This window comes from Lissotriton vulgaris, chromosome 2_2 (assembly GCF_964263255.1).
Source record: "Lissotriton vulgaris chromosome 2_2, aLisVul1.2, whole genome shotgun sequence".
Taxonomy (NCBI): domain Eukaryota; kingdom Metazoa; phylum Chordata; class Amphibia; order Caudata; family Salamandridae; genus Lissotriton; species Lissotriton vulgaris.
Window position 1 is genome coordinate 217275064 of NC_141688.1, and position 1153433 is coordinate 218428496.

The following is a 1153433-nucleotide window of genomic DNA, read 5'->3' on the forward strand; positions in this document are numbered from 1 at the left end:
TTCTCTGTTAGTAACAATTCCATTACAGTAAGTCTCATATGTATTTATTTTATCTTTTGTTTTTATAAAGAGCCACTTGACCAATGTTTATCTGTACAACAGACCAAGCAGGATTGGCTTATCCCCTTACTTAGAAACAACATAAAACCAAGCCCCAAAATAATGACAATAGTAGTCAGCAGTCACAATACGAATGAGGATGATTGCTATCTGTATATTGCTTACACTTATACATTTCTGATCTGTGAAGGTAAAATTAATGTAAATGTTTGGAATACAACTTTAAAGGTGTGAGCAATGCTTGGCCTCGCCATTATGTTTGGAGAAAATACTGCTGGAAGCTTTGTCCCTCTATGTCAATGCCACCGTAGGGTATAATTTGAAGCATAAACGTATGTCTCACTGATCGACAGTTGGGAGAAATTATGAAATATCAATACATACCATTGTTAGATTTAGGTATTTTCTTTTTGTATTTATACTTCCTTTTTTTAATATTTTTGTCTTTCAGCTTTTACATGACTTGTTTAAAATCAGGTGTAATGGTTTTCACAAAAAATGCTTGTTTAAAAATAACTAGCTTGATATAACTTGTAACTTTTTTCTTCTGATGAAATACATAGTTGCATAGTATTTAAGAAATCACTAACAATCATTTTTAGAATTTAACACTTTTAGCCTTTGACAATAGATCTTTAACCCCTTCCACGCTGATGACGAGCTGGGCTCGTCATGGCGTAGCCTCCTCGCACGCTGATGACGAGCCCAGCTCGTCACGTAAGGTGCGTTTTTAAAAATCTCAGCGTGCGAGCGGAATTCCGCTAGCGCGCATGAGGTTAAATGGAGTTACTGTTGGTGCCCCAATTCCTGGGTCAGACAATATTATGGATTTTTTTTTATCTACTGGGAAATGGCCCTTTTGTCTCCCTTGGCAGTGAGAAAGCATGTCAAACAAGAAATATAACACATGCAAGTAGCACCTGCCTTTAATATCTTAACAGAGTCTATCTTTGCAGACCATATGTTGCATAGAGCTATCCCCATTGCACTTTATTTTTAGGGTGGACGAAAAGCATTTTTCTGTTGATTTTGAAATATGGTAGTGGAATTGGGATACTTACATAGGTATTATTGTATTATATAAAGAGGTAGGACATAAAAGCTTTTGGTCATGGGTGGATACAGATTAAGGTTAATGTGGCATGCCAAACCCTTTTTGAAGGTCTCGCTGAGTCAGCGCGCATGCACTGCTCGGAGTGTCTTTAATAGAGTAGTGAGTTTTGAAAGTGCTACTGGCTTGCGTCCAGCTTGCTAGAACGCGCACAAGCGCGCCCGATGTGCACAACACTTTTGTCTGTCGCGTGCGTGCGCACAACTGGCGTCACCAGTTGCATTTTTTTTTATCGTCTCCGCGGGGCATCCATATCTACCTATCCATGTCTACCTTCCTCTGTCTCTTAGTTTGCAATAGCCAGAGGGCTTACCTCCTGCTCCCTACCTCATTTGCATTACAAGCAGACGCATTCTTTTATTTTTAGGCACGGGGAGCTTGAGTAATTTTTAGGCACGGGGAGCAATGAGTAAACAATGCACCTGCGTGTATGATGGGTCTAAAAGCAGTTAGCACCGCCTACATAATCTCAATGCGATATTTCAACTTGTTAGCAGCACAATTCAGACATTGCTTTCTGTTTCTCAGATGCATGCAAGCGGTGTAGGATTCCAAATAGTTTAATCCACAGTAGGCTGTTTAAAAGACACTCCTCGTTTGCGAAAACTCTCCGAGGACGCTTTTAAGAAGTTTGCTCCGAATCTCTGATGAACTTGCTAGCACCTTAATGAGCCTTGTGTAATGTCGTTCACATTACACATGGCTCAGTATTTAGTTACCTTGTACAGGCTGCCACCCATAGGCCTTCCCGGTGAGGTTGTTGCATGTCTGTTGTGCTATATAAATTCCCGTTTTTGTGCGTTCTTCATAAATCTTTGCTGTTGATGGGGAATTTTAGAATCCAGTCAACGAGCTCAATCTATAGACATCGAAAGCTTTTGATTAAAATTGTTTTTTCTCGCATGCAATCGTTACATTGTATCAAAGGATCTGCAGATAAGGTTCAGTCCACTTGCACTGTCGATATTTTTAGAATATGTGTAAAGTTTCTTTTTCTTTCCGATAACCATAATTTTTAAATAACCTGCCAGGGCACATGAAGATGAAACTACTTATCCAGTCACAGTGAGGAGCAGAGTAATGTGTGCCAGTACCGACCTCACCCTAAAACCTGTCATCCAGGCCCTTGTTCATGACACGTCTTTGACAGTGAGGAGGCGCACACGGTTGCTTTAAATTATTGTAAGTTTCTTCAAGCCATTCTATGGCCCAGACTCACGGCAGACACGTTGATTACGTACAGTTCAGACAGCGATGGGCATTTTATTAGCTGGTAAAAGATGTGCCCCTCACACTGTGAAAGACTTGTGAATTCTGTTTCCTTCCTGAAATTGTATTTTCTAATCCTGAATAAAGAACAGGTCACCTCCCTTATTGAAGAACTAACGTAACCTTTTCACAGATGATATCTTAGTTGGACATTAACCAAAAGCCTCCTTAATTGCTTCTGGGAATATGGAATCTGCCTACACTCCACAGATTTCCTATGAGCCGCATTCTGTTTTCCCGCAATATTTAATACCATCAGCAGGGCTTTAAATGGACGGATATTGGCCGGTACTGAGAACCTGCACTTTTTTTATTTTGAGAGGGAGAGTACCGGCACTTCTCAAGAGAGACGTAATACTGTTAATTGGAGAGTACCAGCACTGCTCAAGAGTGGTGTAATAATTTCAATTGTAGAGTACCAGCACTTCTCTACAGTGACGTAATAATTTTAATGGGAGTATCGGCACTTCTCTAGAGCAATGCAATACTTTGAATTGGCGAGTATCGGCACTTGCAGACACAAGCAGGCACTCTGATACAGGGTAAATGCACTCTAATTTTTCCATTTTAAGTACTGAATGGATCAGATACCTCTAATTTTTTAATGAGTCTGTTTAGGGCGCGCCCTTTGACAGTTATTTCTCCTCCCACCATACAAGACCCAGTGCTCTTGTGTGCGGAAAATAAATAACACACATTGGCATAGCCAATAGGTCTCAACTTTGGGACATTATAAGTGTTTAGCCATGTAACATATGAAGTTGCACCAAGGATATTGTACTGCATAATTAAATACTTATTTGTGAAGAGCAGCCAACAGGTTAAGTACAGATTTGCACCTGGCATTCAAAACACTGACCTATAAAAGTGGCTCTATTACTATATAAATGAATACTGGATTTGTTTGGAGCAGCATGCGAGAAGGTTACTTGTAATTTAGAGCTTATTTTTCAAACCTCTAAAATGTACACATTGCTTATTCTGTGGGCTGGAAGAATTTGACATTAAACATTTCACTTGTGATTTAAAACAAGTCATAAGTAGGCAGGTGGAAAATAGAGCAGTGTAAAAGTGACATTTATTTCTGACAACCTTCACAAAATTCAATGGTAAATCTATTGAATTCCTCAAAGTTCAGGAATTTTACAGCAAAGCTCTACTTTGCTCACAACCAAATGTATATTTTCTGGCAATGTACAGAAAATCTGTGCACTGGCATAGTTAAAGTTTATGTAGGTAATGTCACACATTTTTCAAAAAGTCGAATATAGAAACTCTGAAAATCTACTGCTGTTTTCATCCCAATATTATTGATGGTTATACAGGTGGAACCCATTAGCCCAAAAAGGAAACACACCCTTTTTGGAGAATAAGAGAACAGGACAGTGTTTCTCACTCCTCCTCTAATGAATATGCTCTATCAGGGGTAAGGCAAGCTGGTCAGAGAATATCTTATCTTGACCGTGATATCTAGGTGATAGCTAGGCTGGGTCTGGTGGCTTAGCGGATGAATGCACCCACTGCAGTGACTTGTATTTAACCTCATGGTCACAGGTTCAAATCCTGTTAGGTCCACTCAGCCTCTCTTTCTGAGGTTAATAAAATGAGTACCATTGAGTTGGATAACAATAAACATCTGTTATTCAAAGCCAAGATACCCCTTTGGGGGAGAATGTGCACTTTATAAGCACACATGTTATGTTATAACTAATAGAGCCCAGCTCTTGTACTCCACATCAGTATACACGCAATGGTTGGTATGCTACTAAAATATGATTATTTATTTTGAGTGTTTGTCTAAAAATCGTGTGTATCAGGATTATTGTTATTATATACCACTCAACAGATAATACGCTGATGAAGGCCAATGATATATTTGCCACAATCCTATTCAATCACACATCCTATCCTGTTAACATATTCAATATTAAAGGTGCCTATATGTTGTTTGCCAGCTAATCTTTGTGGCTATGCTGATTTACTGCTCCTACATTTTGCCAACCCATGCAGTAGTTTATGTGGTCATTGGGCCAGTAGTAGGAAATATAGCCGTTCAGCAACTCCCCTCAGTAACCAGTCAATATAAAAGGAACTGACCTTTTATATTGTTATCACCAAAGATGACTTATAGAGCAAGATGGTGTCACTCATACTCAGCTTTTGCTTTGCTATAAAAATGTGCAAACAATCAGTGCTTGGTTTGTAAAAAAAAAAAAAAAAAAAGTGCAGGTGCTGAAAATGTTGCCAAGGAGGCCACAGCTCACTCCAGTGAGCCCCACTTTCAACACTCATTGCCTCAGTCTCTATCTTCGAACATTGATCTGTTGTCTGTCCCCTACATTTTTGCTCTAAGAGTCTATCCTTTCCCCTCTCTAATTGTTTTCTATCATCATTGGCACACCTGGTGTGTTACCTTTTTCCCTGCATTTCTGATTTGCCCTCTATTCATTCTACCCCTACCCTTTTTCCTCTTCACTTCTATCCATGCTCTGCTCTCTCCCCTCGATCTTGGCTCTTTACGATCACACTTCTAGCAGTGATTAGCTGTGTCTCCGTTTTATCATGACTGCTTTTTTTCCTCTCTCCTGTCCTCTATATCCTTTCATTCTCTCTTCTTAATGCACTCTTCTTCACATCATGGCTGCTTTCTCTTTGTATCTGATTTGCTCTTCTTTTCTTCTACTTAGCTCCGTCTTCTCTCTCTCCTCTCGTTTCTTTCTCCTCTTTACTCCTGCTCTCTCTGTCATGTATAACACTGCTGCTGCCAGGGACCCCCGTCGTTGGCCAGCACATGTCCCTGCTATTTTGAACTCTGCGTTTTCCTGTTGTCTTTCCTAAAGAGGAAGATGACATGTGTTTTACTTTCTTACCTACACAGAGTGCAAAAACACACTGCACACCAAATGAAAATGCTTTTTTTGCATATATTAATCAGTGCAGTATAATTGGGTTATTTGCAGAACAGCAGGTGATGTCACTACTAGTGCTGCCTGTAATTAATAATTGATCCCTCTCTAATATTGGGCCTGTAAAATTACCTTATCCCAATCAATTGCAGTTACTGATTTGAGCATCTATAAACGTCATTTTTTCTGAATAACAGTATTAATTAATGATACTTTTCAACAAATCTAGGCAAAAAAGGAGGCAATGTAATGCCTACTTGCAATGTCACCTTTAAACGTTTATTCCTTTCTCTATCAGGAATATATGCTCATATTAGTAAACCAAATATAGCCTAAAAAGCAAGTGCTACTTTTGTTCTGTGTTCTTCTCAGTCTTGTGTGATGTGAACAGTGGAAACCCAACACTACAGCACACACCCAGAACAGCTCTCAGAGACCCTATCAATAGAAACATCATAGGCCACGCAAATAATACATTTCCAAACATGTCATTTCATGTTAAATTTTATTATGAATACCTTTTCAGTAAAATATCTAGAGCAGATTTGCATATTTCTTGTTAAAAAATTCTTTCTTTTGAGGTTTTTTTAATAACATTTTACATTGTTATTCAATATTTATATACAAAAGTGCATTCCAAGCAATTTACAAGCGAATAAAAGCGTCTTCCCTTAGTTGATATTTTATGCTTTTTGAAATTTATATTCAGCATACATGAAGCCTCTTTGTACCTGGGGGCTACACTTTAGTTTATTACAAGAATGTCAATATCATATACATAGATTTTCACAAATGAAAAATGTACAAAGTGATTTTCTACCTTCACAAAAAGGTGTCAGAAATAATCTGTTCCACACAGCAATCTATTCTTAAACTCTGCCACCTTTCATGAGTTGGGTCAGTAGCCTATGTTCCATTTTACATTCTACCCCTCTATTGTTGACTTCCTCTTTCCCTTATCAAATTTTCTAACTAAGGGCCTGATACAAGTACTTGCAGTAGCATGTCAGGAACCGTCGCACTGGCGGCCCAATCACACATTTCGAGTGTGGCTGTTCCACTCCCACAAAACCATTGCAACCGCTGGGGATTACCGATCCCTTGGCAGTGGTGTGATGGTCTGGTACAGCAATTCTGGCGTTGCTGCTGCGGCACTGCCAAACATATTCTGATTTTCCACACTTCCACAGTTTTCATGGCGGTTAGCCCTACAGGGCCCGGTGTTTTCCTCAGGGCCATTGAAAGCATGCAGGGGGGCCCATGTTGTCCCCCCTGTGTGTATGCACCCCAGTTCCTAAACAGCATAGACTGCACCTGTCTATGCCAGGCAGGAATGTACTTCCGCACTTCCTCGGCGCTGCAGTGCTAAGGCACACTAATGAGCTTTTGTAATGCACTGTCACAGGACCGTTAAAGGACCGATGGCCAGACCACAAGGTAACTCTTAATCTGATGGGTCGTTGTTTAAAAATTTTTTACTAATGTATATATGAAATTTTCATCGCTGTGTTGGAGTAATTCATTAAAACTCCTCATTTTTTTAATAAATTAATTTTCCAAGGTGGATGCATTTCTAAGTTGTTTGATAAAATCTACAAGAGGTGATTATTTTGAAACACCTATTCAGTCACTAAAATAATCAACTGTGAGTACTGATTGATTGAGCTAATAATCGATTTCGGGTTGGGCCATTGTTTCTATGCTAATAATGGGTGGTTGAGTTTGGCGGTATGGGAGCAGGCGGTGGTATGCCGCCTTGCTCACACATCGCCAAACTAGTAATCTGGCACTTAGGGCCTCATTTATGAGAAATGACGCATCGCTGCGTGAAAGGAGAGGTGCATCATTTCTCATTACCCACTCCTACAAGTAAGCATTACCTGTTTCGATTTTTTGAGAACATATAAAGAAGCACAACTAACCAACAGCAGTAAAAAAAAGGAGAGAAAACAGTGACATAGCTAATTCTGAACTGAAACGGTCTATTTAAGCTGTAGGTTGAACCATGGTAGAGAAGAAACCAAAGCATCAAAATAAATGTATTGCAGTACTGGACCACTCTATTATATAGAGGCAAAACTATTTCCCACTTAAGATTACTAGTGAACTAATGAGGTCATTTAAATTGTGGGTTTAAAAAACTCCTTTATCTGAGCCCCTTACTATTTCTCAGTTCTAACTATGGCATGGTGCTACCAAGCTGTTTCCCTCTAAAGAAGATACTTCTGAAGTATAGTATAATTGGCAGACAAAAACAAAGTTCTATTATAAAAAACACATTATGATTTTGTTATAGTATCATTGTTATTCGTAATATATTAGTTTACAAAAGTATTTCATATCTTAGAACGTTTTGATGTATCCCATATCTTTAAAATGTAAAACATGCAACTGTGTTATGTGTTTATTCATAGTTGGTATTGAAACGTGTGGCATTTTGCTTTTTCACTCGTAGGTTTAAAATGTATTTTAGCCTGCTGTGGCTAAAGGTTGGATATTATTTTCATGTGTAACTGTACCTTATATGAATAAAAAGTTTTATCCATGCTTTTGAAATGCCATAGCCTGATCTACAAAATATACAGATATATTTGTAACCAAATTGGGCTTATTTAGACAACTGTAATGAAATGTCACAAGAGTAGACTATGCAAATGTGTTGACAACAAAGTTGTAACTTATGTCATTTTCACAAATAATTACAATGTATTTTCCATACACATACTACCTCTAAACCTAAAATTATGTAAAGCAGTTGCAAATAAGGTGTTGGGTATGAGATGTAGCCCCTCTCCTATTTTGATAGATATAGGATAATGCATATTTTAAAGTAGAAAAATGGGAATACGTTAACAAAAACAAATTCCTCTAATTCAAAACCTGTGGAAACTCTTCTCTGAGGATAATCTGCAAGTCATAGGTTTAACAAAAAAAGACATATGGGAAATCTATAATACAAAAGATCTTTGTGTTGTTTATTAATGTCACACTCCATTTTGTCCATTAACATAATATGCCAATATTCATTGTCACTTGAAACAAATGTACTTCTTAACAAATTTTTTATCCATTTCATTTAAATCTTCTAATGCCCTTTGAGTTATTTGGAAATGTCAAGCTCCATTGAATTAAGTCGCTTTAGGGACTTATACTGTACATGCAAATAAAGTAGAAAACAAGCCTGCAACAACACAACTAACCTTAAAGGAATTTGAATTTAAATACAATATCAAATCCCAGTCCACACAAAGAAACAAGTTGGCTCAGAAACCTATTAGTTTCTGAGCCAACTTGTTTCTTTGTGTATTTTCTTTGGACATACATACAACCTAACAAGTATGATTGATTAGAGTGCCTACAAATCTATAACTGACAATGTCAAATTAATATTCCATTTATTGTGTTTGTAGTGTTAACCAAATGATTTATTTCAGTGCTTTTGGACTGGGATTTGATATTGTATTTGAAATCAAATTTCCTTAAGGTTAGTTGTGTTGTTGCAGGCTTGTTTTCTACTTTATTTGCATGTACAGTATAAGTCCCTAAAGCGACTTAATATTTGTTTTCTTAAGTAAGAAATAAATAAACTTTCAATAAACTTTAAAATGGGACTAGGATGGACTGCTCTGAAGAGAGCACGACACAACAGTCTTATTAAGCCTATCAGACCACATCCATGTAAAGAGTAATGACCAGCAGTAAACGCACCCACTCCTCTTACCCTCACTGTTTGATTGCTTATCTGTGGGTAGTGACAGGAATAACATAATTTAGGCATAATCAAGACTGTTTAGAAATGCCACTTGCAAAGAAGTCACTATATTGTCTTCAGTAACTAACAATAATTTACATTTGTAGGTAGGGCAATTCTACTCTTCACAATAGGTATAGGTATTTACTTAAGTTTAGCTGTAACCAAGTAAATCTACTAGAGTGGAATTTAAATCACTTGGACCCAAAGTACTTCTGCTATCTTCTATACAGTAAGTACTGTTTTATATATATAATGTATATTCACACACACACTCAGGATTTGATGAGTGGAGTGATTTGTTGTGGAGCCAATAGCCAATATTTATTGAGCTGTGAAACATGGACATCAGCTGAATTAACACCTTTGATTATTTGTTTTTGAATAGTGGCGTTCCTGCAAAAAAAAGCACAAATTCACAAAGTGCACAACACTAACCCTTCTTTACATCAATCCCTGCCCCTATCAACATATTACATAAAATTCTTTGGTAAGAGCATACTTGAATACATTTTATAATCTTTTGGTTACCAGTTTAATCCTTAGACATACAACACCCTTAGAAATAAATGAGAAAAAAGAAAAATCAAGGTTTCCACATTCCGCTCCTTTTAGAACCAATAAATATTTAAAAATCCAAAGAGTATACAAGTCATGAAATCAGAGAGAATACTGGATACTCGTTGTCAAAGTACCTTGGCAGAAAAATTGAATTTTTTGAAATGTAGTGGTTTCTGTTGTCTGATTGTTAATATTAAAATATAGGAAACATACATGCAGAAATAATCTGTGTTGTAGCGTACAGGTCTTTAAAAAATATTTGTATGTACAGAAAATAAGTGCCATGGAGGTTTTGGCAGGAGGAAGCACATGTGTAGAAGTTTGTTTTCAGTTTAATCCTGCATCAATAAATAAGGAACATTTTGGAGGATGTCTGTAGATGTATTAAAAGGAAGCACATTTAGAAAAATAAGTATAAAATAAGTAAGCCCACACATAAACACACACTTCTGTGTGTGTATACACATATATACATATATATTTTTGTTAATATCTTTATACAAATTATATATATATATATATATATATATATATATATATGTGTATATATGTACATATCTATGTGTGCGGGTGTCAGTAAGTAAAAGATGACATCTCTACCCAGAAAAGTACCATTTACAAAGTATCTATGCATACAGTGAATATGCCAATGTCCATTTTTCCACACAACCCAGCATTCAACAGAATTCCCTGCCTTACAGTTTGTGCTAAGAAAACACAGAAATGCCTGATCAGAATGTGGCCCTCCATTTTTTCATAAGAACAGAGTTTCACACCAAGGTGGGGGTCAAAAGCAATGCAGCATATGTGCTTTCACCCCAGTTACTTGTCCATGGATCAAGTCTTGCCCTTTAAGTAGCGGCTTTTCACTTAGTGGAATGCCCAGATGTACAGTGTGAGAGGATGCTGTCCCCACTATACATCCACGTTGTAGGAGTGATGAGATGACGTGCTATCCCGATGGCTCCTGGAAAGAGTGGGGCTGTGGTTGTTGCAGCTTTCTTCTTGCTTCTTGTCCTGGTCCTTCCAGGTCTCCAGAAGTTGGAGCTTGCCCTGTTCTTCCTTCATGAACACTTCAACCATTAGCACCTTCTCCTTGTGTATCTGTTCGCTAATGTCCTTCGGAATGTCGGGTATGATCCAGTCTACCAAGTCACTCATAAACATGACCAGGTTCTTGAAGTAGAGAGAGAGAAAAAATGTGTTAAAAAGCGATAGATGCACATTGTCTCCTACCATCCCTATCCTTTCCCCCTCTGCAAACTAAAACGGCATTATCAATTATTTATTGACAATATCAGTACATTTTTAGAAAATAATGAAGTTAATGCACTTAGTTTAAATCACACTATTTCTTACGACAAGCAGAGAGAAATAGGGCTTTAGTCACAAATACTATGAGCAAGCCTGGTTCCTATTTTAATCCTGGAATACAGTAGTAGGTAAGTAGTACTACCAAAGTAAGTGTGAGAAATTAGGTTTTTGGTTGACTGGGGTGGGAACCCTGGTCAAGCAGCAACTACAATCCTTGTGAGGAGGGAGGCACAAGCCAACCCCATATTAACTTGTGCTCAAACCTCGGGTAGATTGGCACAGAGCAGTCAGGCTTAACTTAGAGACAATGTGTAAAGAATTTGTACAAGAATTCAAACAGTAATAAAGTAAAAAACACCACATAAAAAGGTATCCCACACCAAGTTAGAAATATAGAGTAAAATGTAATAAATAAATCATGACCAAAGTGACAAAAATCTAATAAGTAGGACCAGGTTATACGTTTTTTAAAGATTTTAGTATAAAATAGCACCAAAAGTGCTAACTAGCGATATCTGGTCATACTGGACCAGGTCACAGTTACACTTTCAGGCTGACCGTCGGAGCGCAGGTCGACTACAGTCACCAGGCTAGGCCCGCTGAAGTTTACCTCCTCAAATTGGTGCCAGGAGTCCAGTTCACAATGGAGAGGCCCCTGAGGAGCAGGGAGTCTGTAGTAGACATCTGCCAGCGTAGCACGAAGAGCAGGCAGGCGTTGCTGAAGCTTCGCAATGCCCCCCCCCCCCACTAGGATTCGATGCTGTAGCGCGAAGGTGTGGCTTACCGAGCTTTTTGTGGCTTCAGGTTCTAAGAGGTGAGGTTTTTGTGTGAAGGTACCCGCTAATTGGTTGTAACATCTTTCTTTCTTCAGCTTACTTCTGCAACATGTCTATCTACAGAAATGTTAGATGATGAATCTGAGCTCTTTAGTCAATTGTCCAAAATCTGAGCCACAAGATACTTCTTTCTGCTACTGCAGCACCCGCTACTTTCACTGTAGCCTAGAAAGAGTCAATAGCAGTGTCTGACCGGAAGAAGGCTAATAATTCCATATTCGCCATAATCTGAAAAGAATCTCATCTTTCCTGCTGGTAACCACACAATGACTGAAAACCACACAACGACTGAAAAGTGCATAGCGACTGATATGCGCACAGCGACTGAAAAACGCTCAGCAATTCCTGGGGTACCTAGGCTGCATTCGTTTTTACTCTTTTATACTCTTATAAATGAGGCCTCCACTTTCCTTTCTACTGATTCTGGAGGGGATGTTCCTTCACAAGCCAGCGATGATGAGGATGCCTTACTGGCCAAGAAAGATTGACCTTGGAAGTCTTTTCGAAAAAGATCCTTCTATAGGATATCTTTTTGTAAAAAGTCTTGGATAGGAATACATTCTTGATTAATGTTTAAGTGTAACACTATCCCAACAGAATTCCTTTATTTTTAGATGATCTGGGGCCCCACCCATTAGGGCAGTGACACGTTCAACTATCTTCACGTATACCAAAAGTAAACATTCAAAACTGTCTAGTTATAGCCAGTATCCATGCCTGGATTACCACACACCTTCTCCCTCATTACACAAATATACATTTTTATTTTATGAAATACAAAGAAATGACATTGTACAGGAACTTAAACATATTCAAGCAGATATACAGGATTCTTTGCATTGCGAACACTTCTTTATGGATACTCTTGGCCCTCATTACGGACTCACTCACTTTAAATCCATCCAGAACCTCATGTAGCCTCACACTGCGCTCTTCCAAATTACCACCGTACACTAGAACATTATCCTGGTAAGTTTTGACATCAACAGTCAATCAATTGATATTTCTAGAGTCATGCTTGTCACCCTGGCGGGTCCCCAGGTGCCATGCTGCTGGCTTCATTGGAAGAACCAGGTATTGAGGGGCATATTACCAACAACTAGCGATATTTATCACTAACTGGGCTTAGCACATTTTTTTTTATCGCCAAGCATAGTCGGATATCGCAGAGATAACGTGCTATTAGCAAGGTTTATCTCTAAAGTGATAAAATATCCGGCGATAGCGCGAAATGCGTGAATATCGCTGAGAATACAGCGATATTCATGCATTAATGCCAATAGGGTCTTAGCCATAATATCCACCTCCATTGGATATAATGGCTAAGAACTGGTCTAAGCAGGCGTTAGGTTTTGGAGATATTCGCGCTTATCACGAATATTTCCATCACTTCGCCTGCATTGATAATAGGAGATAGCGACTGAAAGCAGTGGCTAACATCGCTAACAGGTTGGGTATGCCCACTTTGCATGTCATTAGCGATAAATATCGCTGACATGCAAAGCGGGCCCCAAACCACTTGCTATCGCCTAACTGCTGTTAGCGACAGCTTGCTAATAGGGCGATAGAATTATGGCCGCTTAGCGGCCGACAACGGCCGCTAAAGCAGCGATAATCTCCTGTCGCCCTCCTTGATAATATGCCCCTGAGTTCCTACCTGAAGTGGTACAGAGGGAACACCTACAGGCGTTGGCGCCGAGGTGTTAAAAAGGCACATCCTCTGCTGCGGTTGTACAACTCCATTTAGAACACTTTCCTTGGCCCTTTGAAAGACCGATGAGGCTAAGAATTCTTATCCATGCCTGGAATACCACCATGATATTGTCTAAAGGGACATATCCACAATCTTCGACGTATATTAAGGGGAAAAATCATCCACAACTTGCTATGGATTTGGTTATTTATTGTGCTTTATCGTGACAACAGATTGCAATCTTTGTACACATTTCCTTCTTGGCCTCTTCTCTTGGTCCTCCTCCACATCAACATTAAAAATGAAGTCTGTCTTGTCTGGTAACTTCTTTCAAAGTTGAATTAATTGCTTCTGTAATTAGCTCATTTAAGTCTTTCTTGGAAAGGGAAATGATTTCTTTTTCAGATTCTACATGTTTACACTTTCTGAGAGCACTTAACGGTCTCCATATCAGTGTTTTAAAGCAGGAGCATGCTAAAACAGTAGTACTTCTTCATATAAGTAGGTTAGTATCAGACTATCACGTCAATAGATAATTGTTCCTTCCAAAACTACCAGTGCTGCCTTGCTTCTAATATATCCACGCAGCAGAGCACTGCCAGGAGCACCAACTCGAGTTAGTGTCCATGTGGCGCAGAGCTGAGTGCTGCCTCCGCTCCCTGCCCTTGCGCAAACTACTCACACTTACTGGTCCTAAGGCGCTGGGGGCCGTTGTGAGTGGAAATTAAGTGAGCAATTGCCCAACGTCACATGGTGCTGAGCTGAGCTGCCACTAGAGCCAGGGATCGAACCGTGAACCCTGTGCTCCGAAGTCAGCTGCACAGCATCGCAGGCCCAAATTTTAGCAAGAACTTCAAATATCAATACTGCTTACCCACAAGCGGTCCGCCTTGGTGACACAGAACCTGCAAGTCGCCAGGGTGACAGGAGAGTCACCCTGGAGGCAGAGAACTAAGGGCCATATGTAGGTAATCTCAGTTTACCTATTCTTAAATACCGAATTCGGTAATTAAGAATCGGTATTTACCGATTCAGTGATTCCCATTCATTCCTATGGGCCTGGAGGCCCATAGGAATAAATGGGAAGCCATTCAGTATTACCGATTCGGTAAATACCGAATCGGTAATAGGGCAGACATTTTCAAGGATGGAAGGGTGTCACATTCACACCCTGTTGCAACCCTGAATAGTGCATGGGTGCACATGCGGCACACAAACATGCCCTAAGGACATGTATCTCTGCCACATCGCACTGGTGTAAAAGCAAAATAATAGCTTTTTCAAAGGTTTTTGATAATTACCACCAACTTGTAGTTGGCGATAAATAACGAATCCTTAACTCTGAAGTTCACTAACTTGAGTGCTCCCTACATTACAGATTTGGTAATTTACAGAATCGGTATGTTAAGAATTCGGTAATTTATCGATTCCTGAAATTACTGATTGGGTAAAATACTGAATCCAGGAATCATGCCACCTGCATCTCATAAGCCAAATACCGGTCGGTAACGGACGAAATTCGGTAATTTCGGCCATTACCGACCGGTATTGGGCCACCTACATCTGGCCCTAAGCAATTTGTTTAGGAAACGGAAAGGAAAAGCTTGCAAAAATGTCTTTCTTGGGTGCAGTTGGGTCAACTCGTAATGTAAAGACTGGGATGAGGAGCATCCCTGAAGCGTAATGATGTGGCATGTGCGCGGTTATTATAAGCATGGATAAAAGAGTGACTATATGTGCATTGTTATAACTATGGTAACGAGAATGATGATGTAAGTGGCATGTTCTTATAACTGTGGACAAAAGTATGACAGCGCATGTGTGCTGTTACTACAACATATATAAAAGAATGATGATAAATAATAATAATAATAATTACGCACTTATATAGCGCACAACTACCCTGAGGCATCTCGGCGCTTGTACCAATACCGCCAAGGAACCCCTTCCTGGCCTTTCCCTGTGAGGAGCCCACTCCTGGGCACCCCCAGGGTGAAGGCCAGGCATCCTCAGCATTGTTGGGGCCGTTCTATTGATTACGCAAGCTATTGCCCAGAGGTGCAGAGTGGGACTCCATGATCGGAATATGCTGCGAGGCGAGAATTTGTTCTCATTATAGACATAAACAAAAGAATAACGATGGATGTGGGATGTTATTATAACTTCTGTTACCTAACATATTGAAATTTTGAAATGTTAGCTCATTTCCACACCCCATGCAATTTTCCCAAGCAAATTTACCGAATTGTATTAGGGTATAATGCTCTCTAAGGGCCTGCTTAATGCATGCTACTCATTAACAGAAGATCAAACCTATTGTAATTCAACTGGAGAAAAATGCTGCAATCTACAAGAATTAAATGCTTGATTACGACTTTGGCGCAGTTGTACTGGCTCTCTGCCACCAAAGACTGCCCGCCTGATTACGATTTATACTCATGGAGGCGGACAATCCCTTTGCCTTTCGCATGGAGGTGCCCGGAAAAAGGGAATGGGAAAAACGTTCCAGCACGGCATGGACTATGTATTCCATACCTTACGTGAACTGGGGGATGCAAGAACACAGAATGCATCCTCATGGCAGAAGGCGGCATGGGTGTCTATTCTCCCACCACCAGCCTTTTTTGTGACAGGCTCACCACCATGAAAAGGCTGGGGGTGAAAGGAACTCGTAGTATGCTTGGCAAGACCGCGCCAGTACCGCTCAGTATATTGACTCCATCGCACCATCACCAGGGAAAATCGGTTCGTTGGCACAGCCAGTGGTTCACTGCTGGAACTACTTAGGAAGTCCTGATCTGGCAGACAGAACACCACCAGTGCGAGGTTGGCGGTCCATGGGCCACCAGACTTTTAATTAAGCCCTATATTCTCCTATAGGATGGAATAGGTGATATATATCGCATTTCTGAAAAAGCCGCAGTATCTTATTTGATTAATGCAATAAGTATCCCTTGCGACGCAAGCCGCTCTAAATCATGCTTTGACAATCAATACCTGTAAAGGTTGGTGCAGTAATCACCGAATGCTGCAATTTCGGTAAGAAACTCACAACAGGAGGTATCCCCCTAAGAATCTACCCACTACCGGTGATAGAGTCTAAGCAGTACCTCTATGGTAATTACTCCTTTGAACGCAATCCTTGCACCTCGTCTATATGGAGAGAATAGCACTATATCTAATAAGAATGAAGTGAGATCGTGCCAGCTGGATCCATCGACGATTAATCATTTCTAATAGCATGATTAACTTTTAACTGCAGCCCTGTTATGGCTGATTAATGGCTGAGAGAACAGCTCGATCCCTGCAGACTTCAGCATTCTGAAGACAGGCTGTGCATGTTAAGGGGCTGGTAGGGTTTGGAATTCCACTTAGTTTCCAAAATGTGCTGTATGAGCAATTTTTCGTTTTGTGCAGCCAGTCAATGAAATACCACTCTACTAACTCCCAATCAGTTACTTATTCTGTTACTAGAGGATAGACCAACATATCTCTTGGGATGAGTCCTACCACACCACATCAAGAGCACACCACACTGCACCAATCTACATTTGCAGCACTCCCAGCTTAATGACACTAAGGGGCTCATTAGGATGACGGGCGTACTTAGTCCGCCCGCCATCCTATCGGTTATTGGGACAGCCCGTCATAAAGGCGGGGTCTCAGCACCGCTCACCACAATGCTAAAAATGATCGTATGCATTTGCATAAACAAAGCGGCAAGCACTGAGCGGTGCCTGTCGCTTTGTTTATGCAAATGCAGCGGGGTACCACAGGTACCCCCGTGTGCACCCCCCACCTCTCCTTCACTCTGGGGGCCCACAGGGGGCCCCCCAGAGTAAAGACTGCATGCCTTTCCATGGAGGCATCGCCGCCACGGAAAGGCATCTGAAAAAGCCCTGTTAATAAGTCTGGCGGTGTCTATTAGACACCGCCACCATATTGGACCTTTCCCGTCCCGGTCGCAAGGTGACTGGGCGGAAAAGTGGCAGACGGTCTTTCCGTCCACCGCGGTCCCCCCGCCATCCTAATATGGTGGGGGTCCTTTAGGTGAGGATGGCGGGTGGATTGCCCCCGTGGGCGGTGGCTACCGCCAGCCTGTGGGGCAATCCGCCCACCATCCTAATGGACCCCTAAGAGTTCAACTGTAGAGGTAACTAATCAGAGTGCAGGCCTCCTCCCATAGGCAGCAATCCCTGCCGCTCACCTTTCCAAGTCACACCTCCCAAGCATTACCTAGCTGCTGCCTCTCCACTCCTTACCACCTAGAGCCAATTCGATGTTGCAGTGTGCGCTATACACATGTGCATTTAGCATATACATACCTGGAAAACTATGACAAATGCTAAACGTGCTGCGAGGACGGCCCAGAAGTCTTTTGTGATTTCGTACTTGTGCTCGGACCATGGGGGCTCCCTGTAATCTTTGTACCTGCAAATCATAAGAAGACAAAGAGCGCCCACAACGGCCCGTGATCAGTGAAATGTTACAGTCCAATAATGCTACAAATGAGTCCATTATATGTACAGTTAACAGCGTTTAAAGATTTTAAATTAGCATAGTAATTAGTACTCCGAACGCTATAATTATATTAAATTTCAAATGGGCCTTTCATTGTAGACAGAAAAACAAATATCTTTTCTCAGTCCTGCTACTTTAAAAATCAACAACACCAGGCATTCTAGAATGTTTTTTTGTCTGTGGGCATCAGATGCTCTGCGCCGTCATTCACCTAATGGCTCCTTTGCAGAGGTGGATGAGGAAACTAGCACTGAAGTGGGATCCTCGTGCAGCTGTTGTTACTTAACTGTTGCAATCCTTTTCCTTAGCTACACCCTCCCTGCTGCTCAGCCTGCACACTCCCACTGACACTCAGCACATCACCAGCCCCCCCTGCATTCTATGACATCCCAAGCATTCAGCACCCCACTCATCACCTACAACTCCAGCACTCACCCTGGCTGTGCAGCAGGGACGGTGTAGATAAGGAAAAGTAGGGCAGATGTTGCTAGGGAAGTCACAACACCAGCGTTAGTCACAAAGGCCGTAGTCTCACTACTAATTGTAAATTATATTTCATACATGGATCCAGTTCTGAGAGCTTTTTGCAAAAGTACAGTTCACATGCGTGAATACTTTTTGATAAATGCAAAGAAACGTTTGTAGTTCACAGAATGTGATTTTACAATCAGAAATAGATCTACTCCCTCATAGATTTAAATTTGCAGGTAAATATTTCTTATATATTGTTTGAGAAGAGGTTGAATGTTTACTTCTGTTTAGGACAGAGTTAAATCCCTTTTAAGATTGGGAGACTGGGAAGAGAACAATACAAAATTGGTGGTTGCATAGAGGAAGAGGTCTATCCAAAGAGAAAATTATTTTCTTAGTGGAAAAGAATTTGGCAAGTGCACTCTTGCAGGACATCTTCCCATATAACATTGTGCAATAATTTATGCTGGACAACGTTCACATGTGACTAAATAGAAATTCACAAAAGATTACGAGGACTACTTCTGGACAGACGGTCATACTCTACCAGAAGAACCTTTCAAAATCTTTGTGCATTTTGCAAATGTTTAAGGGACAGAATACGAGTTTGGCAGTCAATAGGACCGCCAAACCCATGGTGGTGTGGCGGTCACCGACGCACCAGAGGTCTGACCACCGAATTGCAACTTCGCAGCAGGACCGCAATGAGGCTACAGCAACTGCCAGGGATCTGTAATCCCTGGCGGTTGCGTGGAGGTTCAAGGCTGTAATATGCTTGGCTGGGCTGCTGCTGCCACTCCTAGCATATTACTAGTTTCCTCACAGACAGCGGTGTCATGGTGGTGTTCATTCTGTGAAGGAATTTGCTTTGGTGTTCCCATTGCGGTGCATTTTTTAAAGGACCGCCCGCTAGACAACGAGAAAACTCGTAACCAGGCGTTGGCCAGAGGTTGAATTTGGCAGTGCAGGGCCGTGGTGTGCCACCCCACTCCCGCACTGCCAAACTTTTAAGCAAGCCCTACATCTGCACTCTATCATAGTAATAAACATATATGTGCAGCTTTAGGACTTATTTTAAAATTTGTATCAAATTATTGTGAATGTAAATCATCTGCACATTCTGCAGGTGTGGTGATAACCTGGTATTAGTCCGATTCCTCGCAATTAATTAATCTTTGACATTCAGAAACTCAATGCCAGCACCTCTCCTACTCTATGATTTGACCCTAAAACTATCTGGTGTACAACAAGTATTGCAAATGTAAGACAATGCAGTTCCTAAAACCGATAATTTCATCAAGGTTATAGGTAATTTTTTAATTAACTGCTGCTGTCATGTTGCAGGCTCTACATTCGTCTCCACAAACTGTTGCACCCCATCTTCCACCAGAGACTGCCTAAAGAAGTCTAAATGTCTGTGTGACGGATAATAAAATAGCTCTTGCTATATGGCATGTTTGTGGACCTGTCGCTGGATAAGGTTAGTATATGAAGTTTAAACCAATCATCGGTATTTAAGCTGCAAAGGTCCCTCATCATCTTTCATGAGACCTTCCTGAGGTGAACGATGGCGTTAATACCTAATAGGCAATAACAGTCATCAACTACTTGACATTGAGCTTGCCAGTAGAACCACCTACCACGGTTGCACACCTTCATATCTCAGCAAGAACCTTAGCTGCTGCTGCTGTGGTGAAGTAATTTTAGTCACATTTTCTTGAGCCTCAGTGACATTTCTCAATGACTCCTTGCTGTTCAGTCTTGGGACACAGAACATACTTGTATAGCTTATTAAAGTGAAGCCACCATTTTTGGGGAAATGGCATCTACTGCACGGGCTGCACCACGTGTGCAGTTTCCCTGCAAGCTACACCACGCTTGCCTTAACCACGCATGGTTAAGACTGTTTGTGGTCTAGCTGTCCAGATGGACGGGGAGACACAAGACATGTCGGGAGAGGAAGCGTCGGAACAGGAAGCTCCGGACACGGACAGGTAAGTAGGGCTGGGGACGGATCCGTTTTAAAGGGTTGGGGGTCGGTTGGTAAGGCTCAGGGTGGGGGAGGAGGGGGGCGAGTAATTTTTGGAAGGGTTTTAGGGCTCAGGGTGAGGTAGGTGGTAGGGGTAATTTTTGGAAGGGTTTTAGGGCTCAGGGCGGATGTTGGGGTAATTTTATGAGCTGCAGTTAGGTTTGGGGGTAGGGATGAGGGTTGGTTTTAAAGCTCAGGGTGATGGGATTCCAGGTAGTTTTGTTATTAAATAAAAATTTATATTGGAGATAATATAATCTACCAAACCTGAAACTTTGTTTGGGGGTTGATCTTGCAAATAGTGACTCAAATCTAGCATTTGAACGGTTAAAACATTTACAGGCACAAGCATCAATATTGCATTTTGCGATTCCTTAATTGCGAAAAATAAGGAATCGCAATTAAGGATTTGCAAACTGCAATGCAACAAGAAATCGCTATAAAAATAGCGATTTCTTAAAATTCCTTTATTGCGATTCTCTAATAGAGAAACGCAATTAAGGAATACTTCCCCATCCATTCCTATGGGCCTAGAGGCCCATAAGAATGAATGGAAAGACATTCTTAATTTGCAATTCACCATTAGAAATTCGCAAATTAAGAATGCAATTTCAAGGGGGCAGGGGTGTCCAAAGGACACCCTGTTACACCCCTGAAATCTGCTTAGAAGTACATTTTGCACACTCACATGCCCTAAGGGCATGTGTGTGTGTAAAATGGAACTTTGAAAAATGCACTGTAGTGCATTTTTCAAAGTTTTCGCAAATTACCAAAAAGGTCAACTTCATGGTAATTTGCTCCTCTTATTTGCGAATTCATAAATTTTCAGAGTTTGATGCATTGCATTTAAGGAATCTCAATTTGAGATTCCTTAAATGCAATCGCAATTTAAGAAATCGCAATTTTGCAATTTCTTAAATTGCGAAAATTACCAAATGTTAATGCATCCCAAAAATGGAAATTGCATTCGCAAACGGCCGAATTTTGCGTTTCGCACCGTTTGCGAATGCAATTTCCTTTGATGCATGTGGCTGATACACCCTGATTCATAGTTTTGCAGTACATTTCTTTGTAAGGAAATGTAAAGTCAGTTGTCAAGTTAAATGGCTCACAAGGATGACAACAAATGTGATTTTGAATCAAATGTGGCTTAAAGGCGTGTAGTGGGAAACAAGAGTACCATATATCTACTTCACAATCATAAGCAACGATTTTGAAATACATTGACTTTTTGAAGTAAAATAAGAACCTGGAATATCGGCACATTTGACATACACTAAAGAAAGATGTAAAGTGTTAATACACCTTATTATGTCAATGTAATGCCTTTGAAAGGCTCTGTTATTGCCTTACTACTAGGCCCGACACACAAAAGGCGGAGGTCTCGCATCATTACCTGCCACTACGAGTGCAGAGCCCCTTTGTGAATCGGGCTCTATATTTTTATACCAGATGTGATTTAGGTAAGTTTCAATTTAGTGGATTGTCAAAATCTAAATATGGTTAGTACAAACGCTCGATTAATTCAGGAGTTAAACAAAGTGTTGCCTGAATGTATATATGTCTATATAGGTATTTTTAGACTAGAAACCTAGTTAGAGAGCAACACACTAACAACCAACAGACTAACAACGTCAGGAGCCACAAATTATGTTGTTATGTTGCCTGATTGATAGGTCTTTATTCTGTTGCCAATAAGTAGATTTCCAAGCAGTTGATTGTAGAGGTTGAAGATGAAATGGAACAGAATGCCTTCATTCTCTTCCTTCCTCAACATGCCCATAAAGGAGACAACCTCTTCTATGGCAGCCCTTAGCTGGGCATGGCGAGGCGGTGGCACACCATGAGAAGTTGACTGAAATAGGGGAATAGGTAAGACGTTTCTGGTGGAATCTCAGTGATGTCACTTTATAAAGAGATGATCGAAAATAAGGGGACGTCTCTTCCTGTAAAGAGGGATGCTGGGAAAAGTGGTGAAGACATTTTTTAACACCTTGGACATGAAATCTACGTGTCTGTTTTTTTCCTTTCAAAGACTAAATAAAAAAATAGGGGTTCGCCTCTATGGTTTCTTTTTTAAAGATGGTTTTGCAAAAAGTCCGTGATGCCACTTCCTATTATCTTTTTAGTTTAGTATTAATCAACTTATTTTTCCAATATCTACAAATATAGAGCATTTAAGAAGTGTAAAGTTACTTTTCAGGATCGGCATAAACAGGACTGATTTTCAAAATAGCCACACATATAACATTTACATACCATACATTTAAATGGAGCTCACACATATAATGAGAGAATATTCTGAGACTGTGACATGACCTTGTCGACTTATGTTGGATAACCTTCTAAGCACTAATCCACAGTGAAATGTATCTTTGCTCCATGTCCACGCTTTATTTCTAATTCTAAACAGGAGCGATTACATTTTCTGTTCATGGTCCAGAAAGTATTTATAAATCATCTATTTCTAATATTTTATAAAGCAGAAGCACACTTGATGGGCTATGGGGCAATGCACATTGATAAACTACATTTCGAGAAAACATGTGTCTAGTTCCAAACGCAAGTTCTAACCTGTGTGGAAAGGTGCAGGAGGAATGGAATAGCCTATGATAGTAACATGAAACTTTTATGCAAAAAAATTATTCGTTGTTTTTTTTGTTATATATATTATATATCTATTTGTTATATAATTGCAAAGAAAAGTGTTCTGTCATTTTTACAGAGAATTGTAGGGGACCAAAGACAAGTCTTGGCTAAGAAAAGAATTTGGTAAACTGATCTTCAAGCTAAAGAGATGGAGGATGAGTGGTGGCCATTGGAAAAATTAGCTTCAGCACTTGGAGGTTTTCCGAATCATGACTGCCTACTTATGCCACTTGGTGGTTGTTTCACTGAAATTATTTCAGAACTTAGATAGAAACATCGGTGTCCAACATTATTCTGTGAGCCCAGCGTCATGAAAGGTTTTCAAGCTATGCCCAACTGACATTTTTATCTAAAATAAATATAAAATGTAATCTTTTATATAGACACTGGGTGTCCTGGCAATCTAACATATCATTTACCCTTGAGAATCATGGTTCTACCTGGTAGGTACAAAACTCACTTGCAGGACCTCTCCTATCAGGGACTAGAAATCTTTGGCCGATCTAAAGCTATAAGAAATATCAAAAGGATACCTTTTTTTTTGGTGTGGAGTATTACAGTCAGTCAAGGCTCTGCAATCTTATCAGAACTCAATTGTATTGAGAGTACACTCAACAGAGGTTAAAGAAATAATTTTACACTTTTTGTTGACTTTTGTTGAATTATACCTTTAACCTCTGTTAAATGCACTCCCAATATATTTGTGTTTTTATAAAATTGGAAAGTTTGGACGCAACACTACCAACCAAAATGTGGGTATCTTTTGATACTTAGGTTAGCTAATGTTGAATTAATATACTGGTTTTATTATGTTTGTTTGGTGTGTATGAGTTTGAGAAGGGTCACTGGCACATGTGTGCATTCATGTGCCTTTGATTCACTTAATTAGGCTAGTCAGTATCTCCTTGCAAATGCATGCATACCTGTTCTCAACATAAGTCATTTCATGTGCTACCACGGTATCTGGAGAGCGTGCGTATGCAGTATATGGGTAACCATGAATAGTATGGCATAAGGGGTTGTTTTTTTGCCAAGCTGCTAAATAGTCAGCATTCATAGGGAAGCCACACACTCAAAGTCTACACGCATCACTTGTTAAATCGTCGTTGGCAGTGATATGTATTTATGATTAACATCAACAAAAAAACGAATACATTTGTAAGACAGAGTATCGATACACTAATATTTATGTTAATGTCTGAGATTGGAATCTATTTACAATACCACAAAAACTTTCTTTTGAAAAATTGAAGCTTGATGAAAGAACTTTGGATGGTGCTCCAAAATGTTAAATGAAACATCCAACAAAAAGGACACACAAGAAAATGTTACGTCAATTCTAAGAAATGATCTACCTGCACATCTCCACATTGTAGCCAATCTCTTCGAGGTTAATGGGATCCGTTCCCGGCTGGAAATCACTGACGTTAAAATACGAGAGGGTATGGTTCACAAAGCCATGCATGGTGCCGTCTGCACTGTACATGTACAGGTACACGAGGCGTGGGATGAAGTCAGATGTGAATGAGATCACAAATGCCTGAACCGTGACAGTAAACAGCATGAGTGCAGTGTTAAGAGACATGAAATCCCACAAATCCCCAACCAACACTACTCAACACACATGATCATCATTCAGCCAATATAGGTTTCAATGCTATAAATCATCAGTACCAGCCATGTTAACTACCAAACAATTGATTAATCAAAACAGTAGAACACAACATTAACAAATACAATGTTCAAAGAATTCAATTTAATTACTAGGAAAACTGGCAAAATTTAGGGAAATGTTGGTCATTGCCTTCCTAGACAGCGTATAGGCGTGATCATGACATTTTATATGTCCCGGAGATGGGTAAATAATACACGAGTTGAGGATTAAGTACAAACTAGACAGCTATAAAACAAAATGAGAATACCACTTATGCATCAACAAATGATATACTGTAAACATGATGTCAGATTACACAAATCAATAGGATCCCATACCCATTTTGACCAATGCTTAGAGGACTGTGGGTTGGTGTGTAGCAGTGAGGCATGTGCTCTTGGCGTGTTTAGCGGTGAGGTATGGTTTCTTTTATTTATCAACAAGGCCCATGTGTTGGTGTGTAGAAGTGAGGCTTGTGCTCTTGGCGTGTTTAACGGTGAGGTCTAGTTTCTTTTATTTATCAGCGAGGCTCGTTGGTTGGTGTATAGCAGTGAGGCTTGTGCTCTTGGCTTGTTTTGCAGTGAGGTCTAGTTCCTCTGATTTACCAATGAGGCTAATGAGTGAGTGTGTGTCAGTGTGTATATAAGAGTGAGGTGAGCATGTACGTATGACTGGCCACAAAAGTGTTTCAGTAAGGCCGAAGCATTGAGGTGTAAGCTGCGTAAGAGGGAATGCCAATGTGTCACTACACTGAATTATTGGGGGAATTATACCATATTAAGGAGTGTAGTTTTGTGTCACTGTCTCCGAGAGGTACCCATACCTTCTTTATCAGTAGGCAGAGTATGAATACATCACTATATTATTTAGGGGTGTATCTTCACCAACATCAAAAAACCTTTTCTGACCGAGACATACCAAAGGTTAAGATATTTGCAAAACATCGAGACTTTGAAGCATTGATTCTACTGCCGCTCCGCAAAACAAAGCAGCGGGCTGTGAATACACCAGATGCAGGCAGCAGCCCTGCAGCCACATTCAAAGGAAAGAAACTACGCCATGGACTCTCCTGGACTTCTTTACTTTTTCTTTTGTCCTGGCCGCCATTTTGCTGCTGCTCTCGGCCACTTTTCTCTGGACCCTGACCCGCCGTCTTGCCCATTCCTTCGTCCTTTAACCCTTTTCCCTAGTTTCCCCCTTGACGATCCTCAAATGTTTCTACCCTTTTCTGATTTGCCTTTTCTCCATACCTGTGTTTCCCTCCCACCCTCCCTTGGTTCTGTAACGACATCCCCCCTCTGACCCCACTTATTGGAACTCTGCTTTTCTGTATATAGAGATAACTCTAATCACTAGTATATGCTGTAGAACTTTGTACTCTCTACCATTCCTATGTGACTCAGAGTATATCCATTCGTATCTCTTCCTTGAGTGACTTTACTATTTGTACATTTGAAATTTTTCTTTCTGTGTGCATCTCTTCCTTGTGGGACTTTTTTTTTTTTTTTTTTTTTTTTTTTTGCGTAAGACCTTTATTAACATAAAGTAGAATACACCGCATGAGCCCACAACCCTGAGGCCGGCTCGCTATTGCATCTTGTTAGATCAGTACAACCAAAAAATGAATATGCAGAGTAATCTGTTAACGGTAAATAGAACCCACCGGTATTTTCCAGTCAGGGCACGCATTGTACAATCGACATGAGTCTTACATTTTGTGATTTTGTCAACCAAACTCTAACTTCCCCAACTTAAGACCTGCCATTGCCTCCAGTTACATCCTATACAGTGAGCTAAGCAGTGTTACATAATTCTCTTTAAGTAGTCTTCAGGGGCCATATCCACACGACATTCACTCATCTCACGGCGTCACCCGCTCATCAACTAATCCTCCCCATTCTCCTGTAAGGAGTTCAAATAGTCCGTCAAAAAGCACCACACATCCTTGGGCCTAGATTTAGCAGGTAAGTCCTCTTCATACGTTTGTAGTTTATCCCTACAAGTAGACATGCTATGCATCCACATCTTCACAGTCGGTACCTTACGGCTGTGCCAACATTGTGCCACCTGTCTTTTGGCTAAGAGCAGTGCAATAGCACAGAATTTGCGCTTCAGCGCTCTGAATTGGGGTATAATACCGAGCAGACAGACCTGCGGTGTGCAGTGCACCTCGTCATCCAACATGCTCGACAACGCGGTTGTGACCTCCTCCCAGTAGGTCGCCACACGCTCGCACTTCCATGCCAAATGTACAAAGTCTGCCCCATCTCTGTTGCAGCGCTTACATTTGTCTTCCTCTTGAAGCCCGTATCTGCGCATTTTCACCGGTGTGTAATAGCTTTGGTGTATGAACTTGAAATGAATAATCCTCAGATTCCCGTTTGGTGTAAGTATCTGAGTCAGTGCGCATGAACTATACCATTCCACCTCTGTCAGTGGAGCCTCCAGTAGCGTATCCCACCTTTCCTTGGCTTTAAGTGTGTGACCTGCTATGTCCGACTGTGCAGCAGCGTAAAGTCTGGATACCAAATGAGACAGATCGCTCGTGGTGATCAGCATCTGTAATGGCGCTAGTGTTTCCGGCTCCTCTGGGAATGAAGGGTAATGTCCCTTCAATGCCCTAGTCAATCTGTAATATGAGAAGCGGAACATAAGAGTCTGATTTTGTATGTAATCTAGTTTATCAAGTTCTATGAATGTGCCCCCCTGAAATACGTCGCACATTTTGTCTATCCCTGCTCTGGACAGTAGTGACATCCCCACTTTCTCGCTAGTGACTGATAAGGCCTGATGGTGCTGTAATGGCATGTTCGGTGCATATAATGGGGTCTTGTGGGCCAATTGTCCTAGTTTATTCCATGCCTTGATCGTGGTGTCTACCGTGTTGATGTCTTTTGAATGAAGCGGGGGTCTAGTGTGTGACAATATCGCCGATAGTGGGACCGGATGGGCATCCCCTTCTTCAATGGCCACGTGTGTAACGTAGGGGACTTCGTGATACCAGTATGCGGCGTACTGAGCCTGGGCGCAGAGATAGTAGAGGAGAAAATCGGGAACCCCGAACCCACCCTTTGCCACCGGGAGCGTTAGGGTCTGTAGGTCAATGCGAGCCTGCTTACCCGCCCAGATCAAGGTTAGGACTAGTGATTTGATGCGCCGAAAGACCTCCCGTGTAGGTGTGATTGGGATGTTGTTGAAGAGATACAACAACTTAGGCAAGATGTTCATTTTGACGATCGCTATTCGATCAGCTATGGACAATGGCAAGTGTATCCAGCGATTGACCTTATCTTCCAGTTTGGCTATGACCACTCCGTAATTCGCACGTATGACTTCGTCGGGGTCCCTGTGAAACATGACACCTAGATAGCGTATCGGGTCGCGCTGCCACTCTAGTGGATAATCTATTGCAAAGGAATCAGTGGAATCGGTGAGGGGTATTAGCGAGGATTTGGACCAGTTTATCGCCAACCCAGAATGACCCCCAAAGCGGATGTACTCCCTAAGGAGCGGGTTCAAATGTGTTTCTGGATCGCGAACATAAAGCAACATGTCGTCCGCATAGAGCGATATGTGCAGTGGTCTGGACACAAATTGCAACGCCGACTCCCTGTAATTTTGACGCACGATGCACGCCAGTGGTTCCAACGCTAGCGCGAAGAGCAGGGGTGACAGAGGGCAGCCTTGTCTCGTACCCCGACCAATGTCGAATGGTGCCGAAACGTACCCATTTATCCGGACCCTCGCACACGGTTTGGTATACAACAAGGAGATCCACTGAACAAATCTTTTAGGAAAACCCATCCTATTGAGGACTGTCAGCATGTAACTCCATTCGATTGAATCAAACGCTTTGGCGGCGTCGAGTAGTACAGCCACTGCTTTAACCGAGGGTTTTAGATAGTGCGCCAGGGCAAACAGGGACCTCGTGTTATGTGAGGTGGATCTCGTGGGGACAAACCCTGCTTGGTCCGGGAGCACTAGGCGAGTCATCAGGGGGGACAATCTGACAGCTAGCAACTTCGCAAGTATTTTTGAGTCCACATTTATTAGGGATAGGGGCCTGTAGGAGTCACAGTAGTCCGGGTCTTTAGCCGGTTTGAGGAGTGCAATAATCATAGCTTCACGCAGAGTGGGGGGGAGCAGTGAACCTTCAAAGGAGGTGCCGTACATGTCCACCAAATATGGGGCTATGATATCGACAAATTTCTTGTAAAATTCGGACGTGTATCCATCCGGGCCCGGCGCTTTACCGTTTGGGAGCGATGCAATCACTTCAGTGACCTCCTCTACCGTGATCGGCCGAGCCAGATATTCTCGATGGGCATCTGACAGCCAGCCAATCGCCACATCATGGAGGTATTCGTAAGTTTCTTCCGCTGTAGCCGTTGGTTGAGATTGGTATAGTGTGCAGTAGGAGTCCGCAAAACATTTGACTATGTCCGCCGAATGTGTGTGAACTACACCCGCCTCAGATTTGACCCGCAGGATCGCCGAAGGCCCCCGCCCTTCACAAATTTTCCGCGCCAGTACTCGCCCTGGCCTGCCCCCTTCACCAAAAGCCCTGGCGGAGTGTTTGCGATCTAGATATTTGATTTCTGACGCTAGGAAGTCGGCATGTTCTGTGTGTAAGTCTCGTAGTTGGGACAATAGCTGTATGTCCCGTGTATTTTCATATTGCAGTTCCAAATCCCTCATCTGATTTTCGCAGCGGCGGATCTGGCTCCTAATGTCTTTGAGTACACCTATGGTGGTGCTAATGCAGACGCCCCTTATCGTGGGCTTAAAGGCTTCCCAGAGTAGACATGGGTCGTCCGTAGTGTGAGAGTTATTAGTGAAGTAATCCTTGATCGCCTTAGTCAGGGTATCAACATATACGGGGTCTGTGAGGGCCTGGGAGTTAAAACGCCAGTGAAAGGGGGGAGGTGTGTAGTGCGGAATGTCTAGTTGCAATACTACCGGATTGTGGTCCGATAATGTGCGTGGAAGCACCTTTACCGTACGAGCCCATAGTGCAATATCCCTGGATCCTAACCAATAGTCTAGTCTGGACCAACTATTGTGTGATGCTGTAATGTGAGTAGCGCCTGGATCGTCGGTATGTTGTAGTCTCCAGATATCCGCTAATGCTAAATCGCTCATCATGTGGTCTATCATAAGCCTCGCCTGCTTGTGTTGTTCCATTGATTGGGAAGATCGATCTAGCCCGTCCCGTAGTGTTACGTTCCAGTCCCCCCCACATAAAATGTGTGTGCCAGTGTTGTCTTGTAAGTGTCCCCAGATTTCCCGATAAAAGTCGGGAGCGTCGATGTTCGGGCCATATATGTTGAGGAGTGTAAGGTGTTGCCCCCTGATCTTGCCGGACACCAGCACGTATCTACCAGCTGGGTCGTGAGTCACATGTCTCTCTTCGAAGTGTACCCCTTTCTTGACCAAGATGATCACCCCCCGGGAATAGGAGGAATATGAGGCTCTGTAGGACGATCCCGCCCATCTCGACCCCAATGTAGCGTGTGTATGCGGAGCCAAGTGCGTTTCCTGCAGGAATGCAATGTCAATATTCCACCTGGTGAGACTGGCAAACACTTGTCTAATTTTCTGTGGGCGTGAGAACCCTCGTATATTCCACGTAAGGACGTTCAGTCCGTGCCTGCTACCAGTATTGGAACCTGGCGTACCCATTTAACACAGTACCATTCAATCCTAAGCACGCAAGTAGTCCGCCCCCATCCCAACCCCATCCAGCTCTCCGAACACCACCTGCAGACACAAGCCCCAGCAGGGCTAACCCGTAACATGCACTGGTTTGCAATACCTTCGGTCTTATTAAACAGTTAAACATCCTTCCTCCCCAGATCCCTCCCACTCCAGCAACCCCAACCTGCCGAAGCCTCACCCTTTCAGAGCACAACTCCCTCAACAGTGTAACCAGTAACTTGGTGCTCATAGTAAAACTCGAGTAGGGTTGTACCCTCATGGAGGACCGCTAGTGGCGCAGCACGTCACCCGACAGACAGGTGCAGGCGACATTAACATGAATCTAATTGAAACGCGAAGTATGTGTCCATTAATCCACATGCCCACATTCCCAGTACCACCCCTGCGCTTGATGTAGGCAATGATGCCGCCCTAGAGGATGCACATCTCTCGACGTGGGATGAAGCATAATGTCCATTAGTTAGCTACGTTATAGGCTGTCCCCCTTCCAGTTCCGAGGGCTCGTGAGCACCGAGTGCACATAAGGACCTGATGCAGTGCCCCAACGTGCCCCAGGCGCAGGCGCTTCGCGGCCGTTGGCTCTGAGCTCCCATGAGGGAGGCCTGGCAGTTCAGTTCGAACATGAGTGTCTGCGACAGGTCAGGGCAGGATAGGGCTATAGCCACAGTTAGTTCAGCCGCCTCCCACTTCTTCACCGCCCAATGCACAAACCAATAATAAAGCGCCAGCAGCTCACCTCAATCAGATGTTCATCAACAAACCTTATATAGACAGCCTAAAATGACAGTTTGGCAGAACCTCGTGGCAGTCAGTGCAGCATTCTCCACCGCTCTGCAAAGTTCGAGTGGTCTAGGCGCCTCAGTCCGAGTCTCTGTTCTGGTCTCGTCGGGCTTCCGATCTCGCCTCTTGCTGTATTTTCTTGACAAGTTCGAGGGCCGCCTTAGGTGTCGGTAGCACTAACGTCTGTTCCTTCCACACCACTCGCAGTCGGGCAGGATACAACATGGAATATCCAACGTTTAATTCTCGCAATTTGGCCTTGACCGCTGTGTATTCCCTGCGTGCTTGCTGCACAGCGACCGTATGATCGGGGTAAAATTCCAGAGTGTTGCCCTGGTGAACGATTTTGCCTTTCTCCCTTGCAAGCCTTAGGATCACGTCTCTGTCTCTGTAGTTTAGGATCCTCGCAACTATCGGCCGGGGCGTGGCACCTGGTGGCGGTTTGGGGCCTAGCGATCTATGGGCCCGTTCCACAATGAAGATCTGCGATAAGGCTTCCGGTCCAAAGATATCCCTGCAGAGCCCTTCAACATACTGTTCCATGCGGCCCGTGTTGGTGGATTCTGGCAGGCCCGCTATTCGCACGTTATTGCGCCTCGAGCGCGCTTCCAAATCCTCCTCCTTTGCTTTTATTACCTCCAGGATGCGCTCCATTCCCGCGCATTTCGTGGTGGACGTGCGCGCCTCATCCTCGACCGCAGAGATCCTAGTTTCGGCTTCATCCAGTCGTTCTCCGTGCTGTTCTTGTCGGGCAGCCATGCCATCCATCCTGCACGTTAGATTGTCCAACTTTCCGTTGATGTCCTGAAGATTTGTTTGGATCGCTAGTAGTATCTTCTCCATGTTGGTAGACAGTGGCGAGGCCGAAGACCCGCCGGCCTCCGCTGCGTCATCCACCGGCTTAGACCCCTTCCTATTTTCAAAGGACAGTTTTGGTTGCTGTTTGTCTGGCTTGCCCATGGTGGCGGGTGGTGATGGCGCCTTATTCAGCTGGGGTCTAGCCGCCCTCGTCACTCTGGTCGACGTCGCCGTGTTTCCGTCTTGGTGGCAGGTAGTAGATGTATTCAATGGCTAGGTCGTTCCCAAGGTGGCCTCCTCCTGTTGTAGCTGCCCTGCAGCGTTAGTAATGCGAGGTATACCTGCCAGTACTGCAACGTCGAGGGTCAAGAGTGAAGGTTGCGCACGTGCTTTTGCAGATAGGGCGCCCTGCTGTGAATCCCTCCGGGGCCACCGCCCCCTGTGCGTGTGGTTCGCTGCCCCCAATGTCTGACCTTCCTCCAGACTCCTGCTCTGTGATCCACGAGTCGGCGGACGCCAGAAGGCCCCCAATGTGTTGTGCCCAGATGCTATGCTCGCTGTGGTGTGCCCAGAACCGCTATGAGCCGGTCCGCCGTTGGGGCGCCTCGTTATAAGAGCAGGGGCCCGATAGCGTTAGGCCGCCGACATCGCCATTACTGGAGGGGGTGCCGCCATCTTGTCAGGCAAAACAGGCGGAGTGGTGGCGGACTTCGCCGCAATCGCTCAGATTCGCAGCGAGTTGCTCATGCTCTCCGGCTCTGGTGGTCCGTGTGAGTGGATGGGCGCTGATGCTGGGGTTAGGCGGCTCTCTCGCTCCCGCTCGCGTCCTGCTCGCAACGTACCTCCAGGCGGCCGCCGGCCATGTTGTCAGGCAGTCGGATGCAAGTCACCGCGATCTCGGTGTTTCTCCGCGATGAAGGGGAAGCGGCCGCCTCCGCACACATCCAGCTGTGCTCCACATTATCCCACACTAGTACGTGGTCTTGCAGGGTGGATTGGTGGGGTTTTAATGGCAATGGATCACATCGCGTGATATCGCCCGGCGGAGCTGCAGTTCAGGCAGCCATTCCGCTGTGCGCCCCCTAGCGCCTCCCCTTGTGGGACTTTACATCTTGTACATTTGCAATTTTTCTGATTGTATCTTATGTAACGCATGTAATCCTTAGTCCTTATGTTTTGCAACTGGTTCTTATGTAAAGCGCTCTGACACCTTCAAGGTAAAGTTTGCGCTATATAAAATCGCATTAAATAAATAAAATAAAATAAAAAGTATCAATTTATTTGCCTCAAAACAAACTCACTTTTGGCAATCCGCAAAGATCGAATTTCTTTTAATGGAGTCTCACTCATTAAAAAAAAAAAACTATTATCTTTTAAATCATCCTACTTTTTCCATAACTAATTCACCGCACTACGGTACTATAATACTTCACATATACTGTTCTTTGCAGCTCCCATGTCACTAATAAAATTCATTTTCAGGTATCAGGTGGAAAGAAATTCATACCTGTCAACCTTTTGATTGCAGCTGAAGTCAAGCATTTAATTGGGTTCTGCCATTATGATTAATAGAGAATGAACACTAATTTGGAGCGTGATATAGGTTTGAAAAGAGTGACCCCATTAAAATCGCTGAGTGCAATTTGTGTCTCAGACATTTGGATGGAAATGAAAAGAAAGTGATACCCGCAAAATGCATGTGAGTCGACAGATATTGAAATGACAGCCGAGCAATGCAGGGTGTGACCAGCCTTAGATCCCTCACTCCAATTGCAGTATGCTTTTTCTGGGGAATATTCTATCTAACCACAGATTCCTCACATTGGGAACATCCCCGAACACCAGACGTGATCTGGAAAATTCAAAAGCAGTGCTGTCTGACTCCACCCTGAAGCTGTTCCACTCAAGAGGTGACGAGTGTAGCCACATGTAAGTGCTAACCAAGTCCGCAGACATCAGTTACCTTAATGACTCGTCCATGCCGTCAGACGTAGAGACCGTCAGCAAATTATGAGAAACAGTTTGCAGATTCCTGAACCGAGTTCTTTTTTGCATATATGAGGCCATTCCGCACAACGGGGAGGTGGTAGGGCAGTGAGGAATCTGTAGTTAAATAGAGCACCGACCAGTAAGAGCCCGAAGTTGGCAGGGTATGCCCAGACGTGGGTGCTGTGCTCACTTTGCCAATGGATTCAAGCTAGCCTGGCTGATTAGGGGTGTTACCCAAAAACTGGTCCCATGATGCTTGTTTACGGTCCAGGGAAGACCTGGCTTGGCAGTTCCAGCTGGACTGTTCACATGAAGGACAGGGTCAAGACTGATTTGCATATGGCTGGGTCTGAACTGGTTTGTCAAAGTGAGCTAAAGAACGAGGATGGTTCAACCCAGATCTGTGACTGGGAATGTCTTAAGAGTTTCAGCGCTCCTTCCCTCATCTCCTAGTGTTTGCTTTGTGTTGTAGGTGGCAGGTGTGTTGGGTCAAAAAGCAATTATAGGTTGTATCTCAGTTGGAAAATGTCAAGGTTCCACCTTTCGGATGTAATGCTGTGCCCCCCTGAAAGGAATTTGCTGACTCTGCCTCCTACTAGATGGCTGTGTGGCATGAAGGGTGGGGTGCACTCATGAGATTATTGAGGTCGTTGCTGGATGGGCAGGGCCTTGGAACACAGGCTGCCGCTGATGGTCTGAACATTGTCTGTTGGGCCAATGGCCCTGATCTCAAAAGGACTAAGAGGTCTGTTGTGTGGGCGGTGAGGTGACCCTGAGGTGTTGCAGCTCCTAATTCGACGCCGTAATAAGCGGTCTCTCAATATAGTGCACTAAAATGAAGTACACTGCGCAGAGAGTTGAGTTGGTCCCTCCTTGGTATACAGAGGTAATAGTAGATAATACTAATGCTCTATTTGTGGTATTGTGAGCGAGCAGTTAGGCTTATCAGAAGATAGTGCAAAGCATTTCTACTCACAGAGGCAATTAATGAGACACACACTCAAGAACAAATCCGAGACCAATTTGCAAAAATAACACTGATTTTTATATGATATTTTTTTTTACCAAGAACTTCATTCACAAGCAAGTACTTTTTAAGATAGCAGGTTTGAAGTAAACAGCTGTTTGATACTTTTAATTGTCATTAAAACGCTTTACAATGATGTTAAGCTATGTAGAAAACATATGCTGCATACGGTCATTTAACAACAACAGGACCCTTCCCTAGGACTTGAGTTGAGTATGGGGCAAGGTCCAAGGCAGCACCAACAGGAAACCCTGAGAGGCACTGGGGTGTCCGGGTGCAGAAGTGTGTTTTTCAGCATCAGGAGATTGTCAGTGTTTTTTGATACTTGAATTAAAAGCCTTCCGCATAATGTAAAGCTATGCAGGAAAAACACACGCAGCGACTTATGGGACCAATCTTCTGGACTTCTGGTGAGTCAAGCCAGAATCAACAGAACACTTCGGGAGGCTCTGTGGCGTCCGGGTGCAGAGGTGCACCAGCAAGAGTGCTCTACCCTTATGATATCAAAGGATGTGAAGGCACCTTCTAAAGGGCCCATGGGCGACTGTTGCAGTAGATTCCTTAAGGACCATGTTTTTGTCACCGGGAGCGGTCGCAGTTGAGGGGAGCCTGTACAATGAGGTTGCAGGTGGCGTCAGGAAGTTCACAGTGGCAAGTCCAAGGTACGCTGTGTCTCTGCTGAGCTAAGGGACAACACTAGCTCCATTGGTAGCCTTCAACTCAGGCTTGGAGCGATGGGTGCAGTGGTGATTTCTGGTGTCAGCTTTTTAGAAGTACGGAGGCCTTGCAGCGGTTCTTAGGTGCCTGCAACATGCATGGGGGCCGCTCCATACTCCACAGGAGACGTGTTTTTTTTCCAAGGCAGGCCGTCTACCCAGGATTTTGGAGTCACAGCTGCAGGACAAGTCGACTTTGGTGCAGTAATAGATGAAGGATGCAATCAGGCCGGCTAAGCTGGGGCCAAGTCAGCTGCTTCTTCTTTGCTTTTTCGGCTCTTCTGTTCTTCTTCTTATGCCATTAGGAATCTACAGTTCAAGGTCCAGATGTGCCACTTAAATAGTAAAATTTGGGTTGTTACAAGGGTAGACATGTTAGCCAATTGTCTACCTATCTTTAGGCGGTCTACACACTCTATGTGACTTCTTCCTATGGGGAGCGGGCACAATGCTGACTATAATTGGCAAATTACCTCTCAAACAAGGTGTAGAAAACTGAAAAGAGGGGTCCTCATCACCTACCCCAACTTAGGGGTGGTGCTGGCTGAATGTGGGTACACTACCTAATTTAACAAATTTTCCCACCTGTCCTCCGGCCAAATGTGGAGCAGGACGTGGTTTGACAACCTCCACTATCTGGAGAAGCCTGTGCTATATTTCAAAGGCAGCATCACCTGTGAAGCTACCTTTGTTGGAATGCCATTCCGGCCTGGAGGAGGTGTGAAGCATCTCTTTCCACAGCAGGTGTTGTTCCTGCCCGCTGAGAACAAAGGCTCTCACCCCATGATATCAGACACATGCCTGGTGATTGCAGGCTGGCTAAAACTAGTTCGAGACCACACTAGTGTTCATTAGATTTTCAGGGCCCTCTTTGAGGTGTCCTCTGTGTGTATTTATTAAGAAATCCAACACTGGCATCAGTGTGGATTAATTAAGATGAGATGTTTAGTACCAAACATCCGATGGGTACAGTCAAGCTATCATGGTGTTGGGAATCTCGTAATGACTGGTGTCTAGCCCATGTACTCTATATGACTTTCTTGTGCACTTACAATTTCCAAGAATGGACTTCGAGATTGGGGGGCGGGGGGTCATATCTCCTCAGGCAGATATCACCCCACATGTGATATAGTGGACCCTGCCTTAGGGCAGTAAGGCCTGCAGTAGGGGTGACTTACCTATACCTCATGTAGAGCGTGTGGGCGTGTGCCATGTTGAAACTTGGGTTAACGCTGCACTAAGACACAAAGCCTGCAGTGCCAGTTTGTATTGGTGATGGGTCACTAGGGTGCCACCATTTGTGCTGCAGCCCTAGAGCACCCTCTTCCGTCCCAAGCCCTAGGTACCAGGGGTTGCATTTACTAGGGACTTATAGGGATTGCTATAGCTGTGCCAACTGCTGTGCAGTTTTAGGGAAAGAACACTAGTACTGTGTATCTGGTTAGCAGGGACCTAGTACACCTCAGTCAAAGCTGCACCCCATACCAGACAAAAAATGTGTGTGGAGGTTACTGAAACTAGAACCCAGTTTCCCAAAGCCAGGTGGCATCAGTGCCCATGTCAACAAATGTGTAACTGGCACAGGTTCAGTACTGAAACTGAATTAGGCGCTGATGCTGGTGCTGAACCTAAAGCTTGGTCAAGGGACACACATTATAAAGGGCAGATGGTCTTCGGATTCATCTGGTTGCAGTCATTGTAGACCTAGGAGTCGTGCGTTAAACGCAAACAAAAACACAACAACATCTGTTTGGGCAGTCCCCGCTAGGCTTAAATTCTGTAGTCTTGGGCAGGTGAGTGGGTGGGTATGTGTGTGTGGGGGGTGACATGTTGCACTGTCACACTGGAAAATTTTGAAAGAAAAAAATCAATTCACAGAGTGAGAAAACAGAAAAGCTGAGCTATGTTTCGTGTATGCAGGGGCAGAAAGTAAAACACTGATATCAGCGTGATTGGGTGGCGCTTATATGAGATTTTCGGATGACTGCGGAGCAGAAAGTCACCAAAGCATAGTCACTCAATGCCATCTACCCGCACCCAGATGCATTGTTTTTGAGTTTTATAGATCTAGTCTAGCACCTGGAGATATACACAAGATGTAGCATTTGTGGTTATCCATCAGAACCAAAACACACAACTTTCGATTCATCCATAAGTGATTTGTGGGATATGCACCTTAGCATTGGGGCGCAGACACCAGTTGTGGAAATCAAGATATTAATTGAGAATCACAGAGGTTCAGTAGCAATGAATGCTGGAAAACTTAGAAAACAGCATTAGTGTAAATGAAATCCTTGTCAATGATGTTTAGTCATGATTTGATCCTCTGCAAATCCCATCATACTCACCCAGCCAATTCCCTGCTACAATTGCTATATTTTGCCTTCGTAAATAAATCTAAACACAACATTAATGCTACACATGCATATCATTCAGCTAGAATTAGCATGCATAAAGCTGGAACTTCAGTCTCATCCTTCTGAGCAGATTGGCAAGCTCATTATTGAGAGTGCTCTCAATCCAGTGCCTACTCCAACTAATGCAAAGCCTAAGCACCTTCACTTCATGCCAGTGGGTGTGGAGAAAGAGACAAAGAAATGTAGGTGACAGTTTGTCTGGTTATCAGTTACTTATCTTAGTCTTCACATAAAGATCTATTGGACTGTACATTTTCATGTATAACTACCAGTCAATCCCAGTGGTGCTAGAAGGATTTGAAAATGGGTGTGAACTGAAAAATGTAAAACAAAAAACATTACCATTCCTTCTCTCCTAGGTCCCAGCTGCACGGGCCAGTCTCCCTCTCTGAATGCAAATTTCTAGGTTTGATATACCAACAGTCAAGCCAAATGTTAGTGAAGTTTCATAAGGGTGTTCTAAATGGTCTTTAACAGTGAAACTGCAGAGAATTTCGTGAAAATTTCACAAAATAGTTTCATAGTGAAATATCGTTTGCCTGCTTGTACACCTATTTTTAAGCAATGGAATACCTTGCATAAAAAATATTGTAACGGTATCGGCACTAGATTGGTTCCAGCAGAAAATGTCCCTTAGCGAAGACATTTTCTGTACAAACAAATATCCAACTACAATCTATTAAGATGTTTGAACGCAAGTGAAGTCTTGCTTTAAAAAGTTCCATGAAACTTACTATGATATTGTCATGAGTTTTGCAAATTTTGTCACAATAGTATACATTTTGCCCAAACCTATTATTATTGGAATAAGACGATATATTTCTCATCCATAGATTCGGCAGAACTAGGGCAAGATTGACACAAATTAAAGACAATGCTTGTCATTTGCCAAAGATAAGCCTGTCTGCCCTCATATGTACCTGGACCATGTCCACTGCCATGGACCTTGGACCTACCACGGATACAACGCCAGCACCCTCCTTGCCCTCAACACAGGATGCCATGTTCCCTGCCACCTTGCATCTCCGAAACAAGGCCAAGGAACTCTCTCCTGCCAAAACTGTAGCTGCAACCTCTACCACCTACGCACTCCTGGTCCTAGCACTCCCGCACACGACCGATTTAGCTGCATCTTACACAGAAGAACATCTCACACATCCCTCAGCACAACCACACCGCCGACAACCACAGACGCCAATACCTCAGCACCCAACTTCCACCAATGGATCTCAAACTGTTCTGATGTGCTGGCACCCCTCAAGACTGCACCTGGCTAGCAACACCCCAAGAAAGCAAGTGGGTTCACTGCAACCCTCCGCGAGTCCAGACGCACATGGAGACGGCTCGAGAACAGATGAAGGACATCAAAACAACAAAACCTCGGAAGCACATGTAGCCCTCAAAGCTGCTGTCACCACACACCACCTCCTCAAAATTACAAAGAAAACTGTTATCCAAGACAGAATAAATGCCAACGTACACAACAGCAAGGAATTCTTCGCCATTGTTAAGTACTTCGCCAAACCCAACAGCGAGACCATGGAAGTCCCAACATCTCTAAACTCTGCAACAAGATCAGCACCTACTACAACCAACACAAGGCCAAGCAGATTAACGACAGCTTTGACAACCAAGACCAGCCCATCACTCCTGCCACCACCACACTTGACGACGCCACCCCTCCAACAGATCCTGCTCAATTAGATCCCGCTCACCATGGATGACTCTCAAGACCATGAAAAGCATTCAATCCGGAGCACCCTCGGACCCCTGCCAGCACCACATATTCCACAGAGCCACCACCAACATCGCACCCATACTACACTGCAACACAACTGCTCCATTGAGACCGCCATCTTCCCCGTTGACTGGAAACATGCCAAGATCAACCCCCGCTGATGAGACCATCCTCCGACCTGACATACCTCAAGAATCTCAAACCCATCTCCCTGCTACCCTTTCCAGCCATGATCATTGAGCAGTCCTTCAAAGCCCAAATCTGAGTTCATAAAAACCACCCACATCTTAGACCCTCTTAATCTGGCTTCCAAGGCAACCATAGCACCGAGACCGCCCTCCCAGCCTCCAACGACGACATCCGCTCCCTCCTTGACCAGGGAAAAACTGCAGCCCTCATCCTCTTGGACCTCTCGGCTGTCTTCAACACCATCTCCCACCACACCCAAAGCACAAGACTCCACAACTCTGGCAACCGCAACAAAGCACTTGACTGGATCTATTCATTCCTCACCGGTAGAACACAGCGAGTCAGACTACCACCGTTCATCTCAGAACCCACAGAAATCGGCTATGGAGTCCTCCAGGGTTCTTCTCTGAGTCCCACCCTCTTCAACATCTACACGGCTCCGCTTCCAGCTATAGTCAGGAACAACGGACTCAACATTGTCTCCCTCACCAAGGAGCCCACAATTACCAGAAACAACTACCACGACGGGATGAAGGCACATATCGACCCTGACAGGTGAGTAGTCACACTTAACAAATATTGATTGATTAATTGAATACAGTGCTAATACACTGCTGCAACTAGACAGTATGATAACAAATGTTCCTATCAACCAGATAAACATTATACACATCAACCTAAGAAGGAATGACTCGAATTTAATACTGGAAATTGTAGGTCACACACAGATCTCAGCAGTAGGCAAAAAAGCGAACTCTGCAATCTTACTTGCTTCTTCCACAGAGTCATTCATGCATAGCCCCTCCTCAGGAATACCATTTCCTCCTCTTTACTCCCTTGTCCAAGTCTGGAGAGTAATTCCCTCCCTCCTGCGAATATAAAAAATAAAAAATAAAATGTGTGCCCTCCAGGGATGCCTATAATGGACACCTCTACCCAGAAACTTTCTCTTTTGTCTTTTTGAAAGCTTGTCAGATTGTTCTTTCTGTGTCTGGATGGCTGCTCCTGTGGGTCTTTTCTGCATGTTATGGATAGCGTTACATACTTTGTGTAGCTTCCTAGGTCCATGCTGGGCTTGTCACCTACTTTCTTTTACAATTATGTGCACCCCACCCCCTTCCTAGGTTTTCTTGGGGCTGTATGGTACTGGTACCTGTGTTTGGTCTGAACTCTCCTAGCCGCCTTCTGTGTCTGAGGTTTACGGTAGTGGTTCCTTTTCTGGAGAATTTGGTCAGCTTCTTTTGTTGTTTAATGTGGACTCTCCTGCAGGCTGGCAGGGCTGCTTGTAGGCTTTCCATTTTTGCTCCCTTCTTGGCTGGGGTAAATATTGTACCAGTCCACTGTGCAGCACGGGAGTCCCTTAGCCTTTAGCACAAGTGAGTGCCAATTTCTTCTTTCTTGGTTGGGGGCTGGGCTTAGGTCGATGCTGTGCTCCCTGCTGGGCTTGGGGCTTATCGGTGTGCCATTTATCAGTGTCTCTTACTGGTGATAGTGTCTTAGCCTTCCCATGCTTGCCTCTGTAAAGACAATGTGGTGAACTGCTGGTGCTTGGCATGTGCTACAGTGCTCCTTAATCGTTTTAATGAACAATGTTGGGTTTTTATTTATCTATTTTATTTATTTAAAAAGTTTTATATAGCGCTACTGGACCCAAGAGTATCATAGCGCTTTACAAGGTAGGCAAACATATCAAGACTGGCGATGCTGGCGATGCTCAGGACCTCTGTGGTGGTATTAGAATCACCCCTGGGCTGCAGGGAGTGATGTGGCGCCCCAGTGTGCTCTGTGCTAGGCTTCTGGTACATGTGACCCTTCTCTTTGCACAACACTGAAGCCCTTTCAATGGTGTACAGGTGTGCAGCGCCCCGCTTTGTCCTGGGATTTGGGCTGATTGTGGGCTTTAACACAGGTGAGCTCGCTCGCCCTCTTTCATGGAGCTGTGTATCCCGGTCTCCTGCTAGGTTTGCTGTGGGCTGTGTGGTCCTGATTCCAATGTTTGGCCCACACTTTACTGGCACCCCGCTGGGCTTGTGGCTAGGGTGTGCCTGCTCCTTTCAGGGAGCAGGACGGTGCTTCCCTGGTGGGCAGGTCTACCCCTCCCACCCTTTTGTTTACTGTGGAGTCGGCTGGTCTTATGCTTTCCCTTATGCTCCCTGCTGGACTAAGTGCTTGTAAGAAGTGCTCCTGAGTCCCTGTCTCACTGTCTCTGATAATGTGCCCCGCATCCTTGATGCGCTAGTGGCTGGGGCTAGTGGCTGGGGCTAAGTGCTGGTAGGGTACAGGCAGTCAGGATAAATATCCCTAGAGCTCACCAAGGCATACCATCCAACTAGTAAACACCTCTATCCCGTCTCCATGAATGACAAAGCAGCTAAAAAAATGTCACTACAGGCAACCTGGCCACATGCCCCTAGCGCCCATGCAGTGGTGACAGAGGTGCAATACGCGCCTTGTGTGGTACAGAGAGGCAGGATAATGAACATAGGGTCCACCCAGGAGTGAGAGAACCACCCAGGGCATGCACTGGCTAAATGTTCCATAGAGTTTCTCCAGGAAGCCACACATTTTTTTTTATTTAGGGTTTTTATAAAAATACAAACAATACAGAAGAAAATCGTTATATGGTGATGTAAACTTGGTTTTGTATCGTAAAGCCCGGACCACTGCTGCTGTCACTGGTCTTGGCAGCTCACCACAAAAGTAACGAGGCGCTACCCCCCTTCTCCGTGCTGCACGCACAGCAGATGGCAGCTGCTGTGCCCTCCCGGTGGCTCATGTTTTCAGGGCTCCCCCGCAGTGGCTCCCCCCCTATAATGAGCCCTAATTGTAACAGGTGGAGCGCCGCTGTGTTATTCGCGTTCACAACTGGAGGAGCCCGGCTGCTGGCACGAGATCACGAAGTGGCAAACAGCAGGGAGGCTCCCCGGGCGCCACTTATCACAGCTCCCCAGACAATTCTGCACGCGCTAATCAGCGCTCCCAGGCACGCGCGCGGCAAATTAGCACTTTTCGAAGAAATAACTCTTTCCATGCCGGAGGGAGGTGTGAAGGCAGGGAGACAACTGGAGGTGTGAACGCAGGGGCACTCTGCTGGCACGAGCTGTTTCGCCATGCACTGAGAGACGTATGTGTGGCGTTAGGGATCCCAGATATGGCGTAACAACAATATCCATATGGAAAAATAACATTTCATAACGATAATAACATTTATCACAACAATACTTAAGTGTTTTTCTGGTACGCCACAAGCCGGAGTTATATTGTGGTGTTTGTGTAATAGGTCACGGAAATTTTACTTTTTTTATCTACACAAAAGGATGAAAGGCTGAATCGTTCACGTGACTGTAGTCCCTCCTTTTTTTGTTTCACTAATTCCGGCTTCTGTACATACGATGTCCAGTTATTAAATGGAAAATAATGGTGTGGTACTATAATAATAAATCAAAGCCCAGGATGATAAATATGCGAATACACACTATGGCTTATACAGAGAGGGTAATCCGCGAGGAGGTCGGTGCAGGTAGGGTTGGGCAGAGTCAGGCAGATGTCAAAAGTAGCCTTGCAAAGACTGTCACTGAATGGCACTACTCCCGCCACACTGGATTTACAGAAGCAATAGAGGGCAGGTTTACAAGCACCTTCAAACACTTTTGCGCCGCCGTTGCATCACTTTTGTGACGCAGAGGCAGCTTGAAAAGTGCAGCTAATTTACAACGAGACACTTCTAGGGAGATGCATCCTGTTGTAAAGCCCTGTGTCACATTATATCTGTGTCAGGTATAATGTATGCAGGCTGGGCGTTCACACGCAGGAAAGCCTTGGAAAAGTGAAGCAGATTTCACTGTGTCACTTCTAGGACGCCACTGCGTCAAAACCTTATGCATGCTTGTAGCAGGTGTTAGGAGTTACGCAGTGTAGTGGGAGTAGGCCTCAAAATTCATTGCTGGAGTTGCGTCGTGCTTGCGACACGTAACATTTGCCCTAACAGTTGAGTCAGAATTTCAGACTTTTCTGTCAATCCTTGCGCAATAGTGCATCGTATTATAAATACGGCGCCTCCATGGTGCCACAAGGGTTTCCCAGGGTGGTTCAGGGAAAGTGACGCATCTCTACAGATGCGTCACTTTATTGTAAATCTGCCCGAGGCTTTTTAGAGAGTCTGGAATTATTCTAGGACAGTCTGGCTCTTACAGTGCACCACTGTTATAACTTATAATAAAAACTTAAAATAAGAGACTGACGTCTTCCGCAGTTTCGTTTTACCATTACAGAAGTGCTAAATATCTCATTTTATTGATTAGAAATACAGGTAATAAGAATTTGATCATGTCCATGCGTGTTAATGCAATTGTAGCCATGTGTGAACAAATACGTGTGATATGCTGGTACAATAAAACATAAAATATAAAATGCAAATATTGCTCAGCAGTGTCATATATTTCACAGACAGAGGGCTTGGTTTGTAGTTAGGCGGTTTTGGGTAACTTTCCCGCAGGAAGCTGTAATTTCCCCAGGGTAAACACATGCTTAGTACAGGCATGCATGCTATTCACTGATGTTACCTCCTTACAACTGAGCAGGACAGAAGGGTGAGCCCAATCTTCCTGCCTATTCCCTTTTTGTTCCTACCACAGAGAGTGGTGTTCCATGCCCAAAATGAGGGAGTGGCCCAAAACACAACCGCGTCTCGCTGTGTCTAACCTTAACTGGCAGCCATAACTCGGTTCAGCACAACCTCACGGGAGACTAACAATCCTTTAAACATTCCACACATCCGGCAAAGGAGAGAGCGGGATATACCAATGTAGACAAAGTACAGAGGGGAAACCTCTTTTAAGAGAGAGAACTCGCATTGTTGCAGAAAAATGAGGCTTCTCCCTATCCATGCAGGTGGTTGCCATGACATCCTCTTAGGTTTTCTTTGGATAAATCAGCGGTTGGGTTTGCCCACCCATGATCTTCCAATGAGGTGACACTGGACAAACCGTCTATACGGAGTTGCATCTGCTGTTGTGTGGTATTTTGGAATATCCCTTCAGGTGTGTTCCGAGATGGGGCTTGTCATGCTACTGTCTGATGGTTGAAGAGCTTTTGAGGTTGTCTCCTTCGGTGCGGCACCTTAGTGGAAGTGTAGGTTTGTGGATCCTCTACGTAGACTGATTCATCATTTGAATGGTCAAGACCACAGTTTCAGGTTCTTCTTGTAGCTACACTTGTACGGTGCATTACTGCACTTTTCTAGGTCAGCCCAGGTGCTGGCATGGGTGAGCATTCGCAATGTATGTGGGTGGCTATTTCAGTGGATGTCTTTCAACTAATCCTAGAGTTAGGGCAACTAAGCTGATGGTACCGGTGTGTTCATGAAAATGGTTTCAAGATTAGCGTATTGTTCAGTGGCCGAAAACCTCCATCATTTTGCTGTTACTGATAACAGAAGAACTATACTTGTTTGTGTGTTTACTTGTGGTTATGGATGTGCTCTTCTTCCTAGTGAAAAGCAACTACATGAATTACTCTGTCTGAAAAAGGCACAATATTTCTCATGAATTACAGACCAGATAATCAGCATTCAACTACAAATTTGCACACTTCTTGCACAAGACGATGGGCCAGATTACGGGTTTGGCGGTCCTACACTGGACAGTGTCTGCTGTAGGACTGCCCTTTGGCAGCGAAAGGGGACTGCCAAAGGTGTCACCGCCTGCCAGATTAAGAGTTATATCCTGGTCTGGTGGGAGGCCTGTGGCAGTTTGATAATGGCAGTCTGTCTTGCTTTTTGAAGAACCTGACATACAGACCACCACTCTCAGAGCGCTGACTTCACCTTCCTGCATGTGTGCCCCCCCATGCACCCCCTGGGTCCAAAGGCTGCAGGCTGCCTCACTGCCACTCTTTTCATGGCGGGCTGGTGAGGAAACTCGAAATATGCTCAGTGGTGCAACTGAGGCACCACCAGAATATTTCTGCCTTTAACCGCTGCCTATACATCGCAGGATCTAGGATCCCTGGAGATCGCAGCGCTCCTGTGGCGGTCCAACCCCCACAGTCGTAATACTGCGGGCGGGCTCACAGTTTGGCAATGGTCGTACTGCCACCACTGGTTCAGTGGTCCTATTGTCCGCCAAACTCATTATCAACCCCATAGAGGCTGATATTTTGGTCTCAAATGCAACATTTAGGTCAATATATGCTAAACTAGTAAGTTATAGGTATGTGTAATGATTGGCCTGTTTGTGTGTGTGTGTATGTATAATTTGTTACCAGATCAATCTAGATGCTACTGAAATTAAAGCAAAGTAAAGTTTCTTTGAGGTAAATAACTTCTAAACACACCTGCTAGACACTGTAAAGTTTACTGTGCTGTTCTAAAAATCTCAGTGACATATTTAACATTTTCGTTTCACCCCACAAAAGAAATGTTATAGCACGGCCAATGTCTTGCAGCTGTGCATCTATGGATGAGGTATCTAGCATAAAAAGTAAAAGGAGATTACTTGAAGAGAAAATACATAGGGGCATATTATCAAGGGCATTATCGCTGCTGTAGCGGGACTATTTCCCGCTCAAGCAGCAATAATTTTATCACCCTATTAGCAACTTGTAGGCGACCGGTTTGGGGCCCGCTTTGCATGTCAGCAATATTTATCGCTAATGACATGTTAGTGACTAAAAGCAGTCGCCCACATCGCTATCGCCTATTATCAACGCAGGCGAAGCAATAAAAAAAATTGCACTAAGCGCGAATAACGCCTGCTCAGACCACTTCTTAACCTGTATATCCAATGGGAGGTGGATATTCAGGTTAAGACCCTATTGGCGATGATGCCTGAATATCGCTAGATTTCCAGCGGTATTTAAGCATTGAGCCGCTGTATATTTTATCGCATTGGAGATAAATGTTGCTAATAGCACGTTACCTCTGCGAAAAAATCCGGCGATGCGCGGCGATAAAAAATAATAATCGCTAAGCTCATTTAGTGATAACTATCGCTATTTGTTGCTAAAATACCCCATAGTTTCTGGCTCATGGGCAGAGAGTGAGGTGAGGTGAAAATGGGTCCCATTGAAAACACAGAACTTTGGGGCTTATTAGAAGCGTGTAGCATTCCCTAAAAGGATAGTCAGCACGTTTCTGGTCCTGGAAAAAAAGCAGGAAAACTTTTTTTGTGTGGACAATATTTGTGTCCATAATTTAGAGAGACTACAAATTGGTACTTCTTATCAACTGGATCACCAGAAACACCGTCAAATTTCGGATTATTATTTTCTTTGCCTTCCATTATAAATTTCAGGCCCTCCCAACAGTGCCCCCTCTCCCTCATAGGATGGAAGGATCTTTGGATCTACAAGGATTTGAACCTGTGACTTGTAGGCTGTACACAGAATTTAGCAGAAGGTGCTGAGCACACTATGCTGGATGGCCAGTACACTACACTGTGCACATCAATTACAACAATATATGATATTGGTGGCCCTGTTGCCAGAGCAAGTACTGAATAAATTTGCCAAAGACACAGGTCCAATTTATAGTCTGGGTATTCCATGAGAAGGGCTGATTTAAGATAGCCACTGCTAGTTATGGGAACGAAAACAATTAACATGTTTAATGTACCTGATATTTTAATCTAGTTTTACGAATGCCACCACATTTGTCCACACTAATATATTTACAGTACCAACAAAACAATACAAAATCTACATTCAATCACACACTGCATTACTCATTCACCCACATTATTAACCATACATAGCTTAACCCATATCCATTTAAAAAAAGACAAGTATAAAAATTGCTATTTCATAAAATATTCAGGAAACTCTTACATTTATAATGACAGCCAGCTTTCCTATTCCTCGTAAGATATTGTACCAAATGCCTAAAAAAGAAAATGAAATTTTTATAGACAAGGACAATGGCCCGGCAAAGTGTTCATCACCTGCACAAAATCTATACTTCTACATCAGGAAAGTAATGTTACCCACATGTAACGCGGAGCGGTGGTACTTCGCTGATCCCTGTATTCCGATATAAAACCCACCTACAGCTGGTATTGATGCTGGCGGACCTCAAGACCAGAAGGAGAGCTATTTACTTCCCGAGTCAATGCTACAGACAGCCCTATGTGGGCATGATATAAGATGTGATTCTTGGCCCACACTCTGCTGGGCTGACATCACACACAGGAGCAGCAGCAGGCAAAGACTTATCAGTACTGTGGCCAGTACAAGGCTAGGAGAGGTAAGGGAAAGTAGGGGTTTAACAACTTGAGGACCTGACGTGGTGCTTTAAAAAGTGTGTGTGTCTGGAGTATAGGTCTGCGTTTGTATGTCTGTATCAATGCGCGTGTGTGCATGCGTGCATGTGCAGTATTTTGTAGAAGTTTCTGGCATATGACGGCAATAACTGGTGTGTGTCAGATCACAAGCCTCTGTGGCTTCATAGCACAAGCCCCCTCACCGTGGGCTGTGAAAAGGCAAACAATTACTGTGGTCCACCACATAGGTGGTGGAATATCACCTGAAGTGATTGCTCAGCGCAAAATTTTATTAAAATGCAGCTATTCTCAATATCAAGAGCTTCCAGAAAAAACGTATTTTATCATCAAACTGCAGACCTGATACTTCCAGGCAAGGAGACACCAGACCCAGCTGCACAGCCTGGCCCTACTAAATCCCAGGAGCAGTCTAGGGGGAGCACAAAAGGCACCCCCCCCACCCCTCCGACAGGTAAAGCCGGCCCAAACATCTGCCACTCCAACCCTCTCCCGAATCCTACTTGCCTTTTCCCATCACCTTCCACCGGCAGAGAGAACAGGGAAACTTTTCTTTGGGGTTCTCCCCCTAAAAAAGGAGAAAACCATTCGAACAAAGACCAGGCCAGCATTTCTGGCTGACCAGCATCAGTAACCAAAATCCACAGAAGGTCCATGGGAGCAATTTCGAGGAGTGGAAATGTTCCACCAGGTCATCCCCTAGAAACAAATGACAGAGCCTGCTCAACCTATGACTTAGGGTTTTGAGGCTGAACTCGGCCTTTTCATCAAGAGGTAAACACTGATTTTCCAACTGAGTAGCAGGCAGACAAGAACATATCCAAAGTCGTCTGATATCTCTTGAGGTTTCCTGGGAAGGGCTGTTTGCGTGGACATTGCATCCACACCTTTTCACCCTTCAGTTCTTTCTGAAAGAATACTTTTCCGAGATAAAGATTTACCAGGAAGAGTTAGTGTTAAGCCTGTCTAGCTAGTGTCATCCTTCATTACTGACCCGGAAGGAGTAATCTTACTTAAGAGACAGGCTAAACCCCGAGATGATTTCTATAAACACAGCACTCACAGTGCCTAATCTCCCTGGCACCAGCCCTAGGCAGCTGGCAGACGCTACCCGAAGAGTTCAACAAACCACCCTAAGGGACGTGCCTCAGGAAACAGCGCAGGGGGTGATTCACAAACGCATTTAAGCTTACTGGAAGGAAGAAGCACTCCTTTACATGCGCTCACATGCCCTTGTGAATCAGTTTTAAAACGGCCAACTCCCTAGTAGTAAAAGTGCAAAGAGTGCACTTTTTTAGGTCTCGGCTAGAAGCGAGCGAAGCTCGCTCTCGCCAGAGACCTTATGTTAGCGGCTCCGCTTCCCAGGAGGACAGTCCTGGCCGCGCGCAAGGCGATTTGAGCCGGCCACGCGCACGCGAACGCGCTGTCCTCCTCGGAAGCTGAGACGCTAGGTATTCCTCCCGCTGTTTGCGCATGCGCCGTGCCCCATTGAAGGTTTCGGGCTTACGCATGCGCCGTGCCCCTTACTGCAGGACCGGCCGAGGCAGACCCGGGGCTGCGGCCGTCCACGGAGCGCGCGAGGACGATGTAAGTGTTTTGTTTTAATTTTGCATTTATTATTTCCCTAGTTATTCGGCTCTCAACACTGTAGATGTAGACACTTGTTTCAGGAAGCAGCGGTATTTGACCTGTTTTTCCGATCGCTTTCAGTTTTGCGATCTCCTTTCTCCTCCAAAGCAGGCTGCACGTGCATGCGACAAATATGTATTTACTGTATGCAATTCTATATGTTTAAATGTATAATGTGCACCGTCAGCGGTTGTTCAGAACTGTCTGCGCCCAGCTTTGCAGGACAAGGATGCATGGTTCTAAAGTGACTTGCAGTGCAGTTTAAAGTGTGCAGTGAAGTATGAAAGGCAACGCCTCCCCGCCCCCTCTCCCAAACCGGCATGTTTGGAATTATTGCTTTGGCTAAAAATGACTGATTATGAAACAACCAATATACAGCTTGGCCATTCATGGGTGCTTAGCCGCATACCTGTCAATGGACCGATCATGTGTATCTGTGTACCATACAAGCGCTGACCTGCCTGCAAGTCTGGGGGGGGAAAGGGGGCGGCAGAGGAGGTGCAGGACAGAGAAGATGGCCCTGCGACAGTGGGTGCAGAGTGCTGGAGGGATACAACAGGGAAACGCACGACAGATGAGTGTGCAAAAGGTCTGCAGTCCTCGTTTCTCAGCCAGTGACAGGTTGCATTCTGGGACTTGTAGTTTGTTTTTAACATTGTACGACGGGTTGAAAGTCTGAGCATAGATAGTACTGTTGGATATCAAGCCAGGAGTGGCTGAAGGCACCACGGACCCTTGACAGCACGCTATCCCAGCATGCCTCAGGTCTGTCATAAATGGGGTGTGTTGGCCTGGACCCCTTCTGAGTCTGCGTGCTTTTGGGGAGACTGGGAAATTGAAATTCAAGAGGTATATGCATCTGTGTGAACTGAAGTCCAAACTCTGGAAATAAAGCATGGCCTATTCACTTTTTCACCGTTCTGAAACTGATAAAATGAGGGCTGTGTTTTTGCTGTAATTACCCAACTCAGTGGATTTAATTTTGATCATGTTCAAGAAGATGAAAAATGAAACCGGCCCTGCTGAAACTATCCTCTGCCACGGAGCTCCCACACCCAGCTTATGGGACCACAGTCAAGACGTGGAGGGGGGGGGGGGGGGGCAATCGGCCACCACATTCAGGGGAGTCGTGTCAGGGCAGGGGCCGTTGGGGCTGGACCGAGGGGGTCACAGATGGCTAGCGGGCCGCGCCCCAGCAGCTGTGCCCAGGACCTGTGAGAGGAATGTGGAACATTCTTGGGCGATAGGCTGGTTTTGGAGGATTTCACAGCCAGGGTGACTCATCGCCGAGGAATCACGACTTTGTAGCTGGGAAGGGGGGAGCGCTGAGTGTTTGTTTTTGCGGTGGATGCAAAGTGTGCATCTGACACTGCTGTGCTTCCTGGGACCATTTATGATTTAATGTCCCTTCCCCCACACACGTGACACTACCACTGTGAGTGTCTTGGGTGGTCTTCTGGCTGCAGGTAGCAACGCGTGCCTAGAAGGAAGTCCTTGGGGGGAGGGAGGGGAATGGGAGGGGGGGGGGCATCACTGCCTCGCGCATCTCGAGTGGAAGAGGCACTAACAGGCACCAATGCACTTGGAAAGGGTGCTCTGTGGTTTGCCACACATGCTGCAGACGTCGGTGTTTGCGAATTCCATGGATTCGACTCCGCTTTCATCCTTCCGAGGTCGATCAAAAAACGACCTTTAGTAATATGTCTGGTGCTCATAGCCAGAGGACAGTAAGGACTAAATCGGAACACTTAGTTTTGTTAAGGTTGAAGGCAGTGGCACGTGGACATGTAGGCAGGTAGCATGAACATTTTTACAAAGTGTCACAAACCTCTTACACGTTACTTAAGGCACTGAAAGTACAGCTTCCTGCGCACATTTGAATAAGGACCTCACTGGTGTCTTGTGCACTTAGATCCCTTCTTGGGGCCCCTAAAAGGCGCGGTTCCCATAACACGGGTTGTGCAAAGGAACAGTGACCCGTGGCCTGCTGCAGCGCCACCCGGTAGCACCATCTGAACACAGTTTTTATTTTTACACTTCGGAGCTAATTGATAGTAATTTATAGCAATAATAATTATGTTATTTTGCTGTTTTATTATATAGCTAGCTGCAAGTATTTTGTTTTTTTTGCGCTTATTACTATTGTTATTACGCAGTGCATTAGGCCCCACGTCTCTCCATAGCATGACTTGCTCTGCCATGGGCTGGAGTGCACAGAAGACAGTGTGCTGCAGCGATAATTCATTGTTCTGCATTAAATAATTGTTTTTTGTAAGAAGTACAGTCCTGCGTGTGATTTTAGCCCCACGGCTGCCCCTCTGCACCAGAATGACCCCCCCCCCCCCCCCCCCATTGCGTGCTGTAGTGTTAGCTGCTGGGTATTGCTTAACCTGTCGATAATGATCGCCTTTTGGGGCCGACAGGACAGCTGCCAGGGCCCCGGGGAGCAATAAAACGAGATATTCAAATTGTGTCTCCCTCTCCCCTCCTGCGGTCATTAAAGGGTGTCAGCCGTCAAGCCCCCTCCTCAGCCGTGTAACCAGAGGAAGGGGTGTCAGCAGATTTACGCTGACACTCGGCAGGTCGTGGGGTATTTTTACTCACCCAGTAAATCAGTAACTCACAACACAACCACACACACACAACCAAACACACACACAACCACACACATACACACAACTACACACAGGATTTGCAATGCAATGGGTCTCGCAGTTGTTGTAGTTTGAGCCATTGCCATTGTACATGGCGATGCCTTTTATTTATGTGTTGGTTTATAAAACGTAAATAAAAGGCAGTGCCAATTACAATGCCAATGGCTCAAAATCTAACAACTGCGAGACCTATTGCATTGCAAATGCTTGTTATTTATATTGATTGCATATTAAAATTCCTTGAATATTGCCATTTTAGGGGCTTAGAGGTTATGTCACAAAGACATATAGAATACGTAAAAGAGTATTACTTTGCTTATGCCAAAATGCACTATTTGTTTCTGCTTGCTTGGTTATCCCAGCGTTTTCTTTAGCACTTTTTTCTACTGTGTTTCTATCCTTCTAAGCAGTTAGCACAGCACTGCGGTAGCTACAATTGGTATGTGGAGCACTAAAAGTGCTCAACAAAAAATGTAACTAATTACATTTAAAATAACATTTTAATTTTGGGAGAACATTCAATTATAAAATGCTAATATCCCGCACTAAAACATACTGTAAGGGAGCAGTTTAGTAGCATATCCTAAAACATGTTAAAGTAATAGACACCTGTCCACTGTAATGAACAGCATCACTAATCCGGATGTATGACGTTACACCGCATACTTTTACCACGCATACCATTACAACGCGGTATTTACAACGCATATTGCTTAGAGGTGCTGGATAGTGGTAAGTATAATTTGATATTCCAACTCCAGTCCCAGTGGACACTAGGGAAGGTGTTGGATATAAAATTATACTTATTCCCTATCCTAGAGCGCCCCCACAGCGCAATGCGTTGTAATGGTATGCGTGGTAATGCCTGCGTTGTAGTGGTAGTGCGTGGTAAAAACTTTGTTGTAAACCCACTAATCCTGCTGAGGAGATTCATCTCTACAAACTAAAATAACAAAGACCTACTTATCCTATTTAGGGAAGACGTATGTTTTTAAATCTCTCAAATGGCATCAGAGAGGGAGATGAATTGCCTAAAATGAAAAAGCCTGGCTGAATGTTTGCGAAGTCCATGCTTTTGGAATATCACACTGAGCACTGATCTTGTACCTCTCTCTTGGCACAGGCCAGCTTGGAGCCAGATTGAGGCACAGTGAGCTATATCCTATAAAATAAAGTAACTTTAGGCCAAGTAAAATATACTAAACCGAATCTGGTGTCCACTGTACTCCAATAGAAGGGGATTAATATGGGTAAAAGGATCATATTTTCTGGCATCCACCCCTAGATGGATTGTGGAAAAGAGCAGTCATAACGTGCATTTTTAAATACCCATCATCAGTGCAGTCTCAATATTGGTACGGGACGTAAGGAATGGTTTGTGTTTGAGCAATAAGAGCCGAGTATGATGAGCCAAATGGGTACTCTTGGCTACTATGATGTTGACAAACAAGGTACTAACCTTCGGTATCGCATTATCTGGTACAGACTATATAGCTGCAGATTAGTTACCTTTGAATTTCCCAGGCGTCAGGCTGGATCGAGAAACTTTTGCTGATCAACACCCCTTGCACACAACAACGGGTGGCTCCATTCGGCTCCTGGTGTACTTGATGACATTGGTAACGTCAGTTATGAAATTGCGTTAACTACATAGGTGCCACACATGCTAGCTGACATCAGTACGTTTCATTTTTCCATGCCAGAAGTGCAGAGCCACAACTTGAATTACGTAAACGTGTTCAAAACTAGAGCCCTGAAAAGGAGTAACTCTAGACCTACATCAGTCCGCAAAGCGGGGAGGCATGGGTGGGGCTGTTAGGAATCTGCAGCTAGATAAAGTTTCTATCAGATAATGTGTTATGGAAGGTAACTTTTTCATCTGATAGAGAATTCTAGCTTCAGATTCAATACCTTTGAATCAGATACCCAAGCCATACCATCCCAGCTGTGGGTTGCGTACTCACGGACTAGACTAAAAAGTCTTGCAGGACTGAGCGGGCAAAATCCCTGCGCACTAGACCGTCAAGGCAATATTGTTTAGTGAACATGTGCAATGTTGCCCACGTCGCTACTTGACAGATGTCTTGGAATGGGACACTCTGTCAAGGCGGTATGCGCAGCCTTTACCCTGGTGGAGTGGGCTCTTAATCCCTCAGGGGTCTGCTTCTTTGCCAAGGAATAACAGATTTTACTGCAGAGTACAACCCAGCGAGAGATGGTTCTTTTCTACATTGCCTTTCCTTTCTTTCCTCCCACACACCCCACAAAGAGTTGGTCATCTACCAGGAACTCTCTTGTGCGGTCAAGGTTGAACGACAACGCTCTTTTTGGGTCCAGTCGATGGAGACGCTCCTCTTCCTTAGAGGGATGTGGGGGAGCAAAGTAGGTGGGCAAAGTGATGGACTGACAAGGATTGAATGGGGTTGGGACCCCATTCCTTCTTGTTCAGTCCATCATTAGCAAAAAAGATGCCCTGGTGCAAAGCGCCACCTTGTACTGAAGACATAAAAAGAAGAAGGTGAACTGGATAACGCCTGTAACTTACTCGGCCTCTGGGCCAATGTAATCGCCACTAAGAAGGCTGTTTTGATGGTCAACAGCCGGAAGGGACAATTATGCAAAGATTAAAAAGGAGCGCACAACAAGCAGGAGAGGACCAAATTAAGGTCCCATTGTGGCATAATAAAGGGCGTGGGTAGAAACTAGTTAACCAGTCCTTGTAGAAACCTATTTGCAATAGAAGATTTAAAGAGAGAAGGTTGGTCTGGTAGCCACAAAAAAGCAGACAAAGCAGAAAGATAATCCTGGAGATTTCCAAAGCGGAGCCGTGCTGGGCAAGGGTCAGAATGAAGAAAAGTAAAGTAGAAAGAGGAGCAGAAAGAGGGTCAATAGACCTTTCTGTAAAGTATAATACACATTCCTGCCAATAGCAGGGGTATATCGACTTAGTTGAGGGCCGCCTGGCTGACAGAATAACATTAAAAACTTTGGAAGGAAGGACAAAAGCCATCGACTACCCCTGCCCAATATTCACGCATGGAGGCGCGGAGTTGACCGGTTCGGATGGAGAACCCTCCCCAGCTGCAGCGACAGAAGATCCTCCCGAAGGGGCAGCATTATCGGAGGATCTACACTCATGCTCAGAAGCTCTGGATACCAAACTCACCTTGCTCGGTCGCTCCTGATCTTCTACAGAACCCTGGGCAGGCGTGGTATGGGCCGAAAGGCATACAACAGGCTCGTGACTAAACGCGTCGCCGAGTGATAGTCGCCTTGGAAACTCCAGCGCGCAGTACTGCTGACATTGCACGTTCTCTACGGAGGCGAACAAATCTAACCAGGGTTCCCCCCACTGCTGAAAGAGACCTTGCGCCACCTCCGACTGGAGTCGCCATTCGTGATCCGCTAGCCATCGATGGCTTGGTGTGTCTGCCCCTGCGTTCAGGGAACCTTCCAAGTGTTCAACCACCAGGGTTATGCCCTGATGTTGTAGCCAAGTCCAGAGATGCAGGGCCTCTTGACTAAGGGTTCATGACCCCACCACTCCTTGCTTGTTGCAGTACCACATGGCAGTGGAGTTGTTCGTGAACACCTGCACTTACTTCCCCTAGACAGAGGGTAGAAATGCTTTCAATGCCAATCGAATCGCTCGGACCTCCAACACATTTAAGTGGAGCCCTGTCTCCGCTGGAGACTAGTAACCCCTGATCTCCATCTCTCCCAAGTGGCAGCCCCATCCTAGAAGTGACGTATCCATCACGATTGCAAAATCCGGTTGGGGAAGGGAGAGAGATCCGCCATAGTCTGAAGGTGGGAGACTACTGCCTGGGGCGAGCACGCCTTCAACAGCCAGTCATCGAGGTAGGGGAAGACTAAAACCCTTAACCTGCACAGATGAGCTGCAACCTCGCCACCTTGGTGAAAACCCAAGGGGCAAGGGGAGCAAGGTAAACTGAAAGTGGTGGTGGACTATCTTGCACCGTAGGCTTCACCTGTGGCCCAGCAAGGCGGGAATGTGAAAATAAGCATCCTACAGGTCTAGCGCTACCATACATGCTCCTTGGTCTAAGGCAGACAAGACATGAGCCAATGTGTGCATTTTGAATTTCTCCTTTTTGAGGAAGAGATTGACGCTCCGAAGTTCTAAAATAGGCCGAAGCCCCTTCTTCGGAATCAGAAAGTAGCTGCAATAAGAGCCACTGCCTACTACTGAAACTGGTACCCTTTCTATTGCTCCTTTGGCCAAAAAACCTGTAACTTACTCTTGGAGCAGTTTTAAGTGATCCCCTGCCAGCCGTTCCTGACTCGGCAGAATAGAAGGAGGAAAAGAAAGGAAAGGAAGAGAATAGCCCTCCTGGACGATCGGCAAGACCCATTGTCTGTTTTTATAGATCTCCAGTGGGGGAGATGATGATGAATTCTCCCACCTACTGGAGTAGTGGATCAGCACTTTACTCCCGCGGAAAGAAAAGAACTGACGTCCACGTGGCTGGGTAGCACCTATGTAGGCACCGCCACATCATAACCGATGTTACAGAGGTCAAAGACAACACATAGAGCCAAATGGAGCCCCCCTACATCGAGCACAAGGGGTATTGCTGCAGCTAGAAGTCTCCATCAGATAGACTCATTTTGGAGTGTGGCGACACCATAGTAAACAAGAGTTGATTGGTTTCCACAACCTTGTGGTCAGACGGAGGGTGCTGGCACAAAATTGCTTCAAAAGAAAGACCCGAAACAAAACTTTTGCTTATATAGCAAGCACTTCAGAGGAAAAATTCTATTTTACCCAAGTATTTGAAAATTCTTGAACGATTTCTGCTGCCCTGCTGTTCCCATGGAAACACTGTAGCAATTTCAAAACTACAGAAAATGAGAACCAGAAATCCGGTTGTAAATAATTTCTTCAACAGATAATAGAAAAAAACATAACTAGGCAACTGATCCAGCCTCACTAAGGGAAAAGGCTAACAGTTACCATACAATGTTGTAGTATAGACGAACATCTTTCCAGGCTAATATCAATCTCGGTTGCAATCTTGGTAGCTAACTTTAGATAAAGTTGGATGTCACTGGAATATCAAGAAGTAGAAATAACTCAAGGCACTACAAGACCAGCCAACAGTTTTCTATACACATGTATGTATTTGCAATGAGACTGAGATATCAAGGAATGGAAATGTTTCAAGGTATTACAAGACCGCCCACAGTCTTCTATACGTTTGGATATATTAGAATTATTGTAGAGCAAACCCTACTGTACAAGGTTGGTGGCATTAATCAAGGTATGGCCATATCAAGAGAAGGGGAATCAGGAGGTTTCTTAAAGAGAGTGGGTAGGTGGGATCTCCTTAAAGAGATGCTTATAAGCACCTTTCTGAAGTGTTGTAGAACACTAACAAGTACACTGTATGATGGAACTTAATAAAGGATGGAACCTTGCGGAACAACACGTCACTAGTATTAGATGCATGGGGACGTGGAGACATAAATCAGAACTGCTTGAACTATGCTAGTAACCAAGGACTGTGCCACTCAAGGACAAGGACTGCTTGGCCCATTCTCTCTTCCAGAAGTGAACAGATAGCAAGACTTTTTTCAATACAAAATGCTTGTGAAGTTCTGTATTGAGCTATCTAGAGTGCAGTCGATCATTGGTGAATTATGAGTGATAAGCATAAGATGGGGTGCATTCTTCACAGGTCATCATGACTGGAGAGCAGAACAGATTGAGGTGTTCTTCAAGAGACATCACAGACCAACATCCTCAAGGTAAGTAAGTTGTAGGTCTGGAACATGATACGAGGACTTAAGAACCGAGAGAAACATCTCCTAGAAAGCGCTCCATGCAAGTATGTTTCACACTATATGAGGAGCAATGGAAAGCACATGATGTTACATTTTGATTTGCTATCTGATTAAGAGAATGTTTATTAAGTATTATTACTAATTTGGAAGGAGTGGTCTGCTAGGCGTGGATGGATCAGAATCACACAGTGGCGGGCCCATGAAAGTGTGCTGGAAACTGATGCCATATTGTCAGGTTCTGTGTTATATCTGCATCTAACAGTGGCTACTTTTGTTTGGTCATTCTGACTCATAGTCACAGCAGAAACTGATTGATCAGAGTTTTGTGGGTGATCACGTTTTTCCTCTTAATTTGATGACATTTATAGACTAAAAACAACCTGTAGAGGTGCATGTGACATCCGAACTGCTATGAAATCAAAGTTGAAAAACTCTCTTTCCCTACTTTGTGAGTGGAAACATTCAGTAGAAGCAGATTCGGAGAGAAGTATCCATGCCGCACAGAAAAGTCTATGATACCGTAGTTTTTAACAGAATCAGGTAACACCTCAACCGCAACAACTGGGTCAACATAGGAGATTCAGTGTCCACATCTAGAGAATGTGAGCTGATGTAGAGGATTGATATCATGCGACATGTGGAGAGCCTGATGTCAGTGTCATCTTAAGGATTTTGGGGGGAGCAAAACATTTTTGTGGCCCCTGTAGGGAACCAATTAGAATTTTATTACCCATTTCATGTCCACATGATGCCAAAGTGTCTAAAATTATATGTTAAAGTTTAGTAAGGTCATAAAAAGTTGTTGTAACATGTCTTGTCTGGGATGCCAACATTCCTTAATATGGCCAGGGTTTTGAGAGACAGAGAGAGAGGTAAATTGTAGGCAGGGGGGAGATTGGTTAGGTTGACAATTAGAGGTTCCCCTCGGAAGGTGGGGGGAGTGGGTAAGTGCCAAATTTGGCCACACCTTAAAATGTTTCCAGTGGAAGAACAAACATTACTCACAAAGTCGTCCTTAGAGGTGGTGATAGGAGACCCACCCTAGGATTTATGGCATCCCATGTCAGAACCCAACAGAGATATGGAATGGAAAGGAGTTTTGTAAAGCGCGGACAGTTACCCTGAGGCATCCAAGCGCTGGTGGGTAGAGGAACTTCTGCTGGGGTGGATCGCTGGTGGATGATTTTATTTAGATATTTTTTTGGTTGAAGAGGAAAGTTTTCAGTTGTTTACGAAAGGTGAGCAGGTTCGGGTTGGATCTTAGGTGGAGGGCAAGAGAGTTCCACAGCTTGGATGCATTGTAGGAAAAGCTGCGACCCGCTGCTCAGGCTCTTAGTATCTGTGGAACAGATATCCACTTTTCTCTGGGACAGAGAGGTAGAGGAGGGTGCCTACGTTTCACTACACTCTGAAATGTGATTGTAATGAAGCCACGGCTGAAGCGTTCGCTCCTGGGCACTCCATCCCACAGTGGGGTGTAGCGAATAACTGACACACGACCTAAGTTCTTACCTTGTACAAATATTAATTTAGGAACCAACAGCTTTTCTTAGGAACACATTTTGTGTTGATAAATTAGGGGGTAGCCGGATACCAAGGCTGCTTAGCTTTAACTCAGCATCTTGTTTCTTTCTTCCACCAACCTATACTTCCTGTCTCTTTAATTCATTCTACCAGATCCTTTCTCCTTTCTTCATGTTTTCTTATCCTTCTCTTCCACCTTTGTTCTTCCTTTCATGCCTTTTTCGCTATTGCTTATGGACATAACGTATATGTCCATCACACAAAAAATTAGTGGTCATGACCACCATCCGCAACCCCTTGCACAAATTATGTACTGCACAATCATCTTCTTTTACAGGGTGAATCCCAGTATTGCAGTTATCTCACACATGCTTAGAACAGAGAGTATTCAACAACCCCAGCATTCACTGGAAGTATTAAATATTTTAAATATTACAATGCTCTGAAATCCTACTTCCAGCCTGGTCCTTCAAATACCGGAAGGGTAAGAGCTCACAGCAATCACCCTTCACGTGCCATTATCTATTTACATCCCTGTGGTGTCTATCTACTTACCAATATCTTTTGCTCGGACTGCAACTGGCCTCTTCAGCTCTGTGATGAATTTCTTTGCGTCCAGGCGGATTTCAATGATGTTGTTCAAAAGTGCAAACAAGGGCGCAAGTGGAAAAGAGGCCACAAACAGCGTCACAAACCCAAACTGGATAACTGAAACAAGAGTACATAACGTTATTTGTGATAGAGGTTCTTTGCAAATACACAGTCAAATAATTACAGACTACTCATGAGACAATCTCAGTCCTCAAACTCTTATGACTCAAAACAGCCAAAACAAGACTCCTTCTTGAGCTGTGATCCTTCTGGGGTCCTCCGGTGGACACAATAATACAATTCACATCATTATACTTTGTCTCACACGTTTTCTATATCATTAACTATTTCCTATTAACCTCAAAAGGTACACCTTATGACACCAGCTGTTCAGTGCCATTTGGCGATGCTAACAGATACCTCAAAATCCCCACCAAGCCCAGGGCCCAGAGCGATGGCAGACATTTCTCCTGCCTGGCCACTAGCTGAAGCAAGTCTTTTATAGCAACAATAGTATAGAGCATAACAAAATTAACAGGTACTATCCTCTTTTTAGGTCTAGCTAGAGCCAGCGAATGCCCTGCTCTGTGAGACATTTAGTAGGGGCTTTAAAAAGTGCTACCATAAGCTGCTTTGGCTGGCCTAGCACTTGCGTTCACGCGTGCACGCGCGCAACCCCAAGCTTTCAGCACCTGATCAGGCGCCATCTGTCTTTCCTCTCACTTGATTGCTTTCACGCTCCTCTGCCGCTTCCCTCCACCACCGGGTCGCGCTGCTTTCTCTTTCGCGCACGGCCGATGCTTGTTGATACTTGTTTCCTGTTGGACAATCCAGCAGTCATGTATTAATTACCATTGTGTTTGTTGCCAGCCATTGAACACTCACCCTAATCCTGGCTGCAACCTGCAAGAATAGCTCTGCTGGGATCAACGTGTGCGATGGCATCAGCATACTTCTAGTTTGCTTTCTAAATGTTACTCTCCTACAGAGGGAATCTGATTGCGGCAGAGAGCACCAGAAAATAAAACAAAGGGAATTGCACCACAGTCACTTCTCTCATAATGAGAAAGCATACGTTGACAGCCTGTCAACAAGAAACCAACCTGCAAGAATAGCTCTGCTGGGATTGGATTGGATTGGATGTCGATTTGTAAAGCGCGAATTGTTGCCCGAGGGCGTCCAAGCGCTGAAAACACCAAAACCGACCAGAGAGAAAAAAAGCAAAAAACACAACAGAGGAAGGGTGAAATTAAACTGGATGAAATAGGAAGGTTTTTAGTTGTTTGCGGAAAGTCGTGTGATTAGAGTTGGATCTTAAGTGCAATGGGAGGGAGTTCCAGGCCCTCGCCGCGTTATAGGCGAAAGACCTACCTCCAGATCTGGATCTCCTTACTCTCGGAGTGACTGCCAAGAAGGATTGGTTGGATCTTAGATTCTTATTGGGCCTGTAGTGCATGTGCGACGGCATCAGCATACTTCCAGTTTGCTATCTAAATGTAACTCCCCTACAGAGTGAATCTGATTGCACCAGAGGGCACTAGATAAGAAATCAAAGGGAATTGCACCAAAGTCACTTCTCTCATAATACGAAAGCATACGTTGTCGGCCTGTCAATAGGAAACTAAAACGCGGTCTACTTCACTGGCACCTATCCGATGTCAAAACGGCATTATGTGTTGAAAAATGCTCACTGCCACGAAACAATAACTACCAGAGCCAACAGTTGCTTTTTATAGTAATGTGTAGCTTTCTGGCTCTGAACAACGGAAGGTGACTTTAGATTAGGGCTTCTGTCTTACCTCCCTGGGGGCTGCAGAGCTACTGAAATATATAATTTTAAATAGTGTAAATATAAGTCTTTCCTAGGAGCTGTGGTGGGTGGGATGAGGCTCACTCAGCAGCACAGATCAGCACCATCGTGTTGCTCAAAGGCCGCCGCACCACTTCGGTGCACTATGGTGATTTCAAAGAACGCGTATGATGGCTTGCAGCGTACTCGAGTTGGATTGGATTAAAAAGAAAAGGTTTAACAACATTTTAACAGGTAAGCGGGTCGTAGGACATATGCAGCTACACCAAACTTCAAAGAGCATACCAGCAATACAGAGAGCAGTAGGGGTAAAGTAACAAGCATTGGCATAGCCAATAAGTCTCGCCTTTGGGACCTAATAAGTTTTTAGTTATCCCACATAATATCCTTTGTGCACCAACATCAACTGTTGCATGGCTGAACACTAATAAGGTCCCACAGGCGAGAACTATTGGATATGACAATGCTTGTTTAAACTATGCTTTTGTTCCTCTGTATTCAGATACATATACTATTTCCATTCCCACTAAATCTGCAGTGAACTGTTTAATGCATCCATTTCCCCTACATAACAATATTCTCTATTGTTTGCCCTCCCCTCCGTTCTCATATTGTGACTTCCTAGTTGTAGGCACAATGTACTGAACAGCACAATTTCTTGTATTGCATCATTACCCTGATTATTTGACTGTCTGTCACCAAAATTATCCAAGGCAAGAATAGGAAACTGTGGGCCTTCGCAGAGCTCTGCCACAGTCTTAAAAACTTAGAATGGAATAATGTTGGTCCCACACGCACCATGCTACGGCCCGACAGAACAATTCCTCTGCCACTTACAACACTTACCATCCCTTTTGTCTACAGCATCACCATGGCCTACAACACCAAGCCTCACTCACTCGTTCAAGGTCAAATCTCCACCCACCAACTTCCCAGTGCTGTGCCCTGCAACCCCAAGCTTCCACCTATTATCCATCCATCTTCTTCACCCCTAACCAGGCCCCTCATTATTGAACACCCCACAGCCAGCCTGTCTACATGATGTGTGTCTTCACACCTAAAGCCGCCTCAATGAACTGAAACTTGGATTAATGAGTACATGGTTATCCCAAGCTACCATACTACCCTTGACATGATCACTTCCTATAAGAATCCAGATGCTTTGTTACTGGCATCACTGAAACAGGGCTTGGAAAGAAGATATCACTTCCATCAATGATGTTCTTTCTCCTGATCACAAATTCAACCGAGGAGCAGAGATAGGAAGTGATGGATAAGTGAACAGCTAGCCTCTACCAAGCTTTCCGGTTTCACAAATTTGTGACACTAGGTTTCAGCATGCGAAGTGTCCTACTGCACAGTTAACTTCTCCTACTCCTTCATCAGAGTAGATACCTACTGCTGTTCCGAATGTAACCCTATCTTCCTAGATGAATTGCTTGAACTTTCCTTCAGCTACAGACCGGAGCAAACAAAAGCATTATTATGAAGGACTTTTTTTCCGCAAGCGAAACCTGATATCAACTTCCTTAACACAATACAAGACGTGGGTTTCAACCAAGTGGTTTGCGACCCTGCACACACTGGACCGTATGTTTACACAAAACCTCAACACTGCTGACCTAGCACTGCAAAACCAGATATGGTTTGAGCACACTTTATTTCCCACCTGCCGTGCAAATCTAACATACATACCTATTTATTATTATCATAGCTACACCACTCTCATCCATAATATTTCATTCAATTCTCTCAAAATTAAGATAATAAGGAAAAGTTAGTACTAGTAACATTGAACATGGAGGCAGAGTTCTCAACCGCCGTGCCAGAGATCTCTCTAAGGTACAGTATAGGCAAATCTTAAAAGTATTTAAATAAAACAAAGTAGTTACAATATCTGTATGCTACATAATAATGTAAATTAATTTTATATATCTGATTTAAACATGGAACACATTTTTTAAAATAATGCTAGTTCTATTTACTTAATTTTGAATTAAATATTTATTTTAAATATTGTTAATATGAAAACATTTATTTAAAGATTTATTTAAACCACCTTACCTAAATTAAAAATGGTTTATATCACTTGCTGTCATAAAAATTACAATTGGGTTGCTAAATCTTGATGTTATGTGTAATTATTATCATTTTCTGTAAATGTGTAACCTAATGTAGAGTGCTCTGATACCAACGGTCTAGCCAGCGCTATATAAAACTCATTAAATAAATAAAATTAAGTAGTTATTACCCATATTCCAGCCATTCTCCCAGTCCATCCCACATTTGCTACTAAATGGTAAATTTACAAAGATTTACAAAAGATAGGAGAGACAGAGATTTACACTCATAGGTTTGTGAATTGCATTTTGTATTAACTATGCAGTCCTACTTTAGTACTACTTCACATACTACAAAATGCAGTTTGTGAAACAGACCCCGAGTCTGCCTCATTACTGTCTGACTAGCTGTTGAATCATGGAATACCTTCCACAACTTCACCAACGGTCTACCAAAAGTGGAGGCTATGGATAGATCTACTATTTGCAATACATAACAGTAGAGTGGTCTTTGGGTGAACTCCTTTTTCATGATTAGTTGACTTTGTTGTCCATCGCAGCTCTTTACTAGTGATGGGTGTGGCTCTGCTCCCTACTCTTGTCTTTTGTTCTGCCAAGGATCATTTGTGTACCCCAGCGTCCTGGCTGAATGACTAGTATCTTTCCATAGCATACTTGGAGACACCATACTCTATATTCCATTTGTTTTTTCCAAGATTGCTTGCCATGTGCACGTCTGTGTTTAAATGTACGGAATCACAAAACCTTTTAAAGACAAGACCGACTGGCTTTGCCAAGACTTGTCAAATCAGTCGCCTGTAGGTTGAGCAGCAGCTTTTGATACATTTACCAAATAATTCCAGGTTCTAAACACATTTTACTAAAGGATTAAAGAACATAATCTTTGTATGAGTTTCCAACTATCTAAAAAGTGCACACTTCCAGTCAATTAACAGTATGTTAGAAAACCTCTTACTAGGATATCTATTTGGAACTAAATTGATCCAACATCAGTGACCAGCAGATGGAGAAATACTCCTCTCCAGTGTGGAAACCAAAAGACACCAATGATCTGTGCAGACAACCATCAGGAGTTTCTTTCTGTAACCAAACAACCTGACCCTACAGAGTAAATGCACAAAGACAAGAGCACTACGCACCACAGCTGTGCATCAGTCAGTCAATAGTAAATTGGGAACCTGTCTTTCCTGATGACATTCATTCCTTTCCTACCTGTGATCAATTATCTACAGAAGTTTCCGTTAAAATACAAAATAAAGTCATCCACAAAAGAAAGTAGACAGGAGGAGGGAGCTCCAGAAAGCAAACATACATGTGATGCTACTTTCAGTAGCTTTTGTCAGTAGTTGCTAAGCTAGGTGCAAGATTAAGACCTGCTCTAAGATAATTATCTGGATGGAAAAACATTTCGTACTTAAGTAATTTTATAAACATTTGCGCCATCTTTGTTGTTTTTAAATACTTTTCTTAAAGTTACAAGATCGGTGACAAGAGACTCAAATAAAATAAAATAACCTGGAAATGTAAAAGCAAAGTAAATTTCAGGAATAGTCAGACTTGTAAAAGTGCCTGAAGTGATAGAGATTTGAGGCACATCTATCAATTGCAGAGAGTTTCCATTTTCTTGGTACGTACTCCGATAATGGTACTCTACACAGTATCGCCCGTTTTGGACATAGGCAATACGTGTTACACTAAAGGTCCATGACTATGGTTAATTAGCATGCTGGGTTACCCGGGTCAGCACTTGCCCATTGACCAACCTATATGTAAGGCCTAGCCATGCTAGAAGCCAGGGGAGAATGTGAAGGCTGGAAGTCTGTCTTTTATCAGCGGGGCAGCCAGGGGGTTACCAGTATGCTGGTTGTAGGCCAAGCACGACTTGTGCTGACTCTGTCACTGGTGTCCCGGGACATTAAGGTACAACGAAGGAATCAGGTTAATATACCATGAGCCCAAAAGAACTTAAGACCCTAATAGGTCTTTAAGATAAACCGATCTCTTTCACTTTTTTCCACCCACATTTCATTTTGCACTTTCCTAAAGAAAGCCCACCTTACCCACATGGGCAAACACAAGGGCTGAAACATGTCGACCTTTTTATGGACCTATTTAAGTGGGGGCGATTCCTAAAAAATCCCGCTGTGCATGGAACAGATTTTAATACCCAATTGTAACCCAGAACTACTAAAAAGATTTCAATCTGGACGCACAAGTTTTAAAAAGAAATCCCTTTATGAAACCCGCCACACCGAAACCCCTGAATTCCTGATCACTACTGTTCTAACCAGGGGATACCTCCAGGTGGAGGAAGCATAACCACTAACTCTATGTTTTTGTATACGCCAGGGTCTTCTAATGGTCATTAAATATGGATGAAGTTTATTCATATACTTGTGCCTAGAATTTAAAAAACCTTTCCAATCTCTCTAACGTTGGCTGCTCTTACAAGCGTCCACATAGGCCTATATGTAGTTCACATGTGTGGCTGCAACTCTTAGCGCAGAAATGAATCCTTGGTCTTAAAAACATCAGATAGTGCTATATCAGCAAATGAGAACACCTCTTTTTAATGCCCCACCTAAACATGTACATTGTACTACCCAACGGACCATGACATTCTGTCTCCCATTTTGAGCATGATGTAGACTTATTGCTAACAACTTTAAAACTCACTCACTCATTTCCATGTATTCAGGAGTCAAACCAGCAAAAGGCTCCAAGTCATAGTCCATTTCATACTGTTGTTTCTTTTTCATGTTCTCTTCCTTGTCTAGGTAGCTTTGCCTCTTTGATTTTATATACCGAATCAATTTTTTCATTTTTCTGGAAAAAAGATAAACATTTTATTATACAACTTACTATTGTGTTGCTCTGTACTCAAACAATTTCAGATACAGCTGCACACTAGTCATCATAGACTTGTGACTAACAGCCTTTAACACATTACAATTTTCATCAAATCAATAAAAGACACAAATAACTAAATATGTGTACATGCACACACACCCACGTAGAAATGCGTTACTTACCTGTAACTGCAGTTATCCAGTATTGGTATCTTTCATAGATTCACATGCCTGAATCATTCCCCGTCGTCGGGGTGGGAGTCCCCGGTATATAAAATAGTAATGTCCTAAAGACATATATACAAACTAATAGGCCAGAGGCCTCACATTAGTAACCTATCGGAGTCCTTTTGTGAAAAGGACTAAACTTTGGCCAGGAGCCAATCAGCTACTACCACCTTCTAGAACCTTCCTGGTAGGAGCCCTAGTCCCTCAGATTTTCGTAAGCACCGTGCTAAGCAGTACCTACTGAGAGTACCAAGGTGAGCCCTTCCAGGGGAGGCGGGTGGGTTGCATGTGAATCTATCAAAGATATCAATACTGGATAACTGCAGTTACAGGTAAGTAACGCATTTCTTATCCAGTATTATGGGTATCTTTCATAGATTCACATGCCTGAATCAGAGTAGCAAGTAGCAGGCAGCACATTTCGCATAACATAGTATGTAAGACACCTGATAATAACTTATCAATAGTGCAACAAAAGAAACTGCAAACAGTAGCAAGAAAATGTGCAATCAGTAGGATAGGAAAGGTGGGATGACAGGAAGAAGGCTCACCTCTAATGGAATAGCACCGCCTGTCCCACTGCTGCATCCTTCATAAGTTCAGAATCCAAGCAGTAATGCTTGGTGAACGTATGTGGAGTTTTCCATGTCGCCGCTCTGCAAATGTCGACAATGGGCACCCCAGAAAAGAGCGCCAAGGAGGTGGAAACCGCTCTAGTGGAGTGAGCCCGAACCTTGGCCGGTAGAGGATGACCCGCCTGTTGGTGGCAGAAGGCGATAGATGTCAAGTCAAGTCAAGTCATAAAATTTATATAGCGCACTACATACCCAGAGGGTTTCAAGGCGCTTAGGATGGGGAGGAGGATTATTTGTCAAATATCCACGTTTTAAGCTGCTTTCTGAACGCTAGGTGATTCTGGGTGAGGCGAAGGTAAGCGGGGAGCGAGTTCCATGTTTTGGCAGCCAGGTATGAGAAGGATCTGCCTCCCATGGTGGTCTTGTTGATGCGAGGTACAGTGGCGAAGGCTTGGCTGGAAGAGCGAAGTTGGCGGGAGGGGGTGTAGAAGGACAGTCGAGAGTTGAGGCAATCTGGTCCGATGTCGTAGAGTGATTTGTGTGCGTGGGTAAGCAGTCGGAAAGTAATTCTCTTGTTGACGGGTAGCCAGTGGAGGTCTTTAAGGTGACCAGAGATGTGTTCGTTGCGTGGGATGTCTAATATGAGCCTGGCTGAGGCGTTTTGGATTCGTTGTAGTTTCTTCTGGAGTTTAGCGGTGGTACCTGCGTAGAGGGTGTTTCCGTAGTCCAGTCGGCTCGTGACTAGAGCGTGGGTGACTGTTTTCCTTGTTTCGGTGGGGATCCAGCGAAATGTTTTTCTGAGCATGCGAAGAATGTTAAAGCAGGAAGAGGATACGGCGCTGACTTGTCTGTTCATTGAGAGTGAAGAATCCAGGATGACGCCAAGGTTCCGTGCGTGGTCTGTCGGGATGGGTGCATTTCCGAGGGCTTCCGGCCACCAGGAGTCGTCCCATGCAGAGGGGGAATTACCTAGGATGAGGACTTCTGTTTTGTCTGAGTTCAGTTTCAGACGGCTTTGTTTCATCCATTCGGCAACTTCTTTCATTCCTTCGTGTAGGTTAGTTTTGGCGGTGCTGGGGTCCTTGGTGAGAGATAGGATCAGTTGAGTGTCGTCCGCGTAAGAGATGATGTTGAGGTTGTGTTGGCGGGCGATGGCCGCGAGGGGGCTCATGTATACATTGAAGAGGGTGGGACTGAGTGAGGATCCTTGTGGTACGCCGCAGATGATTTCAGAGGCCTCAGACTTGAATGGTGGGAGGCGGACTCTCTGGGTTCTTCCGGTGAGGAACGAGGTGATCCATTCCAGTGCCTTTCCTTGGATTCCGATGTTTCTGAGGCGTTGTAAAAGGGTGCTGTGGCCGACTGTGTCGAAGGCTGCTGAGAGGTCGAGGAGGATGAGGGCGACTGTGTCTCCATTGTCCAGTAGAGTTCGAATGTCGTCTGTTGCTGCGATGAGGGCGGTCTCAGTGCTGTGTTTGGCTCGGAAACCAGATTGTGAGGGGTCGAGTGATTTGTTGGCTTGAGGAAGGCGGCGAGCTGGTTGTTGACAGCTTTCTCGATGACTTTGGCTGGGAATGGAAGAAGCGAGATGGGGCGGTAGTTTTTGAGTTCGGTGGGGTCTGCTGTTGGTTTTTTCAGAAGGGCGGTGAGTTCAGCGTGTTTCCAGTCTTCTGGGAAGGTGGCGGAGTTGAAGGAGCAGTTGATGACGTCTCGGAGGTGCGGGGCTATGACGGAGTCTGCTTTGTTGAAGATGTGGTGAGGGCATGGGTCTGTGGGGGATCCAGAGTGGATGGAATTCATCAGGCGGATGGTGTCCTCAGTGGAGATTGGGTTCCAGGCGTTAAGGGTGTTAATGGGGGGAGGATGGTCAGCTGATGGTAAGGTGGGTTGGCTTCCGGGTTGGTTGTCAAAGCTGTTGTGGATGTCAGCAATCTTGTTGTGGAAAAAAGAGGCTAGGGAATCGCAGAGGGTTTGAGAGGGGGTGATGTCGTTGGAGTTGGCCGAGGGGTTGGAAAATTCCTTGACGATGTTGAAGAGTTCCTTGCTGTTGTGGGCGTTGTTGTCAAGTCGATCCTTGAATGCTGTTTTCTTGGCTTTTCGGATCAGTTGGTGGTGAGTGCGGGTGGCGCTTTTGAAGGCGTCCTTGGTGCTGGTGGTTGGGTCTTTTTTCCAGGCCTTTTCGAGGGAGCGGCACAGTTTCTTGGACTTCTTGAGGTCATCGTTGAACCATGAAGCCTTCTTGATGCCAAGTTTGTGTTGACGTTTTTTCAGTGGTGCTAAGGTGTCGGCGGTGTTGGATAGCCAAAGGGTGAGGTTGGAGGCGGCTTCGTTGGCGTTAGAAGAGAGGGCTGGGGAGGTTTGAAGGAGCGATGTGGAGATCTGCTCCGTGGTGATTTTGTTCCAGTTTCTTTGTAGAGTTGGTTGGAGGTGGATGATGGGTTTCGGCTTGTTGTAGGTGAAGTGGACGCAGCTGTGGTCAGTCCAGAGGAGATCTGTGGTGTGGCTGAAGGAGACGTGGTTGCTGGAGGTGAAGATTGGGTCGAGTGTGTGACCTGCGATGTGGGTGGGGGAAGTGACCAGTTGTTTAAGTCCGAGGTTGGCTAGGTTGTCCAAGAGGGTGGCGGTGTTGCGGTCGTTGATTTTTTCAAGGTGGAAGTTGAGGTCTCCCAGAAGGATGTAGTCTTTGGAGGGGAGCGCGTGTGGGGTGATGAAGTCTGTGATGTCTTCACTGAATTTTGCGCGGGGACCTGGTGGTCTGTAGAGGAGGGTGCCTCTGAGAGTGATCTTGGGGTCGATGTGGATCTGGAAGTGAAGGTGTTCGGAGTTAGCGAGGTTGGCGTCAGAGCTGGTTGAGATGCGGATTGATTTCTTATGGACGATAGCGATTCCACCTCCTGTATGGTCGGTGCGGTCCTTGCGTGTGATCTTGTAGTCTTCAGGGATGGCAATGGCGATGTCAGGGGCGGAGGAAGCGTTCATCCATGTTTCTGTTAGGAAGGCGACGTCTGGAGAGATGGTGTCTAGTAGATTCCATAGGTCGATGGCGTGTCTGTGGACCGATCGGGTGTTGAGAAGGATGCATTCTAGGTGGTTGGGGTCGGGAGTCTGTGGAGTGGTCGTAGCGGAGATGTTGTCGGTGCCGCTAAATTTGCAGGAGAGGCAGGAGAACGGTCCATGGGTGCGTCCAGGAGCGGCTTGGACGCAGTTGGGGGTGCGACCGGGGTTAAGGGCTAGGAGGGTGGCAGCATCATAGGTAACGCGGGGAGGCTGGGCAGCGCGAGGGGCAGGGGGTCTGGCGCTGGGCGCGGTCCAGGCGCGGACGGGCGTAGACGGGCTTACCTTTGGCGCACCTTCGGCGCGGGTTGGGCGCGGTCGCTGCGCGTGAACGCTGCGCGCGGGAACTCCTGTCATATATGGATGGTGGAGGGGGAGGGGCGAGGGCGTCTCAGCTGGAAGGCGGGGCGGGCACCAGACTATCACAACAACAGCAAAATGGAGGCGGAGGGGGGGGGGGAGTACAGTGAACTCGCTGAAAACACCCTTCGAAACAGCGTCAATATCACCCAGAGATACAGGCACAGCTCAGCGGCGATCAGGCAGGCAGCAGTCAGGTACAACAGAGTATGAATTAATGCAGATCGGCAATGAAGCTGAAATTGACAATTAATGCAGTGCGCAATGAGGCTGAAATCGGCTCTATGCAAGCAGCAGGCAGCAGATGAAAAGCAGTAAAGAGAAGCAGCGCTAGCAATTGCACAACGATACCAGTATCCTCGAGGGACACAGGGGAGCGACCACTCAACTCGGGGAGAGGAGCGAGTCACGGCGCCTAACAGGAAGGAGGCGCTGGTAATAGTTAGTGGGAGGGCGTCTCAGCTGGGAGGCGGGGCGGGCACCAGACTATCACAACAACAGCAAAATGGAGGCGGAGGGGGGGGGAGTACAGTGAACGCGCTGAAAACACCCTTCGAAACAGCGTCAATATCACCCAGAGATACAGGCACAGCTCAGCGGCGATCAGGCAGGCAGCAGTCAGGTACAACAGAGTATGAATTAATGCAGATCGGCAATGAAGCTGAAATTGACAATTAATGCAGTGCGCAATGAGGCTGAAATCGGCTCTATGCAAGCAGCAGGCAGCAGATGAAAAGCAGTAAAGAGAAGCAGCGCTAGCAATTGCACAACGATACCAGTATCCTCGAGGGACACAGGGGAGCGACCACTCAACTCGGGGAGAGGAGCGAGTCACGGCGCCTAACAGGAAGGAGGCGCTGGTAATAGTCAGTGGGAGGGCGTCTCAGCTGGGAGGCGGGGCGGGCACCAGACTATCACAACAACAGCAAAATGGAGGCGGAGGGGGGGGGAGTACAGTGAACGCGCTGAAAACACCCTTCGAAACAGCGTCAATATCACCCAGAGATACAGGCACAGCTCAGCGGCGATCAGGCAGGCAGCAGTCAGGTACAACAGAGTATGAATTAATGCAGATCGGCAATGAAGCTGAAATTGACAATTAATGCAGTGCGCAATGAGGCTGAAATCGGCTCTATGCAAGCAGCAGGCAGCAGATGAAAAGCAGTAAAGAGAAGCAGCGCTAGCAATTGCACAACGATACCAGTATCCTCGAGGGACACAGGGGAGCGACCACTCAACTCGGGGAGAGGAGCGATCTTGAAATGCTCTGCTTTGTCAATGGTAGGCCCTTCCTGGGCCTGCTGAAGGCAATGAACAATTGGTTGGATTTGCGAAATTGCTCTGTTCTATGAAGGTAGAATTTCAGACATCTCTTTAGATCTAAGGAATGTAGAGATCTTTCTGCTGGAGAGGATGGGTTAGGGAAGAAAGATCTCAGGCAATAGGTTCATTCAGATGAAAAGCAGACGGAACCTTAGGTATGAATTTGGGGTTAGTCCGTAGGATGACTCTGTCCTGTTTAAACTGAAGGAACGGGTCTTGAATGCAGAAGGCCTGTAGCTCACTCACCCTCCTTACTGACGTGAGAGCCAGCAAGAGAGCTGTTTTTCATGACAAGTATTTGAGCTCCGCTTTATGTATCGGCTCAAAGGGGTGCTTCATCAATTGTGCCAGGACAAGATTGTGCTGCCATGTAGGAGGTAAAGGCCTCACTGGAGGATAAGTCCTGAATAAGCCTTTTAGAAACTGCTTGATTAGTCTATTAGACCATAGAGAAGCACCAGACGAAGAGCGTCTGAATCGAGATATGGCTGCCAGATGGACCTTGATGGAGGCATGAGCCAGTCCCGAGTTGGCTAGGTGAAGCAGGTAGGGCAGCAGTTGTGCTGGAGATGACGAGAACGGGTGCAGATTGTTAGTTTTACACCATAAACAGAATCTCTTCCACTTAAGGGAATATGTCTTATTGATACTGTCAGCCCGGGCCCGGGCTAGGACAACTCTGCAGTCCTGAGGGATATCTAGGTCCTGGAATTCTCTGAACTCAGGAGCCAAGCCGATAATCTGAGAGATGTCAGATCTGGATGCTGGGCTTGCCCCTGGTTCCTGGTGAGGAGATGTGGGTAAGGCTTGAAAGGAATCGGAGGCTCCAGCGATAGAAGGTGGAGTTCTGTAAACCAGTGTTGGCGTGGCCACGCTGGGGTTACCAGGATCAACGAGCAATGCTCTGCTTTCAGCCTCCGAAGGACCCTGGGGATCAGGGGAAATGGTGGAAAAGCGTAGGCAAAGACGTTGCACCATGTCATCGAAAATGCATCCCCGAGAGACCCTTTCTGGGGAAACCTGCTTGTTTAATGTTGGCATCTTGCGTTGAGCTTTGTCGCAAACAGATCCAGGGGAGGCCTGCCCCATCTGGGGAACACTGCGTCGAGGGCATGTTGGTCTAGCTCCCACTCGTGGCAGATGGAGCGTTGCCTGCTTAGAGAGTCCGCCAGGGTGTTGTCTGCTCCTGGGACATACTCCGCCCTCAGCGAGATGTTGTGTTGGAGTAGCCACTTCCAAATTTGCTGCGATGCTTGAGACTGCGTCATGGATCGAGTTCCCCCTTGCTTGTTTAAGTAGTGCATTGTGGTGGTGTTGTCCGTCCTCACAAGCACTGGGGAGTTCCTGATTCTGGGCAGGAAAGCTCGAAGAGCCAGGTATACTGCTCTCAGTTCTAACAGGTTGATGTGGAGTAGTTTCTCCGCTGGCGACCACTGACCATGCATATGAAGTTCCTGCAGGAACGCACCCCATCCCTCTAACGATGCATCTGTTGTTATCACGTGTGGGGAGACCAGAAACAGGAATGGTAGGCCTTGGTTCAGATTTTTTAGTTGAAGCTACCAGTGTAGGGCATTCACCATGAACGGGGTGATTCTGAGTCGATCGTCGAAGGATCCCGTACTGTGAACCCACTGGGCTGACAGTGCCTCCTGTATGGGACGCATACGAAGGCGGCAGTGTGGAATCAGGAGGATGTTGGAGGACATCATTCCCAGCAGTGACTTGAAAAGTTGCACCTTGATGGTCTTTTTGAGCTGAATGTTTGCTGTCAGAGACCTCAGTTTGGCCTGACGTTCCTGAGATGGAAAGGCCTTCTCTTGATCTGTGTCCAGAATAGCCCCCAGGAAAGTGAGCCGTTGATAGGGCTGTAGTACTGACTTTTCCTGATTTAGTGTAAGTACTAGCTTCTCGAAGAGCTGAAGACAGGCGTTGGAAGACCTGCTCACGCCTCCTAGAGTATGGGACTTGATGAGCCAGTCGTCCAGGTAGGGGAATACCTGGTGATGCTGTTGGCAAAGGTAGGCTGCCACTGGAGATAGGCATTTCGTAAAAATGCGTGGCGCCGACTTTAGGCCGAAAGGCAACACTCTGAACGGCTAATGTCTGCCCGCCACAGTGAATCTTAAGAATTAGCGGTGACTTTTGTGGATGACTATGTGGAAATAGGCATCCTGGAGGTCTAAGGCCATCATGAAATCTCTGGAATTGAGGAGTTGTAACACCTCTTGAATGGATACCATCCGGAAGGATTGTTTTTTGAGGTATGTGTTGAGGTTCCTTAGATCCAGTATAGGTCTCCATTTCTTCTCCTTTTTTCGTATCACAAAGAACCGTGAGTAGAATCCTTTCCCCCTCTGACCTCTGGGAACTCTTTTTACAGCTCCTTTTTGAAGCATTAGTGAGAGTTCCGCTTGAAGAAGATGAAGATTCTTGTGTGGCATGGGACATGGAGGGTTCAAAGGAGGAGTGTCCACAAACTCCAGGGTATGCCCGAACCGAACTAGGTGGAGAACCCAAAGATCCGAAGTTATTTTTTGCCAATTGTGGAAGAAGTTGGAAATTTTTCCTCCAACTACGTAACAAGGAGAAGAAGCGGAGGCCTGGTTGAGAAAGAAGTCACTGTCTTCTAGGGGGATCTTTCTTTCCTCCTCTCCCTCGAAAGGAGGACTTGTTGTAAGAGGACTGGCCTGGTTGTTGCCTCTGTTGGTATTGAGGCTTGTATTGCTGGGAGGAGCCGTAGGTGGATTTGTACCCCTGGTATCCACCTCTTGTTTGTTGGCCTCTTTCTCTGGAGCCTCGAAAGGAAGTATTCTTGTACTGTAGTGTTCCTAGGGATCTTGCGGTCTCGGTGTCTTTCTTGATACCCTGGAGCATCTTGTCGATATGCTTCCCGAAGAGAAGCTCGCCATCGAACGGCATATCCAGTACTTTGGCCTGAACCTCCGGTCGGAAAGATGTAGCTTTCAGCGAGCCTTGGCGCCTAAGGACAGCCGCCCCCCCCCCAGCTGGCGAAATCCTGTTGAGGTGATGTCCATCGCCACATCAATAATCTCCGATGCGGACCGCTCTCCTTCAAGGAGGATTTTCTTGACTTCCTCTTTCTGCTCCTCTGGCAGAGAGCCTAGGTATGGTGCTACATCTGCCCACATCTGGCGATTGTAACGTCCCAGGAGCGCAAGTGAGTGCGCTGCTCTGACGTTAATGGCCGACATCGAGGAGAACCTCTTCCCGATGTTATCGAGTTTACGGCCTTCCTTGTCCGGAGGCGCAGTCAGTACGGCAGCCGGATTGTTGGACTTCCGCTGCGCGGCCTGTGTGATCACAGAGTCCGGTTTAGTATGGTCTGTAAGACATGCCGGTGCCTTGTCCGGTGCCTTGTATTTCTTATCAAGTCTGGCCGGCACTGGAAGCAGAGATGAGGGGTTTTGCATAATCTTTAATTCCTGATCCCAGATGTGTTCGATAATCGGGATTGACCGGACAGTCTTTTTGAATGGCTCTTTAAAGTCATATAAGAAGCAGTCCTGAGGTTGTGTGGTCATTTCTATTTTGAACCTCGCTGCTGCACGTTCTATGATATTGTGAAACCCCCCGATGTCCTCTGGAGGAGAGTCCGCCTGTGCCTGATCTGGGGAAGCTGGATGTGAGATGACATATTCCTCCCACTCGTCCTCTTGTATTTCTCCCTCTTCTTGTTGACCCTCCTCTTCCTCTTCTTCCTCTTCGTCCGAAGATTGCTGCGGAGGCAGGAACACAGGATCTGGGGAAATAACTAGTGGAGGTGGTTTATGGCGAGGAGGAGGGGCAGATGATACAGCTTGAGGTGGTACCGTTTGAGGTGGTACCACTAGAGGTGGCGGAGCAGGTGGGAACCGCTGTTTGTAGTCCGCTGTAAGGAATTGGAAGTCCGTGACAATTGAAGCCGGGATGCTCACCATAGGCTGTGGATTGAAAAGCGAATGATATTCCTCTAGATAAGGAGTATCTTCCTGATCCAGGTCTTTGTTGTCTGAACTTTCATGTACCTTAACAAGTAGTTGAGATGGGCTTGTTGCCACTGGGAACATGGGTCCATCATCATAGTCCTCAGTCTCCAGTAGATTGGCCGGCGGCAGTGGTTCGACTTTGCTAGGAGACGTCGCTTCTGGCATCAGCGTTTGCGTTGTCATTTTAAAGTGTGTATAAATACACTATCTTGGGAGAGCCTTCCATCGACAGGCCCGTCGACGGGGTGGTCGTCGACGTCTTCTCCGACGACGATGTCGTAGACGGTATCTGCGTCGACGGTGTTTTCTTCGTCGACGGCAGTGTTGGCGTCTTCGTCGACGGTACTGTCGTCAACGGCTTCGTCGACAGTCTTGTCGTCGACGGCTTAGTCGACGCTGGTGTCGACGGCCTCATCGACGCTGACGTCGACGGCTTCATCAACGTTGGTGTCGACGGCTTCATCGACGTTGGTGTCGACGGCTTCATCGACGTTGGTGTCGACGGCTTCATCGACGTTGGTGTCGACGGCTTCGTCGACGCTGGTGTTGACGTCAATGGCTTCGTCGTCAATGGCCTCGTCGACGAGGACGTCGTAGGGACTTTCGTCGACGACGAAGGCTTCGGTTTCGTCGACGAAGGAGCTGTCGACGACGGAAGTGTCGTCGATGGTCTTTTGACAGGAATAACAGATGGTATAGACCTACCAGACGACGACGAAGTTGAAGTAGATGTCGCCAAGGCGGTGAAGGCAGACGCTGTCGACGTAGAGATGGCGGCTCTCGACGCTGTCACTGGCAAGGCAGAAGACACAAGCACATGCTTCTTGAATGTAGTTTCCTGAAGAGAAGTCTTCACTGCCATAGTCTGCCAGACTGGTGCTAAGAAGACCCAGGAGAGCCAACTCAAAACTGGCGCTGGATGCACTTCATTGGCTACCTGTAAAGAAGCGTGTGCGTTATAAGTGCCTCCTCTTCTTTCACCGTATCGTCTGGGACAGATCACCGACTTACCTCACGGACTTAATCAGCAGATACGAACCAACTAGGTCCCTACGATCAGAGGGCGCCGGACTGCTGATAGTCCCTAGAATTAAGAAGGCTAGAATGGGTGGTCGCTCTTTTGCACTCCAAGCAGCCCAAGAGTGGAACAAACTCCCCTGTGCACTGAGACTGGAGAGCAATGAAACGCGGTTCAGGGCCCTGCTCAAAACTCATCTATACTCCTCATAATCCGGGTAGTCTGTATGCTGATTTCTTGGACAGTGTCAGCGCGGGGACACGCCGTGATGGCGTTACTGAGCGCTATACAAACTCGATATTATTATTATTATTATTATTGGACAGCCCTCTGAAGACTTAGGCGTCTTCTTTAAGGAGGCCTATTAGACGGACCTGGAGAAGTCTGTCTCTGCCTTTTAGAAGAGGAGTGTGAGCTCCTGAAGGAACACTCGCTCTCACCTGAGGAGACTGCTTGATCCTTGTCCTTCAGTCTCTGGAGCCACAGAAGCAGGCGTCCCTCTCTGTCCTTAAGAGTCTTGACAGAGAAAGTGTGACAGACCTTACAGTACTTGGCAGAATGGTCAGTGTAGAGACAGTAGAGGCAGTCTTCATGTTTGTCATCTACATGCAGTCTCAGCTTCTTACACGAGGCACAAGGTCTAAAAAGCCCTTTTTTAGGAGTGGTAGACATAGTAGACTCTAGCCCTCCTTCACAAGAGTAAACAGCAAGATAAAATATGGATAAAGTCCAGTAAAAACCAGAAACCTGAGCAGAGCTCAGTGGAGACTCCCTTAGCACGACGTGCGGTAGAAAATCTGAGGGACTAAGGCTCCTTCCAGGAAGGTTCTAGAGGGTGGTAGTAGCTTAGTAGCTGATTGGCTCCTGGCCTCTTCCAGGAAGGTTCTAGAGGGTGGTAGCAGCTGATTGGCTCCTGGCCAAAGTTTGGTCCTTTTCACAAAAGGACTCAGATAGGTTACTAATGTGGGGCCTCTGGCCTATTAGTTTGTATTTATGTCTTTAGGACATTACTATTTTATATACCGGGGACTCCCACCCCGACGACAGGGAATGATTCAGCCATGTGAATCTATGAAAGATACCCATAATACTGAATAATGTATAGCTACACATATAAATGTACACAATCACACACACGTATATTATATATATATATATATATATATATATATATATATATATATATATATATATATATATATATATATATATGTCTTTTCCAGGTTTCCCATATGTGGCAGGTACACACAGGACTGCTCCTCTCTCAATCAGGCTGCCAGACACACTCCCTGTACTTTGCCGACGCGTTTCGAATTTAACATCCTTCTTCATAGGCACTTTTGGAAATGACGGCAGACCACACAGGCACTGGCTTAATCCCTCATTTATTTCAAGCCTGACTCCCAAGGCATTATGGGACCAGTAGTGCGTAACATATATCACTAATGTGTGCCGTCCTTGATTTCCTTTCCACTATTTACAATCACAAGGGGTCAATTGTCTGCAAGTCTTTTAAATCATCAGGGCGTCTCCTGTTGCACTCTAGCTGCCTCAATCCCGACAGCGAGAAAACCCACATTGCAGCAGCAGTGGGATTCCCCGTAGCAAGGCAACGAAGAAATCACCGCACCGTGTCCCAAACAATCCGTGGTGGACGGACTCCTGCGGCTTCGTGGTGGCGCCTGCCGTGACCAAGGGCGGGCCACTAGTATGTCTTTTCCAGGTTTCCCATATGTGGCAGGTACACACAGGACTGCTCCTCTGTCAATCAGGCTGCCAGATACACTCCCTGTACTTTGCCGACGCGTTTCGAATTTAACATCCTTCTTTATAGGCACTTTTGGAAATGACGGCAGACCACACAGGCACTGGCTTAATCCCTCATTTATTTCAAGCCTGACTCCCAAGGCATTATGGGACCAGTAGTGCGTAACATATATCACTAATGTGTGCCGTCCTTGATTTCCTTTCCACTATTTACAATCACAAGGGGTCAATTGTCTGCAAGTCTTTTAAATCCTCAGGGCGTCTCCTGTTTCACTCTAGCTGCCTCAATCCCGACAGCGAGTAAACCCACATTGCAGCAGCAGTGAGATTCCCCGTAGCAAGGCAACAAAGAAATCACCGCACCGTGTCCCAAACAATCCGTGGTGGACCGACTCCTGCGGCTTCGTGGTGGCGCCTGCCGTGACCAAGGGCGCGCCACTAGTATGTCTTTTCCAGGTTTCCCATATGTGGCAGGTATTCTATTCTATTCTAAGTTTGGTGAAGCGCAACAGCTACCCCAGCAATGGGGTGTCCCGGCGCTGAGAGACAGAACACACACCTTGTTGGACAGGCTGGGGGATGGACTAAGGGGCGGGTAAGAGAAGGGTCTTAATTGCCTTACGAAAGACAGAGAGAGAGTCTATGGAGCGTATGCTGAGGGGGAGATCGTTCCAAAGTTTGGGACCGAGAACGCCGAAGGAGCGGCCTCCAATACGGCAGCGCTTTGTTCTAGGTACTTTCAAGAGAAGTTGGCTGGAGGAGCATAGTTCACGGCCAGGGACATAGGGGCGGGCCAGATTTCGTAGCAGAGGGGGGTTTCCTTGTTTGGCAATTTTAAAGATCATAATGAGAGCTTTAAATTTGACTCGGTGTTCCACAGGCAGCCAGTGGAGTTTGCGGATGGTGGATCTGGCTGAACATCTGCGTGGGAGACCGACTAGTGTTCTAGCTGCCGCATTCTGGATTCGTTGGAACCTAGCCGTTTCTGTCTTGTTTGCTCCCAGGAGGAGGACGTTCGCATAGTCAAGGCGTGACAAGATGGTTGCCTGGACAATTATCTGTCGCGACTTAGAATTAAAGAAACCGAGTATAGGCCTAAGGTTCCTTAGGAGACCTATACAGGTGGCAGCCACCTTTTTAGTGTGGGATTGAAAGCTGAGGCTGGCATCCATCCAGGACACAGGTACACACAGGACTGCTCCTCTCTCAATCAGGCTGCCAGACACACTCCCTGTACTTTGCCGACGCGTTTCGAATTTAACATCCTTCTTCATAGGCACTTTTGGAAATGACGGCAGACCACACAGGCACTGGCTTAATCCCTCATTTATTTCAAGCCTGACTCCCAAGGCATTATGGGACCAGTAGTGCGTAACATATATCACTAATGTGTGCCGTCCTTGATTTCCTTTCCACTATTTACAATCACAAGGGGTCAATTGTCTGCAAGTCTTTTAAATCATCAGGGCGTCTCCTGTTTCATTCTAGCTGCCTCAATCCCGACAGCGAGTAAACCCACATTGCAGCAGCAGTGGGATTCCCCGTAGCAAGGCAACGAAGAAATCACCGCACCATGTTCCAAACAATCCGTGGTGGACGAACTCCTGCGGCTTCGTGGTGGCGCCTGCCGTGACCAAGGGCGGGCCACTAGTATGTCTTTTCCAGGTTTCCCATATGTGGCAGGTACACACAGGACTGCTCTTCTCTCAATCAGGCTGCCAGACACACTCCCTGTACTTGGCCGACGCGTTTCGAATTTAACATCCTTCTTAATCGGCACTTTTGGAAATGACGGCAGACCACACAGGCACTGGCTTAATCCCTCATTTATTTCAAGCCTGACTCCCAAGGCATTATGGGACCAGTAGTGCGTAACATATATCACTAATGTGTGCCGTCCTTGATTTCCTTTCCACTATTTACAATCACAAGGGGTCAATTGTCTGCAAGTCTTTTAAATCATCAGGGCGTCTCCTGTTTCACTCTAGCTGCCTCAATCCCGACAGCGAGTAAACCCACATTGCAGCAGCAGTGGGATTCCCCGTAGCAAGACAACGAAGAAATCACCGCACCGTGTCCCAAACAATCCGTCGTGGACGGACTCCTGCGGCTTCCTGGTGGCGCCTGCCGTGTCCAAGGGCGGGCCACTAGTATGTCTTTTCCAGGTTTCCCATATGTGGCAGGTACACACAGGACTGCTCCTCTCTCAATCAGGCTGCCAGACACACTCCCTGTACTTTGCCGACGCGTTTCGAATTTAACATCCTTCTTCATAGGCACTTTTGGAAATGACGGCAGACCACACAGGCATTGGCTTAATCCCTCATTTATTTCAAGCCTGACTCCCAAGGCATTATGGGACCAGTAGTGCGTAACATATATCACTAATGTGTGCCGTCCTTGATTTCCTTTCTACTATTTACAATCACAAGGGGTCAATTGTCTGCAAGTCTTTTAAAACATCAGGGCGTCTCCTGTTTCACATTAGTAGCCGCCATACTGAAAGGGTATTATTTCAGTTTTTAACAATGTTCGTAATTTTCAGCATATTTTAAAGGTCTTGTAGATGCTGTAGGCGGTGTGTCTTATGGCAATTTAGTCCAATGCAAGGTTTCTCACCATATGAGCGCTGTGCATTCTCCCTCGCCAAGCCTCTTTTTGATCAGGACGAAACTGCAGGCTGCCTTGTATGAAAGCTCACCTTGAACTTGTATAATTCACGACCTGCGGTCAGCAGATTCATCCTTTTAGAGACGGTTCAGCTCCTGTATTTACAATGATGCTCCAAGTTCCTTCAAACGACAGGTTTTAGAACTCCTGGCGCGTGCCTTGTAGTGAGGAAGGGACTCACTTTTAAATGCAGGCTCCGGCGTATGCAAAGTACAGCACACGAAGGCACTCGGGGGATAGTTTCAAAACACCTTTATTAGCAGACGCGTTTCAGCAGTAAGCTTTCCTCAGTGCTTTCAGGTGTAAGTGCACGTTGTACAGCGCTTCGTTTTTTCAAAGGTAATGTCTCTCCTGCAATCTACTGTGTCGCAGTGCTTTATAGTGAAGGGTCCAAGTTGCAGTTTACTGTGTCAGAGTGCTTTGTAATAAAGGGTACAAGCTGCAATCTACTATGCCAGAGTGCTTTGTAATAAAGGGCCTAAGGTGAAATCTACTGTGTCAGAGTGCTTTGTCACAATAGACTGCAGCTCGGACCCTTTATTACGGAATGCTTTGTAATAAAGGGTCTGAGCTGCAATCTACTGCGTCAGAGTAGTTTGTAATAAAGGGTCCAAGCTGTAATCTACTGTGCCAGCGTGCTTTGTAATAAAGGGTACAAGCTGCAGTTTACTGTGTCAGAGTGCTTTGTAATACAGGGTCCGAGTTGCAGTCTACTGTGTCAGAGTAGTTTGTAATAAAGGGTCCAAGCTGAAATCTACTGTGTCAGAGCGCTTTGTAATAAAGGGTACAAGCTGCAATCTACTGTGTCAGAGTGCTTTGTAATACAGGGTCCGAGTTGCAGTCTACTGTGTCAGAGTAGTTTGTAATAAAGGGTCCAAGCTGAAATCTACTGTGTCAGAGCGCTTTGTAATAAAGGGTACAAGCTGCAGTTTACTGTGTCAGAGTGCTTTGTAATACAGGGTCCGAGTTGCAGTCTACTGTGTCAGAGTAGTTTGTAATAAAGGGTCCAAGCTGAAATCTACTGTGTCAGAGCGCTTTGTAATAAAGGGTACAAGCTGCAATCTACTGTGCCAGAGTGCTTTGTAATACAGGGTCCGAGTTGCAGTCTACTGTGTCAGAGCGCTTTGTAATAAAGGGTCCAAGCTGCAATCTACTGTGCCAGAGTGCTTTGTAATAAAGGGTACAAGCTGCAGTTTACTGTGTCAGAGTGCTTTGTAATAAAGGGTCCAAGCTGAAATCTACTGTGTCAGAGCGCTTTGTAATAAAGGGTACAAGCTGCAATCTACTGTGCCAGAGTGCTTTGTAATAAAGGGTACAAGCTGCAGTTTACTGTGTCAGAGTGCTTTGTAATAAAGGGTACAAGCTGCAATCTACTGTGCCAGAGTGCTTTGTAATACAGGGTCCGAGTTGCAGTCTACTGTGTCAGAGTAGTTTGTAATAAAGGGTCCAAGCTGAAATCTACTGTGTCAGAGCGCTTTGTAATAAAGGGTACAAGCTGCAATCTACTGTGCCAGAGTGCTTTGTAATACAGGGTCCGAGTTGCAGTCTACTGTGTCAGAGTAGTTTGTAATAAAGAGTACAAGCTGCAGTTTACTGTGTCAGAGTGCTTTGTAATACAGGGTCCAAGTTGCAGTCTACTGTGTCAGAGTGCTTTGTAATAAAGAGTACAAGCTGCAGTCTACTGTGTCAGAGTGCTTTGTAATAAAGGGTACAAGCTGCAATCTACTGTGTCAGAGTGCTTTGTAATACAGGGTCCGAGTTGCAGTCTACTGTGTCAGAGTAGTTTGTAATAAAGGGTCCAAGCTGTAATCTACTGTTTCAGAGTGCTTTGTAATAAAGGGTCCAAGCTGCAATCTACTGTGCCAGCGTGCTTTGTAATAAAGGGTACAAGCTGCAATCTACTGTGTCAGAGTGCTTTGTAATACAGGGTCCGAGTTGCAGTCTACTGTGTCAGAGTAGTTTGTAATAAAGGGTCCAAGCTGTAATCTACTGTTTCAGAGTAGTTTGTAATAAAGGGTCCAAGCTGTAATCTACTGTGCCAGCGTGCTTTGTAATAAAGGGTACAAGCTGCAGTTTACTGTGTCAGAGTGCTTTGTAATACAGGGTCCGAGTTGCAGTCTACTGTGTCAGAGTAGTTTGTAATAAAGGGTACAAGCTGCAATCTACTATGCCAGAGTGCTTTGTAATAAAGGGCCTAAGGTGAAATCTACTGTGTCAGAGTGCTTTGTCACAATAGACTGCAGCTCGGACCCTTTATTACGGAATGCTTTGTAATAAAGGGTCTGAGCTGCAATCTACTGCGTCAGAGTAGTTTGTAATAAAGGGTCCAAGCTGTAATCTACTGTTTCAGAGCGCTTTGTAATAAAGGGTACAAGCTGCAATCTACTGTGCCAGCGTGCTTTGTAATAAAGGGTACAAGCTGCAGTTTACTGTGTCAGAGTGCTTTGTAATACAGGGTCCGAGTTGCAGTCTACTGTGTCAGAGTAGTTTGTAATAAAGGGTCCAAGCTGAAATCTACTGTGTCAGAGTGCTTTGTAATAAAGGGTACAAGCTGCAATCTACTGTGCCAGAGTGCTTTGTAATACAGGGTCCGAGTTGCAGTCTACTGTGTCAGAGTAGTTTGTAATAAAGGGTCCAAGCTGAAATCTACTGTTTCAGAGCGCTTTGTAATAAAGGGTACAAGCTGCAATCTACTGTGCCAGCGTGCTTTGTAATAAAGGGTACAAGCTGCAGTTTACTGTGTCAGAGTGCTTTGTAATACAGGGTCCGAGTTGCAGTCTACTGTGTCAGAGTAGTTTGTAATAAAGGGTCCAAGCTGAAATCTACTGTGTCAGAGTGCTTTGTAATAAAGGGTACTAGCTACAATATACTGTGCCGCAGTGCTTTATAGTAAAGGGTCCAAGTTGCAGTCTACTGTGTCAGAGTGCTTTGTAATAAAGAGTACAAGCTGCAGTTTACTGTGTCAGAGTGCTTTGTAATACAGGGTCCAAGTTGCAATCTACTGTGTCAGAGTGCTTTATAATAAAGGGTCCAAGCTGCAGTTTACTGTTTCAGAGTGCTTTGGAATAAAGGGTCCAAGCTGCAATCTACTGTGTCAGAGTGCTTTGTAATAAAGGGTCTTAGGTGGAATCGACTGCATCGGAGTGCTTTGTAATAAAGAGTACAAGCTGCAGTTTACTGTGTCAGAGTGCTTTGTAATACAGGGTCCAAGTTGCAGTCTACTGTGTCAGAGTGCTTTGTAATAAAGAGTACAAGCTGCAGTTTACTGTGTCAGAGTGCTTTGTAATACAGGGTCCAAGTTGCAGTCTACTGTGTCAGAGTGCTTTGTAATAAAGAGTACAAGCTGCAGTCTACTGTGTCAGAGTGCTTTGTAATAAAGGGTACAAGCTGCAATCTACTGTGTCAGAGTGCTTTGTAATACAGGGTCCGAGTTGCAGTCTACTGTGTCAGAGTAGTTTGTAATAAAGGGTCCAAGCTGTAATCTACTGTTTCAGAGCGCTTTGTAATAAAGGGTACAAGCTGCAATCTACTGTGCCAGCGTGCTTTGTAATAAAGGGTCTTAGGTGGAACATACTGTGTCGCAGTGCTTTATAGTGAAGGGTCCAAGTTGCAGTTTACTGTGTCAGAGTGCTTTGTAATAAAGGGTCCAAGCTGCAGTTTACTGAGTCCGAGTGCTTTGTAATAAAGGGTCTTAGGTGGAATCTACTGTGTCGGAGTGCTTTGTAATAAAGGGTACTAGCTGCAATCTACTGTGTCGCAGTGCTTTATAGTGAAGGGTCCAAGTTACAGTTTACTGTGTCTGAGTGCTTTGTAATAGAGGGTCCAAGCTGCAGTTTACTGTGTCAGAGTGCTTTGTAATAAAGGGTACTAGCTGCAATCTACTGTGTCGCAGTGCTTTATAGTGAAGGGTCCAAGTTACAGTTTACTGTGTCTGAGTGCTTTGTAATAGAGGGTCCAAGCTGCAATCTACTGTGTCAGAGTGCTTTGTAATAAGGGGTCCAAGCTGCAATCTACTGTGTCAGAGCGCTTTGTAATAAAGGGTACAAGCTGCAATCTACTGTGCCAGCGTGCTTTGTAATAAGGGGTCCAAGCTGCAATCTACTGTGTCAGAGCGCTTTGTAATAAAGGGTACAAGCTGCAATCTACTGTGCCAGCGTGCTTTGTAATAAAGGGTCTTAGGTGGAACATACTGTGTCGCAGTGCTTTATAGTGAAGGGTCCAAGTTGCAGTTTACTGTGTCAGAGTGCTTTGTAATAAAGGGTCCAAGCTGCAGTTTACTGAGTCCGAGTGCTTTGTAATAAAGGGTCTTAGGTGGAATCTACTGTGTCGGAGTGCTTTGTAATAAAGGGTACTAGCTGCAATCTACTGTGTCGCAGTGCTTTATAGTGAAGGGTCCAAGTTACAGTTTACTGTGTCTGAGTGCTTTGTAATAGAGGGTCCAAGCTGCAGTTTACTGTGTCAGAGTGCTTTGTAATAAAGGGTCCAAGCTGCAATCTACTGTGTCTGAGTGCTTTGTAATAGAGGGTCCAAGCTGCAGTTTACTGTTTCAGAGTGCTTTGTAATAAAGGGTCGTAGGTGAAATCTACAGTGTCAGAGTGCTTTGTAATAAAGGGTACTAGCTGCAATCTACTGTGTCGCAGTGCTTTATAGTGAAGGGTCCAAGTTGCAGGTTACTGTTTCAGAGTGCTTTGTAATAAAGGGTCCAAGCTGCAATCTATTGCATCAGAGTAGTTTGTAATAAGGGGTCTAAGCTGCAATCTCCTGTATCAGAGCGCTTTGTAATAAAGGGTCCAAGCCGTAATCTACTGTTTCAGAGCGCTTTGTAATAAAGGGTATAAGCTGCAATCTACTGTGCCAGCGTGCTTTGTAATAAAGGGTCTTAGGTGAAATCTACAGTGTCAGAGTGCTTTGCAATACAGGGTACTAGCTGCAATCTACTGTGTCGCAGTGCTTTATAGTGAAGGGTCCAAGTTGCAGTTTACTGTGTCAGAGTGCTTTGTAATAAAGGGTCTTAGGTGGAATCTACTGTGTCAGAGTGTTTTGTAATAAAGGGTACCAGCTGCAATCTACTGTGCCAGCGTGCTTTGTAATAAAGGGTCTTAGGTGAAATCTACAGTGTCAGAGTGCTTTGTAATACAGGGTCCAAGCTGCAATCTACTGTGTCGCAGTGCTTTGTAATAAAGGGTCCAAGCAGCAGTCTACTGTGTCACGGTGCTTTGTAATAAAGGGTCCAAGCAGCAGTCTACTGTGTCACGGTGCTTTGTAATAAAGGGTCCAAGCTGCAATCTACTGTGTCACGGTGCTTTGTAATAAAGGGTCCAAGCTGCAGTTTACTGTGTCGCAGTGCTTTGTAATAAAGGGTCCAAGCAGCAGTCTACTGTGTCACGGTGCTTTGTAATAAAGGGCCTAAGCTGAAATCTACTGTGTCAGAGTGCCTTGGAATAAATGGTCCAAGCTGCAGTCTACTGTGTCAGAGTGCTCTGTAATAAAGGGTCTTAGTTGGAATCGACTGCATCGGAGTGCTTTATAATAAAGGGTCCAAGCTGCAATCTACTGTGTCAGAGTGCTTTATAGTGAAGGGTCCAAGCTGCAATCTACTGTGTCAGAGTGCTTTGTAATAAAGGGTCTTAGGTGGAATCGACTGCATCGGAGTGCTTTATAATAAAGGGTCCAAGCTGCAATCTACTGTGTCAGAGTGCTTTATAGTGAAGGGTCCAAGCTGCAATCTACTGTGTCAGAGTGCTTTGTAATAAAGGGTCTTAGGTGGAATCGACTGCATCGGAGTGCTTTATAATAAAGGGTCCAAGCTGCAATCTACTGTGTCAGAGTGCTTTATAGTGAAGGGTCCAAGCTGCAATCTACTGTGTCAGAGTGCTTTATAGTGAAGGGTCCAAGCTGCAATCTACTGTGTCAGAGTGCTTTATAGTGAAGGGTCCAAGCTGCAATCTACTGTGTCAGAGTGCTTTATAGTGAAGGGTCCAAGCTGCAATCTACTGTGTCAGAGTGCTTTATAGTGAAGGGTCCAAGCTGCAATCTACTGTGTCAGAGTGCTTTATAGTAAAGGGTCCAAGCTGCAATCTACTGTGTCAGAGTGCTTTGTAATAAAGGGTCTTAGGTGGAATCGACTGCATCGGAGTGCTTTATAATAAAGGGTACAAGCTGCAATCTACTGTGTCAGAGTGCTCTGTAATAAAGGGTCCAAATTGCAGTCTACTGTGTCACGGTGCTCTGTAATAAAGGGTCCAAGCTGCAGTTTACTGTTTCAGAGCGCTTTGGAATAAAGGGTCCAAGCTGCAATCTACTGTTTCAGAGCGCTTTGGAATAAAGGGTCCAAGCTGCAATCTACTGTGTCAGAGTGCTTTATAGTAAAGGGTCCAAGCTGCAATCTACTGTGCCAGAGTGCTTTGTAATAAAGGGTCCAAGCTGCAGTTTACTGTGTCAGAGTGCTTTGTAATAAAGGGTCCAAGCTGCAATCTACTGTGTCAGAGTGCTTTATAATAAAGGGTCCAAGCTGCAATCTACTGTGTCAGAGTGCTTTATAATAAAGGGTCCAAGCTGCAATCTACTGTGTCAGAGTGCTTTATAATAAAGGGTCCAAGCTGCAATCTACTGTGTCAGAGTGCTTTATAATAAAGGGTCCAAGCTGCAATCTACTGTGTCAGAGTGCTTTATAGTAAAGGGTCCAAGCTGCAATCTACTGTGCCAGAGTGCTTTGTAATAAAGGGTCTTAGGTGGAATCGACTGCATCGGAGTGCTTTATAATAAAGGGTCCAAGCTGCAATCTACTGTGTCAGAGTGCTTTATAGTAAAGGGTCCAAGCTGCAATCTACTGTGTCAGAGTGCTTTATAGTAAAGGGTCCAAGCTGCAATCTACTGTGTCAGAGTGCTTTGGAATAAAGGGTCTTAGGTGGAATCGACTGCATCGGAGTGCTTTATAATAAAGGGTCCAAGCTGCAGTTTACTGTTTCAGAGTGCTTTGTAATAAAGGGTCCAAGCTGCAATCTACTGTGTCAGAGTGCTTTGTAATAAAGGGTCTTAGGTGGAATCGACTGCATCGGAGTGCTTTGTAATAAAGGGTCCAAGCTGCAATCTACTGTGCCAGAGTGCTTTGTAATAAAGGGTCTTAGGTGGAATCGACTGCATCGGAGTGCTTTGTAATAAAGGGTCCAAGCTGCAATCTACTGTGTCAGAGTGCTTTATAATAAAGGGTCCAAGTTGCAGTTTACTGTGTCAGAGTGCTTTGTAATAAAGGGTCTTAGGTGGAATCGACTGCATCATAGTGCTTTATAATAAAGGGTCCAAGCTGCAATCTGCTGTGTCAGAGTGCTTTATAGTGAAGGGTCCAAGCTGCAATCTACTGTGTCAGAGTGCTTTGTAATAAAGGGTCTTAGGTGGAATCGACTGCATCGGAGTGCTTTATAATAAAGGGTCCAAGCTGCAATCTACTGTGTCAGAGTGCTTTATAGTGAAGGGTCCAAGCTGCAATCTACTGTGTCAGAGTGCTTTATAGTGAAGGGTCCAAGCTGCAATCTACTGTGTCAGAGTGCTTTATAGTGAAGGGTCCAAGCTGCAATCTACTGTGTCAGAGTGCTTTATAGTGAAGGGTCCAAGCTGCAATCTACTGTGTCAGAGTGCTTTATAGTAAAGGGTCCAAGCTGCAATCTACTGTGTCAGAGTGCTTTATAGTAAAGGGTCCAAGCTGCAATCTACTGTGCCAGAGTGCTTTGTAATAAAGGGTCTTAGGTGGAATCGACTGCATCGGAGTGCTTTATAATAAAGGGTCCAAGCTGCAATCTACTGTGTCAGAGTGCTTTATAGTAAAGGGTCCAAGCTGCAATCTACTGTGTCAGAGTGCTTTGTAATAAAGGGTCTTAGGTGGAATCGACTGCATCGGAGTGCTTTATAATAAAGGGTCCAAGCTGCAATCTACTGTGTCAGAGTGCTTTATAGTGAAGGGTCCAAGCTGCAATCTACTGTGTCAGAGTGCTTTATAGTGAAGGGTCCAAGCTGCAATCTACTGTGTCAGAGTGCTTTATAGTGAAGGGTCCAAGCTGCAATCTACTGTGTCAGAGTGCTTTGGAATAAAGGGTCCAAGCTGCAATCTACTGTGTCAGAGTGCTTTGTAATAAAGGGTCCAAGCTGCAGTTTACTGTGTCAGAGTGCTTTGTAATAAAGGGTCCAAGCTGCAGTTTACTGTGTCAGAGTGCTTTGTAATAAAGGGTCCAAGCTGCAATCTACTGTTTCAGAGCGCTTTGTAATAAAGGGTCCAAGCTGCAATCTACTGTGTCAGAGTGCTTTATAATAAAGGGTCCAAGTTGCAGTTTACTGTGTCAGAGTGCTTTGTAATAAAGGGTACAAGCTGCAATCTACTGTGTCAGAGTGCTTTGGAATAAAGGGTCCAAGCTGCAATCTACTGTGTCAGAGTGCTCTGTAGTAAAGGGTCCAAGTTGCAGTCTACTGTGTCAGAGTGCTTTGTAATACAGGGTCCAAGTTGCAGTCTACTGTGTCAGAGTGCTTTGTAATAAAGGGTCCAAGCTGCAGTTTACTGTTTCAGAGCGCTTTGTAATAAAGGGTCCAAGCTGCAATCTACTGTGTCAGAGTGCTTTATAATAAAGGGTCCAAGTTGCAGTTTACTGTGTCAGAGTGCTTTGTAATAAAGGGTCTTAGGTGGAATCGACTGCATCGGAGTGCTTTATAATAAAGGGTCCAAGCTGCAATCTACTGTGTCAGAGTGCTTTATAGTGAAGGGTCCAAGCTGCAATCTACTGTGTCAGAGTGCTTTGTAATAAAGGGTCTTAGGTGGAATCGACTGCATCGGAGTGCTTTATAATAAAGGGTCCAAGCTGCAATCTACTGTGTCAGAGTGCTTTATAGTGAAGGGTCCAAGCTGCAATCTACTGTGTCAGAGTGCTTTGTAATAAAGGGTCTTAGGTGGAATCGACTGCATCGGAGTGCTTTATAATAAAGGGTCCAAGCTGCAATCTACTGTGTCAGAGTGCTTTATAGTGAAGGGTCCAAGCTGCAATCTACTGTGTCAGAGTGCTTTATAGTGAAGGGTCCAAGCTGCAATCTACTGTGTCAGAGTGCTTTATAGTAAAGGGTCCAAGCTGCAATCTACTGTGTCAGAGTGCTTTATAGTAAAGGGTCCAAGCTGCAATCTACTGTGTCAGAGTGCTTTATAATAAAGGGTCCAAGCTGCAATCTACTGTGTCAGAGTGCTTTGTAATAAAGGGTCCAAGCTGCAGTTTACTGTGTCAGAGTGCTTTGTAATAAAGGGTCCAAGCTGCAATCTACTGTGTCAGAGTGCTTTATAGTAAAGGGTCCAAGCTGCAATCTACTGTGTCAGAGTGCTTTATAGTAAAGGGTCCAAGCTGCAATCTACTGTGTCAGAGTGCTTTATAATAAAGGGTCCAAGCTGCAATCTACTGTGTCAGAGTGCTTTATAATAAAGGGTCCAAGCTGCAATCTACTGTGTCAGAGTGCTTTGTAATAAAGGGTCCAAGCTGCAGTTTACTGTGTCAGAGTGCTTTGTAATAAAGGGTCCAAGCTGCAGTTTACTGTGTCAGAGTGCTTTGTAATAAAGGGTCCAAGCTGCAATCTACTGTGTCAGAGTGCTTTATAATAAAGGGTCTTAGGTGGAATCGACTGCATCGGAGTGCTTTATAGTAAAGGGTCCAAGCTGCAATCTACTGTGTCAGAGTGCTTTGGAATAAAGGGTCCAAGCTGCAATCTACTGTGTCAGAGTGCTTTATAGTAAAGGGTCCAAGCTGCAATCTACTGTGCCAGCGTGCTTTATAATAAAGGGTCTTAGGTGGAATCGACTGCATCGGAGTGCTTTATAGTAAAGGGTCCAAGCTGCAATCTACTGTGTCAGAGTGCTTTATAATAAAGGGTCCAAGCTGCAATCTACTGTGTCAGAGTGCTTTATAGTGAAGGGTCCAAGCTGCAATCTACTGTGTCAGAGTGCTTTGTAATAAAGGGTCTTAGGTGGAATCGACTGCATCGGAGTGCTTTATAATAAAGGGTCCAAGCTGCAATCTACTGTGTCAGAGTGCTTTATAGTGAAGGGTCCAAGCTGCAATCTACTGTGTCAGAGTGCTTTATAATAAAGGGTACAAGCTGCAATCTACTGTTTCAGAGCGCTTTGGAATAAAGGGTCCAAGCTGCAGTTTACTGTGTCAGAGTGCTTTGTAATAAAGGGTCCAAGCTGCAGTCTACTGTGTCAGAGTGCTTTGTAATAAAGGGTCCAAGCTGCAGTCTACTGTGTCAGAGTGCTTTGTAATAAAGGGTCCAAGCTGCAATCTACTGTGTCAGAGTGCTTTATAATAAAGGGTCTTAGGTGGAATCGACTGCATCGGAGTGCTTTATAGTAAAGGGTCCAAGCTGCAATCTACTGTGTCAGAGTGCTTTATAATAAAGGGTCCAAGCTGCAATCTACTGTGTCAGAGTGCTTTATAATAAAGGGTCCAAGCTGCAATCTACTGTGTCAGAGTGCTTTGGAATAAAGGGTCCAAGCTGCAATCTACTGTGTCAGAGTGCTTTATAGTAAAGGGTCCAAGCTGCAATCTACTGTGCCAGCGTGCTTTATAATAAAGGGTCTTAGGTGGAATCGACTGCATCGGAGTGCTTTATAGTAAAGGGTCCAAGCTGCAATCTACTGTGTCAGAGTGCTTTGGAATAAAGGGTCCAAGCTGCAATCTACTGTGTCAGAGTGCTTTATAGTAAAGGGTCCAAGCTGCAATCTACTGTGCCAGCGTGCTTTATAATAAAGGGTCTTAGGTGGAATCGACTGCATCGGAGTGCTTTATAGTAAAGGGTCCAAGCTGCAATCTACTGTGTCAGAGTGCTTTATAATAAAGGGTCCAAGCTGCAATCTACTGTGTCAGAGTGCTTTATAGTGAAGGGTCCAAGCTGCAATCTACTGTGTCAGAGTGCTTTGTAATAAAGGGTCTTAGGTGGAATCGACTGCATCGGAGTGCTTTATAATAAAGGGTCCAAGCTGCAATCTACTGTGTCAGAGTGCTTTATAGTGAAGGGTCCAAGCTGCAATCTACTGTGTCAGAGTGCTTTGTAATAAAGGGTCTTAGGTGGAATCGACTGCATCGGAGTGCTTTATAATAAAGGGTCCAAGCTGCAATCTACTGTGTCAGAGTGCTTTATAGTGAAGGGTCCAAGCTGCAATCTACTGTGTCAGAGTGCTTTGTAATAAAGGGTCTTAGGTGGAATCGACTGCATCGGAGTGCTTTATAATAAAGGGTCCAAGCTGCAATCTACTGTGTCAGAGTGCTTTATAGTGAAGGGTCCAAGCTGCAATCTACTGTGTCAGAGTGCTTTATAGTGAAGGGTCCAAGCTGCAATCTACTGTGTCAGAGTGCTTTATAGTGAAGGGTCCAAGCTGCAATCTACTGTGTCAGAGTGCTTTATAGTGAAGGGTCCAAGCTGCAATCTACTGTGTCAGAGTGCTTTATAGTAAAGGGTCCAAGCTGCAATCTACTGTGTCAGAGTGCTTTATAGTAAAGGGTCCAAGCTGCAATCTACTGTGTCAGAGTGCTTTATAATAAAGGGTCCAAGCTGCAATCTACTGTGTCAGAGTGCTTTATAGTAAAGGGTCCAAGCTGCAATCTACTGTGTCAGAGTGCTTTGTAATAAAGGGTCTTAGGTGGAATCGACTGCATCGGAGTGCTTTATAATAAAGGGTACAAGCTGCAATCTACTGTGTCAGAGTGCTCTGTAATAAAGGGTCCAAATTGCAGTCTACTGTGTCACGGTGCTCTGTAATAAAGGGTCCAAGCTGCAGTTTACTGTTTCAGAGCGCTTTGGAATAAAGGGTCCAAGCTGCAATCTACTGTTTCAGAGCGCTTTGGAATAAAGGGTCCAAGCTGCAATCTACTGTGTCAGAGTGCTTTATAGTAAAGGGTCCAAGCTGCAATCTACTGTGCCAGAGTGCTTTGTAATAAAGGGTCCAAGCTGCAGTTTACTGTGTCAGAGTGCTTTGTAATAAAGGGTCCAAGCTGCAATCTACTGTGTCAGAGTGCTTTATAATAAAGGGTCCAAGCTGCAATCTACTGTGTCAGAGTGCTTTATAATAAAGGGTCCAAGCTGCAATCTACTGTGTCAGAGTGCTTTATAATAAAGGGTCCAAGCTGCAATCTACTGTGTCAGAGTGCTTTATAATAAAGGGTCCAAGCTGCAATCTACTGTGTCAGAGTGCTTTATAGTAAAGGGTCCAAGCTGCAATCTACTGTGCCAGAGTGCTTTGTAATAAAGGGTCTTAGGTGGAATCGACTGCATCGGAGTGCTTTATAATAAAGGGTCCAAGCTGCAATCTACTGTGTCAGAGTGCTTTATAGTAAAGGGTCCAAGCTGCAATCTACTGTGTCAGAGTGCTTTATAGTAAAGGGTCCAAGCTGCAATCTACTGTGTCAGAGTGCTTTGGAATAAAGGGTCTTAGGTGGAATCGACTGCATCGGAGTGCTTTATAATAAAGGGTCCAAGCTGCAGTTTACTGTTTCAGAGTGCTTTGTAATAAAGGGTCCAAGCTGCAATCTACTGTGTCAGAGTGCTTTGTAATAAAGGGTCTTAGGTGGAATCGACTGCATCGGAGTGCTTTGTAATAAAGGGTCCAAGCTGCAATCTACTGTGCCAGAGTGCTTTGTAATAAAGGGTCTTAGGTGGAATCGACTGCATCGGAGTGCTTTGTAATAAAGGGTCCAAGCTGCAATCTACTGTGTCAGAGTGCTTTATAATAAAGGGTCCAAGTTGCAGTTTACTGTGTCAGAGTGCTTTGTAATAAAGGGTCTTAGGTGGAATCGACTGCATCGGAGTGCTTTATAATAAAGGGTCCAAGCTGCAATCTACTGTGTCAGAGTGCTTTATAGTGAAGGGTCCAAGCTGCAATCTACTGTGTCAGAGTGCTTTGTAATAAAGGGTCTTAGGTGGAATCGACTGCATCGGAGTGCTTTATAATAAAGGGTCCAAGCTGCAATCTACTGTGTCAGAGTGCTTTATAGTGAAGGGTCCAAGCTGCAATCTACTGTGTCAGAGTGCTTTATAGTGAAGGGTCCAAGCTGCAATCTACTGTGTCAGAGTGCTTTATAGTGAAGGGTCCAAGCTGCAATCTACTGTGTCAGAGTGCTTTATAGTGAAGGGTCCAAGCTGCAATCTACTGTGTCAGAGTGCTTTATAGTAAAGGGTCCAAGCTGCAATCTACTGTGTCAGAGTGCTTTATAGTAAAGGGTCCAAGCTGCAATCTACTGTGCCAGAGTGCTTTGTAATAAAGGGTCTTAGGTGGAATCGACTGCATCGGAGTGCTTTATAATAAAGGGTCCAAGCTGCAATCTACTGTGTCAGAGTGCTTTATAGTAAAGGGTCCAAGCTGCAATCTACTGTGTCAGAGTGCTTTGTAATAAAGGGTCTTAGGTGGAATCGACTGCATCGGAGTGCTTTATAATAAAGGGTCCAAGCTGCAATCTACTGTGTCAGAGTGCTTTATAGTGAAGGGTCCAAGCTGCAATCTACTGTGTCAGAGTGCTTTATAGTGAAGGGTCCAAGCTGCAATCTACTGTGTCAGAGTGCTTTATAGTGAAGGGTCCAAGCTGCAATCTACTGTGTCAGAGTGCTTTGGAATAAAGGGTCCAAGCTGCAATCTACTGTGTCAGAGTGCTTTGTAATAAAGGGTCCAAGCTGCAGTTTACTGTGTCAGAGTGCTTTGTAATAAAGGGTCCAAGCTGCAGTTTACTGTGTCAGAGTGCTTTGTAATAAAGGGTCCAAGCTGCAATCTACTGTTTCAGAGCGCTTTGTAATAAAGGGTCCAAGCTGCAATCTACTGTGTCAGAGTGCTTTATAATAAAGGGTCCAAGTTGCAGTTTACTGTGTCAGAGTGCTTTGTAATAAAGGGTACAAGCTGCAATCTACTGTGTCAGAGTGCTTTGGAATAAAGGGTCCAAGCTGCAATCTACTGTGTCAGAGTGCTCTGTAGTAAAGGGTCCAAGTTGCAGTCTACTGTGTCAGAGTGCTTTGTAATACAGGGTCCAAGTTGCAGTCTACTGTGTCAGAGTGCTTTGTAATAAAGGGTCCAAGCTGCAGTTTACTGTTTCAGAGCGCTTTGTAATAAAGGGTCCAAGCTGCAATCTACTGTGTCAGAGTGCTTTATAATAAAGGGTCCAAGTTGCAGTTTACTGTGTCAGAGTGCTTTGTAATAAAGGGTCTTAGGTGGAATCGACTGCATCGGAGTGCTTTATAATAAAGGGTCCAAGCTGCAATCTACTGTGTCAGAGTGCTTTATAGTGAAGGGTCCAAGCTGCAATCTACTGTGTCAGAGTGCTTTGTAATAAAGGGTCTTAGGTGGAATCGACTGCATCGGAGTGCTTTATAATAAAGGGTCCAAGCTGCAATCTACTGTGTCAGAGTGCTTTATAGTGAAGGGTCCAAGCTGCAATCTACTGTGTCAGAGTGCTTTGTAATAAAGGGTCTTAGGTGGAATCGACTGCATCGGAGTGCTTTATAATAAAGGGTCCAAGCTGCAATCTACTGTGTCAGAGTGCTTTATAGTGAAGGGTCCAAGCTGCAATCTACTGTGTCAGAGTGCTTTATAGTGAAGGGTCCAAGCTGCAATCTACTGTGTCAGAGTGCTTTATAGTAAAGGGTCCAAGCTGCAATCTACTGTGTCAGAGTGCTTTATAGTAAAGGGTCCAAGCTGCAATCTACTGTGTCAGAGTGCTTTATAATAAAGGGTCCAAGCTGCAATCTACTGTGTCAGAGTGCTTTGTAATAAAGGGTCCAAGCTGCAGTTTACTGTGTCAGAGTGCTTTGTAATAAAGGGTCCAAGCTGCAATCTACTGTGTCAGAGTGCTTTATAGTAAAGGGTCCAAGCTGCAATCTACTGTGTCAGAGTGCTTTATAGTAAAGGGTCCAAGCTGCAATCTACTGTGTCAGAGTGCTTTATAATAAAGGGTCCAAGCTGCAATCTACTGTGTCAGAGTGCTTTATAATAAAGGGTCCAAGCTGCAATCTACTGTGTCAGAGTGCTTTGTAATAAAGGGTCCAAGCTGCAGTTTACTGTGTCAGAGTGCTTTGTAATAAAGGGTCCAAGCTGCAGTTTACTGTGTCAGAGTGCTTTGTAATAAAGGGTCCAAGCTGCAATCTACTGTGTCAGAGTGCTTTATAATAAAGGGTCTTAGGTGGAATCGACTGCATCGGAGTGCTTTATAGTAAAGGGTCCAAGCTGCAATCTACTGTGTCAGAGTGCTTTGGAATAAAGGGTCCAAGCTGCAATCTACTGTGTCAGAGTGCTTTATAGTAAAGGGTCCAAGCTGCAATCTACTGTGCCAGCGTGCTTTATAATAAAGGGTCTTAGGTGGAATCGACTGCATCGGAGTGCTTTATAGTAAAGGGTCCAAGCTGCAATCTACTGTGTCAGAGTGCTTTATAATAAAGGGTCCAAGCTGCAATCTACTGTGTCAGAGTGCTTTATAGTGAAGGGTCCAAGCTGCAATCTACTGTGTCAGAGTGCTTTGTAATAAAGGGTCTTAGGTGGAATCGACTGCATCGGAGTGCTTTATAATAAAGGGTCCAAGCTGCAATCTACTGTGTCAGAGTGCTTTATAGTGAAGGGTCCAAGCTGCAATCTACTGTGTCAGAGTGCTTTATAATAAAGGGTACAAGCTGCAATCTACTGTTTCAGAGCGCTTTGGAATAAAGGGTCCAAGCTGCAGTTTACTGTGTCAGAGTGCTTTGTAATAAAGGGTCCAAGCTGCAGTCTACTGTGTCAGAGTGCTTTGTAATAAAGGGTCCAAGCTGCAGTCTACTGTGTCAGAGTGCTTTGTAATAAAGGGTCCAAGCTGCAATCTACTGTGTCAGAGTGCTTTATAATAAAGGGTCTTAGGTGGAATCGACTGCATCGGAGTGCTTTATAGTAAAGGGTCCAAGCTGCAATCTACTGTGTCAGAGTGCTTTATAATAAAGGGTCCAAGCTGCAATCTACTGTGTCAGAGTGCTTTATAATAAAGGGTCCAAGCTGCAATCTACTGTGTCAGAGTGCTTTGGAATAAAGGGTCCAAGCTGCAATCTACTGTGTCAGAGTGCTTTATAGTAAAGGGTCCAAGCTGCAATCTACTGTGCCAGCGTGCTTTATAATAAAGGGTCTTAGGTGGAATCGACTGCATCGGAGTGCTTTATAGTAAAGGGTCCAAGCTGCAATCTACTGTGTCAGAGTGCTTTGGAATAAAGGGTCCAAGCTGCAATCTACTGTGTCAGAGTGCTTTATAGTAAAGGGTCCAAGCTGCAATCTACTGTGCCAGCGTGCTTTATAATAAAGGGTCTTAGGTGGAATCGACTGCATCGGAGTGCTTTATAGTAAAGGGTCCAAGCTGCAATCTACTGTGTCAGAGTGCTTTATAATAAAGGGTCCAAGCTGCAATCTACTGTGTCAGAGTGCTTTATAGTGAAGGGTCCAAGCTGCAATCTACTGTGTCAGAGTGCTTTGTAATAAAGGGTCTTAGGTGGAATCGACTGCATCGGAGTGCTTTATAATAAAGGGTCCAAGCTGCAATCTACTGTGTCAGAGTGCTTTATAGTGAAGGGTCCAAGCTGCAATCTACTGTGTCAGAGTGCTTTGTAATAAAGGGTCTTAGGTGGAATCGACTGCATCGGAGTGCTTTATAATAAAGGGTCCAAGCTGCAATCTACTGTGTCAGAGTGCTTTATAGTGAAGGGTCCAAGCTGCAATCTACTGTGTCAGAGTGCTTTGTAATAAAGGGTCTTAGGTGGAATCGACTGCATCGGAGTGCTTTATAATAAAGGGTCCAAGCTGCAATCTACTGTGTCAGAGTGCTTTATAGTGAAGGGTCCAAGCTGCAATCTACTGTGTCAGAGTGCTTTATAGTGAAGGGTCCAAGCTGCAATCTACTGTGTCAGAGTGCTTTATAGTGAAGGGTCCAAGCTGCAATCTACTGTGTCAGAGTGCTTTATAGTGAAGGGTCCAAGCTGCAATCTACTGTGTCAGAGTGCTTTATAGTAAAGGGTCCAAGCTGCAATCTACTGTGTCAGAGTGCTTTATAGTAAAGGGTCCAAGCTGCAATCTACTGTGTCAGAGTGCTTTATAATAAAGGGTCCAAGCTGCAATCTACTGTGTCAGAGTGCTTTATAATAAAGGGTCCAAGCTGCAATCTACTGTGTCAGAGTGCTTTGTAATAAAGGGTCCAAGCTGCAGTTTACTGTGTCAGAGTGCTTTGTAATAAAGGGTCCAAGCTGCAGTTTACTGTGTCAGAGTGCTTTGTAATAAAGGGTCCAAGCTGCAATCTACTGTGTCAGAGTGCTTTGTAATAAAGGGTCCAAGCTGCAGTTTACTGTGTCAGAGTGCTTTATAATAAAGGGTCCAAGCTGCAATCTACTGTGTCAGAGTGCTTTATAGTAAAGGGTCCAAGCTGCAATCTACTGTGTCAGAGTGCTTTATAGTAAAGGGTCCAAGCTGCAATCTACTGTGTCAGAGTGCTTTATAGTAAAGGGTCCAAGCTGCAATCTACTGTGTCAGAGTGCTTTATAGTAAAGGGTCCAAGCTGCAATCTACTGTGTCAGAGTGCTTTATAATAAAGGGTCCAAGCTGCAATCTACTGTGTCAGAGTGCTTTGTAATAAAGGGTCCAAGCTGCAGTTTACTGTGTCAGAGTGCTTTGTAATAAAGGGTCCAAGCTGCAGTTTACTGTGTCAGAGTGCTTTATAATAAAGGGTCCAAGCTGCAATCTACTGTGTCAGAGTGCTTTATAATAAAGGGTCCAAGCTGCAATCTACTGTGTCAGAGTGCTTTATAATAAAGGGTCCAAGCTGCAATCTACTGTGTCAGAGTGCTTTATAATAAAGGGTCCAAGCTGCAATCTACTGTGTCAGAGTGCTTTGGAATAAAGGGTCCAAGCTGCAATCTACTGTGTCAGAGTGCTTTATAGTAAAGGGTCCAAGCTGCAATCTACTGTGCCAGCGTGCTTTATAATAAAGGGTCTTAGGTGGAATCGACTGCATCGGAGTGCTTTATAGTAAAGGGTCCAAGCTGCAATCTACTGTGTCAGAGTGCTTTATAATAAAGGGTCCAAGCTGCAATCTACTGTGTCAGAGTGCTTTATAATAAAGGGTCCAAGCTGCAATCTACTGTGTCAGAGTGCTTTGGAATAAAGGGTCCAAGCTGCAATCTACTGTGTCAGAGTGCTTTATAGTAAAGGGTCCAAGCTGCAGTTTACTGTGTCAGAGTGCTTTGTAATAAAGGGTCCAAGCTGCAGTTTACTGTGTCAGAGTGCTTTGTAATAAAGGGTCCAAGCTGCAATCTACTGTGTCAGAGTGCTTTATAATAAAGGGTCCAAGCTGCAATCTACTGTGTCAGAGTGCTTTATAGTAAAGGGTCCAAGCTGCAGTTTACTGTGTCAGAGTGCTTTGGAATAAAGGGTCCAAGCTGCAATCTACTGTGTCAGAGTGCTCTGTAGTAAAGGGTCCAAGCTGCAGTTTACTGTGTCACGGTGCTTTGGAATAAAGGGTCCAAGCTGCAGTTTACTGTGTCAGAGTGCTTTGGAATAAAGGGTCCAAGCTGCAGTTTACTGTGTCAGAGTGCTTTGGAATAAAGGGTCCAAGCTGCAGTTTACTGTGTCAGAGTGCTTTGGAATAAAGGGTCCAAGCTGCAGTTTACTGTGTCAGAGTGCTTTGGAATAAAGGGTCCAAGCTGCAGTTTACTGTGTCAGAGTGCTTTATAATAAAGGGTCCAAGCTGCAGTTTACTGTGTCAGAGTGCTTTATAATAAAGGGTACAAGCTGCAATCTACTGTTTCAGAGCGCTTTGGAATAAAGGGTCCAAGCTGCAGTTTACTGTGTCAGAGTGCTTTGTAATAAAGGGTACAAGCTGCAATCTACTGTGTCAGAGTGCTTTGTAATAAAGGGTCCAAGCTGCAGTCTACTGTGTCAGAGTGCTTTGTAATAAAGGGTACAAGCTGCAATCTACTGTGCCAGAGTGCTTTGTAATAAAGGGTCCAAGCTGCAGTTTACTGTGTCAGAGTGCTTTGTAATAAAGGGTCCAAGCTGCAATCTACTGTGTCACGGTGCTTTGTAATACAGGGTCCAAGTTGCAGTCTACTGTGTCAGAGTGCTTTGTAATAAAGGGTCCAAGCTGCAGTTTACTGTGTCAGAGTGCTTTGTAATAAAGGGTCCAAATTGCAGTCTACTGTGTAAGAGTGCTTTGTAATAAAGGGTCCAAGCTGCAGTTTACTGTGTCACGGTGCTCTGTAATAAAGGGTCCAAATTGCAGTTTACTGTGTGAGAGTGCTTTGGAATAAAGGGTCCAAGCTGCAGTTTACTGTGTCAGAGTGCTTTGGAATAAAGGGTCCAAGCTGCAGTTTACTGTGTCAGAGTGCTTTGTAATAAAGGGTCCAAATTGCAGTCTACTGTGTCACGGTGCTCTGTAATAAAGGGTCCAAGCTGCAGTTTACTGTGTCAGAGTGCTTTGGAATAAAGGGTCCAAGCTGCAGTTTACTGTGTCAGAGTGCTTTGGAATAAAGGGTCCAAGCTGCAGTTTACTGTGTGAGAGTGCTTTGGAATAAAGGGTCCAAGCTGCAGTTTACTGTGTCAGAGTGCTCTGTAATAAAGGGTCCAAATTGCAGTCTACTGTGTCACGGTGCTCTGTAATAAAGGGTCCAAGCTGCAGTTTACTGTTTCAGAGTGTTTTGTAATAAAGTGTCCAAGCTGCATCTCCTGTATCAGAGCGCTTTGTAATAAAGGGTATTATAATTAGCCTGCACACTCAGCGCTGTTGTGCATTTGCTGCCCCTGTCTCTGTTCGCCTTTGACCCTCCATTTTGTTGTTTGTTTACCCTGGTCCGCCCCTCCTCCCGCCACCGCCTCCCAGCTGCTGCCCCTCCCACCCACGATCTCGACCTTCCTCTCCCCCGAGCAGATTGTGACCGCCTAGACCTTCATTCAGATCGGTTGCTCCCCCACGCTCCTGCTGAACTGCAGCTGCCTCGCTCTGTCTCCTGGCGGTATCGTTATTCCAGTAGCATTTACAGCTGTGTTTGGCTGACCCTCGCAGCCTTGTAGCGCTTTGCTCGCGTAGCGCCGCACTATTTTATTTAATTATTAGCGCGACCTTGCTGAGGCTGGCTGAATTAATATTGCTACACTGAGGCTGGTGTGTTTACTTATAATTAGCCTGCACACTCAGCGCTGTTGTGCATTTGCTGCCCCTGTCTCTGTTCGCCTTTGACCCTCCATTTTGTTGTTTGTTTCCCCCTTGTCCGCCCCTCCTCCCGCCACCGCCTCCCAGCTGCTGCCCCTCCCACGCTCAGCCCCCTCCACTATCCATTTATGAAAAATGTCCCAACGCGCAGCGTCCACGCGCTACGGCCGCGCCGAAGGTGCGCCTAAGGTCAGCCCGTCTACGCCCGTCCGCGCCTTGCCCGCGCCCAGCGCCAGACCCCCTGGCCCCCGTCCCACCCACCCCACCCGCATTACTTACGACGCCTCCACCCTCCTAGCCCTTAACCCCGGCCGACTCTCCAACTGCGCCCAAGCCGCTCCTGGACACACCCATGGACCCTTCACTTGCTACTCCTGCAAGTTCGACAGCACCAAGAAAAACTCCTCATCCACGATCACACAACCGAGAGCTGACTCCAACCACCTAAAATGCATCCTGCTCAACACCCGCTCAGTCCACAGACACGCCATCGACCTCTGGAACCTTCTAGACACCATTTCTCCCGACGTCGCCTTCCTTACAGAAACATGGATGAACGCCTCATCAGCTCCAGAGATCACCATAGCCATCCCGGAAGGATACAAGATCATCCGTAAGGACCGCACCGACCAAACAAGAGGAGGCATCGCTATCGTCCATAAGAACTCCATCCGCATCTCAACCAGCTCAGACGTCAACCTTACCAGCGCCGAACACCTTCACTTCCAGATCCACACCGATCCCAAAACCACACTCAGAGGCACCCTCCTCTACCGACCTCCAGGACCCCGTGCACATTTCAGCGACGTTATCACTGACTTTATCACCCCACACGCCCTCCCTTCCGAGGAATACATTCTGCTGGGAGACCTCAACTTTTACCTAGAAAAGAGCAATGACAGCAACGCCACCTCCCTTCTGGACAATCTCGCCAACCTTGGACTCAAACAACTTGTCACTACGCCCACCCACATCGCTGGGCACACACTCGACCCTATCTTCACCTCCAGCAAACATGTCTCCTTCAGTTACACCACTTCTCTCCATTGGACGGACCACAGCTGCGTTCACTTTATCTACAAAAAGACCACAACTCACAACCATCCTCAACCTACTTTGCGAAGAAACTGGAACAAAATCACCATCGACCAGATCTCCTCATCGCTTCTCCAAAACCCCCCTGCCCACTCCTCAAACCCCGACCAAGAAGCCATTAACCTCACCCAATGGCTATCCAACAGCGCCGACTTCCTAGCACCGCTGAAAAAACGTCAGATCAAACGAGGCAGCAAAAACGCATCCTGGTTCAACGAGGATCTTAAGAAATCCAAAAAACTCTGTCGCTCCCTCGAGAAGGCCTGGAAAAAAGACCCAAACACCAGCACCAGGGACGCTTTCAAAAACGCCACCCGCATACACCACCAACTTATCCGATCTGCCAAGAAAGCCACATTCAAAGACCGACTAGACAACAACGCCCACAACAGCAAGGAATTATTCAACATAGTCAAAGAATTTACCAACCCCTCAGCCAACTCCAACGACATCACCCCCTCTCAAGCCCTCTGCGACTCCCTAGCTTCGTTCTTCTACAACAAAATCGCAGACATCCACAACAGCTTCGACAACCGACCCGGAGACCAACCCACCCAACCTTCTGCAGGACCTTCACCCCCCTTGAACATCCTAAATGACTGGAACCCAATCTCTACTGAAGACACCATCCGTCTGATGAACTCCATCCACTCAGGATCCCCCACAGACCCCTGCCCTCACCACATCTTCAACAAAGCAGACTCCATCATAGCACCACACCTTCGAGACGTCATCAACTGCTCCCTCAACTCCGCCACCTTCCCGGAAAGCTGGAAACACGCAGAACTTAGCGCCCTTCTGAAAAAACCCACAGCGGACCCCACCGAACTCAAAAACTACCGCCCCATCTCGCTCCTTCCATTCCCGGCCAAAGTCATCGAGAAAGCTGTCAACAACCAGCTTGCCGTCTTCCTCGAAACAAACAAATCCCTCAACTCCTCACAGTCCGGCTTCCGAGCCAAACACAGCACGGAGACCGCCCTCATCGCAGCAACAGACGACATTCGAACTCTCCTGGACAATGGAGACACAGTCGCCCTCATCCTCCTTGACCTCTCCGCAGCCTTCGACACAGTCTGCCATAGCACCCTTCTACAGCGCCTCAGAAACATCGGAATACAAGGAAAAGCACTGGAATGGATCACCTTGTTCCTCACCGGAAGAACCCAGAGGGTCCGCCTCCCACCATTCATCTCAGAGGCCACTGAAGTCATCTGCGGCGTACCCCAAGGGTCCTCACTCAGTCCCACCCTCCTCAACGTATACATGAGCCCCCTCGCGGCCATCGCACGCCAACACAACCTCAACATCATCTTCTACGCGGATGACACTCAACTGATCCTATCACTCACCAAAGACTCTAGCACCGCCAAAACTAACCTACACGAAGGAATGATAGAAGTAGCCGAGTGGATGAAACATAGCCGTCTGAAACTGAACTCAGACAAAACAGAAGTCCTTATCTTAGGTACCTCCCCCTCTGCCTGGGACGACTCTTGGTGGCCAGAGGCCCTTGGAAAAGCACCCATCCCGACGGACCACGCACGGAACCTGGGCCTCATCCTGGACTCCTCACTCTCTATGAACAGACAAGTAAACGCTGTTTCATCATCTTGCTTCAACATTCTTCGCATGCTCAAAAAAACATTTCGCTGGATCCGCACCGAAACAAGAAAAATGGTCACCCATGCACTGGTTACAAGCCGCCTGGACTACGGAAACACCCTATACGCCGGTATCACCGCAAAACTCCAGAATAAACTCCAACGCATCCAGAACGCATCAGCCAGACTCATACTAGACATCCCGCGTAAAGACCACATCTCTAGTCACCTGAAAATCCTCCACTGGCTCCCCGTCAATAAGAGGATTACGTTCCGACTCCTAACCCACGCACACAAAGCACTTTATGAAATTCGACCCGAATGCCTCAACACACGTCTTTCCTTCTACACCCCCTCCCGTCAGCTACGATCCTCCAACCAAGCCCTTGCTACCGTACCTGGCATCAATAAAAACACCATGGGAGGTAGATCCTTTTCCTACCTCGCAGCTAGAACCTGGAACTCACTCCCCACTCACCTTCGTCTCACTCAGAACCATCTAGCATTCAGAAAGCAACTTAAAACTTGGATATTCGACAAATAATTCCCCACCCTTCTTCAAGCGCCTTGAGACCCTCCGGGTATGTAGCGCGCTATATAAATCTTCTGACTTGACTTGACTTGAAGTTACAATCTACTGTGTCAGAGTGCTTTTTAATAAAGGGTCTAAACTGCAATCTATTGTGTCGCAGTGCTTTATAGTAAAAGGGTCAAGCTGCAATCTACTGTGTCAGAGTGCTTTGTAATAAAGGGTGCAAGCTGCAGTCTACTGTGTAAGAGTGCTTTGTAATAAAGGGTAAAAGTCCTTACAAAGCACTCTGAAACAGCAGATTGCAGGTAGGACCCTTTATTACAAAGCAGTCTGACACACAGATTGCATTCTGCTGTGTCGGAGTGCTTTGTAATAAAGGGTCCAAGCTGCAATCTACTGTGTCACAGTGCGTTGTAATAGAGGGTTCATGCTGCAATCCACTGTGTCACAGGGCATTATAATAAAGGGTTCATGCTGCAATCTACTGTGTCACAGTGCTGTAATAAAGGGTACAAGCTGCAATCTACTGTGTTTCAGTGCTCTGTAATAAAGGGTCTAAGGTGAAATCTACTGTGTCAGAGTGCTTTATAGTAAAGGGTCTAAGCTGTAATGTACTGTGTCGGAGTGCTTTGTAACAAAGGGTCCAAACTGCAATCTACTGTGTCACAGTGCTTCTTAGTAAAGGGTCTAAGGTGGAATCTACTGTGTCAGAGTGCTTCTTAGTAAAGGGTCTAAGGTGGAATCTACTGTGTCAGAGTGCTTTATAGTAATCAAGCTTTGGGAGGGGTGGCTGACCGAAGGGAGGCCTTTTTCTCCTGGGAGGCCTTTTTCTCCTGGGGGCGGGTGAGCAGCAAGCACCGTAAGAGGGCTGGTTGGGCTGTTGTTAGTAGCCTTGGGCTGGGGTGGGCTGCTCTTGGGCTAGTTCGAGATATAACTGGCCATTTTAGGGCACTAGCCACCATTTCGGTGGCAGTGACCCAACAGGGTGGTTCTGTGGGTGCCTTTTCCTTTTATTGGTGGGTGCCTGGTTGTCTCTTCTTTCCTCGCCTCTATCTGTGGCTAATTGGGGTCATGTGGAATGGGAGAGGATAGCAGGTGACTGCGCGCAGTCTGGGAGCGGTTATCTCCATGTGGGCTGGTGCGGCGAAGAGTGTGCTTCGCACTGTGTGTGCCGGCCGATAAACATTTCTGCTGGGAGGCGCGGCTGGATGATGCTCGCGTTGTAGAGGCCCTCGACCTCTTGGACGATGCGGGCCGCATGGACATTGTGCGTCCCGAAGTTAAGGTGAGGCCGCCGTAGCGCGCAGCCACCGACTGCGCCGCGGCTGTGATGGATCCTGAACTGTCTCGGGTGCCTCAACGTCTGGAGGCTGGGGGCGGGGCCGGAAGGCCAGGGAGGTACTGTGGCCGCCCTGCGGCTGCAGTAGTATGGGGGAAGTGGCGGGCGGGTTGGAGGCGAGGTGCGGCTCACAGGCCAGTATTGGAGTTTGCCGTGGGGGCAGAGGGAAGGGTGGGAGATTCAACGGACAGGAGCGGCGCTGCAGGAGGGAGGGGGCGGGGCTCGGCAGGGGTGGAGCTGAAGAGGTTGTGCGGCGGGCGGAGAGCTGGTGGAGGAAGGGCCCCTACACCAGAGAGCGATGGAGGGGCGTCACCCCTACTGATTGAGGATTCAGAGGAATAGGGTGGCCGGGGGGCCAGGGGGAGCGGTGCAGGGGAGGGGTACTCTTCAGGTGGGGATGGGAGTATGGTGGGACCCAGTAGGCTGCAGTCTCCGTAGGTGGTGGCTGGGGGGACGGAGCTGGGTGGGGGGCGCGGGGGGTTTGAACTAGGTGTGGCGGATCTGGGGGGGCACTGAATGGGGGAGTGGGGTGGTGGATTGGGGGTCGCGGCGACGGCGTTACATGGGGGTTCGGGAGGGGTAGGTCCAAGGGGATGGGGGTCCGGAGGGGGGCCGTTGGGGTCCGGTCGGGGGTGCGGGCTTGTGTAAGTGGGGGTGGGGGCGGGTCAGTGTGCCGGGAGATGGAGTCATTGGAGTGGAGCAACAGAGAATGGGAGGGCTGCGGGTCAGCGGGGGGAAAGTGGGGCTGGACGGGCTTGGGTGGGGGGAATGCCCGGCATGGAGGGGTGGTCACTCGGTGGGAGTGGGTCGGGCAGTATGGTGGGCGTTTGGGGGATCGGGCAGGGTGGGGGGTCGCATTACCCCGCCATGCTGACTGCACCTCTTTTTCCCGACAGGAACGTGTGTCAAGGTGCTCGGGAGGAGCAGCATGCGGCTCCACTCCACCGAGGGGGATGGGCCAGCTCTGCCTTGTACGGGCAGTCTTACTCCACCGAGGGACCAGGTAGCGGTGCATTATGGAAGGCGGGGTGGTAGGTCCCTGCCAGCCCCACCCCAAAGGGTCTAGACGGCCGCGTAGGGACGAGGGCGGAGGTCCGGAGCTGTGGAACAGAATATGGAGGACTATCAGGTGCAGGGGAGGAGGGAGAGCGTGGCTTTGGGCGACCTGCTGCGTACATGTAGGGAAAAAGCGGGTCTGAGCCACCTGGAGCCCATGGGGGCGGCTGAGGACTTTACTTGGTGGAGGTTCCCGGTGTGGACCAGGGTGAGATGGTGCAGATTATGAGGAGGACAGCTTGGAGGAGGGGGAGATCCGGGAAGGGAGGTGGGAGGGGAGGGTTGGGGGAGAGCGGTGTAACAATGTTGCTAGTGTGTTGCAGGAACACCCACGACGCGAAACGGTGAGAGTGACGACCCCCCCATGCTCCACTGGTTAGGCAGCGGGATCCTGTGCGGACGCCGGCCTTGACGCCAGGTCAGCCCGGTGGCGGAGTGGGGAGTGAGTTGGGCACTCATTCGAGTGAATGTTTCAGTGAGGACTGATGCCCGAGGGGGAGAGGCGGGGGTGCGCCTTTGCAAGGGGCGGTATGTGAAGGACACACGGGTGAGCCCGGAGGAGGCGGGCGCCGCTGGGTCCGGTGACGGTAAGGCGGATGGGGTGGGTGTCGCGGGTGCCGGGTGGGAAAAATGGGCGACGTAGCAGACGGGGGCAAGGCAGGGAAGGAGAGCTGTGATGTTCCGGTGCGCAAGCTTCCCTATATGTGTATTACAAAGCCACTGGGGGCGCACCTATCGCTGGTGACTAAGGGGAACATTAGGAAAGGGGAGTATGTGGAGATCCTGAAGCTCCTCCATGGGGAGCTAATGGCGAAGGAAAGGTTGAAGGAGGAGGAGGAGGAGGAGGAGGAGGAGGAGGAGGAGGAGGAGGAGGAGGAGGAGCAGGAGCTGGCTAGGCGACCCAAGGTGCCATTGACACCTGGTTGGTGGGGTTTCTGATATTCGCAAGCGTGTACTGCGAAAAGTATCCAGACCGGGCAGTAGCACTTTTCAAATATATGGATGTGATCAGGCGTGCGCAGATTACATATGGCGGTATGCCTGGTCGCATTATGACTAGGAGTTCCAAGCACGCTTGGCTTCGGATCTGGAGGCGAAGTGGGGGGAGCTTGATTCGAACTTGTACCAACAGACCATGGGGGGGGCGAAGTTCGGCTGGAGGTTCTATACTGCCAGCGGCCTCCTGCTCATTCCGTCCCCCTTTTTGGCCCGCGGGAGGTGGGGCAGGGAGAAGGAACCGCAAATGCCACAGTTGGCGCATGCTGATACTTCAACAAAGGCGCGTGAGGCAGGCAGTTTTGCCGATTTCGGAATGAGTGCTCCAGGTGCAGGAAGAGACACCTGGTGGTGCGTTGCTGGGGAGTCGGGTGGTGCTCAGGGGCAGCATCCCGCAGCAGCCGGGGAACAATAGGGGGGAGGTGGGGTGGAAAAGGGGGATCGGGGCTTTGGGGAAAAGGCTTATACGCTGATTCTGCTGGAGCGTCTCCAGCCCCTCTCTCGGTGTCTTATCCGCGGACGGAAGATGCAGCCACGTTACGACAGGGTTTTCGAGAGGGTTTCCGGCTGGGGGTACGAGGGTCCGCGGATCGCCAGGTGGGCGTAGAATTTAAAATCAGTCAATGTGCACAAAGCGGTGGTGCGGGATAAGTTGTTCAAAGAGGTGCAGGAGTTGCGGGTGGCGGGCGCCTTTTGGGGTGCACCCTTTCAGGATTTGATTATCTCACCTATTGGCGTGGTGCCCAAAAAGGAGCCCGGGTAATTTCGCCTGATACAACACTTGTCGTGGCCAGAGGGGACGTCGGTGAATGACTATATATCGGCAGAGCTGACCGGTGTATTACTCTTCCGTGGATGTGGCACAGAGGCTGGTGGGGGCGGGCGCCCTCATGGCAAAATGTGATATCAAGTCAGCGTTCAGGCTGCCGCCTGTACACCCGGTAGATCACCAGTTGTTGGGGATCCAGTTTGACGGGGCATATTTTTGGACAAGGCATTGCCCATGGGGTGCTCGATATCGTGCGCATTTTATGAGCGCTTCAGTTCCTTTTTGCAGTGGGCTTTTTCCTGGCGCACTGGCTAAGACACGAGGACGCACTATCTGGATGACTTCTTCTTGATGGGACAGTCTTCACCAAGAGAACATACATTAGCCGCTGCCGCTAATGTATGTTCTCTTGGTGAAGACTGGATTTACTTATGAACTGGAAAATAAATGAAGATGAAATTAAGATAATCTGACTCATTGAATTTAATTGATGGACTTTGATATCGATGAACTTTTAGCTCAGGATATACCATTTGTTCCCCTGCAATCTACTGTGTCAGAGTGCTTTGTAATAAAGGGTACAAATTGCAATCTACTGTGTCACAGTGATTTGTAATAAAGGGTACTAGCTGCAATCTACTGTCCCAGAGTGCTTTTTAATAAAGGGTCCAAACTGCAATCTACTGGGTCACAGTGCTTTATAGTAAACAGTCTAAGCTGCAATCTACTGTGTCAGAATGCTTTGTAAAGTCTCCGAGTTGCAATCTACTGTGACCAAGCTGGAGGAGGGCAAATTGAGAGAGAGTCAAACCCTCCCTTCAAGATCAGAAAGATGCCTAGATAAAAGAGTCACACAGAATGGGTGACCATGGTGTTAAATACTAGAGACTGATATGGGTTATTGGCTGGGAATTTCCTGATTGCTGTGGCCTCTTTGGATTCCATGACGTCTGGAGGTAGGGCGTGCTTTGAGGTTTTTATTCAATATTAAGTGCATTCTGTTTGTTGACAGTCCCACAAAACAAAGGGCAGCACAAATTGTGAGCGTGGGGGAGGAATTATAGTCAGTATTTCGTAAGACAGGTGACTCAACACACAATGAGTGGGAATCATTTTCATGAGACTTAATTAAGAAGGCTTTATTGAATTGCTCTATTACAAGACTATGTTTGCACAACAAATGTGACTTTGGCCAGGCGTTGTTCCAGAGGTGCATTTGCTTTCTAGAACAATGGGCTGTAGAGATGAGGCAGATAGAAAGATAAAAGCATCACAAAATGTTCAATATAAGCAGAACATTCTATTGATACTCTAACCCTTTTCATGCAATATTTGTTATTTACGATGCTATTATGTTATCATATTATTTTTCAAGGGGTAGCTAGCGAGTTTCTAGAATAAAAGCACACCAATTCCATCATATTGCTATTATGACACCCTCATTGGACTTGAGGAATCAAAATGTCTACCTAAAGTAGTCGCTAGCAAAGCCATCCCCAGAAGCAGGGACAGAGGACGCATGCCACTGTGCCTGGCAATGGAGTCTTCATGATTGATATTTTTGAAAACTTGCCAAAGCGCGATTGATTCATGTACTTTCAACCACTGGTCTAAGAAACAACATCAGGGAATGGGGAAGAGAAGGTAATACTTAGATATAAAAAACTATTTTCTATTTGGGTAATCTTTTATACACTGAACAGAAATAGCAGGCACTCAAAGAAAATGAAGAAACCAAATCACAATACGATTCGATAATTTCATATCTTTAAGGACTATGACAATTTTACGTAGATAGAACCTATGTGCTGACAAACGCTTGGGGTGAAGTTGTTGGTGGGCCTGGTCAAAGTCTCTTCCATTGACGAGAAGTATTTAGTCACAGCAAAAAAATGCCAAGTAGGGCCAGCCTGGAGATTGTATCCAGAGAGGGATAGCTGGTGCCACATTACACATGCAAAAAGAACAATTGATGAACAGAATGCAGAACAATGTCATATTCATCCCAGTACAGAGATATGGGCCTAAATCCTTCGTTTTTTTGCTACCCATGCCATTCCAGTTTGAACCCAGCCATATGCAAATCAGTCTTGACCCTGCACCCAATGGGAACATTCCGGCCCAGGCCATAATCTGTGTATCTTTTGCTTTCTCGCCCTAATTGTGCCGGGAATGCCCAGACATGGGTCCCGGGCTCACTGTGCCACTGTATTCAAGCTATCCTGGCTGATGTGGGGTGATGCCCCAAAACCGGTCCTAGGATGCTTGTTTCCGGTCCAGGGAGGACCTGGCTTGGCAGTTCAATCTGGAATGTTCCCATGAGGCACAGGGTCAATACTGATTTGCATATGGCTAGGTCTAAACATGGGGGAGGCATGGTGAGCAGAAGAACGATGGATTAAACACAGAACTATTGACTACGGAGAATGTTTGATTTGGTCTGCATTCTGTCCATCATCTGTGTGTCTTTTGCATTACACATGCGGCGCATTTCCCTTTACTGTCCCTGCACACATTTGAAAAGATAAGCAAGGTGCAATGACAGTAAATGTGCAACATCATTGGAAATTCAGTGCCCCCAGGGCAGCGCATTCACATGAAATACAGAGCGGCTGCTATGAAACATCTCCTAATTTCACAGTGCAGACGGCAACCCGCCTGCACTTTTAAAGGGGAATAGAGAACCCCTTGCCAGTGGGTGCAGTCAATGACTGCACCAGCCTGAACAGGGATGTCTGGGGGGTCCACAGGACCCTGCAGCTCCCTACAGAGGGCTGCTGTCAGGGGCAGCGCTGACAGTGTGCCTCCTTTTAGGTGGTGTACTGTCAGTTTGCCTTCTGAGGGCTTATCTGCCTCTTTACCCGTGTCTGTAATAAGGAACACCAGGCATATAATTTTAAAAGCAACATAAGCTGACATGTGCGGTTGGCCAATAAGTTTAGGTTTCATGTTTAAATTAGGTGGCTGGTCCTGGTTGGTCCTGGTGGAGTGTTTCAGGTTGTGACCCTGTCGTTGTGGAGCTTTTAGAGGTTATGTGGGAGGAAGTGAAGGCCTTATGTGGCAAGGGCTCATGAGGTATGTTGGGGTTTGCAGGTTAGCCCCAATAAATATATTTTTTTGGCTATTGAAAAGCTGTTAGTTTGGCACAGTAGTTCAGCTATTCAATGATGTTGCATCTTGGGCTTCACCCCGGTCTTCAAAAAACTATAAATATGGAGCTTATGTTGGACTAATGAAAAATGACTGATAAAAGAAATGAAATGATGCAAAATAGGTATTCTAAGCAAGTTTTGGACTTGCCTGGACTCTAATCCTTGTTAAATCAGTTGGACTATCCTGACTTGTGAATATCTTTCGAGTCTTCTTAACCCCTTAAGTGCTGCTGACGGCCAATGGTCGTCAGCAGCGCTACCTCCCCAGTGCTGCGCACGACCATTGAACGTCCATTCAGCACTAGTTCTAATGGACAGCGCAGCACTGGGGAGGAATGTGTAATAGCAGCTATGAGGTTAGGAACATACCAGTTAACTGTGAAATATAGAACTGCTCCAACAACCTACTTTTGTTGTGGACCTTCTCAAAACCCAGCATGAAAAGCTCTGAGCAAAGCACTTTTCATGCCACGGTTTGTATTATAGTCTAAAGGACTAGGATTGAATTCCCGGGCAGTAATAGCTCTTCTAATATTCCTCTGTTAGACTTTAAGGTTCTCTTAAAGTACAGAAAGTAGGATGTCTTACAGCGTCTTTCATTCCAGTTTTGCTCTATTTGCCAAGAAGCTAAATATATAATTTTAAAGGGAACATCTAGTTTTCTACTGACAGATGTCTCAAATCCAATCCCTAAACAACAGCCACACTTTACCCTTTGCATTTTACAGCATCATACTGTGTTGCTATGGTAGAGAGATGTGTTGTTATTTATATTTGCACTTTTTCAATGCAAAATTTGCTATTAAAATTGCATCTCAGCACCAGGGTCGGACCGAGACAGAAAATATGCGCGGACGTCAAAATAAAGGTGGCCTGACTAACGAATTAACAGGTCCACAAACAGCCAAAAAAAAAGGCCAACACACTGAATTGTCAGACAAGCCCATCAGGCACTTCCTAATTTGCCCTGTAGGCCAGGCCAATCATGCCCAACATCTCTCAGTATTTTTTAAGTGTGACCATCCAAACATTTCCTTTAAAGACCACAGTCTGTTCTGGTTTTGGCACCAGATATCCTACAAGGTTTTTGCAGTAATAATTGGTAGTATGTGATATCCCAATGACACTCTTGGTCAATATCTGGCTATGCAAAGCCATTAAAATGGTTTTATAATCACTCAAAGATATTATTAGCTCATTGGCTCACATTCATGGATCATGCCCACAGTTCCCCAGCTGTAATAGCAAGTAAACCTAGAGTAAGTAACTGAACTCTAACTGTATGTCAAATTTTTCAGACAAAGCTACCTCTAGTGTTCAGTTTTGGTGACAATCACTGCTACTAAGTTCTAGATCTAATCTATAATTACTGTTATGAGATAGGGAGCCGTAGTCGTGTTAACAATCTGTAGCATTCTCAGATGCCTGATACATGGTGTTGAATTGAAATCATACTAATCCTATACAGGACACAATAGGGGAAGACTTGGAATGTATGTAGGTTTTCTGTCTGCTACTTACTGATATTCTGATATTTCTTAATTCCATTATTAGCATGGACCCAACCACAATGTTTGGCTAAAGGTATATCAGTATAGGCTGCACCATAAGAGAACATGTCCAGCATATTGATTATGTACTTGTGGTTGCGGTCAGTTAGCACGATTTAGGCCACAGATGAGATCAAAGTCTAGAGTATCAACTTGAAAGAACAGCTGAACACGAAAGTAGCTAAATTTCCTCCCAGCAGAGTACAATCTTGTATGTATCTTGTATTAAAATGTGAGTAGTTTCTGGAAATCCCATGTTTCTGTGGTCAAGGTCTATCTTTAGTTTCTCCAAAACGATAAATAGGCGTAGCACCTCACCTCCAGGAGAACGTGATTGCCGAAGCTACCATCAAAGGTTGATCTTGAGGTCGGAGAAGGGAAAGGGACAATTAGCACTTTGCCTGGGGTAAGCGTCATTTCACCAACCCTGGTTGATGTATGCCAAACTAGCATCTTTCCATTTGATTGAAGGAAACATATGGGAGTCCTTATAATGGATCTTGTTAATTATCACAGGAATCGATAGAAACCTACCATCAACATGCAGAAATAGTAACCCTACCACACATGCAATTGCTTCACAAGTGAAATCATACCAAGTTGGCCAAGTAAATGCTCAAAGTGTTTGAACATTCTACTTTACAGGGTTTAGCATTAATTGGAAATCTAGGGCACCACTGACGCTTCCAAAGAGGTTTCTCTGAAACATATGGTAACAAACACAGAATGATGCTTAGTCTGGTATTGTAAACGAATAAATAATTCCTACACTAAATGCACAAGAAAAATACATGGGTAGTTGGTGAGCAATACTAGATTCTTGTAGCCAATACATAAACCAGATCACTTACGGTATGCCAATTTCAAACAGGTTGTTCTGAATCAGCTGCTTTCCCAACATGATAATGCTGAGCTGGATGCACAGCTCCATTAGGCATCCACCTGGGGCACACTACAGACAGAGGGGAGAAGGTTAGCTTATATATGGCTGCCATGATAGACAAGTACTATGATTCTAGATCTTTAACATAGCTTACTTACCTCCTCCATCCTAAAAGAGTGGAATATATACACATAGTCTCCCGGACGACCTACAAACCTAAAACAGGAAAACGATGATCAATAATAGAAATCTACATTGTTCCTATGAGGCAAGGGACAACATGTCAGAGAGGAAGATTTTACATAGGTGTGCAGAAATTTGTGAGTAAAAGCTTAGTAGGACTGATAAAACAATGCAATGTCCAGTTGATATACTTTCTCAGACTTTTTAGTCCCAAATTATCTGTTTAATAAACCCTCATGTTAGAGGGAATCTATTGACAGTAAGATGCGACAGGTTAACAGGGAGGTAGAATCTGCGCTTTATGTACTAATCTCCACAACCACAGCCCAAAAAATTAACATTCATGTAGCTGGCCCTGTGCTACTTGCACTTAAGAAAAACTACAAGCGTATGTAGCTCGTTTGGCGCAGAAATTACAACATTGATGATAAGCTGATGAAATCCTATTATGAAGCAGCCTGGTAAGCACATACTGCTTACCTCAAAAATAAAATCAGCTGTGCCAAAAACCCAGCTAAGGAGCTATTTTAGATAGTTAAATCCTTGTCATATCCAGTGCTTATGGATCTCTCAGCACCCCTTTCAAAGGACACATCTTATGAACTTGCTGACTTCTTTTGGGACAAAATACAAGATATCCATGCTTTTTTTTAATGCTCTCGTGGATAAAGGGCCTCTTCCTGTGGCTGCAGAAAAAAGGCATCTCCACCACCTTGGAGTAATTTACTTTTACTTGACTATCAAGATCTTTTGTACTCCTATTTGGATGCACCTTCTAAAAATGTTTAAAACCCAAGCCAATGTCCCCATTTCTATGATACACACTATAGTTGTTCCGCTCTTTCAAAAAAACTAGCTTAAGAGAACACAGTACTTAGATTCAGAGTAGGAGAGTTTAGTAATGCTGGTGGTGGGATACACAGCCATGTCAAATGTGTTACACATATTTGTTATCACGTTATAACAGCTGTACACTGAACTAGAATTATCACATCTGAAGTAAAATAAGTATGCACTCGTAGCAGGGAAGCTGTACATTCTAGTCTGATGCATTGATTTAAAAGGAAAATTATATTTCTGTAAGAAGAATGTTTGATTTTCTACGTGGAGAGTAGACTGCTCTTATAAGGTAAAGATTTGCCTAATTCGATTGGTTAGCTACATTCACAAGAGAGTCAGACGCTATCAACAGAATTGGAACAATGGGTCAACCGGTCCCTATTAAACCATTGCTGTCTGCTCTTCTCAGAACCCTCAGCTTTGAAAGTATGAAATAAAAAAGAAATAGGCACAAATGACCTGAGAGGTTTAGCAGTTTACAGAAAATACAAAAGTTGAAGGTACTCACCGCCCTTTGAAGAAAGCAACATAAAATATGGGAGTGTAGGCATTGACAAACTTCAGCAGGAAAGCCTTGAATATTAGCCTTTCTTCAAAAGTCTTGTCTGTTTTTGGCACCTCTACAAAAAAACACACATGGAAACCATTGTTCCCTTCTAAATCAACAGTCTTGTGTTAATCTGCATAAATTAATAGTACATGTATAAATATCCTGCTGTGACTTTTAGAACATTATCAGCAAGATGTGATCAGATTTAATGTGTTGGGACCTTAAAAGTTGAGTGATAATGCAGGCACGGCCCGTGTCGTGCGTTACACTGGGGCGGTGACATCAGGCAGGGGAGGGTCAGGGTTTCCGCCACTTAGAGGTAAGTGGTGGAAAAAAAAATACGAATTTTGTTGACCACGCTGCATTATATTTGGCGATGCAGCGTGGGCAACGTAATTCGTTTTTTTCCCCCGGTACTTACCTCTAATGTTCCATATCCCGCATTTTACAACCCCCCACTCTGACCCTCCCTTGCCTGACGTCACCGCCCCAGTATAACGCCCGGCACGGGCCGTGCCTGTGATAATGTATACAGTCGATATCATTCAGAGGTAATGGGGATTATTACTATTAAAGAAATATTTATTTTAATTCTTGTGTCCACAAATTCTCATCCTCTTCAGCAGCAAACTTGCACAGCAAAATGAGGAAGATTATGATCGATTTTGAAAATATTTGTTCAATAGAGAGAAACATATTAAGACTATCATGAGGAAAAAAAGAGTACTGTTGAAAGAGTTGCTTTAACACTTTCTTTATCCTCAAGGAAGAAAATACAAGCCAATAGTATTATCGGTTTTCATTTGATTTGATCCCCTTTTTTAACTGTACATGAGTCATAGGCAGAGAGTCAGGTGAGATCAATAAAAAATCCTAGTGTCTGTGGTAAATAATGCAAGACATTGTTATTAATGCCTGGTTCTGATTGAGAATTCAGGAGGGTGGCATATTTTTGAAATTTGAAAACATAAAATTCTTGATCATATGGACAGAATTCACCCTTGAGGGTTAAATACACTGTTCTCTTAGTGAGGCTTTGAGTGAGGAGTGAGGGTGCCTCAACCATGAGCTCTAGCGTGTGCTGCAGATGTGTGCTGCAGATGCAGCTACGTAGTCCCTTAACAATCGAAATACAGGGGAGAGAAGGATAGTAGTGTTTAACATCCTTAGCTCTTCTTCGTCTTCTGTAAGTGATCAGGGAGTGGACTGCTTCAAGAAGCAAAATGTCACAGGATAGTTCTACTTTTGACATCTCCTGTTAATAAAACTGAAGGTATCACCTTCAGTACCAGTCATGAGGAGTTGGCTAGCAGAGAAAAACAAGCATTTGAGGTGCTGGTAATATTTGTCTATGTGTTCAAAGAAATGTAAATCATGAAATGAAGTTATGGATGAGAAATTAAGAGAAAAATCAAACATTCCTATGGCCAAAGACAGAAAAGTAGCAAGTGTTCTGTGATACTATCACTGCACTGACAATAAAAATGGAGTGCTCTCTTTTTTAGGTCGAGCCTAGGCAGCGCGCATGCTCTGTCCGAAAGACCTGCTTTCGGACAGAGCATGCATGCAGGAAGTGTAATCCAGCCTGCTGATTGCTATAGGTTAAGTCCTCCATTGCTCTTGGTTCCTGGCTCCTAATTGGTTCCTGCAGCCCATACTACAGTTCCGTTGAATGCTGTGGAGCACCAGCCAAGTACAGCTACACTAAACTTTCAGGACTCATATGTTATTTGGCTGGAACTGACTTACACTACAAGCCCATCTCCTGTCTACGGTGTCCCATCTCTAGCTACGTATCTTCTCATGTAGTGCCTCCCCCGCCACCACCTCCAGTGGCACGCCACTCTTTATATTTAACTTTGGCAACCTGTGCGGTGCCCTTCCCCCGCCACCGCTTTCCACGGCATGCCACTTTTAATCTTTTACTAAGGCGGCCTGTTCAGTGACCTTCCCCCACTAATACACTGGGGTGAGTGTTCACTAATTGCTCCCATGGAACGTCACTTTTTCTCTTTTACTATGGCGGCCCGTGTGGTGCCCTTCCCCAGCCACCTCCCCGCCACTCTTTATTTTAATTATGGCGGCCAGAGTGGTGCCCTTCCCAGCAACTGAATTAAATCACTCAAATCAAACACGCCACTAACCACAACGAAAATTGTCAAAATATCATAATGGTCTGAGACTGGAAAGCAGCAATCGACTTCAAAGGACGTGTTTGTTGAAAGATGAATATGTGGAAAGTGGACCCCTTAAGCTTTATGGCTCTTTGGCCATGAATGTTATAGGCTGTTACAGAGAAGTCTGCAAAAAACCCAGATGACAAATAAAAACAGCATTATCAACAGTGAATCTCCAAGTAAAAAGCCAGTCTAATCTTTTTCTGTAGAGTGTTGGCTACTTTGTGCTGACGGGATTAATCGGCCCTGCTGGATACTTTCCGGACATGCATAGCTCACCTGAGGCAAAAAAACAAGCATTTGCAATGCAATAGGTCTCGCATTAGGAAATTTTGAGCTATTGGTATTGTAAATGACAAATTTTTTATTTATGTTTTGTTTTTGAAAATAGCGAAATTAATAGCTTTGTCATTTACAATGCCAATAGTTATAACTTTTGCAAATGTGACAGATAGCATGCAACATGTGTTACGTGACTTACATGTATTGATATTACAAATAACAATGGCTTTTAATTTTTTTTCAATAATTAATACTTAAATAAAAGTTATTGTTATTTATAATGGCAAAAGCTTAAAGTTGTGTAAATAACTTTTGTGAAGATTATGTTCAATGTATTTTATTGGGCCGAAAATCCAAGAACAGAAGTGAAATATTAACATCTTTTTGTTACATTTGTAATAAAGCTTGAAACATTGAGAGAATATATTTGAACTAGGTGTTGTTGAATGGTTGCACAGATTGATGCTTGTAAAGAGGGGTACATAAATAGAATGCAAATCTGGTCAAAAATCTAAAAATTACGCCCCTGGTTACTGAGATGTGGTTCTAAAGGGTTTCGGAAGCTTTGCTGTAATACAAGTGTTCGTGGAATGCCTAGCCTGACCTCCGAGAGGCCCCGTGCAGTGCCCTGATGGAGTGACTGATCACTGCCTGACAAGGCCCGTAGGCGCCCGGCTGTCAGGATGAAGGCTCGACCTTCCAGGAGCAGCGCTCTCTGGGAGTTAAACACCGGCACGCGACGTGGGCTAAGCACCGGAGCCGCCTCGGAGTGACCTTTGCTGGCTCTGAGCGGCGTGGACTGAGGGATGTCTGTCCAAGATCACTCGTCTTGTGGCTCGTGATTGAGCGGTGCCGGATTAAAGGAGGGATCGGGCCCCGCGGCTGAAAGCGCGGCGAGAACACTCTGGAAACAATCTCAGAAGACAGGCAGCCGATAAGGGCGGAATGAGAATCAATAAGTAATTTGGCCGCCACTCTGTGGGCCTGCGTGGTCGGTCCGCGAGGTGGCGATGAACAATGGACCGAGGCGCCTTAATACATCACAGCGCCTCTATGCACCGCAGCGCTTCCATGCATCACAGCACCTCGATGCATCGCAGCACAGCGCCTCGATGCATCGCAGCGCCTCGATGCACCGCAGCGCCTCGATGCACCGCACACCTCGATGCACCACAGTGCCTTCTGTCCGCTGGAGGTTGAATATTATCGACCTTAAACTTTGTTTAAGAGCATTTATGGTCACAGCTGTGCAAATATGTTGATTGGTTTCTATTTTAGGAGCCCACGCTGCCCATTCGTGAGCAGCATGGCAGGCCCGTGACAAGCACGGATCTCACTGCGTGTCACAGTAACTCATAGAGAGTTCTTAGAGCGACACCTGCTGTTGACAAGGAAGATGCTGCTGCTCCGCAGAGTACATCATCACCAGCAGATGTGTCTGGCACAGCGGAATGCAAGACAGAGCAATACTTTTCACATCTGATTTCTGAGACGCGTGAAGTAACTCTTACGGCATGACTAAATATAAGTTTAAGTTGATATAGACACGAGAAAGAACAGATTAGATTGAATACTGCTCAATACAAATCACCTTTCATATTAGGACCGAATAGACTACATGTTAAACAAGCGCAGTTAAATCAAGCTAGCAACAAAACAAAAAAAATGCATGGTGAAAACGAGGCCTGACACGCAAATAGGATTTCCGGCCGGGAGAAAGGAGAGGCGTGACACGCACAAAATGTCCTGAAGGGGCGGAGAAACAACGGAGCGGGCTGCGGAGTCTGGACACGGAGGGACAGGACGAGAGGAGCCGGTGAGGGGGGGCGTCGGGGCACATTGACGGTACCCGCCCCCCCAGTGTTGGAAGCCCTGCGTGTGCCCGGTGAGAGGGGTTGGGAGTGTGTGTGTGCGCATTTGTGTGTGTGTGTGTATGTATGTAAGCCGGGGCGGGCGCTTGTATGTGCCTGCGTGTGTTGTACCTGTGTGTGCATGCCTGCGTGTATGTGTGTGTGTGTGGTGGGGGGGCGGCAGCGTGTTTACGTGTGCCTGTGTGGTGTGTGAGCAGGGGTGTGGTGTCTGGCTGTGTGCGCATGGGAATATGAGGCACGAGAGGGGCACGGCGCCGTGCGTTCCCACGAGGTCAAATCTGCGCTCGTGCCCCTCTCGTGTCTACATTCCGAAATACGGGCAACAATAGGTCTTTCACTGACGCTTGACCTAAAAAAACAGGTATAAACACTGCCCTCTGTCCACAATTGTTATTTTGCTACCTAACAGCGAAGTATCATTACAACCCCAAAGGCAACACAGACAGTTAATAATATGACACACGCTCATCTCAGGACTAGGGAGCAGCAAAGACTAACTACACAGTGTTTACAATGAACTGCTGCATGCTTTTTTAAATGCATGTTTCATTGAGTCTAATAATTTTTTAGCTACATAACTTGATGCAATTCGATATTAAAATATATACTGTAACAGGAACAGACATGTTCTATTTCATTTAACTAGATTATAAGGCTCAGCTTCAGCCAGGTCTTTTATTTTAGCCAATAACACTAGGCCAGCTGGAAAATGTAGTCTATTTATTTTGGAAAAATTACATTTTTTAATTCGATCCAATAGTGTTGTTGCTACGAGGTTACTGCGCTCTGCAACTTTTCAGACCATCGTGAGCCATCTCTGAAAGGCAGCATGACACTAATGGGAACGGAAGGTAAAGTAGTAGCCCTATATGGTAAAACAAGCATTTGCAATGCAACGTCTCGCATTTGGAAGAGTTTGCGCTATAGTCATTGTAAATAACAATACCTTTCATTTATGTGTTTTGATAACCTGCAAACGGGTCGTATGTACTTATAGTCATTGCTTAGGAGAAGTTAGGCTGGCAGAAAAAGAGGTGCAGTCACATCCACGCCTGCTACTCATAAGCAACGACTAGAAGTACAAAGTGCATGCTTAGGCACCGCTTGCAGCTCTTGAAAGCACAAATAATATGCAGTGTCATTTACAATGCCAATGGCGCAAACTCTCACAAATATGAGACCTATTTCATTTCAAATGCTGGTTTCTTTTGGAACTGCATGTTTCAGCAGCAATAGCCATCTGAGTAGATATGTTAGAAGAATGTACAAACTGGACCAACTCTTGAGGGACAAGCAAGATCTGAAATGTACTTCAATGGCTCACCTGTGGCTTCGAAAGGAAATGGTGGGACACGTGACGATACATGTAACATTTTAAGTCAATAAATGACTGTATGGTAGGATTCTCTTACCCATTAGAGTCAGCAACCTGGCGATGCACCCATACACCTCGTCCAGAATAAGGATAACCACTAGGTTAATGATAACAGCTGTGGCTGTGACGGTAACTCGAACATTCGACCGTGCAGACGGACTAGAACTCATCGCTAAAGCTGCAGCAGTGGAGATCCTGTATATGATGACTCCAAAGACAATGGCAAACGTAAGTCCAATCTGGGGGGAAAAATACAAAACATCACACAGAAAACCATCTGTAAAGGAGCAGTTCTACTCTACAGAGTCCTTGCATATATTTAACTCAATGTTTCGGACATAACCTTATCACTCAATGCAACGGTCAATTCTTCCAGTAGAGCATCTGCACAAATGGAAACAACTAACTAACAAACTGGGGCATTCTACAGAATCATATGAGTTTAAAAGTGGAAGATAATTATTTTGCTGTAGATGCCAATGGCTTCAGTAAATATCTAGAAATTATGACATTTTGCACTGGTGAGTTAGCATAGCGGCAGCACTATTTACCTTCAGGTTAATCGGTAACACTGATACTTGGATCACTCACAAATCATGTTCCAGTAAATGACAATAGCTTACAATAACATTGGAATGTCAGGGCTAACAATGTATGTTAATGAGCTTTTGCACCAACACCCAGCCACTCCGCTGGACACACACTCGACCCCATCCTCTCCGCCAGCGACTGCGTCACCGAACTCCACTGGACTGACCACTACTGAATCAACTTCTCCTACGAGAAACACACCGCACACAACCAACTGCAACGTATCCCACTTCACAACTGGAAAAAAGTCACCAAACACCAGCTCATCACCGCACTCGCCCGAGACCCTCTTCCCGAGCCTTCCAAGACCAATGCAGCAGCCCACAACTCCAGACTATGGATTGACGACTGCGCCAACACCCTCGCCCCAATCAGGTATCCCGCCAACAGACACACCAACACAATTGCCATCTGGTTAAATGACGACCTCCAGAACTCCAAGCCTACCTGCAGAAAACTCGAGAAGCAATGGCGCAAGGATCAGACACCAGACAATCATGTAGCCCTTATGAACGCCAGTTGCAGACACCACCAGCTCATCAGATCAGCCAAAAGAAACTCCTTCATTGAATGCATAGACATAACACACACAACAGCAAGGAGCTCTACAACATCGTGAAAGAATTCACCACCCCCAGCTCCAATGACATACCACCTTCAGAGGAACTCTACGACTCCCTGGCTACCTTCTTCCACCGCAAGATCACATACATCTACAACAGCTTGGATACCCAGACACAAACGACAGACACCGACACCCCAAAATCAACACCCACCAAACGCACTGACCTTCTGCTCTCCTGGAACAACGTCAACGACGAAGGGACCACCAAATTCATGAACACCATCCACTCCGGCTCACCTTCCGACCCCTGCCCCCACCACATCTTCAACAAGGCAAGCTCAAACATCGCACCCCAACTACGAAAGATCATCAACAGCTCCTTCGAGACCCCTCCTTCCCAGAGTGCTGAAAACACGCTGAGATCAACGCCCTACTCAAAAAACCCAAGGCAGGCCCAAAACACCCAAGAAAATCTGACCCATTTCCCTGCTCCCGTTCCCAGCCAAAGAATTGAGGAGATCGCCAACAGACAACTGACCCAGTTCCTGGAGGAGAACAACCTCCTGGACTCATCCCAATCCGGCATCTGCAGCAACCATAGCCCTGAGAACGCCCTCATCGCTGCTACTGACAACATCAGGGCCATACTGGACAAGGGTGATACCCCGGCTCTCATCCTCCATGACCACTTAGCCACCTTCGACACTGTCTGCCACCACACCCTTCACACACACCTCCACAATGCAGCGTTCCGAGGCAAAGCTCTGGACTGAATCACCATCGGCAGAAACCAGAGAGTCCGTCCCCCCCATACCGATCCAATGCCACCACGAACACCTGCAGCGTACCTCATGAATCATCCCTCAGCCCAACCCTTTTTAACATCTACATGACACCGCTCGTCAACATCGTCCGAGACCACCACCTCAACATTGTCTCGTACGCCGACGGGACTCAGCTGATCCTCTCGCTCACCAAAGACCCAGCCATCGCCAAAAATCAACCTACACGTGGAAATGAAGGCCATCGAAGAATGGATGAAGACCAGCCGCCTGAAACTTTACTCGGACATTCTCAGCTCCACCCCCTCTGCATGGGATGACTCCTGGTGGCCGACCACGCTGGGAGCTGCCCCTCAACCCACAAACCACGCACGCAATCTAGGGTTCATCTTGGACTGAACGCTTGCCATGACCCAGCAAGTCAGTGCCGTCTCCTCCTCCTGCTACAACATACTACGAACGCTCTGCAAGAGCTACAGATGGATCTCCACCGAAACCAGGAGAATGGTCACCCAGGCACTCATCCGCAGCAGGCTGGACTTCGGCAACGCCCTCTATGCAGGAACCACGGCTACACTCCAGAATAGACTCCAGTGCATACAGAACGCCTCGGCACACCTCATACTTGGACTCCCCCACCACAGACACATCTGAGGTTCCGTGACAATTGTCAGTGGTGTTTTCGACTCGTACGAATATGGTCGAGTCTAGTATCTATGAACCGCAAATGACGAGTTTAGTAAGTGTGCGCAGTTTCCCTGTGCTAGCTTAAACCGTTCGTTTGTTACGTGGGTTTTTCATCTGTACCCACGGGTTCCATCTTAGATACGGCATCCATTTTGTCTCTTGCCCTCAAGTAGTCAGCGAACGGACGCTGTCCGCTTCGCGACCCTGGGACTCCCAAGATATTTGCGGAAGACACATGTTCTTTGAAAGTGTCTTTATGATGAGGGGGTTGCTACTGTAAGGCAGATGGCGCCGCTCGAGGCTCATCTTGCCGCACGGACTTATTGTCTCAGCCGTGCATCTCATTAGGCACGTCCCTTTGATGCCTGTATCTCGTGCTTCTCGTTACCTCCCCTTTTACACCCCTTCCGATCTCCCCACTGTCTCCGTCTTCCTCTGCACCTGTCTTCGTTCCTATTTTGATCTACTTTACTGCTGATTGGAATTTGCTAATGGTGGGAAGATGGGTTTTTACAGTTGGGAACCGCCAAATGTTTCCGCACTTATGTTCCGGACCTTATGTGTTTCAAAGTGACCAAAGCGACCCCTCTGAGAGCTAAATGTGGGAACCGGGTTGTAAACTATTGTGTCTCATGTTATCTGATGGGTAAAAACTGTATAAAAGGAGCGATCCACAAAACCAATTTGAAGCAGTCTCCCCGAACTACACTCGATGTACTTCCTGTGACTTCTGTGTTCCCTGCAGTAAATAAACCTTGACTCTTTGACGCCGAAGGAAGTGTCCCGTGTCTCTGTGACTTGTACGCCGGAGCAGGTTACCCACGAAGGTTTCAGGTGTTGTGCCCTGGCACCGCTGGGTCCAAAAGAGCCCAGTCCTTCAGTTGGCGCCCAACTCGTGGGGCTGCATCAGTGGTACCGGTCCAAGCCCGACGATCGTGAGGAACTTCGTGTGAAATCTCCGAGGGAAGGTGCACCCCGCTTCATCGATCCTGTTGTCGAAATAAGTGGCCCGAAGACTTTTCCCGCGAAGATTCCCGCCTCCTAACGGCTGCGACGGACTGCTGCCCTGACTGTAGACCTGTTTTGGCGCCTGGCGTAGACCTTGGTATAGCGAGACGATAGACGGGCCTTCCTGAGGACGCCATTGATCTTTGAGTTAAGTATTTGTGGGTCGCTCCCAGAGTCCTTGGTTGTAAACACTTTTAGCGAGTGTTTTTGTTGTAGACACTTTAGCGGGTGTCCTTGGTTGTAAACACTTTAGCGAGTGTTTTTTGTGCACGCTGTGTGAGTGTTTTTGTCGGTGACACTTTACTAGCGTACTTTGTTGTTGTTGTATTTGTTTGACGACTGCAGCCGCCAAAGACCGAGGGTTTTGTTTTTGCTGGGACTTGGTAAATCCCGTAACCCTTGAAGTTTGTGAAACTCGGCTAGTGTGCAAGATGCCTGGTCGCAGTACTTTGTTCAGTTGCTTTAGACCTTGTGGTGCGGATTCCCTGCTGGAGGACTCGTGTCCGATACCTCCGGTTGGAACTCCTACTTATGACCTATATAGCAAACATGGGCTAGGCCCGATTGCTTTTAACGATTATTGGATAAAATATACAAAGAAAGACGGTGATCTTCGTTGGCCACCTCACGGTAGCTTCGAAGCGTCGATCTTAGATAATTTGGAAATAAAGTTGTTCGAACGCAAATCTAGGCCGGCCATGTTTGATGCCTTTCGGTTCTGGCGCAAAGAAGCCCGACAGAAGGAGATCAGACAGAATAAACGTAGTGAGCGAGATAATGTTGCTACCATAGTGAAGAAAGCTGAGCAGTTTCAGCGTGATAAGGAGGATAAGGATAAGGAAGTGTTTGAGAGGCTACAGCGTATGTCCATAGATAAATGCTATCCTGCTTTGCCTACGGAGTCGGATAAGAAGGAAGAGGCAGTTGAGGATCCTTTAATGTCCTATCTTATGAAGTCGCCACCTCCGTACGTACAGGGTATCGCAGCTCCTGTGGTCCCTGCCGTACCTGTTCTCCCACCTGTTATTCCTCCACCAGTTCCTCAACCTGCTCCCGCTCTTCCGACTGTTCCTGCTCCTTTGCCTGTTTCTATTCCTACTGCTCCTCCACTTCCACATACTCCTGCTCACACTACTGCTCCTGTGTTGTTAACCCCTGTTGTTGCTAATGTCTCTACTCCTTCTCTTGTTAGTCCTGTGTCTTATTCTTGTCCCTCTACTCGTAATCGTAATTCTCCTAGTGTGCCAAACTTTTTTCAGTCGCTTGGACCTGTTTTTGGGTCTGCTGGTTCTGATGGTCCTCAGAGACGTAGCCAGCTTCCTGCTAATAGAGAACGTGTTACGCTATGCAATATGGCGATGGGTTGGATACTAAACCCTGTTAGAAATCCACCTCGTGTTGTCCTCGAAACGTTTGATCAATTCAACATACCTACTCAGAGATATGTGTTTGATGAAATGTGCAAGTTCTTACATGATCAGATAGTGGCCTTTGCGCCTGACGAGGTGCTGTACGCCCTGTCTGAACTTCGGCTTCAGTTCGCAACTGGACTGATAGTCGACACTAATGTCCGACGCGCTATTGAGCGGTTGTTATCTTTTCGTCCCGCTCCTATTCCTCATGCATTGTTCGTTGAGGACATTGAGAGAGGAGATGAGTCTGGCCAATATCCTATGCGTGAAGTTCCGCCGGTTTGGGTACCCGCTGATAATACTAATGCTAATGCTCCAGTTGCGGCACATTTCCAGAGAGTGTGGATACACCTCCCATGGAAACGATCGGAAGTGCTTCAGGTGAAACAAACTTTGCCCGATCCTCGCAAAAATCCTGCAGGGTATTATAAGGAATTATCGCAGCTCGTAGACGCTACGATAATGAATCTTGCCGATATCGACATGTTGTTTGGCAATGTCGTACCGCAACCGGTATGGGCCAAGATTCGTCACCAAGATCACACAAATGAATTAGGTGGTGATTGGGCTGCTATTACAGCGGCAGACGCTGGACAAGTGGCTGCTACTAAACCCGATCAGTTGATTGAACTTCTTCCCCAGCGAATCATTACATTAATGAAAACGCTCATGCCAGCTATGAGGGTGAATTGGGACAAGTTGTCAGCCTGTAAGCAGAAGAAGGATGAGAGTGTTTCAGACTTCTTTACGAGGTTTGAGGAAACATTCGTTGATCATAGTGGACAGGATATGGGTACTGAGGGTGGACAACGGCTGTTTGTGGATAAGTTTGTATCGAACTTATTGCCCGACTTGTGCAATAAATTGAAGAATTCAGAAAGTGCGTGGGCCGTTTCTACCTCAGCTCAGATATTGGCTACGGCACAATATTACGAAAATAGAGAGAAAGAGGAAACTGACCGTGCTGATAAAAAGACGAAAGAGCTGAAAACTAAAGTGTTGTTGCAACAAGCATATCCGCCGCGTTCTAATCAGAATGCGTCTCAACAGAATAGATCGCAGTCGCAATCGAATAGATCGCAGTCGCGTAATGATTCCTCTTTCCAAAGATCTTCGTTAGGGTACAATCAATGTGCTTATTGTAGACAGGAGGGACACATTAAATTTGATTGTCCTGCTTTAAATGACCGTAATAGTGGTAATTCGTCTAGAGGAGGCCGTGGTGGTTCACAGAATACATCACGTGGTAGAGGTCGTGGTGCTCAGAACGACCGTTCTGACAATTCATCTAATTCTAATAACTGTTTCGATCAACGCGGATCATCACAAGGACGATCTGCGCAGTACAATGTAGACGATTATTACGTCGATCAGGGAACTGACGATAGTAATTACTAGGACAGCCAAAGACAAGGAGAGGGAGTGGTATCAGTTCCGGTTGATCAGAGAGGGCCTTACGTCGCAGTTGCTACTTCGGGCGTCGTTGAGCCTTTTCTGTTGGACACTGGTGCAGCGAAAAGTTCTATCATGCATTCGAAACTCCCTGGCGCACCTTTGTCTGGCTTAACAAATGTTTCCGTTGGATTCTCTGGCGCCCCCGTTAGCAATCCAGTTTCATGCCCTTTGCCCCTTAAAATTGGGCCTCGTGAGCTCGAAGCTCCGTTGATTTTAACCACGGGTTGTGGTGAAAATCTTTTGGGTCTGGATTTGCTTAAACGTTTGTATGCAACTTTGTATTGTTCTCCTGCGGGTGTAAAGCTTACGTTCGGAGAGAGAGTAGTCTCTCCCATGTATTTGTCTCTCGATAAGCTTCCACCGGAATTGGATTCTCTTCCTGCGTCTTTGTGGGCGACGGGTCCAAATGATGTGGGCCTACTTGATATCTCCCCTTATGTTGTTCAGTTGAAATCGAATGTGCGATTGCCACGTATTCCCCAATACCGTATCTCCCTGGATGGTGAACGAGCTTTGTTAGCGATCATCTATGATTTGATCGAGAAAGATGTTATTGAGGAGACACGGGGAAACGTGTGCAACAGCCCTGTACTGCCCATTCTTAAACGTACTGATCCTACCAAACCGCCTGTTTATCGTTTTGTTATCGATTTACGGGAGGTAAATAAAATTGTGGTTCCTCAATTCCCTGTTGTGCCTGACATCACGGCGCTACTGACTCTGATTCCAGCTACTGCTTCGTGGTTCTCGGTGATTGATTTGAAAAATGCGTTTTTCAGCATCCCGATTGCCGAAGAGAGCAGGGACCTTTTCGGTTTCTCTCTTGGTGGACGTAGCTTCCGGTTCAAACGCGCTTCTCAGGGCTACTGTGAAAGTCCATCGATTTACAGTCAAGCTTTGAAGGGTCAACTGGATGCGTTTAGGTTGCCGGTTGGTGCGGCTTTAATCCAATACGTCGACGACTTATTGGTGGCTGCTGATACTCAGGACATTTGCAAAATTGCTACGGTATCGTTGCTGCAACATCTCTGTGAGTTAAATCACAAGGTGTCACCTTCTAAACTCCAATATTGTTGTCAAGAAGTAACCTACCTCGGTCACTTATTGTCAAAGGAGGGAAGGAGATTGACCCCAGAGAGAATTGCAGCGATTGCGCGAATGGCTGTGCCACAAACCCAGAGAAATGTGCGTGCCTTTCTAGGTATCACGTCGTACTGCAGACAGTGGATTCCTAATTTTTCATTGCTAGCGAAACCATTGGTGGCTCTTACGTGCAAGGATGTTTCAACTCCTTTACCATGGACGGAAGAATGTCAGAAAAGTTTTTCTGAATTACGTGACTCATTGTGTTCGGCTCCTGTGTTAGGTACCCCTGATTACAGCAAGCCGTTCACGTTATATGTTCACGAGAGGGAAGGTTGTGCTTTAAGTGTCTTAACGCAACCGTTTGGTGGCAAGCAACGTCCATGTGCATATTTTTCCTCGACCTTAGACCCAGTAGCTAGAGCATTGCCGAGTTGTTTGAGAGCAACTGCGGCAGCTGCGGTCTCCATCCGACAATCAGCAGGATTGGTCATGGATAATATGCTTACGGTGATGGTTCCGCATGCAGTCGATACTCTTTTGAATCGAACGAAAACTCAGCACTTGACGAGTGCGAGGTTATCGGGGTACGAATTGACGCTCTTGGCAAGCCATATTCAGATAAAACGTTGTAATGTCCTAAATCCGGCAACTTTGTTACCAATTAGTGCAGAGTCAGATGAAGTAACAGAACATGACTGTTACTTGCGGACAGAGGAGGAAACAAAAGGTCGAGTGGACCTTAAAAACACCCCATTGGAAGACCCGGAGGGCACTCTGTATGTGGATGGGTCATGTTTTAAATTGCCGAATGGTGATGTGACTACTGCTTATGCTGTTGTGACGTTGAATACTGTTGTTGAGACTGCGAGATTGAATCAGAACTCTGCCCAAGCTGCAGAGCTGATTGCTCTTACTAGAGCATGTGTATTAGCAAAAGGTAAACGTGTGAATGTGTACACCGATAGTCAGTACGCTTTCGGTGTAGCGCATAGCTTTGGACGGTTGTGGCGAGAGCGTGGTTTCTTCACGTCGCATGGCACGAAAATACAGCATGGCCAGCTTGTGAACGATCTTTTGGATGCATTGACTTTACCTGCTCAAGTTGCAATTGTTAAGTGTAGTGCGCATCGTAAAGTGACGGATGATGTTGGTCGTGGTAATGCGTTTGCAGATGAGATTGCTAAGGAGACTGCCCGGAACCTTAGCACTCGAATGTATGTGACGAGTTCGGTTAGGTGGCCTACAGAATCGAGTATGTGTGAGGATACTATAGAGAGTGTGAAAGCAATACAGAATGAGGCCACCGACACTGAAAAGATGAAGTGGAAAGAAAGTACGGGAAGGTTGGATGTGAATGGTTGCTGGATTGATTTGTCGGATCAGAAAAGATGGATGTTGCCTGATGCGTATGTACTGGCCGTTGTGACAATGGCACACGGGTTAGCACATATTAGCGCGAAAGGTATTTGCAAGTTGTTGGCTGATGTGTGGAAGAATGATGGCATTACGAAGTGTGCTGAACGCTTGGTGAAGAATTGTATGGTGTGTATAATGTACAATCCTGGCAAAGGAACCCCAACTCCCCCTGGCAGTTTTGCTCCTCCTTCGTATCCCTTTGAGGTGATCCAATTGGACTTCATCCATATGGAGAGATGCAATAACCTGAAATATGTTTTGGTTGTGGTTTGCGCATTCTCTCGATGGATCGAGGCCTATCCCCTCAAGGATAATACTGCTTTGTCTACTGCGAAAATCCTACTGAAGGAATACTTTCCTCGGTATGGAATGCCTAGAGTCGTGTGGTCAGATAACGGAAGTGAGTTTGTTGGAAGTGTGATGAAGAGTGTGTGTAAGGGCCTTGGAATTAATCAAAAATTCCATAGCGCCAATCATCCCCAGTCAGCTGGATTGGTTGAAGGGTACAATGGCACCCTTAAACTAAAACTAGCGAAGATTCAGGCTACGACTGGACTTTCGTGGCCTGACGCTTTGCCTCTAGCATTACTGTCAACTAGGGCGACTGTACACTCCCGAATAGGGCTTAGTCCCTATGAAATAGTGTTCGGCCGTCCTGCGAATGTGTGGGGGGTTCCTAGGCCAGGAATATTCGTTGATCTTGAGTATCCGATGTTGATTGATTACTTACATGACTTGACTGCTAAACTGAGGTTAATTCATCAACAGGTTTATGACGCCTTGCCGACGCAGACGGAGGGTCCAGGCCACCAGCTCCAGCCCGGAGATTGGGTAGTTACCCGTAATTTTTCACGCAAGAAGAATCTGGACCCCCGTTTCACCGGACCTTACCAGGTGCTCCTGGCCACGAGGACTGCCGTTCGTCTTGAGGGGCGGAAGAATTGGGTACATGCTACCCATTGTAAGCGAGTCCCTATTCCTTTGCCGGCAGACCCGTGGGTGAGGAAAGGCATTGCGTCAACAGAAGCAGAGACATTGCCGGCGTTTGTACCTTTTAGCGACGCACAGCTTGTTGGTGAACACTCAGCGCAGCAGAAAGCCACTGTTGAACATTTGTCAGCAAAAGACTCAAGATCAAATCAACCAATTGATCAACAGGACGCTGTCTCTTCAACGGATCCTTTGTTCGATGAGCAGACACGTCTCGGGAAACATCGATATTCTTTGCGTTCTCATACTAAGGACAAATAAAATGTTCTTGCTTTGCTGAAACTGATAACTGCAATATCCTCGTTTCCCCTGATCAACTTTGAACAATTCGTATCATTGAAAATTGTTTTGTGCATATATTAAGATTTTTCCTTGTATCTTTTCCTTCCACAGCTGAAATATTGTGCTAAATAAAATACATATTGTGTATTGAGGGCCGTAGGGCCGCGCGCGTACTTCCTTCTGGACAGTAGGTCTTGACGCTAGGTTAAAGGCCGTCGGTTCCTAGGAACTCCTGGGAATTGACTATTGCTGCACAGAACGAAGTGCGTCAAGAAACGTTGCGGACGGTCGTAGGGAAATGGCATTTTCGAAGCTGAACGATTTGGAAGGAGCTCAGGCGTACAGAGTCAAACTGCAGAAACTCAGTCGTACTAAATGTGTTGTATTCCAATTGTTTGTATTGTTTTTGACTGCTTCTGCATTCTTGGCGGGTGGGGTGTATTACACTATGTCTTACTTTTTACTTCCTACCCCTACTCCTACTCCTTACCCTAATCTTACTTCTACTGCTTCTCCTCATTCCTTTCATATGTTACCGGAACACGAACAGGCTAGACGTGTAGAATTCCGCAACAATTCCTTTATCCAGCTCCTCCATCAGCATCAGTTAGTGGTTAACACTACTAATTGTTGGGTGTGTGGGTTGATGCCACATACTACGGGTAAGGGAATTCCATATCTGGTGTTACCGTATAGTTCCCAAGGGTCAGCTCGAGCATTTCAAACAATGCTTCGAAGTGCACTGGGTTTCCACCCCACTCCAGAACAACGTTCCCCCATCCCTGGTCCTACCTCGTATCAGTGGGTGCTATCGATGGCAATAGCGGATATGGAAGATGAGATCCATGATGCTTTTCTCATCCCTAAAGAAGAGGTACAAGCCTATAGGGTCCTAAGTAGAGGGGAATACAGTACGTTCACTAATGAAAAGCAGCTTAAAAGCTCGTCTCCAATATGGGTCGTGCCCCACACTGGTAATCTTTGTCTTGTGGGTCGTGGTTCGCAAGCCTCACTTGGAGTAAGTGCTTGCACTGAAAGTTACCTTCTGCCAATGTCCCCGACCCCTGTGTTTCTGGCTGCCAAGGGTACATACTTTATCTGTCATGATCGTGCATACACATGGTTGCCCACAGACTTCATGGGCTCATGTTTCGTTGCAAATCTGTTGCCTCCGACGTTTACTGTAGATGCCGATTATCATAAGACTAGAGTTGTACGAGGCGTAATTAGCGAAGAGGATACTGCCGGTCAAGAGGCAGGAGACTTTTTCAAGGGTTTCCTCCCGTTTTGGGGACCTATGGTTAATAGTAGGAACCTGAGACATTTGACTCGAGTGGTAGAATCGACAGCTAATATTACTGCCAGTGCCCTTGGTAATATCACCTCAGAACTTCAGGCGGAGAGACTTATGACGTTGCAAAACCGTATGGTTTTAGATGTCGTCTTGGCAGATCGCGGTGGGGTATGTAAAGTGATCCATTCGAGCTGTTGCATTTTTATACCTGATAATGCTCCTACTGTCTATCAAGCCATCTCGAAGTTGCATAAGATCTCCGAATCCATACACGTGGATGTAGGGGATTGGACGTTACTTGGATGGTTTTGGGGCCTGGTATCGACTTGGGGTTGGAAGATTCTGATGATCATCGGGGTTGTGGTAGTGTTCCTGTTCACGTGTTGCCTTTGTGTGCAGTGTGGTCCTGCCTTATGTGGCCTCTGTGCTACAACGTGTATGAGACAACCATCTGTTACCAAGGGGACTCGGTTGGACAGAGCTATGCTACAACGACATCTTGATGGTCTGATGAATATCGAATATGATTCCGACTAGTGCTTGCCTACATGAGGGCAAAAGGAGCGTCTGAGGTTCCGTGACAATTGTCAGTGGTGTTTTCGACTCGTACGAATATGGTCGAGTCTAGTATCTATGAACCGCAAATGACGAGTTTAGTAAGTGTGCGCAGTTTCCCTGTGCTAGCTTAAACCGTTCGTTTGTTACGTGGGTTTTTCATCTGTACCCACGGGTTCCATCTTAGATACGGCATCCATTTTGTCTCTTGCCCTCAAGTAGTCAGCGAACGGACGCTGTCCGCTTCGCGACCCTGGGACTCCCAAGATATTTGCGGAAGACACATGTTCTTTGAAAGTGTCTTTATGATGAGGGGGTTGCTACTGTAAGGCAGATGGCGCCGCTCGAGGCTCATCTTGCCGCACGGACTTATTGTCTCAGCCGTGCATCTCATTAGGCACGTCCCTTTGATGCCTGTATCTCGTGCTTCTCGTTACCTCCCCTTTTACACCCCTTCCGATCTCCCCACTGTCTCCGTCTTCCTCTGCACCTGTCTTCGTTCCTATTTTGATCTACTTTACTGCTGATTGGAATTTGCTAATGGTGGGAAGATGGGTTTTTACAGTTGGGAACCGCCAAATGTTTCCGCACTTATGTTCCGGACCTTATGTGTTTCAAAGTGACCAAAGCGACCCCTCTGAGAGCTAAATGTGGGAACCGGGTTGTAAACTATTGTGTCTCATGTTATCTGATGGGTAAAAACTGTATAAAAGGAGCGATCCACAAAACCAATTTGAAGCAGTCTCCCCGAACTACACTCGATGTACTTCCTGTGACTTCTGTGTTCCCTGCAGTAAATAAACCTTGACTCTTTGACGCCGAAGGAAGTGTCCCGTGTCTCTGTGACTTGTACGCCGGAGCAGGTTACCCACGAAGGTTTCAGGTGTTGTGCCCTGGCACCGCTGGGTCCAAAAGAGCCCAGTCCTTCACATCACCACCCACCTACGAGACCTGCATTAGCTCCTGGTCAACAAGAGGATAACTTTCAAACTCCTAACCTACGCGTACAAAGCACTCCACAATGAGGGATCAGAATATCTGAACGAACTACTGTCCTTCTACACCCTGAATCGCCAGCGTCCCACGCAACTGCCGATCGACCACAGGCAGCAGATCCTTCTCCCACCTCAGCTAAGACATGGAATACCCACCCCACCCATCTACGTAAGACCAGGGACCTGCTGACCTTCAGGAGCTGCCATACGACCTGACTGTTTGACCAGTAGCTGCTTCCCCCCTCCCACCCCCGCCTTTAGCACCTTGAGACCCTCACAGGTGAGTAAAGCGCTCTACAATCTGGATTGATTGATTATGTTTCTTTCTGTTTCTGGTATTTTACTTTGGAACATTCTACGCCCAGTGGGCCCTGCAGTCTCTGCCTTAACTGTTGTTAAATGCTGTCTCCATCTTTATCGACCCTCACGCATGGGTCAGGTCTAATAGTCAAACTTGGGGCCTTTATAAATTAGGACAGCCCTCGGCAGAGGACAATAAAACTGCATTATTGACTGGTACCAAAGTAAGTACATCTGTTAGCACATATATATGAAAATCCTATAACCTGCACTTTTACAATTACTTTAAAAGGACAATTTTCTTTTGTAAAATAGGGTCATACCAATAGTTACAAATGCATACATATTGATTTCCCAGAATCTGGCTGGGGTTAATTTATAATAAAATAAGACCAACAGATGCAGAATGTTTCTTTCCCATCAGGTCACACCTTGTCCTGCTGCGATTCCATTTAAATTGGCGAAGGGTGAGCAGTGACACTAAAAAGAGCTTTATTTCAGATGTACATACACATTGCACATAGATATTGCTCTAAATTGACTCCGTGAACCAGATCTGTAGTATTAAATAGAATACGTCTCAAGAATTTCATAAAAGGAGCATAGGTAGTTAGAAAAGATGCAAATGTTTCTTTCAACAAAACACTGAACATGTGTTCCTTTGAGGCACAGACATTCTGACAAATTAAATGAAAAACAACTAATGGCAAAACCATGTGTGCTCTGCTGAAATATTCTGAACTATTGCAGCATTGCAAGGGCAATGATTAGTGCACATTGCATTGGCCTCCTGACCAGCGCCCTTACATATTGAGCACTGGTTCAGCGCTTGCATCCACAGAGGAATTCTCCCATAGTTCAAGGACTCCCAGGATCCACACCTCTTGATAGGCAATCTCTTCTCCCTTTTCTTCATTTTCTAAGACACCCTGCTCTCCATATTACTTTTTTAGGTCTCGCCTAGCGATCCCAGCGCATGTGCTGCTTCGCCTTGGTGAGACTATTGTTGTCTGTTTGGTGTGCGAAGGGGACAAAACATGTGCGCGCCCGGACAGGTGATGTACACGCGCATGGCGACAGGAGATGAGCACTCCGTACACGTGCACATCCCCTGTATAGGTGTAGGGCTGTTACACAGCGCGCGCATCGCGCACTTTCACTTTCCTCCTCCCGTCGGCTTCACTGAGACAGCTTATTTTTTAATTTGCTCAATTGCGACAGCTTGTTCTTCATGTGAGAAGCTTGTTTACATGGCTGTCTATAATGCATGGCCTGGGGGAGGCGGCGTGTACTGCTGCTGAACAGGCTCCATCTGTTTTATGTGTCACGAAGCTTGTACTGCCGCTGTATCCATGTGTGAAAATGACAATGGTGCTGCAGCTGATGCGCGTGTTGTGAGGCAAGTTGGCGCTGCCGGTATCAGTGCTGTACCTATTGGTGTTCACTGAGAGCCCTCAGTCTGTGCTGTGTCTGTTCCACATATGAGGAAATGTGGAGAAGTGTGGCTCAATGGTTAGATGAGGCAGACCATGAAGCAGAGGTCAGACCAGGGTTCAATTCCTGACGCGGCAGGGTCTTGAGCCCAAAAATGTCCACAGACTCGATAATTCTCGCTTCGGTGCCTGCTCGAAATACGGGTTCACACTCTGCAACTCCGGGCAATAGCTTGCTTAATCTCCACTATGGCCCCCCCGCTGCGGGATGCCTGGCTTTCACCTTGGGGGTGCCCAGTACGGGTTATCTCACAGGGAAAAACCAGGACGGGTTCCCAAAGCAAGCGCTTAGAGACCGTTGGTGATAATGCGCTATATAAATATAAATTACAATTACAAATACTGTCAAGCTAGGGTTCTGCCTCTAAACTGGGCGGTTTATTGCCATTTAAATCTTTCTTTGACTTATGAATTCAAATGACGCAAATAAAACGTAGTGGTGGGTGGTTCCCTGTTTCTTACAAAAAATGTCCCCTCTCTCCTCTGCGGTTCCAAGTTTGTTAGTCGCGGTACTTTTGCCCTCCTACCCACAGAAGTTGTCAATGTGCAACCCGGGGACGTGAGGCAGGCCCTAGGGCCAGTATCCGAGGGTAGCAGGGGATGTGAAGGCCGCAGGTAAGGAGTGTATGCTGATAATGAAATGGGTGGGAGTACACCGAAGACATAGCGGTACACTGTTACAAACCACCTTTTCAGGAGCGTGACAGTGAGATGCCAATCGCAGGAAGAGACAGACAGAATATTCTCAGCGGACGAAACTATGTACATTTATGACGTGAAGTTCACAAAATGTTTGCTTCCTACTCCATTCTTTTTTTATTATTTTGTGATAAGTTTGTACAAACATCTCCTGCAAAAATATAATTGGTTGGATCTCCCCCCCCCCAAACCCAAGACAAAATTGTTTAAGAAACAATCCTAAGTTGCGAGAATGTGAGGTTTACTTTGAAGGTAAAATAGCTCAGCGGGTTGTGTACTGGTTGCTGGTACATGTTCAAATTCCGGCAGGACCGACTCGGTGTTGGGTGAGATAAGATGGGGTGGAAGACATAGCACATTTCTGTTTGTATGGGGAGGTATCCACAGTATGCCCAAGTGGGTAGTGAATGCACAGTCTGTCCTCGCACGTAAAGCTGGGATGGGGCACAGATCACCCAGGGAGCCCAAAGTGATAAAGAAATATTTTCCTTCTCTTGCTGGTACGTATTTTTCATTTTTTTTTTTTTACAGTAACGTACACATTGCATATTTGTTATGCTTCACTGAAACCAAACAAATATCACTTGGACTCTGCCTGTACGTTTTGTTTGTTGTGCTACAGGGACTGTGCGTGTGCACCGAAAGGTAAATAAGGGCTTCCAGACCGATCCAGGAAAGAAAACCTGCTGTGGAGCTTGTTTGGTAAAGAGATTGGGAGGGTGGGCTGTCAGTGAGTAAAGGGGATTTACACATGGTGGTTCAGAGCAATATGCACGTTACCGTTGACAAATTCACAGATGTCACCACGAAAAAGCTACTTTTACATAAGTGATGGCTTATTGGTTGGGTGCCTTAAACGAACAACTATGGACACATTTCCATTTGCTTCTTGGAACTTGCAGTTTTAGTTTCTCTGTTTTCTGTTGATAAATTTTAGTTGGTAACTTCACCTACCCATTTGAACGTACCTAGGTTATAACTTCTTAGTTTTAAAAAAGAATTTCGATTTATAAAAGCTAATATCCAATATAAACCATTCGTGATTGGTCTACTGGAATTGAAGTAAAGCTTGGAACATAAACTACTCAGTATGTTGAGTTCCCTCAAAGCTGATTCAGAGAACATGTAGAGGCCGCCAAACACACACTCCTATTACACTCGAGAAAAAGTGTTTAAAAAAAATAAAAAAGTTTTAACAACAGGGATAAAATGATACACTTTACTGACAGCCATATGCATTGGTAAAATGTTTTGCATTAAATTTAGGGTGGTCTCGTATTCTTGGAAAAGTTTTTGCAGCGCCTCCAACCACTTAATCACGCTAGTTCTACATGAAGTAAACAACATTATTATTCAAAGGGTTTCTGGCAAATCCAGCTCCTCAACGCGCACAGTAAAAGTACATTTTTGAAATTGCCCCCCTAATAGAGGCAGCCATCAAATAATGGATTGCCTTATTGGGTAAGACTAGTAGTAAATGGTTATCGCCCCATTGCATGTAAATAGCATGGGAATGCATATGTATTTGTGGGGAAGTATACAAAAGGTGATGGATGGCATGTTTGAATTAATCTCAGACACTGGTAATTACTCAGTCAGCATCACAGTCCATCGTTTTTTTTTTGGACGCCATGCTATCTTAGTTTTGACCCAGCAGGACTCCTTTCAGTCTCCCACCAGTACTTTGACTTTCCAAGCAACACGGGACAATGGTGGCCGCTTCATTTCACTGCTATTGGTCTCGCACCTACGACAGTTCCAGCCATTAGCATTCTAAATGATAATGCCTTTCATTTATGAGCTAATTTTCAAAACAGTTTAATCAAAGGCATTGTCATGTCCAATGCCAACAGCAAAAACTCTTGCAAAAACAAGACCTATTGCATTGCAAATGCTTTTTTATTTACAAAGTTTTATATAGCGCGAACAAGACCCTTAAGGGTATCAGAGCGCTTTACAATATACAGTTATTAAACATTAGATGGTTGAGGTAGTATACATACATTCGGTATTCGCCATTCAGTACAAAAGAGGTAGATAGCAGTATATGGGTAGCATAGGGGACTAGTAGTCATCAAAGAATAATCCACGAGGGGATCAGAGCGCTTCACAATACACAGTTATTAAGCATTAGGTGGTTGAGGCAGCGTACATACATTCTGAAATTCGGTATTCAATACAACAGAGGTAGACAGTAGTATATGGATAGAATAGGTTACTGGTTGTCAACATAGAATTAAAGTCTTTGGATTTGAATGTGTTCATTAGAAGCATTTTTACTTCTTTTTTGAAGGAGGTAAAGGAAGAGATTCCACGAACCACTGGTGGTAGGGAGTTCCAAATCTTCGGTGCGATCCCTGAAAATGAACTACAACCACTTCTCTTTTTGTAGAAAGATTGTGGTTTTAGTAGTAGTGAACTCGCACTTCGCAATTGTCTGCATCCTCCCGATCGCTCAAGTTTAAGTGCCAAGTAACTGGGGGTATTGCTATGCACTTATGATGCATCTATTTTGTCGGTGCTCTGGACACACTTGTCTGTCAATTGGGAAGTCTTAGAGAGCGCGATGCTACCAAGGCCTTGCACCACAGGTCCGGTATGATGCAACAAACACACAGTGCAGGTGTACTACAAGGCTCTGATGGGGAGCAGGTTAAGTTTCTTGCACACTCACTCCCACGTCCGGCATCTTAAAAGAACATGAGTGCCCCTCAAGCACCTTCAGTTTGTTATCGCTTTGAGTCTCCTGTCACTTTAACAGCGATCTCTCCAAGCGCGCATCTTGAGTTTTCTTGGGTTTGACTGAAGTCTTCTGGTGTCCTTGGTAAAGGACTGACCAGCCAACTCCTGTCCATCAACCATCTCTGTAGCGCTGAATCTGAGTGATTTAGATCATCAGACTGAGAAATAAGCAGGGAATTGTTGCAATCTATTCTTCTAAACATCAGCATCACACTGGACACAAAGGATGAGGGCTCTCTTTTGGGATGACAGCAAGGACCATGGTTTCGCAAGCACGTTTTCATTTTACCTAGCTGAATTCTCTTAAGTGGCATAAAACAAAGTGTTCCTTTGTGTTTTCTCCCTTCCTGCTGTGGTCTGTCATTCTGTGTAATATTTTGGTGTCAAATCTGGTATTGTGGGGTCTCTAATTCCAGTACAAAATGGTCCTGGCACGCATACAGCGCACGGTAACAGCGATAGGAGATGATAGAAAGGTACCTGAATCTTTGTTAAAGCAGCTCATGTACGTGCTTAGATGCGGAAAATGCCGTAAATCATGGTTTAATATATTGTTTTCACTATTGTGTGTAATATGATTCGCATCATTATGATAAGGCGGTGTTGGACACTGCCCCCAGCGATGTACTGTATGGATACCTTCTAATAAAAGGATGTTTAAAAAAAAAAAAGCAGGTCATTATTATTAAATTGTTATCATTGTAAACACAAATGAAGCTTTGCTCCCCTCGAGATTAAAAATACTCTTGCTGTATGCCTGCGTCCAGCATCTGGTCTATAATGTGTGATACAGATTAGAACCATCACCTCCTTTCTGTACGAATTAAGACTCCATAAGAGAAAATGTATATGAGGCGTCATAAATCAAGCTATGTGTCACGAAGCAGTGCCTGCAGCTAAATATAGGCGCTGCACGGAAATGGATAGATTTCAAGTGCACATGTGCAGAGGAGGGCGAGCCTTTAGGGAAATTAAAATATTAATGACAGGCAACTGACACTTCTCCGGCCCTCCCAGCCCTTCACAGGCACATTCATGGCCCCAAATCTATTCATTTCCACGTGGACGAGACTGTCTCTGCAATACTGACCAAGTAGTGCAAGGAACATAGAGGCAGTAAAATATCCTGGGAACACAGCACCTAACTGTCTGCCTGCCTCTCTCTCTCTCTCTCTCTCTCTACCTGCCTCCCTCTCTCTATCCCTCCATCCATCCATCTGTAGGTATATAGATCTATCTATCTCCCCTTCTCCTCTCTCTCTCGAAAATAATAATATATATATATATATATATATATATATATATATATATATATATATATATATATATATATATATATATATATATATATATATATATATATATATATATATATATATATATATTTTCACTGAAACAATACAGGTTTCAGGGACATTCTAGTTAGTTGGACATTTCACTCATACAAAACCTGAAAAATTCCGCTGTTAGTTTGCTAAATATAACTCGCACCCCCATAATGCACTGCTGATGACGTCACATACATGGTCAGTGACAACACTGATGACATTTCAAATAAAATCACAGATGGCATCATCCACGTGAAAATCTAATGCACGTCGTCACACCCTAATATAACCTTTGATGCACCTACTCTGAAATACAGACTACCATTTTTGAAACCATAGAAACACCAATACCAGTTACTACACACACTCACCGATTCCTAGGTCTACACACACACACCCACTCATTCACCCATACAGTCACTCATACATGCAGTCACTCATCAATACAACACTATCATATGCACTCATACACCTATTAAGACACTCACACACCACCACTCATCCAGAGTTACTCACACACCTAGTCAGTCATGCAAAGAAGCAATCACACTCCCATTTATTCATCTATACATTTAAACACACACCGCCTCACTTATTCATTCAGATACTAATGCATACTTACTCTCTTATACAATCACTTATACAAGTACACACTCATGCATATAGCCACTCACACTCTCACATATAGTCATTTATATACTCCAACTCTCACATACACTGCCTTTTACAAATGTAATTACTTATACATGTACCAGTGAGACATCCATACACTCACCAAAACACAACACATACACCCAACACACCCATACACACACTCACCCACCCATACAGCTGTTACCACATGCACTCTTGAACCAATACCCCAGTGAATCAACCACTCACACATCTATGCACAGAGTCATACCTCCCCCACCCACCCACACATGCACTCAGGGACCCATACAAATACTCAGGCGACCAATCAATAACCCATATAGACACTCTTGTAGCTACTCACCAACCCATGCAGCAGCTTACACAACAAAAGGCAGACTGATACAGACATCCACACAGTTTAGTCACTAACCCATTCATTAAGACACATTTAATCACTCACTTATACAGTCAGTCACACACCTACTAAATCTTTCATCCAGACACTTATACACTCACTCATTCTTCAATACACCTCAGCATATATATGACATTTTTCAACTTTATAGAAACACACAGTCACTGCATGATGTCATCTGTGATGTCATTAGTGATGTCATCAGTGATATTACTGACCATGTCATGAATGATGTAATATGTGATGTCAACAGCAGTGCAGTGCGGTGGCGCATGTTATAGTTAGCTGAACTAACTATAATGGCAGAATTTCTCAGGTTTTCAACTTGTAAAAAGTACAACTAACTAAACCCATGTTTTTTTCTGTGTATATATATATATATATATATATAGGTTGTAAATACATTTTCATCTCTGCTGACTTTTGTGGTACATCTCCCTCGTCTGCAAGCGTGCGCTGCTGCGGCTTGAAATGCTGTGAGAGCCGAGGAGGAGCTGAGTTATATATATATATATATATATATATATATATATATATATATATATATGTCACCCACATGAATTGAATAAAGCGCACACTCTGGTATATATATGTATATACATACATATAGATATATACTTTTGTTTCAGCTGTGAGGCCATATTTCTTAGGTAAAATGTATGTTACCAATACACACTCTAAGATAGCCACAATATAAGTTAATGATCAAAGTGCATCGTTTGTTTTAATAAATTTAAAGGGAAATGATGTAATTTCAAGAAATCATGTGAAACTTTATTTAAAATAATAATAATTATATAATAATTCGATCAAACATGTGGATATGCAAGAAAGTGATGCTGATACACTGTACAATTGAATGATTTTAACTAGCCTTGAGAAAGCCCTGACTTTACTTGCCGAACAGGGCGAAACACGTGTCGGCTGTTCTTCTCTGTGCCATTAAAACACTCAACATGGAAAATGACAAAGGCTATCCCTCTTTGTTTCATTAAAAATATTCAATGGAAAAATTATAAATTAGTGAAATGGATGCAACAAAGTGCAAACCATAAATAAAAAGAACTATCCTCACTCCAACAAATTTGTACTGTGCTGTTTTCAACATAATAAAACTGATGATTTATCCATTCATGGGGGAGAAGCGCTTTTCGGCAAATAGCACGTTACTGCGGAAACCAAAAAGGATTCATTATGTTTAGAACACATGTAAATTCCATTAAAGTTGGGAATTTTAACAATGAAAAGCTAACTGTCTATAATGTTAACTTAATTCAAGTGTAGTAGAGTCACAATAGGTGTTGTTTCAACCACATACGTGTATAGTTTTTAAGACTTTTTATCTTGGTATAAAACAAGGTAATTTTACTACTCTGGGGTCTTGTGCTCGTAAGGGATTCAGTCTTATAAGGGGCAAGATGCTTTCAGCTACTATGCAGCGCCATCTTACATGAAGTTATTCCTGGTCATCTACCAACGTAAAACATTTCCTAGACCAATTAGTCATTGTTCTGCATTCCAGAGGGGCTATGGATTTTAACTCCCTATTCTTAACCTCTCTTATTTTTACACTAAAAGACACTGAACATCTGAACTGGCTGGCCACACTGTTAGTCAAAATGCTTATAACTAAATACCACTTACCATAAAAAATATGCTAACGAAATTGGTAAAATACGCTGGTAACCGATCCTTCCAGGTCAGCTTTTCTTTATCCGTCTAGAAAACAAAAGACGACTTTACATCGGGAGATTGGTAGGCAGAACGCAAAATGCAATTACATCCTTATTTAATACAAAAACTGGATGAGTAAAAACTAATGTAACATCAGAGCCAAATCAAGTAAAACTATCGTATCAAAAGTAACAAAATGATAGTTTTTTTTTTAGGCCAAATATTTTATTTCAAAATAAGGAAGGGTGCATAAGCTTTTATTTAAGGGATTTAGTTATGAGATTTTTCTCCCACTGTTATCATTTCTATTTACTGCATATTTTTAAATTCTACACTCATTTTAGGGTACTTTGTTTTGTTTTGAAAAAAACTTCTATTTTAATTTTAAATTAGTAGTATATAATGTGGGCAATTAGCTTATTTCCCTAACAGAATAGAAATGACAGGTTTGGCATGCCCCATACTTGGACTGGAATTTTGTCGAAACATCATTCGCTGAAAGTTTGTATCACATGGTCCATGGTCCTGAACTCAGAGCCAAAGGTCAGGCAGTGCAAATTTCAGGGCCAGAACTGTACTAGCCAAATCCCACATGTTGTAGTTTTTTTAAAGTAAAGAAAGTAAAGAAAAGGTATTATGAACATCATGACAATATTCAAAACATATCAATACGATGAAGTCACTAAGCAAAAGCAAACATTATCAGGCAAGTGGAAAATGCGCATGCGCACTAGACACCACATATTACAACACAGATGTTTCTAATAAATAGAATCGTGCTCTGTGACAATAAGACATACAATCTACAAACCAAACATAAGCCATGCAGTGCTGTCAATACATTAAGCTATGTGCTTGCAAAAAATATGGTGGCGAGTGAGGTTAAAAAAAATCTACAGCCATAATATGATGGAAAAAAAGTAGGTATCTACGTTGGGTTTCCACAAAAACTAAAAATTTTGGATTCTCCGTAAATTTGATGGAAAATGTACCAATTTCACACCAGCCATGGCTGTCTTAACTCTTTGCCTCCATTTGTTTGTTGTCTCCTCTGGCACATTTCCACGCTTCTGATGGCAGTCAAAGGGAAACAAAGAAAAAAGTACCACGCAATATAGGGTTATAATGGATCGGAGGGGAGAAAATAATGCCAACCTAATTGATACATTTCTTGGCTTTATCAGTGCGCACTGCCCTCTTAGCAGGCAAAATCAAGAATTATAGACCTGTGGGGAGATTAAGACGTCATTCGTGGGGACACTTAGGGTAGACATTGAGCCAAGGCCCAGGAAGTAGGCAGACATAAGCTTTAAAAGAAATGAAGCATAGAGTTGCTTCATATCAAAGGCAAAGCAAAACAGAACATGGAAACAATCAAACAGGCACACAAGCAGAATCAGACACACCTACAATTCTCTGTTTTTTGCTATGGACGACTGATAGACTTTAATGCAATCTTTTACTTGGTTGTAACATCTCACCAGGCTGCAGTCTTGCATTGGAATATGATGCGGAGTGTGAGTGACCCTGATTTTGTCTTTAAATGTCGGTGAAATACCTATCAGTGACCACCCTCTCATGGACACTCAGACATCCCCCTTCAAGTTCAGAACAACTTACAACCCTGCCCTATCACAATTATGTTGTCTGTTTGCATAGTGCTTTAATGCTGGGCAAAGGACAAAATAGGTGCTGCATATCCTTTCTTTCTGAAAATGTTCTACTGTTGTAGGAGTAGCAGGTGACTGAAGACAAAAAGACTAATGCTTGTCAAATCAGTGTGTGGGGAGATAAGATAATAAAACGGTGGGGGTATTCAGAAAGGTTGGCGATCAGGGTTCCTCTTTTTTCAAACGTATTGATCAAAACAGGTTTGATGAGCGTGCCGCATCTTCATGGGGTGAGGTGAGGACACCTAATCTTAATGATCTCTGACTCTCTAGGTCAACAATCCTGTAAGCAGATCCTTAATTTACATCAGTGTACTACCTTTCAGTTGAGCAGGAGGTTAGATGTTTGTGCTACTGTTAAGTTTAGTAATATCCTATACCTGGTTTATGTTTAGTTCAATGCCACACCCCTATGAAGCAGATGGGTATTCTTGCAGTTCTGCACCTATTCTTATGTGGTTTGTTCATGGTCTGCGTACAGTACATCTCAGGAATGGAGAGCCACAGTCATTGAGCGCTGTTTCTGTGCTGTTGGGAACGCCTGCATTAACCCAGAGGAGTTCCAAATTAAAAGTATGTACCTAACAAAGTGCAATCGCATGAATGCTAGCGCTCAGCTAATCCCTGAGGGAAAGCGCAACATCCTGATATGGCCTCAGGATTAAAAGTTGGCAACTGCACCAGGTTCAGGTCCCCACTCCACAGACATTGTTTTAGGTTTTAATAGGGGAATTCTTTACCTATGACCAGTGTACAAAGGATATGGCAGACCTAAATTGTCTTCTCCCTTCTTTCTACTCATTAACTATCTACTCCCATTCCAATTGTTATACTGTTTTTTGCAGTTCTCCACAATGCAACTTCCAATTTGTGCTTTTTATTTTTTGCAGCTGTATTTTTGGATTTCAGCCTCATCGTCCTTCATATGTGCTCTCTTCACACAATTGCTGCTGAAAAGTTTAGTGTTGTTGGTATGACATGGAATCACCTGATGGCGTCAATTTCCAATTTGGGGTTGGGCAGCAAACTAGTATGCATCTATGGTTTTACAGTTTTTTTTATAGAGTGAACCTGACCTGAGTTGCATTTCCTTCCTTTTTAGACACCAGGAGATTTATTTGTCCACAATACTGAGCTGGGTTTCGAACCTAGTTCTGCCCATGTTCTGAGATTAGCTCTAATTGGCCTCAAAAGGCAACGTCTTCGCGTATCACTAAACTCTCTATACCGCTTTTCATATCTTATCAGACATAAATATAAATGTGACCAAACGGAATAACACTGCTGCATTATTCCAGTGTAATTCATCGGCCTTTCACAGTTGTACAAGCTACATTTTTTACTAGGAACTATCACCTGCTATTGTTGGCATATTTAATTTATTTTTATCACAATAACATTAAAGAAATGTATAAATTCCATCGGGTATAAAAACCGAATTTTTACTTTTACGCCAGACTCATCAAAAAAATGGATGAGATTGGTGACTTATAACCTGTTTAAGTAACCTCTGAAGGACACATTTTTAATTGTGGGATCTGGATTAAAATAGTGCAGTTCCTCAGGAATGTCCTCCTGAAGTCATGATGTCAATGTCCGCGGTTCCTGAACTTGACTACCAACTGAGGTCTGGTAAAGGTAACAGAGACAAAGAAAAGCACTGTTTGGTTTGAAAGTGAAAGGTAGCAGGAAGTTATTAATGGGGGAAGAGTAACATTTTAAGAAAATGGAGATACCAGGAAGAGCAATTTGATGGGCTTATGAAGAACTAGATTGTATGAAGATGATCTGAACATTTCCTATACCGAGAGGAGTGAAGCTTGAGAAAAAAAGAGAGGTGGGACATTTGAGCTTGAAATAAAATGGACAACTTTTATTTGAGCGCTTAGGCTAAGATATAATGAGATTGACAAAAGGTTGATTGCTGAGTGCAACCACATCTGTTACTGATACGCTTTCAAGACTCATTTAACAAACTTTTTTTGTCATCGCATTTTCGGATCTGTTGCATCTACCAAGAGTCGACTGGTACGTTATTCTTGCTAACGTGACCCTTGTGGGTGGATATATCTTCATGTGTTGCAGTACCCTTATCTGCTATCTGGGAGGGCACAAAAAATGTAGTTTGCGTTTGGTGGTATTAAAAAAAAGCCCTAAAAAAGGTCTTCCACTTGGCTGTAGTACTGAAAAGTACTTTCTTGGCATGTAATACGCGATCAGTCATATCGCTAAATAATTATACATACATACAAACGAGAGAACTAGTGGTGTGTGTTATGGCCCCCCTCCGTGTGACCGCATTAACAGAGATATATTTCAATGCATTATGACAGCAGAGAATAATGAACAAAGGCTGGCATCGCATGAAACAACTTGCAAGGATAGACTTGGCAATGCAAGCTCTGAATATTTATTCTCATCATAAACACCCGAGTGGCCATTTACGCTCCGGTGCCTAACACAAAAATGGGAGGCATTTAAAACCATATAAAAATACTGATGGTCAAAATGATCCTTAGCTTGCTGATGCCAACAATTTTGCAATTAAAATGTATTTAAAACGTGATTTATTTTTATAATTTCTTACTGAAAGTTAAAGAAACATATCCAGACCACCAAGCTGACGATTGTTACCCTGCCTCTTTGTACATATTGTTAAGCAGATCTTACTAGATGCCAAATCATCACCAGTTTGACTGACATTGCAAGAATTTGTTAAGACTATCCATGGCACAAATACTAAAACTAGAGAGCGTCAGATCTACGCTGCCGGTGGTGTACAAATCTAAAGAGGCTTGCTCATATCTCCCTGCCAATGAGTCCCTTCACTGCCTCCTAGATTCATCTTTCTTTGCTATATACGAATGGCTATATGGAACAAAGTCCCCCAGCATCTCCATAATATGGGAAAGGACCATGTTCCTTCCAACCACTCAATATCAAAACAGGAAGTGCTAGCTTGGTAGAGACACACAAGAGTGTAGAAATAAAACAAATAGGCATATTTTTCAAGATATATTAGTCCTTCTATGGTAGGAATTGGATCCCATCCAGAAAACTCAAAGTCTTCACCACATATGGAGAAAAACATCAACACTTAATTTTTAAGGGTAGTGTTCATAGCGCATGTGGCAGAAAAGAGGTACCAGTCCCAGACCATTGGAGTGTACCACTCCAGAACACATGTCTACATCTAGTGATATCCATCAGGGGAATTAACACAAACAGAAGGATTCTAGCTAAACTACTGATGTCAAATGGACCGTCTTTCACTACAACTACAGACAATGCCTATGTTTGAGCTAATACTGAATTGAAGTATCAACCAAAAAGTGATCAAGGATGATTTGATCAATGTGTAGTCTATACAATCAATGATCTGACTCTAGTATAAGAAAACATTTAGGGACAATATACAAAACTACTTAATGGTTGAAAAAGTTCATACATAAATAAAAAACTATTTGTCAACCTCCTCTTGGTACCATATGGCATCTATTCTAAATAAGTCTCCTTTAGTAAAATTGTCTCTATGATCTGCATTCTCACCTGAAGAGGTAGGGCAATGAACTATATGGTTTTATTTATAAATCTCAAAACAGATGCCCCCAATTGCAATGACATTCTTCTTCCTTTACCTTGCAATCTTGTAACAAGAAACAGATAAAACACAGTAGGACTCTGACCTTACCTCTTTAGTTTTTCGTTCCTTCCTAAGAGATTTCTGCAAAACCCTTGCCTCATATTCTGCCCTTGGATGATCCTGCAGAGAGAAGGCACAATGTATAGAGAGCAACACTCAGGACATTAACCAGTGGCATTGATTTTATCAAGCATAATTATTGTTGTTGTGAGGCTTTTACCGTCAGGCAACAACGTAATTGTATGCTAGATGTTCGGAAGCACCTGCAAAGAATTTTTGATGAAGGAGGCAGAATTAAGTGGCTATATTTATTGGAGCAGGTGACATTTTCGCCAAACCCAAGCAGCCATACAATGGGAAAGAGGCGACACATGCAATATTTTTTTAAAGCAGCAACTGACCGGCCAACTTATGCAAAGCCGATTCATAAAAATATAGAGGTGATGCAATAAACAGTGAATCAGCCAGAAATTTAAAAATGAAAAAAGCAGCCTGTCTAGAAAAATGGTTGCAATCATTTTCTAGGTGAAAGCTAGACGGGATTCAAAAATGTCATTAGGCAGCAAATCAATTGGAATCCTCTCTGAAGTGGTGATTGTGATAAGCTGAAGCAGTGACAAAAAAGGTAAAATCCAAACCTTGACTGTCCCCTTCAGGAAATCAGAAAAAACAAAGACAAAAAATTATTTACTGTTTAATAAAAACAGGTGTAAACGCACATTCAACTCAATACACACAAAAACAAATACTAGCCAATTGAAAAGCTGAAATCTATTTTATACACTTTAACACACGCCCCAAAACCGGTTATTAAAAAATTGTATAGATACTGCCAGAAAGTGCCAAGTCATCCATACAGAAACTAGAAATAAATATAATTCTAATATGCAAAATTTACCAGATCAAGATGAGTGCTTCTATTGATGCAGGTACAATTTCGAGATAGGCTTTGCTATTCGTAAAACTAGGCTCTAACAAAGCACCTGCTATATAAACTATAGTGATAATTAATTTACCAACCATCCCAAGATATAAATTTCTCCCTTTGAAAACAGTTATCTTTGTAAAGAAGCTTTAATTTGAATAGACCCATTTGTCTGTGAAAACGTAAATATATTTTCTGGTCTGTTTGAGTTATAGCCTACATACCCAAAGTTACAAGTGGCGGGCTGCTTCCTAGCAGTATTGTGCTGCCAAGTCACAAGAGAAAGCGCCACCTTCCAAAATGGTGACAATCTGAAGCAGTATTCCAGATTTAATTATATATACATTTCTAGTGTAAGAGTGGGGAGGCGAGGCAATAACATTTTTTAGAATTCTCTTTTTCTCCTTAAATTCTCTTCACCTAAATAGTGAAACAAAGTGTATCAAGAGTGCAAAGGCATCGGAAGGTACTAGGCAGGGCTGCCCTCTCTCCCCACTCTTGTTCGATCTATACATTGAACCATTTGCCCAGAATTTAAGGGAGAATTTTAACATCAGACCGTTCATGTATAAGGGGTGGGAGAGAAAGGTGGCCCTATACGCCGACGATATTCTGGTATACAGTAAACACAGCGCTTCCAGTAGTTTTTAAGTTGGCCTCGGAGTTTGGAGAAATCTCTGGGTATGAGATCAACCCTGACAAAACAGAGATGTTGATTTGGAACGTAGATCAGATTCCAGCAGACATCATGATACGCCCGGGGAATAAGTTGAGATACCTGGGTATTAACATCATCAAATATATCAATCAGATCGCCAAGATAAATTTTGTAGCTGTAGCTAAGGAATGCCGTAAATTATTAATGTCATGGGCACAACTTCCCTTATCATTTTTAGGAAGGGTTAATTTAATTAAAATGTCTATTTTACCTAAGGTCTCTTTTCTGTTCAACACAATTCCGTTATATTTTGATCCCTCATTAATAAATAAACTACAATCGGATATTAACTCCTTTATCTGGAGTAACCGCCTTTCGAGGATCTCCTGGAAAAAGCTCAGGAGGCGCAGAGAAAAAGGTGGAATCGCAGCCCCAGACTTCCAAATATATGCATGGGCATTTCAACTATCACATGTCAGAGTGCTTCTTAAAAATCCATCAGGGTATGGGGCGGTTCTTTGTATTCCACCCTTCTCACAGGTGAAGGGGTTAGCCATTCAGGGTTTTTGTTTAAGTTTGGGGACCCTAAGTTTTAAAAAAAAATTAAGTTGAAGATCTTGCAAGGAATGGCCAAAATGTGGGCACAGATAACTAAAACCATTAAAGTAGGGTATTACAACAGCAGGACTCCACTGTAGGATCTCCCTGAGACTCCCGCTTGGTTGAGAGACAGTCTAGCGATACCAATTAAGGAAGCTGGGTTGGCTGTTTGGGGGGATTTGTTCACAGAAGGAGAGCTGCTCCTGTGGGAGTGTCTTAGAAACATCATTGGCATAAACTTTGCTAGATTTAAATATATGGAAATAGCTAGCTGGTCCCACGCATATGCCTCTCGTACAACGCGTGGAAATAAATTCCCCATAGGAGGTTACAGCCAATTAATATCATCCTTGGTCGATAAACCTCCCGCCAAAAAGGAAATTTCAGCATGGTACAACCTGATTATGGAGGAAAGGGATGGAGCTTTCTCATTACCAGAGGACCTTTGGTCGTCAACCATAATGGGGCGTAATCTACATACGCTCTGGAGCCTATCCTGTGGAATATTGTGGGAGGTAGTGAAACCATCTTGGCTCCTTAGACTTCACATCTTTACTATCCACAGGGCCTACTACTCTCCATTAAGGCTTTCGAAATGTACACAGGGGAGCCAGGTAGCATGCCCTAAATGTGGGGAGGTAGCTGTTTTGGACTATCATATGTTTTTTGAGTGTCCTGCTTTGTCAACTTTTTGGGAGGACATAAAAAGAACTTTGTCTTTGTCTCTGAGCTCGAACATAGTCCTCGATCTCCCACTGATTATCTTTGGCATTATGGAGGGTCTCCATAGCTCAGAGAAGAAATTAGTTTTCTATTCTATCTTGCTTGCCAGGAGGGAGATATGCAGAAGATGGAAAGATTCTCTGCCCCCTACAATAGAAGACTGGTACTCCTCGATTCTAACTGTCTCCAGATTAGACCTGGGTAGGTCTAGTAACTCAAATAAAAAGACGTTTTGGTATCTACTAAATTGGGCACATTGAATTTCCGGGGTTTTTTTTCCCCCCGGGTCCAATGATTAAGCCACTTGGACATACCCCAGGGCCAGGTATCATTGTGGAAAGTTCCACTTTCTTTTTTTATGGTTGGTTTTCGTTTGGTGAAATAAAGTTGGTTGAGAAGGAGGAGCTGAGGGTTACGTATCGAAAGGTAAATCTGAACCCCACCAGCTAAGATATCTGCTGAGACAGCACCCCGCTCGTATACCACTCGACTTCATCATGGAAACAAATCTTTGTGGCAAATGAGGACAAAAAAAAAAAAAGAGTGCAAAGGCAGTGAGCTGTCAATACCTTAACATCTGTCCGACAGAAATAGGGAAACCTACCAATTTGTCAAACAGCAATGCATCAAGTATGTAGTGTGGTTGCTTGTTTATACAGAGTCCAAAATGTTTACCAACACATTTCTACTGATAGTTACAATATTGTTTCATTACTTTGGTAGAATTTCAAAGAAACTACTATATTCAAGTGAACCAGATGTTAACCCCTGGACCCACAATGTGTTTTGTATGTGTGTTGTTGTCTTTGTGCACTTTCTTAGAAAAACCTATAGCGTCTGACTGCTAAGACGAAAAAACTCGTCTTGTAGACAATTCCTAAATTGTACACGTCGAGTATTTTTACTGGTATCTAGAGTGACTTCACCTTCTAGTAGGATACTCAAAGTCACAATCGGGATATCCATTTCTTTACCCCCAACCTTTTTTCGCCATACGTCGTCTTCCACGTGGACACACACACTTCTTGAATTTATTGCACTCAACTGCAAGACACACATTCTTTGTGAAGCTGGAATGTTCGCTGTACAGATAGCTTGCAAAATAATACTGCCAAGGATACCATGAAAACAAAGCCAATGTGTTCAGAAAATGGGATATTTTACTCATCAGAACCAGATCTTCCACTCACTCTTCTAAACCCTTGGAGATCGGTAGACAATGTCACAGTACAACATCATCTTCGAGGTTGACCACCATTGGAAGGTAACTACTCCCTGGCCCTCCACTCACCCAAGCACTAAGTACTACAAGGCATACTCCAACAACATGTCAACTTTAAATAAGGGTACCACCTCCATTGAAATATTTCTCTGTAAATGGAAGCTAGGACTAATTGAGTGACTATTTCTAATGCATATAAAATCAGGCATCAATAGATACATTATTAAAATGCTGGTACTTTCATCTATGGTGATCAGGGAATACGTTCTACACTTAAAACAATGAGGTGGAGAATCATGTAGACATTTACCAGGGAAAGTTCAGGACTGAAATTTAAAATGGTCAAAACAGAACAAGATAATTGTGAGCATAATCTGGTACTCTGAAAGTAAAAAAAAACCCTTGAGGTGGTATTAAGAACATTAATGACTCCGCTACGGGAGCCATCTGCAATTGGGAAACTGCGAGATAAGAAATATTTTTCTTCACAGACTTACCTCAACTTCTTCAAACCCCGTCAGATCCCATCTATAATTGAGCCGCATCTGCCTTCGCTTCCAGTGCTCCATAAAAGTGGCAGCTAGAAATAAAAAAAACAGAAAGCCAATATTAGAATACTATAATACACAATCAGTCAGTATTCAAACAGTGTAGGCGATCACAGAAAGTAGAAATGTATTCAAGATCCATGCATATATATGCATGGATCTTGAATCTTTATATCATGGACCTTTTTCAATAATTATACACTTTTATATTTGGGATTATTGGTGTTCGGGAACATTTTAGGCATAAAAGCTGGACATGCTGAATAGGTCTTTGCCTCTTAAAAGATGGTGGTTTCATACACCAGGATTGTCATCATGCTGATAATAATAAGAGACCAGGAGACCAAAACGTATAAATCATGTGATGCACCACTTTATCCTACTGGTAAAAGTGTCTAGATAGTCCACTATCTGGATGCAGTTTGAGAACATGGAAAACGATGGATAACAATGGATAACGGTATTTATACGGTATTTTACGGATTGACATATATTTAGTGTTTGATTTTTCTATTTGTTTTAGATTATGGAATGAGTTATTAGGAATCTTCTCTATGGCACGGTGCACTTTCCGAACACTCTTTACAATTTATTACACAAAAGAAAGGGTTTGAGGCACTCCAAGGTGTATATATAGTTATTAATGTATTCAGCCGCCACTTCAGAATTTAGCAAGACGTTTCATCAAATGTTCCTATGTGTATGTATATATATGCCAATACCAATATTCCTAGATTTAGGGGTATAAATAAGGTGTATTTGATTTTTAAGGTGGATTTTGTGAAAATTGTATACTCAACTGCCCGAGTCCAGGTGAGGCCCGAAAGTTAATGGGCTGAAGCGTGTCGACAGAATATTTGAAGACACCCGTAGAAATGTAAAACAATAAGAAGTACGTTTGGAGTATTTTGGAACAACAGAGGTTGGCGTTATTAGCCTCAATATTTTTTACTATAGGGTGATCTTTTGTTTAAGGAAAGCTCAGTGTGGAACATTCTTTTTTTTTTTTTTTAATTTTTGAAAACCTTTATTGTGCATCAGAAGTAATAACATATACGGGCCTACAACCAGCCGGCCGGCCACGAACAATCAGGTAGCACGGTAGCATACGTTAAGGCAACACAGTACTGTATCAGAATCGTAAGCATTTACAGGAGAAAGACTGAGGACTACACAGCACCATGTCACAGGATAATTGTAGGTTAAATTTTAAATTTTTCATTATGCAACTATGAAGATCAGGTCGTAATATTCCGAACAAAGAAAGAAGATATAAACGAAGTCCATGCAGGCGGGACTTGATTTTAGCGCCTGTGTCAAGCTAGTCCCAATGCGGTAAACAAGTCCCCACCAGGCAGGATGGCCACACAATAGTCACGCCACGTAGTAGCGCCCATGATACCAGTCACCGTGCCACTGCCACCCTACACCCAGCACTCCCAACATGGAAAGATAAGCGAAAATCATAGAAAGAACAAAACAGGTCCCATAGAAACGAACAAAAAGGAACAATAACCCCCCACCCTGCACACATGCAGAGGCTATGTACTACCCCCCCCTAGCAGCGTGCCTGTCGCCCCATAAACCCGAAATTTAGGAAGAAGAAAGTCGGAAGAAAGGAGGAAGAACAGCGAGAAGTGTAGAGGAAGAAAGGAAGGAAACATGAATAAGAAAAAGAAGAAAAGAAAAAACATCACTCTTGGATTCAGGGAGGGAGAAAAAGACAAGCTAATCAACCACTCCCCGAAAAGGAAAAGGCGGGGGGAGGAGCCCTCTGAGTCACAGAACTCCCGGAATCCCAGCCATCCATTACATGCCCACACCAGAGCCTCCGACTCCAGAAGCGACTGTGCTGTACTAATTGGCAACAATAGAAGCGATGGAAGAAAACAACACACAATGTGTGTATACAACATGTACAGGAGCAGTTTCAGTCCCCGGGCAGCCCACACAAATAAACACCATGTAATTACCCACCCCAAACACGACCTGAAAGGGGGGCACACGTAAAGGCTAGTCAACAATAATCACCCTTCGGACCCCGGACCCAAACAGAGCCCCCATCCCATCGTGAAAAGGCTCAATTGTACAGGATAGACACAGGTCCCAATTGGGAAAGAGGCTGCAAGCGTACATTAAGCACCAAATCTAAACGAGAAACAGTCCAAGATACCGCCAGCCGATCCAACTAGCCGAAATGAGGGGCCACTTCAACCCTGGCCCGATTGATGAAACTGCTCCAGGCGTGGCCATTCCATTGGAGCAAAGTACCAGAAAAGAAACTCAGCCCTGTCCCGAACGGCAAATTCCGGCCCGGGCTGGCCATTGCCGCGAGTGTCCACTGGGAAGAACAAAGGGACAAAATGGCCGTTCCAGGCAAGTATGGCACTCCGGAGACAAAGAGAAGCGTCCCCGATCACCACCAGTGCCAGCAAGAAATCTGTAAATCACCTCTTCCGTCACCGGACAGTACAGTGTCAGCAGCTGCAGAGACACGGCTTCAGAAAGCAAGTCTCCAGGGAGGGTCAGGCTCTGGAAGAGCGGTAGATATGGAGACTGAGTCACTGTACCCAGAGTGGGGGGCAACATTGTATCTAGAGCCTCTCCAAGGGGAAGATCGCCCACACTGTAGCCAGGGGCACCGCTCACCCCTTCCCTCGCAGAGTGCAACTGTGTACCCTTCCCGGACAGTACTGAGAGCGGCGGGGGGACAGCCTGCCCCGGTTGGGAGGCACAGGACAATGCTCCCTCGATCCTCTCCGACAGCTCCTGGACGGTCCGCCGCCATGTTGTCCCCAAATCTGTGATGGCGCGCAGAATGTCCCCATAAGTCAGGGAGCCCTGGGATAGTAAGCCATCCACTGCGGGCGGCGATGTCTCGGAGTCCTCCTCTAGTCCGGGGTCAGGCTGGGCAGTGTGGAGCAGGGATGGCGGAGCAGTCTGACCCCCATCTCATAAGGCAAGCGCCATTGCCGCCCCTCCGGACTCCGCGGTGGTGAAGGGGGAGGCGAACAAGCCCCCCTGGAAGCCGGCGTTAAAGCACGGTGGAAGTGCAGCCCACAGTTAGGTGACCGTACAATACGGGAGTCTCTCAGCCTCTCCCACCAAATCAAAAGGTCCACCGCCGTAATGTACCCCCGGACGGGAAAGGTCCAGACAAAGCGCAGCAGAGCGGGGGGAAGCGCCACGTCGGAGGCAGCACTTGCATGTGGACGTACCTCGACTAAGGCGAGCAAATCAGTGTCGAAAGGGTGCCAAACAATCCATCGCCGAGGTCAGCTCACTCCTGTAGGCAGCGGCAACACCCCCGCTCGTCCAACCAGCTCGGTCGCGTAATGGCCGGCGGCAGCGATCAGCACAGCTGCCCGGGCAGCTCCAGAGATCGAGGAAAGTGGTGAGTCCTGCACCGATTCGGGCGGCGGAGAGCTCGATGAGAAGGCAGCCGTTTCTGCACGATTATCTCGTCATTTTGGTCCGGTGCGAGCCAGGATTAAAGGCAGGATTTGTGACAAAGGTTGGTGGCTTACGGAGCCGGGAGCTCAGACGTCCGACCCGATCGCCATCTTGGCTCCTCCCCTGGAACATTCTTAAAGAGCATCCTGATTAATTAGAAGGGCGATGAGGAACAAAAAGTAAAACATATACTCTTTTGTTTGTGTGTACAATGTAAATATTGTGTATACATGTTCATGTGATGTAAATGTGTGTATATATGTGAACTCAAGAGAAATATATATTTTTTAGTCTTTAAAAGAAAGTGAAAAAGTAGGAAAGAGAAAAAAATTAGAATAAATACAGAGAAGTATTTTTCAATGATGAGTATTTGAAATATATTTTATGGGGAATTGCCTTAGGCTATTGATTCTTATTCAAAATAGTATGATTTTTCCAGAGATAAATATCGAAAGGAAGAGTTAATTGAAGTATCTCTTCTACCTACTATGGTTATCTATCCTGAGGCATTATTATTATTATTTGATTTAGTGAATTGACCCAGATGCCGAAGGGTTACTTAGGGTACCCCCTGTTTAAAAAGGTGTATTTTGCACTTGGTTAAGTGTGAGGGTTTTTCCCCAAAAATTTAGATAGTCGTGAAGACTGTGTGTGAAAAATTAAGAATTAAGTATATCTGTAGTCATGTGGAATTCCAATATAACTAATCATCACGCTGGTAGTATACATAGGAACGTTCGTAGGTCAATGATAGATACCCATTGATATGTCAGAACCGGTAATAGTGAGTTATACTGAAGAAGAAATTAGTACTTTATAGAAAATCCCTTCGCTATTGAGTGGCGATCAACCAGCAGAACAAATTGTGAATGTAGATAAAGTAGAGACTAAAACACCTCAAAAAGAAAAACATAAGAATCCAGCTACATGCAAAAGTCTTATTAGAACATCTAAAAATAATATCATTCCAGTGGGACTCCAGGTGAAAAATATCCCTGTAATTTTGATTACTGCTAAAACTTACTTAGGCAGATTTGGAGGGGTAGGAACTAAATGTTCAATTGATTGGATAGCATTATCAATAGAAACTGCTCTTAGATTAAATGAGGAAGAACGTAAAGAAATTCAGGCTTTAGAACAGGACATCCTGGGAGACACTACCATTAAAGACTCCAAACTTTATTGGAATCAAACCAAAAAACAATTGCAGAGTTTGAAGTTCACACTACAAACCAGAAAAATAGTCGCCAGAGACATAAAGAACTTCAAGTTAGAAGAAATCTATCCCTATTTGAAATACAATTTTTATCAGAATAACAACCCAAGTGCACTAAATCTTCAGTATAGAGGTAGATCACGGTACAAATTCATTACTTTTTCAAATACATCATCAGATTCCGACCAAGGGTCTTATAGTGGCTACCATCCATACCCTCAATACCCAATGACTTAACCACCTTTTTTTGGGAGATGCAGGTACCGAGGCAGAGGATGTGGATAAATATGGAGAGGGTACAACGAACAAGTAGGTCAGTTCCCACAATAGGGTCAATACTAACCCCCAGTACCATATCAGAATCAAGACTCAGAACCCTTCCGTACTCTGAGGAAAACATACAGACGCTGAGTCAAAATATTATAGGAGTATTAGATAAATTAGAAACTATACCCATTTACAATTTTTCTAATTATACCCCTACAGAAACGGAATTAGCAGTGTTGTACAAAGGACTCTCTTTTGTGCCTACGGTCTTACAGAAACAGGTAGACACAAAAACAGAAATCCTGCAGTTTCTAAGAAAGGTAAGGCTTACAGCTTTCGTTTTAGAGAGAGAAATGAAAGAACAGACCAATATAAGTGGACTGCGTAATAAATCAAAGTTTATCCCAAAGAGTATATTATTACCAGCGGACATCCTGGTATTTGAAGAGCAGAAGTTACGAGAACTAGACACATTACAAAAATAGAAGATTTTTTACAATGGCAATTGTAGCAGATTTATATGAAAACTCTGCTATAATAACAAAGCCAGCGGACAAAGGGGGTAGAATCGTCCTCTGGGCAAAGGATAATTATGATCAGGAGGAGAAACTTCAGTTATCAAACCCTATACATTATAGAGTACTAGAAAACAACCCCACACAAAATCAGAAATCCAGAAATCCTAGAGATCCTAGAGATCACCAAAGAAGAGGGTTGGCTATGTCGAAATGACCTTGACTTTTCTGAACAACAAACAACAACAAAATACCAAATATCTATGTCCTACCCAAGGTGCATAAGTCGATGACTAAGCACCAGGTAGACCCATAGTGTCCGCTTGCGGTCCCATACTGGAGCCTCTTGCTAAATACAACACTTAATTCCCTTGGTTATAGAAACCCGTTCCTATGTCCGTGATACTATGGATTGGATATCGAAAGTGGAAGGTCTAAATTACAATATGGAAAAACAACTGTTGGTATCTTTCGATATCGAATCCTTGTACACCAACATACCTCAAGATGAGGCATTGGCAGTAATGACGTATACTCTAGACCAACGAGAGCGGCCACATCAAGCCCCTACAGATTTTATAATATCCTTAGTATATCTATGCTTAAAGAACAACTTTTTTAACTGTAAGGAAACTCTGTATCTACAAGTATCAGGAGTAGCATTGGGTTGTAGTTTTTCACCAGAGATTGACAACCTGGTCATGTCAAAATTTGAAAAGAAATGGATCTATAGCAACACTAACCCTTTTAAAATTAAGGTGGGGGTTTGGTGTCATTATATAGACAACATATTTATGATATGGGGTGGAGAAGAATCAGAACTAACAGATTTCCAAAAGAACTGCAGAATTAAACTTTACTATGTTTAAGGAGCAGAAAAAGATACATTTTCTAGATGTATATATTCTACATGAGAGAGGTCATCTTACAGTCAGTTTATACACCAAGCCCACAGACCGAAACACTCTTTTACATTTTGCCAGTTGCCATTCTCGTACATTGAGTGAAAATCTGCCCTGTAGACAATTCCTCCATGTTAGGAGGAATTGTACCAGTAGGGAAGATTATTTTAACAATACAAACCCCTAAAAGAGAATTTAATAGCCCGTGGCTACCCCAAGAGGTTGGTGAAAGTGGCTCTGAAGAGAGCGTGGTACACACCAAGAGAGGTGTTGCTTGCCCCTAAACAACATGATAAGAATACCCCATTGACATGTGTATTGGCATTCGATCCAAAAGCAAATTGCGTTAAGAAAATTATTTTTAAAAACTGGAAATTGATTGAACCCGTAGGAATTCAAAAACCTCTTTTTGCATTTAAAAAAGAAATGAACATACGGCAACAACTAGTGAGAGCAGGTAGACCGACTGAATCCCCTAAAAAAAGATCTGAGAGGTTGACTCAGTTTACCTCCGGTGGTCGGGCATTTTCGGTGTCAAACTGTATGGCATGTAGACTTACAGAAGATACTAAACAATTGGTTATCAATAGTCCGATAAATCAGCAAAAAGTATTCTCCAATTACAATTCTAAGAATGCACTGTATTGTATAAAATGCCCATGTGATGAATATTATATAGGGCAAAGCAACACAAATCAAGGATAAAATGTAAAGAACAAGGGGCTCCTTTAGTACATCATTTTCAAAACCTAAACCACTCAGAAAATGACATAAAATGGTCAGTATTATGTGTGATCATGAATGTTTGTGGAGAAAAACTTCAAACCAAACTGAACAGATTAGAGGCCAGATTGATAGAGAAATAGAGAAATAACATACAGCCACAATAGGCCTCAATGATAAAGATGAGATCTGGGCTTTATTGCAATGATACTTGTGTAAGTGTAGCTGGAACAAGTGAACTGAAGGGGTGATGTATGTAGAAATACCAGTTCTCATTTAGATATAATCAAAATCTGGATATCTGTACATATTAATGCTGGTAATTGGGGTCTTATTGTCTCGATATAAGTCAAGATTGTAAGGAGTGGCGGCATGACATTGGGTAGTAAGGTTTGTAATACACAATATATAATAATGCCAGTTATTAGACTGATACAAATAATTGTTGGGCATCTTTTGTTATCAGTATTTTGAAAATCGGGTAATGTTATATTTGGAATAACATTTCCCCAGTAGAGAGTTGGTACTTTTACATTAAATACAAAACGCGAGTCTTTTTTCTTTTCTTTTTTTGCATTAGGTTTCTTTTACATTAAATAAATAACGCAAGTCTTTTTTCACAGGTTTTCCTTGTGAAGGTCCATGCACGTTTGGGTTCACTACACTATATTTAAGTAAACTATAGGGGCTGTAAGACAAGGGAGTGATGCATTTTAGAATATAACTCGGTAATGTGAAATAAATTACACTTCAAATAAATTGGGTGCGTTTGGTGTTTGACTAAAATACTTGTCTTTCTACGAAGTTTTTGAGGAGTGAAGGCGGACATTTCGTTAGTGTCTATGACCAGACTTCCGCATATAACGCTCCTTCCGCATCACGTGACTGCATGCACACGTAGGATGCGGCATGGCGATGGATTGATTCCCGAAAGAATAGACCTGTTCAGTAAGGTAAGAATCACGCATCTTTACAGTCAATCCAAGGGGAGGTCTTTATCTAAAGAAAGACATGGTAAAAACTGTTTCTTTCGGTACTTCTAGAGGCAGATACAGACGATTGACATATCTCGGAGGAGACCACAGTTTGTTGGGTTGATTCTCCGCTCATACTAAGTAAGTGAATGATATTAGATAACTATACTTGAGAGCTCTTACCTCAGTCCTTGGAACCTTTGGGTAGTTTCATTGGGAACTAGATGCATTTAGTATATTTTGTCTTTAGTTTCCCGTTGTTTAAGAAGAAGGAAATGGATGCAGTTTAAGAATATGGAAAACAATGGATAATGATATTTATGATTGTCCAGATTGACATATATTTAGCGTTTGATTTTTCTCTTTGTTTTAGATTATGGAATGAGGAGTTAGGAATCTTCTCTATGGCACGGTGCACTTTCCGAACACTCTTTACGATTTATTACACAAAATAAAGGGTTTGAGGCACTCCAAGTTGTATGTATATATATATATATATATATATATATATATATATATATATATATATATATATATATATATATATATATATATATATATATAGTAATTTATGTAATCAGCCGCCACTTCAGAATTTAGCATGAACTTTAATCGAATGTTCCTATGTGTATGTATATATATGCTAATACCAATATTCCTAGATTTAAGGGTATAAATAAGGTGTATTTGATTTTTTAAGTGGATCTTGTGAAAATTGTATACTCAACTACCCGATTCCTGATGAGGCCCGAAAGATAATGGGCTGAACTGCGTCGACAGATTATTTGAAGACACCCCAAAAAATTTAACAGAGGTTGTAGTTATTAGCCTCACAGTTTTTGCCTGTAGGGTGATCTTTTATTTAAGGAACGCTTACTGTAGAACATTCTTAACCCCTTCGATGCTCATGACGAGCTCAGCTCGTCATGAGGCACAGTGGAGCTGTGCTGATGACGAGCTGAGCTCATCATGAACAAGGGGCTTTTAAATAATTCAGCACTGGAGGAAAATTGCTCTAGCAGCCAAGGTGCTAAGGAGCATCCTGATTAATTAGTAGGGCGACGAGAAACAAAAAGTAAAACATATACTCTTTTGTTTGTGTGTCCAATGTAAATATTGTGTATATATATGAAAACAAGAGAAATATGTATTTTTGAGTAAAAAAAGTAAAAAAAATCTGAATAAATACAGAGAAGTATTTTTCAATGATGAGTATTTGGAATATATTTCTTTTGGAATTTCCTTAGGCTATTGATTTTCGTTCAAAATAGTATGATTTTTCCAAAGATTATTATCGTGAAGTATCTCTTTAACCTTTTATGGTTTGGTTATCTATCCCAAGGCATGATTTAGTGAATTGACCCAGATGCCGAAGCGTTACTTGGGGTACCTCCTGTTTAAATAGATAGTCTACTAAAGACACCACATAGTGGAGTTTGCATCAATCATAACAAACATAAATCCTGATTCATTAAACCGGTGAGAGTAGAGCTCACGTACCATTTTACTTCCTAGGACACGTCAGCTAAAGCCTAAAACTTCAACCCGCTGTAGATTTTTGACTTTCAAAAAGTGATACCATTCAAATGTAGACATCCTCACTGTTGGAAAGTGGATTATTGCTAGGGGCAAATGTAGGTCTGCCACTGGCAATAAGGCCACTAACATAGTATAGGGCTCAGAATAGGTCTTAGGAAGTATTCTTATGCTGAACCCTTGGTTACGTGGCTGCTAGCAAGTAGGCTTATTACAGGTATGTAAACACCAATTCAGTAAACATTTAAGACACAACACATAATAAAAATCCTACACCAATTTCGAACAATAGGAAATATTTGTATCTTTGAAATGACACCAAAACGACAATAATTCAATGTAGGGAACCGGAGATATGGATTTTCAAAGATGTAGCATTAAATAGCACTTAGAAAGCTATAGCACCATAATTGGACATCTGGTCACTATAGACCGACTCAAAGTCAAAGTTTCTGACCAACCTCGATGGAGCCCTGAGCGTGTTCCCCTCGCGGTAGGTCCCGTTCAAAGTTTTTACCTTCGGACTTAGAAACTTTTCTGGAGCTTGTTCTTGTGGGGTCACTCGATCCTCTTCACCAGGCCGGATTCGGTGAGGGTACGCCAGCCTCGTACTTCTTCTACTCCCAGTCAAACTGTGTTAGTCAGAACTACGGAGCTTTCAGCAGGACAAACCTGGATGGCTACGCCGTCTCGCTGTTTAAGGTAGGCAGCTTGGCTGGCCAAGTTGAGTCGTTCCCCCTATGGTGCTTTTTCTCAAGGTTGCTCCAAAGTTCCCCAAACTTCTGGAACGTATTCCTGAAGTTCTCTAAAGGGTTCCAAACTCCCTCAAAGTGTCTGGAAGCTCCAAGATTGTCCTTGAAAGTTGAGGACTTCAGTTCCCACAATCCACTTGGACAAAACCCTAAAAAATGCACTGGTAGTGCTACAGGTAGAGGATCCTTGGTGGTGATGTTCTAGGTGAGCTCTGTTAACCTGTGGTTTGCAGGGAGTCCACTCTTTAGTTCTTTTACAGCAAGATAGTCCACAGGTCTGTAGTTTCAGCTGGTGCAGTCTTCAGACGGCAATCGTTAGAATTTACCCCCAACTTCTCAGCATGGCAACATCTTGCTTTCTTTAGTTTTAAGCAGCAGATCTCAGAGACTCTGCCCCTCTCAGATACTTATTAAAAGTTCTCTGGATCAAGCAGGATGTCACTCCTGACCAATGGGAGCAGGGCAACTCACCAAGGGTATGACAACATCCTGAAGAGTGTGCCAATATTTTGTAGCAGAGTGCACCAAATCCTCCAAACCTCAGGCATTCCTGTTTTATTTTATTTTATTTATTTATTAAGTTTCATATAGCGCGATGTGACCCACGAGGGTAACAGAGCACTTTACATCAGACACGTTGCATTTAAAGTTACAACAGAAACAAGAGCATAGTAAGGAACAGTACACAAAAACACATTTTAGGAATTCGTAGGGGGGAGGAGTAATAGCGGGGAGACTAGGAACTGTGACCAATGTCCGGCTGGGTAGGTGACTGTCAGGGGAGAAACCAGTGCTCATCTCATTAGCTGTCTAGCAGCTACACCGGTCATCAGCCATAATCCTCAGGTCTCAGCGTTCAGGAAACCAGTTTTAGTCAATAGAAATACGAAGGTTATATAGCGCTGTGTAGACCTGGAGGTATCAGAGCGTTTAACCAGAGCATCGTTGCATTAAACGGTACATCAAAAGGATTATATAGTGCTAGCTAAACCCGGAGGTATCACAGCGCTATGAGAAAGGGACATTGCATTTCAAAATGCATCAATTACAATTACAATAGCTTAGTAAGTTACAGTAACCAAACAACGAGGTTGAGAGAATTTGTTAGGAAAGGAGGGGAGGAGGGAGCCATAGCAAGGAGATGTAGAAGAACTGTATCCAATGTCCAGCTGGGTAGGTGACGGTCGAGGGGAAAACCAGGGCCAATCTCCCCATTAGTTGTCTAACACCACCACCGGGCATCAGCCATGTTGCTCAGGTCTTAAAGTTTTGAATCGATCCATAGGTTACGATGATAGAGGTAGCAGTAGGAGGTGGGGGCGGAGGGAGGGAGTAAAAACAAGCCAGAGAGCTAGTGTGTAGGAGCACACTACCCTCCTAGCAGAGCTGGTTAACCCCAGGGGCCCTTTATCACCTCATCAGAGCAGCATCCACTTAACTCCGACCAATCAGGACAGACCACTGGAAGGCAGTATCTGGATCTACAAATAAGAATGTATTATAACGTCTTATCTGTACATTTTAGGAGATATTCAACAATATCATATTGAGTGAGTTATTAGTTAATAACCTATTGCCATGTTAACCTATGTGGCATAGGTTTTGCAATGGCAAAAATGACTTGTTCCTTTTTCCAGCACTAGGAATTGTAAAAGCATATTTTATAAGTACTCTGCCTAAATCTACAGGACCACCACCCCATGAAACAACTAGGGGAGACTTTGGGGGTTCTGACTCTGTAGAAATATTGCACATCCTCCCTCCACAGTGCTCTTAGCTTCAAAGTCAAATTTGGGCAGCACTTTATCACAATGTATGGAGTGAAATGTCACAACAAAGGGCATATAAAACTAATTTTATAAAGGTCCATCTTAAAAATACCTGACCCCCCTCCCTGGGACACCAGGGGTTACAAATATGGCAAAACATTGTAGGTTACCCATTTTTAAGTGCCACAGACACCAAAGTCGAGTTTGGGCACAATTTACTTTTTAAAAGTAGTCCTGCCACCCAGTACTACTTTAAAAACTGACCTCCGGCTTCAGCAGACCACACATGTAAGAGCAGAAAAAGCTGTTGGCCTCTAAACTGCAATACCCTATTGTACACTAGGGACTTCTAGGTAGTTTTAATCCCCCTGCCCTGTTATTTAAATGGGTCTGATAGGGTAGGTCATGCCAATCACAGGGGTACCCCATACCATAGTATACCCTAGTTTATGTAGGTGTTTTCACTGCATTCTAAATGTGTCTTTCAGCATAGCACTGGCCCAAGGTCAGTCAGAGTAGTTAGTTACCACCAGTACCATTCAGCAAAAAGATGCGGGGTGCCCAGGGCACAGGATGACTTTGCAACACTCACCACAAGTTTTTCCAGAGGCTCCTGTCGATGACGCCTCCTGCTCAGACTCCGCTGGTTATCTTGCCCCACTAAAATTGACCTTCTAAGGAACCTTACTTTAAAATGTCTTCTAAATCTGAAGTAAAGCTGAGGTGAGGCCCAATCCACAATGCGTAGCCGAACCTCTGTTTATCGTACTCAGCCGTAACTTGTGGCTTTGCCCCGGTCTCATGTGACTAGAGAACCCCGGTTGAAGCTGTGATCTTTAAGGAGCTATTTTTCACTTAAAACTTTACACAATTCATAACTTGGGTTTCTAAGGATTGCATTTAATTTGTTTTGGTGTAATATTTTGTATTACATTTAAAAAAAATGTTTTAGTTGTTGTGGGATTTTTCTTGAGCTATGTTGTCACTTTATTACTGTTTGTGTCCTTCCCAAATACTTAACACAGTGCCTCTTAGTTAAGCCTGCCTGCTTTTGTGGCAAGCTCATAGAAGGTTTACTACTGACTAATTTAGTCACTTTTGTGTTTAACCCTGACAAGGAATGTGGTTGTTGCTTAAGAAGGGTCTTCACCCTTGCTGGACTTGGCCTTGTTGGCTAAAGCTCACTGAAACTTTTTGCTTTTCCGCTATACCTTTTTCCTGACAGAGTTGTGAAGCTAGATACAGTAAGTACTTGCCACTGCTAATCTATGTGCAAGTACAGGTGTTCCCTGTATAAATTGTAGTGGTGATTGGTTATCTCTGGTTGGTACACTTGCCTTACTAGCAAGATCCCTAAGTGATGTGCACTGTGTGTGCCAGGGATAATACTAAAGAAGTTCGCAGAGACGGAACATAGGTCTTCAGTGTAGGGCCTGCGTGCATTATGCTAAATTAGCATGTTGTCCTGACAAGTGCTACCCCTTGTCAGGCCTGACTTTCCCTTTTTCATACACATGGGGCACCTCTGTAGGACATCCTGGGTAACCCCTAGGCAGTGTGTGGTGTAGGTGAAAGGCAGGACTGGTGGCAGTGTGTGTGCTAGGCCCTGACAGTGGAAAATACTTTCAATTTCCCTGGTGAAAGGCCACCCTGCCCATAGGACAGAAAGGGGGGGGGCTGGGTGTAGTATTGTTAGCCTGGTTTCGCAAGCATTGGAAATGGAACAGTTTGGTATGTCTAAATTCACAGCGTCATAACGCATCTTTTTGGGTAGATGGTTTTGTCGCTGTGTGTCCAGAAACCGCTGTTTGAGAAAATGGCTGAGTTTCTGCTTTAGACCTTTTTGTGTGTCTCAGCAGAGTGTGAATTGCCTTCCTGTATCTGGGAGAGGTGAGGAAGGCTGAGGGAGGTCATGACCCCGGGGAGGGGTGGAGACGGCGCCAGGCTGCCCTGCACCTGGAGCGGGGAGCAGGGGAGGCTTTGCGAGGTGAAGAGGCCTGGGTCAGAGCCATAGACCAATAGACCCATCTCCATCTGAGTGATTAAAGACTCAGGAAGAGTTGCTGAATAGTCTGCGGGAGACACTTGACCCTTGCTTCGTGATCTGGGGTTTGTCGGCAGTTTGTAGCTCTTGACCGAGGAGAGACTGAAGGGGCGCTGCAGTGGGTCGTGTCCCCCCTTCTTCCTGAGCAGGACTTTGCTGTGTGCTGCATTCTGTACCCCAAGGGCCCCTAGTGAGTTGGGAAACACAGGAGCATAATAGTTTCCAGGAAGTCTCAAGTGGCGCGGTGGTGGGACTGTGTCATGGCAGCCTGAGACCTCCGGAGGGGTGCCTAAGGTGATCGTGGGACCTCGTAGCGAATCTAGATTCTGATGCGCAGGGTGCATGTCTTGGTGCGGCTACAGTGTAGGAGCGCCTGTGGATTGTGGGCATTGTGGAAGAGAGCCGAGATTTGGGACACGCAGGGTGCGTGTCGCAGTGCAGTCCAGGCACTAGTGAAGAGTACCGGGACATAGTGGGCACTAAGAAGGAGTGAGTCTCCGACATACGGGTCGGCATGTGGTAGTGCAGCCAGGGCGTTCGTGGAGAGCGCCTGGTACCTCGTGTGCACCAGGAGGAGAGGTGAGACTCAGCCGCACATGGTGCGTGTCGTGGTGCGAACAGGGCATTAGTGGAGAGCACCTGGGTCATCGTGTGCACCAAGAAACGAAGTGGGTCTCCAGCATGCAGGGTGCGTGTGGGGCTGCAGTAGCAGCACTAGAGGAGAGTGCCTGAAGATTGTGTGCACACGTAGACAGAGCAAGACTCGGACACACAGGGTGCGTATCAAGGGGTCAGCTGAGGCATACTGAGGTGCGCCTGGTCAGCAGATGCCAGAGGAGGAGCGAGTTTCGGACGTGCCTGGTGTGTGTGCTCAAGGTGCCACCGGAGGTGCTAGTGAAGCTAGAGTACTGGGGAGCAGTGAGCACTGGGGAGCGAAGAAGTTCTAACAGCGCTGGAGAGGAGGGCCAAGTGACCCGACCCTCGAAGGCTACGTGGGGTGGCACCAGCATTGTGTGGAAGGCTTCATGAAAGGACTTTGTCCTGAACTTTGGCGACCCGGACGGCAGCCCTGCAGGAGCTGAACCACCGAGCTGAGGGCACCTTGTCCGTGGTGACAAGGTTCTTGAGTAAGGCCAATCTGCTGCTACAGGAGAGGAGAGTCCGTGGTGACAAGGTTCTGGAGTAAGGCCAATCTGCTGCTACAGGAGAGTGGCGCCCCCCCAGGTAAAGTGGATCATCGCCTATGGCGGGATGTGGACCCAGAGGGACACTCTCTCAGCCTTTCCCTGCTGGCAGTTGTGTGCGTCTGTTGCTACGGCCCAGATCTCTTCCCAGATCTCGGCCAGTGCCCCCGAATACGGCAGTACAGGGGCTAGGGTTCGGAGTGGAACTTGGGTGTCATCGTTGATTCGTGTTGGGGCAACAGGTCGCATAACTTTTAAAAACAGTAGTGGTACACTTTGCATATTTGCTGCTAACGTACTAGTTATGTTTCTCTTGCAGGATACAAGACCCTAGCATAGCACACTGCATGGGTTGTTTGCTGCACTGTACTGAATTGCACTGTGTAGCATTACCTTATTCCTTCCTTGCACAAGGCATGCTGGCGGCGATATGCATTGCATTGTCTTCCAATCGCACTGTACGCAATTGCAGCGTGATGCATTGCTGTATTTCTTCCTTGAACAGGGCATGCTGGTAGCGAAACGAGTTGATTATCTTGTGTTGACTCAGTACATGATCGTGACTCTACGCATTGAATACTTCACTGTGGCACTGTACAGGAACCCATTGTTAAGTAGTGCAGTATTGCTTGTATTTTGCAATGTGTATGATTCTTGTGATACAACGTAAATAACCTGTTGAGAACGGTTAAAAGTCAGCATAACTGTTGGTTAGAAGTGGTGGTTGGGGATTGGAACCACCCAGCCCACTGGAAACAATATTAACCATTGTATATGTGTGGTAGTTGTATTGTGTGGTCATTTTGTATATCTTTCTATATAAAGAATACTAGTTTTATACAAACTCGTGTGGAGTCCATTTGTGGTGACATCATTAGGATTGCTGTGGGCTAAGTTACACGTACTGAACACTCGTGCCTTGGCGATAAGCCTGTCTGCTTGTGTAAAGCTACTAAGGGGGTGAAGCAGGGCTGTCTCGGACAGTGTCTTTTTTTCGCCTAATCTGGGAGCGGGGGGGGGAGGTTTGACATAGGGGTCCGAGTCACACACTTGAAATCAACGGTGCATGAGAACGCCGGCTTCTAACAGCCCTCCTCAATTAAAAACCCGATTTCCTACCACCCTCACTTTAGACTTTCCACCACTAAATCTGAACTGTTGAGAATCATTCAAACAGGCACACTCAATAGATGGATTCTCAATTGCTCAACGTTGCTACCAAACACAGGATTGACTGAAATCACCAACTGAGTATCATCTCTGTAGAACAGCAGGGTAAGACTGAACATTTCACCAATGCCAGAAAAGTTTGGGGCTTAAGCGGGTTCCTTGGATAACACTGAAAGACATTGTGGTAGAAGGTTAAATCTTAAGGGAGACCTTGAAAGTAGTGGTACTCGAAGAACGGAGCAAACCCTACAGGGTTTTTGTTGGAATTGGCCTTTCTTGCAGGGTCATCCCCAAACTTTTTGCTTCTTCCTCACTCATTTTTCCTGACCTGTGGCTGTTGGCAATGGGACTCTGAGCACTTTACCACTGCTGATCAGTGCTAAAGTGAAAACGCTCTCTGTGTAAATTGTTATTAGGATTGGATGTACATGATTGGCATATTTGTTTCACCATGAAGTCCCTAGTAAAGTGCACTGGGTGTGCCAGGGCTGGTGATGACAAATGTTACTAGTGGGCTTGCAGCACTGATTCTGCCACCCACATGAGTAGCCCTAACATGGTGTCTCAGGCCTGCCACCGCAGTGCCTGTGTGCAGTTTGTGAACGGCCATGTCCACCTGGTCAGAGGTCCCACTGACCAGGCCTAACCCTTCCCTTTTTGTGCACATTGGTCACCCCTATGGAAGGCCCAAGGTACCCCGCTGGGCAGGGTGCAGTGTATGTGAAAGGTAGAGCATGTACTGGTGCAGGGGACATGCTTTGGTAGTGAATTACAGCCATTTTCGTATTTTCACTATTGTAAGGCTATCTTGCTCCATACATGGGGGATGCTGGCTACAGTAGCTACCAGCATTTCTTCCCATAGGAACAAGATAGGTCATAAGAGTCTAATATTCCTGAACTCAGAATTTAATAACACATCTTTTAGGAAACGTTGTTTTTAAATCCAGTATTTGAGAACAGCACTTTTAGAAAGTTGCTGTACTCTTGTCTGACCCTTCTGTGTTCCTGGGCCTGTTTGTGTATTGACTGTCTGGTTTGATAGTGACAGGGGCTGGGGATTCCCCAGAAGGCTGGCAGATTCAGCCCTAGGCTGAATGACTGCATTTGCAAATTGAGTGGTGGGAGGAGATAGCACCTGGGCCTGAATAGGGCTGTGCCTGCCTTCCACAATGCTGGCTCCACCTCCTGCTGGGCGGCTGACGACCTTGCCCCTCACTCTGAAAGGAAAGGAGAAGCCAGGAAAACAAAGTGCTCAAGAAACACCCAGAACTGGTTCAGACCGGGCTCCGGGCCCACTTGCACAAAGAGAACAAAGCAGGGGCGTAACACAGCCCCCCGCAGACCCTGCGTTGCGGGGGGGCCTTCCCCTCTCCAGGGGCCCCGGGCCGGCCCCCTCAATACATCATGGATATGGATTTTAATGGTGCGCTCTGCGCACAACTGTCTGAGGCTCTTAATTGATTGTTGAACGGGCCCCGGCTCTTGCAAATGGTGCGGGCTGGCCCCGCCGGGGCCCTGGCCGGAGGCTAGTTATAATGGTGTGGCGGGCCCCGTCCGGGGCCCTGTGAGGATCTTGCAAATGGTGCGGGCGGGGCCGGGGCCCCTGAGGCTAGTTAGTGGTGGTGGGCCCAGGCAGGGGGCCCGTGATATTCTTAACAAATTGTGCAGGGACCCCGTGAGGCTGTCTTGCAAATGGTGCGGGTCCCCGTGTGTGTCCCGCAGACACGGCCCTTCAGCAGGCGCAGCTGTTGCGCGGCGGCGCTTTGACTTTACACAGGCCTCTCCCTTTGCTCTGGTGCCAGGGTTCGTGGCACTAATCCCCTGGCAGCGCTGGGTTTCTGAGGCTAGCGGCGGGCACCGGCACCTCGTGCTACCGACCTGAGCTCCAGCTCCCCCCTTTCCATTCATCCCTCCACAGTCCCAGACTCCCATTAGATGGAGGGCGGAAGTGAAATGAGAACGGCCCCCGGAGCGTCTTTCAAGCACCCGAGCCTCTCTGGGAATTGTACAGTTAGGCGGTATTAATAGGCCGTGAATAGCGCACTGTCTGCATAAAATATCAGTCCGGGCTCTAGAGAGGGGGCGCCCCGGCCTGGGGCCCCGAGGCTCTTTATTCATGGTGTGCAAGGCTCTCTTTATATTGAATACATTTCTGGGTGAGTTTCACTTTCTGCCTTCCGGCCCCGGGACTAGTATGCGCGCGTTGTTCAGGGTGGGGGGCGGGGACAGGGCTGGTGACCAATGCCTGGCCCCTGATTTCTTTTTGTCATGACGGCGACGGGCAATGCGCGTTAGAGACGAGTAAGGTGTGGCATCCAAGAGAAGACCCATCAGCAACGCTCCTACGCAGGTCAGGACTGTCCAAAGTCCACTGCGTCACCGGCCGGGCCTTTAGCCATAATTTAAATCATTTGCACCCCGGTCCCCTACCTGACTAGCCTAGTGGCTAGCCTTGCGCTGGCTGCAGCCTCTCTGCCAGTCCCGCTTGCGGCCTTCCCTTGTGCCTAACAGAACTCGGAGCGGCAGCCTGCAGGCCAGGGCCAGGCCCAGGCCCCAGACCTCAGGTCAGTTGTCAGGTGAGTCTGTGTCCGAGCTATGCTGTAATGTTAATATCCCAGGGGGCGCTCTCACTCCCCCCTCCCCTCAATGTTCGCTAAAACAAATGTGAAATCTCCTTTCCCACCCTACCTATTTTCTGCAAGTGTACTATGGCCATCAATTTGCCAGTTTTCACTCACCGGGCATTGCAATGTCGTTCTGCCGCAGCGTTGTCGAAAACGCATGATAATTCTGTAATCCTGGAATAATATGACAGTGTAGCCACTGAGACTGTGAGGGGAGAGCGGGGGAAGGAAACCACTATGTAGCAGCACGTTGCAGCAAGTCCTGATGCATTTTTCCACATTAAAAAGAAATGGGACGGGGAACAGCTTTGTGCCGATTGACTTCTCTTTGCCGGGGGCAGTCAGACATAGAGCAGTGCAGTGCTACTGATGCTTAGACGCTTCGAGATCAGTCAGGCGTCTCAGCAGTGGAGCATGACGTGAGCTCCGTACCTGGCTTCTCGAGTGTGCCTACCCACTCTCCTCTCTCAGGTATTGTTTACTGCCTCCCCCGCATGGTGTCTGCTTACATTTAAATTTTCTCTTTCTTTGCTTTGTCAGTGGCCTTGAGCCTGGCGTTGCCTACGGTGTTAGTCGCGGTCCATTGTGAGAGTTTGGTCCTCACCTCCTGTCCGAACATGAGAGTGACAGGGCTCTCTCCTGTCATCAAGTGCTGGGTGGTTCGAAATGCGGCAGGATTTAGCACAGTGCTTTCTCAATCATTACTCCTTCTTCTGTGGCTCTCTTCACAGTTCATTTTCGGATGCTCAGGAATTTTTCGGCAACTCCTTTGGCCTGAGACTCCATCATGGGCGTAACAAAGGCCCCCGCGGTGCGGGGGGAGGGGTGGCGAGCACCAGGGGCCCGCAGCGCACAGTACGCTCACTGTAAGGGTCCGTCTCTGGGACCTAGCTTTAAAGTTATGCCCGTCGCTGTTGTTCATTCATTAATTATATGGTGCACTCTGCGCGTGCGCTCCAGGCTCACCTGCTGCTGAGCCCTTCTCTGTGGTTTGCAGTGGTCTGCAGTGCCAAGCAACTTGTAAGTAAAGAAGTTGCTGATTTTAATTATTGTCATGCATTCATAATCACTTTAAAGTGCGAAGTGATGTTTCAACTTATGTTAAATGTAAATCTTGCGTTTTTCTTCTTAAGGCTTGCAAACGTGTATTTATTTAATGCTTAGATTTATACTGACACTTTCTGATATGTGGGGAGGAGTTGAGGACCGCACAGGTGGACAGACGTGTAAGAATGTGTGGAGAGTGTGTGAGTGGAGAAACTTTCTAACACACTAGGTACTCCCATAACAGACTGTGCTGTGCCAAGCTACGATTATGTGGTAGAGAGCCCCACACCTCCGTGCACATAGCGTGTGTGTGCAAGCCCACGCTTTTTGTGTGGTGAAGAGCGATGCAGTCTCAGGGTCATCCCCGAATTAAACAGCTCCGTGCGCTGTGGCGAAGAGAGGGTAGAAATAATAAAAATATGCTGAAGACATGTCCGATTTGATATTCAAACTTGGCTCTGGATTCCAAAGACAAATATTTGCACTGCAATAGGAGAGTTTAAGCGGTCGCCATTGTCCCAAACTGCCTCGAAAGTGAAAGTTAAATGTAGGTTTCGAATCAAAATATACCAGAATTTAGGGTGGTAGGGCAAAGAGTTAGGTGATGAGCTGGGCAGCCGGGAGGGGGGCCCCTCCATGTACTTTGCAGGGGGGCCACCTCAAGTTTCGTTACGCCACTGGAACAAAGACTTTTAGGGGTATAAGTACAGGACCCCTGACAACAGAAAATTAGATCATCCTGGAATCAATAAGGAACCTCTGCCAAGGAGAAAGCTGAAACTGAAGAAGGAAGATTGTCCAGCTGCTGCTCTGCTGGATTGTCCTGCTGTTGCTTTGCTGCCAAGGAGAAGGGAAGAACTGTGCTGTGTCCCCTTGCTTGAAGGAATCTCCAAGGGCCTGAGAAAAGCTGGCTCCCTGTTCTGAAGTCCCAGGAACAAAAGGACTTCCCCCCCTAGCTTCCCCTGAGCTCTACTGAGAGAGTTCCGTCCTTCCTGGAGTGCGTGGCCCATGTGTGGTGCCTCTGGAAGTTGTACCTGTGCTGGGAAGCTGGAAACCAAGATTTGAGAGACTTTGCTACAGAAAAGTTAATGCATCGCTCACTGCGGAGCGCATCCCTGAAAGTGCGAGGAAATTCCCGCCGCTACGAAGGTAGAGATCGTCGCAGCGCCTGTTGCCGCTGGCAGAGCCGTCGCATCCTTCGTTTGCGGGACGCACCTGATCGGTGCAGGAAGCCTAACATCGCTGCGAGTGTCGTCGCTGAGCCTGTCGTCGCTGGGTGAAATCGCCGCACCGCCTGCTTGCGGACCGCATCACATCGCTGCGAGAGTCATCGCCGAAGCCATCGCATCGAGGAGCTGCGAGAGAGAAGATAAACGCTGGTCCGCGCATCGTCGCCCTGGAGATTGTCGCAACTCCAAAGATCGGCGCATCATGCCTTTGCGAGAACAAACTTCCTACGGAAGCTACGCACCGGAATCCATACAAGTGGCCTTCCTCCCCATACAGACCGGATTCGTCGCAACACGCCCGCTGCTGCAGCGGTGCTGTCGCATCGCCTCCCCAGGATCTCAGGAGCAGCGCATCGCTTGTTTTCCATCGCACCAGCTTCTGGTTTTGGAACTTTGTTGCAACATAAGGTACTGTGTCTGAAACGTGACGCAACTGAACTTTTCACGCAACTGTGGATTATTTTATCGCAACCTAAAGAACTTTTATTGCAACCTTAAGAACTCTTTTGAAACCATATTCTTGAACTGTGTATGTTGGATTTTTGTTGTTTTGGTCTTGTGTAGTTTAGATTAAATACCTTTATTTTTCTAAACTGTTGTGGAGTCAGTTTGTGGTGTTTTCACTGTGTTACTGTGAGTGTTGGTACAAATACTTTACACATTGCCTTCTGATTAGCCTGGTCTGCTCGTGCCAAGCTACCTAGAGGGTGAGCAGGGGTTATCCCAGAGGGTTTCCTCCTTACCCTGACTAGAATCAAGGGTCCCTATTTGGACAGTGGTACCTACCTCTGCCAACTAGAAACCCCCAGTTCTAACAGTTTTATTACAGATGCTGCAGTGTATAGGTTTTTGCAGGAGTAAATTGTAATATTGTGTGTCAAGGCGGCACTTAGGCAGGGCAAAATAGTTGCATTAGAGCCACCTCACTAAAGTGTCCATCTGAGATCCTAAGTAACTGCTAGGAGAATGGAGAACCGGACTACAAAGAGTGGAGTAACCTATGAGACTCCGGGTACCAGTACAGCTGTACACTGATGATTTTCTAAAGCTTTTGCTGGAAAATAAAGAAGAGAAATGTAGGAAAGCATAAAAGAAAAAAGCATGGCAATAGAGCAGAAGAGAAAACTATATATTAGGAAGTTAGGGGAATGAGTGAAGTAGAAAAAAATAAGGATGGAAGAAGTAGTTAGGGAAAGGAAGGATGAAATATAAAGGACAGAAGGAGAAGTTAAAGAAAGGACAAAGAAGGTAGACTAAGAGAAACAAAGGGTGACTGATGGAGAAAAGACTATGAACAAAGGATAAGGGAGGAACAAATGAATGCAAGGGAATAGAGAACTAATAAAAGGAATGATGAGGTTATAGGAATGAAAGAAGAGAACTAAGGGAGAAACAATCAAAAGGGAATTGGAGAAATTGTAAGTGAAGAAAGAAAAATAGATGGTTGAGTGATTTAGACGAATACAAAAGGAGTTAGATTTTAAATTGTAAGAGAATTGAGTACAGACACGGAAGACTACAATTTGAGGGAGAAAGGGTAAAAAGTAGGGAGTTAGAGAAATGTAAAACGAGCAAACAGGCAGGTGAAAGAAAGGGAAACAGGCGGGTGAAAGAAAGGAAAAGAAAAGAAGGGGCAGTTGAGTAAAAAAGAAGGTTCCCAAGGTCAGAAAAATGTAAGAAGGGTAAAAGAAGGAAGAGAGAGATTGAAAAAGTAAAGAAGAGAAAGCTTGCAGAAGCTAAAGAAATACAAGAATAAAGCATGTGAAAAGGGAGGAAGTCTGAGTTAGAAAAAAAGTATGATAAGAATAGATGAACGGTAATTAGACCACTGGAGGAACGGGAGAAAAGGTTAAGAAAAGAGAATTGCAGAAATGCAAAAGGAATGTATACAAATAAAGGAAGAGAAAGCTGCAGACGAAAACTTACATTTCAATAAATTTGACCTGCCAAAAATCAAACATGGGGGTGCGATAATTATCACACAACTAGGAATTTCAATCCATATACACACCCTTGTTTGCACAGGAATCCGTTCTCAGCACAAAATCATGAGCAAGGTCAAAGAGTTTTTTGTTGACAATTAACCTTATAGTCTCTCTTCATTCATTAAAAGGAAAATTGGATTCTATATAAAAAATATAACCAAGGCCAGCGATTTTTAACCATGTAGGCTCCCTTCAATAATTAAAGGGAAAATGACGTTCTAGATAAAAAATATACCCCAGGTCAGCAATTTGTTAGCTATCAAAGTCTGTGACTTACCCCTATAAAGCCCTAAACAGATATCTAGTTCTAAGCAATTTAATTCAATTAGAACCTCAAAGCAAAACGCACATTTTAATGGGAAGGTACAAACGTTTTAAAAGGTGGTATTATTTCTAGAAGACACAGTGATATGCTAGAACTCAGTTTGTTACTTTGACTTTTTTTAGGTTTACTGGTTGCTCACTTTTTAGGTTTGAGACTGGGCAGCGCATGCACTCCTCTGCGGCATGCTGTATGGAATAGAAGCCCTCCCCAGGTTTGTGACTGGCGTGTGTCATAGTCCTTCGTCAATGCTGGCTACTGATTTGTTATTAGGCTTGTTAGTCCCTCCTTGTACTCATTGGTAACCTCCCATTAGGACTGCCCCTTTTACTGCAGTTGTTACACGCTACTTTTTTTTAGACTGTAAGCACTATTTTCTTTAATGAGTTTCTCCTACTGCAGGCACAACATGCTTTCCTGCAACATTCAGTGTTCCATGTGTGTTATCTCTTTCCGACTTGCCGGAACAATGGCGGACGCTTCTTTGAATAGACCTCTCATTAGGGAGAGGTGTGGTGCCGCGGCTAGGGCCACTGACTCCGGAATCCGGGGATCACGGTTCGATCCCCGGCAATGGCAGCAGATTAGCCCAGCACCATGTGACTCCGGGCAATAGCTTGCTTAATCTTCCCGACGGCCCCCAGCGCCTAGAGACCCTTACGGGTGACTGTGCGCTTTACAAATGTGGATTATTATTTGTTAGAATTTGATCTACTGGCATTGTAAATGGCAGCCTGTATTATATGTGCTTTTATGGACATGTTTTTTAAATGCTCCGAATAAAGCTTTATGAAATGAAATGTAAATGGCAGCCTTTTATTTATGTGTTCGTTAGCAAAACAGATAAATAAAAGGCATTGTCATTTACAATGCTAATAGCTTTACCTCTCGCAAATGCGAGACCTTTTGCATTGAAAATGCTTGTTTGTCATTGCGTACTAGTACTTCAGGTGGGGACACTAATAGTCCATACTAGATTATATTTACTTTAATTGTGCTGACTCCAATCAAGCTAAGGATACCAACTTAATTTTAACCTCTAATTTCAAATACTTCACATTTACAAAGTGTTTACAATTTGTAATTATTCTTTCATTTTGTACACATTCACAGACTCCCCGAGTAGGTGCTACATACCTCTAGTGGTCCCTAGACGCTAAATTGTGAGTTAGGGAAGTGCAATTTTGCCATAATGTGTACCAAATAGTGTAGCATACACATTTGCTATATACTAGTACAGAAATAACATTTGTATCGATTTACCAGTGTAAAAATCAGTCTCACCTGGTTTGTCTCTCGAAAATGTATTTTACATGGTTTGTGAAGCTGTCGATACAAAACTACGGGACATCCTAGAAACTTTAACTACCCTGAATACATGTGGGACTGCTGGCTGAGTGTAGAAAAGCCTCCACTCCAGAGACCTGGGTCTGACCTCATGGACAAAGGCTCACATCCTGGTGATTCTAGTCAGCCTTTCATTCTTATGAAGTCAATAACATGAGTACCCTTTGGGGAGTTAATAGTAAGCATCTTTTATTACATGGCAAGATACCCTTCTAAGTGAATCCGTGCCTTACAAAAACATTTTATGTTTGATCATGAGAACAACTCCGCAGTCAGGGGTACCCGCTGATTTATTAGCTTTTATCATATAGTACTTGTGCAAAAACACCATTTGAAACAGAAGGCAAAATAAAAAGAGTCCAGAGTTTAAGGCTGGTAGTCCTAAATAATGCACAGACACCAATCGCAGGCATGTTTGTACATGTGAGCTTAATGATGTCATCGTTCCACTGAACTTAGCGTGACAGTCTGAAAAGGATGCAGTAAGAATTATTTTTGTTTTGTTTATTGTTGTTAGATGCACAATTTGTTCAGCTAGAGTGTTCCGTTCCCAGTACACCCAGTCACAAAAAGAAGGACACTGATGCGAGCACTTAATGAAAGGATATTTGGATCACAAACAGAGACTGGCCTAACTTCCCCACAGATTTGCAAAAGGCCAAACGTGTTAAAGACGTGCATCTACAATGCCTTTTGGTTTGGATTATAAATTAAAATACCTCTTCTATCCATGATGGGATTAGCAGTCAGTAAATAATCATACACGCACTCTAACAGGCATGATTATATTTATATGCACTTTTTATTTCATTTTTAATTGCAAGAGCAAAAAAAGACAACTGAACCTTATGGGCCCACAGAAGAGATTCTATCGAGATAACTATTCTATTACTAAGGTTTGTCAAGGGGGATAATCAACACCAGAACCCTTCCCTACAAAGGGAATCTGTAATTTCACGTAGCAAAATACATGTCAATAATCTTTACAATGGTGCACTATTAATCATACTTAAAGGTATATTAGCTTTATTGTATGTTTTTTATAATAACTCAAGCCCACTGCTTTTATCAGATCTTTTTATAATGAACAAATAATAATAATAAATACATTTTCTCAACACGCCTCTGGTCTGTAGTTTTTTTAATTGGCTAGTCAGCATACCATTTCAGACTTACTGTACTGTGAATAAGCATACCCACAATGCAACTATTCGCTATAATATATAATAAAATTACAAATATGTACCAAAAATAAATTTGTCCAAACAATATAAAAGCACGCCTAAGAGGACTTAACATACATTTTCTGCTAGATTTTACTTAACAACAAACCTGCATATAAATTTAGCACAGTGTAACAGTAATCCACCCTTAAAAGCATACTGCCTTTAACACTTGATTTTTACAGAAAGGAATTTAGGCCAACACCATAGCCCTTACTATGGTAATCTGTGAGATGTACCAAAGTACCAGTCTACAGACTGTAACACATTTTGATAACAATCCACCGCTAAAAACCAATTGCCTTAAACAAATAGATTTCACAATAACTAAGCCAGGCTTACAGCCTCTGTCATTAATTTTCATAATAAACAGATCAGACCTGTAGTATCAGAAATGACATTTCCCATTGAATCAATCAGGTCTGTAGCTATTGTCAATGGCTTGTCATCACATCTAATCCTGGACTACTGTGCTAGCTTTCTAGCAAAGCAACCATCAGGAGTTGTTATATGTCATTGGTATACAAGCATTGTGATTGGCAAAGAAACATTCTACTTCTCCTGAGAGGCCTAACAAGAATTATAACACTGCACATATTTTAACAGGATGGTTTGTTGGGGGAGGGGTTACCAACACCCAATCCCTTATTTACTATGGTAATCTGTGAGATTCCAAGAAAATCTACTCTGTGGGAAAGACCAAGGAGAAGGCTCTACACACTTAGCCAATCAGAGGTGATCCCTTCCCCTTCCCATCCTTGAAGTCCATCTCTGAATGGGGGAGGAGAGAATGTCCAATACAAGTGTCAGTGTATGGGTGATCCCAGACTTTCAATGCATACCAATCCTGGAAAAGCTCACTTTGCATCCCTTGAATGAGATTTACTGCTGTGAATGTCTCCGAACTAATAGTGGAGAAATCGGCGGCATTAACTGAATTAACATCCAGCTGGGAAGTGGAAAGGCCTTAACCACGCAGCGTGAACTAAGTGGGGTCATACCACGCAGGCGGTATCACACATGTCTAAACCACGAATAAGCCTTAACCACATATTTGATTTGTTAAGGCATATGCATGGTCTAGTTGCTGCTGCTGCTGGGCGGAAGAGCAGGTAGAGGAAAGAACGGACGAGACAGAGAGGCTAGTCGGTTTTTAAGGGGGTGAGGGGTAGCTTGTAGGGGTTGTGGGGTAGTTTCAGGGCTGGAAGGGGGTAAGGGTAGGTTACAGGGACTATGGGGTGTCGAGTGTTTTAGTGCTCAGTGCAGGAGGCAGAGGTGGGTGCTAGATTATTTGGGTTGGGGTCATTTTGGCGGTGGGGGTCAAGGTCTTTTTCAGGGCTGGGGGGGATCAGGAGTTTTAGGGCTCATGGCAGGGGACCAGAAATGGGCAGTTTTAAGGTTGAGGGGGTAGTTGGGCTAAGGCGGTGTAGGTAGGGTTAAATTTTAGGAGGTGGGGGCTCGTTTTAGGGCTCAGGGTGTGAGTTGGGTCGGAGTAATTTTAAGGGGGCTGTGTTGTAGGGCTCAGGGTAGGGGACAGGATGGGGCAGTTTTCAGGTGGAGGGTACAGTTAGACTAGGGTAGGCGTGAGGTAGGGATTTTAGGCTTAGGGTGTTTTTAGTGTTTAGGACAGTTGGGCAGGAGTGCGATCTTCACCACACATGCCCATTTACCAAACAAGTCTTTACCACAAAATTGTGTTGTAAAGGCATGCAGGGATAAAGACGAGCATGTGTTGTTGAGACATGCGTCTTTCCGTCACACAACCAGCTGGGATCCATTTGTAAACTGCTGGTAGGTATAAATAAGGTATTTTCTGATGTAAATTCATATTTATAGCCTAAAAAACCTCAGTCAATTGGGCCCACTGTGATTTTATGTCTCTTCTTAATCCATGTTCTGAAGCTCTGAGACTATTGAGGGATTTCTAAATGAATACTTTAGAATCATATGCAGCAAAATACAAGATTTACATCGCCATACTACTGCACAGTACAATGCTGAGGAAAAATTACAAGGATAACAAACAGAAAAGAAGTTTAAATATCCAATAAATAGATTATTATTTGGAGTGGGCAGTAAGCCACCTAAAGAAAAAATAACACTAACTTGTCAGTGTGAAGCCCCTGATGTTACTAAATTTACCTTAGCTCAGCCCCCTGGTTACTATGGCACAGAGCACACAGACTAAACTTAGGGCAATGTGTAGCGTATTTCTGCAGTACCCAAAGAGTAATAAAGTAAAAATCCCAAACTGAATTACATATAAAGAATATTTTGCAAACTAAATCATAGAGTACATTTTAATATAAGACTGACGCCAAAAAAACAAAGTACAATGTTTAAAGATCTAGTTTAAATGGAATGTCATGGGACTGGAATGTCATGAGGTAACTGGGGCTCTGCATTCTCTGAGTTAGTTGCTCCAGTGCCCCTTCTAGGCTGGATGTACAACAAGATTAAACCCCATCTTCAACCTCCAGACTGTGTGGTGTCTTTACTTCAAAACTGGCGATGATCTGGGGCCAGGGAGCAGTTCACTGTGTATACTGTCTACTAATTCAAGTGTATTCACTCGTAAGTGGATACTGAAAAAGAGCCTTTTAGCGCTTTCTTTAATTCCACTGTGAGCCAAGTTTGAAAAAAAAAGGGAAAAACGGAGATTTATTTCCCCGCTAACTTAATTTAAATAAAGTGGAGCATTGCGCTGCTTCCTAGCAACCATTCTTGAGCCCAAGCCTGGCTTAAGGCGCTCACAGTACGAGAGCTTCATAGCACAAGTGTTCTTAAGCTCGAGCTGAAATCAACAGGAACGTCTACTTTTAAGCCCTACTTCTGCCTACATGAGCTTTTCACAACATGAGCATATTACAGAGTGACAACGCAGTCATTCGAAGCATTTCCACTGAATTCCAAAGTTTGAGCAGTTGAATTTGCTTTATTTCACTGTGATGACCACCTTGTTATTTATTTTGCATTATTCTTTGTATTATAAAAAGGGAGATGTTTGGTATTGTGTAGTCTATGGCTTGGAATGTCAAGGGACTGAAATGTCATGAGGTCACTGGGGCTCTGCATTCTCTTTGAGCCAGTTACTCTCGTGCCCCTTCTAGGATGGATGTACAACGAGATGAAACCCTATCTTCAACCTACTGACTGCGCGGTGTCTTCACTTCAGGAGCTTTAAAACTGCAGCATGGTAAGTCCGATGATGTTTCTGTGCAAGTTGCAACGAAACCGGACACCTTTGCAGCAAGGCCCCGCTGAGATCGCCAGAGGGTTTAAGAAGACAAAAATTGCTCAGAGTTATAACCAGTCAGGGTTTCTGGAACAACACTTATAGAACACTTCTAAAGATCCCAGGACCTTATGGACTACACTTAGGGGTCAATACTCACTCCAGCAGAAGCCACTATTAGCTGTAGTCAATGCAGGTCAAATGGTCACTTCAGGCAAAAAGTGTCTTGCAGCATGCTGCGTCCCAGTCCTCACCCAAAAGATAAGCTAACTGACCCTTGGAGTCCACTTCTGTATCATGCATATAAGAGTGAGTAGGTCCAGTCTTTCAGGGCTCAGCTACGGTCACTGACAGTAGGTATAGTCCTCATCTGATCTTCCACAGGTTCAGTAAGAGTTCTGAGGAGGGTTCTTTGGGGTGCCATATTTATAGTTTGCAGTTTTCGTTAAGCAAAGATGACTCCTGAACATGCCATGACAATGGGGATAAGTACCTAGGAGAAACACTTCCCACTTTTGCAGCACATCATGTTTGCCTTACTACAAACCATCCCACAGTGCACCATTCTGGGAGAAATACAATATTGCACACAGATTTTGCCGTTGGAGGGAGCTTGTGTGTGAGTCAGGGGTGTGGTCAGAGGAATGAGTATTCCCATCTCTGTGACCTCGTTTTCCTCTTGCTGGGTGTGAATACAGCCTTACTAGTGTGGGGCCTAGGAATAAACGCTTTCACTTTTTTAGGTTTTTCAAACTATGATAGACAGGATTCACCGCCGTTCCTTTCAAGTGAACCCTTTCGCCGCAGCGCAGGGTGTGGTTGCGGCATCACAGTGCTCATTACGGCTCCCGACTGTCATGAGTAATGGTAGGCGTGTGCTCATGACGGCCTGGACTCGTCGGAACTCAGCCCACTGATTAATTCGCCCGCACAGGCGGCGAATTAATCGCGTGTGGACGGAGCGGCAACGGCATGACGGCTCCAGGCCGTCATGAGTACACGGCTACCGTGACTCATAACTGCCTTGAGCCGTCATGAGCCCCACAGTGGTTAATGAAGTTCCTGGGCCCACCTCAACTTGTCTTCTTGTTCTCATAGTGCTTTCATCACGTCACCAGGCCTAAGAAATTATTCTGCTGTTCAGTTTACACATCTCATTAAGTAAAAGCACCGGTTGGGCAGCTGCTGGCAGGTTAATGCAAATGAGTCTCCAGGAACTTCAGGAAGTTTTCTAAAATGTACTTTTCTAGAATATTCATCAATAATCCAAATTCACCAACTGTAGTACTATTAACCTGAGAGGTATATACACTGCTGATATCCTTGAATGCTCTGATGTAATTGCTGCCGAACACCTTGTTGTAGTATCAATAAAAAAGATATCTAAGAAAAAAAAAACGTTACTAATAAATTGAAGTTTTACTTAATATCAAAAATGGACTCTGAATGACTATTTTAGCCTTTTCCTGTCAAAGGTTACAGATTAAAGTCTATAATCTGTACTTTGGTGTTTTCTACAATCCATCCACATCACTGCATGTGAAAGAAGCTTTTGGGGTTAGTCATTGAAGGAACATGCCAACTGTGAATTTGCACATGCTTCACTATGAAATATCAAGCACTCTACCTTGTGGGTGCAAGGGGTGCATAGGTGTGACAAGCCAAAACTGATTGTGTTTACATATTACACAGCAGGCTTCTAGGCTGGTGGAGTCAGGCTACTCATGGTAGGTCTGAAATCAGGTTTTGCAGGCCAACCTTGTGGATGGTACAGTAGGTGCTGCAATCCACAGACTGCATTTAATTTCGAGGACCTGGGTGCACTTTCGACGCCATATACAATTTAAATATGTCAATCAGCGATAAGCTAACTAAACCATGTTTGAATAGGGAGCACTGTTTAGCAGTGGTAAAGTCTACAGAGTTCTAAAACCAGCAACACTAGGACATGGAAAAGGTGAAAAATGTTGGGTGAACATGCAGTAAACACAGATTTGCTACACTAAGACTTTACAAAAATATACTACTTTGCGTAGCCATCATTGCAGTTACCAGGAATTGCAAATGCCTATAGCATTGACTTCCCCTACTACCTCTGAACTCATGAGACTATTGCCTTTTAGACGAGCTGCCTCTGAATCTCTTATACTCTTGCCTATAGCATCAATTTATGGTCACCATAGGTGACTGCAGCTACTCATGGCACTAACCATGCTACCACTGGTCTCTTAGACAATGAAGGCACTGACAGGAACTGAAAATTGTTAACTGTCAATCAGTATCACTGAAGATTGTTGATGAAATTTTGCTTGAGGGTAAATTCTTGGGAATTCTAGAAAAACTTTCACAATCGTTAAAATATTTCAGTCTCTGCTTATAAATTGAATGGATCTATTGTATGGGAGTGTTTGCATGCTAGTGATTGAAGTTATATGTCTGAATAGAATGTCAAGTTTTTTAGATCAGAAAGAGAATGCCTTGCGTCTTGATCATAAATATTTTCCATTAAAATGTGAAAGATTAGATGGGAATTTTTAGACTGAATAATTTTGCTTCTTGAGTATGATGACCAATTCCTATCATGCCGTCAGCGTTTCTTATTAATGCTACAATTGACAAAGGACTAGTTGCTATTGCATACAAAAATAGAATTTGTCATGAACAGTGTAACAAAACATATCTTGACAACAAATCCTGAAATCGTATTACAGGTAACAAGAATTTAACCTAATGATTTGTTAAAGATTGTCAAATAGCAAAATTAGATCTATTAGCTAAATAAACTGGGAAAGATAACTGACAATGAGTCCATGCAGTTGGCGCAAAAAATGTCAAGGAATCTGTTCAACAAGAAGAACAAAGAGTTTGAACAGATTATCTGGGTAGTGTTAATATCTAAACTTTCTAATATGGAGGTTTGACAAATAGTTGCCTACGGGACTTCTGATTTAACATTTCAGCCAGTGGTACACGTGCTGAGTTTTATCACTTTGCCAACCTTGAGTGCTATACTTGCAAAATGGCAGAGAAGAATTTTGATTCTTCTTTTATCCCGCATCCTTCATATTCTTAGAACGAAATGATGCTCACAAGAGGACATAATGACATCTCTCCAAGGCCTAAAATTGAGAGGCTTCTAAAATTGACTTCTATTCTTTGACTAATCGTGTTTGGAGCCCTTATCTGCCCTTCTACACAATTGCTATTGACCAATAAACACCTCCAATCTCGTGGTGTGGTAGAAAACAACTCCCTGTTTGAAAGGAAGACTCATTGTTCCCCTGGGACATACCAACCTAATGGCTTGATCGACTTGCAGGTAAACAAATCGCAAGATGATCCTTAGGCACTTGAATGATGGGCTATCTGATTGTTCTATTCATCATTGCAGGTCACCTCCTTGTCCACAATTAGCATGATTGAGCAAGCATTTTGATCAAACCCCATGACTGATAATAATGTATGACTAAGCAGAATTTCAATGCATGTGGTGTTTGTTGACAAAGTCAGCTTTGGACAATGTTCCATGTATAAAACTCTGTGAGGTACTGGGGAAATTGGAGATACCACAATACCTATTACAAGCCTTAGAGATGCTACATACAGGCAGTCTCACAAGGGTAATGGGGGATGGTTGAAGGCCAAAATTAGTACAAAGTTTCTAGTCTTTATTAAGAAATAGCCAAGGATGTGTTTTGACAACTATTTTATTTTTTATATACATGAATGCACTAATCAGTTAGCCACTAGGCTATATAACTAGGCTGATATAACTGTCTCATCTACAGTGCTCAGTTAGCCTTTCTATTGTCAGACATATGGTGCAATGTTATATTATGCATATTTGTAAGGCACACTATCTCCTACATTGGTATCCTGGTGCGGAGCAGGTGTGTGCCCAGTCCTGCCTATGTAGTTTGGAAAATTGAAAAGTCAGGTCTTCAGCTAATTGCCGAATTTAAGCAGAGTAAGAGGCTCTGATGTGGAGACGAAGGTCGTTTTACTCCTTGAGAGCGATGTACAAGAACACAATCCTACCGATCTAGTTCTGTATATGGGCAGTATGTGTGAGTAGGAGTCCTATGGAGCGGAAGTGTTTGGATGGTTAATTGAAGAAGATGCAGCTGTACAGGTAGGTGAGGCCTGATTTTTGTAGTACCTTGAATGTGTATGTAATTAATTTGAATAAAATGTCCTTGTGTGGTGGGTGCCAGTGTAGTTCCCTGAAGTGTGGTGTGATGTGAGTATTTTAAGGGAAGGTTAGGATGATTCTGGCTACCAAGTTCTGGATGGGTTGTAGTCTACTAGTGAGTTGTTTGGTGATCCAGGCATAGACAGTGTTCCCATTGTCACACTTGCTGGTGACTAGGACACAAGCAACAGTTTTTCTAGTGTTGCTTGAGAGCTATCTGAAGATCTTCCTCAGCCTCTTCTTGTGGTGGAAGCAGGGAACATTGATGGCATTGACCTGTGCGGTTATGTCCAGTTTGCTGTTGATGATCATTCAGTGGTTCCCGGCAAGAGTTCTGAGTGTGGGTCCGAGTTCGGCTGACAACAGTTGGAGTCCCATGGTGAAGTATTCTTGAAGAAGATTACTACTTCAGTTTTGTCGGTGTAGAGCTTGAGAATTTTGGCCTCAATCAGTTACCAACTACGGTCATGCAGGTGATTAACTTGTTTTTTTGTATTGTGGGTCTTGTCCGAAAGGAAGAGTACGAGTTACGTGTCCTCTACATAGGACAGGTATATTTTGTTTGCGCTGATGACACAGGCCAATAAGATCATGTTTATGTTGAAGAGGCTAGGGTTGAGAGATGATCCTTTAGGCACTCCACAGAGGTGTTTGCCGGCTATCAAAATGTAAGGTGCCATGCTGACAGCTTGTGATCTGTTATGGCATTTAGGATGGGTAATAGTATTATTACCGTTGCTTGTTTTTGCTTAGAACTTGGATTTGCATTGCTTTGTCTGACTATAGTGTGTACAAAATATGCTTTAGATCAGGTGTCTCCAATCAGTCATTCGTGAGATACTACTTCAGAGTTGCTCGCAGCCTAGGGTTCATTTTTAAATAAGTAAAGGGTCATATTTTCCTTTTAAAGTAAAGGGAAGGCTGTATTTATTTTACATTTATAACATCAGACCACAGATAGCAGGCCCTGCATAATGAACAGTGCCCAGTCAGATATATGACCCAGTTTGGGTCACAGAGGAGAATTACTGAAGCACTGAGGTATTTAACAGTTAAATAAACACCTTATAAACTTGAAATAGTGGAGCATGAGAACAAAATGATGTTCCTGAATGCTTTTTAATGGAAGAAAATAAAAATTTACCTTAATGATTCCCATTAATATTGTCCAATTTTAAAATGTCACATTTAGAAACAGGCCTCTTGCTCCCACTGGCCAGTAGACACTGTACCATATTTATAATTGAAAAATACAGTCAATTTTCAAATGGACGAAATGTATAGCATTAAGTCTTATTGTTTTTCGCCACTTTCAATTTAAACTAACTATGTTGTAATCTATTATGATGCCTGTTTCTTCACTCTATACTCCTCTCATTTAAATACATGGCTATATTTATCAGCTACAAATATAGCACCATATCCACAAGCTACTGGAAGCAAGGTGCTTGTAAATCCAACACTAGGAAAAGGAAGAACATTTAAATGATGAGTTCGATGGAATTCATATAAACCTAAAGTTAACTCTTCAGTTTAATTTTTCTTCCATTTCAGAGTGTGGTCTTGACACCCAGCAGGCATCTTGCTCTCAGTGGCTGGTGGACCCAGTCCCACATTTAAAATTGAAAAATACAGCCATCATTTCAACTGGAGGAAATGAAAATTGCAAATAATATTTCTATACTGTGAACATTTTTGCAGAACATTTTCCTTCGGATCACTGACGGAATATAGAATGACAAAATATAAACCTACCAAAATATAGTGGATAAAATATTGATTGCAAAAATATTGAGTTCCTATCTGCAAGTAAGTACAAAAATATCGAATGAAAAATATAGTTGCAAAAAATACAGTAAGTCAAAATATCGAATTTTATTAAATGTCTTAAAAGTAATTTAAAATTAATGAAATAATAAATCTAATTAACTAAAACATACTTAAAAATACTTAAATAACCTCAAAATTAATAAATACTTAATGCAAGTTAAAAAAAAAGGCATAACATTTTATTTTTTAATACACACAATTATATATATATATATATATATATATATATATATATATATATATATATATATATATATAAGCAGTAAAGCAGGCACTGCTGGCGCTGGATGTTCCTGTTTCTTGCCTTAAATTGAACATGCTGTTGAGAGAGTGAGCCCCGCACCTTTGGGTAACTGTGGACTTTGCATAAATTACGGCCGACCCGGCCGGGGGGCGCACCGCTGTGGATTTAAACTGTTCCGCTGCTGGTCTACGATCAGCGCTGCAGATACAACTGGCATCTACTTGTAAGGGTGAGAAATGAGCAGGAGCACCCGTGAATTGGAATCATATTTTACCTGATGTCTGCTAGCAGCCCACGGGGGTTTCATGTTAAGGACTACCAGTCCCAGAAAGTTTTGAGGTTACTATACCCACCGGAGTGCAATATTTGAATAAATATGGGATTATTTCTGGAGTCCTTATGTTAGCGGTCAACGAGTAAACAGTAAAGCCTCAGATGAAGGGCGTCAGGCACTGCTGACGCTGGATGTTCCTGTTTCTTGCCTTTAATTGAACGCGCTGTTGGGAGAGTGAGTCCCGTACCTTTGGGTAACTGTGGAATATATATATATATATATATATATATATATATATATATATATATATATATATATATATAAATACAATATTTTTACCGTAGGATAGCGGGAGGGTAAAATTTACTATTACCACTCCAGTGAGTGCAATAGTAGGGAAAGCGTTGGATAGCGTAGGGTTGAAAAATACTATTCCCACTCCGGAGAGTGCAACAGTAGGGAAAGCGTTGGAAAGCGTAGGGGTATAAATTACTATTCCCACTCCAGAGAGTGCAAAAGTAAGGAAAGCGTTGGATAGCGTAGGGTTAAAATGACTATTCACACTCCAGGGAGTGCAACAGTAGGGAAAGTGTTGGATAGCGTAGGGTTAAAAATTACTATTCCCACTCTAGAGGGTGCAACAGTAGGAAAAGTGTTGGATAGTGTAGGGGTAAAAATATACTATTCCCACTCCAGAGAGTGCAACAGTAGGGAAAGCGTTGGATAGCGTAGGGGTAAAAATGACTATTCCCACTCCAGTGAGTGCAACAGTAGGGAAAGTGTTGGATAGCGGGAGGGTAAAAACTAGAATTCCCACTCCAGAGAGTGCAACAGTAGGGAAAGCGTTGGGTAGCATAGGGGAAAAAATTACTATTCCTACTTCAGTGAGAGCAACAGTAGGGATAGCGTTGAATAGCGTAGGGGTAAAAAATACTTTTCTCATTACGGAGAGTGCAACAGTAGGGAAAGCGTTGGATAGCGTATGGGTAAAAATTACTAATCCCACTCCAGAGAGTGCAACAGTAGGGAAAGCGTTGAATAGCGTAGGGGTAAAAATTACTATTCCCACTACAGAGAGTGCAACAGTAGGGACAGCGTTGGCTAGCATAGGGGTAAAAATTACTATTCCCACTCCGATGAGTGCAACAGTAGGGAAAGTGTTGGATAGCGGGAGGGTAAAAATTACAATTCCCACTCCAGAGAGTGCAACAGTAGTGAAAGCGTTGGATAGCGTAGGGGTAAACATTACTATTCCCACTCCAGTGAGTGCAACAGTAGGGAAAGCGTTGGATAGCGGGAGGGTCAGAATTACTATTCCCACTCCAGTGAGTGCAACAGTAGCGAAAGCATTGGATAGCGTAGGGGAAAAAAATACTATTCCCACTCCAAAGAGTGCAGCAGTAGGGAAAGCTATGGATAGCGTAGGGATAAAAATTACTTTTCTCACTCCTGAGAGTGCAACAGTAGGGAAAGCGTTGGATAGCGTAGGGGTAAATATTACAATTCCCACTCCACAGAGTGCAACAGTAGGGAAAGCGTTGAATAGGGTAGGGTTAAATTATCACTATTCCCATCCAGTGAGTGCAACAGTAGGGAAAGTAATGATTTAATATATTAATACAAATAAATTAAATAACATTACCAAGAAATTAATTACCAATTTAACATTATGTACTAATTATTCAAGTAGAAAAACCAATAAATACTTATTAAACACTTACTTACAGATTCATAATTAATTTGACTTACCTATTCATAATTAATTAACAACTAATTAATTTTCAATAACACAACTAATAATAAAAATGATTACCAAATAATAACTAAATAACAGTAAAATAATTATCAATACACAAAAAGTATTTTTAATATGTAATTAATTACAATTAAATTACTTCCCAACCTATTCCCCTATAAACCCACAATCCCCTACCGAAAATAAATTAATACTATTATCATCATTATCAATTAATCAATTAATAAAAATTAATTAGCAATTACAAAATAATTAACAGTAAATTCAATATGAATACCAATAAATAAATACAAATATTTAATTAATTACAATTAAATTACTTCCCACACTATTCCCCTATAAACCCACTACCTGCTACGGAACTAAAAAGCAAAATTACATTAAAAATTAATAATTTCTAAAAATTAATATTTAATTTAATATAATGAACTTACTTCCCACCCTATTCCCCTATAAACCCACATTCCGTTACAGAATTAAATTACGCAAACATTAAACATAAAATTCATTACTTAAAATAAATTAAACATACATTACAAAAATTATTTACACTTTTCACACATATACTAACATACAAAACACTTTAAAAAATCGATATTATTAGAAATTCAATATATTTTAATGCCTATTTTATATACTTCGATATTTTGACTTCTATAGTTTGAAAATCGATATTACTTACTTTCAATTCGATATTTAGTACTACTATATTGTGTTCATTCAATATTTTGTCCATTCTATATTTTTAGTTCGATATGATGTCCATTCTATATTTTTTTTCTTGATATTATGGCTAGTTACCTTTTCGGATCGCCACATTTTTCCCATTTAATAAAAGAGAGGTTTGTTTGTGGTATACATGTAATGGTGCCACATATGGTGAAAGTGTAACCTGTGCCACACGTACCTTTTTTTTTATAGAGACATTTGTCACACAGACTCTCAGTCCCCCATACACATATATCCCATTCAAAAGCACACATGTACAAACCTCCCCAAACACCACACTCTCACTGACATACATGCCAGTCCTGCCACTGTGCCCCTAGTCACAGTATTTTGTTCACATCATAGTATCTGTCTCTATGGACAATAGGCTTACAGTCAATGAAGCTGGATGTAGTGGTGTCCAGTAACAATGCAGAAGCTCCTAAGGCTACAGTAGCTTATGACAAGTTTTACTGATCAGAAATAGCTCTCACTAGAGAAAAGATGGGAGGCTCTAGTTCTAGATGAAGAGGAGGTATCCTGCTGTAGCACTCTGCCTTCTCCAGTAGCATTCAGCCTATTTCTCCATTTGATGGACTGTAACAATCCAGTGTTTTTTTAGTGACAAAAACAACTATACCTCTGACAAAGTCCTCAAGAAGGGGGTGGAATTACTAACTCAAAATCCACAAACAGTTCTTATTCTTCAGTCAATGCAAACTACTAATATGAGACGAAGGCTTATTTCAACCCCCATTTTAATAACAGTCACAGTTTACTTAGAGATATGCAATCTACACCATCCTATTCAGTGTTCATATTTATGCCTATAAGATATTAATTTATCCCCTCCCATATCAGCCGCCAGAGAAGATGGGCAATGAAGCTCCGATAGACCACGCCTGCATGTGATTGAATATTAGGGAGCTCATTAGGATGACATCCTGTCGTGCGTAGGGACTGCCCGCCATAAGGGCGGGGGTCCCGTTGGTGGTATAAGGATGCGCTAGCCACAGTGGCGGGCGCATCCTGTATCTTTAGCATTGCGGCGGGCGGTGCTAAAAGCACCACCCGCCGCAATGCTAAAGATACATGTTGTGCATTACAAAGCACAACGTGACAGGCACCGCGCGGTGCCTGCCACGTTGTACTCTGTAATAGACACCGCCACCATATTAAACCCTTTCCGCCCCGGCCGCCAAAAGCAGCGGACGGTCTTTCCGTCCACCGCGGTCCCCCGCCATACTAATATGACGGGGGGTCATTCCAGGTAGGCGGGGGCGATTCACCTGACATTCTAATGGACCCCTTCATGTGCAGCAACAGCCTAATCTTCAATCGCTAGTGGACTGACTCCAAAGCTGCCCGCCACATTCCACACTCCATTCGCCTGATATAATTTGCTCACTGGTACTTAAGCTTATGTAAACCACATGAATAAAACAATTTCTTTGTAGTGGCTGAACTGGAAAAGATAAATAAAATAAAGAACTCCAGAAAGCACACGCCATTAGAGCCATAGCCTCATTAGGATTGGTACATTAATCCAGATACTGGTGATTTTGAGATTTTCCTGCATACTGGGATTTCAAGATCTACTCTTACACTATAGGACTGGAAATTTTTATCAGAACTATTCTCCTGCTCAAAGCATATAAAGAGTTTAGGTGAAAATCTGCCCATAAATGGAGAAAAACATGTGGACGTCGGTATAAAAACACTGCTTCCTGCATGTGATTTTTTCACGATTACTAGCTCACTTGTGATATGTTCCTCTATATGCTTAGCTGCCATATAAATCAATGAGGAATCTGTCTCTATAAGGAATGCACTGCCAGAAGATCACACAGGCATTCTAAGGTAAAATACAATATATTTCGGTACATCTAATAAAGCCCTCCAAGCAGTTGGATGATGACACAGTACCTCCAGTGTGCACCCCACTCTGCTAGTTACACCCCATTCACAAATGATCCTCACTCTATAAAGCCTGTAAATATATATTGTATGTGTTCGATATATATGTAATAAAATCTTACATATTTAGCAAAATGTGCACATTAAATTAGTAACATTTGGATAGTTCTTATAAAACAATTAACAATAAAAATAATTGTAATATATTTTGGTACTGATATATATCTCTATTCGTGGTTTAAATTAGTTAAAGTTCATTGTAATGCTATTTTTAATAGATTACGAATCTTTGATCTCACACCTGCTTACTTACAGCTAAATCTTAATGCAAATCTCACAGAGTATACTTTTCAAATGGTGCATGACCACTAAACCCATAGACAACGGTGATAAAATAATGTATTAAAAGAAACATGAGCAAACAAGATGGTAATAGATTATGTTACCAACATGTGTTCGCTGTAAGTAATCTCGCATTCACCAGCATCTAGTGCGTATGTGCCTCTGATCGCCTTTTGTAAGGCAGACACTGATGGCAAATAGAGTAAAATAACACCCTTTCATTACCACTTCCATGCCCTAACCCTTTATTTGTTTACTTTGGCTTCTTTTAAGCTCTGTCTCAATAGACTCTTCTTAAAAGTGTAAGCAGGAGATGGGGAAGCGGGTAGGGCAAGGTAATGCCTCAATGCCCTAAAGCCTCATTTCTTCTGTGCTACATAATCATTTTAGAAATATGTATTTGATCCTTACTAATTAAATATGGAATGCTTCCTTACAATGTGTGTGGGTTTATCTGGAGTCCTAACAAATCTAAATCTTGTTCTTCTAAGTGAGGGTAACCTTATTGCCATATTTTATTTAAAATGTATATTGCCACTGAGGACTTTACAGCCTTTGTTCCATTTAAAGTGTTGCTCTTGGCAGTTTTAGAAGTAAGTCACTTCTATGGTAAAAGTAAGTCACACTTAATCATAGAAAAAACTCGCAAATTGGGATTAATGTTTCTAATCTGTCCCCAATTTGTTTTCCTCAACTAATTAGAATGTAATAATAATGTAAATGAATTATTTCTGATCAGAGGGTGGGATGTACTATTATATAAAGTAGTAATTGATGTTTTATCTTTGTGTATACACCTGTTCAACAAAAGTCTCTGCGAGCATTTAACTACTTTATGATGAAATCACTTTACAAGCCTATTACGAATCGTTGCCAATGATGAACATCTATGTATAAATTTGGACACACAGATCTATACTGCTTCAGACACAGGAATTAATCGATCAGTTAAAGTCATGGTATTTGATGAGAATGAGGACAATTTCTCAGTAATCGTAAAAGTGGGTGAGAACGCCTGTTACTGACTTGTATAATGCAGGTGAGAGCTAACAAACATTCCTGATGTTTTGAAAAGTTGTGCAAGGGCACGAACTGTAATAAAATATGTATCCCTTCTTAACAATCCTCCGAAAATGAAAGGTTTCATAAATGTCACTTTGCATACCAAGTCTATATTACTAAAGAAGGTCACTGAGGCCGCAACATGTTGTATGACTTGGTGTCTCTACCCAGGTAATGTAACTGTGTATATATTAAACCAATGAGAAAAGAAATCCGCTCTTATCTATTTCCTACAGTACGTAATAAGCAAAAATACCTCTAAGTAGAATTATTAGACTTTAATTTTTCTTGCTATAATAGAAAAATTATAAGAACTTTTTGTTTTTTACATATATATATTAATTATAGACATGTCTACTCATTACCAGACAGAACAAATGCACAAGATATGCGAGATTTGTTAAAGTCTATAGAAGAAATAAGTCATCCTGTGTGAAATTGAGGAAGTCATAATGAAGAAAAATATTGTTGCATGGGGATTAAAGAAAGTTAGCACAACAAGATGTAGCAGTTTTATGTGGGTGAATAAATGTAAATTATGCTCAAGTAGGAAGTGATTTTATGTGAATCGCAGAGTCATTTCTGAGGAAGAAGAATTGCTATGTAGATTTAAGAAAGTCTTGCCAAAGTAAGTAGTCGTGGTATGAGGAAAGTCATGTTGAAGCAATAAACTTAAAAAAAGGAGTTATCTTAAAGGAAATGAAGAAAAGATCTAGCAAAGAAAGAAGTGTTTACAGTTGATTGAAGAATACTATGCCAAAGCAAGATATGGTATGTGATTAAGAGAAAGGAACGTCAAAGCAAGTAGCCATTGTGCGTGGAGTAAGGGAAGTGAAGTCAAAGCAAGAAGATGTGCTATGTAATGAAGGAAAATTAGAAGAGCCCCTTGGTAAAGTTACATATACCAGGTGGATTCATTACTAATGTGAGGACTGTTTTCATGTCTCCTAAAAGGATAGAATTGAATTTCCAAACTCCTCTGGCACAGAGCAGGATAGCCTTCTCCCTTAGATCATTATATGTGTCACTGATGGAACACACTAGTCAGTTTCTTCAAATTTCAAGTTACATGGACGAGGGAGCACCTCCCTGCAGGGAATTCCCTGGGAATGCCGGCAGTCAGACGTTTAAGCAGACAGCGGCAACAGCGGCAACGAGAGGGAACTCCAACGTTTCAGTCCTGCACATGAGACCAGTCTGAGGGAAGCCATGCCTGCTCTAATTGACGTCTTGATATAATTACACAGTGAGGCTAATGAGCCCTCCGTCTTAGGAGTGGTTTCTTCCAGTGTAATCCACTGCGGTTTCTGTAGCACAGGAGTGATCAGTGTCAGTGCCAGAGGTGTTTCTCAACAAGATGCAAGCACAAGCACGTCTTTGAGTCTGTAACAGGAAGGAGGCATCACATAAGCCTATGACGTTCCTCTCAAAAGTGCCTTAAATAAACAAGGATTGGCAAACTCAATAGTTCTCACCTTGACACCTACTGGCTTTGCAATAACTTTACTAATATCCTTCTGACACTGCATGTTGTATGTAAGTAAAGACTTTAAAATTGTAAACATTGTTAAACACGCCTTACGTTATTACAAGTTTGTACTGCAATTGGATTTGGCTTTCCTAAATATTGACAAAGCCAAGAGGTCTAGACTGTAAAATACTACACTACTGGGTTTTCCAGTGCTAGTATGGTACATGTCAGCAGAGTCACACTTCGGTGTGAGCTCTGGTTGTTGGGAGGATGTTCACAAAGGGGCACGACTGAGAACACTGAAAATGAGGCGGACAGAGGTGTGTGTCAGTGGGCAATATCAGAGTCCAGATTACATACTCATTTCATTCTGGGCCTTTCTCCGGTGCACATATAGTGATGTTCACATATGCACCATTTATGATTACCAATTCAATTATAGATCAACAAATTCATTGTTGTTACTCATTTATATCACACTAAAAGCCAGAAGGTCAGTCTTATTTTAGGCACTTTTTTGTTGCATGATATGTCTGGATGCAGTAGCAGCAAACTCAGAGACGCCTAAATGCAGGTAAGACAGCATGCTGTGAAAAAAAAGGATTGTAGTTCACATGTTTAGGCCGTGCCCTTACTTACTTGAGCCACACCCCTTTCCGAGACTCCCTTCCACGTTTTTAACCCCACCTAAAGCACTGTGGTCCACAATAGGCCTTTGCCTACAGGGAGCTAAAGGCTGTCTTTTTAGCAAGAACTAAACATTTTGAGTCCTTGGAGTCAAGTCTAAATCAGTGCTGGCTCGTGTAGGGCGTTCCACCAGGCGTTGACGTGGGGCGGATGAGGGGCAGGGTGGGGCGGGGGAGAGATAGTTTAAAATACGGGAAACGGACAATTACAGGTAAGTAATGTAAAAAATAAATACAACAAAATTTGTTGCAGACGCTGCATCGCATTTGGCGTTGCAGCGCGAGGGACGAAATTAGTTTTATTTATTTTTTATGTTACTTACCTGTAATCGTCCATTTCCCGTATTTTACACCCCCCCCCCACCTTGCCCCTCCCCCGCCACACATCACCGCCCGGTGGAACGCCCTACACAAGCCGGCATTGGTCTAAATGTTGAGGAGCAGAAAAGTAGGGAGTGAATGCTGACTCAGCAGCGTTCATGGAAGGTCAGAGGAGGGCGTCAACTATTTCAGAGAAAGAAAGCTGAGGGCCTGACCTCCTCCACTGAAGGAATACCCTAGGCCGCGATTGCACGCAAGTAGTATATGCCTAATCATGAGGGTTATAAGGGTGCTTTTCTGTTTGGAATCTTTCCACAGACACTTACACTGATAAGCAAATACACACACACACACACACACACGAAAACATGTATACATATAGAGTCAGTTTGATTTAAGGAATATTCAGTGTGTTTATTGAAATCTGTAGAGCAACACAAATTCGTTAACAATAATTGAACTGAATGTAAGACACTGACCTTTGGTGTTAAACAAACGAAAGAATCTCGGTTTCCCATACTGTGTGTTTGTTAACTTAATGCTTTACTTCACCAAGTATCATTTCCCCTAACCATCTAGGTTGGGAGCAAGTTGGGGTAATTCAGTACAGGATCGGTGTTCTACAAAGACCTCACTCGTATATATTTAGTAGAAGATAACGTTTGACATAAGAAACTGACACATTATGGGTAACTCGTGGCAAAGTATTATGGGTTGGGGGTATTTTCGTAATGGATTGGTTTTAAAACAAACACAGCTTTCGCCAAATGTCACTAAATACAAGTGCATGTACTTAATTGATACAAGGAGAAATTTTGAATTGTATGTACATGTGTATATATATATATATATATATATATATATATATATATATATATATATATATATATCACAGACGAAAGCATCAGACTTGGGAGGCCACACACCTTGTTGTGTACTTTATTCCGGCAAGGCATCGTTTCACAACAACTTTGAAAGCACAAAGGTTCATCATGCCAGTAAGTATTTCCTTACGCGTTTCGGGCGTCACGGCGCCCTTGTTCACAGGACTTTGGCCAATGCAGAGGGCAGAATACCGTTACTCTAATTAGCAGTTTGTAGACTCGCCTACTAGGCGTGGCTGCACATTACATTCTGGTAGTTAGAGTTCACATTACCAGGAAAATCCTTTTATCAAACGGCTGCATAATCCACATTGAAACAGTTCAAATACCTAAGTAGGTCTTTATGAATTCCACGGTGTCTGGCGCGTTATTAAAGAGCGCACTATGGAGCCTTGCTGATTTCTGCTGTTTGGGACTACGATCATCTTGCCACAACTGCGGAATTCATAAAGACCTACTTAGGTATTTGAACTGAAACGTACTTTAATAAATTGTCATTTTGATTGTGATGTGTCTTAAAATGACGAGCAACAGGATATTGTTAGTTGTTATTTCTGATTGCTCGTTTATGCTCCAATATCCTGATCTTTGCCCTGTGTTTGGTGCTCCCAATATAGAATTTCCCACAGGGACAGATAAGACAATAAACACAATATTCGGTATTGCAGTCAAAGGGTCCTTTATTGGTGAACAATCTGGAACTGTTAGGTACTTTAACTTTTTTACAGTTAGAACTTCCCATACAGGCCTTACATTTCATGCAGCACTCAAAACCAACGAGCCTCTCATTTTGTAATTCCTTTCTGGACGTAACCATGTTTTTGCTCAGATCATCTCTCAGGGATTTCCCTTTTCGAAAAGTTATCTGTGGATATTCTTTCACATGTTTACTTAGAAAAGTGTCAGTGGTTAGGATTGGCCAGTTTTTAGTCAGTATTTTGCGAACCCTGTACGCTTGACCTGAATATGTAGTGATGAACCTCACTATCTCGTCTTCCTCCTTCAATGATTTCTGCCTGGGAACTAACAAGTCAGTTCTTACTACCTTGTCAACTCTTTCAACTGCTTGTCTGCTTGTTTTATCAGAATATCCCCTTTCTCTGAAACGGTTAATCAGCACTGATTCCCCATAAGGGATACTTTGAATAACGCTGTAGGGATGTGCACTGGAAGCAAATAGTAGGCTGTTTCCCACAGTTTCCTTTCTGTGGAGACTAGTGGTTAGTTTGTTATTTTTAACCTCCACCTGCATGTCTAGAAATATGACCTTGTCTTTACTGATATGAGATGTTATATTATATACGTAATTCATTGTTATTAAGGTCTGCAATATATTTCCTGGCACTTATTTCATCTCCTTTCCAAATGCAGAAGATATCATCTATGAAACGGGTCCAGAGTATGACCCTCTCACCCTGGTCTCCTTGGCTACTGGACACCTGCTCCTCCCACCAGCCCATGAACAAGTTCGAGTAGCTGGTGGCGAAGCAGGTGCCCATCGCCGTCCCTTGTATCTGGCTGTACAGTTGGCCATTAAAGTAGAAAAAGTTGTTGGTTAGGCAATAGTGTGCCATATCAACCAACATTTCAGTATGTGTTAGAGTGTTGATTGATCTTGCTCTCAGGAAATGCCTTATTGCAAGGATGCCAGTTTCATGCTTAATGGATGTATATAAACTGGTCACATCCACGGTAATCAGTAGGTAGTCAGGTTCCCAGGCTAAATCATTGATCAAATTCAGGAAATGCATGGTATCTCTGAGATATGCAGGTAAGGACATTACAAATGGTCTCAGATAATAGTCTATATATTTCGATGTTGTTTCCAATTGCGACCCCATAGAGGACACAATGGTCCCAGTGTAATCTTTATATTGTAATGGGGGGCCACCCGCGGGGCTTTTTAAAAATATGTGTGGGGGCTCACAGCTCCCCCTGCCCCGGGGACTGCCACCCCCAGGGCTTGTAAATTGGTGCCCCCACCCCTAGCCCCGGGGGCCTCTAACCTCATCCTCTCTGCTCTGCTATCCCTGGGACTTTTTGAAAAATTTTGCAGGGGGTTCATGGTACGTTGTAAGTTGGGGAATTAAGTCCCCTTTAATCCGGAGAGTCCCTGGGTCTAATTAGCCCACCTTGTACCTCCAGTAAGCACCACAAAGCTGCGTTACAGAGAGGTAGTCTGAGGCCATGCCCGATTTTACACCTCTCTGCAATACAACTCTGTGGCACTTACTGGACATACCTGGTGGGTTAGTTGGCCCGCAGGGACCCTCGGGATTCAAGGGGACTTTATCCCCCAACTTAAAATGGTACACAGACAAAATATCGAGTTTTAAATTTCGATATACAATTATATCGAAGTTTAAATATCGATGGGACAAAATATCGAAGGTAAGTAATATCGACAGTCTTAATATCGATATTAGTATGATATCAGTAATATCGAAGTTTTAAATATCGATGTCAATAATATCGAAATAAATAATTTCGATGTTACTAATATCAATTTTTAAATAAATTTAGTGTACAATATATTGTATTTATTATGTTTTATTATTTATATTTAATGTAATTTAATTAAATATTGTATTTTACTACTGTAGCGGGTTGTGGGTTTATAGGGGAATAGGGTGGGAAGTAATTTAATTATGTTAAATTAATTATTAATTAGTAGGAATTATTAATTAATTGAGAATTAATTTTTAATTAATTTTAATTAATTGATTAATTGATAAATATGTTCTGTAGCGGGTTATGGGTTTATAGGGGAATAGGGTGGGAAGTAATTTAATAATAATTAATTAATTAATATATGTTTGTAAATATTTTAATTAATAATTAATTGGTAATTAATTTATAGTAATTAGGTAAATATAATTTTGTACATATTTTTAAATATTAATTAGTTGGTAATTAATTAATATTAATAAGTTAATTACATTAATTAGAGTAATTTTTTTTATATATAATTTTTTGTTATTCTTAATTAATTAATTGGGGAAAAAATAATATTAATTATTAAATTAAATTAATTACAGCTAATGTGCTAATATATTTACTTTATTGTTATTGTTAATTAATAATTAGTTGGTAATTAAATAATATTAATTAATTAATTTTGGGTAAAGGAGTCTTTTTAGGGTTCAGGGTCAGTTTTCAGTTTTTGGGTAAAGGGGTATTTTTAGGGTTCAGGGTCAGTTTTCAGTTCTTGGGTAAAGGGGTATTTTTAGGGTTCAGTGTCAGTTTTCAGTTTTTGGGTAAAGGGGTATTTTTAGGGTTCAGGGTCAGTTTTCAGTTTTTGGGTAAAGGGGTATTTTTAGGGTTCAGGGTCAGTTTTCAGTTCTTGGGTAAAGGGGTATTTTTAGGGTTCAGGGTCAGTTTTCAGTTTTTGGGTAAAGGGGTATTTTTAGGGTTCAGGGTCAGTTTTCGGGTAAAGGGGTATTTTTAGGGTTCAGGGTCAGTTTTCAGTTATTGGGTAAAGGGGTATTTTTAGGGTTCAGGATCAGTTTTCAGTTTTTGGGTAAAGGGGTATTTTTAGGGTTCAGGGTCAGTTTGGGGTTTTTGGGGTACAGGGATATTTTTAGGGTTCAGGGTCAGTTTTGGGTTTTTGGGGTACAGGGATATTTTTAGGGTTCAGGGTCAGTTTTGGGTTTTTGGGGTACAGGCGTACAGGGTAAAAATAATTTTTTTTTACATTAAATCAATTAAATGAAATTTAAAAAAATACAATTACATTACATTATTAAGTGTTTTATTTATTTTAAATGTATATGTATTAGTTTTAATTTTGTTTTAATATTTTTATTTAATATTTGTAAAATTATAGGTATTTTAAAATTATTTTTACCTTATTATTAATACATTTAAAAAAACGATATTTTTAACTTCGATATTTTTGTACTACGATATTATTTTTTCGATATTTTTGTACTTACCTTTATGAAGATATGACTCCGATATTTTTGATGTTGATATTTTTGTGCCGATATTTTTGTATTTCGATATTCTGTCTGTCGATATTATGTCAGACATTCACTTAAAATGAGTGATGTCATTTGAGATGTCATCAGTGAGGTCATGAGTGTTGTCACTGACCATGTCATGAGTGATGTAATATGTGATGACATTAGCAGTGCATTGCGGGCGCGTGAGTTATAGTTAGCTGAACTAACTGTAACAGGGTAATTTCTATGGTTTTGTACAAGTGAAATGTGCAACTAACTATGACGCCCCTGAAACTGATGTTTTTTTGTGAATTTCGAAGATTTTTTAATTGCTATTTTGTAACTATAACGCGCCTGAAAACGATGTTTTTTTAGTGAATATATATATATATATATATATATATATATATATATATATATATATATTATTTTTTGGGGGGGGAGGGGTACTTTTGCTGCTTGTTTTGCATCTATTGATGGCTCAGCTCGTCCTTTGGCTATTACAGACTAACCAGACCCTGGTTCTTCTCTCCCCAAGGCTGTCCATTTCACACTTCCCCCCAGAAAATATAGTCCCTTGCAAGAACTGAACTGTAGAAATCACAAACGAGTTGGGAAGTTTTCCTTCTAGTGAACTCATTTCGACAGATGGACACAAATGCCAAACCTTGCAGCGTGGAGCAGCAGGGGTGATAATTGTCCTGTTCGTTTTTGTGTCCCAGTAGGAGAGATCATCCAGTACTGCTTCCGCTGTGCACCAGAAGCTGGGGGGAAGAAAGGTGTATTGAACACGCCAAGGGTCAGCAACACTACTGCTGCTAAAATGGCCCCTCACTGGGTTTGACTAGCCCTATCGCAGAGTTTGGTTTGGTTCTACCACCAATGTACTTAGAGGTGTTATATGACAAATATTCTACTAGGTGTTCTATGACCAATGCACCTGAATGTGTTCAATGACAAATGTACTTGGAGGTGCACTATCACCAATGTACTTGGAGATGTCCCGCAGCAACTCTACTTGAAGTTACTCTATGACCGGTGTACTTGTAGTGGCGGCTGTAGGGCAATTGTACTTTAAAGTGTGATAAGATAAATAGACGTGGGGCTTTACCACCACCAATGGGAACCTACATATTTTTATATTCTTGACCTAATGCCCCATGCGTGGCTCACACTAATTCAAGAATCCGCATTAAAAACAAAGAAAACATAAATATATAGAAAAATAGCTACATAATAAACAACAGCACCTACTTCAGAGAACACAATGCAGGGGAATTTAAAACAGGCAAAACGAGGCACTATAATAAATATTATTATTATGCTTATTCTTATTCCGCTAACGAGACAGGCTGATCCAGCCTCGATTGGAAGCTTGCGTGTGCTCAAAAGTAATTTACCAGTTACCTATCTCATGCAGAACACATGCTTTATATGGCTCAATACTAATTTGCTGAATAAATCAACCTTTCTCTTCAAGTCATATTCACTGTGGATTACCCCTTTACTTTTTGCGGAGAGAAGAAAGCTAGGGACACACGTATAACAATGAAATCAATATCTTCTTACCCCACACAGCCATGAAGACAGAGAAGAAGACTGTAGCTGGGTTATCAAAGAGGTGACTTGCTCGAGACGTAGCACAGGCTGAGCTCATTTTCCAGTATGTGCAGGTTTTGTCGCACAGGGGACACATGGTGACGTTGTATCGCTGGTCGCACATTTCCATGCTGTGGAGAAGAAACATACACCAAGTATAAGATGCAAAACTATACTGGTCAGTTGGAAGCCTTACTCGACATGGTCAGATGGTACCTGCTATCCTCACCCTTCACTACAGTCTAGGAGCTTATAGTACCAAATCGTCCTAAGTAAACCCAAAAGAGTCACTTGACATGGTGAGTATCCTAGTGCAATAGAAGAAGTAGCCTATGTGGTAGCTTCTCAAATACAATGCAGCCTGTTGTCTCGTTTTGGGGACCTAAATCCCTTGATGGCATTGAAGGATAGTAGAAGATATTTCTAAGGTCACCAACCAAGAAAACGTACTTGAATTGGATAAAGTTAAATGATTGAGCCGCAATGGCAATGCTCTTGTGTAACAACAAGAATGTTGAACAGCCCAGAAGAGGACTAGCCAACAAGAGAAAGTGCATGCATGTAACTCTGTTCACAGGAGCAGGACTATATTTTATGGAGTTTCCAGCCATAGTGACCATACCAATGACTACTGGTAAAGACCTATATGTTGGGAGGAGTGACTGCCATGCAGCGTATAATATATGGATTATGGAGGCAGATTCCTGTACAACACTTTAAAATAGTACTGTTTTTTATATCTCTTATTTAGAGATTTGCTTCGTTTTTATTTTGTAAGAAGGGATTTGTTGTTGATTGCTGCAATCTTGTACCCTCTATTCTCAGACAACAGCAACAATGTGACAAAACACAAAATTAAGGTATATTCATGCATATATTAAATTAATCTCCATACCTTGGTATATCATCATCCACAGTCGCACACCCATATAGAAATACAATAATTCCCACGACGGAAGCCGGAATGAGCATCTGGGTGTAGACGCCGAGCCAAGCAAAGTACAACCCAATCTTCTCGCCAAAGTATTTCCTGAAAACATTTTGGTACAACATTAATGGATGCTCACTGTTTCAGTTGCAATTTATTCACAATATATTGATGGCACCAAGGCACCCATTATGGAAAGAGGACTAAGATAACACCAGATGTAGTGGCAAGCTTCTATTTATCAATATTGTTGCGATTTACAATGATTGCACGCCTGCTGAATTGCCACTCAGTGAAGATTTCTGCAGCTCAACATTTCAAATAAAAGATTGAGAGATGGCATTTCTTATCTTCAGTTCTATGCAAAATAGCTCTTGGATACTATACTATCTAATACAATGTATATCTGTATTATTGCTAGTGTGTATCCATTGCACAAATGTACATGCAGTAGGCCCAGGTGTGATAGTAGGTTACTGATGGTGATTTCAAAAAGTCTCATTTTATTCTCAAAGGTAATTTTGCATGAAAATTGTTTTGCAAAAATCAAGCATATTTTGCAGGTTTTCTACTGCACTGCCTACAGTATGCTGAAATTTGCACGCCTCCTTTTAACTAAAAATAACGCTACTGAATCCACAATGCTTGAATTGATCAAAATAATTTACAAGTTAGGTTGAATTCAACAAGTTTCAGACGCTCATACAAAATGCCCTTGGTGTGCAGCTGGTGACTGGTACAGCTCTGACTTTGCCTTCTTCAAATCATCCCTTGATGAACACCTGCCAAAATAATGTTCTCTTAAATTCTGGCGTAGATCAACAGCAGAACGCTGGAACACAGGGACATTACACCTCTCACTTCTGATAAAAGGATAAAGGCAGCCTCCATAGGGAACAATTTAATGAACACCTATCAAGTAAAATGAAATACCCAACTATATTTTGAGTGGCAAGAAATCAAGTGCAGAGCCTAAACACATCCTTGGCGCCTATCATATTTCTGTGCATTTTGGCACTGCGGTGACAATCCCTCTGCCATTGCCTATATATCCACCCAGCTCCTGGATTTTGATTGATTGGCACAGGGTGGAAGCCAATTTGGAAACATTTAAAGTTTTGCATTCTAATTGTACATCCCCTGTAAATAAATCTGTCGTAAGGCCTATATGTTATTTATTTATCAGTGTGGCTTTGATTCATCGCTACATCTTTTTAACCCACTCAACTCTAATCATGGAAAACATACACTGGAAGGACATCTAGACAACAGCTGTAGCCAGAGGGCCCTGTCACCCCTCCCTAGAAGGCCGCCTGAACTACTACTTCCCAGATGGCATGCCCTCCTTTGCCACAGCTTTGCCCAGCTACTCCCACACTCCCGCCATCATGGTATTGACCATTCCAAGGGCTTCTCTACTTTATGTACAACTGAGAACCCAAAAATATATTAGACACGCCTGCACCAGTTTTACAGAACCACTGCACCTATTAGATCTACACCCTTGATGGAACATTCAATCCTTTGAATTCCTTTAGGTCATAAAAGAATGGCCTCAAATGTATGCAAATCAGTACAACCACACCCCCAAAGGGACTGCCTGCCATTTACCAACACGTGCCTCCGTGTCAGTCTAGTGACTCCACCAGCACATGCAGGAACTAAACCTGGACCGCTCTTCTTCACAGGTGAAAACGCGACAGAGAGCAAGGACGAAGGGATCGCTGGAGCCAACATTCCTTGACCACAGGAACAACCCTCGTGTGCTCTTGGAGGAGTCCAAGCATTTCCAACTCCTTGTCTACTCCCTGCTGCTGGTGCATGAGCGATGCCAGACCCCAGAAGCTGGAAAGTACCCTGGTGAGCTCAAAGCTACAACTGGTATCAGCTCACCCTCAACCTGAGCTACCTTATCGAAAACAAGAAGCGTGCCATCTGAGGTTTACGGTGTTTACAGCATCAACGCCATATTATTTATTCCAACCTAAACCTACAATTTGAAATAGCGGCCTCAGGACATTTCCAAGTGCAATGAGTAGGTTAAGGCTGGTGCTCATGAAGCCAGGATTGCCACAGAGACTAATGAAATCACGACGCCCTCATCTTCCAGAGGCCGTGTTCTCGAAGCAGCTTACCTAACCAAGTCGATGGGTTGGTACTTGTAGAAGGCTCCATAGCTCGCCCATTCGTCGCACAGGATCTGTAAGAGAGGAACAACCAGTTGGCATGTGCTCATGTGGGACCCGTCTCTGTGCCAGTCGCCTGATATGCCTCTTAGATAGCGGGCTGGCATGAGCTACTGACGCCACTCAAGCCTCACCCGTAAAAAAATGTTCAAAACTCATCCAGACAGACAGTAAGTAAGCCAAACACTGATTCATTAACCTCCAGGCGATCTCAAGAACTGTGTGATCCTGGGCATGTACAAGTAGCAATCCAGCCCTAAATAATTTTTTAGAAACACTGATTGGTCTTAAGAAACGTTGTTTCTAAACCACAATATACGCTACGTCGCAGCATTCAATAGCCCACAAATAAGGACCACTTTTTAATTTCTCTATACATGCACTTGGCAGCCATTTCACTGCTATCACCTTAAAACATATATATAATTCTGTCCTCCCCTCTGCTTTCCTGTCAAGATTATTATTCAAAATGGCCTCGTTTTGTTGGTCGTTTGCCCCCTACTTTATGGCCTCTAAGAACTGGCGCATTGTCTACTACACGGCACAAGTGACGAGTGGAGGGAGGTGGGGAGGGGGTCGAATTAAGCCAGGCACTATACAATGACAACACATGACCTGATGAAACTGGAAGAGATGTCACAGTCAGTAACATAATAACTATCATATGCCTCAACTTATCAGAAAGTAGCCTATGTTGACTGAAATTTAAGAAGCAAGTCTTACTGAACACACTAGATAGGAATGTCTACATGTACACATTGTAAAGCATGTAGTCCCTTCATTTGACTTTGAAGGCACAGCAGACAAAACCCGCGTCTACATATATTGACAAACGCAAATGTTTATGAATATGTAACTATCTACATTGTCAGTGCAGACCTACAATATAATTATATCTACATTAAAGGAATGCAAATCTTGCTCTACCTAGCTATGCGCTATTAAATCGTTATTGAAATTTCAAACCTGGAAACTTGATATAAATAAAGTAAATGCATTATATCGATGTAGCTTCAAGGGGAGGTGGGAAAGGGGGGTGTATGGGTGTTTGTGCAACACCCCCCGACTAAATGCACTCTTGGATAGGTAGTCAGTTCTGCTATGTCTGTTTTGGGTTTTCTCGAAGACTAAAGTAGGAGTTTGTTTAAAAAAATAAATATAAAGAATGACCTCTAAACCACGGGAGTTTTCTGCCATGGTGTAGGGTAATTTATTTATTTTAAAATATACTTTGCCACCAGGATATACCTGGTACTGACAGACAGTTAAAAGAAGCCATCTAAACATAGGGATGACAGCCAGGTAGTGCTTAATTTGAGCCGGTGGTTTCCGGTGCTTTACATCCATGATGCTTCGTGGCAGTGTATGGGAGAGTTTGCGCCTGTGTACACGGACCACAAATATGGGCACAAGGTGGCGCCTGCACTCTAGTGACATCAAGAGGACATGTCTCATCTTATGGGCCCAAGGGAACGGCGTCCTCTCTTTAAATACAGTGCCTTGACGCGGTCCACTTGTATTCATGCCCACCTTAAGGTCCTGCCCCTCTCTAGTAAGTTTCTACACTCTCGCTCCTATGGCCTCTCTGTCCATAATTTCGCCTTTTCTTTTATTTCGTTCCTTTTCTCCTCACTCTCTTTATCCCTTGTGCAGCCTCTCTCTACCTAACTGTTGCTTCACTTTCTTCTTGCATTCACTTCCTCTCTTTCTCCGCTCTTTCGTCTCTCACTTTTTCTCTAACTCGTTTTCCTTCTGTAAATTCGTTTAAATTCAATTCAATGCAGCTCAATTCAACCGAATTTGGTACAATTCAATTCACTTGGGCTGGATGCAATTCAGTTCACTCCATTACATTTCATTTCAGCTCTGTTCAACTGAATTCAATACAGAGGGGCGATTTATAAGTTTACCAAGTCTTGCCAAATCTCTGTGGATTCACAGGTGTTGCACCTGTCTATTTGGGTTTTTGCAGGTGCCACAAGCCGACAAGCATTCTACTGCCTTTTCTGCTAGTCTCATCTACACCATCCCTTTAGTGTGCAGTGTGCAGTTACTGCTACTGTACTGGGGCATTCGTTTAATGTGTTCGAGGTTCTTCGCTATAGGATAGCGTCCTACCATTATGTATTTCTTGTCTAGCTGTCTGTAGCACTTAAATTTCTTCTGGGTTCAAAGATGGTTTTATGTCTCTGGATACTTTCTTCAACTATTAAAGACAGTCAGCGTTTGTATCTATCTATCTATCTATCTATCTATCTATCTATCTATCTATCTATCTATCTATCTATCTATCTATCTATCTCTCTCTCTTTATTTTCTTCTATCTTCCCCTTCTCATAACTTACCATCCTTTCTCTCACTTACTGTCTTCTTCACCTCTGTTTTTTATCTTTCTATCTCAATCTTTGGTTTTTCTGATTGTCGCGAAATTTTTCTATATCCCTTTCTCTAACTTTGTCGCCTTTTTCTTTCTTTTTTCTTTATTTCGGACTCATCTTTCTCCCACTCACTTTCTCATTTCCCCATACCAGGGGCTCTCTTGCCTTTTGTTCTCTCCTCCTATGTTGATCACTTATTCCTTCTCAGTCTGTCTGTCTGTTTCGTTATCGGTCTCTCCCTATACATTCTCTCCTTCTACATTTCTCATTTTCTTGGCCCCACTCTTGTTTTGCCTTCTCTTTGTTATGTTATGTTATATTATTTTTATATAGCGCAAATCACCAACCGGTCTCTAAGCGCTTCTAGAGAAAGTGAGCAAGTCACTAAAGCAGAAATAACTGGCAACAGCGGATGCAGAGATTACGCAGTTGTAAGTGCCTCTCTGAAAAGGTAGGTCTTTAAGTGTTCCTAAAGATGAACAAAACTGGGTCCTTTCGCAAGTCTGGTAGATCATTCCAGACCTGTGGGAGGAGGACCGAGAATGCTCTACCCCTACCCCTTTAGATTTAAGGCTATACGTAGGTGAAACTAGCCTACAAGCCTCAGATGATCGTAGAACCCGTCCGGGAACATACTTCATCAAGCGATCTTTTATATATTTAGGTGCCTCACCGTAAATTGATTTGTGGGCGATGCAGAGACCCTTAAACTGCACTTGCTGTTTAATGGGCAACCAATGCAATTTATGTAACAGAGTGGTCGCTTGTGTCCTCCTAGGGAGTCCAAAAATGAGCCTAGCCGCATCATTTTGTACAACTTGCAGTCTCCTGAGGAGCATCTGGGGAAGGCCGAGGTAAAGGGCATTCCCATAGTCCAGCCGAGAGATGACAGTGGCGAAAACAACTGACTGCAGCGCAGATGTAGATACACCCATACAGATTCCCACAACAGAGGAGACCTGACAAAACATGTACAATTCCGAATCAATTTTCAGCCCTAAGCTTTTTACCGCTGGGACTGGCACTGGAACCGCTCCCAATTCTGAAGGCCAAAAGAGGTCACACCAAGGGCCATTATTTGTTGGAATAATAGGCACCTCTGTGTTATCTGGGTTTATTTTCAAAGAATTGGCTGCCATCCAATTTACAGTGAACCTGAGCAGATTTTTTACTGACTCCTGAGCCTGCCAGGAGTTATTAAGCCGGACAAGAAGTTAAGTGTCATCGGCATAATTAAAGACCTGACAATCCATAAGGGTAAAGGCCTCCACCAAGGGTTGCAAATAGATGTTAAAAAGGAGCAGAGATAATGCAGAGCCCTGCATTATCAGGGAGACCAGATCCGACAGCTGCTCACCCAACTGAACTCTCCGAGTGCGATCGACAGAAAAGATCTTAGCCAGTGATGTACTTGCCCCTTTATACCCAGGTTCGTAAGATGGTTCAGCAGTATGTTATGGCTGACCGTGTTGAATGCCGCTGATAGATCTAATAAAATCAGGGCACTCTGCTGTTTACTATCGGCCCTAATTCTTTACAACCTGCCTTCACCTTATCCATCATCAGAAATGTGATGCTGCTGTTAAACATTATTTTTGTCATCTGTACCAAATGGAAATTGTCCAGGACTCTTGCATGACGGGGTTCTATGACGAAACCCTGCAGGTGTACACCCATCACACTTTTACCACGCAGTCAGCTGCCCGCAGGTGACGTTACCATGCATTACTTAAGCACACAAGTTGTTGCAACGACTTGCTTCAGTCTGTAGGGGGCGCTGGACTTTGAAATAATGTAAATTACTATTCCAACTACAGTTTAAGCACCAGTAGGGAAGGTATTGGGTTAAAAATGTTGCGCCAGCCCAACAATGTACCTCTTACAGCAAGTCATGTAATAACTTGTGTTCTAAAGTAACGAGTGGTAACATCGCTTGCAGGGTACCAACCTCGTTGTAACGGCTGGTCTTTGTAGAGACAGAGAGGTAAATTATGTTTCCGGCATAAAGGAATTTTAGAAATTCACATATAACAAATACAAATCTTATTAGGGCTACTATTACACTGACATTCTACTTGCTTAATAAACTCTCTGATATCAGTATTAAGTACAAACTCATCATAACAGTGAAGACAATACTGACTGTGTGCCTGAGATTTGCATTCTCATTTCAGCCCTAGAGCATGTAATCGTTATATCTGAATGTAAGATGTGCACACTATACAACTCTCAGTCAAGCTGGGCCAGATGAGGGCAGCATCCCACTGAATCAGACAATGCAAATACCCTTCATCTGGATTCCAGAATTCAATCAATCAAATATAAATCACCTTCGGCCAGATCTACAAAGTATTTTTGAGATGAAAAAGTGGCCTGATTCTCCGAATTGGAACATCTGGGACTGCAAAAAAGCATTTCTCTGTGCGCAAGAGGCAAATTGCACTTTGTTAACAAGTTAGCAAATCGCAATTTGCGACTCAATTCCAATTTTTTTTTTGGATGGGGTCTGTTTAGGGCTTCCCTTCCAAATAGAAAATCACAGTGGTATGCATTAATGTTTTGCGTTCTTTATGGAAAACGGACAGCATTACAAAAAATGTAAAAAAGATTGCTCTATTGAAAAGCAGTCACAGGCATGGCGACCTGCTGACCTCAGCATGCCACCGACCCTTTGATGGCTGTGATTCCTAGTGAATCGCAAATTGCGACCAACCTCATTAATTTTCATGAGTTAGGATGATTTGAAGTGCACTACCAATCGCTGTTTCAAAAATAATATTGTACGCAAATTGCGATTTCCAAATTGGGATTGCTAAGAATTGCAATTTGGAAATCGCAAATTGCAGTAATGTTGATACATCTGGTCCCAAATGAATCATATTTTGGGAATTTAATCATCTTATTTCTATTTAGTAATATATATGTTTTGTTAAAAATGAGTAAGCAACTGCTATAGTTCCCCATCTATGTAACACAGAAACGCGCACTCACACTTTGACATTCAATAAGGAAGAAGATGCCTTAAAGCACTCTCAGCTGTCATTATTTAAAAGCTGTAATTAGTGAGTTGTCCTGTGTAATTGTATGTGGTGATTTGGGAGGAATAAATCTTGAAACTTGAACTCAAACCAACAAAGCACAGTCCTGACCACAAGAAAACCCAACAACACACAGCATAAATACAACAGAAACATAACACACACATTAAACAAACACTAAACAACCAAATATGAGCACCAACTAAAACATATAAACTGGCGTACAAGAACAGTGTTCGAAAGAGACGTCCTCGCTCCCAAAACAAGTTCTGTGCATCTTACAGTTACACGGAGAAGGATGTCAAATATGACGCAATGCCTGATTTCCATTAGTGGAGCTCTAGGGGCAGCCATCTTATCTTCGACTACACCAGAGCGGATGTATCCTCATTTATAGAGTGTGGGAAACATCCCAACATGTGACCTCGAGACAACAAAGCATACTTGTATCTCTCCCAAACTCTCTGCGAGCTGGCTGAAGCAGATGCTGCAGCCTTCTCTACGACATGTGCAATGCTACCTTCTGTGGTACTGACTTAAGCATGCGTGGCCATGTCACTCTGACTTAGTACAGTGATATTACAAATTTTTACAAATGTCTGAAACTGGGCTATTGGCGTTGCTATTATAACAGAAGGAAACTCTAAACCCTATGATGCAAGATAGCAACAAATTAAATATGTGTTTGTTTGGGTTGTATATCACGTCCCCCGCAACATTTATTTTGCTCTAGTGGGACTGTCATTTCAGCATTGTCCTACCTGGCCTGCACATGCGCATCAGGGTACCAGTATGCAGTAGTCTGCAGCCCCGTGATGTAGTTTAAGGCTCAGGGAGTAGGGGGCCCCAGGGAAAAGTCTCCGTCCGATAAGCTGTACTCCCTGCACAACCTTTACTCCGGTGGAGTATTTGTAGTGTACTGGGATCTGGGGAGGTGCCAGTCATTGACCTTGCCGTAGGCTCTAGAGGGGACATGTAGAAAGTAAATATATGCATTGTTAGATTTACAGTAGAAGTGTCTTGTGTATTAGAATTTGTTAAGATTAGCCACCTGACAGCATTTGTCCATCAATGTTAGTGTACTTTCTGCGTAATTTTTGTACATAATGTTAATAGCTAATGTTTTTTAATTTTAATAAATACAGCCGCGGGGTCACCCACCCCCAATCCAAACTTGGTGTGGTCTTAATGATTTAGCTAGGGGGAGGGAGGTGGCACCCATCCCCATAGAGTTGGTGGGTCCAGTAGGGAAGAGGACTTAGGTAAGTGCCTGCCCATATGGAACAGGATTAGTTCTGATTTTTGTACAACCGGTACCCATTTAGAGTGGTGTAATGGGCAAAAAAGCAAAGGACTGGAATGCAGCCCAAGCAATAGGTACTGGCTGAGACTTTTGCACACATTCCTTCCCAAGCTTTAAGGCTTCCGCCATTCTCATTCCCACCCGGTTTACCGATGCGGATTGTGCAATCTGTAGATACAGCTCAAAGGTATACAGTATGAGGAGTAAAAAACAAGCACTATTTGCTTTGATTTCCAAAGGTAATCCTTTTTCATTTTACTGGTAACCGTAAAATCCTGAAACTAAAGCAGCAATGCAGAAATTTCTGAATTCCACAAAACTACTTTCTTCTAAGAGGCTCTCTGTCACTGTGCATTACCTCCCATTTGGCTCCAGAGCAAGGACTTTTGTCTCTCTAGGGCCTTTCTTTCCACCAGCACTGATGCCAATCATTGGCCGGGTGCTGCTATCTAGTGTCTTCTAGGGATGTCCAATGGACCGTGTATGTTGAGGTTTCTAAAGGCACATTTCTGTTTAACTCAATTACTCTCCCCTTTGCTAGGCTATCGAGTCCATTCAGTTGTCCAGAATCACTTGCACAATCCTATTTGCATATCCGGCTCCACTCTGTAATTCCTAACATTCTTTCTGTAAATAGGGAAACCAACAAAAAGGAGGTTTCGGAGCACAATTGACCTCGTGCATTCCCGCGCTCTGAAAGGATTACACGCTCATTGTTGCCTGGAATGGATCACCGTAGGGCAGAGTATGTGCTTGTTTTACACACACACAACAGTGTCTAAATCTGTTTGTTTTTGAAAGGAGATGCGGTTATTACACAGAGAATGTGTGGCTGGAAGGGACATGGAAGACATCCCACTGACACTAGCTCTGTGAATGCGGCACATCACTGCGGTATGGGGCTCTCTATCACCAAGTGTCTGCGGGGGACCCATGGCTGACGTCAGAGCAGTGAGAGAGAAAACTAGCTTTGTTCCTGCTCTGACATCAGAGCACCGAGAAACAAAACTAGGGGGCATATTATCAAGAAAGGCGTTAAAATTATTGCCGCTTTAGCGGCAGGAAACTGCCGCTAATGCGGTGATGATGGGCTTGATAATATGCCCTTGTGAATTTCCATAAGCCCAGGTTCATACCAGAACCTGGGCTTCTATGGAAATTCACAAGGGCATATTATCAAGCCCATCAGCGCCGCATTAGCGGCAGTTTCCTGCCGCTAATTCTGCTAAGGTCTTCATTACAAGCACCGTGGTGTTTTGTCGGGGGCAGTATTTACCAGGTGGTTTATTACTTGCATATATCGATTTCTGCACCTTTGAACAGGGATAACACATTTTACCCCATTACTACCTGCAAAATTCTGAGTATGGTACAGTTTTCATACACAGTTCACCATGTTTTTCCTGCTGACATTAAAAAATGAAAGTGTGGTATTCTCAAACCAGTTGTGTACTTATTCATGCCCAAAACAAGATTACCGTGGCCTTCACAATCAGCCTCCATCTTTGCCAATGTTTTAAGAATGTCAATGTTCACCTGCATCTGTCTCAAGTGTTTATTGAGGTACTACATTTTGTGGTCTTCTGTCACAAAACACTGGGCCACATCTGGGCTGAAATTATATTTAATTAAAACCTATTTTTGTATTTTGAATTTTGGGGAGCAGCACAAACCAACTGTTCCAAATCACCACCGTTGTGACTCAGATAAGTTGGCCCGGTGAGCAGTCACAATACAACCTTTTGCCGTGAAAGCGGGTCTGCAGCTGAAGAAACACTGATAAGCACTCATATGAAAAGGTTTGAAAACACTGCAAAGTACTAATGACACCCAATAAGAATAAACACTGAAATATGGACATCCAAATCAACTACCCTGGACTCCAGGTCTGGTGAGGAGGGCTCACACCTACCTCCAGTGGTAGTTGGACGGAAACCGTAAACATCTAAAATGGTGTAAACTTGGGCAGGATGCAAGAGATACACAGTAAACACTGCAGTAAACAAATTAAATATGGTTTTATCAAATGCTAGAATTTCAATTCTGCTAGTTTCACCAACTTCTTCGCACCTAGTAAAATCAGGGCGACTATGTTGTGTTTACACACACTCACACACACCGAATCACAAGCACACGAACATATGCACACACCAAAAATCCCCAGGACTATGTCTCATTGTCGCTTTGCTTCTCTCTATCCCTTTCACTGTTTGCCTATCTCTCTCTATTTGCCTCTATTCTCTCCTCCCTTCTTCCACCTCTACCCATCTCTCCTTCTCGCTCTCCATCTCGGTCTGTCTACACTTGCATCTGCACTCGCCCATCTTCTGGGTACCAACCAGCTAGTACCTTCACTCTCTGCTCTCTATCCATCAGTGTCCCTCTCTCACTAGGTAAGTCCCGAGATGCCCCATCCTGAGTGTACGCCTTTCCTGACTGTCCAAACCCCACGCTTTACACCCGCTGCGCAGCTCCATCCTCTTCTTCAGTAGGAGGCCATCTACTCACCTCCAGGGCCAGACTATTGCCCAGGACTGGGCATACCGGGCCCCACAGTGGCTGTATGGGTAGGAGTTAGTGTCCACATGCACTAAATCTTCTGTTACCCATGAGAGTAGTGAAAAAAAGAAAGTTTGTTTACGATCATTAACCCTTGCAATGCCCGGGGAGAAGTAGAACATAAAATAATGTTCGTTAAGCCTTGTGTTCCCCTGGAAATAGTGAAAAAAGAGTGTTCTTCACGGTAGCTAACCCTTCCGATGCCCCGGGGAGTAGTGAGTAAAAGTAGGTTTGCTCATGGACTATGGTTTATTTCTACTGAAGCTGTATCATTTATTCTACCAGTTGTTCTTAGGCTTGGGCCTCTCTTGCTTTCTTACAGGTGTCTTGCCAGGTCCATATTCCATCCTTTCGCCCCACTCGTAATTGTGATCCCTAGCAAGAGGTACAGGCATCTATAGACACACGTTCCACATCTGGGCCAGGGGCACCCCTGGATGCACTCATCAACATCACCACTATTTCATTCTTATCCCTGGCTCAGGTCATCCTTACCCATGCTACGTCAGTCACCCCTATATCATTCTCATCTCTGGCTCATGTCAACACTACCTTTGCTGTGTCAGTCACCCCTATTGCATTCGTCTGTCTGGCTCATGTAAACCCCACCCTTACTATTTTGGTCACCGCTATATCTCTCTTATCCCTGGTACGTGTCACCTCTACCCTTACTATTTTGGTCACCTCTATATCTGTCTTATCCCTGGTACGTGTCACTTCTACCCTTACTATTTTGGTCACCTCTATATCTCTCTTATCCCTGGCTCATGTCACCTTAACCTTGATAGGTCAGACACCCCTATTTCTTTCTTATCCCTGGCTCATGTCACCCTAATCCTGATAGGTCAGACACCCCTTTTTCTTACTTATACCTGGCTCATGTCACCCCTACCCTTGTTAGGTCATTCACCCCTCTTTCTTTCTTATTCCTGGCTCATTTCACCCCTACCCGTGCCAGGTCAGTCAATGCTATTTTTTCTTCTTACACCCGAGTCATGTTACCACTGCCTTTGTCATGTCAGTCACTCCTATTGGTTTCTTTTCTTTGGCTCAAGTCCCCCACCCTTGCCAGGTCTGTCACCTCCAGTTAGGCCAGTGCAAGGCAGGTCCTAATGAACCAGCAGTTTTCCTGATGGCCACCACAATCGCATGGTTACTGGTTCAGTGCTCTTCAGCCCCTTCATCTCACACTTGCAGGTTCCTGCTGTCTGCCTTTGTGGTGGTTTTTCCATTCTTCTCCCTCCGTCATTCTGTGTTCGTGATTTTCCCACTCCTGCTATTAGAAAACATCTGATGTAGAAAAATGAGCGCTAGTGGCCCCACCATTAACCACCGGCTCAAATTAAGCACCAGCTTTTTTTCTTTTTTGTAGGTGGGCGGATGAAGGGTGCTGGCAGCCTCGCACTCATTTTACTTTTCACCAAACACAATACAGACTTGCCAACTAAAACAGAAATTACACTGTGTAAGGAGGAGGCAGGCCTCATGCGGAGAAGACACTTTTGTCCCTGCGTCACTCCCAAATCCCTTATTCCAAAAAAACTAAAAGCTTGCTGTGGCTAACGCCGATGTACAAGGGTGCTGTCACTCCACGTAATGGTCACAAGCAATAAAAAGCCTCTAATAACATGCTAAAAATCCACGGTTTATAGTGGTTTCTGCTTGTTTTCCCTGCCACCATGGAAATTGATGCCTAAATGAATCGCTATGTGCAGGGAGCCGATATCATGTGTCACACGGTGGCACCGTGCGAGTTGGCAGGTCTGAAAGTAGATTCTAGGCGCTTTCGGTAGAGGGGTGGGTTGGAATCAACAGTTAGGGTAGTCCTGCTCTCTGAACACAAAGCATTACTGCAATGATAGTTCAAGTTCATGGATTTGTATAGCGCACTACTCACCCAGAGGGTCTCAAGGCGCTTGGGGAAGAGGGGTTCAATTTTTGTCGAATAGCCAGGTTTTAAGTTCTTTTCTGAAGGAGATGTGATTTTGAGTAAGGCGGAGGTGGGTAAGGAGTCAAGTCAAGTCAAGTCATAACATTTATATAGCGCACTACATACCCAGAGGGTTTCAAGGCGCTTAGGAAGGGGAGGAGGATTATTTGTCAAATATCCACGTTTTAAGCTGCTTTCTGAAGGCTAGGTGATTCTGGTTGAGGCGAAGGTAAGCGGGGAGTGAGTTCCATGTTTTGGCAGCCAGGTATGAGAAGGATCTGCCTCCCATGGTGGTCTTGTTGATGCGAGGTACAGTGGCGAAGGCTTGGCTGGAGGAGCGAAGTTGGCGGGAGGGGGTGTAGAAGGACAGTCGGGAGTTGAGGCAATCTGGTCCGATGTCGTAGAGTGATTTGTGTGCGTGGGTAAGTAGTCGGAAAGTAATCCTCTTATTAACGGGTAGCCAGTGGAGGTCTTTAAGGTGGCCAGAGATGTGTTCGTTGCGTGGGATGTCTAATATGAGCCTGGCTGAGGCGTTTTGGATTCGTTGGAGTTTCTTCTGGAGTTTAGCGGTGGTACCTGCGTAGAGGGTGTTTCCGTAGTCCAGTCGGCTCGTGACTAGAGCGTGGGTGACTGTTTTCCTTGTTTCGGTGGGGATCCAGCGAAATGTTTTTCTGAGCATGCGAAGAATGTTAAAGCAGGAGGAGGATACGGCGCTGACTTGTCTGTTCATTGAGAGTGAAGAATCCAGGATGACGCCAAGGTTCCGTGCGTGGTCTGTCGGGATGGGTGCATTTCCGAGGGCTTCCGGCCACCAGGAGTCGTCCCATGCAGAGGGGGATTTACCTAAGATGAGGACTTCTGTTTTGTCTGAGTTCAGTTTCAGACGGCTTTGTTTCATCCATTCGGCGACTTCTTTCATTCCTTCGTGTAGGTTAGTTTTGGCGGTGCTGGGGTCCTTGGTGAGAGATAGGATCAATTGAGTGTCATCCGCGTAAGAGATGATGTTGAGGTTGTGTTGGCGGGCAATGGCCGCGAGGGGGCTCATGTATACGTTGAAGAGGGTGGGACTGAGTGAGGATCCTTGTGGTACGCCGCAGATGATTTCAGAGGCCTCGGACTTGAATGGTGGGAGGCGGACTCTCTGGGTTCTTCCGGTGAGGAACGAGGTGATCCATTCCAGTGCCTTTCCTTGGATTCCGATGTTTCTGAGGCGTTGTAGAAGGGTGCTGTGGCAGACTGTGTCGAAGGCTGCAGAGAGGTCGAGGAGGATGAGGGCGACTGTGTCTCCATTGTCCAGTAGTGTTCGAATGTCGTCTGTTGCTGCGATGAGGGCGGTCTCAGTGCTGTGTTTGGCTCGGAAGCCAGATTGTGAGGGGTCGAGTGATTTGTTGGCTTCGAGGAAGGCGGCGAGCTGGTTGTTGACGGCTTTCTCGATGACTTTGGCCGGGAATGGAAGAAGCGAGATGGGGCGGTAGTTTTTGAGTTCGGTGGGGTCTGCTGTTGGTTTTTTCAGAAGGGCGGTGAGTTCAGCGTGTTTCCAGTCTTCTGGGAAGGTAGCGGAGTTGAAGGAGCAGTTGATGACGTCTCGGAGGTGCGGAGCTATGACGGAGTCTGCTTTGTTGAAGATGTGGTGAGGGCATGGGTCTGTGGGGGATCCAGAGTGGATGGAATTCATCAGGCGGATGGTGTCCTCAGTGGAGATTGGGTTCCAGGCGTTAAGGGTGTTAACGGGGGGAAGATGGTCCGCTGATGGTAGGGTGGGTTGGCTTCCGGGTTGGTTGTCAAAGCTGTTGTGGATGTCAGCAATCTTGTTGTGGAAAAAAGAGGCTAGGGAATCGCAGAGGGCTTGAGAGGGGGTGATGTCGTTGGAGTTGGCCGAGGGGTTGGAAAATTCCTTGACGATGTTGAAAAGTTCCTTGCTGTTGTGGGCGTTGTTGTCAAGTCGATCCTTGAATGCTGTTTTCTTGGCTTTTCGGATCAGTTGGTGGTGAGTACGGATGGCGCTTTTGAAGGCGTCCTTGTTGCTGGTGGATGGGTCTTTTTTCCAGGCCTTTTCGAGGGAGCGGCACAGTTTCTTGGACTTCTTGAGATCATCGTTGAACCATGAGGCCTTCTTGTTGCCAAGTTTGTGTTGACGTTTTTTCAGTGGTGCTAAGGTGTCGGCGGTGTTGGATAACCAAAGGGTGAGGTTGGAGGCGGCTTCGTTGGCGTTAGAAGATAGGGTTGGGGAGGTTTGAAGGAGTGATGTGGAGATCTGCTCCGTGGTGATTTTGTTCCAGTTTCTTTGTAGAGTTGGTTGGAGGTGGATGATGGGTTTCGGCTTGTTGTAGGTGAAGTGAACGCAGCTGTGGTCAGTCCAGAGGAGATCCGTAGTGTGGCTGAAGGAGACATGGTTGCTGGAGGTGAAGATGGGGTCGAGTGTGTGACCTGCGATGTGGGTGGGGGAAGTGACCAGTTGTTTAAGTCCGAGGTTGGCGAGGTTGTCCAAGAGGGTGGCGGTGTTGTGGTCGTTGATCTTTTCAAGATGAAAGTTGAGGTCTCCCAGAAGGATGTAGTCTTTGGAGGGGAGCGCGTGTGGAGTGATGAAGTCCGTGATGTCTTCACTGAATTTTGCGCGGGGTCCTGGTGGTCTGTAGAGGAGGGTGCCTCTGAGTGTGGTCTTGGGGTCGATGTGGATCTGGAAGTGAAGGTGTTCGGAGTTAGCGAGGTTGGCGTCAGAGCTGGTTGAGATGCGGATTGATTTCTTATGGACGATAGCGATTCCACCTCCTGTATGGTCGGTGCGGTCCTTGCGTGTGATCTTATAGTCATCAGGGATAGCGATGGCGATGTCAGGGGCGGAGGAAGCGTTCATCCATGTTTCCGTTAGGAAGGCGACGTCAGGAGAGATGGTGTCTAGTAGGTTCCAAAGGTCAATGGCGTGCCTGCGTGAGTTCCAGGTCTTGGCCGCCAGGAAGGAGAAGGATCTGCCACCCATGGTGGATTTTCGGATGCGCGGGACTGCGGCGAGGGCTTGATTGGACGATCTGTGTTGGCGGGTGGGTGTGTAGAAGGTCAGTCGAGTGTTGAGGCATTCGGGTCCTAGTTTGTAGAGGGCCTTGTGTGCGTGGGTAAGAAGACGGAATGTAATTCTCTTGTTGACGGGAAGTCAGTGGAGGTTTTTTAGGTGTCCGGTGATGTGATCTTGGCGAGGGATGTCCAGTATGAGTCTCGCTGATGCGTTTTGGATGCGTTGGAGTTTTTTCTGTGATTCGGGCGTATAGTGTGTTACCATAATCCAGTCGACTCGTGACCAGTGCGTGGGTGACAGTCTTTCTTGTTTCGAGGGGGATCCAGCGGAAGATCTTTTTGAGAATACGAAGTACGTTGAAGCAGGAGGATGAGACGGCGTTGACTTGTCTGGACATCGAGAGAGAGGAGTCTAGGATGAAGCCCAGGTTGCGTGCGTGGTCTGTGGGTGCTGTGCCCAGAGTGGAAGGTCACCAGGTGTCGTCCCAGGCAGAGGGGGAGGATCCTAGGATGAGCACCTCCGTTTTGTCTGAGTTGAGTTTTATGCGGCTATGTTTCATCCATTCGGTTACTTCTTTCATGCCTTCGTGAAGATTGGTTTTGGCGGTGTTAGGGTCTTTGGTGAGGGAAAGGATTAACTGGGTGTCGTCGGCGTAAGAGATTATGTTACGATTGGGTTGACGCGCGATGGAGGCGAGTGGACTCATGTAAATGTAAATGTACAGGAATTTATATAGCGCAAATCACCGAGCGGTTTCTAAGCGCTTGCTTAGGGAACCCGTCCTAGTATTCCCCTGTGAGATAACCCCGGCAGGGTATCAGCAAGGTGAAAGCCAGGCATCCCGCTGCGAGGGGCCGTTGTGGAGATTAAGCAAGCTAATGCCCAGAGTCTCAGAGTGTGAACCCGTGAATCGAGTAGGCACCGGAGCGAGAATTGTCGAGTCCATGGACAATTTAGGACTCAAGACCCCGCCGAGCCGGGAATTGAACCCAGTCCCGGGCTGACCACTGCTTCCAGGTCTGCCTCCTCTAACCAGTGAGCCACACTTCTCCACATGTAAACGTTGAAGAGGGTGGGACTGAGTGATGATCCTTGCGGTACTCCACAGATGACTTCAGTGGCCTCCGAGTTGAATGGGGGAAGTCGGACTCTTTGAGTTCTCCCAGCGAGGAATGAGATGATCCAGTCCAAGGCTTTTCCTTGTTTTCCGATGTTGCTGAGGCGTTGTATAAGGGTGCTGTGGCAGACTGTGTCGAAAGCGGCGGAAAGGTCGAGTAGAATGAGGGCCACTGTTTCTCCGTTATCCAGTAGTGTTCGGATGCCGTCTGTCGCTGCAATGAGGGCGGTTTCGGTGCTGTGTTTGGCTCGAAATCCGGACTGGGAGGGATCGAGGGAGTTGTTGGATTCAAGGAAGGCGGCAAGCTGGCTGTTGACGGCTTTCTCAATGACTTTGGCGGGGAAGGGGAGGAGGGATATGGGTCGGTAGTTTTTAAGTTCAGAGGGGTCTGTTGTGGGTTTCTTCAAGAGGGCGCTGAGTTCGGCGTGTTTCCAGCTTTCTGGGAAGGTGGCAGAGTTGAACGAGCAGTTGATGACATCACGGAGATGGGGTGCGATGATGGAGTCAGCTTTGTTGAAGATGTGGTGGGGGCAGGGGTTGGTTGGCGATCCAGAGTGGATTGAGTTCATTAGGCGGATGGTGTCTTCGGTGGTGATTGGTTTCCAGGCGCTGAGGTTGTTAGTTGGCGGTGTAGGATCTGAGGGGGCTGGGGAGGGTTGTTCGTGGGGAGTGTTCTTGAAGCTGTTGTGAATGTCGGCAATTTTGTTGTAGAAGAAGGAGGATAACGCATCGCAGAGGTCTTGGGAGGGAGTGATGTCGTTAGATGCTGCGGCGGGGTTGGTGAATTCTTTGACGATGTTGAAAAGTTCCTTGCTGTTGTGGGCGTTGTTGTCGAGACGATCCTTGAATGCTGATTTCTTGGTGGATCGAATCAGTTGGTGGTGTTTGCGGGTGGCTGCCTTGAGGGTGGCCAGGTTGTCGGTGGTTGGGTTTTTTCTCCATGTTTTCTCTAGGGTGCGGCATAGCTTCTTGGATTTTTTTAAGGTCATCATAGAACCAGGGAGCCTTTTTGCAGCCTGAATTGATCTGGTGCTTTTTCAGGGGTACTAATTCGTCAGCGCTGTGGGTGATCCATTGCTTGAGTTTGGTGGCTGCTTGGTTTGGGTCCAATGAGAGGGTGGGAGGGTTTTGGTTGAGTGATGTGAGGAGTTGGTCGGAGGTGATTTTGTTCCAGTTTCTCCGAGGAATAGGTTGTGGGGGGTTGTGGGTCAAGGTGGTTTTGTAGCTGAAGTGAACACAGCTGTGGTCCGTCCAATGGAGAGCTGTGGTACGGTCGAAGGAAATGTGCTTGCTGGAGGTGAAGATAGGGTCGGGCGTGTGTCCGGCTACATGGGTGGGGGTGTCAACAAGTTGTTTGAGTCCGAGATTGGCCAGGTTGTCCAGAAGGGAGTTGATGTTGCGGTCGTGTTTGTTTTCAAGGTGGAAGTTGAGGTCTCCTAATAGAATGTAGTTCTCGGAGGCGAGGGCATGTGGGCTGACGAAGTCAATGATGTCATCTCTGAATTGAGTGCGGGTTCCCGGAGGCTTGTAGATGAGGGTGCCTCTAAGTGTGGTCCTAGGGTCAGTGTGGATCTGGAAGTGGAGATGTTCGGCGGTTGCAAGATTATCGTCGAAGCTGGTCGTGATTTGATGGAGTTCCTGTGGATGATGGCGATGCCTCCCCCTGTTTGATTGGTGCGGTCTTTTCGGATGATCTTGTAAGCGTCCGGTATGGCTATAGCGATGTCGGGTGCTGATGATGTGTTCATCCATGTTTCTGTAAGGAAGGCGGTGTCCGGTGACGCAGTGTCGAGTAGGTCCCAGAGTTCAGTGGCGTGTCTGTGGACCGAGCGAGTGTTCAGCAGGATGCACTTCAGGTGGTTCGAGTCGGAGCTATGTTTGGAGGAAGTGGATTTGGTGAGGGACCTGAAGCATGTGAACTTGCAGATGTGGCAGGCGAATGGGCCGTGGGTACGTCCTGGGGTGGCTTTGCAGCATTGTGGTGTGTGTCCGGGGTTGAGGGCGAGGAGAGTTGCGGCATCATATGTGAATATAATGAGCTGGGTACGGCGGGGGGCAGGTGGTCTGGAGGGAGGGTCTGGGACGGGTCAACAAGCTGGACAAAATGGCAGTATCAACACCAAATACTGCGAGGGTGAAGAAATTATTTAAGCAATGGAGCACTGTGTGGGAATTATTCACAGGCAGCAGTGGGATAGCGCTACGCGCTCTGCAGCTGGCAAGCACAGATAAGCATACAATTAAACAAACAAAATTTAGAGAAATGCCCAGCAGTGTCGAGCGCTTCAAAGCGCTACACAGAGTCAATGGCAGAGAGCTGAAATTCGCAAAATAGGCAGACAATTTCAATAAGCAGTAATCAGGCAGGCAGAGATAAGCATACAATTAAACAAACAAAATTCAGAGAAATGCCCAGCAGTGTCGAGCGCTTCAAAGCGCTACACAGAGTCAATGGCAGAGAGCTGAAATACGCAAAATAGGCAGACAATTTCAATAAGCAGTAATCAGGCAGGCAGGCAGGCGCAATGAGCACGATACCGGAGGTGAGGAGCTGAGGGGAGCGACCGCTTCTGTTGAGTACAGGACGGTCACAGCTTTCACGAGGGCGAGGGCAGCTCTTGGTCTCTGTGGGTGGGAGGGGCAGCTGGGAGGTGGGAGCGAGGTGGAGGGAGGGTCTGGGACGGGTCAACAAGCTAGACAAAATGGCAGTATCAACACCAAATACTGCGAGGGTGAAGGAATTATTTATGCAATGGAGCGCTGTGTGGGAATTATTCACAGGCAGCAGTGGGAAAGCGCTACGCGCTCTGCAGCAGGCAAGCACAGATAATCATACAATTAAACAAACAAAATTCAGAGAAATGCCCAGCAGTGTCGAGCGCTTCAAAGCGGTACACAGAGTCAATGGCAGAGAGCTGAAATACGCAAAATAGGCAGACAATTTCAATAAGCAGTAATCAGGCAGGCAGGCAGGCAGGCGCAATGAGCACGATACCGGAGGTGAGGAGCTGAGGGGAGCGACCGCTTCTGTTGAGTACAGGACGGTCACAGCTTTCACGAGGGCGAGGGCAGCTCTTGGTCTCTGTGGGTGGGAGGGGCAGCTGGGAGGCGGGAGCGAGGTGGAGGGAGGGTCTGGAACGGGTCAACAAGCTAGACAAAATGGCAGTATCAACACCAAATACTGCGAGGGTGAAGGAATTATTTATGCAATGGAGCGCTGTGTGGGAATTATTCACAGGCAGCAGTGGGAAAGCGCTACTCGCTCTGCAGCAGGCAAGCACAGATAATCATACAATTAAACAAACAAAATTCAGAGAAATGCCCAGCAGTGTCGAGCGCTTCAAAGCGCTACACAGAGTCAATGGCAGAGAGTTGAAATACGCAAAATAGGCAGACAATATCAATAAGCAGTAATCAAGCAGGCAGGCAGGCAGGCGCAATGAGCACGATACCAGAGGTGAGGAGCTGAGGGGAGCGACCGCTTCTGTTGAGTACAGGACGGTCATGACTAAGGGCCTCATTTAGATCTCGGCGGACCAGTCCGTCAAAGGTGACGGATATCCCATCTGCAGAGATATGTCCTATAGGATATCATGGGATTTATATTTCACTGGATGGGATAATAGTCATCATCTAAATCCGACCTCAAAACTTATTTTCTTAAGAATTTATACGCAGAGGAAAAGTTTGTTGTTAGGTAAGTAATCTTCCTCCACCGTGGTACAGCTGTTCCAAACAAAGGAAAGCAAACATGTGACTGCCAGGGGAGCGGGCACCGGTGCCAGGATGGAATATAACCATATCATTTTAGCATTTAGAACTAAGTGCGTTTGCTGCCAATTTAATCATGATTATTTTGGAACAAACATTTGCACAACTTTCATTAAGCAGTCATAAAAATATACGATTTTTAAAAACGTCATCAGTCGGGAGACCGTGCCAAAAAAAGGACTGTAACTGGTTTTTCCAGAATGCTTTGTCTTTCTGAAGCCGCTAAAGGCCTTTTGATTTTAAGAAAAAAACTTTAAGACACTCTTCTCTACAACAATTAGAAGCTGTGCACCACACTGCTAGTGGGATACTACAGGCGTCAAAGATAAAATTTCTGACACCTTAGTGTGCCTAGGTAATTGAAAATAGCATGAAGTGTGGTCCAGTGGCCAGAGCCAAGTCCAGAGTGAAGGATCAAGAAGGCATAATACCTGAGGAACAGCGCATTCTGTGAAGTTGAACTGCAATAGCCACAAACAGGAGAGGGGTATTGAGGTTAGCATATTGGAGGAGACTGCGCACTGGTATTCCTCATTCTACGGCTTTGAGGCTGACCAGCTTTGGGTTGCACAAGCACGTGCGAGTGGTACTGGCCTGATAAAGTATAAGCAGCATTCAAGTACCACGAAAGAGACGTACCGCCTGATGAAAAAGGGCAATCACAGAGAAACATGTGTCCAGGAATGCACACTAGTACTGGCTCTGGCTACACCAACTGATGATGAACACCTTTCACTTATGAGTTACACACACATATGAATGACATGCAATGGCGAATGTTGGCTGAGATGCTAGTAGTGTGCTCCCACCCTACTTGCATTGTATATATTTGTTTAGCACAACTTGAATATTGTTGGTTTACTGCATCTCTTAGTGTGCATTATCAGTCCACAATCTCAGCTTTAATTTCTTTATTTTTTCCTACTAAATAGGTTTGGTGAATTTTCCTGCTTTTAAAAAGGCACAAAATAAATTAAATTCTAAGGCAATCATGATAATGGTATAACCCTAGAACAAGTATGACTCGTTCTAATTGAGAACTATTTTCGTCAAGCTAAGTTTAATATAGATAAGCATTTTAGAAACATAAGTATAGGGGAGTAATTGTGCTAAATGGTTATTAGCTTTGTACACCATGTACTAATATACCAAACTATTTCACGTTAAGAGTTCTATTTCCCCGTTCACGGAACCGGCTGTCCCCAACACTTGCACTTCACAAAGACCAGAGTCCACCTGGATAGGAAATGGAGTTTACAGAGAGTTATTGCTGTCAGTGCAGTTCCCTGATCTCTGGCCAAAGGTTGATTCGGTCATAAATACAGGAGATGGGGAGCCAATTCCATCGCGGAATATGTGAGGAAAGTTTATGCTATTGCTTCCCTTCTAGGATGGCTGGATCCTGAAGAAGATGCCTGCAGGAGTAACTGCGCCCGGTGTTATGACAGGTCGGACTGCTCTTCATCATGTGTGCGGAAACATGTCCACTACTCTACATAAATCGTAGACGTATAAAAATGCGCTGGCTTATGCAGACCATTCACAGGACATTAAGACACTGATGGAGAGTTTGTGGAGTGATAAGTAAGAGTCGTGATACAAGGGTTTGAAAAAAATATCCCCTCACTTTTACACCAGAAGAAAAGCCTGTATGCCCAACCTATGCACAGTATTGTATTGCGGCATACTGTGTAACCCACTGTCCCAGTAGCAGTGAAAACAGAATACAAAACATCTTTTGCAATGGCTTTAAAATTACCGAAACCTTTAGCTAGAATAAGTATCTTCCTACAAACATATTGACCAGTGCCTAAAACCAGTAGTACACTTTTGCCACTAGATATAGTAGTCGGAAAGATATATCAACTCCTGAAATAGAAGGGAAATTAATTGGTGGTTGCATGGTATTTGCCGGTATTTACATTTATACAGTTCTTCATACCGGTGATACTTATGTAATATTGAGATTTTGACAGTATATATGTTGGACCCTATTTTTACAAAAAAAATTGTTGCATTCTATATGTTAACCAAGGACCCACTGCTCAACAGTAGTGAAAAATAAACTTTCCATTTCTTTTAGTATTAGGCATCAACCAGCGGTGTCCAATACTGACCTTGAAGGCGGGATCCAAGGTAGAATTGTGTAGGATAACAGATGACTTTGTAATTGACTACCATTTATAATAATTATTAGCACATTTATACTGTGTGGATATCTGGAAAAATTAAATAACAAAGGGGAGAGTGAGAAGAGAGACGGCTCGCTCACCCTCCCAACCTAACATTTACAAAAAAGCAGAGTGAGCACTGCTACCAACCCCTCACCCACAGAACCTAGTTGGTGGCATGCTTCATCATAGGGGTCCTGCCCGAGCCACCTAGCAGATCACAGGTGTGCCTCAACGGCTGATTACAGCAGAGCTTAGTTTTTTGGGGGGAGTAATTCTTTTTTCTCCAGTAGGAAGAAAAGCAAGTGAATAAAAGTTGCCTTCTGGGTTACCCACCTCGTGCGGTGTATATTTTAATAAAGGTACTCTTGGACAAGGTAAAATCAATGTGTAGTGAGGAATTAGTTACCCTTACATCCCCAAAAAAGGTCGACATGTTTCAGCTAGAATGTCAAAGCCTCCCAAGGGGGTTGGTCTGGCTTTTTTCAGGACCATATACACATGCGCGCTAAAGCATGCAAATAGACTCCAGCGCGTAAGTTATGTATTTTTTTTAGGGTTACTCTATTTAACCCCTTCGATGCTATTGACGGAACGGTTCCGTCATGAGCCCGTTGGCTCATTAGAACGTTCAGCACAGCGCAGGAATCTGGGCCACGCTGAAGGTGTTAATATTTTGTCAGGAGGCAGTTATTTACTATCTGGATACTTTGAGCAGAGTGAGCTCTGTAGTCACACATATGACAAGGGAGGTCGTGTCCGAACCTGCATTGAGGCCTCAGAGATCCACATGAATAACTTGGCTGAAAATCAAAGGTTGAGACCAAATTATGTGCACTGCAGAGGTTAATGTAGGAATTAGCTGGAAACCTATGTCTATCCTCTTTCCAACCCAGTGGCTCCTGTTAAAGGCTCCACTGACTTCATCATTAGGTACCTTAAAGTGAAAAAACACACTCTACCTAGCCTATCCCATGGGAACAGTGGTGTAGCCTGTAAAATCTGGCTTGACTCACAAGTAATGTATTTACCAGCGTGTCAAACATATCACATTTTTGCAAAAGTCATTGGTGCAGAGTTCCACTGCCCATTTGTAATGTTCATATTAGCGGACCTTCATGCCAATATTTTCTTGTTGAAGTCACATTTATGTATCAAAGGAAGAATAAACTTACTTTTCGGTCATTCATTTCACTGCCTTCGCCTTCATAGTCTCCCTGAAAGAAAAAGTGGGAGAGGTCATAAAAAGCTGCGCATGCACTAGCCACTCAAAATGTCTAAGCAAGTTATAACCATCATCCTAGAGTCATCTGTAAAAAGACACACTCCTCATTACCAGCTGTGTCCCACAGTGAAGAGGGTTTCACAAACCCATCTTCAATCTGGAAAGCACCAGGACAGGGGGCACAACATCAACGTTGGACTAATGTCCAATAAGAGAGCCGGAATGAGTCATTAGTTCCGACTAGGGAACAGTGAAGTAATAAGTGACATCATTACATAGACGTCACTTAACACTGCAGAAAAATCTGCACCTTCGTGTGCAATTGCCAGAGTCTTGAGTGACACAACTACATAAATCACTTTCTGCACATCTTAAATTTGTACATCAGGATTATAATTGCGTGCAAGTAGATTTCACATTCCTGCACGGAAATTACATGCACACCAGTGGGGTAATGAAGCTCAAGTGGGCCCGCTGCAAAGTACATGGAAGGGGGCACACTCCAGGCCCAGTCATAAGGCCAAAGAGACTGCCACCTGTCAAGGCGCTCCAAAGGCAAGCCCGTCTATGCCTGTCCATGGCCGGCCGGCCGGGGCCAGGGGCCCCAGACGATGTCCATTTTTTTTCACTATACATCTTCTGACTTCAAATCCCTTCATGGAGACTGGGATCTAGACCCTCACACCCAGAACATGTTGGTAAACTTGAGGATCCTTGGCTTGAAGGACGCTCATTGTAACCACTTTATTGAACCTCTCAGGCGTCCCTGAGAAAGCATAGTGTAGCCTTAAAGGATACAACTGGCCCTGCTCGTCTGGAACAGGAGAAATTGTCAATCTGCTATCTAAATACCCGTTCATTGGTGAAACACCAACTTTTCTACCTCGACACCGGCAAACCAGATATACTTCTGCTATCCAAAACTTGGTTGACGTCCTGATATTCTTGCAGCTTATCCAGATAATTACTATAACAATGATATATTACTATATCATCCAGTCCAATAGACCAGACAACAGAGTTGGAGGAGGGGTCGCAGCGGTAATATCCCAAAGGCACAAATGTATTTCCCTTGTGACAACACAAATCCCTTTAGTTGACCACCTCTTGCTCAAGCACGATTCCAACGACTTCTCCTTTGTCTGTGCCGGTCCCTATGCCTACATTTCCGCAGGTGCTGATCGAGGCCAACGCTAAATTGGCCATAAATTATGCCAAATTGTTGATTGTGGGCGATGTTAACTACTGGCCACCCAATGCACGGGAAAGCCCTCACTGACCGGTATGAAAAACTACACCCAGCACATCAAAGAAGCCACTCACATTAAGGGACACAACCTAGATTAGATCTGGTCCACCAACCTAGTGATAGCCGATCTACGAATATCTCCATGCTCATGGTCGGACCATTATTTTACTACCTTTACCATCCAGAGTATTCCTATCCCCAAAGCCTTGCCTTCAATCACTCCTATGGCCAGGAATTGGAGTTAGGTTGCTACCAAAGAATTTTGCACCTTATCAGCTGCATCTTAAACCTCTGGCTTGACTGTATCTCCTTAAATTCAGGCGGAAAACATTAATGCCTGGCTGGAATCTGACAGAGACAGTCTCGTTCCATTGAAGACAGTTAAAAATATGAGGCCTCATGACGCACAGCGTTGGTTCTCTGACGATCTGTAGGCAATGAAATTAGCCTTGCGACAAACTGAACGGAAGTGGAGACAGAACTACTGCCCTCACAAACAGACGATCTTTATGGCAGCTCTTACAGACTACAAAGCGCCATCCTCAGGACCAAATGGAATACTTTTCCTCTAAAATCCTGGAACCCACTAATAAGGCCAAGGAAATTTTTTCGATAGTGGATGAACTTATTAAACCTGATCGTGTTAAAGCAAAGTGTGTTCCGTCACAATTCTTATGTGACTCCCTCAATACTTATTTTATTGAAAAAATTACTAACATCAAATCTAGCATTCCTCAGTCCTCTACACTACTAGATCTATGTGGGTCATATTAACCCTTTTCATCTGGATCAATTCCCTCTCATCACCGAAGAGGTTTTCGTCTCTTTAGGTTTGCTCTGGCTCCCCCACAGACAGCTGCCCTCCTCATATCCTTCGGGAAGCCTTTCTCCATTGTCCTGAGCCCCGCATGTCGCGTCTTCATAATTTCCTTACTAAGGGCAATGTTCCCAACCTCTTCAAGAGTGCAGTAGCTGTACCTACTTTAAAAATAACAGGTTCTGATCCCTCCATCCCCAGCAACTTTCATCCTAATTTACTACTGCCCTTCTTGGGAAAAATTCTTGATGCCCACGTGGCCAACTGTCTCAGCACCTTTGTGGAGCAGTCACACTATCTTGACCCACAACAAGCCGGCTTCAGACCTGAACATTCTACTGAGTCTGGTATTTTAGCAGTTCTCGAACTACATATGGGGGCCAACCAGAGCTCCACGCAAGCCCTAGTACTCCTGGATCTCTCGTCAGCCTACGACACGGTCGACCACCGTCTGCTGGTCAACCGGGTCGAGAGCACGGGATCTGGGGTATCTCCTGGAACGGATATCTTCCTTTCTCAGGGACTGCTTTCAAGCAGTCCGTCTCGCTAGCTTTCTTGCTGAGAAAAGTAGGCTGACGTGTGGGGTCCCACAGGGCTCATCGCTTTCTCCTCTCCTTTTTAACTTGTATATGTTTCCCTTAATTTTGGCCCTTCAAAAGAGAGAGGTGATTATATTCAACTACGCAGACGACCTCCAGTTAGTGTTTAATGTGGACTCTTCCCCCTCATCCATGGAAAACTTCCAATCTACTATGCTATTCATTGCAACTGGATGAATACTAACCATCACAAGTTAAATCCCGACAAAACTAAGCTGATCCTCACTGGGGGCCCAGAGAATACCAGGAACTCCAACTTTTGGCCATATTCACTGGGATGCCCTACACTTACTGTCAAAAGTCTGGGAATTGTGATTAGTAACGACCTCACAATGAGGGCACAGATAAATGCTGTGGTCGCCGCTTGCTTCTTCTACCTCAGGAGAATTCACAAAATAAGCAAATTTTTTACCATTGAGGCCCGGATTCAAGTTATGCTGACCCTGGTTATGTCGCGTATCGACAACGCCAACTCCCTGTATACTGGCATTCCAGCCTATTGTAGTAAGGGACACTACACAATAAGTAGGTTCAAGTGGGTTTATTCATGGGTAGAACAGCTTAACAACCACATGCTCCCAACGTCGCCAATAATTGTGTAGTAAGGGACACTACACAATAAGTAGGTTCACGTGGGTTTATTCATGGGTAGAACAGCTTAACAACCACAGGAGGAAAAGGATGTCTTCATCATAAGTCCAGCAGTAACAGTGAGCGTTCAAGGGAAAACATTCTAAGATCCTAACACTATACTGAGTGACATGGGAAGGTTCCAGATGACATAAGGTAATGGAATACCACACCTATCAATCACGTCGAGTACAACTGGTACAGAACCAAGCTGCTAAGCTAGTCTATGGTCGACCTAAATCTCACCATGTGAAGCCTCTGTTGAAAAATTTACACTGGCTTTTTAAACTGGGCTGCACAATTTACGAAGCCCCGTCAGATCGTGGTCTGGCCTTCGCCTAAAATACGGCACTATGTCCCTTCCCACCTCCTACGCTCCGCAAACAAGAACTTGTCGACCCCTTGCTCATTCAAATGAAAAAAACACAGGGGTTTAAGATTCTTGTTTCTGGCACCACAATTTTGGAATTCTCTTCCCCCGAACTGAGTCTGTCCACTTCCTATACTCAGTTTAGGAAGTATCTCAAAATTTAGTAATTTGTTCAGGCAAACAAGTGAAAGCTCAAATTTTGTCCCAGCTACTGATTGACCCCACTGATACACACCTGTGACGATATCATCACGAGTGCTTTGAGCAGTGCAAAAAAAAATAATTGTAATTACGTTTTGTTAAGTGGGAAGAGGAGCCAGGTCAGGGTGGGGCAGGACTGAGCTCTCCAAAGCAAGGTGAAGAGTGGTTTGCACTCCCTGCGTGCGCATAGCTGTTTGGACGGCCCTCTTGGGGTTGCACAGCCAGGTGGGGAACATGCCCAAGCTCCCTGGCACTGCACCGGTCAGACTACACTGTTTCTGCTTTTTACAGGGCCAGGACATTTTGGTAATACAGAAGCGACCGCATACATCTGAGCAGCCTGTTCTGTAAATACAGATTACACTAGTGCATGTCTGTTGCCGGTGCGACCCTAACTCGTTCTATAATTTGCAACGGAGTGAGGTACCTTGCAAATGTAAAAACACTGACTCACTAATGTGCTGTCCACAGGAAGATGCAAATTTGCATCCGTACTGGGGGAAGTGCATTCCGTGTAATATGGCGCACTGACCAGGTCTTATAATGTTAGAGCCAAATAAAAAGAGAGTTTGCTTCAACAGCTGGCACTAACAAATATTCATTAAAGATCACTGGACATTACTACAGAGATGGAAGTGTAAGGAAGTTTCAACAGGACGACCCCTAGTTACATCATGTAGGGGTGGGCGTAGGTCGCGAAGTAGCGCTACGCGAAGCTACGCGAAGTGCACTTCGCACGACGCGAACTTCACGTACCACTACGCGAGCTGCGTAGTAGCATGTTCGCACTGTGCAAGATGTGTTTTCAATGTTTGCACAGTGCGGACAAGCATCCGGCACTGTGCAATCATTAAAAACGACATCTTGCACAGTGCAAGCTGTAGTTTTCTGCTGCTCGAGTAGATTATTACTAGAGCTGCAGCTTTCTCAACGCGAACTGGTAGTTTCTCATTGACAGCGGTCGCGAGCATGCGCAACCACTCACGATGAGAAACCGGAACTCCCCGCGTTGAGAATCTCGCCGGGATGTCATTTTGCTTCCTTGCGGTCGCAAACATGACGTTGAGGACCGCGAACAAGCAAAAAATGACCACTGCACTACGCTATGCTGCACTACACGTGCTCGCACTGTGCTACGTGCAGCTTGCGTAGTGCGAAGTTGCGCAAACTTCGCGAGCGTAGCGTAGTGCTTCGCCCAGGGTTAGTTACATGGCACAACATATAAATGAAACACTGTTCAACCCTGCAGTGTGATTGAAAGGGAGTTTCACGAATCTGATTAAAAATGTTACTTTGTAGCCAATGTATAATCTGAATAACAATGTCCTCTCAGTTCTTACCAAAGTGAACATAATGGAGCTTAATCGAGTGGCATTCTGCAGTATGTAGAGTCGCACTCCCATAGTAGTTTTTTATATACTCTATATTAGGGAATATTCATGCACTCCTAGTAACAGGGTGTTCGATCCGTTTTGGGAAGTTGCGCATATTAATGTAAGGGTATTTAAAAACGAGAGCATCTTCCCAATCTTTTTGTCATTGGCCTTAAAAGAAAGGAATGGAATTCATTAAGTGCTGTGACGTTCACATCGCGATCACACCAAACCTATGACAAGTTCTCACGGATTGCACACCCATCCCAGAGCGGCCTGGAAGTTGTTTAAACGCGTGGCGTAAGGATTTGATAAAACACAAAGTTATTTTACGCTTTCATGGGGCTTATGTCTTAAGGATGGCACTATTGTGTGTCCACACCCCAGTCAACAGACCTGGAGGGTGAGGAGTTGAGCTCTGATGGTGCAGAAAAGGAGGATTGAAATGGTGTCTGCTCTTGAAACAAAATTGAAGGCTCTGTGGAGGTGGAAACTTTTATTGGATCAACACAAGTAATACATCTACATTACAAGACTATATCCAACTTTTCAGGGCTGCACAGAACCCTTCCACAGATATGTGCCTTTCAGCTATTCATAGAGAATGGAATACTGACCTATTTACAAACGACAAGGAATCTGCCGGTCCAGGTCTAGAGTCTGTCCTAAGGTAAAATTTGACCAGGACTACAAATCCACAGCCTACTTTAACCAGTTTAATGCAGAAGGCCCTTGTCCTTTGTACCAGTCTGTTGCAGAGAGAGGCAGTGCTACCATAGGCTTGCATCGAGGTGAGGCATTGCTACTTTCTAAGGGAGAATTTCTAAAGATAGAGCATCAGGATTTGTTTGTGCTTTAATCAGGCTGTGTATCGATGGGCCTTGCTAGTTTAGTGCAGACCCAAGAAAAGCATGTCGTGATACTACCCTTGTAGGTATATGTCCGGCCATTATTTAGGTATTGTCAGACCTCTCTGCACACCTTGCACAGTCACTCATTGACTTTGGAGAGCAGCCATCTTTCTTAGCTACAGCCTACATTGTCATGACGTGTAGATAGTTTCGAGCACCGCCCTTCAGTGAGAACCAAATAAGCGCATGGACACACATTAGCGACGGAGCATGCACAATTATGCTTCAATGGACAATGCTTATACCTACCTGTGAGACTAATAAATTAAACAAGGTGAAGGCTCTAATTCTTGCATATCTTTCAGCTTATAGCCTTTCCTCTACCCTCTACTCTCTAGCTTCTGAGTGTCCTCGGCTTCCTCTTATTCTTGTTGCAGGGTATCACAGACCCACCCCCTAGGGATGACTGAAATGCACCCAGGGGCAGGGGAGTGACGAAACACAGTTGTGGCCCCCTCGTGATGCCTCTATGACTGCCGCAGGTGGTCAGTCAAGGCAAGCTGAGATGTAAACTCTTAAGAATGTGTGAGTCTCATTAGGGGAAGGGCTCAGATCTCTTCCACCAGCTCGGAGCTACCAAGGCACCATTGCCAGCTTACTGTCATCCTGCTCGGCCACCCTGCCCTGCTGGAATCCAGCAGTGAGGTCCTGTGCATCACGGTTTGAATTTACCAGAATGCTGGCAGAGCTCTGGATGGTCCAGTCATTTTGTGGCATTTTCACCCACTTCTCCATCTTGTCATTAATGCACCAGAATAGATGTCATTGCCTGGCAGAGGGAAGATGACAATAGACCTCAAAAGTTTCTCAATCGCGGCCTAAGGCTTGACAGAATTCTTCTAGAAGGGCGAAGATATTGTGGTCAGCCATACAATAAATTGTTTTGGAAGGATTAAGCCCAACATTAATGCTTTTATCAAAATATTACATTCGACATAAATGGTATACTAAAGATTTTCTTTAACCATTTGATCAAGTATCTCTTATTTCTTCCGGAATGTTCTCACTATGGTATCTGTCATATCGTTGTTTGTAGTATTTTACTTTATTTGCTTTTGCATAATTCTTGTGTTTCTCTCTCAATGTGTCTGGGCAGGTGACATTTTATTTCTTTACGGCTTGTACTGTTATGCATTAAATTCCTTCTCATTTTGTGGTCTGCTTGACAGTGTAACTGCAAGACATATTGTTTCCAATGCTTTAAAATGTACATATAGGGCGCTTTAGTTCCACCCAGGAGACTAGTACGCTCACACCTCATGCAGCTGGCAGGTGTATCATTCCACCTACGAAAAAAGTGCCTCGATTGGAAAGCAAAATGAACTATTTTACATCTGAAAAGTACTCTTAAATATCACAATTTTTGTCATATTCTATTCTTTATCCCCTATATACTTTTTACACAGAAAGCAATTGTTTTTCAGCAGAGACAAAAGCACTTGGGCAGGCAACACAAGTGAGCAGCACTACCAGACATGCAATCTGATAGCAATCACTGCCCTGGCTGAAGAAGGCCCTATGTTTTAGAGGAGGGTCTTGGAAACCAGACATAAGATTCAACAAGGCAAATGAGCCCAAGAAATGTGGCAGACTCATCAAGAGGAAGGTCATAATGGAAACAAACATGGCGTACTAGGGAGGCAAATAAGTTGTGGATGCTGTGATGGCATCTCAACGGCTTCAGGCAACCAGGGGCGCAGCTTCCATTCTGCAGCGGGTGCACTGGCACAGAGGGCCCCCCTGGACTCTGCTTATTGCGGATTTCACAGTTGCCCATTTCCTCCCTTGCAGTAGGGCCAATGACACACTAGCCAGGCCACTGACGCAAGTGGTGTTTGCATGGGGTTTGAGGAGGCAGATCTTGGAAGCGGAGCATGCCAGTGCCTGGAGACTGGCCAGTTGTTTGCTCGGGATCTGATTGCAGAATTGTGTAAAAATGCCAAGAACACTTACGTCGTGCAGGGGATAAGCCGCGCTGTAGACTCCGTTGGCAAGCAGGCTGGTAATCCCTTTGAAAAGAGAACAGAGCACAGGTTATAATAATGCTTATCACAATCCCATCCACCAATTATAACCAGATGTGCAGACTCTGAGCTCGGTGTGGAGTAGGGGTGTACAACGTAATTCCAGAAGGGCGGGACCCATGAGAGATTTTCAAGATAATCACTGAACAAATTCTCTTGGTTTCGAATTATTGTCTGGGATACAAAGTAGCCGCAGGCACCAAATAAAAGTACCCTCATTAGTGGATTAGGGAATAAGTGGTCTATGTTTGCAAATTGGTGCAGTTTTCAGCTTGTAGAGACACCCGGTTTAAGTCTTTTGGGTGGTACAGAGGAAAAACTAGCCCAGCAGACCATAAACCAGGCACACAAACAGCCACAAAACTGGACCACGGACTGACTTGTCAGTGCAACCCGTCGGGTACTGCCCGATTGCCCTATAGGCCATTCCAACACAGTTGTGTATACATGTATTTTTAACTCTATAGCAAGAATTACTTGCATGGATGCGGCCCACTTGACCTAGGTCGGACACCCCTGATATAGAGACTACGGTTCATGTGAAGATTATGTGTTCATTGGTACAGAGTATTAGGCACAAGGCTGTTGTAGTGTCGCTCCTGTGACCTAATAAGAGCTCACCGCCCCTGCATGGACCCTTGTCCATGCTGCCCGCATGCGGGGTGTGGACCCTTGTCCATGCTGCCCGCATGCAGGGGTGGTGAGCTACCCCTCCCCCCCCCCCCCCCTCTTGCGGGATGTATAAATATGGATAGTTCTTTACCACGTGATAGTTAACAATAAAGGTGCCCGGGCCAGAAGGGAGTGAAGGCAGACGCCGGCCGGGCTAAGCCACTAATTGTTCATGTGACGCCAGTGTGCCCCTCTTAGGTAATCACCTCAGGTGGGATGTCTAACCCCTGGATCCTCATCGAGAGGTCCAGACATCACAGCTCTTACCTGGAAGCCCTTAGAAGACTTGTCCAATCAGGCCCAGGATAATGTAGTGCTTAATATGTGCCTGGGGCAGCTGGTGACAGGCACCTGAACTAATTGGGTGGACGGGACAAGTATTTTACAACAGTCATTGACATAGAGCAAGAGAGAGAATGCCAGAAGAGAGAGTCCGAAACAGGAAGTGAAAATAAGAAAACAGTGACAGGAAGAGAAAGGAGATTAAAAAAAGATCCCGGTAAAAAAGCAGGATTAAAAGGACAGGAAGTGTTGAGCGTTTTAGAGAGAGGCACGAGTTGCAATAAAGACCAGGCAGCCTTAGTATTTGACCGCCACGGCATTTAAAGGACCTGCAGTTGGCTCCTAAAATAAACTTTGGAGCCCTGAACTTATTATTTTGCACCTGTATTCATGGTCGGATGTTTGCCAGGCTTCAGAGTAAACTGCTGAGAAGCAGGGCGCTGGTGTGGATTTCTGCAGCAGGGAAGCGTCACCTCGAATTAGAACGTGGCTGAGCAGAGGGGCGCAATGACCCGGGTAGGCCACACCCGAGATTCACACAGCAGCCAGTAGTGCATTTAGAGTGCACCTTATCTCACTGAAGGCCCCACATTGAAAACAACCACACAAAAAAATAAAAGAATATTTCATTATCGTTTTATTTTTAAGCAGCTGGTTCAGCCAGCGTGGGCCGGGAGGAGTGGGTCGGGGCATGGTAGAGAGTAGGAGTGCTTTGTGTAATTTCTAAATTCGCATATGTGTTTAGGTGACCGTCTCAGGCTGACCAAAACACACATGAGCACTTAGGTTTCTCTAAACCGGCTGCATAGAGCAGCCGGGCTGCAGAAAGCCCCACAGACTCCCAGACCTGTAGCGGAGCGTTATTCCAGCCCGCTCAGGCTAGTCCCCGCTCTGATTGGACAGGGAATCTGATGCAGCCTCAGTGTCTGCTGCAGGGGCAGGGGGACCCTAAGTGGAGAAGTGTGGCTCAATGATTAGAGCGGCAGACCCTGATGCAGAGGTCTAGCCGGGGCGGGTCTTGGGCTAAAAATTCCACGGACCTGATAATTCTCGCCTCGGTGCCTATTCCAATCATGGAGTCCCACTCTGCAACTCTGGGCAATAGCTTGCGTAATCTCCACAACGGCCTCCACAACGCTAAGGATGCCTGGCCCCCACCTTGGGGGTGCCCAGGAGTGGACGCCTCACAGGGAAAGCCAGGATGGGTTCCACAGCGGTATTCGTACAAGCGCCTTGAGACCCTTGCGGGTGAGTAGTGCGCTATACAAGTATCAATTTACATTACAAGCTCCAGGGCGCCCCCTCGACACTAAACTCTCGACAAAGAGCTCCTGATAGAGCCCGGATGGGGGCCCCTCTTCACACCGTGCAGGGAGGCCCCCTCAATCTTCGTTACAGTGGCCTGCTGGGACAAGGTAAAGGAAACACTAGGCGCGATGCAGGACGCACCCGGCAACTTAAGTTAAATGTCTTCCTTTTTTTTAAATGATTAGACTCCTCCCTCCCCACGCTCACCCTCCCACGGATCCCCCCACCCCCACCTTTTGTATGTGGCGGCTGCCACTGAATCACAGCCATGTCTAATCAGCCTTAGTGCAAACCACCGCAGCTCTCTACAATGATGTACAAGGAAGAAATGCACAATGTTAAAAGACAACCCAAAACGTTGTTTTACATTTTTGATTTCTTTAGGTATTTCTCCTATCACTTGTTTTCGGCACAGCTGGTGTGTGTAATACTTTTTGTGGACGATTTTGGGGCCCTTGGATGGAACACATTTGTATTCTATTACCTATTTGTAGCCAAGCGATGCTGATAGCAGGTGAGGGAACAACACACAAAGCAGAAAGACTAAGGAAGGGAAAGAAGGAAGAACGTCACAAAGGGATGAAGCAGGAACCTGCAAGAGCGGGATAAAGGGGCAGGAGCGTGGGAAAGTGGATTAGGCCTGAGGTGAACTTCAGACTACTCAGCTTTGGTATTCGGCCCGCTGGCCTTTTCCTGCACCGGCCGCCGGCTTCTGAGCATTCATTCTTTTACAAAGTAAGCACTGGAGCCAGAGTTAGAGGTAACAGTAGGCAGAGAGAGAGAGTTATTTAGAAAGAAAAGTAGACTAGACAGAGGTGATATATAAAGTTCAGTTCCCCAGAGAGAAGATAGGGGCCATGGCAACTATCCACTGTGCCAATGCTTCATGACAGTTTAGGCTGCAGGAGTCACACATTCGTATATGCACGCGCATTCTCCTGCCGATAGGACTGCCGCTGCCATACTGTTTCAATACATGCATAGGCATTGGAGTGACAGTCGCACTCCTATACAGTTGATGAGGTTAGCAGTGGTTTTGTCACAATGTTTCACTACGTCCGTGGAGATATTAGTGTTGCTTCCGCCCTGTTGTGGCCTGGTGTACCTGTCACATGGTGCATCGCTCTTGTAAATATTCTGAACACCTAGCACAAGTAGTTTCTTCAGCTGGTGAAGGTGAACTGAGGCCCACAAACTCTGTTATCACACTGTTCCTGCGTACCTGGTGCACTGAATGACTGGCATAGTGTCTGCCGATTCACGCTCCTTACAGGATGACTTGAAATATAACGGCTTTACACATTTATGCTCGCGAATTATCTCATTAACTAATAGGCACAAGAGTGCTAAAGTTGTCTTAGATAGACTATTTGCATAAGGTCTTCTTCAAAAAATGTCACAAAAGCCATGGTGTCTGTTCCAAGTATAAAAACAGCACAACAGAAGCAGTTCTTCCTGTATCGGATACACAGGAACAGCGGATGCCCAACATATGTCCAGGTGGATTACAAAATGTATATGATACAGAACACAGATTTAGATTGAATGTAAATTAAACTCATTTACATAGGTTAGTGGCAATCTTAAAATATCTTCCAGGGATGCGACTCTCCTGGACTTACTTGGACACCCCTGTTGTCAGCATTATTACCCGAGAAGGTATGCGCACACATAGCGTGACGGCTGTAGCGTCGCCTGCACAGGGAGCCCACAAATTGTGGCAGAAGCAGCATCAGATGTGCACAACCAACGAGTAGTGAGGAAGATCCGGGCCTACATGCACCGGCAACAACGAAACTGGAGACTGTGAATGTAGCTGGCACACGCACTGCCACACGAGACGAAATAACATATTCCTAGCTTTATGCTTCCTTCTTTTTCTTTAAGTTTGGACCATTTATAAAATGGTTCCGCTTCTTAATTGTTTTTGGAATAATAGCAGTGCTCCTTTAATCTGTCGCTCTACACCCATGTACCCTTCTCTAGGTGTTAGTTTACAGCAAATGTACACATCCTTTACACAACAAATGCCACACTCCTAACGAATACACTGTCCTTCTTGCCACATAGTGCCCAGTTAATGATACACAAAACACTGCTAAACACACACAGGCTTTCTACAAAAAGAGCTCAAACTCTTGTTTTTTGTTTGCATCCCTTTGCATCATGACGGTTATGGCTGTATGAGGACCCATGTTTGTGGGGGAATGATACAGATATTCAGCCAATCAAATGAGTTACCCTAGAATGACACTGCAACAACGCGCTTATTACCATATAACAATCTTTAGGGGGTTCTTGGTACCAACTCTGCCCCCCTTTGGCCCTTTGGGGTTGGGACATACATTTCCTCCTGCATGTGTCTCGGAAGACTCTTTTGAGCACACAAAAAGTAAGCCAAATCATATAACCGAAAATATAGAGAAATTGTGTAGATTTTGCATCACATAAAATTCAAAAAGTACATGATTTTTGCCTGCAAGATGAATGGGTTTGATGTTGGCGAAGTCATGGGAGGCAGAGTGTGGAGGGAGCTGGTGCCAGAGGGTAGGGGGTGCTCTGGCTGCAGGGGAATGTTTGGGAGTGAGGGGACTGCGGCATGACATGAAACTTCCTGAAACATGCATGTTGAGTCTTGTACCCTCACCACAACAGCAAACAGATCCCAGTGTGGCACTGTGCCTGTGACTGTAAATTGTGAATCAAAGGAGGTAGTTGCTTGAACTAGCAGTGAGAAATTGTATCCGCTAGGCCCCACAGAACTGTGACTTACCCTGTGAAGGGTTATGGAACTTGACATGCTGTGAATTTAGGGAAAACAAGAGCCCATGTGCGGTGTTTCCAAGGAACAAACAATACATTTTAAATAATGAATAAAGTTTGTTTTAGACCATGGATAACCCCAATCTCTCGGATATGACATTTTGTAAATTTATTATACAATGTATGGATTGAGTTTATCTGGCATCTAGAATACACGCAATGAATCCATATCCTCTGTTGAGCATATTAACAACTATTAATGCCCTATGATAATGCCTGATCCATAGGTTTGGGCCTGAGTTGGGGGTTAGGATGTGTAGAGGAATGGCCATCAGCAGCTGCAGAGTTGAGTGGCATTTGGATTATCACACTATTAATAACTGTGCGTTCAATATCTTACCCGGGAGCCAATCACACCCACCGTGCTCATGATTCATTCCCCTCCTTGAAAACTTTCAAATCAATGAACACTTAACACTTGTATACTTGTATTCTTAGTCTCTATGATGAGGCATCACATCATCTCGTAGTGGAGGCGAATTGAATATTTCTGACAGTAATAGATATGTTACTACGGATGCTCCCACTGCCTCGTCACATCTTCTACTCTTCTGACACCCTAAAAATATAAATTGTCTCCTAGTCAGTGCCTCTTTGCAGCCACAGGTGTAGCTCCCCGAGTCACACACAGTCCAGTCCACAATCAACCAAAGCTTGTCTGAGCTGCTGTCTGCATTAGCTTCGATTTGCAGCTTGCAGACTGTGTGGTGAGAAGAAAGACAGCAGGAGTGTGGCCTGGGCCATCAGTCAGGAGGCCAGCACTTTAATTAAAACTCTAGACATTGATCACACTTCCCGAGGACTGTGGGGCTGCCCCTCGCTCGCCGCCAGGCTCTTACCCATGCTATATTTGGCTTTCGTACACGTCGTCCGTTTCAATATTTCATACACCTACATTGGAGGGGAAAAAGAGAAAAGACACACTTTAGTCACTCAGGGCAATGGAAGTGAATCCGGCAGCTCTGCTGAAGGAGGGTAGTACAGTATGCGTGTCCGAGACTACACAGACACCCTTAATAGTTTACAGCCTGGAATCATCACACCAGCATCCAGCAGCGCTCGGTGCACAAAGGCATTTTTGGTTGTAATGGGACAGAAAATGTATTCATTCATTCACACTAGTCAGCATTTCGCAAAAGGATTCGTAGCAGGCATAAATAGCTTCAGGCATGCGGATTCCTCCACTAGGAATGCGTAGAAACCTGTAAGAGTAAATACCCTGCATGTCGTGGGGAGGAATGGTTGGCCTTTTAATGTGTGATTGCAAAATAACATGTACAACTGCGGGCATTCACACATTTACACACGTGACCCTCTCTCAGCCTAGAAACAGATATACTGCAGTCAGAACCATAGGCCTTCACCTCCAGGATCGGGAGTCCAGGTCCAGGCACAGATGTGTTGAGGTCTGGGGCAGGGGGTTTCTCCCAAGTGGAGGAAAAAACGATACACTCAGTTTGTGGACATCCGGATCCATTCCTCTTGTACAGAATTGTGTTGAGAGCAATTTTCCACAGTGGGAATAGGCTTCCTGAGTGTGCACCCTAAATATCGACCCAAGAATATCGATGAAACACAATATCTAGGATCAAATATGGAAAAGAATATCGACGGGTAGGTCTACATTTTCCAGACCTTTAACTGCACCTATATGTACCTACGCAGTACATATATCTTTAAGGTACGTAGATGTGAATTAAGGAAGAGTAAATTGATACTTTCCTAAATGCACTTACCTTTTGAAGCACTGCATTTATGGAAAACAGAAATCAATTTAAAGAAAACCCTATTTTTACAAAACTCTAAAAGCAACACTTCTCTTTTGCCTGTTTTCTGAGATCCATTTCTGAGGCGTAAAGATGTTCCTGTTTTTGGAGGACCCTTATTGGTGGTCCAGAATCTAAATGATAGTCTCTAACTTCAGGTCCAGGAAAATTCGGAGCACTATCTTCCGACCAAGAAACTCTTACAACATAAAAAAATATATATGTCAAAAGGGATTCTTATTTTTAAGTGCTAATCCACTGGAAGGGATATTTTATAACTTTTTGTGAAACTTCAATATGTCATGACTGACATGTAAACATCATGGCATCATCATGTTTCTTGATAAAAAGCCGACGCTGTCTGTCAAGTTGTATATTCATGCAGGATGAATATACAAAGCAACTCTGTAAGAGGACTGTTCCTTGAAACACATGTTTTACATCACAATATTCAAGAGATTAGAGAGTACAGTCTGAGATACGAAGGAGGAATTAATTAAATGTTTAATAGTCATAGGGCCTGATTCAGAGTATCGTGGACTGGGCACTCCATGGCAGACGTGCATTGGTACCCGGCCGCAGATACCTCATCTAGAGACGGGTGGATCTTAAGTAAATCTTCTACGGAGGCCCAGTGGGCTTCGTCAATACAATACTGCCTCCAACAGTCAGACTGAGTTGGGGCCATCGGAGGAAGGACAGCACACCAGTTAAATGTGTTGGTGAGGTACAGCAAACAAATGACGGCCACACTCTAGGAGGAAATTCTCAGGGGTCAGTAGGGTTTTGTTTTTCAGAAACTAACTCTCCCTTGGAAGTTTTCTACCGAAAAACTAAAAAAATCTATGACCGGTTGTCAAAACCAATGGTGGCCGTCTACCAAACGTTTTTTACATTGTAAAGAGCCTCTGTGATGGCGATGTCTTCCTTCGTCCAGATGGATGGCGTACTTTTCATAAAGTTCTAAATAAGACTGCTGTACTTTCTCTAGCCAATGTCATCCACACAGATAACATTAACCCCCTCTCCCACACAGGCAATAATCAACTCTCCCTCTCAGACAAGACCCCCAACACATAAAACACGTTCACTGCTTGCATGACCGAAGACTCTAACTGGTGGAACGCCTACTCTTGAAAGCTCAACAACGCAAACAGAAGTAATGATCTATGACAAGAACACCTCAACATAGGACTCAAACTAGTAGCAGGACACACTCACACCCACACCCACACCTAGCACCCTTGCCAGAACCGTAGAATCGCCATCAACAGAAAACTGAACATGACCGTACAAGTCACCCCATCACTGCATCCTGCTTGTACACCCTTAGGATGCTGAGGAAGTTTTTCGATTCGGACCGAAGCAATACTAGAAAAAAATATCACTCGCGCATTAGTGACTGGAGTATACAAACAACCTGTACGCCAGGATCATCTAGCAACTCACCAGAAGACTACAGATAACCCAGACTCATCATCAGTCTGCCCCCCTGAACTCATCACACCACATTTCAAATGTGCTTATTTAAAACTCCGCTTACATACCTACATTCAAGGCACGCTACCGCCACCAACCAACCATACACTGCCACTCCGCAGGACTCCTACTCACTCATACCCCATCTACACACAGACCTAGATCAGGAAGACAGGTGCTCTTAAAGCATGGAACCCCCCACTCCACATCAGGGCTGCCTCGTCTCTTCTTGAATTTCGCAAGAAGATGAAGGCCTGGATTTTCAATTAACCAACCTGCCATAGGCATGGCTAGGCACACACTCCTGCACAACGGCGGAATACCCTTGTGGCGGATCGTGCTTTACAAATACGCTTTACATGACAATGGTGGTAGCTGAATTCATTATGCTCTCTACAGTAAATCCTATCATAATACCTACATGGGAAAAACATGTAGGTACATTGACAGGCACAGGGCCACAATATGGAACCTTTGTGTGCACAATGATGAGAGGGAATTTAAGTTTTGAAAGGCTGTGAAGAGCATCAGTATTTTCCAGTATCAGACGCCAAAGCAGGACTTTTTCGGGTGTTTCTTAAAACAGTACTTTTTAATGATTATATACTTCCCCTGCTAAAAGGAAGCACAACCAGGCGCACATTCCTCAGTTATGAGTGCCCTGAGGATTTCATGCGATATATCCCATTGTATGAGTTCTGACACCCCAGGGTACAGAAATCAATAGGGACTGTATTACTTACAGTGCCTGGGTGCACAACAGGTGTGTGTGCCTGATTCTGTCCCACTGGGGCACTTTGGTATTACAGAAGAGGCTGCGATTGCTTATGCATTCCCGCTGTAATACAGATTGGTCCTGCATGTATGTATTGCTACCCCTATTCTAAAGCGACACTGTTTAATTTCGGCCGGTTTCACCTGCTGCAATCTTAAGGGGTGAGAGATCCTCAAGGTACATATTAATATAATTAATATTTAATGCATCCATTATTACTACGAGCTTCGCGCAGGCACCCCGTATTAAGGAGGCACTCATAATCAAGGCCTTAGCTGTTAGCTGTGCTGCAGAGATATATTTATTTATTAATTCCTTCACGTATTCAGCTACTTTTTTAATCGGCTTGCCATTCATTGCCCAATGTCCTATTTTAGGCAGGTTCTTTTCTATTAGAGTCGCTTGCGTCAGGTGAGTCTTGCAAATCGCCAAACCATCCGGGGAGATTTCTGCAAGGAGGATGAACTGAGCCGACAAGGCCTCTCCCTCTGTTTTGCCAGTAATGCAGAGTCAATATTTGCTTTTGGCTTAACTACAGACAAAAGATTTATCCAAGGGAACTGCACACGTTCGGGAACAGAGTAACAAGAGTACGAAGCCAGTACAGGGATAGAAAACCTCTTCTTTTAGAAGTGACATTACACACCTTTTGACCTTAATGCCATCACAGGATGTGACATCATATGTCCTTATACTCTAATTTAAAACAGGTAGTGATTTCACTTGAACTTGACCCTAATTACATCACAAAAATTGTAACCGGTGGAGTTAAGAACTCCCATAGCCAGTGCATGATTAATACAACAACATAGCAATTTCTTATCAAGGGAAATGTCTATTTTTGCTAGCACCTTGATTTTAACTAGGGTGCTGACTTGAAAATCTATGCATTTGTTTAACTCAGGATATAATGTCACAAAACACAGAACAATACTGTGACCCAACAATGTTTACCATATACAGTCATGATTTGATCACTTACCTAGTGTGTACATTAAAGAGAATGTAGTAACAGATTACCATGAGATGCAAACCAAATTGAAGAAAAGTACATTTGTTTTCTCTACCTGTATTAATGCGTAAGGCTCATATAGTGGAGAAGTGTGGCTCAATGGTTAGAGTGGCATACCCTGATGCAGAGGACTAGCCTGGGACCAGGGTACAATTCCCACCTCTGCGGGTCTTGGGCTCAATTTCCCCGGAGCTGATCATTCTCGACTCAGTGCCTACTCTAATCATGGGTCCCACTCTGCACCTCTGGGCAATAGCTTGCTTAATCTCCACAACGGCCCCTACAACGCTGAGGATGCCTGACTTCACCTTGGGGGTGCCCAGGAGTGGGCTCCTCACAGGGAAAGGCCAGGAAGGGTTCCTTGGCGGTATTCGTACAAGCGCCGAGATGCCTCCGGGTAGTCATGCACTATTTAAGTGTGTAATTATCATTTATAGTAAATATGAACTATGACAATTGCTTAAATTATTCCTTATCATAGTCAATACATTTTGATGTATGATTACTTGTGAGTTTTGTTCAGGAACAATGTTTGTTTCATTATAATAATGAATTGTGGCATCATCTTGCTAAAAATATTTTTATCTTTATTTAATTTTTAGGACATGTGCTCTGTTCGCAAGCGATATTGTGGGCAAGAAGGGGCTTGGTGCCCGACAATCGGTTAACCTTTGTTGCCTTTATCGTCACTCTTGTTTGCTGCCTCTTAATTGGCCACTGCATGCTGGCTTCACTACCTCTTCTTTTAGCTGGAGCATGAACCAAGTACTCATTGCTTCAGCTGGATAGCTGCCCTTTTGCTTATTCAGCAATTATTGAGGTACTACTGTTATTTTTTTCTTCTTCCCTGTCTTGCTTGTTGAACCACTTGCCATTTGTAACTACATTTTGCTAAACCATGCTACCACAAAATAGCTTTCCTTCTTTGACAACAGATTTTATCTGATTTTACTGTAACTACAGATGTTATCTGTTTCCAAATGTATTTTCACTAAGACAAGTACTTAGGTGCAATTGCTAACTTTAAGTGATAGGATTTTTTGCTAAATGTCATACTTTTTCTTTTTAATGCATGGGGAGATTTATTGATTTGCTTCATATCATAAGAGTGTTGTGCCTGGACCGAACAAGCATTAGCAAAGCTAATAGGACTCGCCTTTGAGATTGCTGGCTCTGCCATTGCCTTTGCTCATGCTGAACAGCATGGGAATCGCCGACTTATAATAATCTGCCATGCTGTATAGCAGTGCTGCTGTAAAGCAGTGTAGCTTCTGGGCAGCATGGCTAGAAATATTAATAAACAGGCTATGATGCATTCAACGCTAATGTACTTTAAAAAAAGCACATTAGCTCTGGGTGCGTCAGAGCGCTTCTAAAAATGAGTTCTACACACACTGCAAAGCATCTGCGCTGTTGTACGGCATTACTACAGAACACTGCCACAGCCAATAGCTCTCATAGTCGATCTATATTGGTTTAGCCAACGCTTAATTGCTTAGTCAGTAGAAAGAAAATTGCACTGCAGAGTTTTTTTTATTTTACAGACTTTACAGAAAGGGAACCTCATGCTCCTTGTTCAGTGGAAACCGCAGGTCAGTGCCTATGAGAACCATGTTTACAATCTGTTCTTGGCGGTGTTTTTCCCACCCCAGAGGCCAGGGGTCACTAGAAGTAGTGAGAGGTCAGAAGTAGCCGTCCAGGAGCAGTCGCTGATACTCCCGACGCTCATCGACACTGCAGATCTATGTGGGAGTTGTGTAACACTTTCTACTTGGTTGTTATTATTACGACAATTGATAATTAACTGCGTTAGTTGCAGTGAAACACCTTCTAGTTCAAGAAAGGCAGGAGTGATAATTGGAGACAACTGGGAGACAATTAACACCACACCGACCACAGAAAACAACTCGGGCTGTGAAGGGAAGTACTTACAATCGTGCTTCGAGTTTTGGTGTCAAAAAAAGAATCCCTGTTCGACAAGTCAAATCTGTAAAAACATGAAATAAGAATAAGAATTATCAGGCATGGAACAAGGGAGGAATATAGAACAGGGCCAGGAGGTGTGTGTCATTATAGTAACATAAATAGGTACTTGGACAATATCTGTGATGTATTATCAACATTTGTAACGTCACAATGCTCATGACAAGCCACAAGAAAAAGCATCTTGATGACATCTGTCAGTGTATAACATGGTTAGGACCACAATTGTGATGAGCAGTAGGCAGTGGTACAATGACACCATTTGAAATGTTTAACCTGGACAGGTACACTGATAACTATTGTGATGGACAACAAGGAAAGATCCATGTTTAATGTATAAATTGGACAGATACATGACCACAACTTATGATGAACAGGGAAATAGGAATTGACAAACTTGTGGTATGTTTAACATAGACAGGTACAGTGACTACATTTGCGACGAATAACTGCCATAGCTATATTGGCAATATTTGTAGTGTATAACAAATTAGACATAACATGACAACATTCGTGATGAGTGACAGAAAAATTTACATTGACGGCATCTGGAAAGCATTCATTGGGTTTAGTAAATATTGTAATATCAAGTGGTTCGTCTGATTTCACCAAACCCATAACTAGACACTACACAGGGGGAAAAAATCAAAATTGTTTCCAAGTGGAAATTTCAGTGATAGAAATTCTAGAGTCTGTTTTTTTCAGACTTTCCACAGTGGTGCTTACCGTTTGTGCTGTGGGTCAATCCTAATGATATCTCTGAATTATATACACGTGCAATAAGAAGTTTTTTGTCTGCCAACGATATGTCACTAACTCATCTGTAGCCAGAACCCCATAAAGAGACAATCATCTTTTCTCTTGAGTCTATTGGGTCTATTGGGGGAGAAGCAGCAAATAAAGGGGGAGAAGCAGCAAATCACAAAGCGCCCAAAAGCCTTACCGAAGTGTGCCTGAGCAGAGGACAGCACACGGAGAGCCACGCACGCCAGCCAGCCAGACCGGAGAACAGAGCCAGAATCCCGCCACCAGTCGCGCCGCCGCCTTGGGACTACGTTTCCCAGCAGGCTTAGCGGCGGCGCGTTTCCCGACGCGGGAGAAGCGACGGGAGGGGCTGAATAAAATCGAGAGCCCTCGGTGGAGCGGTGGGGAGAAGCAGCAAATCACAAAGCGCCCAAAAGCCTTACCGAAGTGTGCCTGAGCAGAGGACAGCACACGGAGAGCCACGCACGCCAGCCAGCCAGACCGGAGAACAGAGCCAGAATCCCGCCACCAGTCGCGCCGCCGCCTTGGGACTACGTTTCCCAGCAGGCTTAGCGGCGGCGCGTTCCCCGACGCGGGAGAAGCGACGGGAGGGGCTGAATAAAATCGAGAGCCCTCAGCGTCGCGGGACGCGAGCGGGACGCCCGGGGCGAAGCCCGGGCAAAGGGCGGGCCCTCTGTGGCCCTCAGGGGCCTGAGGCGGCCGGGACGGGCTACCACCCTAAGTATTTTCCCACTCCAGTACCTTTGAAGAGCAAAGGGGCTGCAACCACTGTTCAACGACGACCAAAACAACTAAAACACCGATGGCGACAAGATCTACCAGTAGACTAAAAACAGTGAGTACACCTTTGCCCACCATAACCGCCATAGATAAAATGCTTCAAAAAACCATCAATGTTGTGGCGGATGCTATTCAGGACACTGAGAGGAGACTCTCCTTGACACCTAATCTATGCTTCCCTGACCTGTCCTCTCATACTACCTATGACGATCAAAATATGGATGACACTATCTCATCCCAGGAGTCTCTACTCACACAATCGTTCTCGGAATTACCTGGATCACACATTAAAGAAAAACCCTCTAACTCTTTTTCCTTGGAGTCATTAGCTAATAATCAGGATAACAGTATCATGGTCATATCTAACAGCGCAAAAAACGACCAGCAGACAATGGATATCCCCTTGTTATCGAAAGTTGGGACCGAGGAAAATGCCCTACCGGTCATTGTCTTAACAGAATCACAACCACCAACATTACATAAATCGCCAAAGATTAAACGGAAGAAGCCTAGAACCAAACTCCCTACGAGGAAAATCCACCTACCTTCTGGTAAACCCAAACGATCACTTAAAGACATGTGGCAGAAGAAAGGCCTAGTGGAACCCACTGGACCAAAACGCGGGGGATCCCTTCCAACCTCCCCAGATCTATACGACTCAGACGGAAAAGCTAAGTCCAATTCGGGAACTCCTGTAGTTAATGAGGAAACGGGTCATATCGATAAGAAGAGTACCTTGAGTTTCCCCTTCATGAGAGAGATTGAAACTCTAATTAAAACACTTCTTCAACCTATTAGTCAACAGATAGATGCCATAGAAAAGGCTTTGAGTAAATTTGAGAGGACCCAAAATGATATATCCTCCAGTATTCTTAGATTGCTCAACACAACTAACACGCCCTCTCTTTTTGTTCCTTCATCAACTACACTTAATGTAAAAAATTCCAAAAAAACTGGCAACCCAGTAAAGAACACAGGAAAACAAAATAAACCACAATCAAAGGGCCTACCCACAACAGACCAAACAATAAAGTCTCAAATAGTCCCCAAACTCACTGTGAACACAACGACTCCTACAACCAATAAACCAAATAATCAAATGGATGAGGATGACGAGGCCAGTGAGTGGGCTACAGAGGGACATCCACCTAATACAAACATAGGTGCACCAAAGAACAAGAATTGCACGGCGTCCCCTAAAACTAATACTCAATTAAAAGAAATAGGAGCTCATCCTACCAAACCTACCACCACAAGTTCACTATTACATATTAACCTTCCTCCACAGGCCAACCCCTACACGATAGTCATGATTGGGGTGCCCAAAGTCGACGATAACAGGGAGGAAACGCGGGAGGAATTGAAGAACAAAGTCATGCAATGGCTCTCTACACATAGGCCCCTCCCTCAAAATATAATAGGTACTATACTCCAAGTCAAAAGGGTAGAGTGGGTGGGCACTCGCTTCAAATCCACAGATGGTGACTGTATCGTGGTCACCTTTAAACATCTAGGACCGGCAAAATTTATCGCAGATTGGAGGAGCCCGAGGACAAACAGCCTGATTAGGACTATGGGATTAAGCTATTTCTATCCAGCCCGCTCAGATTCACGTAGGAACAAAACCAAATATAACTACACTCAAGAAGGACGGCATATGACACAGCCTAATTTCCAACCCTGGCTGGCCCCTGTCCTACCCAGACTTGAAAGTCCAATAGGTTTAGATCTCCACCCATACACTCACCCATGGGGAATCAAAGTATACAACCAGCAACCAATTGAAGCAGCTGTACGGCAAAGGCACGGTTTTTACCACGCCTATAACCCTGCTACTGTACAATTTGAGGAATACGGGTTTCCTACTGCCAATAGATATGATGTTCTTTACAACTACGATCATTTAGACGAGGTTGACTGACTGTCATCTGACCCATTCCTTGAAACTCTCTCTGTTAAAGCAAGGAATCCCTCAGAAAACGATACTAACGCAGTGAAAACAGCCACCTCCCATCTAGTCTGCTTAGTAAATTCCACCCCCACAATGACATCGAGCTACACAGTCAGTCCCTGAGCACACCAAGCTCATGCTCCGTCAGTGAACGAAGTAGGTAGTCCATCTAAGAACATAGCTTTACAACCATATCTATTACCTGAGAACCCAAGGTCTAAGTATATGACAGGGACCATCCAAGAACCGCGCTCCCTCTCCAACATAAACCCAGAACTCAAATCAGAGGAGATTATTTCTAACCCTATCAAAATTCTGTCTTGGAACATTGCTGGACTGGCCTCTAAAATCGATGACCCATCATGGGTGGCCTTTGTTAGGAAGTACACCATTTTGTGTTTTCAAGAAACCTGGTTGACAAATGGCAACACCTTCATCGAGGGATTCCAAAGTTTCTTTGTTCACGCATCCCCTTCACCTAGTGGCAGGGCAAAGGGGGGCCTGGCAATATTTATCAGTTTGTCCCTTAAAATGCTGATTAATCATGTGCAGTTGGATAGCAGGAGTATCCAGATCGTTACACTCACAAGGGAGAAAAAAGTCATAACGCTGATTAATTTCTATAACTCTGTTGCAAACCCAAGTGACTGTAACATCGACAACCTTGTAAATTGTCTAGCTGAAAATTGGACAAAATTACCACAGGACAAAATACTCCTCGGCGACTTCAATACGCATATTTGCGGTAACCCTCTCCTGACAACCTTGGGATCGTTGGGCTGTGATCTTAAAACAGGTCTTCATTTCACACACTGCCACCGTGGATCAAAATTGAACACCTTAATGGATTCCACGAATATGACCTTGGCACTATCTCTGAAAGAGGACTCCTTCACCTATGAAAATCCCTCATATAAAGGATCTGAGTCAGGGTCCATCATAGACCATATCCTTCTTTCTGCAGGTGTGGCCCAACAGGTTCTTAAGTTCGATATCCTCATGAGCACTTATAGTGATCACAACCCCTTACACCTCGAGCTACAATGCGACTCTTCCGCACTCCAAAATAATATCAAGGATCCAGGGATACTTAAGCCGGTAAATAACAACCGTCGCTTGAAATGGAACCTGGTAAATAGTGACAAGCTGTATGAGATTATCGCCAAAGACTGTGAACCCGAACTTAAGCTCTGTGCCACAGACTCTGCTTCACCCGAATGCGTTCTATCCGCCTTTGCAGTAGTGTCCAGAAGGATAGAAACATTTCTGACTGTAACTGCCAAGGGATCAACCGCTCAACACCCGCAATGGTTTGATCATGCCTGTTCTTCCGCCAACCGCAAATTAAAGGTTGCTCTCAAAAGTAAACCAAGAGATCTAGCACTGGTAAAGGCCCTCCGAGCAGACTACAAAAATGCAATTGCCTCATGTAAAAAATCTATAAAAATTAAAACATGGGAATCTTTGCTCGACCCCTCTATTCTGGGCAATAGCTCAAAGTTCTGGAAAATAATTAATAAACCTCTTTTTGACGACCCGACCGCTGAGAGTCTCGGCACAGTCATACCAGAGAATGACTGGATCACCCATTTTGGATCTATCTTTAAGAGTGAAGCACCACAGTCAAAAAAATTACCTCATCTCCCTGAAAGCAGCCCTCTACATTTCTCTACTAAAGAAATTGAACTAGGGATTCTTGGTCTCTCTAGCAACAAAGCACCGGGCCCTGATGGTCTTCCACCAGACCTATTTAAATCCAACATCGCTTTGTGGGCTCCAATCCTTACATCTGTCATTAACGCCGGGGCTGAAGTGGGAGCCCCTAAATCTTGGGGAGCATCCACTATCGTCCCGGTTTACAAAAAGGGCGACAGAACAAAAGCAGTTTGCTATAGACCAATCTCCCTGATAAATTCTGTTGCGAAGGTAGTGGGAGGGGTTCTTTTAAACCGGCTGAATGCCTGGGCCAAACAAAATAACATAATGACCCCAGCACAGTATGGATTCAGACCGGGACATGCAACAACTACACAGTGTCTGAATCTATACCTAATAAGTGGTAAATACACCCAAGCCAGAGATGGAACATTGTATATGGCCTTTATGGACCTTTCCTCGGCGTTCGACTGCGTCGAGAGGAGCAAACTATGGGAAATCTTGCATAATATGGGTGTGGAAAATAACCTAATCAATTTCCTGGCCGACCTACATAATGACACACGTGCTAATGTACGGTACACAAAAGACCTGAAAGTTACGAGAGAGTTTAATATTAACCGGGGCGTCAGACAGGGCTGTATTCTAGCACCTTTTCTTTTTAACTTGTACATCAATGGACTCGAGGATCATTTGGTAAAAACTGACACAGATTACCCTCGTATTGGGAAAACAGGGGTGCCGGTCCTACTATATGCGGACGACGCCGTTCTGATATCCAGAACCGCATTAGGACTTCAAAAGTTGTTGGATTCTTTCTTCCAATTCATGACCTCACGCGATCTGAATATTAATAACTCCAAATCTTTTATTAGGACGGTTGGAAAAACCCCCAAAAAACGATACCCCTTTTCAGTCAACGGAGAAAGCATACCGTTAACAAAAACATTTTCATATTTAGGAGTACTATTCGATCACAAACTTTCTTGGGGCCCTGCTATAAATAAAAAGAAAGGCGAGTTATTAAGAACCAACTTCGGAATATTGGACTTTGCACGCAAATTAGGTAACACCCCAGTGTCCGCTATAATGAAACTATATCAGGCAAAAAGCGTAGCGGTGGCATGTTATGGGAGCGAGCTGTGGGGTTTCTCATCAGTAGAAGCCCTGGTAACACTAGAAAATAACTTTTTAAAACAGGTTCTGAGCTTACCCAAAAGCACCGCTAATATCTCTGTACATGAGGAACTGGGCACACCGTACCTAGGAGACAGAATTGCTGCAAACCCTTTACTCTGTTGGCTAAACTGTTGGCGCAATGCACTTATACCCCTGACGCATAGCATTCTCGCTGAAGCCCTCACCTGGGAAGGACATCTTAAAATACCCTGGATGAACTATATTAGAAACTGTTGCAAAGACCTGGGTAGATTGGACTTATATCTAACACCACAGCATGCTACAAAGAATGATGTTGATTTTGTAAAAAACACTTTCATGTTAAAGCGACAACTTGTCAGGGAAGACACCGAGATGAAGAAGTCCAGTGTTAGGAATCATACACTAACAAAGACATGTGTGTTCTGTGAACCATACTTATCATGGAATATTTCTAGATACGACCGTTCTCTGTTGAGCAGATTCCGATTTGGTCTCTACCACTTGATTTTAGCTGTGCCGAGTGGAGCACACAGAGGTCAAGTGTTGCCAGCTTGCGGCTGCGACAACATGTCTCCGCAAGACCTGGCTCACTTTTTATTTCTGTGTCCTTATTATTCTAGTCCAAGACAAATGTTTTTAAAACCCTTGCTTAAAAAGTTGAATTTTGTACAGATTAAGCCTGCACTTTTATATCTTCAGATGCTGCCTGACGACAGTACCTTTTTTATCTGTAAGTTTTTAAAAACAGCCCGGAAGTTCAGATTAAGCATGGAAGGATGATCCCAAGATGGCTTGCACTAAATATGAAATTATGTCTTGAACAGGCATTTTTATTTACATTGGTCTACTGCATTTTTTAACTCACTGCATTTTTAACTCTCTCGTGAACTGCCTACTTTTAAAAAATGTTTATAAAAATCTTGAATGAATTGTATAACAATGTATCTTTGTACTTTTATGACTGCTTCTCTGACAGTCGAATAAAGGATTTTGAATTGAATTGAATTGAATTGGGTCTATTGGTCCGGTACATTGTATATATCCACAGTGCCATGGCTAAGGAATTCGATTCTCACTCTGCTAAGCCATTGTGTAAGATTTAGCTATTTTTTAACTATACTTGTGAATATATGTTGATCACTATCAAGGCTAAAAGAGGATGGACAACATCTAAAACTTAGGTAACAGAAAATCTAACCCACAAATCATGAGTACTGGTAACAGAGTAACAGTGTACATACTCGCGTAGAGGAGATGAGATCTAGTACCAAAGGTGTCAACCTTTATCAGGACATTTGATTTAAAATTCCAGTTTATACAGAAGACTAATTAGTGTGCCTATGGGAATATAACTACAGGCATTATACATCACTTACCAGACACAAAGGGGCACTCCAAACAACCCTACCCCAGAAGTATGTGTTTTATTAATACTGAACAGTATGAAGGGTAAAAAACGAAAAAATAAAAACAATTGTAATGGAAAATGATGGGATTATCAGCCGATATGAACATATGTGGGTTGTTTGCTTGTCACTGCTACTAAACAGTCTCAATAGGTGCTGTTGCAGGAATCTTGTGAAGGATTAAACAATGTACGATTTCATATCTCATTATCCCCAGGAACGACCCAGACTTATTGTCTATGGGTAGTTTTCTACCTGGGGGGTGGCACATAGCATGATGCAGCCTAAGACTATCTCATAGAAGGTCTCAGGTCTTTCCCATACTCGTGCAGTAAAAAATGCAAGGCAGCAATTTGCTTCGATGCCAAGCAGGAAAGCTAATTGCTAGGTTCAGCAAATCCAATTATGAGATGCAATCATCTACCGGTGGTAATGACCCAAGAGAATAAAGCTAGTAATTCACCACATGTGGTAATGAAATACTCCACACAGTAGCGAGCAAGAGTATTAGCAGAAGAGAAATCTGTGTTTAGTTCTACGAGTTAAAAAGAAAATTATAATGTTGCTTTCCTGCCCCCACAGCATACACTTGAGCCTCTGTATATTCGTAACAGCTTTATTGCATTTATACAAGCTTTCACTAACATAGAGCGCCGAGCGTCTTATCCAGATCAGCTCCGGTCGCCAACTGCCGATTGTCCTTTCGTGCCTTAGCTTCCCTCAGCATCTGCGCATGCGTGCGCCTCCCGCTCTCGTCTACGGCGTGATGCGTACACGCTCGTAGACTAGAGCGCACACCACATATCTCCCCCCTTTAACAATGACAATAAAACAATATCAGTCTCCGTTCTAGTGTCCACTCATTTCAAAGTCTCTATATCTGGAGGGCATGGTGACTGCCCTCCCGCTGCGGGTGTACCTTACTGGTATGTTGTCTTCTGCTTCTCTCTCACCCAGTACTCTCTCACCATCTCTCTGATCTTCTCCTTGTACTTCACCAGCCGGTGTGTAGTCCCTGTTGGTGGACTCTGTGATGGGAGATTCCATTTCTCTGTCCTCTTCTACACCTTCACACAGTTCTTTTGCGTTATGAACCCAGGAAGGTCTTATTTCTCCAGACTCCACTTGTATCTCCTGTTCCTCTGATTTGGGCCACCTTACTATCTTGTTGACTCTAGCCATGCGGTCTTGGGATCACACCTTGCCGTCGCTGAGGAGAGCTGCCCTGCCTCGCACCTCCTTGACCTGTAAGCGTTGACTATATTTGCTTTCTCCTTTCTTTTGTAGAGTGGGCAGTTTGACCTTGACCCATTCTCCCTCTTCCAGCTCTGTATCCTTTGTGTTTCGTCGTTTGTCATAATGGGCAGCATAAATCTTCTGGGCCTTTTCAAGGTTGTGCTGAACCACCGCTGGGGACCACTTGCTGGTGATGGTCTTCTCCCTCCACACGACATTGTCCCGGGTGAACGGGAGTCGCCCTCTCAGTACTTGGAAGGGGCTGTACCCCACCACCGTGGGGGTGATCCTGTAAGCCCACAGCATGCTCATTACTTCGGTCTCCCAGTCTTTTCCCTGCGTGATGGCTGCTTGTATGGAGCCCATTAGCACACGGTTGAACCGCTCCGCTTGGCCATTGCATGCTGGGTGGTAGATGGCTGTGTGCTTTGACTCAATCCCGTTCCTCTTCATAAATCGTGTCCACTTGTCCGAAACAAATTGCGGTCCATTGTCACTAAGAATGGATTTGGGTATACCTTCTCTTAAGAACAAGGACGTCAAAAATGTCAGTGTTGTGTCCGTGTCCATGGATTCTTGTATGTCCACTTCAGGCCATTTCGAATACCTGTCTATCACCACACATAGATATTTGTTCACACCTCTGCTGTCCAGGACCGGCCCAAGTATGTCGATGGCCACGTTCTCCCAGGGGGTTTGTGGGGTCTCGAATTACCCAAGGCTGGTCTGAGTGGTCGTAGAATTTTGTCCGCTCCTTGACATTGCCCGCACTCTCTCACTTGTCTTTCTATGTGGGCATCCATGCCTGGCCACCAATACATTTGCTTGACTCGTGCCTTGGTCTTTACGATGCCCAGATGTCCTTCATGTAGTTGCTTCAACAATCTGGGTATCAGTACTTCCGGTGGTACTACCCTTTCTCCTCTGTATAGGAAGACTCCTGAATCACTCAGGGACAGTTCCTCTCTCATCTCGTAGAACCTCCGCACTCCTTCTGTGAGCTTCTTCTTGTCCGGCCATACAGACGTAAGGTGTCTTTTAATCTCTACTTTCTCCGCATCTTGTTCGTAAGCAGCCACCCATTCTTGACAGCTGATTGTCATCTCATGGTCTTCCATGCTGGCTACCATTTCCTCTTTGTCCGGGGCCGCCTCCGGCGCATCCTCCATCGCCGCAGCTCGGCTGAGGTAATCTGCCACTCTGTTTTGAGTTCCCGGTAGATATTCCACGTCATAAGTGTAATCAAGTAGTTTTAGTGTCATTTTAGCAATTCTTGGGGTCGCGGTATCAAGGCCCGAAGACGTCAGGACTTTGATCAGGGGCTTGTGATCAGTTTGGAGCTTGAATCTTGTACCCCAAATGAACTGCCGAAACTTGCCCATGGCCCAAGTGACCGCCAGCATCTCCTTTTCAATTACACTGTACCTTTGTTCCGTCGGAGATAGAGCGCGTGAAGCAAAACTGATGGTTTCTATGGATCCATCCTCCCTCTCCTGTGCCAAGACAGCCCTTAAGCCTTTGTCACTTGCATCGGTCGTCATTATGCTTTTGCCTGAGGGGACGTATCCTTGCAGTGGAACAGCTTGGCTGATGCAGTCCTTCACCGTTTCAAATTCGTTTTGCGCTTCCGAGCCCCATTCAAACTTCGCCTTGTCTCTGATGAGTTGACGCATTCTGTATGTTCTGGTGGCAAAATGTCTCACAAACTTGCTATAATACTCGGCCATTCCAAGGAATGACCGCACTTCCTCCTTGGTACTCGGGGCTTTGGCGTTCCTGATGGCCTTCACATTTTGTTCCTTCGGGGAAATACCATGTGTCCCAATTTCGTGTCCCAAGTACGTGACTGAGGGCATTCCAATCTTACATTTGCTCCACTCTGCAGTTAAGCCTTTGTCCTGCAACACCTCTAGGACTCTGGTTAGTTTCCTGTCGTGATCCCCTTTGGTGGAGCCGATCACCAGAATGTCATCCTGGAAGTACTGCACCCCTGAGATGCCTTAAACAACCGATGCATCAACTTCTGAAATACGGCTGCTGCAGATGCCAGACCAAAGGGCATCCTTCGGAATTGATAGCACCCGAAGGGCGTGATAAAGGAGGTGTACTTCCTACTCGTGGGATGCAGCTCAATTTGATAGTATGCCGACGTGAGATCTATGGTGGAGAAATGGGTGACACCTTTTGTTCTTGCCAGCATCTCCTCAATTCTGGGAAGGGGAAACCTCTCCACAATGAAGCATTTGTTGAGCTCTCGAAGGTCCACACAGAGACGAACCTTCCCATTTGGTTTCTTGACTACCACCAAGGGGGATAGCCACTCCGAACTGTCCACCGGCTCTATGATGCCTTGTTTCTCCAGCCTCTGAAGTACTTGTTGCACGGCTTCACTTGTGGATATTGGGATGTTCCTGACTTTGTGTACCACAGGTACAGCCCCCTCCTTGAGGACCATTTTGTGGACAAATTTGTCCAGTTTTCTGACTGTGCCCTCAAATACCTTGGGGTATGCAGATTTCCAGTCTCCTTCTTTCGTGAGGGGCCACTCGTCCGTTAATAGTATCTGTTCTTTCCCGCCCGGGTTGAGTAGGATTCCTAGATCCCCTGCGTCTCTCCATCCAAGTACCGAAGGGCCTTTCTCTGCGACGTACAGAGTGCATGTAGCTGACCTCCCTCTGAATTCGAACGTGAAGTCTCGGCATCCCACCAAGGGAATGGCGTTCTCTGTGTATGAGATGGGCCTGATGTCCGGCGGCAGTAGGTCTGGCCCCACTACCGGTGCGAAGTCTTCATCCCATATGGATCGTTGTACGACGGTCCATGGAGAACCTAAGTCGACAGCAACGTGTACCTTAACTCCCCCAATGAGCATGTCCGTACGGGGCTTATCTCTGCGCTTCCCTGTCACCTCCAGCACCTGGTCCTCAATACACAGCACCATTTCTCCGTCTTCTAGGTCGTCTTCCTCGCAGATTTCCGAAGTCGCAGCTTCCACACACTTGACCGTGGTCCTCTTTCCCTTCTTGCGGCATACTTTTTCAAAATGGCCGACCAGGCCGCAGAACGCGCATCTGGCGCGAAACGCAGGTCAGCGTTTATCCTGAGCAGAGTGCGCTGTGCTACCACATCTATAACACGAGAATTTGCTGTCTGTGCTGGGGCGGCCCGTCTGTTTCCCGGTCCATTTTGTCTCCTTCCTCTGTTCTCCGTACGTTCCTTTTTGTTTGCTGGACGTTGAGGCCTCGTCTATCTTGTTGATCATCTGCCTCTGCGTGCTTTCTCTTTTGGCCGCATCTGCTCCGCGTTTTGACATTTCCGCTTTTTTTACCATTGCCATGACCTCCTTGAGCGAGGTCTCATACTGTGCCCAAGTTTGTCCTGGACGGCCCTGCTGGTGGTATGCATGACTATCTGGTCTTTGTACTCATCCTGTAGAGCACCATATTGGCACGTGATGGCCAGACGTCGGAGCGCGGCCACGTAGTCGTCTATGGACTCGCCTGCCTCTTGCTTCCTTTGTTGAAAATTATAACGGTCTACGGAAACACAGACCGCTGGGCGGTAGTGGTTGTCCAAGTCTTCTAGTGCATTTTTGAAGACATCCGTCTCTGTTGCACCCCTTTCCTTGGGCACTATGTTTGCGAACACTCTCACCCCTTCCGGGCCTAGATTGTGGAGTAACAGTCTCTTTTTTCTTGCTGGGGTGTATTCCTCTCCGTTTTCGTCCTCTAGTGCTTCAATATAGTTCTTAAAGTATTCCCTCCAATCCTCCCATTTTAGCTGGGGTTCCCCTGGTCTGGGTAGGAACGGGATGGGGGCCAACAGGGCTGATGCTTGATTCACCATTTTGGCTTCACCTCTGTGGTCTGCCTCTTGGGCTATGGGTTGGTCGGGCCCACTGGATGCTCCTGCACTCCCTGCCGTGTCACCTTGACCCCTGGGGCTCCCTGGGGTGTTATCCCTTATTGCCTGCGTGAGGTTGTCTGTTTGCGCCACCTCCTCTGGCTGTGGGGTGGTGCCTTTGGTTGCCAGGGAGCTGGGTGTGTGCCCTTTTTCCTTCGTAAGCACTGACCTGGTTCCTTGTGGCTTGTGTCCTTGCACGGGGTGCCTTTGCGCTGCTGCCACGCTCTATGCTTGTGCTGGTTTGCAGGTTGCTGTTCTGTCCAGCAGGCTGGTGTGGGGTTGGTGAGGTTTGTTGCTCCTCTCCACTGTGCTCGGTGGTGTTCGTGTCTCAGCCTCGTCGCCAATATAATGTTGCTTTCCTGCCCCCACAGCATACACTTGAGCCTCTGTATATTCGTAACAGCTTTATTGCATTTATACAAGCTTTCACTAACAGAGCGCCGAGCGTCTTATCCAGATCAGCTCCGGTCGCCAACTGCCGATTGTCCTTTCGCGCCTTAGCTTCCCTCAGCATCTGCGCATGCGTGCGCCTCCCGCTCTCGTCTACGGCGTGACGTGTGCTCGCGTACACGCTCGTAGACTAGAGCGCACACCACAAAAATCTATAACGTAAAAATAATATAAATGAAAAAATACAAATATTAAAAATACCATGAACAATAATTCAAAAAATTATTTCTTCTGAAGCATAAGTGTGAAAGAGTGAGATATATGTAGTCCTTGGGACTGTGAATCGTGTCTAACATTAGAGCACAGTTACAGGTATCGGTAGCATGTGGCATTCATTTACATTCTATCAGAAATGTAAGAAATGTTTATATGCTTTTAGAACAAGCATTGGCAATGCCGAAATGTAAGGCTTATGAAAGAAAGTGCCTTTTGCATCACTCGTGGATTCAAGCACTCAATAGGTTCTTCTGGTTTAGAGGACATGGCAAAGTGGGATGTGGCTCACTGCAGATAAAATGAGTGGCGAGCAAGCAACCTATTAGCACTGCCTGGAGAACTGTAGTATCCTCTTAAAAACATTAAAATAAAGAGAGGAGTAGCAAAGAGATGACTTGGGTACTAGATTAGGAGAAAACTGAAAACTGTCCAACCGGCTCGAACACTGCAGCACACTTATTTTCAAGTGTATTTAAACATTTGATCAGAAATTGTTGTCATATGTCTACACGAATATTTATGGGTGTATGTGTTAAATAATGATTTTTTTATTACAAGATTCTAAAAGACAGCTACAAGGAGAGTCTAGCAAGAATTATTACAGTGCAAATTTTGTCCCCCTGAGGATTGTCAGAGGCAGCAACCAGCACCTAATCCATTCCGACAAACCTAAACTGTGACATTTCAAGTAACAAAATACTTATCTGTAGGAATGAATACAGAGAAATAACAATCCACTCTTAGATGCCTATTGATTTACACCTATGATTTTTACAATATGTCAAACCTACTGCGTTTATCAAAATTTTTCATAATAAATAGATCAGATATTATATCAGTATAAAATCCCTACTAATACAACTGAATAAGGATTACCATAGCAGAAATCATCTATCCCTATGGTTTGTGTGGTTAGGCCACCAACACCAAAACCCTTGCTTACTATAGTGTTGGAAAGTGGGCTATTAGTAGTGGCAAATGCATATCTGGTGCCTTAGTGGACTAATGCTTCAAGGGGCCTTTGTTTCTACCTCATGGTCACAGGTTCAAATCTCGGAGGCTCCCCTCAACCTATCAGCCTTTCCCAGGTTGATAAAATGAGTACCTTTGAGTTAGGTAACAATAAACATCTGTTATTCAGGGCCAAGACGTCCTTTTGGGGGTGAACAAGCTCTTTACAAATACATATATTATGTTATATCTGCCACTGGCAATAAGGCCACTAACATAGTATGGGGCTCAGTACAGGTCTTAGAAAATTATTCCAATGATCAATCATTGGTTGCGTGGCTGCAAGTAGGCAGCCTTAACTACAAATACAGGTATGAAAACTATTAAAAAACACAAATTCAGTAAATAATTAAGACACAATTCACAATAAAAATCCATATTTATATCTTTAAAATTGGTCCCAAAAAAATCCAAAATAGGGAAAACGGAGATATGAATTTTTAGAGATTCAGCACTTGATAGTGAAGAACCGGGTTTTAGAACCCAGCGTCGCCAGGGATAACGCCCGATTTCTTTGGATTCCCCTGCCTCGGCAAACAGACACGGGACACTTCTCGATGACGTCAAAGACCAAGTTTATTGGCTGCATCCAGGAACAGAGGTCTACGAAGCACAACACGGGTGGTTCGCTAGAGACTGCACAAATTCAAGGAGCAGAGCACCGTCTTTTATGCCAAAAATCACATTCCTGGCTAGCATCAATTACATACAAACTGACCAATGGAAACATGACATTTCAAACATATCGCAACACGACAATCCCACTTTCCGTTGTCCAGCCCACCAGAAATGACCAAGCAAATTCCAATATTCCTGTTCGATCAGGCCGGACAAACCCATCATAAAACCTCAACCCAAATCAGTGATTAAGCCATAAAGGAAGGTACAGAAGCAGATGAGAAGCAAGATAGAAAGGTGTGTGCATGTACCATAAACTCAGCAATGTCCTGCTCTTTGATCTCTATCTGACCAGCTGCTTAACAAGGAACTGGCTCAACGAAATTAGCCTCGAGTAAGGGAGTCAGTTCGGCCAGGTCACACAAGAGTCAGCTAAGGTGTACGTGTCCCAAGAACTTGTTCGGCCATAGTCATCGGCCTATGTGAGGGAAACCACACAAAATGGCTGCCACACACAAAATGGAACCCGAGGGTTCAAACGGAATTCCTGAATATGTAGTGTTCTCATTGATCGATTTTATGACGAAAACACTCGTACACACCGCACTCGTGATTTGCGGTCCGCTGGCACCAAAATCGTCTTTATCAGACGACCTTTATTGAACGGGTTCAGAATCTACGAACCACAGACCCTCGAACTACGGAACCACAGAACCACAAAAGCAAATAGAAATCTATAGCGTCTATTGGGACATATTGCCACGCTACACTGGGTCAAAGTAAAAGTTTCAGGCAGGCAGTGATGGTGCCCTGTACAGCTATCACTCATGGTGGTTTCGGTCGAAGTTTTTGTCTTCTGACTTATAAACCTTTATGGAGCTTTTCTTAGCAGGGTCCCTCGAAGCATTCAGCCAGTCCAGATTCGGTGAGGGTTTGCTGGCTTACCTTGCGGTGAGCTACAGTCAAACTTGTGGAAGTCCTACCTCTGTAGATTTCCAGTGGGATGAACCAGGGATCCCGGCCGGCTCGCGGTTTAAGGTGGGTAGCTTAGTTCTCACGGTTGTTCCCAGTCACCTTTTCTAGGTTCGGACGTAGAACCTTGTAAGTTGCTTTTTGTTGCAGGGTACCTTGATGCTCTACAACAGGCCGAATTTGGTGAGGGTTTGCTGGCTTGAGTATCAGCTTACTGCTGGTCAAACGTTGGAAGTCGGATCTCTGTTGCTTTTCACAGAGACAAACCTAGATGCCAGGCGGGCTTGCAGCAGAGGGTCCACAGGGCTGTAGTTCAGGTTGGGCAGCGGGCGCATTCTTCAGAGTGCAGGACCTGGTTGGTGTCAATCAAACTCTTCAGCATGGCGCCTTCTTCTTCTTTTTCTTTCAAGCAGCAGATCTGAGAGGTACTGTCTCTCAGATACTTTTTCCAAGATTCGGAGATACCATGAAATAAAATACCTGCAGGTTTTAGCACAGTGTAATGCCAATCAACTCTTAATCGACTATTGAATTTAATACAGGCTTTTCACAATATCTGGATTAGGCATAGCTGCTTTGTCACAAGATATCATTATAAGCAAGCAGATCAAAACTATGGGATTTGGCATAATCTTTCGGAGTCAACTGATAGGACATTTAGCCTCTACCAATGGCCTGACACTATACACAACACAAACTATTGAAGTGTACAAAGGATGGCAACCATGAGACATACAAATATAACATTTGCAAAATACAGAAAATTACTGTTTCCAAAACAATAACACCTTACCCAACAATGACCTATTCAAGTGCTCCTAAATGTGCAACCATCACACAGAGTTAGCAAATTACAAATATGCAGACTAAAACAGCTTGAAAAACAATATACAATCCTTCTAAAAACGAATCAATAAAATCGCCATGGCTTTGTCAGAGTGGGTGGCCACCACCAAAACCCTTGCCTACAACTGGAATCTGTGAGTTTATAGGTTACACAGTAGCAGTCTACAGCCTATAACACAATATGATTATAACCCTTATAGGCTTTCACAATCAATAGGGGAAAAGGTTGTGGCCTAATGTGTGAAAAATGAATACAATCTTGGTGAACATTATCTGCGCCATCTTGCCCCCTTTTCGAGCCCATTCGTGCGCGTAAGCGGCAGCCATTTTGAGCATCATGGTCTCCCTGCCCCTCGCTAATAGCCAGCGCGTCTCTCTCTCTCTTAACCTCGCAAGCATTCCCCCGCACGCTGACAACCCCCGCTCTCTCATGCCTTGGGTCATAAACCCCTCTTCAGCGCAGCTTCACCACTGAGTCCCATCCTGTTCCCAGCGCGACACCTCCCCTCATTCCTTTCATGGCCTCAAACCCTTTTGATGCAAACCCCCTTTTTCCTGCGTCCCCGTTTGTCTTCCCTGTTCCCAGGCCGCCACCTGGCTCTGAGGATACTGTTTATTACCCCGTACAGTAGGAAGCTTCCCCTCCCCATCAAAAGATCCCCGAACCGATCAAAGCCCCCACCCCATGAGATCCGATCAAACCCCATGCATTCCGTGAATCGGCGGAATGCCCTGCTGTGCGACCACCACCACCTGTTGTGACCGGGGTGGGGAATCCAACTGTAAATGTATGTGGGAACGGGTCTGAAGGGGAGATTCCGAGGATGTTCTTTCAAATACTAAAATATTACGAGAATGTGTTATGTGCAATAAAGGTTGTAAACTCTAGTATAAGAGGCCAGGCCTCAGAGATGTGGTTAGAGCACCTCGTGACGATACTTGCTGTCTGAATTGATGTGTTCTCCTCCGGAGAGAATAAAATCCTCGTTTCCCGCCTTCCAGTCTCCAGCGCCTGCTTCTTCATTGATTAATATTGGTGGGTCATAGAGGCGATACCGCCGGGCAACATAAAAGGGTCTTTGGTTACCGGTTGTCTTTGGAACCCTTTTTAACAATTGGCGCCCAACGTGGGGCCCATCAGCGACTCGTGGATCCAGTGGGAGAGGTCCTGACGACAGAGTGAACGACTGCAACGATCGGAAGGTACCCTGTCCGATAGACCCTTGTCTGACAGCCGATCATCCGAACTTCACTGGTTCCGAACAGACCTCTCTCGAGTGATCTGCGGTCCTGACTGGGAACCATCAGGAGTGCCACGAGAAGTACGAAGAGAAGAGGATGATCGGGCGCTGGATTCGGAAGACGAGAAACTGTCCATGCGGTCCGGGTAAGGTCGTGTAAACACGACGAATTGCGAAAGTGATAGATAATTGAAAGAAATTGATAATTGTTGTGAAAATACTAGTATTACTCTTTGTTAATTTATTGGAGATTCACTGTCTACAAACGGAGAAACAACAGGCTCTCCCTTTATAAACAGCGAAGGATAGGTACGCACCCGTCGGACCTATTTTTCTCCCCCACTAAACAATTGCCCCTTTGCCCCATTGATTAACTGTTATAGATTGTTTTCTGGAGATTCTCTGTCTGAAAACAGGGAAGATTAGGTCCCCTCTTTACAGATAGTGAAAGGGTAGGTGACGCGAACCTTTGCGAGCCTACTTATTCTCCCCATTGACCATATTGATTTTTTATTTTTGACCTAACGTTGATTGATTGCTCAGAATTGGTTCATGAGGTATTCACTACGTGCAAACAACGTAGAATAGAAATATTCTGTCTAGTCTTTGCGCGCAGTGATAAGATAGGTAGTGCTGATTATTATCCCATTGTGATCCGTCATGCCTGTCTTCTCCCCACTGGTCAGTAGCCTGTTTAACCCGGACCGCTTATTAGAGATGAACCATCCGGCTCCGCTGGAAGGCACCCCTAATAAGGACATGTTCATGAAGCATGGATTAATTGCTATAGGCTATAGTGAGCTGTGGCATAAATATACAAAAAGGGATCGAGAAAGACAGTGGCCACTGAGAGGATCCTTTGATCTTGACAAAATAGAAACGGTAGAAATAGCCCTTCGTAGGAATGAAACAACACCTATTATGCTCGATAGTCTCGGTATGTGGCGCAAAGAAGCCACGCAACGAAGGGAAAGCGACGAATTTAGAAAAGGTGAAGGGACACGACGGACAAACCTCCAAACGTCTAGTAGGCAAAGGGAAGGGCCAGCGATGGCACAGCCCCGAGGAGTAGACATGAAAAGCGAATGGTGTAAGGGGATGTGCCGACAAGCCAACCCCGGAACACAACGACCTGAAGGTAATCCCCCGACATTACGCACAGGACGGACAGATTTAAAACAAAACCAATGTGCTTTCTGTAAATGTCTTGGACACTGGAAAGCTCAATGCCCGATTCTGCAAAACATAGGTAAGAATGGAGGGATGACAAAAAGGACGGACCGACAGAAAGGAAAAAGACGTGAGATAAAAACCAATCAGGCTAGTGCAGACAGAACAGACAGGACCACCCCGTTCGATTATGCTCGGTGGCACAGATTTCGTCAGACCAATTTTAACGACATGTTAGAGTTCTGGGACTGATTGCTCTCTGTTGCTCCCCCACTCTGAAAACCAAACACAACTGCAGGTCAGTGTAAACAACCCCCCGTTAGAGAAAAGATTCAAGAAAGCCAAGCGTCTCAACCCCCCGTTAGAGAAAAGATTCAAGAAAGCCAAGCGTCTATTATATAACTTAGGATTTAATTACGGTAAAACACACAACCAACAGTAAATAGAATAACTAGTAGAACTCTCTAAAAAGCAAACTTGACTAATAGGAAAAATACAAAACATGTTATGCTCACTCCGGAAGTCCTCGAAATGTAACAGTTCGATGGTCCCGCCCATCCGAAACACATAGCACGTGTGGGGCGGGGCCTGCCAGCAACCATGGGCCAAAAAGAGATCGCTGGCGAGAAGGTACTGGAGACTCCACCAAGCAGGCAATGAAATGGTCTTCCCATACTGCCCTTCCAGGGATGGCGTCCCCCGGGCCGCGAGTAGGGAGGGGGCGGATGAAAATGACCCCCTCCCTCATATCTCCTGGTCCGGCCATCACGAATTCCTCCATCGAACGGATGCAGGATGGGCAGGGAGGAAGAGGCGACGCGGACGAGCCTCTTCCACCTCCACAGGTAGGAGGCTTCCCTGCCCTGGCCCGACGCCGACGTCCTCCAGCCGGGCGACGGCCATATACCTACGCTGCACAGGAAATATAATGTCCGGCTGGTATATTTCCGTAACACAGGACATATAATGCCCGACTGGTATACTTTCTCAGTACAGGACATACAAGACCCGGCTGGTATACTTCCGTAGTACAGGACATACAATGTCCGACGGGCATAATTACGGAGCACCGGATGTACAGTGGTCCCCCAAGAGTCGGAATCAGGGGTGTAGGGTGGTCATCATGTGCGCCCCTGATTCCAAGAGACGGCGTAGGATGCACCGGGAGAGGAAGACGGCACGGTGAGCCTCCCTCACCTCCCCAGATGAAGGCTCCACTGCTGCACCCTGGCGCCCCGAACCAAAATGTCCTGCTCCAACCGCATGATGCTCTGTTTTTCGCCATCACAAGAAGTTTTCCTCCGCTCCTGATGGATACGGAAAAGGTTGCTGCAGGGCCTCAAAATGGCGTCTGGGCCCTCGAAAGGCGGGTCTAGGCCGCTGGAGTAACTTTGTCCGAAATTGCAACTCGGGCGCTTGCCCACCTGGGCGCAAGCCCCCACCATCGACAAAACATCCCCTCGACTTTGAAGATTCTACCAAAGTCCCAAGAGCCCTCGGCCCCTTCAGGCTTCCGGTGAGGAACAGCTGCATTGATCTCAAATGAAATAACCACGGCACAGCAACAAGATGGCGGTGCTCTCGTGTCTGCATCAGCTTCCGTCTGAACCACCCAGGAACATTATGGGCTAACGAACTCGAGCAAGTTCCGGCTGAACATCAACATGACCCGGTAAGAGAGACTTTACCCCCTCCCTCTCTTGATTGACGGTCCACACCACCAGCCCCTTTGTTAGCACAGTTTTCTTTTGGACTACCGAAAGGGACTCTGGTCCAACCGCCAATTGTCGGGGATATTTTGCCCCTGATGCTACTTCCGGACTAAACCGGCCTCGCCCAAAATGGCGCTGGTATCAATGGAACTTACGGGTGCCTCGTGGTGTTCCTTAGCTAATGAAACTTGATGTACTAAGATATATATGTATATATATATGAACCATTGCGCACTCGATGTTAAAGGGAGGAGGGTTCACTTGGCAGACATTTAAGAAGAGGTTCTGTAAAAATGTTGATTTCAATGAACAATTTATTTTTGATATTTGTTATAACTGATACCTAACGTCGCTCATGATGCACGCCCGCGGTTTGCATTTAGGAAATGTGATTACGATGAGCTTGACTGTGTTTCCATCTATGAACTGAAATGCCCCTGATTCCTTCGTCACGCAATGAAATGTTTTTGGTTACTTACAAATAATTAATTAGACCTTTTTACATGTTCTTGTACTACAAAATAACCCCCTACTGTATGTGCTCCCATCGACGACATGTCAGGCCAAAATATGAATTGCGCTCTCACATTTTACGTACTGAATAATTCTACAAATAAAAGTCTTAAAAGCTATGGATAGGCCCCGCGTACTTTTGTAAATACGGGTATCGGTGGGAGGGTTTTTCTGTGCGCAACTGTTCTGCTCTCTTTTTAAGGTTATCCGAGAAATGGTTGTTCGGCCCTGGGTTGATGGTCAAAACGAAGGTATGATACGCTGCTTATGAAGAAGGACCTCGACTTCAGAGAATGGGTAAAGTAAAATGGTGTGATTGATAAATTGTTATAAGGATATGGTGGTCGAAGGTACTAAGGTACAGGGTTGAACGAAGAACTGGTATGCCTTAAGAACATCACAGCTTTGGGAATGATTTAGGGACCCCGATGACCGGATACATCTACGAAACCGGGTACCTCGCGCTAGGCACCTCTGATTCCTCTTTTTAGCGTTTTTCACTACACACGATCCTTAATGCCATCCTCGAACCTCCCCATGAACCACCTATCACATTGCCTGCCCCCATGACTTTAAGAAACCAGCACCCTAAGGGATTATATCCCGAAGAGACAAGTACGAGTATGTGGTAAGTAAAGGATTTTCGTGCCCTTACATTTGATGTGTTCGAATGTTGTCCCCCTACCTCCCCTTTTTCTCCCCCTTTTTCCTCTGCAGGTTACATTAGAATCCCGATTAGAGTATCATAAGGGATCTGGAACCACGTCACGCCCGATGCATGAAGACGGACTAGCGCTACAAAATGGCACAACAAGGACGCTCTCACGACCTTTTTACCAAATCTAACGCTTTTCTGTCCCAAAACTGCATGCTTCCCACCTCCTAACACAGACCCGAAACGTCTAACGTTGGGTAACGCACTGAATAGCCCAAACAATACACGGTCACTCTCTATGTCACACGTGTATTGTTCGGCCTATTGTCTCTCTCTCTCTCTCTCTCTCTCTCTCTCTCTCTCTCTCTCTCTCTCTCTCTCTCTCTCTCTCTCTCTCTCTCTCTCTCTCTCTCTCTCTCTCTCTCTCTTTCTCTCACTCACTCTTCCACCCCTCCACACTTTCCCTCTTCCTAGCAACTGGCGCCTAATTGGCGAACCTGGTGCATCTCCTGATTGGCCCCAAATACCACAAGTATTTGCGCAAATCTGTCCTAAATAAAATTGTATTGGTACCACGTTACTACCTCTCCTTTTCTACTAAAATATGGATGAAATTTAAATTGGCCGATAGGAAAGGGACAGGTAAGACGACTAAGGTTCCCTAAATTTGACCCACTCTCAGGGAACTATTTGTCAGTGGCTCCTATGATAAAAATGTGTCTGTGGTAATGCGACCATCCCCATTGAAAATTGTCTCCGTACCCCAGGCTGTAAGAAATGATCGAGACACCCCCATCTACCCAAAATGCTCCCAGTTTGGTATCCATCAGATCCCTCCCTCCCCGAGGATAAGTTTAATAATTATTGCAAACCACCCCTCCCGAGTTTTTGTAGTAACCAGGTTGCGAGGATTTATATAGAAAGTTAGAAGGATGTGTGCAAAGTTGAAAATTAGATTGAAAAACGAAAGAACTTGTTGCAGTAAGCATGGTTGAAAATAAGATGTTTTTATGTAATGCAGACTTGTTTAGCCTATGTTCATCCCTCAGAAGGATGCTTATCAGACTATGGTGACTAGCACGTTGCACTTTTTGTAAAATACAAGGCCCGGAAGACCAGCCTAGCCTTTCAAGACTTGTACTAGGGAAATGGGCCTCGGCCAGAAGAACTGACATCTACTATAATAGACATATGACAAATGAACGTAATAATCATCAAAGCGTCAAAGAATTAGCCAACAAAAGGAAGTTGTAAGGAATCCAGCAAACCCATCATCAATTGTTTATACGTAAGCCGCAAAAATCTCAAATGTAGCGAGTGCTTACGCTAGTCGCTTGGTGTTGGGAAAGAAAATAGATTCATGTAATTACCTTTTTCTGCAAAATCTCTAAAGACTGTCTTTTCAACACTCATTTAAGGATATCACTGTCGGAGGAGAAAGAGACCGGATGTGGGAGCACGCGGCCTGACTGCGGATTGTGGAACATCAGCAACGGAGGCCAAGGCGAGACCACGGCAGTAAGGAGTCGCAGGACGGGGCACTGTTTCAAACAAAACTAAGGAAAGGGCTGACCTGAGGCCCCTGCTCTATGATCAACGTATGCCAAAAAGCCCCCGCTCTCTGAACATGGTCACGGACTCGCCTGACGCCAAACTCTCCGCCTCCCCCTGATCTGTTCCCGACTTGGCCTTGCTCCATCCCCTCTTCCTCCGACCTACCATAAGGACTGTTCACACCCGCACCTTTCCACCCGAACTCCCAAGTTCCTCCAAATCCTACTGAGCTACCCAGAGAAGAGTACTCCCTACGTCAGAAGGGAGGGAGCTCCGACTAAGTAGACCACGAACTGTGTAAAATCCCAGAATGGTGACCTAGAACTCCACCAAGGGTCGCCCCCGAAGAAAAGATAAACAAAGTCTGTGGTTCTGCCCGCTACCAAGGACCTTGAAGATGATGGAAGCAACAGGAAATGCCCACCACAGAGACTCAAGAAACGAACAGATCTCACAATTCTGGAACAATCGCATTTTTTGCAAATCTATGCTCTGCGCTACAAAAGAAAGTGCATCTGTTCCAAACCGTAACGCATTGCTCCTATGGGGTCTGGCGAATCAAAGCAAAAGGTACCCCTGCCCGCAGACCTCCAACGACTCAATCCACATGAACATTTCTGTTGATAGGTAATCCAGGTGCTCGACAGCGCTGACAGAAGACGACAAAGGACAACGAGAACTTTGACATATTTACTGTATCTCCTTTCTCTCCCAATCACCATTTGACTGACTATGTACTCGCTGTATACAAAAAGGACTTACTTATATGATAACTCACCAGTTCTTATTCTATGATCTGTACCCAACGCCCTCACTGCGTAATTCTAGGCTGATATTGCATTACAATGACTTTTCCTGCAACCAACTTAACAATGAACCCGCTTACTAAATGATGAAATTTTTCAATGCGATGTTTATAAAATAATGTATATGCACAGTTCCTTTGCCTAAATCCCCTCTCCCTTACTTGTGATTGCTGCATATAGGTGTAGATAGGAAATAGGCCAGCAAGATGTCTTGGAAATGTTAAAGGGAGGACTGTGAAAAATGAATACAATCTTGGTGAACATTATCTGCGCCATCTTGCCCCCTTTTCGAGCCCATTCGTGCGCGTAAGCGGCAGCCATTTTGAGCATCATGGTCTCCCTGCCCCTCGCTAATAGCCAGCGCGTCTCTCTCTCTCTTAACCTCGCAAGCATTCCCCCGCACGCTGACAACCCCCGCTCTCTCATGCCTTGGGTCATAAACCCCTCTTCAGCGCAGCTTCACCACTGAGTCCCATCCTGTTCCCAGCGCGACACCTCCCCTCATTCCTTTCATGGCCTCAAACCCTTTTGATGCAAACCCCCTTTTTCCTGCGTCCCCGTTTGTCTTCCCTGTTCCCAGGCCGCCACCTGGCTCTGAGGATACTGTTTATTACCCCGTACAGTAGGAAGCTTCCCCTCCCCATCAAAAGATCCCCGAACCGATCAAAGCCCCCACCCCATGAGATCCGATCAAACCCCATGCATTCCGTGAATCGGCGGAATGCCCTGCTGTGCGACCACCACCACCTGTTGTGACCGGGGTGGGGAATCCAACTGTAAATGTATGTGGGAACGGGTCTGAAGGGGAGATTCCGAGGATGTTCTTTCAAATACTAAAATATTACGAGAATGTGTTATGTGCAATAAAGGTTGTAAACTCTAGTATAAGAGGCCAGGCCTCAGAGATGTGGTTAGAGCACCTCGTGACGATACTTGCTGTCTGAATTGATGTGTTCTCCTCCGGAGAGAATAAAATCCTCGTTTCCCGCCTTCCAGTCTCCAGCGCCTGCTTCTTCATTGATTAATATTGGTGGGTCATAGAGGCGATACCGCCGGGCAACATAAAAGGGTCTTTGGTTACCGGTTGTCTTTGGAACCCTTTTTAACAAATGGGTAGTGCATACTGTTGAATTGAAGCATTATGGGAGTCGTCCTGATGTACCCATCCATGTTCAACCTTAGACAACTTATGACACTGAAAATGTACTTCTAATGGATGCTAAACATTTGAGATGGAAATAAAATAGGATTTCTGTTGCCTTTAGACATTAAGCAATGAAACCCATGTAGTCTACATGATCTTTGAAGATTCTATCTCAGCCCTGTACTTCAAATGCAACGTCATGATTACAAAAGGCACAGAGCTGGAGCATTGCTTACCGGGAAAGCCAGACTCAAATGCAGAAATTCCATCCAGAAAAAAACAAAGATTCATGTTCAATGAATTCATATGAATGTTTTTATATAGCATGCTGCTAGGTGTTTTGCAGAATCACAAGCACGCTTCAGATATTCTGTTTCCAGAATATTATGTATGAAACCTTCATGGAGCCTAATACTTTTCAATCATCAGATTTTACAACCTGTCAATTATTGAGGCCACCTGTTGAGCTAAGAAGGAGCCTCTTACTGAAAACACTCGGGTTTCTATCGTGATTGTCAAACTATATTGTCTTTTCATGGCTAAGAATAGAGAGTCAAAAGTAAGGCACATTATTATCCTTACAATTCTTTAAACATGTGACACTTTCTAATTAAAATAGGACTTCATAAAAGCACAACATTCTTCTCTGTGTCACCTTCAGCTTTGTGAGTCAGACATCTACTGAGGTCTAGGCTAGCCACAAAGTCTGGAAAACAATAACTCTTGAGACTTTAGGAGTCTTCTCCTCTATGGTGACTAAAACAAGGATGAGGAGTGGAAACTAAATGCAAAGTGAAGCTTTAAATCACCAGGCAAACAGAAGGTATTAGACTCTCATTCTGGGGTACCTCAAGTAGAATAGGATGGATCAAAATAAGAACTATCAACTGCACAAGGCGTATCATAGTGACCCATGTCCTGCACAAGGGAAGGAAGGGGAAAGCAAGACTGGATTTTGTAAAGACTGTTCCTTTAGGAAATAAACAAATACCAGTCTGGTACGTGATGGAACAGCTGTGCTCTAAATCTATACCACGGAAAAAAGGATGCTGGACGAATGACCTGTGCTGGATTCATAAAGTTGTAATTCATGTACTTGTTAATAATGCAGTGTCAAAAAAGGTTACATTTGCAACTTTCACCTTCCTCTGTTTTAGTGTTGTCAGATGGAATAAGTGTTATCTCATGAGAGACTTTTTATAAATGTGAATATGAACTCCTGGCTACAGAACGATGGTGTAATGTACAAGAGGACAACGTGTGAGTGTCAGGATTATTGACTAAAGGGTCAGAGCAATGTGCTCTGACACAGTAGAGGAATCCAACAACTAAGATCTATAGCAGATTTACCGGAGGAACCAAGGACTTACCCTCTAATACTAGCAGTCAGGCAAATGGGAATAGACAGTCAGTCATTCTAAAACACTGCCCCCTCTTCCCACTGGACCAGATAAACTAAGACCAGTCCGCCAGCCTAACTGCTGACCCATCCTCTTCTCAAAACTCACCTCTCATATCCCTCTTGCGCCAGATGCTCATAGACAGAAACTCTTACCAAGACCCCCATCCCATACTACTGCCGTACCTCCTCTGCCATACCCGGCCTGTCAGATGTCTATTCAGACCCATCAACCAGTGAAAATCAGTCAATCTAGTCTATAATCTTTGATACGTACGAATAGTACATACAGAACAACGCAGTGAACATTGTGACTGTCACCTGTATCTTTCCTGTGCTTTGTATTAGCACGCAACAAATTCCCAATGCAATTAAATAAATTAGTATAGTACCGTTCTTATTATATGATTGGTGTACTGGAGACCTCTCATTAATTCGCCGAAACTGTCATTTAAAAATGTATTAAGCTCCTTTATATAGATTCAAATTCTTAAGTAAACTTAACGAAATACCACATGCCAAAGTTGAAAATCAAAACAGATTGCTACTTTGTATTGAGTGGGATGATAGAATATATTACTCAGTCAAAAAACGTACAGTTTTTTGGTCATAGATAGCTTTTGATTTTTTTGGGGTAATGTGTGCTGGGACAAAGCGGGGCGGAAACTTGATGTGCTGAATCTAGAGCCTTTGTTTAGCCTACTCATGTGAATTACTAACATAGGTGATTTACTGTGAGTGAGTTGTGGTAAGTAATATTACCCAGCTGAGCCCATCAAGATTACAACCAGGGTTAAACATGCTTGTATTCAAGCCAAGCCCCCATGCAATTACTTTGCTAATGAGGGTGACTCCCTGTCCAGCAGGGTGTTTGTCGAACCCCTTCCATCTCTCCTCTATGGAAAGCAAACAATATTGACGGTCAGGAATGGAAAGACTTTCTCTGCTCTGACAAACTCGGACTGTTCTGTTAGAACTGCGATATAGGCAGCAAACCTCTATATTCAAGCTGCTGTTACTGTTGGACAAATGGCCCCCGCGGTTTGTTATGAAAGAGAAAAATAATCGGAGAAGGGCAAGAAATCTAAGAATCTTGCAGTCTCCTTTTTGGTGTCAGGTCTCTGGTGTCAATACATCAGCATGGTAGGAAGTCATATTTTCTAGGACTCTACTGATCTTGGTTGCTTTGCTGCCAAGCTTGTATTCCAGCAGCCACAGCATAAGATACAGACAAGTGGAAAAGGTAGAGATAGACCCTTACTTGTGGTGCCAAAGTCTCATCGGGCCAACAGGTTATCTTTTTCCTGCCAAAGAGCACTCCCGTCTCACGTTCAGGCGCGTCCACAAATACATTGATGGCTTAAATGGGGTCTTATGTCCTTGCTGAAGTTCACAACAGGATTCTCCAGAAGTATTCATCCCTCACACTACTTTTGAGGCGAGGCACCATTTGGAAGCCTGACTAGGTATGGGCAAGCAAAGCTCCAAAGATCCTAGAAGTATTCTAGTACCACTAAAAAGAACTATCAGCAACCACAGCACCGTGTGACGTAAATACAGGCACTTTGCAAGTTAACAAGGGAGATCGGTGATGCTAAAGCCCTCTTCAATGTTGTAGGCAGCAAACGCAAACATATCTCACAATTCTATATATAACCCAAGGCTCAGGAACATAATAACCCAACTGGAGTCAGCTTGATTCAATCAGACAAGACCTATGGGCGATGGACCATCAGCCCCTATCCACAAAGACCCTGCCTGTGCGACTGTCATAAAGTGGAAGGGATTAATGTCCACTTTCTGGAACTTTGCATACGATACGGGCTGCGCCTTGCTTAGACTTTCTTTAGCGCACAATTTATTCATCCGCTGAGTGGGCAGTCGCAGCTTTTTTGCTTCTGGCTCTTTGGAGTCTCTTAGGATAAGGAAGGCTGCTGAGCCTTCAGTTTAATAAAGAATTTCCTTTAGAGCAGTGAAAAGAAATATACATTTGCACTCGAAGCAAAATTATAGGATACAGAACGTATTGCGCTTAAAGTGTGTAGTAGCATCTTTGTAAATTGCTGAGTTACTGCTCTTTGGTATACTGATTTTAATAGTACTATTTTTATTATTGAAAGGAAATATGCTGTCAACGGGTATGGAGCTATTTCTTTTTTATTTATTCATGAGATTGCATTAAGCGGTATTTATTTCATTATTTATTCATTTTTGAGATTGTATTAAGCTTGGGACGTGCCGCAAACACTTTTAGAACTCTGTACAATGCTTCAAGCAGAGATAAAACATGGACACTTCACAGCACTGCACATGTTTAACTTCTCAGAAGAATGTCTGACTGATATCCCAGATTTGATTTGAAAAGGCTTCTCAATTTTATTCAATGTTGACATTTTATTTATGGGTGATGCATTTTGTTTTGTAGTAATTTCGTTTAGTGGCACATAGTCTGTGTAAAGCTTACATTATGCAATGTTGTTAAAAAGGGAGCTCTGTTATGACAAGTGCCTTCACAGCGCTAACAAAAGACATGAGCGTTTCCATAGAATGGCATTCTAGATGTATGGTAAGTATCTATAGTTCGAATATCTTTGGGACTGAGTTTCAGATTGTTGCGGATTAGCATTAAAAAATCTGACTAAATCTCAGAAGGGGAAAGTTCAAGGCTATTGTATTGAACTGCTGAGCACACAGTTTGTGCTGCTATACCCCCTCTTTTTACCATCTTTTTATTTTTATTTCGAATGCTGTATTTTCTTTAACTGCTGCTGATTGAATTGACATTTTCTCGATTGTTTTTTCGTTCTTCTGTATTAATTTATAAATTGAGCAGTGCACCTTTTCTTCAGAGTAAAGGTGCTTTTTACGTTTGTTAAAAATACATTAATACATCCAGATCCTCAATAACTGTTGACAATGAGTTGGGAATTCTAAAATACAATAAAAATAACGTGCACAAAAGTAACTATTATACTCGGTAAAACATTGTAAACCATGCAGCTGGATTTGGTCTCTCAATCAAGCACACGCCATAGGCTGTCCTGTATTTATGGACCGGCTCATATTGCTCAAAAACGAATTAACGGAGTAAAAAAACAACAACAAAATGAAGTGTTAAAAAGAACTACATGAAATAATACAAAAGAACTACATGAGAGAGAAAAGGCAAGCCTTGGCAAAACCAATAGGTCTTGCTTGATACAAGGTGGTGGCCTATTGACTAAGCCACAGTCTTTTCTACCCACAGAAGCCATCTTATCATGGTATTTCTTGCATGTCTTGAAATCTAATTAAAAGATGGCGCCTGAATGTGCGTGACATGCATGGCAGCATTCTGGTAGTGGAGTTTAATAATAAATGATGGCATATATCCACACGCGTGCTTAGTGGCCATTTTGGAATTCATTTACTTTTCCAATGCATACACTGCCAAACCCAAAATACACCTGATAGAAGCAGAAAATAACACCAGATAAAAAAGCACCAGTTAATATCAGCCCAACATCTGCACAAACATTTGCCACTGAAAGGGAACTGTATCAGTGTCCTAGTGTTTCTCATCACTACTTCTTAGATCTTCACAGTGAGGGCTTCAAAAGCATTGAGTTGTACCCACAAGCCATCCCAAGGCTCTCTGCATGTGAACATATTACATGCAGTCTGAATCGAGACAGCCCCTGGTACTGATGCAGAGAGGAACTGGACCAAAGCCGAGGGCAGGAAAGACCTGCCTTGGCAGTTGCTCTACTTACTACCACATATGTCATTTGTTAGGAACACTGTTGTCTTCCAGGCTTGTTACGTTATTATATTATGTTACAATTACTTATAAAGCACAACATATACCGGCAGGTGTCAAGGCGCTAGCTGAAGTGTGAACCGCTGCAGTATTTGTTGATGTCTTAATTCGCAAAAATTCATGTTTTGAAAGCCTGAGTAAATCTGATATACCACTAATACGAAGAGGAAGTAGATTACACTCTTTTGTTGTTGAGGTCACAGAGCTTCTCCCTCCTCAGTTTTGGATCAGTTGTGACTCTCACAATGGGGTAGCCACCACTGTCGTAGCACCGGGGCCCAGAGCCCTGGGGTGCCCATTGAACCCTAGTAATTGCTGTATTTCACTATTCCAGCCCTTTTTCATGCTTGCTCCAGGACCCGTGGTGTCTGTGCTAAACTTCAGGACCCTCACTGGCATTCCCAGACCAAAATAGAAACAAATAGAAACCCTGTTAAAGGCTCAATAGAAACACCAATCATTCCAAAATAGTCCCAACACTCAACATTAAGGAAGTGGATTTAAAATTGAAAGCACACGGATACCTTAAAACTGTAGAGAGAGGTACAAGAACAACTAGTAGTCCCGTCAATATCGTGCAGTACTATGGTAAAGTATTTTTTCTTTAAGACAATGTCTACTTTTCAATTTGGCAATGGTCTAGCAATACAGCAAAAAGAAAATGTTTACAAACACACTGGTGAAACAAAACAACCATTGATAAAGGCAACAAAAGGCAAGCACCCAACACAAACTTACTGGCTTACAGGTGATCTTAATTGGCAAAAAAACAATATAACTATATTTTCTTTTCAGTTGACACACAAACACCCTGTCTATCAATAATTTCTATACCCTTGGGTCTCTCACTCCTCCGCTTCCCTCCATGCAAATGGCGGTATAATCATAGCTCATAATTACAACATTTGCAGTAACCGGTGGGAGATGACACAAGGAGACACTATAGGCATAGAATGTTTCATGTGGCGCATAATTACAAGGAAGACGAGTAAGGGCGCTGGACAGTGGCTTAAGGGCATAAAGTAGCCAGCCAGGAAAAAGGAAGGCACCATTAGTTCCACTGTGAGTGTGCTCCAGTGGAGGGGGCTGGGTGCACTTCAGGACCTCATTGGAGATGATGCACAGGCCACTTAGAGTTAAGGCACAGAGGATCCAGCCATCCACCAGCGGCCCATAAATGAGACAAGAGTGTGGATAGTGATGATAAAAATGGGGATGATGTTAGTATTGCCTTGCTCACCTGGTCATTATCAAGTCAGGGACATTTGTATTGCGCACAAATCACATCCGAAGAGTCTCATGGCGCTAGCAGACGGCTCTGACACAGGAAATAAGATGGTTTCGTTTGCAAAAAGCCAGGTCTTCCGCTTTTTTCGAAAGAGGCTGTGTTCAGGGATAATGCGGAGACCGAAGGGCATTTTGTTCAATGAGGCGGGGCCGAGAAAGGAACACGCACGACCACCATTTCTGGAAGTTTGTATTCTTAAGGGTGTCAACCGAGACACATTACTGGATCGAAGTTCTCTTTGAGGCTGGTACCATCTCAGTTTTTTGGACCAGTATCTAGGACCATTTTTATACATATGTTTGTGCACCAGGCATAGAACTTTAAAGAGAATTCACTTCTTTACCGGAAGCCAGTGAAGACTTTTCAGACAAAGAGTGGATGTAGATCTTTGCGGGAGTCCGAGAACCAACCGCGCTGCAGTGTTCTGAAGAACCTGGAGTCTGTTTAGGTAATGCTCGTTTATGGAAAGTAAGAGTGCATTCCCATAGTCTATTCTATTTATGATGAGGTCCTGTACTAGTGGTTTCCTGGCCTCAATGGGAATCCACATAAAAATCTTCCTCAAACTGCGCATTAGCCCAAAGCAGGTACCCACAATATGGTTAATTTGGTTTTCCATGGACAGTTTATTATCCATATAAAGACCCAAATTTCGGGCGACTCCTTGGGCGTTGGACAGCTGCCTATTTCAATTGGCCTCCAATGTTCTGCTGCTTTGCCGAAAAGCACAATTTCTGATTTACATTTACCATTTAACTGCAAATGATTAGCATTCATCCATGACTCAACATGGATCAGGCAGTTTTTGAAACGCTGTTTGGTTTCATTTGGATCTGGGCCCAGTGCGATTAAGATCTGGGTATCATCGGAGTAGGACAGGACATCAAAGCCGTAGGCCCTAATCACTCTAGCCAATGGAGTCATCAACAATATGCGTAATACACTGTTGTCCTGCAAACCTGCTAATATCAAGTATCAAACACAGAACTGTACCATAATTGTGATACCAGTTACGAACATCTGTAATTAATGTCTGTTGTACAACCAGCATATGTCAAATATTGCATAACCTAAAAAGAAATTACAAAAATAAAAGGTGGGCGGTTGGTGGATTCAAAGGGCTCTTTGGCAAAAGTGGATTATTTTGTCCTTGGCAAAGGAGCTGGTAATAAGTAGTGTGAGAGGCGTAGCAGGCCAGCCGGAGGACCTTACAGATGTTGTGTTTCTCCTTCCCGGTGTGTGAGGGACGTCACTGTTTGGAAGGAGAGGCGGGAGCAGATATATTTCCAATACTGATGCAGCTATGGCAGAGATCTACGTTTTTATCGATGTGCTATGCTAAAACCTGACTTAGCAAGCACAATGGCGCACACTGAATACAGATCCTAAAACGCCATATAAAGGTATCTTCTATTTAAAGTGTACTCACCGACAGGTAGGAGGTTCTGACGAAGCAGGTACGGGCTGAGAGCCAAAGCAGGCAGACGACTGAAGGAGAGTGCCAATTAAAAGAAGCTGCAACCTCTGGGAAAGGGTGGTAAGTACCACAAGCAAGCAGGAGGGACGATCAACAGTATCTTCTTGACTATACAGAACGCTTCTATTAAAATTCTGTGTTATGTTACATCGGAAAACACATACATATATATATATATATATATATATATATATATATATATATATATATATATATACATATATATATATATATATATAATGTTTTTGATTTCAAGTCATTATGAAAATTAGAACACAATTCTATTTTACCATCTCACCTGACTGCCATGAAAGAGTATTCCACACTGACAACAGTGCTTGTGCTTTATGGAAATCACCAACAAGGGTAATAACAACTGAGGACCTCTAGTTATTTAACCAACTGGCACAATGCACTGTGGGATTTGAAGTAAAGTTAAAACAGCCATGTGATCTAACCTTATTAAGAGCACGTCCGAGCGCACCCAGTATTTGTTACTTCCATCTGAGAACAAGGCTAGTATGCCGCAATGTCGGAATATGGAAGCAGGCGCTGCCAGACTATGATAATAAAACCTCTGTTGCAGTATTGGGTGTCACTACTTGTGTATTTACAGTGGTGTTATGCTTGGCTGCTCCGTGCCCAGTGTGCGAGGCCGCCTTGAAGGGTCTTGGGTTCCAGAATGGGGACTGTGTTTATATATATATATATATATATATATATATATATATATATATACACACATATATATACACACAGCAATAATGTCAAGTGTCCAAGGAAAAAGCACGCACACTTGTAGTTTAAAGAGCAGCACCAGCTATGCATTTCAACACCAGAAGTGTATTCTTCTTATTCAATGAAAAAACAGGTTAAAGCTTAGTTAAACTTCGGAAAATATATATATATATATATACATATATGTGTGTGTGTATGTATGTATATATATATATGTATATATATATATAGATAGAGAGAGATAGAGAGATAGAGAGATAGAGAGATAGAGAGATAGAGAGATAGAGAGATAGAGAGATAGAGAGATAGATAGATATACACACAGACACCTGGAAAGTATCAGGCAGGATTGCTTAAGCGTTTTTTAATCTTATGTCTTATTACATCAATTAAACTAAGAAGCCAGAAAATAGTGATTTACCAAAGCACCACATGTAGAGTGGATATTTGTCTTCGGCTTATATGTATTTTTTTTTTGCTACTAGTATATGTATTCCTTGTCGATTTTTCATGGTTGGCTATCGTGGTAATTCTATCATCTTTTTGGCAATATTGGATATAGAGTACGTTTGTTGTTTTTTTCGTACCTGGTGTCCTGCCATCCTCCTCCATCACCCTCAGAAGAATCCATGCCCAATCTAAAAAAATATATATCTGGCGTACTCCTACCGTCTCCTTCCAATCTTGGCAATATCTTCCACTCAGCCTTCCCCAGTGCAAAAATGTCCGACCTCACTTTCAAACCACCTTCTGAGCATATACCCACCCCGCCCAAAATAGCATTCTCTGCCCTAACACCGAGAGCAGACATGTAGCGTAGAGCTTCCGCTACTCTCTGAGAGACGCTTCTTGGCATCGCCTGCCTTTCAGTGTCAGTCTAGGCCTTCAGACCTCCATCGACTCAAAACGGATGAGGCGGTCAGTGACACAGAAGCAACCGCTATAGACCCCAGTTTCCCTGGGATCTGCAGAGACCTTTAAAAGGTCATAGATGGATTTCAGTCAGAGCACAGGCTTCAGGGTACAGCAATTCACTACTCTGATGTCTGAGCAGAAAGAAATGAAATATGTACTTCAATATTCTTATCTCAGAACAGTGTAACTTTAAGATCAAAGCCTATGTCCCACATACTGCCGTCCAATGGAATCCATATATAATGTATAGCTGTGATGAGACAGAGCTATTCTCAAACTTACAAGTGCTGCCTCTCTCTGGAGAAAGGGTAGGACAGTTGCTTGACTGTCATCGAGTCCCGTCCTCCCACCCGCGGCTGGATGGGTTCGGTGATTTTCTGAATGACTGAATTCAGCTTCTGCATAATACCGCGAGCTTGATTTACCTGGTACACCTGCAAAAAGAAGGAGAACGACCTATTAGGTCTGATGTCAAAGCCAAATGCAACACAAACAACCAGACATCAGTGCATCAGTACTTGTTAACTAAAATTCAGACCCTCCAGGATTTCGCAATTTTGAGGTTTGTCGCGAAATCGGCACTTTTGTAAAAATGCCGCAATTTTTACAAAAGTGCCCGCGAAATCGGAAGGTGACGTGTGCCTGCCTGAGGTCAGACTTAGATTGGTATAGGTCAGTATATAGGAGAGAGACCAGATGACAATCTCCTCAGCATCATGTGCAGTGGTTCCACATCTAAAACCAGGAATTTATCGTTGCATTTCCAAGGAATAACAGCCTTCACCTATGGGCTGCTTCCTCTGTTCCATATCCCAGGTTGCCTATTACAAAGCGGAATACTCTGCTCATACAGTTTCCACTGATTTAAGGCTGAGAATGAATGATTATGAGCAAAATAAAATGCAGCTAAATTTCCATATTTGTGCCGCTAAATTTGCTTATCCATGCCGCTATATCCTGAGGGTTCTGCTAAATGCATCATCTTGGAGGACCCATGTCTAGATACTGGAAACAGAAACAAACAGAATTATCTTTTTTAGGTGAATTACAACTGGATGCAATACATTGGACACAGGTAATTAGTAGTTAGAAGTCACTGTAATGGTAAAGGTAAAAAATAGTCTAAAGGCAGAGATTAGGGGTTAAAAGTATTACGGTATTGTCAAGTAGGGAGAGGAGTGGCGCAGAGGCCAGAGCGGCTGACTCCAGAGTGTAGGGATCGATCCCTGGCACCGGCGGCAGCTCAGCTCAGCACCATGTAACTCTGAGCAATAACTCACTTGATCTCCCATCGACGACCGCCAGTTCCTTGAAACCTTAAGGGGTGATACGTTTGCGCTTTATAAGTATGGATTATAATTATTACGTTTCAAGGGCTTTCCCCCTAAAGAAAATCTAGAAAAAAATTACACAAATGTATAAAACAACTTACACAAAAATATATCAAATACACCAAAAGAGGAGGCACAAATGCAGCTATAAAGAGGGAAGGAACATTGGATCTAGTTGTGATCTTAACTTCGCATACCCAGTAAACAAATACAAGTACTAGATCAATCAGAACACGATGCATCCCCTGGCATTAATCTCTACATGATTAGAGATCAAAGAGACAAGCACTGAACCTGTAAACCATTGTGCACTTGAGCTGACTGATCCTAACACATTTCATGCACAGCTCTCCCCGGGACAGAGTATATTAAGCTTAGTTACACAGTCAGTATCGGACAGGAGGGACTTGGGTTTCCTGCTGCATGCTCATAAAATCAGACAATGCACCTCTTGCAAGTACTAATTCGAAGTGCAGCCTGCGTTTAGGACACACAGGTGCACTGTGCTACCCTCCCGTGTCTATTAGAAGTCTGAGTGCACATTAGGTAGCGCTGCAGCCTTTATGGTTTGCAGAACCTCCAAATGGTCAATAGGTTTAACATCATTAATTCAAGGTAAAACAACTGGTCACTCCTCATATTAAGGCTATCAGCGAACTCCACATTTCCAAGACATTATTGAAGTGCATTGCAATCTATAGCAAATTATTATTGGCCTGAAATTAGTGTAGCAGTGGCCTCACTGCAGAGCCACGGAGCGGTGACAGGAAGAGGGTACCAGAGTGCCCGCACAGCGGAAGTGGAAATTCTGGGTTGTGAAGATAGAAAGATGGAGAGGGGGATGGGATTACAGCAGGCCCAGGAGGCTGAGCATCAAATGCTTCATTCATCAGTGGATTAGAAGCTCCACAAAGACATGGTCCTTGCCATATTTCTGGGGCAAAGCTCATTTGTGGCAAGATGGTGTTCCAGAATGTAGGTGTAGTTGGAGAAGGCAACACTAATTTCAAGTTTCTCTTTTCAGTCTTGCGCTGTCCTGAGTTCTTCTGATGCACTGACCCAGGATATGTACTAAAATTGTAAAAAATGTCCCACCCCAAAAACAAACTCGTAACAAAAACATCAATACTTAAAATATAATATAAAAATATAGTCAAAATGTATATATTTATTTTCTAAATAACATTCTCATTTTTTTGGCGCTACTTACGGATGTGTTTTTAGGTAAACAAATGCAACGATAGATAGATAGATAGATAGATAGATAGATAGATAGATAGATAGATAGATAGATAGATGTAGGATGGCATTTGTGCACATTAATACATGTGAATAGAAAGAGGTGAGGTACAGAGGGGTGAAGGGGAAACATAGGTGTAGCAAATGGAAGAGAAATTACAGTAAAGTACAGAGGGCACATAGGTATGTTACTGAAATGTGTAGAAGTGGTAGAGGGAGGCATGAGGTGTCGAGAGAGGTGGGGTTGTAAGAGGTGCAATTACAGAGAGGTAAGATAGGAAGAGCCGAGACAGAGAAAGGGTAGGTACATGGACAAGTAGAGCTGTGTAGAGACAGACAGGTAATGAGAGAGTGGTGCGTTAGGAGAGGTGATGTCAAGAGACAAGACAGACAGAAAGTGTATCTTGTAATTGAATAGCCACCGACCGCCTGAGTGCGAGGGTTAATGCTGGGCGGGCAGGGCAGCTATGCGCGCTCAGCTGGGAAGTGTGAAGCAACAGCTGTTAAGTTGAAGAAAAGGGACATGTTTTTTAATGCATGCTCTTTTTACATAGGTATTTATCACTGCCCCATGCATATTACCAGGTTCCCCTTAGAAGGCCAGGTCTGGACAACTGCCCACTTTAGCCCATGTCTTAAAACTGATATGCTTAGGTATTTTAGGCACACATTTATGCATGTATAGTATGTCGTCTATGTTTGCCCACATGAAAACGTGTAAATCAGAATAGCATAAAAAATTTTAGAGATATTTAATAAAAAATTGAAAAAACAGTTGTAAAGTAATGTATTTTAAATGTTTACGTTTTCGTTTTTTTAGTGTCTTTGTATCAATAATTCTTTAGGGTTAACTTTCTACACTTTGGGCCATATTATCAAGCAAGGGCGATACATTATCGCCACTTTTATCGGCAGAAAACTACCGCCAAAGTGGCGATAATAGGCTTGACAATATGCCCTTGTGGATTCCCATAGCAGCCCAGGTTAACACTAGAACCTGCGCTTCTATGGGAATTCACAAGGGCATATTATCAAGCCCATTATCGCCGCTTTAGCGGCAGTTTCCTGCCGATAAAAACATCGATAATGTAACACCCTTGCTTGATAATATGACCCTTTGTTTTATATAAACTGGTTTATATACCATGCCTCTTTCGTGAGTGTAGCTCTTTTGTTAATTTCTGTTGATCCCAAACACAACTCTGGTGTTTTTTCTGCCATGTAGGGTCAACAGTCTGCTTTGTATGGAGCGCAGCAGGTCTTGAGTATGTTGCGGTTGGGGGGGTGGCCGGTGCATGTCTTTTAGTGTTAGTGATGTGTGGTTGAATTTCTTCAGACGCTGCTTAGGTGTGCAGCAGTAGAAAGGATGCGCTACATTGTTTCCAAGTGGAAGCGGGTATCTGCAAAAAAACCTTCACTTCCTGGCTCCTGACTTTGCACGTTTCTTTTAATCTTAACATGAAGCGATCAGGAAAAACTCAGAGGCAGATTTACGAGCCTTCTACGCCACCAGTATGTCACTTTTCGTACCGTACTGGTGCCGCATTTTACTGCTCCATATTTACAAGGACAGGAAAAGCCATGCTGCATGGCTTTTTCCGTCCTTGTAAATATGGACCCTTAACTGCAGCACTTTGCATGAAAGGGGCGTTCCAAGGGTGTTGCTGTGGGTTTTCCCACGCAACACCCATGGAACAAGACACATATCCAGATTTACGAGGAATGGTAAATCTGGAAATGCGTCTGAATGAGAGGCCACTCTAGGGATGCCCCTTCCTGCACAAAAACAATCTCTCGATGACGCAGGCATCCTTGCACATGGTGCAAGGAGGTCTGCGCCGGCGCATGGCAGCAGTTTGTGCACCCGCAAAGGGGAGAGCACAGGAATGCGACTTATCATTGTAAATATGTTGCACTTGCCCCTCACTGAAAAGTTAGATGTCCTTGCAATCACAAGGGATGAGGCCAACAATCAGTGACACCCCATCACCGTGCTCCCTCCCACCCTCCCAAACCTCCGCAAGATACTGCAGGGTTCCGGGGACAGGTAGCGTTAATGGAAGTATCTGCTGTTCATATGTAATACTTGTACTATTCTGTGTCTCCTGCTTTTGGGCGGGGCCCCCATGGGGTGCCACAGGAATGGCTGATGCCTGCCTGCCTGCACGCAGGAGATGGAACATTCAAGATATGGCTGCATTTCTCTGTTCTCAAACACCACAGTTGCAGGTAAAGGTGCAAACTTCTCCCTCTCTGTTTAACTCCCGCAGAGCAGCTCCCATGCCCTGCTCTAATCACTCACCTACACGAATGTTATCTGCTGCCCATGGGAACCGTGATTAGGAGTGTGTGCGTCCAACGGTTCGACAGTATCAGCGGCCCAACCCGTCTCGCGCCCTCAATACCAATATTTGGCTTGCCTTTGTTTCGTAAAAAAGGGAAACTCTGATTTCAACTCTGTATTCGTAGAATAATAATTTGAATCGACCTCATCTCAGTCAGTGCTTGTGACACATTCACCACCCAGCACTTCATCGTCAGGAGCCCAACCTCTCTGAAAAGAGGCCCGGCCCACGCTTGTGTCAAACACTCCTTTCTTTAACTTGTTACTGAGATCTCTGGGCTACAGCTACTCTCACCTGTGACTCACAAGGCAACGTTGTTTCAAACACACAGGTAAACCTGGCGTGGGTGAGGTCACCAAGACCCTTGCGTTGTATTGACCTGTACCCTTTGTCTGGCATTTCCTACCCCTGACAAGGCTCCGAATGAGACCTCCTACCCGCTCTGTTTTCAGTGGTTGGCAGAGTGTTGGTTTACCCTTGATATCCTGATATTTTAATGTATTTTTTTCGTAAAGTGGTCCGTTGTACAGTAGTCGTTACAAAGCATTCCCTCACCTGGCTACTTACAGAACATCGGTTGGGGCACATGCATTGTCCCCCGATAATATAAAGACATCATTGGGGAGAGGAAATGGCCTAACGGCTTGGGCGATCGACCTCGAATCTGGGGAACAGGGTTTGAGTCTCAGCGTTGATGCTGAACATCCTGTGATTCTGAGCAAATCACTCAATCTCGCCGCGCCGAACAAAAATGAATGTCCTCATTTAACGCAATGGGTATTATGTAAAGTGCTCCGACACTGGGTCAAGTTTGTGATATATAAAACTCTGTAAAAAAAAAATTCTCTTCGACTTGTTGTTTGGCTGTGTGTCGAGGTCCGTGCTGTCTCTATCTGAAGTTTCATTGCATTGATGCGAAGGGTTCTGCCTCTACGGTGCCCTACCAGGTGCAATGGATCTCAATGCTCAGCCTTTTTGAAGAGGAGCAAGTACCTGGTGGAAGCACCGGGAATGTCTGGTTGGCCTCTTGCTACCATTGTTAGTAAGATGGAGCAGAGTGCAATGCTGTTCCTTCTTCTAGCACTCAAAAGAATGTCACCACTGGTTCGATAAACCTGAAATTAAGATGGTCCTTGCTGTATGATGGAAGAGGGTGGTTAGATGTGACATACTTGACATGTACTTCTACTACTAAGTTACATGTCCTGGTAGTGAAAAACTCCTACATTTATTTTTTACTTCTGTGAGGCCCATCTCTCCCATAGGATGACATTGAAGCTCCCTTATTACATCTAATACGGATAACTTACAAATGTGAACAGGTAAATATTTCATGTTTGGTGTCTTTGGAATTGAAATGAAAAATCCTCTTTTATGGTAGAGGCAGATTTTGAATTACAATTTTGAGGATTCAACTTTTAGAAAGCTGGCATTTTCCTACCTTTGCCATTTTGCGCCTGCAACCTGTCTCTAGGTCGCATTACCAGGTGTAGTTGACAGTTGGTCTTTGTGTATTTATTCAAAACAGCCACACACAATAGAGAGCTAAAGTGTGCTGGATGGACCATCACTGGCAGGATGGGAGAGTGAGCTGGGCACAATCCCATATTCACCTGAATAGTCTGTGCACTGCCTTCACACAAAGAGTTGCATACCCCTTGTATAAGTCTGAAGACAGAGCCGGGGAGGTAGGAAAACTGAGCACTACAAAGGGAATCCTCAGACACCAACTCTTCAGTACACTTCTTGACCTGCATAAGGCTCTTTTAGGAACAGGGAGTGCTATGCTGCTGAAAGGACAGCTACTCGGCTGGCTGCTGCCCTGCTGTGATGATCTACTGCCTGCCTGGGTGAGAAGGATTTGAAGATATTTTTATAGCGTTAGCTAGACCCTTGAGGTATCAGAGCGCTTTACATGAGGAATATCGTAATAAAAGAACAGTGTTACATAGTGACTAAGCATGGGCTGAAAATTCGTTCCGCTCGTGGAACTTGCGAATTTTACATAATTTCGCGATCCGCGAATCTCGCGAAATCGCTGTAAAATCCACGAATCAGCAGGGAAGAATTTTCAGCCAAGCACTTATAGGGTTACAGCAGCAGGTGCAAAAGTTTAAGCTAATTTTTTGTAACCTTTTACAAAAGGGTTAGAAAGAAATTAACTTCAACTTGGGCACCTGCTGCTGTACGCCTGTAAGTGCTTCCTAGCGCCTCGTTGCCTACTTGCAACTATTCTCTGACCCTGCTCTGACCCTTGAAGCAGGGTCAGAGAATAGTTACAAGTAGGCAATGAGGCACCTGTCACGAAAATTACACCTCAACAGGAAGCACTGACAGATATAAAAACAAGAATTTGCAATGCAATAGGTCTCGCCTTAGGAAAGTTTGAGCTATTGGTCTCTTAAATGACAATTTTTTTTATTTATGTGTTGGTTTTGAAAATAGCTAAATTAATAGCTTTGTCATTTACAATGCCAATAGTAATAACTTTCGCAAATGTGACACCTATAGCATTTGTAATGCAACATGTTTTGTATTTACGTGACTTAGATGTATTGATATTACAAATTACAATGGCTTTTAATTTTTTTAAATAATTAATACTTAAATAAAAGTGATTTTAATTTAGAATGGCAATAGCGTAAACTTTTGTAAATAACTTTTGTAAAGATTATGTTCAGTGTATTTTATTGTGACGAAAATCCAAGAACAGAAGTGAAATATTAACATCTTTTTGTGACATTTGTAATAAAGCTTGAAACATTGAGAGAACATATTTGAACCAGTTGTTGTTGAATGGTTGCGCAGATTGATGCTGGGGTGGCCCTGAGTGATGCTGTGGTGGTGCTGAGTGGTGCTGTGGTGGTGCTGAGTGATGCTGTGGTGGCGCTGAGTGGCGCTGAGTGGTGCTGTGGTGGTGCTGAGTGGTGCTGTGGTGGTGCTGTGTGATGCTGTGGTGGTGCTGAGTGATGCTGTGGTGGTGCTGTGGTGGTGCTGAGTGATAATGTGGTGGTGTTGAGTGATACTGGGATGGTGCTGAGTGATGCTGGGGTGGTGCTGAGTGGTGCTGTGGTGGTGCTGAGTGATGCTGTGGTGGTGCTGCTGAGTGATGCTGTGGTGGTGCTGAGTGATAATTTGGTGGTGCTGAGTGATGATGGGGTTGTGATGAGTGATGATGTGGTGATGCAGAGGGCAGATAGGCACAAAAAGCAGTCTAACAAAGGGCAGAAGGGCACAAAAAAACCAGTCTAACAGAGGACAGAAGGGCAGAAAAACAAGGGAAAAACGAGTCTAACAGAGGGTAGAAGGGCACAAAAAACGAGTCTAACAGAGGGCAGAAGGGCACAAAAACAAGGGAATAACAGGGCAGAAGGGCACAAAAAACGAGTCTAACAGAGGGCAGAAGGGCACAAAAAACGAGTTTAGAGGGCAGAAAGGCAGAAAAACAAGGGAAAAACGAGTCTAACAGAGGGCAGAAAAACAAGGGAAAATCGAGTCTAACAGAGGGCAGAAGGGCACAAAAACCTAGTTCAACAGGGGGCAGAATGAATCCCGCTCCTGCGTGTTTGTCCACGAAGATGCCACCTTTTTGTGCAATACCTCTACTCAACTGGAGTACTTTCTACTGTCTAATCAGTAAGTGTTCCCTCGTTGGCTAAATGTATAGGGGCAGATTTACAATAACTGACGCATCCCCAGGGATGCGCCAGTTATTGTGCGCTGCAGCTCCGCCACCCATGGTGCCGCATTTACAATGCGGCGCACCATGTGGAAATAACTGCACAGATGAGTCACGCATCTGTGCCGTAAAAGCAGCGTATTGCTGGAGCTGCGTCGCAAGCGCGACGCAGCTGCAGCAATGCTCTGGGGGCCCTATCTCCCCAATACTGCGCAAAGCCTTGCGCCTGCTTCAAGCAGGCACTGGGTTTTGACGCAGCATTGGCCTAAAAGTGACCGAGTGAAATTTTGTAGATTTCACTTGGCCACTTTTAGGAGGCGTTCCTGCGCAGGAACGCCCTCCCCTGCGCCGGAATGCCTCCTGATGGTGCAGGGCTTTAGAACGTGACTTATCTCTCAGATGCGTTACGTTGTTAATACCCAGCACCATGGCGCATCTTTGTGCTGCCTCTGCGTCACAAAAGTGACGCAACAGCGGCGCAAAAGAGGCGCAAGCGGCTTGTAAATCTGCCCCATAGTGCTTTTACTATACTGTAGCTGCGTACAGGGCCGGAAGATGTGTCTCCAGTGACCATGTGTGCCTGTGCCTGTGTTACAGAAACACATGGTCACTGGAGACACATCTTCTGGTCCTTTACGCAGCTGCAGTGTAGTAATAGCACTATACATTTACCCAATGAGGGAGCACTTACTGGATTAGCCAGTAGAAAGTACTCCAGGGCAAATTGCAAAACAATCCGCGATTTCGCTGGAAAATTTGCTGATTTTTTTGCGATTTTGCGGGGATTTTTCCCATGCTTAATAGTGACATGAGTAACAAGAGAAAAACATGGAACAGAGAAACAACAAAAAAAGTGTTACATAAATACAGCCGTTGATAGAGCAAATTGGAAACATAGAAGACAAGTCATAAGGGGCATAGATGGTAGAGGGGGGAAAAAGTACAAAGGAGTGAATACCGGTTCAAGTCTGGGAGATCAGACATGGAGAAGAGAACTTCGGGGGTACCAAAAATAGTCGATAGTGGGCTTCCTCGATTTTGTGACCATTCCAAGGCAAAGCATTTCTGTAGTACTCCAGCAGACATGGGGGTCTCAGTCGTTGCTTCATGCAGACAAAGGTAATTTTGTAGAAACCATTTATAAAAATGTCTACAGACAGTTTGTGATTTTATCCTAGCTGTCTTGCAACTTATCCAATCAAATGTATACCCAAGTATCATCAGCATATATTTGGTAGTGTACCACATGTTGTCTGAGAACCTGAGTTAGCAGGTGAATATATAAATGAACAGTAATAGCTAGAGTGCTGAGCCTTGAGGTACTTTAATGGGTGGCCTGGTGTATTCAAGAGTAGCTGCTAGGTGTGAAGAAATCCCAACACTTTGTCAGTAGACTTCCAGTTCTTGGAGTCCTCTCAATAGCTCTGAAGTTACCGGTGTGACAAACAAAAGAGGTTGAGTAGAGTCAGAGAAGAGTGCCAGTCTTCATCCACTCCATTAAGGACTTACTCTATTTTGTTGGTCAGTATGGTTTAGGGGCCTCTTAAACAGGTGCCTGGACTCTGCAACTGTTATTCCTACCCTGCCTAGTGGTGCCACAGCAGATCAGTGGGCCTGAAGGTACTCTGCCAGCCCATTTTTGTGCCCAGCAAAACTATGCAGCGACAATCCAAGCAGAATCGATACATCGCCTCTGTCGCATTGACGCTCCCGGCGCAAGGACTTCGCATCACTCTCACAGACGTATTGGAACCACTGCTGCACAATGCAACATTGATGCATCAACGATGCAAGCCCTCACATCATAAATCCTCAACGATGGCAGCCTTGACAACGACGCAGAGCCCCAGATCGCAAGCACTGCAGCTTCTATGAAACCACTGCTGTGTGACGCATCCTCGTTGCAAGAGGTCACATCGAAAGCACCCTTGTTGACAACCTCCTCTAGAATGATGCAGAACCTAGCAACACAGCCTCGCTGCTCCACGGAACTAAGGATGCGTAATGCATCTCTAACCCAGACATTGCATTGTCTCAGCTGCACAACGTATCCTCGATGCAGAACATTGGAATGCTCCGCAACCAGGATTTAAGGTATTCCTGCTTAGAGGGCCTTATTGGGTACCTGTAGCTGGCCTGCGTCACAACGGTCCCTGTGCGCTTTGTGCTTTTTGGCACTATATTCACTGACCTCTTTAAATATGCATCTGATTGCATATTTGTCTTTCTGGTCTTGTTTTATTTATTAAAGCTTACTATATTTTTGTATGTTGGTGTCAGTTTAGTCTTGTGATTTTACTTAATCACTGTCTGCATAAATACTTTCCACGTTTCCTCTAAGTTAAGCCTGACTGCCCTGGTCCTAGCCACTAGAGGTTGAGCACAGGTTAATTTGGGATTTGCTTGTGATTTCATTCACCCCGATAAGGATTGTAGTTGTCACTTGAGTAGGGATTCACTCCCCTCAACCAGTAACACAATTTTATTTACAGAGTGTCTTCAGAAAATACTAACAGGGTTACCCATTGAAGGTGTTAGACGTCACTGGTTCAAGTATCAGAGGTTTTGCAGAAGTCATGTCAGCTCAGACAGAGTAAATAGGGAATCATTGTTTCCGTAACTTCTCTTGTATGTAGCTTGACTGGCTGCCTGCTGCCTCTGGTCTTGATGTGCTGTAACTTCTTGTTGCTGTTTCAGTGGCAGAGAGTTTTAGAAATATGCTCCTGTATAGGTGCAGACTGCCCAGGGTTAAACCTACGTATTGTCTAATGTCCCTATGGAGAGGGGGGAGGGTGTTAGTTGGGAAACTGAAAATGATCGATCTTTTTATTTCTCTGCAGGTCACTGTAGGGCACCCCTTTTGCAGGTTCTAACACTTGGTTGGCTATTTCTTATGAAGATATCTCACTGTGGGATTTACTTATTGTATCTTCAGCAGTTGAATAGTGACAAGGGTGCCAAGGTCCTAATGCAGGGATAGAAAATGGGCCCACCTGGCCTAGATAGGTATTAAAAGAGACCTAATTGTAGTGGGTTTGGCCTCTACCAGTCCCGTGCCCCGGTATCACTATACCTGCTGCATTAATGATAGCTATATACCCTGTGAGTCAGTACCAATATTTTCCCTCTGAAACTAAATTGGCCAAAACGTAATAAAATTACAGATCTCCGCCATAGACCTGGGCCTGATCTAAAAAGAGGTGAGCTAAACAAAGAAAAAGCATAATTACTTAGATGACTTATAAAGTTTATATTCTGCTTGGACCATCGTATTCTTTACAATGGAATTCCATTCTAGCAGTTGTTTGTTCCTGTCACAAAATGATACACAGTTCTCAAGGTACCACTCACCATGTAAGTGCTGGGAAAACTGGTCATTGTGCTAATGGTCACTTACAACATCTGCATTGATCTGGAGCTCACTAGTACGATTTCTGCTGAAGCAGTCTCTGCACCCCTTCCTTATGAGATTGTGAAATTGAGTACTATTAAATCTATTAAGTAAAGCATTGGTTATTTACATTACGTATGCTACTGTGTGAGGAATAGTATCATGGTCCAATGGAGAATGAAGAGGCGTTCATCTTTTGAGAGTTGAACCAGAACAGCTTGCTTCTAATACTGGCTTCTGATCGTGCTTGTGCCACTGCTGTCTTATATGATAAAATTTAGACCTCTTAAAAATTAAACTAACTGCCACACAATTAATTAGAAGATTAATATCGTTTTGCAAAGTCACTTTTCATGGTTACTGAATTTTAGCACTGTGACTAAACTTTAGTGTAGTGGGACCTTTATAATATCACAACCGAAGAGGGGTTTGGGATTTATTTAGTACTCTGTATCTCACTGGCAGCGAACGTACCTTAAAGCAGCGGAGGGCAAGTTCAAGTTCAAAAATTTGTATAGCGCACTACTCACTCAGAGGGTCTCAAGGCGCTTGAGGGATGGATGTGAATTTACTTATCGAATATCCAGGTTTTTAGTTGCTTTCTGAAAGAGGTGGTTCAGAGTGAGGCGGAGGTGGGTGGGGAGAGAATTCCAGGTTTTAGCCGCTAAGTAGGAGAAGGATCTTCCCCCCATGGTGGATCTGTGGATGCGTGGAATTGCGGCGAGGGCTTGATTGGACGATCATAGTTGGCGGGAGGGGGTGTAGAAGGATAGACGCGTGTGGAGGCATTCGGGTCCTAGGTCGTAGAGGGCTTTGTGTGCGTGGGTGAGGAGACGGAGCGTTATTCTCTTGTTGACAGGGAGCCAATGGAGGTCTTTCAGGTGGTCTGAAATGTGAGCTTGCCGAGGGATGTCCAAAATGAGTCTGGCTGAGGCGTTTTGGATGCGTTGGAGTTTTTTCTGTAGTTTGGCTGTGGTTCCTGCGTAAAGGGTGTTGCCGTAATCCAATCGGTTTGTGACTAGTGCGTGGGAGACTGTCTTTCTTGTTTCGGTGGGGATCCAACGGAAGATTTTTTTGAGCATTCGTAGGATGTTGAAGCAGGATGATGAGACGGCGTTGAATTGTCTGGTCATCGAGAGGGAGGAGTCTAGGATGAAGCCCAGGTTACGTGCGTGGTCCGTAGGTATGGGTGCGGTTCCGAGGGCCGGTGGCCACCAAGAGTCGTCCCAGGCAGAGGGGGATGGTCCTAAGATGAGGACTTCTGTTTTGTCCGAGTTTAGTTTTAAACGGCTGATCTTCATCGATTCGGCTACTTCTTTCATTCCTTCGTGTAGGTTGGTTTTGGCGGTGTTTGGGTCTTTTGTGAGGGAGAGGATCAGCTGGGTGTCGTCTGCGTAGGAGATGATGTTGAGGTTGTGTTGGCGCGCGATGGATGCGAGGGGACTCATGTATACGTTGAAGAGGGTGGGGCTGAGTGATGATCCTTGTGGTACGCCGCAGATGACTTCGGTGGCCTCTGAGTTGAAAGGGGGGAGGCGGACTCTCTGGGTTCTTCCGGTGAGGAACGATATGATCCAGTCTAATGCCTTTCCTTGTACTCTGATGTTGCTGAGGCGTTGTATGAGGGTGCTATGACAGACTGTGTCGAAGGCTGCGGAGAGGTCTAGTAAGATGAGAGCGACTGTTTCTCCTTTGTCCAGTAGTGTTCGGATGTCATCTGTTGCTGCGATGAGGGCGGTTTCGGTGCTGTGTTTGGCTCGGAAGCCTGATTGAGAGGAGTCGAGGGATTTGTTGGATTCGAGAAAGGCGGCAGGCTGACTGTTGACGGCTTTCTCGATGACTTTGGCGGGGAATGGGAGGGGCGAGGTGGGGCGGTAGTTCTTAAGTTCGGTTGGGTCAGCCGTGGGTTTCTTCAGAAGGGCGCTAAGTTCAGCATGTTTCCAGTTTTCCGGGTAGGTGGAGGAGTTGAGGGAGCAGTTGATGACGTCTCGGAGATGGGGTGCGATAATGGAGTCTGCTTTGTTGAAGATGTGGTGGGGACAAGGGTTGGTTGGCGATCCTGAGTGGATGGAATTCATCAGGCGGATGGTGTCTTCAGTGGTGATTGGGTTCCAGGCGCAAAGGTTGTTAGAGGGGGGTTTTGGTTCGAGGTGGGTGGAATGGGCTGGTCTTCGGACTGGTTTTGAAAGCCGTTATGTATTTCGGCGATTTTGTTGTGGAAGAATGATGATAGAGAGTCGCAGAGGTTTTGGGAGGGGGTGATGTCGTTAGTGCCTGCGGAGGGGTTAGTGAATTCTTTGACAATGTTGAATAGTTCCTTGCTGTTTTGGGCATTGTCGTCAAGTCGATCCTTAAATGCTGATTTCTTGGTGGATCGGATGAGTTGGTGGTGTTTCCGGGTGGCGTTTTTGAAGGAGGCCAGGTTGTCAGTGGTAGGGTTTTTTCTCCAAGTTTTCTCGAGAGTCCGACAAAACTTCTTGGATTTCTTAAGGTCATCGTTGAACCAGGGGGCTTTTTTGTTACCTTGCTTGATTAGATGGTTTTTCAAGGGTGCTAGTTCGTCTGTGCTGTGGGTGATCCAATGTGTGAGGTTGGTGGCTGCTTGGTTTGGGTCTAATGAATTGGCAGGGGTGTTTTGTTGAAGCGACGAGAAGAGCGGGTCGGTGGTGATTTTGTTCCAGTTTCTTCGGGGAATAGGTTGTGGGGGGTTATGGGTCGTGGATTTTTTGTAGTGGAAGTGAACGCAGCTGTGGTCAGTCTGTGGGCCAACTAAGAAACCACTAATCTGACCATAGCTTTGCCAAAGCATGTTGGACAGGTTGAGGGTGGCAAAGGTTTACCTTTTGCAAGACCATTCACTGATAGAATTTTTTCAGCATCTTCAAGTCCTTGACATAGATTACACCGAATAGTGGTGACATTATGAGCATTTTGGTCTACCTTTCTGTGAGAGAGTTTATTATTAGTTGGGGTAGATGGAATTCATCCACAAGTACATTTTTCACTATTCTTGTTAGGTCTAGCAAAGGTTTCAGTAATTTAAACCTGAGCTTCACCTGGGCAATAATGAAACAGAATAGACAGACTTAACTTAAGAACATTTTTACAGTATTTTGTAGTACCAAAGCAGTTAATAAACAGAGATCACAGTACAATAAAAATCCCACTCCACTTCATAAAAATAGAGAATAATCCACTGAATAGAATGATAACAAAACAAGAAAACTCAATTAAAGAGTACCAGAGACATGAATTATTATAGTTTTAAATAACAATAGCTCTAGGGACATTCAGTGCCAACCCAGATCAAGTAGCTGTTCTTGACTAGTACCTAGGAGTGACTGACGTCCGACTGCAATGGAGCACAGGCTAGATGCAAAATCCAGGTTCGACCTGGTCGTAAGTAGTTTCTTCTGACTTAATCTCTGAAATGTGAGTCAAAAATCTTCAGCAGGGCAGAGCAGCAGCTAGTGGCAGAGTAGGGCTTCACGAGACTGAACAGTCAAAAGACAAGGTCCCGGTGAAGCTGTTGACTTGTTAGTGGGAAAGCTCTTAGCTGGAGTATTTCAAAATACACATGCAAGGAAGGTCCCTCGCAGGTAAGATGCTGTTTGCCCCCTTTGTCCAGTTAAGATTTCTATGTTGAAAGTGGTCTATTTTTGGAGCTCGGGTTCCTTCAGCAGGGCCAGTCTGCACTCTATAACACAACAGGGCACCAGATGCCAAAATACCCGCTGACATTCATTTGCTGCTCCACAAACCTTTCGAGCGGGAGCACCCGAAATCTTTAGCCCAGAAGCAACACACCTTCATCGGATTGACTTACCAGGCTTCTCCCAGTTCTTCTGAGGTCTTTGGAGCCAAAAAGTTTCAAAGTCCCAGGTTTTTTAGAATGTTACTCCAAGTGCACTTTTACACAGCCAAGGGTCGACCTCAGGGACAGCATTAGAGGGTCACTACATCAAATGCCACAAGCAGGGTCGCAGGCAGACCCAGTTGAAACTAGCCAGTCAGGATCTACTAGGAAAAGAGCTTCTTGCAGCTATTTGCAGAACTGTCGCTTAACAGGGGTCAGCCAACTGCCCTTGGAGTTTCCTTCTCTGTCCTGGGAACAAGTGGGAGCAGGTTCAGGTCCCTTACTACTCTCACTTACTTCTACAGGCCCATCAGTGTTCTGCAGAATGTACCCACGAATGCCACATGCATGGCTCGCATTAGCTTGTGGATGGGCAAGACCCTTAGCACCTTCCCGCCCAATAAAAAAATAAAAGTTCCAAGGGGTAACCCTACTCTCATTAGCAGCAGCTCCTGTTAATCAAGTTCCTGGGCATTTCTCAAATGAACTACATGCTAATATTACTGAAACACCCACCCACCCACATCCCCACTTGCTCTGAAAATACTTTTGAGGCCACAGCAATTGAGCTATTTAGTTGTACGGGGACAGTTGGAGCTCATGCAAAAAACCTCCAGGAGCTTTTGGCAGAGAAAAGGTAACTTTCTAAAAGTAGCATTACCATAGTAAACCATTGTTTTTGCCATTTGCCAATTGGATTTTTAAAACTATTAAAAAGAATCCTTGAATGTTACAACATGAGACAAAGGTAGACAACCAAGAACCCTCCCATTCCTTTTGTACACTACTTCACTCTGGGTTTAAACCATTGGTTTTTCATGCACTTTCCTTACCCTTACCATGCAACGGTTTTTCTTTACCTGTCCTCTATAATCACTGTAGTTTTCTGCTCTCTGCCAGTAGGTACATACTTTGTTAGTAGATACATAGTGTCACCTTCTCCTGCCTCAGTATCCCATTACCATGTTTCTTTCACTTACCACTGTGATTAACTAGCCATTCCACCCAATCGCACTCTCCCTAAATGTGAGCTCCTGTGGATGCTGGGGCTGCCTTGATGAGTATAGCAAACCATTTGTTACTGGGTTAATTCTCAAACAAATAAAAAACAGAAGGAGCTCATACTTTTTCTAAAGAGGCTTAACTCATGCTGCCGAATGTAGGGGTTCATGAATACCAAGGCTTATACATTTTGATTCCACGGCATGCTTCTTTTTTTCACTCAACCTGCACTTCCTGTGTTCTTATCTCACTCTTGTAGGTTATTTTTCATTCCTGCTATCTTCATGTCACTGTTCCATGATCTTCCTCTTCTTTCTTCTTGCTCCCTTTCTGTAATTTCCTCTAGTAGTAGCTCTGGACCAAAATATGGTGGAAGAAAAATAACTCCAAAAATTAATTCCCTCCACTACCAAGCACCTGTATAAATGATGCACTGTATACGGGACAAAGAGGAGTCACAAGAGGAGGAAGGCCTCCTCCACCTTCCCACCTCTCTCACACAGCCACACACACCACCCCTTTCCTTCTGCACCGAAGCCCCCTCCCTCATTTCCATTAACTCAAACACTTTCAGCCGTGATGCGCTCATGTGCTCACCTTACAATTCTCCTACCCGATGTTCCCCCTCCTTCAGGAAAGGAAACCCTTTGCAATACTCCTCGGGCTCCAACAAAGCACTACCCCTCACCCACCGGGAATACACACTCCCTTCCGGTGTGCAGTCTCTCTCGTACACCACTCACACCTGAGCCCAGTAAAGGGACGTGCCCTGTGTATAAACTAGAAATCTCTACTTTCTGTAGAGTGCTGCTAGTGTTTTTTTTTCTTCCCTCGCTGTGATCTGTTATTGCAGTGAGTGAAGATATAGAAGAGCTGCGCAGAGCTGAGCTGCCCCGAGATGAGCTGCCCAGAGATGAGCTGCCTTAGCCAGCCCAAGTAAAGGAGGCTGTTGGCGGCCGAGGCTGAAGTAAAACTAACAGCGGCAGACACCAGCACGCACCCCCGCCAGACACCAGCACGCACCCCCGCAGCCTTGAGCCTACAGCCATGTCTGGGGCAAGCACCCCCGAGGCCCCTAGCCTCGAGCCATGCCCAGGGCAGACCTTCATGAGCGGCACTGGCTGCAAGCAGCTGATCAAGCGCTGCCTCCAGGGCCCATGAGTCTCCTTGTGCAAGGCACTAAAGTGAAACCAAAGTGCTGCGCAACGACGGGATGTCACGACAATCATATTTCCTCTGCAACCAAATCCTTAAAAAACCTCGGGGCTATATCCACCATACATAACCTAAAACATCCGGACTTCCTTGAACCCAAGTGCGCCGCTGCCGCCCGGGCTGAGCCTCCTGAGCAGAGCTGTGAGAATGAAAGCTGCAGAAATTGATACCTGCATCGAAAACTACTTTATCTCTATCTTACCTCCCAGAGCTTTCTATGGAGGATTTTAACAAACTTGTAGCGAAAGTTAAATCAGGCTCTCCTAAGGATCCGCTACGACCTGCTCAATTTAGAGAATCTGCCTCCCTCTGCCTCCCTCCTCTATGTGAGCTTATTAATTTATCCCTATCCTCAGGCTCCGTCCCTGGCACTTGGAAACAGGCCCAAGTGATTCCTATTTTAAAAAAACCTGCTCTTGACCAACAAAAATTGGAGAATTACCGTCCCATTTCCCTGCTCCCGTGGGCAGCTAAATTGACCGAGGCCCATGTTAACACCATCTTAGCTAACCATCTCCATTCTGCCAATATTTTAGATCCATCGCAGAATGGCTTTCGGCCGGGTCATAGTACCGAGACTGGACTTCTCTCTATGATGAACATCTTCGCATGTTGGTTGATTCGGATTACACTGCGGCACTGGTTCTTCTTGATCTCAGTTCGACACTGTTTCCCACAATATCTTACTCCAGCGTTTGGTTGAGGCGGCTGTCGACAATATGGCACTTGAGTGGTTTCGATCTTTTCTATCTGGTCGCACCTTCAAGGTCGCCACTCCACCTTTTGAATCTAAACCTTATGCGATTGCCCAGGGAGTCCCGCAGAGATCGGCTCTTAGCCCCACTTTGTTCACCCTCTATGTGCAGCCGCTGGCTGCTGTCGCCAAGCGTGGGAACCTGACTATGGTGTCCTATGTCGACGACACGCAGCTGGCGGTTGCAATAAGTGGGGCTTCCGAACTTGAGGCTGCTAAGTTCCGTGAGGGGCTTATCTCTGTGGCTCGCTGGATGACTGACAATTTCCTCCAATTGAACGCCAAAAAAACCGAGGTGCTCATTGTTGGGAAACAGACTCTCCTATGGTGCGACAATTGGTGGCCATCTGAGCTCGGTCCTACTCCTATCTCGGTCACTGAGGTTAAAAATCTAGGGGTCTGGTTCGATTCCAAACTCAGCTTCTCCACTCACACTAAAAAGGTTGCTGCCACGTGTTTCGGGTCTCTGCGTCAGCTTAGATCCGCTTTTAAATTCTTTGATGCGCCTACTAGACAGCTCATTGTACAAGCTATGATTCTGACTAAGTTAGACTACACCAGTTCTCTTCTTCTCGGAGCTAATCAGGCGGAAGTCTCTCGTCTCCAACGCGTCCAGAGCGCTGCCACCAGGGCTCTGGTTGGCTTACCCAGATTTTGCTCAGCCAAAAAAAACATTCACCAGCTCCACTGGCTCCCTGTTCAGAGAATTAAGTTTAAGTCCCTTTGTCTGTCGTTTAAAATCCTTAAACACTCTTCCCCTCAGATTTTGGAGCACCTCATCTCCTCATATGTTCCATCACGGTCTCTGAGGTCCTCTGGTCTCCACTTGGCTATAGTACCGCGTTTCAAGAGGTCTAGGATTCGCGGCTGCTCCTTCAGAGTGCTTGCTGCCAAGTTATGGAACTCCCTTCCTGTCCATATCCGTGCGATTGACGGACTTCTGTCATTCAGGAAGGCTGTAAAAACTTTCCTTTTTCCCCTAGACCCCTAGTGTTGTTGTGTTTTGAGTTCCTGTTATCGCTTTTGCACGGTTTTTCTGTTCTGTTAGCGCCAGGATGCCCCTTTGCTGGGGCATCTGTGCGCTCTACAAATCCGGCTAACATAACAGCTTAGCCCTGAAGACGGCGCGGCCGCAACTCCCATTTTGACCTGCTACAAACCATACATTAGTTTGCAATGCTTCAGTTGTGTGCAGCAGGCGGAGGTCAGATAGCTCACAGTGTGTCCACTGCATGCTGCCAGCAGCGCACCAGGCTCATGTTGCTTCAACTAATGGAGCGCAGCTTCTACTACCGTGGTAGCACTTCACAGTTAGACACCTGCTGAGACACTACTATTATGCGTGACAATGCATTTCAGTGCGGTAATGCGGATTACCACACTGAAATGCGCTAGTGTCACGCCTGATGCGTGACACTTGGCAGGCATGCTGATACTGGGGGCTGCCCCAGAAAAAAGAACACGCTTAACCTGCAGACGCAGGAAGGAGATCCTGAACCCCATCCCTGGGTTCTGAGAACGAGGGAGTGCTGTCACACTTGTCCGGCCAGAGAGGTTAAATGCCCAGGACCCCATCCCTGGGCTCCTAAAAGGAGGACACGCAGGGGATCATCATAGCTCTTCCCCTGCCAAACCAGGAAGGGCACCCATAACACCAGCCCTGGGTAATGACAAGCAAGGAAGGGAGAGTGCCGCAGCCCTGCCCCGAAACGGTGGCATGCTTTACCCACTCCCCGTGCCAGTGTCCAGTGTGGGGGGTGGGTGGCTGCCACTGCCTGGATGCTGGATGCTGGAGAAGGCAGGGACGAAAGAACTGCTGGCTCCACGTGAGAGTGCGATCCACATGGGGTGCCGGCTATGGGCAGATCGAGGTGTGCTCCCAAGGCTACCCACCAAGATCGGCAGGGCTTCGTGGTGCCCTGGTGGGACCGGGTACCCCTTCACCCTGAGAAGAAAAAAGAGATACACTGTGAGTAACTGCTAATAAGAAAAACTAAAAGGAAAAGCATGTAGCTCTCCCGACTCAGCAGGAGAGCCAATACCATGATGTTCACTGCTCCCGGAGAAGAGTCTCTGAGTGCCTTGCGGGATCTTGCTGTTTTGCTGGTACTTTAAGCTGCTTCTCCCCATGTGGTGGTCCAGGACTACGGGGTCACCACCACTGAACTCAGGAAGGCGCAGGCTTTCTCCCTTAATTGATTTCAGGAGTCCCCACCCAAAGATTGGGGCTGGGGGGCTCCAAAACATTCACCACCCCGATTTGCTTTACATTTTCAAGCACTTCCATTGCTGGAGTTTTGATCCACAGATGGGAGTGTTTTTGCCCTCTATGGGCTATGTCTATGTTGGCATTCATTATGGCCTACTATAAGGTGGCTAAGGGCAGTACACATATTGAAGTGTCTACTAGGGGCAAGTGTTTTTAATGTATAAAAAATACACAGACACGTTTTACTCATTTCAAATGCTTTATTGGTTTACCGTAATGATTTTAAATGCTTTATTGGTTTACCTAAAGGTATCAATAACTAGTCCTTACAGTATATATGTTTTATTACGATAATAATAAGTGCATTCATGCTGGAGTATTATTTTTGATAATTGCATCTTGGAACACAATGATGCGTTTATTGCTCTTAAACTGTGACAAAACCAATAGACTCACTTCATTGGGTTGTGTACCCCCATTAGGGTGTCACAGGTGATTGCACGTCATATATGGGTTTTTCAACCCTACCAATGTACACAATTGTAAATTATTTGATGGGGGAGAGCAGTAAGCCTAAGGGCTAGGAGGTCGACCTCAAATCGGGGGAAGCAGGTTCGAGCCTCTGCAAGGATGCGCAACATCCTGTGATTCTGGGAAAAATCACCTAATCTCACAATGCCTAATAAAAAATGAATGTGTGCTCATCTAACACAACGGGTGCTCGTGTAAAGCGTTCTGATACCCGAAAACTTCGGGTCAAGCTTGCGCTATATAAAACTCCGTAAAATAAAAAAAAAGAAAATATTTAGTAGTGTGTGTGTGTAATAAATGTACTTCTTTTTTCTATAGAAAACGTACTGAGTGGACAATCATTTATTGAGTGTTATTATTGCATGCCTGTGGATGGTTATTACTAGTCCACATCACCTCCCCTGAGTAGGCATTGATCTGTTCTACTACCCTACTCTGAGAAAGTCAAGCACTCCAATGGGATGTTTGGATCCCAGTAAGGACTATTGTGGACCTATTACTTGTGCAGGCCACACAACTAATTTCCTACAACCTCTAACCCTAAGAAACAACAATGTTTCTGTATAAGCCAATTCAGCATAGAGTTCATCACAACAGCACGGCTATTCAGACAGTCTTTAGCAATTTATTATCAACGATTATTAATATAAATTGGCAGCCACTGCCTTGCTTAGACTTCACATTTAAAAAAGATTACAGCATACATATGGACATTAACCCCTTCGATGCGGCCGCTTTTTTTCCCGTGTGCGGCCGCCGGCCGAACACGGGCGGGCCATGACGAACCCCAGCCGTCATCAGCACACGAGCACCGTAGTGCATGACGGCTGGGGTTCGTCACCAGCATGGAAGGGGTTAACAATGAACATAAACATAAACATGACCATGTGGTTTCTGTGTAGAGCGACATACCAAACGTTGCTGGCACACCCAGTGTATACATTGACATGGACAAAAAGTCTTCGACGGGAGTCACCAAGTATTTAATGTCTCTTTCTATAAAAAAAACATACTTATGTAGTAAAAGCCTACCTACCTATTGTGTAGGTCACATAGATCAAATTATAAAGCCCCGTCTTATGGTGCATTTCAAAGTGCTCACAAAGTAAAACCCCTTTCTATTGAATTTGACACCGCGCTCTCAATGTAAAACCCCTTTCTTTTGGGGTTTTTAAACGATAGATGGAAATGTAAAATCTGTTGCTATTGCATTTATTAGACAGTTTGCGATATAAAGGCCATTCCTTAGGTGTTTGGCAAAGAGTTTGCATTGTGAAACCCCTTTATTATCAGAGAGGTCATAACGCAAAACCTATTCCAGTTGCAAATCTGATTCAGGAGATCCTAGGGCAGTAGGAAGGTGATAGCCTCAACTGTTTCAATGGTATCCTTCTCTTCTAGTGTCCTGGTGTCACCCTATGCCAGACCCTCAAACTGGAGACCAAGTGCCACTTTAAACAATTGCCTCTAAGGATAACTTGGCAAAGCAGCCTTAGGCTGACTCCAGAAGGGGATGTGGGTGGGACACAGCCTTTACAACACAGCATATACCACGCAGTGCCTTTACAACGCAGCTTATACCATGCATGCATTTACCACACATGCATTTTTGGGTGCTTTTACCACATGCACCATTGCCACACAGGTAAGTCTAGTTATGGCAAGTATATACGTGTGTATGTGTATATATCTATATATCTCGCTCCAATTTTCCCTCGTAACCAGGAAAAGAATAGCACTCTCGAGGCTTCTTTGGCTCAGCAGCAGTTCTATTTTAAGACCGACGCGTTTCGGAGTATATCCTTCGTCAGTGTCAGTGTCGAGATATTGACCGCGGAAACGCCACCGCGTAAGCGGCACCCGACCACGAAGTGCCCCGCGAGATATATATATATATATATATATATATATATATATATATATTTATATAAAGAACCCAAAAGTTCCGGTAAATCACCAGTCACGCTCATGGGTGGGTCGGAGTAGGGCATCCGGTCACCCATTCAATTCACGAAAGTCTTCCATTCATTCGAATAGACGTCTTCGACACTCAAAAGTTGCTGTGCACGCAATTTTAATCCGCAGTGTTTTTCCTGCTGATTAAAATTGCGTGCACAGCAACTTTTGAGTGTCGGAGACGTCTATTCGAATGAATGGAAGACTTTCGTGAAAAAAAAAAAAATAAATAAAAAAAAAAATATATATATATATATATATATATATATATATATATATCCTCCCAAAGTGCTCAGTTACCCACTGGAGGGTGATAAACTCTCGAAAATAACTACAAACCCCAGCATGCATTATAAACTTTATCAAAAACGAACATGAGTTAAAGGGCACACTGGAGACCAATCAAATAAAAGCATGCAGCAGGGGCGTGGCAGCAAGTAATGCTTTCTGAATGTGGCCTCTGATAAGAAGCACGAGGGATTCGAAACGCGTAAGGCCGGGAGATTAAACAACGAGATGAAAAGCTGAATGTCTTTGAAATAAAGAGGTTTTGCAAACCAACCTGCTTGCGGAGTGCGGCTACAAATCTGAGCACTTTGGGAGGACATATATATATATATATATATACACATATATATATATATATATATATATATATATATACATACATATATACATATACATATATATATATATATATATATACACACACACATATATATATATATATATACACATATATATATATATATTACCTACTGGCGATAGCCAGTAGGTATATATAGTTAGGATTTTTTTCCTATGGGACTTTTGAAAATTCTATGTCTAATAACTTTGGCGTTTGTGGACGGAATCGGCTGAAATTTTCAGGAAAATGGCACATTTTGTTTCTGAGCAGCTCCTGAAAATTTGGGGGGGGTTCGTCAAGGGGGGGCCGAGAAAAAAGGGGGGTCCCAAAACGCGTTTTTCCCATGTTAATTTCCATAGGGCGGTTGGACTCACTTTTAGCCCGAACGGCTGAATGGATTTCCACGAAACTTGGCAAAATTGTAGGGACTGTTAGCCCGATGTGCCTTTGCTAGGTCTCAATATATGTGCTTCAGTGGATTTTGAGAAATTAACGTTTAAATCAAGATATATATCTGTAACAGCGCTCCGGGCAGCTATCCGGTTAGCGAACCTTTCGCGTATCGGAACTTTGCAAAGCGAAGCTGATTGGCTCTCCGGTGTCTGTCAACATTCTAAACAGTCCGGTGCGGCCGCCATCTTGTCTCTCGGTAGGATCGAGAGACAAGAGGAGGCCAAAACAAAGGGGGAAATGAAGGAAAGGGGGCAAGGTAGACCCCTCCTGACCCCCTAGGATTGATGAGGGGGATATTATAGAGCCACGCCGGGCCCAAAAAAAAAAAAAAAAAAAATCCGATTTTTTCGCCGTAGAGACGCGTCTTGGTAAGCGAACCGGGCAGCTAACTGGGCAGCTAACCGGGAAGCTAACCGGCAGTGTAACGGGAGTCTGAGGAGTAGCTGATTGGCTGTCAACATTGTAAACAGTCCGGAGCGGCCGCCATCTTGTCTCTCGGTAGGATCAAGAGACAAGAGGAGACCAAAACAAAGGGGGAAATGAAGGAAAGAGGGCAAGGTAGACCCCTTCTGACCCCATAGGATTGATGAGGGGGATATTATAAAACCACGCGGGGCCCAAAAAAAAAAAAATCCTGAGGAGTAGCTGATTGGCTGTCAACATTGTAAACAGTCCAGAGCGGCCGCCATCTTGTCTCTCGGTAGGATCGAGAGACAAGAGGTGGAAAAAAAAAGGTGTAAATGAATGAAAGGGGTAAGGCAGACCCCTCCTGAACCCCTAGGATTGATGAGGGGGCTATTAAAGTTCCCTGCGGGGCAAAAGAAAAAAAAATTGCGATTTTTCGCGGTAAAGGTGCTTCCTTGTACGTTAACCGGGCAGCTAACCGGCAGCGTAACGGGAGTCCGACATATTGTGTTTTTTGAACGTTTGTGATATGTGCACGTGTGGATTTTGTCTAATTAAGGTTAAAAAAATATATATATATCTTTAAGCGTGTTCTGGCGCGCTTACGTTTTGGGTTTGGTTTGCGCTGCAGAGACGATACGTCACGGTTATGCGATGCATCATGAGGCGTCTCACGGGCTACGTGATACGTCACTTAATAAAGAATATATTTTACAGCTATAGATATTAGCTTTTAAAAAACCAATGAAATTCACAGAAAAAACCATAGGTTATAGACCATATATAGTTAGGAATTTGCATTTACAAAACCTTGAAAATTCACTGAAAAAACCATAGGTTATAGACCATATATAGTTAGGGATTAGCATTTAAAAAACCTTATTTTATTTGCACAAAACCATTGAAATTCCATATATAGTTAGTTGCACTAACTATATATCGCGGACCCGCAATCCACTGCTAATGATGTCACATATTACATCATTCATGACATGGTCAGTGACATCACTGATGACATCACTGATGACATCTCAAATGACATCACTGATGACATCACTGATGACATCTCAAATGACATCACTGATGACATCACTGACATCTCATTTGACATTACTGATTACATCACTGATGATATCATTTATGTGATAATACATCTTCAGACTCTAATATAACCTTAGATACACTCAGTGTAAACAGGCACTCACAGACTGTCACACATCCATGGAGTTACTCACACACCTAGTCAGTCATGCAAAGAATCAATCACATCTCCATTTCCTCAACTATACAGTTATACACACCTTACTTATTCAAACATATAGTAACACATATTTACTCTCTTATACAATCCTTGATACAAGTTCACAATGATTCATACAGCCACTCACACATTCACTGGCTCTTATGTTCAGTTATTTATATATGTCAACTCTCACATGGAGTGTGTTTTACATATGTACTTACTTTGACATGTAGCACTGAGATATCCATTCACTCACCAATATACTCATGCACACAGTCAACTGTCCATACAGCTGTTTCTACATGCACTTTTGAACCCATACACCTAGGGAATCAACTGCTCACACATCTATGCACAGAGTTATACACCTCCCAGCCACCCACACACATACTCAGTCTCCCATACAAATACTTGGGCAACCATTCAATAACCCATATAGTTACTGATATAGCTACTGATTTAAACATGCAGCAGTTTACAGAACAACATAAATAATGATTGCCAAATTAAGACACTTTAATCACTAACCCATACACTCAGTGAGACACATTTAATCATTCTCTCATACAGTCAGTCATGCACCTACTAAATCCTTCATCCAGACACTTATACATCCACTCATTCTTCAATATGTAAGACATATTTTAACTTTACAGAAACATACAGTCACTGGGTGTTGTCATCAGTGATGTCATCAGTGATGTCATCAGTGATGTCATTTGAGATGTCATCAGTGATGTCATCAGTGATGTCACTGACCATGTCATGAATGATGTAATATGTGACATCATTAGCAGTGGATTGCGGGTCCGCGATATATAGTTAGTGCAACTAACTATATATGGAATTTCAATGGTTTTGTGCAAATAAAATAAGGTTTTTTAAATGCTAATCCCTAACTATATATGGTCTATAACCTATGGTTTTTTCAGTGAATTTTCAAGGTTTTGTAAATGCAAATTCCTAACTATATATGGTCTATAACCTATGGTTTTTTCTGTGAATATATATATATATATATATATACACACAAACAAAGCCTCCTTTGCTTCGCCGCTTTCCCTCAGCGTGCGCAGTAACACCAAGCAAGGACCAATTTTCACGGTGAAAATATATTTATTTCTCGCTAGTCGATCTCATATATATATATATGCACATTTTAAGGGTTTACGGGTGTATCGGGTCGTAGGGGTATTTTTACAGTTTAGGGGTGGATAAGGGTATAGGGTTGTAACAGTATGTAGGAATAGGTAAGGGTATTACATTTCATTTTTAGGATTTAGGGCTAAGGGCGATGTTAGGGTTTAGGGGTGGTAAGTGGACTGGGTTGTAAGGGTTTTTTAAGATTTAAGGGTGAGTAAGGCTATTGGGCGGAAAGGGTTTTCTTATGGATTAGGGGTGGGTAAGGATATTGGGCAAGATCCCCTGGCTAAAATATGTTGAACAGATATGTGTAAAGTTGGGACGGCCTGATATGTTTCATAATCCATCCGCCCTTGTGAAAGCTGATCTGAAGTGGGCAAAGAGCAGTTTCTTGCAGTATAGTGGGATGGACAGAGAAAGCAGGGAGCTGATAAAGCCCTCGGTTCGGTCCCACCAATTGATTGTCTCTTCAGACTATGAACCGGAACTTTATCTGAAGGTTGTTAATAATTCCAACCACAGGTTTCTTCTTACCAAGTTCCGATTGAACAAAGTCCATCTGGTAATCTCTGGCCGTCCTGGCTGGACCAGGGATTTGGATCTGAACCTATGCAACTGTGATGGTCACTCAATCATGGATACTGCCCACTACTTATTTTTCTGTGCCCATTTTAATGATATCAGGAAAAAATTCATTATACCCCTATTAAAGTGGAGAGGTTTCAGGCAGGTCAAACCAGCTTTATTGTATCTTCAACTGTTAACAAACATTTGGGAAATCTATAATGTGGCCAAATTTTTAACCATTGCAGTGAGATTAGGAAAAAAGATTAACTGGACATAGATTACCCACCATAACTGTGCCTTCTGTAACTTGAATCAAGTTTTTTTACTCTGCGAAATCTTAACTGTTGTACATTTTCTTTTTAACTGTAGAATGATATTCTTTTTAATGCTGTATTGTGATCTTTGGACCATTTTCTATGTATGTCTTGTACTTTTATGGTTTTTGAATATTGAACCGAATAAAGTATTTCTTGACTTGGGTAGTGAGGGTATTTTTCGGGTTAAGGGGTGGGTAAGGCTATTGGGTTGGAAGGTGTTTTTAGGGTTTAGGGGTGGGTAATAGTATTGCGCGGAAAGTGTATTTTTAGTGTTGGATAAGATTCATGGGTGGGAAGAGCATTTTAGGGTTAAGGATTGGCTAAGGGTATGAGAGTTTTTTAGGGTTTATAGGTGGGTAAGGGCATTAGGTTTAAGGGTATTTTTAGGGTCTAGTAGTGGTCAAAGGCTATGCGGTTGTGAGGGTGTTTATAGTGTTTGGGGGTGGGTAAGGGTATTGGGTGGAAAGCGTATTTTTAGGGTTTAGTGGTGGGTAAGAGTATTGGGTTGTAAGGGTGCTTTTATAGTTTAGGGTGGGAAAGGGGACTGGGTTGCAAGGTTGTTTTTAGGCAAAGGGCATTGGGTTGTAAGAGTATCTTTAAGGTTGGACACAGGTAACTGTTTTCTTTTTGGGGGGAGACCAGGAGCGGTAGTTCCATTGGGGATGAATGGCCACGCCCCTCCACCTTACCTTAACCTCACCTTAGCAACGGTCCCTGCGGCCCTCCCTTCATTGATATGGGGTAGTGTCACTGATTGCCTCGCATCTGATTGTCTCAGTTTTAAGCCCTGTAGCGCCCAGGGTCGAGTTTTAACCAGTGACAATTCATCACAGAGTGGGGTGGGGTCAGCAGTCTCACTGACCCCATCCCACTCTCTGTGTGGTATCTCCGAGTCAGAGCTGGTTGCAGGTAAGTGTTTTTTTTTTAAACTGTTTCGTGCGTGTGTGTACATATGAATGTTCGGTGAAGAGTATCGTGAATGTATGGGTTTGTGTGCGTGCGTGCATGTGTTTATGTATGAATGGTTGGCGAAGAGTGTTGTGAATGCATATGCTTGTGTGCGTGCGTATGTGTGAATATATTGCTTTGAGTGTTATGTGTATGTGTGCCTGTGCATGAGAGTGTGTCACGTCCGCCCCCCCTCCCTCCAAAACTTACTGGCCGCCACTGGAGGAGACACTCCAAACCCCCCATTATTTTCCAATATATGTACTTTATTTTTATTGGGGGACCCCCAACCCCCAAATGCCCGTTTACTAATTACCCCAAAATAATTATTATAAAGATTTAACTGGAAATATATATCAACAAACTATCTAATATCTCTACATCAGCTGGACTTGTGCCATATAGTTAGTAAGATCTACCTTCAGCAGGGAAATTGTTACTAATTATTCAACAGGACTAAAATACTGTGGAAAACAACGTTTTATATGTAATGTTGCACTAATGGAATTGGGATAATTAATAAATTACATCACATGTACTAGTAGGGTCCCCTAAAAAATGTCATTATCTGGAGTGACACAGTGGCTTGTATTATCTGTAAATTAAAATATAGAATGGCACAGTCTTTAATACTGAGAGTTAAGCACTTTCGTGTTAAAAGATTAAGAAATTGTAGTATTGGGACCAAATTGGCAATAGAATCACACAACCTCCAATACAAAACAAGCATTTGCAATGTAATGTAATAGGTCTTGCATTAGGAAATTTGAGCTATTGGTATTGTAAAGGACACACTTTTTATTTATGTTTTGTTTTTGAAAGTAGCGAAATTAATAGCTTTGTCATTTACAATGCCAATAGTTATAACGTTCGCATTTGTAATGCAATATGTGTTGTATTTACGTGACTTACATGTATTGATATTACAAATAATGGCTTTTAATTTTTTAATAATTAATTCTTAAATAAAAGTTATTGTAATTTATAATGGCAATAGCTTAAACTTTTGTAAATAACTTTTGTGAAGAATATGTTCAGTGTATTTTATTGTGACGAAAATCCAGGAACAGAAGTGAAATATTAACATCTTTTTGTTACATTTGTAATAAAGCTTGAAACATTGAGAGAACATATTTGTACCAGTTGTTGTTGAGAGGGTTGTGGGGGTGAGAGGGTTGTGGGGGTGAGAGGGTTGTGGGGTTGAGAGGGTTGTGGGAGTGAGAGGGTGGTGAGAGGGTTGTGGGGGTGAGAGGGTTGTGGGGGTGAGAGGGGTGAGAGGGTGAGAGGGGTGTGAGGGTGAGAGGGGTGTGAGGGTGAGAGGGGTGTGAGGGTGAGAGGGGTGTGAGGGTGAGAGGGGTGTGAGGGTGAGAGGGGTGTGAGGGTGAGAGGGGTGTGAGGGTGAGAGGGTGAGAGAGGGTGATGGGGTGGGAGGGTGTATGAGGGTGAGAGGGTAGGTGTGAGGGTGTGTGTGTGATGGTGTGGGGGTGTGTGGGTGTGAGGGTGAGGGGGTGTGAGGGAGGGTGAGGGGATGCGAGGGTGAGGGGATGCGAGGGTGTGGGGATGCGAGGGTGTGGGGATGCGAGGGTGTGGGGATGTGAGGGTGAGGGGATGTGAGGGTGTGAGGGTGAGGGAGGGTGATGGGGTGGGAGGGTGTATGAGGGTGAGGGTGAGAGGGTGTGAGGGTAGGTGTGAGGGTGTGTGTGTGTGTGATGGTGTGAGGGTGTGTGGATGTGAGGGTGTGTGAGGGAGGTTGAGGGGATGTGAGGGTGAGGGGATGCGAGTGTGAGCGTGTGAGGGTGAGGGGGTGTGAGGATGGGGATATGTGAGGGTGTGTGAGGGTGTAGTAGGGATAGCTTTGCATGTGACTTACTGCCAGCTCTCCTGTGAGGTGTACAAAGACAGAAGGTAAAGAGTAACTCACAAGAGCTGATTAATTGCACACACACCTCAGGAACTGTGACTCCCTCCGCAATCTTGCAGTACATAAAGTAGCACATTTGTATGCGAAATCCGAAGTGACCAAACCATTAAAATTACAAATATTTCTAAAAGGCTCAAAGTGTTGCAGACACCAGGAGTATAAAATGGTGTTCGACAGCGGCGAGGTGTTTCTGAAAAAGTATAGGGCTTTTTGGTGCGTTGCAAGACCCTGAAGTTAAAATGTGAAGTTTTTGGTCACATTTTTAATGCTCCTTTTTTAATCCACCCACCCCAAACATCCGCGCTGAGGTTCCAACTCGCATGCTAAGTTTGCTCGATGGATGTGGTATTAACATTTTCCCAGGGTTGCTTTAGGGCGCCAATCCGCAGGGCCCTTCACTGCCGCCACGGCTCAGTAAATAAAGATGCTCACAAAGGAGACAGAACCAGGAAAAGTTCACTGTTGGATAAACAAGGAACCTGCAGTGTTTTGAAGACAGCAGGGTTGAGGCACTGGGTAATATTGCTATCAGGCTATTCTCTGCCACCCCCTTGTGCACGTCTCAGGGCACTGCAGGGCCCCTAAGGGCTGTACCCAGCACCCCGCCCGCTAGCTCCCTCCACCAGCACCACGTCCATCTATCGATGCTTTTGCACAGCAGGTCCTGTCTGGGACAGCCCTGCTCGGTTGCCACGGCTGCAGTGTGCTGCCAGGGGGGTTGGAGAGCTCCTTGCTAAGGTCGCTACTTCCTCAGCCTCTCCAAGATCCCAGGGCGGACCCCGAAGAGGTTAAACTTGGGCGTTTGCATGGAAGGGTCTCCTATTCGTCAGGTCCATTTTATAAGAGCTGATGGCCTGGTCCAAATCAAAAAGGCTAGACTTTTGTGTAATGCATGCGCACAAAGAACATACAAAGAGACCGGCACACCTGCAGACACTGATTTCCACAAAATTCAACAAACCTATGCACAAAGACTAACTAAAATATAAGGGCATCAATGCATACCCACCAATCATGACCAGTCATGCATAACTTTATGCAGCAGGAGGCACAGGGTGGTGTGCCTCAGTGCGAAAATCAGTTATGTACTTCAGGTGAACCCTGGGTGGTGTTTCGCAGAGTAACGTAGGCGCTGTGCGACAGGCAGGTACTAAGTACAGTTCATGGGCGCAGGTCTGTGTGCATTATAAGGCCACAGGCAGGTTTGCATTAGGGGGTTCTGGAGAGAGGATGTGGTGTAAAGGCCAGAGCTGCCGACTTTGGAACAGGGAATCAGGATCGAGTCTCGGCGGCGGCTCAAAAACCTGTGATTCTGGGCAAATCATGTCATGTCCCCACGCCTACATAAAAAAAGCAATGGCGCCCCAACCTCCCCCCTCAAAATGGTGCACATTACACCGTTCCACTCATTATTGTAGTGCAAGTTCTTTTTCTATGTGACTCGGAAGCACTACATCAGGAAAATCCAACTTAACATCCTCTAAGCAGCACTTATTGTTTTATTCACGCAGACAGGGCAAACCTTGAAAACTGGTGACTACGTACCTGTGTATGAGAACAGAAAGCAGCTGCACATCCGGGCTGGGAGGAGGACCTGGGAGGGCGGGGGCTGCCTGCGCATGCGCGTTATTTTTTACTTTTGTGGCGAAGAGGGAGCCCCGGCGCCAAAGCGAAGTGCGGGAGCTGAAGTCCCGGGTCCCAGGAGGGGGCGCGGGTGAAGACCAGCGGATAGCAGTGCGGGGCTCCCATTCCTAAGGGGAGTGCCCCGCTCTGGCTGCAGAAGAAGCCCTGGGTCAGAAATGGCATCGGATGAGGCAGTCGATGCAAGTGCGGGGCTCCCATGAGTGAGGGAAGCCTAGCGTGCACCAGGTAATGCGTGTGTGTGTGTGTCTACGCGTTCACAACTTGCTAGTCTAGGCTGCTTTGGGGGGGCAGTGTGTGTGTGTGCGCGCACACACGTGTGTCTGTGTGTGCGTGTCTGTGCACGCACGATTGCGAGATGCTGACTTGCTGTGGTACTGGGAAAAGGAGATGTGCACGGCACGTGGCTGTACGTGCGCTTACAAGCGATGAAATCGCCGACGGCCCTGCGCGTGCCCATCCCCTGTCCCACATTCCCAGCTAGTGGATAACAATAGGTCTTTTCGCTGGACAGCAGCGCTTCGCGCTGCTTACACCAGCTCGACCTAAAAACATGTCACCTTCCCGCTCTCCTTCCTACCTGTGATACCTGATATTTAACTGACTCACTGTGGGCAGACTTAAGGTTGCTGCTTGGTACACATAAACATGGCTACCTTGCAAAAAAAAGAATTCGATGAGGGGTATTTATAATCAACTGATTCTACACACGATGGATTGCTTCACACATGTGCGTGTACGCTTGCACACATGAACGAACACACACACACACCCATCCCAGCCTGAGTGGCTTATTTACAAGAGGCTTGCAATGCCTAAGCATCACTATTTTTGATGCTACAGTAGCGCAGGCTTCTCAAGCATATCTATGAGGGGAAGCATAGCCATCCTCTGTATCTTTGCATGGACTCATAGATATGGATTAAGGCAAGGCAGTGTACAGGAGGCGTTGCGGTGGGTTTTCGCACCAAACGCCCATGGATTTTGATGATGCCCCAGATTTATAAAATCACATAAACCTGGCGCAGTGTCAAACCCTAATGCCTCCCCAGAGCAGGCACAATGAGGAGAAATGTTTTCATTTCTGTTCTTTTTTTCCCACTTGGGATTGTTTTTGTGTAGGCCCCTCTAGGCCCCCCTTACCCCTCTCCCCCTTTCTTTTTCTGTCTTACTGGTGCGTGCTTGTCTCATAGCGCCGGGACGCCCCATTGCTGGGGTAGCTGCTGCGCTTCACCAAACCTAGAAATAGAAATAGAAAGGTACCCTTCCTGTACAAATACAATCTTGCATGCAACACAGATACTCTTGAAGGGAGCCCGCATTAGTGCCTGGTCGTCCATTGTGCGCATGCACAAGTAGAAAGGACAGGAATGCACCATATTTCATAAATATGGTGGATTCTTGCTCTTTCACAATGGCGTAGGGCACTTACGACACTGCCCTACCCTAATTCCTTGGAAATGAGGCTCCTCTAGCAATATCATTCTTGAAATAACCTGCCAGCAGGAAAAACAAATCTACCTTCAAAAAAACATTTCGTGAATTTCATGTTTGTGTAGTGCTTTATAAATCATACTTCTGATCTGTATAAAACACACACGAGGCCTTTGAACACAGACCAGGATTTATATGGCTGCAAACAAATATTACGTTACCAAAAAACAACAGCTATTTGTGTTTGCAGTATTTATTCACCTTTAAAGTCTGCAGATTAGAGCAGCTGTGGTTTGCGTTCGATGAATCATTCTTGCGTTGGAAGTATAGGCTGTGCAAACATATACTTAGGGTGTGAGCACCCGTGGCCGGAAGTTGTAATTGTCTGTAATGAGTAGCTAGCAAGAGTAGTCCAACAATAGTAGTTTGCAAGCAGCCATTAGTTTGCAGGTGGCATCCATGCAGTCTAAACCACAGCAGCTAGCAGTTGTGCTTGACAACCATTCATAGCTGTGTGCACGCTTTCATTCCAACTGGTGGCCCTGCAGTCACAAGCACTGCAGTCTGTGTTTCAAGGACTTATCCACCTAGCGTGGAGCATAGCTACAAGTGATTGTCATCCTTGTTGAATGTGGAGCAAGTGTTGTGGTGGATACATTGTGAGTTTGTCCACAAGATGCATACTCTCCTTCTCCAGTTGGACACCAAACACCAGTACCAATTTCTCTCCCTGCATAACCGAAATAGCCAGATGGATAAAAACCAATAGTTTCAAGCTCAACATAGACCAGTTAAAAGAAGCAATCTTTGGCAAAGACACCTCGCTCTGGTACTCTACCAATTGGTCTGCTAAATTCAAACTAATACCCCTGCTAGCAACCAACACAATCAACCTCAGAGTAGTAATCGACAATCAACTGACCATGACAGGCACAGTGAATGTAGTCTACTTTTACTGCTTCAACATACTCAAGATGCTCTACAAGATCCACAAATGGCTCCTCACCAGCACTCGAACTGTGATCCAAGCCCTCATCACCACCAATCTGTACTACAACAAAACACTCTGTTGGTATCAACCCTCATCTGATTAAAAATTGCCAGACCTTACAAAACTCAGTGGGTAGCCTCATACCCAACATTCCACTGCACACTCATATCACCCTGTAATTCAAAGAAAGCTACTGGCTTCCAATCCATAAAGGAGCACACTCCAAACTTCTCACGCACACAAACAATCCATTAGACAAAATGGCCTCATGTACTTCAACAACCAGACACCTCTTCTCAGCCGGACTCCTACTTGCACACACACCCCAAATACGCAGACCTAGATTCAGTAGTCATGCCTTCTCCTACCTTGCTCATAAAGCCTGGACCAACCTGCAAGAAACTGTAGACCTAGCTCTTCATCTAGTCCCATCCCTGGCTAGCCTCATACAGCTCCTGCTTCAGCACCAGGATACCATCCTGGGTGAGTTGTGAGCTACAGAAGTATACATAACAGTAGAGTCATAAAAGCATATTGTAAGACATACTGGGAACAGAATAAAGTTAGAAGTAGTGCCAAGAATATGAACAGAGATGCAGATAAGGACTGTACACCAAACACAGCCCTGCCAAACCTATTCATAACAGACGTGCTTCCTTCCTCTTTTCTCTTTCTCTCTCTATGCATCCATTCTCCTAACCAATCTTTCTCCAAGCTTATCTTTCTCCTAGCCACTCTTTCTCTCCACTCTCTTATCCCTCTCTCTTTGGCATCCCTCCTTTCACTCTCTTTCCTTCACCTCACCTACCCTCATCTCTTTCTCGGGTTCTCTCCTGTCTCTCATCGATGATGCCCCTGGAATAAAGCCTTGGAAGCAGGAGAGCATCAGAGGTGGCCTAGGTCTACGATAATGCAGTAGGCATAGGCGGACACAAGAGCAGCTGTCTATGGATAACAGAATAGATTTTCACTGTTCTAAATAGCAAATGACTTAGAGGGTGACTACAGGTTGCACGGTATTGAAGGGCCATAAATCTGCATTTGAAAATAGCATTACCATGTAGTAACATAGTACCACTACCATGCTATTAAACATCATGCATTGGAAATGTAGATTTACTGTCATAACCCACACAGATTTCGCAGTTCAGTAAAAGTTTAACTCATTTAGCACTAGCTCTGAGCATGTGCTACATGGTAGCTACAGCTTGTGTCGGGGTGGAGGAGGGGATGTGGGGAGTCGGGGAGGGTAGGGGAAGCCATGTTCTGGCAGGAAAAGTAAAGATTGCTTCCCCTTACTGTTTCCAGGTAGAATTAACACCCTGTAAATTGGACCTGGTGTTTCAACACCTGGAAAATCTGGTGTTGGAGCAACAGTCCTCTTAGAATCAGATAGAGCGGGGTGTTTGGCAATTCAACTTCGCTCAACTCATAACTACAGCCTTAGAATCTCTGGACAGAATAAGGGCACTGAGGACAGATTTTCACTAGCCCAATGAGGACCATCCAACATGAGACAACAGGTCACTGCTGACAATCGCTTGTCAAACTGGACAGAAACTCTTCCAGTACTGCTGTACCACTGCAAAAGGAACAAATATCAACATTTGATGGAACTACGTATTGGTCCATAGACTGCAGAATGCCCACAGGTCCTGTAATACACCTCATCATACCAAACTACCAGTGCTCCACCTTTTGTTTCTAGGATATTGTCCAAAGGCGCAGACAGCTCTCGTATGCACCCTCTATGTTCCCAACAGCATAACCAGTCTACGAACACTACACCAGCGTATTGAAACTATCATTTACCCAACTGTCCAATCAGACCCCTCCCACTTTACTACTAGTATGTTCCCAAATGGCCCACATAGTTGTAGTACGTTCCCAGTATGACAACTAGTCTATTCTTACTTCGTATATTATATCCCAAAGAACACAACCAATCCTGTCCACCGCACCAGATGGGGCCTCGGTAGCATAGCTCTTACCTTTTTGGTGGGCATCTTAAGTTTCATAAACTCCGCTTCTCTGCACAGGACATTCCAGGGTGCATGTATTTTCACAAACCCCACGCCATGCAATTTGGTCTACAGTAAAAAATGTAAAACATTAAATTAGCTACAATAAGGGGGATATCTTTTTCTTAGCAGGCATTTGATCACAAGAAGGACAAACTCTAAACAGCATTTCTTCAAAAATTGCTAATTGTCAATATAATAGAGATACTAGATTAGCTGCTCAGTTAAAGATGAAATTATAGCCAAGTAGCGTGTGATATTAGCAGTAGTAACCAGCCTCACTGAGCACCTCAGCTCTCTCAACCCTTCTCAGATGACATTGACACATAGATTGGCAAGATCCTGTACCTACTAATGCACCAACTAGGTAACTGCTTCATAGCTCATTGTCTATCATAATGTGATGCTCGTGCAATCGCTGCATTATGCTGGGATGATTTGCATCACAGTGATCTTAAGTGGGCTAGGGAAACCAGAAAAGAATTGTTGTCACAAGGAAGACCAATAATGGAAATATATCCATCACAATGGACGTGTTTATCTAAGGTAGAAATTACAAATTTAGCTTTAAAACAAAGATCGAAAGATTGCTTCGTGAAAAAACACTCATTAGGTTTAACAGTGAACTCACAAGGTGCAGATACTTTGTTAAATTAGGTTTCATCTCTCCTGAATCAGATGATGCATTATCAAATATTAAAGTTTTGGATTGGACGAAATCCTCTTTTGTGATTCCATGGCATGTGCCTGAATTGAAGCTTTCATTTGTTTTCTGGTGGTGTGCACTTCAGTCAAAGTATATTTGTACTCATATGTAACTAGAATTTCATCTTTTTATTCTCTGCCAACGTCGCTTCTTAAAACTTTGATTTTCCATTAACTCATAATATCATTAGCTGAAATCAGATTTATGGGTGAGGCAACAGTCCTAGTGCAATTTGTAATGGCAATATAAAATTGATATGTATGCATAAGGATATGAAAATGTCATACCAAGATGTATACTTTAAACAGTTTAAGAAGGTACATGAATATTTCTGAATTGAGTTTTACTGTATTCCCTTATATTTTATAGACTGCTATTTGAATAAATGAATTGTTACAACTATTAGTACTAAGGATATACTTTTCCCTTGAAGACGCTTAAGCAGATTCTGGCTCCTGCACTCCAGAGTAAGAAGATGGCTATCTGTACAAGAGGTCTTACTTGGCGCATGAAATGGAACATCTGCTGTGTGTGGATTTGAGTTGAGACAATTCAACAGACAATAACCACTGAAGTGAGAATTTCTTTCATGTAACTATAAGATTTTTTTAGTGACCAGCTTGTGTGTTCGGCTACTATCGGGTTAATAACGACTAAGCATTCTTAGATGGCCACAAATGCGTGTGCATGCGAAGTGATGCACTGGTGACCGCTGTGGATTTATTTATTTTATTCATTTACCAATCTGAGATAACCAATGACCATTTTAGCACAGTAAGCTAATAAAAAGAAAGAATGTAATCTTTTTATTCCCTGCCGACGTCGCTTCTTAAAACCTATTTTTATCAAATATGTAACTTTGAATTTTCATTAACTCATAATATCATTAGCTGAACTTGTGTCAAGACTTCACAAAATTATTTTCAATGACCAAAAATGTCGGCAATTAAATATTGGCAGGAAGTGGAAGGACACGCAGAAACAGACAAGTGAGGAAGCGAGTTACTCAGTAGCAGTGTGCAGCGGCCAGGACCCCACATAATTGATTATTTAAAAGATAAAGGAAGTTATTAAAAAGCTCTATAGCTGGGGGTGGGGGAGTTGTGGGGTGGTGGTAGTGATGGACAAAATCAGGAAAAGGGAGAAAAGGCAATCATTTAGGAGCATCAAACTGAGATTTTAGGTATTATAGTATTATAGGCAGTAGCTCTTCAACATTACAGAGCTAAAGCTGTCTGTAGCCAGGGCTTTTAGTGGGATGAAAAAACTGCAGGGGATTGGGGGGGGCTCAAAGGGGCGTGGCTGATGTAATTAAGGGCGTGGCTAAAACTTAAAGTGAGCTGAACGTCTGTGCTAAGAGTGTGTGCTAAGAGTGTGCCCCCAAGTGCTAGTTTGAAGTTCCATTGCATCTAGATATATGATACAGAAAGTAACATTACACCTATAACAAGCCAGCACTATTGCCTCTATGAATGGTTGTTAGTTACAATAGAGAAACAAGCAACAACTAAGGCTTTGTTGTATAACATATTAAAAATGCTTCAGATCTGAAGCGATGAGACTGTGAAAAAAGATACTGAATCTTTTTGTAGTTACATCAAAGGCAGTGATGGGTGGCACTGCTGCAGAGGTAAGCTTTTTTTTTCACCCTGAGGGTGGCGGAAAAAACGGAGAGCCCGATAGGGATCCGTCTCAGCAGACAATTTTTAGAACTGCCAGTGCTGAGCACTGGCAAGACCCAGCCTACTTAAAGCCCTGTCTGTAGCCAAGACCTCAATAGGCCTTGCAGAGGCACAAGCGCACATTGGCAAAATGTGACCTTACGCCATGTTGTACACTATCAGTCAAATATGAAAATTCTGTAATGTCTATATTCTAAGTCATACTAGTCTTTCTATTTTTATCTAATTGAAAACATGAAACAACTTTTTCCAGAATGCACACTTAGGCTGCCAGATCTCCCAGCACTGGCTGATGGCGTCACATCCGGTACTGGCCATTGGTAGCACTGAATCTGGTGGCCCAGAGGGTGCCATTGGCTGCTGCTTTCAGGTGCAGCGGAATCCAACTTTGGAAAAGGTGATGGACAGAGTTTCTGAATGATGCAGAATACTCTCACCCAGTCAAGAGATCAGGGGTTGATCCATCACCGTTTTTTAGCTCACTGCACCATCCCAGCTCAGAACCTGGCTATATGCAAATTAGTCTGTTCCTGTCCCAGTGTATGATGGGAACAGGGCAAACCAAACTACCAAGCCAATTCTTATACTGGGAAGGAGACAAGCTTCCGGGGACCGGTTTCTGGCATTTCAGCCGTCGTCGGCTTGGCTTGCTTGAATCCTGATGGTGCAATGAGCTAGGGACTCACGTCTGAGTATACCCTCCCACACTAAGGGCCCGATGTAGGTAGGCCGTTACCGATCGGTAACGGCCGAAAATACCGATAAACAGCCATCGAGATGTAGGGAACAAAAAAAATAAATAATCGGAGTGAAATCCGAATCGGAATGAGTACCGAATGGGAAAGAATCCGATACGTACATACCGAAAATCGGATATGTAACGAATCGGTAAAACACCGAATCGGATGCAAACACCGAATCGGTCCATGTACCGAATCGGTAGTGACACCGAATCGGAAAATTACCGAATCGGTCCATGTACCGATTCGGTAGTGAGTCCGAATCGGAAAATTACCGAATCGGTCCATGTACCGATTCGGTAGTGACACCGAATCGGAAAATTACCGAATCGGTCCATGTACCGATTCGGTAGTGACACCGAATCGGTACATGGACCGATTCGGTCCATGTACCGAATCGGTAGATACACCGAATCGGACATGAGCCGAATCGGAAAACATACCGATTCGTATGAATCGCCGATCGGGAAATTCCCCGATTCCGACAGATGGGGAGATGTAGGGAGGCACAGAAACACCGAAATCGGCTCAAAATCGGTAGAATTCACTCGGTATTTACCATGGATTCCAATCAGGTGGTAACCAACTCCAACCCATATAAACAGTCCCAAAATGCATTGCAACTTGCAGGATGGCAGCTTTTTATGTCATTGCGAGGCGGCTACGGCTACATCAGGAAGGACAGAGGGAATGGCTAAGAAATGAACAGGTCTACAGACAGAGGATAACCCTGTTCATGCTCACAGAGGCAGAGATACTACAGAGATACAGGCTGGACTCTGACACCATACTTGAGCTCATCAGGGATCTCAAACCATTCTTGGACCACCACACCCCAAGGGCACACGCCATCCCTGCGCACATCCAGGTGCTATGCAGCCTACACCTGCTAGCGTCTGGCAGCTATCAAAGTGGAGTTGCAGCAGCAGGAGGGGTGAGCCAGAGCAGCCTGTCGAGGTTCTTCCACACATTCCTTGACGCCATGATACACAGGATGGACCAATACATCTCTTTCCCTGCAACCCACGCAGAACTGCTACAAACTAAAGCTGACTTCTACCAGATGGCACAATTTCCCTAAATCATTGGTTGCATAGATGGCACGCACATTCCGATTTGCCCACCAGCGGACACCGAATACATATACCGCAATCGGAAGTCTACACACACCATCAACGTGCAGGTGATCTGCAATGCAAAGTGCACCATCACAGACCTGGTAGCAAAATTTCCAGGGATTACCCATGACTCCTATATTTTCCAACAGAGCAGCATCTATGCACGGCTGATGGCTGGCGAATTTGGTGAAGGATACCTCCTAGGTGAGACACATCATCAGACCCCCATAACACATAGTAGCTAGGTGGAATACATGTATGCATGTGTGTAATGTAACCCCTTTCTCTTCCAGGCGACAGTGCATATGCCCTCCGCTCATTCATACTCACCCCCTACCTCAACCCCTCCACACCCAGCCAAAGGAGGTATAACCGGGCCCACATACGCACAAGGAATGTTGTCGAACGGACCTTTGGCATCTGGAAAAGTAGATTCAGATGCCTGCACAAGAGTGGAGGTGCAAGGCAGTATACCCCCATCACCTGCTGCAAGATCATAGCTGTATGTGCAATGTTACACAACCTTGCGGTGAAGAAGGGCACTGAGGTGGAGTTGTCTGACTACGAGGACCATGACGACGACGAAGCTGTGCCACTGACACAGCCAGCTGGGGTGTGTACGCCAAGTGATGGCAGATACAGACGTGAGGAGATTACTGAGAACTATTTCTGAGTGAGTACAGATGCAAAGACAGCTAAATTGTGGTTGGGAAAAAACAAATTTTAATACTGTTGCAACACAGTTACTGCACTGATGTGCAACAAAAAATGGTGTAAAGGAAAATAAAACAAAAGTCCAAGGTTCAGGTTGCCTCACCCGCCCTTGCAAGGCTATTTCTTTGCCCGCTTGCCAGACCCACTGGGGTGTCCCTCAGCCCCCTATGAATGACCAGCAGCATCTGCGGAGCGCCTGGTGATCCTACGTGGCTCAGACGCAGCGCTGGCCGGGCTGCTGCGGCTGCTGCTGTCCCCAGCATCACCCAGGTCCAGGGCAGGATTTGAGGCTGTGTTCGAGATGATCATGGCCTCCATAGCAGTGGTGATCCGGGCCATCCCCCTTGTGAGCTCTGCCGTATTCTGACTCAGGCTAGATTCCATGTTTGCACTGCGCTGGCACAGTTGTGCCGTCGCCGCAGCAAGGCGGCTCATGCAGCGGTTCTGTACCCGGGCATCCCGCCTGCGCACCAGCTCCTGCTCCTCCATTCTGCAACACAACTGGGTTATGGCAGTGGTTAGCCTGCCTAACCCTGCTGCCACCTCCTTGTTTGATTCCACGAAGGCCTGAAATCCCTTTACCATTTCTCCCATCTGCAGGTTGTGCTGCAGGAGCTGGCGTTGGCAGGCCATCGTGGATTTTGCCTGCTGCCTCTGTATCTTCACCATCTTTCCCTCGAGGCCCAGGAATACACTGCCCTCCCGTGCTGGTGCAGCAGTGGTGGTGATGGCACGGCGCCGGGCACTGCTGCTGCCGGCCTGCTGAGTGGGCTGGGGTGCCACTGGTGGGGGTGTGGTGCTGGCCGGTCCCTGAGCCCCTGCTCCCAGGACAGGTAGTACTGGTGGCAAAGCCATGGTTGTGGCAGGAGCTGATGTAGGTGGAATGGTGTCCCTTGTAGGGGAGTTCTCTGGGGAGAACTGCAAGGGGGGTGTGCTGGGCATTTGTGGGGAGTGCAGTGCTTCGAAGTCTATCACCAGGTCTCCCTCCATACCAAGCCCTAGGGTGTTTCCGTCCTCCTCCTCCTCCTGGGCAGCCTGGCTGGTGCTCGGCCCTGCGAGTGCAGTGTCAGATGGTGCTGCTGCCTCTGATGACAATGTTGTTCCGCCTGATGGTGCCCCTAGGTACAAAGAAGCATTTGTAAACTGAGTGCCGATGTATTACAGTCAGTACAATTAAAGCATTCCACATGTCCTTGCATCTCCTTAGACTGTGTCACACTGTTTCCTGTCTTGTGATTCTGCACTGCCATATTTTGCTAACTTCTGCTGACTACATGTACCATGATGCTTGTCTCTTGTATGTTGGTGACAGTACTGTGCTGGGGTTTGCCTATGCATTGTGTCTAATGGGGAGGTGTCTGGTAGGGTGTGTCATGATGCGCATGCTTCTTACCTGTAGCTGTAGCTCTCGCAGAGCTGTCCAGGGTCCCAATTCCACTAACACTCTCCCTCTCAATGGTGCTGGAGACCAGTTCCTCCAGCTCGGTGAGGGGTGGCGCCGGGTTCCTGCCTCCTCCAGTGACTCCAGCCTGCCTCTGGATCTCTGCCATCTTCCTTTTTGTGAGGCTGCGGATGTCGTAGAATCTCTTCTTGAGTTCATCCACGGACCTGGGGGTGACACCCACAGCATTCACCTTCTGGGCGATTTCGGCCCAGATCCTCCTCTTGGTGCTGTCTGGCACATTGAGGGACAGCTTTCCAAACAGCTGGCGGTGCACCCTCACCACCTCCTCGACCAACACCTGAAGCTCGGTGGTGCTGAACTTCGGCTTCCTCTTCTGGGAGGACTTCTGGCTCTCGCTCTGGTCTGCCATGTTCTTCACTACAGTTCACAACCTCCTACTCCCACTGCTGCTAACTGTGAGTGTTGAGCTCAGGCAGACTCTCCAGAAACTTCTTAATTAGCTGCACCTGCCAGGGTTGCCACTCCCAGTTTGGGTGGGGGAGGGGGAGCCACCTCATTGGCTGAATCGGCTTTTGCCGAATCGGCTTTTACGGAATCGGATATTACTGAATCGGTAAAATCCGAATCGGTATTATCCGATTCGTATTTTACCGAATCGGTTTCTTCAATGCATTCCTATGGGCTTTTTCGCCATGGGTGTGTTTTCATGGCTACGATTCTATGATTGCCGAATCGGATTTCACCGAATCGGCTATTTCCGAGTCGGTGTTACCCGAATCAGGACTATCCGATTCGGTGTTGGCCGAATCGGTAATTTCCGATTCGTTGTTAGCCGATTCGGTAATTCCCGATTCGGTCCGTGCCGAATCGGAACGTACCGATTCTCATTACCGATGCCGACCGAATCGGTATTCATTCGCATTTTTTTTCCTACATCTCGTTTTCCGATTTCAGAATACCGATTCGGACCGCCTTGGTATTTTGAAATCGGAAAATCCCTTTTACCTACATCGGGCCCTCAGTGCGGATAAAATCAATTTTGGAAAAGGTGATGGACAGAGTTTCTGAATGATGCAGAATACTCCTACCCAGTCAAGAGATCAGTGCTTGATCCAACACCTTACTCCACTGGCCGAGCCGGTGTGGAACCCCTCTCCTACCAGCATTTTAGACCAGCTGTGAACACAACATCCACACAGCCTAGTTATTTCATATCCTGTCAACAATCTATCTTCCTAAGGCACTTCCTTCCTGAAGGAAGACTGCAGTTCATATTTAATAAGGCGCACAACAATATTCAATGAAACTGAAACTGTACATTTGTAGGAGATTTGTAAAAAGTATTTCTCTGACGCGGTCCTACAACTTTCTACCTTAGTTTTACATTCATTGATTTGTCATGCAAGTTTAAGTATGGTAGAGACATTGAGTGTGAACTCAATGCAAGCTGAAATGTTAAAACATAACGTTGTGGCAGTAGCCAATCGTCTTTGTAGCATTAAATATGAAAGGACTCGGCTAATGAACTAGGGAAAATAACACAAACAGGAGTCACTATGCAATGTACTTTTATTTGCAGATTCATATCTTTCTTACGAAGTCACACACTAAGATGAGTTCACATGGCAGCAGTGCCTATCAAACTATGTCCCATCTGCTCGTTCTTTAACAGAACAAACAAACACACACATTGTAAACACCATGCGGTAAGCAACACATTAAAAAAACACCACAAACAGGTCTGTAGAGTCCAGTGAGTCAAATACAGTGCAAGCTGTGCTAATTAGAACTGGCACATGATGAAATACTGGTGCACAAAACAAAAGGTGGCGTGGCTCTAATCCACTCCATTCACGCGTATGAATTGTCAACCTGCACCTGCCACACCTCTGTACTAGCACAGGCTGATGCCACCACAATGGATCATCACTACATGTATCTATCGCCTACCTCAGCCCAACCTACTTATATGATGTAGATAGACATTTGTTGATAAGATCTCGTACTTCATGAAAACACTTATGATAATTACAAATCTGTTTGTACCAATGCCCGTACTTTCCAATTACAATTTACTTTTTTTGCCACCTTCAGTGCACTGAAAGACCAACACATAATTGTTAGCATGCAGTATAAAGCACCCTCTCACAGGACTTCCAAGCCCTACACTACACAAACCTAAGTCAAGCCTAGGTCGACTACCATGAAGGAGGGTATCTTTCATATCTCATCTGAGTTCAGCACATCAGACCTCCTCCTCATTTAACACCCGCTCTGCTGACACTCCAAATAAATACCTACTCGTCTTTTTGAAGAGTACTACTCATTTACACTACTGACCTTGACTCTACCTCAAATTCATAGCTTTACTACTACACACGTCTTCTTTACATCTCTCCTTCAGCTAATCTTAACTATCAATACAGTTTCAACGAATGGTCAACCAATGAACATCCTTCCTTCAACTAAAAGGGTAATGACCACGAGGGAAAATAAAAAGCAACTTGGTATGTCCACAGAGTTTAATCATATATAGCACATACCTATGAGGAGAGCTCCCCTCTACCTTAGTGTGACTGCATAATTCTTAATTTAGTGTAGGCAGCCCCTCTCTTAGAGATGTGTCCATGGAGCAATGAATACACCAGTTGTTTAACCCCTGGGCTGCTGCGGCTATTCCCCTGCTGTGCTGGGGGGCGGGGGCCATGCTCATGACGAGCTCAGCTCGTCATGAGCCACGGTGCTCCGGTGCTCATGACGAGCTCAGCTCGTCAAGACCACGCCCGTTTAATGGAACGCTCAGCACAGCAGGGGAATTAGCCCAGCGTGCGAGCGTTCAACGGGCCATGACGAGCTCAGCTCGTCATGAGCACCGGAGCACCGTGGCTCATGACTAGCTCGTCATGGGCATGGGAGGGGTTAACTAGGGAGACACTCTCCCCTGAACCCTTAATTTGAATCTTTCTTCCTGCCTTCATTGCCATGAACATCACTGTGCATTCAAGATGTGCATTCGGAAGTCTCCCTGCGGCCAGAGCGGTGAAACTCGCCGGTCATCCCCATAACTGGAAAAATTAATCTGGACGCTTCTGTTTAATTACAAGTCCATCTCAATCTTCTTTGAGGCCATGGCACTGGAGTGAGCTCTGGGTCACCTAGCCCTCCAGAAAGTGCAAGCTGGGATCCTTAAAAGATCCTCTCTTTGGAACCCTCATTCCACTGTATGGAAACTAACTTGCTATATACGGTCTATAAAATCCTTTCAGCACATTAAAAACTGAAAATGTCCGCAACACTTCTCATTGCACATCCGAGATACTAGCCAAGCAGTGCCCAGTTGGAATAAACCAAGAGGCCCTTTTACAGCAACTGTCGCAACACCAAAGCCAAACCCTAACAGCTATTTGCTTTGTACTGGGTTGTGATAAAAGTAAGCCACTTCATTGATGGTCTACACCCTAATGAATTGCGCCTTGAATGGCCACAAACTCCACAAACACCTCCTACCCTGCTCCTTTCTTAAATAACAATGAAATCAGCTATGATAAAAGGGCTGTCCTTTGCCTAAAGGAACAAAGCTGTCATCAATCAATCTCATTTCTAATTCAGAAGGGCCCCAGTCCTCACTCATAACCTTAATAACAAACAAGTCAGCACCAGGACGCCCTCTTTGGTTGATAGTTGTGTTTTATGAATGTTCTATTAGTCAATCAAGTTGACTTGTTACCATAGGAATGGTATCTCTCTTCATTGCCTGTTGCAATCCGCTGAAACCTGGACAAGCTCAGAGCTTTCCACAACAGACAAGAGATCACCCACATTTAAGCTCAATTCCTGAACTTCGATATTAAATCTAAAGACATCATGTTATGCACCACCCCTCACTATGACACTTACTATTTCCAATTATAAGCACATTATACTTTAGAAAAAAATATAGTTCACCAAACCTCCTAATGCAACAATGCAAGAAACTTAACGGTATAGCAGACAATAATTTTTGATGTTCATTAATCTACAAAGCATCTTACAAATAGATGGAATTTTAACAGATGGTGACAGCATGGATAATACTTAAAGGAGTGCTACTTTTTTTCTAACTTTAATTATGAGAAGGGCCTAAAGAAAATATTTTATAATAGAAAGAGAACTCAACATCATTCGTAGGAATCCCATGAATGCAATTTTTTAAACCTGCAGTCTCAAACAAATATAAAAGACACGTGTGATTTTTAGTTTCAACAAATGCCTTCATCTTCTCTCTGGTTTAGGGATCATGAAGCAAACCATCATGCTAGCCCTTTCAAGAAGCGGCATTTCCTGTCGGGGACGGACTCTGGTATGGAAGAACTCTGCAAATGACATGGATGTCAAAGTTTGCCTGATATCAGAAGCCTTGTTCTAAAACAAGTCTTGCTAATTTTAGACATCCTTTAAAATTATAAGGACTAAAATATTAATATTCCTCTAAATCACTCCCTTGTAGCCACATCAAGTTCCCACCGTTATCTGCTTCCTGTTACAGCCCTAACTAGATGGCTCAGGCTGCAGAATGGAAATCCCTCAATTCTATTTCGAGCCATTTCACAGATAAGCCGTCATAGTAGTCCCCTTTGCTTAGTTTGTAAAAGACATTAGTGCCAGGGCTCTCGGTAGGAGGCCGCCTCAGCGTCCACCACCCATTGCCCTGGTAGCTCTGCAAATGACAATACCTACACAACTAACAACCTTCACACTGCTACAGGTGTCACAATTCAGACTGCTCGAGGCCCACAGGGCCATAATAATGGAAGGTATTAATTGTTCATGGTATCACTGATTACTTGTGGTTCGGTAAAGTACAGTTTCAGTAGTCTATACCATTCTCATACGCAGTACCATTCATATAAGCGCTATTAACCTCGGGTTGAACGTGCACTCTATAAGCTTCTCTTTCATTCATTCATTCAATGAGTGTCAGAGAAGCGATGTAAATCAATGGAGCTCCCAGAAAAACTATTGTAGTAGTAAGAAGGGTATTAATCAGGTAAGAAAAGGTGTGTTGTGTTGGTTCCAGAGGGATTGATGTATTGATAGTGATGGTGGGGTGATTGTAAATCAGAACATTTGCCAGAAGAGGGGTAGCTCAAATGCTGGGGAGACTGAGCCGGCAAATACAGCTGTTGTACAAATAATGAATTATACATCAGGTGATGGATGTAATGCTTGGATTAATTTCAGCCACCGTTAATGACTCGGGCATCCTCCCTGTCCATTGTTACTCTGCCCACCATGTCAACACAGTTTGGACCCAGCCATATGCAAATTAATATTACGCCTGCTCCAGTGGGTACTTACCAACCTGAACTGCCAGGCCAGGTCCTCCCACTACAAGGACACTAGCAACACAGGACTGGTTTCCCCCTTGTTAAGGCTCAGCAGCCAGGTATTGCCTGGTTCCTGTGATTCAGTGTGGAAGGAACCAACGTCTGGGCGTACCTGTCCCACTTAGCGCAACACTTTAGAGAATACAAAAAGTGATGATGGAATACTTGTATTGATTTCAGCCAGCGGTACCTATTACAGGCTGCTTGATAATTTACTCACATAGCACCAAATGAAAGTATTTCGCCGTTGTCTGTATGCACTCTATTTCTGCCAACAAATTGAGCCACAGAGTCTAAATGATTTTTCTGGTATGTGCTCAAGGAAATTGAAGAGAATTATATCCAGTGGATCAGGAGACAATGTTGCCACGCCCATGTGGGATATTTTGTCACTCCTCAATTTTTAGCCAACACGCTGACTTCTACTTCTGCGAATTTATTGTTACAACGGGAGGACTAGCTGAAGGTTCCAGATAAGGCTAGTGTTAGGTAAAATTGTTAGTGTTAGGTGAAATTGAGCAATGTCGGTAAAATTTACCTTTGGCAAAAAGCAGATGAATTTCCACACTTCATTTGAGGAGAGGCTTATACCATTGGGTCCACTGCATTGGGTGATTACCTACCGTTGGACAAACTCCCATTAACATTCAACTTTAGCTACATTCCTCAATATGCTGTATGCTAGGTAACTGACTTAAAAATTCCATGTTTGCTCAAGGCGGTGTCCGCCTAAGGTCAGGAAGCAAAGTATGAACATTTTTTAACAGACCTCTACATCACCTTTCCTGTTTTGTTGTATAGGACTTAAACTGGTACTGGAACGCTTGAAAATATTGGATTATGTTTACGAATGTACATTTGGCGACGAGAAAGAGCTAAATATAGAGTTCAATGCCCTCAGACAGCCATTGGAAAGCTTTCTAAAGTGTTACATTGCCAGACTGAGGTATAAAGCCTGGGAATGAAACAGTTCTTAAGCTTTAGTGATGTAGGTATTGTTTCTGTCTTTTCAAGTAAAGTGGTTGCATTGATGTGCTGTGTGTGTCAGTACGTAGAATTAAATTGAATGTTTGTAGTGGGTATCCCTAACTTTGACAGTTTTAAAACTTAATAGTTGATCCTAATAGGATTTAGCTACGTGCCGATCTTACTTACAATTTTCTGTATAGATTTTGAGTAGCTGTGTCACGTTACTGATGTACATTTTGCGTATGACTGCAGTATAATGAATTGCTTTTGTGGGTTACCTGGTTTGGTGAATGGGTGGGATTAGCACATGCCAATTCTGTATTGTTGGTGCGATTTTATTGAGAATAGAAACTGTGTGAGGGATATGTATCAAGTTAGGCCATGTTGTCTCTTGAGTGATGTGTTGTATGCAATGTGTACTAAGACCCTGATATTATGTGTGAGTCTGAAGTGGTTTGTCAAATGACTTCTGAGGGTGTGAGAGTCATGTGATGCAAAGGGGTCTTGCCAGGCTATGGTGTAGAGACCATGGTAGTTGTTAACAAGGCAGGTCTTGTCTTACTTTAGGCATAGAAATCCAGAAGTCATAATGTTGTTTTAGTGAATGCATACTCTGCTACTGTTAAGATGGAACTTCTGGCCAGTTAGACTTCTGTGAGTCTTTCTATTCTTGTAGGAGTGGAGTTGTCTGTAGCATGTACTAGGGCAGTGTATAGTTGGTTAGAGTGCTTTAATGACCGGGCCCTCTGTAAGTTGGAAAGTTGCTAGGCTTGTGGGCTTCATAGAAGGACAGTTGTGGGTAGCCTGTAGTTTTGCAGTAGTCTGTGTAGTTTTTCACTGTCACACTGTGAATGGAGATCCTCCTATGAAGTGGAACAGGTCTAGTCGGTTGTCTGACCTGGCCCTTTCTGCAGTTTCATTCCAAATGTTTTGCCTTCTTACCCCTACTTTGTGTTGAATTTGTTTAGTTGGCTTTAGGACTATTTGTACTTTACCACTGCTCACCAGTGCTAAAGTGCTTGTGCTCTATCCTTAAAACATGATAGAGTTGTCTTATACCGATTGTCATATTTAATTTACTTGTAAGCCCCTGGTAAAGTGGCACTACATGTACCCAGGGCCTGACAATTTTATGCTATTAGTAGGCCTGCAGCACTGGTTGTTATACCTACTTAAGTAGCCCTTTAAACATGTCTCACTGCAGAGCCTGTGTTTGTAGTTTTGAACTGTTATTTTGGCCTGGCAAACTGAACCTTCAGACAGGCAGAAACTTTCTTTTATAATACATGTAAGTCAACTCTAGGGTAAGCCCTTGACAGCCTAGACGGCACAGTGCAATATATTTAAACAGTAGGACATGTCATTTTTAGTTTTACATGTCCTGGTAGCGAATACTACTGCAAGACCTCTTTCTCCCATAGGATAACATTGGAGTTGCCTTATTACATTTTATGGCCATCAATTTTTATTGGTAAGGGATGATCTATTCATGTTTGATGTCTCTAGAGTCGAAATTTAAATCCTACGAGAAGTTGGATACTAAATTATGGTTCTGAAAATGGCATTTTCAGAAAGTTGGCCTTTATTTGCCTTAGCATGAAAATGTGGCTGGTTAACAGAAAGTTAACACAGGCTCAGTGGCGCACAACTTTAGTATGTTCTAATGATCAAACCTATTTCGTACGTTTAAACATTTAAACGTACGTAATAGGTTTGATCATTAGAACATACTAAAGTTGTGCGCCACTGAGCCTGTGTTAACTTTCTGTTAACCAGCCACATTTTCATGCTATAGACAGAGTGTTAGGGTACACTCTATCAGTCGCAGCACACAGATCACTATACTAGTGCTAAACAAGATAAATAGAGAGATTAAATTGGAGTGCTCGGTGCACAATTGTTTATTTTCTTTATTTGCCTTAGGCATTTGGTGCCTGCAGCTTGTATCTGGTCACGTGATAGGGTGTCGTTGGCAGTTGGGCTTTGTATGTATCTCCTAGATAGCCATACATAATGAGAGCATAGGTGTGACTGGATGTGCCAACAATGCCAGGATGGGTAGGAGTAGCTGGGCCTAGCCTCATTTACACCTGAATATGCTGTGTCCTGTCTCCACACAGAGGTCCTAATGACCCTGAATTGTCACTTCAGCAAGCTGAGAGCCAGAGAAGGCAGGGAATTCCATGTATTTCAAAACCACTGTCTAGAAGCTTCTCCCTATTTCGAGAAGCAGCGCCTAAGTGTATAAAAGAGGGACCACAGACACCAACTCTTCAGTGTATTTTTGAACCTGTGGATACTCTTCTAGGAATAAGGACTGCCATTCTGCTGTACTACTACTACTACTCTAAAGGTACTACTGCCCTGCTGTGCTGACCTGCTACTCTCTTGCTTGGGTAGGAAGAACTGGATCTGCAACTTATCTTGTACCGAGGACCCCAGCCTGACTCAAAGGGCTAGTATGCTGGCCTCCTGATGTGAGCCTCAGGGACATAAAAGGCTCCCCAACAGTGCCTGGACCTGTCTTCAGTGAGATCCTGACTACCAAGTGGTGACTTATGTCCTGGACTCTTGGTGTGCCTCTTTGGCTCTTGAAATAAAGCTTGAGGGTTCTTTGTGACTGCAAACAAGCCCTTTCGCACCAGAACTGCGCCGCATGGACCAGAAATCTATGCAAGCCACAGCCAGCAAGTCTTTGCACAGCAAGCATTGTTTGCAGTGGTGGACCATCAACACAAAGCTCTAACCCACTCATCCATGACGTCCAGCCTACTATTCGAGCTTTGCCGACTACCGCTAGCGATGCTCTCCTTGATCCCCCCGATCCCTCTAAAGTGAATAGTACTTTTGGCACAAAACTTTAGACAGTAAAACTCCAGCTGGACTAATCTAGCACTGTCTCAGACCCATGCTCCATTGAGGTAGGACTGGAGTTAAGACCTTGGCCAAGTCCAGCACAATCAGATATACATGGTGCTTTATGCATTTATGTGCTCTTTTACAGTTCATTCTATGAAAAATCATAACTCAGGTTCTACTGATTGGATTTTTGTCATTTTTGGTCTAATTTTGTTTATTAAATTAAGCTCTATTTTGTGAGATCATTTTGTGTGGCATTTTATGGTTTGAAATGTGTTCCACAAATACTTTACACATTGCCTCCCAATTACGCCTGACTGCTCTGTGCCAAGCTACCAGGGAGTTGAGCATAGGTTCATTTGGGGTTTGCCTGTGCCTTACTCTAATTAGGATTATGGTTGCTGCTTGACCAGGGCCCACACCCTAGTTAACACCTTCGACACCTTCGACGCTCAGCTCGTCATGAGGTACACCTCTCGTACACTCATGCCGAGCTGAGCTCGTCATGAAGCATGGCAATCAAGAAATGTCAGCACAGGGGGGGAAAACCATAAGCGTCGATGGTGTTAAAAAGGAGCCTACTTTCTAACATAGGTCTACTGGTGCAGGAGGCTTGGGAGGAGAGTTTGCACCCTACTGTACAATTGTGTATAATGTTTTATGTTCAGGCACTGGTAAGGACCGCTGCCAATATCACAGGCTCCTGATGGGATTGTGTAAGCAGTAGTTAGTTGAACTTGTATCTGAAGATCCTAACTGTAAATGAAATTACTGTATTGCTCTTTACTATGTGTTGATGAGGTATTTTACAAGGATCCTTCAAAGAAGAAGCACGTGTCAAGAGATGCACTTGTCAGACACTAGTTATTCAAAAATAGTTTGATCGCTTTTTCTTTTAGAAGTACCTATATTTAGGTCTAACTTTAAAGCCTTATTTTTAGATAGTGCATATAATGCAAACAAGCATTGGCAAATCCATTGAGTCTTATAAATTAAACTACTAGGCTTAGCCAGTATTGAGTTTTTTTTACGGTAGAACGCTACGGCAAATGTGTGCATTAGCAGCGTTGATTTTGAATGGGGTATAAAAACAAAATGCATTAATTAAATTAGTAAAAACAAACAAAAATATTGAAAGTTGCTGACACACATGGATGTGTGCTCATTGTTCTCCGTCTTAGAATGATCAAAACATCCTTTTAAGATGGCTGCAACCTGAGAGCACGGTGGGTGGCACCAATTAGTGAGATGGGGGGGAAACAGGATGCTGAGTGAGCGTGGGAAAGGGGAGATGGTTAAATAACATAACGATAAACAAAAAATAGGAAAGAGGAAGCAAGCGTTGCAATGTAAGTCTCAAATTAGTAGTGCAAGTATGGCCCTATCAATCAAGACACTATGAGCAAAATGCTCCTGGGCAGGACAAACACACTGATAAGGAGAAAAGCATAGTAATAAGAAGAATGGAAGTCAAATAGACAACCAAGTCTTCCAGTCACAAGCATGTGGCCTACCTGATTCCCGCAGTTTGAAAATGTAATTTATTGAAAACAATAGGTCTTACTAGTAAGTATGTAAAGCTGTTTGTAGCCGAGACATAAAAATGAAGACATTAATTTCTAGCATTGGGCTCTTGAAATCCCATAGAAAGTCCCACAAAAATGCACATCTACTTCTGCCAGTCTAACCTGCCACCTTTTTTTGCTCCGGTGAATTAAAGGTTAAACAATAAGTAATGCGTAAAACTTAATATGACCGAGTGTCTTGGAAACAGTGAACATCAAATATGTTATATTATATATGTTTTACGTAATTACATACGTTATTTGTTGTGTTATATGTTATGTAATGTTAGGTTGTAATATGGCATGTTATGTAGCCCAGGGGACACCTACATGGAATGTGGAAGGCAGGAGAGGCGGAAATAAAAGAGCAGTCATACACCAACCAAGACCGAAGAGTGAGGCATGTGCTCTGTAAATGGAACATATTCCACAATACATGGTTGCAAAACTGAATGATGGAGCAGTAGTGCAAAGTATGTAGACAATTTTAGGCATATGGGTGGCTGGACAGTAAGGCAAAAACAGAACAAGCATGACGAGGAGGAGAAATCATAGAAGCAGGGAAGGAGAAAATAGGTGCTAGGAATGAGAAGGGAAAAGGCTGCACCTTGTCCACACGTCCCTTCACCGGAGGATGTGGATTAAACTTACTTCATCCACAGAAACAGTGTCCCTGCAGACACTGGCGGCTCCCCAATTGGGGTGTTGGGGGAAGTGGGGGCGTCGCGAGAAGGCAGCAATTGAAATGGTAATAACTACAATTTATGTTTCTGCTTCTCGCACTGCGAGACAGCAGTAGTGCCTGGTTGGGGGTAGGCGGTCCTGCTCGAGGGCAGGGGGGGGGGGGGGGGGGTACGCACAAGCCCGAAAAAATGGCTCTGCTGGAGCGCTATACGATGAGCCTCATCAATCAAAACGCTGACATTGCAGCGTCGTGATTGGCGGAGGGGAGGGTTGGAGGACGCTTTTCATGATGACGAGTAGAGCTGCAGCCGGAATTCCAAAACACAGGATTAGACAGCAGGAAGCTGAGGTAGCGCAGGATGGTAAGGGGGGGTCAAAAGTCGCTATGCGGCTTTCGAGTGGAGCTTCTCCTAGTTAAGGAAGAGAGATATTTGCAGCAGCTCATAATTTGTTGCTTTATTGTGCTACATTTCTGTTTTCCTCCCTATGTCTTTGTAGTGCGGGGCCTCTTTTAACCTGAGCATGGTCCAGGTGAGGTGAGGTCCATTCCCCTACCATTAAGGGTGAGCAATCTATTTATTTATTTTTTCATATATAATTGTGTTTGGATGATACACTATGCATATGTGACTGACACATCAAATACAGCATTAATGATGTAACATTTTCCTCCACAGAATTCACAGTAGCTAAAGTGATATGGAGGGTTAATGTCCACGGTTGTTACAGGTTGTACCGTATTTAACTAGTTTTATTATACTTCATTTCTTTGGTGATGGTGGTGATTGTTTTGTTCCACTACTAGGAGTGCAACCACTAGAAGAGCAGAGGCCCTGATGAATGCCAAGGGATTAAATACCCGTCAGGCAGAAACATGTTGGCTCATTTCTAGACAGATATTTGTTACTGTCTCTCTTGCACTGTTCTGGTTTTTTAATTAGGAGGCGTGTCTTGTCCGCAGAATAAAGTTGTTAGAAGGAGGACATTCCATCCTATTTTAAGTCACTAATTTTTCTGTTGCACTTGTTATCTTTACCATCACAAGATCAGTCATCATGGACGGTTTGTTTATTTTGGTGGACCAAATCCTACAACAGCAATAAGGTGCGGTGCTTGATGTCCCAATGATCAGGGGACCAGCCTATTATGCACCCGGGTTTGGCCAAATGATAGGACTGATCATTGAGTCAATTTGATGGGAAACCTTTTTCTAATTGCTTTGGATTAGTCAGCCATGTACGAATAACCCATGATGTGCCGGTCGATTTTATGCAATTAGTATTCACGCTTTTTCTCTTTCGTCTGAAATACGCTGTCTTTGCGTGATATGTACACTACGAGATCCTGTAGACTCAGTGACAGTGCAGCTTTAGAATTTAGCTGGTAGACCCCCTGTGTTTTGTGTGTTATACAAGAGGCATTGTGATGTCAGAGGGCGGAGAGTCATGTGATGAGACAAGCATATTGTGCTGTCCAAGCGCGATGGGTCAAGGAACAGAACATTGTGGTGTCGAGGTAATAGGAAACGAGACAGGGCATGTAATGTCAGAGGGTGATAAAACGTTGGTTGTAAACAGAGCATTGTGATGTCCGAGCTATAGGAGACGAAATAGGGCATTCTGAATGGGTCATGGAACAGAACATTATGATGTCAGAGGGTTATGGGTCGTGAAACAGACCATTGTGGTGTCAAAGGTATAGTAAACGAGACAGAGCATTGTGTTATCAGAGGGTTATGGTCATGTGAACAGAACATTGGGATGCCAGGGTTATAGCAAATGACAAAGGTCATTGTGTTGTTACAGGGTGGTGAGTTGTGTTGTGAAGAGCACATTGTGAGGTCCAAGGATGATGGGTCATGGAACAGAACATTGCTGTGTAAGGGATATAGGAAACAAGAGAGTTATTGTGATGCCAGAGGGTTATGGGTCATGTGAACATAACATTGTGTCTTTGTAATGTCAGAGGGTTATGGCACTCTGGTGTAGATGGTGTACTGTGGCTCACTTTATCAAACTTGTTTAGGAATGAGCATCGTTTTTATTCTGCAGTTTAGATTTTGCTAAATCTTTAATTTTCGAAGTGCAGTGTTTGCCTGTGGTGTTTGTGTGTTTGAATGTGTGTGTGTGTGTGAGAGAGAGACAGTGTGGGAGAGGAAAATTCTATTTTTTCAGTGATATATATATGCTCCATCATGGTAAGGGTTCTGTGACAAAGTACACAGAGACAGCTTTTTGTATTTGTTATACTGTATGTTTATTTCATGTGCTATTAGCTTTAATTCACGTACGTGTCTGCCGCAGAATAATGTTTATTGAAAACAGTAAGTGAAACAATGACAGTGCGGTTTGGGTGCAATTAGTAACTATACCAACATGTTCAGTTATGTTAGTCACAAGGTGGAGTTTTTCTGAATACTTTGAGACCCCATCTGTAGAAGATGGAGCTTTTCTGGCAGGCCTTTGTCACTGAGCACTTGAAATGTTGTTCTTATGGGGGCAGTAAAACCACGGAAGACAGGATGCATCATTGTGCAGGTCAGGTCCAGCACTTTGTTCAGCCACTCATTGGTATTAACAGTGGTGAGGTGAAAGTGGACATTTGCAAATTAGTCAAGATGGGTTTATGTGACTCCAAATTTGCTTGAAAATGCACCATTTGTCCACTCTTTTTTCAAAATTCTCTCGAGGGGTAGTTCGGGCTCGCGCGCTTGCTACGGCGTAGTATGACAATCATTTTACGCTGCACTAGTTTCAATTGTCACCAGGTGCCACTGCCTGCAGATGCCGATAGCTAGTAGTCACAGTACCCATGTTGATTATGAAATGCACCTCTGGAACCAACCTTGGCGGATGCGAGGTCCTAGCCTCAGCAAACACATCACTTTCATGCAACACAAAAACTCTTTTCAGTGTTCATTATGATGGCAAGTTTGAAAGTTTCAGCTGAGCCAAAATAACTACTACTACTATTGATCACTAACATTAAAGAGAATTGGAGTGACGTTTTACCTTTAAATATGTTTTAATCACAGGCTTCAGATAGAAGCCACTTTGTAGGGTTGGTGCAGTTCAGAGGGGATGATTGCGTGCTGAGCCAATCACATTACCCGGCATAGAAGCAGCAAAGTTAGTGGCTGGTCAGGAGCAGCTGAAGACAACTCGATTGCCAACTCCCATTATGGTAGGACTGCCCTCTCCAGGGCCCTGCCACTCCTAAGGAGAGGTAATTGTTCTGGATGATTCAGAAGATGGCGAGGAGAGGACCTTTCAGCACTAACTAGAGAGACAGCCTTCTAATGAAATATTTCTGAGGTGAAGTTAGAAAGTTGGAATCTGAGAATGTGGAATAGGAAGGATCAGCGGTGGATTAAGGTATCGCTATTAGGAATCTGGTAGGGATTTTGGCACATTTCCAAATCCTAGCATGAGCTTTATCTCTAAACAGGTCTACCCATGACTCAGTGAGACAGAATTTAACATCGGTCAATATTAGACTGTACTGCGAGCAACCATTCTTAAGGCATAATACTGGAGTTTATGTTCTGTTCTAAAAAGGTCTACTACTGGCTCAGGGGTCATTATCAAGGCCAACATACTTGTATTCTCTGAACATGTCTATGAGACACAGTGCATAAGGTAGGTCAGCGACAATGTGCTCTGACGCTTCAAACAATTAAAAAGATTGGAATCGTAACTATATGACCATGAATATTTGCTCTGATTAGTACATGCTGCCCTGCCGAGGTGCATAATGTATTGATACTGTACCTCAGAGCCATAAGAAACCATAAGAAACCCTGCCCAATGTTCACACCTTGGGCAGGGTTGCTTATGGCTCAGAGGTACAGTATCTCAACCAGTACAGCAATTGTTTGTGCTCCATAGAGGCTTTCCCAGGAGTCACAGCTACTCAACTGGTTATCTCTAGTCCGCTTATGTCTACCAACAACGCCTTTGTTAATCGCTCGCTTATCTCCATTGCCAACACCCTCACCTAAGGAATCGTTTTCTACGCAAAGGGCTTGGCAGCAGAACTAGGTTGCGGCTACAGATTATTCCTCTTTTTTAAGACAGTGCATCAATAGGGTACTGTTAAAAATTATTGACTACTAGTGCAATTATATATTACTTTACTCCAAGTAAAGTCAGTAAAGTCAGCCAACAATACTCATACGTAGGCTAATATTGTTCCTGTGAAGTCTTGAGGTGTCTCAAACACTCTAATCTCCTCAACTAATGAGGTTGTTTGCTCTTTTCACAGTATTCTGTATGTGTGAGCTGTAGTTTAAATAGCAACAGTGTGGCTCAACAGATACAGCACTGTTATAGTACACAGTTGCCAACAGACTGTACTGAATTAGCCCATTTTTATCAAAAAGAGCCAAGCCCAAGCAAATCACATCACACTGCGGCACGTATGTGTGCGTCCGTGGAGGGGTGTTTGTGTGGAGACCATTTTAAATTATGCACAAAGTGTTTAAACTCATTTATTGTCACTGGACTGATGCCACCACCAGTGGATAAAGGTCTGCCTTCCACTGCCAGTTTTGCTATCTATATTCACACTGGAATTTTCTTATGCACAGCATCATGGTATACAATAATGTCACAGCTCAGTCACTGCTTAGCAGCATGAATCAATCAATAAATCAGGAGTTATAAAGCAAGCTAATTACCCAGTAGGATATCCTAGCATGGACTATTACAATACTATTCACTGGAAGGAAACCCAAACAACTGGTTTCACACATATATGTCCAATTTGACGAGAGTGATGCAGTTATTGGTAGGTAGTAAATGTAAAATGCATTTGTTCCACCGTGATATGGATCCAAAAGAAGAGCAGGCCTGAGGTTCTTGTTCCCTGGTGAATTTGATACAAAAAACCAAGTCAAACACAAAGCATGAGAATTGTGCTTACATTCGACAGTTTTCTGCTGTTTGACATTAATACTGGCCCTGAGTACCGAGTTCTGCAGAGAAGTACATGTTGTGCGTCTTAAAGTCTCTCCAGTCCAGCTGAGCTATGTTGGCTCATTTTATATAAATGCATTGCAGTTCTAATGCTGTCTGCTGGCTGAGTGTCTTTAAATCAGCCTCTTGCCTCACTGCAAGTAATACATCCCTGCAGTTGCATGGCAGTGCTGCTTACTCCCCAGAGTGAATGCAATGCAGACTTTAACAATAACATGGTAATAATGGCAGGGTTTTAAGTTGCCAATGTATGATGAAATAATACTCTGAAAAGAAAAGCATCGTATGTAGTTTTTTTACTTTGATTTACAAGATAAAGGTGGACATTAGTGTTCATATCCAGCCTGCATTAGCACAGTCTCACACACCAGTGGCATGCCCTTAACAACATTAATGCCAAAAGCATGGATTGATTTACGAACGAGTGTTAAAAACATTAAGGTAATGCATGTCAGCTATTTAGTTCCTATCTTATTTCAAGTGTTGCTTAATCTTGCCTCCCTCAGAATTAGCTATTTATTCACTTTGTGTTTCACTCTATTTTTTCCATGCATACTTTGAGCTGTGCGGGTGTTTATGAGGGCTTTGCTAGAGAGCTCTGAAGCTGAATCCAGAGTAAAGTAGCTGTCAGTGGGTTGGCCTCTCTGCAGAGCACACAGAACAGTGGTCATGTATTCCAGTTGCAATTGCAGTTTTGTGAAAATGTGTGTGAAGGGAGTGCAGGTATGGCAAAATATTTATATGGCAAAAGAAAATAAATTGCTTAAATGTAAGTGCAGTTCATGTTTGGAAGTGAGGAAGTGAGTGAGTTGCAAGGTAGTGCACTGGGGAAAGAGTGAAAAGAGGGTGCTGATAAGAAAAAAAGAGGTGGTTGAAGATATGCAGGTGGACGTGATGTGCAAAGAAAAAAGATATATATATATATATATATATAACATAAAGCGCACATAAGTGAAAGCCTTCCACAGGCTTCATTCAATATTATTGAAATATCAGAACTGAAAGTTTTTGTAGTTTAATTATGTATAACAAATCTTTGTTGTAACTCATTTATGTTAAACTACTAACAACTATTAACAAAGCCTATCGTACTCACAGGTTTTAGATGTAGGCCAGTTGTATTATATATCTGGATGCAAATACATTTCAGAGATAAAACAAAATGCTGGTCGGGTAGCACACTATGGGAATTACAGAAATGTATTTTATATGTTCCCTTTTAGAGTCAACATATTTTTCATCCGTCTTAAAGACCTGTCTTCACATATTTCTATATGAGAGAATGCAATCAGCAGTTGTGGGTCCTTCCCGAAGCCTGGTTACAGCATTTTCTTCAAAAGCATTTTCTTCTGTGCCTAACAAAATTGAATGTGTCCTCATGTAACGCTACTGGTGCTTGTGTAAACCGCTCTGATACCCAATACGTTCGGGTCAAGTACATGCTATGTAAAACCCTGTGAGAAATAGATAAAAAGTAGACGCTGCATGTAGCAGTAGCACACACTTTAAAAGGCTGAAATAGTTGCCTTGTTCAATTTGCGCATTACATCAAGTGTTGCACATATTATGGAAATAAGATATAGGGCAGTTTTTTAAGGAGTTTAATATTTGATAACCATATGCTCCCACTGCTTTATAAGCCTTGCTTTATCACTAAAATAATTAGCTTTGAAATGAACCATTTGATAATCTTTTTTTCAATTCCATTCTCTGGAACCCATGCTGCTCCATTAAGCTTACCCGTGTTGCTGTCACCAACTGCCACTGACAGCAACTTTCTCCTCAAAAAACACACTGACAAAAAAAAAGATGTACTGATACCACGTCTTGTCTAAAGAATGTGACACCATTTCTTCCAGAAAGTAACTTCAGATTGCCGTCCCACACTGGCACTCCTCAGCACCTCTCATTCCGTGCCTTAGTAATATATTCACTTTACACCATCCAGATGGAGCTGCACAACCCATTATGACCAGCAACCCCACCTTATCTTGCCGACTAGTACATCAACTCTGGTGGTTCTCAATTACATTCGAAGGCAGGACACCAGACTGCAAACTAAGAATTGTAAAAAAGAAAAAACAAGACAGCTGCCCATTTCTACCTATGAACCCAGGAGGTGGAAGAACATTCCTGTATCCGTCTGTACCACCCCATCACTGCTCCAATTTAGGTACAAGTGGAAAACACATCTCTTTAAACAGTGCTATATCACTAAGCATTAACCATGTAAAACTAGCTACCTCTCCTATCTCTTGTTGACATTATGTTTGTATATGATCCTGTACTGTGCTCTGTTGCATTTTGGCTTGGTTTGCTCTATGGAAATGCCACATACTTCATGACCTTGTCGCTAGCCTGGATGTTGCCAACATGACAAAGTGACATCTGATGGGATGACAGGAAATTACATTGCAAAATCTATGACTTTGGACAGTCAATAATCCCCACCAGTAATACTATAACATTTGAAATAATGCAAAACCATGAGAAATCAATACTTAGCACGAATACTTCATGGGAAACAAATGCTCAACATAAAGACTGCAATAACTTGAACTCAACCTAACCTGTGCGAATACTGCAAGTCGAATCAGCTCAACCCGATCATTTGTACTATCACCAAAGATCACACAATTGTGAGAGGGTTTTGGGCCAATAACTAATGAATAACACCTTGATTAAAAAGACTAATTGTATCTTTTCATCTATATTGCCATTGTGTAGACGTCTTTTTGTCTTTTCTGGCATGGAATTGTGAAATTATCTCAATAATAATTTTATCTTATCCACCAAGGATTTCACATAGTTATCAAAAACGCCTTTCAAAGCACAGAGGCACTCAACATTTATCACACAACTCTTACTTAGCATGCTTATGTAAAATGAGCGAGACCGCTTTCTCACCAATTAACGAATTTTGACTAAAGAACTTCATAGCAAGATGACCTCGCTTTGACTACTTTTCTTGGGAGTAGAGAACACACTGCAGGCACAGACAATGGATACAACTATACTAAATATTCTGGAGTGATTAGCATTTTTAAAACAAATATTCAAGGAATTAATTAGGCAGTAGATTACTCACAATGTAAACATGTTACATTCGGATTCTCATTACGATAGTGTGAACGAGCTGTACTACCAAGGCAAGACATGCTTCACTCCATTTTTAACTTCGCTTTTTTTTGGTTTATTGTCCTGGTACCAGTGCCCATCTAGAATACTCTGAGGGCATTTTCTGTTACTTGCGTTTAGTTTATACGTGAAACCATTGGCTTTGTCACTGACTGTATGGGCATTTTTGTTCATCCCGATTTGGCTAATACAATACTAAATCTGAGAGATCAACCAGTGGATAAAGTTAGGACCTTGGGCACTACCTGTATGAGATCATGGGACGGGAGGTGATCATGGGTAGGAGGACTTTGAGAATATGTAACTGAACACAAATTTGGTGGAATGGAAAGTGAAGACTACAATTATTATTCTACACATTCCGGGCCAAGGAGATGGAATCTAGAAGAGATAGAAAATCTACAAACGTGCAGGAAATCCAAAAACTATTTACATGGCAAAAAATCCCTTGTCGAATCTCCCATAGCCGTCTGGTGCTACTGCAATGTTCTTCTACACTTCATCCGCTTGTTTAGACTCAAACTTCTTTGTCAATATCATGTCCTAGACTTTGGCGACATAACCGAATGACAAAAGTATGTCTACCATTTGTACTTGGCAAGGAGTGGGTTGGATGGGGGCATCGTAGGGGTTGTTGATATAGGCGAGAAGATATGGAGAACAACATGTAAGCCCACTAGGGCTAGTAGCATAATACCTCTGTGTGCCGCTGTGGTTACGACTCCACAGAGTTCGGGAATCACGAAGAAGAAAAAAAAGAAAAAATACTACATGTTGGACCTATAAGAATCTGACTTAGCAAAGACCTGCCTTCAAGACAGTGTGGGACACAATCCACGGATAAAGGATCCCTAACAGATAGGCAACATTTTGACAGATTACAAGATATTCGCTACAATGTTTTTTGAAAGGATACCAAGGAAGTGACTGACTCCCTATAAGGAGGAACAGATAAGACCTACCCAAATAAAGACAGTGATTGACCTGCCCTGAAGAAGTCCGTTTGGACGAAACGCGTAGGCACCGGCTACAACATTGTTTTATGAAGACAGAATCCATGCTTTTTGAATAAAATAAAGAATTTACTACTCATCCACTGAAGACTCCTAACTTTTCGGGATTGATTGAATGAAGTATTGTTACTTTAAGGTGTACATCCAAAGAGAATATTGTTTTTTGTTACCATACTACATAGAAATAGATTGCTCCTACATCGCTATAGAGTGCTGGACATTGTGATAAACTGTATATGTTTGAGACTTTTTGAAGTCTCAGGGAGACCTAGGGCTCTGGATCTCCTGTCCTTAGCACCTAAAAACTGCAGATACTAGCGTGACACTAGTGGATAGGTGCAATATCGCATAGCCTCAAACCCCTGTGCTCGGTGTGTATAACACCTCTGTGTGCTGCCAAGTTTCTCAGGTGACCTCTGCTAAAATCTTACGAATAATATTGGCAACTTCTGTCACGGTCAGATATTTACGGAAGAAAGAATCCCAACAGAGGGCCTGAACAAACTGCTCCCCCATTATTGTAATATATCAATCTTAACAGACATAGTCCTTTTTCTGTGTTTTTCTAAAGCATCTAATCAGTCGCTCCTGTATGTGATGCTGCGTTATGACGGGGTATCTATCCCATCCGCCAAGATAGTTATCAAGCCCTCAATCCTTTATTTTTTCCTGAAGTCTTTCATATCCAGAATGGCCACGACTAATCCGAGTTCTCTAAGGAATTGTTTTGCAACAATTTATATGCGAGTTTCATCTAAAGCTTTTTCTCGTTCTTCTCGACTTACTCAGGACCATTCCCACTACAACTTTAACTCCGTCTTCTGTTGCAGTTAAGTGTAATAAAATGCACCAACAGTTCCCTTTTTCACAAGAGGCTTATTGTAAGAAAGTGCATGAAAAGTCAAATAGAATTAACACACAGACACACCCGTTTAACAACTCTATCCCTTCAGTACTATGCTACCAAAATTACTTTCCCACACTTACAGAATCCCTTTACCTATCCCATCCTGGCACAGTCTTAGAAGCACAGGGTAGTACACAAGTTTAAGAGGGTAAAAGGAAAAAGAACCTACAAATAGTGTCGCGTTTTTCAGGTGAAGATAAAAAGAAAAATAGATATTTGGGACATTTAATAAATATCCTTACTACCAACATAGGGATTTTCCACAATGCACAGTTGTTGTAAAAGGGCATTAGTAATTTAAAGAAAAATCATAACTTTGTCTGGAGTATATCTGTAGCATTTGTGTTTCAGGTTTGGAATTGTAAATACCCGCATAAGAAGGAGAAAAGACTAGCCATGATGAATTTCATGATTTGGTTATGAGTTGCTACCTAGATTTTGAACGTTTAGATAGGGTTTTCCATGAGCATGGCAGTTAAAAAGAGACGTCTGTATGGATCAGTAAAATAATCTTATGTAGATCTGCTAGCCAAAAGGGAAATGTATGCGTGTCTGTTTAAAAAAGAAATATTAGAAACATAAGACAATTTTATACAGTTTCATAGGACCATTTCCCAATATAAAAATATAGACCATCTTGACCGATTAATGATAGAACTCTCTGTTCCATGAAACCAAACATTTCACACTTCAATTTATGGAAGACATTTCATAATCATTAGGCAACCTGTGATTCACAACAACCCTCCCTCCTTTATGTGCGAAGTCTTTGTTCATGCGGCTAAGCTTGTATGGACACTTTTACGTTAGCAACGATGAGCCAAGTCAGTGACATGACACTGTCTTTTTGGTGAGGCTGTCATTCTCACTACTGCTTTGCTCTAATGAAGAACATGGGTTTTTTAAATATACATTTACACACCATCTGGTTGTGGCCCAGGCCCAGCACCAAGCTTTTGTATCAGGAGCGGCAATGATTGTAATACGGAGGGCTGGATTAACCAGGCAAGCCGGTGGACGAAATACAGCACCCGACGATCTGTATAGGCTACCATGCAGAAACGAGGGCACACTGTGGTGTAAAACTGGGCATGCTGGCAGATATTGAGAGTCATGCTAGTAATAGCATTTACTATAGTTACAAATGGAAACACTAGATACCAATGAACCTCTCAAGGTATTAACAAATACAAGGGGAACGGATGTCCGTAGTCTCAGGAGACGCAGCTCAAAGTATACTCCTGTTTGACATGGCCACATGGTCCATGTAGGGAAGGTAGCAGCTGTGTATGCTCCAATGATGTGGGTCTCTGCAGCTCCTGAGACCTAGGTTCACCTATCCCGCCCTTGCCGCTCCCTGCCTCATTGAAACGCCTACTCTTTGCAATCCTTGGGGTATTCTGCTTCTAGTGCCCGCTGCAGCTCCAGGGCTGAGGAGTCACTGCAGCTTGTATTCCTTGCAGCTTCTAAAACACCATCTCATCTGCTCCTGCCTCTCGTGTTCTTTCTCTCTTCAGGTATTGGCCTCCTTGCACCATTTGGCCTCTCTGAAGCCCTTGACTTTCACCTTCTGTACTGACACTGCAGCTCTTGGCCGCCCTTAAGATTTTCAGCTTCTGGCAACAGATGGCACCACTACAGCACCTTTCTCCCAAAGTGGTTCATAGCTTCCCAATAGCTTCAGCCATTTCTATCACTCAATCCCTCCGTATAGATTGTCTTCCTGCGACTCCTGGATATTCATCTCATATGACCTGCCGCTGTTTGCCCCACCCTCCCTGCAGCACCGACCTCCCTGGAGTTCCTGGGTCCTTCACTCACTCCTGATACGTCAGAATGAGGCCTCATGGCTCCTGCCCTCACTGTAACACCTAACTTCTGTTAAGCTCACTAGCGTAATGCAACTAGAGGTGACCTGCATGCAAGGCACGAATGGGGGGAGTGGGGGGGCCTCCGAACTCAATCAGTAGCTCTGCAGCCAGAGTGCTGTGCTGAGGGGGCCCCCTGGAGCCTAGGGGCCCACGCACCGCGGGGGCTGCGGGGGCCTGTGTAACGCCCTTGTTAAGCTTCTTGATCACTCCTGCAGGGGGGAATTACTGGGCAGTGCAAATGCTAGTTGTGCAGCAGTGCCTGTTTTTTTGCTTCTGGCTTTAGGATTCCTTAAGCCTTCCTGGAGGCTCTGCAGCTCTTGGTCTCATTGCTCAGCTGTAGATACCATTGTGGTCATAGTATCTGCCAACTGCTACCTTTCCGATGACTACAGTTCCAGGCACTGAATGCAACTGAAAGTTCAAAGTTTACTTTGGGTTATTGGCCCTACTGCTCAGATATTTTTCTTCCTATACATTATCTTATGTGTATGACTTGCAGTTGGCCATCCAGTTGTAAAACAGGCCCCACTTCGAATCTGGGTGATTTTTGCAGACATCCAACAGGTATTCACCTGTTGGATGTTCTGCAAAATTCACCCAGAGCCACAACTTTTTAAACTCATTATAGGATTTAATTATTGCCAAAACAAACTTCCACTCAATGATTAGCTATGGTACTCCACTATGGGCGAGTGCTCAGAGTTAAATCACTGCTAGTAAATTTGGACGAAGAGCTGATTTTTAGGGCTCACATTACTGCACTGTTTGCATCTTATTGCCTTCTTTGATAGTTAATAAGGGAGATCGTACCTTTGAGCCATACTAAGTCTGTAGCCACTTGCGTACTCGCCCAGCTCGATATTATCTTAGTCTTTATCTCTGCCTTCCAAACTGGTACAGAACTTTGCATGGTTGAGGAAATTCAGTTATGCATCAGAAACTCACAAACTACTGAACTAGTGCCTTGATTGGCAAAGGAACATTCTTACCACACAATACCTATAGACCTTCACTTCCTCAGACTCTTATTGTTGTATATACTCCTTGGACCAAGCGCACATAATGTGGTGGGGATGCCCTCAGATTTTTACCCCGTAACCTCTGAAACAACCTACTAGTTCAACTACTTTAGATTCAGCATCCCCTCGCAGACAGAAAAGCCCTGAAACGTTTGTTTCTACAATCGCTTCCACCACAATGGGCGTTGTCAGTCTTCGTTTACTGTATTTTCCCAGACGAGTGATTAGTCCCAAGACGCATCTGAGAGTGATCACCATGCTGTATAACTATCGCATGAATGAGGAGATGAGGGCTTTATTTTCCCCCTAACTTTCCTGTAGTTGCTGTCCTTCAGACTCGCTTAAAGGCTTGTATCTATGCCTGTTTGCGGTGTTTCTGGGGTGGGTTCCCTTGAGCTTCTGGTGTTTCAGCAGATCTTGACCACAGGCTTTGAAGAGCGCTTGTATATACCGCAGTTCTTAGATCAGGGCTTCCTTTATATCCTGGAATTCCTGCAACTTCAATGCTGAGAGTCAGCGGCATCCTTGCAGACCTTGATGTTAAGCCTTCATTAAGCTGCTGGCTCTTCAACTCATCCCTACCCCTACCCTTCCAGGCTATTGAGCTCTCGATCTACCTGCCAGTGTTTGGTATCACTGTCTAAGTGTAGCTCCTGGCTCTGTTGTGGGTATCATCGGCAAGTAGTGAGTTCTTGGGCTCACTGTCCTCACAGGAGCTCAACTTGAGGTTGAGGTCTCACCTCTTCTACTACTTCAGACCATGGCCATCCTATACCTCCTGGCTCCCACTGCAGCTCTCGATTTCAATGCATCTTCTAGTCCGAGAGATCACTTGTCTCTCAGGTATCTCAACTCTTGGGTGCCACTCACCTGACCCTCCTCTGCCGTCATTGGCCTCCCTTCAGGCCCTAGCGGTACAACAAGGCTGTGGTTACAAACACCTTATCCTGCCATGCCAGCTACAGGCCTCTCTTCCCCCTGTAGCATCCCTATAGCTCCACCCCTTCCACCGTAGTCTTGTCAAGGCCCAACCTAGTCGACACATCAAATGCCCAGGGACATGTCAGTCCGACTGACTGGCAGTGCTAGATATATTGGTTTACATTTGTGTCACAGTAGGTCCCAGTCTGTGTTACCAACACTACAGCCCCTCATGAATTGTACTTGGGATTGGGGGGCGTGGCTTGGCGTCGTTCTAGACAGCAGCGGACCTCGGAGCTCCTCGCCTCATGGGAACAGTCCAGCCTGAACTGCCAAGCCATGTCTTTCGTGGACCGGAATCAAGCATCCTAGGACCGTCTTCAGCCAGGATAGATTGACTCCAGTGGTGTGGAGAGCATGGAAATTGTGCGCAATATTCACAGAACTAACTAAAGACAAAATCCTAAACTTACTACCATTTTGGTATTCACAGAAGCCACTTACTCATTTTGGTATTCACAGAAGGCACTTATTCATTTCGGTAGTCACAGAAGTTAGGAGTCCTAACTTTAGGACTCCAAGGGCCAGATGTAGGTAGGCGTTTACCGGGTGGTAACGGCCGAATTCGGCCGTTACCGACCGGTAAGAGCAATTTGACATGTAGGTCCCTGTATTTTACAGACTCGGTAAATTTACCGATAAGTAAATTTACCGAGTATGTAAAATACCGAGTCGGTATCATTACGGATTCCGGTAAATTGGTATGTAGGTGGGACTCTTCTGAGTCCCACAAGCAGTACAAAATCGGTATTTTACCATCAAATACTACTTGATGGTAAAATACCGTTTCTGGTGTGCATGCACATGTGTGCATGCACACCTATGCCATATGACAGGCAGACCTGCCCTTAGGGCAGGTATGCCTGCCACATGGCACCCGAGCCTCTTTTGGGGGTGCCAGAGGGTGTCAAAGTGACACCCCCTGCACCCTTGTGACAGTCGGTATTTTCCGATGTGGTAAATACCGACCGGTAAATGTCCAATCAATCCTATGGGCTTTAAAGCCCATAGGAATGAATGGGCATTAACTGGTCGGTATTTCCCGCATCGGAAAATACCGACTGTTTCCGATTCGGTAATTGCACATCTGCATTTACCTACATCTCGGTACTTTTATTTTCCGACCTCTGAAATACCGAGTCGGTATGACTCGGTATTTAAGAGGTCGGAAAATAAAATTTACCTACATCTGGCCCCAAATGCCTTCTGTGAATACCGAAAGTCTTAAAGTTAGGATTTTTCTCCGTTTAGGAGTCCTAAAGTTAGGAGTCCTGACTTTACTACTCCTAAACTGAGAAAAATCGTAACTTTAAGACTTTTAGTATACTCAGAAGGCCTTTAGCAGTCTTAAAGTTAGGATGCCAAATTCTGTGAATACCGAAATGAGTAAGTGCCTTCTGTGAACACCAAAATGAGTTAGTACCTACTGTGAATACCAAAATGGTAGTAAGTTTAGGTTTTTGTCTTAAGTTAGTTCTGTGAATCGGGCCCTATGATATCAGTACCTTAGCTTGGCGTCATCCATGTCCTGCAAAATGAACAAGAAATAGAGAAACCACATGGCACGCACAGGGGCTATCTTGGAATTATTTATCTATTGTTTTAAGAAAAAGCAATACGCACTGGCCAAGGATATTGCGCACACACACACACAACAGCCATCTTCGGAAAATACATGCATTAGCAAAGACATCAGTAGATTTATTTCTGTGGGCGGACCTCTTAAGAACAATTCTGCCTTTTGCTCCTTGAACGCTGAGCCACACAGAAAATATATCATGCCCATTTGCACCTGGACTCCAATAAGCACCCCAAAAAATGCAGTTGGCTCACTTACCAAACCACAGTCACACAACAACACTGGCCTTTTATATCTAGTCTAAAATGCCCTCTACCTTGGGGCACATGGGCCACAGTTACAATGTTCTAAAAAGGCTCAGCTCTTCAAATTTCAATACAATCTGTGCTGCAGTTTTAAGCCCTTTACACATTTTGTAGAGGGACACACAAGTGCGTCCATAAGAAAATTCTGCAAGTTGCAACATCCTTAGGCCTAAAAACGATGTGCTGGGCAAAATAAGATAATGCATCAATGATGTTTTGCTATATGCACTGTAGACTGTAACTGAATAATATCTGGTATCAGGGCCTTGTTTCTATCCATTCATCGCATGTAGACAAAGTGTACCCAGCTCAAGAAACTTACCTATAAGTAATCACAGGACAATGTATCATTCTTAAAAGATCAATCAGACAGTGGAAAGTCAGGGAGTGGTTTGATGCCCCAAAGGTGCCCCTCAGGAAATTAACTGGGACAATAGGCCTTTACTGGCCAGATTCTTGACTCAAGATGCACGTCAGTCAGGACCTGCACTATTTTAGATAATCTGAGGCAAAGCTTAATTCCTTAACAAAAGTGAAAGTGCCAGGGCCAAGGTATTACTTAGGATTGCATCTGCAGTTTGAACCATCCACTATCCCTGCCAGTGCAGCAAAATGCCAGTAACATGGCTTGAATGTTCCTATTATTCTTTTTTTTTTTTTTTTACTGTATATTGAATTGATATACTAATGTGTTCTTCTGAAAATAAGAAAACAGCGCCACCATTTGGAGGACTATCGTAAAAAGTGCCAGTGTTAAGATTTAGGTACTGGAGCCGAGAACAGGCAAACACCAGCACAAATCAACCACAGAGGGGACATGAGGCACTGCCCACCACCTGCATCAACCTACACGAAACAAGCAAATTTAATTGTTTACTTATACAGTCTTGAAAAGCAATCAGGAAGTTGCCCAATTAAGTAGTATTTCCTTCCACATTCTAGTGGCCTATTATCAGTATCGCGTCAAAATTAAAGTATGAACACATTGATAATATGCTGGACAACATGTACGGAACAACATCTGACTACACCAATTCAGAGTTCGCTAATGAAGGCGGAGTGCAAGTAGCTGATAATCTACAATGGTTAAAAAAACGAACATGAATTTACATTTTGAAACTGTTGAATAAAAAGATATGTAACATTTGCGAAAATTTAAGAAAATATGCAACCGCTCACACAATTGTGCCATTCCAATATCCGACCCTTTTCCCAGGAGAACCACTGCAATCTTACAAAATATTTAATGTGTTCGAGTGGCACCCACAGGGGACCTGTGGCCCTGTAATTCAGGAAATGCTTTTTCTCCGAAGACAAGCTCACAGCGCGCGCCGTGTTGTTTTCAGTCTGTGCAGGACTGCACCTGCTTTCAGCATGACTCAAGGGACATCAATCAAAGCACCGCCAACACAGCACAGCTGGCGAGAAAACACCATTGCACCTTACAGAAAAACAACTTCTGTACAATTTGATGCAATTGGTGCATTTCTGGCGAACAACTGTGTAGCGAGTACCGAGCCAAGGCAGACGTCTGGCCCACGACAGCATGTGTGAGCCGGGGGGTGCCAGCCCGCAGTCCCTCGCTGCTGCGTAGGCTCAGTAATAAACAATATCTTGGAGAGGATACAGGCGTTTCCGCACAGGTAGGCCTGTTAGCTGCTGAAGGAAATCCCAGCAGTCACTGGGAAGGACGGTGGCACCAGCAGAGAGCGGTCACTCCAATAATATCCAGGAATGCCAGTGAACTCGAGTACTGTAGCTTCAGTAGGGAGCTGTCACTCCAATTTCCAGGAAGGACTATGGACTCTAGTACTGTAGATCCAGCGGACTGTGGTCACTCGAATATCCAGGAATGACTGTGGACTCGAGTACTGCAGCTACAGCAGGGAGGGGTCACTGTGGACTCGAGTACTGCAGCTACAGCAGGGAGGGGTCACTGTGGACTCGAGTACTGTATCTCCAGCAGAGAGGGGTCACTTTGGACTCTAGTACTGTAGCTCTAGCGGAGAGCGGTCAATCCAATGTCCAGGAATGACTGTGGACTCGAGTACTGTAGCTCCAGCGGACTGCGGTCACTCCAATATCCAGGAATGACTGCGGGCTCGAATACTGTAGCACCAGTAGAGAGGGGTCACTGTGGACTCCAGTACTGTAGCTCTAGCGGAGAGCGGTCACTCAAAAATCCAGGAATGACTGTGGACTCGAGTAATGTAGCTCCAGCCGACTACAGTCACTCGAATATCCAGGAATGACTGTGTACTCGAGTACTGCAGCTCCAGCAGGGAGCTGTAACTCGAACATCCAGCAATAATTGTGAAATAGAGTATTGTAGCTCTAGTGGATTGCGGTCACTCGAATATCCAGTATTGACTGTGGACTCGAGTACTGTAGCACCAGCAGAGAGGGGTCACTGTGGACTCGAGTACTGTAGCTCCAGCAGAGAGGGGTCACTGTGGACTCGAGTACTGTAGCTCCAGCAGAGAGGGGTCACTGTGGACTCGAGTACTGTAGCTCCAGCAGAGAGGGGTCACTTTGGACTCAAGTACTGTATCTCCAGCAGAGAGGGGTCACTGTGGACTCCAGTACTGTAGCACCATCGGAGAGCGGTCACTCCAATATCCATGAATGACTGTGGACTCTAGTACTGTAGCGCCAGCAGAGAGGGGTCACTGCGGACTCGAGTACTGTATCTCCAGCAGAGAGGGGTCACTCTGGACTCGAGTACTGTAGCTCCAGCAGAGAGGGGTCACTTTGGACTCAAGTACTGTATCTCCAGCAGAGAGGGGTCACTTTGGAATCCAGTACTGTAGCTCTAGGGGAGAGCTGTCACTCCAATGTCCAGGAATGACTGTGGACTCGAATACTGTGCCACCAGTAGAGAGGGGTCACTGTGGACTCGAGTACTGTATCTCCAGCAGAGAGGGGTCACTTTGGACTCCAGTACTGTAGCTCTAGCAGAGAGCGGTCACTCCAATGTCCAGGAATTACTGTGTACTCTAGTACTGTAGCTCCAGCCGACTGCGGTCACTCAAATATCCAGGAATGACTGTGTACTCGAGTACTGCAGCTCCAGCAGGGAGCTGTAACTCGAACATCCAGGAATAATTGTTAAATTGAGTACTGTAGCTCCAGCGGACTGCGGTCATTTGAATATCCAGGAATGACTGTGGACTCTAGTACTGTAGCTCCATCGGAGAGCGGCCACTCCAATATCCAGGAATGACTGTGGACTCAAGTACTGCAGCTCCAGCAGGGAGCTGTCACTTGAATATCCAGGAAGGACTGTGAACTCGAGTACTGTAGCGCCAGCGGAGAGGGGTCACTGTGGACTAGAGTACTGTTGCTCCAGTGGAGAGCGGTCACTCCAATATCCAGGAATGACTGTGGACTTCCGTACTGCAGCTACGGCAGGGAGCCATCACTTCACTATCCAGGAAGGACTCCCGACTCAAGTACTGTGCCTCCTATAGAGAGGCATCACTGTGGACTCGAGTACTGTAGCTTCAGCAGAGAGTGGTCACTGTGGACTCGAGTACTGTAGCTTCAGCAGAGAGGGGTCACTGGGGACTCGAGTACTGTATCTCCAGCAGAGAAGGGTCACTGTGGACTCGAGTACTGTTGCTCCAGTGGAGAGCGGTCACTCCAATATCCAGGAATGACTGCAGACTCTAGTACTGTAGCTCCAGCGGAGAGGGGTCCCTGTGGACTCAAGTACTGTATCTCCAGCAGAGAGAGGTCACTGTGGACTTGAGTACTGTTGCTCCAGCGGAGAGCGGTCACTCCAATATCCAGGAATGACAGCGGACTCTAGTACTGTGGCTCCAGCGGAGAGCGGCCACTCCAATATCCAGGAATGACTGCAGACTCTAGTACTGTAGCTCCAGCAGAGAGGGTTCACTGTGGACTCGAGTACTGTAGTTCCAGCAGAAAGGGGTCACTATGGACTCGAGTACTATAACTCCAGCGGAGAGCGGCCACTCCAATATCCAGGAATGACTGCGGACTGGAGGACTGTATCTCCAGCAGAGAGGGGTCACTGTGGACTCAAGTACTGTATCTCCAGCAGAGAGGGGTCACTGTGGACTCGAGTACTGTTGCTCCAGTGGAGAGCGGTCACTCCAATATCCAGGAATGACTGCAGACTCGAGTACTGTAGCTCCAGAGGAGAGGGGTCCCTGTGGACTCGAGTACTGTAGCTCCAGCAGAGAGGGGTCTCTGTGGACTCAAGTACTGTATCTCCAGCAGAGAGGGGTCTCTGTGGACTCAAGTACTGTATCTCCAGCAGAGAGAGGTCACCGTGGACTGGAGTACTGTTGCTCCGGCGGAGAGCGGTCACTCCAATATCCAGGAATGACTACAGACTCGAGTACTGTAGCTCCAGCGGAGAGGGGTCCCTGTGGACTCTAGTACTGTATCTCCAGCAGAGAGGGGTCACTGTGGACTCGAGTACTGTTGCTCCAGTGGAGAGCGGTCACTCCAATATCCAGGAATGACTGCAGACTCGAGTACTGTAGCTCCAGCGGAGAGGGGTCACTGCGGACTCGAGTACTGTAGCTCCAGCGGAGAGGGGTCCCTGTGGACTCGAGTACTGTATCTCCAGCAGAGGGGGTTACTGTGGACTCAAGTACTGTATCTCCAGCAGAGATGGGTCACTGTGGGCTCGAGTACTGTTGCTCCAGTGGAGAGCGGTCACTCCAATATCCAGGAATGACTGCAGACTCGAGTACTGTAGCTCCAGCGGAGAGGGGTCACTGCGGACTCGAGTACTGTAGCTCCAGCAGAGAGGGGTCACTGTGGACTCGAGTACTTTATCTCCAGCAGAGAGGGGTCACTGTGGACTCGAGTACTGTTGCTCCAGTGGAGAGCGGTCACTCCAATATCCAGGAATGACTGCAGACTCGAGTACTGTAGCACCAGCGGAGAGGGGTCACTGCGGACTCGCGTACTGTAGCTCCAGCGGAGAGGGGTCCCTGTGGACTCAAGTACTGTATCTCCAGCAGAGAGGGGTCACTGTGGACTCAAGTACTGTATCTCCAGCAGAGAGGGGTCACTGTGGACTCTAGTACTGTTGCTCCAGTGGAGAGCGGTCACTCCAATATCCAGGAATGACTGCAGACTCGAGTACTGTAGCTCCAGAGGAGAGGGGTCCCTGTGGACTCGAGTACTGTAGCTCCAGCAGAGAGGGGTCTCTGTGGACTCAAGTACTGTATCTCCAGCAGAGAGGGGTCTCTGTGGACTCAAGTACTGTATCTCCAGCAGAGAGAGGTCACCGTGGACTGGAGTACTGTTGCTCCAGCGGAGAGCGGTCACTCCAATATCCAGGAATGACTACAGACTCGAGTACTGTAGCTCCAGCGGAGAGGGGTCCCTGTGGACTCGAGTACTGTATCTCCAGCAGAGAGGGGTCACTGTGGACTCGAGTACTGTTGCTCCAGTGGAGAGCGGTCACTCCAATATCCAGGAATGACTGCAGACTCGAGTACTGTAGCTCCAGCGGAGAGGGGTCACTGCGGACTCGAGTACTGTAGCTCCTGCGGAGAGGGGTCCCTGTGGACTCGAGTACTGTATCTCCAGCAGAGGGGGTTACTGTGGACTCAAGTACTGTATCTCCAGCAGAGATGGGTCACTGTGGGCTCGAGTACTGTTGCTCCAGTGGAGAGCGGTCACTCCAATATCCAGGAATGACTGCAGACTCGAGTACTGTAGCTCCAGCGGAGAGGGGTCACTGCGGACTCGAGTACTGTAGCTCCAGCAGAGAGGGGTCACTGTGGACTCGAGTACTGTATCTCCAGCAGAGAGGGGTCACTGTGGACTCGAGTACTGTTGCTCCAGTGGAGAGCGGTCACTCCAATATCCAGGAATGACTGCAGACTCGAGTACTGTAGCTCCAGCGGAGAGGGGTCACTGCGGACTCGAGTACTGTAGCTCCAGCGGAGAGGGGTCACTGCGGACTCAAGTACTGTATCTCCAGCAGAGAGGGGTCTCTGTGGACTCAAGTACTGTATCTCCAGCAGAGAGAGGTCACCGTGGACTGGAGTACTGTTGCTCCAGCGGAGAGCGGTCACTCCAATATCCAGGAATGACTACAGACTCGAGTACTGTAGCTCCAGCGGAGAGGGGTCCCTGTGGACTTGAGTACTGTATCTCCAGCAGAGAGGGGTCACTGTGGACTCGAGTACTGTTGCTCCAGTGGAGAGCGGTCACTCCAATATCCAGGAATGACTGCAGACTCGAGTACTGTAGCTCCAGCGGAGAGGGGTCACTGCGGACTCGAGTACTGTAGCTCCAGCAGAGAGGGGTCACTGTGGACTCGAGTACTGTATCTCCAGCAGAGAGGGGTCACTGTGGACTCGAGTACTGTTGCTCCAGTGGAGAGCGGTCACTTCAATATCCAGGAATGACTGCAGACTCGAGTACTGTAGCTCCAGCGGAGAGGGGTCACTGCGGACTCGAGTACTGTAGCTCCAGCGGAGAGGGGTCCCACTCGAGTACTGTAGCTCCAGCGGAGAGGGGTCCCTGTGGACTCGAGTACTGTATCTCCAGCAGAGGGGGTTACTGTGGACTCAAGTACTGTATCTCCAGCAGAGATGGGTCACTGTGGGCTCGAGTACTGTTGCTCCAGTGGAGAGCGGTCACTCCAATATCCAGGAATGACTGCAGACTCGAGTACTGTAGCTCCAGCGGAGAGGGGTCACTGCGGACTCGAGTACTGTAGCTCCAGCAGAGAGGGGTCACTGTGGACTCGAGTACTGTTGCTCCAGTGGAGAGCGGTCACTCCAATATCCAGGAATGACTGCAGACTCGAGTACTGTAGCTCCAGCGGAGAGGGGTCACTGCGGACTCGAGTACTGTAGCTCCAGCAGAGAGGGGTCACTGTGGACTCGAGTACTGTATCTCCTGCAGAGAGGGGTCACTGTGGACTCGAGTACTGTTGCTCCAGTGGAGAGCGGTCACTTCAATATCCAGGAATGACTGCAGACTCGAGTACTGTAGCTCCAGCGGAGAGGGGTCACTGCGGACTCGAGTACTGTAGCTCCAGCGGAGAGGGGTCCCACTCGAGTACTGTAGCTCCAGCGGAGAGGGGTCCCTGTGGACTCGAGTACTGTATCTCCAGCAGAGGGGGTTACTGTGGACTCAAGTACTGTATCTCCAGCAGAGATGGGTCACTGTGGGCTCGAGTACTGTTGCTCCAGTGGAGAGCGGTCACTCCAATATCCAGGAATGACTGCAGACTCGAGTACTGTAGCTCCAGCGGAGAGGGGTCACTGCGGACTCGAGTACTGTAGCTCCAGCAGAGAGGGGTCACTGTGGACTCGAGTACTGTTGCTCCAGTGGAGAGCGGTCACTCCAATATCCAGGAATGACTGCAGACTCGAGTACTGTAGCTCCAGCGGAGAGGGGTCACTGCGGACTCGAGTACTGTAGCTCCAGCGGAGAGGGGTCCCTGTGGACTCGAGTACTGTATCTCCAGCAGAGGGGGTTACTGTGGACTCAAGTACTGTATCTCCAGCAGAGATGGGTCACTGTGGGCTCGAGTACTGTTGCTCCAGTGGAGAGCGGTCACTCCAATATCCAGGAATGACTGCAGACTCGAGTACTGTAGCTCCAGCGGAGAGGGGTCACTGCGGACTCGAGTACTGTAGCTCCAGCAGAGAGGGGTCACTGTGGACTCGAGTACTGTATCTCCAGCAGAGAGGGGTCACTGTGGACTCGAGTACTGTAGCTCCAGCAGAGAGGGGTCACTGTGGACTCGAGTACTGTAGCTCCAGCGGAGAGGGGTCCCTGTGGACTCGAGTACTGTATCTCCAGCAGAGGGGGTTACTGTGGACTCAAGTACTGTATCTCCAGCAGAGATGGGTCACTGTGGGCTCGAGTACTGTTGCATCAGCGGAGAGCGGTCACTCCAATATCCAGGAGTGACTGCGGACTAGAGTACTGTGGCTCCAGCGGAGAGCGGTCACTCCAATAGCCAGGAATGACTGTGGACTCTAGTACTGTAGCTCCAGCGGAGAGCGGTCACTCCAATATCCAGGAATGACTGTGGACTCTAATACTGTAGCTACAGCGGACTGTGGTCACTCGAATATCCAGGAATGACTGTGGACTCGCGTACTGTAGTTCCAGCAGAAAGAAGCCACAACAATGTACAGGAATCATTGTGCATTGCAGTCGCACCAATAGAGGGCAGCACTAACGAAAGTAAAAAGCCACAGCAATCTCCAGGAACCACTGTGGAATACCGTATTTGCTGCAGACAGTAGTCACTAGAAGGTCCAGGCGTCACTACCCAGGACTATAGTTAGAGCAGTAAACACCCACAACCCTTTCCAATAACCACTGAGGAGTATAGATGTTCCAGAAGAAAGGAGCCACCACAATGGCCAGGCATCACTCAGGTGTACCCTAATTGCAGCCGAAAGAAACCACTATGTCAAGGAATCACTGGCATAGTAGCATTATGTAGCCGCAACTGTGTCCAAGAATCCCTGTGCAGCAGAATAGCCCCAGCAGTAAGCAACTATAAACATGTGCAGAGATAAGTACTGGCAATAGAACAGTATAAGTAGAGCGCAGCCACAACCACATCCAAGGGTAGTACAGCAGTTTCAATAGAGAACAGCTGCACACGTTTGGGAATTAGCAGCCTGGTCAGAAGTGGAGAACCAATGGGGAAATGAGGGATACTAAATATGATCACTCCAGTTATTTCCTATTTCCCCAGGCATTTTACAGACATTTTGCCGCTTGTGAGGTGGCAAAGCATCAGGTGGACACACGCCAGGTGTTCCAGTGTGCCTCTAAGTCCCTCTGCGGGCCCCATCGGGATGAATGGGCTACTTGTGGGCTACTGTTGCAATTAAACTGAGGCAGAAGAGGCTGCCTCAAAAAAGCCCAAGCATCGCAGTGACCTGTTGCTGCACTAGAGCCAATCGAAAGCTGCCAGAGGTTCACAAAGCTGCGCTGGAGCATGGCACTACCCTCAGGAGACAGCTGCCGCAGACACTCCCGGGGGTCACCAGGGCAGATGACTAGCTACGTGAGAATGCAGGGTCAGGAAGACACATGAAAGTTTGCAAAACTTTCCAGGTAATCTATAGCTGTGGTTCATGTGGCATTGTATGAAGAGTGGTGGTAACAAGATGGTATAGTTGTGTGCAACAGAGGCGTGGCACTGTCACTTGAGGATGATGCGCCACTTTGGAAATGGCCAAAGACCATTCATTTCTATTCAGTGGCCAACAGTGATGACGGTCTAAAACCAGCAGCTGGTGGACGAGCGTGGATTAAAAAAACAAAAAAGTAATAAACTCAGTGGCCAGCCGCGGCCCGTGGAGGGAGTACCGGTGGGGCAGAAAGGCGGGGCGTGGGAGGGGCAGGGTGGGGGGTGCTAAAAACCGGAATATGGATAATTGGAGGTAAGTAAACAACGTAATTAATAAAACGAATTTCGTAGCCCGCGCAGCATCGCATTTTGCGATGCAGGGCGCGCTACAAAATGTGTTTTATTTATTAAATTGTGTACTTACCTCTAATTATCCATATTCCGGTTTTTAGCAACCCCACCCTGCCCCTCCCCCGCCTTTCTGCCTCTCCCCAGCCACGCCATTCTGCTCCACCGGAACTCCCTCCATGGGCCGTGGCTGTCAGTGGCTACTAATAGGTGACCATTTGTTAAACTTAGTAAGGGACACAAGAAGTGGAAGGGTGGCACATCAAGGTTAGCATGATCCATATTACAAGCAGGGACTAGAGTATTGATAATTGTGGTCGTTTGACATAAATCACTCAATTGCCTGGTGTAGGGGGCCCTTTACATCCAAAGATCCTGGTGCCACTGAGCCTGATGAACAAAGGATATATAAATGACTCACTGACTGCCTAAAGGCGGTCCCTGAAGATCCAAATGAGCTCGAATTAAAGGGAGTATTGTCGGAAAATCTTTAGCGCCTGCTGCTGTTTTCCCTGGTAAGGACCTGGAAGGAACAAGGAACTGAATTTATGTCATCACTAAACTCTGGTTCAAAGGCCTGTCAGCCGCATGCCCCAGCTGGAACATTCACAGACAGGCACCTGCTAAGTAGACCTTAAAGACGCAGATGCAAGAAGGCTGCACATGAATGCCACGACTGCAGGAGCAGATGTCTCCACCGTCTGAAAGGTTGTGTGCGAAGAGCAAATCTTTGGAAGCCTGTCAGGAGAGTGAGGCTTGGCAAGAAGACACACAAATCGACTCACATGAGTTTAAAATATAGCACGAATAGCCAGATTCTCTGCATAGATGTCCTTACAAGCATAGGTGTATGCAGCAAGGGCTACGGGAGAACCTACCACAGTCTGTAGTTCTGTAACGTGAACACATGCTGCAATTCCCTAGTGCAGAGTACATATCATGTTAACTGAGGTTTGCATAGTGTTAAATGCCATCAGTATGGTTCAGGTACCTGCTCTGGTCTTGAGGTTTCCATCACAGACAGTCTTTTTTCTGTTTCAGTAGGATCATCAGTAGTGTGGGTTAGATCAACACAATTTTTAATTTTAGTAATGTGTGACGTTTTAAATGTATTTGGAATCATGGTTATTTTATTGGGATTGTATATTTGTACTGCTTTTATGAATTTGACAAAAATTCGAATAAAGATTCTGAACTTGAAAATACTGTGTGTGTGTTTGCTTGTGCTTAGTGTTTGCTATATACAGCTATAGGTCTTTGCTATTTGGATATGTGCCATGTAAAGGTCTGGTATGTGGACTGCCCCTCGAGAGGCATTTGTTGAAGGTAGCCGATACTTTTCACATTGTTTAGGGACCAGAGAAACCATTTAAATCTCCCGGTGTGGATATTAGTTTACCGTGTAATTGATGGTCATGGAGCGGTACCTTGTTTGGTGAATACTGAGCTGGTGTTGTGTACTCGGTGAGGTCCAAACACTTGGTGCCTCAGTGCTGTGCTGGATGAATGTGTACTCTAACTAATGTGATCTTCTGGGATTGTGAATGTTTATTTGTTGCTATGGCTGGTATTGCCGTAAGCTCCATACGAACTACCTATTTTACGCCAGACTTCGACAAAGGGGGTGTCAGCATTCCCCATACATGCTAAAGTTAATTAATAAAAATAGGTTTGGGGGGCAGCTAGTTTTACATTCTACAGAATTGAGGCCTAAATATATTAATGACCTTCCATTTAAAATGTGTTCAGCTTGCTTAACTCAGCTCACTGAATGCTTCATTGGCAGGCTCTTGGATGCTGACTTGTAGCCTGCCTTTAGCTTATTCTCCATTCCAGTGGTGCTTTAAAATGCATACATTGCATCGTCTGTAATGGGCCGTGCTACTGCACAGAATATACATGGGGTCGTTAAACAAGAGATTTATGGCAGCCTGCCAGTTTAAAAGAGCCATCGTAAACCACGAGATCGGTCCGCCTGTCAAGGATACTATTGCTGAAACTTTATGCAGACCCATGAACACACATACTGTGCATGCATAGAGCAGATGTAAAGTCTGACGTAGGAGTATAGCGCTAAAAAAAGAGGCCTGCCGCTCTGAGGTATGGGCGGCGCATGCCGTGTACTTTAATGTAGTGGTCTCACCCGCGTGCACCGGCCTCAGGGATCGGATACCCTGGCTACTGGAGCCGGGGGGAGGTGAAGAGGACATGGAATCTTGCGCACACAGCATCTTGGCCCTATGCACTGACATGGAAGAGACAGCCCAGTGGTGGCCATCAGGAGCAGCCCGTGACCAGGGCACTGCATTCTGTATTCCATTCTGAAAAAGTTTGATTTTGGATTTGGATTTAGTCTGTACTTTTCTCACTTTTATACGATTTTATTGAAAATGATCTATATTTACTTGTTTCTGAATTTATAATTAAATCTACTGAACTCAGGTCAAAGAGTAGAGAGGATGATGTATAGCCACATTGGTGGCACTAAATTGAAAACACAGACTAAACAAGTACACCTAAAAGTGTTCTGAGTATATCGAGTTTTCACAATCATTCAAAATAAAAGTCCCATTTGGAGATAATGTAAGAGTGCGCCATGCTCACGTATAGTCAGTACTCTAATACACTCTGTCATAACAAAGGTACTAAAAGGGGTGGAACAGTTTATACTAAAGGGTATTTTGTTTTAAATATATGTATCTGATATGTGACTAATAACTTTACATGACAATTTATGTATTAACGTGACAGGGGGAGAATAACCCAACATGTATTATGAAATAATGAATAAGGATGTATACAGACAATATTTAGAGTTGATACATAAACTCTGAATTAATCATGTTCCAATGCATTTACACTGCAACTTTTATGCTTCATCGTATTTATTCGTGCCTTAAGCAGTTACAATTATTTATATTTTAGAAAGGTGCACATATTCGGTAACCCTGTGCACCTGTTTACTTAGCAAAACTTTGCCCCAAGAAGAAATGTATTCAGTTGCTGCTCATATTACAATTTGAAATTCACATTTAACCTTCAAGCATGGAACATATGCTGCTGAGTTGTTTCTATTGCAGGTTTGGATAAGCCTCATTATTTAGAATAAATTAGTTTTTTGTTAATAGATATCAAAGCATTAGAAAAAGAAGAGTCAGCCAAAGGAAACGCGGTAACATGCGAGGAGAGGATTTCTCATGGGAAAGGACGAGAAAAGGTAAGGTCCTCTCTGGATGAGAAGGGTTGCTGAAGTATCCAGTTGTACAAGAGCTATGAAAATTTCCCATGGAGAAGTCACATGAGATGATATTGTGTGCTTTGTTTTAGTTAGGGAGAGAGTCCATCGTGTGATTCCTTAGGGATCAGACTTCTGTTTGGGCTGAAGGTACTCAACCCATCATCTGCGTGTTACTACTGAAGACTCCGTTGGCCGATACCTTTCTCCTTTCTTTATTCGATTATGTCTCTTGCTTAATGCTCTAACTTGGGGTTGCCCTTTTTTGGATTAGTGGAGGGAAAGTCAGGTTACTCATGCTCGTGAAAGAGAATTACCTGATGCAATTTGACCTACATTTTCTTTCCTTTTGAATACATGCCTCATTGTCTTAGTGTTAGTCATTTGCATTGTACAATATGGGGGAACAGCTCTTAAGGAGATTTGGATTTAGTCTGTACTTTTCTCACTTTTATACGATTTTATTGAAAATGATCTACAATTACTGGTTTCTGAATTTATAATTAAATCTACTGAACTCAGGTCAAAGAGTAGAGAGGATAATGCATAGCCACATTGGTTGCACCAAATTGAAAACACAGACTATACAAGTACACCTAAAAGTGTTCTGAGTATATCGAGTTTTCACAATCATTCAAAATAAAAGTCTGACAGAAATCAATAGAATAAAGCGACCCTTATTCTGAAGTAAGTAAATAGTGTCTCCGAGTCTAATTCTAACCATAATCAATAAGAACGTTAAGAATTATTCGGATAAGCGCAGGAACGCGGCACAATGAAAGCTCATATATGCTAACCTCTAACAAAGAGCATACAACCAGCAGCTTGAATCACCCTCATAAATACACCTTGACACAACTGAGTGCTAAAAGAGCCGCGTGTTGTGTAGTGAAGTAGCCATATGTAGAGTAAATGCTGAGGAGGGAACAGCACAGATCACCCTGGAAATCCACGCAAACCCAGATCAAGCAATTTAACACAGCTGTTTCTGGGTGGAATCTGGTGGCAACTAAAAGTAGGCAGAAACAATGGACAAGCTGATTATCAGGTGATATTTACAAACATAGCGTGTCATTTCTATGAAACCACAAATTTTACAAAGCTTATCCTTGAAAGATTGTCTCCATGCAAAAATGCGTGCAGGTGGGTGTGCCTCGAGCCCAATTCACATGCGAGACACTATCTATGCGCCATTGCGTAATGGAGCTACACTTAAGCAACATGTTATTATAGGCAAGTGCAGCAGATGACATGACTGGGGCGTTGCCCTTTCTAAATATGGGGGTGCACTACCTTCTCCCATTCACGAAATGCAGTGCTGTGTATTTTCGTGGCAAATAGAAACTTTCTCTCTGGGGAATTGATTGAGTGAAATACTAAATGTTAAAATCCATCTATAATTCACAAGTGGCTGTTTATAAGTTTAATCACATTTTCTCATCAGTGAACATAGTTGGTATGTTAGTTTGCATAAGGTGACTCCATTGCTGTATTAGCCGTCCAAGCCAGGGTACAGCATTTGCTTGTCCACAATCAAGCCATTTTTATTTCCAATTTGTCATTATTAAAACTAGTGTTTTACGAGTAGAAAAATTAGAAAGAGTCCTTGTTGAGTTTTTTTAATCACTAGGCTATAATTTTGGGCTGAATACAAGATGAAGGTTGAAAAGTCTTAACTGTAGTCCATATACATTTTCTGTTTACATTTCTATTGGGCAATAATTCCTCCTTTAGTTATTATAATTCCACGTTTCATGCATCTAATTATGTCAAAACATTGACAGCCTTAATAACAACTGTTTGAAAATGCTTTTTCTAGACATATCCTAAGTACCTTCCTTACCCATCAAAGCATCAAACTGGCATGGGATTCTCGTATCCCAGAAATACGTCAGAGAAAGCTTTTTTGTATGCCTCATGGTCTCTGTGAAATACCTTTTCAGAAAGCTGTTATGGCCAAAACACGTCAACAATCCATGATACACTGTTTGGTTGTGTGCCGAAATACAGTTATAAAAAGAAAAAAAAAACATCTGAGTTATTGTGTCCTTAATATTATTCCAAAAAAATATTGTCTCATTGGGTGTACATTTTCTATGTTTAACACCAACAGGGAGATATTTTTATCAACAATACTTAGGACACAATATTTCTATCAGGCAATGGTTTGCTTGCGATATTCTAGTTTCATACACCATCCAGTCCACACTTCATCGCAGAACAATATCTAAATTAAAGAGTTCATTTAATGTAATCTACTGTGGTGAGAACAGTTGCAAACTAAGCAGAGGTTTATGCTTCAGTCAGAGATGTCTTCTTCTGAAAACATTACATAGAGAAGTTGTCCTTATTCCAGAGGAAGACTGTGCCGCAAGATCAAGACTGCAAAGTTAGACCACCAAGTGGAACAATGACAACAAGGTCCCCAGTTCAAGCTGTCACTGTATCAAGCCTGTATCAAGAGCAAACGCTTTACAACAGTCAGAACCTAGAACAAACACTACGAAGATGAAGGATGCTCATTCGGACCTGTCAGATAATGTATTCGATGGTTTACGGTGTGGTGGCAGATGTTCTTGCATAACTGGTTCTGAGACCTTCCCATCTGACATGGTCCTTTATCCATCATGGTCCACTTTGTAAACATTTATCAGGTGCATAATTGATACTATAGCTCTTAGCTCACACACACAATTGATAAGTCTTCAAAGACAGCTCATTCTGGCCTAAAGTGCTTAATATTCACACTTGTATCTCAGCAGGTTAAGGTGCGTACGCAGTGGGCATCATTTTATCTAGTGAATTCATTTTTAGGACAACCATACTCAGCCTCAATAGCCTTTTGTGCTGTGTGAAACCACTTCTGGTGTATTCAAGCATTCTTCTCTCCTGACATAAATATATACAAGACACTACAAGCAAGAATACCACCATTTAGGTACTCTAGACATGCCCTATGTATTTTTTGCACACACGTCCTTCCTTCTTTGGTAGACAACTCCTTATATATTAAAACATCTTAGGGCTTCAGACATGTCAGGCAGTATGGCTTACTGATTATTGCACTGTGGGACTGAGTAAACGATACTCAAATCCAACTCGAGTCCATCTGAGCAAAAGAAAGGTTGGCATTCCTCACATAGTGTTGCCACTTTCTGGAGAGAGGCCTCACAAATGTGGAGCACAACCTATGAGATGGTGCCCTCATGAGGAACTGTACTTCGCAGCAGTCTCTGAAATCTCACACAGTTTGGAGAAATAAGGGCAATCTTAAATTGTCAGACATATCATCCGGCAAATTTCATCATGCCCTACTTGGGCATTCATCATCAAATGCTGGCTAGCTACCATGATCTTTCTGCACTGTTCAGGATTTTATTTTTCAGAAAGAAGTTTCTGCCTATGGAGATTGTTAGAGGACATTTGGGAATAAAGAGTCGTATTCTGGAAAGAAAGTTGTGTTGAGAAAATTAACTGTTAACTATTTTTGATTATTTATCTTTGGACATTTTTAAATACTATAAAGAGTGTTTCATTTAAACTTTGTGTTTGATCACGTGGAAGAACAGGAAGAATACTCATGACAAGATAATATTATATTTGTGCGATTGCTATTTGTCTATCTGTAATATCTTAAGAGTACCTCATAAGGGACATATAAATCGTTGAGATAGGAAACATAAAAAATGAGTGCCTACTAAGTATTTTTTTTAAGTACACAGAGGTTCAAGTGGTAATTGAGCTCGCCTTTGACAGAGAGTGAACAGTTAGGAAACTTTAGGCAGCTATCTTACTATTAGGTAGAAATGGTGATAAACATATCTAAGATACTCATGGCGTCAGCACCATGCTATGCAGCATGGCTACCAATATGACACATCTGGCCGACCCTCAAACCCTGAAGGTCTGCTCCTGAGCCACATGAAGATGAAATAATGTCCCACTGTAAAACACCGCCAATAACATTGGGTTAAAAAGATGACTGTACATTATCGCCAATCTTTTTCTGATTACAAAAAGGGCATAGATAAGTGACAACCATTTACAAAATGTAGGTTCCTAGACATTTTCTTCAAAAATTAAAAAATATGTGCCTACCCTTTTTAGTTTAAAACAAACAAGGAAAAGACAATGTAGAAAACTCATCTAAGAATTGAAGTAAGGAGATGGGAAACTTACTTTTTTCAAAATATCGATTACTTAGATTTGTATGGCACAATTAAGTTATATTGGGTTATTAGGTGACGGCACAAGTGAAAGAGTGAATAGCGAAGGGTTAGTACCACTCTCATTGAGAGAAGTGTATGTAAGTCAAGTTAGAATGCAGTTTTCTTTCAACATTTAAATCTATTTCAAAGAGGCTAGGGATCATATTAGCAGCTGCAGACTGATTCAAGCTTATATATGTTTTCACTAATATTTAGTGTAATCGAATCTGTTTGAGAGGTAAGAGTGTCACAGAGACTATTAAAAAAATAAGGCGAATCATTGAGGTCCGTGTCGTCCACACTGCTACACACACACACACACACATGAATACACACACGCACGCACACACCAAGAAGTCTCTTTCACACATATGCTGTGCACTCCAGTGACAAGTGTGGTGTAACAGTAGTGATCATGGTGCATTGGACAGCAGCTCTTGCTATACTCTCTGGAGGTGAGTGTCACCCTTGCCTCACTGTCATCCTGGAGCTCAGAGTCAGGTCAAGCTCCAGCTTCCACACCATCAGCCCACCTCTTCCTCACATTGAGAACGAGAAGACCGTCCGTCTGAGAGTCACAAGAACTGTTCAATAACTCCATTGTTTCCTTCCTGTCAAATCTTTCTGGATCTCTGCACAGCCGTCAATGCCTCAGGGTATAACACTTGAAACCAGTTATCCTAATATAAAATACAGACATTTACATCCTGTTGATATTACTACACTGGTTTATGTCTGATAGGCGGAAAATATACAAACAAGCTGTTTACTTAAAATATATTTAGCTCCCGCATCAGATGTATGTGCTTACTGATTATTAGCTTAGGTTTAAGGGCAGCATTAGTCTTAAACTGAGGATTAAAGTTGATTCACTATGTTATGTTTTTTTTTAATTATATTCTCGCCTTTAATCCCGAGTTTAAGACTAATACTGCCCTTAAACCTAAGCTTAAATCTACATGTGAATCTAATGAGTTCATTCCCAGTGCCCTGGTGAAATGGTGTCTCAGTACTGCACTGAGAAGTAGAAATAGAGCACAGTGTATTATCCACTGTGGGTGGATATTTAGAGAGGAAAATACTGAAAACTGTATCCAGCATTCATCTGAAGAATCTCCGTAGTGCATTAAACCAAGTGCAACGAGACCCAACTGGATATAATTAATAATAATCAGTTAGCACATACATCTGATGCTGGAGCTAAATATATTTTAAGTAAACAGCTTGTTTGTATTAGTAGACCTCGTTGCGGGAGCCTGAGTTATAGTATTTGTGTTATGTACTGCATATTAAAATTGGTGAGTTTGTTTTTTACCGTCCTTTTTCATTTATTTTCTGATGTTATTATAATACACTCACATGCAGTCAAGTACCACACCCAAACTGCCATGGGTAGGCAATTTACTCACAGTACATGGCCTTTGCTTCTGCACTTTCATGATTAGCTGCAGAGTATGGCCGGTGGCCAGGTCCTTGTCTCAACCTACTATGGGCTTACTGAAGACCAGCTGTTCTTTTGGGTATTGTGAGGGTAGTTATAATGTTCTATGTGTTTTTAGGGTATTATTTTACATCTGATTTTTTTTTTTTATGTTTATTGGTTTGCCATTAACACAAATAACTGCACTGCTGTGCTGTTAGAAATTGGGTGTCTGGTTGTCAAAATGTTCACCCTGTACAAGAAGGAGCCTACACTCTACTCAGGGTAAGTGTGGTACACACTAAAATTTACCCGTCCTCACACTTGGTTGGGTAGCTTGGCACAGTGAAGTCAGGCAATGTGTAAAGTATTTGTACATGGGCACACATACACACAAATTGTAACAGAAGGGGGGAGAGAGAGAGTCAGTGGATTCAGTCTCCCTAGATGTATAAATAAACAAGGTGGAATCCACTCAAGGTGGTGGTGATCCCTAAAGTGATGGGGAGACACACAGTGTTGTTTAAATGCCCCTCACACACCAACAGGCCCCTTGGTGTCATGCTTCATCATCGGGGCCTTCGCACCCCTCTACGGGATGCGGCGTGCTACGACTCACGGGTACGCAGGAGCACTTTGAAGTGAACTATGTGTGGGGGTGTGTGTATATATAACCAAGGTGTGAGTGAGGTGAGGTGAAAAAAGTAGAAAGTTTAAAAAATACCTGGCACGTGGGAGAAAAAGGATTTTAATTGAATCCCCGGCTGGTATTGTTAAAAAGAAGTGCAGAGCGTGGTTAAGTAGATACGAGTTAAGGTATCGAAAACCACTGTGAAAGTGTCAACATGTTTCGGAGGTCACAGCCTCCTTCAGGACAAGGGTTATGCACTTACCCTCCCCTTACTCACATGCAGAATGTAAAAGTGTTTCAAAAAATTATTTACAAAATTACCACAATGTGTAATATTCCTAACAATGTTATTTAGTGTTAGTGAATGCCGTTGCGCCCAATTGTCGAGAGAACTTAGAGTTCTAAAATGTAAAACCTCATGAGCCTAAGCGTATATTGGGGATCCATCCTTCCTGCTCAGAAAGACGGTTACTGCACTGGCCATTCGCCTGCCTTCCCTCAACGCGGCTCCGATGTTCATCGGAGCCGCGTTGAGGGAAGGCAGGCGAATGGCCAGTGCAGTGACCGTCTTTCTGAGCAGGAAGGATGGATCCCCAATATACGCTTAGGCTCATGAGGTTTTACATTTTAGAACTCTAAGTTCTCTCGACAATTGGGCGCAACGGCATTCATCGGAGCCGCGTTGAGGGAAGGCAGGCGAATGGCCAGTGCAGTAACCGTGTTTCTGAGCAGGAAGGATGGATCCCCAATATACGCTTAGGCTCATGAGGTTTTACATTTTAGAACTCTAAGTTCTCTCGACAATTGGGCGCAACGGCATTCACTAACACTAAATAACATTGTTAGGAATATTACTCATTGTGGTAATTTTGTAAATAATTTTTTGAAACACTTTTACATTCTGCATGTGAGTAAGGGGAGGGTAAGTGCATAACCCTTGTCCTGAAGAAGGAGGCTGTGACCTCCGAAACATGTTGACACTTTCACAGTGGTTTTCGATACCTTAACTCGTATCTACTTAACCACGCTCTGCACTTCTTTTTAACAATACCAGCCGGGGATTCAATTAAAATCCTTTTTCTCCCACGTGCCAGGTATTTTTTAAACTTTCTACTTTTTTCACCTCACCTCACTCACACCTTGGTTATATATACACACACCCCCACACATAGTTCACTTCAAAGTGCTCCTGCGTACCCGCGAGTCGTAGCACGCCGCATCCCGTAGAGGGGTGCGAAGGCCCCGATGATGAAGCATGACACCAAGGGGCCTGTTGGTGTGTGAGGGGCATTTAAACAACACTGTGTGTCTCCCCATCACTTTAGGGATCACCACCACCTTGAGTGGATTCCACTTTGTTTATTTACACATACACACACACACACACTGAAACACAGTGTAAACACCTCAAAAGTACTCCAGGCACACACACACACACACACTGGAACACAGTGAAAACACCTCGAAAGTACTCCATACCAGTTTAGAAAACTAGCCAATATTTATCCGAGTAAAACAAAATCAAAACCACTAAAATTCAACATACATTAGTCAAGAGATGAATTTCTCAATATAAAATACAGTTATAGTGTTTATTATGCGAGTTATAGTCACATTAGGGCACTAATTAAAGTTAAAGTTACTAATAATACCTATATCTGGTGAATGTCAGCTTTTTTTAGCAAAATAATGTAATGTGTTCACTGACGCCAACCCCGCAACCCATGCCCTGCAACAAACCCTCACAGGCAGCAGATCGCACTCCGCACATTGACATTAGCTATGTGCACCGTGGAGTTGGCCACAGGGCCTGAGTCCAAACTCGCTGGCAGCCAACCTACTGATGCAGCACTCCGCCCTAAGCAACCTCAGACCCTTGGGACCCCATGCCTTGTGGCTTTTTTTTTTTTATCTGCTGGGCCCTCCCGCCTCCCCGATCCACATTCATGTGGGCGTGAGATTTTGCTTCACGAGCCACTTTGGGAACCAGGGTGCCCATGCCACTAGAAATTCATTTTTTATTAAGGAGAAGGGGACGGGCGGCCACCAACCCTGAACCACTCTAAGCAATTTATTTTTTATTAAGGGACTGGGGTGCACAGCTCTTCAACCCAAGACAATAAAGTCCTAATACACCCTATTCCCAGGGCTTTTTTTAAAACGGAGTAGGGGCACACAGCATCCCTCTACGAGCCACTAAGGGCCCCAGAGACCACTTCGGTGGGGGGCTTTTTTTAAATTGAGAAGAAGTATGTGCGCCCTTTCTTAGCTTATAGTGACCCCGGGATCTCCATTCCTGGGGCTAAAATATATTTTAAAAGAGGGGGAGCATGGCTTCCTCCCCCCCACCTGAGCCACAATGGGTCCTATTGATCCCAATCATGGGGTCTTAATGGGAGGGGAGCGCAGGAACGATCTACCCGAGCCAAGAGTGGCCCCAGGGACACCATCCCAGGGGCCAAAACATATCTTTTAAGTGGAGGGGACCCCCAAATCCCCTCCCTTAGCTACTATGGGCAATGAAGACCCCATTTCCCAGGCTCTGTTTTTTTATAAAGGAGAGGGGGTGTGTAGCCTCCCTCCTCTGGCCACTATGTTCCCCAAGGACTCCATTAGTATGGGCCTACTTTTGGAAAGTTAAGAGGTGCACTGCCCCCATTTAATTGACTCTGGTGGACCTTGTGTGTAAGTGTCCCAGTGCCCACTCAAAGCACCCGCAAACAATACATTGGAGGCCACTGGGGGAGCCCTAGGGCCCCTGCCCCCCCCTCCCCTCCCCAGCTGGCGCCTCGCAGGCACCAATCCTGGGTGCTACAGGAGCAAGCATTGCCCCTCTCCAGCATAAGCAGATGTTTTTGCTTCCACCTGCCAGGCGGGAGCAAGTGTGCTTTTTCCGGACCGCAAGAGCACAGGCAGGGGAACAAAAGATCTTGGTCTAAATCTCCTTCTTCCTAAGGGTTGACTAAACTGCAAACATTCTTGAAAGCACGATTGATGCACAATATGATGGAATCATCATTATTTATAAAGACCATTTTTCCAGAACATCTTAATAATCTTTATAATCCCAGTTGTAACAAATGTTACATTGTATTGCGCTACGGAGTCCAAATGTGATGAGCCCGTCTAGGCATTATCCTTTGTAATCTATCTTTCCATCAAATCACTAAGCCAATACTAAAACCAAATTAAATGGACCCAAAGTGTACAAGCAAGCCAAATAATCACTTGTTAAAGTAAAAGTCTAAGTATTTTTATTTTGGAGAATTGATAGGGACAAACAAGATGCTGATTACATTTTTATGTATACACAATAGGAAAGAGAGGCAAACCAGCATGCTAATACTTCCTCCCTTCAGTACAGTCATCACTCCCCAGTATAGCTAATACTTCCTCCCTTCAGTACAGTCATCACTCCCCAGTATAGCTAAGCTCCTAAAGAGGCATGTTTAGATCACAAACACACATTTTTGAAATTAGTAGTCCTCACCCTCAATTTTTGGCATATGTCATCATCGCGCTTTACAACCCAACATTGGTACTGTAGGGTTGGGCGCAACCACTTGGATAGGAACATTTGATATTTTTCATTAGGGATAGGAGTTAACTGTCTTACTGGTAACAAAATTGACTTGAAAACAACCCATCATTATAAAATTATGCTTTGTTTTAACAGAAAAGGATATACAGATGGGAAAGAGAAATTAGTGCCCGACCATCCTGGTCTGAGACAACAAATTTTTCAGTCTTTTTAGTAACCAAAAGTGTAAAGAGGCTTTCACCACAAAAGAATGGTCCATATGTGTCTCATATTTCCATATTCTTTGTTTCTAGTTGACACAGATAGACCAACTAACACAAACAAAACATGCAAAGATACAATTTGCGTCTGATCTCACAGTTTTTTCTTTACTCAGAAGTGAGAGACATCTAACTCAAGTTAACACCCTGAGAGCTTAAAGAAAACAAGAATTAGTACTTTGATTGCTTGTCTTCTGTCACACTTTGCCACCCTCTTTTGTTGTTAAAATGGCTTTGAAAAAGCTAAAACGTGCTAGGAGTCCAACATATGTACAAGTCTTTTCTGTATGGTTGCATCAATGTCTTTTTTTTGTGTTTCAACTTTTTATTGACATTTCTACATAAAAAAATCAAAATACATATATTATAATACGTGTATGCAGTCATAAAATACATATAGAAGAAATTGTTATATTAAAGCATATAGTAATACTTTCTGAATAATTCATCATACTATATAATGTAATAAATACATAAACATATATATGCAAAGACAAAATTTTGGATTTATATTGAGAACATAAAATATGAAATTAAGGGAAGGGAGGAAGACAAAGGAAGAGAAAGAAGGGATCACTAAAGAAAGTAATAAGGGAAAAATTTACAAATATGAAGCATAATGCAATATGAATATGTTCCAAGGAAAAGAAGACACTCACAACAAAGTAATTATGCTGCTACAGAAAAATCTAAAAAGTAATATTCGTTGATAGATACAAAATTAAATAAATTACAGTACAATATACTACAAGTATATGAATATATTGTTACAGAGCCAAGGGAGATGAAGTAGGAATAGGAATTACAAGATAAAAATAGAGAAAGAAAATGAATTGGATAATATAGAGATATGTGCATACAGTAAATGAACTGTGCAAATTGAAAGCGTAAGCAGAGGAACACACATGTATAAATATGCATCTTAAAAGATACAGAATTACATGTAAATTCTCTGGTGAGTAACTATTAAAAACAAAAAATAATAGTAGAAAAATAGAATATGAATTAGGACTTATAACCACTAATAATGAATAATGAATGAGAGTAAGAGGAAATAGAAATTAAATTACTGCGTAGATGGGTGATTAATATTAGTATCGTATTTGTAGTTAGAAAAGGTGACCATACTCGAAGAAAGAGATCAGATTGATCCTGTATGTTGTATATATTACATTCGTAGGTAGCTGTTTGTATCGTGGCCACCATCCAGGTTTCTTGTGTTTAGGTTGGGGCGATTTCCATTGCCGTAATATACACATTTTGCTTTAGCGAAGGCTGTGTGTAAGAGTCAGGCATGTGGTTTAGAAAGTGATTATGACTGACGTGTATCATGCAGAAGAATAGTAGCATGCAAAAGTGGAATTTGTAGAGGCATTGTGGAACGTAAGGTTTTACCTATATAATTCCAAAAGGGATGGATCACCGGACATCCACAGATGATATGAGAAATGTTACAAGACATACTATCACATCTCCAGCAGTTAGAATGGGGAAGCAAGCCAGCTTCATGCAGTTTTGTTGGTGACCAGTACCAATCATGTAAAATCTTTTATAAGCTAAATTTCAATCGTACTTCACGTGCACCCGTGTTGAGATTGCTAAGAATGTCAGACCATTCATTATCGGGATAAGAGACTGATAATAAGGTTGCCATTTAGTACGTAAAGTTTGCAATAAGGGTTGAGAAAAGAGATGCGAACTAAGAGTTTGATAGATGACAGATGTAGCTCCTTTCATCTTACCCCAAGTGTGAAGATATGTCACATTTAGTGAGTCGGGCAAGAGCCATGGTGGAGGTCCTTGACTTCTCTGTAAGGATTGTCGTACGTGGTTGTATTTTGAGAGTTGTACATCAGGCAAATGAAATTCTTCTTGCAGTTGGACAACTGATTTAATATCACCGTTTGAAAAAAGTCGGTCTAGGGTGCAGACAACTGCTGTTTCCTAAATAGGCCTAAAAATTGATTTTCTATTATTACGGGTTGCCGAATTATTCCATAATGTTGCTTTCCTATGGAGACAAGGATGTGAGCCCAGTAAACAGTGTGCTCTTTGCCAAGCATCACGCATGGCCGACAAAATAGGATTAGTGGAGTCTCGTGGACGAGATTCCGAGCCGTATTGCATCACTGTCTTGTCCCTTAATACATAGCTAGAATTTCGTCAGGTAGTAATGACCTTTACAGCTTAGATTAAGCTTAGGACTATTACAATTGTAGTACTATAAATGATAAGTGTTATCCGCTGACAAGTTTCACCATCTGGTACAGCCAGTAGCTCAGTTTTATTGGGCAGGGGAGCCGTATTTGCTTAAGGGCAAGCCATATTCAAATGCAGTCCCACTCCTTGCCTCCTTTGAGGTAAAATGATAAATGAGTACTATGGAGACAGCAATGAAGAGGGTAGCCATCTCGAGTTAGGCTGGCTTTCTGTTAGTATAGATCTGGGCAGTGTTCTGGGTAGAAACACCAGTGACTTCCCTAAGACCCAGTTGTGGGGGACAGTAGCTGAGAGCCCTGGGGTGAATACAACAGAAACATGTGTGCTATGTCCCTCTACTAGCGGTAGAAAATACCGATCTACCTAGCCTGTGTTTATATGTATTGAGGAACTTAATTTTTTCCAGTTTTTGTTATTAAAATCCTTTGCTTTGATAAATGTCTGGCTTCAGACAACTGCACAATATCTGAAGCTAAAAGATGAGTAAATTTGCCTCTGGGCACATTACGTTTCTATAAACACTAGGTAAACACACGAAAGTACATTACAGGAATCTTGCATAGATTGCAAAACAACAGCTGGCGTCTTATGACAGAACCAATGTGTCAGAATGGGTGTGCCGATGTTTTAGCTTCGCAGGCACCCGCCTTACAAAAGTACGTAGATATAAAAGCTCCTCATGCTATTTCTTACATGCAAAATGTTGAGAAAGACTACAGTAGCCTACAACCAAGGTTCATCTGAGCTTGGTATTCTACAGGCTGATGGCTGTGGAAAGCACAATGTGAGGTGTGTGGTTGGAGTGATTTGACCACATCACATTACCTTCAAGTACATCCTCTTCGTCCCAGTCCTTGCATTACCGTCCTCTGCCTCAAACATGTACAGAACTGACACATATTAAGGAAAGGAAGGAGAACCCCACAACATGAAACTTATAGGGCAGGGAATCCTGTTTAACTCCACCCTATCGTATTGATAAAAATGATGGACTAACCCACTCCTCTTCCTGTTTTTCCTCTGTTGTTTCACACAGTAGGACAGATCACCTACTAATTATCCAGCAAGTCTTTGTTTGTATTTGTTAACACAACTGTTCACGGAGAATGTTTGTAGTCCTCCATCCCATTCTCATGACTCCATCTTTTCAGTAGCAGATAGTCCTGTAGCAACAACTTCCTCTGCAGACCTGAGTGTGGTCAGTGTAGAACTGGGTTTTTGTTTCTGCAATTAATCTTTCATCTTTGCTAGACCTGCTGCCCCTTTCTACCCATCTAAGAGGGCTGGGTAAGACAGGACAGCTCTGCAGGACCTCTGTGCCTGTCTTTATCATGGCAGCGGTCCTGCAAGATTTGTTTGGTAGCTATGAAACGGGAGAACTGGGAAGTGATATCCTGTTTCATAGCAGACCTAAGTCAGTGTGTAAACAATGTAGCTTCATAAGCATGCTTCTAATAGCATAACAATATAGAGACTGCATCTTCAGGAGAGGAAGCACCCAATGCCTCTGGGCATGAGCAGAGACCCTCCTTTGACTTCTTGCAGGACTATATAGCACAGACAGTAGAATCCGCCTTTTAAAACAGAGGAGCTGCTCCGCCTGCAAAAAGGCAAAGGCAAGACATTTCTACTTACCCGAGGAGGGAGTGGAGCAATACGTAGATACACATGCAGGATGCGGATCATACAGACTTTATTCAGGAATTATGCTCTAATATATATTGGATAATGAGGAGGATTTCTTTCAACAATAGAGTAAGGAGATGTAATTTTTGCGTTCACATAAGGCTGTTAGTCATGAATGTGGTAGTTGGAAAATGGAAAGACATTTAAAAATCAAGTTTCCCTAGATTTTTGACTCGTCACCCTCAAATTGTTCACTTCCAGGAGGATTTCCCTGCAGTGGTCGAGGTGTATTCCTGTATGGAGGAACTGCCAACCCTTGAGACTATCATCTCTGAAGCAGCTGTGCAGCAGACGCAGTTGACAAGGAGGTGGTAGGTTTAATTAATAGGCCTGCAGCCAATTTGTCTATCAGTGCTATGCTGCAAAGTAATCGAGCTGCGGGTTAGGCTATGCTACTAGATTGGTCAAAACGGAAGGACAGGTCAAATTTTTATCTGGCATATTCTTCTAAAGGTTTTACGCAGCTGCTGCTGCTTCTGGACCTGCAGTGGCAGAAAAGAAACATAGCTGGGTCAATTCCCAGAAGAGTCTTCTCAGACACCTTCCATTCAGTGGCACCCATGTCTTTAGGTCACAGCTTGCAGGCCAAGTCAAAAAGTCTTCACAAGAATACAAGCTGTTAATCCCAATCCAACCTTTATGGATCACTGAAACAATATCAATGTCAACAATATCGAAGTACAAAAATATCGAGGAAAAAATATAGAATACCAAAATATCGACCTCCTATCTCCAAACAGGTAAGTACAAAAATATCGAATAAAAAATAGATGTAAAAAATATAGTTAGTCAAAATATCGAGTTTTTTTAAAATGCTTTAAATTAGTTAAAAATTAATTAAATAATAAATATAATTAACTAAAACATACTTAAAATACTTAAATAACCTTAAAAATAATAAATAATTAATGTAAGTTAATAAAAACATCAAAGGTACTTTTTAATACATATATATATATATATATACACACACATATATACATATATATACACACATATATACATATATATATATATATATATATATATATATATATATATACACATACACATACAAACGTAATATTAATTTTTTTTAAATACAATGTAGCGGAAAGGGTAAAATTACTATTCCAACTTCAGAGTGCAACAGTAGGGAAAGCGTTGGATAGCGTAGAGGTAAAAATTACTATTCCCACTCCAGAGAGTGCAACAGTAGGGAAAGTGTAGGATAGCGTAGGGGTAAAAATTACTATTCCAACTCAAGTGCAACAGTAGGGAAAATAAATACTTCATATATAAATAAACAAATTAAATATTAATACCAATTACAAATTAATTAAAAGTAATTAACCATTTTAATTAATATAATAATTAATCAATTAAAATTACAAATACATTAAAAAGTATTACCTATTACTATAAATTATTTACTAATTAATCAACAATTAAAAAATAATTAAAAATTTGAACAAAAATCTAATAAATTAAAAGATTTAATTAATTACAATTAAATTACTTCCTACCCTATTCCCCTACAAACCCACAACATAAAATAAATTAATAAAATTAACATAATTATCAATCAAAATAAATGACCAATTATTCTGTATTTAATTACCAATTAAATATTTTAATATCAATTACGTCAAAATAAATAACAATAAATAAATTAGAAAATGTAATTAATTATAATTAAATTACTTCCCACCCTATTCCCCTATATACCGACAACCCGCTACAGAAAATAAATAAAATTAACATAATTATCAATTAATTAAATATTTACCAATTATATTTTAATTAATTAACAATTAAAACTAATTCATTAATTCAAAATAAATACCAATAAATAAATTAACATATTTAAATTATAATTAAATTACTTCCCACCCTATTCCCCTATAAACCCACAACAGAATTATATTACGCAAAAATAAAATACCATAAAATTAATTAATTAAAATAAATTATAAAATAAATATACACTTTTCACACATATACGGACATCAAAAATCCTTTAAAAAATTACATATAAAAAAATTAATATTAACTTACCTCAAATTCGATATTTTTGTAGTCTATATTCTGTGCATTCTATATTTTTGTTGTCTATATTCTGTTCATTCTATATTTGTTTTCTATATTCTGCCCATTCTATATTTTTGTAGTCTATATTCTGTCCATTCGATATTTTGTCCATTCTATATTTTGAATTAGATATTAATGCTATTCTATTCAAAATGTTTGTAGTCTATATTCTGTGCATTCGCTATTTTGTCCATTCTATATTTTAATTCGATATTAATGTAAATCAATATTAAAAACTCTATATTTTGACTGTATACCAACCTTTATCTAGGGCTAGAGGGTCAAACTCCCACAGGATGCTGGGTCCTAATCATGGGGTATATCTCTCAGCCCTCTCGTGATAGGCAACATAGCAGGGGATGCTTCTGTACGAAAAACGGTACAGAGATATAAACTTGGCACGATACATATGATTTCTACATCTGAAGCAATGAGTAGTATCAAGAGGTTCATTCACAAATGTATGTGATGTGTCAATTCAACTTAGGTGTAATAAAGGATCTTTTTAGGTCTGGGCCTGCGCTCATCATACGAGACTTCTTGGAATCGATACAATTCCTCCCTGCTCTTCCTTCAGCTTTCATTTGTGCGCGTCCTTTGGCGTCAAGAATTACGCCTAAAGCAGTGCAATGATTGCACTGAACCAACAATTAAGAGAGAAATGCCAATACTGCTTGTCAATAAACAATCCATTCAACCTAAATAAAATGTGTGGACATACCATCAACCATTTTCAAGCTCATTAGTAGCTTTTGTTTGTCAAAAAGTTTTTTTCAGAAAATATTCAAATGGACATTACACAAACATCTGATACATGTTTTATCTATGCATTACACAGCCATATATATTACAATTCTGTTTCCGTACCGATCCCGCAAACCGGAAATGTATACACTATGCCAGAAATGTATACACTTCCGGTTTGCGGGCATCGGTTCGGAAACAGAAACATTTGCCGAATACAGGCACCAGTGGAGGCTTCACGCAAGGAGGCTTCCGGTCTACCATTTAAACTCGATATTGAAGAGTATTTATGGAGAAGTTACTGTCGACATAAAAGACCAGTAATTACAGGAGGTGACACGAATAAGGGAGCCATTCAGGAGTTCTTTAAATTGTTTCTTTTTATTACACCGAGTAAGGAAATAGTTGATGTGACGCTTCTTTGATAAGAAGTGAAGTTGGTCCTGATGAGAACCCGGATTTAAAAAGGGTTTGAAACGCGTAGACCGTGGAACTACGAAACACTTGCCCTCAAATAACTAATATTGAAATAATCTTGCTTTGTTGCACTCTAGTAAAAGAAAATGGGTAATAGGATGAAGCAAAATGTAAAAATTGTATAGGATAAAAAAGGATTAATGATTTAATGCCCATTGGGATTGGATCGTTAACAATCGGATTTACACTCTTTCCTTTAAAGGACACAAAGCACTTTTTTATCTAATTTTCGATGCCTTCCACACGCTTAGAATGCCCGCTGACAGCCTCTCCTGCTTCAGCCCCCCACCCTCGCACATTGTGAAATTCTGCTGCATCATCAACGCCCCCAATCTCTCTGGTGTTTAGCTTTTTAAAGCAATCTATTCATGCATTCATTTGCGCATTATGATGAACTGACGCGTATATTTCGTGTGAGGCGGGGTTGGACTCTAGAGGTATGTTTGAATGGTCAGAGCCTTTAGAGCCAGAGAACCAGGTCATCAGAGCTGCTTTAAAAAACAGAGAAACAGGTCAGCAGAGCTGCTCTATAACCAGAGAACAAGGTCGCAGAGCTGCTCTTGAGCCTAAGATCCAGGTCAGCAGAGCTGCTTTAGTTTCCAGAGAACCAGGTCAGCAGAGCTGCCGTAGAACCAGAGAACTAGGTCAGCAGAGCCGGTGTGGAGCCACAGAACCAGGTCAGCAGAGCTGCTGTAGAGCAAGAGAACCAGGTCAGCAGAGCTGCTGTAGAGCCTAAGAAACAGATCATCAGAGCTGCTTTAAAACCCAGAGAAACAGGTCAGCAGAGTTGCTCCATAAACAGAGAACCAGGTCGCAGAGCTGCTCTTGAGCCTAAGAAACAGGTCAGCAGAGCTGCTTTGGATCCAGAGAACCAGGTCAGCAGAGCTGCCGTAGAACCAGAGAGCCAGGTCAGCAGAGCCGGTGTGGAGCCAGAGAACCAGGTCGGCAGAGCTGCTGTAGAGCCAGAGAACCAGGTCAGCAGAGCTGCTCTAGAGCCTAAGAAACAGATCAACAGAGCTGCTTTAAAAACCAGAGAAACAGGTCAGCAGACCATTATAGAGTCAGAGGACCAGGTCAGCAGAGCTGACTGACTGAGTGACTGACAATGACTGACTGACTGACACTGACTGACTGACACTGACTGAAACGGACTGTCTGGTACTGACTGACATTGACATGACCGACACTGACTGACACTGACTGACTGACACTGACTGACTGACACTGACTGACTGACACTTACTTACTGACACTGACTAACATTAGATATCACCTTTTATTAAGTAAAAGCCATTTGCTGTGATATACAATACCATTAGCAAAGCAAATGGCTTTTACTTAATCAAAGGCGAGACATATTGCATTTTCAATGCTTGTTTACAAGTGCTACACAAAATGTGATTTTACAGTCATAAAAATATTTAATCACACATACACATGAGCACATCTTCACCCATGAGTATGAAATGTCTGTTTCATGCCAGGAATGCCCTGAATACTTACAAGGAACACCAACAAATGTATCTGTCTTTAAGTGGGTACTTTCCTCTCAAACTGTAAATTCTCACCTTGGAAAGAATATGACACTTAACACACGCGTTGCAACACGTGTCATTACAACACTTTTTAAATCGTGAAATCCATTATAACGCATTTTGTTACAACACATGTAATTTGAACGCATAATCCATTACAACGCAATTACTATTGTAACTCCGCCGGGGCGTTACTTTGGGGAATGCGTTGTAGTGGATTTTGCAATGTAATGATATGCGTTGTAGTGGATTTTGCATTGTAAAACATTTGTTGTAATGGCACGCGTTATAACATGTGCGTTGTAAACGCTGTTTCCCACTTGGAAAAGGTGGAAATATCCTGCTACAGAGGCCAGTAGTAAATCAATATGCAGAATATAGAATTTAAAAGGGGCAAACACAAAATGAATGTGGGTGTAGAAGAAACTAATTATGCATTTGGCAAATACATTGAGCAATCGACTAAGTGCATGTTCATTGTACACTTTAGGGCATATGTGCTGTGCTCAGCAGAGGATTTCAACGAGACCCCTGATAATATCCACAAAAATGTAATTTGTGATTGCTACTGCATGCCGCAGCATGTGAGGTTTTGCAATCACCAACTGGCATGCTCGTCCATCTTCCCACTGACTCAGAGAATCTGTGCCAATGATCTGCTGCTCGTGTGGCACTGACAGTGAGGATTTACCCCACCTGATATGTACCTGGGACGAGCTGCTGGACGAAAGAATACAAATGCTGAAAGCCCCCTTCAACGAATGTAGGACAAATGCTGGAAGCCCCCTTCAAAGAATACGGACAAATGCTGAAAGCCCCCTTCAACGAATACGGACAAATGCTGAAAGCCCCCTTCAACGAATGAGGACAAATGCTGAAAGCCCCCTTCAACGAATGCGGACAAATACTGGAAGCCCCCTTCAACGAATGCGGACAAATACTGGAAGCCCCCTTCTACAAATGAGGATAAATGCTGAAAGCCCCCTTTTACGAATGAGGACAAATGCTGAAAGCCCCCTTCTACGAATGAGGACAAATGCTGGAAGCCCCCTGCAATGAATGAGGACAAATGCTGGAAGCCCCCTTCAACGAATGCGGACAAATGCTGAAAGACCCCTTCAACGAATAAGGACAAATGCTGGAAGCCCCCTTCAACGAATAAGGACAAATGCTGGAAGCCCCCTTCAACGAATGCGGGCAAATGCTGGAAGCCCCCTTCTATAAATGAGGATAAATGCTGAAAGCCCCCTTTGACGAATGAGGACAAATGCTGGAAGCCCCCTTCAACGAATGCGGACAAATGCTGGAAGCCCCCTTCTACAAATGAGGATAAATGCTGAAAGCCCCCTTCAACGAATGCGGACAAATGCTGGAAGCCCCCTGCAACGAATGAGGACAAATGCTGGAAGCCCCCTTCAACGAATGAGGACAAATGCTGGAAGCCCCCTTCAACGAATGAGGACAAATGCTGAAAGCCCCCTTCAACGAATGCGGACAAATGCTGGAAGCCCCCTTCTACAAATGAGGATAAATGCTGAAAGCCCCCTTTTACGAATGAGGACAAATGCTGAAAGCCCCCTTCTACGAATGAGGACAAATGCTGGAAGCCCCCTGCAATGAATGAGGACAAATGCTGGAAGCCCCCTTCAACGAATGAGGACAAATGCTGGAAGCCCCCTTCAACGAATGCGGACAAATGCTGAAAGACCCCTTCAACGAATGCAGACAAATGCTGAAAGACCCCTTCAACGAATGAGTACAAATGCTAGAAGCCCCCTGCAATGAATGAGGACAAATGCTGGAAGCCCCCTTCAATGAATGAGGTCAAATGCTGAAAGCCCCCTTCAACGAATGAGAACACAGGCTAGAAGCCCCTTCAATGAATGAGGACAAATGCTGGAAGCCCCCTTCAATGAATGAGGTCAAATGCTGAAAGACCCCTTCAACGAATGAGTACAAATGTTGGAAGCCCCCTGCAATGAATGAGGACAAATGCTGGAAGCCCCCTGCAATGAATGAGGACAAATGCTGGAAGCCCCCTGCAATGAATGAGGACAAATGCTGGAAGCCCCCTTCAACGAATGAGGACACATGCTAGAAGCCCTTTCAATGAATGAGGACAAATGCTGGAAGCCCCCTTCAATGAATGAGGACAAATGCTGAAAGTCCCCTTCAACGAATGAGGGCAAATCCTGAAAGCCCCCTTCAACGAATGAGGACAAATGCTGGAAGCCCCCGTCAACGAATGAGGACAAATGCTGGAAGCCCCCTTCAACGAATGCGGACAAATGCTGAAAGACCCCTTCAACGAATGCGGACAAATGCTGAAAGACCCCTTCAACGAATGAGTACAAATGCTGGAAGCCCCCTGCAATGATGAAGGACAAATGCTGGAAGCCCCCTGCAATGAATGAGGACAAATGCTGGAAGCCCCCTTCAACGAATGCGGACAAATGCTGAAAGACCCCTTCAACGAATGCAGACAAATGCTGAAAGACCCCTTCAACGAATGAGGACAAATGCTGGAAGCCCCCTGCAATGAATGAGGACAAATGCTGGAAGCCCCCTGCAATGAATGAGGACAAATGCTGGAAGCCCCTTCAATGAATGAGGACAAATGCTGGAATCCCCTTCAATGAATGAGGACAAATGCTGGAAGCCCCCTTCAATGAATGAGGTCAAATGCTGAAAGCCCCCTTCAATGAATGAGGAAAAATGCTGAAAGCCCCCTTCAACGAATGAGGACACATGCTAGAAGCCCCTTCAATGAATGAGGACAAATGCTGGAAGCCCCCTTCAATGAATGAGGTCAAATGCTGAAAGTCCCCTTCAACGAATGAGGACAAATCCTGAAAGCCCCCTTCAACGAATGAGGGCAAATGCTGGAAGCCCCCTGCAATGAATGAGGACAAATGCTGGAAGCCCCCGTCAACGAATGAGGACAAATGCTGGAAGCCCCCTTCAACGAATGAGGACACATGCTAGAAGCCCCTTCAATGAATGAGGACAAATGCTGAAAGCCCCCTTCTCCCAAGGAGGGATCTGCTCTGCTGCCAACAACCCACAGCTGAACTGCCGACTGGTAAAATGTCTTCCACTGGTGCGCGGGAAAATACCAAAGAACCTAATAAGCTAATCATACTTTTTTCTTTCCTGGCGCCATGCACTTTCAAACTACTACCGCCTAAACTCAGCACGTTCTGCACTTGGGCTCAGAGCATGAATTCACACTGCTACCGCCTAAACTCAGCAAGTTCTGCACTTGGGCTCAGAGCATGAATTCACACTACTACCGCCTAAACTCAGCACGTTCTGCACTTGGGCTCAGAGCATGAATGATGTGAGAGGGTCTCTGGCAGTGATTTAAATGGGCCAGTACTGTTGGGCACGGAGTACCGGTCCTTTATTATTTTGAGACGGAGAGTACCAGCACTTCTCAAGAGAGAAGTAATCCTTTTAATTGGAGACTACGAGGCACTTCTTAGAGAATCAAGCAGGTACTCTTCTACAGAGTAACTGCACTTCTATTTTTCCATTTCTAGGACCGCTCACTGGTTAATACTCCAGGATAAGCAGCCTCTGATTATTACCTCCCGTTACTCGGCACTTTCTGGCTACGAACTCTTACACTTAGTAGCCAGTACAGACTGCCTTGGTCACTGCCACATTGCTGAAGCAGAAGTAGGAGCTTTCGGCCCAAAATCTTCTGCTTTTTTAGGTCTCGCCTGTCGATGCGCATGCGCATCGAGCAAGGCGAGACTATAGCGAGTTATCCACACTTTATCTGCACTGCAAGGAATCGTGGCGATTCCTTGCAGTGCCCGTGACTTTTAAGGTCAATGCGCATGCGCATTAAGCTTATGCGCATGCGCATTGACCTTAAAAGTCACGGGCGCGTGCATGTCCCCTCTCCGCCCCCTCCCCCGTTCCGCCCCCTCCCCTGTTCCGCCCCTTCCCCTTCCCGCCGCTCGCCATATGTTCGCTCGTTCCCTCCCACTGGCAGCCTGCGGCCACTGCTGAGAAGCTTGTTTTAACTTACAGATCCGCCTCTCAGTCTTGCTCGCCTTCAACATTCATTCTCTCCCCGCTCCGCCCCCTGCCCGCCCCTCCCGCCGTGTCGCATTTCTCCTCCCCCTCCCCTCTCTTCCTTGCGTCTTCCGGGCCGTGTCGCACCTCGCCTGCACGTTTTCGGCAAATCTCTTTTCTTTAAAATAAGGTTGGTGCAAACCCTTCTGGTGCAGGACCGTGTAGACTCGTCACTTTAGGACTACATGAGCATTGTTTTCATACCTTCGCTAGGCTGCCGTAACCATCACTGTTCCAGGACCCTCTTACCTTCCGTCATCTGCGATCTGCAGGGCCCTTCTATGATGCCGGTTCCCTTGATTGAACTAGTGGCCCTCCTTTAGTTGCTCCCAATGTACAACTTCTCATTACATGGTACGCATGACCGTCTTGAGGATCGAGCAGAACACAAATCCTAAATGCATCAAATGATGCTCAGAGCATAGTCTGCATTAAACCCAAAATTGGAGGGAAGCACACATCCCAGACTGCCCACAGTGCAATGAAGCCATTCGATTCACACCAGTGCTAGTAGCATAGCATGTCTATCCTTCCAGTGTGCGAAACTTGCTTGGTGGGCGTTGCCAGTGCACTCCTCTGGCGCACAACACTGCTCTGCGCCCTGCGGTGCTACAGAACTCAACTGCTACGACAGCCCCTCTTTCGTCTTCCTGCCGTGTCGCACCTCTCCCCTCTCCGCCCCCTCCCCTGCCCGCCCCCTCCCGCCGTGTCGCATTTCTCCTCCCCCTCCCCTCTCTTCCTTGCGTCTTCCGGGCCGTGTCGCACCTCGCCTGCACGTTTTCGGCAAATCTCTTTTCTTTAAAATAAGGTTGGTGCAAACCCTTCTGCTGAATCCCCTCTGCCTTTTGAGCGTTATGCCTAAACTCCTCATGTGGTGCAGGACCGTGTACACTCGTCACTTTAGGACTACATGAGCATTGTTTTCATACCTTCGCTAGGCTGCCGTAACCATCACTGTTCCAGGACCCTCTTACCTTCCGTCATCTGCGATCTGCAGGGCCCTTCTATGATGCCGGTTCCCTTGATTGAACTAGTGGCCCTCCTTTAGTTGCTCCCAATGTACAACTTCTCATTACATGGTACGCATGACCGTCTTGAGGATCGAGCAGAACACAAATCCTAAATGCATCAAATGATGCTCAGAGCATAGTCTGCATTAAACCCAAAATTGGAGGGAAGCACACATCCCAGACTGCCCACAGTGCAATGAAGCCATTCGATTCACACCAGTGCTAGTAGCATAGCATGTCTATCCTTCCAGTGTGCGAAACTTGCTTGGTGGGCGTTGCCAGTGCACTCCTCTGGCGCACAACACTGCTCTGCGCCCTGCGGTGCTACAGAACTCAACTGCTACGACAGCCCCTTTCCGTACAGAATTCCACCGATCAAAATGGTTACCCCTATGCTATGGTGCTCGGTCACCTGGCCAAGCTTGTCCCTGTGTCCCATCGTTGACCATGTCCATCCCCCTGCTGTAGAATAGAACCCTCAGCATTCCCGCGGCCAACACCTGTTGCGGCCTTGAACTCTCAACATTACCATGTTCCACCAGCTTCCTTGGTACAGAACTCTCTGGATTCTGTACCAGACTCATTTATTAGTCAGAAACTCACACCCACCCACCCACTCACTCTCACCCACCCACTCACTCTCACCCACCCACCCACTCCACCCACCCACTCTCACCCACCCACTCTCACCCACCCACTCTCACCCACCCACTCTCACCCACCCACTCTCACCCACTCACTCTCACCCACTCACTCTCACCCACTCACTCTCACCCACTCACTCTCACCCACTCACTCTCACCCACTCACTCTCACCCACTCACTCTCACCCACTCACTCTCACCCCCTCACTCTCACCCTCACCCTCACTCACCCTCACTCACCCTCAACCCCTCACCCTCACTCACCCTCAACCCCTCACCCTCACTCACCCTCAACCCCTAACCCTCAACCCCTCACTCACCCTCACTTTCACTCACCCTCACTCTCTCACCCTCACTCACCCTCACTCACCCTCACCCTCAACCCCTCACCCTCACCCTCACTCACCCTCAACCCCTCACCCCCTCACCCCCTCACCCTCAACCCCTCACCCTCACTCACCCTCACTCACCCTCAACCCCTCACTCACCCTCACCCACCCTCACCCTCAACCCCTCACCCTCACTCACCCTCACCCCCTCACCCTCACTCACCCTCACTCACCCTCAACCCCTCACCCTCACTCACCCTCAACCCCTCACCCTCACTCACTCACCCTCACTCACTCACCCTCAACACCTCACCCTCACTCACCCTCACTCACCCTCAACCCCTCACCCTCACTCACCCTCAACCCCTCACCCTCACTCACCCTCAACCCCTCACCCTCACTCACCCTCAACCCCTCACCCTCACTCACCCTCAACCCCTCACCCTCACTCACCCTCAACCCCTCACCCTCACTCACCCTCACTCACCCTCACTCACCCTCACTCACCCTCACTCACCCTCACTCACCCTCACTCACCCTCACTCACCCTCACTCACCCTCACTCACCCTCAACCCCTCACTCACCCTCACTCACCCTCACTCACCCTCACTCACCCTCACTCACCCTCAACCCCTCACTCACCCTCACTCACCCTCAACCCCTCACTCACCCTCAACCCCTCACCCTCACTCACCCTCAACCCCTCACCCTCACTCACCCTCAACCCCTCACCCTCACTCACCCTCAACCCCTCACCCTCACTCACCCTCAACCTCATGCTAAAGATTTACAAAAAAAACCATTAACAATTCTAAAAGCACTAACTCTAATGCTGCGAGACCTATTGCATTTCTAATGCTTGTTTCACATGGGCTTCAAACTCGAGTCGGGAAGGGCCTCTGGTTCCCACCTTATGCGTAACAGCCGTTGACCAGTCCCCCCTTGAGTTCTACCCTCAGCTTTTACACACAGCACTTATCGCTGACGAACTCTTGTCATCTCAAAGCACTCATTTAATATTTCATGCACTTTTACATATGGCACTTTGGCTCCGAGAAAGACTTGTACTTGCGGAAAGGGCAAAATATGTTTTAATACTGACACTTATGGTTGTATGTCGAGTGCTGCTATTACAAATTTTATTTAGTAATTTGATCCCGTTATAGTACATGAGAATAATTTCACTCTGACATATGCGTAACACTGCATTACGTATGTATTCAAGGTGTTATTGTTTAGCGTTATTATTGCAATGGTTTTAGGCAACTATGTGAATAAAATAAATTTGAAACTAACTGGCATGCTCACCAGTCTAAGAACATCTTAATACAGTGCTGAAACTCTAAATTATGCCACCCCCCCCCCTTGCAGAATTTGGTCTTAGTGCCCCTCCCTGAGAAGTGATGCCCCTTTGCGCCCCTGGGCCTGTGTTACAACCCTAGCTCAGTATGCCACAAAGGAAGCTGGGCCACCGTCCAGTGATTATTTAAAATGTGAAAATATCATAAATGCTTTTAGCACAATCTCAGAGAATGAAAAGAGTGTTTTTTGTATCAAAGAGACAAGCACACACACCAGGGAGAGCTGGGACCCTGCCAGATTTCTAGGATAATTAACTACTGGCCAGGTGAATGTACATTGGTTAAATAAATTCACACTATGCTTGTACAACTTTCATTTACAGTGCTTAGAAATAGAGGGGGAGCATTATGAACCACTGAATGAAAAACTAATATTATTATTATGCAAAGATATCTTCAGCAAATATCCCTGGAATCTGGGACGAAATCCATCTTCCTTGAAACAGGTTGGTCACCCCTATTTTGAGGAAAACACAGAGAGCTACACAAATGGCTAAACAGTCCCGTGTGCCTCCCAAGTTTACACTGGGTGGTGAACAGGGGGCTTTTTTAGGCCGGTAGAAAGCACAGAGTGTTATTCACCTGCCGCAGATATCTGTGCGATAGCATCTAGAAATATATTCAAGTTCTGCCGGGCTTATGTCTCTCAAGGGGTACAGCCGGACCACCCCTGACACATCACACCTCTGTGTAAGAATAAATTAATATATTCAATTATTCAGCAATGGTATCAAGCATAATACCGCTTTGGATTTTCCAAAGTACGGACTACCGTATAAATATTGGCAGTTGCTGCAGAATAAAGAAGTACACATTTCTGCTTCTCACAGCGCAATAATTAAAGAAGCATTAGCAAAGAGAAGAGTTCTTGCTTTGGCTGTCAGCTTTTTTTGGCATTGCAATGTGTGGTTTGTTAGGTCATTGTTTTTGAAAAAACCTTTTTGTTAGGGAAACTGATGCACCCTCAATCTACAACGGACTAAAAATAAGAATATTTAAAAAGCACACACTGGCAGAGAAGTCCCTACACTGAAGGGAACTAACTTGTGTGTGCATGTGGTCGTTGTGAAATAATACAATGCAGTCACCCATAATTAAGTTAGTGGGGGACTCACTACCCCCTGCTATGTTGTACTTTGTATAAGAAAAATGGTAGGGACATAACTATGGAACAAGGTGACTGGCTGAAAGTCCATATAAGTATATTGCACATATTATTCCAGTAAAATTAAAAGCCCATGGCTACCGTATTTTCCGGCGTATAAGACGACCCGGCGTATAAGACGACCCCCTACTTTGCTTAATAAAATGTAGGTTTCATGCTATACTCGCCGTATAAGACTACCCCCACTTCCAGTGCAGTCCAACACAGTCCTGCAAAGCCATTTTGAGAATGTATTTTATTTTGGCTCGTACTTTGTATGCTTTGTATGCTTTTGTAACCTGCACACTTATCACTTTTTCTCCAGGAATGTACCGATTGCTACCTCATGTATTTTGGTTGCTCGCTATTGTCACTTTTGATCCATGTAACTTAATGTTTGCTTTTGTAATTTGTCCATTGTTATTGTTGCTCACATCAGCCCATTTTTATATAATGCAGAAGCAGTCTGACACCTTCGGGTGTAGTCCGCGCTATGTAAAAACGCATGAAAACATTACTTCAAATTTAGTATCCGGCGTATAAGACGACCCCTGACTTTCCAGAACATTTTAAGGGGTTAAAAAGTCGTCCTATACGCCGGAAAATACGGTAACCATGTGAATGACGTCAGAGAGCGTGCTTTCGGATAAAATCTAAAAAAATATTAGAAACAATAATTGCTCATCCGTGATTTGTTTTCGTCTATTAATACAGTTAATCTCATCAAAAATGGTTAAGCGATATTCTGCTTTTAAAATAAATCTGAAACCGTTTATATTGTATATACCCATATTTAAAACCAAGGCATACTTACTTCCTCGTCTTTCTCCAGCTCCATGCCGGCCTCCAGCAGGTTTCCCTCGAACTCTTCCCTCCGGAACCTCTTGTCGTCTTCGAAGTAGTCCACGTGGTGGTCGGCGTCGGCCACCTCGGGGTCCCCGGCCTTGCCGGGCAGCGGGTGGTCGTGCTTGTTGTTGCTCCGTGACCCGGCCAGGGAGTCGTTGACCTGGAAGCGCCGGCTCGGGGTCCTGCTGCCCGAGGACTTCTTGAAGTGGTAGGCCAGGATATAGTCCACCTTCCTCTTGCCGTCCCGGAAGTAGAGCCCATACTTGCATTCCGAGTCCTGGTCCTTGGAGAGCGAGTTCAACAGCTGCAGGGAGAGAAAAAGAAACCGGCTCACCTTCTGTGCGCCATTCTGCTTTTCAGAAACGGTGCCACCATCCATAGCACCTTACCGTTGTAAATTCCACCTACGCGGATAGGCTGTTTTACAAGTTGCATGCACGTGCTGCAAGGGTGCTCGCCATGCTCTGCTACCTGCGCATGCGCGCACACACGCACACACACACACACACACACACACACACACACACACACACACACACACACACACACACACACACACACACACACACACACACACACACACACACACACACACACACACACACACACACACACCTCGCGCTCTATTCTTGAGCTCTCTCTCTCTCTCTCTCTCTCTCTCTCGCTCGCGCTCTCTCCTCGGGGTGGGCAAGTTTACCTACTCTATAGCTTCCCTGTTCCTATAACTTTAAGCTACACGAGGCTTGCGAAGTGCAAGGCTTGCCACGCACGTGCTCTGCAAGGAGCACCTACTTTCTGTTACTTTGAATTATTAAACATATTTGAGCGATGTTTGATTTTGGCTGAAAAAAAACAAACTGCACGTCACGCTATATAAGAATTATGCATTATAATTCCGACTTTTTCGACAAACCTTTGAAGTAAAAAAAACGAATGTTTCAGACCGCGCATGCCACCAACGCCTGCTTACATTCGGATATTGATGGGACATGATGACGCAATATGGGTGTGGGGTTCTGTGCTGTGAACATGTGTCTCAGATGTTTTTCTGTTCTACAGCATAGACAGGGTTTACAAATCGCACAGAGGAGCACACCAGCAATCTTCAAACCAGACAGGGTTGTCACTACTCTTCCACCACAACAACAGATACAGACATTACTTCACACAATGCCATCTACGTACAGTTGAGTACAGCACTCTTTTCGGCCATGACAGAAATAAATGTAGTGTGGATTACACACCATCAACACAATAGTTATTAACTTCGACATTCTTCCCCTTTACGCCATAAATCAATAAAGCGCTTTTAATTCTCCAAAATGTGTACACTACTAGCAAACACAGATGTGTGCACTGGTTCCTGTTTAACACGAACATAGCTCCCCCTATTATGGCCTGATTCACAAAAGTAGACTGGCATGTTTGTGTGAGTCCACTTTTTTTCAGTATTCACAAACTACAATCTAATGGTAACTACGACTGCCCAGACTCCACAGTCGGGGCGGAGAACTCCGCACATATAAAGATGACTACGATTCAATTGTAACTTTACGACTGCGGGTTGGGCCCATCTTTTTAGCCGCAGAGTACTTCGTCCTGATTGTGGTGTCTTTCCAGTCCAAAAGTTACTACTAAATTGTAGTTTCTGAACACTGAAAACAGTACACTTACACTAAAGTGAATCGTGCACATAGAATGCATGATAGAAGCACATTTCAAACCCTTATAAAGATAGACACCGCCACAGACTTTCCCCCCAGAAGTCACAATGGTAGCAAACCAAAATAAAACAGTTGAAGAAACATTGCATCAATTTTGCAACGGTAAAGAGTGATAAATAACTATGAAGGTTGAGTCTAAGAATTGCAAAATATAGAGTATAGTGCATGGCCGCACTGGGCTAAGTTTTGTATACCTTAAGACATCCGTCCTGAAATGGTGGCCGAAAGAGCATTCAAACACATCTACACTCTCCTAAGTATTTCCTTTTTGAAATTCTCAGAGTCAGACTAGTAAACCTCATGACACGCAGTTCAGGAACCCCACTGCACCAATTAATACAGACTTTGCCCCTCTATGCCTCTGACTAGATTGTCCTGGTGCACAAGTGCCAGGTATGAATGCTTTAGTAATGAGATAATGTCCTCGGAGGTGTCCAGTCCTTCCAGCAGCTCTAGTCTGAACAACCAAACTACAAAAAGCAACCCCAGTCCTTCCACGCAACCAATGCATACTCGTGGAGGAACAGGGAAAGGGCCCTAGGACCGAGGGTGTCCCACACCATACATGAGTGAGAGCACATGCTCCTGTGGGCGAGCCTGGGAGGTAATGACAGCAAAACCAGTAGCACAGCTCCCTGCACTCCAGGCCCTGACGCTGGATGCTAGAAATGTGCCCATCTGCAGGGTCGCCCCACATGTTTGCCTCCTAATGCTAAAAACGTTTCTTTTTGATGGCCATAGTACTCTGTGCACTTTACCCCTGCTAAACAGAGCGAGCCTGCACGATCTTCCTTTTAAGCATGGTAAAATTGTCAATACATGGTTGGTACATTTAATTTACTTACAGGTACCTGGCACTTTGTACTACTTGTACCAAGCAAGTGATTGAGATAGCCAAGAAAGCCAATAAATGATAAACAATGGCCCGTACCAAAGACCATTCATATTGCTATTGTACAGAACAGGTTTTTAACAACAGACAGCGAAAACAAGGCTGCAGGTATACCTTCAAAAGGAATGAAAAGAGAAGAAAGAAAACTTCCTACGCAAATTCTGAATGAAAATGTTTATATTTGTAAGCAGATGATTTGCCTGTCTTCTGGGTGATGAATTGTGGTCCCTAGAAAGAGTACACTTGAACTATCTGTGACAGGGTGTTACTTGGCAGGTACGGTATTAGGGTGCAGCTGTTTTTTTTTATAGACTTTGTTTAATGATTAGTGCAAAGTTGAATCTGGTACTTATTTTGTGTGTTTTGGGTGTCTACATTTGGACTGGGGTTCTGTGTTTATATGAATGTTGCATGTGCTAACACTAATGAGAACATTCTATTGTTAGCTAGAGTTGTAGAAGGTATGTGAGGACATCTATGAATTTCGAGGCTGGTCCATTTGAAATCTGATTTGAAACAATATTGGCAGCGGCTGCTGATTTAAATGAAGATCTGAAGGGAGCTGTCACCAGGTAACTATAAGGGTCTTCTTCGAGGCCAACACGTTTTAGAAACCTACATAGTGTCCCTATGTCACATTCCATTGAACAGGGATTATGTGGTCACTCAGTGGCGTCACTAGGGTTGGTGTCACCCAGTGCGATTAACTCATGGTGTCACCCCCTCAGGACTTAATCCATGATGACCCCAGATACCCTTACACGGCCCCCCCACATCTCCCTCATCAGAGCTGAACGCTCAAGTTTACCAGTTCAATGTGTGTAGGTCATTCAGTCCAGGTGTATTCTGGTACTTGTAGTTACGCGTAGTTGCAAGAACAAGAATGCAAAACAAAGCCCAGATTTTGGGGAATTCTCAGGTTTGCGTCAGATCGTACACACCCTAAGTAACCTTGGGAGTAGTGAACTTGCAATTACCGTGTCTAACGGCAGAGCCTCTGGAATGATCTGTTTTCTGTGTAAATGTGGGTTTACCGCACTTGCCACATAATTCACTACTGGATGCATTAAATGCATATTTCACCAAAAAATGTGCTTCTTGTTCACATGGATCAAACTTGACTACAGGACAGTAACACACATGCTGCTACTCAGTGGGGCTGCATACGAAGGCCGCACTGGTCTCCTTTAAGTTGCAAATTGCTCTGTTCATGTGCTAAACTGGTAATTTTGAGGTGAGACGACTACGTGGCCGCACAGTGTGTGTCACTCTATGCCACTATTAGGCCAAATGTCCCTTTTCTTGCCGCATAATTCAGTCGGCGTTCCTATGGAGACAGTGGAGATTTCACAACAGGCAGCCGGGGCTGGGGCCGCGCCAGTCAGGCGTGACATGCGACCTCTATTGCCCAGTCTCTGGCAGGCTGCCGGGGGTACCAGTCTGCTAGGAAGCCTCACAGTTTCCCTGGGGTCACCAGGCCAGCCCATGGTTCCATCTTTCCAAGGCCCTGGCGCGTCTCCCTGCATCTGAGGGGGTGCGTTAGAAGGAAGCGCTGGCCGCCCCTGGGACCTTCGACGGGCCCAGGGAGCCCCTCTAGCGCCCACTCGCAGGGGCTATCTTGCCAAATCTCTAGCACCAAACACTCTGCCCTTCTCCTCATGTCCCCTTCTTTCATTACTAATTGCTACACTCTACTCTCCTTCTTTCTACTCCTCTAAATCTTTCTCCCTTCGCTCTCCCTACTTCTCCATTTAATTTCTTTAACCTTTTCACTCCAGGTCTCTTTTACTTGCTTTGCCATCTACCCTCTCCCATGTTCAGTTTCTTTCGAACATTTCTCTTCCGGTCTTCCTCATCACTGGGTCTTCCTTTCCTTATCTTTCACTTTCCTTTCTCCATTCTTTTCCTTCTCATCACTGGGTCTTCCTTGCCTTTCCTTTTCCTTTCCCCTTTCCTTTCCTACTCTCCCGCATCGATCTTTTCCCCTTCCCCTCACCTCTATAGACTACTGTTGGCATCAGCTCTTTTTTAAATACATTTTTGACCCCCACCCCCACCCCCTTAGCCTGTGCGCGCGGATGAAGGTTCTGCGCCAAGAAGTGACTTCTCATTACAAATGCATAATTCAATTGAACTCTTTGCGGTCTCCTCCAGTGAGCTGATATTTCTAGGTCTCTTGTCTTGCCATCTCTCCCTGTGAAGTCTGTCTGCCTCCCCCCCACTTGGCTGTTGCCTTCGCCCCCCTCCCTTCCCACGTTCTATCCTTCAACACTCTCGCACGGCCGCCATGTGCCACCCCTCCAGCATGGGGGGGGGGGATTCCAGCCGCTCGGCCGCTCAGCCCTTTCCACGGGGACTCCAGGGTGTAGGGCCAGTGCCTTCACAACACGCTCTCCTTCCCCAGAGAGGGGGCAGAGACAGCAGGAGGGTCAGTCACCCCTGTCTTGGAGTGGGGGGCACAGACATTAATAAACCCCTGCAAGGGCATGGCGTGTGCTTGCAGAAACCCATGCCCGTGGCCTGCAGCTCGCCCATCGCACTTCCGTTTGGCTCCTGCCAGGGCCTGTGTGGGGCCCCCCTGTGTGTTCTGGCGCAGCGCGGTGACGCTGCGCTGGACAGAGGGACTCCGGACACCTTGCTGCTTCTCCGCGTGGTCCGGACTAACTCCGAGACCACGCCTCCTTTATTTTATAGTACGCGCGGACGCCACGTACCACGTCCGCGCTGGCGCACGACTACGTGCGTGAACACTAGACTGCGCAGGGCAGTCTTGGACATTACACTCCTTTCCACCTTTATTGAAAAAAAAACAACATGCAAACTGAGAGTCAATGGTGAACATGTGGAAAACAAGCAAAGTGGCCGGCAGGCCTGTTACCAGTCTGACGCTCATGGTGCACAGTCTCAGTCCACAGCAAAGTCCGCCAGCTGTGATGAGGGGGCTGGATTTCTTCTTAGCCCATAGCCAGCGGCCTCTCCTCGAAACAGTGTTCTCCTCGGGGTGACCTGCCGGGCTGGGGTTGGAGATAGCTCGTCTCCGGAGGGACACCGACTGGCTATGCCGGGCCTCTCAGACTCTGGCGAGCTCGCCTCTGGCTGGTCTGCTGCGTCGTTGTACCCGCTCACCGGGGATCTGGTGCTTGGAGTCGTCGGGCTTGGTGTTGCTCTGTCCGGGTCTCTGCTGGGCATGCCGTTGGGCGGGACTGCAGCCCGCTTGAAGAAGGACACGTTGCGGGTGACGGTTTCTCCGTCGCGTTGAGCCGTTACCATCGTGCCTGTCCGGCGGGTGACAGTCCAGGGCCTGGGTTCGAACGGGAGCCTGAATTTGCTTCCGGGATATCGGTCTCGCACGTATACTCGATCTCTTTCTCCAATGTATGATTCCTTGGCTCGGCGTCGGAAACTCGCGTACTCGTTTGATCGCTTTCTGTTGAGCAAAGTCTGCTGAGGGTTTGCTTCCGTCGGGGTCCAGGTGTGGTGGTGGGGGATCGTGTCTCGGACAATTCGCCCCATGGCGGCTGGCCCTGGGGCCGCTGTAGTGGTACGGTGGGGTGTCAGCCTGTACTCCCTCAGGAACGTGTAGATGGCTTTCTCCAGGGGTGTCTCTTCTGCATGAGCAATCCGAATCACTTTATTGAGGGTCCTCATGAAACGTTCTACCTCCCCGTTGGCCTGTGGCCACCTGGGGGTGACCTTCCTGTGCTGGATGCCCCACTCCTGGAGATAGTCCGCAAATTCTTGGCTTTGGAACGGCGGCCCGTTGTCGGTCTTGACCAGGTCGAAGATGCCATGGGTGGCGATGAGTTTCTCGAACTTCGTCGTTACTTCCTTGGCTGTGAGTGTAGGTATTATCTCCACCTCGGGGTATTTGGTCAGGTCATCAATTACAACGAGCATGTACCGCCCGTCCGGGAGGTGTCCAAAATCGGCGCTCACTCGTTCCCAGGGTCTCTCGGGGTTCTCCTCGGTGATTACCGGCGGTGGCGGTTCGGGTGGACCTGCGGCCTGGCACCAGTGGCACTCCTTGACCATTTGTTCGACCTTCATGTCCAGGTCCGGGAACCACACCTTGGCCCTGAGTCTACTTTTTGTCTTCACCACTCCCTGGTGGCCGCGGTGTGCCAATTCGATTACTTGTTGAGTCAGGCTCGCCGGCATCACAATCCGTGGTCCTCTAAGTACGCATCCCTGACTGTCTACTGACAGTTCGTCCTTTACCCTGCAGAGGGTCTCTAGGGCTCGCTTGGCTTCCGGTGTCCTCTGACTCAGCGAGGCCTGGAGTGTTCTCCAGTCATTGTCTCTCAGGGCAGTGTTCACTAGCTGCAGGACTTCATCCTTGCGGGTTGCGTCCACAATCATGTCAAGGTTCATGGGCAGCGGGCGTGATCTTTCGAGGATGACTTGTACATACTCCTCTGTCTCTTCGGCATCTTCTCTCTCTCGGGTGGTTGCCGCTCGGGGGTGCCGTGAGAGGTAGTCGGCCGGATTGGACGCACCGGGCTTAAATTCCAGTTTGTAGTCATACTCTTGGAGTTGCAGAATCCACTTCTCGATTCTCGGGGGAGGCTTCGAGACTGACCCTCGGAACAGGGGGAGTAGGGGCTTGTGATCCGTGGAAACAGTGAACGGATGTCCATAGACGTAAACGTGGAAGTGCCTGCAGGCCCAGTGGATCGCAATGGCCTCCCTCTCAATCTGAGAGTAGCGTTGTTCAGTTTCTGTCAGGGACCTGCTGGCGTAGGCTATGGGTGCCCAGTCTTCCCCGTTTTGGCTTTGTGTCAGCACTGCTCCGAGTCCATAGGGACTGGCGTCCACTGCTACGTTCGTCGCCTTGGAAGGGTCAAAGTACGCCAGGGTCGTGTTGGCTGACAGGGCTGCCTTGGTGTTCTGAAACGCCCGCTCCTGTTCTTCCCCCCACTGCCATGGGGTGGTGGACTTGGTGAGCTCCCTTAGTGGCCTGGTGAGATTGGATAGGTCGGGGATGAATCGCCCGCAGAAGTTTACCATCCCGAGGAAACTTCGAACTTCTGATGTGTTGTTCGGCGCTGGGGCTGTTTGCACGTCCTTCACTTTTTCAGGGTCAGGGGCTACTCCCTTGTCGGAGAACGTGTACCCAAAGAAGCTGATGGTGTTCTGCAGGAACTGACATTTCTCTCTGTGTAGGGTAAGGCCTGAGTCTTTGATCCTTTGTAGCACGCTTCTGAGTCTTCTGTGGTGCTCTTCTACTGTATCGGCGTATATCAGCAAGTCATCGCTGACATTTAGGACGCCTGTGATCCCACTCAATACTTCTCGAATCGTGTTTTGGAAGACCTCTGCAGCGCTTGATATTCCAAAATTGAGTCGCCGATAGCGCCGGAGGCCAACGTGAGTGGAGAAAGTGGTGATGTACCTGGAGTCCGGGTGCAGAGGTAGCTGGTGGTATCCTGATCTCAGGTCCATCTTGGAGAACCACTTCGCTCCGTTTAACTCTCCTAGAATGTCGTCTATGGTAGGCGTCAGGTGTCTTTCTCTCTTCACCGCTGCGTTGGGGAGGCGCATGTCGACGCAGATGCGGACCTGTCCTGGTTGTTTGGGCTTCCGCGCTACCACAATCGGCGACACCCAGGGGGTGGGCCCGCTGACCTTCTCGATTATCCCCTGTTTTTCAAGGGTCTCCAACTCCTGTTCCACTTTCTTTCTTAGGTGAAATGCTATCCGTCGATGACGGAGGGCTACTGGCTGTATGGATTTGTCAATGTGTAGAGAGACTTCTTTGCCTCGGAGGCATCCAATACCTTTGAATGTGTCTTCGAATTCTTCCAGGATTGTGTCTAGCTCTTCTTCCAAGACGGCCATGGCAAACGAGATGAGGTGTAGGTCTTCAGCTGCTTGGCCACTCAGGAGCATTCCGCTACCTTCTTTGGTCACGTAGATGGTGGCTGGCGTCCTCAGTTCTTGGTGCTGTATGTCTGTCTGGAAGCACCCTATTAACGGTATTGGTGTCTTTTGTCCATAGGCGAAGACTCTGATCTTGGCTGGTTTCAGGAGTGGTTTGTCTCGCAGTTGGTTGTAGACGTTTGCCGCCATCAGCTCTATCGAGGCCCCTGTGTCAATGGTCGCTCTCACTTCTTGGTTTAGTACCTTTATCCTGCACTTTGGGAGTCGCCGTTTTTTCCTCAAAGGCTGATCTATGGCGAACACATAGTGCACCGGATAGTTGTGAGCGTCATCGTCCATATCTTCGCTCTCAGGGTCTTCCCTTATGGCATGGGCGGCTTCAGGTTTGGGTTTAGATGATCTGCACACCGATGCGAAATGGTTCATGCGCCCGCATGACCCGCACTTCCTTCCCCGTGCCGGGCAGTCTTGTGCTCTATGTGGTGCGCCCCCGCAATATCCACACTCTTTCCGGCGTTCTGGCGTTCTTCCTCTCCCCGCCGGGCGTTGCTTCGGTCTCACCACGTTGACGTGCTCTGCCACGTGGACTTGCTCTGCCTTTACTGGTCTGTGAAGCGCTGCCTCCATATGCGACGCCCTTGCGTGGGATAATTCCTTTGAACGGCCTAGCTTTAGAATGTCGGCCAGGGGCTTGCCGTCCTCCTGGAGGATCTTTACCCTCAGGTCAGAGGAGTAGCAGTTCTGGATAATCTGGCCGCGGATTTCTTCTTGTTCATCCTGGAATCCGCACGTGCTCGCGAGTTCCTTCAGGCGACCATGGAAGGCATCGAGGGATTCATCTGCTTCCTGACGCGCTTGCCTGAAGATGAAGCGCTCGTAGTCTTTACTCTGCATCGGCTCAAAATGGGCATTGAGCGCGTTGAGGAGCGTGACATATGTGCGAGGGGTGGCCTCTACCAGGGTTTTGTATATCCTGTAGATATCTTTTCCTCCCAGGTGCAAGAGGAGCGCCCTGCGTCGGTCGCGCGCCGTCCCTGCTCCTTCAAAGTAGAACTGGAGCCTTTCAACCCAGTCTTTCCAGCGAGGGGCCAGGGATGCTGGGGCCCCGTCAACGACAAAGGGCTCGATTGGGGGGATGGACGCCATGATGACGCAGTGTGACTAGCCTCCGCTTCACTGGCACGTGGGGCGAGGGTTGTGTGAATCCTCTGCCTCCTAGGCGCAGATCTCGAGCCAGGTGAGTAATGCCAGGTGAGAAGTCAATCCAGTGGCCAGAAGAGGGCAGTATGCTGGAGCCCTGGCTGCACTGCTTGGGATTGCGCGGGGGAGGGGCTCATAGGAGGAGCTGTGGCCCTGAGCAGATGCACGGCGCTGGTACCTCGGGTCGATCGAGTCCTGCTCCCATCATGTGCCAGAGCTGAAAGCACTCGAAGTATCCCCTGGGAGGCAGAAAGCACTGAGGCCAGCCTGCGCCGTCGAGGAGATGCAGGGCCGGCAGCTCCGCACTCGGCAGACACACGTGTTGTCCCAGGAGGTCGGGGACGCCTGGGTGCACCGGCGGTGCAGGCGAGATAGCCTTTCCTCACGCAGCGTGGGCACTCTTCGCCCTCGTCGCCATTGTGGGGCCCCCCTGTGTGTTCTGGCGCAGCGCGGTGACGCTGCGCTGGACAGAGGGACTCCGGACACCTTGCTGCTTCTCCGCGTGGTCCGGACTAACTCCGAGACCACGCCTCCTTTATTTTATAGTACGCGCGGACGCCACGTACCACGTCCGCGCTGGCGCACGACTACGTGCGTGAACACTAGACTGCGCAGGGCAGTCTTGGACATTACAGCCTGGGGGCACCGCCGGCATTATCAGCGCTCCGCCGCTCCCAACTATCAGTTGGGATCTGTGCCCGCTCGCCTCCCCGGCAGGGGTGCAACACAAACCTAGGACCCCCCTTCGAAGAAATCAACGTCACACGGAAATTTCAAGGTCAAAAGGGTAAACGCGGGGGACACAGGGCCTCCTGAACAGCAGGGGGCTATGCTAGGGCCCTAGAGGGAGGCTCGAACATGTAAACATACAGAGACCAAGTCTCTGGGAGGGCTACTGTGGTATGGGGGGGAATGTGATTGGGCACTGTGGGCAGGCCTTGGCGCATGGTTGAAAAACACCAATACCCCAGGGCGGTTGACGTTTGAGGTGCCCAGGTGTAGGAGTAGCACAGCTCGCACTTACCGTTTGCAAAGGAAGACAAGCGTGCACTTGGCGCTAGAAAACCCCATGGGCAGTGATGATAACGGCGGGTCTGGGGGGCCACGCCATGTGAGGGACATTTCCGAACGTTGTCGACGTCGTAACCAAATTGGACAATAAACTTGGCGGGCGGCCGGGTAAGGTGTGACAGACAGTAATATTATTTAGCATTTTGGTGTCACGGACACCAAAATGCAAAATAATATTACTGACTGTCGACCCTTCCCCAGGCCGCTGGCCAAGATTATTGTCGACACGGACCACGGTGTCACCCCATGTGATGGTCACCCGGTGCGGTCCGCACCCACGCACCCCCGAGTGACGCCACTGTGGTCACTGAATCTTGCCCAAAGTTCAGGGTAACTAACTCTTACATGAAGGCAGTGCTGCCCAGGTGAGAGGTGAGCCTGGTAATCAACAGGATTACTAGTAAATAAACAAGCCTTCTGTAAGGAAAGAACTGTTTTTTCATGACCTGCCTTCCACCTTTTTGGACTGATGCTGCTGGTGTTTCCACTCTGAAGTGCACTGGGACCTGCCACTAAAATTATATGTGTGATTGACCAACACCTAATGGGCATATTTAACTTGCCTGTATGTCCCCGGAATGTGGTAAAAAGTGCACCTAGGGCTTACAAGTTCAATATAACCAGTGGAATGCATCTGTTGTGCCAGCATTTCAGGGTCACGGTGAAACCACTGCTCTAGGTCTGCCACTGGAGCCAATTTGGGCAGTTTTTAAATGATCAAAACTACATGGGAAAGTAATCCATTTTGCCAAGTCCACACCTTTTTTTAGAATAATTATAAGTGATCCCTAGGGGAGGCCTTAGCAGCCCACAACGTAGGCCAAATATTAAAAAGATGGACATGCTTTGTTTATATTTCACATGTCCTGGCAGTGAAAACTTGCATTAGCTGTTTTTTGTACTGTAGCAAGTCCGGCAGTACCATTGACTAACAGAGGGCTACACCAGCCCAGGGAATAAGTGATAACTTCCATTTGGACCACCAAAAACAGTATTTTGAGGTTTCAAAGTAATTGTTACATTAAACCTAGTGCTGTCAGATAAAGTAACTTTTAATCTAAAGGTGACTTTAGAAAGTCACCACTGTCTTTCAACAAAGTACTTGTAGCTGCTTCTAATTAACTACAGTAGGTGTCACCTTCAAGGAGGGCAATTGCTCCCAGGAACATGGGACAAATTGCCTGCTGGTGGGAGGCGGAGTGACCTCCTCCTGACAGGATTTACAGACCGCTATGACCCCCGGAAAGCCTGACTTCAAAGGGACAGCCACCTCTGATAGGCAAATGAAAATCGCACTGTATCCTGCCCTTTTCACTGAGTAGATAAGCAGGCTGGCATCTCTTCCAGAGGGGGACAACCTTTTGCAGAATTAGTTTTTCAGGAGTCAAGGTTCTTTTATACTTGACATGCCCCAGAGGTGCACCCATAGCACTGACCAAGGTAGGGAAGGTTCAGACATTTTGCATTTGGGCAGTAAGATGCACTGTGACATTGTTTAGTGCCAAATTCCACAGGAAATGGGCAGGTATATCCCATGGACATTTTGCTCATATTGGTTAGGGTATACTCTCCACCAACAAACTCGAAATTGTTATAAGCCTCAAAACACTCCTGGACACAGAAAGGACAGTAGAAGGACTGCACCTTCTGAACCGGTGGACCTCAAGAAGAAAGGCTGAACAAAGAAAGACCGTACCTGCTGAACCAAGACAGGTCAACAGAGAGAGAATGCCTGCTCCTACTGTTGACTTCATGGAGAGGGCAACCCCAAGGGACCCCTGCTCCCACTCAATCCAAAGACCAGTGAGTGGACTTCAAAAGGCTTGTAGTCTAATCTCCTGTTTCAGGGACACAACAGCAAAATAAGCCCTACACCTGCAAAGTGCCCTGTTGAACTGTTGCCACTGGCCTTGCAGTGCACTCCACAGATGTAGCTGGTGAAATTAAGCTGTAGCCCTCAAGAGCTGCCGCCCCCTCCCCCGATACTGCACCCTTGGTTGAGCCTACATTGTACTCTTGCTCCCAACAGAAGTCCAACTTGCAGGCCTAAGGCTAAAAGATGTAGGTTTTTGGCAGGGAATAAGAGGCTTGAACTCTACAGCTAATTTGGCAGTTCATACGTAGTCTCAAACATCTGCGGAGAACCAAGGCCACTGGACTTCCTCTGCCTGTCGTATCAAGCACCACACTTAAACTGCAGACAACCCTGTAGATCAGTAAAAGAACCAGAAAAGTTTCTAAGTGCAAAGGTAAAAACCTGAGCAGCACCCACTGGACCTGCAACTGACCCACAGTCAGCCCGAAACTCTGACTTTTTACTGGACCCTCATGTTTGAGGCTTCTGGCAGTGATTTACAAAGCTTTCCGAGGGATTCATTGCTCCCGTTCCCTTTATGAATTTTTTTGTCGTTTTGGGGTCAATTGAAAGATAAAAATATATGATATTTCTATAAATTGCAGTGGGTTTTTATTGTGTTATGTTTCTTACTTCTTTACTGGTTTCACACTTGGTTATTTGCCTAAACCGGACGCTCTGTGCCACAGCTCCCCGCAACTGAGCTGTGGTTTAATTTCAAGTGGTCTAACTGGACCTGATCCAGACTAGTGACATTTTAACTTGGTGAGGTCTCACCTCCACCACAAATGCTCAACGTTTCGCACAACTACACACTAAATGACAATGGAATGCACAATTCCTACGACTTTGTTAGAAATTCCACAAGGTAGGCCTGACTGACTGCGGGGCAAAACATGCATAAACCGAGTGTTGACAGGGGTACTCCTGCTCTGGTGGACACGGAGATGCCCTACTTCCTGAATTAATAATTACAGATTTGTGTGTCATTATTATATACTTTTTATGTCTTCAGGCTATGAACAATAAGTTAATATAATTGACAAAAACTAATCAGGTCAAATTACCTAGGGTGACCAAGAGATTGATACTCCTCTCTTATTTTTTTTAAAACTGTAATGTGTAGAGTGTAATGAAAAATAAAAGATGAAAACTAGTTTACAAACAGACTATAATGAGTTATGTAACCTCATACGGTTGTTAATGACATTGAGACCTTAATGGGAGAAAGGGGAACCAGTGGCTTTTTGGAGGTAATTCAGTGGTATGGTGCCGTACCCCTGGGCAGAGTGAGAGGAATCCATGGCCGTCCACAGACCCATCATGGAGTGTTTTACTAAAATCCTGGCAATTTCCCATCTCAGAATTAACTTAACCAGGTGTCATGGTAATTCTGGAGCTGGGTAAATATAATGCAGGAATTAAAGTTTAGCCACTAATTCCCACATGTTTTCCCCCAGAGCATCTACCCTACCATCAGTGGAAATAGAATGTACCACTCATAGTGGAGGCCATAGTTCAAAGATTGTAAAGAAGTGTTGCACCTAGAGTAATGTAGTTGTCTGGGAAATACAGATACATGTTTATTCTGGTTCTTCCCAGCCTATGCCATTTGAATTAGTTGAATAACCAGAGTTGTATTCAAAGCACCTTGAAAGCTCCTACTAATTAGCCACATCATTAGGAATTGATACACCTGAAAAGAAAGGGCAGACGCATATGTAAAGGGCTGTTGAGTATTGTAAACACCCGGGAGACACTCACAGTGAGTCACTGATCTGAACAAGAGGAATGCATGTCTCCAGCCGAGCAGGTAAACGCCCTACTGAGAGGCGCCCTAAGACATTGAGCTTGCAGCTGTATGCGATTACTTGACATATTAAATCTAAAGCCCAAAGAAGGGAGACTACAAAAGTCAATATTGAATATGTAGGGGAAAAAAATTCTTTTTTCTGATTTTAAATGTGATATGTCAAAATCAGGACACTCTATTCATTATTTAAAGAAAATTTCTAAAATAACTGATAGGTACCGATTATATTATTCACTGCCAACGGCTTGTTTGAAATTAAGTTCATATTTAAAATAGAATGTTAAGAAAATAATTATTAAGTTGAAACTGAACTGGATAGATTGAACTTTCATTCATAAGGTATAAGTATAAACAAGACAAGGTCCCAAATTACTAACAACTGAGATGTAGATTGGTGGGTAACACAAAATAGGTTTTATATGCAAAATATTAAAGTAATCTGTGAGGGTATTTCCCAAAATCAGTAAGCTTTATGTATTTAACATATCATATTTCATAGAATCAGTCAAGTAAATCTGTTGCAACCTGTGTTGGAATGAGTCTATATTCAATTCACTAGTGGCTAATAAGTAAACAATATTGCTGAGTAGTCTTTTTTGTGTTTTTTTTTTGTCTTTCTTGGTTTTTGTTTACTGCTTTACCTTATACCACACATGTAACAGTGCCATGTTCTTTGCCACGTCCCTGAGAATATAACAAGATATATTAAAGACTATATATATGGCTATGTTGACAACTGTATAAGGCTTGGCCATGATATGAAACCATGAATTGTTATACCAGTGTAATAACATTGTTAGTTTATGTGGAACGTTTTTGTGTTTATCTTATTTATCTGCCTGTCCTTTATTTGTAATGAAAATTAATTAACTTTTCTTCTCCCAATAGTTTTATATTCCTAGATTCCTTTGGCTCTAGCAATGGTTTTTTGAAGAAAATTATTGAATGTGCTGTACTTTTACGACAATAATAAATAAATAAATAAATAATCATTCTTTAACACATAACAATCATCTACGCCCCATTGAGGGGTTGTTTGTTGAACATTCTAGCTAACAGGATGGCCCAATTGTGGCTCATGGGCAGCTACAATATATCATCTTGCTACAAAAATTACATTGTCTTGAAAACATTGACAACTCTTTCCCTGCACATCCCCCACCATATAAATTCGTTTGGTTAACCCTTCTTCAATGTTTTCCCACATTTTGTGCCGTAACCATGTATTCTTCCTCATACCCCATTTTCATCATTTTCAGAATGCAAAGGTTTTTAAGTTATTTGAGCTCTGGCCTTGACACTCCCATGTCTTAAAATATTTTCCCCAGTGTATGGAACCCTGCAAACATGCAAAACATTAGTGATTCTAAAGCAGTTATATTTTAAGAAATGAAGTAGTTAATCAACGCAGTCAAGTGAGGTGACAGATAGTTGATACCCTAACCATGACACCGTCAAAAAAAAATATGATCGGCCTTAGCTCCGGTACCTTTTCAGCAAGAGCACTTGGATTCCACTCGCCTGGAGTTACTGGAGTAGAGTATATCTACATCCCTAGCCCTTCTATAATCCAAATGTTATTGGTGCCTGAATGTGTGCCTCTACTACAGGCAGTGAGACTCAATGGCTGAATAATACTCAGTGGGCAATGCCTCATGCCCGATGCAATTGATATGAAGGACATTAATGCACTTTTAAAACGGATGTAAAGAGGGTCCTGGATTGTGGCAATAAACAAATTAAGGTTGAAGTATCTACACACATTTTTATATTGTAAACTGGAAAGTAGACCTAAAACATACAAATGCTAAAGAATTATCTAATACCAATGAAGAACAACCAAGACTTGTTTGTGCTCACAATGCTTATACATTTCTGATGCATTAGTATCACACCCTCGTGAGACTGTAAACGATGCATATAGATGCTAATGTCTGCGGAGAGGTGGGGATTAGAAATTTACTAAGGAGCACATAAGGCGTTCAAGGACTCAAATGGCGACTTTGAAAATAAGTGCAAACAGGAGTAAGGGGGGGGGGCCTGGTATGTGATTTGTCTCAGTTTCTGTGTTATTTCTATTGGGCTACACAAAGAGGTAAGAGGTAGGCAGCGAGGATGCCTACTTCTTTCCTCGCCATAGGACAAATAAATTGGTCACATGCTGCTAGCAGATGGGATCACTCGGGCGCAAAATTGGAAAGCACAGAGCTGTGGTGGTCTACAATCTGCAGTCTACACATGCTGGGGCGATTGACCTCATTATATAGGGATAGATTAATAGATTCAACAAAGTATTGGACCACTTTAAAAGACTTCTTAACCAACCATGAAGATATTAGGGATGTGGTCAAGTGCTTTGAGCCCATTGTTGCTTGTAGTCTTAATTTATTTGAATGTTTTCATATGTATGTTTTTGGTATTTGTGGAGCGCAAGCTTAGCGTGACAACGAAGGCGTTATGGATTAATCAGTTTCTATATAGTATAGCTGCTGAATCTGTCGAAATGCGGTCTCAAATGTGCTCCTTTTGATTTATATCATACTAACTTGTCTTGCCTGCTGTACAAATTAGGCTACATTGAATACATGTATCATTTTCTCTTTATCAATTCAATAAATAAAGTTGCTGCACATCTAGGCAGAAAGAAGGAAGTCGCCATAGTACAAGATAGGTCATGTTAGTGGTAGTACAGGAACAGAAGCAGGAGAGGAGGGACAAGGTAGAGAAGGACATGCTTGAGGCTAACCGGAGCTGGATGTATGGACTTAGACATGAATGGAGTGAAAAACAATATTAGCTTCCCACCAACATGATAGGCACATCAGTTCCTGGAGTCAACAACATTTTCACTTCATCCAGTGCCTGTAAAGACTGGGGGGGGGGCGCGTGCCCACTCCGATAACTAATACAAAGCAGCCTAAGCCCCCATTTATTGTGGTCACGCTGGCTTCCTGCGGATTATCAGCTATGTTTGCAAATTCTTTTTTTGGGCACCCTGGAGAGGGGGGGCTGATGGGAGATTGGGGCGGGTCCCCAGTGGAGCTTTGTGACCTCCTGATTTTTATTGCATGCCGAACTTCGCTGTTTGCTGGATTTGGGACTCTGGGCACTCTACTACTGCTGACCAGTGCTAAAGTGCATATGCTCTTTGTCTAAAATGTTATGGCATTTGGTTTCTTCATGATTGCCATATCTGATTTACTAACAAGACCCTAGTACAGTGCACTCCATGTGCCCAGGGACTGTAAGTCTTATGCTACTAGTGAGCCTGCACCTATATGAGTAGCCATTCAAACATGTTGTAGGCCTGCCACTGCAGAGCTTGTGTGCAGTATTAAACTGCCATGTCAACCTGCAAAGTTCGCCTACTTGCCATGCCCAAACCTTCCCCTTTACTACATGTACAGCACCACTACGTTGGCAAAAGATAGCCCATGGGCACATTGCAGTATATTTAAAAGGTAGGAAATGTGGGGGGCGTGGCTTGGATGCCGCGCAAGATGGCCGGCTAGGTACGGAGCTCCGCCGCATCGATAACCTCACGGAGTCTTTTTCCTGATGTAACCGGGACGCTACTGAATACCGTCGACTAATTGGGCTGGCGGAACATTACCGGCATCAGCGGAGCAGCTTTTCACCGCTTGTGGAGCCGTTTTTGCCCTTCTCCGCGATGAATTTTCTGCCCCTCACGGAGCCGCCATTTTGAAGCTATTCCGACCATCGAACCCTCTGCTGACAGGAGCTGTCACTTCACGACGTGTCACTGGACACCAACGACTTTTCAGACACCGACTCTATTTCAGGGGTGAGAATTATATATATTGTGCAAGACGCTTTTCCTGCATTTTTTCTCTCATCTTCCATATTTGAGGAAACGCCCTAGTTTTTGCGGCTTTTCATCCCTGACACCTGAAGGTTTCCCGCCCTAAACATGCTCAGTGCTCTGAAATACTTTTTCTCCTCAATTTTTTCCTCATGGCGCTTTGACAACAACGTTCTTTGAGACTTTCTACCTGTTCTCCTGCGCCTCAACTACTTCAGGATGCTCCTTCATGTGCTCCCATTTTAGTCATCCTTTCATTTCTGTACTCGTTATCTATCCTACTCATATTCCCTGTTGCCTTTTCAGTTGAGCTACGTCAAGGTGCTTTGCTCGCCATCTATCTGGAACATTTCACATGCACCTTTAGTTGTCTCACAGGGATTTGAGACTGTTTATCGCACGTTCATTTCTTTCTATGGTCAACCTACGTAAACCTAAATTTGTCTTCACACCATCGGGGAATACTTCTGGCGCTGCTTCTTCATCTGGTACAGATAGAGCCACCGCATCTGCGAAAATGACGACTCCAAAATCATCATTGGCTCATACTAACACCAGTAAGTCTTCCCCACCCGCACCGGCGGGCAAGCGCCTCAAACAAAACTCTCCTACGCCAGAAGACAATCCTTCGCATTCTTCCACTGACCAAATCCTCGAAGAACTACGTGCGCTGCGCCCATTTATTGAAAAAACGAGTACAGATATGCAGCTCTTAAAGGATAAATGGGAAAATATGGACGCCCGTCTTTCTACAGTTGAACAACACCTCCCTGACGTTCAGTCCAATTCACAACGCATTGACTCATTAGAAAAAACGGTCCTCTCACTCCAAAAGCATACAGAGGATTTGGAAAACAGAAATAGGAGGAATAACCTCCGTATTTACAATCTGCCGGAAAATCTTGAGGGGGACAACCCAGTGACTTTCTTCACCACTTTCTTGCCGAAACTTCTGGACCTACCACCTTCCACCTCCATCAGTATCCAACGAGCCCATAGACTAGGCGCCAGAACGGGCTCCTCCTCAAGACCTCGTGGAGTCATTATTTTATTCCTGAAGTACACAGATCTTCTATTAATTCTCTCAGCTGCGAGGAATATAAAACAAGTTTCTTGGCAAGGTCAACGAGTCTATCTATCTCAGGATGTATCTAACGTCACTGCCTCTAGACGTAAAGAATTTCTGTCTATGCGTCCATCTTTGCGCGCCCTGGGAGCACGATATGGCTTGTTTCACCCTTGTACTCTCAGAGTCACCTATAGAGAAAAGACTTGGTCGTTTCAAGAACCTGGAGAACTACGGAACTTTCTGCTTCTACACAGTGAAGAACGGATGGATGCCTCTTCTTCTGCCTCGACTAGTGGCTGAAATTGGACTTTTATTATTTGACCTGTTTGTCCTCCTAATGGCTTGTCTTTGACTTCATGTATTCTCCTTACTTCTCATCTCATTCTCTACACTCTCTTCTCATATCTCCTTTTTCACTCATCTGTATCTGGCACCTTCTATATTTCCCTCTATTTTCTATTTCTGCTCTTTGGACCTCTACTGTTACGTTGACATGTTCGGTATGTTTTAACATTTTTTCCCTTCTCTTTCTTCCCCAGACGGATATGTATCGGATACTCCCCTCAACACTTTGTCCCATTCCATGTTCCTTTTGTGCGGTCTCGATGTGGTTCTCCTCCTGATCCTGGTCCGTACGTCTTGTAAAGCATCACCACCTCCCCACCTTCCCTTTGTGTATTTTTTCCCTTTCAGGTATGTTTAATACAGTCATCCTTCTGGATTTGTACTGTCTTCTATGCATTCTCTCTTTTCTGTCTTCTGCCTTCCCCTCTGATCTTCCTTCCTTTTTCCCATCCCTCTCCTACTCCCCTTTTCTTTTTCTTCTCCCTTTTCTACCTGTTCTTCCTTCTTCCTTTTTGAAGAATTTTATGGTTAATACTTCTATACAGTTTGCATTATTTCGTGTACAGTATGTTTTTGCAATTCTTGATTTAGAACAGTTTATTAAGCTTTCACCTTCAAAGTTGTTTCATGGAATGTGAAAGGATTTAATCACCCCATCAAAAGGCAAAGAGTACTTTCCCACCTTTCCTCTTACAATCCAGATATCGTCCTTATTCAAGAAACTCATCTATCGGACGTTGAATCTTTAAAGCTAAAGCGATTATGGGTTGGAACTGTTTTATTCTCTCCCGCTTCTCAAAAAAAGAATGGCGTAGCCATTTTGATTCATAAACGACTTCAATGTAAAATTGTTCTAGAGGAAAAGGATGATGAGGGACGCTGGGTCCTAGCTAAACTACTAATTAACAATATCCCCCTTACAATATTCAATGTGTATGGTCCCACATGTTTTGATTCTTCTTTTTGGCCCTCCATTACCGCCAAATGTATTCAACATAAAACTGATGCTTTTATATTAGGTGGAGATTGTAACCAGATCATTGACCCATTTTTAGATCGTAGATCCTCTGTTCGTTTTTCCCCTCATAAACCACATAAACAATTCCTTGACACTATTACCCAAGCTCACCTTGTAGATTCATGGAGACTTACTCACCCAGACGTTATGGATTTCTCCTTCTTTTCTCCTCCTCATGCTTCCTTCTCCCGCTTAGACTATATCTTTCTATCCTCATTTCTTTCTCAACACCTTATTTCTTCTTCTATTGAACCGATTGTCATCTCTGATCATGCTCCTATTATTACTGTTTTTGACCTACTTCCTCCTATTCCTAAATCTTCTCGCTGGCGCTTCAACCCTTCTCTTCTTACTGACCCTCTTTTCTCCTCCTCTTTTCGTTCCTTTGCTTCTGAATTCTTTCACCTTAATTCTACACCCGATACCCCACCTCATACTCTTTGGGATTCCTTCAAGGCCACGGCCCGAGGTTTTATTATTGATTTCGTATCTAAAAAGAAGAAAAAGTTCCTTCAAAAACGTAAACTCACTCTTGCACATATTAAATCTCTGGAACATCAATTCTACACCTCCTCTGATAAGATTATGTCCCCTGAATTGCTTAAAGCTAAGATTGCCTTTAACAAACTTACCACAGATTCTGCCTCTTCTTTTCTCCTCCGGAGCAGCGCCCGTTTTTATGGAGGTCGAAACAGGTCAGGTAAATTGTTGGCTAACTATTTAAAGTCTCGTAAAGAACGTACCAATATTGATTCTATTTACTCCCCCTCTAACGTGCTTCTTCATACCAATGCAGAAATTTTGGAACAATTCCACGCTTTCTATGAGACTCTATATACTCCGGAAAATCCTCCCACCCCAGAGCTCATTCAATCTTATTTTGACAACATACCTCGCCCAGATACTTCCCACCTCGATATTTCGGCTGTTGATTCTGACCTCACGCTTTTGGAACTGTCCTCTGCTCTATCCTCCCTCACTAAAGGCAAAACCCCAGGACCTGATGGCTTCCCAGTTGAGTTTTACCTCCATTTTTCGGATATCCTTTTACCCAAACTTTTATCGCTCTTTCAGTCTTTTTGTTCCACTGGTTCAGCCCAAGGCTCTTTTCAGGACGCTACCATATGCCTTATCCCTAAAGAGGGTAGAGACCCTAAATTCTGTAAAAATTATCGACCTATATCTCTAGTTAATGTTGACTATAAAATTTTTGCGAAACTATTAGCTCTTCGCCTTGACCCGCTCCTACCACATCTTATAGGGAAAGAACAATGCGGCTTTGTTAAGGGCCGTTTGACCTCGGATAACTCTAGACTCTTCCTTAATGTTTTAAGTAAAGCCCCTTCACTATCGATTCCCCTTGCAGCCATTTCCGTGGATGCTGAGAAAGCCTTTGACCGGGTTGACTGGTCCTTTCTTCTGGCCTCCTTAAAATGGCATGGCTTTAACCCCAAATTCATATCTTATATTTCTTTGATTTATTCTATGCCCAAAGCTTCTGTTCTCGTTAATGGTCAACTTACTTCCCCATTCACACTCCAACGGGGTGTTCGACAAGGCTGTCCCCTATCACCTCTTTTATTTATTTTGGCGCTGGAACCTTTCCTTACATCCATACGCAATAATCCAGCCATTTCTGGCTTCCCGTACGGTAAACGTCATCTTAAATTGTCTGCATATGCTGACGATATTCTTTTGTTTATTTCTGATCCGCCCACATCAGTCCCTGCTTTATTAGACGAATTTCACAAATTCTCCGTGGTTTCTGGTTACAAAATAAATTCGGACAAAACAGAGATCCTTCCTTTAACAAAATTTTGTCTCCCCCACTATTTCATGGCCACTGGCTTTGCTTGGAATTCTACGAAAATTAAATATCTCGGTGTTCTGTTTTCTAGCTCTATATCTTCCTCTATTCAACTCAACATGAATGCAGTCATAACTAGAATAGACTCCTTACTCACCTCTTGGAATCCACTATTTCTTTCCTGGTGGGGCCGCCTTGACTCCATCAGAATGATGATTGCCCCTATTCTGATTTACTTGCTATCCATGCTCCCAATTCGTATTCCAGCCTCCTATTTCCGTCGCATTGATTCTACGTTGTCCAAATTTCTTTGGAAGCAGGAAAAAGCCCGCATTTCGCTTCTCAACCTACGTAAATCTAAGCTTAATGGAGGTACCAACTTTCCAGACTTTCGCCTCTACCATAAATCCTTCTCCCTTCGACAGGCTTCCCGTTGGTTATCCCAGGAACCCTCCCCTTTCTCTCCCCTCTGGCTTTCTGTTGAACAGGAATTACTGCTTCCATACTCTTTCCAGGAAGTAATTCGTTTTACCTCTAAAGCGCCATGCCTTAATCCTCTTTTATTCAAGCATACTTCTTATCTTCTACGCCCTTTAGTTTCCCCTACCTCAGTGACACAGGAATCATTCCTACTATTGCCTATATGGTACAACTCACTTATATTAATTAACAATCGACCTATTGCATGGCCCTCATGGAGAGCGAAAGGTATCATTTGGATCCGTCATCTTTTTGATGGCTCCTCCCCTTGTTCATTTCCTGCATTTCGTTCTCAGTTCCAATGCCCTCCTTCTTTTGCAAAGAAATTCCTTATCCTTATGGAAACTATTCTAGATCGTTATTACTCTCTCCCCTCTGAAGACCTACCTACCTCATCTTCTTCTCTACTCACTGTCCTCTCCGCAACTCCTAAAGCTTCTATCATTTACCGCTACTTTTCAGCCCCCAATCCAGATCGTCTCAAATCTAAATTAGAATTGTCTTGGGAAACAGACTTACATTCTTCATGGCCGACCTCTCTCTGGGACAAATTATGGGCTCGATCCTTGAAGATTTCCCGTACTGCCTCTCTTACTCAATCCCTATTTTTCTTTTATCACAGACTCTACCTCTCTCCTCTCTCTATCTCTCGCTTTCAACCTGATGCAACATCTGAGTGTTGGACTTGTAACGCCCCTTCTGCTGATCTTTTTCACCTCTTCTTTCTCTGTCCTTCAACTCGTATTTTCTGGTCTCAGCTCTTCTCCCGCCTTTCTCGCATTTTCAACCTCTCTATTCAATTTTCTGCTTCTTTAGTATTTCTTGGCAGCCTTTCAGAAGATATTGATCTCCCCCCACATTCTCGTGGTCTTTTTGACCTTATGCTAGCTCTGGCCTTACAGCATATTGTTTCTAATTGGAAATCTTTGAACACAGTATCTCTCACTTGTTGGTGGAATCTTGTATGTCATTCACATAGACTGGATGTGGCCTTTGCTTCCTCCTGTAAACCCTCCCGAAATGTTGAACTTTATTGGTTACCTCTTACTCTCCACCTCGATCAATCCGCGAACAAAAGTTACTCTCCACTATCTTCGGATAATTTCAAGCCCCCCTGAACACATGTACTCTTGCCTGAAGTTTTTCTGCACGTTATTTTTCATTATCAATATTGTAATAATTTAACTCATATGGACCTCATTCCTACTTCTTTTTCATTCATGCAATTACTAATACGATGATTTTTTACTGTACTTTTGATTGCCATTTACTGTATTTCTTATTGTTGCTTACCCATCTTCTATGACGAATACCATGTTTGCTTTTCCTTTCTCCTCCCTTCCCCTCCCTCCTTCCCTCCCCATAACTTAAAATGCTTTGTTTTTTCATCGTGATATTGGCTGCTTCTATTTTGCCTTGTCCCAGTTTATAACTTCTTTTTCTCATATCTGCTGATGTCACCTTATTGTATTACTTATTTTATCTCTAATAAAGCTTTCAAACATAAAAAAAAAAAAGGTAGGAAATGTGCAGTTTTGCATGTCTTGGAACCGAAAAACAGAGAATTTCGTTTTTCACTACAGCAAGATCTATCTGTTCCATAGGTCAGCATTGGAGCTGTCTTGATATCCTATACAAGTGTATGTTCCAGTTGGGAGCAGACAGAAAATTGGAGTTTGGTGTGCCCTGCATATCTAGATGTCCCATCACCAGACTGATGGGTCTTCCTCAGCTCGAGTGGTGGGAGGAGTTGACACATGCAACGAATAGGGCTGTGCCTGTTCCCGCACAAAGAGTTGCATGCCCCCCTGTAATCCATATGGAGCCAGGGCCAGGAAGGGCAGTGTCTTGTGCACTAAAAAGACCTCTTTTTGAATTTTCCTGACCTCAAAGGCCGTAATGGTTATAAGTACTGGACCTCTGACACCATATATTCAGTACACTTCTGGACAGGGAGCATTCTGCCAAGAAGAAGAGCTAATGTGCTGCCAGGAGGACATGCAAAGTTGCTGCTGGCTTTGTTGTGTTGCTTACTACCTGCTAATTCTTTCTTGGGAGTGAGAGGACTGGGCTTTGCTCTCTGTATCTTGCTTTCTAAAGGTACTCCAAGAGCTTGAGTTGAGCTTGCCTCCTGTTGGAAGTCTTAGAGCCATCTAAGACTTCGCCTGCAGCATGCTGGCTTTTATGCTGAGAGCTCTACTCTGCCAAGTGCTGCCAAATCCATTTCCTGGTCCCTTGGAAGAGAGTGGCTGTGCTAACAAGAAGATTATCAACACATTGACTTTGAGCAGTTCATGCGAACCAGCGCCACACTTTGACATGATGCCACTGCCTGTACCATAGCTGTTTTACCCGCTGAATGCAACTGCCGTGACATGCAATACAGGCCCGATGCTGCAGCAGAACTTCTCTAAATCTGCCACACAGGAAGTCCTGAGTACCGCGTCACGGTAGTTCATGGCACCTGACTCCGACTCCGCCGCCACTGGTGGCCCTGTAGTGTGACATTGACACTGTGTAATCGACGCCTCGTTGCTTTACGCTGCATCGACACCGCACTGCCAGTGGTACTGATGCCGCAACCACAGCATCAACTCCCCTGCTCTTTGTATCGTCCCAGGGTGTCAGCGGCTAAATAACTCTGCACTGCCTCCAGGAATCAACACCTCTCTTGCTTCCTTGAAGCTTCACTACCATTGTCTAGCACGCTGCCCGAGCTTTAATGCGCTAATGACCTGCATAGCAGTAAAGAACCAATGCCGCATTTGCTACCAGCGACCCCTCACCTCCCAGTGCCAATCAACATCTTGCCTGCTCAACGTCTTCAAAGTACTGTACTGGGGGTCTGTACGATTCCGTAGACAGACCACGATTCATCGCGAGTGGCCTGAACATATAGATTCGAGTTCATTAAGTACGCTGAGATAGCCCTGAGCAGAGCTATAGTGTTTCTATGTGCTATGAATATATTTCATCTTTAAAACTACACAACTTGACTTGTGTATGCTAGATTTTTTGTCGTTTAGGTCTTGTTTTACTAAAATTGATAATGGCTATTTTTCACAACTAGTGTGGTGTACTATTGTAGTGGTTTCACTGTATTACTATGCGTGCACAAATACTCTACACATTGGCTCTTAAGTTAAGCCTGAGTCAAGCTACCAGAGGGAGAGCACAGGTGGACGTAGTGTGTACTACGCTTCCCCTGACTAGGATTTTGGTACCCTACTTGGGGTGCATACCTCTGCCAACTAGAGACACCATTTCACAACAGGGGCCTGAAGGTATCCCTACCCTGCCCCCTAAAAATCTTTTGGCTTTTATGCATGTTTAGTAAAGGGGACTAAGTCTCAGAGTCCTGTAATGACTGCCAGCAACATTCTTCTCATGTTCCTGGCAGCCAGTCCGAGCATTCGCTCCAGAGTGAGTCGGACTCCAATCAGAGCACTATGACCCTAGCAAAATAAAGATGAATTTAGGAAGCATTATGTCAGCACACTAAACCTTAATGATTGGCTGCCCAAACCCAACATTCTACCTAACGGAACTTTGTTGAGAAGCATCATAGACTTGTGGAAATGGTAGTCAATGGAAGCTACACTATCCATTTTATATATTCACTCTACACCGCTTGCTGCATAATACAGTGGTCAAAGCATTCTACCTTTCTGCTCAAATTCCACTTTAATTTCCCCCAATTGCCTGCAGTCTACATCTCCTTTGGTGCACCCTACGTTCAGCGGCTGATCCTTTCAGATGTCGTACAACGTCACCATGCAAAATCCATTTCTCGCTCCCTTGCGCGCACAGATGTGTGCGTTGCGCCTGGGCAAATCTACTGCAGTGGACGATGCAGTCGAGGGGACGGGCACAGCTTGTAGTCCCTTCTGACAGAAACATGCTGTTTAATAGGAAATGCTCTTTTTCATTCTATTTCCTTTTGAGGGGCTCATCTGTCTCAATGACCACAAATATATCGCGTATAAATGCAATATCAAACAGTTGATCTGCTCCAGTTCAGAGCAAGGCATATTTCTTTCTTTCAAGTAGGTATGGGCGGAAAATCCGTTTCGCTCGCGGATTTTGCGGATTTTCGGGAAATCCGCAATCCGCGAGATTCGCGAATCTCCCGCAAAATCCGCAAATCCGCGAGCAGCGGATTTTGCTCGCACTGCTCGCACTGTTCTCGTGAGTTCGCGGCTTCCCAGTACAACTTCGCGCCCCGCGAATAAGTGCTAAATTGCAGAAATACGATCTTAGCAAAACTGAAACTACTTGCCAGGTTCAAAAGTTCAGGCTCATCATTAGTAGCCATTTCCTGTAGTGCTTCCTGAGGGGCCCCTCCAGAGTTCAGTTGCCAGTTGCAACTATTATGTGACCCTGCTCTGAACCTCAGAATAGTTACACATATGCCACAAAGGTCCTGAATTACAGCTAAGGGAGACAAGCAGGAGCCAGGCTGGAAGTTAAAATCCATTAATCAGCCCCTAATTCATTATTGTCAGTTGGGGCAGGGCAGGTGTTGTAACTAATTTTGCAACAATGAAAGCACTTAGCAAGTGCAAAAGATCACTAATCAGGGCGCACTAAGGAAGCAGGTGCCAGCTAAAAAAATATTCTGTGACACATTAATCAGCCCCATATTAATTCAGGTCACTTGAGGCAGGGAAGGTGTGCTTTGCTTTGCCGAAAATAATGTACACTGGACAACCAGAGGGTGTGGTGATGAAACAGAGGGTGGCATGGGTGGGCCAGAGGGTGGCATGAGTAGTCAGAGAGTGGCAGTGGTGACAGAGAGTGGCAGTGATGAAGAAGAGTGTCCCAAACAGGCTGGACACGTAGAAACAACAAGTTCGCGAAACTTGCGACCCGACAGGTAAGTTCGCAAATTGCGAAATTGTAAAAACCCTCGCGAACTGGCAGAAACACGGGCGAACACAAAAAAAAAAATCCGCAAATTCGCGGATTTTGCGGATTGCGAATTCGCAAATCCACAAAATTCGCGAACGCGAGATCCGCAAAATTCGCCCATGCTTACTTTCAAGATACACGAGTATCACAAAGGAGTAACATTACAACTGGAACTCAAAAATATATTGCAAAATTGCACAAGATAATTGGCAATGGGACGTCAGTTAATTTTTACTCCTTTTCATAATGGTAGATTCCATCTTCTAATAAGCATTGAAAATGCAATAGGTCGCTCCTTTGATTAAGTTAAAGCCATTTGCTTTGCTAATGGTATTGTGAAGCAAAGCAAATGGCGAGGCCTTTTGCATATATTAATGCTGGTTTTAATTCCTGTTGTGGCATTAAATAGAGAGACAACCCATAGGTAAAAATCAGTCACATCACCAACTCGAAATAGGGCACTATGTACTGAAATGTTAGCCCACGTCCCATTTAAACGTGAATAACAAACTGTAGACTGGATTCCGCTTTCTTGGGTCTCAGAGAGGCCTCCTATAATTTATCGAGACAATATGAGCACTACTCACCAGGACCACTTTGCTTTTGCTGAACAGTAGGACTAACTAGTCAACATGGCTACCATTCCTGAGAGGGACAGTACCAACACTTCTGAACCGGGCTGCTATCCTTCGCCGGAAAGTCGGTTTGCCTACTGCCAATAGTGAATTGAATAGGATGCTTTTCTGCTCTCAGTTATTAATTATTGGTTAGAGATGAATCTACACGTCAAACCTTAGAAAGCTGGTGAAGTTGACACATCCTTAAATCATTCTAAAGCTGATCAAATTAGTATTATTTTTGACCACAGAATAATAGTTGTTTACACAGTTCTACACGTTGTGCTTTTGTCAAGCCCTATATGGCAGGCACTTTCTTGCAGCAGTAAGTGACACTTGGAAATAGCCTCCTGTCCAGGTGTTTGTGTGAGGGTGGGCAGAGTTGGCACTGACTCATTGCCATTATGTTTATTTCCATCTATCCGTTTGTTTCTCCATCAATACTTCACATTCTGTGACTTATAATTCTGGGTTCTGCATTGTGAATATGGGACATCTTGTAGAAGCATTGACTCTCTAGAGAAAAAGTTAATCCTAGAAAATGGCCCAGTGCTGGTGCGTCACAGTAGACACCACCACTCTCGCGGGGACTCATACATTCAATTATACAAAATAATCTCAGTTGGAGCAGCTCCACTGTCCGGTAGCTATTCAAGGTATATTCAAATGTTATTAAGATTCCTCGCTGTATAACGAAATTCAAAGAAATTCACTTTGGTTTATACTGGATAGCATTTTTTCTGAAGTTTTACAAGTCATACATTTGTAATCTGTTGATTCAATCTTGTTATATTCCATGACGTACCAGCTTTAAAATCTGATCATTGCCCCTTGCCAACATGGGTTTCACGACACTTGTCACATTTTCCAGGTATATATACAGATCCCATCCAATCACAGTGGAGGTATTAATCTGATCATCTCTATGGCTGCATAATTACCCTCAGCGTTCTTCCACAGTGCACCATTTTGCAGAGACCCATGAGGTAAACTACGACGTTGGCAGTTGTGAATATCTTGGGTTGAAGCAGGGGTTGCAGGATTCCCTCAAGAGATGCCGGGTCCACGATGTGAGTTTTGCAGCCTCTCGGGCCCTGCAGTCTCCGAGCAGAGCTCAAAAACCCTCATATGCTGAGGTACAGGGCAGAGAGATTTACTAATGCAATATATTCTACACTGTCACTTCCTCTGTGTTCAGTGTGGGCCGAAACACACACAGCTCACAACCACTTTGGTGTTTGGCCATCCAGGAAGCGCTTTACTGATATTTCAGTTAGGCCAAAAAGATTTTTTTTTGGATGTTCTTAAAATGTGCTTTATTCCACAGTAAAGAGTGGCACGTCTGGTACGTCATCTATAGATATTCCAAGGTATATGTTGTCTGGGCTTGCGCTGTGCAGTTCGTTAAAAAGAAAAGGCACGGCATGTCTGCTTCAGGGGAGCTTCAGGGAGTCAAACATCACTGACGTGGTGGACTCTGTCAGACCCCTCTGCTCCCTTGCCTTTGGCCTGCTCTAATGTAGTCCTTTGGTGTCTGCTCAGATGGTATAGTTTTAGTAATTACAGCCTGCCGAGCGGGATAGTAATCACCACAGACTCTATTCTGCCATAACAAGCCCTGCACACAGCGAGAGAGTTTAACTGCTGCAGTCCAACCCCTCACCCACAGCACACCAATGGTCATTTTCTGAAACCACCCATTGAATAGTACTAACAAGCAGACCGTGTGCATATCTCATGTTGTGCGTGGATGCAGACAAGGAAGGAGAGAGGGAGCGACTGAGCAGAGACGTACACGTGCATATCTTCTGTCACCCGTACGAGCACATCTTCTGTCTCTACTGCTAAGTCATTAGATTTACACATGCACTAGTCATGTCTTCCAAACGCGTTCACATGTCCTGTTCCCCTTCGGCCAAGAAAACGACAATATTAGATCTCCCCAAGCGACCGAGCAGAGCCGTACGCGTGCACAACTCCTGTCACCCATAATACGCACATCTGCTGTCTCTACTTCTAAGCTGTTAGATGTACGCATGCACAAGTCCCGTCTTCCACATGTGTGCACATGTCCTGGCCCCCTTCAGCTAAGAAACCAACAACAATAGATCTCGCCATGGCGAGCACTACATGCACTGCGTCGCTAGGGGAGTCCAAAAAAGTGCGGTAGATATCTTGCACCCAACGCTCTTTCCGAGTGCCTGGGTGATCATCCCATCCGAGGTGTCAGCGCATCATCTCCAGGTTTTACTGTGTCAATCTCCCAACAGAGGTGTCTGGTACCTGGAGATGTGATGTTGCCCAAGTGCAATGACTGTAGGGTATTTATGATGGCTCCAGAGCCTGAAGCGCTTTCAATTGCGGACTCTAACTCTCTCATGCAGTTGCTGCAGGAGCGAGGATACAATTTGAGAGAAAAACAATCCTCTCAATATTTTCAGTGGAAAGGGGTACCTCGTGAGTTACTATATAAGAAGGGACACCGCTCCCTAGAACCGATGATTAAATTCCTGCTAAGGTAATGGCACTCTGTAGTTCGTTGTTTAACGTCCACAAAAAGTTCAACAAAAAAGATGTGCCAGATGTGCCAGGTTCTAGAGTACATTGTGATGTCAAAAGTGGACACGACCGTGGTGTGCATGAGAATCCTTGGTGCAACAGTGTAGCTGCACTCACCAGAGGCGAGTACTACGGTCATTCAGAGATACAGTAGAGGGCCTTTTCAAAATTCCCTCAAAAGCACCTACTCATATTAAGTCACTACCATACTTTAATGGTCAATTGTCCTGCAGTACCCTCCCTGACAAGCCTGATCTGCTGGAAGGGAAAACTGTGGGTGGGATTAAATAGATAGGGTGGAGTAAGGAGAATGTGTTTTAGTATAACCCTAGAACCAAGCGGGGCGCCTACATTGAAGGGGCTCTGCACCTTAAAATCTATGATCTGCTCTGTAGTGGAGTCTGTCTTCTTGTTACAATGCATGGCGGCTTCATTGTCATTCTTCGAGCTTTGATAAATATATTATAGTTGACTAGTGTCCCTCCCAGAATCCAGCCTTCTGGGCTATTTGAGGATGTAATACAGATACAACAAAGTACAGATTCTTCCCTTCTACAATCTCCTTTTTCCAAAACTGATCAGTAACAATTGACCGTGTCTCTTGCAGCACTAACTGTTCTGCATCCAAGAGAAATGTGTTAGTGGCAGATGTTAACAGAATTTAGAAGTGAGGCACTGCATTCTAATTTTGCTAATGTTTTTTCAAAAAGAGTTTTTATCCATGCTCCTAGATTGTATTTCCTAATGCAATCTTCAATTGATTGTCAACTTAACAAGATAACTTCAGGTTTAACCATGAATGATCCTGTAGAAACTCTCACATTCAGACGAATTCTATTCAATCAATTTATCACCTTATATTGCTGCCTATTGTCTGTTCTTTTGTATCAGAAAGGTTATCAGAGACTATTAACGATTTTTAAATATTTCCTTTCATCTGTCAAATATAGATGGTAATTATAATTTGTAGTCAGTGGTCTGCGCTAACTGATAGATAGCACGCCAATATGCGACCAGTCAGAAGGTGCTGACACCTAGACAGATTACGTTATTTCAACGACAGGGTCAAAGATGTTTGATATTCATGGATTTTAAAGTGGTGTTTGTATCTTTGCATATAAGTACAGTAGATATTGGCCACCAACTATTGCATCGCTGTCTGTTGACAATCAATAAGCTGCAATTGTTCATGAAAATGTGAGACTTTAAATATGTCTAGAGTGAGAAAGTCAAGGAATTGGCCTCTCCAGACAAGGACCATGTCCTGGCTGCAGATGATAAGAAATTCTTGTTATAAATCTGGACCATTTTCTGCTGAAAGCTACAGAAATCCCTTTGATGGATCAACAGGTGGGTGCAGTCAGTCTGTCAGGCGTTATAGGGAGGGATTCGAATGGCAACATTACAGTAGGTGATGCAAGGAAATGGAGAGCTGAACATGGGGCTTTATGTAAGCTTTATTTGTTTGTCAAGAATGTGTGCTAGTCAATTCCTTGTCGTACTCCTAGTATTACATTAATATTGCAAACAAATTCACAATATGATACAGAGAGAGACTGGCTTCTGTCTCATCCTTTCAAAATAATACCCGGAATAGAGCATCATTCGCACTTTTTTCCTCCTCCAACCCAACATTCACTACCAATGGCTGGGTAATGGGAAGCTAGAGTAAGAACTACAATTGAAGGATCCCTGCAACTTCTCTGAAAACCAATGGGACTTTCTCAATAAACTTTGCCTCGAAAAATAACAGAAGACTATTCCAATGTTCAAAAAGTTGAATATATTATTGGCTGATAACAACAACCAAAGAAATTATTTGTCATCGTTTGTAGCGCAATAGAGACCTGGCTTATGTCAGTATCCCTTCAATGTATGTGTTTTGTTTAATTTGCAATACTGGATTCATTGTTTTTATTCTTCCCATTACAGACGCACTCTATGCCGGGATCTCATTTGAAATGTGTAGCTGGCCTGCAGTCATTAATACTGCATATATGTGTTTTAAAATACTCCTGAATATTATTTTTTGACAATCTTTCCTACAAAGGATTTACTCGACAACTGTAATTACATAGATTGATTAATATTATGATTGTGACCAACCATTCTGCTATTATGAAAGACACATATAAAAAGGTTTACATAAAGTGGGATGTTATGAAAATGTTTGAAGGCCATTATCAGAAAGACAAAGCATCACCTTTGCAGAATTAGCAAGCCACCGAGATTCCAGACCTACCTGGATTAATATATCTAACATATATTTGAAGACCACTTGCTAAGAATAGCAGAAATCCCAATGAGCACAGAAAATGATGAGGGTGAATGGTTTGAATTTAGGAATATACTCCTATGAACTGATGAATATCTCAATTTCCGGAGAACAGTAAATTTAGATATGTCTTCTCTGTTGTGATCAGATATAATCATACCCTGGGAAACATGGGATCATACCCTGGGAAACATGGGATCATACCCTGGGAAACATGGACATAGTAGGGACTCGGATTGGCTCATGTCTATGGAAGGCCAAGCAAAGTGGTGGATTCAGAAGGAACATTAATACATGAGTTTATGGCATGACACGGAGGCCAACATTATGCAAATTCTCCTTTATTGCCGCAGCACAGAGGGATATAATTTGATAATTTTATTACTGCAGCAAACTCAGCATTGAATAGGTGTGGTTTCCCTGGCGTTCACAAGTCCTGGCCCGGCGCCACTGACGTATAAAATGTTGCTTTGTTATTTAATAGCAAGAAATACGAGATGAGGAAATACTTGTCTGCTATTTAGGATTTCCATCAAGAGACCTCACACATTCTTTAACAAACCACTGCTGACCACTGATGATTGGAAGAAGCCATGGACAAATGACAGCACAAATTCTTAGGATGGAGCAGCAAACTTAGAATTATGCATGCAATTTTCGGTCCAACGTGCTACCCTATTCCTAAATGTACATTTATCAGAAGCATCACTACAGAAACGAAAAGGTACTTATAGACACAACGGTCCTTGTAGAATCTATAGCCTGTGCTTATAACACTTAGGGGAATATTCAAAAAGGAATGGTGTAGGGCGGCACTGCAAGCAATTTAGCATTGCTGTGCTGTGTCATTTAAAAAATGCAGGGATGCGCATAGTCTCAGGAATACGGCGCACTCCTGTGTTCTCCCTTGTGCTGGTGCTAAAATAAGCTGCCTAGCGCCAACACAGACACCCTTGCGCCATGGTGCAGGGGCACCAGATTTGCAGGGATGATTGGTTATGTGCAGGAAGTGACACCGTCCTACACATAAACAATCATTTAAGGCAATTTGCTCTTACTATGAGAAAGAGCAAAAATGAGGAGAAATAAGTATTTTATCTTGCTGTGCCAATTGACTGCCTCCTATTCAAGGGCGTCTGTTTTTGGCGCTGCCCTAGAGTAACATATCTTTGTAAATCTGGGCAGTGTAAAAAGCAATGGGAGTAGCAGTGGAATGCCCGCAGCAACACTCATTGCACACCCCTTTCGCTCAGATACCTGCAGGACAGGGTACGATATTTACAAAGCAGGGTTAAGCCATACTAGTGGCTTGAGCCACTTTGTAAATATGGAGCAGGGCATTGTGCCACCAGATCAACATAAAAAGTGACGCCGTGGTGGTGCAATGCCTTTGTAAATATATCCCTTGGTTTGTCATCTATGAACCCACTCTAGGCCTCTTAGCTCTGCACCATAACTGAAATATTATGCTAAAATGTCAGATCCACCAACATTTTTTTAAATTATTGTAAAGTGTTCTGGGGGCAGTTTGTGCTCAATAGGCAATGCCCCTTCCTAAAGCGGATAAACCTTATCTTAAAGCCATATAATGACTAACTTTTAGTTCCTATGTCTCCGTATTTGTAAAAAACTGTTTTTATGTGATGATAACGAGAAGCCTTCTCTAGAGACAGGCTTCTTATTAAGTCTCAAACAGAAGTAAATACAAAAATGCAAAAGTTTTTAAGAGCGACTACGCTGCTATGCGTACGTGAATGCCTGAGTACGTCTGATAGGTGGGCAAGGGGCATCTCATTGGCCAGGCCTGCTGCTTCTTTGTGATGATTGGCAAGGGGCGGGGATACAGGCAACTCAGACAAACAAACAATATTCTATGAGAGCAAGACAAATGTCCCCAAGAGGCAGTTCACATCTTAACACTACAACCATTAAATTCATCCCCACCTTGATATAAAGGTTTTCTTTTCTATATGTACAGAAATATCATAGGGAGAGGGTGAGGTGCGATTGGCTCTCATTAAGACAAACAAAAATCCTGAGCATGAGTTATGATTTCAAATGTATTAATGTCTAATAAGGGAGTCCGAGTTTCACAGATCACCTCTCGGCTCGAATGCTGTGAATGGCTGGTCAAACTGAAAAAAACTTATGAGCACACTAGCCTTTACCACCAAATCACCGAATAATGGTCACCCGTAATCCCTCTGCATGTTCCATCTGTTACATTAGGAGACAGAAAGCCCCCATCATGAAGGTGACAAAACGGGCTGCTCCAGAATCTCCTGTTTGGCATCTAAACACATCGATTTTACTTCCTGACAAATTGTAATATCAGTTGGTCCCTGAAGGCCCCACTGTCAGAAGGAACATGGGTCTTTTACCTTGACTGGGTTCAGAATCAGACTGCAGTCCAAGAAGGACAGGGCAAGGGGACTGCTCCCAAAAAATTGAATTCCCTTGCACTGCACGTAGGTCTGACTCCCTCTCTGTACACCTTTAACCCCCAACAGCATCATCTGCCGAATGTAATTGCGGATCAGTGCATTATACAAAAGTGGTCAATACTGGGGGAGAGGATGCGGCGTAACAACCAGAGCTGCCGACCTCATTAAGAAACAAAAAGGGCTAAGGGCCATATTATCAAGAAAGGGGGATACATTATCGCTGCTTTTGTCGGCAGGAAACTGCAGCTAAAGCGGCGATAATGGGCTTGATAATATGCCCTTGTGAATTCCCACAGCAGCCCAGGTTGTGGTGTGAACATGGGCTTCTAAGGGAATTCACAGGGGCATATAATCAAGCCCATTTTCGCTGCTGTAGCGGCAGTTTCCTGCTGATAAAAGCGGCGATAATGTATCGCCCTTTCTTTATTATATGGCCGTAAAATTAGATGCCTGTTTCGGAATTGAGAGTTGTGTGATAATTATCTCACTCTTTCAGTTTTCCCCAATACATTCCGTCAGGTCAAGTCAGATGAAATATATGTGGCTCGGGGGCAGGTCCATCGAAAGGCAGAACATTCCGAAGGGGTTGTGTTAAACACCAGTGTTGCATGATATGCATCATTTCTAAGTTGAAAACACTCAATAGTATGTATTTTCAATTGTAGGTAAATACTTCACCTTGGGTGACCTATATTCATCGCCTATTGTAAATACTGTATCTATTCCATCTAACTTTTAAAGAGAGCATTAGTGGTGAAATTAGAGTGGGGTGGTAATGCAAAACCATCCAAAACAGGAAAATATGCTAAATTTGGGGGAAAGACCACCACAGGAATTTTCGCCAAAACAGAGATAAAATGTTGGAAACCCTACTTGTGGATTCTTTACATAAACTACCATTGTTTTACAGTTAATCAAGGAATGTTTTTACCGCCCGTAGCTCAGCTAGGAGTCATTTTCATCGGAGTGTCTGCCCCAACCTTTCTAATGGGTTCTCTCCCCAATGTCTACAGCAGCAACACTACAAGGCTCTGAAAGTCTGTGGATCTGCTCCACAGGTGTCTTAATGGTAACCTTTGTAAACCTCGTCAGCTTTCCAAATGTGCCGCAAGACAAACAGTCAGTGAAAACTGTTTTTTCAAGATAATAATATTTGGAGAGCATACATTTTGAGGGGGACTTTTATCTGAAAAAAATAGAATAACCTGCCAATTTCCTCACACAAAATTCTTTTTAGTGGGAAGAACTTCAGTTTTTTTTGTGTCCTGTATGTTTTCCATATTTTCAGTAGCAAAACTCCACCCAGTTCTGCCAGAAATACAATTCCTCCCAGGAAGGGATGCGTTCTGATGGCTAAGCTGCTGTGTTTTCTACCTGGGCTGTAAGGGCCTGATATATACTTTACCCCAGTTGCTGATCCATCCCTTAACTAGCGCCGAGACGCCCACGGGTATTCGCCGCGCTCTACAAATGTCAATAAATAAAATAAATAAATATAAAGGGTTTTATAGGTTGCAAAACATCTGATTCAATAAATCTGAGGGTCTGTGATTGCTAAAAAACATTGTGACCTGTCTTAAGACCAATTAACGATTCTGAAAAAGTTTTTAGTATCATTAAATAGATTAATTAAACATTAAATATTTGCTATTTGGAAGGGGCGTGTTAAGGACATCTCTTCCAAATATTGATTTCTTAAGGTATGTATTAATATTTTGAGACCAAAATCCCAGCAGACCACTTTCTCTTTGACCTCTGCCCACCCCGTAAAAAAAGCTTTTTTAATTGTTTCAATTTTTCAGGGGGACGGGGCAGGGAAATCGATCAGCATTTTCAAAATGCAGGTTGCTTTATTTAAAAGCTTCCACAGACATGCTGGTCATCTGACCCCAGCAGACCACCATTCCTGTGACTCTAGTCAATACCCGGTCGATCGTACGTGATTTGCTAATTAATGAATTAGGTCAAATTGCGATCCACTACGATGCAGAATTTTTGGAACCGACCTATTAGTACAGATCGTAAGACTGGGTAAATCACTTATTCTCCCTGTGCTAATACTAAGAATGTGTGTGAAATATAACGCAACTGTAAGTTTGTGAAATGTAATGTGTATGTGTGTAATGTGTAAATCTACATTCCCAGTAGGACTACTTTCACACTATTTAAATAGCAATAACTGCACCCCTGCTGAATTAGTGTAATGTAGTAGTGCAAAATTACTCAAAGGGGCTGTACTGTAGGTATTGTGGGACTAATCCAGTTGAAACAGCTGCTGAGTGAGTGTTCACCATGTGGTTGGCTGATGGCACAAAAGATACATCAGCTAAAAAAGAAGTGTTGGTGTGTAGGGTCTGAAAGGCATTCATAGATGCCAGGCTAAATGAAGCAGTCCTGTTCTTACCCAAGCACTGCCAAGGCAATCTATTATTGTGACATCTCTTCGAAATCTACCAACAGAGTTCTGCCATTGCATTCTTTAGAAGATAATAATTCCTATGTAGAATGGAAACTTGGAATTATAGCATGGAATTATACTTTAAGATTACAGAGGTTTTTCAATACTCAAAAATCTGTAAATGACCTAATCAATTATTAAAATATAACCTTTGTAAAATCAGTCCTAACAAAATAAGGGGCATTTTTTCTAGGGACGTGCATTGTCCTTGAGTGATGCAAGTTGCCGCAAGGCAGTGCAAATTCTTAAATAGGATATGGAAAGCCACGCAAGGAGCTACTGGAAACCATGCGTGGCTTTGCGAAGAAATTTAACACACACAGAGGTTTGTACTGCATTGCGTTACCTTTTGTTATGGTAGGCGTTCCAAGAGTGGAGTCTGGGTGTTCCAGTGCATCCACCCATGGAAGTTAATGCAATCACAGATTTACTGAAGGCAGGAAACCAGGGATTACAACAAAAGGGTGCACCTAACACAGAAGTGTTACAAGAAGAAATATCATGAATAGAAAGAAGAAATTTACTCTGAGGATTGTTTTTGTTCAGGAAAACAAAAATGATCCTGCAAAGTGTGTCGGCGTTAACAGAGAGCAGGTATGCCGTATTTTTGCTCTCTCCCTTTCACGCAGCACAGCAAGCAGTACATCTGCCCCTCAATGTTTGTAGGACTGACTGTTAAGGCACTGCACTTTCTACCCAAATGCTGCAGGTAATATCAATATTGCACTTTAGGTTTCCACTTTCAGCAGATACACCCTCCAGCCAATGAAACAAACAATGCTTGTCAGCCCTCTTAACCCCTTAACTGCTGCCGACGGCCAACGGTCGTCACAAGCACTACCTCCCCAGTGCTGCGCACGACCGTTGGCCGTCGAGCCAGCATTCGTTCTTCGAACGTTCAGTACTGGGCGCTGAACGTTCGAAGCTCTGATGAGGTTAAACAAAACACATTTCCAGCCTCAGGTTTTGTTGATTCAGCAACTTCTCCAGACCCATAGTCTGGTCAAATCATGGAGAGCCAGAAAGTTTCATGAGTACATAATGACTGTACAACCCTCAGGCAGGCACCAGACCTAGGGAATCAACTCCGGAAGACATTAGTATGAGCCTTCTTAACACTATCTTTGCACACCAGCCTTAATTCACTCAGAAGCCTATGAGCGGGTGAATCTCGCCGTTCTGATGAAGATGCCAACGATCGAACCATGACATTAGAACCGGGGTCTCCAACCGGTCGATCGCTAGCTACCGGTAGCTCGCCGAGACCCTGTGAGTAGCTCGCCGAGTGCTGCTCAATTTTTTAGCCCATTAGTTTTATTTTGGGCTGTTTAGGCTTATTTCCGTGGCGGTTGCCCGCCCTCACCCAACGCAGCTGCTCCAATTGGCTTGCGCTTAGATGGGGTGGGGCGGGTCGAAGATGATGACGTTCCTTTGTTGCAGTCTCGCGTCGAGGGGAAAAGGGAAAATGCCCTAAGGGCACAGACTCACCGCCGGTGAGACCCGGAGACGATTAGAGGTGTTGGGCGTGGGCTCTCAACTAACTCGCCTGTGCGAGCGGTGCCATGAATTATAACTCCAGTCCTGCTGTGCGAGCGCAAGTACTAAGCCCCCCCTCCCCGGCCCCGGCCCCGACCCACTTTGCCTCACTGTGCCACCGCCACCGAGAACCCGCTCCTAGTCCACGCCGCTCCCGCAGGCAGGCTGAGGGGACACAGAAACCCACCGCCGGGGGCGCTGCCTGAAATACTCTTTTCATTGTCTGCGCCGCCCACTGATATCCCCTCAGCCTTTCCTTCAGCAGCCTCGGCCCCTGGAAGAGCTCAAGTGCGCACCCCCCCTGGGCTGCCTTCCCTCCATTCCTGGGACCCCAGAGGAGCTCAAGGGCGCCCCTCCCTGGGCGCGAGGGCATCTGCTTATTCCCAAGTTTTGCCTTTTAACAACCACAGTGTGCAGGGGATTGAGGAATGCATTTTAAGAAAGGTTACCGGGGGGCTCGGCTCTCTGTACCGTGGGGGAGGGGGGCGCAGGAGGGGCTTGATTTTACCTGCAGCTCTTCTGACAGCTGAGCATGGTGCAAGCAGGCCGCACTGCTGCAAGCTCCAATGATATGCTGCAAATACCCCGGCCCTAGCAGCCCCCACAACTCGGCAGCAGGACTCCAGGGGGGCACCTCAGTTAGATATGTCTCGGGCCACTGTTCCATCACATGAGGAGGGAGTGGGGTGCAGGCTACAATACAACATAAAGCCATTTATAAAGCGCACAGCGATCTCTGGAGAGGCGTCTTGGCGCTAGCTTATCATTTAGGAGAACGCCATCCAGTTATTTGCGATGTATTAGTGTTATAAATGTGCGTCTGGCCTAAAATTCGGTAGCAGCTTGATTTCGGCAGAGTGTACATTGGTGGGTTGAAATCAAGGCCCCTGTCCCACATTCACAAGTCACCCGCACCGCAGCAGGAATCAATCTCGGTGAGGGGCAGGACAGACAGGGGCAGGACGAGACAGTGGTGCTAGGGAGAGACTGGAGGGCTGGAAAGAGAGTGAGTGAGTGAGTGAGGGAGAGAGAGGGGCAGCTGTACTGAAAGAGACCGCGAGGAGCAAGAGAGAGAGAGGGGCTGGTGAGAGAGAGGGGCTGGGGAGAGACAGTTTGGGCGGAGAGAGACAGTGAGGGGCTGACAAGAGAGGGGCTGGGGAGAGACAGTGGAGGCGCAGAGATACCATGAGAGGCAGGACAGAGAGGGGGTCTGGGGGAGACAGTAGGGGTAGGTGGAGAGAGAGGGGCTGGGGAGAGACAGTGGGGATGGAGAGACAGAGGGTTCGACGAGAAGATTGTCGAGATGTCACTGACAGACTTAGGGCGTAGACCGGGAGAGAGGGGGCCAAGGAGAGAGTGAGGGAGAGCCAGAGACGGTGAACAGGGCTCAGGACAGGAGCAAGGGCAGGATAAGGGCAGTGTAGGGTTAGAGAAGGGACAGGGAGCATGGGCAAGGTGCAGTAACAGAGAGCATGCCCGGGAGCCAGGAGTTGGGACAGGGAGCAGAGGCAGAAAGGCAGACATGTTGGGCAGAACAAGGGATAGGGGGGAGTGCAGCGATAGAGGACAGTGGTGGGCAGGGCAGGTACAGGTGCTGGGACCTTAGCCATGGATATGCAGTGAGTAGGGAGTGGGACAGAGGCAGGGCCTGTGGCACAGAACCGGACAGACAGGGGGTACCGGAAGCACGGAGTGAGAGCAGGGGAGGACAGAGAGCAGAAACAGGTGACAGAGTGCAGGGGGCGATAGCATGGGCATGGGGTAGGAAGAGGTCACCGGAAGCACCTCTCAAGCTGGTCCATTCTGAGCCTGTGCTGGCTGAACCAGAGGTGGGCTGGACCACAATGTGCTTTTTCACTGGCCTCTGTGTGCTCTTCAGGGACACAGGCAGCTCTGGCTTCCCAGCTCTGGCCTCTCCACAGTGAGGCCTTGACTGTTTCATGGTGTCGTGTGGCCACTCAGGATGTTATGTATGGTTGTTTTGTGGTCTGTTTGTGTGACAATTTTATTGGTTGGTAGTCTGTGCCAATGCTTGTCTGTGGGTTTTTGGCTATTTGTGTGCCGATTTTATTGGCTGGTGGGCTGCTTTTTATTGTACATTTTTCTGATAGTACCGAACATTGCCTTCTGCAAGCGCAAATAGCCAAGTAGTCTTCCATACCTTGAAAAACACCGTCCTACAACATGTCTAAGTTTTACTTATTTTGCAAATGTGGCCCACTTTTTTGAGCTATTTCATTTGCCTGCCCTATATTTAATAACATAACAGGTCTAGTTGCAAAGCACACAATTACCCGAAGGTGTCCTGGGGCTGAATAACAGATGTTTATTGTTACCCAACTCAAGGCTATTCATTATATCGACCTCAAATGGATGAAAGGATGAGTGGACCTGCTGGGATTTAAACCTGTGACCATGAGATCAAGCACAGGCCCCTGCAGTGGCTGCTTTAGTGCAGTGAGCCATCAGACACAGATTATGGGGCTGCTTTTAATTTGGTGCCAGAGCCTCTTTTCTGTCCCATTCCGACAAGCATCAGTCTCCGCTTGCACGGCTTGTGCTTTTATTGTGTCACTGTTGTGGCTTGTGCTTTAGCTTTTTGTCTCACTGTGCTGCAGAAGGCAGTGCACAGGTAAAAAGGGAAAAAAAAGTTGTTTCTTTCAGTGTTATTGTTTTGAAGCCACAGTATGGGGCCCATGGGCTCTGAAGAAATAGGCTTAACGTCAATAAAACTGGGCGGGGGAGGTCGCCCGAAAAGTGCGCGAGTTGCTTGGGGTTTAGTAGCTCACGACGATTTTCACTGACCAGAAGTAGCTCACACTACACAAAAGGTTGGAGACCCCTGCATTAGAAGATTCCATAGACAGGATTTCACAAAACTGCGAACAGGGCCTAATCGCTTTTGAAGCTGGAAACTCCAAAAATCAAATTTTACTCTGAACATACCAGCACTCAAGGTACCTAATAGACTGGGACCTTGGAAATACAGGAGAGTAATTGTCAACAAGCATTGGCAAAGCCAACAGGTGCGGCATTGTTGTCACCAGCTTTTTGGCGATTCTTTTTTGTTTTGTAATGGGTTTTGAATTAAACGTACTGTTTGGGAATCTTCCAGGCATCATTCTAAAATAAAAACATTGACAAACCAAAAATAAATTTGAGTCTCAAAAAAGTACACATTACCATTACTGTGTAACATTTTTCTGTTGATGTGCTGTGAAAGGGCAGTATGCCCTAACTCATAGTGTTGGCTGAAGTGGGGTGACGCATTGCCAATGAGCCAAGTGCGAGTGGATTGGAGAAAAAAAATGGTTGACAACCGCACACAAATGGATGAAGTGTAGCCAAAAACCCGTATAAGTGCTATGTTATGCACATAACTTTAGTAAAAGCAAAAGATTTTGGATAACACTTAAAAAAGCCAATATTTTTTATTCATTTTATTTTAGGTTTTATATAGCGAGAACATGACCAGTTAGGGTATCAGAGCGCTATACAGGGATAAACATGTTGCGTCTAGTATAGGCATAGGCAAAATACAAGAATGGGGTTACGGGAATTGACTACAGTGGACAAAAGTCAGGGCTATATACAATAAACAGTACATTACCAATGTCAGCGAGAGACATGTCTGCTGTAAAACAAGGGGAACAATTGATACATTGAGAGGGGCAAGTAATACAGGAGATGGTGCACAGAAACATAGGTCATGAAAAGGTGGAATGCTCAATAAAGGTTATTGGAGGAATTTTCTCATAAGGAAGGTTTTCACTTCCTTTTTGAAGTGTTACAAAGTAGGAATTCTTCTGATGGAGGGGAGGGAGGTAACGAGTTCTAGATTCTTGGCGTGGCCCCAGAGAACGCTCGGTTATATGTTTTTACATTGCAGTAGCGGGGTGGCTGGAGCACACGGTCTCTGGCGGATGGGAGTTTCTGGTACTCCCAGATATCACAATTTTCTGGGCGAGATACATCAGGGTGTTCGTCTAAAAGGCCTTGTGAGTGATGCAGGCCATCTTGATCTGGATTCTGCCTTCAAGAGGAAGCCAGTTCAAGGCCTTCAGATGTGGTGAAATGTGGTCAAGTTTTATTTTTTCTAGATAAGAGTCTAGCTGCTAGGTTCAGGCAAGCTATTAGCAGGCCGTCAAAGTCTTTGGTAGACCAGAAATGCTAGAGCAGCCATATTCAATTCTGGAGATAACTAACGCTGTAACTACAGTTTTTAGTTCTGCAGTATCTAGGAAGGGTTTTAGGGGCATATTATCAATAATGGAGATAAAGTAATCGCCGCTTTAACGGCAGGAAACTGCCGCTAATGCGGCGATAATGGGCTTGATAATATGCTCTTGTGAATTCCCATAGCAGCCTGGCTTCTGGTGTTAACCTGGGCTGCTATGGGAATTCACAAGGGCATATTTTCAAGCCCATTATCCCCGTTTTAGCGGCAGTTTCCTGACGCTAAAGAGGCAATAATTTTATTGCCGTTCTTGATAATTTGTCCTTTAGTTTTTGTTGTATATTCATACTTTCTTCGATATGGCTACTTAGTGTCTGTAGTCCTTTCTTAGTGTTCTTATCTTACCAGTCTCCCTTTTCTTCAATATGGCTACTTGGTGTCTGTAGTCCTTTCTTAGTGTTCTTATCTTACCAGTCTCCCATACTACCTAAGAGTGTTCTATCTGTGATGTGAGGATTCCAGCCTTGGCAGTTGATGGTCTGGTCAGCTGTGAGGTTTACTGCTCTGCTGTCTTATCCTGTGTAACTTAATAAATGTTTCCTAATAACTTGAAGACGTGTCCTGCTGCCTACCTAATCTACTTACAACATTTTCTCAAGCAGCGAAGATGGAACCAAGCAGTATTACCCATTGGATTGATGTGTTCATACACATTCAGGTTGCTGTCCACAGTTATCTGGAGCGATTTGGCAGTATTCACTATGGTTGGCATGCAGTTGAGTGCTGTGATCGAAATAATCCATTCAGGGATGTCATTGGATTTTTGGGGGGGGGGAGATGAGAAGGAACTCTGTTTTCTGAGCATTCTATTAGAGTTGGTTGTTGGTGAGCCATTGAACAGTCAGATGCAGGCCATCACTGGCCATCATTCAGATATGTAATCTCAAGAGAAGAGAGATTGATATATATCGGAGTGTCATCGGCGTACATGAGGAAGGAGATGTAGGCTGTGCATAGAATTCCAGCTAGTGGTTTAAGGTGGAAATTCAAGAGGGTAGGGGACAGAGTAGAGCTGTTGTTGACTAATCTCTGGGTGCTGTACTGGAGGTAGGAAACAAACCATTTGAGGACGGTACGTCCTAAGCCCATCCGGTGTACGAGGTGTTCAAGAAGTTTCTCATGGTTGACTGTGTCAAAAGCGGAGGAGAGATACAGGAGGATCAAGAGACAGGTTTTTCCTTGGTCAAGGGCATCGTCTACGATGTGAAGAATAGGGGTTTCGGTGCTGTTTCCAGTCCTGAACCCAGATTGGAAATCGCCAAGTAAATTGAAATCAGCGATGTGTTGGCTTAGTTGCAGCCGCACACATTTCTCCAGCACTTTTGCAAGAAGAGAAATTGAAGAAATAATTCTGAAGCTGTCTGGAATTTCCGTGTACAGAGAGGGATTTTTTAAGATGGGGATGACTTTCCTGGTTTTTAGGGAGTCAGGTATGAAGAAGGGAGGCGTTGATCAATGTAGCCCAGATGGGTACGATGAGTGGGGAAGTCACTATAAAGCAGATTGCGGGAAGAGGGTCTTTTGATGACTTTGCTAGTTTGTTTGATTGGAGTATGACTATTTAGAAATTTGCGGTCTGTTCTTGGCATTTTCCAGTTCTGATTTCAAGAACTCTTTTTTGGAGAAAGGATATTCTAGTTGTAAGTATTTCTGGCCTTGCAGAGAAGTTTCAGATGGGAGGCTGAGGGGTGCGGTCTCCAGTTTCTTTCTTTAACCCCTTCAGTGCTCATGACAAGGTCTACTCGACATGGGTTTTACCTGCCCTGTGCTTATGACGAGTTGACCTTGTCATGAACAATGGGGAAGTAGGATCTGCAGCACCCAGCGGGAAACCCCCCTAGCAGCCAAGGTGTTAAGTCGGAGAGCTCTCCTTTCGCTATTGAAGGGTCCGCTGAACCATGTGTGCAGCTCTGGCATTGGCTGTCAGCCTCTAGCCTTTAAGAAGGAAAGAAAAGACAAAAGGCTCGGAAGACAGACCAAAATAGGAAACCCCAAAATAAATTTACAATAGTAATGGCAGGAGACAAACTGATAAAGCATGGAATGTGGCCTGAACTCACATCACATATAAAGCGGTCTTCTTTCACCTCATGATCTAAATATAAAGATTACACTAAAGTAAGTATAAGGTTAAAAAAACACTGGCATTGTAGGGCACTATCTTATGTGATGGTATGCTTATCGTGATAGGGCAATATGCAGTCACTCAAAGTGAAGTTATCCACTGACTGAAGTAGGCTGGCCCATTTGTCCCATTCTGTATGCTGTAGTGGGCGGAAGTAAAATGTGAATGACACACAACAGACCAATCCAAAAAAGAAAGGTGCCTACAAGCCCCTTTAATAGGTATATTATACACATAATTTTATGAAAATCATAATGTCATGGCTTTTGCGAGGTCTAAACAAATCACATGGACCATTCTTGACCAGCAATGTACACCAAAGAATGGATAATATGTTAATCCTTGAATAAAACGTAGAGAACGGTATCCTTAAGGTGTGCGATCACGTTAAAGTTTAGGCAACTGCAGTGACCGAATAACGTCAAATGGATTATACATGGCATACTTCACCCATGCTCTAGATGCACAATACAGAGATTATGACTTTTACTCTCCTTTCTGCCTCTCCCACTCACCCCTATTATAGAGAGTTCTTTGAAGTTTCTACTACTGGCACAGACTTTCTATGGGGCATTACGCAGGTCTCTATGTAGCTACCGGCATTGTCATGGAAACAAAGATCATTTATTACAGTACTGAGAAATGGTCACTAACTGGGCATACGCCTTTACCTTCTCAACAGACCCAAAGGAAGGGCCCATAATGAAAACAACAGATAGTTATGCTGATGTGTGCTTGAGCCTTAAAGGTATTTTTAGAAGGAGGGTAAAAAGTTGCAAATGAACTTCGTCTGCAAGGTTTAATTAAAACTTAGCACTTGCGAACTCAATAAAATGGAATACAAAGTTGTAAGAACTCTGGTAAAAGATGTTTTGTGAGGATAAAAACTCCAGGAAGACGATTATGAATGTATGTATATGGCATTTGTATAGTGCAAAACATAGTGTGCATACATGTAGTGTCTGCTATGTGCCATGCCTGTGCTCATTAATACTGCACAGTGCTCTGTAGACACGAGTTTGCAGTGAGCCTTTATAGAAAACAAAACAAGTTATTGCAGAGACCCTTCTGATTAACACACCTGGCCCTTTAAAAACCCATGATTTTGTGTCAAAATCATATTTTTCATACAAAACACGTTTTTAGTGTATTTTCCTGCAACTACACGAGGTTTGTGGAGGGAACCTGTTGCAAAATAGCACACACCTGTAACACAATGACCTATTTCAAGATCTTTATCACAAAACACACCCTAGGCCTATGCTCTTATTTTCCACAGGTGGAGCTGCCTGTCCAAGTCTTGAGATCATCTGACTGAAACGAAACAACAAACAGTGTTTAAATTGTTGCCTCATTGGCACAAATTCCAGAACTTACTTGGAAAGTCAGACCTGTTTTCATTTTGTTACTCATCCATCACACCCTCTGTTATACAAGCCAATGTTATTCTAAATGTTTAAATACATTCTTACTTAATGATACCTGGTTGCACTAGCTAAGTCTTTGATCTTCTCAATTTCACTGGATATCACACAAACCCCAGGGTGGCCGGCTATGGCACTGGGCGGGGTCTGGAGGCATCAAGTGGTTCTTTCAGAAAGACTAATAGATGTGCAAATAATCATCACTGAAATGAAGTGCTTATAAAATAATTACATATAAATTACTCTAATGCGTATCTATTGTGAATCTCAGGAAAAAGCGAATGGTGTTTCAATGATCCACGGCCAGTGTTTGTTGAAATAAATTAAATGGTGGTCTGTCAATCTGAGAGAGGGCATTGAAAAGGGGAAGAAATCAACTATTCAAGGTACAACTTGGGCTACAAATAGGCCTAAATAAAGGGCCCGGCTGTGCTCATTGGCTACTCCTGTCTTCAAAAGCTGATAAAGATTACATAAAGGGTAAAAAAAAAACCTCATAGTCGTGAATCCATCACCAGCAATACAGCACCAACCCTATTTCAATAATCAACCGCTTACAGTGCCAATTGCCCACCTCCTATTGTATGGCCATGTCAGAAGTGGAAGATGTACATCTGGCCAAGAAGACCAAGACCTGCATCCTACCTGTGGCATCATGCCCAGCTGCCTTTATGGAGTAGGCACTATTTTCCATCACTTATAACACAGCGAGAATAATGAAAACTTCTCTTCTAAGTGGTTCTGTAGCTCATTCCTTGTAGCATGTGATCTTCATCCCCTTCCCACATTAGGATACCCACACCAGCCCCTCTGGTACTTACTGTCCAATCTCAAACCCCAAACAATATCTTCTAAAGGGGAGCAACCTTAAGGAGTATGTAGAACAGAATGTCGTCCTGAGCGATGACCAGTCTAGCAACAGACCTTCTTCAGGCACAGTCAGCACTGGCGATTGTTAGAGACGACTCTGTGTTTCTGTGTATAAAGATCAGCAAGTAGCTGTGATCCTTCTGGTCTCCATGCTGCTCAAGCGCACTCTCCAGCGGTGCAGACGCAAGTAATGGGCTGTCTTGGTGCTGGTGTTTATTAGGGTGGAGTCTTGATCGGATTCCAATGATTTCCGTTCAGACTCTGAGAGGGTGACCACATGTCCCCACCGGTGAATTATAAATACAGTACCGGGGAATGGTTTACCCGGGCCTCTCAGTGGCTTGGGATGGAGGGGTGGGCGCCCCTCCCCCCAAAATGTAATTGCATCACCCCCATGGCCCACCAAAGGGGCTATCCTAAATAAAAGGTGGAAGAATTGCATTTTTCTTTCAGACATTGATCCGCTGATCCACAGTGCTGATAAAAAAAGGGTTTGGGCTACAGGAGGTAGTATATCTATACCCTGGCCCCCTAAATGTGTTTTTCACTTTTCTACAACCGAGTTGCTGAGTCCTAAAATGGCTGTCATCATGTATGCTGTTGTGGTGGCAGACAATCAGAACATCCGAGTTGTGAAATATCTATTTTTTGTTCATCTTAATTTCTCTGAACCTACGGAATATTATCACACCATATCTCAAAAGAGCATGCTTCCTGTACCAAGCTCTTCATTTATGTTCCATTTGGAGGATTTCCGTTCAGCCGCTTTGGGTGTGGCTGTGCCTAATTTTCCTAGGGAAGAATAAATGTGCAAAATGTGTTTTGGGTCCTCCAGCCTTTCTTGGCCCCTGCTTGGTGGATCACCCTAAAACTTTCCAGGAAGGAGGTGAGGTGGATGTACAAGTTTAGTGAAGATTTGTCAAATGGTGCCAAAGTTATTAGTAGCAAAACAAAAAGTATGATTGTCCTATGGAAACACGTTCCTAACTACCCAGTGGCGACTGCCACGGGGTACTATACATATATATGCGGCTCGCAGAATGAAGACGCCACCCACGACTCTAAAAATTAACCTTTTATTGTTTGACAGTGATGGCCTCCCAGCGCGTTATCTGACATATTTGCCATACGCATTTCAGCAATAGTTCCCTTGAGCACTGGCTTGGCCTGCAGTGGAAAAACAGCTATGCAACTTATTTCACACTTGCGGTTGTATTTATATAGTCCCGCCCTCATGGGAGTGTACTAAGTGCATGTTGGTTCTTGAAGTTCATGTAAGTATATCCATAGTGGTACCGTTCCCTCCATTTATTCAGCACCCATTGGGTCGCTATTCTGGACACAACTCTGATGCCGCTTTACTCGCGCCCTGCCAATTCTGTTACGTTGCTCCTTGCATGCGCCTTGTACTGAGAGTGCAAGGACCGGCTTAGCTGCAGTCGGGCGTCTTCTTGCCAGAGCAAGCCACTAAAATATATATATATATATATATATATATATATATATATATATATATATATATATATATATATATATATATATATATATTTTTTAACATAAGTTCTTAGTCTCTCTTATTATTGAGTGTTGGGTATAGTACCCTATTATAGTCAATAAAGTTTTGAGCTGAGTTCAAGTTCACTCGAGGTGTATATGGAGGTCCTCTCCAAAGTTAATGCCTCTGGGGTGTTTTGTTCGCAATCGAATTATGAAACATGATTCCATCTGTCGTAGAAGACGGACAGTGTCCCCTCCTCTGTCTTGTTTGGTCAACATCTTTAATCCATAGAAATTCATGGCTCGCCAATCCCCATTTGACACTACGTTTTTGGATGTGCATGTGATATACTGTTTGATCGGCATGTATTTTCCAACCGGTTCCTTTACATTCTTCATCTTTTTACCTATCTTACAAGCTTTGCATGTGGTGCATGGTTTGAAACCCACATTTTGTTCTGTCCACCATTTGGGTTGTTGATTAATCTGAAAATGACTCTTGACTAATAGGTCTTGAAGAGATGTGTTCTTCTTGTATGTAATGGAGGGAGTTTTACCGGCGAACGCAACAATAACGATAAAACCCGCCGACAAAGGGGGCAACATAGTTATCCTGGATACTAATGATTACATTCGAGAGGCGGAACGACAATTAAACATCCCCCAACACTACAGCAAATTGAAATCCAACCCTATAGTGAAAATGATGTCCAATTTGAAAGAACAACTACAAACCTGGCAAGCAAAAGGATTGATAAATGAAGATGAGAGAAAATATATGACCACGGATTATCCAATCACTCCGTGTGTCTATTTTTTACCGAAAATTCATAAAACGCTAATCAATCCTCCAGGGAGACCTATCGTGTCCTCATGCAGTTCATTATACGAAAAGGTCTCAAGGTATGTTGATACTTTTCTCGCTCCGATTGCTCAAAGTATGCCATCCTACTTGAAGGACACCGGATACTTTCTGAGAATCTTAATGGATATATCATGGAATCCAAGTTATCTTTTAGTGACAATAGATGGCGTGTCACTCGATACATCGATAAGACACGAAGTAGGCTTGAAAGCGTGCAAATACTTTTTGCAACAGCGCAGTATCAAAGAACTGCAACATACATCAATGCTCCTCAAAATGATAGAGCTGTGCTTAACCAACAATGTGTTTCTTTTTAATAATGATCCGTACAAGCAAGAATGTGGCACTGCCATGGGCATTTCATTTTCTCCCAATTACGCAAATATTGCCATGGGATATTGGGAAAAAATGATAGCATGGAACAACAGCGAACAGAAAGAGCTTGACCGAATAATACTTTGGGTCAGGTATATTGTTGACCTTTTCCTGATTTGGAATGGGACCAATGACCAATTTCAGAAATTCTTCACTACACTCAATCAGTGTCAATCAATGACATTGGACTCCAATTTACATGCTCGGCCAACAAAAAAGAAATAGACTTTAGACACCAAGGTCTACATCGCAGAAGGAAAATTGGAAACCACGCTGTTCTGTAAAAAGACTGCCACCAACAGTGTACTCCATGGCACCAGTTTTCACCCAAAATCGCTACTCAAAAGCATCCCATATGGAGAATATGTACGATTAAAGAGAAACTGTTCAAAGCCGGAAGATGCTGAAAAAAGGATACTTGAAAGCAAAGCAAGATTCCAATCAAGAGGATACAAGGATTACGTGTTGAAAGACTGCAAAAAGAAGGCTGACAAAATCACGAGGGCAGAGACTCTAATTGAAAAGAAGAAACCCCCACAAGACAAAGATTCCCCAAGATTCGTAACCACTTACAACAAAGAAAGTGGATTGATTGCAAAAAAGATGAAAAAATATTGGCATCTAATAACCAGTGATCCAGACATCGGGCCACTGGCCGGTAAAACTCCCTCCATTACATACAAGAAGAACACATCTCTTCAAGACCTATTAGTCAAGAGTCATTTTCAGATTAATCAACAACCCAAATGGTGGACAGAACAAAATGTGGGTTTCAAACCATGTACCACATGCAAAGCTTGTAAGATAGGTAAAAAGATGAAGAATGTAATGGAACCGGTTGGAAAATACATGCCGATCAAACAGTATATCACATGCACATCCAAAAACGTAGTGTATGTGATAGAATGCAAATGTGGAATGAAATACATAGGGTCCACTACGTGCAGGTAAAAGAAAAGAATACTGGAGCACATCCGGGCTGTAAAAAACTCGAATATGCTATATGCCACAGCGAAACATCTTAGCATTTGTCAAAATGGGGATTGGCGAGCCATGAATTTCTATGGATTAAAGATGTTGACCAAACAAGACAGAGGAGGGGACACTGTCCGTCTTCTACGACAGATGGAATCATGTTTCATAATTCGATTCTGAACAAAACACCCCAGAGGCATGAACTTTGGAGAGGACCTCCATATACACCTCGAGTGAACTTGAACTCAGCTTAAAACTTTATTGACTATAATAGGGTACTATACCCAACACTCAAAAATAAGAGAGACTAAGAACTTTCATAAAACAAGCCCTAAGTGATACCAACTAGGACGCTAAGTACTATACTTGTAAATCAGAGCACACTAGTCCTTTGTTTGTTATGAATGTTTTGTTTTGAAATATTTTGCTTGAAAACCTACATATCCTATAATGCCACCTTAAGGCTAATACGGGGCAGTATAAAAATGAAAAGCGAAAAGGGACTTGCTGACCGTGAGAAAAGCTGTGAGGCTGAAACGCGTCGGTGGAGTGTTTGTGCAATAAAAGCTTCTAAATAAGTATCCAGTTGTGCCGCCCTCCTTGTGTTCAAAATTAATTATTGGGCTATGATCCAGCCCTTGGGCTGAGCACACACTGTCAAGCGCTCTTGTGCATGGAAGGATCGTCTTGGTGAGAATATATATATATATATATATATATATATATATATATATATATATATATATATATATATATATATATATATATACAAATCCTTTAAAGAAATCCAAACGTACGCTCTCAGGAAGTGAGTCAAAAACCACGAATGCAGGAACACACCCCTCAAATGACATTACTGATGCCACCACTGATTCTCGTCCCCCGCTTGTTGGATAAACCTGAAACTTTCCATGCGCAACAAAAAATCAAGAGTGTGCTTTTTGGGGTAAATTTTGTGTTGATTCTACAAACGATGCAAAAGATACAGGCAAGTCAATCCCTGTGGCAGGGATGGTGTCCGCGCTATTGGCGTCTGGGGCGACAATCATTGTTGGCGCTCCCACCCCCAAGATCTCCCCCTCGGATTCCCCCATGACCATTGGGCCAAAGAGCCCTTCATCCCTCCACAGCCCCACTCTCACATACAGTCACGTGTGTTTTAAAGCACTGGTAAGGCCTGACTTTACTAATAAGAATGTATATCTACCCCAACAAACCCTTTTCAGCACCATTATGACTCGATCATGAAAGACTGGGGAAAAATCATAACGTCCTCACCTATTTTATGCAGTTTTCAAGTAGCTCTTTCATTACAATTCGTAACAGTCACTGTTCTACATTAGGGGTGTATCTTAGGAACTGCAGTGACACACGTTATCTGTGACAAAAGTAGCAATCCACTCAGCCCTCCACATAAATACAGATCTGTGATCTGCATTGTACAAATTATTTGCAGCAGGCACATGAACCTTCTGCGCTACTTTATGGCAAGTGAAATCTGCCAATAGACAAATCTCTGATCTCTCTCTCTCTCTCTAGCAGGAACATTATCCTCGATGGCTATCTTGACGTTTTCATAGCTGCCTGAAAGCTGGGCACACACGTAACTCTGCCCCAGGTGTTTTTAATCATAGTTATTCCTAAACACAACACCCCCTCACCCCTTAGGTCAACTCCCCCTCCCCCCAGGTCAGCGCCCAGTGCGGCTGCACCAGTCGCACTTCCCTAAAGTAGTCCCCCCTCAGTGACACCAATGACGCCTCGCCCATGACAGCACTCCTTGCCCCCCCCCCCCCCCCCCCGACACCCCACAAGCCTCTCTGCGTTGCCTGTGACAGCTTCCCGTGCACTCATGACTCCCCATATACCGCTCACATGGCCAGGGCCCCACGCCAGCTGGGTAATGAGTCCACCCGCCCCCAGGGACCTCTACCCGTGCCCGTCTGTGACAGGTATGGCAGCTCCCCCGTGAACGCACACCCCTGTGATACCCTGGGGCCCCCATGACAGGACCCCTTCACCGGGGACAAGCCTCCTTTGCACACCCCATTCCTCTGAATCCTCCAATGACGGGGGTTTTGCCTCATGGCAAGCCCGATGCCCCCCACCCCCCCCCCCCCCCACCCCACCCACCTCCCTCTCTTGCCCCCACGGCACGGCCGATGCCCCCCTTCTATGAAAGGTGAGATTCCGGCCCCCTGCATCTCCTCCAGTGCGCAGTAACCCGAGCTCCGGGGCATGCCTGGCGCGCTCCCGGTGAGAGCGGCGGCTCGGGTGTCCCCTCGACGCCCGCCTTAATGAGCTAAAAACCCGCTCAGCCGGACACGGGTTACTGTAAAGCGGCCTCATCTCGAGCAGCACCACCACATGGCTGCCGTCCGGCCGGGCCCCTCGCGGTGCACTCTGGGAAGGCGGGACTCTAGGCGCTACCACGAGTCCGCTCGGGCCACTGTCTAGAGTTGTCAGCATTACCTCAAACTCGGGGCACTCCCAGGCCTTCGCCTGTCACTGCACGACATGTACAACGCAAAGCATAAGAGCGTACCCCTCCCACAGGGCGTGAGAGGAACAGTGAAACCAGCACGAATACAGTTTATTCACAATAAATCATTTACAATAAATAGTGCACGCATTTGTTTCATACTTTTTAAATAAACAATTATGTGTATGTATGTAAATGTGTGTATATTGATCTATGGTATAGCCTTTAAGTTACGTATGAAAAAAAACCGCATTATAAAAAGCAATCGAGCGTATATTACTACAACGAATGTTGCCTATATTCCAAAACATGCTACAAATCTAAAAACACATGTAAAACATGTTTATATGTGTAATAAATAAACCAACGTTCGCTTGCAGATAGTAGACACGCCGATACAGACTGCCATGCTAAAAGGCGCACACCTGCTGCTCCAAGACATGCTAGCCACCACAGAAAGACTTTGGGGTAGCTGAGCAGAAAAAGTTGAACACCCAAATAATGCAAAATGTTCGTATTAAATGAATCTGAACTACAGCAAGACAAAGGGCAAATATGCTGGACCCCCTTCGGCTCGGGTACCGAACGCGAGAACGGACATTCTTTGCTTTGCCCAAGTCTAGGCTCAGGTGAGGCCCGTGGCAATCCCTCGTGCAACTTCCACAAAAGGCGCAGCGGCAGCAACCAGAGGCATCCTCGACCCGCCCGGGGTAAGAAACACGCACGTGTTCATAGAACGCGCATCTGCGGACAGCTGGTTACATATAGGTAATATCCTAATTAGAAAATGATTTCTGGGTGCGACAGTGAGTGACACCCTCACTCCAGATCTGCCTTCACCCAGACATGTCTTCTAAAAAGTGGTTGTTTACATTATGCGCTCGCAGGTCAAAGTCGGAAATCTGGCAAAGCCTATTCAGCCATCCATCCTTCCGAGGTCGATCAATTACGTGCCATTAAATTGGTTAATAGTAATGTTTGTACTATACAGCGCATAGAAACATTAGAAGGGCTGTAAGAGGCGCTACATAAAAGCAACTGTTATTTTTTTCAGTCATCCCCAGCTGACCCGATTTGGAATTATATGGAGACAACCTCTCTACGCTTGGGTCGGGGACTTTTTTATTTATATGGTTAGCGGTTTTTGCTGCTTCTATAAAGTGTCGCTCAGTCCAAGACTAAAACCAGTTAATGTGAAAAGTTTCAGGGCCCGTTAATGGTAGAGGGGACAGTCAGGGTCGGGCTGTTCTAGGGCCGTTAATATCATTAGGGACTCACTTACCTCGAACTTGCCGTCCAATTCGCCGTCGGGCAGCCGGTGGTTCCGCGCGGGGGGCTCTTCCTGGGGGGCGGTGAAGGTGCTGCCCGGGCGGCTCTCGTCTGCCATCTCCCTCAGTCAAGGATGTGGTCCCGGCTCAGCCTCCTTCCAGTGGCAGTAGAGCTCAGCTCTGTGATCTTGCAGCCGCAGCTGCTCCTCGCCCTCCCTCGGGGCCGGGGGGGGGGGGGGGGGGGGGGCTCCCTGCGGGCTGACAACTTCCAACACAGATCCGCCGCCTCCCTCCTTCAGCGCCCCCTCCCTGCGAGGTCCTCGTGCACTGATCATGCCCCCCCCCCCCCTCCTCCATCCCCCCGGCTCCACAGGGCGCCGTCTTCTGAGCCATTGGCTGGGTGGGCCGCTAGCTACCCCAGCCCTCGTGGAAGGGGGCTCTGGCAGGGGCTGTTGCTGGCACTGACCTCTTGTGCAACCCTGCCTTTACATCCGGGACACCTGTCTCCGGAACTGTGCCCCTCTTTTCTGTACAGGCACCTGCTTTTATGATGGCACTCGCAACTACTCTCTCTCAGTTCAAGGCCAGTACCTATTAGAAGACTGCTCTACCCTTTCTCTCACCACTGGGCACCCATTTTCAACGGCTCGATCCATTCTTTCTCCAAGGGACACTTCTTTTTACATCGCCACCTTTTGCTACTCTTCAGGGCATCTCTTTAAATCGTTCTGCCTCTTCTGTCTTTTCGAGGCATCTCTTTTTAAATCGCTCTAGTTTTTTCCTTACTTCAGCCAACTCTTTTTAAACCGCTCTGCCTCTTCTGCCTCTTCGAGGCATCTCTTTTTAAATCGCTCTAGTTTTTTCCTTACTTCAGCCAACTATTTTTTAAATCGCTCTACCTTTGTTTCTCTCCTGAGGGCACCTCTTTTTTATAACGTCCCACGTTTTTATTGCCCCTCTAGCCGCCTCTTTTTAAATCGCTCTCCTCCTTCCTTTTCCTCGTTCCATGCGGATCCCTTTCTCTAGAGAGACTCTTCCCCCCCCTCCTAATGCTGCTCTGGACTCCTTCGCTGCAGGGCACCTGGGCTGTTGTGCAGTGACGTACCTACGTGTTGCATCAGGGTACCCCTCTTGTGCGGGGACTTCTTTAGTGGCACCTGTACTTCCTCCTGTTGAATTTTAATTGCATCTTTCTCTTTTCTATTTCTGTAATTTTTTATTGTAAACAAAGAATATATATTTACATGGATGACCTCTATTGTTGTTCGGACAGCTCGTCCTCTTCCCTTCGGTGCACCCCCACCCGCACCCCCTTTTAGTGACGTACCTTTATTATCTCTCTTTTCACATCTAGCTTACTCTCGGTGCGAGCACCCATTCAGTATCCGACTCCCACTTTTTACGGAGAAAACATCCTATTTCGTCATATACACCTCCTGTTTTATTGTATGGATTGTAATTACTTTTATATAGCGCTACCTACCTCTGACGAGGCGTCGAAGCGCTTGACGCCGGGCAGCAAGCTGCTAGTACATAGTTATGGTTATTTATTGTCCGTGGCACATTGTATTGTATTGTAATTGCATTTATATAGCGCTGACTACCCCTAACGAGGCGTCCAAGCACTTTTTCGGCGGGTAGCATGCTACTCCGGGCCTCAGAGGATTAGTGTTGAATTAGTATAGTGAGACATACAAGCCCATTTTAAGTGGTGGATAGGTTAGTCAGTTCTTTGGATTTGGAATGATAGCAGAAAGATAGAGGAGGACACAGGTTTGTGTGTGGGGTGCATCATGCGCCGGGTATCGTTCCTGTCTGAGATTATGCGTCCTCTTACCCTGGGATACCCCGCTATGTCGGTGCCCTGGGACACCCACTAGATTTGGCGCTGTCCTGCTCTGACGCGTCACTCTTGTAATGATATTTTTTTTATCAAGCGCGCTAGTGCCCATGGGCGTCTGGGAGCTAGAAAACGACCATGGACTAACTGTAACCCTGCTGGAAGCTATTAGTTGGACAACAGCCAGGTTTGGGGCTGTTTCCTAGAGTGAAAAAGGTTAGTGTGAGGTGTTATATACAGAGGAAGACTGTTTCATAATTAAACTCCTGCCAAGCCACGGGGTCCTTTTAAATGTGGACATAACACGCTCCACTTTTACAAAACATGCGGCGGTCTATGGCGACAAACCACTGGAATCGGAGCTGAAAACAACCCGGACAGCAGTCGCGAGGAGTCCCTTAGAGGGGCGATGCGCAGGGCCCGTAGAGCACACAGGTTTCTACAGGCAGCCAGTGAGGTGACGATGGAGCCTGTGATGCTGGCTGCACCCTGGCAATGCCCAGCAGGGGGCACGCAGCTGCACTTTGAAGGGTCTGTAGGCTATTTGATTTCTGCTGTTGAATGTTGAGATATGGAGCAGTGCATAGTCAATTCTTGATAACACTAAGGCAGCTATTACTGCTTTCTGCAGCTCAAAAGGAACATTTTTATTCGCTATTCTCAGAATACTGAAATGCAGATATATATAGTGACTTGATTCATTTGGTCTGAGAGTCAGCTTGTCATGGAACATGACTTCTAGATTCTGTACCTTTCTAGAGGACGGTGGAAGAGTACCGGGATCCTCGGACCCCCAGATGGGGAACCAGGAGGAGGTGTCTTTGCCAAACAGAAGAACCTCAGTTTTTCCAGTCAAGTTTAAGTCCATTTTATCCCATCCATGTCTCAATTTGCAGCATACAGCTGTGAAACCCAACCCTTGGCCATGGACTCTCCCCGCCCCCCCCTCCCCCACCCCCCACCTCCCCCAGCCATGGCAATTTTACTGGACCGGCCGGGGTGAAAGTGTGAAGCACTGCTGCTTAACTAAACCGCCCCCAGCACCGCTGCTTAACCCTTTCGATGCGTGTGACAAGGTCAGCTCGTCATGAGCGTTACCTGCGCTGTGCGTGTGACGAGTTGACCTTGTCACGAAACGCGGGATTTTCAAAATCTCGGCGCTCAGCGGGAAAACCGCTAGCGCGCATGCGGTTAACTAAACTGGCCCCCAGCACTGCTGCTTTTGTTACTGGAGGTTGATATTGCAGCATCCCTGTAAACCCGGTCCCACCCTTCCAGCCTCCCGGGGAAATACCAGATGCCTGCTACAGTCTGACCAGCCGTGCTCCCCCCTTTCTGATCTGACTGATCCATGACTGGCCATGGCCCCCTCCCCACCGAGCTGGGAAGGAGCTGCCTGCAGAGTGAGTGATCCTGTCTGTAGCTGGCGGCTCTTTATGGCCCTGTCTGTCAGAGGCACCGGTGGCCAGCACATCAAGTAGTGTGAGGTGGTATTCACTGCTGAGGACAGGACAGGAGGTCACAAGCGGATGGGAGATCCGTGAAAGGCAGGGGAAAGGTTGGGGGGGGAGAAGCTGGGGTCAGTTTCAAAGGGGAGTTGGAGTCCAGAAAAAGGGGAACCCTTTGTCCTGTAGGGGGAAGGGAGCTCTGTCCCGGGAGAGGCAGGGGACAGGTTAAAAGGACGGGGGAGGTGGGGTGGTAGATGAGTGTCAGAATCAAGGGACAGTTTTGAGGAGGGTAAAGAGAATGGTGCCAAGAGAGGCAGGAGAGAGGAGGAGGCAGGAGAGGGTTCCCAGCAGGTGACAGGTGGTAGTGAAAGCTGAAGGTAGTTTCCAACAGAAGCAGAGGAGGCAGGGGATAGGGTCCAGAGGCAGTCAGGGGGCGTGGGCAAAGAGACGACAGAGAACAGGCTCTACAGGTTGTTAGGGAATACGGTTGTACTGTACACAGGGTAAAAGAACAAATGAAAGGCATTGATGGATGGGTTCAAAATGGAGAAAGCGGAAGGGTTGAAAAGGAGGCAAATGGGGTTCATAGGAGAGTCACGTTACCTGACCAATCCTTAGGGCTTAAGTAACCTTGATAACATCTCACGCAGAGACCTGTACTTTGGATACTCTCTATGCACACACAGAAGTTGGAATAATAAAAAACAGACTCTAATGGCCATAGCCCACTGGTGAAATGCACACAGTGGTATATCTAGAGGAGGGGGGGGGGGGCAGAGAGGGCCAGTGCCTACCTCGGTTTGCCCTACCTATTCCTTGTGTCCCACCACCCCAGCTGCTGTGCTGGGTTTCGTTTTTGCTGGTTTAGATGCTTTGGACACTCTGCCACTGCTGTTCAGAGTCAAAGTGCAAGTGCTCCCTGGGTAAATTGTTATTGTGATTGGTTATCCCTGATTGGCATATTTCTATTACCAAGAAGTCCCTAATAAAATGCACTGAGTGTGCCAGGGCTGGTGATTTAAATGCTTCTAGTGGGCCTGCAGCACCGATTGTGCAACCCACAGGAGTAGCCCTAAAATGGTGTCTCAGGCCTGCCACAGCAGGGCCTGTGTGCAGTCTGTGAACTGCTATGTCCAACTGGTCAGTGTCCCCACTCCCTTTCTGTACACATTGGCCACCCCTATGGAAGGCCCAAGGTACCCCCTTGGGCAGGGTGCAGTGTATGGGAAAGGTAGAGTATACTAGTGCAGGTGACATGCTGTGGTAGGGAATTACAGCTATTTTCGTTTTTCACTATTGTAAGTCTATCTTGCCCCATAAGCTATCATGGGGAATGCTGGCTACAGTGGCTACCAGCATATCTTCCCATAGGAGCAAGAAAGGACATACAAGTCTAGTATCCCTGAACTTAGAATTTAATAACACATCTTTTAGGAAAGGTTGTTTTTAATGCCTGTGTTTGAGAACAGCACTTTTTGAAAGTTGCTGTTCTCTTGTCTGACCTTTCTGTGTGCCTTGGCCTGTTTGTGAATTGACTGTCTGGTTTGACAGTGACAGGGGCTGGGAGCCCCCAGGAGGCTGGCTGAGTCAGCCCTAGGCTGAATGACTGCATCTGCATCTTGAGTGGTGAGGGGGGATAGCACCCGGGCCTGAATAGGGCTGTGCCTACCTTCCACAGTGCTGGCTCCATCTCCTGCTGGGCAGCTGACTACCCTGCCCCTCTCCCTGAAAGGAAAGGAGAGGCCAGGAAAACAAAGTGCTCAAGGAACACCCTGAACTGGATCAGACCGGGCTCACAGCCCTCCTGCACAAAGGGAACAAAGACTTTTAGGGGTATAAGTACAGGACCCCAGACTACAGAGAATCAGATCATCCTGGAATCAAGAAGGAACCCCTGCTAGGAGAAAGTTGAAACTGAAGAAGGACGACTGTCCTGCTGTTGCTCTGCTGGACTGTCATGCTGTTGCTTTGCTGCCAAGGAGAGGGGAAGGACTTTGCTTTGTGCTGTGCCCCCTTGCTTGTAGGAATCTCCACGGGTCTGAGAAGAGCTGGATCCCTGTTAAGAAGTCCTAGGAACAAAAGGACTTCACCCCCAGCTTTCCTGAACTTCTTAAGATTTTAAAGACTTTCAAGTTTTATTGCATTGCTCGCGGAGCGCATCCCCGTCAGTGCAAGGAAATTTCCGCCGCTACGAAGGCCGAGAGTGTCGCAGTGCCTGTTGCCGCTGCCAGAGTCGTCGCATCCTTAGTTTGCGGGATGCACCAGTCCGGTGCGGGAAGATAACTATCACTGCGAGCATTGTCGCAGGGCCTGTCGTCACTGGTCACTGGGTGAGATCGACGCACCGCTTGCTAGCGGACCGCATCACGTCGCTGCGAACATCGTCGCAGGGTCATCGCATCGAGGAGCTGCGAGAGAAAGATCACCGCTGGACCGCGCATCGTCGCACCGGAGATCGTCGCAGCCCCCAAAGATCAGTGCATCGTGCCTTTGCAAGCTTTTTTTACTATGGAACCCCCACACCGGAATCCATACAAGGTATTGCCTCCCTCCCCAAACAGACCTTGATTCGTCGCAACACGCCCACTACATCCAGCGGGGTTGTCGCATCACCTCCCCAAGGTCTCAGGAGTGATGCATCGCTTGTTTTCCACCACACCAACTTCTGTTTTGGAACTTTGTCGCATTTAAAGGTACTGTTGGCTAAACATGACGCAACTGTGAACTATTTTCACACAACTGTGGATTATTCTGACGCAACCTTAAGAACTCTTTTGAAACCATATTCTTGAACTGTGTATGTTGGATTTTTGTCGTTTTGGTCTTGTGTAGTTTAGATTAAATACCTTTATTTTAACTGTTGTGGAGTATGTTTGTGGGGTTTTCAATGTGTTACTGTGAGTGTTAGTACAAATACTTTACTTATTGCCTTTGATAAGCCATGACTACTCGTGCCAAGCTACCAAGGGGGTGAGCAGGAGTTATCTAAAGAGTGCATCTTCCTTACCCTGACTAGAAGCAAGGGTCCCTATTAGGACAGTGGTACCTACCTCTGCCGACTAGAGACCCCTGTTCTAACAAATACAGTGTTTTTTAAAAAAAATGTTTAATACTGACTTTGTATGTCTGTATGTATATATATATATATATATATATATATATATATATATATATATACATTCACTGAAAAAACCATAGGTTATAGACCATATATAGTTAGGAATTAGCATTTACAAAACCTTATTTTACTCACACAAAACCATTGAAATTCGCATATATAGTTAGTTGCACTTACTATATATCGCGCACCCGCAATCCACTGCTGATCATGTCACATATTACATCATTCATGACATGGTCAGTGACATCACTGATGACATCACTGATGACATCTCAAATGACATCACTGATGACATCACTGATGACATCACTGATGACATCTCATTTGACATTACTGATGACATCACTGATGACATAATTCATGTGATAATAGGATGAACCTCTTCAGACTCTAATATAACCTTAGATACACTCAGTGTAAACAGACACTCACAGACTGTCACTCATCCATGGAGTTACTCACACACCTAGTCAGTCATGCAAAAAATAAATCACACCTCCATTTCCTCAACTATACAGTTATACACACCTTACTTAATCAAACATATACTAACACATATTTACTCTCTTATACAATCCCTGATACAAGTTCACAATGATCCATACAGCCACTCACACATTCACTGGCTCTTATGAACAGTTATTTTTTTTTTTTTTTTTTTTTAAATATATTTTTATTGCAGGAATTAGTAGATCGTTACAATATCGACCAGCATTGTATCACAAGCAATATCAACAGAATAAGGCCCTCTGGCCCCCCACCGTGAGTTTCGTACACAGCCATCCGGCCCACAACCCTGGGGTCGGGCGGAGAAATGCAATGGGGGATCAGTAGGATACTGGAGCTGGTCCGGATGATTCACTGTCCGTCATCTGCTTTTCCAAACAATCCTATAAACCCAAAAGAAAACCCCCACCCTCAAAGGACTACTAACTAAAAGAAACCCCACCCACCCCCACCACCAGCGCCAGGGAGCTACCAACACAGGATCTGCCATGGGACCCACGGGGAAAGCAATAGGACTGTCAGTACAAACGTTCACCGGGACTCGGGGCGAGTCGCTTCTTCACCTTCAGAGTCGCTGGGGGCACAATAATCCCTGAGGGCCTGCACCAACATTTTGCACTCCAACGCGGCCTCCTGCGCCTTCTCATTACTCTGCCTCCAAGCAAGTTGATACCTCAGCGCGCTCTCTCCCGCCGCCCACTTCAAAAGCTCACTGTGCCATCTGCTGCCTGTCGGACCAACTCGTGCCTTCCAGTTCCTGGTCACCTCTCGTTTAGCAAGGAGGAGCCCTAGGTCGATAAATTTACTAGAAATTTTATTCCTGGGGGTATGGGGGAACCAGTGTAGGAGCCCCACCGCCGCATCCAGCGATAAGGATCTCCCTGTCACCTCCTCCAGGGTCGTCGCTACTTCCTGCCAGTAGGACGACAGTCCTGGACAGGCCCATAACATATGTAGGAGGTCCGCTTCCTGAGCCGGGCACCTAGGGCATTCCGCCGAAGTCGTGGCAAAATATCGCCTGATTTTCACCGGGGTCAGGTACGCCCTATGGAGAACATAATAGTGGACCAGGTGGAAACGGGCGTTACGTGTGCCCTTCCATGCTCGTCTCACCAACTGGGACCAGGTCGTCTCCGGGATCTCCCTACCAATGTCCTCCTCCCAGCGGTTTCTCAAAGTGGTGAGAGGAGCCAACCCTTCGTTAATCAACCTGCCGTAGAGGCAAGTGACCGCCTTCACCGTGCCCGCCGACATCATCACGTACTGGCACACCTGAGATAAGTGGGGTTCCTCCTGCCTGTTCCTCCAGTGTGCCTGGATTGCTCGCACAATGGCCGAGTGCAGTAGAAAGTCACCACGGGGGATCTCAAATCGGTCAATAAGATCCTGGAAGGACGAGAGCGCTCCGTCCTCGTACAGATCCCCAACTAGCTGTAAGCCGGTATCCTCCCAGGCCGCCAAACGTGACCAATCCCCTCCGTGAGGGAGGGCCGTCAGCATCCCCAACGGTATTTCAGGCGCATATGGTATTCTCAGTTGGCCTCGGGCGTGGGCCCGATTCCAACACAGGCGGACAGTCCGCTCCTCCATCAACAAATCCCGCAGGGCTAAACGTTGTCGCAGCGCTATAAAGGAGAGAACATGTCTGGCCATGCCCGTCCCCCTTCCGTCTTCCGGGCCCCGGAATGCTCTGGCGATCTCCTGGGTGAAGGTCTGGAGCTGCGCCGCCAGATAGTACTTTTCAAATTCCGGCACCGCAAGCCCCCCCTCGTCTTTCGGCCTCATCAGGGTTTTGAGGGCCACCCGCCGTCGGCCCGACCCCCAGAGGAATCCGACCACCATAGAGCGTAACAGACGAAACGTGGCCGGTGGGACCCAGATTGGTAGAGTCCGGAAGTAATACAATAGCGCCACCATTTTGAGCAGGGCGATCCGTCCCGCCACCGAAAGCGGCAGCGTGGCCCAAAAGTCCATGCAGCCTCGGAGTGCTCGAATGCAGCGGGCAATGTTCCCATCTAGGAGGTCGTGTTGGTCGTGATAAACCAATACCCCAAGGTACTTAAAGCAGTCGGGCTCCCATCTAATCTCCCTACTTAGGGCAGGGGCGGGAGTACCCCTGCGCACCGGAAAAAGACAGGTCTTAGACCAATTCACTCGGAGGCCCGAGACCTCCCCGAACTCTGTGAGCGCCACCTCCGCTCCACGTAAAGCGTCGAGCGGGTCCTCTAGGAAGAGCAACAGGTCGTCCGCATATAGCGAAACATAATGCGGGCCCGCAGGCGTCCACAAGCCCGTATTGTGGGCTCCCGATCGAAGGTGCAGCGCCAGTGGCTCCACCGCCAGCGCAAAAAGAAGTGGGGACAATGAACACCCTTGCCGCGTGCCTCGTTCTACCGGATACCGCGAGGAAATCAATGGGCCCGCCCGGACCCTGGCCGAAGCAGAGGCATAGAGAACCGCGGTCCATCTGACAAAGCCCTCCCCGAGGCCGAATCTCCGTAGCACCGTGCAGAGGTAGTCCCACTCCAGGCTATCAAACGCCTTTTCTAGGTCCACCGACAAGACGACCGGGGACGGGGGACGGGGCATCCACAAATGGTTCCCCTAGCAAACGGAACAACCTGCGAATATTCATAGTCGTGTTCCGCCGTGGGATGAAACCGGCTTGGTCCTCATGCACCAGGGAACTCATGTGTCCCAGCAGCCTCGAGGCCAAGATGCTGCTCAGTATTTTATAGTCCACCGTCAACATCGATAGGGGACGGTAAGATCCCGGGTCGGAAGAGTCTCGGCCCGGTTTAAGGAGAGGAACCACCAATGCCTCACACATCGAGCTCGGGAGTCGCCCCAGCCTCCTCGCCTCCCTGTAGACCACCAATAATCGAGGGGCTAGGAGGTCAGCATAAGCTGCATAAAACTCCACAGGTAGGCCATCCAGGCCCGGGGTCTTGTTTCTCGCCATCCGTTTAATGGCCCCGCGGATCTCCCCTAAGTCAATGTCGGATCCCAGGGCTTTCGCCACTTCCCGCTCCACTGTGCGGAGCTCCAGTGGACGAAGATAATTATCAAGTCGGTCAGGGTCTTGTGCGGAGCGACTGCGGTACAAACCTTCATAATAATGCCGGAAGCAACTAAGAATCTCCGGTTGAGTGTATACCTCGGTTCCGTCTGCCTCACGCATACTGGTCGTCGATTGGGACTGGCGCGTAGGGTTGGCCAACCACGCCAACAACGCGCTCGATCTGTCTCCCTCCGCGATGGACCGGACCGTATAGGCCTTATAATCAAAACAACGGAGCCGTTCGACCTCTGCCGCTACTTTTTCCCTCGCCTCTACCGTTTGTGTTTGCAATTCCGGGTGTCCGGGGCGGCGAGTTTCGAGCTCGCGGAGTTCCCGGTCCGCTGTATCTAGGTCAGCCAGGATGACGCGCCTCATGCCCACCTTCGTAGAGATATAGTAACCCCTCACCACTACCTTAAAAGCGTCCCATTCTAACGCCCTAGTACTCGCGGAGCCGCCGTTGGACGCAAAATATTCTGATATCTTATCCCCCAGGTCCGCCCTGAAGACACTGTCCTCAAGAATCTCGGGTCGCAGTTTCCAGGTGGGCACCGCCGGCGTCCCGGGGAACCAGCGAAGGTCCAGCAGGAGGGGGTTATGGTCCGAAATGGTCCTGGACAGGTACTCAGATCGGACCGCTGCCGAAACCAGTTCGGGCGACCCAAGAAAGCCATCTAGTCTGACATGCAACTCATGAAGTCTCGAGAAATATGAATAATCCCTAGATGCTGGGTGATGCGCCCTCCAAATGTCCGTCAAACCCCAGCGGGTCTGCCAATCCTGACGACCCTTAGCCGTGCGCCGAACCGGGGAATCGGGAAGCGGCGGATGCGAGCGGTCTATGTCCACGTCCACCACGGAATTAAAGTCTCCCCCAAGCAGGAGGGGCCCGGAGAAGAAGTGGGCTAACGAGCCCGATAACCTGGAAAGGAAGGCAGTCTGGTCCACATTAGGAGCGTACACACAGCAAACGTTTAGGTCCCTCCCTCCTAGAGTGCCCGAGTTGGCCACGTAACGCCCCTCTGGATCTAACACTGTCCTCGTGACTTGGAAGGGGACCCCTGCTCTGATCCATATTAGTGCCCCTCTGGCATAAGCGGAGTACGACGTGGAAAAGACCTGCCCCCGCCATCTACGCTGTAGCGCCGCCCCTTCCGCCTTGTTCAGATGAGTTTCCTGCAGCAGCGCCATTTGCACTCCCCTACGCACTAAATAAGCGTGGACCTTGTGGCGCCTGGACATTGTATGAAGCCCCCTTACGTTCCAAGTGACACATTTCAAGTTAGCAACATCAGCCATTGTCCCGTATTGTTCTCGCACAGTCTCCCCATCCGGGTCCCCACAAAGAAAAGACATCATTCCTCCCAGCACTGATGGCGGCCATTTTCCCCAACCAAAACCAAACAACCCAGGAACGAACCAAACCCTCACCCACCCACCCCAGAACAGGACCCAAACTACACCATCTAGATCCCATCCAAACCTCGTCTTCCATCAACCCAAGAACCCCTACTAATCCTACGGTCGCCACCGTAGGAAGGCCTTAAGGGCCAGGTGCGGGCTGGGCGGAGGCAGTGGGCCCTCGTCGCTCAGGCCACCAGGACTATAACAAGCCCCAAACAGTGCCAAAAACCTCTCGGGGCAAAAACAGGGGCATTCCACCCCTCCCTCCCTCTTTGTCAGCAATAAAGGACGGCAACCGCCTCCCCCCTGCCGGGCCCCCTCCCAAAATAAGGCAGCATACCCCGTTACCCTTGTCCATCCAAAAGGTCCTCCACCGATTTCGGTGTGATCACCGGTGTATGGGCACTGTCGGCCACCGAGTCCTCCGAGTCCGATGGTGCCTCCTCTTCACCCGGGTTTTCTTCCTCCTCAGTGGCTTCGTCTCGTGCACCCGACAATTCCGACAATACTTCCAACACTCCCCTCCGCTCCGACGACGTCTCTGCAGTTGAGGGCCCTCCCGTGCGGCCGCGGCGATTCCTGACCCTCTTGGATCGCCGCTTCTGTTTCGGCTCATCTGCCTGTTGGGACGAGGAGCCAAAGCCATCTTTCCCTGTCCTGTAAAGCTCGAGCCAGGCACAGACATCCTCCGGGGTGTCGAAGAACTGAGTTTTGTCATCGACAATGATGCGGAGCCTTGCAGGGTAGAGGAGCGAATACTGTATGCCCTCGCTCCTAAGCTCGCGCTTGACCGCTAGGAAGGAGAACCGCTTGCGTTGCGTCTCGTAGGTGTAATCCGGAAAGATGTTCACCTGACTGTTCGCTACTTTGAATGGACCATTATGTCTGGCGGCATTGAGGATTAAGTCCCTGTCTCGAAAGTGCAACAACCGCGCCACCACCGGCCTCGGGGTGCGTCCCTGTTGCGGTGGCCGTGCTGGGACTCTGTGGGCACGCTCCAGAGTGTAGAAGGAGGACAGTCCCTCCGGGGCCACCGTGTCTCGGAGCCAGGTCTCCAAGTATGTCACCATGTCGCCATCCTCGACCTTTTCCGGCAGACCCACTACACGGATGTTGTTCCTCCTGTTGCGGCCTTCCGCATCCTCCGCCCTCTGCTCCAGGGTCGCAATTCGGGATAGGGCGTCCTTCATAGTCGCAGCCAAGGTTCGCTGCGCCGGCTCCAAGGTTTTCACCGTGCTCTCCACCTCCTTGACCCGGTCTGAAAGTTTGCCGTGGTCCGCTCTGAGGAGACCCAGGCTCGTCGCTACCTGAGCAATGTCCTGTTGGAGGGCCGATCTCGTGGTCGCTATCGCCTCTAGGACGCGGTCGAACTGTTGCTGCATCGACGCGCCACCAGAACTCTTTGGGTCCCCATGCTCCTCTTTGTCCTGGGCTTCCGAGTCCGAGGTGGTCTGGGTAGGCTCCTCTAGGTTTCCCCATGCCTCCGGGGGCACTCCTTGAAGGTCCCGGAGTTGGCGTCTCCGTGTGCAGGTGTCGACCACGACCCTCCCGGTTACTGGTCCTCAAATCGAGTATGGGCGACCTCCTTCTCCAGGGCCTGTGGAGACTCCTCCGCTTCGGCTCACGCCACCGCCACGGCGACCGAGGGCACCGATGAGGGGGCGGAGACAACCGTCGCCGAGTCGGGCAGGCCCGCTCACCCGCTAGGGCCCCGGGGTGAGGGTCACCAACTCCATCGGATGAGTTGTGGCGCCAGAGTGTCGCGCCTCCCATGGAAGTGGACTGGCCAGGAAGACGTAGCTAGTTGCGGAGTCGTGAGGCGGGCCACCGCCTGGATCACAGGGCGTCCGCTCCCGGGGTCCTCCTCGACGTGGGCATCCGCCCGGTCACACAAACCGAGTGCAAACTCGTTGTAAAAGTCCAATCCGATAGATATCCAATGCACAGAGCAGCCGGGGATGGCAAAACCGGGTGCAAGTCGCTGCTCGCGGCACTTCTCCAAGTCAGTGGGTCCGACCAGGGGGACAAAGAAGTCCGGGCGCCATGTTGGGTCGCACTCCGCCACTCCGCAAACTTCGGTTTTACTCCGGAGCAACCCTCGTCCGAGCTCCACCAGGGGCCCCGGCAGGTCTTTGTCGGTATGCTCCGCAGAATGCGGGGTCTGGGGTGCCCAGCAGCCTCCGATTTACAGGATAATCCCGGGCTCAGTCCCGGAGCCGAGCTCTCAGGCGAACATCGCCATCGGCGCCCAAGCCACGCCCCATGAACAGTTATTTATGTATGTCAACTCTCACATGTACTGTGTTTTACATATGTACTTACTTTGACATGTAGCACTGAGATATCCATTCACTCACCAATACACTCATGCACACAGTCAACCGCCCGTACAGCGGTTTCCACATGCACTTTTGAACCCATACATCTAGTGTATCAACTGCTCACACATCTATGCACAGAGTCATACACCTCCCAGCCACCCACACACACACTCAGTCTCCCATACAAATACTTAGGCAACCAATCAATAACCTATATAATTACTCATATAGCTACTGATCAACACATGCAGCAGTTTACAGAACAGACCTAATGATGCACAAATTAAGACAGTTTAGTCACTAACCCATGCACTCAGTGAGACACATTTAATCACTCACTCATACAGTCAGTCATGCACCTACTAAATCCTTCATCCAGACACTTATACATCCACTCATTCTTCAATATGTAAGACATATTTTAACTTTACAGAAACATACAGTCACTGGATGTTGTCATCAGTGATGTCATCAGTGATGTCATTTGAGATGTCATCAGTGACGTCATCAGTGATGTCATTTGAGATGTCATCAGTGATGTCATCAGTGATGTCACTGACCATGTCATGAATGATGTAATATGTGACATGATCAGCAGTGGATTGCGGGTGCGCGATATATAGTTAGTGCAACTAACTATATATGCGAATTTCAATGGTTTTGTGTGAGTAAAATAAGGTTTTGTAAATGCTAATTCCTAACTATATATGGTCTATAACCTATGGTTTTTTCAGTGAATTTTCAAGGTTTTGTAAATGCTAATTCCTAACTATATATGGTCTATAACATTTTTTTTTCAGTGAATTTCTATTTTTTTAATAGCAAATATCAAAAGCTGTAAAATGTATTCTTCTTTTAAAGGAAAAATATATTTTATATGCATTTAATATAATTTTTTTATGTATATACATTTTTTGAGGGAACGAATTTATCAACTATCATGCTGAAGAAGAGTGTGGGGAAAAAAAAACAAAGAGGAGGACTAAGAGGAAAGAACAATCAGTTCAAAAATACAATTGCTTTAAAGCATGAAGTGCTTTTCCACACATTTACATTTAAATAACCCATATTAGAACATACAAAATATCTACAGAGGAGACGGTGTACATTGAATATTAGACTCTTCATTGGTACCTACATGTTGGTACTTACATCACCCACACAACACAACAGCTCTATTCAGAGCTACCCTACCTCAAAGCACTCTAAAATATTATTTTACTATTTCCCTTGGTTTTCCCCTTGTTACGCTTTCCGTAACGCTACCCGGTGCGCAGACCGGGCTCTAACGGTGCAAAAATTTGAAAGAAAAGTTTTTTTTTTACATATATGGGCCTCCTCAGCCACCCTCAGAAAACCTAGGGGGTCAGGACATGTCTCCCGTGCCCCCTTACACCCATTCCCAACAATGTTTATCCTCCATCTTGTGACTAAATTCGTCCGAAACACAAGATGGCGGACTCCCGTTACGCTACCGGTGAGCTACCCGGTTCGCGTACCGGGTAGCGCTTCCACTGCGAAAAATCGAAAAAAAAAAGAATTTATTTTTTTGCCCCGCGGGGCCCTTTAATAGCCCCCACATCAATCCTAGGGGGTCAGGAGGGGTCTACCTTGCCCCTTTCATTCATTTTCGCATACGTTTATTTCCACCTCTTGTCTCTCGATCCTACCGAGAGACAAGATGGCGGCCGCTCCGGACTGTTTAGAATGGAGAGTCACCGGAGAGCCAATCCGCTTCTCCTCGCGAAGTTCCGTTACGCGTCTGGTACGCGAACCGGGGCGCTAACCGGGACGCTGTCACAGATATATATATTTTTTTGAACGTTAATTTCTCAAAATCCACTGGAGCACATATCTTGAGACCTAGCAAAGGCACATCGGGCAAACCGTCTCTACAATTTTGCAAAGTTTCATAAAAATCCATTCAGCCGTTCGAGCTAAAAGTGAGTCCAAGCGCCCTACGGAAAACTCAATGTTAAAAACACGTTTTGGGACCCCCCTTTTTTCTCGGCCCCCGCTTGACGAAACCCCCCCAAACTTTCAGGGGACGCTCAGAAACAAAATGTGCCATTTTCCTGAAAATTTCAGCCAATTCCGTCCATCAACGCTAAAGTTATTCAACATAGAATTTTCAGAAATCCCTATTCAAAAAAATCTTAACTATATATACCTACTGGCGACCGCCAGTAGGTAATATACAACATTTCTATGGCAAAGTGAAACCCCTCATTTTGTTCCTTTGCAAATTAAATGTTTTAAGTGTTAACACTTTATTCCAATCAAGATGACTTCAGGTGTAATGTAATGTAATGTATTTGAGCTTATATAGCGCACAGCTACCCGCAGTGGGTTTCCCGGCGCTTGCTTAGGGAACCCGTCCTGGTATTCCCCTGTGAGATATCCCGGCAGGGTATCCACAAGGTGAAAGCCAGGCATCCCGCCGCGAGGGGCCGTTGTGGAGATTAAGCAAGCTATTGCCCAGAGTCACAGAGTGTGAACCCGTGAGTGGAGTAGGCACCGGAGCGAGAATTATCGAGTTCGTGGAATCATACTTTTGTCATAAGTATAACTGTTAGCGCTATAGTTGTTCTTTAGAACACTCTGGGACATTCTGTCACTGGGCTATAGTTGGGCTACATCTGGCTGATATTTGGGCTACATTTGTTTTTTTTTGTCTCTGGTGGCCATCTTTGGGCTACATTGGGCTACATTTGGGCTCTAACATATATATAGCCCAATGTAGCCCAATATATATTTTTCAAAGTTAATTTTCCTAAAAACCACTGGAGCATATATCTTGAGACATAGCAAAGGCACATCGGGCTACCAGTCTCTACAATTTTGCCAAGTTTTGTGGAAATCCATTCAGCCGTTCGAGCTAAAAGTGAGTCCAACCGCCCTATGGAAAACTCAATGTTAAAAACACGTTTTGGGACCCGCCTTTTTTCTCGACCCCCGCTTGACGAAACTCCCCCAAACTTTCAGGGGACGCTCAGAAACAAAATGTGCCATTTTCCTGAAAATTTCAGCCAATTCCGTCCATCAACGACAAAGTTATTCAACATAGAATTTTCAGAAATCCCTATTCAAAAAAATCCTAACTATATATACACCTACTGGCGACCGCCAGTAGGATATATATATATATTTTTTTGACACTGACGAAGCCTTGAGCGAAACGCGTCTGTCGGGGGGGGGGGTTGGAAATAAAATAATTTATAAGATTACGACATCGGAGTGCTGGCCGTTTGTTTCCTGAGTCTATGGTTTGGGAGCGTGTGACGATATAGATATAGATATATATATATATATATATATATATATATATATAGATATATATATATATATATATATATATATATATATATATATATTGCACTTCACTTCCTCCTCTGCTTAAGGAAACGGAGTCGCACTTCACTGGGTTCAGGCAATTGCTTTATTAAATATGCAGGTTTGGCAGTCCTGACGCGTTTCATCAAATCACTCGACTTTTTCAAAGGTATGCCATTTTGTCTCAAACGGGTTCCTCACAGTGACAGCCTTTTCTATTGGTGATGCACATTGCATTTTTTTCATCCCTCAGGTGGGCATGCTGGTCACTGTAGTTCTCCCATCTTTTTACAATTCCTCCGATGGATTTTCAACACCTCCCAGTGCCCCGCTTCTGCCTCTCTTCAGGCGGAACAGGAGTCATGCTGGAGCCGGTCTCCAGCGGCAGCCAATTTCCCTTTTGTTCCGCTACCACGGAGAAAACGCTGTGGTCCTTGTCAGGGAAATGCTTGGCGCTCTCGCTGACTGTGCGGCGCTCCCACGGTTGAACCACGCCGTATTAAATTGCACTTCACTTCCTCCTCTGCTTAAGGAAACAGAGTCGCACTTCATTGGGTTCAGGCAATTGCTTTATGAAATATGCAGGTTTGGCAGTCCTGACGCGTTTCATCGAATCACTCGACTTTTTCAAAGGTATGCCATTTTGTCTCAAACGGGTTCCTCACAGTGACAGCCTTTTCTATTGGTGATGCACATTGCATTTTTTTCATCCCTCAGGTGGGCATGCTGGTCACTGTAGTTCTCCCATCTTTTTACAATTCCTCCGATGGATTTTCAACACCTCCCAGTGCCCCGCTTCTGCCTCTCTTCAGGCGGAACAGGAGTCATGCTGGAGCCGGTCTCCAGCGGCAGCCAATTTCCCTTTTGTTCCGCTACCACGGAGAAAACGCTGTGGTCCTTGTCAGGGAAATGCTTGGCGCTCTCGCTGACTGTGCGGCGCTCCCACGGTTGAACCACGCCGTATTAAATTGCACTTCACTTCCTCCTCTGCTTAAGGAAACGGAGTCGCACTTCACTGGGTTCAGGCAATTGCTTTATTATATATATATATATATATATAAATAATCGCTCCAGAAACACCAAACGCACGAGTCACTCAAAAAGCGGGTGCCGGTAACGCGATGGCGTTTGCGTTAACAAATACAAGCTCCAATTCCTTCGCAAATACCCAGCCGGGTTAGAAGGAAAACCAGCACTCACGGGAACATCAGCAGCAGTTTCAGCAAAAAAGTTTTATTCTTCGAACAAACGCGTTTCGGGAATTAATTCCCTTCGTCAGTGTTAACATCAGAGTGCATTGTGCGGCACCATTAGCTAGGTTTGCAACCCTTATTAACACAAACAACGGACTTAGGTGGTCAGGCACTAAATGCGCGCCATCTTGAAATGTGTTAAAACTTCACAAATGACCATAGAAAAGTATTGCATTATTTTGCATCAACATGTAAGTCAATATAAACCGTTCACTACTTCTCATATTTATATTGTTATATTAAGCAAAATCTAGCCGTGGATCGGACTTTGCATGTGAGCCGGGAGACGCGCAACGGGGGTTGCGAAGGTAGCGATTGTACACGTGGAAATCGGAGTAACGCTGGGGTGATCTACAACCAGCCGGCGTTCATAATCTGCAGCCCGGATAATATCGGGATTTACGCGTTCGAAGAGAACCGTAAAAATAACATGGCGGAGACAAGAAACAGCAAAAGGAAGGCAGCAGCAAGTAAACTGTTTGAAAAAACTCTCAATACAGATCCAGGTGGCGATAGAACAACTACCACTACAACCACTGTAATTGGCAAGAAAAAACTGTGGGATTCACTATGGAAAGTGCTCAAAAAGGAGCAGTCCAAATGGTGGGAGGCTACAGCCATGCAACATTATGTGGAGTGTAACAGGGTGCCTCGGGGATTATGTATTTTCATCACTCCCATTTCCAACAACCTGATCCTGAGCTAATATCAGAATGGATGGATAATAATCATATTTGTTCAATGAATATGTTAAAAATACTAATCAAATATGCTGAAAAAGAAAGTATAAAGATGACACAAGAAAGTGAAGAAATAATTGCCAAGTTAAAGGAACTGTGTGGTGAAGATGAGTTCAGTACAGAAATGGATAAAATGAATAAACGACTGGAGAAATTGGAAGAGGAAATCAAAATGAAAAAATTAACGAAATTCGAAAGGGATGAGATCGATTATAAGAAAGGTCAGATTTTAACCTTTGGAAAAAAGTTTGATAAATTAAGAGGCGAGCAAAGCGCCCAGAATGATCCAAAAAGGACTACAGAGCGAGGAGCGACTGGAGGTGAAGAACCCTCAACCTCTACTGATCCGGTATCTGAAATAACTAAACAAATTTTGCAATGTGACTCTGAAGAAATGCCTGACTTATACAGTGACGATGCAGAAGGAGTAAAAGCACGCCTTTTAAGGGAATACGAGCTGTTGTCCAAAGAAAGGTCAATTACAATGGCTCACAGCGAGAGCCCGGTAAGAGGGCGTGGAAGAGGAGGAAGAGGAGGCAGAAAACCAAATTACGTTACACAAACAGACAGCCCGGTGGGAACAAGAACAAGGGGCAAGTTTGCCAAGAAAACATGAAGTCCAAGACTGTGGTAAATCTTTCTAATTATACATTGAATGATGATCAGCTAGATGTTTTAATGTTAGGCTTATCGTTTTGCCCCACCTCTAATTTAAACTACACGGAAACTAGAATTGACTTGTTCCATTATATACGGAAACTCAAACTTAAAAAGTGGTTTACCAATAAATCCACAAAACCCCCTGTTGTGAGAACGATTGATCAACCGGCTCTCCAGATAGGGGATGTAGAGACCTTACAGACAATACATGAGCTGGCAGAAGTTGATGGGTGGGTCAATGATCCCATTCTGAACGCAGCGAATAGTGAGCTAACGTTGGATTTGATGGCAGCAACCCCCTTCAAACCGAAGTCGGTGTTCCTGCCACAAATCAACTGTGAAGCCTTTAACTGTTTTGAAAAAGGAATGGTCAAAGAATTGAAAAGACTCAAATTCCGTAAAGCAACTACTAGAAGTAATTTGAACAAAGTTCAGAGAAAGGCACTTAATGAACTCTAATCTAATCATGATTTTGTAATTAAACAAAGTGACAAAGGGGGCAACGTGGTTATTTGGCCCCTGAAAATGTATAGAGATGAGGGCAATGCCCAATTGTCAGACACTAGCAGATATTGCCTGTCCACTAGAACTGTTTATGATCAAGCTATGATGAATGTGTCCAATCATATTAACAAATGGAAAGATGATGGCATTTTAACCACTGATGAAAGTTCCTATCTGTTGTGTAAATAGCCGAAATTACCGGTCTTATATCTGCTTCCCAAATTGCACAAAAATGCTCTTATACCACCAGGAAGGCCTATTGTGTCTTCCTGTGTTAGTGCCTTAGAAAAGACATCCAAATACGTAGATTTCTATCTACAGCCCCTGGTACAGTCCCTTCCGTCCTTTGTGTTGGACACAAGTGACTTCTTGAGACGGATAAATGATATTGAGTGGTCTCCAACTTACCTTATGCTAAGCTTAGATGTCAACAGTCTCTATATAAGCATCCCTCAAAAATTGGGCCTTGAAGCATGTAAGCATTTCTTTCAGACCAGATCACTATGCTATCTTCACCATACTGAAATGTTGCTCACCATGATTGATCTATGTTTGAGCAACAACTTCTTTCTTTTTGACACTAAGATCTATAGGCAAATACAGGGGACGGCGATGGGAACCTGCTTCGCCCCCAGCTTTGCAGGTCTATACCTCGGCTGGTGGGAGGAGCAGGTTGTCCAAAACATCAGACCATTTCAAGACCACGCCGTCCTCTGGCTGCGTTATATAGATGACATTTTCTGTGTATGGAGTGGCACAGAAAAGCAAGCTAATCAATTTGTAGAGATGCTGAATGAAAATCAACTCAATCTCCAATTCACACACCAGATTAGTTCTGATTCCATGGAATTCCTTGACCTCAAACTTGAGATCAAAGATAATACTATCGAAAGTTCACTGTACAGAAAGGCCACGGCTGGTAACAGCCTACTACATGCAGGCAGTTGCCACCCACATCATTTGATACACAGTATACCATTCGGAGAACTACTACGTGCCCGAAGGAACTGTAGTACCAATGACAAATTTGAGAAAGAAAAAGTAATCATGAGTGAAAGGTTTCTTACACGAGTCTATAGCCCTAAAAATATCAAGAAGGCCATCATGAAAGTTGATTCCCTCAATCGTAGAGATATTTTAATTCCCAAAGTCGTTGATTCTCAAAGTAAACCTAAAGAGACTATAAGATGTATAACGACTTATAGTACACAAGCATGGGAAGTAAGAAAGAGCCTCAAGAAATTTTGGGAGGTCCTCAAAACTGACGATGACCTAAATGAATATATTGGAGATCATCCGTCTTTAACCTTCCGTAAACCTAAATCACTACGTGATTATCTTTGCAACAACATGATCCAAACCCCTATAAAAAGTAATGCAATAAAAGGTTTCTTTACATGCAACCAATGCATGGCCTGCAAATTTAGTACGAGTATAAAATCCCTCAAGTTTAATAACAATGAGGATCCATGGATCATACAAAAACACCTCAGTTGTAATACTGAATTTGCCATTTACACCTTGAAATGCCCATGTTCAAAATATTATATTGGCAGCACTATCCACAAAGGTAAGAAACGTGTGCTTGAACATCTTAGGGCCATTACTAAAAATGATAAATCTTACCCAGTGGCTCGCCACTTTCAAGAACACCACAAGAGCAATGCCAACCTAGTAAAATTTGCTGTGATTGGCTGCATCCCTCCAAATGTGCGAGGAGGTAATAGAGTGTTGGAGCTCAGGAAATTAGAGTCCAAATTCATTGTGAGATTTAATACCATGGTGCCCCATGGGTTAAATATGGACGAAGAATTATCTGTGCATCTTCATGATGACTAAAATATATAGTTAATCATTGCATGTTACTTGCTGCTTACCCTTTCTGATTGCTGTTTTTAGAATTTGTGTGTTTTTACTTTACAACCACTAATTTTAGGCTGTAGAGTTTTTAATAGATCTTTGTCTTTATTGTCTTATCTGTTGCAGGTACAGTAACTTACCTTGGACCATCTATGATCAAGAATACTATAGCCCACTAGGGCATGATATGCTTTTGGTTCCAATCTGCTACGATGAACTGTACATAATAGGATTATGCCCACAGGGAAATACCATCGTGTTGCGTAACACAGACTATGCCCACTGGGGCAATATAGTTATGTTTTCTTAATTTTGCATTTGACGTTGGGTAAGAATCTTGTATACCCAACAAACATGTAGGGTGGAGACATTTATCAGTACCCTCATCGAGAGGTTCAATTTTTTACTGTTAGTAAAGCTAGGACACTGGCACATGAGTATCCCACCTCTCGGATTGGAGTCTATTACTTGTTCATTATTATTTCATTTGATCTAACCTCCAAGCGTCATCGCATGTACATAGCAGAGGAACCACCTTTTGTATGTTCTCAATAATGTAATGTGGCGCAATCATGCTCTTGTTTACATGCTGGCATATGAACCTAATCATTGTAATTTTCGAATCTTACATTACCGCCCAATTGGCACAATGCATTTGCCTTGCATGACTAGTTTTGGGACGGCAGGTTCGAGCCTTTAGCCCGTATTTTTCATTTAAATTTTGGAATATGCAGTGCCATATCGGTCTGAGGCTTTTATTTTAATCAGTGCCTGCTTTGACCACACGTTAAGAATATGTTATGCTCTTAATACTGTTTTTGTTCTTATCAATGAATTTTTGGTGTGGCCCAGTTTATGAATGTTCCCGCTATTTTGCTGGTACTGATCACTTAGCAGTGAATATTTTCGAATCTTGCATTGCATCTTGTATATATATATATATATATATATATATATATATATATATATATATATATATATTTATATATACAAACACACACAACACACACACGTTTGCCAAAACTTTGGTATCCTGTGACAAATCCTCACAGAACTTAACAATAATAACTGTTCATCCCCCCCCAGCTCCTTCCTGGAAAGTTGCAGGAGGTCTGCCTAGAAGGGGCTGTGAAAAAAAAGAGGGCCCTAAATCTTTTTCCTTTACAATTTCCCATAGAAAATAGAACAGTGCCACAGCCAAAAGAGATGAGCAGAATTACAACAAATCACAGTGTTGCAGAAAGATATATCTTTAGCCAGAAAGTGTGCTTTTTGTGATTTGTGATTTGATGTAAGCTGAACACAATAACAACAGCCGAACAGGTAGGTAAGAGCTAGTAAGGACTTCCAACATGCCAATAGCCATGAACTGCATGCACCCCGCACACATACAGACACACAAACATGCGAACACACATGCCCACACACACATGTCCCACTCCCATGGCCACTGGGCCCTTTTCTCCCTTTCTGCCCGTTCTCTGTTCGTGCAGCGAGGGATAAACAGTGCCTGGCTGTTCTCGCCCTCGTGCGCCGCGTGTTTACACTGGAACACTCACACTCGCAGCAGCCTCATTTGTTCTTAAGAAGTGCAGACAGTTCGCGCAGAATGACGCGTGCTCACATAAGCCAAACACGGATCGTTTTACAAAACAGGACGCTGTGGTAAATCTTTTGTACCTGGGAAGCCGGCAGCTGGACTGCACTTGCACACACAATGGACTACACCAGCTAACATCCAATTATTTGATTTATGTGGCGAATAGCAGCACAAGGCGGAGTGTACCTACTTTAGATGTGCAGTACAAAATATATATATCCCGTCCCTCTCTGAAAATCTGTTTTTACACCACCTGTTGGCAAGTTAAATCACGGGGCACCTGTGGTCACGAGTGTGGGATAGAGGTGAATGGCAGCCATGATAGCGCCATATAGAAGCAGATAGATCAGTCGGTTTCTCTCCTCTGCCCTTTAACGCCTGACTTTGAAATGGCGACAGGGATCGAATCTAATAGGTCTATCAAAATAGCACAGGTCACTGGCCCATAGCACTAAAGTGGGTGGCAAGCAGCAAGCAAAAAAGGGCCCCTCTGCCTTTTGTGTTGTAATAAACAGCTAGAAATGGGGTGTATTGGACCCTGCACTTTCCTGAGCCCCACTCTCAATGCCCCTACTGCCGCACCAGCTGTTCTTATGCCACTGGCAACAATTCCTGCCTCTGATGCCGCCCTATGCCCCTGTCCGTGCTCATCTCATGTGAGCCAAAACCCTCCCCTACTTACATTCAGCAGATATTACTCTGGTCTGATTGAAGTCTGGCTTTCATGAGCTATTAGGTGCCTGTTATCATCAACGACTCCATCTACAGAGAGTTTGAGCTTCTCAGCACAATACAGGTGAACTGCGCACTGCTGGAGAAGACCGCTGGGGCACACAGCTCCAGATGTGTCCCAAATTTGTAGCACAAATAACCTCTCTTCAAAGATCCAACATGTAAACTTGGGTTTCAACTCTGAGAAGTTACACTTGATTGGACAGAGTCCTCCGGCAAGACAACGCTCTGAGGCCAGTGTCCTAAATGTTCCAGCAGGCCAAGACATATACAGACCACACCACAGAGGACTACTCTACGCTAGACCATCTTATAGCCGTCTTTCTATGCAACATGACAGTGGGCTTTAGGCTGCCACAACTGCAGTTCATCAGAAGAAACTCGGATGTGCGATGTAATAATCCTTATGACCCCTCTGCATCAATGGCTGAGCTAGAATATGAGACCCACAACCCTCTAACAAGATGCCTTTAACAGTACTAATGTGAATGCAGTTTCTTGTTACTTGAAGCCCAGAGAAAGTATCAAATATGAAACAGATGTTAGTTTTTGTATTTGCTAAAACTTACACTACAATGTTTCCCAAAAATTCAAATTACGTAGTTTGAGCCACCACTGGTCTATTCAGGAAAGGAACACTGTGCTGCTCAGTTTGTGTAAACAACACTGGAATGAAAGGTATACAGTTCAAGAGAGAGTGCTCTGTTCCAACTTCTTGTTTAAAACTGCTGCCCTAAATAGATATTTGTAAACAACCAAAACTAGGCAAATATGCTGATATCAACATGACGTTTTGGCATAAACAGTCCATCCGAATGCCCTTCTTCATGTGACATCTGTCTGTCAGCTCACAGATCACATATGCCACCTAAGAGTTAACCATTCTCCATCTTAAAACGAACGTATTGATAATTCTTCTATATTGAGGCAGCATTTAAGGGGAAGTTGGTGAACAGTTGGAGTCATTAGTTTCATTTACATGTATTTCGAATCAAAATGTTGAAAAAATAATAGATGAGAAAATAAACCGTGAGAACGAAGATAAGTAGAAAAACATAGGATTTTGGTGGTGGTATATAGGAATAGGTGCACATGTATAGGGAAAGGTGAAAGTTAGGCACAGGAGAAGGATTTGGGATAAAGCAAGGGTTAGAGTGAAGGTAATTGAGGGAAAGGATTTGGGCCTTTTTAGGAGCTGGAGCGTCCCGCCTGCCAGATAAGGAGTTTTCTACTGTGTACCCGGCGGTTCTATGGAGTTCCCACAGCGGTGCCTATGAAAAGGGCACCACCATATACCGTCAAAATCAGTACCTGCACAACATAGACTGCTGCAGTCGTACCTGTGCAGGTACTTGTCTGTGCCCCCTGTGTGCATGCACCCAACATGTGCCCCCCTACATGCACTCCATGGTACAGAGGCACAAAGGGGCCCTGTAAGCCTCCCTTTGTTTCCTCACGGCACACTATATATGGCGGCTGCAGCATGAGAAAACTTGTGATATACTTGGTGGGGCCTCAGCGGCCCGCCAATCATAATGCTGCCTCAAAGCCGCCGCGCCAGATCCTTGGTGGGTGTAGTGGTCCCTGGTTGTAATAGGCCAGTCGGAAGACGGCCACCAACGCGCCCCCACAAGTCTGCCTGTCCGTGGACCGCCAGACTCTTAATAAGCCCCTAAGGTATGAGATTAGGGTTACAGAATAGGTCACATTTGGCGTTAGATATGGTAGTATTAGGGTAAGTGTTTGAGTAAATATCAAGAATATATAGAGGCAGGGAAAAAACTGTAACATCTAACTAAATATACATTTGAACTAAACTATTCCTGCCAATACCAAGTTCTATAGAAATAAGTTTTCAAAGAATTTGTAAATGAAAATTTGGGTTGAAACTATCTCTAATCACTAGTTCAGCCAAACTATAGTGTCGTTCCGGATTCTTCACATTTTTCAAAATATAGATGGAGTACTGTGTTCCAATGAGAAAAAAATATTAGGAATGCTTTTTTATCACATAGCTCTTAACATTTTTTACATTTACTACCTCTACTTTTTACAACAAATGTATTGGAAAAGTCTTACATTTTTCACATCTTAGAAGCTGTTTGGTGCTTTTCTGGAAGCCTTCTTCAGAACGGTTACAAATGTGCAAAAACTGCTAACTTCTCACCCCATATGTACAAGCAATTGCCCATCCCAAGAGCCCACCCCAAGAGCCAAAGGTAGGTAAGGGCAAATTAGAAGATGTTAAATGGTGCATTATCTGTTTCAGTCTGAGGACCCCAGTGCTGGGCGATGCCAGGGCTTGTCCCGCAGGCAGATGGTTTGCGGGCGCAGTGGCACTGTAGAAATAGTGACAACGCCAATGAAAAGGGCACCAATTGGAAAGCCGTCCAGGCAGCACCAGCTGTCCCTGTTTCATAGAATAAGTGTCCTCGTTTACCTCTTGTGGCTGGCACAGCCCGCCGTTCTGAGTGGTTATTTCCACGCAGATCTCAAGCCTTGCATGCCGTTTGCATTCATGACATGGTGCAATTACTCACACCCGCACATATCTATACCAATGACAATTGCACCACCTGGAGTTGTTGGGCCATAACATCTTCATCCTGATTAGGTATTAAGGGGCATATTTACAAGGGGATTGTGCCACTGGAAGGTCACCCGTGCCAACGTTCATGTGGCGGAATGCCCTGCACCACATTTACAAAGTGGCAAAAGTCCACTTTTTGTGACTTGACGCCGCTGTGAAAATATGGTGCCCTTTCACGCAGTGTTTTGTGAAAAAGGCATGTGCAATGTGTGTTGCTGTGGGCGTTCCACCGCAAAGGCTATTGCTGTTTGACGCTGCCCCAAATTTGCATGGATGTGTAAATCTGACGCAGCACCAAAAACTAACACCATGCAAGAGCAGGCGTTAGTCTGGCAAAAGAAGGAGAAGTACTTTTATGTTTCCTTGGTTTTGCTTTTTCTATGTGTACTTCATTCATAGAAAGTGCAAAACACCTTTAATGGTTGATTATGTTAAACAATCATTAAATATTGGCGATTTGCTACCTCTAGGTGTGCTGCAGAATGTCCCTACCTGCACATAAACAATCATTCCCTGCAATACAGGCACCCTTGCACTCTGGCACATGGGTGTCAGTGTTGGAGCTAGGCATCTTGTTCGTGCACCAGTGCACAGGAGAACACAGGATTGGGGCGTATTGTTGTAATTATGGCGCATCCCTGCGTTTTTTAAATGACACAGCTCAGCACTGTGCCATTTCCTTGGAGATATGCTTCTAAGTACGTAGAAGAATATAACTTACTAAACCCATTCTTCTGTTCTGGTGCCAGATGAAGATCTGTCTCTTCTAGTTCGAGTGCAAGAGAGAGGATCATTCCAATACACAACTAAGTATAAAGATAACAGATTATCAGAGACAGACTGACCATTACTCTACCTGCTCTCATTCACCGTTATCTATTCTGTCACAAGTTCTTTCTGTAAGATTGCTACTTTTTGAGGTCTGGCATTAGCCAAAACCTTTGGACTTGATTAAAATCAGATGTATGATATACTTTCTTATAGAGGCTTTCAGCCAATCCCCTGCATAGGAAACATCCTTTACATCGCAGTGGTTACACCACCATGTATTTAGTACGCAGCCATTACAACGCAAGCGTTACATCGACTTGCGCTGGATGGCACGATCACCTAAGGAACAGTAAGATTTACTATTCCAACACCTACCCTACTGTACGTAGACTGGTGTTGGAATAGTAAATCTTACTACTCCTAAGTCCAGGGCAAGTAGTTGTAACGACTTGCGTTGTAAAAACTGTGATGTTACATACTGCGATCATTTTGATTGCGTTGTAGCATCACATATTTGGCCAGCTTAGTTCAGCCATTGCTTACTATACCATTACAGTATTTTACTCTTTCACAAGAGCATATCTTTACACAAACAGCGTATTTCATTATGTGTATGCTTTATCTGAGTAAAAATATGTTTTCCCTTTAGCTATCTTTTTTTTATTATATATCGGCAAGACCCTTAATCATGCTAAAATAAAACAGAAAACAAGAGAGGTTGGCAGACAGTACCTGACAAATTAACTTCCAAGTGATTGTTTAATCGGATGTTGATTTGGTGCAAGCACCAATTTAGGAGACAGTGCCATTAATGCACCACCCCCTCTAGGAAGAATTCCCATGTATAACTGCTACCCCGCCTCAAGTCACAACTCTTGTACGAGAGGACTGTACCAAATATTATATGGTTAACACCTAGAATGACTTCCTATCCTTGGAGTAGTTAAATACCCTGACCACATGCAGTGTACCCCCTTCCTCTCCTCTACTATCCAGATGTCATTTTTTCCATCACATGAGCACAATCTTGCAGATTCGCGGTTTCTCTTTTCTGTTATTATTGGATGGAAGATGTGGCCTCCAGAGCCAGGCATAATGCTCTAGTGGTGCCATTTTAAACAAACGGGGTTTCAGATGAAATCCTAATGCTCAACCCACAGAAAAGTGGGTATCTGCTCATCAACAAATAAAATCAGCAGGGGCGTAGGCAATTCTGTGAAATTCGAATCCCAAATGTCACAACTAAAAAAATCATTGGGCCACAGGGTGAATGGGTGGGATGACCAAGGTTCCATATAGATTGTTCCCACGAGGTACAGGGTCAGTACAAGTTTGTATTAGGGAGACAACTCGGGCTGATTTTGAGTTTGGAAGACAGGTACCCACTGCAACAACGATGGAACACCTTGTCTGCCAAACTCAAGGGGGCATATTATCAAGGGGGTTTATCTCCGCTTTTTTGGCTTTAAAATCCAAGAAAGAGGAGATAATATTATCTCCCTATTACCTAGCTGTCGCTAACACCAGTTAGCGACAGCTAGTAGGAGATAGCGAACATCTAGGGCCCTGCTTTGCATGTCAGTGATATTTATCACTAATGACATGCAAAGTGGGCGTGCCAAGATGTTAGCGACTGAAAACAGTCGCTAACATCGCTATCTACTATTACCAACTTTTGGAGATATTCGCGCTAAGCGCAAATCAGATTAGATGAGAGAAGCAGTGCAAGTAAAATGTGAATAATTGCCTAGAAGTTAATACAAGCTGCCGGGTACCTAATGTACCTTTATTAGAACGTCCTTGGGCCAGGATTAAAAACAGGGCACTCGCAGGGCTAACATATACCTGCTGTTAGTGGCGAGGGTTGTCTTTCTGACCCGAGGGTTCATTTTCCTGTGATAAATATTAAGTTGGGGAGTTTACCCTCGCAACCCCCACCCCCTCTTATGAACCAAACTACCTTTGCGTACCCTAAGGTTAGCAGTGGCAAAATCAATGGCAACAACAGAACCAGCTCGTCCTTATAGGGTTTGGTCGGTGGAGGCTACACTAACCTTCTCTTTTGTCGAGTTATTATTATACTAACAGTGAATAATATTGCATTATTCGCTATTGGCTTAATGAAAAATGGAGTACATATAGCTGGAATCGGGGTTTTCCTGGCAGCAGCGGTAATTAAAAAATTTTTTTAAAATATATATATGTTGTGCATGTTCTTCTAGTTCTGAGGGTGTTTATGTAAGAGAGAGTGTGTGTAAGTGGGTGAATGTGTAGGGAGAGCGTATATGTATTTTTGAGTGAGTAGGTATGTGTGAATGTTTGTGTATGTATAAGCATGTGTATGTGTGAGTGTAAGTGAAGGTCAAAGGGCATGTCCACTACCTCAGTCATTTTGATGACTCGACATCCATAAAGAGTGGCACAGCTTTTCCGGCTTACTAATGCCAATGCCGGTCAATTCTTACAAGTAGTACATTTTCAAAGATTTAATGAGTACTTCTATTAGTATATATTTTCTAGTTATTTGATAAACCAGTCATTACATAAATAAAAGATACTGATCCCAAAAATGAACAAGTGAAACATCTTCCTGAAATAAGGACGACAAGAAAAAATGACAGACTTCGCAGACGAACCAACTCTGGGCCTCCAACCCCAGCTACCAAGCCAAGAATGCAGACATAGCCGACATGGCAGACTGACTCAGGGCCTCCAACCCAAACTACCAAGCCAAGAGTGCAGACATAGCAGACATGGTGGACTGACTCAAGGCCTCCAACCCCAACTACCAAGCCAAGAATGCAGACATAGCCGACATGGCCGACCGGCCACAGGGACTCCAACCCCAGCAACCAAGCCAAGAATGCAGACATAGCAGACATGGCCAACCGACTCAAGGCCACCTACCCCAGCTACCAAGCTAAGAATGCAGACATAGCAGACATGGTGGACCGACTCAGGGCCTTCAACCCCAACTACCAAGCTAAGAATACAGACATATCAGACATGGAGGACTGACTCAAGGCCTCCAACCCCAACTACCAAGCCAAGAATGCAGACATAGCAGACTTTGGGGACCGACTCAGGGCTTACAACCACAACTACAAATCCAAGAATGCAGACATAGCAGACATGGCCAACCGACTCAGGGCCTCCAAGCCAAGAATGCAGACATAGCAGGCATGGCGGACCGACTCAGGGCCTCCAACCCCAACTACCAAGCTAAGAATACAGACATATCAGACGTGGAGGACTGACTCAACCCCAACTACCAAGTCAAGAATACAGACATATCGGACATGGAGGACTGACTCAGGGATTCCAACCACAACTGCCAACCCAAGAATGCAGACATGGCCAACCGACTCAGGGCCTCCAAGCCAAGAATGCAGGCATAGCAGACATTGGGGACTGACTCAGGGCTTCCAACCACAACTACCAAGCCAAGAATGCAGACATAGCAGACATGGTGGACTGACTCAGGGCCTCCAACCCCAACTGCCAAGCCAAGAATGCAGACATAGCAAACATGGCCGACTGCCCACAGGACCTCCAACCCCAGCTACCAAGCCAAGAATGCAGACAAAGAAGACATGGAGGAGGATGTGGCTACATTGTGCGGCATCAGCAGCAGAACGTATGCTGAATATTGGGTACATTAAGATAGTGTGTACAGCACATTCTGCAGTATTTTTATGTGTTTTATATTATATCAGTTTTACGGACATATAACTAAAAAAGACAATATACAACTATGAAACAGAACTATATAAATAATACTATTAATAATACACAACCGCCTAATTCCATTCAAAAGCTGATTAAGTTACAGTTAACTTTTTTCTAAATTTTAAAATAGTTCTTGACAAGAACTTGCTGCCTCTTCCAGTAAATTATTTTGTGTTAAACATGTACTGTGGTGCAATTACCAGACCTACAGTCTAAGTGGGCACGCCCCTTGCAATCAGAGTCAACTGCTAGTCTATTTTGTGTTCACACCACTGTGTTCTTTAAATATCTCTTTTCTGGGCTCCTGGTTTAAAACAACCCCTCTAGCAGTTCAGTAAGTTACTTAATTATTACACGAATGTCTTATGAGAAAGAACTTTACAGTTCTATATTAATGAAAAAATCGTCACTTTAAAAAGATTGACTAAAATTATCAGGGATTCTTCAAAATTCGGACTGTACTGCAAACAAGTCCGCTGCTTTCAGAGCTAAATTAATTGGCTTTAAATTAGCATGAAAAGCATCGTTTAATAATAAAGAATTAAGAGATCAGTCATGTTTTGGGCATTCACCTTGGCAGGAGTATGCATGTCCTTCGCATATTTTGTTTTTCTTTACGTCTTGAATTTATTAGAGCTTAACGCTGAGAATGAGTCATTCTTTTTATCCTGTTGTAAATTCATGTGTATTCTTTTTCACTCATGTCAGTGTTTTACGTTATTCAAAGCACACTCCTCTCTCTCCATGAATGCATAAATCATAACACCAGGCTCTGCTGTCAAGAGGCGGCCATATATCTTCCACGCGGGCTGTGCGGGCAGCGGTCTGCCCTGTTTGGGTTTGACTGTGCTCATTTATGTGTGGGTGACCGCCTGGTTACTTCTGGGTGCCTGGCATTGCACCACCACTACACCTGCAGATTTTGAGGTAGCATTTCTTTAGGTTGTTATCAGCAGACGAAGGGTTTTGCTTTGGGTCATAAAGCACACATACTACAGCCACACTTAAACTCTAGTTTCAATTGCTGTGTTTCCTCTTTCCTCTGGGACTCCTTTCTCCAAATTGTGACTCAGAAGACCCACATTTATGGAATATCTCACAGAGGTGTCTTCTGGCGACCAGCGTTGGGCTCTTCCCCGATGGATCTGTCCTCCATTCGTGGAGGACATGGTAATTGGGTTGATATATATGAATACGTAAGTGTGATTTCCAATATCATGAACTGTTAGTAACATCTGAGATTTTGTGCTATAGGAATCTTCGGCGACTTTGAATTTGTAGAACTCGATTAAGATGCCACGGGCTCCTGTCACCAGCCCGAACCCACCTTACACAAGTCTACACTATACTAATTTACACTATTCTAGTGTCGGTCTTTTTCTGGGTGCGATTAGTTGGGTGTTGCGCAACGTAGTCTGTCGCAGCTGGCGCGGCACAGTAAGGTACAGTGGAGACGACAACAAACACGATAGGTTTCCATTGTTCCTCTGTCCTCACCTGCACTGTGGCTGTGGATGCATTTTCACTGTTTTGGCACATCCCCTTGTTCACATAGTCTTGTAAACTGGGGTAGCGTCAAAATCCATGGGTATTGAGCCGGAACACCCACCGCAACGCCCATGGAACGCCTCCCTGGCACAGATTATAGGAACCCGGTGATTGCCATCCTCCATTTCTATGAGGCCATTGAAAGCCACAAAAAGCGGCATTGCGTGATCTCATGAATATGATATGGGGGTATGCACCGCTGGAGCAACACAAAAAGTGACCCTACGCTGGTGCAAGGGACCGGTAGAAGTGCCCCTATATGTCTGTGCTGAGGGTGACTGCAATGTCTATGGTCTAATATTGGTGGTTTCCTCTTTTATGAATGTTCGTGTTTTGATGCTGTTCTCTAGAGCGCGGCATCTGGACCAGCTGTGTTTTGGGGAAAGTCTACTTGCTTGCTTTGTTTGGTGGGCGTACTTTCCTATTCTTTGCTGTGGTAACAAATTGTGAGGTTAGCGTGTGCATGTATGTGGAAATTTGTTGACTATGAACCTGAGCGGGGGCCACAGAGTGTTGTGCAATCCAAAATCGTTCACAAGGGTGAGGAACGAGACCTCCTGTAGTGAGTAAAGTGTGGGGAGCGTTTTGTCGTTTCAATTATAATGATCTCTGAAAAGGTGTACCGCCATATTTTCTTTTCAGCTGGGAGAGGGGTTGTCAGTTCTGCTGGTCATGGAAGGATGTTGTTCCAGGCGTGGTAGGTATAGATGGAGAAGGCCTGTTGCCTCTCGTTTTCCTTGCGTACAGTTGTGACTGTGCGGTTGTCGTGATCTCCTTGGACATGTTTGTTTCTAAAAATGCATATGGTTCCTCTGTGAAGGAAGACTAATTCTCTAATAAGTATTTTCTTAATACGTATTCTTAATACTCGTGTATCTTAATAAACACCTTTCTCTTGTTTTCCTCAGTGGCCCTCAGCGCCCTCGTCACAGTCTAGGGAGCAGAGCCTCAACCTGAGTTGAGTCTAAGGTTTGCGTGTCCTTTTAAAATCTGACCAATCAGAGTGGTCATATGGGGCAATAGGGAGAACAACTAAATAGACGTGTTTGTAGGCCCAGATGTGCGAAGTTGTGATTATGAAAGAGTGAGAGTGGTGTGTGTGGTATTTTCTGTTCTCTACCTGGCGATATATGTATAAAGGTTTAGATATAATGAAATGTAGATTTTGAATAATTTGTTATCTATAATGGAATTTTGATACCTAAGAAAAATGTGTTTTTAAGAAAATTATGAAAAAAGAATCAACTGAATGTCAAAGGAATTTGAAAAATAAAAAGTTACTACCCTGAGAAATTAATAGGTCACAAGGGAGTTTTTTCTCATTTTCTAAGGTTTGCGTGGAACACACAAGGACTGATGGAAAACAGATCTGCAGAATCTTTATGAAATTACTCATTACAACTTCATGAGTTTGTGTCAAACACAATTTGTAGTGTAGATTCTAAAAGTGAATATAGATTACTATGTATGCAATAAGCCTCTAGCCTGCTTGGTTACAGGTTTAGCAGATGGCATTGGTTTCTATTATGAGAGGTGTTTGCTGTATGTGGTCCATTACATAGTGGTGGGCAAAAGGTTTCTCTTGTAAACTGGCAAAAACATCTCACAAATGCTACTCGTACTGTCTGCAGCTCACGACCTTTCTTGGAATGGGATTTGACATAAAAAGAAAGACTTTCGAGCACTCCTTTTGACGTTTCCAGCAAAATAAGTTTGCCAATATCTATTGAATTTCAAAGTTATAAAGAATCTGGTTTCGTAGTTAACTCACAAAAATGCACAGGTAATATTGGTTTAAAAATAATGCCCGTTAGTGAGAAAATAATTCGCAAAGGCATACCTTTAGGAAAAGCAGTACTCTCGAACTATGGGTCTCCATAAATACAGATCTATGCTGGATTTCAGCCTCACATGAAAATCTTTGCACAACTCATGGTTTAACAAGGTCTTTTTAAGAACTGTCGAGTCTTTTCATAGGAGATCAGAGTTTTCCAGTGTTTTAGAGCTCTGCATCCGACCCCCACAATTGTACATGCATATCACAATACATGGCTGCTAAAGTATACTGTCGCATTTGCGTCTAAAAGGAATAGTACCCCATGTGCATGCACAGGCGGCCACACGCACACGCACAGACACTCTCTCTCTCGCTCTCTCTCGCTGTCACTCTCTTTCCCTCACTCTCTGTCACTCTCTCCGCAATACTTTTCTGGTGCGGATATCAGTATAATCTTTAACTCTTCTTCCACCCACTCTCCATATAATCCATCTCATATACTGTGGGAAGACCGCATCCCACAAGCTCACAAGCGCACCAGAGGGGGAAGATTTGGAGTTTATCTGATGCGTCCTCTGTCACATAGGAGACGGCTATCCCATCCGCCTTAAAAAAAAGTGCATTCGGATATAATCCACTTGGAAAAATGTGGGCGGGAGATCCGTCACATTTGCGGCGGAGTACCTGAGCCCAAACTATAAATTAGGCCCAAGTCATTCATCTATCATAGTGTCTGGGGTTTTCCATTTTGCGCGTGCACCCGACTGCAAATTTGAATTAGGTCCATGAAAGGGTACCAGCTCTGTGGTCATGAAGACAATCAGAGGTCATGGCAGTGGTGAATATGTAACAGGTTAGCTGTCATGGAAACTACAGGAAGCCGGAGCTTGAGTAGGGCACTCAACAGAGGGCGGGGCGAAGATCTGGCGTGTACGGATGCTACTTACCGTATATCTAGATCACTGGAGAGCAGGTTTCTTCTGCCAAGCAATTCAAAGGCAGCTGGTCCAGATGATGGTGGGTGGCTTTGGTGAAGACCAGTTATGGAAGCCTAGTGTAGTTTTACATGGAGCGGAGTATCATTCGCATGCATCTTGTAGCAAGTGTTGTAGGATTGCATGTTAGAATCATGGCGGCCGTGTATGTTTGTTCAGTAGACACAGGCACAAGTCGAATTCTGTGATTTTAGACTATTTATGGAGTGCTATGTTGTGTTAAGTTGTATAAGTGTTTGTGTACTTTTACAAGGAGCTGAGTTTCATCAGCACGCATCTTGTAGCAAGTGTTGTGGGACTCAATGAGAGAAGCATTGTAGCCGTGTTTGTTCAGTAGACACAGGCACAAGTTGAACTCTGTGGTTTTAGACTAGTTGTGTAGTGCTATGTTGTGTTGTGTTGTGTTATGTTGTGGAAGTCTTTGCATAGTTTTACAAGGAGCTGAGTTTCATCAGATGTTGTAGAGACCTAGCAGGACTTATGTATCCCTCTCCCCCTGATATTGGCAGGGTTGGATAGGTGGATGAGGAGCATGCTGAGGCTCTAGATAAATGATGGTGGCGGAAGAGTCTAATAAGCATGATGGACGGGTGTATGTCTGTGCCTGGGCACAGTTCTTTGCGTAAATTTTGAAGTGCTTTTTCATCGCTGAATGGGAATGGGACCCCTTTCCCATCAAAACAGAGGAACATTCTAGCCCTCGCTTTCCCTCTTTAATACTCAGTCACCCCTTTTGCTCCCTCAAATAACAAACAGGGCAAAAGTGCCCGGTCATACCTAAATATTCCCCTCACCCCGAGGAGTGTATTGCATAGTCAAGATCCAGTAGAGCGTGATCTCGGGGAAAAATAGCGAAGTTTTATCAAGAAATCATACGCTAATCTTATCAATGAAACATGGAATGATGAGTCAAATAAATTCTTTCGAGACATTTTATCCGTACCCTTTTTTACATTCCACAAAATCGGCCAATAGCTTACTCGTTGGCTTTAGATAATGTGTGCTTACTGTCATGAGGGGCATGTGGTGTGCCCGCACACCAGGCCTAAATAGTGACGAGCCGGGTGGGAACTATGAATAATGCAGACACAGACGGATTTGGGAAACTCCGTGACAACGAGGTAACACTTCCCAGGCCCTTTTATTCACTCGCATTGTGACCTCATTGGAGAAACCATCACTGCCAACAGTGCAGGGTCCACCAGCCAAACACCCCTGGACAAAATTCTCAGTTGGACGGGTCCATAACCAACATTACAGGGCCCATCATTTGTTTGTCTTGATCATGAAGTTACTAGCCTCTGAATTTGTCACTTCATGGTCAGCATACTGTTTATCTATCTAGGCCTCCCCAGGCCACTGAAACATAACTTCAAGGAAGCCAGATATCAGCTGCTCAAATTCGCTGAAACTGAAAGAAGCCTCACCTAGCTCCTCACTTATGCCAGAAAAGCCTTCCACAAATCCGACCCGCCTACATCAACAACCGCCTGACGTTCCACCAACTGACCAACCGCTCCCACACCCTAGCCATTGCCCATATCCTCGTTATCCACTGTAGCTGGTGCGAGGTCACTCCTTCTCCTACCTCATAGCCAACTCCTTTAACGACGTCCCCCTCTATCTACACACCTCCTTTTCACTGTAGTACTTCAGTAAGAAGCTCAAGATCCGGCTTTTCGACCACCACAACCTCCCGACTGAGGCTCACAGAACCCCAGTGCCTGGAGACCCCCCTGAGGTGATAGGTTGCTCTTTACAAGACCTATTGATTGATGGATTGACCACAGACCTGGGACTTTTTTAGGCAACAAAGCATTAGGGCGTTTGCGGGATCCAACCAGCAGTCTACATAGTGGGCCCTTTCTTCTCAGCTGAAGGATTGTATCTACACCAGCTGGATATGCACTGCGATTCTCTGTGAACATTTTACCTACTTTCAGGAAAACATGTCACAATGCTAGAGTCTCTTCATCTGTGCCAGTCAGCATCTCGAAGTCCCTGCCTTTTTCCAGTGAGGGGGCAAGCCAACCACACCAAGTTCAGGAATAAGTTGGACAACCAGCTACAACCCCAGGACTACATAAATATGGTGCTTTGTCTCTCACTGACTTAAGGGTGCAATGAACCCTCTGGGTGTTTGTTGTGCTGTACAAATCCCCTAAACTTAAAATACAAAAAAAGTACATACCAGCACCCTATTGACCAAAACGACTTCAATTCTAGCTTGCACAGTAATAGTAATAGTAGTGCAAGCTATACTGCCAGCAGACACCCAGAACCAGTTCCTACTAAACAAAACCGCATACTACTGTTGCTCCTATCTACGTATCCTTTACAGGAAGGCATTCTACCGACACCCCAACATGTGTCTAACACACTTCTTGAATCTACAATGCCGTAGCACTGATGCATTTGAAGACAGAATTATAAATATCCAATTATATCCCCTTTTACACAAACGTACATATCCCTCAAATGCATGTACACACAATACAAAATTGTTGCTTTTTCACAGGCGCCTCTTTCCCACCCCATTCAAATGTGCACATTCTGGGTGGTGCATCCCTACACAATGCACTATACAGAACACCACACAACACACTAACTGACATATTATTTCCATGGGCGAGAACATAATACTGTTCCTTTAAGAGCAAACTACAACCTCCTTTCACTTTACATTCAATTGTTGGAATGTACAATGTGGAAGCCACTTCAATCTTTTACAGCTAGTGTTGCTTGTCACAAATACCAGTGCAGTCACAATATCTAAAAAATGGCTGCATGAACATGCCAATTTGACTGAATACGTTCAATCAACAATGTTAAATACATAAAATTAGATGTACTCACAGTACTTCTGCCCCCACCCCTAGAAATCTGGGACTGAAGGAATTATTTCTACTACTACCGCCATTCCTGGGGTATTTGAGAGGTAATGAAATTATAACCCAGGGAGATGGTAAATGTGCTAAAAACGTTCACCCACATATGACACTGACCATAATGATACAATTAAAAAGACTACACTGCCTGTAAAACAAAGCTGGATTGCAGAAAACTATTTAGCTGCTAACATCTATTGCTACTATTCAGGACAGACTCCCTGGGCACACATGCACATTTATTATTATTAAAGGGGTTTGTAAAGCGCCTGGTGACGCCTCCCGGCGTGTCCCCGCGCTGTGGAGATCGAGTCAGGGGAGGAGAGAGGGGGGGGGAAACTAAAGGGCAAACAGATGTGTTTTCAGCAGTTTTCTGAAAGAAGACTCATTATTGGCTAGTCTAATGTTAGTGGGAAGGGTATTCCATCTGTTGGCTGATAGAGAGCGGAAAGAGCGACCTCCCATTCTAACTTTTTTTGTGAGCGAGGTTTTGAGGAAACCCATTCCCTTGGAACGTAGGGATCTGTTCGGCTCGTAGGGCGTGGCTAGATCAGATAGGTAAGATGGAGCTTTCTGAGAGATAATCCTATAGCACCAGAGAAGAGCCTTGAATAGGATTCTTTTTCTGATTGGCAACCAATGGAGGGTAGCCAGAGTATGTTTAGAAGGTGCTCCTCTGGGAAGTCTTAGCACTATTGTGAAATGCAGGTTCACCCTGGCACTAGGAAGTATTTGTAGAGCACCAAGAGTGGTCTTTCACTAATGCCCAATAATTATGATTGTGATTACATGGATTATGGACCTGGCACTTTTTGAAGGGTTATCCTCAAACGTTCTGCTTCTTCCTCATATTTTTTCCTGACTTGCGTTTGTTGACTATAGGACTCTGGGCACTTTACCACTGCTATTCAGGGACAAAGTGCATATGGACTCTGTGTAAATTATTATCATGATTGGTCATCAATGATTGGCATATTTAATGTACTGGCAAGCCACAAGAAAAGTGGACTAAGTGGACCAGGGCCTGTAAATCAATTGATACTAGAGGTCCTGTGGAAGTGATTGTGCCACCCACATGAGTAGCTCTGAAAAGGCATCTCAGACCAGCCACTGCAGTGTCTGTGCGGAGTTCGATAACTGCCATGTCGACTTGGCACGTACACCCACTTGCCAGACCACAACATGCCCTTTTTGTACAAGTAAGGCACCCCAATGGTAAGCCCAATGTACCCCCTGGGCAAGATGCAGTGCACATTGCTGTCTCCGGCTCCTGTGGTCATACTGCATCAGTGAGAACAATACTGGTGTGGCTGGGTTCAGGGACCCTTAAACAAAGAGAACAGACATATTGGGGTATAATTATTAGATCTAAAACCCCAGTACCACTGCCAAGGAGAAGAGCTGGAGAAACTGAGGCGAAGTACTGCCCCTTTGCTGTATGTCTGTGTTTGGTCCGCAGTAGCTGTTTCTGCCAACGACAGGAGAAGGACTGCTCTGTGTGCTGTGTCCCCTGTTTGAAAAAGATCTCCAAGGGCTTGAGTAGAGCTTTACCTCCTGTTTTGAAGTCACAGGGACACAAAGACTTCACCCCCAGTTCCCCTGAACTTCCTTGCTGGGAGTTCTGACCTGCCTGGAGGTGCCTGTGACTGTCTTGGGCCTCTGGAAGCTATGTCTGCTGTTAGGAGCTGGAAGACACTTGAAAGCAATAAGAAAACCTGTTTCTGTAGCAGTCAGCGGCAGAGTTGTGATACTGGGACCTGCACCGAGGCCCAGGGCACCACTCGTGAAGTAAACAATGCAGTGCCTAGCCTGCACAGCATCTCAGACGCACCTCGATGCCCGCCAACGCCTGCAGTAATCGGCCGTGCCGACGTCAGCGCTTGACCAATTCCGTCTTCGCCAGCGCCTGCATCCTGTTATCGTGGCACCAATAACCACCAAGGGTGACTCCACGTACTCGCTGACGTTGCATCGTCACCAGAACCAAGGCCTCACCGCCGACAGAACCGTCTTCCCCTGTCTTGGACACGACATGTCGTCTCCCCTGTGGCACCCAGGGGCCCTTCTCGACTTCAGCACCGATGCCTCACCTCCACGACACCGTGCATCAACATAAACTTTGTTTTCAAGGTACTGATTGTTTGGGGGTCCATGTGACTTGGTGCCCGATACCACGCTCCTCATGGTGGCGCTGTATTTTTGATTTATTGCTGTCATGATGTCGCAATAGCCACAGGTGAAGCCATTTTAGTTTATTTTTGCAAATACTGTTTTAAAGTCATTTCTTGTCATTGTCATTTTGGTATTGTTGAGTGAAGATAAAGAGACTTTATTTTTCTAAACAGGTGTGGTGTCCATTTGTGGTGTGATCACTGTATTACTGTTTGAATACAAATACTTTACACGTTGCCTTAGGGATAGGCCTGTCTAGACCCACATTTGCTGTTTCTAAGCGTGTTTCTTTCTTGAGTCACCCAGTGCTTTTGATTATCAACCAGGTATTTTTCTACTGTATTAGCTTCAGGACATCCTATGGGGTAATAGAGTGCTCTTTAAAATCAGGTCATCATCGGATGCATGTATACATCTCGTGCAGCCTTAAAGGACATAGATCTGCCGCTCTGGGGGATGCAAGCAGAGCTTAATTTGTGCAAGTGGTTTCCGATGTTCGGCACCTGCACTAAAGTATCAACACCAGTACTAGTGACAGTCTGCCACAAGGTGGCACTGTCTGGACACATTTAGAGATGACCAAACCAGTCCATTTTTAATTTAAAACATATTAAAAAATGACTATTGCCTGCTGCCCAAGCCATTATTATCGCTTTGGGGGACAGAAAGAGCCCGAATTGTCACATTTGTAGTAGTGTGTGGTCCGTAGCTGTTGTATTACCATCATTGGCAGCATTGCAGGGGTATTGTGTGGTGCAAGCTGCCGTGGTTTCCTGACGAAAGCACTGTCACTTTGATGTTTTAACAAATTAATCACTAGATGTAATATCGTTTCACAACTTCTGTCACCACCCACTGCACGCATGTTTATGTAGGAGAGAATTTCCCGGAGCTATTTACACACTTTCGTAAAATCGAGATAGGGCAACGATTTTGACTAGTCAACTATCCCCTCCCACCCGGTGCAAATTTAGGGTTCAACGAGTATTTCGTGTGGGACAGGCCGTACAGAGTTACTTGTATCTAGGAGTGTGCCAGGTGTTTACTAGCAGATTCAAGTTATTTGGACATCCCGAATGTGGCCTTTCCGTAGATGAGGCTTTTCCCAAATTTAGAACTTGAACACATCGTTCCGCCACAAACAAACAATATTTCCTCGCAAGGGACAACTGGCGCAGAAATTCGGCGTGCTAATTTCTCGCGAGTTCCATTTAAGAATGCTTTCCTTCCCATTCTCAAAGCTGGTACATGTTAATAATCTTTTCATATCAGAACAAATTGAAAGGTGCAGAACAATTTTAATTTTAATATGAAAACCCATATGCTGAGATTTTCGCGGATTATGGCCCCTATCGCAGCATCGGTGACAATTACAGAAAATCTAAGAGAGAACATTTCATCTCAAATTGTAGTGTTACACTAGGGCAATCCTCCCCCCCCCCCCCCCCCCCCCACCCACACCCACACACACACACACACACACACACACACACACACGTACGCAGGCACAATTCTCTATTCTTGTTCCCAGAGCAGTCTTTGGAACTTGTCAAATTAAAGTGCTATTCATGGTGCGCCGCCTGCTGTGAGTATCAGGGTGATTACACCCCTGTACGTGTGGATTACCCATACTGCAGAATCCTCGCGCGTGGCAGTAAACAGCTGCGGAAGTCACTGCCCCTGCTGTCACGGCACTCAATCCTACCCGGACCCTTGTATACCACACGTAAAAAAACATGGGGCCAAATTTACAAGTCCCTTGCGACACTTTTGTGTCACTTTTCCCATTTTAAAAGTGACGCAAAAGTGGCACAAGGGGCTTGTAAATCTGCCATATGGTGTTATGTCGACGTAGCGTAGCATGCCCGTCTACCTCCTCCACAGCTAAACATCTGCTGAGGTCCTGTGATGCCACTATGAGGCCAGCAGCACCCACTGCGCGTGCGCACAGAACACCCTTCGAGTAGATGACATTGTAGGCCTCACAACCAAAAATACTTTAAAAAAATATCTCCACTATAGTATTCTGACACTACTAAAAACATTTAAGTTGCTGGGGTCACGGATCCCCTCCCAGAATACCCTATGGCTGCTGGGACACATGTGACTGCATGTACCTATAGGCTGATCAGCACTGTCTGTGCACTGTCCTCACACACTGACTCACTGCCCGCACGCTGCCACCCGCTCTCCAAACACACCTTCAACCTGCGCGCCCCCTGCACACTCTTCATGCGTGCCTGGTCCTTCCAGACAGTAACTTCCACACTGCAGCCCCACTGCACACACTGCCCTGGCTACCTGCACTGCGGCTCCCCATGCACACACTCTCTCTGCAGTGACTTCCCAGCCGGTGACTCCATGCATACACGGTCCGTGCAGTGACTTACTAGTTGGTGACTCTCATGCACGCACTCACCCTGCACACACTGTCTCTGCAGTGACTTCCCAGCCGGTGACTCCATGCATACACTCACCCTGCACACTCTCCCTGCAGTGGCTTCCCAGCTGGTGACCCCCATGCACACACGGTCCGTGCAGTGAGGTGACTCCATGCATACACTCACCCCGCACACTCGCTGCAGTGGCCTCCCAGCTGGTGACCCCCATGCACACACGGTCCGTGCAGTGAGGTGACTCCATGCATATACTCACCCCGCACACTCTCTCCCTGCAGTGGCTTCCCAGCTGGTGACCCCCATGCACACACGGTCCGTGCAGTGACTTACTAGTTGGTGACTCTCATGCACGCACTCACCCTGCACACACTGTCTCTGCAGTGACTTCCCAGCCGGTGACTCCATGCATACACTCACCCTGTACACTCTCCCTGCAGTGGCTTCCCAGCTGGTGACCCCCATGCACACACGGTCCGTGCAGTGAGGTGACTCCATGCATACACTCACCCCGCACACTCTCGCTGCAGTGGCCTCCCAGCTGGTGACCCCCATGCACACACGGTCCGTGCAGTGAGGTGACTCCATGCATATACTCACCCCGCACACTCTCTCCCTGCAGTGGCTTCCCAGCTGGTGACCCCCATGCACACACGGTCCGTGCAGTGAGGTGACTCCATGCATACACTCACCCTGCACACTCTCTCCCTGCAGTGGCTTCCCAGCTGGTGACCCCCATGCACACACGGTCCGTGCAGTGAGGTGACTCCATGCACACACTCACCCTGCACACTCTCCCTGCAGTGGCTTCCCAGCTGGTGACCCCCATGCACACACGGTCCGTGCAGTGAGGTGACTCCATGCACACACTCACCCTGCACACTCTCCCTGCAGTGGCTTCCCAGCTGGTGACCCCCATGCACACACGGTCCGTGCAGTGACTTACTAGTTGGTGACCCTCATGCATGCACTCTCCCCGCACAAGCTTTCCTTGCGGTGACTTCCCAGCAGATGACCCCTGTCGTGACCTGGGTAAAGGGGCCAACCTCGAAGCAGGCACTCACTCTGCGCACACTCTCCCTGCAGTGACTTCCCAGCTGGTGACCCCATGCGCGCACTCTCCCCGCACACTCTGTTGCAGCAACTTTCTGCAAGAAGCCTCTCTATGCACAATCTCACTGACACGCTCCCTCTGATCTAACGTCTGCACAACGGCCACCAGTGCAAACATTTCTCTGAAGACACGCGCCTTGCACGCACTTTCCATGAGGGGGTGTTCCAGCGCTATATGTCCTGCCAGCGCGTTTCCAGTGCACCACACACACACACACACTCACTCCTTTCCAGATCTCACGGTGGCGACTCTTGCCCCTGCGATCACTCCCCGAGTAACACCTACACCAGCCGCGCGCGCGCGGGTCTTCCGACCGCACCCCTTCAGGAGCGCTCGTTTGCACCACTCCATCCTTTTGTTGCCAACCGCTGCCATGGCACCCCTCGCTCTGGCAAGGCCCCTACTATCACCCTATGCAATTCCCCCTCTTTCGTTTGCAAAGCCCCCCTCTTGTGCAGGGCAGCTCGTGAAACTCTCAGTGTCATTCTCACGCCAGCCATGACCCCGTGCAGGGCATCCTTTGCCCCCTGCAGGGCCCTCTCTGAACCCTTTAGAACCCTTTTCACCCCCGAAGTGCTGCTTGGTTACTTCAGTGCCCTATCACTGCCTATGCAGCGCATCTGTTACCCTTTCAGACCCCCTCGCGCTCGTGCTGTGCACCGTTCACACCACCTAGAGTTGTGTCTCACCCCTCGCAGCGCCCTCTCACGCGGGTAGCTCAACTTTCGACTCCAGCAGCACGCATCTCACCCCAGCAGCGTCTCTTTAACCCTAGTACGGCCTATATCACCCTCGCAGCGCCCTTCCTAGCCCCAGCATTAGGGGTGCCTCGCGAGTCCCAACACCCTAAGCAGCGCCCCTCTCAGCCCCATCGGCTCCCCTCGCAGCAGCCTCTCACCCCCAGGAGTGTCCTCTCACCCAAGCAGCGCCTCTCTCACCCCAGCTGCATTTTCTCACCCCTCGCCTATGCCCTCTCACCTTTATGATCGCCTCTTTCCTCCCCAGCAGCACCCGTATTATTACCCCTCGCAGCGCCTCTTTCCCCTCGCAGCGCCTCTCTCGGCCCAGCAGCGCCCTCTCGTCCCCAGCAGCGCCTCTCCCACCCCTCGCAGCGCCCTCTCACCCCCAGCAGCGCCCCTCTCACCCCAGATGCGCCCCTCTAACCCCCAGCAGCGCCCCTCTCGTCCCCGGCCGCAGCGCCCCCTCTCACCACGCTCTCGCCGGTCTGTTGTACATAGCCGATGTCTTCTATCGCCCTGATGTTGATGATGTGAATGCCCTTGTCGTCCGCCGGGATGGCGCTGTACCTGTCGCTCGGCCGCATGCTGTCCCGGTTGGCTGCGGGGCTCCGCTCTGGATGCTGCCCTCCTGGAGCCGGGCTCTGGCACTCTAAGGTGAGGGAGAAGAAGACACGTGTGTCAGGAGCCGGGAGCCGCCTCTCCACCTCTCCGCCTGCCTGCTTCCTGCTGACTCCCTGCCAGCCCTCTCCACTCCCTGCTGCCTGCGTGCGCCTGTCCCGCCGGCTCCTTGAAGGAGCGAGCGAGCGCTTAGGAACTGTACACGTCTGTTTACTAAAGACCCGTGCCAGGGACTCGGAGGAGCTGCGGCGCTTCACACAGGAACCACCGCCGCACAATCACACACTCGGACTCTTAGCTCTTGTGTTACGCACTTGCTATTTTTATTCCACCATTTTCACTCTTGGCGGCTTGTAGTTTACACGTAGAACCTTCATGAACTACGTAAGCATGCCCACACCTTCCCTGGAAGACATACACATGTATGTATTAACTGCATACATTTATATATCTATAAATAATATATCTATACACAACGCACATAGAAACAAACATATATTTTCATTAAAAAAACAAAGGTTAAGTTGATGTTATAGTTCGGTGACTATGTCAGTAACAAACATTTTGAACTAAAAAAGCACAGAAGTTCACTAGTTATAGTTATTTGCACCACTGCCATGCACTGCTTATGACCTCACATGTTCTAAAGACATCATTTAGGACATCACTGATGAAATCTCAAATAAAATCATTGATGACATCATCCAAAGAGTGTGTTAGTATGTTTTATGGTTTACATAGTGCAGGGTAACTACCATCTTACTTTCTACCTAATTCTGTAGACCCTGCATCCAGCTAATGAGTTTTAGTGTGTACAAATTGCATGTGATTCTAATGCAACAAAGTTGTGTACAAGTTTGTAGAGTAACTCGGTGTCCAGCTGACAATTGAGCACATGTGTCCAGTTTGTTATACACACATTTTTTGAGTCTGCAAGAAAAGTTTCCAACAGGGCAAAGATTCTACACAGTAGATACTAGGGGCTAGATGTAGGTAATTCCCATTTACAGACTCTTAAATACCGAATTTTACCGATTCGGTATTTAAGAGTCTGTAAATGGGAAAGGGGCAGATTTAGGTAATTTTAAAATCTGAATTACCAAATCTGTAAAATTCGGTATTTACCAATTCTGTAAATACAGAATCGGTATTTCCCATTGATTCCTATGGGCTTTGGAGCCCATAGGAATCAATGGGAAATACCGATTCTGTATTTACAGAATCGGTAAATAATGAATCCTGTAAGGGTGCAGGGATGTCACGTTGACACCCTCTAGCACACCAACTACAGGCTTGTGTGCAATGTGGCACACATACTTGCCCTAAGGGCATGTCTGTGTGTCACATTGTACAGGTGTGCATGCACAGATGTGCATGTACACCTGAATTCGGTATTTTACCACACAATAGGATTGTGTGGTAAAATACCGACTCTTAAGGGCCTGTGGCACTGTATACTATGCCACCTACATTTGTAATTACAGAATCTGTACATTTACCGAATCGGTAATTTTACCGAATCAGTAAATATACTAATTCTGTATTTTTCAGCCCCCTACATCTGAAAACCCTAATACCGGTCGGAAACGGCCGAAATCGGCTGTTTCCGACTGGTATTAGGGCTCCTACATCTGGCCCTAAGTATTGTAAGCAGCCTATAGTTATTAGACAGAATAGTCTCAGCTCGACAAATTATACATAACATATTAACCTGTGTATATATACTTTTTTGTTTCAGAAATTGTGCTACCTGTAAAGTTTTTACCACAGTTCGAAGGCTGCAGATTTTATGATCTTTAGCACCTACAGACCTTGGTTATTTTAAGCGAATAATATATTTTTTAGGCCGAGCAACAGCGTGCATGCGCTGTCTGCAAGACCTGCAGTAATCGCGCTATAGGAGTGTAATCTGGCATTCTGGCATGCTTCTTGCAATTGGTTAATTAGTGGTGTGATGTTTGTTTCCTTACTTCTATTCGTTAGGGCTCCGATACATCATTTCAGGTTTATCACAAGGAGCACTAACCAATTACAGTACCCCTACAGTAGTAAGTGTTATTTTGTTTCCTTACTTCTATTCATTAGGGCTCTGATACATCATTTCAGGTTTTTCACAAGGGGCACCAGCCAATTATAGTACCCTTACAGGAGTAAGTGTTATTTGTTATTTGGGACTGCTTGTTTATTTAATTTAAAGCTAGTGTGTGGCAAGGCGCATCTATACTTTGTTAACAATAGCAGCCGCCCTCTTATTTGTTTATGCACGGATGTGCATGGCACGATGTCTGGTTCTACTACAGCTGCCGACTGCTATTAGTCAACAGTGTGTTTTGGCTGCAACATTTCCACGCAAGTTACAATTTAGAACCACATGGTGCTGTGACTTATATAGTTATGTATTTTAACATCGCGCCTGGTCCAATAGCTAGAGCGTCTACTGGTAATCAATAATCCTGCTTTGTTCACTTGACACCATGTGATCTTGCTAAAGTGTAGGGTAGAGCACCGCTATTTCAACTAGAAGATATGAGTTGTTTTCGTGCCTCCGGGGCTCTCTCCCCGTCTAGCGAGAGCTAAATAGAGCGCAGGCGCCAGGGGCGTAATACCGGAAGTATCAGAATCAGTCCGAAGAGGAATGGCGCGAGGAGCAGAAACGCCGAGGTAAGCCGAAAACCAACTTAGGCTGTTCAAGCGCGTACAACAGCAATTATTCCAGTAATTAGACTTAGTCTAGTCACAGTGAGCCTAAGCACGATGTGGTTGAGCTATGGTTAGACCGACACCGCCAGCGCGTAAAGCGAGACTTGACAATATCCTTTTTACAAGCGTTTCAGTAACGGCAGTAAACAACAGCCAGTAACCGAGTGTAACGAACCCAATCGTTTTATAAACGAAGTGAAAACTAGTTTGACACATTCTCATAGCGCTAAGGAGAATTGAAAGCCCCTATTAATTAATACAGAATGCTCGCCGATTTAGTCATTAAAAAATGTTGGCAAGTTAAGATGAAAAAGATGCAACATACCAGACATGTATATAGATTAAAAATGTGTTTCTTTAATTTGTAGATATTCTATTTCCCTGATGAAGGCAGAATAATACTGCCGAAATGCATTGGATTTTCATGTGAAATAATGGAAAATGATTTTTTGGAAAATAATTTCATGACGATTAAATGAAATACAAATGAACAATGAAGTAACCGTTTTATTTGGAAATAAGGATCTTTATGAACTTAATATCTGAACAACTATAAACTTAGAGCTGATTCAGCACATATCGGTGCCCGGGGGGTCAGCTATACCCAGCCAGGTATAGCTGCTATCAGACCATGTGATCTTGGGCAGCTCTATTCATCTCCCCATGGTAAGCTTGGCCAAGCTGAGCGTTACTGCAATAATAGTCCTGGGTTCTAATCCTGCTGCTCGCTTGACGGCACTGTGTGGTCTTTGGCATCTCTCTTCATCTCCCCATAGTACGCGCTCCTCAGTGGCTGTTTCTTCTGACTAGTTAGAGATGGGTTTGTACTCTGTCTAGTTATCAGCATGTAGTCTTGGATATGCTGCGGACCTGCTGTGGAGTAAATTCCTGTTAAATATTAGAACCAGTAACTGGTGCCCAATGGTGTCCTGTGGTTTAAAATTTTATGTGTGTTATTTTAATAGTTCTGTTCCCACTCATTACTAAACATACATAGGGCACTATCAAAAGATCCACATACCACAACTGGACACAGTGGAAACCATCTGCGACTGGTCTACTGGAATTTCGTACCAGGGAGTACTGCGAGCTTACAGTAACCGTTCACTTGCGTTTATATTGATATGAAAACAGTATTTACCACTGTACGTGACAAACATTCGCTTTTCATGCTTACAAATAAAACTCATATTAACGTGGTGCTATGTTTGCCAAAATGACAGCTTTTTGGAGTTTCAAGACCAGGGCTCCCCCTGTTATAAGTACAGAGGGGAGTAAAGAGGTGGCTGTCTGTGAATCTGACAACATAACATCACTGGCTTTATGGTAGCATCTTGTATGTTTCTTCAACTCAAAATGCTGAGTCTATTTTTACATAGGTGCTTTCTTGAATACCACTGCCCGTGCTCACCTTTCGATGTACACGTATACATCTGGATTTATACTTAAACAGTTCTGCTCCCTGCATGGCTGTGACGTTATGGCTGTCATTTCTTGGATGCTAAAAATATATTTTTATGAATTGAATGTTCTTAAACTGTTTATATGTTTTATTTCACATTGTATGTGGTTTTATTTTGTTTTAACAGACTTTTATGGATATCTTTATACCCAAATGAAGATGAAATTGAATTGTGTTCTTTTTCCTCACGTGTACTGTGACTGCTTACTGATTCTGCATCACTCTCTGTGAAGGTTGTGTCCTCCAAGCCGCGTTATTTTTCCTGTGTTCTCTTATTGCTTACGGATTCTGTGTCTTCCTGTGTGTCTTCTGTTTCCTTGTATGTGCTGTGACTCCTTACTGATTCTGTGTCGACCTGGCTGTAGACTGTAACCTTCAGTGTGTATAATGTTCCCTCATGAGTGTTCTATATCTAATGACTAATTCTACATCTTCATGTTTGTGTTCTATGCTGTCATGTAAAGGTCACCCGCACACCTTTCTTTAGACTGGCCGCATCTAAAAAGAGGGGCGTGGCTGCCATTAAAGTGAAAGTACAGCATGGGGTGCTTTTAGAAACCAGCCTTTGCAATGCAACACATCTCGCATTTACAAGAGTTTAAGCTATTGGCATTGTAAGTGACAATGCCTTTTATTTCTGTTTTAAAACCCAAAACATAAATAAAAGGTATTGTCATTTACAATGCCAATAGCTCAAACTATCGAAAATGCGAGACTTATTGAATTTCAAATTCTTGTTGATAAGTGTTTCATAGAGTGTACACTGTTCTTAGTAAATACTTTTTACTACTGTGGTGTATTTCTCATGAGAGTTTCATCGTCTACAAACAGTGTGGTATAGAGTAAACTCTCTTCACTGTTTACAGTATCCACTTATTTGCTCGTATTGCAATGTAGGCTCAGTGGTTTGATTCAGATAAAAGCGGTCTATAGTATGAACTTGGCTTTCTCAGTCCAGTTGTATACATATTGAACACCCTGTGCAATAAGGGTTTCCCATATATCTGTCGTTGATCGTAAATATGAACTAGGCTAACTGTGAAGTTATGTTATATTTAATTTGTTCAGCGCACAACTACTCAAAAGTGTCCCAGTGCTAGCTACAGAGAGGAACAGATGCACACAAATCAGAGACTAGAATAGCAGCGTTTTTAACTTTTTCTTATACAACAGTGAGTCGTGGGTGCCCGAAGAGCCAAGGGCAGCGTGTTCCAAGCCAAACTGGCTTTGCGCACAAAGGAATTCCCACCAAGTCTTTGGCGCTTAAACCTGGGGGTCTGTATCAACAGCTGAGCAGACAAACGCAGCTGTCTTCCTGGTGTACAAAAGGAAAACCTATTCTGTAGGTAAATAGGGCCTAGCCCATGAAGGGCACGATGTGCGATAGTTAGCATTTTGAATTTCAGACGAGATTCAACTGGGAGCCAATGCAAGTAATGCATGTGGGTGCGAACACTATGCCTTGGTGCCAAGCCCAAAAGTAGTCTGGCCGCCGAGTTTTGGACGACTTGCAGTTTTTTAATAAGAAAGCCCAGACTGCTGACTAAAAGGGCATTGGCAAAGTCCAATCTGGACAAAATAAGGGCACGGACCACAGTCTCTCTGGCACTTCCTGGTAGTAGAGGTAAAAACTTCCTCAAGATTCTTAGAGTGCCGAAGCAGGTACCGGCCAGCCTCTTCACTTGTGTGGAAAAGTACAGCTTTTCATCGAAACAGACGCCAAGGTTTTTAGCGGCGCCTTTGTCAGCAGTTGGTCGGGGAAAACCAAGAGGCCAGAGCCTTTCTTTGAAAGCCGTTGTGAACGAGCCATAAAGAAGCACAGATTTTCCTTCATAGCATTTCAGCTGAGCATTCAACAGCCACTGAAAAAACGTAGACAGACAGTGTTGGGCCACCGTCACCGAGTCATCCTCCATGGAAAACAGAAGCTGGGTATCATCAGCGTAAGCCATCCCTTTAGCCCCTAATGACTCCTAAAGATAAACCAGAGGAGTCACATAGTTGTTAAAGAGCAAGGGTAGTGTATAGTATAAGGTCAATGTTGCACAATATACATGCTTGCCACACCTATGGGAGTTGTGACTCTGATGGCATTAATGAGGCTACAGATTATTACAAACTATTTTGTGCTTATCCATGGACCTCTAATGCCGTACTAGTTTTTAGAGTAATGTGTACATAAGAAGATTGGATGATGTCATTAGTGATGTCATCCACGATGCCATTTGAGATGTCATAAATGATGGCTTAGAACACGTTATGAGTGATGTATTATGTGAGGTCAATAGCAGTGCACGATGGGAGTACAAGTTATAATTAGCTCTGGTAACAATAACTGGTGCATTTCTGTGTTTATTTTAGTTCACAATATTAATGCCATCACCGACATATTCACCTAACTATCATATTACTTTAACCTTTGATTTTTCAGTGTATCTCTATGGTTTTATTTAAACAAAAACAAATCTTTTTATCACATTTCGCAATAACGTTACTTTAACCTTTGGTTTTGTCTGGTCTAGTGCAAACTCTACATTACAGCGGCGTAAAGGACTATGAGGTAATGTTTCAATTGACCCAGTGTTTGTGTGATTTTTAGATTGTTCCTTGAGCGTCTACATATAGACATGAGTGACAACATGAATTCTTGTATAGAGAAGATGATGAGACTACATATAAAGCGTCGTAGCTTCACCAAACAGGAGCACTTCCTCTTAATTATATAAAGTAAGTGCTTCTTTATTTGAGATGTCCTCACATGCTTCTGCATCAAGAAGTGCTAACAAAATCAGTAGGAAATGCAATTTGGTCACTTTGATAAGTTGAGCTAACTGAATGGTGAGAACTCCGTTGAATACTACTAATGTGAGCGGAGGTTGTAGGTGATTTTTCACATTTGCATACTTAGCAGTAATTAAAAGGGAGAACAATTGACTCTGGTCTCAGACCAGGAGATGACAAGACAGAACCCACCCGTCTTGGACAGTTACTACGAAGAGATTGTGCCCCTATAAATCAATGATATATTCACCTCCATCTAGGATTTCAGATCGTTTTTTAAGGTGAAATCGTAAAAAAAACACACTTGCTTTGCCTTAGCCAAGTGCAACAAGTTAGGATTTGTCCTTTACAGAAGTGGTTCTTCAAATAGAGCACCTGCTGAATTTATATTTGTAAGTGTTACCCTTTGCACTGATTTATCCAAAAAGAGTACACCGTTTTGCACAAAATATCTACCCAATTGGAGTACTTTCTACTGGTTAATAGTAAGTGCTACCTTGCTGGTTGAGCGTCTAGTAATATTCTACAGTACACATGCGTAATGTAACCACAAGGTACTGTTTCCACTGAACTTGTATATGTGTAATTATGGCAGTGTGATTATTCTTCAGCGTCTTCATACAGAAATCAGTGACAAAATTCATTCTCTTCTAGAGAAGACGACGAGACAACAGGCAAAGGCTTGAATCTCCACCAAAAAGGGTACTCCCACTTAATTATATGAAGTAAGTGCTTCTTTGTTTGGTGGAGATATCCTCATACTCCTCTGCATCAAGCACACGGTATCAAAATAGTCAGGAAAAGTACTTTGGTACCTTTGGTAAGGTGAGCTGTTCATCCGCCTGGAAAATAGCAGGAACACCATTTTTGTAAAAACTCTCAACTCAACAGCCTGTAATGACCCCAGGTACACCATCCTCAGGGTTATACCTTTAAAATAGGTGGGGGCCCTGGTGCCCACCCAGGGCACACACAAACATAAACATTGGGGAATGTTTGGAAAGCCTTAGAGCCCCGGCAGCCCCTGCTGGCTCCCTGCATAGTGTTGGAATTGGCATTGCTCCCACTCGGAGGGAGCAGCTAGTTTGCTGCTCCCTCTGGGTGGGAGCAATTTCTTGTTCTGTTTCCCTACCCGCATCAGTGTGGTTTAAGGAAACCGATCCAAAGTCAGCTCGCCAGCTGGCAGTTTAATTTTTAAAGGTCCTGCCCACTGGGAGCAGATGTTGTGTTTGTTCCCATTTGTTGGTATGTTTTGAATATGCTCCCATCAGACGGGAGCAAAAACAAGTTTCTCTACCAATGCGGGTGTGGCAGCGAAACTGCTGTGTTCTGGTGGTGGGCTCCCAGAAGCACAGAAAGTTAGGCAGCCCTGGGGAATGGGTTCCCCGGCCAATAAAGGCCCCGGGAAGGGTGCCGTGAGGCTCCTGTCCTTTTAATTTTAAGTAGCGCCCTTGAGAATGGGGTTCTAAGGGCCTTTTAAAGGCTCGGGCAGTATGACCAAAGCCCCCCTCTCCATAATCAACACTATGCAGACCTGCCAACTCACATGGGGCAACCGTGTGTCACACGACGTTGGCTCCTTTCACAGCGTCACCTGTGAAGAGCTGAAATCACACAGTGGCAGATGTTAGCTGGAAACACCTACAGTGAGCGTTTCCAACTTACATTGTGTGCAAGGCTGAGCAGACAACCTCCCCAGAATGTAAGCTGCTGCCTTTAAACCCTCTTTTTGTTGTTTCGGGTGGGGGGTGGGGGGCTACAGTGGTTCACACACAGTGATCTGCCCAAAGCCACGCCTCTAACCTTGATAAATACACCCCTCAGAAGCACATTTTCAGAACTTGTGAAATAATGTACTAAAGGTCTCACCGCCTCCTTAAGCCCCGCCCTCCCTGGTTCCCTTGTCCTGCATGATGAGATTTATTAGTTAGCTGCCAGATCTGACTTTGGTCCGAGGGGGGAGGTGGTCCTTGAAGCTGCGTGGTCCCATCTACATATGATTAGAAAAGGCCCCGAGGGATCGGGTACAGAGAGATAAAGATCCTCTTTGCAGAATCGTTTTTAATTGTTTCTAGAATTTTTACATAGCACTGTTGCTGTTTTGCTTTTTTTACTGCACCACAATTTCACTAGAATCCATTTTTTCTCTCTGTGTCTCTTGCAGGCTGTATACGGATTGGATTGATAGTTGTAACCTCAAGAATATGGTGCTGGATCTTGGTGTTTGTGTGGGCAGGCCCCTAAGGGTAACGATTTAATTTATGTGGTACATGGCATATTTGGATGGCATTGACCCGTAACGATGGTACTATACACTAATATTGGCTCTGTGCCTTTTCAAGCTGGCTATACATTTTGGTCATTTTGGACCTGCTTGATTGATAAGTTGTATTTTTGATTATGCATTATTACTTAATATATGTACAACACAACTATCCATTTTGAGTAGACCATAGGGAATCCATTCCTAATTTACGCCCACTTGAGCTGCATGATTGTTCTAGCAGGTACTGATGTATTGCTAGAACACTGAATTGAATTTAGTTGTGACACAGTCCCAGATTTAAGGATTTTGCTCACGTGCACTACATTTGCACGGTTTATGCTCACTCGAGTTTCATTTGCACTTACTATGCGTCTAGTCCTGCTTGCACACTATTATTAAGAGTCGCTTAAATGCCTGTGGTATTATAACATTAGTGCCCAGCAATTAGAACACAACTATTTACCTGGATTTTTGGTTGTTACCATACTCCTACATAAGAGGGTCTTATTCTCGTGAACAATTTGGATAATTCTCTAGAAAACTAAAACGAGCATATATTTTCCTAGTTACTCAAATAGCAACAGAGCACTTTCAAATAATTAATTTGCTCTCTTTGTTTTTTGTTATTCAGTTGATCACTTGATTATAAATTACACTTAAGAGAGGATGTGGCATTATGGCTAGAGCTGCTGACTGCTGAGGTACCAGGTTGTAATTTTTGATGTCAGCTCAACATCCTGTGTTTCCAGGCAAACCTCTAAATTTCGCCATGCATAAAACTAAAAGTAATATGTCCTTGTGTAGCCTTACTGTTGCTTATGTAAAGCACTCCAATACCTACAGATCAAATAAGAGCTATATCAAACTACAAAAAAAATAAAAAGGTCTTTTGCACACTTCTGTCACTGGGGTATATTTGGGCTGCATTTGTGAGATATTTGTGCTAGGTGTGGCTTTTTTTTCTCTGGTGACCATCTTAGGAGACTAATTTGTTATGAAGCATCCTAATGTCCTCATTTAATGCAGTATGCTCAGTAGAATTTGCTTTCAGGTTTCCACTTCGATTCCACTAAGCGTTCACATGTGTCACTCTTTTGAGATAAATTCAGAATGTTAGTACTCTACTGGTACATTAGAACACTCTAGTAAAGATGCTGCTCACCAGGGAGTTACTTGACAATCTACTACTGGTGTTGAAAGTGTATGCTCCAGTTTGCATGTCAGATTGTTTAATGAACTAGAAGAGGAAGATATTGGAGTACTCGTTTAAAACGGGTCCCAAACTGTTTTCTACATCACTAACCATAAATAACCATAATTTCTATGACATACCTAACCCCCTCATTTGGTTCCCTTCTAAATTGAGGTCCATGTGTATCATTATCACAAGTAGCGATTACCTAATTGTGATTTTCTATGAATCACCATTAGCTAATCACTAATCCTAATGTATGAAACAGTTTTCAGTTTCACTAGCAATTTTAAATGGGTAGTAAATAGACCTAACTCATGCATATTAATGTGGTAATTTGCGAGCCATTAGGAATTGCAGCCACCACACGGATGGTGGCCTGCTGAGGTAAGCAGGCCACCATGTCTGTGATTGCTTTTAAATAAATCAGTCTTTTTTCTGTTTAAATGCAGTCTGTTTTCCTTTAAGGAAAACGGGATGCTATCAAAAAATAAAAAAGATGAAACTTTGCAGTTTAATTTTTTAAGAGTAGGCAGTGTTTTGTAGGACCACTGCCTACTCTTAAAAATGCATTTACAATCATTCACAGAGGGGAAGGGCCCCCTTGGGGACCCCTTGCCTTTTGCAAATGTGTTACCACCTACTTGAAGGTAGGTGCTAACATGCAAATGGTTTGCAACCGCATTCACGGTCACAAAACCATCATACATACCGTTAGATTTTGCTATTTAGAAGGGATGCCCTAAACAAACCCTTTTCCAAATACCGAATTGGAAACCCATCTTGTGATTCATTGCAAATTAGGGTCTGCTCCATCTAAAAAGTATTTTTTGCATGCTCAAACTGGCCAATTCTATGAATCAGCATGTTTACGAAGGCAAGAATGCTGGTTGCAGGTTCCCCTAATGTTTTTAGTTTTACCAGTTTGAGCAATTCAATATGGCTTTGTATGTGCCATACTTTTGTCACAAGTTAGCCTGTTATGGCTCTAGTTGTTCTTTAGAACATTCTGGGAGGCTGAAGTAGAACACAAGGAACTCACCTGGCAGGCTGCTCCTGTTGGTAGTACATGATTAACAGAGAATGTCAGATTCATATGGCGGAGTACGATAGTGTGAATTTATAGAAAATATGCTCTTATTTTCGCTTCTGTAGCGCCTACGATAACCTCTATAGGAAAATCATGAGAACACGTTTTTTTTCTAATATGATTCATTAAATCTCAGCAGATGGCTTTTTCACAGGGTAAAATCACCTTAGAACACATCACAATTCCTAGAATTAGTGTGGTCCCATCAACAAATCAATTATTTTGTAACTGAAATCTGTTGTCACCCTTTAGACGTTCTACTTTTTGTGACCCTCAAAATCTGCATTCCCTACATTGCATTTCAATGGGGTGCTATCGTGTATATTGTTGCCAAGATGGCTGCCAATATTTCCTGGTTGAAATGTTAGCAGCCAATCAGATCCCACCATGATATCTGTGCTGAGGCTCCACATGACTTTTTTTGTCTAGTCACGTGTCAGTTTGGATTGAAAACACGTGGATATACCTGTTAACCTGTGCACAAGGCTGAAACATGAAAGCTAAAACGTGTCAGTATTTTGAGCATGCTGCCATTTCTAGCATCAAATAATCTCTTGGTTGTCTCCAGGAATTGGGCTACAGCGCTTTTTTCTTTGCTATATATATATATATATATATATATATATATATATCACTAATAAAGCCATATGGTACAGGGAAGTTATTGTGAGGCCCTTATCCCCGGTGGCCTAGCACATTTTGTAGGGAAGACGGCACATGCATTAGTGGTTTTGTGGTTCTATGAGTGGGTGTGTGAGTGGCTATATGGTGTGTCAGTAGTGGTTGTATGGGTGTGTGAGTGGATGTGTGAGTGGCTGTGTGAGTGGATGTGTGAGTGGCTGTGTGAGTGGGTGTGTATAGTTTTGTAGGTCTGTGAATAGTTGTGCGAGTGGGCACGTGGGAGTGGGTGTTTAAGTAGTTTTGTGGGTGTGTAACTGGGGATGTGCCTGTGTGGTCGGTGTGTGAATGGGTGCGTTAGTGCTTTTCTGAGTCTCTGACAGGGTGTGTGAGTGGCCGAATGGGTGTCTGAGTTGGTTGGGATTTGTTTCTGGGGTTCAGAGTCCCTCAGTGGGTGTGTGCGTGGCTGTATGATTGTGTGAGTAGATGTCTGAGTTGTTGTGTAAGTATGTTAGTGTATGTGTGAGTGTATGGTGGGTATGTCAGTAGGTGAGTAAGTGGCTGTGTGGGTATGTGATTAGATGTATGTGTGTACATGGGTATGTAAGTGTGTGAGTTGGTGTGTGAGTGCCTGTGTGGTTCTGTGAGTGAATGTGTGACTGCGTCTCTGGGTCTGTATTGTGTGTATGAGTATCTGAATTTTTAATTAACTAAGTTGGTTAATTGAACAAACCGGAAAATACCATCAGAAACAACAAAGGAATGTGAGTAATGGGCATATAATAATGAATTGGTAGTATGTAGCCCGTGTGGGCAATTAGTATCATGTAGCATTGTAGCACTATAACTTATGTACATGCTTTTAAATGTAAAAAGATACATTTCAAGATGGCGCTCATGAATGGTCTCTTACATGAAATAAGGAAGTCCTCTATTTATTTGGATGATTGTGATGTAACAGAATTGAACATAAAAGAAGGTAGCAGTACGGCGGATGCCGACATTGAAAAATGTGCATTGCCGAAATATCTGAGTGTACTACATAACGAATAAATATTGGGTTTTTCTCTCCCCTGTGAGTGATGGTCTTTTCATAAAGGGCGTTGGATTGTTCAAAAGAGTGCACCCTCATGGGACTCAGCACCCGTCTGAGATTGCAGAGGTATTGATGCAAATGGAGCCTGGAGAGTATGATATATATATATATATATATATATATATATATATATATATATAAATATATATATATATATATATATATATATATATATATATATATATATCGCTACAATGGCGTACTTCCCAAAAAACAGACTCCAGGACACTCAAGCATCGCTTTCAGAAGTTATTTATTGCGACCACACACAACCTGCTAAAGCAGTTCAACCGCCAAGCGGTCTTTGTCACACCTGGGGTTGTAGCCATTTTCTTGTCTTTTTATAGACAAATAAAGTTTCAATAACGTTAAAGTGCCAGTGCATATAGGGTGAATTGACCTCAGCCATATGCAAATGGAGCATTGTTGTAAAGTACTAAAATTGCAGTTCTCTACATAAAATGCAATAAAATAAGCATGTAACACTCCAACATTTTATCTATGGTGGTAGTTATTTCAAATACATTAAAAATATAAATAAGGACATTTAAAAAACCCTCAGTCATTGACAATACTGTTCATGGGCCAGTGGCCAACGTCACTCTAAGCTCCCTAAACCACAACTGAAATAAGACACTCTGTATCAGAGTGACCTATGGATTCTCCCTATTATAGGAATAAGTGACTTGTGCCATGTGCAAAAGGAGCATTACTATTAAAGTGCTGTAGTTAAATTCTCTCTATATTAATTAGAGTCAATACAATAATTTCACATTATAATGATGTACATATGGCGACATAGAAGCCATTCAACATTTCTCAATCCTTATTGATATTGCTAATCCTGGGCCAATGCCCCACAACCACAGTATGCTCCCAGAGCCTCACACATATCAAACCCTCTAAACTAAAGTGACGCGTGAATTCTCCATTCTTCATAGTGAAATGACATCTACCTCATAACAAAGAGCGGTTACTAAAATGCTGCAATTACTCTATGCTCCTTATTTGGATCAGACGGTATGATGTGATCTCCATGGCTAATGCCGATCACTGTCTCCCGCACTAACAGGCTCTTTATACCGGGCCAGTGCCCAGTGCCATTCCACCATTTCAGCAAAGTTAGGTCATTTCATTAACATTTGGAAATAAAGGTGGAAAAATAAAATAAAAAACGTGCAGTAAAAATTTAAAAATACGTGAATGAGAATATCTGAACATATACTCAATTTCTACTTTCTATTAATTTTGCAGTGAACCATATATGGTTCCTTATCACCATTTCAATTCACTTCAGCAGCCATTTACTCCCCTGACCTATACATAGATAGACATGATTATCTTCCTCGGTATCATGGCCAATGGGGATCTTGCTGTTGAAGCGTAGGATGTACCGTGACTACAGCTGCCTCAAGCACCTCTCTCTATTGTCCCCTCTCAATCTTTGTGGTACCCTTGTCCAGCACAAAATATACCATGCCTTCTACCTTGTTGTTAGGGCATTGCTCAAAGTTCCTGGCCATTGGATATAAGTGATCCCTGTTGTTAATGGCTCTGATGTGCTGTAAAATGTAGTGATGAACTGGTAAAATAGTGCTACCTATATACATTTCCTGGCTGCTACTACTGAGGGCATAAAAAACAAATTGGCTTTTTCAATTCAGTGGTTTCATAATCTTACACGTCCTGTCTGTGAAGGGCACCGGGAAATCTGTTGTGTTTTCTCCAAATTTGCAAGCCTTACCTTTTTGGCATCTTCTAAATCCCTAGCTCTCACTCAGCCAAGTTGCCTGTTGCAGAGTCCCTGGATTATTTATTACCACTACCTGTCGCAATAATCTGGCTCTGCGAAAAGTGATTAGAGGCCCCTTCCCTAATTTCGGTTTCAAAATGGGATCACCTTTTAACACTTGCCTATGCCTCTGCATTATGGCTCTGATATTACGATGTTGTCTGCTATAACCTGTAATAAATCGAAATCTGGGTTCAGCTCCATCTTCAGACGCCCTTTTGTTAGAGGCATAGGCAAAAGTCAATTGTAGGCCCAGCTTTGTGTGCCTGATGTAGTTTGTCTGGAAAACTGGCCTTCCTCCTCATACTCAGATTCTCAGCGTTATGGATGCTGTACATTGACTTGGTAGGGTGAAACAGCAGCGTGGAGTATTGTATTGCCCGCAGTTTCTTTCCGATACGTTTTGGATTAACCTCACCATTGTTAATGTACACTGTGAGGTCGAAAAACTGTACCTCTTCATCACTTAAACGGTATGTGAAATGTAAATTTAAGTCATTTGATTGAGTCCCTTGATAAAAAAAGTCTCTGCAGATACCTTATCTCCTCGTAAATTGACAAACAAGTCATCTGTATAGCGGGTACATAATCCCACATTTTCGATCATTTGCTTGGCATCCTGCATTGCGAGCACCTGCTCCTCCCACCAGCTATATATATATATATATATATATATATATATATATATATATATATATATATATATATATATATATATATATATATATATATCCTGTTCACCGTTTGTCACCAAACTTGCGCGTTCCTTCGTACCACACAGCAAGCAGACTCCGGACACGGACCTCGAGGTGCAATCAAAGATTTTATTAAGCAGAAAGAGTCACCGACGTTTCGGCTCAGCGGAGCCTTGATCACATGACAGCGTTTGCTTGGTTAGGTACACCTTTTAAAGTGAAAGCGAGTGGTAAAATGAAATCACCTGTGCAAACTTCATAGTAAACATAGTAAAAACACTTTGCATCAAATTCAACCTCGTGTTATATGTGTCCGTTTCTCAAATGAATGTAAAATACATTTATAACCATTTCATATAACAAGGTAAACGTCCCATTAAATAAATTGTATGACTAGAAAATTAAAAGCGATTATTACTGTAAAATACACTTGTTAATTGATCAAATCCGTATTAAAAGCCCTATTTACAAGAATAAAAAACATATGTAAATCCCCTGTGCCTCATGTATATATATCTGTAAACATGAATTCCAATTTTTCTTTTTCTTTTCACTGCCTCAGGAAGCTTCGGTACCAGAGTTCAATCCATATAAAGTGCTATGTGCTTACCTCTTCATCACTTAAACGGTATGTGAAATGTAAATTTAAGTCATTTGATTGAGTCCCTTGATAAAAAAAAGTCTCTGCAGATACCTTATCTCCTCGTAAATTGACAAACAAGTCATCTGTATAGCGGGTACATAATCCCACATTTTCGATCATTTGCTTGGCATCCTGCATTGCGAGCACCTGCTCCTCCCACCAGCTATATATATATATATATATATATATATATATATATATATATATATATATATATATATACATATATACACACACACACACACACACACACACACACACACACACACACACAAAACCTACTGGCAGTCACCTAGACATTGTTATAGTCAGACCTGTTTTGATAAGAATTTCGCTCTCCTACCCTGCACATCTTCAGGAAGTGCCTCAAGACCTGGCTCTTCGACTGAACCACAGCTGCAACCCCCTCCCCGCTCCCCAGTGCCTTGAGACCTTGGGTGATTAACCCAGTTTATAAAACCCCGATGGATTGATTGGTTTAGGTGCCAAGTGACAAACCTTGACAACATTTTCAATACTTGTTTGCCACTCACTTCTGCTGCATCCCTTTGTGAGGACTCATTTTACTTGATGAATTCACAGAGCTGGCATTTGTAAATTCCCTCTACATTCTGCGTGAGTACACTAGAACAGATTTATTTCTTTTATGTACAAGTTTACAATCTAATCCTTCATTCTATTTTTCTTTAATAGATGCAGGTGGTATTTCTCAGAACATTAGGGTTTCGTCACCTATTGATCCACATGGGCTTATACCATCAAACCTTACCCAATTTGGTATGTTGACCCCTTCTCAAAGACATCCATAGAACCTATTGGATGCAACATATTAAACACATCCATTCGTTTTACAGCCTTGATCCAGATACAAGCCTTATTAGAATGATGGATTCAACCCTGTCTGTGGGATATCTTGATATATAAAGCAGTGATTGATACATCTCCGGTTGTGGGACTCTATACTCCAATCTCTTGGTATGATGTAACATGATACCCTGATTATACCCGTTAGTGTAATCGGATTACAACGTGCAAATCACACAAATTGCTCCACTCCAAGGCTGACCTGGTCTGTATGTTTCACGCGAAATCTGATGCCATCTGTTGTCTGGAGGTGCATGTTGCAGCATCTCTATATGATGGTCACCATATTTGTGCATGATTTTTTATTTTTAGTTGTCCCCTGTGTATATATTATTCTGTCTTGATGATTACCCTATACTAAATGTGCTTTAGGGATGAAACATCAACACCAACTTATGTGAACGGTGTCCTTTAAAATTTTATAGCGGAACATCATATTGTACATATACTTGTATATAGTACAAGGGTACTCTCTATTCACTATACATCACTTTCACAGTGCTATCACTTTTTAGGATTATAATCTCTTTATTGAATTGGAATTTAGAAAAGGAACAGGCACATCTTATACAAATCTAGCACCCCACAATTGTAGGGAGGCTTGTGGGATCATCAAAATAAACATCCCCAACACACCCCTCCCCCCTGACACCGGTACTCTCTCTTACCCCACCCCCATGCCCCTACCAGCCCCCAATCAGCCGGTCTGTGCCTATGCTATCTCTTGGGATACCGCCAGTGAAGGCTCTGTGAGTGGTAAGAGTTGTTATTACTCTGGGCATGTGAGTCCTTTAAATTCGGATGAGAGCATTATTAAAAATGAATGTTTTCCAGAGGTCAGGGAACAAAGCTTCTTAATTAATAAAAGATAGATTGCATACCAAGGACATACCATATGTGGTGTAGCCATCCTGAGCAGGTGGTGCGATAGGCTGAACCCCTGTGTACAAAAATGTTTTGGAGGGCCCCTCCTAGAGCCAGGCCTATTTGAGGGCCTCTATGTGATTTAAGAGGGTACAAGTGGGCATTGGACAAGGATAAGAGAATATAAGTGAGAAATTTACGTGTCAAGGTATGTATCTATATCATCGAGCACCTTCTACCAGGAAAAGGGCTATTTTTGGACACTCCCAGAGTATGTGCGTTAGGTTTCCCTAAGATCCACAACCCTGCCAACATAAGGGATCTCTTGCTGGGTTCCCTTTGTAGAGTCTAGATGGTGTCCTCACACCATCAATAGGTGGCTATTTTGGTGGCTGTCTCTATACCTGCAACATTACGTCCTGTGTGTCTGGCCCTATAGTAGATGTCGTTCCATTCATGTGGCGTAAGTGCGCAACCAAGTTCTAACCCACAACTTCTTTGACTCTGGGACTTAATGGGAGCGAGGGGGAGGTCTTAATAGGCTATATAGTTTAGATATGAGGCAGGTATCAGAAGATTTAGATAGCAGCCTTTTCTCGAATATTATCAAGTGGCCCTGCGCCTGTGAGCGAATATCTGGATACATCACCCAGTGTCTGATTTGCTGGTAGCGGTACAGTTCAATTTCAGTAAGCCCCAGTTGTTGACGAAAATCCTCAAATGTTAGGGGGCCAGACTCATTGTAGAAGTGCCTGATAGATCTGTAGACCTACTGGGTTCAGCGGAAAATGGTCTCAACGTCCATTCAGGGGGAGAACTCTGGGTTGTCAATGATGGTTGTTAGAGGTAATGCGAAAGTTGTTAGGGCTCTTCTTTCAGATGCCTTATCCCACGCCGCAAGGGCAGCCTGTGTGGCTAGTGAGAGGTAAAGGCTCCTGTGACGCACTTTCTTTGGGAGGAAAGGGATCTACTACTGTGAACTACCCACCACAGCCTTGTCCATGAAAATCCAGTGATTTTCGCATTCAGGACGAGACCACTCCACGAATGTTCTAATCTGAGCTGCCCAGTAGTATTTCTGAAGGTATGGAATGCTCAGTCCTCCCTCTTTTGCGGCCTGTAGCTTATCTCCGGCATAGTTAGGGTTTCTTATCAGCCCATAGAAAACGCTCTACCTCTCGCTGAAGGTAGGAGTGTATGGTGCATGGGAGGGGTTCCAGCAGAAGTACCTGGAAAAGCAATAGGATTGTTGGTAATGTAATCATTTTCACTGCAGCTATCCCACCTCACCAAGATAGTGTGTCTGGTCTCCAGCAGCTGAGCAGTGACCGTAAGTGGCAGAGTAGAACAGTGTAATTCAGTGATGTAGTGTGTTGTAGAGATGTGCCGAGTTGTATCCGCACGTATCGTATTGAAACATGGGGGCCATTGATAGGGTATGCGTCCTGCAGTTCAGCTAGTGTGGAGGCCTTAAGAGGGAGGCTGAGGGCCTGGGATTTCTGTATATTAATTTTAAAGCTCGTTGCCTAGGAGAGATTAGTGCTCCAGCTCAGTCAGGGAGGCTGGAAGGGAGCTCCAGTGATGCGATAATGTCATCTGTATCTAGGCTCAGTGTGTGCTAGTCTCCCCCATTGCTTACCCCCACTATATGTGGATTGTAGCACATTCTTTGGGCCATGGCTGCATGTACAGAGTGAAAAGCAGGGGGGGGGGGTGGCAGAACACCTCTGCCTCATGGCTCCATGGATGGGAAAGAGAAGATGTATATCCGTTTACCCAGACGGATGCCACTGGTCTAGTATATTTGGTGGTGATGTGAAGAAGAGTTCCATGTGAATAGCAGTAGAACATGGGTCAGTCAGTCCCAGGAGATGGGCAAGGACCTCTCAGAAGGGACGGGTGACTGCCTCTGTTGCCCCTGGCTGATCAAAATGGAGGCCACTACAGACCCCCCCCGTACCCGGAGTGGCGGAGATGAGCAACCTCACGGCATCCTCTGCGGTAACGCAAATGATCCCGTAGAAGCCCAAGGGACCACCGAGGAGAGTACTCTTTCATTTGTGAAGGGCAGGGCGCCCTGGAATTGGTATGCTCCGAGATATGGGCCTGAGTCTTGGAAAGCATTGCAGTGCAGGCACATCCGGGAGCTCTCACTGGTCCCAGAAAATCCGGGAGCTGGTGTTAATCTTACGCCGGCCTATATCCACTGCAGGTTTCCAAGTTCAACAGCTTCTGGCATGTTGGAACGTTGTAGGTAAGAGTAGCTGGCAAGTCAGATTCATAACTTCGGGATAAGGAATGTCTCTAAGGGCTAGGTTGGTTTGGCTGGGGTGCAAACCGGGGCTGAGTGTGTGCCGTGGCAGGACGAGGTGCCGCCCTTTGGGCGGCGGTGACTTTGGACGCGAGCCAGACCCTCCTTGCAAATTTTCCTTGCTCTGGTGGTCGCCACTACCTGGCCCCCTACCTTGGGTACCAGGCTGGCATTCTACCACCACCGGCAGCTCATTGAGAACTGGTGTGGACCAGGGAAATTTAACAGTTTATTTAAAACAAAGCATCATTAACCACCGAAGGCAGATGTTGACGTGATGTGATTTTTGTCCAGTGATCTGAATGTCATAGTGAAGAAAATCAACGTTGTCCTGGGAATATAATGATACACTCAATAACAATAAAAGTGAGTTCACCCAAAAAGTCACTTTCTGGAAATATCCCAATGATAAATACAACTGTGATTTATGGGGAGACATAATGGGAACTTACAACGAGCTTAGAAAGCGCCAATAAGCATAAAGGATTCTACTTAAAAACGTATTGTTAAAAATGTAACAAGGAAGCCAAATTCTACAACATTGCATGTCACTAGGCAAAATGCAAAGGTAGAACAAAGAGGAGAGCTACAATTCCTCTGTAGCATATTTGACCTTAGATTCGAAACAAAAATTTGAATGTGACAACATGCCAATAGCGCTAAATGATGCTAGCCTTGCAGCTCTAGCAGGCAGCAAACTCACCAAGCTATGGTTAAAAAAGAATTACTGCTACTAGCTGAATTGGAAAAAATCTACAGAAAAAAAAGAAATATAAATGCGCTCATGGTCTCACATTTTGATGATGAAAACAGAAAGCAAATTGAAGACCAAAGAAGAAATAGAAAGGGTACAAGCAACAAAACTGAAGAGGATGTACTGCAAGCATCCAAAAATACTGATAGTGCCTCTACAGATGAACCTGAAATTTTAGTAGAAAGTTGTAAAGACTTTACCAACAAAAGCGTGCACCAAAAGTCACAAATGTTGATATTCTAAATGATGGAATATGGAACGTCCAGAAATAATCAAAAATGCTCCTATGGCCCGATTGATTAAATTGTCACTTATATCTCAAAAAGCACCTTAGATATACGTGCTATTCCAGTCAATTGTAATGACCCTCCAACTGAAACTGGTAATGAGTCTATGAATACTACTCAAGAGAAGCTACAGAAAGTCCCAGTCCATAACAACATAACAGACAGAAAAATGAAAGGGTCAATAGAACACATAAGAAAAATATTACAAAAGCAAACAACAACTACAAGGAATACTAGGCAAAGTGCAAGAAAGACAAAAAGAAAATTGCCAGAATAATCACTGATGGTGCAGGAGATCCCATGTGCGAAAATAGTGCAGATGATGTTTTTCAATACTACAAAGAGATTATAGAAAAAGAGTACAAGAAAAACCCAAAATGTATCCCTATTTACAGTATACTGGTAGAAGGGTTTATAGAAAGGCGATACAAAGAAATAACACCACATGAAGGGCCGGATGTACGTCCCATTTTGCATGCGCAAGCGTGTTTGCGACCTGTTTGCACAAGCAAAATAGTGGGCCATGTATTTACCCTATTTAGCAAGTCGCAATTTGCTTGCGTTTCGCTAAATAGGATTTTCGACTCGCTACTAGGAAGGGGTGTTCCAAGTGCATCCCTTCCCAATAGCTACTTGCTACCCTATGTAAGAATGTTTCGCGACCGCAATTGCGGTTGCAAAACACTTGCAATTTACCGCCCTATTCAAAATGGAAGGGGTCCCCAGGGGACCCTTTCACCTTGGTTAATGCAGGGAAAAATATTTTTTTGGGGCAGGTAGTGGTCCCAGGGATTACTTACTGCCCTTAAAAAATGAAACGAAAAGGTTTAATTTCTCTTTTTTTAAATGCACCCAGTTTGCCTTTAAGGAGAACGGGTATTTAAAAGCAGTGCTAAACATGGAGGTCTGCTGAGCCCAGCAGACCACCATACCTGGGAGGGCCAGTCATTCCCAATGGGGTAGCAAATTGCCAGTGCATCATGCATATTGATGAGGCATGCACTTTGCGACCCCATTAGGAATCGCTAACAGAGTCTCTGATACTGTTCTACATTGGCATTAGCGTCCCGTAAATTGCAACTCGGAATTTTTCACAATTTGCGAGTCGCTAATGCCCATGGTCATGAATCTGGCCCGAAATAACTAAAAGGTTCCAAGGATTTAATTGAAATATAGCAGTGAGGCCTGACAATATTCACTGAAATGATATTAACAATGTTCACAATGAACTACCAAGTCTGCTTCCCAAAATATTATCAACTTGGTTAACTATGAGAATAGTCACTGAATGGATGAAGAAAAAAACTTTCGATCCTAATTCCAAAGAATGCACTGATCACTGAACTGGAGAAAATAAGCAATAGGAAACCAATTATAATTGGAACAGCATTTATGAAGTTATTTACAAAATTCCTGACCAAAAGGCTTACTTCATTCATTAATTTAAATATGTGATAAAAAGGCTTCATGAAAGTAAGAGGCTGTCTCGAAAATCTGAATCTGCTTCAGAATATCATAAAAGGGGCACATAGAATAAACACTCACGGTGCGTGGCCAAAACAAGATGGCTGATTGTGAAGCCCTGGCGCCCCGCAAGCAGAATGCTGCCCTTTTAGCAGCCAAAAGGTAGGCTGAAGAATGGCGTGGCACACGGGAAGTAAGCCAGTGCCTGAGGGGCTGCTGATCCTGGCTCTGGAGATGGCACGCTGATGCTTTATGGTTGCGGCCAGCCACGGCCCTCGGAGAAGGGTTGGATTGGGATTAAAAATCGGCCCGGGCACGCATTAAAAAAAATAAAATAAATAAAAAAATCGGCCCACATTTGCATAATGCCTTCCCTCAAAGCACTGCTTCAGCATAATTTTACATAAAAAAGGGGCGCGGGGGGAGGGGGAAAAATATAGGCACGCATCAGTTTACACTAGTGAAACACACCTGAAAACAAGTGAGGATACTTCTGCTCAGGCCCCCTGCCCCGCTCAGTATGCCTACATTAATGGGAGGCCCAGCGAGAGAAATGGGGTGACACCTCTACCTGTTCCTGCTATACGGGAGGTAATGAGTGCCCATCTCCCTCCAGAAAGGCCACTCAGACACCCCTGGGCCGCTGGCGGTATAGTCTCTCAACAGACACCACCCAAATAGGCCCCCAGGCTGCTCAAAAGCAGCCCTCAGCTGGAACTCGAACCCTGGCCCCTCTGGCCTTGCCCGAATGCCCCCATTACCAATCCGACGCTGCCTCGGAGGCCCTGTGACGATAGGGGTCACAGGCAAGCCTAAGGGCGGGCTTTGACTGAGATGAGCGGCCACAGACTAACTCGAGGCACGAGCGGGACGAAGGTGTGGTGATGTTGAGACTGTCGAGCCTCGACAGCTGGGCCTACCAGAGGTAACTGTGCCTGCATGAGATCAGCGGGAGCTGCGCCAACCCACAAGAGCCTTGAATGTGTAGATCAGTGTGCAACGTATGAGAGTAGCACAGGTGGATGGCCTGGACTGGCACTGCAATATATGTTTGGAGCCGGGCCCCTTTTTCCTGGTGCAATAGACATGGGAGCAGCTAGCAACCTCCATGCCCTGATGCCACAGTTACAGAGGTGTAGCTGAGGGTATTGCTCACAGCTGCTAATTAGGGGGTGACGCCTGAACTGACACCGCACTACAGGTATAAATTTAGGATTGCAGTTAGAGCCAAGAAATGGCAGGCATGTGTTTGGATGTCTGGTGGCTGACTTACCCCTATATTCAGCGAACAGGGGAGGTGCTACTCAGCTGAGAGGCTGGTAGGATGTTGTGAACTCCCGCTGGGGACCTGCATTACTGGTGCGAACTGCCTGACTGTGTCGAGGAAAATCGCCACTACCTTTTCTATGGAACCTGATGTGCCATGGGTCGTGGAGAACGTGAGAACAGCGACAGTTGTCGTTTGTTGTGTCTAAAACTCCCAGGTGGGACGAAAGTGAAGGTGCTGACCAAGGGAATCCATCAGGTGCACCTGACCCTACTGAGGCTGGCCTCCCTCTGCAGACCGCAACATTGTCATCATGACAAAGTTGTGGGCTGGTTTTAATGCCACAGACACATGTTTCGACATGCTCAACACACACCTGAATGATCTGCGCGGCTGGCTTGGTCAACATGAGACACAAATCGATACTGCAGAACAGCGCATCTCGGACGTTGAAGATAGCAAGACAACTGTGATGAGGCGCCTTGTACATTTTGAGGGACTCATGTTGACAACGGCTTCCAAAGCGGAGGACCTGGAGGCCTGGTCCCGATGCTATAATGTCTGTATAGCTCAGATACCCAAGTCCACAAACAAAGGGGTCATGGTGGCCTATGTGGAGTCTCCTGCTGCAACTTTTTGGCAGGGTGGTCTTCTCCCCAGTGTTTGTGGTTGAGAGGGCCCACAGAGTGCTTGCCCCCCATTCGGCCCCTGGCACCTGTTCGGTGATTGCTGATTGCCCCTCTTCTAAACTACCATGACCGAGACACTGCCCTGCGTATGACCGAGACACTCTCCTGCGTATGGCCGGAGAGTAGGGGGAGCTCCAGCATCAGGGCATGTCGTTTTCACTGTACCCTGATTACAACCCCTTAGTCCAAATAGCGCAGCATAAGTTTCAAGAGGTGAAACGTATCCTGCTAGCGGCAAATGTAAGATAAGCCTTGCTTTACCCATCTATTCAATTAGATGGAAAGGCTCATGTCTTTGATTCATCCTCAAATGCCTCTTATTTTTTTGTAGCGCCATAAACGGAACTAAAACCCACCTGGCGGGAAATGATCTACCAGCTTGCGGTGCTTGGCTCTTGCACTTTGCAATTACAGGATCCAATGTTATCATGCTCCACCATAGAACATTTAGCTATAATGCGGACCATTTGATTTCCTCTCCCTATACCTGCTCTCTCCTTTATATTCTGGCTGCATTTAACTAAACGGTATAATGAGTATTGTTGACATGGCGGCCTGGTTTGAGTTTTGCTCACCCCCTTGGAGATCTCCTTCATTGTTTGAATTGGGATAATGGGATTCACCAGATACCCCATTGGGGTGGAGGGTGGGGGTGAAAGGGTTGTTGTTCCTATGCTCGCATGTTTGTGTGCCATATTGAAGGTGTTATATGTATAGCATGTCAGCCATTCGCTAAGATATAGGATAGCGCTTCTTTGTATGTGTAGCTGTGCCAAGGATGATGCAGGTTGGTATGAGGGCCAAGGCACTAGAGTTGACCTGCATGTCCTGGAATGTGAGAGTGCTATGGAACCCCTGTAAGGGGAGGCAGGTACTCACCTATTTAACTAGACATGCGGTGAGGTTTGCCTACCTGCAGGAAACCCACTATGCCCCCCTGATTCTTCGCCAATTACAGCACCTTCTCCAGAGGGGTTTGCAACCTGATACTTATATATGCCCCATTGGTCACGCCCCAGCTTTTCTTCCTGCAAATCTGCTCATATTTCTAGTCTACAAATAGACTCTATAGTAATGGGGTGCAACTTTAATTTGACACTGCAATCTACCCCAGACGCCACAGGTCCTGATCATGTCACCAAACTGCACTCCGTAAAGGCGCATCAAGCGTTGATATAGGCCCACTCATTGACTGACGCTTGGCCCCACAGACACCTTGCTGCCAGGGAATTCTGCTTTTTTTCAGTGCCACACAGCACATGGTCCCGGAAAGACCACTAGTGCCTCTCCCCTGATTTTCTCACTCACAATGGATCACCTCGCCCACACATTGTCGGACCATGCCCCAGTGCTCCTATCCTTTACACTACCCAGCATTACAAGGACATCCATACCTTGGCGGTTTCCATCAGAAGCCTTATTAGATACCATCTTTATTAACAAAGTCAGGGAGGCCATAGTTGAGTTTTTCCAGGTCAATGTAGGGTTGGTGCCCTGCTATGCCACTGTCTGCGAGGCGTTTAAGGTTTATATAAGAGGGATATGCATAGCCAAACAGGCTGGAATACTCCGCACCATCTGCCATGACCTGGACACAACTGAAAGGAAACGTAAGGACCTGGTTGCACGGGGCTCAGTGAGAGCTGGCTCCTCCTCTCTGCATCAAGTGGCGACGGTCCTGGCAGAGTTTCAGAAGCATTCCGCATGTAAGATTTAATACCTGGGTAAATATACGCGTACCACAATATACTTGGAGGGTGAGCGACCGAGCTGGACGTTGGCCGGGATTCTTCGCCCCCACCAACACTCCTCCTTAATCCCGCAGCTTCAACTAGAAGATGGCACCACTCACATTACACTCAGACATGTAGTTGGTGATTTTATTGGATGAGGAATTTTGATGTTCACAGATCTCCTAAATTTGTTGTTCGTTTGTATGTTAAATGTAGGTGAGATCCTACAAATCCCTTGTGGGAATCAAAATTTATCAAAGCATTCCAGTTCTTAGATAACATAATTCTCATATTTTAATATTCCTTTTTATAGCCCACAAAGAATCTACAAGGTTGATCACAACTTGCTATCTCCAATACGTCGGTTTCTTTTTCTTTTCCTGAACTGTAGATCCTCTCTTTTCATATATGTCAACAAAGAGAGAGGTAGGGAAATCAAGGACACTCTCTTAGTCCCCGGTTAAGTATCAAACAACAAGAAAAGAGAGGTCTGGTCAGTCATCAGGCTGCCAGGAATATGGAGCAAGGAGATAAGTGGGTTTTTGTTTGTACACAGTCACTCCGATTGAGTAGGAAAGCCCTCACACACCGACCTGGTCAGTGTCATGCTTCATCATCGGGCCCCACCGAAGAGACCGAGTGCCTCTTCGGTGTGCTACGACGCCAGAAAGACTGCGGAGCTGGTCGTGTGGGGAGGACGTGATGTGAAAATTAGAAAATTAAAAGTGCCTAACAGGGTATCAAAAATTTTTTTTAATGAGTGATCCCTAAGACACGTGTGGGTGGTTTTATGTGTCTGAATTTACGTGCCAAGGTTATTACGAGTTGGGATAAATTCAGCTAAATACCACGCATTTAAAATTAATCAGTCAACATGTTTCTGCCGTACTTGTGGTATGTATTCACCAAGGCATTCTTCAGGACTAAACCCCGGCGGTATGGACACTCTAATAGTCCACCCTGACCTGGGGGCGTGAAAGTGAAAAAGAAAAAAGGGTGAAAAAGTGCTTAAAAATTAGAAGAGCAATTGCTCATTCTAAAAAAGCCCCAAATTCAGGGGTGTGTCAGCACTTTAAAATGGGGCGCTACTAGCACCATGGGTCTCGGGAGGAGGATTGGAGCGCGCCTGGCACATCGCCCTCAGCGTTCGCAATCCGCTTCTAAACCCATCGTCGGGGTCCGGTTTAGAGGCTTCTTACAGGTTTAGAAGCGGATTGCGAACGCTGAGGGCGATGTGCCAGGCGCGCTCCAATCCTCCTCCCGAGACCCATGGTGCTAGTAGCGCCCCATTTTAAAGTGCTGACACACCCCTGAATTTGGGGCTTTTTTAGAATGAGCAATTGCTCTTCTAATTTTTAAGCACTTTTTCACCCTTTTTTCTTTTTCACTTTCACGCCCCCAGGTCAGGGTGGACTATTAGAGTGTCCATACCGCCGGGGTTTAGTCCTGAAGAATGCCTTGGTGAATACATACCACAAGTACGGCAGAAACATGTTGACTGATTAATTTTAAATGCGTGGTATTTAGCTGAATTTATCCCAACTCGTAATAACCTTGGCACGTAAATTCAGACACATAAAACCACCCACACGTGTCTTAGGGATCACTCATTAAAAAAAATTTTTGATACCCTGTTAGGCACTTTTAATTTTCTAATTTTCACATCACGTCCTCCCCACACGACCAGCTCCGCAGTCTTTCTGGCGTTGTAGCACACCGAAGAGGCACTCGGTCTCTTCGGTGGGGCCCGATGATGAAGCATGACACTGACCAGGTCGGTGTGTGAGGGCTTTCCTACTCAATCGGAGTGACTGTGTACAAACAAAAACCCACTTATCTCCTTGCTCCATATTCCTGGCAGCCTGATGACTGACCAGACCTCTCTTTTCTTGTTGTTTGATCCTCTCTTTTCATCATTTTGACCCTGTATGCCTTTAATCAGTACATCTTTGGGATTGCATCTTCTGGTGAATCTAGATATCATTTCTTGGATTTCATATTCCAAATTCTCATATGAGGAGCAGATACTCCTTCAATGAAGCATCTGGCTATATGGAATGCTTTAAATTTAAGGCACTTGGATGACAATTATTTGCATGTAACAAGCAGTTACCTGCAGTTACATTTGTGTGTGGAGGATCATTCTTCATATAAAGAGCCACATCCAAGCATTCAATTTTATTTTTGTCCCAATTACTGGTATATATGTTATTATTGTTCAGATTCAGTTTCTCCACAAAGGACAATAAGAGATCCTACTCACCACCCCAAATTAAATGCCCTTGGGTCTTGATAAATCTAGACCAAAGGGCTATATAGCTCATTATTCCATCATTCTCTTCTGACCAGGCCTTGATCATGATGGAGCGAAGGAAGGACACATGGCAGCACCCTGCTTCTGAAAAAATATCATCACTGAAATGACTACATTATGATGTAAACAGTACGGCAACACTTCATTGATCATCTGTGTAAGTTGAAAGTATGCAATAGGATGATCCTACACAAAAGTATTCATAAGCATGTACTACTTGTTCGTGATACATTGATGTCTGTAGAAATGTAATGTCCATTGTCACCATAATATATGAAGACTTCCATGGTGTGTTTTATAGAAAAAATCTGAAATGTCGTTAATGTAGAAAAGGGATGTTGGAACATACTGTGCAAGGTACAAATTCGGGTAGCTAGATGTGTTTTCTATCAGCGCCCCTATGAGGCTTAGAATTGGTCTACCAGGTGGGCTAACTAATGATTTATGGATTTTTGGGACAAAATAGATTAGTAGGTAATCTCCCATAGTAGTTTTGAAATCTTTGTCTTCCAAAAGTTCCTAATGTAGGAACCTTATCTACCCATTGGGTTAACATCTTATGATATTCCTTTTTAATATTCTCATAGGATTGATTTTGAAGAGTTCATAGTACTGTTTATTCCTGTCTATTCTGGCCTGTATCACATATTGAGGCATATTGAAATAAAGACGGTTCCACCTTTATCAGAGGCATTATTTGATAATGTGATTTGCTCTTAACTGATTGAGCTCACAACATTCTGTTGTTGTCATATTGTTGTTCTCTCCATACATTCGATTTCTTATTCTCCCATTATTCCACTTAAATTTTTTCGCACCTTGTTTATGTCTACCACTATCATTTCATGATAAAGTTCCACCTTGTTATTAGATGGTAAATGTCAACAAACCATACTTTTTTGGTTTCATATTACTGGGATTCAAAACATTTTCAAATCCCATATTCTCCATTGTCTGGATTACATCTTTATTTTTGGGCTTCTAGCTTAGATTTGGTTTATTTCCGTGAGTTCAGTTATTTTGTCTATAGTGAAGGGAACTGTAGAAGTTTTGGAAGTTTTGATCCCACATTTTTTGATTTTTATTTCCAAAATGTCTTTAATTTTAATTTTCTTACACATGTATCCAGCTCTGGTCTTAAATCTACACAATTGGGATTGGCTGTGGGACAAAAACTCAGACTTCTATTTAGGATTTTCTGCTGGACTTTAGATAGTTCGTAACTTGAAATATTAATCATTAATGGTTTTTCTTGATCACAGTTTTTTTCTCCTGTGTTTTTTTCTTATTTTTCCTCTTCCACCGCCTCATCCTACAGCACCTCTTCCTCTATTCCCTCACTTCCCATGAACACTCTTCCTCGTCAAATGGAATTATTTCACTTTTTGTAAAAAGTAAATTTTTTTCCTGAGGCTCCTCATTTTCCGAGGATCCTGAGAATGAACTACATTTTTGTCAAATATTCTACTGGTTGTCAAGCATCTTTTAGTCTGAATGAATCAAATTTCTCAGAGATTGTGTCACTGCAGCTATGTGTAATCCTACCTGTAATTATTAAATTTTTGCATGGCTCTTCTAATTGCAGGAACGGTATAACTACTTTACGCTTAGCATGTTTAATAAAAGTTCCCATCAAGTTGGCAAAGCAACCTTCAGTAAAACCCCTCCATTCTTCCGAATGATCCTTATCTATATCATTAACTGTCAGCATTAATATTATTTTTAATCCTCTAGGGGTTCGACCTCTTTCAATATATTTTTTCAGGGATATTATTGCCCATCACTTATTAGATTCCTGTATACGTGCTTTTTCTAATTCTCGTTTTATTTGACTTGTTGCTCTTTTGCCCATCATCTCTTCTTTTTTGGTGCCACTTAATATTTAAAAATTTGCTAAATCCATTTTGTGCTGCGAACTCTTGTTTTACTATGTTAATCTGCCTTTTTATATAGTATTGGTTGGTTAAATTGTAATGCACTCCTGTTGTTTTCACAAACTAAGCAAATACTCATTGAAACCATGTGCAGTTCACAAGATTGTGTTTGTTTCTTCTTGATCATGGTGTAATTTTCAAATAAAATTATTCTGCTTTGCTTAATTGAATGCAAAGCCTTAGGGCTGACTACACTGGCTTCTCATCCACGGGGTATGCGCTGTCACAGGTTTCAGCTTGGCTGCAGTTTGCCCCTCCCTGCACCCCTTAAGTAGCTCCAGTTGCAGGACTCAACCATCTGATTTCTGTTGCCATTGCATTACCATTGCCACTATCAACGTTCACGGTGGTCGTCGTGTTTCACCAGCGTTTCCCCAAAATTCCAGCGGAGAGCAACAGCTTCTTTTCCATTACTCTCCTTAAGTCCTGATACAATCCAGCTGTGCTACTAGAGTCTGTAGCCTGTATATATATATATATATATATATATATATATATATATTCAAACAATGTTTACTCCCAAGGAAGGAAACCTTGGTCACACCTGAAGACTCAACTTTTAGCTTTTTTATTTATGGTAAAACAACCGGCTTGTGGCACTGTCCCAACATGTTTCGTTCCTCCTGGAACTTCCTCAAAGGTGAGCCTCGCTCTCGGACCAGTTGCGCTTCACCCCACAGTTCGATGTAGTGGAAATTCATTTTGTTTGCCTCCAGTGGCATTCTTTTAAGGAATCACTTCCGTTTTAAAATTAATTGTGGGACTTGTGGTCGCGCATAGATCCACGACATTCTGATTTGCAGTCCGATTTATTTTCAAGTCTTTGCTTGTTTATTTTCAGTGTCTCACTCGGTGTTCTATTTTCCCTTGATGACTTCTGACACTTTATCGGACTAGTTAATCAAAAGGCTGTCTAATAATAACCCTCCAGTGGGTAGAGCGTGATGGTGTTTTTCATTTCGCCGCTTGTTTTCCCATGTTGATTGAGTTTGAGCAGTGAGCTTTCACGGGCCAGCCTTCATTTAAAGCCGACTCCAGAACATATATATATATATATATATATACTCATACCACTACCATGCATGCTTTCACCATGAAAGCATCCGATTAAATTTATTTATATATCCGAACAATATTTATATAAATCTGACGATGAAAAATATGTGTTGGCCCCCACAATTGAGTGCCAGTGGGTCCCACCTGCAACCACCAACTCAAATTAGCACTGAATTCTAGAGAAATATTCCTTTTGAAATGGTCATCATTAAAGCTGTAGGGCGGCTCTACAACATGTTGCTGCAGTTCTGTAGTTTTAGTGAAACCATGGCAGAAGACATGTCCACATTTTGGCACTTTCACCCCTTGTACATGATATTGAGCTACATCTCTTGCTTTCTCCTTCCTTTCCCCCTGTTTTTCCGAGTGCTTTTCCTGCTTTTGCCTCGTTTTTTACTACGTTCTCCTTCCTCTCACCCTTTTTCTGAGTGCTTTCTCCTGCTTTTACATAATTTTTCACTACTTTCTCCGCTAAGCAGCTAGCAACTCCAGCCCCTTGACACCCTCATGGATAATTTGTTGCACTTTACAAATCCTGATTGAATTTTGATTGATCCAAATTGATATAGGTGTTGCTTCAATAAATGAGCCTTAAATAGCCCAAGTGGTCATCGTAAGCAGCACACCTATATCTCATCTCTGTGGCCATATGCCCAAATATTACTGCAAATACAGCAGGAATATACATTCAGCAAACTTTCTTTTCCTAAATCATGAGTCAAATGTTAGCGATCATTCATATTGTATGCCCCAATTGAGATAACCATTTAGTGATAAAACTCTAGGTCATCGTAACAAAATAGGATTTGAATAAACACAATTAAAGATACTATTTCTTCACCATGGCTTTGTTATGCCTGGGTGGAATTTGTGGAGTTCTGCTATGCAGAAATTCACGAAGTGCAAAAAAACCTACTACTCTGAGCTCCGCAAGCGGCGGAGTACGTTGGATAAATGCTGTTCACAGTGATTTTCAGTGCCATGTGCTTGTCTGCACTGTATCAGCTCGGACGGCACCGGCACAGCGCAAGCAGGGCTGCTTCTTTTCTGCCACTCAAGTAGTTTTTTACTCGAGCAGCAGCTTTATCAACGTGAACGGACAGTTTCTCTACGCGAGCGGTCCAGAGCAAATGCGACCACTTGCAATGAGAAATCTGACAACCTGCGTTGAGGAATCTCACCGGGAGGTTGATTTTCCACACTCCCACTCGCTAACTTGATGTTGACAATCGCGAACATGGAAAAAACTCTCCTGGAGAAGGATACTCCACACTTGCACTAGCCACCTTGCTGTTGACGAAAGAGAGCGCAGAATTTTTTTTTTCCAGAGCTCTGTGAGTGCCGCGTAACGCGGAGTGCGGAAATGTCTGCAAATTCTGCAAGCGGAGGAGAGTAAACCGCCCAGACTTAGTAATGATGACATGGTGTTCTGTTATTAGGTGTTTTTCTTTTTTCATAAAACATAAGGCAATGAGGTCAAAGGCCAAATTTATTTAGAAGGTTGTGGAACTACTTTGTGCTTAAAAAATCCTTATAATGTATGGCAGGGGTTAATTTATTCAATTTAATACATGGTCACAACATCCCCTTTCCCACAAACCACGTAAATCCTTGGTGCCTTGGCCTTTCCTATGAAAAAGAGAGCATGCTTGCAAACATGAAGAATAGAAGTAGAATATTTGCAAACAATATTAATAACTTCTATATTTAACAATATTTCTTACCTAAAAATCAATATTCTTGACCACGATATTCTTGCTGTCATTATTTCTGACCCAAGATATATAGGACTCAATATTTCTGTAGTACGACATTTCCAACTAGAAATTCTGTCCATAAGTAGATATGTTTTTCCACAAACATCCCTGATGCATAAAAGAATGCAAGAAAGCCGTGGTAGGACCTTCTTTTATGCTGAACCACACTATGAGCCCCCATCTTCAAGCAGCATGCTGTTTTATTGATTAAAATGGCGAAGAGGAATGACAGAATCATCTACGCCAGTGGTTGAGATATTGCGTGGCCACCCTTTTCCCTGCTGCATCTATGCATTTGCCTCCCTTTTCTGGTGGTGGGGCATCCTTGCATGGCTCGCTCACATGCATAAGTGACCACCAGAGAGTCGAGTGGGAGCTGAACACTAATATAGATGGGTACAGAAGGAGAGGCATTTAATTTTATCCACCTTAGGTATACCAACCCTAGCTTGGACAGGGTCTTTAAAAATGTCACACGATGGGTCTTAGGGCCTAAGTAAATTAATTATACCCAACAAGTGTTTGTATCGAGCGTTATCATGTGCTGGGACGGTCTACTTGAAATGAGTAGAAAGCCTTTTATTTTGCCACCTTTTTGCTTTTTCCTTCATAGAAAGAGGAAAACACCATTAATGATTGTCTATGAGCAGGTAGGTTTCCCTTCCTGCTCATAACCAATCATTAAATACTGGGGTGAGCTACTACTATGTGTGCTGCAGAATGCCTCACACATAGAAGTAACACATCGTCATTATTGATCATTGATGTGCAGGGGGGGCACCTTCCTGTTCATAAATATTCATTCCCTGGAACACAGGCACCCTTACACTATGGTGCAATGGCGCCCGCGCTGGCACTAGGCAGTTTATTTTAGCGCCAGCATTAGGGAAAGAAGAGGGGTGCTGTATTGTTGTAAATACAGCGCTTCCCTCCATTTAGGACATGGCAGAGCTTGGCACTGAAACATTTGCCACAGTGTTGTGCTCTGCCATTTTGTTTGTAAATATGCCCACTGATGTGCACACTCGGTGCTGCATTGCTGATAAGAGTATGCTTGATAGTGTTGTTAGCTACTGTGTAGAGCGTCACCTGAGTTGGTATGTAGGCACGGAGCAGGTGTGTGTGTCTACACACGTTTGATGGCAGTGCATAGGGTAATTCAAAAAGCCAGATCTACAGCTGGCTACTGCACTCAAGAATAGAGGAGGTGGCTCTGATGTGAACTGGGGGGTTGTTCAACGCATTAGTAGGAATTTAGCACACTTTGGTTTCTAGCATAATTAGTGTTGCGCATCAAATCCTTGCTCCTTGTGTGGTGCTCGCTTTATGGTAATGTACTCTGTAGTGCTCGGTCGATCCCTTCATACCTCGCCCTCTACTCTCTGAAGTTATACACTCGATTCTGCACTCTTGATTGACCATTGCATGCTTGGTGCTGAACTTTGAATGATTGCACTGTTAGCTCTACAGTCAGGACCCATAAATACTCCATTCGTCACTTGTTTAGAGGTGGACGGAATTGTAGAAAATAGTAATTCCCTGTTACCCATGTAACTAGTAATTACTGATACATTCTGTCGCTCTGCTGACAGTACTAATCAGCACTGTAGTTGTTTTTAAACAGGGCTGCAATAGAGATCAGTTTCTTTGTGTACATACGTATGTAAGGGTACCGAGGAATATGCACTGCACATTGCGGTGCCCACTTTGCCACTTTGCGGAATTCCGTGGAATCTCCTGGAATTTTATTGTAATTCAGCAGAATGATACTCCGCCAATTCCACCCACCGCAACACTCATTGCCATTGTATAACTTGTGCTCCAATGCCACCCACCGCGACACTTATTGCCATTGTATAACTTGTTCTCCAATGCCACCCACCGCGACACTCATTGCTATTGTATAACTTGTGCTCCAATTCCATCCACCGCGACACTCATTGCCATTGTATAACTTGTGCTCCAATTCCACCCACCGCTACACTCATTGCCATTGTATAACTTGTTCTCCAATGCCACCCACCGCGACACTCATTGATATTGTATAACTTGTGCTCCAATTCCACCCACCGCGACACTCATTGCCATTGTATAACTTGTTCTCCAATGCCACCCACCGCGACACTCATTGATATTGTATAACTTGTGCTCCAATTCCACCAACCGCGACACTCATTGCCATTGTATAACTTGTTCTCCAATGCCACCCACCGCGACACTCATTGCCATTGTATAACTTGTGCTCCAATTCCACCCACCGCTACACTCATTGCCATTGTATAACTTGTTCTCCAATGCCACCCACCGCGACACTCATTGCCATTGTATAACTTGTGCTCCAATTCCACCCACCGCTACACTCATTGCCATTGTATAACTTGTTCTCCAATGCCACCCACCGCGACACTCATTGATATTGTATAACTTGTGCTCCAATTCCACCCACTGCGACACTTATTGCCATTGTATAACTTGTGCTCCAATGCCACCCACCGCTACACTCATTGCTATTGTATAACTTGTGCTCCAATTCCACCCACCACGACACTCATTGCCATTGTATAACTTGTGCTCCAATGCCACCCACCGCGACACTTATTGTCATTGTATAACAGCTAAGTTTCAGGAGGGGATACTAGAGATACAAACATGGATGCATAGTAATTGCCTAAAACTGAACGCGGAGAAAACGGAGGTTATGACCTTCGGTAACATCCTTCCAGAATGGTCTCCGACTTGGTGGCCGACTCAGATGGGTCCTCCTCCAGTTCCAGTCGCTAAGGTCAGGAACCTTGGAGTGATCTTTGATAAACAACTATCATTTAAACATCATGTATATAAGGTTGTCTCAGCCGCCTTTTTCATGCTGAAAAGGATAAAAAAACTGCTACCGTATTTACCAGCATCAGCTGGAAAAACCCTAATTACCACCTTGGTGTTTTCCAAGCTTGATTACGGAAATGCCCTCTTTTTCAACACCCATAAATATATTTTGAACAAGCTTCAATCGGTTCAAAATATGGCAGCCAGAATCCTTCTCAACATTCCTAGGCGCCAGTCCACCTCGGCAGCTATACGCCATCTTCATTGGCTAAGAGTGGAGAGCAGGATCAAATTTAAGGCCTTATGCATTGCCTACAAGGCCATTCACCACACTGGCCCGAAGTTTCTAAAGGAGGCATTTCAGGTATTTACCCCTATAAGGAACTTAAGATCAGCAGCTAGTTGCCTACTATCTGTTCCCCGAACAAGAACTGCTACCTGGGGAGACAGACGATTCCTGGTAGCTACCCCCAGATTGTGGAATTCCCTCCCTCCTAGCATCAAAATTGCCCCTACTCTCATCTGTTTTCGTAGGGCATTGAAAGACCTGGCTCTTCAACCAATAAGTTTGTGCGCTGATCATCGTATCCTAGAGTATCTTCTGCGCCTAGACACCCTTGGGTATTAGCTGCGCATTAAAAATCATATAAATAAAATAAATAAATAAATAACTTGTGTTCCAATGCCACCCACCGCGACACTCATTGCTATTGTATAACTTGTGCTCCAATGCCACCCACCGCGACACTTATTGCCATTGTATAACTTGTTCTCCAATGCCATCCACCGCGACACTCATTGCCATTGTATAACTTGTGCTCCAATTCCACCCACCGCTACACTCATTGCCATTGTATAACTTGTTCTCTAATGCCACCCACCGCGACACTCATTGATATTGTATAACTTGTGCTCCAATGCCACCCACCGCGACACTCAATGCTATTGTATAACTTTTGTTCCAATGCACCCACCGCGACACTTATTGCCATTGTATAACTTGTTCTGCAATGCCACCCACCGCGACACTCATTGCCATTGTATAAATTGTTCTCCAATGCCACCCACCGCGACACTTATTGCCATTGTATAACTTGTTCTCCAATCAGCACTGTAGTTGTTTTTAAACAGGGCTGCAATAGAGATCAGTTTCTTTGTGTACATACGTATGTAAGGGTACCGAGGAATATGCACTGCACATTGCGGTGCCCACTTTGCCACTTTGCGGAATTCCGTGGAATCTCCTGGAATTTTATTGTAATTCAGCAGAATGATACTCCGCCAATTCCACCCACCGCGACACTCATTGCCATTGTATAACTTGTGCTCCAATGCCACCCACCGCTACACTTATTGCCATTGTATAACTTGTTCTCCAATGCCACCCACCGCGACACTCATTGCTATTGTATAACTTGTGCTCCAATGCCATCCACCGCGACACTCATTGCCATTGTATAACTTGTGCTCCAATTTCACCCACCGCTACACTCATTGCCATTGTATAACTTGTGCTCCAATTTCACCCACCGCTACACTTATTGCCATTGTATAACTTGTTCTCCAATGCCACCCACCGCGACACTCATTGATATTGTATAACTTGTGCTCCAATTCCACCCACCGCGACACTCATTGCCATTGTATAACTTGTTCTCCAATGCCACCCACCGCGACACTTATTGCCATTGTATAACTTGTGCTCCAATGCCACCCATCGCGACACTCATTGCTATTGTATAACTTGTGCTCCAATGCCACCCACCGCGACACTTATTGCCATTGTATAACTTGTTCTCCAATGCCATCCACCGCGACACTCATTGCCATTGTATAACTTGTGCTCCAATTCCACCCACCGCTACACTCATTGCCATTGTATAACTTGTTCTCCAATGCCACCCACCGCGACACTCATTGATATTGTATAACTTGTGCTCCAATGCCACCCACCGCGATACTCATTGCTATTGTATAACTTGTGCTCCAATGCCACCCACCGCGATACTCATTGCCATTGTATAACTTGTTCTCCAATGCCACCCACCGCGACACTCATTGCCATTGTATAACTTGTGCTCCAATGCCACCCACCGCGACACTCATTGATATTGTATAACTTGTGCTCCAATTCCACCCACCGCGACACTCATTGCCATTGTATAACTTGTTCTCCAATGCCACCCACCGCGACACTCAATGCTATTGTATAACTTGTGTTCCAATGCACCCACCGCGACACTTATTGCCATTGTATAACTTGTTCTCCAATGCCACCCACCGCGACACTCATTGCCATTGTATAACTTGTGCTCCAATGCCACCCACCGCGACACTCATTGCCATTGTATAACTTGTGCTCCAATGCCACCCACCGCGATACTCATTGCCATTGTATAACTTGTACTCCAATGCCACCCACTGCGACACTCATTGCCATTGTATAACTTGTTCTCCAATGCCACCCACCGCGACACTTATTGCCATTGTATAACTTGTGCTCCAATGCCACCCACCGCGACACTTATTGCCATTGTATAACTTGTTCTCCAATGCCACCCACCGCGACACTCATTGCCATTGTATAACTTGTGCTCCAATGCCACCCACCGCGATACTCATTGCCATTGTATAACTTGTGCTCCAATGCCACCCACCGCGACACTCATTGCCATTGTATAACTTGTTCTCCAATGCCACCCACCGCGACACTCATTGCCAATGTATAGCTTGTGCTCCAATGCCACCCACCGCGACACTCATTGCCATTGTATAACTTGTGCTCCAATGCCACCCACCGCGACACTCAATGCCATTGTATAACTTGTGCTCCAATGCCACCCACCGCGATACTCATTGCCATTGTATAACTTGTTCTCCAATGCCACCCACCGCGACACTCATTGCCATTGTATAACTTGTGCTCCAATGCCACCTACCGCGACACTCATTGCCATTGTATAACTTGTGCTCCAATGCCACCCACCGCGACACTCAATGCCATTGTATAACTTGTGTTCCAATGCCACCCACCGCGACACTTATTGCCATTGTATAACTTGTTCTCCAATGCCACCCACCGCGACACTCATTGCCATTGTATAACTTGTGCTCCAATGCCACCCATCGCGACTCATTGCCATTGTATAACTTGTGCTCCAATGCCACCCATCGCGACACTCATTGCCAATGTATAACTTGTGCTCCAATGCCACCCACCGCGATACTCATTGCCATTGTATAACTTGTTCTCCAATGCCACCCACCGGGACACTCATTGCCATTGTATAACTTGTGCTCCAATGCCACCCACCGCGACACTCATTGATATTGTATAACTTGTGCTCCAATTCCACCCACCGCGACACTCATTGCTATTGTATAACTTGTTCTCCAATGCCACCCACCGCGACACTCAATGCTATTGTATAACTTGTGTTCCAATGCACCCACCGCGACACTTATTGCCATTGTATAACTTGTTCTCCAATGCCACCCACCGCGACACTCATTGCCATTGTATAACTTGTTCTCCAATGCCACCCACCGCGACACTCATTGCCATTGTATAACTTGTTCTCCAATGCCACCCACCGCGACACTCAATGCTATTGTATAACTTGTGTTCCAATGCACCCACCGCGACACTTATTGCCATTGTATAACTTGTTCTCCAATGCCACCCACCGCGACACTCATTGCCATTGTATAACTTGTTCTCCAATGCCACCCACCGCGACACTCATTGCCATTGTATAACTTGTGCTCCAATGCCACCCACCGCGACACTCATTGCCATTGTATAACTTGTGCTCCAATGCCACCCACCGCGATACTCATTGCCATTGTATAACTTGTACTCCAATGCCACCCACCGCGACACTCATTGCCATTGTATAACTTGTTCTCCAATGCCACCCACCGCGACACTTATTGCCATTGTATAACTTGTGCTCCAATGCCACCCACCGCGACACTTATTGCCATTGTATAACTTGTTCTCCAATGCCACCCACCGCGACACTCATTGCCATTGTATAACTTGTGCTCCAATGCCACCCACCGCGATACTCATTGCCATTGTATAACTTGTGCTCCAATGCCACCCACCGCGACACTCATTGCCATTGTATAACTTGTTCTCCAATGCCACCCACCGCGACACTCATTGCCAATGTATAGCTTGTGCTCCAATGCCACCCACCGCGACACTCATTGCCATTGTATAACTTGTGCTCCAATGCCACCCACCGCGACACTCAATGCCATTGTATAACTTGTGCTCCAATGCCACCCACCGCGATACTCATTGCCATTGTATAACTTGTTCTCCAATGCCACCCACCGCGACACTCATTGCCATTGTATAACTTGTGCTCCAATGCCACCTACCGCGACACTCATTGCCATTGTATAACTTGTGCTCCAATGCCACCCACCGCGACACTCAATGCCATTGTATAACTTGTGTTCCAATGCCACCCACCGCGACACTTATTGCCATTGTATAACTTGTTCTCCAATGCCACCCACCGCGACACTCATTGCCATTGTATAACTTATGCTCCAATGCCACCCATCGCGACTCATTGCCATTGTATAACTTGTGCTCCAATGCCACCCATCGCGACACTCATTGCCAATGTATAACTTGTGCTCCAATGCCACCCACCGCGATACTCATTGCCATTGTATAACTTGTTCTCCAATGCCACCCACCGGGACACTCATTGCCATTGTATAACTTGTGCTCCAATGCCACCCACCGCGACACTCATTGATATTGTATAACTTGTGCTCCAATTCCACCCACCGCGACACTCATTGCCATTGTATAACTTGTTCTCCAATGCCACCCACCGCGACACTCAATGCTATTGTATAACTTGTGTTCCAATGCACCCACCGCGACACTTATTGCCATTGTATAACTTGTTCTCCAATGCCACCCACCGCGACACTCATTGCCATTGTATAACTTGTTCTCCAATGCCACCCACCGCGACACTCATTGCCATTGTATAACTTGTTCTCCAATGCCACCCACCGCGACACTCAATGCTATTGTATAACTTGTGTTCCAATGCACCCACCGCGACACTTATTGCCATTGTATAACTTGTTCTCCAATGCCACCCACCTCGACACTCATTGCCATTGTATAACTTGTTCTCCAATGCCACCCACCGCGACACTCATTGCCATTGTATAACTTGTGCTCCAATGCCACCCACCGCGACACTCATTGCCATTGTATAACTTGTGCTCCAATGCCACCCACCGCGATACTCATTGCCATTGTATAACTTGTGCTCCAATGCCACCCACCGCGACACTCATTGCCATTGTATAACTTGTTCTCCAATGCCACCCACCGCGACACCTATTGCCATTGTATAACTTGTGCTCCAATGCCACCCACCGCGACACCTATTGCCATTGTATAACTTGTGCTCCAATGCCACCCACCGCGACACTTATTGCCATTGTATAACTTGTTCTCCAATGCCACCCACCGCGACACTCATTGCTATTGTATAACTTGTTCTCCAATGCCATCCACCGCGACACTCATTGCCATTGTATAACTTGTGCTCCAATTCCACCCACCGCTACACTCATTGCCATTGTATAACTTGTTCTCCAATGCCACCCACCGCGACACTCATTGATATTGTATAACTTGTGCTCCAATGCCACCCACCCGACACTCATTGCTATTGTATAACTTGTGCTCCAATGCCACCCACCGCGATACTCATTGCCATTGTATAACTTGTTCTCCAATGCCACCCACCGCGACACTCATTGCCATTGTATAACTTGTGCTCCAATGCCACCCACCGCGACACTCATTGCCATTGTATAACTTGTGCTCCAATGCCACCCACCGCGACACTCATTGCCATTGTATAACTTGTGCTCCAATGCCACCCACCCCGACACTCATTGCTATTGTATAACTTGTGCTCCAATGCCACCCACCGCGATACTCATTGCCATTGTATAACTTGTTCTCCAATGCCACCCACCGCGACACTCATTGCCATTGTATAACTTGTGCTCCAATGCCACCCACCGCGACACTCATTGCCATTGTATAACTTGTGCTCCAATGCCACCCACCGCGACACTCAATGCCATTGTATAACTTGTGTTCCAATGCCACCCACCGCGACACTTATTGCCATTGTATAACTTGTTCTCCAATGCCACCCACCGCGACACTCATTGCCATTGTATAACTTGTGCTCCAATGCCACCCATCGCGACACTCATTGCCATTGTATAACTTGTGCTCCAATGCCACCCATCGCGACACTCATTGCCAATGTATAACTTGTGCTCCAATGCCACCCATCGCGACACTCATTGCCAATGTATAACTTGTGCTCCAATGCCACCCACCGCGACACTCATTGCTATTGTATAACTTGTGCTCCAATGCCACCCACCGCGATACTCATTGCCATTGTATAACTTGTTCTCCAATGCCACCCACCGCGACACTCATTGCCATTGTATAACTTGTGCTCCAATGCCACCCACCGCGACACTCATTGATATTGTATAACTTGTGCTCCAATTCCACCCACCGCGACACTCATTGCCATTGTATAACTTGTTCTCCAATGCCACCCACCGCGACACTCATTGCTATTGTATAACTTGTGCTCCAATGCCACCCACCGCGATACTCATTGCCATTGTATAACTTATTCTCCAATGCCACCCACCGCGACACTCATTGCCATTGTATAACTTGTGCTCCAATGCCACCCACCGCGACACTCATTGCCATTGTATAACTTGTGCTCCAATGCCACCCACCGCGACACTCATTGCCATTGTATAACTTGTGCTCCAATGCCACCCACCCCGACACTCATTTCTATTGTATAACTTGTGCTCCAATGCCACCCACCGCGATACTCATTGCCATTGTATAACTTGTTCTCCAATGCCACCCACCGCGACACTCATTGCCATTGTATAACTTGTGCTCCAATGCCACCCACCGCGACACTCATTGCCATTGTATAACTTGTGCTCCAATGCCACCCACCGCGACACTCAATGCCATTGTATAACTTGTGTTCCAATGCCACCCACCGCGACACTTATTGCCATTGTATAACTTGTTCTCCAATGCCACCCACCGCGACACTCATTGCCATTGTATAACTTGTGCTCCAATGCCACCCATCGCGACACTCATTGCCATTGTATAACTTGTGCTCCAATGCCACCCATCGCAACACTCATTGCCAATGTATAACTTGTGCTCCAATGCCACCCATCGCGACACTCATTGCCAATGTATAACTTGTGCTCCAATGCCACCCACCGCGACACTCATTGCTATTGTATAACTTGTGCTCCAATGCCACCCACCGCGATACTCATTGCCATTGTATAACTTGTTCTCCAATGCCACCCACCGCGACACTCATTGCCATTGTATAACTTGTGCTCCAATGCCACCCACCGCGACACTCATTGATATTGTATAACTTGTGCTCCAATTCCACCCACCGCGACACTCATTGCCATTGTATAACTTGTTCTCCAATGCCACCCACCGCGACACTCAATGCCATTGTATAACTTGTGCTCCAATGCCACCCACCGCGACACTCATTGCCATTGTATAACTTGTGCTCCAATGCCACCCACCGCGACACTTATTGCCATTGTATAACTTGTTCTCCAATGCCACCCACCGCGACACTCATTGCCATTGTATAACTTGTGCTCCAATGCCACCCACCGCGACACTCATTGCCATTGTATAACTTGTTCTCCAATGCCACCCACCGCGACACTCATTGCCAATGTATAGCTTGTGCTCCAATGACACCCACCGCGACACTCATTGCCATTGTATAACTTGTGCTCCAATGCCACCCACCGCGACACTTATTGCCATTGTATAACCTGTTCTCCAATGCCACCCACCGCGACACTCATTGCCAATGTATAACTTGTTCTCCAATGCCACCCACAGCGACACTCAATGCCATTGTATAACTTGTGTTCCAATGCCACCCACCGCGACACTTATTGCCATTGTATAACTTGTTCTCCAATGCCACCCACCGCGACACTCATTGCTATTGTATAACTTGTGCTCCAATGCCACCCACCGCGACACTTATTGCCATTGTATAACTTGTTCTCCAATGCCACCACCGCGACACTCATTGATATTGTATAACTTGTGCTCCAATGCCACCCACCCCGACACTCATTGCTATTGTATAACTTGTGCTCCAATGCCACCCACCGCGATACTCATTGCCATTGTATAACTTGTTCTCCAATGCCACCCACCGCGACACTCATTGCCATTGTATAACTTGTGCTCCAATGCCACCCACCGCGACACTCATTGCCATTGTATAACTTGTGCTCCAATGCCACCCACCCCGACACTCATTGCTATTGTATAACTTGTGCTCCAATGCCACCCACCGCGATACTCATTGCCATTGTATAACTTGTTCTCCAATGCCACCCACCGCGACACTCATTGCCATTGTATAACTTGTGCTCCAATGCCACCCCCCGCGACACTCATTGCCATTGTATAACTTGTGCTCCAATGCCACCCACCGCGACACTCATTGATATTGTATAACTTGTGCTCCAATTCCACCCACCGCGACACTTATTGCCATTGTATAACTTGTGCTCCAATGCCACCCACCGCTACACTCATTGCTATTGTATAACTTGTGCTCCAATTCCACCCACCACGACACTCATTGCCATTGTATAACTTGTGCTCCAATGCCACCCACCGCGACACTTATTGCCATTGTATAACTTGTGTTCCAATGCCACCCACCGCGACACTCATTGCTATTGTATAACTTGTGCTCCAATGCCACCCACCGCGACACTTATTGCCATTGTATAACTTGTTCTCCAATGCCATCCACCGCGACACTCATTGCCATTGTATAACTTGTGCTCCAATTCCACCCACCGCTACACTCATTGCCATTGTATAACTTGTTCTCTAATGCCACCCACCGCGACACTCATTGATATTGTATAACTTGTGCTCCAATGCCACCCACCGCGACACTCAATGCTATTGTATAACTTGTGTTCCAATGCACCCACCGCGACACTTATTGCCATTGTATAACTTGTTCTCCAATGCCACCCACCGCGACACTCATTGCCATTGTATAACTTGTTCTCCAATGCCACCCACCGCGACACTTATTGCCATTGTATAACTTGTTCTCCAATCAGCACTGTAGTTGTTTTTAAACAGGGCTGCAATAGAGATCAGTTTCTTTGTGTACATACGTATGTAAGGGTACCGAGGAATATGCACTGCACATTGTGGTGCCCACTTTGCCACTTTGCGGAATTCCGTGGCATCTCCTGGAATTTTATTGTAATTCAGCAGAATGATACTCCGCCAATTCCACCCACCGCGACACTCATTGCCATTGTATAACTTGTGCTCCAATGCCACCCACCGCGACACTTATTGCCATTGTATAACTTGTTCTCCAATGCCACCCACCGTGACACTCATTGCTATTGTATAACTTGTGCTCCAATGCCATCCACCGCGACACTCATTGCCATTGTATAACTTGTGCTCCAATTTCACCCACCGCTACACTCATTGCCATTGTATAACTTGTGCTCCAATTTCACCCACCGCTACACTTATTGCCATTGTATAACTTGTTCTCCAATGCCACCCACCGCGACACTCATTGATATTGTATAACTTGTGCTCCAATTCCACCCACCGCGACACTCATTGCCATTGTATAACTTGTTCTCCAATGCCACCCACCGCGACACTTATTGCCATTGTATAACTTGTGCTCCAATGCCACCCACCGCGACACTCATTGCTATTGTATAACTTGTGCTCTAATGCCACCCACCGCGACACTTATTGCCATTGTATAACTTGTTCTCCAATGCCACCCACCGCGACACTCATTGCTATTGTATAACTTGTTCTCCAATGCCATCCACCGCGACACTCATTGCCATTGTATAACTTGTGCTCCAATTCCACCCACCGCTACACTCATTGCCATTGTATAACTTGTTCTCCAATGCCACCCACCGCGACACTCATTGATATTGTATAACTTGTGCTCCAATGCCACCCACCGCGACACTCATTGCTATTGTATAAATTGTGCTCCAATGCCACCCACCGCGATACTCATTGCCATTGTATAACTTGTTCTCCAATGCCACCCACCGCGACACTCATTGCCATTGTATAACTTGTGCTCCAATGCCACCCACCGGGACACTCATTGATATTGTATAACTTGTGCTCCAATTCCACCCACCGCGACACTCATTGCCATTGTATAACTTGTTCTCCAATGCCACCCACCGCGACACTCAATGCCATTGTATAACTTGTGCTCCAATGCCACCCACCGCGACACTTATTGCCATTGGATAACTTGTTCTCCAATGCCACCCACCGCGACACTCATTGCCATTGTATAACTTGTGCTCCAATGCCACCCACCGCGACACTCATTGCCATTGTATAACTTGTGCTCCAATGCCACCCACCGCGATACTCATTGCCATTGTATAACTTGTGCTCCAATGCCACCCAACGCGACACTCATTGCCATTGTATAACTTGTTCTCCAAAGCCACCCACCGCGACACTCATTGCCAATGTATAGCTTGTGCTCCAATGCCACCCACCGCGACACTCATTGCCATTGTATAACTTGTGCTCCAATGCCACCCACCGCGACACTCAATGCCATTGTATAACTTGTGTTCCAATGCCACCCACCGCGACACTTATTGCCATTGTATAACTTGTTCTCCAATGCCACCCACCGCGACACTCATTGCCAATGTATAACTTGTTCTCCAATGCCACCCACAGCGACACTCAATGCCATTGTATAACTTGTGTTCCAATGCCACCCACCGCGACACTTATTGCCATTGTATAACTTGTTCTCCAATGCCACCCACCGCGACACTCATTGCTATTGTATAACTTGTGCTCCAATGCCACCCACCGCGACACTTATTGCCATTGTATAACTTGTTCTCCAATGCCACCCACCGCGACACTCATTGATATTGTATAACTTGTGCTCCAATGCCACCCACCCCGACACTCATTGCTATTGTATAACTTGTGCTCCAATGCCACCCACCGCGATACTCATTGCCATTGTATAACTTGTTCTCCAATGCCACCCACCGCGACACTCATTGCCATTGTATAACTTGTGCTCCAATGCCACCCACCGCGACACTCATTGCCATTGTATAACTTATGCTCCAATGCCACCCACCGCGACACTCATTGCCATTGTATAACTTGTGCTCCAATGCCACCCACCGCGACACTCATTGATATTGTATAACTTGTGCTCCAATGCCACCCACCGCGACACTCATTGCCATTGTATAACTTGTGCTCCAATGCCACCCACCGCGACACTCAATGCCATTGTATAACTTGTGTTCCAATGCCACCCACCGCGACACTTATTGCCATTGTATAACTTGTTCTCCAATGCCACCCACCGCGACACTCATTGCCATTGTATAACTTGTGCTCCAATGCCACCCATCGCGACACTCATTGCCATTGTATAACTTGTGCTCCAATGCCACCCATCGCGACACTCATTGCCAATGTATAACTTGTGCTCCAATGCCACCCACCGCGACACTCATTGCCATTGTATAACTTGTGCTCCAATGCCACCCACCGCGACACTCATTGCCATTGTATAACTTGTGCTCCAATGCCACCCACCGCGACACTCATTGCCATTGTATAACTTGTTCTCCAATGCCACCCACCGCGACACTCATTGCCATTGTATAACTTGTGCTCCAATGCCACCCACCGCGACACTCATTGCCATTGTATAACTTGTGCTCCAATGCCACCCACCCCGACACTCATTGCTATTGTATAACTTGTGCTCCAATGCCACCCACCGCGATACTCATTGCCATTGTATAACTTGTTCTCCAATGCCACCCACCGCGACACTCATTGCCATTGTATAACTTGTGCTCCAATGCCACCCACCGCGACACTCATTGCCATTGTATAACTTGTGCTCCAATGCCACCCACCCCGACACTCATTGCTATTGTATAACTTGTGCTCCAATGCCACCCACCGCGATACTCATTGCCATTGTATAACTTGTTCTCCAATGCCACCCACCGCGACACTCATTGCCATTGTATAACTTGTGCTCCAATGCCACCCACCGCGACACTCATTGCCATTGTATAACTTGTGCTCCAATGCCACCCACCGCGACACTCAATGCCATTGTATAACTTGTGTTCCAATGCCACCCACCGCGACACTTATTGCCATTGTATAACTTGTTCTCCAATGCCACCCACCGCGACACTCATTGCCATTGTATAACTTGTGCTCCAATGCCACCCATCGCGACACTCATTGCCATTGTATAACTTGTGCTCCAATGCCACCCATCGCGACACTCATTGCCAATGTATAACTTGTGCTCCAATGCCACCCATCGCGACACTCATTGCCAATGTATAACTTGTGCTCCAATGCCACCCACCGCGACACTCATTGCTATTGTATAACTTGTGCTCCAATGCCACCCACCGCGATACTCATTGCCATTGTATAACTTGTGCTCCAATGCCACCCACCGCGACACTCAATGCCATTGTATAACTTGTGTTCCAATGCCACCCACCGCGACACTTATTGCCATTGTATAACCTGTTCTCCAATGCCACCCACCGCGACACTCATTGCCAATGTATAACTTGTTCTCCAATGACACCCACAGCGACACTCAATGCCATTGTATAACTTGTGTTCCAATGCCACCCACCGCGACACTTATTGCCATTGTATAACTTGTTCTCCAATGCCACCCACCGCGACACTCATTGCTATTGTATAACTTGTGCTCCAATGCCACCCACCGCGACACTTATTGCCATTGTATAACTTGTGCTCCAATGCCACCCACCGGGACACTCATTGATATTGTATAACTTGTGCTCCAATTCCACCCACCGCGACACTCATTGCCATTGTATAACTTGTTCTCCAATGCCACCCACCGCGACACTCAATGCCATTGTATAACTTGTGCTCCAATGCCACCCACCGCGACACTTATTGCCATTGGATAACTTGTTCTCCAATGCCACCCACCGCGACACTCATTGCCATTGTATAACTTGTGCTCCAATGCCACCCACCGCGACACTCATTGCCATTGTATAACTTGTGCTCCAATGCCACCCACCGCGATACTCATTGCCATTGTATAACTTGTGCTCCAATGCCACCCACCGCGACACTCATTGCCATTGTATAACTTGTTCTCCAAAGCCACCCACCGCGACACTCATTGCCAATGTATAGCTTGTGCTCCAATGCCACCCACCGCGACACTCATTGCCATTGTATAACTTGTGCTCCAATGCCACCCACCGCGACACTCAATGCCATTGTATAACTTGTGTTCCAATGCCACCCACCGCGACACTTATTGCCATTGTATAACTTGTTCTCTAATGCCACCCACCGCGACACTCATTGCCAATGTATAACTTGTTCTCCAATGCCACCCACAGCGACACTCAATGCCATTGTATAACTTGTGTTCCAATGCCACCCACCGCGACACTTATTGCCATTGTATAACTTGTTCTCCAATGCCACCCACCGCGACACTCATTGCTATTGTATAACTTGTGCTCCAATGCCACCCACCGCGACACTTATTGCCATTGTATAACTTGTTCTCCAATGCCACCCACCGCGACACTCATTGATATTGTATAACTTGTGCTCCAATGCCACCCACCCCGACACTCATTGCTATTGTATAACTTGTGCTCCAATGCCACCCACCGCGATACTCATTGCCATTGTATAACTTGTTCTCCAATGCCACCCACCGCGACACTCATTGCCATTGTATAACTTGTGCTCCAATGCCACCCACCGCGACACTCATTGCCATTGTATAACTTATGCTCCAATGCCACCCACCGCGACACTCATTGCCATTGTATAACTTGTGCTCCAATGCCACCCACCGCGACACTCATTGATATTGTATAACTTGTGCTCCAATGCCACCCACCGCGACACTCATTGCCATTGTATAACTTGTGCTCCAATGCCACCCACCGCGACACTCAATGCCATTGTATAACTTGTGTTCCAATGCCACCCACCGCGACACTTATTGCCATTGTATAACTTGTTCTCCAATGCCACCCACCGCGACACTCATTGCCATTGTATAACTTGTGCTCCAATGCCACCCATCGCGACACTCATTGCCATTGTATAACTTGTGCTCCAATGCCACCCATCGCGACACTCATTGCCAATGTATAACTTGTGCTCCAATGCCACCCACCGCGACACTCATTGCCATTGTATAACTTGTGCTCCAATGCCACCCACCGCGACACTCATTGCCATTGTATAACTTGTGCTCCAATGCCACCCACCGCGACACTCATTGCCATTGTATAACTTGTTCTCCAATGCCACCCACCGCGACACTCATTGCCATTGTATAACTTGTGCTCCAATGCCACCCACCGCGACACTCATTGCCATTGTATAACTTGTGCTCCAATGCCACCCACCCCGACACTCATTGCTATTGTATAACTTGTGCTCCAATGCCACCCACCGCGATACTCATTGCCATTGTATAACTTGTTCTCCAATGCCACCCACCGCGACACTCATTGCCATTGTATAACTTGTGCTCCAATGCCACCCACCGCGACACTCATTGCCATTGTATAACTTGTGCTCCAATGCCACCCACCCCGACACTCATTGCTATTGTATAACTTGTGCTCCAATGCCACCCACCGCGATACTCATTGCCATTGTATAACTTGTTCTCCAATGCCACCCACCGCGACACTCATTGCCATTGTATAACTTGTGCTCCAATGCCACCCACCGCGACACTCATTGCCATTGTATAACTTGTGCTCCAATGCCACCCACCGCGACACTCAATGCCATTGTATAACTTGTGTTCCAATGCCACCCACCGCGACACTTATTGCCATTGTATAACTTGTTCTCCAATGCCACCCACCGCGACACTCATTGCCATTGTATAACTTGTGCTCCAATGCCACCCATCGCGACACTCATTGCCATTGTATAACTTGTGCTCCAATGCCACCCATCGCGACACTCATTGCCAATGTATAACTTGTGCTCCAATGCCACCCATCGCGACACTCATTGCCAATGTATAACTTGTGCTCCAATGCCACCCACCGCGACACTCATTGCTATTGTATAACTTGTGCTCCAATGCCACCCACCGCGATACTCATTGCCATTGTATAACTTGTTCTCCAATGCCACCCACCGCGACACTTATTGCCATTGTATAACTTGTGCTCCAATGCCACCCACCGCGACACTCATTGATATTGTATAACTTGTGCTCCAATTCCACCCACCGCGACACTCATTGCCATTGTATAACTTGTTCTCCAATGCCACCCACCGCGACACTCAATGCCATTGTATAACATGTGCTCCAATGCCACCCACCGCGACACTCATTGCCATTGTATAACTTGTGCTCCAATGCCACCCACCGCGACACTTATTGCCATTGTATAACTTGTTCTCCAATGCCACCCACCGCGACACTCATTGCCATTGTATAACTTGTGCTCCAATGCCACCCACCGCGACACTCATTGCCATTGTATAACTTGTGCTCCAATGCCACCCACCGCGATACTCATTGCCATTGTATAACTTGTGCTCCAATGCCACCCACCGCGACACTCATTGCCATTGTATAACTTGTTCTCCAATGCCACCCACTGCGACACTCATTGCCAATGTATAGCTTGTGCTCCAATGCCACCCACCGCGACACTCATTGCCATTGTATAACTTGTGCTCCAATGCCACCCACCGCGACACTCAATGCCATTGTATAACTTGTGTTCCAATGCCACCCACCGCGACACTTATTGCCATTGTATAACCTGTTCTCCAATGCCACCCACCGCGACACTCATTGCCAATGTATAACTTGTTCTCCAATGACACCCACAGCGACACTCAATGCCATTGTATAACTTGTGTTCCAATGCCACCCACCGCGACACTTATTGCCATTGTATAACTTGTTCTCCAATGCCACCCACCGCGACACTCATTGCTATTGTATAACTTGTGCTCCAATGCCACCCACCGCGACACTTATTGCCATTGTATAACTTGTTCTCCAATGCCACCACCGCGACACTCATTGATATTGTATAACTTGTGCTCCAATGCCACCCACCCCGACACTCATTGCTATTGTATAACTTGTGCTCCAATGCCACCCACCGCGATACTCATTGCCATTGTATAACTTGTTCTCCAATGCCACCCACCGCGACACTCATTGCCATTGTATAACTTGTGCTCCAATGCCACCCACCCCGACACTCATTGCTATTGTATAACTTGTGCTCCAATGCCACCCACCGCGATACTCATTGCCATTGTATAACTTGTTCTCCAATGCCACCCACCGCGACACTCATTGCCATTGTATAACTTGTGCTCCAATGCCACCCCCGCGACACTCATTGCCATTGTATAACTTGTGCTCCAATGCCACCCACCGCGACACTCATTGATATTGTATAACTTGTGCTCCAATTCCACCCACCGCGACACTTATTGCCATTGTATAACTTGTGCTCCAATGCCACCCACCGCTACACTCATTGCTATTGTATAACTTGTGCTCCAATTCCACCCACCACGACACTCATTGCCATTGTATAACTTGTGCTCCAATGCCACCCACCGCGACACTCATTGCCATTGTATAACTTGTGTTCCAATGCCACCCACCGCGACACTCATTGCTATTGTATAACTTGTGCTCCAATGCCACCCACCGCGATACTCATTGCCATTGAATAACTTGTTCTCCAATGCCATCCACCGGGACACTCATTGCCATTGTATAACTTGTGCTCCAATGCCACCCACCGCGACACTCATTGATATTGTATAACTTGTGCTCCAATTCCACCCACCGCGACACTCATTGCCATTGTATAACTTGTTCTCCAATGCCACCCACCGCGACACTCAATGCTATTGTATAACTTGTGTTCCAATGCACCCACCGCGACACTTATTGCCATTGTATAACTTGTTCTCCAATGCCACCCACCGCGACACTAATTGCCATTGTATAACTTGTTCTCCAATGCCACCCACCGCGACACTCATTGCCATTGTATAACTTGTTCTCCAATGCCACCCACCGCGACACTCAATGCTATTGTATAACTTGTGTTCCAATGCACCCACCGCGACACTTATTGCCATTGTATAACTTGTTCTCCAATGCCACCCACCGCGACACTCATTGCCATTGTATAACTTGTTCTCCAATGCCACCCACCGCGACACTCATTGCCATTGTATAACTTGTGCTCCAATGCCACCCACCGCGACACTCATTGCCATTGTATAACTTGTGCTCCAATGCCACCCACCGCGATACTCATTGCCATTGTATAACTTGTGCTCCAATGCCACCCACCGCGACACTCATTGCCATTGTATAACTTGTTCTCCAATGCCACCCACCGCGACACTTAGTGCCATTGTATAACTTGTGTTCCAATGCCACCCACCGCGACACTTATTGCCATTGTATAACTTGTTCTCCAATGCCACCCACCGCGACACTCATTGCCATTGTATAACTTGTGCTCCAATGCCACCCATCGCGACACTCATTGCCATTGTATAACTTGTGCTCCAATGCCACCCATCGCGACACTCATTGCCAATGTATAACTTGTGCTCCAATGCCACCCATCGCGACACTCATTGCCAATGTATAACTTGTGCTCCAATGCCACCCACCGCGACACTCATTGCTATTGTATAACTTGTGCTCCAATGCCACCCACCGCGATACTCATTGCCATTGTATAACTTGTTCTCCAATGCCACCCACCGCGACACTCATTGCCATTGTATAACTTGTGCTCCAATGCCACCCACCGCGACACTCATTGATATTGTATAACTTGTGCTCCAATTCCACCCACCGCGACACTCATTGCCATTGTATAACTTGTTCTCCAATGCCACCCACCGCGACACTCATTGCTATTGTATAACTTTTGCTCCAATGCCACCCACCGCGATACTCATTGCCATTGTGTAACTTATTCTCCAATGCCACCCACCGCGACACTCATTGCCATTGTATAACTTGTGCTCCAATGCCACCCACCGCGACACTCATTGCCATTGTATAACTTGTGCTCCAATGCCACCCACCGCGACACTCATTGCCATTGTATAACTTGTGCTCCAATGCCACCCACCCCGACACTCATTGCTATTGTATAACTTGTGCTCCAATGCCACCCACCGCGATACTCATTGCCATTGTATAACTTGTTCTCCAATGCCACCCACCGCGACACTCATTGCCATTGTATAACTTGTGCTCCAATGCCACCCACCGCGACACTCATTGCCATTGTATAACTTGTGCTCCAATGCCACCCACCGCGACACTCAATGCCATTGTATAACTTGTGTTCCAATGCCACCCACCGCGACACTTGTTCTCCAATGCCACCCACCGCGACACTCATTGCCATTGTATAACTTGTGCTCCAATGCCACCCATCGCGACACTCATTGCCATTGTATAACTTGTGCTCCAATGCCACCCATCGCGACACTCATTGCCAATGTATAACTTGTGCTCCAATGCCACCCATCGCGACACTCATTGCCAATGTATAACTTGTGCTCCAATGCCACCCACCGCGACACTCATTGCTTTTGTATAACTTGTGCTCCAATGCCACCCACCGCGATACTCATTGCCATTGTATAACTTGTTCTCCAATGCCACCCACCGCGACACTCATTGCCATTGTATAACTTGTGCTCCAATGCCACCCACCGCGACACTCATTGATATTGTATAACTTGTGCTCCAATTCCACCCACCGCGACACTCATTGCCATTGCATAACTTGTTCTCCAATGCCACCCACCGCGACACTCAATGCCATTGTATAACTTGTGCTCCAATGCCACCCACCGCGACACTCATTGCCATTGTATAACTTGTGCTCCAATGCCACCCACCGCGACACTTATTGCCATTGTATAACTTGTTCTCCAATGCCACCCACCGCGACACTCATTGCCATTGTATAACTTGTGCTCCAATGCCACCCACCGCGACACTCATTGCCATTGTATAACTTGTTCTCCAATGCCACCCACCGCGACACTCATTGCCAATGTATAGCTTGTGCTCCAATGACACCCACCGCGACACTCATTGCCATTGTATAACTTGTGCTCCAATGCCACCCACCGCGACACTCAATGCCATTGTATAACTTGTGTTCCAATGCCACCCACCGCGACACTCATTGCCATTGTATAACCTGTTCTCCAATGCCACCCACCGCGACACTCATTGCCAATGTATAACTTGTTCTCCAATGCCACCCACAGCGACACTCAATGCCATTGTATAACTTGTGTTCCAATGCCACCCACCGCGACACTTATTGCCATTGTATAACTTGTTCTCCAATGCCACCCACCGCGACACTCATTGCTATTGTATAACTTGTGCTCCAATGCCACCCACCGCGACACTTATTGCCATTGTATAACTTGTTCTCCAATGCCACCACCGCGACACTCATTGATATTGTATAACTTGTGCTCCAATGCCACCCACCCCGACACTCATTGCTATTGTATAACTTGTGCTCCAATGCCACCCACCGCGATACTCATTGCCATTGTATAACTTGTTCTCCAATGCCACCCACCGCGACACTCATTGCCATTGTATAACTTGTGCTCCAATGCCACCCACCGCGACACTCATTGCCATTGTATAACTTGTGCTCCAATGCCACCCACCGCGACACTCATTGCCATTGTATAACTTGTGCTCCAATGCCACCCACCCCGACACTCATTGCTATTGTATAACTTGTGCTCCAATGCCACCCACCGCGATACTCATTGCCATTGTATAACTTGTTCTCCAATGCCACCCACCGCGACACTCATTGCCATTGTATAACTTGTGCTCCAATGCCACCCCCCGCGACACTCATTGCCATTGTATAACTTGTGCTCCAATGCCACCCACCGCGACACTCATTGATATTGTATAACTTGTGCTCCAATTCCACCCACCGCGACACTTATTGCCATTGTATAACTTGTGCTCCAATGCCACCCACCGCTACACTCATTGCTATTGTATAACTTGTGCTCCAATTCCACCCACCACGACACTCATTGCCATTGTATAACTTGTGCTCCAATGCCACCCACCGCGACACTTATTGCCATTGTATAACTTGTGTTCCAATGCCACCCACCGCGACACTCATTGCTATTGTATAACTTGTGCTCCAATGCCACCCACCGCGACACTTATTGCCATTGTATAACTTGTTCTCCAATGCCATCCACCGCGACACTCATTGCCATTGTATAACTTGTGCTCCAATTCCACCCACCGCTACACTCATTGCCATTGTATAACTTGTTCTCTAATGCCACCCACCGCGACACTCATTGATATTGTATAACTTGTGCTCCAATGCCACCCACCGCGACACTCAATGCTATTGTATAACTTGTGTTCCAATGCACCCACCGCGACACTTATTGCCATTGTATAACTTGTTCTCCAATGCCACCCACCGCGACACTCATTGCCATTGTATAACTTGTTCTCCAATGCCACCCACCGCGACACTTATTGCCATTGTATAACTTGTTCTCCAATCAGCACTGTAGTTGTTTTTAAACAGGGCTGCAATAGAGATCAGTTTCTTTGTGTACATACGTATGTAAGGGTACGGAGGAATATGCACTGCACATTGTGGTGCCCACTTTGCCACTTTGCGGAATTCCGTGGAATCTCCTGGAATTTTATTGTAATTCAGCAGAATGATACTCCGCCAATTCCACCCACCGCGACACTCATTGCCATTGTATAACTTGTGCTCCAATGCCACCCACCGCGACACTTATTGCCATTGTATAACTTGTTCTCCAATGCCACCCACTGCGACACTCATTGCTATTGTATAACTTGTGCTCCAATGCCATCCACCGCGACACTCATTGCCATTGTATAACTTGTGCTCCAATTTCACCCACCGCTACACTCATTGCCATTGTATAACTTGTGCTCCAATTTCACCCACCGCTACACTTATTGCCATTGTATAACTTGTTCTCCAATGCCACCCACCGCGACACTCATTGATATTGTATAACTTGTGCTCCAATTCCACCCACCGCGACACTCATTGCCATTGTATAACTTGTTCTCCAATGCCACCCACCGCGACACTTATTGCCATTGTATAACTTGTGCTCCAATGCCACCCACCGCGACACTCATTGCTATTGTATAACTTGTGCTCCAATGCCACCCACCGCGACACTTATTGCCATTGTATAACTTGTTCTCCAATGCCACCCACCGCGACACTCATTGCTATTGTATAACTTGTTCTCCAATGCCATCCACCGCGACACTCATTGCCATTGTATAACTTGTGCTCCAATTCCACCCACCGCTACACTCATTGCCATTGTATAACTTGTTCTCCAATGCCACCCACCGCGACACTCATTGATATTGTATAACTTGTGCTCCAATGCCACCCACCGCGACACTCATTGCTATTGTATAACTTGTGCTCCAATGCCACCCACCGCGATACTCATTGCCATTGTATAACTTGTTCTCCAATGCCACCCACCGCGACACTCATTGCCATTGTATAACTTGTGCTCCAATGCCACCCACCGCGACACTCATTGATATTGTATAACTTGTGCTCCAATTCCACCCACCGCGACACTCATTGCCATTGTATAACTTGTTCTCCAATGCCACCCACCGCGACACTCATTGCCATTGTATAACTTGTGCTCCAATGCCACCCACCGCGACACTCATTGCCATTGTATAACTTGTGCTCCAATGCCACCCACCGCGATACTCATTGCCATTGTATAACTTGTGCTCCAATGCCACCCACCGCGACACTCATTGCCATTGTATAACTTGTTCTCCAATGCCACCCACCGCGACACTCATTGCCAATGTATAGCTTGTGCTCCAATGCCACCCACCACGACACTCATTGCCATTGTATAACTTGTGCTCCAATGCCACCCACCGCGACACTCAATGCCATTGTATAACTTGTGTTCCAATGCCACCCACCGCGACACTTATTGCCATTGTATAACTTGTTCTCCAATGCCACCCACCGCGACACTCATTGCCAATGTATAACTTGTTCTCCAATGCCACCCACAGCGACACTCAATGCCATTGTATAACTTGTGTTCCAATGCCACCCACCGCGACACTTATTGCCATTGTATAACTTGTTCTCCAATGCCACCCACCGCGACACTCATTGCTATTGTATAACTTGTGCTCCAATGCCACCCACCGCGACACTTATTGCCATTGTATAACTTGTTCTCCAATGCCACCCACCGCGACACTCATTGATATTGTATAACTTGTGCTCCAATGCCACCCACCCCGACACTCATTGCTATTGTATAACTTGTGCTCCAATGCCACCCACCGCGATACTCATTGCCATTGTATAACTTGTTCTCCAATGCCACCCACCGCGACACTCATTGCCATTGTATAACTTGTGCTCCAATGCCACCCACCGCGACACTCATTGCCATTGTATAACTTATGCTCCAATGCCACCCACCGCGACACTCATTGCCATTGTATAACTTGTGCTCCAATGCCACCCACCCCGACACTCATTGCTATTGTATAACTTGTGCTCCAATGCCACCCACCGCGATACTCATTGCCATTGTATAACTTGTTCTCCAATGCCACCCACCGCGACACTCATTGCCATTGTATAACTTGTGCTCCAATGCCACCCACCGCGACACTCATTGCCATTGTATAACTTGTGCTCCAATGCCACCCACCGCGACACTCAATGCCATTGTATAACTTGTGTTCCAATGCCACCCACCGCGACACTTATTGCCATTGTATAACTTGTTCTCCAATGCCACCCACCGCGACACTCATTGCCATTGTATAACTTGTGCTCCAATGCCACCCATCGCGACACTCATTGCCATTGTATAACTTGTGCTCCAATGCCACCCATCGCGACACTCATTGCCAATGTATAACTTGTGCTCCAATGCCACCCATCGCGACACTCATTGCCAATGTATAACTTGTGCTCCAATGCCACCCACCGTGACACTCATTGCCATTGTATAACTTGTGCTCCAATGCCACCCATCGCGACACTCATTGCCATTGTATAACTTGTGCTCCAATGCTACCCATCGCGACACTCATTGCCAATGTATAACTTGTGCTCCAATGCCACCCATCGCGACACTCATTGCCAATGTATAACTTGTGCTCCAATGCCACCCACCGCGACACTCATTGCTATTGTATAACTTGTGCTCCAATGCCACCCACCGCGATACTCATTGCCATTGTATAACTTGTTCTCCAATGCCACCCACCGCGACACTCATTGCCATTGTATAACTTGTGCTCCAATGCCACCCACCGCGACACTCATTGATATTGTATAACTTGTGCTCCAATTCCACCCACCGCGACACTCATTGCCATTGTATAACTTGTTCTCCAATGCCACCCACCGCGACACTCATTGCTATTGTATAACTTGTGCTCCAATGCCACCCACCGCGATACTCATTGCCATTGTATAACTTGTTCTCCAATGCCACCCACCGCGACACTCATTGCCATTGTATAACTTGTGCTCCAATGCCACCCACCGCGACACTCATTGCCATTGTATAACTTGTGCTCCAATGCCACCCACCGCGACACTCATTGCCATTGTATAACTTGTGCTCCAATGCCACCCACCCCGACACTCATTGCTATTGTATAACTTGTGCTCCAATGCCACCCACCGCGATACTCATTGCCATTGTATAACTTGTTCTCCAATGCCACCCACCGCGACACTCATTGCCATTGTATAACTTGTGCTCCAATGCCACCCACCGCGACACTCATTGCCATTGTATAACTTGTGCTCCAATGCCACCCACCGCGACACTCAATGCCATTGTATAACTTGTGTTCCAATGCCACCCACCGCGACACTTATTGCCATTGTATAACTTGTTCTCCAATGCCACCCACCGCGACACTCATTGCCATTGTATAACTTGTGCTCCAATGCCACCCATCGCGACACTCATTGCCATTGTATAACTTGTGCTCCAATGCCACCCATCGCGACACTCATTGCCAATGTATAACTTGTGCTCCAATGCCACCCATCGCGACACTCATTGCCAATGTATAACTTGTGCTCCAATGCCACCCACCGCGACACTCATTGCTATTGTATAACTTGTGCTCCAATGCCACCCACCGCGATACTCATTGCCATTGTATAACTTGTTCTCCAATGCCACCCACCGCGACACTCATTGCCATTGTATAACTTGTGCTCCAATGCCACCCACCGCGACACTCATTGATATTGTATAACTTGTGCTCCAATTCCACCCACCGCGACACTCATTGCCATTGTATAACTTGTTCTCCAATGCCACCCACCGCGACACTCAATGCCATTGTATAACTTGTGCTCCAATGCCACCCACCGCGACACTTATTGCCATTGTATAACTTGTTCTCCAATGCCACCCACCGCGACACTCATTGCCATTGTATAACTTGTGCTCCAATGCCACCCACCGCGACACTCATTGCCATTGTATAACTTGTGCTCCAATGCCAACCACCGCGATACTCATTGCCATTGTATAACTTGTGCTCCAATGCCACCCACCGCGACACTCATTGCCATTGTATAACTTGTTCTCCAATGCCACCCACTGCGACACTTATTGCCATTGTATAACTTGTTCTCCAATGCCACCCACCGCGACACTAATTGCCATTGTATAACTTGTTCTCCAATGCCACCCACCGCGACACTCATTGCCATTGTATAACTTGTTCTCCAATGCCACCCACCGCGACACTCAATGCTATTGTATAACTTGTGTTCCAATGCACCCACCGCGACACTTATTGCCATTGTATAACTTGTTCTCCAATGCCACCCACCGCGACACTCATTGCCATTGTATAACTTGTTCTCCAATGCCACCCACCGCGACACTCATTGCCATTGTATAACTTGTGCTCCAATGCCACCCACCGCGACACTCATTGCCATTGTATAACTTGTGCTCCAATGCCACCCACCGCGATACTCATTGCCATTGTATAACTTGTGCTCCAATGCCACCCACCGCGACACTCATTGCCATTGTATAACTTGTTCTCCAATGCCACCCACCGCGACACTTAGTGCCATTGTATAACTTGTGTTCCAATGCCACCCACCGCGACACTTATTGCCATTGTATAACTTGTTCTCCAATGCCACCCACCGCGACACTCATTGCCATTGTATAACTTGTGCTCCAATGCCACCCATCGCGACACTCATTGCCATTGTATAACTTGTGCTCCAATGCCACCCATCGCGACACTCATTGCCAATGTATAACTTGTGCTCCAATGCCACCCATCGCGACACTCATTGCCAATGTATAACTTGTGCTCCAATGCCACCCACCGCGACACTCATTGCTATTGTATAACTTGTGCTCCAATGCCACCCACCGCGATACTCATTGCCATTGTATAACTTGTTCTCCAATGCCACCCACCGCGACACTCATTGCCATTGTATAACTTGTGCTCCAATGCCACCCACCGCGACACTCATTGATATTGTATAACTTGTGCTCCAATTCCACCCACCGCGACACTCATTGCCATTGTATAACTTGTTCTCCAATGCCACCCACCGCGACACTCATTGCTATTGTATAACTTTTGCTCCAATGCCACCCACCGCGATACTCATTGCCATTGTGTAACTTATTCTCCAATGCCACCCACCGCGACACTCATTGCCATTGTATAACTTGTGCTCCAATGCCACCCACCGCGACACTCATTGCCATTGTATAACTTGTGCTCCAATGCCACCCACCGCGACACTCATTGCCATTGTATAACTTGTGCTCCAATGCCACCCACCCCGACACTCATTGCTATTGTATAACTTGTGCTCCAATGCCACCCACCGCGATACTCATTGCCATTGTATAACTTGTTCTCCAATGCCACCCACCGCGACACTCATTGCCATTGTATAACTTGTGCTCCAATGCCACCCACCGCGACACTCATTGCCATTGTATAACTTGTGCTCCAATGCCACCCACCGCGACACTCAATGCCATTGTATAACTTGTGTTCCAATGCCACCCACCGCGACACTTATTGCCATTGTATAACTTGTTCTCCAATGCCACCCACCGCGACACTCATTGCCATTGTATAACTTGTGCTCCAATGCCACCCATCGCGACACTCATTGCCATTGTATAACTTGTGCTCCAATGCCACCCATCGCGACACTCATTGCCAATGTATAACTTGTGCTCCAATGCCACCCATCGCGACACTCATTGCCAATGTATAACTTGTGCTCCAATGCCACCCACCGCGACACTCATTGCTTTTGTATAACTTGTGCTCCAATGCCACCCACCGCGATACTCATTGCCATTGTATAACTTGTTCTCCAATGCCACCCACCGCGACACTCATTGCCATTGTATAACTTGTGCTCCAATGCCACCCACCGCGACACTCATTGATATTGTATAACTTGTGCTCCAATTCCACCCACCGCGACACTCATTGCCATTGCATAACTTGTTCTCCAATGCCACCCACCGCGACACTCAATGCCATTGTATAACTTGTGCTCCAATGCCACCCACCGCGACACTCATTGCCATTGTATAACTTGTGCTCCAATGCCACCCACCGCGACACTTATTGCCATTGTATAACTTGTTCTCCAATGCCACCCACCGCGACACTCATTGCCATTGTATAACTTGTGCTCCAATGCCACCCACCGCGACACTCATTGCCATTGTATAACTTGTTCTCCAATGCCACCCACCGCGACACTCATTGCCAATGTATAGCTTGTGCTCCAATGACACCCACCGCGACACTCATTGCCATTGTATAACTTGTGCTCCAATGCCACCCACCGCGACACTCAATGCCATTGTATAACTTGTGTTCCAATGCCACCCACCGCGACACTCATTGCCATTGTATAACCTGTTCTCCAATGCCACCCACCGCGACACTCATTGCCAATGTATAACTTGTTCTCCAATGCCACCCACAGCGACACTCAATGCCATTGTATAACTTGTGTTCCAATGCCACCCACCGCGACACTTATTGCCATTGTATAACTTGTTCTCCAATGCCACCCACCGCGACACTCATTGCTATTGTATAACTTGTGCTCCAATGCCACCCACCGCGACACTTATTGCCATTGTATAACTTGTTCTCCAATGCCACCACCGCGACACTCATTGATATTGTATAACTTGTGCTCCAATGCCACCCACCCCGACACTCATTGCTATTGTATAACTTGTGCTCCAATGCCACCCACCGCGATACTCATTGCCATTGTATAACTTGTTCTCCAATGCCACCCACCGCGACACTCATTGCCATTGTATAACTTGTGCTCCAATGCCACCCACCGCGACACTCATTGCCATTGTATAACTTGTGCTCCAATGCCACCCACCGCGACACTCATTGCCATTGTATAACTTGTGCTCCAATGCCACCCACCCCGACACTCATTGCTATTGTATAACTTGTGCTCCAATGCCACCCACCGCGATACTCATTGCCATTGTATAACTTGTTCTCCAATGCCACCCACCGCGACACTCATTGCCATTGTATAACTTGTGCTCCAATGCCACCCCCCGCGACACTCATTGCCATTGTATAACTTGTGCTCCAATGCCACCCACCGCGACACTCATTGATATTGTATAACTTGTGCTCCAATTCCACCCACCGCGACACTTATTGCCATTGTATAACTTGTGCTCCAATGCCACCCACCGCTACACTCATTGCTATTGTATAACTTGTGCTCCAATTCCACCCACCACGACACTCATTGCCATTGTATAACTTGTGCTCCAATGCCACCCACCGCGACACTTATTGCCATTGTATAACTTGTGTTCCAATGCCACCCACCGCGACACTCATTGCTATTGTATAACTTGTGCTCCAATGCCACCCACCGCGACACTTATTGCCATTGTATAACTTGTTCTCCAATGCCATCCACCGCGACACTCATTGCCATTGTATAACTTGTGCTCCAATTCCACCCACCGCTACACTCATTGCCATTGTATAACTTGTTCTCTAATGCCACCCACCGCGACACTCATTGATATTGTATAACTTGTGCTCCAATGCCACCCACCGCGACACTCAATGCTATTGTATAACTTGTGTTCCAATGCACCCACCGCGACACTTATTGCCATTGTATAACTTGTTCTCCAATGCCACCCACCGCGACACTCATTGCCATTGTATAACTTGTTCTCCAATGCCACCCACCGCGACACTTATTGCCATTGTATAACTTGTTCTCCAATCAGCACTGTAGTTGTTTTTAAACAGGGCTGCAATAGAGATCAGTTTCTTTGTGTACATACGTATGTAAGGGTACGGAGGAATATGCACTGCACATTGTGGTGCCCACTTTGCCACTTTGCGGAATTCCGTGGAATCTCCTGGAATTTTATTGTAATTCAGCAGAATGATACTCCGCCAATTCCACCCACCGCGACACTCATTGCCATTGTATAACTTGTGCTCCAATGCCACCCACCGCGACACTTATTGCCATTGTATAACTTGTTCTCCAATGCCACCCACTGCGACACTCATTGCTATTGTATAACTTGTGCTCCAATGCCATCCACCGCGACACTCATTGCCATTGTATAACTTGTGCTCCAATTTCACCCACCGCTACACTCATTGCCATTGTATAACTTGTGCTCCAATTTCACCCACCGCTACACTTATTGCCATTGTATAACTTGTTCTCCAATGCCACCCACCGCGACACTCATTGATATTGTATAACTTGTGCTCCAATTCCACCCACCGCGACACTCATTGCCATTGTATAACTTGTTCTCCAATGCCACCCACCGCGACACTTATTGCCATTGTATAACTTGTGCTCCAATGCCACCCACCGCGACACTCATTGCTATTGTATAACTTGTGCTCCAATGCCACCCACCGCGACACTTATTGCCATTGTATAACTTGTTCTCCAATGCCACCCACCGCGACACTCATTGCTATTGTATAACTTGTTCTCCAATGCCATCCACCGCGACACTCATTGCCATTGTATAACTTGTGCTCCAATTCCACCCACCGCTACACTCATTGCCATTGTATAACTTGTTCTCCAATGCCACCCACCGCGACACTCATTGATATTGTATAACTTGTGCTCCAATGCCACCCACCGCGACACTCATTGCTATTGTATAACTTGTGCTCCAATGCCACCCACCGCGATACTCATTGCCATTGTATAACTTGTTCTCCAATGCCACCCACCGCGACACTCATTGCCATTGTATAACTTGTGCTCCAATGCCACCCACCGCGACACTCATTGATATTGTATAACTTGTGCTCCAATTCCACCCACCGCGACACTCATTGCCATTGTATAACTTGTTCTCCAATGCCACCCACCGCGACACTCATTGCCATTGTATAACTTGTGCTCCAATGCCACCCACCGCGACACTCATTGCCATTGTATAACTTGTGCTCCAATGCCACCCACCGCGATACTCATTGCCATTGTATAACTTGTGCTCCAATGCCACCCACCGCGACACTCATTGCCATTGTATAACTTGTTCTCCAATGCCACCCACCGCGACACTCATTGCCAATGTATAGCTTGTGCTCCAATGCCACCCACCACGACACTCATTGCCATTGTATAACTTGTGCTCCAATGCCACCCACCGCGACACTCAATGCCATTGTATAACTTGTGTTCCAATGCCACCCACCGCGACACTTATTGCCATTGTATAACTTGTTCTCCAATGCCACCCACCGCGACACTCATTGCCAATGTATAACTTGTTCTCCAATGCCACCCACAGCGACACTCAATGCCATTGTATAACTTGTGTTCCAATGCCACCCACCGCGACACTTATTGCCATTGTATAACTTGTTCTCCAATGCCACCCACCGCGACACTCATTGCTATTGTATAACTTGTGCTCCAATGCCACCCACCGCGACACTTATTGCCATTGTATAACTTGTTCTCCAATGCCACCCACCGCGACACTCATTGATATTGTATAACTTGTGCTCCAATGCCACCCACCCCGACACTCATTGCTATTGTATAACTTGTGCTCCAATGCCACCCACCGCGATACTCATTGCCATTGTATAACTTGTTCTCCAATGCCACCCACCGCGACACTCATTGCCATTGTATAACTTGTGCTCCAATGCCACCCACCGCGACACTCATTGCCATTGTATAACTTATGCTCCAATGCCACCCACCGCGACACTCATTGCCATTGTATAACTTGTGCTCCAATGCCACCCACCCCGACACTCATTGCTATTGTATAACTTGTGCTCCAATGCCACCCACCGCGATACTCATTGCCATTGTATAACTTGTTCTCCAATGCCACCCACCGCGACACTCATTGCCATTGTATAACTTGTGCTCCAATGCCACCCACCGCGACACTCATTGCCATTGTATAACTTGTGCTCCAATGCCACCCACCGCGACACTCAATGCCATTGTATAACTTGTGTTCCAATGCCACCCACCGCGACACTTATTGCCATTGTATAACTTGTTCTCCAATGCCACCCACCGCGACACTCATTGCCATTGTATAACTTGTGCTCCAATGCCACCCATCGCGACACTCATTGCCATTGTATAACTTGTGCTCCAATGCCACCCATCGCGACACTCATTGCCAATGTATAACTTGTGCTCCAATGCCACCCATCGCGACACTCATTGCCAATGTATAACTTGTGCTCCAATGCCACCCATCGCGACACTCATTGCCAATGTATAACTTGTGCTCCAATGCCACCCACCGTGACACTCATTGCCATTGTATAACTTGTGCTCCAATGCCACCCATCGCGACACTCATTGCCATTGTATAACTTGTGCTCCAATGCTACCCATCGCGACACTCATTGCCAATGTATAACTTGTGCTCCAATGCCACCCATCGCGACACTCATTGCCAATGTATAACTTGTGCTCCAATGCCACCCACCGCGACACTCATTGCTATTGTATAACTTGTGCTCCAATGCCACCCACCGCGATACTCATTGCCATTGTATAACTTGTTCTCCAATGCCACCCACCGCGACACTCATTGCCATTGTATAACTTGTGCTCCAATGCCACCCACCGCGACACTCATTGATATTGTATAACTTGTGCTCCAATTCCACCCACCGCGACACTCATTGCCATTGTATAACTTGTTCTCCAATGCCACCCACCGCGACACTCATTGCTATTGTATAACTTGTGCTCCAATGCCACCCACCGCGATACTCATTGCCATTGTATAACTTGTTCTCCAATGCCACCCACCGCGACACTCATTGCCATTGTATAACTTGTGCTCCAATGCCACCCACCGCGACACTCATTGCCATTGTATAACTTGTGCTCCAATGCCACCCACCGCGACACTCATTGCCATTGTATAACTTGTGCTCCAATGCCACCCACCCCGACACTCATTGCTATTGTATAACTTGTGCTCCAATGCCACCCACCGCGATACTCATTGCCATTGTATAACTTGTTCTCCAATGCCACCCACCGCGACACTCATTGCCATTGTATAACTTGTGCTCCAATGCCACCCACCGCGACACTCATTGCCATTGTATAACTTGTGCTCCAATGCCACCCACCGCGACACTCAATGCCATTGTATAACTTGTGTTCCAATGCCACCCACCGCGACACTTATTGCCATTGTATAACTTGTTCTCCAATGCCACCCACCGCGACACTCATTGCCATTGTATAACTTGTGCTCCAATGCCACCCATCGCGACACTCATTGCCATTGTATAACTTGTGCTCCAATGCCACCCATCGCGACACTCATTGCCAATGTATAACTTGTGCTCCAATGCCACCCATCGCGACACTCATTGCCAATGTATAACTTGTGCTCCAATGCCACCCACCGCGACACTCATTGCTATTGTATAACTTGTGCTCCAATGCCACCCACCGCGATACTCATTGCCATTGTATAACTTGTTCTCCAATGCCACCCACCGCGACACTCATTGCCATTGTATAACTTGTGCTCCAATGCCACCCACCGCGACACTCATTGATATTGTATAACTTGTGCTCCAATTCCACCCACCGCGACACTCATTGCCATTGTATAACTTGTTCTCCAATGCCACCCACCGCGACACTCAATGCCATTGTATAACTTGTGCTCCAATGCCACCCACCGCGACACTTATTGCCATTGTATAACTTGTTCTCCAATGCCACCCACCGCGACACTCATTGCCATTGTATAACTTGTGCTCCAATGCCACCCACCGCGACACTCATTGCCATTGTATAACTTGTGCTCCAATGCCAACCACCGCGATACTCATTGCCATTGTATAACTTGTGCTCCAATGCCACCCACCGCGACACTCATTGCCATTGTATAACTTGTTCTCCAATGCCACCCACTGCGACACTCATTGCCAATGTATAGCTTGTGCTCCAATGCCACCCACCGCGACACTCATTGCCATTGTATAACTTGTGCTCCAATGCCACCCACCGCGACACTCAATGCCATTGTATAACTTGTGTTCCAATGCCACCCACCGCGACACTTATTGCCATTGTATAACTTGTTCTCCAATGCCACCCACCGCGACACTCATTGCCATTGTATAACTTGTGCTCCAATGCCACCCATCGCGACACTCATTGCCATTGTATAACTTGTGCTCCAATGCCACCCATCGCGACACTCATTGCCAATGTATAACTTGTGCTCCAATGCCACCCATCGCGACACTCATTGCCAATGTATAACTTGTGCTCCAATGCCACCCACCGCGACACTCATTGCTATTGTATAACTTGTGCTCCAATGCCACCCACCGCGATACTCATTGCCATTGTATAACTTGTTCTCCAATGCCACCCACCGCGACACTCATTGCCATTGTATAACTTGTGCTCCAATGCCACCCACCGCGACACTCATTGATATTGTATAACTTGTGCTCCAATTCCACCCACCGCGACACTTATTGCCATTGTATAACTTGTTCTCCAATGCCACCCACCGCGACACTCAATGCCATTGTATAACTTGTGCTCCAATGCCACCCACCGCGACACTTATTGCCATTGTATAACTTGTTCTCCAATGCCACCCACCGCGACACTCATTGCCATTGTATAACTTGTGCTCCAATGCCACCCACCGCGACACTCATTGCCATTGTATAACTTGTGCTCCAATGCCACCCACCGCGATACTCATTGCCATTGTATAACTTGTGCTCCAATGCCACCCACCGCGACACTCATTGCCATTGTATAACTTGTTCTCCAATGCCACCCACTGCGACACTCATTGCCAATGTATAGCTTGTGCTCCAATGCCACCCACCGCGACACTCATTGCCATTGTATAACTTGTGCTCCAATGCCACCCACCGCGACACTCAATGCCATTGTATAACTTGTGTTCCAATGCCACCCACCGCGACACTTATTGCCATTGTATAACCTGTTCTCCAATGCCACCCACCGCGACACTCATTGCCAATGTATAACTTGTTCTCCAATGCCACCCACAGCGACACTCAATGCCATTGTATAACTTGTGTTCCAATGCCACCCACCGCGACACTTATTGCCATTGTATAACTTGTTCTCCAATGCCACCCACCGCGACACTCATTGCTATTGTATAACTTGTGCTCCAATGCCACCCACCGCGACACTTATTGCCATTGTATAACTTGTTCTCCAATGCCACCACCGCGACACTCATTGATATTGTATAACTTGTGCTCCAATGCCACCCACCCCGACACTCATTGCTATTGTATAACTTGTGCTCCAATGCCACCCACCGCGACACTCATTGCCATTGTATAACTTGTTCTCCAATGCCACCCACTGCGACACTCATTGCCAATGTATAGCTTGTGCTCCAATGCCACCCACCGCGACACTCATTGCCATTGTATAACTTGTGCTCCAATGCCACCCACCGCGACACTCAATGCCATTGTATAACTTGTGTTCCAATGCCACCCACCGCGACACTTATTGCCATTGTATAACTTGTTCTCCAATGCCACCCACCGCGACACTCATTGCCATTGTATAACTTGTGCTCCAATGCCACCCATCGCGACACTCATTGCCATTGTATAACTTGTGCTCCAATGCCACCCATCGCGACACTCATTGCCAATGTATAACTTGTGCTCCAATGCCACCCACCGCGACACTCATTGCTATTGTATAACTTGTGCTCCAATGCCACCCACCGCGATACTCATTGCCATTGTATAACTTGTTCTCCAATGCCACCCACCGCGACACTCATTGCCATTGTATAACTTGTGCTCCAATGCCACCCACCGCGACACTCATTGATATTGTATAACTTGTGCTCCAATTCCACCCACCGCGACACTCATTGCCATTGTATAACTTGTTCTCTAATGCCACCCACCGCGACACTCAATGCCATTGTATAACTTGTGCTCCAATGCCACCCACCGCGACACTTATTGCCATTGTATAACTTGTTCTCCAATGCCACCCACCGCGACACTCATTGCCATTGTATAACTTGTGCTCCAATGCCACCCACCGCGACACTCATTGCCATTGTATAACTTGTGCTCCAATGCCACCCACCGCGATACTCATTGCCATTGTATAACTTGTGCTTCAATGCCACCCACCGCGACACTCATTGCCATTGTATAACTTGTTCTCCAATGCCACCCACTGCGACACTCATTGCCAATGTATAGCTTGTGCTCCAATGCCACCCACCGCGACACTCATTGCCATTGTATAACTTGTGCTCCATTGCCACCCACCGCGACACTCAATGCCATTGTATAACTTGTGTTCCAATGCCACCCACCGCGACACTTATTGCCATTGTATAACCTGTTCTCCAATGCCACCCACCGCGACACTCATTGCCAATGTATAACTTGTTCTCCAATGCCACCCACAGCGACACTCAATGCCATTGTATAACTTGTGTTCCAATGCCACCCACCGCGACACTTATTGCCATTGTATAACTTGTTCTCCAATGCCACCCACCGCGACACTCATTGCTATTGTATAACTTGTGCTCCAATGCCACCCACCGCGACACTTATTGCCATTGTATAACTTGTTCTCCAATGCCACCACCGCGACACTCATTGATATTGTATAACTTGTGCTCCAATGCCACCCACCCCGACACTCATTGCTATTGTATAACTTGTGCTCCAATGCCACCCACCGCGATACTCATTGCCATTGTATAACTTGTTCTCCAATGCCACCCACTGCGACACTCATTGCCAATGTATAGCTTGTGCTCCAATGCCACCCACCGCGACACTCATTGCCATTGTATAACTTGTGCTCCAATGCCACCCACCGCGACACTCAATGCCATTGTATAACTTGTGTTCCAATGCCACCCACCGCGACACTTATTGCCATTGTATAACTTGTTCTCCAATGCCACCCACCGCGACACTCATTGCCATTGTATAACTTGTGCTCCAATGCCACCCATCGCGACACTCATTGCCATTGTATAACTTGTGCTCCAATGCCACCCATCGCGACACTCATTGCCAATGTATAACTTGTGCTCCAATGCCACCCACCGCGACACTCATTGCTATTGTATAACTTGTGCTCCAATGCCACCCACCGCGATACTCATTGCCATTGTATAACTTGTTCTCCAATGCCACCCACTGCGACACTCATTGCCATTGTATAACTTGTGCTCCAATGCCACCCACCGCGACACTCATTGATATTGTATAACTTGTGCTCCAATTCCACCCACCGCGACACTCATTGCCATTGTATAACTTGTTCTCTAATGCCACCCACCGCGACACTCAATGCCATTGTATAACTTGTGCTCCAATGCCACCCACCGCGACACTTATTGCCATTGTATAACTTGTTCTCCAATGCCACCCACCGCGACACTCATTGCCATTGTATAACTTGTGCTCCAATGCCACCCACCGCGACACTCATTGCCATTGTATAACTTGTGCTCCAATGCCACCCACCGCGATACTCATTGCCATTGTATAACTTGTGCTTCAATGCCACCCACCGCGACACTCATTGCCATTGTATAACTTGTTCTCCAATGCCACCCACTGCGACACTCATTGCCAATGTATAGCTTGTGCTCCAATGCCACCCACCGCGACACTCATTGCCATTGTATAACTTGTGCTCCATTGCCACCCACCGCGACACTCAATGCCATTGTATAACTTGTGTTCCAATGCCACCCACCGCGACACTTATTGCCATTGTATAACCTGTTCTCCAATGCCACCCACCGCGACACTCATTGCCAATGTATAACTTGTTCTCCAATGCCACCCACAGCGACACTCAATGCCATTGTATAACTTGTGTTCCAATGCCACCCACCGCGACACTTATTGCCATTGTATAACTTGTTCTCCAATGCCACCCACCGCGACACTCATTGCTATTGTATAACTTGTGCTCCAATGCCACCCACCGCGACACTTATTGCCATTGTATAACTTGTTCTCCAATGCCACCACCGCGACACTCATTGATATTGTATAACTTGTGCTCCAATGCCACCCACCCCGACACTCATTGCTATTGTATAACTTGTGCTCCAATGCCACCCACCGCGATACTCATTGCCATTGTATAACTTGTTCTCCAATGCCACCCACCGCGACACTCATTGCCATTGTATAACTTGTGCTCCAATGCCACCCACCGCGACACTCATTGCCATTGTATAACTTGTGCTCCAATGCCACCCACCACGACACTCATTGCCATTGTATAACTTGTGCTCCAATGCCACCCACCCCGACACTCATTGCTATTGTATAACTTGTGCTCCAATGCCACCCACCGCGATACTCATTGCCATTGTATAACTTGTTCTCCAATGCCACCCACCGCGACACTCATTGCCATTGTATAACTTGTGCTCCAATGCCACCCCCCGCGACACTCATTGCCATTGTATAACTTGTGCTCCAATGCCACCCACCGCGACACTCATTGATATTGTATAACTTGTGCTCCAATTCCACCCACCGCGACACTTATTGCCATTGTATAACTTGTGCTCCAATGCCACCCACCGCTACACTCATTGCTATTGTATAACTTGTGCTCCAATTCCACCCACCACGACACTCATTGCCATTGTATAACTTGTGCTCCAATGCCACCCACCGCGACACTTATTGCCATTGTATAACTTGTGTTCCAATGCCACCCACCGCGACACTCATTGCTATTGTATAACTTGTGCTCCAATGCCACCCACCGCGACACTTATTGCCATTGTATAACTTGTTCTCCAATGCCATCCACCGCGACACTCATTGCCATTGTATAACTTGTGCTCCAATTCCACCCACCGCTACACTCATTGCCATTGTATAACTTGTTCTCTAATGCCACCCACCGCGACACTCATTGATATTGTATAACTTGTGCTCCAATGCCACCCACCGCGACACTCAATGCTATTGTATAACTTGTGTTCCAATGCACCCACCGCGACACTTATTGCCATTGTATAACTTGTTCTCCAATGCCACCCACCGCGACACTCATTGCCATTGTATAACTTGTTCTCCAATGCCACCCACCGCGACACTTATTGCCATTGTATAACTTGTTCTCCAATGCCACCCACCGCGACACTCATTGCTATTGTATAACTTGTTCTCCAATGCCATCCACCGCGACACTCATTGCCATTGTATAACTTGTGCTCCAATTCCACCCACCGCTACACTCATTGCCATTGTATAACTTGTTCTCCAATGCCACCCACCGCGACACTCATTGATATTGTATAGCTTGTTCTCCAATGCCACCCACCGCGACACTCATTGATATTGCATAACTTGTGCTCCAATGCCACCCACCCCGACACTCATTGCTATTGTATAACTTGTGCTCCAATGCCACCCACCGCGATACTCATTGCCATTGTATAACTTGTTCTCCAATGCCACCCACCGCGACACTCATTGCCATTGTATAACTTGTGCTCCAATGCCACCCACCGCGACACTCATTGCCATTGTATAACTTGTGCTCCAATGCCACCCACCGCAACACTCATTGCCATTGTATAACTTGTGCTCCAATGCCACCCACCCCGACACTCATTGCTATTGTATAACTTGTGCTCCAATGCCACCCACCGCGATACTCATTGCCATTGTATAACTTGTTCTCCAATGCCACCCACCGCGACACTCATTGCCATTGTATAACTTGTGCTCCAATGCCACCCACCGCGACACTCATTGCCATTGTATAACTTGTGCTCCAATGCCACCCACCGCGACACTCAATGCCATTGTATAACTTGTGTTCCAATGCCACCCACCGCGACACTTATTGCCATTGTATAACTTGTTCTCCAATGCCACCCACCGCGACACTCATTGCCATTGTATAACTTGTGCTCCAATGCCACCCATCGCGACACTCATTGCCATTGTATAACTTGTGCTCCAATGCCACCCATCGCGACACTCATTGCCAATGTATAACTTGTGCTCCAATGCCACCCATCGCGACACTCATTGCCAATGTATAACTTGTGCTCCAATGCCACCCACCGCGACACTCATTGCTATTGTATAACTTGTGCTCCAATGCCACCCACCGCGATACTCATTGCCATTGTATAACTTGTTCTCCAATGCCACCCACCGCGACACTCATTGCCATTGTATAACTTGTGCTCCAATGCCACCCACCGCGACACTCATTGATATTGTATAACTTGTGCTCCAATTCCACCCACCGCGACACTCATTGCCATTGTATAACTTGTTCTCCAATGCCACCCACCGCGACACTCATTGCCATTGTATAACTTGTTCTCCAATGCCACCCACCGCGACACTTATTGACATTGTATAACTTGTTCTCCAATGCCACCCACCGCGACACTCATTGCTATTGTATAACTTGTTCTCCAATGCCATCCACCGCGACACTCATTGCCATTGTATAACTTGTGCTCCAATTCCACCCACCGCTACACTCATTGCCATTGTATAACTTGTTCTCCAATGCCACCCACCGCGACACTCATTGATATTGTATAGCTTGTTCTCCAATGCCACCCACCGCGACACTCATTGATATTGTATAACTTGTGCTCCAATGCCACCCACCCCGACACTCATTGCTATTGTATAACTTGTGCTCCAATGCCACCCACCGCGATACTCATTGCCATTGTATAACTTGTTCTCCAATGCCACCCACCGCGACACTCATTGCCATTGTATAACTTGTGCTCCAATGCCACCCACCGCGACACTCATTGCCATTGTATAACTTGTGCTCCAATGCCACCCACCGCGACACTCATTGCCATTGTATAACTTGTGCTCCAATGCCACCCACCCCGACACTCATTGCTATTGTATAACTTGTGCTCCAATGCCACCCACCGCGATACTCATTGCCATTGTATAACTTGTTCTCCAATGCCACCCACCGCGACACTCATTGCCATTGTATAACTTATGCTCCAATGCCACCCACCGCGACACTCATTGCCATTGTATAACTTGTGCTCCAATGCCACCCACCGCGACACTCAATGCCATTGTATAACTTGTGTTCCAATGCCACCCACCGCGACACTTATTGCCATTGTATAACTTGTTCTCCAATGCCACCCACCGCGACACTCATTGCCATTGTATAACTTGTGCTCCAATGCCACCCATCGCGACACTCATTGCCATTGTATAACTTGTGCTCCAATGCCACCCATCGCGACACTCATTGCCAATGTATAACTTGTGCTCCAATGCCACCCATCGCGACACTCATTGCCAATGTATAACTTGTGCTCCAATGCCACCCACCGCGACACTCATTGCTATTGTATAACTTGTGCTCCAATGCCACCCACCGCGATACTCATTGCCATTGTATAACTTGTTCTCCAATGCCACCCACCGCGACACTCATTGCCATTGTATAACTTGTGCTCCAATGCCACCCACCGCGACACTCATTGATATTGTATAACTTGTGCTCCAATTCCACCCACCGCGACACTCATTGCCATTGTATAACTTGTTCTCCAATGCCACCCACCGCGACACTCATTGCTATTGTATAACTTGTGCTCCAATGCCACCCACCGCGATACTCATTGCCATTGTATAACTTATTCTCCAATGCCACCCACCGCGACACTCATTGCCATTGTATAACTTGTGCTCCAATGCCACCCACCGCGATACTCATTGCCATTGTATAACTTATTCTCCAATGCCACCCACCGCGACACTCATTGCCATTGTATAACTTGTGCTCCAATGCCACCCACCGCGACACTCATTGCCATTGTATAACTTGTGCTCCAATGCCACCCACCGCGACACTCATTGCCATTGTATAACTTGTGCTCCAATGCCACCCACCGCGACACTCATTGATATTGTATAACTTGTGCTCCAATTCCACCCACCGCGACACTCATTGCCATTGTATAACTTGTTCTCCAATGCCACCCACCGCGACACTCATTGATATTGTATAACTTGTGCTCCAATTCCACCCACCGCGACACTCATTGCCATTGTATAACTTGTTCTCCAATGCCACCCACCGCGACACTCATTGCTATTGTATAACTTGTGCTCCAATGCCACCCACCGCGATACTCATTGCCATTGTATAACTTATTCTCCAATGCCACCCACCGCGACACTCATTGCCATTGTATAACTTGTGCTCCAATGCCACCCACCGCGACACTCATTGCCATTGTATAACTTGTGCTCCAATGCCACCCACCGCGACACTCATTGCCATTGTATAACTTGTGCTCCAATGCCACCCACCCCGACACTCATTGCTATTGTATAACTTGTGCTCCAATGCCACCCACCGCGATACTCATTGCCATTGTATAACTTGTTCTCCAATGCCACCCACCGCGACACTCATTGCCATTGTATAACTTGTGCTCCAATGCCACCCACCGCGACACTCATTGCCATTGTATAACTTGTGCTCCAATGCCACCCACCGCGACACTCAATGCCATTGTATAACTTGTGTTCCAATGCCACCCACCGCGACACTTATTGCCATTGTATAACTTGTTCTCCAATGCCACCCACCGCGACACTCATTGCCATTGTATAACTTGTGCTCCAATGCCACCCATCGCGACACTCATTGCCATTGTATAACTTGTGCTCCAATGCCACCCATCGCGACACTCATTGCCATTGTATAACTTGTGCTCCAATGCCACCCACCGCGACACTCATTGCCATTGTATAACTTGTGCTCCAATGCCACCCACCCCGACACTCATTGCTATTGTATAACTTGTGCTCCAATGCCACCCACCGCGATACTCATTGCCATTGTATAACTTGTTCTCCAATGCCACCCACCGCGACACTCATTGCCATTGTATAACTTGTGCTCCAATGCCACCCACCGCGACACTCATTGCCATTGTATAACTTGTGCTCCAATGCCACCCACCGCGACACTCAATGCCATTGTATAACTTGTGTTCCAATGCCACCCACCGCGACACTTATTGCCATTGTATAACTTGTTCTCCAATGCCACCCACCGCGACACTCATTGCCATTGTATAACTTGTGCTCCAATGCCACCCACCGCGACACTCATTGCCATTGTATAACTTGTGCTCCAATGCCACCCACCGCGATACTCATTGCCATTGTATAACTTGTGCTTCAATGCCACCCACCGCGACACTCATTGCCATTGTATAACTTGTTCTCCAATGCCACCCACTGCGACACTCATTGCCAATGTATAGCTTGTGCTCCAATGCCACCCACCGCGACACTCATTGCCATTGTATAACTTGTGCTCCAATGCCACCCACCGCGACACTCAATGCCATTGTATAACTTGTGTTCCAATGCCACCCACCGCGACACTTATTGCCATTGTATAACCTGTTCTCCAATGCCACCCACCGCGACACTCATTGCCAATGTATAACTTGTTCTCCAATGCCACCCACAGCGACACTCAATGCCATTGTATAACTTGTGTTCCAATGCCACCCACCGCGACACTTATTGCCATTGTATAACTTGTTCTCCAATGCCACCCACCGTGACACTCATTGCTATTGTATAACTTGTGCTCCAATGCCACCCACCGCGACACTTATTGCCATTGTATAACTTGTTCTCCAATGCCACCACCGCGACACTCATTGATATTGTATAACTTGTGCTCCAATGCCACCCACCCCGACACTCATTGCTATTGTATAACTTGTGCTCCAATGCCACCCACCGCGATACTCATTGCCATTGTATAACTTGTTCTCCAATGCCACCCACCGCGACACTCATTGCCATTGTATAACTTGTGCTCCAATGCCACCCACCGCGACACTCATTGCCATTGTATAACTTGTGCTCCAATGCCACCCACCACGACACTCATTGCCATTGTATAACTTGTGCTCCAATGCCACCCACCCCGACACTCATTGCTATTGTATAACTTGTGCTCCAATGCCACCCACCGCGATACTCATTGCCATTGTATAACTTGTTCTCCAATGCCACCCACCGCGACACTCATTGCCATTGTATAACTTGTGCTCCAATGCCACCCCCCGCGACACTCATTGCCATTGTATAACTTGTGCTCCAATGCCACCCACCGCGACACTCATTGATATTGTATAACTTGTGCTCCAATTCCACCCACCGCGACACTTATTGCCATTGTATAACTTGTGCTCCAATGCCACCCACCGCTACACTCATTGCTATTGTATAACTTGTGCTCCAATTCCACCCACCACGACACTCATTGCCATTGTATAACTTGTGCTCCAATGCCACCCACCGCGACACTTATTGCCATTGTATAACTTGTGTTCCAATGCCACCCACCGCGACACTCATTGCTATTGTATAACTTGTGCTCCAATGCCACCCACCGCGACACTTATTGCCATTGTATAACTTGTTCTCCAATGCCATCCACCGCGACACTCATTGCCATTGTATAACTTGTGCTCCAATTCCACCCACCGCTACACTCATTGCCATTGTATAACTTGTTCTCTAATGCCACCCACCGCGACACTCATTGATATTGTATAACTTGTGCTCCAATGCCACCCACCGCGACACTCAATGCTATTGTATAACTTGTGTTCCAATGCACCCACCGCGACACTTATTGCCATTGTATAACTTGTTCTCCAATGCCACCCACCGCGACACTCATTGCCATTGTATAACTTGTTCTCCAATGCCACCCACCGCGACACTTATTGCCATTGTATAACTTGTTCTCCAATGCCACCCACCGCGACACTCATTGCTATTGTATAACTTGTTCTCCAATGCCATCCACCGCGACACTCATTGCCATTGTATAACTTGTGCTCCAATTCCACCCACCGCTACACTCATTGCCATTGTATAACTTGTTCTCCAATGCCACCCACCGCGACACTCATTGATATTGTATAGCTTGTTCTCCAATGCCACCCACCGCGACACTCATTGATATTGTATAACTTGTGCTCCAATGCCACCCACCCCGACACTCATTGCTATTGTATAACTTGTGCTCCAATGCCACCCACCGCGATACTCATTGCCATTGTATAACTTGTTCTCCAATGCCACCCACCGCGACACTCATTGCCATTGTATAACTTGTGCTCCAATGCCACCCACCGCGACACTCATTGCCATTGTATAACTTGTGCTCCAATGCCACCCACCGCGACACTCATTGCCATTGTATAACTTGTGCTCCAATGCCACCCACCCCGACACTCATTGCTATTGTATAACTTGTGCTCCAATGCCACCCACCGCGATACTCATTGCCATTGTATAACTTGTTCTCCAATGCCACCCACCGCGACACTCATTGCCATTGTATAACTTGTGCTCCAATGCCACCCACCGCGACACTCATTGCCATTGTATAACTTGTGCTCCAATGCCACCCACCGCGACACTCAATGCCATTGTATAACTTGTGTTCCAATGCCACCCACCGCGACACTTATTGCCATTGTATAACTTGTTCTCCAATGCCACCCACCGCGACACTCATTGCCATTGTATAACTTGTGCTCCAATGCCACCCATCGCGACACTCATTGCCATTGTATAACTTGTGCTCCAATGCCACCCATCGCGACACTCATTGCCAATGTATAACTTGTGCTCCAATGCCACCCATCGCGACACTCATTGCCAATGTATAACTTGTGCTCCAATGCCACCCACCGCGACACTCATTGCTATTGTATAACTTGTGCTCCAATGCCACCCACCGCGATACTCATTGCCATTGTATAACTTGTTCTCCAATGCCACCCACCGCGACACTCATTGCCATTGTATAACTTGTGCTCCAATGCCACCCACCGCGACACTCATTGATATTGTATAACTTGTGCTCCAATTCCACCCACCGCGACACTCATTGCCATTGTATAACTTGTTCTCCAATGCCACCCACCGCGACACTCATTGCTATTGTATAACTTGTGCTCCAATGCCACCCACCGCGATACTCATTGCCATTGTATAACTTATTCTCCAATGCCACCCACCGCGACACTCATTGCCATTGTATAACTTGTGCTCCAATGCCACCCACCGCGACACTCATTGCCATTGTATAACTTGTGCTCCAATGCCACCCACCGCGACACTCATTGCCATTGTATAACTTGTGCTCCAATGCCACCCACCCCGACACTCATTGCTATTGTATAACTTGTGCTCCAATGCCACCCACCGCGATACTCATTGCCATTGTATAACTTGTTCTCCAATGCCACCCACCGCGACACTCATTGCCATTGTATAACTTGTGCTCCAATGCCACCCACCGCGACACTCATTGCCATTGTATAACTTGTGCTCCAATGCCACCCACCGCGACACTCAATGCCATTGTATAACTTGTGTTCCAATGCCACCCACCGCGACACTTATTGCCATTGTATAACTTGTTCTCCAATGCCACCCACCGCGACACTCATTGCCATTGTATAACTTGTGCTCCAATGCCACCCATCGCGACACTCATTGCCATTGTATAACTTGTGCTCCAATGCCACCCATCGCGACACTCATTGCCAATGTATAACTTGTGCTCCAATGCCACCCATCGCGACACTCATTGCCAATGTATAACTTGTGCTCCAATGCCACCCACCGCGACACTCATTGCTATTGTATAACTTGTGCTCCAATGCCACCCACCGCGATACTCATTGCCATTGTATAACTTGTTCTCCAATGCCACCCACCGCGACACTCATTGCCATTGTATAACTTGTGCTCCAATGCCACCCACCGCGACACTCATTGATATTGTATAACTTGTGCTCCAATTCCACCCACCGCGACACTCATTGCCATTGTATAACTTGTTCTCCAATGCCACCCACCGCGACACTCAATGCCATTGTATAACTTGTGCTCCAATGCCACCCACCGCGACACTCATTGCCATTGTATAACTTGTGCTCCAATGCCACCCACCGCGACACTTATTGCCATTGTATAACTTGTTCTCCAATGCCACCCACCGCGACACTCATTGCCATTGTATAACTTGTGCTCCAATGCCACCCACCGCGACACTCATTGCCATTGTATAACTTGTTCTCCAATGCCACCCACCGCGACACTCATTGCCAATGTATAGCTTGTGCTCCAATGACACCCACCGTGACACTCATTGCCATTGTATAACTTGTGCTCCAATGCCACCCACCGCGACACTCAATGCCATTGTATAACTTGTGTTCCAATGCCACCCACCGCGACACTTATTGCCATTGTATAACCTGTTCTCCAATGCCACCCACCGCGACACTCATTGCCAATGTATAACTTGTTCTCCAATGCCACCCACAGCGACACTCAATGCCATTGTATAACTTGTGTTCCAATGCCACCCACCGCGACACTTATTGCCATTGTATAACTTGTTCTCCAATGCCACCCACCGCGACACTCATTGCTATTGTATAACTTGTGCTCCAATGCCACCCACCGCGACACTTATTGCCATTGTATAACTTGTTCTCCAATGCCACCACCGCGACACTCATTGATATTGTATAACTTGTGCTCCAATGCCACCCACCCCGACACTCATTGCTATTGTATAACTTGTGCTCCAATGCCACCCACCGCGATACTCATTGCCATTGTATAACTTGTTCTCCAATGCCACCCACCGCGACACTCATTGCCATTGTATAACTTGTGCTCCAATGCCACCCACCGCGACACTCATTGCCATTGTATAACTTGTGCTCCAATGCCACCCACCGCGACACTCATTGCCATTGTATAACTTGTGCTCCAATGCCACCCACCCCGACACTCATTGCTATTGTATAACTTGTGCTCCAATGCCACCCACCGCGATACTCATTGCCATTGTATAACTTGTTCTCCAATGCCACCCACCGCGACACTCATTGCCATTGTATAACTTGTGCTCCAATGCCACCCCCCGCGACACTCATTGCCATTGTATAACTTGTGCTCCAATGCCACCCACCGCGACACTCATTGATATTGTATAACTTGTGCTCCAATTCCACCCACCGCGACACTTATTGCCATTGTATAACTTGTGCTCCAATGCCACCCACCGCTACACTCATTGCTATTGTATAACTTGTGCTCCAATTCCATCCACCACGACACTCATTGCCATTGTATAACTTGTGCTCCAATGCCACCCACCGCGACACTTATTGCCATTGTATAACTTGTGTTCCAATGCCACCCACCGCGACACTCATTGCTATTGTATAACTTGTGCTCCAATGCCACCCACCGCGACACTTATTGCCATTGTATAACTTGTTCTCCAATGCCATCCACCGCGACACTCATTGCCATTGTATAACTTGTGCTCCAATTCCACCCACCGCTACACTCATTGCCATTGTATAACTTGTTCTCTAATGCCACCCACCGCGACACTCATTGATATTGTATAACTTGTGCTCCAATGCCACCCACCGCGACACTCAATGCTATTGTATAACTTGTGTTCCAATGCACCCACCGCGACACTCATTGCCATTGTATAACTTGTGCTCCAATGCCACCCACCGCGACACTCAATGCCATTGTATAACTTGTGTTCCAATGCCACCCACCGCGACACTTATTGCCATTGTATAACCTGTTCTCCAATGCCACCCACCGCGACACTCATTGCCAATGTATAACTTGTTCTCCAATGCCACCCACAGCGACACTCAATGCCATTGTATAACTTGTGTTCCAATGCCACCCACCGCGACACTTATTGCCATTGTATAACTTGTTCTCCAATGCCACCCACCGCGACACTCATTGCTATTGTATAACTTGTGCTCCAATGCCACCCACCGCGACACTTATTGCCATTGTATAACTTGTTCTCCAATGCCACCACCGCGACACTCATTGATATTGTATAACTTGTGCTCCAATGCCACCCACCCCGACACTCATTGCTATTGTATAACTTGTGCTCCAATGCCACCCACCGCGATACTCATTGCCATTGTATAACTTGTTCTCCAATGCCACCCACCGCGACACTCATTGCCATTGTATAACTTGTGCTCCAATGCCACCCACCGCGACACTCATTGCCATTGTATAACTTGTGCTCCAATGCCACCCACCGCGACACTCATTGCCATTGTATAACTTGTGCTCCAATGCCACCCACCCCGACACTCATTGCTATTGTATAACTTGTGCTCCAATGCCACCCACCGCGATACTCATTGCCATTGTATAACTTGTTCTCCAATGCCACCCACCGCGACACTCATTGCCATTGTATAACTTGTGCTCCAATGCCACCCCCCGCGACACTCATTGCCATTGTATAACTTGTGCTCCAATGCCACCCACCGCGACACTCATTGATATTGTATAACTTGTGCTCCAATTCCACCCACCGCGACACTTATTGCCATTGTATAACTTGTGCTCCAATGCCACCCACCGCTACACTCATTGCTATTGTATAACTTGTGCTCCAATTCCATCCACCACGACACTCATTGCCATTGTATAACTTGTGCTCCAATGCCACCCACCGCGACACTTATTGCCATTGTATAACTTGTGTTCCAATGCCACCCACCGCGACACTCATTGCTATTGTATAACTTGTGCTCCAATGCCACCCACCGCGACACTTATTGCCATTGTATAACTTGTTCTCCAATGCCATCCACCGCGACACTCATTGCCATTGTATAACTTGTGCTCCAATTCCACCCACCGCTACACTCATTGCCATTGTATAACTTGTTCTCTAATGCCACCCACCGCGACACTCATTGATATTGTATAACTTGTGCTCCAATGCCACCCACCGCGACACTCAATGCTATTGTATAACTTGTGTTCCAATGCACCCACCGCGACACTTATTGCCATTGTATAACTTGTTCTCCAATGCCACCCACCGCGACACTCATTGCCATTGTATAACTTGTTCTCCAATGCCACCCACCGCGACACTTATTGCCATTGTATAACTTGTTCTCCAATCAGCACTGTAGTTGTTTTTAAACAGGGCTGCAATAGAGATCAGTTTCTTTGTGTACATACGTATGTAAGGGTACGGAGGAATATGCACTGCACATTGTGGTGCCCACTTTGCCACTTTGCGGAATTCCGTGGAATCTCCTGGAATTTTATTGTAATTCAGCAGAATGATACTCCGCCAATTCCACCCACCGCGACACTCATTGCCATTGTATAACTTGTGCTCCAATGCCACCCACCGCGACACTTATTGCCATTGTATAACTTGTTCTCCAATGCCACCCACCGCGACACTCATTGCTATTGTATAACTTGTGCTCCAATGCCATCCACCGCGACACTCATTGCCATTGTATAACTTGTGCTCCAATTTCACCCACCGCTACACTCATTGCCATTGTATAACTTGTGCTCCAATTTCACCCACCGCTACACTTATTGCCATTGTATAACTTGTTCTCCAATGCCACCCACCGCGACACTCATTGATATTGTATAACTTGTGCTCCAATTCCACCCACCGCGACACTCATTGCCATTGTATAACTTGTTCTCCAATGCCACCCACCGCGACACTTATTGCCATTGTATAACTTGTGCTCCAATGCCACCCACCGCGACACTCATTGCTATTGTATAACTTGTGCTCCAATGCCACCCACTGCGACACTTATTGCCATTGTATAACTTGTTCTCCAATGCCACCCACCGCGACACTCATTGCTATTGTATAACTTGTTCTCCAATGCCATCCACCGCGACACTCATTGCCATTGTATAACTTGTGCTCCAATTCCACCCACCGCTACACTCATTGCCATTGTATAACTTGTTCTCCAATGCCACCCACCGCAACACTCATTGATATTGTATAACTTGTGCTCCAATGCCACCCACCGCGACACTCATTGCTATTGTATAACTTGTGCTCCAATGCCACCCACCGCGATACTCATTGCCATTGTATAACTTGTTCTCCAATGCCACCCACCGCGACACTCATTGCCATTGTATAACTTGTGCTCCAATGCCACCCACCGCGACACTCATTGATATTGTATAACTTGTGCTCCAATTCCACCCACCGCGACACTCATTGCCATTGTATAACTTGTTCTCCAATGCCACCCACCGCGACACTCAATGCCATTGTATAACTTGTGCTCCAATGCCACCCACCGCGACACTTATTGCCATTGGATAACTTGTTCTCCAATGCCACCCACCGCGACACTCATTGCCATTGTATAACTTGTGCTCCAATGCCACCCACCGCGACACTCATTGCCATTGTATAACTTGTGCTCCAATGCCACCCACCGCGATACTCATTGCCATTGTATAACTTGTGCTCCAATGCCACCCACCGCGACACTCATTGCCAATGTATAACTTGTTCTCCAATGCCACCCACCGCGACACTCATTGCCAATGTATAACTTGTTCTCCAATGCCACCCACAGCGACACTCAATGCCATTGTATAACTTGTGTTCCAATGCCACCCACCGCGACACTTATTGCCATTGTATAACTTGTTCTCCAATGCCACCCACCGCGACACTCATTGCTATTGTATAACTTGTGCTCCAATGCCACCCACCGCGACACTTATTGCCATTGTATAACTTGTTCTCCAATGCCACCCACCGCGACACTCATTGATATTGTATAACTTGTGCTCCAATGCCACCCACCCCGACACTCATTGCTATTGTATAACTTGTGCTCCAATGCCACCCACCGCGATACTCATTGCCATTGTATAACTTGTTCTCCAATGCCACCCACCGCGACACTCATTGCCATTGTATAACTTGTGCTCCAATGCCACCCACCGCGACACTCATTGCCATTGTATAACTTATGCTCCAATGCCACCCACCGCGACACTCATTGCCATTGTATAACTTGTGCTCCAATGCCACCCACCCCGACACTCATTGCTATTGTATAACTTGTGCTCCAATGCCACCCACCGCGATACTCATTGCCATTGTATAACTTGTTCTCCAATGCCACCCACCGCGACACTCATTGCCATTGTATAACTTGTGCTCCAATGCCACCCACCGCGACACTCATTGCCATTGTATAACTTGTGCTCCAATGCCACCCACCGCGACACTCAATGCCATTGTATAACTTGTGTTCCAATGCCACCCACCATGACACTTATTGCCATTGTATAACTTGTTCTCCAATGCCACCCACCGCGACACTCATTGCCATTGTATAACTTGTGCTCCAATGCCACCCATCGCGACACTCATTGCCATTGTATAACTTGTGCTCCAATGCCACCCATCGCGACACTCATTGCCAATGTATAACTTGTGCTCCAATGCCACCCATCGCGACACTCATTGCCAATGTATAACTTGTGCTCCAATGCCACCCACCGCGACACTCATTGCTATTGTATAACTTGTGCTCCAATGCCACCCACCGCGATACTCATTGCCATTGTATAACTTGTTCTCCAATGCCACCCACCGCGACACTCATTGCCATTGTATAACTTGTGCTCCAATGCCACCCACCGCGACACTCATTGCCATTGTATAACTTGTGCTCCAATGCCACCCACCGCGACACTCAATGCCATTGTATAACTTGTGTTCCAATGCCACCCACCGCGACACTTATTGCCATTGTATAACTTGTTCTCCAATGCCACCCACCGCGACACTCATTGCCATTGTATAACTTGTGCTCCAATGCCACCCATCGCGACACTCATTGCCATTGTATAACTTGTGCTCCAATGCCACCCATCGCGACACTCATTGCCAATGTATAACTTGTGCTCCAATGCCACCCACCGCGACACTCATTGCCATTGTATAACTTGTGCTCCAATGCCACCCACCGCGACACTCATTGCCATTGTATAACTTGTGCTCCAATGCCACCCACCGCGACACTCAATGCCATTGTATAACTTGTGTTCCAATGCCACCCACCGCGACACTTATTGCCATTGTATAACTTGTTCTCCAATGCCACCCACCGCGACACTCATTGCCATTGTATAACTTGTGCTCCAATGCCACCCACCGCGACACTCATTGCCATTGTATAACTTGTGCTCCAATGCCACCCATCGCGACACTCATTGCCATTGTATAACTTGTGCTCCAATGCTACCCATCGCGACACTCATTGCCAATGTATAACTTGTGCTCCAATGCCACCCACCGCGACACTCATTGCTATTGTATAACTTGTGCTCCAATGCCACCCACCGCGATACTCATTGCCATTGTATAACTTGTTCTCCAATGCCACCCACCGCGACACTCATTGCCATTGTATAACTTGTGCTCCAATGCCACCCACCGCGACACTCATTGATATTGTATAACTTGTGCTCCAATTCCACCCACCGCGACACTCATTGCCATTGTATAACTTGTTCTCCAATGCCACCCACCGCGACACTCATTGCTATTGTATAACTTGTGCTCCAATGCCACCCACCGCGATACTCATTGCCATTGTATAACTTGTTCTCCAATGCCACCCACCGCGACACTCATTGCCATTGTATAACTTGTGCTCCAATGCCACCCACCGCGACACTCATTGCCATTGTATAACTTGTGCTCCAATGCCACCCACCGCGACACTCATTGCCATTGTATAACTTGTGCTCCAATGCCACCCACCCCGACACTCATTGCTATTGTATAACTTGTGCTCCAATGCCACCCACCGCGATACTCATTGCCATTGTATAACTTGTTCTCCAATGCCACCCACCGCGACACTCATTGCCATTGTATAACTTGTGCTCCAATGCCACCCACCGCGACACTCATTGCCATTGTATAACTTGTGCTCCAATGCCACCCACCGCGACACTCAATGCCATTGTATAACTTGTGTTCCAATGCCACCCACCGCGACACTTATTGCCATTGTATAACTTGTTCTCCAATGCCACCCACCGCGACACTCATTGCCATTGTATAACTTGTGCTCCAATGCCACCCATCGCGACACTCATTGCCATTGTATAACTTGTGCTCCAATGCCACCCATCGCGACACTCATTGCCAATGTATAACTTGTGCTCCAATGCCACCCATCGCGACACTCATTGCCAATGTATAACTTGTGCTCCAATGCCACCCACCGCGACACTCATTGCTATTGTATAACTTGTGCTCCAATGCCACCCACCGCGATACTCATTGCCATTGTATAACTTGTTCTCCAATGCCACCCACCGCGACACTCATTGCCATTGTATAACTTGTGCTCCAATGCCACCCACCGCGACACTCATTGATATTGTATAACTTGTGCTCCAATTCCACCCACCGCGACACTCATTGCCATTGTATAACTTGTTCTCCAATGCCACCCACCGCGACACTCAATGCCATTGTATAACTTGTGCTCCAATGCCACCCACCGCGACACTTATTGCCATTGTATAACTTGTTCTCCAATGCCACCCACCGCGACACTCATTGCCATTGTATAACTTGTGCTCCAATGCCACCCACCGCGACACTCATTGCCATTGTATAACTTGTGCTCCAATGCCACCCACCGCGATACTCATTGCCATTGTATAACTTGTGCTCCAATGCCACCCACCGCGACACTCATTGCCATTGTATAACTTGTTCTCCAATGCCACCCACTGCGACACTCATTGCCAATGCATAGCTTGTGCTCCAATGCCACCCACCGCGACACTCATTGCCATTGTATAACTTGTGCTCCAATGCCACCCACCGCGACACTCAATGCCATTGTATAACTTGTGTTCCAATGCCACCCACCGTGACACTTATTGCCATTGTATAACTTGTTCTCCAATGCCACCCACCGCGACACTCATTGCCATTGTATAACTTGTGCTCCAATGCCACCCATCGCGACACTCATTGCCATTGTATAACTTGTGCTCCAATGCCACCCATCGCGACACTCATTGCCAATGTATAACTTGTGCTCCAATGCCACCCATCGCGACACTCATTGCCAATGTATAACTTGTGCTCCAATGCCACCCACCGCGACACTCATTGCTATTGTATAACTTGTGCTCCAATGCCACCCACCGCGATACTCATTGCCATTGTATAACTTGTTCTCCAATGCCACCCACCGCGACACTCATTGCCATTGTATAACTTGTGCTCCAATGCCACCCACCGCGACACTCATTGATATTGTATAACTTGTGCTCCAATTCCACCCACCGCGACACTCATTGCCATTGTATAACTTGTTCTCCAATGCCACCCACCGCGACACTCAATGCCATTGTATAACTTGTGCTCCAATGCCACCCACCGCGACACTTATTGCCATTGTATAACTTGTTCTCCAATGCCACCCACCGCGACACTCATTGCCATTGTATAACTTGTGCTCCAATGCCACCCACCGCGACACTCATTGCCATTGTATAACTTGTGCTCCAATGCCACCCACCGCGATACTCATTGCCATTGTATAACTTGTGCTCCAATGCCACCCACCGCGACACTCATTGCCATTGTATAACTTGTTCTCCAATGCCACCCACTGCGACACTCATTGCCAATGTATAGCTTGTGCTCCAATGCCACCCACCGCGACACTCATTGCCATTGTATAACTTGTGCTCCAATGCCACCCACCGCGACACTCAATGCCATTGTATAACTTGTGTTCCAATGCCACCCACCGCGACACTTATTGCCATTGTATAACCTGTTCTCCAATGCCACCCACCGCGACACTCATTGCCAATGTATAACTTGTTCTCCAATGCCACCCACAGCGACACTCAATGCCATTGTATAACTTGTGTTCCAATGCCACCCACCGCGACACTTATTGCCATTGTATAACTTGTTCTCCAATGCCACCCACCGCGACACTCATTGCTATTGTATAACTTGTGCTCCAATGCCACCCACCGCGACACTTATTGCCATTGTATAACTTGTTCTCCAATGCCACCACCGCGACACTCATTGATATTGTATAACTTGTGCTCCAATGCCACCCACCCCGACACTCATTGCTATTGTATAACTTGTGCTCCAATGCCACCCACCGCGACACTCATTGCCATTGTATAACTTGTTCTCCAATGCCACCCACTGCGACACTCATTGCCAATGTATAGCTTGTGCTCCAATGCCACCCACCGCGACACTCATTGCCATTGTATAACTTGTGCTCCAATGCCACCCACCGCGACACTCAATGCCATTGTATAACTTGTGTTCCAATGCCACCCACCGCGACACTTATTGCCATTGTATAACTTGTTCTCCAATGCCACCCACCGCGACACTCATTGCCATTGTATAACTTGTGCTCCAATGCCACCCATCGCGACACTCATTGCCATTGTATAACTTGTGCTCCAATGCCACCCATCGCGACACTCATTGCCAATGTATAACTTGTGCTCCAATGCCACCCATCGCGACACTCATTGCCAATGTATAACTTGTGCTCCAATGCCACCCACCGCGACACTCATTGCTATTGTATAACTTGTGCTCCAATGCCACCCACCGCGATACTCATTGCCATTGTATAACTTGTTCTCCAATGCCACCCACCGCGACACTCATTGCCATTGTATAACTTGTGCTCCAATGCCACCCACCGCGACACTCATTGATATTGTATAACTTGTGCTCCAATTCCACCCACCGCGACACTCATTGCCATTGTATAACTTGTTCTCCAATGCCACCCACCGCGACACTCAATGCCATTGTATAACTTGTGCTCCAATGCCACCCACCGCGACACTTATTGCCATTGTATAACTTGTTCTCCAATGCCACCCACCGCGACACTCATTGCCATTGTATAACTTGTGCTCCAATGCCACCCACCGCGACACTCATTGCCATTGTATAACTTGTGCTCCAATGCCACCCACCGCGATACTCATTGCCATTGTATAACTTGTGCTCCAATGCCACCCACCGCGACACTCATTGCCATTGTATAACTTGTTCTCCAATGCCACCCACTGCGACACTCATTGCCAATGTATAGCTTGTGCTCCAATGCCACCCACCGCGACACTCATTGCCATTGTATAACTTGTGCTCCAATGCCACCCACCGCGACACTCAATGCCATTGTATAACTTGTGTTCCAATGCCACCCACCGCGACACTTATTGCCATTGTATAACCTGTTCTCCAATGCCACCCACCGTGACACTCATTGCCAATGTATAACTTGTTCTCCAATGCCACCCACAGTGACACTCAATGCCATTGTATAACTTGTGTTCCAATGCCACCCACCGCGACACTTATTGCCATTGTATAACTTGTTCTCCAATGCCACCCACCGCAACACTCATTGCTATTGTATAACTTGTGCTCCAATGCCACCCACCGCGACACTTATTGCCATTGTATAACTTGTTCTCCAATGCCACCACCGCGACACTCATTGATATTGTATAACTTGTGCTCCAATGCCACCCACCCCGACACTCATTGCTATTGTATAACTTGTGCTCCAATGCCACCCACCGCGATACTCATTGCCATTGTATAACTTGTTCTCCAATGCCACCCACCGCGACACTCATTGCCATTGTATAACTTGTGCTCCAATGCCACCCACCGCGACACTCATTGCCATTGTATAACTTGTGCTCCAATGCCACCCACCACGACACTCATTGCCATTGTATAACTTGTGCTCCAATGCCACCCACCCTGACACTCATTGCTATTGTATAACTTGTGCTCCAATGCCACCCACCGCGATACTCATTGCCATTGTATAACTTGTTCTCCAATGCCACCCACCGCGACACTCATTGCCATTGTATAACTTGTGCTCCAATGCCACCCCCCGCGACACTCATTGCCATTGTATAACTTGTGCTCCAATGCCACCCACCGCGACACTCATTGATATTGTATAACTTGTGCTCCAATTCCACCCACCGCGACACTTATTGCCATTGTATAACTTGTGCTCCAATGCCACCCACCGCTACACTCATTGCTATTGTATAACTTGTGCTCCAATTCCACCCACCACGACACTCATTGCCATTGTATAACTTGTGCTCCAATGCCACCCACCGCGACACTTATTGCCATTGTATAACTTGTGTTCCAATGCCACCCACCGCGACACTCATTGCTATTGTATAACTTGTGCTCCAATGCCACCCACCGCGACACTTATTGCCATTGTATAACTTGTTCTCCAATGCCATCCACCGCGACACTCATTGCCATTGTATAACTTGTGCTCCAATTCCACCCACCGCTACACTCATTGCCATTGTATAACTTGTTCTCTAATGCCACCCACCGCGACACTCATTGATATTGTATAACTTGTGCTCCAATGCCACCCACCGCGACACTCAATGCTATTGTATAACTTGTGTTCCAATGCACCCACCGCGACACTTATTGCCATTGTATAACTTGTTCTCCAATGCCACCCACCGCGACACTCATTGCCATTGTATAACTTGTTCTCCAATGCCACCCACCGCGACACTTATTGCCATTGTATAACTTGTTCTCCAATCAGCACTGTAGTTGTTTTTAAACAGGGCTGCAATAGAGATCAGTTTCTTTGTGTACATACGTATGTAAGGGTACCGAGGAATATGCACTGCACATTGTGGTGCCCACTTTGCCACTTTGCGGAATTCCGTGGAATCTCCTGGAATTTTATTGTAATTCAGCAGAATGATACTCCGCCAATTCCACCCACCGCGACACTCATTGCCATTGTATAACTTGTGCTCCAATGCCACCCACCGCGACACTTATTGCCATTGTATAACTTGTTCTCCAATGCCACCCACCGCGACACTCATTGCTATTGTATAACTTGTGCTCCAATGCCATCCACCGCGACACTCATTGCCATTGTATAACTTGTGCTCCAATTTCACCCACCGCTACACTCATTGCCATTGTATAACTTGTGCTCCAATTTCACCCACCGCTACACTTATTGCCATTGTATAACTTGTTCTCCAATGCCACCCACCGCGACACTCATTGATATTGTATAACTTGTGCTCCAATTCCACCCACCGCGACACTCATTGCCATTGTATAACTTGTTCTCCAATGCCACCCACCGAGACACTTATTGCCATTGTATAACTTGTGCTCCAATGCCACCCACCGCGACACTCATTGCTATTGTATAACTTGTGCTCCAATGCCACCCACCGCGACACTTATTGCCATTGTATAACTTGTTCTCCAATGCCACCCACCGCGACACTCATTGCTATTGTATAACTTGTTCTCCAATGCCATCCACCGCGACACTCATTGCCATTGTATAACTTGTGCTCCAATTCCACCCACCGCTACACTCATTGCCATTGTATAACTTGTGCTCCAATGCCACCCACCGCGACACTCAATGCCATTGTATAACTTGTGTTCCAATGCCACCCACCGCGACACTTATTGCCATTGTATAACCTGTTCTCCAATGCCACCCACCGCGACACTCATTGCCAATGTATAACTTGTTCTCCAATGCCACCCACAGCGACACTCAATGCCATTGTATAACTTGTGTTCCAATGCCACCCACCGCGACACTTATTGCCATTGTATAACTTGTTCTCCAATGCCACCCACCGCGACACTCATTGCTATTGTATAACTTGTGCTCCAATGCCACCCACCGCGACACTCATTGCCATTGTATAACTTGTTCTCCAATGCCACCCACCGCGACACTCATTGCCATTGTATAACTTGTGCTCCAATGCCACCCACCGCGACACTCATTGATATTGTATAACTTGTGCTCCAATTCCACCCACCGCGACACTCATTGCCATTGTATAACTTGTTCTCCAATGCCACCCACCGCGACACTCAATGCCATTGTATAACTTGTGCTCCAATGCCACCCACCGCGACACTTATTGCCATTGGATAACTTGTTCTCCAATGCCACCCACCGCGACACTCATTGCCATTGTATAACTTGTGCTCCAATGCCACCCACCGCGACACTCATTGCCATTGTATAACTTGTGCTCCAATGCCACCCACCGCGATACTCATTGCCATTGTATAACTTGTGCTCCAATGCCACCCACCGCGACACTCATTGCCATTGTATAACTTGTTCTCCAATGCCACCCACCGCGACACTCATTGCCAATGTATAGCTTGTGCTCCAATGCCACCCACCGCGACACTCATTGCCATTGTATAACTTGTGCTCCAATGCCACCCACCGCGACACTCAATGCCATTGTATAACTTGTGTTCCAATGCCACCCACCGCGACACTTATTGCCATTGTATAACTTGTTCTCCAATGCCACCCACCGCGACACTCATTGCCAATGTATAACTTGTTCTCCAATGCCACCCACAGCGACACTCAATGCCATTGTATAACTTGTGTTCCAATGCCACCCACCGCGACACTTATTGCCATTGTATAACTTGTTCTCCAATGCCACCCACCGCGACACTCATTGCTATTGTATAACTTGTGCTCCAATGCCACCCACCGCGACACTTATTGCCATTGTATAACTTGTTCTCCAATGCCACCCACCGCGACACTCATTGATATTGTATAACTTGTGCTCCAATGCCACCCACCCCGACACTCATTGCTATTGTATAACTTGTGCTCCAATGCCACCCACCGCGATACTCATTGCCATTGTATAACTTGTTCTCCAATGCCACCCACCGCGACACTCATTGCCATTGTATAACTTGTGCTCCAATGCCACCCACCGCGACACTCATTGCCATTGTATAACTTATGCTCCAATGCCACCCACCGCGACACTCATTGCCATTGTATAACTTGTGCTCCAATGCCACCCACCCCGACACTCATTGCTATTGTATAACTTGTGCTCCAATGCCACCCACCGCGATACTCATTGCCATTGTATAACTTGTTCTCCAATGCCACCCACCGCGACACTCATTGCCATTGTATAACTTGTGCTCCAATGCCACCCACCGCGACACTCATTGCCATTGTATAACTTGTGCTCCAATGCCACCCACCGCGACACTCAATGCCATTGTATAACTTGTGTTCCAATGCCACCCACCGCGACACTTATTGCCATTGTATAACTTGTTCTCCATTGCCACCCACCGCGACACTCATTGCCATTGTATAACTTGTGCTCCAATGCCACCCATCGCGACACTCATTGCCATTGTATAACTTGTGCTCCAATGCCACCCATCGCGACACTCATTGCCAATGTATAACTTGTGCTCCAATGCCACCCATCGCGACACTCATTGCCAATGTATAACTTGTGCTCCAATGCCACCCACCGCGACACTCATTGCTATTGTATAACTTGTGCTCCAATGCCACCCACCGCGATACTCATTGCCATTGTATAACTTGTTCTCCAATGCCACCCACCGCGACACTCATTGCCATTGTATAACTTGTGCTCCAATGCCACCCACCGCGACACTCATTGATATTGTATAACTTGTGCTCCAATTCCACCCAACGCGACACTCATTGCCATTGTATAACCTGTTCTCCAATGCCACCCACCGCGACACTCAATGCCATTGTATAACTTGTGCTCCAATGCCACCCACTGCGACACTCATTGCCATTGTATAACTTGTGCTCCAATGCCACCCACCGCGACACTTATTGTCATTGTATAACTTGTTCTCCAATGCCACCCACCGCGACACTCATTGCCATTGTATAACTTGTGCTCCAATGCCACCCACCGCGACACTCATTGCCATTGTATAACTTGTGCTCCAATGCCACCCACCGCGACACTTATTGCCATTGTATAACTTGTACTCCAATGCCACCCACAGCGACACTCAATGCCATTGTATAACTTGTGTTCCAATGCCACCCTCCGCGACACTTATTGCCATTGTATAACTTGTGCTCCAATGCCACCCACCGCGACACTCAATGCCATTGTATAACTTGTGCTCCAATGCCACCCACCGCGATACTCATTGCCATTGTATAACTTGTTCTCCAATGCCACCCACCGCGACACTCATTGCCATTGTATAACTTGTGCTCCAATGCCACCTACTGCGACACTCGTTGCCATTGTATAACTTGTGCTCCAATGCCACCCACCGCGACACTCAATGCCATTGTATAACTTGTGTTCCAATGCCACCCACCGCGACACTTATTGCCATTGTATAACTTGTTCTCCAATGCCACCCACCGCGACACTCATTGCCATTGTATAACTTGTGCTCCAATGCCACCCATCGCGACACTCATTGCCATTGTATAACTTGTGCTCCAATGCCACCCATCGCGACACTCATTGCCAATGTATAACTTGTGCTCCAATGCCACCCACCGCGATACTCATTGCCATTGTATAACTTGTTCTCCAATGCCACCCACCGGGACACTCATTGCCATTGTATAACTTGTGCTCCAATGCCACCCACCGCGACACTCATTGATATTGTATAACTTGTGCTCCAATTCCACCCACCGCGACACTCATTGCCATTGTATAACTTGTTCTCCAATGCCACCCACCGCGACACTCAATGCTATTGTATAACTTGTGTTCCAATGCACCCACCGCGACACTTATTGCCATTGTATAACTTGTTCTCCAATGCCACCCACCGCGACACTCATTGCCATTGTATAACTTGTTCTCCAATGCCACCCACCGCGACACTCATTGCCATTGTATAACTTGTTCTCCAATGCCACCCACCGCGACACTCAATGCTATTGTATAACTTGTGTTCCAATGCACCCACCGCGACACTTATTGCCATTGTATAACTTGTTCTCCAATGCCACCCACCGCGACACTCATTGCCATTGTATAACTTGTTCTCCAATGCCACCCACCGCGACACTCATTGCCATTGTATAACTTGTGCTCCAATGCCACCCACCGCAACACTCATTGCCATTGTATAACTTGTGCTCCAATGCCACCCACCGCGATACTCATTGCCATTGTATAACTTGTGCTCCAATGCCACCCACCGCGACACTTATTGCCATTGTATAACTTGTACTCCAATGCCACCCACCGCGACACTTATTGCCATTGTATAACTTGTTCTCCAATGCCACCCACCGCGACACTCATTGCTATTGTATAACTTGTTCTCCAATGCCATCCACCGCGACACTCATTGCCATTGTATAACTTGTGCTCCAATTCCACCCACCGCTACACTCATTGCCATTGTATAACTTGTTCTCCAATGCCACCCACCGCGACACTCATTGATATTGTATAGCTTGTTCTCCAATGCCACCCACCGCGACACTCATTGATATTGTATAACTTGTGCTCCAATGCCACCCACCCCGACACTCATTGCTATTGTATAACTTGTGCTCCAATGCCACCCACCGCGATACTCATTGCCATTGTATAACTTGTTCTCCAATGCCACCCACCGCGACACTCATTGCCATTGTATAACTTGTGCTCCAATGCCACCCACCGCGACACTCATTGCCATTGTATAACTTGTGCTCCAATGCCACCCACCGCGACACTCATTGCCATTGTATAACTTGTGCTCCAATGCCACCCACCCCGACACTCATTGCTATTGTATAACTTGTGCTCCAATGCCACCCACCGCGATACTCATTGCCATTGTATAACTTGTTCTCCAATGCCACCCACCGCGACACTCATTGCCATTGTATAACTTGTGCTCCAATGCCACCCACCGCGACACTCATTGCCATTGTATAACTTGTGCTCCAATGCCACCCACCGCGACACTCAATGCCATTGTATAACTTGTGTTCCAATGCCACCCACCGCGACACTTATTGCCATTGTATAACTTGTTCTCCAATGCCACCCACCGCGACACTCATTGCCATTGTATAACTTGTGCTCCAATGCCACCCATCGCGACACTCATTGCCATTGTATAACTTGTGCTCCAATGCCACCCATCGCGACACTCATTGCCAATGTATAACTTGTGCTCCAATGCCACCCATCGCCACACTCATTGCCAATGTATAACTTGTGCTCCAATGCCACCCACCGCGACACTCATTGCTATTGTATAACTTGTGCTCCAATGCCACCCACCGCGATACTCATTGCCATTGTATAACTTGTTCTCCAATGCCACCCACCGCGACACTCATTGCCATTGTATAACTTGTGCTCCAATGCCACCCACCGCGACACTCATTGATATTGTATAACTTGTGCTCCAATTCCACCCACCGCGACACTCATTGCCATTGTATAACTTGTTCTCCAATGCCACCCACCGCGACACTCATTGCTATTGTATAACTTGTGCTCCAATGCCACCCACCGCGATACTCATTGCCATTGTATAACTTGTTCTCCAATGCCACCCACCGCGACACTCATTGCCATTGTATAACTTGTGCTCCAATGCCACCCACCGCGACACTCATTGTCATTGTATAACTTGTGCTCCAATGCCACCCACCGCGACACTCATTGCCATTGTATAACTTGTTCTCCAATGCCACCCACCGCGACACTCAATGCCATTGTATAACTTGTGCTCCAATGCCACCCACCGCGACACTTATTGCCATTGGATAACTTGTTCTCCAATGCCACCCACCGCGACACTCATTGCCATTGTATAACTTGTGCTCCAATGCCACCCACCGCGACACTCATTGCCATTGTATAACTTGTGCTCCAATGCCACCCACCGCGATACTCATTGCCATTGTATAACTTGTGCTCCAATGCCACCCACCGCGACACTCATTGCCATTGTATAACTTGTTCTCCAATGCCACCCACCGCGACACTCATTGCCAATGTATAGCTTGTGCTCCAATGCCACCCACCGCGACACTCATTGCCATTGTATAACTTGTGCTCCAATGCCACCCACCGCGACACTCAATGCCATTGTATAACTTGTGTTCCAATGCCACCCACCGCGACACTTATTGCCATTGTATAACTTGTTCTCCAATGCCACCCACCGCGACACTCATTGCCAATGTATAACTTGTTCTCCAATGCCACCCACAGCGACACTCAATGCCATTGTATAACTTGTGTTCCAATGCCACCCACCGCGACACTTATTGCCATTGTATAACTTGTTCTCCAATGCCACCCACCGCGACACTCATTGCTATTGTATAACTTGTGCTCCAATGCCACCCACCGCGACACTTATTGCCATTGTATAACTTGTTCTCCAATGCCACCCACCGCGATACTCATTGATATTGTATAACTTGTGCTCCAATGCCACCCACCCCGACACTCATTGCTATTGTATAACTTGTGCTCCAATGCCACCCACCGCGATACTCATTGCCATTGTATAACTTGTTCTCCAATGCCACCCACCGCGACACTCATTGCCATTGTATAACTTGTGCTCCAATGCCACCCACCGCGACACTCATTGCCATTGTATAACTTATGCTCCAATGCCACCCACCGCGACACTCATTGCCATTGTATAACTTGTGCTCCAATGCCACCCACCCCGACACTCATTGCTATTGTATAACTTGTGCTCCAATGCCACCCACCGCGATACTCATTGCCATTGTATAACTTGTTCTCCAATGCCACCCACCGCGACACTCATTGCCATTGTATAACTTGTGCTCCAATGCCACCCACCGCGACACTCATTGCCATTGTATAACTTGTGCTCCAATGCCACCCACCGCGACACTCAATGCCATTGTATAACTTGTGTTCCAATGCCACCCACCGCGACACTTATTGCCATTGTATAACTTGTTCTCCAATGCCACCCACCGCGACACTCATTGCCATTGTATAACTTGTGCTCCAATGCCACCCATCGCGACACTCATTGCCATTGTATAACTTGTGCTCCAATGCCACCCATCGCGACACTCATTGCCAATGTATAACTTGTGCTCCAATGCCACCCATCGCGACACTCATTGCCAATGTATAACTTGTGCTCCAATGCCACCCACCGCGACACTCATTGCTATTGTATAACTTGTGCTCCAATGCCACCCACCGCGATACTCATTGCCATTGTATAACTTGTTCTCCAATGCCACCCACCGCGACACTCATTGCCATTGTATAACTTGTGCTCCAATGCCACCCACCGCGACACTCATTGATATTGTATAACTTGTGCTCCAATTCCACCCAACGCGACACTCATTGCCATTGTATAACTTGTTCTCCAATGCCACCCACCGCGACACTCAATGCCATTGTATAACTTGTGCTCCAATGCCACCCACCGCGACACTCATTGCCATTGTATAACTTGTGCTCCAATGCCACCCACCGCGACACTTATTGTCATTGTATAACTTGTTCTCCAATGCCACCCACCGCGACACTCATTGCCATTGTATAACTTGTGCTCCAATGCCACCCACCGCGACACTCATTGCCATTGTATAACTTGTGCTCCAATGCCACCCACCGCGACACTTATTGCCATTGTATAACTTGTACTCCAATGCCACCCACAGCGACACTCAATGCCATTGTATAACTTGTGTTCCAATGCCACCCTCCGCGACACTTATTGCCATTGTATAACTTGTGCTCCAATGCCACCCACCGCGACACTCAATGCCATTGTATAACTTGTGCTCCAATGCCACCCACCGCGATACTCATTGCCATTGTATAACTTGTTCTCCAATGCCACCCACCGCGACACTCATTGCCATTGTATAACTTGTGCTCCAATGCCACCTACCGCGACACTCGTTGCCATTGTATAACTTGTGCTCCAATGCCACCCACCGCGACACTCAATGCCATTGTATAACTTGTGTTCCAATGCCACCCACCGCGACACTTATTGCCATTGTATAACTTGTTCTCCAATGCCACCCACCGCGACACTCATTGCCATTGTATAACTTGTGCTCCAATGCCACCCATCGCGACACTCATTGCCATTGTATAACTTGTGCTCCAATGCCACCCATCGCGACACTCATTGCCAATGTATAACTTGTGCTCCAATGCCACCCACCGCGATACTCATTGCCATTGTATAACTTGTTCTCCAATGCCACCCACCGGGACACTCATTGCCATTGTATAACTTGTGCTCCAATGCCACCCACCGCGACACTCATTGATATTGTATAACTTGTGCTCCAATTCCACCCACCGCGACACTCATTGCCATTGTATAACTTGTTCTCCAATGCCACCCACCGCGACACTCAATGCTATTGTATAACTTGTGTCCCAATGCACCCACCGCGACACTTATTGCCATTGTATAACTTGTTCTCCAATGCCACCCACCGCGACACTCATTGCCATTGTATAACTTGTTCTCCAATGCCACCCACCGCGACACTCATTGCCATTGTATAACTTGTTCTCCAATGCCACCCACCGCGACACTCAATGCTATTGTATAACTTGTGTTCCAATGCACCCACCGCGACACTTATTGCCATTGTATAACTTGTTCTCCAATGCCACCCACCGCGACACTCATTGCCATTGTATAACTTGTTCTCCAATGCCACCCACCGCGACACTCATTGCCATTGTATAACTTGTGCTCCAATGCCACCCACCGCAACACTCATTGCCATTGTATAACTTGTGCTCCAATGCCACCCACCGCGATACTCATTGCCATTGTATAACTTGTGCTCCAATGCCACCCACCGCGACACTTATTGCCATTGTATAACTTGTACTCCAATGCCACCCACCGCGACACTTATTGCCATTGTATAACTTGTTCTCCAATGCCACCCACTGCGACACTCATTGCTATTGTATAACTTGTTCTCCAATGCCATCCACCGCGACACTCATTGCCATTGTATAACTTGTGCTCCAATTCCACCCACCGCTACACTCATTGCCATTGTATAACTTGTTCTCCAATGCCACCCACCGCGACACTCATTGATATTGTATAGCTTGTTCTCCAATGCCACCCACCGCGACACTCATTGATATTGTATAACTTGTGCTCCAATGCCACCCACCCCGACACTCATTGCTATTGTATAACTTGTGCTCCAATGCCACCCACCGCGATACTCATTGCCATTGTATAACTTGTTCTCCAATGCCACCCACCGCGACACTCATTGCCATTGTATAACTTGTGCTCCAATGCCACCCACCGCGACACTCATTGCCATTGTATAACTTGTGCTCCAATGCCACCCACCGCGACACTCATTGCCATTGTATAACTTGTGCTCCAATGCCACCCACCCCGACACTCATTGCTATTGTATAACTTGTGCTCCAATGCCACCCACCGCGATACTCATTGCCATTGTATAACTTGTTCTCCAATGCCACCCACCGCGACACTCATTGCCATTGTATAACTTGTGCTCCAATGCCACCCACCGCGACACTCATTGCCATTGTATAACTTGTGCTCCAATGCCACCCACCGCGACACTCAATGCCATTGTATAACTTGTGTTCCAATGCCACCCACCGCGACACTTATTGCCATTGTATAACTTGTTCTCCAATGCCACCCACCGCGACACTCATTGCCATTGTATAACTTGTGCTCCAATGCCACCCATCGCGACACTCATTGCCATTGTATAACTTGTGCTCCAATGCCACCCATCGCGACACTCATTGCCAATGTATAACTTGTGCTCCAATGCCACCCATCGCCACACTCATTGCCAATGTATAACTTGTGCTCCAATGCCACCCACCGCGACACTCATTGCTATTGTATAACTTGTGCTCCAATGCCACCCACCGCGATACTCATTGCCATTGTATAACTTGTTCTCCAATGCCACCCACCGCGACACTCATTGCCATTGTATAACTTGTGCTCCAATGCCACCCACCGCGACACTCATTGATATTGTATAACTTGTGCTCCAATTCCACCCACCGCGACACTCATTGCCATTGTATAACTTGTTGTTGGACTTTGGCCCTTAGGGCAGGTTCACCCCTAGACTTTTTGCGTGAAATGGTGACCTGGCAATGATGATTTTAGGGATTCTGCGCACTTTCACTGTCCCAGTGGAAAGTGCGTGCGCACTCTGAGTGCATGTGCTGAGCTAGGCCTGCCCGCCCATAGGAATGCATGGGGAATGTATGTGTCCCTGGTAGTTCCTGATGCGTGGGGTGTACAGGTTTGAGTCTGGTATGTGTGAACTCGTGAGAGTGAATGCTGCGAGATGGTGTATGCAGCATGTATGTGTCTAGTAGGGAAGCGCCATTTCTAGACATGGCTGTACGTGTGCTGTGAGGGTGCTGGCGTGTGATTGGCTGGAGCTGGCTGGCATGCCAGGCTCCAGGAAGTCTGGATGGGTCTGCCCCGGTGGTGAGTGGGAGATTAGCATGAGTGATGTGTGGGAGGAGTGTACCTGTGTCCTGGAGGGGCTGGGTTTTCCCCACACAATGCTGGCTCCGCCCCCCTGTGGTGCGTCTAATGACCCAAGCCCTGCCAGTGAATAGAGAGGGTGGTTGAGGTAAACAGAGTACTCAAGAACCAGCTGCGACTGGTTCCGCCCCCACTCTGCACCCTTGGACAAAGGAATGCACTGTATAAAAATGGGGCTGTGTCCCCACTGAAGTTGTTCTTGTTCCAGGATCCTGAGGGGGCTGTTGCTGCTGCTGCTGGGCCAGAGGACCGCCACTTGGGGTGTCTCCCTGCCTGGAGACCCAGTGTGCTGGCTCTGGGCCCAGCCTTGCCCCCCCTGTCCCCCTGGAGGACTTTTGCTGGACTTTGGGCTGTCCTCTAGCGCTGGGAGCGCTGGAATTGCCTCTTAGCGCTTGGAAGCGCTTTTGTTCTGCTATAGCGCTTTGGAGCGCTTTCTTGTGGCTTGTAGCGCTGGGGAGCGCTTTATTTGAAGAGGCCGGTGCCCACCCGGCATTGGCCGCCCCAAGCGAGTGCCACCTCGCTTATTCTCGAGTGTTTTGTCGCCTGGCAGGTGCCCACCCTGCCAGGGACCTTGCCGCTGTTTTTATAATTTACCTCGAGGGAGGCCACCCCTCGGTAAATTCAGCCCCCGCCTAGAAGCACCGGAGACGGGCCGCCGCGCTGCCCGCGACGACCCGGAAGTGTTTCTGCCGGTCGACCAATCCAAGAGCGGGCCGACCGGAAGTCCCGCCCCGCACCCGCGACCTGGAAGTCAGGCAGGCCGGGGGCAGGAGAGAGGCAGGCGGAAGCTGCTGCCTGCAGGGAGAGCCCCGAGGGAGAGACAGAGCCTGGACGTGTGCCCCGGGCGGAGCACGAAAGAGGAGTTCCACGCCCGCCAGGAGTCAGAGGCAGAGAGCTCTGCAGCCGCCGACGAGACCGGTGAGTGCCGATAGACGGGAGGGGCGCCGGGACCCATTGTCGGGGTCCGCCCCCCCCGTAGCACAATCCCGCACTGTTGCTTGTTTGGGAGCCACGAGGCTCCGGGGGCATTCCTTGGTTGAGCCTAGGAGGCCCCCCCCACGGCCGCAGCCCGTATTTCGAGCCCTGAGAGGCTCCCCGCCCCCATTTGGTATTCAGAGCCACGAGAGGCTCTTGAGGGGCACGCCATTTGTTAGAGCCACGAGAGGCTCTTGAGGGGCACATCATGAGTTAAGAGCCCGAGAGGCTCAGGGGCCAATTGTGTATTCAGAGCCCAGCGAGGCTCCAAGGAGACAGTCATTCTGCAGAGCCTGTGAGGCTCCCCCAGCGTGTTGGCCCCCATCATTGTGCTACCCAGTTGCCCAGCACTTTGTGGGCAACTGCTCCGTTTAGGCCCCCCTGACATTGGACACAGGGCGTCCTAGCCCCAACAAGGCCAGAGGGCCTAGGGACAGTCACAGGGTGTGACTTACGTGAGTTTGGCGCAATTGGTATTGTTACACCTCTGAATGAATGTCATGCATTGCATCATGTGTATGTTCTTACACCCCTACAGGTATTGTGATACATAGGTGGTTGTTTTCTCCCTAGTGCAGGTGGTGCTAGTGAGGTCCTGTTACCAGTAGTTACTGGTTGTGTGCTATTTTGTGCTAAAGTAAATTTATAGTTTACCTTCTAAGTGCTATTTCTGAAAGTGTTACTTCTGATTCCTAACAGTGGTCCAGGTGGCCCTGTCTTGTAAATATCCCCTGTAAATTCTGCCCGTGCCTCTGGCACATTGTAAAGTGTGTGTTTTATCTAATGTATTTTGGTGTAATACAAAGGCTATTTTTTATATAACCTTGTGTGGAGTTTCCTTTGTGGTGGGCCTTGGGTGTTGTTGCTGGGGTGCGTGCGCAAATACTTAGCCTACATCGCCTCCAAGTTTAGCCTTGACTGCTCGCGCCACGTTACCTAGAGGGCGAGTAGGGGTTATCTTGGCGTGTAACTCCCTTGCCCTGACCTTGGGAATGGTGATCCCTGACTGACCTTGACGCGAGTCTTGGCCAGCCAGGATCCCGTTTCCAACATTGGCGGCAAGCGGTGAGGATGAGAATTTGTGTTTGCGTTGTACCACAGTGGCGACAGGCCACATTACAAAACTCTGCATTTTAGATGACCACATTTTAGGGGATATTATTGTTTTTGAAGTTCCATTACTTTCTCCTCCTGAAGGTATCATTGTGCAATTGTGTCCAGTACATTTGTCCCCTGCCCCGCGCCCAGAGTTTGGTACCTGTGTCACGTGTGGTCAGGTTGAGGAATCAGGGGTGGTAGAAACTGCCTTACCAGTCCGAGGGGGGGGTTGTGTGTGAATGAATGGTGTGTGGCACTAGGCAAGTGAGTGTGAGTTCTCTGGGAGAGAGAGCTTGCTGAACCTTTGTGAATTGTGTACTCCTGTGTTAGCTCAGGCCCCTAGGTTCCCTGTGTAATCTTTTCACCAGAACGTCCGCCAAAATGGAACCAGTTTTTGATTTCTGTGATCTGTTTGGGTACAGTATGTGTGATCTGGTAAGGTTCTGTGGAGAGAGAGGCATAGGAGTGGATGAGTCAGATACTCAGTCTGAACTTAGGAGCAGCCTGATCCTATGGCAAAAGGGTCAGTGGGATCTTGCGCGCAGTGAGGAAAGGGCCCGGGATTCACACCAGGAGGGTGGTGGGTCTGTGGGGAGCCCTGAAGATTCAGAAGAGGAGGAAGAAGAAGACAGCACCTGGACGCCAGTAGAGAGTAGAGACCCCATAGATAGGGAGTCCCTTGCTGGGTCCAGCGTAGGAGGCAGCGCCTCATCCCTTTCCCTGTCCCCAGAGGAGTGGGTGGATAGGAGAGAAGAGAGGGAGCACCAGCTGGCCATGGAGAAGCTCAGGTTAGAGTATGCCAGAGAGATGGCGCAGCTGGGTGTGAATGAGCGGACTGCAGAGGCTGAGAGGGCCTTGACCAGGGAGAAGATAGCCCTAGAGTGTAGGTTATCCCCTGACCGCAGTCATAATTTTCTGGATCCCCCAGGGAGGGTTGAGTCCAGTGGTGGCAGCTATCTAGACTTCAGTGCAGGAAGTCCCAGTCCACGTCCCCAACGTAAGACACCTTGTTCCCAAGAGGAGGAGTATAGGTTGAAATTCAGGGGCAGTAGGAGACTGCCTCACCAGTCTTGGGCAGATTTTTCAGATGTATGTGATGAGGCACTGGCTGAGTGGCTGATGAGTATCAAGGAAGAGGACTATGATGAACTATTCAGGCTGATTGTCAGAGAGCAGATGCTCAGTAGTTGTTGTCCTGAGTTGCGCCAACACCTGTTGGCAGGTGAATTTTCTGATCTAAGACTATTTACAGAAGAAGCAGACCGCTGGGAGAGTGCCAGAGGTTCTGTAGAGTCAATAGAGAGTGAGTCCAACAGTAGTGGTACAGGGAGCTTCCAGCCCAGCGTGGTGGAAGAGGCTCAGTGTAGCCCAGCTAGGTCCCAGTATAGTGAGAAGGGTGGAGGGGCTGACTACCTGGCTCAGTGGAGCAGGAGTCAGTGGGTGGCTGAGAGCCCCCAGAGGCCCGAAGCCCTGTCTCAGAACTTGGGTGGTTTCTTGAGGGAACACCAGGTTAGGGACCTAGGCTGTCCTGTTAGTACACTTGAGGAGGATCTCCTAGTGTCTAGGGAACCTGGAGCGTCTGTAACTAGAGCTCCAGGGGTTCCAGTGTCCGGCAGTGCTACTCCAGGAGGGAGTGCACAGAAGTCCGAAGTGAGGAGTGATTGGGTGATGAGTTTCCCAGTGGATGCACCAGTGGACCAGAGACTAGCCAGTTGGGCTAGATCTTCTTGGGGGGACCCGGGTGGCGCCACTTCTGGTCTGGGGGATCTTTGCGCACTGTCAGGTGGACAGGAGGCGGGAGATCTGCGCCAGACAGACAGTCACACGACACATGGGTCATGTGTCAGCCTCAGGGGGATTGCGTGTGAGTCCCCAGAAGTCCTGGAGTGCCAGGCAATTGTTCCACCAAAGGTTTTAGACCGGAGGTTGGGAGGCCAGGTTCAGGTTCAGCCTGACCTGAAGGGTAGGACGACTGTAACTAGTGTCCTGACCGGTTCTTCTTCCAGAGGAACTTCTCCAGTTGGGAGAGGGCAGACCGCTGGAAGGGGGTGCAGAGGGTGGAAAAGCCCACCTCTGACCCCGGTGCAACCTGAGGGGTTAAACCCTGGGTTGGAATGGCGTGCTAGGTGTACCCCTCGCCGGAGGAGGAGGAACCCTAGGAGAAGAGGTAGGGGGAGGAGAGCCTTCCCTGAGACTCCTGGTCCGCCTGAGGTTGTAGACCAAAGGCTGGTGAACCAGTGGCAGTCTAGTCCTGCCTTGCAGACAGGAAGAGTGGAGAATGGCTACTACGTACCAGGGGTTACTACCCCCCACTCTGTGAATAGGCAAGGACCGGTGGCACCTGGGTGGCCCAGGGCCTGGTCCTGGCCGCGGACAGCTTGGGAGTACCAGTGGGGTAGCCCAGTTGGTCCAGACAGTGTGTTGAGAAGGAATCCCATGGGTTCACCGTGGCATAGAACAGGAGGGTGTCCCTGCAGTTGCGGGCCCGCGTCCGTGTTCTATCGCCCCAAGCAGGGAAGTCCATCACGGTGGTGATTGTTCTACCCTGCGTTTTGGCTGGAAGGGGGTTGTGTTGGACTTTGGCCCTTAGGGCAGGTTCACCCCTAGACTTTTTGCGTGAAATGGTGACCTGGCAATGATGATTTTAGGGATTCTGCGCACTTTCACTGTCCCAGTGGAAAGTGCGTGCGCACTCTGAGTGCATGTGCTGAGCTAGGCCTGCCCGCCCATAGGAATGCATGGGGAATGTATGTGTCCCTGGTAGTTCCTGATGCGTGGGGTGTACAGGTTTGAGTCTGGTATGTGTGAACTCGTGAGAGTGAATGCTGCGAGATGGTGTATGCAGCATGTATGTGTCTAGTAGGGAAGCGCCATTTCTAGACATGGCTGTACGTGTGCTGTGAGGGTGCTGGCGTGTGATTGGCTGGAGCTGGCTGGCATGCCAGGCTCCAGGAAGTCTGGATGGGTCTGCCCCGGTGGTGAGTGGGAGATTAGCATGAGTGATGTGTGGGAGGAGTGTACCTGTGTCCTGGAGGGGCTGGGTTTTCCCCACACAATGCTGGCTCCGCCCCCCTGTGGTGCGTCTAATGACCCAAGCCCTGCCAGTGAATAGAGAGGGTGGTTGAGGTAAACAGAGTACTCAAGAACCAGCTGCGACTGGTTCCGCCCCCACTCTGCACCCTTGGACAAAGGAATGCACTGTATAAAAATGGGGCTGTGTCCCCACTGAAGTTGTTCTTGTTCCAGGATCCTGAGGGGGCTGTTGCTGCTGCTGCTGGGCCAGAGGACCGCCACTTGGGGTGTCTCCCTGCCTGGAGACCCAGTGTGCTGGCTCTGGGCCCAGCCTTGCCCCCCCTGTCCCCCTGGAGGACTTTTGCTGGACTTTGGGCTGTCCTCTAGCGCTGGGAGCGCTGGAATTGCCTCTTAGCGCTTGGAAGCGCTTTTGTTCTGCTATAGCGCTTTGGAGCGCTTTCTTGTGGCTTGTAGCGCTGGGGAGCGCTTTATTTGAAGAGGCCGGTGCCCACCCGGCATTGGCCGCCCCAAGCGAGTGCCACCTCGCTTATTCTCGAGTGTTTTGTCGCCTGGCAGGTGCCCACCCTGCCAGGGACCTTGCCGCTGTTTTTATAATTTACCTCGAGGGAGGCCACCCCTCGGTAAATTCAGCCCCCGCCTAGAAGCACCGGAGACGGGCCGCCGCGCTGCCCGCGACGACCCGGAAGTGTTTCTGCCGGTCGACCAATCCAAGAGCGGGCCGACCGGAAGTCCCGCCCCGCACCCGCGACCTGGAAGTCAGGCAGGCCGGGGGCAGGAGAGAGGCAGGCGGAAGCTGCTGCCTGCAGGGAGAGCCCCGAGGGAGAGACAGAGCCTGGACGTGTGCCCCGGGCGGAGCACGAAAGAGGAGTTCCACGCCCGCCAGGAGTCAGAGGCAGAGAGCTCTGCAGCCGCCGACGAGACCGGTGAGTGCCGATAGACGGGAGGGGCGCCGGGACCCATTGTCGGGGTCCGCCCCCCCCGTAGCACAATCCCGCACTGTTGCTTGTTTGGGAGCCACGAGGCTCCGGGGGCATTCCTTGGTTGAGCCTAGGAGGCCCCCCCCACGGCCGCAGCCCGTATTTCGAGCCCTGAGAGGCTCCCCGCCCCCATTTGGTATTCAGAGCCACGAGAGGCTCTTGAGGGGCACGCCATTTGTTAGAGCCACGAGAGGCTCTTGAGGGGCACATCATGAGTTAAGAGCCCGAGAGGCTCAGGGGCCAATTGTGTATTCAGAGCCCAGCGAGGCTCCAAGGAGACAGTCATTCTGCAGAGCCTGTGAGGCTCCCCCAGCGTGTTGGCCCCCATCATTGTGCTACCCAGTTGCCCAGCACTTTGTGGGCAACTGCTCCGTTTAGGCCCCCCTGACATTGGACACAGGGCGTCCTAGCCCCAACAAGGCCAGAGGGCCTAGGGACAGTCACAGGGTGTGACTTACGTGAGTTTGGCGCAATTGGTATTGTTACACCTCTGAATGAATGTCATGCATTGCATCATGTGTATGTTCTTACACCCCTACAGGTATTGTGATACATAGGTGGTTGTTTTCTCCCTAGTGCAGGTGGTGCTAGTGAGGTCCTGTTACCAGTAGTTACTGGTTGTGTGCTATTTTGTGCTAAAGTAAATTTATAGTTTACCTTCTAAGTGCTATTTCTGAAAGTGTTACTTCTGATTCCTAACAGTGGTCCAGGTGGCCCTGTCTTGTAAATATCCCCTGTAAATTCTGCCCGTGCCTCTGGCACATTGTAAAGTGTGTGTTTTATCTAATGTATTTTGGTGTAATACAAAGGCTATTTTTTATATAACCTTGTGTGGAGTTTCCTTTGTGGTGGGCCTTGGGTGTTGTTGCTGGGGTGCGTGCGCAAATACTTAGCCTACATCGCCTCCAAGTTTAGCCTTGACTGCTCGCGCCACGTTACCTAGAGGGCGAGTAGGGGTTATCTTGGCGTGTAACTCCCTTGCCCTGACCTTGGGAATGGTGATCCCTGACTGACCTTGACGCGAGTCTTGGCCAGCCAGGATCCCGTTTCCAACACTTGTTCTCCAATGCCACCCACCGCGACACTCATTGCTATTGTATAACTTGTGCTCCAATGCCACCCACCGCGATACTCATTGCCATTGTATAACTTGTTCTCCAATGCCACCCACCGCGACACTCATTGCCATTGTATAACTTGTGCTCCAATGCCACCCACCGCGACACTCATTGCCATTGTATAACTTGTGCTCCAATGCCACCCACCGCGACACTCATTGCCATTGTATAACTTGTGCTCCAATGCCACCCACCCCGACACTCATTGCTATTGTATAACTTGTGCTCCAATGCCACCCACCGCGATACTCATTGCCATTGTATAACTTGTTCTCCAATGCCACTCACCGCAACACTCATTGCCATTGTATAACTTGTGCTCCAATGCCACCCACCGCGACACTCATTGCCATTGTATAACTTGTGCTCCAATGCCACCCACCGCGACACTCAATGCCATTGTATAACTTGTGTTCCAATGCCACCCACCGCGACACTTATTGCCATTGTATAACTTGTTCTCCAATGCCACCCACCGCGACACTCATTGCCATTGTATAACTTGTGCTCCAATGCCACCCATCGCGACACTCATTGCCATTGTATAACTTGTGCTCCAATGCCACCCATCGCGACACTCATTGCCAATGTATAACTTGTGCTCCAATGCCACCCATCGCGACACTCATTGCCAATGTATAACTTGTGCTCCAATGCCACCCACCGCGACACTCATTGCTATTGTATAACTTGTGCTCCAATGCCACCCACCGCGATACTCATTGCCATTGTATAACTTGTTCTCCAATGCCACCCACCGCGACACTCATTGCCATTGTATAACTTGTGCTCCAATGCCACCCACCGCGACACTCATTGATATTGTATAACTTGTGCTCCAATGCCACCCACCGCGACACTCATTGCCATTGTATAACTTGTTCTCCAATGCCACCCACCGCGACACTCAATGCCATTGTATAACTTGTGCTCCAATGCCACCCACCGCGACACTCATTGCCATTGTATAACTTGTGCTCCAATGCCACCCACCGCGACACTTATTGCCATTGTATAACTTGTTCTCCAATGCCACCCACCGCGACACTCATTGCCATTGTATAACTTGTGCTCCAATGCCACCCACCGCGACACTCATTGCCATTGTATAACTTGTGCTCCAATGCCACCCACCGCGATACTCATTGCCATTGTATAACTTGTGCTCCAATGCCACCCACCGCGACACTCATTGCCATTGTATAACTTGTTCTCCAATGCCACCCACCGCGACACTCATTGCCAATGTATAGCTTGTGCTCCAATGCCACCCACCGCGACACTCATTGCCATTGTATAACTTGTGCTCCAATGCCACCCACCGCGACACTCAATGCCATTGTATAACTTGTGTTCCAATGCCACCCACCGCGACACTTATTGCCATTGTATAACCTGTTCTCCAATGCCACCCACCGCGACACTCATTGCCAATGTATAACTTGTTCTCCAATGCCACCCACAGCGACACTCAATGCCATTGTATAACTTGTGTTCCAATGCCACCCACCGCGACACTTATTGCCATTGTATAACTTGTTCTCCAATGCCACCCACCGCGACACTCATTGCTATTGTATAACTTGTGCTCCAATGCCACCCACCGCGACACTTATTGCCATTGTATAACTTGTTCTCCAATGCCACCACCGCGACACTCATTGATATTGTATAACTTGTGCTCCAATGCCACCCACCCCGACACTCATTGCTATTGTATAACTTGTGCTCCAATGCCACCCACCGCGATACTCATTGCCATTGTATAACTTGTTCTCCAATGCCACCCACCGCGACACTCATTGCCATTGTATAACTTGTGCTCCAATGCCACCCACCGCGACACTCATTGCCATTGTATAACTTGTGCTCCAATGCCACCCACCGCGACACTCATTGCCATTGTATAACTTGTGCTCCAATGCCACCCACCCCGACACTCATTGCTATTGTATAACTTGTGCTCCAATGCCACCCACCGCGATACTCATTGCCATTGTATAACTTGTTCTCCAATGCCACCCACCGCGACACTCATTGCCATTGTATAACTTGTGCTCCAATGCCACCCCCGCGACACTCATTGCCATTGTATAACTTGTGCTCCAATGCCACCCACCGCGACACTCATTGATATTGTATAACTTGTGCTCCAATTCCACCCACCGCGACACTTATTGCCATTGTATAACTTGTGCTCCAATGCCACCCACCGCTACACTCATTGCTATTGTATAACTTGTGCTCCAATTCCACCCACCACGACACTCATTGCCATTGTATAACTTGTGCTCCAATGCCACCCACCGCGACACTTATTGCCATTGTATAACTTGTGTTCCAATGCCACCCACCGCGACACTCATTGCTATTGTATAACTTGTGCTCCAATGCCACCCACCGCGACACTTATTGCCATTGTATAACTTGTTCTCCAATGCCATCCACAGCGACACTCATTGCCATTGTATAACTTGTGCTCCAATTCCACCCACCGCTACACTCATTGCCATTGTATAACTTGTTCTCTAATGCCACCCACCGCGACACTCATTGATATTGTATAACTTGTGCTCCAATGCCACCCACCGCGACACTCAATGCTATTGTATAACTTGTGTTCCAATGCACCCACCGCGACACTTATTGCCATTGTATAACTTGTTCTCCAATGCCACCCACCGCGACACTCATTGCCATTGTATAACTTGTTCTCCAATGCCACCCACCGCGACACTTATTGCCATTGTATAACTTGTTCTCCAATCAGCACTGTAGTTGTTTTTAAACAGGGCTGCAATAGAGATCAGTTTCTTTGTGTACATACGTATGTAAGGGTACCGAGGAATATGCACTGCACATTGTGGTGCCCACTTTGCCACTTTGCGGAATTCCGTGGAATCTCCTGGAATTTTATTGTAATTCAGCAGAATGATACTCCGCCAATTCCACCCACCGCGACACTCATTGCCATTGTATAACTTGTGCTCCAATGCCACCCACCGCGACACTTATTGCCATTGTATAACTTGTTCTCCAATGCCACCCACCGCAACACTCATTGCTATTGTATAACTTGTGCTCCAATGCCATCCACCGCGACACTCATTGCCATTGTATAACTTGTGCTCCAATTTCACCCACCGCTACACTCATTGCCATTGTATAACTTGTGCTCCAATTTCACCCACCGCTACACTTATTGCCATTGTATAACTTGTTCTCCAATGCCACCCACCGCGACACTCATTGATATTGTATAACTTGTGCTCCAATTCCACCCACCGCGACACTCATTGCCATTGTATAACTTGTTCTCCAATGCCACTCACCGCGACACTTATTGCCATTGTATAACTTGTGCTCCAATGCCACCCACCGCGACACTCATTGCTATTGTATAACTTGTGCTCCAATGCCACCCACCGCGACACTTATTGCCATTGTATAACTTGTTCTCCAATGCCACCTACCGCGACACTCATTGCTATTGTATAACTTGTTCTCCAATGCCATCCACCGCGACACTCATTGCCATTGTATAACTTGTGCTCCAATTCCACCCACCGCTACACTCATTGCCATTGTATAACTTGTTCTCCAATGCCACCCACCGCGACACTCATTGATATTGTATAACTTGTGCTCCAATGCCACCCACCGCGACACTCATTGCTATTGTATAACTTGTGCTCCAATGCCACCCACCGCGATACTCATTGCCATTGTATAACTTGTTCTCCAATGCCACCCACCGCGACACTCATTGCCATTGTATAACTTGTGCTCCAATGCCACCCACCGCGACACTCATTGATATTGTATAACTTGTGCTCCAATTCCACCCACCGCGACACTCATTGCCATTGTATAACTTGTTCTCCAATGCCACCCACCGCGACACTCAATGCCATTGTATAACTTGTGCTCCAATGCCACCCACAGCGACACTCATTGCCATTGTATAACTTGTGCTCCAATGCCACCCACCGCGACACTTATTGCCATTGGATAACTTGTTCTCCAATGCCACCCACCGCGACACTCATTGCCATTGTATAACTTGCGCTCCAATGCCACCCACCGCGACACTCATTGCCATTGTATAACTTGTGCTCCAATGCCACCCACCGCGATACTCATTGCCATTGTATAACTTGTGCTCCAATGCCACCCACCGCGACACTCATTGCCATTGTATAACTTGTTCTCCAATGCCACCCACCGCGACACTCATTGCCAATGTATAGCTTGTGCTCCAATGCCACCCACCGCGACACTCATTGCCATTGTATAACTTGTGCTCCAATGCCACCCACCGCGACACTCAATGCCATTGTATAACTTGTGTTCCAATGCCACCCACCGCGACACTTATTGCCATTGTATAACTTGTTCTCCAATGCCACCCACCGCGACACTCATTGCCAATGTATAACTTGTTCTCCAATGCCACCCACAGCGACACTCAATGCCATTGTATAACTTGTGTTCCAATGCCACCCACCGCGACACTTATTGCCATTGTATAACTTGTTCTCCAATGCCACCCACCGCGACACTCATTGCTATTGTATAACTTGTGCTCCAATGCCACCCACCGCGACACTTATTGCCATTGTATAACTTGTTCTCCAATGCCACCCACCGCGACACTCATTGATATTGTATAACTTGTGCTCCAATGCCACCCACCCCGACACTCATTGCTATTGTATAACTTGTGCTCCAATGCCACCCACCGTGATACTCATTGCCATTGTATAACTTGTTCTCCAATGCCACCCACCGCGACACTCATTGCCATTGTATAACTTGTGCTCCAATGCCACCCACCGCGACACTCATTGCCATTGTATAACTTATGCTCCAATGCCACCCACCGCGACACTCATTGCCATTGTATAACTTGTGCTCCAATGCCACCCACCCCGACACTCATTGCTATTGTATAACTTGTGCTCCAATGCCACCCACCGCGATACTCATTGCCATTGTATAACTTGTTCTCCAATGCCACCCACCGCGACACTCATTGCCATTGTATAACTTGTGCTCCAATGCCACCCACCGCGACACTCATTGCCATTGTATAACTTGTGCTCCAATGCCACCCACCGCGACACTCAATGCCATTGTATAACTTGTGTTCCAATGCCACCCACCGCGACACTTATTGCCATTGTATAACTTGTTCTCCAATGCCACCCACCGCGACACTCATTGCCATTGTATAACTTGTGCTCCAATGCCACCCATCGCGACACTCATTGCCATTGTATAACTTGTGCTCCAATGCCACCCATCGCGACACTCATTGCCAATGTATAACTTGTGCTCCAATGCCACCCATCGCGACACTCATTGCCAATGTATAACTTGTGCTCCAATGCCACCCACCGCGACACTCATTGCTATTGTATAACTTGTGCTCCAATGCCACCCACCGCGATACTCATTGCCATTGTATAACTTGTTCTCCAATGCCACCCACCGCGACACTCATTGCCATTGTATAACTTGTGCTCCAATGCCACCCACCGCGACACTCATTGATATTGTATAACTTGTGCTCCAATTCCACCCAACGCGACACTCATTGCCATTGTATAACTTGTTCTCCAATGCCACCCACCGCGACACTCAATGCCATTGTATAACTTGTGCTCCAATGCCACCCACCGCGACACTCATTGCCATTGTATAACTTGTGCTCCAATGCCACCCACCGCGACACTTATTGCCATTGTATAACTTGTTCTCCAATGCCACCCACCGCGACACTCATTGCCATTGTATAACTTGTGCTCCAATGCCACCCACCGCGACACTCATTGCCATTGTATAACTTGTGCTCCAATGCCACCCACCGCGATACTCATTGCCATTGTATAACTTGTGCTCCAATGCCACCCACCGCGACACTCATTGCCATTGTATAACTTGTTCTCCAATGCCACCCACCGCGACACTCATTGCCAATGTATAGCTTGTGCTCCAATGCCACCCACCGCGACACTCATTGCCATTGTATAACTTGTGCTCCAATGCCACCCACCGCGACACTCAATGCCATTGTATAACTTGTGTTCCAATGCCACCCACCGCGACACTTATTGCCATTGTATAACTTGTTCTCCAATGCCACCCACCACGACACTCATTGCCAATGTATAACTTGTTCTCCAATGCCACCCTCCGCGACACTTATTGCCATTGTATAACTTGTTCTCCAATGCCACCCACCACGACACTCATTGCTATTGTATAACTTGTGCTCCAATGCCACCCACCGCGACACTTATTGCCATTGTATAACTTGTTCTCCAATGCCACCCACCGCGACACTCATTGATATTGTATAACTTGTGCTCCAATGCCACCCACCCCGACACTCATTTCTATTGTATAACTTGTGCTCCAATGCCACCCACCGCGATACTCATTGCCATTGTATAACTTGTTCTCCAATGCCACCCACCGCGACACTCATTGCCATTGTATAACTTGTGCTCCAATGCCACCCACCGCGACACTCATTGCCATTGTATAACTTGTGCTCCAATGCCACCCACCGCGACACTCATTGCCATTGTATAACTTGTGCTCCAATGCCACCCACCCCGACACTCATTGCTATTGTATAACTTGTGCTCCAATGCCACCCACCGCGATACTCATTGCCATTGTATAACTTGTTCTCCAATGCCACCCACCGCGACACTCATTGCCATTGTATAACTTGTGCTCCAATGCCACCCACCGCGACACTCATTGCCATTGTATAACTTGTGCTCCAATGCCACCCACCGCGACACTCAATGCCATTGTATAACTTGTGTTCCAATGCCACCCACCGCGACACTTATTGCCATTGTATAACTTGTTCTCCAATGCCACCCACCGCGACACTCATTGCCATTGTATAACTTGTGCTCCAATGCCACCCATCGCGACACTCATTGCCATTGTATAACTTGTGCTCCAATGCCACCCATCGCGACACTCATTGCCAATGTATAACTTGTGCTCCAATGCCACCCATCGCGACACTCATTGCCAATGTATAACTTGTGCTCCAATGCCACCCACCGCGACACTCAATGCCATTGTATAACTTGTGTTCCAATGCCACCCACCGCGACACTTATTGCCATTGTATAACTTGTTCTCCAATGCCACCCACCGCGACACTCATTGCCATTGTATAACTTGTGCTCCAATGCCACCCACCGCTACAGTCATTGCCATTGTATAACTTGTGCTCCAATGCCACCCACCGCGACACTCATTGCTATTGTATAACTTGTGCTCCAATGCCACCCACCGCGACACTCATTGCCATTGCATAACTTGTGCTCCAATGCCACCCACCCCGACACTCCTTGCCATTGTATAACTTGTGCTCCAATGCCACCCACCACGACACTCATTGCCATTGCATAACTTGTGCTCCAATGCCACCCACCCCGACACTCCTTGCCATTGTATAACTTGTGCTCCAATGCCACCCACCACGACACTCATTGCCAATGTATAACTTGTGCTCCAATGCCACCCACCGCGACACTCAATGCCATTGTATAACTTGTGTTCCAATGCCACCCACCGCGACACTTATTGCCATTGTATAACTTGTTCTCCAATGCCACCCACCGCGACACTCATTGCCATTGTATAACTTGTGCTCCAATGCCACCCACCGCTACAGTCATTGCCATTGTATAACTTGTGCTCCAATGCCACCCACCGCGACACTCATTGCTATTGTATAACTTGTGCTCCAATGCCACCCACCGCGACACTCATTGCCATTGCATAACTTGTGCTCCAATGCCACCCACCCCGACACTCCTTGCCATTGTATAACTTGTGCTCCAATGCCACCCACCACGACACTCATTGCCATTGTATAACTTGTGCTCCAATGCCACCCACCGCGACACTCATTGCTATTGTATAACTTGTGCTCCAATGCCACCCACCGCGACACTCATTGCCATTGTATAACTTGTGCACCAATGCTACTCACCGAATACCTGGGTGCTTCACTCCCGGCCACTGTATTCGTTATACTATACTTCTGAGGATTAGCACAACATAAAATGTATTTAGCACCAGGGGCATCTGGGCGCTAAGTAAGAGTAACATGCTTATTGTAACTGACCTTAACCATACTCTAGAAGAAAGGCTCATTGTTGGAACCACCTTTATTCTTACTTGTGACCGTAAAGCTGCAGTGACTGTTGGGTGGATAGAGAGGAGAGGAGGGTGGTGGTAGGTAGGGGAAGGATGGATGAAACATATGAATACAATTTCAAAACCACTTAGCCTGCATCGCCTCATCGTGCCCCTCTCTTTTATAGGCACAGACTCCGAGAGTGCACTGTGGTCAATCCCACCGATGCTTTCATGCTGTTGATTGCAGCGTCAGGATTGGCCTGAGCAGCGTATATTAGCGGTCTCATTTAGACTGGGAGCCTTTGCCTGCTCTCTCCAACCTGGCAATGCAGCTCGGATTGGAGAGAGCCTCAGTGCGCATGACGGTTTTCACAGCCTAAAATGGCCGCCCAGACCGTCATTCGCACTGAATTGCAGTGCAGGACACTCCACCAACCTGCCCCAGACTTGGCCCCCAAGCCTCTGCTCCAGAGCAAAATTAAATCAATAATAAATTAATAAATAAGGGTTTATTATTGTTTTATTGTTCTTTTTTTGGTGGGGGGGGGGCCAAATGGTAGGTGGGGTGATGTTCCTCTGCCATAGTGGAGGAGCCGCTGCTACTGTACAGTCACACACATTCTCTGCAGTGGTGCACTAGTTCACTGGGGTAGTAGACCAGCTGCGTCTATAGAAAGATATGCTCTATGCTGCGCGCAAGCTACAATGGCAAACACGCATGTCATTTCCCAGTTATCCGGAGCCTACAGACTTTGTCAGATGCGGGTCGACGGATGTATTTCACTTGGTATGTTCTCTGGTAAAATGGGGCATCCCAAGAGCTCTCTGGTAAAATGGGCCATCCCAAGAGCTCTCTTTCCTGTTTTATATCATTTATGTGTCACTTAGCTGTTGAACAGTGGTAAAGAATTGTGCATTAAAGCGAGCTACGTGCTTACAATGGAAAACTGGCTAAAAACGTCATGACGTGATGTACTCACTCTAGCAGCTGAATCTATAGGTGTGCACCTATAGGGCGCACTGAGTGGTAGGACACACAGACTCTATTCTGTGCTCTACAATCACCCGGGGATAAGTCACTATGTAAAATCATTAATGGCTCATTAGTAAACAGAAACCTTTCTGCATGCATTAGGTGGCATTTCATTGTATAGCTACCACGGGCAATACACAATGCATTCGTTTTTTAATTTTCTTTTTTCTGTAGTACACTAACTCTACCCCGTTCCAAATGTAGGAGAAAAAGACAAAAAAAAAAAAAAAACTATGCCGGGCAACATTTTCATTATATTTACAACAAGGGGTGGTGAGGGACAGAGTCTCTGAATTAAGCAGAAAGCTCTCACCCAGTCAAGAGATCAGGGCTAGATCCAACACCGTTTTTTAGCTCACTGCACCATCCCAGTTTCAGAACCTGGCTGTATGCAAATTAGTCTGTTCCTGTCCCAGTGCATGATGGGAACAGGGCAAACCAAACTACAGAAGCCAATTCTTACACTGGGAAGGAAACAAGCTCCCGGGGACCGGTTTCTGGCATTACAGCCGTCTTCGGCCCGGTTTGCTTGAATCCTGATGGTGCAATGAGCAAGGGTCTCACATCTGAGAATACCCTTCCACGCTTAGGGTGGACAAAAATATTTACAACAAGGGGTGGTGAGGGACAGAGTCTCTGAATTAAGCAGAAAGCTCTCACCCAGTCAAGAGATCAGGGCTAGATCCAACACCGTTTTTTAGCTCACTGCACCATCCCAGTTTCAGAACCTGGCTGTATGCAAATTAGTCTGTTCCTGTCCCAGTGCATGATGGGAACAGGGCAAACCAAACTACAGAAGCCAATTCTTACACTGGGAAGGAAACAAGCTCCCGGGGACCGGTTACTGGCATTACAGCCGTCTTCGGCCCGGTTTGCTTGAATCCTGATGGTGCAATGAGCAAGGGTCTCACATCTGTGCATTAAAGCGAGCTACGTGCTTACAATGGAAAACTGGCTAAAAACATATTGACGTGATGTACTCACTCTAGCAGCTGAATCTATAGGTGTGCACCTATAGGGCGCACTGAGTGGTAGGACACACAGACTCTATTCTGTGCTCTACAATCACCCTGGGATAAGTCACTATGTAAAATCATTAATGGCTCATTAGTAAACAGAAACCTTTCTGCATGCATTAGGTGGCATTTCATTGTATAGCTACCACGGGTAATACACAATGCATTCGTTTTTTAATTTTCTTTTTCCTGTAGTACACTAACTCTACCCCGTTCAATATGTAGGAGAAAAAGACAAAAAAAAAAAAAACTATGCCGGGCAACATTTTCATTACATTGCTGTAATCTTGGATTGTTTCCAGTATTTCATGTTAAGGTAAATTCCTGATATGCCATTTCTCAAGATTGCATATTTTTAACTCCCTTCCATGGGCATTGCTACTATTGGTGCAGCAGGTGCAGTAGCACCAGGGCCCACCGAATCCCGATTATTGCTGTATTTCACAATTCAAACAGTAGCAGAGATTGGTGTGAGGGTATATTTCCCTCCTTGCACAAGGGCCCATGACACACCAGCTTCGCCACTGGTCCCTTCACTTAAAAATCCTATAGTGGAGGCACAGGACCGTGATTTAACAGAACACGATTGGCTAATGTGCAAGGCATCTGTGCTTTTGTGGCATTTATTTAGTACAAAATGCATCCTTGTGTCCCGCATTTAATGCTAACATATAGCTCTAAATACCAGATCTGCATGTCTCATAATTTTGCATACATTTGGTCAATTAATAAAAATATATATGCATAATTACGCAAAAAGAAATTATGCAAATTTGGCACACCCCTTTATTAAACTCAACAGGGGGCTGGGGGCCCATAAACCTAATAAAGCTCAATGTGAACCAACTATCTTGTTAGAGGATGTAAAAAGATTTTATGATTATGATCCAAATTATTCGCTACCTAGGCCCATATTTGAAATCGGGAACACCGCCCTGGATTCTGCCATACTGCACCTTCACTGTGCGAGCAGGCTCCAACCTGGATCAGTGCATCCTATCTGATCAAATACACCTGTCCGCCGTGCGTATGTGTACCCACACCTGCACAATATTGCGTAGGAACAAAGTAAATGACTCTCTCAATAGCCTGGGGCTACATCTCCTGCACTTGGAATTATACTGCCATATATTCCGCGCTGGGGTGAGCCATATTGTGCATTACTTTGCGTATTTCTAAAGTTCACGTTCACTCAGAAGGGTACCTTGGTGCTGAAAAACAGATGTTTATAGTTACCCAACTCAATGGTACTCATTTTATGCACCTAAGAAGGACTAAAGGCTAAGGGGGCTTGCTGGAACTGTACATATGACCATACAGGCACACACAGGCCCCCTACAGTGAATGCATTAGTGCACTAAGCCACCGGACCCAGCTTATTATATAGGGGCAGCATACATTTTGTCTAGCTCTTTTGGGATATTACAGTACCCAAGGGGCATAAAAGGTATGCACAAATGCCTGTTGTACCCCCAGGGCACTATGTATAATATTGCCTAAGTAGCTCACATAATGTTCTGTCCTTTCTACTACTACATCCTAGTGCAGTTTGCCCACACTTCCTGTCAATATTTTCTTAGAATGAATATTTGGTGCTGAAAAAGAATGTGTTGTTTTTTTCACAACTGAGACTAGGAACTCCGTAGATGTTGTCATTCTTGTTTTGCTTTAAAATTCTTTAGAATAGCTGAGGAAACTGACTTTAAGATTCAATAGCACATGCTGAAAACGTTGGGAACTCCTCATAGTTTTTTGCAAAAAATGACACGGCTTACGAGAGAAAACGTTCCCATATCTCTATCCCATATATACCAACATATGGGGAGTAGGGCTGTAGGAAAGAAGTCAAGTAAAGTTTCCTATAGAGTCCATGAGTGATTAATCAGAACTAATATAACACTTGAGAGTAGACCAGTTCTGAGTCTACCAAAGGAACAAAAAGGATGTCTGGGGCACCATGGGCTAGTGAGAGGTTTGGAGCATTCCTCCTTCTTTCTATTTTTACCCTAGAAGTCCAAATACACTAATGTCCTGGACAGGTTGTTTTGTAGCAATGTCCATAATAAGGTTAAATCTGAATTTTTGACCTCTTTTTTAGACATGGACTGTTTGACTATATGCCAGTCAATTATAGCATTCCAACGGTAGGTGGAAGAAGGTGCATTTGTATCTATCTACCTTGCTGATAAGTATTTCAAAGCAAAGATCAGCATCTCGTCTAGCAGTGTGACTTAGTGTCTAGGACATCATGAGCTATATGATGAGCTGGCCACATTAGTCTATAGAAAAAAGACATCCTCATGGTACTTCACCTGGTGGCCAACCGAGCCAGGACCAATCATCCACAATAGAAACCTGTGGATCACCCTAAACAACAAGCTCGACGTGACGGCACAGGTCAACGCATTGAGCACTACCTGTTTCCATATCCTACAAATGCCCTGAAAGGTATTCAAATGGCTGCCACAGAACACCACACAAACCATCCTGCAAGTACCTATTACTAGCAGTCTCGACTACAGCAGCGCACTCTATGCCAGAATCTCCAAGGAGCTCTCACACAGACTCCAGATCAGCCAAAATGCCACCGCAAGACTTATCCTCAAGCTTCCATGATGCATCCACATTTCACCTGAGCTCACCTCACCTGAGAGAGCTCCAGTGGCTCCCCTTTCACACACACAGCCAATTCAGACTTCTCACACAGACATACAAAGCCTTGCGCAACACCAAACCAGCACACCTGAACAGCTGTATACAATTCCATCAGCCAACCAGACAACTTCGCTCAACCTCACTCAAACTTGCACCCCCCCTTCATTCACAAAAACACAGCAGGGGGGCACGTGTTCTCGTACATTGCAGAGAAAACTTGGTATGAACACCCTCAATGCATCAGAGCATTCCCCTCACTTCTTGAGTTCAGTAAAAAACAAAATACCTGGTCTCTCAAATAATCATGCTGGGCCTCTTGCCTTGCGCCTCGACCACACCACAGACAACTGGACCGCCCTCAAGCACGCCAACCGCAAACACCATCAACTGATCCGTGCCACCAAGAAGACGGCACTCAAAGAAGACTGGACAACAACGCCCACAACAGCAAGGTACTCTTCAGCATCGTCAAAGAGTTCTCCAACCCCAGCGCCGGAACCAACGACATCCCTCCCTCGCAAGACTCCCTCGCAAGACCTCTGCGACTCCCTCGCCTCGTTCTTCCACCGCAAGATCGCCGACATACACAACAGCTTCGACTCACAGACCACGCACCCTACCTCCGAACCAACGCCCGCCACCACCACCCTCTGCAACTGGACCCCGATCAGCACCGAAGACACCACCCGCACGATGAACTCCATCCACTCAGGTTCACCAACCGACCCGTGCCCACACCACGTGTTCAACAAAGCCGTCGCCACCATCACACCCCATCTCCGAGACACCATCAACTCCTCCTTCCACACCGCCACCTTCCTGGAGAGCTGGAAGCATGCAGAGCTAACCGCCCTCCTGAAGAAAACAACGGCGGACCCCACCGACCTCAAGAACTACCGTCCCATCTCGCTCCTTCCTTTTCCGGCCAAAGTCATCGAGAAGACCGTAAACAAACAGCTTGCCGCCTTCCTCGAGACGAACGGATCCCTCGACCACTCGCAGTCCGGATTTCGGGCCAACCACAGCACCGAGACCGCCCTGATCGCAGCCACCGACGACATCAGAACCCTGATCGTCAACGGGGAAACAGCGGCCCTCATCCGCAGCGTACGACACGGTCTGCCACCGAACCCTAGTGAAGCGCCTCAGCCACATCGGGATCCGAGAGATAGTGCTGGAATGGATCATCTCGTTCCTCACCGGAAGAACCCAGAGAGTCCGCCTCCCTCCATTCAGATCCGAGGCCATCGAAGTCATCTGCGGCGTACCACAAGGATCTTCTCTCAGCCCGACCCTCTTCCACGTCTACATGAGCCTCCTCGCAGCCATCGCACGCCAACACAACCTCAACATCATCTCCTACGCCGACGACACCCAGCTCATCCTCTCCCTCACCAACAATTCCACCATCGCCAGAGCCAACCTACACGAAGGGATGAAAGACGTTGCCGACTGGATGAGGAACAGCCGCCTTAAACTGAACTCAACCAAGACCGAAGTCCTCATCCTGGGATCATCACCCTCCGCCTGGGACGACTCCTGGTGGCCCCCGGCCCTGGGCACCGCTCCCAAACCAACGGACCACGCACGCAACCCAGGTTTCATCCTGGACTCCTCCCTGTCAATGACCAGACAAGTCAACGCCGTTTCTACCTCGTGCTTCAACACCCTGCGCATGCTCCGGAAGATCTTCAGATGGATCCCCACTGAAACCAGGAAGACCGTCACCCAGGCACTCATCACCAGCCGACTAGACTACGGGAACGCCCTCTACGCCGGAACCACAGCCAAACTCCAGAGAAGACTCTAACGCATCCAGAACGCCACCGCACGACTCATCCTGGACATCCACCGACACAGCCACATCACCGGACACCTGAGAGAACTGCACTGGCTCCCAGTCAGCAAGAGAATCACGTTCAGACTCCTCACCCGCGCACACAAGGCTCTACACGACCTGGGCACCAAGTACCTCAAAGACCGCATGACCTTCTACACGCCCGCGCGCCAGCTACGATCAACCAACCACGCATTCGCCACCGTACCACGCACCCGCAGAGCCACCGCCGGAGGAAGTTCCTTCTACTACCTGGCAGCCAAGATTTGGAACTCCCTCCCCATTCACCTTCGGCGTACCCAAGACCACCTCTCCTTCAGGAAGCAACTCAAGACCTGGCTGTTCGAGCAGTGACATACCCCTCTCCCCAGCGCCTTGAGACCCTCCCGGGTGAGTAGCGCGCTATATAAATGCCGTGATTGATTGATTGATTGATTGCTCCTGCCCAGGTGCCTGGATACCCTCACGGGGGATTGGCGCACTCAACAAATCGACAAAGCATAACATAACAACAATAAAAATAAAATCAAAGTGAAATTGCAATTTTCATAGGCAAACACCTGAACATTAGAGTAATCTGTAAATCATTTTTAACCAGCACAAATTCTGAGCAGATAAACAGAAAAAAAGAACACAGTTGGAAGTAAATGACTTTTCCTTGTTTACTCTGCGCCAGGGATTTTAGCACCTGGTTCAGGCAGAGCTAGTAGGATACAGGCTGATGACTTTTGTATGTTTGTATACATATTTCTTTGTGGAGTCTTACAAAAAGCTAGGTAAAAGTCAGGCACTCAAACGATAAAGGAAAAACATATAAAAGAGAAGATTTGGCTTAGTGGCTAGAACGGTGGACCTTGAATTTAGGGAGCCAGGCCGGAATCCTAGCCTTGGCTCAATAGTCTGATTTTGGGCAACTCACGTAATCTTGCTGTGTCTACATGTGTAACATAATGTGTTCTAAAGTGCTTTCAGGCTCTGAAGCCAGGGTTATGCTGTATAAAAGGCAAAAATATAGTCAACAAGTGACTTGAGGGGTAGGTTGTGTTCTGTAGCCAGAAGTAGACGGTTATTGCGTCGTGATGTGGTATCCTTTTAGATCCCCAGGACAAATCGGCATCATGCAGTCCATATGTAGCCTTATGCACATGTTTTGTTTGTGGATACCGTTGTATTTAGATGTTAAAAGCAGAGCTATGGAGCACAGAGCACTGTCCACCAACTATGAAAGAGAAATGGAGGAGATTGAAGAACATTTTACATTGTTACATATGTGTCTCGCATGTCACATGTTTGCATTTTCATTGTTTACTTGTGACCGGAAGGCCTGTCATACAATTCTCCAATATGTCATCGTGATGGCCACCCCATCCAATTTAGGAGAGAGCAACTACTCAGGGCCAAGTTCTTATGAATGGAAACTAATGAATATCCCTGACACACACAGAAAGAATTTTTGAAAACATTTTTTTCAAGCAGGACCAAAAACATATGGACCATATAACTGTGTTGTCTACTAAACAATCACAGCATCAAATGTTTTGTAGGCAGGGGAATCCTAAAACAGACTGGGTCTTCAAATGGTGCTTCACTGACCTGGTGGGCTACCTGCCAAGATCTAAATTACCTCCAGAGTTTCTGTCTCCTCTGGTAAACCTTAACCAATTATGTAGGTTGAGGTCTGAGTTGTCCCAGTTCTCTTGCACATACATGTAGAATCTTGGGTTCAGTTCAGAAGCAGCAGGTACCCATTGACGTTAATGCAACGTTGAGTATAACAAGCAACACTAATGACTGCATGGAATAATACAACATAATGCTTGACACAACGTTAATAAATCTTATTTTATTTCAGTTCATGCCTAGAAGGGCCTAGAGCCAAACTTTGAGTTCTAGGTAACTCAGGGCTCTGTTCCAGATCTGTCAATGTAAGGAGTGTACTGAATGAGGTGTTTGCAGGCTATGATTCACCCAGAAAGAGCAGGACACACCTCAACCTCCCCCTTGTGTCTGTGTAGTGTGAATGCACATCCCTAGCTCATGTCACTCTCAACCTAGACGGTTAATATACAAACAGGTAGAGGCACACAAGTTCCTAGGAATTATTACGTATTATTCACACACAAAAATTGGGTTACATAAGTGATCCTAAGACATCAAATAATTAAAATTAATTCAATCATGATGCAGGCGTAATGAAATGAAAAAAGTATATTGTATTTTTACACATTTGTTGGCGAGGTGGCCTGAGAATCGACATAAGTAAGCACTGGCCCAGCCTACAGGAGGTACTGCCTCTGTCAATCTCTTTTTCAACCATTTAAAAAAAACTGTGCTCCAGAAGTGTTTGCTGTTACACACACAATGCATCCTTGGAGCCCAATCACCCAAGAACGCAAGGAACAGGCTTACCAAAAGCCAAGGCATGCTGGTCAGTACGTTTCCATATACCCCTCCTACATTCCCATTATTTCTTTATACATTTATCATCACTAAAGAAGGACATTGGGACAAAAGAAAGCAGAAGTATTTACAACGTAAGTATGGATAAGTATTAAATTTAATTTTAACCCCTACACTATCCTACACATTCCCTACTGTTAAGCCCCCACGGGAGTTAGAATAGTAAATGAAACTCCTACACTATACAACACTTACAATAAAAAATACTTACCCATACTTACGTTGTAATGGCATGCGTTGTAATGGATCCTGCATTGTAAAAGTTTTGTTGTAATGGTATGCGTGGTAAAAGTATGCGTTGTAACGTCATACATCCCTACATGATTACCACTGGAAGTCTTTCTTCATTGCCACAGATTGGTTAACCCCGCCCCCCATCTCAATCTCTCTCTTTCTCTCAGAAGAGCATTGCTGATGAGAATGAGGTGCCAGTGACGTACACTGGAAACCAACGGCTCAAATTAAGCACTGCCCCATCCCCTGCTTCTGCACTGTATAGCTGAACTGGGCCTGGAAAAATATGTGATAGGCAGAGTAACATCAAGTGTCAAGATATTCACAGGAAGACCAATTAAATTGAAGTAAAAATACTAGCTTGGTGGCGTAAAGCTATCCAGGTTTCCCTATTCTTGTCGGAGCCGCATAGCACTAGTCAACAAGCAATACTTGTGTCAAGAGAAAGATGACACCTTAAACTCGTCCTTATTAGGTAAAAAATTTTTTGCAAAAAGGTTTAAGTATATAAGAAAAATATGGTGAGATAATCCTGAACCATGGAGAGGTTGTAGGTCTACTGGTGGCACGCCCTAACTTCAACATTAAAACTCGAGCTGTGAGGCACACGGTTCATTTCTGCTGAAACAGGGGAGAGAGGGTGAGACTAGGGAGGGGGCAACAAGGGTAGCGAGGCAGCAAGCATGCTACCTGCTTATTACTGCAATAACAAATCGAATAACTCAAAATTACAATGTCATGATAAGTAAAACGAAGCCCTTTAGGTTATTACCGAGAAGGCTATCAGACTTATTGAGGAGGCCCTCATGCCGCTGTTGTGTCAGTTTTTTGTGACAGCTAGGCAGATGCGTCACTTTGTAAAGCCCTGCACTACATTTTACCTGCGTCGGGTGCAATATATGCAGGGTGGGCATTCCCATGCAAAAAAGGCTCATAGAAGTGGCGCACTAAAATCTATGAGATGTCACGGTGCCACTTCTACGACTTCATTGCATCAATTTCTTACGTCTGCTGCACAGCAGGTGTAAGGAGTGACCCGTGGCCTTTACATGAGACTCACCTGTGTGTAAGGACACATTGCTGGAGCTGGGTCTGTTTTGCAACACATGACAGCAATGTGTCATTACTGCGCCAACAGATACATCAAGATTCAAGAGATATTTGTTCAAACCTTGCGACATGGCGCGCCATAGTATAAATACGGCGCATCCATGGTGTCGCAAGTAGGGCACACTGATAGTGTTGTATCGCTGTTCTTGTCCAGTGTTGAGACGCTTTTCATACATGAGGCCCTTTATACTGTCAGACAAAGACGGAGCCTTGAAGCGGGAGGCGGAACATACAGTGCCTAACCCTAATACCACGGTGACAACATGCTTGAATAGAACTACTTATATGAAGGCATGATTAAAACACATACACTGATTGATGTGCGCTTCTGTCAGCGGAAGGTGATTCAATTGCATGTCTCCGGAGAGTTCTGTACAGCCACCTCTAAATTTATATAAATGCATTATCTAGTAACGTACAAATAGCTAAACACCGGCTGTCAACCAAATAGTGTATGCAACCAAAAGTTGAATGTATGCAGGCAGAAAAACAAGATATGTTACTTACAGTTATCCGATTACAGCAGCCAATAAAAAGCATGCAGTACTGCATGTAACTTTCATTTTGCCATGAGACAGCTGTAAAACACATGCCCTCTTATGACGTGCTTTACAAAAATGAAAAAGATAGTTTCCGGAAAGTAAACGCTGTTCGTAAAAATAGAAGGAAGGAGCAGTGGTAAAAAGACTTACATTCCATGGGAGGGACAAACACAAGCAGCACAGCCTAAAACCGATAACGCCAGCAGAGAGAAAGGAAGCAAATGTGAGTGACAAGACACATAGCCAATGGTAAGCAATGGGCCGAATATATTTGAGGTCAGTCGTAGGTCAATCGGTGAAAGGCATTCCCATTTCCCCATCATGGCTTCGCAACCAGACACCTGTGCTGTTTGGTATGCTTCTACATAAAAGTGGCCCACATCTGGCCTCAGGCATTGGGCCCCGGACATCAGGTACCAAATCTGACCCTGGATGAAGCATTACGCGTGGAAAGCTGTGTACCAGGAGGCAGCCATCACAGAAGGTGGCATTAAGTCTGGTGATCACCTGCCTCTACATAGAATGGTGGATATGGCATGGTGGGTAGCCACGGGTAGAAAAAAACCTGCCCTAAATTTCCACTTAGAACCTGTTCAAGTCCCCTATGGATGGAGCCTGCAAGTACAGAATGTGCCGCCAGCTCTCCATCTCACAGCTGGCATTCCTGGATTCTGATTTAATTCCGAAAAATAAATGCTGTAGCAGAGTTCATAGAAAATCATCCTATTCTCGATATATGACCACAACTAATACTTGTGCCTCAATTGTAGGGGTAAATCGTGACAACTGGTCGTTGGGAGAGTGTGGAAATATTCATAGGTTTGGTCTGTTCCTTGCTGCTTCCTAAAACATTTTTCGAATCCCTGTTGTGTACAACGACAATATTTACATAGGGCTTTCGGTCAGCAGATTGCTTATCATTGGTTGACTTTCCTGCCAATCTTATTTACTCGCTTCTTATTCGGTGGCAGCCTTTGTCCCTCACTTGGAGCATAGCTTCTTTACTATCCCTTAGATTGCATGACTTGTATCCTTGCACTGCCCACGTGCATGGACACACTTTCCTAGATCAGTTTTTGTCTATTTTGGAATTATTTTTAAACTACCCCACCCAGCTCCTGCATTGTTCTCCCACCCACCCCCACTGCGCCAGCAACTCGTCAGCGCTTACTACGACCACCTGCTCAACTATTGCGCCCTCCTCCCCAACCCCATGCAACCTTTTATTCTTCTTCTCTTTTTTTCCTCTATCCTTTATCCATTTTTTGCAGAGCTCATTTTTTGAAGAGCCCATTTTCTGAAGAGCCCATTTTCTGCTTGCCTCTTGGCCACTCCTTACTAAACAGACAAATACACTCTGGGGTGCAAAGCAACCTGATGCATATGTGCGCATGTGTAATTAAGGATGTGTGTGCGCACGTCATCACACTCTGGCGAATTGTAGTACTAAAGCCAATGGGACTGGATTACAAATAGCGAAAGAGTAGTTCCATTGGCTTTTCAAAAGTTTACCTTGCACTTATTTGCTCAGAATAAATTTGGTTTGGGAAGTGCAAAAGAAAGAAATAATGCCCCTGCAACCTCTGCCACTGTTTAAGGCATATTGAAGTGTTGGTGAAAGTTCTGTCCTGTGTAGATTTTATCATTTTCAGTAAGCATCCACAGAGTGCTGCCCCAACATATATGCAACAGTGCTACTCCGATGCCAGCCTGTGCTCGGGTGACCTCGGACAAACTGTTGGTTTTAAAGTATGACAAAGCACAGCCACATTTCAATTCGCCTGATTCTATTTGTGTATTTTAAAGGAATCCTTTTTTTTTTTAAAGAACTAGTTTATTTTTGTTGAGTAACAAAATGTTTGCCTTTTACAAATCGATTTGTTTTGTAACATTTCTCATTCACAATTCAATTTCTTATTTGTCAATGGATTTCTTTTTGTAACAGTTTTAGGTCTTGCCTCGGGAGCGCTTGCGCTGTCTCCTACAGACATGCTGTATTCAGGAATGGAATTGAAGCTCTGCCCAATTTCCACCAATCTTTTCAATTGGCCCCTCTTACTGTCCTTTGTAAATGGTGGCTTTTGATTCATTAATAAGCTCAGAATTCCCTCCTTAGTACCTCCTTTTTTACTTTTATAACCTCTCATGAGGACTGCCCCTGTAAGATTTGATGTTACTCGGTACGTATTATTTACACACCTAAATTACTTTATCCAATTTACGCACAATATGCTCTCCTGCAACAGCCTGTCTTTTTAGCAGGGGCTGCGCTATCTTATCTCATGGTTTTTGCTTCAACAATTACGGCTGCGCCATTAACACTGCTCATGCCAGAATATATTTTTATTGATAGCAGTGCTGCAAGCCGCACTTTATTTTATGTTTATTTAAAACCGTGCTTGTTGTTCCTATTTCAACACCGTTTCAGGTTCAAGAACGGCGGGCATGCATTTCTTTTGTTAATTACGACTCGCCTAAATCAATCAACACACTGACAACACACAGTCATCAACGGTGGCTATGCAGCTTAAGCCTATCTAAACTCTCCGGGTCACAGCCCCGGGTGCCGCACTAAGTTTCAAGTCTCTATGGAAAAGAGCCTTGACCTCCTTTTATTAACTGAGACATGGCTCAGAGAAACAACTAGCCCAACCATCGCCATGGCCATTCCCCCTGGTTACTTGATGCTAAGTAGGGATCGAGCGACTGGTATTGGTGTTTGTATTGCCATAATTTTTCAACACCACTTTTCCTGCACTTCGTCCCTACAGCTGACATAGCAGGTGCTGAAAGTTTGGGATTCCACCTAAGGGTGTCAGCGTAACAGACTGTGGAAAGCATTTTGATCTATAGACCCCCTGGTCCTGCTGCCAGTTTCTCGACTCGGTCAGTAATGCTGTTACCCCTCTGGTTGTCAACTTTAAACACTGTCTGGTTTTAGGGGATTTTAACATTCACATGGATAATTCCACTGAACAGGAGACCATTAAACTATGTGACTCACAAGCTATTTTTAAAATGTTACTGTATGTCCTACATGTGACTCATGATAGCGAACATATCTTGGACCAGATTTTTTCCACTGATTCTATAGTGACCTCAGTTCCAGTTCCAATAGTGTGGTCCGATCACTCTTTGATTGATTTTACAATAGAGAGATTTCTTAACCACTGGAAACTACAGGGTATACCACCCCCTCGTAGTTTCCGACCTTTTGGGCTAATTACAGCAGAGGCTGTTACTACTGCTCTCAGTAACCAGTCAATATCCTTCCACAGTAATATGGAGGAGGATGCAGAAGATCTGAACAATTGGCTTCAATCGTGGGCTGACGAGCTTGCGCCTACCTCTGTGCGACCAGTTAAGGCCTCACGTTCCTCGGCACCATGGTTTACGGTCGCCCTCAGGAAAAGCAAGAGTGAGTGTAAACGCCTCTAAAGAGCTTGGCAAAAAACCTTTGACCCCACTGATAAAATAACATACAAACAGGTGCTAAATTTGTAATATAAAAGTATTAGAAGAGAAAAAACTCTTCTTCTCTTCCAAATAAGCATAGTCTGCTAACCATAGAAGAGAAGAAGAGTATCTACATTTTTAAGACAGTTAATGAGTTCTTATCCCCAAGCGCGGTGCAAAGGCCTTTTACTCTGACTGAAGCATGTACGAGCTTTTAGCCTCCTACTACAATGGGAAAGTTAAATCTATCCAAGACACTTTTTCTATGTTGCCTAACGTTGAGGGTGGAAATTGAGCATTTTTTTTCACCCCGACTAAGCAGACAAGGGGCTAGCAACTTATGCAGTTCGGCCCAATATTCTTAGACAACTCACTAGATAATATTAAGGCCCTTAAATCAGGCTCTCCATCTGACCCGTATCCAGCCTAGATGCTGCCGTCACTAGACGAGACAATTAACCCTGCACTTAAGCGGATTCTTAACACCTCTTTGGAGTCCGGATGAGTTCCAGACAGGTAGAAGAAGGCGAAAATACTCCCCCTTCTGAAAAAAACAAAGGCAGACCTTGAGGTAGCCGCCAATTATAGGTCATTATCCCTGCTCCCTTTCTCGAAGGTTTTGGAAAAATTTGTAAATGGTATCACCACATATGCTGAAACTAATCAAATATTTCAGCGGAGTCAGTCCGGCTTCAGGTCAAATTCTAGTACAGAAAACGCGCTTCTAGAAGTCCGAGGTCATTAAGGAGACCTTAGACCAAGGTGGAAAGGCCGTGCTGATTCTTTTGGAGTTATCAGCAGCCTTCAATACCGTGCCCCATGATCAGCTTCTTTTAAGACTTCAGGAATGCGGTTGTGGGGGGCACAGTACTCCGCTGGTTTGCCTCGTTCTGGAGTACCACCAACAAACTGTTTGGTCTACTCCTTGCGTAGCACCCATTCCTGCATCACAGGTGGGGGTTCCGCAGGGCTCAATCCTTAGACCCACTCTATTTAACCTTTACATGACCGCCTTGGCGCATCTGGCAGAAGCCCATGGAGCCAAAAATGTGAACGATACGCATTTGCTATTCACTTGTGATAAGAAATCATACTTCAGAGGAGAAGCAATAGACGCCTGTCTCACGTAGGTGTTTTCATGGTTCCAATCAAACCGACTCAAATGTAATTCCGATTAATCTGAGATAATACTCTTTGGACTTCCTCTAGACAATGTATGGAAAAATTGGTGGCCACAGGTCATGTCTCGCCCATCGCCTTGGTCAAGACTGTTAAAAATGTGGATGTCTGTATGAAGGACTACTTATCCATGAACTCTAAAGTACAAGCCGCAGTGGGCTCCTGTTGTGGAGTGCTAAAAATGCTTAAGCAGTACTTGCCCATTTTGTCGATAGCACATAGGAAAACTGTTGTTCAGCCACAGGTTTCATCCAGGCTTGACTACGTAAACAGCCTTTACTTGGGAATCTCCAATACCGCCTATAGGTGGTGCAGAATACTGCGGCAAGGGCAATATTGATGCTTGGTCCCAGAACACTTATGTTTATCCCCCTTGAGAGCCATGCACTGGCTGCCGATCCATAACACGATAATAATTTAGGCCTAAGGGCCAGATGTAGGTAGGTATTTACCGGAACAAAGGCCGCGAGGCGGTATATCTTGGTTTTCCGTCTTGTTAGAAACGTGGCAGCGTTATCACTGGGTTTCTTTTTCACGTGTGCTATCCTCCACCAGGAGAGAAACAACTGGGTATTGGAGTATTGATCAGTGACGAAAAGTGGAAGTGCTTAAATGAGGTGATTTAAAAAAAGGACCTCGCATTACCTAAACTGTACCTTTATTCAGTTCAGAATGGAGGTAAAAATAATGTAGTGTGTGGGAAGACAAATTATTAGTCTAACGCACCCAATTGTCCATGTGAACAGTCGACATCTTTCTGCTCCATAAAATTGCCCGGATGGGTCGGGGGCCTTCCTCAGAACCCTAAAAATGTGGAGGCTGCGAGTTGTCACAGCCCAGGTGAGTGCAGCATTAGCTCACCAAATTAAACATAAATCATAAAGTACCTAAGCTTCGAGTCCCTTATTATGGACTCCCTCGTAGTGCCGATGGGCGTGTAGACCTGCTGTCGTGACTACGCAGCACGACTTGTGCTCGTTCTCCTTACACTGCCACGTGGCCTTTTTGTGTAATTATAAGTCACACATTTTTCCAAGTGCTATAAAGTTTATGTGTATGCATGCACATTAAATTTAAATAAAATAAAATGCACAAATACATTTACAATGCAATATAATTATAGTGCTCCTTTTTATACAAGCTCAGGCAATTGTTGACACAAAGATTCAGAACCAGTCAAGAGGATGCGGTATCGAATCTGAGTACAGGGGCGTGTTGCAAAAATCATACCACAGTTACATCAGATGTACGTTAACACATTTAAAACAAGATATTGCATTGTAAGCGGTCTCGCATTACTGAGAGTCTGATCTATTGACGATGCAAACGATGATGTTATTTATTTTTTGGGATTGAAAAATAATCCAGCACTAGTATAAGTAATAAAACAAAATCCACAGAGCAACAAAATTATTTGTCCCTGTGGAATTGTGAAGAGACCGCTATTAGCCATATAAGGTACTGCACCCTCACTTAAGCTACTGCAGGGATACTTTTTAACAAAAAAATAGTAAACTGTTTCATTGGCAAGAGTACAAGCTATAACTTTCAGTAATGAGAGACCTATTGCATTGCAAATGCTTCTTTTTATTATTATTTGGACCGAACTTTTGGTCTTGAGTGCGCTGAGAATCGAATTTGATGTTAACTGATAAGATTTTGGAAAAAATACATTCGCCAAGCCCTCATTAGGGTTGCTGGGCAGAGTTAAAATCCAGTTATCTTGCCCTGGCAGTGTGCCATGGCAATGGGCATCTCTGAGCACTTGATGCAAGGGAAGTGTTTTCATGATTTCACAGCTGCCTGGTGATATAACTATACCATGCTGTGATATTGATGCACCCACTTTGGAAGGCACAATAGGCCTCTTTGTCTGAAGCACAGAACCAGGAAGACAGGAAACTGCAGACAATGACTCACTGGCATTGTTCGGAGTTAACAATCACCCACCTGCCCCTCCGTGTTTACACCCTTGTTTGCTCTACATCAGACATACCAGGCAGTTAGACGGTGCCCATCAGAAGTCATGGACCGCATCAGAAAATACTCCCTCCTTTGGTTTCTCTCCAGCTTCAGACAGCACATGGGCAGATACACAAACAACTGACGCCTATGGATATCACTTTTAATTAGTGTGATCCGATTAATGGAATGCAATTGCAGCTGTGCTGGCAGTGCTCCAGGGGCATTGGAAATGTCCGGCGAGAGCAAGATTTCATAAAGGTTACTTGCAGCTCTGAGTAAGTTTACGCTTTTTAGCAAGTTTACTGCTTTTGTGTATTCACAAACTCCCAACGTAAGTTACTACTGCTACTACCGAAAAAAAAAACAGTAGTCCAGCACTATACAAGTGCTAGTCATTGGCTCTACAACACCTTCACATAGAAAATAATGAAGGTTGCAGACCGGTGGTTGGCCATGTGGAGTGCTGGACTTACTACAAAAGTGTGTTACTATAAAAGTGTAGTATGGGAATACTAAAAAGTAGTAAACTTACTCAAAAGTGTAAACTTAAATCAAAAGTGCAGTTTATGAATACTGAAAAGTAGTAAACTTACTCAAAAGTGTAAACTTAAATCAAAAGTGCAGTTTATGAATACTGAAAAGTAGTAAACTTACTCAAAAGTGTAAACTTAAATCAAAAGTGCACTTTATGAATACTGAAAAGTAGTAAACTTACTCAAAAGTGCAGTTGGTGTATTAGGCCGTCATTTTTCACACTTCTCTATGCACCATGCTGCCGCAAACATGGATTGGTAGTTACTACCTTGCACTGCAAATATGCATTTCTTGAGGCGTGCGATAATTTTGATGTAGCTTACTACGCTGCTTCCCCTTCATGGTGCGCCTGCCACTCCCTGACGTCTGTAATGCATCTGGTGCTGATGTAAAGTGCTCTGATACCGACGATGAGATATATATATATATATATATATATATAGATATATATCTGACTTAAAAAACATAGAAGATATATATATATATATCTTCAGTTATTTGAGAGGCTCACAGAGCACCAGAGATAAATGTTTCGCCCTCAAAAAGACATAAAGTGCATCATTTCCACCCCACTATCTGTCCTGACATTTTTTTTTTATCTCTGCAGGATAGGAGATGCAAACCTCTGACGATGCACTGGTGTGCAGCCATTGAGCCGAAGAGTCCCCGTCAGACACCTTCCCGTGAGCCCCTGGGACAGTCAGCGCGCCCTGCACCTGCTCCCCGCACAGCGTCGACCAATAATCTTGCAGATATGGCGCGAGGCACGCTTTATACCTCCGTCATGGACTCGGCTTTTTTTGTACATGTTTTTTCCCTCGGATATTAATTCAGGCACACCGCGTATGCTTCGCTCTGCAGTAAAAGTCTTGCCCCCTTTCAATTCCGGATGTGCATCCTGTTTTTAGAGACAGATATAACCCCCTCGAGGTTTCTGGTCAGATGGTCTGACTGTGCTCGGGCGTCAGGGCATTTAATAGTCGATGAAATGTTTGATCTCGGAGGTGCAGCACGGCAGCACAGTGGCTGTCTACATAAACTATAGGGTCACTGATTTCCCCAAAGAAGCATTGGCAAAGTGCACAGGCGTCCAATGCCTCCATAATGCCATCTTGATATGAGTAAAAACGAAAAGAAACTGGGGGCCATATTATCAAGCAAGGGCGATTCAATATCGCCGCTTTTATCGGCAGGAAACTGCCGCTAGAGCGGCGATAATGGGCTTGAGAATATGCCCTTGTGAATTCCCATAGCAGCCCAGGTTAACACCAGAACCTGGGCTTCCTTAGGAATTCACAAGGGCATATTATCAAGCCCCTTATCGCTGCTTTAGCGGCAGTTTCCTGCCGATAAAAGCGGGGATAATGTATCGCTCTTGATTGATAACATGTCCCTTTTGTCTCTCTAACTGTTTACTATGTTATACAGAAAAACCGTAGGGATTATCAGGGCACTGTTATCCTGAGGCACATCTCCCCATATTATTTTTCCACACTTTATTTTGAAAGTTTTAAGTCACATAATAAGACAAGGCAAACCACCTGAGATCAGCCTATTAGGAAGTGGTTGGGCAAACGTAGGTGGGGCAGGGGGAGGACACAAAGGATACGAGGGGGCATTGAATGCATCGGAGGCTGTGCATCACATTGAGATAAAGTGAGAATGGCTCGTCCATAGATCGGGAGAGGGAAAGGTTATGACTATGAATTGTAATTTCTTTCATTGGGCCTCTATGTTTTCTTCCAAAATCATGGCTCGTTTTCAGAAGAGCCAGACATCCTATGGTAGTCAAGAACATGTCGCAACATCGACATAATACATTCTGAGACTTTATATAAGTCTCGAATAGCTTCTGATTCTCCTTTCGAATTTGACCCCTTTATCTGCTAGTAACCAGTAAGTTCTTTCCCTCCTAAAAATGTACCCAATCATTATCCACCGTGAGGCAAGCCAGGATCAACCTTTCGGCTTCCAGCAATAGGCTAGCAATTAGCTTTACGCTGAAGCGAATTGTGTAATAGCACCTCAAATGGAAGCGCATGATATAAAGTGTAATGAGCACCTCAAATGCGAGCGCATAAGGTAAACTTTAATGAGCACCTCAAATGGTAGCGCATGAAGTGAATTGAGTACTTCAAATGGGAGCACATGAGAAAAACTTCAATGAGCACCTCTGATGTGAGCGTATGATATAAACTGTAATGAGCACCTTAAATACAAGAGCACGAGATAAACTGTTCTGAGCACCTCAAATGCGAGCGCATGTGATAAATTGTAATGAGCACCTCAAATGTGACCGCATGAGATAAAATGTAATGAGCACCTCAAATGGAAGCGCACGATATAAAATATCAGGTACACCTCAAATGAGAGCGCATGATATAAACTGTAGGGAGCACCTAAAATGTGAACGCATGAGATTAACTGTAATGAGCCGCTCAAATGCAAGCGCATGAGATGACCTGTAATGAGCACCTCAACTGCAAGATCATGAGATAAACTGCAATGAGCACCTCAAATGAGAGCACATGATATAAACTGTAAGGAGCACCTCAAATGAGAGCACATGATATAAACTGTAAGGAGCACCTCAAATGAGAGCACATGATATAAACTGTAAGGAGCAGCTCAAATGAGAGCACATGATATAAACTGTAAGGAGCAGCTCAAATGTGAGCGCATGAGAAACTATTTTCCCCTGGATGGCTGAAAGGCCTCAAATCTTGATTAAGGGAGAGAGTAAATCCCATTATATATATTTTGAGGTTCAGCAAAAATGTCCATTAGAACAACTGCTATGGCCAGGACATACATATATGAGCCATTGTGCCCCTCGATTGAGAATATGCCCTTGTGAATTCCCATAGAAGACCAGGTTAACACCAGAACCTTGGATTCTATGGGAATTCACAAGGGCATATTATCAAGCCCATTATCACCGCTCTAGCGGCAGTTTCCTGCCGATAAAAGCGGAGATTATGTATCGCCCTGACTTGATATAACCCTTTTGTCTCTCCAACTGTTTACTATGTTATACAGAAAAACCGTAGGGATTATCAGGGCACTGTTATCCTGAGGCACATCTCCCCATATTATTTTTCCACACTTTATTTTGAAATTTTTAAGTCACATAAGAAGACAAGGCAAACCACCTGACATCGGCCTATTAGGAAGTGGTTGGGTAAACGTAGGTGGGGCAGGGGAGGACACAAAGGATACAAGGGGGTATTGAAGGCATCGGAGGCTGTGCATCACATTGAGATGAAGTAAGAATGGCTCGTGCTTAGATCAGGAGAGGGAAAGGTTATAACTCTGAATTGTCATTTATTTTATTGGGCCTCTATGGTTTCTTTGAAAATCATGGCTCATTTTCAGAAGAGCCAGACATCCTATGGTAGTCAAGAACATGTCACAACATCGACATAATACATTCTGAGACTTTATATAAGTCTCAAATAGCTTCTGATTCTCCTTTCGATTTTGAACCCTTTATCTGCTAGTAACCAGTAATTTCCTTCCCTCCTATAAATGTAACCAATCATTATCCACCATGAGGCTAGCCAGGATCAACCTTTCGGCTTCCAGAAATGGGCTAGCAATTAGCTTTATGCTGAAACGTATTGTGTAATAGGACCCTCAAATGGAAGTGCATGATATAAAGTGTAATGAGCACCTCAAATGGGATTGCGTGAGAAAAACTGTAATGAGCACCTTAAATGGTAGCGCATGAAGTGTAATGAGTACCTCAAATGGGAGAGCATGAGTAAAACTGTAATGAGCACATCTGATGCGAGTGCATGAGATTAACTGTAATGCGCCCCTCAAATGTAAGCACATGAGCACCTCAAATGTGAGCGCATGGGATAAACTGTAATGAGCACCTCAAATGAGAGCACATGATATAAACTGTAAGGAGAACCTCAAATGCGAGCACATGAGATGAACTGTAATGAGCACCTCAAATGCAAGCGCATGAGATGAACTGTAATGAGCATCTCAAATGCGAGAGCATGAGATAAACTGTAAGGAGCACCTCAAATGGGATTTCATGAGAAAAACTGTAATGAACACCTCAAATGGAAGCGCATGATATAAACTGTTAGGAGCACCTCAAATGAGAGCGCATGAGAATAACTGTAATGAGCCACGCAAATGCAAGCGCATGAGATGAACTGTAATGAGCACTTCAAATGTGAGCACGAGATAAACTCTATCTTCCCCTGGATTGCCGAAAGGCCTGAAAGCTCGATTAAGGGAGAGAGTAAATCCCAATATATATTTTTTTGAGGTTCAGCAAAGATGTCCAGTAGAACAAATCCTGTGCCAGGACCTAAATATATGAGCCATTGTGCCCCTCAATTGATAACATGCCCTTGTGAATTCCCATAGAAGCCCAAGTTAACACCAGAACCTGGGCTTTTAAGGGAATTTACAAGGGCATATTATCAAGCCAATATCGTCGCTTTAGCAGCAGTTTCCTGCCGATAAAAGCGGCAATTATGTATCGCCCTTGCTTAATAATATGGCCCTTTTGTGTCTCTAACTGTTTACTATGTTATACAGAAAAACCGTAGGGATTATCAAGGCACTGTTATCCTGAGGCACATTTCGACATTTTTCCACACTTTATTTTGAAAGTTTTAAGTCACATAAGAAGACAAGATAAACCACCTGAGATCGGCCTATTAGGAAGTGGTTGGGCAAATTTAGGTGGGGCAGGGGAGGACACAAAAAATACGAGGGGGCATTGAAGGTTTCAGAGGCTGTGCATCACATTGAGATAAAGTAAGAATGGCTCGTCCATAGATAAAGAGAGGGAAAGGTTATAACTCTGAATTGTCATTTATTTCATTGGGCCTCTTTGGTTTCCTCCAAAAATCATGGCTCATTTTCAAAAGATGTAACAATATGTAGGGGACGACAAGGATCAATTGTGATCCAGTAGGGCATGGATTACCATTCACAAGAGAAGGGAATGGAAGGTCCGGCCACAGTCGGAGCCCCAGATATGAAGACAACAAAGAGATGACTGGGCTGTTCCTTAGGGAAGGAAGAAGGAAAGGGTCACTAGGGAAAAAGGGTTAGTGCTCAATGGAGGACAACCCCTGGGTATCCAATTTGTTGGATATAACGGCCTCGCACACCCTTGCGAGTGTCATGCTTCATCATCGCAAGGCTCCTCGTTGGGCAGGCGGTGTAATGCCCAATGGGCTCACCTCAAAGAGGGGCTCTTTATCGGAGATCTTTCATCCAACTGCCTATGGGTGAAGTGGGGGTGAGGGGCCAGGACAGAGTAGATAGTGTGTGTGAGGATAAAATGTGGCACAAGGTACCGGAAAGCAATTTTATTCTGGTGGTCCTCTGCTACAAGTAAAATCAAGGATAGCCGGTGCTCATGGGGACTATGGTTTCCCAGAGTGGACCAGGGCTAAACTGCAAATGGTGTGGTCAACGTGTTTCTCGCTTCTAGTACATTGTAGTTTTTTACTAGGTCCTGAAGAATCGCGGTCAATCTACAAAACATGACGTAATGATTAGTATCAGTTTAAATACAGCACATAAGATGTACTACCTGTATGACACTGCTCTTGCCTAGAGTGGGGAGATAAAGGAGAACATTACCACAGGTAAGTAACAACATGTGACCCTGTAGTGACTGAGAAACACACTGTGAGGAAGTGACGTACTAGTGCAGATAGTGACTAGTATGTGATTAAAAACAAGTTAAAAACTGGTAGCAGCAGTATCAATTTGAAGTACTTCACACACCCATGGAATCGGTAATCCTGTTACTCACCTAAGGGTTAGAGTTATAGGGTGTCAACAGTACATGGTGGGTCTGACATCAAGGGAGACCTTTTGACCTTTTGAAGGCATAAAGTTTGAGGCTGAGAAGGAAAGGACAAGAGTGGGATGGTATTGAGATAAGTGTTAAACTCAAATGCTGGGCGCATGTGTATCCTGCTGCCTTGGTGCAGACGTTCTGTCTACGGGATAGAAAGCCATATGCTGGAATATTGGCTACAAGATGTGCATTTGAGGCATTACACGGCGCTATGTGGGCGTGATCTAAATACCTCTATCCGACCAGTAATGACCTGGTAATAGATGGTGGACTGGGCTGGGTGGGTGGACATATTCGGTAGCTAACAGTGAGGAGACGCTCCCGGTGGGGTTGTATTGTAAAAATAGACCTGAGTCATGGGACACTAGTGCGCCGCAAAGAGTACTAATCAAAACGGATATTAGATCCTGGTCGCTGTAAATGCGTACATTTCAAAACTACTGTTTGTTCCTCCCAGGACCAGATTGGCTGCTATAAGAAGAATAGGAAAATAGTTAGACATTAGGACCCTGCAGCGCGGCAAAAAAGTTTTAGTCATAATGGGTTGGAGATCCCTGCTGGTGTAAAAGGCGGTACACTTACTTTCTATTGCTCGTGTCAGAGCTAGTCAAGCCTACCCATCTCACCGGGTCCGGATAGTGGAGAGCCGGTCGTGTAACTCCTCATTAAGTAGCAACCCGGGTGTGTTCCACAGGATCCCAAACAGGAAGTAGGACTCGCCCGTAGGTCATGTTGTTTCCCTCGCGAATCGGGCGGCCATGATGGAGTGGAGGGTAGTGTACAAAAAGACAGTGAACATATCCAGGGTAATGTCGCTAAATGGCGGTGTAGCTCAGTTATAAGTGGGAAGTGATTGGCCTTATTAAGTGTGGTTGGTTTCTTAATCTGGCATAGGTCTGTGAGGTCAGGCAAGTATTGCCAAAGGAACACATAGCTGGTGTCCACTCTCGTTTGTGGTTCCCATTTATGGTTTAAAGGAACATAATGTGGGGGTCTGTAAATTACAGCCAGTAGAGTGTTGGCCGACCTACTGAATTGTGGGCCCGATGTTGAATACCCACAGTTGCCGCTGGGTTCGGGCATACATAGGAGTAAATAGTAAGAGAATGTCATGGGAAACTGCCCGGGAGAGTGCACCCACCTAGCTGGTTAGTAGGGGGCATTCCGTGTAAGCTACACTGACCAAAAATTAAGGTGGTGGGTATAAAGGGTATTACATTATGGCGGAGTAATCCTGTGGTATGCCAAGGCATGTGTATTGACCATGATAACCGGTGTAAGACCAAGCCAGCGGGTGTACACTGAACTTAGCATAGTTCGCTAGGCAGATTAGGGATGTTTTGGCAGAGATGTGTTCACAGAGCACTCCACGGTATATCCTCATTCAATCCCTGGCTGTCGGTGGACAAATGATGTATCCACCTCTGTTCCTTCAGAAAAAGACTGCTTGGATTTGTCTGGGGAGGATTCAAGAACTAACCAGGACAATGAGTCAGCCTAGGTAGTGCCTGCACATCTTGGTGTTTGAACATAGAAGCAACTTCCGTTGTAAGAAAACAGAGATACGGATTTTCACAGGGCGGGAGGTCATGCCCACGTATTGCAGACCGCATGGGCATCTCAATAAGTAGATGCAGTTGGGAGTGTTACAGTTAGTATGGCCACGCAGTTCCCAGCGGAAGGTGTCCGTCAGGAGGATAGTTTTGTATGTGCTGGTGAAAGGGCACACACTGCAGGAGCCGCACTGATAGTGCCCACGTACAGGCGGTAGTTGCCACAGGGTGGTTTGTTTAGGTGGCTCAGCCTTCTTCGGCCTAGTATGTACCAGAATATCCTTAATATTCCTTGACCTTTTGAAGGCAAATCTGGGCGGTGTAAGATTGAGATTACCCGTGTTCAGAATTTGCCAGTGTCGTTCGATTATCTTTTTGATTTCGTTTGAAACTGGTGAAAAGGTGGTGACACAAGTAAGGAGATCTGACTCCTGTGTCGTCCTGGTCTTGTATTCAAGTAGGGCCCCCCTATGGTGGTTTTGTGCACGTTTGCATGCCCTAGAAATCTCTCTATTGGGGTATCCTCTATCCCTCAGGTTTCTGGAAAGTAAGGAAGATTCGGTTTTGTAATCTGACAGGTGGGAGCAGTTGCGCCTGACCCTCAGAAATTGTCCGAAAGGCAGATTCAGTCTCAAGGCCTTGGGGTGGTGGCTGGTAAAGTGGAGCAAGCTGTTGCGGTCTGTTGGTTTGCGATACATGGTTGTATCGATTTTGCCCCCTTCCAGTCTGACGGTGAGATCCAAGAAGGCATTGTTATGGTGAAGTGGAGGTATTCGTTCAGCGTGTTTAGCCAGCCTCAAACTTTATGGCTTCTCCCTTGATGTCAGACCCACCGGGTACTGTTGACACCCTATAACTCTAACCCTTGGGTGAGTAACAGTATTACCGATTCCATGGGTGTGTGAAGTAGTTCAAATGGATACTTCTGCTACCAGTTTTTAACTTGTTTTTAATCACATACTAGTCACTATCTGCACTAGTTTGTCACTTCCTCACAGTGTGTTCACGGTCACTACAGGGTCACAGGTTGTTACTTACCTGTGGTAATGTTCTCCATTATCTCCCCTCTCTAGGCAAGAGCAGTGTTATACAGGTAGTACTACTTATGTGCTGTATTTAAACTGATAATATTCATTAGGTCATGTTTTGTAGATTGTAGTTTTTTACTAGGTCCTTAAGAATCGCAGTCAATGTACTAGAAGCGAGAAACATGTTGACCACACCATTTGCACTTTAGCCCTGGTCCACTCTGGGAAACCATAGTCCCCATGAGCACCGGCTATCCTTGATTTTCCTTGTGGCAGAGGACCACCAGAATAAAATTGCTTTCCGGTACCTTGTGCCACATTTTACCCTCACCCACACTATCTAATCTGTCCTGGCCCCTCACCCCCACTTCACCCATAGGCAGTTGGATAAAAGATCTCCGATAAAGAGCCCCTCTTTGAGGTGAGCTCATTGGGCTCCTGCCCAACGAGGAGCATTGCCGTTGATGAAGCATGACACGGCAAGGGTGTGTGAGACCATTATATCCAACAAATTGGATACCCATGGGTTGTCCTCCATTGAGCACTAACCCTTTTTCCCTAGTATCCCTTTCCTTCTTCCTTCCCTTAGAAACAGCCCAGTCATCTCTTTTGTTGTCTTCATTTCAGAAGAGCTAGACATCCTATGGTAGTCAAGAACATGTCGCAACATCGACATAATACATTCTGAGACTTTATATAAGTCTCAAATAGCTTCTAATTCTCCTTTCGAATTTGAACCCTTTATCTGCTAGTAACCAGTAAGTTCCTTCCGTCCTATAAATGTAACCAATAATTATCCACCGTGAGGCTAGCCAGGATCAACTTTTCAGCTTTCAGAAATGGGCTAGCAATTAGCTTTACGCTGAAACAAATTGTGTAATAGGACCCTCAAATGGAAGCGCACCTCAAATGCGAACGCATGAGAGAAACGGCAATGAGCATCTCAAATGCGAGAGCATGAGATCAACTGTAATGAGCACCTTAAATGCAACCGCATGAGATAAACTGTTAGGAGCACCTCAAATGGAAGCACATGATATAAACTTTCAGGAAAACCTCATAAATGAGTGCATGATATAAAGTGTAAGGACACCTCAAATGCGAGCGCATGAGATCACCTGTAATGATCACCTCAAATGCGACCACATGAGATAAACTGTAATGAGCACCTCAAGTGGGAGCGCCGGATATAAACTGTAATGAGCAGCTAAAATGCGAGAGCATGAGATAAACCGTACTGAGCCCCTCAAAAGTGAGCGCATAAGAAAAACTGTAAGGAGCACCTCAAATGCGTGGGAATCAACTAAACTGCAATGAGCACCTCAAATGCGAGTGCATGCGATAAACTAATGAGCACTTCAAATGCGAGAGCATGATATGAACTGTAATGAGCACCTCAAATGCGAGAGCATGATGTAAACTGTAATGAGCACCTCAAATGCGAGAGCATGATATAAACTCTAAGGGGGAAACATCCTTTACGACGCAACTTTTACCACGCAGTGCCTTTACAACGCAGGTTCTTCAACGCAAGGCATTACAATGAATTGCGCTGGGGGCGCTGTAGGATAGGTAACAGTTTAATTTACTATCCAACACCTTCCCTACTATCCACGGGGACTGGTGTTGGAATAGTAAATTAAACTATTTACTTTCCAGCACCCCCCAACTTAAGTCGTTGTAACGACTTGCGTTGAAAAACCTGCGTTGTACAGGCATGCGTGGTAAAAGCATGCGTTGTAACAACGTACATCCACTGTAAGGAGCACCTCAAATGCGACCGCAGGAGATAAACTTTTCGGAGCACCTCAAATGGTAGCACGATATAAACTTTCAGGAACACCTCATAAGAGAGCGCATGATATAAAGTGTAAGGATCACCTCAAATGCGAGCGCATGAGATAACTTGTAATGAGCACCTCAAATGCGACCACATGAGATAATCTGTAATGAGCACCTCAAATGCGAGTGCATGAGCTAAACTATAATGACCACCTCAAATGCGAGAGCATGAAATAAACTGTAATGAGAACCTCAAATGCGAGAGCATGAGATAAACTGCACTGAGCAAATCAAATGCGAGCGCATGAGATAACCTGTAATGAGCACCTAAAATGAGGGGGGCGTGGCTTGGATGCCGAGGAGGTAGGCAGCGTGAGCTCGGAGCTCCGCGCCCGATCCTGAAAAATATCCTGAATATATGGTCGGAGTCCGACGAAACTGATATAATCCGATACTGGAAGGTGCCACGGAGGGTCCGGCGTCGACGGCGGTCGACTCGAGACCGTTCCCAGCCCGGTATTTGAATCTGAAAGTTGGACTCGGGCGTGCAGTCATCGAGCTAAGATGGCGGCGGTGGCATGAAGCACGGAGACGACGGAGTCGCAGGCCCGGAGCCACTTTAAGGGCTGCTACTCTTCTCCGATAAGAGGTGTAGGCGGATGCATCCGACCTCTCTCGGGGTTCTGGAGCAGACCTTCCGCGCGCCACCGGCTGTGGATGGGAGCCGAACCCTTGGTAGTGGCGGCGACAACGTGGCGACAACCCAGTGACGATGACCCCGGCTCTCTGAGCACGACTGGCGCTAGACGGCTCAACGGTCCGTCGGAACCCTGATCCCGAGAGGCGGCTTTGGCCCCAGAGTCTAGAGTGGTGCTCAAGGAGTGGAACGCAGCGGGCCTTTCCCACCACTGCTACAGGGGGACTTTCCTAGGGGCGAGGCCCTGCGAAGTGCGGAGCGGGTGCAGAGGCAGCTTTGGAGGCCACCACCACTCGTTCCAGCCCAGATGGGGAAGCCGAAAAGGAAGGGGGATGGTGCGACCGACACCGAAGCCACGGAAGGAGCGGATCGAGACCAGTCGGCGCTGCAGCGTATGCAGGACCGTATCCTGGAGGCCATCGCCACCACAAAGGACGCCTTGCAGCAGGACATAGCCCAGGTGGCGACGGGCCTGGGACTCCTGAAAGCTGACCATGATAAGCTCAAGGACAGGGTGAAGTCCGTGGAAATCACGGTTCAGGAATTGGCCCCGAGCCATGCAGCGGTGAAGGCGCAGATGGCGGATGTGATGGACCGATTGAAGGTGCTGGAACGGAAGGCCGAAGACGCGGAAAACCGGAATAGGCGCAACAACGTACGCCTCGTAGGCCTGCCGGAAAAAATCGAAGGAGACGATATGGTGGGCTATCTCGACAACTGGTTACGAACTGAGGTGGCACCAGAGGGATTGTCCCCCTTCTTCTCCCTTGAGCGAGCGCATAGGGTTCCAGCGCGTCCGCCGGCCCCGGGTCTCCCGCCTCGCCCAGTGGTGTTCAAGTTGCTCCATTATAGGGACAGAGACTGGTTATTGCAGAGAGCGAGGGAGGCAGGACCCTTTCAAATGGACAACAACAGGGTCACTATGTTCCCAGACTATACGTTTGAGGCGCAGAAGCTCAGGGCTAATTTCTTGTCCCTTAAGCGGGAGCTCCGTGTTGAAGGCATCAAGTACTCCCTGCTCTTCCCGGCGAAGCTGAGAGTGGTGGTGGATGAACAGACACTCTTCTTTACGTCCTCGGCGGACGCCTGGGCCTGGTGGGACACTTACAAAGCGGGAACAGATGGCGCCAAGGCCAGGGAGGAGGAGGCCAAGGTGACACAACCGATCAGGAAATCTCAATGGATCAGGAAGAACCGCAGGAGGACCGGCAGGCCTTCAGTGTCGCAGACGGAGACGGAGAGGCAGGCGGCCCTACAGGCAGTGGCGAACTTATCCAAAAATACCAGGAGCCAGTCCGGGAAGGGTACGGAATCGGAGGAACCGGGCACGGGATCGGAGACGGGACTCTCGGAATTTGGTGGAGCCCGAGGCCCTATCGTGACGCCGCAGACTTCGGAGGAGATCCTTGAGGCGTGTTAATCTGGACTAGTGGAGCGGACTCGCTGGTTGGACACCGGGGCGTTGGGCCCGAGGCAGCGGAACACTGTTACATAAGGTTTCGGGGCGCTATGATGTGGGGATTGTGGGGTGGAGTATGCGGGACTGATTTGCTTTCACGAACCTTTCGCATCGATCCGCGCCCTACTGGCCCTTAAGGTCATCGCAGTGGAGACTGCGAACATTACTGCCTTTCTTTGAGGGGTGGTTGGGAGTGTTGGTTTGGATGGGGGTACTTCCATTTGCGGGGGGCCTGTCCTGGGGGGGTGGGAATTGAGAGCAGTTGGGGTTGCTCTGGGTGTTGTTGTTGGAGGGGGGGTTTGGTTTCTTGTTTGGAGAGGGTGGGGGGGTCAGTCCGTGGTCGAGGAGCGTGCAAGGTCAATGATTTCTATTGTTCGGTCTGGATGGGCGAAGGGAAATGGCTAGTACCGGGGCATTGAAATGTGTGTCCTGGAATGTGCGGGGTATGCAGTCCATGGCACGTAGGCATAAAGTTCAGGCATACCTCAGGCGTAGGGGGGTGCACATAGCGTTCCTGCAAGAAACACATCTTAATAAGCAAGAAGGGATTGCGCTGCAGAGGCGATGGAGGGGACAGTTGTTCAATACGACGGTCTCAGCTTTTGCAAGGGGGGCGCTAATTTGGATACGAGCGGGGGTTCCCTTCCAGGTTACTAAAACATTGGTGGACCCTGAGGGCAGATATGTGGCGGTGGAGGGGAGGCTAAGAGGCAGGGTAGTGTTTCTCTGCAGTGTGTACGCTCCCAATGTGGATCTGCCCGCATTTTTGTCCGTACTCTCAGGTAAACTGGCGGGCTATTTGGCGGGGCCGGTGCTCCTGGGGGGGATTTCAATTCGGTGGAGGATGTGGTTTTGGATAGGTCCCATCCCCCTCTGCGCGCGTCCCCAGCGCATAGGGTGGCCAAGCGCAGGCTGGAATGGCAGGAGAGTTGGGCCCTCAAGGATGCATGGAGGGCGTTACACCCCACTACTAGGGACTACTCCTTTCACTCGCAGTTGCATGATCTACATGTTAGGCTGGACGCGTTTTTGTGTTCCTCATCTGTACTTTCTGCGGTGGGGGGGGTGGAATATTTGGCCCGGATGCTGTCGGACCACAACCCTTTGTTGTTATCCCTGAACTGGATGGTGGCCGTTAATTGCGTACCAACATGGCGCCTGCAGCCCGATACCCTGGACGACTTGTTGTTCAGGGAGGCCCTTGGAGACTGTATAGAGTGTTATTTTGAGGAGAACAGTGGCTCGGCCTCCACGAGGGCGGTGGAGTGGGATGCATTTAAGGTGGTGGTGCGAGGGCACTGTATTGGCCACACGGCTGGGGCTCGCAAGACTTTGATGGATGATTTGGATAAGGCTGAGACGCGATTGAGGGATCTGGAGAAGGGTCGCCCGAATCACCCTGAGTTGCAGGAGGGGCTTAGTGGGGCCAGGGAGGGGCTGGCAGTGGAACTGGAACGGCTGCGCAGCTTTGATCATAAAGCGTACATGACGAGGGCGCATGCGGAGGGCGATAAGGCGGGGTCTATGCTGGCGTGGCTTGCTAACCCAGCCCGGAGGGGTATGCCGATCATGATGATCCAGGAGACAGGGGAGGAGCCCTGCCATACCCAACCCGGGATACTGAATAAGTTTCGGGCGTATTATGAGGGTCTCTATGAGAGTGGAGAAACAGGGGGGATGGATGAGCTGGGCGATTTCTTGGACGGTTTACAACTGCCGAGGGTGGAAGACTCAGAGGCAGAGGAGCTGGGTCGGCCCATTACGATCGGGGAGATAGGGTGTGCAGTAAAACAAATGGCCAGATATAAGACCCCGGGTCTCGACGGACTCCCGATCGAGTTTTATAGTAAATACCTGGAGTACCTTGCTCCCCGGCTGCGAGAAGTCTACAACGAGGCACAATCGAGGGGTCGGCTCCCGGGCTCCATGTGTGAAGCCATCATGATCCCGCTCTTAAAACCGAGCAGAGAGGGGGCGGCTTTATCCTCCTACCGTCCGTTGTCCATGCTGACAACGGACTACAAGATCCTGAGTAAAATTCTTGCCAACAGGCTGCTAGTGCACATGACTGCCCTTGTTAATAAGGACCAGTGCAGCTTTATCCCGACGCGCAACACCGCCCACAATATCCGAAGGCTTACGAGATTGATGGGAGCAGACTGGCCGGGTGCCGTCTCTCCATTTGTTCTCTCTATTGACATAGAGAAGGCCTTCGACAGTCTTGAATGGGGGTACTTGTATGAGGTGATGCGGCGCTTCGGGCTGGGGGCCGGATACATAAACTGGACCAAGGTCCTGTACACTGACGCGGTAGCGAGAGTCCGGGTGGGCACTCTGATCTCGAGGCAATACCCTATCCGGCGAGGCACTAGGCAGGGGTGCTCCCTATCTCCTCTCTTGTTTGCCCTGGCGATGGAACCCTTCGCTGTGGAGGCCAGGTCAGGCCGCCACTATGCAGGTTTATCGTATAGGGGCAGGCCACATCTCATTTCTTTATACGCAGATGATCTGCTGATGTTTTTGGCTAACGCGGGCCCAGAGCTTTTGGGGGCAAGACGGCTGTTGGAGCGGTTCGGCCGGTTATCAGGCCTGAGGGTCAACTGGCCTAAGTCCTGCTTATTCCCCCTGAGATCAGGAGAACCGTGCCCACTCACGGCACAGGAACTCCGATGGGAACCGCGCTGTCTGCATTATCTGGGAGTTTATATCTATCACACTCCAGCGGATCTGCTGGAAGGTAACATCACCCGTTGTATTAACGCTCTGCGCGGGAGCATGGATTTCTGGTCTACACTGCCGCTATCCCTGGCTGGTCGGATGTCCCTGCTTAAGATGGTGGCCCTGCCCAGGCTGTTGTATTATTTCAGGATGCTCCCGGTGTGGATCCCGAGCTCTATTTTCCGGCGCCTGAGATCTCTGGTCATAGCGTTCTTATGGGCCACGGGGAGGAGGCGTATAGCGCTGGACACTCTGCTACGCCCCAAGGACGAAGGAGGTTTGGCAGTGCCTGATTTTGAAGGGTATTATCTGGCGGCGCAGCTGCAGGTCTTCACCCAGGAGGTCGCGAGAGTGTATAGAGGCCCTGAGGAAGCGAGAGCAGACGGTACCCCACGACACGTGCTGGCGTACATCACACTACACCAGAGGCTCCTGGTTGGAGACCTGACGGTTGAGGAGCAGACGTTCCGACTCTGCTGGAACCGGGCACGTAAGCGAGCGGGGGTCCGCCTTATGTACGCTCCTGAAATCCCGTTGGGGATGGTTACGGCCCTCCCTCACGGAGGGGACTGGTCGCGCTTACTGGGGTGGGAGGAGGCGGGGATACACATGCTGGGCGACTTATATGAGGATGGGGCACTGCTGCCATTTCACGAATTGCAGGAGCGGTTCGACCTACCGAGGGGCGACTACTTGTTGCACGCGGCAGTCACGGGCGCCATGCAGGCTCACTGGGGGGAGGGATTGCAGGAACCGGGCGCCTCTATGGCATGTCAATACACGATGATGGCAGCAGGGACCTTTAAGGCCGTCACCTGCTTGTACTCCAGGATGCTGCGGGAGACCCTACAGCCTCTAGCGGCTCTGAAGGCCAAATGGGAACTGGACCTCCAATTGGAGATCCCTGATATGACCTGGGACCAGTTGCTGAGGCGAGTACGGAAAAGCTCGAGAAACGCCAGGTTTCAGTTAATCCATTTTTACATCATTCACAGGGCATACCTCACCCCGGGGAAAATACGACAATACTTTGGGGTGGAACAAGCTGCTTGCCCCAGGTACAATACAGTTGGGGCGGACTTGGGTCACATGTTATGGGACTGCCCCTCCCTGGGGGACTACTGGCAGGAAATTGGGAGGGCCCTCAACAGTGCAACAGACAGGGACATTCAGTACACGAAAGCAGTGGGAGTCCTCCATTGGTTTCCACACACGCCTAGAAATAAGACTACCAGCAAATTTATAGACTTAGGGCTCATTCTGGCTAAGCGGGAGATAACGAGAAATTGGAAATCGAGAACAGGGCCCACATATAACAGATGGTATGGGGAATGCCTGCGGTGGGCGGCGTGTGAGAGCACCTTGAGGTACCAGGTGGCCTGGAGAACGAATGATGAGAAGGCTATGGAGAGGGCGACTGCGTGGGAAATGATGGTGCAGGCGCTCCAAGAAATAGCTGACGAGGAGCGGGAGTACGTGGAGGAGCTGGATACGGCTAACCCTGTCACCTTACCGGGGGACACACCTTAGTGAATGTATGTACTTCCTACGCCACAACAGACGTTCTTTCGACAGTGATTTAGCACAGCGCGACCACGGGAGGGGGGAAGGAAGCTGGAATTGGCGGGCTGTTGGGGATCGAAATTTTGGGGTGGGGGAGGGGTGAAAAATCACAAAAGCAACCCAGCATTACTTTGGTACTACTAGTGTCGGGCAATGTAAGGTATTACATGGACCACTAATGGACGGAGGCCGAGCTGCGCCTAAGAAGGGGGCGGGCCTCCCGGAATGGAGTACAATGGACAATGTAATTTCTTGCTTTCGGTGGATTTATAACTTTGATTCTACTGTCTGTACAATTATATTGGTGATGCAATAAAAATGATGTTAAAAAAAAAAAGAAAAAATGAGCACCTAAAATGAGAGCGCATGAGATAAACTGTATTGAGCACCACAAATGCAAGCACATGAGCACCTCAAATATGAGCGCATGATATTAACTGTAATGAGCACCTCAAATGCGAGAGAATGAGATAGACTATAATGAGCATCTCAAATGCGAGAGCACAAGATACACTTTAATGAGCCCCTAAAATGTGAGTGCTGAGATAAACTGTAAGGAGCACCTCAATTGTGACCGCAGGAGATAAACTTTTCGGAGCACCTCAAATGGTAGCACATGATATAAACTTTCAGGAGCACCTCATAAGAGAGCGCATGATACAAAGTGTAATGAGCACCTCAAATGGGAACGCATGAGATAACCTGTAATAAGCACCTCAAATGCGACCACATGAGATAAACTGTATTGAGCACCTCAAATCGGAGCGCAAGATATAAATTGTAATGAGCACCTCAAAGGGGAGCGCCTGGTATAACCTGGAAGGAGCACCTGAAATGCAACCACATGAGATAAACTCTAATGAGCAGATCAAATGCGAGCGCAAGATATAAACTGTTATGAGCACCTCAAATGGGAGGGCATGATATAACCTGTAAAGAGCACCTCAATTGGAAGCACTTGATATAAACTAATGAGCACGTACAATGTGAGAGCATGAGATAAACTGTACTCAGAAAATCTGTAAGGAGCACTTCAAATGCGTGGGCAACAGCTTAACTGTAATGAGCGCCTCAAATGCGAGCGCATTAGATTAAATGTAATGAGCGCCTCATATGCGAGCACATGAGCACCTCAAATACGAGCACTTGATATAAACTGTAATGAGCATCTCAAAAGCGAGAGCATGAAATAAACTGTAATGTGGACCTTAAATGCGGGAGCATGACAGAAACTGTAATAAGCATCTCAAATGCGAGAGCATGAGATAAACTGTAATGAGCACCTCAAAAGGAAGCCCATGTTATAAACTATCAGGAATACCTCAAATGAGAGCTCATGATATAAACTGCAAGGAGCTCCTCAAATGTGAGCGCATGAGATAAACTGTAATGAGCACCTCAAATGCAAGCACATGAGCACCTCAAAAACGAGCGCATGATATAAACTGCAATAAGCACCTCAAATGTGAGAGCATGAGACAACCTAATGAGCACCTCAATTGCGAACGCATGAGATAAACTGTTATGAGCATCTCAACCTTCGGCTCCATGGTTTACCGTGGAATTACGGGTGGAAAGTAGCAGATGCAAAAAATTAGAGCGTGCCTGGCGCCGGACCTACGACCCGGCGGCCAAAGCCCTATATAGAATGGCTTTGAAGAACTTTCATAAACTTAAGCGCTCCACGATGAAGGATTATTTCATAGAAAAAATTAAGACAGCAGAAAATTCAAGTAAAATACTATTTAATATTGTCAAAGAATTTTCCAATCCTCCTGCCCTGGCATGCCCTAATGCGCCGAGTCACTCTTTGTGATGGCCTGTCTGATTTTTTCCACGAGAAGATTGTAAACGGAAATTATTAATCAGAATAAGAGGTTGCCATCACCAAATAATAAAATTACTCATGACGAACGGTTTACTTCATTTAAACCTTTAACTTTAGAGTACGCGTGGTCTTTATTCCATAACTGTAAATCAGGTTCTCCTCTTGACCCGGCTCCTGCTCAGATCTTGAGTGATCTGGCCCTCTACTGATTAATCCTTTGTTGGAAATATGGAATGCTTTGTTGTGTTCTGGCCTGTTCCCCGCGCTGTGGAAACAGGCTATGCGGATTCCTATTCTAAAGAAAACGGATGCCGATCCACTATGTCTCAGTAACTACCGGCCTCTATGACTTCTCCCTAAACCAGCAAAATACCTGGAGAAAGTGGTACAGGAGCAATTGTCTGAATACTTAGAACTACATCATTTGTTGCATGACTCTCAGTCGGGCTTTAGGCCGGCTTTAGTACTGAGTCTGCATTACTGGAGGTGTGTGAGTCGATTCGTGAGTGTGTGGATAGGGGAGAGGAGGCCATGTTGGTCCTCCTCGACCTATCAGCATCTTTCGATACGGTCTCACACGACATCCTCCTGGACAGTCTCCAGGAGGTGGGTATTGGGGGGGCACCCCTGGCTTGGGTGAAATCCTTCTTGAATGATAGATCGCAACAGGTCTTCCACAGGCCGTATGTCTCTACTGAGAAACCACTGGAATGGGGGGCTCCGCAGGGCTCAACACTCAGTCCTCTATTTTTTTATGTTTATCTGGCCACACTAGCGAAGTTGGTGGAATCCTGGGGTGTCAGAGTGATCTCTTATGCTGACGATACTCAGCTCATGTTTGCTTTTAGAGATCACTCTGATGACTACATGGCTAATTTCCGTCATTGCCTGGTTGACATCGCATCCTGGATGATCACCAATAACCTCAAACTGAATACAGATAAGACGGAGGTCTTATTCTTCAATCAAAAAGCTCCCATACCAGCCAACATATGGTGGCCTACAGAACTGAATCCCCCCTGCCCCAGTACAATCTGCCCGTAATTTAGGCTTCCTATTTGATACGGCGCTGTTCTGTAAAACACAAATCAACAAAGTCTCGGCATCTTGCTTCGGAAAGCTCCGCATGATTAAGAAGATTGTTCCCTTTCTCCCCCTTGATTCACGAAGGACGGTAGTCCACGCATTGATCACGTCCCACTTGGACTATGCAAACAGTCTGTATGTGGGAGCCCCGGCTTATCTCATCAAGATAGTGCAGGATGCCGTGGCCAGGCTGATCTGTAACATTCCAGATCGCCACTCCATTACACCATCCCTGGCCACACTGCATTGGCTGCCAGTGACTCAACATATTCAATTTAAGTCTTTAGTCATCGCCTTTAGGGCTCTCAATGGTTGAGGTCCTGCATCTCTGAGGCACAGACTTACAGTCACTCAATCAGTACGCGACCTTAGATCAAACTATCTTCGCTTGATGTACACCCCACGTTTCAGTCTTCCACGAACGGGGGGCCGGGCCTTTGCAGTGGCCACATCCAAACTTTGGAATAGCCTCCCGCTGGATCTCAGATCTCTCCCTACCGAATCCTTGTTTCGGAGGAAACTCTAGACCTGGTATTATTCCAAGATCTAGCTCCCACTGAATCTCTCTGGTATCGGTTGTCTGCAGCGCCGGGACACCCCGTTGGGGGTAGCCGTACGCTTTATAAGCTTCAAAATAAAAAAATAAAATAAATAAATGCAAGCGCATGAGCACCTCAAATAGGAGCACCTGATATAAGCTGTAATGAGCACCTGAAATGTGAGAGCATGAGATAAACTGTGATGAGCACCTGAAATGCGAGCCGATGAGATAAACTCTAATGAGCACCTCAAATGAGACCGTATGAGATAAAATGTAAGGAGCACCTCAAATGCAACTGCATGATATAAACTGTAATGAGCATCTCAAATAGAAGCGCATGATACAAACTGTAAGGAGCACCTCAAATGCGAGCGCATGAGTTGAACTACAATGAGCACCTCAAATGAGAGAGCATGAGAAAAACTGTAATGAGCACCTCAAAGGAGAGCACATGATATAAACTGTAATGAGCACCTCAAATGCGAGCGCATGAGAAAAACTGTAATGAGAACCTCAAAAGGAAGCCCATGATATAAACTATCAGGAACACCTCAAATGAGAGCGCCTTGATATAAACTGTAACGAGCACCTCAAATGTGAGCGCATGAGACAACTCTAATGAGCACCTCTCATGCGAACGCATGAGATAAACTGTAATGAGCACCTTAAATGCAAGCGCATGAGCACCTCAGAAAAGAGCCCATGATGTAAACTGTAATGAGCACCTAAAAAACAAGAGCATGATATAAACTGTAATGAGCACCTGAAATGTGAGAGCATGAGATAAAACTATTGAGCAACTCAAATGCGAGCCCATAAGATAAATTGTAATGAGCACTTAAAAATGCGACCGCATGAGATAAACTGTAATAAGCACCTCAAATGAGAGCTCAATAGATAAACTGTAATGAGAACCTCAAAAGAAAGCCCATGCTATAAACTATCAGGAACACCTCAAATGAGAGCGCCTTGATATAAACTGTAACGAGCACCTCAAATGTGAGCGCATGAGACAACTCTAATGAGCACCTCTCATGCGAACGCATGAGATAAACTGTAATGAGCACCTTAAATGCAAGCGCATGAGCACCTCAGAAAAGAGCCCATGATGTAAACTGTAATGAGCACCTAAAAAACAAGAGCATGATATAAACTGTAATGAGCACCTGAAATGTGAGAGCATGAGATAAAACTATTGAGCAACTCAAATGCGAGCCCATAAGATAAATTGTAATGAGCACTTAAAAATGCGACCGCATGAGATAAACTGTAATAAGCACCTCAAATGAGAGCTCAATAGATAAACTGTAATGAGAACCTCAAAAGAAAGCCCATGCTATAAACTATCAGGAACACCTCAAATGAGAGCGCATGATATACACTGTAAGGAGCACCTCAAATGTGAGCGCATGAGATACATGTAATGAGCACCTCAAATGCGAGAGCATGAGATACACTGTAATGAGCACCTCAAATGCGAGTGCATGAGAAACTATAATGAGCACCTCAAATGCGAACGCATTAAATAAACTGTAATGAGCACCTCAAATGCGAGAGCATGAGATACACTGTAATGAGCACCTGAAATGCGAGTGCTGAGATAAACTGTAATGAGCACCTCAAATGTGAGTGCTGAGATAAACTGTAATGAGCACCTCAAATGCGACCGCATGAGAAAACTGTTAGGAGCACCTCAAATGGAAGCGCATGATATAGACTTTGAGGAACACCTCATAAAAGAGCGCATGATATAAAGTGTAAGGAGCACCTCAAATGTGAGAGCATAAGATCACCTGTAATGAGCACCTCAAATGCGAGCGCATGAGAAAAACTGTAATGAGCACCACAAATAGGGGCCCCTGATATAACCTGTAATGAGCACCTCAAGTGGGAGCGCTGGATATAAACTGTAATGAGCACCTAAAATGCGAGAGCATGATAAACCATACAGAGCACCTCAAAAGTGAGCGCATGAGAAAAACTGTAATGAGCACCTCAAATGCGTGGGCATGCGATAAACTGTATTGAGCACCTCAAATACGAGCGCATGAGATGAACTGTAATGAGCACCTCAAATGCGAGAGCATGATATAAACTGTAATGAGCACCTCAAATGGGAGCGCCTGATATAAACTGTAATGAACACCTCAAATGGGAGCACCTGATATTAATTGTAATGAGCACCTCAAATGCGAGGGCATGATATAAACTGTAATGAGCACCTCAAATGCGAGAAAATGAGATAAACTCTAATGAGCAGCTCAAATGCGACCGCATGAGACAAACTGTATTGAGCAGCTCAAATGCGACCGCATGAGACAAACTGTAATGAGCACCTCAAATGCGTGGGCAACAGCTAAACTGTAATGAGCACCTTGAATGCGAGCACATGAGATAAACTGTAATGAGCACCTTAAATGCGAGCACATGAGATAAACTGTAATGAGCACCTCAAATGTGAGTGCATGAGATGAACTGTAATGAGCACCTCAAATGCGAGAGCATGAGATAAACTGTAATGAGCACTTCAAATGTGAGCGCATGAGAGAAACTGTAATGAGCACCTCAAATGGGAGCGCCTCATATAAACTGTAATAAACACCTCAAATGGGAGCACCTGATATTAATTGTAATGAGCACCTCAAATGCGAGGGCATAATATAAACTGTAATGAGCACCTCAAATGCGAGTGCATGAGAAACTATAATGAGCACCTTAAATGTGAGCGCATGAGAGAAACTGTAATGAGCAACTCAAATGCAAGCGCATAAGCACCTCAAATACGAGCACTTGATATAAACTGTAATGAGCACCTCAAATGCGAGAGCATGAGATAAATTGTAATGAGCATCTCAAATGAGAGAGCATGAGATAAACTGTATTGAGCATCTCAAAGGCGAGAGCATGAGATAAACTGTAATGAGCACCTCAAATGCGAGTGCATGAGAAACTATAATGAGCACCTCAAATGCGAACGCATGAAATAAACTGTAATGAGCACCTCAAATGGGAGCGCCTCATATAAACTGTAATAAACACCTCAAATGGGAGCACCTGATATTAATTGTAATGAGCACCTCAAATGCAAGGGCATGAGATAAACTGTAATGAGCACCTCAAATGCGAGACCATGAGATAAACTGTAATGAGCACCTCAAATGAGAGCGCATGAGATGAACTGTACTCAGTACCACAAATGCAAGCACATGAGCACCTCAAATACGAGGGCGTGATATAAACTGTAATGAGCATCTCAAATGCGAGAGTATGACAGAAACTGTAATGAGCATCTCAAATGCGAGAGAATGAGATAAACTGTAATGAGCCCCTAAAATGTGAGTGCTAAGATAAACTGTAAGGAGCACCTCAAATGCGACCGCAGGAGATAAAATGTAAGGAGCACCTTAAATGGTAGCACATGATATAAACTTTCAGGAACACCTCATAAGAGAGCGCATGATATAAAGTGTAAGGAGCACCTCAAATGCGAGAGCATGAGATCACCTGTAATGAGCACCTCAAATGCGAGCGCATGAGATAAACGGTATAGAGCACCTCAAATACAAGCGCAGGAGATAATCTGTTATGAGCACCTCAAATGGGAGCGCAAGATATAACCTGTAAGAGCACCACAAGTGGGAGCGCCGGATCTATGACAGAATATCGACTACAAAAATATCGACCTACAAGAATATCGAGTCAACAATATCGAGGGCAAAAATATCGACATCCTATCTACAACATGGTAAGTACAAAAATATCGAAAAAATAATATCGTTGTAAAAAATATCGATGTTAAAAATATCGATTTTTTTTTCAATATATATATGTGTAAGTATATAACACTAATAAATAAAATATACATATTTAAAAGTATCTAATAATGTTTAAAATTAATAAATAAAAATATATACAGTAAAGATATAATATATATGTACTGAACAATAAGTATTAATAATTAATTTACTAAAAATACCCCTTTACCCAAAAACTGAAAACTGACCCTGAACCCTAAAAATACCCCCTTACCCAAGAACTGAAAACTGACCCTGAACCCTAAAAATACCCCTTTACCCAAGAACTGAAAACTGACCCTGAACCCTAAAAATACCCCTTTACCCAAAAACTGAAAACTGACCCTGAACCCTAAAAATACCCCTTTACCCATGAACTGAAAACTGACCCTGAACCCTAAAAATACCCCTTTCCCCATGAACTGAAAACTGACCCTGAACCCTAAAAATACCCCTTTACCCATTAACTGAAAACTGACCCTGAACCCTAAAAATACCCCTTTACCCATGAAGTGAAAACTAACCCTGAACCCTAAAAATACCCCTTTACCCAAAAACTGAAAACTGACCCTGAACCCTAAAAATACCCCTTTACCCATGAACTGAAAACTGACCCTGAACACTAAAAATACACCTTTACCCATGAACTGAAAACTGACCCTGAACACTAAAAATACCCATTTACCCATGAACTGAAAACTGACCCTGAACCCTAAAAATACCCCTTTACCCAAAAACAGAAAACTGACCCTGAACCCTAAAAATACCCCTTTACCCATGAACTGAAAACTGACCCTGAACCCTAAAAATACCCCTTTACCCAAAAACAGAAAACTGACCCTGAACCCTAAAAATACCCCTTTACCCAAAAACCCCAAAATGACCCTGAACCCTAAAAATACTCCTTAACCCAAAGGTAAATAATATTATTTAATTAGCAATTAATAATTAATTAACAATAACAATAAAGTAAATATATTAGCACATAAGCTGTAATTAATATAATTTAATAATTAATATCATTTTCCCCAATTAATTAATTAACAGTAACTAAAAATTATATATATAAATAAATTACTCTAATAATGTAATTAACTAACTAATATTATTTAATTACCAATTAATTACTAATTTAAAATATGTACCAAATTATATTAATTAATTAACTAATTAATATTAATTATTTGCCAATTAATTAGTTATAAATATTTAAAAACATATATTAATTAATTAATTATTATTAAATTACTCCCCACCCTATTCCCCTATAAACCCACATCCCGCTACAGAAAATATATATCAATTAATCAATTAATTATTTCCCAATTAATCAATATTAATTATCAAATAATTATAATTAATAATTAATCCTACTAATTATTAATCAACTTACCATAATTAAATTACTTCCCACCATATTCCCCTATAAACCCACAACCCGCTCCGGTACTAAAACATCAAATTTCCTTATAAATTTCTATATTATTATAGAAAATGTATACACATATAATAGTAATTATTTTAAATACTTAAATTAAACATATAACACATACATAATACTATAAAATAATACAAATATCGATATTAGTGTCATCGAAATTATTAACATCGATATATATGCTATCGATATTACTAACTTCGATATTACTTACATCGATATTAAGTATTTCGATATTACTTACCTTGGGTCGATATTCTGTCTTACGATATTCTTGCCTTCGATATTATGCTCCTTCGATATTACAGACTCGATATTATGGTAAGTCGATATTTCCAACTCGATATTTTGACTGTCTACCGGGAGCGCCTGATATAAACTGTAATGAGCACCTAAAATGCAAGAGCATAACATAAACCTTAGTCAGCAGCTCAAATGTGAGAGCATGAGAAAAACCTTAAAGAGCACCTCAAATGCAACCACATGAGATAAACTCTAATGAGCAGCTCAAATGCGACCGCATGAGACAAACTGTATTGAGCAACTCAAATGCGACCGCATGAGACAAACTGTAATGAGCACCTTAAATGCGAGCACATGAGATAAACTGTAATGAGCACCTCAAATGCGAGAGCATGAGATAAACTGTAATGAGCACTTCAAATACGAGCGCATGAGAGAAACTGTAATGAGCAACTCAAATGCAAGCGCATGAGCACCTCAAATACGAGCACTTGATATAAACTAATGAGCATCTCAAATACGAGCACTTGATATAAACTTTAATGAGCATCTCAAATGCGAGAGCATGAGATAAATTGTAATGAGCATCTCAAATGAGAGAGCATGAGATAAACTGTATTGAGCATCTCAAAGGCGAGAGCATGAGATAAACTGTAATGAGCACCTCAGATGCTACCGCATGAGATAAACTGTAATGAGCACTTCAAATACGAGCGCATGAGAGAAACTGTAATGAGCAACTCAAATGCAAGCGCATGAGCACCTCAAATACGAGCACTTGATATAAACTAATGAGCATCTCAAATACGAGCACTTGATATAAACTTTAATGAGCATCTCAAATGCGAGAGCATGAGATAAATTGTAATGAGCATCTCAAATGAGAGAGCATGAGATAAACTGTATTGAGCATCTCAAAGGCGAGAGCATGAGATAAACTGTAATGAGCACCTCAGATGCTACCGCATGAGATAAACTGTAATGAGCACCTCAAATGCGACATGATGAGATAAACTGTAATGAGAACCTCAAAAGGAAGCCCATATTATAAGCTATCAGGAACACCTCAAATGAGAGCTCATGATATAAACTGCAAGGAGCTCCTCAAATGTGAGCGCATGATACAAACTGTAATGAGCACCTCAAATGCACGCGCATGAGCACCTAAAAACGAGCACATGAGATAAACTGTTAGGAGGATCTTTATTGCAAGCGCTTGAGCACCTCAAATACAAGCGCCCGATATAAGCTGTAATGAGCAAATGAAATGCGAGCCCATGAGATAAACTGTTATGAGCATCTCAAATGCGACTGGATGACATAAATTGCAATGAGCACCTCAAATTTGACCGCATGAGATAAACTGTAATGAGCACCTCAAATGGAAGCGCATGATATAAACTGTAAGGAGCACCTCAAATGCGAGCGCATGAGTTGAACTGTGATTAGCACCTCAAATGCTGGAGCATGAGATAAACTGTAATGAGCACCTCAAATGGAAGCGCATGATATAAACTGTAAGGAGCACCTCAAATGTGAGCGCATGAGATAAACTGTAATGAGAACCTCAAAAGGAAGCCCGTGATAAAACTATCAGGAACACCTCAAATGAGAGCGCATGAGATACACTGTAATGAGCACCTCAAAAACGAGCGCATGATATAAACTGTAATGAGCACCTCAAAAATGGACGTATGATATAAACTGTTATTAGCATCCTAAATGCAAGGGCTTGAGCACCTCAAATACGAGCGCCTGATATAAACTGTAATGAGCACCTGAAATGTGTGCGCATGAGATAAACTGTAATGAGTACCTCAAATGAGAGCACATGATATGAACTGAAATGAGAACCTCAGAGCGCGACAGCTGCCCCAGCAAAGGGGAGTCCCGGTATCAACTACAGAAATGTATACTGAATTATTTTGTCGTGCAATCACTTTAGTTGTGCCGTCGCTTTATCAGGAAATTGTGGCCTGGGACGGCACAGCTCCAGCCATGCTGCCCATTTTACCACCATTGGGGGGGATCCTATGCACAGGTCAGCTTTTCAAGGGAAAGGCTGTTGGAAACTCGTCTGGGCCGCAGGCAAACAGAGTCCTTGGTGGTGTTGAATGAGGTTCCCTGGGAACTCCGCAGGATGAAATCACATTCGACGCATAGCGTGGATATAGAGGCATCAGGATATGTAATGGCAGCGTATAGTTCACCACCCTTAACATATGAGGAAGAGTGTGCTGGGGAAGTACAGAGGATGAAAGTAGTGGAGGGGGTGGATATTACAAAGTGAAGAGACAAATGCATACTGTGAAACCTATTGAATGTGCCAGGTTGGCACTCAAACATGCATGGAGTGGTGTTTTGATATATTATGTAGCACTGCAATCTGGCGGATTGAAACTTGTCGTCCAGAATCTTAGTGCAATGTGTCCCCCTTGGTTAAATATTGTACATCATGCTCTACCTGGGCGCCTGGGTTGGTGGAAGTGGGTGGGGAGGTGGCAATCATCTTTTGAGTTATGCTACAAACTCTAGAGAGGGCTTTGTTGGAACTCTTAGGCTTTAATTTAGATTCCCAGAAAACAGCCCCACTAAGTGGGCTGATTTATACAGCTCAAAGGGGACTTCAGAACACTTCTATAATCCCTTCTTAGACCTGGTACTTCTACTCTCTCGAAAATACACACACCCCTTTTAGTGGCAACTTAAATATTTGGGCAGAAAACCCTCTTAGCCCTGCAGCTGAGAAGGTCATTACCGGCATGGCCACTTTGTGCCCCTTAATGTGCATTAGGCCTGATGGTAACAAATACAAATCCAAACTAGATTTGATCTTTGAGGTCAGAAATTTTACAGAGGGCAAAGATCCCAACCCTCTATTCTGTGAGTTCATCTTCTGGACCCTTTGAGGCTCCACATGCCAAATGTTAGTCGCAAACAGCAGACATGCTAGTAAACCTGAAAATAACCAGAAGCCAAATCTGTGGTCCAAACTATCTATCCTTAAGCTGATCTCAGTCTGGATTTTGTCCATCTCACAGCACAGAGGTTGCCCTTCTAACAGCGTAAGATGACCTACAACTATGGGCAGACTGAGGGCACTGCGCGGTCATAGTGCTATCAGATCGGTCCGCCGCGTTTGATACTGTGTCTCATGGAATCTTACCACCCAGGCTGAAAGGGAATTGACATAACTGGGTAGACACTTTCAATACTTGAGTCAAGAAGTTCAGTAGGGGTCAGCTCTGGCTAGACATTTTTTAATATATGCATTTGCCCACTGGTGAAAGAAATAAAACATTTTTGGGTCAGTGATGAATTATGCATATGACACCGAGCTGATCATGCTACTCGAGCAAGTAGCTGAAATTCCGCTTGTACCATTTCACCAGTGTATTGCTGCTGTTTCAGAGTGGTTACTTTCGCACTCACTCAAATTCAACTCAGACAGAGCTGTAGTGCTGTGAGTCAGACAACCCTGCATCCCTGATCTTCGGACTCCAGATATTTGACCCATCTCCTGGACCTAATCTCCATCACCTGCAAAAATGGTAAGAAGCCTATGGATAGAGCTGGACCCAGAGCTCTATATAGATGAACAGAGTTACCACTTGGCATCCGCTTGCTTCTTTCTTTTAAAATGGCTGAAGTAGGTACTGCCTCTTCTGCCCCGGCTGGTTCACCGGGTGATGATCCAGGCGACAGTCTCGAGTCTCCTGGAATATTGATACTCCCTCTTCTCAAGTCTTGACTCTGCATGCTACTGACACGTTTTCGAGGGGAGACTTTTTTTAGACTGGTTACATTCCCAGAGGCAAACTCTTGGTCTAAAAATGTGTCACTATGCCCATGCGACGATACTTCTGTTCAATCAAGGTTGCATTGCACACTTTCCTGTAAATTTTATGATTTTCCAAGGAAAAGATTTCTAATATTTATTCTGAAAATGTGGGGATTTAGACAATGTAGAGCAGCACTTGTGAGGCTTCAAATGCTGGAGGATGAACTGATCATATTGCTTATGTCGTCCTTTTTAAAAGCTGTAATCAGACATAGGATTACAATGAATTAATTTAAAATTATCTGTCTGAGTCAGTTCAAAATGTTGATGCATTTAATATGAGTTAGTTTTTCTATTGAATTACAATGATTTATAGTTATGTTCATGGAATTTTATAGTACACTTTTTTTAATACAATCTGTTTTTACTGTGCTTTTATGGTTTTTAATCAAAATCGAATAAAGTAGTCTTTGGCTTGACTCCGGAGTCAAACTACATGAAACTACAAAGAAAATAGAATGTATCTGTCAAGTTAGCACTTGCTTGGCCGTGCTCTCCTACTTTGAACGGTGCACTCAAATCTGTTTGTTGGCTGCCTGTTGGCAAAAGGGTGTCGTTTAACTTACTCTGTCTATTCTATAAGCCTGTTCACCTTTGTGGACCTGAATATTTGGTCGAAAAGTTCCATCGATATATTCTGGCTTTCAATCTTTGATCAGCTGGAGCAAATTTACTAGTAGTTACTTGCTACAAACGTGTTCGTGTGGAGGGCAAATCCTTTGTAATGGAAGGAATAATCTCCTAGTGGCTCAATGTCTCGTACCTACCCTTCTCAACTTCAGAAACACCTCTAAAACCTGGCTTTTCAAACAGTAATTGCCTCTAAATGGTCACCTAGGTTTCCTTTACATTACCCTACTGTAATCTAGATTTGAGAGTTAAGGCACATGGATCACAGATGGAGCGCTCCGATAGGCACTTACTAGTGCATTGTGGTTAGACATGTACCTAGATTGATGTCTTCTGGTTCCTGGTTGTTTTGTTGTTGATGGCTGTCATATGCATCCAGTGTGCAGTGTGTGGAGCCCTGCACGGATGGGGGCTACACGTAGGTGTGCAATGTGTTCGTTGGTCGAGCAAACAACGTATTCAGGATGACACAGTTTCCACTACAGGGTGAATGTTGTTATTTCAAAACCCCACTCCAGTCTTTGATTAGGGTCTGTTGTATGTTTTCAAGTGGTTTTGGAACACAGACGGATCCTGACTATGCATGAATAATTGGGTGGGACTACACCAGTTCTCTTTTTTCAGTTGGTTGGCACTCCCCTCATGAAGGTAATATGGGTCTGAGAGTCAGCTTATTTTCTATCCGTGATGCATTGAGGTTATTTTCAACTCCTGGCACATTGGGGTTGTACTAACATATCGTATGCTCACTTTAGGTAGCACTTTAGAAATAGGTGGTGCTGTCCTGTATGATATTTGAAATAATAATATGGGACATTTGATAATACCACCGGCGACTGGGAGATCTAGTGAATTTCCTGATATAAAATTGCATTCCCAACTATTAAGTAAGTGAAGAAGATGAAGGCTGGGAATTGGACCTTCCCCGGTGTCTGTCTCCTTCAAGCGAAGGTGCGGTAGTCAGTCAGATATCTTCTTTCTGAAGAGACCCTAACTATCAGACAGGGTTGAAATGTCGACAAACCCTCGCTTTGGGTTGACCCATACAATTAACACAAGGGAACTGTGTACTTGCTCACACTAACCTGTTCCGAGCTGCTAAATATAATATGCACAATAATTGCGAATTGTACAGTGTCTTGCGTTATATATTTTTAAATATGCTCACAATCTGAGCTTTGCGTCATCTGAACTACGATTACTTGTGTCACATTTTGTTGCGTATGAATTGGTCTAATACATTTTTGATAGAATCTAAGTCTGTAAAGTGCTGTTTTTACCCTACATCTATGTTTAAAAACAGTATTAGGATTTGAATCTAAATTGTATTTATATCCCTCTAACATATGGCCTAGCTTTCCATTTTGAATGAGTCCCATATGATGTAATAATATGTGGAGTGATCGTTAATGCGTTGAAGGAGGTCGGCTCAAGGAGGATCCTTGCAGCACTTCGCAGATGAGGTTGTGGGCGTCCGAGGCGTATGATGCCATCATGACTGATTGGAACCTTCCAGTCTAGAAAGAGCCGATCCATTGGAGTACATGTCCTTGGTTTATGGATTTGTGTAGGCGTTGGATGAGGAAGTGGTGGTAAACTGTGTCAAATACTGAAGAGAGCTTCAGGAGGATGAGTACCGCCATATCTTCTCCATCCAGAGTAATGCGGATATCATCTGTGGTGGCGAGAAGGGCAGCTTGTATGCTGTGGCTAGGTCTGAAAGCAGACTGAGTGGTGCCAAGTAGTTGGTGATTGTTAAGGTATTCAGTGAAGTGTCTGTTGAAGATTTTCTCTTAGACAATGTCCAGGAATGGTAACAGGGAGATCGGTCTGTAGTCAGTGAATGTGAAAGGGTTCTTAGAGAGTTTCATCGAGAAAGGGAGAATAGTTGCATGTTTTGGAGCTCTGGGTACATCATCGAAGGGGCAGATGCATTCAGAACGGGTGGACTTAATGGTGGAGGTGGTTCGCTATGGGGTGATGGTAGGCCATATAGTTAGCACTGCTTCTTTGGAAAATATCCGGAGGTGTTTGGCGAGGGCTTTCTAGTCCAGTTCAGGAGATTGGGAGGCACTGGAGTCAGTTCTGCTTACAGGTTGTATTTGTTGCAAATGCAGTAAATGTTTTGCCGAAGAACTGAGAAAGATTGTTGCAGAGGTCCTACGAGGTGGGTGATTGATTTGGAGGTGGCTACTGGTTAGGTGAAATATTTCACAATATTGAGGCTTTCTTTGCTATTATTGGTACTGGCATTCTTTCTGTGAGCCAGAATGGTGTGTTTGGTGGTCTGGTATATTTGTGTTGTAGCATCTTTGGGCGGATTTGAATGCGCTCCTGTGTGCATTGAGCTGGCTAATTATCCATTTGATCTCTAGATGTTTGCAGTAGTGTTTCATCAGTCTGAAATCTTCTGTGTACGAGCTGGCCTGGGGTATGGTTCTTTTTGCATTGCTTTAAGGGGGGCCGGGAAGTCATCACAGGAGGAGATCCAATTATCTAAATTCTTCATAGCTCTGGGGAGGCTGTTGCTGAGTTCGGGTTGGTGGGTGAGGAGAGTAGTGTTCCATTCCTGGTCACTGATGCTGTTCCTGTTTTGGCAGGCTGGTCTGGAAGTGGTGCATGTGATGAGGGAGTGGTCTGTACTGGGTTCTGGTGTGGGCACGTCAACTCAGATGTTATCGAAGGTGATAAAAATAGGGTCTAGGAGGTGGATGCAATGTAGATCTAATTATAGGAATAGTCCACTTTGCCTTAAATGCCTTTGTAATTTGACTTGATTTGAATCAAGGCTTTTGGGTAGCAATGTCTGGCTAAAGGATTGACCATTGTTTTGCAGGGATTCTGGAGATATTGCCGCTAGTTATAACCAGAGTTTTCTATAGACAATGGTCTGTATTGATAAATCAGAGAAGATTTAGTCTGGCCAATTCTGTACAAAAATGGTAATTTTTTAGTCCACAAAGAGGAAACCATATGCTACTGGTAAATTGATCCTTCCCCTACAGGGCTGAATGCCAAGGAAATTCATCACTGGTTGAGTTGGCTATTGCGGTGGATGAGACCTTTCAGCTAGCAGGAAGGCTGAAAGTTTTGTTAACGCAGATGATGGAATGCCTGGTAATACCAAAGGGTGGTGTTTGCACAACATCAGTGTAGCAATGTGGAAATATTTCCTACTATGCTGGAAATATCAGCCCTACATGACATTGAACCTTAGTACCGATTGACCACAAAATCAGTATAAGACACAAATGAGTTATACGCCCCATTTGGCATTATACGTGTGAGAGGTCACTGCACATTTTGGAACCAGCTTTGTTTCCATTTCACCAGTAAAACTAGGGTGAAACTTGCAAACGGGCAACTGATCAAAAATAGGGAAAATCTCCAGTAATAGAGTGCCTAAATCCCAAGAATTTAGATAATCCTTGACTCCGAGCAGGGATGAGAAGGTAAATGTGTACAGGGACCAATGATTCCAATATGGTATAGGTGTTAACCCGGTTTTTTTTTTTCCCCAACCACTGTGCTGCTCCAAATGCAGGCCTAAGTCTTTGCTACATGCAACATGTATGCACCCAGCATGTGTTTTGGCTAACGGTCGTGCTCTGCTGGATTTGGCAATGCAGGATTGCACAGCACAATATGGCTGTAAAATATTTCCTTCAACAATATTCAGAGGCAAGAATACCTACTGTGAAGCCTTATGACTAGTTGCAAATACAGGAATGGAGACCTCCAAGGATTTATGCTTTCAGAGCGCCAGTATTCAAGCTCTTAGCCCCTTAAAGATGGCGCGTCATGAAAGGGATATCAGTGTTGGAGGTTAAACTTGATGTCAGCATCCAACCTATTTTAGTGTCTATACAGGTTCTACAGTTTGGCATGACTTTGGTCTATCATAGTGTTCTCAGTGAACATAATCTCTGTTCTTCAGATAGCTATAAACACCCAGCTCAAATTTACTTTAGAAAAGCAGATTTGAGGCACTCTGTTTTCCAAACATTGGCCAGAACCAGGGACGGGCATATTTTTTGAAGGACCAATATATTCCGATTATGAGTCAGGTCGATTATGATGCCACCCGTAAAGACTCCGACCAGGGACGCATCATAATGGGCGGATTGGTTTCCTTTCCGACCTCTTCATTATGATGGAGGCGGTCAGAAAGGAAACCGGTTAGTAATTCCGGCTGGCTTCTGACCGGCTCAGAGAGCCCGTCCACCAGTCAGAAGCTGGCTAGTAATTTCAAGGGCGGGCCTTTCCGCTCTTGAGATTACAATGCATGGTTCCCGACATGGCCATGTCAGCCAGGTTGGCATGGAAACCGAGTTTGAGGGCCCCCAGCAGGGCCCCCTTGGGTGCAAGGTCTCCGGTAAGAGGCCATAGGTACACCATGTTGATCCCTGCACCGTGTAGCAGGCACCTTGAGGTGCCTGGCACAGTGTGCAGGGATGAACCGCACCTCCCATTTTACTATTGGAGCATGTATTATGGCCTGTTTCTAGCCGTAAAGTATGCTGCTATAGTGTAATATAGGCATGCGACCAGTCAGTATGCAATCATATCCTAAAGAGGCAGTTGGGACCGCTGACTGGGTGGTGGTCATTTCCAGGACAGAGTTGGTGTTGGGCGGAAGAAATTCTATAACAAGCATTGGCACAGCCAGTAGGTCTGATTTTAATTTTAAATTATAGGTCACAGATAATGAGTTTGCCAAAGCTGGTGGGTGCTTAATTTGTATTTTAGCAGTAGCCCCGAATAAGAGGAGTTGACAGGCATGCTGAATCTTCTTAGTGGCCTAGCCACTGCTAGGGATGCTAAAGGAGCATTCATCCTATGCCTTTATGCATTTGTTGTCAATAAAGTGTACTAGTGAGTCTTGCAGTGAAAAATAACTAGCACTGGCAAAGTCAAAAGGTCTGGCTAGCATTAATGGATAGTAAAGGGTTTTTGGGGTACAGAAAAGGGCAGTGGTTAGCGGTAGCAAGTTGGTTTGACTGGGTTTAGGGGAGGGTAGTATTAAAGGGCAGTAGAGTTTTTTAAGGTGAAGCGAAGGGTTGGGTTAAGACGAAGTAAGACTTTCTTAGGGTTCAGAAAAGGGAAGCATCAATTGATATTAAGGGTTCTTTAGGTTTCAGGGATAGTTAGCAATAGGGGGTAATAAATAGGTATTTAAGGGATAGGGAAAGGCAGCAATAATGGTGATATGTGCATGTATGGTTCAGAGGAGGGTGGTGTTCAGGTTTTTAGGGTTCATAGTTAGGTAGTGCTAAGGTGTAGCACATTTTACCAGTCCAGGGAAGGGCAAGACTAAGGGATTCTAAGGGATTATTTAGAGTTCGCGGAAGGGTAGCATTAAAGGGCAGCACATAATTTGTAGGACAGTAAGGAATGGGTACCAATAAGTGATGGCAAGTGGGTTTTAGGGTACTGAGACCAGTATCGTTAAGGGGTGGTAAGTATTCTTAGGAATCTAGGCTGGGTACTGTAAAGGGGTAGTACTAGCAACACGAATGAATTAAACTTTTAAAACATTTGAAAAATAGTCTTTGAATGCTAATTTTATCCATTTTCCTTTAAAAGTTTCAGAATAAAGTTCATAATCTTTTTCTGGGATCCAGGTACTGCAATGCCAGTGTAAAATAGATTTTGAGGACTAAGATTGGACCATGCCGACTTTGATTTCACATATATTCCCGTTTAAAATATCAGGAACGCTACCTTTTGGCAACAAGGTGTACATAGGGATCACCTTTTATTAAAAGCACCATTTCTTCCTTGCTAAAAAGGGTTATTTTGACAGATCTGACAGCAGCTATTTAGCCTGCGGCAGTGAGGCTAGACATAGTAGGCCAGAAGCGAGCCCTGTGGTTGGTACCATAGTTTCTGCAGTCCACAGGTGGAATCTTACATCTAGGTCCTTAGTGCGTATCATACACTATATACTATGGACTTATTGTCAAGTTAAATATGTCAATCAAGTATGAGATAATTTCAGAACGCCTAATAGAGGAGCACAAGTATTTTACTCCTGCTCACAGGGGCGAAGCGCCCAATAACCAGCAAAAATAGGGTCCAGAAGAAGGTGAAAAAACAGGTGTAATCATGCAGAGGGGATGGTTTTTCAACAGGTACCGTTAACGGTTAGAAATGGGACTTCAGGCTTCAAGGAAGGGTAACATTAAGGGGTCGTTAGAGTTCAAGGTTGGGTAGTGCTAATGAGTACTAATGGGGTTTTTAGGATTCAGGGAAGGTAGCATTAAGGGGCAGTAAGATTTTTTTTACTATTTAGTTACGGGTAATTTTATTTAAAATTACAGCATATTAAATAAGAAAATTAAATCATTATATGCACATATGAACTATATTAGTAATATACATTATAACAAAATTAAATGATAAATTAAAATTAATAATTAAATTAAGCTTACATCTCTACAGGCCATCAACCTTAAACCTAGGAATTAGAAAAAAAAATACATTCTCTCAAGGAGTGCCATGTTAAGGTCTTTCAGCAGTTGATGACAGTAGGGAAGGGTAAGGTAGGGTAAAGCCCTCCTTTTTTGTTACAGGATAACCTCTGCAGAAGCGCCAGGGTATTTGAAGGATTTGGCTATCCCGTATCTACCCCAAAGAGCACTTCGCTCGGCGGGTATGGGTCTCCTTACAGTTCCTCGTGTAAGAAAAGCCAGGATGGGAGGCCGCTCCTTTCGGGTGCTGGCAGCCACCCAGTGGAACAGCCTTCCACCTGTGATCAGACTAGCCAATACTGAAACTTTGTTCCGGAAACTTTTAAAAACTCATCTGTTTGCCCTGTAGGGATTGATGCCCCTCCCCGTTTGATTCTCGCTCCACAGCGCGGGGACACGCCGTGATGGCGTAACCAGGCGCTTTAGAAACTCCTTTATTATTATTATTATTAGGATGGGAGTACAACAACGCATTCTTTCTGACTGCCCTCCTCCTGGGTCTGCTACTGCTAGAGAAGATCAAAAACTAATTATGTAAGAGACATGTAGCTTTGCAGTGGCAGGTGTTTGACCTAAAGGTCACACCCTGCATAGCTTGTCTTGCTAAAGGGACCCTGGATCATGCAGCTTCATAAACAATTGATCACAGCTGCTTGGAGGTTAAGCACTTATCCTATGGTATACCAAACATCTGCCCAATATAAACATTTACTCTGTCCAACAACATGTGTGCAAAGGCGAAGCCCCTCTCCGTGGTAGCCTAGAAAGATCTTTTTTAGGTTGTTCACATAAGGTCACATAAGGTCTGGGGGCAGCTATGTTGTCAAGCAAGACCTAAAAAACTAAACATGAGAAAAAGGGTGAGGAATGAGTGTACATTTCAAGAGTAATATGGTCCCTAATGCATTTGAATAGTACTACTACCTTGAGGCAAAACTATACACCAACAACCAATAACATGAGGTGACAATACATGGAAGCCTCACAGCAATGCCTGAAGAGGTAACCGACCACGAGACCGCAGATGTTTACTGCCGAGGGAGCGACGGGAAGGATCACTGATTATGTGGCGACCTCCGTGTTTGGAGCGCAATAGGAGCGTGATTGCCTTTCACCCTCTGTTTCCTGTGGGTGTATTTACGATTGGTTACCCCCGGAGTTTGAAATAGGCCCTGAGGTGTCTGCTAAGAGGGACTTGTGAATTGTGGCCTAGAGGAGGACTCCTCTTCCCCTTCCCCGGTGTGGGATTGGTTGATCCACCGAGACATTGGCTTGTAGCTCTAAGTACCCTTGTCCTGATGAGGGCATAAAGAGATTACTGGCGGAAACGCGACCGCGACTACGTCAACACCATTGTGTTGAGGAGTCCCCATAACTTGATATTTGTTTGTTCAATTTCATTCACCTTAGGCAAAACAGTGGTTTTGAGAGAATTTATATCTCAGACGTGGTACGGATTCCCTTTCTGATGTGCATCACTCGAAATTAGGAGTGAGCACTTTGAGTAGTATATGTGTGTATATTTCTGTAGGGTACATTGTTGTATATATTTTGTATATAATGTATTCGTGATTTGTATATACATAATAGTGTTTTTTGTAGCAGTATTTGTATAATTTTGTTTTGTTGTGTGCCATTTTATCCTGTGACACGTGATATGTCCTTATAAATTTGCGAATAGTGTGTGTTTTACATTTATTTGTACAGAACAGCATAATTAATTGTATCTTGGGTCAAAATAAATGTGTAAATAATCACTCAGTACCAATGTTTCTACTTTTTCATCTTTTTGATGTCCCTTGCTCAGGTGTGGGAGGGTGATGTGGGCAGTACCCCTTGATTATTGACCAGTACTGAAGAGGTAACCAAAACATGTTAAAGGATAAATGATGTCCCAGCTAACCCAAACATGACAAAGAATGAAGCCTCCCTGCAACCAAACGTGTACACCTTTTAACATAATAGTATATGACCAAGGACAGCTAGGGTAAGGGGCTCTGGTTAGGTGGCTGAAGAATTGCATTGAGAGTGTGCACCAGGCATGTTGTATGTCAGTGTAGAGAGTGTTTTAGGTGACAGGGAACATGTATCAAGAATGAGTCTTCACCATGCATGTTGTATGCTACATGCACAGTGTGAGTTTGGATAGTGTTCGTTGTGCTTTACTATATGAGGATATCAATACAATTTAAATCCGCATTTTCAGAAACTACCTTTACAACGCATTCCATTACATTGCATTATACCTTTACAACGCATACTATTTCATTCCCTTTAAGGTAAGTGTTGGACACTATAGGGGTAATAATTACTATTCTGACTCCAGTGAGTGCAACAGTAGGTACGTTTTGGATAGTGTAAGGGTACTATGCGTTGTAATGGTATGCGTTGTAATGACTTACGATGTAATGCCTGCGTTTTAGTGACTTGCAATGTAATGGCTGCGTTGTAATGGCATGCGATGTAAAGGATGTTGTGATGTAATGACTGCCTTGTAAAGGTAGTGCGATGTAATAACTGCGTTGTAAAGGTGATATCCCGTCTAGCTTTAATGGAATGTTGTGTGTTAATGCAAAGCGTTACCAGCAAAGAGCATAGGAATGCATATGTATTTACATGAAACAAATAACCGGATACTTTAGTGGCATTACAATGACTATTGTGTACCTAGATAGTTCCTTCTCGTCATCATTCGGTTTAGACTCATCCTGAGGCAACGTAAAGGATCAAGATGACGGCCACTGAGATATAAGCTACTCAAAAAGCCAATTTACAGATTAATAAAAGCATGTTGAGGGGTGAAGAGAGAGCGGCATAAAGAAAGAGCAGGACAGAGAGAAAGAGAGGTATAGTTTTTCAAGGTAGGTAGTTTGAAAGTTTTTGAATGAAACTGGCCTACACATTTGTTCTTCCAAATCAACATGTGCAGATACACTTTTAGCAATTACCAGTGCTTAATTTGAGCCAGTTGGGCCCACTAGAAAACATTTTTGGGCAACCGGACGTTTTACGATTTGAGAAAGAGAGAGAAAAATAGAAAAGGGAGAAAGATGGAGGTAGCTTAATATATGAAAACAGTGAAAAAGGAAGGAAGAAGACACAAAAAAAGACGAAGAGCCCAGAAGAGAGAAGCAGTGGGGCAAGAAGTGTATGGTGGTGGATAAAAGAGGCGCCTGATGAGACGGAATCAGGACTATACGGTCTTACCATTAACAAGCCTGACAATCAGAGGCTGCGATGGACAACTGTGAAACACTTTAGGCCCTCGCACTTACTGTTTTACAAATTAAGCAGTGGTAAGTACCTATCACCTTAGTACTTGCTATGAACAGTAAGCCACATTCCAGAGGTAGCAATGAAATTATATGAGAGGAGCAGGTCTGGCCAATCAGAGTGTACAATGAAGTAGCCAAGTCACCTGTGTACATACGCGGAAAGAAAAAGATAGTCCCTCAAGTGATTGCCCTAAATGACTATCACATGGATGAGACTTGGAATGTATATTGCAGCCACAGAGCACTGTGCAAAGGAGGAGAGGGGAGGTACCCGGAGGAGACAGATGAAGGAGGAAGTGATGGTGATTATTAACTAGGGTCCACCATCTACAGGTAAACACATGGACGAGAAGGGTCTTCCGATCCTTTGCGAACAGCACGAATAAGGGAGCTTTCTAGTTCTGGGTCAGTAGGGGAGTTACAGACCATAGCCAGGGGCGTAACCCATGTACCTGCACCCCTGTGGTACTACCCCCCTCCCCAACCCTCCAGGGCCCCCAAACCCTTAGTAAGATTGGCTCAGTTCCGCCCAAGGCCATTAAATAGCTGTTTCCTTCAGAAAGCAACTAAAAACATGGCTATTCGATAAGTAACGCACCCACCATCCCCCAAGCGCCTTGAGACCCTCTGGGTGAGTAGTGCGCTATACAAATTCTTGAACTTGAACTTGAGATATGGAAGACCCAGGAGCTCTCTTCACATTCGTCAAGAGGGGTGGGGGCATCATTTTAGGGTACATCACTGACCAAAGGTGGCTAGAAAGAGAAGGCTTGCCATCTTGTCTCTACCTTCCTGCGTCTGATGAGGTAGCTGCTGCGCGTATGGGCATCAAACTGGAAATCTTGATAAATACTTGTACATCCACTAATGGAGTTGGTATCATAACCAATAGGGACGAGCGGCTACGTTTAACAGCCCACTCAGACCTGGCTTTTTGGAACCACCTGAGCTGATCCTTGCAATTTTTCATGAGTCTCCTGAACATTGCAGCGCAGCATCCCCCAGGCGGCAAGATATTGATGCCTTCTGGTGTTAGGAGCCCACATTGGCAGTTCATCCATCTTCTAATGCATCAATCACTCAGTATTTGAAGGCTCAAGGTCTCCATCAATGTCACAACACTCTTGCTTGCCTCCAAAAATAAATCTGGATTGTGTATGAGGGCGCTGCGTGCCAGCCCCAGCAGGGAGGCGCTGGACGGCGTCGCCTCCGCCGCACTGGCAGCGTTCTCACTGGCACAGCAGAAATCTGTGACAAATGAAGTTCTGACTTTGAAAACAGGAAAACCGGTCCCTGGGAGCTGTGGGGCGACTTGAAAAGTAATCAATACAGAGCTGTGGAAGGCAATAGGTAGTTTAAAAGTGCTTTTAGCAAGCAAGGCATCTGTTCCATTGTTGCTGTCTGTCAATTGTAGTTTTAGCCCTGCCATAATTTACTGACTTTCCCACACCTATACATTCAGAGCCATATTCATCGAAATGTAACGCAGTGCAGCACAGTGAGGGGAAACATACTTTACAACGCAACTTTTACCATGCAGTGCCTTTACATCGCAACATTTACAACGCAAACCATTACAACGCATTGCGCTGGGGGGCGCTCTAGGATAGGGAATAGATTTAATATACTATCCAACACCTTCCCTACTATCCACTGACTGGAGTTGGAATAGTAAAGTAAACTATTCACTATTCAGCGCCCCCCAACGCAAGTCGTTGTAAAGGCATGCGTTGTAAAACTTGCGATGTAAAAGCATGCGTGGTAAAAGCATGCGTTGTAATGTCATACATCCCACAGTGAGTCACCTTACTGCGCTGCGTTACATGGAAACGACAGGAATGTGCTGTATTTATCACAATACAGCGCATTCCTGCTTTTTTCAAGTTCTGGCACACACACAGTGTGCCCCCCTAGCGCCAACGCAGGCCCTCTTGCACTATGGTGTGTCTGCATTGTAAACAGGATTGCTTTTGTACAGAAAGGATCATCTTGCTGCACAAAAAAATATCCCGAGGCATTTCCCTCTTCCTATGTGTGCTGCAGAATAGGTGCTTTTTTTTAATGCATTCACAGGTTTGGTAAATCTAGGAGTGCGTCAGAAACCATGGGATTTACGTAGGAACACCTGTCGCAACACCCCTGGAATGCCTCCCTTGCACCGACTAAGGCAACGCAGAAATATGCGCTGTGTGCCTCACTCCAGATTTATGAAGTCATGCAAAGCGAAGAGATCTGGCTTTGCGTGGCTACATAAAACTAACTTTGAGGCTTGCGTCATCAATGTACAAACATGAAGCATGGTGTAAATTTTACGCATGGTGCAAACGTGACACAATCCCTTATAAATATGGCCTGTGTTCTCGCAGAACTTTGCAAGTATTTTTATGTCGAATAATTCCTTGCTCTGATATTTTCACACAAGTACTCAGAAGGCATGTGGCACCAGTAACTCATGAGCCTGGGCCTACTCTGCTTGGCTTTCCTCTAGAATGATTCGGTCTCCTAAAAAATATACTGACTTGTAAAACACTCTTGAAAGGCACTATTTTTACATGAATGCAAAATTCGTGTAAAACGTTGTGACCATTATGACTTTTTAAATATGTTTTGAGAGAAAAAGCCATAGTTTGCAAGAAGATATCTTTCCATCTTCTCTTACTTCGATTTAATATTGTACTAATTAAAGCCACGTCCTGCTCCTAGCAACTGGCTTGCACTTTGAAAATTTTGAAAGACAATGTAATATAGAAACCAACGGGCAGATTTACAAGCCAATTGCGCCACTTTTGCGTCATTTTTAACATGGGAAAAGTGACGAAAAAGTGGCGCAAGGGGCTTGTAAATCTGCCCCCAAGTACTTGGTTTCAGAGATCTCTGTGAGACCAATTGTAGTTGACTTTTGACCATCTAGTAGGACAGGAGAGCAGATGAGGATGCTGGGAGCTGGAGAGAGAGAGTAGTCATGGCTGAAGTTGTTGAAGGAATTATAGGACCGACAAGGGGAATGGAACAACTTAGAAAGGGGTTACATGGCCTGAAATACTTTTTAGTTATAACCTAATGCATAGGTGACTGAGTCAAATTACTACATTGATATTGCAGGGGTGGACATACCTGCCATAAGCTTACCATTTTCTGTCTCCTCCAAAGGGTATTTCCTACCTCTTTTTACATCCTGCTGTAATGTAAATGTACCATATAGATCTTGTTTTTAAGCAAAGACTGTTTTCCCATGAGATTGAGGGAAGTGTTCGAGCAGGGGCGGCTCTAGGCTCATGGTGGCCCTGGGCAGGGAGCGTAGGTAGGGGGCCCCGGAAGAGCGGGTCAGGGCGGGGCGGAGCACGGAGGCCAGTGAAGAGGGTGGGCCCGGGTGTTTGGAAGTGGAACGGAGCCGGAGGCCGCCAAATCCCTGCCAGGGGCCACCACGCAAATATGTATCCATCCTCAGAGGATTATTATATTAAGGATATATATTGGTGTGGTGGCCCCTGAGGATTGGTGGCCCTGTGCAGGTGCACAGCTTGCACATGCCTAAGGCCGGCCCTGGTTCGAGAGACTTTCTAGGAGGGCTTAGGGCAGGGCACGGAAGGCTTTATCACTCAATTCACTGACTACGGCACATTTTCTAAGTTACAACAGCTATAGCCTGCATTACGGCCATACCATAAACCAAATCCTCAACCCACACAGGCACCTTCCACCTACGCCAACAATTATAGGTTATGCCCACCCTACCAACTATAAACCGAATACCGCCCACCACACACACACTTGCACAAAAATTTTAAACCAATGACTTTACTTGAGGTCTACATAACCTAATTCCCATGCACTCCCATCATGTGCTTCCACTGCCCTACAAACCAAATAAACCTTACATCACTACATACACACTTCACCATCTTATACAACCTACATTACTACCTATACTATCTATTGCCCATCACATATCACATCACTACCTGTAGTGAGGGCATTCCTAATTTAGCCCTCACTACAGGTAACCACACTTCATCCTGCACCACTACTAGTACATGCCACATTAACTCCTACAACACAAATTCCACTCTAACTCCTACAACACCTACACCCATCTACTGAACCCAACATTTTCTACTACCAACAGCACTACTTACACCATTCTCTACATTCCACTCTACCAGTGTATACCTCACCCCTTGTTACATTCCCACAAACTACACCGGTCACCTCTATCGATAGGCGCACACAACTGCACTTCCCTACTAGTTACATCTTGAATGTTCTTCCTGCACGAATCTGCATCCTGCCCCTATGTATTCCAGGTCATCATTTCCACTGGCGGGAACAGGTCCAGAAAGCGGCACTTTTCTGGCCTCCAGTCATTTGCACACATTACTGCCTGATGCTCATCCCGTCACTTTTGCAGGCTTATACCACAATCAATATATTGTACTACCTACCAGTCACACACTACACTGCTGTCAGAGGATTGATCTGCTGCTCGAAGGACTGCCTTGCTGTCTGAGAGGGAAGACTGGACCTGTTTGCCTCCATTCCATGCTTACTAGAGTGACTCCAATGCGTCACACATTACCGCTAAGTTAAGCCTGTCTGCTGCTCCCTGCCGTAGCTCACGGATGTCGGGTGGAGTTTGGCACCTCAGGTTAATTTAGTGACCTCAGTGGATCGACCTGACAAGGCTTGTGGTAATTATTTGAGGTGTGAACTTTACCTCCTCAATTAACACCCCCATTACATACACCAAGGATGAGTTATTTGTAGTGCACAATTAATAGAGAATATGTCTCTTGTCTGTTGTTAACGCCTCCTAACAGCCTGATACATTATATGTAGGGCTGGGGTGTTTTTGTAGCATTTTGTTCCAAATTGGCAAATCTAAAATAAATTAAACAAATATTGGCATGCCAATGCACAATTAAAAATGAGCCTACATAAACATACCAATAGAAAAGCTATTCCTAAAACGAGTTGAACATGGTCTGCTCAACATCTTAGTTTTCCTTACTTAAGAGTTGTTAATTCTCACTTTTTGGTTCACTTGCTACAGCTCCAGGTTGGTGTTAAATACTCCGGGCCTTGTAGCGTAGACATGGAGCTGTTCCATTATCATGTTCTTGCTCAACTCTTAGCACATCATGCTCGTAAATCTAGGAAATGATTTACAACAAATGGAATATTTTCAGGAGATTTTTATGAGAATTGATCTGAGAAATGCAAAAACCACAATTGAAAGACAGAATGCAGAACAATATCATACATTCACCCCAGTACAGAGTTCTGGGCCTAAATCCATCGGTTTTTTGCACTCCACACCACCCCAATTCAGACACGGCCATATGGAAATCAGCCTTGACCCTGTGCCTCAGAGGAACAGTCCTGCCCGAACTGCCAAGCCATGTCTTTCCTGGACCGGAATCAAGCATCCTAGGACCGGTTTCTGGCTATCAGCCGTCTTCAGCCAGGATAGCTTGACTCCAGTGGTGTGGAGAGCCTGGGACTCACGTCTGAGCATACACATCCCACTCGGGGTGACAAATTCAAAAACCATACATTCACCCCAGTGTTGTTTTTGCAATTGATCGGCGAAGCCATAACCACATGAGTCAGCTGCCAAGTGCTACAGATATCCTAGTCCTTGTCAAGTGCAAGCCCGCTTTGCTTCTGCACATTCAATAGGGAGCACCCTGTGCTCTCATTAGGGAGCCCCCTGTGCTCTCATTAGGGAGCCCCCTGTGCTCTCATTAGGGAGCTCTCTGTGCTCTCATTAGGGAGCCCCCTGTGCTCTCATTACGGAGCCCCCTGTGCTCTCATTAGGGAGCCCCCTGTGCTCTCATTAGGGAGCCCCCTGTGCTCTCATTAGGGAGCCCCCTGTGCTCTCATTACGGAGCCCCCTGTGCTCTCATTAGGGAGCCCCCTGTGCTCTTATTAGGGAGCCCCCTGTGCTCACATTAGGGAGCTCTCTGTGCTCTCATTAGGGAGCTCAGTGTGCTCTCATTAGGGAGCTCTCTGTGCTCTCATTAGGGAGCCCCCTGTGCTCTCATTACGGAGCCCCCTGTGCTCTCATTACGGAGCTCTCTGTGCTCTCATTACGGAGCTCTATGTGCTCTCATTAGGGAGCCCCCTGTGCTCTCATTAGGGAGCCCCATGTGCTCTCATTAGGGAGCACCCTGTGCTCTCATTAGGGAGCACCCTGTGCTCTCATTAGGGAGCACCCTGTGCTCTCATTAGGGAGCTCCCTGTGCTCTCATTAAGAAGCACCCTGTGCTCTCATTAGGGAGCTCCCTGTGCTCTCATTAAGAAGCACCCTGTGCTCTCATTAGGGAGCTCCCTGTGCTCTCATTAGGGAGCCCCCTGTGCTCTCATTAGGGAGCCCCCTGTGCTCTAATTAGGGAGCCCCCAATGCTCTCAGGGAGCCCACTGTGATCTCATTAGGGAGCTCACTGTGATCTCATTAGGGAGCTCACTGTGCTCTCATTAGGGAGCCCCCTGTGCTCTCATTAGGGAGCCCCCTGTGCTCTCATTAGGGAGCCCCCTGTGCTCTTATTATGGAGCTCTCTGTGCTCTCATTAGGGAGCTCACTGTGCTCTCATTAGAGAGCTCGCTGTGCTCTCATTAGGGAGCCCCCTGTGCTCTCATTAGGGAGCCCCCTGTGCTCTCATTAGGGAGCTCACTGTGCTCTCATTAGGGAGCTCACTGTGCTCTCATTAGGGAGCTCACTGTGCTCTCATTAGGGAGCTCACTGTGCTCTCATTAGAGAGCTCGCTGTGCTCTCATTAGGGAGCCCCCTGTGCTCTCATTAGGGAGCTCACTGTGCTCTCATTAGGGAGCTCACTGTGCTCTCATTAGGGAGCTCACTGTGCTCTCATTAGGGAGCTCACTGTGCTCTCATTAGGGAGCTCACTGTGCTCTCATAAACTGAACACATTGTGTCACTGACTTAGGAACACTAATAGTGTTTGTCTTCTTGAGCAACAGCTATAAAACCCTCAGTAATGATGGAAAAGGTTGTCTTTAGGTTTCCTGAGTTCATTTCAAATGTTAGCTCAAACATTTGCATTGCATTCTTTGTGCTCCAACAAGAGGCAATAATTATAAATGGAAATTAAAAGCTAATCAATTAGCTTTTCTTTTCGATACAACCTATCTAGCACCTTATATTGTAAGTGCGCATCTCCACAAAGGGTATCATGTACATTTAAAAAATTCTGCTTCGCTATGTACGTCTGTCTGAAAAAAAGTGGGAACACTGCTCTATAAGACTCCACACATTATACACACAAAAAGGGTTGTTTCCATTAAACCAACAGTGTGCAAGAAATGTCCCACTGTTCCTCTTGCTAAAGTTACCAGTGCCGCATACCTGGTTTGGAGACAATTTAACTTGCAATCGCACTTAAGAAGTCCTTCAGCTTTTGAGCCGACAGGCGACATATACAGGAGCGTTGCTTGGTTAATAAGATGGGGGTTGGGGGGCTTCAGATTTTCCAACAATCACGCTGGGTTATAATGTTTAAATACATTATATGACAAGCAAAGCAAGTAAGAGGAGCAGGAGAGAGCGAGAACATATTGATTGGTGGGAGTAAAATGGGACAGAAAACAAAATATTTTCTATAATAACCAACATTTCTTAAGAGTGTCACAACAGAAAGAGTGAGAGAGAGTGTGTGATTTTATTGGTCTGTGTATACATAATTTCTGGTTAAATATGAAAGACTCCTCACCGTACTGACTGAAAGCACCTGTACCCAACTATTTACAGAAAATAATGCATTGAGAGGGAAGGGTGGAACATCTTAACACCCTCCCTGAAGCTATGTCCTTACTTGTATACCATGCAGTTGATTAGCGAGCAGACCACAGGTTGGAATTCTGTACGGAAATCTCTAATCTTGATTGGTGACAATTCCCAAAACTTTATCCATCCACGCACAAATTTTATTATCGGTTTGTCCTCCCTCTTTACCATTAAGATGTGCCAAAATCCCACTTTCTAAAATCCTGTTTAGGTCTCGACTAGGAGATAACCTTTAGATATTGGTCAGCTCGTTTCAAGCACTCATGCTCGGGCTGGCATCCACCTTGCGGGAGCGAGCAGCAGCGCGCAGGCCATGTCTTTCAAGTAGTGAAGCAGCGCGCGCCGCTGCTCGCTCCCGCAAGGTGGATGCCTGCACGAGCGCAAGTCCACAGTAACCCACGTCATGCCCTTCTCTCACACATAATTGCTTCCGCTTCCCTGTACATTCTCTTCCCCAACACATTTTGATTTTAATGCTTCCAGTCCCACAGTGTGTGCAGCCAGTCCTTGTACTAATTGTTTCCAATAACGCTGCAGCATGCAAGAAAATGAAGGACTGCTAAAAGCTGTAATAAATGTACATAACGGGTCAGGATTAAGAGCCGCGTTCAAACTCATCACACGTCCTTCGAGGCAGCGGTTTGGCTTCCGCTGCATTAGCGATTGTACTGTCTGGAGCCGCATGGGTGAGCGAACATCCGTCACAGAAGCAGGACTAGGGCTTCAGCTGCCGACCTTCTGAGGTACAGTTGCCAGGAGTGTTCCACCCACAATTCCGTTTCTTTTGCGCAAAGAGTCAACGAGGAAGTTGAACAAAACCCAGGGCAATATTTTATGGAATATCGGAACCGAACTGCTGAGGTCTTCTCCTCCCTGGAGCAGGGCCAGCATACTGTCAATTAAGAAAAAGATGATGAGCTCGTCTCCCTTGATGTGCTGCTTCTCATAACTATTCTTGTGCTTTTTTAACCCCTTCGATGCTCACGACGAGCTCAGCTCGTCATGCAGTACACTGGTCGTGTGCTGATGACGAGCTGAGCTCGTCATGAAGAAGGGGGATCTGAATATTTCAGCACCCAGCAGGAATTGCTCTAGCAGCCAAGGTGTTAAGAGTAGAAATGCGGTGAGGCACCACCTCTTTTCAGAGCATGGCTAAATTCAGCTGTTGCAGTTTTATTTGATATTACTCCAAAAAAGTCCCACCATTTGGAAAAGCTGGTTTCAGATTCAAGGAGATTTGCTCTTCTGCTCAGATTGGGCGGATAGGGTTGGATTATAGAAGGCCTGTCCTGCATACTTTAAAGCCACTCCAGTACCGACTGGATGATAGGCTGGACCGAATGTACAGTGCGCTCACTGAATGTCTGACAAAATATAGAAAGACATAATATCAAGGTACAAAAATATCAGCGCAATAATATTGATGTGAACAATATCGACATCCTATCTACAACAAGGTAGGTACAAAATATCAGAAAAAAATATCGATGTCAAAAATATCGTTTTAAAAATATATCGTTTTATAAATTATAAAAACATGTAAAATAAATAAAATACTTAATACTATTCCCACTCCAAAGAGTGCAACAGTAGGGAAAGTGTACGATAGCGTGAGGGTGAAAATTACAATTTCCACTCCATAGAGTGCAAAAATATGGAAAGTGTTGGATAGCGTAGGGGTAAAAATTACTATTTCCACTCCAGAGAATGCAACAGTAGGGAAAGCGTTGGATAGTGGAAGTGTAAAAATTACTATTCCAACTTCAGAGTGCAACAGTATGGAAAGCGTTGGATAGCGTAGGGGTAAAAATTACTATTCCCACTCCAGAGAGTGAAACAGTAGGGAAAGCGTTGGATAGCGTTGGGGTAAAAATTACTATTCCCACTCCAGAGAGTGCAACAGTAGGGAAAGCGTTGGATAGCGTAGCGGTAAAAATGACCATTCCCACTCCAGAGAGTGCAACAGTAGGGAAAGTGTAGGATAGCGTAGGGGTAAAAATTACTATTCCAACTCAGGAGAGTGTAACAGTAGGGAAACAGCAGGGGACGTGCAGCAGCCAGAAAGAAACTCCTGTTTTCTCTTCTAGGAAACACATTAGTTCAGGCCTTCACTCTTCCAAGGCGCTCAGATCCTAGCATCCTACTGAATTCCGTCGCTAGACTAGTGCATTCTTTATCTATTACACATGCACAGAAGTACAGCTGTCCTGTAGCCGTTTTGACATTGCAACAATACTGCACTTGCGGTGCAAGGATGGCACGGGCTCTGGTGCAAGCATGGAAAATGGGCATTTCACTGCAGTATGGGTGGCAAAAAACAGCAATTAACAGGGTTCCGTGGGCTCCGGTGTCACTGGTAGCCACTGGTAGCTGCACCCCTGATTCACTGGAGGGATGAAGTTTCAATAACCCCTGCAGCTTCAGGATGTTTACTTGTTGGAGACATGCTTTTTCCATAGAGTTTAAGTAAACTGCATAAAGTGTACTTGGTGTATTTGGGCAGATGGAATTGCAGCTAAAAGTTGCTACATTTAAGTGTTGCATAATTCCTTTCAATGGTCGATCTGGACTTTGAATTGTATTTCCTAGTGACCTGCACTTGCTTTTCAAACTTAGCCTAGGTGACCCTCAGTTTTCATTGTATTTTAAACTTGCCCTGACTCTACCTGTAATGGGCCTTTTCTGATAGGCCCTGCTTAGACAGGTGTGAGGCGTTCTCCTCACCGTCTCCAGTCACTAGTTCAATGGATAGTGTTAGTCGGCACTTAAGAGCACTTAGTCGGATATTATCATGGCAGCACAGCACTTGTGAGGATGCTACTAAAGAAGAAGGCAAATAATTCACTGAAAGGCAGAAAACGGTTTCAGGTGCAGGAAACTGGGAGAGGACATCAGAACAACTGGTTTTTCTCCTATTTCGTTTATACGAAGATTAAAATAGCATTTTGTGGGATTTCCTTTGAAACTAATTTTAGGATATTGAATGGAAGTGTCAAATTCTGAAACAATCCGAAGGATAAAAAAACTAGAAGACTTTTTTTGTTTATTCTTTTTTAATAGGGTTGTTCAGTTGTACATAATGTTTTCTTGGTTATATATAAGGCAACAAAAATGCTTAAAATACTTTATTGCACTTTTCAATATGCTGCACAGCAGCCACAGTGCTGTACAGCATAGACTAAAACAAGCATTGGAAATGCAATAGGTCTCGCAGCATTAGAGTTAGTGCTTTTAGAATTGTTTATGGTTTTTTTTGTAAATCTTTAGCATTTTTGTTTCCTGTAGCCAATGCTAAAGAATTACAAGTAAAAAAAGCCATAAACAATTCTAAAAGCTCTTACTCAAATGCTCCGAGACCTATTGCACTGTGTGAGGGTGAGGGGTTGAGGGTGAGTGAGGGTGAGGGTGAGTGAGGGTGAGTGAGGGGTTGAGGGTGAGTGAGGGGTTGAGGGTGAGTGAGGGGTTGAGGGTGAGTGAGGGGTTGAGGGTGAGTGAGGGGTTGAGGGTGAGTGAGGGGTTGAGGGTGAGTGAGGGGTTGAGGGTGAGTGAGGGGTTGAGGGTGAGTGAGGGGTTGAGGGTGAGGGTGAGTGAGGGTGAGTGAGGGTGAGTGAGGGTGGGTGAGGGTGAGTGAGGGGTTGAGGGTGAGGGTGAGTGAGGGGTTGAGGGTGAGGGTGAGTGAGGGTGAGTGAGGGTGAGTGAGGGTGAGGGTGAGTGAGGGGTTGAGGGTGAGGGTGAGTGAGGGTGAGTGAGTGTGAGTGAGGGTGAGGGAGGGTGAGGGAGGGTGAGTGTGAGTTAGGGTGAGGGGTTGAGGGTGGGTGAGGGTGAGGGTGAGGGGTTGAGGGTGAGGGTGAGGGTGAGTGAGGGTGAGTGAGGGTGAGGGTGAGTGAGGGTGAGTGTGAGTTAGGGTGAGGGGTTGAGGGTGGGTGAGGGTGAGGGTGAGGGGTTGAGGGTGAGTGAGGATGAGTGAGGGTGAGTGAGGGGTTGAGGGTGAGTGAGGGTGAGTGAGGGTGAGTGAGGGTGAGTGAGGGTGAGTGAGGGTGAGTGAGGGTGAGTGAGGGTGAGTGAGGGTGAGTGAGGGTGAGTGAGGATGAGTGAGGATGAGTGAGAGTGAGGGGTTGAGGGTGAGGGGTTGAGGGTGAGGGGTTGAGGGTGAGGGGTTGAGGGTGAGGGGTTGAGGGTGAGGGGTTGAGGGTGAGGGGTTGAGGGTGAGTGAGTGAGGGTGAGGGGTTGAGGGTGAGTGAGTGAGGGTGAGGGGTTGAGGGTGAGTGAGGGTGAGTGAGGGTGAGTGAGGGTGAGTGAGGGTGAGTGAGGGTGAGTGAGGGTGAGTGAGGATGAGTGAGGATGAGTGAGGGTGAGTGAGGATGAGTGAGAGTGAGGGGTTGAGAGTGAGGGGTTGAGGGTGAGGGGTTGAGGGTGAGGGGTTGAGGGTGAGGGGTTGAGGGTGAGGGGTTGAGGGTGAGGGGTTGAGGGTGAGTGAGGGTGAGGGGTTGAGGGTGAGTGAGGGTGAGGGGTTGAGGGGGAGGGGTTGAGGGTGGGTGAGGGGTTGAGGGTGAGGGGTTGAGGGTGAGTGAGGGTGAGGGCGAGTGAGGGTGAGGGGTTGAGGGTGAGGGGTTGAGGGTGAGGGGTTGAGGGTGAGTGAGGGTGAGGGCGAGTGAGGGTGAGGGGGTGAGGGGGTGAGGGGGTGAGGGTGAGGGGTTGAGGGTGAGGGGGTGAGGGTGAGGGGTTGAGGGTGAGTGAGTGAGGGTGAGTGAGTGAGGGTGAGTGAGGGTGAGTGAGGGTGAGGGGTTGAGGGGGAGGGGTTGAGGGTGGCTGAGGGGTTGAGGGTGAGGGGTTGAGGGTGAGTGAGAGTGAGGGCGAGTGAGGGTGAGGGGTTGAGGGTGAGGGGTTGAGGGTGAGTGAGTGAGGGTGAGTGAGTGAGGGTGAGTGAGGGTGAGTGAGGGTGAGTGAGGGTGAGGGGTTGAGGGGGAGGGGTTGAGGGTGGGTGAGGGGTTGAGGGTGAGGGGTTGAGGGTGAGTGAGGGTGAGGGGTTGAGGGTGAGGGGTTGAGGGTGAGGGGTTGAGGGTGAGGGGTTGAGGGTGAGTGAGGGTGAGGGCGAGTGAGGGTGAGGGGGTGAGGGGTTGAGGGTGAGGGTGAGGGGTTGAGGGTGAGTGAGTGAGGGTGAGTGAGGGTGAGTGAGGGTGAGTGAGGGTGAGGGGTTGAGGGGGAGGGGTTGAGGGTGAGTGAGGGTGAGGGGTTGAGGGTGAGTGAGGGTGAGGGTTTGAGGGTGAGGGGTTGAGGGTGAGGGGTTGAGGGTGAGTGAGTGAGGGTGAGGGTGAGTGAGGGTGAGGGGTTGAGGGTGAGTGAGGGTGAGGGGTTGAGGGGGAGGGGTTGAGGGTGGGTGAGGGGTTGAGGGTGAGGGGTTGAGGGTGAGTGAGGGGGAGGGCGAGTGAGGGTGAGGGGTTGAGGGTGAGGGGTTGAGGGGTTGAGGGTGAGGGGTTGAGGGTGAGTGAGGGTGAGGGCGGGTGAGGGGGTGAGGGGTTGAGGGTGAGGGTGAGGGGTTGAGGGTGAGTGAGTGAGGGTGAGTGAGGGTGAGTGAGGGTGAGTGAGGGTGAGGGGTTGAGGGGGAGGGGTTGAGGGTGAGTGAGGGTGAGGGGTTGAGGGTGAGTGAGGGTGAGGGGTTGAGGGTGAGTGAGGGTGAGGGTGAGTGGGGGGTTGAGGGTGAGTGAGGGTGAGGGGTTGAGGGTGAGTGAGGGTGAGGGGTTGAGGGTGAGTGAGGGTGAGTGAGGGTGAGGGTGAGTGAGGGTGAGTGATGGTGAGGGTGAGTGAGGGTGAGGGGTTGAGGGTGAGTGAGGGTGAGGGTGAGTGAGCGTGAGGGAGGGTGAGGGTGAGGGAGGGTCCACTAGAAACTGTTGATCTATTTACACCCAACTCTTAATCGAGCCATAAGCAACGATTGGCCGGTAACTATACACTCATCACCTAATGCTCATAGTGCTAGCTTTCTTAAGAAACATTGTATACAGCATCTGGGTCGCTATTTTATAAACGCCCATATGCGTTAAAATAGTTAGAGAAACGTGCCAGGGCATATTGCGCTAAAGTTAGTCCTTTAGTTTATCGCATAATATGCTGCATTATTTGTCTACCCTTGCGCTATAATTCCGACGGCTGCCCCAGCCCCACAGATGTCTACATAACGAAAGCAAAATGTCAACCAGCCTGATGCTGCATACCGTTATCAAATGGGAAAGCAGGATGCTCCAAATTGACGTGAACATTCGATTCATATTTGAAGTTCCCTATGGATTTAAGTTGTTTGGCTTATGAACAGTTCTCGTTGTTGGCACCCTAATAATAATACACCCAAAAAATCATACTAGCCTTGTTTTAGGGTGTCTTCGCTCCGCTCTCTATCATTCTAACCTGAAAGGCAACCATATGTTAAGGCCTGTGGAAAGGGACATCACCTCAGTATACAGTATACTTATACAAGGAAGTAAAGGCAACTATTCCAATTAAGAAAATGCGAGGCATGTAGGGCCAAACTTGCTGTGAACTTATTTAAAGGGGCATCTAACGTATTTCATTTACTGTGAGCACCCAGTTTGCATTCGACAGTGTATGTACATACTACGATCTAATCTTGTTAAGTGCGCCGTCATTGAAAATACTTCTGCCTCTAAATCGGAATAGGATACAAAAAGCTAGCAATGCTACAGGCTGAAAGGAGAACGCTGGTTAACAATGCATGTTACCCTCAGATTGTCCCTGGCTCGGACATTTTGTCAAAATTTCTGGTGGTCCGGTGTGTCAATTGAGCAGCGCTTCCCGCTGGGATGCAATACGCGCCTCTGCCCCTTCTATACTTTGAAAGGCGGACAGTTTAGTCGCTTGCATACACTGAGGTGATGGCAACTATAAAAGCATATGTTTACTGTGCGCTCAGACACGAGATTAAAATATATTATATGGTGTGCGCCTGCACTGGCACTGATACCGAGTGGATGTTTTATGATTGATATCGGGCGTCCTGCGCCTTTACAGCATGTACCAAGGACGTCTAGGGGGGGTGGGGGGGGGGGGGGGATGGGGGCAGTCCTTAACCTGTTAGGGTTTTAACAAAAGTTCCCTGGAAACGCTGGCTGAGCTATGCACCGGAAGCACATTGCGCTAGATGAACACACACAATAGAGAGGGGAGGGGGGAGGAGAAATGCGACACGGCGGGAAGGGGAGGGGGCGGAGCGGGTTAAATTAAACAAACGAGACGGAGGGAAGAGAGGGGAGGGGGGAGGAGAAATGCGACACGGCGGGAAGGGGAGGGGGCGGAGCGGGTTAAATTAAACAAACAAGACGGACGGAGGAGAGGGGAGGGGGGAGGAGAAATGCGACACGGCGGGAAGGGGAGGGGGCGGAGTGTGGCTGAGGGAACTGATGTGCACGCGCTTTTAAGCTCAATGCGCATGCGCATGGAGCTTAAAAGTCACGGGCACTGCAAGGAATCGCCACGATTCCTTGCAAGTTGGGGAAAGAGTGGATAAGTCCCAATACTCTCGAGACCTAACAATGGCTTTGGGACACTTATAAGGTCCCAAAGGCGAAACCTATTGGCTATGTCATTGCTTTGTTTTTTAGAGCTCGCCTATTAATATCCAGCAGGGATATAATAGGCGAGCCCTATTGGGGTGTAACCAAGAGCTAAACTAAGCTCTCAAAAGCAAAGCAGATTTCCAGAAGTGCACATCCTCGTGCACGAGCTTGCCCGAGCCTCCCAGCAGCATTTCTCCTCCCCTTACCATTTGCTCCTGCCTTCGAGAGCTTCAAAGGGATCTGCTTCCCCGCCCACTGCTTCATACTTCACGCCCGCCAGGCCATGACTCGCATTTCTCCTTCCTTTGTGCCCAGCCCCCCTCCCAGCGCTGCCTTGTTCTAAAGTCCATCTGTGGCTCCTCTTAATCTCGAACATCTACCCTTTCTTTCCCTTGCCTTTGATCCCTTCATGCCCTCTCTTCTTCCCGCCACTTTGCCTCCCCTCCCTTCTTCTCTCCTCTCTCCTCCTTTCTCGCCTCCTTTTACACCCCTGCCATTCAGCTTGTTTGAAAAATGTTTCTATCCTGTGTTATTTTGGAGGCGCTGTGAATAGGCTGTGGTTTAGTTAATTTGAGGGCAGCGCAGAAACAAATAGTCACTGTTTACCCAAAAGAAAACAAACATACCGTGCCCTAGTGACCTTTACACGCAGGCCAAGCGATAAACTCCGACTCCTTCCCATTAAGGTTTGGTCAATGTGGTTATAATCCTTCGAACATGAAATATGTGTACCTGCATAGCGCCTTGAATGGCCCACTGAATACAATAAGAAACAGTGCACAGAATTTACATTTTCATGCAAGACAGTCTTTATAACTTGAGTTTTAAAATGGGCGTCCCTTCCCCCACAAAATCCATTATACCCTGGTTTCCTTCACAGAATGCTGGTTACATTGAATGCGTGCGCAGATATGGGTACACATAAAAGCCTTTTTGTTGAGGCCACAGCGTTAGAAGGCTGCCATGATACAGTTTCATTGCCTCAGGTGCTGGCCACGCGCTGACAAAGTGTGACCACGGCTAAGGCTCACTATGCAGTATGCTCGCCTCTCTAATTGGATTACTGGTGATGGTTTTAGCGAAGAGCAGTCTGGATTATTTTAACGAAGCTTTTTCGCTCGCAATAGCTACAGGTCAGGTGATCCACATTAGCCAACCGCGATTAGACATTGTAGCCCATTCAATAAACTACAAGTACCAGATTGCACAATATTTGACAAGAAGTTCAGACCTGTTGAAAGTGTCCAACATGTATTGTGCACTCGGCAGCTAGGACCTCTTCGTTGAGTTGAGAAGGCGAAGCAGTGGCTAGCTAGCAGTGGGGCAACATGTACAGGCATAGCATACCAGGGTAGGAGGGTACCCCAAATGATGTTTTTTTAAGATCCATACAGGGGTGTGGCTGGGGCGTTTGCTCTGCTTGCGTTAGGGCCCATGGCAGCCGTGCCACTCCACTGAGTAGAATGTGATGATACATAGAGCTGAATATGCTATTTCAGAGGGGGTATAACAAATTGCACAATTCAGAACCGATATGTAAAGCATTGTTAGAAGGACTATATATAGCACAGAATGCAAAGGAAACACATTCAATTTGTATGCCAGCAACAGGACAGCCTCCATCTGGCACACTCAAAAAAGCTGCCAAATAAAATACACAACAGACACCCCTCTCCCGCCCTCACTGGAAGAATAATAGCACCCAGCTTCCAAATCACCCGTGTGGTGTGTGACACCAACAACTGGTCTGGCATTGTCACTTATTACAGCTCAGCTCTTTGTGATTTTAGTGCCCCTTTTAGTTTCGTAGTCTCCCGCAGATACCAGCATGCAGCGTGTTTGCCTGAATATACCAACCTTGCATGGGGCCCACTGGCCATCTTGTTAGACTTTCAAGCATGCTACACGCCCAGCTTGAACGTTCACTCTTCATTGTAAATTTGTATTTGTACCTGTACATTCCTCACCCTTGCGTGCTGTGTTGTATTTTTTATTTGTGTACCCTTCATTTTTAGTCTTTGTAATATTCTATTGTGTACCACTTTTCTATTGTAACGTAACTAGCTCTATTGTACAGCGCTCTGACACCTTCAGGTAATGTCCGACCTGCAGGTTTGTCTTAGGATGCAAAACATGTCTATCTCTCCTATGATACACACACACACAACAGATTACACCTACAAGCACACAATAGGTAAGAATACAGTATATTCAGACGTCTCTCCGATCGCACAACGTCTAGATCTTCTACAGAGATTACAATATGTGCAGCTGTCCCCTGGGGGTACGCAATGTGCGGGCTTCTCCCAGGTATATACAAAACTTTTGAGGCGAGGGTATCCACAACATGATGCACGGCACACAATACACATTTCTTTACAGGAGCACACAATAAGCAGGTTTCTGAAGATACACAGCATAGGTGCAGAAGTTCGTTCTGCAAGAATAGGTCTCTCCCGGGGGCTCACCCTCACACCCACTCACCCCCTCACCCCCCTCACCATCACACCCTCACAACCCCTCACCCTCACAAAACCCTCAACCTCACTCACCCTCACTCACCCTCACTCACCCTCACTCACCCTCACTCACCCTCACTCACCCTCACTCACCCTCACTCACTCACTCACCCTCACTCTCCCTCACTCACTCTCCCTCACTCACTCTCCCTCACTCACTCTCCCTCACTCACCCTCACTCACCCTCACTCACCCTCACACCTTCACCCTCACACCCTCACCCCCTCACCCTCACCCCCTCACCCCCTCACCGCCACACCCCTCACCCTCACACCCTGTCACCCTCACACACCGTCACCCTCACACGCCCTCAATCACCCTCACCCTCACACACCCTCACCCTCACACCCCATCACCCTCACCCTCAAACCTCCCCACCCTCACACACCCTCACACTCCCTCACCCTCACACACCCTCACCCTCCCTCAATCACCGTTTCTCACAAAAAAGCATAGGATAGCAAAACATAGCATAACAAAACAAAGCATAGCATAACAAAACAAAGCAGGATAGCATAACAAAACATAGCACAACACAAAACATAGCATAGCACAACAAAGCATAGCATTGCACAACAAAGCATAGCATTGCACAACAAAGCATAGCATTGCACAACAAAGCATAGCATAGCAAAATATAGCATAACAAAACATAGGTCGGATCACAGCCTGATCCCGTTCCATATCCTCAATGTTCCCCCTCCTAACTGTAAAAAACCAATCCGCCAACACACTCACTCCATAAATTGGAAAACTGTGCAGGCAAGTCTTATCTCTCATCCCTTTTCCCCTTCTAACACCCCCCCTTCCTCTGGCAACATCGATAAAGATGCAGTCTCCTTTAACAACTGGCTTTCTCAAGAAATCTCTGAACGATGTCCACCTAATAAAAAAGATAACACCCTTAAAAAAACGAAAATCAAAGCCCCTTGGTATACGCCTGACCTTACCGCCGCTCACCTACTCTGCAGGAAAGCAGAACTCAAATGGCGTAGATCCTACGACAATGACGACCGTAGCAACTACATTCTCCAGAGAAAAAATTATCTCTCAACTATAAAATCAGCAAAAAGAACCTACTATGTAAACGCCATTAATGAGGCCAGTCAAAAACAACAAATCCTCTTCTCCATAGTAAAGTCTTTTACTAAACCAAAAGCCCTTCAACCAGAGATCCCCCCGTCCCAAGAGCTGTGTGATAAGATCTCCGACTACTTTGAGGAAAAAATTAGTTCTATCCACACCAACTTCCCCCCTTCCCCTCCGGTGTTCTCATTTTCGGAGCTAGACAAATCTCGTCCGACTGCAAACTGCCTCAATCATTTCTCTCCGGTAACCCTAACTCAAACCAGAGAAGCGATCCTTTCATGCAAATCGGGCTCTCCCTCTGACCCTTGTCCCCCCAAGATCCTCCACACCATCATTGATGAAATAAACCCCATCATTAACGAAATAATTAACCTCTCCCTCAAATCTGGCTCTGTCCCGCTCGCTTGGAAAAAAGGTGTGGTTAAACCTCTGATGAAAAAGGCAAACAAACCCCCCTCTGATTTAACTAACCTTCGTCCCATCACCCTGCTACCTGCACTGGGCAAAATCACGGAACAATTAGTCCACAAAGAGCTCAAGTCCTTCCTTGATGCCCACAACCTACTTCACCCCCAGCAATCCGGTTTCCGGTCTAGACATTCTACCGAGACCGCCCTGATCGAGCTGACCGACACTATTAAAAACCTCCAAGATCAGAGGGAGAAGGCCATCCTGATCCTTCTTGACCTCACGGCGGCATTCAACACTATTTCCCACTCCATACTGCTCAACAGACTTATGGACATTGGCATCACCAACTCAGCCCTGGCCTGGATCAGTTCCTTCCTCAGTGACAGGTCTCAAACCATCTCACTGGGCCCCTTCCAATCCAAAGAAAAAAAGATCTCGTGTGGAGTCCCCCAGGGCTCCATTCTTAGTCCCCTCCTATTCAATATATATCTCATCCCCCTGCTCTCACTCATAGAATCGTTCGGCATAATTGTCACGTCTTATGCCGACGATACTCAGCTTGTCATCCCTCTCGACGACAATTCCAACTCAGCCGAACTTAACCTCAAATGCTGCCTCACAGCGGTCTTTCAATGGATGGACTCCAACCATCTTCGCTGTAACTCCAGCAAAACCGAGATCCTGCCCATTGGAAAGAACGCTTCCTTCTGTCCCGCTCTGTGGTGGCCTGATAACTCTGCTGCCCCACCCCAGACTCTTTCATCGGCCAGAAACCTCGGAGTCATCTTCGATTCCGATCTTTCTTTCGATTCCCATGTCACAACTGTAGCAGGTAAATGCTTTGGCATTATAAAATCCATGAGAAAGTTCTTTGACTTTCTCCCGCTCGATTCCAGAAAGACCATTGCGGTAGCCCTCATTCTCTCTCGAGTGGACTACTGTAATGGCCTTTTGGCAGGGACCAAGAAATCCACCCGACAAACTACAAAGTGTCCTGCACACTGCCGCGCGTCTTGTCTTAAAACTCCCACGCAAATCTTCTATTTCCACTGCCCTCAGATTCCTACATTGGCTCCCCTTGCACAAGAGAATACTCTTCAAAATTCTCGTTGTAGCCTTCCGAGCCTTCCACAAATCCGGCCCAGTCTACCTGTCGAGACGCTTCCCTCATTACATCCCGGGTCGCATTCTCAGATCCTCTCAAGAAAACCTCATGACCCCCCCTAAATTCAACCTGAAGTCCAAAGGCGGAAAAACTCTCAGCACCCTGGCTATTAGAGCCTGGAACAGTATGCCAAGGCATCTTAGACTTCAGACGCGTGAGAAACCATTTAGGAAGCACCTCAAAACGTGGATTTTTAATCTCTCTGACGACTGGACTAAAGCAGCCATTTAACCCTCCACCTCCCTTCCACTGATCTGGTCCCAGGTTTTTACAGCGCCAAGATGCTCCCTTCGGAGCGAACGTTCGCGCTCTATAAAAAAAAAAAAAAAAAAAAAACATAGCATAGCAAAACATAGCATAGCATAAAAAAATCAAAGCATAGGATAGCAAAACATAGCATAACAAAACATAGGATGGCAAAACAAAACATAGCATAGCATAGCATACAGCATCACTCAGCACCACCACAGCATCACTCAGGGGCACCACAACATCACTACGTGCTACCACAGCATCACTCGTTCGCCATCACAACATCACTCCGCGCCACCACAACATCAATCTGTGCAACCATTCAACAACAACTGGTTCAAATAGGTTCTCTCAATGTTTCAAGCTTTATTACAAATGTAACAAAAATATGTTAATATTTCTTTTCTGTTCTTGGATTTTCGTCACAATAAAATACACTGAACATAATCTTCACAAAAGTTATTTACAAAAGTTTAAGCTATTGCCATTATAAATTACAATAACTTTTGTTTAAGTATTCATTATTAAAAAAATTAAAAGCCATTGTTATTTGTAATATCAATACTTGTAAGTCAGGTAAATACAACACATCTTGCATTACAAATGCTATAGGTGTCACATTTGCGAAAGTTATAACTCTTGCCATTGTAAATGACAAAGCTATTACTTTTGTTATTTTCAAAAACAAAACATAAATACAAGATTTGTCATTTACAAGACCAGTAGGTCAAACTTTCCTAATGTGAGACCTATTGCATTGCAAATGCTTGTTAGTATAGCTGTACCCTTTGGGCACCACCCACTAACAAAATCACCACCCTTCCTTCTGTCCTGAAAAACTACTAAACTATTAACTGACACTTATCGAGGCCTCTTTCAACAGTTATCGCTGTTTTTGCTCTTATCCTCAATATAGATGTACCCAACAACCGATGAATAGGGAGTAACACGTTGGACCCTGCCTGGTCAATCGGGGAGTAAAGCTTCATATTCTCGAGTAACAAACGTTCTGTCTATATTTAGAACTCGTTTTTGGAAAATCCTAAAATCCTATAAGTTTTGCTAAATATTTTTACCTCTGTAGTAAAGAAGACCCTGAAGGAGGCGGCCCCAAGCGGTTTGGTGTTTCTAAGTAAGAACATCGTGAATGTTTTTGATTAAATATTGGAATACGCTCAAAGCCATCTCTTTACTGTTTGTTACACCACAGAGGGACACTTTGGTAACATTTGTTTACAACGTTTTATGACCACTGTCCAATTTACATTGTAATAGCTACGGGTTTTAACAATTCTGGCCTTTGTGACATACTAGGTTATTTTTACACTGAAACACATGGGGGCGGGGGGGGGGGGGGGAGGGGGAGTAGGAGTCCTAATGTACGTAGGATCACACCATCAGCAGAGGTCAAAAACCCTCATAGATAACCTTATTTTTATTAAACAGATGTCTGTGTATTTGGATCACCGGCAAGCGTTGTAAGGTTTCTGAGCTTACAGTGTGGTTCTAATCAGTGCTTAATTTGAGCTGGTGGTGCTTGGCACCGGGCCTTAATTGGCAACACCTACACTTATGACAGTCTGCCACATGGTGGTGCTGTTTATCTACTTTAGATATGATCACAATGACGGTTATTTATGAATCCAATTCAGATAAAAAAGGACTACCCCTTCAAACCCATGCCATTCTTATAACTTGGGGGGCCTGGAATAGTCTAGAGTCACATTTGTAGGCATGTGATGATCAGTAGTTGTGTTGGTACTGCCATTGGCATTGCTCAGAGGGGCAAATGAATGGTGTAAAGTACAGTGGCCTCCTGCCAAGAGCCCTGGCACTTCTATTTCTACAAATTAACCACTAGTAGAAATATTAATATTCCTCTCATACAACAATTGCTGTCGAATTGCCACATTTTCATAAAAGTCTGCATGAATATGCGGTTCCGTATTCTCAGATTCTTGTTTATAAATTGGTAGCAGCAGGTATTTCTGTTTGCATCAAATTTTCGCATGTGGACATCCACCAGTTTCGCGGATTGTAAATCTCTTGCCAACAGTGCTTTAGAGAGCAGTTACTATGGGGCCTGCACATCTTTAATATGGAAGCGATAGCACTGGGACTTCTCAGCACTCCTCCAATGGTTTCAATGATAAAGTACCAGTACTTCTCAGCAGCAAACAGGCACTCTGCGACAAGAAGTACCTGCACTTCTATATTTCCATTTCAAGCATCGCGTTCCAGGGATTGGGGAATAGCATACCAGGGAAGTTGAACAACAGGACACCTTTACAAGGTTGCAAAGGCATGCGTACGCATTCACACTTCATGGAGTAGTAATTCAATTGCTTACACCAATAGGAAAATACTTTACCTGTGGGAAAACAGTTAAACAACATATTTAGACAGTTCAACCATGCATGCTTCAGCAGCTTTCCTACTATGAAAACTGTCTTCTGGAGTATGCATCAATATAACATTCTCTGAAAGCTAGAGTAAGGCAGTTGAGCTAGTACACCACCACATATTAGACGCATGTTACACTATAAGGGAAAAACATTCTTTATTAGTTAATTGGGTACTCAGCCACTGCAACCATAAATGTACCTGGTATTGTATAGATTTGTTGCACATATTGTTATTTTTTGTTATGTTAGGTCGATTTCTTTTGTGTAACTTATCACCCATGAGAGTATCCAGGCGCTGGAGAAGGAATGCAGGTCGGGCGGAGATGCAAGGTGAACTGTCAGGTCTTCAAATTCTTGCAGAAGTAGAGTAGTGAAGGGGCAATCCTGATGTGTTGGAGGAGTTCATTCCAGAGGGGCAACATAGGAGAAATAGTGCCTGCCTGACTTGCTTCTGCAGATGCGGTGGACACCTGCATGGTTGAGTGTGGTTGGGCGTAGCAGTTTGATTGGATGGTAGAGCTGAATTTGGTCATTGAGGTATGCAGGCCGATTGTTGAGGAGGGCTTTGTAAGTGTGGATGAGCTACTTGAGTTGGCATATTATCTGGACGGGTAGCCAGTCTAGTTCAATGAGGTAGGTAGGGATATGAGTGCTTTTGGGAACATCTAAGATGAGGCTGCTGGCTATGGTTTAGATGGTCTTCATAACTTGAAACCATTTCTGTTGACAGTATCCTAGATTTCTTTCCTTGGAAGACAGATTAACATGAATGTTGACTCCTTGTACAGGCAGATAAGTGAGTAGGTTAGTGATACAGACGTGCAGCGTGCTACTCATTGTCATGTATGCTAGTTATGAGGGCCTAGGTTCATGGGTCCCAATTCGGCTAGGCCCAGGGGGGCCCATGGGGAGCCCATGTTTCCGAAGATCAGGATCTTCGTTTTGTTGGTACTGAGTTTTAGGCACTTCTCTCACATCCAGTTGGGCATGTTAGTCATGCAGGAGGTAAGGTTGATCCTGGTGGTGTTTTACTTGTCAGTGTGGAAGAGGACAAGGTGTGTCATTGCTGTAGGGGACAATGTTGATGTCATGGGCTCCTATGATGTGGGCGAGGGTTGCCATGTATATATTGAACAGGGTTGGGAAGATGGAGGATCTTTGGGAGACTCAGCAGACATGCTTTTTGTGTTTGGAGGTGTAAGGGGAGTTTGGATTATTGTGTTCTGTCGGAGTGGAAGGAGACGTTCCATCTCAGTGCCAATCCTTGGATTCATGAGTCCTGAAATCTAGAGATGATGGTGTTGTGGGATATAGTGTTGAAAGGCGCTGAGTGGTCGATGAGGAGGAGGGTGGTGGTTTCCCTAATTCCTTGGTGGCCAGGATGTTGTCTGTTGCTGCCAAGAGGATGGTTTCTATGCTGTGGTTGCTGTGGAATCCTGACTGAGTGTTGTCCAGGAGGTGGTGCTGTTCTAGGTGGGAGGAGACTTGCCTGTTGATCTATTTTACCCTGACTCTAGATCTAAATACAAGGAGCGAGGTGGGTCTGAAGTAGCTGAAACATGGATATGCTGAGAGCATTTTCAGGAGGGCTGTGAACTCTGTGTTTCCAGTTATCTAGGAAGGATCCACCGAGGGTAAAGATGCTGATGATGGTGGAGAGGTAGCATTCGATCAGTGTTCTTCCCAAATTGAAGAAGTGGTGAGGACCGGGTTCAATAGGGGTCCCTGAATGGTTGGTCTTCAGATTTTCAGTGTCTTCTGTGGTCAGGAGGCTCACTGGTTAGAGCTGGCATACCCTGAAGCAGAGGTCTAGCCCGGGACCAGGGTTCAATTCCCGACGCGACAGGGTCTTGAGCTCAAATGTCCACGGACTCGATAATTCTCGCCTCGGTGCCTATTCCAATCATGGGTTCACACTCTGCAACTGTGGGCATTAAGCTTGCTTAATCTCCACAAAGGCCCCCCGCGGCGGGATGCCTGGCTTTCACCTTGGGGATGCCCTGTAGGGGCTATCTCACAGGGAAAAACCAGGACGGGTTCCCAAGGCAAGCGCTTAGAGACCCCTGGGTGATACGCGCTACATAAATCCAATCTACAATACAATACAGTTTAATAATTGATGGGCGTCCAATTGCATTTGACCCTAAAAATGTGTATATCTGTACAAACCATAGACAATGTGCAGATTCATACAGTTTCTTTGAATTGGGCTCCTCATAGATAGTAAATGTCACTGGTGGTAAATGGGTTGCTTATTTTCAGGGTCATATGTATCAGCCAGTCCTGCCCACTCAACACCTCTCTTTCAAATCCCCGCTTCTTGATGTACACAAAGCTTAACACCCAGTATGTGGTGTCATGACTGCTCTGGAGAAAGTAGTAAAAAAGTAGGGGAATACTGGGCTGATCCTCTGGTTCGCCGTCATGAGAGAAGTGCTACATTTTAATTTAATTTAATTTAAAGGAGTTTGTAGAGCGCCTGGTGACGCCTCCCGGCGTGTCCCCGCGCTGTGGAGAGAGTGTGAAAAGGTGTAGAGAAAAAAAACCCATCACCAAGTAAAGAGGCAGGTTTTCAATTTCTTCCTAAACAGGATTTCATTATTCTCCATCCTGATATCCAAAGGAAGAAGGTTCCATTTCCTGGCAGCTAAAGTCCGGAAAGATCTGCCTCCCATTCTAGCTTTTTTGGGGCGTGTAGTTCTGAGCAGGCCCATACCTTTAGATCTAAGCGACCTGCTAGGTTCATAGACAGAAGCCAAATCCGACATGTAGGCCGGTGCTCTGTGATGAATTATTTTATGGCACCAAAGCATAGCTTTAAAATCAATCCTCTTCCTGATAGGCATCCAGTGGAGGGCTACGAGAGAGGGGCGTGATGGTGCTCGGCGAGGGAGCCTTAAAACCAGGCGAGCTGCCGAATTCTGTATGAAGGAATGCTTCCTTCATTATCTTCAGACTTAAGAGACAGTATGGGATGCCAGGGGCTACACGAATTTACACTAATTTTTAGGTCTAGTTGGGCAGAGTAACTGTTGCATGTCCTGATATGTGCAATAACAAAGAGCTTTTAGAGACAACTGAGAGAGGTGCTTAGGCTCCACCCATACATTAGTTCCCCTAAATACATGATTTGATTTAGTCAAATTGTGCACTTCCACTAAAAAGACTGTTGGCACTTTTTTGTTTGTGGCAAAGTTAACACTCATACAGCATGGCTCAGTTTGTTTATGGTGGCAAGCCAATGTTCATGACTATACGCCTGCTCTGTTTAGTATGAAATGCTATGACAAAAGCTCTACCCATATGTTAGTTTCCCAAAGTACAGTTATAAACAAACAATGTAGTCACACATTGTGATGTGCTATTGTCCACTGTAGACCCATGGGAAAGCAAACAGCCCATAACTCTACTCACTGGTTCTGTGTTGCTCTTTTCTGCTTTATCTCAGTTTACTTAATTCGGAGTTTCATTGCTGAGAATAGTTTCTCCTTGTGTATCTTGCTGGGACTCCGTTGAGATATTTCAGACATTTACTTTGTTTCTGCAATATTTATATCCGGCAAGTTTGACATTTGACATTTGCATCAGGTAGGAGTGTGTGTGGTCGGGGCGCCTTGCCAATTAGGATTTATGGCTGTAACGAAAACGCGTTTTATGGAAGGGATTTAGAGTCATGAATTTGTATTAAATGGGATGGAATCTTTTTGGGAGGTAGTTTCTTTGGGACTCTGGTGCAAACCTTTTGCTTTAGTGCTCCGGAATTCTAGTTTCAGTGCCCTTTTCATGTGTGGCTAGGCAGCACATTTGTTGACAGATGTAATGTGATCAACCTAAAAAAGAGCTTTTAGGAGTACCTTAGAGAGGGACTTTGGCACTGCCTACCTGTTGGTAGCAAGGAATACATATTTGTTTGGGCAGAAGTTGTGTGCATCCATAGAAAAAAGTGCTTCCCTTCCGCACAGCTGAGATTAGATTGATTATGTATCCAGCTGCCGGAACTTGAACTTTCCGGGGCAAGCACATGACATGGTATTGCTATTAAAGTGTCTTAAGTAACTACATACTTTTTTGTGTTTGTTTTTTTCCGACAGCACCACAAATCCCCTCCCCTTCCTTCATTATCTTCAGACTTAAGAGACAGTATGGGATGCCAGGAGCTACACGAATTTACACTAATTTTTAGGTCTAGTTGGGCAGAGTAACTGTTGCATGTCCTGATATGTGCAATAAAAAAGAGCTTTTAGAGACAACTGAGAGAGGTGCTTAGGCTCCACCCATACATTAGTTCCCCTAAATGCATGATTTGATTTAGTCAAATTGTGCACTTCCACTAAAAAGACTGTTGGCACTTTTTCGTTTGTGGCAAAGTTAACACTCATACAGCATGGCTCAGTTTGTTTATGGTGGCAAGCCAATGTTCATGACTATACGCCTGCTCTGTTTAGTATGAAATGCTATGACAAAAGGCAGTGGGCCTGACATATTTATTGTGAAAAGTGCATGTAAACGTCAATCGGCATTTAAGTGTGGATTGCTATTACTGTATATTAAAGCCCACAGATTCTGTTAAATGGAATCTTACTGATTACCATATCAGGCAATTGTTTTGGTGTTGATTGCCCCATGTGATAAACCATGCATAAAGAAGGTGGGCCTGCTGAGAATCTGTGTCAAGCCTCTTAGGAGAGATACTATTTTGCTTAGCCGACTGTAACTGTACATGCTTTACATACATTTGCATGCCTTTCTAATTGTATGACTGAGTATGGAAATGCTTATCCTAAAAAATATAAGTCTGAGTTGTTTATATTAACAAGTTAAAGGCATGATTGATGCACTGGGCAACATAATGTCTGATGCCATAGACCTGGTTCTCTTATTAAGAAACTTTATGATAAAAGCAGTTGGTCTAGCCTATTATTAGTGTAAAAGAACTTGTTAATGCCAGTAAGCCTTTGACAGTTGTTCGTTATCACATTGTGTCATATGCAATAGACCGCTATTTTGTTACATGTAAAAAGATAGATTCCTGAATAAGGCAAGTGTTTTTGGCATTAGCCACCCACCATTAAAAACTTGAGGGATTAATCTTGTAAGACCTTTTTGATCGGAGTTTACATTATTTTGCAAGATTTATTTTTCTATATATATATATTTCAATAATGGTATGCATAATGGTTGTCAGTTTATAAAGACTTGAATATGCTGGTGTTGGTTAAGGTGTAAAGCCAAAGGTAAAGTGTAAAGGCTACATTGGTTCATTTCCCTAGCTTTCTCCATGTGAAACAGGAATTACCAAGGGCGTGGGCATATTGGACACCAAAGCTAATTAAGACCATATGGATAGAAGGAGGGCCGCAGTAGGTTTTCTGGGTAGCATAAGTGATTGTAATAGATGCTGTGTATAAAGACTGTAAAAGGAGCATGCAGCAACAGTAAGTAGTGTCATAGAGTGTGTAGAGTCAATTGAATATAAATACATTACTCATAGATCACCTATTCATGAAGGTAATCATGGTACAAGTGATACAACAGTATCATTTTAGGACCCTGGTGTAATTTTCCCGACTTATGCCCTTATATAGGTATAGATCTCCATATTCTTATATAGACATAGAAATCATAACCATATTTAGGCTTGGCCCATGTAGTCCAAAAACGGCATGGCTACTTACATTAGTTCCGAAAAACCACAACGATTTCTACGAAAAACTAGCCTTCAGCAGCCAGGGACTTCTCCTTGCCTGAGGATTGTTTTATCCAAGAACTCATGCAGTTTTCAAAGAACTGAGAGTCTTTGGTGACGTTATCATGTCCAGCCTTACGTCAAACTCAGCACCTACAAGGTATAAATATGCCCACACTTGCCCTAGCAAACACACGTGGTTAGGAGCAGTTCGACTGTCTACTTGCCAGACACAGCTCGCTGCAGTATGTGCCGAAGGAAGCCGACCCTCCGTTAGACGCACTGAGAGAGACACTGTTTTTTCTCTTGCCGAGAAATCGAGATCCAGTGTTCCCAAGCTTCCCTTGCGAGCTGTTGGGAAATCGAGTCCTGAGAGAGTTACCAGACCTCCTTCATTCTAAAACCAATGTACGGAGCTGATTAGACCCTAAGAGAAATCTTTGGATAGATTCTTGGCAGAAATACTAAACCCACACTTGCTTCTTCCCTCTTACTAGACCTAGGTTAGGTACATTGGGGTAGGCGTATTTTAGAAGCACCAGATGAGTACTTTTTAGTCTTTATTTATTTATGTATGTATCTTATGGCTTAGAAACCATACCATGCTTTTACAGTATTATTTCATGATACTCTTTCTACTGTACGCATTGTACTTTACAACCAGTATTGCGATTGTAGCAGTTCTTTTCTTTTGCATGAGAAAGTAGACTGTTCAATAAATACTTGTATTGAAAAAACGCCCGTCTTTCCCTTTTCTCAGCAACTCTGGTGAAACGAAGCATGCACGATTGACTGAGTGAAATATCTATCTATTGTTTCCACGACACTAGAGATAGGTTTATCTTGGGAAACAAAGTTGTCATATTTATGCGGTTGTCAGAAACTAATTCCTTCTTGTGAATGAGAATGAATCTAGTGCCCTCTGAGCTATGTGGCACTCACAATCAAGTCTAATATATTCGATAAAGACCTAGTCGACTTCAGTCCTACGTCAATTCTATAGTATATATTATTCCAATGCGCAGAGCCTATTCGGAATATAGGAACTACACTACAATACAGGTGGTAGCTGTCCTGCCACTGCTGTCAACTGTGGGGAACACATTACTGACCAATTATTATGTTTATTACAACCTCTCTCAGCGTGGAGCCTCCGTCAGCACGTTACCCTCAGTCCAGTGGGAAAAAAGCAATAATGGTTTGTGAAAAATTGAGTAGTTGTTATAGGGGGGGTGACAGCAATAGTCGAAATTCTCAGAAGGGTGACCCACAAACAAGTCACTAAATTATTTGGTAATTAATCCTCTGATAGCTTAACCCAAAAGCAGTCAGATTTAACTTCGAGACAAAATGTTAAGCATTTATGTCACATGCAAAAAGTAATAAAGTGATAAACACACACAAGAAAAATTTCACACCATTCTAGAAACACGGAAAATGTTGTAAATTATTTGACACCAAAATGACGAAACTCCAATCAGTAGAACCAGAGATATGCAATTTCAAAGTTTTACGGTCAGTATAGTGCCTAAGAGCACAACGCGCCAAATGTGGTCATCGAGAAATGCTGGACAAGGGCAAATTCACAAGAACAAGCTGAACGTAATGGACTGCAGGCCAGGTACAGGTTAGTCGGACTGTGAATTGTACCTTGTGCCTTTGTAGAAGGGCATTGCGTAGGGGCATGTTGATACCGTTGAGGAACTGCGAGGAGTGCGTTGTGAGGTCTGCTTCACTCTGTATCGAGTTGTGTTGTGCTGTGTCAGTTCTGAGTGTTCCAACAGTTGGGACAGGAGAAGTACACTCTGATGCCTGCCTGAGGTACAGAACCTCGGATTAGTCCAGAAAAGGGCAGCAGCCCTGTTCGACCTGTTGTCAGGTCGAATTGAGTCTTGTCATCTTGGCACATACAAGAATGATCTCTGGAGCTCATTATGTACCGGATGCTTAGAACAGGTACCAGTCAGGTATCCTTTGGAGTCACTCTGGTGGTTATGGTTTGAAGGAGCTGGTCCAGTCTTTCTTCTACAGGCAGCAGGGCAGTCCATGTTCTGATTCTTCCACAGGTCCAGAAGTGATCTTTAGAGTGGGTCTCAGGGTCATACTTTTAGAACTAGTGCTAGATTTGAAATAGCATCTGTAGTTCACCCTCCCCTACCAGAGGTGTATGGAATTTCCTGACTCCCTTTCTTGGTCTCATTCTCTCTGCAGTCGCAATAGGGAACTGTGAAATCTTTGTGTGTGAGACGGGGCAGTCTCTATGAAGTGCAAGTGTGACAGGTAGCCCATCCTGCCAACACCCTCTATCGTGTGTCTGGCTGGGAGGACTACACAAAGGCCAACTGTCAACTACAGCTAGTCGTGTAAACTAGGAAACAGGCTATAGGCAACACATAGTTACCAAGCAATAAAATGCTTCTTTTAGAAAGATTTTCAGACTAGCAACTTAAAAATCTAACTTTACCATTAAAGACTGTATTAAATTTACAATTTTAGACAACAAATATGAAATTCCTGTCTGCTTCCAAAGAAAATGTGCACTTATTAAATGTAGTCAGTTTGTTATCCTGTCTGAGTGCTATGCCTCACGGTAGCAAAAAATTAATTGTTGAGTATTTCACTGCAGACATTTAAAACTTAAAAGTACTCATCCAACTTTTTAAATACAGTGCACGCTGACCTATTGTTTCTGGTTAATTTAATATAATCAAATACATTTGCAGTACCAGGGATATAACCTTATTAAAAGAGAGTCATCTCTGGCACAACACAATGGACATGTCTGTATGCATTCTTCTGAATCCTGGTCTTCATTGGTGTTACTCCCAGGTGTTAGGAGGCGTAACAGAGCAGTGGGGAATATAGTAATTTTATTGCACCCACAATATGTTCGTGTAAACAAGGAGGACGTCCTCCAACTAGAGACTTTTTCTTCTAACTATTAAGTCTTATATGATGCATGTCATCATACTTGTAATGGTGATGACAAAAAGTTAAAAATGTATCCAGAAAATGTAGGTATTTAATGGTTACTTCACTGTGTATATTAAAAACAGCAGGACATGTAGAGGCCATTGTACGAAGGAAGTTTGACATGTTTTACTGCTTAGTTTGTGAGGCGATTTCTCCAGGACAGGAGTACTTGTTAAAGAGGTATCTCCAAATGATAATGGCACTTTGACTTATTCAGAGATAAGTATACAAGGTCTATCAAAGCATTGTGGTAGGTGCCTTATATGAAAACAATAATGGTAGCTTCCAGCAGACTGTAGTAATTAGAACCAGGTAGGTTTCTAAAGTTCCTTTGTCAAATACATTTTGGCAGCAGTAGTCTGCAGTGCTTAGAGTGACTGTGGGTGAGAGCCAGGGACTCGCCAGATTATGTTGCTTGTGCAAGAAACAGGATCTAGTTCTTATGGCAGGCTTTTATGAACAAGGTCTCTCTTCAGCCAAGACTCCTACTTCTAACTGGAGTCAGTAAACCTTCTACATTTTGGGCTCCTGGAGCAAGCAGAGAAGTGGTCAGACAATTGATCTGTGGAGATTAGTTTCAGTCCCTGGGTGCCAGAAAGAGCTAGGAATTTCTGAGCCTTCTTTTGTCCATGACAGCCTTCTTTGGATGTTACTTTCCGAGGTGCAGCTGTGTTCGGATGAGGTGGTGGTGTGATGCCAGTCTTATTGAGTGCACTAACGAGTGATAGGATATTTTTCCTAATACAAATTCTGTCTAAATTTTTGTCCATCGCCTATATCCTGTTTGATTTTGCAAATTTGTTCTACTTCCTTGACCTATGCCTGCATCTCCTCTTTGCAGGACTGTAAAAATATGTAGAAGCCCAAACAAAATAGCTAACCACTTAATCAACCAAAAGTGGTTCTCACTAAACTTCTTTGCTATTTAATATGAGGTCTCCTTTCTCTGTCAAGGCTAGGAACTAGTTAGTCTTCTAGTGGACTGGGGTCAGAGAGTCAAGAAGGACCCTGGGAAAAAAGGGGTCAGATCTTGTCAGCCCCACTGGACCTCTCCGAGTCAACATAAAGTACCTTCTTTGTACTTGGAACTTTCTTGTCCCCTTCCCAGATTGCTTTCCCTTGTTAAGCGGCCAGCTGTTAATAATGGTTCTGCCTTCCTGCGTGACAGGCCAGTTAATTGTCTCCTAGAGGTTGTTGGCTCCATACCTGGAGTGAATATTGGATCTCTGGAGGTGAGATGAGTAGCAACACTGGTCTAAGCCAGGTTTGGCTCAGGCAGCACAAAGTACATATTTGTAAAGTTACTTTTCCAATACAATTACCAAAAATCAATATATAACATTAAACTGGATTTTTTCGAATAACTGGAAAGCACCTCAGAATTATTATTCTTGCATTTTCTAATGAAAAGATGTACAGTAAAGGTTTAATTATAACCAGACGTTTCTGGAATTTAACCTTTAAACAGCCTTTGGATATTTCAGACCTTATTAGTTTGGTGGTCCTCCTATTCCGTGTGCAGGTGCATTACAGCCTTGGCTGTCCCCCTGTTGGACTGGCACACCAGCGACCACAGAAGGACCACCAAGGCTGTATTGCACCCGTACACCGGATTCAGAGTTGAATCCAGGGCGACAGGCAGTGCAGCAGCAGTCTCACAGGTGTGGTATGTTAGGCTCATAGGCGAGTGTAACATGCAGACCGCCGCCGTGAGAGCGTGACCACACATTCCTGCAAAGTGTGGCATGCACTATGTCATGCATGCCACTCCATGCGGAAATGGGTGTGCAATACCAAGAGAGCACAACCTGTGCCCTCCAGCTTGCACCCCTATAGCTCAGGAGTGGTGGACAGTCAGCTCAGAACATAGTTGGAAGTTCCACAGCGTCACTGCCAGCATATTACTACTCCTGACCACTACACCACCACCCTGGATCCTGGATCCCTGCAGACGCGGCGGTACTGTGGCTGTCCAACCGCCACACTCCGAATACTACAGGTAGGCCCGCAAAGGTGGCAGTGACCGCACTGAGACCACTGTACTCGTAATCGGGCCCTTAGTTACTCTGAGGGCCCACTAGGTCCACTCTGTTCTGTGCCACATTTTTATATAATTTTATATCTGTTGCGCCTACCCCTATGGACTGTGTGATAAGGCTTACTTTGTTAGCTACTAATTCATACACAAAAGTAGGTATTCCTACATTACAAAAGTATTTTGTCTTTACATTTGTCGCTTTAGTACTTCACAACTATAGCCTAGCCAGAACACAGTGGTTCTCCTTCAAGCCACATAATTTGATCACATTTTTCGGCAGTGTAAATAGACACTGCAGCCTACAAATGACACTTTACTACCACACAACTAGTTCGATATCTGTGCCTTAGACCGTGGTTTTACTAGTTAAATACTAGTTTATATCAGTACCAGAAAAAAGGCACAAAATCTGGGGTGACTGCACAAAAGAGGCGACTGTGCTGTGGATAGTATAATTTTTATCTGGCATTTGCCCTCTTTCTGGGATACATTCCCTTGGAACACAGTCTTGTTTTTCAAGCCCGCTATGACTGTTTTTTTTCTGTGTGTGTCATGTCTCAATAGATACAGGTGCCTTTAATTTTTTGGGGTTCTCATGGGGAGGCCAAAACCTTCCTCTCCTAAATGCGGTCTACTGCCGATTCTCAGTCCTTGACCAATACACAGACCGTGACCTAATATAGACTAGCGCCTCCCTTCGGAATACCGTCCTACCTCTTCAAGAAATCGGGGGCCTTATCTGGAGTTAATATTATGTAAAGTGTTTCATACGTGTCCGCTTAACTATTGTGATTCCCTGCCTGTTGTACACTGCTATGTTTCCCTTGTAAAGCGCTCTGATACCCTAGGGTCAAGTTCACGCTCTATAAACATTATCACAACTGGTAGAGAACCCCGATTTGCTGCACTCCTGCTTGTCAGAAGTTCATACCTGGATGGATGAATCATCTCTTAAGCTGAATGGTTCAAAGACAGAGATAATGTTGCTAGGGAATAAAATCCCTTCACTCCCACCGACCAGCTGGCCTAGCTGTATGGGCGATCTCCCAAGTACGAAAGAGGAGATTAAGAGCTTGGGGGTCTAGTTAGAACAAGATCTCTCGTTTAGGACCCAAGCTAAAAAAACTGCAGGAGTTTGCATTGCCCTGTTACGGTCAGCCCGTAAAATGTTCCCCCTTCTTCCTTTATCATCTAGAAAGTTGTTGATTTAGGGGCTGATAACATCGAGACTCGATTATAGTAACGCCATCTTTTTGGGTGCCCCTGAATCCACCTTCAACAAACTTCAGCAGGTCCAAAATGCGGCGACAAGGCTGCTCATGGGCATCCCTAGAACCCAGTCTGCCAGACCTGCCTTAAAGGCATTGCACTGGCTTCCAGTGCGGGAAAGAGTTAAATTTAAGGCACTCTGTACAGCCCACAAAATTATTCAGGGTACAGGACCCCCTATTCTAAGGAATCTAGCGGTGCCATACAAAGCGAATAGAACGCTGGGTTTCGACCAGAAACACCTTCTCCTTGTCCCTAGAGTAAAGAGGGCACGCACGGGCGGGAGAAGATTCTCGGTGAATACAGCGAGGCTGTGGAATTCCCTACCTTTAGAACTGCGTGCTGAGACCTGCACTTTGCGCTTTCGTAAATGCCTTAAAACACATCTGTTTCCTGCTTGATTGCACCTGACTGACCGTTTTTTATCTGCTGGTGTCCGGATTACCCTGGGATGCCCCAGGGTAACTGCGCGCTATATACAATTTTAAATAATAATAATAATAATAATAATAATAAAACAATAAAATAAAATAAAAAAATAAGCTGTATGAAAATTAAGAATAATAATAATAATTGCCTCTCGCTTGAGGGTCTGGCCTCGAGTGAAGTCTTCCAGTGCTTCTCTTTTGCCTGCTCCTCTCAGAGATTGGGACTCCTAGTGCCTGTTCACAATATCATTGTTATCGGTGACCTGGCGGCGCGTTCCTTCCGGAATCTGTCTCCATGGGAAGTAACCAGCACCAGGGTAAATCCAGTGATCTGCCACTTGTCTACAATTGTGCAAGACATTTCCTGACAAGACCCAAAATACCAATATTTGGACAGTATTTATTTTGTGACAGGAATAAAACCATGAGTAGAGAATGTAAATGACATGGGTGTGTTCCATATGGGACTCAGGTCCCCAGAAGGACTAAATTTCACATAAACCACCGAACAGGTATCAGAATGAGGAAATGTAATCACTGCTCACGTCAGTGGGACCTGGGCCACCGACTCTGCAGGGAACGCCTCTCCAGCCACAACCACACTGTTGACTTACTGAGGCCTACACGCTTCATATCCATTAATTCTTGGCTCTTAAATCAAAACATGAAGGTGGGGCCTCCAGTGCTCAGAGATTACCAGGCAGGCAGTGGAATGCCTATTTGCATTTCAACACACCGCATAACTCGGCTATCCGGATTTTGGGATACTAGTCTGAAGGAGCTATTTAGGTCTATTTAGTTTTCTTTACTGCCTTGTCCAAAAACAGTCCTACACAAGAGGGCTAATTACCCGCTGGATCTACAGATTTTCGGACTTAACCCACACCCGTGTCTCGATAGAGGAATTTAGAGGCCCACATGTAACACTTACTGTGCACTCAGTGTTACTTCTCAGCCTTCACCTCCTGCTACAAGTTCACTCCAAGCAAAACCTTCAGCTACTGACTAAGAAGAACATACATTATTAAAGGCAGGTTATTGTTGTAGGTGTTATAAAAATACGTAATAATAATGACTGTTTTTACCTAGCACCTCATATTGTAATTCTTCTAATTATAAGGGCTGCTCAGTATTTCCACTCTGCTGTTCATTTCAGAATCTACATCTTTTTATAGATTTTATCTGCAATACAATGTGTAGTTTGGCTTAATTGTCTAGCTTTTTTCAGTGGAACAACCCCCGTGCCTCCCTGGTAGGAGTCTCTCTCGATCACATCATGATCATGCCAGAGTGTTAGTTAAGCCGCACCACTTGCAAATTTCATCAGTTCACTCAATCAAAACATTTATAGAGCGCGCTACTCACCCGTGAGGGTCTCAAGGCGCTGAAGGAGGGGGAGGGGGTGCTACTGCTCGAAAAGCCAAGTCTTGAGGTGTTTCCTGAAGGTAAGATGGTTCTGGGTCGTTCGTAGGTGTGCGGGGAGGGAGTTCCATGTTTTGGCTGCCAGATAGGTGAATGATCTTCCTCAGATGGTGGTTCTGCGAATTGGTGGGACGGTGGCGAGGGCGAGACTGGCGGAGCGGAGTTGGCGGGTGGGAGTGTAGAACGATAGGCGGTTGTTGAGGTATTCAGGGGCCCATGTCGTGGAGCGCTATGTTAGCGTGGGTGAGGAGCCTGTATGTGATCCTCTTGTTGATGGGGAGCCAGTGCAGGTTTCTCAGGTGGGCGGATATGTGGCTGTGGCGAGGGATGTCGAGGAGTCGTCGTGCGGAGGCGTTCTGTATGCATTGTAGTCCTTTCTGAAGTTTAGCGGTGGTTCCTGCGTATAGGGCATTTCCGTAGTTCAGTCGGCTGGTGATGAGGGCCTGGGTGACGGTCTTTCTGGTTTCGGTGGGGATCCACCTGAAAATTTTTCGGAGCATGCGCAGGGCGTTGAAGCAGGAGGACGAGACGGCGTGGTCTTGCTTGGTCATCGTGAGGGAGGAGTCCAAGATGAATCCCAGGTTGCGTGCGTGGTCCGAGGGAGTCAGCGCGGAGCCCAGTGCTATGTGCCACCCGGAGTCGTCACAGGCAGATGGGGATTGTCCGAGTATGAGGACCTCTGTCTTGTCTGAGTTCAGTTTCAGGCGACTGAGCTTCATCCATTCTGTGACGTCTTTCATTCCTTCTGGAGGTTGGTTTTGGCGGTGGTGGGGTCTTTGGTGAGGGAGAGTATCAGCTGGGTGTCGTCGGCGTAGGAGATGATATTGATTTTGTGTTTGCGTGCGATGATGGCGAGGGGGCTCATATAGATATTGTAGAGGGTTGGGCTGAGCGAGGAGCCTTGGGGTACGCCACAGATGATCTCGGTGGCCTCTGAGCAGAAGGAAGGGAGACGAACTCTCTGGGTTCTGTCGGAGAGGAACGAGGTGATCCAGTCCAGGGCCTTTCCTTGGATCCCGGTGTTGGAGAGGCGGGTTATAAGGGTGCGCTGGCATACGGTGTTGAAGGCTGCTGAGAGGTCCAGGAGGATGAGGGCGGTTGTTTCTCCGTTGTCCATCAGGGTCCTGATGTCGTCTGTGGCTGCGAGGAGGGCAGTCTTGGTGCTGTGGTTGACTCGAAATCCGGACTGGGATGGTCGAGTGAGTAGTTTGTCTCGAGGAAAGCAGTCAGCTGTTTGTAGACGGTCTTTTCGATGACTTTATCCGGGAAGGGAAGAAGAGAGATGGGGTGGAAGTTCTTGAGGTCTTTGGGGTCCGCTGTGGGATTCTTCAGAAGGGCGTTGATTTGTGAGTGTTTCCAGCTCTCGGGGTAGGTGGCTGACATGAACGAGATGTTTATGACGTTCCGGAGATGGGGTGCGATGATGGTGTCGGCTTTGTTGAAGATATGATGGGGGCATGGGTCAGAGGGGGAGCCGGAGTGGATGGAGTTCATGACGTTGGTGGTGTCTTCAGTGCTGATGGGGGTCCAGGCGCTGAGGGTGGTGGTGAGGGTCGCTGGTTCGGTGACTGGAGGCGGAGTTTGTGGTCCGAAGCTGTTCTGTATATCTGCGATCTTTCGGTGGATGAATGAGGCGTGGGAGTTGCAGAGTTCTTGTGACGGTGTGATGTCGTTGTTGCTGGCGATGGGGTTGGGGTTGGAGAGCTCTTTGATGATGTTGAAGAGTTGTTTGCTGTTGTGGGTGTTGTTGTCTAGTCGCTCTTTGAATGATGTCCTTTTGGTGGTGCGGATCAGCTGGTGGTGTTTGCGGGTGGCGTTCTTGAGGGCTGTCATGTTCTCTGTAGTTCGTTCGTGGCGCCAGTTGCCCCTACACATGACTTCTCAAATGACACCTCTGGGCCCATTGGACACCAATCAACACCTTTATTAACTATGTTGCTAGCCTCCATATTTCATCCCAAAACTCTCACAAATAGGTTCTTACACAATTAGCTGCTCCATCAATCTACTACTTCTGTCTCAAATAGACCCTACCACAAAATATATGGTGCAATTTTATACAGGTCTTGCTACCCGTATGTGGCATGGTGCAACACATCTACATGGGTAGCCTGCTACATTGCATAGGTAGGTGGTTGGAAGGATGTGTCTTAGTTTTGATCCTAAGTGGGTAGTTTTTTCCATGTCGGGGGTTATGACCAATAAGGTTCAGTTATCATGTTATGGGACACAGGTCTTAGCAGGGGGAAAGATGATAAAGTGTAATAGATAGTTATGTTGTGTATGGTTTTCAGAGTGCTGGCAGCTTTGAGGTGGACTTTGTTACTATCAACCGCTGGTTCGGGCCTGCAGTGAACTAAATAAGAGTCTTCCATTGGCCATCGGTATGTGGCAGATCTCTGTAGGTAATCAAATCCTGTTCTATTGGTGGTTTATTGCTGTGGACTGTTACAGTGCTAGGTGATGGGCATGGCCCATTGAACTACTGTCTTATGCGAATATAAGAGGGTTATGAGAAATAGAGGAAAAACTGTGCAGGCTGTTGAATTGTATCTACAAAAAACAAAGGCAAAACATGTATATTTCCTTTACTTAAGCCTATAGGTGCTTGTGAATGCAAGCACAAATATAGAAAACAAGCACTGGCAAAGCAAATAGGTCTAGAGTGCCAACGTTGGCATACACGGATATGTACACTGTCTGTATGCACTAGCATATTAAAACCAGACTTATTGTTTTCATAATGTTTTTTCTTGGAAGCAATGAGATGGTAATCAGTCACGTTGATAGCAGGTGGAGATTGTCAATCCAGTGCAAATGTTTCCTAATGGAAAAACATTTTCACTAATCTAAAGCAATAGACCAGGTAAAAAAACATTTTGCCCAGCACAAAGAGATAATGAATTTGTGGGTGGGGAGGAGGGGCCTGGGAGTGGGGGGTGGAGGGGGGCAGAAGCTGAACTTGTGAAGTAGCTCAACAAAATGACTCTGATGCTGGCTGAGTATTACAATACAGTGCACATGTTATTGCTCTATCCCTCCGGTGATGATGTCCTCAGTATGACATGCAGTGACTATCTTAAAATACAGGAACCAGAGCCTGGAGAAAAATGCATACTTTAATTAAGCTAAAACTGTGACTGTATTATGCAGTCGAGCAACTAGAGGTTGGAGACATTGGTGAAATTTCCTGTTGCATAATAACGCCAAATGTTTTACGAAATTAAGGGAAATTATGAGTAATTACAGAAATTCCAAATCTGTCATTTAGCACTAAATTGTACTGCAAAATGAGTCTTCATGTCAGGTGCTGTCGCAAGGACGCATTTTCCACAAAACAAATAGCACAATTGCCATGAAGAACAGCTGCTTGTGTTATGGTTGTTCCCACACTCATGTGCTATAAGTCTGCAATATAATAGCATAATTTGGGGAACTTTGCATAACACGTGTAACACAAAATTCCTGAAATGTTGCCAATTATGCTGGTGCATTTCACCCGGGCCTTAGTGGTAATCCGGGTTTGTGCAGATCACAGGCATTGCTGTGGCAAATATACGTTTGCAAGTTGGTGTGGGTGTAACTTTCATAACTAGCTGTAGCGTAAGTACACAATATTACAGCAAAGTTATGCAGTATAGCACAGGGAGTATTACCCAGAAGTTAGTGCTATTTTCTTAGCATAAAATGCACCCTTGCATCCAAAGTGGACCTTATGATGCATTTTGGACTTAGAAAATAGCGCTAAATGGCATGAATGCGAACAGAAGCAGCCAATGGAAGCTCGTGCTCATTACATTGGTTGCTCCTGCTGTAAGATTTGTGTGCCAAATTACATAAGATGTGTTATTTTTTGAGTTGTGCACAATTATAGAAATTACTCTGGTTAGTTTGGGGTAAGACATTTTTTGCCAAGAACTAGTTGCAAGTGCATTCGTCGCACGAGTGCATCCGGGCTGCGCCAACAACTCGCATTCGCTCAGCTGCTGCTGATGGATAATCCTCAGTTGCCTGTTTTCTTTGCAGAGAGTTCTGATCATTATGTTATTTCTGGCAGATCAGGACCACTGGCAATCGTGATACTGTTTATCCTGGGTTGCCAATGTGCAACGTGGCACCAGCACTTATGCAAATTGTTTAGGCTTAACTTGTTATCGTAACACTGGATTTTTGGATGTCATATCAAATGCCACACAAATGTTCAAACAGTACAACCGTTTAAAGAGTGCATTGCTGAAGCAGCAGGGAAGGAACACTTTGTATCTGTCGAAATGTCTGCTGCCGCCATGAGTTATTGATATATTTTCAGAATTGACAGACATGTAGGATGAGTATTGTCTCTTTCTCACTGTAGTCCTGCCATTTCATGCTGCTTTAGAGCATTTTCTTTTAATCTCTTCCCAAACAAAAAATGTTAATAACCAAAAACTTTTTTTTTTGGAATTAGCAAAGTAAAGATAGGAGACCCTTCATTCACTTGCACCCTAGATCCAGCACTTCATTGCACAAGTAGGCATTGAGGTAATAAAGGATAAACTAAAGGATAATTACACACTTATATAGCGCACGACTACCCGGAGGCATCTCGGCGCTTGTACGAATACCGCCGAAGAACCATTCCTTGCCTTTCCCTGTGAGGAGCACACTCCTGGACACCCCCAGGGTGAAGTCAGGCATCCTCAGCGTTGTTGGGGCCGTTGTAGAGATTAAGCAAGCTATTGCCCAGAGGTGCAGAGTGGGGCTCATGATCAGAATAGGCACCGAGGCGAAAATGATCAGGTCCGAGGAAATTGAGCCCGAGACTCGCCGAGGCGGGAATTGAACCCTGGTGCCAGCCAGACTTCTGCATCAGGGTCTGCCGCTCTAACCATTGAGCCACACTTGAGGTCACAGTTGCGAACTCCAGTAGCTTAATCAATGGGACCCATATGTAAAAGTTGCATGGAAGAAAAGGAATTCATCCAGAAATACTACTGCAGCACATTTAAAGATGCAGCCAACAGACGGGGCACTTCCAAGATCATCATGACTTGTGTTGTACTACAGAAGTGGAAGTTACAAAATGGCAGATCATCCACACTGCAACAGGCGAGTGAATAGGATTAGTACTGCATTAAAGCCAGTTTAGGAGCTGCCTTACAGAATCACTGTAAATAGCCACAGTAGGGCACCAGAATGGAACAGACTGCATAAAATAGTCCTTGTTACTAGGAGAAAGGAACCACTTCATATACCTTTGCATAGGGTTCAAGAACTATATTCACAAGAGAGGCAAATAAAATGTATGGTTGTATCATTCACATATGTGGATTGATTTTAAGAGTTTGATAGTTGAAGCAGACTTCAAAAGCCAAAGTGAAACTTAAAATTCCCAACTTCTTGTGACTGCATTGTTTTTCATTGTCTTACTTTACATTTAAATTCCTACACTATTCCAGATAATAGCTTTACTCAAGAAATAAAATAACACATTTGCATTAAAGACACGCAACTGCAGTACAACACTTTATCGACCCCAACATTATATGCCCTATCTGAACATTATATTCCCACTCTAATTGTGTATCTATAGATTTTTGGGTATACCTTGAATTGCCATTGTGAAGAGACAGCTGTTTATATCCAAACCCTTACCATAGGATAGACACAGTTTTAGTTAGGTATGTTATATGCGGAGGCTCAAAATCTACGATTGCCTGATCTTCTCACAGGTGTTTGGGCACAGCTACCGTGAAATTGTTTATTAACTGGTTTTATATTACAGGCATACTGGACTGTAGTCTTTTATTCATGTTTTAAACAAAATTAAAACCCCTGTGCCATGGCACACAGTCAACATGTTTGTGCGGGTTCTTCTGCCTTCATAGTGCATGCATCATGTATGTGTGCATTAAGTGTGGCAGAAGTGGTGGATAAAATTGGCAAAATGAGCCCTGTGTGACCTCCACATGTAACATATCAAGATAAAGACAACAGGAGCCTTTCACTTTCTATCCCACAGGCAGTAGGTCTTGCACGGCTAATGTGGGAAATGTGCAGTTTTCTTTGGACACTCTAAAGCAGTGCTATGAGATGATTTCATTGCGGTTACGTCCCAACAGCAGTAGCTGCATACAGCCGAAGTAATGGGCTTAATAATATGCCCTGGAGAATTCCAATAGAAGCCAAGGTTCACACCAGAAAATGGCTTTCTATTGGAATTCTCAAGGGCATATTATCAAGCCCATTAGCGCAGCTTTTGCAGCAGTTTTCTGCCGCTACACCGGCGATAATTTTTAACGCCCTGATTGATAATATGCCCCGTGTTTTTTTTTTTAAGTTAAAGGCAGACTTTCTGCGTCATGATTTGTGCATGTAGTAAAAAGATGTGAAATTAAAGGGTTATATTGTTTTGATGTTGGACATATATCAGAGAGAGTGACGCACAGCCTATGTATGACCTGCAACCAGCGTTCTGACCTGTAACGTTTTCTTTGGGTGAAACGTGTCAAATTCAAGTGCAATGCCTGCAGTTCAATTGGTTTTAGCAGCACTTTGGTAAAGGCGCCTGTATTCCTCCAGAATGTTCCCTCGGTCGCCCTTGTGACTCTCCAATTAAATAGAGAATACAATGGGAGTAATTAAGGCGCATTCAAACAGAATGGAGCACTGCGACCGGATAGCTTTCCAGTTGGCTTTCCCCGAGGCAGTGAGCTTCTACTCACCCTTCTGGCCTACGGGGAGAGGTTTGCACACATTTATTTTTGAGGGGCTTCTTAGACACTCACATGTTTGCAGATACTTCTACTGTGGAGGCGGACAGACATTCTTTTCTGTAGCACGCGCTCTGCTGCTGTGAATTGGGTCTGGTTGGAGTGACCTCAGGGCTCTTTTAAAAGCAGACAGAACTTTTGAAATGTGGCCAACAAAGTTTGAAAACTACTTTTTAGGTCGCCCTGCACCCCAGCAACTGATTGAAATCAACATGGCTGGTGAGGGGACTTGAATAAGATTAATTTCAAGGTGGTCATAGGGCTGGGGCAACAGCAGTCTTAGCATTTACAAGAAATAGTATGCCGGAATTCAATGCACATTATTCCACAAAAAGAGATCAGTGCAGTGACGTAGTTGCATTCTCAGGAGCAAGATTGGCCAGGATTGTGTAATCTTTCCTGGAATCTCATGGCCAATCCAGTATCATCCGCAAATATTGAACGGGTTTTCAGTGTTCTTCATTTAATTAACTAACCAGGAAGAGCCTTAATGTCCTCATAGTCTCTTGTAATGCTTATACTACAATGACACAGTTTCCAGATGAATGCATTGTTTTTACTTAATTTCCCGTTTATATAATTATCTAAACCTATAACAACCGAGTGTAAGGGGACATTGTCTATTTAAATCTGAATAAACAATAGCTGCAATGTCTTCTTTTGCTGGTGACAAAAATAAATATGGATATAGAACAATTGACCCAAAAAATATAGATAAATACAGACAGAAATGTTTCAAAAATGAATACCATAAAGCCAGGAGCCCTAATTATTATCTTTCTGAGTTTTAGATTGCCAAAGTGTGGTCATAAATCGGCTAGTGCTTAATTGTTGCAGGTGCTGCTCCTTCTGGGGAACACTGATCGTGGTTCTGATATGTGCGAGTGCTAAGCCTGTCACATGTGCTTTGTAGGTAAGCCTGTCCTGACAGGACGCTTTCAATGTCTCCAGCCATTCGCTGCAGCCACAGTGCGAGGGGGAAGATCGAGATGCCGCATGATCCGGGGAGCAGATTCCTAGAAACCATGGAACGCTGTAGGAGAACCAAGTTGGAAAGAACTTCCTAACATTTTATTTTTCTATCCAGACCGGTCAAGCAAAAGCATTTGTCATTTCGTTTTGGTAGGAAGATGGACTGGGCTGGGGGCTTCCTATCAAGGGATAGCAAACAAAAGGAGGAACCAGGGAGACACTCCTGATTTTAATACTTATTGGGGTCACACTTCTGGGAAAGAATGGATCGAGAAGGGGCATTGGCTGCTCCCACTATATTTCCAATTATAAACGTTAGAATCTGACCAACCTCAAAGGACGCGTGCATTACTACAGGGCAGCTTTGTTAGTCACATTGGTGTCTGGAAAGTGTCATGATTCTACCATTCTGCTACCAAATGGCTCTGTGAGGTCCTTCCTTCACCCTAGTTACTGCGGAACACTACCGAACACACAATTTTCTCCACGTTTCATCCACTTATGATGTCCGCTCTACCATAGTGATGCATTTTTGCCCTGGTAGGGCCTTCCTTTCTCAAACCTTTTCAAAATCTCATCCCCAGGAGCGAGATTTGCTTGTCATTAGGGTTCCTGGTCCATAAAAATTCACTGACCATTGGATAAATGTTACCCGGACTTTCCTCTTTCATATAACTTATCCACATTCCATTCTCACTCTCCCGGTTTCCTTTCTTGTGCCTCCTTGCTTCTTTACTCTTTACCCTCTCCAAGTAGTAGTGCAACCTTCACTCCATAGATGCAGCTCTGATTCTTGGCCGCCATAATTTCTCTGAATCCAGTCCTTCTTATGCCGTGCCCTCTTTCTGAATTCTCTTCCTCTTGTTCCTTTCCCTTTGTGCTCTCTTTTTTATATTAACGCCTGTGTTATTTTTACTGTATGGTGCCAGTCGGTTCTGAGGTTGTTCTCTCACGCATAGAGCTGCATGTAAAGCTCCCTGTCCATTAGAGCTGCTGTGTGTCTTGCAAGACCCTGAGAGAACAGCTGCTCTTTCCCTCAGTATGATCTCTTTTCAGTTACAGACAAGGCATTGTAAGAGAGCATACTAACGAGCATGTATGGTTCTCTCACTTTGTACCTTACTATTGCCTTTTCATGTACATGTGCTGTCTTTCTAGGTTGGTCTTCTAGAGGCATTAGCCAGTTTATGTCCTGGATTCAAATACCAGTCCACACCATCCTACTGTAGTCTTCTGTTTCTGTCCTGTTTACTATTCAAGGATTCAGGTATGCCATTAGTTATGCTAAACACTTCCTCTTGAGCCCACTGTCCCTGCACAGAGCAAGCTTTCCCTTTAGACATTTGACCTGGTTTCAGCAGAGCCCGACAGCAGGCACTCTCTAATCCCATATTTATTCACTACTCATGTGCAGTAAATCAAAATGGACTCCTGGTTTCCCACAGTTGTGCACAGCACATAGTGCCAATATCGGCACATACTCACCCTCCCCCATACAGCATTCTCCTAGAGCAATAATCAGACAAGACCCCTTTCTTTGTGGAGAAAATTGCTTCAGGTTTATTAGCATTACAAATATGCCAACATTGGTGAGTTATCTTATGGGCGATCCCAAGTCAGGCAGCCCCTCGACGCCTGCCACATAATGAGCCAAATAACACTGTGGCCTTTGCGGGGAATGAGATTTTGATATCAATTTAATAAAGAATCCCATTCATCTGTTTTGGACCGCTTGTATCTGTCATTGAGGAAAGGACCACCCCCGCATTGGTTAGACAAACCCCATTAACTGACGCCACTCTGAAGAACCACTTACAACTGATAAAGTTTTAAGAGTTTATATAAAGTTATTTTTGAATGCGTTACAATCCACTCAGGATAAAATCTCAAAGTATACAAAATATAAAATCGGTTACAATATCAGCTGCTTAAGCTTCGGCGTGAAGTGGTTCCTTCTGCGTCATCTGCAGTAAGATAAAAAATATCATCAAGTTAATCTGTCCCTACTCTATGCTACGTGACAATCCTACTTCGCAAGTTTCTTCCCTAAAAAGGTGTCAGCAGTTTGACTTCCAAAGAAGTTCAAACTCTCTTAGCCTCTAAAGGAAATCTTAAGTTTCAGAAGCAGTACCCTATCTGCCTACCCATTCGCTCTCTAAGGGTCCTCGGCCTACTGCTCCCTTGCGCTCTGATGTCTCAGCGCATCTGCTCAAGGCATCTACCCTTCGCCCTTGCTCTGAGCAAATCGTCTCGCTGTTCCTAATCTCCCAATTGCTACGCTGATGGTTCTGCTCATTGCTACCTCCTCCCCAGGGTGCTGTCCCTAAAATACACAATCACAGTGTGGGTGGAACGCCCCTTGACGCCCACCACGGACTTTCCCCGATGATGTCAACTTCCTGCTTCTTCCATTGGTCCACTCCTTGCGTCGTTCGTTAAGTTGACCCTTCTCCTTTGGATGTCATCTTCATCATCTCATCGTCGACTTTTATTGATTCTTTCAGATCGAGTAACATATGAATTTAGACAAGGCCTTAACTCTATGTCTCTTAACTTGACCCTGCTAGGTCCTGTGAATGGTCTTGTCAAAACATAGTCTACATTCAAAGTGTCTCTCCTCACGTTCGAGCAATAAGCTCCGTCCGGCATTGTCACCTTAAATCTAACAAGTGCTAGACTTCTCGGCTCTCACGTCCACATCAAGCTATTTACGACCTTCGCAAGCCCTCTAAATTACATACATTTGACTATGCTCCTTCGAACTCTTGACCAGTTAGGTTACAAACACAAATGACCTAAACTCTTCCAGCATTCCTACAGAAACCTTCTACACAGTATAACCTTTGGCATACATTTATATATTCGTACTTCAGCAAAAGCCCTAGTTATACATAAATACATTCTACATCAAATATATGAAATACATAGAATACGACTGCATAGAATATAACTTATGCATTTTCCTTGGTTACATCTTTATGTGAGGTCTCTTATATATTTATCCACGTTTCTCCGTTTAAAGTTACACATGTTTAAAGTTACACATGTTTAAAGTTACACACGTACACGAATTCTACTGTGCACGTTCGATATTTCCTAAGCATTTCTACACATTTCTATATATATACCCATCATGTATACGGGTCTTCTAAATCTAATGCATTTTAACGTGTGAATACATTTACATTTCCTATACCATGTTATCACATTCATTGGCCTTTATACTATAATCGCCAACTTTACATTACGATATGCGTTTCATTCCTACGTTTATAACATATACGTCTAGATATGGTTACTATATACTTTGCATTCAAATTGCGCTCTCTCAGTTCCCCCCTTTGATGACTTTTAGGAGTCATCACTAAAAGCAATTTGAATATATCTCTTATACCGAACTAGTTACATCAGTTCCTCTTTTTATCGATTCAAGTGTTCTCAGATTTTTATACTGTTGATCTTGTAGAACAGCTAGTCTCCTTTCTTGGTCTCTCATCGATCTTTGTAACTGGTTCGACCTATACCATTTATACAATTTTACTAATCCTAATAATGTAATTATACAAATTAATACTATTAATACAGGCTTTAAAATATACCAAACTATATTTTGGCCTAGATTAGCAAACCAACTTCCAACCTTTCCCACTCCATTTCCTACTTTTTCCCAAACATTTATTTTTGATAAATCTTCAATTTCTTGATGAATCTGTGTAATGTTCTGTATGACTTTCTCAAGTGGTTTTGAATTATCAGGAATATAAGTACAACATTCCTGAACTTTCAAAGCTTTACAAACTCCGCCTTCTTTTGCTAATATTACATCTAAAGCAAGCCTGTTCTGTAAAACCATTGCTCTAATCGACTGCATCTCACCTTCTACTAACATTAATGATCTTGCAGTGCTGGCAGACAATCTATCCACGACTGTCGCTAACCTTCTAATCTTAACATCGTTAAGAATCAAACCTAACAACGGAAACATCGCTCCAAATACATCTCCTACTACTTCTGCATCTCCTACTTCCCTTTTCGTTCTCCTCGAAGCCTTTCCTTCTATCATTGCTAAATCCTTTGCATGATATATTTTGGGGAAGACAATTGCCAAGTAACACGAACCATACCAATTGTCTGGAAGTTTTACATAGGCATTTCTCCCACATACAAAATACACATTCGGAATAGCTTGCATCCCTTTCATAAAATCTTTCGTGTAGTACTCTAGTCTAAAAGAGTGCTCGCAACTAACTTCACCTACAAATTCACTCTCATAATACGTTTTGCTTCGAGTTAAACATAACTTTCCTTTCTGTGTTCTATCCAATGCTATTGGACCATTGCTACCTTTCTTTTTATGTGCCTTCTCTTCTTCTGTCCAGTCTATTTTCCATTGTCCTGACATTTTTAGAATCTTCTGTCGTCTGCATCGATCATCTACTTGTGCTATAAACCTTTTCTCTACTTCTGATACTTTGCAAGTCAGATTATTTCTTCGTGCATATGATGTATCTAATGTGTCCCAAGGAAGAAAGAATTTAGCTAGTCTATCTTCCTTTTTGTAGTAGTCCCACTTATTCATTTGCTTATAATTCGGAACTTCGGGCAGTACCGAATCATAATTTGAAAAGTAGTACTCAAATCCTTCTCTACCATAAAATATACTAAGCAGTAAACTACAAGTTATCCCATAAGTCAATGGGAGATGGTGATATCTAATGCCTTCGTCTACAGAAGCCGGCAATTGCATACAAACGTAGCAATCTTTGGCCTCCATGGCATCGATATATTCATACTATAATTTAGCATATGCATTTGACCTAAAGTTTCCCTGAGACTCGTCTATATGTAATCTACGAGCTTCATCTGCAAGTAACGCCTTTTCACGTATAACATTGCTCTCCTCCTTCTTTCCCACAAGAGCAGGTTTCAAAGTCGTTACAATTTTTACATTTGCTATTCTTTTATCATTCTCATGTCCTGTCATGTAAGATATCGTTACTACTATGATTATGAGAGATATCACTATTGCTATAAGTGTACCTACTATACATCTAGCTTTTCGGTTTGGGTTGCCGTTCTCCATGTCATCAAAACAGCGTACCTCGTTCTCTAGCGAAAATTCCCTTTCCAGTCTTTGGTTGCTTGTTTGCTTTCACAGTCTTTAAAGTGCTTCTTATCAACAGGTATCTTTTTCACCACAATGTCTTTTTCTCTTTTTAGCAGCAGACAACCCTAGCCCTTCTCCGTCCTCTAAATGTAATCCCTAATTTTATTCTTCTTTCCACTCGGCGCTAGGTTATCTTCTTCTTTATAACATAAGTACAAAAGTCTTTTATGCATCAACAATTATTTTCGGACCTGCAGCTTTCACAACAATAATTAACAGTTCAAAGCGAATAACTTTTTCTTCTTCTTCTGTCATTTGCTGACCAACTGTTGGAAATTGTAATCTTTTTAGCACTAGATCTTGAATTTTACTCAAACGTGGGGGTATGGGAAGTGTGAAAGTCAGTAACCCCTCAGTCTCGAGTCCAGGCGCCAACATCCATATCTCCACTGCCACAAATGGATCGAGATTGATTACTTTCACACTCTTCACTCTCCCAGATTTCTGTCCCCAATACATCTGCTAGATAAGTCCACTCTGGGGTGGCGTACCTTCTGCAGGGCACGCGTACCCTTCTCGATCTTCGTGGACTCTCAGTTCCTGAGTCTGTTGTTTCTTCCTCCTGATCCGATTCTTCAGCGATCGGGGCAAGAGTTCTTTCTTTCTTTCCTTCCGGACTTGGCCTTTTCCTTCTCTCCGGCCAACTGGCTTCTTCACTCTTTGTCTTTCCGCTCCTTGTTCCAGGACCTGTCTCTTGGTCACTCTCAGTTTGCTCGATATCTGTGTCGGATTCCCAATTACTTTCTTCTCCTGAGGCAACTTCGGTCCCACTCGTGTCCTGACCTTCGTCGCCCTGTTCCAACACAGTTTCAGTTTCTTCGATCACCTCCACAGCTTGGCTTTCCCCCTCTATGGCTTCTCCGCTTCCCGCCGGATTCTCATCCGAGAGAGGAGCTGTGTCTTCTGGAGGTGCTGGCACTCTTCGGGTGTGTGAGGCATGTATCCAGTTTGGCAGACCTCCACACTTCACTGCGGTATTCGTTACAAGTATGACTTGAAACGGTCCTCGCCAACGCACGTCTAAGCAGTTCTTCCTGACATGCTTCTTCACCAGGACCCAGTCTCCTGGACTCAGGTCATGGCACAAGTCTTGTACTGATGGAACCTCTGCAGCCTGGACCTGGAGGGACACAGAATTAACGGCATCAGATAGTCCCTTGCAGTAGTCCAAGATCAAATCGTCTGTGATGTTCACTAGCGCTGCAGTCGGAACCGATGGCAATCTCATAGCTCTCCCCATTAGCACTTCATGTGGAGAGAGGCCTGTTCTTCTATCAGGTGTGCTACGTATACTCATAAGAACTACTGGAAGTGCGTCTGGCCAACTCAGGGATGTCGATGAACAAACTTTAGCCAGTCTGGACTTGATAGTACTGTTAATTTGCTCTACGATCCCTGAAGCTTCTGGTCGATAGCTGCAGTGTAACTTCTGATCGATATTCAAAGCTGAACACAGCATCTTCACCACTTCGCTATTAAAATGAGTTCCTCTGTCCGATTCCAAAGAGGATGGCACCCCAAATCTTGGTATCAACTCTCTAAGTAACAATTTTGCTACTGTAAGTGTATCGCACCTACGTGTAGGGTAAGCCTCAACCCATCTAGAAAATATGCAAACAATCACTAGCACGTATCTGAGTCTGTTGCATGGAGGCATTTCTATGAAGTCAATCTGCATTCTATTGAAAGGCCCCCCAGACCTTCCTATGTGACTCAAGGTAACTGGTGTTCTCTTTCCCACATTTAGTTGCTGACAGATCGTACATCGCTGACACACTGCTTCTGCCGCTACTCTAAATTTAGGGTTAAACCACGTTTGTCTGAATACTCTCACCATAGCATCTCTTCCTGTGTGTGCTGATCCATGCAATTTCCTTGCCATTGGACTAACAAGCTCATTTGGTAATACTGCCCTTCCATCGGCAGAAACCCAGAAATTCATCTCACTTTTTTCACACCCTGCTGTTTCCCAGCTCTTTTTCTCATCATTTGGTGCATTTTCCTGTACAGCCCTCAATTCATCCCACGTATCCACCGTGTCTAACATGGTCAATTCAGTTCTTTCCTGGATTCCCCCCACTTTTGCATCAGTGTGAGAATATCCCTGCTCTGCGCAGTAACGCGCTACCTCATCTGCATATTTGTTTCCTAGTGATACAAAGTCCGTATTTTTTGTATGGGCTACACATTTGACCACAGCTATGGCCATAGGTTTTTGCAAGGCCTCTAACAATAGTTTCACGAATTCTCCATTCCTAATAGGAGAACCCGAGGAGGTCATATAACCTCTTTGAGACCATAACTGCCCGTAATCATGAACTACGCCGAATCCATACTGACTATCGGTGTATATGGTGACTCGAAGTCTATCGCCTGCTAAGCAAGCACGAGTCAAAGCCACAATTTCAGCTACCTGTGCGGAGTGTACTCCTTCCAGGCAAGCGGCTTCTATAACTCTGGTAATCGTGCATACTGCATAAGCTGCTCTCAGCTGACCGACATCGCTTCTTACGCATGAACCATCGACAAAGAAAATTTCGTCTGGGTCTGTCAATGGCTCATCTACGATATCAGGTCTCGGTTTGGTACATAGTTCAGTCACATCGAGGCAGTCATGTTCTGTACAATTGTCGTCGTCCACTTCATTCGGAAGTGGCATCAAGGTTGCAGGATTCAAGACAGAGCATCTCTTTAGGGTCACATTCTCGGCAGCCAGTATGACCTGCTCGTAGCGTGTGAGCCTGCTATTCGTCAGATGCTGAGTCTTAGTCCTGGTCATTAACAGTTCTACAGAATGTGGTACATACACTTCTAACTGATGTCCCATAACTACGCTTTCAGATCGTTCAATGCTGACACCCGTTGCAGCTACGGATTTGAGACATCCGGGCAACGCTGCGGCTACTGGATCTAATGTAGCCGAAAAGTACGCCACTGGCCTGCGCGCATCTCCATGGACCTGTGCTAATACCGCTAAAGCGCATCCCTCTCTCTCGCAGCAGTAAAGCAAAAAAGGTTTGGTGTAATCGGGCATTCCTAAAGCCGGGGCACGACATAAGTCCTCCCTCAGCTGCAAAAACGCCATCAAACAATCTTTGTCCCATGGTACCGGATCACTTACTCCTTTGTGCGTCAGTTGTAATAACGGTTTTGCCTTCAGTGAAAAGTTTGCTATCCACTGTCGACAGTAACCGACCATGCCTAGAAACATCCTGACTTCTCTTTGTGTCGTAGGCGCGTTCATTTTCATAATCGCCTCTATTCTGTCTGGAGACACCTTCCGCTTTCCCTTTTCAATCCTATGGCCCAAGTATTGCACCTCAGTCTTACAATATTGCAATTTACTTGGAGACACCTTGTGCCCGTTCTCGGCCAAGTGATTTAACAAGGTGATGGTGTCTTCTCTGCAAGCTTCCTTAGTTTCTGACGCAACTAGGAGGTCGTCTATGTACTGGACTAGAACTGAATTCTTGGGCAGTACCAGACTCTCAAGATTTCGTTTCAATAACTGGTTAAAGATCGATGGGCTCTCTGTATACCCCTGAGGGATACGACACCATGTTAAGACGCGATCTTCCAGCTTGAAAGCGAAAAGATACTGGCTCTCTTCGTCTAACGGTATCGAAAAGAAAGCCTGACACAAATCTATCACGGTAAACCATTCAGCTTGGAACGGTATCTGAAACAATATGACTGATGGATTCGGTACCACTGGACAACATGAGACAACAATGTTATTAATCTTTCGAAGATCCTGCACTATTCTGTTTTTTCCACTAGGTTTCTGCAAACCCATGATCGGGGAGTTACATGGACTTCCCACGATCTCCTTCAATATTCCCTGCTTAATCATGGATTCGATCACAGGCTTTATTCCTGCAATCGTCTCTGGCGTTAGCTTATACTGTGGTGTTCTTGGATACTCAGCATGGGGTCTTACCAAGATTTTTACCGGTTCCACTCCTTTGATCAATCCAATTTCTTCCCCAGTAAAATCCCATACCTCAGCTGAGACTTTCTCCCTCAAGTCCTGCGGAAGCTCCTCCACTGTTAAGGTAGGATAAAGTTCCACACATTCCCTTGAGTTTACAACTTTAAAATCAGCGTCCTCATCATTGGTCTGCACTTCTACTCCCTCAGGTGTGCAATGTATCGTGCAATTTAGTTTGCACAGCAAATCTCTCCCTAATAAGCACACAGGACTAGAGTCGCAGATCACAAACTGATGTTCGTCACTGTAATTCCCTATCCTTACTGACACTGGTTCGGTCAAGGGATTCGTCATCCTTTTGTTCGCAACTCCTACCACCTGAACCGTTTCTCCTGATATTGGCAGACCCGGGACTACCGCCGATCTCAACGTGGATCGAGTGGCCCCCGTATCCACCAAAAAGGTCGTAGGACATCCCGCTATTTCCGCCTCTACGTATGGTCCTCTCTGATCTACTTCCAAAGCGGCTCCTAGAGTACAATCTTCCTCCCTATTCGCCCGCTGCCCTGTAAGAGGATCAACGTAGTAGCATTCCTCTCCTCCTACAAACAATGGCATCTGTCTGTAGGTTTTCCCTCCGTTTGTGATGCGAGGTGGTTGAGGAAACGGGGCTCGAGGAGTCTGAGTCCCCCCTTTGACAAACCTGCCCTTCGGGACTATGGCTCCCTTAACTACGTTGTTCTGGACCTCTTCCTCCTCCTGCTCTAATTCCCCTGACTCAACATTGTAAGGACACTCGCGTCGCCAGTGTCCCACCTCATTACACTGATGGCATCTCGTCGTCTTTTTCAGTGTCGCGATATCCATTCTCGGTCTCGGTCTTTCTTCCTCGTCTCTGCTCTGATTATTCTGTTTCTTTGCCTGCGTTCCTGTTCCCTGCTGCCGCGGTTTATCCTTTCCAGCAGCTTGCATTTGCACTAACATTAACTTTTCTTTAAGCTTCTTTGCCTTCGAGTCTATCTCGTCACTACAATACCTTGCATACCTCAGAATTTCATCTAAAGGTTTGTTCTGCCAACAGATCAGATGCTGTTGGATCATTAGGCATATTTCTGGCCTCAATCCTAAAACAAACTTTGAAACAAACTGTCCTATATCCTTGGGATCCATCACATCTAACCCGCTGTATTGCTTGAATGCTTTCAGCAATCTCTCGTAAAACTCATGCACTGTCTCTTTCGGCTCTTGGGTAGTCCGATCTATCTTTACCCAGTCTATGTCTTGCACCGGCACTTTCTCCTTTAGCCACGTTATTACTCTCTCGTATTTTTCCATGACTCTATCGGATGGACCATTCGTCCTGGCGTCTCTTGATGGCTCACAAGTGGGCCATTCAACACTAAGCTTGCACGCCGTCCATAGGTCTCCGGGTACTACGATATCGAACAGTGTGTTCAAATCGATCCACAGTACCTTCGAGATCTTCACAAATCTTTCTACCTGCTTATACCACTCGACGGGATTATCCCTAAGCTTTGGGAAGGAATTGGTGAATGCCGCCAAATCCCCCCTACTCCAGGGCACATGAACGTAGCTTCCATTCGCGATTTCTCGCAAAGGGAAGGCTTCCATTCGCATCAAGCCTGTGTCCTGGGAGCCCTCAAGTACACTCCGTCTAACAGAGCCCTTTCTGGACCATCTTTCCTCCCATCTATCTAGATCTCTCCATATTCTGATACTTACGATCAATTCCCTTATGTGTACTTTCAGCGCGATTGTTCTGCGATCATCCAAATCCTGATCCGTGCAAGTTAGCCTATGGTTACTCTGTAAAGCCTTAGTTCGTGACAGGTCTACCATGTACCTGTTTGCTAAATTTGATAAGTTCTCATGAACTGTCCTCGCTCTCCGAGTAATATCTTTGGATAGAAACAGTATCTCATCTGGTGTATACGAATCTAATCTCTCTAGTGCCACTGTGCCATCAATCAACTCATCCAGATCTGCCTTCAAACTCATCACGTCTAGCCGTTTTGCTTTTATTTCAGCTTTCAGCATTTCAGTTCTATGTTCCTCTCTCATATCCCTCTCACCTCCACTATGCGCCCTACGCCTGAGCACAGGTGAGTTATGAGGAGTCTTCCTTCCATCTTTTCGTTCCCACCCTTCTAGATCCCAAGCCTTTCCATCTCCACGTGGGGTATGGTGGAATAATGCTCCGTCCCCCAACCCTATGTTCCGATTTTTAGGCTCGGTTTCTCCAGATGTGAGATAGGATCCACCGTTCGGTTCTAACCCATTATAACTTGCTTGTTGTCTGGTGTCGCTTAATAAGATGAAAGGCCCTCGCCGGTCTTCCGTGTTCCCGTGATCTCTTTCGTGATCACCGGATGCATGGCGAGACGTTTCGCGACTCCCTAAATTCTCATGACTCCTTCCACCATCTCCGGATGCATGTCGAGACACTTCGCGACTCTCCATGTTTCCGTGACTCCAATGTCTCACATTCTCACCTGGGGCATGGTGTGTGCACCTAAAGGTATTCTGGTACTCCTGTGTCCTACGTTCCCCTTCACTGAAGGTGACGCGAGGCACTTCGCCACACCCTGCACTTCTGTCTTCGCACATTAGCCTGTTGCAGTTATCAGCAGGATAAGTATCCCTTCTGCTCTCTTGGCTTCCTCTCTCCCACTCGGGGCTGCTTTCGCCGGCTCCACAATGAGAGAGAATCCTGTTATCCTGCTCTCTCCACTCGGATCCCGTTTCTAAACTTTTATTCCGAGCCTCTTCGGCAGCGTCCCATTCTCTCAGGTATTCCCTTAATTCCTTATGGGTTTTTGGTTTAGGACCCCTCAAATCCATTGGTCCTCTTCGACCTCCCTGTTCTACCCTGGGACCCGTTGCGGACTCTAATGGGGTACTCCGACTTATTGGTGCTCGTATTTGCCTGTGGGAATTCATTGTGGCATTCCTATTCTCCTCTTCTGCTCTTTCATTGTCCCATCGTGCCTGTTCCTCCTGCTGGACCCCTTCCGGGTTGTAGATTGACACAATAGGGCCTATGGTGACCGGAACCTGCAAAGCGTCTGGCATTTGGTACGACCTGGCACATTGCGTCTCCGGCACCTTCTGGACCACAAATCTTCCCACTACTCTCTGTTCAGAACTAGTTTGGGGTATTTCCTCAGTCTTGTTAGCGTCCCACTCTGTTACTGGGATCGACCTATACTCCCCCCACCTAGCTCCGTCCGTTTGCGGTAATATGGGACTCGCAAGTTCACCGCTGTATGGAGGTGGTCTATCTGTTAACAACCTTTCTATTAGATCCTCCTCCGACTCACTTTCCTCATCATCTTGTTCTAGAGGTTTCCTTTCTCCCGTAGCCTCTATCATGGTGAACAGTTTGTCCGCTTCTATCTTTTGTACCCTCCATTTCTTAGCTTCATCGTCCCATTTAGCATCCTGCACTGCTTTTACCGATCTTCTCACTCTTTCTTGTCGCCTCTTTACACCCCTTTCGTGTGCTGTTCTAAACCACACACCAAGAGCTTCAAATTGTGTTGGCCTCGGTAGAGGTCTCATTGAAAGCATCGTCGCCTTCAGTTGGTTCAACACTTCTAATTTAAACGTTCCAAATCTTGGAAACGCTAATTCTTTTTGCCCTTCGGTTAGCCTGTGCCACTCGGAAATCCATAATATCGAGTGTAGGCCTACATTTACTGCCATATGATATGCAGGTGTGCCTTCTGGTGGAGCTTCTTCTCCGGCATATAAATTTCTCCTTTTCTTTTTAAAGATTTTTCCTAAACCCTTAAAACACTTCATTTTGATAACGTACGATATTTCTTACTTATTTGCGTACTTGATAACAACCACCAATCCCTGTACGACTCTCGCTAATCAGCCTATCCCAGCACGGTTCTATGCTAACCGACCAATCTCAGCGCGGCTCTACGCTGACGTCACTTCTCCCTTCTTCAGCAGCTTCCCTCGTTTCTCAACTCGTCTCACGATCTCATATGCGTTTTCATTCATACACTGAAAAATGACTACTTCCGTCCAAGCGATCACTTTTCTCTGACTGTACGGCCACAGTCTAACTGTAATTGCTACCTCAACTGGCACAGCGTCTTTCCTCTTACGGTCGGACACTTGCCTTAACTGATAGGTTACTTACACGCAGTAAACGTACGACCAGCGTCCGCTACTCATTCACTCACACATACGCTCCCCCTATCATCGGTCTGTCGGGAAATCAATGGTACCTCATGACCCCCTTTCAATGGTAGACAAATTACTCTGAGTGTTCGATACACCCGAACCACTTAAGTCCTCTGGACATAAGATTTCATCCGGTTGCGCGCGCTCACAACCTTCCCCCAATCACACTACAGGCATTCAACTCCGCTTGACATTACAACACAGGAACAACATAAAACACCGCAATCTTACAACGCATGACCCTTATACTCACTCTCGACCGACTCTGCTGCTTTTCTCTCGACGCACCGTCAGCACCATCTTCGGCTGCAATTCTTCTTCTGGTCGACGATGACTAGGGACCTTGGGGTAAACTAACCTGGCCTAGGTCGTCTTCCTCAAGAAGATAACCATCATTTCTCTGCTACCAACTGCGGGGAATGAGATTTTGATATCAATTTAATAAAGAATCCCATTCATCTGTTTTGGACCGCTTGTATCTGTCATTGAGGAAAGGACCACCCCCGCATTGGTTAGACAAACCCCATTAACTGACGCCACTCTGAAGAACCACTTACAACTGATAAAGTTTTAAGAGTTTATATAAAGTTATTTTTGAATGCGTTACAATCCACTCAGGATAAAATCTCAAAGTATACAAAATATAAAATCGGTTACAATATCAGCTGCTTAAGCTTCGGCGTGAAGTGGTTCCTTCTGCGTCATCTGCAGTAAGATAAAAAATATCATCAAGTTAATCTGTCCCTACTCTATGCTACGTGACAATCCTACTTCGCAAGTTTCTTCCCTAAAAAGGTGTCAGCAGTTTGACTTCCAAAGAAGTTCAAACTCTCTTAGCCTCTAAAGGAAATCTTAAGTTTCAGAAGCAGTACCCTATCTGCCTACCCATTCGCTCTCTAAGGGTCCTCGGCCTACTGCTCCCTTGCGCTCTGATGTCTCAGCGCATCTGCTCAAGGCATCTACCCTTCGCCCTTGCTCTGAGCAAATCGTCTCGCTGTTCCTAATCTCCCAATTGCTACGCTGATGGTTCTGCTCATTGCTACCTCCTCCCCAGGGTGCTGTCCCTAAAATACACAATCACAGTGTGGGTGGAACGCCCCTTGACGCCCACCACGGACTTTCCCCGATGATGTCAACTTCCTGCTTCTTCCATTGGTCCACTCCTTGCGTCGTTCGTTAAGTTGACCCTTCTCCTTTGGATGTCATCTTCATCATCTCATCGTCGACTTTTATTGATTCTTTCAGATCGAGTAACATATGAATTTAGACAAGGCCTTAACTCTATGTCTCTTAACTTGACCCTGCTAGGTCCTGTGAATGGTCTTGTCAAAACATAGTCTACATTCAAAGTGTCTCTCCTCACGTTCGAGCAATAAGCTCCGTCCGGCATTGTCACCTTAAATCTAACAAGTGCTAGACTTCTCGGCTCTCACGTCCACATCAAGCTATTTACGACCTTCGCAAGCCCTCTAAATTACATACATTTGACTATGCTCCTTCGAACTCTTGACCAGTTAGGTTACAAACACAAATGACCTAAACTCTTCCAGCATTCCTACAGAAACCTTCTACACAGTATAACCTTTGGCATACATTTATATATTCGTACTTCAGCAAAAGCCCTAGTTATACATAAATACATTCTACATCAAATATATGAAATACATAGAATACGACTGCATAGAATATAACTTATGCATTTTCCTTGGTTACATCTTTATGTGAGGTCTCTTATATATTTATCCACGTTTCTCCGTTTAAAGTTACACATGTTTAAAGTTACACATGTTTAAAGTTACACACGTACACGAATTCTACTGTGCACGTTCGATATTTCCTAAGCATTTCTACACATTTCTATATATATACCCATCATGTATACGGGTCTTCTAAATCTAATGCATTTTAACGTGTGAATACATTTACATTTCCTATACCATGTTATCACATTCATTGGCCTTTATACTATAATCGCCAACTTTACATTACGATATGCGTTTCATTCCTACGTTTATAACATATACGTCTAGATATGGTTACTATATACTTTGCATTCAAATTGCGCTCTCTCACCTTCAATGGTGTGTGCCATATTTTTGGGGAGGGGGCAGACCTCTCCCAATGGTGCGCCACCAGCCCACCCCTTTGCTCATGGCCCATAAGGGGGCGGAGCCTGCCCGGCAACCCACGGTTGTTCAAGTCCACAACCACTCCTACGGCAAAAAGGCGCAGACCTAACAAGGGGGCCAGGCGGACACCCGTACTTGGGACGGGGTCCCTCCCGGACATGGCTCAAATGGTGGGACCCCATTGGGCGGGGGTTGCCTACTAACCTCGTGGTGTGCAGCATACAAGAGACACGACCGAAACGGCGTCGAGGTAGTGCACAAAGTGGGTGCCCAGAGGGCGGGGAGAGGTATGTACCTCATCCCTAGCCCCCACTCTCTCTGGGAGTGACACGGCACACCTGGACCCCCGAGGGTCCCGAACACTGGAAGCTGCATCCTTCACCTCTTGTGGCACTAAATAGGCTGCCCTTTTAGTGGGTGTCCTTCGTGGACCCCGGGCAGTCTGCATATCCTTCACGCACATCGTACTGCACATACAGACAGCAATGTTATCTGTGCCATGACCCACATGGATGCAAAGTACACAGAGACAGAAAAATGACCAGGAGCTGGACAGATTAGTAGAAATCAGTGGCTCCTGAGCTATGGTGAAGTAGTGTTGCCCCCCCCCCGCCAGCACGCCTCAAATACTTGAAAAATAGAACGATAATAAAATAGGTTTAAACCCCGTTTTATTATGGTTTTATTTTTCTCCTAAGTGTGCCGAATCTTGGGGGAAGGGTCAGGGTATATGACAGGCACAGAGGAGGAGTGGAATGCACTGCCTTGGGTGCCCATGTGGGTTTTGGACAGCTGTCTCAGGACAGCCAAATCGACATGCGCACTGAAGGCGTCTCCAACCCGAGATGCGTTGCCAGGTTGGAGACTGCAGGCAGAGGTTCCCGATCTCCCTGGGAGCGCAAATGGAGGGTGCTCAGGCCAGGCTTGTTGCTGCTCTCATACTGCTGGGAGCCTGTCTGAAGAGTAGCAGAAGAGTGTGATACGGCTGACTGAAGAGAAGTTATTTTTTTTCTCGTATAGTCCGTCGTCGTCCGCACCTACCTCCTATATCCCCAACTCTGCTCTGACACCAGCCACCTATTCTCGTATAGTCCGTCGTCGTCTGCACCTACCTCCTATATCCCCAACTCTGCTCTGACACTAGCCACCACTGCCAGTAGACAACCCCCCCTAGAAGGTACAAAGACCTGCATAGCTACTATGCTGCCGGGAACGTCATTCCTCTACTGCCTGGTGAGGAGGCAGTAGTCACACTCCGTAATGTGCCCACGGTGTAGCAGTCAAGACCACAGAGCTTAGCCTTGTGTCGCATCTGTTTCAGGTTAGGATAAGCATGCACCAATAATTGGCATTTGCTCAAAAACAAACAAATCAGAAACATGCTATCTGTGAGACATGGAAACAGGTGTCCATGCTCTCCCCATGCAGGGGATCATTTCCGCCCTTACAAATGTAAGTCGAGGTGCAATTAACAAAGTAAATCTATGCTGTCCTCTGGATGCTTAATTTATTTGACAATATAGAGCTCAACGACATTTCTTGAGCCTACACATTCACAAGTTGATATATCGGTGGTCAATATTTGGACATTCAACCCACACCAACCTTTATAACATTTCACATAGAAAATCTGTTAAAAATTGTTTTTTGAAGGAGAAATAAACATAAAATGTGCCTACCTGCAGATTCTTGCAGTAAAAAAAGACTGCTGAAAACTTCTTGAACAGAGCTGCCTGACGTTCGTATACTTTGCAAGTTTACAAAACTGGGAAGGTGGGTTATTTGCACAAGTTTGCTGACAGAGTATAAATTATGCATAGGCTAAAATTATGCAGAGCCTGAAATTAATTCTGATACTCAGCCTGTTCTTTTTTTAAAGTAAGATCTGTGTAGCAGGGTAGAGTCTGATCAGCGAGGTGCCTACATTTAGTCTTTCGCGTTGGAATGCATCATACTGTCCTATGGGCCAAAAACCCAAATGACACTGTACTCTATATTTCATAATCAGACTGATCACATTACACAATGGCTTAAGTGTGGGTTATTTAAATATTTTATTGAATATATGTATTTGAATACACTTCATTAGTCACCTGTGGTAGCTTTGCTTTCTTTGCTAGAGTGGTAATTCTTCCTAGCAATGGCTCCATCTTTTACTGCTGCCAGACACTGCTACACCCTAATTGATGAATGGGTTTTGCTGGAGATGCGGCCCATTAGTCAGGAAACCCACTAATAGAGAACCTTCCCGCAAACCATAAAGTTTTACAAACATTTCCATAGCATGCACATTCTTAATTTCAAACCACAAAAAGTTTAATAATGTATAAGGGTTTCTAACCAGAGATCAATAGATCAAGCCACACTTGTTAAGAGGACTGGGGAAATATAATTTGCAAAGACAGTAATGTCTCGATGGACCACTGGGGAACCTCACGATGGGAGATGTGAATGCTGTAAAAGGCTCTCTCCTTAGCAAGGAACTCCTTCCGGTTTATCTGGGCTGAGAGGGACCATCAATCTCTTATCGAATAATATGTCAGTGCTGTGGTGATGGACTGGAGCACTGAACTCAGAAAGGAAAGAGCTGACTCAGCTCCTCACTACATTAACTGTAATATTGTAATACAAAAGGGCTGTTTTCATGACAGATGTAGGCATGATTTTAGCATTACACCATATAGGGATAACAAGGCCTAGCAGCAGCCACCACTGGTTACCCTTTCCCACCTCTGGATTTCCTTTTCCATGACTTGGTTGAAGACTCTGAAGACAGAGGTAGTTACAACAGGTAGATAGTGATAAGATCCAAATTCACTTTTTTGTAGTTTCCATTCCACTAGACTCACTGATAACAACATAGTCGCATATAGCACAGAGTTACTGACTCTAATTAAGTGGAGCCATAGCTAGGAATTACAGTAAGCCTCGAGGAAACCATGACTGTGTGTTATGAAAGCTATGTGGTGCACCATTTACAAAGCAATCAAACATGGGGTGCAAGTATTACTGCTTGTAAAATTATTCCAGGTCTCAGTGCATCTAATGCGAGTTGCAAAGGTATGTATAAAAGAAAAAGCCTGTTCCACAATTCTGAAAGTCTGACAGTCCAAAACACCTCTTCACAATAGACAATCCACCAGCAGCTGCCAATAGTAAATAGTTATAATGCAGTGCTAGAGACTAGTTATATGCAGCAAGGACTTTTATAAAGTGTGGATCTTTATTTCCAGATCTTCGCAAAAGATTGTGAGTGTTGGAGATTTAAAAAAAAAATATATTTTTTATTGGTTATATACCAAAAAAATAAAAACAAACTAGAGTCATAATTATTAATCATTGAAGAGCATAGTTATCTACAAACCACGTACAATACACAAGATACATCCCAAAATCAGTCATTTTCTACCAAAGACTGTGCCATTCGCTGTTGCATTTCCATTTCAACAGTTGGGTAGATACACAAGTCCCCTCGATATTCATCCCACTTGCCCCATTTCTTGTCCCATTCCTTTGTGCACCTTCTGGACTAAAACACCTGCTTCTCAGCAATCATACACTTGTCCAGTTCCTTAGCCCATACCCTCGGAGACGGACGTTCTGCCACTCCCCATTTCCTGGCAATTTTGCGTTTCGCCAGAGTGTATCCTAACGTGGTCAGCTGTTGTTCCACCTCTGTAAGGTCAGTCCCTTCCCAGACATTAAGTACCCCGAGTTGAGGTGTAAGAGTAAGTGTATTCCCCAATGCATCTTGGATATGTCTCATGGCCATCTCCCACATTGGTCGTATACATCGGCAGACCCAAATTGTATGAAAAAAGGTTGCTACCTGACCACAGCCTTGAAGACAGAGCGTATCTAGCCTTGACCCTATCTTCGCCAGTGTTTCCCCAGTGAGATATGATCTATTGAGGATTTTTATTTGGATCAGGTGGAGCCGGAGACAAACAGCCACCTCCCTTGGGGACATCAGCACCACCTGCCAATCCTCGTCTTCAAGGGGCCCAAGGACTATCTGCTATTTTTCGTGAAGTGCATGGAACGAATCAGGTAGGTAATTGCACAGTTTCTTATACGTTAGGGATATGGCTTTCGTGAGAAGTGATACATCTAGCAGCCTATCCTCCAACGGGGACGACTCTGGTATCTTGCTCATTTGGGAGTGCTGTAGTGAGGGCATGTCTAAGTGTTGGAGATTTTTTTAATAATGTAGGGCCCGATTCACATAACTAACTTAAGACAAACTCCTAAACTTACTACCATTTTAGTGTTCACAGAAGGCACTTACTCATTTCGGTATTCACAGAAGTTAGGAGTCCTAACTATGGGACTCCTAAATGCCTTCTGTGAATACCAAAAGTGTTAAAGTTCGGATTTTCTCAGTTTAGGTGTAGTAAAGTTAGGACTCCTAACTTTAGGACTCCTAAACTGAGAAAAATCCTAACTTTAAGACTTTGGGTATTCACAGAAGGCATTTAGGAGTCCCAAAGTTAGAACTCCTAACTTTACTACTCCTAAACGGAGAAAAATCCTAACTTTAAGACTTTGGGTATTCACAGGAGTCCTAACTTTACTACTCGTAAACTGCGAAAAATCCTAACTTTAAGACTTGCGGTATTCACAGAAGGCATTTAGGAGTCCTAAAGTTAGAACTCCTAACTTCTGTGAATACCGAAATGAGTAAGTGCGTTCTGTGAATACCAAAATGGTAGTAAGTTTAGGATTTTGTCTTAAGATAGTTCTGTGAATCGGGCCCGTCAACTGTAGGTGTTTCCCATTAGAGGTGGTTTATCTTTCACTGGTGTTGTAACCATGGCTTTAAGGCAGTCTGCCACTGTGCCCATTTAAGGAATGTGTAGTGTATCTTTCTAAACTATGGGCTGGGAAGAAGGTGTCTTTACAGTGCCAAATATATCCCTGTCAACCTTGTCCCTTATTGCCGGTTATGTGAACTATTTAAGTGGAAACTTGTACATACCTGTAGTGTTTAGAATTCCTTCAAGGCCAAAATCCTAGTGAACAGTGACACAGTCATTGTATGATGTCCTCACTAATTTGAGCAATTATATCATTAGAGTTGTCATCAACAATGTCATCAATGAGGTCATTTAGCATGTCATGAGTGATAGTAGCAGTGCATGGTGCGGGTGTAAGTTTGAGTTAGTTCAGTAAATTATAACTGACAAATCCAGTATTTATTTTTTGTATTCAAACAATATTTTTTAGATTATTACATGGTCCCACTACAGCATCACTTAAACCTATAGTTTTATCAACACATTACTAGGGTTTTCTTAAAATGTGTAGCTAGTTATTATTTCCATACCAAACTATAGCTTCACTTTAGCCTTTGTTTTTTTCAGTGAATTTCTATGTATTTTTTTTAAAGTAAAGGAAGCTCTTATTACCATATCGGACTCTAGAGTCATCTTCACCTTTACATTTTTTTAAGTGATATTCACCTTACTCCCAGACTGGATTTTCCTTTTAACAGTACGCAGTATAGGGCAAGACCTTTCACCAAACCCTCCAGGTACCAAACTCCTAGCCACACACAGCTCTGGGTTGTTACAACGCCATGCAGTCTGGCCTGTGACCAAGCCCTGCACCCAATCCACTTCAGGTGGCCAACCCTCCACCGCACATGCCCTTTGGCCATGCACAGTATAGTGTTGGCCCTCCACAGACAGCAAAGGCCCCATTACTGGCCCACCTCCATGAGAAGCCCATCCTCCATGGACAGCCCCTCCACATTTAACTTTTTTTTTCCTGTTACCATAGTACTCCAGTAGGGCAAAACGCAAGAGTATTGTGGTAACCCAAAGGAACCTCAGTGGGTTCCATGGGAATACTGCCAGACCCATGGCACAATATTATTTTTCCTTTAACGCTTTCCTTGCTGCCGTCGGCCATTGGCCGACGGCAGCACTACCTTCCCAGTGCTGCCGTCGGCCAATGGGCGACGCGGCCCCGCCTGCGCACGGAAATGCCCGCACCGCGGCAGAATTACCGCCGCGGTTAACGGGTTAATTGATCTCTTCTCTCTGGGACCTGCCAAAAAGGACCAGGTGGTCAGGATACTCCTACCCTACCTACTTATACTATTTTTTTTTTAAATCATGCCACAGGGTCTGAATTATCTTGCCCTGTAGTGGCGGCAACTACATTTCTGCTTGTGTTGTGGCCAACAAATCAGATTCCCCGGTACAGAGGGACTGGTCAGTACCCTGGACCTGAGGCAGCCAATGGAAAGAAAGCCCTCTCAGCCAATTAGAATACTCTATTTTTTTTCATTTGCAGGACCTCTCCTAACCACCCAGATTTCACTAACGTTTGAACCTTAATTTCATACAAATGGCTTAACACATTTACACCTATTCACAAAAAGCATGCTTTCTGACTAAAGATGCAGCTCTCTGAAAATCTGGCGCAATTCTGTTCCGCCATGGTTTAGAAAAACATTTCTAAAACTCCTGCATGGTGAAAACTCGTTTTTAGGATTTTCTTTTTGGTACCTGCTTGACAGGTCAACCTGATACTTTCCAGGAAGCAGCTGGACATATGTACTTTTTTTGGGTAACGTTCGTGAAGATCCCATATCTCAGGCAATATGAGGTTCACACTTTCTCTACTAGGTATTCTCCAATCATGGTATCTCTATGTTGGATTGGATAATCCCGCAGTCCTGTTGGAGCAGACTATACCAAACCCAATAAATAATGACAATATCAGATGCTGATTTCACGTCTATGACCTGTAGCCTTTGAGAGTTTGCGTGCAAATGTAAAAAAAAATATTGGTCACTTTCCTTATAGTTTGATTCCTGTCGCATTCAACATACATGTACATTCATAAACTAAGTAGGGATTGCACAGTTAGGATTGGAAAATCCTGCCCTGGTGTCCAATGTACCATGATTGTTAGTTTTATACACACACCATACTTTGATATTCCTACAAAGCCTGAGATTAACTCCTTTGGGTAGAATACTCGCTTTAACTCCCATATCACTGTGAATAGGCCTATGGAACTAAACTGCACCAATGAAATACACAAATATAAAGACCTAAATGAATATAACAGTATATGGTAAACTGAGAAAATGATCTAAAATCGTATATCTATATTTCTATAAATATGACATATATCTATACTAATATAATAAAGAGAGAGCCCAAACCTCTGAGGCGGGTAATCTCAGGACCTTCAGCACCAATCACAACACCCAATACAGCGTTGGAAAGGGCAGTTGCAGCAGAAGGACATAGGCTATGCAGACGCCCACCATATACATTAAAAAGGTAAAAGAACCGTGTCAGCAAAGTAGTCCCTTGTGGGCGTGTCTGCGTTGTGCTGTGGGCGTGTGCTGGGGGCGTAACAAACGCTAGGGGCGTGTGGTACGTCCGCCCTTCATGCCATGTCTCATAGCGTGTGCTGTGGGCGTGTGCTGGGGGCGTGGGCGTGTGCGGGGCGCGGGATTACGGAAAAAAAGCAAGCGTTGTGCCCAATATTTCATTGTTTTTTCTTCTCAGGTTCTCTACATTCCAGCTCCGGGTTTCCACCCTGCTCCCTTTAAATAACCCTGCACCCCATAATCATAACCCACCCTTACTCCTTAAAATACCCCAACACCCTTAAACACTAACCCATCTTAACCCTTTAAATATACCCTGTACCCCAAAACCCAAATCTAGCGCTGAACCCTTAAAATACCCCTGTACCCCAAAACCCAAACCTAGCCTTGAACCATAAAAATAACTCTGTACCCCCAAACCAACCACTGAACCCTAAAACCCAAACCTAGCCCTGAACCCTAAAACTACCCCTGTACCCCAAAGCCCAAACCTAGCCCTAAAACTACCCCTGTACCCCAAAGCCCAAACCTAGCCCTGAACCGTAAAAATACCCCTGTACCCCAAAACCCAAACCTAGCCCTGAACCCTTAAAATAGCCCTGTACCCCAAAATCCAAACCTACCCCTGAACCCTAAAAATAACCCTATACCCCAAAACCCAAACCTAGCCCTGAACCCTAAAAATGCCCTGTACCCCAAAAACCATACCTATCCCTAAACCCTAAAACTACCCCTGTACCTTATAACCCAAAACTGTATCTGAACCCTACAAATACACAAACACTCCAAAACATATACCCCTATACCCATACTTACCTAATCCAAACATTAACCCCTTCGATGCTCATGAAGATCTCAGCACGTCATGAGGAACACCTCTCGTGTGCTCATGACGAGCTGAGCTCGTCATGACCACACCCATTTACATTAGGGCCCAGCACAGCAGATGAAAGTTTCCAGCAGCCATGGTGTTAAAAAAAAAAACATGCATTTACCATTCATGCAGTTACTACGAATTTCGTTGAAAAAGTAAGCGTGGCAAAAGCATATAAAATGTAATGCCATGCGTTATAATGGCATTGCGGAGTCTTGGTACTTTCGTAATGAAAGTATGCGGAGTCATGGTATGCGGAAAGAAAGTTGCGGAATAATGGGTGTTTACCCTCCCCCGGTAAGTACAGTGGTGGCACGGCGGCCCACATCTCCAGCAACATACTAATTTTTTCACCACCGATTTGAAAAATGCACAGGTCTCTCTCATTGATGGCCAGCACCGACATACACTTTTAGACACACCTCCCGCCACAAGTGCTAGAATTGAGAACTTTAGAGCAAGGGAGCTACGTTCGAATCTCGGCATCAGCTCAACATTCTGTGATTCCAGACAAATCGCTTTGTCTCCCTTTGCCTACCACAAATGAATGTGTTCTTCTGTAATGTAAATTGTGCTCGTGCCATGTGGTCGAGTTCGCGCTATATTATATTGCAAGGAAAAATAAAGTAGGGAAACTCTAGTTCACCCACTACTGAACGCGCACTCTAAAGTGCATCAGCAGTGCACTGTGAATCGGAGCGTTTCACAGGCCTGTCGCAGATAAGAAATGCTATCAAAACGAAATCCTACAAAACAATATACTACTGGCCGGCAGCAACTCATTCCCGGACAACGTCGGGACGGGCTGCTAGTTTTTTTATTATATAGATATACACACAAATCTATCTTACTATGCTAGTGTTTACCTCAAACATAATGTGAAAAAGTACATTTCATTTGATAGGGAGAGGAACAACAGAATAGTATGCATCTATCGTGTGTTCTACCCAGGGCCACATTCAACCCCAAGCATTACCCCCTACATTCATGTCCTCTTTCACAGGTGTGTTTCATCTCGGGCAAAACACGCAATTAGAAACTATCTGGGTGACTCCCTACTCTGTGCTGTGTGGTGTCACCTCCTGCATGATATCTGTACATTTATGTTGTGCCATCGGAAATAATTGCAGCCCAATGAACCGTTATTTGATGAAAATGTACTACTGGACAAAACTGTTGGGCAGTCATTTGTCTAGTGTTAAGGTCAAATCCCATGGTTTTACCGTAGTACAGCATTAAAAGGCCATTTCTCCGTTACCCTCTCTGGCCACATCTGGTATTGCTGTGAGGCGTCTCCTCATAGCGCTCCTAATGTGACTGATCTGCTTAAACAATCAACAAAGGTGTGTTCTATCAAGGACATCAAAAGAGCAAGCATGTAATTATTCAACACAGTTGTATGTTGCCTGTGAAGACAACCAATTTAGGTTTTTCAAAAAACCCTCACTCACTAACCTAGTTGATGACATGCTACATCATCGGGCCCCACCAGGAGTGGCTGAATGCCACCCTAGTGTGCTGCAACGCCAGTTTACTGCGGAGCTGGTTTGTTATCTGCTTAGCCGAAAGTGCATCACCAACCAGTGGAGCAAAGTGGGAGCAGATCAGTGGGCAGCCTCAGTGGCTTCATGAAACTTGAGGCGTACCCCCTGCAAGGTACATGGAGGGCACCGCTCTGGACTCACATTGGAGCTCTCAGTCCAGGGTACAGTGCTGAGAGAGGCTCCGTGGATTACTCGATCATCGTTTATTTTTATTTTTCTGTATAGGCTCACTCATTCTGCATGTTTGTTCTAATTATGTCCTGCTATACCTTAGGATCAGTAAAATAAGAATCTTTCCCTACTTTTATGTGGCAAATCTTTGGCCCTGTCCACTAAAAATATCTGTATTCAATTCACATATAGTGTAAACAGAAAAGGTGCCAATATACACCCTTGCCTAACACATGTAGGTAAAGGTTGAATGTATTGCCTTTCTTCAATATAGGCATAGTGACAGACTTTTTCCAAGAAATCGGCCCACTTTTGGTACAAGGTCAAATATATTTGTGAGCAGAGGAACCCACAGATCAATACTATCCAAGAACAAATCAAAAGGCACCATGCCCTGACCTGAGGCGTTGCCCCTTTGATCGCTATAAAGAGCAGTAATCACTTTCCCTAACTCAAATACAATAATACCTCCCTCTGTCCCACCACTCACCTCCCCCAATGTGCCCACCCTGAATGACTCACTGTCCATCCCAGAACAGAAAAGAGCAGAAAAATAAGCAACCTACTTTTTTGCGGGAATAACTGTCTCTACTGAAGGACGGGTAACTTCCTAATAAAAAGGGGTATTAGTAATTTTCCAAAAAGTAGCGGTATCAGATTGCTTACTTGCTGAAATAAGGGTTTCCCAGGCATCGCCCTCTGATCTGTTGTTTTATTCATATTAGTGTGTTTTATACATCGACTTGCACTATTTATGAATACCCTTATCCCTCAGGTGAAAGTTAAGTGCTAGCTGAAGAGCCTTAGAGAGCATCAATGCATTCTGCATCAAACCAACCAGACTTTCTACTTGGCCAGGGGCATCTCATCAAGCTTCCCTCTATATAGAGCCAGGGCATTAAACACTTGTAATATAGTAGCCCAGTGAGCATTATTATCCATACACAGATGTTATCGCTCCCTCTGCGAGCTCACCAGTTCAGACAGGAATCTCGCCTTGTCTATCGTTTTTCATTTCGCAGTAACACCATTCCTTCTGCTTACCTATAGACCCAGTCCCAATAGCGACGTACCATGCTTCCACAATGGGATTTCAAATAGCAATTCGGCATGCTTCCTCCATGGTATATTAAATAGTTACAGAACCTGCTTCTTCAATGGAATATTAAATAGTGACAGACCATGCTTCCTCTATGGGATATCAAATAGCAATGGACTATGCGTCCTAAATGGGATATCAAATAGCGATGGACTATGCGTGCTAAATGGGATATCAAATTGCGATGGACCATTCTTCCTCAATGGGATATCAAATAGCGATGGACTATGCGTGCTAAATGGGATATCAAATAGCGATGGACCAACCTTCCTCAATGGGATATCAAATGGGGATGGACCATCCTTCCTCAATGGGATATCAAATGGCGATGGACCATCCTTCTCGTCTCGCTAGGAAGCGCAGCGGACGGGCGCAGCGGGCGCGCCGTCAGCGCGCCGAAGGCGCGCCAAAGGCAAGCCCGTCTGGGCCCGTCCGGGCCTGGACCGGGCCCAGGGCCAGTCCCCCTGCCTCTTCCACTAGCCCCGTCTGCACCTGCTGGACCCATACCCAACTCCACCTACTTAATACGCGCCCTTGCTTGACCAGCTCTCGCTGCATCCCAAACCACCTGGAGGCCGCTCATTACCATTGCTCGCAATGCAATTTCACTCTTCCGCCCTGCCAACCTTGTCTCTCTCCATGTCCCCCGCTACAGCTATCCTCCTCTAATCAGCGCACCCTGAAAGCAGGTTTGATTAAATTGCCGTTCTCTTCCCCGGCATGCCAATGACATCTGGATGTCCATCTCTTCTGATGAATGGGATATTCTCTTTCTCACCGAGTCTTGGATCACAGACTCCTCCTCTCCGGATATCTATCTGGCTATTCCCCCAGGATATGATATAAAATGCTTGAACCGGGCTGGTGGTAAGTCTGGAGGCGGTCTAGCCGTCATTTTTAAATCCCTTTTCCAGCTGACTTTTACCAAACTCACTAACATTGGTACAATTGAAGCCATGTACTTCTCCATTTCCGACTCTGCGGCAGTTATCCTGGCTGGCACATTAGTCTATAACCCCCCCCCCGCCACCTCCCCCTCCCTCACTGCCCTCGTCCACCAACTGGCTGACTTATCTCTTAAACACCAATACTTCATTGTCCTGGGCGATTTTAACCTCCACATAGACAATCCGCTCTGTGCGAAGGCAACCAACCTGTTGGAAACTATGGATAGCCTCAATCTCAAGCAATTAGTTGTAGGTCCCACTCATGTGGCTGGCCACACTCTGGACCATATTCGCCAACTTCCCACTTATCACTGTCCTCCCACCCCTCCCTCTTACTTGGACTGATCATTACCTCATTCCCTTCTCTCTTACCCTGGGACGAAAATCTACCCCTATGGCCCCAAGGAAGGAGTTGGGAAGAAAGTGGCACAAGGTTACATGTGCCACCTTGGACCCGTTATTCCATTTTCAGTCGGAGTACCTCTCCTCGGACATTGATGAAAACGTTTCTAGGCTGAATATTACCCTCGTTGATGCGATTGATTCTATCGCCCCCCAGAAAATCATCACCTCCACTAGGTCGCGACCCTCTGCTCCCTGGTTTTCCACCTCCCTCCGGGAGGAGAAAAGCAGATGCAAGGCTCTCGAACGCAAGTGGAGAATAAACTACGACCTCGAAGCCAAACTTCTATATAGAACTGCCCTAAAAAAATTCCTTAAACAAAAAAAAAGCGCGATGAAAGACCACTTTGCCTCTCAAATTAATAAAGCTAAAAACTCATCTAAAACGCTCTTTAGCATTGTTAAAGATTTTATTAACCCTCCGGCCAGGGCTCCTCAGAACACCGCGAGTCAGGCTCTTTGCGAGGGACTCTCAGACTACTTTCTCGAAAAGATAAACAAACTCTGTGTCTCCTTCCCCACAGGGCCTGTCACCTTGCCTTCTCCCACTAGTCCCCCAGAGTCACCGTCCTTTCTTTCATTTAACAAACTTAACCAGGACGAGGCTATCAGACTACTTATTCACTGCAAATCCGGTGCCCCCTCTGATCCTGTCCCCGCAAAAATCATGGGAGAACTGGCGCCTTCACTCGCCTGCCCCTTCCTCTCCATCTGGAATGCTTCCCTTCACCATGGCTTCTTCCCTACCACCTGGAAGGAGGCCTTGGTGATCCCTATTCTAAAAAAAGCAGACGCTGATCCCACTGTTTTTGCTAATTATCGTCCCATTTCCCTTCTCCCTAAACCCGCCAAAGTACTGGAAAAAGCCGTGCAGCTGCAACTCACGGAATACCTAGAAAACCATTCTCTGCTGCATGGATCACAATCCGGATTCAGAGCCGGATTCAGCACTGAGACGGCCCTGCTGGAAGTATCCGAAACAATTCGAGAATGCGTGGACAGGGGCGAGGAGGCCATGCTGGTTCTCCTCGACTTGTCCGCAGCTTTCGATACGGTCTCTCACCCCATCCTCCTTGACCGACTTAAGCAGATAGGCATTGGTGGCACTGCCTTCAGCTGGATAGAGTCCTTCCTCTCATCTAGAAGTCAAAGGGTACTGTTGCGTCCCTTCAAGTCAGAGAAAAAACCTCTGTCATGTGGGGTGCATCAAGGCTCCGCCCTCAGCCCCCTGTTCTTCAACGTCTATCTTGCCCCCTTGGCCGACGTTGTGGAGTCCTACGGAGTCAGGGTGGTCTCTTACGCTGACGACACACAGTTGGTGTTCTCCTTCAGGGACCACTCGGACTCCGCATTCGTCAATTTTCGCCAATGCCTTAACAACATCAGTGTCTGGATGACCGCGAATCACCTCAGATTGAATGCAGACAAAACGGAGGTGCTGTTTTTTAATCAGAGAACCTCCATCCCCTCCTCTTGGTGGTGGCCCACGGCGCTTGATCCCGCCCCGTCCCCCGTTCACTCGGCTCGGAATCTAGGTTTCCAATTTGACGACTCCCTGTCATGCAAAACCCAGGTGAATAAAGTCACCTCCGCCTGCTTCATGAAACTGCGCATGATCAGAAAAATCCTTCCCTATCTCCCCCTGGATTCCCGCCGTACAGTCACCCAAGCCCTCATCACGTCCCACTTGGACTATACCAATAGCCTCTATGCTGGTGCCCCCCAGTACCTGATAGGCCGGCTGCAGATTGTCCAGAATGCTGCAGCCAGACTGATCGGTAATATCCCGTACCGTCAATCTGTTTCTGCTTATCGGAGGGAACTCCACTGGCTTCCAGTGGCTAGCCGCATTCAGTTCAAGGTCCTCACCCTCACCTATCGAGCCGTCAACGACTGTGGACCTACTTATCTGAAAAAACGGGTTTCGATATCCCGCTCCACCAGATCCCTGAGATCTAATGACCTCCGCCTCTTGATCTCGCCCCGTTTTAGATTATCTAGAACTGGTGGCAGAGGGTTCAGTGTCATTGCTGCCAAATTGTGGAACTCCCTTCCAATTGAGCTGAGATTCTGTCCCTCTGAATCCATCTTCCGAGCCAAACTTAAAACCTGGCTCTTCTCCGGACTTTAGTCACTCCACTGCTCCTCCTGCTTTACTCCCCCTTTCCCTTGGTGACTCAGGATTTTAGCGCCGGGACACCCCTTCGGGGGTAGCTGCGCGCTCTATAAACTACATAAAATAAATAAATAAATAAATAAATAAATAAATCCTTCCTCAATGGGATATCAAATGGCGATGGACCATCCTCAGGGGTGTAGGAATCGTATCACCCGATGCCCGAACCAAGTAGATTTTAAATATGGGCAAGAAGATTTATTGTCTATTTTGTCCGATGGACAAGTAGACATGAAATCACAAAAAATATATGAGCTGCGGGTGCTCTGGGGTCACAGCCAATTAGAAATGCTGCCAGAAAGCCTTTGGACGCCTTAGATTGGCTGGAAGCCCATGACTGGGCTCTATCTAGCAAGTGATTGGTTGCAGGAATCTTGAGCTAAGGTTCAGTGTTCTAGGACGGATTCACACTGGTGCAGGCCACCTGCTCTTGGAACACAGCTGCCGTACGTTCAAAGGGCAGGCCCCAAGGCAGGAAACACTTTTTCCGCTGCCAGGTCCCTGCGCCGTGCGCCGAGTGGCCTGGTGGTCTCTCTGCTGCTGTTTGCTGCATGCTCGATCTCCCTGTCCATTGGGATCTGTCGTAGGCAGGCCACATATCTTTGGTGCGCTGCTAGGCACTTCCTGGAATCAGGAGCGGGAAGTCGGCGTCTCTGGCACACTGTATGCATCCCCCAACAGGCGAGTCAGTCCGATAATGGGTTTTGCGGCCGTCCGAGTCTGAAGAAAAGTATGTTAATTGTAATTCTGCGTGCAACGGTCTGGATTCACTGAGCGTGGGGGCAGGTTTCAATGTGTGTGGCATGTTAACAATTTACAATAAGGCGGAAACCTCTCCTATATTAATGTAACAATGGAATCCGTGCAGCGTTGAGTGAAAACACGATGAAAGTAAGTGTACTATAGAGAGACATTGACCTTCACTTTGTCCCTGCTTTTATGGATGAGGTCGCATTTGGGGGCACGGAGCAAACAATACTACTCTAAACACCTGGAAAGCTTACAGAAAATGCAGGCGCTGTTAATAGAAACATTTTTTAAATTGCATAGTTTTCCTGGTGTAAAATAAATCAAGCTAAAGTTGAATAAAGGACACGCCACTTATGCAGCAGCCAGAAAGTATCTTCGTATTCCAGGCAAAGCTGTGTGTGCAGCGTATTTCAACCTGCCCACTGATATGTGATCCACTCTTGGTATCTGAAACGTCGCAATGTCCACATTTTTGCCCAAGATAAGGTCTAATTTACCAATACCCTCCGCTACAGTCTATATTGCCTTTTCCTTATTTCGTTTCCTCCCCCTTCGCTTCATGGCTTCTCGCTTAATCAGTGTCCACACATTCTTTTAATGTTGCCACTGCGGCAGAGGAAAAGCCTCACGTCCGTGCCGATTTTTGTAGGCTTAATCCTGTCAAGAAAGAGATTATTCTCCGCATTTTGGGCCCATTCCTGTTAGCCTGTAACTTTTATTTGGGTGCATTTCTCGTCTCCTGTGCCTACTGTAAACAACCCCCACCATTCATAATGCTCTGGCAGTTTGTGCTAAAGCAGAGCCACTGTAATGAAACGGCAGAGTAGGTCTAAATTATGCGGCAGGGTTGACTAGATTATATAGCCACAAAAATGAGAATTATGCATCATAATGCAGCACATTTTTGTTGATAGTATTACTTTATTATTTTGACATCTGTACACATTAACACTGCCTGTATACATTTTTTGCCTCATTACTTTCAGATTAAGATCTAAATACACCAATATCAATGTAAAAGAGACCAGTCACTACTTGTGATGGTCTTTTCCTCTGGCTGTGAAGCAGGATTTTACCTCCTTTTTAGTAACGTTTGATCTGTTTGAGCTAGCATTTACATTTTTTGTTAAAATATGCAATTTAGCAGCATGTTTTGGATTATATGGCAAATTATGTGGAATAACGCCTCAGCTATAGAATCTCATAATTAGAGTGGCTCTATATATAAATCATGTATATACAGAACCTGCCATAAGTGGGGGACCATCTTTCATGTGGAACAATATAAAATGGCTGGAGCCACCTCAGGATAAAGCAGAAATGATCAAAATACAAAATTGTAGGTCTCACAATCACATTTTATTGACAGCTGGGTAAAAATAAACAATGTTCCCACCTCAGAATTGTATGCAATCACTGTAGTGTTGCATTTATATTGCACAGTTACGCCAGCAGTAAAAATAAGCCCATACCAGATCCAAGGAAAAATGACTCTGCCACCTGTGTGAGTATTGATCCTATCTAGACATAAAGGATTGTTTTTCTTTCCCTACACGATTTGCCAATGGGTGCCTGGCTTTGTGCATTCTTTATGCATGTGCCCATTTCCGACTATCCAAGCATCATCCTACAGACCCTCCGGATGCTCAGCTTCTGAAATAAAGAAACTGATTGCACAAGTGGCTGCAATGTTAAAACCGTATCTTTGACCAGGCTTTCCAATACTCGTAGGTCAGCATTCAGCAAAAGAATTGTAAGGACTTCACGGAAGAAAAGGGTGGTCAATGGGGTGCTGGGAAGTTTGAAAGGAGAGAGACAAATGGCAGAGAACTTGGATTTTAAAGAAAAAAGTGAGTACTTTACAAATCTCAGTGAGAAAAACGTGCACATCTATTGCTCACCTGCACCTCTTTATGTTAGGGAAGCTTACTCTGCTGGTGCCATTACTAACCAGTACTGTGCACAAGAGAACCCTGTACTGCTACTGCCAGAGCTGCATATGCTCCTTGTGTGGTAGAAGAATGTGGAGTTGTATCAGTAAGTGCACAATAATATAATCACACCTTACCTGCCCAGGAGTGTAAAAGGAGAGATGGATTTAACTGTGATTTTCTGTCTCTTGTTTATTTGTACTTGTGGATACTGCTTCAGTGAACTAAACACCTCTGCTATGTTATTTTTGCTGCCCCTTGAACAGTTCAGAAGCTCAGCCGAGAAGTGGTTATCCCCATCCGTACGTTTATCAGAGCATGATCACATGGGAGTATTTTTTTAAACTGGACAGCTATGTGTGGGCCCTAGAATGGATAACACCCTTCTGCCCTGCAGGTTCATATTCCAACACAAATTGGTCACATGCATACTGGTAAATAATTGGGTCCAGTGCACACAGACACATCTGCACACATGCTGCACATCCAGCCAGTACAACAGTTGCATTTAAGGGTGTATGACTATGCACTGCATAATTGGACTTGCATTTGCAGTATATATGGCACAGTATGTTGCACTGATTGCCGTGCAGACCCCACCTTGGTGATTTATGGAACAGGTGGGGCAAGCAGATATCTTCCCAGGACAAGTAGATTTCTGTAACATTTTGTCCATTGGCCAAGTAGATTTTTGAAAAATTTCCACACCGCTGATCCTTCCTCAATGGGATATCAAATGGCGATGGACCATCCTTCCTCAATGGGATATCAAATGGCGATGGACCGTCCTTCCTCAATGGGATATCAAATGGCGATGGACCATCCTTCCTCAATGGGATATCAAATGGTGATGGACCATCCTTCCTCAATGGGATATCAAATGGTGATGGACCATCCTTCCTCAATGGGATATCAAATGGCGATGGACCATCCTTCCTCAAGGGGATATCAAATGGCGATGGACCATCCTTCCTCAAGGGGATATCAAAATCCATTATAATAGAGTTATGGTCACCAAGGCAAAAGGTATGATCTGGAAGTCCTACATATGCGCACTAAGGCTGTGTGATACCAATATAAAAGCAATGGTGCGAAAATTATCATTTCCCAAAGAAAAGGGAACAAAACCTGTGTGGGCTAACAAAATCAGAGACTAATATTTTTTTTGTTAACTGAATCGGATTATTATTTAGGACCTCCCAATAGCTTGAGTAGGTAAAAAAATGTAAGTCATCACCATTGCTCACTGCCAAGCCACAAATCTCCCTGGTATTTAAAGTGTAACAATAAAAATTAAAATATCCTGCCCCCACTGTACAAACGATAGTGTTTAAGAAATATTCCCAATTCTCTTTCCAGCTCTAAACCTTATTAACACAAGAACAATCAAAAATATTATTGTAGAAATTGATTAGCAAGAGATGACTACCATTATTCAGATTGTAACATAACAACTGGTAATATGGGGACTTGAGGCACTTATAGCTCACTTTACCCGATATGTTTGTTAGAAATGAGAATAGCCAAAACAAATGTGCCCTCCCTTCATTGCATGCAATAGCTGGGGCACAAAAAGAACTATAGCCCTCAATCAGGAAAGGGGTAGCTAGCTAAGTCTTCTACAAACACTATAGGGAAAAGTAGAATAAAACTGCACAAATCTGATCGATCATTTACTACTAACCGCAGAGGTATTCCAGCGCAATGACTTCCAGTCCCTATTGTAACTATTGGTATTATTTATCTCTGCAATATGTGACCTTAGTCCACTATTTCTCCCCCTACTTCCCACTAAGTCACTTCAGCATGGTTCCCACCCCCCACCCCCCACCCCCACTCACTATCACCCGCCGGGCTCCAGTAACCCCTCCATCTTGGCAGTCTATACTGATCTACAAGTAAACTTAGGGGAGCAAACTAGTTGACAGTACAACATAACTGGACTAGATGTGAATAACGAGTCACGGCTTGCTTATGGGGGATAGTAGAAGGAGACAGTTCACCCATCTACTCATTCTGAGAGAGAGAAAGTATATAGAAAAAACCTAACTTAACCAGTAGATTCTACCATCATGCACAGTAAACGTGGACGGTAAACTAAGCGCTTTCCCCAAACGAAAATCTGATCTTGAAATTAACAACCACACAATCATGTGCTTCACTGTAGACCCCATCCCAATCCAATAAATCTGCCTGACAATGTTTATACCATTTGTTACATCAAGGTGTCTTCCCACCCTTGAATGAAGCCAGTGTTTCATCCTGTTTCCTAGCTCCTCCCCACACTCAACAGGGATTTGTTGTAGTCGAGGAATTGCCTTAAACGTTCAGATACTGGAGAAGCTCAGGAGGAGTCGCCCGCTTTCTTATGGAGGTCTATTGTATGTCACGAGAGAGACAGTAGAGGGCACAGTGACAAGGGGGGGTGGGGGTAGTGGGGGTGGTGGGAGAGACGGATAGGGCTTTCTTAGTTGGGGATGTTGAGACGCTGCGTTATTGAGCATCAGCGCGATGGAGGAACGTATGAAGCATGACTGTGCGGTGCTACACAGACTCAATAATGATCTGTTTGGTTAAAAAGAAATTCGTTTGGGCAGTAGGGCCAGCTCTTTGCTGGGGTCAGGGGTGGGGGAGAAACGGAAAAGCAGATACTAGATCGTTCTGTCGAGCGGATGTCATTGTTTCCTTGTACGATTTCCTGGACCGGTGTTTACTAGCTATTGCCGCCCGACCTCCGGGATGCGGGTTACACGGCTGTGTACAACTTGTTTTACAACTGATGTAGGTCATTGCTAATTGATGAGACACTCAAAATAACTGTCTGTATGTTTACTATATATCTGCAATAAAAATACAGTTTACAAAAAAAAAAAAAAAAAAAAAGTTCAGATACTGTGTACATTCAGGTGTCAAATACAAACATCGAGTGCCATGCTCTTCCACCACAGACCTTAAAACTTCATGCTGTGGGACAGGAACAGGCAGGCCATGGTCCCACTCTAAATTAACAATGTTCTGGACTGTTGAACCATATGGGAGAGGCCTATGACGAAAACCCAACCCAATCCTGGGCGGTGATTCCTGGACTACCTCAATAAGCAAGGCCGCCAGCAGAAAGTTGCACCACCGCTCCTTGTAACATACAAATCTGTCAATTCTATGCAATGTTTCACTGAGATTCACAGAAAGTCCTTTCTGTTCAAAAAGCTTTTGAACATGTATTGCACCAAACCCTCAAGTGAACGTAGAGTATCAAGCACTAAACGTTGAAGCTGTGTTTAGGGTGTCCACCTTGGCTGTCTCAAATCCCATGGTATTGTGATCCATGAGTACCTTTTGTCTTATTGCCTTGTGGTAGCTCAGTGGTATCCGGCGATGAGGCATGCTCAACAATAAGTGAATCCTCTAACACACACAGGTTAGACATGAGCGCAGGTTTCACATGCTAGGCCGACGTGGCAGCGCCTTCAACCTCATCCAGCAGTCCTCCTCCTCATGGAATCCTCATCTCCTTTGCCTCCTATTTATTATCAACTCTCACCTCCACATTATTGATTTAGTCACTCAGTACCCCCGTGTTTTCCTCTTTCGCTTTCCCACGGTATGGACTAGACAGTAGGGCACTCACTGGCAAAGTAGTCCCCACACAACGGCACTTAGGTCAATTAAATTAACACATTTTCCTCCATCTTTATAAATTGGCTTGGACATTTTTTAAGTTTTGATCTTCATAGTAATGTTCTTTGCCACTTCTTAAACCTAGCCCACGTTGCCTGCTACCTATTCCTATCAGAGATACACCTAGAAATGTGTTATGACTTGACCAGAGTGTATTTATAGACATACAAACAATAAGTCCCTTTTTGACTGTACTCTAATCGTGTAATACCCATAAAGTGATGGTTGGAATGCTTGAATTAATTTCAGTCACTGCCATCGCTCTGGGACGAGTGCCATTTCATCATTTTACCAACCATACCCACTCTAGAAAAAGGTCCACCTTATGCAAATCAATACAGATGCTGTTCCTCATGGCAACAGTCCATCCTAAACTACCAGACATGGCCTCTTCAGAAGGGACCCCCATTTGTGTTTTCTCTGCCAAACTCTGGATAAAGGTCTGTTGAGGAAAAATAAGTGCTACTCCCCATAACCGAGTGACAGTGGGACCCGCCTGCAAGCACCGGCTAAAATTTAGCACTGATACTGGGTACTGAATGGCTCGTACCACTTTTTCTGTGACATTCAAACTGAAAATGATGACAAATCATCATGAAAAAAAGTAAATACCAGTACTTCTTATGATCAGTAGAGACATTCCAGTCCATCGTTTTTCTCCCACCATGCCTCTCTAGACAAAGTCCTACTCTATGCAAATCAACCAACCCTGCGCCTTTTGGTGGAGAAGCGTGGCTCAATGGTTAGAGCGGCAGACCCTGATGCAGAGGTCTGGCCCGGGACCAGGGTTCAATTCCCGCCTCGGTGGCTCTTGAACTCAATCTCCTCAGACCTGATAATTCTCGCCTCGGTGCCTAGTCTAATCATGGGTCCCACTCTGTGACTCTGAGCAATAGCTTGTTTTATCTCCACAACGGCCCCAGCAGCGCTGGGATGCCTGATTGCACAATGGGGTGCCCAGGAGTGGACATCTCACAGGAAAGCCAGGAAGGGTTCCACAGCGGTATGAATACAGCGCTACGAGACCTCTGGGTAGAAGGCGCTATATAAATACAAATACAATTACATTTTGGGAACAGTCCCACCCGAACTGTCAGGCCAGCCTCCTCCATGGCACCTTCTTTCGGACCGCGGTCTACAGGTCCTCATGAGTTGATCTGGCGTTAGGGCCAGTCCAGGCTCTTCTCCAATTGTACTGCACTTTTCTCCCTGTGGCAGCTCTTAAGCCCGGTCACATATTTACACTCTGGAACTGTGTATTCTCTACTCAGAATTGATGAGCAACTAACCTGTAGGGCAGACGCAGCCGCAACCGAGTACGTCACAAGTCTTTAAAAGACTATTCACTTGTTAACGAAGCATTGTTGTTTTTTCACCTCTTCTTAGAGCCCCTGCAGCTCCACTCTGCCTATGGATGGAATAATTAGCCCCCACCTACCCCCCCCCCCCCTGGAATTTTTATCAGCCCCCTCCGAAATTTGGCACTAATTGCGCCTCTGGTGTAGGGTATAATGTGGACACTAGTGCATCTACAGCGGCGCACGTAGCAGATGTGTATTTTTATTTTAAATAATTTCAGATTGCGATGTATTACAGAAACCAACCACTAATCCGGATTTGAGCTCTTATTTTCAGTTTTAGTCAGTCACTAAAAACAAGCACATCACTTCAATATAGACCCCAATTCTTAAAAAAGAGCGAAAGGTTAATGACTCGCAATGTACTCACATGTAAAAATCCCTTTTGTGTAGGCGTGTGCCAAATGTGTGTAATCTGCTTCAGTGTGAAATTTCTAGAATATTACGTGAAATTACACGAGAATTATTTGAAATACAAATCCATCATTTAGCACTATATTCTAACGGGGAATCAGACTTCATGTCACTTTTTACTACAAAAATAGCACAAAAATCACCAGTGCCCCGAACGGTAGCCGCTTGAGTACTAGTGGTTTGTGTTTCATGTAACAAGCCTAACATAAAATTCCCCAAATTATACAAGTTGCACCAGTATAATTTACAAACACTAGAGTATAATTAGGAGCAATAGAAAAGATTGGCAAAAACCCTTTTTTTCCTTCAAAAAAGCAACCTGCCTCAAAGATACCCTGAATACCAACTAAATATCTGGGGCACTCCACCATCTTTTTGCCCAAAGCAGTGCCAGACTTTGTAGTTATTCCAACCAGCCTCTAGTTAGGCTTCTCATTAAGCGAACCCCTCGCTTTTGTTCTTTCACTTAACTAATCTCTTTTTATCTGTGATGTCTGACCCCCCCTTTTGTATGTTTAATATAATCAGATTCTTCTTTTTCTTTCACCCTAGACAGTATCAATTAATAATTAATATTGTCCCCGATTCATCCACCAACTAGGAGATGAGTCTCTGGTTCCCCAGCCACTGTTCGGCAATTCAGAGCCAACCCAAATGCCCGAGTGACTGAAGGACCAAGCCTCTTTTTCACGCCGGCCCGGGTCTTCCGACTACTCCCCGAAGACAGCCAGTACGAGCGAGCTTGCTTCTCAAGCCTCGCTCTGAGAGCAGCCTGAGATTGGTCCCTCCCTCCAAACCACTCTCTGAGGACGGCCTCCGATTGGCCACAGTTGCCCCGCCTACCCAGACACCCACCGGCACTCCATATCAGCGTCCCCGGCGCCGAGACCCACATCCACGGGGTATGGAGCAGGAGAAGCTAGGTGCCAAGCGGGTGCCAGGCGTTGCGGGCGTAAGATTCCTCGCATCAGTAACTTTGAGCTAAGTAATTTCCCTGTCTGTCACCTCTGTCAGCCGCGCAAATTTACGAGGCTTTTCTTTCCTTTATTCTTACTTACAGGGTGTGCCATTTTCGCCTCCACCCCCCTCCCGAGACCCATGGGGCGTGGATCTTTTTTTTTTTTTTGAAGACCTTTATTTATAGGAAGTTGTACATACAGCCCAACACAAAGTCCGAAGGCTCACAAATGCAGTACATATCATTAAGGCGATGCGCGAAGGATCTATTACAGAGGTACTGAGGTCTAATTTTCAAATTTTAGATCTGAAGGATAGACGGTATCAGGATATCGTAGAACAACACATTGGTTCCGGCCTTATAGGATCAGGAGAGACAAGCATACAATACACTAAAATTGCCAGAAACCCCGACTTGCCACAAGAAGAAAAACGTCTAAACCCAGAAGAAAAAGAAAAAGAAAAAGAATAGAACAAAAAAAAAAGAAATAAACAAACCCCCCCCCCCTCACACCCCCCACCCTGCACCCCTGCAGCTGGCTACGGCCTAGCCCCCCTAGCAGTGTGCCTGTCGCCCCACAAAAAGGAGTCCCGAAAGTAAGAAAAGGGTCCTAATCTATAACTACAATAAAGTAATGAGAAGCGGGGAGGAGCCCACCACCCGTCCCCCGGCTTCACCCTCCCATAAATCCAATATTAGCACAAGGCATAAGGTCCGGTGACAAAGCATTACTAGCAAAACAATTTAAAAGCACGAAGGCGGCACACCGCGCAATCAGAGATATCAACACGCCACCCATCTGTCTCAGTCAGCAACAAAGAAACTGCCAGTCTGCGATAAGAAGCGTTCATCCCTGTCCCGTTTTCTCTCTTCCGCCACTGCTTGCCAAGGTAACCCAGGAGAACGTGAACGGTAGTCCAAAAGAGTCAATTTGATTAAAGCACTCAACCGTATCGGGCACAAGCAGATCCAGTGATCCCAGGCTGGGCCAAAAGTACACCATCCTCATGTTATAGAGCGTAACCGAGCCAGGGAAGAGTGTCTCAGTGCCTTGCCCCTTCTGGAGCAGACCCCGGGGAACGGGGAGCATGACGTGGGGAGAACACTCCAGTCGCAATTGCAATCCTCGGTTTGCACGTCGTCCCGGGCAAACACCATCTGCAGCGAGAATCATCTCGGGCCTTGGGGTCTCAAAGCCGTCACTGTCGCATGAGGCAGCCATCTTGTCGCAGACAGACGTGGAGCAAGGGTAGTCGCTGTGAGCCTGCGAGTCAGCCATTTTAGAGCGTCTCAGTGCACACACTATGTCGTCCACCTTGCTGGTCAGGGTTCGAACAGAGTGCACCATCTCGTGATGAAGGGAGACAATAGCCGCAAATAACTCGCCATAGCCCTGACCACTTCCACGTTCCCTTCCAAACATGTCCTCCCGCTCCACACGTACGCGACCACACTGTGTCCCAGACTTCTCAAGGCTGCACTCCATTATGCCCTCCGCAGTCTTAGGTAGAGACACTCCGAGTCGGGCCATGCTGCGCACAATGGGGCATCAGGTCTCTGTGTGGTAAAGGAGCGGCAGGCAGAACCGAGATGTAGCCACAAGCAGTGTCCCTTTAAGAAGCCGCCCTGTCCGATGTCGAAGGGCGGAAAATTCAGGAACCTCCCGCCGTTAGCGGGGGAGTGTGCAGGCAGTCTCTTGGCAGCCAGCAATCCGGGCTCCCGCAATCGTACGAGTTCACAGTCAAATCGGCAGGCGCGCTTGGCTCTATACCTGCAATCCAGTGGGGCGCATGTTGCGAGTTCGGCCGTTTCTCGGGAAAAAGGGTCCGACCGGGTCCCCACAGTCGCCGAGGCCCGATGTTGTTCGCTTAGCAGCCGGCCTCGACAGCCACTCGAGGTCTCGGTCTCAGGGCTGCTGCGGGCCGCAAACTGCAGTCGGACGTTCCACCCACTTGCAAGGAAGCGCAAGCCTCAGGATTTCGCCGCAGGTCGTCGGAACACATCAGCTTCCGCAATGTGCCGCCTTAGTGCAGGATCACCGGCAGGATAGTTACAAAGGAGGAGATGGTCCTCAGAGCCGAGGGACTACGCGTCCGACCCGGACGCCATCTTGGCTCCTCCCCGGGGCGTGGATCTTTTACTACACAAGTGAGATCTTTCAATCCATCACTTGTGTGTCACCCTACATCGTGTAGGAGTTAGCACCTCAGGCCAAAATCATTGGTCTATTGATCGCTATCCACGAGTGCTGTAATATAGCCGCTCTGTCCTACGGCCTGCATTTCTTTCGCCATAGTGCATGTCCACATGCCTGTAATGCCCCTGTGGCAACCATACAGCGCTTCTGGCACTAAAATAGTTTTATGGCACCAGGTCTATCTTTAGGCCAATCTATAGCGTTTTAAACACAGAGACTGTCCTGACAACCATAAAATATCAAACAATAACTATATGTTCTGTCCTACATGTATGTTTGTCTTTCTTGTTTTCCCAGACTATACAGGTTCCTTTGAGTGGAGGTAAATCCCACAACTTGTGGTTTGTGTTTTGTTTTGCACCTTTTTACACATAGCACAATTTTTAACTTTCACGTCCTTTGGTTAGGGTGGGCCTTAGCGCGCCTATACCGCCAAGGTACATGCTACACGGTCCTGACGAATGCCCACGTAATACTTACACCTATAAAGGGCAGAAACATGTTGACCCCACTTTAAGTGGAAACTCCCACCATAATTGGTGTAGTTTTTCCACACATAACTTTTTTAACCATGTCTAAACTGACCAGTAAATAAATCATTTTGGTTGGTACAGCATTGGACATTTTTAACATCACTTTTCACATCCAGCTCCGCAGTAATCTGGCGTTGTAGCACACCAGGGAGGCACTCGGCTTCTCCTGGTGGGCCCGATGATGAAGCATGTCACCAACCAGGTTGGTGAGTGAGGGCTTCTCATAACACCATTGAAGGTTTCCAATGTGTCAACAAGGGGGTATCTTTCTATAGTCTTTCCCCACAGTCTTTGCCTCTGTGTTTCTCTTCAGAGACACCTTGCATAAGACACTCTTCTTTTGTTTTGTACAACTAACCCGGGGGACTAGGAGTGTCTCTCACCCTCTCTCTCCGATTGTTTTTTGTAATTTACATTTTGCCCAGGTCTACTAAATGGGTATCTTTTGGTACGACTCAAAATGTTGCAAACGCCTCTTGCAGCACGGATGCTCATGGATAAAAGACCCCAATGGCGAGGCCATGAGGTGGGTACTCTAGGCTTATTGTACAAAACCAAAACCCCACCCATTGCCTGCTGTATGTGTGATAGCGTGAGGTGTCTAAGACAGTGGGGATCCCAGCCACAAAGAGCCACCAGGTTTGTGGTGGTGGCTCTGATGGCATGATGGAATAACCCCACTTGTGGCACAATGTCCGCACGGCATTTCTCACTGCGGAGAATCTGCGACAAGTGTGGAGTTTCCGCCGTGACTTGCAGTTCCTCCACTACTATTGAGTGGGGTCTCTGTGAATCAGCCCCTGAGTATCGCTACGTATACTCGGCTGATTCACAAAGATTTTGCTTAGTATGTGTTTCTTACTCTAGGAGCACCCCTAGCTTACTCATAAATTCCAGGAGTCCACCAGTAGACAGGAAAACATCACTTCTACACAACCCTACACACCAGCAACTAGGATGTGGTAGTAAAGATGAATGCCATGTTCACTTGAGTAAAGCATTAACACGTATCCGTGTCCTTGAGCTTGTTTTTGGAAGAATTCATCTTCAAATCAGAAATAGCCGCTTCACAAATAAAGGTCACACAACTGACTATACAAAAGAGCAGGGTCAGGTATTTCTGTATCCTGCTCTCCTCGTTCATCACAAAAAGGATGTACTTGAATAATACATTTATGGGGTGAAGAGATCTTTTTGGTAGCTAGAAAGCAAGTAGTCTCACGTTTCTATGCATTATTTATTTCAAAACATCTAGCAGAGTATATATCACACGTAAGGGATGACGGCAAAGCATTTTCCAGTAGCATCAATTCCTCCTGAGGGAGCAACAACTGTTTAAAAGCAACTACAAGGTAAGTAGTAACAAAACAGCAAAGCACAGTTAAAATTGTTACTTGCCAACAAAGAATTCCCATGAATATTTTTAATAATACCTATGTTGTACTAGGCAGGCAGTGCTTAATTTGAGTAGGTGGTTTCTGGTGCTCCGCACCGGAACTTAATCGTCAACAGTGACAGTCTAAACAAAAAAGGGTGCGCAGTTTCCCAGTAGAGGATGCTAAAAGAAGGCAAGGGATGTACCAGACCATGGGTGAAGGCACACTGAAAGGGGGGAAAATCCCTTTCGGAACTAAAACCCTCCCACAGCCAGCAAGCTAGGTGTCATGCTTCATCATATGGGTTTGCTCCTCGTCAGGTTGGCGGTGCAATACCTCGACGAACACCCATAGAGGGGCTCTTTGACGAAGATCTTTTGTTCCTGCCGTATAGTTCCGTGGGTGTGAGGGTCCTAGGGAAGAGTGTAGATGTGAATGGAAGGTGTATTAAAAAAGGTTAGATAGTCCACTGGGTAAGTTTAATCATGTGGTAATCTACCTCATTAAAAAATATTTTAAAACGAGGCTGCTCGCTGGCTCTATGGTCCAGGGGAGAAGTACTCTACTCTGTGTTACTGGTCGACATGTTTCATGCTAAGTGTTCAGTAAGATACAGTGCATTTCATCAGGACCTAAAGGTAACTATGTACACGAAGTGGTATGGGGAAATGTTCTACCTACCACTGTACTGGGCGGCGGGCAAGTAGTCCCGCCACTGCTAGTGTAACCTTACTAAAGAGAAGCGCTTGCTTCAACGGTCTTCTCTATGGATAGCACCTCAGACGTAGGTGCCCTGTCCGCAGTGGGACACGTTCAACCAACCTACCCAAGGGCTGGGATCGAGAAGCCATAGCGGGCAATCATTAATTGAACATACATTTAAAATTACTGTTAACTGCCACCCTAGCCATTCTTACAGGTTTAGAGGCCTAAAATCCTCCGAACTGTCAGACTTGTATGAATAGTGATGGTTAATAGTTGCTTTTTTTACTATCATTGGCAGCATGTCAGTATGTGGTGCAAGTTGCAGTGGCCTCTTTACGGGGAGGTCTAGCACTCAATTTTTTTTTTTAAGCACTGTAGACAGGCCTAGTTAAAGCGACATTTACAAGATTTCCATTGCGGACTGTAGGCATGAGGTAATGACATAATTTGTACATTGTGTGTCACAATCGCAGAGGTGTAAGGCAGGAACTTGAGGCCCCAGTTTGTTCAGCCCATGGCCAAAGAATATCTGCGACATGGGAGACTCATGGGCCCCTCATACGATTCTTCAGCATGGGGCCCCATTATTTTGCTCAACTGCACAATTGCAATGCAAAATAGCAAAAATTACATAAGATCACACTAGTGAGTACGGAATGTTTGGAGGTAGAGCAAAAATATCCACATGTAGGAAACAGAGCACCAACCTCCGGACTTGGCCTCTTTATGGACTATTTCTGCTTTTCACCTCTTTGGTGTACCTTGCTGGTTGTATCCCATTAGCCTGGCAGCCTTCCTTGAGAAATATACACTTTGAGCTCCTCTGAAAGTCTGAGTGTCGAGGCAGTGAAAGACATGTCTGAAGGGTACTCATTTCTATTGGCGGGAAGGACTCGATCGCACTCTGCGGAGTGCACGTGGCAGGCTGCTGTGGCGCCTTAATAGTTTCAAGACTTGTAAACTGCTCGAGTGCTGTCCTCTTAGAGTGCAATCGAGCACTAACAAAGCAAGCTTATACTGCCTTTCTGGGAAGTGTTTGCTTTCTAACAGAATAAGTGGCGGCCCGAATATGTGTTCAGAAGCCTGCGGCCAGTGCTAGTGAAGGTTGGGCCACCAAACACAGAGGCCACCTATATCAATACCACCTCGTGCCTCTTTCCTTCAGCAGCAGGTACTCCCTGCCACTGTAAATCACGCTTGCAGGTCGGCCACGAGCCCGGTTTTCTCTCGTTGTCGCGGTTTTTCCATCTTTCTCTTCCTCCGTTTTCCCCTTTTGTGTTTTCCTCTGCTTTACTCGGGAAAAACGTTTGTGGAGCAAAAAATGTCTTCAAAAATGCAGGACCTATTGCAAATTTCGTTGCATGCACTGCATCACCAAATGCAATGCAGTGAGCGCAACTAAATTAGTTTTATTTATTTATATGTTTACTCACCTGTTAAGGTCCGTAATCCATACATTACTACTCCCCGCCCTGCCCCTCCCCACGTCACCGCCCAGCAGGTACTCCCACTACCGGCCGCGGCTGCAGCATGGCAGCGCATCTTGAAAATAAAATTCCAGTTCCTCTGATGATCGTTGGAGACATTTCCGTTCGAGCTGCCTACTGTTATATCTTGGAAGAGGATTATTGATATCAACCCGCTGTCTATTTGGCTTTACTTGGTATTTATTCAATCAATAGTCCTTTTCTTCCTTTTCTGCTGGCAAAGTATAGTCCATCATCCAAAGACCAGTGGGTACAACTGGATCCTGTAGAAATCATTTGTGACTACTTGACTGGAATTTACAACAGGGCAGGAAGGGGAGGGGGGGGGGGTTGTGCGAGGGGGGTCTGTTATTCAGCGCAAGCTAATACTACTGTGCTTTGTATGTGGACAGTGTAGGGATACTCCGTAAAGCTCACAGTCCCGGTACAAGGTTTCTTTCAACATGCAATGGGGCATGCATGGGCAGGGTGTGCAGTGCAAGACATTGCTTCCCAGGTTTGAAGGACTGACACATATGTTTATGTCTTGCCTACAGACGGCTGTTAGTCGTGTGTTTTAGAATTACCTTTTTTCACCATACCAAAAAACTATAGAGGGCTCAGAGCTAGCCATTGGTTGACATTACTGTCACTCTCTCTTGCTTGCTTATCATTTGTTGGCTTTTCTTCCTCTTCTTTTGTTTGTTCTGCCACTGGAGAATAGCCTCTTTATAGTTATTTTGATTACCTTCATAAAGGAAACATCCAGGTTTTCCACTTCTGTATAGTTTTTTCTTATCCTTCCACCGATCACATTTAGAGAACTACTTTTTTCTTTTGATTAAAATATCCAGAAGAGTGCATGTGCCTTATTGCTCTCTCTTGTGCGCTGCTCTCCTCCTAATGCCCTCCCCCCAAGCTCTGTGTTGCTCCCTCCTCAAAAACCTGCTCTCCCCCTCACATAATGCATTTAATTTCTTACCATCCATAAAAGTATACACTTCAGGCCTCATTTATGAAAAGTGACGTATTGCTGCGTGAAAACAGCGATGGTCACTTTTCATTGCGCCCTACTTGCGACTTGCTGGATGCGTCATATTTACAATATGTCGCATCAAGTCGCAAGGAGTCACAGATACGTCAGTATTTCTGACGTATCTGTAAGCGCAAAAATGGCACATTTGCATCCTAGAAGTGATGTGGTGATATCTTATAGATTTCACTACACTTCTACGAGTCTTACTTGCGTCAGAATGCCCGCCCTGCATATCTTATACCTGGCGCAGGTATAAAGTGGAGCAGGGGTTTACAAAGTGGCACATCTACCTGGTTGCACCACTTTGTAAATATGAGGCAACATGGCACATGTTTTACCCTGCTGGTGTGTCACAAAAAGTGATGCACCAGCAGTGCAAAAGTGGCGCAATGGCTCATAAATAGGCCCCTACATGTTCAGAAGTGGACCGTGCAGGTAGGAGCGGTGGGGTGGTGGGGACGGACTGGGGACATTCGACAGATGATCGAGAGGGAAAATTAAATAAATAATTATTTTTCTACTGTTGTCTGTTGAAAATCCCCATACCTCTTTTTGCTCTCTCCTCCCCCCACTCTGTCTATTGCTTGTCCCTCCTTGGCTTTTTTCCCCATGTTTTTTATGTTCTACCTCACCCCCCCCAGGCCTCAAGATCATCCTTTGCTCCTCCCACGCTCGTTCCCCCTGACAGTCCATTCATTGCTACTCCACCCCTCGCATTACTTAAATAAAGGTATTTGTACAAAATCGTGGAAGTCCTCGTAACTCACGTTTGATTCCAAGGCACCTCCGCTCTTAAACATGCATTTATAATGCAATAGGTCTTGCATTTGAAAGAGTTTGAGATAAAAGGCATTGTCATTTAAATTGTCATTATGTTTGAGTTTGGAACAGCTGCATATGTGATTAAACACGCCCTCTGTACTTATAGTCGTTGCTTACGAAAACGGAAGGATGGCAGTAAAAGAGGCCTAGTTACTGCCAGCGTTGCTTCTCGTAAGCAGCTACTGCAAGTACAAAGTGCATGTTTACACACCACTTGCAGGTATTAAAAATACACGAATAAAAAGCATTGGTATTTACAAAGCCAACAGCTCAAATTCTCGCAAAGGCAAGACATATTGTAAAGCAAATGTTCCTTTTCTTACTGAGTAGTAGAACCACCCTCGGTGGAAAACAACAATCATGCCATACCAGCTAGTATTACAAACATTCACAGATATCCACACCTACAATATGCTTCCTATATTGAGGATTTGGAATGATCAGTTTTTTAAAAGCACAATAAAGATGGGGGTTGTTGGTGGGGGTTGGTATTTATTCCCTGGTAAAGGAAGCCCGCCAGTCATCTATACCTGAATCTTTCCATCATCGCCTCATTTCAACCCGTTGGCTCATGCGGCTAACCTCCACCTACCTGACTGAAGGACTCTGGCAGAGCGTTGTCCTGACCAGACTAAACCTGGAAGGGCTTTCTGAAACAGACAAAGCCAGCAAAAAAGGATGACCCAAACAGGTGATCCAACAGATACCCATAATCACATTTCAGACACAAAAACGCACTGGCAAACTTGTATTAGAGTGTGAGGATGAAGTAAGAGACTATGGTCAGACGTTGCCTAAATGTGAAGACAAAGTAGATCCACAATAGTATTCACAAACAGGCCAAGGAGTGGTAACTCCCCCCTTTGACTTGTGAGGGCTTGAGCCAGGTGTGGTAACCGGTCTGCTTTGTACACTGTTCTACTAACGTTTTAGGAACTGTAGGACTCCCATCTACAGCAGCGGGTGATGGATGATCTGCGGCCCATACGTAATCCCAAGTAGTACGTTTAATAATTCGTTATTAATATTTAGACCGGACTAAAATATTGATAAGGAATTATTACAATTACTACTTGGGATTACACTTTGGTTTGCCCACAGATGAGTGCAAACATCCTTCTGTGTGAATAGTAATCCAAAATGAGGGATGAATACTAGCCACTAAGAAACAAAAGTGTCTGCCCATCCCCTATTTCTCCGTGCTATTTTCCCAGATGTGGTCTGGATGAGATGCACATAGTTACACCCGATCAGCAGGCAGTGCAGATTGGTTTGGTGGCATGCCCCTAAATTAATCTCAAAGCATGTTAAAAGCACAACAAACCATATCTACTTAGCAATAACTACTCCCTGTAAGCGTACATAAATCCAGTCACAACAGACTGGAGAGGATCTCAAACGAAATGATTATAATAACTCTAAAAGGCTCATAAGCAAATGTCACACTGGCAAAATAAGGTGAAGCTCCACTCGAGCCTGTGGAAGAGCAACATTGTGACGAGATTTCAGTGAACCCTTCCCTGGTGCTTCCTGAACGCTTGCAGGTGCGCAGTGGCTATCCTCTCAATGCTAGCACTAAACATTGCAGCTGTCCACATGGCCCTGCTGCCAGTCCTGCTGATGTTGAGTCTTGGTGCAATGCTTTTGCAGGTTGGCGCCCCAAGAAATGGTGATGCGCCTTTATTTTGCTACGAGGTCCTAGCTTGCAGAAAGCACTGTAAATATGCAAATTGTTGTTTTAATATTCTATTACACACAGTATTAGATTGGTTGCCACAAAATATGTAAAGGCATTTTTGACCGGATATTCTGTAACAATTTAGCACTGTTAACCAAGGCACAAAACACCCTACTTATAAGATGCCAAGCAACTAACAAGAAATGAAGCAAAAGTGCAAGGGAGTGAGTCATCCTGGGAACCTATACACGCTAGCCCCTCCTACAAGTTTATTTTCTTTATGTGGACGCCCCCAACTAGCCCAATCTTCAGCACCCATCATTCAACTTTTTTTTGCAGTTTTACAAAGCACGAACTCGACCCGAAGTTATTGGAGTGCTTAACATAAGTAGTCCAATAACTTTACATAAGCACCAATTACATTATACAAGAACACATTCGTTTTGGTAGGCACGGGGAGATTAAATGATTTGCCCAGAATCACACGTTGTTGAGCCAACCTGGTTCTCCAGCTCCAGAGTCAGCAGCTCTCGCCTTTAAGCCACATTGCTGATCCGATGAGAAAGCAGACCTATCACCACACACGTGGCTTGCTACTAGAAGTAGCGTTACTGGGCCACAAGCGCTGGTCATGTACATGAACAGTGGTACCCTTACTTGTGTTTTTTGTCCCCGAGGGTTCACACCTAAAGTTACTAGAGTTTAAAAATAGAAATCCGGGACAACTTAAAGTCTCCTAACATTTACGTTTTAGTATTAACTCAGGCGGAACAGAATTATGGCACAATGTCAACTGTGCTGAGTTTTAACACAACATTTAGGGTCTCATTTTAAAATGACGGCAATTACGTGCACTAATTTCGTACTCGATATTATTGCACTTGGTAAATGCTGGCTTAGTGTGTGCGGTATTCACCAGATTAGGTATTACCTCATCAGAATGAATTTGGCACCTCTGAGTGTAAGATAATACTGCAGATTTACCCCCGCCTCAAGGACAAAAGCATGCTACATCCATCTCACTGAGATACCATTAACAGACCTTGTATGAACCACCAAGTGCCTTCTGGGAGCTGTAGTCCTAGTGAAGTAGTGTGGCTCACTGGTTAGAGGCGGCAGACCCGAGAGCAGAGGACGGCCCGGGACCAGGGTTCGATTCCCGGCGCGGCAGGTTTCTGGACCAGGGTCAGCGGACTCGATAATTCTCGCCTTGGTGCCCACTCTGATCAGCGATCACACTCAACAACTCTGGGCATTAGCTTGCCTCATCTTCACTAACGGCCCCACCAGACCGCCGGGGATGCCTGGTCTCACCCTGGAGATACCCATTAAGGGACCATCTCTCAGGGAAGCCAGGAAGGGTTTCGCAGCGGTCGAAGCGCCTTGGGACCCTCTGGGTAAGTAGTGCGCTATATAAATGCCTATACATTTACATTTACATTTACATCCACCTCAATTAATAAAGCTGCACCAAAGTTCGATGTTACAATTATTTGTATATGGAAACTGCAAGGGCGGTCCAGGTAGCAGTGAGTCAGCTGGCATCCTTCTGTTTCTATTAGGCGATCGTGTGAGGGCATGTGTTTCAAGAATGTCCAACTTAGTCAGTTTTTGTTTTCGATTGCTTCAGAAGTGCAGAGGGAATTCAGATTACACGCCTTGTTTCGTTAGTTCAGAGGCATTAGCCGTGCTTTTCTAATGGCAGCTGCTTCACGTGGAGCATCCCAACCTGTTCAGGTAATAACAGGTATTTAGAGTAAAACAAGGACTTGTCTAAAAATTGCAACTCACATCTAAATACCCTAAGGATCTACCTGTGCCTTGTTCATTATAGTATAATACCGCTACATGAAAGGAAATCATTTGGGACTCGATGAAAAGCGATCCTACGCCTCCTCATTGGTAGTACGCGATAAATAGATACAAAATTACAATAGTCTTGAGTGAGGAGGTGGAGGTAGTACAGGGGCTCACACACATTGCAGGAGCTCAGCTTGGATTATGGTAAGGCCTAGATTACACCCCTGAATCCCATGGTTAAAGGGTACGCTGCAGGCCGCAGCCTGCCACGATAATACCTGTCGCCGATTAACGCAAAACCAAAGGGGATGATGGACGGAGTGTTGTATAATGCTAGCACTTACCTCCAGTCAACTGATCTGGGTTTAATCCATCATCATTCTTTAACTCACTCCACCACCCTGTAGTAATGAGGCTACACAGGAAGTAGGTTCAGCAGATTTATTCATGTGGAAGACAGCTTAACAACCACAGGTAGGAAAGGATCACCTCAACATCAGCTAGGCAGAAACGGACCACAGTCAAGGGAAAACATTCCAAGAACCAAACACTCTACTGAGTGACATGGCAAGGTTCTATGTGACATAGGCTAAAGGTGGAATACCACACACCCCAGTCAGACATAGCCATATTCAAATCAGTCTGACCCTGTGCCTCGTGGGAACAGTCCAGCCAGAACTGCCAAGCCATGCCTTCCCTGGACCAGAAACAAACAACCTGGGTTTCTAGCTAATCAGCCATCAACAGCCGGGCTAGTTTGAATCCAGTTGCAAAGTGAGCAAGGTAACCCACGTCTGGGCATACCCTGCCAACGTAGGTCAAACAAAGCATAACCAAAGGGGATGATGGACGGAGTGTTGAACATTGCAAGCACTCACCCCCAGTCAACTGATCTGGGTTAAATCCATCATCAGTCTTTAGCTCACTCCTCCACCCCAGTTCAGACATGGCCATATGCAAATTAACCTGACCCTGTGCCTCATGAGAACAGGCCAGCCCGAACTGCCAAGCCATGTCTTCCCTGGACCAGAAACAAGCATCCTCTGACCGGTTTCTGGCTAGTCAGCCTTCATCAGCCGGGCTAGTTTGAATCCAGTTGCAAAGTGTGCAAGGGACCCACGTCTGGGCATACCCTGCCAACTTAGGGCGAACAAAGCAAAACCAAAGGGGATGATGGAAGGAGTGTTGAACATTGCAAGCACTCACCGCCAGTCAACTGATCTTGGTTTCATCCATCATTATTTAGCGCACTCCACCACCCCAGTTCATACATGGCCATATGCAAATCAGTCTGACCCCGTGCCTTATGGGAACAGTCCAGCCCGAACTGCATTTTTTCGATCAATTGTTCTTTTTGCATTTGTCACCCAGAGTGGGACGGGTATGCCCAGACATGGGTCCAGTGCTCTCCATGCCACTGAAGTCAAGCTATCCTGACTGTTGAGGGCTGTGAGCCCGAAACCAGGCCTAGGATGCTTGTTTCCAGACCAGGGAAGGCCTAGCCTGGCAGTTCGGGCTGGACTGGTCCCATTGGGCGCAGGGTCAAGACTGATTTGCATCTGGCTGGGTCCAAACTGGAGTGGCATATTGAGCAAAAAAACTGTGGATTTAGGCCCAATTCTCTGTACTGGGTTGAATGTATGACATTGTTCTGCATTCTGTCCATCAATTGTTCTTTTTGCATTTGTCTCCAATTACTACCTACATCTGGACCTACGCTGTCCCATTTAGGGCACAGCACTGAGTAAAACAAAAAGGTTGTGAATAAAGGGCATGTATTAACTTCAGCCACAGGTCATTACTACTGTTAGACGGGGACCCGGAGGGTCGGCCGAGTACAGGGGTAGAGGCCTCCGGTGAGGGCCCTCTCCGGCGATCGTACAGACAAGTAACTTCCCCCCCACAGATGAACACCACACAAGGATGAGATCTACACACTTTATATAAGGTTCTTGAGGCAAGGTTATCAACGATACAGTGGGGTCAGGACACGAGGATCCTCCCAATTCTAGTCTCTGTAGGGAAAGGGGTAGCGGGACAGTCTTGGTAACGGTCTGGTACAGGGGCGGCAAGGGGTCTGCAAGGTCGGGACGCGGCAGCGCCAGCAGGCTAGGATGAAAGTTCTCGGCAAGGAGGGCCGCGGCAGCGCCAGCAGGCCAGGACGAAAGTTCTCGGCAAGGAGGGCCGCGGCAGCGCCAGCAGGCCAGGACGAATGCTTTACAACGAGGAGGGCCGCGGCAGCGCCAGCAGGTTAGGATGATGGTTCACGTTGCAGAGGGGCCGCGGCAGCGCCAGCAGGCCAAGGCGATGGTTCACAAGGATGGGCCGCGGCAGCGCCAGCAGGCCAAGACGAAGGTGCACGTTGCAGAGTGCCGCGGCAGCGCCAGCAGGCTTCAGAGATGGGTTCACAAGGCAGGGCTGCGGCAACGCCAGCAGTCCGTCAAGGATGAGTTCTTCTCGGTGTCTCGACTCCAGGATACAACTGGCTTCCTGCTCTGGAGCTGACCCAGTTATAGGTCTGGCCTCCTTTGATGTCCGGACCCTCGCACTTGGAGGTCGGGAGGTCCGGGATGAGGAAGTCCAGACACCCAGCAGGGGGGTGGAGCCAGCGCCCGGGGAGGCCGGGGGCGATCGACACCTGGCAGAGGGGAGCCATTGACACTCCTTCTCCCATTGACCTGCCAAGTGGTCTCTTCACCTCCTGGGTGGATGGTGGTGCCTCGATGTCGGGGCCTGGCCAGGCCCAGGGTTGGGGTCGAGCCGAGGCCACGCGGCCTCGTGATGCAGTGTCCAAAGATGGCGGCTGGGCCAGGGCAATGGTGCTGATGGGGGCCCAGGCCAGCCGATACTGGGGTGTTCGGGAGCTGGGGTCCCGTTGGGGACGGGTTGCATCTGTGGGTTGCCGGGATGGTTCTTGTCGGGAATACAGGGAGAGCAGGGGTCCTGTCCCCGTCATGCGGGGAGGGAGCGGGCCTTCCACGAGGCCTGTCCAACATGCGTCCCCCCCAGCTGAAGGCAGGGAGAGTCACCCATCTTCTTGGGTACTCTCCTCGCCGAGGCGGAAAAAGCGTGACAGGCCGTCCGCGTTGGCGTGGTTCTGGCCTGGACGATGCTCCACAGTGAAGTCCATCCCCTGCAGGGAGATGGACCATCTCAACAGTTTTGGGTTCTCCCCCCGCATTTGCATCAGCCATTGCAGGGGTCGGTGGTCTGTCTGTACCCAGAAATGGGTACCGAAGAGGTAGGGCCGGGGTTTCTTGAGGGCCCATACCACGGCGAAGGCCTCCCGCTCGATGGTGCTCCAGCGCTGTTCTCGGGCGAGCAGGCGCCGGCTGATGAAGGCCACTGGCTGATCGACTCCCTCGGCATTGAGTTGAGAGAGGACTGCCCCAACGCCATGATCTGAGGCGTCCGTCTGCACTATGAACTCCCAGCTGTAGTCGGGGGCCTGGAGCACGGGGCGGTGCACATGGCGGTCTTCAACTTCTCGAAGGCTGCTTGACAGTCTGGAGTCCAGTGGATTGTTTTGGGGTTTTTCTTGGATGTGAGTTCTGTGAGGGGCCCCACAATGCTGCCATAGTCCTTCACAAACCGCCGGTAATACCCAGTGAGCCCCAGGAAGGTCAGGACTTCAGTTTGGGTAGTAGGGGGCGCCAGGCCTGGATGGCAGCGATCTTGAGCTGAAGGGGGGGCCACCAGACCGCTCCCCACTTGGTGTCCGAGGTAGGTCACAGACCCCTGGCCGATCAGGCATTTGCTGGCTTTGATGGTGAGGCCGGCCTGCCGGAGGGCGTGTAGGACTTCCCGGAGGTGGTGGAGGTGGTCCGCCCAGTGGCGACTGTACACAGCAATATCGTCCAGGTAGGCGGCGCTGAATTCTTCGAGGCCCGCCAGTACCTGGTTCACGAGTCTCTGGAAGGTAGCTGGAGCGTTTTTCATGCCGAATGGCATCACCTTGAAGTGGTAGTGGCCATCCGGGGTAGAGAAGGCGGATCGTTCTTGGGCCCCGGGGGTGAGGGAGAACAGGTTTGCAAATTGTAGCAGGAGAGCTCGACAGTCTTGGCGTTGCTCCGGTAACAGGGCCTCGGAGAGTCTGACCCCTTCCACTGAGCCATCTTGTTCACGGGTCCTCAGTAGGTCAGGGAGGGGCTCGGAGTCTTCCTCTGTCCCACTATCGGTAGCCATCAGGAGGCTGAGTTCCGAGCGTACGAAGTGGGGTTTGAGTCTGTTGGCGTGGAGGACCCGTAGGGGGTTCCGGGAGGACTCCATGTCGATTAGGTAGGTGACGGGACCCTTGCGCTCTATCACCTTGAAGGGTCCTGTCCATTTGTCCTGTAGGGCACAGGGTTCGACTGGGGACATCACCCAGACTTGTTGTCCCGGCTCGAACTCTATGGAGGAGGCATGCTGATCATACCTTTTCTTCATGTCCTCCTGGCTGGCTTCAAGGTTGGCTTTGGCGAGCTCCCTGAATCGCCGGGTCTGGTTGCGAAGGGTCAGGAGATACTTATATATATCTGGAGGAGTCTTCTGGGGGGCCATCTCCCATCCTTCCTTGACCAGGCTGAGGGGGCCCCGGACGGGGTGTCCGTACAGGAGCTCAAATGGGCTGAAGCCTAGGGATTTCTGGGGGACTTCTCGATAGGCGAACAGGGGGCACGGGAGCAGCTCGTCCCATTGGCGACGTAGGGGTTCTTCTAGGCCCATGATCATTCCTTTGAGAGTGCGGTTAAACCGCTCGACCAGTACATTTCCTTGCGGGTGATAGGGGGTCGTGAATTTGTAGGTGACCCCGCACTGTTGCCAGAGAGACCTCATGTACTTCGAGATAAAGTTTGTGCCCCTGTCGCTGACGACTTCCCGGGGGAAGCCTACCCGAGAGAAGATCCCCATCAGGGCTCGGCCTCCCACGGGCGCTGTCACAGTCCGAAGAGGAATGGCCTCGGGATAGCGGGTGGCGTGGTCCACCAGGACCAGGATGAACCGGTGCCCTTGTGCCTTTCGGGGGTCCAGGGGCCCCACAATGTCTATTCCCACCCGTTCGAACGGAGTGGTGACGACGGGAAAGGGTTGCAAGGGTGCTTTGGTCTTTCGGCCGCTCTTCCCGCTGGCCTGGCAGGTGGGGCAGGTCCGGCATTGGTTGGAGACATCATTTCGCATTTTGGGCCAGTAGAAGTGGGTCACCAGGCGGCTGTACGTTTTGTCTTGCCCCAGGTGTCCGGCGAGAGGCACATCGTGTGCCAAGTTCAAGAGGAAGTCTCTGAAGCGGAGGGGTACCACCAGCACCCGACTGGCCCCCAGCTCAGCAATCTTTTGCTCACTGTAGAGCAGGTCATTGTCCCAATAAATCCAGTGGGCCCCCGAGGTGTCTCCTGCGCTCTGGGCGAGGGCTTGCTGCCAGAGTCCCTTGAGGGAGGGACATGTCCTCTGCTCTTGTCGGAATTGTTCCTGGGTGGGGCCACCCTCTTGACGCCACTGGGCCAGTTCGGGAAGGTCCCGGAGCCGATCGAGTCCTTCTTCATTTTGTTCTGGAGGACTGGCTTCTAGGGTGGCTCCCTCGGGGATGATCGAGGGAGGAGGCTCTGGCCATTCTGGTTCTTCGGGACTGGGGATGGCGCGGGCGGCCATGGACCGGGTCGTTACGCAGGCCCATTCAGGGAGGCCCAACATCCCCAGGTAATCTCTTCTTTTGACGGCTGCCCAGGGGGAACTTTCGAGGTCGTTCCCCAGGAGGCAGTCCACGGGTGCATCATCGCGGACAGTTACTTTCAGCATTCCGGACACTCCTCCCCACTCGAAGGGGACGCAGGCCATCCGACACAGGCTTTCTGAGTTGTCGGCCGACCGTACGGGGCAAAGGATGTTTGGCAAGATCTGGTCCGGGGTCACCAGATGACTGCGGTCACACTGGCCCCGGTGTCGCGGAGGGCTTCAGCCCGGCGCCCATTAATGTTGACCCACTGGCTGTATTTCTGCGTGTTGGCGGGCAGGGGGGCCCGCGGGATCATGTCTCTTTCCCCTAGGCAGACCAGGGACATGGCGGCTGGTTCCCACTCGGGCTGGTCGGGCTCGTACTCTTCAGTGTCTTCTTGGGTTTGTTCTTCCCCCAGGGCGGCGGCAGTGACCTGGCGGGGCATAGGGTTCTGGTTCTTCGGGCAGTTGGGATCATTGTGGTAGTGGCCGGGTCGCTGGCATCGGTGACAAGTAACGTTGGCTCGGAAGCCTGGACGCATCGGGAGGTTTCCCCTGCCGGCCGGGGGCGGGGCGTTGCTGGCGGGAGCCACCGGGACGGCGTCTCTGCCCCGACCTTGGCCTCCTCCTCCCCCTTGGGGGCGATGGGGTCCTTGGGCGGCTCTGTTCTGTTCGCTGGGCCAGTTTCGGGCAACTCGGGTGCTTTCCCATCAGTCAGCTTCGGCGGCGAGTTGCCGAGGTTGTCAGTTTACTGTCGAGGAGGTGCTGCCTGAGCTCGACAAAGCAGTTGTTAGAAAGGTGCTCCCACACAATAAGGTCGAAGAGTTGCTCGTAAGTGGTCACTTTGCTGCCCTTGATCCACCCCTCGAAGGCTCGGCTGAAGTAGTTTACGTACTCCACCCAGGTTGTACCCGGGATCCGCTTGCAGTCGCGGAACCGCTGGCAGTACATCTCGGGCGTGAGTCCGTATCGAGTGAGGAGGGCGGCTTTCATGTGGTCGTAGGATGTCATCTGATGGTCCGGGAGTTGCAGCAGGGCGTCTCGCCCTTCGTTGACAAACCTCCCCCATAACCCGGCTCCCCAGTCGCTCCGGGGAATGCGGTGGGAGGTCATGGCTACCTCGTAGGCTTTGAACCATTGCTGGATATCATCGTTCCGGTAATACTCTCCGACGACATCCTTAGGGATGTGGACCTTGGGGTCTGTAGTGGCAGGAGTGTTCGGGCGCTCGGGGACCCCGAGATCTTTGTTCTGTTTCCGAATCTCAAGTTCTTTTAGGTTGCGCTCATGTTCGTAGGCTAGCTTTTTCTCTTCTAACTCTCTCTGTCTTTGTTTCTCTTCTCGCTCCTCTCGGAGCCGCAAGTGTTCCAACGTTATTTTTTGTTCCGCCAATTTAAGTTCTCCATTTAAACAAAGTCGAGCCAGTTCCAATTCATGGAGCCTGCTTTTTCCCGTTCTCGGACCTCCTCTGGGGAGAGACCCGATCTTCTTTCTTCCGTCGTGTGGTGCTCGTTTCGGGTGCCTCGAGGCTTTGGTTTTGGGGTACGGCCGTACCCGTCTCCGCCCAAGACTCCAGGGCGTTTTTGAAGTCCTCTTTTGTGCTCAGTCCTGTGGTAGCAATGCCTAGTTCTATGCAGAATTGTTTTAGTTCTCTGTGGTTGTATTCTTCTAGTTTTTCCATCTGGAATTTTTCTGTGGTTCCGCTCTCTTTTGTTGACATTGTGGTTGTGTCGTGGGGTGAGTTACTCTCTGTACGATTATGCGTTGGTTCGGATCGCGCCGCTGGCCACCAATGTTAGACGGGGACCCGGAGGGTCGGCCGAGTACAGGGGGAGAGGCCTCCGGTGAGGGCCCTCTCCGGTGATCGTACAGACAACTAACTTCCCCCCCACAGATGGACACCACACAAGGATGAGATCTACACACTTTATATAAGGTTCTTGAGGCAAGGTTATCAACGATACAGTGGGGTCAGGACACGAGGATCCTCCCAATTTTAGTCTCTGTAGGGAAAGGGGTAGCGGGACAGTCTTGGTACCGGTCTGGTACAGGGGCGGCAAGAAGGAGCTCACAATCCTCGAGCTTAGGGGTCTGCAAGGTCAGGCCGCGGCAGCGCCAGCAGGCTAGGATGAAAGTTCTCTGCAAGGAGGGCCGCGGCAGCGCCAGCAGGCTAGGATGAAAGTTCTCGGCAAGGAGGGCCGCGGCAGCGCCAGCAGTCCAGGACGAATGCTTTACATCGAGGAGGGCCGCGGCAGCGCCAGCAGGTTAGGATGATGGTTCACGTTGCAGAGGGGCTGCGGCAGCGCCAGCAGGCCAAGGCGATGGTTCACAAGGATGGGCCGCGGCAGCGCCAGCAGGCCAAGACGAAGGTGCACGTTGCAGAGGGCCGCGGCAGCGCCAGCAGGCTTCAGAGATGGGTTCACAAGGCAGGGCTGCGGCAGCGCCAGCAGTCCGTCAAGGATGAGTTCTTCTTGGTGTCTCTCGACTCCAGGATACAACTGGCTTCCTGCTCTGGAGCTGCCCCAGTTATAGGTCTGGCCTCCTTTGATGTCCGGACCCTCGCACTTGGAGGTCGGGAGGTCCGGGATGAGGGAGTCCAGACACCCAGCAGGGGGGTGGAGCCAGCACCCGGGGAGGCCGGGGGCGATCGACACCTGGCGGAGGGGAGCCATTGACACTCCTTCTCCCATTGACCTGCCAAGTGGTCTCTTCACCTCCTGGGTGGATGGTGGTGCCTCGATGTCAGGGCCTGGCCAGGCCCAGGGTTGGGGTCGAGCCGAGGCCACGCGGCCTCGTGATGCAGTGTCCAAAGATGGCGGCTGGGCCGGGGCAATGGTGCTGATGGGGGCCCGGGCCAGCCGATACTGGGGTGTTCGGGAGCTGGAGTCCCGTTGGGGACGGGTTGCGGGTTGCCTCGGTGGGTTGCCGGGATGGTTCTTGTCGGGAATACAGGGAGAGCAGGGGTCCGGTCCCCGTCATGCGGGGAGGGAGCGGGCCTTCCACGAGGCCTGTCCAACAACTACGATGTGGCTCACGATTCCACTCTAGACAGAGACCAATCATATGAATATTAGCCATAGTTGAGCTTCAGTAGGAAGAGTCTAAAGTGAACTGCCAGGACTGGTCACCACATGGCGGGACACAAGAGGAATCACAGACTAGTTTCTGACTATTCAGCTTGATCCGGTGGTATAATGAGCACAAGTCTAACCTCAGGTCACACCCTTTGCATGAAGATCATAGGGAAAACACAAAAGGTGATGGGTGGGGTGCTTGAATTAGTCTAACCCACTGATTGTGACTCGGACTACATTCCTGGCCATTGGTTTTTGCTCACATGCCTCTGTAGACATTCAACAGCCACATGTAAATCACCAATGTTCATTCTCCAGTAAGAAGTCTTGAGCTGGCACTGCCAGCCCAGGTCCCACTCAGAAACGAACACACACAGCTCTCAGTGCCTAATTTGAGCTAGTGGTGTCCGTTGCACCGCACCACCACCTAATTATCAACAAAGGGGCTAGTCTGCCACAAGGTGGCGCTGAGTGGCTAAATCAGAGATGACCACATCGATAGTTAATTATTAATTCAATATACAATAAAAATGACTATTACCTACCGCCTAAGCCATCCTTATAGCTTTGAGGGCCTGGACTAGACCGAATTGTCACATTTGTAGGGGTGTGAGAGTTAGTAGTTGTGTTGTTACTAGCATGGGCAGCACTTTTTTTTTTTATAAATTAAGCTCCAACAACCCTGGACCAGTTTCACCCTGTTTAGTCCTCACGAGGAAGGCACTCCCCGTTTGGTGACGTCATTTAGTTCCAGTACAAGGAGTACGCTCTGTACTTCAGTTGTGCACAGAACAACAAAAGAGTCATTATTATGCCTGAAGGAGACGCACACTAAACCGTAGTACCACATTAAGTTGCCTGATAATGTGACAAATGTCCATCTAATAAGCAATCGCACAGATACTGATGGTTTACACATGGTAACTAGAGAGACAAGGAGAAGAGAAAGCAAAACAACAGACTTCCTGGTTACAGAGATGGGTCAGAGTTCAACGTCAGAGGAGACAAATGTCTAAAATTCACACAACTTGGCTCCCAAAGGGAAAACAATGGCAAATCCAAAGTGAACAGACTGTTAGTTTAAAGGACATTGTTATGCGTGAGTGGCTGCACATTCCTGAACGTATAATGTTGAATACAGTGGGCGGAACAGCCCGTGGAATGCTTTGTTTTATTTTTTTAAGATGAGGGTCAGAAAAGGCTTCTGATTGGCTGCACGCGTTTTTAGCGGCATTGCGACAGAACAGTAAACCAGTGGGGTTTAAAAATGTAAACAAGTGAGATGGCTCCACTTATATGGGTGAGAGCTGGAGTTCTTCTATAAATAAACTTGTGAACGAGTCCTGTCTGTCTCTCTGCCATGTGTAACCAGAAGTATTAAATAACTCCAGGGAAAGTGGAGACTCTCGGGGGAGGCACAGAGCTCACTGGCCTGGTTAGTGACTCTTTCCCACTGAGCCGTACGTAAAACAAGCATTGGCAAAGTCAATAGATTGGTTTTGTTCTGCAATAACAATATTCGCGAATAACCGGGGAGTATCAAAGCAGAGATTGCCGTGATTCCTAGCAACGAGGGCACCGGGTGATGTGGAAAGTTGACTTTCCTGCTGAATGAGTAGGAAAACGCCGAATGGGGCATCACTGTGCCCCAAACCGATAGCACAGCAAGTTGCGCCGCTTTGGCAAGAAATTTGTATTGTACTCCAAGTTTTCCTCCAATTTTAATCATGTACTCTAGTCTTTATGAACTTCCTATTCTTCATCCACATGATCAATATATCCACACAGGGGATTTTCTGCCATTTTCAAGTTTCTTATACTGTAGCTGTGCCCATCCGGACCTCTTGCTAAAGCACGACAAAAGCAGGAGTTCGTTCAAAGCAGCATTTATTCAAAAAGGACCTAATGCATTTCGGGCTAGAGGCGCCCTTCGTCAGGGGATACTGGAAATGAACAATGAAATACATGAAACATGACCATGATCCATTACTACACTTTATACTGCATCAGTTTTAATCAATAATCAGTTTCTTTATGCTAGCTACTCATTTTGCAACTCATCCTAATTATCTGCCCTAGTGCCCTTCAAAAACGGTAAAAGTATTTCTCCTCCACTCTGGTGGTGAACCAATACCCCTGTTAACACGTTTTTAGCATTTAGCCTACTTCCCTTTATGCTGTAGCGCAACCTTCTTCCCTTTCTTTATATCATTGTTGCTTAATCACTTCTCTCCCTTTCCACATTCACACCACTGTGTCTCCCAAAATCGCTTAAGCCCACATTTCCTTGCACTAATTTAATCTCTCACTTTATAGCTCCACACGCTGAATCAAAAGCAACCTTCCTCACTCCCCGTTCTCATGCACACGTAAACTCTCACTCCATTACCGGCAGCTAATCTAAGCACAACAGTTCTAAAATCCTAGCTTCCTCTTCAAAAATGTTAATAGTCATCAACACGTTCATTCCATTACTTTCACGCTGCCGTTTAAACCACAATCACAGCACACGCTCCACATTCTTCCCACAAACCAAAACAGAAAAATACATGCAACAGAATTAGACAATCTCACATACCTGCTTTGAACTTCCACACTAATCTTTCACCATCTTCATTCTGAAACGAGTTTCTTAAAACCTTCTTTTCACCCGTTATTTATCCCGCACTATTCCATCCTGATTGGCCGAGTAATTAACATTTTCCCGCCATGAAGGTCCGTTGCATAGATTGCTTTCAAATTCAATAAACTACCCTGTCCACAATGCAATGCACTTATCAACTCAATGCATGTTTCAACATTATAATGAAATCTCCTTAGCCTGTATTAAAATCGAATAATCTTAGTGCAAATCATTGGACAAACTGAAAATAAAGTTAAAAAATGCAGTTAAAAAAATGAAGTTAGAAAATGAAGTTAAAACAATGTTTGCAGTCCGTTTTCATCTCCTCATAAACACCACTGTTTTGACGAGTAGGAAAGCCATATCTCTATGGCAGGACTCTGAGGTCTGCTGTTCATAGAGCACAACAGACTTATCCCAGCTGCAATAAAGATGTGAAAGACTGGCCAGGGGTGGGAGTTCGTTAGGATGCTAAACTTCAATATCTCACAATATATAAATAAATATACAATAAAATGGAAGTCAAATGTTAAATTGAACACTATGCAAATACATATAAATAGCTAAAACAGTAAACAGAGCTGCAATTCCGGGTAACTGAACGGGTCCTACCTGCACTCTACCTAATCATGTGCCTGCTTCACACAGGTAACTTATACTTTCGAGGAATTCACACTTGACTGTCTTAACAACTGTTTGGCAACTCACGAAAACCGTGTGCAGATGTACTCCAAAAGTGTTACTCACGGTTCTCCACCAGGGCCCCTAGCCTATACACTTTGAGTAATTTACACTTAACAAACGTTTGCTATTCACAAATTTCAAATGTAAATTTACTCCAAATGTGTAAATTACAATTAGTGTAAATTACTCAAAAGTGTAAGTTACCTAGGGAGTCAGGCTCACTAAATGTATTGGGAACAGTCTTGAAAATATTCATGAAGTGAAATTGATCAGAGGTACTATTAAACATGCGCGGTTCAAGACTTAACTGACTGCTAACTAATCCCAACGTTTGTTCTGTCGGAGCCAGGAACGCAATGCCCGATCATACTTGCATCATAATTACATCTTAAATATTTATTGCAATGATCCAGATGATCACAAACACGAAAGACTGGTAAGAAAGAAAACGCGGTAATTATTTGATCAGTAAAAACTCTGCAAAATGCAATTTAATGGCCCGACTCAGTTTGGCAGACAGGTATTCTGTCACAAACATGACTGATATTCCATCTTATTACAAGTACGTTAGGATGTAATACACTTGTGATAAGACAGCCGGGATATTTGTCATTATTGCTGTGGCGGTGGGGGTCATGGGGGCAGAGGTGGGGGGGATGATTTAATTTTATTAAAAATCACTTACCTGCCTGCCAGCTGCTGCCTCTCGATCCTCTACGCCCACTTCCAAGACTCCAGAGGCAGGAAGCACCAAGGATTGCAGACTCCCTTAGCCAATCAGGAGGATGCTGATAGCATCGTCGTGATTTGGACCGAGTGCTGTGTTTTGGCGCTCAGATGGGGACTCGAAGCTTGGGCATATTCTCCACATAGGCTGTGAATTACAGCCCGGTGGAGAACATGCCAAGTGCGCATGACGGTTTGTACAGCCAAGATGACTGACCAAACTGTCATGCGCACTTCAGAGAGTCCACGCCACTCTTCCCTCTGCGGCTCCTCTGTGACAGCCACACCTCTAACCAGCTGAGCAACAAGGGAAAAATAAAATGATAATACCAATATGTTATTATTATTTAAATGTTTCCTTTTCAACCTGCTCACAGAGCAGTGGGACGAAGCTCCTCGCCTTAGCATATCTGCCACCCCAGCATATTTGTGTTGAAGTCCCTTCGACTACACTGTAAATCACACCGTGAGTCTGAGGGATCTAGTGAGAAACAAAACAAAAAACCGGGGTGACTGGTTTGTTACCTCTTGAAATATGATTATCTCCGGAAATGGGGGACATAGTAGTTCTTGTCAGGGGCTCAATACTCAGAGGAGACAAACCTCATTGAAGAAGGGTGCAGATATCTTTTCTTGACCACATAAACGTGGTGTAATTAGTCTAAGGCAAAGGTGCTTTTTAGAGTCCTCTCCAAGGCAAAGATGCATCAAGGTAAAATCCGCTCCCCCGCTCTGAGAATCTGCCCCTTTGCGACCGGTATTTTTGCATTTGGGATGCATCATCCCAAATGCAAAATTAGCAAATTAAGAAATCACAAAATTGTGATTACTTGCATTTAAGGAATCTCAAATTGAGATTCCTTAAATGCAATACCTTACAGTTTAAAAAATAGAGATTTCGCTAATAGGGCTCGCAAATTACAATGAAGGTGAACTTCATGGTAATTTGCAAAAACTTTGAAAAATGCACTAAAGTGCATTTTTCAAAGTTTCATGTTGCGCACACACATGCCCTAAGGGCATGTGTGTGCGCAACATATGTGCACAGATCAATTTCAGGGGTGCAACAGGGTGTCCTGTGGACACCCCTGCACCCTTGAAATCGCATTCTCAATTTGCGATTCGCTAATTGCGATTCGCAAATTGAGAATGTCTTCCCATTCATTCCTAGGGTCCTCTAGACCCAGAGAAATAAATGGGGAGGTATTACTTAATTGCGACTCGCAATTTGCGAGTCGCAATTAAGGAATTTTAAGAAATCACTATTTTTTTAGTGATTTCTACATGCATTGCATTTTGCTATTCCTTAATAGCGAATCGTTATTTTTCGCTATTAAGGAATAGCAAAACGGGTCCTTGATGCATCTAGGGGTAAATGGCTTGTGTACAGGCCAACTAGTAGAACTCTGCACAAAAAATGGGGTCAAGGGATGGTTAAACAATTGTGAGGCAGGGAGCGAGTGCCGCCATCAGGCAGAGTATCACGCATCTCAACTGCACTGGTAGATACCAGTTCTACCTTCAGGTCCACGGTGAGGAGAAGAGAAGGCTTTTAGGCACCGTCTGTATCTCTGAACTCCTTGGGCTGACTCAACACTCCTATGGGGGCATGTGGGCAGGAGGCTTAGCCAGCAGAACCTCAGCATTTTCAGCAGAGCCCTCATCCTTGTTCATAACTGGGAGGAAGCAGCCTCTTCTGGGCGACACATTCTCGGCTAGAATGGAACTCTAGATGCAATAAAAGAGGTGACTGGCAGTTGAGTAGCAATTCACTGCCAAACAGTGCCCGTGCATCACTTGGAGGTGAATACCTTGCCCTTCTCCCAGAATTCACTTTGGTATCCAGTGCCTGAGTGCAGCTGGCAATGTGCATCTACAGGGATCAGCTCTGGTGGGCACCCACGTGCACTAACCCTCGCCCTTCCTGTAGAAGCAGGAGAAGTGGGTAGAATCAGTGGATGAGGTAGTTGCTGGAGTTTCTCTGTGGGCAGCTGCCATCTTGTTCTCACCATTTGATACCAAATGATGCTGATGATTATCTAAGGGTAACCCAATTGGCAGGCACATTTGATAGAATCAATAACTATCACCCAGGCGCACCCATGTCAATATTCACTGTCATTATTGCAAAATGTACACATGTAATGTCTGCTAACCTTCACCATCATTTAAAACAAATAATAAACATATGCCACCATTTGCCCGAGGCCATTGGACTTCTTTTGTAATGGGAGTCCTGCTACCATCCTCCTGGGATCAGGTCCTGCATCACGAAACAGTAAACATGCTAGATCAGCCAGGGTCTCTGCAAAGTGGCCAAATGGTGCTACCAATCACCACCACAGAGAGGGGAGTTCAGTGGAGGCAGCAGCTCAATCTCATGGTAAATCAATGGTATCCAAAAAGAGCAGCATTTTAGGGATCACTTTGGATCCTGGGCTTCAACTACTACCAGAAAAAGAAAATAAAGTGGATGGGATTCTGGACAAAGGAAACAAGGATAGGTAAAGCCAAGACATCCGGCCTTGGGAAGCCTGAGATTTGTATCTATTACAAAACAAATGCATTCAACGTTTAAAATCAATAAATACCGACAGCTTCACTGTCCTAATGAGATATGCCTATGTTTGCAAAAAAAAAAAAAAAGTTAAACGATACCATAACAAGATAAATCAGAAAGGAAAGGGTATTAAAAATAGAAACGAAAGGAGAGATTGGCTTACCAGCCACCAGTAACATCTTGTCATTCCTAGTGAAGAGAGCCAGTGGCTGAAGTCAGCCAATCCACTGACCCAAGCTGGATCCTGTGCTGGGTGGAAGCCAAATGTGAATGAGTGTACAGATAGGGTGACCAGACGCCCGACCGGTAGACCTATATCATTTCTATTATGAGGCATTTAGAAAACAGGAGGGTGACTAGACCGCCAATGATGACACCAGGCCTATATTGGTAGGAACGGTACAGCCGCACAGAAGATCAGACACTTTCATCTTTATACAGACACATGCACATACAGATAGCACAACAGGTACACACATGTGGATTAACGTGCACGCGGGCACACATTCACAAGCAGTTACATAAATACATGCACCCATCAATACAGCTAAAAAGGCTTTCAAGTATGCCAAAACACAAAAAATTGCACCGATAAACAAAGCCAACACACATACCCTCACAGATACACACAAATATAGCATGCATACAATTGCAATTGAACGGAAAGGGAGTTGGTGAATCAATAAGTGTATGGGTTGGTGAAACAATGAAGTAACACCTGTAGTCATAGATGTGTGTGGGTCTATACAATAATGGGGTCTAAGAAGAGTGGCTGGTTATACAAACGTATGTGGTTTTGCAATTCGACTTTCTTTAATTTTACTGCAATCTATGAACTGCACACTTTTGCTATGCTGACATTTGAATGATGCTTGTGCTTATAGGATTCTGTTCGCCTTTTTTTCAGTGTGATTGAGTTATACTAGATGGTACACTTTCAGTAAGGTAGGAATGCACTGAAATGCACAGTCATCAATTGTCAACATTATCTGTAGCTGCATATTATCAGTAAGTCAACCGTGTGCAGACAGACTGGGTCTGTGTCAGACAAAGCCTGCATCAAATTACCAGCCTCTGCTTTAGTCCTCACTGTAGGGAAATCCACTTTGGAGCGGTGTCACTTCCACACATTTCCAAATATGCAGTCAGAGGGGACAAAAAGAGAACACTGAATCCCTGCTGCTGTAAAAAGGTATGTCTACAATGTAGAGCAGACATGCATGGTGGGTGCTTATGCCGGGGACGTATCATTGTGCTTGGGCGCTGTACATATCAAGGTGATGTAATTCAAAGGAATAGTGTTTTCAATACAATGATTTATAGATGTGTTGAAGGTTGCAAAACTGTAAATGCCTAAAATCACTAAGGATTAATCAATTAAAGTCGGGGCCACTGCAATTATACGTCGCGGGGGTGGGGGTCAGATTGTGTGACAGGGTTCAGTAAATTTTGTAGCAGGAGAGAGCAACATATGTAACTTAATGCCGCACATTTTATGATAGCAATACTTCAATAGTTTCTAATTTTTACACTTGTTAACACTGTCTGGGCGTTGGTTGTGCCTCAATAATCCCAGTTTAATCCTCAAAAATAGAAATGAGCAACTAGAAGGTGGCCAGTCTACCTTTGCAAAGAGCCTTCCACCGCGTGGCAACATGTGTCTCTGCATTTTTGGTAACTTTTTTTTTTTTAAATTATTTTTATTGCAGAAACACAGAAAATACCAACCTTCAAAGAGCACTTGAGCTTATCCGCATTAGGGGGTGTCGTAATGGTAGTATAGTATCACACGGCCATTCAGCCCACACCCCGGAGGTCGGGCGGCAAATGTCAACCATATGCTGGAGCCATACCTTCAAGAACCAGCTTAGGCATTCAAAATCCTGTCGATCCTCTGCGTTTACTTTTAACCCCTTCCCACCCCCCCCCCCCCCCCCCCAACTTTGCATTTTAACTGACATCAATTCTACAGTCATGGAATTAGCCACATCATACACTTCTGTCTGCATTCGTCTTCAGTTCTCTAGCAACACAGGCATAATAGTGTGCAGCCCATCCCCCCCACCCCATCACCACCCAGCACGAAACTTTATGCCTTCATTTTCTTGTTTCCCCGTACTTCACCCCAGCCCTCTAATGTTCTCATTCAAGGGTTTATCGTCTGTCCAGTTCCAATTTACATTTCCGAAGCGTTCCCGAACCCCCCTCTCCCTGGGTGTCCCCCCTCACTGCCCCCCCTCTAATCCAGGATATTGCCTCCATTTGGCCCATACTTTTTGGAACTTTTTGGGGCAGCCTCTTGCTTTATAGGTTACTCTTTCTGCAGCCATGTATAGGTCTAAACCCCGTCTCCATTCCTCAATGTCTGGTGGCTCTGTGGCCCCCCCAGTATTTCGCGATGTCCCTTTTAGCTACCACCAGTGCTAGCACCAGGAAAATAAGCAGTGGGCGTGGCAGGTCCATCTCGTTCGTCATGCCCAGTAGGGCCAGCTTAGGCTCCTGTGATAGTTCCACCCCTAGGACTTCTCCCAGCTCAGTGAAAATGTGTGTCCAATAGGTTTGAATTCTATCGCAGGCCCATATGGTGTGGTAGAAATCCCCTTGTTATTGACGGCACCTAAGGCACGCCGGGTCATTTATTTTCCCCGTTTTAAGGAGTCGTACCCTATACAAATAAGTTCTGTGGAGCACATTTAACTGAATGAGGCGTAGCCTTGATTTGATCGCCACTTCCCGGGGATGCATTAGGACGATCTCCCAGTCCAGATCTTCCATTTCCCCCACTTCCGCTTCCCATATGCCCCTAAGTTTTGTCAAGTCGGCTAGCATGTTATTAGTCAGAGTTTTGTATGTGAGGGAAACCGCCTGACCCATTATCTGTTCCTGAAGGAGTCTGCCCTCTAATGGCGTACATTCCGGTATCTCTGTGAGCGTGATATTTTGGGCCCTCCAAGCATGTCCCAGCTGTGTGTGTTTGAAGATTTGTGAGTGGTGCAGCCCAAACTCCGTCTGAAGTACCTGGAAGGACTTCAATTCTCCTGTGGAGATCACGTCCCCAATGCTTGATATGCCTATGTCATCCCACCTTTGGAAGCCCCGCAACTTACTGACTTCTTTTAACCATTGACAGTGCCATAACGGTGTCTGTCTGGTGGGTCTCCCCTCCCATCCCATACGTTTCGTGGCCTTGGTCCAGGCTCTCAGTGTGATTTCCATCGCCCTTAGGAGCGACGTCCTCGCCGTACCACCATAGAGATAGTACAGTATGTTTTTGGGTGACATTTTGTACCTTTCCAGCGCATACGTCGGGTGTTCCGCCGGGGTGTGGATCCAATCGTTTATCGGAGTCAGGTGTTCCGCCCAATAGTAGGCCTCCAGGTTGGGTAGCGAGATCGCCCCACTGTATTGGTGGCGTTGGAGCATCTGCAGGGCTATTCGCGGTTGTTTTCCTAACCATAGAAAGGTACGAAGGTCCACATGGATTTTAGGTATCGTCGTGGCCGGGAGTGGGTAGTATTCATTTTGAAGCGCATATAGGAACTTAGGGAGAGTAATCATTTTGTACATTGCCGCCCGACCCAGTAGGGTGAGTGGCAATTGCTTCCACCTATTCATGTCCACCACCGCATCACCCATTATCCGCTCTATGTTTTTACTGAATGAGAGTTTCCTGCCTAGGGTAATATAAATACCCAAGTACTGAAATCCTTCCGCGGTATTGACCAGTTGCTCAGGCAAGTTCCCCCATCTCTCCACCCCCTGTGGATCATAGATAACGGACTTTTGCCAATTTATGGTGTGGCCCGCCCTTGCTCCAAAACTTTCCAATTCCCTAAACAACTCCGGTACCGTAGTTTCGGGTTTAGTGATGTACAGTAGCACATCATCGGCATAGAGTGATATTTTTTCTTGCGCGGCAGCTGAGGCCTCTCGTGAGAAGCCATAAATATCTAGATTCTGTCTTATCTTCGCTGCCAGGATTTCGATGGTTAGCATGAATAGAAAGGGGGATAACGGGCACCCCTGGCGCGTACCCCTTTCAACTCGGAACTCGCGGGACAGTCTCCCATTCACCCGCACTCGCGCTCTCGGTGCAGTGTATAGGAGCTGTATCCACCCCTGGAATTTTGGACCGAGGCCAAACCTTTGTAACGCCGCCATGAGAAAGGGCCAGTGCACCGCGTCGAACGCTTTTTCTGCGTCGAGGGAAAGAAACCAGTGGGGTTCCCTCCTTCCCTTGACTTCTTGCAGCCAATTGTGCGTGCGCCTGAGGTTTAACTTGGTTGCTCTGTCCGGCAGAAACCCCGACTGATCCATGTGTACGAGGTCTGGGATTACCGATCTCAGGCGGTTAGCTAAGATAGTCGCTATAATCTTCACCTCCATATTTAGGAGGGAAATGGGACGGTAGGAGGCACAATCCTCCTTTGGTTTGCCCTCCTTATAAATCGGCACAATGGTGGCCAGTGCGAGGTCTGGTGGCAGGATCCCCTCCTGGTATGATTCGGTGAAGAGGGCTTTAAGGTGTCGCGTCAAGAGATCAGTTGTTTGTTTAAAGAATTCCGCTGGGAACCCGTTTGGCCCCGGCGTCTTAACCGTTTTTAGTTTGGTTATAGCTTCTGATATCTCGTCTAACGTGATATCCGCTTCCAGAGCTGTGCAAGTTTTGGAGGACAGTGTGGGTACCTCCGTCATTCCCATATATTGCAATGCCAGCTCGGTATTCCCCAAGTCCTTGGCTGCATAGAAGCGTTCGTAGTGTGACGCAAATGCCTCCGCTGTCTCTTCATCAGTGCTCACCAGTCCGCCTTCCACCGACTTGATTTGTTCCACCCACCTTGCCGCCCTTTCTTTTCTACGCAGCCACGCCAGGAGCCTACCAGACTTATCCCCCACTTCGTATAGACGATGGAGAGTTGCCAGGAACTGTGTCCGCGTCTCGTTAGAAACGACCTCTCTGTATTTCCTTTGAGTATCAAGCAGTTGTCGCAGAATCTCCGCGTCCTTGCGTGCCTGATACTCCTCTTCCAGGTTCAAAATTGTGGCTTCCAGGTCCGCTACCTCGGCTTGTTGCTTCCGTCGCTCCTCCCCCAACCTGCTCGGTATTCTATCCCGTAGAACCGGTTTCTTCGCCTCCCAGAAGGTAGTCCCTGAGGCGACTGTTCCTTCATTCTCAGCTACATACACCTTAATGTCATCCCTAATGCCACGTGCAATCTCCGGAGTCTGAAGATCCCAAGCCGCTTAACGCCATTCGGCCCCCCTCCCCCTCACCCCTCCCACCTTTGCGTATAGGGGCGAGTGGTCCGAGATTCCCCTCGCTTTGTATTCTACCACATCACCTGCAGTTAGGTAGTGCCTCGCTATGAATATATAATCGAGTCTCGAAAAGACCCTATGTGCCCCGGAGTAGAATGAGTAGGCGGTCTGTGTAGGGTGTCGCCACCGCCATATTTCGGTGAGTCCTATATTTGTCATCTGCTGTGACAGTGTTGTCTGTGTACCCCCTCTACGTGCTTGCCCTGTACGATCTTGCTCTTCAGACATTACATCATTGAAGTCGCCCCCCACTATTTTTATGGTGTCCGCTGTATCCAAGAGAATAGACGTGATTGCCTTGAGTGTAAGGGCTTGGAGTTTCGGGGGTGCATAGACCGAGATTATAGTGTACCTATGTCTTCTCCACATCCCTTGCACTCCCACATATGTTCCTTGGGGGTCACTCCATGTGCGTGTGGTGTAGAACGGGGATGCTTTTTTAATCAGGATCGCTACCCCTCTGGAGTCCGATGTGTACCCTGCATGTGCCAAGACCTTATGTCGACCTCTCGCTATGAACGCACATTTATCCCCTCTAAGGTGTGTCTCTTGTAATAGAATGATATCCGGTGCTGCTCTCTTAAAGTACGCATTCACCAGTCCCCGTTTAATTTTTGATCCCAGGCCGTTCACGTTCCACGTTAAGATAGTGACTGTCCTGTCATCCTGTTGCGGTGTATCTAATGTACCTTCCATTGTGAAGAGTGACTCTCATTTACCGTTAGTACTGGTGGGGGATGCATGGAACGGTGTGTCGAAGTGTATGACTGTAGCTCTTCCCCCTCTGTTCCCCCCCACCAACTTTCCTCCCCCCTAACTTGTTATAACACTGTACCCTCTTGCCCCCCCACCCCACCATCCTCCCCTTCCAGACTCATCCCCGTACAGGACAGAGCTTTCAGTGGGAGCCGGTCTGTCGCCCACCCTTACCCCCCCGCTGTTCAACTACACCTCACCCTTCCCACCAAAGTAGAATGTGGTGAGGTTACTAGTCCAGCCTCTGCGCCCAGACGGAACTAAGCCAATTCAAACACAAACTGTTAGAAGATAAAAAACAAGGGGCAGTGTCAACTTGCGTGCCTCAGGTCTCCCTGGCCGCTGTCTCCGGTAACCCACTCCATCATTATTCATGAATGTGAATCTTGTGTTGCCGTATCAGTCCCACTATTCTTGTCGGAGGAGTCCTGCTCTAGGTTGCGTATCACCTTCACCAGTGGATGCATCGAGCTCTGTCCCTCTTCCCACTCATCCTCCTCGGCTTCCGAAGTCCTGCACTCTACATCTTCCTCTTCCTCTCCCTCCGAGCGTATCTGCTTACGAATAACTTGTAGTCTGGATTCCGCTGTGGATGATTCCCCAGGAGACTCCGATCGCACTCTCCTCACTCCCGCAGAGGTGCGTGCCTGGTACGGTGTCCCGGGCGTGCATGAATGTATCCGTCTAGATTTCCGTCTTTGCGGTTTAGGCAGTCCCCACTGTGCCTTCTCCCTTAGGGACTTGTCCATTTCCTCACGCCCGGCCGCCTCTCTGCCATTTAATATCGGTCTCTCCTCGAGCCACTGCCAGGCATCGTCAGGGTGGCTGAAGAATATTGATTTTTCTTTGTATATAACCTTAAGTTTTGCTGGGAAGAGCAGCATGTAGGTGATGTTCAGGGTCCTGAGTTTCGCCTTCACTGTGTCGAAGGAGCGTCTCTGTACCTCCTGGCTATAGTCCGGGGAAAAAAAGATGTCGGTGTTCTCCAATCGAATCTGTCCCAATTTCCTTGCTTCCCTCAGTATCAAATCCCTGTTTGCAAAATTGAGGAAGCGCGCGATAACCGGTCTAGGTCTCGCACCCTCTGGAGGCTACGCTAGTAGTGCTCTGTGCGCCCTTTCGATGACAAAGCACGTAGAAAATTGTGCCGCTGGGAAAGTTTGTTAGCCATGTGTGAAGGAACGCCGCCATGTTATTTCCCTCGATTCCTTCTCTAAATCCCACAAAGTATAGGTTGCTGCGGCGTGCCCTATTTTCGGCATCGTCCACTTTCCATAGTAATTGTCTGTGTGAGGCTTGGAGTTCCACCATATCTTTCCGGAGTGTGGTTAGCGAGTCTTCTGCCTCCCCAATTCGCGTTTCTGTCTCCGTGACTCTAGCCGACAAGTTCCTGAAATCTTGCCGCAGGAGAGTGACCGCCGACCCCACCTCTCCGATTTTGACTTCTAGGGCCGCTCGGGACTCCTGAATGTCTGATATTGATGCTTGAATAGCTGGTAGCAGCCTACCAGTGTCTATTGACCCCTCAGATGCTGTGTTGGGGGTCTCCCTGACCGGGTGTGGTGCTGCAAAGTTATCCATAGGGCCCTGTTTTGGAGGTTTGGGCAGTGGATCTTTTTTCCCCATGGTCGGCAGCCTCGGATCAGTACTGCTCGTATGCCGCTGTTGATATTGTCCGATGCACTTGGCCCAGTAGCGACTGTTGCTCTGCCCGTATCGTGTCTCACCGGCTCCGGTACCTTCAAAGTATGCCAGGTGTGTCCTCTAGATATCAACCTCCTGACCCCTTTTTCACTGTCGGGTATCAGTAGCACCGCCTAGACAGAGGTCTTCTAGCCTTTGCCACTGCCGCTCCGGGGTTCATTCACTACCAGCCCGCTACCCCCGCCAATGTTCACAATTAATCAATTTTGGCCTGGCCAGTTCCTGGGTTATCTCCTTGCTAGATATCGCCCCCACATGCTTTGATATGCCGGATCTTAGCCTCCTGCTGTTTGTACTCCTATTTCCCTCACTTAGGGAGGCGGGGTCCGTGACTCTCCAGTGCCGGGACTAGTGTGGTGCCCCCTCTGTCAGCCCGTTGTCTGTCCTAATGATGTGTGCCACATCGTTCCAGGGCCTGTGTCTCTCTCCTCACTGAGCGGCCCTTTGTCTTCCGCCAAACTCCAATCTCAGACCCCCCCAGCCCGGTGTGCAGAGGCCGCCACCATCTTGGTGCAGTCCCGGTGCCTCAGCCTTTTCAATACCCGCAGGGTCCCCTCCTCCTACTCGTCCCGGTTGTACTTCTGTCGGGATGCCTCACCACTCTCCCTTGGATGCCCAGGTGTGGCCCCGTGGTGTCAGCCTGATCTTGTGGTCCCCCCTCACCGCGCCGCCATGTTGGTGGGCTTCCCCGTCGCAGCCCAGGACCTCCCCGGGTCAATGCTCCTCTCTGTCTCTGGCGGGCCCTACCGGCTGACTCCCGATCACCGCCAATGGCTTAGGCCGCCATATTGGTGAAGGGCGGCCGGGAGTCGGGGTCTCTCACCGTCTTTATGGGCCCGTCCGGGTGGCTCTCCAGCGGGGTCTCAGCCTCCTCTCAGGGTCCGTGTTCCAACGTGGCTCCGCGATCCTTCTTTCGGCTCCCGATCGCCGCCCCCGATTCACGCCGCCATTTTGGTAAAGTTTGGCCGGGCTTCGGCACCGTCTGCCACCGAGGAATCTGGCTGCCGGGCTCTCCGCATGTATCCCGGTGCCTCTCAGTGCCCACAATCTCCTTTCCCACTGCAGTGGGGCTCTCCACGTTCCTCGCTCCAGCTCAGTCACTGGTTTTCCGCTGGCGTCGCCATCTTGCTTCCCCGGCGCCCTTTCCGGCCGGTGAGCCAAACTTCACTTTTACGGCTCCGGGATCACAGGCGAGTCCCCCGGGACAGCGCAACAGCTTCAGGGGTTCTGGCTACACGTTTTAAAGTGTTTGCAGTTGAGTGGTTAATGTGTGTAAGGCGGATTATGTTGTCGTCGGCCGGGAGCTCCCGGGCTGCACGTCTAGCTCGGCATGCTGCAAGCCACGCCCCATTTTTGGTAACTTTTGAACCGTTTTAGCTAGAAGCAATGCGTGGCAAATGCAGCATATCTGTAATTATGCAATCACCTGAGTACTGTTTTCGATATAGCACTAGTTGTAGTCTTCCTCTTGTAATGTAGTTCCTATATCCCTGATAGGCTCTGCACATTGGAATAATATACACTATAGTTTTGGCATAGGATTGAGGTCAGTATGCCACTATCGAGAACATTAAACTTAATTACTTGTGTGTACCAGCTAACTCAGAGGTCACTAGAAACTTCTCAAATAAACAAGAAGGGATTAGTATCCGACAACTGTATACACATGACAACTTTGTTTCCCTTAGAATCGGAACAGTCCCTGCTTCATGGAAACAATAGATAACAGTTTCACTGGTGCCTGTAGTCCATGATATTTAGAGCAAACAATACAACCCAGGTGGGTCCAGCAAAATCCGAAATGGAATAGTTCAAAAGTATTAACCCAGAGAACTGCAGACTGCAAAAGCCGGGGAGCAATGTCCTCCGCCGCTGTGCCACTTTATGAAACCCCGCTGAGTCTCTGGCCCCATGTTGTACACAGGGATGTAAGGCTTTTTAAAAGCACAGATCAGCAGTAACATATAATGACGGTTTGATGACAATGAATAGTGGACTGTAGTAGGGAATATCGAGTCCCGAATCTCAATGGGACAGAATAATGTATATGTTTTTCTACCTCAATATTGTTGTAACATGTTTTTATATATGTGTGTGTGTGTGTATATATAACGCAAGTCAGAAATTAATTCCCTTTGGGCGAATTAACGTTAATACATAGGTACTTACAGACAGACAGTAGACTTACCAATAACAAAAAGTAACAAGGAAGCAATGAAAATAGTGAAAAACTCAATACACGTGAAAACACTATGGTAAAATTAAATCTTCGGACAATTTATTAACATACGTTACATTTGTTAAAAATGGACAATGAATAGTGGACTGTAGTAGGGAATATCGAGTCCCGAATCTCAATGGGACAGAATAATGTATATGTTTTTGTACCTCAATATTGTTGTAACATGTTTTTATATATGTGTGTGTGTGTATATATACCAGCGGCGCAGAAGAAGAGAAAGAGACCCAAGTGCAGGTGAGCAGTGATTTATTTAATCCAGTGGAAGGCGCACCTCAGCATAACGTTTCGGCCTTCACAGAGGCCTTGGTCACATGACGCATGTAGAGGGAAGGCAGAATTTAAAGTGCAAGTGCCATTAAATTTGAATTGTGATTGGTTGAACATAGTCACATGCTATTTACAAGAGTAATGAACATAGACAATATCCTGATCAGCTACTTCGAAATTTGCGGGGTAATCTCCATTAGAATAGCTGTTCATGTGCAAATAACAAGGTATAAGCAATTTCATCTAGACATACTACTGTATACTCATTAAATAACAATAATATATTATTCAACTAAATATTTAAATTTGATATACAAAAATATATAATACCATCAACAATAAATATATTTACAGTAATCACATATCACTATATACAGACTGGATAAAAAGAGTTGTTTATGTCAATTATAACTGCATGAATGCACTTACTAAAACAGTAGAAAAATGCTCCCTGATTACACATACACATACACACAGATACACACACATCTATCTATATATAAATATATGTCATCAAGGTATGTAAATGAAGAATTTGGTTTAGGAAAATGTATAGCAAATTACCTTCTGATCTTTCATCGCTCGATATTGTTGCAATGATAATCTGTCCCGCAGTGGATTTGGGACTCGATACTCGCAGCCTATACCCGAGTGGCTTAGGGTGCTCGGATATGAAACAATGAGTTTGTTGATGTCTTCCACCATCCACCATTTTGTATTTTGTATTGTGAATGGACCCCCTGTGCCTTTAGAGATTAATTTTAACCACAGGATGTTTGCCTTGGGGATTCACAAGTATAGTCCTGATCACTGCAGACTGTCTGATTTGAAACTGTATGGCGTGTACCTACCACGGGTGCCTATTATGTACATGTAGCCTAGTAAAAGTGAGGAAAACCTGGAGTGTCTGGAATTATATTCAACATACACAAAATCCTTTTCATTTGGAGGACTGGGGGAATAAGAGAAAAATTGTAAGGGTAACCGTTTGCCTCCTCTCTCATAACATAACCACAATACCGCAAACATACCTAGGAAAGGCGCTCTACTATGGGTACCAGACATCTAGATTAATGAGCCTTTGCATTCATTTTAGGATGATCCCAATAACTGGAATGAGGACCCTGGGGGGAATTTAGCTAATATAATAGGATGGCCTGTATCCCCTGGGTGTCATGCGTCATCATTGGTCAACCTGCGCTCGCCAGAGAGTGCTCCAGTGGTGCGCGACCCTCATTTATTATTATTATTAAGGCGGTCTTATATAGCGCGTGGTTACCCTGGAGCATCCCAGCGCTTATCCAAACAAAGTAACGCTTATGTGAGTTGAGGAACAGCAGTTAACAGAAAAGAAATGTTTTTAAAGCAGTAGAATGGACAGATGTTCTCTGCAATGCAAGCCTCATATTCCACTGCTCAAGAAATACGTGAATCATTGGATGCAGATCTATATTCCAATATTACTCTGGAGCAGAAGGTGGACACCGAGCCTGTGGCTGATAGATAAAGTAGCTGGCCCAGATGACTCATGAGAGACCATGTATACAGCCGCGACCTGTGGAGGGAGTTGCGGTGGGGCAGAAAGGCGGGCCGGGGAGGGGCAGGGTGGTGGGGTGCTAAAAACCGGAATATGGATAATTGGAGGTAAGAAAACAATTTAATAAATACAGCAAATTTTGTAGCGCGCCCTGCATCGCAAAATACAATGCAGCCCGCGCTACGAAATTCGTTTTATTAAATAAATTGTTTACTTACCTCCAATTATCCATATTCCGTTTTTTAGCACCCCCCACCCTGCCCCTCCCCCGCCCACCTTTCTGCCCCACCGCAACTCCCTCCACGGGCCGCGGCTGAATGCATACCAGAGAAGCAAGTGTGTGACCACTGCTTTGTTAAGCATGGAGAGTCATGCTGAAAATTCAGAATAATTCAGACTCCGCATCAGCACTTGCTACCCAGCTATCAACCTGTTCCAAGGTCCTACCATGAATGAAGACATGTGGGGTTAAAAGGTGTAATTCTTTGATACAGCGGTTATGGGATGGGGGCATATCTTCAGACCCCAGCATCCCTGATGGTAGAACATAACCCTACTCTAGTACCCCGAAGCCTCAGCCAGTGTAGATTAACCCGCTACAAAACTCTGCACAGGGCAGCCATTGCCAAGGACCAGTCCATCAGCAGGCTTCTGTCTCTGCGGGAGAGTGAATCACGCGGAACAGATTGTAATACGCCTCCCTCTTTCTAATCATCAGCTCTTCCCAGATTCACTAGTCACATTTTCCTGTTTGTGAAGGAAAATATTTACTTTTCAGATTATTGGCTAAGCCACTAGAATCTGACTGAGGAGAATCAGTCCCGCCCCATGGCATGTGGACAGCTGGACAGATTAACACCCCTACCTGAGACTACAAAGCAAGGGTGCACTCTTGTGGAATCCAGTGCTGCACATTGTTAATCATTTTCCTTTATTCCTTGATTAATTCCGGTTTTAGTCCGAATGTAAAAAATCTATGGAGAAAAGCACCTATTATACATAGATGTATTTCTTTTGAATCTAACTTTGGAGTTGAAATCAATTTGTAAAATTTATAAATATGAATTGCCATGACCGAAGCAGTTTATTTTTTATTATTTTCCATGTCTTTTTTCTTGTTTGTTGTTTGTTTGCTGGTTTATATAGCGCTTGAAACGACTCCTAGTGGAGTATCTCTGCGCTTTTGAAGCCGGTTCGAAACAGAGGGTGTGAAAGAGTAAGGACTAGATCTCCTTTCTAGAACAGTACAGTTTTCAGTTGTCTCCTGAATGCAAGATGTTCTTTACACTGTCTCAGAGACAGAGGGAGTTTGTTCCATAAAGTGGGTCCTGTAATTGATAGTGCTTTGCTCCCATGTCTAGCTTTTTTAGCACGGGGGAACACTAAAAGAAGATTGTTGCTGGACCTGAGCGATCGAGTTGGAATATAGGGAACAAATTTGTTTTCAAGGTAGGCGGGCCCTTGTCCATTTAGACATTTATGAATCAAACAACATATTTTAAATTTGGTTCTCTGCTGGATTGAAAGCCAGTGCAGTTGCTCAAGGAGGGGCTTAGATGCAGTTCTCGGGGGGACATTGAGGACAAGGCGGGCTGCCGTGTTCTGAATGACCTGAAGCTTGGCCAGCACGCCTTCATTGGCAGAGAGCAACAGGCCATTACAATAGTCAATCCAACTTAGAACCAATGCCTGAACTAGAGTTCTCCTAAAAGAGTCCGGTAGTAGAGGGAAACCTTTACGTAGCAGGCTAATGGTATGGAAGCATGTCCCTGAAATGCAGTTGATATTTTGTTTTAGTGATAGATCTTGATCCAAGCGGATCCCTAAATTCTTCACGACCTGTTTAGGTTCGGGAACTGCTCCCAGGTCGTGCGGCCACCAGTCTGGGATCCATAGCATTTTAGCTTCTCCAAACAACATTACTTAAGTTTTACTGACGTTGCACTGAAGGCAGTTGGAGGACATCCAGTGTGCCACTGCCTTCATGCCTGATGAGAAAGAGCTTCTTACTTCAGCGGAGAGAGTTTTGAAGGGGAAGAGGAGCTGCGTGTCATCAGCATATGATACTGGGATGAAGCCATACATGCACATCACTCTTGCCAGGGGTGCCAATTAGATGTTAAAAAGGGTCGGGCTTAGACAGGAGCCCTGTGGCACCCCTTTTGAAATCTCTACCTCCGCTGAACGATACGCATCCATGGTGACTCTCTGGGTGCGATCGGATAAGAAGCTCTTTAACTAGTCAAGGGCTTTGTTCTTGATGCCAGCGTTCGACAACCGTTCGGTCAGGATGGTATGTGACACGGTGTCGAACGCTGCCGACAGATCTAGTAGAACCAGGATCACTGAGTAGCCCTTTTCCTGGTACATGTGCAGATCATCAGTGACTGACAGAAGGGTGGACTCCGTGCTGTGTTTCGGCCTGAACCCTGACAGAGTAGTCCAGGCCGCCAGTTCGATATAGCTGGACAGATGGTGATTTACATGCTTTTCGATCAGTTTCCTTAGGAATGGTAGTAAGGATATGGGCCTGAGATTGGCTAGTTTGGGCCATCGGATGGCAGTCTTTTTCCTAATAGGTCTAACAAGCGCTCGTTTCCATTCTCTAGGGACGTTGCCTGAGCTAAGTGAAAGGTTCACCAGTTTTTCAATCACGGGGCAGAGCTGTTCAGCCAGGGCAGGCATTATTCTAGCTGGGATAATATCATCTTGGATACCACTTTTGATCTGTGAGGTTAGTGAGGAGATTTCTTTCAGAGAAATAAGAGGGAAGGTGTCTAATGTGCATGTGTCCTGCTTCAGTTCGGCATCCACCTAAGAGAGCGCTGTGTCTATGGTGATTGCCCTATTAGCGCAAACTATTTTTTCATAAATTTTGTCTATTTTATTGGTGAAGAAGCGGGAGATTTCATCACATAGCTGTTGAGATGCCAGCTCAGAGGATTCACATGCTGCTGGTTTGACAAATGTTTGTAAAATTTGGTACAGGACCCTGGGGGAGTTCCCTGCAGCTGTAATTTGTGATGCAATATGGGTTTTGCGTGCTACACGAATAGCTTTATGGTAGATAGGTAGTGACTCCCAGTATTTCTCTTTGTCCTCTGCCAGGTGGGAGGTTCTCCACCTCTTTTCTAGTTTCCTGGCGGTGAGTTTTAGTGTCCTTAGGTGGTCAGAGAACCAGATTTCTTGTTTATTAGCCTGTCTGGGTTTGAACTGTTTCAGAGGGGCAATCTTATCTATAGCTACCTTTGTTGACCTTTCGAATTTTTTAAGTGCGGTTCCAATATTTTCATGGGGGAAAAGGAGGGGGTGTTAAACTTCTCCTTGAAGGAGGTATCGGTAACTTTATGCCACTGTCTACGTACACTCGGTAGTGAAATCGGGCCTAAGGGGGTGGGCTTGAAGTAGGGAGTATAAAATTCAACAATTAAGTGATCAGTCCAATTAACCTGTGTTGCAGGTAGGCAGGAGACGGACGTGGAGTTAGATAAAACCAGGTCCAGGGTATGACCTGACTGATGCGTGGGCCCACAGTTGCATTTTATTAGTCCTAGTAAGGACAGGTCTGTTAATAGAGATTGTGCCTCGCTTCAATCCAACTTTTCACTATGTACATTACAGTCCCCTACTAATATGAAGTCGCTATCATTATGGCCATGTGGGGCAAGTAGCTCAATCAGCAAGCTGGGGAAATTTGTGCATGGTCCGGGAAGACGATATACTAGGGCACCCTTTTGGCTTTCTTTGGGGGACAGTATTATTTTAAAGACTAATAGTTCAATTTCTGGAGTGCTTAGTTCTTCTAAAATCAAAATGTTGATCTCTTGTTAATGCACAATGGCAATCCCACTACCTATTTTGGTGGGGCGGTCGAGTCAGACTATTGTGTAGTTATTTGGGACTCCCAGGGTTCTGGAGTTTTATACAGTGCGTACTTGACCCGAAGGTATCAGAGCGCTTCACACGAGCAACAGTTGCGTTACATGAGCCCAAGGCATGGGGAGATTAAGTGATTTGCCCTCAATCACAGGATGTCGGCGCCCTTGCCGAGACTCGAACCTGGTTCCACAGATTTGAGGTCGATGGCCCTAGCCCGTAGGCCACATCCTCTCCCCCTTTACAGTTACTGTGTTAAGGGATTCCCCCTCGAGTGTGAACCAACACCATTCTCAGACATCAGAAAATAGCTTGAGATTGCGCGAGACAAGACCAAGACCATGCAGTGCTCTATCCCAGCTTCGATGAAGCTTATTACACCATCACCTAAAAAAGTTCTGTATCAATTCACTGCTAGTGGAGCTGTGGAATAGTGCTGAAACTGGACTCTTCTTCTTGGGTGATGGACCCATCAGGTAAACGTCTCACCAATTCTTTCTGTTGGGACATCATCAGCTAGTCCATGATGGTTCTGTCACAACTCTTCTTTGGCATCAGCATAGTACTGTTGTCAGTCATCAACTTTACAACCTTGGAGTCACGTCATATATATATATATATATATATGCTTCAACTCGCTCACAACTACAATTTCATTTGCAAGAAAAAGACGAGCATGGACCTATAGGTTGTGCATTACTTTTTAGTTTATTGCCAGTCTGCCATGACGCGTTTCGGGCGATTATGCCCTTGATCACATGACAACTCCTAGACATTTTACCCCGCTTTTTAAAGTGCAAGTGCGAATGACATCACAATGGACATAAAAAACATATTAGTTCATTGCGAAGGGACTTGACCACCTAATATATAACATAAATGCTATAAAGTGGTCTTCACCTTCCATATTAGGATAACTTCCATAATAATTGTATTCAATTTATTAATATCGGCTAAAAATGCCTGAAATTTGTCCTAAAATTATTTCCATATCCAAATTGAGAATCTAAAAAAGTGCATACTCAACCAGTGAACTGTGTGCAAGAATTAAATTAAAATATAATAATATCTTGTGCCAACATACAAGCGAACTCACTTAACCATCAGTGAAAAATACTACTGTATTTATATTAGCTACATCCGCCTTAGTTGAGATATTCCTGTTCAATACTTATAGTCCCATCCAATGGCAGATGCTGTGATGCAAAAAGTCAAATCTAAAGTGAAACCGTGCTAAGAACCTCATATCCATACAATTTCATATATACTGAAGATTTCATAGTTGATCCCCTAAGAACATCACAATAATTAAATAGAAGTATAAAATACACTTATGTATTAAATAGAAGTATAAAATACACTTTCCATATCAATATGATCTCTAAAATCCAACTATAAATATCACATATATACAAACAAAAATCATAAAAGTCTTGCTAAAATCCTTCCTAAGAGTAAATTGAAATCATTAACAGAGAAATTCTTACTTTGTTGCATTCAGGACTGAGTTTCATATTTGTGCATATCTTTTACAATCTTTATATACCAAAAAATCCTCCTACAACACAAAACGGACTACTTTTCGTCAAAGATCATGAACTCTTTGAATAAATCAAAGGAGATATTCGACACAGTGAATGATCTTTGTAATGATGACAGGACAGCTGCCCCAATAATTCCTACTCAAAAATTATGTGATTCATTGAATGATTTTTTTAGGGATAAAATCTTCACCATAAAACAGAACATAATTAGCTCTCCCACTCCAATTCCACTAGATGACATATTTTATAATCCCTTTACACTAGGCACCTTTTCTCCCATTGAACCTAAAAAAAAATTCTGAACTTCTCACACGTTAAATCTGGATCACCTGTTGATATCTGCCCGCCCTACATTTTTAAAGAAATAGGACTTGCTATCCCTCAAAGTATTCTCCCTTTATTAAATGAATCACTCGTACAGGGCAAGGTACCTAGTAGGTTTAAGCGTGCTTTGCTGATCCCTTTAACTAAAAAATCTGGCATTGACCCATATGATCTTACGAATTACAGGCCGATTTCCCTTTTACCCTATCTATCAAAAATTTTGGAAGCCCATGTCTCTAACTGCCTCTCAAGTTTCATCGAATCAACGGAATATCTGGAACCAAATCAGGCAGGCTTTCGGCCATGCCATTCAACTGAGACAGTGATACTGGCGGTTCAGAATACCCTGAGATCTAATGCAGATAGAGACGCTCATCAGGCATTGGTGCTCCTGGATTTGTCAGCTGCGTTCAACCCGGTTGACTGTTCTATTCTAGTCAACCGTGTCTAGCAGGCTGGCCTCAGGGACCCTGCCTTGAGCTGGCTGAAGTCCTTTATCTCCAAATGCACTCAATCTGTTAGATCGGGACATTTACAGCCCCAAAAACTGTCCATACCTTTGGAGTTCCGCAGAGATCATCCTTGTCCCCGCTACTTTTTTATTTGTATTTACGCCCTCTACTGTATTCTCTGAAAAATCAAAAAGTTACAATTTTCAACTATGCAGACGACTTACAACTTGTTTTCTCTCTGGACTCCCCTGATGCCGTGGCTGAATTTAAAAAAACTATGTCCCATATCCAGAGATGGATGAATCTGAACCACCTGAAACTCAACCCGGGCAAGACCAAACTCAACTTGCCCGGGAAAAGTGAAATTAGCTGGGGACCCCATTTCTGGCCACCTGATATGGGAACTCCTCCCACCAAATCCCACACAGTGAAGAGCTTAGGGGTGACTGTCAGTGAGGATCTATCGCTTAAAGGTCATATAGGCACGGTAGTTTCATCCTGCTTCTTTCAACTGAGAAAAATAAAGAAAATTGCTCATTTTCTAACCCACTCAGCTTTGATTCAGGTAACTATCGCCTTGGTTTTATCTCGGCTTGACTTTTCAAATAGTTTGTACCTAGGTCTTCCAGCAGGTCAGCTAAAGAGATTACAGTATGTCCAGAACCAGGCAGCCAGGCTTATTAGTAAACAACCTAAATGGCAATCCATTAGGCCAGGATTGGAAAATCTTCTCTGGCTGCCGGTAGCCCAGAGTTGCATTTAAAGCCGGCTGCATTATTTTTAAAGCCTTGCAGGGCAAGGGCCCCAAATTCATAAGGAATCTGGTATGTAAATACACCCCCTCACATAACCTTCGTTCGGCCTACCAAGAACTAATAATGGTCCCCTCATTTAAGAAAAAACGTCAGGGTGGTAGCGATTTTCATTACCTTGCCGCTTCCTTGTGGAATCCCCTTCCATTGTCTCTAAGACTTCTTACTTTCAGACAAACCTTTAAAACATGGCTTTTTAGCCAGGCCTATTCTTAAACAAGTGCGAAATGTACCCTTGCGCAAATGTATTTTTAAGTGATATACTGTGCTCTCACAAATTTCGATAGCGCCATGAAGCCCACGGGCGTACGTGCGCTGAATAAATAAAATTTAACATAACATATCATTTCATTTCATATTAAACAATCATTCATATTCATAAAAATGCTTAAGGTCCTCGCTGGAATCCAAGCCTCTAGGTTGTTTAGAATCAAACTGTAAAATAGAGGTAGTTTCTAAACGCCTTCGTTTCAATTCTCGGTCTCCACCTCTTTTCTGTGGAGATACGGCCTCTATGACATAATATTTCAGATGCTATGGACTGCTATTGTGGCAGATCTCAAAGTGTCTTGCCACTGGATAGCTATGATCATTGTTGTTGATGGCACGGATATGTTGTAGGATCCTCTAGTGCACTACTAATTTGTATTGCCAATATACTTGAGGTTGCAGCTACATGTTTACAGATACAGCAAACTCTGACTTGCATGTAATATGTAGTCCTATATTTTGTACCCTGGCATTAAATACAGTTATATATGATGTAGTATTAATGCCATATTGGCAAGCCTTGCATGTTGCACATTTGTAAAAACCTTTTCTTGCTGAGAGTCACATACCTTTTCCCTGATGTTCTAAATTACTCCTCACCAGCACACTTTCCATGCAGTTAGCTTTTCTAAAAGTCACAGTATATATATATATATATATATTGAAGTCTCATTTTCTATAGAAAGAGCGCTATTTGGCATGCTAATAACTTTCATACCATTTGAGGAATCTTCACAAGACTTTCCAAAAACAAGTTCATCCACCACTGCTCCTTCCTGGAGAGTTTCTGGGTGATCCACCAAGCAGGGACTGAGAAAAAGGGGGGGGGGGGTTCCAAAACAGAAAATCCCCATGCATTTTTCATACACTTTTATGGAAATCGATATAGCTAAAACTACTAAATGAAATTGCAACAAATTTGGCAGGAATCATGCTTTTGTGCTGTGGTGTAAATCCGGTCAGTAGTTTTGTAGGTATTAAGCTCCTCCAAAATACTTGTATATTTGGAGGGTTAGGTTCTAGGAACTTCCCCCAAACCCAATTAAAGAAAAGCGAGTCTTCTAATTGGCCCTGTGGGCATTTATAATGCTCCTATGGTAGCTAGGCGACCGCTGGAGGAAACCTCTGTTTGGATGCCTACACCATGAAGAAAAATGTTCCAGGCAGCCATCAAATCACTATGTGACTTAGTCCTCTGTCCTGTGTGTAATCAAAAAATGAAATAAGGGGGCAAGGTAGAGATACTTGGCCCACCTGGACCCTGTGGGGGAGGGGACACCAGAGATACACTCCTGGGGCCAAAATACTAATTACAAAGTTGTGATCACATCTATTAATAAAATAAAATACAAAATGATATACCTAGTTAGCCTTTCATATTTATTATATAGCAGAGGAAGCATACAAGCACCTTCCCTGAGCCTTATGAGGCCCTGGCGACCCCAATGGCTAAATATGCTATAATAGGCAAAAGGGCGCACAGCCCCCTTCCCGGACCTTAGTAGGTCCTGGGGGCCACATCCTAAGAGGTCCAAAAGTAATCCCCAATCCCAAATAGCCCGCTAGCACCTCATCCTGTGGGGCCAAACAATTTTATTTGAGGGCAATTGGTGCACAGCCCTCCTCCACAAGCCCAAATGTGCCTCAGGGACCCCATCTCCCAGGGAAAATTACTATGTTGAGGGGAGGGTAGGAAATCCCCTGGACCAGCCACGGCCCGTGGAGGGAGTTTCGGAGGGGTTGAGAGGTGGGGCGGGGGAGGGGCAGGGTGGGGGGTGCTAAAAACGGGAGTAGTGATAATTGAAGGTAAGTAAACAATTTAATAAATAAAACTAATTTCCTAATGCACCCTGCATCTCATTTTGCGATGCAGGGCGCGCTACGAAATTCGTTTTATTAATTAAATTGTTCACTTCCCTTCAACTATCCATACGCCAGTTTTTAGCACCCCCCGCCCGCCTCTCCGCCCCACCGAAACTCCCTCCACGGGCCGTGGCTGCACAGGACCCCATCTTCAGGGACCAGCACATTATCTGTGTTCCGGGGAGTTCACTCTTGGGACACAGTACTGTACTCTGCCCGGCGGATTGTAGACAGGGAAAGAATTTCCTCTTGCGGAGTGTGGGCACACTTCTGTTCCCCTGCCTGCTCTTGCAGGCAGGGGAACTATGATTGCTCTTGCTTGATGGAACAGCTGCTGTCTCCAGATGGGAGCAATACTAACTTCCAGCTGGGAGCTGGCTGGGACTGCTGGTACTCTGGAGTTCACCTCGCAGCCCACTTCTACTTAACTTGGCCCTGGGGAATGGGGTTCTCGGGCCTCTTTAGGTTCTCACCTATACTTAAGTTATGGTCTCGAGTGATAGGGTTCTTAGGCTCATTTGGGTTCGGGAGGGGCCATGAGCCTCTCATGTAATCTAAATATGTTTTGCCCTAAGAAATGTGGTCTGGGGGTCTGTTGAGACTCAGGGAGGAGGAGGCATGCCCTCTCACCTTATTTAAGTATAATGGCCCTGGGGTGTGGGTACCATGGGGGCTATTTGGGCTTGGGAAGAGGGAAGTGCGCAGTGGGGGTTGGTTGCCCATGGTAGGGGCAGGCCCTGGGGAATGGCTGTACATATTGTAATAAAATATGACTTTATGTTAAAAAACCTTAGAAATATCATATTTCTTATTTTCATTACCACCTCAAGCTTAAGGAGTGACCCTCTCAGTACCACATTCAGGCGTTGTTGACTTCTAGTAGTCAGCTGATGCAGGAAGACTGAGCCTTTGATTGCAAAGTCACAAAAGCAGTGAGGTTCCGTGACAATTGTAAGTGGTGTTTTCGACTCGCACGAATATGGTCGAGTCTGGTATCCATGAACCGCAAATGACGAGTTTAGTAAGTGTGCGCAGTTTCGCTGTGCTAACTTAAACCGTTCGTTTGTTACGTGGGCTTTTCATCTGTACCCACGGGTTCCATCTTAGATACGGCATCCATTTTGTCTCTTGCCCTCAAGTAGTCAGCGAACGGACGCTGTCCGCTTCGCGACCCTGGGACTCCCAAGATATTTGCGGAAGACACATGTCCTTTGAAAGTGTCTTTATGACGAGGGGGTTGCTACTGTAAGGCAGATGGCGCCGCTCGAGGCTCATCATGCCGCACGGACTTATTGTCTCAAGCCGTGCATCTCATTAGGCACGTCCCTTTGATGCCTGTATCTCGTGCTTCTCGTTACCTCCCCTTTTACACCCTTTCCGATCTCCCCACTGTCTCCGTCTTCCTCTGCACCTGTCTTCGTCCCTATTTCGATCTACTTTACTGCTGATTGGAATTTGCTAATGGTGGGAAGATGGGTTTTTACAGTTGGGAACCGCCAAATGTTTCCGCACTTATGTTCCGGACCTTATGTGTTTCAAAGTGACCAAAGCGACCCCTCTGAGAGCTAAATGTGGGAACCGGGTTGTAAACTATTGTGTCTCATGTTATCTTATGGGTAAAAACTGTATAAAAGGAGCGATCCACAAAACCAATTTGAAGCAGTCTCCCCGAACTACACTCGATGTACTTCCTGTGACTTCTGTGTTCCCTGCAGTAAATAAACCTTGACTCTTTGACGCCGAAGGAAGTGTCCCGTGTCTCTGTAACTTGTACGCCGGAGCAGGTTACCCACGAAGGTTTCAGGTGTTGTGCCCTGGCACCGCTGGGTCCAAAGAGCCCAGTCCTTCAGTTGGCGCCCAACTCGTGGGGCTGCATCAGTGGTACCGGTCCAAGCCCGACGATCGTGAGGAACTTCGTGTGAAATCTCCGAGGGAAGGTGCACCCCGCTTCATCGATCCTGTTGTCGAAATAAGTGGCCCGAAGACTTTTCCCGCGAAGATTCCCGCCTCCTAACGGCTGCAACGGACTGCTGCCCTGACTGTAGACCTGTTTTGGCGCCTGGCGTAGACCTTGGTATAGCGAGACGATTGACGGGCCTTCCTGAGGACGCCATTGATCTTTGAGTTAAGTATTTGTGGGTCGCTCCCAGAATCCTTGGTTGTAAACACTTTAGCGAGTGTTTTTGTTGTAGACACTTTAGCGAGTGTCTTTGTTGTAAACACTAGTGTTTTTGTTGTACACGCTGTGTGAGTGTTTTTGTCGGTGACACTTTACTAGCGTACTTTGTTGTTGTATTTGTTTGACGACTGCAGCCGCCAAAGACCGAGGGTTTTGTTCTTGCTGGGACTTGGTAAATCCCGTAACCCTTGAAGTTTGTGAAACTCGGCTAGCGTGCAAGATGCCTGGTCGCAGTACTTTGTTCAGTTGCTTTAGACCTTGTGGTGCGGATTCCCTGCTGGAGGACTCGTGTCCGATACCTCCGGTTGGAACTCCTACTTATGACTTATATAGCAAACATGGGCTAGGCCCGATTGCTTTTAACGATTACTGGATAAAATATACAAAGAAAGACGGCGATCTTCGTTGGCCACCTCACGGTAGCTTCGAAGCATCGATCTTAGATAATTTGGAAATAAAGTTGTTCGAACGTAAATCCAGGCCGGCCATGTTTGATGCCTTTCGGTTGTGGCGCAAAGAAGCCCGACAGAAAGAGATCAGACAGAATAAACGTAGTGAGCGAGATAATGTTGCTACCATAGTGAAGAAAGCTGAGCAGTTTCAGCGTGATAAGGAGGATAAGGATAAGGAAGTGTTTGAGAGGCTACAGCGTATGTCCATAGATAAATGCTATCCTGCTTTGCCTACGGAGTCGGATAAGAAGGAAGAGGCAGTTGAGGATCCTTTAATGTCCTATCTTATGAAGTCGCCACCTCCGTACGTACAGGGTATCGCAGCTCCTGTGGTCCCTGCCGTACCTGTTCTTCCACCTGTTATTCCTCCACCAGTTCCTCAACCTGCTCCCGCTCTTCCGACTGTTCCTGCTCCTTTGCCTGTTTCTATTCCTACTGCTCCTCCGCTTCCACATACTCCTGCTCACACTACTGCTCCTGTGTTGTTAACCCCTGTTGTTGCTAATGTCTCTACTCCTTCTCTTGTTAGTCCTGTGTCTTATTCTTGTCCCTCTACTCGTAATCGTAATTCTCCTAGTGTGCCAAACTTCTTTCAGTCGCTTGGACCTGTTTTTGGGTCTGCTGGTTCTGATGGTCCTCAGAGACGTAGCCAGCTTCCTGCTAATAGAGAACGTGTTACGCTATGCAATATGGCGATGGGTTGGATACTAAACCCTGTTAGGAATCCACCTCGTGTTGTCCTCGAAACGTTTGATCAATTCAACATACCTACTCAGAGATATGTGTTTGATGAAATGTGCAAGTTCTTACATGATCAGATAGTGGCCTTTGCGCCTGACGAGGTGCTGTACGCCCTGTCTGAACTTCGGCTTCAGTTCGCAACTGGACTGATAGTCGACACTAATGTTCGACGCGCTGTTGAGCGGTTACTATCTTTTCGTCCCGCTCCTATTCCTCATGCATTGTTCGTTGAGGACATTGAGAAAGGAGATGAGTCTGGCCAATATCCTATGCGTGAAGTTCCGCCGGTTTGGGTACCAGCTGATAATACTGGTGCCCAACCAGTTCCGGCACATTTCCAGAGAGTGTGGATACACCTCCCATGGAAACGATCGGAAGTGCTTCAGGTGAAACAAACTTTGCCCGATCCTCGCAAAAATCCTGCAGGGTATTATAAGGAATTATCGCAGCTCGTAGACGCTACGATAATGAATCTTGCCGATATCGACATGCTGTTTGGCAATGTCGTACCGCAACCGGTATGGGCCAAGATTCGTCACCAAGATCACACAAATGAATTAGGTGGTGATTGGGCTGCTATTACAGCGGCAGACGCTGGACAAGTGGCTGCTACTAAACCCGATCAGTTGATTGAACTTCTTCCCCAGCGAATCATTACATTGATGAAAACGCTTATGCCAGCTATGAGGGTGAATTGGGACAAGTTGTCAGCCTGTAAGCAGAAGAAAGATGAGAGTGTTTCAGATTTCTTTACGAGGTTTGAGGAAACATTCGTTGATCATAGTGGACAGGATATGGGTACTGAGGGTGGACAACGGCTGTTTGTGGATAAGTTTGTATCGAACTTATTGCCCGACTTGTGCAATAAATTGAAGAATTCGGAAAGTGCGTGGGCCGTTTCTACCTCAGCTCAGATATTGGCTACGGCACAATATTACGAAAACAGAGAAAAAGAGGAAACTGACCGTGCTGATAAAAAAACGAAAGAGCTGAAAACGAAAGTGTTGTTGCAACAAGCATATCCGCCGCGTTCTAATCAGAATGCGCCTCAACAGAATAGATCTCAGTCGCAATCGAATCGATCGCAGTCGCGTAATGATTCCTCTTTCCAAAGATCTTCGTTAGGGTACAATCAATGTGCTTATTGTAGACAGGAGGGACACATTAAATTTGATTGTCCTGCTTTAAATGACCGTAATAGTGGTAATTCGTCTAGAGGAGGCCGTGGTGGTTCACAGAATACATCACGTGGTAGAGGTCGTGGTGCTCAGAACGACCGTTCGGACAATTCATCTAATTCTAATAACTGTTTCGATCAACGTGGATCATCACAAGGACGATCTGCGCAGTATAATGTAGACGATTATTACGTCGATCAGGGAACTGACGATCGTAATTACTAGGACAGCCATAGACAAGGAGAGGGAGTGGTATCAGTTCCGGTTGATCAGAGAGGGCCTTACGTCGCAGTTGCTACATCGGGCGTCGTTGAGCCTTTTCTGTTGGACACTGGTGCAGCGAAAAGTTCTATCATGCATTCGAAACTCCCTGGCGCACCTTTGTCTGGCTTAACAAATGTATCCGTTGGATTCTCTGGCGCCCCCGTTAGCAATCCAGTTTCATGCCCTTTGCCCCTTAAAATTGGGCCTCGTGAGCTCGATGCTCCGTTGATTTTAACCACTGGTTGTGGTGAAAATCTTTTGGGTCTGGATTTGCTTAAACGTTTGTATGCAACTTTGTATTGTTCTCCTGCGGGTGTAAAGCTTACGTTCGGAGAGAGCGTAGTCTCTCCCATGTATTTGTCTCTCGATAAGCTTCCACCGGAATTGGATTCTCTTCCTGCGTCTTTGTGGGCGACGGGTCCAAATGATGTGGGCCTACTTGATATCTCCCCTTATGTTGTTCAGTTGAAATCGAATGTGCGATTGCCACGTATTCCCCAATACCGTATCTCCCTTGATGGTGAACGAGCTTTGTTAGCGATCATCTATGATTTGATCGAGAAAGATGTTATTGAGGAGACACGGGGAAACGTGTGCAACAGCCCTGTAGTGCCCATTCTTAAACGTACTGATCCTACCAAACCGCCTGTTTATCGTTTTGTTATCGATTTACGGGAGGTAAATAAAATTGTGGTTCCTCAATTCCCTGTTGTGCCTGACATCACGGCGCTACTGACTCTGATTCCAGCTACTGCTTCGTGGTTTTCGGTGATTGATTTGAAAAATGCGTTTTTCAGCATCCCGATTGCCGAAGAGAGCAGGGACCTTTTCGGTTTCTCTCTTGGTGGACGTAGCTTCCGGTTCAAACGCGCTCCTCAGGGCTACTGTGAAAGTCCATCGATTTACAGTCAAGCTTTGAAGGGTCAACTGGATGCGTTTAGGTTGCCGGTTGGTGCGGCTTTAATCCAATACGTCGACGACTTATTGGTGGCTGCTGATACTCAGGACATTTGCAAAATTGCTACGGTATCGTTGCTGCAACATCTCTGTGAGTTAAATCACAAGGTGTCACCTTCTAAACTCCAATATTGTTGTCAAGAAGTAACCTACCTAGGTCACTTATTGTCAAAGGAGGGAAGGAGATTGACCCCAGAGAGAATTGCAGCGATTGCGCGAATGGCTGTGCCACAAACCCAGAGAGATGTGCGTGCCTTTCTAGGTATCACGTCGTACTGCAGGCAGTGGATTCCTAATTTTTCATTGCTAGCGAAACCATTGGTGGCTCTTACGTGCAAGGATGTTTCAACTCCTTTACCATGGACGGAAGAATGTCAGAAAAGTTTTTCTGAATTACGTGACTCATTGTGTTCGGCTCCTGTGTTAGGTACCCCTGATTACAGCAAGCCGTTCACGTTATATGTTCACGAGAGGGAAGGTTGTGCTTTGAGTGTCTTAACACAGCCGTTTGGTGGTAAGCAACGTCCATGTGCATATTTTTCCTCGACCTTAGACCCAGTAGCTAGAGCATTGCCGAGTTGTTTGAGAGCAACTGCGGCAGCTGCGGTCTCTATCCGACAATCAGCAGGATTGGTCATGGATAATATGCTTACGGTGATGGTTCCGCATGCAGTCGATACTCTTTTGAATCGAACGAAAACTCAGCACTTGACGAGTGCGAGGTTATCTGGGTACGAATTGACGCTCTTGGCAAGCCATATTCAGATAAAACGTTGTAATGTCCTAAATCCGGCAACTTTGTTACCAATTAGTGCAGAGTCAGACGAAGTAACAGAACATGACTGTTACTTGCGGATAGAGGAGGAAACGAAAGGTCGAGTGGACCTTAAAAACACCCCATTGGAAGACCCGGAGGGCACTCTGTATGTGGATGGGTCATGTTTTAAATTGCCGAATGGTGATGTGACTACTGCTTATGCTGTTGTGACGTTGACTACGGTTGTTGAGACTGCGAGATTGAATCAGAATTCTGCCCAAGCTGCAGAGCTGATTGCTCTTACTAGAGCATGTGTATTAGCAAAAGGTAAACGTGTGAATGTGTACACCGATAGTCAGTACGCTTTCGGTGTAGCGCATAGCTTTGGACGGTTGTGGCGAGAGCGTGGTTTCTTCACGTCGCATGGCACGAAAATACAGCATGGCCAGCTCGTGAACGATCTTTTGGATGCATTGACTTTACCTGCTCAAGTTGCAATTGTTAAGTGTAGTGCGCATCGTAAAGTGACGGATGATGTTGGTCGTGGTAATGCGTTTGCAGACGAGATTGCTAAGGAGACTGCCCGGAACCTTAGCACTCGAATGTATGTGACGAGTTCGGTTAGGTGGCCTACAGAATCGAGTATGTGTGAGGATACCATAGAGAGTGTGAAAGCAATACAGAATGAGGCCACCGACACTGAAAAGATGAAGTGGAAAGAAAGTACGGGAAGGTTGGATGTGAATGGTTGCTGGATTGATTTGTCGGATCAGAAAAGATGGATGTTGCCTGATGCGTATGTGCTGGCCGTTGTGACAATGGCACATGGGTTAGCACATATTAGCGCGAAAGGTATTTGCAAGTTGTTGGCTGATGTGTGGAAGAATGATGGCATTACGAAGTGTGCTGAACGCTTGGTGAAGAATTGTATGGTGTGTATAATGTACAATCCTGGCAAAGGAACCCCAACTCCCCCTGGCAGTTTTGCTCCTCCTTCGTATCCCTTTGAGGTGATCCAATTGGACTTCATCCATATGGAGCGATGCAATAACCTGAAATATGTTTTGGTTGTGGTTTGCGCATTCTCCCGATGGATCGAGGCCTATCCCCTCAAGGATAATACTGCTTTGTCTACTGCGAAAATCCTACTGAAGGAATACTTTCCTCGGTATGGAATGCCTAGAGTCGTGTGGTCAGATAACGGAAGTGAGTTTGTTGGAAGTGTGATGAAGAGTGTGTGTAAGGGCCTTGGAATTAATCAAAAATTCCATAGCGCCAATCATCCCCAGTCAGCTGGATTGGTTGAAGGGTACAATGGCACCCTTAAACTAAAACTAGCGAAGATTCAGGCTACGACTGGACTTTCGTGGCCTGACGCTTTGCCTCTAGCATTACTGTCAACTAGGGCGACTGTACACTCCCGAATAGGGCTTAGTCCCTATGAAATAGTGTTCGGCCGCCCTGCGAATGTGTGGGGGGTTCCTAGGCCAGGAATATTCGTTGATCTTGAGTATCCGATGTTGATTGATTACTTACATGACTTGACTGCTAAACTGAGGTTAATTCATCAACAGGTTTACGACGCCTTGCCGACGCAGACGGAGGGTCCAGGCCACCAGCTCCAGCCCGGTGATTGGGTAGTTACCCGCAACTTCTCACGCAAGAAGAATCTGGACCCCCGCTTTGTTGGACCTTACCAGGTGCTCCTGGCCACGAGGACTGCCGTTCGTCTTGAGGGGCGGAAGAATTGGGTACATGCTACCCATTGTAAACGAGTCCCTATTCCTTGGCCGGCAGACCCGTGGGTAAGGAAAGGCATTGCGTCAACAGAAGCAGAGACATTGCCGGCGTTTGTACCTTTTAGCGACGCACAGCTTGTTGGTGAACACTCAGCGCAGCAGAAAGCCACTGTCGAACATTTGTCAGCAAAAGACTCAAGATCAAATCAACCAATTGATCAACAGGACGCTGTCTCTTCAACGGATCCTTTGTTCGACGAGCAGACACGTCCCGGGAAACATCGATATTCTTTGCGTTCTCATACTAAGGACAAATAAAATTTTCTTGCTTTGCTGAAACTGATAACTGCAATATCCTCGTTTCCCCTGATCAACTTTGAACAATTCGTATCATTGAAAATTGTTTTGTACATATATTAGGATTTTTCCTTGTATCTTTTTCCTTCCACAGCTGAAATTTTGTGCTAAATAAAATACATATTGTGTATTGAGGGCCGTAGGGCCGCGCGCGTACTTCCTTCTGGACAGTAGGTCTTGACGCTAGGTTAAAGGCCGTCGGTTCCTAGGAACTCCTGGGAATTGACTATTGCTGCACGGAACGAAGTGCGTCAAGAAACGTTGCGGACGGTCGTAGGGAAATGGCATTTTCGAAGCTGAACGATTTGGAAGGAGCTCAGGCGTACAGAGTCAAACTGCAGAAACTCAGTCGTACTAAATGTGTTGTATTCCAATTGTTTGTATTGTTTTTGACTGCTTCTGCATTCTTGGCGGGTGGGGTGTATTACACTATGTCTTACTTTTTACTTCCTACCCCTACTCCTACTCCTTACCCTAATCTTACTTCTACTGCTTCTCCTCATTCCTTTCATATGTTACCAGAACACGAACAGGCTAGACGTGTAGAATTCCGCAACAATTCCTTTATCCAGCTCCTCCATCAGCATCAGTTAGTGGTTAACACTACTAATTGTTGGGTGTGTGGGTTGATGCCACATACTACGGGTAAGGGAATTCCATATCTGGTGTTACCGTATAGTTCCCAAGGGTCAGCTCGAGCATTCCAAACAATGCTTCGAAGCGCACTGGGTTTCCACCCCACTCCAGAACAACGTTCCCCCGTCCCTGGTCCTACCTCGTATCAGTGGGTGCTATCGATGGCAATAGCGGATATGGAAGATGAGATCCATGATGCTTTTCTCATCCCTAAAGAAGAGGTACAAGCCTATAGGGTCCTAAGTAGAGGGGAATATAGTATGTTCACTAATGAAAAGCAGCTTAAAAGCTCGTCTCCAATATGGGTCGTGCCCCACACTGGTAATCTTTGTCTTGTGGGTCGTGGTGCGCAAGCCTCACTTGGAGTAAGTGCTTGCACTGAAAGTTACCTTCTGCCAATGTCCCCGACCCCTGTGTTTCTGGCTGCCAAGGGTACATACTTTATCTGTCATGATCGTGCATACACATGGTTGCCCACAGACTTCATGGGCTCATGTTTTGTTGCAAATCTGTTGCCTCCGACGTTCACTGTAGATGCCGATTATCACAAGACTAGAGTTGTACGAGGCGTAATTAGCGAAGAGGATACTGCCGGTCAAGAGGCAGGAGACTTTTTCAAGGGTTTCCTCCCGTTTTGGGGACCTATGGTTAATAGTAGGAACCTGAGACATTTGACTCGAGTGGTAGAATCGACAGCTAATATTACTGCCAGTGCCCTTGGTAATATCACCTCAGAACTTCAGGCGGAGAGACTTATGACGTTGCAAAACCGTATGGTTTTAGATGTCGTCTTGGCAGATCGCGGTGGGGTATGTAAAGTGATCCATTCGAGCTGTTGCATTTTCATACCTGATAATGCTCCTACTGTCTATCAAGCCATCTCGAAGTTGCATAAGATCTCCGAATCCATACACGTGGATGTAGGGGATTGGACGTTACTTGGATGGTTTTGGGGCCTGGTATCGACTTGGGGTTGGAAGATTCTGATGATCATCGGGGTTGTGGTAGTGTTCCTGTTCACGTGTTGCCTTTGTGTGCAGTGTGGTCCTGCCTTATGTGGCCTCTGTGCTACAACGTGTATGAGACAACCATCTGTTACCAAGGGGACTCGGTTGGACAGAGTTATGCTACAACGACATCTTGATGGTCTGATGAATATCGAATATGATTCCGACTAGTGCTTGCCTACATGAGGGCAAAAGGAGCGTCTGAGGTTCCGTGACAATTGTAAGTGGTGTTTTCGACTCGCACGAATATGGTCGAGTCTGGTATCCATGAACCGCAAATGACGAGTTTAGTAAGTGTGCGCAGTTTCGCTGTGCTAACTTAAACCGTTCGTTTGTTACGTGGGCTTTTCATCTGTACCCACGGGTTCCATCTTAGATACGGCATCCATTTTGTCTCTTGCCCTCAAGTAGTCAGCGAACGGACGCTGTCCGCTTCGCGACCCTGGGACTCCCAAGATATTTGCGGAAGACACATGTCCTTTGAAAGTGTCTTTATGACGAGGGGGTTGCTACTGTAAGGCAGATGGCGCCGCTCGAGGCTCATCATGCCGCACGGACTTATTGTCTCAAGCCGTGCATCTCATTAGGCACGTCCCTTTGATGCCTGTATCTCGTGCTTCTCGTTACCTCCCCTTTTACACCCTTTCCGATCTCCCCACTGTCTCCGTCTTCCTCTGCACCTGTCTTCGTCCCTATTTCGATCTACTTTACTGCTGATTGGAATTTGCTAATGGTGGGAAGATGGGTTTTTACAGTTGGGAACCGCCAAATGTTTCCGCACTTATGTTCCGGACCTTATGTGTTTCAAAGTGACCAAAGCGACCCCTCTGAGAGCTAAATGTGGGAACCGGGTTGTAAACTATTGTGTCTCATGTTATCTTATGGGTAAAAACTGTATAAAAGGAGCGATCCACAAAACCAATTTGAAGCAGTCTCCCCGAACTACACTCGATGTACTTCCTGTGACTTCTGTGTTCCCTGCAGTAAATAAACCTTGACTCTTTGACGCCGAAGGAAGTGTCCCGTGTCTCTGTAACTTGTACGCCGGAGCAGGTTACCCACGAAGGTTTCAGGTGTTGTGCCCTGGCACCGCTGGGTCCAAAGAGCCCAGTCCTTCAGCAGGGGCCAGCTCCACAACAAGTAAAATTACTTGTTATTTTGAAAAATATTCTATGCAATCCTTTGGTCGTAGTTCGTTTGGTAGGACTGTTCTGCCTCAAAACAGTCGGTAAAGATTGAAGATTCAAAGATAATCATTTGCCCCTTACATCAGTGAAAATAATTCAGGCTTAGAGGCAAACTGCACTTGAAAATGTGTTAAAAAATCCATAATGGACCCGAGTAAGAGTTTACTACACAGGCACACCAGCTCAAACCTGATGGCTACCCCGCCCACCTTATGGCAAACATTACAGGATATAATGCACATGCAATATGACGGACAAGGCACTGTCACGTATATTACATAATATCCCGTCTGGCTAAATTCTTAATCAGACCTAATTTAATAAAGCGAAGCCTTCATATATTATAATCAACACACCGTTTCTGAAGTCTGCTGCAAATACATTGGAAGTAGTCTTTGGCGATGCTCTCTTCCAGTACCGGCTGAGTTGGAATGGCAAACATATTTTTCTTGAAAAAGTATAGCAGTACATGAGGGATTACTCTCGGATAACAAAGGGACGCAGAGGTTATGAACTCTGAGTAAATAGTTTTAGAAAATGTCACAATGCTTGATGTCAGAATTCTGGGGACATTATAGGTTTCATTTTTGACCAAGAAAGTGGTGTAGTGACTAAACATTTTTGATTTATAAAGCAATTTCTTTGATGAACGTCTAGTGGGAGCATCTATTACAGGGGAGCAATTGATAACTACACTACAGGTGCTGAAATAGTATTAAATAGCCTTTGTTTGAACAAAGGACTTTTCTTTCACAGCGGCCTCGTGAGGAGAGTGCATTTTCTTGCCAGCTCGCGTTGGAGTAGTGAACATATGCCTACCAGCCTTGAATAGACTAGAGAAGATATATTTGTCAGCTGAAGTGGTATACTGACAATAGTCATCTTTTTGAAAAGTAGCAAATATGTAATTGTCAAGCGGGACTAGAATAGTGAACATTTGAAACATGTGGCTTAAGAAGCCTCATTGCCAGCTGTCAGACTAGTCACTACTTCTGACCCCTTAACTTTGTGCTGAGTGGTCAACCTTTAGCTGCCAGCAAGTGATAATATGGTGAACATTTAATTTTCACCTAGTGCTGCAACAGTTAACCTGACTTGCCACTAAGTGAAATTGATATCTTTAACTGAAAAAGTGGAATTGTGATAGTTAAATTCTGATGAATTTATGAACGCTTGTGCGCTGGTGTAGTGATTTCTTGACTATCATCTGTTGCTTTAGACCTAGCCTACATTTTAACCTTGCAATGTGACCTTTAATTTTCAGTTGTCGCAGAAACAGTCGTAGTGTACTATTAATTGTCAGCTGACTCCAGGACAGCTAACTTAATTGTAATCGAAAAAACACATTTCTAGCTGACACCTAAACTTGAGTAGATTCAAGAGTACTCCAGATACTGTTTACATAAAACACATTTCGATTGTTCAAATTGAGTGTATCAGAACAGGAAGGTAATATGGCTTTAGTCAACAAACAGCACCAAACTACTCCTCATCAAAGTTAAGTTGATGCTGAAATAGTGTGTATATAATTATCAGCAGGTGCTGGATTAAGGAACGGCCAAAGCCGATTAGTTTGTATTTGTATTTTCGACTTGTAGAGTGCCTTATCACCCCGGGGTCTCTAAGTGCTTGACAGGCGAGTGAGTACTGGCAGGAGGGGAAGCAGACTAGATGTTACCCCATGCCTCTTGAAAAAGCACAGTTTTTAGCTTTTTCCTGAAAGGCAGGAGTCTGGTTTCCTTGCGCAGATTTTCAGGCAGTTCGTTCCAGGCTTTGGGCATTGTGTGGGAGAATGTCCGACCACCAATAGTGGAACGTTTGATCCTGGGACAGATCAAGAGGGCGGCGTTAGCTGAGCGTAGGTTCCTATTGGGGGCATATGGAACAAGTCGTTTTTTAATGTATTTCGGGGCTTGCCCATATAAGGCTTTCTGCGTGATGCATAGGCCCTTGAACTTTGCTCGTTGATTCACTGGGAGCCAGTGTAGCTCCCGGAGGAGGGGGGTGGCCGGTGTCCTTCTCGGTTTATTGTAGATAAGTCTGGCCGCGTCATTCATGACGATCTGCAGTCTCCTGGCGAGTTTTTTCGTAATGCCGAAGTACATGGCATTACCATAATCCAGTCGGGCTAGAATTAGAGCTGACACTGCTCTTCTGAGCGTATCTGCCTTAAGAATAGGAGCTAGCTTGCGCAGTTGTCTCAGGAGGCCTACACAGGTGCCCACCACCGTCGAGACCTGGGCTGACATCGTAAGATTTGTGTCTATGATTATGCCCAGGCTTTTCACTGCTGTTGCCGGTATTGGGGGGGTACCCAACTCCGAAGGCCAAAGGAGGTCGCACCAGGGGCTGGATGAGGTGGTGAAAGGAAGGACCTCCGTCTTATCCGGGTTGATCTTTAAAAAGTTTGCCGTCATCCAGTTGACGGTAAATTTCAAAATATTCTTCAATTTTTGATCAGCTACCGGGGACTCGCCTATCTGGATGATGATCTGGGTGTCGTCAGCATAATTATATATATTACAGTCCATCTGATTCAGAGATGCAATGAGGGGCTGCAGATAGGCATTAAACATCAAGGGGGACAATGCGGAGCCCTGCGGGACACCGCATGTGATTTTAGCAGCCTCTGACACCATGTCATCCAGCTGTACTCTCTGGACCCGTCCACCTAGGAACGAGGTCAGCCAGGCGTGGGCCGTGCCCTTGATGCCAAACTCCCCCAACCGCGACAGAAGAAGGTCATGATTGACCGTATCAAATGCCGCGGAGTTCTGATGTGAGGAACGTTTGTCAGCCAGCTATGCTAGACTGGTGATCTATGAATTGCTTACTGAACTTGGAGTAGTGATATTTTAACAGGCAGCTATTTTTCAAGCACTGTATGTTAGGTGCCAGCAGTGGTTGTTATTATGGTACAAGGATGGAGAACATTTAATTGGCAACTTGCACTAGAGTAGTGTAATTCCAAATACCAACATGTATTGCACTAGTGAACTTTACATTTTCACCTTGTGTAGTAGTGAACAACTAATTGACAATTAGAGCTGGAGTGCATTACTTTTAATTATCAGCTTATGCTGGAGTTGTGATCTTTTAAGTGTCAACTTGTAATGTAGTAGTGGATTTGTAATTATTAGCTCTTGTTGGCGTAGTGCACTTTCAATTGTCGGCTCACGGTGGAATAGTGAACTTTCAATGTATTAAATGGGTTTTCTGGAGAAAAAGCCAGGCAAGTGCTAGTAATTGTATATAGTAATGGTGTAGTCATTGATATATGCATATAAATTATATTTTGTTGAAAATTCCATGAAATAAATATTACACTAAAATGTGACATCCGTTTCTGAATCATTTTTGAAATATATATATTTCAAAGGGATTATTTGCTAAAGTCTCAGGCTTAAAATACCTTACAGTTTAGCACGTCACTTTTGGCCAATATTTAGATATTTTAAATTTGCACCACACACTGTAGGTGTTTCTCCCATAAGTAGGGATACCTTTTCTAATTTACTTTCTAACTAACCTAAGCTGAAATAGAGACCTCAGATAGTTTTCTTCTGTACAAACATAAACGTAAAAACACGATAAATACCAAAGTAATTGTCAGAATTTCAAATATGACAATTGTCTATAGCCACATAGGTAGGATGCTATTATAAGGGGACAACAGATTGTAATGTAATGTAATGTAATGGCCCATTTATACCACGCTACAATCGCTCCAAGGAGCATCTCGGCGCCACCGAGATTGACCTTGCAAGCAACAGGTGCAGTCCTCTGGTAGAAGATGGAGAGAAAGCTAAATATTTCTTCCAAACTCCAGATAAAAAATCTTAGTTTTATAGCTCAAAAATCTATATTTATATTCAAAATCTTCCAATATGGAGACACTTTGAATGTAGACATTGTTATCCTGCACATAGATTGTTATGCACTGAGACTATAGAGTCACTTGTGTGTAGAGTATCTCAATATTTGCAATGGTGCTAAATTATTACAACCAAAGCCCTAGACTAATTGATGGTATCCAAGGGGTCCTTTTTTAGGTCGAGCATTCGAGACTTCTTGTATATACTTTAGTATATACTTGTATATTAGTATATATTGATATGTGTATATACTAAGTGGGCTCTGGAGATAAGCCCTAGGAATGACTTGTCTGCTTTCGCTTAGGGACTATTTTTGATGTTCAACTGCCTCTATTTAATGGTCTTTATAAAAAAGGACCAGTAGAGGTCAGTAAAATACCAGAATTGCTTTCTGCTGAGGAACTTTCTTTCTTTAAATTTTTCTGGCAACTGCCTCTATTAAACTTTCCTGATAGAAATTGACTAGCAGATGTCAGTAAAATACCAGAATTACTTTACAACCTTCTCTAGATTCCATTCCATAGAAATTGTCTTCCATGAGCACCCATAGACCATATTTTTTTCAAATCTTGTATTTTCAGTGATATGACCACCAAAGGTCATGATTTTATGTTAAAAACAGAGCTATGGACTAAACCATTTCCTGCTGAACTGCAATGTTTCTCTCCATGTGTACCCATACCTGTCGTATCACGCAGTTTGGCGCTTACTTTCCACCATGTTAAAGAACAGTAAATGTTCCAGCACCCAGGCTAATGTGCTGCATAGCTAAATACATATAAGGTCCCAAAGGCGAGACAGATTGCATTGCAAATGCTTGTTATTCTTGACACACATGAAATCTTAAGAGGGTTGTTATCTGGTTGTAGATTGAACCTGTTACTTTGGACTACAACGGTGTGGCAATAATTGCTAATGTTTGTATATCTGGTTTGATAGCATCATCTCATGGGCTCGGTTGTGTTTAGTACTTTCCTTTAATACGTTGTTTATGCTCCGGAAGGTTTTTAATTACTCTGCAAATGTACTACTATGGATGTGTCATTTTTTATGTACCTTTAAGGAATTAATTGTATTTATGGAATTTGTATTGTTTGGTGTACTTTTATGGGCTTACAACCCAAATAAATTATTTAGATGATGCTGATAGTCAAAATTAGACACCTCATTCTATAGACACTACTTTTCTTTGTATTTGCCTCCATTTTGGAAAGGAATGCACATTGTGTTTGAAGAAAGACGAATAAAATACCTTTTACAACTTATAAATCCATTTCACTGTTTGACTTGTACAAGTAAGATATTTTACCACAGGTTCTTTCACTTTATATCGAATAAAAAATAACTCTAGAGTTGTGAAAACAGCAGGATATAGAGGAGTTAAATATGAAAAAGAAAATTTTTCCTAAGATGTATTTTTTCCATGGCCTCTACATTTTGCTAGTTAGGAAAATGACATTGATGGAAGGTCATGTTATAGCCTTATAGCCAGCCGTAGCGGGCTATATCGTCCATTAAGGGTCCTCTCCAGCGTTAAAGGACAGAGACAAATTTTGGGTCAGGCCTTTAACAAGGGAGTGGGACTTTCATGGCCGGCATAGCTCAGCTAGGGAGGGCTATAAGGTTATTGCAACATTCTGCCACTAGAGGGCAGAATGTTCTAACAAACAAAACAAAGGCCTTTTGTAGCCCGAGGGGGTTTAAATCCCCTCGGGCTCTGAGAGGCCTTGATAAAACAACATTGGAATGTTGCGTTGCGGGCTTTTACCGGCCCATAAAAGCTCGGAGCACTCCATTGTATTCAAGGGAGTGCTCCACCATCCAACGTTTTAATTGACTCGAAAATCAAGGGTCTGAAAGTTCAACTTTTCTCAAATTCTGCCTATTTACATGTGTCCAAAGAATATTTTTATAAACAAAGGAAAAAGTTTTATCATTTTATATGTCAAGAGCTGGTAGAGAACTCATAGAATTTTAGCATTTTTATCAAGTAAAGGAGGCCTTACTATTATTTTGTAGGAATGTATAGTGCACAATGCTGCCCTAGTTCCCAGTACACCTGACACAAGACAACTTACACAGCCTAGAGCTTCTAGCCCTGAAACAGCCAAGTCTTAAGCGGTTTCATAAAGGTGCTACAGTTCGTGTTGTGTACAACACATTCCTAATTTCATGTACTGCTGTCTGCTAAGAACTGCAATGTCTTCTGGTCTCATTATTTAGAAACACAAGCTTTGCATGCTATATTAATTATTTTTCTTCACGTTGAAGAACTGTCAACGTCATCAAATTCATAGTGATTAGGCATTCCTTCAATTCCCTGTTTATTATTCGTTTATTAGAAATTGTCACTGCTCAGTAAAAAAGTGAATAAGTTCAAGCTTTAGAGTGTTCTGTTTTTTGTCTGATTAAAATGGTATGTGCCTTAGATGTAAAACTAATATCTCTGGAAAACAATCTATCTGAATTAAGACTATGGGATAGCATAGGGTAAATATTGCAGAAGTACTCAACACTTATATACAGAAACAGGTGAACAAAAAACCGAGTCAAGAACAGTTTCTGTAACTAAGGTGGCAAAAGAGAGCTTCAGGTCGAATGTTGGAATTTACAAAAGAAATTGTCAGAATTTTGTTTTAAGTTTGGTTCAATAAAATGAAGTGAGATTTGAAATATTTGTCAGATAAATCTACTTTTATTACATTTTAGCACATGTATCGTGTACATATCTAGCAACCTACCAAGAGCTCTTCAATTGATCAGTCGCTGGTTTGGAGACCCAGAATAAATCTCGGAAACCAATATTCTACAAGTGGAATTTCCTCTACCATATCACGTCAATGATGTATGTGATCTTTGCTCAGCGAAGGTGCATTTGAATGACAAGTGCACATGTCTTGGATGTTTATCTCTTCTCTTAAGTTCTCTCTTTGCATTGTTTCAGAAGGTTGGTAGCTCACTAGGGGATTTTGTGGCGAGGAATCAGAGCAATGATCATTCAACTTGGATGGCAGCCAGAGGCATATTGGCCGTGTTAGACCTGTCTGGCCTTTTGCGTAACACCTCCTATTAATTATTTATTTTGTCCCCTTTTTGCCCCTCATACCTTTTTTTATCTTTGCGTGTCCACTAGATTTTTAAGGTGTTGTCCTGGAGGATAGATGCTCTTTTGCCCTCATAGTTTTTCACCTCAGGCCTAGGTGCCTGTTCTGACTGGAATGCACCTAAATCTACAAAATGGTGGTTTTCAACTGCCACAACTCCATCCCCTGAGGGAAATCCCATAGGATAGCTTTGAGGCCTTCCAGAATCTTCTGGACCCTACTGGAACCTTAGTGGTCAGACTATAAAAGGCTAGGGGCAGGGTAGCCATTTTGTGTAGCCACTGAACCAGTCGGAGTGCAGGCTGTGGGTTAAGAGGGTTAGGAAGCTTAGAGGGTTGACTTCCTGTGTGAGGGTAGCTACTCTTCTGCTGTGGCTGGCCCTTTCCTATAGACCTGGCCCTGCTGAGTGGGGACTTCCTGATCACTATATCTGGCGTGGGAGTAAACTACCGGATTCCTGAGCTTTGTGAGAATCAAGGCCTGGATTGGGAGAAATACGCGATCCAGATTCTACCTGGGTCCATACTTGACATTTTACCCGTAATTGGCCCTCACCGGTTAAATTCAGGTGGTAGTGGAAGTGGACCTTATCTTCTCCTTGACCCGCTTCTGAGTGGGAGGGCACCGCTGCTGAGCGAAGTGGAGGAGTCCTGATCGTGACCCTGGTAGTGTCAGAGTAACCGTTCCTTGGTTGCACTACGGGGCGATCGTGAGGCCAAAGAGCCGAATCTTGTCAGACGCTGCTCCCTTGCGCAGACTCACTGTGTAGAGTCTGGAAGCGTCAGGGAGGGGGCGGAGTGACCGCGGAGCTTCGAGCGCTGGTGGGCGGAACCTGCCAAGAACATCACCGCCAGCGAGAGGATGAGGCCGGCCCTGCGCCTCAGACACTGCACCCCTGCGCAGGCCCGGCGTGCGCCTGGTGACGGAGGTCTCTTCAGTGAGGAGACGGCGTGACCCGGACCCAGCAGTCCCACCCAGACCTACCAAAGTTGGCGAAGAGGCTCGCTCGCCGAGTCCTGGTGAGATTCTGAGGAGAGGCGGCAAGTCGAGCGCTGCTGTCCGCAAGTAAGGAGATTCTAAGGGAAGGCGGGGAAGTTGGAAATTAGATGCCGACCTTCCCTCGCTAAACAGGCTGGATGAGGCAGAGGCAGAGCCCGAGTGAACTGAGCTAGAGCTGCGGGGCTGACTTGGAGAGACAAACATTGATGGGCATTTATGATGCGAGCAGTGTATTGATAACTTGAACACCTTGGCGGTCCACTGTGGAAAGCCCTTGTGAAAGGCTCTTGTTCTTCATTGCCAGGGATAAGACAGTTATCAAGCGCTTCAGTAACTGAGGCAAGGGGAGGGGAGTTCCTCAATCCCAGTGATGTTTCGTAACTCTAGTTCAAGTTGCCAAATGGAATGCCAATTTACCTGTATCTCATTTAATGCCTAGGATTCGCTTATTGGGGGAATTCAGAAATAGATGCTAAATCTTTGGTGCTTGGAAACCGGGTACAAACAGGCCATCACTTGTAAGTGCCGATCTTGGTGCAGGGAGGTATTAATCTAAAGTATCAAGACAGTGCCTCCTAATGTAATCATTGTGGGAAGTTAAAATGTTAAGAGGTGGTTGAGCTGAGGTTTCATAGTGTTACAGGTGATGCTGTGGAAAATGTGAAGTTGTACAGTGTAATTAATTGCTAAAATACAAATAACAGAGAAAGATCTATATAAGAATTTTATAAAACGGCTCGTATTTTTCCACAAAGATTGGTGTAGTGTCATTTTTGTGTGGAATTTCATTGAGTTACTGCTGGGAGGTGTGAAACCTTTACACATGTGCCTCTATTTAGTGACTGTCTTACCCTAGGCCAGGCTACCCTAGGTGGCTTAGCAATTCTAGGTCCAACAGGCCAGCTATATAGACACTGATTCTATGAGCAGGATAAAGCATTTTTTCGAATTTTAGGTAAACTGCAGCATTCAAAGAAGATACTATGGGGTTGCCTAAGGCATTTGATGATTCTTTCTAAAAAAACAAAGCTTTTCTTTAGGTAAAATTGGTGTTAAGGTAGTCGCAGTATGCTTTTCTGATACCATCAGGACTAGTTTAGCCTTCAGAACATATTTTGGGGTTGTGATCGGACTCGACCAAAGGTCACAGAAGTCACTCTTAAACTTCACACTTTCAGGAATGCATGGACTCTTGTAGACGTCACAAAACAGCTCGCAGGGAGATGATTAGATCATTAATGTACTTACGCTCCAAAGAGCAGGATTCAAACCTTTGCACCTGCACAATGAATGGAATGGGGGTAGGAGTCAACTCAATGAGACAATCTTCTGTAGCCCATCACAAAGCACAGCTGATGAAAACGTTTTTTTGCTTTTTTTGGTTTTAGCTTTCGTTTTTTTTATCTATGGTGACTGGATCCAACAAGACAATATAAGACATATATACGTTCTCACTAAATGGATTTCCGAAACCAATCTCCATCCTTGGGATGGGAGATGTCTCTTCTTGAGAGCACCCCTTTTTCTCAGTCAGACTTCTAGCCACTGTACAGAACTGCTTCCCAACTCACTGGAGAACAGTAGGGTAGATTCTCTCACATGCTAACATGATTATGAGTCAAAGAGGTTCCCTGGAACACAAATGGGAACTACTTATCATGACTTGACTGTATGACTTTCATAACTGCCCTGTGATGAGACGACTGCATTTAAAACATGGATTTCACTCTAGCAACTAGCTTGACACTTTTTGTAATTCAAGCTGTGTGGGCGTAAGTATGAAAACGTTACAATCCCCTTTGACCAAAAATATATTTCCTATAAAGTATCATTATTGCATTTTTCACACTGGGACTCATATTTCAAATGTTCTACCAAAAGTAACCACTTATGTGCTAGAAATGTTTGGAGAAACAATTTGGAGAGAGGTATTGGATATGGGCGGCTAAAGCTCATAAACCTGGAGTTGCCAAGAACCTGGGGAACTCTGGCAGCAATGTAACACATGTTCTCTTACAGTACAGGGACAGTTGGTTTAGAGTGTACAAGCTATTAATAATTTGCATGTCACTGCCTGCTGACCTGTCAAGTTCCGAGTCATGCCCACATTAATAGAGAGCTGTGACAGAAGGAAGCGCAAGCCACTTTAAAACAGAGCCCATGAGGGTCTGAAGACTGTTCACATGCAATAGGGAGGAGTGAAAAACCTATTTGAGAGTGAAATAGCTAGAGATGTCATTCTTTTGAAACTGTAACATTCACTTGTCTTACACTGACACTATTTGTTCCTTTTTATTACAACATTGGAATGTTGGTAGCTCCATTGTAAACAATGGAGTTCTCCAGGCTTCTAATGGCTGGTAGATTCCCGGAGCTCCAACATTCCAATGTCTGGCTTCACAGCTCAGGCTATGAACAAAGGTTAATGGAGCCTGAGGGGATTTAAATCCCATCGGGCTTTGGTTTATTTGTTAGAACATTTTTGCCCTCTAGTGGAGGAATGTTCTAATAGCCATATAGCGGTCATAGCTGGGCCACACTAGCCATTAAAAGCCAGTAACCTTTTTAAAGGCCTGTTAACACTCTAATGGTGGGTATACCCCACAACAGCAGGCTATAAGGTTACATTAGTAACATTCAGAACTCTGTTTGTAGAATATTGTATAGGGCGCACGCCTTGCTTTAGAAGGAGACATTTGCCAGTGAACCAACATTCAGATATGGGGAGTAACAACTGTGCTCACATACACAAAGCTTGCTAGATAAACAGTAGAGATAATCTCACTTCCCTACACAACACAGGGGCATGTGGCATCTTCTCCTGGTGAATAATTTTAACCCCATCGCTGATGCTGTCTGCCGTTGGACTTCGCGCAAGCTACCTCCCTGGTGCTGCGCACATCCAACGGCCGACGCTGCCGCACCCGTTTCTTCGAACCTTCAGCACTGGCGCTGAACGTTCGAAGCAGTAAATGGGTTAAATAAAGGGGCCACGTTGTGTATGTGACCACATACTATTTACAAGAAAGTGTCTAAAAAGCCACACTGATATTTGATCTGAATAGAGTGGTTGATAGATGGAAATGCATCCACATGTGCCATGACATAACCAACAAACGGGGAATATTATGCACTAATGTGCTCCAAAATAAATGCTGCTAAATGCTCTGAAAATACAATTATTGTGCCAAGATACCAGTTTTCAGTTTTGGTAAAACAACTAATTTCGACCCAAAACTTCAACCTAACATGTACATAGAACTTTCAAATAATTTCCAAAACACCATCTCAGGCTTTAGGTAAGTCATTCTGCTTACGTATTCGTTCTACAGGTTTAACAATCTCGTTTTTGATATCTACATATCTACCAATCACTGCCGTCATGTAACCAGATATCCTTTAAAAATTTTTGCCAGCAGTTGTTATCGTGTGCCTTGGTATCTAACATCTTTTACTAATTAAAGCCTAGGTGTGATCCCCCAAAATGCCAGTCAATGCCATGTTTGTCGAGGATCACTGACAAATATCAAGGTATACCATATTTTTTGACAAAACAATTGTGTCCCTATACTTATAGCGGTTAGTACAAATATGTCAGAAATAAAATATTGACTAATACTAATATTGTTTTTGAGTACATGTAGAGTGTTAAGTAGTAAATAATAAATGTTTTAATATATATTGATATAATGTAAATAACAATTTACACTAATATTTATACTATTCATAATTATATATATATATATATATATATATATATATATATATATATATATATATATATATATATCCTTCTGGCAGTCACCAGTAGGTAGTTTTAGTCCGGACCTAGTTTCCATAGGCGAAGCGACTTGTTTTGCTTATAAATTTGGTGTAGTTTGACAAATCTTCACCAAATTCACATATATCTAGGGACGTGGATTCACTGCGGATCCACCATGGTGAACAGCAGTTATACGTGCAAACAGCACTTTTGTGATTTACTGGCCGCAACCTGAAATTTACTGCCACCATTTTAGCTATCGGGACACGGTCCCACGGCCTCAAAATTAAAGTGTAAAGTTATTGAAGGGGTCAGGGTAGAGGTACCGTGACCCTATTGGTTTGATAGAGGGGTCACTGAGGGACCCCTGATGGGCAAGCAATTGCTCAAAAATGGGTTCTGCCAAGTGCATGGATCCATGGAGCCAGAGTGGCTTGTGTGAATCTGCTATTAATCCGCCGGTGCAGCCCCAATAGAAAATAAATACACCCACTCACAGAAGTACTTATACCCCCACACTACCTCTTCACACCCACTCACACACACTGAAAACTACTCACACATGCACTCATACACCCATACACTTACACACCCACTCACATACCCATAAAACCAGCCACACACTTACTCACTCAGTTACATACAGCCACTCACACACCCACTCACCGACCCATGAAGCCACTTACACACCCACTCACAGTCCAATACAGGCGCTCACACACCGAGTCACAGACTCAAGCAGCCGCTCACACACCCACTCACAGACCCATACAGGCTGTCACACAGCTACTCACAAATCTATCCAGAAACTCGTACACCCACTCACATACCCATCCAGCTACTGACACACCCACTCACAGACTCACCAAGCCACTCACACACACACTCACCAACCCACACAATCAATTAGATACCCACTCACAGACCCACACAACTACTCACACACTGATTCACAGACCCACAAAACCAGCAACATATCCACTCACAGACACCACAGCCACTCACACACTCTTTCAGATACTGGGACAGTTAGTCAGACACCCTAAGAGCCACTCCCAATACAACACATAGTTACTAACACACTCAAAGACCCACTCACAGATCCACAGATGGCACTCACACACCAACACAGCCACGCACATCCCCAAACACTCACGTACCACTCACAGACCCACACAGTCACATCCACTGTATTAAATGTGGTATTGTTTTTTTATTGAAATTATATATATATATATATGCAATGAGTGGGACTTGGTTAAATGCACGCAAACTATGCAAAAAACAAGCGTTGTCTCATCCTACAAAAACATTGCATTTTGGGGCTTGCAGTGAAGTTACAAGCCACGTGACCACTGAGAACTACTATTTTCTAACCACACTCACCTGTGACCAAGGCCTCACGGCTGAAACGCGTAAGGATTGTGTGTTTCCTCCGCCTTCCATGACGAAATAAAAGTCTGCCTGTCCATCAGTCGGTGTTGGACTCTGTTTGTTGCTGGAGAGAGTTCCGTATTGCCAGGATCTCCATTCCTGGTTTGAGAGTCCGCCCTGCAGGTCCGGGGGCCCCGGTAAAATGGAGAAGCTGTGGTGATATATATATATATATATATATATATATATATATATACTCCAAAGTTTGCCCAAGCAAAAGAGTGGCACTCAAACAAAAGCGTAAGGTTGTGAGCCTTTAATTAATGGTATGAACAGTGTCCCATCTGCCGATTCCATTTGGCAGCAATTCCGTCATTTTTTGCCTGACGCGTTTCAAGGGTTGTCTCCTCTTCCTCAGAGGCTTCACACGGAAAAGGATGTGTGCTGTTTCCAGTTGCAGTTCTACTTATATATGCTTATTTCCACGCCCCCTGGATTAGACTGCTTCTTTGAGTCTGTGGAGCATGGTGGGTAATGCAGTCCGTGAAACTATTCACACCACAGATGGCCGCACTAATTCTCTGCCAGATAAAAAGATTTACCAGCCCTGGATGGGCCTCAGCAAATGGGAGCCGTTCTAAATCCAGCGCTGTTGCTCCACAGACTCCCAGACTGCATTGCACACAGCCCCATCTGGGCAGCCCATTGAGGGGCGTGGTATAATACAATTTGCAGCCGTGGGAGCACACGCCATTTCGTTTATGCCGCTGAGGAAGAGAATACTCGAAACGCGTATGGCGCATGCAGTGACTGCTTTAACCTTCCGACATGCTGCATGCCGTTCATACCATTAAAGGTTTTGGGGTGAACCTTCACTGATGTACGAGTGATTCCTAAATGTGTGGCAAACTCTCGAGCAGTATATATATATATATATGTATATATATATATATATATATATATATATATATATATATATATATATGTGAACATGCTTCATAACTGAAAACGAATCTGTAGCAATGAGGATGAGTTTAACAAATGCCAAGATGAGCTGGTTGCTAGACTTAAAATCAGGGGGTACTCTCAACAAATCCTACAGGAAGCAATCGAGAAGGCTAAAACTAGATCTAGAACAAGTCTATTCGCTCCTGATAAGGATAGCTCGCCCACACCCAATACTGCTGTTACCTCTACAAGGACTGACACTCCTAGATTAATTACTACATATAACAGAGAGGAGCGACAGATAAGAGCGATAGTGAACAAACACTGGCCAGTGGTGTTAACAGACAACATTCTTCAAAGTAGAATTGCAGCGAAACCTGTGGTTACATTTAGAAGAAGTAGCACCATGGGCACTACATTAGATCGAGTATCACCCGAGATCAAAAGGTAACTACTTGGTTGGCACCTAAGAAAGGCTTTACTAAGTGCACGTCATGCCGTGCTTGCAAATTTGGTTGCAATATGTCAACATATTCTACACCTTTCAGGACCACTCCTACTCTGATGATGGGAAATTACAATTGTAAAACCGAATATGCTGTATATGTCCTGACGTGCACCTGTGGGCTTAGCTACGCGGGTAGCACAAAGCTACAGGTGCACGTCAGGATTTTGCAGCATATTAGGGCCATTCTCCACAGCGACGCAACATATCCTGTTGCTAGACATTTTAAGAGAGTACATGCCAATAACATCAACTGCTTATCTTATTATGTAATAGACGCTGTGGCTAGGAAAAGGAGAGGTGGCAACAGAGAGCGCCAACTCGAAACAAAATATATTCTAGAGCTAGACTGTAAATGGCCCAATGGTTTGTTTAGGACTGAAGATATGCGCAGCTTTTTGTAAGTCAATTATAGCTGCAATATTGGGTTTCCCCTTTTTTACTAGAGGAGTCATTTGTAAATAATACTATGTAATACGTCCATTTGTAATTATAATGTAAATATATTAACTGTCAAAATTTGAATGTATTTTGTCTTTCTCTCGTATTGATTTCGCAAAGTGTATCTACATATTTTTTACATATAATCAAATGTTTTTAGGATCTAAATTTAGCTGTTAACCCTGTATGAATTATAATTATATTTTTCTTGTGCACAGATGGTTAGACCTGTAAATTAACATTAGATTAATTGAGACATTTGTACTATCTACGCTAGCACTTTAGATTTTAAGATATGCACTTTTGCACAAAGCCTCTCCATATGGCGTTTATACATGTACATAGAAATAATGATGTTAGAATAGAGACAATATTGAGTACATATTATCTAGCACACGTGACTCACAGGCTGTTTAATCGGATTTAACCGGTAATATGAAAACATCATGGCTATCACCAGGCAGGCAGTCTTGGATTCATTCAATGAGACCTTTTAAAATGATTTGTATTTATTATTTTACAAATATTTTGACACTTAGCACTTTACATGTTTCTAAGTTATTTTTAAAGCATGTATATATAAACTTGGTGTGTCATATTATATTAATCTGCCTCAATGTATAACTACAAAACGATGGGAGTAGCCACAGTAGTATGTTTTCTGTGATTATGATCATATGACCTGTGATGTCAAGATCTGGGAGGGGCATCACTCACTTTAAAATAGTAGATGGTGTTTTCACTTATGACACGTGAACAAGGGCTTACGGGCTTGAAACGCGTTGTGTTTGGGTCACTTGCAATAAAATCATCTTGCCCACTTGAAAATACCTCGGAGGTCTGTGTCTCTTTCCTCGCCTGTCTGCTGTGGTGGAAATCAGGAGGTGGTTCGAGTTTTCCAGGATATATATATATATATATATATATATATATATATATATCTCCACACGGGTTCTCACCAAACAGCGCCGAAGTATCGTATCACAACAACGCCATCAGAAAACAGCAGACCCAAAGGTTTCCGTGAGTAAGTTTAGTTTATTCTGCAACACGCGGACAGCATAACGTTTCGGCCTCCCAGAGGCCTTGGTCACATGGCATTCCAGAGGGGAATGGCAGAAATTTAAAGTGCAAGTGCATGTGGCGTTAGCCAATCAACGTAGAGATATGTACAACGGTGTAATAAACATAGTAAACATACTACGTGTTAACTTAATGTTGAAATTAACCAAACACCGTGACTTTCCAAAACAAAAGTATTGGGATAAATCCCTGACAATTATATGTAGCCAGTAATTACACAAAACACAAACAAATAAACGGGCAACATGCCTGTCTAACTGTAGTGATGTGAATGCAGTAAAACTATTATAAAGCAAAATGATGCCTTGGACTCAACTAGCACAGTATTACTTCAAGAATGGGACCACTAAATTATCTCATCCTATACCCAATCTGTCGTATTTAGGTGAATCAAATTCTTATATTTCATTTTCTCAGGTCACCCACTTTTATATAGAGAACACCACAAACAATATGTTTATGTATTTGATTTTAATTTAATTATAACATAACCTAGAATCAGACTTTTTATTCAGTTGAGTCTATTTTTGCCACATTTAGACAAACAAACATATACAAATACATCACTTTTTACATATATATATATATACAATATATACACACATTGATACACTAATCTTGCAGAGTATTCAAATAGCCCAATTATTTTCACAGGATGCTAGCTCTTAGTACGGCTTCAGCATTCCTTAAGTAGTAAGCTCCTCCAGACCTACCCTCATACATCCAAGATTCAAGTGACTTTTTGAGGAAGCTCAGTAATGTACAATGGGATCCAGGTTACTTGTTGATTACACTTGTCTAAATGTGGCAAAAATAGACTCAACTGAATAAAAAGTCTGATTCTAGGTTATGTTATAATTAAATTAAAATCAAATACATAAACATATTGTTTGTGGTGTTCTCTATATGAAAGTGGGTGACCTGAGAAAATGAAATATAAGAATTTGATTCACCTAAATACGACAGATCGGGTATAGGATGAGATAATTTAGTGGTCCCATTCTTGAAGTAATACTGTGCTAGTTGAGTCCAAGGCATCATTTTGCTTTATAATAGTTTTCATTGACCCAGATGCCATTGGGTTACCGGGTTTTCCCTGTTTTTTGAAGAAGTGAATGCAGTACAAAGCACAATGAATGGATAAATCCATTTGTAAACAACCCCTCTCAAGATTGTTTAAGCACATATACATGTTGATCAATATATACATATAAATACATGATCTGGTCACATAACGTGTACACCAAAAATTGTTCAATCCATAATTATAATTAAGCATTAGAAACATGTAAATGCGTTTAACCAACCTGCATTCGCATTGGAAACCCTTATGCTTACCGAAATAGTTCATAATGTGAGAATTATTAAGGAGGAATGAAAAATCATTAATACACGACCAATAAACTCTTCGATAAAATATGTGCAATTGTGGCTAATCAAGGTAATGTTGGAAAAGTCAAATCACTGCGTTGTATAATGAATAAGTGTGAAATGAAGTGCTGGGTGATATGTAACTTAAAAAGACAAAAAGCCTGATGTTATCATTAAATACATCACAGATGTTAAACTGACTGTAACCAAGTCTGTCTATCGGAGTGGCAGGATACCTGAACATTATATTATACACTATGACATCACACAAGAGAAAGTCATAAACGTCCCGGCCAAGCTGGAATTACATAAAAACAGCCGTCTAATGCGTTTATTTAAATTGACTTTAGTATGGTGTCATTAAAGAACAACAATACAGCAGAAGGAAGATGTTGGAATGATCTAAAGACAGGTGTAAAAGTATTCCGATGCATTAAGCCCATTGGGTGCCTTACTATCTAACATGAGGATGTACCTAGTTTCCAATCTACGTAGTGCGGCTTCCCTGTTGCCGCCCCTTCTCATTGGTGCGATGGAATCAATGGCATAGTACTTCAGTAATGCACTATTGCTGTTGTGTTTTTCCCTGAAGTGCCTAGCCACAGGATACACTGGGTCATTGGTCTTTATGGCCCTTTGATGTTGTAAGACCCTTTTATGTACCTGTAATTTGGAACTGCCCACGTACCTTAACCCACACGGGCATTCCAGCACGTATACTGAGAAATCGCTTTTACATGTGAGCTTTTTATTGATCTTACATGGGACATAGGAAAAAGGGGTACAGTATTCTGTCTTGTTTACCCCATGTATGCAGGCTTTACAAGAAGCACACCTCCTGAAGCCTTTACTACCTGCCAGCCAATCTTTTCTTATTTCCAACTCAGGACTGGATTTGACCAATGCGTCCTGTAGAGAAAAAGCTTTCCGGTAGGTTATTGCCGGTTTCTTGGGCATGCTGTCGCCTATGACAGGATCACATTTCACCAAATCCCAGTGTTTATTAATGATCCTACGCAAAGCCCCATGTAGGCTATTAAAGGACCATATAAGCCTGACTGGTTGTTGCACAGGTGTCACAATGGGATTACGGGATCTCTTGTGTAGTAAGGCTTCAGAACGAGGTATAGCATTGGCTTTTCTTATCGCTGCCGCAACTACATTTTCATGATAGCCACGAGCCAAAAACCTCAATCTGCACGCTTATTGTGCTGTTTTGTATTGGGCATCAGTGCTGCATGCTCTTAAAATCCTCAGCATTTCCCCATAGGGGATGCTTCGGATTAGGTGTGGTGGATGGTGACTGTGAGCATGCAGCACTGTATTGCCTGCTGTGGGCTTCCTAAACAAAGATGTATCCAATTGCCCATTGTTAACATCAATTGCAACATCTAGAAAAGTAGCATGCAAATTGCTAATGTCTGAGGTGAAAGACAAGTTGTAATTATTGATGTTCAACTCAGCGATAAACCTTTCTGCCTGTTCACTTGTTCCCTTCCAGATCATAAAAACATCGTCAATGTATCTGTACCACCGAACAATGTGATCCCTGCATATAGCAGAGTGTTCACCACTGAGGACCTGTCTCTCCCAGTACCCCATGTGAAGACAGGCGTAACTGGGAGAGAAACAGGCCCCCATGGCTACTCCTCTGACCTGCTGGAAGTGTTGTTTGTGGAACATAAAATAGTTGTTATTCAGGCAGAAATTCATCATAGACAGAAGCATTTTGTTATGTTCAACCAATTCAATTGGACGTTGACCCAAGTATTGTGCTACAGCCCTCAACCCATCCGCATGGATAATGCTCGTATATAGAGCGGTTACATCAAGTGTAATCAACAAGTAACCTGGATCCCATTGTACATTACTGAGCTTCCTCAAAAAGTCACTTGAATCTTGGATGTATGAGGGTAGCCTACAAACAAAGTCCTGTAAAAACGAATCCACATATATAGTAGTTTTTTCAAGTAGACCCCCACATGCAGAGATAATAGGCCTGCCTGGGGGCTTGTCTGGATTCTTGTGGACCTTAGGGATCAAATAGAGGACCGGCATTATGGGGAAATCATTTTTGAGATATTTAAGCTCATCCATGCTAATGAGGCCCGATGATCTCCAACCCATTAGCATAGAATAAAATGTACTGTGTGATTTTTTGATGACTGCCAAATCACTGTGTCTGTAACAGGAGACGTCATTCAACTGTGTTGCCGCCTCCTCCAGATACAGTTCTCTCTCCCATAAAACAATGTTGCCTCCCTTGTCCGATTGGCGAACAATAACATTTCCATTTTTCTGGATTTTAGCCACCAAGTCTGTATATTTTTTGTTGCAAATGTTCTTATATTTGTTGTTACTCAGTGTTTGTGAGTACAGTGCCTTAATGTCTTTAACTGCAGCTTCCTGGAAGATATCGATGTTGTCGTGCAGCATCTGAGGTGTGTATGTCGACTTAGGTTTGAACTTTGTAAGGCCCTCCACCACTGCAGTGGGAGAGGTGTCTGCATTTTGTGTCAAAGATTGTTCATAGCGTGAACCCTCCAAGTCCTGCAAGAGTGGTAGATCATGGCAAATGAGGGTTGGGCTATTGGGAGTGTTAGCATCTGTTCTCACCTCAGGATTCTGCGACTTGTTATTCACAAAGTGTTTGTTTAATTTCAATTTGCGTGTGAATTTGAACAAGTCAATGCGCGTATCCGCATAATTAAAGTTTCTAGGCGGGCAAAAAGATAAACCCATAGATAACGTCTTTAATTCGGAAGATGAAAATGTCATAGAGGTGAGATTAATAATCGAAAAGTTTGACACACCGGATACCTCTACTGCCGTTTCTTCTTTTTGCTCCACTGCTTCTTTTACGGTTTGCGTTTTGGAACGTCGCCTTGCATTTGCTTTGCGGCGCTCTCTTCGTTTGATGTTGGGGTTTTTCTAACTTTTTGGGGATCCACTCTGGGGCGCAGTGTATCCCGCTTGTCCTGGCTCACTATTTCTAATTCCTGCGCCATGGTGAACCGGGTAAACCCCAATCCCGAACGGGTTCTGCATCCTTCATATTCTGAACCACTGTCGATATTGGAGCTCAGGTCTGCATTTGAGGAACTGGCGGGTGAGACTGCACGCTGGGCCCCCTCATTTGTGGAAGCCCTCCGAGTTTTGGGAGGTTGAGAAAATTTTCTGGCATCATATTTACGCGCGAACGTAAAGATACGCCCTTCCAGGTAGTCCGTTTTATCACGCTGGAACTTATATTGTTTCCTTTTGATAATAATGTCCTCCTCCATTTGAACTCGGACCATCATCTCTTCTCTAAGTTTCTGGCTTTCCGCCGCTTTATCAGCACCCAAACTCTCAATTTCCAAATTCAGTTCATCTATTTGTTGCTGAATTTTAGCCCGGTCTGATTCTGCGTAGCGTACTAGAATTTGAACCAATCTTTTCGAAGATTCCAAATTACATTCCGCCCATTCTCTGAGCATTTCAGGGTCTGGTTGGTCATAACTTGGGGCCAACATCACTCGTAGCCCTCTTGGTATCCGGTCGACCTCAAGATATCTGCTCAGAGAGCGGTGCTCCCACCACTTTGCCTGTTCCCCAGTTTCTCCAGTTTTTTAAACATACTGCGCAGATTTAAAGCACCATTATTCACTTGTTCACTGGGACCTGCCACACCTGATCCCCCAGCCGGGGAATCGTCAAATACGTCGAGGGCTGCCACCTCCCTCCCTCTTCTTGCGCCAGCTGCCATGTTGCTTATAAATGAAGTGTTTGTCACGCACTGTCTTGCGTTACTCACTGTTAGTCGGCTAGAAGGTACATACCGCTCACCGACGATCCTGGAAAATACTCCTTCACGGAACGTGTCCAGTAATACCGCCGAGTTCTCCAAAAAGTTCAACAGCCCAAGCGTGCGACCGCCGTCGCCGCGCTGAGTTGGATCCTTGTTTCAAACCGGCGATGTAATCGAATATTCCGGGGCTTCGCAGTCACTCCCCAACAGGAGAAACAAATGGCTCCGGGTCACCGGAGGTCGCGGCTTCCTGCCGCGAAGCCGCCAATTGAAGGAGGGGTCTTGCTACACCGGAGAAGCACTCAACCGGCTGTAAAATCCACACGGGTTCTCACCAAACAGCGCCGAAGTATCGTATCACAACAACGCCATCAGAAAACAGCAGACCCAAAGGTTTCAGTGAGTAAGTTTAGTTTATTCTGCAACACACGGACAGCATAACGTTTCGGCCTGCCAGAGGCCTTGGTCACATGGCATTCCAGAGGGGAATGGCAGAAATTTAAAGTGCAAGTGCATGTGGCGTTAGCCAATCAACGTAGAGATATGTACAACGGTGTAATAAACATAGTAAACATACTACGTGTTTACTTAATGTTGAAATTAACCAAACACCGTGACTTTCCAAAACAAAAGTATTCGGAGGTCTGTGTCTCTTTCCTCGCCTGTCTGCTGTGGTGGAAATCAGGAGGTGGTTCGAGTTTTCCAGGAGAGATATATATATATATATATATATATCACCGAATCTCCTCCTCTCACAAAGAAGCAGAGGCCACACAGGGGAGACAGTGGAAGCTCTCTTTAATGAATCTGCGGCATTATGCATTTCGGCCTGGCGGCCTTCCTCAGATGCCCTGCAATGTTCAGGCGACTGCAACAAACACTACTTATATGTCCTGCTGGCCCTTATTGGTCAGAGTTCGCCCTGCCCCCTTAAGATGGTCATGTGCTCACCACTCGCCGCCGGTAAGGACTACGAGTCCCAGAATCCCCTTCTCTGGTTCGTGTTGCACGGGGACAATTCCATGTGGTTTAGGCAAAGTTCAGGCAGTTCGTGATATGCTGACAATCCATTTCCCGTGACTGTAGATCAAAGGAAGCTTCCTCCGGTCCCCAAACGTTCTTGCCATCCAGCGTTCAGTGTCCACAGGGTTGGGGAAGATATGACAGTTCGATCTCCCCTCCGTGAAGTCACGGACTTGTTACAGCTGCCCTTGTGATGTCTGTGCTGTGTGGCGTGATCCGGGTCTCCCAATAACTTGGACAAAGAAAAAACTTGCCGGAGCACGTTTTGTCACCAGTATGACCCGGGCCAACCTTGAAGAACGGGACCTCTGTAGCGCGTTCTGGCATCCGCGCGTGATATCTCACCGAATCTCCTCCTCTCACAAAGAAGCAGAGGCCACACAGGGGAGACAGTGGAAGCTCTCTTTAATGAATCTGCGGCATTATGCATTTCGGCCTGGCGGCCTTCCTCAGATGCCCTGCAATGTTCAGGCGACTGCAACAAACACTACTTATATGTCCTGCTGGCCCTTATTGGTCAGAGTTCGCCCTGCCCCCTTATATATATATATATAAAGTAATCGTCTTCTTGAAGGAAAGAAGCAAGAGCCTCGGCGGGGATAGAGGTGCAGCACCGTTTTATTTAAATACATGGCGAATGCATTTCGGCCGGATTGGCCTTCGTCAGCGCCTACGGTGAGTGGAAAGGAAGTCCTGACGCTCTGCCTTTGAGTGCATCATGCCGCGCACTGATAGGTGCAAATGTCCGCTCCGCCCACAGCATAGTAGAATCCTCAGGTGACAAAATTAATCAGTCCGAGCAAATCAACGGACTCCAGTATATATATAAATGTGAACATGCTTCATAACTGAAAACTTCTGCTTGCTGAGTGGTATCAAAGGCTGCAGAGTGACTGAGCAAGATTAAATATATATTTGTAGTGTAATAATTATTTAAAATTTAATATATGAAAATATGTTCTGCATTATATTACCTGATTTTGTTTTAAGTGTACTACTATATAAAATCATATTTTTTTTATATATACGTAAGGAAGTAGACAATGACAACACAAGCCTTTGTACAACTGGGCCTGTCTGCGACTTATAGCATTGTCGACCACATAAGTTTGGCCGATGGGATCAGGGCTGCAGCTCCGTCAGCACTGAACTGGTTCATCTCATGTCTGAGTGATAAACCCAATCAGTCAGGTAACCCCCTATTAATACAACAGAGGTACAACTGAATTGTGGGGTACCTCAAGGCTCCTCACTTTCTCCCCACCTTTTTAATATCTATTTTTGCCCCTTGATTAATGCCCTCAAAAAACAAGAAAATGAACAACTTTAACTATGCAAACAACATACAATTATTATTTACGTTTAATGACCGCCCCACATCTCGACATTAATTTCAGGACACTATGTTTTACACATGGGACAGGATGAACAGCTGCCATCTGTAGTTGATCTCTGACAAAACAGAGATAATTATCACAAAAAGTAAGATGGATCACTAGATTCCCTCATTCTGACCTGGCGTGATGGGTTCCCCTCCCGCGTCCAAAAAGGCAGTAAAAAGTCTGGGTGTCATTATCGATGAGGAGTTATCCTTTAAGCAGCAGGTAGGCATAGTGACTACAGCAAACTTCTGCGAGCTCCGATGCATAAAAAAAGAGAAAAAAATCCTCATGTCATGAATGAAGTACGCTAACTCGCTTTCCCTGAGTCTTTCCAAAGTTTATTTGTGTAGGCTCCAGTTAATCGAAAAAACAGGCCGCACGGCTGATATACAACCTTCCCAAATATGGCTGCATCTCCCAGGTGACTATAGACCTTCATTGGCTGCCATTCGCCAATTCGGATAATTGAAGGTAAGTAAACAATTTAATTAATACAACGAATTTCGTAGCGCACCCTGCATCACATTTTGCGATGCAGGGGGCGCCACGAAACTCGTTTTATTAATTAAATGGTTTACTTACCTTCAATTATCCATACTCCAGTGTATAGCACCCCCCGCCCCGCCTCTCTGCCCCACCAAAACTCCCTCCACAGGCCGTGGCTGGCCTACCCGCTTATGTCACTATTGCTTTTTCCCAGCGTTCTCCCTTTTTTTGACGTTTTATTCTCCTCCTCTGTCTTTCCCGTTTGAGTGTGTTTTCCCTTATTGCTCTTGGTGCCTGTCCCTGAAAATGAGTGTTGGTGTGCCAAACCGGAAACCACCGGCTTAACTTAAGCACTGAGTTCCGGATTCTTAGAAATTAATTTTCTGTAAATAAATGTAGATATAATATTTGTGACTGAGGCGTAACTGCTTATTCATTGCTAATAGGGATGATCTATCTTTGTGCAGCCTGTGGTAGCTATGACTGAGTATCCATTCTCCAAATGATTCAAAAGGATGGCTGCTAATGGCAATTGAATGATCAACCCTTAGGTGTTACAGGAATGGAACCAGAATTTCAAATTTAACTTTAAATGCAACAAACACCTGGACTTGAGATGTAAGCCTTCAAAAAACGGGGGTAAAGATGTCTATATTGTCTCAATTGTGTACTCTCCCCTAAAATTTCTGGACATTCTGAACTTTCCGATCTTGCTTTCTCAGAAAAACTGCCTTATCTGGTATCAAAGTGAGGATAATAGAATCACCGGTATCATGGCTCGGTTAACCGCATAGAAATATTTTGCCACACTACTCTCAGTGTGGTACATAGTCAAGATTTTGATGTCTGTAGTTCTAGTAGTAATCCTTGAAAATATAGCAATTCCACAGCATAATGTCATTTAAAACCTCAAGAATTTTCAATATGTTTGAGGGGATAAATGCGCAATAGTACATGGGAGCTTGCAACATCTGAATAAAGGCCTATCTCTAATTTTCTTACAGTACATGGGTGCATGCAAACTCTTTTTCAAAGCCCACCTAATTTCCTTATCCAAAGAAAGTTGAGATAAGTCTAGACACCTCTAATAATGAAATGACACAACTGCTCAACCGTAATCTTATTGGCGTAGAGTGTAATGCCATAATACCTGTTACCGGAACCAGCAACCAAGGTGAAGGGTAAGTGTATTATTACAGCTGAAGTTTAAACAACGAATGAGAACATACTTTTCTTTCTTTCAATCAGTTTTTCTAATATGAACAGTGATCTGCAGAAAGGAGATATATCTATGGCGCATGCTCATTTGCAGGTGATAGCTCAGTGTTGGAAAGACATCATCTCTCTGCATATTCAGACACATTTTAATAACATGGTGCACAGCTGCCAAATAGCACCAGTCCACTCTCTGCACTGTGTGGTACTCTGAAGCAGCAGAAACAATTGCACTGCTACAAAAGGCTGCCCACATTGGCCCGTATCAATTTTTCGAGTACCAGGACTTCACATATTTTCACACCACTAACCTTGTCTCATGGTTTAGAGGCCAAAAATAAAAACTTTGCATGAAACAGTTCTAGCAGTTGTTGAAAAGCTTATGTTGGTCCACCGTGCCCTTCCCCTTCATTTCAGCCGCGGTGCGTCTATTGGGGCGTAGGGGCGTAGCCCCACTAGCCCACATGGACCCGCGGCTGCAAGGCAAATGTACCTTTGTTGGAAAAAATAATCGACACCCAGGAGTAATTTATTTAAGCGCCGCAGCCAAGCCCCGCCTGGAATCCGGGCAGCACCCGAAACTCGGCCCGAGTTTTTCGGGAGTGCACTGCGCGCAGGGGAGCTGTCCTACACAGTTTGCGTGACAGCAGGGCTGCAGCAGCAGAGACAGGTACCCCTAGCGCGCAAGTGTAGTTTGGGGCTGAAACTAGCCCGAGCATGCACAGTTAGGCCCCCCCCATAGAGAGTGACCAGGGGGGTGCTGGTTTAGCCGGGCAGCAGCCCCCAGCATTAGGAAGGGCGCCAGGATTGGCCGGTCACCTCGCAGCAGGGCAGGGCAATCCATTATTGGATGCCGCGCGTGGGTGGTGCACTGCTGCTCAGCCGCACTGCATAATGGCCAATCACTGTGTCTAACTTGAATGTAGTCATGCAGTGATTGGCCATTTCGCAGCGTGCGGCGCTGCTCAGGCTGCTGACGTTGGATGGCAGGCAGGATCCGGTTCTAGTCGCCTCGTGGTGTCTGCCCTGTGTGCATCAGCCAGCCTGCCTGTGTCTGTGCCCTGTGTGGTTTCATTCAATCTCGACTCCTCGAGTCTCACTCTGACTCAGTCTCGACCCGTCGCCGATCGTCGTGATATTTTGCATAATAGTGAGTATATAGTATTGACAGATAGATTAAGTAGCAGTATTGTGAATCCATTTGTGTGTCTCACATTCTTCCTCGTGGCATTGGCAGGATTTGAATGAGGCTGTAAGGTTCATAAGTAATTTGAAGGCAATAAATACATGCACAAGCTTATAATTACTAGTAAATGCTGGAGAAGCACACAGACAAGAGCAGACACACACATAAAAATACATGATACACATTCTCTTTGGTACCTACACACAAGCCAACAGTACACGCACATGGGCATACTCACTCACAGCAAAAGCATTCGATAACTCTATCCAGGTTAGTGACGAAGTGCTTCGCAGATGACAAAGTGTGCTTGTCGTTCGGCCTCTGGGCGCTAACTTCCCTGCTGTGGAACACCTCGCATGCACTGTAAATATATCCTTTTTATAGCCGTGCAGCACGGGCCGCACAAGCGCCCTCATCTTCTTGTGCATGCGTTTGAAAGGAATCATGCAAGACACGTCTGCTGTGCTGTGCAATGGTGTGTAGTGGAACATCCAGAGAGGGGAATCTCTGACACTATTTTTTAGCTGTTGGAGGGTGTGGCGGAGTCAGGCTGACCGTAATCCACTTCACTGATGCATAAATGCAGGTCCACCGGAATTATGCGGCAGGGAGGGCAAATTATATGGCATGAAAGGGCATATTATGTGGCATAATGCGGCGCATTTTGTACTACTGTTACCTCCTTGGTTTGTCATTTTTAAACGTTAACGCTATCTTGGCCAAAGTTTCACCTCATTAGTACCAGTTTGACACCCAAATACAGCGGGCCTTCCACTGCGGAGTGACCTGTGTCACCGCATTCCTAGTAACTTTCGATCCCTCCGAGGTAGAAACAATCTTGTCAAATCCTTTGATTAGACAGTAGATGGATTGTGTTGCAAGTGAAGCAAATCCATAATTAGGCCGAACAGGCGCGGCCACAAAATCAAATAATTCCAGGTTACTCATCGAGTGGTGAAGTCGGCCTGTGAGAGGGCAGTTGATATTTACAACTGACTCAGTTGTAAATATCAACTGCCCTTTTACAGGCTGGTGCAACCAGGTGAGAATGAAATGCTAACACATTGCTAACCGATCTGAAGGCACTTTAGGTAATTCCAGTAAGCACAGGTTCTTCCTGTACAGTGCTACGCCCCTATGTACAGCACACCACACAGTGCACCAGTTGCCTTTGTGAAGATTAAAATCACAAGAACATCAGTCCTTTCCTAAGTGCTGGCCATTAAATACTGAAACAGCAATAGTGCTTTTAGACTGAGAACCGTAAATCAAAGGCAGTCTGCAGTGCAGCGTGTTCACCATTTATTACAGAAGGGTATTGATCAAGCTCGTGTCCACTATTGTATGTAAATCGTTATACATAGAGCTCTGTGCAGAGTCTGTGCCTCTTCTAGGGCAGATCCCAGTCGGAGGCAAAGTTTTTTTCTTTAAGGTAGTTGCAGAACTATGTTAACGCTCACATTTCAATCAGTTTTTCGTGGAATAGCCTAGGCCCTTCAGGATTGGTCTGCAGTTGGATCGGTATCTCTGTTTTTAAAAGTCTTGTAGTGTTTGTTCTATTTGGAAACTACAAAGATTTTACTGATCAAATGGCATATTAAGTACATTTTGTTTCACCTTAACACTATCATCTGTGTGGAAAGACATGCGTGATAGTCGCATGCGTTCTAATGGTAAAGGTAAGGCGTGGTTCCAAATGCTTTGTGAAGGCTCTTTCCCAACTGCTGTGCAACTTCTTCTACTCTTAGAGCTGAGATTTTCATGAAAGTCTTATAGTCTGAATTCAGCACCTGAGCGTAATAGGACGGAATGTATGAAGCTCTGTGGTTATACTGAATAAGCAGCTATCTATGTTATGCTATCTATTAATGTAATAACTGCACTTTCACAATTGCATTATTACCTTCCTGCTTTCTCAAATTTGCTTGAAAATGCACGATTTGTCTTCTTTTTTTTCAAAATTTTCTTGGGGGGCTAACCCCCCCCCAAAACCCCCTTGTGGGGTTCGGGCTCGCTCCCTGCGCTCCCACACTACGGTGCAGTATGCAAATCACTTTGCGCCCCACCACTTTCAAATGTCAACAGCCACCCCTGCTTCATTTCATCCAGCAACAAAGCAAAGCAATACCCATCAACCAAATAAGTGAATGTAGATAAGATGGCTAAGTCAAATGAAAACTCCCAAGATATTCAATGATCAGCAGTTCACTGCGTTGAATCCTGGAACGGCCAAAATAAGACCCATCCTTCCCCGGTTTTTACATTGATTACTATTTTAAATATGGGATAATTATACCTGATATTTAAAGAACTTAGAAGCTGTAGAAGTGAGGAATTCAATGCTACATTAAGGTGATATGGTTTTAGAAAACATTTCCGGAGTAGCGCTGCATCACTCTCCAAAAATACAAACAACACCTCATACTATTGAGTTCCACTTTTACATTTATAGGATAGGGGATGTTTCTGGGGCTTCTGGGGTGAATAATTAAGTTGCTTATTGCTTCATCAAAGTTTGGAAGTTATAGAAGGTGCAAGAAGCTCAAGGTGATTCACTATTGGTGTATAGTATTGGGTTTTTGCACCTGATTATAACTTCAGCTGTAATCAAAGGAGAATTACCTGTAGAAACGATCGTCGCACCTGTTTTCACGTCTGGCTTTACAGCGCTGGACTGTGTAGGGTCGCAAGTCAACGATCAGGCTACAAGCCTGATCTGCTTAGTATGAAAATTTACGATAAAAGGTAGTAGACATCATATATTTATTGTGAAAAACAAATATTAAAGTCACTTGGCAATTTAGCTTGGATTTGTATTATCCTATATTAATGCCTGCAGGGAGATATTTGGTAGTATGGAATGTCACAGATTACCGTAGTAGGCAAGGTTTATTGTGCTGGTTCCTTGGTGGGCCCATTAGGATAGATAGTATTTCGCTCTGCCAAATGTGATCTTGTATACATTAGTAATTATATGAATAAATTCCTGATGGATGCATTGTAGCAAAACTCATGCTCAAAACAGTAGGCACGAGTTGATTTTGATGGCAAGACAATGATAAAGGTTCAAGGCCTGATTGGTTCATTGGGAAAGGTTATGGCTGATGCCAATGGTATGATACCCCAAGGAGCCAATTTTGTTTAAGACAATTGTGCCACCGGTGTCACAGTAGTCCCGGCAGACCCTTCATGGCCCCCCATGAGATGGTTAGTGTAGATGACAGAATACAATAGCATCTAAAATGTAGTTACTCAACCCTGCTTTTAAATACAAATGTCTGGAGCCTCAGATTCTAATAGCGTAGATGACGGCTGAGTTGAAGCTGGGAAAGTGCCCAAAGTCAAGCTGCACATGTTCGAAGGCCACGCACAGAGGTTGGCCCCCTGATGGGGAGTGGCTGCTCATGGCGGTTGGGCGTGGAGACCTTGAGGCCAAACCCATCCTGTGGCTGGGCGAGGTCATGCACAGCATGGTTGGGCATAGGGCCTGGTAACATACAAGGCCCTGTGGCTAGAGTCATACTGAATATGACGAAAGGCTGTGGTAGCATGAGGTTGAATGCCTGGGGTGTTGGGCCTGTCCGCTGAAGGCTGATACCGTTTATAAAGAAGGTCCACTACTTATTATAAGTCTGCACTTTTGACTTGGGGCACTCAGGAGTGGGCCTGTAATAGCTACTAGCCTGGTACGGTGAGCATTAACGGTATATAAGGACATTCTTTGATCATAGTACTGAATGATCTTAAACCTTTAAAGTCTGCTGTAGCAGTCATTAGAGCCTGCATCTCTTGTTAGGTGTTCAGTTTGATCTTGAAGCAATAGCAGCAGAGTGGGTCTTTAAAAAATGGTTAAACTAGCCTGTTCAGGATCTCTCAAAATTAACAGACAGATATGATAAACATAAATTATTTTTCTATATTTTAACCATGAAAAGTGGTTTTAACAAAACCGTTTTTATAAAGTTTTATTTACTTTTTAAAATTAGTTTTTACTTCACTTTGCTTTTCTGCTGCAACTCCAATCCATTTTGATAGAGCTGAATGCACTGTAGAGGTGTTTGCTGTCCTTTTGAACGCGTCTGTAGCTTGAGAACGAGCACTGCAGTCAGGCTAGACAGGGTGATCTGGCGCATGCGATGTTGAGGTCTAATTGTCCTACTGCCTCTCCCTCTTAGCAGCATTCAGATACCTTGTGTGCCATGACTTAAGGTGCCTGATCATCCAAGAGGTACATATAAACATGAATGTTGGGTACCACTTGCTTGTCGCGGTGGCTGCATGCTACAATTTTTGCAGGCACTCTTTTTCTACGTCGGAGGTGCTTTGTTCGTCTTATTCTTGCTGCTGCTCATCATCACCTGACCGTTGTTATTGTTCTTTACCAGGTTGCCATTTTTTTTTTTGCGGAAACTCCAAAAGAATTTAAAACAAGCATTTACAATGCAATGGTTTCGCCTTTTGAAAAGTTTGAGCTATTGGCATTGTAAATGACAACATTTGTATTTATGTGTTGGCTTTGAAAACAGATAAATAAATGGCATTGCCATTTACAATGCCAATAGTTTAATCTCTGGCAATTGCCACACAAAAACACACAGACCCACACACACACAGACACACACACAGAGCCACGCACACCCACCCAGAGCCACGCACACCCACCCAGAGCCACACACACCCACCCAGAGCCACACACACCCACCCAGAGCCACACACACCCACCCAGAGCCACACACACCCACCCAGAGCCACACACACCCACCCAAAGCCCCACACACCCACCCAAAGCCCCACACACCCACCCAAAGCCCCACACACACTCGGGAGAGCAAGCACAGCGAGGGGGCAGGGAAGCAAGCACAGCGAGGGGGCAGGGAAGCAAGCACAGCGAGGGGGCAAGGAAGCAAGCACAGCGAGGGGGCAGGGAAGCAAGCACAGCGAGGGGGCAGGGAAGCAAGCACAGCGAGGGGGCAGGGAAGCAAGCACAGCGAGGGGGCAGGGAAGCAAGCACAGCAGTTGCAAGACCTATTTCTTTCTAAATGCTTGTTTCTATATTAAAATACAGATGAACCAACTGGGGCGACATATCCTTTCAAATTTAAAGTGCTCTGCTGTGGGATTCCCTAGCTATACTAACTACTGCCAAGGCCAATATGCCTGCCATCAGATGCTTTTACAATTTAATTTTTGTGTAAACATAAGCAATATACAAAAACAAAAAATATATATACACAAAATTAGCAATGTAGCCTTGGAACCCATGCACAAAACCTCAGAGCACTTTTTCAGCCGGCTGTGCAAATGACCAAATAAAATGCCTTCTATCACAATGTCAGACAGCAAATTAATAAAGTTGGCGGACCCACTGCCCCGTGCTGTGTGTGTTGTGGTGGGTGAAAGAAACATACGAACGAAACTTTAACAGACTAATTGGTGAAGAGGGATAATATAAGACCCAAGCAAGTATGTAGAATTGTAATATTTTGGGGGGGGGGGGGAAACATGAGTCTGGCAAAACACAAAGATGTCTTAAGGTCAGACCTAAAGAAAGACCGATAGATAGATATTCTGACAAAATAAAGGGCTGGCTACTTAATGGCTATAGCATAACCTGGCACTTATCCTTCAGAGCCCGTTTGAATTTACCATGATAGCCATGACCCTTGCCCGGGGCCCTCTCCAAGAAAGTTGGCACATCCAACCAGTTCAAGCACTGTGCCCCAAAGTCAGTCACATTGACAAAGTCACCCACAGAGTTGCCCTAGCCCTTGCCCTTTGTGCAACCGGTGTATGGGGTGGATGGTGGCAGAGGACGGTGAGGATGGGGATGCAGGGGCTGGTGACGTGAGGGGAGGCCCTGGTTAGAGAGTTGCTGGTGGGCAGGGGCACCAGCTGTTTTGTCAAAGCAGCCCCCCTCCAGGGATGGCCCCCAGCACCAGAGCAACGATGAAGCTGGGAATTGTCATGCTGCCCGTGCCCTGGGTCCGCTTCCATGTCCCACTCCGGTCTCGTCCCCGGGTGTAGTGTGGGGGTAGGCGGGGCTGCACTTCCCACTGTCCCCGTGCAGCCTATTCCATATTCATGCGGGAGGGACTCCCTCTGCACGCGCAGGGCTCAGCGAGGCTGACGAGGAGATACCAACCCACCCACGGGGAAGGTGGGGCTTGGGGGGAGAGGGGAGGGCAGATGTGAGCGGGGAGGGTTGAACGCCCTGAGCCTCCCTGCAGAAGACTGTGGCCCTATGGAGGCCTCTGGACCGCTATAGCATCACTGTGGCCCTACAGAGGGGCCCCTGGACCCATGTAACAATGGCACAATAAAGACTGCCGTGCAGAGACTCCCCGCCCGCCCTGCGCCCCTCACATACCCACCCGTGCAGCCGGTCAGCAGCAGCACCGCCGCCAGGGCCCCCAGGAGCCGCACCGCGCCCGCCATGTCCGACCAGAAGCAGAGTCTGAGCTCGAGAGAGAGCCAGCTCAGCGGGCCGCGCACCTGGCATGCCGGGAACGTGCTCGGATTGGGCAGCCACCGCCGTCGATCACCCTAGGCCACGCTCTAATTGGATAGCAGTGTACGAAACAAAACACCACCGGGGCTGGCATCCATTGGACAAGCCTCCCTGGAAGGGGGGCGTGACACACAGACAGATCTTGCTTGCAGGGTGCAGGAAGAGGACGCGAAGGGACACACCAGGTCTCGCTTTTATTGGTGGAGAGATGAACTAACAACCCTACCGGGGCCGTCTAGTACTGGACGAGAATCTCCGAGAGACCCGCCAATCAAGCCATTTCTGGGCGCGTGGTGCTACATGGACAGATAGAGACTGTCAATCACTATAGTTCCTATGGAGTTAACGCTGCTAAAAGAAACAAATGTTTCGACAAATGTAAATAATAACAAACTGCCATTGGATATGATTTGAAAAAGGAGAGATTCTTTTACAAGTTTGAAAATAAGTTTATTATACATAAAATCCAAATAATGTTATAACAATGTTTTACCATTTATTCATACACGCCAGCATTGTAGAAGACGAGAGTAACAAGTCAGGTCCCGGGCCGCGCTGTGATTGGCTGACGTCACGGGGGTGTCCCGGGCCGGCAGCCAATCACAGCGCGGCCCGGGAATGACGTCACGGGGGTGTCCCGGGCCGGCAGCCAATCGCAGCGCGGCCCGGGACAAAGGGGCGGGGCTTAAAAAAAGCCCGAGAAACGCCCCCGAATCGCGTTTTCTCTGAGAAAGCGTTATAGACAGCCTCTGTCTTCCAATGGCTAGCCTCCATTTATGGAGCTAGCCAATTGGAAATAGAGGCGTTTCTAACCTCACTACTGAAGACAAAAGATTTCGACTGGGAGGGGCTTCGCCCCTCGCCAAAAGTCGAAACCTAAAAAGGAAAATAAAGACATAAAAGAGGATGCGACTAGTTTGAACAGCATCTCTCTTATCAAAGTAAGAGGTAGGGAACTTACTTATATCTCAAACTATTGACATTACCCAATTACATACTGTTTCTCTGTCAATCCCTAGTACACGTTACCCTTTAGTTTTGAGGTACGGCGGTCCCGCAGCACACACAGAAATTCCACTAAAAACTTCAAAAAACCTTTGTTTAATTCTTACTTGAGCCTCTGAGAAAACGTCTAGACTTAAACTTTAAATAAAAATACCCCTTCATAGTGAACAGTACTCTTGTCTTTTAGAGGTTCCAGGTCCCACTGTAGCTGAGAAAGTGGAAGTTTGCAAAGCATGCTTTTCCAATCAACTTTCCTATAGGAATTTTGGAAAGTAATAGAGAAAAAGGGTTGAACAGATTTACACCAAATGTAGCAGAAAGCAGGATTGATTCAGCCTTTAATGAGAAATTAGACGTCGACATAGTGATTAGTGGATGCTTTCTACAGCGGTACTCCTGCTACACTGCAAATTCAAAAAATAAATGACTGATTGGCTGACAGGGTGTTTGACCTGTCAGTTCCTTGAATCCTAAGGGACCGATGCTCATCCCGCAGGACCAAGTAATCGAATTAGTTGGCTGGAACATTAATATAAATAGCATCTATTTCAGGACTCTTAGACATCGGTCATGTCCTAAAAAAAAAAAAATAATATACAAGGGGGCTGGGTAGGCAAGACCTTGTGGGTGGCTACATTTGGGAATGATAGAGACCCCATGAGAACAAAGTAAGAACATACATATTTTCGTAACGCAGGTCCCACTGTAGAACATAGGGAACCAAGCAATGTCTACCATGAGGAACAGTGGTGCTCAGTGTGGTTCCCCACAACAGGACAGGGACTGTGCAAGCATTAGAAGGTGAAGTTTGACCTCTATAAATAGCAGTGGCACTTGTGCGATGGTATCGCAGGAGTGCCCTGTACCACAAATACAAAAAAAGGAAAATGTGATGTAGAGTTTCTGTGAGGGTATCGCCCAAGCAAGGGAATTGTTCAGCAATTGAGGCACAGGGCATGGCCACAGGTCACATGTGTGTTGCCGGAAGGGTTAGCTAAATGTAGGCAGTTTGGTGTAAAGCCTGGTTGGTGGAGGTGCTGCCAACCCCACACTGCTGAAGGCTTTGTGCAGTAGGGGGTTGGCTCACATGTGGGGTGCTGAGGGCCTTGTCAGGCCGCAGATGACACCCTGCCCTCAACCCAAGCCGTGCATGGACAAAGCAGAGGGTTGACCACCATTAGTGGTCAGCCACAGCGCATAGCTGCAGTCCAGGTCCTGCATCCCACCCACTGCCACAGATGGCCAAAAGCCTTGCATAGCAGTGGTTGGCCACTGGTGAGGGTGTACAACCCCCTACTGCACATGATCAAAAGCTATGGTCAGTAAGGGAGGTGGGTGAATATGATAAAAAACTGAATTGACTGAAGGAAACAAAGGTTAAAGTAATGTTATAGTTCGGTATGATGAAAAGACCTACTTTAGATTAACAATTCTCAGAAATTACTGAAAGACAAAAGGTTAAAGTAAAGTTATAGGTAGGTAGGGTACTAAGATTTTAGGTTAGGTTTTAAAAACCTCTATAAGTTCACTAAAAATACGGACGTTAAAGTGATGTTATAGTTAAGTTTTGTAATAATATAAAAAGCTAACATTTAAAAACTATACAAAGCACTGACATTTACTGGTTATAGTTTACTCATCTAACCTCGCATACTACATCACTCATTAAATCAAATAACACCTTTAATAACATCACTGATGACAAGTATACATATATTAGATAAGCACTGGTAGAGATGAGATTTGAGTCGATTTACCACTGATTTCAGGACTAAGAGGCAGGAGTTTCACTATGTTAACTTGTAATACGCACAAATGTCAATTCCTATGGCATTCAGTATGCAATCACTTAGATGGATGAAGGTTTGTTCACGGTAACACATTGCCACTTTATTAGGCAGCACAAGTTGTCTTTGATGGATTTGAAGGATTTTACTGTCTCTGGTACGCGGTTGTAAAATTGTGAGTCTAGACCGTAGTCACTTTGGATAGTATGGTGAATCCGCTGGTCACATGGACCTTGGATACCAGCACTGGCTCGCTGAGGATACCGGACAACACACATGGGCGACACACTGGGTATGCCCACTTCGGCAATTGTCTCGTTTATTCACTGTATGAAGGTATTAGTATGCTCACAACCGTATATCAGCCTGAATGTGAGTGCTGGTCAGTGTCGGGGCTGGTGAACCAGTTCTGTAATTTTCCATTTTCTGTTTTATAGGTACACTTTCATTTCTTACCATCACCACTTTTACCATGATTTAGAGCATAGTACAACTCCCCACATAGTGCCAATGGGGCTGGTGGTTCATTCCTTCTGCAGTGCACTGCATCCTGCGTGGCCACTGCCTCTACAGTGTAAACCAGGTGGGGTTATCTATAGTATATCACATTTTTGCTGTTTCAGGTTGGTAGTACTAACATGCCTTCTATATGTAGGTGGCAGCATGGTTTATATTTTTCTACTATTATACTTTTAATTTAACTTGCATATTTGGATCATTCTGCGTGTGTTTTATTTTAGGTGTGTATGTGAGTGAATGCAAGAATAAATGAGTGGATACACGTATGCATTATGACAAGGATTAGGGGCAGAGTGCATGGTTTCTGCCAGGAAGCTTTTTTGAGCAGTTGCTGCGCTATATAAGTCTTCGTTCATTCATACAAGCATTAATTCATTGCATGCATAAACCCATTAGTGACTGAAAAGGCACTTACATTTATCAGTTACACCTGTTGGGATTGCCTATGCTAATTCCACACTTTATTTTCTCTTTTCACACCCTTTTCCATGCACAGCTCCCTCTCGGTAGGACATGGATAAACTGTACAAGGAAAAAGTAGGAGTGTACAAAATGTGTGCTCATCCAGTAATAAGTGGACGTTTAAAACCGGGCCCCAAACCCTGTGGACCCCATTTCCAATTTGCCTCCTGCTCAGAATAAGACACTTGCGTATTTTGTAACAATGAAAAAAATGAAGAGATGGTTATATTTTACTGATTAATGTACCCTACCTCTACAAGAGTTGCTAAGCTTGCCTGGGAAGTATCTGTTTTCAAAAAATAAAAATAAGGTAGGGCGCAGTTGTCAAAATTCGTCTACTCTTAGCTTGCTCCATTTTTCTGAAAACCATGCAACTTTGAAGGAGAAATGGTCCAGCAAAAAGCGTGTGCATAGTTGGCCACTTTAACTGTAAAAAAATAGTGTTGCAGGCGAAGATTCCCACAAGAAATCTGGGCCATATTATCAAGAAAGGGCGATACATTATCGCCGCTTTTATCAGCAGGAAACTGCCGATATAGCGGCAATAATGGACTTGATATTACGCCCTTGCGAATTCCCATGGAAGCCCAGGTTCTGGTGTTAACCAAGGATGCTATGGGAATTCACAAGGGCATATTATCAAGCCCATTATCGCCACTTTAGCAGCAGTTTCCTGCAGATAAAAGCGGCCATATGTATCGCCCTTTCTTGATAATATGGCCCTCATTTCTTCGCACAAAAAGTGAAATGTGTGGCGCCTTCGCGTAGTTCTGTGAGGTGCACTCATGCAGTAATGCAAGTGTAAAAGTTTCTACTTTGCACAAGTTTTCCAGCTCATGCTAACCTTCCCCACCTCTACATAAATGAAGGATCCGAGTGTTCCCAAGTGAGCACCGTCTGATCACTTTCTCTGGCTTCCAAGCACTAATGCACTCGTGTTTAAATCTTCTATCGTAGTGATACTACCGCGCGGGCAGCGCACCTTCGCCTGCTAGTGGGTTTTGGTATTTTAGGTGTTTCACATGCATCTTAAGCTTCTCATGCAGACAATATAGGCCTCATTACATGCGCCCCTCAAATTCCATTCAGTTACAATAAAAATGAGTATCCTGATAAAAAATTGAATTTGTGTGCTAAACCCACACATCTGTGCTCTGTAGATATCCACCGACACATTTTACTCTGAACAAATCTTCTGCAAATTGCCCAAACAAAAATGGTCACAATTAGACACAACTTGCTAACCAAGAGCGCAAATGAAAGCGCCCCCAAATATTGTGCACCATTCCGACCTCCTCATATAGAAATAATGCACAAAGTAGTGCACTTGGTAAATAGTGCACGCGGCTGTGTCTGCACTGCATGGGGTCTGCATGTGCACATAACAGGCTACTTAGTTTCCTTTTTAAAAGCAGAATTTTGAATAAAGAGAAGTTATACAACGACTGGCTGATTTGTTTCTGAAATGTTGTCATCTATAATATTTGCTTTTACTGAGTGGAGTCCCGGTACTTTGTTTATAGTTATTTCTGTGGAGTCTTCCACAAGGGACGTAGGGGTATTGCGTCTCAGGTCTCTGGCACCCAAGCAAACCACCTTAACCCAACTAGGGGATAGGTCCAGTCACTGTTGCCCCATATCCTGTGAGTTTTTGTGTTAATATGTGCACATAACATCTCTGGATGACCTTACTTCAAACAAGGCACTACTTCCGCTGCTTTTGATAAAAATTCTCATAACCTAGAGCTTCCCATGCCAGCCATTGTGCTGATATGCTGCGATAAAGCAGTCCAACAAATGGGGAGCTGGTACTGGAATGAGGATGGGGCACTTGTGAGCAACTGAACCCTTTATGGTGAGCGCTACTCACAGAAAACTTGAAAGAACTGTATCCAAGCTTTGGTATAAAGACCATTTAGAGTAAGAGCAGCTGCACTGAACTTTGTGGGGCACATGTGATGAGACCTTTAATGTCTGCATGAGATGCTTAAGATGCTTGTGAAACACCAAAAATGCCATAGCTCACTTGCAGGCAAAGATGCGCTTCCTACACAGAAGTTCCCATATTAAAATTGACCCACCGGCAGCGCAAGGGACTTGTAAATAAGCACCTGGCACTCTAATTTTCTGATTCCAATGTCTTTACCCATACATGCTTAATTTGAGATGGTGGGTTTCGGTGCTCTGCACAGCACTTAATTGTCAGCACTGGCACTTATAATAGTCCACCACATGATGGCACTGTCTACCTCATTTAAGTATGAGTAGAACAACTGTCTGTTATTTCACTATACATTAGCATTGACTGATACCTGCCACACAAGCCATTCTTATAGCTACGGGTGCCTGGAATAGTCTGAATTGTGACCCTTGCATGAGTGAGATGGTAAGTAGTTGTATTGGCGCTGTCATTGGCAGCGTTGGTAGGGACAATCGATGGTGCAAGCTGCAGGTTCCTCCTAAAGAGGCGCCCTGGCACTTTTTTAAATAAAAATTAAGCACTGCACCACATCACCACCTCCTCTTCTGCCACCCCCACACTCAGCAGCTGTATTTCACGTGCGGACATTTGCAGATTTAATTGTTTGCTGTAACTGGTAAAATCAAAATCACTTTTATGTTGCCAGTAGTTGAACGACTATAGGAATTTTAGTGCACAAGAACAGTTGACAGCTAGTGAAATTCTGATTGGCAAGAGCGTCATTCTGTTAGGCAGCTGTCGCAGGTGCCTTGCTGCTCTGATTGGCGGCAGGGACACTGTCCATAGGCAGCTGTCGCAGGTGCCTTGCTGCTCTGATTGGCGGCCGGGACACTGTCCATAGGCAGCTGTCGCAGGTGCCTTGCTGCTCTGATTGGCGGCAGTGACACTGTCCTTTTAACTGGCAGCCCAGGCTGAAACGTCGCAGCCTTTAATTGCCTGCGTGAGTTCCGTAGCAAGGGTCAGCAAAAACACCACTCCTGAATGAGCAATCATCATACCAACCCAGAGGGTATCAATGACAGTCAGCAGACTTGAAAGGAATTCCTATTTCATGAGCTGTGCTGTTAAAAAAGGCACTGCATGGGGTTCAATAACTATCAGTGCAAAAGTCTTCAGAACTTCTGACAATAGTTCAATATCATTTGAGTGAATTTTGCACGTCAGCTTCACCCGAAGTCTGCTAAATTGTGCATAAAATAACCTTAGATGTGCAGACACTGATCTTTTATCCCATATAAAAATGAATACGCTGTATTAGGAACCCTGCTTGGTCATTCCTTTCTGCTATAATGTCGCATTACAGAAATGCATGGTCAGCTCTTTGTATCACAAGGAATCTGCCCAGGTTACAAACATAAAATGGCTGTCCATGTGTACTGAGCACATAAACCCAGTGGCTTTGCAGTAAATGTCATTAACGAAAGTTACTCCCCATTAATGGCCAAAAGGTGCTGATCAGTGGTAACTCTGCTCCTCCTGCCAAGGTTTCAAATTGTAATGTGTGACATTTTCATAATTTCAGTGTAATTATGAGTGACATTTCAACGACTATGAGTGCCACTTTCTCACGAGCAAAATCAATCAATCATTGAAGATGAGGGAAAGATATCGATATCAGAAATTACACCAGCCCAACAACGCATCAAGAGATGGATTAACACACAGCTGCCAAGTCTTTAGCAGGAACACCAGTTACATGTTTATATTTATAATCTCCTTATTAGTGGTATTTACGTCTATCATGTGTGACACTATTAATTACATTTTTATCAAGAGAAGTTTGAAAGAAAGCGGGTATGGGACAAAATATCAAATCGTCATCATCCTCCATGTATTGAAACACCTAGATTAGATCACCAACTCCACCATCGGAGAGTTTCAGATTTCTATTGCTGGTGGGCACCAGGTTCCACAGTACTGCGGTTCCTCTAATGTTTTTAACTACATTCAAAATCTATTTCATTCAATGCAACAACTAACTGCCCCACCGTCATTAACAACCTTAAAAACTCCTTACTGCTCTCTAACTCCCCCCCCCCCCCCCCCCCACCCCCCATCCCCCATCAATGAAATGCCTGCCCAGCGGCTACAAAATAAACATACCAGGGACCTGGGCAGAGAACCTGAGCCGGGGAGGGGCAATAACATAACAGGGCATCAGGGGAGGAAATAACAGGGCATCAGAGGAGGAAAACAGGACCTAAGACGGGGCAATAACATCGGAGGGGGCAATAAAAAAGGCATCAAAGGAAGTATTGTTAGGGAGTAGAGCAGGCAATAACAACACATCAGAGGAGGCATTGATTAGACAATGGAGAGGGCAATACTAGCATCAGAGTTGTCATCAAAGGGGCTAATAAGGCCTAAAAGAGAACAGTGGCAAGGCGTCTTTGAGGGTCCCCTGACACGACAATAATATGGCACCAGCGAGGGCAATAAACAGGTACTGGGCATCAGAGAGGCCAAGAGTTGCTTTCGCCCACAGTTCACAACCTACACCATCAATCGAACCAGTGCTGAACTGCAAAAGCGCATAAGTACATTTCCCTAAAATTAAGTGTTGGAATTCACCACCGGCTCAAATAAGGCACTATAATTCAACCGCCTCGCCCAGGTTCCAATAATGAACAGAAGCAACCCCTGAACTCGCTGGAAACGCCCAAGGGCCCATAATATGTTATTTCTGCCGGGACGGTAAATATTTATAAAGAACCAGTGAGAATTACAAGATCCCAAAAATGTACTGCCAACATGTTGCGTTTAAAAAGGAGATTTGTGTGGCTTCAATCTATGCGGGGGGGGGGGGGGGGGGGGGGGGGGTGGGGGCGGGGTGGGGGAGGGAGTACGTGGATAAAAATTAGGAATTACTGACGAATCGGACACGAATTGAAACATCGTTAAGGGACTGTGTGGGTCCCACTTGTAAACGACTGTAACCCCTCGCCCCTTTACCCCCGGTATCAGTTACACGTTAGGGGATGGGGCTGTTGGGGACCGAATTAACAGCCATACGTCCGTGGACCTCAAACTGTGACCCTAAATAGGAAAAAGCTGCATACGATTTCATTCGCAGCTATTACATTGTTTGAAATAAGGACATCAAAATAAAGAACAAAAGTGGACATTTCTTGTGTGTTTGATTCTAAATTTTGCTTCTGTCCTCCAAAAGTGTATCTTTCCTGTTGGAACATTCCTGCTGATTTTCCGTACATACTGGGCAATAAAGCAGCATCAGGGAACTGGAGCACCAGGACCAGAAACATCACATGATACCTACTGCACTTGGCTGCTTCCGGTCGCAGACGAGTCCTAATGTTTGTGTGTCCGGGAAGCGGCCGAAGGGTGGCCCCTCACTCGCTCCGGCCTGCTAGGGCTGGCTGCAGCACTGCAGGCTGCACCCAGGCGAGGCAGTGACTCCGGGACCATCTGCCGCGTGGCCCGCGGCCCCCACACAGTGATCGGGCTGCCCTGGAAGTCGGGGGCCGCCCAGTGATACTCTCCTGGCCGCCGCTTTACGCTGAAATCCCCAGGTCCTCACTTCTCCAAACCGCCTGCATATGGTACCAGCCGGTACTAATGACCTAATAACAGCTGACAGGGATTCGGCAAAGGGTGTTTTTTTCCTGAAAAACAGCACCTGAGGCGGGGAGAGGCCGGGACCCAGTCCATGATCTTGTAGTTGAAAGGGCTGATTCCCGACACCTTCGCACTCGCAGGTGGAACCAGTCAAACTAAAAGTTAGCGGTTCCAGAACTTGCTGCAACAGCTCACAAATACACAGAGAACACAACAGCCTCTGTACTAATTGAAGTGAAACCAAACTGGACACCGTCAGGAGAGGGAAGCCCCCCACCGCTACTGACCTAGTACCTCACTTCCTCCTCCTTCAGGACATGCAAGGCAGAACAGTGGTCACATCCGGATTTTATCCCGGCGCCCTTGGTCAGTTTCAGTGTGGTGCGTTGTAAAGCCGCTTGGCGCCGCAGGGATTATGCAGCCAGGCACTGACAGGCTGCCGGGCAAATGTTGTTACACTGCAGCACTCTCAGACACTCCAGAGCCTAGAGCACACAGTCTCAACATTGAACTATTAAGTTCCTGAGCCCATGGCAGCACGTCTGCGCCGGGGAGCGCTGAGCAGAACTGGCGCACAGCGTCGGAAGAGCGCGCTGGCACCCTGCCTAGCCAGACTTACAGACAGGCAGTAAATGCGTGACAATGCATTTCAGGGAAAACGCACCTGGGATACTCGCCACGCCACGGACCTCCGTTCTCTGTGAAACCTGCCTGCTGAGCCGCTGCTGCTCGCCGGACCCACTGCGCGGGTCCCGCTTCGCGGACTCAGCAGCTGTGGGTAATTGGCCTGGAGCTTCGTTAAGGACACCGGCAGGACTGAGAGGGTAGAGCGGGTGGACTCAAAGTTCCAGGAGTCCCCGCGCGCCCGTAGTCAGCTGGGCTCCTCTCCCCCAACAGTGCACCATTTAACCGCCTCCAGCCCTTACAGCAGCGGAAAACGCACCTGGGATACTCGCCACGCCACGGACCTCCGTTCTCTGTGAAACCTGCCTGCTGAGCCGCTGCTGCTCGCCGGACCCGCTGCGCGGGTCCCGCTTCGCGGACTCAGCAGCTGTGGGTAATTGGCCTGGAGCTTCGTTTGGGACACCGGCAGGGCTGCGAGGGTAGAGCGGGTGGACTCAAAGTTCCAGGAGTCCCCGCGCGCCCGTAGTCAGCTGGGCTCCTCTCCCTGCCGGCCACGCCCCCAACAGTGCACCATTTAACCGCCTCCAGCCCTTACAGCAGCGGAAAACGCACCTGGGATACTCGCCACGCCACGGACCTCCGTTCTCTGTGAAACCTGCCTGCTGAGCCGCTGCTGCTCGCCGGACCCGCTGCGCGGGTCCCGCTTCGCGTACTCAGCAGCTGTGGGTAATTGGCCTGGAGCTTCGTTTGGGACACCGGCAGGGCTGCGAGGGTAGAGCGGGTGGACTCAAAGTTCCAGGAGTCCCCGCACGCCCGTAGTCAGCTGGGCTCCTCTCCCTGCCGGCCACGCCCCCAACAGTGCACCATTTAACCGCCTCCAGCCCTTACAGCAGCGGAAAACGCACCTGGGATACTCGCCACGCCACGGACCTCCGTTCTCTGTGAAACCTGCCTGCTGAGCCGCTGCTGCTCGCCGGACCCGCTGCGCGGGTCCCACTTCGCGGACTCAGCAGCTGTGGGTAATTGGCCTGGAGCTTCGTTTGGGACACCGGCAGGGCTGCGAGGGTAGAGCGGGTGGACTCAAAGTTCCAGGAGTCCCCGCGCGCCCGTAGTCAGCTGGGCTCCTCTCCCTGCCGGCCACGCCCCCAACAGTGCACCATTTAACCGCCTCCAGCCCTTACAGCAGCGGAAAACGCACCTGGGATACTCGCCACGCCACGGACCTCCGTTCTCTGTGAAACCTGCCTGCTGAGCCGCTGCTGCTCGCCGGACCCGCTGCGCGGGTCCCGCTTCGCGGACTCAGCAGCTGTGGGTAATTGGCCTGGAGCTTCGTTTGGGACACCGGCAGGGCTGCGAGGAGAGCGGGTGGACTCAAAGTTCCAGGAGTCCCCGCGCGCCCGTAGTCAGCTGGGCTCCTCTCCCTGCCGGCCACGCCCCCAACAGTGCACCATTTAACCGCCTCCAGCCCTCACAGCAGCGGAAAACGCACCTGGGATACTCGCCACGCCACGGACCTCCGTTCTCTGTGAAACCTGCCTGCTGAGCCGCTGCTGCTCGCCGGACCCACTGCGCGGGTCCCGCTTCGCGGACTCAGCAGCTGTGGGTAATTGGCCTGGAGCTTCGTTTGGGACACCGGCAGGGCTGCGAGGGTAGAGCGGGTGGACTCAAAGTTCCAGGAGTCCCCGCGCGCCCGTAGTCAGCTGGGCTCCTCTCCCTGCCGGCCACGCCCCCAACAGTGCACCATTTAACCGCCTCCAGCCCTTACAGCAGCGGAAAACGCACCTGGGATACTCGCCACGCCACGGACCTCCGTTCTCTGTGAAACCTGCCTGCTGAGCCGCTGCTGCTCGCCGGACCCGCTGCGCGGGTCCCGCTTTGCGGACTCAGCAGCTGTGGGTAATTGGCCTGGAGCTTCGTTTGGGACACCGGCAGGGCTGCGAGGGTAGAGCGGGTGGACTCAAAGGTCCAGGAGTCCCCGCGCGCCCGTAGTCAGCTGGGCTCCTCTCCCTGCCGGCCACGCCCCCAACAGTGCACCATTTAACCGCCTCCAGCCCTTACAGCAGCGGAAAACGCACCTGGGATACTCGCCACGCCACGGACCTCCGTTCTCTGTGAAACCTGCCTGCTGAGCCGCTGCTGATCGCCGGACCCGCTGCGCGGGTCCCGCTTCGCGGACTCAGCAGCTGTGGGTAATTGGCCTGGAGCTTCGTTTGGGACACCGGCAGGGCTGCGAGGGTAGAGCGGGTGGACTCAAAGTTCCAGGAGTCCCCGCGCGCCCGTAGTCAGCTGGGCTCCTCTCCCTGCCGGCCACGCCCCCTAGGTCTCTCTGAACATCTTAATAGGAGCAGTCTCTCCCCGCAGCGCGGGAGCGCGCGGGAGGGCGCCGGGAGAAGCCCGGGACAAGGGCGGGACCGTCTGTGGCCGTCCGGGGCCGGAGGACGCCGGGCAGGGCCTGACCTCTTTCATTTGCAGTTCGGAGGATAGTGTCTCGCCACAAGATGGACATGGCAACAGAAGTTGCTACTCCGGGTAAAAATTCCAGATTACGCAATGGCTCACTGGAGAATTACTTTCCTAAGAAGAGTGAGGGAGAAAAGGACTCTATTCTAGCAGAGCGTAGGGCAGAGCGGCGTCGCTCAGTTGAGAATATGAAACATAGACCCCTCACTGATAGTCTGCTTGTATTGAACCGGGAGGGAGATTCGACTGACTTGAGTGAGGATAACGCAAGTCAAGACGGGGTCCCCTTACTGTTTCGTGATTTTGTAGCCACTCCCTGTTTGCCCTCGGATAATGTTATAATTGTTTCACCCACCCCTAGTTGTAGCCGTGTCATTGACACATCTAAATCTAGGAAGCAGAAAGCTAAGTTTTTACCTGTAGCTCAGACCCACCGCCCTCCCCCTAGCAAAAAAAGGAAGAAACAAAGGGTGGTACCAGGGAAAGCCAAAACACCGCACACTGATTTTGGTAAAGGGACAAAAACCCCCATTATAACTGAGATTCCCCCAGTAGTAGAGCAGGATTATACACCACAGGTTGTGGTTCTACCGGTTCATTGTCCATCTGTAGTAGCCACACAAGATGTGGCTCCAGATAACAACTATAGAGCCACCCCAACCGTTACTTCACCCCTACTTCCCCCCACAGTGACAGGGAACTTGGAATTTTTGTTGAGATCTCTCCTTCTACCTATCAATGAGTCCATTAAAAAGGTGGAAATTAGACTGACCATACTGGAAGCTGCCATAACTAGTATGTCTTCTCTCACCAAAAATAAAGGAAGTGGGGTGGTGCATCCCACACCCTTGACAGGGCCCCCTCCCACCATACCTCAAAAGAATTCTAAAACTTTATCTGCCCCTGCTCTGATTAAGCAAACTTGCCAGCCTCAGGGTAGAGCTGACTCCCCACCTCACAATACACCGTTGCTTAAACAACCAAAGGCACCAGCCATTGAATTGGGTGCTGCCTCCAATAAATCAACCTTAAAGGCCCCGAAGAGCAACAACCAGAACGCACACGGGGATGGTGGAAATAGCAGAATACCTCATAAAAGGGTCCCACAAGTAGAGATTCCTCCAGAAGCTGTGCCCTATGTGGTGATTTTAACGGGGGTCCCTCAGTTAACAGAAAATAAGAAGGAGGGATATGCTGATCTCAAGAATAAAATCATCCACTGGTTGAGGTTGCACAGACCGATAGCGCCTAATATAGATGGGGACATAGCTCATGTTAGACGGATCAACTGGCTGGGGAGTAGAACCAAAAATATAGAGGGGGACCTAGTGGTGGTCAATTTTAGAGACCCTCGGGCAGTTGATTATATCTTAAACTGGCCACCTGGGAATGGGGAAACCTGTATCACCCCGCGGGCTTTAACTTACTTCTACCCCAGGTCAGAAGCTACTATCCCTAAATATTCAAACAGACCACAGCCTTATAGGCCGCCTCTTACACTACCCTATATTAACAATTATCCCCAGTATGGGCATCAGTTCTCCAGGGTGCCTGACCTACACTCCGCTTGGTCCATGGTTCCTTATAGACATACGTTGAACCAGGGCTCTAGGATGAATCACCTGCGACCCTTTACCCCGTTGGATACTTACAATCGGTTTTCCCAGCTGTCAGGGCTGGAAGACTGTGATTGAAGTTTGGGGCCCGGGGGGGGGGATAAATGAACTCCGTGGGGAGGAGGACCCTCGACTACTTTGTGGCAGTATAGATACAGAAGAAGTTAGTCTACTTACAGCCCATATGTCCACCACCAATGACATTATTGAGGATTCTAGGCTAGCTGGGCCTTTGACTAGTATGGTTGGTTGTTTTACAACCTCCATTCCACTGGTTCGGGAGGGGGGGAGCCCTATGACCAGGGTGGAAAACGAGAGTGCGACTGAGGTGGGTTATACTCCTATGCCCAGAGGACGGTGGGTAATAAACCTCGTTTCTTGGAATATTGCTGGGCTAAAGAGGAAGCTAGAAATCCTGGAGTGGCATACACTCATTGAGCAGTTTGATGTTTGCCTGTTTCAGGAAACATGGAGTCTATTACCGCTACATAAATCGGGGTACACCACCCACTCTGTGCCCGCTGTAAGCAAGGGAAAGGGTAGACCAGCGGGTGGTCTCTTGGTTTGGATAAAAATAGATCTGGCCTGGGTGGTCACATGCCATAATGTGGAGTGTAATGATATACTCCACCTTTCGGCAAGAGGACGGGAGGATGTCGTCAGGCTTGACCTTTTTAATGTCTATGCTAGAGGGACTCCGGGTGACTCTTCCTCTTTGACCTTAACAGCTCTGGACTCGGCCTTAGCCAATTGCCCCTGTTCAGCTAAAATCCTTGTGGGGGGTGATTTTAATTGTACATTTGAACCCCTCCTCGGAGATGACCCCTTAGGAATTGAAGAGGAGGATTCAAAATGGTCCAACTCTATCCCTGCCCCCTATTAGGAAGTGGTCACCTAGGGCCATTCAAATTAATGCATTGACAAGGGACCACAAATTAAGAGCCCTTAATGGCAGGACTATATCCGATCAGACAGGGGCACTGACCTTTAATAGACTCTCAGGCCCGTCCCGAATCGATTACATCCTAATGGATGTTGGATTCTGGGCGGATCTAATTGATATGGAGGTCTTTCCAAGTCAGGATAGTGACCACAATCCCCTGTGTTGCAAGTTCAACTGGGGTGTTCTTAATGACAGGCGGGCGAATGACACCTTAAAAATGACTAAAGAGGTTATCCCATATAACAACAACCATAGACTGAAATGGGATAAGGCTAACCTTAAGGAGGATGATATAGGAATCATTAAATCCCTGGTTGAGGGTTTGTCTTCTAATCTAGAGGTCTGGGTTGGTGAAAATCGGACTAACAGCACCCAACACCCCTCCCTTGACTGTGCCTATAAAGCCACAATAGATCAAGTTGGCCAATTTTTCATCTCGAAAGGGAAAAGTAATAGGGCTCCCGCTATACCCTCTACTCTTTGTAAACCATGGTATACAGATCACTGTAAGAGCAAAAGGAAAAATCTGACAAAAGCTCTGCTTTCAGGGGACCCTCCACTGGTTAGAGCGGCCAGGAAGGATTATCTGAAAGCATTATCATTGGCCAAACGGGAGTGGGAGGAACAGCATTGGCAGGATCTCTCCAAGGCTGTGAGCAGTAAGAACCCGAATCTCTTTTGGGATTTGATTAATAAAACAAGGCAGAGAAAATCGCAACCATTGGCTGCTCATATAACTAGCCAGCAATGGTTTACTCATTTTTCATCCCTTTACGGAGACTTGGAGGAAACAACTAGTCCTGGGGTGAATAGCCTGGGTGAAGGGGACCACCTAGAGGATAATGCCCTTTTATTTTCGACCTCAGAAGTAGTGATGGCAATTAGACATCTAACCCCTAAGAAAGCCGCCGGGCAGGACGGGATTCCTGGAGATCTGTTGATGGCGGAGCCAGAGGCCTGGGCCAAACTAATTGCTATAATAATGAATCTGATTACGAGGGGACACCAGGTACCAGACTCCTGGAAAGGGGCCGAGGTAGTTACTGTGTATAAGAAGGGGGTAAGAGATGACCCTGCGAACTACAGACCTATCAGTTTGATAGACATAATACAGAAAGTGGTCGGCAGGGTCATCATTTCAAGAGTAGGCGATTGGATAGAGGAGGCCAGTATCCTCTCCCACTTGCAAGCGGGTTTCAGAAGGAAGGTAGGCACGATAGACCAGGTCTTTCGTTTTTTTGCCATCTATTGGAAGGCGGTTACCATCAAGAAAGGCAGTTTGTATATGGCCTTCATAGATCTCAAGACTGCGTTCGACCTGGTCCCTCGTGCAAAACTTTGGGAAATACTTGGAGAGATGGGTTTTCCCAGCGGTCTTCTGAACCTAATCGTAAAGCTGCACGAGGGGAATTATGCGAGGGTTAGATGGGGATCCCAGGGACAACTAACAGATAGGATCCCAGTGCGGAGAGGAGTACGTCAGGGCTGTGTCATGGCTCCGACCCTCTTCTCCCTATTCATAAATGGAGTGGTGGACCATCTGAAGGGGGAGGAGACGGATGCCCCATCCCTGGCGGGGGAGAGAATCCCCACACTTCTCTTCGCTGATGACACCCTATTAATTTCTAAATCCCCGGTGGGCCTACAAAAACTCTTGAATCGGTTTAGCTCCCTCTGCACCATTCGAGGCTTAACCATCAATACATCGAAAACTAAATTGATGGCTTTTGCCCCCTCAAAAAGATTTAAAAATAATTTTGTGCTCAATAGTGCTCCCCTCGAGCTGGTCGAATCTTTTGACTATCTTGGCGTCCGGATAAACAGCCGCATGACCTGGAAGGACCATCTTTCCAAAATGTTACTCAGTCACCGAAGAGTATCCGGGGTGACGCTGAAGGAGCTCCGTGAATCAAGTAGTAAACCGGTCTCCCCAGCTATGGCCATCTATGAGGGACAGATTCTTCCTGCGGCCCTTTATGGCTCCGAACTTTGGGGGTTTGAAGGGGTTTCAGATCTGATGATAGCGGAAAATAATTTCTTTAGGAAAGTGGTAGCTCTTCCCGCTTCCACCCCAATGATCCCACTTAGATTAGATCTGGGCAGAAGAACATTAAAGGACTTGGTGAGGGTACGCCCGTTGCTCTTCTGGTCCCGTCTAAGAAGAACTGAGGAGCTTGCAAAGTATGCAGAAGGGTTGGACGATCTACTCTTACTGGACACAGGTAAAAAAATAGGATGGCTAAACAAACTGAAAGAACTGGCTTTCAATTTGGGTCTAAGAGAGGCATGGGAGTCGCAATCACCGCCACCCAAAGATGTGATTAAAAAACTATACTGGGACTGGGTACAGAGTAACGCTACGAGGGTTACGAATGTGGGCTCACTTACTGATCAATGTTTGTCAATTAAGTGTGTGAGAAAATTGGAACCCTTTCTCGACTTGATAACTAAACCGTTGGATCGAGCGTTGTACCTAAAATTGCGATATGGGACGCTCCCGGTGCACGACTTTACGGTGAGGTGGTCGAATTCAGATGCCCTCTTGCGCGCATGCCCTGGCTGTGCGGCACCAAAGGAATCGGTGGCTCACTTGTTTTTCGCTTGCCCAGCCTACAAAGGGGCGCGGAAATTCTGGTTGAAACCCGTCTGCAGGGAATTAGGGTTGAGGTGCCATAGCCAGGCACTACGCGTCCTCTCTACAGATTCTTCATCTGCCATTATGATTTGTGGGGTGGCTAAATTTTTGGGAAGTGCGTGGATGACGCGCTCCCGCTTATTGAAACTGCACCCGGGGGGCCCTACAGGCTGACGTTGATTTTACTGTTACCAAACTAATGAATGAGGTGCCCATGCTTTTTTTATTGTATTTTAATCTTTTTATTGGTAAAATTGGAAATGTATTTGCATATGTATTCTTTTATGGTGATTAATTTGCCGAATAAAGATATTACAACCGCATTTCAGTGCCGTGATGCGGATCACCACACTGAAATGCGTGTGCGTCACACTTGTTGTGTGCCACTTGGCAGGCATAGCTGGACACTATACTAAAGGGCGATACTTTCCTGTAATATATAAGTGCTGTTTTCTTGCGCACAAAAAGAAACTCCTGCAACCGAGCAAGAGCATAGGCAACATTCTTGATTTTATGTGCAAACACATTAAAGCCATACAAAAAAAATTAAGTGCGTAATTATAAGTTTGGCAGTCCATAGGACTACAAATTTGCGGTGGAGGTGCACTGGTGGTCCAGTATCTTTGCACCGGTGGCCTGACCGCCATATTACAAGTACAGCAGTCAGACCTCCATGGGCCTCGGCGATGCGGCGAGTGCAAGGTATGTCGTTTTTTATTTGTTTTTTATTTTACTTTCCCTATCCCGTCATCTGTCGACTTTCCCCGCCCGACCCTACCGCTGTTACAAATGTCAGTCGCACCTAGTCTTGAGTAGGCATGGGCGGAAAATCCGTTCCGCTCGCGGATTTTGCGGATTTTCGGGAAATCCGCAATCCGCGAGATTCGCGAATCTCCCGCAAAATCCGCAAATCCGCGAGCAGCGGATTTTGCTCGCACTGCTCGCACTGTTCGCGTGAGTTCGCGCCCCGCGAATAAGTGCAAAATTGCAGAAATACGATCTTAGCAAAACTGAAAGTAACTACTTACCAGGTTCAAAAGTTCAGGCTCATCATTAGTAGCCATTTCCTGTAGTGCTTCCTGAGGGGCCCCTCCAGAGTTCAGTTGCCAGTTGAAACTATTATGTGACCCTGCTCTGAACCTCAGAATAGTTACACATATGCCACAAAGGTCCTGAATTACAGCTAAGGGAGACAAGCAGGAGCCAGGCTGGAAGTTAAAATCCATTAATCAGCCCCTAATTCATTATTGTCAGTTGGGGCAGGGCAGGTGTTGTAACTAATTTTGCAACAATGAAAGCACTTAGCAAGTGCAAAAGATCACTAATCAGGGCGCACTAAGGAAGCAGGTGCCAGCTAAAAAAATATTCTGTGACACATTAATCAGCCCCAAATTAATTCAGGTCACTTGAGGCAGGGAAGGTGTGCTTTGCTTTGCCGAAAATAATGTACACTGGACAACCAGAGGGTGTGGTGATGAAACAGAGGGTGGCATGGGTGGGCCAGAGGGTGGCATGAGTAGTCAGAGAGTGGCAGTGGTGACAGAGAGTGGCAGTGATGAAGAAGAGTGTCCCAAACAGGCTGGACACGTAGAAACAACAAGTTCGCAAAACTTGCGACCCGACAGGTAAGTTCGCAAATTGCGAAATTGTAAAAACCCTCGCGAACTGGCAGAAACACGGGCGAACACAAAAAAAAAAAAAATTCGCGGGAATTCGCGGATTTTGCGGATTGCGAATCCGCAAATCCGCAAAATTCGCGAACGCGAGATCCGCAAAATTCGCTCATGCTTAGTCTTGAGCCCGCAGTATACTTGGCCGTGCTGCTGCAGCACCGCCAAGCATATTATGAGTTTCCTCACCTTCCCGGTTTTAATGGCGGTGAGGCCACCATGAACACTGTGTTAGTGATAAAACAAACAATATACTTGGCAGTGCCGCAGCAGCACAGCCAAATATATTGCGGCCTCAAACCAGGTGCGACTGACACAGGTCACCCTGGTACCTCAGGGCCAAAGGATGTCTGCAGGGGGAACATGTTACGCCCCCCTGTGTACAGTCACCCCCTTTCCTGCACGGCATGGACTTTTTGTTGCATTTGCATCACTTGATTTGCTAATAGAATATGGAACATAGTATGTTGTGGAGTGTGAAATTCTGTGAGGAATTCTAAGTGCGGCAGTTGCTGCTCGGTAAAGTAGTAGGAGGACGTACTTGTGGTCTATAGAATAAAGGTGTTCAAACTTACCCACTATGTGTCATGGATTTAATAGTGGTGATGAGTGAGGACCTGTCCTCCAACAATTGTGACCCTTAAAGGCATCAGAACACAAGGTTGCAAGGCTGCAGTATTACGGTGGTCTTAGCAAGCTCAAAGCCTGTTAGTGCCAAGAAGACCAAGCTTCTGTATCCTGAGGAGTATGGGGAGCGTTGCTGTCCGTCGGTGACAATCATGAGTTATTTTTATTCCGGTCACCTGTGCACAGTGGTTATTGTGTGAGAATGGAAGCCGCCTGTGACCAGTGCCAGCATGAGCAGCATCTCTGCACAGCGATGGCTCATGTGGAGTGGATGTGAGCGGCCCGAGAGGAGTAGATGTGGCAGCACCTCATAACGCCACGCTACAGCGTTGTCTGACTTTGTGACTGACTGAAGGGAAACGGTGTATGCGTCCGAACATCGTACTGCAGCCTTGTCTGACAGCATTGTCAGCGTTCCCTAGGATACGCCTGACTCCTCTATGGCACAACGTGTTGCCAAGGCTATAGTTGACTCCAGTCATAGCAAATTTATATAGCGCTGCCTAGCGGCGCCCATCTATGATTAACAAGAAAGACCTACTCTAAAGAGACGTGGGACGTAGGTCCTTCTCTGTAACCACGTGTAATTCTTTTCTGCAGGTTTTATAATTTTGACTGTAGTGATTTAGTTTAGTTCTGACTTTGCTTGAATCCGTGCTAGCAGCAACAGGAGAACCCATAGCATAATGGCCAATTTAGACTCCATTGTTTCCCACCTGTATTTTTAGCATCTCCAGTTAACCCACCAATGTTGTGGGAAGACTGGCAAGAAGCCTTTTTAATTTATTTAAATGCCATTGGCGGAGATGTATTTGTGCCTAAACGCAAATTGGCAATTTTTAAACATAACTTAGGCGCAGTCGGAAGGAAGGTGCTAAAACTATTGCTAATTCCACCTTGTAAGGCGCAAGAAAAGGTAGCAGATGATGAAGAGGCTAATGAAGGTGAGTATGCACAAGCCATGAGTGCTTTAGAGAGCAATTGCAAGGCAAACGTGAATATAGTAGTGGAACGCCCTAAATTCTTTTCTAAAGAGTAGATGGTGGGGGGTGGTCCGTGGATCAATATATTGCCGTATTGAGAACATTGGCATCTACATGTAAATTTGTGAGTTACAAGATGAGATAATAAGAGTCAGTTAGAAATAATACTAAAAACATAAAAATTAAAGTAAAACTACTCAACATGAAAGAACCTTTGTTAGAGAAAGCCATTCTGCCTGCAAAAAGAGTGGAGAATACCACACTGTATGTGAAAAAGCTGTAACAACAAGATGTTGATAAACGTTGAGATACGTTGAACACTGTAAATGTTGTGGAAAGTTTAAAGAAATTGGACACAAAATCAACAAATACACTTGATGTGGAAATGTTGTTGCCGCAGAAGCAAGGCTTTAGAGATAGTAAAAAATCTATTACCAGTTGTAATCGTTGTTGTAGTGAAAAGTATGTTCCCTCCTTTACGAACTGTCCAGCAATTTCTGTCAGATGTTATAATTATAGACAGATGGGTCATTTCGCTCATGCTAGTAAAGAGCGGGAGTGCAGGGGAGACATAATGTAACTGTTATTCACAAAGCTGAGGAATTCGATTCTGGAGATACTGAAGTATTGATCTTTGAAGAAGTGTCAGTTAAACCAGTTGGCAGTTATTATCGTTCGCTGAAGTGTAATGTGACCATGTGTGGAATAGCAGTAGATGTGTGGGTTGATTCGTGTTCCCCTTACACCAAATTCAACATTGTGACTTACAATAGTTTAGGTCATGCGGAATTGTCTGCTGCTAAGGTTACACCGGTAGATTATTGTGGGAAGAAACTACCTATGCTGGGGTGTTTTTCTACAGATATACATTTTATGGGGAGGTCTGCAAAGTCCAGGGTTTAAGTTGTCAGTGAGCGGAAGTATCTTTTGGGTGATCTGACCAATAACGGCTGCTTGGTATTATTTTAGACCCAAACCATCCGGAACAGGTCTAGTATACATTCACTGAAAAAATTGTTGAGCAGGGGGATACCCTTAAATGGAAAGATGCTTTTCTAAGTTAGGTTGTTTGAGAGGATTCTGTCATAAGATCATTTTAAAGGAGGATGGCAAACCAGTTACTCATAAAATGAGGGTTGTACCGGTTACTTTGAGAGTTATTTGAAGAATAAATTAATTTGGTTGGCGACTGTAGGTATTGTAGGTATTATAGAGATAGTGGAGTCTCCTGACTAGGTAATTCTCGGCCCAGCCCCTGCAGGTCTGTATAGCGCCGGGACACTCTGCCCGAGTAACTGAGCGCTCTATAAGACAACCCTTAACATAACATAAGTCCCATAGTTACGGTTAAGAAATCGGAAGGGGGGTTCGCATGTGTGTGGATCTTCGTGACTTAAACAGGTCTATATGGGTAGATCAATTTCCTCTCCCCAACAGCAATGAGTTGTTAGCAACCATTGGTCATGCTAAAGTGTATTCAACATTAGATTCATCACAAACATACCATCAGGTAAAGTTGCATCAATCCTCTAGGCACTTACCAACCTTTTTTAGCCCAGAAGGTTTATATAGATCTGTTTTGTATGCCATTAGCCTCAGCAGTTTTGGAAAGAATCATGCAATAATTATTTGATGAGGAATCCAATGTAAAATCTTTTCAGGATGATATCTTGGTATGCGGTAAGGTTGAACAAGAACAAGACATTGTTACAAAAAGTGGAATATTAAGGTCATACTATTTTTGAGGGTGGAATTAGTCCATAATTGAAGATGGTGAAAGGGATAAAGAATGCTCCGTCACCGACAAATAAAGACCAACTTAGATCATTTCTGGGAATGTCGGAGTATTATGCTAAATTTATTGATAAATGTTCTGACATTGCATGTGTGGAAAGGGTGCCATTCAAGTAGATGAATGGTTAGCGAAAATTCCTTCCGATAATGTCATGAAGACCAGAGAGGAATGTTTGTCTGAGGCTTGGCCTAGGGATAGGCTGAGAAGGGCTATGTTGGTTGAGTACAGTTGTGTGTGAGCCTAGTTAGCTTGGTTAGATGGCAAAATGTATAGGGGTGAGCAGTTGGTGGTTTCTGAAGAGCTGAGGGGTAGAGTGGTAGGTTTGTTAGACGATGGTCATAAAGGGATGTCTGGGATGAAAAGAAATATGAAAGAGTATTTTTGGTTGCTAGGCATATACAGTAAGGTAGAGAGGAGAGATTGTTTCCCATCAGCCAAAAGTGATAAAACACATAAATCACAGGAAACGCTGATTGATTACTCTTGTGAAGAGTCCTGATGGGCCATGGTAGGAAATAGGTATGGATATTTGTGGACCGTTTGTTACTAAAGTATGTGTGGGTAAGTATGCGCTGGTGCAAATGGATTCTTTCCCAAGTGCCTGAGGTCAAGTTTGTTGGTTATATGAATACTGATGCAGAGGTGGAATTTTTGACTGAGGTATTTATGGTTGATGGACGGCCAAAGGAGATAGTTACTGATCACAGTACACAATTTGTATCTAGTCAGATGGAGGAAGTTTTGAAGGCCAATGGTGTTGTGCATCATTACACGGCGCTATATCATCCCAGGGAGAATGGTTTGATTGAGAGGTTCACCTAGAAAAACCCAGGGTCTGGGTTTAATGTGTTCTGCCCTATTATGATGCAGCTGTCATCGCGTTGAAACCCAGGGTCTAGGGTTATGTGTTCCGCCCTATTATGATGCGGCGGCGATCGCCTTGAAACCCAGGGTCTAGGGTTATGAGTTCTGCCCTATTATGATGCGGCGGCGATCGCCTTGATACCCAGGGTCTACGGTTATGTGTTCCGCCTTATTATGATGCGGCGGTGATCATCTGTTAACCCTGGGTCTAGGGTTAAGTGTTATGCCCTATTATGATGTGGCGGCAATCGCCTTGAAACCCAGGGTCTAGGGTTATGTCTTCCGTCCTATTATGATGCAAGAGTGATCGCCTTGAAATGCAGGATCTAGCCTTATGTGTTCCACCTTATTATGATGCGGCGGAGATCATCTTGAAACCCAGGGTCTAAGTTTATGTGCTCCGCCGTATTATGATGCGGCGGTGTTCGCCGTGAAACCTAGGGTCTAAAGTCATGTGTTCCGCCCTATTATGATACGGTAGCGATCGGCTTGTAACCCAGGGTCTAGGGTTTCGTGTATCGCCCTATTATGATGCTGCAGCAATCGTCTTGTAACCCAGGGTCTAGGATTGTTTGTTCTGCCCTATTATGATGCGGCTTAGAAAAGGGGGTGGTGATGAACAGAGTGTCTGAGTTAAACAGACCACTCTTACCCAGTCCAAATATCAGGGCTTGATCCATCACCGTTATTTATCTCACTGCCCCATCCCAGCTCAGAACCTGGCTATATGCAAATCAGTCTGTCCCTGGCCCAGTGCATCATGGGAATAGGGCAGACTAAACTACCAAGCCAATTCTTCACCAGAAAGGAGACAAGCTACCGGGGACCGGTTTCTGGCATTTCAGCCTTCTTCGGCCCGGCTTGCTTGAATCCTGATGGAGCAGTGAGAAAGGGACTCATGTCTGAGTATACCCTGCCACACCTATAGTGGCCAAAAACGATTTAGAAAAGGGGGTGGTGATGAACAGAGTGTCTGAGTTAAACAGACCACTCTTACCCAGTCCAAAGATCAGGGCTTGATCCATCACCGTTATTTATCTCACTGCCCCATCCCAGCTCAGAACCTGGCTATATGCAAATCAGTCTGTCCCTGGCCCAGTGCATCATGGGAACAGGGCAGACTAAACTACCAAGCCAATTCTTCACCAGAAAGGAGACAAGCTACCGGGGACCGGTTTCTGGCATTTCAGCCTTCTTCGGCCCGGCTTGCTTGAATCCTGATGGAGCAGTGAGAAAGGGACTCATGTCTGAGTATACCCTGCCACACCTATAGTGGCCAAAAACGATTTAGAAAAGGGGGTGGTGATGAACAGAGTGTCTGAGTTAAACAGACCACTCTTACCCAGTCCAAAGATCAGGGCTTGATCCATCACCGTTATTTATCTCACTGCCCCATCCCAGATCAGAACCTGGCTATATGCAAATCAGTCTGTCCCTGGACCAGTGCATCATGGGAACAGGGCAGACTAAACTACCAAGCCAATTCTTCACCAGAAAGGAGACAAGCTACCGGGGACCGGTTTCTGGCATTTCAGCCTTCTTCGGCCCGGCTTGCTTGAATCCTGATGGAGCAGTGAGAAAGGGACTCATGTCTGAGTATACCCTGCCACACCTATAGTGGCCAAAAACGATTTAGAAAAGGGGGTGGTGATGAACAGAGTGTCTGAGTTAAACAGACCACTCTTACCCAGTCCAAAGATCAGGGCTTGATCCATCACCGTTATTTATCTCACTGCCCCATCCCAGCTCAGAACCTGGCTATATGCAAATCAGTCTGTTTCCTGGCCCAGTGCATCATGGGAACAGGGCAGACTAAACTACCAAGCCAATTCTTCACCAGAAAGGAGACAAGCTACCGGGGACCGGTGTCTGGCATTTCAGCCTTCTTCGGCCCGGCTTGCTTGAATCCTGATGGAGCAGTGAGAAAGGGACTCATGTCTGAGTATACCCTGCCACACCTATAGTGGCCAAAAACGATTTAGAAAAGGGGGTGGTGATGAACAGAGTGTCTGAGTTAAACAGACCACTCTTACCCAGTCCAAAGATCAGGGCTTGATCCATCACCGTTATTTATCTCACTGCCCCATCCCAGCTCAGAACCTGGCTATATGCAAATCAGTCTGTCCCTGGCCCAGTGCATCATGGGAACAGGGCAGACTAAACTACCAAGCCAATTCTTCACCAGAAAGGAGACAAGCTACCGGGGACCGGTTTCTGGCATTTCAGCCTTCTTCGGCCCGGCTTGCTTGAATCCTGATGGAGCAGTGAGAAAGGGACTCATGTCTGAGTATACCCTGCCACACCTATAGTGGCCAAAAACGATTTAGAAAAGGGGGTGGTGATGAACAGAGTGTCTGAGTTAAACAGACCACTCTTACCCAGTCCAAAGATCAGGGCTTGATCCATCACCGTTATTTATCTCACTGCCCCATCTCAGCTCAGAACCTGGCTATATGCAAATCAGTCTGTCCCTGGCCCAGTGCAAGCGTGGAAGGGTATTCTCAGATGTGAGACCCTTGCTCATTGCACCATCAGGATTCAAGCAAACCGGGCCGAAGACGGCTGTAATACCAGAAACCGGTCCCCGGGAGCTTGTTTCCTTCCCAGTGTAAGAATTGGCTTTTGTAGTTTGGTTTGCCCTGTTCCCATCATGCACTGGGACAGGAACAGACTAATTTGCATACAGCCAGGTTCTGAAACTGGGATGGTGCAGTGAGCTAAAAAACGGTGTTGGATCTAGCCCTGATCTCTTGACTGGGTGAGAGCTTTCTGCTTAATTCAGAGACTCTGTCCCTCACCACCCCTTGTTGTAAATACTATTATGATGCGGCGGCGATCGCCTTATAACCCAGGGTCTACGGTAATGTGTTCCACCCTATTATGATGCGGCGGTGATTGCATACAATCCCTGGGTCTAGGGATATGTGTTCCGCCCTGATATGATGCTGCAGCGTTCGCCTTGAAACCCAGGGTCTAGATATATGTGGTCCGCCCTCTTATGATGCAGTGGCGATCGCCTAGAAACCCAAGGTCTAAGTTTGTGTTCTGCCCTATTATGATGCGGCGGCGATCGACTTGAAACCCGGGTCTAGGGTTATGTGTTCGCCCTGTTATGTTGCGGCGGTAATTGCCTAAAAACTCAGTGTCTAGAGATATGTGTTCTTCCCTCTTTTGATGCAGTGGCGATCACCTTGAAACCCAGGGTCTAGGGTAATCTGTTCCACCCTATTATGATGCGGCAGTGATTGCATAGAAACCCTGGGTCTAGGGATATGTGTTCCGCCCTGATATGATGCGGCAGCAATCGCCTTGAAACACAGAGACTAGGGTTATGTGTTCCACTCTATTATGATGCGGCGACAATCGCCTTGAAATACAGGGTCTAGGGATATGTGTTCCGCACTCTTATGATGCGGTGGCGATCGCCTAGAAACCCAGGGTCTAGGGTTATGAGTTCTGTCCTATTATGATGCGGCGGCGATCGTCTTGAAACCCAGGGTCTAGGTTTATGTGCTCCACCGTATTATGAGGCGGCGGCGTTCGCCGTGAAACCTAGGGCCTAAAGTCATGTGTTCCAACCTATTATGATGCGGAAGCGATCGGCTTGTAACCCAGGGTCTAGGGTTTTGTGTTTCGCCCTATTATGATGCTGCAGCAATCGTCTTGTAACCCAGGGTCTAGAATTGTGTGTTCTGCCCTATTATGATGCCGCGGCGATCGCCTTGTAACCCAGGGTCTAGGGTAATGTGTTACAGCCTATTTTTATGCGGCTGTGATCTCCTTCACACCCAGGATCTAGCGTTATGTGTTCTGCCCTATTATGATACGGCAGCAATCGCCTTGTAATCCAAGGTGTAGGGTTATGTGTTACGCACTATTATGATGCAGCGGCGATCGCCTTGAAATCCAGGGTCTAGGGTTTTGTGTTCTGCCCAATTATGATGCGGTGGCGATTGCTTTGTAACCCAGGGTCTAGGGTTATGTGTTCTGCCCAATTATGATGCGGCGGCGATCGCCTAAAAACCCAGGGTCTAGGGTTATGTGTTCCGCCCTATTATGATGCGCCCGCCTTGAAACCCAGTATCTAGAGTAATGTGTTCCGCCCTATTATTATGCGGCGGCAATCACCTACAAACCTTGGGTCTAGGGATTTGTGTTCCGCCCTATTATGATGCAGCCGCGATCGCCTTGAAACCAAGGATCTAGAGGAATGTGTTCTGCCCTATTATTATGCGGCGCGATTGCCTACAAACCTTGGGTCTAGGGATGAGTGTTCCACCGTATTATGATGTGGCGGCGATCGCCTAGAAACTCAGGGTCAAAGTATATGCATTTACATTTACATTTATGTGTTCCGCCCTATTATGATGCGGCGGTGATAGCCTTAAAACCCAGGGTCTAGGGTTATGTGTTCCGCCCTATTATGATGCAGCGGCGATTGCATAGAAACCCTTTGGTCTAGAGTTATGTGTTAAACCCTATTATGATGTGGCGGCGATCGCCTTGAAACCTTGGGTCTAGGGATATGTGTTCCGCCCTATTATGATGCGGGAGTCATCGCCTGGAAACCCAGGGTCTAGGGTTATGTGTTCCGCCCTATTATGATGTGGCGGCGATCGCCTTGAAACACAAGGTCTAGGGATATGTGTTCCGCCATCTTCAGATGCAGCGGCGATCGCCTTGAAACCCAGTGTCTAGGGTTATGAGTTCTGCCCTATTATGATGCGGCGGTGATGACCTTGATACCCAGGATCTAAGGTTATGTGTTCCGCTCTATTATGATGCGGCAGTGATCATCTGTTAACCCTGGGTCTAGGGTTACGTGTTCTGCCCTATTATGATGTGGCAGCAATTGGCTTGAAACCCAGGGTCTAGGGTTATTTGTTCCGTCCTATTATGATGCAAGGGTGATCGCCTTGAAACCCAGGGTCTAGCCTTATGTGTTCTGCCCTATTATGATGCAGCAGAGATCATCTTGAAACCCAGGGTACAGGTTTATGTGCTCCACCGTAATATGAAGCGGCGGCGTTTGCCGTGAAACCTACGGCATAAAGTCATGTCTTTCACCCTATTATGATACAGTAGCCATCCGCTTGTTACCCAGGGTCTAGGGTTTTGTGTTTCGCCCTATTATGATGCTGCAGCAATCGTCTTGTAACCCTGGGTCTAGGATTTTGTGTTCTGCCCTATTATGATGCGGCGGCGATCGCCTTGTAACCCAGGGTTTAGGGTAATGTGTTACACCCTATTTTTATGCACCTGTGATCTCCTTCACACCCAGGATCTAGCGTTATGTGTTCTGCCCTATTAAGATACGGCGGCAATCGTCTTGTAATCCAAGGTGTAGGGTTATGTGTTACGCACTATTATGATGCAGCGGCGATCACCTTGAAATCCAGGGTCTAGGGTTTTGTGTTCCGCCCAATTATGATGCGGCGGCGATTGCCTTGTAACCCAGGGTCTAGGGTTACGTGTTCTGCCCAATTCTGATGGGGTGGCGATCACCTAAACACCCAGGGTCTAGGGTTATGTGTTCCATCCTATTATGATGCACCCGCGATCGCCTTGAAACCCAGGGTCTAGTGTTATGTGTTCCACCCTATTATAATGCGGCGGAGATCGTCTTGAAACCCAGGGTCTAGGTTTATGTGCTCTGCCATATTATGAGGCTGCGGCATTTGCCATGAAACCTAGGGTCTAAAGTCATGTGTTCTGCCCTATTATGATGCTGTAGCGATCGGCTTGAAACCCAGGGTCTAGGGTTTTGTGTATCGCCCTATTATGATGCTGCAGCAATCGTCTTGTAACCTAGGGTCTAGGATTGTGTGTTCTGCCCTATTATGATGCGGCAGTGATCGCCATGTAACCCAGAGTCTAGGGTAATGTGTTCCACCCTATTATGATGCGGCGGTGATTGCATAGAAACCCTGGGTCTAGGTATATGTGTTCCTCCCTGATATGATGCGGCAGCGATCGCCTTGAAACCCAGGGTCTAGGGTTATGTGTTTCATCCTATTATGATGCGGCGGCGATCGCCTTGAAACCCAGGGTCTAGATATATGTGTTCCGCCCTCTTATGATGCGGTGGCGATCGCCTAGAAACCCAAGGTCTAAGTTTGTGTTCTTCCCTCTTATGATGCGATGGCGATCGCCTAGAAACCCAAGGTCTAAGTTTGTGTTCTTCCCTCTTATGATGCGGGGGCGATCGCCTTGAAACCCAAGGTCTAGGGTAATGTGTTCCACCCTATTATGATGCGGCGGTTATTGCATAGAAACCCTGGGTCTAGGAATATGTGTTGTGCCCTGATATGATGCGGCAGCGATCGCCTTGAAACCCAGGGTAGCGTTATGTGTTCTACTCTATTATGATGCAGCTGCGATCGCCTTGAAACCCAGGGTCTAGAGATATGTGTTCGGTCCTCTTATGATGCGGTAGCGATCGCCTAGCAACCCAAGGTCTAAGTTTATGTGTTCTGCCTTATTATGATGTGGCAGCGATCGACTTGAAACCCAGGGTCTAGGGTTTCGTATATCGCCCTATTATGATGCTGCAGCAATCGTTGGAACCCAGGGTCAAGGATTGTGTGTTCTGCCCTATTATGATGCTGCAGCAATCGTCTAGTAACACAGGGTCTAGGATTGTGTGTTCTGCCCTATTATGATGCGGCGGCGATCGTCTTGTAACCCAGGGTCTACGGTAATCTGTTCCACCCTATTATGATGCGGCGGTGATTGCATAGAAACTCTGGGTCTAGGGATATGTGTTCCGCCCTGATATGATGCGGCAGTGATCGCCTTGAAACACAGGGTCTAGGTGTATGTGTTCCACCCCATTATGATGCGACGGCGATCACCTAAAAACCCACAGTCCAGAGTTATGTATTCTGCCCTGTTCCATCCTATTATGATGCGGCGGCGATTGCCTTGAAACCCAGGGTCCAGAGATATGTGTTCCACCCTCTTATGATGCGTTGGCGATCGCCTAGAAACCCAAGGTCTAAGTTTATGTGTTCTGCCCTATTATGATGCGGCGGCGATCGACTTGAAACCCAAGGTCTAGGGTTATGTCTAGGCCCTATTATGTTAGGCGGCAATCGCCTAAAAACCCAGTATTATGAGGTGGCGGCCTTCGCCGTGAAACCTAGGGGCTAAAGTCATGTGTTCCACTATATTATGATGCGGTAGCGATCGGCTTGTAACATAGGGTCTAGTGTTTTGTTTTTCGCCCTATTATGATGCTGCAGCAATCGTCTTGTAACCCAAGGTCTAGGATTGTGTGTTCTGCCCTATTATGATGCGGCGGCGATCGCCTTGTAACCCAGGGTCTAGGGTAATGTGTTACGCCCTATTTTTATGCTTCAGAAAAGGGGGTGGTGATGAACAGAGTGTCTGAATTAAGCAGACCACTCTTACCCAGTCCAAAGATCAGGGCTTGATCCATCACCGTTTTTTAGCTCACTGCACCATTCCTGCTCAGAACCTGGCTACATGCAAATTAGTCTGTCCCTGGCCCAGTGCATCATGGGAACAGGGCAGACCAGACTACCAAGCCAATTCTTCACTGGAAAGGAGACAAGCTTCCGGGGACCGGTTTCTGGCATTTCAGCCGTCGTCGGCCCGGCTTTCTTGAATCCTGATAGTGCAGTGAGCAAGGGACTCATGTCTGAGTATACCCTGCCACACCTATAGTGGCCAAAAACGATTCAGAAAAGGGGGTGGTGATGAACAGAGTGTCTGAATTAAGCAGACCACTCTTACCCAGTCCAAAGATCAGGGCTTGATCCATCACCGTTTTTTAGCTCACTGCACCATCCCAGCTCAGAACCTGGCTACATGCAAATTAGTCTGTCCCTGGCCCAGTGCATCATGGGAACAGGGCAGACCAGACTACCAAGCCAATTCTTCACTGGAAAGGAGACAAGCTTCCGGGGACCGGTTTCTGGAATTTCAGCCGTCGTCGGCCCGGCTTGCTTGAATCCTGATGGTGCAGTGAGCAAGGGACTCATGTCTGAGTATACCCTGCCACACCTATAGTGGCCAAAAACGATTCAGAAAAGGGGGTGGTGATGAACAGAGTGTCTGAATTAAGCAGACCACTCTTACCCAGTCCAAATATCAGGGCTTGATCCATCACCGTTTTTTAGCTCACTGCACCATCCCAGCTCAGAACCTGGCTACATGCAAATTAGTCTGTCCCTGACCTTGGCCCAGTGCATCATGGGAACAGGGCAGACCAGACTACCAAGCCAATTCTTCACTGGAAAGTAGACAAGCTTCCGGGGACCGGTTTCTGGCATTTCAGCCGTCGTCGGCCCGGCTTGCTTGAATCCTGATGGTGCAGTGAGTAAGGGACTCATGTCTGAGTATACTCAGATGTGAGTCCCTTGCTCATTGCACCATCAGGATTCAAGCAAGCCGGGCCGAAGATGGCTGAAATGCCAGAAACCGTTCCCCGGGAGCTTGTTTCCTTCCCAGTATAAGAATTGGCTTGGTAGTTTGGTCTGCCCTTTACCCATGATGCACTGGGCCAAGGTCAGACTAATTTGCATATAGCCAAGTTCTGAGCTGGGATAGTGCAGTGAGCTAAAAAACGGTGATGGATCAAGCCCTGATCTTTGGACTGGGTAAGAGTGGTCTGCTTAATTCAGACACTCTGTTCATCACCACCCCCTTTCCTGAATCTTTTTTGTCCACCATAAGCGTGGAAGGGTATACTCAGATTTGAGTCCCTTGCTCATTGCACCATCAGGATTCAAGCAAGCCGAGCCGAAGACGGCTGAAATGCCAGAAACCGGTCCCCGGAAGCTTGTTTCCTTCCCAGTATAAGAATTGGCTTGGTAGTTTGGTCTGCCCTGTTCCCATGATGCACTGGGCCAAGGTCAGACTAATTTGCATATAGCCAAGTTATGAGCTGGGATGGTGCAGTGAGCTAAAAAACGGTGATGGATCAAGCCCTGATCTTTGGACTAGGTAAGAGTGGTCTGCTTAATTCAGACACTCTGTTCATCACCACCCCCTTTTCTGAATCATTTTTGTCCACCATAAGCGTGGAAGGGTATACTCAGATGTGAGTCCCTTGCTCATTGCACCATCAGGATTCAAGCAACCCGGGCCGAAGACGGCTGAAATGCCAGAAACCGGTCCCCGGAAGCTTGTTTCCTTCCCAGTATAAGAATTGGCTTGGTAGATTGGTCTGCCCTGTTCCCATGATGCACTGGGCCAAGGTCAGACTAATTTGCATATAGCCAAGTTCTGAGCTGGGATGGTGCAGTGAGCTAAAAAACGGTGATGGATCAAGCCCTGATCTTTGGACTGGGTAAGAGTGGTCTGCTTAATTCAGACACTCTGTTCATCAACACCCCCTTTTCTGAATCATTTTTGTCCACCATAAGCGTGGAAGGGTATTCCCAGATGTGAGTCCCTTGCTCATTGCACCATCAGGATTCAAGCAAGGCGCGCTGAAGACGGCTGAAATGCCAGAAACCGGTCCTCGGAAGCTTGTTTCCTTCCCAGTATAAGAATTGGCTTGGTAGTTTGGTCTGCCCTGTTCCCATGATGCACTGGGCCAAGGTCAGACTAATTTGCATATAGCCAAGTTCTGAGCTGGGATGGTGCAGTGAGCTAAAAAACGGTGATGGATCAAGCCCTGATCTTTGGACTGGGTAAGAGTGGTCTGCTTAATTCAGACACTCTGTTCATCACCACCCCCTTTTCTGAATCATTTTTGTACACCATTAGCGTGGAAGGGTATACTCAGATGTGAGTCCCTTGCTCATTGCACCATCAGGATTCAGGCAAGCCGGGCCGAAGACGGCTGAAATGCCAGAAACCGGTCCCCGGAAGCTTGTTTCCTTCCCAGTATAAGAATTGGCTTGGTAGTTTGGTCTGCCCTGTTTCCATGATGCACTGGGTCAAGGTCAGACTAATTTGCATATAGCCAAGTTCTGAGCTGGGATGGTGCAGTGAGCTAAAAAACAGTGATGGATCAAGCACTGATCTTTGGACTGGGTAAGAGTGGTCTGCTTAATTCAGACACTCTGTTCATCACCACCCCCTTTTCTGAATCATTTTTGTCCACCATAAGCGTGGAAGGGTATACTCAGATGTGAGTCCCTTGCTCATTGCACCATCAGGATTCAAGCAAGCCGGGCCGAAGACGGCTGAAATGCCAGAAACCGTTCCCCGGGAGCTTGTTTCCTTCCCAGTATAAGAATTGGCTTGGTAGTTTGGTCTGCCCTTTACCCATGATGCACTGGGCCAAGGTCAGACTAATTTGCATATAGCCAAGTTCTGAGCTGGGATAGTGCAGTGAGCTAAAAAACGGTGATGGATCAAGCCCTGATCTTTGGACTGGGTAAGAGTGGTCTGCTTAATTCAGACACTCTGTTCATCACCACCCCCTTTCCTGAATCTTTTTTGTCCACCATAAGCGTGGAAGGGTATACTCAGATTTGAGTCCCTTGCTCATTGCACCATCAGGATTCAAGCAAGCCGGGCCGAAGACGGCTGAAATGCCAGAAACCGGTCCCCGGAAGCTTGTTTCCTTCCCAGTATAAGAATTGGCTTGGTAGTTTGGTCTGCCCTGTTCCCATGATGCACTGGGCCAAGGTCAGACTAATTTGCATATAGCCAAGTTATGAGCTGGGATGGTGCAGTGAGCTAAAAAACGGTGATGGATCAAGCCCTGATCTTTGGACTGGGTAAGAGTGGTCTGCTTAATTCAGACACTCTGTTCATCACCACCCCCTTTTCTGAATCATTTTTGTCCACCATAAGCGTGGAAGGGTATAGTCAGATGTGAGTCCCTTGCTCATTGCACCATCAGGATTCAAGCAACCCGGGCCGAAGACGGCTGAAATTCCAGAAACCGGTCCCCGGAAGCTTGTTTCCTTCCCAGTATAAGAATTGGCTTGGTAGATTGGTCTGCCCTGTTCCCATGATGCACTGGGCCAAGGCCAGACTAATTTGCATATAGCCAAGTTCTGAGCTGGGATGGTGCAGTGAGCTAAAAAACGGTGATGGATCAAGCCCTGATCTTTGGACTGGGTAAGAGTGGTCTGCTTAATTCAGACACTCTGTTCATAAACACCCCCTTTTCTGAATCATTTTTGTCCACCATAAGCGTGGAAGGGTATACTCAGATGTGAGTCCCTTGCTCATTGCACCATCAGGATTCAAGCAAGCCGGGCCGAAGACGGCTGAAATGCCAGAAACTGGTCCCCGGAAGCTTGTTTCCTTCCCAGTATAAGAATTGGCTTGGTAGTTTGGTCTGCCCTGTTCCCATGATGCACTGGGCCAAGGTCAGACTAATTTGCATATAGCCAAGTTCTGAGCTGGGATGGTGCAGTGAGCTAAAAAACGGTGATGGATCAAGCCCTGATATTTGGACTGGGTAAGAGTGGTCTGCTTAATTCAGACACTCTGCTCATCACCACCCCCTTTTCTGAATTATTTTTGTCCACCATAAGCGTGGAAGGGTATTCCCAGATGTGAGTCCCTTGCTCATTGCACCATCAGGATTCAAGCAAGGCGCGCTGAAGACGGCTGAAATGCCAGAAACCGGTCCCCGGAAGCTTGTTTCCTTCCCAGTATAAGAATTGGCTTGGTAGTTTGGTCTGCCCTGTTCCCATGATGCACTGGGCCAAGGTCAGACTAATTTGCATATAGCCAAGTTCTGAGCTGGGATGGTGCAGTGAGCTAAAAAACAGTGATGGATCAAGCACTGATCTTTGGACTGGGTAAGAGTGGTCTGCTTAATTCAGACACTCTGTTCATCACCACCCCCTTTTCTGAATCATTTTTGTCCACCATAAGCGTGGAAGGGTATACTCAGATGTGAGTCCCTTGCTCATTGCACCATCAGGATTCAAGCAACCCGGGCCGAAGACGGCTGAAATGCCAGAAACCGGTCCCCGGTAGCTTGTTTCCTTCCCAGTATAAGAATTGGCTTGGTAGATTGGTCTGCCCTGTTCCCATGATGCACTGGGCAAAGGTCAGACTAATTTGCATATAGCCAAGTTCTGAGCTGGGATGGTGCAGTGAGCTAAAAAACGGTGATGGATCAAGCCCTGATCTTTGGACTGGGTAAGAGTGGTCTGCTTAATTCAGACACTCTGTTCATCACCACCCCCTTTTCTGAATCATTTTTGTCCACCATGAGCTTGGAAGGGTATACTCAGATGTGAGTCCCTTGCTCATTGCACCATCAGGATTCAAGCAAGCCGGGCCGAAGACGGCTGAAATGCCAGAAACCGGTCCCCGGAAGCTTGTTTCCTTCCCAGTATAAGAATTGGCTTGGTAGATTGGTCTGCCCTGTTCCCATGATGCACTGGGCAAAGGTCAGACTAATTTGCATATAGCCAAGTTCTGAGCTGGGATGGTGCAGTGAGCTAAAAAACGGTGATGGATCAAGCCCTGATCTTTGGACTGGGTAAGAGTGGTCTGCTTAATTCAGACACTCTGTTCATCACCACCCCCTTTTCTGAATCATTTTTGTCCACCATGAGCTTGGAAGGGTATACTCAGATGTGAGTCCCTTGCTCATTGCACCATCAGGATTCAAGCAAGCCGGGCCGAAGACGGCTGAAATGCCAGAAACCGGTCCCCGGAAGCTTGTTTCCTTCCCAGTATAAGAATTGGCTTGGTAGTTTGGTCTGCCCTGTTCCCATGATGCACTGGGCCAAGGTCAGACTAATTTGCATATAGCCAAGTTCTGAGCTGGGATGGTGCAGTGAGCTAAAAAACGGTGATGGATCAAGCCCTGATATTTGGACTGGGTAAGAGTGGTCTGCTTAATTCAGACACTCTGCTCATCACCACCCCCTTTTCTGAATCATTTTTGTCCACCATAAGCGTGGAAGGGTATACTCAGATGTGAGTCCCTTGCTCATTGCACCATCAGGATTCAAGCAAGGCGCGCTGAAGACGGCTGAAATGCCAGAAACCGGTCCCCGAAAGCTTGTTTCCTTCCCAGTATAAGAATTGGCTTGGTAGTTTGGTCTGCCCTGTTCCCATGATGCACTGGGCCAAGGTCATACTAATTTGCATATAGCCAAGTTCTGAGCTGGGATAGTGCAGTGAGCTAAAAAACGGTGATGGATAAAGCCCTGATCTTTGGACTGGGTAAGAGTGGTCTGCTTAATTCAGACACTCTGTTCATCACCACCCCCTTTTCTGAATCATTTTTGTCCACCATAAGCGTGGAAGGGTATACTCAGATGTGAGTCCCTTGCTCATTGCACCATCAGGATTCAAGCAAGCCGGGCCGAAGACGGCTGAAATGCCAGAAACCGGTCCCCGGAAGCTTGTTTCCTTCCCAGTATAAGAATTGGCTTGGTAGTTTGGTCTGCCCTGTTCCCATGATGCACTGGGCCAAGGTCAGACTAATTTGTATATAGCCAAGTTCTGAGCTGGGATGGTGTAGTGAGATAAAAAACGGTGATGGATCAAGCCCTGATCTTTGGACTGGGTAAGAGTGGTCTGCTTAATTCAGACACTCTGTTCATCACCACCCCCTTTTCTGAATCACTATTTTTATGCGGCTCTGATCTGCTTCACAACCAGAATCTAGCGTTATGTGTTCTGCCCTATTATGATAAGGCGGCAATCGCCTTGTAATCCAGGTGTAGGATTATGTGTTACGCACTATTAAGATTCAGCGGCGATCGCCTTGAAATCCAGGGTCTAGGGTTTTGTGTTCCACCCAATTATGATGCGGCGGCGATTGCCTTGTAACCCAGGGTCTAGTGTAATGTGTTCTGCTCAATTATGATGCGGCGGCGATCGCCAACAAACCCAGGGTCTAGGGTTATGTGTTCCGCACTATTATTATACGGCGGCGATCGCCTACAAACCTTGGGTCTAGGGATATGTGTTCCGCCCTATTATGATGCGGCCGCGATCGCCTTGAAACCCGGGATCTAGAGTTATGTGTTCCGCCCTATTATTATGCGGCGAGATCGCCTACAAACCTTGGGTATAGGGATAAGTGTTCCACTGTATTATGATGCGGTGGCGATCGCCTAGAAACTTAGGGTCTAAGTATATGTGTTCCGCGCTATTATGATGCGGCAGCGATAGCCTTGAAGCCCTGAGTCTAGGGTTATGTGTTCCGCCCTATTATGAGGTACACATATTATTGGGTTCCACAAGGCTCATGCCTAAGCCCTACACTATTTAATGTGTATGTGGCCCCCTTAGCTGACATCGTGAGAGCATATGGATTTATTACAGTGTCGTATGCTGACGACACCCAGCTTCTGTTTCCAATCCAGACCCTCACCCCTGCAATCAAACACTCCTTTGCCGAAAGAATGAGAGCCGTGTCCTCCTGGATGGCCTCAAATTACCTTCAATGCAATGTGGGCAAAACTGAGGTCATGCTCTTTGGGGAGGCGCCTCTTCTGTGGTCACCGGATTGGTGGAATGGACTTAGGACCTGTCCCCTGTCCCAAACAAATAGTGAAGAACCTAGGTGTGCGACTAGACCAGGGACTTTCGCTAAAGGAACACGCGAATCAGGTGATTGGGTCCTGCTTTCGGGTAATTGGACTCCTGAGACGCGTATTTCCTTTCTTGTCGGACATTTACAGAAAGACCCTTGTCCAGGCCCTTGTAGTTAGCCGGTTGGATTACTGCAACAGCCTTCTTATATCTGCTAATGAAAATCTGCATACCAGACTGCAAGTAGATCAAAACACAGCGGCAAGATTGGTCCTTAATGCCCTGCCTAGAATACCTTCTCGCCCCCTCCTGGAAAAACTCCACTGGCTGCCTATTCGCAACTGGATTAAGTGCAAAATCTGTTGTGTTATACACAAAAGTATTTTTGGTTCAGGTCCCCAATACCTGGCTGAAAATTTTAGTATTTACAATCCTGGACGTCTCCTACGTTCCAGTAATCAATTAGTGCTACAGGTCCCTCCAATTAGAAAGGCAAGGCAGGGTGGCCGAGCACTTTCGTACATGGGCCCCACCATCTAGAACAAACTTCCCCTCAGCCTGAGACGAAATACTAACCATCTTGTCTTTAGGAAAATACTAAAGACACATTTGTTTCAGACAGCATAATTTCATGCACACTCTTAAAGCTCGGCCTCTAGCACATATGGTGAACCAAGCGCGGAGATACCCCTTCGGGGGTCGAATCCGGCGCTATATAAACATATAAATAAATAAATAAAATGATGCAGCGGTGACTGCATAGAAACCCTGAGTCCGGGGTTATATGTTCAACCCTATTATGATGCGTCAGCGATCGCCTTGAAACCCTGGGTCTAGGGATATGTGTTCTGCCCTATTATGATGCTGAAGTCATCGCCTAGAGATATGTGTTACGCCCTCTTATGATGTGGTGGCGATCGCCTAGAAACTCAGGGTCTAAGTATATGTGTTCCGCCCTATTATGATGCGGCGGCGATAGCCTTGAAACCCAGGGTCTAGGGTTATGTGTTCCGCCCTATTATGATGCAGCGGCGATTGCTTAGAAACCCTGGGTCTAGGGTTATGTGTTCAACCTTATTATGATGCGGCGGCGATCGCCTTGACACCCTGGGTCTAGGGAAATGTGTTCCGCCCTATTATGATGCGGGAGTCATCGCCTTGAAACCCAGGGTCTAGGGTTATGAGTTCTGCCCTATTATGATGCGGCGGAAATCATCTGTTAACCCTGGGTCTAGGGTTACGTGTTCTGCCCTATTATGATGTAGCGGCAATCGCCTTGAAACCCAGGGTCTAGGGTTATGTGTTCCTCCCTATTATGATGCAAGGGTGATCGCCTTGAAACCCAGGGTCTAGCTTTATGTGTTCCGCCCTATTATGATGCGGCGGAGATCGTCTTGAAACCTAGGGTCTAGGTTTATGTGCTCCAACGGAATATATGACGTTACAACGAATTCTGTTGCAACGAATGCCTTTACCACGCATGCGTTACAACGGAATTCGTTCACCACGCATAACATTTTCCACAATTACTAGCGTGGTGACGTCATAGTCGTTAAGAGAAAACGGAAGTTTATTTTCCGTTTTCTCTTAAACGACGCTGATACCCAACGTGACTCCAGGTGAGTTTCTTTTTGGGGGGGGAGACCCCCCCCAAGCCCCCCCCCTTTTTTTTTTTTACCTTTACCACATATACCTTTACTACAAACCTCGTAGTACAGGTATGCGTGGTAAAGGCTTTCGTGTTAACCACGCATGCGTTGTACTGCATGCGTGGTTAACGATTTCGTTGTAAAGGCTTCGTTGTAATGGCCATTTCCCCTCCAACGTATTATGAGGCGGCGGCATTCGCCGTGAAACCTAGGGCCTAAAGTCATGTGTTCCACCCTATTATGATGTGGTAGCGATCGGCTTGTAACCCAGGGTCTAAGGTTTTGTGTTTCGCCCTATTATGATGCGGCGGCGATCGCCTTGTAACCCAGGGTCTAGGATAATGTGTTACGCCCTATTTTTATGCAGCTGTGATCTCCTTCACACCCAGGATCTAGCGTTATGTGTTCTGCCCTATTATGATACGGTGGCAATCGCCTTGTAATCCAAGGTGTAGGGTTATGTGTTACGCACTATTTTAGCCAGTAGAACTTTACGCTCAGACCAGCAACACCTGACTGTTGTCCCTAGGGTAAAAAAGGCACGATCAGGAGGAAGGAGATTCTCCGTTAACGTCGCCACCCTCTGGAATGCCCTCCCTCTAGGTCTACGCGCGGAACCTTGTCTTCTGCGCTTTCGAAAACAACTCAAAACTTTCCTCTTCTGCTAACCTGTTCTGTCTTTGCTACTTCTGATATTCTCTGTAGGCAAAGCGCTGGGATGCTCTAGGGTAACCGTGCGCTGTACAAAACCGATTTAATAATAATAATAATAATAATAATAATAATAATAATAATAATGCAGCGGCGATCGCCTTGAAATCCAGGGTCTAGGGTTTTGTGTTCCGCCCAATTATGATGCGGCGGCAATTGCTTTGTAACCCAGGGTCTAGGGTTATGTGTTCTGCCCAATTATGATGCGTCGGCGATGGCCTAAAAACCCAGGGTCTAGGGTTATGTGTTCCGCCCTATTATTATGCGACGGCGATCGCCTACAAACCTTGGGTCTAATGATATGTGTTCTACCCTATTATGATGCGGCCGCGATCGCCTTGAAACCCAGGATCTAGAGTTATGTGTTCCGCCCTATTATTATGCGGCGTGATCGCCTACAAACCTTGGGTCTAGGGATAAGTGTTCCACCGTATTATGATGCGGCGGCGATCGCCTAGAAACTCAGGGTCTAAGTATATGTGTTCCGCCCTATTATGATGCGGCGGCAATAGCCTTGAAACCCAGGGTCTAGGGTTATGTGTTCTGCCCTATTATGATGCAGCTGCGATTGCATAGAAACCCTGGGTCTAGGGTTATGTGTTCAACCCTATTATGATGCGGCAGTGTTCGCCTTGAAACCCTGGGTCTAGGGATATGTGTTCCGCCCTATTATGATGCGGGAGTCATCGCCTAGAAACTCAGGTTCTAAGTATATATGTTCCGCCGTATTACGATGCGGCGGCAATAGCCTTGTAACACAGGGTCTAGGGTTATGTGTTCCGCCATATTTTGATGTAGGGGCAATTGCATAGAAACCATGGGTCTAGGGTTATGTGTTCAACCCTATTATGATGAGGCGGCGATCGCATGGAAACCCACGGTCTAGGGTTATGTGTTCCGCCCTATTATGATGTGGCGGCGATCGCTTAGAAATACAGGGTCTAGGGATATGTGTTCTGCCCTCTTATGATACGGCTGTGATCGCCTTAATACCCAGGATCTAGGGTTATGAATTCTGCCCTATTATGATGCGGCGGCGATCGCCTAGAAACTCAGGTTCTAAGTATATATGTTCCGCCGTATAATGATGCGGCGGCAATAGCCTTGTAACCTAGGGTCTAGGGTTATGTGTTCCGCCATATTTTGATGCAGGGGCAATTGCATAGAAACCATGGGTCTAGGGTTATGTGTTCAACCCTATTATGATGAGGCGGCGATCGCATGGAAACCCACGGTCTAGGGTTATGTGTTCCGCCCTATTATGATGTGGCGGCGATCGCTTAGAAATACAGGGTCTAGGGATATGTGTTCCGCCCTCTTATGATACGGCTGCGATCGCCTTAATACCCAGGATCTAGGGTTATGAATTCTGCCCTATTATGATGCGGCCGCGATCGCCTAGAAACTCAAGTTCTAAGTGTATATGTTCCGCCGTATAATGATGCGGCAGCAATAGCCTTGTAACCTAGGGTCTAGGGTTATGTGTTCCGCCATATTTTGATGCAGAGGCAATTGCATAGAAACCATGGGTCTAGGGTTATGTGTTCAACCCTATTATGATGCGGCGGCGATCGTATGGAAACCCACGGTCTAGGGTTATGTGTTCCGCCCTATTATGATGTGGCGGCGATCGCTTAGAAATACAGGGTCTAGGGATATGTGTTCCGTCCTCTTATGATGCGGCTGCGATCGCCTTAATACCCAGGATCTAGGGTTATGAATTCTGCCCTATTATGATGCGGCGGCGATCACCTTGATACCCAGGGTCAAAGGTTATGTGTTCCGCCCTGTTATGATGTGGCGGTGATCATCTCTTAATCCTGGGTCTAGGGTTATGTGTGCTGTCCTATTATGATGTGGCGGCAATCGCCTTGAAACCCACGGTCTAGGGCTATTTGTTCCGCCCTATTATGATGTAAGGGTGATCGCCTTGAAACCCAGGGTCTAGCCTTATGTGTTCCGCCCTATTATGATGCGGTGGAGATCGTCTTGAAACCCAGGGTCTAGGGATAAGTGTTCCACCGTAGTATGATGCGGCAGCGATCGCCTCGAAACCCAGGTTCTGGAGAAATGTATTCCGCCCTCTTATAATGCGGCGGCAATCGCCTAGAAACTCAGTATCTAAGTACATGTCTTCCGCCCTAGTATGATGCGGCGGCAATCGCCTTGAAACCCAGGGTCTATGGTTATATGCTCCACCCTATCATGCTGCGGGGGCAATCGCCTAAAAACCCAGTGTCTAGGGATATGTGTTCGGCCATATTATGATGCAGCGGCAATTGCATAAAAACCCTGTGTCTAGGGTTATGTGTTCATCCCTATTATGGTGCTGCGGCGATCGCCTTGAAACCCTGGGTCTAGGGATATGTGTTCCACCCTAATATGATGCGGGAGTCATCGCCTTGAAACCCAGGGTCTAGGGCTATGTGTTCCGCCCTATTATGTTGCAGCGGTGATCATCTGTTAACCCTGGGTCTAGGGTTACGTGTTCTGCCCTATTATGATGTGGCGGCAATCGCCTTGAAACCCAGGGTCTAAGGTTATGTGTTCCGCCCTATTATGATGCAAGGATGATCGCCTTGAAACCCAGGATCTAGCCTTATGTGTTCCGCCCTATTATGATGATGTGGAGATCGTCTTGAAACCCCGGGTCTAGGTTTATGTGCTCCACCGTATTATGAGGCGGCGGCGTTCGCCGTGAAACCTAGGGCCTAAAGTCATATGTTCCACCCTATTATGATACAGTAGCGATTGGCTAGTAACCCAGGGTCTAGAGTTTTGTGTTTCGCCCTATTATGATGCTGCAGCAATCGTCTTGTGATAAGTGTTCTACCGTATTATTATGCGGCGCGATCGCCTACAAACCTTGGATCTAGGGATAAGTGTTCCACCGTTTTATGATGCGGCAGCGATCGCCTAGAAACTCAGGGTCTAAGTATATGAGTTCCGCCCTATTATGATGCGGCGGCGAAAGCCTTGAAACCCAGGGTCTAGCGTTATGTGTTCCGCCCTATTATGATGCAGCGGCGATTGCATAGAAACCCAGGGTCTAGGATTGTGTGTTCTGCCCTATTATGATGCGGCGGCGATCGCCTTGAAACCCAGGGACTAGGGTAATGTGTTACGTCCTATTTTTATGCGGCTGTGATCTCCTTCACACCCAGGATCTAGCGTTATGTGCTCTGGCCTATTATGATACGGCGGCAATTGCCTTGTAATCCAAGGTGTAGGGTTATGTGTTACGCACTATTATGATGCAGCGGCGATCGCCTTGAAATCCAGGGTCTAGGGTGTTGTGTTCTGCCCAATTATGATGCGGCGGCGATTGCCTTTTAACCCAGGGTCTAGGGTTATGTGTTCGGCCCACTTATGATGCAGTGGCGATCTCCTAAAAACCCAGGGTCTAGGGTTATGTGTTACGCCCTATTATGATGCGCCCGCGATCGCCTTGATACCCAGGGTCTAGAGCAGAGGTCTTCAATCTGTGGGGCACGACCCCCAGGGGGGTCGTGGAGTCCTGGGAAGGGGGTCGCCGATTCTGTCAGAGTGCAGTTCCTGGCGTCGGGCTGATTGAGGGTGCTCACGGCGGAGGCCTTATTCACACCAAGGTGTGAAAAACATTAAAGCCTCATTAACAAGTAAAGGTCTTTTGAAGACCTGTGAAGTACTCTGGTGTGCCTTTGTATATGTCCCTGAGTCTGTTTCAGTAGGGCTCACATACACGAGCTGGGGGGGCTGGGGGAGGAGGCTGTAGCACTTTGAGTTCAATGGACTTCGCTGTGGAGTTTATTTTAATTTGTAACGTTTTATATAGCGCTAGTTTAACCTGTAGGTATCTTAGTGTGCCAGTGGAATGGTGGCTGCTGGTCTCGCCTGCTTTCTGCCACCTCTCCTGGGTCGTCCCCCCCCCCCCCCCCTCGCACTCCGTTGTCTGTGCATTTTCGCACACCCCTGACCGCATTCTGCTGTCCTTGGATGGATTTCGCACCACCTTCCCCCTACCAGCCCTCCTCTGTCCGTGATTTTTTGCCCCCCCCGCCCGCATGATAACTGGGATTTCTGTGTGAGATTGACAACACTCGTTTGAAACAAACAGACATGGAGAAAACCTTTCAATCATCCTTTGGATTGTCTGTTGCATGACATTACCTGCAAAAGGGGTGAGTGAAACATGTGTGGTCCTTTTGCAAGCCTCTCCGCATTATAACTGGGGGTGTTCAAAGTCTGCTTAACTTCCTTTGCACAATTATGCGAAATTTCAGCAATTGTGTTCGGAATTCAAAACTGGCATTTGATGATGTTTGTAGCTTTAGACAGGAAGATGCATTTTGTGCATAAAAAAGTGTTAAATAAACACGCACAACAGCTGCCCGCACTCTGTCATTCGGGTTGTTCACATGCATACATGTGTGTGTGTACATGTGTGTGTATGTATATATATATATATATATATATATATATATATATATATATATATATATATATATATATATATATATATGTATATATATATGTGGATAGATGTGTGAAAAGGTGGGTGGGTGGGTGGGTGGAGGATGAATGTATGGATGAAAGGGTGGATGGATGAAGGATGGATGGATAAAAGGTTGCATGGATGGATGTGTGAAAAGGTGGGGGATGAATGGTGAGTGGATGGATGGATGAAAGGGTGGATGGATGAAGGATGAATGTATGTAAGGATTGAAGGATGAAAGGGTGGGTGGGTGGATGGATGTATGGATGGAATGAAGGATGGATGAAAGGATGAAAGGATGGATGGATGTGTGAAAAGGTGGGTGGATGAATGATGAGTGGATGGATGTAAAGATGAAAGGGTGGATGGATGAAGGATGGATGGATGTGTGAAAAGGTGGATTGAGGATGGATGGATGGATGAAAGGGTGGATGGATGAAAGGGTGGATGGATGAAGGATGGATGGAAGGATGAAAGGGTAGATGGATGTATGGATGGAAGGAAGGATGAAGGATGGATGGATGTAAGGATGAAAGGATGGATGTGTGAAAAGGTGGGCGGATGAATGATGAGTGGATGGATGAATGATGAGTGGATGGATGGATGAATGATGAGTTGATGGATGAATGAATGATGAGTGGATGGATGAATGATGAGTGGATGGATGTAAAGATGAGTGGATAGATATAAAGATGAAAGGGTGGATGGATGGATGAAGGATGGATGAATGTGTGAAAAGGTGGATGGAGGATGGATGGATGAAAGGGTGGATGGATGTATGGATGAAAGGGTGGATGGATATATGGATGGAATAATGAAAGGATGGATGAATGATGTATGGATGGAAGGATGAAAGGGTGGATGGATGAAGGATGGATAAAAGGGTAGATGGATGAAGGATGGATAAAAGGTTGCATGGATGAATGATGGATGGATGTGTGAAAAGGTGGATGGATGGACGGTTGGATAGGTAAAGGATGGATGTATGGATGGAAAGATGAAAGGGTGGATGGATGTATGGAAGGATAAAAGGTTGCATGGATGAATGATGGATGGATGTGTGAAAAGGCGGGTGGATGAATAATGGGTGGATGGATGGACGGGTGGATAGGTAAAGGATGGATGCATGGATGAAAGGATGGATGGATGATGGATGTATGGATGGAAGGGTGGATGGGTGAAGGATGGATGGATGTGTGGAAGTGTGGGTGGATGAATGATGGATGGATGGATGGATGGATGTGATGAGGTCTAACAGGCGCATTTATGGTTGTAGATAGTTGTTGATGATGAGGAGTACCACTTTCTAAAATCTTTTGTCGGAAGGGGGTCCTTATGCCTAAAAAGGTTTTACAATGGGGTCCTGGCATCAAAACGTTTGAAGACCTCTGGTCTAGAGTTATGTGTTCCGCCCTATTGTTATGTGTCGGCGATCGCCTACAAACCTTGGGTCTAGGCTAGGGATATGTGTTCCGCCCTATCATGATGCGGCCGCAATCGCCTTGAAATCCAGGATCTAGAGTTATGCGTTCCTCCATATTATTATGCGGCGTGATCGCCTACAAACCTTGGGTCTAGGGATAAGTGTTCCAACGTATTATGATGCAGCGGCGATCGCCTAGAAACTCAGGGTCTAAGTATATGTGTTCTGCCCTATTATGATGCGGCGGCGATAGCCTTGACACCCGGGGTCTAGCGTTATGTGTTCCGCCCTATTATGATGCAGCAGCGATTGCATAGAAACCCTGGATCTATGGTTATGTGTTCAACCCTATTATGAGGCGGAGCGTTCTCCTTGAAACCCTGGGTCTAGGGATATGTGTTCCGCCCTATTATGATGCAGAAGTCATCGCCTAGAAACCAAGGTTCTAGAGATATGTGTTCCTGCTCTCTTATGATGCGGCGGCGACTGCCTAGAAACCTTGGGTCTAAGTATATGTGTTCCACCCTATTATGATGCGGTGACGATAGCCTTGAAACCCAGGGTCTAGGGTTATGTGTTCCACCCTATTATTATGCAGCGACGATTGCATAGAAACCCTGGGTCTAGGGTTATGTGTTCAACCCTATTATGATGCGGCGGCGATCGCCTTGAAACCCTGGGTCTAGGGATATGTGTTCCGCCATCTTATGATGCGGCGGCAATCGCCTTGAAACCCAGGGTCTAGGGTTATGAGTTCTGCCCTATTATGATGCGGCGACGATCACCTTGATACCCAGGGTCTAAGGTTATGCGTTCCGCCCTATTATGATGCGGCGGTGATCATCTATTAACCCTGGGTCTAGGGTTACGTGTTCTGACCTATTATGATGTGTTGGCAATTGCCTTGAAACCCAGGGTCTAGGGTTCTATGTTCCGCCCTATTATGATGCGGCGGTGATAGCCTTGAAACCCAGGGTCTAGGGATATGTGTTCCGTCCTATTATGATGCAGCGACGATTGCATAGAAACCCCGGGTCTAGGGTTATGTGTTCAACCCTATTATGATGCGGCGGCGATCGCCTTGAAACCCTGGGTCTAGGGATATGTGTTCCGCCCTATTATGAAGTGGGAGTCATCGCCTACAAACCCAGGGTCTAGGGTTATGTGTTCCGCCCTATTATGATGCGGCAGCGATCGCCTTGAAATACAGGGTCTAGGTTATGTGTTCCGCCCTATTTTGATGCGGCGGTGATCAATTGTTAACCCTGAATCTAGGGTTACGTGTTCTGCCCTATTATGATATGGCGGCAATCGCCTTGAAACCCAGGGTCTAGGGTTATGTGTTCTGCCCTATTATGATGAAAGGGTGATCGCCTTGAAACCCAGCGTCTAGCCTTATGTGTTCTGCCCTATTATGATGCGGCAGAGATAGTTTTGAAACCCAGGGTCTAGGTTTATGTGCTCTACCGTATTATGAGGCGGCGGCGTTCGCTGTGAAATCTAGGGCCTAAAGTCTTGTGTTCCACCGTATTATGATGCGCTAGTGATCGGCTTGTAACCTAGAGTCTAGTGTTTTGTGTTTCGCCCTATTATGATGCTGCAGCAATCGTCTTGTAACCCAGGGTCTAGGGTAATGTGTTACGCCCTATTTTCATGTGGCTGTGATCTCCTTCAAACCCAGGATCTAGTGGTGTGGTGTGGCTCACTGGTTAGAGGTGGCAGACCCGAGAGCAGAGGACGGCCCGGGACCAGGGTTCAATTCCCGACGCGGCAGGGTCGTGGACCAGGGTCAGCGGACTCGATAATTCTCATCTCGGTGCCTACTCTAACCAGGGATCACACTCGGCAACTCTGGGCATTAGCTTGCCTCATCTCCACAACGGCCCCCACATACGCCGGGAATGCCTGGTTTCACCTTGGAGATACCCAGTAGGGACCATCTCGCAGGGAAAGCCAGGACGGGCTCCCCAGCGGTCTACTGCGCAGAGATACTCCTTTGGGAGTCGATTCTAGCGCATTACAAACCCCAAATTAATTAATTAATTAATTAGCATAATGTGTTCTGCCCTATCATGATAAGGCGGCAATCGCCTTGTAACCCAAGGTTTAGGGTTAGGTTTTACGCACTATTATGATGCAGCGGCGATCGCCTTGAAATCCAGGGTCTAGGGTTATGTGTTCTGCCCAATTATGATGCGGCGGCGATCGCCTAAAAACCTATTTATTTATTTAGGCGATTTGTTAAGCGCTCAATTACCCGTGGGTATCTCGGCGCTGAGTGAGAGAACTGGTCCATGAGGAGTTATTGCGTGAACAGCCAGGATTTTATCTGCCTGCGGAAAGAGAGAAGAGAAGTGGAGGCTTTAATGTGATGAGGAAGACTGTTCCATAGTTTAGTAGTGGTGACTATTAAGGATCTGTCTCCCCAGGAGACTTTCTTGGTCCTGGGAACCTGCATGAGTCCAGCGGTTGAGGATCTTAGGGATCTGGCAGGTTTGTAAGGACAGAAGGAGTCTTTCAAATACGCTGGACCTTGCCCATGAATTGCTTTATAGGCAATGCAGAGAGCCTTGAACTTAGTTCTTAGGGTCTAGGGTTATGTGTGCCGCCCTATTATGATGCGCCCGCGATCGCCTTGAAACCCAGGGTCTAGAGTTATGTGTTCCCCCCTATTATTATGCGGCGGCGATCGCCTACAAACATTGGATCTAGGGATAAGTGTTCCACCGTATTATGATGCGGCAGCCATCGCCTAGAAACTCAGGGTCTAAGTATATGAGTTCCGCCCTATAAGATGCGGCGGCGATAGCCTTGAAACTCAGGGTCTAGTGTTATGTGTTCAACCCTATTATGATGCGGCGGCGATCGCATTGAAACCCTGGGTCTAGGGATATGTGTTCCGCCATATTATGATGCGGGAGTCATCGCCTTGAAACCCAGGGTCTAGGGTTATGTGTTCCACCCGATTAAGATGCGGCGGCGATCGCCTTCAAATACAGTGTCTAGGGATATGTGTTCTGCCATCTTATGATGCGGTGGCGATCGCCTTGAAACCCAGGGTCTAGGGTTATGAGTTCTGCCCTATTATGATCCGTCGGCGATCACCTTGATACCCAAGGTCTAAGGTTATGCGTTCTGCCCTATTATGATGCTGCGGTGATCATCTGTTAATCCTGGGTCTAGGTTTACGTGTTCTGCCCTATTATGATGTGGCGGCAATCGCCTTATAACCCAGGTCTAGGGTTATGTGTTCTGCCCTATTATGATGCGGCGGCGATAGCCTTGAAACCCAGGGTCTAGGGCTATGTGTTCCGCCCTATTATGAGGCAGCGGCAATTGCATAGAAACTCTGTGTCTAGGGTTATGTGTTCAACCCTATTATGATGCGGCGGCGATCGCCTTGAAACCCTGGGTCTAGGGATATGTTTTCCGCCCTATTATGATGCGGGAGTCATCGCCTTGAAACCCAGGGTCTAGGATTATGAGTTCTGCCCTATTATGATGAGGCGGCGATCACCTTGATACCCAGGGTCTAAGGTTATGTGTTCCGCTCTGTTATGATGCGGCAGTGATCATCTGTTAACCCTGGGTCTAGGGTTACGTGTTCTGCCCTATTATGATGTGGCGGCAATCGCCTTGAAACCCAGGGTCTAGGGTTATTTCTTCTGCCCTATTATGATGGTTCTGAAACTGGGATGGTGCAGTGAGCTAAAAAACGGTGTTGGATCTAGCCCTGATCTCTTGACTGGGTGAGAGCTTTCTGCTTAATTCAGAGACTCTGTCCCTCACCACCCCTTGTTGTAAATACTATTATGATGCAAGGGTGATCGCCTTGAAACCCAGGGTCTAGCCTTATGTGTTCTGCCCTATTATGAAGCGGCGGAGATCGTCTTGAAACCCAGGCTGTAGGTTTATGTGCTCCACCGTATTATGAGGTGGCGGCGTGTGCCGTGAAACTTAGGGCCTAAGGTCATGTGTTCCACCCTATTATGATGCTGTAGCGATCGGCTTGTAACCTAGGGTCTAGGATTTTGTGTTTCATCCTATTATGATGCTGCAGCAATCGTCTTTTAACCCAAGGTCTAGGATTGTGTGTTCTGCCCTATTATGATGCGGCGGCGATCGCCTTGTAACCCAGGGTCTAGGGTAATGTGTTGCACCCTATTTTTATGCAGCTGTGATCTCCTGCAGACCCAGGATCTAGCGTTATGTGTTCTGCCCTATAATGATACTGTGGCAATCGCCTTGTAATCCAAGGTGTAGGGTTATGTGTTATGCACTATTATGATGCAGCAGCGATCGCCTTGAAATCCAGGGTCTAGGGTTTTGTGTTCCGCCCAATTATGATGCGGCGACGATTGCGTTGTAACCCAGGGTCTAGGGTTATGTGTTTTGCCCAATTCTGATGCGGTGGCGATTGCCTAAATAACCAGGGTCCAGGGTTTTGTGTTCCGTCCTCTTATGATGCATCCGCGATCGCCTTGAAACCCAGGATCTAGAGTTATGTGTTCCGCCCTATTATTATGCGGCGCGATCGCCTACAAACCTTGTGTCTAGGGATAAGTGTTCAACCGTATTATGATGCGGCAGCGATCACCTGGAAAACCCAGGTACTAGAGATATGTGTTCCGCCCTCTTATGATGCGGCGGCGATCGCCTAGAATCTCAGGGTCTAAGTATATGTATTCCGCCCTATAACGATGCGACGGAGATCGCCTTGAATCCCAGGGTCTAGGGTTATGTGTTCTGCCCTATTATGATGCACTGGCGATTGCATAGAAATCCTTGGTCTAGGGTTATGTGTTCCACCCTATTATGATGCGGCGGCGGTCACCTTGAAACCCTGGGTCCAGGGATATGTGTTCCGCCCTATTACGATGTGACCGCAATCGCCTAGAAACCCAGGGTCTAGAGTTATGTGTTCCGCCCTATTATTATGCAGCGGCAATCGCCTTCAAACCTTGGGTGTAGGGATAAGTGTTCCACCGTAGTATGATGTGGCAGCGATCAGCTGGAAACTCAGGTTCTAGAGATATGTGTTCCACCCTCTTATAATGCGGCGGCGATCGCCTAGAATCCCAGTGTCTAAGTACATGTGTTCCGCTCTATTATGATGCGGTGGCGATCGCCTTGAAACCCAGGGTCTAGGGTTATGTGCTCCACCCTATTATGATGCGGCGGCGGTCACCTTGAAACCCTGGGTCCAGGGATATGTGTTCCGCCCTATTACGATGCGACCGCAATCGCCTAGAAACCCAGGGTCTAGAGTTATGTGTTCCGCCCTATTATTATGCGGCGGCAATCGCCTTCAAACCTTGGGTGTAGGGATAAGTGTTCCACCGTAGTATGATGCGGCAGCGATCGGCTGGAAACTCAGGTTCTAGAGATATGTGTTCCACCCTCTTATAATGCGGCGGCGATCGCCTAGAATCCCAGTGTCTAAGTACATGTGTTCCGCCCTATTATGATGCGGCGGCGATCGCCTTGAAACCCAGGGTCTAGGGTTATGTGCTCCACCCTATTATGATGCGGTGGCAATTGCCTAAAAACATAGGGTCGATTCACAGAATGAATTTAAGCCTCAATCCTAAACTTACTACTATTTTGGTATTCACAGAATGAATTTACTACTTTTGGTATTCACAGAAGTTAGGATTTTGTCTTAAGTTTGTCCTAAGACAAACTTAAGACAGACTTAAGACAAACTGAAGTTAGGATTTTGTCTTAAGTCCGTCTTAAGACCGACTTAAGACAAAATCCTAACTTCTGTGAATACCAAAAGTAGTAAGTGCATTCTGTGAATACCAAAATAGTAGTAAGTTTAGGATTGAGTCTTAAGTTCATTCTGTGAATCGGGCCCTCAGGGCCTGAGTATATGTGTTCCACTCTATTATGATGCGGCGGCGATCGCCTTGAAACCCATGGTCTAGGGTTATGTGTTCCACCCTATTAAGCTGCGGTGGCGATCGCCTAAAAATCCAGGGTCTAGGGATATGTGTTTCGCCCTCTTATGATGCGGCAGTGATCGCCTTGAAATCCAGGGTCTAGGGTTGAAGTAGGTGGTAATTTGTGAGTGTTTTGCAACTGCAATTGCGGTCACAAAACATTAGTATATGGCAATTAAGGGTGGGCGTAAAATCAGTTTCGCGGGTGAATTTGCGGATTTTCCGCAATTTCGCGATCCGCAAATCTCGCGAAATCGCGGTAAAATCTGCGAATCAGCGGGGACGAATTTTCAGCCAAGCAAGGGTTACAGCAGCTGTTGCAAAAGTTGAACCTAATTTCTTTGTAACCTTTTACAAAAGGGTTACAAACAAATAAACTTCAACTTGGACACCTGCTGCTAATTGCTTCCTGGCGCCTCGTTGCCTACTTGCAACTATTCTCTGACCCTGCTCTGACCCTTGAAGCAGGGTCAGAGAATAGTTACAAGTAGGCAACAAGGCACCTGTCCAAGGAATTAAACCTCATCAGGAAGCACTTACAGACATAAAAAACAGGAAGAAGGGAGAGGATGGCAAATACACCCATTTTGAGTTGTCAGGAGGGGTTAAACTAAAAGAGACCTTTACAGCACAATTTTCACATGCATTTTGCTAAAAATAAAAAGCTGTATGTTCTGTAGGGGCAACTCAGGAATCTGGCCCTTCAGAGATCCGGCCTCTCTTTCTTTCTCTCGTTCTCTCTCTCCCTCTCTCTTTCCCTCTCTTTCTCTATCTATCTATCTATCTATCTATCTATCTATCTATCTATCTATCTATCTATCTATCTCTCTCTCCCTCTCCCATAAACGACTGCATGGGTAACTTCGCTATGCAAGCGGCTCGCGAAGACGTAAAAATCACCGCAAACACGCAAAAAACCCGCGAACACGCAAAAAACAAAAAACCGCAAATTCGCACAAATTCTCGAATTTTGCGGATCGCGAATACGGAAATCCACAAATTCGCGGATCGCGAATTCGCAAAATTCACCCATGCTTAATGGCAATGCATTCACTATTTGAAAGGGAACGCCCCTTACAAAAACCGAGTTGCAAAACAGTATTTTGCAAGGCGCAAATGAGTCTAAGACCTGTTTGCGCACTCTAAAAAACATTGTACTTCAGGCACAAAGTCTCTAAAGCTCAAAGAAGCTGGTCCTACCAAGCCAGTGTTTCAAGGTGGTGAACCCAAAGGAAATTCCATGTATACTCTCTTCTAATTGACAATTGCAAGATCAAACCCGACATCTGAAATGTGACATTTGGCAGTACCTAAGAATATCAATAGAACTAAACAGCTACCTCAATATAGAGTCTAAGACTTTGAGCCTGTGCCATTCCTTAAGGTGAACAAAGGCATCAGTTTTTAGGTACCTGCCTACATCAGTCAGCAATACTCGTGGAGAGGTGAAAATGTTGACATGGTTCATACTAAAGCAACATAGCCTGAGTAAAAATATATTTTTTTTTAAACAGAATTTTTTTAAGCCTTTTTCCGTCAGGCACTCCAAATATGAACCAAACAGAAACAAAACTCTTGTTGCTAAATGGAGGTACACTACTCAAGAGGAAAGCAGGTACAGCAATAACTATGTTAAGCACCCCATGAAACAGCTTACTGTTAGATAATGTATGCCCCATCACAACTGGCTTTATAATGAGCATAGAGGATTTGGAAGAATCTCAAAAGAATCCCAAAATATCAGCTTACATCATCAGACAAAGAAACATTCTAGAATGAGTATTGAGTGATTGCTGGGGATTCAAGGCTGTGTGAAGAGCATTATGTTAGGCTCTACATAAGACTGCTTCTTCAGTCACGAACATGGCAACACACTTATCGCCCAAAACTTTCGGCAATTACTTACTCACACTCCACAATTGCAAATAAATACATCCTCAGCGATTTTACCATTTCAAGGTAGCAGGACTTTTTATGTTTAGGGATACCTTAAATTGGGATATAGCTAATCTAATATCTATTTAAACGTGGCAGCGACATTGGTATACAGTACTAGAGTGTGTAGCAATATTACTGTCACACTTCTAAGTTATTATAACCAATGCTGGGAAAACAAATATTTAGTACAATTTAGACCCAGTATATAACACTCTAATATCCCATGACCTATTATACGTTTCAGAAAATAAGTTAATTTTCCAAGGGCACTAGAGTTTACTTTAAAATAAGCACTGGCAAAGCCAATAGGCCTGTGTTGTCGGACAGTGTTTTGGCTTACCAATACTTGTTTGTTTGTGACACCATTTTCTTTAGAATTTACTATTCGGGGTGTTATCCAGCCCTTAAGAATATAAAAAAGTTGAAAGAACATTTGTTTGTGTTTTAAAAATCACGTATCACAATAGTTGATGGAACTGGAGGGTGCTACTTTGAGATCAGAGGTGCTCCTTGTGAAAGAGCAGAATGCCCTCACACAAAGTGAGGATAGCTAATATCTGAAGTGGGCTGATCCATTCCTCATTGTGTTTGGCAGGATTTCTTAAAATTTTAACTTCTGTGTACCCTGCTGAATCATTACTGAAACCCAGGAATCCCCATTGAGTCATTATGAAAAACAGAGACACTGGCCTAAGCATTTTCGCTGATTGAAACAGCAAAAGAAATGCACAAAGAAACGCAACTAGCATTTTTCAAATAAATATACGATAATAAAGGATGAAAAAGTGTCACAAATAAAAGAAAATGTTTACTTTTTAATGGATAGGTCCGAGCTTTTCTAAATGGAATTGAGGCCACTCATGATCTGTGGGAAGCTGGCTCCTAATTTGATATACCAATAATTGATTACATCGTGTAAAGAATCCAGAGATTCCCCTAAAAGGGTACATGGCTCAATATAAACTCCGAGTGCACTATTTGTGGTAATGTGGGTGAGCAGCCATTGGCCTATCGCAGAGGAGTGCAAGACATTTGTTGGTTATTCAGTGACTAATAAATAAAACCCTATTACAAACAATGGGGTATTCCCAAATGGTCCCTGGATCTGGGTATCAGTTAATATAAAGAAAAAATGGTCCTGTACTAATTATTCAAGGAAGAGTTAGAGTAACAGCATTATCAACTTATTTGAGCTTACATTATTAAGCTCACAAACGTCTTGAAATCGTGAAAATAATTAAAACAAACTGATGTGCAGAAAAACCACTAAGTATTATTACAATATATTTATTTAGTCATTTAAAGGTACAATCGTTAATGGGTCAAGCAGGTAGGAGAATGTTCTAGGGTACGTGTAAGAAAGAGTGCTCAAGTATGTATATGGGAGTCTAGAGAGTTCAAAGTGTGTGGAAAAGTATATGGAATATATTTACAAGACTGGACAGAACTGATATCCAATAAACAGGCAGGCCTGTGAGGCTTCCCTCTAGAGCACTATGTTCCTCCTGGGGGAGAAGGTGTGACAGCTCTGTCCAGGATGGACTTTGTTTCTGTTCTCAGAGAGAAGAGGCTCTTGACCCAGGGATCCAGGAGCATGTCTGGTGGTACCAGGCTGCCTAAAGCCTGTCAGAGACCACAGCAGGGCCAGCAGGTTTTCAGGGGGCAACCCTGAGGTGCCCTCTGAGTACATATTTTAATAAATCCAACACTGGCATCAGTGTGGGTTTCTCCAGGGGTCAGTGAAGCCATCATGATGCTGGGGAACTTGAGTCAGGAGAGGCGCTGTCTCACACGATCTACACTATGTTCTGGTTGATACACTTGCTCTGCTCTCACAAATCTAATCGTAACTTAATTTTAGACTCCTTTTTCAAATGTACAGAACGTTTTAAATTTTTACATTTTGCATCTTTATTTATAGAACTAATCTGTTAATATTATTTACATTTCTAACAGTTACGTACCCCCTGAGTTGGATTCGCGGACCCCCAGTGGTCCCTGCACCACAGGTTAACAATCACTTCTTTCTGGTGTAGTGGGAGGAAGAAACATGTACATTACACAACAGAAAAATTGGAGGAAAAGGGTAGCCTAAAAAGCGCCTACATTTAACTATATTTTCAATGTAAGTGTAGTATATTTAAACGGTATTTGGTAATGCCAGAAGTAAAAATGCATTGTGTGCAGGTTTTTTTTCCTACTGTTTCTGGAGTAGGAAAAAATATTTGGATATTTTTCCATTCTAATATTTTACTAGTCCTGGCTGGCGTCATGCAGTATTTCTGATGTACTGGCTTGTGCTTCATGGAGAACATGAACTAGCAGTGTTTAATTTTTTTAACAAAGTAAGTGCAGGGCCATTGTCAGAAGGCTACTGCCGGTGCACCACACATCGCTGTTGCCGCACTACCCAAGATAGTTACAACACAACTACTAACCATCACACTCCGAAAAATATAACAATTTGGACTATTCCAGGCCCCCGTAGCTATACGAAAGGCTTGGATGGCGGGTACTAGTCATTTTTATTGTATATTGAATTAATAATTAACTGTTGTTGTTGTCCTCTCTAAATTTACCATACAGCGCCACCTAGACGCATACTGTCAGTAGCACCAGTGTTAACAATTAAGTGTTGGTGTAGTGCACCGGAAAGCACCGTCTCAAATTAAGCACTGTGAACAGGGGACAATATTTAAAATTCATCCGACGGCTCGAGCCGAAGTTATGTCTACCATATATGGTGAAGAGGAATACATAATTTTATGGATGTGCTTTTTGGTTGCATACATACACTCTACTGGCATTGGTATCCCTAATCCAAAGATAAATTAATGTCAAGCTACAAGGGGTGCCTTCACGCCAGTGTACTGCACCGGCTGTAATGGCTACAGGAGTGTGCTCGGGGTATAAAAGTTACACCAGTGTCGGGTAACTTCGCAGTGATGCTGGCCATTTAGAATAGGAACCGGCACATTTATTTTTTACCTGTCTTGGGCTAACGTTTACATAGACGGACTGGCATAATATTTCATTTTTGGACTGAACGTCAGTGTTAATGTCACTAGAAAGTGACAACCCAAAGCTACTGAACACCTGCCAGGCAAGTGCAATTTACAAGATCTGGCTCTTGGCATGGTCTGATACTCCCAACGAGTACACTTTAGTACACCACCAGCTGATGAGTGTCTCTAGGCTGACGTAGCTATAAATATTCAGGTGGGTGCTGTGGCATTGGGCACTTTTGTTTCAGGGACCCACAGCATTCAAACATCTCTATGTTTTGCTACCAGGGGGCATCAGATCCTTATTATACCATTTGCATTAGGGTACACGGCACCCTTGCTGCATCACTTTATGATATTACACTTTTTGGGGTGTGTATCTAAGTAAAAGGATATTCTTGCACCACCTATGAACTTTTGAGGCCGTATGATACTTTGGCATTACTACCCTGTTTACACCGTGGCACATCTTTAAGCACCAGCACTGGTCAAAACCAGGACAGGGAGCCCTATTACAGATAATGTGCTGCCCTGGGACAAGGCATTAGTGAACGACAGAGCAGCAGTTAGAAGTAGCCGCTTAGTCTTTCACACTACAGGCAGCATCTAATCTGTACATCAGAGGGGGATGGGGTAGGAGGATCCCCCTTGTAGATGGGAGCAGTGAGTGACTGCCACGTCTGCAGCAGGATGGCTGGAGGGTCTATGGGGATCCTTTCCACCCTTACTGAGGGCACCAACACAGTGCACAGTCAATGCTCTTCCTGACTGCCTCTTTGCTTCTACGCCCATATGCATAATATGCTGTAGGTGCAGAGATAAAGCACTTAATTATACGAGCCCCGTCACAGCTGGCAGGGAGCCGCCGTTCCCTGGCAGTGTTGTGTCGGTTAGGAGACAGTAATATGCTTGGCGGGATCGTCGTGATCCCGGCAAGCATTTAACAAGGTTCCTCTCTGCTATGGATTTCTTGGTGGTTCAACCCCTATGAAAATCATGTAGTAGAGGGAAAAAAGGGCCCCCCCTTTGCGCCTGCTTTAAATGGTTGCACACAAGGGGTCTGCATGCACACCAGTTCCTACACAGCAGACACAAGGAGATGATGAACAGAGCACTGAAACTTTTCAGACACCCCCTGTCACAGATCTGGGTTGAATCCATCATCGTTCTTAAGCTCACTTCACCACCCCAGTTCAGACCCAGTCATACGTAAGTCAGTCTTGACCCTGTTCCTTATGGGAACAGCCCCGCCGGAATTGCCAAACCAGGTCTTCCCTGGACTGAAAACAAGCAATTGGGACTGGTGTCAGGGAACACTCATCATCAGCCAGGCTAGCCTGAATCCAGTGGCAAAGTGAGCAAGGGCCCCACGTCTGGGCATACCCTGGCACCTTAGGGCAAACAGCGCAAACGTAAGGAGATGATGCATGGAGCGCTGAAACATTTCAGAGACTCACCCCCATTCATTGATCTAGGCTTTTCAGTCCATGCCATGCAGGAACTGGTTTTGGCGTTCCCATTGTGGTGCACATTGTCAGATAGGAGCTCGCCAGATAGGAGAATGCTCCTGATCTGGGGGGTGGCCTGATCACGACTTTGGTATTACAGTAGCGGGGCAGAGTAGACGTCACACTACCAAAGTTCTAAACAGGCCCGGTGTTTTCCTCATCTGCAGAGGGCCATTGCACATGCAAATCAGGGAAAGCCCCTCCTTAATTTAGCGCCAGCAATATATGTGCAGCAGCGCTATCTGTGCCACTGTCTGTAATACTATAGTGCCCCCAGGTGACAAAAACAGGCAAACACGCCCATTGTGGTATTAGGGACACTATATGAATTATGGCACCTTGTGATGTATGTTTAAAGTTTTTCGCCATTTGAAACTATTTTGTGTGTATGTTTTCCTTCTTTTATAAGAAAAGGAACTGCCTAATTCAGTTAGCTGTATTAGAAACTAAGACCTCCCTTGAAACTATCAAGACATGACCCTTTCCTTCCTGGTGGTAGTGAGAGGCTAAAAGATTTGAGATTCTGGAATGGAAGAGGACAAATTTGTTCAAAGGCCTGATGAAAACTAAAATCATATTTGTAGTAAACACACTTAAACTAACTTATTCTATGCATGCATACTTTGTAAATAAGACAACAAAGATGTTACAACCAGTACTATTCAATAGAATTTGAATCTGTAAAGATTAATATCTACTAAATGTGTTAGTAAATAGATATAAGAATAGGATGCAGATCTAGTGCAATGACAACCACAGTAAAGTGCTAAAGCCCTCGTGTGTTTTAGTGCTATTTATAAAGAGGATCATTTAACGTGCTACTTCAGTGTGATGTGATGGGTAGCCCCTCTAATCAATGAAAAAGAGTTTCTCTCATAGACATTCATTAATCTTTCAGCCACTTGCCGCAAGAAGTTGCCAAACCTGTGATTCACAAAATTGCAGGGTGTAGCATTTAGCACAAAGGGACAGAGTAGTACAGTGTCTCCTGGCTTGTTTCACATGGACACAGAGGTTTTGTTTTATTTGGACACTATTTCAATATGAAGCCATTGTTCACTATTACGGATTAAGTGAAATAATAGAGAAACAACCTTTACAACACAGTCATCACATCGCACTACATTTACAACGCAGTCATTATATCGTAGCATCCTTTAAAATGCATGTCATTCCAACGCAGCCATTACATTGCATGTCACTACAACGCATGACATTACAAAGCATGTAACTACAATGCAGGCATTACATCGCATGTCATTAAAAAACATACCACTACAGCGCATAGTACCCCTACACTATCCAACACTTACCCTACTGTTGCATTCCCTGTAGTTAGAATAGTAATTGTTACCCCTACACTATCCGACAATTACCCTACTGCATCCTCTGGAGTTAGAATAGTAATTATTACCCCTCCACTGTCCAACACTTACCTTAAATGCATTCTAATGGTATTCGTTGTAATAGAATGCTCTTTAAAGGTTTAATGTGATGTAATGGAATGCGTTGTAAATATAGTTTTAAAAAAGGTGTTGAAATGGCATGCGATGTAAATGTATGCATTGTAGAGGATGTTGCAATGTAAAAACTGTATTGTACAGGCATGCATTCTAAATGTATGTGTTGTATTGTGATATATTTGAAATAATGTAATAGCTGTATGGCCCCTAGTAGTCAGTACATTACAACTTCGTATGGTCATTGAGTGCTAACGTTGGAAGCTTATATCACCAAAACTGCATAGTAATTCTTGTCACACTGATCCCAATCCTTGATGGAGTGCAGCCAAGGACTGTGGCAATCTCTAGGGCAATACACACAAGATTAGCCACTAATGCAGCTCATGTGCTGTTATGTGCCCGGGTTATGCCCATGTAGCAGCGCTGCACATCTTACATTGTCCTCTCTTCTGCACAATAACCTTATTGCTGTGACCTTTTGCACATATTTGTGTGCATGACAATGATGGATTAGTTTCTCTGAAAGTAATTTTATTTATACCTCTGGCTTCGTTCAAAATGATCACGATGCCTCGAACACCGAGTACAAGGTCTTCATGCATGATGTACAAAAGTGGTTCTATCTTCATCCACGGGTGACAAGGCTCTCTCTATATCCACAACAATGCTAATCTGAAAATTTATATTGCAAGGATGCTTTTATTATAAATAAAGAAGCATTTTCAGGGGTAGGCAGAGAAGGTACTTCAGATAACACATAGGGTCCCTGCATGCTGAGACTTCACCAAGCAGTGGTCAGACGTTTCCACGAGGGGTATTCAATTAGTGACCAGAACGGGGTCCTACGCTCTCTCCCGCCTGGTAATGCGGTACGATCATCCTATTGGGCCGTTCTTGGCTCTACACCCACATACACTTTGGACATACACAGAGTAGGGATTGCATAATAGGAGTACGCCTGATTACTACCATGCTTATATGCCTGCATATATACACTGTTGTAGCACCATGGTGGAACTATATCTGCTATTTATTATTTTCGTGCTTGTAATAACTTTCATCTGCTTCTGTCTACCAATTATCACTTCACATGTATTCTATACAAGAATAACGTTGGTTCAATAAATATATTGAAAAAGTCCCACGGTGTATTCTCTGTATAATTATCTGAGAACAGGTAAGCATGAGTGACTGAGCGAATGGTAATAGATCTTTTACCACGATCCCTAAGGGGTCAGGGTTGTTATGTTCAGTGGTTGCCAAAAACCATTCGCTCCTTGTTTGGTTTAGGGGGTTTATTTTGGCACGGTGAGCTAGCTGGTCTCTAGGCCAACATATCCTATGGGAGTGCGCTGAATCAGTCTACGCACCTCACCCAAAGTTTATGTTGTCCAACAAACGCACAGATCCTATGGTTTGGAAGGTACTACATGACATGGCACTGCCTTCATTGGTTGGGTTCTTATTGCACAGTCTACATGAGTAGTACAGTCATGCTTTCTCAGAGACCCCCTAATAATCAATTCCAAACTGTAGACGTCTGTGGTGGTAGGAAAATCCACCTCAGCTAAGTAGGTATAACATATTTATTGACTGTAGGTTATTCAAGCTTGTAGGATAAAACTCCCTACTTTGTGCTTACCCTATCTACATAAATTAATTCATAAATGTCTTTTTCTTCAAACAATGTCTGAAAACGGCAAAAATGGGGAAGAAGGAGGTTGAAACATTGCAGAGAACTACAGACATACGTTTACTATAAGATTATTACATTAAGGTTACCCGCCCTTGCGGTTGCGGTACACAAAGTGTTTAGAACAGAGGTATTTTATTCATGAGTTGAATTCCCAGCTGCAGATGCTCATACACAAATATTTCAGGCTTACACTGAGAATTCAACACTAGAAGAATATACTCTATATGAAGCACTAGAAATTCCTCTCTTTTACCAAGAGCATATAATTTGGTTCAAAGGCCCCCTCAAGCACATTACAGAAAAGGGGACACTCGGTACGCTAAGCAAAGAAGTAGTAATATGGCCGGTCTTAGCTGCATACATACTGCAACCTGACACTGCTAATTTTACTGCAGCAGAAATGCATTCACTATACAGAGATTTAGTAAAACTTTACTCAGATCTTACACAGTTCATAATGTGAACACTCACAGTTAACCCTGCGTGTACTTTGCAGGCTGCACAACGGCAATTGGCTACTATGGGAATCAGCCCACAAACACTTAATGCCGTTATGGAAAAGACACCCACCAGTCGGGAGCACATTTTGTTCCGGATATCACAAAAAATGAGAATGCAAGAAGCAGTATTTCCCCGTACTGGCCCCCGGTCACGAAAAGTACATTCAGGACCCACATGATGTGCTAAGGCCAAGGTTAAACAGTACAACCTGCCATGGTGTAAACGCGGAAGGCATGCATACTCTCCATAGCCATGCAGAGCACCTTCCTCCAGCCCAAAACATACACAGTTCTGGAATACCAACTATATTTTTAGAAAAGCTGAAAAAGTAGATTGTAAAATGTGTCATACACTGCTCTGGCTGCGAGAAACCTACCCTTCTCTTCTTTGCAACTAATTTTTCTTCAAGACAACTGTAGAACTCTTTTCACTAAGATACCCAGGGCCCACAGTTAACCTAACCCTGACAATGACAGTTCTGAGAGTATGTAGATGTGACTGTCCCCGCTTTCCTACCACTGTTCTCTGAAGCTCCAGTGCAAGGGGTTTTGAAGAACGAGGCTAAATGACAATTCACCATTTCTACAGCCTCCCACCCTATTGGCACCGTTTTTGGCCTCTCTTGGTGGTTCCGTAACAAAGCTGCCTTCAGTGACCCTATAGTGATCTATTGTGAGACTTGACAGTGGGCTATGCAAGTGAATGTGGTCCTACCACCTTTAGGAAGAGTCGCTAAGTCCACTTCTTCTAATTCCACTTCCCACCTGTTTGAAGTATTCAAGCACTCTGATCTAACAAGTCAGACTGCCATAGGGTATATGCTTCCCTGGGCTGCATGTATGTATTAGCGGGCCCTAGTAAGACAGGTTGCTCCATCATATTACAGGAAAGGGGGCAGTGGCAAATGAGTGCACATAGCCCTCAGTTCGGTCAGTAATTATATTTTATTAAATCCATAATCATGTTTTGCAATTGTCTTCATCGTATTGAATCAGACTGCTATGGGTCAAATGCTATACACAAGTTTGAGTATGTAAGACTAGGTATCCTTTATTCGGTACACGTATTACTTTCCTGCATTGTTTCAAAATGACTCTAGAAAACTTGGATACATTTTCCTCCCCTCATATCATTTTTATATCATTTCCGTTTGATGTAGTACTAGAAATGCCCTTTAGGCCGCAGAGTATGAGAAACAGTTTAAGCGCCAGGACACCTACGGGTAACAGTGCGCTTAATAAAAGTTATAACTAAATAAATCCTTACAAAGCAGGTCCAATAATTATTTAGCCATAATACAATCGAGAACGTTGTGCTATAACATTGAGGTCAATAACATCGTTCTGCACTTGGACCGACTCCGCAATATCTACTGACAACTACTTACCTTCACGATTCACGAGTTTCCAGTATAATTGCGGGTTAATGTTAAAACGTCAGTATTGTGATAGAAGACCGTCTGCCCTTACTACTCAAACTGCAGAGTCAAACTGAGATGATGGTGATCCATGCTAAAGGTTGGCTTACATTACTAAATCAATTAGTTCCACTCATTGCAGTAACGCAGACTGACTCCAGTCTTACCATCCAGATATTTCTACTTGTCCTCCTGGATCACCAGTTCTTTGACTAAACAAAAACACTTTTAAAGTCAATCTTATTGGCTCCCAAATGTAGACATAGGTAAATGTAATAGCTCATTTAATGCAAATATAGGCTTTAACGAGAGATTAGGACAGAAAATATTGCTAGAAAACCAAATTAGTGCAAACATCTCATTCGCAAAAAAGCCAGGCATTTTCCTCAGAGACCTGGAAAATTTTTAGACCTTAGTTGCATTTCCAAGAAGGCATGGGTCATGGGGAGTTTCTGTACAAACAGGAGCATCTGCTCTTAGATGCTGTTTTGGCGTCATTTTGATCGGACATCTCTGCATTGGGGTAGTGTGTCTCAACACAGTCATGACTTAGAATACGTAGTACCTTACCTCTCACCTACAATGCTGACTTTTCATAAAATAGTGCATGCACCGAAGGGCAGGAAGAGAGGGGTTCTAGAAAAGAGTAGGTGTCTTACTTGGCTTCGTTTGCAACACTGACAACAAGTGTGTCAGGGATGCAGTGGAAGACGCAGCAGAAAAGGATCTTCCTAGTCCATTCCGTATTATACTGAAGAAAGAAACCGAGTTCAAAAGTGCAAAAATGCAATGAGGCAGTTGTTTTCATATCAATATGAGCTAACAAGTATGGGGTGAAAGCACTGAATCTGTGGTCTTGTACATAAGTGGCACCTCAGGGAATAAGTGTCACATGAGGTGGAATATTAGCTTCCGCCAAATTTTCAAGCTAGCAGTGGATCGTTTGGCGGGAATCAACACATATTTAGCTTTAGATTTTGACTTTGAATGGACCCGCAGATTTTAGAGACATTTTGAAACTGGCTGGACCACTGGCCCCTTCATGGACACTTGAATAGGCTCCACAGACTATGTTTATGTTTACGAAATTTGTATTGCGCAACAAATACCCTAGGGTGTCTCGGCGCATTAGAACTTCATGGGACAAGAGCCAGCAGGTGGGATCATTGATCAAATAGCCAGGTCTTCAGGGATCTTCGGAAGGCGATGAGAGTGGGACTGGTTTTGATCGATATGGGCAGAGAGTTCCAGAGTTTGGGAGTCACCACCAGAAAACGTCTGTCTCCCCAAGTTGAGGTTCTGGTGCGAGGGACTGGTAGTAGGAAAGTGGAGGCCGATCGCAGAGATGTTTTTGGGGCATAGATCTGGAATGCGTTCCTGAGGAAGCAAGGCCCAGTCTCATGTATGGCTTTATAGGCGATACAAAGTGCCTTAAATTTTATCCGGTTCCGGACTCTTAGCCAATCGAGATGGCGTATTGCCAGGGAGGTAGAATGGTGTTTGGGGATGCCGAGCAGGACTCTGGCTGCCGCATTTTGAATAGACTGCAGCTTGTTTAGGACTTGTTCTTGCGCATTAAGGAATAGCGCGTTACCATAATCTATTTTGGAGAAGACCAGGGTGGTAATCAGATTTTTACCTGCTGAGGCTGGAAGGTATGGAAGCAGCTTTTTAATTTTCCTCAGCATGAAAAAGGAGGAATGGCCCACTGAGTTCACATGATGTTTAAATGACAGCTTGTCGTCAAAATGACTCCCAGGTTTCTGGTGGCACCAGATGTCACCATGAAATCTATGACTGATTCCATTTGCAGGTTATTTACATACAGAAAAACTTTTAGAAAGCTACTGTTACTCAAGAGTGTGTGAGCGTTGTACAATTGAACATTAGAGTAATCACCAACCTCTGGGCAGGAAACCAAAGGTCACATAGACAAGGAGGTGCAATGTTTAGTGATATACATACTAGGAATTTATAAACTAAACAGGTGAGTCTAAAATTGTCTAAGGTCAGACTGCACATCCACGTTCAATCTCAGGTATCTTGGAGAAAAATTCCCTTAGGAAGTGTCAGCCACCCCTGAGAAGGACAGAACAGTAAAGTAGTAGTCACAGACCCTGTTGACCATCTGAAAATGTCCGTCGTGGCGGCACCTTGATGAGTAGAAGAGAATAAAGAGGGGCTGATGATGAGTAAGTGACCACAAACACCTGGAAACTACCTCACACAACCGCCTCCCTTTGGTGAGAGTATCACAGATTTCCCCAGGGCCAAATATACTTCTGAGAGAACTCCAGGCCCACTGACCAACAGACCACAATGCTCTGCAATTTTCATTTCCGCACTGTTGTGAGACAATAGGTGACTATTTTGGCCAATCTGTCTGGCTAAAATAGCTTAACATTTAGACTTATTAGACTACACCAATTTAGTATATATTAGAAATAAAAAAATAATAATACCAGGAGCATTCTGAAATTCCATCCTGTTTTCTGATTGGAACAACACTTAGGACCGGGTTTATATCCAGGTGGACCCTATCCGCCGTAATATAAATCCCATAGTATATAACGGGATTTTAGATATGGGTGAATAGGATATCCATCACCATTGTAACGCAGTAACCCAACCACCGAGATCTAAACCATGCCCTTAGTCTTGCCCAGAAGATGGTAGCACAGTGCACAATCAGCCCTCTGTGTTACAACATTTCCTTCCAGGGTCCATCGCTGAGATCTTCCACTCAGCCCTAGTCATGAAAGCGACCTAGCGCCTGGTGCACTTACTCAAAGTGGCTATCCGTTGAAGAATGTCTGATTTTATATTTCTGAAAAAATACGCACTTTGTATTCACGCCAGTAACCAAATGTGAAGCCTTTAATAAATGCGTCAGTCGCGTAGTATGCTGGGGCAAATTTACAAGCCTCTTACGCCACTTTTGCGTCACTTTTTCCATGTTAAAAATGATGCAAAAGTGGCGCAAGGGCCTTGTAAATAAGCCCCGCTGTTTGTAAAGTTTGGCGCACAGAGAATGCATTCAAATTCCAAAATGCACTAATATTGAAGTAACAAGGATTAAAGCTAGCTCTGGAGGTGCCACAAAGCCTCTCTGTGGCGAATGGGGTACTCTTGTCCACAAAACATGTTTCTCCCATGTCCCCCTTTAACCCCCTTTAACCTATGCGCGCTCAGGACCATAAACTTTATACAAAATATCTCAGAATGGACAACCCAGTGGCTTAACCATCTAAGTGGACAATAAACATTAGAAATACCCTAAAGCGACCTGCAGAGCTGTTCACAGCTCCACGCTTACAGATATCCATAAACTACATGCCTTTCTCTTAAACTTCTTCATCCATCACACTGCTAAGCGCTACATCCCATAATACAAACACTCCATTACGGTTGTTTTTATACACCATGCAGAAATACTTCCCACACAAGTAGAAAACAGAGATAACCCACTTCCAGTCACACACCCTAAAAGCAAAAACAGAAACAACACACTACCAGCCACAAATCCTACAAGCAGTAGTGTGCTACTCGTGTAGCCAACCGCTTCAGTGACCCACATAGAAGTAATGAGCACTGCATAAAAATGCAATAGAATACAAAACAATATTTGTATACATTCATATGACTGCATATATTATATGCATGGATATGTCTCTATGTATGTGTTTATTTCACTTGTTTAACAACAAAAAACCAATCCATTTCAACCTTTATCCCGTCTTCCTCTCTCTGACTGACCGAAAACCTTTCTGCATGCATGCTATGAACCCATAAACAACCTTCTCAACCCTCCCCTTTCTTTTTAGCCAATTTACCCAGATAAGGTGCGCCCCCCCCCCCCCCCCTAGTGAAAACACTACTTAAATGCACGACCATCCAAGAGCACAAATTTAACAAAAGTGCCACAACTCATCCACAAGGAAAAAAGAAAGCACAAATCTACTGATTAACTTTAATTTTCATCTTAGGTTCCGACACAGTGAGAACGCTGAATAGTGCTACAACGCCTCGCCAGTGGTAGTAAGCACTATACAAATACAATTCAAAATTAGGATATGTTTGCGTTAATGGCTGAGAAGGAACGTGCATTGTTTTTCCTGGTGTATTATTGTGTCACTTTTCAGCTGTTTTCGTGACCCCAGGTGTAGCGTGTCCCCACTAATCCCGGCAACTCGAACTCGTGAGAGACATTACAGGATGATCGATACACAGTGCCTCACGATTGCTTCTCTCGCCCTCACTCTTTAATGCGTTAGACATACTATAAATGAGCAATGGGGGGTGTCTTCTACTCTCTAAAAGAGCGCGTTTAGGTTTAATCGCAGCCGTGATCCCGTGTGTCTCTCATTTGAGACTGTCTGGCCTGTGATTGGATGGGCTGACGGGGTTACTTTTAGAGCCGGCTGCACTCCTCGGAAACATCTTGGCCGTTTACACAAGCGGTCACCGCTCTGACAGTCTCCGTGGGAATAGGGAGCGAGACACTCCAGTGAGTTAAGAGCCGCTGGGCCTATTAATAGTCCGGCCAATGTATACAAGGCAGCATTCGGGGATGCATTCATTTGTGTGACCCCTGGGAGACGGGTGTATAATTTCACGTCACGGTCATTGTTAAGGCACTTTGCAACCAACCAGGAGGCGCAGCCGTGAGAGCGAGAAGTGAGGTTTTGTTTTGTTCTAGTTTTACATAGCGTGAACTCTACCCGTAGGTATTAGAGCTCTTAACACAACGAGCGCCAGTCGCGTTACAGAATGACACATACACTTTGCTAGGCACGGGGAGTTTAAGTGAATTTCCCAGAATTACAGGATGTTTAAGGTCCCTGCGAGACTCGAACATGGTTCCTTAGGTTTGCGTCGACCTCTCTAGCCATTAGGCCACAAAGCTCGGTGAGTGAGTGAGTGAGTGAGTGAGTGAGTGAGTGAGTGAGTGAGTGAGTGAGTGAGTGAGTGAGTGAGTGAGTGAGTGAGTGAGTGAGTGAGTGAGTGAGTGAGTGAGTGAGTGAGTGAGTGAGTGAGTGAGTGAGTGAGCGAGCGAGCGAGTGGAATGGGACAAGTAAGTGGGTTAGTGAGTGAGTGTGTGGTTAAGTTAGTGTATGAGTTGGTGAAAAACAAAGCGAGTGAGTAAGCAAATGAATAATTGCGTGGGTGGGGTGAGGGAACGTGGGTGGGTGAATGAGTCGCAAGTGAATGAATGAATAGATGAGTGAGTGGAATAGTGTATGCAATGATGAGTGTGGGGTTGAGTAAACACATGGGTACTGCATGTATGAATGATGTGCGCCAAGTATGTGACAGAGATGGTGTACTAGCTGGTTCGCGAATGAATCACCAAATCAGTGAGTGTACACTACACTCACATGGATGAGTACATGAACAAATGAGTGACTGCTTAATGAGATGATGAACTGGTAGGTTGGTGAATGAATGAACAAATGAGTGAGAGAGTGAGCACAGACATGGCTGGGTACATGGACGAATGATTGAGTGCATGAGTGAATGTCTAATGAGTTGGTGCACTGGTAGGTTGGTAAAAGAATGACCAAGTCAGTGAGTGAGTGAGCACATACATGAATGGGAACATGGACGCATGATTGAGTGAATGAGTGAATGTGTAATGAGATTGTGAACTGGTAGGTTGGTAAAGAAATCACCAGGAGAGCTTGTGAGAGATATTCAATGAGTTGCAGAGTGCATGATCTTTTGTTGAGTGAAATACTGAATAGGTTGGTGAGGCAGTGAGTGACGCAGCTGTAGATAATGAATGACCTGACTCTGCTTAGCCAAAACAGACCTATACAGCCATCGCATCTTAGCAGAATCAACTCAGTCAGAAGAGTGTTTTGGATTGGGGACACGAAAAAAAGCCTACAGGGTGACTGTGTTATAGTCAATTGTGACGATCCTGCCATGGTTGACTATATCTCTTCTTGGCCAGCGCTCGAAAAAAGGGGGGGGGGTGGACGTACAGCGTCTTTCCTTCTTCTATCCACCGTTAAATATTCCCAATTACGAGAATACAACTGGTTGGGATGACGTCCAAGACTGGCCTTGGACACAGGTGGGGTACACTAATAGAAGCAGAAATAGGAACAACAATAATTGTTGGAACAGAGGCTGGAATTCTCGCCCCTGGTACCATAGTAGAGGCAACCCAAATTTTGATTATTGGGGGGGGGTTCCCACAAGGAACAGATATGACTGCTTAGACATGGTCGATTGACCAATAAAGGTTACCACAGGGGTCTCAGAAGTCACTGCCGCCCAACTAAAAACCCATGATGTCCCTCCCCAGGTAGAAAACACTAATCCCGTGATGACAGAGATTACACTAGTGCAAGACACGGGTGGTGGAAACTGGTCAGGCCAGCAGCTAATAGAAAAACCCAGTATGCCATGGATGGAGAGCGGACTTGGGCCCACAATTGAAATTACCAGCACAAATCCATACTTGACCCAAATTGATAACGAGATTGAAGCCCCGCCCGTGGGCATTGTCTCACTAATTAGGCAGGAAGAACCCCGTCCAACCAATGAGGGGAACTGTTCGCTAAAAATAACATCATGGAACATTGCTGGGCTTGCGAAAAAAGTGCGGGACCAGCTATTCCTAACTTTTATGGAAAGGCAGGACATAATCTGCCTACAGGAGTACTGGGACCCAGATGAGACCCATATTGAGGGTTTTAGCACTTTCTACGTTCCTTAGATCCAGGGTAACCGAGGCAGAGGCTCTGGGGGACTGTGCATTTTTACTTCTAACCTCTGTAACGTAGAACAGAACATGTATGAGGCAAGCGGGCCAAAAGCAGGTGTAGGGAGCTCATTACAAGGCCTGTTTTTTAAATCAAATGGGCGATCCTTTTTTCTGATAAACCTTTATAATAACGTGCCAAAAGTTGAGGTTAAAACTTTAATAGCGGAACTGGACTCACTGCTAAAGAGAGGCGTCCAGGCGGCAGACTGCTTACTCATAGCAGGGGATTTTAATTGTCACCTATGTCCCTATAGTCAAACAAAAAACTGTGGCATTTTTGACTTAAAAGGGGATCCCACTACGCACTTTGAACATTCCTTAGGGGGAAATTTGTTAAATCAATTCATGCATGAATGGGATTTGGCCTTTGCAAATGAACTCTGCCAGCCACCCGTAGCGTTTCAAACAACTTTTTTTGGCCATGGGGCAGGCACTGTAATTGACTTTATCTTAGTTTCCAACAGGAATCAAGGCTGGGTGGGGGGCTTTGATACGGAGGGTCTAGCAATAAGCGACCATTTTCCTATCAGTACCTCCCTTAAACTAGGGAAATCTGGTACCCAAAAAATAAGTACCACGAATATACTGCATGGTCGTTCAGTGGCGTTGGCCAGGAAAAATGGCTACGCTATTAAATGGGCAAAAATTGAACCCACGAACTTTCTGAAAGATTTATTACAGAAAGAATCTAGACAATTTACCACCTGTCTGGAACTAAGTACCAACCCCGAGCAAATAATACAGGCATATGATGAGATTAAAGCCACAATAAACGCTAAGCTAACTAAAAAATTATAGGCAGGGGATGAAACGAGAATACATGGCTGGTTTAATCGAGCCTGTGCTAATGCACACAAAGCACTGTTACAGGCTTTAAAGACCGTACCTAGGGATAGCGGCCGAGTCAAGGAGGCTAGACAAGCTTACAAGCTGACCCTCCTAACTAGGAAGAAAGAACTTAAAAACGCAGCTTGGGAAGCCCTGATAAAGGCAAGTGCATTAAGGGACAACACGTCTTTCTGGAAAGAAATTAATGCCCCCTTCTTTCTGGATAGGAAGGTAGACTCCCTGGAAATAGGCATATCGGAAGATGTCTGGGTCAATCATTTTACCTCCCTCTATAAGAAAGAATCACTTGTTTTGATCCCACAAGAGGAGATGGATGCGGGGAGAGAGTTTCTTTCACAGCCACAGGGAAATTTTCCACTAAAAGTAATGTTCACCCCTGCAGACCTGGAACAAGCGATCTCCCAGAGCGCAAGTTTAAAGGCCCCAGGGCCTGATGGAGTCCCCATTGATTTGTTTAAAGGGAACGTAGATCTCTGGGCCCCCTTACTAGCAAATGTCCTCAATGCTTACACCAAACTAGGCTTTCCCAACACATGGAATGAAGCGATAGTCATCCCAATATTTAAAAAAGGGGACAGACATGACCCAAAATGTTATCGCCCCATTTCCCTGTTAGATAATTTAATGAAGGTAGCAGGCAGGGTGCTGCTAACCAAATTACAAACCTGGTCCAAGAGCAACGGGATACTTTCAAAATTCCAATACGGTTTTAAGTCGGGCGTGGGAACCATAGAGCAGGGTTTAAACCTGTCCCTCATAATAAATAAATACATTGGATCAAAAAAAGGGAACCTGTTCCTAACATTCGTCGACTTAACCTCGGCATTCGATTGTTTGGATCATGGAATCTTGTGGAAAACCCTGACCAAAATGGGGATAGATAAAAACATTTTAAGTTTTATTCAGGAACTGTACAGAGACGCAGGCGCCACGGTGAGATTTGGCAAAAATGGCGAGCAAACCAGAAAATTTCCAATAGCAAAGGGTGTTCGCCAGGGCTGCATTCTTGCACCGTTTTTATTTAATTTGTACATAAACGAGGTAGCAGTTTCCATGAATGATCTGGAGGTGGACTACCCTAAGATAAACGGACTCGCAGTCCCACTATTGTTATACGCTGATGATGCGGTGATTATGGCACGCACTCAGCGGGGACTCCAAAAGGCACTAACGGGCTTTGCAACCTTTATGAGCTCTAGAGGCCTAATAATAAACGTGGGGAAAACTTTTACGATGTCATGCACCACCAGAAAAAAAGTTCCGGACTGCAAAACCTTTGTTAATGATTCAAAGATAGCAATGTCCAAAACCTTTTCTTATTTGGGTATTATTTTTAATAATAGGGGGACATGGTCTGCAGCGATTACCTCCCGGAATTTGGCCTTTGCCCGCGCAATAGGGGCGGTTAAGCAATTTGCCAAAAAACTTGGCGGGAAACCGGTAGACACACTACTTAAGATTTATGCAGCAAAATGTGTGTCTACAGCTGTCTATGGGGCGGGGATTTGGGGACTTGCAGATAGCTCTGAAATCCAAAGGGTGGAGAATGCTTTCCTGAGGTATCTCCTAGGAGTTCCGCGTTCCACATCTACTACTATTTGCCACAACGAACTTGACAGATCCCATATTAGTGATCTGATAAAGATAGCGCCAGTCATGTTGTGGCATAAGATCTGGACATGCGAGGACACGACCTTCAATAGGGAAGTAATTCATGATTGTCTGCAGCAAGCGAATGGCGCTAAACAGCCATGGCTGGCCTATGTTAAAAAATTCCTGAACTCCATCGGCCAACCAGAATTCTTTTTAGACCCAACCTCATGTGCCCAAATCCCAAAAAAAGTATTAAAAGAGACATGTCTTGGTCTACTGGAGGAGAGGAGATATTATCTGGATGGGAATAAGTCTACTATTATAGCCCACCGCCAGATCCTCCATGATCATGGCCTTCATCCTTATTTGGCGCCAAATTTCTCTTGTTATCACAGAATGCTTTTAGCACGTTTGAGGACAGATTCCTTTTTCAGGCTAATAACGTTCCCTGTCCCAAATGATTGGTCAGTGAAACTGATAAAATGCCCGTGTGACGGAGTAGCCACCCAGACTAACATACATTGTATCCTTTTCTGCAAGTATTATCAGTGGGGGAGGAAAAAACATCTGTTGCCACTACTAAAGCTGTGGGGCCTGAGAAGTTGTAAAGCAGCCCTCCATAGATTGTATTTGCTCCAAGATGAGCTTACTATTGTAGTGGTGATAAAATTTTTGTCGTTCATTATAAAATGCAGAGGAACTATGAGAAGCGATTAGAAGGCTGAGGGTTTGTAGGAGTATTATTCTGTGCCTAATAACACCACATAATACATAAATATGCTATATTTACCTCAACCTTTCTATCAAGCTAATGAATTAATTTTTGTACCAAACGTTTTTAGGAAAAATTTGTATGGCTTTTAATACTAGATTAATTGAATGACTAGAGTAAGAATAGGAACTTCTTGCAACGATCTCCTTTTCAGTACTTAAATGTTTAATGTTTGTGTTTTAATTGTATTTTGTAATGTTTGCTTATATGGTGTTTGTCAAATACCGAATAAAGCTATCTTTGAATTGAATTGAGTGAGTACATGAGCTGTGTCAGTGTGTAGAGTGAGGTGGTGAGTGAATGACAAGGTGAGCAACCGAGAGCATGAAAATGACTTTCATTTACTTCACAGTCCGCTCCAGGAGCAGAAAGCAACACACAGAAAAGATCAACACCTGCTTTTGCACACACGAATATACTTACCAGACATATCATTAATGACGTCCACCACAATTGCATAATATTTCTTAAAATATTTATATATATTTTATCACGATTGAAAACTGTGATCAGTTTATGAGAATTCGAAAAATCAAAAAATCACCAAATGCTGGATCTTATGCCAAACAAGTAAAACTATACTTCTAAACAGTCGCCCTGTTCTTGTTTGTCAAACCACGAGACCTGCGTTAATCTCAGCTCCACCCATGAGCACGGTGTGTGATCAGGGGCGAAGCTTTTTTGTCCTCACACACCTATCAAAACTGGAAGCGCTTAGAAATGTACAAAACAAAGGTTGTAAGAAATTAACATTTGCTGTTCTGTAGATAGATGTTCACGTTCCCTGAGCTGCATCTGTAGACACTCGTCCAGCAAAGAAGCGCATTGAAGCAAGTCGTGTGTATGAGATGTTCTACCCATTCTGCTTCATTCATTCAATGTGTCATCCCTGCGCACTCTGAGATTCTGCCAAGCAGCTCTGGCATCAGCAGAACGCCGGGATCTGATTTCCAGAATGCATGCACTTTCCGCTATTTTTAGGAAGTGTCGACTCACTTATTGCAATCCATCGCAACGAACCTTCGCATCCTGCTGTAATGTTAACTCCTTGCCTGCCGAGCTGCCCACATAATGAAAGTAACCGGCTTTCTACGGTCATTAATTCTGTTGTTTCGGTGCTCGGTGAGGCTTCCGGTTTGTACTGGCAATAGAACGGAGCAACATGAAAATAGAGTGACTTGAACAGGATCACACAATATGGTCAAGTGGGGTAGCTGGGATTGGAACTCGAGTTTGGATTTCGATGTGCATAAAACTACTTTCTTCCTTGGTGTGTACATATTATGCCATTTGGTAGAAGTGAGGAGTGTCGGTGCGTAATATTTTGATGGAGGGTTAGATGCTTGTCTGAAATGATGTATTAGGTGTCAGTTTAAGTTACCATAACGCTTTTTGAATCGCGGTTTGGATGGACTGTTGCTCTCGAACAGTTGTTAGTTATTATTAATCACCCCCACCCCCATGAGTTTATTTGATTACTGTTCCTGTAACAGAGCTAGCCCCTCGAATAAAACCACAGCTCTATAGCGCTCATTATGACAGAAACAGCCTGTCCCACTGCAGCGCTCACACACGTGCGGGTCAGAGCGTCGTGCACTTGACCCCAGCACTCACCTGAAGTGCTGTCACCCCCGGGGTGCCGTTGGCGCTCGTCCGTGTCCATCCCTGGGCGGTGGGCGCGCGCTCCGAGTCCCTGCTGCCTGCCACGGGGAGCCTTGTTTTATCGCATGTGTCTCGCGGGTTACTTGCTGCGGGTTAGCGCCTCAGTGGAGTGTGTACTGTAAACGGACGTGAAACTCTGACATGTTGTCATCCACGGCTTGGCCACACCTATCAGCTTGCACACCTGCGGCCCCCTCCCAAAACACGGCGCTGTCAAGAAAACACAGGCGCTGGAGGTGCGGGGCAGCCCCGCCGCGGCGCGGACTGGGGAGGGCAGCGGCTAGAAGCCCGCTGACAGGTCCGAGCCCTCCTCCTCCGTGCGCACAGAAAGTTGCGCGAACTGCTGTCACTTGCAAAGTATGCCACAGGAGACCCCCCGGGTAAACTGAAGGGGGTGGGAGAGGCTCCGACAGCCTGATGTCTCTTTTAAAGCCCCTGACACCTCTTTCCTCTTGAGATCCAGCAGCCAAGCCTAAAGCATCTCGCAGGCAGGTGACGAGTGAAAGGCTGGCTCAGTTGTTGGTGAACATGTTTTGGGAATGAAGAGGTCAGAGGTAAAAGAGAGACCCCCCTTCTTTTACTGGGATTAGGCAGAGCGGCCACTTCTTGGCCGTAGTCTCTTCTGCTGCAGTTATGGTCTGGTCCTAAGAGTAACAATGAACAGGGCTGTCTCTTTAAATAGACACGGCTCTCGTGCCAGGGCGGCGTGTGCACAGTCTCTCCCACCCGGACTATGTCTCCGACGGTCTTCCGTCTCATCCGAGGGGCTGCGCCGCCAAGGCAGTCACATACTCCCTGTGCGGGGGAGGAGGGCGCGTGTCAGTGGTGGGAACATGCCCAGCACCACACGTGACCCCTTCCCATAAATATTTAGGACCCGCCACTGCCTCAGAGCCGGTGTTCCTCAACTAAACACGCTCGTGCCATTCACCAGAGGGTGCACGTGCACCTCACGGGTACTATTGTGTATGCGGAATGTTTGCCCCTGTACTCCCCCCCCCCCCTCCACCCCCCAAATCCGGCCCATCTCTACTACTATTCCTCAGCTGACCTCAAAGTAGGTTTCTAGCCAGGAACATTGTCAGAGATCACACATCGTGTCACACAGTCTTCCGTGACTCTTAGATAACAAGCCAGTAGGCCTGGCATTGGCTGAAAGACTTTTGGATTTGCCAATGAAAGCTTTGTCATGATTTACGTAAAACTTTATTGTTGAGGGAGCTGCTGGGTCCTCCTCAATCCAAAAATCGTTGTCTAGAAGCAAAAATATTGTGTTGGTCTAAAAAAGCACATATTGCCGTATTAGACTCTGGCAGTGGGGGCGGGTTGGGACTACTTTGTATGTGTATGTGCTCTTTGTGAAAGTGGGGAATGTTGGGAAGTTAGCCAATAGCTGAAGTGAGCAGACCTAGACCTTTTGGAGAAATAGGTGAATTACGCAATAGCAGACCAATGGATAATGACGGTTGCCTGAAAGCACCTATAAGTACATTTATTATGAATATCATTTTAATAACATGAAAAAATATCTGTGATACTTTTGGTACATTTTCTTGCCTTTTTGTGGTTTTTCATGTACTGACATCCTCCACCATATAAGAGCAAGTCGATACATACCTTTTACACAAACCTTTTTATGAACATATGATTGTGGTTGACATACGTGTGTGATCATTGTTCACATCCATGTATTGTGTCCTGGGTCATTCAGCTTTGGAGTGTTGCCTGATGTGGCAAAGAGCCTTTCATTAGGAAAGGAGAAACAGAGAAATGTACACATCAAAAGTAGCTGAACCCGACATAAAACCTCAAAGACCTGGAACTTACATCACATTTGGTGTCTGGAAAAGTACTTTACTAAGGAGAGGTTGAGACTCCAAAATGTGTCATCTGCTATGACAGACGGGCTGTGTGAGGATGGGATACTGTGCAAGAATTCTGTATGTGATTAGGACTGGGGTTTACAGTCCGCTAGTCTCCCTGCTGTATGAAGGGACATTACCCAGGGAAAACCAGACCACCTGCCCCAGCAGCCTAGAGCACCAGCGCCTGCCCGAATGCTATGACCAGTGTGCCCTGTGAGGAAAAGGAGATTATTGGAGGGAACTCCAGTGGGGACCCCTACCATGAGGGCTTCTACTGCGAGGTGTGAGGATTTGGCTTTGCATTGATCGAGTTTTAACTCAAATGCAGGAGTATTTTCCGTGACCGGTGTATGCCAGGAGAGGGATGCTATAGGCGGAGTCATGCAATGAGCGCTGTGTGGGGAGCACCAAGTCTGTCCCACCATGATGTAGTCACCTTGTATGCCAGAGGGGGCCACAGTGAATATAATTATGTGACCAGCGTGCCATGGTTTTTGAATGCCTAAGCAGCAACCCTGTGTTGCAGGCGGTGCCGCTCTGTTGTGGCAGATTGTACGAGTGGGGGTCTTTGTTGTATCCAGATGTATAGCAACAACCGCGTAATTCAGGAGGAACTGCCAGGACGAATCTGTCAAGGATTTTGGACCGTTGCCTGAGACTAAAGTGAGGTTGTGACTATCCGGCCAAGCTCGCTCAACAAGATCTGCCCTGACTGACACCTGAGGTCCCATAGGACACCAAGGAGAATGTCATGTATCGCTGGTTTCCAGACGGGAGCCGAAGGATTGAATTGGCTTCACCGTGCTGGGGAGAAATTGACTTCCCAAGCTGGAAGCTGCAGCATTTGCTGGAGAGAACTGGCCGTGTCACCCAGAAGCATCAGAAGGCGCCTGCCGGGTGCTGTCGCATGTACCATTAGCAGCCCAATTTCTCTCAGCAGGACCTGAAATTGGGAGCGCCTACATTCAGAGCACTAGATGTTAGCCGTACGGGTTCGTGCTGCAGGAGTGAGTAATATTTGTTGTGGGCCTGTGAGCCCCGTGGTATTGGCTGCAGAAGGTGCTGTGGCACCACAAACACTTTTAAGTAATTCTAGTATTAAAAAGGAACTCTTGACCATGGACTATTAGGGATCATTACCTGGATGCGACCACCAGTGACCGGGGAATAACCCGAACCCATTATAAGCAAGAGGGTGGGACAGGGATTTTTTAAGTAACTACTAGAGCTCCAACCAAAATGGGAATGTGTTATTGCTGGTAAATGTCATTATTTTTTGAATCTGTAGAATTAGAAATAAACCACTTATTTTTCTTAGAAGAGTATGTATTGGACTAGACATTGATTTATTGTTCGTACTATGTGCACTTTGAGTTATGAGTCGTGTTCACTTACCTGTATCTACACTTACCACAGAGGGAGCCTCTGACTGCTCATCTACAACTACCACTGATAGTCAAGTGCAGAAGCGGTCGTTCGACCAGGCGCTCAGGATGCATAGTAGATCAGGTTCTGGGACATCAGGAGTAAAAGGTCTCAACCACCACACTTGGTCCCAGTAGCCTGTAGGGGCTCCGTGGCCCTCTGAAATCAGTTCTGCCATTCAGTATGTAAACAGACCTACATATATTGCGGGCCATAGATTCGATCTTTTGATCATAAATGCTAAGGATATAGTGGTAAAAACTCCTGTCCCTTTGTCATGTACCGATCATCATCTCACAAATTTTTCCTTACAGAATAACTATATTCCTCTGGTTCCACTCTTTTGGGTATCCCATCTAAGTACTATCTTTTGTAGTTTTTATTAAAGACAATTTCTCTCAGATGCTTTTCTATCTACTTTAGACCATTCACTTGATATTAACTCGGCAGCCATTAACTATCATATGGCGATAGTAAAGGCCTTGGATATCGATGTGCCTCCTATGATTACTAGCAGAAACGAGAGGAAAATCCCACAACAGAAGTACAGAGACGCTTGAAACAGCAATGCTGATGACTGGAATGAGTATGGAGCGATTCCAAACTTGAAACGGACAAGGCTCTGTATTAAGCCACCCGTGAGGTTCCGTGACGGTTCCGTGACGACTTGAACCCGTGTTTTCAAGTTTGTCGGAAATACATAATATTGGTATCAGTAAACCGCAAATGATCCATTTAGTATATCCTAGTGTTTTCGCTACGCTACGAGCAAGAGCACTCCTTCCATTGACATATTTCTGATATACCCACGGCATCCATCTTAGATCATGGCCGCCATTTTGTGTTTCCTTGCCCTCACATATGCAATAGCCTCTGATCACTTCATTCACTCCACTTTGATTAAGGACACGTAGCCTTAGCCGGAGATTCACCTCTTACATGACACGTGCACCTTAAACCAGATCACGCTGTAGCTGCATGACTCAACAAAGGCTGCCTCCTCTGCCCGAGGCCAGTCCTGCCAAACTGGTCTTCGTGTCCATTGTACCTGATCATGATTAGGCGGCCGAAGCCGGTAGCCTTGCCCATTTACAACCCACAAACATCCCTTATCCCGCTTTTCTATCTTCCACACCTGGCTCTGTTTCTTTCTTTCTGAATCTTTATTAGGGGGAGGTAACGAACTTTACGATGAGGCGGTCCGGGTCCTGAATGCAATATTGACAGGGAATTGTGACAAACTAGTGGGAACCCCTCTTTTCGCAATGTTTGGCCTCAGATATTATCGACGGTTCCTGTGTAACACCAAATATTTATTGTTTTAGACACAAAGGTTTTGGGAATGTATTACATGTAAAGAATTCGCCCCCAGCTTAAAATTTCGTATATAAGGAGCAACCCACTTTGTACAAATCGAACAGGCTCCTAGTCTCTGCCCGTGTGTAGATTCTGTGACTTCTGTGTCCCTGCAGTAATAAACCTTTGGTCTTTGACGCCACCATCGAGAAGCCCGTGTTTCTGTTCATTTGTGCACCAAGGCAGGTGGAACTCCGGGGTCTTTGGGTGTTGTACCCTGACACCTCTGGACGGAACCAAAAAGTCCAGAACTCCAATTGGCGCCCAACGTGGGGCGACGTCATTCGGTACCGGTCCAAAAGCCTGAAGAGTTCGAGAAGCTTCGTGTGAAGATTCCTGAGGGAGGCGCCCCACTTCATCGATCCCGGCATATCGCAAAAGTGGCCCGAAGTTCTCTTCCACGAGGGTTTCCCGTTCAGGACGGCTGCAGTGGGCCGTTGCCTTGACCGTCGCCCTGTCTTGGACCCGAAGTGGTGCAGTCCTTAGTACGGCGAAACGTGACGGGTTTCTCCTTGGTGACGTCTTCAGTGACTCAGTTAAGTATTTAGTGATAGCTAGCTGGTTACTTTGTGAGGATTGTTAAAAATCCTTGATCGGTTCTTGGTTTGGTTTGGTTTTGTCAGATTATCATTGGTTGTTCTAGTTACGATAATCTATTTGGTTTAGTTTGGGTATCGATACATCAGTTCGTTTTGGTAGGCCTAAGTTCTTGGTTCAAGTGCACATATTTGTTCCGTGTTTGTTTGTTTTGTGTTCCGGACTGAAAATGGTAAGTCGGAAAATGTTGTCTTGTTTTAGTTGCAACAGTGACTCACGATTGGAGGACTCTTGTCTGGTTCCTCCGATTGGGACTCCCCTATATGATTTATATTGCAAGTATGGCGTGGGTCCTATATCTTATAATGAGATATGGGTCCGCTATTGTAAGAAGGATGGTGTCCTTAGTTGGCCACTGCATGGTAGTTTTGAACCAGAGATTCTCGACAACTTAGAAGCGAAATTGTTTAAAAAGAAAGCCCGGCCGGCAATGTTTGATTCTTTCCGTTATTGGCGGAAAGAATCCAAACAGAGAGAAATGAAAAGGTTGAAGAAAGAGCAGAAAGAACAAGAAGAGTTAACTCTAGAGCAAGCGACTAAACAGTTGCAAGCTAACGAGTGTGAGAAGGCCATAGATGTAGCCATTAGAGAGCATAACTTAGCGATTGACAAGTGCTATCCTGCCTTGCCATCGAAAATGGCTAAGATACTGGAGGACTCCGAAAACGATCCTCTGCTATCTTATCTGTTACGGTCACCTCCACCGTATGCACAAGGTGCTACGGCTCCGCCTGTCCCGAATGTTCAATTGCCGGTTGCTGGACAACCTGGTGCTCTTGCTCCTATCCCTCAGAATCAAGTTCCTGTACTTCCTGTGGTGAATGTGAATGTTCCTACAGCTCCTCCTCTTCCTACACTGCCAGCCCCTATACCTACCTCTGTACCTACTGTTCCTCAAACTATTTTCCTCGATACTCCTACTGTTTCGTCATCTATTCCTACCTCTACTGCATTCTCTATGTCTGCGAGTGTACTAACTCCACTTTCTGTTCGTTGAAGAATCACTGATTCTGTTACTAATATGCTGTCTCCTATATATAAAACTTTGATTAAGACTCCCACTACTGATTCTGTTCAGAGACGGAGTCAGCTTCCAAGCACTGAGGAACGGGGAGTTTTAGATTCCACGGCTCTCAGATGGATTTCGAAGGGTAGAAGATATAGTACGAGAGATGTGTTAGACACATTTATGCAGTGGGGGGAACCAACACAACGATACGTCTTTGATGAGATGTGCTCGTTGTTACGTGAGGAGATAGAAGAAGACGATGTCGAATCAGATTTGGAAGATTTAATTAGGGTTCAAAAGGAGTTTGCTGCTGGAATGATAGTGGGTGAGAATATAAAGGAAGCGATGGAACTCATTTTAAGTTTTAGGAATGATCCATCTCTTCGTTCACCGAGAGATTTAGAAAAAGGTAAAATGAAGCTAAGTCGCCAATATCCTATGAGGGAAGTTCCTCCGATTTGGCGCGAAGCTATTCAAGCTGATGCGGTTGCTGGTATTGCGGCTGCTCCAGCACAGTTCCAACGAGTGTGGATACACATTCCATGGAAGCGAGCAGAAGTGTTAGCGGTGAAACAGGCCTTGCCAGATCCACGTAAGAATCCGGCTGGATATTACAAGGAATTAACACAGACAGTTGAGGCTTGTATAATGAACTTAGCCGACATTGATATGTTGTTTGGTAATGTAGTTCCGCAACCAGTGTGGGCTAAAATTCGTAGAGAGGATCATCAGGCTGCTTTAGGTGGTGATTGGGCAGCTATCACTGCAGCAGATGGTCAACAAATAGGTGGTGCGAAACCCGAACCTTTGATTGCTAATCTGCCAGGTAGAATAATTGATCTAATGAAGACTCTGATGCCAGCATTACGTGTTAACTGGGACAAGTTGTCAGCATGTAGGCAAAAGAAAGACGAAAGTGTCTCGGACTTCTTCACGAGGTTCAAAGAGACTTTTGTAGATCATAGTGGTCAGGACATGAGTACAGAAGGAGGGCAAAGACTGTTTGTAGATAAATTTGTGCATAATTTGTTACCTGAATTATGCAATAAATTGAAAGACTCAGAAAGTGCGTGGGCTGTATCTACGACAGCGCAAATTCTTGCGACTGCACAGTACTACGAAAATAGGGATAAAGAGGAAAAGGAGAAATCAGAGAAGAAAACGAAAGATTTAAAAACTAAAGTTCTTTTGCAGCAGGCGTATCCGCCTCGTGCGAATCAGACTAATACGCAGCAAAACTCATACCAAAGGACAGATTATAGTACATCAAGGCCTCAATATCAGTGGAATCAGTGTGCGTACTGTAAGAAAGAGGGTCACTATAAAAATGAATGTCCGATCTTAGCGCAAAATAATGCAGCAGCAGCTCAGAGAGGTCGTGGTGGTTTTGTGCAGAATTCTAGAGGACGAGGACGAGGTGCTATGCCTCCACAAACGAATGATCGTCCCTCCAATCACTTTGATCAGCGAAATGGACAATCTGCTCAGCAAAATAGATCTCAACAATATCTTGTTGAAGACTATTGTGAAGTAGATGAGGGTTTTCAGCAAAATGGGTACTAGGACAGCCATGGACAGAGAGAGGGAGTAGTATCAGTTCCAGTGGATCAGAGTGGGCCTTATGTCGCAGTAGCAACATCAGGTGTAGTCGAACCGTTTCTGTTGGATACTGGTGCCGCGAAAAGTTCTATAATTCATGCGAAACTCCCTGGCGCACCTTTGTCTGGCTCAACAAATGTTTCCGTAGGTTTTTCAGGCGCCCCTGTGTACAACCCGATATCTGGTCCTTTGTCTATTTCTGTTGGACCGTGCCAATTGAAAGCACCCCTAATTTTGACGACAGGTTGTAATGAAAATCTGCTTGGTTTAGATTTGTTAAAACGACTATATGCGACATTGTACTGTTCTCCGGAAGGAGTACAGCTTACACTGGGTAAAAATATCACCTCTCCGATGTACTTGTCAATGGACGCACTCCCGCCGGAGCTACGTTCACTCCCTGATTCTCTTTGGGCGACTGGTCCCAACGATGTAGGTCTCCTAGAAATTCCACCGTATGTAGTAACTTTGAAAACGAATGTAAAATTTCCAAGAATTCCTCAATATAAAATCTCGAGTGAAGGTGAGCGTGCACTTTTATTGATTGTGCAAGATTTGATTAAGAAGGGTGTGGTTGAGGAAACTAGAGGAAATGTCTGTAACAGTCCTGTCTTACCGATTCTGAAGCGAACTGATCCTACAAAACCTCCAGTTTATAGGTTTGTCATAGACCTTAGAGAAGTTAATAAGATTGTAATTCCGCAGTTTCCTGTAGTACCAGACATTACTGCCTTGTTAACATTGATTCCTGCCACAGCTACATGGTTCTCAGTTATTGACCTAAAGAATGCCTTTTTCAGCATTCCGATAGCCGAAGAAAGTAGGGATATTTTCGGCTTCTGTTTAGGAGGTCGCAGTTTCAGATTTAAACGCGCTCCACAAGGCTATTGTGAAAGTCCATCCATTTACAGTCAAGCTTTAAAAAGTCAGCTAGATTCTTTTGTCCTTCCTCCAGGTTCTGCCCTTGTACAGTACGTAGACGATCTTTTAGTGGTGCCGATGACAAGGAAACTTGCAAAGCAGCTACAATTTCCCTATTGCATCATTTGTCTAATTTGAATCATAAGGTGTCTCCTTCCAAAATGCAATACTGCTGCCAAGAAGTGACCTACCTAGGTCATCTCTTGTCAAAGGAGGGAAGGAAGTTGACCCCAGAAAGAATAAAAGCCATTACGCAGATGAGTGTTCCACGCACACAGAGAGAAGTACGTGCCTTCCTAGGTATTACCTCTTACTGTAGGCAGTGGATTCCAAATTTTTCTCTTTTAGCGAAACCATTGGTAGCCTTGACTGGGAAAAATGTTCCGAGTCCGGTGCCATGGTCTGATGAATGTCAAGAGAGTTTTACTGAATTACGAAAAGCATTGTGTTCAGCTCCTGTATTGGGTACACCTGATTACAGCAAGCCATTCACGCTCTACGTTCACGAAAGAGAAGGTTGCGCGTTGAGTGTTCTGACGCAGAAATTTGGTGATAAACAACGCCCTTGTGCGTATTTTTCATCAACATTAGATCCGGTAGCTAGAGCGTTGCCTAGTTGTTTGAGGGCTACAGCGGCAGCTGCGGCTTCCATTCGACAATCTGCTGGTTTGGTGATGAACAACATGCTAGTGGTCATGGTTCCTCATGCAGTGGATACACTCATGAACCGAACGAAGACACAACACCTTACTAGTGCGAGATTATCTGGTTATGAGCTGACATTACTAGCGAGTCATATTCAGATCAAAAGATGTAATGTATTGAATCCAGCAACGTTGTTGCCGACTGATCAAGAGTCGAGTGATTCCGAGCCACATGACTGCTATTTCAAAACGGAGGAAGAGACAAAAGGTCGCATCGATTTGAAAGATACTCCCCTATCCGACCCAGATGGTACGCTGTATGTGGACGGGTCATGTTTTAAATTGGAGAATGGTGATGTGACTGCTGCCTACGCGGTAACGACTTTGAAGACGATTGTGGAGACTGCAAGAGTAAGTCAGAATTCTGCCCAAGCTGCAGAATTAATAGCTCTAACGAGAGCGTGTGTTTTAGCTGAGGGAAAGAGAGTGAATGTGTTTACAGATAGTCAGTACGCATTTGGCGTGGCCCATAGTTTTGGCCGGTTGTGGAGAGAAAGGGGTTTCATTACGTCCCATGGGACTAAGATCCAACATGGTCAGCTAGTTAACGACTTGTTGGAATCTCTAACCTTGCCGACTGAAGTTGCGATTGTGAAGTGCAGTGCTCATAAAGCAATCACGGATGATGTTGGTCGTGGGAATGCCTTTGCTGATGAAACTGCTAAACAGACAGCTAGAGACACGATGAGTAGAATGTATGTTGCTACGTCTGCAAGATGGATTGCTGAGTCTGGAATGTGTGAGGACACTATGGAAATTGTGAAAGAGATTCAGAAAGAAGCGACTGAGGAAGAGAAACGTGTATGGAGAGAAAGTACGGGCAAGTTGGACTCGAATGGATGTTGGATTGATTTGACAGAACAGCAGCGTTGGATGTTGCCTGATGCGTATGTGCTTGCAGTAGTGACGATGGCGCATGGAGTAGCGCATATAAGTTCTAAAGGGATATGTAAGATGTTGGCTCCGGTCTGGAAAAATGAGGGAATCAGTAAGTGTGCAGAGAGAGTGGTGAAAAATTGTATGGTGTGCTTGATGCATAATCCTGGCAAGGGAACTCCAACTCCAGCTGGTCATTTCGCTCCTCCTTCCTGCCCCTTTGAAGTGATTCAGTTAGACTTCATTCACATGGAACGCTGCAACAATTTAAAATACGTCCTGGTGGTAGTTTGTGCTTTTTCCAGGTGGATAGAAGCATACCCACTAAAGGACAACACTGCTCTATCTACTGCCAAAATTCTTCTCAAGGAATTTTTCCCTAGGTATGGAATGCCACGGATTGTATGGTCAGATAACGGAAGTGAGTTTATAGGGAAAGTTATGCAGAGTGTGTGTGCCGGCCTAGGATTGAAACAAAAATTCCATAGTGCAAACCATCCCCAATCTGCTGGTTTAGTCGAGGGTTACAATGGCACTCTCAAGCTTAAGATAGCCAAAATACAAGCATCCACAGGTTTAGCTTGGCCAGACGCACTTCCTTTGGCCTTGTTATCAACGAGAGCAACAGTGCATTCTAGAATAGGGCTTTCTCCATACGAGATTGTGTTTGGCCGCCCGGCAAATATCTGGGGTGTGCCGAGGCCTAAACAATTTTGCTCCATTGAATATCCTATGTTGATAGACTACCTTTACGACTTGACTGCTAAATTGAGTCTTATTCATCAACAGGTCTTCGATGCTTTGCCAAAACCTCCGGAGAGTCCAGGGCATCAACTGAAACCCGGTGACCACGTGGTGGTCAGAAACTTCGCGAGGACAAAGAATCTTCAGCCTCGCTACATCGGCCCCTTCCAGGTCCTGCTGGCAACGAGGACAGCCGTACGTGTCGCTGGCCGTAAACACTGGATTCACGCTTCTCACGTAAAGCGTGTTCCGTTGCCGCTGCCTTACGACGACTGGGTGAAGAAGGGAATTGGTGCCTCCGAATCTGAAATCACTCCGAAATTTATCCCTTTCAGCGATGCCGATTTGATTACTGACACTTTGAAACTTGACTCTCCTCCTGAAAAGACTCCTTTGAACACTGAACATTTGTCTCCAGCATCAGAAGAAACTTTGTTATCTGCGAACTTAAACTCTGCAACAGCTGCTAGTGATACACTATTTTCCGATCAGACAGTACCAGCGAAGCAGAAATACAACCTTAGAAGCCATAAAAAGGACAAATAAAGCAGGCAACTGCATATTGTGATTTTTGATATATTGAACTTTTGCCCTCAGCCAGGAAGTTTGCTATTGTTTATTGTTTTTAAAATTACCTTGCCGTCTGGGTAGCCGTAGGGTCGTGGCTGTGTGCCTAGTTTGAATTTGCAGGGGTCTGACACAAGGTCGATCTTTCTGTTAGTTCTGGGAACTCCCAGGGCTGATAGAGGCATTTTCATCTACGTACACATCATCAGTGGTCGCGAGCGGATTGTAGAAGATGGAGCTTCCTGCGCTGCAACGAGAAAATGTGATTTACGTTCGCAGAAACAGACTTAATAGAATTCTTCACAGCAAATGTTTTCTGATGCAATGTGCCATTACATTTTTGATTGTTTTAGCAACATTGGTGAGTGGAATCGTCTTTAGCATAAATTTGATTTTTGTGCCAGTTTCTACAGTACCTCCCCTTGATCCTGCTATTTCTACTGTTTCTTCTATACACTCCTTTCACTCATTTCCGGAACATGAGCAAGCCAGACGCTCAGAGTTCATCAACAACACTTTTGTACAGCTCTTGCACCAACACCAACTGGTAGTTAACACTACAGACTGCTGGGTGTGTGGCTTGATACCTCACACTATGGATAAAGGTATTCCCTATTTGGTTTTGCCTTATAGCTATAATGGATCATTTCAGGCCTTCCAAACCATCTTTGCTTATGCCCTTGAAACCTATCCTCCACGTCCACCGCGTTCCACTAAATATAACTCTGCTAACAAAGCTTTAGTCCAGGGAATTATTGACATGGTCAAGGACGTCAATAATACTCCATCTTACCCTAGAGACGAATTGCGAGTATATTTAAGTTGGAATACTTCAGAGTATCGCCTTAGTTTAGGAGAAAGCAAGCGTAAAAGCTCAACTCCAATCTGGGTCGTACCTCACCGAGGTCAGGTCTGTTTGCAAGGTAATGGGAGAAATCCGAGAGCTCAGCTAGGGAGGAGTGAGTGCGTAGAGACTTATGTGTTTCCGGCTAACTCTTCCCCTGCCTTTCTTACTGCTAGGGGTACCTATTTCATTTGTCGAGACAGAGCTTATACATGGTTGCCTGCCGACTTCTCAGGATCATGTTATATTGCTCGACTGTTACCTCCGACATACACTGCTTCATCTGATTACCACAGAACAAGAGTAGCAAGAGGTGTCTTCAGCAAGGAAGATACCGCTGGTCAGGAAGCTGGAGACTTCTTCAAAGGCTTCCTTCCGTTCTGGGGACCTATGGCCAATAGTAGAAACATACGTCAGCTAACACGGGTAGTTGAATCTACTATTACCGAAACTGCTGGTGCCCTTAGCAATCTGACAGCTGAGCTTCAGGCGGATAGGCTCATGACGTTGCAGAACCGTATGGTTCTAGACGTTATACTTGCAGATCGAGGTGGGGTATGCAGAATGATCCAATCGAGCTGCTGTGTCTTTATTCCTAATAATGCTCCAACAGTCTATGAGGCGATCTCTAAGTTGCACAAGATTTCAGACTCCATACATGTAGACAAAGGAAACTGGTCCTTCATGGAGTGGTTTTGGACTCTGATATCAGCGTGGGGATGGAAGGTTCTAATGGTCATTGGTGTCATCCTAGTATTCCTATTCTCATGTTGTCTGATTATCCAGTGTGGTCCTGCTCTGTGTAGTCTTTGTGCTGCGACTTGTCTCAGAAAACCACCTGCGTTTGGAGAAAAGACACGAGAAAGGATGATGATACAACAACATGTCACTGACCTGATGAGCATAGAACTAGATTCTGACATAGACTGAGTAATTGCCTATGTAAGGGCAAAAGGAGGGTCTGAGGTTCCGTGACGGTTCCGTGACGACTTGAACCCGTGTTTTCAAGTTTGTCGGAAATACATAATATTGGTATCAGTAAACCGCAAATGATCCATTTAGTATATCCTAGTGTTTTCGCTACGCTACGAGCAAGAGCACTCCTTCCATTGACATATTTCTGATATACCCACGGCATCCATCTTAGATCATGGCCGCCATTTTGTGTTTCCTTGCCCTCACATATGCAATAGCCTCTGATCACTTCATTCACTCCACTTTGATTAAGGACACGTAGCCTTAGCCGGAGATTCACCTCTTACATGACACGTGCACCTTAAACCAGATCACGCTGTAGCTGCATGACTCAACAAAGGCTGCCTCCTCTGCCCGAGGCCAGTCCTGCCAAACTGGTCTTCGTGTCCATTGTACCTGATCATGATTAGGCGGCCGAAGCCGGTAGCCTTGCCCATTTACAACCCACAAACATCCCTTATCCCGCTTTTCTATCTTCCACACCTGGCTCTGTTTCTTTCTTTCTGAATCTTTATTAGGGGGAGGTAACGAACTTTACGATGAGGCGGTCCGGGTCCTGAATGCAATATTGACAGGGAATTGTGACAAACTAGTGGGAACCCCTCTTTTCGCAATGTTTGGCCTCAGATATTATCGACGGTTCCTGTGTAACACCAAATATTTATTGTTTTAGACACAAAGGTTTTGGGAATGTATTACATGTAAAGAATTCGCCCCCAGCTTAAAATTTCGTATATAAGGAGCAACCCACTTTGTACAAATCGAACAGGCTCCTAGTCTCTGCCCGTGTGTAGATTCTGTGACTTCTGTGTCCCTGCAGTAATAAACCTTTGGTCTTTGACGCCACCATCGAGAAGCCCGTGTTTCTGTTCATTTGTGCACCAAGGCAGGTGGAACTCCGGGGTCTTTGGGTGTTGTACCCTGACACCTCTGGACGGAACCAAAAAGTCCAGAACTCCACCCGTAACATTTATTACAAGAATATTTGGATGGCTAAATAGAATTACCTTTCAGAAAGAACTGAGAGTCACTCTTCTTCTACTAAGTATATTGTAAAAGAGCTTTTCCATCCTGTTGTCTGTGTATCCATCATCCCAGCCACTTCTTAATTATGTGCAACTATCTTTTATACAGACAAAATCAAAATAATCTTAGATCATTTTTGTGTCCACCAGCGCTTCAGTTTCTGTCTTATTTGCAGGAGCAATCTATGTCTATTGCTCAATTTAGTCTTGGAACTGAGTTTTTCTGATGTTGAAAGCATCATGAAACCTATACATTTGGGTTCTCCTAGTGACCCTTGCACATCGTAAATTATTTTCTCATATCCTTGTACTCAGCACACATTTGGCTGTGCTTTTCAACTTTTTACTGACTTCGTGCAAAATCCCGGCTAGCTGGAACCACACTAATGTACTACCTCTTCTTAAGAAGCCCTCTGCGGACCTGCGTTCCATGTCGGTTACCCACTTTCAATTCTCCCTTTTCTGGCTAAGATGTTGGAATAACTTGTTTGCGATCAACTTTCCACTTTTTTGGGGACCAACAAAATATTAGTCGGAATTTAGGGCAGAGTACAGCAAGTAACCACTTTTCTAGTTGTCTTTGAAGATATCAGAGAAAGTTGGGATAAGAGCAGACCTGCTGGTCTTGTCCTGCTCAATCACCTTGCAGCATTTGTTATGGTCCCCTAGCCATCCTGATAAAAAGACTGCATGAGATCGGGATTTTTTGAAGGTACTGTCCTGGCCTCAATCATTTTTGTCTTACAGAACATAAGCAGTATTTCTGCTCCATTTACTTCTAGTGTGATCATATGTGGATTGCCTTAGGACTCCTTCTTCAGCTCCATATTATTCAATAAAAACATGTTCACATTGGAAGACATTGACATAAGTTTGACTTTGAGATTTTATCTTATGCTAATGAAACCTAGCTTATTATATCAATTGCTGAGAACACAGACTCTACCGGAGCTATCGTTTGTGAATATCTGAGAACTGTGCCCTATTAGATGAGTGCCTCAAATTGATTGGCAAAATACACGGAGATCATCCAAATTGGGAGACTCAATACAATCTGGACAGTTGTGGAGTTTGACTAGATGACAATAGTGGCCACCTGAGCTCATCAACTGAAGCATAAGGCTACAAATCTTGGCATTTTCATAGACAATTCCTTAGCATGAAGGCACTGCTTTCTGTCGCAAGTGAGTCCCGCTATAGGATCCTCAAGATGCTGAATACAATTTTTAACTGGATTCTTCTGCACTGTTCAAAAACTGTGACTCAGGTACTTAGTACTAGCTGCCTGGAATTTGGAATTCCTCTTTATATTGGCATTAGTAATTCTCTGCTAGCATGTGTTTAAAGTATCCGAACACACCTGTGCGCCTCCTCCTTCCTAGCACGGCATCCAAGTCCTTCCTCAGAGCATTTGATTGCCTACCCATATGTGAATGTACCATTTTTAAATTGTTATGTTGCATCCACAAAGCACTTTATATGGGCGATCATGGCTACCTTTATAGCCAGGTAATTTTTACTACTCTAGTAGAGCAATTCTTTCTTCTACATTAGCCTTAGCAAATGTACATAATATCCATTGCTCCTGAACAGAGGCAGCTATTTCTAATATCTGGTGACCTTGCAATGGAATACACTTCCTTGGCATCTTGTGCTCTTTTAAGAAAATTATGAATTTCAAGTAGCTGCTCAAGGTATGGTTATATTAGTTCTGCTCCAGGCTCCCGTCAATGATCCTTTGATTTCTTTGTCCTCGCACTGAGATACTGCTCGGAGTGGGTCTGCGGGTTATAAGCCTAGATACCATTACATATCTAAACATGACATGACATAGCACCAGATTAAAAACACTGGGGATTTTGGGTGGTTCTTTAAGATTAAATATCTGTTTTTGATGATCTTTTTTTAGTGTAAGTTGTAGGTTAAAGCTTTTAAATTGTTTGAGTGACATCACATTTTGAAATTCGATTTTGAGTTTTTTAAGCTTTAGATCTTTTTACCTCATATTTTGTAGAGTTAATCTAGTTTTTTTCCCAAATCTGTTGTCTTTTCTGAAATATATAAAACTATCCAGAAGCCATTTATCTGAACACCCAGCACTAGTTGTGACCCCTTTACTTTTCCCTAAATGACATTTATAGAATTTCAAGATGCCTTTTTGTTTTAACAACATTGGGCTAGAGGAATCTCAACTTCATAACTAAAATACGTGTGGACACTATTTTTCTGTAGATTAAATTGTGTATAAAAATTGACGTGAACTAGTACTATTAAGGACCATGTTAGACCTGACATCATTGGCTTGAGTCTCTCCTCCATTTTTCTGTTTGCCTCTACTGTTTTACGATGTTTTGCTGGTATATGCTTTGGGCGCCGTGTCACTGCTGATCAGTGCCATAGCGCAAGTGCTCCCTCTGTTAAAATGATGTATCTATTGTATCCATGTTTGGCTTATTTGGTTTACTGTCAGTCCCTAGTCTAGTGCACCAGGAGTGCCGGGGCTTGTAAATACAAATGCCGCTCATGGGCTTGCAGCACGTGTTGTGCCACCCACAGGAGCGGCCTTGTAAAAGAATGTCTACGGGTCGGTCATTGCGAGACCCACGTGCAGTCTTGCACTGTCACGTCGGCTGCGCAGGTATACCTACTTGCCAGCCCCTCCAACCTTCACTTAACTTCATGTTAGTCACCCCTATGGTAGGCCCATGGGCAGGGTGCATTGTAAGTGTAAGGTAGGACAAGCCTGACCAAGTTGGCATGTCCTGATAGTGAAGTGCCGCCATCTTAGTGCTTCATTATTGCGAGGTAGCCTGCTCTCCGTTGGATAGAATGGGCCGCCGGGATTATTAATGCTATGATCCTAGCTGGCTCGGAGAGTACGGTGCAATGTCGAATTTGGTATCCCTGAGCTCGGGGTTTAATTACGCATCCGTTGGTGTGGATGGTTTTTGGACTCTGGGTTCGAAAGTAGTACTTTTAGAAAGTGTCTATTTTCTTGTCTAACCATATCTGGTCTCTGCTGGTCTTGCGTGTGTGTGACAGGAGCTGGGTGGCTCCAAGAGGTCTGGATGAGTCAGTGTGGGATGAGTGGGACATTTACGTTGAGAGTAGGGGGAGAGTAGTTGTTGATAGCCTGCCTTGCCTGATACAATGCTGGCTCCACCTCCTGCCAAGCGACTGATGGCTCTGTGCCTGCCATGGACGATCCTAGCCCCACCTCCTGCCAGGAGGGCGATAGCTCTGCTCCTGCCAGTATCAATGCTGGCTCCACCTCCTGCAGGGCGTCTGAGGACCCGGCCCGGCTCAATGAATAGGCCAGGTGCGACTGCCTAGCTCCACCCACCGCAGACCCAGGATGTTGGGAAACCCCCGGCATAGACAAAGGGATCAAAGACGAACAGGGGTATAAGAGAAGGACCCCTGAGCTAGGAAATCAGATCACTTCTGACAAGGAACCCTGTAACCAAGGACAAGAAGCCTGCTGATCTAAAGGACTGCCTACCCCTTCTGCCAGTGTGCTGTTGTTGGGGGAATCCTGCAGTGCTTCTTTATTTTTGCCAAGGAACCAGGAGAGAGGAACTGTGTGTGTACTCTCACGCTTGCTAAGAAAATCTCCAAGGACTGGAAGAGTGCCAGTCTCCTGCCGAAGTCACAGGGCTAAAGGACTTCACCTGCTAAAAAGTGCTATCCGCTGGAAGTGTGACTCCAGCACCTCTGAAAGGACCAGCAATCACGACGATCGGACGCTGGGCCCGACCGACGCCAGCAGCAACGCCAGTGAGTAGGAGTACGGCTCTAACTCCAGAGGACCTCGTGTCTGCCCCGCTGCTGATCGCATCAACCGTGTGCCCTTCGACGCCGTGAGCGCTGCTCACTCTGTGCAACTGCATCATCGACAACGCCTGCTGTGGCCTGATCGACACCGAAGACGCGACGCCGGATTGCTCGACGCCGCTGATCATCGTGTGCTTCAATTTCCTAAGGTACTGTGTTGTTGGGGGTCCGTGTGACTCCCGGCCCGGCGCAGCGCTCCTCGCGGTCGACGCCGAACCTGTGGATTATCCTTGCCCCAGCGTTGTGTAGCTCCCGTGTGAGTTACCCTGTTGCTAAGAACTGTGTTTCCAAGAAGAAGATTTGCTTGATATAAAAGACTCTTGTGCTAAAGAAGAAACTACCTTTGAACTATCCTTTTTCCTTCCCAAACGTATTTATTCCGATTGTGTACAGTTTTGCCGTTATTTGGTCTTGTGCTAAGTCTTATATAAAGATACTTATTTTTATAATACTACTGTGTCGTGTCCATTTGTAGTGTATTCACTTTATTACTGTATGTGGTCATAATTGCTTAACACACAGCCTCTGAGATAAGCCTTTTCTGCTCTGCCAAGCTACCAAGGGGGTGAGCAGGGGTTATCGAAGGGTGTGATCCCCTTGCCCTGACTAGAAAAGGAGTGTCCCTATTTGTCAGAAGTGTATACCTCTGCCAACTAGAGACAGCCGGTTCTAACATTGGTGGCAGTGGTGGGATTTGGACCTTGCATTTATGACCCATGTACAGTGATTAGTGTGCGCTACGTAGTGAAAGCAGACCATAACACAGTCACAATCTGATTCGGAAGGATCCTATTTTTGTTCTCCGCTTTCCTGAAACTTGATTTTCTGAACACTGCCAGTTTAACCATGAGTGACAACGGAGTCACTGCCCCTGCTATCGTTGTTGTTGAAGAGTTCGAGAGGAGTAAGCTAAAAAGATACAAGAAAGATGAGCTAAAACACTTTTGCAACCAGTTTGAAGTTCCTACCACCGGCCTCTCGAGAAAAGATGATTTTTATATAGCATTACAGGCCTGGTGGGAATCCAGAAATCCCTCTGATGTGGTGGTGGTACCCACAGAGGAAGGGGATGAGGAGGTGCCAGTGAATGGACCTGTGCCCTCTCCCGGAAGCAGTGTTTCCTCCAAAGGTCTTTCCCCTGAAGAAAGAGAAGAAAGGGCGAAAGAGCGAGCTTACAACATGGAGATGGCAAGGCTAAAGATAAATGGGCAGTTGGAGTTAGAAAATGCAAGAGGTAGAAGGGAAGCTGATTTAGAGATCAAAAAGTTGGAGTTTGAACGAGAGAAGTTAGCTTTGGAGCGTGAAGCCAGGTTGAGGGAACTGGATATCCAAGCTAAAAAGTTAGAGTTGAATCCCTCTGGTGGCAGCATTCCATCCGAGCCTGCAGAAAGTAAGTTTTACTTCCCGAAAGTGAGGTAATATAAATTTTATGGTCATGTTGTGTTCCCTAGCGAGTACCCCACCGACTCCATGTACGAGTTAAAAGTGCATGTAACTTCCCTCCTGTACCAGCTATGACGACGCAAATACATTTGCGTCCAACGTTAACTTGTCCTCTTTCAGACCCACCATGAATGGGTTTGATGGTCCGTTCCTAAGTATGCTATGCCAACGTCTTTTTGAAGTGTACTCCTACGTTTTTCAGCCTGGCTGAAAGTAGGCCCTGAATCTCTGCCACCGAGCCTCTTTTCTGGCTTCTGACTGCGAGGGCCTCTGCCCAAGCAGCCCCCGTACCCGTGAACTCTGACTTACTTCTAGCGCGGCCCTCCGTGCTCAGCTCAGCCTGCTGCCTGCCAAGATTGACTATAACCTTCGAGTTATCTGTTTTCCTCCCCGAAGATACATTCCAGCCTGCTAGCTTCAGTAAACATCCTTCCTCAGCTACAGGGCTAAAGGGCCGACCTGTCTTTATGCAAGTAATTCATAGCCTCTGTTGCCATGCTTCCATGGAAGGCCCCATGCCCCCACGCTTCTCATACAGACACACAGGCGCTTATACACGCACTCACAGCAAGTATAGAATAGCTTCTGCTCTAGAGACCTTTCTGCCCAGATAGCTTAGTTCCTAAACACCAGATATCAGATATGATAGAAGCACAAGTTGATCTGACATGCCAGACTTCTGTCTCTTTCCGCCAGTGTAAATGTCAAGTCCCCTGCACCCCGTCTATCACACGTCATGCAGCTGCGCACGCATCCAAGCTTCCGGTTTCCGCTGACATTGCAACATTCTGTTAGCACCACCCCTTGGTGCCACCCACTTGCGTCACCTATCAGTGACGTTTCTAGCACACACGCCTAGTTACGCCTAGTTTACGCCTCTTGATGATGTACTAGCACCACGTGTATACTGTTATCTTGTCTTCTTTCAGCTGTTACGCCTCTTACATTGAACATTATGATGTAAATCAAGTATATAAGCTATGTATTGTCAATAAACGTTGGCGCGCTCATCTATCCCTTCTGACATCCTGTGTGGTGGTCAGAACATGATATCCTGATTCCTTTATGAGGAATAAAACCCTTAGAAACTCTTACGCCACGGACTCTGTTTTCCTTCTTTCCGATTGAGTTATTATTGATTACGTACTTACCTGCATAGAAATTAAGAGAGTAAATTAATTATTTACATAGAATTTTGGCGCCCGAACAGGGACCCCTCCCCCACCTCACGCGCCGGAAGGTGCGTTGCAATCCGTGTCCCCTGCCATCAGTTAGACGGACAACACGTGTACTGGCAGGATTTCCTGCATCCCCCTCTGACACACGGAGGTGACGAAGACTGCGATCAGTGCCCAGACGAGGCGGTGAGGAGTGCGGAGGATCCCGACCAGAGCCCAGCCGAAGGAAGCAAGGTCCGAGGTGTGAAGAGGCCCACCAGTTTTCCGAAGTTTTCCGAAGTTTTCCGAAGTTTTCCGAAGTTCCGAGTCGAGTCCAGTCGAGTTTCCGAGGCCTTCTGTTTTCCGTGCTTCCCGGTGAGTACCATTGCTGGGTCGTATCTAGACGGGTTTGGGTACGCAAGTCCGGTCTGCACTGTTTTTAGGCAGTGTATCTGTACTGTTTAGCAGTATATAAAGTATTCCGAATTTCTGCACTGTTACAGCAGTGTATCTGTATCGTTGAGCGGTACATTTAGAGTAGGGGGAAGTTAGCTATGTCTTTAAATGTTTCATGTGATTAATGTCGTGGTATGAATGTGATTGTTTTTGTGCATTATTGTGTTTTTGTATAAATAGTTACAGTTGACATTAAGTATTAAGGATCAAGCATTTCAGTATCAAGTAGGCACAATGCCGTTTTTCAACAAATTAAAGCAGATAGGAACTAGGAAAGGGATGTTAGAGGAAGAGATTCCAATCCCCCCTAGGGACACTCCAGGTAATTTCATGTATAATAAGCATGGCATAGACGCCATCTTGTATCTAGAGTTATGGACAGATTATACCAAGCACCTAGAGGAAAGATACCGATGGCCAGTTAACGGAACATGGGACGCCGAGTGCATCATAAAGGTAGAAGAAATATTACGGAAAAAGAAAGCTAGACAATCTCAGAAAGACGCCATAGAATTTTGGCGTAAGGAATCACGTAAGCGTGCTGATAGAGCACTCCGTAGAGAAGACAGGCTTAAAGAATCAGAAAAGGCCCAAGAAAACGAATTAGTTACTGAGGGAATTCGAGTAAAAGTAGAACAAATAGATCGTATCCTGAATGGCAAAGTGAACAACATGTATCTTTTGGCCGATGGTACCCCTGACGCCATTTCAGAAATACCGAAAAATTTGCCGTCACCATTAGTTCCAACTAAAGTAATGCATAAGACTACTAAAGACATATTCCTAAATTCATATCTCGAAGATGTAGCGCCAGCTTACACCAATCTGCCTGTTCGTGCCCTGCCTACTGACAGGGCCGGGGGTGGTACTGCCCCCCAAGATCACTCTCAGCCGACACCGAAAAAGACTAGTCCCGTTCCGCCAGCTCCGCCACTTCCCTCACCTAAAACTGATCTGCCGAAACCACTTCAATCAGATCCTACTAAAAGACAAATTCAGATACTGACTACACACAGAGATAATGCCCAAGTTTCCGCTTCAGGAGGTGCGACCGCGGGTCTCCAGACCCCGCCACCGACTCACAGATTAAATCTCAGAGGTATGCAGAGTCCTCTTACGTACTGATCCCCCCGTTCTTCTAATTCATCCCGTCTTGATGCACTAAAAGAAAATATGTCAGTTTGTAGATACGATCCAGAACCTGGACAGGACGACTTAATGATATTAGCGTCTTTACGGTTAAGATCTGCTACTGATAGTTTGTTATGTTATGCAGGAATGAAGGAGCACCTAGATAGAATTTATGAGTTCGTTCAAACGGGAAAGGACCCCGACAGTATTAAGGATGCCCTGGAGAAACAGAAAGTTACCATGCAAGCACTGATACTACGATTTTTCATAAATTGTCTAATAAGAGAACGAGACAGGCCCGGAACAGAGCAGAGTGAATTAGATGCATTGAACAAGTGGGGTCAAAATATAGCCGATGGAAAACATGACAGACAAAATTGCATAGAGGCCATGTATAAAAAGATTAAGAAAGCAGTGATAGCAGTACACGAGAAAGAGAAAGAAAAGGCTCCCTCCGAGGAGGAAGAAGAATCTGAAGAACTAGAACCGACTACAAGCACTATAGCATATGTAGGTAAGGGAACTTATCTTAGGAAGGGTATCCGTCCAGAAAGCAAGAGAGTTTTCTTCTCTGCCTTAACGAATCCGAATTCTGCTGAACATCAGTTCCAGGAAACTGATAAACGGCTTCGAGATCGAGTTGGGTACCATGTACTCAATTCTATGGATGAACAAGAATTAGCCCGATCAGCGGTATCATGGGCCGAAAATGCAAACATATATAATGATGACACCGTAGCACAGACATTTCTGAACCTCTCCCCCGACGAACAGAAATTAGCAGGGGTATATATGATTCAGCACCTTCTCATTAAGTACAGAAAACATTATTCCGATCCAGGTCCCTTACATGAGACACTAGAAGCACTACTGATGGATAGATGGAGAGGCCTAAGCACTAAATTAGTTCAAATAATTCTAGAACAACGACGCAGATATGACACCTTTGTAAGTCCTGAATATGTTCCCGCCCCACCTCCAGAAAGGAAAATGTACCATATGCAGTGCGGGGGTGGTATTGAAAGTCAGAACCCCTTACGGGAAGTGCACCCTGTTATGGGTGAGGATAAAATTTTGAAACGCGTGTATGTACACACGCCTCTAACTAAATTAGAACTGTTAGAAATGAAGAAATTAGTACCGTGCCATGACAAAGACCCTGCAGGTTTTCATAGAGAGCTCAAAGACATGTTACTGATGGGGGACTACACCTATGATGATATCATGAAAATGTTGAAAGTATTATTGCCTACGGGTATATTCGAGAAATTAAAGGAAAAGGACTGGGAGGTGGGAGACGCAAAGATTGCCTGGGCAGAAATAGAGGATGAAGAAAAGAAACGGGTTCCAGGGTTAGGTCTTGGGGACAAAACTAAAGCATTACCAGGTTTAATAGTACAGGTCCTGCCCAGATTATTGACAACTAGAAAGGAGGATTGGGATGCAATCTCGTCCTGTAAACAGAAACATGATGAAGATACTAGCGACTTTTATTCAAGATTCGAGAAATGTTTTATTATCAATAGTGGCCTCCAGCCAAGTAGCGAGTCGTACCCACATCTTTTCGTATCAAAGTTAGTAGAGAATTCCCTACCGTTAGTTAAGAATAGAGTGTATAAAGTCGAGAGTACATGGCAAGCAAATACGCCATCCCAGATGTTACAAATGTTACAATATCACCAGAATAGAATTAGGGAAGGACAAGATCAGGAACAGAAGCGCATGAAAGACACGAAAATGAAAATGTTAGTAGCCCAGACAGTTCCATCCGACAGTCACAGGAAAGGTACGACCCAGACAAGTCACACTGCAGCTCCTGTTAAAGGGACATGCAATTATTGCAAGCAGCCAGGTCACTACGTACACGAATGTGCAGTTCTGAAACATAACATAGCGACAGGTAAAACTAAAGAGAGACCGCATCCGCCTAGACAAGACCATAACCAGCATCAGTCTACACAGAATACACAGCCCATGCATGCATCCGCACAGACAGCACAGATTGTAGCAGTACCACAGCCACAGCCCATTGCTGCAACTCAGCAAGTCTCACAACAGATGTACCAGTATGCCCAGTCTGCTTACCCCGAATATTCCCGATATACATGAAACAGCCTAGAGAGGGAAGGTGGCTTGCCTCTTATCGAGATTCCTGTAGATCAAGAAGGTCCTTATGTACACAGTCAAGTATTGGGGAAAGATAGAAAGTTTTTAATTGACACAGGGGCAAGTCGCACTACAATAAGTCATGACGAAGTTCCAGGGGCACCCCTCTCAGGCTCACAAAATGTTTCCCTTGGTTTTTCAGGACAACCTATTGTAAATGAAGTCTCAGAACCAGTTCCCCTGGCTGTGGGTCCATTATCACGCGTTACAGACCTGTTACTAACAAAATCATGTCCGGAAAATCTGTTAGGAATTAAAACACTGAAGGCTCTAGGGGCTATAATATGCTGTTCCCCGGAGGGAGTTAGACTCTTTCTGCGGGATTTCAAGGGTCATTACGTCCTTCGTGAGTTTGACGTCAGATTGAAAAATGTACCTGATTACTTGTGGGCAAAAGGCCCAACTGATGTAGGATGTATGCACATTACACCATACCGCGTTACCCTCAAGGCAGGTGTTGTATTACCCAGAATCAGACAATACAAGTTACCACCCGATGCTGCAGCGGCTTTACTGAAAATCATTGAAGAGCTCATTGCCCAAGGAGTGGTCGTCGAGACCGACTCCAATATCTGTAACTCACCCATCATTCCGATTCTTAAACGTACTGATCCCAATGCACCGCCAGTATATCGGCTGGTGATTGATCTTCGAGAATTGAATAAATGCATTATCCCACAGTACCCTGTGGTCCCCGATATATCATCTCTCTTGACTGCTATTGATTCAGAAGCAACGTTCTTTACTGTAATTGATCTCAAGAACGCCTTCTTCAGCGTGCCTATTGATCCAGAGAGCCAATATCTCTTCGGATTCTGTTTAAATGGACGCAGTTTCAAATTTTCGCGCGCACCTCAAGGATTCACAGAAAGCCCCAGCATCTATAGTCAAGCACTGAAAAGACAACTAGATTGTATTCAAATGCCAGTTAACACCGCTTTACTACAATACGTCGATGATCTGCTGATCACCGCACGAAGTGAGCCCGAATGTGAAAAAGCATCACTGACAGTTTTACATTTCCTGGCCGACAAGGGACACAAGGTGTCTCCTTCGAAGCTACAATTCTGTGTTCAGCAAGTTGTGTACTTGGGTCACTTGCTGTCCAAAGTGGGGAGACAGCTCACTCCCGATCGCATTCAGTTAATTGTGAACATGCCGCAACCCAAGACACAAAAGGAAGTGCGGGCCTTCATAGGCCTCACCTCGTACTGCAGACAATGGATTCCCCAGTATGCATTTCTAGCTAAACCACTCATCCAGTTAACGACACAGGAGGCAGCGACTTCGACTGTCCTCCCTTGGACTCAGGAACACACACAAGCTTTTGAAGAATTAAAGAAAGTTTTATGCCAAGCACCAGTTTTAGCGACACCATGTTACAGCAAACCGTTTACACTTTTTGTTACAGAACGTGATGGCACAGCGTTGTCTGTCCTCACTCAAGACCAAGCAGGTTCACATAAGCCTTGTGCTTATTTTTCTAGTACATTGGATTCGGTAGCTCAAGCACTCCCTGCGTGCTTAAAGTCAGTAGCAGCAACAGCGTTAGCAATAAGACAAAGTGATTCAATTGTTTTAGGTCATCAGTTAACAGTTCAAGTACCACATTCTGTAGAGGTTTTGTTAAACAGAACCCAGACTCAACACTTAACTATAGCACGACTGACAGGTTATGAATTAACACTATTCCAGCCACACATAGAAATCAGACGTTGCAGCATCCTGAACCCCGCAACACTGTTACCTACAGTTATGACAGATCCAGCTCCGCATGATTGTATAGAAATAATTAATGCAGTAACTAAGCCTAGACGAGACTTAACAGATGTCCCATTGACAAATCCAGACCTGACACTTTATGTGGACGGTTCATGCATGAGAACAAGTACAGGAGAATTAGTGGCCGCGTACGCCGTGACCACTGAAACTGAAATTAAAGAAACACATCGTATTGACACCCTGTCTGCTCAAGCAGCAGAGCTCATCGCTCTGACTCGAGCTTGTATTCTAGCCAAGAACAGAAATGTTAACATATACACAGATTCCCGCTATGCCTTCGGAGTTGTACACGACTTCGGAGTCCTCTGGCAAGAACGAGGTTTTCTGACTTCTCATGGGGCCAAGATACAACATGGCCCCCTTATTCAAGCACTGTTAGAAGCAATACATTTGCCCTCGGGCATATCAGTCATGAAGTGTAAGGCACATACTAAAGTCACAGATTCTGTTTCCCAGGGTAACGACCTGGCAGACCAGACAGCAAAACATACAGCACTGACTCACACCCAGACTACTGATGTGACAAAGACAATAGTCCAGACCCAGTGTATGGCAGTTAGAGATCCCACCCTAGATGTAATTGATATCCAGACACATGCTACTCCAGAGGAGATAAAGAAATGGACTGAACTAGGAGGGATTCAGACAGATCAAGGTTGGGTGACGAAGGGAAAATCTATATGGTTTCTCCCCGACTCAATGGTTCAAGTCATGATAAATACAGCACATAGTCCTGCCCATCTTGGAGAGAAAGCCATGTTAGACAGTTTACAGAATCTCTGGTACAACAAACACTTACGAGCAGCAGCAAAACAGAAAGTGCGTACTTGCATGATCTGTTGTCAGTTCAATCCAGGTAAAAGCGTCCCTGTTGAGCAAGGTGGATTTCATCCTCCCGATCACCCTTTTGAAGTCCTCCAGATGGATTATATCCAGATGAATAGCTGTAGAGGATTTAAGTATGTCCTTGTAATTGTTTGTGCTCTGTCCCGCTGGACCGAAGCATACCCAGTCCCAGACTACACTGCTCCGACCACTGCCAGACAGTTGGTTCGTGAATTCTTCCCACGGTACGGTTTGCCCCGTGTCGTGTACTCAGATAACGGACAGCCGTTCTCGTCCGAGCTGATGAGACAAGTTTCCCTCTTGCTAGGATATCAGTGGAGGTTCCACTGTGTCCGACATCCCGAAGCAGCTGGCCTTGTAGAAAGGCATAATCAGACACTAAAAATCCGTCTTGCCAAGATCTGTCAGGAAAAAGGGGTCGACTGGATAGTCGCCCTGCCCGTGGCACTATTCTACATGAGGATGGTCGCCCACTCGAGATCAGGGCTATCCCCGTACGAAGTGGTCTTTGGCAGACCGCCGAATATGTGGGGGACGCCCGTTCCGAAAAAGATCACTGATATTGATTGTAACATGTTGACAGATTACCTTGCCTCCTTGATGTCTGCACTCCAATCATGTCGTTCACAGGTTGCCGCAGCCTTCCCTGACAACACCGATGTAAAGGCGCATGAGGTCCGCCCAGGTGACCTGGTAGTCGTCCGGAATTTCGACCGGAAAAGTCCGCTGGAGCCCCGCTGGAAGTCTCCAAAGACCGTTCTGCTTACCACCAGGACCGCCGTGAAAATCGAGGGGAGAAAGGGGTGGGTCCACACGAGTCACATCAAGCTATGCAATGAACTAAAAAACGGACTGAAACAGGACTCTGACTCGTCCACCCCCACCAAAGACTGTGTCGAAGCACAAGACGTTACTGTGCCTAAAAGAGAAAAGACTCCTCAAGAACTTTACCGAATGAAGCTTCGATCTAGCAAGTCAGACAGTTTAATTGTTTAAGTCCTCCCTTAGGTGAATCGGTTAAATAGTTTCTGACATGTATCCCCTAGATCGAGTTAGAGAGAGAGAGGAAAAGAGAAGAACATATTGCAAATCACTTCGTAGTCACTGCATAGTGACACTAATAATCATGTTTATTCTGAGTATTCTAATTATTATTGCCAGCATTCTGCTTCCTATGTACTGGCCTATTTTCAGGCGTGAACAATCTGCTTACAATGTCTCTGCTGAACACACTTTTAGTGAACTTCCCGCACATGAACTCTCTTACAGACTTGCGCTGCGCAACAATACATTCATTAGTATGTTACACCATTCCCATCAGACAAATAATGCTACAGACTGTTGGATATGTGGCCGACTCCCTCCCTACCAGAATTACAAGGGAGCTCTGCCTCTCTTTCCGTACCCATTCACTCACAATGGCTCCTGTGGAGCATGGTTTAAAATAATTAATTCTTTGGATCCTGATATTGCTGTTTTCGATGGGGGCTGGGTTTGGGGAAACTTGAACTTAGTCCTGCTCAACGTCTGTTATCCTGATCAAGAAGGACTTCCCACTCGAATAGGAACTGATCTAGAAAATGAAGTATATGGATTAGGTAATTACACAATTAGCCTTATGATCCTCACTGTTGAATCTGAAACTGCTCCAGTTCTGCCCCATATGTTAGTATTACCAGTCACAGGTGAATTATGTGTTAGCAAGATAGGTTCAGTACACGTAGGTCATAGTAAATGCACTACTGTGGTCGAGTTCAGTGACCATGGTAAATCGTCTTTTAAAGCTACCAGTCATTCCTACTTTGTTTGTGGTCATACCGCATACATACGTTTGCCTCCAGATTGGGATGGTACCTGTTACATTGCCTTCCTTCTGCCACCTGTTTTCCTAGCTCCTCCTGATTACCATAGAAATACGAATCTAGCACCGAATAGACCCAAAAGAGATATTCCCCTTGTCGACTACACAGAAACGGCATGGGAACAGTACACTGATTTCAATAAAGGATTCTTTTTCTTCCTAGGACCTGTCCAAAACAGTAAATTAATACGCAGATTAACGAGAACACTCGAAGCAGTAGTGAACGAAACTGCCTCCGCTCTAGGTAACTTAACAGAGGAGCAGTCTGCTATACGGACTGTTGTCCTTCAAAATCGTCTCGTGATTGACGTCATCTTGGCAGATAGAGGTGGAGCTTGTAAGGTCATCGGGTCAAGTTGCTGTGTTTTCATTCCACAAAACGCACCATCTGTCTATCAAGCTATCACCCGTTTACATAAAATTGCAAATCAGATACATCAGAATCCAGGCACCTGGACTTGGTCCGGTTGGTTCTGGACTACGTTAACGGCTTGGGGATGGAAGATCTTATCGTTCCTAGGCACTGGCCTTGTTATAGTATTCAGTTGTTGCCTGTGCCTGCAGTGTGGGCCAGCGATATGTGGACTGTGTGCCACATCCTGCATTGAGCATTCCAGTTGCCTCTCAAACAGTCAAAGAAAGAAAGACGAACATATAATGTTACAAGAACAAACTGATCGATTTATGAGGATCGATATATCATGAAGGGTCCGTAGGGAACAAGGAGGGAATGAGGTAATATAAATTTTATGGTCATGTTGTGTTCCCTAGCGAGTACCCCACCGACTCCATGTACGAGTTAAAAGTGCATGTAACTTCCCTCCTGTACCAGCTATGACGACGCAAATACATTTGCGTCCAACGTTAACTTGTCCTCTTTCAGACCCACCATGAATGGGTTTGATGGTCCGTTCCTAAGTATGCTATGCCAACGTCTTTTTGAAGTGTACTCCTACGTTTTTCAGCCTGGCTGAAAGTAGGCCCTGAATCTCTGCCACCGAGCCTCTTTTCTGGCTTCTGACTGCGAGGGCCTCTGCCCAAGCAGCCCCCGTACCCGTGAACTCTGACTTACTTCTAGCGCGGCCCTCCGTGCTCAGCTCAGCCTGCTGCCTGCCAAGATTGACTATAACCTTCGAGTTATCTGTTTTCCTCCCCGAAGATACATTCCAGCCTGCTAGCTTCAGTAAACATCCTTCCTCAGCTACAGGGCTAAAGGGCCGACCTGTCTTTATGCAAGTAATTCATAGCCTCTGTTGCCATGCTTCCATGGAAGGCCCCATGCCCCCACGCTTCTCATACAGACACACAGGCGCTTATACACGCACTCACAGCAAGTATAGAATAGCTTCTGCTCTAGAGACCTTTCTGCCCAGATAGCTTAGTTCCTAAACACCAGATATCAGATATGATAGAAGCACAAGTTGATCTGACATGCCAGACTTCTGTCTCTTTCCGCCAGTGTAAATGTCAAGTCCCCTGCACCCCGTCTATCACACGTCATGCAGCTGCGCACGCATCCAAGCTTCCGGTTTCCGCTGACATTGCAACATTCTGTTAGCACCACCCCTTGGTGCCACCCACTTGCGTCACCTATCAGTGACGTTTCTAGCACACACGCCTAGTTACGCCTAGTTTACGCCTCTTGATGATGTACTAGCACCACGTGTATACTGTTATCTTGTCTTCTTTCAGCTGTTACGCCTCTTACATTGAACATTATGATGTAAATCAAGTATATAAGCTATGTATTGTCAATAAACGTTGGCGCGCTCATCTATCCCTTCTGACATCCTGTGTGGTGGTCAGAACATGATATCCTGATTCCTTTATGAGGAATAAAACCCTTAGAAACTCTTACGCCACGGACTCTGTTTTCCTTCTTTCCGATTGAGTTATTATTGATTACGTACTTACCTGCATAGAAATTAAGAGAGTAAATTAATTATTTACATCAAAAGATGTGATCAAAGATTACAAAAAGAATGAAGATATTGGTCAATGGTTTAAAGCATATGAGTTAGCATTGTTGGCCCACCAGGTCCCTGAGAAGAATTGGGGAGCGGGGTTGTGGGGTCGCTTTGTGAATGAGGGAAGAGATACCCTGTTAGACATGCCTGTTGCGGATAGGATGTCGTATGCTCATATGAAAGATGCTTTAATGTTGCGATATGGTTTAACCCCCGAGCAGTACAGACAAGCTTTTAGAGAATGTAAGAAATTGCCTGGTACGACGTGGGTTGAATATGTGTCTTATTTTTGCAGAGCCATGGATGGTTGGGTAAAGGGCAGCAAAGTGGAAAGTTATGAAGCTCTCTATGATTTGTTTGCGTGGGAGCACTTGTCTAATAACTGTTTTCCAGAGCTGCGCCAGCACCTGATTGATAGCAAGATATCTAACCCTAGAAAACTTGCTGAGGAGGCGGACCGCTGGGTCAGTACCAGGGTCCACAAGGGTCCAGTGGGAGACTCAGCCAAAGGTGGACAGGGTCCCCAGCAGAAGAGTGGGGGGGACAAGGGTAAACAGAAGGAGTCTCAGAAAGGGCCCCAAAGTAATCCCCAAGGGAACCAAGGGAAAGGTTCCCAGCCTCCCCCTGAGAAGAAGCCAGGGGCCCCGACGGGTAAACCTGTTCATAGGGGCCCCCTAACCTGCTACGGTTGTGGGCAGGTGGGACACCGGTTTTATGACCCCCAGTGTCCCAAGAAGGATTCGAATGCACCGCCGCGTGCACCCCCTCGTCAGTTGGCAAGTGTAGCCTTGGGAGGGGAGGAGATGGTTGTCCATGGTGGGAGGGGTCCCGCAGAAATGTCCCTGGTCTCGCTAGGAGACATGCAAATGGTCCCTCCACCCCCTCTGCCTAGTAACACTAGTAAATATAGGCAGTGGGTGACCATTAATGGCCATAGAGTGGAAGCTCTCAGAGACACCGGAGCGAGTGTGACAGCTGTCAAGTGTCACTTGGTGTCCAGAGAGCAGGTGGTTCCCCACGCATTCTACCCCGTGATAGCTGCCGATAACTCCCAGAAAGAGTGTGAGGTGGCTCAGGTTTCCTTTGAATGGGGGGGAGTTTCAGGTACTCTTCAGGTTGCTGTGAGGCCCGCCATGCCTGTCGACTGTCTCCTGGGCAATGATTTGGAAGACTCCCCTTGGGCTAAGGTGAAGCGAGCGGCGCACTTGAAAATGTTGGGTGTACCAGAGTGGGTGTGTGCAACCACTCGATCCATGACAGCGAGTAAGGGTGTTGATGGGGTCCCGGAGCCTGAAAGTACGGCCCAGGACCCAGCTGTGAAGAGAAGAGGCAGGAGGCGCGGGAAACCGGCCCCCGTTGTTCCCGTGGTCCAGAAGGAGGTAGACCCTGAGGGGGATGCCCTGGAGCCCACAGGGGAACAATTTGCCGAACTGGGAGATCTGCCCGAGCTGACCCACTGGCAGCAGGATGGTGGTCCCTCCAGGGAGGAATTCTGTGCGGAACAGAAGGTGTGCCCTTCTCTTGTGGGCATGAGGCAGCAGGCCTCAGCCCAATCCTCAGGTGATCAGTCAGGGTCACATTTTGTGTACTGGGAGAACGACCTCCTGTATAGCGAGCCTAAGGCTGCTGAGCCTGGGTCAGCCCGTGTGCTGGTGGTACCCCAGCGCTTCAGAGCCTTCCTACTGGGTTTGGCTCATGACGTACCGTTAGCTGGACATCTGGGGCAGGACAAGACCTATGACAGGCTTGTCACCCATTTTTATTGGCCTCAGATGCGTAGGGATGTAGACATCCATTGCAAGACTTGTCGCACTTGCCAGGCAAGTGGGAAAAGCGGAAGGAAGCAGAAGGCTCCCCTCCAACCTTTTCCGGTGGTCAGCACCCCCTTTGACCGGGTGGGTATTGACATTGTTGGGCCCCTGGACCCCAAGACAGCCCTGGGCAACAGGTTCATCCTGGTCTTGGTGGACCATGCCACAAGGTACCCGGAAGCCATCCCTCTCAGGACAGTGACGGCCCCCGTGGTGGGACGGGCACTGATGGGTGTTTTCTCCCGGATGGGGTTCCCCAGAGAGGTGGTGTCCGACCGAGGCACCAACTTCATTTCGAACTATATGAAGTCTCTGTGGAAGGAGTGTGGGGTAACCTACAAGTTCACCACTCCTTACCACCCTCAAGGAAATGGGCTGGTTGAGAGATTCAACCGGACCCTGAAAGGCATGATTATGGGTCTTGAAGAACCAATGAGGCGGAAATGGGACGTCCTCTTGCCATGCCTGTTGTTTGCTTACCGTGAGGTACCGCAGAAGGCTCTAGGGTTCAGCCCCTTTGAGCTCTTATACGGTCACCCGGTAAGAGGGCCTTTGAGTCTGGTCAAGGAAGGCTGGGAGCAATCTCCCAGGAAACCTCCCCAGGATGTATACAGCTACATGCTGGCCTTTCGGAACCAGACTCGGAGTTTCAGAGAACTTGCTCAGGCAAATCTGGAGGCCAGCCAGGAGGAGATGAAGCGATGGTACGACCGGAATGCCACTCTGGTAGAGCTTCTGCCTGGTCAGGAAGTGTGGGTCATGTCCCCTGTGGAACCTTGTGCGCTCAAGGACAGGTGGACTGGACCGTTTAAGGTTGTGGAGAAGAAGAGCGATGTCACCTACTTGGTGGACTTGAAATCTCCCAGGAACCCCTTGCGGGTCCTGCATGTCAACCGTTTGAAGCCCCACTTAGAAAGGTCCGAAGTGGGCATGCTCTTAGCTACAGATGATGGAACGGAGGAGGAGAGTGAGCCTCTTCCTGACCTCCTGTATGCTAAAGAGCAAGACGGGTCAGTGGATGGTGTGGTCCTCTCTGAGACACTGACCCTTGAGCAGAAACAGGATTGTCGCCACCTGTTGGGACAATTCCCGGATCTGTTTTCCTTGGTTCCGGGTGTCACGCATTGGTGTGTCCATGACGTTGACACCGGAGACAGCCCTCCTGTGAAGCACAAGGCTTACAGGGTGACTGACAAGGTCAGAGCGTACATTAAGGAGGAGGTCTCCAAAATGTTCGCGTTAGGGGTGATTGAGTCCTCTAGCAGTCCTTGGGCCAGCCCAGTGGTCTTGGTCCCGAAGGCTGCAGCGCCTGGTGCTTCACCAGAACTCCGGTTCTGCGTGGATTACCGAGGACTCAATTCGGTCACGAAGACTGACGCGCACCCCATCCCCAGAGCTGATGAGCTCATCGATCGGTTGGGGGCTGCCCGGTACCTTAGTACGTTTGACTTAACGTCTGGGTACTGGCAGATCGCCTTGACTGATGGGGCAAAAGAGAGGTCAGCGTTCTCCACACCAGATGGGCTATACCAGTTCCGGGTGATGCCCTTTGGGATGAAGAATGCCCCTGCCACCTTCCAGAGGTTGGTCAACCAGGTCTTGGCTGGACTGGAGGAATTCAGCGCCGCCTACCTGGACGACATCGCAGTGTTCAGCGCCAGCTGGGAGGAACACTTGCGCCACCTCCAGGAAGTGTTGTTGGCCCTGCGCGGAGCAGGCCTCACAATCAAAGCCAGTAAGTGCCAGATTGGGCAGGGTTCTGTGGTGTATTTGGGGCACCAAGTAGGGAGTGGTAAGGTGGCCCCCCTGCAACCCAAGATTGATACCATCCTGGCTTGGGCACCGCCCAAAACCCAAACACAGGTGAGAGCCTTCTTAGGACTCACGGGTTATTACAGGAGGTTTGTCAAGGATTACGGTAACATTGTGCACCCCTTGACTTCGCTGACTTCCAGGAAGCAGCCACGAAACGTGATCTGGACTGATGCCTGTCAAACGGCCTTTGACACCCTGAAAACTGCAATGTGCACAGCACCTATACTCCAGGCACCCGACTTTTCGAAAGAATTCATTGTTCAGATGGACGCTTCAGAGCATGGCGTGGGGGCTGTTCTAGCTCAGGTGAATGAAGAGGACCGAGACTTGCCTGTAGCCTTCATCAGTAGGAGGTTACTTCCCAGGGAAACGAGGTGGAGTGCGATAGAGAGAGAAGCATTTGCTGTGGTCTGGGCGCTGAAGAAGCTAAGACCCTACCTGTTTGGGACTCACTTCCGGGTTCAGACAGACCACAGGCCCCTCAGATGGTTGATGCAAATGAGGGGTGAGAATCCAAAACTGTTGAGGTGGTCCATTGCTCTACAGGGGATGGACTTTACGGTGGAACACCGCCCTGGTACAGATCACGCCAATGCTGATGGTCTGTCCAGATTTTTCCGCCTTAGTGATGGGGACTCCCTAGGTTAAGGGTAGTTCTCCCCACATTTCAGCTGGAGGGGACACGTGTTAGACCTGACATCATTGGCTTGAGTCTCTCCTCCATTTTTCTGTTTGCCTCTACTGTTTTACGATGTTTTGCTGGTATATGCTTTGGGCGCCGTGTCACTGCTGATCAGTGCCATAGCGCAAGTGCTCCCTCTGTTAAAATGATGTATCTATTGTATCCATGTTTGGCTTATTTGGTTTACTGTCAGTCCCTAGTCTAGTGCACCAGGAGTGCCGGGGCTTGTAAATACAAATGCCGCTCGTGGGCTTGCAGCACGTGTTGTGCCACCCACAGGAGCGGCCTTGTAAAAGAATGTCTACGGGTCGGTCATTGCGAGACCCACGTGCAGTCTTGCACTGTCACGTCGGCTGCGCAGGTATACCTACTTGCCAGCCCCTCCAACCTTCCCTTAACTTCATGTTAGTCACCCCTATGGTAGGCCCATGGGCAGGGTGCACTGTAAGTGTAAGGTAGGACAAGCCTGACCAAGTTGGCATGTCCTGATAGTGAAGTGCCGCCATCTTAGTGCTTCACTATTGCGAGGTAGCCTGCTCTCCGTTGGACAGAATGGGCCGCCGGGATTATTAATGCTATGATCCTAGCTGGCTCGGAGAGTACGGTGCAATGTCGAGTTTGGTATCCCTGAGCTCGGGGTTTAATTACGCATCCGTTGGTGTGGATGGTTTTTGGACTCTGGGTTCGAAAGTAGTACTTTTAGAAAGTGTCTATTTTCTTGTCTAACCATATCTGGTCTCTGCTGGTCTTGCGTGTGTGTGACAGGAGCTGGGTGGCTCCAAGAGGTCTGGATGAGTCAGTGTGGGATGAGTGGGACATTTACGTTGAGAGTAGGGGGAGAGTAGTTGTTGATAGCCTGCCTTGCCTGATACAATGCTGGCTCCACCTCCTGCCAAGCGACTGATGGCTCTGTGCCTGCCATGGACGATCCTAGCCCCACCTCCTGCCAGGAGGGCGATAGCTCTGCTCCTGCCAGTATCAATGCTGGCTCCACCTCCTGCGGGGCGTCTGAGGACCCGGCCCGGCTCAATGAATAGGCCAGGTGCGACTGCCTAGCTCCACCCACCGCAGACCCAGGATGTTGGGAAACCCCCGGCATAGACAAAGGGATCAAAGACGAACAGGGGTATAAGAGAAGGACCCCTGAGCTAGGAAATCAGATCACTTCTGACAAGGAACCCTGTAACCAAGGACAAGAAGCCTGCTGATCTAAAGGACTGCCTACCCCTTCTGCCAGTGTGCTGTTGTTGGGGGAATCCTGCAGTGCTTCTTTATTTTTGCCAAGGAACCAGGAGAGAGGAACTGTGTGTGTACTCTCACGCTTGCTAAGAAAATCTCCAAGGACTGCAAGAGTGCCAGTCTCCTGCCGAAGTCACAGGGCTAAAGGACTTCACCTGCTAAAAAGTGCTATCCGCTGGAAGTGTGACTCCAGCACCTCTGAAAGGAACAGCAATCACGACGATCGGACGCTGGGCCCGACCGACGCCAGCAGCAACGCCAGTGAGTAGTAGTACGGCTCTAACTCCAGAGGACCTCGTGTCTGCCCCGCTGCTGATCGCATCAACCGTGTGCCCTTCGACGCCGTGAGCGCTGCTCACTCTGTGCAACTGCATCATCGACAACGCCTGCTGTGGCCTGATCGACACCGAAGACGCGACGCCGGATTGCTCGACGCCGCTGATCATCGTGTGCTTCAATTTCCTAAGGTACTGTGTTGTTGGGGGTCCATGTGACTCCCGGCCCGGCGCAGCGCTCCTCGCGGTCGACGCCGAACCTGTGGATTATCCTTGCCCCAGCGTTGTGTAGCTCCCGTGTGAGTTACCCTGTTGCTAAGAACTGTGTTTCCAAGAAGAAGATTTGCTTTATATAAAAGACTCTTGTGCTAAAGAAGAAACTACCTTTGAACTATCCTTTTTCCTTCTAGAACGTATTTATTCCGATTGTTTACAGTTTTGCTGTTATTTGGTCTTGTGCTAAGTCTTATATAAAGATACTTATTTTTATAATACTACTGTGTCGTGTCCATTTGTAGTGTATTCACTTTATTACTGTATGTGGTCATAATTGCTTAACACACAGCCTCTGAGATAAGCCTGTTCTGCTCTGCCAAGCTACCAAGGGGGTGAGCAGGGGTTATCGAACGGTGTGATCCCCTTGCCCTGACTAGAAAAGGAGTGTCCCTATTTGTCAGAAGTGTATACCTCTGCCAACTAGAGACAGCCGGTTCTAACAGACCAATTTTAAAGTTTGACAAGACAAGGTTGTTTTGTAAACAACGTCAGCAGTGGGCACAAGTTTATTCTTGTAAGTAACGGGCCCTATATGCAAAATGCATTTTGTAATATGTAATGTAGTACTACGCACATACTACAAAATGCAATTCGTAAGCATCGGAAAGAGACCTCCACCCCTCCCATCTTTCCTGTGCAGAGATCTCCTCCACACGAACAGTTATCTCCTACAAGTAGTGCATGTAGGAGGGACAAAGGTGAGAGGCTGAAAAATGGGGAATACTTTCTTCTAAATCATAGGAGTTTAGGGAAACTTGAGGCAGGACTAGTAAGGCTAATGCTTATATAAAACACACAACGACAAAAGACAATAGCAATTTACAAAATACACTTTTAAACTTATTACAGCCATGAAAGTGTCATAAGAGAAGAAAATGTACTCCAGCCCAGCCATGGAGTAGTGTAGCACCATACATGGCCAACTAATAGTACTGCAACACTCTACTAATTCATCATTTAAAATTATAAATATAGTGCCAGTATTTTCGTCCTTGAGAAGTTTAAATAATATACTATATTTTAAGTGATTAGACATAGATATAATTGTAATTTAATTAAAATATACATGAAAATTCCAACTGTAATTAGAATATATACATTTTAATCAAGTTTACTAAATATTCAGTAGAAATAAAAAAGCTGGCGAGCATGAGTAATTCAAAAAATATTGCTTAGAAATTTTTATTTATAAATGTTGGTATTATAATATTGGTTTCATTATGTAATATACATTTAATTTGATTTAAAAGAAATGCACATTTATATTACACATTAAGAATAAAATAATATATATACATATATATATATATATATATATATATATATATATATATATATATATATATATATATATATATATATATATACAAATTCCACACCTTTTCCGAAGACAAAGTAAAGAGGCGACAGCAGGGGACTCGTTGGAGAAAAACTTTATTCCATCACACAGGCAAGTAACAGTCCTGCATATATATTCACTGAAAAAACCATAGGTTACAGGGACGTTATAGTTAGTTGGAGATTTCACTCGTACAAAACCATAGACATTCGGGCGTACGTAATAGTTAGTAGAGCTAACTATAACTTGCGCCTCCGCAATGCACTGCTGTTGACATCACATATTACAACACTCATGACATGCTCAGTGACATCACTGATGACATCACTGATGATATCATCGATGATATCATCGATGATATCATCCACGTTATCATCTGATGCACCTCCTCGTAACCTAATAAAACCTTTCATACACCTACTCTAAAATACAGACCACCAATATCGAAACCATAGACAGACCAATAGCACTTAGTACATACCTGCTCAGTGATTCATACATCTACACATCCATCTATCTGTCATTTTTGTATCTGGTCACGTCCTGTATTTATATTAACAGTCGTTTTTGTTGTATTTTAGCAAATATACTGATGTATTCTATCTGCTTAACAAATCGTGAAAACAATGTTGGCTTTAGGTTTCAAACCTTATTGTTTAAGGAATCAAAACTTGACTTCATGCATACTCAATGTTTGAATTAAAAGGTAAAGATTTGTTGAAGTCCACTCTGTGTTTTATGAAAGACCAGATTACATTTGGTGTAAATCCTTCATCTATGTGTCATGTATTAGTCACGGAGCGTAGCAGACCACGTAGCGGTAGTCCCCGATAATTCACCTTTTAGAAAAACTCAGTAACTCCTACCGCACCGCTATTTTCTCTTTACCAGCAACTTCAATGTCTTTCTTCTCTGCTACAGCCATGTAAGATTAAGAACAGGTGGAAATGTACTCCAGCCCCACCTTGTAGTAAGTCATGCACCACACATGGCAAACTAATAGTACTGCAACACTCTGCCATAACAATCAAAAGAGAAAAGCACTTAAAATAACACCATTTAGGAACTAATGTTGTAAAAATTAGATTACTTCAATGTTTAAAGTTATAAATATAGTGCCATTATTTTCTTCCTTGAAAAGTTTTCGACTATATATAATATATTTTTGAGTGATTAAGCTAACATATAATTTCAATTTAAGGTCATTTAAAAATATATGAAACTGTCAATTGAAATTAGAAAAATATTTAAAATTAGTTACATTTATACATTTTATTCAAGTATACTAAATAGTAAGTAAAAAAATATTGGTGAGGTTGAGTAATTTTTAAGTAATTATTGTTTAGAAATTATTATTTATAAGTTTTGATAATATATTATAAATTTAATTACGTAATATACCTTTAATATGACAAGTGAATGTGCTACAAGTAAATATTATTTCAAGGTTGATATACATTTTAAATAAATGTACATATTATACAATAAGAAGTAAAACAATATATATATATGTTTATACTGATACAAACACGGCATATATATTTATACTAGCAGCCTGTCCCGACGTTGTCCAGGTATGAAATAGAATGTGTGCAATGTGTTTAATAGGCAAGGCAATTTATTTTAAAATCTCGCTGTAGACAACATTTTTAGGATGAAGAGTAACAATAGTTAGGCATGTGTGTGCAGATACTGTGTGTACCTCGGAGTAAGAAGTATTAGCAGATGTCTCTAGTGTGTATGTACTCCACTTCCGTTGGTAAGCGTGTGTGAAAGTGCATTCAGTTGTAAATTTCGTGTCCCCACAGACACGCTTAATCGCGTTATCCCCCATTTGAGGCCCGGCTCCAGTTTTGTTTGATGTTGTGCTTGTGGTGTAAAGTTGTTGATGCAGAGAGTTGAGTGGGTGACAGCGCATGCTGGAGACGCTGCGCGTGTGCGAAAGTGCAGTCAGTTGAAAGGGTAGTGTCCCAGCAGGGGCGCTTAGTCGTGTCATCCGCCGCCTGAGCCCAGCTCCAGCCCTGGTTGATGTTGCGCGCCTGGTGTCAATTCGTTTATGCAGAGAGTTGAGTGTGTGACAGCATGCAGGAGACGCTGCAGTTAGCGTCCCCTCAGGCACGGTCCTTTATGCAGAGAGTTGACTGGCTGACAGCCTACAGGATACTGTGCAGTTATTGTCCCCGCAGGCATGATCAGTCGCGTCTGCCCCGCCTAAGCCCTGGCAATTGCCGCGCCCATTGGCCATGCCCCTTTCTCCCGCGCAATTGCCGCACCCATTGGCCTTGGCCACGCCACCGGCTCAACGCCAACGTTTGTTTTCCACACGCCCTGGCACGGTTTATTTTTTGGGGATGTGCTGTGCGATTGTTGCCGTTTGTCACGCCCATTTGCCACACCCCTTGGTGCCACGCAATTGCAATTGCCGCGCCCTTTGACCTTGTTCACGCCCCCAGCACACGCCCCCAGCACAACGCACACGTTTAAGGAACGCTTTTTTTTTGTCGTCATGCCACGCCCCACCCACGCCCACAATGGACTACTTTGCCGGTAAGGTTCTTTTACGTTTCTAATGTATATGGTGGGCAGCTGTATAGCCTATGTCCATCTGCTAAAACTGTCCTTTCCAATGCTGTATTGGGTGTTGTGATTGGTGCTGTGGTTCCTGAGATTACCCGCCTCAAATGTTTGGGCTCTCTCTTTATTATATTAGTATAGATTTAAGTAAACTTTATCTCATTTAACAATAGCTTTCATGTATATATATTCTCCGCCACAATGTACGTCTGGTGTACAAAATCCAGTTGTAAATTTACTTGTAGTATGTTTAGACTAATAAATGCTATTGTAGGGGGCTCTTACTTCCCACTAGTGGTGGTGAAGACCCATAAGTCTACAACTAGGTGTAAATCTCCACTCAGAAATGGTGAATAATAAAAAGTGGAGAGTTATACTTAAATTAGTAGTATATTTACATGTGAATGAAAATTCATTTGCATATTTACCTTTGTGAATCAAGCCGTACTATGTTACACAATATGGAGCAAGCAAGGCAACATTAATCCTTGCTCAATTTCACTTTTCCTATATTACTATATTGCCCCACTTTAGAATCTTCAGCAATCAGTGGAAAACCAATGTATACCAGATACAATACGGTATATAAGGCTATTCCCAACATAATTTGCAATTTGTTTTGTTGGTTCAATACATATATTTCTATTTAAATATGTTGTGAAGGTCATCATTTGTGTCTATGTTGTGTTACTTTAGTCTCAGACACTAATGAAATAATACAAACGAATAACTGAACACAGCTGTCAAATCTGCAGGCAGTAGTGAACTGTAATCTGTCTTAGCAGTTTGAGTGAGCAGTTTTTGAGGAATGGATTGGAAGAAGAGGTGGGGAGGGGATGTCATGGGCATCTAGGAGTTACTGGGTATCAGGTGCATCAATTGAGGTTATTTATTACTATCATCCAGGGGGAGGAGGAGAAGGAGAAAGTTCTCTACTTTTTCTTTGCCCACATAAACATCAAGTGCAACCCTTAAGCACTTGACTTGAGGTAAGGGAAACAGAGCAATCGAGGCGCCACCTGGGAGGTGGTGTTGGTTGGAAAGTTAGAACACAGAAAAACACATTGCACTCAATAAATCATAGTTTTTTCTTCAATTGTTAAAAAGTGAAAAGTACTTTGATATCCACATAGCTCAATATATACAACAATAAATATGTACAGAGTATATTATTAGAAAAGCAATATATCAAATAGTGAACACATTCTATCTGTAACATTTATCTGAAATTTTGTCCCCAGAATTGATGAAAACTGTCTATTAATGTTGAATTGGTCCCAAATGACGGCGAACTCAAGAAATGGATTGTGGAATATGGAGCGTACTAAATAAAAAAAGTAATTTTTTTAATGAAATATACCACAACATAAGAAAGAAAAGTGTATTTTAATGTTACATTTGTTCTGACATTAATTTAATATGTTTGAATTAATTGAGCAAGATTGAAAATGTAATTTTGATTAAATCGCGGACACAGGAATGGACTTTGCTGTGAATGATAAAAGACACAAAAGATAACAGGTTTTCTGCCTGTGAATGGTAGTGCATGAAGGGACTCAAAAGTACCTGCTTTATGTAAGGCCATTCCATATATCCAAATATATCCAGTGCAGGGCATACTTTCACACAGCACCATGAAAACAAACTTAAAGATATAAATGCGGGTATAGTCTACAATGTGCTGTTCTTTGGGATATTCTTGACATTTGCAATATATCTTGCCACAGTATCCCACTGCACCTAGATAAATAAACATGCCTTTAGAAGAAATCCATATTTTAAAAGAGAAACAAGCAGGGGGCTTGGCTTGGTGCCGTCTGAAGATGGCTGCACCCTGACGAGCCTCACTGCAGCTACAGGTAAGAGTCCGCATAGCAGTGTTTGAAGGTGAGTGAAAGCAGTTAATTTCTACGGGCAACCCTGCCGTAAGCTACCCACTTCATGAAAGTTCATTTTACTTGACAGCCACAACAGTTTTTATAATGTCGGACATGCCATTTTGATTTGTTTTTGAAGCACGATGCCTAACATCTCAGGAATAATTTACCCTTCACCTCAGGTACGGTAACATTAGTTTCTTAAAGCTGCTTGGCTGCATGGTGGTACTGGATGCCCCCAACTGCCTATTCTTGTCTATAACTAAGATGTACAGCAATTCTTAATTTCAACAACTTGAAGCCTCCACACAATAATACTTTCCTTACTTCACCACAGATTTTTAACAGACTAAGAGTCTCCATATTTTAGAATTATAAAGCCTTTTTGTCTTACGGGAAGAACCAGAGATTTGAGGCACCTATCATCTGCTGCATCTGTTTCCTAGAGTGACTTCTCAATAGACACTGGCAATTCATTTTCAGTGTTTACTAGTAATATGGAGGGCAAAAACCGGGATTCTGCTTCTTTTTCAAATTCATCGTCCAGTGGAACTAATACTACTAACGCCAAATTAGCTTCCAATCAAACTTGAAATGTTAATTCAAGCGACCAAAGGAGTGAAAAAAGAGCCTCCAGCTCCAAAATAGTCATCAATGTTATTTCAATGGAGCTCTTACTTGAAGAGAGTCAAGCGGATGAACTCTATAAGCAGAAAACTGACAATTAATTGCAAATACTGGTTACTCATGGACAACAGAGCCACTCATGTGTAACAGAGGGTTAGTGGCCTTGAAGATACAATGCACACTCTAGTAGGAGGAAAAAGTTCTTAGACATGAGACCGGCTCTTCGATCTTTGAATGCATAATTTTGTTTTTCCATCTGTGTCAGTTTAGAGTAACAAGAACAAAACTACAACTAAATGAGACCCCTCGGTATTGACACATTTTTATAGATAATTGCAGAGGAAAAAAGATGAATACCTCAACTTTTATTCAATGTGACTTTTATTGTGCCAATTGGTTCCTGTTAAGAGAATTTTATTTACACGCTAGTATTCTGATATCATCTATACTTTATGTTTTATGTCTCCTCCCCCATTGTGCAGACTGTTCCTGCTAATTTAAATTTTTATTTATTTCTTTAGTTTACGTGCTATTTTATATGTGCCTTGAAGAGTGCGTCATTATTTATTTTTATGTGGTCTGGATCTCTCCTTGTTGGCTGTGTTGTGGTTATGGTCAGGTCATCTTCCTCATCTTGCTACACCAACCTCAACTATTTGTATGTTTGATAGCTATGTTCTTTTTGGTATTTTCTCTTCTATATTGTCTGTCCTTATCTTATCTCTTTCCTTTTCTGGTCTACTTTTTCTTTCCTTTCTTTCTGTCTCTTTACCTCCTATAAAATTGTTTATTCTTTGACTTTTGCCCTCATTTATTTTCATATCCTGTTTTTTCATTCCTTTCTTTTTCCAATCTATTATCATTATTAAAGTTGATTGCTGAATTTACATTACTTCATAAAAAAGTTACATATGCCCTTATTAATAGTCAATTGAAATGTTTCATACTCTCTGTCATAATCTCTTATTATTTTGCTTTCCTATCAATGTTATTGCTATTATTATTTACATGAGAGCAGAGTATATATACAGTATTCAGTTTTGAGAATTTATTAAGATCAATCGTAATTGTTATTTATGACTTTAGCATAATTACTTGGAATGTTAAGGTGTTAGGATCTCCCATTAAGAGACAAAGAGTACTTACCCAATTAGCTAAATGAAATGTGGATGTTGCTTTATTACAAGATACACATGTTGTGAATAAAGAAAGTCAAAAACTTGTCTGTAATTGTGTGGGTATGCTTTCTTGTCACCGGGAATGGTTAAATGTAATGGCATTGTTGTTCTTTGTAAAAAACCTAGAATTGACAGTTGTTATCACAAAATCTTGATACAGATAGTTAGTGGCTTTATTAAGATTAACCATCAATCAAATTCCAGTTAGTGGCTTTATTAAGATTAACCATCAATCAAATTCCAGCAACAATTTGTAATGTTTAAGCCCCACGCCTATTGATAAATCCTTCTGGCCCATCATTATACATATACTGTAGACTACTACTAATGAATATTACATTTTTGCAGGTATTGTAACCTATTAATGGATCTTTTTTTAGATTGATCCACAAAAACAACATTGTTCCCTTTTCTATGCAGAAGCAGTTCACTGCCGCCCTCCAATGAGGATCTCTAACAGACTCTTTGCGTCTCAGTAATCCATGCCTACAAGAATACACTTTCTACTCCCCTGTCCATTTCTCACAATCCAGAATTTATTATCTTTTTTTGTTCAAAAGCTCTCTCTCAACACCTATTACAGGGAGGTATTTCAACCATCTTAATTTTGGATAATGCCCAGGGTTCTTTAGACTTATATATTCTGCCCATCTCTCCCAATGGTGCTTTAATACTTCTCTTTTATTTGATACTAATTTCACACATTTTCAAACTTTTATCTATAAATTTTTCATCTTTAATGAATCTCCGGAAATTTCCTGTCAGTCTGTTTGGGACTTTTAAAAAGCTTCTACAAGACTTAAGGCCAGATGTATGACCTTTTCATTTAGTGCCTCACAATTTGTGACACATTATGAGTCACAAATTGCGAGTCGCTGAATGAAATATGCAACAGTGTGTTTACACTGTTTTGTGATTCCCAATGAGTTAGCAAATTGCAAGGCTCATTAATATTAATGAGCCTCTCCTAATTTGCAAGCCCATTGTGAATATGAGCCCTCCATGGGATTGTGGCCTGCAAGGCTCAGCATCACCAAGTCTGGGACTGCTTTTTAATAAAGCAGCTTTTTATTTTAAAATGGAGCCTGTTTCCTGAAGGGAAACAGGATGCATTAAAAAAAAACGAAAACTAAAACATTTTTGTTTTATTTTTTAAGGGCAGGCAGTGGTCCCTGGGACCACTGCCTGCCCTTAAAACATAATTTCACATGCATTTGCATAGGGGAAGAGGCCCCCTGGGGACCCCTTACCATTTGCAAATGTATTACCACCTACTTGAAGTAGGTGGCAATTGCGAGTCAAATCATTAGTACACCCCTTCCAAACAGTAAGTCGCGGACCTATTTAGTGAGTCGCACAAAAATTGTGACTCGCTAGATAGACTATGTACATGGCACAATATGTTCGCAAACCCGCTTGTGCATGTAAAAACTGGTCGTAAACTGGCCCTTGATTCTATCTTATGTTTCTAGTAAAAAGTAGACTGCTGCAAAAACAGCCTTAGACATCATGAAATGTCTTAAATCACTAGAGTATTCCAATGTTACTTCCTAATCTAAATCAAATTTAGAAAAATTAATTATAGCAAAATTTCAATTAAACAAAATTTCCATGGGGAAAACGACTTCTTGCATACTCAAGTCACGTGTTAAATACTACGAGGGCCAAATAAATTAGAAAAACTCTTAGCAAATTATCTTAACCCCTTTGCTGCTAAGTCTGTCACCCTGCCTCCCCACCCTGTGCTTATTCTTTTTTAGGCTACTTGTGGAGTTTGCGCCTAGGCCCACAGAATATTTTACGTAAGGTTTCCACACTAAATTTGCTTCCTATTACTGGGGTATAGCCTATTTTTCCTGTTGTTTGTGCTCTCAACCTCCTACCAGTTAGCAGTTGAAATGGGTGTGAAAGCAATAATGGATCGCGAATAACTATACATTTCTGAAAAGTAGAGATATTTCTAAATTCAGCAAGTGGTCATTGTGTAAATCCTTCATGTATTTTTTTTATAGAAACCTAACAATTGAAATAACAAAAATATTGGGCTTGAGTTGGAAAAAGCAGCTATTTGTGCCAACAATTTCACCTGTAACTTCTTCTAAGTATGAAAGATTTTTGCAAGCCACACCTCCTTGGACTCCCTCTGGTGTCTAGTTTTCAGAAATGTTTGAGTTTGGTAGGTTCCCCTAGATGGCTGCCGTGCCCGGACAAAAAACGCTGTTGCCTCCCTTTGCAAAATCAGGTAATTTTATGATAGATAATTTTGAATGTCTCTTCAATATGTTTTGAGCCCTGCCCTGCCGTGGGTACTTGGCCCACCCACACAAGTGAGGTACCATTTTTATCAGGAGACGTGGGGGAACTCTGGGGATACATTTGTACAGGTGCGGTGATCCCAGGCAGAAAAGTAAGCAAATATGACATTTCAGCTAAATTTGAGGTTTACAGGGGATTTTGGGTAGGAAACGTTGGGGGATCCACAGAAGCCAAAACCTCCCAGGACTCCTCATGGTGTCTCATATTCGAAAATGTCTGGGGTTAGTAGGTTTCCCTAGATGCCCACCAAGGGACCAAAAACGCAGGTGACTCCATCACAAAACCACGTTTTTTTATGATTGATGATTTTTATGTCTTCACAGTACGTTTTGGGCCATTTTCTGTCGTGGGCACTAGGCCTAACCACGCAAGTGAGCAAAGAGACTGTGGTATTTTTTGGGGGGAGAGGGGCACTGGTGTATTTGGAAAAACAGGAAATTAGGAACATGGATTTCATATGGACATGGACTGACATCAAAAAGTAATGACTATGGATTGACAGTGTGCATAGTAGAAAAAGTAGATTTATTTTATTTAATGATAATCTTAAAAAGATTTTTTCTCTTTTAAATAGTATATAGTCTATAAATATACTATTGTACACATTCATTATTTTGGGTTCAACTGTAAATCTCTTACTGTGCAATTTATAATCTTTCTCTTTTAGGTCACAGTATATTACAATTGTTTATACAATAAAAAAATAAATCAAAAGAGGTGCAAACAATACAACAAAATAGCTCAATATTGGTCTGAGAACATGGCTAGAAGTAATAGCTAATTGCTACGCGCGTTTCGGCTATTAACCTTCATCAGGAAGCCATGATGTATATTCCAAATGTACCGGGAATTGGTACCCGCAGTGTCCACTAGTAAGCAACTGGGATCAATGTTGGAACTCCTCTATAATGACATGATTGAGCTCTTCACTCTGTTTTTAGATTAGATGGTTATGAAGGAATGGAGAAGTTGTCAGATGGTTTTCGGCAATACAATAAGCTGGATAATAAAACACTGGATTTAGCTGGGAGTGGTACCGGAAGGATTAACGATTGCTGTGCCTCAGTATAATGAATACTTGTTATTTATGTTTAGGTGCATCGGGGGCCGTCAGCATGGGTGATACATGGGGGAGATGCGAGTTATCTGTTTAAGGGATCGGTTGCGTCCTCCGATTAGGGGGTCTGGTTGTCCGGCGTTTCAGTCGGATGTCAGATGGGGCACTGGTATACCAACTCTTTGCAGCCCCCATTTATTAAAAAAAAGCATAATCCCTGGTGCTTAGTTGGCGATAAGGGGTTATTGCCCCATCTATCTCCCGGGGGTCAGAAATACAGTACGAACATTTTTTAGGGTGGGGTATGGCCATGCCAATCTGGGCAGCCCCCACCTCTACACATAAAAAATAAATGATCCTCAGTGCCTAGTGGGTTTTCTGCACCACCTGTGGGGGGGGGAGGGGGAAGGGGCTATTGCCCCATCTGTCTCCATTGGGGAGCAGGAAGACTGTAGCATTTTCTTGGAGGGGGTTGGGCACATTGGTATTACTATTCTGGACAGCCCCCAGCCCTAAACATTGGGTAAAATATCCCTAGTGCTGAGTGGGCTTTCTCACCGGGGGGGGGGGCAGATTAGGGGATATTGACCCCATCTGCCTCCCAGGGGGGCAGAAAGACTGTGGCGGGTGTTTTTGGGTTGGTACTTTGGCATGCACATACTGAGTACCCCCACCACTATGTATATTTAAAAAAGAATCCCTGGTGCCTAGTGAGCTTTCAGCCCCCCTGGGGAGATAAGGGGATATTGCCCCATCTGCCTTCCAGAAGGGCAGAAAGACTGTGGAAATTTCTTTTGGGGTGGTAGCATTGGCAAGCCCATTCTGGCTAGCCCCAGCCCTACATATTAAATTTTTTTTATCTCTGGTGCCCGGCACCAGGAGCAGATCAGGGGCTATTGCTGCTGGGGGGGGGGGGGTACAGAAAGAATGTGGCATTTTTGGGGGGGCATTGCCATGACCATTCCAGGCAGCCAACACACCCTTAACTTTGAAAAAAAAATCCTTGGTACCCAGTGGACTTTCTGACCCCGTGTGTGCAGATAAGGGGTTATTTCCCCATCTACCCCAGGGGGATAGAAAGACTGTGGCATTTCTTTTTGGGGTGACAGCCCCACCCCTACGTGTTAAAGAAACTCCTTGCTGGTACCTGGTGGGCTTTCCATCCCTTTGGGGGCAGATAAGAGGCTATTGTCCCCCTCTGCCTCCTGGTGGGCAATAAGACGGTGGTATTTTTTGAGGGAACTATTCCGTCATGAGCACTGTAGGGGTCAAAGTAAAGAAAGAGCGGACTAAAATTGAATAAACCTTACGTGAAGGCATGACTCTAGTATTTAAAGATAGTGATATTTTAGCAGAATTTTCTAAATATTACATAACTCTATATACTCCAGAAAGTAACCCCACTGATTTTGATTTAAAACGTTACTTATCCTCTCTGCATTAAGAATTTGACCCTAATACAGATTTCTCTTGTCTTGAAACTGTCTCTCTTCACGACATTAATACATCAATTAACTCTATTAAAAAAGGTAAAGATGGCTACCTTATTGAATTTTATATTTATTTTTCTAAAGTATTTACCCATTTGATGTGTCTGATGGGCCCAGCTGTCCGACGTCTCGGTGGGCATGTGCTGAGGACGGCCGGGTACTATCCAAATCACGTCCTCTGAATATTTTACCCACACCGCGGTGGAATTCACGACTCGGTCAACGGGTTAACCCCAAAATTACATGAGCTTTACTCATTCTTTACAAATACCAAATCATCGTCGGACACTTTTCAAAATACTTTAATATGTCTTATCCCCAAGGACCATAAGGACTCTAAATTAAGTAAAAACTATCGGCCAATTTCCCTTGCTAACACTGTTTATAAATGTTTTGCTAAAATCCTTGTCATGCTATGAGATTCTTTGTTTCCCAGTTTAATTGGTGAAGAACAATCTGGTTTTGTTAAAGGCAGACATCTTTCAGATAATAACATAATATTTTCCAACATTCTGGGCAAATCCAAAACCTATTCACATTAGTTAACAGCTATTTCTCTGGATGCTGAGAAGGCTTTTAACTGAGTTCATTGGAATTTTCTTTTCTCTACCCTTTCTTGCTGTTGATTTGGAAACGAGTTCATTATTTTAGTTTCTCTCATATTCCTCTCCTACTGCAACCATTTTCATTATTGGCTTAGTTTAAGTTACTTTTTCTTTAGACAGAGAAAACAGGCTACTCCCCTCTTCATTTTATTATTGTGCTTGAAAATATTTGGTCTAAGAGTCACTAAAATTCTGACATACAGGGTTTTAAATATGACAATAAACACATCAAATGTTCAGTTTATGCTTGTGACATTCTTCAATACATGTACAGTCCTCTTTCCACCCAGCAACTTTTCTCCAACACGGTTTCTGATTTTGCAGAATATTCGGGCTACAAGCTTAACACTGATAAGTGTGAAATCCTTGCACTTAATAAATGGTGTTTTAAACACGATTTTCTTATCTGCAAATTTTTTGGGGAGCCCAATAAAAAAAAAATATTTAGGTCTTTGGTCCACTCTTTCTGCTAAAGCTACTGTATCAATGAATGTCACTACTCTTATTTCAACTCTGACTACCCTCACATTGCATTGGAATTCATTGTTCATCTCATGGTGGGGTAGATTGGACTCTATTAAAATGATATTAGTTCCCAGAATACTTTTCTATCTATCTGCAACACCTACCAATATCCCATCTGTAGTATGAAAAATATATGTTCTATCTTATTGGCTTTCTTATGGCAGAATAAAAAAACGTGTGTGCTTCTTAACAAACTACAACGCAATAAACACAAAGCAGTAGCCAATTTCCTAAAACTACAATCTTATTACACAGATTTCTTTTCAAAACATTCTGCACAAGATCGCCTCATATTGGAGGAACTAGAATTATCTTTTATTTAACCCTTTTTTTGGGGGGAGTTTTTGTCAGTTACCCATTGCCCTGCCTCCATGCCACTTCCTATCCTCAAAATGCTTGTAGACTATTCTATACTATTTTTATTTCTAATCTCTCCACCTTAGGTCAATTTATACAGTTGTCTGTTTGGTACAATGCACTTAATAAAATAGACTTATATATTGCAGATCATGGCAGGAAAAAGGGGTGCTCTGGACTTAGCAATTAATACAATATCATTTTCCGATCTTCTTTTCTAACGGCTCAAACTTTATTTAAATTTCTTAATTCATATTAAACTCAAATAGCAGATTTTAGGCTGCATGATTTCTGCATCATATATTCACTCCATACCTCCATACTAATATCTCTTTAGTATCTACCCTATCATCCCTACAAACATTATTACCACTCATACCCTCTGCTTCCAAAATATATTCACACCTCACTTCTTTACCAGAACCCAGACGTCACTGGAGTTATTGTGGGAAACAGATTTACATACCTCTGTTTTCCCTTCTTATCGAATAAAATATGGATAAAGATTTTCAAAACTTCTTGTGCTGCTAATGCAACGCACACTATCATTTCTCTAACACAAATTTAAAGCATATTCTATTTGAATGCCCTAACAAGTCTGGACATAAATTATTAGCTTTTTTTGCTCACATGTTCTGTGCTACTTTACAAATCACTTTTTGGGTAGTCTTTCTGATGCTTTGAATGCTTGTAATTTCAATGTAAAAATTGCAGACCTATTAACTGCTGTAGCTTTTCAGCAAGCGACAACAACTGGAAAAATGCTCTCAGAGTTTGCTTTCAAGCATGGTGGTATGAGATATATTACAATCATTGGCTGGATAGGAATTATGTCACCCCAACATATTTGGCTATCAAGACAGTAGTTCTTTGGTCCCTGGTAACTACTATTCTGGATTTGTCTGCTCAAATGAATAATTTCCATCAGACCTTTATTGAGCCTCCTTAGCTTTCCTTCTTACTTGGATACCTTCATTTTCCCCAACTGTCTTCTTTTATTTTCATTCATTTTTATTGTTTCTGCATTGTTGTGACAGTTCCTTTTCTCAGTCTTTTCTGTAGCATAAGGAATGCTTTTTTCATATCTCTGCTACCTTACCCCACTCTTTCATACCATTCTGTTTTTATTTGTTTGTTTCTTTCTCTTTCTCTTTTGCAGCATATGTTTCAAAACTTTTATTATAACAAATTTGTGAAGAACTCATTGTATCTAAACCATGGTTATTTCATCATATTTTAAAATGTTATCACAATTATATTTGCTTAACTTATTTTTTAATAAAGTTTTATTTTCAAATAAAAAAAAAGAAATCAAGCAATAACATTGGGATTTGCTAATGGAGAGGCAAGAGAGATGTACTCTTTAATTCAGTGCACTAAGGGAAGGCTATCTCAAAAGGGAATGTTAAGGAGGAGTTGGGTGCTAAACTCATAGCCTATGCGGATGACACCTATCTCCTCTTCACTTAGAAGGAAAGTGAGGTGTCCCCTGCAGCGGCACACCGTTGCCTTGCTGCTGTATTCGGATGGCTGGCCCGGGCACAGCTGAAGTGTAATGAGGGTAAGTCGAAGGTTCTTCTCTTTAGTTCCTTCCTTCCATTCTTTAGGGAGACTTTGTGGCCTCTAGAGTACCCCCAGCCTCTGTAATCTGGCAACCCTGCAAAAAATTTGGGGATCTGGTTTGGGGAAAATCTCAGATTTGGATCACTGACTAAATATCGAGGGACAAAATATAGACTAGCCAAAATATAGATTCCAAAATATCGACAGACAAAATATAGAATTCCTATCTACAAACAGGTAAGTAGCAAAATATCGACCCCAAAATATCGTTTATATATATATATATATATATATATATATATATATATATACATTATAAAAATATCGAATTTCTTAAATTTTTTTTTTATTTTAACTTTTTTTATTGATGTTGACAGGATGACAGAAAAAAAACAAGAGAGCAAAAATCAGCAAACATTCGTAAGACAATCGTAAGTTGTTTACAGAAAGGAAACTAGCGAAATTAAATAATTAAAAAAAAAAAAAAAAAAACAGATTAGTTATGGTGTGTGGTCATCTTAATTAAAGTTGCAGTTACATTTTTAATACATGAGAGTTTCACATTTCAACAGTATGAAAACAAATTCCTGATTTTAATCTATGAAGCTACCCCAGATTCTATTGAATTTTTTTAAAGATCGTGCTCCCCTGAGATTAGCTAGAGCCAGTTCCATAGCATGTACCTCTGTTACCAATGTCCACCATTTCCAAACCGTCGGAGTATCTAGATCTATCCAAGCCCTAGCTAAAGTTAATTTAGCACATGAAAACAATATAGTCGTTAAAGGAGATAGTGGAGATGTAGATAAATTAAAATTTATCAGAACCGAAGCGGCCATGATGGTGGGCCGTGGGATATTTTTTATTCTTAAAACCCTCAGTATATCATCCCAAAAGCTCTTAAGTTTGGGGCATGAGTACAAGATATGAACTAGATTAGCTGCTACAGCCGAACATTTGGGACATTTGGTACGGCTACTAAACGTAGGGTTCGGAGACCATCTAGCGATCCTTTCAGGTGTGTAGTAGAGCATACAAGTCGTTCGATATTGTTGGAGCCTAAGGCTAGATGAGCGTACCAGTTTATTAATGTTAGTAAGAGAATTCTCTATCTGCTTGGGCGTAACATTTAGGTTTAATTGTATGCTCCATTTCAAAGCCAGTTTGTCATTATCATTTGTTTTGAATGTGTTGAATATTCGATAAGCTTCACTGATAGTGGATTTGTTCCTATTTGTATAAAGGCATGCCCATATATCGCATTCAGACAAAGTTAGTATCTTTTTTTTATTAATCAAATAATCGTGGATTTGCATATATTTAAATCTTGAAGTTTCAGGTAAATCATATATTTGTTTAAGCGTGTTAAAATCTAGAAACCCTTGCCCGCCATATAAGTCCATTAAAATATTAATCCCTGAAGAAGCCCAGCTGTTGATGGTGGAATCTGTAAATATAACCGGGAGACCTGGGTTGCCCCACAATGGTAATTTTGAGTGGAAAAAAGTTGTTTTACAGAATTTTAATATGTTTTCCCATATTTTAATGATATCTCTAGCAGTCTTAAATCTTACCCTTTTGTAATAATTTGGGTCGTTGATTCTGAACAAAAAGGATAATGAGTCTTGTTTTAACATAAAATAATGAAAAAAAAGTGTACTACCCCCATGCAGTAAAGAGCGTATGCGTGTAATAAATGAAGACCAAAAATATAGTTTGAAGTCTGGGGCATTCAACCCTCCCTTATTTATATTGTTTTTCAGCATTTTTAGTGACCTTCTGATTTTTTTGTAACCCCAAATAAAGCTACTAAAAATCCCATCTAAGTGTTGGAAGAATTTATTATTTAATGCCAGTGGAATCGATCGGAATAAATAAACATATTTAGGGAGTATTTTCATTTTTATAAGGTTTATCCTGCTAATCATATTCAGAGGCAGTTTGTTCCATTTTTTCAATATGAGAGTAGTCTTTTTAGTCAGGTCATTATAGTTTATCTTATTGATGTCTTGTATTCTAGCTGTTAGTTTCACCCCTAAATAAGTGGCCTCTTTACATATCTCAGGAATAGGTGCGATAGGAGAATAATTGGCTATAACTTGCGTCTTCTGCTGGTTAAGCTTATAGCCTGACACCTTCCCAAATTTCTCAGCCTCAATATATATCCCCTTCAATGCCTTGGCTACATCTGTGGTGTATACTGCAATGTCGTCAGCATAAGCTGTCATTTTCAGTTCCTGTGAACTGGAGCTAAAAGGAGCAATCAATATTTGGGAGTTAAGGGCAGATAAGAAAGGTTCCAGTGTAAGAGCAAATAAAAGGGGAGAAAGAGGGCACCCCTGCCGGGTCCCCCGCTTTATTGGGAATTCTGATGAGGTCAGGCCCCCATAACTAATACAGGCGGTAGGTTTATCATAGAGCGCTTTTATACCCTTTAGGAAGCTGCCCCCAAAGCCCATTTTAGACAGTACGCACCAGAGATAAGTCCACCCAACCCGGTCGAAAGCCTTTTCAGCATCTAATAGTATCATACCGAGTGGGGTGGATTCAATCTCCGCAATATCGAATGCCGTTATTGCCATGTTTACGTGTATCGTTGTGTCTCTCCCTGAGATAAAGCCGTGTTGTTGCGGGTTTACAATTCTAGGCATGTATGGGGCAAGTCTGAGTGCGATGATCTTGGCGAATATTTTGGCATCCGTATTTATTAGAGAGATGGGTCGATATGACCCTCTCTCCTCTTTAGGCTTCCCCTTTTTTAAAAAAAAAAATATTTTGGTCCGGTTCCAGGATTTAGGGGTTGTTCCATTTATTCCGATTGATTGAATTACTTCTAAAAGAAGTGGTTCTAGTTCTAGTCTACAGATTTTATACAGTTCTAGAGGTATCGAATCTTCCCCTGCCGCCATTCCTGCTGGTAATGTATTGATAGCCTGTTGAAGTTCGATCAATTGTATGTCGTTGGAGAGTGCATCCAAACCTAATAAATTCTCTGTGTTTACTGTGTAGTCGTTCAAGTATTCCTTAATTTGATCTATATTTACGGGACTGTCCGGGGTATATAAGTTTTCGTAATATAATGCAAATTGGTCTAGTATGTCTTGTGGTCGATTATATATCTTGTTCCCCAGTCCTCGAATGTTAGGAATTAGTGTGTCAGCTCTTTTTTCCGCCACCTTGTAGGCTAAAATTCTACCAATCTTGTCTCCACCCTCATATTGGGCAAATTTAAATTTCTGAATCCTTGCACTATTTTTACGAATAAGATTAGCTTTTATGTCATTTTTCAGTGCGCTAAGTTTTATGTTAATTTCCATTGCCGATGGAGAATTGATCTGTAAAGCTTTAGCTAATAAGTCTTCTTGGTTGGTTATGTTCACTAGTGCTGTAATCTTATGTTGCTTTTGTTCTGCGTTTTGCCTAAGAACGTACGCCTGGGTAAAGCCCCTAATGCTTGCCTTACAAGCATCCCAAACCATACAGCACCCGGTTGAATTCCTATTGATGTTAATAAATTCGTTTATATGAGTCTTAAGTTGTGTCACATAAGTAGTATCTGAAATTAGATATCTTGGAAAAGAAAATGGCCTAGGTGGTGTCCTGGTACTTTGTGTATTAAATGTCAATATTAGCGCGTTATGGTCAGATGTGATCCGGGGACAGAGGATCAAATAACCTGTCCGTAATAAATTATCGCTCACTAGAGCCATGTCTAATCTGCTACACATCTTATGGGGAGCAGAATAGTACGTATATCCTGGTAGGGTTGGATATAAATACCTCCAAGCGTCTTTAATGTTATGTATCTGACATAAATCTAATATTGATGATCTAGTCCTATGCATTCTTTGATGTACGTGAGGTTTAGTTGTATCAATTTTGTAGTCTAGAATGCAATTAAAATCTCCCATTACAATTATCTCCCCCGCCCAATCCAGAAGTTTCACGTTTAGTTGGTCAAAATACTTCGGTTCGTCTATATTTGAGCCATAAACGGCACATAGGACATATTTAACGTTTGCATAGCTGATTTGCGCTATAGCCCATCTGCCGTCCTTATCGTGAGCAGTTTGGAGTACTTGTACCCTAAAACGTTTATCCTTAAGTATAGCCACTCCTCTCGTAGAATTCACAAAAGTGGAACAAACCAAAACATCATACCCTAATTGGTTTAAGATTTTCCTATCTTTCCAAATAATATGGGTTTCTGTTAATAAACAAAAATGGGGGTTATGTAGTTTCAGCTCTTCTGCTACTAGGGATCTTTTATTTTTGCTATTCAGCCCTGCCACGTTCCAAGCTAAACATTTTATAAAATGCATTTTAATGCCAGTGAAAATACTACGCTCCTCTTCAAATAACCATGTAAGAAAGCTAGTTCTCTAGAGCCTCTATAACACAAAATGGTACCATCAGAAATCAGTAAAAGGTTGCAAACTTTATCGAATTGATTCCCCCTGTCAACCTGCCAACAGTTTTTACTATAACCCCCCCCTTCCCCTCCCCTTGCCCCCAACCTGCGGAGAAGGGGCCCCACCCCCCTCCCATCCCCCTCCCCCTGGCTCTCTCCCCAGCCGGGGAAGAACCACCCTCCAGTTACTGCCGCCGTTGGTGAGGCAGCACGTATGGTGACACACCCATGAGTCTCTCCCGCCCCCCCCACTTCCATAAGCAAACTTCATGATACAAACTGTAAAAATTGCGTGAATTTTTTCCCCCCCCACACCTTTTTTTTTTTGTTTTGTTTTTTTCCCCCTTCCCTTTTTTCCCCTCCACCCCCACGTGTGTATACCGTGTGTTTAATCCCCCTCGGCCTCCCTCATGTACCCTCATGTACCCAATTCATCAGTAGTGACAATGCTGTTATATTGCGTTTTTAGCTCTGATTAGAGCTAATACTAGAGAGATAGTTCTCTGCCTCTTTTACATCGTTAAAGGAATACGTATGTCCGTTTCTTATAACCTTGAGGCGTGCGGGCTCTTGAAGAAATACCTGCCCTCCGTGATCTTTAATTGGGTCCATGAGTTTCCGGAGTTGCCACCTCCTTTCCATAGTATCCCTGCTAAGATCTGAGCGTGCAAAAAACGAGAGCTCTCCTACCGCAATCGGGGAGTTAGGGCGAGCTCTCTGCCAAACCGCTTGTCGTAGAAGGAAGTTGCCAAAATATATGAGAAAAGGGCGAGGGAATTGGTTTCCTTTATTCCTCTGGAACAGGGGCAAGCGATGGGCCCTCTGAATTTGCGGACTGGGACTCGAATTTCTTAAAATTAATGTAAAATTAAAAACATATTAAAACATATTAAAAATAAATAGCTAAAATATACTTAAAAATACTTAAATTACCTTAAAATTATTAAATACCTAATTTAACTTATAAAAAAAAACAATCATATCTGTTAACACATATATATATATATTAACATAATATTAATAAAAAAACACAATATTATTACCGTAGCATAGCGGAGGTGTAAAAATTACTATTCCCACTCCTGGAAGTGCAACAGTAGGGAAAGCGTTGGATAGCGTAGGGGTAAAAACTACTATTCCCACTCCAAAGAGTGCAACAGTAGGGAAAGCATTGGATAACGTAGGGGTAAAAATTACTATTCCCACTCCAAAGAGTGCAACAGTAGGGAAAGCGTTGAATAGCGCAGGGGTAAAAATTACTATTCCCACTCCAGAGAGTGCAACAGTAGGGAAAGCGTTGAATAGCGTAGGGGCAAAAATTACTATTCCCGTTCCAGAGCGTGCAACAGTAGGGAAAGCGTTGGATAGCATAGGAGTAAAATTACTATTCCCACTCCAGAAAGTGCAACAGTAAGGAAAGCGTTGGATAGCGTAGGGGTAGAATTTACCGTTCCCACTCCAGAGAGTGCAACAGTAGGGAAAGCGTTGGATAGCGTAGGGGTAAAATTTACTATTTCCACTCCAGAGAGTGCAGCAGTAGGGAAAGCGTTGGATAGCGTAGGGGTAAAATTACTATTCCCACTCCAAAGAGTGCAACAGTAGGGAAAGCGTTGTATAGCATAGGGGTAAATTTTGCTATTCCCACTCCAGTAAAAATAAATCAATATAATTCACATACTTATCAATTAATCAATTAATAAAAATTAGTTATCAATTAAGAATTAATTAATTATCAATTAAAAAGAAATTAACAATTTGTTCAAAATAAATACCAATAAATTCATTAACATATTTATTTAATTATAATTAAATTCCTTCCCACCCTATTCTCCTATAAACCTACAACCCGCTACAGAAAATAAATTATATTATTCACATAGTTATCAATTAATCAATTAATAAAAAATAATCATTTAAGAATTAATTAATTGCCAATTAAAAATTACTTAACAATTTAATCAAAATAAATACCAATAATTAATTAACATGTTTATTTAATTATAATTAAATTATTTCCCACCCTATTCCCCTATAAACCCACAAGCCGCTACGGAAAATAAATACATTTAATTCGCATAATTATCAAATAATCAATTAATAAAAAAGTATTATCAATTAAGAATAATTAATTACCAATTAAAAATTAATTAACAATTTAATCAAAATAAATACCAATTAATTAATTAACATATTTAATTAATTATATTTAAATCACTTCCCACCCTATTCCCCTATAAACCCACAACCCGCTGCAGAAAATAAATTAATTTCATTCACATAATGACGATGGGAGTACCCCAGGGGTCCAGCCTTAGCCCGACATTATTCAATGTCTACACTGCGCCCCTGATTAAACTAATATCATCCTTTGGCATAGATGTAGTAGCATATGCCGATGATACTCAGTTAATACTGGTTACGGATAGGGACAACCAGTCATGGGAAGAAACATTCAAGGAATGTTTAACTGCCACCTTCGATTGGATGCGGAAGAATCACCTAAAATGTAATACAGGAAAAACAGAGATCATTCCGCTAGGCCCAAATAATGACTTTATTCCCAGGCAATGGTGGCCAGAAAGGGCAGAAATACCGCCTCATACAACCATAGTTGCTCGGAACCTGGAGGTCACGTTTGATTCCAATCTTGCCTTCAAGCAGCAGGTAATAAAAGTGGCAGGAATGTGCTTTGGCTTAATCAAAAGCCTGAGGAAATTCTTTGATATACTCCCATTGGAGGCGAGGAAAACTGTTGCAGTAGCGTTGGTAACGTCGCGCTTAGATTATTGCAACAGTTTGTATGCTGGCACAAATAAAGAAGTAACTTACAGGCTTCAGTTAGTGCAAAGCGCTGCTGCCAGATTGGTGCTAAAATGGCCAAAAAGATCGTCAGCCTCAGGGGCATTAAAAGCTCTTCATTGGCTTCCCATTATAAAAAGGATCCTGTTCAGAGTTTTGATTATAACATTTCGAGCAATGCACAAAACAGGACCACTATATCTACAGAAAAAATTCAAGAGATACTGCCCAACCAGAAGCCTACGATCATCAAATTCCAATACTCTGGTGGTTCCTAGGTTTCGTTTAAAAACCCGTGGAGGAAAGTCCCTGGCAGTACTGGGTGCAAAGGCTTGGAATACTCTGCCTCCTGCCCTGAGTACTCTGGATAAAGAAACAGAGTTCCGCAAAGAATTAAAAACTTGGATATTTAAACTGCAAGATAGCATGGCCAGAACTCTAGTTTGATGCTTGCCTCTGTTTTGGGTCCAACTCTGAGTCACTTTGTCATCTGGTAATTTGCCGGAGGTAGCGCCTAGATGCTCCATTGGAGCGATTGCTGAGCGATATAAATAAAATTTTACATTACATTACATAATTAGCAATTAATCAATTATTAAAAAATAATTATCAATTAAGAATTAATTAATTACCAATTAAAATTAATTAACAATTTATTCTAAATAAATACCAATTGATTAATTAACATATTTAATTCATTATAATTAAATTACTTCCCACCCTATTCCCCTATAAACCCACAACCCGCTACAGAATTAAATTACACAATAATTAAATAACATAAAATTAATTATTAAAATAAATTTCAATAATATATACACTTTTCACACACATACTAACATAAAAAACACTTAAAAATACGATATTATTAAAAAATCGATATTTTTAATAAACTATATTATGTACTTCGATATTTTGACTGTCTATATTTTTAAATTGGATATTACATTACTTACCTTCAAAATGATATTTTTGATGTCTATATTCTGTCCATTCGATATTTTGTCCATTCTATATTTTGGACTCGATATTTTGGTTTGTCTATATTTTGGAATCGATATTTTACCCATTTACCCTCATATTTACTGCTCAGATAAAGCGACTGGCGGAGACGTGCTTCGGTATCCTAAAATCTCTTAGGAAGTTCTTCCCTCTCCTACCTAGATCTGCTAGGGAAATGGTGACTCGGGCACTCATCCTGTCCCGTATCGACTATGCCAATGGTCTATATATTGGACTTGCAGGGTATCAATCAAAGAAACTACAAGTAATACAGAATGCGGCTGCCAGGGTTCTGTTACAAATCCTTGGGCGCACAAGTATGAAACAGCACTTAGGAGACTTGCATTGGCTGCCTGTGGTTCACCGAATCCAGTTTAAAGCCCTTACGCTGGCTCATAGAGCCCTGCATGGTCTAGGCCCGGTCTATCTCCAGAAGCGATTTTCCTTCTATGCTCCTTGGAGAAATCTCCACTCTGCCACCCTGCGCTTGACTGCCGTTCCCCGTTTTCTCAGGGTTCGGCTAGGCGGGTAGTTCTCTTTCTGTTAAGGCTGCGGAGACCTGGAATTCTCTTCCTCTGGAGCTGCGTAACATTCAGGACACCATGCAATTTAAGACCCAGTTGAAGACCTTCCTTTTTAACCAACTCATCTAATTTCGCTGCTCTGCTGTTATAATCCACCAACTGCGCCGGGATACTCGAGTATCCTTGGGCAATATAAATGTTTAACCTCATGCGCGCTAGCGGAATTCCGCTCCTGCGCTGAGATTTTTCAGATCGCACTTTGCGTGACGAGCTGGGCTCGTCATCAGCGTGCGAGCGGGCTACGCCATGACGAGCCCAGCTCGTCATCAGCCTCAAAGGGGTTAATAACATAACATAACAACATAACATAAAGTAACATCAAATAATTGGAGTCCTTAATGAGACGGGAGAGAAATTATTAATTTCCCGCTATAACTCTTACTCAGTGCCAAAGAGTCAAGCGAATAACAATGGGTTGTTGTATAGCAATTATACCAAGACTGTACAAAAATCAATATAACATCCATAGAAGTTTGGTAGCCATATTGAAGAAATGCTTCTTAGATTTATTATTATTCATTATAGAAGAATTAGCAAACAACAAAAAGGAATTAGAGGAAAGTAATTAAACAGGAAATCTTAAAGAAACCCAAATTAATGGAATAGAATAAAATGCTGGCAGGCAACAACAAAAAATTAGACACCTATTCTCAAGAAATAAATGAACAAAACATAAGTAAATTCACGAGAGACATAAATGATTATATTCTAGTTGAATTCTATATAAGGGTAGAGGTCTCTACCAGCTGGACAATCAAATTCGCAGGGTAGTTTCGAAGAAAGTAGTCTGTATGAAGATGAACCAACAAGGATAAAATTGGATCATTGTGAAGTACATAATACTGTAATATATGATGATAACATTGGCACAAAAGTACGGGTCAGTACATTGAAAGACTATGCTTCTTACCAATCAGTCCAACAGACAGCATGAAACCAAGGAACAACAAAACAAATTAATCAGGCACGTACAGAGAAAAAGAAGTGAGACCTTAATGATCCAATATCTACCTTAAAAAATTAAGTCCATTAAAAATAAATACTTTATCTCCAGGTATGTCTCGTACATACAAAGAACGAATTTATATAAAACAGGAATACTGAGTGTTTCAGTTCACGTCTAATTTAAAATGTAAGTCATTTTTTAACAATGTCTTAATTAAAAATCAATCCAAGGAAAAACTGCAGGTTAAAGAATTTAAAAGAAGCTACTGATATTCATGAGTTTCAAACTACTGGATCATTTTATATTGGTCCTAGGTAAAAGCAGACATTTAATTTTTGAAAAAAAAACAATATTATTAATATTAATATAACAAATAATGAGAAAGGGGTATTGCAAAAGATCACAAGCAATTAAGAAACTACATTATAAAAGAGAGACAAAGGAGGAGGACTTCTGGGTATGTGGTCATAGTTGTATAAAAACAATTGTGGCCACACATGTCACTGACAAAACAATTAGGAAGTTAAATGGAGATTGCACCCAAGGATTTCGGAACACCTTCTATTTTTCATGTTTGGAAAAAGGCATTGGTTAATGTTCGGAAGGAAATTTCACCAGCATGATGTACAATTGTGCGTTTAAGTGCCCTGAGTGCTTAACTGTGAATATTTGAAGTATGTTTTTTTGATTTTGAAGCTAGCCTCACACTATACTAGAGTATGCACAGAGGTCTAAATCTGTCCCTTGACATAGTGGCCTTTTACCGGGGTGGGCTACTGTGCCTGTTATGGGTTTAGCATGTAGAGTGGTGGCAGCAGCGTACTATGTTTTATGAACTCATAATTTTGACCATAACTTTTTATATGTGTCACTGGAGGGCAGACCTACTGTCACACTAATGTAAAGTTATGCTATTACGTGTTAATCCAGATCCTAGCCCTTTCATGCCAAATGTTTGATGAGCATATTTGTTTATGTGGCCTGTCTGGTACATGCATTGTTGTGTGAGTGAGCCAGAGTAATAGAAGTGTGGCATTCTAGTGGAAGCCTAGCGTAGAAACTTCTCTCCAGCCTCAGGATTACGGGCCATATGCATCAAGCCGTTTTTGAATCGCAAAGGCCGAAATTCGCCGAATTTCGGCCTTTGCGACTCGCAAACGGCCGTTTTGCACATTTTGGAATGTATGAAACATTCCCAAAATAAGGAATTGCAAACTTGTGCGATTCCTTATTTTTCCATAGCATTTAGGGAATCGCTAATTTGCGATTCCCTAAATGCTATGTATGTAGCAATTTTAGCTTGCAAATTTTGTTTAAGAATTCGCAAATTACCACCAACTTTTAGTTGTTGGTAACTTGCGAATTCTTCCAGAAATGCACAAATTGGCATTTTTAAAGGTGGCATATGATGCACACACATGTCCATAGGGCATGTATGTGCGCCATATGCATACACACATGTTCTTTTCAGGGGTGCAGCAGGGTGTCTTTGAGACACCCCTGCACCCTTGCAATAATTCTCAAATTGCGATTAGCAAATTGCGAATTCGCAATTTGAGAATTATTTTGCATTTATTCCTATGGGCCTTCTGGCCCGTAGGAATGCATTGGAAATTATTCATTAATTGCGAATTCGCAAAATGCGAATTCGCAAATAAGGAAGCTTAAGGAATCGCAAATAAAAAGCGATTTTGTTCATACATACCATTTTGCATTTCATAAATAGCGATTCCTTAAAATTCGCTATTTAGGAAATGCAAAATAGTTTGATGATACATATGGCCCAGAATTATGTATTAGCTGCTGTTACTTCCCTCTTCTGAAGCTACATCTACTTGCTCTTTAAACAACCCCTATTTACGCTTACCTTGATAGATGAGGTTCTGGTAAAACTGTCAATAGGTGGGCCAAGAGGAAATCCTGTGAAGTAGCAGTAGCTGTCAAAGAAACAGGAGGGGTGAAGAGCTAAAGAGAAGCGAGTCTTCCATAGAAAGACTGGGTGTGACTGCTTTATCACAGTGTGTCGTTACCCAGAAATGTTTTATGACAGGTACTGAGCATTTTTGGTAGTTGGAGAGACCGAGCAATGATTAACACTGCTGCTCCTTCAATGAGTGACTTACCCGTCACCTGCCATTGGTTATCCCAATACTTTTTTGCTACAACATGTCAAAAGTGGCATTCATATTGGAGTTGTCTGTAATGCAGCACAAGGGTGGCCAACTCATTTGTGATGCACACACATGATTGTGAATGGTGATGTGCATACCTCATGTCTGAAGGTGCATTGTATCGTGCAGAAAGCATCATGCATCAACAGCACAGAGATATACACACCAAAGTGTGTGTAAATGTAAATAATGCTACACCCATCTGATTGAAGCTGATTATATGGTGTGTCCTTACAGTCATATCTTACAGGATTGTCTAAAATTCGATTAAATCAACTAATAGTGTTTATTTGTAATTGGGTGACTGGTTGACTTCGGTGTGAGCCCTGTGAAACGTAGTGCAGACGAGTATGATTATACGGTTACTCTTTTGTCTCAGATGATAAACGAAGAGGGAGCAGCCAGTCAGCCTGCTCAGCCATCTCTCCCTTCCCCACGCTCTTCCATTACCATGGCTTCCACGGAATGCCGGGCATTCCACAAATTCTACATTCCCTCCCAGAACACAACACAAAGAAAACCAACCCATACACCAGAAATACACAAAACAGTACTTAAATAGTGATAATAACGTAAGTAGATCACACCGACAAAATATATACTGAATAAAATAGCATATCCTAAAATTATACTTAAACGAATTAACATTAGCAAAACATATAGAAAGTGCATTGTCATAAAACACACACAACATATCACAAAATTGTGCAAAATCCAAAATAAGATGCAGTGATCCATGATAAAAACAACCAACTGCTTGGGAGTCCGACGTGCTCTTTCTTTCCTCGCCATTACATGCTCAGGTACACTAGGGCTTTCAATCCCCAAAATTCTCTTGGCCTTCTCGCCACACATCAAACAATCAGGCACCTTCAACACCTTCTAGTTGTTCCACACATTACCATCACTCAATAGAATAGTGTACCAATTTAATTTCTTGACTTGAAGAGGTTTGGAAAATTTCGTCAAACATTTGGATTCCTTCCACCCATTCCATATTCGTACCTAATCCCAATTACTAGCTGTCCCTTGACATCATTCTTGGAATCCACTGGTAACTCGTCACACCTCCTTTCTCTCACCACACCCTTTGCCAAGAACACTCTGAATTTCCTGCTCCTCATATTGTGGCAGTGATGCAAGTATTTTGCGACAGGTCCAATCCATGCAGTAGCGGTGATCCGTCGGTACGGCTCGGGGATGCATAGCTCAGCTGAGGAGATGAGTTGGTTCTGCTCCGTATGTACCGCTCAGCAGAGAAGATGCATCAGTTCTGCTGTTCCTTTTGCTTTTTCCCCCCTAAGTGGGAAGGGTATGCCTAGACAGGGGACAGTGTTTCTGTTCCAGGGAATACCTGGCTTGGCAGTTCGGGCTGAACTGTTACCATGAGGAGCAAGGTCAAGACATTTGCATTTAGCTGGGTCCAAACAGTTGTGGCGTTGTGAGAAAAATAACGATGGCTTAAACCCAGATCTTTGTTACTGGGGTGAAGGTATGCATTTTTCAGCATTCTGTCCATCATTTGATCCTAACGTGGGTCCTGTGTTCACTGCACCAGTGGATTCAATCTAGTCTGGCTGTTGAGGGGTGATGCTCCAAAACAAGTCCCAGGCGCTTGTTTCTCTTTTCAGGAAGCACCTGATTTGTCAGTTCGGGCTGGACTGTTCCCGTGAGGAGCAGGGTTAAGACTGATTTACCTATGGCTAGGTCCAAACTGTGGTAGCGTGATGAACAAAAGAACAGTGACTTAAACCCAGATCTTTGTGACCTGTGGTAAAAGTTGGCATTGTTTATTAATCGATCCATCATTTGTTCCTTTAACTTTCTAAAAGTGACATTTTCAGAATTGTAAGTTAAAATCTGATATCACCATAAGTTATAATTTTAAATTAGTATTCATGAGACACCAAACTTGAACCAGTTATATCTTTCTATTTGGAAACTGCACTTATACATTGTTATAAGGTAAACCCAATGTTATCCTTTGAGAGAGATAGCCCATACATTAGTGAAAAACGAATGTAAAAGTTGTACACTACCAGGACATGTAAAACTTAAAAGTGCTTATCCTGATTTTGAAATCCTTTGCACCTTACCCTGTGGGCTATCCAGGGCTTACCCTAGGGGTGTTATCTATATCTATACTACTAGTATAACGAGAGAACAGAAACCTTTTGGCAAGGTAAACACAGGAACCACAGCGCCAATCCACACACCCAATACATTGTTGGAATCCTCAGGGTGTGTAGATGGACATAGGTGACAGAAAATAAAAAAAACGTAAATTAAAATATTAAAATTTCAAAACAAAGTGGTCCCCTAAAACTAGCACCGGCCGCAGCGTAGCGCTGACCGCGACCTAGACGTGATGACGACATGTGGGGGAGGAGCGGTGACATGCGGCGAGGAGTGGCGGTGGAGTACGAAGTGGGCGGCGGCTCAGGTAAGGCAAAGAGCGGCGAGGAGTGGCGGTGAAGTCCGTTGCGGGCGGCTCAGGTAAGGCAAAGGCAGGCTGGAGGCGGGAGGCGGGCGGCAGGATGCGGGCGGCGGGCGGGAGGATCGAGGCGGGAGGCGGGCGGGCGTTAGGCAGAGGCGGGCTGCGCAATGTCGGGGCTGGAGGCGAGAGGTGAGCTGGGCAATGTCGGGGCGGGCGGCGGGGGGCGGTGGTGAGGCGGGAGGCGGGAGGGATGTGGTATGGGCAATGTCGGTGCGGGCGGGAGTGCACAGAGCCTTAAAAAGCACCAAGAGTTGCAAGTAAAGAAGAAATGATGCACACAGCCCAGTGAAGAAGCATGTCACTCTCGGGTGGTTGAGGGCAATTGTTTCTTAGAGCACACACTCCCAGTAACCTGTCATATGCTCTAAAAACAGTATTTCTGAAGTTACCTACGTAAGTAGCTACAGATATTTGGAGTGTATACTGGAAAGTCCAGCCTTATTTTGATACGAGATGAGGCACACATCACAGTGTGACTGTGTGCTCTCTAATTTATTGAAGGAATAATTTTTCTCTAGGGAAACAGCAATATTTCAATGGTCTAATAAGAAGCTGAAGTGTATTACAAAGCATTCTGCACTGTTTTATTGGAAAATGTTTGCGCTTCCTGATTATAATGTGAATTTTCGTAGTCATTTATGAAGGAAAGTCTTCATTTTATTAAGACATGGAGATGAGTATTTTGCTTCTCTAACCTTACATTTTATTAAATAGCATCAGAAAAAATATATAAAACTACATTTGCCAGGAGGCTTAGAAGCAATAGGCCAATGAGAGAGAACCAAACAGTTCAATATGTAACCAATCAGGAACCAGTATGTCCTATATAACCTATCTTGACTCCGAACAGTCCGCTTTTCTTGCAGCAAGAAGTTATATGTAAGTATTAAATAAAGGAAATATTTAAAACACAATGGAAATAGTTAGAAACACTTGAACAGTTCTTAAAAAAAACTATCCAGACAATCTTCTCCCACAAGCTACAACAAAGGAGAAAGGGTAAAGAAGGAATATTCCTCATCCGAGGTATCGAAGGAAAATGAACGGAGATCCATCAGGATTGTATTATGTTGAAGAGGTAGTTAGAGCAGTAGTAACTGAAAGTGTGGGAAAACAAAAGATTAAAACTGTGCTGAGGTAGGATAATACGCACCTCCAAGTCATTATTAATATTAAAACGTTCCTGCATAAATTATTAGGAAAATCTATAATTTATGGCAAGACTAGAGGCTCCTATTTTGCTAGTATAAAGCATGTTAATTACTAGCGAAGTTGCAGTATGAACAGGTTTACAGTAGATGGTACAAAAACATTGTCATTAGACCAATCAGCAAATCTCAGAAAGTTCTCCAAATGGGAAACCAGCCAAATGGCCATAAGAAGGGGTTGAAGACCTGTTTTCTTTAGAACATTTCATTCTCTTTTTGAGTAGAGCAGCACCGATATACTCCTCCGGAAGTGAGGTGTGCATTACACCAAATGCCATAATCATAATAATAACTGGCTCCCTGGGAAGAGTGGGCACTAATAACAGTGGTATCTAACCACACAAAGGACATAACCTATTTAACCGCTAGCGCTTTTCCCGCTGCGCGCTGAAAATTAAAAAAACCCGCGTTACGTGACAAAGCCAGCTCGTCATGCGCGTAGTGCAGGTAACGCCCATAACGAGCTGGCTTTGTCATTAGCACTGTAGGGGTTAACCCAACGAGCGAGAGTAGAGGAAGTAATGAGATTGTGGGGTATTCTAAAAGAAATAATGGGACATATTTACAAGCCCCTATTGCCACAGGAACAACATTATTAACAACGCTCCTGTAGTTATATGGGCTACGCCCTATTTACAAGGTGGGATTGAGCCACTTAACATGGCTTAACGGCACATGGTAAATAAGGCACCCTTTCTTGCTATACTTAGGGTCACAAGGGTGGGCAATCAATGTTACGGTGGGCGTTCAGCTGCATCACCCATTGATTTTCATACTGCCCCATATTTACAAAGGGGTATAAATATGGGGCAGCGCAAAATTTCCCAAGGGCATATGTACAACATAATTTTGGAGCGTTTGGGTATGCAAAACTTGCTAACGTCACAATCTGCCATTGTGAAAACGCAAGGATGCATCGCATATACAAAGAAACGTTGCACCAGTGCGTTTCCCCTAGTGCTCGTCCTAAATTAAGATGCCTAGCACCAACGCAGGCATCCTTGCAATAGAGTGCAAGAATGCCTGCGTTGGTGTTTAATTGTGTGCAGGAAGACGTCCCTTCCTGCACATAAACAATCACAAATGGCACCGTGCAGCACACATAGTAGTTACAAATTGTAATTTGTTTAATGAAAGTTTATATGCAGAAAATCACACCTTCCTTCACATAAAAATCTCATTCATGGTGGCATTCTGTTTCTATGTGTGCTGCACAATGCACCATACATAGAAAAAGCAAAACTGAGGAAAAGTAAAGCATTTCTCCTCATTTTGCCATGTTAAAACCAGGTGGTTTTCCCTGGTCTTAATTATGGTGCTGCCCATATTTATGCATCCTTATAAATATAGGGCAGCGTCTAAATGAATGGGTGTTGCGGCGGAATTGTATGACTTCTTGTCCAGGTAAGACACTCCCCAGCTTTCGGTCAATGAACTACGAAACTCTTATTTTTTTATGTTCTCCGCAGACTCTGACTGGTTAACATCTTATACTTTTTGGATTAGAGCTCATTCATTTTGCCTTGCACAGAAAACTGAAGTGGTTAAATTCTTGTTCTTTTTGGAATAGAACTAATACATTTTGCTTTGCAAAGAGTTCTCTGCCAAATAAAATCAGTGTCCTTCTCTCCTCGTTTAAAGTTAAAATTTTATTAAATAATACTTTGGGGCTTAGTGTTTCTCTAGTTCCTGCTTGCTTCAGTTTTCTGTGCAAAACCCTTTTAATTGAAACGCCTGTCTCACTATTTCTGTGCAACTCTGTAGAAACGAAGGATGCACAATTGACTGAGTAAAACTGTAATCTATTGTTCCACAATTCTGAGATTGCACTGACCTCAGCCAAAGAAACCTATGATTTACAAGTCGCAAGTACTTCTGCCGAGATAGGGCAGTTTGTATTCAAAAGGACATGTATCTCGGCAGAAGTCATTGCGACTTGTAAATCATAGGTTACTTTGGCCGAGGTCAGTGGCACAGTTAGTTGCAATTGAACGGCTGGTATTCTGATTAGAGTATCAATACGTATAGAAGAGATGTTTAGTGAAGACCATAAAGACGACTCCCTGGCTGTCTTGGTTTGTGGAAACAATACTTGCATATAGCTAGGGACCCTGGATGTAATAGTCACTAGATATGGGATACATGGCAACATACCACAGAAGCTGTGATAGTTCAACGGTACACAGACAAAATATCGAGTTTTAAATTTCGATATACAATTATATCGAAGTTTAAATATCGATGGGACAAAATATCGAAGGTAAGTAATATCGACAGTCTTAATATCGATATTAGTATGATATCAGTAATATCGAAGTTTTAAATATCGAAGTCAATAATATCGAAATAAATAACTTCGATGTTACTAATATCAATTTTTAAATACATTTAGTGTATATTATATTGTATTTATTATGTTTTATTATTTATTTTTAATGTAATTTAATTAAATATTGTCTTTTACTACTGTAGCGGGTTGTGGGTTTATAGGGGAATAGGGTGGGAAGTAATTTAATTATGTTAAATTAATTAATAATTAGTAGGAATTATTAATTAATTAACTGAGAATTAATTTGTAATTAATTTTAATTAATTGATTACTTGATAAATATGTTCTGTAGCGGGTTATGGGTTTATAGGGGAATAGGGTGGGAAGTAATTTAATAATAATTAATTAATTAATATATGTTTGTACATATTGTAATTAATATTTAATTGGTAATTAATTTATATTAATTAGTTAATTAATTAATATAATTTTGTACATATTTTTAATTATTAATTAGTTGGTAATTAATTAATATTGTATAGTTAATTACATTAATTAGAGTAATTTTTTTATATATAATTTTTTGATATTCTTAATTAATTGGGAAAAATAATATTAATTATTACATTAAATTAATCACAGCTAATGTGCTAATATATTTACTTTATTGTTATTGCTAATTAATAATTAATTGGTAATTAAATAATATTAATTAATTTTGGGTAAAGGAGTATTTTTAGGGTTCAGGGTCAGTTTTCAGTTTTTGGGTAAAGGGGTATTTTTAGGGTTCAGGGTCAGTTTTCAGTTCTTGGGTAAAGGGGTATTTTTAGGGTTCAGGGTCAGTTTTCAGTTTTTGGGTAAAGGGGTATTTTTAGGGTTCAGGGTCAGTTTTCAGTTTTTGGGTAAAGGGGTATTTTTAGGGTTCAGGGTCAGTTTTCAGTTCTTGGGTAAAGGGGTATTTTTAGGGTTCAGGGTCAGTTTTCAGTTTTTGGGTAAAGGGGTATTTTTAGGGTTCAGGGTCAGTTTTCAGTTTTTGGGTAAAGTAGTATTTTTAGGGTTCAGGGTCAGTTTTGGGTTTTTGGGGTACAGGAATATTTTTAGGGTTCAGGGTCAGTTTGGGGTTTTTGGGGTACAGGGATATTTTTAGGGTTCAGGGTCAGTTTGGGGTTTTTGGGGTACAGGCGTACAGGGTAAAAATATTTTTTTTTACATTAAATCAATTAAATGAAATAAAAAAAATACATTAAATTATTAAGTGTTTTATTTATTTTAAATGTATATGTATTAGTTTTAATTTTGTTTTAATATTTTTATTTAATATTTGTAAAATTATATGTATTTTAAAATTATTTTTACATTATTATTAATACATTTAAAAAAACGATATTTTTAATTTCGATATTTTTGTACTACGATATTATTTTTTCGATATTTTTGTACTTACCTTTATGAAGATATGACTCCGATATTTTTGATGTCGATATTTTTGTGCCCATATTTTTGTATTTCGATATTCTGTCTGTCGATATTATGTCAGACATTCCGTTCAACATGAGGTTACTTCCATTTGAAAGTTGTCCATAAATTGAATCAATCACTGGAGCTGGTGACATGATTAGTTGGTAGTGGTACTATCACAGGCTCGGTGTAAATTAAGGAGAGGACCGCTTAGTGCATTTTCACAGTTAGTACCGCTAAAAAAAACGTTTCATGCCCCCCACTTCAACATCTTGTAGTGTAGTTCCTATATTCCCAATAGGTTCCGCGCATTGGAATAATATATTCACCAGTGTAGACGTAGGACTGAGGTCGACTAGGTCTCTACTGACTATATTAGACTTAAGGGTTGCCAGCTAACTCAGAGGTCACTAGAAACTTTCTCGAATAAACGAGGAGGAGTTTAACCTCCCTGGATAGACAAGTAGGGATTAGCTTCTGACAACCATATAACATGACAACTTTGCTCCCTCAGAATAAGAGTGTATCTCTAGAGTCGTGTGAAAACAATAGACAGCTATTTCACTCAGTCAATTGTGCGTACTTAGTTTCACCAGAGTGCAGAGAAAAGAGAGACGGGCGCTTTCAATAAAAGGTGTAATTTATTGAGCAGACTTCTTTCTCATACAAGAGAAATGAATTGCCATAATTGCAATACTTAATGTAAAGTAAAGTGCTTACAGTAAAAGGAGTATTATGAAATAATACTGTAAAAGCATTGATATGGTTTCTTAGACATAAGATACTTTAAAATTGATAAAATCTCTACATACATATATACATTGACTAACGTACTCAACTGGTGCTTCTAAATACGCCTACCCCGGTATACCTGATCTAAGCCTAATACGTCGGAAGGAGTAAGTAGGTAGCAGTTTAAGTAAAGTTGGTTTTGCCAAGAATCTGAATAAAAGGTCTCTTTAAGGGTTTAGTCAGCTCCATACCTGGGTAACATAATGCAGGAGGTCTGGTATCTCTCTTTCAGGACTCGATATCCCAGCAGCCTGCGAAGGTGGCTGAGAACACCGGAGCTGGATTTCTCGGCAGGAGAAAAGACAGCGTCTCTCTCAGTGCGTCAAAAGGGAGGGGCAGCGTCCGTGGGCTCTCGCATCAGCTGGGCTCTCGGGCAAGTAGATAGCTGCTCGGCTCCAAAACCACCACCGTGTGTTTGCTTAAGGCAACGTTAGTATATTTATACATGAAAGGGGCCGGGTTTGACGTAAGGTTGAACATAAGATGTCAATAAAGATGTCACTAAGAACTGGCCGTTCTTACAGTGCTTCACAGGAGTACTAAGACGAAATCAAAACAAAAGCAAATGGGGATTTCCCAGGTTGCTGGAGGTTTGGTTTGTTTAGAGAACTCGTTGTGCTTTCTAGGAGTCCGGGGAAGTAGCCTTGCTTAATGTGACTGCATGGGCTACAACTAAATATGGATATGATTCCTATGCCATTATAGGGATATTATTGATTATAACTGTTACAAGGGCATAAAATAGAAATATCGATTTAGGTTCCTAGATAAAAACACAATAATCTGTGTGTGTGTACAGTAAATCCCAGGATGTCTTGATGTATACTTTACCCAACCTTTCATATTTGTCTGCTGGTATGGGTTTTAGGCAATACTGAAAATGGAAAATTGTAACAGGCAGAGTGATTTTGCCATGTATGATCCACTCAGTAGCTGGTTTTTCTGCCACTGTGAATGGTAATTTTTCCAGTTTTTCAATGCTCAGCACCGTATAGTCTGCTCCCCTTTGTGCCAGTTTGATCTGTTGTTCAGTAAGATTGTATTCTGAAACAGTGACGTAGTGTTGATTAAACGCCAAGGCACATAGCCCGCACACAAGTTTTGTAGCATCCAGCCTAATAGCATGATAGAACGTAATTGAGACTGACTCTGTGGCAACATGATCAAGTCTTGTTCCACGATGTCTATGGCAGAATACACAATGCTGTCCAATGAATATATCCTGGACGACAGAGTTGTTAACTCATTGTCTACTACAGAGAGAGATTCCTCTAAATTAATACAATCAATTTCTCGTATTTGTTCTGCAGTCTCTGCTTGGGTACTCTTCCATACTTCGTTAATTGCAGCATACATACCGGCATATATGAAATGTTTGTGTGCAGTGTTCTTGGTCGTAGCAAGAATTCCCTAAGGTCTGCACCATCTTTAAGTGAAGATAAGTGTTACATCCTGTAGTGTAGCTTTCTGTAGTCGATCAAGGTAGTTTCCCTACACTGTATGTAGTTATTACCCCAGGATGCTGTCTTTGTACATATCTTGGGTCTGGCCTAATGATAGTGAAAACCTGTTTTTTCTTCAGGAATCAATCTTGACAGTTGTTTGTGTCTGTGGGGCAGAGCAACCATTTGTTCCAATCTGAATCTGATCTGTTGTGATGCAAAATATTATGTACGTCAACCTCCCCCCGTGTAGTGCTATTGCTTGCAGGTATTGGTATGGTCGCTGTGTTCAAGTACTTGATCTAGGCTAACCCAAGGCAAGAAGTTTGTTGGACAGTGTCATTTAAAAACATAATTTGCTCAGGGATGATACAGGCTCTAAACATAGCTTCTATACTTGCCAATCTTTGGTACCCCAGACAGTCTTTGTCTCAATGTTGTTTTTCCAATGGTCGAAACCTTGTCTAGACATTTGGGCAATAAAGGCTGCAGAATAAATCTTTTTTATATTTGTTGATATATTTTTCCATCCTGTTTTGTACATATTTTTAATGTAAGATCTTTCAGCATTGAATATATTGAACCCTGAAAAATATGGAAACTTATTCGCAAACGTTTTTGAGCTGACCTTTGGAGGTGTAGGACAATGTTCCCATTGGTTATACATATATACATTTCTAGGCATTGCAGATTTGTGCAAGAAATAATGACCATAATGGTTATAACAATTCATTTGTTCATAGTCTAATGAACCCTCTAAATGTTCATGATTTGTGAATACTGCAGACATTTCTAGATCAGACATCATGTTATTAACAGTCTTGAAGTCCCAATCATCAGAAAAGGTACTAGAGGTAATAATAGTCACTTAATGAATTCCTGAATACTTATGGAATCTTCAACAGCTCTGATGGGCCAAAAATGTCATATTCAGTTCAGTCCCACACTATACCATTTGGTATAGGAACGGCTGTGATGTGTACTGCTGACAAGTCTCTTTGTTCACAATGGGATGATTTGTGTGGCTGGAGAAGTAAGTTCACTCTTTTACTTGCTGTGTCTATTTTAATATATCTTTCATTTATCAGCATACTCAGAGTTATTACCAGAGCTAACCAAAGTAGAAAGAAAAATATAGCTAAAATAATCCATAGTACAGTCCATGGTGAAACAGATAAATCTTTTTTAGGTGATGAAATAAATCTGTTGCTTGTTCTTTGAAAGTTCTCTTTGCTGGCATAATTTCAGGTTCGCCGGGGTCCTCAGAACACGTTTCAAAGTTAATGAAATAGCCAGAGGCAGTTCTGTCAATGGTTGGAATTGCATCCGGATTTGTTGAAATCGCTGGAACCACTCGATCACTTGTTACTTCATTATAGACAGGTGTTTCAGGACGAACTGACTGAAGAGTCTCAACAGAAACAAGTTCCATAGCTTTGTTGCTTTGTCCTTCATTGCTTACTGCAGAATCTACAATGGTGATTAGTCTTTCAGTTTGAACCTCTTGGATTGTAGCTAGAGGAGTGCGTCAGCTACATTGTCGAGAGTCCACTTGGCCCTCTGCTTAGTATCGGCCACATAGTGTGGTTTGATCAGGTCGATAGACACAATTCTTCTCTCCTTTTTACCAGCAAGGGGAGCAATAGTACTGTTCTTGATCGTGGATTACTAGGACTGGTTGTCTGTTTGAAGGCCCAAATTCCTTCTTGTCCGCGATCTTTTTTCTGACTAGATCAGCAAGCTTTGGGATCCAGACAGACCTTGCTGGGAAGGTTGCTTTTTGCCCAGTGGTGGTTGGCTTCGGGAAAACATGTTGCTTTCTTTCGATCTTAGTTCATTTAAGTCCTGTAAAACAGCCAAACAGTCTTTGATATCAAATTTCTAATTTTCCACCACTTTTCCATGACAATCAAGATCCAGAACTAGCATTCTTGTCCCAAATAGCACCTCATATGGAGTGACACTCCCTAGAGAACTTATTGGCAAGTTGTTTAAAGCATGTAGAACACCAATAAGATGTTTGACCTACCCTTCACCCGAACCTAATGCCCTAGTTGTTATAGACTGCTTTATGTCCCAGTTCTTTCTTTCAACTATAGAATTTCCCTCAGGACGGAATCAAGAGCAATACTGCAATTCAACGCCCAAACTGGCCATGGCTTCTTTGTAAGCTCTGCTACTAAACGCAGGACCCTGGTCAGAGTGTAGTGTGCCTATAAAGACTCACAAATCTTTTATAACAGTTCGAGCTTCAGCCCTAGCGCTGAGGCCAAATCCAAAGGAACCTTGAACACAAGTCCACTGTGACCATGATATATTTGTAGTAACCACCCCTTTGTAAGGGACTGCAGTGGTCCAGATAAACACACAAAAATGGTTTATCCGAAATCAATAGGGGTGTCTGCGCAGGACGTTTCACAGTAGACACTTTTATCCTCTGACATATTTCAAATTCCAAAACATAGTTTCTGGTCTGATTCCTAATGCCGGGCCACCAGTACCTCTGTTTTAATAACGGTACTGTGGCGAAAACACCTGCATGAGCAGAGGCAAGCCCTTCATGTGCTGCTAGGATTAGTCCTAATCTATGTTCCATGAATGGAACTCCACTGCAGGGATTCGAGCAAACGGAACGTTGTTCACATCAATTATATATGAGTATTTGAGTGGAAACTTTTTAGGTAATGCTGCACCGCTGCCTTTGCATGAAGCATTGACAGCCAGTATTATGTCACTGTCTATTTTCTTTTTTGAACAAGTGATTCCAGCTACAGAAGCTGTTTGCACAGCCCCCTTTGCGGCTTCATCAGCCAATGAATTCCCTTCAACGTGAACGCCATCATGTTGATTACTCAGCGTGTGTATCACGCAAGTGTTTTGTAGTCCGTTTTGTAACTGAACTACCTGTTCACAAAGCGTTTTATGCTTTATTGTGCCACCGTTATCATCTCTGAACCGCTTTGAAGCCTATTCTGTAAATATTCATTATATGATTGTACACAGTAGAAAGAATCGCACACTATGAGTGTGTGGAATTCACGATCCGTATTTTCAAGTGCCATTTTGAATGCTTGTTGTTCAGCATGCTGAGCTGTACAGTTTTTGTGACTATAGGTCTAATTTTGCCATCGCGCATATAACCTTTAACGATCGCATATCCGGCACTATTAGCTTGTGTACCCCCCGTTGCGGGTTGTGCAAATCCGTCAGTATAAATTATACCGCCATACTTTTCTAGAGGTAGATTTTCAGTAGGCAGAGGACATTCTTGTTCTTATTGCAGGAATGCTTGTGTTTACAAATAAGGATCAAAAACATATTCAACATCAGTTTTTGTAAGCAAATTAACCCATTGTATCCATCTCGGATAAAGATTTTGCATTTGGAAGGCTCGCTTTTGTATATGTCTCTAAGGATGGTACAGGAGTTATGACCATTATGCGTTTTCCCTGTGCTAGGGCTATTTCTTTTCCTACAGCGGTATGAACTGCTGTTAGAATTTTTCCTGCAGAAGTGTATTTCATTCCTGCTTCTCTGTACAAATATGATTTGTAGGCAATTGGTACTTTTTCACCTTCGTTAAAAGTTAAGTAGGTGATACCCCATTGACCCGGAATGTTGTGGATCACTAAGTTGCATTTGTTTACGCGCGTTTGTAAGTGTTTTGTTGCTAACATGTCTGTGAGTAGTGAACACAAAATTACTATGTTTTCTTGTGTCCAACTTATTGTCTTAAAATCAGGTCTGAATAATTCGGTGAGAGGTTTAAACTTCTCTGTGCAGTTTAGAATGCAAGTTCTTCCAAAATTCAGGAAACCTAGTATCGACTGTAACTTTTTCAGACTTTCTGGAGGTTGGAGCAGTGCACACTTTTCTAAAAAGTTGTCTGCCACGCTTTTGTCTTCACTTGAAAGCTCATATCCTACGAAAAGAACGTTGAGATGGGCAATTCTTGATTCCTTAAAATTAAATTTATAACCCTCAGAGGCGAAGCCCAGTATAATGGTGTACACCCTGTTCAAGTGCCTATTCAGCTCATCATCTGTCAGATAGATATCATCGACATATGACAATGCCTCGCCATCATAGGTTTGTAGTAACTCTGTTACCCTTGCTGAAAATAACCGCAGACTATTCATGAATCCTTGAGGGAGATGATAGAAGTGACGCTGTGTCCCCATTATTGAGAAAGCAGTCAAATACCTGTTTTCAGGTGCAATATTTTGACAAAAGAAACGATTTGAAATGTCTAATGTGGTTTTGTATTTTTTACGAACAATGTTATTCATTAATGCTGTACTGTGTGCATTTTGCACTGCAAATGTTTGGCAACAAAAGTTTGGATGTCTGTAATCCAAAACTAGATGATATGTATTGTCTGGTTTGGAGACAGGAAACAAAGGATTATTCATTGTTGAGGTGTATGTTTCAATCAACCCTTGGTATTCAAGTTTAATCTAAAATATCTCTCATTTGTTTTTCAGCTTCTTGCTTAACTGAGTACTGTCTTTGTGCAGTTGGTTGATTTTTTAACTGGATTTTGTGGTGAGGTGAGTCCTCATCCCATCCTACACGATTTTTGTATAATGCTGGGGCTTGAGCAACTGCCCATTTACTTGCATAGGTATATTTTAAATGTACTGGAATATGGTTAGAGAAGGCTGGCATCATAATGTCTTCAATCAATTATCAAAGAGAGAGAAAAGACTGGATAACCAATCTGTATCCCCAAGGTTATTATATGTAATCAAGAGAGGACTGGCCTATTTAACATGTGGTACAGGACTCAGGACTGTATGGAGAAAGGGAGGGACCTGCTGCGTTTCCTTATAGTGCCCTCACCCACCAACCTAGTTGGTGGCATGCTTCATTATCAGGCCAACCCAGTGATACCGAATATGTCCTGGGTGTGCTTCAACGCCTGCATTACAGCGGAGCAGGGATTTTACTGAGTGTGCAGTGATAGTGGAGTGAGAATGTGAAAGGTTTAAAAGCTAACCAGTGGTACCAGTACCCACAGTGGTTATCTTTAATATCTGGGCCGCTGGTAGCAATAAAAGCATGGCAATGGATGTAGGTGGAGTGGTAATTAGGAACTCCTGCAGCCGTTGGGTGGTCTACTTGTTTCAGCCAGGCCTTTCATTAATACTTGCTTTCCTCAGGACCTAAAATTATGTGAAGGTGAGATCTACACTAGTGAGTGTGTGATCTAAAATGTGTTGCACGCACTAAGGTGCCATATGTGTGGGACCCGTGTGTAATCTGTTGTGCTGCTGTGGCTCTATGGAGAGCCGCTACAGCACAACAGGTTACACATGGGTCCTGACCATCAAAGCTGGTCTGAACCTCTGCCGGAAATCTCTATAGGGGCATTTGCTGCAAATCGCAAGCTAATGCTTGGAGAGGGAATCCACCTCCCACACGTATGGTACCTTAGCGCGTGCAACACATTTTATACCTCATATCTTTTTTATTATTTTATTTATTTGTATTTATTTTATTTATTTATTTATACCTAATTTCAGAGCAGGCTCTGCCCTGTATTCGTTTTGTATCTGTTTCAGGACGTCAGGTATTACCACCATAGACGGAACACCATGTGTTTTAGTGTAGATAGCAGCAAATACTGTGCTCCAAGTGGTGCAGTCTTCCAGACGTTTTGTGATCCCCATTGGTAAACAGATTGGTAGAATTCTATGTTTCTCATAAGGACTGGTATTAGGAAATACCGCTTTGATCTGATTAACTTTTTGAGCTATCCAGAATGGAATTGGTTCACGTTTTGTGGGTAATTTACCCACAAGTGCGAGTAAAATTTGTAGAGTGATTTTTAGTGTATTCCCCTGGTGAGAGATTTGTTGTGGAATAACTAATGTTGGTTGGACTGTAAGAGTCCACATGACATATTGTACAAATTGTTTGCAGATTTTGATTAACTCTTTGAGTTGAGCAAGTAATTCTACATCTGTCACGTCTTCGATATCAGGATGAGGTGTGTAACCTGCTAAAACCAGCCTTGTTGCTACTGGTCTACCTACTGGACCAAGCCTGGTAATGGGATTTTAATGTTTTAGGGTGTCTTTAAACCAAAGCTCATGCTCCTGGTATATGAGTGGAATTTCAATATCCTCGAATGGAATATATTCCTCTGATGGATCATCTTCTTTGTAGAAGTCAAAAAAATGTGTTATTGGATTTGATTTAGGGAATACTATCCATGAGTAGGATACCTCTGTCTGGTGAGATTCATGTGTCTCTATCACAAAAACTTCTCTACCACCTCTTGGTGTTAGGACATGTTTTATAAGTTTTAGAGTGATGGCTCTCCTTAAATAATAGGAATGATTATAGCATTCTTGTCGGTTTCTTGGAAATCTGTACGATTAAACTCTGGTGCGGCGTTGACGCCCACAGCTCCACCGGTGCTGATGTTTTCATCACTATCCGACATTGTTTAATGAAAAATGCAGAGAAAACTTTTCAGGGAACAAAGATAAGGTGCACAATATTTTTGGAACACTGCATCCTTCAACGTTGACCAAACCAAGTAGCTAATACATAGGATTTTCATCCTAGTCAGCTGTGGCGGATAGTATGCTTTCACCACTCCAGACATCTTATGGAGTGTTAGGAGTAGAGGGTCTCTTAGAAAAGCACGACTGAGTTACTACAGTATCTAGCGTTAAATTAGTGCCTTACCAAACCGTTGGGTGCTATGTAGTGTAGTTCCTATATCCCTGATAGACTCTGCGCATTGGAATAATATAGACTATAGATCTGACATAGGACTGAGGTAAGTATGTCTCTATTGAGTACATTACACTTAATTACTTGTGTGTGCCAGCTAACTCAGAGGTCACTAGCACCTTCTTAAATAAACAAGAAGTGATTAGTCTCTGACAACCGCATAAACATGATAACTTTGTTTCCCTTAGAATCGAAACAATCTCAGAATTGTGGAAACAATAGATTACATTTTCACTCAGTCAATCGTGCAAGCTGCGTTTCTACAGAGTTGCACAGAAATAGTGAGAAGGGCGTTTCAATAAAAAGGGTTTATTGAACAGTCTTATTTCTCATGCAAGAGATATGAACTGCTACAATCGTAAGACAAAATGCGTAATATAATACTGTTGTAATTTAGCAGCGAGTTAGTTAAGTATTAGCAGAAGACATCTTGTATTTAGAAACGATCTTGTCCGTTGTGTGGAATCCATTTTGCATTTCTGGCAGCCTTTTTGTTTGCCATGTGCTCACCGTGTGCTCTGTCCTACCTTCCTGTCAACTGCTCTTGAAATCTGCCTAGTGACAAGATATATTTAGCCTCTTCTGCTTTGCACATGCTCAGTTGAGCTTACAGTACGGACGCTTTTGATCCAAGCGACATTTTTCCTATTATCAAGCTGCACTCTAACCCTGTTAGAGACACAAAAAGCTGTGCTGACCACGGTTAACACTTCTTTTTTACGTCTGCTAATTTTCAGACCCAGCCATATAATCCAATTGGAGGTGGATTACTTGGCAAAGATCACCCTGCCCTATCAGCTAGTTTTTGCTGGTTGCAGTGTGATTATCACTGGATTTCCAGCGATAATCACACTGTTTATTTACTCCTATCGCTTGGGAGATAAGCGTTGCTGATAGCACTCTATCTCCACGATGGAATCCAGCGTTAGCCTGCGCTAAAAGCGCTGAGCGATAGTTATTGCAGGACATTGCTAATATGCACCCACATATGTATTAATAAGTCAGTTTTCAAATACAGCAAATGCTCCTTAAAGGAAATAGCTGTGTTTACAAAAAATAGTTGATAGAAACGTTTGTTTGAGAGTTGGCCAACAAACCTATTTTACCCCAACTCAGGAGACTGTAATTTTTCAAAGTTTTGTGACCAGATTCGGTAGCTAATCATTGAATGCATCTAATGCCAACGTTATTTGGAAGGGACGCAAACCCGTGCCCCTTCCAAACAGCGATTCAGTATCAAGTTGCAGAGCACTTATTGGGGTTTCTACAAATTAACTGACTCCTAAAATGCCATAAGTAAAGGTCAAAAACATTTTTGATGTTACAGAGAGTTTTCTGCACTGTAGAAAAGATTAATACAACTGGCTGTTAAGTTATAATTTGTTACACCTCACGAACAAAGACTCCAGTCATGGATTATGTGATGCATTTTTTGGAATTCCTGATTTGAAATTAATTAGACGGCAACTAAGAAAAAAGCACAGTTTTGAGACAAAACTTCAATTGCAATGTAGATATTTATAAGATTTTTCTTTCTAAAGAACAACCGCATGTCCAGTGCATATGTCCCAAGTAGTGCAAATAATGTCCTAGAGTACATTTTTGATCCGGTTTCAATTAATTTAAACTTTAAGTCTGTTACTGTTGCCTTAGTGATCCCTTACTATTATACTGTACTACAGCTCTCAGTCTGTTTTTGGCTGGCACAAGCATATAGATACCAAAAAGAGAATTAGAAGGTCGACCAGCTTGCAGTGTGAGATAGACCCTTGGAATGAGGACTGTAAGACGCTTTCCGCCAAATTGTGCACACAGCTTATTACTGTCAGCTAGAGTTTTTGTGGAGTGACATTTATTTTCTGTATTGGCCATCAGAAACTTTGCAAGGTGGGGTAACCTAGATCATTCCACTTAGAACGATTAGCAGATATGCCGGGGTGCATACCATGCACCCTTAGCCTCTAACAAAAATACAGTTTAATGAGCATCAAAGGGGGATTCCTGTATCGAGACCTTAAATTTAGAGACCGCCAAGAGTTCTTGAAACTATTCATCTCAGGATCACCAACTGTATAATAACTCAATAACAGTATTGCCCAAGCTATATAGGAGTGTTACACAGCATCTTTCTATGACAGTAATTCCCACACTCACTTGACATGTACACTAAAGGTCCATAAAAGTTCCTCTTTTAAAACAGTAGAAGGTGGATAATCTGGAAACACATATAATATAGCAACAGAGTCGGCATTTGGCAAGGCGACTGGGGTACAGGCGTACTGTAATATCATATGCAATATCATCAGAAAAATTATTAATAGTACTTACATTTGCTGCTATCAGCATATCCTATTTTTTTAATTGTTCCTGTTTTTCTTTCTATAAACTGTGTAGAGAAATCAAAATATCTTTTCACATTAAGACAAGGATAGCTGGGGCAGCCATCTTAATGTTTGCTTCTTACACAAACTGTATCTTAGCATCTAATATAATGCACTCACAATATTCTTCATGTGTATCTATAATTAATGCAACACAAAATCCTGTGCAGAAAATATATGCTGATACAGCTTTTGTTTTGGGGACTTCACAAATCTATTTTCTGGTGATTGTGCAAGGACAAAGGTATCTTTATACACATCTTCTGGATCATCCTTTGATTATAATATGATGTTTTCCAAAGGATCAGCTATGGATATGGACATCAAAAGATCCCATTGTGCAGTTTGCTATAGCTATTTAAAGCCCAAATACTTCACATGATCTGAGTAGCTTCTTAAAAGACTTTCATTTGGCTGACAGCTTATTTAGTAACTGTAAGGTATATTGAAAAGATACTTAAAAAAATAATTGCTTTTCTCAACTATATAAATTGAAATGTGCACAATAATTGCTCCTTGGCAGACTCAAGACCCTCTTTTTCACAGGACCCCTCCTCTGACAACATGAATTTTGATAATTGGATTCTGAAGTCTCTTGATTCCATACTCCCCATCCGGGAAATCAGCTTAAAAAGGCCACGGGTCATGGCCCCATGGTACTCAGAGGAGCTCAGAACGAAAAAACGCCTCTGTAAGTAGCTCGAAAGGAAGCGGTGCCTGGAATATGCCACTACAGACAAAGTCATCAATAGGGAAGCTATCAGAGCCTACAAACTTGAAATAAAAATGTCTCAATCCACTTACTATAATGGACAAATAATGATGGCTAGATCAAAACCGAGAGAGATCTATCAAATAGTCAAACGCCTCACTAAGCTCCCCCCCACCCACAGCTCCTAATGACAACCCCACAGCGCGCTGTAACACCCTAGCTGAATTTTTCTACCAGAAAATAAATATAATTTATGTCACATTCGCTAGCCCATTTCCGGAACCCCCAACTGATGTTCCCCAGCCCCCATTGGAAGCAGAGCTCTCTCCTCAAATAACTCTGAATCACCATCCTTTGCTGGACCTAAAGTCTTTGGAAACCCTGACACTTCAAGTAAAGTCAATGCTCAAAAAAATCCTTCCACTCTTGCCTTTTGAAGCCAAACAGATTGTGATACAGGGCCTAATACAATCCCGACTCGATTTCAGCAACGCCCTGTACTTGGGGGCACCGGAATATGTGCTACAAAAACTCCAGCGGGTCCAGAATAGCGCTGCACGCACGCTGCTTCAGATGCCACGTAGAGCATCAATAGAATCCGGGTTGAGAACTCTACATTGGCTCCCCGTCAGGGAGAGAATAAAATTCAAAGCCCTGTGCGTGTCCCATCCAGTCTTTTGGAGAAATGGTCCCAAGATCAACCACTCCCTCCTCTCCCCTTACTGCCCCAGCAAACAACTATGCTCTACTCACGCTTTTTTAGCTGCAGTCCCCCGGATCAAAAGATCAAGAGCAGGAGGAAGATCCTTTTCGCTCAACTAAATTGTGGAATTCACTCCCTGTACATCTAAGATCGAATTCCAACCTGCTATCATTCCGCAAACAGCTTAAAACCTTCCTCTTTACCAACTAAACTCTTCTCCAAGCTGTTGCTTCTTGAGGTACAATTTCTTCTTTCCCAGCGCTTGGACGCCTAAGGGCAGCAGTCGCGCTCAATACAACCCCTTTTCATTTCATTTCATTCCATTTCATTGTTTGAATTCTGTTTTCAGTGAGAAGAATCTTGTATTCTCTGAACCATTATATATTGATTGTGGGTCAATTAATGTCAATGCAGTTTTGAAATTATTTATATTAGATCTTGCTAATTACATAATCCAATAATTCCATTTAATGTTTACTTAATCAGTACATATAACGAGTTGCGCTTCATTTTCTTTCGATGATGAAACTTTTGTATATTACTTTCAAATTATATGATTGATGTACAGAATTCCAAAGTCTACCACTACACAACTTTTGGTTAAGTTTTTTAACATTGCATGCTGTCTGAAGTGGGAAGGCTGAGAATTGTATTTTAGGGAAAGGGGTTGTCCCGTGAGGGACTGAGTGTGTATTCACATTGCTTTGCATCAGATATCTTCAATTCCTCTCTGTATGAAGTGCTTATTAGAGGCAGAACACGGCTGCTGTGCAGTGACTCTTTGCCTACTATTGCAGGGGCCTGGGTCCAGGTCTGAGAAGGAGGAGATAAAGTACTCTATCTTGGAGTGATGCTGTTTCCTAAGGGTAATCCTGCAACTTGTATTGTTAGTCTTATTCTGATATGTTATAACTGAGGCTCCCTGTTTTCCGTTTTCACTGATTTTTACAGATAAATACAGTCAGAAACCATATATCTTCTTGTCTATATTTATTTTTAAATGTGGATAAAAATGGAAATTGGGTTGTTTTTAAGTGATTCCAAATGCTGTCTGTCATGACTGTCAGGCCAATAGATGTGCGGATTGACTCACAAGGGGATTACAAAAATATAGATATTTTAGTAATGAGCCTTAAACAGCAATAGTAATGCATAACCTTGATACAAAAATGTACATATTTTCTTACAAGTGCATATTTTACCATTGAGTGTGTTTTTATCAGTGAAACCTGTCAGGCATTCAGGCACAAGTGCACATTAAATGATTAAATAAATGCAGAAATATACAAATGTCAGCTACATTTTTTCACAAAACCTACAATAAATATGGATAAATACAGGTAAAATTAGCAAACAATATATATATATATGGATAAATACAGCCAGAATATAAATACCATAAAACAAGGAGCCCTAGTTATAATTATCTGTTATTTTTAGTAGTATTATTAGAAGTATCTGAATTATTATATTTTGTAACACTGCACACCCGTTTCCCCCACCATTAGCCACGCATAAGAGATGTTTGCCCAGTGAAATGGGCAGGAATGCCACCAGTACACTTAAAAAAGGCTGCTACATCTGGAAACAAGACGCTAGTAGGAAGCGTAGCTTAGCAAACTATCCCACACTTTAAAAATACGCTTGTACACTATGCTGTATATTTAGCTAACTGGTGCAACCCTAGACATACGCTGCTTAGTGCAACTATTTCAAGCATCAGAGAGGGTAGAATAGTGCTTTTAAGTGAGGCCGAACTCAGATTATGCTTAGACTATGCATTATGCAAAGCTGAAAAGAGATCTTATCTCAGTAGATGTTTGCTTATCACAAGCTTCTGCCTCTGCTTTGTTTGGAAAGTGAGACCACGTGATGATGAGTGGCTAGTAGCCTTTGTTGTTTGTATGCGATCATAGGCAGTGCTTGTTGTTTCTGTGGAGTATTAAAGTATATGGGGTTCAAATGTATTTTACTTGTTACATTACAGAACGGGTTGACAGTAATTGTAGCTTTAGCTGCACTGTTCCCAGTGCTTTGTCTTCCATATCACAGCAGGCGGGGGCTCCAGGAGAGTGGCGGTGGGCAGTTACAACGATGATGTACCTCAGCCAGGAACAAACACCAGACTATGTTATGTTGCAGCAGGTTTATGAGCGTCATCGTGAACAGCAGCGTGTTGCATGGGCAAAGTGTACCAAAGAAACATTCTCCCACGGTCTATTACCAGCATACTGGGTACTTTCTTAGTAGTTTCTCTCCAGTTGTAGAACCATCCATCCAGAGCTGGCAGAAGATGTCAGCAGAAAAGGCACAAATGTAGCTGAGGAAAGGGATGGGTGGGAGTCAGTGCTGGCCAGGGCAATGTAGGATCAAGACAGGGGAAATGTTATCTGCTCCACCTGTAGATCTGTAGGGGTTGTAACTATATGGATCCAACGATTGTTGAATTATCCTCATGTATGCAGAACTGCCAATAACTGCCTCAGTGGTCACTGAGCTAGTGCCCAGAATTGTGTAAAATGTATGATCCAATGCATGATTGGCAATGTAATGTATAGAACATATCATGATCTGCATACAGTCATTTCTATTGAATTGCAAATAAAGAAATTTCTATAAAAAAAACAAAAAAACTTCTGTGTGTGTCGAATGGGAGCAACCAACTTTCCCATTACAGTATCTGTATTCAGGATTAAAATCAGACGGGTCTACAGCTAACATCGATTGGAGTATATGCAGGCAGGAGTTCCTCTATAGAGGAATATATTTTCACCTTGTAAAGAAAAAGTGAGAAAAGACTGTCACTACAGTCAGATTCACAAAAATCAGACAACAATTCCTCCACCAGGTTTACTACTGTATGTAGGATACAATTCACGCATAAATGCTTCATTTTTTTCTGTATTTTGTACACGAAAAATATTTCTTATGCACAAAGAAGTCATCTAGACGATATTGCCTCCACTGTCCCACCCTGGAATGACAGTTTTGTATTTGAGTTTATAATTCCTGCTATGTATGCCTCTACGTTGAACTAGTTACGGAAATCACTGGCCGTCTAACATTTCTGAAAGTGAAACAAGTCTAACATTTACTTCACACTTAGGTGTGCATGTAGTGGTGCTGCTTTCTCACTGGGTTTTTGGACTATTTGACTGCCATGTTTAATATGGCATTTCCTTTGAATATTTGCAGTATATTGAGTAGGAAACTGAAACTGAAATGTTGAACTTTGTGAGTTCCCATATTTCTTGGAGTGAAATACCCTATTAAAGGACTGCAGGGAACACAGATAAAATGTAGAATGTTCAGTTTGTATTACAAACTACTGCAAATTCCCCTTTATACCCACAACATCACTGACATTCCATACCATGAGCCACAGAGTTGGAAATGGCAAATATGTTATTGTGGCATTCTATGATGCTTCAAAAACAATTGTACTGTGGATTAAAGATAAAGCACTGTTATATTCCTGAGTAAACAGTCAAATATATGCCAAACATATGTATTTTAATGTTCATAATTTAGACGACTGGGTGTTCTTTTTAGTTTTCACTGGAAGGCGGATTCGACTCCCTCCCCGGAGCCACACAGGGTGAATTCCTAGTGTTGGAATAATATCTTAATTTAGCACAGACACGTTTTAAATACCTAAAGTTGTCATCACTTAGTTTGAGTTGTTTATAATTATTGTTCTCTTGGACGGCCCCGCTGCAAACTTTGCAGCAGTGAAACAAATGATGTAATACACACCACGTAATAACAGGTTGAAAATATCTTGACATTTTATTCGTTGAAGGGTAGAGTCTGTACACCATGTTAATATAGGGAGTGTCCTTTCTTTACATCTATCCAACACTCACATTGTAATGGACCAATGTGGGCAATATATTAAAAATGAATCAAGCAGTAAACATAGTCATATTTTTCTTTGCACATTTATATGTGTTGCAAACAATTAAGTCTGTTTACATAATTGCAAGGTAATACACATTTTCCCAGTGCTACATAACAGTGGCACACCACCCCCTCACTGGTGACCATATTTAAAGTACTTAAACCACCCACGTTGCTCGACTCTAAACTATTGCTTTTATTGAGCACTCTTTGGCCTTTCCCAGTCTTTGTCAATGCCACATTACAGCTCGGTATAGACTATTCTGTGCCAGCCTTCTTCCTAGCAGACATCTTTGGATACAATCCCAAAAGGCTTGTGAGTAGCATATTCTCAAGGGAGATCTTCTCACTCCTAGTTTAAGAACTGCCATTTTCCAGTACACTTTGAATTTGAATTTAATATTGAAATGAGTTAGGTCTAATAGGAACTTCGACTGCACAGAAGTAAAAACTGGTACTGTACGGTAGAACTATTAGTAATTAGAACTCCTAGCGGGGGATGTACAAAAAAGTTGTGGAACACAATGTCGCCCCCTGGAGGGCGTGCTGTGTTGTGCGACAGGGAGGGAGCAGGAGAGCGCCATATTTTTTAAGATATGGCTTTCTCCTCCCCGTTCCCTGGGGCCGGCGCTGATTTCAGCAATCGTGCGCCAAGCACACACTTTAGCGCAGTGGCGCTAGGGTGTGTGCATGAATGCAGCATTTGTTTTGTACAAGAAGGGTACCTTTCCTGTACAAAACACTTTGCTAGACAGGGGGGAAAGTTTTTCCCACTTTGTATGCGTGCGGAACAGATAGGACAAATGAAAGTGATTCTGCTTCCTTGCACGTAGTTGAAAAGGGCGCACTTTTCTCACGCTAAACTCAATCTACTGTTTTTAGTAAATGAGGTTTGAACTGGGAAAAGCCTGGGTAGTTGCATGGGCACGCCCATGCACCACTCTTGGTACGCCCCATGGTACAAAGTAATGCGTAGCAGTGCAATGCGCTACTTGCCATTACTTTTACGTTATTTCCAGTGCTAAACTAGTTTAGCGCTGGAAAGTTAAATAGTAAAAAAAATACACATTTTGCATATTCCTGCGCTATGTGGCAGGCGGTGCCTGTCATATTATGCAGGGATATGTAAGGGGCTACATAGTTGACCCCTAGAACCCAAGGCTGAAAGCAAAGTGTGAAGGAGAGCCCACTATGAAACGACCGGTGGAAAGGGACATTGTATTCCGTACTGCGCTGCCTGCCCACTTTTGTAGGGATTCAAGGCCTTCCAATGCACCAACGGGCTCCTGGAGCCCGCCGGATGCGTCACGGTTGGTCTCTCTCACCGCTAACCATCCCCTGCCATTGTAATGCTGGGGGCGGACCTCCACGGTCCAATGGCAGCGAGACTGCCACCAATGGGCTGACGGTGGCGGTCCCACTGCCATCATAATCAGGACCCAAATTCTCAACGCAAGCATTTTTGAGAAGTCCGCCACATAGTGGTAATGTCTGTGTAATTGTGAGATGAGCAGAATAACAATGTTTAGTACTATAATATATATAAACAATTAATGATACCTGCCGCCCATGACATTCTTATAGTTTTGGGTGACCTGGAATAGTGCAGGATTGCAAAAGGTTGTAGTTACATTGGTACTATCATTGACAGCACTGGTAGGGGCAATGGGTGGTGTAACCTACAGTGCCCCCCTGAGACGGACCTCGCTATAAATTCTTTTATATTTTTTTACACTATAAGCACTAAGAAAAGTCTGCATGTCTGGCCCATTCAGAGTTAGTGATCTTTGGTGAGGAGTGCCACAACTAGATGTATGTGTTGAGTAGTAGTTAGTTAATGGTGGTTGCTTGTGTATTGCTGTCAATATTGGCAACCATCAGGAAATGGCCAAGGATGTGCAGTTGAAATACGGGCATTGCATTTTGAGAAGTGCCATCTTGAAAGACAGGTTACTGGTGCACAGGTGCATTTGGGACATCTGTTTGTAGCCATTACATGTTCTAACTATGCTACCATTCTCATAAACACAAGGGAAAAGCATTGGCAGTAACTACTGCTCGACTCCACATACCATCTGTAAAGGTCTCCTTATAAAAAAGGAATATTTTGCAGTACTGGTGTGTTCATTGTTCTAAACTGATGCATCTGATGGAGCAAAATCATACTTGCTTCTAATCCTACAATTTTTAACAATCTGCAGCTCTAGAGAAATATACAACACCCGTAAATATTTGAGACCTTGAGTTTCAGTGTGAAATAGGAAGTACGTAAAGGACCGGGAAGTTTCCAGACACCATTATAGAAAAGCATACAACTGCACTGAATTTGTCATCCCAAATACACACTAGTTTGTTTTGCTCCCTTCATTGAATGTCTTGTATGTGTGACTCCTACCACCAACGGAGAACCTGAAAGCGGAATTATTTCTCCATCAAATGACAGTTAACATCTTAACCTACAATTGTGATTCATCGTTTTGCAGCCAGAGGTTTTCTGCCTAACTCTTCCCCCATATCCAGTACCCTGGTTACCATTCTAACTTACATTTCAGCCTCAAAATTTATAGGGAAAAAGAAGAACAGCCATCCTGGTTCTGACTCCACTTTTCACTCAAGTTAAACTACGCAGACTCAAGAGCGCCTTCCAATCTGTGGCCCAGGCATTAGGTGTATACCACAGTTACAGGGCCAAGATCTACTTTCTAGATTACCTGCCTCCGGTCCAACACCATAGAGATAGCAAGATTGCATGCTGTCAACTCACTTATAAGAGAACAATGAAAGTATGGTCGCTCACCAGAACACTGGTCAACGAATATTGCCACCCACAAAAAGGGTAGCATTGTGTTAGTTCACTTTGAGATGCTTCCTAAGGTGATATACAAGATTTGTGTCCATAATTCTGAAGTCAAAGAGTTGTAGTCTGTATTGGCAGCCCCTTTTCCATTCTCTATATCTACATAAAGTGCTTTGTTGCCTCTTAAATCTAAGGCGCCTATTAGGATGGCGGAGGGACCTGCGTCCGTCCGCCACCCCCGAGGTGGAGGGACCGTCCGAAGGGGCAGCGGCGGTCCCTCCGGTGGAATTAGAATGTGACCGCCATCCTGGTGGTCACATCCCGCATATTTAACATTGCGGAGGGTGCTGCTATAAGCAGCACCCGCCGCAAAGTTAAATATGCATGCTGTGCATTTGCATGCACAAATCGGCAGACACCGCGTGGTGCCATCCGCATTGTGCATGCAAATGCAGGTGCACCCCCCACCCCCCCCTTCACCCTCGGGGCCCGCAAATGGCCCCCAAAGAAAAGACCGTATGCCTTTCCGTGGCGGCATTGCTGCCACGGAAGGCATGTCCTGAAGCACATCCTAATATGGCTGGCGGTGTCTGATAGACGCCGCCACCATATTAGAGCTTTTCCGCCACGGTCGAAAGCCGACCGCGGCGGAAAAGCGACGGACGGTCTTCCCGTCCACTGATGTCCCCCCAGCCATCCTAATGTGACAGGGGGTCTTTTCATTCACCGCTGCGGGGACTCTGCATCCTCCGGGCCGTCGGTGTCTTCCGCCGGCCCGAAGGATGCGGATTCACTGCGATCCTAATCGAGCCCATAGTTTGGTCTTTGCAAATTTCATAGATAAAAATAGTGAATTAATTAAATCATAGGATACTGAAAATAGCCTGTTAGAAATTCATTAATGATCAGTCAATGGCTTTAAAAATTGAGGCTCCATTAACCAGTGAGCGTGAGTAAAACATCCCATAATATATTATGCCAATATTTGTATATTTGAAAAATGAAGATGTTCTAATGAGTACATACATAAATAAAATGATATACATGCCAAACGTTCCACATCCTCCATTACTCGTTTACTTTGCAGAAGTGAAATATCAGAGCATTTCTGATGAACGTGAGCCACAATTTCATAATTATTGAGTGTAAGAAAAGCTGAAGGGTGCGTAAAAAATAGCTGTTTTTTTACTTTTGGACCACTCGTTTTTAAACTTCTGCTGTACCACTGGACCTCTGAATGTAGTCTCACCCCTGTAATTCTATGATAAAGTGATTTGTAGCTGTAATGTCTAGTTTATATCTTTTAACATAAGGTCAGGTGCTGTGCAGCTGGGTTTTGGGGCTCTGTGCTGGTTATATGTAAAAATGTATGCATACATATGAACATGTGAGCACTGATTGAGGAAGAGTGTTTCCTGACGCAGCATCTGCACACAGGGAGCACTGTCACAAATTGGATTCAGGCTTAAATAATATGATTTAGGTGGAGACAAAAAAGTAACTCACCATGTAGCATAACATATGCAATGATTTTCCTTGTGCGCTATATATGGAGATAGTTTTTTACTAAATCTCCAGACTGGCTTATACTACAGAGGTTAGAATTACTGCCTTATATTATAATCAGTGGGTCAAATTACACTTATGAAGTTACTTGTACCTCTTAGGATACTTTCACATGGGTACAATTGAGTGTATTTCTCTTATTGAGGTGTGTGCTTTGAGCTACCTTGTTGTCTCAGCTTGAGGGTCAAAGAGCTCTGCACAATGGACCCATTCTAGGAGACTAGGATTCTCCTGGTATAGGAAGGGGTGGGGAGGACTCTCTATAGCTGTAAGTAGCACCTCCCTGCATATTGGATTTGAGAATATTCTCATGGGGTACAATGTGAGGACTTAACAAATCTCCTGCTCCAATAACCAAAGAAAGTTTATTTGCAGTTTGAAAGGGAGAGATCCAGTCCAGAGTGGATGGAGTGTGGCTCAGTGGGGGGAGGGGGGGATGCTTCGCAATTTTAGAGCAGTTGTCTTCTCAGAGTGCAACACAGGGGGGGGGGGTAAAAAGGTAATAAAGGGGAGGAGGGGGTGTCTGACACCTCCAGACTGAGTGCGTGCCTAATCACTCAAACATACATTTCTCCTTCTCAACCCTGTGTACAGCATCACAGAGCTGAGAATAGGTGCTTTCAACATGGGTAAAGGGACAAGCATAAGCTGATGACCCCCACCAAGAGAATGGAGTCTAGACTGTGATTTTGGGGACTCTCTCCAGAGCTACTAGTTGCATTATCTCTGTGGCTTTCTTTCATGACCAGTAGCGGGAGAACTTGCTGGAGAGTCTGAAGTAGGAGGTCCCAGGACTATTGTGGGCTAGTCCTATTGTGGGTGCTCCTCAGTGGGAACTACAGTCTCTTGCTTGCACCCTACAGAAGGTCTGGGTGACTATGCAGTGCATGTAAGGAGAATTGTCTTCCGTGGAGGGTCTCAGAGTTCTACTACTCGGGGTACTTCTGCCAAGAAGACCTCAGGTAGGCTAGGACCGGAAAGTGTGTGTAAATCCCTACCACTGAGCTGCTGCTAAGGAAGAAAAAGAATCAGTGACACATGTAACCTGACTAACTTTCAGCCAGACAGTGAAGATAGTTGGGGACACAGTTGATAAGTGCTAGAAAGGCAACGAACAAGTAAGATGAGGTGTAAATGTGTACAGCATGGCATCTCTCATTATACAGTTGAGCAGTTTACCGTTATCCAGGACAGGAGAGATGCGATGAAACCAGACAAGGACCACAATACCCGTGCAAATTCCCTGGATCTCATAGAAGCAAAAGGGAAGTGAGTAACCCAGAAAGGGGAACAGAGAATAAATCAGAAATCTGCTGGGGCACAGAGTCGGGTGGATGTACTAATCGGGAAACAAAACAACTAAGAATCATTGCCAGGTAAGTACCCTTCTGTGAAATGTGGGTAATTATGCTCAATTAACCCAAAAAATTGAATTCCAAGCTAGGAAGTTTCCACGCCTGCAGTAGTTATAAGGTAAGTTCTTTCCAGATGCTTATTCCCAGTCTTCTGCAGTCCTAAATTGGTTGAATTTACGAAGCAGTTATGCTGTGATAATTAGGGTTATGGCAAGTTTTTTCAGGCACCACTTTTTGTGAGTGGCTCCTTGACACCTTCCCAGCACTGGACTGGCTACTAGACTAAAATCCTGACAGAAAAAACATAAAAGGGAAAGCCTCTTTAGTTATCTCGATTGAAGATAATGATTACAAATGAGCTGCTAGGCACCAGCAGCAGCAGTTTCTTCACGAGGGCTAGGCGGCATCACCCCCCTCGCACTGCAGCGGCGCTAAACGTGAAAGACAAATGGCAACAGAATTATTTCATTGCCATTTCATTTTTCACATTTAGCCCACTGTAGCCTCCAGCTGAAATACATGGGTGTATGTCCTCATCTGCTGAGGACTGGAGGAGCCAGATGTTTCCTCCAAAGTATGTAAGTGACATGCGCACTTTGCATTTGTATTTATCTTGGAGAGCTGGGTGGAGACCAAGCACAGGCCTAAAGGCCCTGAAGGCGCATCCAGCCAAGCGGCTCTATCAAATCCTGGCACTGCTCTCATGCTGGTAAGAGTAGCGCTAGGATTGGTTAGTGGAATTTCCTGGAGGCTAGACACAGCGGAGCCGACAGAAGAGGGACCGAGGAGGACATCGGATGGGCAGCAGGCAAGGTAAGTGACTTTATTTTTTATTATTGACTTTATTTTTTTATTATTTGCCACTCACCTTACCTATATGCATGCACCCACACACCCAATCACCACTTAGTTGCCCACCCTACTGGTGCAAATGGATGTATGTCAATACAACGCATACATTTACAACGCATGCCATTACAACAAAACTTTTACAACGCAACATCCATTACAACGCATTCCATTACAACGCATGCCATTACAACACATTTCACAAAACTACCATTACAACGCATTCTATTACAACACATACTACCTTTACAACGCATACAATTACAACGCATACCATTACATAGTATGTATGGTAAGTATTGGATAGTGTAGGGGTAAAATTTACTATTCTAACTCCAGGGGGTGCAACAGTAGGGTAAGTGTTGGATAGTGTAGGGGTAAAAATTACTATTCTAACTCCAGGGTATGCAAAAGTAGGGTACGTTTTGGATAGTGTAGGGGTAAAAATTACTATTCTAACTCCAGGGGGTGCAACAGTAGGGTAAGTGTTGGATAGTCAGACCCCCCAGGATATAGCGGCACAGATTCGCAAATTTAGCGGCACAAATATGGAAATTTAGCAGCACAAATATGGAAATTTAGCGGTGTTTTGGCAGCACTTTATTTTACTCATAATCATTCACTTTCAGCCTTAAATCAATGGAAACTGTTTTAGCAGAGTATTCCACTTTGAATAAGCAACCTGGAATATGGAATAGAGGAAGCAGCCCACAGGTGAAGGCTGTTATCCTTTGGAATTCAAATTTTTCATCTGAAATCGCGAAATCCTGGAGGGTCTGTTTATTGGCTCTTCCAGAGAGGACGAAAGTTGCTGTTGTCATTTGCAGTATACATTTGTGTTAGTTTGTCATTTCCTCTTAACACACTTCAGAAGAAAAAAACTGCTACAGATAAATATTTTAGGTGAAAACCTTTAGATAGAAAATATCGTGTTTGTCTGGGTGCGCTTTGCAATCAATACTTCAATAAAAATAATGTAGGTGATAACATTTTTTGTTGTTGAAATCGTATACTGGTTTTGAGTGGTTCTCTCTGCTCTACTCCAGCACAGGCCAGGCCGGTGCACGCAGAATAAGATCTTAGTTTCTACATCATGTTCTGCTCAACGGCGATCAGACAAGGAGTTGTGATGAAACTTTACTCTAGATAAGAGACCACACAAGCTCAACACTTTTTCACTTTCCATACAAAGAAAGTGCTGCCAATGCACTCCCTCCCTGAAACACTGCACTGCCGCGTGGGTGCCCAGCACTGCAGTGAAAGGGGGTGCTGTTAGGACTGGGGAGCAGTGATGGAGGCGTACCAGGGCCTCAGTACTGGAACAGCAATGGCTGAGTCTATACACCCTCCTATGGCTGTGCTGCCACAGGCGCTTCAGAGGCACCGGGGCCTGCACCAGCCCTTCCGATACCCAAGTGATTGATCCGCAGAGGTCATTATGAACAGATATCCTCCATTAATGCCCACAGCTGTCTATTACTGTTTAATCCACTACAAGGTCCATGGATAAAAAGCATGAAAGGCCTCTTCGAGACCGTTAGACTAATCCCCCTAACCAGTGGATTAACCGCTAACATTGGGTCTGGAGTAGCGTGCTACTCACCGCAAAGCGCTTCAACGCCTCGCTAGGGGTGTTAAGCACTATATAAAGGCAGTTATAATAAAATATGTTTGCATGTCTCTGCTAGTATTAAAATAGAAGCTGTGTTAAGAGCTAGGACTGAAACACATCTGAAAAAGTACTCTAGTTCTTAACAAGAGTAAATACAGTCCCTGAGTTCACGTGGCACCGAACATAGTGAAATGACACTCGTGACCATCAGACTGCATGCAAATCCTCTCTCGCCGAATAACAAAAATGCATAGCATATTCACCTTACAAATCACAAAACAAAAACAACGGAGAGGTGTGACTCCTAATAAACAAGAAAAGAGAATGAGCGTTGAAGGCCGATAGCTTTGCTTCTGTGAGAGAAATAAGATCTGAAGCTGAATAAATCGAATGTATTAGAGGGAAGTGAACGGGTTAAAAAAGCAGTGATCTATCGACGGCCTCACCGAAGTGGCGACCAGTGTGAAATACATTTAACCTGCAATCTGAGCTATGAACCCAGAAACTGCGAGAAACGACCTCTGTTCATCACAACACCATTGAAATCCAAAAGGTTTCCTGCTGTCTGGTAGAAGTCAAAGGTGCCTTCTTGGTAGTCGGGAAATTATTCTTATTTTCAAAATCGAGCTTGTATTCATAGGGTGCGCCTCCTTTCCCGTTTTCTTTCACATTGAAACATTTCACAACAACCATACCCCAAAGGGTTGATGATGGTGGGCCCGGTCAGTTAGTCTCAAGAAGTGTTTACTGGAGCGCTCTGGAGGCATCGCCTGCAGAACTGGTGCAATAAATAAGGGCAACCATGAGAAGCTTTAGCCAAATGCAGTGAGAAGACCATAAGCCTGCATGCGCCTAACCACCATCCTCGGTCCCTATTCCTACTGCATAGCAAGAGCGGACGTAAGCAGACTGCACCTTTCCCTCTGTCCAAGGTGAGGCTGGCTTTGCATGCTTCCTTACCACGGGTAGGTCTAAGCGAACACGGTTGTTTCTCGGTTCTTGAATGTCTTCTGCTGTGCAAATGTGTGTGTTTATTTGCTAGCTGGCGAAAAGTACACCCCACCCCACCTCTAAGCAGGCCCCCAGGATATAGCGGCTTTTGTAAAAATGCCGCGATTTCTACAAAAGTGCCGATTTTGCTGGCACTTTTGTAAAAATCGCGGCATTTTTACAAAAGTGCCGATTTCACGGCAAATCGCGAAATCGCGAAATCCTGGAGGGTCTGGATAGTGTAAGGGTACTATGCATTGTAATGGTATGCGTTGTAATGGTATGCGTTGTAATGACTGCGTTATAATGAAATGCGTTGTAGTGGTATGCATTGTAGTGTCATGCGTTGTAATGGTTGCATTGTAATGGCATGCGTTGTAATGGTAGTGCGTTGTAAAAGCTGCGTTGTGAAGGTTGTTTCCTGGTGCAAATACGTCCCAGCCCCCATGGGTATCATAGTCAATATTTATGGTCAGTATTTTTGAGACCTATCTACATCTTTAGACTAAAGTCAACAGTTCATATTAGCTATTGCGGAAAATGCATTCAAGCCACTGCAGTCGACAAGTGCTATGCTCAAAGCCATATTGTCAGAGGTGAAAAAAAAATACAAATCTTTTCTCTGTATAATGAGAATAAATTGGTTATTTCAATTTCTGCTATTAAATGTGCTTCCTTTCTCTTCATTGCCAATTGCAGGACAGAAAAATCGATTTCAGATGTAATATGCAATTTCTGAAAACACTCAGACACAAAGAACATTGAAAATATAACCAAGCAATCCTTTTAAAATGGCAAATAATACTTCTCATGTGTCAGTTGTGGTTGTGGCTGTAATTCTTTTACATACTGGTACTAATCGATAGGATGATGTTGGTACTCAGCAAGATAGTGCGTCTTAATTTACTGATAAAAAGAAATCTAAAAGTATAATGCAATCAGGGGAATGTCTTATTTTATGGAAAAGTGCTACAATGATGCTTAGAGGAAAAGGTTACTAGGCATGAAAAAAGGATAATAAATGAATTAATGAATAAAATGTTAAAAAAATTAATTTGGCTCAAACAGCTCACTGGAATGCAATTTACAAGAAAATAATATTGAAATAATTGCAATTTCAAAAGAAAGTACCCAATGCCAAGAGGAAACGTCATATGTAGTGTTGTAATGGATGCTAGGTTTTTAAACATCGATACATGACAGTACCACAGCAATCAGTACAGAAAGCATGTAGAAGAATGTAAGGAGGTAAATTAAACAATCATTGGCAATGACAATGGATCTCTGGTAAAGCTAGTAGATCTTACCTATGATACTTGGGGCGAAGGGCCCTCCTTTCTTTTGCTGCAGCTCAATAATGCAATGCAACACTTACCTGTCTTCCTCTCCTATATCACGCCCCATCACCTCATTTCTTTTTAAATATATTTTGTTATGTGTTGACGCAAGTAGAGACAAAATGTTACAGGAAATCCCAATGTTGCAATTCACAAGTGAACGAAACAGCTTATTTTCAGAGAAAGGGAAAATGAGAAAAGCAGAGAAAAGAGTAGCAGATCTGTAAAATAACATTTTGGAAAAGTAATGCCCAGGTTTCCAACCATACCCTCTTTTCCCACCACCTCATTCCTAATCGTCTTCTGTGTGCATCTTCCCTTACAGGCAGCGTCCAGTTGTGGGTGTTGTGGGTGTGAGCCTCCTGCGCTCAGTCCAGCCACAGATTGGCCACTGTTGCAGGGTTCTATACCGCCTTGACGCCCTGCACAATTTATAACAGTCTAGGTTACCATGCTACCTGTTACTAATTGGTCAGGGCCACCTCTGCCCACATACACATCTCACCTAGAAAGGCTTAAGGGCTACTCCAGTTTCCAGTGCCTTTCGCTATTAATGAATACAACATTAAAAGAAACACATTACTCTATGCACATGGCACTCATCTTGAATTTGAAATGAGTCACTGTGTTTTCTTTGCTGAATACGGTTACTGGATTTGCACTCTTTGGTCCAGCTTTTCAACTGTCTTTGGTGATATCACACAAGGGTTTGCCTCAAAACAGATGATTTTAATTGACAATAAAACGATAAAAGAATTTAACAGACCACTTTGAATGCGCTAGTTGTCTAATTCTCATACAGCACAGCAGCCAAAAATGCATGAAAAGGAGAGAGCAGAAACGGACTGCATTTGCAGAGCTGTGTCTCTCTCCTTCCCTCTCCCTAGCACCAAGGCAGAAGCAGGCCGCTGTGCTCCACACACACTCCGTTGTGTAATAGTGCAAGGCTGTCTGCATGAGTCTTGCATAGGATTTTCACTAGAAGGGAACTCCAGTACAAAATACAATGCTTAGACTAACATTAAACTTTTCTCACTTTGTATGTGCCGTACATATCCAAAGTCGGAACAGAAAGGAGAAATAAAAGTACTGCTCTGTGATGGCTCCTATTCAAAAAGGGCATTGTTCTTTGAAGCAAAACAGTGTCTACTTTTCTCAGTAAATAGGATTTTGTATAATTAGGAATGCTCCTTGTGTGAACTTTAAAATGAGAATAAATTGGGGAAATAAGAATTTGCATCGATTTGCATCACTTTTGTTATGTAAATATGGCACACATTTTTTGTAAATATACCCCTCAGTATTGACTGCTGTCAAGCGTTGAGTTCCCTGTAGGTGTCATAAACCAGAATGCTTGGATAACATCGTATCTTTTTTGTGTAAAACAATTCTTTATTGTAATTTTTATAATACATGAAAACAATTTTATTAACATACAAAGTACCCCACAATGTGCCTCATCAACACTATAATAAATAATGAGATCAAAAGAAAGAAAATAAAGAGAAGGAATAAATAAATAAGCAAATAAATAAGGAATAGAAAAGTCATCACGTTCAACAAACACAGTGTAAGCAATACATAGGGTAACACTACCCGCACATAAAATGTACTCTTCTTCAACAAACATATAGCACCATAAGCCCCAAGCATATAATCCTAAACACTAATCCTAAAACACAGTCACTCCACATGATCTTCAACCCTGTAAATTCGTCAGTCTTACGTTGCTGATCTAAAAGCACATCTATTAGCTCTTGATGTGTGGGCACCAGTGCAGTATGACAATGCCTAAAAATACAGGTCATGGCCACAATAAGAGCCGTTGACATGTATCTACTCCAATAAGTAGTTGTAGTAGCCAAATCAACAAAGTCATGTAACAGAGCCTTTTGGACTGACTCTTTAAAAGTAATAAAACAAGTTGAATTTAGCATTTCACATATACAACGCCAAAAACAACTTAGAAAATGTGGTTACCAGGCACAAACCAACAGGCCCTGCTTAGCTCCTCAGCCGAGGGGCAATTAATATTGCAATGCAATACGAGCACTCACACAGTATAAGGATTTCACCAATGTCCATAAAAAGTCGCTAGATGAAAGTCCACTTTAATCCATGCATTGATGACCAAATGAGTAATCCAAAACAATCCAGAAAGATGATCATATCAGACTGACATTATTCATGCATCCAATAAAATGGTTCCAAAATTAATGAAGTTATACATCAGTTTCAAAGAAATTATCCCACACGTGTTTCGTCAGCAGGTGTGTGAAACCTTGACTTCATCAGGGCTGAAAGTTCAACAAAAATAAAAACAATCAAACCCAAGTAGGGCAGAACGTTTGACAGAATACTGGCCTTTAAACATTATTGTATGTGTATATCGTATAAAAAAGGTGTATATATGCCACAGAGGGCGTCAGAAATAATAAAGAATCTTTATTATTCACACCGAAGTGTAATTCAAAATACAGATCAAATCAGATCCATGCATTGATGACCAAATGAGTAATCCAAAATAATCCAGAAAGATGATCATATCAGACTGACATTATTCATGCATCCAATAAAATGGTTCCAAAATTAATGAAGTTATACATCAGTTTCAAAGAAATTATCCCACACGTGTTTCGTCAGCAGGTGTGTGAAACCTTGACTTCATCAGGGCTGAAAGTTCAACAAAAATAAAAACAATCAAACCCAAGTAGGGCAGAACGTTTAACAGAATACTGGCCTTTAAACATTATTGTATGTGTATATCGTATAAAAAAGGTGTATATATGCCATAGAGGGCGTCAGAAATAATAAAGAATCTTTATTATTCACACCAAAGTGTAATTCAAAATACAGATCAAATCAGATCCATGCATTGATGACCAAATGAGTAATCCAAAATAATCCAGAAAGATGATCATATCAGACTGACATTATTCATGCATCCAATAAAATGGTTCCAAAATTAATGAAGTTATACATCAGTTTCAAAGAAATTATCCCACACGTGTTTCGTCAGCAGGTGTGTGAAACCTTGACTTCATCAGGGCTGAAAGTTCAACAAAAATAAAAACAATCAAACCCAAGTAGGGCAGAACGTTTGACAGAATACTGGCCTTTAAACATTATTGTATGTGTATATCGTATAAAAAAGGTGTATATATGCCATAGAGGGCGTCAGAAATAATAAAGAATCTTTATTATTCACACCGAAGTGTAATTCAAAATACAGATCAAGTAAAAACATAGCAGGAATCTAGAAAATACCCCATCCCAACACACAGTGACAATCTCACCTGCGGTGACAGATCTCTCATATAAGAAAACAATTAAAACAGATACCTATATTCAGTAGCAGTGTACAGCAAACATGATAACATATCTTGTAATCGACTAGGTTGAGTTGAAGGGGGCAAAAAGTATGTAGCCTGAATAAGAAAATAGATGAAACCGTATCCAGCAATTAATCTATTACCTTATATGTACAGTATTCGCTAATCTCATGTTGAGAACCATAGGAAACCAAAGACCAAAAGTCCAAAAACAATCAGTATTCTAGGTCACAAATACAGTACCTTCTCTATTAAGTGAAGGTGCCTAACATCATAATAAATAAAAATATTAAAATGTAAAAAAGAGAGCAGACGTGTAACTATCTCCATGCTGTCAGGTCACTTAAACGAAAATAACTGTCTCTCATAATATCAAATACAAAGAGCCAACAGGCACCTATTAGAAAAGGAGGAGACAAGAGATTAATGTTATTATTTTGTCCAATGTTACTTTAACTCTTGAGATGGAATCGTTGTTGAACTATGGAGGGGTTTTCTGTCCTGTGAAATAATGTGATTGTTATGCGGTCAAAAGTGATGTCTATACATTTGGAAGAATACTCAAATTAAAGCAGTTTTTCATTACCAACCCTCATAAGGAGTCATATTCCAGTATACAACTTGAAATGAGTGATTTAACAATACAGGATGTTTATGATACAAAAATGCACTCATCACTGACAGAGTGTGAAGGAGAGCCTATAACCACAAATAAACTTCTAATGAATTTGGAGTTTAATGGTGATCTGAGTAATGAGTGCGGTTTGAGACTTAAATCTAAATGGACACCGCAACTTACATCTGTTAATAACATTGACATTTTCTACAAAGTCATATCCCATGAAATAGACAACAAAGGATAGGAATAGAATATGTCCTTAATCTGTTGTCTAATGTAACTTGGGACCAAGGAATGATCCTAACTAACATTGAACACGAGTTACGGCTGGCATCTTTACAATATTTGTTGAATCACAGACCTATAGAATACCTGAGGCACACAGAGATGTTAATGAAAATGACTAGACTCATACTCAAAAATAATGTGTTCTTGTTTAATAATGTATGGTATAAACAGTGACACAGAACTGCGATGGACTCTTGGTTTTCTGCGTTTTTTGCGCACCACTTTATGGGATGGTTTGAAGTGGAACAAATCTGGGATCCCAAAGGAGCAGGATGGATGGAATATATATACTACTGGGGGAGATATACAGATGACTGCCTACTAACCTGGACTGGTACTGAACAACAACAACAACAATTTGTTGCGTATCTTAATTCCAACAACTGCAATATTCCTGTTACTCATTAATTTGGTCAAGAAATTATTGTCTTTCTAGATGTGGAACTTTATATTGACAACAATAAGATTTGAAGTTGCACGTTCAGAAAAGAAACTTCATGCAATGCTTTGCTCCATGCATCCAGTAATCACCCTAAGTCTCAGATCAATGTAATTCCATACAGAGAGATGGTCAGAGCTCATAGGAATTGTACCCAGGATAATGATTCCAACACAACTATACTGGATATGGAACTGAGATTTAGGAACAGAGGTTATGATACACATATCTATACTACTATTATAAAGTAAGAACTTTGAACTTTGAGGCGGGTAAACTCGGGAACCACAGCGTCAATCCACACACCCGATACATTATTGTAATCGTCAGGGTGTGCAGATGGACATAGGCTATATAAACTATACAAATATGCGTTATTTAAAAAATTTACATTAAAAAAAAGTAGTCCCTTCGAAGTAGCGCTGGCCTGCGTGCTGACGTCAGGAGCGCGGGGCGGAGCAGCGTCCAGGAGCGCGAGGAGGAGCGGCGGACATGTCGCGGGGGAGGAGCGGTGAGGAGCGGCGGACAGGCGGTGCTGAGCGGCGGACAGGCGGGAGGAGCGGTGACGAGCGGCGAGGAGCGGCGGAGCAGTGAACTGAGGAGCGCGGGGGAGGAACGGCGGCTGAGGTAAGGCTCCAGGGGACCCACGGACAATGTCGGGGCTGGCAGGGGTCAGGGCAGGCGGGGGACGGGGCGGGCAGGGGCCCGGGCTGCTGGTCAATGTTGGGGTGGGTGGGGGTCGGGGCGGGCGGGGGCCCGGGCTGCTGGACAATGTCGGGGCCGGCAGGGGTCACATCATGGATCGAGCCAAACAGCAGCAAAGTCACATCGCTCCAAAAGAAAAGTACACTGTGCTCAATACCAAGAGCCCCAAATAACAAAGGGCACTAATGATCGCGGCGGGGGCCAAGGCTGCTGGACAATGTCGGGGCGGGCGGGGGTCGGGGAAGCCTGATTGCTCCCAGACAAGGTCGGGACGGGCTGCTAGTAATAAATAAAGCCTCTTTACATGTACAACACCTATCACGAGGGGATACATTGAAAACTAGGAAGGAAAAGAAGAATGAGGCCATGAAGAAAGTGAGCCTGATTTCCAATCACTACACTAATATCAATAAATTGTATACAACTGTAGCAGTCTCATTAAAGTATGTAATATTCTCTCTCTGTTCATGTGCTCCTTAGAACCTATAATGTCACTGTCATGGTGATGGAATGTGATGGTTTGAACTTTAAGGGATGTATTTTGTAGCCGGACGGCTACAAGATCACCCGCAGGGAGCGCACCAACGGAACTGGAGGAGGAATAGCCATCATCCACAAACCCTCCCTCAAGGTCGCCACCCACGCAGATGACATCCTCAACACTGTTGAACACCTACACTTCCGAATTCCCACAGACCTCAACACCACCCTCAGAGGAACACTAATCTACAGACCCCCCTGAACACCGGGCACAGTTCAGCGACTCCATCGCCAACCTCGCCAGCACCCACGCACTCGTCTCCACGGACTACATCCTCCTCCAGGGACCGGAACTCAATGACGCCAACTCCGCCACCCTGATCAACAACATAGCCAACCTCGACCTCAGACAACTTGTCACCGCACCCACCTACACCACCGGCCACACGCTGAACTCCGTCTTCTCCACAAGCACCCACATCGCCTTCGACCACACCACCAAACTCCACTGGACCGACCACCACTGCATCCATTTCACCTTCAAGAAACCAACCACGTACCACACCACCCAACACCTGCCTCGCCGCTGCTGTGGCAAAGTCACCGAAGACCAGCTGATCACCACCCTCACCCAGAACCCACCCACCGACCCCACCAACCCAAACACAGCAGCCCGCAACCTCAGACAGTGGACCGAAGACTGCGCCAACACCCTCACCCCGCTCAAGAAACCCTCCAAGAGCCACGCCAGCAAGAGAGCCACCTGGTTCACCAACGAACTTCAGACCTCCAAACACGCATGCCGGAAACTGGAGAAAATATGGCTCCACAAACGCACACAAGACAACCACGCAGCCCACAAGGACACCACCCGCAGAGATCACCACCTCATCAGATTAGCCAAGAGATCCTCCTTCAAAGACAGCTTGGATAACAACGCACACGACAGCAAAGGGCTCTGCAGCATCGTAAAGGAACTCCCCAACCCCAGCGCCAACGACAATGACATCCTGCCCTCACAAGTACTGTGCGTCTCACTAGCCATCTTCTTCCATCGCAAGATCGCTGACCTCCACGACAGCTTCAACACCACGACCGCCTGACTACGCCAGACTCCACCTCCCCTGTGACAACCACCAGCGCCATCCGCCTGACCTCCTGGTCCAGCGTCAACGACGACGAGACATGCAAGGTCATGAACTCCATCCACTCAGGGTCTCTGTCAGACCCGTGCCCACACCACGTATTCAACAAAACAGAAGCATCCATAGCACCCCAACTACGGGAGGTCATCAACATCTTCGAAACAGCAACATTCCCGGAAAGCTGGAAGCACGCTGAAATCAAAGCCCTCCTCAAGAAGCTCAAGGCGGACCCCAAGGACATTAAGATCTTCCGGCCCATCTCCCTGCTCCCAGCAAAGGTCACCGAAAAAATAGTCAACAGGCATTTGTTTACTTTAGCACCAAAAGAAGGATCCAATGTGTTTACTAGTGGCCTTCCAAGTCATTTATGTTGTAGAGGGATGTGTTACGTATTGTACCAGTGACAAAGTCATTAAGGCCGCTGTTCCTCCTTTACAAGAGGTCGATATACCTCATGCCCCTCGGTTGAAGTTTGCCATAGATTTTGTGGGTCCTTTTAATGTCTTATCCAATACCTGCAAATTTGCTTTGGTTGTTGCAGATTATTTTAGTCAGTGGTGGGCGGTTCAATTCATGCCTGAACCCAACACACAAGAAGTTATCAAATTTCTTCAATGTCTTTTTTTCAGAGAGGGTTTCCCAAAAGAGATTGTTTCTGACAATGGGGTGCCATTTACCTCCACGGAGATGTCTTTGTTTTTAAGTCAATCTGGAATCTCACATCATCGTGTCGCTCTGTATCACCCACAGGCCAATAGTTGCATTGAGCACACAAATCACATCTTAGTTGACTGTGTACAGTGGGCTGTTTCTTCTAAGATTGACATCAAGGAAGCAATTCAGAGTATGTTGGGAGCACAATGCACAACTCCCAGTCCTATCACGGTTTCTAGCCCTTTTGTACTGCTCTGTGGAAGGGAGGCTACTATTCATATGTGCCCTGCTTGGATGAAGAAGTGGTGTTCACAGTTGTTGTCTGGAAATTCTCAAACTGCAATAAAGACCCCTGCCCATCATGTTGTACCTGATGTGGATGGATTTAAGTCTAGCGTTCACGTAGGAGATTGGGTGAGAATTAAATCTCCTGTCAATGTGGCTAAAGCTTTGACTAAATATGGTCCTTCTGTAACAGTGGATGCCACTTCATGTTTTGCTGTGACGGTCAATGGGTGGAGTTGGTGGAATTTGTTAAGAATCTATAAACTTCCTTGGAGGTTTGTGTGGCAATAAGGTCTAGAGTTTGGTAGTGATCCAAATCAGGTTCAACAAGGTCGTTCTCACCCTCCTAAGCTGTCAATGAAGTATGTTACTCCTCGCAAGAGTGGAAGGAGAATTGTTCAGTCTAAACGTTTAGACCTATAAATTATTACAGGTTTATAGTCCATAATTTATTATTGCATTACTTGTTTTATTCTCTATTTTTTATCATTATGTTTCCTGTTCTCTTATGTTTGTCTTTTCTTTTCTCCTTTTTTTAGCTGTGCTTTTGCTTTATGGAAAGTAGGAGATGTTGTAGCAGTTTCACTAAGGTATGTATTATTATCTCTCTGTTCATGTGCTCATTAGAACCTATTATGTCATTGTCATGGTGATGGAATGTGATGGTCTGAACTTGAAGGGACGGTTGTTAGTTGTCCCTGGAAGCTGTGGAGACAGACAGTCATTAAAGCAGATGTTCTCACACACCCGTCACTTCAATGACACTTCATAAACACTGGCAGATACTGACCTCGGACAAGGCTCTAGCACAGTTTCTGTCAGTACGCCCTAGCTTAAACTTCAGGAAAGGCTGCACGCTTGCCAACCTGAGTAGTCCTAGCTACCCTGAACCAATAAAGCTTGGTAATTGGTTGCTAGATCAAAGAAAGGGTTTCCACAAATATGGACACTATAATATGTGCAAATAGGTGAAGGACAAGACACCAGGTTTTAATTATAGTAACACAAGTGATTATACAATCCCAATGTACATAAACTGTAAAACTAGATTTGTTGTTTATGTTATAGGTTGTACCTGTAATATGATTTATGTGGGGAGCACGATGTGACCTTTGATAGTGTGCATTGCGGAACAATTTAAAACCCTTACTACTAACAATACCAAATACCCGACTGTAATGCATATTATTGAGATGTGGTCACAAAATAAAACTCAAAGACTTAGTTTTTATGGTATTGATCAATTGAGCAATGATGTCCGAGGAGGCAATAGAGAGCTTAAACTTAGACGCTATGTGGTCTCATGGATAATGAGGCTCCGAGTGTTACGTAATCACTCACGGCGTTCCGTTGTTTCCTTCTTGATGTTGTATTGTCCTAATTCCTCCGTACATCAATCAGCATAGCAAGGAAAGGAAACACTTGCCAAACCAATTTGTCCTCGAGGGAAAGGGGAAGTGGAGAGAGAAACAAGACAAACACTGGGCCTTCGTCTTGATAGATCCAGATGTAGTTTCTCATATTGAAGTACTCTGGGCCTTCCTTGATTGTTCTGCCAACAAGCAAACACTTCTTCTATGAAGATAATAACACCCAGAATAAATCTAATTATCACAACATCTCTCTAATAAAACAATGTGCATTTGTTACACCACCTTTAGTAATAACATACCACAATCCAGGAAACCCATGCAATCACTTCTACAGTTTTTTAGATGACTCAGATTCTTGGTATGGCTTTTATCACCTTAAAATGACAAAAAAGCATGTTAAGTCCCAATTGCATACATGTGTGATGAAGTGGTTAATAAGGTTAGTTTAGTACTGGTTAAACACTCAAACAAATATTCATACCTTCAAAATGTATGATGATTTCTTTTGGTGGGTTACTGTTATGATAAGAAAAAAGCATAGAAACAACAAAAACTAGTGCAGGAAGCGAGTGGAACTCTATATTACTCGCCTAGTACTCAGTTCACAAATAAGGGCGCCAAATGATTGTTCACTTTTGACAACGTTCTCCTTAATTCGGAGAATCTAAAGACTATCAGTCTTCAAGCTGTAGGCAATAACTTATTCCATAAGGAAAACAATGTATTGTCTTTGAAGTAAATATTATCAAATTAATATTGAGTTAGAGTCTTGAATAATTATTCTGCTTGACGTAAAATAGTCTTACCGGCTGCTTCCTTGTGTTTGAAGTCTTACCGGTCTGTTGCCAGTCAGGATTGTTGAAAAGGATCAATGTGCACGGTTGTCTAGTAACCCAAATGCCTTTTGCTTTCTTTTTCAGGTGCAGGAAGTTATTTGCGGCTGACCAGGACTTCTGGAAGAAGAAGAAACCGGAAGAGGAGCTCCGGACTGTACGGCGATCAAGGGAAGACCAGGAACAGAAAGCGATCCCGCCCAGGGAAGGAGAAGTCAAGATCCAGGTAGGTGAAGGTTGGGTTCTGTGGTATAATGTTATTATGTGAAGTTGCCATGGGCGCTCATGTGCACATGTCAACTTGGAATAATATGAATGGTATTTGTTCTTGAATGAGTCGCGTGTGAGTTGAGTGTTTGCCGCGTGCGAGCTGTATGTATTTGAATGTGCCGCGTGTGTGTGTAGTGTGAGCTGTATGTATTTGAATGTGCTGCATGTGTGTGTAGAGAGGGAGCTGGCAGCCGCGAGAGATGTATGGATTTGAAAGGACAGGCAGATATATATGGAGCGGGGGATAACAGTTGAGGCATTCGTTGGATACCTGTATTCCTGACTTGATGTAAAATAAACGTGTCTTCGGATCAACTGCTGTTTCCTCTTCATTCCTGCATATTTATTAGAAGAAGTATATTTAGATCTCGCCTGTCGATGCGCATGCGCATCGAGCAAGCGAGACTATGGGGGCTTATCCACTCTTTGTCCAACTTGCAAGGAATCGTGGCGATTCCTTGAAGTGCCCGTGACTTTTAAGCTCAATGCGCATGCGTATTGAGCTTAAAAGCGCGTGCACATGCCCCCAGCCGCCTGCCTTGCCTACTCTCCCGCCCCCTCACTTCTTGATTGCACGGCCGCTAGGCCGTGCCTCCCCTACTCCTCCTCCTACTCTCCTCCCCTCGCCGTCTGTTCCCGTACTCCTCCCACACCCCCGCTCCACCCCCTCCCCTGCCTGCCGCGTCGCATTTGTCGAAACTGGTGAGTCTATGTCTGTGACAGGAGGAGCCACGTCGTCTGTGTGTCTTTGTACCCACAGGTGTCCAGAAGTTTGGCCATGTTGTTTTTATGTCCTCGGAACCAAGGCCTGCTTCGATTCAGAGATGCTCGATCCCAAGTGTTTCTTCGGAGCCAATGCGGGGTTAAAGAGTGAGCGCAACACTTCAAAGTCAGTCACATCAGCAGATGTTACGGGCACCCGGAGCTCACAGCCACTCTCTCTGCCCGCCCGCTCTCCACTCCATCAGGCAGCCAGCTTCAGGAGAGCAATCTGCGGGGTGCCGCCATTTTGTATAGGGTAAAGGCTCAGGCGCCAGCATCTAAAAGTTATATTTAAACAGCCCCCTCTCGCAGCAATTGTGTACTTGCAATGTGTAGATCTGCCGCTCAAGGCAGCGCGGTCCGCCAGCCCCAGGCACCTTTGCGTGCTTTGGTTCGTTCTCCGCAGTTTCCCACAGCTGCGGCCTTCAGTCTCGCTTTCCGCCTCGGGCTCGATTTTAGCAGCGAGATAATGGTGCTCGGCTGCGGCTGGTTCAGTGTCTCCCAACCGGGTCCCACCTTCCTCCGGATCTCGCCCAGCGGGACACTTTTCGCTCCGTTGTTTTTCGTTCGTGTGGCCACCAAAGCTTACCCCACCGTGTAGAGTGAACTGCACGCCAGTTACAGCTTGTATTGCAGGATAAATTAAGAGGATTAATCCCCCGGTCGGCGGAGCTCGCTCACATGGCGGCCATCTCGCAGCTTGGATAGCCACGCCCCCCCAATGAATCACCGAACTTAGTGGAGAAAAAGTGAATCACCCTCAAACCCTCAACCCTTCACCCTCAACCTCTCACTCACCCTCACTCACCCTCACTCACCCTCAACACCTCAGCCTCACCCTCACTCACCCTCACCCTCACTCACCCTCAACCCCTCACACTCACTCACCCTCACCCTCACTCACCCTCAACTCCTCACCCTCACTCACCCTCACTCACCCTCACCCACACTCACCCTCCCTCAACCCCTCACCCTCACTCACCCTCAACCCCTCACCCTCACCCTCAAACCTTCACCCTCAACCCCTCACTCACCCTCACTCTCACTCACCCTCACTCAGCCTCAACTACTCTCACTCACCCTCAACCCCTCACCCTAACTCACCCTCACCCTTACTCACCCTCAACACCTCACTCACCCTCACCCTCACTCACCCTCACCCTCACTCACCCTCACCCTCACTCACCCTCACTCTCACTCACCCTCAACCCCTCACCCTCACTCACCCTCACTCACCCTCAACCCCTCACCCTCACTCACCCTCACCCACCCTCACCCTCACTCACCCTCAACCCTTCACCCTCACACAGTGCAATAGGTCTCAGACCATTTCAGTTAGAGCTTTAAGAAATGTTTATGGCTTTTTTTATTTGTAATTCTTTAGCATTGGCTACAGGAAACAAAAATGCTAAACATTTACAAAAAAAACCCATAAACAATTCTAAAAGCACTAACTCTAATGGTGCGAGACCTATTGCATTTCCAATGCTTGTTTTAACACTGGCGACGATCGGGGAAGCACCCTCATGGAAGAAAACATCGTTTTGGATAAAAAAAAATTCTATTTCATTTGAATATGTTTCCTTGCAGACTATTGGCTGTTTGTGACTCAGAAAACTTCTTCTTGTGCAGCCATTAATCCCATTGGATGAGCAACATCCATTCCAGGATAATATATTAAATGTAATCTTGCTGTGATTAGCTGTAATTACTTGTTTCACAAAGGCTTTTCACGAAGAAGAATTGTGATTGGCTGTTGGAATCAGTTGTGCTTAAGGAAGTATTTCACGATGTGGAATGACATCGGCTGTATTTTACAAGTTTATAAGTGTTTATGGAGATGTTAAAAAGCGGAATCAAGCTTTTCAGGTCAAGTAAGTGGTGTATATACTTCTGTGTTACGCACACATACATTTTACGTGTTACAAATTCAGTACAACTATTTTAATCTTCTGTGACACGCACACATTTGGTTGATCCTTCAAGTTTATAAATATTACTACAGAAATGTCAGTCATTCAACCACTGCCTTCTTTTCTCCCTCGACCAGGGGAACCCCAGATTGAGTGGGACATATGGGAGGCAATGTTTCTAGCATATGTGGAAGTACTTGGGGAGAGTAATGTGATCCAGATAGACAATTAGCTCTACTTAAACATTGCCTTGGTGGCATAGCCCTTAAAGAGTATAAGAATTTACCTCCTTTAAGTGATACTTCAAACACGAATGTGTATCAAAATGCTTCAAAACAACTTTCCATAAGGTATGGGAAGAATATAAATATGACCAACACGTCCAAATGGGACAAGGGTCTAAGGGAATGTTTACTGACCACAATTACCAGATTCAATCCCCAATTCAACTACTCAAAATAGACAGAAATCTGGTGATCTACACAAATATAGAAAAGGAAAAGAGACAGCCCAAGTCGAGCATATATCTTATCAGTTAGATTACCGAAAAGAGTATCACATCCTTCTTTCGGATCATATACCATCAACGTAGATCTATATAGAGACCAATACGGACCAGTCAGATCTCCATCAACTGCCCCCTGTGGCCAGTGTCATCATGTGGATATCTTTATGTCCTTCAACACTCAAACCTCTTGATACAAAAGGGAGTGGTAAGATACAAACTCCGTATGGATCTCTATGACCGGTGTATGAAATTTCAATGATGCTCAAGTCTGTACCATAGTCATCCAATTATTCTACACCAACTCTACTGACTGTGTGATGGAGAAAGAGAACAAAGAAAGTGCAGTGCATGTGATAATGTGATTTAAAAAGGATATGGAGGAGAAAGAAAATTATTTATTCTGGGTATCTCTCCCAAACCTGCTAAAATTATCGCAGTGGCTGCGTAAAAACAAATATGCCACTGCTCTTAAATGAAAAATCGGTCGACTAGTTTCAGCCTCATGGGCCTCTGACCCCGGCTTTCTTCAGGACCTTGTTCAGCTACTGCATGTGTGAAAAACAATTATTGATATATAATTCTCATATTACCTCCATATAGGCATGGTGAATTTGGCACACCTGAAAAACAAAGGTATACATAGCAATAACATAATAATAAGGATATATGCTCAAAATAAGCACTCTTAAAACTCTCTCTCTTTTACATTCCACTTTCAACATTGAAGGTCTGGAAGTATGTAAAGAACTGGTAGACCCACTCACCTGTCCTATATGTGGTACTGGCCGCACCTCACCCGGTAAACACTCAGGTGTATGAGACCCTGCCCTGCAATCAAGGTAAAATATGCCATGTTAAGGGGAGACCTTAGCTCGTCTGGTGTATATATCATCCAAACAGTATCTCGTGGTCTATACAAAGTTCCAAAGGTAACATTGTCAGATTGGAATAAAATAAAGTAAATTGAATATAATCAAAACGATATCGACCTGAAAGTTTCCACAACATATCATAAAAAAAGGCTACTTTAAGTCACCCTCTGGCTCCACTATGGTAGAACATGGTACAGTTATTCCATCCTAACTAGTCTCATCCAAAGCTACTAGTGTATTGCCAGCTTTGAACCCAAACTGTTGTTTTCAAATTGTTGATATATCTTAGTTTCTTAGTATCTTGTAAGTTGTCCACAGATACAAAGGTCTATTCACTTATTCACAAAACAGCTTTGTTGGTGCTCACAGGCCCTTGATTCCGTCTAATATGTACAAGCGGTAATAGAAGGCCATTTTTATCTATACATAGTCACAAATCCTCCTTTGTGAACTATGTTGGCATCTTCTTTGTGGATTAAACACCGGCTATTGATGTTCGCTAGACCTAGCGTATTAACTATCATGACGCTGTAACAATCGACCTGTAACCTTAGTGTTTAAAGTCTTAGTATTAGAAAGCAAAAGGAACCACGCTTTACTGAGCTAACTACATTTAAAAAGGGTTTTCAAAAGAAAGTTTCCGAGAGGTTCTGGCTGCCCTTACCTCTCCGTCGGTGCCTCGGACTTCACCACAGTGTGTGGGAGGTACCGGAACGCCGGCTCCCACGTCATTTTACAAACGACTCTGAAGCGACAAGTCACATGACGCATAGTTCAATAGAACTACGATAAAAACGTCATATGCGCGCGCATGTAGTTTTTTTAGAGACTCTATGCCTAATCACATGATGGGTAGTACAATACAACTACAAGAAAACGTCATTTGCGTCGCCAGTGTAGTTTTATATAGAATGTGTGGTTACTATAATGAAGTTTCTAGTTATTTTCAGAGAATCGCTACCTATTAACTCTGGGTCGTTTTACTCAAGCAATAAGCCACATTTCTGGTCTTGGCTGGACAGAACCTCCCCGGCAAAAAACAGTTGTGAATTCAAAAAAAGTTGTGAATTCAAAAAATGGGCAAAAACCAGCGGCACAGCGCCTGTTGGTACCAAAGTGGCTTCATATCAAAACGGCAGGTCACAACCCCTGCCTTCCATCTCGTGGATGTACGGTAAACATGTGTTACATAGTTCTGTAAGACTTAAGTGAACGATAAAGTATGGAACAATAAAGTTTTCAAATTTTGTTTTTTGCAATACAGGTATCCGGTTGCAGTTGATTTCAGATGGTCTTAGTTCACAGTGGTACCGACTCATTACTAGCCTGTTTATTTCCAGACCCGGAGAAAGGAGACCTGTTTTGAGAACCCCCAAATATTGGCTATGACATTGCTACATAGGACAAAAGTCACGTTGCTTGTTTAGCTTTACGAAGCTTATGGCAGCAGATGTTCTTAGTGGGTGCATGTACAGCCCTTCCCTCGATAATGGATCTACTTAAGTAAGGAAACCCTTTGTTATAGAGACCCAACAATGCAAAATACGTGGCCAAAAGACATAGCCACCCAATATTATTCATCATGATCTGTGGTTGGAATCAGTCCGTATGTTACATTTTAGGCCCTGAAGACTCACAACAGAGTCCATGGGATTGTGTTGTTTAACCCCTTGGTGTCACTGCTTAATCTAAAGACTCATCTTTTCTCTTTTGTGAACAAACACTTGGTTTTGTCATTCACATGTGGTGGAATATGTGGTTTCTCAAGTACTGTCCATGAGAATTCCACAAAGTGTCTAGTTAATTTCGTATTGGACTTATTGCACCTGAAGGTGCTCTTGTGTTCCAGTATTCGTGTTTTTACATTCCAAGTAGTCATCCCAACATAGGAATACCCACACGGACACTTGATCAAATAGATCAAGTTATCACTATTACAATTAGTGAAAGAGGTCTGTATCCATGGTCGTGATGTTCCAATATCAATTGTCTTTGACTGTTTGGTATGTGGACACATCACACAACACCCACAGGGTTCTACCAGTTCTATACATACTTCCAAACCTTCAATGTTGAAAGTGGAATGTAAAAGAGAGAGAGTTTTAAGAGTGTTCATTTTGAGCATGTATCCTTATTATTATGTTATTGCTGTGTATACCTTTGTTTTTCAGGTGTGCCAAATTCACCATGACTGTATGGAGGTAATATGAGAATTATATATCAATAAGTGTTTTCTCACACATATAGTAGCTGAACAAGGTCATGAAGAAAGCCGGGGTCAGTGGCCCATGAGGCTGAAACTAGTCGACCGATTTTTTATTTAAGAGCAGCGGCATATTTATTTTTACACCGCCACTGCGATAATTTTATCAGGTTTGGGAGAGACACCCAGAATAAATAATTTTCTTTCTCCACCATATCCTTTTTACATCACATTATCACATGCACTGCACTTTCTTTGTTCTCTTTCTCCATCACACAGTCAGTAGAGTTGGTGTAGAATAATTGGATGACTAAGGTACAGACTTGAGCATCATTGAAATTTCATACACCGGTCATAGAGATCCATACGGAGTTATCTCACCCACCCTTTTGTATCAAGAGGTTTGAGTGTTGAAGGACAAAAAGATATCCACATGATGACACTGGCCACAGGGGGAAGTTGATGGAGATCTGGCTGGTCTTGGGCTGTCTCTCTTCCTTTTCTATATTTATGTAGACCACCAGATTTCTGTGTATTTTAAGAAAATAAATATGGTCATGGAGAGATTTAAATTTTAATCAAGGAAACAAAAGGATGATGAATCTATTGATGACTATGTATCTGCTTTAAGAGCTCTTGCTGTTACCTGTGATTTTGAACATATTAACTATGACCAAGTCTTGAGAGATCAGATCCTTATGCGTACAAACAACAAAAAGATACAATAAAGACTATGGACCACATCTGACATGTCTCTAAATGCAGCCATAGAAATAGCGAAATCTATCGAACACTCAGAGAAGTTTGTTGATGAGATTAGGTCTTATGATAAGTTTGATGTGCATATTGTCAATAGGGAAAATGCCCAGCAAAGGATTTTGATAGGCAGAAAAAGTTTCCTAACCAAAGAAGTGAAAACTTTACAGATCTGACAACAGGAATGAAAATTATCATAGATTTGGCAAAGGAAAGATTCAAGGACGAACACCATGTACTGTTTTGGATGCGGTAGTAATTATCATTTGGGCAACTCAAAATCATGCCCTGCTCTAGATAAAGTATGTACTAGATGCAACAAGAAAGGGCATTTTCCAAGGGTGTACAGATCAGCTCCTAGGAGAGTTAATGTTATCCAAGAATGTGAAGAATCGGATGACTATGACTATGATGTTAATACTATATTGTGTGTAAATAAGGATGTCAGTAACAAGAAATTTCCTTTTTACCATATTGAAATTAATGGGATTCCCACTAAAGTCTTGGTGGACTTGTGTCCATGGTACACTATTGTACCTCATGTCTTGGTCAAGACCAAATGGCCAGATAATGAACTAATACAACCTGACATTTCACCTTGTGGGTACACAGGTCATAATTTGCAGCTTGATGGGTATTCTATAGCAGATTTAACCACTCATGGAAGAAGCAAACGAGCGAAGTTATATGTCACAAGAGTAGGAGAAGCACTATTAGGTTGGCCTTATAAAGAGCAGCTTGGTATAAGGCTAGATCCTAATGCCGATCCTCCTGTCTTTTCTATCACAGCAAACGTATCAAATTCTGGATCTGCTAAAACCGCTGATACCTCTTTTGCCTGTGAAATTGAGAAGAAATATCCTATGTTATTTTGTGACCATCTAGGTCAATATGAAGGGTTTGAACGGGAAACATCCTTTAGAACGCGGGGTTTACACCGCACTACCTTTACCACGCTGCCATTACAACGCAAGTCGTTACTACGACTTGCGCTGGATGGCGCTGTTGGTTAAGGAATATTGTAATTTTATATTCCAACACCTTCCCTAACATTACGTGGGCTGGTGTTGGAATATAAAATTATAATAAAACACAATCCGCGCCCTCCAACGCAAGTCGTTGTAAAGACTTGCGTTGTAGAAACCGCGTTGTAAAGTACCGCGATCGAAAAGATCACGTTGTACTGCCATACATCCGTTTGAACATCAGATAAAAGTACATGCCAATGCCTTACCTGTTAGGCATAGAGTTAGAAATGTACCCTTGTCTTACAGGAATAAACTGTAGGACAAAATAAAAAGTGAACCTATAGAGTCATCTCCTTTGGTTTCTCCAGTAGTGATTTCAGTTAAATCTGGAGGAGACCTTCGTTTGTGCATTGATCTGCGCAGTTTAAATAATGCAATTTGTGTGGATTCTCACCCACTTCCAAATCTACATGAGATGGTCTCAACTTTAGCTGATGCACAAGTATTTTCATGCTTAGATCTCGCAAGAGCATATCACCAAGTGGTTCTACACGAGGAATCAAGAGACCTGACTGCATTCATAACGCCTGAAGGGTTATACAGGTTTTGTAGAATGCCTTTTGGTTTAGCTAGTGCGGCAGCTGTATTCCAAAGGCTGATGAAAGAAACTTTGAATGGTCTAACTGGAGCAATAGCATTCCAACATGACTTTTTGGTTTTCGGTAAAAATGAACTAAAACATTACAGCAATTTGATGGAGGTACTAAAGGTTCTGGTTTTTGGTAAAAATGAACTAAAACATTACAACAATTTGATGGAGGTACTAAAGGTTCTATCAGACAAAGGTCTGACACTTTGTGCAGTATTGCAGATGAATGCAAGTTCAAAAGGAAGGAAGTGGAGTATTTGGGACATTGCATCAGTGCAGATGGTATCAAACCTAAAGCATCCCATTTAGAGAATATCAGCAAGGCTCCTATTCCTGTAAACAAAGAGCAATTGGTGGCTTTTCTGGGCTTAGTTGTATTCTATGCTAAGTTTATTCCAAACTATGCTTCTGTGATTGAACCATTTAGAAGTCTCTTTAAAAAAAAGCTAAATATGTTTGGACTGACTATATGTCTACGACTTTTGCCACTGTCAAAGAGATGATTATCAAAGCTCCATGCCTTAAACCTTTTGTGATTGGTAAACACAGTGTTGTGATGGTGGATGCAAGTAATTGTGGACTAGGTGCAGTACTTATTCAAGAGGAATGGGGTAAAGAATGGATTATAGTTTATGCCTCAAGAAGATTAAGAGAATCTGAACGTAATTATTCCGCGATTGAGAGAGAGCTTCTTGCGTGTGTTTGGGGTGCTGAGCACTTTAAGCAGTTTCTATGGGGTCCAAAATTCACAATAAAATCTGACCACAAACCTCTTGAACACATTTTATCGCCTGGTGGAGGACGGACAATATCCTCCAGATTAGCAAGACTTTCCTCAAGATTACAGAACTTTCAATACACATTAGAGTATATTCCTGTGAAATCTAATGTCCATGCTGATAGCATGTCAAGACTTCCATTACTGTGTAAAGATTCAGACAAAATCGACACTGATGTGTGTGCAGTTGCACATGTAGTATGTGATGTAAATTTGTTTTTTGGGGAGAAATCTGTGGTCCATGAACAAACTTGGAATGATGAAATGGATAAAGATTTAGAACTCAAAGAGGTAAAATAATTTTTATTACCTGGATGGCCTAGTGAGGAAGAACACATTGGGAGTTTGATGAGTTATCACAAAATCAAAGATGAGATAACCATAAAGAAAGGAATTATTTTAAGGGGTGACAAATTTGTTTCACCTTTTGGACTTAGGAAACTGTTTCTGGATTTTGCACATGAAGGTCATTTTGGAATTTCCGTTACTAGGAGATGCTTAAAAGAGAGCTTCTGGTGGCCTGGGATTGATTCGTATGTAGAGCATCAAGTACGTCTTTGCAAATTGTGAAATAATAGTGATAAATCAGTTAAAGCTTTGTCAGCTTCTCCACAACCTGTGGATTTACCTGTCTCACCATGGAACAAACTTGGTACTGATATTATCGGTCCATTTAGCATTCTGCTACACCAATATTCATTTGTTATTGTACTCATAGATTATTTTTTCGAAGTGGCCAGAGATGAAGATGGTCAAGGAACTTACATCGTGATGTCATAATACAATTTTTGGATGAAATTTTTTGTAGAGAAGGGATACCTCAAGAGATTGTCACAGACAATGGGCCGCAGTTTGTTAGTAAACAAATGGAGAATTACTTGGCAAGGTGTGGTATAATTCATAGGAGAATTGCTGTGTTTCATCCGGAGGCAAATGGTCAAATTGATAGATTTAACAGGGTTGTTAAGGAGGCCATTCAGTTAGCTGTTAAAGGTAGACTGTGTTGGAATAAAGCTCTTCAATCGATGTTGCTTTCATATAGAACAACTCCTAATGCTGTGATACATTTATCTCCTTTTGAGTTACTTAGGGTGCTCAAGCCAATTTCAGAATTAGTACATGGTGGTTAAAAAAAAGGATAAGACATGGTCTGATTTTGCTGAAATTGATTTTAAAGAAATTCGTAGGAAGGTTGAAGCTTACAAAATAAAAATGAAAGATGATTTGTTGAAGAACAAAAGTATAAGTGATACTTCAGTTCATGTTGGAGATTTAGTAAGGTTGAAAAAGGGTACCTTTGTGCATAAAGGATTGTCTAAATGGTCTGATCCTGTGGAAGTGATTGAAGTATTTAAGAATGCTGTTTGTGTGGAAGATGGCAGCGTTTGGAACTTTAGAAGAGTATCCAAGTTTAGGGGCAAGAAAGATACAAACAACGATGAGTCCTTAAATGTGTTTTTAGATGTTCCAAATGTAGACACAAATACTTTAAAAAAATGTTCCAATTCTTTTAATGAATCCGGTACTTCAAGCCATGCTGGCTTAGTGAGGAATTAAAGGATCCATAGGTTACCTATCAGATTTAAAGATTTTGTGCTAAAGTAAAAAATATATATATATAAAAGGAGGGAGGTGTGTGGTATGATGTTATTTTTTTAAGTTGGCATGGGTGCTCACGTGCACATGTCAACTTGGAATAATATGAGTGCTATTTGTTCTTGAATGAGTCACGTGTGAGTTGAGTGTTTGCCGCGTGCGAGCTGTATGTATTTGAATGTGCCTCGTGTGTGTGTAGTGCGAGCTGTATGTATTTGAATGTGTGTGTGTAGAGAGGGAGCTGGCAACCATGAGAGATGTATGGATTTGAATGGACAGGCAGAGATATATAGAGCGGGGGAGAACAGTTGAGGCATTCGTTGGATACCTGTATTCCTGACTTGATGTAAAAAAACGTGTCTTCGGATCAACTGCTGTTTCCTCTTCATTCCTGCATATTTATTAGAAGAAGTATTTGTTTAACAGGTTTGGGTGCTAGGAAGGAGCGGGTCCGGAGAGAAGTTGACGCAACGCTTGCGGTGACGCTTTGAAGCGAAGCACCGTCGCGCTATGAAGTGAGCCTTTTATAGCTTCAATGCGGCGTGACTCGAAGTTATGCACGCGCCTCACGTGGAATCAACGTGGCAGTTGAAAGGTGTATTCACGTGAGGCAAGTGAGGCGGATTCTATTCAAAGCAGATTCCAAATCAACAACAAGCAATGATACCCTCAAAGGGAAAACAATTACAAGTACCAAAAGTTCAATAACTCTGTTGTTGGGCAATAATACAATAAGCTCAGAATCACAGACATGTTCATGAAAGGAAAGGAAAGGAATAACAGAAGTGTAAAGTGTCAATAGTCCTTTGGCAGGAACCACAAATCAGATGACTGCTGCATATGAACCCTTAACACCGAGCTGTGGAACTTGGCCTTAATATAGATAATGAGATTCAATACTTTTTAGGAGGCTAATATTAGCTGGCATATTGATCTATTGGCGGATGTTACTTTTCCAACGATCTGTGATTCCATGAGTTATTATATTGTACATTTCATGAATATAGAAAATTACGAGAAAATCCTTCTGTAATCCCGAACTGTGTATAGTTTATTGAATCAGACTATTGATGATACACGCCAAATCTGTAACAGTTTTCTGTGATAATATTGTGCATATTGTGCAATTCAGTGATGACATCACTGACTTTATCACACCACACGCCCTCCCCTCCGAGGACTACATTCTACTGGGAGACCTCAATTTTCACCTGGACAAGAGCAACGACAGCAACGCCACCACCCTTCTGGACAATCTCGCCAACCTTGGACTCAAACAACTTGTTAACACCCCCACTCACTACGCAGGTCACACACTCGACCCCATCTTCACCTCAAGCAAACATATCTCCTTCAGTCACACCACAGCTCTCCATTGGACGGACCACAGCTGCGTTCACTTTGTCTACAAAAAGACCACATCCCACAACCATCCACAACCTACTCTGCGAAGAAACTGGAACAAAATCACCATCGACCAGGTCTCCTCATCGCTTCTTCAAAACCCCCCTGCCCACTCTTCGAACCCCAACCAAGCAGCCATTAACCTCACCCAATGGCTAACCAACAGCGCCGACAACCTAGCACCTTTGAAAAAACGTCAAATTAAACGTGACTGCTAAAACGCTTCCTGGTTCAACAATGATCTTAAGAAATCCAAGAAACTCTGTCGCTCCCTTGAGAAGGCCTGGAAAATAGACCCAAACACCAGCACCAAGGACGCCTTCAAAAACGCCACCCGCACACACCACCAACTGATCCGGACTGCCAAGAAAGCTGCACTCAAAGAACGACTAGACAACAACGCCCACAACAGCAAGGAATTATTCAACATCGTCAAAGAGTTTACCAACCCCTCAGCCAACTCCAACGACATCACTCCCTCTCAAACCCTCTGCGACTCCCTAGCTTCGTTCTTCCACAACAAAATCGCAGACATCCACAACAGCTTCGACAACCAACCCGGAGACCAACCCTCCCAACCTTCTGCCATACCCTCACCCCCCTTGAACATCCTCAATGACTGGAACCCTATCTCCACTGAGGACACCATCCGCCTAATGAATTCAATTCACTCAGGATCCCCCACAGACCCATGCCCTCACCATATCTTCAACAAAGCAGACTCCATCATAGCACCACACCTCCGTGACGTCATCAACTGCTCCCTTAACTCCGCCACCTTCCCGGAAAGCTGGAAACACGCCGAACTCAGCGCCCTTCTGAAAAAACCCTCAGCTGACCCCACCGAACTCAAAAACTACCGCCCCATTTCGCTCCTACCATTCCCGGCCAAAGTAATTGAGAAAGCTGTCAACAACCAGCTCGCCGCCTTCCTCGAAACAGACAAATCCCTCGACTCCACACAGTCCGGCTTCCGAGCCAAACACAGCATTGAAACCGCACTCATCGCAGCTACAGACGACATTCGAACTCTACTGGACAATGGAGACACAGTCGCCCTCATCCTCCTTGACCTCTCCGCAGCCTTCGACACAGTCTGTCATAGCACCCTCCTACAACGCCTCAGAAACATAGGAATACAAGGAAAAGCACTGAAATGGATCACCTCGTTCCTTACCGGAAGAACTCAGAGAGTCCGCCTTCCACCATTCAAGTCAGAGGCCACTGAAGTCATCTGCGGCGTGCCACAAGGATCCTCACTCAGCCCCACCCTCTTCAACGTATATATGAGCCCCCTCGCAACCATCGCACGCCAACACAACCTCAACATCATCTCCTACGCTGATGACACTCAACTGATCCTCTCACTCACCAAAGACCCGAACACCGCCAAAACCAACCTACATGAAGGGATGAAAGAAGTAGCCGAATGGATGAAGCACAGCCGTCTGAAACTGAACTCTGACAAAACAGAAGTCCTTATCTTAGGTACCTCCCCCTCTGTCTGGGATGACTCTTGGTGGCCAGAGGCCCTTGGAAAAGCACCCATCCCGACGGACCACGCACGGAACCTGGGCGTCATCCTGGACTCCACACTCTCAATGAACAGACAAGTCAACGCCGTTTCATCATCTTGCTTCAACATTCTTCGCATGCTCAGAAAAACATTTCGCTGGATCCCCACCGAAACTAGAAAAACGGTCACCCACGCACTGGTCACGAGCCGCCTGGACTACGGCAACACCCTATATGCCGGTACCACCGCAAAACTTCAGAAAAAACTCCAACGCATCCAGAACGCATCAGCCAGACTCATACTAGACATCCCGCGTAAAGACCACATTTCTAGTCACCTGAAAAACCTCCACTGGCACCCCGTCAATAAGAGGATAACATTCCGCCTCCTAACCCACGCACACAAAGCTCTCTACGAACTCGGACCCGAAGCCTCAACACACGACTTTCCTTCTACACCCCCTCCCGCCAGCTACGCTCCTCCAACCAAGCCCTTGCTGCTGTACCTCATATCAACAAAACCACCATGGGAGGAAGATCCTTCTCCTACCTGGCAGCTAAAACCTGGAACTCACTTCCCACTCACCTTCGCCTCACTCAAAACCACCTAGCATTCAGAAAGCAACTTAAAACTTGGATATTCGACAAGTAATTCCCCACCCTTCCTCAAGCACCTTGAGACCCTCTGGGTATGTAGCGCGCTATATAAATTATTTGACTTGACTTGACATGAACAAACAAATATGTAATTGTTTAGGCTCTGATACATTCATCTGTGATTCTAATCAGTATTTACAAGGTGGTCTACAATTTTGTGGTAAATATCTGATATCTTTTACTATGGAGTGAATGATTTCCATCACACTTTGGATTCTTTGCTCTTTCTGCCTTTTCTTTTGCATGTTTCATATTGATACACTTGGACTTTGAAGGCTGGATCTCTAATAATGAGACCATTGGTTTGTTTTTCTCTTGGCACTGAGATTAGTGTTTACTGCGACTCGCACGTTTAGGGTTTACATGTTTTGTATTACTACATTTCCCTGTCTTTACTTCGCTTATCAGAGTCTGCTGCTTATGAGCTTATGTATAGGACACTTAATCTTTTGATGAGTTTACTAGGGACTTACGGTTTATACTGTTCTTATGAATATGTTTTTGCTACTATTCGGGTTGCCGGATCATTCTTATTTTTCTTGCCATGATGTTATTTTGTTCTACTTTTTTACAAATAGACCGCTCTTGTTACGAACTATTTGATTACATGACTATCTCTCAATTTTTGTTTCAACATGTTCACCATCTTAATGGTAGCTATTATGATTATATATTGTTTTTTAATACATCCAATTTACTGCTTTAACCCCTTCACTGCAAGGCTAATTACCCCGCTGTGCTGGGGGCAGGGGGGCGCGCTCAGCGCCCCTGTGCTCATGATGAGCGTAGATCGCCATGAGCCACGGTGGCCGTGTGCTCATGACGAGCTGAGCTCGTCATGACCACGTCCGTTCCAATGGAACGCCCAGCACAACAGGGGAATTATCCCCACGTGGGCGCGGCAAAACGGTCATGACAAGCTCAGCTCATCATGAGTACACTGCCACCGTGGCTCATGATGCATGGGAGGGGTTACTATGGCTGCCATACTAGGATCCTTTGACCCTACGTGATCGGGTGTTGCTTGGCTAATATAGATTATTACTTGCTGTGCCTCTTCTTGTGTCTTGTGACCATTCATTAATGGCTGCCACTTCGTTATACTCATATTTGCATTTGTTGAGTCATATGTTAGATTGTATTTCGTTCATACGGGTACACACATGATGACAATACATTTAGTTTTTTGTTTATGTAACTTAGAGGGTTCTTTTCCCTTCTGTACTGTTTTTCATTTGAACTAATGTGAGAAGTATATATGGGATATTGCACTTACTGCCAGTTCAGGTTTGACCTGTCTGAAAAGACAAAAAGAGAGTATTACAAGCTGACCTGTGGCTTGTTGAATGTCCGGTCGCTACGCAAGCACAGACTTGATATTTATGATCTTCTCAGGGAAAAACACTGGGACTTAGTTTTTCTTACGGAGACATGGCTGGACTGTGACTCCTCCCCTGAGGCCCTGGAAGCCATTCCGGAGGGATATACCCTGGTAAGACAGGACAGACCCAAGGGCAGAGGTGGAGGAATAGCCATTGTTGCTAGGGAGGGCTAAGCTGCCTTTTGGAGCAGACTGTGGTCACTGATAGTGAGGCAGGCGCTTTCTCCATTCAAGTTAACGGGGGGTACACTGTGAAGGGCCTCTTGATATACAGGCCACCTGGCCCATCTGCCAGATTTGTAGACAGCCTGGTTGAAAGTGTTACAGAGGCAGCCTTACGCATGGATAGGTTCCTGGTGTTGGGTGATCTCAACCTACACTTGGACGATCCTGCTAATAAGGAGGCAGGGGACCTATGCAAAGAGCTAAGCGCGCTTCAGCTGGAGCTGATGGGTGAATCTCCTACCCATCAACGGGGCCATTTGTTGGACCCTATTTTTGCCAATTGGAAACAAGTGGAGGTCCTGACCCCCATACCTATCCCCTGGTCGGACCACCATCTGGTGCCCTTCTCGATTTCTATCCCTGGAGCTAGAGTGTCGGAAAAGGTAGCATTGCATCATCCGAGACGGAGATGGGCCAACTTTTCCCTTGCCAGGTTTAATGAGGCTCTCATGGTGGGGGATGGACCAGGGGGAGAGGATGTGGAAAAAGTCAACAATAACCTGGACCAGCGCATCTTAGCTGCCCTGGACCAAGTAGCCCCGCTCGCCCAGATTAAAACAGAGGGACGTGCGCTGAAAACTGCTTCTTGGTTCATTGAAGAGGTGCGTAGGGCCAAGTCCGCGTGTAAACGTGCAGAAAGGCGGTGGAGAGTAGATTTCGCCACCCAAGCCAGAATGGATTATGTCTCAAATAGGCGCAACTACCACAGACTATTCAGAAAGGCCAAAAAGGTCTACTATGACACCAGGAATGGGGAAGCTGAGAACTCCTCTAAGGAACTGTTTTTAATATACAAATCCCTTTCGGTGGGGAAGCCTGCAGTAGTCCAAGAGGAATTCTGCACGGTGGACAATTGTAACCGAGTAGCGGAGTTTTTTGCCAATAAGGTTGCAACCATCTATTCGGCTTTCCCCGGCCGGGCCATCATAGACCCCGAGATGGTAGAGGCACTCGAAGTAAGGGGAGTACAACGGGTGCTAATGACAGTCGTAACTCCACCTACTGAAAAACTCATCCACACATGTGGGTCAATTAAATCAGGTCCCCCTCGAGATCCCACTACACCCAGACGCCTGTTGGGTAGTCTGCATATCTTAGAGCCATATATCCGTCATCTCTTGGATATCTTGTTTGAGACTTATACTGTCCCAGATGCCTGGAAACGAGCGGTAGTTCTTCCTCTCCAAAAAAAGCCCAATATCAGCTATGACAGATTAGACAATCTTCGCCCTATTTCTCTCTTGCCATACTTGGTGAAGATTGCTGAAAAAATTGTTAACCTTCAGCTGATGGGCTTTGTAGAGGAAGCTTCCCTGCTCCATGACTCTCAATTTGGCTTCCGTCCACGGCATTCGACGGCGTCAGCATTGCTCATGGCCGTAGAGTCTATACGGCAGGGAGTGGATGAGGGTCAAACCATGGCCCTGATCCTCTTGGACCTAAGCGCAGCATTCGACACTGTAGCTCGTTCCACCTTGCTACAGTGTCTGAATGACGGAGGGGTGTCAGGTCCTGCTCTTAGATGGATTCGGTCCTTCCTGTCAGGCCGATGCTTCCAAGTCCGCCAGGGAGATTGCTATTCCAGGGAGATTGAGTTGGGCCAGGGCGTACCGCAGGGTTCGTCCCTGAGTACGACCCTGTTTAACCTTTATGTCTCCCCACTGGCGGCCATTGTTGAAAGCTATGGAGTACGTCTCGTGTCCTATGCCGACGACACGCAGCTGGTAATATCCCTCTTGCATGCACCTGGTCTTATAGCGGACAAGTTCAGAGCATGCATGCAAGAACTGGCAGCCTGGATGTCCGCCAACTGCCTGAAGCTTAATGGCAGTAAGACCGAGGTGCTCGTGGTAGGGGGAGGTACATCTGCTTGGTCGTCGGCGTGGTGGCCATCCTGCCTAGGGGAGGTACCGGTTCCTTGCCAGGAGGTAAGGAACTTGGGGGTATGGCTTGATGTTGATCTCGCTTTTGGCTCCCAGGTCAGCCGAGTGGTGGGGACATGCTTCGGAGTTTTAAAAACTCTGAGGAAGGTCTTGGATCTCCTGCCTATCACAGCTCGACGGACGCTGGTGCATGCGTTGGTCACCTCGCGCCTGGATTACAGTAATTTGTTGTATCTGGGGGCCACAGGAAAGGTTCTCAATCGCCTCCAGGTACTGCAAAATGTTGCCGCTCGCCTTGTCTTGAGGCTTCCTAGAAGATCTTCCTGCAGGGCAGCGCTCCAGGCTCTGCACTGGCTTCCGGTCAGGAGCAGGGTAGAATTCAAGGCTCTTGCCACATGCCATCGCATTCTGAGAGGCAAAGCCCCTGCCCCGTTACAGAATCTGGTTACCTGGTACGAGCCTACAAGGAGCTTGCGCTCCTCCTGTACAGGACTTCTGACAATTCCTAAAATTAAGAAAGCACGCATGGGGGGCAGATCATTTAAATACCTGGCCGCGAAGAGGTGGAATGACCTGCCGCCAAATTACGTCTGGAGCCTTCAGAATCCTTGTTTAGGTGGAAACTTAAGACTTATCTCTTCAGACGCTAGACTACTGTGATGGCTGTTTAGACTGTTATCCTACTTACCATAGCGCGGGGACACGCCTTTGGGCGTAAACCAGGCGCTAAATAAAACTCCCTAATAATAATAATATATTTACTCTAGTGTCACAAGTGGCCACCACACTAGGACTCTCTTCCCCATGTGAATGGGGTACTTGAGTGTGTATATATATAGGGATTTGAAAATTACAATTGTGGTACATGTTATACATGTGTAAAATATGGAGTACTCTCCTTAGATCTACATTACTTATTGTGAGTCTTCTCACTTATTTTGACTACGCTTGGTATGTGTGTGTTTTTACAGGTCTATCTCTTTTCTTATTCAGGCTACATACTTTTTGCCACCTTCAACTCAACCTAGTCGATTACAAGATATGGTATCATATTTGCGGTACACTGCTACTGAATATAGGTATCTGTTTTAATTGTTTTTGAAATGAGAAATCTGTCACCGCAGGTGAGATTGTCACTGTGTGTTGGGACGGGGTCTTTTCTAGATTCCTACTATGTTTTTACTTGATCCATATTTTGAATTACACTTGGGTGTGAATGAAAAAGATTCTTTATTCTTTCTGATGCCCTGTGTGGGATATATGTACACACTTTTTACTCAATATATCCTTACACTATTATCTTTAAGTGACTGTCACCACTAATGGGTAAAGGCTAGTATCTTATCAAACCTTCTGTCCTACTTGAGTTTGATTGTTTTTATTTTCGTTGAACTTAAAGCCCTGATGAAGTCAAGGTTTCATGACTTCATCACCGGCTGACGAAACACTTGTTGGCTGATTTCTTTGAAACGGATGTACAACTTCGTTAATTTTGGAAACCGTTTTATTGGATGTATGAATACTGACTATCTGATGTGATCAGCTTTCTGAATTATTTTGGATTACCCATTTGGTCATTAAAAAATGGATGAAAGTGGACTTTCATCTATCTACATAGAATGGACATTGGCAAACTCTGTTTGAGTTCTCGGTTTGCTTTGTAAACGCCGATATCAATCTAACGCATGGTATGGCAAATGTATGTGGTACAACTCACATCCTGTGCTAGAGCGCCTCCAGCAGGCCTCATCTGAACAGCTCCAGTCTGTGCATTGAGCCTGTCTGTCTTCAAGAAGATTCAGAATTGAGGTGCAGCTCCAAACCCCTAGCTCAGCAGCCTGTGCTTGCTGATTGGCTCTCTAGCCTGCTAGCAACCCTGAGCCCTCCACTCAAACCTGCACAGGCCCCTTAAGGTATGTTGGGTGAATCCCAAAACACCTACCTCTATTTTCGGCTGGTGCAGCTTCCCTGTGCCCAACATTACAGTGAACCAAGAACTAGGAGGTTGTAAGAAGAAAGTCTTTTGTGCTATCTATTTTCTGAAACTTTAATAGTGACTTTTCTCTGCCTGTGAGTACCTCAAATTCACCTGTTTGCTTGTGGGCCGTGTAGCTTAATGTTTCAAATAAGAAGGAGGTTTGGGACCAGGAGCAGTTATTTTAGCAGGTCCTGCATACAGGGCTCCTAGTGAGCAGTGCTGCAAGGGGTTTGCAGTTCCTAGGGTAAGACAGGTCTTGCTTCGTGATGCCCTCACACACCCTGAGGGATGTCATGCTTCCTCATTGGGCTTTGCTCCTCGTCGGGCCGGCGCTGCAATGCCCTATGGGCTCACCGTAAACGGGGCTCTTGTTCAGAGATCTATTAGTGTAGCAGCCATGAGATGTGTGCGGGTAAGAGGACAAGGGTAGTGCAAGGACAGTGGAAGTTAAAATAAGTCTGGATCAGTCCAAATCAAAACTATTTTAAAGTTGAAGGTAGTACCGTCTTGATTAAAAGTGTGTGGATGCCCTACTTTGATGTTATGTTCCCGGGGCCTCATTTATGAGAAATGACGCGTCGCTGCATGAAAGCAGCGATGCGTCACTTCTCAGTGAGCACTCCTTGCGACATTCCTGATGCAAAATATTTAATGTATGATGCATCATGTCGCAAGGAGGTACAGATACGTCAGTATTTCTGACGTATCTGTAAGCGCAAAAGTAACGCATTGCTAGAGTGTGTCACAAAAGTGACGCAACTCCAGCAATGCGTCCTTTCACATGGGGCAAGCTCCATGTGAAAGGGCCTGCATCAGTCTTACGCCTGCTGTGAGGCAGTTGCAAGATTTTGACGCAACGGCGTCCTAAAAGTGACACAGTGAAATCTCATAGATTTTACTGCGTCACTTCTACGACCCTTCCTTGCGTCAATGCGCCCCCTTGCATACATTATACCTGGTGCAGGTATAATGTGGCGCAGGGGTTTAGAAAGTGACGCATCTACCTAGATGCGTCACTTTGTAAATATGGCGCAACAAGGCGCATTTTTTACGCCACAAAAAGTGACGCACCGGCGGCGTAATAGTGACGCACTGCCTCATAAATGAGGCCCCTAGAGGGCTATCTCTGTGAAAAGGGTCAACATGTTTCGTGCCTCTGTTGCGCGAGTCAATTGGCACTTCTTCAGGACCTAAGTAAATAGTGTGTTGTGCACTACTATCTGTGAGGCTCATGGTTGGTGGGGTGGTAACCAGACAAATATTGAGTAATGTCCTAGTAGACTTATACTGGGCAGTCGCGTAAGACCTGTAGGGGGAGAAAAAAGGGGGTGGAAGGAAGAGGACAAAGAGCAACACAATGGTAATTAAAAACCTGAATATTACAGTTGGTCTGTCTCTGTAATGACTATGACCTAGTATCACATTGAGAGGTTCTGTGTCTAAGCATGCGCTAATTGTATCCAGTGTGAAGGCGATAAAAAGGGTTGGTGGAGTCCGTCTATGGCCCGTACTTGTCCTAAGGGATGTAAGTCACGGATTTCAGGTGCCCATAAAAGTGCGTACTTGGTTAGATCGAGTTCCTATGCAGGACAGAGGAACTCTCTTTAGCCAATATACAGTAGTTTCACCCAACAAGGTGCAATGGATAACACATGCCGGAGGATTATCTAATAGGCAGCCGGTGGAGGCAATTCTGATGTCAAGCGAGACATTATACCAGTGAGACTACGTTGTGCAAAGTGCAAGCAAATATGTTGCATGAGTGAGAACATAAGGCAATATCCCAAAGACTCAATGTGGCTGTCAAGATAGACCACAACAGGTTGCACGTGATCTGATGCTGCCAAATGACAGTAGTGCTTAGAAACTATAGTACATGCCATGGAAACTACAAAAGTTGTAAACATACACGCACACAATCACACTCTAGGGTGCCGCAGATTCACAAACCTGCACACACATTGAATGCTTCATTAGGAGTGAGGCTAAGAAGGTATGCGGGTAGGTCGTACATTACCAATACAATAGATAGCTATATTGTCGGGTGTTTTGTACAAGGTAGCGTCAAAGGTGGCAGTCTCGCTGTCGGTTGTGCCTAAAAGCGGAATTATTCGATCTGGCTATTCACCCTTAGTAAAAAAGTATACAGCCTGACTGGGACGATAACAGAGCACGTAGTTGCACTATAGCTGAAAAAGGTATAATTGCAGACCAGTTTATCACATGCTCAATGATAAGGCATACCGGAGATCTCCAAATGTAGTTTTGGTGTAGTATACTCACGGTTCGGCAAACAGCAACTAGCTTGTTCCTACCCTTGCTCTGGGCCCCTTGTCTGAGAATTCTGTGTCTGCGTATTTTAAGCCCGATCATGCCCGCAAGGCTAGAGCGTTAACTGAGCGGCCATCTTGGTGGTAGAGATGTGCTCGGGGAGTGTGTTGTAGGGGTAGAGTTCTAATTATGCCTGCTGTCTAGGTTGTGTTTAAAATAAAAAATGATAATGAGAGCTGCACAGCAGGAATCAGTGTGCAGTTGGTATGTGAAATATCCTTGGTGATACTGCCTTCTTACAAAAATATTGTTGCATTAGAAACTATATTGAAAGTAAGTGGCGAAATAATACGGCGGTGGAGTAATAGTATTTAATGAATGAATGAATGAATGAATGAATGAATAAAATTTATAACGCGCAAACAATAACCCGAAGGCATCAAGGCGCCTAACAAAACAGATCAAAAGAGAAATCGCTACGTCACTGCAGATACGCTTGCACAAAAAGGTGTGTTTTTAAAGCCCTTTTGAATGCCTGAAAGGTGGGTAACGATCTTATTTCCAGAGGGAGAGCATTCCACCACTTGGGCGCCAAGGTGGAGAAGGCCCTGCCACCCCATTTCACTCTCCTGAAACGGGGGGCAGATAGCAGGAGTCTGCCGGGAGACCGCAGATCCCTAGCGGGAGTGTAGCGGGACAGGATAGATCCTACACCAGTGGGACTATTTCTGGCCAAAGCCCTGTATGTCATGCATAAGGTCTTAAAGTGAATGCGCGCCTCGACAGGAAGCCAATGTAGCAGCTTTCTAGCCGCTGTGGCTGAGGTGCGCCTGGGAAGATCCAAAACAAACCAAGCAGCTGCATTCTGGACTACCTGTAAGCGCTGCAGTAGGCTCTTTTTCATGCCCGCATACAGTGCATTACAGTAGTCCATTCTGGAGCCGATAAGGGCAACAGCAAGCTGTTTCCTTGCCTGTAAGGATAGGTAATGCCTAATCCTCAGTAGGCAAAGAGAATTGTACAGAGTTCCCCAGTGGGAGCTAGTAGTTTAGCTCAGGGTGTTTTTTCTCTCACTGGTTATGGGAGGGTTGTGTGAGTGCATGGTGTAAAACCCGTTTCAGAATATAAGGATACCTCACACAGGTTACCGGTAGGATGGCCACTGTCACCCCAACCGATGACCGTCCAGCGTCATCATTGGTATCCTGCTCCTACGGCAGGCTGGCGGTGCAATGCCCGTCGGGCAGCGCGGGGAGCTGCACTTTGGCGGAGATCTTTTATTCCGAGCCAGCGGGTGTCTGCGTGTGAGGGGCCTAAAAAAGTGCAATAGTGAGCGTGAGGGAGTGTGTATTAAAAAAAGTCAGTTGAGTCCATTGAGGACTCAATTGACTACCCTCTAAATTCTACCCTCTTAATCCGCCTCCTTTTCAAGGCAGAGGTTGGGGCAGAGGAAGAGGGCGTAAGCGAGGCGGGCGCAAGGGAGTACAGTGGCAGGACCAGACACCAGAACCAACTGGAGTGGAAACCAGGAGCGCAACAACCAGAGGGAGACGAGTTTGATCGTTAACCTTTCAAACAGAACCCTCTCCCCGACAGAGAAGAACGTTCTGGAAAAAGGCCTTGGCTTTGTCCCCACCCCGATCCCCGACTCCTTTCAGGAAATGATTGAGCTCAAGCAGTTCTTCAGGAAGATACGCCTTCGGTCCTTCTTTGACAACCGGCCTGAAATCGTTAGTGAAGACACAGGTTTAAGGAAACCATTCACCTTCACCCCCACTGATGTGATGGTACCACCGGAAGTCCTGACTTTCGAAAGAGCAGTCCTGAGAACCATGCAGAACAAACCTTCTATCAAACCCTTTAATAACCTTTCCAATGCTGAAAGACAGGCAGCCACCTCCCTCGGTAAGGACCCCTCAATTGTAATCAAGCAAGCAGATAAAGGGGGAGCCACGGTCATACAAAACTATGACGATTATGACCGGGAATGTAGATGCCAATTAGCCAACACAACCCACTACAGACTGCTGACGGAGGACCCAACCAAACGACTGACCACTACCGTGATGGCTCTTGTGATTGAAGCAGAGACAAATGAGTGGATCAGCAAGAAAGAGGCAGAATTCCTGGTGACAACGGACCCAGTCATACCGTATTTTTACACCCTGCCCAAAATACACAAGGGCACCACCCCAGTCCCAGGGAGACCAATTGTGTCCGGCATCGGTTCTATTTTGGAGCCCCTATCTCAATTTTGCGATGCATTTCTGCAACCGTTGGTAAAACGCATCCCGTCTTATCTACAAGACACCAGAGATGTGCTACGTCTCATTGGCGACATGGACGGCAGAGAAGACATCGATCTCCTCCTTACCCTCGACGTGGAAGCGTTGTACACAAACATACCCCAACAAGCAACGCTAGAAGCAGTGGATTCACTTCTACGACAAGAGGATTGGGTGTCCCATACCCCAATATCCTTCATAATGGAGCTGGCACACATTGCTCTAACTGAGACTTTTTTCAAATATGAATCAAATTTATACCATCAAGTGCGTGGAACATCGATGGGCTCGACCTTCGCGCCGAGCCTGGCATGTATTTACATGGCATCTTTTGAAAAAAACTGCATCTACCCCCCAGAACACAATCCGTTCCGTGAAAACCTCACATGTTGGCGACGATATATCGACGACATCCTGGTGTTCTGGAAGGGCGACCGAGCGACGTGTGAGGCCTTTTGTGTGTGGATAAACCAACAAGACCCATTCCTTAAGTTCACAGGCACGATCTCCAATGAATCAATACCCTATTTGGATCTTACCATATCCCTGGAACCAACCATGATCAGTACCACTCTATACAAGAAGGACACCGACAGAAACAGTCTATTGCCATATACAAGCCACCACACGAGATCCCTAAGGGATAATTTACCTTTTGGTCAATTTCTCCGCCTTCGGAGAAATTGTAGCTCCACCACTGACTTCAAACAGGAAGCTCATTCCTTACAAAACAAACTTCGGGATAGGGGCTATCCGACACGTCTTCTGAAAACTTCCACCAAAAGAGCCCTCAACAACAATAGAGAATCCCTTCTCGAGGTGTATCCCAAAGAGCAAGACGAGACGATCACCTGCGTAACCTCGTTCACGAAGCACTCCACATTCATCAAAAAGACCATCAACTCACATTGGGGCATTCTCAATTCTGCTGGGATGGAGTTACCGCGCCCACGGTTTGCATTTAAAAGGACGGCAAATCTAAAGGATACCCTTATACACACCTGTCAGAAGAAATCTAGCACCCCAGCTGTCAATACGCTCTGGGACCTACCCCCGGTTACCGGGCATTATCGCTGTGGTTCTTGCGTCGTGTGTCCCCAGACCATCCAGGGCAAAACCATTGAACTCCAGAGCAATTTCAAATGGACAATGAATAAACACACCAATTGCAACAGCTCTAGGTGCATCTACGTTTTGATTTGCCCCTGTGAGATGCTGTACATTGGGATGACCATGCGCCCTGTCAAACACCGGATAATGGAGCATAACAGCAATATTCGGTGTCAGAAGACACACACCAAGCTTTATGAACACTGTAAAGAGAACAATCATTTCCCAGAAAACATTCAGTGGACTGTCATCGAATGTTTACCAACCATCAACCAACCAGCCCTCTTCAGACTCGAACAAAGATGGATCCATCGCCTTCATAGCGATGAACTGGGGCTGAATGATGGGGTGCCCTGGACAATTCTCGCCTGATAGTCTTTAATCTGGGATCACATTGCCCATATTCAGACGATCACCAACTCGTCTGATTAGATCACAATCCCCTTTCCAAGATGGCCCCCACATTGGATCACACTCCCCTCGTTGACTGAGCGAGTCCCTCTTTGCTCTCTCCTCCCGCGTTTCATTGCCCAGTCACCGGTGGGACACGCCCCCCCATCGTTGTGCGCGCGTAACTTTCCCTTATCTACACCGATCAGGGATCCACATTTGCGCTGGCTGTCCTGACTTCGGCGGACTCGTGGGAGGGGTAGGTGCCTAGATGCCTGCCATCAGCATGTATTGAGGTAAGGTGTGGAGCCATTTCTCGAACCCCACGTGTGCTCTGCCAAGACGCGCTGCAGCTCATGATTCAGCTGCACTCAATTCCACGGGTAACCGTACGGCTTTTCTTCATTTTACGGTCCCGCGGGTTCCCTTACTCTCCCTGCAGGTTCTCCTTAATCGCTGCTGGCCCCACCCGGACAGCTCGTTAGACCTACAACGGGAACCCAAAGGGTAAGTGCAACCCTGGTATTGTGATAGTGTGTATCGGCTCGCGAGCACTCGGCGAGCATGGCACACCTTTTTGTGTTTTCCCGGTAAACCACGATTAATACACTGGCGCCGACCCCCTACCTAATATATAGACAGAGTGTCAAAACATTCACGATGTATTTTACTGTGTGGTTTTTCTATTTCTATTGTTAGTTCTATCATAGATTTAGATAAAAAAAATTTAACTTGAGTCTAATGCTGCTTAGAATTAGGCTCCTCACGCGACCTGACTGTTACTAGGGTTCAACATTGGTTTCAACTAGTTATAGTTCACCCTATGCAGCATGCCTCACCGTCGTGAATCTAGCCCTCTCACTACTATGCATGCTAGCTATGTACAGTATGTCAGCCTGGTACGGAACGTAGTCCTTCACGCTCTGTAGGTGGCACTACCTTTTCTCTCACAGTACCCCCAATATCCTGGCATGACTCATCCGGTTGGTTCCCATTGAGCACACATCACTGTCTCTGTTATATACAGGCCCTACATGATGTACTCTGGGCACAACAAATTTCAATGCCAGTAAATCTTACTTATTTTCTCCCTAGTTTCCAGGAGGTCCCCTGCAAGGAACTACTTTCAATACGACACGGTCCAGGTCGTATATTGGAGTCCTCTACTTTTGAAAGGACCCCAGCAATTATATGAGCACCAAGGTCCTGACGAATTGCCCTTATGGCAAGAAACATCTCGACCGCTTTTCACATTAAGGGTTGATTAAGGATTGGTCCCATTGCTTATCACTCCTTAATACCCCTCTATTTTTAATAAAGCAGTGAGCCTGATCATTAAAGTATTCCTCAATGGACTCAACTGACTTTTTTTAATACACACTCCCTCACGCTCACTATTGCACTTTTTTAGGCCCCTCACACGCAGACACCCGCTGGCTCGGAATAAAAGATCTCCGCCAAAGTGCAGCTCCCCGCGCTGCCCGACGGGCATTGCACCGCCAGCCTGCCGTAGGAGCAGGATACCAATGATGACGCTGGACGGTCATCGGTTGGGGTGACAGTGGCCATCCTACCGGTAACCTGTGTGAGGTATCCTTATATTCTGAAACGGGTTTTACACCATGCACTCACACAACCCTCCCATAACCAGTGAGAGAAAAAACACCCTGAGCTAAACTACTAGCTCCCACAGGGGAACTCTGTACAATTCTCTTTGCCTACTGCTTCCTAGGACGAGTACATTGGACCCCTCTAAAAATCGTCCACTTTTATTCCCCTTGTTTGATTTCAATGCCTAATCCTCCTCAGGGCATGGATAATGCCCCAGCAGGTGGAGATGGTTCGACTGACCTGCTTACCCATGTCAAGGGCAGGGTCCATCATAACCCCCAGATTTTTTGCGGAGGAGGTGGGGGTGGGACAGGCTCCTAATGAGTCTGGCCACCAGCAGGATGACCATACTTCCTCTTTCCCTCCGAACACCATCACCTCCGTCTTCTCTCCGTTTAATTTAGGCGAGTTTAGGATCATCCATTTACCGACTGCCTCCATACAAGATCTAAAATTGGAGGCCGTCAGGACGCTAGCCTGGGAGAGAGAGAGACAAAGATCTGGGTGTCGTCCGCATAGGAAACTATCTCCATCCCATAAGATCTGATGAGCCTGGCAAGTGGGGTCACGTAGATGTTAAATAGGGTCGGACTGAGGGCCGACCCCTGGGGGACCCCACATTGCACAGGAAGGGATGGGGATAGGTACTCCCCCAGCTTCACTCTTTGCACTCGATGGGTGAGGAAAGACGTGAGAAGATCCAGGGCTGCACCACGCACCCCAATCTCCCTCAGCCGAGATGTTAATACTGAGGGGGAGAGGGTATCAAAGGCCGCTGTCAGATCTAGAAGGATCAGGAGGGTGGTCTGGCCCTCATCAACACGTGTGCGGATATTATCCAACACTATGGTGAGGGCTGACTCAGTGCTGTGTTCCCTCCTGAAACCATGTTGAGAGGAATCGAGACATTCCGAGCTCTCAACAAAAGCGGCAAGGTGTGCATTGAGATGCGCCTCTAGCATCTTTGCTGGGGCTGGGAGTAATGAAATGGGCCGGAAGTTTTTTAAGACCGACAGATCCAGGGAGGGCTTTTTTAAAAGAGGTTTTACCACCGCACTTTTCCATTGGGTGGGGAAGACGCCGTCTCTCATGGCTCTATTCATGATATCCACCAGAGGAGGCAGGAGAGTTTCCCTGCACTGTTTAAGAATCCTTAGGGGACACACATCCAAAGGAGAGCCTGATTTAGTTTTGTTAAGGAGGCTATCCAGCGTCTCCACAGAGAGAGGGGGAAAGGAGTCTAAGGTTCCCGGGGGAGATTTTTCAACCCGGGCGAGATCCATAGCCCCTAAAGCAGGGGGCCCACTCATAAGCGATTTTTGTAACTCCAAGGCAGAGTAGATGTCTGATATTTTTGTCTGGAAGAAAGAGGCGATGTTATTACAAAGCTCATGGGACGCCACTACAGGATCTGGGGTTTGAAGGGTTATAAGTGAATCTACAACCCTAAAGAGCTCTTTAGGGGAGAACATGAAGTTGTCAAGGTCGTGAAGTGCTCTTGTTTGGCTTTTATAATTTCGGCCTTATATTTTCTAAGCAGGATCTTATGAGCTTCCTTATCTTTTTAGTCCCATCCTGTGTGCCAGAGGCGCTCCTGTCTCCTTACCTCCTGTCTCAGGAGTCTAAGGTGTTCAGAGAACCAAGGGGCTGAGGGCCTTTTCCTGGTACGTCGGCAAGGTTGGAACGGGGCTAATTCATCTAGAGCTTCCGTCATGGTACTTTCAAACTGCGTTGCAGCTGTGGAAGCACTTTCATCCTGAGATGGACACAAGTAGGATGCCCACGGGGAGAGGGAACTGTTTGAAATATCCTTGTAGTTCCTACGGAGTTCTTGTTTGCTGGGTATGTTTGCGGGCGCAGATGTGCGGGGGTAGCTAAGTAGGAATGGAACGGCCAGATGGTCAGACCATGACAGAGGGATGGATTCCTCAATTGATAACCTCTCATCATTGGAAAAGATTCCATCGAGCGTATGCCCAGCTCGGTGAGTAGCCCCTTTGACCAGCTGGTTAAAGCCACAGGCTGACATGATATCCAGCAGAGAGATGGTATCCTTGTTGTCACGCTTTTCTAAATGGAAATTAAAATCTCCTAGAATCGTAAAATCTTTTTGGCCAAAGAAGGGTTCTAGGGCTTGGAGCAACCGTTGCCCGAAATTAGTTCGAAGGCCTGGGGTCGGTATACCAAGATTCCATTTAGGAGGGCTCTATGGCCACTTTTTATAGCAAAGGAGAGGGCTTGGAAGCTGTCCTTAGGGTCAGTAATAGCAACCGTGTGGCAGTGGAAATGGTCCCTATATAGAATTGCAAGTCCTCCGCCCACCCAGCCAGATCTATCATGGCGGGCCAGGCAGTAACCTTCCGGTATTGCTTCGATAAGATCAGGACCGGAAGAGTCCTTAGCCCAGGTTTCTGTGACGAAGACCAGGGAAGGCTTTCTGTCAGATATGAATTCCCTAAACATAACATTGTTTTTAACGAGTGAGCGAGCATTAAGAAGAACACCACTTTCCTTCTCTACCCAGGTTACCGGAACAGTGTGTTGTTTAGGCCTATACCTAGGTAGAAGTGGGGTGGGGCTTACCGTGTTGAATGTCCCGCAGCCACATGTAAAAGGGCGTAACAGATCGTCGGGGGAATAGGTATGTGAGCATGTGCGACTCGAGGGTTTAAGTGCGAGCAGAGTCTGAGGGGTATATCTAACATATCTTCTTGTGGAGAAGTGTGGCTCACTGGTTAGAGGAGGCAGACCTGGAAGCAGAGGTCAGCCCGGGACCAGGGTTCAATTCCCAGCTCGGCGGGGTCTTGAGTCCTAAAATGTCCATGGACTCGACAATTCTTGCTCCGGTGCCTACTCGATTCACGGGTTCACACTCTGCGACTCTGGGCAATAGCTTGCTTAATCTCCACAACGGCTCCTCGCGGCGGGATGCCTGGCTTTCACCTTGCGGATACCCTGCTGGGGTTATCTCACAGGGGAATACCAGGACGGGTTCCCTAAGCAAGCGCTTAGAAACCGCTCAGTGATTTGCGCTATATAAATTCCTGTACATTTACATTTACATGAGGGAGGTCAGACATAACAAGACCAGACGTCCAGCTGTCCAGCCCGTCCTCAGCGCGGACGGGCGCAGACGGGCTGGACTCTGGCGTGACTCCGGCGTGCATCCGGCACGTCCGCAAACGCGTCCGCTACGCGGAGTAGGCCCGTCCCTTTTTGTAGAGAGCTAGAGCGCGTCAGGGCGCAACCACACGCAATATGGCCGCTGTCCCGCCCTCACCTCCCCGGGACCAACTCTCACCGTCAACACTCAGCTGAGAGTGGCCCAGGCGGTAGAGGGAAGTAAGAAGGGTCTGATCCGGTGTAAAACACTTTCTAAATAAAGCGGAGGTAAATTGCACACATAATTTTTAAAAATTAGCTTAAAATGCCTTTTTAATCAAGCGTAGGTCTGCTAGCCAAGTAGAAAGAGGCAGAGCTTAAGAACCTCCGGCTTCCGCCTCAGAGGGTGAAAAGGATTAATGAGTGTCCGTTAGTGGAAGTGGCAGTGATGGTTGGCTCACGCATAAAAAAGGGGGTCAGCAAGGGTACTGCTGTGCCTCAGAAGTAGACGTAGCCCTCATTAGTCGTGTATGCAGCGGTATTATTAACTATATGGAGGTGGCTAGCTCAGTGTGGTGGGCGCTTTTGGGGTGTGACACCTTAACTTGTGTGGGGGCTTAATGTGGTAATTGCGTTGCGCTGGTGTTGAGCTAAAGGGTGTGAACACGAGGTCTGATGAGTGATCATAATAGGGTCTGTGTGTCCATGTGGGGTGTACTAAGGTCAATTGGCTCTGGTGCTGATAAGGCATATACAGATACTGTTTTGTTACCTATTTCATTCTGCCCATGGGATGTCGTCATTAAGTCCCACGCTAATCAGGCTCTCATTTCTTCCAACACACAATGAATTTATGGACCTGGTCAAAGAAAGCAGGCCTGCCGGCAGTCCGTCTGGCCCGTGTCCACTGCAAACCTTCAAGAAAATTATTTTAATTACCTTTGCTGCTACACCAGTTAAACGAATCATAAACAATATCTTAACTATGGGAATATTTCCAGTAGGTCTTCATAAAGTCATAAATGCGCCCATTACTAAAGAATACAAATCTTGACCTGCTTGACCTCGACAACTACAGACCAATTACAAATGGACCATTCCTGAGCAAAAGAATATAGAAAGAGCTTCATTCGCCAGATGTCACAATTCATTGAAGACAATTCCATACTTTCTGATTTCCATACATGATTTAATCCAGGAAGAGGCACAGTATCTGCCCGTGTTGCCTTCTGGGATGACCTTAAGAACACAGGTGACCAGAACAGGGTTGCAGCAATACTTCTCTTAGACCTCTGAGCTGCCTTTGACACTGTTGACAATGCCACTCTAATATTAGACTCTCCAAAGCTGTCATTGAGGGGACTTCTCTCGACTGGATTACTTCCTACCTTCAAAATAGAACTAATGTCATCCATACCCCCTTTCTCATCCAGACCATACTTCACAAAAGCAGGGGTGTTTCAAGGCTCTATCATCTCACCCATTCTTTTTAACATTTACATTAAATCATTACCTATGGAATTTTACTGATCAATCAATTTAACCTCACATGCTATAACTATGCAGATGACACACAAATACTCGTTAACATGGAGATCCCCAAAGACATTGGAAACTCACAAATTTTCAATTGTCTCAGAGCCTTGGATCAGTAGATGACATGGAGCCATCTCAAATTGATTGCTGCCAAAATGGAAATACTCAAGTGTGGTGATTGGAAAAATGATGATCCACTCGCCGCCTGACCTGACAATCTGGGAATACTGCCCTAAAGTATCTAAGGCAGTAATAAACCTCAGAATTACAATGTACTCCAATCTATCAATGAATGCCCTAGTGTACAAAGAAGCAAGATAAAGCATTGTTACTATAACAACTCAGTAACGCATTTCCGCCACCGTGGATTTCCACACAAGGTCCAGGCTACTATCACGCTTCTATCACGCTTCTGTCTAAACTCGATTACCCCAATAGCCTCTACCATGGAACATCTTTAACAATCATAAAAGACTACAACGTATTCTGAACTCTGCTGCCAGACTAATCTTACATATGATGCCACAAGCCACATCTTCCCTCCTTTGAAGGCCCTACATTGGTTACCGGTTGCCAGAAGATCCACATTCAAGCTGCTTTATATCACCTACAAAGCGATACATGGAACAGGACCACTCTTCATCAGGAATAAAATCAACAAATGCATTCAATAAAGGTACCTCAGCTCTAGATTGGCACCTCGCCTCAAAATCCCACCATACAAAAAAAACATTGGTGGATCATCCTTCTCTCTTCAAGCAGCCAAACTATGGAGCTATTGACCCTCAGACGTAAGATCCTCAGATAACTACCTTATCTTCAGAAGATAACGCTCAAACTCTAGATACTCAAACAGATTATACAACATATCCCTCTATATATAAGAATGTATTTGTACTATAAATGTATACCTACATATGTGTATTGCTTTGTATCTACATGCATAATAATTATGTTTATAAATATATAGATATATGCATTAGTTCTGCTTAACAATTAGACATATTACTTATGTACTTATTATTCTATGTTTATCATGTATATAGGTGACTACATAAATAGGTACATCTTTTATTATAACTATTCAGCTACAATTGCTTACCTACTGAATTACAAAAAAATATGTAAAACAAAAGAATTAGCTCAAAGTAGAACAATGTTTGAAGGTCTGAGTTTATTAAATCCACATATATTACCTTACTTATACATATATACCTTCCATGTACTTATGTATCTATATATTTATTACTTTACTTCTAAATCAGCTTCTCCAATGCATTACCCTATATCTCTCTTAATATATCCTATACCTCCACACACTGACTCTGCCCAAGCACCATCCTACTAATATGTTCCACAAAATAACCCTTTATAGACTCTTCCCTCCTTTACCCCTCCTTGCATCATCTCCTACCTCTTTTACTATTCAGATCTCCCAAACAAGGCTTTCTAAACCTTTCCCTCCTACTCTCCCCCCTCCACCTCCCCTTTCACTCATGCCAAACCTCCGCCTACTGCTATGAACTCCAGAAAAAGAACAAAAAACACTTCCCAGACCCTTTCCTTTACTATCCTTCTACTATCATTTTCATTCCAACTAACAGACTAACATGTCCACAGCTCAAATTAATTTCATATTACCCTCTACTATATCCCCACTAATCTTGTTTGGGTTCCGGAGTAGTATGCTACCTGCCGAAAAGCATTGCAACACCTCATCTGGGGTCGAAAGCGCTATATAAATGCAAATCTTTTCCTCTTCTACCCCTCTACTATCCTTTTTTAATTCAAATAATAAACTCACATGTACGCCACCGAAATGAATTTAATATTGCTCTATACTAATTCACCGCTAATCTTTTTTGAGTGTCCGGCGTAATGTGCTACTCGCTGAAAAAGCGGTTCTTCGCCTCGTCTGGGGTAGTAAGCGCCATATGAATGCAATTAAAATTATAATTGGGAGCCAGACGAGCTTTGTTCGATTTGAAAGGAGACCAATAACAAATGTGCAGAAATGTAAAATAAGAAACATGTAGGCATGCTTCCATGAGCGAGAGATTTGTGATACTCTTAGATTCACTTCCATTTGACCTCCGAGTATTTTACTACTCACTGCTCCTGCCAAATAGGGTTTAGCAAGAAAAGTTACATGTGAATATAAATTGCCAATAAGCATTACATATATATTGGACACACCACCCTTAGAAAAGGCCCCACAGTCTGTAGTAATCCACGACCAACGAGGCTGAGAGATGTATTGGATCTCGCCCTAGTTTACTCTCAGGCAGTGCCGCATTTGCCAATCCTTCCAAATCTGCGACTGGGGAAGGGAGAATTCTGTTATTAACACCTCAATGGAAGGAAGTCACTCCCGATCATGGAGATCTGCAATTGTAGTCATTCCACATTCTTCACACAAGGCCCATCTGGACGCTATACTTTAAAGCTTGACCAGAAGCCGGCCTAGAGACGAATCCTTATAAATGGTTCTAGTTTTTCAAGTTCTTGTGAATGTTATCTCTCATACCTCTTCTACACACATTATGTGCAATTTATCTTTTACTATCAAATGTTGTGTATTATTATATCAATAATAAACATTTGTTTCTAGTATAATAGAACCCATGTTATTTAAGCAATTAGAAATTCAAATTTAATGACAATCATTCGATCAAGCTGAGAGGTAACCTTCTACAAGCAGTGCTATGAACAATACACACCAAGGGTCATATCAGCAAGGGACAGCGATAATGATCGATCAGCGTGCTTAGCGCAAGGATAATTATCGCCGGCTATTGCAGAATTTTATCGCGGAGATAGCGTGCTATCAGCAACGCTAATTTCCAAAGCGATAAAATTCCATGCGCAGGCTGCCAAATGTGGGATTATTCCTGGAAATCCAGCGATAATCGCACAAACATAGGCGATAGCTTGTTGATAGGGCAGGACAGACTTAGCCATAATATCCACCTTCCATTGGATATCACGGCCAAGTCAGATTAAAAGCAGGCATAAGGAAAGTAGCGTTAAATGGGGTTAGCCCTACTTTTCTTATCGCTATGCAAGTTAGCGTGCACCTTGTTAATTGTAGAAATGTCGGTTAGCGACATTTCTCACGTAATTTTGGTCAGGAACACCCACTCTACATCTCATTAGAGATGCAAAGCTGGGCGTTAGGGTACATGGCGTTGAGGCAGGGATACACACGTTTGTGTGTCCTTGATGAGAGTGCGGTAGAATTATCGCCGCTTTTCGTCCGAAAACGGGGCCTTGATGATATGCCTCTAATTCTTTAGGGTAGTTTACGATGATCCCAACCTGTCCACACGTCTGTTGAAAGTGCACTAACCACCCAAGCTTTCTTGTCGGGATTATATCCCTAAATGTGCTTGTTAGGTCTAGGTCTCTGTAGGCGGCGCCTAAACCTCTTAAGCCAATGTAAACACCTCTGAAATAGAAAATAGTGATTCCTATTATTTGGAACTAAACTACCAGAGCGTTGCAACAAGTAGCATGTAACAAGTAAGACTGAATGAACGCAGCTTTGTACGTAAAATAAACAATGCTGAAAAGGGGCGCACCACTCTCGTGGGCAGGTCTTCTGAACCTCTGCTTTATGCATTACGCACAGTGGTAGTCTGTCTGATCTCAGCCTATTGCATTCTGCTACAGAGGGAAATTTATTAAGTAACGAAGTATTACGTCATGCTAGGTTTGCATACATTCATCCTTACATTTAAAATAAAAATCCATTATTACTCACACAAAACATTACAACAGTTAACACTATTGTGTGCGGAGTTAAGGACTTGGGTTGTGTTTCGAAAGCAGATTCACACAAGGTAATTATAAGTTATTGTTGTCAGTTGCCCCAGGTCACTGTCAGGCAATGGAGAGGAGGTCTCAGCATAATGGGATGACGGGGCGGGGCCTCCACTTGAACCGCTCCCCCCCCCCTCCCTACTGCTCCCCAATTCTAGAGTCTGCATTGATTTCCTGCTTTGACAAACAGTACTTTTTTGTAGCCAAGTACGTGCAGGAGCGAGCCAGGCCGAGATGTAAACGTTAATCAAACTTGGCAATATTAGCCCCGGCGTTGAGGCAGGCGCATTATTTATGGCGGGGTTTGGAGTCACGCTGCCCTGCCCATGTTGGCAGCCTTCGTGCGCAGACTGCAGATGTCGAATGTTGAGAAATGGAATGATCGAGTGCGCGCGGTCAGTGCTGGGTTCGAGATGCAAAGGTCATTAGTGCACGAGCAGTGCGTGATGTTATGCCTGTCTGTGATTAGCCATGGACGTGCTGGGGGCGACGGTACACAGGGATGCTAAAGGCAGCAGAAGGGACATCGCTAGCCATTTAACAATCAATGACATCAAATGGCCGACCTCTTTTGCTGACCTTAGCCCCTCAACAGACTCCTATCTGCCAATTTGGGGTAGAAGATCGTGTAGGTGAAAACTACTGAAACTAACACAACTCTTTGTGCTTCTTTACCACTGCTTAATGTGTTGTTCTGTTAGGTTCTGTTATGTCATGTGTATCTGTAAAGTGCACTGTCACCTGCAAGGGTATGTTGGCTTTGACCAGGTGTGTACACCTAGCCCTGACTATGGTAGGTTGGTTAATTAAAAATACAGATCTTCATCTTCTTGAGGAATTCACCAAGAGAGCAGGAGGCGCTGATGTGGAATGGGAGGCCATTCACACTTTAGGTGTGAGAGAATTCCCGACCTCCAGATCTTGTTCTCTGTATGTGTGGGAGGCATGTGAGTAGGAGTCCTGCTGTGCGTAGGTGTCTGGGTGGTTGGCGGAAGGAGATGCGACTGTACAGGTATGTCAGATCTCAGTTATGTAGCGCATTGAATGTGTGAGTGAAGAGTTAGTGGGGGTACTCATAGTCCAATTTGCTGGTGACTAGGGCATGAGTGACAGCTTTTATTGTGTTGCATGGGAGCCATTTTCAGTTGTTCGTCGACATCTTCAGGGTGTGGACACAAGGTGCAGTGATGACGTTGACTGGTGCAGTGGGTGCAGTTTGCTGTCATTTAATCAGAGGTTTGTAGTGTTGGTGCTGTGGATGAGTGTGTGTCCGAGTACAGCCAGCCAGCAGTTGGAGTCACATGGTAATGTGTTCTTCGTAAAGATCACAATTTATGTCTTGTTGGTGTTGAGCTTGAGTCAGTTGGGTGTCATCCAGTTAGTGACTTCAGTCATACAGGCAATGAACTTGTTTCCGGTGTTGGGGGTCATGTTGAATAGGGAAAGTATAGGTTGCGTGCAATAGGATAGGTTGTAGATGTGTGTTACGGATGATGTTGGCTGAGTGGCCATGTATGTGTCGTAAATGAGTGGGGCTGAGTGACGAACCTCAGGTCTCCTTAGATTAGTTTGCTGACTTCTGAGGAGTATGTTACCAGCCTTTCTGCTTGTATTCCGTCCATTAGGAAGGAGCAGATAGAGCTGAGAGGGGGTCTTTGGATGCTATTCTCATGCAGGGGTTTGATGAGTTCTGGATGTGAGGCTCTGCCAAAAGCTGCAGAGAGTTTCAGGACAATGAGGGTTGCTGTGTCTCCTCTGTCTCCTCGTCAAGGAGTACATTAAACTTAATTACTTGTATGTACCAGCTAACTCAGAGGTAACTAGAAACTTCTTGAATGAACAAGAAGGGATTAGTTTCTGACAACTGCCTATGCGTGACAACTTTGTTTCCCTTAGAGTTGGAACAATCTCAGAATCGTGGAAACAATAGATAGCAGTTTCACTAAGTCAAATGTGCATGCTCTGTTTCCACAGAGTTTCACAGAAATAGAGACGGGTGTTTCAATAAAAGGGTTTATTGAACAGTCTTATTTCTCATGCAAGAGATATGAACTGCTACAATTGTAAGACAGAATGCGAAGTATAATACATACAGCGTTAGAAATAAGATAAAATAATCCTGCAATAGCATGGTCTGTAGCATTGACATATATAAAAATACATACATAAATAACACAGGCTAAAATACTCAACTGGTGCTTCTAAAATAATCCTACCACAGTGTACCTAACCTAAGTATAGTAAGAGGGTAGTAGTAGGTTTTGTTTTGCTTTAGTGTAGTTTAGTTGTGCCAAGAGTTGCCTAAAGTTTCTCTAGCTTCTAGTCTGCTTCATACCTTAGAATGAGAGAGGTTGGTATCTTTTTCCGGGACTCGATCTCTAACACACCGCAAGGGGAGTCAGAAACACTGGAGCTGGGCTCTTGGCGAGGAGGATGACAGTGCTGGTCCGTGTGTCAGATGAGGACTTGACTTGTTTCCGAACTTCCCGTGACGAGCTGTGTTGTGCAAGTAGGAAGCTGAATTGCGCAATGCATCGTAGTTTGCCAGGGCAAGTGAAGGTATTTTATACCTCAAAGGTGTTTAGGAATGCCGGTATTGACGTATGAGTCGGGCATAAGAACGTCATAACTGAACCCCTAAGGAATAGATGTTCATGCATAATAAATGAGTTCTTGCAGAAATCAATATCCAGGCAAGGGGAAGTCCTAAAGGCTTAAGAGTCTGGTTTTCCAAGAACTCGTTGTGACCAAGATGAACGGATGTAGTTGCCCATGCCTGTATTTGGTTAGCATGAGCAATGCCTAAATAAGGGCTGGATTTCTATGCCTAAAGAAGGGCAATGCGAATTGTACCTATATAAGTGCATGATTCGGGAAATCTATATACAGTATCTAAATCAACACAAAACAAAGGGACATTTTGCGAGGATGTGCAAAGGGAAGGTAACGGGTGTGAGAAAAAACAGAGCTTCGTTGAGTTTGATAGTAGAGCTGAGAATGAGGACGAGTACTAAGACTTTATCCTAAAAACAGATAGGTAGCGTGGGTGAAGACAATCTTTTCTACGCTCTCAAAATCAATGGGATAAGTATAAGAGTGATGACAGTCTCTAGGGTACGGTATACATTGATTGGTGAGGAATACCTTAGTAAATTTTCTCATCTTGTGCTCGTGTCCATATGTGATATTAGTGACGTATGGTAACAAACCCATTAAACTAGTGAATTGTATCTAATCCCAAGTGGAATTTTAACAAAAGTTGGTGACATCTAATGTGCATTAGTAGGTTGCCCTCAACAGAGGGATTTAGGCATCCAGGTAGCTTCGCACCATCCTGATCAAGTTTTGGGAGAGCAGTAAGATATGTGTACAGTGGATGCAAGAGAGCCGCATTTTACAGAGTACCTTGAAGTTTTTAAGACTCATTTGGGAACTCTCAAGGGGTTCATGAATAAGATAGTCTTGAGAGAATGGGTGACTCCAAAAGCCACAAACCCAGGGTGTTGTGATGGGGATGAGGGTACCTTTGCACCATAAACTACAGAGTTAATGCACAGGTGGTTTAATCAAGGAAGTCGAGTCATCAAAGTGTCTTGCTCCAGCAATCAACATTGCTAGGAAGAGTAATGGTGGCATCTGGATGTGTGTAGATTTATGGGATCTCAATGCAGCTATCTGGGTGGGTTGGCATCCCCTCCCCAACATAGGAGAACTGTTGACCACCATTAAGGCAGTGAAAGTATTTTCCGCCTTAGACCTTTCTTCAGCCTACCACCCGATTGTGCTGCACCCTGATTCGTGCTCACTAACATAATTCGTAATGTCAGAGGGGTATATAGATATAATTGTATGCTCTTTGGCTTAGCCTCAGTGATTGTGTGTTCCAAGGAGCTATGCACCAACTATTGAAAGATACAACTAATGTAATGTATTTCCAAGATGTTGTCCTGGTATTTGAGAAGATTGAAGTGGAACATGACATAGCGAGTGTGTCGAGAATCCTTCAAGAAGGTCGGTTGACGATCAAGATGCATAAGTGTAGGTTTAAAGTGGAAGAAGTGGAGTAGTTAGGTCACTGAATCAGAGGTAAGGGATATCTCCCAAATTAAAACTAGTTTATGTTATAGAGGAGTCTCCTTCCCCAGCATGTAAAGAACAGTAGAGATTGTTTTTGGGAATGGCTCAATATTATTCTCATTGTGTCCCCATTTTTACGGACAAAACCAAACGTATGCACACATTTATCGTCAAGAATGAGTGGTTTGTTTTATGTAAAAAGAACAAGAATTAACAAAAAAGACTGAAAACTGACATTTCTACTGCACCAGCACCCGAACATTTTGACAGGAATTATCCCATGAGAATAATCATCGATGACAGCTTGGTGGGTTTATGTATGGTGGTACTACAGAAGAGGAATGGTTTGGATTTCAAAATTGCTTATGCCTTAAGGCAGATGTAGGATAACGAGAAAAAGTACTCTATGGCTGAGAGGGAAGCACTAGCTGTGTGGTAGGGGTTAACCATTTTAGGACGTATGTATGGGGAGTCAGTTTCACAGTAAGAACTATGCAATGTCCATAGACGAATGTGTTCTCAGTGAATAGTGGAAGCAGAGCTTCACCTAGGATAATACAATGGCCTACAAGTGAAGAATGGTTGGAGACCCTCAAAAGGAACAGTGTGTTTCTTGAAATTGAAAAATATCCTTGTGAACAGTGGTCAATTAGAGAAAGCATTCTACAGGAGGTGGAATGTTACCAACAGATGAGTCAGGAGATGCCAGTAGTGAGTGGAGGTTTGATATGTGGTGATTTGTCAGTAGTAACAGAGACAGGGAACGAGCTGTAAGGATAGCACATGAAGGACACATACGAATGAGTGCCATCAAAAGACAAATATGAGAGGAACATGGGTGGCCTTGATTAAACCGAGAGGTAGAAAGGACCATTAGAGAATGTGTGCTATGTGCTCGGAACAACAAGTTGCAGAAAACTGTGAATTATCCCCAGTTGAGTCTGATAAATCAAATGGTCCATTGAAGAAGTTAGGTATTGCTGTTGCTAGTCCTTTTCATGTTATGGGAAGTTGTCCTAAATATGCCATTGTGATAAAAGGCTTTTTTTCTAGATGGCTGAAGCGAAGTTTACGGAAAAGGTTACTTCGGATACAGTAATTTGTTTCTTAAAGGATTTGTTCATGGTGTTAGACAATGGTATCTAATTTGTTTCGTAGTGCATGAGAGATTTTCTTTTGGAGCACAGGGTTGAGAACATTCGGTTATCTGTATACTACTGTCTCAAAGCAATGACCTTGTGGAGAAGTAGAACCGGATGCTGAAAGAGGGATTACAGTTGGCATTGGCTGGAAGAGAAGACAGCAGATTGGCAATGAAGAAGTTGCTGTGGTTATATTGCACTAGGCCCCATTGTGTGACGGGGATATCCCCTAATCAGGTGATGAGAGGATACACAGCCAGGGAACTTATGTCTAAAGGAGTTGAGCAGAGCAAGGCTGTGTTGGAGAGTGAAACCAGAAGGCAGAGTTACTATGAGATTGGTGATTGGGTACGGGTGCAAAAGGGGCACATGGTAAGTAAAGGGGAATTTAAATATTCTGATCTTCTCCAGATGAGCAGGTGAACAAGTACACGCTTCTGCTGTGTGTGATGGTAAAGTTTAAAATCGAAAAAAGGTTGTGAGCGCTACGTTGATGGAGCAACAGAAAAGAGCAGAATCAAATAAATGGTGAATCCAACAGAGTAGTGGGTGATGAGAACAAATCCAGAGTCCTGCGTAATCGCAATGATATCATCAATTTGTTATGAAATTTGTAATTTGGATACAAAGGTTCTTAATCATACTAATGTTGTTTTAGTTATTTGATATTTTGCAATTTGACTAGCTTTTTTGTAGTTCTTTATACATTATTATTTAGTTTTACGATGTTGTGATAGATTAATTTGTTCTTATATAGTGTTTAGCCAAATGTGTTATGAACTTTCTTAAAAAGTTCATTGTTATTTTTTCACTCTATTACTTATTTATGATTATGAAAGGAGCGAGATGTGTCGTAGTGTCAATCTACGTGTGAGAGAGTGTTCTGGAGAGTGACCGCTCTCAGGCTCTAGAACATTGACCCCACCACAGGAGTTGGCTGTTGACTCCCTCCCGGTTGGTCAGATTAAACTGGCTTGAAAAGCTCCTTTCACCTCGGTCTCCGTTCTTTTTACACTGCTCACCTCAGCTCTCAATCCTCAACCTCAACCACATGTCATTGCATCTATAGAAGGTACTCAAACAGCCTGTTTACATTGCTCGCTGTTCAAAAGCTCTTAATAAAGAATATTCTATATATTCAAGAAAGACAATTGTTGTATACTACCCTTCATGTAAGTTACAGTTCTCTAGGCTCTTGGTGATTTCCCGACTCAAAGTCCTTAGCCTGGTTGGAGATAATACTTTCTCATACTTGCAGAAAGCAACACATTTGGAATGCGCTCCAGATAGTCAGTTGTCTTCCTTCTGAGTAGATATCAGGATCAGGGCTAGGCTGGGCTGGACTAGGGAAACAAGGGCCCGTTGTAATGAAAGGCCTCTCTGGCCCCGGCCCTAGGACATCCTTATTGCGTGCAACTGTTTTTGTATTACAAATAATAAACAAGAAACAAGGCAATGAGCTGTTCAAATCTATTGTCAGGTCTAACATGGGTGAAAAGGGTACAAGAAAACCAGTTCAAAGGTCAAAAGGGGATCAGGTGTGAAAGAGAAAGCAAGCAGAAAAACCGATGAAGAAAGAGAAAGAGCATAAAGGGAGGAGGGGGACTTGAGGCAAGTCAATTGGGTCTGAAAGGGCCTAGGCTGGTTGGAGGACCAGTCACAGGTAAGTGATGGCTGGGCTTAGGCACCTGCTCACTGAGGGTCATACAGCTGCTGCCATTAAGTAGGTCCTGGGAAGGGGTGGGAGCAGGGGAGGGGGCTGTGGGTGGTACGGAAAGAATAGCAGGTGCGAAGCAGGGATGGCGGTAGTTGAGGAAAAAAATGGGCAAGGGATGTGGGGAGCTGTGAGGAGCGTAAAACAGTGGGAAGATAGATTGAAGTTTGTGAAAAGAGCACAAGAAAGCTACTGGCAAATGTCAAAAAGGCACAAGGGATGAAGGAGACAGCAAGTAGACAAAAGGGAAACAAGACTGACAAAACAAGTTTAAAGAACACAGAGGCACAGGGCTGAAAGCAGTGCTTAATTTGAGAGGGTGCTTTCAGGTGCTCAGCACCGGCACTTATTTTCACAGGGCCGGCTACAATTTCTGACATGTTCATAGACAGACCAGCATACCCCTGTCCAGGCAAGCATGATTGTGTATCGCCATGTTAGTGATGAAGTCATCACATCGATCACAAATCCAAGAAGTCATCGACAAACTATGGCTTGCATTCTATTCTCCGAGTCTGCTGCACCCTGCTACTGCCTGAGCCTAAGCCTCCCATTGGATAATAGTAGCTGGGGGCTGGCACATGACAGCGTTGAGACAAGGAAGCTGCGAGAGCATTTGGAACTAGGAGTGAGGGCTCTTGAGGAAGAGTAAAAGAAAGTAAGTGTGGACTTTCCATTTGCTGCGTAGCCAGAGTAACATATCCTGCAGCCCTGCACTGCTACTATCCTCAACATGCTAAGTGCAGCTGTGAACCAACACAACTTTTGTGTGCCATAGCGTCATCTGTAAAATCTGTGCGCTGCACCCCTGCATGGTAATTGCTGAGTGTGCGCGAGTCCAGTAGGCACCATAACTATACTTACCGGTATTGGCAGCATGATGGCTGGGGACAATGCTTGTGCTGTAACAAGCAGGGTCACAGAAAGCTGAGCAGTGGCTGCTGATGCCGTCGCCATCCCTGGACCTACTAATTACAGGCAGCACTAGCAGTGATATCACCTGCTGTGCTCGAGCAGCCATTAGTTCTGCAATAAACCCAGTCATACTGTACTGATTGATATATACAAAAAAAGCATTTTAATTTGGTGTACATTTTGTTTTTGCACTCGGTGTGGGTAATAAAATAAAACACGCCATCTACCACTTCTTTAAAAATTACTACAGGAAAACGCAGAGTTCAAAATAGCAGGGACATGTACAGGCTGACGACAGGGGTCACAGGCAGCAGCAGTGTTACAGATGAGAGAGAGAGCAGAAGTAAAGAGTAGAAAGAAACAACAGGAGAGGAGAGAGATAAGATGGATCTAAGTAGAAGAAAAGGAGAGCAAATCAGATACAAAGAGAAAGTAGTCCTGATGTGAAGAAGAGAGCATTAAGAAGAGAGAAGATAGAATGAAAGGATGTAGATGACAGGAAAAAGGAAAAAAGCAGACAAACGATAAAACAGAGACACAGTTAATCACTGCTCGAAGAGTGATAGTAAAGAGCCAAGATTGAGGGGAGAGAGAGCAGAGCATGGATAAAAGTGAAGAGGAAAAAGAGCAGGGCTAGAAAGAATAGAGGGCAAATCAGAAATACAGGGAATAAGGTAACACACCAGGTGTGACAAAGATAATAGAAAACAATCAGAGAGGTGAGAGGATAGACTCTTAGAGCAAAGACTAAAAGGACAGACAACAGATCAAGGTTAGAAGATTGAGACTGAGGCAGTGAGATTGTTGAAAGTGGGGCTCACCAGAGGAAAAAGTGAGCTGGGCCCTCCAGGGCAAAATTTTCAGCACCTGCACTTCTTTTTTTTACAAATGAAGCACTAGCTGAAAGGGTAGGTAGGCAGAGCAATGGGCGAAACGAGTGGCACAAATTATTGAAAAGAGCACAAAGTCAAGAGGGATGAAAGAGAAAGCTAGTAGAAATATGCATGAATTGATTGAAAAATTTGTAAAAAGGGTATAAAGGCATAAGGGGTGAGTAAGCAAGCAGGCAGAAAAACGGGTGAAAAGGTTAACATAAATGAGTGAAAACGTCAGAGAGGCACGAGGGGTGAGAGAGAAAGAAGGCAGAAAATTGGGGGAAAAGAGTGACTAACACTAGTGAAAAGAGAACAGAGTAGAAGAGGGAGGCGGAAGCTTCGAGGCAAGACATTTGGGTCTGTAATCCCTAGATTGGTTGGAGGCCGAGTCACAATTAAGGGGGGGTCTGGGCCTAGGAACCTGCTCCTTAGATAATCTTTTCATAATTCCTCATTTATTATTTATTAATCTCCAATAATGCTTCATCTCACTGAGTTATTTGACATAAACCACCTACAATGGTTCACAGAGGTTCACCCCTTACCACCCCAAATGTCTGAAGAGTACTTGCAGAAATGGTACACATAGAGCATTGAAATTTGATTAAATGTATGCATCACCAGTGGTTCTATATTAGAAGAATTATTTCTTAGGTGTGACCTTAATGGCACGCAGCACCAGTTTGTGGTGGAAAATTAAAGTCAGACAGCTCAATTAGTGGCACATTATTGTAATTATTTTCTCTAAAACAGCTTGGTAGATAACTTGCTGATCCAAGAGTTGCTAGAGAAAATGTAGCAGTTTTGCATTGCATTGCTAAAAATAAAATTCTTTTTTGCTGGCATTAGATAAGAAAATAGTGTTAATCCCGCCCTGGAATTTACACTCCGATTGGTGCATACCAGACTTTTTCTCCTGGATCACTTCCCTCATTTGGCTCTGAGCCACTTCTAGCGCATGAGGCCATAGGACAGGTCCCTTGCTGGTGTTGGCATGCACATATTGCACCAGCATATATATCTTCCGGGCAGGTGCCTCCCTTTTAACAGTGCAAAAAACACAGTTGATGGACAGAATGCAGTACAATGTCTTACATTCACCCCAGTACAAAGATCTGGGCCTAAATCCATTGTTTATTTGCACTCCATACCTCCCTAGGTCGGACAATGGCTATATGCAAATCAGCCTTGACCCTGTGCCTCATGGGAACAGTCCAGCCCGAACTACCAAGCCATGTCTTTCCTAGACCGGAATCAAGCATCCAAGGACCGGTTTCTGGCTATCAGACATCTTCAGCCTGGATAGCTTGACTCCAGTGATGTGGAGAGCCTGGGACTCACATTCTGAGCATACCCAGCCCACTCGGGGTGAAAATTTCAAAAAACACAGTTGATGGACAGAATGCAGAACAATAGCTTACATTCACCCCAGTACAAAGATCTGGGCCTAAATCCATCGTTTTTTTGCACTCCATACCACCCTAGGTCAGACAATGGCTATATGCAAATCAGCCTTGACCCTGTGCCTCATGGGAACAGTCCAGCCCGAACTACCAAGCCATGTCTTTCCTAGACCGGAATCAAGCATCCAAGGACCGGTTTCTGGCTATCAGCCTTCTTCAGTCTGGATAGCTTGACTCCAGTGATGTGGGGAGCCTGGGATTCACGTCTGAGCATACCCAGCCCACTCGAGGTGTAAATTGCAAAAAACACAGTTGATGGACAGAATGCAGAAAAATGTCTTACATTCACCAAATTACAAAGATATGGGCCTAAATCCATCGTTTTTTTGCACTCCATACCACCCTAGGTCAGACAATGGCTATATGCAAATCAGCCTTGACCCTGTGCCTCATGGGAACAGTCCAGCCCGAACTAACCAACCCATGTCTTCCCTAGACCGGAATCAAGAATCCAAGGACCGGTTTCTGGCTATCAGCCTTTTTCAGCCTAGATAGCTTGACTCCAGTAATGTGGAGAGCCTGGGACTCACGTCTGAGCTTACCCAGCCCACTTGGGGTAAAAATTGGAAAAAACACAGTTGATGGACAGAATGCAGAACAATGTCTTACATTCACCCCAGTACAAAGATCTGTGCCTAAATCCATCGTTTTTTTGCACTCCATGCCACCCTAGGTCAGACAATGGATATATGCAAATCAGTCTTGACCCTGTGCCTCATGGGAACAGTCCAGCCCGAACTACCAAGCCATGAATTTCCTAAACCGGAATCAAACATCCTAGGACCGGTTTCTGGCTATCAGCCTTCTTCAGCCAGGATAGCTTGACTGCAGTGATGTGGAGAGCCTGGGACTCACGTCTGAGCATACCCAGCCCACTCGGGGTGAAAATTGCAAAAAACACAGTTGATGGAAAGAATGCAGAACAATGTCTTACATTCACCCCAGTACAAAGATCTGGGCCTAAATCCGTCGTTTTTTTGCACTCCATACCACCCTAGGTCAGACAATGGCTACATGCAAATCAGCCTTTTCCCTGTGCCTCATGGGAACATTCCAGCCCGAACTACCAAGCCATGTCTTTCCTAGAACGGAATCAAGCATCCAAGGACCGGTTTCTGGCCATCAGCTTTCTTCAGCCTGGATAGCTTGACTCCAGTGATGTGGAGAGCCAGGAACTCACGTTTGAGCATACCCAGCCCACTCGGGGTGAAAATTGCAAAAAACACAGTTGATGGACAGAATGCAGAACAATGTCTTACATTCACCCCAGTACAAAGATCTGGGCCTAAATCCATCGTTTATTTGCACTCCATACCACCCTAGGTTAGACAATGGCTATATGCAAATCAGCCTTGACCCTGTGCCTCATGGGAACAGTCCAGCCCGAACTACCAAGCCATGTCTTTCCTAGACCGGAATCAAGCATCCAAGGACCTGTTTCTGGCTATCAGCCTTCTTCAGCCTAGATAGCTTGACTCCAGTGATGTGGAGAGCCTGGGACTCACGACTGAGCATACCCAGCCCACTCGGGGTGAAAATTGCAAAAAACACAGTTGATGGACAGAATGCAGAACAATGTCTTACATCACCCCAGTACAAAGATCTGGGCCTAAATCCATCGTTTTTTTGCACTCCATACCACCCTAGGTCAGACAATGGCTATATGCAAATCAGCCATGACCCTGTGCCTCAAGGGAACAGTCCAGCCCGAACTACCAAGCCATGTCTTTCCTAGACCGGAATCAAGCATCCAAGGACCGGTTTCTGGCTATCAGCCTTCTTCAGCCTGGATAGCTTGACTCCAGTAATGTGGAGAGCCTGGTACTCACGTCTGAACATACCCAGCCCACTCAGGGTGAAAATTGCAAAAAACACAGTTGATGGACAGAATGCAGAACAATGTCTTACATTCACCCCAGTACAATGATCTGGGTCTAAATCCATCATTTCTTTGCACTCCATACCACCCTAGGTCAGACAATGGCTATATGCAAATCAGCCTTGACCCTGTGCCTCATGGGAACAGTCCAGCCCGAACTACTAAGCCATGTCTTTCCTAGACCAGAATCAAGCATCCAAGGACCAGTTTCTGGCTATCAGCCTTCTTCAGCCTGGATAGCTTGACTCCAGTGATGTGGAGAGCCTGGGACTCACGTCTGCGCATACCCAGCCCACTCGGGGTGAAAATTGCAAAAAACACAGTTGATGGACAGAATGCAGAACAATGTCTTACATTCACCCCAGTACAAAGAACTGGGCCTAAATCCATCGTTTTTTTGCACTCCATACCACCCTAGTTCAGACAATGGCTATATGCAAATCAGCCTTGACCCTGTGCCTCATGGGAACAGTCCAGCCCGAACTACCAAGCCATGTCTTTCCTAGACCGGAATCAAGCATCCCAGGACCGGTTTCTGGCTATCAGCCTTCTTCAGCCTGGATAGCTTGACTCCAGTGATGTGGAGAGCCTGAGACTCACGTCTGAGCATACCCAGCCCACTCTGGGTGAAAATTGCAAAAAACACAGTTGATGGACAGATTGCAGTACAATGTCTTACATTCACCCCAGTACAATGATCTGGAACGATGGATTTAGGAATCCTTCGTTATTTGCACTCCATACCACCCTGGGTCAGACAATGGCTATATGCAAATCAGCCTCGACCATGTGCCTCATGGGAACAGTCCAGCCCGAACTACCAAGCCTTGTCTTTCCTAGACCGGAATCAAGCGTCCAAGGACCGGTTTCTGGCTATCAGCCTTCTTCAGCCTGGATAGCTTAACTCCAGTGATGTGTAGAGCCTGGTACTCATGTCTGAGCATACCCAGCCCACTCGGGGTAAAAATTGCAAAAAACACAGTTGATAGACAGAATGCAGAACAATGTCTTACATTCACCCCAGTACAAAGATCTGGGCCTAAATCAATCGTTTTTTTACACTCCATACCACGCTAGGTCAGACAATGGCTATATGCAAATCAGCCTTGACCCTGTGCCTCATGGGAACAGTCCAGCCCGAACTACCAAGCCATGTCTTTCCTAGACCGGAATCAAGCATCCAAGGATCGGTTTCTGACTATCAGCTTTCTTCAGCCTGGATAGCTTGACTCCAGTGATGTGGAGAGCATCTCAGTAGGCTGATGTCTCAAATGGAACATACATACCATATTCATGTCACCTCCTGGTATTATTGTCCAAAACAAATTTGCCAGTGACCCTGAGGCCTTCATTCCTTTTAAGTGAGATCAGAACAGTTTTTGCCAAGACGTTTCGAAGTTTAAAGAGCAGGACCTATTTCTGTGGTTAGAAAAATGTTTGTCATGGCACTGGGTTCAATGGTGGCACTTTCAGGCACTTTCAGCTTAGGGTCTGAAGTGCTACTTGGCAAGCTATGTATTGAGGTCAGAAAGAGAAGGCAGTAGGGGATTGATGCACAAAGGATTTTATCAGTTGCAAACCATCAGAAATGCTAAAACCCTTTTTCATATGTTCTAAACATATGTAGCAAAATGGTAAAGCTTTTCTGACTCTCTATAGGGATTTAGATTGGTTTCAGAATCACTATTTTGAAGGGATGTGTCTTGGGTATCCTTGTCAGATAGATATTCTGACCTTGATGTATCGATGTCTTACAACAAAATCTAATAGCAAAACATTGAAAGGTTACAAACTCCCAAGATAGGGGGTTGTGGCCCGTCTGGCACTATGACTTGTATATTTATCATGATAGTGTCACCCAGATTGCGAGGTTAGGGATAGTGTTTCCCTCAAGCACAGATGAGACAATATATCTCTAAAGAGAAGATACAAAGCAGCAGTGCAAAAATACAGTCAATTAGGAGGAAAGGTCTTGCTCAAAAACTTAGTTTCGAGATCAGTAGTTTATGAAGAATCATGGAGATTTATTAAAATATTAAAGTACACATGCAGAAGGCAAAAATGTAGCTCGGTTCACTATATTAATCATAGAACAATGTAAATCAACTGCCATGAAAGCTCTCGGTAATAGGATTCAATGCAAAAATGAGCAAAATGAGAAAAACAGTCCTAATCAAAGCAGCAACTCGACTGAGAAATAAGCAGCGTCCCAAGTAGAGACCCAAAAATATCCATCTTCCCACCAAATTTAAAGGCTTATATTGTATTTTCTATCATAGAATTCATTGAAGATTTGCACAGTCAGCATCAGATAGGCAAATTAATTGATTTATAAATTACAGTACAGTATTATAAAAGGTCATATAAAAATGTGAAATGTAAATTGATACTTGTATAGCGCACTACTCACCCGCAAGGGTCACAAGGTGCTTGTACGTATACCGCTGTGGAACCCATCCTGGCTTTCCCTGTGAGGCGTCCATTCCTAGGCACCCCCAAGGTGGAGGCCAGGCAACCTTAGCGTTGTGGGGGCCGTTGTGGAGATTAAGCAAGCTATTGCCCAGAGTTGCAGAGTGGGACTCTATATTTAGAATAGGCACCGAGGCGAGAATTATCAGGTCCGTGGAATTTTGAGCCCAAGACCAGCCGAGGCGGTGAATTACACCCTGGTCCCGGGCCAGACCTCTGCATCAGGATCTGCCACTCTAACCATTGAGCCACACTTCTCCAACCACTAAACCCACTAAGAGACCAACATGCACTAATATGTATATGTTAAACTCTTTCCCACTATTTGTCTTTGTTAGTGGCAAAGTACAAGTCTTACAGTAAACAATGGAAGACTAATTTTTTTATTTTTTTTATTTTTTTTATTTCTTCATTAATACATAATCATACAATCTTTATCTTCGTATAATCAGTTACAATTCGCCTTGTTATGCATTACAGATGTGAGTATGTTGTACATTGCAGTTTTCTTTTTTGTAAACTCCCATGTGTTTATAACTCCCCCCTACCTCATTTCCCAAGCACTTTAAGTTTTTCAGTCATATTGTCTTTTCTGGTAACGTCACATAAGTCTATCCTGTGGTGAATTTCTGACCTTCCGCCTGTACCTCCCTTACTGTAGTGTGGGTTTATCATCCTGTATTCGATATACGCATCCCTTCGAGTGCGAGTGCCGTACATCCTACTATACACAAAATAAAGGAGGCGACTTGTTCGTAACTCGGGTAACCACCCTACACACTTCTCTTCATATGATATATCTATTCCAAGTATGGTTCGGCACACCTTTCAAGTTTTGCTATCATAGAGTTCCATTCTAATGATATGTGAGTTTTTCTGAGGCCTCTGCTCTCTACCCTTTGCAGTTCCACTCCTTCCGCCTTTCCCCAGCGTATAACCTCTCTATGCCAGCCCTCCATGTCTAGTGGTCTAACTGACTTCCATTTCATTGCTATTGATCATTTCGCTAATATCAGTGCCATAGCTACAGAACGTGTAGCAGCGCTCCTTTTTTACCCGTGTGACCTAGTCCCAGTATACTGTATATTGGTGATGAATAGGGCCTGCCCGGTGCTATCTCTGTTAAAATCTTGTGTATTGCTTCCCAGTAATAGCCTATTTTGGGGCAATCCCAGAACATATGTAGGAGCCCTGTGTCTTCCGATCTGCATCTGGGGCATGTGTCTGCTGCCTCTGGGAACATGGCGTGTATTCTGTGGGGAGTGAGATATGCTCTATGAACAATCATTAACTGAATAAATTTGAATTTGGGATTACGCGACACCTTTTTTGGGAACTTCAGTATCTTTTCCCATTCCTTGTCCCTGACTGTTCGGCCTAGGTCTCGTCCCAGCGTTCCCGGACTGGTTGAAGTGAAATCGCCCTGTTTTCTCTAATGCTGTTGGTAAGCCACTTCGTCAAATGGCTGGCAGTCTCCATGAGGTATAGCATTGTGAGTAGTGAATTAGTGGTTGGTTTAACGCCGTCCCGTGCCCAGGTCGTGGTTATGTAATGTGTAACCCTTGCGTGTAATAAGAAAAATGCTCCTTTAGTCCGGTGTGAACGTGCAAAGTCTGCGTGTGTCATGATGCTGCTCCACGCGAAGAAATCCCCTACTTGTAGGACACCTGCTTCGTGACAAGGCCTCAGTTCCATTTCCGTTAGTGTACCTGTCCCTAAGCGGAGCCCTAACAGGGGTATTGAGGGTGCATATGATGTTGCCGCGTTCGTGTATTTGACCGCTTTCCTCCAGTATTTGATAGCAAGCCTTAGGAGATGTGGTGCTGCTCTGGGTGTTTTAGTATCTGGTAGCAGTAATCGGTGTATAGTTCTCCTAATCCAGTCAGTCTCGGTCATACCCATTCATGTAGATTACGGCCTTCTAGTCAGCAGGCCAACCACTGGAGTTGGCAGGCGTAACCATATGCAATCAAATCTGGTACTCCCTTACCGCCCCTAAAAGTCTGTAGTTGTAACTTTGCTAAACTGATACGTCGCCTGCCCAAACCCCATATCAATTCCGTTGGGAGCGTGTTCAGAGATTTAAAAAAGCTCACCGGGATCAGGAGCGGTAGATTTGTTAAAAAGTATATAATTCTGGGCAGTATCACCATCTTCGATATTGCTACTTTTCCTGCCACAGACATCGGTAACGTGTTCCAGAATTGTACCTGTGTCCTGAGATTGTTTAGCGCCTTGCCCAAATTACCATCCAGTAGATTCCGGGCATCTCGGTACACCTGTATCCCTAGATATCTGAAAGTTGTGGGTGCCATCTGGAACCTATGTGGTGCGAACTGAAGATGAGTGTCCTCTGGTGTCATATGGAAGCAGTAACCATACGATTTGGAGTAATTTACTGTAAGACCCGATATCACTCGGAAATCGCTAAATATTTCCGTCAGTGGGTCCAGTCGATCCTTCATGTCTTTGACGTATAATATTATGTCATCTGCGTAGGCCGATATTATATGAGATGTAAAATGTCTTGTGTAGGAGAGTAGGGTCTGCTATCCTATGGTCACCCCAATTTTTGCTTTTTGCTTCACTGGTTTTCGACTTACTGAGGCTGTGGGCCAGCTAATCAGACCCCCAGCCTGCTGTACTCTCTCTAAATTCATAATACATGTGCTATAGGTACATACCACAATTGGAAATGGACTACTTGCCAGCCCCTGCACCATGCACTATAGGTGCTCAGGGCATAGGTGCCACCAAGGCCTACCAGGGGCTGCAGCATATCTTTTGCCACCCATGGCTGGTTCTTAAATTGACACAACTGGCTGATCACTCAGCTGGGGCAAGTTGGTGTTATCACCCCTTGCTTAGATATAGTATACCTATATCTAAACCTATATCTGGACACATATAAACCTGTGAGCCACTCCTATGGAAGGCCTTATCAATCCTGGAGGCAGAGTGCGTGGTTTAATGTGAGATGGAGCTCTGGCATGAGCTGAGCCTGTCTGCAGCTGTCGGGAACAACTCCCTAAGCTGTTCCGGGATAATGCCATACCATATACTATTAAGTGCCTAATAATCCTCGCGGTTATATCGCAACTTTGGTTTGGCTTTATCAAAACATGTCGTGTAAGGTGTCATACGAATTGGAATACTACTCTCTCGCCAGTTCTGGCAACGGGGGTAGCATTCCACCCCTCTAGAGGGAGAAGACATGTTACTTTACTGAAACGCAGTTGATTTTAAAAGAGCCTCAGATCCACAAAATGGATGCCTCTGCCATAGACACGGGTCTGGCCTCCTGCTGCTGACCGAAACTTAGCAGATGGTGGCCTGGACAAAGGGTTTCCTGTCGCAGGGCGGTGTTACACCACCCCAGACAGGAGATAGTGGATTGCAGCAGAGAGGTTTGAAAGAAACCAAACACTGCCTGGGGAGCACAAGGCTGCCCCTTGCATAATCCGGCCAAACCGGTTCTGGGGCACACCAGCCCCTGTCCCAGTGTGGCCTGGATCAAAGGAAAGGGGTGTATCCACCCCCTTCCTGGGTCCCACCCATAGGAGGGGACCTAGCAGGTAATCCAGCCCACCAGATTCGAATAAGAGTGGGAGCAGTGCCAATGCAACTCAGATTATCCTGAAGAAACATAAGAAACGAAACTCTGGACCCTTCGACATCCTACTCAACGTAGAAGACTGAAGAATCTCCCTTGTGGTCAAGGAGTGACCACCCTGTGCAAACAGGCACCATCCAGCACCTCAACCCTTGCTTTATTGCAGTTCCTGCCGGAACTCGAGTGACAGAGATCAACGAGATCCAGCTTGCCTGCCTTCCTCCAGCCCAATTTACAGTCCCTGCAGAGCTGAGACCCGTGGAGGCGACCGGAAGCGTGGGGCACGCCATCTTGAAAAGGCCACGAGACACTGACTGTGCAGCCCACGAGTGACCCTCGAAGCTGTGCACCAGGGTTTGAGAAGCCCCAACCCTGAGCTACTCTTGCACCGAAGCTAACCCCTCCACACTCCACGAGTGCTGCGTGGGGCCCTTCTGCTTGTCTTGGCTTGACGTGTTGTCCCGGTCACTTGCCAGCTGGCTTGTGGCCCCTGTGCCGACGAAAACCTTAAACAAACTTGCTTTTCTAGTTGCTTCAGATTTGCACCAGCTCCTGTGAAAAGGAGCACCCGCTCTGACCCTCCTGGTCTGAGTGAGAAGCAATTTACCGGTTCCGCGTGGATTGCTTTTGCCAAGTGTTGTTTGCTCCAATCTTAAAGCCGACGACACTGACGGCGAGAGCCTGCGTGGGACAGATCGTGACCTGCTGCTGGACATCACAGATGCCCCAGAGCCCACGTGACAGCAGAGAGAAGCTCCTCGACAACCATCTGATTGCGCCCGACATTGTCTGGTTCCGTCCTGGTTCCACCCTGGTCACTGCTGAGTGACCCAGACTCTGTCCCCTCTGCTCTCAGATACTTTTCGACTTTGATCCACCCTTGGATCACACCGGACACTTCTGTTTCCCATCGCCTGCAGCATCTTCAGCTCCAAGCACCAAGAGCCTGCGTGTCAAAACCCGACGCCACTTCGACCCTATGCACCCGCTTCCTGTGGGTGAGGTAACATTGCAACGCTGGTGTTCCCACACTGGACCTCTAGGGTCTGTGTCTTAAGTTTTGTTCCTCTAGGTTCAGCGGAAGTATCCTTAAACTAACTTTGTGTAACATTTACGCACCATTGACATTGCATTGGTGCAAGCCGCACTTTACGTGCTGCACCCGAATCCCGCGGGATTTTCCCGACTTCAGCATTGCAAGTCCAGACTGCTCCCAGCGATTCCCTAGGCCTTAGGCCTGACCATTGTTCGATTGGTATCTCTTATACCATTTTTTTAATATATGGTTTGAGTGGCCACCCGCCCTCATCCATAATTGTGCAACTTTGTATGTTATACAAGGTACGAGCTTGCTGCAGGTCGCGCTGCTGTCGCGCTGCTCTTTTTAACTACCTGTTTTGTATTTGTTTTATTTTATTTTGGTTCTCCCCTGTTTTTAGGCGCTCTCACTTGGGAATAGTCCCCCGCCCTCTTACCTGCATTTAAAGGAGTTAACGCACCGCCGTTTGGCGGGTCCGGGTCCCGGGGTTGGGTCGGTGGGCGCCATCTTGCCTTGGGCTGTTTAGGTTTTGCACGGGCGCCATCTTGGAGCGTCTCTTCGCTCGCTGTGCCATTCGCCTCGCCTACTTAAGGCGGACTCATCGTCAGTTACTTGGTCAAGGTACTGGCTTGCTGCAGGTCGCGCTGCTCTTTTTAACTACCTGTTTTGTATTTGTTTTATTTTCTTTTGGTTCTCCCCTGTTATTAGGCGCTCTCACTTCTGAATAGTCCCCCGCCCTCTTACCTGCATTTAAAGGAGTTAACGCACCGCCGTTTGGCGGGTCCGGGTCCCGGGGTTGGGTCGGTGGGCGCCATCTTGCCTTGGGCTGTTTAGGTTTTGCACGGGCGCCATCTTGGAGCGTCTTTTCGCTCGCTGTGCCATTCGCCTCGCCTACTTAAGGCGGACTCATCGTCAGTTACTTGGTCAAGGTACTGGCTTGCTGCAGGTCGCGCTGCTGTCGCGCTGCTCTTTTTAACTACCTGTTTTGTATTTGTTTTATTTTATTTTGGTTCTCCCCTGTTTTTAGGCGCTCTCACTTGGGAATAGTCCCCCGCCTTCTTACCTGCATTTAAAGGAGCTAACGCACCGCCGTTTGGCGGTTCCGGGTCCCGGGGTTGGGTCGGTAGGCACCATCTTGCTTGGGCTGTTTAGGTTTTGCACGGGCGCCATCTTGGAGCGTCTCTTCGCTCGCTGTGCCATTCGCCTCGCCTACTTAAGGCGGACTCATCGTCAGTTACTTGGTCAAGGTACTGGCTTGCTGCAGGTCGCGCTGCTGTCGCGCTGCTCTTTTTAACTACCTGTTTTGTATTTGTTTTTTGTTTTTTATTTTGGTTCTCCCCTGTTTTTAGGCGCTCTCACTTGGGAATAGTCCCCCGCCCTCTTACCTGCATTTAAAGGAGTTAACGCACCGCCGTTTGGCGGGTCCGGGTCCCGGGGTTGGGTCGGTGGGTGCCATCTTGCCTTGGGCTGTTTAGGTTTTGCACGGGCGCCATCTTGGAGCGTCTCTTCGCTCGCTGTGCCATTCGCCTCGCCTACTTAAGGCGGACTCATCGTCAGTTACTTGGTCAAGGTACTGGCTTGCTGCATGTCGCGCTGCTCTTTTTAACTACCTGTTTTGTATTTGTTTTATTTTATTTTGGTTCTCCCCTGTTTTTAGGCGCGCTCACTTGGGAATAGTCCCCCGCCCTCTTACCTGCATTTAAAGGAGTTAACGCACCGCCGTTTGGCGGGTCCGGGTCCCGGGGTTGGGTCGGTGGGCGCCATCTTGCCTTGGGCTGTTTAGGTTTTGCACGGGCGCCATCTTGGAGCATCTCTTTGCTCGCTGTGCCATTCGCCTCGCCTACTTAAGGCGGACTCATCGTCAGTTACTTGGTCAAGGTACTGGCTGCTGCAGGTCGCGCTGCTCTGTTTTACTACATGTTTTGTATTTGTTTTATTTTATTTTGGTTCTCCCCTGTTTTTAGGCACTCTCACTTGGGAATAGTCCCCCGCCCTCTTACCTGCATTTAAAGGAGTTAACGCACCGCCGTTTGGCGGGTCCGGATCCCGGGGTTGGGTCGGTGGGCGCCATCTTGCCTTGGGCTGTTTAGGTTTTGCAGGGGTGCCATCTTGGAGCGTCTCTACGCTCGCTGTGCCATTCACCTCGCCTACTTAAAGTCGTCCTTTCCCGCGCAGCGGGATCGCGCAGTGGGACGCCGTCGCTTAGCCGGAGTAGTGCCTGAGTCCTGCCCGTCTGTGCCCGTCCGCGCCAAGGTCGCGCCGGGCACGGCGGTCTTTAGGGACCTAAACATCTTCAGGGTCGGCTACACGGGATTGCGCTATGATTGTTTATTCTGCTGCCACGCTGCGGGTCTTAGGACGTTCTGTCCCGAGATGCATACATGCACCTATACACCCGCTTTGTGGCCCTCATCAGTGCGCCTGTGGTCAGTGGGCACTGGACCTTCCGGCTAAAATCTGCCAGAAGACTCTACCGGTCGCTGCGCGCCGTGGCCGTCAGGCCCATGCTCTGCACATCCTGAGCTTCAATGCGAGGTCTCTAATGCAACACCACCAAGCCGTTAGGGACTTGATGCGTGACGAGGCCCCTGATATTGTGGCTATCACGGAAACCTGGCTGAAGGATGATGACACGGCCATTATTAATTTGGCATTCCCCTCAGATTTCTCGGTCTTCACCTTGAATCGATTGACTAGGGGAGGGGGTATCGCTCTTGCAGTAAGATCTAGTCTCTCTTGCTGTTGGTCCACCCTTAACATCGTAGGCTGCGAGAGTGCCACCTTCAAAATTCAGGTCAACCCCCAGTTCTCTCTTTCAGGGATGGTAGTCTATCGCCCTCCGGTAGCGAAGTGGCATTCAGGGCTGCCTTCCCCGACGCGGTAAGTTCTCTGGCGTTGGGGTGTGCTAACTTCTCTATTTTGGGGGACCTCAATCTGCACTTTGAGAGTCAGAATATCCCTACGGTGTGCTGTATCTTAGCCGATCTGGAGGCTCTTCAACTCCAACAAATAGTGCGGCATCCCACACATGTAGGCGGCCATACGTTGGACCCGTTTTTCACGAACCTGACGGAGGCCACAGTGACGGCCGTTACCCCGCTCGGCTGGACAGACCATTCTTTAGTGGCCATTCATGTCGCCTTGCCGGGAATTCCCTCTTCTGCTCCTGTGAGGACGATCTCCACACGGCACTGGAGTAAACTGAGTCTCGAGGACCTTCATCAGGCCCTCGCGGCAGTGCTGTTGGGACCTTTGGAGGACGCGGATGCAGGTTACGACCGGTTTTGCTCGTGGGTCACTGAGGCACTTGATTCCCTGATTCCTGTTTCAACTAGGAAAATCAGTTCCAGGGAGTCAAGCCCCTGGTATGATAGTGCCTTACGCATACTCAAGGGCAGCTGTAGGCGAGCGGAGAGGGAGTGGCGGAAGGTGTACGACAGCGGGAAGAAGGCTGTGTATCTCGCTGCCGTTAAAGCTTACCACCGTGCTATATGTCGGGCCCGAGCAGCTTTTTACGCTGCGGAGTTCGGCAATAGCCTTAACCCATCTAAAACCATCTTCAAAGTGGTAAAGGACCTTGTGGCAAAGCGAGCCTCGGCCATAACAACGAGCTCCATCGCGCACTGTGAGGCTCTTGCCCGGTTCTTTTTAGAAAAAGTTCAGAACATCTATTCAACTTTTCCGAACACTAGGCCACTGGCAGGTACTCCACGTAACTTCGGCGGAGATTTTCTGCTTCATGTGTTACCCCCGTTGTCACCCAAGGGCTTTACCATCTTGGCGCAGCAGGTGAAATCCGGGTCGCCCGCCGATCCGCTTTAGCCAGCCCTTTTCAGACACCAGCTGTTTGTAGGTCGTACCTCGGTACTCTCCCTGATTAACATCTCGCTGGCCTCGGGTACGGTTCCAACAAGCTGGAAGCGGGCTGTGGTTTCTCCTATTTTAAAGAAGCCCTCTTTGGACCCGGAAAAGCCGGAAAATTACCGGCCTATTTCCCTGCTCCCCTGGCCGACCAAAGTCGTGGAGGCCCACGTGAACAAGGTTCTTTCCGACCACCTTACTCGTGCCAACATCCTAGACCCCACCCAGAACGGGTTCCGTGCTGGGCACAGCACGGAAACCGCCCTTCTCACCATGGCTGAACATCTTTGCACAGTGATAGATGCAGGACAGACGGCGGCGCTAGTATTATTAGATCTAAGCGCCGCCTTCGATACTGTCTCCCATCCCATCCTGCTGCACCGCCTGGAGGAGATTGGAGTGGGGGGGTGCGCCCTCCAGTGGTTCCAGTCCTTCCTCGATGGTCGTCTCTTCAGCGTTGCGATTCCGCCGTTCCAGTCCAGTTTCCATCCTCTGAAACAGGGAGTGCCGCAGGGATCCTCGCTGAGCCCCACGTTGTTCAATCTTTACGTGAGACCGCTAGCTGAGGTTGTCAGGCAGTGGGGTATGACAATGGTGTCGTATGCCGATGACACCCAGCTAGCGGTTACGATCAGCGGGGATGCGGACCAGGATGCTCCCAGGTTTCAGAGTGGACTCAGAGCGGTGGCAAGCTGGATGAAGGCCAACTGCCTCCAGCTCAACGCGAAGAAGACCGAGATCATGATCGTCGGTAGAAGGGCGGACCTCTGAGGGGACAGGTGGTGGCCTTCGGAGCTTGGGCCGGCCCCCCTTCCTGTGACGGAATTAAAAAACTTGGGAGTGTGGATGGATCCCACTCTCAGTTTTGTGGGGCACACGAAGAAAACGGCAGCATGCTGCTTTGGAATTCTCCGGGCTCTGCGACCAGTCCTGAAGTTTTTTGACTCTCATACACGGCAGTTGGTAATCCAGGCGACTGTTATATCGCGCCTGAATTATGCCAGCTCTCTTCTGGTCGGCGCTAACTTGGCCGAAGTCACTCGCCTCCAACGAGTGCAGAATGCTGCCGCCAGAGCTATCGTTGGTCTTCTCAGATCTTGCCCTGTTTCCAGTACCCTGAAAGCGCTGCACTGGCTGCCGGTCAGAGCAAGAATTCAGTTCAAAGTGCTGTGCTTGGCCTTTAAGATCCTAAAAGGCATGGCCCCTCAAACTCTTATGGGCCTTCTGTCCTGGTACGTCCCCACTCGACATCTGAGATCCTTGGGCCAAGCTCTTGCCATCACTCCGTGATACAAGCTGTGCCGTATCGGTGGTCGTTCCTTCCGGGTCAAAGCGGCCGAGCTCTGGAACTCTCTCCCGGTGGAGATTCGGTTGCTGGAAGACCTTTCCTTCCGCAAGGCGATAAAAACTTTCCTGTTTTAAACTTGATTTCTCCTTTTCGCTGTTGTGTTTCTTGTGGCTGTTGCGTGTTACCTTGACATGCGCCGGGACGCCCCTTGGCTGGGGCAGCTGTGCGCAGTACAAATTCACGTAACATAACATACTGTGCTTTTGATTTAACGCTTGTGCCCCTTTGCTCATAAAGAGTACTGGGGATTATTTTAGAAATAAACACATATATTTTTATAATATATACTTGTGTGGTGTCCTTTCATTTGATATTACAGGTTTGTATGTGGTAAAACAGCTCGCTTAACACGACCTCTTAAGTTAAGCCTTTAAGGCTGCTTAGTCCATGCTACCCCTAGGATAGCTTGTCTAACAAGGTTGACTTACAACCAGACACCATAAGGGATTGTTTGGACTGATACAAGGTGGTTCCAGAATTGGAAACATCATATATCAGGCCTACTTCTCACATCTTGTTATCCCTTTTGTTGTGGCTAGGGCCCTTACTTTAATTAATAAAGGTTCCAACGCAATGATGAACAGCAATGGTGATAGTGTACATCCCTGGCGCGTTGCCTTTGCTATTTCAAACTGACCGGAGATACATTTATTGGTTCGGACACGCGCTGTGGGGTTTAGATATAGCAGGTTTACCCATGCTATGTATTCTGGCGGTATACCGAATTTGCCCAGCACCGCAACCATATAATCCCATCTCAGGGAGTCGAAGGCCTGTTTAAGGTCCAAGGAGATACACCCTTCAGCATTATTCCCAGATTCGTCTTTTATCATTAACTGGCTCATTCGTCTTAGATTCAATGCGATGCTCCTACCTGGCACGAAACCAGATTGGTCTGAGTGTATAAGATCCAGAACATATTGGGATAAACGTGACGCTAGTATCTTACTGAGTATCTTGTGGTCCGTGTTTAACAGGGACAGGGGTCTGTAGCTCTCCATTTGTAAAGCATCCCTGCCGGGCTTCAGGAGGGAATCCACCAGTGCCTGTAGTGTTGTGAGTGGTAGAGTGTTGGATCCCATTGATTCCTTATATAGTGTGTGTAATTGCAGGGCTAATATGTCAGTGTATGTCACATAGAACTCTGCTGGTAAGCCGTCCGTCCCGGGGGATTTGTTCCGTGGCAACGCTCTAATGGCCTGCCTAATTTCGGCCACCGATATGGGTTTCGCTAGGTCTATTCTCTGCGCGTTCGTGAGTTGTAGACTGTGTAGTTGTGTCAGAAAGGACTCGAATCTCACATCCGATAGTGGTGTGTGTGGTCCATATAGCTCGGTATAGTAATCTTTGAACACTTTGTTTATGTCTAGTTTGAAGGACTGGGTTATTTAGAACCCAGCGGTGCCAGGGCACAACACCTGAAACCTTCGTGGGCAACCTGCTCCGGCGTACGAATCACAGAGACACGGGACACTTCCTTCGACGTCAAAGATTCAAGGTTTATTTGCTGCAGGGAACACAGAAGTCACGACAAGTACAACACGTGCAACTTGGGGAGACTGCTTCAAATTGGTTCTGTGGATCGCTCCTTTTATACACGATTTTCCCATAGAGTTACATTGAACACAAAAGTTTATGACCCGGTTCCCACAATTATCCCCCAGAGGGGTCGCTTTGGTCACTTTGATAAACCCAAGGTCCGGGACATAAGTACGGAAATTTTTGGCGGTTCCCAACTGTAAAAACCCATCTTCCCACCATTAGCGCATTCCAATCAGTAGTAAAACAGATCGAAATAGGAACAAGGACAGGTGCAGAGGAAGAGGGAAACAGTGGGGAGATCGGAAAGGGTGTAAAAGGGGAGGTATCAGGAAACAAGAGATACAGGCATCAAAGGGACGTGCCTAATGAGATGCACGGCTGAGACAATAAGTCCGTGCGGCAAGATGAGCCTCGAGCGGCGCCATCTGCCTTACAGTATCATCCCCCTCATCATAAAGACACTTACAAAAGACATGTGTCTTCCGCAAATATCTTGGGAGTCCCAGGGTCGCGAAGCGGACAACGTCCGTTCGCTGGCTACTTGAGAGCAAGAGACAAAATGGATGCCGTATCTAAGATGGAACCCGTGGGTACAGATAGAAATACCCACGTAACAGACGAACGGTTTAGGTTAGCACAGCGAAACTGCGTACACCCACCAAACTCGTCATTTGCGGTTCATAGATACCAGACTCGACTATATTCGTGCGAGTCGAAAACACCACTTACAATTGTCACGGAACCTCAAGTTGAGTCCGTATTACTGCCCCCTGTTGATTGTTCACCTCTACTATAGAGGTGTCCACTGGAGCGTTTCGCACCAAACGTGCTAGCAGTGGTCTAGATCTGTCAGCCTGGGTGTATTGTCTGCATGTGTATTCCCTATAATCTATTACTCTCAATTCTTCTAGTAATTCTGCGTGCTGAATATGGGCTTCTTGGAGCTGTGTAAGGCCGTCGACCGTGACCACTGCCTCATTTTCGAGCATTGCTAGTTTACCCTCCACTTCCTTGAGCTTGTCCACTACCGAGTGTTTAATGCCCACTTTCGTACCCATCGCCACTCCACGTATGGTGACCTTAAAGGCGCCCCACTCAATTTGCCTGGAACTAGCCGTGTTCTTGTTTTCAGCAAAATACTTTGTGTTTACATCTAGTAGTGTGGACCTGAAAACCGAGTCTTCCAGCAACCCTGGCGGTAGACGCCATGTTGGTATTGGTGTTGGGAATCTCCCCCATTGTATCGATAATTCCACTGGGTTGTGGACCAACAGTGTCTTACCCATGTGCGTGACTGATTATATGGACCCTGCCAGTGTATTAAAGCAGAATATGCTATCTCTTCTTGTGTGCAACTTGTGTGGTGGGGAGTAGAACGTGTATTCTCTGTGATGTGTGCGCTTAATTCGCCATGCATCTGCCAACTCCCAGCTATGCGCCCAATGTGTCAGGGCTTCTGCTTGCTTCCTGCTATATGTCGCATGTAATGGGGGGTGTGACCTGTCAAGGGATATAGCTAGGACAGCGTTGCAGTCTCCACCCATTATCCAGTCGTGCTCCGCCCACTCCGACAGAACCCCGCTAATACTATCGGAGAACTACGACTGTTCCGTGTTAGGTGTGTCTATACATCCTAGCACTATGATGGAGCCATCAAGAATCCCTCTCACAAACACATATCTCCCTTCTTTATCCACCCTTTGCTCCAACTTTTCAGAGGGGACAGAGTTCTTGATCCAAATGGCCGCCCCCGAGAAAACGCTGAGTAATCTGTGGCGTATAATTGGCCCTTTTATTTTCTGATCAATTTGGATCCCTCTGATCCATTCAGGTGGGTCTCCTGCAGGTATGCTATCGTTATTTGCCGTCTGTGCAGCTGTGCCAGTACTCTGTATCTCTTGTGTACCGATCCCATCCCCCTCACATTCCAGGTACAGATCTAATATGTATTAGGGGTCGTCATGGCGGTTAGTATCTACAGTGCGTGACTTTACCGTTACCATAATAGTGTGTGTCTGTGTGCTGTGCATTGTCAGTGCCATATCTGTATGTAACTTCCCAACCTGAAGGTCCCCGATCAAGAACTGATGAGGACCAAACAACAATACCCAACATAGGTTAGAATACAACTTAATTGTGCCTTCGCCTGGGGGGGTGGGCCTAGTTGTTTTTTCTCCACAATTATCCACTTAAATCTTTACATACCACCCTGTTAGCACTATGTACCCTGGACTAGTGTCCCCTCCTCCAACAATTCAATCAGCTGTGTTTACGTTACCAATCTGCATCTTCATTACTGTGCTTTAGAACTCGTTTGCCTCCTGTGCTGCTGTGATGCGTGGGAACAGTTGTAAGCTAGCCTCTGATTCCAAGGCCGCAGTGTTTGAGCTGGCTTGACTGTTCGTGACTGCCTCAATTCTAGCATCGTGTGCCGCCAATGCGTTCGTCATTAACAGTGCTGTTTCCTGTGGGTCTTCCGCTCCGATCAGTAAGCTGTTTCCATTCGTGTCAATCCTCCCCTCTGTAGTCCCTTGCAGACCATGATGTAGTTCCAGTCTGTCAGATGGGCTCCCCTCCATTACTTCCGCCGAATTGCCTTTAGATGGGTTCGGTGTGAGCGTCACTTCCATCCACTCAGACGCCTCTTCTGGGGTGTCAAAAAAGTAAGTTTTGCGATCATGTATGATTTTTAGGCATGCTGGGAAGAAAAGCGCATATTTCATATTGCGATCCCGTAGCATGCGTTTTACACCTTGGAAGGATGACCTAGCTTTCTGAACTGCTGGGGTAAAGTATGGGTATATCGAGAGCATTCTGTTTTCATACTTCACCGGGGCATTCTCTCTCGCGGACTTTAGTATAGTGTCCTTGTAATGTAGGAGTCGAGCTATCAGGGGGTGTGGAGGAGCCCCCGGTCTAGGTGGTTTTGGGAGTACTCTGTGTGCTTGTTCTACACTGTACATCGGGGTGAGTTCCGTGTGGTCCACAATTTTCTTCAGCCATTCTTCCACAAATTGTGTCGGGTTCGTCCCCTCACTGCGTTACGGAACGCCTAAAATGCGTATATTGTTGAGGCGTGAGCGTCCCTCTGCATCGTCCACTCTATCCCGTAATCCTCTGATCTGTCGTTCCAAATCCTCTAACCTCGTTGAGTGTTCTGTCTGTTTGGGGATTAGATGATCTAGGGCAAGTTTGTGTTCAGTGACCTTCTCTGCCAGTTTTTTATGGTCGGCTTTCAGGAGGGACAGAACGGTGGATAACGTGTCCATGCGCGTTTCCAGCTCTTCCCTAGAGGTCCTGATTTCGGTCAGAATCAAGTCCAGTTTGGCCTCCTGTGAATTCATGCCCGTCGGCGGTATTATTTCATTATTTGATGAAGCCAAAGGGTCTTCAGACCCAGTGGATTGCGTTGTGGTATTCACCGTAGGATCTGGCTGTCGTAATCTGTAGCGCCCCATTTTCCGCCTGTCACTCGTGCTCTGAGGACACCCCTCCGTGCTGTGTCTGTCTCACTCGTTCTTGTTCTTCCCCCGTGCCCTGCGTCCTGTATCCTTGTGTCTCAGTGCACCTTCCACAGCCTGCTAGTAACGTTGAGTGGCCGATGTACGCTCCAATCGCCTTCCCGTTGTGGCCTTCAATCCCCGGCAGTATACTGCGTCACACTCGTAAATGTTAATTGTAAATGTAAATTGATACTTGTGTAGCGCACTACTCACCCGCAAGGGTCTCAAGGGGCTTGTACGAATACCGCTGTGGAACCTATCCTGGCTTTCCCTGTGAGGCGTCCACTCCTGGGCACCGCAAGGTGGAGGCCAGGCATCCTTAGCATTGTGGGGGCCGTTGTGGAGATTAAGCAAGCTATTGCCCAGAGTTGCAGAGTGGGACTCCATGATTGGAATAGGCACCGAGGCGAAAACTATCAGGTCTGTGGAATTTTGAGCCCAAGACCCGCCAAGGCGGAGAATTGAACCCTGGTCCCGGGCTAGACCTCTGCATCAGGGTTTGCCGCTCTAACTATTGAGCCACTCATCTCCCGGTAGTGTGGGGATGCCTGTGTTGCACCCTATGCTTGTTCAGCGCTCTCGCCTCCGTCGCAGCTCTGCACTCTCTTGTGTACAATATATGTTGCACTCAGGACCCCCACAGCTTTCAGGGAACAATCAACCGTCTTGGTGCGTGTTGTCATACGGCCTTCCTGCCCCCTATGCAGTTCCTGACGGTGCTCCGATCCCTTCTTAGTTTCCTTCAAGCGTTACGTGTCGGGTCCTGTGCCCTCTCGCCTATGTACCCAGCAAGTGCTTCTCTATCGGTCCGGGGGGAGGGAGGCCGGGCTTCCCCATATCAGTTGAAAGATACCTCAGCGGGTGCAGCTACGAGGTCGTTGAAGACAGGCCGGGTGCTGGCATTGTGCCCATGTAGGTCCTCCGTGTCCGGTGCCTTCATGGTGCTCCTGTGTCCGATGCACAAAATGGCGGCCGCTGGCATCCACATAGACATATCGGCCGAACGCTCTCAGGGGCCCCCACCGTGAAGTCCGTTCCCTTTTATTCCTTCGTGTGACGAGGTGGAATTTCTTCCCGCCGGGGTCAGGGTCCTGAGCAGAGCACCCTCCCGAGTTCCGCTCTCCCTGTTGCCGCTGCTCTGGGCTGCGGTACTCCTCCCGGTGCGGATGCCGAGGTCTCCCTACTAGGGATCTTCGCTCTCTCTCTTGTCCGCTTCTGCCTTGTGTTGGTTCATGCAGGGCGCCAGTATGTCCAATCACAACACTCCGGTATTCGCTGCTGTTCACAGTTCTGCTATGGTCGCACGTAGTCCCTTTACCATCTCTAAGGTCCTCGCTTCGTCCGGCTCCTCCCCTCACTGTGGGTCGCGGCTTCTTCCTCTCTGCTAGGCCTCTCCTCTACGTTGGTCCGTTCACACTGTTTCACGGCCTCAGGAGCCTTCCGAATTTGCCGCACACTTCCCGTGCTCGTCCCGTTTTATGTAGATGTGGGATTGGGGTCACAGTTCCATGAGTTTCAGGATATTCGGCTTATTTCTAGGGCATTGGACGGAGTGAGCTCAGCTCACGTCTGCCATGCTCGGCTGGTAGCCACGCCCCCCAACAATGGAAGACTCATACATGTTCTATCGACAGTGTGCAAGCAGGAGTCTTGGAAGTAGCGAGGGCTTTCTTTGATGTTCTCTGAGAACATATTCTTTGAAAACAAGCACCTCATATTTTGCTGTGTGTGGTCTCGTAATGAAAAATTAAATGCTTGATGATTAATAAGAGACATCAGCAGCCTGAAAGATGGAGACTAGGCCCACACTAGGGTGTGGGCCTAGTTCAGCAGAGACATTTTGAGGCATGGGCTAAGTGGGCAATTTTCCAGGGCTCCCATCTTTGTAGCAGCCCCCTAATTTTCTAATTTGAGAGCTAAGCACACTAAAAATCGATGTATTGCCATATTAACTCATGGGTTGGGCCAGGGCAGAGTCACACAGAGTGACATAAGGCAGTATGAACTTTTGCAAGGGTATAACCTTTCTAGAGCAAGAAGAATTTTGCGCTAAGGCGATGCAATTTTCTCAGTGTATCTGGTGCTTTGTTCTCCTTTGCACCACTTTGCATCAAGAGGGCATTAGTTGGGTGTAACATGGACAGATTAGAGCAAGCACTGACGCAAACTGAAAACTACTAGAATAGCCATGGTCAGCTTTGCATAAAAAAAACCCTAACACCTCCTTGAAGCATATACTAACAAGGAAAAATAAATTAATCTCTCTAAACATTAAACACAATTATTGTGTACTGCACGGTATAGCACACAGATAATGTGTGGAATTCTTAACAACAGTCTATGTATAGAATTGTTTACTGGAAGTGTATGCTGCCTATACAATCAATGCGAGACAGCAGCATGGTCAAAGGATGTGCATTGCGTTAGGCAGCCTGTATGTGCACCAGCAAAGACAGTGAGCAGCAGAGGGCAATTGTTTGTGAATATGGCTCTGCAGTACTTTCTTCCCGTGTGTAATGCAGGGTTAGTAACTTTGGTTGCTGTGCTAAAAAAATAAACAATCTACACCTTACTGTGCATGTCTGGTCTGCAACCCTTAACCCTTGCACTCTCCACCAGATGGTGCCAATCCGATTCATAATTAATCTATCTGTGTCACTTCTCTCTCCTTAGTCCACCTCGCCTCTTCTCCCTCAACACTCTCCTTAACCTCTCTCTTTCTTTCTCTATGTACCTTCATCCTCTCCATCTCTTTATTTTAGCGTTCTCTCCCTCGCCTTTCTCTCTCAATATACTCAATCGACTGTAACTCCTTCAGCCTCTCTGTCATGACCTTACACTTTTCACCATCACTCTGTGCTTACATCTAGTTCTGTCACTCTCAATTCCCTCTCCCCCTACTCTCTCTACCTCATTCCTCTCTCTGTGGCACACTGCTCGTTTCCAGCCTGCCTTCCCAGTATCTCTCCCCATCTACTTCTCTTCTAATAGAATCTCATCTCTATCTTTACCTCACCTCGTTATCACTTTCTTTCTTCTCGCTACTACCGTATTTCTTTCCATCTCTCTTTCAACCCTTACTGTCTCACCACTCCCCCTCTATCTTATACCTTTCTCTACCTCATTCCTCTCACTACCTGAGCTCTCTCTACTCAGTGGCGTAACATAAGCCCAAGGATCCCCTGTGGTGCGGGGGTGCTGAGCACCAGGGAGGGCCCCGCCGCAGCAGGCCCCTAGCCTGGGAGCTCCTGACTGGGTACATGGGTGTGCCCCCCATTTACTTTGTGAGGGGTGCTCCCTCAACTTTGTTGCACCACTGATTCTACCCCACCTCTCTCTCTAACTACACAGAAACCCAATTTTTCTCAGCATCAAATCACCACCTCACTTCTCCACCTCCCCTTTCGCTTGTTCTATCTCTATTTTCTTTCCTCCTCCTTTCTAAATATCTGGCACCTTTCTGGAACTCTCTGTCATCGACTCCTCTCTTTTTCTCTCACACAAACACATTTCTCTCTCTGGACACCTTCTCATTTCAACCCATCCCCTCCACCTCAACTATCTCTCTCAACCTTTTTCTTTTTAGACAGGGCTGGCTTTAGCACTAATGATACCCAGAGCGACAATGTTTGTTGACGCCCCCAACCCCAATCATAGCGCTCTAATCTATTCCTAGCAGTTTTAATGCAGCTGTTTGATGACAATTAATAGCTCAGTGTTCTATATTTGGATTTTAACTTATAAACTACAAGTAGTAATGGATCTCTCTGACAAAAACAGTAACCCACTGACCTATTTACATTGTATGCACATGGTACACATTCTTTGCAGCAGGCATATTAACCCTCTGCGCTACCTTACCATGAGTCAAAACTTCCACTAGACTCTGATCTGTCTCCTGGAAGAATATTAATAACCGGAGTTATCTTCCCATTTTTGTTATTGCCCGAAAATTGCTGTAGGCCAGGAATTCAGCAGCAGGTGCTATTAAAGCCATAATCTACTTACAAACATGGCGCCTCTCACCCGCAGTGAGCGCCAAGTGCAGCGGCACGGGTGACACTGTTCTAGAGCCGCCCCTGTTTATAGAGCTTTCTACCTCACCATCTCTTACTCTCACAGCGGGAAACATCCTTTACAAAGCAACTTTTACAACGAAGTACCTTTACGACGCAACCATTACAACGCAACTTTTACAATGTCTTGCGCTGGGGGGCGCTCTAGGATAGGGAATAGTTTCCAACACCTTCCCTACTATCCACGGGGACTGGAGTTGGAATAGTAAATTAAACTATTCACTATCCAGCGCCCCCAACGCAAGTCGCAACGACTTGCGTTGTAAAACTTGCTTCGTAAAGGCATGCGTTGTAATAGCATGCGTTGTAATGTCATACATCACTCACAGCTCTTTACCTCTATATCAATCTTACCTCTTTTTTTTTTTACTTCATATATGCCTCTCACCTTCCACTTTTCGCTGTGTACATTACTTTTCTGACCTTTAACCCTCTCTCTGCTGTTTTATCTTCCCACTTTTCAGTCCATCTGACCTGTTTTTTTCTGTCTCTTCTAAATTTTCTCTCCCTCTACCTTACATTTCTTTGTTTGGCTGAGGTCTTTCTGTCTGCCTTGAACTCTCTCTAAGTCACCTCTTTTTCTGTACTACCTCTATCTCTACCACCCCATTGGTTGTATAGTAATCCTCTGCATCTCTCTACATTTACTTCTCCCTATCTCTACATTTCCCAAGCTCTCTGCCATACTCTTGTTTTTTCTATAATGGGAGTAACAAGCTGGTTAGAAACTGAACTACACATTAAATCTTGTTGTTGCAAGTAAAAAAATATATAGATCCAAACTTAAAAAGAAATCGCTTTGTCAGACACAGCCTGTTCTAGCTTTCTCTTGGTAATATTTGGCTGGTGGACACCAGGCATGCTGAGATTTAGAATGTTGTTGCGTATACCCGTTTCTGAAGATATAACATTTAGTGCAGCATTGTTAGCCATCACAATCATAGACATCTAGGTCTGCTGACCCTTGCAGGCCACCGTCCCTGTGATTGTCACCAATTGCAGGAAGTAGCACACTGGGACCTGTCTAATGGTAGTCAATTAGACAGATCATTCTACAATCCCCTGCACTTTAGTATTTTATGAACTAACCCATTTGTACATCACATAATGCTATTTGACTGTGGAGTGCGGTTGCAACCATTTTTTGCGAACGGAGTAATAGTGCACGAAGCCCTAACTTCTGGCTGCTGCCCTGCTCTGCCACCGAGTTTCCTACACAGAAAAATTGCTGCATTTTTCTTAACTATTTCCTTTGGAAATGTAATTCTTGCCGAAAGAACAATAAAGGTTAAATCATCATATGTCACTGTTGCTGGCCAATGTCCACGTTTGCAGCACATGTTGCACTGCTGCTGTTCCGTTCTGTAGTGAGACGTCACTACCGGAACGCTGCTTGTGGTGGCTGAGTGAGACAATGCATCTGTTGCGGGAAATATGTGTTTGACTCCATGGTCCCATGACTGAACCATGGAGGGGTGAACTCATCCTATCAACATCCTGATGTCGATAAAATTATTATCCCTGAGTTGCGTCATCATGGACGTCCAATATATGTCAAGAGGTTCCTGTGAGTTGACTGCAAACTCTCAAACCCCTATCACTGTGTTATGCAAAAGGGACATTTGAGGCAATCAGCTAATGCAATAGTTCGGATAATATACCCCTACCCGCAACGGACGCCATCAAATAAATGAACACTCTAGTTCTAGGATGTCTTACTGTCATCGAGTGAAATACACTCCGATTCCCCAGAAACATGCGCTGTCCGTGCCTCCGACGTGATGTCGGGGTGCCCCGGAAGACTGGGAGACGTCGATGCGCAGACTCCCCTCGTAAAAACCCAGTGGAGGCGCCCGGTGCCTGCCCATAAAACCCGCCATGACAGGCTGAGGTAAATATTATAAACCCGCTGCGAGGGTCTACCGCAAACAAAGCGCCTCCCCACGCGCTGACCTTGGCGGTGCAAGGGCCGGCACGAAGGACGGGAGCAGCTGGCGGGCACAGAGACCTGGCACGTAGAGGGCACGACGTGCTTTCCATTTCAGCACGCGCCAGAGCCCGGGGGCGCCCCCAAGACACACATGGTGCTGGGAGACACTCATTTCGAGTATGCATTTTAAGACAGCCTGGGAAGATAAGATAAACATCAGACATTGTAAAAACCGGTACACTGTACAACAATAAAAAATCATGGTTCTAAGACCCCATCTCCTATGGCGCACTAAAGTCGGATGCCATTGGGAAATATGTTTTAGAAGCAATTGAATCATTTTTTAACTGCTTACAAACTGTGGAGCTGATTTACAAGAAACTGACGCATCTGTGTAGATGCGTCAGTTTCACTGCGCCTGCGTGAAAAACCAACATGCCTCCATAGATGCACCGGGGTAGATTTACAAGCCACTTGCGCCACTTTTGTGTCACTTTTCCCATGTGAAAAATGACGCACAAGTAGCGCAAGTTGCTTGTAAATCTGCCACACCGTATTTACAATACGGCGCACTATGGCGCAAGGATTGCCAGATGCGTCAGAAATTCTGACGCATCTGTTGACGGAAAAGTCATGCATTGCTGGAGTCGTGTCGCAAGCACGACGCAAATCAAGCAATGCGTGTTGCAGCCTATTCCCAATACACTGCAACAGTCTTTCTGCCTGCTACAAGCAGGCGTAAGGTTTTATCTCAGTAATAGTCATACAGTGAAATCTTGTAGAGTCCACTGCATCACTTTTACAAGTTTTTTCTGTGTGGGAATACCTCCCCTGCATATATTATACCTGACGCAGGTATAATGTCACGCAGAGCTTTACAACGTGCCGCATCTCCCTTGATACGTCACATTGCAAATTTTCTGCATTTTTTACGCTGCCGCAATGGCAGCGCAAATGTGTCACAAGGGGCTTGTAAAGCTGCCCCTGTGAGCGTTTCAGTGAATTGTGCCAGATAGAAACGTATCCTCTTAATATGTTAATTAATCAAATTTGTGGCTGCTATAAGCATCTTATAAAAACAGGGGGGCATATTTACAAGAATTAATGCATCTCTGCATATTAGCAGAGATGTGCAGTTAATTTGCATCACTCAAAAAAACCCTAACGCCACAATGGATGCAGTGCATTTACAACGCGGCGCACTGTGGCACAAGGATTGACAGATGCGTGACGCATCTGTTGGCGTAAAGGCAACATATTGCTGGTGTCATGTCGCCAGCACAACGCAAATCCAGCAAGGCTATGGAATGCCTATTCCTAATTTGCTGCATCACTCCTTACGCTTGCTACTAGCATACAAAGGTTTTGCAAAGTGCTGTAATAGAAGTGACGCAGTGAAATATTGTTGATTTTACGGTGTCACTTTTACAAGGCTTTCTTACGTCGGAACGTCCATCCTGCATACATTATACCCAGCGCATGTATAATGTAGTGCAGGGCTTTACAACGTGACGCATCTTCCTAGATGCATCACGTTGTAAATGTGTTGCAACATGGCGCATTGTTTATGATGCCACTGACTCACAAAGGTGACGCAACGGCTTTGTAAAAGTGTAGCAAGGGGCTTGTAAATCTGCCCTGGGTGGTCGGCAGCATGCATTAGCTTTTTAGATTCTTCTTGAAAAGCGTAGGTAGATTAGTTCTAATATTTTTATCCATGTATTTATCAGAGAAAAAAAAACATGTACTCAGCTAGTTTCGAATTAAAATGCACATATTTAAAAAGCAGCAGCCAGAGTTTGTATCATTTGAATGGATTTTATTAAAAGAACGCAAACAAACTACAAAGATGTCTGCTCATGGGAACTCATGCATGCAAACGTATAGGTAGCCATATGATAATAAGTTTTGTTATAATATATCTAGAAACATTCTAAGACGGTAGCGCATGTGTGTGTCTGCATGGACGGACAAACTTGGATAGACATCTTTGATTTTTTTTTCCACACTTTATTAAGAGAAGGTCACCGACACACTCATACGTAGATCTATCCATGGGCAGCCATTTTCAATGTTTTTTTATATAGAAAAAACAAAAACCATTGTAGGATTTCCATGTATGTGTGCATACGCATGCTTGTGCACATACAGTTGGCAATCTTTGATTTTCTGATACAGCAAAACAAAAAGTATTCAAAGATGGCTATACATGCATGCACATGTGGCCACCTACAAATGGTTTTACAGGAGAAAGCACCCTACTAGTGGCAGATAGGGCTGGTAGCTGGTATTAAAGAGGACTCCTTTTTTGGAATATGTGCACTTTGTGCAGAGGCTAAAATACCATTACTCACAGTGAGGAGCCAATAATGTATGTTTAAATGGGTGGAAGCAAAATGTGAATGACACCATGACAGACCAATAGATGAAGAGAGTTGTTTAAAAGTTCCTAAATGTTATGCTATGTACATTTGTAATATGCACTATTACCTGCCAGAATATCCTGGCGCCTAGCAGGTGTTTGTGCCTAGCCCTACCTATGGCAAGTTGTTGGTTGGTAATTTAAAGGAGCAGGCTTCATCTTCTTGTGGAATTCAGAAAGAGAGGAGGAGGCTCGGATGTGAAGTGGGCGGCTGTTTAATGATTTAGGAGCACAGCAAGAAAGTGCCCCTCCTCTCGATATTGTTATAAGTATGTGTGGAAAGTGTGTGAGTAGTATTCCTCTGGTGCAGAAGTGTCTGAATAGTTGATGAGAGTAAGCCTGTATCACGCATTTGGCCGTCTGAGGCAGCCGGCGGAACCCCATTGAATGACAACGACCGACCTGTAGACGGGACTCGCGGAAACGGCAGCCCGCCATGGTTCCTAACATTGTCGGTGGAATCCCTAACCATAAATCCGGCTCTGTCTAACCTTGAGTCACAGAAATACCCGACGCATTATTTTGAACCGATCTGTGGCACCAAAAGTAAAGGATTAAAAAGTGCAGGATTATCTACCTACCTATCTCCTTCCTGATGCCCAGCGGTCTTTTCTGAAGAAGTGACAAAATAACTAACAGCACAACATAACGGAAGAAAGTATGATAAAATTTCCGAGGGTCTGATATCTCTGTTTGCTCGAGTGATAGGACTCTGTTAAATCCTACAGGAGGGATCACGAGTGGATTCCTTAAACCTTGGTAATGAACGCAGTTACTCCCTCCTAAAATGGTGAAGGTGACCCTTACTCTATAAGCGTCCCCAGTAAACTAAACAGATTTTTATTCCTTACCCCTGCCCAGCATACTACCCTGGCCCTGACGAAGGTGTGGCCTTATTGGCCTTCCACCGAAACGCGCGTCGGCACGTTGTCCCAGGAATACGGCAACCCTTTCCAAGTACATCAGGACCCGTATTAATACCATCTTCCTGGTTGAACCCCCCGTTTTGGACAACCTAATTAAGATCTACTGTTGTCCACGCCAGGACTAGAAAAATGGATGAATGAGAGTTGAATGTCTCTATCGTAGTTAGAAGAATCTCTGTGTGAATGAGTGTGGTAGTTTGTTTGAAGTGTGGGCAGACCTTAATCCTGAAAAGAAACTTTGTCTATGTGTTTTGCGAAATATCAGTGACTATATAAATTTATACATGTATGTCTTTTAAATATATTTAAGAAGAGAAAAATAAAAAAAATATGTATTTTTTCAAAACATGTTGTTGAATTTGTTTGGAATGACTTAATTTTGTCCTGTGCAGCCTCAGCCTCTGGGCTTATCACCCCTTCTCTTTATCACAGTAGGATCCTCTAGCTGGGACCTCTATAAATAATTGGCAGGGTTCCTTCTATTTTCTCTATACAGTTGTTTTTTCCCCCCTGGCCTGCCTGTATCTTTTAGAAACCCTACGGGGAGCCCCCTTCTATTGTTGTTAAGCCTGGGCAAAGCACTACGATACGGTTGCGTAGTTTGCGACATTTGCGCTACTACGTACTACGCAAATTGCACGTAACACAGTGCAAACATGCGTAGCGTAATGCAGCGGTCATTTTTTGCTTGCTTGCGGTCCTCAATTTCAAGTTGGCGATCGCGAGCTAGCAAAATGACATCCTGGCGAGACTTTTTCCTCGTTCACGATCAGCAACATCAAGTTGCCGATCGCGAGCGTGGAGAATAAACCTCCCGGCGAGCTTCTCAACGCTGGGCGGTCATTGGGGTGGTCGCGTATGCTCGCAACTGCTCTCGATGAGAAACTACCAGTCCGCATTGAAAAAGCTGCAGCACAAATAAAAATCTACTCGAGTGGCAGTAAAAGACATCTCTCATTGTGCAAGATGCCTTTTTCAGTGATTGCACAGTGCTGACGAGCAACCGGCATTGTGGAATCTTCGCGAGCAGAGCACTTCGCAGTTCGCGTAGTGCTACACGTAGCTCACATAGTGCGAAGTGCACTTCGCGTAGCTACGCGTAGCGCTACTTCGTGAACTACGCCCTGGGTTAGGTGAAAGGGGATGCAACTGCTTAGGTATGTTTGGCCTAAGTTGTATTGTGCCTGAAATGTGTGTGTGCAGTTTAAAATGAGTGCGCTTGTTTATCGGGAGCCAGTCGAGCTTCCTGAGTTGTGGTATGATGTGAGTTCTGTGCAGGAGGAAGAGACTGGCTGCTGCGTTCTGAATGGTTTGTAGTTTTTGAATGAGTTGCCTGGTGATTCCATACCAGTGACTCAGCATGAGTGGCACATTTTATTGTTTTGCTTGTGAGCCATTTGAAGATCTACCTCAGCATCTTCAGGGTGTGGAAGCATAAACAGGAACGATGTTGGCATGTGCAGTCATGTTCATTTGCTATCTATGGTTATTCCGAAGTTCTTGGCGTGAATGCTGAGTATGTGCCACCAGCTGTAGTCCCATGTTGAGGTGTACTTGTTGAAGTTCACTACTACTGCCTCGTCGGTGTTGATCTTGAGACAGCTGGCTTTCCTCCAGTTAGCGACTTTGGTCTTGCATGCAGTACGCTTGTTACTTGTGCATATAATTGTTAGGAATATTTTTGAAAAATGAAAAAAGTTTGGTAATGCCATACCTAAAAAGTACCACGCTATTTTTCAGGGCCTTCGATCTGCTCTTGAGAGGACACAGTTTGAGGGGTATGCCATCATTTTCAGAAAGCCACAGAGAGCACAATTCAAAGAGATATTTTCTGGTTTCAGAGGGAGTGGCACCCACTAGTAGATTTACTTATGTGATATAAATGGGTTCTCCGAAACACATAATCGTAGGATTTAGACCAGCGTTTCCCAAACTGTGGTCCGTGGACCCCAGGGGTCCGTGAGACATTCCCAGGGGATCCGCAGGAATCGAGTGCCTGTCATAGTGAAAAATTAAACACCCATGCGTCCTCACAGCACAGTAGAGCTGTGACACAGAGGCACAAGGGCACAAAAAAACGAGTGGAACAGAGGTCAGAAAGGCACATAAAATGAGGGGAAAGCAAGTGGAACAAAGGGCAGAAAGGCACAAAAAACGAGTGGAACAGAGGGCAGAAGGGCACAAAAAACTAGGGGAAAACGAGTGGAACAGAGGGCAGAAAGGCACAAAAAACAAGTGGAACAGAGTGCAGAAGGACATAAAAAACAAGGGGAAAACGTAGTGGAACAGAGGGTAGAAATGCACAAGAAACGAGTGGAACAGAGAGCAGAAGGGCACAAAAAATGAGGGATCAACGAGTGGAACAGAGGGCAGAAAGGCACAAAAAACGAGTGGAACAGAGGGCAGAAAGGCACAAAAAACGATTGGAACAGAGGACAGAAAGGCACACAAAACAAGGGGGAAACGAGTTGAACAGAGGGCAGAAAGGCACAAAAAACGAGTGGAACAGAGGGCAGAAAGGCACAGAAATGAGGGAAAAACAAGTGGAACAGAGGGCAGAAAGGCACAGAAAATGAGTGAAACAGAGGGCAGAAAGGCACAAAAAACAAGAGAAAAACGAGTGGAACAGAAGGCTAAAGGGGCATAAAAGCGAGGGAAAGACGAGTGGGACAGAGGGCAGGGCACAAAAAACAAATGGCACAGAGGCAGAATACAGAAATATAGGGGCAGCTAAGTACAGAAGGCAGAATGAGCAGAGAGGCACAGGGGCAGAGAGGGGAACTGAAGGGAAAACCGGGCAGAGACACGGGGCAGCGAGGGTACAGAACGAAAGATCAGGCAGAGAGAGCACAGAGACAGCGAGGGGAACATAGGGAAGAAAAAGGGGCACGGACCAGGTACAGGCAGTGAAGGAAGATAGACAACAGCAGTCACAGACACAACAATGAAAATACAGGCAATACAATAAAAGCAATAAAACGTTGAAAGGCACATGTGTATAGGCTACCGTTACTTGGCAGGCAGATAAAAATAGATACAGCCAGGAACAGCAGCAGGATTTTCGTGCTGTTGTCTGATTGCTCACTTTCCACAAGCCCTCGGGTACCACCAAATAATACACTGCTGTATGCATACATGTCCATGCCAATAGACACAATTCAGGCAGTCTCCCTCTTCAAATTGCCTCTGCTTCAAAAGCGTTTTTAAAATGAAATGTAAATTGTTCAAATTGCTTGGGGGTCCCTGGCTTCCAGTAGTGATTCAGTGGAGATCCTCAGGAGTCAAAAGTTGTTTGGGAACCACTGATTTAGACCATGTCATAGGGCTTTGGATGGCCTCAGGCCACATCTCCTGCTCTTGCCATAACTAATTTAATACCTGGTGTAATAGGGGAAAACAGCCTTCTTCTTGGGCTGCAGGAAATATAGTGGTATTTATAGACGTTAGGTTGGTGGAGTTGCAAACTTGTGTATATCTATACTAATATAATACAGAGAGAGCCCAGACCTATGAGGCGGGTAATCTCAGGAACCACAGCATCAATCACAACACCCAATACAGCGTTGGAAAGGGCAGTTGCAGCAGAAGGATATAGGCTATGTAGACGCCCACCATATACATTTAAAAGGTAAAAGAACCATGCCAGAAAAGTAGTCCCTTGTGGGCGTGTCTGCGTTGTGCTGTGGGAGTGTGCTGGGGGCATGACAAACGCTGGGGCGTGTGGTAGGTTCCACCCTTCATGCCTTGTCTCATATCGTGTACTGTGGGCGTGTGCTGGGTGCGGGATTACGGGAAAAAAAAGCAAGCATTGTGCCCAATATTTCATTGTTTTTTCTTCCCTCGTTCTGTACATTCCAGCTCTGTGTGTCCACCTTGCACCCCATAATCATAACCAACCCTTACTCCTTAACACCTTAGCTGCGTGTAAACATCCCTCCCCAGTGCTGCGCTGTCCATTGGAACCAGTGCTGAATGGACGTCCAATGGTCGTGCGCAGCACTGGGGAGGTAGCGCTGCTGACGACCATTGGCCGTCAGCAGCACTTAAGGGGTTAAAATACCCCAACACCCTTAAACACTAACCCATCTTAACCCTATAAATATACCCAGTACCCTCAAACCTAACCCTAAACATGCCCCTGTACCCCACACCTACCCCTGAACCCTAAAAATGCCCCTGTACCCCAAAACCCAAACTTTGCCCTGAACCCTAAAAATACCCCTGTACCCCAGACCTACCCATGAACCCTAAAATACCCCTGTACCCCAAAACCCAAACCTACCCTGAACCCTAAAATACCCCTGTACCCCAAAGCCCAAACCTAGCCCTGAACCCTTAAAATACCCCTGTACCCCGAAACCCAAACGTACCCCTGAACCCTAAAAATACCCCTGTATTCCAAAACCCAAACATAGCCCTGAACCCTAAAAATACCCCTGTACCCTCCAGCCCCAGCCCTGAACCCTTAAAATACCCCTGTACCCCCAATCCTACCCCTGAACCCTAAAAATACCCCTATACCCCAAAACCCAAACCTAGCCCTGAACCCTAAAATACCCTGTACCCCAAAACCCATACATATCCCTAAACCCTAAAACTACCCCTGTACCCCATAACCCAAAACTATATCTGGACCCTTAAAATACCCAAACACCCCAAAACATATACCTCAGTATCCCAAAACATATACCCCTATACCAATACTTACCTCCTTGTGTGGGTTCCAACTACAACAGGTAACAAGTGTGATTTGATGTTTGGCGGCCTTGCCGGGTCGCAGGAGGAGCCCCGCTGCAGTTGATGCAGCCCTGTGGTCTCGGTTGACGCCGAGGCAGATCCAGGACGAGGAAGCCATTGAAGGTATTCACGCTAGCAGGCGAGCAGCCCGGGTGTATCTGGCAACCCACTTGGGAAAATACTGAACTTTTAATCATCGTGATGGCAAGCAACCCACATGGGAAAGAATAGAACACTGCAAGTTCCAGAAGGCCACGCGCTGTGACCACGCCCACTCAGGCGGATACTTGCTCTTTACTGGAGTGTTGAAATACAGCTGCCGTCTGTGATGTGACTTTGTCCCAAACCCATGATTAAGTGCCTACAGAGTACAAAACGCGTCGGGGAGGACAGGAGACTTTTGGCGAGACCCCGTGCTGTATTGTCCTGCTTCAATCTTCAATAAAGAGATGCAATACTTACCTCCTTGTGTGGGTTCCAACTACAACAGGCAACAAGTGTGATTTGATGTTTGGCGGCCTTGCCGGGTCGCAGGAGGAGCCCCGCTGCAGTTGATGCAGCCCTGTGGTCTCGGTTGACGCCGAGGCAGATCCAGGACGAGGAAGCCATTGAAGGTATTCACGCTAGCAGGCGAGCAGCCCGGGTGTATCTGGCAACCCACTTGGGAAAATACTGAACTTTTAATCATCGTGATGGCAAGCAACCCACATGGGAAAGAATAGAACACTGCAAGTTCCAGAAGGCCACGCGCTGTGACCACGCCAACTAAGGCGGATACTTGCTCATTACTGGAGTGTTGAAATACAGCTGCCGTCTGTGATGTGACTTTGTCCCAAACCCATGATTAAGTGCCTACAGAGTACGAAACGCGTCGGGGAGGACAGGAGACTTTTGACGAGACCCCGTGCTGTATTGTCCTGCTTCAATCTTCAATAAAGAGATGCAATACTTACCTCCTTGTGTGGGTTCCAACTACAACAGGCAACAAGTGTGATTTGATGTTTGGCGGCCTTGCCGGGTCGCAGGAGGAGCCCCGCTGCAGTTGATGCAGCCCTGTGGTCTCGGTTGACGCCGAGGCAGATCCAGGACGAGGAAGCCATTGAAGGTATTCACGCTAGCAGGCGAGCAGCCCGGGTGTATCTGGCAACCCACTTGGGAAAATACTGAACTGTTAATCATCGTGATGGCAAGCAACCCACATGGGAAAGAATAGAACACTGCAAGTTCCAGAAGGCCACGCGCTGTGACCACGCCCACTAAGGCGGATACTTGCTCATTACTGGAGTGTTGAAATACAGCTGCTGTCTGTGATGTGACTTTGTCACAAACCCATGATTAAGTGCCTACAGAGTACGAAACGCGTCGGGGAGGACAGGAGACTTTTGGCGAGACCCCATGCTGTATTGTCCTGCTTCAATCTTCAATAAAGAGATGCAATACTTACCTCCTTGTGTGGGTTCCAACTACAACAGGCAACAAGTGTGATTTGATGTTTGGCGGCCTTGCCGGGTCGCAGGAGGAGCCCCGCTGCAGTTGATGCAGCCCTGTGGTCTCGGTTGACGCCGAGGCAGATCCAGGACGAGGAAGCCATTGAAGGTATTCACGCTAGCAGGCGAGCAGCCCGGGTGTATCTGGCAACCCACTTGGGAAAATACTGAACTTTTAATCATCGTGATGGCAAGCAACCCACATGGGAAAGAATAGAACACTGCAAGTTCCAGAAGGCCACGCGCTGTGACCACGCCCACTAAGGCGGATAATTGCTCATTACTGGAGTGTTGAAATACAGCTGCCGTCTGTGATGTGACTTTGTCCCAAACCCATGATTAAGTGCCTACAGAGTACGAAACGCGTCGGGGAGGACAGGAGACTTTTGGCGAGACCCCGTGCTGTATTGTCCTGCTTCACCTGCTTCAATCTTCAATAAAGAGATGCAATACTTACCTCCTTGTGTGGGTTCCAACTACAACAGGCAACAAGTGTGATTTGATGTTTGGCGGCCTTGCCGGGTCGCAGGAGGAGCCCCGCTGCAGTTGATGCAGCCCTGTGGTCTCGGTTGACGCCGAGGCAGATCCAGGACGAGGAAGCCATTGAAGGTATTCACGCTAGCAGGCGAGCAGCCCGGGTGTATCTGGCAACCCACTTGGGAAAATACTGAACTTTTAATCATCGTGATGGCAAGCAACCCACATGGGAAAGAATAGAACACTGCAAGTTCCAGAAGGCCACGCGCTGTGACCACGCCCACTAAGGCGGATACTTGCTCATTACTGGAGTGTTGAAATACAGCTGCCGTCTGTGATGTGACTTTGTCCCAAACCCATGATTAAGTGCCTACAGAGTACGAAACGCGTCGGGGAGGACAGGAGACTTTTGGCGAGACCCCGTGCTGTATTGTCCTGCTTCAATCTTCAATAAAGAGATGCAATACTTACCTCCTTGTGTGGGTTCCAACTACAACAGGCAACAAGTGTGATTTGATATATATATATATATATATATATATATATATATATATATATATATATATTCACTGAAAAAACCATAGGTTTCACACCAGTTATAGTTAGGAATTAGCATTTAAAAAACCTATGAAGAGGGGAGGAGCCTAGCCTGCAGCCGAGATGGCCGCCTAGCTCTTCGGCTCCGCCGGTCCTGACGCCCCTCGCCGAGATCCTGTTAAAATCCTGTGCCTCCGAGCATCGCGCTTACCTGCGCTGCACTCCTGACCACGATGCTGTGTCTCCGGTCGAAAACGGACCTGCCACGGCGGTGTTGAGCCTCGGTGACCACTCCGGCCTGTTGTAGAGGGAGCAGCCGGGCCATTGCTTAGGTGGGGACGGCCGGTGGCGACTACGACAGCAGCGGCCGCTGCGGAGAGGGAGGAGCCGGTGCACCGGACCTGGAGCGCGGCGCTGGTGGATTCTTCACAGAAACCTTTTCCCTGTTCAGCAGCGCAGCGCGACTCACTCGCAACATTGTTTCCGGCTCCCGCTTCATGTATCCCGGCCCAGAAGAAGGGGGCCGGGATCGCTTCATTGTTGCAGCTTGTAGCAGCGGCCGCCATCTTCTGCTACGGACGCCCTGATCTTGCAGGGTCTCCCTGTGCTACAGTTGCTCTTCTCCTTCCAGCCTCTTCCCAACCGGCTGTCCCACGTTTCCTGCACCATCGGGGCCTCGCAGTGATTTCACTACTCTCCAGATACCGATGGCTGGTATCGGGGGCTTGCCTCCCGGGGCGCTCAATAGTTGTTTATCTAAGATGGCGGACATGGCAGCACCCTCCATCCTTGCTCCACCACTGAGGCTCTGCGACATCCTGGCTGCACTGGGGGACCTGCGATCGGCCCTCCGCGATTTTACTGCCGAATTGGGGGTCCGGCTTGATGGGGCCCTGTTGGCTGGCCATGGGGATTCTCCAGTGCGGCGTGTTAAGCCACATCTTCAGCCGACTGTCGGTGGATCTTTCGAATTGGGGTTTGAGGCGGTGGCGGGGGGAAGTGTCCCAGAACCCGCTGTGGTACTCCTCGGTTCATCTCTGGAGGAGTCTGGCAATACTGCTTCCTTGGTACGGCCGGGGCTCGAGTCTCCGTCGTCGCTTCCCCCATCCCCTTTATCCTTGGGTGCCACATTCTCGAGCGTCCCCCTGGACTTGCTTCCTGTGCACCGGCCGGCTGCTACTTTGGATCTCGTACATCGTCTTGCTTCCTGGTGCTCCAACCGTGGCATGGAAATGGTGCATCCTTTGGTTCCTTACAATCAAGCCTCACTCCAGTTTGCCTTGTCTTCTGCTCCTCAACTTCTGCAACGGTCTCCATGGCGGTCCACATCATCCAAGCTGGCGGTACTGACACTGGTTTCTTCTGGACTGCAGATTCGAAGGGGCCAAGGCTGATGAAAGGGACTTTCTTGTTGCACATTGGGACATATAAGACTGGGACTGGGACTTGTGACTGCTGGAGGTAATTGTAGAGTGGGTGTCAGGTTGGGGCCTGGGGTTGGGTGACCACGGGTAACGATTTTGCTTGCTTATATAAATCCTTGGCCCTCCTCCGATCAACCGTGACATTCTATTTCTTTTTCTTCTCTTATTCTTCTTCTACATTTCGGGTACTCTTCTGGGGCGACAGACACACTGCTAGGGGGGGGTAGGCCGTAGCCTCTGCATGCGTGTAGGGTGGGGGGTATATTTCCTTGTCGTTTTTTTTTTCTTTCTATGGGCCTCCTTTTTCTTTCTTTCTTCTTTCTTTCTCTCTTCTCTCCTTCTATCCTTACCCTTCTAGCTGCCTCCTTCCTTTCTTCTTTCTTGGGTCTGTGGGGGGAGTGGGTGCTTCTGGGTAGCTTTTGGAGATCGCCATTTGATATGCTTCTTTACTATCCTGATTCTACTCAGCGCGATCTCTTGCCTTATGGATAATGCTTGCTGACCCTTCTTGTGATCGCTGCCCAGTATAAGTCCTAACTGCATTGCTCTGATTCAGATCCTTCCAGACCTGTTGCTAAGGACTCATTTCAGGACTTTATTTTAAAATTAAACCTCATCATCCTGACGCTTAGCGGCACGATTGTGTATAATGTAACCTGATCTATTCGTTGATTTACTGCTTTGTCGCTGAGAAGTGTAATTACTTGCTGATGTGCTCTTTATTGTCGAGGCCGGCCTGAGGGTTGTAGGCCCGTATTTGTCTGCACATACTGTTCAATAAAGGTTTTCCAAAAAAAAAAAAATAATAAATAAATAAAAAACCTATGAAATTCACTGAAAAAACCATAGGTTTCACACCGGTTATAGTTAGGAATTAGCATTTAAAAAACCTATTAAATTCACTGAAAAAACCATAGGTTTCACACCAGTTATAGTTAGCTGGAAATTTTACTGATATAAAACCATTGAAATTCCCACGTTATAGTTAGTCGGACTCACTATAACTTGCGCGTGCAATGCACTGCTGATGACATCACATATTACATCACTCATGACATGGTCAGTGACATCACTCATGACATCACTGATGACACCATCCAGTGAATATGTGTCTTTCTGAAAAATAAATATTAGTGAGTTATGTTTAAATATTTAAATACATATATTAGTGTTTCACTTTGTGTATAAGTGGCTACATGTGTTGATAAGTAGCTACATGCGTATGTATATGGGTTATTTGATATTTTTATTAGTATCAGTATGAGTGTCTATATGGTTTGGTGGAGGTATTACTTAGCACATAGATGCATGAGTGACTGACTCTTTGTTTGTATGTGTTTTGAAGACAGCATATTTACAGGACTGTATGGGTGGATGAGTGTCTATATGTGTTTGTTAGTGAGTGAATGACTGTCTCACTAGTGTCTTTATCAGTAACTACATATGTTTTAATCTAGTATATATGAATATTGATGTATATAAGTGAGTATATGTGAGAGTAAGAGATTGTAAGATTTCCTGTTTAAATAAGTATGTGTTTCTATAAGTGATTGTTTAAGAGAATAAATATGTGTAATTTTCAATAGAAGTAAGGTGGAAGTGTGTGTATAACTCTATATTCAAATAAATGGTTGATCAATAGTTTATTTGCACGTGTGAATATGTGTGTGAGTAACTTTTGGATGAATGTCGGTGTGTAACAGGATGTATAGGTGTATCTCTTCATATGATGAGTGAGTATATGTATGAGCAGCGACGGCTCGTGGAGGGAGTTACGGTGGGGCAGGAGGGCGGGGAGGGGGAGGGGCAGGGCGGAGGTTGCTAAAAACCGGCATATGGATAATTGCAGGTAAGTAAACAATTCAATTAATAAAACGAATTTCGTAGCTCGCACTGCATTGCATTTTGCGATGCAAGGCGCACTACGAAATTCGTTTTATTAATTAAATTGTTTACTTACCTGCAATTATCCATATGCCGGTTTTTAGCAACCTCCACCCTGCCCCTCCCCCTCCCCACCCTCCTGCCCCACCGTAACTCCCTCCACGAGCCGTCGCTGTGTATGAGTGACTATATAGAACTGTTGGTGAATGAGTGGATGTGTATATAGATAGTGGAAGTACAGAATTGCTTGTTGTAACTGATATAGGTATGTCCATTTTTTAAAAATTTCAGTTTCTATTTTTGAATATGTGTCTCAAGGGTTACTTTACACTGAGAGGAGGTCTGTCACTGTGTCACAAGGATGGTGTCATCAGTGATGTCATGAGTGATGTCACTGACCATGTCATGAGTGATGTAATATGTGATGTCATCAGCAGTGCATTGCACGCGCAAGTTATAGTGAGTCCGACTAACTATAACGTGGGAATTTCAATGGTTTTATATCAGTAAAATTTCCAGCTAACTATAACTGGTGTGAAACCTATGGTTTTTTCAGTGAATTTAATAGGTTTTTTAAATGCTAATTCCTAACTATAACCGGTGTGAAACCTATGGTTTTTTCAGTGAATTTCATAGGTTTTTTAAATGCTAATTCCTAACTATAACTGGTGTGAAACCTATGGTTTTTTCAGTGAATTTCATAGGTTTTGTTAATGCTAATTCCTAACTATAAGTTTCACTTTATAAATAAGACTGTTAGCACTCTAGTTGTTCTTTTTAACACTCTGGTACATTCTGTCATTGGGCTACAGTTGGGCTACATCTAGTTGAAATTTGGGCTACATTTACAATTTTTGGTCTCTGGTGGCCATCTTTGGGCTACATTGGGCTACTTTGGGCTACATTTGGGCTACATTTTTGGCTCTAACATATATTAAGCCCAATGTAGCACAATACATATTTTTCTAAAGTTAATTTTTTTACAAACCACTTCAGAATAGGGCTACCTGTCCCTACAATTATCCCATTTTTTTTTTTTTAATTTTTGGGGGGAGCGCTCCCGGAGCGCGCCCCGGGGAGCACCCCGAAAAGCGTATTTCTGAAAAGCGCCCCGGGGCGCGCTCCGGGGAGCGTCCCGTGAGCGCCAATATCGCAACGAAAACATGATCGTGACGTATCGCGTAGCCGCGACCGCGTGATACGCACGGCGTAAGCGCACCCGGAAGTACTCGAGCGAATACGATCGCACAACGTAAACTTCCGACGCGCTTACGCTGCGCGACCCGGGGCGCGCCCCCGGGCGCGCCCCGGGCGCGTAGTATAAGCGCGTCGGGTCATGTGAGCAGAAAATAACACTTTTCATTGGTTCATAACAGTTTTAGTTTCATAATGATGAAGCCCCTGGTCTTATGACCTGAAAATAACACTTCTCATTGGTTCAGGACAGTTTTTTTTTCTAAATGATGAAAGACCCCACCTTTTTTCCTTATTCTGACTTTGTCCTTTGACTGAGGAAGACCTGTTTGTTGCTCTCTCTACTTTTTTGCTCCAAATAATGGCTTCAGTAGTAGCATCAGCTGGTGCATCTGCCCCACCACCACCACCACCACCACAACCACCAAGAGGACCAGCTCCAAATTATATTGGTGGTCAAGAACAGGAGGAGGAGGAAGAGGAAGAGGAGGAGGGGAGAAGAAGATGGCTGCCAGAAGAAAATACACCTTACAAACCCAAACCACACATTGTATGGCAGTTTTTTTCAATCCCAGAGGGGAAAAAATGGGTGAATGCGCCCAAGGTGACTTGCCTCATCTGCAATGATGAACTTTCACGGGGCAACCCAAACAAGAAATATTCTTTTGGTAACTATACCATGATTCGGCACATGACCAGAAAGCACCCAAACAACTACTTTCGTGCAGAGTTCAGGGAACTGGCCAGTAACCTCCCCCAGTCATCAAGGACCCCCTCCCAAAGAAACCAACCCACTTCATCAGAACCAGAAACATCCGAGGTGATGCCTTGCATTCAGCCGAGATTTGCTGATTTTAAAATCACTTGTTCTGCATGTGGCAAGCTTATCGCCTATGGCGAAAAAAGCGTTAAGCTCATCGTCCTTGCAGGTGATAATCACAAGTGCCCCAAAAAGAAGTAATTTTTTGGGTTTTTTGTTTTTTTGCTCCAGTTGAGCCAGTTTCAATTCCCTTTTTTTGTTTCTCCCCCTAAAAAAATACAAAAAAAATATAAAACTGTTTTGAAAAGCCAAAAAAAGTTCAAAAAGTTCAAAAAACACAAAAAAATATAAAACAACAAAAAGAAGAAAAAAAAAAGTTCTTTTTAGAACTACCTCCAATTTCTAAATCAAAACTTCATTTTTTAAAAACTCTGTCACCTTTTTTCCTCATAGTACGCTCCCAGGGCCGCTCCCCGGTGCGCGCACCGGGCGCTTCCCCCGCGCAAAACGAAAAAAAAAATATATTTTAAATGCCCCGCGGGGCCCTTTTATAGCCCCCACATCAAACCTAGGGGGTCAAAGGGGTCTATCCCTGACGCCTTATGGTCAGTTCCCCCTTTGTTTTAGCCACCTCTTATGTCTCGATTTTACCGAGACACAAGATGGCGGCCGCTCTGGACTGTTTCGAATGTTTACAGACACCCGAGAGCCAATCAGCTTTCCATGCGCACCTCGCGTCACGCGCCCGGAGCGCTCCCTGGTGCGCGCACCGGTGCGCTGCTATAGATATATATATTTTTTGGAACCTAAATTACTCAAAATCCACTGCAGCACATATCTTGAGACATAGCAAAGGCACATCGGGATACCAATCCCTACAATTTTGCCAAATTTGGTGGAAATCCATTCAGCCGTTCGGGTTAAAAGTGAAATCGACCGCCCTATGGAAATTAACATGGGGAAAACGCGTTTTGGGACCCCCCTTTTATCTCGGCCCCCGCTTGACGTATCCCCCCCAAACTTTCAAGGAAGGACCGGAGCTCGACGAGGCCATTTTCAGGAAATTTTCAGGCAGATTCGTCAACCGGTGCCAAAGTTATTCCAAATAGAATTTTGAGATTTAACATTGAAAAAAATCCTAACTATAACTACCTACTGGCGACCGCCAGTAGGTAATATATATATATATATATGTATATATATATATATATATATATATATGTATATATATATATATATGTATATATATATATATATATATATATATATGTATATATATATATATATATATTACCTACTGACGGTTGTCAGTAGGTATATATAGTTAGGACCTAGTTTCCATAGGAAATCCCCAACATTCTATTGGGCATAACTTTGGCGCTGGTTGATGAATTTTCGCAAATTTCTCAAAGAAGATGGCTCGCTCCGCTCCTCTCCTTCCCTGAAAGTTTGGGGGGATTAGTCAAGTGGGGGCTGAGAAAAAAGGGGGGTCCCAAAATGTGTTTTCCCCATGTTAATTTCCATAGGACCTTTAGACTCGGCTACAGCTTGAACCACTGAAGGGAATTACACCAAACTTGTCAAAATGGTAGTGTCTGGTACGCAGATCACGCTTTTGGTAAAATAGTGTAAATCCCTCCAGTGGTTCCTGAGAAAAGTAAAAGAGAAACCAATTATATATCTATAAGCGCGCACGGGTGCGCGCACCCCCGCGAATTTTCGGATTTTTTATTTTGGGGGGGGCTTCTGTCTTATATTTTATTGTGTTTTATTTTAATTTCGAGGGTGCTCACCCCTCGTTTTACTGCCGAGATCACCGCCGCGGCCCGAGCTGCCTTAAGATGGCCGCCGCCACCGCCTTGTTGTGGGCGGGGTCGGGAGGACGTGGTTTCCGCTTCCCCCTGCCTGGGGGAAGCCTGTGCCTGCCGGTCTCCCGTGCCAAGGGGGAGACCGGATAATGATGCCGGCTGGTGCGGGGCTGGTGCGGGGCTCCCGTGTGCTGAGGAGCCCCGGGAAAAGAGGAGACGTCCTCGTGAGCGCTGATTGGCTCCTCCTGCAGCCCTGCCTGCACAGGTGTGTGCTCTGATCTCAGCGCACACCCGTGGAACTGGAGGGACCGGCAGTTGGAGCAGCATCGGCAGGGTGGCCGGAGTGTGCTAGGGGCAGCGAGGAGCTGGAAAGACGAAAGACTGGTGGCTCGAAAAGCCTTTGCTGAAAGGACGGCAGCGCTATAAGGACGGCTGCGCAGGGGCTGTTGAAGCGGCAGTGAGGAGACGGTAAGCGCCGTATACGCCTGCGGTCTGTGGACTGCGGACATGGAGGAAGGAATTGAAAACCGGTGTTGTTACTGGCAGTGAGAGAGGAGTAACGGCAGTGGTGTTTAAAAGCGGGGACATTTTTGGCTTTAACAAAAAAGAATAACTACGGGATTTCTGCAGCTGGGGGCCAGTGTTAACAGCTATTGAAGCACTGCTGCGAGTTAGCATGCCTCCCAAAATGGCCTGCGGGGGAAATCAAAGCTGTGACTGAAGCTGTGAGCAGGGCGGAACTTGCTGGGTGTTCTGTTAAGGGAGCACTAGAGGGAGCGGAAGGGCTCATGGAGAACCCACTGCAAGGTGGTGAACAAGGGGCAGTGAGCAAAAACGTACCACAAATACTCCTAGCAGGAAATAGGAAAAAACAGCCAAACCCGCATGTACCTAAGGTTCACCCGCGTAGCTAGGGGGGGGCGAGGGGGGCGGTCCGCCCCAGGCGGCACTATTTTCGGGGCGGCGGGCTTTATAATTTATTTGCAGACACTGACAGTGTCCGCAAATAAATTATGAAGGCCGCCGCCATGGGCAATCAGTGCTGCGCAGTTGGCGGCATGGAGGGTGACTCTCTGATAGTGAGTGCCCTGGGTGTCGTATGAGAGACGCCTGCAGATTTTTGGCACGTTTAACTGGAGAGCCTCCGTTGAATTGTAGCTGCCTTTGGGGGGTCTGTGAAGCATTCTGTGCCCATGTGCGTCCCAGGCTGCACTCCTGGCTTCACAGAAGCCTATAACACACTCTCTCTGCTGTTCTTATTTCAGTGGAGTATTTTAGTTGAAGTGCCTGTTTGGAAGGAGCACACGTACCGCCCCCTGCGCTGCGGTGACGACATCACGTGCTCCACCACTGCGCGCTTTCGAGTCTTGAGAGTGCAGGGAGATTTGTACCAGCTTATTGATCTTGTTTTAAAGAACACAACACAAAGATGATAAAAGCGTGTTTTAAGAACATTGGAACCAGTGCGTCTTTTATCATTAACTGGGATTTTCAGCGGTCTCATTATCCCGTTTAACTGGCTACATGACTGCATTACCTGATTACGATCTGGACTCTTACGCTTCTGTGAGGGTATGTGTTGGACCTATGATATTTCTATCTGCTTTATTGCTGGATGTCTGGCTGCATAGAATGGTGCTTTAACATTGTTCTATTTAAATCAACCCACCAATGTTAAGATAGGTAGAATACACGGTTATCATTCAAATATTTGGATCTTTGAGTAAACCCCTACAGCTGAGATGTTACTGTTTGAACCATAAAGGATGTACGTGTAAGCTTCCTTTTTACTCGGTAATTGATGCAACGTTCTGTTTTAAAGACACTGTATCCATTGCCTTATGTTTTTGGATTTATTTAGTGCACCAAGACCTACTCAGTAGGTCCATTAAATATGGGTACAAAGCCTACTAACTTTGGGTGCCCTTTGTGCCCCTCTCTCAGCATCTCTTACAAAAATGTTTTCATTTTATTTCTTAATGTTTGTACCTCGCCAAATATAGTTTCTTTCCTTCTCATATGTACTCCTGTAACCTGTACCCTTCGAGTTGTGTCTCAGAGTTTTACGTTCATTTCTCACATTCACCATCCTCGTAGGTCCCCACCAGGAAGCTTTCCTAGTGTTGTTCCATTTGTCACTTATCCATCAAAAGGTCTTTTTTTCATTTACTGCATGTCATATCGTGTTTCGTCTCATGGTTTGAGTGTTCTTTAGGTTTGTTCCTAGAACCAGTTAAGGGGTGTGCTCTGTCCTTAACATTTTTTTTAAGTGACTTTCTGCTACTATTAGACTGCACAAACCCTATAATGCGCTTCCACCAGTGTCAGAGGAGGAAGGTTGCTTTGGACTGACTCGTCGATGGGTGGTCTGTGTGTGGTGTATGATAATCGAGGCCGGCTTGATGATGTCAGGGAGGTCACGACGGCAGAGGTTGGAACGTGCATTCAAGCAGCGAGGCACGGTTGACACAGAGTGAGTTTATTTACAATAAAATAAACGCTTTGTGGTGGTAATGAACATATCCTAAATGACGTGCAGCCGGTTTGATCCGGCTTTATTGAAAAACATTTGTGTTTGTTGGTGTTGCAGGTGCCTTTGTTACGCCACTGGCTCGGCTTTCAGGTTGCCTTTTCTCAATTTGCTTAATGGCACGTATTGTATTGTAATTGTATTTATATAGCGCTTACTTCCCCTGAAGAGGCGTCAAAGCGCTTTTCGGTGAGTAGCGCGCTACTCTGGAACTTAAACACCATGATTAGTTGATTTGGTGTAATGAAATATGAAATTAATTTGAGCGTGGACATGTTAGAATATTATTTGCACGGAAAAGGAATAGTGGGGCATATGTGGAGTTGGACAAGAGGAAGTCATTGGGCCTCTTTTCATATTTAAAACCTATGTTTTGTTTGAACTCATTTTTTTTGTATTTCTACTGCAAACAGCGTGCCAATCGCAGGCAGTTTAGCCTGCTTTGAGGTTACTTAACAATTGATTTAACGTCTTCCTCTTTTTAAGTGTCTTGATCTATAATGCCTGTCAGAGTAGTGTGTATGTGAGGGAGTTGGGAGGGCAGCTGCTGGAAAACGATTCCTTGCACTGATGTAGATTTAGGTTTCTATCGAGTTTTCCAGATCCAAGCGTGAGGAGCTCCCTCAGTGAATGTTTTTTTCCTTTCCATTCTGGAACTTGTAGCATTGGGTTTATGATGGGATGAACAGGACTGGAAACCCCTGAGTACAATGAGTACAATGAAAACATATGGTTGGGATGAGCTACTCAAGCTCAGAAATGGAGAACCTGAGAGGTCTGTGGTTTATCAGGAGCACGTGCCACCAGAAACATCTCGTTCCAGTCCTGAGCTTTCCTTTTAGAAATCTTTGCCATTTTGTACTGTAGTCCAGTAGGCTCAATTGAAGTGAATCACAACTGCGACTCCCAGCATTCAATAACTTGAGACATAAAAAGCAGAGACCCAAACATGGTGTCCCATTGAGAGGATGTAGCGTAAGGGCCAGACTCTATGAGTGATACTTCCGCGTGAGCAAAATCAAGCAATGAAGAGGAGGGAAACATATAAATATTATAAATTCCACCCATTTCAACAACGAGAAACTATAAGATCTTAAAAGTTCCAGAAATGGATGGGCACACACATAGCCAGGGGGTCACAACCCAGGCTGGAAGGTACTGAGTGTGGCGCGCTTCTGTTACGGATTTTGTTTGCGCTGCAGAGCCGATACGTCACGGTTATGCGACGCGTCATGAGGCGTCTCACGTGGCTACGTGATACGTCACGTAATAAAGAATATATTTTACAGCTATAGATATTAGCTTTTAAAAAACCAATGAAATTCACTGAAAAAACCATAGGTTATAGACTATATATAGTTAGGAATAAGCCTTTAAAAAACCTTGGAAATTCGCTGAAAAAACCATAGGTTTTAGGCCTTATATAGTTAGGAATTAACATATAAAAAACCAATGAAATTCCTCCTATATAGTTAGCTGGACATTTTATTGTTATAAAACCAATGAAATTCCACATATAGTTAGTTGCACTAACTATATATTTCGCGCATCCACAATCAAATGCTGATGATGTCACATATTACATCATTCATGACATGGTCAGTGACATCACTGATAACATCATATATATATATGCATATATATTCCTATTTATACATATACTAGCTTACCCGTCGCGCGTTGGTGCGATCTAAGAAGAAAGGAAATTTAAGGAAACTTGTTATGATAACATTCAATTTACAATGTGTCATTTTTATTTAAACTTATTCATTTTAATATGGAAAACATTTTAAAGTGTTGTTTTAATTCTGTTTATTTATTCGAGTGCTTGTGGATACACGTTATTTTTTGTTTTTCCGCCTGGTGCGTACACAAATAAATCAGAAGGTTTTCCGACGCGTGAGCTGGCCACATACAGTTGTCCATGTCAGAAGCACGGAATCTCCAAATCTAGTCCACACACTTGCAGCGATTGTTCTTGTGCTTTGTTGATGGTCATTGCAAAAGCGAGTCGCACCAGAAACTGTAAACATTCAGTTTTGGAAAGAATATGAGGGCCCTGGGGGGCTGGGGGGCCGATATTTACCAATTTTTTTTTTTTTTGCCAGAAACCCTCGCGGGAGTGTACTCAACAACTTTTTACACATTTTTTATTTTTTTTCTCTATTTCTTTATTTTTTATTTATTTTTATTTTTTTGCCAGAAACCCTTGCTGGAGTGTACTCAACAACTACCCAAAGTTTCATGGCGATCAGAAGAATGGTGTAGTAATGCATAAAAGACAAACAGACAGACATACATTCATTTTTATATATATAGATACCATATATTGGGCCTTAATGACAAAATTGAAGAATGACCATCAAATTATTGTCTGCAACTCGGACAAAGGAGGCAACATTGTGATCTGGCCCCAAAAAGAGTATATTGAGGAGGCACAAAGACAATTAGTGAATGTGTCATAATACCAGAAAACTACTCTAAAGGTATACAACCCGGCCAGAGATAACATCAAAAAAATGCTTTATAAGTGGAAAAGAGAAGGTACAATATCCACTCAGGAATTTAAATTTCTCAATGTTGACAATCCAGTTCTTCCAAGACTGTACCTAATTCCGAAATTGCACAAAAAGATCATGCTGGTTCCCGGAAGACTAACCATCTCTGCTATCAACAGCTTGTCAGAACATATTGCACAATACATAGACTACTTTTTACAAAATTTGGTGACCACCCTGCCAACTTATGTGAAAGACGTGGGTGACTTCCTGCGTAAAATTGCTAATATCCCATGGACGGCTGATTCAATGTTCATTACTCTGGACATCGAATCTTTGTACACTAGCAATGAACTGGACTGGACTGAGGGTCTGGACATTTTTGGGGGTACAAAACCCCTGCATTGCTATAACCATAACAAAATGATCATGGAACTGGTAATGTGGAGTCTCAATAACAACTACTTTGTTTTTGGTAATGATATCTATTTGCAGAAGAAAGGAGTAGCAATGGGGGCCTGCTTTTCCCACAGCTATGCGTGCTTGCACGTCGGCTGGTGGTAAGAGCAGGTCCTCATGGGTATGTACAGTGATGTTTTTTCCCAACATATGTTATGTTATGTTATGTTATGTTAAATTTAATTTCTATAGCACACGGCTACTCCAATGGAGTGTCCCGGCGCGTTATATTGGCAGCTCATAAAAAGAGAAACAGAACAGATGAAAACATTCATTAACAGCATAATGACATAACTAGAGGGTAAAAAGCCAAGTTTTTAGGCCCTTCCTGAAAGACAGCAGGTTAGAAGTACTGCGTAAGGCCAGTGGCAGGGTGTTCCAGAGCTGTGATGCCCTCAGACTAAAGGAGCGCCCCCCAATACTGGCCTTCTTTACTCGGGGAACCACCGCAAGATATTGTTCGATGGATACGTTACATTGATGACGTTTTTCTTGTATGGAGGGGTGATAAAAATAATGCGACAGATTTTATTAATCAAATCAACATCAATCAGGAAAACCTCAAGTTTACATATAATATCAGTAAACATACTGTAGATTTTCTTGATGTCAAGGTCTTTGTTGGGGAATGCCATATCGCAACCACCCTTCACAGAAAAAGCAAGGCTGAAATTCCACACTCCACGCCAGTAGCTCCCATCCCAGACCCATCATTGATAATATCCCATACGGTGAGCTACTCCGTCTAAAGAGAATCTGCAGCAAAGACCAAGAGTTGGCCACATGCACTACTGTACTGAGGCCCTTAGCAGGTTCAAAGAAAGAGGGTATAGCGAAAGGATCCTCAAACAAGCAGTGGACAAGATGAAAGATAGATCTAGGGAATCTCTTCTTAATTCGCCAGAGATTCCTGCCTCAGAATCAACCAACTTGGAACTTGATTCCATTCCGAGGTTCATTACCATGTACAGTTGCCAGGAAAGAAAGATCTGGGCCATCCTAACTAAAAATTGGCCCATCTTACTCACTGATGGTATCTTGGCACCACAACTTCCTAGCTGTCCTACTGTCACATATCGCAGGGGTCCCTCTATGCGCACACATATTTACTACTCTTTTCCAGAACTCAGGAAAGGACAGCTGTAGAGCTTGCAGGTTTGGGATCAACACCACCAAATATGCCACCCCATTAAGTCCTACCATGGTTCCTATTCAAGGAAGTTACACTTGCAAGACCGATTATGCTGTCTATGTTTTGAAATGCACCTGCGGCTTGAGATACGTTGGGAGTACCAAGCTGCTGGTGCATGTCAGAATTCTACATTATCTTCGGGCAATTGTTAACAATGACAGCACATATCCAGTTGCGAGACATTTTAAACTGGTCCATAATCACAACTTGCAATGTCTCAATTATTATGTACTGTCTGCTGTCCCCAAGCCACGCAGAGGTGGCGATAGGGACAAGATGCTAAGACAACTGGAATCTAGCATTATTCTGGAGCTAGACAGCAAAGTACCCAATGGTTTAAATACCACTGAGGATTTATACCATTTCCTGTAATTCTCATAGTAAGTTGGTCCATAGCCGCACTATCACTATTATGGTCAGACATCTCTTTAACTAGCTGGCTAGTGGCCGCCTCCCCAAACGCCATACTTTAACTCTTTCTTGCCTACATTTATATTTTAATGCTTTATTTTTTGTTCTTTTATTTTCTTTCTCTCATTAACACAAAATGACATTGATCATTATTAATTTTAAATATGCAGGAATTGTTCTTAACTGCATTGGGGAAGTTTAGTTTTCTTCACTTTAAAATACGTTCGCGATTCTCATTTTTGTAGTTGAAATACAGATGGGTTGCCATCAATCTTTGATGTCCCAAATTAATTGCTCAGTAACGTTATCATGAAATACAAGTTCTATGCGTTACAATATCCATTAGGAGAGTGAAGATATCTCCAGCACATGTAATATCTGCGCAATTTGTAAATTTTTGAAATGTTTACAATTGCAGGATTTTGCACATATATATATATTATATATATATATATATATATATATATATATATATATATATATATATATATATACATATTGTTTTACTACTTGTTTCATTTGCACAGTTAAAATGTTTCCAATTGCAGAATTTTTATCTATTTATACATGTTTACATTTGCGGATATTGGCACTAATATGTTTTAATTCATATCATGAAAATCGTTTTGAATCTGAGCTATGTATTTATACAGGGACTGCGATTATTCTGTTTCATAAATTTATTCAGTTATTGATTGACACATTTTTTTGATGGCATTGTCTACATATTACCTCTGTTTCAGTTACTGCAACAATAGAAACATGAGTAGTATTTTTTCTGTGTTTACTGTCACATGGTGTTCACTTAAGCATTTATAAAAAAATGGCATACACATGCAGAACTATTCTGTGAGCAAGGGCTTTCCGCCCGAAACGCGTCAGACCGTTCACGCTGTTAACTTTGAATAAATAACTTCCTTGCCTAAAATCTTGGGATTCTCTGTGGTTTCTGTGCGCCAGGTAAACTGCTGGAGGTGCGGGACCATTGGACTTGGATGCATATATATATATATATATATACTAGCAGCCCATCCCGACGTTGTCCGGGTATGAATTGCTGCCGGCCAGTAGTATATTGTTTTGCAGGATTTCGTTTTGATAGCATTTCTTATCTGTGACAGGCCTGTGAAACGCTTCGATTCACAGTGCACTGCTGATGCACTTAAGAGTGCGCGTTCAGTTGTGTGTGAACTCGAGTTTTCCTACTTTATTTTTCTTTGCAATATTATATAGCATGAACTCGACAACATTGCATGAGCACAATTTACATTACAGAAGAACACATTCAATTATGGTAGGCACAGGGAGACAACGCGATTTTCCTGGAATCACAGGATATTGAGCTGATGCCGAGATCCCCAGCTCTGAAGTTTGCAATTCTAGAACTTGTGGCGGGAGGTGTGTCTAAAAGTGTATGTCGATGCTGGAGACCTGTCCATTTTTCGAATCGGTGGTGAAAAAATATGAGTATGTTGCTGGAGATGTGGGCCGCCATGCCACCAATGTACTCACCGGTGGAGGGTAAATACCCATTATTCCACAACTTTCTTTATGCATACCATCACTCCACATACTTTCATTACGAAAGTACCATGACTCCGCAATGCCATTATAACGCATGGCATTACATTTTATATGCTTTTACCACACATACATTTACAAGGAAAATCGTTGTAAAAGCATGAATGGTAAAAGCATGTTTTTTTTTAATGTTTGGATAAGGTAAGTATGGGTATAGGGGTATATGTTTTGGGCTACTGAGGTATATGTTTTGGGGTGTTTGGGTATTTTTAGGGTTCAGATATAGTTTTGGGTTATGGGGTACAGGGGTCGTTTTAGGGTTTAGGGATAGTTATTGGTTTTGGGGTACAGGGGTATTTTTAGGGTTCAGGGCTAGGCTTGGGTTTTGAGGTATAGGGGTAATTTTAGGGTTCATGGGTAGGTTTGGGTTTTGGGGTAATGGGGTATATTAAGGGTTCAGGGCTAGGTTTGGGTTTTGGGGTACAGGGGTATTTTTAGGGTTCAGAGCTAGGTGTGGGTTTTGGGGTACATGGGTATTTTAGTGTTCAGGGGTAGGTTTGGGTTTTGGGGTACAGAGTTATTTTTATGGTTCAGGGGTAGGTTTGGGTGTTGGGGTACATGGGTATTTATAGGGTTCAGGGCTAGGTTTGGGTTTTGGGGTACAGGGATATTTTTAGGATTTAGGGATAGGTTTGGGTTTTGGGGTACAGGGTATATTTATAGGATTAAGATGGGTTAGTGTTTAAGGGTGTTGGGGTATTTTAAAGTTTAAGGGTGGGTTATGATTATGGGGTGCAGGGGTATTTAAAGGGAGCAGGGTGGACACCCGGAGCTGGAATGTACAGAACCTGGGAAGAAAAAATAATGAAATATTGCGCACAACGTTCGCTTTCTTTCTTTTTCCCGTAATCCCGCGTCCGCACACCCCCACGCCCCCATCACACTTCCACAGCACACAATATGAGACGTGGCATGAAGGGCCGAACGTACCACACGCCCCCAGCATTTGTCACGCCCCCAGCACACGCCTACAGCGCAATGCAGACACGCCCACAAGGGACGACTTTGCTGGCACAGTTCTTTTACCTTTTAAATGTATATGGTGGGCGTCTGCATAGCCTATGTCCTTCTGCTGCAACTGCCCTTTCCAACGCTGTATTGGGTGTTGTGATTGGTGCTGTGGTTCCTGAGATTACCCGCCTCAAAGGTTTGGGCTCTCTCTTTATTATATTAGTCTAGATATTCATTGAAACACACTATTATATATATATATATATATATATATATATATATATATATATATATATATATATATATATATATATATATATATATATATATGTACCAATGGGGAAGTGGCAGGACTTGTATATTTTGGTGTTTCAAAAGCCGCCTGAACATGAAGGCATCAGAAGAAGGCCAGTGTCGGCCGAAATGCATCATGCCGTTGTAATCGAATAAAGTGTTTCCTGAACGTCCCCTGTGTGGCCTTCACTCTTTCCTTGGGAGGAGGTGTTTTGGATATATTCACGTTTGCCAGCAACGTGATTTGGAGGCTCCCGCTGCGCAAGTGGCCGCGGACATTACTGGCAGCTGCTCCGGCAGGTTCTTTGGTGTGTCCGAGGTATCGGGAAGTCCGTGGCCTGCCTCTACATCCAGGAGCATTGGGAGGCAGCGAAATGTAGGGCGGGATGTATTTTACACTCCTGCCTCTGCCGGTACCCTGACCTGGAGCATGGGGCGGCAGCGGTGTCTGGGGACGCAAGGAGACACGGCGATATCATCACCCACAGAATATTGGCAATTTTCCTCACCGTTTGCTGTCCTGTACCCGCCATTCCACTATGGACAGAATTCCCCGGTGCAGCACCTACCTGGATTACAGGTGCATCCTGGGACCTGCAGTTTCTACAAAATGCGGTCTGGTGAGCAAACATGAGGAAAGGGGGCGGAGCGGATCCCCACCAATGGGGAAGTGGCAGGACTTGTATATTTTGGTGTTTCAAAAGCCGCCTGAACATGAAGGCATCAGAAGAAGGCCAGTGTCGGCCGAAATGCATCATGCCGTTGTAATTGAATAAAGTGTTTCCTGAACGTCCCCTGTGTGGCCTTCACTCTTTCCTTGGTAGGAGGTGTTTTGGATATATTCACGTTTGCCAGCAACGTGATTTGGAGGCTCCCGCTGCGCAAGTGGCAGCGGACATTACTGGCAGCTGCTCTGGCAGGTTCTTTGGTGTGTCCGAGGTATCGGGAAGTCCGTGGCCTGCCTCTACATCCAGGAGCATTGGGAGGCAGCAAAATATAGGGCGGGATGTATTTTACACTCCTGCCTCTGCCGGTACCCTGACCTGGAGCATGGGGCGGCAGCGGTGTCTGGGGACGCAAGGAGACACGGCGATATCATCACCCACAGGATATTGGCATTTTTACTCACCGTTTGCTGTCCTGTACCCGCCATTCCACTATGGACAGAATTCCCCCGTGCAGCACCTACCTGGATTACAGGTGCATCCTGGGACCTGCAGTTTCTACAAATTGCCGTCTGGTGAGCAAACAGGGGGCGGAGCGGATCCCCACCTGGACCTGGAGCATGGGGCGGCAGCGGTGTCTGGGGACGCAAGGAGACACGGCGATATCATCACCCACAGGATATTGGCATTTTTACTCACCGTTTGCTGTCCTGTACCCGCCATTCCACTATGGACAGAATTCCCCCGTGCAGCACCTACCTGGATTACAGGTGCATCCTGGGACCTGCAGTTTCTACAAATTGCGGTCTGGTGAGCAAACATGAGGAAAGGGGTCGGAGCGGATCCCCACCAATGGGGTAGTGGCAGGACTTGTATATTTTGGTGTTTCAAAAGCCGCCTGAACATGAAGGCATCAGAAGAAGGCCAGTGTCGGCCGAAATGCATCATGCCGTTGTAATCGAATAAAGTGTTTCCTGAACGTCCCCTGTGTGGCCTTCACTCTTTCCTTGGGAGGAGGTGTTTTGGGTATATATATATATATATATATATATATATATATATATATATATATATATATATATATATATATTTATATGCATTGAAACATACAAAGTGTAGTATTCTGTGTTATGATATTGCGCTTATTTCTTGTGGTTACTCGTGTATATATTGTCCCTGTAGTAATTGAATGTTCTCGATTGCCGAGGACCATGAGAATGTATTTAGTTCACTCTTGAGGCTGTATTTGTTGGAGCTGGCTGCTTCTTAGCTGGCTCCATTTCCATGTAGCCTTACAATAAAACTCCTCAAGACAAATAGGGTCTCCGGCTTCTTTACTACATTTTTTTAGTGATGATCCTGGCTACAGACACAGCGTGAAAGACATCTCAAGTCTGATTTTTGCCTACGATCCACCTTAAGCATCCAAGGTACTAAAAGTGCATCTTGCTCGCTACACGTCTGCCTCTTTCATCTCAACCCCAACAGTGTGTGGCACAATGGTCCCTGAGCATCTCAAGTATCAAACTATCCACTAATAGCCTTTGAGCACTCTAGGCGTGAAACAACGCTTCTTGACCTTCTCTCTGAGCGAACTATCAGGTACATGCATCAATATTGCTTTTTGCGAATCCTTAATTGAGAAAAATAAAGAATCCCAATTAAGGAATTGCAAAATGCAATGCATCAAGAAATCACTAAATAAATTACGATTTCTTAATATTCCTTAATTGCGACTCGCAAATTGCGAGTTGTAATTAAAGAATACCTCCCCATTCATTCCTATGGGCCTAGAGGCCCATAAGAATGAATGGGAAGACATTCTCAATTTGCGATTAGCAATTAGCGAATTGCTAATTGAGAATGCGATTTCAAGGGTGCAGGGGTGTCCAAAGGACACCCTGTTACACCCCTGAAATCAAACTGTGCACATATGTTGTGCACACACATGTCCTTAGCGCATGTGTGCACAACATGAAACTTTGAAAAATGCACAAAAGTGCATTTTTCAAAGTTTTCGCAAATTACCATGAGGTTCAACCTCATGGTAATTTGCTCCCCCTAATTGCGAAATCGCATTTTTAAAAAAGTTTCATGCATTGCATTTAAGGAATCGGAAAATGCGATTCCTTAAATGCAATCGCAATTTGAGAATTCCCAAATATTTGCGAATTCTCAAATTGTGAGGGTCTTCACCCTTCATGCATTCCAAAAGCAGATTTTACGATCGCAAACGGCAGATGATTGCGATTCGCACCGTTTGCGATCGCAAAATCCTTTGATGCATGTGCCTGTATGTGCCTCAACCTACACGGTAGGGTATTTACATTTCTTCCCCTACCCACCTATTTCCAGAGAGCCTCCTTTTGAACTTTTCTGACCATTTTACTACTTTTCCAACAGACTTTTAATGATGCATTTGCCCCGCGCTCGCATTTTTGAACTCTTCTGCCTCGAGTGTATCGCTCTTTCTTCACCTGTCAACCATTGGCAACTGTGTCCTCGCAACAGTGCGCGCCGCCATTCTTCTCCACGACTGAGCACAATCCGTACCTCTCTCTGCCGTCTCTTCTCTTCAACAATGTGAAGCGACTCTGTTTCAGCATGCAGATGACATCCACACGCCACACCACGCCCAGGGCCATCCTTGAACAGGAAATGTTTCCGACACCTTTGTATTCTGTGGCTCAGTTTACAGTGTGCATCACACGGTGATACCCACACAATACAGTTTTTTAAACAGTACTTCCCTGCAACATTCTACTGTGTGCATTTTGCGGTGTTACGCACACCCAACTATTCTAATTTTGTTACATTTTATTATTTTTGGCATCTTTTCTGTTTTCTTATCTAATAGTGGAAATCTTTATCATCTTTACAAAATAAAGGGAACATCTTTATTGTTCTTCACAATTGACGTCTGTCAACAACACTCATCCTTACCTCAGTGTTTGTGCCCATCACAGTGATGTGCACACCTCTACTCTCTGCTTGAACATTTCCCTTGGACACTTGCTGTTCATCTCTCAGTGATGCGCACACCTTTCCTACTTACACCATTCACAGGATAGACTGCAACATGCACCGCCTCTCAATTACAGCCTATGTACATCGCAGTGATGTGCACACCACCAGTTCAACATACCTGTAATTTTCCGATGCTCTTCACGTGGTGACATGCATACCTCCTCTCCTTATTTCACACCTTAAGGTGTTACATTTTTGGTACATTGACTTCTTCGCACCATTTTATTATTTTCTACCCTTTGTGTATTCCGTTATTATTTGTTTTGTGTTATTCTCTCTTCTCATATAACCATGTATACATTACAGCCTGTTAACCCTCCTCCTGCGTTCCAAGACACTCCTGGAGAACCTGCTATTAGATGGGAGGTTTGGCAAGATGCCTTCGAAACCTATCTGGGGGCCATTGGTGCATCCAGATTCAGTGCTGATCGAAAGAAATGTCTTCTTTTACATTCTCTTGGGTTTGAGGGCTTGTCTATGTTTAAGTAATTACCTGATTTACTGCAAGAGGATGGTGTGCCAAATGATGAATACAAGGAAACAGTAGAGAATCTCAAGTGTTGTTTTGACAAACAACCTCAGACATAAGTTTCTTAAGAGGAAACAGTCTGAGAATGAAGATGTTGATTCCCACATTTCTGTCCTTTGCAGATTGACAGCGGATTGCAGATTGGACAACTTTACAGACCAACTCCTTAGAGATCAATTCGTCTGCCATTATAAGGACAAAAATATTAGACAGAAACTCCTAAGTATGGGTGACCCATCTTTAGATGATACAATTAAACTAGCTAAGAGCATAGAAAGTTCCATGGTTTCCCTAAAAGAATTGGATGACAAAGTATTAGACATTGTCAACGCTATCAAACTTAATTCTTCTGTAAAGCAAGAAATAATTTAAAGGGAATGCCAATGCTCTCAGCAAGTCAACCAAGCCTGGTACTTCGGTTAATGTAGGTTTTAATATATGTTTGAGGTGTGGTAATTCCCCTCACACTAAGGGATCTCGTTGCCCTGCTGTTAACGTTACCTGCAATTATTGTAATAAAGTAGGGCATTTTGCTAAAATTTGCTTAAAAAAGAAAGGGCAAAAGAAAACTGTGGTGTGTGTGATCGAGTTAGATTCCTCGTCAGACACAGAAGTACTCTCTCTTGTTACAGACTTTAACACTAATGCGTCCTCTGTATCACATGATGTAATCAATTTGATCTCTCATCTTGTGTCGATCCCATTGTTGACATCACAGTGAGAAGCAAGAGTGTTATAACCTCATAGTTTACTCTGGTGCTAAATTAACTATGATTACCCAAAACATTTTCAATGAAACTTGGTAAGGTTGCCAGACACTGTCTCCTCCTGATCATTTTCCTGTGTCACATGAGGGTCACAAAATTGAATTATTGGGATTCTTTGAGGAGGAGATGTGTTTCAAGGGGAGAAAAATAAGAGGGAAAATCTATGTTGAGTTGGTAGGCCTTAACATATTGGGTAGGTTCCATCAAGGCCTCTTTGGCATGAACCTCAGGCCAGGAACCAAAGAAAAAGTACTTGTGGTGGGCAGCCCTGATGAAATTCAAATGTTGAAAGACACATTTTTTATTGTTTTTAGTAGCGATTTAGGGAAGATTTGTGGCTTTGAGCACAGAATCACTGTAAAGGTAGCCTCTGTCCCTGTAAATCACAAACTTAGAGGTGTGCCTTACGGTGTGAGGGACGACCTGGAGAAAGAATTGTTAAAACTATGTGAGAAAGGTGTTATTGAGCATTCAGAGTCCTCCTTGTCACTTTCTCCTCTGGTGGTTGCCAGGAAGAGGTGTGGTGAACTCAGGGTCTGTTTTGATTTAAGGTCTCTCACCAGAGAGATCTGGGTTGATTCACATCCTCTTCCTAAAATAAATGATCTTTTCGCTTCCACCAATGGGGCAAGGTTTTTTACCAAGCTCGACCTTGCCAGCGCTTACCACCAGGTTCAGCTACATCCGGATCCGTTACTCTACGCCTTTATTTCCCCTCTGGGTACTTTTCAGTACCTACGGATGCCTTTCGGCTTAGCATTGGTGGTGTCGGTATTCCAGAGGGTGATAAACAACATACTTAAAGGGGTTGATGGTGCATTAGTGTTCCAAGACGATGTGCTAATTTTTGCAAAGGATGACGTTTCACATGATGGCATCCTGCAAAAAGTTCTACGTTTTTTTCCTCTTCCACCCAGAAGTGTTCCCTTTCCGCTAAAACAGATTTGCGCCTTGAGAATGTGAGAAAGAACTCCCGAGTAATTGTCAAACCTGCAAGATATAGAGACTAATTCTCGTTTATTATTCCTTTTCCTTCAGTTTTATTTTTGTTTCAAAAGAAGGGAAGGTAATGAAGTATTCTGTGTCATGCTATTTCACTTATTTTATGTGGTTGCTCTTGAATATATTGTCTCTGTTGTAATTGGAATGTTCCAGGTTCCCTAGAACCATTAGAATGTTTATAGTTCATTCTTGTGGCTGTATCTGTTGGAGCTGGCGGCTTCTTAGCTGGCTCCCTTTCCATGTAGCCTTGCAATAAAACTCCTCAAGACAAATCCTGTCTCCGGCATTAGTAAAGTAATAGTGAAGTGAATTTGTCAGTGACAACATTAACATTTTGAAATAAAAACCACAGAAATTCTAGCAGCAGGGCTAACTATAACTTGCCCACTGCCTTGCATACTTTATGTCCTCACATATTACATCTCTCAGGACACATACTATGACATCAATTATGGCATTACTGATGACATCTTAAATGACATAATTGAAGACATCACTGATGACATCATCAAATGTGTGTATAAGTTTGTTTTACTGTTTACATAGACACTGTTACACATGGAGTCTCTTGTTGGCAGTGGTTTGCCCCCTATCCAAGTCGTCAGGGTAAGTGACACCCTCAGAATAACCTGTGCTCACCTCCTTGGTAGCTTGAAAGGGCAGTCAGGCTTATCTCAGAGGCAATGTATAAAGTAAATCCATGCAAACACACACATAGACATTAAACAACATTAAAACAACTAAAATCCAACAATCATAAGTCAAGATATGATTTTTCAAAGATTAAATAAAGTTGTAGCTCTTAAAATCAATAGTTGCTAAAAAAAAAACCTTAGATGTGTCAAAAATCAAAGACTATGAGAGATACAGGGGAGGGGAGGCACTGAAAAAACACGTGATGCGTCGGTTTGTTACTGCCAAAGGTGAGGTTATGCATTGTTTGCACACATGTTGCATGGGTACCTGACTCTAGTGCAATGTCAATGTAGAAATCAGCACCCAGGGAAGATGTGTCAAAATTCAAATCAAGCTGCATCGATTCCACAGAGATGAAGCAGGTGCTGCATCGGAGTCAAAGTGGTGCATCACGCACTTTGGTGATACAGGGCTAGAAACTCATGCAGTGGTGGTACTTCTAACACGCTGCAATGGAAAGGTGGGCCTGCATTGTAAGCATTGTAAGCGCGGTCGATGAAACAAGCTGGGACCAAGCTCCGTTGCAGGCAGTAGAGAAGCGTTGAGTACTGAAGTGTTGCGTCGGTTCGGAATGACACTGGGAGACGAGGTGTAGATTTCTTCTTGAGACCACTAGCACTTACTTCCAAGGGCCCAGAAACAATTGCCCACATGCATCAAACTTATTTTTTGCGATTCTTAATTTGCAAAATTTACTGAATCGCAAATTACGAATTGCAAAATGGTATGCATCAATTTTTTCGCTATTTTTTTGCGAATCGGTTAAAATCGCAATTTTTACCGAATCGCAAGAAAAATGCGAATTTTGACTTGCAAATTCGCAATTTGATGCATACCAATGAGGACACACCCAGGAAGCCAGTACACTGATTACACACAGCTGAAGCCCAGTTCAAACTGCAGGAGTGGCTTTTGGCAGTAGGAGCTCTGCTTGCAGCTACAGGAGGAGTGTGTTTGGTGTGCTCTTGAAGGAGTAATGGCTACTGAAAGTGCTGTGGAAGACCTGCATGGCAGAAAACAAAAATTTAAGTTTAGTGACCAGGAACTTGAGATTTTAATAGAAGAGGTTACTCTGAGGCATGATCAGCTTTTTGGCAAAGATTCCCTTAAGGTCCCTGAAGGAGTGAAGAGAAGACTGTGGCTGGCTATTCAATCCAAAGTGAATGCTGTGGGGGTTGCCCACAGAGACATTACAAATCTACAAAAACGCTGGTATGATTTACGCAGCCGTGCGAAGGAGAAAATTGCGTGCAGGATAAAAAGTGCGAATAGAACAGGTGGAGGACTCCCAAAGGATAAACCAAATACCCCACTGGAGGACATGGTTGAGGGGACCCTGGTCACTGAAGCAGTGATAGGAGTGATTAACATAGACACCTCTGAACATGCCGGTACTTCGCAAGGTAAGTGTGTAATTGTCTTATTTTGCTGTGCAAATGTGTTTCAGATACTTGCCTTTTGATTCAACCTCAAATTATATAAGTAATCACCAGCATCTAACCTCAATCACATACAAAAAGGTTAAAGTAATAGCAATGTTTCAGCATAGAAGCAATGCATTTTGGGAGATGTAGTCTTTACCAAAATGTTAACAATTAAATTCAAGATGAAAATGATTTCCAAATTCAAAATAAGTTTTCCCATATGTGAGTACAGTTATTTTTTAGCAAAGTAGATGTTTATCTAGAATCACAAATGCAATTTTGCACAGTTAAATGAAAAATCACAGAGATTTTAATAAGTAAAATCTACATACATTTTCCTTTTGTAGATTTTCAAAAAGAGGGTGAAACTATTGATTTGGAAAACACAGTTAATACTGACATAGAGTACACACAAGTCCAAAATGAAAAGATATCCTCACCAACAGTTGGAAAGAAAAAAACTAGTAAAAGGGTTCAACAACTGTAAGACTCTGACACTGATGAAGAGCCAAATGCACATGCACAATTGCAACAAGCAGTTGAAATGAATGTCATTACAAAGAGAAATATAAGTCAACGTAGTAGACTGCAACAATTTTACAGAAGAAGGTCACGTCCTGCAAACCAGAGGTCATCCTCACAAAATGAGTGCCAGGCCAGTGTAGTGGAGAAGAAGCTCTTTAAAGTGCAAAGGCTGCAAGGCAAAGATATCAGGGTCATGAAGGGTCAAACTGAACCATATTAGTAACAACATCAGTACCATGAGTGACAGTCTTGTGGGAATGACTAATGTGATGGAACTGCACATATGGCGTCAAGTAATAAACTGGAGCGCATGGCAACAGCCATGGAAAGTATGTGTGAAGCAATACAAGCACAGAACTTTGCCAATTGCAATAGGCACTTAAGAGTAATGTCAAGCATCCACACTTATACCAGAGCTATAAATCGCTTGTGCAATAGCAATGCCAAAATGATAACAACTACACTGTGCATGCTAAAGGAATTTAGTAAATGTTGCAATAAGCTGTCTGAAGGAATGGTTGCCAACACAACTACCAAGGATGTCATTAAGGAAAACATGAGTGTGCTTCCATCAATACATGGGGACAATGAAAATGAAGGTGCTAAACCCACTTGTGAATCCAAATCAGAAACAGTTGTTGGCCGCCGCAGCACAAGACATGTCGCACTGCAAAGCAACACATCTTCAGCTCAGAGGAATACAAAAAGCAAAGCTTTAGGTGTGAGAGGGAGGAAATAATTGGACTGCCTGTTGAAGGATTGACATCATGACAATACTGGCCAGACACTGCTGAAAATTAAAAGCTACATGTTGATTTCATTTCCACATCTTTTGCTTTAATGTGACCTTTGTTTAGCATTACTCCTCCTTTGATTACAAATAAATGTCAATCTGATTTACTGAATATAACCTGGCTTCTTACCTATTTTAAAAATAATGCTCTGTGATTTCTGCTCTCCTTCGCCTTCCTTCTGCTGCATCTGGTCCATGAAGTCTTGCATGTGGTTGTTGTGGCTGGTTGGCATTTTTTGGAGGCATGTCATCTACATCCAGTTCCAAGCCTCTCCGTGTGGCAATGTTGTGCAGGATGGCACAAGTCGCTACTATTTTGCAGCACACATTAGGGCGATATTGCAGTGCTCCACCAGTTTTGTGCAGTATCCGGATCCTAGACTTCATGACCCCAAAGGTCCGCTCTACAACATTTCTGGTGGAAATATGGGCATGGTTGTAGTTTTGGTCTTTACAGGTTGATGGATTGAGGTATGGTGTAAGTATATATGATCTCACAGCATATGCACTGTCTCCTATGGGGGTGTAAAAAGGTAGAATGGAAGTTAACATATCATGCAACAGCATGTGATTGAAATGTACTTTGGGAAACAGAACATTATTTACCAAGCAAATATCCATCTCCAAATTCACCTGACAACACTATGGCACTATGTTTGAAAATGTAGGAGTCATGGGCACTCCCAGGGTAACTAAGTCTGTGATTAGTGTTTTGGAATTACAAATTACTTGGATGTTTAAAGAGTGATCATTTTTTCTGTTGCGAAAAATATACTCATTTACAGATGGGGGACAGATGGGAACATGGGTTCCATCTATGCAACCTATAACATGTGGAAAATTAGCCATGTTATAGAAGTCCAACTTTGTTACCAACAACTCTTGAGGATTTCTTGGAAAATTAATGTGATGCTGTATCCTTAGCAGCATTGCATTAAGGAAATCATGGAAAAATCTAGAAAGTGCACTCTGTGACACCCCCCCCCCAGCAATTGCTATTATTCCCTGGTAGGAACCTGAGGCTAGAAGGTGTAGACAACATAAGACCTGCACATGGGTGGGTATGGCTATGGTCCTACGAGTTTCTCTACGTAAAATAGGGTCTAATTCAGCAATGAGATCTATTATGGAGTCAGCATTCAGCCTATACTTCTCATATATTTCAGCCTGTGTCTGACCAAACAAAGTAATGCACAATCTAAATATCCGTTCACTGAGCATCCTCCTTCTCCTTCCTGCTGCTCTCAACCTCCAGCAACGTGCCAGGACAATGACTGCTGCCATACTCAAAGAGGTCTAGTTCAACTGTGGAACCCCTTAAGTACCCTACGAATTGGTTTCACATGTTTCCCAAAAAAAAAACATTTACCACCTGCTCTCAGTACTTCTTAATTTAGAAATTCTTAAATGTGATTCCTTAAAAAATCGCAATTAGCGAATTTTGGCGATTCCTTAAATTTGCGATTTTTAAGGAATCGCAAACACAATTGCGATTTCGCAAAATGCGAAAAATAAATTTCTTCATGATGCATCTCAGAAACAGGAATTGCATTCGCAAACGGCCGATTTTTGCGATTCGCACCGTTTGCAAATGCAATTCTGCTTGATGCATGTGGGCATAGATTTGGCAGTACTTGGAAAGACAGGACTCTCAGCATTAAACCCTAGGTAGTGGTATGTGAAGTCTACAATGGCTCTGAAACCTCCAAACAGGATGCAAGCTCAACGTAAGCTCTTGTAGAACCTTTGAAGCAGGATGTAGAAAGCAAAATACAATTCCTTCACTCCGAGTATAGAAGAATAAAGCATCATACCAATAGAGCAAGCAAACAGCTGGTGTCAGTCCCTCCTGACAGCTATCCAGCACTTCATCCTGCAGAATGTCTTCCACCCAGAAGTGTTCTGAAAATATGGTGGCTCAAATCCAGTCCTTATAGCCATTTTGGCTTTTAAAGTAGGCAAACTACAAAGGACAGTTTTGTAGTGGGAAATATCCATAACAACGCTGTCATAACAACGACCTACCTTTACAACGTAACTGCTACAACGCAACTGCCTTTACATCACATCGCATGCCATTACAATGCATCCCGTTACAACGCATGTCAATAAAACGCATGCTATTACAACGCATACCAAATAAAATGCATGCCATTACTATGCATTATAAGGTAAGTAATGGAGAATTATGTAGTATTAGGGTGGGTATGAGTTTTTGGGCTACCTTGAAATAGTAATTTTTACCCCTACACTATCCAACACTTACCCTACTGTTGCACTCACTGGAGTAGGAATAGTAATTTTTACCCCTACACTATCTAACACTTACCCTACTGTTGCCCTAAAAGTATTATGCAACGTAATGGTATGCATTGTAATGGTATGCGTTATGATGGAATACGTTGGTACAGTAGTTTTTAAAAATGCCCTGTATTGGCATGCATTGTATAATAAAGCAATGTAATGGTAGTTGCAGTGTAAAGACTGTGTTGTAAAAGCATGCGTTGTAATTGCATTTGTTGCAACGTCATATAGTCTTTTGTAATGAACAAGACACTGCCTACCCTACCGTTGCTCCAAACACACTACAAGGTGAGGGGGACACTTCAGGTCCCTTCGCTCATCCTGCACCCATCTTCTCCCCGTTCCACGTACCAGAGCCGCTACCTGGGGAGACAGACGGTTCCTAGTAGCAACCCCCAGGCTATGGAATTCTCTCCCTCTGTTTATCAAAACCAGTCCCACTCTCATCATCTTCCGCAAACATCTGAAAACCTGGTTATTTAATCAATGATCATCTGGTTGGTTTCTGTCCCAGGAAGTCCTACATGCGCCGAGACTCCCCAGGGTAGTTGTGCGCAATATAAATTTCATAAACATAAACAGAAAACATAAACGTACGCGCCTATGCAACGCCTAAATTGATAGACAAAGAGAGAGAGTTCCTCCCGCAGCCACAATGGCAGCTCCTCCACTGCGCTGCATAGTCCCACTGCAGCTTTACAGCACTCAGACCAGGGAGGCAGACACCGAGCCAAGGATCAGGAGGCGAAACAGAATACTTAAGCACGCTGAGACAAAATAAACTCGCAACTCGTGTCTCGCAGCCTCGCAACCTCGCCGCCCGAGAGTAGAACGGGAAAGCGCAGAGGGACGCCACTGGCAGGAATCCAAAACACCAGACTGGGCCGTAAAGATATACGGAGCAATGCATGCACAAAAGCGCGAGCCTGGCAACACACTGCAACCGCAGAGATGAGGCGACTGCAATCACAAGAAAACAAGCAGAAAAGACCCCCACCAACAGCTTTTTAAAGTCAAAGGGAGTTCATGCTAAAGGGGTTAGCAGAGAGCAGCTCGAAACTGGATACCTAGCTTGCTGCCTGTAGTAATCCATATTAGTGCAGCATTCTCTGTTAGAATTGTTATCTTACATTTCCACTGTAACATTCTATATGCTGACCAGCCATTCTCTACTGGGCTTCTGCTGGAGGTGGTTGTTCAAGCTGTCTATTGGAATAAACCTGTTGGCTTCTACCTGGTTTCCTTGAGCCTCATTACTACATAAATTTGGCGACGAGGGTGGGATCTTCAACACTATCAAGAACTTTCAAGACTCTACAACAATTATTTTTTTTTTTCAAGAAAAGAACACACATTTTCAAGGATCCTTTCTAGTGAAGAAGCCAAGGCATTCCTGACAGCGTTTACCTATGCAGTTTAAAGAAGATTAAGGTATTTCTGTGTCTTAAGTGTAGAAAGATTGCACCAGCGGCTGATTATCTCCTTTTGTGCCTTGATTGCACCAGCGGGAGTTTGTTTTCTGTATTTCTTTATTATTCCCCTCGTTTAAACCGGCGATATATTTAAAAATTGACCAACGCTTATTTATCGTCTTAACGCGATCTCTGTATGCCAACGCGTTACATTTTTGTGACTTTTTCATACTTTAATAACTGTTCATATCATCTGCATTTTTTGAAACCTACCCAACGAGCGCTCCCTGCTTTCACGAGCGCTCCTGTTTACACGAGCATCTGTCCACACGAGCGCCTCTCCTACGCGAGCGCTTTGCTTCCATTGTTCCGGCTCCTTCAAACCTGTGCTCTGTGACTCATCATCACGTCACTTCCTCATCGTCATCACGCACGCATCACGTGTATGCGTATGCGTTTCAGCGGCCATTTTGTTTCCGACGTTACCATGGAAACAACTACGATCGTCTGCATGCAATATTCACGATCGTTTTCTTTGTAGTTTGCCTCATTACAGCTTATTTTAAAACCATTCTCCCACATTTCCTGTTGTATAAACTTCCTCTACTGAATACTATTTGCCACAGCGTTTTTTTTTCTCTCTGTTTCAAAAAAAAAAAATGAACTTGAATTAAGAAGACTTTGAATCCTGTTGGGACTTCTGCCTCATGGACAACGGTGACTACTTTTATTATTTTGTGTAATTAGTCATTTTATCCCTTTGAATTTCTCTTATTTAAGTGAAATTTCAACTGTAATTATTTACAATGTCTAACAATATTCCTTCACCTGCACATTTTTTACCTACTGCAGGTGATCCTAAAGTTGAATGGGATCTTTGGTACCCTACATTTTTAGCCTATGTAGATGTTGTTGAGGAGGACGGTTGTTCTCCTAAAAGGAAGTTAGCATTGCTAAAGAATTGTTTGGGTGGTGCTGGACT

At 45.0% G+C, this 1153433-nt stretch overlaps 1 protein-coding gene across 3 annotated transcripts; it reads right to left on the bottom strand.

The window, feature by feature from the left end:
* Positions 1 to 9119: 9119 nt before the first annotated feature.
* LOC147729263 (anoctamin-1-like) lies at positions 9120 to 931047 on the bottom strand. 3 transcript variants are annotated; one of them, XM_086959572.1, is made up of 26 exons: positions 930360 to 931047; positions 500459 to 500637; positions 398958 to 399293; positions 324464 to 324562; positions 287556 to 287707; positions 251841 to 251895; positions 245716 to 245767; positions 239721 to 239776; positions 231568 to 231609; positions 209065 to 209129; positions 206897 to 207031; positions 205972 to 206132; positions 155202 to 155284; positions 150625 to 150696; positions 146256 to 146333; positions 145234 to 145308; positions 122896 to 123097; positions 117112 to 117223; positions 115739 to 115796; positions 115549 to 115649; positions 67248 to 67393; positions 60641 to 60793; positions 48022 to 48074; positions 24527 to 24711; positions 17827 to 17932; positions 9120 to 10834 (listed from the first exon to the last, which is right to left on the bottom strand). In XM_086959572.1, exons 1-26 carry the CDS (start codon positions 930406 to 930408, stop codon positions 10574 to 10576), a joined length of 3066 nt encoding a protein of 1021 aa, XP_086815698.1. In that variant the 5' UTR covers positions 930409 to 931047; the 3' UTR covers positions 9120 to 10573. The 3 variants fall into 3 exon arrangements, with proteins under 3 accessions (XP_086815698.1, XP_086815699.1, XP_086815700.1); XM_086959573.1 differs by lacking the exon at positions 146256 to 146333; XM_086959574.1 differs by lacking the exons at positions 500459 to 500637; positions 930360 to 931047 and adding an exon at positions 454899 to 455063.
* Between the last annotated feature and the right edge of the window lie 222386 nt (positions 931048 to 1153433).

Excerpts from the sequence above, each read along its gene's own strand:
- LOC147729263 (XM_086959572.1), bottom strand. The coding sequence starts at position 930,408 with ATGGACACGGACGAGCGCCAACGGCACCCCGGGGGTGACAGCACTTCA. Across the intron at positions 209,130-231,567 it reads GTGAAATGAATGACCGAAAA|ATCCTGTGCGACGAATGGGC; the intron begins GTAAGTTTATTC and ends CCTCTCTTACAG. Across the intron at positions 67,394-115,548 it reads CTGTTTGAAATTGGCATACC|AAAAATGAAAAAATTGATTC; the intron begins GTAAGTGATCTG and ends TCTTTTTTCCAG.